Genomic DNA, 1139106 nt, shown 5'->3' with positions numbered 1-1139106 from the left:
ATTAAATCAAAGCATGAAATTTTGGTTTTAGAATGAAGATTGACGGAAACAAATAGGTACCAAGAAGGTTCATCAGTTAGGTTAATCTGAAGTAGTGAAAAGTCTGTATCATACAGTGTCTTTAAAAACATTTTTATTACTTTCAAGCTTAATACAGTAATCTGCCAGTACAACTGCTTAGACTTCCTTCAATGAATAGATATGTAACTTACATTTAAGGGGCATGAACACCTCCAAAGTGCTTAAGTAAAAGTTCATTCCTTTCAGTAGTTTGAACTATCTTCTCTTGATCTTGTCTAGAATACCTGATCATTCAGATCAGGAATTCCAAGCTAATGAGGTTTTACTTTATTCCTTACATTGTAAGAGACTGCCTTTTAAAGCACCATTTTCCATTTGGCATCTCACCAAGGTCTGTGTCCTCAGTTTTTTTTTATTGCTTTTTGCTATCAATATAGGTTTTTATCTGAATTAAGCTGCATTTGGTTTGATGGCTTCTTGATTGTAAATTGGCACAATTACACTCCACTCTGTATGGCAGGTATCAGTATCATGAGTTGAAAAGTAGTTGACTATTCCTTTGAGGCAAATCATGAGACAGTTCTTGCCAAGGGTACTAGCACTTGAATTTTTAAAATTCCTAACCATTTAAATTGCTTTTACTGTAGAAGTTAACTAGGTCAAGCAAGGCTGTCTGTGGGTTTCCACTAAGTTTTTAAGCATTATCCTCAAGTACTGGCTTGTCTTGTTTTACTAGAAAACATGAAAGATCATTTGGATATTTGTATTTTTCCGGCCATTTAAAATTTTCAACTAATACCTAAATGAGACTCAAACTATTGTTAATTTTCAGTTAAGAGCTGATAACCACTTGACCTCAAAGACAGAACTGGGAGTAGATGAAACTGTCAATTTCTAGTGAGTCTTTATGCGGAGAGATTAAAAATTTGGGTGAACTGGTCACTGATCTTTTGTCAATCCTTTCAAGTTTTTAGAACTGGGTGTGAGCTTGTTCTCATATTTGAAAGTGATACTTTTAGGTCAGCAGGGAGTTTACTTAGTTCTCTCCATCATCAGTGAGGTATTGATCTTTTTCTCTGGCAAGGGTCATAAATTTGCAGAATTGCTGTGGAACTGAACAAAAGGCCTGCATAGGATATAAACCGCTCACCACGGATGCCACCTACAGTATTTCTCAACAGTTATGGCTTTTGAAGTATTAAAAAATCCAGTGAACATAGTGAAAATTCAAGTCCTCTGCTTACAACAAACATTTAAGCAGCACCTGTTACATAGTTTGATAACATTCGTGATGCTGTGAGCTTTACTCCTCAGAAAAAAACTGAAGTGAAAATTATGTGCTGATTTGAATACATCCAGATTCTCCTCTAAATACTCCCAGTATGGCATGCAAGCTAGCAGTCATGGTTCCCTCATGAAAAGTTATATTGTTAGACCTGGCTCTAAAGAGCTAGTAGAGGCTGCTAAATTAAACAAAGGGACAAACCTTCACAAATAGCTTAAATGTCTCACCAACACACTCTTCTATTTTCCAGTCCTTTTAACAGTGAGTTAAGTCTAGTCCTGGATTGAGTAAGGTGGGTTAGATTTAATCTTCTAAGTATTTAAATAGCTATTCTTGGGAATAATTAGTAAAATTAATTTATCTAGTACCTCAAGTATCCTAAGAGATTAAATTTATGAAGTAAAGTTAACTCAAGACTTGCTACACCTTGGCCACTGTAGCTCTAACTGCAAACCCTGTGTTATCTGTGAAGTTTATTTGCCTTTGTATATATTATTTATCTTTAAAACAATCAGTTCTTAAAGAAAAAAATGATGGAAACATTTTGAAAAACGATTGTTAATTGTGTTCAAACAGACCCCTAAACTGTTAGGAAGAGAAGTGAAACTCTAAGGTGGCACCTAGCAAATATTTTACTGGGAAAAAAAAATTTAAAGTTGGGCAATGATACTCAAAATAACTAAATTTACAAAGCAGCATTTTTTTCTTAAAAAAAACAAAAAACCCCAGAAAACTCAAGTTAAAAAAAAAAAAACCAAAAACAACCCCGCACCCATTACCAACTTGAATTACAAACTCAGGACAAGCAGCTTAGTACACCAACAAGGACCGGTGTGCTAAATTCTCCTTCTGACCACATGTTGTCATCAGTCTCAAATAGGTAAAAGGCACTCAACTAATGTAATTCTTTAGTTACATTTTAAGGCTTTTTTCCCCTAGGAGTAAACTTTCACGAATTAAAATGTTCTCTAAATCCTCTTTATTAAAGGAGGGGTGGGTGGGGGGAGAGGGTGCCTGGCACACAGCACACGGCTCACGGGATCTCAGCTCCCTAACCAGGGATCAAACCCAGGCCCTCAGCTGTTAAAGCATGGAGTCCTGACCACTGGCAAAGTCTCTGTAAACCTTCCTTTTGAAAGGATCTGCTATACTTATCCTCTGGTCACCTGCCTTTATATTTCTACATTTCAAATAAAATGAAATTCTTAGGAATCGTAATGCTTTTAACTGGTGATAATAAGGAAGAAACCTATGGTTAAATATCCCAGAAATTTATTTAATGTTTGCTTGATACATTTTATATAGAAAGGTTGGAACTATTCGCTTTGAGTGCCTCTGGTAAATCTCATGGAGGCACTAATCTACAAAAGGGTGCCAATCTGGAGATATCAGAAATGGAAATCATAAGCCCAATTTATGTCTCGTCTTGAAGATCTGTCTCTAGTGAAATCAGGCCACTCCCTTAAAAAATGCTCAAGGTGTTGGAGCTACTGTGTGAAAACAGCTAACATTTAGGAGGGCATTTCATGTTTTGGTCTGTTGGAACATTTAAATACTTAAAATAAAAAATATTCAGCTTTGAAGTTTTCAATACTGGAAAACTTTTAAGTCTAGGGTTTACAGCCACGAAGGCTGCTTTGTGTTCCTTAAACTGGACTCTGTTTCCCACAAAGTTAATCTTCAGCTTTGGCTTCCATTTCTTCTGCATCATCATCTCCATCCACTTCTGCATTTTCTCTCTCAAGCCTCTCCAGCTGCCTTGCAAGTTCGGTCTCATCTGTATCTGTGACCACTTTGGGCTGTGGAAGCAGAGGCACAATTTCAATGTGAATGTAGTTAAACACACACAAATTCAGTTTCAATACTATTACCGCCTGGTATTTTAACTCTTATGCTGAGCGTCGAAATACTACCAATAAATTCCATGAGATAATAAAACTGAAAATATATATTGGCTGTACAGTGGCTGTATCTTTCAAACACACAAAAAGATGACCTGTAAAAATCCATCTTCTGGCTTCAAAATTTCTTCCACAGAAGAAATTTATTTTGAAAATTATATATGAAAATTTGGTTTTGTTCTTGTTGAGATGAGAAAAACATAGGACACTATTGTAGTTCCTCATTCTGAAATCAAACTTCAAGCATTCTAAATTCTGACAATAATCAATCACTTCTTTCTTTTTTCAGTTATTTTCATTGTCTTTATTTTTTTCATTTTGGGGGATCAGTGACCACAGTCTTGAATAACCACCCCATGATAGTTCTTATTTACTTTTAAAACCCTTTTAGGAAATCGAGTCAATGACTATTTTATACTTAGAGGACTTGTAGTATTAAACATATCTCATGTTTTGTAAGTCACTGATCAGATATTTTAGAAGACAAACAAGTTACATGATTGAAACGTCTTTAAAACTTTAATAACAAGGCAAAAAATCCCAGTATTGACCTCACCTCCATTTGAACATTGAAGACGCCCCTCTTTTCTTCAATTTTTTCTTTTATAACAGCCATAGCTTGATTGAGGACAGAGAGGCCTTCTGTTCTCTCCAGGGTGGTTGTAGTCATTACATACCGAGGAGGAGCTATTAGATTAATCTAAGGAAGACAAAAATTCAATTATGAATGTACCTACAGACCACATAACAATTAGGATGTTTGAGAATCGTTTTGCTAATCTGCTGCTTTAAAAACAAATCATCCCAAAATTTACTCCCAATTCTGCAGCACAGCAATTTGGGGTAGTTTGTTAATATAGCAGAAGCTAATTGAAGCTAATTGATACTATGATGTAACCCAGTAGTAGAAGCAGTCTGCTGCTGCTGCTGCTAAGTCGCTTCAGTCGTATCCGACTCTGTGCGACCCCATAGATGGCAGCCCACCAGGTTCCCCCGTCTCTGGGCTTGGATAATCTGTCTCTAAAATAAACAAAAAAGATTCCTATTTGGTTCTAAACTAAACCGATGGAAGAAATTCTTCTAAGTGATTCTGATTAACAGCCATCCAGTTAATTTTATTGCTAATCAAAGAGTCAGGCCAAACCTCCTTAAAACTCTGTGTGAATATAAGAGAACGCTATGCTATGCTAAGTCACTTCAGTCGTGTCCGACTCTGTGCGACCCCATAGACAGCAGCCCACCAGGCTCCCCCGTCCCTGGGATTCTCCAGGCAAGAACACTGGAGTGGGTTGCCATTTCCTTCTCCAATGCATGAAAGTGAAAAGTGAAAGTGAAGTCGCTCAGTCATGTCCAACTTTCAGTGACCCCATGGACTACTGCCTACCAGGCTTCTCCATCCATGGGATTTTCCAGGCAAGAGTACTGGAGTGGGGTGCCATTGCCTTCTCCGATAAGAGAATATATTGTCCTTTTCAAGATTCTATGAGCATAATGGGCACTGTGGCTACTTACTGTAAAGGAGGTTCAGCACAGCTGGTTCTTTGGCACTAAATACCAACAGGAATCTCTATCCACAGTGACAGTAGCAGTAGCTACAACAAAAGCCTACACGTCATTTTAAACATTCCCTAGAAGTATCATCAAGAACCACTTTTAGTAACACTTGATATGAAATATGACCATTAAAAAAATCTGGATTTAATTTGGATTAAGTGGATATTTCAGTAGGGAGGGAGAAAACAGGCTACTCACTTTGATGGGCATGGTTTCTGTAGAACAATTCAAACCCGCTCTCAGAGCTTCTTTTACGGCATCGATGCCTTCATAACCATAACAAGCCACTTCAATATCTAAAATTATAAAAATTCAAAAGCTTACTTCAAAATATGCAAAAATTTTTTTACGTTTAAAAAGAAATCAGAGATATGACAAATACATTAGTACTCAAACTTATGAAAGCTTTCATTACCCTTTCAATTAGAAATCAACCCCAGCTATTAACTTTCACATTTAAAAATATCTGAACATGCAGTGATATCTTCTCATCAACATCAAGCCCCTGAATGATGAAACCATAAAAAAGAGAAATTTAACAAACATCTTGAATTCGGGCTATCCATTTGGGTTGGAATCATAATTCCAACCCCTCTGTGCTTCAATTCCTTATTTGTGAAATGGTTAGGAGGAGTGTGATGAAATCTGAATGAAATAATAACCACAGGGGCTTCCCTGGTAACTCTGTTCAAGGATCTGCATGCCAATGCAGGAGCCGGGTTCGATCCCAGATCTAGGATGCCGTGGAGCAACTAGACTGATGTGCCATCTGAGCCTGTGCTCAGGAGCTGCAACCACTGAAGCCCAAGCACCCTAGAGCCTTTGCTCTGCAACAAGAGAAGCCACCACAATGAGAAGTCCGTACACGGGAACTAGAGAAAAGCCTGCACAGCAACAAAGACCCAGCAAAGCCCCCCAGATAAATAAAATTATAAAAAACCAAATAATGTAACTGCAAATTGTCTAGAATAACTGCATACTCTGACTCAGCAATCCTACTTTTAAGAATTTGCCTTACAGACTACCTGTATAAATGGGTAAGTCTATGTGTATAAAGGTGTTAAAATGCAGTGTTTTTTGTAATATAGTTAGTTGACCCTTAACAATACAGCCTTGAACTGCATGGTCTCCTTACATGTTGATTTTTTTCAAAAGTAAACACTAGAATACTACACGAACCACGGTAGTTGATTCTCAGATGCAGAATCAGACACACAGGACTGACGAGGTTATATATGAATTTTTGAGTGCGCAGAGGGTGGGCAACCCTCTTATACATTGTTTAAGGGCCAACTACAGTAAAAAAGACTAGCCCAACCTGAACATTCATCAACAGGAGACTGGCTGATATCAAGGTTTATTATTCTATGCAGTATTACCTAACATTCAAAATGAGAATGATCCTCAAGTTCTACAGGGAAGGGCAGCCATAGGACACCAAATAGAAATAGCTAGTTGGAGAAAATGGTGCACACTATGATCCCATTCTTACGAAAACATAAAAATTTATATTTGAACATAAATAGCATGCATTCCTATACAGCATAGGTAGAGAAAAAAATGTCTGAAAGAATAGATCCCAAATTAACAGTGGTTAATCCAGAGGCATGGGAGGATATTACTGTACTGTCAGAATTTTAAAGCATGCACTAAAACAAAATAATCACTCCACCCAAAAAAAGGGCCAACTTAAGGTTAGCTGAGCTCATTTACTTGTGTCAATATATATGCATTTTATGATAACTCAGTAGAAGCAAAAATTACTTAATTTCTTTAGCTTTTCTTGCTGTGAAAAATAAACATTTAGAAAAAGGTAGATGTTGATGTAGCAACATATTCTTTGGTGAGGGTCATTATTTAATAGCTTTTCTGGTACATGCAAAATATTTTAAACAGCATTTAAGAAATCATTTACCTGCTCGAATTTTGACAGCCTGTGGGGTCAAACGCCTATTAATATTGTTAATGAGTACTTCCCGTTCATCTTCATTCAAATCTAAGCTATCCAAAATAGATGGGTCTCTGAAAGAAAACACACACAACAAAATGTCAAGGTTACTTTACTGATAATTAGGACACCAAACATAATATAACAGAATAATGTTTAAGAGCACAGCGTTTAGTGTCAGAATTAAGAGTTCAAATCTTAGCTTCACAATTTAATAGCTTTGTGCTAGGGGGCCTTTCTAGATCTGTTTCCAAATTTGTAAAACAAGAATAAAAACTGTGTATCTCACTGGACTGCAGAATTAAATGAGATAATGCAACTGAAGTGCTTAGGCCTGTATGACAAAAAGAAAACACCCAAATGATCATTATTAAAAGGAAAATTTTAGAGATCTGACTAAAGCAAGCAATTTAATGTTTCCTATACAGGCATACCTTGAAGATATTGTGGGTTCGGTTCTAGACCACAATAAAGCACGTTTAGCAATAAAGTGAGTCACGTGTTTGGCTTCTCAGTGCATATAAAAGTTACGCCTATGCCATACTGTTGTTTTCTGTTAAAAATACTTCATTCCTAAAAAATGGTAACCATCATCTGAGTCTTCAGGGAGATGTAATCTTCTTGCAATAGTAACACTGAGGGATCACAGATCACAACAAAATATTGAAAAAGTTTGAAATATTGCAAGAATTCTCAAAATGTGACACAGAGACATGAAGTGAGCAAAGGCTGTTGGAAAACTGGCACCAACAGATTTGCTTGATGCAGGGATGCCACAAACCTTCAATCTGTAAAAAATGCAGTACTTGCGAAGTGCAGTAAAATGAATTCTGCTTATGTATCTCACATCCCACTATAATTAAGCATATCCCTGTAATTAACAGTCCTTGCTTCAAGGAGCTTGAAAAGAACAAAAACATGGAAAAAAATTAAAAAAAAAAAAAAAAAAAAAGAAAAAAGAAGTGCGTTTTTGCACTTCTGGGGTGAGGTGAGGAGGGTATCAGCGGGGTCAGGAAGGGCTTCATGAATGAGGGGCATTCCATCTGACCCGTGTAAGTGCCGCCAACAGGGACCAGTCTTGTTCACTGGCATGTTTGTTGAACAAATTAAAAAATGGAAAAAAAGAAATAATGACTTAAAAGAATGGTAGGATTTTAACAAGACTGTTTTAAGAAAATTCTGATATACTGATACTGAAAGACAAACCAACAGAAAAAAAAGAAAATGAGATGAACAGATGTTTCACAGAAGACAAATGGTCAATTAACGTATGAAAAGTGGTCAACTTCCACCAACAACCAGCAAAACGCAAACCCAAACAAGACACTATTGGACATCAATCTGTTTTGCAAAAAGAAAAGAAAAATCTGAGATATATATCAAATGTTGATGAAGAGAAATAGAAACACTCATATAATTGCTAAAAGGACTATAAACTATAGAACCAATTTGGAGAAACTTTAACAAAGCTAAGTAAATTTAAAGGTGCATGTAATCAGTCTCATGGCTCAACAATTCTATTCCAAGGTATCTATCTTAGAAATTTCCAAATGTGTACACAGAGACATGTACATGTATTCACATAGCACTATTTGAAAAACAGGGGAGGATTACCTAACATTTTTTAATAGAGGAACAAAAAAGGGGGCATGTTCTCACAAGTAAATACCATATAGAAATTAATATGAAGTAGGCATACATGTATCAATTTGGAGAAATTGATATTTATGAAATTTACAGTAACTGATAGATTAGTGAAATTTACAGTAACAGCATCACAAGTAAAAATGTAAAGTACTGAAAACCTGTCACAATGATAAAATAAATTTTTTTGTTTAAACATTTTAAAACATAAAAAAGATTCTGTATGTACTTTTAATAATCTATTCACACATTTACATGTATCAATACCATAAATGATAATGACATACACATAATTTCACAACAGTGGTTACCATTGTTGAGTGACCAAAATGGCTTTGGAGGCAAAAAATATTGTTTCCAACTATCTCAGAAAGTTTAACTAAAAGGAAAAAAAAAAAGAAGCACATGTGGCATCGAATTATGATTGAGTTCAATCTGGACAGTTGCAACATGGCTGACGAAAGAGAAGAACTTTAACGGTGATAAATGAAGATTAATTCACTAGGATGAATGTTAATTTGTTAAGAATGTTAAGGCAGAGCAGTAATGGAGAAGGTGCAGGAGGCAGAAGCTGTAAGCGGGGCCAATGATGACAGCAAACCGAGGTGGGAGATGTACTGACTGAGGAGCCCAAGGCTAAAGGCAGGGAGGGCAGAAATACAAAGCAGTGCTTGATGCCCAGTAGCATAAACTCTGGATGGACCTAGAATGCTTGTGTTTGAATCCTGGCTCTACCATTTGGTAGCTGTGTGAACTTGGACAATTTAACCTCTGCCTCAATTCCCTCATCTATAAGATAGGAATAATAGCACTCACACCACAGGTGGTCGTGAGGATGACATATATGTGTGCTGTCATAATTATTACTCTTCTTACCTTTCCCACAATTTGACATAAAAAAAAAATTAAGTCACATGAGGGGAGGGGGTAAGGTGGAAGGGATCTGGAGCCTCAGGTGAGTAGGTATGATGGAGGCTCTAACAGTTCAAAGTCCCACTTGGCCATTCTGAGGGCTGAAGAGACCAATCTCCCGTGGCAGGACACGAGTTGGCAAGTAACGATGCAGTGGTGAGGCTGCTCGTGAAGTATCAACATCTAGAAGGAGTGGGAGGTGCAGAAGCAGAGACAGTAAGTACAGAGAACTTAAGAAGTCTGGCTGTTAAAAGGAGAGGACACAGTGCTTCCTACAGGAGAAAAGTAGAGGGCCGGTTGAAAAGTTTGTTGTTTAGTATAAATGGGAAAAATCTGAGCATATTTTTATGTTGATAAAGCAAAACCAATAAAGAAAAAGGCTGAAGACTCAAGGGAGGGAATAACAGATGGAGATGATATTCCTCAGGAATAGCTGGGCACAGGGGTAAGATTAGTTTGAGAGCAGGAAGGACCCCAATTCCAGTGTGACAGGAGCACAGGAGGTAATGACAGGTGGGCAAGAGGTAAGTTGGATGAGATGGTGGAAGGAAATGGAGGTGATCCTGTGCAATGGCTTCTTTTTCAGGCAGTGAGAGCAGCAGGTGAGAGGGAGGGAAGAGGGATAGAGTGGGTATCTGGGGAAGTGTGGAGAAGTTCTGAAACAGCCAATCTAAGAATGGGAGGAAGAAGTGATCCAGAGCAAAGAGGGTGTGGGGCAGCAGTTAAGGCCCAGCTGAGGTTGGAGACCAATGAATATGCAGTGGCACCAACCTGTAAGACTGTGGTTGTTCCTAGCAGCACCCAGCATTCTATAAGTGCAGAGAAGGCAGGAACATCGCTCCAAGGCTGGATGTAACAGAAGGAAAAACAGGGCAAAGCTCATGATATTGGCAAGAAAGTTATTGAAATGATGGACCATGGGTCTATGCTGAGTAAGAAAGAGAAGGCAAGAAAAGGTGAAAAGACAAGGAGGAAAGAAAGGGTCTGGAATCAGAGCCTGATGTGAGAATTAAGACAACAGAGTAGGACAATGTGGCAGCTGGAAGGACAGGAGGCTGTGGTAAAAGAACAGAATGTGTGAATTAAAGATTTTGGAGGAGCAAATCCTGGTAACAGTAAGACCCAGGGTGAGGTCATATGGAAAACTGGCTAACATGGCGTGGGCTGAAGGTCTAAGCAACTGAGGTAAAGAAAACAAGAGATTACAGTTTAAATGAAATGTCTATGCTGGCCCTGCAGTCACTGAGGACAATCACAAAACTTGGAGAGGAAAACATTTAAGGCAATAGCGTCAGGATGGTTTAAAGAACTACCCAACTATGGTACACCAAATTGTACAGGCTTAGCTTTAGAGGACTGGCCCATATCATGGGCCTTTTATACTAAAATATTTTAATCTAAATTTGACAAGGACTTACTACACGGATGTTGTGTGACTAAATGTTAGGCTCTCAACCTGTGTGCTAGGCCTAGCAGCTGTAATACCAAGGGAAAAGCAGAGCTAAGGAGGAGTTCTTACGAGACTGCGTGCTTAAATGCATCATAGGCACCATATCCGGGTCTCTTGTACTTGTCATCGAAGACCCAGGCAGTCCTCTGGAATAGGCTTTCCAGCTGCTCATCCTTGGTGTATTCTAAGACTTCAGCAACATGACGAAGAATGCTGTAAACCTAGAAAAAAAATGAAGAACACAACAATTCAAAGATAAGAGATCTACATGTTTTTTTAAAAAGATATTTTTACATTTTAGAAGACAGCATATAAAAACAAACCTTTGGTTACTTTGATTAGAATAACTCCTTAACAACAAAAGATTACCATATGAAAACTTTTTTTCCCATAATTATTTCCTTTTCCATAACAATGAACTCAAGTGGGTGAACACACACAAACAGTGTAGCATTTATAGCCTAAGATCCAGAGCAAGTCAATTCTGGGACAAACCAACCTCTCTGAATATGTTTCCTCATCTAGAAAAGGGAGATACCAGTATCTCTCTTTTTTATTGTAGAGAGTTCTTACATGGATCAAATATAAGACATTAGGACTACTATTTCACGAGAGATGGGAGCTCGATCCCAGGACTGGGAAGATTCTCTGGAGGTGGAAATGGCAACCTGCTCCAGTATTCTTGCCTGGAAAATTCCACGGACAAAGGAGCCTGGTGGGCTGCAGTCCATGGGGTTGCAAAGAGTCAGACACAACACACACACACACACACACACACACAACAACATCAACATGAGAGCATAGAACCAGGATGGAGATTTTAGAAATTCTTTTGCTCTGTTATCTTTTAACAATTATCCTTCAATCCTACCCATCTCCTACTCACTGCTGCCAATTTTTTTTTCTAATCTCCTAAAAATAAAAGGGCTCAAAGAAGAGAAAGTGTATTAAGAAAGGTTTCATGTTAATTACACACAAAAACTGACCCAGGGAAGGTAATATCATTGGCTATTTCATTCTAACATCTTATCATCCCAATAAGATCTACTCACGTACTTATTTTACAACATTTTACAATAGCCTAGGGGAACAAACAAAATGGAAATTTCCTAGAGACGTGCTTCTCAAATTTGGACTTGGTGGGACTTGAAAGATTTGGGTAATGGTCTCATAGCTTTTGTATTTTTACTCTTTTACCAGGGTTAAGCAAGATTTAAAAAATCTTCTCTTCATTTAAACAGTTTTCTTGGCATTTTACCTTGAAGATAAAAACATACAGGGCAGAAGAGAACGAAAGACACAAAAGAAGGATAAAGAAAAGAGAAGCAATGGAAACTCCCAATAAGAACTGAAGATCTAGGAAATAAAGGAAAATCTAAATAGGACCAAAGAACAGAAAAATACAGGAAGATGAGAATGAAGAAATGACAATTCCTGCCTTATTAGTGCTTATTGTGGGTAAGTAACAAGTAACAGCAAAAATAAGAAAAAAAAGCTGGTTGTTTCTGTGATCCTTACCCCAGAAGAGTTGAAAGTCAAAACTTACATGTTATGACAGCCAAATCAGCTAAACTCACTAATAGTTAACATAAAAGAGCTTAAAAACACTAATGGTCTGGTACTGATCTGAGAACATTAGACTTCAGTGCTTTAACGTAGTAACATCACGAGACAACTGATGTTGTCTCACTAAAGTCACACTCTTTCAAAATGGAGTGTTCAAATTATTTTCCTATGAAGCACAGAACTGAAAATGGAAATACAGATACAGAAAATCTAGGTTTTTGTTTCTGCCAGCAACATGCCATGTAGATTACTTATTAAACACATTTAACAGTGGACTAATTTGACTAAATAATCAACTTACAGTTTTGGATTTGGTAAATTTATCTTCACATTTGATTGCTTCCTCTGGTGAAACTCTTCTTTTTGACAAATCAATATATCCTATATAAGAAAAATTTGAAAACATTATCTCTGTCTACGTATCAACAAATCACTCTGACAATTTTCACAACCATATTGCTGGGTTGGCATACCTACACTTATTTCCTACTTAAATTGTATCAATAAAAAAAACTGCATAAGAAGTACATGTATTATGAACAAGTATTATGTTTTGATAAATTTTTGTCATCATGTAATGTTATCTTGGTGGAAGGAACTAATAGGATCAACTGTATCATGTTTTCTGTATTCTTGACGTTCTGACATTTGTGGCCTGGCTGACCAGGGAAGACTCTGCTGCCCAGCACTAGCCAAGGGCTCCATGGGAGCCTTTCACATGGAAATCAACCAACCCAGAGCCCACGTCTCCAACCATCTCATCAAAGTTCCACACATCAGGCCAATACTCCCCCATGCCCTAAACCGACGTAGGGCCAGATACCAGACAACCAGAGACAGTCCCCGTGCTCCAGGCACTGCCCATACTATTGAGATGAGCCAAGTATAAACTGTTTACAATGACCTGCCTTGCCTTTCTCATGGAAACCTCAATACAGGCTCTGGCCTAAGGTTTCCCCTTGCTCTTCCTGCCTCCTGATCAAAACTGGTGCTTCCTCATCTGGCTTTGCACAGCATGCTGGGTCCCCATTTCCTGGGAAACTTTAGTAATAAAAATCTTCTTTCAATGGCATGGCCACTCCATGTCACCAGTCACCTTCATAAATGAAAGTCCCATGGGCACAAAATGAGACAAGAAGTTAAATGTATTTTAAAGAATTAAATGTTCCAAAGTTCACTGGAACACTATTTATAACAGCCAGGACATGAAAGCAACCTAAATGTCCAACAGTGGAGGAATGCATAAAGATGTGGTACATACACACAGTGGAGTATTAGTCATGGCTATCAGGGGATAAGATGGGGAGATAAACTGGAAGACCAGGACTGACATATATACACTACTACATATAACTATACTCAAAGCTCTATAATGGCTTACACGGGAAAAGAATCTAAAAAAGATTGGATACATGTATACGTATAACTAGTTCACTTTGCTGTACACCTGAAACTGACACAACATTGTAAATCAACTATATCCCAATAAAAATTAAAAAAAAAAAAAAAAAAAGGAAAGAGAAAATGGTCTTTCACCTTTACCCACGTATTAGGTTGCAAAAGTAATTGCAGTTTTGCACTGTAGAAATTTGCTGGATTACATTCTTAAATGTGGCTGTTATACATTATTTTAATGTGCAATTATTGCTTTATGTTTTTTGCTAATGAATTATTACTTGCTGTTTACTTCATATGTATTTATGTATTTTAGACTATGGAAATAGTCTATGGAAATGATATTAGACAAAAACCAAATCTGAGTGATTTTCTTATTCGAGTTCAAAATGGGTCATAAAGCACAGGAAACAAGCTGCAACATCAACAACGCATTTGGCCCAGAAACTGCTAATGAACATACAGTGCAGTGGTGGTTCAAGAAGTTTTGCAAAGGAGAAGAGAGCCTTGAAGATGAGGAGTGCAGTGGCTGGCCATCGGAAGTTGGGAACAATGGAGAGTATCACGGAAGCCGATCCTCTTAAAATTACACGAGAAGTTGCTGAAGAACTCAATGTCGACCATTCTACGATTATTTGGCATTTGAGGCAAATTGGAAAGGCGAAAAAGCTCAGTAAGTGGGTGCCTCAAGAACTCACCGCAAATCAAAAAAATAATCGTTTTGAAGTGTCATCTTCTCTTATTCTACACAACTACAATGAACCATTTCTCAGTTGGATTTTGTTGTGTGGCAAAAAGTAGATTTTATACAATAACCAGCAACGACCAGCTCAGTGGTTGGACCGAGAAGCTCCAAAGCACTTCTTAAAAGTCAAACTTGCACCAAAACTCATCGTCACTGTCTGGTGATCTGCTGCCAGTCTGATCCACTACAGCTTTCTGAATCCCAGTGAAACCATTACATCTGAGAAGTATTCTCAGCAAATCTATGAGATGCACCGAAAGCTGCATCCCTGCAGCTGGCACTGGTCAACAGAAAGGGCCCAATTCTTCTCTGCAGCAATGCCTGACCGCACATTTGCACAACCAAAGCTTCCAAAGTTGAATGAATTGGGCTACGAAGTTTTGCCTCATCTGTCATGTTCACCTGACCTTTTGCCAACTGGCTACCCATTCTTCCAGACCTTGACAACTTTTTGCAGTCGACAACCAGCAGGAGGCAGAAAATGCTTTCCAAGAGTTCATCAAATCCTGAAGCATGGATTTTTTTTGCTACAGGAACAAACCAACTTATTTCTCTTTTGCAAAAATGTATTGATTGTAATGGTTCCTATTTTGCTTAATAAATATGTGTTTGAGCCTAGTTATAATCATTAAAAATTCAGGGTCTGAAACCATGCTTTTGCATCAACCTTATATATTTCAGGCTAAACTACTTCCTTTACCATCTCTTATAATGCAGTTCTGTCTTGTAAGAAATTCCCCTAGTTTCTATTTACCTGATAATGTCTTCGTTTGATTTTTATTGCTGAATATTTTCTTTGGAAACAGAATTCTGGTTTGATAGTTTTCTTTCAGTGTTTTACAGATGTCATTCATTGCTCTGACCTTCATAATTTCCAATAAAAGAATGCCACTGTAATTTGTATTACTGTTCCCCTGTAAATAACATCATTTTCCTTGGCTATTTTGAAGATTTTGTTTTTCAATAGTTTGTTATTCCTAGATGTGGTCTTGGTATTTATCCTGCTTCAGGTTTGCTGAGCTTCTCTAATTTGTAAACATTTTTTCTCCCAGCAAATATGGAAACTTCTGGCCATGGTTTCTTCAAATGTATTTTCTGCTTTTTTCTTTCTCTTCTCTTCTTTTGGAATAAAGCTTTTGATTGTTAATAGGTTGCTCTTTTTTTCCTCTCAGTTCTTCAGATTGGTTCTTTTTAAATGAACTACCTTCAAATTTCAAGCCTTCTGTTATCTTTTATCTGATGTTAGCCTATGCATTGAATTTTTTAGATACTAAAAAAAATTTCATTTCTAGAAATTGTATTTAGTTCTTTATGTGAGTTTCTAATTTCTCCACTAAGATTTCTGCTCACTCACTACATTTTCCTGATATCCTTGAGCAGTTAAAACATATTATTTAAAATGCTTATCTGCTAATTGCAACATCAGGGTCATCTCTAGGTCAGTCTCCACTGATTATCTTTTTCAAATGGGTCATATTTTCCTGTTCATTCAAATATTTAGTAATTCCGAATTGTATTCTGGACATTAAAAAAGATATGTGGCAGAGCTCTGAATTCCTTTAGGTTCCTCTTAAGGATACTGATTTTGTTGTTGTTGTTGTTGTTGTTCACTCTGCATGGCTTGTGGGCTCTGAGTTCCCCAATCAGGGACTGAACCACCACCTCTGGCAGCAAGGGTACAAAGTCTTAACCACTGTACTGCCAGGGAACTCCCAAGGATACTCAATTTGTTTTAGCAGTTAACTCGTCTGAATTCAAAACTATACAGAGCTGTCTCCTCAGATGGAAAGCAAACAAAATTTGTTTAGATTTTTATCCTGTAGGGCTGCTTGCAGTCTAACCTCTACAAGTAGTTCAGAAGTCAGCTAGAGATTTGAGCAGAATTTTTATATATAAACTTAGGGGCTCTCTCTGTGTCTCTTTCTCTAATCCCTATCACTACTTTCCAATTGTTGTGGCTGTCCAGAACTCTTATCTCTGGCTCTCAAGTCATTAAGACTGAGGGTTTTCCTTTAGAATCTTCACTGCCCTGCTTAGTATAACATGGCACTCAGTCAAAAGGCTGTAAACCTTATCCAGTGCAGTTCCTGTCTTCCCAGTGTTAACTTGCCTTCAGTTTCAGCCTGCTTTTGGTTGCTCCCATTGTCTTTGGATAAAATTTACCACCCATTTATATACTTGCTTAGGGTTGACAGCAGTTATGTTGAATGGCTTATCCAATAGGACTTAAAATTCTAGTATCAGAAATGGATCCCCTCTATAGGATCTTCTGCACTTTGCTTTTTTTTTATCTTATCATGCAGATCTTTTCATATCAGAATATTCAGATTTCATTCTGTAGAAAATTGCTTTGCCTGGCTGTGCCATGATTTATTTAACCACAATTTAGATTGTTGTTTCATGTTTTTAACTTACACTGTACAATGTTGTTATGAAAATACATTTTTACATCTATCTACTGTACTTACACAAGTATACCCTTTCACTTTTTCTGACTGCAGTTGAAAATATATTTGATTCCGTTTTGTGTTATCTATTTCATGTAAGAGGAAAGCAATATAAGCTAAGACACCAGCTGAGGTCCTACTAGGGCAGTGATTAAACACAATATTAAATGGAATAATCTCAGTCTTCAAGTAGTTTAATAAATGGGGGCTAGGGAGAGTGCTACAAGTCATATCAAAACATTCAGAATAATCAATGTGCTAATGGTAGCACCTCTTAAGAGGTAATACAAGCTGTCTCCAAAGTTTATTATCTAAGATTATAATCAGAAAAAAAGTCAGTTACGTATAAAATCATTCGTTTGCAAAAGTATCAATTAACTAGATGGCTGAGCAGATTCAGAAAGACAAGTTCAGTCAGGGTGACTGACTAGTCTTTTAAGCACGATGGTAACTACATGACTGAAACGAACACCTGACAAATTATAGAGACAGCTGAAACCAATGATCTTTTTTTTTTTTCCCCAATGATCTTAACTATATTAACTGAAGACAAAACCTACTCATTGGTATCGTACAATGTATTTAGAAACTGTGTTCACAAAGGTGAAGACTTACATGGGGTCCAAAGAAGGGGCACCCAAAGAGTCGCGACTCAGCACAGTGTACACAGGCACACACTCGTGCATACACACTCACACACACACTCTGAATAAATAGCACAGTAAATAAATGGAATACCTATTCATCTCTACCTGAAAGATCCGGAAGGACCATAGGATCTGGGGGTCACAGACATTCTGATTACCAGAGAGACAGACAGTATTCAGTTCTAGATGTGTCTTTTTTAAAGACATAAAATATTCCTAAAATTCATTTACTTTTACAAAAGCTAGTTCTGGATAAACTAATTAACCACTACTAACTTAAAAGGTTTTGTTTAGATGGTTAATTGGCATCCTTCTCTAACAACTGTATGTAAAAGAGTTTAAGTACAAAAAGAGGCATTTTGTTTTTTTACTGCAGCAGGCAATGCACAAAAAATATATTTTAAAATAAGTTTAACTCAGGAAAATTTCAGATATAAATTATTTAACATAAAATATTTATTCATTATGATTACATTTATATTTAATAAGTAAATATAAATGATTAAAATAAAAATTAAATATTCTTCTCATTTACCTTTTTCTTTGTCCACTCTAATAACCACCACACATTCATTCCTGCCAATTCGGATGAGTTTGTTTATAGAACGGATACGCCTTCTTGACAACTCACTCAGAAGAATCATGCCTTCGATGTTGTTGTACTCCAGCAAGCTGACATAAGCGCCCATTTCAGCAATGGACCTTACATTCACCATCACTACATCTTCCACCTCAGGAAATTTGTGTTGATAAAATCTACAACTTAGACCCGGCATTCTGCAATTTAAACAAAAGAATCAAGTCAGTGTTCAGTTAAGGTCAACATAAAAATATCAATTTTTCACGTCTTGCCACTGGAAGAAATTTTTTGTCTTCTCATCTCTTTAAACTTCTTAAATGGTGCTAGAAAACAGATGAATGTTTGGGAACCAAGCCTGAATTTTTATTTTGCTCCACATTTTTCTAAGACTTGCATGATTCTCAACAATTAGTTTCAAAGGAATCATAAAAAATAATGATCATTTATAAAGAGTAAAATATTACTTTAATACTTAATAACAAATGATAGGAAGCATCACTACTGTTGTAAGTGAAAGTGAAAGTCACTCAGTCATGTTCGACTCTTTGTGACCCCATGGACTATACAATCTGTGGAATTCTCCAGGCCAGAATACTGGAGTGGGTAGCCTTTCCCTTCTCCAGGGGATCTTCCCAACCCAGGGATCAAATCCAGGTCTCCCACATTGCAGGTGGGTTCTTTACCAGCTGAGCCACAAGGGAAACCTACTGTTATAAACCTATCAGCAAAACTAAAGCTACTCTTCCTCCAAGTCGGCTAAGACTGATTACCACCCACCATATAAAGGGAAGAGTTTTCCAACAAATTAAATCTTAACCCTAACCACACATCAAATGATATACTCTATCATTTGTTGTTCAGTCACCAAGTCATGTCCGGCTCTGCAACCCCATGAACTGCAGCGTGCCAGGCTTCCCTGTCCTTCACCATCTCCTGGAGTTTGCTCAAACTCACATCCATTGAGTCGGAGATGCCATCCAACCATCTCATTCTCTTCTGTTGACACACACAACTCTATCATTTATTTTAGGCAGAATTATACATGTCACAACAAAAACTAAAGATTAATCACAAAACATACTAAATTTAACTAAAACGTATCCTTCTGAAATTTTTTCCTCTTAAACATGAATTCACAACTTCTATAATTTTTAGCTTCCACTTTTCCCATTACTTCCAAATAATCTTCTCTCTTGTTGAACAGGTATACTCAACCCCAAGAATCTTTTAGTAGATATACCCACTACTATGAAGTTCAAGTTTCTCTTAATCTCCACACACTAAGTATATCTAGAACTATTCCTTTTGATCCACCCAACCTACTTTAAACACCGCTCCTTTTATGACCCACAAGCCTAAAATCATCCCATGAATAGAAATATATTTTTAAAAGGAAGCTCTCAAATTAATCTTTGTTGGTAATTTTCATGTTTTTCTGGTAACCTTAACTAATTTACTATTGTTAAAGCTCAGAATATAGGCAATAATAAGATCCCAAGTCCTATGAAAAATTTGTGAAAATTTATGTACTAACTTACCTTTTTTTCTTATTAATTGGGTAACAGGGCCACATTACCTGTCTCAAAGATAAAACACCTACATCCAGCTCACAGAACACCAGGGTTCTGCTGCAGGGCAGTTTCAGAACTGCTAACTGCACCCACATATATCTTCCTAGTGGCTTACCCACTGACTTATACATTTTTCTGCTCCCCACAGGGTCCTATATAATCCGGCCACTGCCTATCTTCCTGAAGTACCACTTTCCTTATAGTCTTCCCCATTTTATAGATGAGAAATATGAAGCATGGGTTAAGCATCTTGTTCTGTCATATACTGTTAACAAGTGAATTTGAACCTGTAACGTCTGAATCCATAGTTTGTGTCTTATTCATTAGGCTGTATTTTCTCTCAACGTTATTGATAAATACATGACAATTAGAAATACCTTAAACAAAAAGCACTATCAGTGTACACATTCAGTGCTAGAACATAAATTTTAGTATTATCGGGGCTTCCCTGGTGGCTCAGATGGTAAAGAATCTGCCTGCAATGCAGGAAAACCAGGTTCAATCCATGGATCGGGATTATCCCCTGGAGAAGGGAATGGCAACCCACTCTAGCATCCTTGCCTGGAAAATTCCATGGACAGAGGAGCCTGGCAGGCTACAGTCCATGGGGTCGCCAAATGTCAGACACAGTTGTGTCTGACACAACAAGTTGTCAGACTCACACACATAAAATTTTTATTATTAACATATCCTATTTAATAAAAAATAAACTGTATATAACAGTGGTAGAGAAATATTTCTCTTTGAAGCTTGACAAAATAGGGATTTAGCAAATAAAGGGAAGTAGACATACAATGGTCAGAATTACCCACCAAGAAAGAGCTGAGTTGGTTGGTTCATTTTTAAACAGGGCTTTTTTTTCTCTTGGACAACTGTTCTCAAATATCTGTAGGTAAAGCACTAAAACTTGAGAGCTAAAAATGTTTCATACTGGGTATAAAAATGAACATCATGGAAAGGTGTGAAACATTTTAAGAGATTTAACAAGCACCAAGTTTCTTCAAATAGTAAAGCTGGTAAGTTTGGAGAAGCAAGACCTAATTTGATTGTAAAAGAACACAGGCAATAGTGTAAAAGAATTCTGAAGAGTGATATGAATGCCACTGCTTCAGAAGGTGCAAATCTCTTTGCAAAAGATAATGTAAATAAAGGAATACTGCTGATGGTATGTCATTCACAGTGAAAGATAGTAGATAAGTACAAAAAAAATAATCTACGACTTTGCTCTCCTACTTACTGTGGCTTAGGAATACTAATGTATTCCCATTAACTGTAGCTTCTAATGTGTGCCATGTACTTCACAGGTTTGTGGAGGACATCAAATGAAATATACAGGTGAAAAGAGTTGGAAAGTGTAATGTCATACAAATGTAAGATATTAAAAGGCAAAGGAAATATCATTTCCATTTTGTAACTTAATTCATTAAACAATTATTTTTATTATTAAAATAAGTACTAAATGATTTCCTCAAAGACAAATGCTTACTAAGTACAACAGGAGCTAAAACCAGGTCATATGACACTAAATCCAGAGTTTAACCCACAAAGCCTCAATATGTCAGAGTACTACAATACAGTATGTGTTCTCCAGTAAAGAATCTTTCAAAATACAACAACTGAGCTCCAAGCTAATTTCAATCACCCTGCACCGTCAGTAATTTTGCCTGGTCAAATGGTAGGCAGGAGTTCTTAAATCACTGCGTGCTCCAGTCGCCATCGTGGATACAGGAAGTCCACACTCCCTTCCAAAACAAAGCATGATGTGACAGAGGCAACTCCTGTAGCAATACTAATTCGGCTCTAACACTTCTCGGTTATACTCTCTGAATGCTCGCCTTTAGTACATAAGTGCTAAACAACCAAAGCTTTTCAATTATTTCACTGTAGTTGAATAAGGAAGCACTAATCTCTAAAACTGCGCATCTTCTTGAGATCTTTTGAGAACCAGAAACTCTCATTTGGCATCCAATCAACTAAGAACAGGCACTAAAGCTTCATGTAATTCCAAACTGCTGAAAGACACGGAGTTACAAGATTTTTTTTCCCCTTGAGTAACAACTTCAATAGGAAGAAAAACCAAGACTTCTTTGCTACACCTTTTCCCCAAGAAACAATGTTTCTTGTTTAATGAAAATTAAAGTAGACTAAATCTGGGGTAGTTAATAAAAGGGACCTAAAATTTCCGTATCTTGTGTTTTCCAGTTCTGCTTAACCGTAAGACCACAGCGCTTAATTCTACAAGTCTATTCTCATCGGTGCTGAAAATACGGCAAAATGATACGAAGAATAATAAACTCTTCAGTAGTATCTTTTAGTTTCGTCTGAAGGACTGACTCATTCTACAGAAACGCCCAACTCCAGCGACAGGGTAACAACAGCTTCGATTTTTTAATATTAGTGGTCAGGTTAACAAACTCTTCTTGGATCTTTTTTTTTTTTTAACTCAACTCTTGTCAAAATCGTGGCCCAATCCACAGGTTCCTTGAAGTGTCCTGTCTGGTCACCATTGAGAGGTAGTATTTGCCGGGGCGGAAGAAGAAGGGAAAAGAAAAAAGGTTGGAATTCTCAGGCCTAGAGACAGCAAAGTGCTCAGCGTCCTGGGGCGGGGTGTCACGGCGTTCTTCCCAGGCCGTCCCACCTCAAGACACCCCCCATTATCAGCATATTGACGAGGCTGTCCCATTACTTGGCCCACTTGCCTTCGCGAGATTCCTTCGTCAGTACCATGACACCCCCGCTACACGGGGAGCCGACACGCAGCCGGCGGGTGGCGGCAGTCATGTCCAGACACTTCCCGCGCGGGGACGGGAAAAGGAGGGGGTGTTAGCCCCAGGGCCTACCCTCTACCGACCACCCACGTCCCTAGACACAATCAAAGTGAATTCCTGGAGAAACCGATCAGAGAGACTAGTCACCTGAGGTATGTGTGTGAATCCCACACCAAGGTCCCAGGCCACGCTCTTCAGTCAGAGAGATCGGGCTCGATCAGCCCTCAGCAACCGCCGACTCTCAGCGTGCGCTTCGCTTGACTACACTGCGCATGCGGAACGAGCTCGTAGCACGCAAGCGCCAACGGGAGAGGGACCCCTCTTCGTTACTGACCATAGAGTCTAGGTCCTCCGAGGACAAATGATGTGGACCTTAGGAGGACCTGAAGAGTACGTTTTCTCGTTATCTTTAGCTTTCCCTAAGTAACCGTCAAGGCGCAGGTAAAAGGGAAGACTGATTCCTTGTCCCTAAAGCATAAATCCTCGCTGGAACTTTCAGTCAGTCAGGAGGTGGCGCTGTGACCAAAGATGAAAACTGGAGGAAGAGAATGAGTGTACTCTTACCTGTTCTTTCGCTTGGCGCGTGCCGAACCGAGCGCAACAGCCTGGGAGGTGGAAGGGGAGGGGCTAGAAAGCGAACCGGAAATGAGGGGGCGATTCCGGGGTGCGCGCGCCTCAACATCCGGGCATCGCCTTCTTCTTGTTTTCGCCCTCCCCACAGCCCCGCCCTCACGCGTACCGACAGGAAGGGGAAGTGAAGGCTGTATAGCCTAGCTTCCTCTTAGCAACGGGAGAGGGTCACGTGACACACCAGCTGACTTCGGTAGAGAAAGACTCAGAGGCTGGGTTGTTGCAGCCACGGTTGCCCGGCCAGGGACCCGAGCCGAACAGTCATCGTCAGAATGTCGGGCAAAGACCGAATTGAAATCTTTCCCTCGCGAATGTAAGTAAAAGAATGGAACGAGCAGGTGTTCAGGAACACCTGCCTGAGCTGCTGTCCCTTCATTACCCTGGAGCGGCGGGGCTCCTTGTATCTTGGGCCGATCCTGAGCTCTCAGGCCTCTGCCTGAGTCCAGGGCAAGGCTCCCTGACGAGCCCCTTTGCTCTGAATTGAACCAGACTGGACAGAGTCCAGCCCGAGCTGCTGACTTTTGTGGAGGTCTGCTGACTTCAGTCATTAATCGAGCCATTCATTCCACATTCCCTATTGATCCGGGCAGTGGATTTATATAACTGAATTGTCGCTACTGCTTCCAGAATAGAGCTCACAGTTCAGTGAAGATATAGACCAGGCGATGAAGTTTGATAAATGCTTTGAGAAGGGAAGTTGACTGCGATGTGAAGCAGGCCAAATCGGGGGGTTGAATCGCCCTAACGTGGGCGTCAGGTTCATCTTGACAAGATCCCCTGAAATGTCACAATGTGGTGGGAAGCTATCCCTGAATTTCTGAGGCGCTCATTTTGTTCCATCACCATTGCATCTCATTCCGTATTCATTATGTTAACATCGTCCATCTCATTGTAAAGTGGATAGAAGATTATGTACATTTACCACTGAACTGGGAACTCTCTCCAGCATGAGAGATGTCTTGATTGTTAATCGTCCACAGAAAATGTTGCTTGAATGAACCCATGCCCGTGGAATCTGTTCGGGTGTGGTCTCCTTTCTCTTTTGGTCTCACTTCTTCGGCAGGAGAAAATTTTGACGTTTTATCAAATGTGCCTAACAACGTGTGGAAGATAAAGATTGCTCTTATTTGCTCTCTCATTTTCCTCTTAACTCTTTTTTCGCTGAGGAGCAGAAATCACTTTTGGCTTTGGACAGTTGGGTCTTTTGATTTTGGCCCTATCTCTTTGGGTATGCGGTGTTGTTTTTCTTCTTCCTGACTTTTCTCAGAGAATCTGAGGACGGTTAAAATAAAAGTTTATTTAAACCCCAAACCTAGATTTCTGTCTCTTCGTGGGTTTTAATGAAATGAAGGGGCTTTTGTTTGGTTTTTACCTTATCTATTGACTTTCTAATAGCTGTTTGCCCTAGGTGGGAAGCAAGTCAGTTGTGGAGAAAGGCAGTGCTTTCGATTAAGATCAGGAATACCCTGGGGTTGTGAGGACTGTAGAACCCTCAGCACTTACGACCCTGACTCCATCCAAACCCCTGCACTGAGAGACCACCAGACTCTAGCTTGGTTTCTGGTAGCCTAAGATTGTGTTCCTAAGATGACTCCAGCACCCGGTAAAGTATCTACCCAAATACGCAACACCTTAGGCTCTGCCTCTGACCCCCCTTCCTTAATTGCTTGCTAGCAGACACAGTTGGCCTGATGGCATTTCCATTGCTCAACCTTTTGAAATTTTTCTCTTCTCCAAATTGTGTCCACTTACTCCTTTTAAAATGCCTAATCACCTGTGCACCATTGGAAAGGAGCTCAGCTCTTTCCCCTGCTGTCAGCAGTTACTGAATAATGTCTCTTTTCACCACTTTAATTAATGTCTGGCTGTGTTTATCTTTGGTGGTAGTCAGAATGTTAACATTTTGTTGTTGATGTTGATGACTAGGAGGTGAGAATACGCTTATTTGGGCTTAGACATGAATGATAGGTTTGGGGAGGTGACAATTTCTTGTTTGAGAGTGTTCAGCTTGCTGATTTAGAGGAAAGTCAGGTGCAGGAAGTAACTGCTCCTCTAAATATTTTCCCAAGGCCTATCAGCAGGTACTTTGTCATGCAGTCAGATGTCTTTGATTCAGCTGGAAGCAAAGTCATCGTCCTAGTTGAAGGTCAAGCATTTTTTGTAGGGCCGAGCAGCTTTGTAACTTATAAAAGAAGTTTTTTAAGAACTAGGCTAGAAAATGCACTAGTGATTTGTTTCAGACACTTTCACCTTATTGTAATATGCTGTAAGATGGCGCTGTCACCTACTTAGACACCAGAAAGCAAAAACAAGTTCAGAGTAGAAGCAAAAGAGGCATGAAGGATTCAGCGTCTGCAGAAATCAGTCACATCAAGGTTCTACTACATACTAACTGTAGGCCCTCGGGCAAATCACTCTTTGAGTTTCAAGAATTAAAATTTGTCTATTTCACCAGAAAAGAAATTATGCTATGCTATGCTAAGTCACTTCAGTCGTGTCCGGCTCTGTGTGACCCCATAGACGGCAGCCACCAGGCTCCCCCGTCCCTGGGATTCTCCAGGCAAGAACACTGGAGTGGGTTGCCATTTCCTTCTCCAGTGCATGAAAGTGAAAAGTGAATGCGAAGTCGCTCAGTCGTGTCCGACTCTTAGCGACCCCATGGACTGCAGCCTACTAGGCTCCTCCATCCATGGGATTTTCCAGGCAAGAGTACTGGAGTGGGGTGCCATTGCCTTCTCCGAGAAAAGAAATTAAATATAGATTAAAGTTAACATGAATTCACAAGCAGTTCACCTTTTTACTGTATACTTGCTGCAATCTGAAATACTAGGATTTGACTTAAATTTGGTTCAACTCTTTGAACCCAAATTCTGGTGGTTAGTGTCAACAATGTGGTATGTTAAATATACACAGTGGGGTGCATAGCTCCTACTCAGGCTGGAAACTGAACCAGCTTCACTTGGGTAGACCTCCAATGAGGCTAGTCAGTGCAATTTCAGCCACTAATAGCTAGTTTTTCAAAGACAGAACTGTTTGCCTGAGGTGGTTTATAATCTGTAGCTAAAGCAGTGTGGCATAGGTTGGAGTACAGAGGACTTAGGTTTGAGCCTTAGTTTGAGCCTTGGTTAAATCTCTAGAGTCAGAAATCTTGATCAGGTTCCTGCTCTGCCTGAGGTTCTCTGCTTCTTCACTGAGCAACTGTGGGAAAGTTGTTTTACTTTTCTGAACTTCATTTTCCTGTCCTGCAAGATAATGTCTAAAGCCCTTTCCAGCTACAGAATAGTCTTAGTAACCTTTGGCCTATGGTAGAAGATTCATAATCTAAGAATTTACCCAAAAGTTTAGTAAAAACTATTTTGCAGTTGATTATAACACCAGTCATATGAAACTATATCCCCTTAAATTTTTCTAAGTATGTCATGCAAACTATTATTGAATCTGACTACCCACTTTTTCTTCCTCATTATTGAATTTTATCTGGCATATGGTAGCAAGAACAGAAATGTCGGTTTTTGCTGTTGCTTTCTTGCCTTCAGTTTGGGGGTTTCTAATGGGAAAAGATTGGAATGAGGTAGGGAGACTTCAGTGGCTTGTCACTTCTCAGGAGTGTTTACTTATGTGTCATTTGTTACGTAGAGTCATTTACAAATTAATTAAGTGATTGGTAATGGCACCCCACTCCAGTACTCTTGCCTGGAAAATCCCATGGATGGAGGAGCCTGGTAGGCTGCAGACCATGGGGTCGCAAAGAGTCGGACACGACTGAGCGACTTCACTTTCACTTTTCACTTTCATGCATTGGAGAAGGAAATGGCAACCCACTCCAGTGTTCTTGCCTGGAGAATCCCAGGGACTGGGGAGCCTGGTGGGCCGCTGTCTATTGGGTCGCACAGAGTCGGACACGACTGAAGCGACTTAGCAGCAGCAGCAGTAGAGTCTTCATTGGTGATATCAAAACACTTCCATGCCACACTTTTAATGAAAAAAGTGAGAAATGATTATGGTATAAAATTCAGAAGGTAAAACAGTGTAGTAGTAAAGAATAAATCTGTTTTTTTCCATTTAAAAAGTAAATGCCTTATTTTTGAAAGGAAACTGTTACCAGTTTCTGTGAAAATTTCTAGAACTGTTCTCTGTATCTATATAAGCACATGTATCCCTTACTTTGTGTAACTAAGACAGTGTAATATTGGGAATACATGCGGATCTGCCTTACTGTTTTTTTTGTTGTTGTTGTTTTACTGGCTGCATATCATTCTGTTGTATGATGAACCATGATTTGTGGGACATTTGTTTCCACCCTTTTGCTATTACAAATAAGGCTGGAGTACTCATCCTTAACCTTGTACATGTTTTCGTGTATATGTGGGAGTTAGTGGCATAAGTTCCTTAAAGTGCAGTTGTTGGTCCTGAAGATAAGTGCATTTCAAAGTTTGCTATCTGTTAATGGACAGAATTTTTAAATCCTTAATGGAAACACATATATTGTTATAACTCACAAATCAAGTAAGTAAACAATGCTGACATCATAAAATAGGGCTCTTTATATGTTTATTTGATAAATACTAATTTATTTAATAAATAAATACTATTTATTTAATAAATACTAATTTATTACTTATTAAAGGATTGTTACATTTTATATAAAAAATACTTCTCACTTTTGGAACACTGAGGGTGGATATCTACAATACTGAGAAACCAGTTAAGCCTTTCAGCCACAAATGCTGTATATTCTTGCTCCCGTGACATCAACAGATAAAGCAGGGTTTTAACAGCATATTAGGGAAGTATTTTTATCTTAAATTTCCTTAACTTTGTTTACATAGGGCACAGACCATCATGAAGGCTCGGTTAAAAGGAGCACAGACAGGTCGAAACCTCCTGAAGAAAAAATCTGATGCCTTAACTCTTCGATTTCGACAGATCCTTAAGAAGATAATAGAGGTAGAATGAAGTTTGCTTAGAACTGTGTTTTAGAAGTATCTATGGAAAATCCAGCATGGCTGTTAATATTTTTCTTTCAAAACTAAAAATGCTGTTATAAATGTAACAAGTATCAGAAAGGTCATGAAATCAAATTCAGACTCTTTATTCTTGCCCCCAAGCCCCTCTTGATCTGTTCTGGCCCTTGCCTTCCCCTCTGGTCTCATTTGGAGCTTTTTTCTAACATCCAGTACTGGGACCTTTGCATTAGCTCTTCCCTCTGCCTCAAGTGCTCTTTCCCTTGTGTTCTTATAATTGCTCCCTCTGGCCTGTCTGGTGACTTTCTAACCCCTTGTCCCGTTTGTCTTCTCTTTCAAAAAAATTATTGGGTATCCTCAAACGTTACATCTTCCAGATTTATTTTAGAATCACTGTGACATTAGGATTTTGACAGCAGTATAGTGAATCTAAAAGAGTAATTTGAACAAATTGCCATGGACCCATTCAGGAATAAGGTAGGCCTTTCAGTAAAGATCTAGTTTTCAATTTTTTAGTGTCTTTATTGTAATATATTATAAAACTTACGATTTTGCCATGTTGTTAGTATCCATAATCAAACCTTTCAAGCAAAATTAGATGTGTTTATTTTATTGTTACCAGATCAATATTTACATGTACACCTGGTATGGAACACTGGTGGTGCTTAAAGGGACATGATTATGACCCCACCTTTCCCTGTATAAGAACTTGGGTTCAATCGGCTGTTGATTTATGCTTTTCCAGACTAAAATGTTGATGGGTGAAGTGATGAGAGAAGCTGCTTTTTCACTTGCTGAGGCCAAGTTCACAGCAGGGGACTTCAGGTAAAGTGGGATATTTTGAAAAACAAAGTGCCTTCATGTTCAAAATTTCATTTAAAGCCACTTTTAATTTATATACATATAAAAGCATTAAAGACAAATGAGATATAAGAATATTTCCACCACCTTAATGTACATTACCTGTTACATAGTTCTTTAGGCACAGGATACTTAATATTTTATTGTTGTTTTTGTTGTTATTCAGTCTCTTAAGCCATGTCCGACTCTGTGACCCTATGAACTGCAGTACACCAAGCACTGTCTCCCTGAGTTTTCTCAGATTCATGTCCATTGAGTCAGTGATGCCATCCAACCATCTCATCCTATGTCACCCCCTTCTCGTCTATTTTTTATAGTCTTTTTATTTTTTTAAACTAAATAAGGGCTTCCCCAGTGGCTCAGCAGGTAAAAAATCTACCTGCAAGGCAGGAGACACAGGAGACATGGGTTTGATCCCTCGGTCGAGAAGATCCCTTGGGAGGAGGAAATGGCAACCCATTCCAGTGTTCTTGCCTAAAAAAATCCCATGGACAGAGGAGCATGGAGGGCCACAGTCCATGGGGTCTCGAAGAGTCAGACATGACAGAGCAACTAAATGCTTGTGTGCACACACACAGAATATTGTATCATAAACGTTTCCTCATTTTCACACAGCTGCATAATCTTTCTCTAGATGTATGATAATTTGTTAATGTTTTCCTATAATGATGGGCCTTTGGGGTGATTTTCAGAATATTAGAAAGGTGCCATGAACATCTTTATATACTTATTTCTACTGAATCATTTCCTTAGGAAAATTTTTAAGAATGGAATTGATTGTTTAAAGAGCATGGACTTTATGGCATTTGTCAATGTATGCCTTACAAAGTGTACAAAATGGCTTAGTTACTGCTTTACATATGTTTAGATAACGTCATTCGATTCTCCCCATAAGCCTGTGAGGTAGACCAGGTGAGCACTGTAATTCTTAGTTTAAGTTCAGTCCTTTCCTGAAGTCAAATTACTGTTCGGGGCAGAAGTGGAAGATATTTTCAGGGTTTTTTATTTTAGTCTTTTTTACCAATAACACAATAACAATGTAATTCTTAGTTTAAGTTTTATTTAAGTTAAGTAACTTTATTTACTTTATTTAAGTTAAATAACCAATAACACAATAACAATGTAATTCTTAGTTTAAGTTCAGTCCTTTCCTGATGTCAAATTACTGTTCGGGGCAGAAGTGGAAGATATTTTCAGGGTTTTTTATTTTAGTCTTCTTTACCAATAACACAATGCCTCCATTCTTAGTTTGTGTTATCTAGGAACATTACCTATGGACAGTCTTACAGCTTGAAGGGCATGAGTCCTTTTGAAGTAGTAGACTTTAATGTTCACCAGTATTAGTAGGATAACGATTTGCATTGCCTTTTTCATGAGAGGGTGGGAATAAATAGTGTGTAAGTGGTATGTGAAAATGTTTTAGGGTGGTTATGGGGAAGACACTTTTATTTTGTGATGGTAACAAATGGGGAGTCAGGTGCAGCCAGATGGAAGTTAGATAGGTTCCAGGGTAAAGGAACTGAACTACTGCTCAGCCAAACCTGGAAGGTTTGATAGCAAACCCAAAAGGAAAGAAGGTCTTCTCCTAATTACATCAATGGAATGAAAATCCCTAAAGTCACATCCATGCACCACATCTCTGATTGAAAACTTAAGCAGTCTATGTACATTAAAACCATTCTTTGTATTCTTATGGTTAATGTTTGAATGTTGTTCATACTTCGCTCTCTGAGGCTGTCCTTTGGTAGTAGTGATTGTTTTCCTTTTCTGAAAAGACAATCATCAAAACGTAATTGTGAAATCTTGCTTATGTTGAAATACTTTATAGGTCCCTGCTGGTTTACTTCTCACTCTAAAGACGCAACTAAATCAAGGCCTTTTCTTTTTCTGCAGCACCACAGTTATCCAAAATGTAAATAAGGCCCAAGTGAAGATTAGAGCAAAGAAAGATAATGTAGCAGGTAACTTTTCAACCCTTTAAAACTCTTGGCAGAGAAAGATAACATTTTTAAATCAACCCATTTATATAGCAATTGGAGAAGGAAATGGCAACCCACTCCAATGTTCTTGCCTGGAGAATCCCAGGGACAGGGGAGCCTGTTGGGCTGCCGTCTATGGGGTCGCACAGAGTCGGACACGACTTAAGTGACTTAGCATAGCATATTTATATAGCAGGACTTCCCTGGTGTCTCAGATGGTAAAGCGTCTGTCTGCAATGTGAGAGACCTGGGTTCGATCCCTGGGTTGGGAAGATTCCCTGGAGAAGGAAATGGTAACCCACTCCAGTACTCTTGCCTTGAAAATCCCATGGACAGAGGAGCTTGGTGCAGGCTACTATCCATGGGGTCGCAAAGAGTCGGGCATGACTGAGCAACTTCACTTTCATTTATACAGCAAGATCTTAATGGCCCAGTTAATCTTTTCTTCTTAGACAAAGTTGATTGGCTTTACATGTTGAAACTGTTGTTAACTGGTGGTTGCCTGGGGATGGGGGTAGGGGAAATGGGGAGCTGGTCATTCAGTGGATATAAAATAAGTTATTAAACATAAATATACTCTACAGACCTGCTGTACAGTCTGTAGTTACAGTTAATAATTTGGTGTTCTACACTTAGAAACTTAAAGTAGATCTCATTTTGAGTATTCTTAACACACACATAGGAAAAGGGACACATCTTTTGGAAGTGATGGATATGTTTATCACCTTGATTGTGATGATGGTATTCATGGGTGTATGCATATGTTGTACTCATCAGAATGTACACATTAAATATGTGCAGGTTTTTACATTTTAAGTATACTTCAAAACTGAAGGGAAAAAAAAAACAAACATTGTAACAACCAGATCCCTTACTAAGGATAACTTGACTTTGGACTAGGAATGAACACTTAAGAAGGTAGGTTCCTAAATTGATTCCTTGAAACAAGTTATGATTCCAGGCAGTCTCTTGACTTTTGAATATTTCCTGAAAAAGGAACAGGAAACCATGGTTAAGAAGCCATACTTCAAGGACATGTTTTCGTGAATCCATATATGTTTCTGTTTAACAGGTGTTACGTTGCCAGTATTTGAACATTATCATGAAGGAACTGACAGTAAGTGTGAAACTTCTTATGTGCGTCTCTGGATTCTTCTAGTTTCTCTTTAAATGAACCTTATTCTGAACAATGATGATAGATAGATCTTATTAGAGTTCAGTAGTTCCAGTGTTGGTAAGCCTTCTTATCAGATACAGTTGGGACAATAGTTTATCAGTTAATCAAAAAAGTGGTATTGTGTGGAGTCATAAAACGTACATTGCTTAAAATACTTTATTTCCACCTAGAAATTTAGTCATTTCCAAATTTTAGAAATACAAAGCCTTGACCTTTCTTTGAGTATGAATCCACTATTAGACTTCCATGTTGTCTTTCTGCATACCACACCCATAATGCATTGTTTGTAATTTGCAGTTTGGGTCTCTTTGAATTCTTAGACACTGTGATACAACCTGAATGCTGAATCTTCCTAAACTTTTATAGCCAGCTCATCCTCAGTTTTTTATAACTTTCCACTTTTCCTACTTTGACAGCATGTTTTAGGTGGTAACACATCTTTGTTGAGCCTTTCCAAAGTAATCAGCTCTTTCTCATAGAAATAAAAAGATTCTTTCTTTAGCCCTCCTATTTAATTGGTTCACATAGAATATTTAGTACAGCTTGAATGAAGAAGCATTCTAGAGCATCACTTATGAATAGACTGTCACTGTGCTGGGGCATCAGGCAGCATAGTCTACAAGCTGGACATGTGAAGGTTAGTCAGCAGCTTCCCCTATAGTTATAATAGTGCCCCTGTGCAAATAGCAGCAGGCACGAGGGTTTGGGGGAGTGAAATGGGCACTTGGTGTGTGCATTGAACAGGGTCGCTAAATTTGTTTTTCTGTCTTTGGTATTAATTCTGACTTACCATCTTTTGGGAAGTTTATGGGGAAGAGTACGCTCTAAATGCAAATGTTGTCTGACTGGTTCTTTTAGGTTATGAACTGACTGGTTTAGCCAGAGGTGGGGAACAGTTGGCTAAACTGAAGAGGAATTATGCCAAAGCAGTGGAACTACTGGTGGAACTGGCTTCACTGCAGGTAAGTCCTGCAGTTTGATATCTAACAGTCACGTCGGGGAGATTCAGATCCTGAATCGAGGCATATTGCACTTAGTACTTTAAACTGTTGCCATGCCTGTGTGAAACAAGCCAGAAATGCCTTGATTTCTGAAATGGGGGCTTCTGCACCATTGTCCCTACTTTTTATCACTAACACAATGTTTGTGCAGTGGTATAGCTTCACTCTTGACTAGGTGAGAGCAGCAACAATCAGCACTGGATTTAAATGCATATGTTACAGGATTTATGCATGAAAGCCTTTGTTTCCCATTTGTGGTCAGTTAATAAGTGTCTAGGTCATTAGTGTATGATTCTTTTCCTCTTGCCATTTTTATAACTTCAGGTGAGTCTGAAGTAAATGAATTCTAATAGAATGGAAGTCATGTTAGCTCTGTGGAAACCTCATAAGACTTTTCTGTTTTCTAAGTATGTTGAGAAGTAGTATTCTTGGTTTCCAAATGTTTTCTACAAGTGCTGAGTGAAGGCCAGGGTATGATTAGGAAGAAAATTTTGAGCCTACGTTATTAATTTATCCTCTTATTTTAGACTTCCTTTGTGACTTTGGATGAAGCTATTAAGATAACCAACAGGCGTGTAAACGCTATTGAACATGGTGAGTTTAAGCTGCCCTTTTGTCCCCGCCTCCATCCTTGTCTCAGACCTTCTAGGACTCAGGCACTGGCTGCCTGCTGAGTAAGATGTTGCCCCTGTCCACAGTGAGAAGGGCAGAGCGTCAGTACAGATAAGTGTTCATCAAACAGAAAAATAAGACATTTTAAATCTTACAGTACCTTGAAAAATACAGTAGTATAGTGCAACAGCTGGCATCGAGTGAACAGGCAGGAAGAGTTACTAACTGGAGGAGAATGGGTAGGTGGGAGATGGATCATCAGCAGTAGCAGGCGGAGGACAAGCTGATTTCACTCAAGCCTGATGTTGATGGCACAGGTTCCTTGCTGGATTGAATTCCGTCTGCTCTTGAAAAAACGATCCAGTGGTGTTTAGGGAGTGCTGTACCAGCTACAGCAATCACTGCTTTTACACTGGCTTCCAGAAATCCTGGGCTTGAAATACACTGTGCTCCTGTACTCTGCAGCACTGTACGGTACAGTACACAAAAATACAACCCCACGCATGCATGTGACAACGTACGTAGACATGTGAGCGCACGTTTGTATTTTTGGAAGTTCACAATGTGAAAGTTCTTATGTAGAGGACTTACTGTATTTAACTTTAAATCTTTCTTAGGCCTTATCTCCTATTCTTGATTTCTCAAAATTAAGTTTTCCTATTGTATGCCTTTATCCTCCATCTCTCTTATTTCATTATTTTAAAACTATGACTCCTTAATGTTGCCAAAGTACTTTTTCCTTAAAAGGCTCAGTTTTCATTAAAGAAACGTCTGTTTAATTTTAAGGTAAGAAAGTAGCAAACTTTGAGCAACAGGGAAATTATTTTGCTTGGGATCTGTTAGTGTTAAAGAGGAAGTTATCTCATTTTTTAAAAACTCAAAACATATTTCCTGACTGCTTGCTTGTGCCAGCCTCATGCCTGGAATTGCAAGCAAAACAAAATGGGTTAAGTTCCAATTCGCAAGGAGCTCACATTCTAGAAGCAGAATAAAGAAATTCTGTGTAAAGTTGAACCTATGACTGACACAAAATTCAACTTACTGTACTCCCTCTGTTCAGTGTTTAGATTGCTGTTATATTTAAAATAAAATTTGTGGTTCAGTGTTATATATTCATATAAATTCAGTATATGCAGTGTTGTATATATCATGGCCCAGTGTTGCCTGTGCATAGAAAGACAGTACAGGACACATACCAAAATATTTATAATAGTTAACCCAGGATGGTGGGATTATACTGCATTTTACTTTTCTGTTTTTGTGTTTTGCATTAAATGTACATTTATGGTTAAGTAACTGTTGTACACAAATGAGCACTGGCAATTTAAAAAGAGGTTTGAAGTTCTGACTACATATATACTTTTAAACCCTAGTCATCATTCCCCGGATTGAACGTACCCTTGCTTATATCATCACAGAGCTGGATGAAAGAGAGCGAGAGGAGTTCTACAGGTTTGTTGGATTTGGAAGTTTTTGGTCATTTTTTGTTTTTCCATATTCCAAAGACTTGATTTGCTGAGAAACTTGCTGGCTTATGTTCTTTAGAATTAGCACAACTTGTGTTTTATTCTGGTAAGAAGCAAGAGATGATATTGCCAAAGGCTGTGGAGACCAATCTGTGCCAAGTTTTGCACATAACTAAAATGTGGTGTCTCTGAAAACATAGGCCTTTCAGAGAAACTAGAAATAGTGTTGATAATTCTTTCAAATGGAAGTGATTATGTGGGTGTCTCACGAGGGGAGGCTTCCCTGGTGGCTCAGCAGTAAAGAATCTGCCTGCAATGCAGGAGACTCGGGTTCGATCCCTGAGTTGGAAAGGGACCCTGGAGGAGGGTGTGGCAACCCACTCCAGTATTGCTGGGAAAATCCCATAGACAAGAAGCCTGGCAGGCTGTAGGCTAACATTTAAAGCTGCTATTGTTGTTCAGTCACTTAGTCATGTCCAACTCTTTGCAACCCCGTGGACTGCAGCACACCAGGCTTCCCTGTCCTTCACCATCTCCCGGAGCTTGCTCAAATACATGTCCATTGAGTCACCAATGCCATCCAGCCATCTCATCCTCAGTCATCCCCCTCTCCTCCTACCTTCAAATATTTTCAAGCATCAGGGTCTTTTTCAGTGAGTCAATTCTTCGAATCAGTGGCCAAAGTATTGGAGTTTCAACTTCAGTATCAATCCTTCCAGTGAATATTCAGGACCAGTTTCCTTTAGGATTGACTGGTTTGATTTCCTTGCAGTCCAAGGGACTGTCAAGAAGAGTCTTTTCCAACACCACTGTTCAAAAGCATCAGTTCTTCAGTGCTCAGCCTTCTTTGTAGTCCAGCTCTCACATCCATACATGACTCTAGGAAAAACCATAGCTTTGATTAGATGGATCTTTGTTGGCAAGGTAATGTCTCTGCTTTTTAATACTATTGTCTAGGTTTGTCACAGTTTTTCTTCCAAGGAGCAAGTGTCTTTTAATTTCATGGCTGCAGTCACCATCTGCAGTGATTTTGGAACCCAAGAAAATAAAAGTCTTTCATTATTTCCATTGTTTCCCCATCTATTTGCCATGAAGTGATGGGATGGGGGGATGCCATGATTTTTGTTTTTTGAATGTTGATTTTTTTAAGCCAGCTTCTTAAATCTCCTCTTTCACTTCCATCAAGAGGCTCTTTAGTTCCTCTTCGCTTTCTGCCATAAGGGTGGTTTCATCTGCATATCTGAGGTTATTGATATTTCTCCCTGCAATCTTGATTCCAGCTTGTGCTTCATCCAGCCTGGCATTTTGCATGATGTACTCTTCATATGAGTTAAATAAGCAGGGTGACAATATACAGCCTTGACATACTCCTTTCCCAATTTGGAACCAGTCTGTTCCATGTCCTAATTGTTGCTTCTTGACCTGCATATAGATTTCACAGGAGGCAGGTAAGGTGGTCTGGTATTCCCATCTCTTTAAGAATTTTCCACAGTTTGTTGTGATTTTCACAAAGGCTTTACTGTAGTCAATGAAGCAGAAGCAGATGTCTCAAGCAAGAGATGGAATTTTCTTGGTTTTTCTGTGATCCAACATGTGTTGGCAATTTGATCTCTGATTCTTCTGCCTTTTCTAAATCCAGCTTGAACATCTGGAAGTTCTTGGTTCATGTACTGTTGAAGCCTAGCTTGGAGAATTTAGAGCATTACTTTGCTAGCGTGTGATATGAGTGAAATTGTGCGGTAGTCTGAACATTCTTTGGCATTGCCTTTCTTTGGGATTGGGATGAAAACTGACCTTTTCCAGTCCTGTAGCCACTGCTGAAGTGTCCAGATTTCCTGGTATATTGAGTGCAGCACTTTAACAACATCATCTTTTGGGATTTGAAATAGCTCAGCTGGAACTCCATCACCTCCACTAGCTTTGTTCGTAATGATGCTTCCTAAGGCCCACTTGACCTCACATTCCAGGATGTCTGGCTCTAGGTGAGTGATTACACCATCATGGTTATCTGGGTCATTAATATCTTTTTTGTATAGTTCTTCTGTGTATTCTTGCCACCTGTTCTTAGTATCTTCTGCTTCTGTTAGGTCCATACGGTTTCTGTCCTTTATTGTGCCCATCTTTGCATGAAATGTTCCCTTGGCATCACTGATTTTCTTGTAGAGATCTCTAGTCTTTCCCATTCTGTTGGTTTCATCTATTTCTTTGCATTGATCACTTAGGAAGGCTTTCTTATCGCTCCTTGCTATTCTTTGGAACTCTGCATTCAGATAGGTATATCTTTCCTTCTCTCCTTTGCCTTCAGTCTCTTCTTTTCTCAGCTGTTCGTAAGGCCTCTTCAGAAAACCATTTTGGCTTTTTGGATTTCTTTTTCTGCGGATGGTTTCAATCATTGCCTCCTGTACAGTGTCATGAACCTCCATCCATAGTTCTTCAGGCACTCTATCAGATCTAATCCCTTGAATCTGTTTGTTACTTCCACTGTATAATCGTAAGGGATTTGATTTAGGTCATACCTGAATGGCCTAGTGGTTTTCCCTACTTTGTTCAATGTAAGTCTGAATTTTGCAATAAGGAGTTCATGATCTAAGTCACAGTCAGCTTCTGGTCTTATTTTTGCTGATTGTATAGAGCTTCTCCAGCTTCAGCTGCAAAGAATATAATCAGTCTGATTTCAGTATTGACCATCTGGTGATGTCCATGTGTAGAGTCTTCTCCTGTGTTGGAAGAGGGTGTTTGCTATGACCAGTGCATTCTCTCAACAAAATTCTATTAGCCTCTGCCCTGCTTCATTTTGTACTCCAAGAGCAAACTTGCCTGTTACTCCAGGTATCTCTTGACTTCCTACTTTTACATTTCAGTCCCCTATGATGAAGAGGACATCTTTTTTGGTGTTAGTTCTAGAAGGTCTTCATAGAACCGTTCAACTTCAGCTTCTTCAGTGTTACTGGTTGGGGCATAGACTTGGATTACTGTGATACTGAATGGTTTTCCTTGGAAACGAACAGAGATCATTCTGTCATTTTTGAGATTGCACCCAAGTACTGCATTTCAGGCTTTTCTGTTGACAGTGAGGGCTACCCCATTTCTTCTAAGGGATTCTTGCCCACAGTAGTATATATAATGGTCATCTGAATTAAATTTGCCCATTCTGGTCCATTTTAGTTTACTGATTCCTAAAATGTTGATGTTCACTCTTGCCATCTCCTATTTGACCACTTCCAGTTTACCTTGATTTATGGAACAATACATACCACATAGGTGGTATGCAGGGGTCAGTGTGCCAGGTTCAGAGAAGTGCAAAATAAGTGAAGGCAAGCCGTGACTGTCTTGGACCTTGAGTAGCATTTGATTATGATTTATAATCATCATTATTAAAATTTAGTTCTTCAGTTGGTATGCAGAGTTGTGGTAATCCAAATTGAATGATTCAGAATTTTAATGTCTGAATACTCAATATCATCACATGAATGTCAAAGTTTATTCACCCTGAGATAGGAGCTTTTGCAGTCAGTTATTAGCTTAAAATGTGTGTTAAAGTGTTAGTCGCTCAATCATATCCAACTCCTTGAGACCCCATGGACTATAGCCCACCAGGCTTCTCTGTCTATGGGATTCCCCAGGTAAGAATACTGGAGTGGGTTGCCGTTCCCTTCTCCAGGGGATCTCCTCGACCCAGGGATTGAACCCAGGCCAACTGCAGCACAGGCAGATTCTTAACCATTTGAGCCACAAATGTTCAACATCAAGTCTTTTAAAAAAAAAAAGGGCCATAATATATTACCAAAATTGAAATTAATAAAGACAGAATTTTGTTTGACTTTGTAAGGTGTTTATTATCCTTGTTACAAAACTAGAAGAAATCAATTCCACTTAGTACCAAAACATTGTTCAGAAAATTCCCTCCTTTATCTTACAGGTTAAAGAAAATACAGGAGAAGAAAAAGATTCTCAAGGAAAAGTCTGATAAGGACTTGGAGCAACGGAGGGCAGCTGGAGAGGTGATAGAGCCTGCTAATCTCCTGGCTGAAGAGAAGGATGAAGATCTTCTGTTTGAATAAGCTTTCCTGCTCTGGTTCTTTCAGAAGACCTAACATGTCACCATTTTAATTCATGGTGTGTAGGTTTGTTGTGTGGCTATTTATTTTTTGGCTTAAGAATTTCACCAGTTGTAAAATTTCCCTGAATGTCTGTTTATGGGATCTACCTTTGCAGAATCATAATTAAGCAACAATTAATCACCAATGAAATTTGTAGAACCTGTCCCAAAACCTGTAGAATTTATGCTGCAGAAGTGTCGCCCTACTTCAATTATACATCTGTTACAAGTCATCTGCTTACCGAGCATAATACGAAAATCCCTTTAGGAAGCAGTAGTGCTGGCCTGCTACTCCGGAGCGCCCTTTGTTCCTGCCTGCTCACACACCTTGGTACCACTGTCTGGGACTGCTACAGCCCTTCTTGTGTTAGTTACTATGGGACGCCTCTCCTTAAGCTTTAGGAAAACCTTCACTTATTTTTCCTTGAATAACAGGTCTCTGGTCTGTCATGGGAACAGTTCTGCCAATTCAAATGTGACTACGGTATAAACAGTAAAATGATTTAAAAATGAGTTGTTCCTTTTTTAATGAATTTACTGTTAAGAGTAAGTTGTGTTCTTATGCTCAGATTGGCACATGGGATTGGCATTCAAAAAGAGCTTCCTCCACAGACATGTATGAAGTGGGAGTCTGCCTTCCTCCATCCTTCAGATTTCAGTGTTTTACTTACAAGCTTACTGAAATGATTGTTGAATTTTGGGGTACTGATAAATACATGATTGCCAGAGAGTTTGGAGAGCTTATTGATATTGCTATTGCTAATCTAAGAAAAAAAATACTAATTCCCATTTGAGAGTAATATGGCTGTATCAGGTGATGGAGGTTTTTAGTAGCTTGATTTGGTGTGAGTCATCCATGATTATTCAGGCTTTCCTGCACTCAGTTCCAAGGGTTTTTTGACATGATTGGCCATGGAGCAATTTTTGGTTAATGAAATTACAACACTAGCCTTAATAGTATTGTGTTTAAATCAACTGGTATCACAGCCTAGGCTTTTAAAAGCATGTTAGTCACTCAGTCATGTCCGACTTTGCGACCCCATGGACCAGGCTCCTCTATCCATGGAATTCTCCAGGAATTCTACTGGGGTTAAGTAGCCATTCCCTTCTCCAGGGCATCTTCCCAACCCAGGGGTTGAATCCAGGTTTCCTGCATTGCAGGTGGACTCTTTACCATGAAGCCCCTGTTGGCTTTTAAATTAACCAAGTAATTTTGTGAACATTTAACACCTGCTACAAAGCAACTTAGTTGTGCCAGTTAGAACCTTGTTTATATCATCACAACAACCATAAGAGGTACATATTATTTTAATCCCATGTTTCACAGGAAATTTTGAGGCATAAGGAGCTTGAGTGGTCCTAGATTAGAAAGCTAGAAAGTGGTGAGTCCCATTTAAATCCAGGTAATCTAAGTTCAGAATTTTTATATTCTTTTTTGCCTCTCCTACATTTAAAATCTGGGGTAAAGGTAACACATAAGGCCTGTCCTGGAGAAGCTGATATTTAGGAAATCCTGCTGTTACCTACAAAATAAAATCTCAGACTCACTGTAAATTGGGAAACTAACAATCAAGTATGTAAGTCTTGAAAATAGGTTTAATGATGAACTGCCTAATATGTAATCTTCCCAATACCCTAGTGCATGCAAGTTAAATTGCTTCAGTCGTGTCCGACTCTGTGAGCCTACGGACTGTAACTTACCAGGCTGGTCTGTCTGTGGGATTCTCCAGGCAAGAATACTGGAGTGGGCTGCCAACCCTCTTCCAGGGGATTTTCCCCACCTAGGGATCAAACCCTAGTTTAAGTCTCCAGCACTGGTAGACAGGTTCTTTACCACTAGCATCACTTGCAAAGCTCCTGCTGCTGCTAAGTTGCTTCAGTCGTGTCCGACTCTTGTGCGACCCCATAGACACCAGCCCACCAGGCTCTGCCGCCCCTGGGATTCTCCAGGCAAGAGTACTGGAGTGGGTTGCCACTGCCTTCTCCGTGCGAAGCCCCTAGTGAAGTATAAATACCAATCATTTCCATTTTGCAGGTGGAATGCAGAGCAAATGTATCTTGACTTTAAGAGCCTTGAATCTTAAGTGGTATGTATGCTCTGTGGGAGGCAGAAATTAGTGGAAAAGTTGATGCAGAGAGCCAATTTTAGTGGTTTCATTTAGGTTAAACATATTAACTTTAAAGCACTGAGCTAGAGAAGTACCCTCGGTTTTTCCTGTGGCTTCATCAACCTTTGTTACTTACTGGCCTTGGCTAACCTCCCTTACAAAAGTACAGATGATTTTATGGTTTAGCATATTTTTAAAAAATATTTTTTCTATGTGGACCATCTTTCTTAAATCTTTTATTGAATTTGTTGCAATATTGCTTCTATTTTATGTTTTGGTTTTTTGGCCAGCAGGCATGTAGGATGTTCGCTCCCAACCAGGGATTGAACCTACACACTTCCTGCACTGAAACGTGCAGTCTTCACTGCTGGACCACCAGGGAGTCCCACTTCAGCATACTGACAGTAGTGGACAGATGGTTTGTTGTGTAGGGTTGGGTGATCTGAGCTGTTGGGAAAGGGAGGCAGGCGATCAGGACTAGGAATGGAAAGTGGGGCTGGGGTAGCAAGGTGTGTATGTGTGACACTTTTTGGTATATGACTGGCCTCCTTTGGGAGATACAGAATAGGTATAGGAAAGGAGGAAGGCTAAAGATTTGAGAAATGAGTATTTGTCAACAACTCATCCTACCCTCAGTGTTCTCAAGTCCATGGTTGCATGTAGTGGAATTTGCCTGTCTTACATATCTTCTTCCTCAGAAAACTTTTAGAGCTTCCAGCTTTAAGTTGTCTATCTTTAATATAGTTTAAATAAACAATTAAGGAAACAGAACCTACATTTGTGCCAATAGGGGGCACTCTTCCACTGTGAAAAATAAAACCTATTTTGTGTTTTACCCAGAGGTTCCAATGGACTTGCTAGCAAAACCTGAAGACAGGTGGGTTGTTTTAGTTGTGTTGAAACCTTGAATGGCAGAGGATATAAGCATACAAGAGAAAGTAGTCAGTGGCTTTTAAAATTTGAAACATAATTTTACTTTTTTATTTTTACATTATGTTGTGCAGTATTACATCTCAAAATAACAGAGTGCAGATAAAGGCAAGGTAAAGTAGAAAGGAAGATTAACAACAGGTGTCAAAAAAGTTACCTTTATTAAGGCTAAATCCCTGGTTTATATTTTCCACACACATTCACAAAATTACATTCAAATTATTCCTTAGGCCATGAGAAAAGGAAAAAAAAAATCCAGATATTAGGTTTTCATAGAAAGCAAATCTGGATTAATCTAAAAACTATTCTCCTTTCTATTTGTTCTGACTTAAGAAAATTTAGTAAAGGAAGGTTATTTTCTTGTTTGAACTAATGTGCATTTCATTAGCTATTGGTATGGTTCCTATTAAGTGGTTAAGACCTCCCCGACACTGGGGTCTCCAATCAGAAGCACAGAAGGCCAGGAAATAGAATTGGCCAGAGTGGTATACAGCACAGTTAGGTAAGGAGCAAGGTTTTTTCTATTTTCTTTCAAAGAAGTCAGCAACAACTCAGTTTTCACTTTGGAGGGGCTGGGAAGAGTACCAGCACATCCATATCACTGGGACTGAAGAAAGTGTGGGACATAAACATTTCCTCTATCACTGCTGATGAGGAAGGAGAGAATTACATAAGATTTCACTGACCCCTAAAATACCTCATCACCTTAGACTTCTAAGAGTGCACTATGGCATGGCACATGCCTCGGCAGGGTCCTTGAATCTGCTTGTTAAAGCCATGCCCGAGTCCACAGCGCGTGGCCCTTGCGTGGCCCGTGGTCTGCAGGCTAACTAGGAGACTAGCATGGTAGCCACTTACTGACACCACCTAAAATCTCAATTCTAACCTGACTGAAACTACAAACATTTTAGGCCTTAGGGTTGAAAACAGTTGTCAGATATGCTAAGCAGCTCACAAAGTTCCACAGACTACCTTTCATTCCTAAGGAGAAAGTAAATTGGGAAAGTGAAAAGATTTAATACAGTCCTTTGTTTTCATTGCTGAAAATCACTGTGACCTTTGCATTTTCCTGCCATAAACTGGAGTGTTTCAGACCTGAAGAGACAGTATGTATGGCATTCCTTCCCTCAACCCAGGAATGTTACTTTCTTCTAAGGAACATTATTTCTGCATAAGACATACTCTACAGCCAACTCTGAGGCCACACAAAGTTGAACAGAAAAAGGCTACATATAAACAGTCTACATTTGTTCAAATAGTATTATGCAAAAGAGAAAAACTCAAATACATACATGACACCAAGACAAACTACTCATTAAAAACAGTTGCTTATGTTAATAAGTGACAATTCAATATTATTCCAGTGTTTAGCTTTGGAAACAGAATTGTTGTAGCTGTAGTCATCATAAAAATAAAATCAAGACATTCACATTTGAGGTTGTTTGTCACACACCACACCATCCCCTAAACCTGGAAGAGACTACAAATTAACTTTCCATGCCAATTACAGAAGTTGACTTTTAAAGCTTCAAGCTATAGAGACAGTATGAAAATCCCATTAGCTTAAATGTTTTATGATTTAGCTTGTTGCATTCTGGTCATAAGAGGCAGACTTTTTTTAGGATAAAAACCTATTTCTATATGCTTAACTTTTCCCCTGCAGTGTTCTTTTCCTAAAATGTTCAAATGACTTTCAGGTCATCTTTTCCTTCTGATCTCAAAGTCAATTGTCATGTCATTTCTCTCATATAATTTTATTCCAATGTTGAACAAGTGTAATTAATGACCATTTGTCAATCTATTAAATATTAGTATACAGTACAGCAGCTATATTGATCACAGAATTCCAGTTTATTACCTACATATATAACAGTCATCAAATTATACTGTGTTCATATATAAAATGCAAAAACCGTCAAATGTGCTATGTCCTCTCATGTATGTAAAAACCTGCATCTTGAGGAAGAAACTTTTAATAATCAACACAGTTTATATGAATATCTGCCATTCATAAAAATATAACTTATACATTCTATTGTACTATGCAGATCAGGAAAAGGAAGTTACCAAATCAGTTGTGACAATTTAAGATAAAAATTCAAAGACTCATTATACCTTTAAAAAGATCAGCATATGTTGTCTATGTTTTAGATCAGAGTCTGCAGTGAAGTCTGATCCACAAAGTTTGAGCTAAAAAATTGGTGCTTCTAATGGAATGTTTTTCAGAATTAAAAGACATATAAATGAATTCAAGGCTAACAGAGTAGCTCCAGACCAAAGTGGCTCCATTTTTTAAGAAAGTAAAGTCGTTCTGATGACTAAGCCAGTCTTCTAACCAAATCCTGTCGTCTTGCCCAGTGCACGGCACAGTTCCCCCTCCCTCCCATATTCTCATGAAATCATTTAAATTAACTGTTAAATAACATCTATTTACTGCAGTGTGAAACACGGACCATTGTGTATATATACACGTTTTTGTGGAAATATGACTAGGCAGAAAAGATTTGGTTAGATGAAAACAGAATTAAAAGGCTTTTACCATGTATAAACCAGAACGGCTCTGTTGAAAACTTCCATTTAAAATCCCCATCTGAGGCAAGAACCTCTAAAGCCAGGTACAGAGAGACAATAAAGATATTTCTATTTGTTCTGACTTAAGAAAATTTAGTAATTTGTTAACAGCAGTTAACAAATTGCTTAAGGGGATTTTCTTTTCACTAATTCAAGATCTAAGAACATGCCTACAGTTTACACTGCCTGCCACCTTCTCAGAGACGTGCTCAAGTATCAGGGCTATCTTCCTATGGGCAGTCTGCCAGGTCAAGTCCAGTCCTGCTACAGAATGAATGTTTTCCTTCACCTCAGCCAAGTGGATGGCACCCACTGAGGTTCAGTATCAAGTTTGTTAATCAACCTAAGCAGTTCCTGATAGGCTTTATCAAGATCTGAGTTCACAATTGCTGTGTCAAAGTAGTGGCCATTGTTCTGCTCCATCTCTCTAGTCTTCTCAATGATTTCTCTCAACTCTTCAGGCTGCAAAGAAAAGATGAAAAACTATGAGGTAAATCACCCCAACTTCACAATGAGTCAGAGATGGGTGAAAAACAAGATGGGTGAAAAAAAAGCCTTAACATACTGCTTTCCTTCTGTCTCTCAAAATACTCAACTTCAGAGCTCCTCCCAAACCCTGTCATGGCCACAGAGATTCCCTTTGCTTTGGCCTCTTGAGCACGCTCACTGCAAGTCATCTGTGACTCAGTATAACGTATATAACCTAATTATGGGCTTCCCTTGTGGCTCAGCTGGTAAAGAATCCGCCTGCAATGTGGGAAACTGGGTTTGATCCCTGGGTTGGGAAGATTCCCTGGAGAAGGGAAAAGCTGCCCACTCCAGTATTCTGGAGAATGCCATGGACTATGTAGTCCATGCAGTCGTGAAGAGTTGGACACAACTGAGTGACTTTCATTTTCTTTTCATAACCTATTTATACCGCTTTGTAGGTTTTATGTGTTTCTGTCTTATCCACAAGAGGCTTCAAGAGCACAGACTGTTAACTCTGAATTCTTTACAGACGCTCATTTTCAAACATTTAAGGTCGTCATAACCTCTTCCTAAAACGTCTTCTGTAACAGAGTGAACTTTTCTGGCAGGACCCTAAATATCACCTATTCTGGCTCTTATAAAGAGCCCCTGCCTTTTATATCTGTTGTAGAGTTTAAAAGAGTAAAACCACGAGAAAAGGATCAATAGAATGGGTATCTTTTTATGAAAACATGCTGGAAATCCAAGATTTTAATAATCTAGGTTTTTTTGGGAAATAGTTTAATACTTTAAGTTGATAGACAATTTCAATACACAAAGGAAGTCTTTAAGATGCAAAAACAAGTATCCTAAGAGAGTTTGGGAAGCCAAATAGAAGCAGGCTACTTTAATATGTAAAGGAAACAAGTGTTTTCACAGACAAGCAGATGGCAAGGTAATATGCAAAACTTATCCCGAACCCCTCTGATGATCAAACACAGGTGTCCAAGAAAGTGAAACTGCCCCCAAAGCGCCCCGTCAATGAAGAGAACTAATTAAATACCCAATGTCTCAGCTATAGAGGCCATACATCAAAAATATATTGGACCCACAAAATCAAGCAATTTATATCATTCAACCAGTCAAACTTTTATAACAGTAGGAAAACATACTAAAAATACAATAGCTCTGGCTTGTCCTGAATTGGTTTCTTGTGTGGCTCTAATTTTCATTCTGGAATGTTGTGCAGCTGGCTCTGGCACACAGAATCCTTTGTTTCCCAGCAGGAAGCTACTACACCATTGTAATTGAACACACTGTGATGTTCTGGTCACAACTTATGTTTACCCAAAGCTCAAGGTTACTGAAAGAACATTCTAGAACTCAAAAGAGAATCTAAACTTTGTGTTACTAGATTTGAAATGTTATTAAGCTGCACATCTTACATAGATTCACATGAGTATCTAATCCTAAATTTTTCCTTATCAAACTGAAGTATTTTATCTTTTGCCAAAAATGACTTATATAATTTATTTGGTACTTTTAATTATTTTACAGTTCACGACGAAATTGAAACAAAATGATTTTGCTCATAAAATCTTTGGCCTGAAAAAATTATCTATAGGCAAAACTGACCATAATAATTCACACTATTAGTTTACCACTCTTAAGACCCCATTATAGCAAAACCAGATTCAGAATGTAACAAGATAACTGATTAAGTTGTGTATTCAGTGAAGAACACCATTACTTTCTTAGCTAACACTATTTCACAGAGTTAAAATTTAGGATCAGTTTTTACTTAACACTTCTATTGTGTGATAAGCATTATTAATTACCAAAGGAGATAAAACATAAAAAGCAATCAGATACATCACCCTTTACCCAACAGCTGCAAAATATACATTCTTACTGGTGTGCAGCAACATGCGCCAAGACAGAACAGATACTGGGTCATAAAATAAGGCTCAACAAAATTTGAAAGACTGACATCTTACAGAATATGTTCTCTTACCACAGTGGAATTATACAACAATAAAACGTTCTAAAATCTCCAATGGGGGAAATTGGATACTTCTAAATAACCCATGGATTAAAGAAAGAAAATGACAGGAAATTAGGAAATATTTCTAACAAAATGATAATTAAAAATATATAATTTATTAGAAAAGAAGGTTTAAAAATCATGTTTTCTTCAGAAACTAGAGCAAGTGCAAATTAAAGCCAAAGTAAGTATAAAGAAAGAATAAAAATAAGGTAACTCAATGAAATGGAAAACAAACAATAAAGAAAATTAACAAAGAAAAAGGCTTCCAACTTTTTTCTAAAGTGTTTTGGTTATTCTTTAAAATTTCCACACAAATCCTAAAACAACCTTCAATTTCTACAGAAAAGCCCACTGTGGTTTTTTTCCTGACCCAATAACAGATTTCTTGAGATACAGTTTATTCACAATTCACCCATTTAATGGTGAACTGCAACCAATTCAATGGTGGACTCATACAGTTCACTCACTTAAAATGTACAATTGAACAGTTTTTTGTAGTCACAGAGAAGTTGTGCAATCAATACCACAATCCATTTTAGAACATTTTCCTCACCCTCCACTCTCCATGCCCTGTTCTCCTTCCCCTAAAACCTCATAGTCATTAGCAGCCACTCCCATTTTCTCCCATCCCTCAGCCCTAGGCAAGCACTAATCTACTTTTGGTCTCCATAGATTTGCTTATTCTGGATATTCCAAATAATGGAATCATGTCAAATATGGTCTTTTGTGACTGCAAAAATGAAAATGGAGTGAAACACTACTTTAACCAGCTGGCCTACTTAGTCTATAACAAAGCAACCGAATTATGTTGAATATAAAGGATGGGAAGTCCCTGAAGTCTAAGACATTGAAAAATAAACACCATATAGGTTGAATAACAAATCTTTTTCTAGAGTAGAAAAAGATATCCTGGGAAGGAACAAAGAAGGCTGGTGGATGTGGTCAATAGTCAAAAACCAAAGAAAAGGAGAGGTGTGATGTTGTGACTTCTGAGGAGATTTGAGGGAGGAGTAGTAGTATGTATTTTTATGGAGAAGGAAAAGGCAAATGAAATGAGCTCTAAGCGATTCCTTTAAAAATAGAACCATTTAGGAAATCTGCAAAGAACAAGGAAGAGTATTTGCTACTGTGATATAGCATGTCACTTGATGGTTTTCATATAATGTGTTTAAAATGTCAAATAAAATATCAATGCTTTGATTAATATATATCACTATATTATCATTTAATTTTTAGTACCATTTGGTATAATATGGACCACCTCAACCTCACTCAGCATCTAATATAAGATAATTTTAAAAAATTTTCCATTTCAGATCATATGAAAAGATCAAATGCAGAAGACAAACAGAACATAAAATTTCAATCAGAAAAAAGAGGAGAAAGGCAAGAGCACTCAACTTGGATCCTGGCATATATGGAATATCTGCAGAAAATGTGGGTAATCCCTAAGGATCTGCTGAGAATATTTGGTGGTGGAGCGGGTGTCATCTAATCCTTGTTAGAAATAACATGGATCTGTGTGAAGAAGACATGGAAGTTTTAAGAAATCAGAAATAACATTTATCTGTGTGAAGATGACGGAAGTTTTAAGAAATGTCAAAGGCTACCATACATTTGGAATAATAACAGGAACTGCATGCAGAACAAGAGGAGCCCTTGCTTTGGAGAACTGCCTAAATGCAACCAGAGGCAACTGTGGCAGTTTTGGGGAAAGTGACATGGCAGAAAGAATAATCAGTTTGAAAGCCTAAGCTGACGTGGTTTTTAAGCACTGTGACATATTAAGCCATGGGTTTTCATGTTTACTTTTAATGGAATAGTCTAACAGTATAATAACTGTACCTTTGGATTCTTGCCCTCTTTGGCCAATAATGCCCGAAGTCTTTCTTGTGAAGGGGGTGCAATGAATATAATATATGGTTTCAAGTCTGAGTTCCGTAGAGTCTTCAAGGACTGTAAAGCAAAGACAGATCTGAGAGTTTGATATTGAAACTCCAACTAAAAACCTTGATTTATCTATTTAAAAAAATAATTGTAATATATAGAACTATATGTAATTTTGTCATGTATTTTCCAAGTCTATAGATATGTTATTCTTTCATAATTTAAAAAATCAAAGAAAAACAAAAAACAACAGAAAGAAAAGATCCTACCATTCAACATAAGAATATATTGTGTACCAAAACTGAAATGAAGACTTAACATGATGATAAAATAATGATAGACAGATTATTAAAAATCCATTTTGAAGGAATTACAAATGAGCAGTCACCTTAACCATATGCCACAATCTAAATGCAAAAGGAATCAGAGAAAAACTTTACACACACATGCAAAAAAAAAAAAAAATCCTGGAAAAATACATCCAAGAAAAAAAAAAGCAGATTGTCTGAATTACAAGATTTTGGTTTTTCACCTTGCCTTTGCGTCCCTAAAGTGAAGCATTCCACAAAAATGGGGATTATACGGACATGTCCTTTTCTATCTAAAAACAGTAATTAAGACAATATGCTTAACTACTCTTAAGTTCTTTGGTAATTCTGTTAGCCAAAATAAAGAATTCTTAAGGAATTTAGTAAAAATAAAACCATGGATGCTTTTCTTAAATCTAATGTTTATAACTGAATAGCAAAGACTAAAATAAAGAAAACCTAATTACTATTTCAGGAAAGCCATCTTTGAGTCAATTTTTCTCATACACATCTCTTTAATAACCATTGCCTATATCTCCTGAGTTGACACACAAAGTAGATTCCACCACATTAAGGAAAGTTTTATGCTAAAGCTGTACGATCAAGAAAAAACCCCACAAAAACATGATCTTAAAAATACAAAATTTCTAAAATTATTTTTAACAGAAATCTAAAAAGCAACTGTTAGTAATTTTTGAAGGTTTTGCTTTGTATGACAGATAATGGAAAGCAATGGCTGTTTCATTAGCTACAACCAACCACTCATTACAGTACTAATACTTGAACGATGGCATTTAAAACCATAAAAATGACCTCTCACTATTCTTTTTTTATTTTTTATTTTTTTTTAAAAATTTAGCCAGCCTGCCCGTCCGCTCGGGACCGTGTAGGACCGAGAAGACTGAGAAAGGCGGAGGCAGGAACTGCCGGGCGTGGAAGGACAAGGACGCCCCCGAAATGAAGCGAGCAGCCCGCCTCACTATTCTTATTTTTCTCATATAGGAAAGGAAAATTCTTTTATAACCTTTAAAATACTAAAGTACTACAAGCACAATAGTTACTGTATTTTAAGTTTCCAAAGATACGTACATTTATATATAGGCAAGTATGTAATATATGTATTTTCCACTCTGAGGAAATTGAAAGTGATTTAGCAACCTGAGTTCATGTAGAGAATCACTGTGAAAAATCTGTATGAGAAGTTAATTAGGTCCTGTGATTCTTGGACCAAAATACAAGTTCAACACTCTAAACCAAGAGTTCTACCTGTGTACGAAGACTTAAAAGACATATTTTGCCCGAGTTGATCACTTGGCGTACAGAATCTATACTGGTTCCATACAAATTTTTCTCAAATTCACCATGCTCAATGAACTTTCCAGCTGCTATGTCTGCCTCAAACGCCTGCCGTGAAACAAAGTGGTAATCTCTACCAGCTACTTCATGGTCTCGCCGATTCCGAGTTGTATCTAGGCAAACAAAATCAGGCAAAATTACTAAGCACAGATCAGGGCAAGGGTGAGGAATAATTCTGCTAGTCAGAAAAAATTTTTTACTTTGTAATACAAATTAAAAAATAATGAATTAAGGAAATGTTAGACCCCCGTGTTTTAACATTGACTGGTTTTATTTCTAGATTGAGAAATAAAACTGTGGTGTTAGTATCTTAGTAACAGTTACATTTAGTATGTTTTATACTCACACTCTAAATTACTTCATTTTGCATTTAATTTAAAACATTATCACTCAATTCTTCCATAAGATCAGGTACTATACAATGTTTAAACAGAAAGTCTATGCTCAGAGATTAGGTCTAAAGTTCTGTCTTCTGCATCAGTTAAAAAAACCAGGAGCTGATTCCATACTGAACAGTGGACTATAAGAAGCCAAAATTGAAATTCATTTATAGAAAGTAATTAGTACCATACTCTCAGAAAAATGGTACTCAAGAATGACTATCTTTAGTAGAAAATTCTCAAAAGATATGGTAAAAACAAAGTTCCTATTTCTTGGACATCACTGTTGGAGGAAATGGGTGAAAACTTTCCCTACACAGTTAGGTTCTGCAGAGGTACGCTGAAATGCACAGGAAAACGGAATGCATCCAAACTTACGGGGAACTGCAGATGCAAAGCGGTCTTTCTCTTTGTTCATGAGCCTCTGACGCAATTCATTCTGGCCACAGTTTTGTGGACCAATCAAAATGATAGGTCTTTTCCTATTTGCTGGCTGATGATAAAGTGACATTTCCTCATAAGTTAAGATCTCTTCATTGTCATAATCTTTGAAAAAAGGAAAAATTAAGCCCTTCAGACAGAATTACTGATGTATAATAAAGATATATTTATATATAAACATATTTATATAAATATATAAAGGTATATTTATATATACTCATAATTCTTCCAAAAAATTGGAAAACAGCACAAGTTATCATGGTTAAAAACACAACTTTTGAGATCAAGAAAGTAATAACTGGGTAGCATTACGTCATAAGTATTTTCTCATGTCATTATATCCTTGGCAGGATATTATGAAAATAAATAGTATATTACTCCTTCTAGAAATGATTACTGCTTTTCTTGTTTCACACTGTTTGAATGTTTACTGCAATATAACTGTACTGGTTCATATAAAATAGCTAGTTTGCAGACAATATTTTGACAGAGTGAGGCACTAAGGTATAAACTAATGAGAATAATAGCTGTCATTTTTATAAAACGGGGGATACCAATACTTTAATTTGAGGGTTAGTTTAAGGAGCAGAAAATGTGTATGCTGAAAACAATACCTGGCACAGATAAACATTTACAAACAGTGCTGCGCCTAGTGTTAACAGAGAACGCTGGAATACTTTTCTTTGATTATATAACTTGAAAACACAGCATACCAACATATGCTATCCAACTTCCTACGTTTATGTTTACCTTATTCTGTAATACTAATACTAATCTGTGATCATGATTCAAGAAGAGGTATAAATTATAACTGGTATACTAACATTCCTAAAGCTGTAATCCAGATGAAATCAAGAGTTGTCATGTGGTAAGAACAAAGGCAGACAACTAGTGACCTGTCATCTTCTCTCTCTCATTACTTCACCTGACTAGGTAAGAGCATTAGATGTGTAGTCAGACTGTCAGCTGTAAGTTCCCAGGGAGAGGGGACCATCTTAAGCTTGTCAGTGATCAACACAGAGCAGGAACTCAAACTTTACCTGTTTAAATTTACTTGTTTACAACTCAACCATGTATTAGCTGCTGCTGCTAAGTCACTTCAGTCGTGTCCGACTCTGTGCGACCCCATAGGAGGCAGCCCACCAGGCTCCCCCGTCCCTGGGATTCTCCAGGCAAGAACACTCGAGTGGGTTGCCACTTCCTTCTCCAATGCATGAAAGTGAAAAGTGACAGTGAAGTCGCTCAGTTGTGTCCAACTCTTTGCAACCCCATGGACTGCAGCCTACCAGGCTCCTCCGCCCATGGGATTCTCCAGGCAAGAGTACTGGAGTGGGGTGCCATTGCCTTCTCCTGTATTAGCTGTAAGAACTTAGGTGACTTTCATATCTGAATTTGAACTTACTAATCTGTAACCTCAAGGAATTTATTTTGAGAACTAAATGGATGAAAGCTATTTCCCCTTGAATGGAACAGTCATTATAAATGATAATTATCATTAATAAAAACATTAATTATAATAACAAATTAAGAGCAGAAATGTAAATGTGAAGCATTTCCTTCTCAAAACGCTTTTCCCTCTGAAAAACTAAGTTCCTTCTGCTAACATGTACAATCAGACTGTGGAAATATTTTGATTCACAGACTTAGATTTGCAAATTTCCTACAGTAAAATAGCTTTTAGAGCTGAACCAGTTAACTCCAGTGTGTTTCAAAGGATAAAGAAACAGAGATATTAATCACTTACTGAAGTATAGAGAAAAGAACTATAAATCCAATAAATATTCTTAGTTATATAATCTATCAATTAGCATTAAGGATGTTTAATTTGAAAAAAAAATTTATTATAGTAGGTAGAATCTCAGGTTTAGTTTGTATCAAAATTTTCAATAATCACTACAGATGGTGACTGCAGCCAAGAAATTACAAGACGCTTACTCCTTGGAAGGAAAGTTATGATCAACCTAGATAGCATATTCAAAAGCAGAGACATTACTTTGCCAACAAAGGTCCGTCTAGTCAAGGCTATGGTTTTTCCAGTGGTCATGTATGGATCTGAGGGTTGGACTGTGAAGAAATCTGAGCGTCGAAGAATTGATGCTTTTGAACTGTGGTGTTGGAGAAGACTCTTGCAAGTCCCTTGGACTACAAGGAGATCCAACCAGTCCATTCTGAAGGAGATCAGCCCTGGGATTTCTTTGGAAGGAATGATGCTAAAGCTGAAACTCCAGTACTTTGGCCACCTCATGCAAAGAGTTGACTCACTGGAAAAGACTCTGATGCTGGGAGGGACTGGGGGCAAGAGGAGAAGGGGACGACAGAGGATGAGATGGCTGGATGGCATCCCTGACTTGATGGACATGAGTCTCAGTGAACTCTGGGAGCTGGTGATGGACAGGGAGGCCTGGCATGCTGCGATTCATGGGGTCGCAAAGAGTTGGACACGAGTGAGTGACTAATCTGATCTGATAACGTTTTCATTAGTTTCATTTATGCTGCCAAAAATTTTTAAGGTATTGAGAGAATAAAAATAAGCCTTATAAACTGTGTAGGAAGTTACAGAGTTCCTTTGCTTTATTATTTGGCTTGTTTCTAATGTGAATTAAAGAAGGGGTAGCAAATTCTAAAGCCCATAAAGACCAATCAAGAAGGTAATGAAAGCAATGTATCAAGTTGGGTTTATAAAAAATTGGATGTGGTGGAGACTGCTGAACTAGATAGGGGTCCACTAAAAAGGCAACAGCCATCATTCAGGTTCAGCAGGCTGCTGACACACAGGAATATAAGCCCAGTGTTATCAGAACTTTTGATTTTAAAAGAAGCTAAAACTTGAAAAACTTTTAACACTAACAATAAATAAAAACAAAATACTCTCCTGTGTGCCTGACTCAGCCAGCAGACTATGGGATGGGTTGCCTAGGTGAGATGAGTTACGATAGGAAAAATGTTCCTTTTTCACTTAAAATATACCTATATTGTTAGAATTTGTTAGGAACAAGTATTAACTTTGCAAATGAAGAGTTTACATAGGAAAAAATTTTAAGAGAAAACTATCAAAACAACAGTATACAGCCACATCATACTTTTAATTTTTAAACTACTTTTTCTCATATTTCAAAATTCTGCATTACTCACAGTTTTCTACAAGAAAATAATTTCTGCTAAATGACTTTATTAAATACACACATATGTTACATTAAGAGGCCAGGACCATAAATAAAACTCCCTAAAAATATCATTTAATTTCATTCAAATGTTAGACATGGACCTCTTTTGGATATAAATGTGGCTATATCTGAGAGTGGAACTTACCATCATTTTTATTGGCATTATATAAAACCTTTTTCCTCTTCTTTTTATTCTTCTTTGCACACCATAGTTTTCCTGTTGACAGTTAGAAACATAAGTATAAATGGGGTATTAGTTTCCCTGAATAAAGCTACGTATTTCAAATTGAAGAACTCTAGTTTTAAATTTAAATTTACAGACATGTATTATACTGTTCACAGAATAACTATTTTTCAGGGAAATAAGTTAAAGTTTTCCATTAATCTCACATTATAGACAGATAATCTTTCATACTTAAATCCTGTCCTTTCTTAACAGTCCTAAGATAAGCAGCTTTGCTTCTCACATCCATCTTGCCATGAATACATCTTCCCTGACAGTTCTGAAATACAAATTTAAACCTGACTCCAGATGGAAACCAAAGAAACCTCTCATTAATGTCAAATATAAGGGTCCAACCTGATTTTTCTGGTTCCTTATCTTCTTCTATGGTTTGCTTCATGGCTTCCCTTTGCTGCTGAAAGCTTTTCCCTAAACAAAAGAGAAGAAAAAGAGTGAAATAGTTAGACAAAAGAATAGATCAATCTTTTTTTCTTTAATTAAGGGACGACACCAGAAGTAACTGTTCATTTACAATCCCTTCTGAATCCTCCTGCCACTACATGAGAGAATGTCAACTATGATTATAAACTCCAAAATGTTTAAGGTGTTAAGTTCCAACCTGGCTCTCACTCAATCCTAGGATATGTATTACTAGACTATATATCATGTATTTAAAAAGATAAATAATAAACAAAGGCTAGAAGTTTTAACAGTTATTTACAAAGCTTTCCATTTAGCATCTAAGAAAGCATTCCTCAGAGATCAATGCAAAGAAATAGAGGAGAACAATAGAATGGGAAAGACTAGAGATCTCTTCATGAAAATTAGAGATACCAAGGGAACATTTCATGCAAAGATGGGCTCAATAAAGGACACAAATGGTAGGGACCTAACAGAAGCAGAAGATATTAAGAAGAGGTGGCAAGAATACACAGAACTGTACAAAAAAGATCTTCATGACCCAGATAAGCATGATGGTGTGATCACTCACCTCGAGCCAGACATCCTGGAATGTGAAGTCAAGTGGGCCTTAGAAAGCATCACTACAAACAAAGCTAATGGAAGTGATGGAATCCCAGTTGAGCTATTTCAAATCCTGAAAGATGACACTGTGCAAGTGCTGCACTCAATATGCCAGCAAATTTGGAAAACTCAGCAGTGGCCATAGGACTGGAAAAGGGCAGTTTTCATTCGAATCCCAAAGAAAAGCAATGCCAAAGAATGTTCAAACTACCGCACAATTGCACTCGTCTCACACACTGGTAAAGTAATGCTCAAAATTCTCCAAGCCAGGCTTCAGCAATATGTGAACCGTGAACTTCCAGATGTTCAAGCTGGTTTTAGAAAAGGCAGAGGAACCAGAGATCAAATTGCCAACATCTGCTGGGTCATCAAAAAAGCAAGAGAGTTCCAGAAAAACATCTATTTCTGCTTTCTTGACTATGCCAAAGCCTTTGACTGTGTGGATCTCAAGAAACTGTGTAAAATTCTGAAAGAGATGGGAATACCAGACCACCTAACCTGCCTCTTGAGAAACCTATATGCAGGTCCGGAAGCAACAGTTAGAACTGGACATGGAACAACAGACTGGTTCCAAATAGGAAAAGGAGTATGTCAAGGCTGTATATTGTCACCCGGCTTATTTAACTTCTATGCCGAGTACATCATGAGAAACGCTGGGCTGGAAGAAACACAAGCTGGAATCAAGATTGCTGGGAGAAATATCAATAACCTCAATATGCAGATGACACCACTCTTATAGCAGAGTGTGAAGAGCAACTAAAAAGCCTCTTGATGAAAGTGAAAGAGGAGAGTGAAAAAGTTGGCTTAAAGCTCAACATTCAGAAAACTAAGATCATGGCATCTGGTCCCATCACTTCATGGGAAATAGATGAGGAAACAGTGTCAGACTTTATTTTTGGGGGCTCCAAAATCACTGCAGATGGTGACTGCAGCCATGAAATTAAAAGACGCTTACTCCTTGGAAGGAAAGTTATGACCAACCTAGATAGCATATTCAAAAGCAGAGACATTACTTTGCCAACAAAGGTCTGTCTAGTCAAGGCTATGGTTTTTCCAGTGGTCATGTCTGGATGTGAGAGTTGGACTGTGAAGAAATCTGAGCGCCGAAGAATTGATGTTTTTGAACTGTGGTGTTGGAGAAGACTCTTGAGAGTCCCTTGGACTGCAAAGAGATCCAATCAGTCCATTCTAAAGGAGATCAGTCCTGGGTGTTCATTGGAAGGACTGATGCTAAAGCTGAAACGCCAAAACTTTGGCCACCTCATGCAAAGAGCTGACTCATTGGAAAAGACCCTGATGCTGGGAGGGATTGGGGGCAGGAGGAGAAGAGGACGACAGAGGATGAGATGGCTGAATGGCATCACGAACTCGATGCACATGAGTTTGAGTAAACTCCAAGAGTTGGTGATGGACAGGGAGGCCTGGCGTGCTGCGATTCATGGGGTCGCGAAGAGTCGGACACGACTGAGCGACTTAACTGAACTGAACTGATGTGGAAAGTACTGTGCTGGATCTTACAATGGTTCTGATGATTTGAATTATTGCAAATCAAACAAATTAAGAGTTATCTTTCCAAAATTACATAAAACTCATCAGTTTTTGATTCAAAGACACCATTCAATATATTCTCTTACATTTACTGTGTTCAATTCCTCTCTTTCTTTGTATGTATGTATATGTTTTAAAGATTTTTCATTTCTACAGTAAGCTACCCATGATAGAAATAAATGAAAAACCTATTATGTTTTTCCTCTTAGGATTATGATTTCACTTTCAAGGTTTCTGATTTTCATCTTATTTTCAGAGATTTACCTTAGAATCAAGTATATTTTTTCTGAAGGATAAAAGTGGTTTTAGTTAGAAAATTCTGAATTAGAGTTCTACTTTTATACTTAATTTTTATATCTAATTCTTTCCAATTCAGGCCAGAGAGTCTTAAAAAAAAAATCAATAAGCAAATTCCATCTATGTTGGAATAATCTGTTGAACTTAGTGCATTTTGTAAGACCACAAGCAAAAAAGGTTAATATTGAGTTTGAGACACATAAAAAGCATTAAGGAAAAATCAGGTTATCTCCAGCAACTGTACAGACTGATTGTGTTTCTAGATAAAACAAGTAACTATGGCTATATGGAAATTTTTAAGAGCATTAAAATTTTTTAAAAGTATGTGACTATAACAGATCTAGAGAAAATAACAAAATAATTTTAATATTTTACATATTAAATATCTTATTATACTTCCCTTGGTTCTATTTCCCTCATTCTGTCATACCCTCCTGAGTACTGTAGAAACAATCTGTAGGAAAAGTTACATCTACATATCTCATTCCATTACGTATCATCTTCACACTTTAGAAGAAATGTGTTTCTATAATAATCTTAATGTCCAATATGAGCTAGTTTTATTTTAGTATAGTCTAAATTAGAGAGTTTTCTTCAATCAAAAGATAGATGCATCTTATTTCTACCCTAAGATATCTTAGAAGAGATAAATTCAGCAGTCTTACTCTTTTGATTCTGAATAAAGTCGCACATCTTTAACAAATTCCTATCTAGATATCAAGTACGATGCCCCAGTTGATGATAATCTCCTGCTACAGTATAAGTTTTGTTGCCTTGATGTTTTTATTGTTCAATACTATTTTTGTTGCCTTGAAAACAGGGTTGATTTCAATGCACCTACAGTGAACAGTAGGATAAATGGGGGTGGTTGATGAGATTATACGATAATCCCATTCTAAAGCCCAACAAACTGGTCAGACTTACACCCAAGATACTTATATTACAGATACAACATAAAAACCCAACAAAATGAAAAAGTAACTACATCTTTTTTTTAAAGGCATAAAAATATCAAAATGAATCCGCCACAGGTATACATGTGTTACAGTTATGTAAAGTTTAAAAATAAAATAAAATTTAAAAAAAAAAAAAAAAAAAAAAGGCATAAAAATGTGAGTTTTTCCCTTTGAAGATTTGTATTTTAAATGTGTTTTTAAACTTTGTACTTTCTACCATACTGTCGTTTACCTGGAACGAGACCAGCTAGAGGCTGATTATCTTCATCTCCTTCCCTGTAGGCTTGCCACCAATTTGGATCTTCTTGACTGATTACATGAAGTATATCCCCTTTTTGAAAAGACAGACCTAACTCTCGACATGGAACATAAGGGTCATCTGATGGGTCGTAGTCAAAATGAGCCTTTACGTGGATCTAAACAATAAAAAGGGTAAAAGTAAGGACAATAATGAAATGGCAACACAATGTTTAGCATAAATGTGAGTGTTAAAATTTTTCATCAGCACAAAGATATTACGAGTGGAAAACAGATCAAGGTTAGTTTAGTAATTGTATTTGAGGGCAGAATTTTTTTCAGACTCATCTGTTTTCTTCAATTAAGACAGTCCTGTTGATTGCAAACATGTACAAGAGAAGGCAAAACACTGCCCTGTTACTGCTAACAAGCTGAGATGCCAAGAGGCCTTAAAAGTTTGACAGAAGCAGAAGGAATGTAAGAGAGTCCCTCCCTCTCCATTCCTGACTTGTGAAAACAATGACTGCAGTAAGGTACGTAATTTCTAAACCACGATTACCAGGAAAGGTAAACTGTAAACCTCTCCACGTCTGTCATCTAAGCAGGTGAGTGTCAGCTTCCCTGCTGCCATCATCTCTTCTTGACCACACTGTCAGTGTGACTGTGCCTTGATCGCTCAGTCTATTCTACAGGACGTCTAGGTTCATATATAATCAACCCCAAACTGCTAAAATTATCTAAATCAAGTTTATAACCAATTCCTATCACGTTCTGTATGTAGGCACTGAAATATTGTTAGTGCTACAAACTAAAATTTTTGCTAACTGTGCTTTGCATATCTAAAACCTGCTATGCTCTCAGAACTAAAAATAGGTAAGAATTCACATGAACCTTATTAAAAGCTCAATTATTTCCTACAGTATTTTCTCCAATATACTTCTGTAAGTTATAACAAAGTATTCTTACTTCTTAAAAGGTATAAAGGAATCAATATTCTCCTTAATTCCTCTATCTGTAATTTTTATCCAACCTGGTCAAGTGGCATGTGGCATTTCCAAAATCTGCAGATTATATGAAATCTGATAAAATTGAATTTTAGCGTTATACAGGGTAGAAGTAAGTCAAAATATAGCTGAGAGACTGGGTAAAAAGATTATACATACAATTTTATAATCTTGGCATGAGAAGCATATAATATATAGGATGATAAAATCTCTGCTTGTACTATTCCTATTAATCAATAATGCTTCCACATCTGTTTAAATTGTTGCTTTTTAGCTAAACAATCTTGGAAATCTAAATATGAAACTATAGGCATCATTATTGTGGTGGAGAGTTCATTTTATTATCAAGCTTTTCAGAGATCTATGAAATCAGACTTCTTGTCAGCCTGATGGATGATTTTATCAAATCACTTTCTGAAATCAATACCCAGCATGCTGTTTTCAAAGTGTTTTGCTCAGAACACTTACTAGGATGTTTATTAAAATACTGACTTCTTATACCACATCTTAAGCTTTCAGATTCTGTATTTTAATTAGGTTCCTTGGATAATTGCTACATACATGTCATTTAAGATATACCCTAAAATCTTAGGGAATTACCATCCTGAGGGAAACTAAATAGGCCAGTGAAGATGCTATATCTAAGTCTATGACCTTTGCCAGAGGCAGACAAAATCACCCAGAGATGTTTTTCTCTCTACTCTTGCTTAGGTCTCACCCCTTGACCATTCAGATTTTTTTGGTTTGGAATGAGGCCCCTTGTTGTGTTGACTGGAAGAGGAGAAGAGAGGACATACTTTGTTTATGTGACAAGTTTATTTAGTGCTGTTTAAAATGTACTCTAAAACTGAGAGCAAAGTTTATTTCACATCAGAGAAATTAACCAACTGACTGAGTTAAAGTCTGAGTATTGCCTTAACACATACTATGTGACTTTTTTATGACTTCTATCTATATATAGGCATGTATTTGTTTTACTGTTTCACTTTATTGCATTTTTCATATATATATATATATATACACACACACACACACATACACATACCTAAACTGAAGGTCTGTGGCAACCTTGTGTTGCTCAGAGGAAGGTTAGCATTTTTAAGCAATAAAGTATTTTTAAATGAGTGTATATATGTTGTTTGTTTAGACACAATGCAATTGTACTCTTCACAAACTACAGAACAATGTAATTATAACTTTTACATGCAATGGGAAACCAAAAATTTTGTATGACTCATTTTATTTCAGTGATCTGGAACTGAACCTGCACTATCCCTTAAGTATACCTACAGGCATCACTGCAATTCTTATCAGTTCTACAAGTTATGTCCAGCAATCTTAGGGTAGTGGCTACTTTTTTTCCTTTCCCATACAAAGGAAAACAGAGTCCTTTTTAAATGAAGGAGAGACTGTGACCCCTACAGGAAAGCTCCAGGGCTTCACCATGCAGTAGCATCAGTAAAGTATATCTGACCAAAACAATGTTTGGTTTCTAATTCAAACAAAATCATTTGTTTAAATTTTAAATTACAGGGTTGTTTAGACACAATTATCTTCCAGCCCAACATTTTTCTCTTTGTCTCACTGGTGGCTCAGCAGTTAAGAATCCACCTGCCAATGTAGGTTTGATCCCTGGTCTGGGAAGACCCCACATACCTTGGAGCAACTAAGCCCAAGCACCACAACTATTGAGCCTGTGCTCTAGAGCCCCAGAGCCCCCAGCTACTGAAGCCTGCTTGTCCTAAAGCCCGTGCTCCACAACAAGAGAAGCCACAATGAGAAGCCTGTACACCGCAACTAGAGAAAAGCCAATGCAGCAACAAAGACCCAACAAAGTCAAAAATAAATACATACTAAGGGCAGCATCAAGAAGAGCCTTTGCAATGTCAAGCAACAGTTTTTAAATTCCTCCTCTTCATTCTAAGATTCCTCCTCTCTGACGCCCATTCAAGAAAGAATAGTTTTTAAAATAATTTATTATTTATGGCTGCACTGGGCCTTTGTCTAGTTGCAGCAAATGGGGGTTACTGCAGCTCGAGGGCATCTCATTGTGGTGGCTTCTCTTTTTCTGGAGGACAAGCTCTAGGGCTTGTGGGCTCAGCTGCCTTGCAGCTGTGGGATCTTCCCTGACCAGAGATCAAACCGGTGATCCCTGCATTGCAAGGTGTATTCCCCACCACTGGACAGACCACCAGGGAAGCCCAAGAAGGAATATCTTTACTTGTTCTTTCCCATATTTAACAGGAGAAATTTGGGGTATCTGTGGGTATCCAATTGATGTTTAGTAGTAGGAAGACAAAAATATGAACCTTAGGGCAACAGCAAACTTAATAAAGCAACTGTTTGAACCTGGAAAGAGATGTCCATCTGTTCACTGTCCATACTGTTCACTGAAATTATTAATATTTTTTCATCTTCTGATAAAATATATATATTTATAAACATTTTACTGCATTATAAAACTTAAGATCTTCTTCCAAATGAGAAAAAAATTAAAGTGAAAATTATATAATACATTCTATACTTCTAAGAGAAAAGTATATTGGATGGTAGTGGTTCTCAATCTTTTCTTTCAACCCAATTATCTTCATAGGCTGTGAACAATCCTTAACCTATCATTTTTAAAAATCTTTAGAATTTTTTGCAAATACATGAAGTATATATAAACAGACTGCTCCCTTGACCTGATCTCCCCACAATAAATACAACTACAGCCTAGATCTCTCTGTAGAATAACAGAATGATGGCTCAGTGGTAAACAATCCTTCTGCTAACGCAGCAGATGCCAGTTCAATCCCTGGGTCAGGATGATTCCCTGGAGAAGGAAGTGGCAACCCACTCTAGTATTCTTGCCTGAGAAATCCCATGGACAGAAGAGCCTGGCACACTGCAGTCTATGGGGTCACAAAAGAATCAGACATGACTTAGCAACTCAACAACGTATTTAATTCTATGGATTTGGTATCTACACCTGAATGCCTCTCAGGTATCTCTCGATTTTTCTCCCCAAACCAGTTTTTCCTCCACATTGCCCTTCAGTAAGCAACACCACTATTCATCCAGTTGCTGAAGCATATTTGCTTCTTGCCTATCCATTACTCTTCACATTCATTAAAAGGTCCTGTCATTGCTACTTCCAGAACACAGCCTGCATAATTTTCTCCACTGCCACTGCTATCATAGACATTTAAGCCATCATCATAGTTTATATTGGCTTCAGCAACACTTTCCTAAATCTCCTTGCTTCCATTATTGGCTCTACTAATCCAATTTCTACCCAGCAGCCAGAGTAGTTTTGTTTCTAAACACAAATCAGATGTTACTGTATTTGAAATCCAAACTCCCTACCATGGCCAAGACTTACTTGACTCTTAGACTCATCTCTTAGAATTCTCTCCCCACCTTTCTACTCCCTCACTTGGCTCCAGTCCCACGGGTTTTCCAAACACAAAGTTCTTTGGAAATTATACCTGAAAGTTCTTCTGGAAGTTAACAGGCTTGGCTTCATCTCATCCTACCAGGTGTCAGCTTCACGTTGCCTTCTCCTGGAGGCCTTTCCTGCCAACCTTATATAATCAATCCCACACCTCTTTTTTTATTCTCAGTGTTTATATTCACTGATTTCCATCTCAACATTTACACCAAACTATATTTACCCCAAACATGTTCATTACTGTAAAACGATCATTTATTTGCACAGTGCCTAGTACACAAATGGGATCAAGTAGATATTCATTGTAAGGAAAAAAACTATTTGGGACCCTTAATATTTCAATTATTAATACTACTGGGCTAGTGGATAATTCTATGCTTTGTATCCCTGAACTATGATTTTAGTATTCTGCTAAGTCTTTAAATCCCCCTAAAACTACATCTCTATCCTCCCAGCCCAGACCCCCAAAATCAAGAGACTTCAGTCATGCTCCCAGTCTTAGAAAGTTATTAAGTCTCCTATAGGGAGAAGAGGGGATTTTCCTGGTGGTCTGGTGGTTAAGACTTTGCCTTCCAATACAGTAGGTGCAGGTTCAATTCCTGGTCAGCGAGCTAAGATCCCACAAAGAAAGGCAATTCCAAAGCATGTTCAAACTACCGCACAATTACACTCATCTCACACACTAGCAAAGTAAGGCTCAAAATTCTCCAAGCTAGGCTTCAACAGTATGTGAACCGTGAACTTTCAGGTGTTCAAGCTGGATTTAGAAAAGGCAGAGGAACCAGAGATCAAATTGCCAACATGTACTGAATCATAGAAAAAGCAAGAGAATTCAAGAAGAACATCTACTTCTGCTTCATTGACTATGAAAAAGCCTTTGATTGTGTGGATCACAACAAACTGGAAAATTCTTAAAGAGATGGGAATACTAGACCACTTTACCTGCCTCCTGAGAAATCATATGCAGGTCAAGAAGCAACAGTTACAACCAGACAGTCAAGACAGTGTGGTTGTCATGGGTCAAGCGGGGAGGAAGTGATGAATAAGCAGAACATAGAGGACTTTTAGGGCAATGAAACTATCTGTAGGTTATGATGGTAGATGTATGTAATTATACATTTGTCAAAACTCATAGAACACCAAAAGTGAATCCTAAAGTAAACTATGAATCTGGGTAACAATGAAACCATAAATTCTCTAATGTAACAGATACACCATTCTGATGTGGGATGTTGACAGCAAGGGAGGCTGTGCGTGTGTGGGGGCAGGAATTATGTGGGAACTCTATATTTTCTGCTCAATTTTGCTGTGAACTTAAAACTACTCTCAAAAAATAAAGTTTATTAATTAAGAAAAATGTAAACAGTAGCCATCATAAAATAAGGAGCATTAAAAAAAAAAATCACTTACCACTGTTTCCTTGGCAGGAGGAGGCTTGATCTGTTGACTGGGAATCAGAACAAATGTCAAAGTACCATGCATATCAGACTGCAACAGAAAAAGCACATTATTTTAAAAAGCTGTATTTATGAAAATCATTTCATGATCTTATGATCAACAGTTCCTAAGCTGGACTATACTGGAACCTCAAGGAAACTTAAAAAAGAAACTGGTAAAGATGAATCCCATTTTATCAGGAAGCACAAATTACCCCTTTTGTGGACTCCATTATATTAGAGCTACCCAGGCATATGGCATGCAACAATTTTGGTCCTCTGGTCCACTGGGGAAGGCCACTTGGCCCTTAAGTCTTGGGTTTCTGTCTTCCATTCAGTTTAAGTTTAGGACGATTCCACAATGAAGGGCTGGAAGATATTACAGCACTTCTGGCTTATCTACTCTGACATACATCGATTTTAGTACAGTAGAATTTGAAATGGTAATCGTCACTAGGATTAGAAAAGTGATGCAAATATACAAATATTCTTACTTCCTAGATGCTTTGTCTCTGTCATTCATTCTATATTTTAACTGTACATAGTCTTACTGCTAGGTTCTTTATTATTTTCCAGTACAGTGGCCCTCCGTATTCATGGGTTCCATATCTGTGAATTCAACCAACTGCAGATGAAAAAAAATCCCAGAAAATTCTAAAAAGCAAAACTTGTTTTTGCCATCTGCAGACAACTATTTATATAGCATTTATATTGTATTAGGTATTATACATAATCCAGAGATTATTTAAAATATACTAGAGGATGTGTGTAGGTTACATTCAAATACTATGCCATTTTATGTAAGAGACGTGAGTGTCCATGGATTTTGGTACCCATGGGGGGCCCTGGAACCAAGCCCCCTTGGATATCAAGGGACAATTGTACACCACTGCCTGCCTTGTTCAGATACCTCCAGCCTAGACAGTAATCACACTTATGGTCCTGACATAGTAGGGAACGGTACTGAAACAGTACTCAATCTAGAGATAGCGGTCAATAAAACAAGATCTAAGAACAATAACCAATGGCACTTTGTGCTACCAAAGCAATAAATGGGACTGGGTAAAAATAAGAATGTGAGGATGTTTTCTAAATCTGACAACAGATGTCTGCAGATAGGAGAAATTCTAATGTAACAACTGATATTAAGTAAATAAGACTATAAATGTGGTTGATGAGTATATATGTGGTGATCATAAACTGTCCTCAAAAGTTGACTCTAAATTGCTTCCTGATTATACTAGCAGTCTAATAGAACTTTCTGAGATGACAGAATTCTGATCAGTGGGCTGAAATTGCAGAATACCATGTTCCTTAATCTACACCGTAATATGATAACCATTAGTAACACACTGCTCTTGGAACATCTGAAATGCGGTTACTGAGGGCTTCGCAGGTGGCATTAGTGTGTTTAAGAACCCACCTGCCAGTGCAGGTAGATGTAAGAGATGTGGGTTAGATCCCTGGAGGAGGGCACAGCAACCCACACCAGTATTTTTGTCTGGAGAATTCCATGGACAGAGGAGCCTGGCAGGCTATGGCCCATAGGGCTGCAAAGAGTTGGACATGACTGAAGCAACTTAGCATGCACACATGAATGAGGAACTAAATTTTAAATTTTACTTAATTTAAATAGAAATAACTAGCACATGTAGCAAATGGCTATTATAGTGAACAGTGTAGAGCTATACCATTGTTATTATCTAATACTGTTAAAAAAAAAAACAACAATCAATTGTAGATAATAAAGAAAATGAACAAAAAAGTCATGAGGGTATGAACTTCGTTTTGTTACTGTTTCCCTAGCAGCTAGCACATAGGAGGCACTTAATACATATATTTTGAATGATTTAGTGAGTTATTATTAGTGATTTCAGAGGCAAATAAAATGTACCTAACAGTATAAATAAAATTAGTAGTGTCCCCGTAAGAATAAAATGCTACTAGTAAATATTATTGGAGAAGGCAATGGCACCCCACTCCAGTACTCTTGCCTGGAAAATCCCACGGACGGAGGAGCCTGGTAGGCTGCAGTCCATGGGGTTGCTAAGAGTCAGACACGACTGAGCGACTTCACTTTCACTTTTCACTTTCATGCATTGGAGAAGGAAATGGCAACCCACTCGAGTGTTCTTGCCTGGAGAATCCCAGGGACGGGGGAGCCTGGTGGGCTGTCATCTCTGGGGTCGCACAGAGTCGGACATGACTGAAGCGACTTAGCAGCAGTAAATATTATGGAAATAATTATATGTGAAAATTATGCTAGAAATTATATAGATATCTTAAATTATTTTTAAAATGCTTTTAAAATATTTTATTCTGAAGTCTACTGAAGGAAACAATTTTTGAGACTGTATCAATTATTCTTCTACCCGTGTCAACTCACCAACAAGTCAAAAACCTCATTGACATCTTTTCCCCGAATTTCAATGCCATTAATTTCCAAAACTTCATCTCCTTCATGTAACAGACCACTTTTTTCTGCAGCACCCCCTTTAACTATCCGACTAATAATGACAGAATCCATTTCATTACGAACTGTAGCACCCTAAAAAAAAAAATTCAAGTCAAATTTTTTTTTAAATGCATTTTTTATTTCATTTTAAAATTCTTACTTTTCTAGTTAACAATATTAGCCTTCATTTATCTGGAGAAAAAAAATTATTTACATACAGTAACCATGGCAGTAAGTCTGAAAGCTGATCATTTCCTCCACATTTTCTGCTTCGGAAGCATTCTATTTGTTAAAATTCTAAAATCAGACTTTTGAAGCATACAACAGCATAAAAATGCACTTGCTCAAAAATAAAGTGAAAGCCTATAATCAAATTTGTTCTTTATATGGTAGATGCTATTCAAATGGTTATACTATATTTAGGTACAATTAGTGAACATGACTTGTAACTGAAAATCTTTTTAAATTCAAAATATGATGAAGCGACGAATACTAATCTGGCTAATAATCAAAATATTAAATACTATAGCTGTATCCAATCCACATTAAAATGTATTAAATATTTACGATACAAATCAGAAGCACAACTGAAATATATAGTCAAAAAATGGAAATCTGAATAAAGCTTAAAAGTAGACAGTTTGTAATACTTTTCTCCTGAATCTTTATTTTAAAAATTTGTCATAACTTTCCCCATTTTTTTTTTTTTGGTGGGGAATAAAACCTTGTTACGTAAACTGCCTTTTAATAAAATACAGTCCCTATTTCATGTACCATGTTATGCAAGAAAATTTAAGACCTTAGGATTCAAGAATATTTCTCCAAAAATAAAAAGGAACAAAATTAAGGTAATAACAACAGACTAAGAGAAAAAACATTTACATATAAGAACTATAAAATATTAACATTAAACAATGCATACTTCTAAATACATGTCAAGTATGTTAGTAATTACATTGAATGAAATGATCACAATTTCTAACTTGTTTTTTTTTTTTAAAAGTTAGAAGAATAATGAAGCAGATTACTTGTCCCTTCTTTGTCCAATTACTTCAAAACCTATTTTTTCATCAAATTATGGGTGAGAAAAGGTGAACAAATTCTTCTCAGCCTAATAAGGAGTATGAGCAAGAACATAAAAGAATTCCAAAAAATCAGCCTCAAAAGAGAGAAACTACCAGAAATGTAAAGGGTCTTCAATTATACAGATCTCGGAAAGGATCTCGTATCAGAGGTGTGGAACACTTACCAATGGAATATCTCGAGCCTTTTCTATACGAACTATTTTTACAGTTTCTCCTCCATATTGGCCAACGCTTTCATAAACTTTCTCATCTGTAATAGGCTCTAGCTGCATTTCCTGCTCAGCGACCTTATCATGGGCCAGTAAAAGTGCCTGTTTCAAAGAAACCCAAAGCATTTAAAGTAACAACATGACTTATTTCTGTAAAGAGATTTTTACCTAATCATGTACAAAGTATCCTGATCATTATACATTTAAAAGTGGTATAATTAATTATATATTCAGATCTGTTTCCAAACTTTCCAACTGAAGTACAGATGCAGCTCTGTATCTTTTTTAGGCAACTAACATGTGTTAGTTACACTAGGGAATACTCTGGAATGAGTTATCAAAGTCTAAAATGCTTATTAAACTTCATAAAAACAGAATCACTTTAAGGGTCCAAGATTATAATTAAAATTTACATAAAAACATAACCAAAAAAGAGAAGTTTGCAAGTAAGTTGTTTCAAAAATAATGTAGTTAATTTTAAGTAGAAAAGTATATAATCCAACAATAATTACTTTGTGATGTAAACAATCAAAGCTATGGTTTTTCCGTCAAAGCTACAGTTTTCCGGTAGTCATGTATGGATGCGAGAGCTGGACAGTAAAAAAAAGCTGAGCACCGAAGAAATGATGCCTTCAAACTGTGGTGCTAGAGAAGACTCTTAAGAGTTCCCTGGACAGCAACAAGATGAAACCAGTCAACCCTAAAGGAAATCAGTCCTGAATATTCACTGGAAGGACTGATGCTGAAGCTGAAGCTCCAATATTTGGCCACCTGATGCAAACAGGTGACTCACTGGAAAAGACCCTGTTGCTGGGAAAGACAGAAGGCAGGAGAAGAAGGGGACGACAGAGGCTGAGATGGTTGGATAGCATCACCGACTCAATGGACATGAGTTTGAGAAAACTCTGGGAGATAGTGAAGGACAGGGAAGCCTGGAGTGCTGCAGTCCATGGGGTTGCTAAGAGTTGGACACAATTGAGTGACGAAACAACAACAACAATCAAAATAGGCTACATAATATTTGAGCTCTTTGTTAGTCCAAGAAACTGATTCAAAGTGATACTGAATGCTGGAAAAACCACAAAAATAATGCTCTGTCCATTTTCTACCTGAATATGTGGAGCACTCAGCAGAGCAGTTAATTCTTGTCCTTCCTTCTGGTGAACTGGCTTCAAAACAGTTTGTACCTAAGAAACAAAGATTATTCCTAGGTTACAGATAATATGACATTTGTACAGATTTTTTTAAAGGGTAGGATTTAAAATTGTAAAAACTATTTGTAAGACAGAAAAGCACTGAAGAGAATTATCATTTTTAAAATGTTTTTTCTCAGAATTTTCAATCTTACCATGATTGACGATAGCATTTTTATTTATGACTATGAATGAGGCATTTCTTTCTTGAAAATTTCTGCAAATACATTATAAAATAGACTAATAATGACCATATGAGAGAAAAGCTATTCTAACAGTTATGCTGCTATTTTGTATTTTTAACCATACATTTATGTAACTACATTTTAAATCAGAGAGGACATTTTAGAGTTAGATTAACAAGATAAATGTATATGAGAGTGATAGAATAACCACTATACTATAATGAATTATATTAAAAATTTTCCTCAAGTCAAGAATTCTTCCACTTAGTATAAACTCCACTTGATAATGAATTTTTTTTTAGCCTGTTTCCTTACTCATGGTTCTTAAAAGATTGAGATAATTCATATAAACTGCTTAGCTTATTACCTAGCACACAGTAAATTGTTATTTTAATATATTTCTAGATGTGAGTTACTCATATTTTCAGATTTCTAGATTAATGTTCATAAAATGAATTGACCTCTACTTGGTGAGTATAGTCACCAAGTACATATATACGTGTATATATATGAAAAGTGAAAGTGAAGTCGCTCAGTCGTGTCCAACTCTTTGTGACCCCGTGGACTGTAGCCCACCAGGCTCCTCTGTCCATGGGATTCTCCCGGCAAGAATACTGGAGTGAGTTGCCGTTTCCTTCTCCTGGGGATCCTCCTGACCCAGGGATCGAACCCAGGTCTCCCACATTACAGGCAGACGCTTTAACCTCTGAGCCACCAGGGAAGTCATATATATATATATATATATATATATATATATATATATATATATATATATGTATGTGTGTATGTGTGTGTGTGTGTGTGTGTGTGTGTGTGTGTGTGTGTATACACACATAGTCACCAGTATAGTATACTGGTTTACTATTGTTTTTAGTATCTAGATTATATTATCCAAGTACAATGAGATGGGAAATAGTCAATATTTATGTGTGAAAACAGTTTATTTAACATAAGGATTATATGTTCCCTAATGTTTTGAAGGAGTCTGTAAAATTATCTGGGTCTGGCAGTTTTTTGAGGAGTAGATTTCTACCTTTCAATTTTACCTACTGTTACTACTTTTTTCAGGTATCTGTAAGTCACTTTTGGCAATTTTTATTTTCTTACAAAAACAACCCAGGTGATAGCACTTTCATACTTAATAATATAAACTTATAATTTGTTATAATTTATGCTTTTATCTTTGCTAACATTATTAGTGTTTTTTTCTTAATCTAACTTGTCAATGGTTTCTCTATTTTCCTGTTCTCTAAAAAAAGGAAACTTTTAATGTTAAATTTATGTAATTTAATTCCTTTTTGTTTTCATTTACTTCCCTTTCTAATTTCTAATCACATGAGCTGTATGTTCAGTTGAATTATGTTCAATCTTTTCTTCTACCATAAATATTTAAAATTTTCTCTGTGGGCTATTTTTCCTCAAATATTATATGTTCTCATTATCAACATCTCTGATTTTCCTCCTTTTTCTATTTCCTTACTCCAGTACCAAAAAGAGCACTTTGTAACAATGCAGATTAACAAAACCAAAAATATCACCATTGATGAAAACATATAGAAATAAATTAATATATAAATTTTTAATAAAAGTTAGCTCATGATTAAAATAGGAATCCAGTAAATCTCTAACAATTCTTATGGTTATTTTAAATAATTTTTAAAGTAATTCCTCTATCAAAACTAAGAGATAATAATTTTGAGATTAATCAATTTGACCACAAGTAGATCACAGCAATGATAGCATCAGAACTAGCCTGTTCTCTAGTTTTGGCACCTAGAAAAGGATGTTTCTAAATATATATTGAGTTCCATATGTATTCAATACAAGTAACAAATCTTAGAAGTTATATATTTATAATACCTGATTATCTAACATAATTTAATCTCATCAGTACTGATTTATCTCAGTTTACAATGTATATTGCTTAAAATAAAACCATACTAAAAGTATTAAAATAAATTTCCCCTTTAGCAATTTAGACAAATACTCCTCTTACTATACAAATATAAGAACCAATGCTCTTCTTTTCATGGAACAGAGTCTTATTTTTGAACTAAGTATACTTTTTTTCCAGGATAAAATACACATAAGTGAATTTTTCCTAACACATAAATTATCAACATGTGATCAGTAGTAATTAATTCTAATGAACCTTAGAGTCACAGCAGTATTTTCCAAGAATACTGCCTCACTACCACTAACTATTACCTTGCATATGTCAATGAGATGTTCAGAATACGTACCTCCTGCGCAAGATCTTGTGCATTGGAGATAAGAGGAAATGGAGGACTGGCCTTGTTCATGTGTACTGTGACAGCATTGTGTATCTTAAACGCATTCTGGAAATCTTTATTTTGTACAAGTTGTAAAAGCAGTGAAATATCCTCCTGGCTCTGAGAATCTACCAAGGTATGTTGGATATGTTTAAGTGAAGAAAACAAGTCTTCCACTTCTAGTAGGAGAAGGAAAAGGTATCCAAAAATTAATTTTGTCTTAATTCCACAAGTGTCTTAAGATAAAATTTCTTGAACAAATAACAATAAGTTTTGGGGAAAAAAAAAAACTTACCTATTTTTTGAGTGTCAAATCACTGTCATTTTACTGATTTTTAAGTAAAACTCTTTAAAAATTATACAACAGAATCAAGTACATTTTTTCAAGTGTTTTAATTATGTAAAATATATATCACTATAAAAATAAATAAGGGGGTAGAATACATGAATGAATAAAAAATTTAAAACCACCAATAGTCCCATCACTTACAAATAACTTTAAAAAAATCTCATGGCATTTCCTTTTTTCATTTAACAGGACATTTAGTTTTCCCACATCATCAAAGTCTTTACAAAAACATATACAACGGCTCCTTGATGTTCCATTACATGTCTAAAACTGTAACTTATAATAACCATTACATTAAATCGAGCATTCAGGGTGCTTCCAATTTTTTTTTGCAGTGTAAGTAATAAGCATTTCTGTACATAATGATCATTGTTGTGTAAAAATATGTCTGAGATTCTGATGTTCCTTAAAATAATTTCAAGAAATGGCATTTTAAAATACCATTCTGACATTTTAAAAGCCAAAGAGTTTTCTAGGGAGGTTTTACTAATTCACATCCCATTACCAATATTCAAATATTATCATTTTTAAAACCCTTCCATTTCTTTAACAGGGATGTTGAAGCTTACTCATATTTACCAAGCATTTCTTCTGCGGTCCACAGAACTCTTATGAACATATGAGTCTCCTAAGATGATACTGAAAAATTGGGGCATGTGTATGTCTTCATGTTCCTATTGGTGTCCATATGTAGCACATACATTTTTCTTGAAGGAGGTTATTCCAAAATGGATAAGAACCACATGTTGCCTCTTCTCTGATCCTCAACAGGTAGATATGTGCTCATGTATATACTCTGTCACACTTGTGGGAAATAGTTTTCTAATTTTTATGTCTGTTAATTTTATTTGTGGTAACTTTACTGTAGATATTTTTGGCTATTATGTGTTAAGAATAATCCACCTATTCCTGTGTGATTTCTCTCACTGTCTCTATGCTTATAAACTTCTTCCCCTAGGTCATTAAGTTTATAAGCACAGAAACAGTGAGAGAAATCACACAGGAATAGGTGGATCCCCTGGAGAAGGGAAAGGCTACTCACGCCAGTATTCTGGCCTGGAGAATTCCACAGACTATATATATAGTCCATGGGGTCACAAGAGCTGAACACAACTTTCACTTTCACTTTCCTAGATCATTAAATGTTTACCCACATTTAAAACTTATTATGGTTTCTATTCCATAGGTAACTTCAATCCATCTAGAATTAATTTGGTATAGATTTGAGGGGAAATTTGAACTTCATTTCTTCCAAATGGTTAACCAATTATTCTAATATCATTTATTGAATAATCTCTTCTTTTGCACTGATTTATGATATAACCACATTCTTATATCAGGGTCTGTTTCTAGTCCATTGGTTTATCAGAACTGAAATCTTCAAGTAACATTATAGTCTACACTCATATTGACATGACAAAAACTTGCTCATTACTTTTTCAAAAATGTTTTGACTTCAAGAGAGCTACAAAACCATTTTTAAGATGCCTCCTCACTATCTCCTATGTATCCAAAAAGAAAAAACCTATTAAGATGCTGTCTAAAATTAAAACTGTAAATGATTCTGGAAAAAACGTTAATAGTAGGTACTGTCTGTGTATATCTGTGTCTTATATAGTCCCATGAAAAAATAATAATTAAAAAAAAAACCTCTTGGTTTAAGTCTTTGTTAGTTTTCCTCATACAGGGCTTGCAGAAAGGTTATTAATTCTTATATCCTACTACTAAATAGTAGTTTAATATTTTACAGATTAGAATAGCTCTTCTAATCAGCTCTTCTGAAGTTCCCCATCTTCCACCCCACACCCCAAATCAAAACTGCTTTAGTTCTTAAAAAAAAAAAAAAAAAGTTCTCTAGTAACTTAAAATGTAGCCCTCTTCAAAAAAAGACAGGAAAAAAATCAGAAAGTCAAAACAGTCATCTGAACAACCTAAGAAGTTGCGATCCGGAACTAAATAATTAACTGTTAGTTAACTTGATTTATCAAGTTAATGATTTATCTACAAGAGTAGACAAAATATAGATAGGGGAAACTGAAAGATGTTGATCAAAGAGTACAAACTGTCAGTTTTAAGGTGGATAAGTTCTGAGGATCTAACGGGTAGCACGGTGATTACAGTCAATAATACTGTATTGTATACTTGAAATGTACTGAGAGTAGATCTTAGGCATTCTCACCACACACACAAAAGGTAAATATGTGAGGTGATGGATATGTTAATCAACTTAATTGTGGTATATTTTACATCAGATTGTACACTTTAGATACGTAAAACTTTTTTGCCAACTGTACATCAATAAAGCAGTGCTGGGAAGAATATGGAACATCAGATTTCATCAAATTCAAGAAGTTACCACAGAAATTACCTAAGTATATAAAGAATTCTCAGAGTAGGAAGAATTCAATAGCCTTAAAGTATCTTTAGAGTAAAACAGGAAGACATTTTAAATATCTTAAAAGGAAAAAGAATTATAAAATCAACAAAGTAGCTGACTATACTCTCCTGAAGACTATAATCTTTCTGAGTAGATTATGGGATTTCGGTTTAAAATTTTACTGTTTAAAGGGGCTTAGCCTGGTTGTCAGGGCAATGAGAAAATCAGAAGCTTCAGATCTCACTGCTGACAAATCAATAAGCAAATTTAGTCAGCCCAGAAGGTAACAATCTCCCTACTGTGTCTCTTCAAGCCCAGGGAGAGTTAAATTTTTAGAGGCAAAGGTATTTCTGCATAACCTCTATGTACCAAAGCCACCAACAAAGACATTAAAATATGGACATTAAAAAATTTTTTTAATCTGTAGTCATACCTTTCAGCTATAACTACTGGTGCTATTTTGTTATACTATATAGCCTTTCAGACCTTTAAAAAATGCTGGTCTTAACCACAGAGACCACATTATAAATGCGGTTTTGCAATCTGATATTTTCCAATGTCTACAGAATAAATTCTTAGCATAAAATTACTTATTAGGGCTTCCCTTGTGGCTCAGCTGGTAAAGAATCCACCTGCAACGTGGGAGACCAGGGTTTGATTCCTGGGTTGGGAAGATTCCCTGGAGAAGGGAAAGGCTGCCCACTCCAGTATTCTGGCCTGGAGAATTCCATGGACTGTATAGTCCACAGGGTTGCAAGGAGTTGGATACGACTGAGTAACTTTCACTTATCAGATAATAAAAATATTTAAAACTTTTATACATGTTGCCAAACTGCCCCCATAGTTTTGTACTAACTCATACTCTTACCATCAAAAAACCTGAGTGCATGTTTCTACAAACAGACCAAATTTTTCATTTTTGGTGATCTGGTTAGGAAAGCATGTATTTCTTTATCCAGTAGTGAGTTTCAATATATTTCACAAGGTGAACAGTCATTTATGTTTCTTTTTTCCTCAATTTTCTGCTTATCTTTTGACCACTTTTCTGCTAGATCTTTTTTTCCTTAATGACCAGAATTACACAGATTTTATAAATATCCCTGCAGGCTTAAGTAGAACATACTGAATATAGTTTTCTTGCTATATCAGAACAATGGATTTTTAATCAAAGATATTTATGAGAATCAGCAAGGAAATTTACAAAGATACTTATGTCCTGAATTCTACCTTAAACACAATCAGAATCCCCTGTCATCCTTAATTATATATCTATGCCTATATATTTAAATTGATTATGTATTCTCAAGAACCAATGATTTACACACTTTATTAACAGCAGTTGTGCAGTTGTAGCTGTAGTATTTTAAGACATGATATACTTGGGAACAACTAAGGTACCCAAACCCATTTTCTTCTATATTAAATAACCTTGATTGCTGTACTGAATTTTTGTGTCTGCATTACAGTTATTCTACTTACTCCTTTGTGACAAATTCTTTTATTGTTTTTGACTTCTGTGGTAAACACAGCATATAATTTTCATTTTTAGAATATTTTAAATATAAGTAAATATCCCAAGGAAATAGGAACAGTAAGGTAGGATAATCTGAACTGCTGCTGCTGCTGCTGCTGCTAAGTCGCTTCAGTCGTGTCCGACTGTGTGCGACCCCATAGACGGCAGCCCACCAGGCTCCCCTGTCCCTGGGATTCTCCAGGCAAGAACACTGGAGTGGGTTGCCATTTCCTTCTCCAATGCATGAAAGTGGAAAGCGAAAGTGAAGTTGCTCAGTTGTGTCCGACTCTTCATGACCCCATGGACTGCAGCCTACCAGGCTCCTCCGTCCACGGGAATTTCCAGGCAAGAACACTGGAGTGGGTTGCCATTTCCTTCTCCAATGCATGAAAGTGGAAAGCGAAAGTGAAGTTGCTCAGTTGTGTCCGACTCTTCATGACCCCATGGACTGCAGCCTACCAGGCTCCTCCGTCCACGGGAATTTCCAGGCAAGAGTACTGGAGTGGGGTGCCATCGCCTTCTCTGAATCTAAACTAGGAATGGCTTAATGAGAGATAAAACTAGAGATCACTGACCTTATTTCAGGAGATCAGATAATAGTTGAGATGCTGAGATTTTGCACAGACAGGAAATAGGCAATTTTTGTGGTTAGTCCAAAAGGGATGATTGCTTTCAAGTTCTAAGAAATGAGTAGCCTTCTCATGTTGATAGGACCTCAGGTAAGGAATACGGTTCCAGAGAAAGATAAAATCTGGTTAATCTGTCCAAATTGTGCTCATACTGAGGAATTCAAAGACATAAAGACCATCCACGACAGTTTAAAATCCAGGGAAAAAAATTTTAGGATCAAACTGGAAATGTCTTTCTCTCAGGAAATCAGGGATCAACGTAAGATCTATAGGGATAGGACAGATCTTACTTTACTTAAGTAAAGACTTTTGGGAGAACTTAAGGACTATGCCATGAGCCAGAAATTACAAATTTCACTGGATTTCGGGTTCAAATTTTGAAGGTCATCAAGACCAATTTAATTTTGTTAATTATTATCCTTTACAATTCCATTAACCTTTACGAAGTCCTACTCACATTTTTTGTTGTTTAATTAGTAAAAACTGTTTTCACTGAAATTATCCCTTTTTAGAAGTTATCTTCAGACTTAGTACATTAGTTAATGTTGCCAGACTACATTGAGATCACCTGCACTTAAGCTCAGCTTTTACAATAAAATATCACCAACCATTATTGAAAACCTACAAATATGTGTTGTTGTTGTTGTTCAGTTACTAAGTCATGTCTGACTCTTTACAACCTCATGGACTGCAGCACACCAGGCTCTTCTGTCCCCCACTGTCTCCTGGAATTTGCTCAAATTCACGTCCATTAAGTTGGTGATGCTATCTAACCATCTGATCCTCTGCCACCCCTTTCTCTTCCTGCCTTTAATCTTCTCCAGCATCAGGGTCTTTTCCAATGAGCTGGCTCTTTACATCAGGTGGCCTGATACAAATTTGGCCTGAATTTCACATTGGTCACTGCCAATATTGAATAGAAGGATATAGAACAATAACTATATTATAGGCATAAATACATATATTTTAATCCTCCTAAAATCTGACAAATTTTTCCCAATTTAGAAAAACCACCAAAACCTGAGACATACATAGTTCAGACCAAATCTCTTCAGATGGAGAAAATGAAGTCACCCACAAAAATGGCACCTGGGTGAAGAAATCTTTTTCTCTGACTTCCAAGGAAATGTTTTTCCTGCCACACCAAGGGATTTTAAAAAGATAAACATCACTATTATTATTATTGTTTAGATTTTAGGGCTTAATTGTGATATGTCATTCATCTGCTTCAGAAAAGCTGACCTGAGATGTCTTCTCACCTAACACAGAATCACGTAATGTACACTTACTAGCATTTAGAGGTGCTTAGACATGCTACTTTACCATGTATCTGTAGACAGAATTTCTTCTAGGTAACTGTGTTTGTTTATGTTCGCACATATAATGCACCCTCCAAATGCTACTTTTACAGTACTTTTGCATTTATTTCTGCTATTTTAACCAAATGTCTTGTGCTTTAAGTATTTTCTCAGAATATTTTATTTCAATTCTAACATAATCACAATAATATGCTAGATAGTACACTGTGAAGGTTCAGCAAAAGAAACCAAAACTGCAATCTGTGAATGTAGAGGCCATGTAGCTTTTTGAGAAATATTGTAAAAACATCTTTGTGTAGCACCAGCCTGGGTAACTAAGTTAGACAGCAAATTTGATAAGTGTGATTTATGTGGACAGTTTTCAGATAAATTCCATATCTGCTTTCATGGCCAATTTAGCTGGAAAAGTTTCCAGATCGTATTTTTAGGCAAGAAAGCTTCCTCACGTACACTCATGCTTTGGGTTCAAATAAATTTCCATTAAAAATGTTTAATGAATAAACAGAACAGATTAAGTTACCAAACACTCAGAAGTTCTTAAAACTTCATTATAAGTAGCTTGACAGAAGATATGAACTAAACCATATGTAGTTAAAGAAATATCTAAGAGAAAATATGAAACAGTAAATGATAAAAACTTATTTATAAAGAAACATTCATTTCATCAGTTTATAAATTTAACAGACATTAAAAATTATGCTGCTTCTGTCCAATAAAGTTTTAAAGTCACATAGCAAGCAACAAATATCTATCTATACCATTAGTCTTAAAATATTGATTATAATGAATTTTATTAGACAATTCTGAACGGACTTCTGATAAAAGGTCTTTTCTTTGATATTAAGTATGATGTCATAATGAAAAATAATTGTTAGCATTATCTACTCAGGGATTCTCATTTTTGACACATTCATTCTAGTTTCATAAAAAAATTATTAATTTCGAAAGGTATTTTGTTGTAGGTTTAAAAATCTTTGTTTTTATACTGTATATCTTTAGAAGCACTTCATGTTACTCAAGAACAGCACATTTTCTACACACTTTAAGAAATGTTCCACTGTCTGACGCAGTAATTAGATTATATGATACTTAAACAAAAACCACTTAAGTTATTTGAAATTCTGCGCAATTCCAGAGGAAATATGAAAAATCTAATCAGATGCAGCTAAATCCATCCTGTCAAATACGTACCTACTTCTACAATAATGGTGAAGATAAACAACAGAGTACAGACTATAGACAGAAGGGAGATCTCCCCATACACAGATCAGAGGCTCCCTTCCTCACTCCCACACACAATAAGCACAAAGAAAAAGAACCACATGGTTCTTTACGTAGAGAAGTAGAGACATAAATGGAGAATTACAGGGCTACTAAAAAAAAAATGGCACAACTGTAGAGTAGGGAGTGAGCAAAGAAGGGAGCACTGAGGCAGAGCAGTACTCACAAAAAGGCAGGAGAGAGGTCAGACAGAAACAGGGACACTGCACAGAGGGGCAGACAAACGCGCACATAACAAATCTGGCTTTGCTGATAAATTCTAGTTTGCAACAACTTCCCTACAAGCAAGACCTTTATATCTAGTTCAAATTCCTTGTCCTGCAGTCTGATCCATTCCTCTTATTTGATGTTCCATAAACATTAAGTTTGCATCATCTGCTCTAACATTTCATACAATAGCTAAATCTTGATCATTTATGTTGAAAGAAAAGGTATATTATCGAAAACTAAGAAAAACCACTGACATTTGGTTTGGGGATAATTAATCAGCTAAATATACACACAGAAGTCCACAAATCCATCCCCTGAATGCTCCCTTTCCTCTTGGCCCTCTCCTGCCACCTAAAATGAAACAGAATGAAGACTCTAAAATAGGTAACAGAAAGCAATCACTAAGAGTTGCTCTATCTGAAAATTCTACCCTCAGATTCCCAAGACTCTGGAGAATTATGCAGATGACACCACCCTTATGGAAGAAAGTGAAGAGGAACTAAAAAGCCTCTGGATGAAAGTTAAAGTGGAGACTGAAAAAGCTGGCTTAAAGCTCAACATTCAGAAAACGAAGATCATGGCATCTGGTCCCATCACTTCGTGGGAAATAGATGGGGAAACAGTGGAAACAGTGTCAGACTTTATTTTTTGGGGGCTCCAAAATCACTGCGGATGGTGACTGCAGCCATGAAATTACAAGATGCTTACTCCTTGGAAGGAAAATTATGACCAACCTAGACAGCATATTTAAAAGCAGAGACATTACTTTGCCAACAAAGGTCCATCTAGTCAACGCTATGGTTTTTCCAGTGGTCATGTATGGATGTGAAAGTTGGACTGTGAAGCAAGCTGAGAGCCGAAGAGTTGATGCTTTTGAACTGTGGTGTTGGAGAAGACTCTAGAGAGTCCCTTGGACTGCAAGGAGATCCAACCAGTCCATTCTGAAGGAGATCAGTCCTGGCTGTTCTTTGGAAGGAATGATGCTAAGGCTGAAACTCCAGTACTTTGGCCACCTCATGTGAAGAGTTGACTCATCGGAAAAGACTCTGATGCTGGGAGGGATTGGGGGCAGGAGGAGAAGGGGACGACAGAGGATGAGATGGCTGGATGGCATCACTGACTCGATGGACGTGAGTCTGAGTGAACTCCGGGAGTTGATGATGGACAGGGAGGCCTGGCGTGTTGCTATTCATGGGGTCGCAAAGAGTTGGACATGACTAAGCGACTGAACTGAACTGAAGGGTAAACAATAAAATTAACTCAAGGAAGCTCATCTCCATTTCTGAAGATCTTTTAAAAGCAGTGGAGATAACCATCTCCCCTGGATTACTTTTGTTATCTTCACTTATTGCTATCATTTACCTCACATGAAAATAGATTCTAGGGACCTATTCAAGCATTAAGATTCTTCCACCAATTCTTTTAACCTATCCTCAGAAACTTCTATAGTTCAACCAACTTCATGACTTCTTCCTGAGAACTTTTATTAACGATTTCTTTTCTCCTAAGCTGTATAGTCAAACTGACTATTCAGGCGAGGAACTTAATAGTATAGAGGATGAGGAAATTATGGGGCTTCCCTGGTGGATGAGTGGTAATGAATCTGCCTGCCAATACAGGAGACAACAGGTCCATCCCTGGGTCGGGAAGATCCCTGAAGAAGGAAATGAAACCCACTTCAGTATGCTTGCCCGGGAAATCCCACAGACAGAGGAGCCTGGTGGGCTACAGTCTACAGGGTTGGAAAAGAGCCAGATACAACTTAGTTACTAAACAACAACAAATGAAGAAATTATACCAGTTTCCAGTACATCTATCCACTGAATTGAAATTAGAACTTCCACTTAGGAAATCCTTGCTTAAGTTGGGATGGGTAGTCTTTTCTTTTTCTTTTTAAATTTAAGGAAATAAAATTCAGATCACTGAGCTTTGGTTTTTAGTAGACTAGGTTAAAATGCATTTATTCAAAATAATCAGAAGCTCCTGAAAGACCCTAAACAGTAATTAATCATTAACACATTGGGTTACAAATTAAAAACAAATTCTAGACAAGTATATAAGCAAAGACAGTTGAGAGAGAAGACAGAACAAACATCTTAGCTCCAAATATAGGACAATGGAGAAACACCACTGAAATGATTACTGCTCAGTCAGGTACAAAAATTTCATGATTTTTCTCTGGACAAAACTGTAACGAATTTGGTGAGCAAGAAAAAGAACTAAATTTGAGGTCAGAATATCTGGGTCCTGGTTATGGCTTAGATTACTTATTAGCTGCAATGTATGTCACTGGAAAATCTATTTCAATCTCTGGGCCTCTCTATAACATGACTGGGTTTGACTTGGATATTATTTACCAAACTTCTGTTAGCAATCCATTAAAAATGTATATTCTTTAATAGCAAATGAAACAACTGACAAAGAATTCATCTCCAAAATATACAAGCAGGTCACGTAGCTCAATATCAGAAAAATGAACAACCCAATTAAAAAGTGGGCAGAAGACCTCAACAGACATTTCTCCAAAGACATACAGATGGCTAATAAACACATCAAAAGATGCTCAACATCACACATTACTAGAGAAATGCAAATCAAAACCACAATAAGGTATCATCATCTCACATGGTTAGAATGGCCATCATCAAAAAGTCTACAAACAATAAATGCTGGAGAGGGTGTGAAGAAAAGGGAACCCCCTTACACCGTTGGTGGGAATGCAAACTAATACAACCACTATGGAGAACAGTATGGAAATTCCTTAAAAAACTAGGTATAAAACTACAACACAATCCAGCAATCCCACTATTGGGCATATAGCCTGAGGAAACCAGAACTGAAAAAGACACATGTACCCAAGTGTTCAAGGCAGCACTATTTACAATAGCAAGGACATGGAAGCAACCTAGATGTCTAATCTTAGCAATATGAACAAATCAAAAAATCATCAAACAGTCCCCACATTTTAAATATTAAGCTTAAAACCAATAGGTTTAACCATTTCACTTTCAGAAAAAAAGTCCCTCAAAGGAATGGCTAATAAAGTTTGGAAATATTTATAGAAGTTGAGCGAAAATTTAATAGCAATTAACTTCTCAGAAATAGTATTAACTCAAAGTTTATTGGCACTGGAATTTTTTTGTTGTTGCTAAATAAACTTTATTTTAAAAGCCAATAAAAAAAAAAGCTCATCACAATCCAGCACAATTCTAGTATATCCCATGATCAACCAAAAGTCAAATAACATCAGAGAGAAATGTGAAGAAATATTTTACTTTATAACATCAAATACAAGAATACTATTGACTTAGCATTAATAGTTAGAATATGCAGAGACACCTGGCAAAAATATGTAGGTACTAATAAAGACTGAAACACAGTATTATTAATATAAAAATATTTTATTTATCCTAGTTTTATTCCCCTCAGTGTGTGTGTGTGTGTTTTTAAATTTTTTCTTATCACTAACAGCATCTGGTGAAAACTAGAAAGCCCTTAATCACAAATTTCAAGAATCTCCTTATCAGCCATAAAACCTATAGCCTGCTATGGGTGTGTGTTGAGTGGGTGTGTGCGTGTTTCTGAAGGTCTCTTCACAAATGTGAGAATCAGAGTCATGTCTATGATAGACAGCAATGTTTCCTAGTTACTCCCTTTAAACAGTCTGTCTACTGTATTTACTTGTCCAGAGTCCTGACCCAAATCAGTTATCTGTGATTACAAAAATCAATGAAACAGCAAAAGCTACAAAGACATCTGAGGATGACCCTGTTCTCCCTCATTCTACTCTAACCTACATTCTGCTCTCTTCTCAGGATTTTTCTCACAAGGTAGTTTGTATCTTTACTTATGAAAGAGAACAAGACAATGATATTTCATTCACAGGAAGTTCTAACAACTCATGCCAATTTTAAGGAAGGCTCCTTAATGTATCAAAATTCTTATAATTTATGCTAGTAATATTAATTATTCATTTAAATTTCCCACATCACTATTTTCTAATTTTCAATAAGATTCTAAGTGCTTTTACACAAGAAAATTCAGTTCATCCTTTCCGAATATTTTCTATCAATCCATCCCTGCATGTTTAATATTATACACTGCCAAATTTATAAATATTTTTAAAAAATCACCACCCAGACAAAGTATCCAATCTTTCCAGTCACATTTTCAATTCTTTAATGAGAATTTCCTCTACTCACAGATAAATGACGATGTATCATTTGGCAACTGAAGGCTCCCTTTCAGAAAAATAAATCAGTTGCCCCATCCTTGCCTCATTTAAAACAAGGCTGCTGTTTCTGGTTGTGAAAAAAGCTGAGAAGTTGTCTCCTGGCGTGTGCATATTAATCTAAACACTGGCAGAGAGACTCATACAACTTTAGGGAGTACTGTTGTAGTTTGATGTGTTAGCAAATTACAAACAGGAAAAAAATGTCTGGTACAAAGCTAGTATACTTCATTTTAAAGTCAAAACTTAAAACTGAGTATATCCCAAAACTGAAGATTTGACTGACAAAAACAACTTTATAACTTATGGTAACTTTTCATGCCTCCTACAAATAACACATCTGTGTTGAGTGCATTAAAATTAAATCTATCACTCATTTGTCAAAACACGAAATATTCTCCTTATCCAAGAAATGACTTACAGACAGCTGGTACTAAATTCCAAATTACTTTAAAATAAATTATGTAAAACATCCTTAAGTTCAAGGATTACCCAAAGATAATTTTTAAAACCACAGTGGGTTGCAAGTCAGAAGAAAATATAGTTGTCCTTTAACTACACTTGTAGAAAAACAAACCAAGCAACAGGTCTTCAGTTTTCTGTGGTTAGGCAAGAAAATAAATAAAAATTCCACAAGTGAATTCTGTTTCTTCATGGAGATTACATGAGTCTTGTCTACTACACGGACATTTATGCCTAATTCAATTAAAGTAAATGCACAAATACATTAATCTCAAAGAAATTTAAATAGAAACCCAGAAGACTCAAACTAGGCTTGGGTTGGATATATTACAATGTAAGTTTTCTCCAAGTCATAGAGAATATTTAGCGAGTATTTTAATAAAATATAATTAAGTGGTATGAGATGATGCCAATAAGAGGCAATGAAATATTTTTACTTTAACAAAACTCTTAAGAAAAAACAGCATAAAATTCCTTCATATAAATGCATTTTTAAAATACGTAATCTCTCTGTTTTTACTATAATGCCTTTCTTTATTACCATTTAGGCATTTTTTGCACACTTCATTATGACTGAATATATCTATGATTTCTTAAATCACAGAAAAACACTCACAATGCTTTCTGTCAAGAGATATGAATCCTTTGTAAAGGTATAGCAAAGAAAAAACAGTTGTTATGATGTAGCAGAAAATGTTCTAGACTGCAATTAGTATATATGGTAAACATACATACAAATATATAGTACATATGGTACTTTTATATACACAGATAGTAAATAAGGTACTTTTATATACAGATAGATAGTATATGGTACATTTATATAGATGGTAACTTTGAGTAAGTAAGAAAAAGATGTTGCACTCTTGGTAGCCAAAGCTCTGGTCCAGTGAGTGAAGAACGGGACGGATGTCAGTTTCCACTCAAACCCTTTGCTCTTTGCAGTATAACAACTGCATATCCAGATCAGGCAAATTAAAACTTGGCCCTACTACTTAGCATGGAGTCTTAAACAAGTGATTTAACTGATGTTCAATTTCTTTTTCTCCAAAATAGGTATTATAGAGCCCTGTTAACAGAGCTATTGTAGAAATTACACAGAAAGGCATCTGCTATAACATCAAGTAAAGGATTCAATAAACACTTAAATAAATGGCAAAACAACAATGAAAACCCTCTCCTTCCAAAGTGAAGTATCTGTCTTTTCACATCTATAATTATAAATCATTAAGAAATAAAAATACTTCCTTTGAGTTAGCCTGGTTTTAACGGAACACAAGTTTATGTACACCACTGACACTAGTTCAGAGATCTCTCTTTTGTGTGTAGAGGAAGAGAGAGCAGTAAGTTCAACGACAAAACACTTAAGTTTGGAAACACCCATTTGACATCAATCTCTCTTATAGATTCACAATACCTATTAGTATTCTAAAGGCTACAAGAAGTACTGTAATAAGAAGCTGTTTAACTTATTTAACCCCTGTTCTCAAAGTTTGATCACAGAATTCTTTTATATCTAGAAATACATCATGTGCATGCATGCCAAGTTGCTTCAATCGTGTCCAACGCTGTGCAACCCTATGGACTATAGCCTGCCAGGCTCCTCTGTCCATGGGATTCCCCAGACAAGAATACTGGAGTGGGTTGCCATGCCCTCCTCCAGGGCGTCTTCTGGACCCAGGCATCGAACCTGCATCTCTTATGTCTCCTGCACTGGCAGGCCCAGGTTCTTTACCACTAGCGCCACCTGGGAAGCCCATTAATATATCATAGCAGTAGTTTTTTGGCTTTCCTCACAAAATGAAATTTAGGAATAGTTAGTATAGGGACTTTAAAGCCATGTTTTATGCGTATTATGCCAGAGAAATAACACCAAGTTTTTCTCATTAATAACTATTAAATTATTTCATAAACCTTAAAGAAATCAGAAATTTAAAATCTGCAAATTCCTTTTCAGTAATTTTTATATAAAATTTGAGTTTGAAATGAAATGTGAATTTCAAGGCTTTAAAGATCAGGCCTTATATAGGAATTTTTACTTCAAATATTAAATATAAAAATCATGTTGTAGCATATATCCTGAACATTTAGGATACATGCTCCAGTTCTACATGGCTAACAGGAAACAAGTTATATGGCCTTTCTAAGAAAAAAACTAATCCTGGTCTGAATTCAAATTGTTACTACTTACATTCTTTATATAACTCTTCCCTCCTATACACATTTATGTTAAGGCAAGATAAACAACAGCAAAACATTTTCTAATTCTTCTACTGTTTTTACTTACCTAATATTTTGACAGCATAATGAGGACTTTCTAAGACAATTCCTTCCTCTGTATCAAATATAGGGTTATCTATTCCAGTTTTTGGAGGAATCTGGGCTAGTTTCTTAAGTCTCATGGAAGAATTAAGGTCAAGTTCTTGTTTTTTCCCTTCTTCCTCTCGCCTACGCCTCATGTCCTCCTGTTGTTGCCGAATACGTTCCAGCTGTGCACTTCGCCGCACTGGCATCATCCTGGTGCCCAAATCTCCAGGGCAGTCAACAGCCATCTCTCGGTGCTTCTGATGTTCCTCTGGTGATGCAAGATCAACATTTTTTACTCCGTTGTCTGACTCCTCAGTAACATGCCCATTCATATGGGATGTTGTCATGGTTATCTATAAAAACCTGTACCACTCTTTATAAATCAATTTTTCCTATAAAGCCAATCTCTTGATTCTGTAGTATAAAATCCATGTTACTTCAAAAAAACAAAACAAAACAAAAAAAAAAACTTCTCACATCACATAATAATGCTATGAAAATGTATCCATGAAGGAAATCTAAGGGGAAAGATGGGGGGGAAAAAAGTATAAGAATTACAATATAAAAGTAGAATTTACATCATCTACTTCCAATCTCTATTGCTAAACAATACAGAAAATAACTCAAAAGTATATGATATTATTTTGCTATATAGATTAAATATTTTCCTTTCATTCTACAGAACTGAGGAAATCAAGATGTTTCAACAAAAAAGCTGTCTAGAAGTATTTGAAGCATGTTGCTTAATTTTACAGCTGAGAAAAATGAAATATTAGAAAGTTTAGCAAAGCAGAAAAATAAGAAAGTTCTGGGTACTAGTTTAGTAGAGAATAAGATATTTAAGGTATGCTAATGCTAAGTCGCTTCAGTTGTGTCCGACTCTGTGCGACCCCATAGGTGGCAGCCCACCAGGCTCCGCTGTCCCTGGGATTCTCCAGGCAATTTAAGGTATAAAGGTATTTTAATCACTTTTATAGTTGTCTCAACACAATATTCTACAGTCAGTTAATATACACAAGTCTTAAATCCCTTCCTGCTGCTGCTACTAAGTCACTTAAGTCGTGTCCGACTCTGCAACCCCATAGACGGCAGCCCACCAGGCTCCCCCGTCCCTGGGATTCTCCAGGCAAGAACACTGGAGTGGGTTGCCATTTCCTTTTCGATGCATGCATGCTAAGTTGCTTCAGTCATGTCTGACTCTGTGTAACCCCATGGACAGCAGCCCACCAGATTCCCCTGTCCACAGGATTCTCCAGGCAAGAATACTGGAGTGGGTTGCCATTTCCTTCTCCAGAAATCCCTTCCTAGTTAACTGCTAAAGAACCTGGCTGGCATACAGCAAGTTATGTTGTCAACTCACTTGAGATAAGGCAGCATAGCATTGTAGGGGACAATTCACTTTTTAAGAGTTTATGAAAAAGAAATGAAAAAGAAATTTTAATTAGCAGCTAAGGCATCTACAAGATAAAACCACCTCTATAAGATAAAACCACACCTATAAGATTAAAGTGAGAAAATGACTATGTTGGTTATTAGTCTTTATAACTGGTTACACTAAAAAAAGAATTAGGGTTAATTCTTTATGAGGATTCACTTAGAAAAATAGTATTATCTGCTACCACTCAAAAATGTTTTAAAGTCATACTGTACAGCAAATAAGAATATATTGGGCTTGGAGACCAGAAAACTGAATTTTAATTCTGGATCTGCTACTTCCTCTAGTTTTATGATTTAAGACTAGTTTCTCTGAACCTCAGATTCCTTTGGAAAATTTATTCACAGAACTGTTCTGAGTTTAAAATGAAATAATGTATATAAGTTTTAGAACTAATAAGTATTTATACTTTTAGTAATTCTTAGTATTAATTTGATTCTATTTATTTTAAAAATCCAACATATTTTAGACAAGAAAAATATTTTACTGGATGACAATGGCTTTTCATCAAGCCATTTCTTGGGCATAAATAGGCAGATTGTTTATATAAGTATAAATCCACATACTAAATCTAATTAGTCTTCTCTTGCTCAAGACTTTCAAAAATATTTACAATAATAACCTCCTTGAGTTGAGCTGCACTTCAGTTAATAGGTTTGTTAGAGAACATGCCAACAAAGCAAAAGCTGAGTTTTCAGACAATATTCCTAATGCCAGCCAATCTCCTTTCAAGCAAACCACTTGTCACAGATGGTTTAACACAAACCCACCTAGACTACAGGAAAATCCACTAGACCAGCAATCAGGAAAATATTTAATAGGTGCAAGCTACATGACCACAAAAATTACATATTCACAAGAATTCTGGTAGATTTTTCTGTCTTCCATCCAAATTTTAGTTTCTCTATTTATGTGATCTACATACAAATACCTTATTTATCATTAACTTGCCTTTTTTTCATTAAAAATGAGAGCTATCAGAATGTTAGATAATTCTTAAGTTTTGTAATATTGATTACTGTTGTTATTCAGTCGCTAAGTCGTGTCCAACTCTTGCGCCCCACTGACTGTAGTCCAACAAGCTCCTCTGTCCATGGGACTTTCCAGGCAAGAATCCTGGAGTGGGTTGCCATTTCCTTCTCCAGGAGATCTTCTGGACCCAGGGACTGAACCCGTGTCTCCTGCATTAGCAGGTGGATTCTTTACAGCTGAGCCACTAGAGAACCCCTGTAATACTGATCAGATACAAATACAAATTTAACTTATTTAATATTTTCATTACAAGTAAACAGAAATTTATGTAGGAGCCACTGTATTGCTATAGTTAACTTTAAAAAATTTAGGAGCATATATATTTTCAGAAAATTAAAACTTTCAACTTTCTCTATTTGTAACATTTATAGGATATTAAAAATCAAATTTAATAGAGTATTTTACTTATACATATGCTTATCTACAAAAATTATTTGCAATTAAAACTTAGCTTAAAAACTAAGTTTTATAAGATTATATCCATATTCACTATATGAAATCATAATTATGCAAGAGAAATTAGGCCAGGTAATTTCAGTTGAAGTTCTAATGCTTGGACTATGATCATGCTTGTCTACTTGGATCTAGTCTTTTACTCTCAGAAAAGTTTCTGCAACCTGATAGTAATCCACTTAAATCTCCATTTTGGTCATTTCCCTTAGAATGTTCATAGTCCATTGGAGAGACAGCAAAGAAAATGAATGATTATTCTTCCCAGTCGATTTCTCATTAGATTTTCAATTTGTTAAAAATGGGTCATTCATGTCTTATTTTTATACATTCCTTGGGCTTAACACAATACATGTCATATAGAAGATGCCCATCAGGTATCTGTTCAAGTAAACTTAGAAATGTCATAAATTCACAGATGATGCATAGGTGATGGGCTCTAAAATTTAGTCTGTGATAAAGAGACACAGCAAATCTCCAACATAAGGATACTCTCTTCCAGCAGCATTAAAAAAAAAAAAAAAATTTAAAGATTAGCCAGATAGAACAATCTGTTCCAGGCAGAGGGACTCATAAGACCAAAAGGAAGGAAGAGCAAGAGAATGTGGCAGCTGTAATAGTAGGAAAGAATGCAAATGGCTGGATGGGACAATGGGAATATGCCATACATGAACAAGGATAAAACTAGAAAGCAGGCAGGGGCCACATGGAAAAGGTAACAGCTAAAGACTCCGACCTTTACCCTGAAAGTAGTTAAGAATTATTTTAAGATTTAAAGCAGGGGATGACATGATTACACTCACTTTTAGATAAATATCTCTCTGGTAGAAGGCTAGAGGACAGACCGAAGGGTGGCAATGAGACCAATTTGAGGGCAACTGTAAGAAACGGGGTCCTAACCTAAGATGGTTAGAATGAAAAAAAAGCCACATTAAGTAGATTATATAGGTTACAGAATTACTAAAACTTGGGGTTTCTATTACATATAGCAGGGCAAAAGGAAGAGAAGAAGGATGTAGTAATAGCAGCAGTAGTAGTAGTATTAACAAATACATTTACTGAGCTCATAATTCTATGCCATATACTACTGAAAGCACTTTACACAGTATTCAATCACTTAATCCTTGCTACAACTCTAAAAGTAGGTCCAAATATGCCTATTTTATAAATGAGGAACAGGGACTGAAGTAGGCCTTGAGGACAGGATGAAAGAGTAAGAAAAGAGGCCATATGAACCAAAGACAGAAAAATATAAAGTCTGGGGAAAGCATAAACAAGGCTAGTTGAATTATAGCGGTCAGTTTGTACAAGAGGATACTGGCAGGAAAATTTGACTGGGTCCAACTTAAAAAAGTCTTAAATATAAGTCTTTAATCTCAAGGCAGTAAGAAAGCCATCAAAGATTGAAAAAAGAGGGGTGATTTGAACATAAATTTAATTGAGCACTTACCCCTTCCTGAGGTACTAAAGCCATAGAGACAGGATCCTGCCCATTAGTTTATCTACCACAATTTCCCACAGGAATCTAGAAACTAATGTGTCCAGAACTAAACTTATATTTCCCTTTAATCTCCTCTATACTCCTTGATCCTTTTCCTCCATTCTCAACTCTAATTAATGCCACTATGTCTCCCCAGTTACTCAAGGCAGCACAGCATTTAAGAGTATAGGCTCTAGAACCAGACTGTCTAGAACCTAATCCTTGTCTACTTTTAAGTCTCACCTCACATACATTCTCCTCTGGATTTTCGTAATTTTCCACAGTGGACATGTGCCTCCTCTCAATCCCTATCACAATTTTGATCAAACTCAACTACAGCAGTCTGAATCTGTCTGTCTGCCCCACCAGACTAGAAACCTTTGGAAGTCAGGAATTAAGCTGACTCATCTCTGGATCTGTGACACTGCCTGCCTAGCATAGGACCAAGCAAACTGCAGGCTTCAGAATATGAACCAGGCACTAGGATTTCATGGACACTATCTTTGGGTCATTAGGTGGACAGCAATGTCATTAACCAAGATGGAGAATTCAAGAGAAGGGAATGAGAGAGAGGAGGAGAAAAATTGAAGGGTGCTACAGGTTTTGATTTAACACAATTTCAAGGTGACTATATGTCCTACAGATAAATGATCTAATCAGCAGGGATCTTACTGATCTGCATAGCCCTGATAACTAGTAAGGGATAAACACCTAATTAGGCATATGAATAAACTATTCCTATGTTCAGAATATCTGATGGCTTTCATATTGCCTAGAGAATAGAATCCAAACTCACAAGATAAAATCTCAACTTTCTAACTGTATTTTTTACTACTTCCCTGCGCAAGTCTTCTAAGTTAGCTTCCTCACTTGTGCCTGCCTATCCCACATCTTTCTCTTCCTGCCCAAACGCCTTATGAACTAAGAAATAAGAACTGCTTCTCCTTTCATGTTCTACTTTCAAGATCTACCACAAGCCACTATTTCAAGAAAATTTTCCAGATTACCTCAATTAAATAATGATCTCACAGTACCAAAACTCCAAGACTCAATAATAACGCTCATGAGTTAATTCATGAAATACAAGACAGATTGTTCCACAAAGAAACATTATGCTGTGTCCCATAGTTTTAAAATTAAAGATCATTATAAAACAGACAAACCATGAATATTCTAGCTTATTTATGCAGCCAACACATGAAAATAAACAATGAAAGAGTACCAATCCAAAGGAATTATGCTCTCATTCTCAAAAAAAAAACAATTCCTTTGTTTGACGATTTGGAATTGGAGGCGGGTAAATGACTGAACTAGAGAATTACCTCCTTATATGTAAATAAAAGACTGCCTTATGCAGCTAAAGTAGTTACAAGCTGCTGGCCCTAAAGAGTATCCCTCTCTTCTCTATCCTCTAATTATAAATTAACTGTTTTAAAAACCCCCTGAATGCCCACATTTCAAATCCTCATCAGAATCCCAACTTATACATCCCACCTCGTGGGACTGGGGGTGGCGAGGGGGTGTGGAAAGAAAATAAATAAATAAATAAACAACTCTATGTATTCCACAAAAGAAGAAAATGAATTTTCAGGCTCACAGGCCAAAGCTATTTCAATGCTAACTTCAAACTAGCGAGAGAAAAAGGGCTCTGCTTATGTGAATTGAATACAGAAGAAGGGGGTAAAAAGAAGCTAAGTAAGTTTCAATAAGTACAAATGATTGAGAATGGGGGGCCTGAAATAGCCTGAGGGATACAGGCTCACTGAAAACTCCATACCAAGAAACAAAACCACTTATATGAGAGCCAGGAAACACGAACTGCTATAAGAAGGTGAGTTCCGATATAATCAGTATCCTAAGTCTTAGGCAGAGGGAAATGTAAAACATACACTTCATGGACATAAACATACTTGGTCTAAACTAGCAACTAGAACTCCAGATATTTTTTTCAAGTCATCCTTCCTCCCCTTCTAGGAGTAATGCCCTTTGACCAGCAGCTGGAAAGTCTCATATTAAGTGATCAGCATTCCTCTGACATTCTCAGAAGTTGCACTATTTGTTTCCATAGAGACAGCTTTGTCAGCTAACACAAAATTCAGGCCGAGAATAGTGAAAAGAACTTACATTATGCAAATCGGAAAGTTCTTGTCGACTATCTTCTTAGTTCTTTTCTGATTTTTTCGCAAAACTCAGACTTTCTTATTCTGTAAAACAGAAAAGAGACAATCAAGTGTAAAAATCTGCAGAATCTTTTAGAGCGAGGGAAAGGACTGAAAAATTAATTCAATATGATATCCAATTCTGTTTCCAGATAACTAGGATTTCTCAGTATAAAGCAATAAAAATGCACTCACACCCATCACTAATGAACATCAATTAAAATCAATGTAAATTATCTAAAGTCAATGATGAGAAAGAAAAAGGGCATGACCCTTCTGTATATTATTTTTAATGACATTTTTTATCTCTAGGTAAGGCTCAAACAAAAATGCAGTTTAAGGGATATCTTTCTTTGTTTTAACTACAACTTCTGGATCAATTTTAAACTTTATAAATGGTTTCATAAGGCCAAGAAAATGAGAAGTTTAGGATCCAAAAAGAATTTGACAGAAAGGAACCACAGTTAATTCAGAGGGGGAAATGTTAACGCGACACTGAAGACCAAGACAGAGAGGATTCTATCCTAATGGGAGATTATATTTTGATAGGATAACATAGAACAAAAAGCAAATACACAGTAAGATGGCTTCAGAGAATGGAGTACAGAGAAAGTAGAATTGGGTTATGTAATAGATATGTTTGGAATGATGTTTGGAAGGTTCAACATTAGATAAGATGGTCAGGAAAGGTCTATTTTAGGAACTGATAACTGAGCTGAGACTTGAATGACAAAAAAAAAAAAGTCAGCTGTGGGAATATCCTGAAATAAAGGGTTCCAAGTTGAAGGAACAGAAAGTACATTTTTACATGGATGTCACCAGGAATCTCAATTTCAATATATCCTAAACTGACCTCAACTTCTTCCCTACTATTGTTAATTATACTACTATCTCCAAGATGTTCTGATCAGTTGCCAAGATCTGTTGATTTCACAAGGTTTTTAGAATCCACTGGAGTGGCAAAATATGCCATCCCCAAATATGCCACTAAAAGATACTGTAAAGAAAATGAAAAGGCAAGCTATAAAAAATGAGAAATACTTGCAAAATATTTATATTCACTATAAATACTCTTACAACTCTCTAAGTCAAATGATATAACTGTTTAAAAGAGGCAAAAGATTTGACCACCAAAGATACACAAACAACAAACATTTGGAAAAATATTCAACATCAGTAAGTATGCTAATAAAACCACAATGAGATACTGGCACAGGATAGACAGAAATCAATGGAACAGAATTAAGAGACCAGAATAAACTCCAACATTTATAGGCAAATCAACAAGAGTACCAAGACAAATTAAATGGGGGGAAAAAACATAAAAAAGAAATGGTCTCTTAATAACACTAGGAAAATTAGATATCCATACATCCACATGCAAAAGAATTAATTGGACTCTTACCTTATACCATATATAAAAATTAACTCAAAACGGGTCATAAACACACACATAAGAACTCTATAAAACTTAATTTAGGCATAAATCTTCATGACCTTGATTAGGCAATGATTTCTTAAGACACATCAAAAATACAAGCAACAAAAGGAAAACAGATAAATGAGATAAGATCAAATTTTAAAACCTTGTGCTTTAAAGGACACCATAAAGAATGTGAACAATGTGTACATAAAAGGAGAAAATATTTGCAAATCATTTACTTGATTCAGGACTTTTATCTGGAATATAAAACAAGCACAACTCTATAGTAAAAAGACAGTCTGATTTTGAAGTGGGAAGAGCCCCTGAACAGACAGTTCTCCAAAGAAGATATACAAATGGCTTTATTAAATGTATGCATAAAAAGATATTCTCCATTATTACTCATCAAAGAAAAGGAAATCAAAACCATGAGACACTACAGCACCCACCAGGATTGCTAAGATTAAAAAAAAAAAAGAAGTGCTGAAACTCACACACTTCTGTTGGGAATGTCATAGCGAAGAGTTACACCATAAAACAGTCTGGCAATTCCTCGAAAGGCTAAACATACAGCAACTCCACTTCCAGGTATAAAATCAAGAGAAATGAAAAAAACCTTGTACAAAAATGTTTACAGCAGTATTAACACCAAAAGGGAGAGGGAAAAAATCCAAATGTCTGTCAACCAATAAACGGATAAATAGTATATCCAAAATGAAATATTACTGAGCAATAAAAGGACTGATACATGCTACAACACTGATGAACTCTGAAAACAGAAGTGAAAGAAGCCAGTCACGAAGGACCAAGTACTATATGATTTCATTTATAAAGTGTCTAGAATAGGCAAATCTAGAGAGACAAAGTAGATTTGTGACTGCTGAGAGCTGGTGTGTGTGTGTGTGAGATGGGAGGGAATGGCTAAGGGATGCAGGTTTCTTTTGAGGGGTGATGAACATGTTCTAGAACTGACTGTAGTAATGATCACAGAATTCTGAATATATGTAAAGTCACTGAACTGTACACTTGAATTGGATGAATTATACATACATGGTATCCGAATCATAACTCAATAGAGCTATTAAATAATACAATGAAATACCATTACAACAGGACTTCCCTGGTAGCTCAGTTGGTAAAGAATCTGCCTGCAGTGCAGGAGACCCAGGTTTGATCCCTGGGTTGGGAAGATCCCCTAGAGAAGGAAATGGCTAACCACTCCAGTATTGTTACCTGGAAAATCCCTTGGACAGAGGAGCCTAGCAGGCTCCATGGATCCATGGATCACAAGAGTCAGGCACGATTTAGTGACTAAAGCACCATTACAAATACAATAAAATCACTAAAATTTAAGACTGACAACACTAAGCTTTGGAGAGGATGTGGAGAAACTGAAACCCTCATACTGATAAGAACATGAATTGGTGATCAGTTTCACAATTTCTTAAAAAGTTAAACATAGACTTATGATACATAATCCAGTGAGCCCATATGAGAAATACATACTTTTATTTGTAAAAAACAAAGATCTATATGGAATATTCATAAAGGCATTATTAATAATGATAGCTTTAAACTGGACACAATTTAAATGTCCTTCAGCTAATGAAAGGATAAATTATAAAAAATGGAAATACTATTCAGTAATCCCCTGGAGAAGGATAGAGCAACCCACTCCAGTACTCTTGCCTGGAAAATCCCACGGATAGAGGAGCCTGGTAGGCTACCATTCATGGGGTCGCAGAGTCGGACATGACTGAGCGACTGTACTTACTTAACAATGTGGATGGCCTCAAAAACATAATGCCAGATACAAGTGTACATTCTAGATGATTCCATTCATATGAAATTTCTAGGAAAGGCAAAATTAGTGCTGTTAGAAAAGCATTTTGGTGGATTCCTGCAGCTGAGGGTGGCCACAAAAACTGGCTATGATAGGAGATGAGGCAACTTTTTCATGGGATGGAAGTGTAATAAAACTAGATTTCAGTGACACCTACACGATATAAATTTAACTCAAACTGTACTTATAAAACATGTGAATTTTATAGAACACAATACCTTAAAAAGTTGTTTTCAAAATTCAGATTGAACACATAAAATTAATGAATTTTAATGTATTACACTTACTGAGGTGATTTTAAATAATACATTTAAAACTGTATCAAATGGTATCTTAACAAAACCAATTTTTTAAAAAGACCAAGTCATACATTGACATCACATAAAAAATGCTATTTCATCAATAAATGTTTAGCTCAACGCACAGATTTTACTTTCTAACAATGAATGTCCTGTGCATCATCTTCACAGAGAAGAAACTCAGCTATATCTAAAACTAAATACAATTTAAAACTCAAATAGAATTGATGCCTGAATGACACAGGATACAGGGACACCAACCTTCTGTGCAGTGGGAATGTATAACCTATAGGAGGTTCTCCATCTAGGTGATTTCTCCATATCCACAGTTCTCCAGTCATGGATTCAACCAACTACGAATCCTGTAGTGCTGTAGTATTTACTACTGAAAAAAGTCCACCTACACATGAACATGCACAGTTCAAACCTGTGTTGTTCAAGGGTCAACTATATGTAGGTTACTCATGAAAAGCATTAGCTCAGAAATTACTACCGACAACAATTTAAGCAAAAAATACATAAATTCACCAAAGATTTAACTGAGACACAACTTTTCCCAATTATTCTTTATGAAGAACTAAACATACTTTTAAAATATTTTTTAAATAAAAATAATATATTTGAAGTAAGATTAATCCATGAAGTACAATGTAAAAAAAAAATTTTTTTAACAGCAAAACAGATTTATACAACTGACAAACCAAGTTCCTTAATAAATAGACCAAATCCAAATATCCTGGGTTTATTTTTTAATGGAACTTCTGACAAGTCATATAAGGGAATTTCTAAAATTCTACCTAATTCATGGTTTCGGTTTCAAATTAAGGAATCTTTATTTATCATCCAGATAAATGCATTCCAAAGAAGCCATTGCTATCCTCAGTTTTAAAACTATTTTATTTAGAATGTACTGTCAGACAGAATGCAAGCAAAATTCCTTCATTTGAAAAATATCCTCAAAATAGGTATCAAATGCGGAGGTAGGAGTAACATACAATTTAAAGGTACTTAAAATCAATTGCTTTCACAGACAAAAAAAAAAAAAGGAAGGTAGGATTCCTGTTCAATTTAACTGGGTATCAACAGGGCAATGTCAATAGCTTAGAAGACACATCTTTCTCAGATGAAAACTTTCAAAGACTTAGCAACTTTGAACATTCCTGGCAAAAGCTGCATATAAAACATATCTGCAACAGAAAGATCTTAGTTTTCAAGCTCCTATTCTTAGCCAGTAATTTTAGGCCACACAACTGCCTTGAGATTAAAAATAAAACGACAACATGGAAAAAATACTGCTGCATTTGTAATTTGTTAAATATCTATATCCTAAAATGTTGATTTGCCAAAATTTATCTAAGACTTACTTAAACTCTTTTATAAATCACTTCAGTCACTCAGTCATGTCTGACTCTTTGCGACCCCATGAATCGCAGCACGCCAGGCCTCCCTGTCCATCATCAATTCCCGGAGTTCACCCAAACTCATGTTCATCGAGTCAGTGACGCCATTCAACCATCTCATCCTCTGTCGTCCCCTTCTCCTCCTGCCCCCAATCCCTCCCAGCATCAGGGTCTTTTCCAATGAGTCAACTCTTCGCAAGAGGTGGCCAAAGTACTGGAGTTTCAGCCTTAGCATCATTCCTTCCAAAGAAATCCCAGGGCTGATCTCCTTCAGAATGGACTGGTTGGATCTCCTTGCAGTCCAAGGGACTCTCAAGAGTCTTCTCCAACACCACAGTTCAAAAGCATCAGTTCTTTGCTGCTCAGCTTTATTTATAGTCCAACTCTCACATCCATACATGACCACTGGAAAAACCACAGCCTTGACTAGACGGACCTTTGTTGGCAAAGTAGCGTCTCTGCTTTTGAATATGCTATCTAGGTTGGTCATAACTTTCCTTCCAAGGAGTAAGCGTCTTTTAATTCCATGGCTGCAATCACCATCTGCAGTGATTGTGGAGCCCAAAAAAATAAAGTCTGACACTGTTTCCACTGTATCTCCATCTATTTGCCATGAAGTGATGGGACCGGATGCCATGATCTTAGTTTTCTGAATGTTGAGCTTTAAGCCAACTTTTTCACTCTCCTCTTTCACTTTCATCAAGAGGCTTTTTAGTTCTTCTTCACTTTCTGCCATAAGGTGGGTATCATCTGCGTATCTGAGGTTATTGATATTTCTCTCGGCAATCTTGATTCCAGCTTGTGCTTCTTCCAGCCCAGCATTTCTCATGATGTACTCTGCACAGAAGTTAAAGAAGCAGGGTGACAATATACAGCCTTGCTGTACTCCTTTTCTTATTTGGAACCAGTCTGTTGTTCCATGTCTAGTTCTAACTGTTTTTTCTGACCTGCATATAGGTTTCTCTAGAGGCAGCTTAGGTGGTCTGGTATTCCCATCTCTTTCAGAATTTTCCACAGTTTATTGTGATCCACACAGTCAAAGGCTTTGGCATAGTCAAGAAAGCAGAAAGAGATGTTTTTCTGGAACTCTCTTGCTTTTTCCATGATCCAGCAGATGTTGGCAATTTGATCTCTGGTTCCTCTGCCTTTTCTAAAACTAGCTTAAACATCTGGAAGTTCACAGTTCACATATTGCTGAAGCCTGGCTTGGAGAATTTTGAGCATTACTTTGCTAGCGTGTGAGATGAGTGCAATTGTGCGGTAGATTGAGCATTCTTTGGCATTGCCTTTCTTTGGGATTGGAATGAAAACTGATCTTTTCCAGTCCTGTGGCCACTGCTGAGTCTTCCAAATTTGCTGGCATATTGAGCACAGCACTTTCACAGCATCATCTTTCAGGATTTGAAACAGCTCAACTGGAATTCCATCACCTCCACTAGCTTTGTTCATAGTGATGCTTTCTAAGGCCCACTTGACTTCACATTCCAGGATGTCTGGCTCTAGGTGAGTGATTATACCATCATGATTATCCTGGTTGTGAAGATCTTTTTTGTACAGTTCTTCTGTGTACTCTTGCCACCTCTTCTTAATATCTTCTGTTGTTAGGTCCCTAGCATTTCTGTCCTTTATCGAGCCCATCTTTGCATGAAATGTTCCCTTGGTATCTCTGATTTTCTTGAAGAGATCTCTAGTCTTTCCCATTCTGTTGTTTTCCTCTATTTCTTTGCATTGATCGTTGAGGAAGGCTTTCTTATCTCTCCTTGCTATTCTTTGGAACTCTGCATTCAGATGGGTATATCTTTCCTTTTCTCCTTTGCTTTTCTCTTCTCTTCTTTTCACAGCTATTTGTAAGGCCTCCCCAGACAGCCACTTTGCTTGTTTGCATTTCTTTTCCATGGGGATGGTCTTGATCCTTGTCTCCTGTACAGTGTCATGAACCTCCATCCATAGTTCATCAGGCACTCTTATCTATCAGATCTAGGCCCTTAAATCTATTTCTCACTTCCACTGTATAATCATAAGGAATTTGATTTAGGTATACCTGAATGGTCTAGTGGTTTTCCCTACTTTCTTCAATTTAAGTCTGAATTTGGCAATAAGGAGTTCACGATCTGAGCCATAGTCAGATCCCGGTCTTGTTTTTGCTGACTGTATAGAGCTTCTCCACAATAAAAGACTAGATTTTCACAGTGGCTCTCCATCACAGGTGATTCTGCCTCCCACCTATCCCCACCAGGAGAATTGTTGACAATGTCTAGATATATTCACTGTCAGGCCTGTGTTGAGGGGTGCTCCTGGCATCCACATAGCAGAGGCTAAGGATATGTTGCTAAATACGCACAAGATAGCACCCCCTGCCAAGAATGATCCAGTACAAAACACGTCAGTAATACCAAGGTTGAAGAGACCCTGGGGCTTCCCTGCTGGCTCAGAGAGTAGAGAATTTGCCTGCAACGTGGAAGACCAGGGTGCAATCCCTGTGTTGGAAAGATTCCCTGGAGAAGGGAATGGCTACCCACTCCAGTATCCTTGCCTGGAGAATTTCACAGACAGAGGAGCCTGGCTGGCTACAGTCCACAGGGTCACAAAGAGTTGGACACAACTAAGTGACTAACACTTTCACTTTAAGAGTCCCTAAATTAAACTAACCCAAAATTGATGCATTCACTCATTCAATAATTTTCATTAAGCTTCTCAGACTTTCAAGACAAAACTCTTTTTCAAGTCCTGTTAGTTTCTAAATAAATATGGAGGCTGAAAGATACTTAATATCATCTAATCTACTGCTTTTCAAAATGTTCAGGAAAAGATTTATTTCAAGGGTCATCTTGGCAGTGGATGGAAAGAGCTCATTAAATGTAATAAAAACTACTGCCAAATAAATTGCCTTGTATTGCATACTGGAACCTGAGTGGCAGTGCGAATACAATTTTAATAATATATTCCAGCATATACTACATTCTGCCACCTCCACCACCATCACATGATTACAGGCTGGCCAGAGAGACTAAACATGCATACAAAATGATAAATGTTTACATTAAAAGTGGCCCAAACAAGACTAAAAAAATGTAAAGATGGGGACCTTCCTGGCGTTCCGGTGGTTAAGACTGTGCTTTCAAAGCCAGCAACGTGGGTTAGGGATCCCTGGTCAGAAACCTAAGATCCCACATGCTGTGAACTGTGATCAAAAACAAAAACTAGAACTGTTTTTAAAAATGTATAGACAAAACATTTAATGGTCAAGCTAGTATCTACTAACTCTGTGTGCTGAACACTGTGCTACCATGCTTTATACACTTAATCCTCAAACAAGTATACAAGTGTAAGTATTAGTGTTATACCCAATGACAAAAGAGAAAACAGGTTCAAAGAGGCAAAGTATTTTGCTCAAGGAGCACCTCAAAATAAATATTCAATGGGACTTCCCTAGTGGTCCAGTGGTTAAAAATCCACCTACCAATGCAGGGGACACGGTTTCGATCCCTGGTCCAAAAAGATCCCACATCCTGCGGAGCCACAGCTAAATCTGCATGCCACAACTACTGAGCCTACCTGCCCAAGTGCCCATGTCAGCAACAAGAAGCCCGTGCATCAAAACAAAAAATTAGGCCCTGCTCTGTAGAGAAAGCCTGTGTGCAACAACAAAGACCCAGTGCAGCCAAACATAAAGAATAAACATTCAACAGTTATAACATGCACTCTTGAACACATCAAGGTTTCAAGTTCTTCGTATCATATACTCCTTACAACATCCTCAGGTGGTATTTTATGGAGAACAAAACTAGAATTATTACTTAAATGAATTTGAGTAGCAGTGATGGTGATAGTAGGTATTAGGTTGGTGCAAAAAAGTAATTGCAGTTTCATACTGTGAATTTTCGGAGAAGGCAATGGCATCCCACTCCACCATTCTTGCCTGGAAAATCCCATGGACGGAGGAGCCTGGTGGGCCGCAGTCCATGGGGTCGCGAAGAGTTGGACACGACTGGGCGACTTCACTTTCACTTTTCACTTTCATGCACTGGAGAGGGAAATGGCAACCCACTCCAGTGTTCTTGCCTGGAGAATCCCAGGGACAGGGGAGCCTGGTGGGCTGCCATCTATGGGGTCACACAGAGTCGGACACGTCTAAAGCGACTTAGCACTGTAAATTTTAAATCATAACTAGGCTCAAACACATCTTTATTCATCAAAATAGGGGCCATTAAAATCAACACATCTTTGCCCACAAGAACTAAGTTTGCTTATTCCTGTAGTGTAAAAATCCATGCTTCGGGATTCAATGAACTCTTGGAAAGCATTTTCTGCCTCCTGCTGGTTGTGGACGAGTTTTCCCTGGAAAAAGTTGTTGAGATGCTTGAAGAAGTGGTAGTCTAGTAGGCGAGAGGTCAGGTGAATATGGCGGAAGAGGCAAAACTTCATATTCATAGCCCATTAATATCTTGCAATATTAAGAACTGGTGGAGGAATAAGAAATCATTTTTTTTTAACCAGACAATACTAAGCTCCCTATATATCATGTAATATTCTTAAGTGAAAAGTACTATAGTTTTTATTTTTCCCCCCAGTGGGAAAATTCTCCATTTCCTTATATCAAACACAAGGTTGAAGGTCTTAGTAGATATTTAAGACCACAGACTCATAGAAAGAACTGGTTAAAAGCCAAACAGTATCAAAGATATCAAATGGTTGGTTACTTGAACTGCCCCATTATCACCTTCAACTACTTGGTAATGAAAGATTAAATGCATCCAAAAGGTTACTAAAGCTTCTGAAAAAAGGAACTAGAACAAAAGATAACATAACATTTTCAAACTGACTAGAAATGGATTTTTAAACTTGTGGGATAAAATTACTTGCAATGTGGCTTTTTAGTAATGTTGCTACCAATCAAGAATATTTATGGCCTACCTGGGAGAACAACAGTCTCTGATAAGGAACAGAGCCAGTGTAAGAGATAGAAGATAAAGCCAGAATAGACTCTAAATGCAAACTAAACTGCTGGAATTTTCTCCTGCAAGCAATGGGAAACTATTGGTTTCGGAGTTTAAAAAGAATGGGAAACAAAGAAGTTTTCAGAAAGTTAAAATCTTTTTTTTACACTGTAACCAGTTGATTAAGAGAAAGGTAAGTAGAGCAGTCAATAGAGACAATGTTTTAATACTTTATGCATGGGAGGATAAAAGAAATAGCAGAAGGAAAAGGGATAATTTCAAACAATGCTTATAATAAAGGATGATCTGACTGGCTTTGGAGACCAGGAATTAAATACAATTCTGTAATATTGAGCATGATAGTTGAACCTGGCAGAAATTACAGGACCTTAAAATAGGAAAATTCAGAGAATAAGGTGTTTCTCCCATGGAAAGAAAGGAGAGGGGAGAACTGGAAAGACAATAAATTGCATTTTAGAAGTACTGCATTTAGAGTGGGAATTCTGTCTTGCTGTTAACTGCTAGACAGGGATTCAAAGGCAAGAAATGAAAATTTGTAAGTGATTTACATATTCACATCTTACAATTTGTAAAGCTTTTCAGTTTTTATAGTAATTCAAGCACATTATTTCATTTGATCTCAATAGGTGCCCTGAAAGGTGAGCAGGTCAGATATCCCCATTTTCCAGAAGACATGCAAGCACTGTAAGCTAAGTTTCAGGGCTAAAAGTTACAGAACAGGAACTAAAAGCCAGAGAAGTGAACCTTCATGTGGCTCCGTAGTGCTAGGTTAATTGTCTCTGTAAAACAATACCATACTGACTACAGGCTTCCTTTAAAAAAAAAATCACATTTACATTGTTCTTTTACCTTTAAAACATGATTATGAAAAATTCATCTTTTCTCACTTGACTGCTTCATTTAACTTCACTGTTGTATGTCATCTGGTACCATCACTTCTTGGTAAATGGATGGGGAAACAATGGAAACAGTGACAGACTTAATTTTCTTGGGCTCCAAAATCACTGCAGATGGTGACTGCAGCCATGAAATTAAAAGATGCTTGCTCCTTGGAAGAAAACTATGACACACCTAGACAGTGTATTAAAAAGGGGACAAATCACTTTGCTGACAAAGCTCCACACAGTCAAAGCTGTGGTTTTTCCAGTTGTCATGTACAGATGTGAGAGTTGGACCATAAAGGAGGCTGAGCACCAAAGAATTGATGCTTTTGAACTGGTGTTGGAGAAGACTCTTGAGAGTCCCTTGGACTGCAAGGAGTCGAATCTAAAGGAAATCAACCCTGAGTATTCACTGGAAGGACTGATGCTGAAGCTGAAGCTTCAATACTTTGGCCACCTGATGCCAGGAGTCAACTCATTAGAAAACACCCTGACTCTGGGAAAGATTGAAGGCAGGAGGAGAAGGGGATGACAGAGGATGAGATGGTTGGATGGTATCACTGACTCAATGGACATGAATTTGAGCAAGCTCCGGCAGATAGTGAAGGACAAGGAAGCCTGGCGTGCTGCAGTCTATGGGGTCACAAAGAGTCGGACATGACTGAGCAACTGAACAAACAACAAATACCAAAAATTTTAAATAAAGCTTCACTAACAATTCTTTTTCTGGAAATTCATCCTATATAGTATGTTAGGAAGAATTTGGGTATGTTACTATTTTTCAACTGTAAAATTTTAAAAATCTAAATATATATTAAGTATTTCCAATGAAAGTCTATCATTCTAATTGAGATGTGTCATCAGCATAAAATATACACTAGATTTTAAAGACTCAGCACGGGGGGAAAATGGGCGTCCCTGGTGGCTCAAATGGTAAAGAACCTGACTGCAAGGCAGGAAGACCCAGGTTCAGTCCCTGGGCTGGAAAGATCCCCTGGAGAAGGGAATGGCCACCCACTCCCATATTCTTGCCTGGATAATTCCATGGACAGAGGAGCCTGGTGGGCTGAGCTGGACACTGGCACAAAGAGTTGGACACAACCTAGTGACTAACAAATTTCACACGCTTTAACGGGGGAAAAAATGAATACAAAACATTTCATTATTTTTTGCATTTAATACATGCAGAAATGGTAATTTTTTAGACATTGTGTTAAACAGAATATACTATTAACAGAGTCCCCTGGTGGTCTAGTGGTTAGAATTCCAGATGTTAACTGCCTGGCCCAGGTTCAATCGCTGGTGGAGGAACTGAGATCACGCAAGCTGCACAGTGTGGCAAAAGAAGAAGAAAAAAAAAAAAAAAAAAAAACGGAAGAAAAAAAGAATGTTACCTGTTTATTTCAAATTTTTTTAATGTAGCTACTAGAGCATAAAGCCCTATATGAACTGACATGGAATAAAAAAAGCAAGTGAATTAATTAATGGTACTTGCATATCACCCAGGGGCTTCCCTGGTGGCTCAGATGGTAAAGAATCTGCCTGCAATGCAGGAGACCCAGGTTTGATCCCTGGGCTGGGAAAATCCCCTGCAGAAGGAAATGGCAACCAACTCCAGTATTTTGCCTAGAAAATCCCATAGACAGAGGAGCCTAGGGGGCTACAGTCCATGGGGTTGCAAAGAGTCAGGGACGACTGAGCGACAAACACACACATTTTTATAAATGCACATAAAAATGTTTTTAAAGTTATTCACAAAAAATCCAGAAAAATATATGGAATATTGTTTTCACTTAGTATCTCTGAAAAATAAGGATAACTTATTTATCAGGTTTTACTTCCTGCACAATTTGGACACCTTACAAAAAACTGACAAAAAATGTGTTACTTTTATAATTTGAGGGGGGAAAAAACCACATAGATAATACTTTTTTGAAAGAAAAAGTAGTGACTTTTAAAATTACAACTACCTTATTAAAGTACAAAACATTAGCAGAAGCACCAAAGCCCTTTCAAGAGTTCTAGAAAAATTAGGCAAATAGAAGAAATCAAAATATTATCCCTAAGATCCTAAACAAGTTTATAAACAATTCAACAATAAGAATTTATAAATAAATCACTCCAGCAATCATTAAAACTCTTCAGAAGTCAGGACGTCTTCTACCACACAAAAATGAATACATTACATCTGAAATTTAAAAATGAGAGGAAACCTTACCAAAGGAGTAACAGCGTTAGTTTAAAGAAAAATTCCAAAACAGACTACTAACACTTTATAATATAGTAAGTCACGTTCATCTTTCATCGTATTAATAATACACAATCTCAAACTCAAAGAATCCTAATTTCCAAACTCACAGGGTTAATATTTTGCCTTCTAGATGCCTATTTGTATCCCTATTTTATAAAGATTTTTCTCCTTCCCCTTTAATCTTAGGTTGTCAATCCTTTTAGGCAGTTTCCTTCCCTGAAACCCATGTATCACAAGCTGCAGGTCTCTAAAAGTGCATTGTTAAGATACACCAACTTTTGACTTCAAGTGATTTATAGTTTACTAGAGGAAAAAAAAAGACTCCAAAGGTCAGCAAATTAGTAGATGATTATCTCTACCTAGATGGTTTATTGGTATGCAATTCAACAACAGGAATTAAAAAAAAATCTGCCTTGTCATTGAAGGAATACCAAATAATCAGTTCAGAATTATCAGAACAAAAAAACTGACTAAAATTAATAATCCATAGAGAATACTTTCAGGACCAGACGTTATGTTATCAAAACAGGAAAGGCGAATTTGAGAAGGAAGAAGACTGATGAGGATACAAATGTCACCAAGTTTAGAATCCACTGAACTTTTAGCACTACAGAACTGCTGACTGAGGATATGAGTCATGTTCTGACTTTGACCAGTCTTAGAAGGCAGTAAAACATAATGAGGACATTATAAGAAATAAGAATGAAAGGTCAATCTGGAAGATTACTGTACAGAAATCCTAGAGTTATAAAAGGTTACTAAACTATTCATCCATTCAACAATGTAAGTACTCATTTGGTACAAAAACTTGGGATAGTCACTGGGAAGAAGACTGCTAAGGCAGAGTGTCTGAATTCTTAGGGAACTTAAATTCTAGTATGAAAAACAAGTATAAGTGTACAAGCAAACAAACAAAACCTCTACAGAACTTCAATGCTATTTGGTAAGTGCTGCACTACAACTGCAGAAAACGCTACAGAAATTACCTGTGGAAGAGCATCCTAAGAAAACTTGTATAAATGGGAAAGAATGTAAGACCCAAGACATATATGAAAGGCTTCCATTACACAAAAGGAAAAAAAGTAAACAAAACACTAATTCAAGCACTAATTCAAACATGAGTAAAATTAAACAGATGGTTTCTAAACATAAAATTTTAAATCCCCATAATGAAACTCAACTCTAAAAACTATGCTTTTAAAGCCTATTTTAAAGTGTAGTAAAAATGACCTAGTGAAAAATACCCTTGACTGATGTTTGAGTCAGTAAGAGAAACTAGTAATGCTGAGCAGAACTTGATCTCACTACATACGTAAGCTGTTTATAAATAGAGCAAACTGTTTTCCCCCCACTGACTTTCACTGTTATTTCAGAGATGATAGAAGCTTTACTTCAACACAAAATTACAATTATCCATCACTGACTCAGTCTATGATAACCAATTCACAAAATTCCTACAAAACTGCTTAATCAAATTATTGATAATCACACAAACTATTCAAAATATATTTATGAAAACAATACAGTTCATTGATAGTCCATGGAAGTATCATAAAACAGGTTTGTATTCTGTCTCTTATTTATGGATAAGAATTTATGAAGTGCTTAATATATATACCAGGTACTATGCTAATCATTCTTGATACATCATTTCAACTAATCCTCAAAATAAGACTTTGAGGGAATCTGAATATTCTACTTCAAAAGCTGATATTTTGGCAAAAGGGTTATTTTGAGATAAGGCAATTAAAAAACAGCATACAACAGAAAAAAACTGCCTTCCCCTATCAGACTTAAAAAGCAGGGCATAAATTTTCCTTTTTAAAGGTAACATGAAATTTCATTTCTAAAGTACCAGAAAGAGGAACTCAATCCTCAGAGTTGACTCTTATCAATGCAGATGACACAGACATAAATCTGTATAACGAACCTGACTAAAATAATCTTTATATTCACTAGTTGCTCCCACATATTTATTCCCACAATTTGCAGGCCCTAAAAAGCCTCTTTCCTTTCTTTGTCTTGTCTCTATTCCACAATTTATCACTCAGACTCACTGCTTCTATGGTCTCCAATTCTTTCCTCTGTAGTCCTCCATCTGCATAAGTGACAAACCATTTCCTCTGTTACTCTGTCTTTTGTCAGTTTAATTTGCAGAGCCCCAGACAAAGAACCTAGGAGGAAAGAGAAAAAGGTTTTTCCTTCCCTCAGTTCAGTTCAGTCGCTCAGTCGTGTCCGACTCTTTTTGACCCCATGAACCACAGCACTCCGGGCCTCCCTGTCCATCACCAACTCCCAGAGTCCACCCAAACCCATGTCCATCGAGTAAGTGATGCCATCCAGCCATCTCATCCTCTGTTGTCCCCTTCTCCTCCTGCCCTCAATATTTCCCAGCATCGGGGTCTTGTCAAATGAGTCAGCTCTTTGCATCAGGTGGCCAAAGTATTGGAGTTTCAGTTTCAACATCAGTCCTTCCAATGAACACCCAGACTAGTCTCCTTTTAGGATGGACTGGTTGGATCTCCTGGCAGTCCAAGGGACTCTCAAGAGTCTTCAACACCACAGTTCAAAAGCATCAATTCTTCAGCACTCAGCTTTCTTTATAGTCCAGTTCTCACATCCATACATGACCACTAGAAAAACATAGCCTTGACTAGACGAACTTTTGTTGGCAAAGTAATGTCTCTGCTTTTGAATATGCTATCTAGGTTGGTCATAACTTTCCTTCCAAGGAGTAAGCGTCTTTTAATTCCATGGCTGCAATCACCATCTTCAGTGATTTTGGAGCCCACAAAAATAAAGTCTGAGACTGTTTCCACTGTTTCCCCATCTATTTGCCATGAAGTGATGAGACCAGATGCCATGATCTTAGTTTTCTGAATGTTGAGCTTTAAGCCAACTTTTTCACTCTCCTCTTTCACTTTCATCAAGAGGCTTTTTAGTTCTTCTTCACTTTCTGCCATAAGGTGGGTATCATCTGCATATCTGAGGTTTTGATATTTCTCCCGGCAATCTTGATTCCAGCTTGTGCTTCTTCCAGCCCAGCATTTCTCATGATGTACTCTGCACATAAGTTAAAGAAGCAGGGTGACAATATACAGCCTTGACATACTCCTTTTCCTATTTGGAACCAGTCTGTTGTTCCATGTCTAGTTCTAACTGTTGCTTCCTGACCCACATACAGGTCGCTCAAGAGGCAGGTGAGGTGGTCTGGTATTCCCATCTCTTTCAGAATTTTCCACAGTTTCTTGTGAGCCACACAGTCAAAGGCTTTGGCATAGTCAAGAAAGCAGAAATAGATGTTTTTCTGGAACTCTCCTGCTTTCTCCATGATCCAGCAGATGTTGGCAATTTGATCTCTGGTTCCTCTGCCTTTTCTAAAACCAGCTTGAACATCAGGAAGTTCATGGCTCACGTATTGCTGAAGCCTGGCTTGGAGAATTTTGAGCATTACTTTGCTAGCGTGTGAGATGAGTGCAATTGTGCAGTAGTCTGAGCATTCTTTGGCACTGCCTTTCTTTGGGACTGGAATGAAAACTGACATTTTCCAGTCCTGTGGCCACTGCTGAGTCTTCCAAATTTGCTGGCATATTGAGCGCAGCACTTTCACAGCATCATCTTTCAGGATTTGAAACAGCTCAACTGGAATTCCATCACCTCCACTAGCTTTGTTCGTAGTGATGCTTTCTAAGGTTCACTTGACTTCACATTCCAGGATGTCTGGCTCTAGGTGAGTGATTATACCATTGTGATTATCTGGGTCATGAAGATCTTTTTTGTACAGTTCTTCTGTGTATTCTTGCCACCTCTTCTTAATATCTTCTGCTTCTGTTAGGTCCCTACCATTTCTGTCCTTTATTGAGCCCATCTTTGCACAAAATGTTCCCTTGGTATCTCTAATTTTCTTGAAGAGATCTCTAGTCTTTCCCATTCTGTTGTTTTCCTCTATTTCTTTGCATTGATCGCTGAGGAAGCTTTCTTATCTCTCCTTGCTATTCTTTGGAACTCTGTGTTCAAATGGGTATATCTTTCCTTTTCTCCTTAGCTTTTAGCTTCCCTTTTTTTTTTACAGCTATTTGTAAGGCCTCCTCAGACAGCCCTACAACCTCTGAATCAGGCACAAGTACAAGCCCCATTCTGCAGAGAAGCAATCAGATTTTCACAGGTTAACCTGCCCAGAGTCACACACAAGTCAAGAAGCACCAATCTGATTCCACAGTATAAGTACTTAATTGGTGCAAGGTTTGTAACTATGATGTCTATCAGAAAAGCCCATAATTCATCCATTCACATTTAATATTTGTAAAGAAAGCTAATTAGACAATCCCCCCCATCCATCAATAAACACATTTATGGTCAACACCGAATAAATGGAATCTCAAATTCTCTCAGGCTACAGGAGGTGACTAGGTTAGAACAATCTCTGGGATGAAACTTACAAGTAAGGCTAAGGTTTAATAAGTAAATGATTAAAAAGTGCAAATTGATAACATCCATCTGCTAAGTCACTTCAGTCATGTCCAACTCTGTGCGACCCCATAGACGGCAGCCCACCAGGCTGCCCCGTCCTTGGGATTCTCCAGGCAAGAACACTGGAGTGGGTTGCCATTTCCTTCTCCAATTCGTGAAAGTGAAAAGTGAAAGTAAAGTTGCTCAGTCCTGTCCGACTCTTCGCGACCCCATGGACTGCAGCCCACCAGGCTCCTCCGTCCGTGGGATTTTCCAGGCAAGAGTGTGGAGTGCCACCACCTTCTCCAATCCATCTACCATGTGCCATATTAAGCAGTGAGATATTAAAATAAAAAGATGTAGCCCCTACCCTTAAGGAGCTTACAATTTACAGGTTCTAAGATCTTCACTTTCATTCAAGTACAATTTAAATACTAAATTAAAGATGTCTTTCCTAAAAAAAGATTCTTACCAAAAAGACAGTGTTAAACTAGGTAAATCTAAAAGCAGGCTAAAATACAAAGTAGAAAAACCCAAGGGCTTTGGAGAAAAATAAACTGAGTTCAAAAACCTGCTATCAGTTACAACAGGAATCAGGATAAAATAATCTCTCTGAGCCTCTATTTGGTCACAAAGTTGTTAATGTTTAGAACTATATACAAAGGATGACAAACTAAGAGATGGGGCAGAGCACACAGTTCAGGGTAGGGTTAGGGAAAAGAAAAAAGTACTGTGATTCAGCCAAATTAAATACTATTCTCACTATAAAACTGAAATAAAAGGATAAGGCAGAAAGTATAAGGGTAAGAAATAAAGTATAAAAGATTAAAATGTAAAAAGAACACTGTCCCTTTAAGATGACTACAAAGAACCACCAAATTTCCTTTCATAAGGGTATACTATATACATAAATACTCTTAGGTATCTACTGATTACTTGTAAGTGAATCATTATTTTGAAAAATGTCTGTAGCTTATTTGCTTATTTGTATAGTCCTCAGATAAATCACCTGGCCAGAGGTTAACTCTGGGGTTCATGATACAATTTCCTTGAATGCCCTGATGGTTATACACAATAATGAAAATGTTCTGTATCTGCATTGTGCGGTAATAACACAGCCACACTGGCCACATACGGCTAACAAGCACTTGAAATGTGGCATGGGTAACTGAAGAACTGAATTCTTAATTTTAGTTAATCCAAATTTAAACGGTCACATGTGGCTGGTGGCCACTATACTAGAGAGTAGAGCCCCAGAGAAACATGTGTTCATATGCACTTTCATAAACTAAAGTTACAGGAACATTCATGGTAACATTTACTCATAATAACCAAAAGTTAGAAACAACTCACCAACAGTAACACAGTTAAATAAACCTTGATATATAATTTTTAAAAATTATAAGTCTGCAGCACTATAAAAGGAACCTTACAATTTATTTGCATATTATTTAAGCAATTCTGTGATTCTGTCCATTTCAAACAACTAATAAATTCTCTTAATTCAACTTAGTCTCTAAGGGACTATCCATACTTACTTCAAAGCCAAGCCTTTGAGGGCAGTGACTTCATCTAATACTTCCTTATATCCCACCCAAAGTCTCCACATTATAAATACTCAGAATTTATGTATAATCTTCTGAATAAACTAGTTATAATGATCACTTGTAGACCAAAGAAAAACCAACTCATACATAAGTATCATACAGATAATATAATCAATGTAAAGCTGAATTTAAAAAATCTGCTTAAAAACAAACTTTTCTTTCACACTAAGTATAATACAATTGCATTCTAAGCTATAACTGTGATTAAACAATAATATAAAGTTTTCTTAGTAAAATCTGATAAGACTTTGCAACAGCTTCTGCTTACGCTTGAAGGGAAAAATGGAGAACATGGGACAAGAAAACAATTTCTGGGAGTCCAGAGACAGGTAATAACAGAGCTAACAAGCCACACAACAGAGCAATGAAATGAGTACTAAAAAGATAACCCATCTGGTACATGAGATCCAACCCCAGTCCTGCCACTAACTACTGGCGCAAAATTAACCCAACAGCCATGTATCTCTGCCTCTGATCTGCCAAAAAGCACTGACTTTTTTTTTTCTTTGGAGGAGCGAAGGGAGTTAAAATTTCAAATCCAGCTCTATCTGGACAGAAATTCAGAAAGAAAGAAAAACTTTCTGAAGCATCCCTTATGTCCCAAACATTAAACAAAAATGAGCACCTAAATTTAAGTACTTTTAAAGTACAACCAAATCCTAGCAGAGCACCCAGTTCAGTTCACAGGAGTCAGTCAATTAACTTAAATATATACAATCTTACAGGCACTTCTGAAGCACTCAAAATACAGAAAACCTACTTCTTAGGTCATATCAAAATAAGGCATTTTAAGTGACATTATCAAACATTTTTTGTGACAATGTAAAATTCTCAAAACAAGAAATTATATTTTAACACAAACTCTCAATTTTTTCATGTGAAGTTTCTGATACTACTGTGAAGGCAAACAGTTACAACTTACATGTCCAATAAGCATAATTCAAAAGATAATTTAGCTAGAAATATAAATACAATCGTAATTTCTAATATTTGGACAACTACACACTGTAAAATAACATAAAATGGCGTGGTGGTGGGAGCAAATCTTCTTAAGTATCTGCTACATGTCAGAATATTTTGTTCAGTACCTTCCATACCCTATTTTATCTTTTCAGTCATCTTCCTAGATGGCCACCTGTTAAAGATAAGGAAAATGAAGGCGTGGCTGGGAATTACAGCACTGAATAACCTTCCAACTCAGCTGATCTTAAAGTCTTTCTGCTACATTACTGTAATTATTTTCATTTTTCCTGCTGACTTTTGCCCAAAATCAAAATAGGCAAACTAAGCCCACAGGCCAATAAGGCATACCTTGTTTTTGTAAACAAAGTTTTGCTGGAACACAGATTCCTTTGGCCATCTTAGCACTGTACAGCAGAGCTGGACACCTGCAACAGAACTGGGACAATCTGCGAAGCTTACAATAGTTACTACCTGGCCTTTTACAGAAATTTGCCAACCCCTGCCTTAAAGTATCAAAAATGCAAAGAACCTCAGAGGCCTCAAAACTTCAATGTTTAGCTTCTTTGAGACAACTATTAACTTAAGAAAGAAGGAACTTCAAAATTACATGAGAGAAATTGCTTGAAACTTTATGTTTAAAGCATAATAAGCTCAAATTTATAAAAGTGATAAAATTTAATAGCTTGATTATGAAGTTACTGAACCCTTGTTATTTGTTTTGAAGAGAAGGTGATACCCGTTTCAGATCTCAGTACCCTCACCAGGGATGGAACCTGTGCCTCCTCCTGCAGGGGGAGCGCAGAGTCCTAGCCTGCCAGGGAATTCCCCATGAAACCTTATTCTTAACAATTAAAGTGTCTTCTGTAGTAGAAAGTGATGGAGGAAAAACTTCACAATTCACCATATTAAAACATATTTAATAAACATGTATCTTTTTACTATGTACCTACATTTTTTCATGAAGAACATCTTCAGTATAGCAAAACAGAGCCTGGTATTTTAAGTAGTTTATACTTCACTTCACACTTTTTAATACATTCACTGAATTCCTTACACTTGGATCAAACCAAACATTTATGTGATTACTCAAGGGTCTAGTTGATTTTCTTGTGTTGAAGGAGCTTTCTCCACCCCTGCCACCCCCCTGGTATGTGACATTCCCATTGCTTTCATTCCAAGTAAAAAATCTCCCAATTAAATCATTTTATCTTCATTCAAAATATACTTCACTATCCAAATACACTTAAACAATTTGCTTAAATTAAGCCAGCGTGAGGAAATGCTTGATTACAGTGTTACAAACATTTTCTTTCTTCATTTAGTAATCTGAAACAGGAGTCCCATAGTGGTAAAGTACAGTCTATAAACTCCAGTATAGATGGATCAAGAAGTCCTACAACATATGAAATGTACACAACTGTTAATGAATACCTTGACTTTGATGACTTTATAAACACTTTCATAAAATCTTATATTCAGTTTCCTTTTTAAGAAAAATGTCAAATCAAAGGAAAATAACCCAAAATTATTTAGTTTGCAACAACTCTGGAGTTATTCCCAGAAACACACAAGGCCACGTCAACACTGAAAAATTAATCAGTGTAATTCACTGTATTAACAGATTTAAAAAATTCAAATGGTCACCTCAATAGATGCAGAAAGGCATGACAAAATTCAACATCTATTCATGATTAAAAACGCAAACAACCCCCCTCAAACTCTCAGCAACCTCAGAAGGAAATTTCCTTAATATGACTTACAAAACCTACAAAATTACTTACATCTAGCATTATACTTTGAAGGTGAGACTGAATGCTCTAAGATTGTGAACAAGGCAAGGATGTTCCCTTTCAACCCTATTGGAAGTCCTAGACGCTGCAAAAAGTCAAGAAAAAAAAGACATACAGGAAAGGTAGGTAGGTTTCTCTATTCATAAATGACGTGACTGCCTCCTTAGACAAATTCCAAGATATCTACAGGAAAAAGCTCCTAGAAATTATGAGTTTAATAAAAACTCAAAATACAAAGGCAACATATAAAAATTGATTGCATTTCCACATACTAGCAATGGTCAACTGGAAAGACAAGGTTTTAAAAATGACATTTGCATCAGGACTAAAAAACTGAAATACTTAGGTAGAGAACTAATAAAACATTTGCAGGATCTACATGTTGAAAACTATGAAACATTCATGAAATAAATTAAAGACCTAAATAGAGAGAAACATCATGTTCATGGATTGGAAGACTCTATTTTGTTAAGATGTCAATTATCAAATTAATCTACAACAACTTCAAAATCCTCAGTTCAGTTCAGTCGCTCAGTCATGTCCGACTCTTTGTGACCCCATGGACTGCAGCACGCCAGGCCTCCCTGTCCCTCACCAACTCCCAGAGTTTACTCAGACTCATGTCCATTGAGTCAGTGATGCCATCCAATCATCTCATTCTCTGTTGTCCCCTTCTCTTGCCTTCAGTCTTTCCCAGCATCAGGGTCTTTTCAAATGAGTGAGATCTTCGCATCAGGTGGCCAAGGAATCGGAGTTTCAGCTTCAGCATCAGTCCTTCCAATGAGTATTCAGGACTGATTTCCTTTAGGATGGATTGGTTGTATCTCCTTGCAGTCCAATGGACTCTCAAGAGTCTTTTCGAACACCACAGTTCCAAAGCATCAACTCTTTGGCACTCAGCTTACTTTATGGTCCAACTCTCACATCCATACATGACTACTGGAAAAACCATAGCTTTGACTAGATGGACCTTTGTTGGCAAAGCAGTGTCTCTGCTTTTTAACATGCTGTCTAGGTTGGTCATAACTTTTCTTCCAAGGAGCAAGCATCTTTTAATTTCATGGCTGCAGTCACCATCTCCAGTGATTTTGGAGCCCACAAAAATAAAGTCTGACACTGTTTCCCCATCTATTTGCCATGAAATGATGGGACCAGATGCCGTGATCTTAGTTTTGTGAATGCTGAGTTTTAAGCCAACTTTTTCACTCTCATCTTTCACTTTCATCAAGAGGCTCTTTAGTTCTTCTTCACTTTCTGCCATAAGGGTGGTATCATCTCCATATCTGAGGTTATTGATGTTTCTCCTAGCAATCTTCATTCCAGCTTGTGCTTCATCCAGCCCAGAGTTTCTCATGATGTACTCTACATATGTTAAATATGCAGAGTGACAATATACAGCCTTGACATACTCCTTTCCCTATTTGCAGCCAGTCTGTTGTTCCATGTCCAGTTCTAACTGTTGCTTCCTGACCCGCACACAGGTTTCTCAAGAGACAGGACAGGTGGTCTGGTATTCCCATCTCTTTCAGAATTTTCCACAGTTTCTTGTGAGCCACACAGTCAAAGGCTTTGGCATAGTCAAGAAAGCAGAAATAGATGTTTTTCTGGAACTCTCTTGCTTTTTCCATGATCCAGCAGATGTTGGCAATTTGATCTCTGGTTCCTCTGCCTTTTCTAAAACCAGCTTGAACATCTGGAAGTTCACAGAATTTATATATATTTATAGTAATAAGCTGATTATAAAATTTAGACAAAAGTACTAAAATAGCTAAAACATTTTGAAAAAAAAAAAAAAGTTGGAGAACTCACATTACCTGATTTCAAGACTTAATTTTAAACCTATATTAATCAAGACACTGTGATACTGGTGGAAAAAAAAAAGCCAAATACAACAATGGAAAACAGAGGAGGCTAGAAAGAAACCCACACAAATGTAGTCAAATGGTTTTTGATCAAGAAACAAAGACAATTCAATGGAGAATAGTCTTTTTAACAAACAGACATGGAACAACTGGACAAATAGGTGAAACTCAACTTACAGCTGTACACAAAAAGTAACTCAAAAGTATAACACAGATCTAAAGGTAAAATATATAATTTATAGAAGAAGACATAGGAGAAAATCTTTGTGATCTTGGTTTGGCAAAGAGTTCTTATATACAGTACCAAAACTAAGACTCATAAAAGAAAATATTGATACTGTGCACTTAACCAAAATTTAAAACTTCTGTACTTCAAAAGACACAGCTGAGAAGGAAGGAAAAAGCAGGCCACAGACTAGAAGAAAATCTCTGCAAACCACATATCTGACAAAGGACTAGGAAAAAATCAGACAATAAGAAAATTCAATTTAAAAATGGAAAAAGATTTGAAACTTGGACACTTCATCAAAGATATGCAGATGGCAAGTAAGCACTGAAGTGATGCTCATCATCAATATTCACGAGAAAAATTCAAATAAAAACCACAATGAAATACTGCTATATATATATATACCTATTACAATGACTAAAATTAAAAAGAGTGATCATACTAAGTGTTGATGAGGACGTAAAGGAACTAGAATACTCATACACCATCACTGAGAATATAATTCAGCCTCTTTGGAAAATGTGTTTTTGAGTGTATAGTTTCCTACACTACTGTGACAAGTTGCCACAAATTTAGTGGCTTAAAACAACATAAACTTATTATTTTACAGTTCTGTAGGTTAAATATCTGACACAGGTCTCTCTGGGTGAAAATCAAGTTGTTGGCAGAACTCCATTCTTTTCCATGAGGTCTAAAGATTAATCCATTTCCTGGCCTTATCAAGAGACTGTATTTCTTAGCTTATGCCCCAAATTCTCCAACCTCAAAATCAAGAACTCTGCTTCTCTCTGTCCCTGCTCCCACTGTTACATCTTTCTACCTTCTCTTCCCCTTTTAAGAACCTTTGTGATACTCTAGGCAGCACCTGGATAACCTCAGGATAAACTCTATTTTAAAGTCAGTTGATTAATTCCAGCTACAACTTTAATTCACTTTTGTCATGTAATCTAATTTATTCACAGTTTCCAAGGAGCAGAACATCTTGGGCCACTATTCTACCTAACACATATTTTTAAAGTTAAACATACACTTCCCACATGACCCAGAAATTTCACTTGGAGGTGCTTATCCAAGAGAAATGAAGGCTTGTGTTCACATAAAAACTGCTAACAAAGATATATAGCAGCTTTATTCATAGTTCAAACAAAAAACTCAAATGTCTTTCAACTGGTAGATGGATAAATTGTGATGCATCCATACACTGGAATACTACATTCAGCAACATAAAGAACTGCTAACACACTCAACATCAAGAAACACTCCAAAGTATTACACTAAATTAAAGAAACCAGACTCAAAAGGCTAAACACTATATAATTCCATTACCTGATATTCTAGAAAAGACAAATTACAAGGAAAGACAATAATCAATATCAGTTGCCAGCAGTTAAAGACTATAAAAGAGCAGCTCAAGGGAATTTCAGGGGCTGAACTGTTACTGGGTGTCTCAATTTTGGTAGTTGCATAGCTCTATGTATCTGTCAAAATAACTGTACAACAAAAAGAGTTAATTTCACTTCACCAAAATTAAGAATAAAGTTAAAACCTTTGTGAAAGAAGGAAAATAATTATATCATTTCTCACCCATCAGACTGGCACAAATTAAAAAATCTGATGCCAATCTGGCAATTCTAAACGTGGATAAGGGTGACTCATATACTGTTGGCAGGTCTGTAAATTGTTACAACTTTAGAGTATTATTTGGCAGCGGGCAAAGTTGAAAATGCACATCAACCTATGGCCTAGGAATTCATTCCAGAGAAAACTTGACAAATGTGTTCAAGGAGATACACATACGGATGTTCACTAAACATTGTCTGAAATACTGAAAAACTGAGAATAATCCTTCAGTCAAGAAATGAATTAATTGTGGTTAGTGGTTATTTTAAAAAGAAAAAGAAAAAATGCATAAGGGAAAAAATTCAACTCTGCTGGCTCCATATATGATTTTTCAGAAGAGTTTAACTTATCATAAGGCAAGCATTTTAGCATTTAGTTCCAACTCTGCTGCTAACTAATCTATCTGCATACCTCACTTTCTTTTTCTTGGAAAATGAAGAGGTTAGACTATACAAAGACTAAAGATTATTTACAACTCAACAAGGATACTGATACGAAAAAAGGGCCAAATTTCTTGTATGTCTGTGATGAGCTTTTTAATCATATAATAATCATTCAGAAAGAGCATATAAACTTCTAAACTCACCCTACTAACTTGATGGTGGTGGTTTAGTCACTAAGTCGTGTCCAGCTCTTGCAGCCTGCCAGGCAGAGCTCCTGGGATTCTCCAGGCAAGAATACTGGAGTGGGTAGCCATTTCCTTCTCCAGAGGATCTTCCTGACCCAGGAATCAAACCCAGGTCTCCTGCACTCCAGGCAGATTCTTTATGGATAGAGCTAAGAGGGAAAGTTCTACTACTACCTTGGGCAACCCTCAAGTAAAATTTGCATATCCTTTTGTAGTTTATCATTCTAAAATACGTAAATATTAATGAGTCAATCTTCTCAAGTTCAAGTCTGTGTGGCCAGAAGTCATTCAACTACTTGGCAAGTTTACTTGACTTTAACAAAGATAAAATGATGAATTTCTTCCTGTATTTTTTTTGCCTGTTTCATCTACAGAATTCCTACACTATAATAGCTTCCGCTTGCTACAACAGTATAAAAAGCCTTTTAAAACCTGTAACATGCAAATCTACAGAAATCTAGTAAATAGTAGTCTACTATCCAAAAGAGCTTATTTAACAATTTCATTATCCCAATACTTACACTTCAAAGACACCAATAACCAGCATGCCACTTGTTCCTATTGAAGAATTTATTAGGTTATTAATTTCTGGTATAATCCAAAAGCGTAACTAGAACACTATCATTAACACGTAACACTTTTAAAAAACACAAATATTAACACCTTTCACCTTGTCATTAAAATCGAAATTTCAAAACGTTTGTTCCAAGGGCTTGCCAAATCTAAATTTTCACAATTCTAAACGAGAACGGAGACAAAACACACACTATGTACTACTTCTAAAAACCTCCTAGGTATGAGATTTTAATTTGAACGTCAACTGCCAAGAAAAACCTTTCGACTGAAACCTAAATTCTGAACATCTTACAGTATGTCAATCAACTAGACAGAAGGTGAGTTATTATCATTAGGAAGTTACATAATTTGCACCCAAGAATGTTTAAACCCTCTCGTTAAACGCAGCTGACAACAATTTACAGGCTTCCAACTTCAACCTGAAAACTTAAATTACCAGAAACCATGAACGGGATTAGGCTTTTCTTTAAAAATGGTTACGAGGAAGTAAGAACTGTTTGTTTCAAGACTGTAGCGAGGAGCCGAATACCAGCAGCTGAGTCAGGCAGAGAAACGACGACTACATTCCGTCTACCAGAGGAAAGTGTTCTGTGTTCTTCGCCCCGCCAAGATCCCGGACCCGGCCTGGAGCGAGTCCGGAGAGTTGCGAACTCCGAGGCGCGGGCGCAGAGGGCAGGCGCCTCCCTGCACCTCGGGCCGGGAGACCCGCCGTGGTGGGTCGTTAGCCAAGGCAGAGGAAGCGGGCACCGCCAGGCAGCGTTCCTCCGAGGGACAAAGGTTGAGCTGACACCCTCCACTGCCGGCCGGGCTCCCGCTGCCTGGAGCAGCCCGCGGAGCAGCCCGGGGTCCCGCCCTGGCCAGCGCATGGGGGAGGGGGTGAGAGCGGCCGCACCTCCCCCAGCCGCTCGCGGGGACCTGTTGATTAAGACCGCCACACCGAGCCGCCGCCGGTCAGCCTCTTACCTCCGCGCCACGGCGGCCGCCGCTCCTCCCGCCCCGGCCTCCTCTAAACACTGCAGAAACGACAGCTTCCCAGCGGCACTTAAAATACCGGATAAAGAATCCAGAAACTCGCGATTCCCTACCTCACAATCTTAAATCCCCGCCCCCGCCCCACCGCCAGTCGCCGCCGTCGCCGCCAGTGACTCCACCTCAAGACCGCGCAAGACCGCGCACGCGCTCCCGGGACTCTGGCGCAGTGGGCGCGCCTATCCCAGCCGCTCCTCTGCACGCCTGCCCGCTGTTTGGCAGAGAGGCTCGCGCGATTCGCCCAATCCCGAGCCGGTGCGGAGAACGGGCCCTCTCATTGGTCCGCTCTGCAGCTCCCGAGGGGCCGGCCGCGCGCGCACTCGCGCGCCTCAAGTGGAAAACGCGAAGTGTTTCGGGATTTCAGGCGCGCAGGAACTGCTTTTGGCTTGAGCTCACTGTCCAGGTTATGTGAGGACGTGAAGTTTCGCTAAGACGCAGTGGGCGGGCTCACGGTCTACAGACCTTTCTTATCTCCCTGAATGTCCGTCAGCTACTGAAGAAAATCTGGTTTCCCTTGAGGCTACTCGTCATGTCCTGTGAAGCACGTCACACAATCTAACATTTGTGTAAAAAAGAAACATGGCATACCCGAACACCTGGATGCGTTTGGTGTCCCACGAAAGAATTCTCTGCTACCATGGAAGACTTCACAAAGCTAGCAGCTAGGACCGAATTCTGAAAACCAGACAGGAAGGATGCCACAGAAGAGGGCCACAGCTGTTGCACAAAACTCAAGTACCTGGGCCAACCCACATCCAGTGCAAGGAAATCCACATGAACAGTCTTCAAGATTCCCTGAAAACTGTTAGCCATATCCAGAAAGGAAAGGAAACAAAAAATGTGTGTGTGTGTGAGAAGAGATCGATTTCCTTTTCTAAGTTGTTAAATACGGAAATAAGTAATAATTCAAGAAACTTCCTTTAGTTCCTCGATGAGTTTTTGTTTTCTTTTTAGCTCGGGGTTTCTCAACTTCAGCGGTATTGACATTTGGGCCAAATAATTCTTTGGGGGCTGTCCTGTGCAACCCACTCCAATATTCTTGCCTGGAAAATCCCATAGACGGAGAAGCCTGGTGGACTACAGTCCACGGGGTCGCAAAGAGTCGGACACGATTGAGTGACTTCACTTTCTTTCTGTGCAATCTAGGATGTGTAGCAGCATCCCCGCCTGGTCTCTTACCCGCTGGATACCGACAGCACCACCATCCCTATTTGTGACCATCAGAGATGTCTCTAGACGTTGTCAAAGATGTTCTGGGGGACAAACTCACCTCCAGTTAGAATCACTGATGTAGCTTTTCAAAGAAATGGCCTCCTTAGAAAGTAGTCTCTCTTTACCCATCCCTTCCAGTTGCTTGGCCTCAAGCAGTTTTGCAAAAGACCCCACCCAAATGAACCCTCGCTTCCACAGATGTTTAGACTCCTCTGTCACAGGATCTTATCCCAGTAAAATGCTGACAACTATCTGTGAGATAGCAGCTACTGGCCTCAAAATATGTGGACATTCCTTTGTGAAGTGCTATATAAACGTTAATTATTATTTTTACTTTCTAAAGGTATTTTCATCTTCAAAGAGGGTAGAACTTATGGCAAATAAAAAGTTTATTTTCTGGTGAATAGAACCATTCCCTGAATCCCCAAGTCACTCAAATTACTTGTCTTATGTGCAAATGAAGGACAGCTCAAAGAATGAGAAGTATAGAAACTGGAGGCAAGGTGCCTGGATTTGAGTTTCAGCTTTGATGTTAACTAGTTCTGTGATTTGGATGCCTGACAAGTTTCCCTGGCCTCAGTTTTCTCGTGTGTAAATGAACAAGTTAACTACTTTTTTCTCTTTCTAGTTTTAAGATTCTGGAAGTCTCCTTCTTATATGGAATCTAACATGGATAGCATCAGCAGTTGAAAAAATATAATATTCATCCCAAAATAGAATAAAATGGGCAATTTGTGGTGTAAGCTCCAGTCAGAAGAATTGTCTATCCTTGTCACAAAGCAGTTCACCCCCTGAATCACCCTGGCAAATTTGTAACTAAGTCCTTTGGATGAGTAATGAAAGCCAAACTGTAAAATCAAGTGTACCATGGAGAGTGATCATAGTAAATACCCTTCCTCCTTCCTCATTTTGGCATCTGCTCAACCCATCATCTGACAACAGCTTCTATTACATGTTAATGTAATAAAATATTGTGCTATTTTATGTCATTAAAGGTTTGGGGGAAATATATTAATATTGCATTTCAGATATTTGCAGGAAGTCTGAAATCTCAGTTTTCAAGATTCTACCATTAACCATTAGATATGAAATTCTTAACTAAGGTTATTATATCCCTTTGGTTTTATCACCTCTGTGTACCAGTGAAATCTGAATTTTCATAACTGAATTAATAGCCTGATCACTTCATAATTGTACGAACCAGGTAATCAGAAATAATGTAAGTTAAAAGAATACTCACTGATTCAGATGTGAGAAGTTATGAAACAACAAATTAGTAGGCATATTAATTATTCAACAAATATCTAAAAATATCTTAAATGCAAAAAAAACCCAGAAAGCAAATCAACAAACCATAGACTTCTAATTTAATTGGGCTTAGTTGTTATTATTTTGATATTTTATAGTCCTGTACTTCTTAACCTTTCATAAACTTAGCTAGAAATATTATGACCTTAAGCTAGGAACACTATGAGGTTGTTGCCATGTGAAATGGGCGGTCTCACTGTCTGCATGTAGCTTTGGTATTATTCAGTATAGATCAGTATTAATTCAACTCAATCAACTTTCATATTCACTCATTAATTTAAGATACATACATTGAATACTTACTTCCTCTGTGCTAAGCACTGGGCTGTAGGGAATCAAAACACGTGACAGTCCCTGTCCTGGACTATAAAAAGGTAAGAGAACAGACAAGCTAAGACACGTTCGCATAGGTCAAATACAAGGGAAAGTATGGAAATAAGGTGCTCTGAGGACTTTGAGAAAGGTAGTCTTATGCTAAGAGAAGCTTTACTAACTTCTAATGGTGGGGGTTAGGGGACCATAGGGATGGAAAGTAAACTACTATGAAAATACCCACAATAATAGAAAAAGATCTCACATATGGCTTTTAAAAGATAGATATAAAATTTTAATCAATTTGAATGACTGAGTGCAGTCCACAGAGACAAATATGGGCTTTTTATGGGAACAGCAAGTAGTCTACAATAACTTCAGGGTAGGATATTCAATATTTAGGATGTTAGTCATCTATCACACTTTTATTTGTACCCTTCTTTGCTGGTTCTGTACCAGGCTGAGGATGTGAGGAAATAAAACATGACCCAGGAGAGTTTTTATTTTGGAGGGAGGATGTAAGCAAATTTGGAGCTTATTGAATGAAGGAAGGTCCAAGACTGAATGCCAAGCGAAAGGAAATCAAGTTTGTTCTCCTTGAAAAGGACTAAAATGTTACCCGTATCTTTTTCTCACCAAGCTCCCAATCAAATCTCTATTTTTTTAATGTGTTCATCTCACCAGTCACTTTGATTCATATCCATGTGTGAATACTTACGACGATCTGGAGTGGTACCTGTGCTGAACTCCAAAGAGCTGAACCCTAACGCCTCATATGTCTTCTCTCACACCCTCTCTGACTGTGAGAGATTTAACTCCCCCACTACCACTCTGATTTAACTCCACCGCTGTTTGAAAGCAGCCTTGTAAAGAGCCACTTTTGTAAATGCCAAGGTCAGTGTTCTGTCCTCATCTTCCTGGAGCCACCAGCAGCATTTGACCCCCATGAGCATTTTCTCCTTTTGTCCTTTGGGCAATAGAAGTACCATTCTACCTTCTTTTCCTACCCACTGGATCCTCCTGCTCAGTCTCCTCTGCTAGTTCTTTTTTATATCCCCCTGAATGTTAAAAGCTGAAGTGTCTCAGGGCTCTCACGTACAATAGTTTACTTTTCTTTCTGCCTAGGTTTGAACAGACAGCCCTATCACTTACTAGGTGTTTGATCATAAGAAAGTCACTTAATGTCGCCAAGATTCGGTTTCCTCATCTATAAATTGAGGATAATAAAATAGCTATTTCCAGTGGTTATAAAGACTAATTGAAATGTCACTGTAAAGTGCTTAGAACAGTGTCCACCACTATGTGCATTAACAGAGTGAAATATTCTTATCATCATGTTCTTTATCACTCATCCCAGCATGATTTCCCCTAGTCTCAGTGGCTTTAAATTCCATCTTTACACTATAAACCCAAAGTTTATCTCTAGCCTGAACTTCTACCCTAAACTTTAGAATCATCTATTCAACTGCTCACTCAACATCTCTATTTGAATTTCTAGCTGCTGCTGCTGCTAAATCGCTTCAGTCGTGTCCGACTCTGTGTGACCCCATAGATGGCAGCCCGCCAGGCTCCTCTGTCCCTGGGATTCTCCAGGCAAGAATACTAGAGTGGGTTGCCATTTCCTTCTCCAATGCACGCATGCATACTAAGTCGCTTCAGTCGTGTCCGACTCTGTGTGACCCCATGGACAGCAGTAGCCCAGCAGGCTCCTCTGACCACAGGATTCTCTGGCAAGAATACTGGAGTGGGTTGCCACCTCCTTCTCCTGAATTTCTAGGGAGCATTACAAATTTAACACAAACTTTTCATTTTCGTCCAGTTTTATGCATTTCAGGATATGGTAATGCCACTCTTCCAGTTGTTGAGGCTTGCTTTCCCACTGCACGTTCAATCCATCAGGAGATTCTTTTATTTCTACCTTCACAATGTTTCCATTCTCTAACCACTTCTCACCAACTCCACTGCTCCCACCCTACTCCAGGACATCATCATCTGTTGCCTGAATGACTGCAGTATGCTCTTCCCACCCATATTTCTTTTCTGGTTACTGTAACCACAGGGATCCTGCTAAAATAAAAGTGAGATCAAGTCACTGCCCTGCTCAGTCTCTTGCAGCCTGGCATGATCTCCCTGACCTCAACTTTTACTACTCTTTTCCTTCTCATTTCCCACTAGCTAGCTATGCTGCATCTTTGTTGCTCCTGACAGAGTCCAACAGCTTCTGCCTCAGAGCCTCTGCCTTTGCTTTTTCTTATGCCTGAAACATCCAGTATCCATATGCTTACTCTCCCCTCACTTCCTTTAGGTCTCATTTCAAACGTTATCTTATCAGGGAGGCCTGTCTTATTCTAGATAAAATCTAGAACATCTGTCACGCCCCACCTTCCATCACTACTTATCCCTTCTCCCCAACTTTATTTTTCACTGTATTTATTCACCATCTGATATGTTGCATATTTGTTATTTTGAATGTAATGGCAAGGACCTTATTTTATTCACCACTACTTATTTTTAGATTCCTCAGTATCTTAAACAGTACCTAAGATGTGGACGTGTGCATGCGTGCATAGTCGCTCAGTCATGTCTGACTCTTTGCAACCACTTAGACTATAACCCTCCAGGCTCCACTGTCCATGGAATTCTCCAGACAAGAATACTGGAATGGGTTGCCATTTCCTACTCCAGGGGAATACATAGACAGTACTTGGTAGATATTTTATGAATGAATGAATGAAACAGATGTGAGTATGTGGAATAGGAATGATAAAAGGATCAAAGAAAAACTTAAGCTTTGTCTAATTTTGGCCTATGACTAGCCCATCTTAAGAATAATTTCTGCCTAAACATGATTGTTTTTGCTCTTAGATAGTACTGTGTATTGAGGGAGGGAGATAGTATAACAAACACAAAAAAGAAAACTATTTGTTCTTCACTACCTCCTTCCTATGCTTCATGGGTCATTCCAGTTGCTGCAATAAATCCTCATCTGATTAATAGGACTGAGAATTAGACAACAAAAAGTTTCTTTGAAAGTAGTAACAAATATAACTATTTTGTCGCACTTAACTTTTACTTCTGAACTTTTATGTCTCTGACAAGTTTAGATATCTTGTTTCTAACACCTGACAGATTATAAGGGTTTATTTTGTGTGACCGTTTAGTGGATATGTCAGGTCAGAGCAAACATACCCGTGCCATGAGACAGGGTAGAGAAGTCTTGTCATGAGGAAGGGATTTCTGATGGAAATAGCAGATCACATATAGGAGATAATTCTAATTAGGAATTTGCAAAAACTCAGTGGAAACAGGTATCTGGGACTCTATAAGCTTCTTTCTCCTGGAAAAGTCCTAACTTTCACATGTGGTATACTCCAGGGGAAACAGAATATGCATTGGCCCTCAACTAAATTTTTAAAAATGTGTTGGGTTGAATAAGAGATCTGGAGTACCACAGAGAACCCTTTAGGGCCACTTTCCAGAGTATTTTTTAGAAGAAAATATCAAACCATATTTGAGAAGATAAACTGCTTTAAATCAAGTAAAAGTAAACAGCGTGAAGCTAGTCCCAGGGCCTGACTAACCAAGTACTTAGACTGAAAGCTTTCAGGTCTCACAGCCCCTGGATAACACTTGAAGCAAGTGCAAGAGGCTGGAATAGCAAACAGGAGTGTCCCAAGCCTTATGATATTGATTTGGGGCACAGAAGAACTGATAACACTTTGGTAACAAGAATACAAATGTACTGATTTTGTTTTTTCTTTTAAGTCTATAATAGGAGATGAATACACCTAGGATCATGGTGAAATGTGTGAAATGTTGATTTTTTCTTTGGTACTTAAATTTAATTTGTAATACACAACCAAAGTTTAAAGGCTCTTGAAAGTATGCGGAAACTGAGGGTTTCCTGTTTCTTCTTATCTGGTAACCTAGAAGTCAAAGCCATTACTCAACTATAGCTCAGATGGTAAAGAATCTGCCTGCAATGCAGGAGACCCGGGTTTGATCCCTGGGTCAGGAAGATCTGCTGGAGAAGGAAATTGCAATCCACTCCAGTATTCTTGCCTGGAGAATCCCATGGACAGAGGAGCTGGTGGACTACAATCCATGGTGTCCAGAGAGTCGGATACGACTAAATGACTAACATACACATACACAGTTGAACAATTATTCCTTGAAAACCATCTTTTAGCACAATTGTGTTTAGCAGTAAAAAGAGCCAGCTCCTTGTAAAGCATCAGAAGATTAATAATTACCTTTGCTTTATGCTATGTTAGGAAAATTATTGTTCCATTTACATTTGAATTAGCTTTAATGAGAACATTGAGCTGTTTCAAAGGGTATCCAAAATATATTAACAGATTTCAAAAAACATCTAGAAGTTCTTATATAAAATATACCCAGAAGGACAAGCTCTTCTTATAGTAGAATTAGGGTAATTGAGATTTTGTGATGCAAAATTGCACACAAATGTAAATTTAGGTTGTTTAAAAAAAGATTTATTTTATTTTACGGGGTCTTAGTTTCAGTCCTAGGGATCTTCGATTTTTGTTGCAGTGTGGGAACTCTTAGTTGTGGTATGTGAGATCTAGTTTCCTGATCATGAATGGAACCAGAGCCCCCTGCATTGGTAACTCAGAGTCTTAGCCATTGGACCACCAGGAAAGTCCCCTAATGCCTGTTGCTGAGGGTTAAGAAAGCAGGAGCTCCACTCAGCTGGGTGGCTCTGGATGGGGGTCTCCAGAAGATGTCATCTGGGCCTGTCGTCATCTGAAGTGATTTGGACTGGAAGAAGTGCTTTCAGGAATATTTCTCAGGTAGCTATCAGCTAGGGGCCCCAATTTCTGGCCATGTGGACCTTTCCTTAGGACATGACAGCTGACCTCTCCCAGAATAAGCAATCCAAGAGAGGAACAACCAAGACAGAAACTGCAGGGCCTTTTTAATGACCTAGCCTTCAAAACCACACCACCCCCAGTGCACTTTATCCACTGAAGCAAACCAGTAAGTCCCACCTACATCCAAGGCAAGGGCCCCAAAGGCACATTTCTTGAAGGGAGGAGCATCAGGTATCTGTGGACATATTTTTAAAGCCACCAGGTAATCTAGCATGTTATTAGTACTTTCAGTTCAGTTCAGTTCAGTTCAGTCATTCAGTCGTGTCCAACTCTTTGCGACCCCATGAACTGCAGCATGCCAGGCCTCGCTGTCCATCACCAACTCCTGGAGTTCACTCAGATTCACGTCCATCGAGTCAGTGATGCCATCCAGCCATCTCATCCTCTGTCGTCCCCTTCTCCTCCCGCCCCCAATCCCTCCCAGCATCAGAGTCTTTTCCAATGAGTCAACTCTTCACATGAGGTGGCCAATGTACTGGAGTTTCAGCCTTAGCATCATTCCTTCCAAAGAAATCCCAGGGCTGATCTCCTTCAGAATGGACTGGTTGGATCTCCTTGCAGTCCAAGGGACTCTCAAGAATCTTCCAACACCACAGTTTAAAAGCATCAATTCTTCGGCGCTCAGCTTTCTTCACTGTCCAACTCTCATATCCATACATGACCACTGGAAAAATATATAGAGTACATCATGCGAAATGCCAGGCTGGATGAAGCACAAACTGGAATCAAGATTGCCAGGAGAAATATCAACAACCTCAGATATGCAGATGATACCACCTTTATGGCAGAAAGCGAAGAGGAACTTAAGAGTCTCTTGATGAAATTGAAAGAGGAGTGTGAAAAAGCTGGCTTGAAACTCAACATTCAAAAAATGAAGATCATGGCATTCAGTCCCATCACTTCATGGCAAATAGATGGGGAAACAATGGAAACAGTGACACATTATTTTCTTGGGCTCCAAAATCACTGCAGATGGAGACTGCAGCCATGAAATTAAAAGACGCTTGCTCCTTGGAAGAAAAGTTATGATCAACCTAGACAACATATTAAAAAGCAGAGACATCACTTTGCCGACAAAGGTCCATCTAGTCAAAGCTATGGTTTTTCCAGTAGTCATGTATGGACGTAAGAGTTGGACCATAAAGAAGGCTGAGAACTGAAAATTGATGCTTTTGAACTGTGGTGTTGCAGAAGACTCTTGAGAGTCCCTTGGACTGCAAGGATATCAAACCAGTCAATCCTAAAGGAAATCAGTCCTGAATGTTCATTGGAAGGACTGATGCTGAAGCTGAAACTCCAATACTTTGGCTACCTGATGCAAAGGACTGATTCATTAGAAAAGACCATGATGCTTGCAAAGATTGAAGGCAGGAGGAAAAGGGGACGACAGAGGATGAGACAGTTGGATGGCATCACCGACTTGATGGACCTGAGTTTGAGCAAGCTCCAGGGGTTGGTGATGGACAGGGAAGCTTGGCACGCTGCAGTCCATGGGGTCACAAAGAGTGGGACACAATTGAGCGACTGAACTGAACTGCTACTGCTGCTAAGTCACTTCAGTCGTGTCCGACTCTGTGCGACCCCATAGATGGCAGCCCACCAGGCTCCCCCGTCCCTGGGATTCTCCAGGCAAGAACACTGGAGTGCGTTGCCATTTCCTTCTCCAATGCATGAAAGTGAAAAGTGAAAGGGAAGTCGCTCAGTCATGTCCACCTCTTAGTGACCCCATGGACTACAGCCTATCAGGCTCCTCCGTCCATGGGATTTTCCAGGCAAGAGTACTGGAGTGGGGTGCCATTGAACTGAACTGAGATAAAATCAAATAATGTTTAAAGCATTATCGCAATCTATTGCGATTCACCCTAACAATAGCTGTATCACTCTTTCCCAAACCCACCCAGGACCGGCCCTAGTCCTTGCAGAAAACCCTTATTTTCTTTCTTATGAGCATAAGAAATGCCGTACTTCCACAGCAGGGCTGCTTTCTACACAGAGCAAAACACTTTAGATATGACACTTTGTCAAAAGGTTTGGACAGTTCAAATAAATTCATACTCTAAAATTCTATAAAGTCTCACTTGTCTTCAGACTTAGCCTTAGTGAACTTTAATAGATTCCTGTGGCATGAGTCTTCCCTTTCAGAAGTCGTGTTGCTTTTGACCTAGTAAGATGCCTTTACTTAGGTGTTCAGTGAGCCACAGAGAATTCCTGCCCTGCAAACTCTAGACCTGCTTGATGTATTTAAAGATACAGTGAGTGAGTGAGTGAGTGAAAGTTGCTCAGTCATGTCCAACTCTTTGTGACCCCATGGACTATACAGTCCATGGAATTCTCCAGGCCAGAATACTGGAGTGGATAGCCTTTCCCTTTGCCAGGGAATCTTCCCAACCCAGGGATCAAACCCAGGTCTCCTTCATGGCAGGCAGATTCTTTACCAACTGAGCTATGATACAAGGATCTCTCAAATAACAGACAAGTTATAGTTATGGTGAGGTTATAAATCAGTTCCAAAAGCCATAAAATCTTATTTCATCTAAAAATTGCTCCTACAAAACTTCACCAGTGCACCAGAAAATGTGTTTTCCAGGTAAAATGTATGACTGTGGAAATTGCTTCCTGTAGCACTCATGCTAGTTGTCCAGCCAGAATATCTGGGATTCCTCTACTTTATCCTGGTCCCATGAAGTGGTACCAGTAGCATTCCTAGTAGCCAGAAAGGTAATAGCCATCTCTGTTGCTCAGAGTCCTGTGGTGATAACAGTGACAGAGGACAAGGGTACACTTCTGATGCCTCAGTCTATTTATGTCTAAAGGCCCTTCTAACAAATATTCTTGGAGAAGGCAATGGCACCCCACTCCAGTACTCTTGCCTGGAAAACCCCATGGACGGAGGAGCCTGGTGGGCTGCAGTCCATGGGGTTATGAAGAGTCGGACACGACTGAGTGACTTCACTTTCACTTTTCACTTTCATGCATTGGAGAAGGAAATGGCAACCCACTCCAGTGTTCTTGCCTGGACAATCCCAGGAATGGGGGAGCTTGGTGGGCTGCCATCTGTGGGATTGTACAGAGTCGGACACGACTGAAGCAACTTAGCAGCAACAAGGACTGACTTCATATCTAAATTATGGAGATCATCTGCTGTCTAGAGAGGTAACACTGTACTCAAATCAGCCATGTAATTAGCTTTTAGGTCTTTAGTTGAATTTTCCTTAAATATTGACATTAACAGACAATTCCACCTAACTTGACAACCAGATATGCTCAAGATTAATACCTGGTATTTATATGTACCACTTATTTATCCTTTCACATAGAACATTACCTTCATTTTATTGAAAGATTTCCAAAGTATAGTTTAAAACATTTTTGTATTAAAGTATAATGGATCATGGAAATATTTTTTCTTATAATAGACATTGTCTTAAAAGTTTTGTTCTAAGGCTATGCTGACCATATTGGATAGCACAGATATTGAGCTTTTCATAATCATAGAAATTCTACTGGACAGTGCTGTACTAAGGAATCAATGTTATCAGATGAACTATTTTTATAGATGTGGAAAATAAGATAAAGGAGTACTAGTACAAAATTCCAAAATCTTAGGTAAATGTTATAAACCTGTCTTATGTGTTACATAGTAAAGAATGAGTATTGCAGAGGTTGAAACAACTCAATTATGGAATATTTATGAATTTTCTCTGACCAAAAATCTATTTTTAAGAAAAAAATTCAGTACATTATTAAGAGCAAGCAAGTTTGGGTGTGTGTGCGTGTAAACCTAATAAAAATTTGCAACTTCAGGGTGAACTTCCTAGAGTTTCTTTTTACTATAAAAATATAGTACTGCCTTAAAAAATAATTTTGTTGAGGTATAATTTATATGCAATAAAATGCATCCACTTTAAAGTAGTTAAGTTAGGTAAATGCATATACCAATGTAACTATTAATACCACCCCAGTTAAGATAAACAACTTCTTTTCACCTCAGAGTTTCCTTTACCACCTTGCTGTCAATATCCTGTAGCCCACCTCCACTCCATGAAATTGCTAATTTGTCTTTGTAAATTGATTTTGTCTTGTTTCAGAATCAATTTACAAAGACAAATCAGTAATTTCATGGAGTGGAGGTGGGCTATAGAATATTGACAGCAAGGTGGTAAGGGAAACTCTGGAAGAAACACAAGTTGGAAATAAGATTGCCAGGAGAAATATCAATAACCTTAGATATGCAGATGACACCACCCTTATGGCAGAAAGTGAGGAAGAACTTAAGAGCCTCTTGATGAAAGTGAAAGTGGAGAGTGAAAAGTTGGCTTAAAGCTTAACATTCAGAAAACGAAGATCATGGCATCCAGTCCCATTACTTCATGGGAAATAGATGGGGAAACAGTGGAAACAGTGTCAGACTTTTATTTTTGGGGGCTCCAAAATCACTGAAGATGGTGACTGCAGCCAATAAATTAAAAGACACTTACTCCTTGGAAGGAAAGTTATGACCACCTGGATAGCATATTCAAAAGCAGAGACATTACTTTGCCAACAAAGGTCCGTCTAGTCAAGGCTATGGTTTTTCCTGTGGTCATGTATGGATGTGAGAGTTGGACTGTGAAGAAGGCTGAGCACCAAAGAATTGATGCTTTTGAACTGTGGTGTTGGAGAAGACTCTTGAGAGTCCCTTGGACTGCAAAGAGATCCAACCAGTCCATTCTAAAGATCAGCCCTGGGATTTCTTTGGAAGGACTGATGCTAAAGCTGAAACTCCAGTACTTTGGCCACCTCATGCGAAGAGTTGACTCATTGGAAAAGCCTCTGATGCTGGGAGGGATAGGGGGCAGGAGGAGAAGGGGACGACAGAGGATGAGATGGCTGGATGGCATCAACTGACTCAATGGACGTGAGTCTGAGTGAACTCCGGGAGTTGGTGATGGACAGGGAGGCCTGGCGTGCTGCGATTCATGGGGTCACGGAGAGTAGGACTCGACTGAGCCACTGAACTGAACTGAACAGTGAATATTCTATTCAACTGAATCATATAGTATGTATTCTCTTTTTTTCCCCTCCTTTTGGCTGTGTTGCAGGAGTATGTGGGATCTTAGTTCCCTGATCAGGGATTGAACTCCCCCTTCATTGGAAGCTCGGAGTCTTAACCACTGAACTGCCAGGGAAGTCCTTCATATGTATGTTCTTTTTGTATCTGACTTCGTTGTTGCATGTTTTTGTTGTTGTTATGAAGTAGTATCACTCTATGAATATACCACAGTTCGTTGAACCATTTATCTGTTGGCAGGTATTTGGTTTGTTTTCAGATTTTGGTTATTATGAGCAAAACTCCTTTGAATATTTGTGTACAAGTCTTGTTTTGAACATATGTCTTGTGAACATGTTTTTATTTTTCTTGAGTAAATACCTAGAGTAGGATCATTTGGTCATCTGATAACAATGTCTTAACTTCATAAGGCATTTCCTGTTTTCCAAACTGGTTGTGCAGGGGCCATGATGTATGAAGGATCTAGTTGTTCCAGATAGTCACCCACGGTTGGTGTGGTCTGGTACTGCCTTTTGAAGAATTCTGTTACCGGGTAGTTGTGACTTTCTTCCTAAAGAAGCAGTTTGTTCCAGATAATCACTCTCAACAAAGCCTTTTCTATAATGAGACAGTCAACTCCAAATTAGAAACTTTTAGTTTACATATATTAATGTCTTAAAAATGACCCTAATATTAATCTTCTCTTGGTTGCTCCCTATTTCATTTCTGATTGTAGAAGTGGGAAAGAAATCCCTTTCATCTTTGGAACAGCAAGGAGAGAAGGGAAGAATCTTCCGGGCTGTGGGCCAAGGGGGCTGGGTAGAGGGTTTTCCCCTATAGCACTGTCCAATAGAAATATAAAATGAGCCACATATATAATTTCGTGAAACACTATTTAGTAGCCAATTAAAAAGTAAAAAGAAACACATGAAATTAATTTCTAAATTTTAACCCAATATAGCTAAAATATTATAATTTTTATAATAATTATAATTTTATAATAATTTTTATTACAAATAATTTATAATATATTTTATAATATTTTATAAAATATATTATAAATTATATAATTATAAAATATATAGTTATAAAACATATTATAAATTATATAATATTTTATAAAATATAACAAAATTTTATAATATAATTTTATTATTTGAAATAATTTTATAATAATTATAATAAAATAATTATAATTTTATAATAATTTTATATTATAATTTAAACATATAATCTGTATAATAATTATTGAGGTATTTTACATTCTTTTTCATACTAAGGCCTAAAAATCAATTGCATATTTTACACTTTATCACAGTACAGATGCTAAATTTCCAAGAGTTGAAGTGAAAAAACATAACCTTACCCAAACAATATTTATGTTTAATGAAGAAGAATTCTACACTGCTTCAGTTATTTTTTTAATTAAAATGAAAAGAAATTTAAAATTCAGTTTCTCAGTTGCAATAGCCACATTTCAAGTGCTCAGTAGAGCCATATATACCCATTTGCTACCATATTGGACCATGTAGTTCTAGAGCATTGTCTGTGGGACAGGAAATGGAAGATAGAGGAGAGACATATTTGTTATTGCAACTCAGGTCACTGGTAGGAAATACCAGTATTATTTGTATAAAATTTAAAAAATATATATATATACACACACATATGTTTTAGCTGTATGATTTTGAACAAGTAACTTAATTGTCCAAGCTTTACTTTCACCGTCTGTCTGTAAAACAGGAAAGTAATCATACCCCTCAGATTACTGTGAAGACTGAGAATCTATGCAAAGCATATGGTAGAATGACTGGCAAAGTTTTGAAAATAGGTAAGTGATGGCTTTTAAAAATCCAAACAGGGAGTTCCCTGGTGATCCAGTGGTTAAAAATCTGCCTTACAATGCAGGGAATGTGAGTTTGACCCCTGGTGGGGGAAATAAGATCCTACTTGTGGCTACGGAGCCCACAGGACACAACTAGAGGGTCCATGTGCTGCAACCAAGACCCAATACAGACACACAAGTACATTTTTTTATTTTTAATCCAAACGATTCTTTGGATGGGGACTGTCTGTATTTCCTTTATTTTTAAAAGTTAGAGAATTTTAAAAACTTGTTTGAAAATGGCATTCATTGATTCCATAAGTACTGCCTCTTAGGCCAGGTGCTCAGTGAAACACAAGATGGAAATAATATGGTCCTGGCTTTGAGGACCCTGGGGCGCCCCGTGTTAGAGACCACACAGTCAGTCAGTTTAGTCTCTCAGTCGTGTCCGACTCTTGGCGACCACATGAATCGCAGCACGCCAGGCCTCCCTGTCCATCACCAACTCCCGGAGTTCACTCAGACTCATGTCCAACGAGTCAGTGATGCCATCCAGCCATCTCATCTTCTGTCGTCCCCTTCTCCTCCTGCCCCCAATCCCTCCCTCCCAGCATCAGAGTCTTTTCCAATGAGTCAACTCTTCGCATGAGGTGGCCAAAGTACTGGAGTTTCAGCTTTAGCATCATTCCTTCCAAAGAACACCCAGGGCTGATCTCCTTTAGAAGGGACTGGTTGGATCTCCTTGCAGTCCAAGGGACTCTCAGGAGTCTTCTCCAACACCACAGTTCAAAAGCATCAATTCTTCGGTGCTCAGCTTTCTTCACAGTCCAACTCTCACATCCATACATGGCCACTGGAAAAACCATAACCTTGACTAGATGGACCTTTGTTGGCAAAGTAATGTCTCTGCTTTTCAATATGCTATCAGTGGTGGGGTAATGTCCAAATGAGAAAAGTAAAACCAAAGAGAACAACATATTCATTCAACAGTCCCACAGAAAAGAAGCCCTACAGATAAAAATTGAGTTTATGAAGTATATAGTTCTCTACTTTAAAATCAATATCCACAATTAACAATCATTAAGATTTAAGAAAGATTGACATGGATCAAATGCTTAATGATTAGTAGTAGCCTTTATTTCTGCCACATGAAAGATGCTGCTTTGTTTTCCCTTCCTTCAATTGTTATTTCTTGAGCTGTGCTTGCTTTTAATTTAGTAGTTTACATTTATCTGGTAAAGAAAAAAGATGGAGTTAGTTCAGTTAATTCAAAAGTCTGAAATACAGAATCTTTTAAAGCTATTACTGTTATATGTAAAACTTAAAATAACTAGATATGAGTAAAATAAGTGATTGAAATAAGTAAAATTACATTTATAATACAGTATTTCTTCTTAATATAACAATAAATATCCTTTGGACAGGTAAGTTATCATTTTTTAAATCTAGAAGTTGATACAATGTTAAAGGAATTTCTTAAAATTTTTGTTTTTAAAAATTACTTCTACCATGCAGTTACCTAGTAAATCAAGAAGTCAAGATTAAAATTATGGACTTTTATTCTTTAGAGCTTGTAGACATTTTCATTGCATTATTTGCAAGTTCTTGATTTGTGCTAAACTGAGTCCTGAAATTAGTCAAATGTATGTGAGATTTACACACACATAGTTTACGCTTATTGTAAATAAGGGGCCTAGTAACTTTCACATGATTTCAGTTGTAATAATAATATCAATATGAAGTCTTTATTAGTAGCAAACTTTTTTCGCCATGTTAAAAAAATCTACCTTTCCCCATATATTAGTAATTCACAATTTAACTATTTGGGAGCCACTTTTAAAATTTCCAAAGTCAAGATCTAAATATGTTATATATACCATTATTTTTGCCCTTCTTTGCATTTGTAGCTCTCTCTTAATGAGACCACAGTATTTGAAATTTCTCATTATAGAATATATCAGTCAAAGGATGAAATTGCTGTAGTATATTGGGCTCACTTTTAAAAGGAATTTCTCCCTCTAAAGGCTATAATATAATATAATTGAGAAATAGCCAGGCTTGGAACTCTCCCTAGGTGGGTGTAGGAACCAGCATGTCACCCTGGGTGCCACCCCTTCAGTGTCGAGCACCATAGAACATTATTAAGAGTACACTTAATGGGGAAACAGAAGTGACAGAAGAACAACACAGATGAGGAGCGTATGTGGAGGCCAGGGGATTAACGTGTGTGAACATTTGATGTTTTTTGGCCACATTCGTTTTCCTCTGGTGCGTTATCTCTGGTCGATAGTGTACATCTGGGTGGGGCCCTGTTAATAAACTGAGTGCTCAAATGCTAAACTGACTTTTGTTGGCAGAGTGACAGAAAGGTGGGAAAAAAGGGTAGGCACCTCCATTCCATCATCAGAACCCTAATAAGATGGGCATGTGCTTCTTGCTGGAGTCGGCCCTGCTTCACCAACTGTCTGTTTAATTGTGTGAATTTAGCCTTAAATGTATGTGTGTGCATGTGCAGTCTCTCTCTCTCTCACACACACACAGCATTAGTTGTATTAGGACAGGCAAATGAGAGAAGTTTCATTCATAAATAGCTCTCTGTAAAGCGTGTCTCAGAGAAACTTAGTACACTGTTGGCCACCACACACAGCCGGACAAGTTATTCAGTGCACAGAGTAATTGTGAATGGGGCCCCCAACTCTGTGCAGTGTACAATCTGTGCAGTTGTACATGTGAAAGTAAGAGGCTTTGGCTGTGTTGGCTAATCTGAGAAAGCAGGTTGGGAAAGAGTACGATAAGGGAGCAGGGAGCAAGAGTAGCAATGAGAATGAAAGGAATCATCGTTAGGAGCAGCAGCAAGTAATTCTCTTCCAGTGCCTCATCTGAAGCGCCCTCTCCCCCTGCTGATGTTACATTTTGACCCCTGGTGGATTCTAGAGCAGAAACCACAACAAAACCCTCAACATTCCATTCCACCTCTATTACTACTATGTAATATGATTTACTGTTAAAAGATTCCGTTTACTGACAACTTTTTGTGAAAGTGTCATGTCATTTACATCTATAGAGACTTATAACTGCAAAAATTACCTTAGTTGTCTTACACGTTTTTTCCACTGGCCTTTTCTTTTCCTGTTTTACTTTCCTTTCCTGACATCCATTCCCCTGAGAAAGGGACGACAGATGAGGCACGAGAGTGAGGAATTTAGAGAGGATTTGACAGGAGAGCAGAGAGCCAGGAAACAGTCCAGCAAAGTGTAAGTGAGATCATCAGAAAGAGGAAATGAGTAAGAAAGAAAAAGGCCAAGAACCAGAGAGAAGAAAGTAACAGAAAGAGAGAACTTGAGTCTTAAATTCAAATGATTTTCTAACCTCATCAAAAATGTCTTTATTCTTTCCAATGGAGCCCATTATTAAATTTCAGTTTCCCTTTTAGAATTCTCCCATTACTTCTTAGGATTCCAAGGGTTTGATTTGCCATAATTAAGAAGAAAATGGAAAAGATAGATGGGTGGGGGAGGGGAGGACATAGCCAGTATTTCAAAAATGATTTCTCTCTCTCTTCTTTTCTTAATCTCTGTTCTTTGTCTCATTTCTTTCCATCTTGGAAAAATGCCAGGGGATCATAGATAAGCCTACTGTTTGGGCTCATTGTAAAGAAAATCAGCAAAATTAAAGAGAATAAATCTTAGAAAGGTAAGAAATGGAAAGTCAAGAAAGGAGAGAGATGGACCCAGATCCAAAGAGATGGGTTTAGCCTGGGCCCTACCTTGTAGACTTTTCATAAAAACAGTACATTTGAAGTGCTGCTTTACGTGAAACCCTACTCAAAAAGGAGGAAAAGTGTAATTCTTCCAAACTGCTCAGAGGTTAGAGAGAATTGGAGACTGCTGTCCCCAACTAGCCTTGTCCAAGAGTTGTTGAACGTGAATCTGATGAAGTTAATAGAAACAGTGATTTGATTTACTCTTGTGAGAACAGTTATTATTCTGGCTTCTGCCTAAAATAGAAATCAGATTTACAAACTTATATTCAGTCTACATTCAGTCTAAATTCAATAGGACAAGGTTACTAATCTTTGCTTCCTTCGGGTGAAGAGTGTTAAGTGTGAGTAAGGGAATGTGAAAGGGGAAAAAAGTGATTCAGAGGAGTGTGGCAAAGGGGAAAGAAATGCAAATCAGAGGGAAAATTGAAAAACTGTACAAGCCTAAGTAAGGAAAAGTGAGAGGATAAAGGAAAGGAAAGTGGAAAGAATGAGAAAGTACAGGAAAGAGAACAAACAGGGAAAATAATTAATCCTTGGTGAAAACTGCATGCCGAATTTGTATATTGTACCAGCTTCATGATTTAACAGCTCAGAGTGGAATTTCGCTGCATGTTTGCTGTATCTTTCCTCAACTCCTCATTGCCAGAGCCCCATTTCAAGCTGCTTGCTAAAACTTACATAGATGGGCCACCAGGACCACAAACATGAGCTAATAAACCATAGCAGCAGAAAGGGCCCTGACACAGCCAGTCATGCCTTCGTTCCCCACCCATATGCACACACATCTGACAGCTGAGGAAACTGAGACCCAGAGAGATTAAATGACACATTCGTGAAACAGGACAAACGGAACCCAAATCTAGGACTTTCAGTTCTAAGCTCAGTGTTTCATAGCTTATTTCTTCACCTTTTCCTTCCAGATTTTCTTCCTTTTCCCAGCTTGTTTCATGGACTCAGTACCTCCTAGTCATGTTGCCTCTACTTTCTCTTTTTCTCTTGTTTTCACAAGTAGTTAGGTGTTAAAGCGTGTTGACTGTGTGTTCAGGTCTTTTTTCATCTCACTGCTTCTTACCTGGTCAAGACTTGGGTACCTTTCACCCAGACTATTATAATGACGTTCTGCCTCTAACCTGTTTCAGCTTCTCTTAGGGACTGCAGTCAGAGTCATCTACCTAAAATGTAATGTTAATTTTGTCATTTCCCTGGCTTTTCAGTGGATCCTCCTTACCTACCAAGCAGTATTACCCAAACTCCTTAGTGTGGATTAAGACTCCTCCGGACTGGCTCCTGCCTTGCTCTCACTGCTCCTAAACTGAATATGCCCAGCACTGTCCCAGCCCTGTGATTTTGCCCACCCTGTTGCTTATATCTGGCTTCCCTAATAGCTCCGTTGGTAAAGAATCTGCCTGCAACGCAGGAGATCCCTGTTTGATTCCTGGGTTGGGAAGATCTGCTTGGAGAAGGGAAAGGCTACCCATGCCAGTACTCTGGCCTGGAGAATTCCATGGACTGTATAGTCCACAGGGTCGCACAGAGGCGGATATTCTTGTTTCCCCTTTCCTAACACAAAGATTGCCATCTTCGTAGACTCCTTCATGATTTTCTCTTTTGAGCAAAAAGTATGCTCTCTACTTTTCTCTTAGAGGGCCTGTAATGTTCCGACTTGCATTATTTGTGCACGTCTTGAGGCCAGGTATATGTCCTGTTATTTATTTTTAATTTCTCCCAGAGTCTGTCTCAGTGTCATAATAAATGAGCATTGAATGTTTGTTCAGTTGAACAAAATTGAGTTTGTGCCAGGAGGCAGGTGAATCAGTTACATATAAGATGAAAATATCAATGTCCTATATTAATTTTAAATTTCCATGGCTTAAATAAGGAGTACTTCAGAATGTGTGAAGAATGTACTAATTATATGCTAAGCTACTAATTATGTATTAAGTTATAAGGTTTTTGCTAGATTTAATATTGCCTTTAGAAAATAAGAGGAAAATATTTGTCTTTAATAGCATATCTTGGGAATTTTTACAGATGTGATTTCTTTTTGAAATAAAATTTGGGATAGAAATTGATAGATGAAAATTCTATATACTGTGAGGGAAATTTTATATTTTTCTTATAGACTATAATAGCATTTGTTTTCAGGTTCAGTTCTATAGGTTGGAATATAGGTAAAAACCACATTATTGTGAAGGTCCTCTGGTACTTTTGGACACTAAAGTCCAGTGGGAAGGCCCAAAGATGAACCCCATTTGTATAAATAGCTTTTCTATAATCATTGGCTTAAAAAAAACTTTATTGAGCTAATATTTACTTATTTAACATTATATAAATTTCATGTGTACAATTTTACATATTTCTGCATGTGCTCCCCACCAAAAATACAGGTTGATCCCCTTTCCCATTTAGTTCTCCCCACCAATCATTTTCTTTTCTTTTCTTTTCTTTTGTAGGACTCCTGCAAATGTGACTAAAAAGCACCTTCAAGTATCTCTGGTATTTTTTTCCCCTCCTTTCTAAGTTCAATGAAATGTGATTTTGTGTTCCTTCCATGATGTTCTTTTATGTGCATGACTGGAGCAGAGGTCTCTTCTACTCCCCAGAGGTTAGACAGTCACTCAGAAGTGGGTCAGCAGCAAGCAAGGGAAGAACTCTCCACTGGTGTTTACATGGCAGCCTTTGCTTCAAACAGTTGTTGCCAGTTAATGACCCCGAGATGTGGGAATATGTAAAGAAAAAGCTGCCAGAAGAAAACATTAAATTCTATCACCTGACCGCAGAGCAGAAGACAAAGACACAAGCAGGAAGAAAAGAGGGGCTAGCAGATTTTAGATTTACCAAGAAATTGAGCTGTGATCACTTCCCTTCCAAATCAGCAGGGCTAACAGGCCATATCATGTTTGATTCTGCTCGCAGAGCTAGCTTGGGAGTGGTTCCTGCCCTGTGAGTTAGATATCCTGGGAACTAGGGAACTCTATCAGCACAGAAAAAAGCAAAGTAGTGCCTACTGCTTGAAAGATAGCATGAATGTAGTCTTTGAGGCCGTTTCTGTAGGACAGACTCTCAGAAGGAAGCAAAGACAGGAAAGGGAATGCTTCAAAATGTCTGGCTCGATTCCTTTGTTTTTAGCTACTCTGTCTGTTCCAGGGCCCTGAGGTGACTGCTTGATACAAAGGATCACAAAGAAATATGGTGGAATTTGGTCCATACCTGAAGTGTCTGAATCAGTTCTCCTGCTCCTGTAAAAATAAATAGCACATTTCAAAGTTTGGCCAGTATAACTGCAAATATTTAGATAAGAATTACTAGGTATGAGAAAACAACCATTCTCTAAGTACTTAGTAGGTATAATGGCATATATTTAGTAAGCCAAGGGTGCACATGTGCGTGCTAAGTTGTTTCAGTATGTCCAACTCTATGCAACCCTGTGAACTGGAGCTCACCAGGCTCCTCTGTCCATGGGATTTTGCAGGTAAGAATACTGGAGAGGGTTGTCATGCCGTCCTCCAGGGGATCTTCCCAACTCGGGGACTGACCCATGATTCTTATATCTCCTGCAGTGGCAGGCAGGTTCTTTAGCACTAGTGCCATGTGGGAAGCCCCAGCCAAGGGTATTATCCATTATAATGCATCTTAGAGTAAAATTACCTAAATTTATGTAACATGCAAGCTGTCCACCCTACAAAAACCATAAAAGTGAGTTGTATGTCATTACATATAATCTATTTTTATTGTGGCTATCACCTGTCACTCAGTGAGGCTGTAAGGATCCCTATCATGCTACATCTCCAGACCCTAAAAACTCATTTGGGGTTGAGACTGAAAGAAGCTAACTGCTGCTGTTCAGGGGTTTCTGTAAATGGAGTCAGTTGCATTGGGAATATATGCTCTTGTAGACACATGGGGTATATTCTGGAATGGATGGGTGCCAGGGTTTGCAGTTGCCCACCTCTGCTAGCTCTTCATCACAATCTTGGTGGCCTTGATGGGAATATTCTAGGTGAATAACCTCAATCATTCATCCAAGTTATTACAATTTCTTACAACTTAGTGCATGTAAAGTAGGGGACTAGCTGCCAGTTTTTTGGACTATTTTACTTTCAGAGATATCTTTGAATAAAGTCTGTTTTCTGCATGCCTGATACCTTTTTAAAATTTTTAATCTTTTGACCATGCTACATGGCCTGTGGGATCTTAGTTCCCAGACTAGGTATCCAACCCCCTGTACTGGCAGCATGGAGTCTTAACCACTGAACCACCTGGCAAGTCCCTGTATGTCTGACTTTTAAAATTAATATCAATAATTAAAATACTTATTTTCTTAACCTACTGAATGCTAAAATATAAACTTAAGTCAGTTAATTTTCACCAAATCTTTGTTTCTTGGCTACACTGCAATAGCTATTTCGGAAGTTTTGCTGTTTGAGTAAGAGGTTATGGGAAGAATAATTATCCTTATATAATATCTTCTCAGATAAATGTACAAAGAAATAATTCTGATCCATTTAGAGGATCTGGCAAATTCATGCAGTTCAAATTCTTTAGTGAATCTTTCAAATGTAAAGGTTAAATTAGTAATTTTCTGAGAAGTTTGCAAATACTCATAACCTTTACCAAATGGGTCTGGTGATTTAAATAAGGTTGAGTTTAATGATAAAAGTTTTCAGTATACTGAGAGGTATCAAATAAGTGTACTTTAAAAGAGTAGGCGCAAACTAAAATGAAGCCTGCCATTATCCTCTTTAAAACAAAGGGAAGAGTCATAGTAACACTATTGCCAAGGTATGAAAAGGAATATAAATGCTCTATAAAGTAAATCCTTCGTTTCTAAAGTACCCAGAGTGACATTATAGAAGTTTCCATGGTCTTTCACTCATCTAGATTTAAATTGTTCAATTTACATTTTAAAGGCCAATGAATTTGAGGGCAAAATACTCAACAAGGTCATTGTTTAATTTTTTTTTTCATTGTTTCAAAGTACACGTCAAAACCCATAAAACTACAAGATAGAGAGTGAACCTTAAACTAGGGACTATAGTTAATAATAATAAATGTTTTGTTCATTAACTGTTAACAAAGGTACCACACTAAGGCAAGTGTTAATAATAGGGGAAACTGGGGATGAGGGAGGGTAAGGAGGTGGCAGTGGTGTGGGTGTAGGGTTGTATGTACTATGTGCTCAATTATTCTGTAAATCTAAAACTATGCTTTAAAAATGTTTATTATTTTTTAAAGATTTTTTAAGGCACTAAAAGTTAATCCAGTGCTTCAGGGCATCCATTATTTGCAAAAGGGTGAGGAAAGAAGAAGTTGAAATGATTTAAACAGTTAACCTTATTAAGATTTTGAATTGGGTGTTTCTGAAAGCTTAGACAGGGGCAGGACAGAATTTGAGATATATTGAATGAAATAAAGCAGGGAAAATGTCAGAATGATCAGACCTGATTAATTACTGTTTAGGAAAAATTGCTAGACTGGATGGATTCGTTTTTATCTCACTTGTTTTTTAGAAATCTTATGCTTTTCTATGAAAGTCATACTCGTACATAGCAAAAAGTACATTTCCTGTTGAGTGGCACCTGCTTCTATACCTTTGTCTCTTACATTCTTTGTCTTTCCCTCACTCCTTCTGACTGATGATTACTTTTTAAAAATTTTATTTATTTTTAATTGAAGGATAATTGCTTTACAATAGTCTTGGATTTTGCCATATATCAACATGAATCAGCCATAGGTATACATATGTTTCCTCTCTCTTAAAAATCCCTCCCACCTCCCACCTCTCACCCCTCTAGGCTGTCAAACCAGAGCCCTGGTTTGAGTTCCCTGAGTCATATAGCAAATTCCCACTGGCTATCTCTTTTACATATGGTAGTGTATATGCTTCCATGCAAGTGGAATCTTTACCATTTGAGCTACCAGAGAAGCCAAGAAAATTGAAATCATATCAAGTATTTTTTTTTTTTTTTTTTTTGGATCACAGTGCTATGAGCTTAGAAACTACAAAAAAAAAAAAAAAAAACCTGCAAAAAAAAGCAAATATGTGGAAAGTGAACAATATGCTACTAAACAAATAATGGATTACTGAAAAAATCAGAGGAAATTTTAAAAATGCCTAGAGATAAATAAAAACGAAAATATGATGACCCAAAATCTCTAGGGTGCAACAAAAGCAATTCTAAGAGGAAAGTTCATAGAAATACAATCTTACCTCAAGAAACAAGAAAATTTTCAAATGAATAACCTAACCTTATACCTAAAGCAGCTAGAGGAAGAACAAACAAAATCAAAAGTTAGTAGAAGGAAAGAAATCATAAAGATCAGAGCAGAAATAAATGAGAGATGAAGAAAACAAAATAAAAGATCAATGAAGCTAAAAGCTGGTTCTTTGAAAGGATAAACATAATTGATAAACCTTTAGCCAGACTCAAGAAAAAAGCGAGAGAGCTCAAATCAATAAAATTAGAAATGAAAAAAGAAGTTAAAGCTGACCTCACAGAAATACAAAAGATCATAAAAGACTACTACAAGCATGCCAAAAAATGGACAACCTAGAAGAAATGGACAAATTCTTAGAAAGGTACAATCTCCCAAGACTGAACTAGAAAGAAATAGAAAATATAAGCAGACCAAACACAAGTGCTTAAATTGAATCTGTGATTAGAAAACTCCCAACAAACAAAAGTCTGGGACCAGATGGCCTCACAGATTAATTCTATCAAACATTTACAGAAGAGCTAACACCTATCCTTCTGAAGCTATTACAAAATTTTTAGAAGAAGAAATACCCTCAAACTCATTTTATGAGGCCCACCAACACCCTGATACCAAAATCAGACAAAGATACCACAAAAAAGAGAGAAAATTACAGGCTAATATCACTGATGAACATAGACACAAAAGTCCTCAACAAAATACTAGCCAACAAAACCTAACAAGTGCATTAAAACGATCATAAATCACAGTTAAGTGGGATTTATCCCAGGGATGCAAGGATTCCCCCAATATTCAGTGTGATATACCACATCAAAAGATTGAAGAATAAAAATCATATGATCATCTCAATAGATGCAGAAAATTTTTGACAAAACTCAACACCCATTTATGATAAAACTCCAGGAACTGGGCATAGAGGGAATTGACCTCAACCTAATAAAGGCCATTTCTTTGCCAACAAAGGTCCATCTAGTCAAGGCTATGGTTTTTCCAGTGGTCATGTATGGATGTAACCATTGGACTATTAAAGAAAGCTGAGTGCCAAAGAACTGATGCTTTTGAATTGTGGTGTTGGATAAGACTCTTGAGAGTCCCTTGGACTGCAACGAGATCCAACCAGTCCATCCAAAAGGAAATCAGTCCTGAATGTTCATTGGAAGGACTGAGGTTGAAGCTGAAACTCCAATAGTTTGGCCATCTGATGTGAAGAGTTGACTCATTGGAAAAGACCCAGACGCTGGGAAAGATTGAAGGCAGGAGAAGGGGACATCAGAGGATGAGATGGTTGGATGGCATCACTGACTCAATGGACATGAGTTGGAGCAAGCTCCGGGAGATGGTGATGGACAGGGAAGCCTGTGCTGCAGTCCATGGGGTTACAAAGAGTCGGACACAACTGAGTAACTGAACAACAAAAATGACAAACCCCCAGTTAACATTATTCTCAGTGGTGAAAAGCTGGAAGCATTTCCTCTAGGATCAGGAAACGAGACAAGTATGTCCACTGTCACCACTTTCAGTTCAGTTCAGTTCAGTTCAGTCGCTCAGTTGTGTCCGACTCTTTGTGACCCCATGAATTGCAGCACGCCAGGCCTTCCTGTCCATCACCAATTCCTGGAGTTCACTCAGACTCACGTCCATCGAGTCAGTGAGCTCACCACTTTAATTCAACATAATTTTGGAAGGCCTAGCTGTGGTGATCGGAGAAGGCAATGGCACCCCACTCCAGTACTCTTGCCTGGAAACTCTCATGGATGGAGGAGCCTGGCAGGCTGCAGTCCATGGGGTTGCTGAGGGTCGGACACGACTGAGCGACTTCACTTCACTTTTCACTTTCATGCATTGGAGAAGGAAATGGCAACCCACTCCAGTGTTCTTGCCTGGAGAATCCCAGGGACGGGGGAGCCTGGTGGGCTGCCGTCTATGGGGTCGCACAGAGTCGGACACGACTGAAGCGACTTAGCAGCAGGAGCAGCAGCTGTGGCTATCAGGGAAGAAAATGCAATTAATTGATTTTAAATATACTTTTTAATGCAAATTTCAGAACATCTGGTCATATAGGAAAATTTTCTGAAGTGGACTTCCTTGAATTTGAACTGATAGTTCTTCCTATGGCTATGAAGAGAAACCCTCATTTTGGTTCTTGGGCCTTAGAAGAAGCGCTCACAAGAGAGAACTCCTTGCTTGATCTGACTTTGTTTCTAGGACTGGCTTCTCATAAGGCAACAGTCCTCAAACATGGTTGTACATTAGAACCACTTGGAGGCTTATTACAACACAAAATGATGAGCCCATCTCAAGAGTTTATGATTCAGCAGGGTGGGAATGGGCTCAAGAATTTACATCATTTACCAGCTCCCAGGTGCTGCCGCTGACCAGCCACACATTAAGAACCACTGGTATAGAAACCCTCGCTAGGACACAACGCTTTGCTTAAGCAGACCACCAAAATCATAATTTGAAATGGAAATCATATTGAAATTGAATTGAAATTGACCATTGAAATCATAATCGAGATCCAGCAACACCTGGAATGTACTGACACTTGGATGCAGAGGCTCTAGAACTGTGAGAAATGTGGCTGCCCAGGAGCTAGAGAGTAAAAAAATGTTAGTCTGACTTCAAGGTTTATGAATCTTCCAAGGATCATCCATATTCCTTTGCTTCCCTGGATCCCTACTTAGCTGGAAAGGAGGTGAAAAAGAGAGTTTTGAACGATTACCCCTAGGTCGATTAAGATTTTTTTCGGACAGAATAGGTAACTTTCTTTTATCCTTGCTGTTGGAAATGAATTAATAGTGACAATCATGACCATTTACTGAACACCTAACATGGCCCTCTTATAATTGCTACATGGTCAATCATCTTGAAATCATTCCACCAGCGCTCCACCCTCTCTTCAGATCTCTGCCCTTCCTCAGAGAAGCAGTCCCTAACCACTTATATAAGATATACCTACTCCCTCCCTCCTCAAATGCTTCTGTTACTTTTTGTTCTCTCACAGCACATTCCAGCTGGCATAATACACTTTGTTTGATTATTTTCGATACCCTCCACTAGAACGAAACACTGCATGACTTGTTTTCACTGATGTATGCCCTGTCTCTAGCACATAGAAGATGCTCAGTAAATATTGAATGAATGACTCACACCTTTAAAAAGTTTGTTTCCCTGTTTTCCCCTGTTCCTTTTTTTTTCTTTTTCTTTTTTTTAAAATTTTATTTTATTTTTAAACTTTACAATATTGTATTAGCCCCGCCAAACATCGAAATGAATCCGCCACAGGTACACCCATGCCCCCTATCCTGAACCCCCCTCCCTCCCCCCTCCCCACACCCTCCCCCTGGGTTGTCCCAGTGCACCAGCCCCAAGCATCCAGTATCGTGCATTGAACCTGGACTGGTGACTCTTTTCATACATGATATTATACATGTTTCAATGCCATTCTCCCAAATCTCCCCACCCTCTCCCTCTCCCGCAGAGTCCATAAGACTGATCTATACATCAGTGTCTCTTTTGCTGTCTCGTACACAGGGTTATTGTTACCATCTTTCTAAATTCCATATATATGCATTAGTATACTGTATTGGTGTTTTTCTTTCTGGCTTACTTCACTCTGTATAATAGACTCCAGTTTCATCCACCTCATTAGAACTGATTCAAATGTATTCTTTTTAATGGCTGAGTAATACTCCATTGTGTATATGTACCACTGCTTTCTTATCCATTCATCTGCTGATGGGTATCTAGGTTGCTTCCATGTCCTGGCTATTATAAACAGTGCTGCGATGAACATTGGGGTACACGTGTCTCTTTCCCTTCTGGTTTCCTCAGTGTGTATGCCCAGCAGTGGGATTGTTGGATCATAAGACGTTCTATTTCCAGTTTTTTAAGGAATCTCCACACTGTTCTCCATAGTGGTGGTACTAGTTTGCATTCCCACCAACAGTGTAAGAGGGTTCCCTTTTCTCCACACCCTCTCCAGCATTTATTGCTTGTAGGCTTTTGGATCGCAGCCATTCTGACTGGCGTGAAATGGTACCTCATAGTGGTTTTGATTTGCATTTCTCTGATAATGAGTGATGTTGAGCATCTTTTCATGTGTTTGTTAGTCATCTGTATGTCTTCTTTGGAGAAATGTCTATTTAGTTCTTTGGCCCCTTTTTTGATTGGGTCATTTATTTTTCTGGAGTTGAGCTATATGAGTTGCTTGTATATTTTTGAGATTAGTTGTTTGTCAGTTGCTTCATTTGCTATTATTTTCTCCCATTCTGAAGGCTGCCTTTTCACCTTGCTAATAGTTTCCTTTGTTGTGCAGAAGCTTTTAAGTTTAATTAGGTCCCATTTGTTTATTTTTGCTTTTATTTCCAATATTCTGGGAGGTGGGTCATAGAGGATCCTGCTGTGATGTATGTCGGAGAGTGTTTTGCCTATGTTCTCCTCTAGGAGTTTTATAGTTTCTGGTCTTACGTTGAGATCTTTAATCCATTTTGAGTTCATTTTTGTGTATGGTGTTAGAAAGTGTTCTAGTTTCATTCTTTTACAAGTGGTTGACCAGATTTCCCAGCACCACTTGTTAAAGAGATTGTCTTTAATCCATTGTATATTCTTACCTCCTTTGTCAAAGATAAGGTGTCCATATGTGCGTGGATTTATCTCTGGGCTTTCTATTTTGTTTCATTGATCAATATTTCTGTCTTTGTGCCAGTACCATACTGTCTTGATAACTGTGGCTTTGTAATAGAGCCTGAAGTCAGGTAGGTTGATTCCTCCAGTTCCATTCTTCTTTCTCAAGATAGCTTTGGCTATTCGAGGTTTTTTGTATTTCCATACAAATTGTGAAATTATTTGTTCTAGCTCTTTGAAGAATACCGTTGGTAGCTTGATAGGGATTGCACTGAATCTATAAATTGCTTTGGGTAGTATACTCATTTTCACTATATTGATTCTTCCAATCCATGAACATGGTATATTTCTCCATCTATTAGTGTCCCCTCTGATTTCTTTCACCAGTGTTTTATAGTTTTCTATATATAGGTCTTTAGTTTCTTTAGGTAGATATATTCCTAAGTATTTTATTCTTTCCATTGCAATGGTGAATGGAATTGTTTCCTTAATTTCTCTTTCTGTTTTCTCATTATTAGTGTATAGGAATGCAAGGGATTTCTGGGTGTTATTTTATATCCTGCAACTTTACTATAATCATTGATTAGTTCTAGTAATTTTCTGGTGGAGTCTTTAGGGTTTTCTATGTAGAGGATCATGTCATCTGCAAACAGTGAGAGTTTTACTTCTTCTTTTCCAATTTGGATTCCTTTTATTTCTTTTTCTGCTCTGATTGCTGTGGCCAAAACTTCCAAAACTATGTTGAATAGTAATGGTGAAAGTGGGCACCCTTGTCTTGTTCCTGACTTTAGAGGAAATGCTTTCAATTTTTCACCATTGAGGATAATGTTTGCTGTGGGTTTGTCATATATAGTTTTTATTATTTTGAGGTATGTTCCTCCTATTCCTGCTTTCTGGAGAGCTTTTATCATAAATGGATGTTGAATTTTGTCAAAGGCTTTCTCTGCATCTATTGAGATAATCATATGGTTTTTATTTTTCAATTTGTTAATGTGGTGTATTACGTTGACTGATTTGCGGATATTGAAGAATCCTTGCATCCCTGGGATAAAGCCCACTTGGCCCTGGTGTATGATCTTTTTAATGTGTTGTTGGATTCTGATTGCTAGAATTTTGTTAAGGATTTTTGCATCTATGTTCATCAGTGATATTGGCCTGTAGTTTTATTTTTTTGTGGGATCTTTGTCCGGTTTTGGTATTAGGGTGATGGTGGCCTCATAGAATGAGTTTGGAAGTTTACCTTCCTCTGCAATTTTCTGGAAGAGTTTGAGCAGGATAGGTGTTAGCTCTTCTCTAAATATTTGGTAGAATTCAGTTGTGAAGCCTTCTGGACCTGGGCTTTTGTTTGCTGGAAGATTTTTGATTATAGTTTCAATTTCTGTGCTTGTGATGGGTCTGTTAAGATTTTCTATTTCTTCCTGGTCGAGTTTTGGAAAGTTGTACTTTTCTAAGAATTTGTCCATTTCTTCCACGTTGTCCATTTTATTGGCATATAATTGTTGATAGTACTCTCTTATGATCCTTTGTATTTCTGTGTTGTCTGTTGTGATCTCTCCATTTTCATTTCTAATTTTATTGATTTGATTTTTCTCCCTTTGTTTCTTGATGAGTCTGGCTAATGGTTTGTCAATTTTATTTATCCTTTCAAAGAACCAGCTTTTGGCTTTGTTGATTTTTGCTATGGTCTCTTTTGTTTCTTTTGCATTTATTTCTGCCCTAATTTTTAAGATTTCTTTCCTTCTACTAACCCTGGGGTTCTTCATTTCTTCCTTTTCTAGTTGCTTTAGGTGTAGGGTTAGGTTATTTATTTGACTTTTTTCTTGTTTCTTGAGGTGTGCCTGTATTGCTATGAACTTTCCCCTTAGGACTGCTTTTAAAGTGTCCCATAGGTTTTGGGTTGTTGTGTTTTCATTTTCATTAGTTTCTATGCAAATTTTGATTTCTTTTTTGATTTCTTCTGTGATTTGTTGGTTATTCAGCAGCGTGTTGTTCAGCCTCCATATGTTGGAATTTTTAATAGTTTTTCTCCTGTAATTGAGATCTAATCTTACTGCATTGTGGTCAGAAAAGATGCTTGGAATGATTTCTGTTTTTTTGAATTTACCAAGGCTAGATTTATGGCCCAGGATGTGATCTATCCTGGAGAAGGTTCCATGTGAGCTTGAGAAAAAGGTGAAATTCATTGTTTTGGGATGAAATGTCCTATAGATATCAATTAGGTCTAACTGGTCTATTGTATCGTTTAAAGTTTGTGTTTCCTTGTTAATTTTCTGTTTAGTTGATCTATCCATAGGTGTGAGTGGGGTATTAAAGTCTCCCACTATTATTGTGTTATTGTTAATTTCTCCTTTCATACTTGTTAGCATTTTTCTTACATACTGCGGTGCTCCCGTGTTGGGTGCATATATATTTATAATTGTTATATCGTCTTCTTGGATTGATCCTTTGATCATTATGTAGTAACCACCTTTGTCTCTTTTTACAGCCTTTGTTTTAAAGTCTATTTTATCTGATATAAGTATTGCTACTCCTGCTTTCTTTTGGTCCCTATTTGCATGGAAAATCTTTTTCCAGCCCTTCACTTTCAGTCTGTATGTGTCCCCTGTTTTGAGGTGGGTCTCTTGTAGACAACATATGTAGGGGTCTTGTTTTTGTATCCATTCAGCCAGTCTTTGTCTTTTGGTTGGGGCATTCAACCCATTTACATTTAAGGTAATTACTGATAAGTATGATCCCGTTGCCACTTACTTTATTGTTTTGGGTTCGATTTTATACACCGTTTTTGTGTTTCCTGTCTAGAGAATATCCTTTAGTGTTTGTTGGAGAGCTGGTTTGGGGTGCTGAATTCTCTCAGCTTTTGCGTGTCTGAAAAGCTTTTGATTTCTCCTTCATATTTGAATGAGATCCTTGCTGGGTACAATAATCTGGGCTGTAGGTTATTTTCTTTCATCACTTTAAGTATGTCTTGCCATTCCCTCCTGGCTTGAAGAGTTTCTATTGAAAGATCAGCTGTTATCCTTATGGGAATTCCCTTGTGTGTTATTTGTTGTTTTTCCCTTGCTGCTTTTAATATTTGTTCTTTGTGTTTGATCTTTGTTAATTTGATTAATATGTGTCTTGGGGTGTTTCACCTTGGGTTTATCCTGTCTGGGACTCTCTGGGTTTCTTGGACTTGGGTGATTATTTCCTTCTGCATTTTAGGGAAGTTTTCAACTATTATCTCTTCAAGTATTTTCTCATGGTCTTTCTTTTTGTCTTCTTCTTCTGGGACCCCTATGATTCGAATGTTGTAGCGTTTAATATTGTCCTGGAGGTCTCTGAGATTGTCCTCATTTCTTTTAATTCGTTTTTCTTTTATCCTCTCTGATTCATTTATTTCTACCATTCTATCTTCTAATTCACTAATCCTATCTTCTGCCTCTGTTATTCTACTATTTGTTGCCTCCAGAGTGTTTTTAATTTCATTTATTGCATTATTCATTATATATTGACTCTCTTTTATTTCTTCTAGGTCATTGTTAAACCTTTCTTGCATCTTCTCAATCTTTGTCTCCAGGCTATTTATCTGTGATTCCATTTTGATTTCAAGATTTTGGATCAATTTCACTATCATTATTTGGAATTCTTTATCAGGTAGATTCCCTATCTCTTCCTCTTTTGTTTGGTTTGGTGGGCTTTTATTCTGTTCCTTTATCTTCTGGGTATTCCTCTGTCTCTTCATCTTGTTTAAATTGCTGAGTTTGGGGTGTCCTTTCTGTATTCTGGCAGTTTGTGGAGTTCACTTTATTGTGGTGTTTCCTCACTCTGTGTGGGTTTGTATAGGTGGCTTGTCAAGGTTTCTTGGTTAGGGAAGCTTGTGTCGGTGTCCTGGTGGGTGGAGCTGTATTTCTTCTCTCTGGAGTGCAATGAAATGTCCAGTAATGAGTTATGGGATGTCTATAGTTTTGGGGTGATTTTGGGCTGCCTGTATCTTGGAGCTCAGGGCTGTGTTCCTTGTTGCTGGAGAATTTGCTTGGTATGTCTTGCCATGAAACTTGTTGGCCCTTGTGTGATGCTTGGTTTCAGTGCAGGTATGGAGGCATTTGATGAGCTCCTGTCAATTAATGTTCCTTGGAGTCAGGAGCTCCCTGGAGTCAGGGTTTGGACTTACGCCTCCTGCTTCCAGTTATTGGTCTTATTTTTTTTTTTTTTTCAATTTTATTTTATTTTTAAACTTTACATAACTGTATTAGATTTGCCAAATATCAAAATGAAGCTTCTCCTTCTATACAGCACCATTGATAAAACATCTATGTTAAAGATGAAAAGTTTCTCTACCGTGAGGGTCACCCAGAGAGGTTCACAGCATTACATGGAGAAGAGAAGAGGGAGGAGGGAGTTAGAGGTGACCCGAATAAGATGAGGTGGGATCAAAAGAGGGGAGAGTGGGCTAGCCAGTAATCTCTTCCTTATGTGCACTCCACAACTGGACCGCTCAGAGTTGTTCACAGAGTTATACAGAGAAGAGAAGAAGGAGGAAGGTGACAGAGGTGGCCAGGAGGATAAAAGGGGGCAATGAAAAGGAGTGAGACAGATCCAGCCAGTAATCAGTTCCCTAAGTGTTCTCCACCGTCTGGAACACACAGAAATTCACAGAGTTGGGTAGAGTAGAGAGGGGTTAGGGAGGCAACACAGGCAACCTGGTGGAGAAAAAGGAGAGTCCAAAGGGAGAGAGAGCAATCAAGCCAGTAGTCTCGCTCCCTAGTGAAAAATGGGTACTGAAGATTGGGTTCTTAAAGGTACAAAATTGGTAACAAATACATAAAAGCAAAAATTAAAAATCTAGAGTAGAGTTTGGAATTTCAAAAATACGATGTTAAAGAAAAGAACAAGGAAAAGAAAGAGTGAAAAAATGAACAAACAAAAACAAACAAGGTCGCGAAAATTATAAAGAAAATATAGGTACAAAATTGATAACTAATACTAAAAAGCAAAAGTTAAAAATCTAGAGTAGAGTTTGGAATTTCAAAAATACAATGTTAAAAAAAGAAGAAGAAAAAGAAAGAGAGAGAAAAACAAAACAAAACAAAAAAAAACAAAAACAAACAAAGTCGCATAAATTATAAAGAAAATACAGGTACAAAATTGATAACAAATACCAAAAAGCATAAATTAAAAATCTAGAGTAGAGTTTGGAATTTCAGATATACAATGTTATTTAAAAGAAGAAGAGAAAGAAACAGAGAAAAAGAAAAAGAAAAATTATAAAAGGGTCACCGAAATTATAAAAAAAAAAAAAACTATAGGTACAAAATTGATAACAAATACCAAAAAGCTAAAATTAAAAATCTAGAGTAGAGTTTGGAATTTCAACAATACAGTGTTAAAGAAAAGAAGGAAGAAAAAAAGAAAAAGAAAAAAAAAACAAGGTCAAAAAAATTATAAAAAAAATATATATGAAGTTTGCTTTAAAAAAAAAATAGGGTCTTCTCTCTCTTTTTTTTTTTTTTTTGCAAAGTAATCGGTTATAAAAGTGAAAATTAAAGGAATAATAGAGGACTTAAAATTATTTTTTTAATTAAAAAAATAAAAATAAAAAAAAGAAAGAAAGAATGATGGTAAAAATAGTAAAAATATATCTAGGACTTTCTCCGGTTTTGTTGTGAGTATTGTGGGTTCAGTTCATTTTTGGCTAGTTCCTTGGTCCGACTTATATTTCTCAAGATCTATAGGCCCCTTCCTATGTAGTTGGTAGTAACCACAGGGTTTTAATCTATGGCCTATAGCTTCCAAGGCGGTTCCCTCTGTTATAGCTTCTTCTGTTTGCTGGTCTCTTCAGTGTCTGATTTCCGCCCTGACACAAAAGGGACGGTGGAGGACACTTTTTTTTTTTTTTTTTTTTAGGCTCACTTGTTCAGTCGCGCTGTGGGGAGGGAGGGAGGGATGCTGCAAACAAATAACACTGGCGTGCGCTCGCAGTGCCTCAGCCACACTGGGTCTGCCCCCCATTCATGGCGCGTGTAGCCTCCCTGCCCACGCTGCTCAGGCTCTAGGTTGCTCCGCCGGGAACCATCCGAGGCCGGCCCTGGGCTGCCTGCACTTCCCAGGTCCAAGCCGCTCAGGTTCAGGCACTCGGGTAGTCCTCAGAGGCGCAGACTCTCAGTTGGGCCTGCGTTTTGTGCCCTTCCCAGATCTGAGCAGCTCAGGTGATGAGGTGTTTGGTGAGCCCCAATGCTGCGACTTATCGCCTCCCCGCTGCTCAGTTATCTAGGTATGCAACCAGCGCACCTTCTCAGGCAGATGTTGACCATCCAGACCCCCAAGAAGTTTTAGTTAGCAAAGAAGCCTGCTTACAGTTTTATAGATAATGTCTCTCTCGGGCTGCGATTGTCCCCTTCCGGCTCTGGCTGCCTGTCACCAGAGGGGGATGGTCTGCCGCCAGCTATCTCTGTTCAGTCCTTTGTTTTGTGCACGGGCCTGGAGGTGTCTTAGGTTAGGGCTGGCTTTTCGCGTGGTAGATATCCCACAGTCTGGTTTGCTAGCCCAAATTATTTCGCTCAGATAGCACTCGGGGTATTCAGGCCAGATCCTTGCGATGCAGCCCGTGCCACGCCTCCCTGCCCAGCCCCCGCTTGCTAATGGCGGATGCAGGCGTCTGCGCTGCTTCTCCGCTGGGGGAGTTACCGTAGGGCTCGCAATGTGCGGGTTTTAATTGTTTATTTATTTTTCCTCCCTGTTACGTTGCCCTCTGTGCTTCCAAGGCTCGGCACAGATTCGGCAGTGAGAAGGTTTCCTGGTGTTTGGAAACTTCTCTCTTTTTAAGACTCCCTTCCCGGGACGGAACTCCATCCCTCCCTCTTTTGTCTCTTTTTTTTGTCTTTTATATTTTTTTCCTACCTCCTTTCGAAGACTTGGGTTGCTTTTCTGGGTGCCTGATGTCCTGTGCCGGCATTCAGAAGTTGTTTTGTGGAATTTACTCGGCGTTTAAATGTTCTTTTGATGAATTTGTGGGGGAGAAAGTGTTCTCCCTGTCCCACTCCTCTGCCATCTTAGCTCCTCCCCTGTTCCTTTTTATATTTAAAAATAACTTAGACATAGTTCAATACATTCCTGATTTTCATTCTTGCTAATATAGCTTTTAGATCTCTATGTTTTTCTTGATAGCTGTTACTCCAGAATAAACATATTAACTTTTATTTTTATAATACCACAGTGTCTCTCACATTCATCATGTAATTGGGTATTTATAATTATAAAAACATTTTTTCAGATTATTAAGTTATTCATTGGAAGTGTAGAAAAGTGTAAGGGACATGTAAAGAAGAAAATAGAAGTGTAAAGATAAAAGTACCCATAATTACTCCAGATAATCAATGCCCTAGCTCCAAAATGTGGACACCATAATTCTATTTTATTTCCTTCAGCACACACCATCTATACAAGGCAGATAGCGCAGAATGCCAACTGACTGGTTTAAGAAGTTGGTGTGAAAATAAAAATTAGACAAGGTTAAACCAAATGGACTGCAAGGAGATCCAACCAGTCCATTCTGAAGGAGATCAGTCCTGGCTGTTCTTTGGAAGGAATGATGCTAAAGCTGAAACTCCAGTACTTTGGCCACCTCATGTGAAGAGTTGACTCATTGGAAAAGACTCTGATGCTGGGAGGGATTGGGGGCAGGAGGAGAAGGGGACGACAGAGGATGAGATGGCTGGAAGGCATCACTAACTTGATGGATGTGGGTTTGGGTGAACTCCGGGAGTTGGTGATGGACAGGGAGGCCTGGTGTGCTGTGATTCATGGGGTCGCAAAGAGTTGGACATGACTGAGCGACTGAACTGAACTGAAACCAAATGTGGATAATTGAGTTGATTATGTTATCATTCATATGTCTGAGATTATGTCATCATTCATATGTCATTCGTATGTTTGAGAATCTTCCATGACAAATGCCTGAGTTGCAGGGACTTTATTTATTTTTCCTTTATTTTTGGTCTCACCACACAGCATGTGGGATCTTATTTCCCTGACCAGGGATTGAACCCATGCCCTCTAGATTGGAAGGGCATAGTCTTAACCAATGGACTGCCAGGGAAGTCCTGCAGGGACTTTAAAGCGTGCACTTATTTACATATTTAATGTCTTAGCATCATTTGGCAACTCCCTGCTTTACATACCTGGATTCTTCAGCCTTGAGAGTTGTGCTTTCAGAGTCCATTGTCCTTATTTCGCGGGGTCTGTCGCTCATCTCTTTGGATTTCTCTGTCTCATCTTCTTCTGGAGTCAAGGTAGTTTGAAAACATCTTTCACCTTCGAAAGTCAGTGCTAGGTTTGAGATGGTGACACGTTTTGGGGATTCTCTAAACTCATTCTTACTTTTTGTATCTCGTAAACACCCAGACTTCAGAACGTTTTCCATTTTTTCCTTTGAAAATAACAAGCAGCAGCAAATCAGGTGACAGAAGAGCATCACACAGAAACAGATTATTTATGAAGCAGTAATCATTTCATTCATATTTACTGCATGCCCTCGAGCGCACAAAGTGCAGTGATGAAGGGATGAGGCTTGGCGTTGCACAGCCGTTGAGAGGAGCCTAGGTGGGCACTGGAGGCTGGCAGCAACGGGGCCCAACAGCACATTCGAAACCTCACATGGCCACGCACACCAGTGCCACCTCAAGAAGGAAAATTAGGACTCATCACAGGGCTTCCTCTCCCTCAACTGGCAGGGAAAGGAAGGTTTTCTAGAAATGTCTTGCCACCAATTGTTCCCATCCAAAGTTGCTCTTGACTTAAGAGCATCTAATAGGTGACAGGAGTTGGAGGTTCATAAAAATACTAAAGAGTTTGTTTTTCAAAAGACCTAAAATTTAGCATTCTAGTATCTCAGCCATTCTCCTAGTGCCCCTGGCGTCTGTTATTAGCACCGCTGCTCTGTCGCTCCTCGCCTCCCCCAGACTCTCTCTCGGGCCTCAGAGCCATAGGCCAGCTGGTCTGAAAGATTCTGTCTGTCTAATATCACTGACATCTGCGCCTTCTTCCCCCTTTTGTCATTATCTAGTCCACCACCTCTATACTGTTCTTTGAAAATAATGCAGTAATCTTCTGTAAAAATTAAACATTTTTTCTGACAATGAAAGTAATATATATTTTTCATAGAATATTTAGAAAATCCTAAAAGATATACAGTTAAAGGGAGAAAATTATTGCTTTTTGATGCCACAGGCCAAAAATAACTACTATGGTACATTTCATTCTGGTCTTTTTCTCCATTTATTTATTTTGAATGTGCCTGTTTTGTGATCATATTGCAGTGCTGTAGCCCATATTTTTTCACTTTAAAATTTATTATAAAAATCTCCCTATGTTATTAAAACTTTGTAAAGCTACTTGAATTTTTTAATTAAAAATTATTATTATAAGAAGCAGAACATTCAGAAACCCGTAAAGAATAAAACATCAATTGCTTATAAGACCACAACCTAGAAATAAACTATTATTAACAATACGACTTCCCCCTCTCCAATTGTCTGTATATACACTTGCATTTTTATGTAATAAGGATGTGAAAGTTGCTCAGTTGTGTCCGACTTTTGAAACCCCATGGAGTATACAGTCTATGGAAATCTCTAGGCCAGAATACTAGAGTGGGTAGCCTTTCCCTTCTCCAGGGATCTTCCCAACTCAGGGATCGAACCCAGTTCTCCTGCACTGCAGGCGGATTCTTCCTGCATTGCAGGCAGATTCTTTACCAGCTGAGCCACAAGGGAGGCCCAAGAATACTGGAGTGGGTAGCCTATCCCTTCTCCAAAGGATCTTCCCAACCCAGGAATTGAACTGGGGTCTCTTGCATTGCAGGTGGATTCTTTACCAACTGAGCTCTCAGGGAAGCCCAGAAATAACTATTAACAACATGACTTTCTCCCCCTCCTATTAGCTATGTATATACTTGCATTTTTTTGTAATAAGGATTATAAAACCCTTTAGTTCATTTTTCATTCAGCTTTATATCATAAATATTTTTCCAAGAAAAGAAAAATTCTCCAACAGTTTTAGCGCTACGGAGTAGTTGTTCATTTAACCAGTATTTACTGAGTGGATATAATTTTGTCCGTCACTTTGGTTGCTCCTGAATGATATAAACATGGCACATGCCCTTTGTGGTTTAAATTCATTTAGCCCTTCCTCTGTGGTGGATGTTTAAGTTACTTCTTCATTATCATTATTTTATTTTTATAAACATAGTATAGATGTGGTACAATTAACATCTTTATAGCTAGATCCTCATTCTTATTGGTGATTAATTCCTTAAGATTAATCTTACAATGTGAGAGGCCTGGGTTTGATCCCTGGGTTGGGAAGATTCCCTGGAGAAGGAAATGGCAACCCACTCCAGTACTCTTGCCTTGAAAATCCCATGGACGGAGGAGCTTGGTGCAGGCTACTATCCATGGGGTCACAAAGAGTCGGGTACGACTGAGCGACTTCACTAATTCCTTAAGAAAGATTCTTAAAAGTGAAGTCACTGAGTCAAAGGGTGTCAACATTTCTAGGTTCTTGACTCATAATGATTTCAAGAAAGTTTTTTCTAATTCTCACCCTGCCATGAATCTTTAGAAACTCCAAGATGACCCCAACTTTACTAATGCTGACTGTGTTGATCTCTTATTTAACAGCTTTATGGATGAAATATTTTTTTGTTTGCATTTTTTTTTATTACTAGTGAGGTTAACCTTTTCCACTAACTTTAGTAGCTAGTGGTTTCCTCTGTGAAATGTCCATCTTTGCCCTCTGTCATCTTTCTGTCCTGGGCCCCATGGGGAGTTCTCAGCTACAACCTCCACACCAATCTCTTTACCTACACAACCTGTCCTGCCATCAGAATAATCTTTTTAAAACACAGTGCCTTCACTCCCATACACAGAGCTTTTGTGGCTAAGGTTTGTTCAAAGCCTGAGTCTACACTTCTTATTTTGGCATTTAAGATTTGCAAGCAATTTTCCAATCCTATATCTTAATATTTTCCACATATATTATGCTCCAGCCAAACTGATATATTGTTGGATATGGCTCTGTGTTTTTCCACTTTCTGGATATTTCTAAAGCTGCTCACTTCTTTGGGGAATTTATTTTCTTATTTTCATTCCTCACTTTTACTTATTGAAGTTTCACCCCATCCTTCAGTGTACTTCATACATTTGTGCACATTTAAACCTTAATATAACCCTTACATGATATTACTATTCTCACTTGAGAGCTGCATGTTCAGTGACTTGGCCAAACTAACATGAAGCAGGCAGGGCAGGATTCCAACCCAGGACTTCTGACTCTGATACCAAAGTTCTTTTTATCCTACCATGCCTCCTGATACAGGGTTAAGTTTTATGGTATGGCTGGTCACTGCCTATTTCAGGGGACATCTTACAACTCTTTTATGCAGGGGTTCAGGGATCAGATCTCATTCTTAGTGTTAGGTTAATCAGAGTAAGCTCCATACTATTTCAATAATCAATGTCATGAAGCTCAGCAAAGAGCGTGAAAGAGAGTAATTATTAGAGAATGAAAGTCTTCTATGTCACATACCTTTTCCTCCTGCTTGGCCTTGAGTATGTCATCATTTTCAAACACCACTCTGACCCCTGAGCTTGCTGTGACTCCACAGATGTCTGTGACTTCTGTGACTTCTGTGACAATATTTATATCTGGGGCCTCAGTGACCTCATTTTCTGGAATATCCGTGACGTCGGTGACATCAGTGATGTCTGTGAATTCCGAGAAATCAACGCTTTCTACATCGTTGTTGGGGTCTGAACATGTGGACAGGTGTGAGGTCTGTATGGTGGGGAAGGCTGCTATATCCATGATGTCCACTGAGCCTGTGATGTCTGTGCTGTTTGTGATTTCCGAGAGGCTGGAGACTTCCGACACTTTGGAAGCTTTGGCTTTCTCCTTATTCAAGAGGGAGATGAGCTCTACCCACTGACCGAACAGGGCTTCTTGTCTGCATGCAGGGGCGCAGAGCTGTAGGTAGTAGGCTCGGCCACTCACCAGCTTTACTTTGATGCGCATATTCTCGGCATCATGTACAGAGAGAGTCACAAACTGCAGAGGGAGAAACCTGCAGACAAATGCAAATATCATCTGGAGGCCTGACTGGAAACTGTCACAAGGCCTTTCATGTTATAGACATTTGTGGAGTGAGACAGGACACCAGGTGTTTGGGGAGGAGCCGGCGTGGGATGCGGCAGGACCTTCTTGTGGCCACATGTTCCCAGGTCTGGCTCATGGTTTTTGAGGCTCAAAACCTTGATTTTTTCATACATATAATCAGGCTCCTGAAGACCAACTCACCTGAATCATACTCCTAAGACTATCAACTAGTATATCAGCTATTTATTACTTATCTATGAGAAGCTGTCCCATTCAGTTAGTCCTGCAAGGTTGAGACTGAGAGTGATTTGCTGTGGGTCCTACAGCAAGTTGGTGGATTGAGACAAGAACAGAACTAATCCTGATGGAAGTTGGGGTGGTGGGGGAGGAAGTTTCTGTTCAGTCAGTTCAGTTCAGTCACTCAGTCGTGTCCAACCCTTTGCGACCCCATGGACTGTAGCACTCCAGACTTCATTTTATATAATTAGTCAATTAATTTGGTTGTCCCATGTCTTAGCTGCAGCACGTGGGACCTTCGTTCCCTGAACAGGGATCGAACCTAAGCTTCTGCATTGGGAGTGTGGAGTCTTAGCCACTGGACCACCGAGGAAGTCCCCTAGGTTTAATTTTTGAGAAGCTAAAGGTGAACCACTTGTTTTGACTGCCAGGTTGTCAGACTACCTCCCCAGACTCTAAGGATGTGACTCTGTCATCTGTAGCAGGAAACAAGTGAGGAGCATTTATCATCCGTGTTTCTAGTTTCATCTCCTCCGGGGTAAAAGCGTCTTTTTCTGACAGGTCGTGAACCTCTTTCCTTTGTAACTCACCTGGTAAGCACCAGATTTTCTGGAGAAGGAGATGTCAGGAGACTTGTAAACAGGGGTTCTGAATCTTTCTGGGCGGTGGGTGTCAGATGAGCCAGCAACATCACGTTAGGGGTCTTGGTGGTGGGATTGGAAGAGCAGATGCCTACGGTCACCCAGTTGGCTCGGTTATGAAGGTAAATGGATTCCCCTCTCCTGTTGACCTGAGGCAGAGAAGAGGAAGAGGGAAGTTCTGATAAGGTCTGTGGCCTCAACAACCTCACTTACCCAAACAGTGTAGGAATAAAGGAGAGATGAACCATGATGCTATAAAGAAAGCTGAATGCCGAAGAATTGATGCTTTAAAACTGTGGTGTTGGAGAAGACTCTTGAGAGTCCCTTGGACTGCAAGGAGATCCAACCATTCCCTCCTAAAGGAGATCAGACCTGGGTGTTCATTGGAAGGACTGGTGTTGAAGCTGAAACTCCAATACTTTGGCCACCTGATGCAAAGAGCTGACTCATTGGAAAAGACCCAGATGCTGGGAAAGATTGAAGGTGGGAGGAGAAGGGAATGACAGAGGATGAGATGGTTGGATGGCATCACTGACTCAATGGACATGAGTTGAGAAAACTCCAGGAGTTGGCGATGGACAGGAAGGCCAGGCGTGCTGCAGTCCATGGAGTCGCCAAGAGTCAGATACAACTGAGCAACTGAACTGAACTATGATGCTTTTGCTCATGTGACTTCTTGGAGATATCACAGTGAATAGACATGGTCCCTGATCTCTGGGGTCCACTGGTGAAAATGAACATTAAACAAGTATGTTACTAAGTGTCTTAAGTGTTATTGAGCACAAGTTCAGGGTACTGTGCTCTGGGGTGCATGACAGAAAACTTGACTTAGTGGGGAAGAAGGCAGGTATGTGTGTAACTACCTTTCTCAGAGAAGATATCAGTTTATTATAAATTGTAGCAGATAATTTACAGTCATATACTGTTCTATGTTGTAGTCCATACAGCCAAGTGGTTCTCACAGAAGTCAAACTCTTGTATCCATAGTTCAGTTCAGTCTCTCAGTCGTGTCCGACTCTTTGCGACCCCATGAATCGCAGCACGCCAGGCCTCCCTGTCCATCACCAACTCCCAGAGTTCACTCAGACTCACGTCCATCGAGTCAGTGATGCCATCCAGCCATCTCATCCTCTGTCATCCCCTTCTCCTCCTGCCCCCAATCCCTCCCAGCATCAGAGTCTTTTCCAATGAGTCAACTCTTCGCATGAGGTGGCCAAAGTACTGGAATTTCAGCTTTAGCAGCATTCCTTCCAAAGAAATCCCAGGGCTGATCTCCTTCAGAATAGACTGGTTGGATCTCTTGTATCCATAACCCCAAGATAATAGTAAAATGTAGTAGAATGAAGGACAAATTTTGAGCATTTGTTGCCTTTGTTCTGAATATAGTTTTATTTATAAGGTTATGCTATTTAATTCTTAATGATGACTGTGTTTAACAACTGACTTGTAAACTTCCTGAACTCTTACCAATCAGCCAGCTCGGTACACCCTGGCCATAGAGTCAGAAAAGATCCCCCGAGGAAGGGCCTCTAAATCAGACCTGAGCAACATGGGGCATGGACTGGCTGGGCACCCAGCAGAATCTCTGCTGGCTGGAAGAGGAGGAGACTGGAAAGTGGGTGGACAGGGATGTGAAGGAAGCCAGAGAGGGAAAACACTTGGTTTCTCAGCTGCATATTAACTGCTGCAAGAAAGTAAATTACCGAAAAACAAATATATTTAGAAGGAGATTGTAGCCTACACTATTGATTAGCTACCCAAAGCAGTGCTCCTATTCTTCCTGATTAATAGAATTCTGGTTTTGTCCAGGATCCACCCCTCAGGGATGGTGCCCCCAGCTGAGGAGTGAACTCATCCACCCAAACTAGTCATGGTGATATCCCCTGGCCAGTGATTGCTCTCTGCAGGGGCATGTGACTCAGGCCTGGCCAATGGGACCGAGCCTCCCGGTGGCTCTGGGAAAGGGGTCTCAGCTCTCACAGTTGCAGAGAGGAGATGTACCCCTTCTCTTGCTGGCAGCTGTCATGTCCTGCTCTCATGTGATGTCCTTAAGGGAGAAATTTGTAGGTAACAGGACAAAAAGAGAGACGCCGGGACCCTGATGGCTCTTGTGAATGAGTTGCAGCACTTTGGTTCTTTCTTTCTTTTTTTTTTTTTTTAACGAAGAGATGCAATGCTTTATTCAAATGGGAAAACACTGTAAGGGTCTCCAGTAGTTTACAAATGCCGTGACCTCTTTCAAATTGATGTTATTAGCATCTTTTTTTTTTAATTTTATTTTATTTTTAAACTTTACATAATTGTATTAGTTTTGCCAAATATCAAAATGAATCCGCCACAGGTATACATGTGTTCCCCATCCCGAACCCTCCTCCCTCCTCCCTCCTCCCTCCCCACACCATCCCTCTGGGTCGTCCCAGTGCACCAGCCCCAAGCATCCAGTATCGTGCATCGAACCTGGACTGGCAACTCGTTTCATAACATGATATTTTACATGTTTCAATGCCATTCTCCCAAATCTTCCCACCCTCTCCCTCTCTCACAGAGTCCACTTTGGTTCTTTCAATCTGTATCTGTGTTAGTCGCTCAGTTGTGTCCAACTCTTTTCAACCCCATGGACCATAGCCCTCCAGGCTCCTCTGCCAATGAGATTCTCCAGGTAAGAATACTGGAGTGGGTAGCCATTCCTTTCTCCAGGGTGTCTTCCCGACCCATGGATCAAACCTGGGTCTCCTGCATTGCAGGCAGACTCCTTACATCTGAGCCACCAATTTACTTGAGATAATCAGTGTTTTTTTTTGCTCACACTTGAATCAGGTACCTTGATAATTTGCTGCCAAAGACATAGTAATCACAAGAGGTTGTGTGTGTTGAAGGGATAACTTATCTAGTTATGACATGTTCAGTTCAGTTCAGTCACTCAGTCGTGTCCAACTCTTTGCGACCCCATGAATCGCAGCACACCAGGCCTCCCTGTCCATCACCAACTCCCGGAGTTTACTCAAACTCATGTCCATCGAGTCGGTGATGCCATCCAGCCATCTCATCCTCTGTCGTCCCCTTCTCCTCCTGCCCCCAATCCCTCCCAGCATCAGAGTCTTTTCCAATGAGTCAACTCTTCGCATGAGGTGGCCAAAGTACTGGAGTTTCAGCTTTAGCATCATTCCTTCCAAAGAAATCCCAGGGCTGATCTTCTTCAGAATGGACTGGTTGAATCTCCTTGCAGTCCAAGGGACTCTCAAGAGTCTTCTCCAACACCACAGTTCAAAAGCATCAATTCTTTGGCGCTCAGCTTTCTTGACAGTTCAACTCTCACATCCATACATGACCACTGGAAAAACCATAGCTTTGACTAGACGGACCTTTGTTGGCAAAATAATGTCTCTGCTTTTGAATATGCTATCTAGGTTGGTCATAACTTTCCTTCCAAGGAGTAAGAGTCTTTTAATTTCATGGCTGCAATCACCATCTGCAGTGATTTTGGAGCCCAGAAAAATAAAGTCTGACACTGTTTCCACTGTTTCCCAATCCATTTCCCATGAAGTGATGGGACCAGATGCCATGATCTTAGTTTTCTGAATGTTGAGCTTTAAGCCAACTTTTTCACTCTCCTCTTTCATTTTCATCAAGAGGCTTTTTAGTTCTTCTTCACTTTCTGCCATAAGGGTGGTGTCATCTGCATATCTGAGGTTATTGATATTTCTCCCGGCAATTTTGATTACAGCTTGTGCATCTTCCAGCCCAGCGTTTCTCACGATGTACTCTGCATAGAAGTTAAATAAGCAGGGTGACAATATACAGCCTTGACATACTCCTTTTCCTATTTGGAACCAGTCTGTTGTTCCATGTCCAGTTCTAACTGTTGCTTCCTGACCTGCATACAGGTTTCTCAAGAGGCAGGTCAGGTGGTCTGGTATTCCCATCTCTTTCAGAATTTTCCACAGTTTCTTGTCAAGTCAAAGGTCAAAGGCTTTGACATAGTCAATAAAGCAGAAAGAGATGTTTTTCTGGAACTCTCTTGCTTTTTCCATGATCCAGCGGATGTTGGCAATTTGATCTCTGGTTCCTCTGCCTTTTCTAAAACCAGCTTGAACATCTGGAAGTTCACAGTTCACATATTGCTGAAGCCTGGCTTGGAGAATTTTGAGAATTTCCAAGTAAAGAATTCATTACTTTACTAGCGTGTGAGATGAGTGCAATTGTGTGGTCGTTTGAGCATTCTTTGGCATTGCCTTTCTTTGGGATTGGAATGAAAACTGATGTTTTCCAGTCCTGTGGCCACTGCTGAGTTTTCCAAATTTGCTGGCATATTGAGCGCAGCACTTTCACAGCATCATCTTCCAGGATTTGGAATAGCTCAACTGGAATTCCATCACCTCCACTAGCTTTGTTCGTAGTGATGCTTTCTAAGGCCCACTTGACTTCACATTCCAGGATGTCTGGCTCTAGGTGAGTGATCACACCATTGTGATTATCTGGGTCGTTAAGATCTTTTTTGTACAGTTCTTCTGTGTATTCTTGCCATCTCTTCTTAATATCTTCTGCTTCTGTTAGGTCCATACCTAGGTCCATTTCTGTCCTTTATCGAGCCCATCTTTGCATAAAATGTTCCCTTGGTATCTCTAATTTTCTTGAAGAGATCTCTAGTCTTTCCCATTCTATTGTTTTCCTCTATTTCTTTGCATTGGTTGCTGAGGAAGGCTGATATGAGGACATATCTAAGTTATCAAAAGCTGACTGCCTCCCCCAGTGTTCATTAAAGCTTGAAAATGATTATTTGAGAAAGGTGCAGAAGAAAAATAAAAAGATTATTAGGAAAGAAGCACACAGAAGGTGAATTACATCAAAACATGACTTCACGTGCGTTTTGGGGTATGACTTAAACGCTGGTATTCTTTGAGGCGTCACCTCCCTCCCTATGTTTAGAGGAAATTTAGAACGGCTCCCAAATGCATTAAAGTGTAGTTTCATTCATAATGTCGGTACATTTTTAGGAGAAGGAAACTTCGCTCCTTGATACAATTTAACAAGTATATTTTCCTTTAGAACTAAGAAGGAAAATGCATTTTAATCCCTAGTTGTGTCATAGATATTATTCTTTAAAATGTCTCCTAAGTTAAGAAAGGAGTTATCTGAATGATTTCCTGTGGCAGAATATTTAAAAATGACTATACTTTCTTTGTGTAATTTTGGGAAGATTATAGAATAATTTCAGTAGAGTTGGGACAGAATTTCTAGGTTAGAGTTTTTGGGGAAATTTGAAGTGAATTTTCCTTTTACATTATATTAGTTTAGATTGTTTGAAGTTCCCAAACTATCCCCTTTAATTCTATCACACAGTCCCTTTTAAAATATTAAAATAATTTTTCCAACCTTTTCCATTGTCTTTGAGAAAATTAATTATGAGGTTATCCTAACTTAATTCAAGGTTTAATTATCATTTACCTGGATAAAATTGCTTTCTAATATGGGAGGAGATACAAAAGGGGCGTATTCTCCTCCATTCAACATATTTTGAAGCTCTCCTTGATCCTTGGAGTCTGGGACACAGATGTCATCTTTCTCGTCGATCCTTGTGGGAGATTTCCTGTTACTCTTCTTCATTGCACTTACGTATAAACCTCAGGAAAATGAAGGAATGGACATACAATGAATAGAGACAGAGAGCATTTAATATAATAATTAAGTTGCCTTACTTATTCATTAATTCAACATATTTTATCCACATTGATGGTATTCCAGGCACTGTGCTAGGCACTGGAGATCCATCTGAATCAGACATAATACACCTGCCCTCAGACATACTTCCTATTGGCTTAGACGGTAAAGAATCTGCCTGCAGTTCAGGAGACCCAGGTTTGATACCTGGGTTGGGAAGATCCCCTGGAGAAGGCAGTGGAAACCCACTCCAATATTCTTGCCTGGAGAAACCCATGGACAGAGGAGCTTGGCGGGGTTGCAAAGAGTTGGGTACGACTGAGCGACTAACACTTTCACTTACATGTAGGTTACTCTCTCTGGAGTGACAGAGTAAGCAAGTGAAAAAGAAAATGTTGGATGATAAGGGTTACAAAGACTCTGGATCAGATCCATATGACAAAAAAGTGTCTGGGGTGTTGTGCTAGCAACAGGAATTAGTTAGGGTGGTGAGGGGAAGACTCTCAGCATATTTCCCCCTACCCAAACCATTATTTTCTATCTTCCCAAATAATGCTACCACTATCCTTCCCATATTGCAAAGGTCTCAAGCCCTTTTATTGTAGGTAAAGGGCTTACTAACCTGAGACCATTTCTTCCTAAAACATTCATCTATGACTGAGGCTTAGTGAACAGTGGATTCTGTCTAGTCACTGGCAGCTCTGCATCTCCTGCTGTCTCTCCGCTCTCTTTTCACTACTGCTTCAACAAACACAGTGGCTCTACATCATTGGATTTGATCTTTCATCTGCCAGAAATCACAGAATTCCAACAAGGGAACAAGGCCCCAGAAGGCAATTCTGTTCAAGTCTTCAAAAGATCACTTGTTCCCCTTCACAAACTCCATGGCAGTTCAGAGGAAGGGTCCTTAATTGGCAAGTGGTAAGCCCTGAATATTTATTTCCACCTCAGTCCTTTCTCAGAGATCCTTCTCTTCCTTTCCCTGGCCAAGCTAGAGGGTAGTGAACACGTCTCATCTCCTTCCCAACCAAAGCTTGGGGGCACAGAGACCACTGCTGCTTGACAGCCCATGAATATGTGACTCTGGGAATTTTCCATCAGACTTTCTGCTGTTGACAACACAATGTCCCCTCCCCAGCCCAACTTCAGTGCATCTTACATGAACACAGGGGAAGTAAAATTAGCCAAGAGAAAGTGATAGTCCAGAGGAGCCAAAATGTAGATAGAATGAGACAGAAGAAAGATCATTCGGAATAAAAGAGAGAGAGAAAATGACAAGCTGAAATAGAGAGGATCAGATCAGATCAGATCAGTCACTCAGTCGTATCTGACTCTTTGCAACCCCATGAATCGCAGCACGCCAGGCCTCCCTGTCCATCACCAACTCCCGGAGTTCACTCAGACTCACGTCCATCGAGTCAGTGATGCCATCCAGCCATCTCATCCTCTGCCGTCCCCTTCTCTTCCTGCCCCCAATCCCTCCCAGCATCAGAGTCTTTTCCAATGAGTCAACTCTTCGCATGAGGTGGCCAAAGTACTGGAGTTTCAGCTTTAGCATCACTCCTTCCAAAGAAATCCCAGGGCTGATCTCCTTCAGAATGGACTGGTTGGATCTCCTTGCAGTCCAAGGGACTCTCAAGAGTCTTCTCCAACACCACAGTTCAAAAGCATCAATTCTTCGGTGCTCAGCCTTCTTCACAGTCCAACTCTCACATCCATACATGACCACAGGAAAAACCAGAGCTTTGACTAGACGGACCTTTGTTGGCAAAGTAATGTCTCTGCTTTTCAATATGCTATCTAGGTTGGTCATAACTTTCCTTCCAAGGAGTAAGTGTCTTTTAATTTCATGGCTGCAATCACCATCTGCAGTGATTTTGGAGCCCAGAAAAATAAAGTCTGACACTGTTTCCACTGTTTCCCCATCTATTTCCCATGAAGTGATGGGACCGTATGCCATGATCTTAGTTTTCTGAATGTTGAGCTTTAAGCCAACTTTTTCACTCTCCTCTTTCATTTTCATCAAGAGGCTTTTTAGTTCCTCTTCACTTTCTGCCAGAAGGGTGGTGTCATCTGCATATCTGAGGTTATTGATATTTCTCCCGGCAATCTTGATTCCAGCTTGTGTTTCTTCCAGCCCAGCATTTCTCATGATGTACTCTGCATATAAGTTAAATAAACAGGGTGACAATATATAGCCTTGACATACTCCTTTTCCTATTTGGAACAAGTCTGTTGTTCCATGTCCAGTTCTAACTGGTGCTTCCTGACCTGCATACAAATTTCTCAAGAGGCAGGTGAGGTGGTCTGGTATTCCCATCTCTTTCAGAATTTTCCACAGTTTATTGTGATCCACACAGTCAAAGGCTTTGGCATAGTCAAGAAAGCAGAAAGAGATGTTTTTCTGGAACTCTCTTGCTTTTTACATGATCCAGCAGATGTTGGCAATTTGATCTCTGGTTCCTCTGCCTTTTCTAAAACCAGCTTGAACATCAGGAAGTTCACGGTTCACATATTGCTGAAGCCTGGCTTGGAGAATTTTGAGCATTACTTTACTAGCGTGTGAGATGAGTGCAATTGTGCGGTAGTTTGAGCATTCTTTGGCATTGCCTTTCTTTGGGATTGGAATGAAAACTGACATTTTCCAGTCCTGTGGCCACTGCTGAGTTTTCCAAATTTGCTGGCATATTGAGTGCAGCACTTTCACAGCATCATCTTCCAGGATTTGAAATAGCTCAACTGGAATTCCATCACCTCCACTAGCTTTGTTCATAGTGATGCTTTCTAAGGCCCACTTGACTTCACATTCCAGGATGTCTGGCTCTAGGTCAGTGATCACAGCATCGTGATTATCTGGGTTGTGAAGATCTTTTTTGTACAGTTCTTCTGTGTATTCTTGCCATCTCTTCTTAATATCTTCTGCTTCTGCTAGGTCCATACCATTTCTGTCCTTTATCAAGCCCATCTTTGCATGAAATATTCCTTTGGTATCTCTGATTTTCTTGAAGAGATCCCTAGTCTTTCCCATTCTGTTGTTTTCCTCTATTTCTTTGCATTGATCGCTGAAGAAGGCTTTCTTATCTCTTCTTGCTATTCTTTGGAACTGTGCATTCAGATGTTTATATCTTTCCTTTTCTCCTTTGCTTTTCGCCTCTCTTCTTTTCACAGCTATTTGTAAGGCCGCTGTAAAGAGCAATATTGCATAGGAACTTGGAATGTCAGGTACATGAATCAAGGCAAATTGGAAGTGGTCAAACAAGAGATGGCAAGAGTGAATGTTGACATTCTAGGAATCAGCGAACTGAAATGGACTGGAATGGGTGAATTTAACTCAGATGACCATTATAGCTACTACTGTGGGCAGGAATCCTTCAGAAGAAATGGAGTGGCCATCATGGTCAACAAGAGAGTCCTAAATGCAGTACTTGGCTGCAATCTCAAAAACAACAGAATGATCTCTGTTCATTTCCAAAAACCATTCAATATCACAGTAATCCAAGTCTATGCCCCAACCAGTAACTCTGAAGAAGCTGAAGTTGAACGGTTCTATGAAGACCTACAAGACCTTTTAGAACTAACACCCAAAAAAGATGTCCTTTTCATTATAGGAGACTGGAATGCAAAAGTAGGAAGTCAAGAAACACCTGGAGTAACAGGCAAATTTGGCCTTGGAATACGGAATGAAGCAGGGCAAAGACTAATAGAGTTTTGCCAGGAAAATGCACTGGTCATAACAAACACCCTATTCCAACAACACGATAGAAGACTCTATACATGGACATCACCAGATGGTCAACACCGAAATCAGATTGATTATAGTCTTTGCAGCCAAAGATGGAGAAGCTCTATACAGTCAGCAAAAACAAGACCAGGAGCTGGCTGTGGCTCAGACCATGAACTCCTTATTGCCAAATTCAGACTTAAATTGAAGAAAGTAGAGAAAACCACTAGACCATTCCGGTATGACCTAAATCAAATCCCTTATGATTATACAGTGGAAGTGAGAAATAGATTTAAGGGCCTTGATCTGATAGATAGAGTGCCTGATGAACTATGGAATGAGGTTCGTGACATTGTACAGGAGACAGGGATCAAGGCCATCCCCATGGAAAAGAAATGCAAAAAAGCAAAATGGCTGTCTGGGGAGGCCTTACAAATAACAGAGAGGATGGAAAACAACAGTCAGCCACATGTATTTAGTTCTTGCTTCGTGGCACGCTGTAACAGCTTTACGTGTGCGACCTCATTTGATTCTAAAAGCAATATGAAGCAGCATTATTAAGACGCTCATTTTATACATCATGAGGCTTGGAGAGGGAAAGTAACTTAGCCGAGCTTTTAAGTCCCCTCACCACGAATCAGAACCTCACAGACTGATGAGAGGAGTTTATGTCATTGCCTACGGTTCAGTCCTGCCTTGAGTGCTTGGAAAGATGGACGGGAATAATAATACAAGGAAGAAGGAAGTGAGAGGTTGGAGGAGGGAAGATGGATGAAAACATCAATTGGATTATTGGGGGCCTAAATATATGGGGATCTCCTAGGATATGACAAGAAATCATAAGAAAAGCACACTTTCAGATGAGAGAAAGGATGACAGAGGAAGGAAAGCAAAGGTCAGCAGGCTTTCAGGTCAGGGTCATCAGCAATATCACAGCAGCTATTCACCCTTCATTTCCCAGAGCAAGTGTCATGTCACTTTCATCCCTCTCAGCCCAGACAGACTCTTTTCTGCCAGTTCCCATGTCGCTGCCTGAGGTCTAGAAGCGTTGATCCCTGAAAGCAATGTCTTTGGTACAGCGTCTTATGTTTCCCAGAAGAGGAAAAGAGAAAAAGAAAGCCTGGAGGGACTCCCTGGTGGTCCAGTGGCTAAGACTCCATGTTCCCAATGCAGGGGGCCCAGATTTGATCCCTAATCAAGGAACTAGGTCTCACACGCTGCAACTAAGAGTCTGCATGCTGCAACCAAAGTATCCCATACTAAGGGATAAGCTAAGACCTGGTACAGCTAAAAACAAAAAAGAAAAGCCTGGGAAGGAGAGCTAAAGGCAGAGAGATCAAGAGAAGTAGTTCCATGTGGTCCCCTCCTATCCCCCATATGCACCATAACCTCTTACCTCAACTCAGGGCCAAGCCACAATCCTTTTGGAGGCAAAGTTTTAACTCACTTCAGTTTGGGCTTCCTCTTTTTCATGATGAAGTCTTTTGTGAAGGAAACAAAAATGGAAAATAAGGCATATATAAAGGAAGAAAATGTCAACACTAATCCTTACTTTCATTTCACACATGAGATCCATGCCTTAGAAAGAGTTTCATTAACTCTATCAGTGGTCAGAGAGCTGCTGTCTATATTTGAGCTGAGCTGTTTTCGATGGTCTTGATCATGGCTTTCAGTGAGTAGAGCCAGAGAATCATGAGTCTGTAGCTTGCAGCAGGCCTGAAACTGCCAAATAAGTGAAATCCTGGGTTCCTGTAGTCAGTGAGGATATTTGGTAATGTGAGGTGGCAGTAATATAGACTCAAATAACCATTGAGCAATGTAGGGTCCTGAGAAGCCTGGGTATTTCTTCCTATAAAGAGCCAGAGCACCCTATTCAACCCTCTACATTCCCAACTGGTAGTTGTGTATATGTATACACCTACACAGGCTCATCTCACCACTTCATCACTAGCGTGTAGTTCTCACGCCATATATTGAGAGTCACTGCAGACAATCCTTTTTCCTCTCCATAAAATTCTGAAGTGACCCCCTTCAGGAATACTTGGGACCAGACCAACTACAAGTGTAATTGCTCTCAGAACTCAAGTGCTGTAAGACCAGCGTGGAAACTGGTGTGGTGGGGATATAAAGGATTCTGGAGTCAGACACATCGAGGTTTGTATTTGGGCTCTGTCACCTGCTCCTTTGTGACCCTGGCATGTTACTTAACATCTCTGAGATTAATTTCCTCATCTGTACAATGAGGATAAAACCATCTGCCTCAACTCGGTGTTGGGCCCACCGGACACAATGATGCTTAAAAAAACACTGACCAGCATGCCTGCCGCACAGGGAGCACCTGCATGGTGCTCGCACTGATGCACCACACCTGACCCCGCGTCCAGAGGTGCACTCTCCCCATTGTTTGCTGGACTGGGTTCCTTCTTGATCACCGTTAGTTTCATAGTTCCCAAGTTTCATTCATTCTACGGAACACATTTTTCCTCAGCTTAAAAACTGAAATGGAGTATGTCTTGTGATCACTCTTCACGGGGTGTGTGTGTGTGTGTGTGCAGGGGGGAAAGAATCTCCTGGTGGTTGTCACTTGGCTGCATGTGTCATGGTTGTTCATGTTAAATTATATACAAAGGTTGTACTACCTGGGTTACATTTAATTGCCATTTAAAATGTGATCTTAATGAATATCTTGGAGTCTCTTGTTGACCCTTTCTGGTAAGATTAAGAAAGTTTCAGTGTAAAACTCGCAGAATGCACATCAGAAGCTTGGAAGAAGGCCCCAGAGACTAGAGTGGAGCACTCCTGTAAGAAACAGAGGGTGAGGGCACAGAGGGTGATAGATAAATACCATGTGGAAAATTCCAAGCTGTAAGAAAGCATTGAATTATATAAGTAGCTGCCTTTTTCTTTCTCATTGGCTCATAAAATAATATCTTATAAACGATGGATTTTAGATTTGATAAAATGTAGTAGTTGACTCTTGCTCATCCAGAAGTGGGTGATAAAGTGCACATTAAAAAAAATCACTCTGACAAAGTGACAACATCCACATGTTGGAGGGTATATCTGCTGTTCACAAACGCATACTATTCTGTATATGCCCTGTGGCCCTTTCCCAGTGCAGTCATTTATGTGGCTCCCAGAATCCCTGGATATGAGAAAAAAGCCTCCAGAGGGCAAATGATCTCTCAGGGGAACAAGAGCAGCTTGGATCCAGGGCCACCGAGAGGGAGGAGAGAATAAGAGGAAGGAAGGGTTCCAGGGGACTGGCCACCAAGAGCAGGCCTGGCCTCTCGCATCCCCTTTGAACCATGGGACAAAGGGTGGGATCAACCAAGGAGCAGGAAATGAAATAGACTCTTTTATCTTCTCTGATGTGATAGGGTTTTTGAAAATTGTTTGTTGCTAAGCACTTGTTCTGGAAATACTTTGGTACTTTTGGATTATGCGTGTGGCTGGTAAATGTGTGTGAATGTTAACAGTTTTGTTTTAACTGTGGTTTTTTTTTTTTTTTTTTTTATGAGGAAGCACCATGATTTAATCTTAATACACGAAATTGATTTCCAGCAAGAGGAAATGGTTATAAATGCAAATTAAATAGGTGACATTTAAAAAATTAAAAAAAAGCATGTAACTATTGATTTGATTTTTGGCTGCATCGAGTCTTAGTTGCATCATGGGGGGGTCTTCGCTGTGGTGCATGGGCTTCTCTAGTTGTGCTGTGAAGGCTCAGTAGTCGCAGCACTGAGGCTTAGTTGCCCTGCAGTATGTGGGATCTTAGTCCCCTGCATCCCTGCATTGGAAGGTGGATTCTTAACTACTGGACCACGGAGGAGCAGGTGACATGTTGCTTGCTGATTCTTTTTTTTTTTTTTTTTTTTATTAATTTTATTTTATTTTTAAACTTTACATAACTGTATTAGATTTGCCAAATATCAAAATGAATCCGCCACAGGTTTACATGTGTTCCCCATCCTGAACCCTCCTCCCTCCTCCCTCCCCATTCCATCCCTCTGGGTCGTCCCAGTGGTTTGAGATTAACACTTTGTACACCAAAGCCCCCATCCCTAATCTCTTCAGTTATCTCGGTTAATTAGTCGGGACAGCAGTATTTAACAGTTGTTAAAGTGTATGAATTCTTCTGTGAAACCAGTTGTGTGGCTGTGCACGCACACAACACATTTTGTCAGTGGTTCAAAAGCAGGGTCAGCTGTTAACTATTTACTAGGCTTACTCTTAATACCTAAAGATAGTATTAAAGTTTTGGTATAGCTCTGTCTATATCAATATATATGTATTTCTCTCTCTCTATATATATCCATAGACATATATACCCTATATCTGTAAAACTAGAAGTTTTAAAATTGCTTCATATATGTAATATATACTAATATTTTCCCATGACATTACATATCAGTATTTAAAAAAAAAAAAACAGCAGTAGTTACTAATCATAGTGTGGACCTGTATGGAACATCACAATCTCCTGTAAGATTTACCAGAACAAATTGCACCCAATGGTTCAACTGGTGTTTGGGAAAAGATTTTCCCTCAAAGAGCAGTAGATGACTCGCGGTTCACCCTCTGAAGGGCCCCTGCGCTCTGCTGCGCTTCCTCATGGGGGGATCACGACGAGCAGCCGCTCACAGACCCCAGCGTCTTAGCCAAAGAGCAACCGTTACAGAAATAATGTGATTAACTCTGGTGATTCACAATAACTCTAATTTGTGTGGGCTGGGCTTTCACAGGTGGTTTTTGTCTTTCTAGTAATTTTATCCATGGAGAGGTTTTTCAAATAGTTTTATTGAGATATAATTTCTGTACCGTCAACTTCACTCATGTAAAGGGTTGTACAAGTCACTGATTTTTGGTGCATTTGCAGAGTGGTGCACTTGGCACCGTGATCTCCTAATCTTACTTTTAGAACATTTTCATCATCATCCATGGATACATTTTTAGTCAGGATTAATGTAAAACATGAATAATGCATGTATATCTCTCTTGTATCACCCTGTGACTGTTGAATTGTCAGAGAATGAATCATGTGAACATGGCCCTGATGATGAAAAGTCAGAGCAGAGGTGTTGTGGGGGAAATTGGCAAAAGCATTATCATATTAATAAGCTGAACATTTATAGATTCTATGAAAATATTTTAAGAGTAAAAGAAGACTATTTATGCAAATTCTTTATGAAAGTTCATACTATTTTGCTTTACTACTATTACATGTGCAGTAGAGGTCTATCTACAATATAGAACTCAAGTAAAAAATAAATTTTAGTATTAAAAATAGCTTAATCACATTAAAGGGTCAATGAATGTATGGATTATGGCTTTACAATAAATATGTGCTGAATTAATGTGTGAATTAAAGCAGAGAAACAAAGTAGGGTTGCTATAGGCCACTGTGGAAACACTAGCATCATTTCACAGATTCACAGAACCCTTTGTTATATTATATTGTACAAGGATGGTGCATTAGTTTTCACCATCTAAGTTTATATTTTTTCCAATAATCTATGCCTTTCACCAGGCCCATTAAATATCTCATACATCTAATTAAGCAAGTGAGATACGGAGTGATATTACAGAGAAAGTTGTTTTGTGTGTTGTGGAGCGAGGACAACATAAAGGAATCGAGTTCTATTTGAGATGAACCCTACTTTATCCTACCACTTGCAGATTCTTTGCATCCCTTATTTCTTTTAAAAAACCAATACAATATTGTAAAGTGCTGCTGCTGCTGCTGCTAAGTCACTTCAGTCGTGTCCGACTCTGTGCGACCCCATAGACGGCAGCCCACCAGGCTCCCCTGTCCCTGGGATTCTCCAGGCAAGAACACTGGAGTGCGTTGCCATTTCCTTCTCCAATGCATGGAAGTGAAAAGTGAAAGTGAAGTCGCTCAGTCGTGTCCGACTCTTAGCGACCCCATGGACTGCAGCCCACCAGGCTCCTCCGTCCATGGGATTTTCCAGGCAAGAGTACTGGAGTGGGGTGTCATTGCCTTCTCCGATATTGTAAAGTAAAAAATAAGAATAAAAAAAATAATTAGTGCTTTATCCCCTCAGTTTTTCTTGTTTCTCTTTTTAGTTCCAGTTAAGTGGAGATTAATTCAGCAGATAGTTAAATCAGGTTGTACTTTTCTGCAGAATTACAGTACAGATTTTCATCTGAAAAGTATTGTTGGCTAATTTTAGTAAAACAAAACAGATTCCAAACTAAATCTGATTACAGAGCAGAAACCAATGCCAGGATTTTAATGGGGAAACCAAGCACAGAGAAGCAATGAGAAATTGTAACATTTCAGGGATGGAATTACTTCAGCTTTGCTCTAGACTTCCATGATGTTACTAGGACCTCCCCAGCCTGGGTAATGTTTCAAGAAAGACCAAGGCCCTATTAGTGCTAAAAATAGTATAGCTATAAGGTCTCTTCACCCTGTGGTGGTGATGAGGATGTGGTTATTGGTTAGTGGGAAATTTCTGGACCTTTGGCAGCTTGAGTTTTAATGGAAATTGGGAAGTGGAGAGAGTGGGAGCCAATGTGGAAGTGGTTTTGGTAGTTCTTCTGACCACTGAAATCAGAGAGGGTTTCTATAAATGTCCCTGAAAATGTTCTACGTGTTGGCTGTTTACTACTTTCATGGAGGCTTTGCCCTACCCTCACTGGCATTTTATTCTAAAACATTTTCAAAGCTGCACCAAAGCTGAAAGAATTCCATAGTGAACACCCAGGTACTGACATGTAGATTCTCCTGTCTTTTCCTTGTGTGAGTGTTGCTTCTGTAATTATGTGAAAGCTCTTGAATGACAGGTTTACCTGTCACATATTGGAGCTGGTCCCTGTAATACTACTCGGCGCTTGGAGATTCATTCCTTGTAGCACTTTGAAGCAAAGCATTTACTTAGATTTTTCCCCAAGATTCTTGACACAGTAATAAACGCATTTTTAGATTGGTCCATTAAAAATCCTAGGTTGCAATTGTAGTTGAATCTGAGATGATCTGACTGTTATGGGCCCCCTCTCTTCTGACAATGTGGCTCCAACGAACCTTTCAGCTTTGAACAGAAAAACCCTGTGTTCTAGATCTCTCCCATTTGAATAATCTAAAATGACTATCTCCATAAATTCATTCAATTCACTCACTTATGGGAGAAAACTGGGGTAACAGTTTGAAAAATCAGAATTTAAAAATCATCCAGAAAACTTGTTTTAAACAAAGTCTCAAATTATTTTTAAGAAGTTCAACAGGTATTAAGAATCTGAGATTTCTTGTTTGTTCCAGTTGAAACCAAAAGGAAATGAAACTATAAAGGAAAAGGGAAAGACGGAAAGAGGGTAGACATTTTGTTCTCCCTCAGGTTCACACTAAAGTAGCCGGAAGCAGGCAGTCACTTACTGTGGAGAAGTGAGGCTGAATTAGATCTCTGGAGATCTCCTGGATGTCTACTAGGAGAATAGTCTCCAAATAGAACGTTTTCAACTCTTCTCACATTTCTTTGGCAGAAGGTGCTTTCAGTCTACTGGGCAGGCAACTAACCACTTAGTAAAGAACACAGGAGGCCAGGCTGCCCTGGCATTGTTCTCAGGCTCCTGCATCATAAAGAGCTGACATCGTCTCTGAAGTGAGAGCAGAGCAGCCCTGAAAGTAGCCCCTGGGCTTAGATGTGGCCAGCACTCCTGCAGAGCCCACTCAGCTCCGGAGCTGCAGTTCTAGTTGCTGTGTGAAGATTTCAGAGGCTTCCCTGGAGAGAGAAGACCATTTAGTCACAGGATCACCATGGAAAAGATACCGTACTGAGGAGTTGAAAACACTATCATTTATCATTCAAGTGATAATTTGTCCTTCGATCTAACTACATCCCAATTTTCAGAGACCTTAAACATACTATTTAGGCCACTTTGAGCTTCTGTGAAGAAAAACTTCAAAAGAAGGTGATATTCTTAGAGGGCAGAAGCCTCTTTATACCTCAGTTCAGTTCAGTCTCTCAGTTGTGTCCAACTCTTTGTGACCCCATGAACCGCAGCACGCCAGGCCTCTCTGTCTATCACCAACTCCCAGAGTTTACTCAGACTCATGTCTATCGAGCTGGTGATGCCATCCAGCCATCTCATCCTCTGTCGTCCCCTTTTCCTCCCGCCTTCAATCTTTCCCAGCATCAGGGGTCTTTTCCAATGAGTCAACTCTTCGCATGAGGTGGCCAAAGTATTGGAGTTTCAGCTTTAGCATCAGTCCTTCCAATGAACACCCAGGACTGATCTCTTTTAGGATGGACTGGTTGGATCTCCTTGCAGTCCAAGAGACTCTCAAGCGTCTTCTCCAACACCACAGTTCAAAAGCATCAATTCTTTAGCACTCAGCTTTCTTTATAGTCCAACTCTCACATCCATACATGACCACTGGAAAAACCAGTGTTTTTCCTTTGTTGGAAAAGTAATGTTTCCGCTTTTTAATAGGCTGTCTAGGTTGGTCGTAACTTTTCTTCCAAGGAGTAAGCGTCTTTTACTTTCATAAAGCATCTTTATACCTCAGCTTCTAGTACATTCTGACACAGGCTGTGGCAGGCACCCAACCCAGCAATTGTTTGTTGGATGAATGAATGAATGTAATGAAGCACACGGCATTCTCTCTCTGAAGATCTCCTCCCTCTTGAAGAAACGTGATTATTTGTCTTTGCTTTTCTGTGTGGCTTTCCTGTCAGACTGTCCTTCTTCACCTTTGCGTTATGGTCGAGGGCTGCAGGTGCTCACCCGTCTAGCCACCTGCTCACCTGCTCCTGAGGATGGAAGAGCATAAGGGGGATAGTAACCAATCACTCAGGACTGGAGGGTGTTACCTCAGTGAATTTGCTTCACTTGGGTCACCATATTGCAGGCTCAAACACTTGCTTTGCAGAGAACATTCAGTCTCTCAGAATAAATATCATCTGAGTTTTTGAGTGGATAATAGGGTTCCTATTCCCTTAAGAATTGTAACTTCCATTTGGGACCAGGTGCTGGGGTCAGGGAGATTACAGCATCTACTCCCATAGGATATATATCAGGGCAGCTTTCCCAGAATTGAGGACTGGATGTATCATTGGGGTGTCTACTGGTAATATCTTTCCATGTATAACTGGCTCAGTCTGCCAACAAGGGCAGCCTCTTCATGTGCGAGATCAAAGGATTTCCTGTTATTTTTGCCTCAGACACTCCCTTTCCTGCTTCTATCCTGAATGTCCTCTTCTGGATGGACAAACTCTTCTTCTAATTGTATGAGTATCATTGGCTAGATTTCTTGTCACTCATTTCTTCATTCAGCATATTTGTTGCATGATCACTGGCCATTTTCCGTGCTTCCTGCATCAGGGCCAGGAAACATTTTTGCATAAATCTGATCTCACCTCTTCCAGGTTGTTACTAATTCTGATGTCTTGATGAAATGCTTCCTCCTTTTTTTTTTTTTTTTTTCTACCAGTATCTTAAAAACGTGAAGAAATAGCAAAGGAGGGAAATAAAAATCATGGTATGTTTTAAATATTCATCTTTAAAATATTAATATTTTCTAACATGCACAGAGTACTAAATCATACTTAACAACTGTTGTTGGAGATGATGCCATAGTTCTGAGTTCAAGGAACTCTGTTGAAGTGAGGTCCGTGCCAATTAGCCCTCTGCCCTTGTCCCTCATGAGATGTGCCCACTTGCTCATGCCTGCGTGGGGCCCCCTCTGCTGCATGTTGTAAGCATGGGATATGAACTTTTCTTTTCAGCTTCTGTCTCTGGCTCCCTGCTGAGTACTATCCAAGGTCAATTCTGTCGGTAAGTTTAGTAACGAGTACCTACTATTTCCTAGGCACCCTATCAAGCTGGGGCGATAGAGGTGAACAGTCTCTGCCATCAAGTGGAGGAGGGGTGGTGCCAATGGGGTGCAGTGATAAGTGGAAGCACAGATAAGGGCCGCTTAGTCCAATCTGAGGATTTAGGGAAGGGTTTCTGGAAGAGTTAGTGTCCAAGGTTAATCTCGAAAGATTAGCAGCCTGAGCAAAGGCACTGAGGCATAAAATGACATGGCTTGAAGGGGAAACTGCAAATGGTTTGGTGTTAAGTGAAGTGGGAGGGGGAAAAATGAATGTGGATGACAGGGGGGCTAGATCATGGAGGACTTTAACTGCCCTGACTGGGGCTTGGACTTCATTTGTTGCAGCAGTTTTCTCATAAGGAGTTTTAGTACAGAGAGACTTATGCTCTGGATCAACCACTTTGGTAGCAGCGTGAAGGGTGAATTTGGGAGGGCAATTCCAGAGGCGTACAGATTAAGACAGTAGCAGTGGGACTGGAAATGAGTGGGTTAACGTAGGGACTGTTAGTAGAGTTGACAGAACTCAGTGACTCATCAGATGTGGGAAGTGAGAAGAAAGAATGACTCAGAGGTTTCTGGTTTGGGAAACTTGGGTAAATGGTGGTGCCATTAACCAGGAAATAAAATACAGGCAGAGGAACAGGTGTAGGAGGCAGGGAGGGTGGGTTCCTTGTCTGCAGGAGCCCCTGTCTAGAGTGGTGCCTTGTATTCAATAGGTGTTTACTAAATAAGTCTTTTTTTTTTTCTTTTTAAACCTTCAGTGGCTTCCCATGCTATTAGGCTATTTGACATATACCATAAGGTGTGTGTGTGTACTTAGTATCACACCCAAGAGCCTATACACGTGTGAACATGATCTCGCTTCATCCTGGCTTCAGTTGTCTCCAGCTATATTTTATATCCTGCCCCCTCCCTCATCATGCTTCAGTCTCCTTTCTGGAGTTGTATTCTTTAAGCCCTTTCCTCTGCCTGAATGCTTTTCTCTCAGTTAACATGAGGTGCTTATTTTCTGCTCTGAGCTCAAATATCACCTGCTTAGAGAACCCTTTCCTCAGTTCCTGGACAAGTGACTGCCTCCCAGCGCCAAATCCACCACTGTATTCCGCAGTGCAGAATCCAGAGCTGGGGCTGGAACTGGGAGCTGGGGCTGGAACTCAGCTAACTACATTTCTCTTTTTTCTTTGCCAGCTGGCTTCCTGCTAGGTTCAACAATAGGCTGCATTAGACTACAGGGAACTTGGAAAGCAGAGGGTGGGAAGAAGGGACTTATGTTCCTTCCGGATTGTTTTTTGGTTCTCTGTGTGTCACCCTGGCAATGGCAACTGGTTCTAGCTATTCAACATCTGGGCAGTGCCCTTTCCTTGGAGGGCGGAGCCCTACCTCCCAGGGATCTGACCTATGAGCTTCCAGATTCTGATAATGCTAACCTTTTCCTCCCATCTCCCCAGCCCTAGCTGTGCTATCTGCTTCCCATGGTTATTATCTCTGACATCTCAGAGTTTCCTTTGTGCTTTTCCAGATGTCCAACACAAATTTAACTTAGTGCTCCTACACTGAAGTCTCAGTGTGAGTTCTGCCTTTCTTAACTGCTGGACCCTGACACTACTGAAGATGATTCAGGCCTCCATCCAGCTACTCTCTAACATATAACAAGATTTTCTTCATAGACTTCTCATCATCTGTATTTACATTTTTTTTGCTTTTTCATCATGTCTCCTTTTGGATACTAGAGTTTTTGTCTCATTTTTCATTGTATCCCTGGAGTCTATCATGGAGTCTGGCATACTGTAGGAACTTAATATATGCTTGTTAAATAAATTATTGAATTATTACAAAAGACTACAGGAGAAATATTGCTGACTGTAAAAAAATAGCCAGACTTGAGCAATTTTTTAATCTCTTGGTTAAAAAATTAATGAACTCTATAATAATGCAACTCTGGAACAGAGAGTGGAGGTCCATGCTTCTTATAAGGCTGTTAGAATACAATGCATTATTTAACACAGATCCATCATCATTGGGATAACAAGATACACAATTTATTTTCTTTGAATTTTATACTTACATAAATCCCCACTTTCTATAACTAGGAATGATAATAACTTACCTATTAGGGTTTCATGAAGATCAGGAGTTAGTTATGGGTTAGATCCAGAAAGTTTTGTTGGTTAGAAAATAACTTCAAAAATAAAAGCCATCCAAAGAATCAACTTGCTGTAACATGCAACATCACTTAATAGCATTTATTTTACAATCTTTTATTTAAATATCAACTATAATACTAAGACAATCAATCATAATATGCCATATATGCATAATTCTAAAATGTTGTTCAGTTGCTCAATCATGTCCAACTGTTTGCAACCCCATGGACTGCAGAACATCAGGCTTCCCTGTCCTTCACCATCTTCCAGAGCTTGCTCAAACTCATGTCCATCGAGTCAGTGATGCCATCCAACCATCTCATCCTCTGTCGTCCCCTTGTCCTCCTGCCTTCAGTCTTTCCCAGCATCAGGGTCTTTTCTAACGAGTCAGCTCTTCATATCAGGTGGCCAAAGTATTGAAGCTTCAGTTTCAGCATCAGTCTTCCTAATGAATATTGAGGACTGATCTGCTTTAGGATGGACTGGTTTGATCTCCTTGCAGTCCAAGGGACTCTCAAGAGTCTTCTCCAACACCACATTCAAAAGCATCAGTTCTTCAGGACTCAGCCTTCTTTCTGGTCCAACTCTCACATCCATACATGACTACTGGAAAAACCATAGCCTTGACTAGATGGACATTTATTGGCAAAGTAATGTCTCTGCTTTTTAATGTGCTGTCTAGGTTGGTCATAGTTTTTCTTCCAAGGAGCAAGCGTCTTTTAACTTCATGGCTGCAGTCACCATCTGCACTGATTTTAGAGCCCAAGAAAATAAAGTCTGTCACTGTATCCATTGTTTCCCCATCTATTTGCCATGAAGTGATGGGATTGAATGCCATGATCTTCGTTTTTTGAATGTTGAGTTTTAAGCCAGTTTTTTCATTCTCTTCTTTTACCTTCATCAAGATGCTCTTCAGTTCCTCTTCACTTTCTGCCATAAGGGTGATGTCATCTGCATATCTGAGGTTATTGATATTTCTCCTGGCAATGTTGATTCCAACCTGTGCTTCATCCAGCCTGGCATTTGGCATTCTAAATTAATTTTCCTCAAATAAATGCAAATAGATTATATGACATGGACTTTCCCTGTGCCAAGTGGAACAATCAATCTTTAACTTTACAATTAAATTTGCCTTGAATCTACTTCAAATGTGTATTTTATTATTTTTTTTACCTTCTCTAACTCAGAAGGAAGAATGTTCCTTTCCTTCTCCAGCCTAAATGGGCCATCAGGATCCTTAAATGCAACTCTTCCTTCCTCTTCTTTCTCCACCTGGAACCGTACTCTCAGATTTTTAATATGCCCACTACTATTGTTTCTCCTTTCTCAGAACTCACAAACAAAAATCTTTCCCATCTTGTTACTGGTTCAAGCCACCATGCTGTGCCTGTCTTTCTTTTCTCATGCCCACATTTCAAATAATTCAGTCATGATTTGTATTTTGCTATCTGGTTTTTGCCTTTCACTCATGATTGAAATTGCATTCTTGTAGCTCACAAATTATTGCCTGATCAGTAGATTCTTTTGAGCCCTTATCCTTCTTATCCTTATCCTTCTTGACATTTCTTTTTGACAGTTGATTATTCTTCCTGGTGACTCAGAGGTAAAGAATCTGTCTGCTATGCAGGAGACCTGGGTTCCATCCCTGGGTTGGGAAGATCTCCTGGAGAAGGAAATGGTTACCCACTCCAGAATTCCATGGGCAGAGTGGCCTGGTAGGCTACAGTCAATGGGGTTGCAAAGAGTCGGACACGACCTAGCAACTAACACACATCCTTCCTTCTTGAAGCTCTCTTCCCTGGTTTTGCGATACTGCAGCACCCTGTTTCATCTGTTCTACAGTTTTTCCTTTCATTCCATTCATGGCTTTTTCCAGCAACACTCCAAAATAAGATGCTCCACAAGCCTGTCCTGTTGGCAAGTCCTTTTTTGATAAACTTTCCAATTTACTCTTACATTTCAAATCTCACTTTACATGAGTGATCCCCAAGATTACATTCAGCTAGCATCTCTTTTGTGAAATCCTAACCTATATTTTCAAATGCCAACAGGACATGGCGACCTTAGTGCTCCTCTAGCATCTCAAACACATGTCTAAACTTACCAGCTTCTGCAGAAAATCCACTTCTCTGACTTTATTTTTTGGTTAATTGTTGAACATGTTCCCAGTCAGCCATGACAAGAGACTGTGAATCATGTCTTCTTTGTCTAACTTCCTTTCCTAAACTTTCCATCACTTATAAAATTCTTTCGATTTTTCCTGTTCAAAGGTGCTTTCAGCTGTTGTGAGCTTCCCATCACCATCACCTCCACTATAGTTAAGGCTGTCATCACTCCCCACCTGCACAATCACGATCAGTTCTTAATTGGTGTCTCTCTTCAGTTTTGCCCCCAATCCAGTCTATCCTATTCAATGTTGCCAGAGCAATTCCCCCCGCTCCCCACCAAAAAAAAAGGCTCTGATCCTAATACTTCCCTGATGAAGAATCTCTAATGGTCTAATTGTCTCTAGATAATCTAGACTCCTTACCCTGGCATTTGAGAACTTCATAGTTTGGGCCTCAAACATGTACTTTTTGGTCTTACAAATATATCAGTTTTCTGTTTCTATGGCTGAGTTTTTAGGAATATGGTTTCTGAAGCCAGATTGTTAAGTCTGAATCCTGGCTCCTCCTCTTATTGGCTGTGTCACCATGGACAAGTTCCCTAACCTCTCTGTGCCTCAGTTTTCTCCTTATAATAGGAAGAGTAACACAGCATTGCTGTGAAGATGAAACATATGAAGAACACTTAGAAAAGGGAATGGCACATAGTGAGCTCTGTATAATGTGTTTCATGGAACAAATAGTTACATACGCCTACAGTTATGTACATATGTCAGAAACTCTAGGGACTTGGGGATGTCAGTAAACAAAACAAGCAAAAATCATTGCCCTTGTGGGTCTTACATTCTGTAATAAAAATAAAAATTATTATTAATTATACATAATTCTATTTTTGGAATACCCTCTTTCTGCATTATTCTTACCCCTTGAAATCTTAAAAAGGTTCCCATCTGAACACCTCCAACTCTTTAAATCTGAATTACATTAACAGCATTTATCACATTCTACAATTCTATCATGTACTATGAAATATCAAACACATCAAATATTATGCTTACTTGCATACGTTTTTTAAATCTTTCTTGACGGAGTATAATGTCAGCTTTATCCCTATTCATCCTTGTAAAACTCAAGCACACGGCGCATGGTTCATAGATGTTTCTTGGATGAATGGAGGTAAAGAATCTTTGCATGGGTTTTCATTTGACCTCAATTGACCTTATCTTTTTAAATTGAAAATATACATTTAAAATATAGAACCTTTTATTTTCAACTTTGGAAATATCAAGTATCACTATCAAATATTTATTGTTCACAACTTGACTTTATTCATCACCATCATTTAGCTTCTGGTTCACTAGTAAACTAAGTTTGTTGTTTGGTTTACTAACTATACTCTACAGCATATTAATGTCCCAGGTTACCACTGTTTGAAACATGCCCTTAAGTTTTTGTTAAAGAAGACATTGTGGACAGCATATATTTTAACTGTTGTATTTTCTGTGGTCATACAGATTTTCCCCATTTCTTACTTCTGATCATGATAAAAAAAAGTCCAGGTACTCACTGGAAATTTTTTGGTTCATTACTTATTTTCCCTCCTATTCCAAAAAACTGTAGATGTTTGATTTGTTTCTATGACAGCTGAAAGAAAAATTTAGTTTCTCCAGCTATGGCTGGGAAGACCAGACCAACTGCAGGTTCTTCCCTACTTTCTTAGTCTATATTTGTACAATGCTACAGTAAAATATAGACTGCTGCTGCTAAGTCGCTTCAGTCGTGTCCGACTCTGTGCGACCCCATAGACGGCAGCCCACTAGGCTCCCCCATGTCTGGGATTCTCCAGGCAAGAACACTGGAGCGGGTTGCCATTTCCTTTTCCAATGCATGAGAGTGAAAAGTGAAAGCGAAGTCGCTCAGTCGTTTATAAAAAAAAAACTCCTTTATACCACTTCACCTTGCTAAGCCATCTTAACTACTGCTTTTATCCAAGCAGCACCCCATCAGAATGGCATGATAATCTTCTCTCTCTTCTTCTAAATAACAAGGCCAACACAATGGATTTTAAATAATGACCAAGGATTTTTTTTATTCATTAAGTTTCAGTATCATTACAGAAAATGTTATGGTACAGAGTTGTTTAACATTGTTTTTTCTTTGCTCTTGATTTCCACATGAATGCTGGTAACACTAATATCTGTACAAGATCAGTCTTTGATTTTATTTTTTGTTCTGTACAATTTTAAATGTATTGGTTAAAAAGGCTGTCAGCACTTAAGGAAGCATTTTTTCCCCCAGTTTGTTTGTTCAAATAAAAGGTATCCAGTTACTGCCCAAGAGTACTGTGCCACGAGGCTACGGGAGGAGAGACACTCCTCCCCGGACACTCTGCGGGGTGGCGCTCCTCGAGGCAGGGCAGGCCGCCACCCAGTCACTCTTTGTTTGGCGCTGTGCACATAAACACGAGACACATGATAAAGAACAAGCAGAAGCTCTCTGTAAAGCGGTTATGAAGCATACTAAGAAGGGAAATTCAAGTGTTGCCTACGCTAGTATAAATAAGCAGACAGCCTTGATTTAAGAGCATAAGTAGTTGTATTTTAAAGATGAGAAAAACACAAGTTCTGCAGGCACCTACCGCTGTCTACTAAAAGCTATCGCTATCAGACCTAGCATTGAACACACAAAGCGATTTGCAAGAAAGGAAAAATTTGCTTTGATATAATCAGAATAGAGTTGTCCGTTAAGATTTATTTTTAGGTGTTTTTTTCTTTAAAAGGTATTTAAATTCTTTTGAAATATAGTTCAAGATGTTGACTATACAGATTAACTTTTATCCAAATCAGAAAAACTAGCTGTGCCGTTGCATATTACAGGATACAGTCAATGATATGTGGACATGCATCAAAGCTTTCTCCCACTGGTGACCATCATAGCCGTCCGATGACCATGACGTCCACCACCTCGCCCTTGTGGAGCTCCACGTACTGCTCTGTCTTTGGAGGAAGCATCAATAATCCGTTGGCGCTGCGCATGCTCATCAGACGGCTGCTCATCTGATTACCTAGGAGGAAATACCTTATTACAGAGGCAGCGGCATCACAGTGTATGCACGTGGAGCCCTTGTAGTTCTTCTCAAAATAAAAACTGATGAACAGAAACACAGGTCTTCAAGAGGAAGAAAGATGATCCGACTTCCCAGTATCTTTTTCAGGTGACCTAGCTACTGTATCCTACTACCTTCTCATTAAACTTTAAAAAAATAAACGTTACAAAATATTGTTTAAGAGACCGAAATCAAAATTTTACAGCACTGTGGAAAATGCCACTGAATTTCTCAATTCAGGCTAACGTGTGATGTGTGTCTCAAAGAGAGGCTTTTAAAACCTATTAAAATAATTATGATAATAATAGCAGTGGCTACCATTTCTTTTGTATTTACTTAAGTGCCAGACAAGGTGGTAGGCATTTTACTCAGCTACTTTCTTTAGTTCTCGACACCTCAAAAGAGGTGAGGCAACTTGCCTATGGTCCTTCTAACTGGGTGGTGGCCAATTCGCAAGCAGTCTCTGATGACAAAGCCCGTGCACTTCCTCACTGTGCTAAGTGATGTCTGCACTTAATAGGGTCTTTGTTTAAATTTTTTCTGGAATTGCATCAAAAGTCAGGTAAAATATGACTAGAGAAGTTGGGGATAAAAATTTAAAGTCTACAGCAGGTAACTATAGAACTCAATTAGCAAAGTTGATTTCTGAGTCCTTAGAACTTACCAATATCTAGAGTATAGTACAGGCTACAGAGAATCACAGTCTATTTGGCTTTAATGTCACATTTCAGCGTGACATAGCCAGAGTCCCCTCCTTTTCCTAAAACCAAAGTTATGCTTAGAATTTACTGGTTGAACAAACAGATAAAAATCTTCTGTAATTCTAGATTTGTATTTCAAACGTTTGTCTAGAAATACAGTTCCAAGGAATAACTGAACAATTATTAGTCTTTTCTACTCTTGTCCTGTTATGTCACACTGTTTAGGAATAACTTAACATCTAATCTCTTAAAAGGGAAAATGTACAATAATTACAAAATTAGGTATACTCAAGGAAGGAGGTTATACATAAATTTGTGTTTTAACAGAATGGGCGCAAAGAGATGCCTGCAGGTATGAATGACCAACCTGTGCTCTGTGCCCAAGGCAGTGGTTCTTGGTGATGCCAAGTCAATATACACCGATGGTATTCTGGGCGAGGATCCAGTTTTACATCACATGATAACTACAGGAAAAAGAGGAAAGGAAAACAAACTCCATCACTCTTAAACTTGATCATTTCTTAAAACTACAGGGTGGTGGTGGTCGTGCAAAGAGTGCAATGGACTGGGAAATATCCTGGCATTCTGCGGTCTCCACCACTGCCACCTTACGTCCAGAGGTTGGGCTGCTCTGGTAGAAAGAGAAAAGAAGGCTAAGAAGTTGGTATTTGCAGTAGGGAAAAGGGTAGATGAAAATTACAAAGTCTATTTTTGAAGCCTAATTTGACCTATGAATTGAGAAATTAAGGCAGATATTTTAATACTGAAAATAAAGGAGGTAGACCTCAACAAATAAGCTCAATATACATTTATCTGTCTATCCATCCATTTGTCCATCTATCCATCCATCAAACAGATTTATTGAGGTGCTAATTTAGCAACTCATTCATATACTTATCTTTAATATAAAAGGGATACTTTCATTTTTAAAATTTTCACTGGAGTGCAACTAATTTACAATGTTGTGTTAGTTTCAGGTGTAAAACAAAACAAATCAGTTACACATGCTGCTGCTGCTGCTGCTAAGTAGCTTTAGTCGTGTCCGACTCTGTGCGACCCCACAGATGGCAGCCCACTAGGCTTCTCTGTCCCTGGGATTCTCCAGGCAAGAATACTGGAGTGGGCTGCCATTTCCTTCTCCAATGCATGAAAGTGAAAAGTGAAAGTGAAGTCGCTCAGTCGTGTCCGACTCCTAGCGACCCCATGGACTGCAGCCCACCAGGCTCCTCCATTCATGGGATTTTCCAGGCAAGAGTACTGGAGTGGGGTGCCATTGCCTTCTCCACATATATCTCCTCATTTTTAGATTCATTTCCATGTAGGCCATTACAGAGTATGGAGTAGAGTTCCCTGTGCTATACAGTAGGTCCTTACTATCTTATATATACTAGATACATAGTAATTTGTATAGGCCATCCCAATCTTCCAATTTATCCCTTCCCTCTCCTTACTCTCTGGTGAGCTGCCCTGGTGGTTCACTTTTAAAGAACCTCTTGCCAATGCAGGAGACATGGGTTTGATCCCTGGGTTGGGAAGATTCCTTGCAGAAGGAAATGGCAACTCACTCCAGTATTTTTGCCTGGGAAATCCCACAGATAGAGATCGCAAAAGAGGTGGCTACAACTTAGCAACTAAACAACAACAACACAACCTCCTTACTCCCTGGTAATCATAAGTTTGTTTTCTACATCTGTAAGTCTATTTATGTTTTGTAGGTAAGTTCATTTGTACTTTTTTTAGGTTCCACATATAAGCGATACCATGATATTTGTCTTTGTCTGTCTGACAAAGTATGATAACTCAGTATGATAACCTATAGGTTTATCCATGTTGCTACAAATGGCGTTATTCCATTCTTTTTTATGAAAGAGTAATATTTCACAGTGTATTAAAAAGCAGAGACATTACTTTGCCTTCAAAAGTCCATACAGTCAAAGCTATGGTTTTTCCAGTAGTCACATATGGATATGAGATTTGGACCATAAAGAAGGCTGAGTGTAGAATCGATGCTTCTGAATTGTAGTGTTGGAGAAGACTCTTGAGAGTCCCTTAAACTGCAAGGAGATCAAACTAGTCAATCCTAAAGGAAATCAATCCTGAATATTCATTGGAAGGACTGATGCTGAAGCTGAAGCTCCAATACTTTGGCTACCTGACACAACTCATTAGAAAATTTCCCTGATGCTGGGAAAGATTGAAGGCAGGAGAAGAAGGGGACAATAGAGGACGAGATAGTTGGATGGCAAACTGACTCGATGGACACGAGTTTGAGCAGCTCCGGGAGATGGTGAAGGACAGGGAGGCCTGGCATGCTGCAGTCCATGGGGTCGCAAAGGGTCACACATGGCTGAGTGACTGAACAACAATAATTATTCTAATTAGACTCTCTGGAATCTAGACTAAAATTCAATTCAAGGGTGTTTCTCCTTAATTAAATCACGCTCAACTCTTTCATGTGATATTCCTTATGTTTATACGCTACTTCATATCTACCGAGGGGGTAACTTGCCCTTGTTCCTAATTTATTCTGTGATTACCAGAGGACAAAAATCTCTGTCTTTTAACCTCTCCCCATGGGTGTGTGTGTTCTCCAGTTCCAAACCATAAGAACTATCGCATGGTTGTGTCATTTGCTACATGTTTAAGCTTCTCCCCAGCAGCGGCACTGACTGGCTGGCTCACGGACGGCCGTGCAGCGCGGCAAATACTAGGCTGCGAAGCTAGCAGCGCCTACCCCAGGCTTACTGGCAACCGCTGCGCTGTGCTGGAAAGCTATTTTGCTTTCCCATACCTGTTTGTTCATCTACAAAATGGGATTGTTTGTTTTAAAGGAGTATATTTATGTTAATTTAAGAAATAAGAACTTCATCAATTTGAAGTGAATGAATTTTTTTCACAGCCTCACAAAGAGCTGTTCCTTTTGCAGCAAGAGATGAAGCTAATCAGGTTTTTGTGGTATTTTACTGAAATGCAGAATACTTTATTCACTAATATATTTAGTTGTACTGACATTATAGTTCTGGTATATTACATCAGGTAGCTGCAGCTTAAGAAAGCACCTATTCACTAGGAGCATCAGTGCTTAAAATAATGATGTACCATGAGTAAATATACACATATATTTTGGTGGAAGAACACTGCAAATTGTGGATGTTTTACTTTTTTTCCACTCATTCGAAATTGGGCAGTGAGCTATAGACTAGGAGTCCTCTGCTTCCTTTGAGTATTTTTCTGGCACATGGTAGTCACCCAAGAGATAAAACTGTATTATTTGGTGTGGTATTATATGGTATGCTCTACATGTAAATATCTAATGAAGAGAATTAGAAAAGGAAAAAAAGAAAGGTCAATGAAATGAAATGAAAAGCCATACACTGGGAGAAAATACTTGTACAAAGCATGCCTGATAAAGACCTGTTATCCAAAATATACAAAAAATTCTTAAAACTCAATAAGAACATGAACAATCCAATTATAAACTGGGCAAAAGAAGTGAGCACCATATCAATGAAGATACACATATGAGAAGTAAGCATATGAAAAAATGTTCAACATCATACAGGGAATTGCAAATTAAAACAACAATGAGATACCACTAGATAGCTACTAGAAAGGCCAAAAATCCAAAATACTAGGCACACCAAATCCTGTTGAGAATGTGGAAGAACAGGGACTCATCACTGGGGCAGGAATTGCAAAATGGTACAGCTACTTTGGAAGACATTTTGGCATTTCCTACAAAACTAAATATATCTTATCATACAATCCAGCAATCACATTCCTTGGTATTTATCCAAGTGAACTGAAAGTTTATGTTCATACAAAAACTTACACACAAATATGTTCAGCAGCTTTATTCATAATTGCCAAAACTGGAAGCAACAAAGATGCCCTTCAGTAGGTGAGTGGATAAATGGTGGCATATCCAGAGAAAGGAATATAATTCTGTGCTAAAAAGAAATGAGCTATCTAGCCATGAAAAGTCATGAAGGGAACTTAAATTCATATTACTAAGTGAAAGTAGATAATTTGAAAAGGTTACATACTGCATGATTCCAACAATATGATATTCTGGAAAAGGCAAAACTATGGAGACAGTAAAAAGACCAAGGGTTAGTAAGGAGGGAGGAATGAACAGGCAGAGTGCAGAGGGTTTCTGGGTTGTGAGAGTGTGCTACACTACAATGGTGCATGATATGTGCCAAGTTGCTCAGTCGTGTCCGACTCTGTGACCCCATGGACTGTAGCCTGCCAGGCTCCTCTGTCCATAGGATTCTCCAGGCAAGAATACTGGAGTGGGTTGTTATACCTTCCTCCAGGGGATCTTCCCAACCCAGGGGTCAATACATGTAATTGTACATTTATCAAGACCCATGGAATACACAACAGCAAGACTGAACCCTAATGTAGACTATGGACTTTGGGGGATAATGAATGTGTCACTATAGGTTCACTGATTGTAACAAATGTACCACTGTGGTACAGGACGTCAACAGTCGAGGAGATTGTGTGTGTGTATGTTGTGTGTGTGTGTGTATGTGTGTGTGTGTGTATGTATGTATGGGGTGGGGAGGAGAATACAGGAACTCTTTGAACTTTCTGCTTAATTTTGCTGTGAACCTGGATGTGCTATAAAAAACAAAATTTTTTAGTTAAAAAAGGGGAGAATATTTTGTCCTTCCTCTTTGTCCTGCCCATCTTTTAGAGAAGTGACCTCAAAGAATTATCTAGCATAGTAAGTAATTAATGTAAATATAGTACAATAAAGTTTTTATGGATCCATTTATATGGTATAAAAGGGCACAAAGAAGTAAATAATCAGCCTTCTTAGGGACACCGGGAAAGGATTCACAGAGGGCATGATGATGCCTGAGTCTTATGATTAAGGAATTTTCTAAGCTGAGAAAAGAGAAGGTGGTGGTTAGGAGAGACCCTCCTAGGAAGGCCATCTCATGCTCATCCTGGAGACAGTAAAAAGCTTGGTATGGTGAGAATGCAGGATGGGAAGCAGATAACACTGGAGGGAGAACAAGCCTTGGGATGGAGGGCCTCCTATGCTCACTTGAGTGTCTGAATTTAACCTTGGGGTCATGGGAAGCATTGAAGAATTTTAATTGGAGGTGCTGACAATGATTAGTTAGACAGAAAAGGGATTTAAAAGCAGGCAAGATTAGAGGAAGAGAAAACATCAAATGTTGGTGCCATTATTCAAATCAGGTTTATTTGGCTACAAAACACAGGGGATGCGGATGGTGGAGGGGACGTTAGGAAAACGGTGAAGATCTGGAAGGCTGGAGTAAGGAATGGAAAAAGCTGATCCACAAGATATAAAAGGTTCTTCAGGGGGAATTTTGGCCCCTCCTGAGATTTGTAAATTGGAAGTGATAACTCGAAAAGATGTACACTCTTCTCCAGTTGTACTCAGTGCCCTGGTAATAAAAGTGAAGGACAAAAAGGGAAAACTGATTCAACTTTGTGGATTCTTAGAGTGATTGTAGTAGAAGGAAGGAGAGGCAAAAAAAACCAAAAAAAAAACTGAGGGTGTTAGAAAAAGTTGAAGTGATACACCATAGGATTTAGGCTGGAGAAAAGGGTTAAAGCCAGAAGGGGCTTATAGACTGTGGAAAAAGGGTGAGGTGTTTAAATTCTTTTATATCTACTGGTAGGTAACTTGTCATTGTTCTTGAACTGTATACCAGAGTTGGTGAGTTTTGAGATGGAGCACTTCATGGCATTGAAAAGGATGGGCATGTGAGCAGCTGAAGCAAAACTAAAATTATCAAGAATTATGGAAATAAAGCAACTGAAGATAAGAGGTCAGGCACAAAAGAAGACTTTTAGACAACTGCCGAAACCTGAATGTGTTTGGAACATTTGCTGGTGATAATATGGGAAGGTGAAAGCTTCAGGAGACTCGGGGGGAGAGGTTGGACTAATTGCTGCACAGACTAGAGAAGAGAGTTTGTGAGAAAACAGATAACAAAAGGGGATTCTATTTGAGTGGAGGCCCCAGGTGACATGCTCTAGGCCCTGGCGGATACTGAGGGCCTGGACTCTGCTTGAGTCTTGTCAAAGCTTCCAAAGAGTGGTTTTAAAGGACCTTGACACTAACTCTTAAAAGTACTAGAGAAGTTATAAGCACTGATTTCATTAGTCTAAAAGAGAGGAGCTTGAGCTCATTTGCCCCACAAATCATCTGAAATTTATCATGTAACATTAAAATTCTTATGCATGCTGGTACAGATCAGTTTCAACTTCATTTTCCCAAAGTTTCTATAACCTAGTTATAATTTTCATCTCCTAGTAATAATAAAACTGGCTTATACTTCTTATAAATCATAGATAGTTCTATCATTTTCAATATCTGTTTTAAATCAAACTACAGGCCATAATATTCTCACATAACAGGCATTCAATTATATCTTGTGAAGATCAATGACTAACTTTTTTTAAAAGCTGAATAATGTTCCATTGTACACATATACATCATTTTCCTTATCTGTTCATCTGTTGTTGGAAATTTGGGTTGCTTCCTTATGTTTGCTATAGAGGATAATGTTACAACGAATGGTGGGGTGCAAATATCTCTTTGAGATCCTGATTTCAATTCTTTTGGACATATATCCAAAAGTGGGACTGCTGGATCATATGATAGTTTTACTTTTAATTTTTGAGGAAACTCCATACTGTTTCCCATGAGGCAACATGGATATACCTAGAGGACATCATACCAAGTGAAATAAGCTAGTTACAAAAGTACTGCCAGATTCCACTTACAGGAAGTATCTAAAACAGACTCACAGAGGCAAAAGATAGAACAGTGATTGTCAGGAGCTGAGGGATGGAGGAAACGGGAAATTGTTGCTTAATGGATATACAGTTTCTGTTATGCAAGGTGAATTAGCTCTAAGGGATCTGCTGTACAGTATATTACCTATAGTTATGTAGTACCGTGCATTTTAAGATCCTTTAAGAGGATAGTCTTCACATTAAATGCTCTTACCATGAAACAAATCAAAGAACACAAGGGCATTTCTGGAGGCGATGGACGTTGTTTAGTATCTTGACTGTGGTGACGGTATCATGCGTGTTTGTGTTTGTCCAAATTTTTCAAAATGTCTACATTAAACACGTGCAACTGGTATATATAAATTATACCTCAGTAAATCTTAAAAGAAAGAAAAGCACTGGCTTAGGATTAGTTTAAATTGCCAGGAAAATTGTTCATTAGTTACACAGAAACTATATTACATAGTTAGTTGACTAGTAGTAAATCAAGTTGGAGTTAGTGTGGTGAGAAGGGGACTGTAGTTTCTGACTGACTTTCACTGCAGGTATAACTCCTCAGCCTTAGTAGTCCTTTTCCAAACAATATGGTCACCCTCTCCTTCTTTTTCTCTTTCTAGTCCTTTAACTGTCTTTTTCTGAACTGTTTAAAATTGATCAGTGGGGTCACAGAAAAAGTGATCAAATAAATTGCTATTCTCTGTAAGTTTACCTAGGGAAAAGGGAATTTTTATCCCTCCTTCCATAGGGTTTAGTATTAGTTTAGTATTCTATTGACCATTTTGTCATTACATATCCATTCCTAAATGGACTTCTAGCTGAAGAAAATTATTCCCTTTAGGAGTCATGGAATAATGTGGAAAGGGAATAAAGGGGACTCCTTTCCCTTTGTTTTCTATCATGAAGAGAGGTATATAATCATATTTTCCCTTGAAATTGACTCAATGAACATGAGTTTGAGCAAGCTCTGGGAGATGGTGAAGGACAGGGAAGCCTGGTATGCTACAGAGGGTCACACAGAGTAGGACATGACTGAGTGACTGAATAACAACAACAACATAAAATTCTAGATGTTTGTTTTGGGCAGTTAAAAAATCATATCCTGATTTGTTACTAGGCTTCAGTTTTGGTTTCTGGTCATTAGCAAACATTACCCTGGCTTTGATGATGGTTGGCCGAGGATCCAAGATGCCTTGCATCTTTCTCAGCGCAGGCACAACAAAGAGATTGCAGGTGACCACGGCTGACACAGGATTCCCTGGAAGTCAACCAAGCAGTTATTTATAGTATACACATAGAAATTTGCCAAAAAAATCATGAATGTCTACACGTTCAGGTATCAAAGGGAATGAAGTGACTAATCACTAGCCTTCCTCTTTTGAATCACCTCGAATCCAAACGAATGCCAGAATAGAGCCATAGTCAACCAAATGGCTGACTGTGTGTAAACATTTGGATTTACCAGTGAAACGCAGACTTCTGATGCACAGAAGCTGCTGAACATCATTTATTTTTGCTTTCCTGAGAGCCATACATTGAAGCCCTTACTAATCAGTTTGTACTTGCTATTTTTAAAATGGCATAAAATTACATAGTAATACATACTCAGTGCAAAAAAATATTAGCAAGTGGGATAAGCATAAAGAAATTTATCCATAATCCTCCCTACCCAGAAATTTCTTTAAATTAAAACATATAAAACGAAATGATTTAAAATGTGAAGGATTTGAAGGTGAATACTGTTAGGAACTGAATTATGTTTCCCTCAAATTCATATGTTGAAGTCTTAACCCTCCAATGTGACTATATTTGGAGATAGGACTGTTAAAGAAGTAACTAAGGTTAAATGGGCTTCCCTGGTGGCGCCAAATGGTAAAGAATCCTCCTGTCAATGCAGGAGAGGTTAGGGACATAGGTTCAATCCCTGAGTAGGGACGATCCCCTGGAGAAGGACCTGGGAACCCACTCCAGTACTCTTGCCTGGAGAACCCCATGGACAGATGGAGCCTGGCAGGCTACAGTCCATAGGGTCGCAAACAATTGGACACAACTAAAGCAACTTAGCACGCATACGAAGTTCAATGAGATTGTAAGGGTGAGGTTCTCATCCAATAGGACTGGTGTCCTCATAAAAAGAAAAAGAAACATGAGGAGTGTACACAGAAGAAAAGGTCATGTGGAGGTGTTGGGAGAAACTGGCCATCTGCAAGCAAGGGAGAAAGAGCTCCACAGAAACCAACTGAGCTGGCACCTTGAGCTTAGACTTCTAGTCTCCAGAACTGTGAGAAAATACACTTCTGTTGTTTAAGCCACCCAGTCTGTGATATTCTGCTTTGGCAGCCCGAGCAGAATAACACAAATGCCAAGTTCTTTCACAGTTAAAAGAAAAATTTGAGGAATTCAATTGTACTTCTCCACGAAGAAATCTGGGTGTGTCATGCACTTCAAAGGCAGGTAAGGTGAGCTATGAAAAAATGACTGAGAGGAGAATAACAGATTTAGTTTCTTGTGTGGTATTGTTAACTAACAAAGCTGTGTGACCCCGGCAAGAGTTCCAAACCTTTCTAGGTCTAACTTCACTCAATCACAAAATAAAAAGTTTGGACAACATGAGTCTCAATATCCCTGTTGGTTCTAAAATTATAATTTTACTGATACTTTTATACCGTGATATGTGACTGTGTGTGTGTGTGTGTGTGTGTGTGTGTGTGTGTGTGTGTGTGTAGTGGGGGGTAGGGAATGGCTTGGGCTTTTAGATTCCCTTGGCCTGGTTACGTGATGCTAATTTCATCATCAAAATAAAAGGCAATGGCTGGTTTAGCCTATTACTAGCTAAAACCCTACCTTTAATTTTTTTCTACCTACAAAAGCAGTTAAAAAGAGATTTTTTTAAAATTGTAAAGTGATGAGTGACACAATTATTCCAGTAGAAAAAACTGTTGTTTTTCTGAGTTGTTCCACAGGATAGCAGACTCTTAGTGATAATTAACTGCTTTACTCTTCAATCAAAATGTAAACAGATGGAAAGTTTTCTGGGAAAGCAAAAAAAAGAAAAAAGAAAAAAAGCTCAACAATGATTACAGTATTCCTGTAATGTTACTGCTTGATAAAATTACTCTATAAAAAAATGAATTGGTCAATGTTAAAAAAGAGACTGGAAGAACCAACACCAAAAATCTGAAAATAGTGGTTATTTCGGGTAAGGGAGATTATGGATAACATTTTTTATTGTTTATCTAAGTATTTTCTAATGTTTTACGGTGAACACATGTTACTAGAGTAAGTTTAAAAAGTTAAAAAAAGAACAAGTAGATACACAAGACTTGCAAAATCCGATTCTGAGTTTTCAAATCCTTGTAAAAAGAACCACTTTGCTGGTTTTACAATCTGAACATGTGAATTGTTGCTGCCCTCTTTTGGTACCTTCAGGCTGAGCATAGAAAATCTCAGAGGAGCAATTTGAAAAGTAGGCTATTTAATTGCAACTTCTTTGGCAGATAAACAACACTTTGTAATGGCAAAACAGGCTCCCACTACAACATACTTCGTAGGTCAAGTCATATCATTTGTAGACAACATAAACAGTCTCTTCTAAGCAAAATGAAGCTAGAAAGAGGTTATCCTTTCTCTACATAATGGTGTTCAGAGTATCTAGGGCTATATTAAAGGCCTTAAGGAGCTTTACACCACAGATAAATTTTGAGAACTAAAACTTTACTTACATGTCCTCTCTCTTAATATGACAGCAATCAAACCTCTTTTATGCTTATAGATAAGGGGCTTTAAAAATGTTTTTAAAGTTCTAAAATTTTTTGCCTGCCTTTTCTTTCTATCTCTGAGATTTATTAACTATAAAAAAGCAAATAAGCATTCCAAAGCCACCAGACTTCTACATCTGAAAGGGATAAGTAGGTTATTTTTGGAAGGAATCTATGCCAAAAAATAGAGAATGGAACATTGCTTACAGATCAGAGGATAATATTAGAAGTTGAAAAAATAACAAGTAGATGCAATGTTGTATTTCCGTTGTTGCTGTTGTTCTAGTATCTGCAGGGGTGATTCAGGGCCCTTTGAGCACAATAGCTGCGGGAGATGATTACATCGCTAACTTTGACCAGTGTCCTGTGAGTGCCCCAGAAAGATGTAGTGACAGGTAACACTTATCATCTTAGGGTCTGAATTGTGCTTTGAAAGGTACTATCTAATTTGACTTTTGCACAAACCCTATGAAGCATATATTTGCCCCATTTTATAGATGAAGAAATAGCTTCAGAGAGATTATGTGATTTGTTCAAGGTCATACAGTATGCAAAGCGGGGCTTGAGCCCAGGTCTTTCAGAGTCCAAATCATGTGCTCTGATAGGGGACTGCTCACCTGGGGCACAAAAAGATTTTGGTTATTTTTCCAGAAAAAGCAAAAGAAAGTATTTAAGTTATTCTTACCTGGTAGCGCAAAGATTATTTTTCTTACACCATCGATATCTAAAGTTGCAAATGTCGTTGGCAGGCTAGAAGAAAAATAGAGGATATTTGTTAGTGACTGCTAAGCAGTTTGATGAGTAAATTAAATACTGCAGTTTTCTTGTTATATGGTCCTTCACACAGATCACTTACTCTCTAAAAATACTTTTCTGTTGACTCTCCTTTAAACCTTTATAACCTGCAGTGAAGCACAATTAAATTAATTTGTTTTTAGCATCTTCTGTTTTTAACCAAGGCTTCCTGGTTTTCTGTAGTTCACTTTGTTTCCTTCTTGCCAGTGCCAAAGAAGTGTATCCCAACCCCAGTTTCTCTAGCCCTTTAGTTTAACAATTTCTAATGCGTTTATTTCCTGCTGACCAGTAACAATCATTCTTTTTATCAGACGACTATCTGGTAAGACATGTCTATCAGACAACCGCCTACTGTTGAAGATGAGTATTTCTCAGCCCTTTAAGACTATACTCAGCAATAAATATAAAAGCTTCCCTATGAAGGGAAGTTTTTGAAACATCAAAACAAAATATCATGACTAGAACAAAATTAAAGCAATAACGATTTTTAAAGTTTATTTTTTAATTAATTTATTTTAATTGGAGGTTAATTACTTTACAATATTGTGGTGGTTTTTTCCATACATTGACATGAATCAGCCACGGGTGTACATGTGTCCCCCTGTCCTGAAACCCTTCCCACCTCCCTCCCCATCCCATCCCTCTGGGTTGTCCCAGTGCATCGGCTTTGAGTGCCCTTAAAGCAATAATAATTTTAAAATATTCTCAAATTATGTTTCCTTAAGGGTCTGACAGGAATCCTCATCACAGGGGTGTGGGGAGGGGTGTCAGTGGCATGAAGGCGGAGGGCAGTAAATAAGAGTGATTTTTTTTTTTTTTTCTATAGACTACCCTTCACACAGACTCTCAGCTAAAATTTTTACTATATAAATGAAACTTGAATGATGCAAAATTTTAGGGAATGCTGAAATTTCCACATAACTAAAAAAACTACCCAAACTGTTTTCCTTTTTACTATTTTCACTGATGAGCTGAATGAGAAAAGGATCACTCACGCACAACCTTTTGCAGTAAAAGGATGAACATGAACATTTCTGATGACTCGCAGCCGTCATTATTAACCAATTCTACACTGCTATGACACAGTGATACTGGGTTTAATACCACAATATTAAACCATAACACAACAGCATGCGCTGCGATGTTTCTACAGTTCTTGCTTCTGCTTTTTCTCCCCCTAGTGTTTTATTTTTCTGGGGTCCCCTCATTTGAGACTGCCATCATCTCGACCCTTAAAGCTGGCCTTAGGTTTGGGAACCAGAGAGTAGTAATAGCTATATTGTTAGAATGATAATAATAATAATAATAATAATAGAAACCACCACTTTTAAAGAAACATCTAAGCACTATATCCATTATTTCATTTAATTCTATAAAAAATCCTATGAGGTGACAATTATTATTCCATTATAGATGATGAAAATGAGACTCAGAGATTAAGTGATTTAGCCAAAATCACTCAGATACAAAATGGGGAAACAAAGATTTGAACCAAGGTTTTTCTAACATTATGGTTCATAATTAGATAAGGCTCTCATAGGGTATGCTGTTAAGTGTTACTATATTGGTTTCATAACATCTATTTTTGGCTACTGAGGCCTTCCTTTTTTGCTTACTTCTTGATTCTTTGGTGTATTTTAGAAAACAGAGATTAGACTGTCTTATCTATTTATAGATAGGTTATTTGGCGATTATTGTTACTGTGTGATGAAAATAATTTCCAAGGTACATTTTGACTACAGCTATGTTCACTGCAGATGACCCATAAAAACCGTGATTGGTAGATCTGGTTGATAATATTCCAAATGCTTTTTGAGTATCTCTTTGTCTAAAATGAAAGAGGTTAATTGCATTCTGAATGCACTGTATGTGGGAAGAGCAAAGCTAAATTGTTCTTCAGCTTTTTATATTTCTTCTTGTTCTACTATTAAGTAGCAATTACTTTAAATTCTTATCTTCAGACAGTATAAAATTCTGGCCAATTAAAGGAAGTCCATTTAAAGTTCTAAACCACTTTTTTATAGCAAACTAAAACACTAAGAGTGAGGAGGGAACACATGACACCTTCCCTCTATGTATCTGAAGCTACTTTAGATCATCTTTTGAATCTTGCAGACAGGCACTGTGATTTCTCTAAAGATACTCATTTTAAAAGACCCCATTATAATAAAACATTTTGTAACTGTGCACTGCTATTATGCCTTATTGCTAGACTAGGAAGTTTCTGTTTAGGATCTGGAAAGCTCTTTCCTTAAAACTTAACACCTGTTGTTCTTTTCCCTCTTGAGATCAGAATGTAACAGCTTTTAAACTTTAAGGCAAGAGAATAAACAGTAGGAACTGATGAACTCCTACAGCTGAAGTGAATGGTAATAACAGATTAAAAATAAAATGAGTACTTATTATATATCATAGGTGCTGAGATTAATTTCAATAGTAGATATTACACAAAATTTCTCCCCTAGAGGTGAGGGCAAGTAATGTCAGCTTCTTTCTCACTGTAGAGAAATAATCAATTCAATTTTTGCAGTTAGTGAGAAGTACATTGATGTACTCATGGGATGTTCTCTGTATTCTAATCATATTAGTACTGCCCATGGGGACAGGAATTTTAAAAAGTCCGTGTGTACTCATAGCATAAAGATATTTGCTTAAGACAAAATATTCTTAGTAAGAATGATCCCAATGCAACAGCTTCAATAGTAAAAAGGTCCTGTCAGTGGAGGCCATATTGGAGCAACTACAGAAATACAACACTAAGAATTCTGAATTCTGTTAGATTGTGGAAAGGCTTTAGGGATTATCTTAACTTGATACTTAAACATAAAGCCCAATCCCTGTCTTAGAACTGACATGAGGTGCCCAATAAATCAGGGAGACCAGGAGGGCTTGCTTGACACTTAAAAAAGGCTTCTTTCTAGAAATTTCTGCTATTTCCCGGCTATTTCTGCTATTACAGCTCACTTGTAATAACTGGTAGGTCCCACCTCTACTCTCAGGGTTCACATGAACACCCATCAGAGTATAACCCTGAACTAAAGCATCATCACTGTTGTCCCAGATAGCAAGGAGGCGTGCTGAAATGCTCACCCACACACTGAGGCCTTTCAACACTGTTTTTATGTTTATGTATCACAGACTTAGAGAGCAGCAGCGGTCTGAACAGACAGGCTATTGCTTAAATACATGGCCACACACATTTTATCAACACCAATGTTTGCATTCTTTGAGGATTTATTATGGATCACAAAACCTCTAGCCAATCCTCAGGGAGTTATTAATTTTTAGGAGATATGCAAGATCTAGGTATGTGTTTATTTTTCTTTCCTCTTTGGAGGTAGTAAGCATTATGAAATACTATTCATGAAGTATTCTTGCAAAGAAAAAAAGTGAATCTGAATCTAATCAAACTTTTAGATCTAACTTCTAGTGTACAGAATATACTGGAGAGAGAGAGAAACAAGTCAACCACCACCACAAGGAAGCCATCAGCCAAACCTATTCACAAGGACAAAGGATTCAGTTTTTGTAACAAGTCAATGGCATACCAAAAATGTGGGAGCGGGGGCGGGTATTAAATGTTCTTGTTTAATAGAGAGTCAACAACCAAATACATTGAGTAGACCTAACTCAAATCCTAATTCAAATAAAACATATATAAGAAGGCATACTCTTCCTTGACATTTGGGAGACTTTTCAAATATGATTGGGGAATTAGATGATATTCAGGTGTTCTTATTTATTTTTTTAGGTGAGATAATACCATTGTGATTATATAAGATAATACTGCTGTTGTTATTATTAATATTTGAGATGTATACTAAAATGCCACATCTAGAATTTGTTTTAAAACCATCTAACCCTCTGCTCTCCGAAAAAGGTAAAGGAAGGGATTGATAAAACAATTAAGGAGAAATGTTGATAATTACTGAAGCTGGGTTATGGGGTACAGGGGGTTTCATTATACTCTCTGCTTTTGTGTATGTTTGAGAATTTTCATACTAAAATGTTTTTAAGTGAGAGAAAGAGACGAAAAAGAGAAGGAAGGAACTAGACATGGGAATTAAAAGGAGAAAAGGTTTGGAAAGTTGCTTTGCTTCTTTTTAAACCAGATTCAGTGTTTAATAAAGAAGATGAATTCCCATTTCAGATAGGATATATACTTTTTCAAAGAACTGTAATACTGTAACATTCCTTTATTAGAATAAATAATCCATAATAGAAAATGTAATAGGAAAGCATTTAAAAACTTTGTTAGTCAAAGCAAGCCAAACTAACCCATATATTAGATAACAAGATTATTTTCATACCCTGGTTTCATAAAAACCCTGCCAAAATGGATCTGGGCATGAAGATCAATGTCCAGCACCTGCTTGAGATAGTCCTGCAAATATGAAAAATAATCACTTTACTTTCAAACATTTCAATATCAGACTTTCAGACTTTAAATGAAAAAAAAATGTATAAGATTGAAATGAAAAGAAACACCTATTTTAGTGAAGTTGATTTATGACAACTATTTCTTCATTCCTCATTCAGTAAATATTTATCAAGTATAATATATGTATGCTGAATATCAATCAATATACAGGGAGATGCAGCCCTGAACAAAAGAGGCAATGTTCCTTCCCTCATAAAAAGAACGTTCCAATAGGAGTAGTTAGAGAGTACACCAAAGAACCACATTAACATACAAATTATTACTTGATAGGCTATTGTCTCTCTTTTAGGATAGAATTTTGTCTGAGAAAGGATGTTAATAAATATGGCTTAAGAAGTTGTGCTTGGGCAGGGAAGCTATGTGTATGCATCCCATGCTGTTCTGCTTAATGAGCTTGAACTAATGTGGATTCCTTGAGGAGAGACTTGGACATTTACCCAAGATTCAGTTCAGTTCAGTTCAGTTCAGTCGCTCAGTCGTGTCCGACTCTTTGCGACCCGATGAATCGCAGCACGCTAGGCCTCCCTGTCCAACACCAACCCCTGGAGTTCACTAAAACTCATGTCCATCGAGTCGGTGATGCCATCCAGCCATCTCATCCTCTGTCATCTCCTTCTCCTCCTGCCCCCAATCCCTCCCAGCATCAGGGTCTTTTCCAATGAGTTAACTCTTCGCATGAGGTGGCTAAAGTATTGGAGTTTACCCAAGATTCAGTTCAGTTCAGGTCAGTTGCTAAGTCGTGTCCGACTCTTTGCGATCCCATGAATCGCAGCACGCCAGGCCTCCCTGTCTATCACCAACTCCCGGAGTTCACTGAGACTCACGTCCATCGAGTCAGTGACGCCACCCAGCCATATCATCCTCTGTCGTCCCCTTCTCCTCCTGCCCCCAACCCCTCCCAGCATCAGTCTTTTCCAATGAGTCAACTCTTCGCATGAGGTGGCCAAAGTACTGGAGTTTCAGCTTTAGCATCATTCCTTCCAAAGAAATCCCAGGGCTGATCTCCTTCAGAATGGACTGGCTGGATCTCCTTGCAGTCCAAGGGACTCTCAAGAGTCTTCTCCAACACCACAGTTCAAAAGGATCAATTCTTCAGCGCTCAGCTTTCCTCACAGTCCCAAGATTACCGAGTCTAAATAAGTCAACTAAAAACTTAGGGAGGGAGCTCTAAACAGAAAGTCAAGGGAGTTTAATTGCTCCAACTTCATATTCTGCGACTACAAACACAACCAACCTAAGGTTATGATCAATCCAGAGCAATCTGACAAAACCTGATCTTTGGAAAGGAAAGGCAACAGTGTCTTGTAGTTGGTTTTGTAGATATAAAGAAAAAAATAGCAGTTTAAAAAATTTCTCCAAAGTAATACAACTTCTGTTACTGAGTTTCCTGCTCACTAATTCAAGAGAGTCTAGTATCCTACTAAAATATTAAATATTTCACAAGTTATGAGACACTTTATTTTTTAAAGCTATTTCCTTCTCTCCATCTTCTCAGGCAACATCATCTCACCTGAATTACTGAAACAGGCCTCTCTGCCAATTCTCCAATTCATTCCCTCGACAGTAGTGAGAAAGACAAATCTGATCAAATCACCATATAACACTTCAACAACTCCATGGTCTCCAGAAATAAATCTCATCTTTTAAATGATCATAGCTAGGATTCTTGTTTTGATATTTTCTAGCCTTCTTTTGCCAATCATTGCTCTTATCAGGCAATCTGTTTCCCACCAGCCCCATTCCTCTTCCTCAATCTCTTTCAACATTCCTACAAGTCTATATTGCTGTCAGTTATCACACTTTCTTGCTTCAAATCGAAAAGCAGAGACATTGCTTTGTCAACAAAGGTCCGTCTAGTCAAGGCTATGTTTTTTCCAGTAGTCACGTATGGATGTGAGAGTTGGATTATAAAGAAAGCTGAGTGCTGAAGAATTGATGCTTTTGAACTGTGGTGTTGGAGAAGACTCTTGAGAGTCCCTTGGACTGCAAGGAGATCCAACCAGTCCATCCTAATGGAGATCTGTCCTGGGTGTCCATTGGTAGGACTGATGTTGAAGCTGAAACTCCAGTACTTTGGACACCTGATGCGGAGAGCTGACTCATTTGAAAAGACCCTGATGCTGGGAAAGATTGAGACCAGGAGGAGAAGGGGACGACAGAGGATGAGATGGTTGGATGGTATCATCGACTCGATGGACATGGGTTTGGGTGGACTCTGGGAGTTGGTGATGGACAGGGAGGCCTGGCATGCTGCGGTTCATGGGTTGCAAAGAGTCAGACATGACTGAGCAACTGAACTGAACTATGTATCAGGAATTCTATTTGTGTTAGAGACTCACTAGTGAACCAGACAGACAAGGTCCCTGGCACAAAGATGTCCTGTTATAGTTTACTGGTGGGGAAGACAGCCTAAAACAAGCAAACCAGTGAGGAATATACTCTGAAGGAAAAAAGCAGGTGCTAGTATAGAGAACAGTGGTGTGAAGTGGAGAAAAAGGAAAGACTGCTTTAAAACAGGTGGTGAGGATGAGGAGGACTCAGTCATGAGAAGTGTGGAGGGACAAGAATTCCAGGCAGAGAAAAGTATATACAAAAGCTTCTAGAGCAGTAAAGAGTGTGTCTAGAACTGAAAAGACAATGGAAGGTAGTGAATGAGCATGGGAAAGGCATAAGGGGAGGCTGAAGAGACAGGCAGAGGCCATACATGCAGGGTTCTCTAAGAATAATGATACAGACTTTGGAAAGCATATACACTCATTACATATTTGCTAAATGAATGAAAGTATTTTATTTTTCTTGAAAAAAACATCTCTGTTGTAAAAAATGCCCCTTTTCAATTCTGTTTTGAACATGAAATGCTTCATGTTTCTTTTGACAGAAAGCTTGTACCAGGCATAGCAATAAAGCCTGAGAATCATCATTGCTCTTGTTTTTTCTATCTCCAGAAACAGCAAGGATCTCTGATGTTCTGAAAGCTAGATCCAGATATGAAGAAGAAACACGAATGAATGAAGAAGACTGGTCTTTCACTCAATTTAAGCAAGAACAAACAATGTCAGAAAAATTGTGAAAGACTTGAAATGGGTAAAAAAGATTATCTGGTGTCCAAATAACCTTCTGGGTTATTTGTGCCTTTCGCTATCTTTGAGCTATTCTACAAAAATTAATCTGCAGAAAAATAATAGTGAACATGATTAGTATCCAAAGAAATAAAAATTAATTCTGTCAGTAGAGTTGTAATTGACTAGTCTCCTCCAGATATAGAACAATTTTACATCTATTAGAAAACTGATTTCAGCATTTTGGACTACCTATCTGTGTCTGTGTTTTTTGAATTCTTAGAACCAGTTGTAATATCTTACTAGTTCCTTCACTAATTAATGAGTTAAATAAAATCTTTGACACATGTTAATTTTATAATATATATATTTATGAAATTCATGATTTTATCTTTAAAAAACTATACCTTAACGATTCTGAAGGCTCCACAGAGACGCCATATTGATTTCTCTGACAAAGCCAAGTAAAGTCGATTGTCAGAAAAGTGTACTTTATGGGTGGTTTAAACCTGGATACATTTTTCCTTGGTTTCTGCAGTGAATGCCAAGCAGCAATAAAACTTGAAAACTGCTAAATGCTGGTTTCTCTACTTTGGCCTCCTCTATTAATTTTGGTTCTATTTCTGTTTCTGTGCATGGTCGTTAAGGTAGTCCCCCTTGTAGCAGCAGTGATTGAGAGTTTGGTTTTATGATCTCACCATTTGGTGACTCCTATAAATGGATGATTGAAATCTATTCTCTGTTGGGTAAGAGGAGACAGAAGATCTGGTTTGTTGGTTTTATGAGTTTATTTGTCTTACTGTTATTTTGAACCTAAATCAATGAAGAATTTTTTCCTTCCTCTGGGAAGGAAAATAGCTCTTTATTTGTAGACTGAGTAGTTTTTTGTTTGTTTCTGTGTTTACTCTTACTGTGTCATTGAAATTGTAGAGATGAAGCTATATATTCTTTACGTGGTTGTGTGACTATGTGTCTGATCCAGAAAGCCATTTATCTTGCTTTGAGAGTGTGAAATGTTTTCCTACTTCTGGAGGATATTCATAAATTATATGACCATAAGACCACCATGCAAAGTGGGCCTTTCTCAGGGCACACTGCAGATTCAGGGTGTCTCCTACCTGTCTCTGCCCCTGGTGGGAGCAACACAAGAGCCTCTCACTCCCAACTCTGGTTTCCTAGGACTTGGAGAGAAGAGCTCTAACCACAGGCCCACAATAAACTTTGCTTTGCCAGAGGGGAGAAAAACCAACACAGCAAAACACTTCTATTGTCTCTTAAATCAAATCTAATTGATTTAGAGAGATTAAGTACTTACATAAATAGAATATTCCTAAAATTCCTAATTATTCAGATAATAAGAAAATTTATAATATTTTAAATATGCTATGCTAAAAAAAAATATTCTTCTTACAATTTCAAGAATCAAAGTTTACACAGTTAAGGTAAATCTTTGGCAAATGAGACTAGCTTATTATTTTGGTTAATAAGTAAATCCAGCCATGCTCTTTCTCTTATTTATCAGTGTTATGTAGGAAAATGCATTTTATTTTGCCCGGGTTTGTTTTTTTCTAAAATTATATAGATTAATTCATCAAAGAAGCTAATGTAATTCTTATATAAAATCTAAAATTTGGTTCAATGAAATTGAATCATTATTCTGACAAACTTTTAATTTCAATAGTAATTATGTTTGTAGAATGTCAGCTTGAAAATAATTTTCAAGATCTTTCAGTAATTTAAAATCTTGAAGTTATTAAATTGGTTAATTAATGAACAATCATGGGAAACCTAGATGATTTCTAAGTAAGATAGAACACTGGATCACTGTTTACTAAACATAACTTTAAGCTAATGTACTTTGCCTATTATTTTAATATGCCATAGGGAGGATATACCTTTGGGTTGTGTTAATGAATATGTTTTCATTTTTGCTCCATTAAGAAGGTTAAAAAGGGGAGGTATCTGCTCTACAAAGCTGTATTCTGTGTGTATATGAACTTGGCTAGTCTGCTAAAATGGTTACATATGAGTTGTCAATTATCTATGTCCCCTAGTTTTCACTATGAGATAGACATAGTTATTTTCTTAAATGTTGGAGTAATATGACAGACAAGTATAATTATGCATGTTCTTTCATTTTTCAAGGAAAAAAATTAAAGACATCCAATATTCAAAATATTTGGTCTCAGGACCCTTTATATTCTCTTAAATTAAAATCCATTAAGGATCCTTGAGCTTTTGTTTATGTGGCTTATGTCTATCAATGTTTACTGTGTTAGAAATAAAAACTAGGAAGTTAAAAGTATTTATTTGTTGGTTCATCTGGAAATAGCAATGACGAACTACTTCATGTTAACATAAGTAATTTATTGTTTATGCATTTTATAATTAAAAACTCTCTTTAATGTTCAGCTTAAGATTAGTCAGGTAGATTCTCTTATTTGCTTCAGTATTCAGTCTGATGAGATCATACATCTTCCACACTGGAAAACTTGCTATTCACTCATGAGAGAAGGAAAATAAAAAAGTCAGATAAAGACTAAGTTTTATTATGAGGATAGTTTTAACCTTGCAGACCTGCTTAAAGAATCTCAAGGACACTCTTGGATCTGCGGACCACTCTTAGTTCTAAAGTAAAGAGTCAGGTTGTTCCAAAATATTAAAAAAAAGCATAATAAAGGATAAAACTCTGAAAGTGACTTTGATTTGCCTTGGTTTATAATACCTGTGTTTGAAATGAAGCTGAGTATATATTAAAATTTTAGTAAGTTCAGTAAGTTTTCATGAGCTTACTTCTTGGGTTTACTGACCAATGCTGACCAAATTTCTTTTTGTGTAATCTGCCTTTTTGTGCTTTTTGTTTACTTTATTTTGTCTTTGATTATTTAAGGAAATAAAAAACCATAGCAAGTAGGTTCTCTATGCTTGTTTTCAAATATTTTATTGTTGCTTTGAAAAATTAGGTAACCAAGAACTGTTTCTTAGATATCCATGATCTTAATCAAGGGCCCTTTTTATTTGGACAACTCTTGATTTTCCCTTCTAAAGATCAGACAAAACTATAGGAAAAAAATTGCAGAATATTTTTTAAGCCTAAAACTATGTTTGAAATTTACTGCTGCTGCTGCTGCTGCTAAGTCGCCTCAGTCATGTCCGACTCTGTACGACCCCATAGACAGCAGCTCACCAGGCTCCCCCGTCCCTGGGATTCTCCAGGCAAGAACACTGGAGTGGGTTGCCATGTCCTTCTCCAATGCATGAAAGTGAAAAGTGAAAGGGAAGTCGCTCAGTTGTGTCCGACTCTTAGCGACCCCACGGACTGCAGGCTACCAGGCTCCTCCATCCATGGGATTTTCCAGGCAAGAGTACTAGAGGGCTCCTAGAAAGTCATGAAGGTTTGTTATTTTATCTTATAAAAAGAGACATTAGAAATAGGTTTGTTTGATGTTACCATTATAAGAATTTCATGGAAAGGAAGTTACTGTTACATCTGAGAAGAGGCTCACTGTGTGCTAGGTTAGATTCAAGCAGGTAAAATGTCATTAATATAATATTTCAGAAATTATATGCTTTATGGGAAGTGTCTGTCTGGATATTTGACAATGCTTATACTGTCAATGATGTGTTTTCACCTTCAGGGACAACACTGACCAAAATTTTTTATGAAATTGTTACATACTGTATCCAAATACAGAGTCTTACTTTAATATCTTTTAATATCTATTTTCTAAGGAAAGTTCCTGTTTTACTTTGATGCTGGCCTGAAGGCACTGCTGTAAGCTATAGTAAATAGTCTGTGTCTACAACAAAGACAGATCCAGAGCACTAGGAAAAAGGACCTTCATAGGAATTTTGAACAATTGATGCTTCAAAGAATAGTCTCTAGGGTATAGACCTCTGAGGTGATACAGCTTAGGTCACTTTTATACAGTACCAGTGGACTGTATACCAGGAAACCCAGGACTCTCTAGAATGGAAGCAGAAGCAGTCTGCTTTAGACTGCTAAGCCAAGATCTTGCAGAACAAGAAACATAGGACTAAATGAAATAAGGGAGACAAAAAAACATTTTAACAAATTGTTTGCTTGGAATACTGTTGATTAGTTTTAATATTCTACCGCTACATGGCTCTAGGAGCCATACTCAAGGTGACCTATATGATTAATTAATACCTTTGGTGCTAAATAATCAGGGCAAACCTATGAGACCAGTCCTTTTTTCTAATCATGTGGGGTGAGGGAGACACTGTTAGGAAGAACTGAAAGTAAAAGTTGCTCAGTCATGTCCGACTCTTTGCAACTCCATGGACAATTTAGTCCATGGAATTCTCTGGGCCAGAATACTGGAGTGGGCTGCCTTTCCCTTCTCCAGGGGATCTTCCCAACCCAGGGATCGAACCCAGGTCTCCTGCATTGCAGGCGGATTCTTTACCAGCTGAGCCACAAGGGAAGCCCTAGGAAGAATTAAGAGACTTTGAAATAGGAAGAAACAATTACTAGGTGTTCAATCTGCTGCTGCTACTGCTGCTAAGTTGCTTCAGTCATGTCTGACTCTGTGCAACCCCATAGATGGCAGCCCATCAGGCTCCCCCGTCCCTGGGATTCTCCAGGCAAGAACACTGGAGTGGGTTGCCATTTCCTTCTCCAATGCATTAAAGTGAAAAGTGAAAGGGAAATCGCTCAGTTGTGTCCGACTCTTCGCGACCCCATGGACTGCAGCCCACCAGGCTCCTCCGTCCATGGGATTTTCCAGGCAAGAGTACTGGAGTGGGTTGCCGCTGCCTTGTTCAATCTAGGGTATCCTTAATGGTTATCTATATACCTTTCATTGTCTTTGAGCTATTGTACAATTCTGTAGGTGGTGGAGAATTTATAGTAATGCATATAATTCCTTAGTTTTTAGGGCAAAAAGCAGATACATAAAAAATTAAAACTTTTTGAAAAGGCTTTTTGGAGCAGGAAGAGGTGGGGCTGGGGAGATATTTTAAAGGAAGCAACTGTGAAGAGTCATTCCCCCTTGGCTGAGACGAGGTTTGGGGTCTGTGGGTCCCACATGCGGCAAGGACCCCCTTCCCTCTGCTCTAAGGCTTCCAGCCTCCCCCTTGATCTCAGTGCTATTAGTATGGCCCCCAAAGAGCAAAGACCTGAGATACATGGTAACATGACAAGGACACTCTAGATGTATCCAGTGAACACTGGTGACCAGATGTGTATCTCCTTGATGCCCTGCTGCCTCTCAAGGCCCTGCTCGTTCTTTGGTACAATTCCTGGAGGCAATTAATTCGGCAGTGGCTTAAGTAAATTTCCTGCCAATTCCATAGTATCGGTGCTCATAGTAGAATTTAAGTTTAAACAAGTAAATAAATTTCTTGCATACCTGAGTTTCTGTACTTAAAATTCATGTCTGCTACATAATGCTTCTGGATCTTTGTTTGACTTATTTCCCTGTGTTTTCAGTGACTGATTTTCAGACTCAGCCCTTGGGCTAAAACAGATGTTCTCCCACTTATACTTTTCTTTCTTTCTGCTACTGAAGTACATGGGAATTCTTTTGAGGACTAGAGTTTGCAGGCTGGTAGGAGTTTGCTGCATTGATACTTTATCTCTTTCTTCCTGGTTCTTCTCTCATCTCATTCCTGCCTCGAGGAGGTAGGAAGGACAATTATTAGCTCCTGGTGGCTCAGATGGTGAATAGTCAGCCTCCAATGCAGGAGCCCTGGGTTCAAATCCCAGGTCAGGAAGATCCCCTGGAGAAGGGAATGGGAACCCACTCTAGTATTCTTGCCTAGAGAATTCCACAGACAGAGGAGCCTGGCAAGCTACAGTCCATAGGGTTACAAAGATTCGGGCACGACTGAGAAACTAACACTATGGAATACTCTGGGATGCCCAGTTCTTAAAATCGCCTTCTTAGTAAATTAAAGGATTATTTTAAGTATCTTACTACACAGAGAGTAAAATAAAGAAAACCAATATGCTTTACTATATTGGCTGTTTACCTGTGAGCAAATCCCTAGGATAAATGACATCTTTGTTAGCACTAATAAAGAAGGTTAAGATTGAGTGTTCTGTTCTTACCATAACTGAGCCACAACTGCCAAGCCTATTTTAATTACAAGCTTGCTGCCTCTTTAGATGTCCCAGAAAAACAAACTTTTGGTCTGCTAAATGGTTACTGTCCCATAATTAAGTTCATTGGCAACCAAGAAAACTTTTACATGAAACACTCTCTAGAAATAATAAATATAAGAAATATAAGTACTTAAGTACTCTTAACCTCAGGGTCTGCTCTTATGATGCTCAGAGCCCCTCAGGTAGTTTGACGGTAATGCAAAGTATTTTTTACAGCTTTGTGACAATGCAGGCCTCAGCCCCTAGGTTTTGTGATCTTGGGAGAAAATGGCAGCGATCTGCTCAAGACCTCTAGGAAACTCTGAGGGAAGACTATCCCGGCAATCTGTCTGCTATATGGAGAATACCTATTAATATCTACACTTTAACACCTTCACTGCTGGATTTAATTTGAGATGGTAAGCTGTCTGACCTGACTTATTGTACTGCATCCCTTTAAGAATGCTCAGGAATTTCTGAACCCCTGTGGATTTCCAACTTCGTAGGGGTCTGGTTATGGATACAAGATGTCTATCAGACCACTGTTAATCAATCTTATGTTTCAAGAACCCCATTTTTTCATACCTTTTCCCCCATGGACACACCCCCTGATGTGATGATGACATCAGCACGACTGATTCCCTCATTCAAGGCATTGAGTAAGTCATCTGGGCTGGAAAAAAAAATAAAGACAAATTAACACACAAGGAAAGATTCTTATATACAGTGCCTGCTGAAAACTAAACCACCTATTCAGTGAGTAGGCATTAACGTGAGCACAGCACTAAATTCTGTATTAAGTGGGAATCAGAAAGGTCTCTTTGCAGTGGGAGCATAACTTGTTGTGAAGAAAGAAACTTGTAAGTGCAGAAGTGGTGGTTATTGGTACTTTGATGGGCTTTTTGCTCTATATAACAAGGCGGTATAAAGAGGGGACACAGTGAAGTGTAAGTGGGCTGTCTCACCCTCCCAGTTTGCCGAGGAGTATCCCGGATTTAGTTTCATGTAACATGAAAGTTACATGTTCTAGGAAATTTCAGGCATACCAGGAAAATTGATCACTCTAGGTACTAGAGACTTAGGACCCTTTAGAGGGAATATGACTTAATTTGATTAGGCCTTAAGAAATGGGCTGATTTTTAAGTAGAGCATCATTTCATATTTTATCCAGGAGTGACAGAGGTAAGAAAAGAAACCTGATATCTACCCAAGAGGCTCTACAAGAGACAAAGTTGGGAGGTGCACAGCACAGAGATTAAGAGTGTGAGCTCTGAACTTGGACTGCCTGAGTTTAAACCCTGGTGCTACGACCTGGGAGATGTAGAACCTTGGAAAAGTGGTAAGTTAGTTGCTTAACCGTTCTTTGCCTTAGTTTTCCATCTATAAAGTGGGGATACTAGAAGATTGTTATGCAGATTAATTAACAGTACATATAAGTTTATGGAATAAAACCTTGTACAAAACAAGTTTTCAAGGAAGTTTGGTTGTTGTTGTTGATATTACTGGAAGTACTGAGAGAAGTTATCACACAAACATACCCAACAACTTGGCAGAGTTCAACTTTAGCATATTTGGCAGTTTTTATTTAGGAGAATATTGGTGACTAACACAGAAGAATATCACAGACTGGACCTCAAATACATTCATAGAACTATATTTGAAAAGTCCAAATGGCTCAGTAACCCAGGCCGGTTTCAGCCTAAATAGTTCCATTTACTATTAGGTTCTCTTACTGAATCTAGACAGAACTCTCCTGCACCCCAAGTGCTGGTCTGTCCATGAGTATATTTGAGGTTGCTTGGCTCTGGTAAAGGAACTCCCAAGAAGACAAAACAATGGTAAAAGTTGAAAAATGGCTGACATGAAGTTCAATCTATAACACAGAGATCCCTTGAATTCATCCAGTTAATTGCTTATGCAGCAAAAAATACCTAGGCATTTAATGAAGGAAGGATTTATATGTAAACATTAAAAAAAAAAAAAAAAAACTTAAAAAAAATCCCTGAAATGGATTTTGAAGTTAACTTGGTTAGGTGAACATCTTGGAAGAAATATATTCAAAATGGTGGATTCATGTTGATGTATGGCAAAACCAATATAATATTGTAATTAGCCTCAAATTAAAATAAATAAATTTAAATTAAAAAAATAATAAAGTATTCTTGGACTGTGTATTTTGAGTAGATTTTTCATCAATCTTTTTCATTTTGCTTTAAGGAAAAAAAGCAAATTATCCCCTGTATTGAACTACTATAAGATATGAATGTGATGGATTCTTGATTACTGTATGCCCAGCACTCTGGTCCCTTTGCCTTGCTGGAACCATTAAGTTGAGCCAAATGGTTGGCCTATGGAGAAAATGGTAAAGCGTTACAAACACAGGGTGATGTGGAATGTGGTTCAGGTGAATGGACAGTGACTATTATCAACACATAATAGAATTTTGTGCTAGTATAAAGAGACATTAGCCTAATTCCACCAGTTTTATCGTATTTTATTTGTAGCATGTTGACTGTACAGGGTTGTAAAGTCACGGGAAACTAAGTAGCAGTGACATACACATTGACATCTTTGTATATGGATAAAGTTCCTGGGGCAGGCTAGCTGATGACTGCAAATAAACATACTTTTCTGTGATTTGTTTCCTTATTTATTGTTTTCATATTATCTGGGAAAGATTTTTTCCTATTTTTGTAAAACTGAAGAGTCATCAACTTTCCACAGGAAATTTTCTAATTTGCAGAAATAAACTGAAAGGACTTTTATACCAAGCAAGTCCTTACTGTAATTTATTATGTTTCAAAGAATACGCTCAATGCTGCTTTCTACTCTGAGGCTGGTGGATTCACAAAATCACTGAATCTTAAAGTCAGAAAGGTCTTTGGGGGTCACTGTGTCCAGTAGCACAGCTCTGAGCACTCTGGGGCTGGCGCTTCTCTGTCTTCCTCTGCCTACCTGTTTGATCCAGTAAGACATCATAGCTTAGAGGGATAGGCAGCCAAGTGTGGCAACTGTCAGAGGATCTGTACCTTCACTTATATTGCATGATATAACTCCACCTGTTATTTCACAATAAATCTCTGAGGTAGCCTGAACAGGTATGAATTATCCCTAGTTTACAGAAAAGGAGAACGCCATTCAGAGTGGCAAAGTGGCATATTGAAGGCTAGGTGGAGCAGTATGGGGCAGAGCTAGGATTAGAACCTCTGCCTCCTTGTCAAGTGCCTAAGTACAGTAATTGTCTAGTTTTTTTCAGGCATATGACATGTCATAAAAGGAAAGTTCTCAGTAGAATAGATGATTGTGCAAAAGCATCAAACAGAGGACACTAAGGCAACAGGTGAGGATCTGTCTGGGGTGACAAGAAAAACGTGTGTGTGGACATGTTAGTACATTTCTGGGGAATGAAACCAACATAATTCTGAATCCTATATTCAGATGAAAACTAAGTAAGATTTGATTAAACATAACTTAGGACTGCTTACAAGTCATAAATTTGCTCTCTTTTTTGTGAGTCATAATATATTCTAAATGATGAAATATTTCTAACATAAGATAATAGTGTAACACCCATGTATCCATCTCTCAAATCTGACAAATGCTGATATTTTCCTGTATTTATTTTTTATTCACTCACCTCAACCTTTTTACTTTTAAAAAATAAAAATTGAGTTTGCTTTCTAAGACTGAGATTACTCTGAATAATGATAAAAAATAGGCAGCAAAGATTATAATCATGGATATTACAGTAGGCTAAAAATAATTCATGATTTTATGTTTTGTTTAACAGAGAGCATAGCACATTAATTTTCTTAAAGAGAGGAGAGTAAAATGAGAACACAATACGGCCTTATATGTCTTATATATGACATTACTTCCATATATAAGATCAAGTGATATTTAAGAAATAAAATTAATGACAGTAATTCTCACATTTTAAAAGAACAACACACTCTCACACTTATGTGTTAGTTTTACAATTCTACGATGTAGGCAGGACAAGAGAGGTCAATGAAATTCACAAAGGCAGTGACAGATTCAAGGTCACCTATGTTCATTTTACTATTCTTTTAAACTATAGTAGTTATTCACATTGTGAGAGACACTTTGTTATATTATCTTTAGAAAAATAGCTATTTATCATTGTTATCTAAGAATACAAATCTAACTTGTGTATGCCAAATAGTGATGATCAATATCTAATAAACTGTACTTTTTACATTTGAAATATAGTCTCGCCATTGCCACTGGAAGGGATATGGAATTAAGCAGATTAAGCTTTACATATATATATCAGTTGCTTCCCTTTCCTCAAAGAGCAGCAGGTCTTAAAGGGATACTGTGATATCATTTAATTCCTAAGTCATTAAAAACTGCAGTTTTAATTAGGTTTGGAGAGTGATTAACCATTTTTAAAGATAAATCTAACACTAGTATTTATCTTGATTTACTAACACTTTCCACTTTCACTTGAAGTAAGTAACCTACCCATGGTTCTTTGAGAGTATCAGTATTACATAAAAACATATAAAAGCAATGATTCAGTGTTAAATGCTAAAAATTTAAATGCTCAGTGACAGAAAACAGAAGTGTTAACTGAAGGCTTGAGTGTGTCAGGGCCTAGAATCGAGGTGTCTCTACCGCTGAGATGACTTTGAAAAATGAACATCATTTTTTTCGAGTCTCATTGTCCTTACTTTTAAAATAAAAATTTGGACTAGGTCCTTTCCATGTCTAACATTCACTGATTTAAAGCACTAGAAACTGATTGTGATCTAGTTTAAGACTGACAAAAGAGTATAAACCTAAGAATGTAAATAAATTTCAAGGATAAAGAAAAAATCTTACAAACTGTCAGACAGAAAGATTAGATTTACTAACAATGAAAAAAGAATATTGGCTTTGGATTTCTTACCTACTACACTAAAAACTATAAAACAGTAGATTAACATCAATGTACTCTGAGAAAAAAGGCTTGCAACATCCAAATCCTATACCCAGACACTCTTCATCTATCAGTAAAGAAGAATATTTGTGAAAATGCAAAAATTTAGATAATAAATCAGTAAGTAATGTTACAGAAAAAATGACTCTAAATGAAAAAAATTTAACCAGATCATAGGTTTCAAGATAGGGGAAGATGAAGAGTAGAGAAAACACTAGTAAAACACACACACACATACATGCATTTAGAAAATATATAACTAAATCTAAATGAATAACAATCAAACAGGGAAATTATAATATATGTGCTAAACATGGATTCCTCAGAAGTTGTAGAGATGTATACTAAAAAGAAAACTTAGTAATAGTCTAGATTTAAAAGCATTATTTCAGCAATGCCTAAAAGTGGGGGGAGTGGAAGTATCTGGGAAAAGTAGAAGTATTCTCAAAGTCTCAGTGACGTAGGAGGTGCAGGGAGGAAATGGGAAAGCTGTGCAGGAGGGGTATAGTGAGCACCTTTTAAAAATATAACAGTGGAGAAATAGACATTTCTCCAAAGAAGACATACACATGGCTAACAAACACATGAAAAGATGCTCAACATCACTCATTATCAGAGAAATGCAAATCAAAACCACAATGAGGTACCATTTCACACCAGTCAGAATGGCTGCGATCCAAAAGTCTACAAGCAATAAATGCTGGAGAGGATATGGAGAAAAGGGAACCCTCTTACACTGCTGGTGGGAATGAAAACTAGTACCGCCACTATGGAGAACAGTGTGGAGATTTCTTAAAAAACTGGAAATAGAACTGCCATACAACCCAGCAATCGCACTGCTGGGCATACACACCGAGGAAACCAGAATTGAAAGAGACACGTGTACCCCAATATTCATTGCAGCACTGTTTATAATAGCCAGGACATGGAAGCAACGTAGATGTCCATCAGCAGATGAATGGATAAGAAAGCTGTGGTACATATACACAATGGAGTATTACTCAGCCATTAAAAAGAATACATTTGAATCAGTTCTCATGAGGTGGATGAAACTGGAGCCTATTATACAGAGTGAAGTAAGCCAGAAAGAAAAATCCCAATACAGTATACTAATGCATCTATATGGAATTTAGAAAGATGGTAATGACAACCCTGTAAGCGAGACAGCAGAAGAGACACAGATGTATAGAATAGTCTTTTGGACTCTGTGGGAGAGGGAGGGGGGGATGATTTGGGAGAATGGCACTAAAACATGTATAATATCGTATAAGAAATGAATTGCCAGCCCAGGTTCGATGCAGGATACAGGAAGCTTGGGGCTGGTGCACTGGGATGACCCAGAGGGATGGTATGGGGAGGGAGGTGGGAGGGGGGTTCAGGATGGGGAACACATGTACACCCGTGGCAGATGCATGTTGATGTATGGCAAAACCAATACAATATTGTAAAGTAAAAAATAAATAAATAAATAAAAATAAATAAAATAAAAGGCAAAAAAAATATAATAGTGGAGAAATAAATATTTGATTATTAGTATCAGAATTTGGAAGGAAAGTATGAAGGGGGTGGTAGAGTACTCCATATTTTCCAAAATAATGAGTGAAGGGGAACAAATAGCACCTGGATTAAACCAACAACAGAGAAAAGGACAAGGATAACAAAATTTTTATTAATAGTAAAAATAATGTAAGATGGAAGGAAAAAATATCAAGGGAATATTTATAGCAATCTTCATGGTAAAGCAAAATGAACTTCAAGCTATGATTGGGGTTATAGTAACGTAAGGCAAATGCAAGATTTAGTTTTTTAAAGCTCAAATCCCATTTGGATCTTATTTATAAGTGATACACTTAAAAGATATGAAAGAATAAAAATAAAAGCTATGGTAAAAGGCCCCAAGCTAATGTAAACATGCAAAAAATCAGGAATGGCATTTTGATGTAAAAGTGGAGTTTAAAGTCAAAAGAACTAAACAGAATAAAGAGAGGAAACAAGTTGTGATGAAAGGCAAAGCTGATACAATAATATATGTCTGTCTCACAAGACAGTCTCATTTTATCTAGGCTTCTTGACTGTCCTGCCAACTCCTTGCACACTGTAGGCACTCAATAAATGAACTGAATGAACCCTGGCCTCAACTTAATCTCTCCACAGTAGCTTTGGGAATGAACAGTGTACAATATTTATAATTCTAATGATATTATGGGCAAATAATATTATCTGTGGATGGAAGAGAAGATACTACTTAACATTTATATAATCATAAACAGTATTTCCTTTGAAAGGCTGTCATGTAGACGTGGGAGTTAATTTATTTGGTGTTGCTCATGAGGGCAGAATTAGAACTAATAGCTGAGAGAAACAGGGATAAAGACTTTGGCTTAGTGTAATAAAAAGAAAAAAAATCCTTGCCATAACAGCCATCCAAGAATAAATGTGCTATCTCATGAGGCAAATAATATCTTTCTCAGTAAAAGTATCAAATAAAAACCTGATGGCCAGCTGTTAGAAATTTTCTACTGAGTAAAAGAACAGTTAATACCTATATTTCTCACACTATTCCAAAACACTGAGATGCAAGGATTGATTCTGAACTTATATTCAAGGTCAGCATCATCTGATAGCAAAACAAAGATATCACAAAAAAAGATTATAGCCAAAATCACTGATGAACATAGACACATAACTCCTCAATGATATATAAGTGAACAGAATTCAACAATATACATCATGATCAAGTAGGATTTATTCCAGGGAGAAAAGGATGGTCTAATATTCACAAATCAATTAATATAATATACCACATTAACAAGAAGAGTAAAAATCATACGACCATCTCAATAGATGTAGAAAGAGCTTCTGGCAAAATGCAATATCCATATACAATAAAAACTCTCAATAAAGTGGGTAGAGGCTATGTACCTCAATATAATAAAGACCATATATGACAGACTTATAGTCAACATCATACTCAATGGTGGAAAGCTGAAAGCACTTTGACGATCAGGAACGAAACAAGGATGTCCACTCTGACCACTTTAATTCAACATAGCATTGAACATACTAGCTGTGCAATCAGACAAGAGAAAGAAATAAAAGGGATCCAAACTGGAAAAGAAAAACTGTCACTGTTTGCAAATGATGTGATACTATACATAGAAAATCCTAAAGATGTCAGCCAAAAAAAGCCTATTAGAACTAATAAATGAATTCAGTAAAGTTGCAGGATACAAAGTTATACATATATCTGTTGTGTTTCTATACACTAACAACAAACAATCAGAAAGAGAAATTAAGAAAATAATCCCATTTATAGTTGCATCAAAAAGAATAGAACACCTAGCAATAAACCTAAGGAGGTAAAAGACCTGTCCTTGGAAAACTATAAAACGCTGTTGAAAGAAACTCAAGATGACACAAGCAGAAGGATACACCAAATGGGTTCATGGATTGGAGAATTAATATTGTTAAAATTACTGTATTACCCAAGGCAATCTACAGATTTCACATAATTCCTGTCAAAATAACAATGGCCTTTTTCACAGAACTAGAATAAATAATTTTAAAATTTGTATGAAAATACAAAAGGCCATGAATAGCCAAAACAATCTTGAGAAAGAAGAACAAAGTTGGAGGTATCAAGTGCCCTAATTTCAAACTATACTAAAACTACAGCAATCAAAACCAGACCCAAAACAGACCCACAGATCAATGGAACAACCATAGGGAGCCCAGAAATAAACTCACAAACTTATGGTTAATTAATCTATGACAAAGGAGGCAAGAATATACAATGAAGAAAAGATAGTCTCCTCAACGAATGATGTTGGTAAAACTGGACAGCTATTTGCAGAAGAATCAAACTTGTCCAATTTCTTATATCATATACAAAAATAAACTAAAGATGGGTTAAAAACCTAAGTGAAAGTCCAGAAACTGTAAAACTCTTAGAAGAAAACATGGGTAGTATGCTCTTTTACATTGATTTTAGCAATATTTTTTTGAATAAGTCTCCTCAGGCAAGTGAAACAAAAACCAAAAATAAACAAAGGGGACTATATCAAACTAAAAAGCTTTTGCACAAAGAAGGAAAACTAGCAACAAAATGAAAAAGCAGACTATTGAATGGGAGAAAATGTTTGCAAAGTGATATGACCAATAAGGGGTTAATAGCCAATATACATAAACAACTCATACAACTCAGTATCAAAAAAAAGAACAAATAACCTGATTTAACAATGGCAGATAACCTGCATAGATATTTTCCCAAAGAAGACATTTAGATGACCAACAGGCACATGAAAAGAAGCTCAGGCTAATTAACTGTCAGCATTGCAAGTCAAAACCACAATGAGGTATCAACTCACATCTGTCAGAATGGCTATTATAAAAAAGACAATGGTTGTCATAAAAAATAACAAGTGTTGGCAAGAATATGGAGAAAAGGGGGCTCTTCTGCAGTGCTGCTGCTGCTAAGTCACTTCAGTCGTGTCCGACTCTGTGTGACCCCATAGACGGCAGCCCACCAGGCCTCCCTGTCCCCGGGATTCTCCAGGCAAGAACACTGGAGTGGGTTGCCATTTCCTTCTCCAATGCATGAAAGTGAAAAGTGAAAGTGAAGTCGCTTAGTCGTGTCCGACTCTAGCGACCCCATGGACTGCAGCCCACCAGGCTCCTCTGTCCATGGGATTCTCCAGGCAGAAGTACTGGAGTGGGGTGCCATTTTGCTAGTGGGATGTAAATTGGTGCAGCCACTATGGAAGACATCTTGGAAGTTTATTAAAAAATTAAAAATACAACTACTATATGATCCACCAATTGCACTTCTGTGTATATTTCCAAAGAAAAAAAAACAAATATTTTGAAAATATATATGTACCGCTATGTTCACTGTAGCACTATCCACAATAGTGAAGATAGGTAAGCAACTGAAGTGTCCACTGATAGATGACTGGATAAATAGAAGAAGTGGTGTGTATACAGTGTGTGTGGAATACTACTCAGCCATAAAAATGAATAAAATCTTGCCATTTGTGACAACATGGATATACCTAGAGGGGATTATGCTAAGTGAAAGTAGTTAGAGAAAGACAAATACAGTATGATTTCACTTATATGTGGAATCTAAAACACAAGACAAATGAACAAACACATCAGAACAGAAACAGAGTTACAGATACAGAGAACAAACAGGTGATTGATAGAGGGGAGGAGATGGGGGAATGAATGATATAGGCGAGGGAAATTAAGAAGTACAAACTTATAAAATAAATGAGTCACAGGGATGAAATGTACAGTATGGGAATACAGTCAATAATAATGTAATATATTTGTATGGTGACAGATGGTAACTAACATTGTGGTGATCATTTTGTAATGTATAGAAATATTGAGTCACCATGTTGTATACTAGGAACTAACAGAGTGTTGTAGATCAATTACAGTTCAATAAACCAACCAACTAACCCATGAAATAAGAGGTCAGATTTGTGATTACCAGAGGCAGGTGGTAAGGGGGGAGATGGATTGGGTAAGGCAATGGAAAGGTACCAAGTTTCAGTTAAAAGATAAATAAGTACTAGGGATGTAATGTTCAACATGATTAATTAACACTGCTGTATGTTATATATCCAAGTTGTTAAGAGAGTAAATCCTTAGACCTCTCATCACAAGAAAAAATTTTTTTCATTTTGTATATACACAAGATGATGGTCACTAAACTCATTGTGGCAATTACTTCATGATGTGTGTAAGTCAAACGATTTTTTAAAAAAATTTTTATTGGAGTAGATTTACAATGTTGTGGTAGTTTCAGTGGTACAGTATAATGACTCAGTTGTATCACTCATAAATCCATTCTATTTTAGATTCTTTTCCCATAAAGACTATTACAGAGTTTTGAGTAGACTTCCCTGTGCTATATAGTAGGCCCTTGTAGTTAACTATTTTATATATAGTTGCCTTACAGATCAATTCCAGTCTCCCAATTTATCCCTCCTTCCCTTTCCCCCTTATACCTAAAAGCTTGTTTTCTACATTTGTGACTCTATTTCTATTTTGTAAGTAAGTTCATCATTTTTTTAGATTCCATATATAAGCAATATCACACGATATTTCTCTTTCCCTGTCTGACTTCCTTCACTCAGCATGACAATTTCTAGGTCTATCCATGGTGCTGCAAGTGACATTATTTCATTCTTTTTTATGGCTGAGTAATATTTCATTATATATATATGTGTGTGTATGTGTGTGTGTGTGTGTGTGTGTGTGTGTGTATACCACATCTTCTTTATCCACTCCTCTGCTGATGGACATGTAGGTTGCTTCTATGTCCTGGCTATTGTAAATAGTGCTGTGATCAACTACTTACAATAGTGCATGTATCACCTCATACTGGTCAGAACGGCATCATCAAAAAATCTACAAACAATAAACGCTGGAGAGGGTGTGGAGAAAAGGGAACCCTCTTACACTGTTGGTGGGAATGCAAATTGGTAAATCATTATGCAGAACAGTAAGGAGGTTTCTTATAAAACTAAACATAGACCTATCATAAGTCAAATGATTATACTGTATGCCTTAAAATTATACAGTGCTGTATATCAGTTATATCTCAATAAAACTGAAAAAAATTGTATTTGTCTTAACTTACTACAATCCTGATTCTGGCATAAATTTTTTTTTTTGCTTTACCATGTAGTCTACTGCAAAGTCAAAACAAAGACAGAACCTTTACCCAAGATTAGATTTTATGGATTTCAGACAGAGTATTCAGAATGCAAATGCAGTTTTATTTTAAAATATTTAATATAAACACACAGATGGACAACAACTGCTAATTAGTTTCCTGTTTCATCTGTTATACCAACTGTGAGCTGTATCATTTTAAGAAGAGTGAAGATGACGGTAGGAGGGTGAGAAAAAATTCTAGGATTTGGAGATGAAAAAATAACGGCTGTTGATCATACAGAGATTACAAAAAAGATAAAGATAAACTAATCATATACTAATTTCTTCAGAAGTCAAGGAAGGATAAATTCCTGAATAATGAATATTTCCTGGGTGTCTATTTCAGGTACAAGATCAAACTGTATATTCATACAGTCATCATTTAGTTCTTCATTCCCACTGGGTTTTTAAGTACTATGGAATCATATAAAAATAGAACAAAGTATGGTCACCACCTTTATGTTTACAAATCAGTGCAGAAAACATATGAAAAAATTTAGAAAATGAATAAAAGGAGCAATTAAATTAACATTGGTTGATTGAATTTAAATACATTAATTAAAATGAAAATACAAATGAAAAGAAATGTTACAAATGTTGAGTAGAAGAGAATGATCAGAATTGGCCTGGAATAATTAGGAAAGGATTTCTGGACATATTGCTTTTTATGAGGGCCAGGTCATATAAGAAAAAAATTTCTGAAATTACAATACTACCTGGAGGTAATTCTCGGAAGAAACGGTCATGTCAATTGTAATATCAACTCTTAAAGACTAAAAAAGGCAAATGCAGTACCCATGAAAAAGTCTGTCATTAAGAGTAGGAAGACTCTTTTGTCAATACCATAATGTTTGTTACAATAAAAAATATTTTTGGTTAGCCAACAGAAAATAAGTGATCAGAAAATAAATCTATTATGTTGACTTAAAATGAAAACTTTGTATTTTGAGCAGAAAAGGGTATTTATTCCATAAGGGAAGCTGGTAGTTTATAAAGAGGATATGAGCCAATTAAATCCAGATCTAAATTCTGTCTGATAACATGAGATTTCTAGTTCTACAAATTAAGTACTAGGAAGTTAGGATATGTTTGGTTCACAAATTGGAGGATGTTAAGGCACTGGGCTTTGCTCAAATAATCACTGTACTGTTAAGTCTAGCTTGTTAATTCCTGCTAACTGTGCCAGTTTTAAAAGAATCCGATTTGCTATCTTACTGCTTGTTCCTCTTGTTTCATGCTTTAATGCGAGGAGGCAGCTTCACAAACTGGCAGCAGTAGGATCAGGAAATTTAAATCCAAAACATCAATTTATGACAGAACCAAGCAAGCCCAGCATGATTTGAATGGGGTATACAGGATGGCGATTTTCCAGAAGGGGGGATTGTTTTCTTAATTAAGGGAATTTCCCAGCCCTCCAGCCCCTGAAAGGCTAGAACAGAAAGTACAAGTCAGCAGTTTGAAAGCTACATTTACCAAGCTGTTTCAAAACTGATGTAGAAATACAAACAGCTCAATAGTTAAACTCAGTTTTAGGAATGATATAAATTCAATCAATGCTGAACTTCATTTAAAAAAAATTTCCCCAAGTGGATTTTGTGTATTTGAACCATGATCACTGCTTGTTATATTTAAGAGGTAAATGTGTAAGTTCACCCAAAGCCAGTGGGATAACTCTCCAACTTTTAACATTAGAAGTTTCCTAAATCTATTTGGAATTCTGCTTCCCCATCCCACCCCACATTCTTCAGAAATATAAAATGAATCATCCTAGGTACAAAGCTTTTCATTTTCCTTTTTTTTTTTTGCGATGTGCCTCAGTCACTAATTCAGTTTTGTTGTTAGAGCCATATTTTCTGATCTGCTCCCATGGCTAAGGTACCCACTTTGAGGGAACCCTGTAATATTTTTCTGGACAGTTGCACAGTTGGAAGTTTCTCGGTACCATGGAAAAGGAGGGTGGTACAGGAAAAGAAGGCAGGGTTGTATAATCTAGAGGAGGTACTCCTACTAAGGGCTGAAGACACAGGATTACCAAGACAGATCTTGTCCTGGCTTTTACGGAGTTTATTGGTGTGATAGGAAAGAAAACAACTCTGGCTCAATAGGAACAAATCCTTTTCCTACCCTGTTTAGGCCACATCAGGACACTGAGGGAAAAGAGGAAAATGTAAACATAGAGAAGCACATATGTGCCAAATGCCTAGTATCTTAACCAAGTCTGGCTGCAACTGTCGTGGCTGGCACACACAGCACTCTGTACTTACGTACATATGCAACCATCCTCATTTGTCTAAGACTTTCTCCACAGCAGGGAACAATAGCTCATGCTGCCTAGGAGGACAAAAGGGGGCTAACAGGTTTTTTAATCAGTCATGGGGAAAAGAAGACTTGGATATCTACTGTTCCATATTCAAAGTAGAAATAGGATGGCGCTTAGAAGTACTTCAGCCCTGTAAACACCCACTAATTTGTACCTGTTTGACATTCCCAGGTTTGACTAGTTTCATATTCAGGTTATATTCGGTGTTCCCCTCTTTCCTTTCCTATTACTTCCTGGAATTTACTGAGTAGCTACCATGTGCTGGCAATATTCTAAATGATAAGGATAAAGCCATGAACAATCTGTTCCACATGCCTACCACCTAGCAGTTGAAGACAGCAGTTGTTTTACTTATCATTTTACCCCGCTTTCACTATAGCTCTGCATATATCAGTCACTCAATAAATGGTCATAAAATGAATAAAATAGAAATTTAAAAGCTATCAAATAATTGTGGGTATATGGTAAGGTTTAGTTATAAAGATCTTCTTCAATTACTCACAATTAAGAAAGATTAGGGAACAATCTAATATCTGTCAACAAAGGGTCGTATCCATCAGTCAAATTATACTTTTTACTGTAGAATAATATGTATGCAGGTCAGGAAGCAACAGTTAGAACTGGACACAGACTGGTTCCAGATAGGAAAAGGAGTACGTCAAGGCTGTATATTGTCACCCTGTTTATTTAACTTATATGCAGAGTACATTATGAGAAACTCTGGGCTGGATGAAGCACAAGCTGGAATGAAGACTGCCGGGAGAGATATCAATAACTTCAGATATGCAGATGACACCACCCTATGGCAGAAAGTGAAGAAGAACTAAAGAGCCTCCTGATGAAAATGAAAGAGGAGAGTGAAAAAGTTGGCTTAAAGCTCAACATTCAGAAAACGAAGATCATGGCATCTGGTCCCATGGCTTCATGGCAAATAGATGGGGAAACAGTGGAAATAGGGGCACACTTTATTTCTGGGGCTCCAAAATCACTGTAGATGGTGACTGCAGCCGTGAAATTAAAAGATGCTTACTCCTTGGAAGAAAAATTATGACCAACCTAGACAGCATATTAAAAAGCAGAGATATTACTTTGCCAACAAAGGTCCATCTAGTCAAGGCTATGGTTTTTCCAGTAGTCATCTATGGATGTGAGAGTTGGACTATAAAGAAAGCTGAGAGCCAAAGATTTGATGCTTTTGAACCATGGTGTTGGAGAAGACTCTTGAGAGTCCCTTGGACTGCAAGGAGATCCAACCGGTCCATCCTAAAGAAAATCAGACCTGAATGTTCATTGGAAGGACTGATGCTGAAGCTGAAACTCCAATACTTTGGCCACCTGATGCTAAGAAGTGACTCATTTGAAAAGATTCTGATGCTGGGAAAGATTGAAGGTGAGAGGAGAAGGGGACGACAGAGGATGAGATGGTTGGATGGCATCACCAACTCAATGGACATGAGTTTGACTAAACTCTAGGAGTTGGTGATAGACAGGGAGGCCTGGCATGCTGTAGTCCATGGGGTTGCAAAGAATTGGACACAACTGAGAGACTGAACTGAACTGAATATGTAGGTATTAAAATGACATAGCGGAGTACTATGTAATGATATGGACAGATATTTATGATGTACTCAGTAAAAAAATGGAAGGAAAATGGAAGGTGAAAATGAGTATGGGTGTTACTCGCTCAGTCTTATTCTTATCTGACTCTTTGCAACTCCCTGGGATGTACCCTGCCAGGCTCCCCTGTCCTTGGAATTTTCCAGGCAAGAAAACTAGAGTGGGTTACCATTCCCTTCTTCAGGAGATCTTCCTGACCCAGAGACTGAACCTGGGTCTCCTGCATTGCAGGCAGATTCTTTACCATCTGAGCCACCAGGGAAGCTGAAAATAAATACAATTTCTTGTTTTTTCCTACATACATTCACATACACATAAACTCTACACATACACAGAATTAAAGACAAGATGAAGAGTAATACTGGGAAAGATCAATGAAACTAAGAGCTGTTTCTTCAAAAATATAAACAAAATGGGTAAACCTTTAGGCAACTCATCAAGAAAAAAAGAGAGAGGACCCAAATTGATAAAATGTACTTCTTGCCATGCCTACATATCTTGCTGTGCTAAGGTTCTGATGCGGTCTTGTTCAGAATTTGCTCCTCTAAGTCAGAGAACTTCGTTTTAAGTGGTTAGTTCCTGTTTTTTCAGGACAGCTGACTTACCCACATGTTGGATATCTGATTTGAACTAATAAATATTAATATGTAAATGACTCATCCTCAGGTAGAATACTTTAAAACACAAATGGAACTCTAAATATTAGATCACCAGGGAGTATCGCAAAGTAAACAGAACACACACATGGAGCCAACGACTTGGGCTCCCCTAAGCAGCCTGGGTCTTGAGAGTCAGGGAATAAGGAGATTAACTGTCTCTTGACAGTTTTTTGCTTTTCACGGCTTTCCCCCTTTCCCTTCTCTAAGAGCTATTTCTCTTTCCCTTCTCTTAAAGTACCGACAGAGGTACTTAGATGGTGAGTAGGGGAAAGGTTAGAATGGGCCATCTGTGAATCTGGGTCATTTGTAAATTGAATTAATGCAGGTCTGAATACGTGAAATTATTACACATTCACATTGCATGCACACTCTTTTCTCTTTCCCATACTCCTTTTCTCTCCATTCTCTCCCACTCCTGAAGATACTATGAACTTGGTATAACAAATTACCCAAAGGTAATAAATGCTGCAAAAGTGGCTCCAGTAGTTGTGGGGGGAAAGATAAAAGAAGAGATTATAATAGGAAAGGGCTTTTCTTTGTATGGAAGGAAGAGTGTATTTTACAGTAAATAAGATTTATTTAGGGGTCCAGAAAAAAAAAAAAATCCTCCTGCCTTTTTTTCCATCCACTTGTATAAAACCTAAAGATCTAGGATTTTGCAGCTCAAGTCCTTTTCATTCATTCATATATACAATCAGTATTTAATTTCAAAGTTAAACTAAATTTTCCTCTCTGGCCTTTGAAATATTGACAATTACTATTTACTTAGAGGTTTTATCTATTAAAATGGATGTAGAATATTTAGTTTATTAACCTTAATATTAGTAAATTGCAGGTGCTAAGCCTAATTAAGAGGACAGTATGGTAGAGGAAAAGGAGAAAGATCCTGGAGTTAGATAGGCCTAGGTTGGACTTCTTATTTTGTCTTCTCCATTCTCTCCCACTCCTGAAGACACAATGAACTTGGTATAATAAATTACCCAAAGGTAATAAATGCTGCAAAAGTGGCTCCAGTAGTTGTGGGAGGAAAGATAAAAGAAGAGATTATAATAAGAGAGGGTAAGACTCTGAACAACTTGTTTAATTTTTTTGAGCTTCAGTAGTATTGGGTTGGCCAAAAATTTCATTTGTCTCATGGGTTTTCCCAAAACATCCTGTGGAAAAACCCAAAAGAACTTTTTGGCTAACCCAATATTATCTACAAAATGAGGATAAAAGACACTTATCTGGATCTGTTGTTTTATGAGGCCTAAATAAGATAAGTGAAAAAAGTGCAGTATAGTGTTATATACATAGTAGGTAGTAGGTAAAGATTCGTGTCTCTTCCCAGGTAAAGACTGACATGTTTGGAGTGAAAAGGCTGGAGGTAATGGATATGGATTAGCTGGGGAGGAAAGAGAGGAGTGAAATAGAATTGAAATCTTCCTTGTAGTTCTTACTAATAACTATCTTATTCATCTCTGTAGTACCAAGTGAAGTGAAAGTTGTTCAGTCATGTCTGACTCTTTGTGACAGGCTCCTCTGTCCATGGAATTTTCCAGGCAAGAACACTGGAGTGGGTTGCCAATTCCTTCTCCCTGTAGTACCAAAGACTGAGACAATGTCTGATATAGCATAACACTTCATGAAAGTTACTTGAATTATTAGAATACTCTTGCTAAGTCACTACAGTTGTGTCCAACTCTTTGGGACCCCATACACTGTAGCCCACCTGGCTCCTCTGTCCATGGGATTCTCCAGGCAAGAATACTGGAGTGGGTTGCCATGTCCTTCTCCAGGGGATCTTCCTGACCCAGGAATCGAACCTGTATCTCCTAAGGCTCCTGCATTGCAGGCAGATTCTTAACGCCTGAGCCACTGGGGAGTAGGCTTATGCATATATAATAAAACCCCAATTCTGCCATAAGTACATAATTTGCACCATGGAAAGATCATATTCGTAGCAGAATAGATGGTGAGTTGGAAGAGAACAAGACTTGAAGCAGGGAGGCCAGTTAAGAGGCTAGTCTCACATGTCTAAACAAAAAGTAAATGGAGACCCAAACTAAGCCAGGATGGTAGATAGGAAGAGAGAGGAATGTATAAGAAATACTGATGGGGGGAATTGTAAGGGATGTAAATGCAGGGATGAGTGAAAGCTAGAAGTTTTCCATTCAGGTTTCTTCTGGGTTGGGAGACTGGGTGGCTGGTGTGGGCAGTTGCTGAGCCAGAAAACTCAGTTTAGTTCAGTTCAGTTGCTCAGTCGTGTCCGACTGTTTGCGACCCTATGGACTGCAGCATGCCAGGCTTCCCTGTCCATCACCAACTCCCAGAGTTTACTCAAACTCATGTCCACTGAGTTGGTGATGCCATCCAGCCATCTCATCCTCTGTCGTCCCCTTCTCCTTCTGCCTTCAATCTTTCCCAGCATCAGGGTCTTTTCAAATGAGTCAGCTCTTAGCATCAGGTGGCCAAAGTATTGGAGTTTCAACTTCAGCATCAGTCCTTCCAATGAACATTCAGGGCTAATTTCCTTTAGGATGGACTGGTTGGATCTCCTTGCAGTCCAAGGGACTTGCAAGAGTTTTCTCCAATACCACAGTTCAAAAGCATCAATTCTTCGGTGCTCAGATATCTTTATAGTCCAACTCTCACACCCATAACATGACTACTGGAAAAACCATAGCCTTGACTAGATGGACCTTTGTTGGCAAAGTAATGTCTCTGCTTTTTAATATGCTGTCTAGGTTTGTTATAACTTTTCTTCCAAGGAGCAAGCGTCTTTTAATTTCATGGCTGCAGTCACCATCTGCAGTGATTCTGGAGCCCCCAAAATAAAGTCTGCCCCTGTTTCCACTGTTTCCCCATCTATTTGCGATGAAGTGATGGGACCTGTGGAAAATTCTGAAAGAGATGAGAATACCAGACCACCTGACCTGGCTCTTGAGAAATCTGTATGCAGGTTAGGAAGCAACAGTTAGAACTGGACATGGAACAACAGACTGGTTCCAAATAGGAAAAGGAGTACATCAAGGCTGTATACTGTCACCCTGTTTATTTAACTTGTATGCAGAGTACATCATGAGAAACGTTGGACTGGAAGAAGCACAAGCTGGAATGAAGACTGCTGGGAGAAATATCAATAACCTCAGATATACAGATGACACCACCCTTATGGCAGAAAGTGAAGAGGAACTCAAAAGCCTCTTGATGAAAGTGAAAGAGGAGAGTGAAAAAGTTGGCTTAAAGCTCAACATTCAGAAAACGAAGATCATGGCATCTGGTCCCATCACTTCATGGGAAATAGATGGGGAAACAGTGGAAAGAGTGTCAGACTTTATTGTTTTGGGTTCCAAAATCACTGCAGATGGTGACTGCAGCCATGAAATTAAAAGACGCTTACTCCTTGGAAGGAAAGTTATGACCAACCTAGATAGCATATTCAAAAGCAGAGACATTACTTTGCCAACTAAGGTCCATCTAGTCAAGGCTATGGTTTTTCCTGTGGTCATGTATGGATGTGAGAGTTGGACTGTGAAGAAGGCTGAGTGCCAAAGAATTGATGCTATTGAACTGTGGTGTTGGAGAAGACTCTTGAGAGTCCCCTGGATTGCAAGGAGATCCAACCAGTCCATTCTGAAGGAGATCAGCCCTGGGATTTCTTTGGAAAGAATGATGCTAAAGCTGAAACTCCAGTACTTTGGCCACCTCATGCGAAGAGTTGACTCATTGGAAAAGACTCTGATGCTGGGAGGGATTGGGGGCAGGAGGAGAAGGGGACGACAGAGGATGAGATGGCTGGATGGCATCACTGACTCAATGGACATGAGTCTGAGTGAACTCCGGGAGTTGGTGATGGACAGGGAGGCCTGGCGTGCTGCGATTCATGGGGTCGCAAGGAGTCGGACATGACTGAGCGACTGAACTGAACTGAACTTTTGGGACCAGATGCCATGATCTTCATTTTCTGAATGTTGAGTTTTAAGCCAACTTTTCACTCTCCTCTTTCACTTTCATCAGGAGGCTCTTTAGTTTTTCTTCACTTTCTGCCATACAAGTGATGTCATCTGCATATCTGAGGTTATTGATGTTTCTCCCAGCAATCTTGATTCCAGCTTGTGCTTCATGCAGCCCAGCATTTCTCATGATATACTCTGCATATAAGTTAAAGAACTCAAGGACATGGAATAAGATGGCAGTAGGGGTGGGCAGTGAGAGAGGAAAGGAACGATAATGAATTTAGTTTGGACATGTTGAGTTTGCTCTGCCTGACAAACTTGAAAATACACCCAGCAAGCAGGTAGATCTAGGCATAGAGCTCAAGACAGAGATCAGATTTGGGAGTCAGCATAAAGAATTAGCAGGAAAGATAGTCAAGGGTGAGCCTTGGTTGACACTTATACTTGGAAATGAGCATAGGAAGAGATGCTGCCAAAACCAAGAAAGGATAAAGTACTAATGGAGAATGAAGAAGCTGAAATGGGGTATTGCTAGAGAGGGATGTAAGACTGTGAGAGACCTAATAACTGCGTTTTGCAAGCATTTTATTTGTGTTTATAGAATAGACATATACCATTTCAATGAGGCTTTGTAGTGGTGGTGATGGTTTACTGACTAAGTTGTATCTGACTCTTACAACTCCATGGACTGTAGCCCACCAGGCTCCTCCTCTATCCATGGGATTTCCCAGGCAAGAATACTGGAGTGGGTTGCTATTTCCTTCTCCAGGGGATCTTCCCAACCCAGGGATTGAACCTGCATCTCCTGCACTGGAGGCAGTCCCCTGCACTGCAAACAGATTCTTTACAGGAGCCACCAAGGAAGCCCTGATACATGATTAAATATACTACATTCTTATTACTTCCTGTGATCCATGGACCAGTGGCTTGATATCTTAGGAGCTTGTTAGAAATGCTAAATCTTGGCACACTCCAGTTTTGCTGTATCAGAATCAGCATTTTTAATAAGCTCTCTAGATGATTTGCAAAGATTCACAATCAGTACTTATGAACTGAACAAGAAATAAACTGTTGTTCTTATTTCTAATAGGTCTCCAACTTTAGTCCATGTGATAACACCTGGTCAAATTATCTTTCCAAAATAATGATTTATTATGTCAATTCTGCTTTAAAAAAAAGCTGTACATTTAAGCAACTTGGGTAGTTTTGCCTGGATTGCAAATCCTTTCAAAATTTGGCCTCAAATTTCTATGAAATTTACATGTATCCTTCTTCCTAAACCTCCTATTTTAAACAGTATGTCCTGACCTAAGTTGTTCATTTCTACTTCTCTATTTTTGTTCATTCCCTGTTTCCTACTTGGTTAATACATTCTTCTTAACTACACAAATCCTATTCATCCTTTCTGTTCTAGCTAAAAATGCACCTTTTTAAAACTCTCGCAGACCATTCCAACCTATATGATGCTTCTTTTGACATATTTACATTTATTCTCTTGTCTTCATAATGATAGTTAATTTCAAGAAATTTAGATTTCATTTCCACCTCTGCCACTCACTTGTATAATGCTGGGAAAGTTCAATTAACATCTCTGGGTTTAAAAATTCATGTTTTTCATACACGTGGCCGATAGGCACATGAGAAGATCCTCAACATCACTAATCCATCAGAGTCACATTGAAATGTTGCTTCACACTTGTCACAATGGCTATTGTTAAAAAGACCACAAATAACAAATGTTTTATAGAGTCTTATTCTTCAATTTTAACATTTACTGTTAAAGTTATGAAAGGTGATAAGAATAACAGCTGAGAAATCTAATCATGTAGAATTTAAAGCCAGACTGAAACCTTTTGAAAGTAATAAGAATAGTACTCTTACTCCCTACTCTTATCTGCCTAGCTGAATAACCGTTCTGTGCTCGCTGACATTTTCAGTTATTTCTCTTCCTGCTTTAAACATAGGGTAGTTTCTCTCAAGACCCTGCTTATTTCCCTGGAGAGTTTCACACAAAGCCTTCTGTATAACAACCTTTGTTTCATAAGCAAATGTCTTATACAGGAAAGAGAAGAATGAAGAGGGAGGCAACCTTCACAGAATATCAACAGGCTACAGATTAAATGTACTTTGTTTCCTCTGCTAAATTCCCAGCAAAGATTTCCATCTGAACAGTTATAAATTCTTTCCTCCCACATTCCACCTCTGCATTTTAAACCATTTACTCTGGGATTTTTTAATATAGCACTCTAAGACTGAGGAAGTTTAGATTTGCATCAATTGTACTTTAAAAAACTGTTCTCAGTTTTATGTAAGGTATACAATCCAAGAAAGGAATAAAGATCTGCATATTCTCAGAATTGCCTATATCTTGCTTATAGTTTTGTTGTTCTTTATATGCTGTTTTCAAGGTACATTAATTATTGGGAAATGTCTATAGCAAGTCAACAATTAGCCCCAGACAATCAAATATTAGCTTATCAACACAGTAACCTTTTAATGGTGTTTTGGCTTCCATAGTAAGACAATGCAGCATGTAGTATATATATGTCAAGTTACTTCCTTTTTAATACAAAAGTACAACATTAGGAGGAGAGAATGAACAGAATTATAGTCTAGAACAGCATAAGGTAAAAATGATACACACAAACAAAAAGCACCTTTTACCTTATGATAGTTCTTAGAGCTCACGAACATACTTGGTGGCAGGGCCAGAGCCAGCAGTGGGTAGGAAACAAACTCAAAATCTGATGACTTTGTTCCTTAGAACTTCAGGCTCTGTGCTACTGGAACTCCTGGATTCATCCTATTTCTTTTCAGAAATTAATTTTTGTCATCTTTAAAGGTGTATCTGCATCAGGATAATTTTCAGATGCCTGAAGTTTATATGACTGTCTCTGAGAAATGTTATGTCAGGACTTGCTCACTTAGGATAGCAGCAGAGGGGCAGAAGGAAGTATAAAGGAAGGGATGTATGTATATTTATATTTTGATGATAACCATCCATGTGTGTGCATCTCTTGATTGTACAATAAGAATGCATTGTTAAGTATTCAAAGGAAACATATTTCTTTAATAGTTTAGATCGGATAATGATGAATCCTCTTAGAAGTATTATCCTTGGTGTATGCTGTTGCTTTATGTCTCACTTTTAATTGAAGATTAAGGAATGTAGTATTTTAATCATAACTCTGCCAATATCTTTATCTAGAGGATTGTTGCCATTTTTGTCTTTTCTGAAATTTTTGTCACCAAGAAGGTAGGATTATATATTTTTTCCTTTCCAGATTGAGTTGGTGCAGTGTATTCTTGGTTATCAAAATACTCATAGCTTTGGGACTTTGAAACAGTAAACATTCCTGATGTGTGAAACAGCATGATACATAACTGTATGATCATACTTCCATAAAAATGGATGCTAGCTGTGCAATGCACAAATTACCTAGGACGACACATCAAATGGTAAACTGCCTGTGATTATGAATGACTTCGCTTTTTGCATTTTTTTGGTTTCCTATTATGCACGTTAACTTTTAAGAAATAAGTGTTATCTTAAAAATCTTAAAAAAAAAAAAAAAGACAAGTTACTGGTCAGGTCCAAATTTAACCCACTCCTTGTCTTTTCAGTGGGTTCTTTCTTTCCCTTCCCAGGGCTAGGGAGTCCGAGTCAAGTTAATACTAGGTGACCTGTAGTACCGACTTTACCAGCATGGGTTCTAAGTTCGCTGTTTACTTACCTATGGACTTCTCTAGCACTAAACTTTCAGGTAATTATAAATGGTGAATTAAAAAAAAATGTTTGAAGATATGTCTAACAGCCTCTACTCCAGTGTTCCCAGAGAAAGAAAAAATCAAGAGGTAAGAAGAGAACTTTAAAAGGTGAGAGTAACATTAAAAACTATTACCTTTCAGGTTACTGGCAAGATGCTGTGTTTAAGGTCTGGACTACACTGTGTCCGGTTTATAGGTGTCTGAACATACCTTGTGGAATGGTAGGGCAGAGCCTCTTCAAAAGCACATTTGAGCCTTGGGAAAGCACTCATTGTTAGAGAAGAAGAAGCTAGGCATAATGAGCTTTTCTTAGTGACAAGGTGGTGATAAGACAAAAAGAGGCAGTTATGGGTGACAGATACAGACGTATCAGGGTATCCATCACTCAGATCTGTTTCCCACCTTTGTCGCCAGCAGGCTGATATTTGAGGGTTACTAAGGGCAGGCACACCTCTTGTGAACTGGAAACAGTGCCTGGTGAAAGGTGGCATGTTGCATGGAAGGGGTTGCTCAGAAGAGCAGACTTGTTTTCGATCACAAGTGAGATGCAGTTGGAGATTTAGAGAAATACGTGGGGAATTTAGCAGACAGCTGAGTTAATTGAGTAAATGGGGGTAATGTGCTCCTGGAGATGGGCAATTATAGTCAATGTTCCTCCCTTTGTACTTATAGGTGGGTGAAGCCTGGAGAAACTCAAGTTATATAAGAATACAAAAATCAATACAAAAGTCATAGGAAATAATTGTACTTAAACTTCAAAGCATCAGTTAGTGCTAATTTTGACACTTCTCTCTTACTCATCTCACCTGTATCTTCCTTATCTTTCTTGAAACTACTAAAAGTGTGAATAGGAATAGCACCCATAGCAGAGCAACATATTTCTCTGGTTGTAAAAGGCTTTCCAGAAAAATGTCTACCACTAAAGGAAATAGACACCTCCACAAATCTTTGGCTTTTGAAGAATGAAATAAGTGGAAATTATGGTATTAAATCCCTTTCTCTTTAGCAACAATCTCACCTAGTTAGTATCCTTCAAATTTGTATTTGTACCACAACAACTTCAAAATAAAATCCAATACTTACTTGTCTCCCACAATTCCCAAGTTGATTGTGGGGTAACCATGTTCCTGAATTGTTGCTAAGAGGGTTGAACGATTGCTGTCTCGAATTTTTCCTGGTAAGAGGTCATCTTCAGGATTTAGCAACTACAAAGCCAAAAAAATCACCACAAATTATTTTCTTAGGATAATAAAGCCTATTGTTAATGGAAAAAAAAATAGATCTAATAAACAGAGTTTAGCATATCTAGCACCTACAACATTATCTGGCATGAGAAAGATATATGCTCAAAGGATCTTTGGTAAATAGTGAAAGCCAGGAGAATGAGAAAACATTTCTCCAGAATTAAAAATCATGCAGAAATTCAAGTGACTAAATAGTAGGCCAAATATCACACCGGCTTTGGTTGTAATTTGACAAAACAGTGCTCTGGAGATAGTTGCTTTCCCACTGGCTGTTTACTGGGTCAAACTGAAAAAAAAAAAACACAAAAAACCACACACAACAACAGACTTTCTATTTTCTCTTTCACTATTATTTTCTGATCTGTCTTTCACTGAGCATACGTAAGGTAGAGACTCTGACATGATATTCTCAAGTCTGAAGAGACTGATATTTTATCTTTTCTTTCAAGCTTTTGTATATCTTTTTTGAAGCGGGATCAGAAATATCGAAAAAGTTAAACTTATTTGAAGGAGTCGGAGCCAGATGTTTTGTCTCTATTAGCAAACTTACACAAGTAATACTTAACTGCACACACTCACAATTCCATGACTTTGAACTGAATCACCCTTTAGAGATTTAATATCTACAATTATATGTCAAAAGAGAAAATTATAAGAAGTTTCTTTTATGTTAGGATGTCCTAGTGAGGCAGTGTTGCATAGTAGCAAGAGTCTACCTTATTCAGATGAGGTTCAAATTCAAGTTGCCCAAATATGTTACTCCATAATATTCCCATTTATAATACACAGTAATAATAATAACTACCTTGAAAGGCAGCTGTTAGGATTGAGATAGTGAACACTCAGTTAATATAGACAAATGGAAAAGAAATGCAATTCTCTGTCCTTTCTTTATTACATATAATATTGAAAAAGCACCTAATTCCAATTGTCCTTAATATTGTTACTTCTACATGCTAGTATAGATGGAATCAGTTGACAATGTGAACACAGATTTACATTAGATTGTAAAATACTGAAGAATAGGAGGTCCTTAACACACACACACACACTCAACATGCAACTTTATACAATTTTAAGATGTACTTTGATTTCAGAAAATTAGAAAATGAAAAAAAAGTACATCTTTGAAGTGAGAAAATTATCTGGAATATTATTGGAAAATTATACTGGAATATTATCTTAGGAGGCTGAAGGCCAGCTTGCATACTTCAGACACTTAGGCTGTTAATATGGTTAATACCTAGGGCTTTCTATATCAGTACTGCCAAATAGTAACCTCAAGCCCCTTCAGTCTTTCCTTCTGACTCATTAGTGATACCATGTGGCTGGACTTTTGGCTTTATGTTGGAAAAGTAGTAGCTTTTCAACCAACTGTCCCCTTAAAATATCTGGAGAAAAACTTTGACCATCTTATTCACTGTTACCTGGGAGACTTCCCTTCAAATCCTGTACTAACCTGACTTAATCAGATGCCACGTGACACTGCAACCCACTCGTATCCTCTATCACTGGCAGAGCTGGGAAAACTGCTATTGCAGTGCTAATATAGGTTGATTTTCTGATCTTAATTAACAAATAGTTATTGAACTTATTATAATTTTATAAAGGCCAAGACTTACAGCTTTTTAACTGCCATTAATCAGACAAGTTGCAACGGAGAGAAAAGATTTTTTTTCACAAAGGATATTGACCACCAACCAAGGAATAAGATTTCCCTGTTCATAGGGCATTTTCTTTGCCATTCATATTCCTGTCTGTTATTTTGCTGCACAAAGTTCCAGAAATAATAGAACAATTAGAGATCACTGGCTGTTTGTCTGTAAAACTGACATAATGGAATATTAGCTAGTTAAATGAGGGTGTGGGATTTCCAGCACATTTTAAGTATTTTCAAAGAAAATACACAGAATTGAAGGAAAGATTATAAGGTTGCATGCACTAGAATAAATTCACAATATTCCTCGTTAAAATGAAATCTAATTTTCTAACATCTTCTGGTCATCTCTAGAATGATGCCTAAAACTTACTATAGTTAAAATACAAAAGAAAAACTACAATACAAAGTAACAAAAATAATGCATTATCTTCATATCTTATTGCTTTCTTATCTACCAAATGCCAAATTTCAATTCCCTGTTTCTGTTCCCGTCAATGGTGCCATTGTATTTCCAGCTTTCAAACATTTAATCTTTGATTTTTTTTTCCTTTGAAGTCTACTATCTTCCCAAAGGTTTCAATCCTTAATCCTTACTCCATTCCTCAATGACCCTAGGTTTCCATTCACTCTCTTATCAACTCCCCATTCGTCTGAATTTCAGGTATTCAATATATCTGTTTTTTTTTTCAAAAGCCTTATAATTGGCTATCTTGCCAACAAACTTTCTTTCTGAGAGATAAAACAGATACATCAACTTGCAAAACAGGCAAACTATACCAAAACAGGCAAACTATACCAAACCATGATATTTAACACAAACTATCTTAAGTCAAATTGTTACAACACAAGCTTATTCAGACCTATATATTCCTATAATATCATGGACAAATAGAGACAATGGTAACTCCATATGGACTCTTACTCCAAAGAAAAAATGAAGCTGTTTCAGCAACTTACCTACTTTACAAAATGTGATCAGTCTCTGCCTAGACCACATTTACAAACTACCTTAAAACCACCCCATGACCAATTCCAGTCCTCAAAATCCTATAAGTATTCTTTTGAGGGCGTGGTGCAGGAGCGGCGGAGAGGAGATACCCCATGTCCAAGGTAGGCAGCAGCTCTGCGCTTTGCTGGAACAGCCGTGAAGAGATACCCCACGTCCAAGGTAAGAGAAACCCAAGTAAGACCATAGGCGCTGGGAGAGGGCATCAGAGGGCAGACAGACTGAAACCACAATCACAGACAACTAGCCAATCTGATCACATGGACCACAGCCTTGTCTAACTCAATGAAACTAAGCCATGCTGTGTGGGGCCACCCAAGATGGACGGGTCATGGTGGAGAGGTCTGACAGAATGTGGTCCACTGGAGAAGGGAATGGCAAACCACTTCAGTATTCTTGCCTTGAGAACCCCATGAACAGTGTGAAAAGGCAAAAAGATAGGACACTGAAAGATGAACTCCCCAGGTCGGTAGGTGCCCAATATGCTATTGGAGATCAGTGGAGAAATAATTCTAGAAAGAATGAAGGGATGGAGCCAAAACAAAAACAATAGCCAGTTGTGGATGTGACTGGTGATAGAAGCAAGGTCCGATGCTGTAAAGAGCAATATTGCCCAGGAACCTGGAATGTTATGTCTATGAATCAAGGCAAATTGGAAGTGGTCAAACAGGAGATGGCAAGAGTGAACGTCAATATTCTAGTAATCAGTGAACTAAAATGGACTGGAATGGGTGAATTTAACTCAGATGTCCATTATATCTACTACTGTGGGCAGGAATCCCTTAGAAGAAATGGAGTAGCCATTATAGTCAACAAAAAAGTCCGAAATGCAGTACTTGGATGTAATCTCAAAAACGACAGAATGATTTCTGTTTGTTTCCAAGGCAAACCATTCAATATCACAGTATTCCAAGTCTATGCCCCGACCAGTAACACTGAAGAAGCTGAAGTTGAATGGTTCGATGAAGATCTGCAAGACTTTCTAGAACTAACACCCCCAAAATATGTCCTTTTCATTATAGGAGACTGGAATGCAAAAGTAGGAAGTCAAGAAACACCTGGAGTAACAGGCAAATTTGGCCTTGGAGTACAGAATGAAGCAGGGCAAAGGCTAATAGAGTTTTGCCAAGAGAATGCACTGGTTATAGCAAACACCCTTTTCCAACAACACAAGAGAAGACTCTACACATGGACATCACCAGATGGCCAACACTGAAATAAGATTGATTATATTCTTTGCAGCCAAAGATGGAGAAGCTCTATACAGTCAGCAAAAAAGAAGACTGGGAGCTGACTGTGACTCAGATCATGAACTCCTTATTGCCAAATTCAGACTTAAAGTGAAGAAAGTAGGGAAAACCACTAGACCATTCAGGTATGACCTAAATCAAATCCCTTATGATTATACAGTGGAAGTGAGAAATGGATTTAAGGGACTAGATCTGATAGACAGAGTGCCTGATGAACTATGGAATGAGGTTCATGACACTGTACAGGAGACAGGGATCAAGACCATCCCCATGGAAAATAAATGCAAAAAAGCAAAATGGCTGTCTGAGGAGGCCTTAGAAATAGCTGAGAACAGAAGAGAAGTGAAAAGCAAAGGAGAAAAGGAAAGATATACCCATCTGAATGCAGAGTTCCAAAGAATGGCAAGGAGAGATAAGAGCCTTCCTCAGGGATCAATGCAAAGAAACAGAGGAAAACAACAGAATGGGAAAGACTAGAGATCTCTTCAAGAAAATTAAAGATACCAAGGGAACATTTCATGCAAAGATGGGCTCAATAAAGGACAGAAACCATATGGACCTAATAGAAGCAGAAGATATTAAGAAGAGGTGGCAAGAATACACACAAGAACTGTACAAAAAAGATGTTCATGACCCAGGTAATCACGATGGTGTGATCACTCACCTAGAGCCAGACGTCCCGGAACACGAAGTCAAGTGGGCCTCAGAAAGCATCACTACGAACAAAGCTAGTGGAGGTGATGGAATTCCAGCTGAGCTATTTCAAATCCTAAAAGATGATGCTGTGAAAGTGCTGCACTCAATATGCCAGCAAATTTGGAAGACTCAGCACTCTGTCAAGGTGATGCTCTCCCTTGTTCAGAAACTTTAATATACCCAGCTTTGTATGATCAGCAGGTTTCCCAGCTGGTCTCTGTACTAAGATCATGATAGTCATTGAAGTCCCCACCACACTTAGGCAAGACCCCATGCCACCAGTATTCTCATTTTGGTTAAATTGCACTTCACTGAGGTCTTCTGAGTCTCTGTGTTTGGGGAAGTTGTTATCTATGATGGTAAACCCAGCATTTACATTAAGCTCTGATCCTTTTTTCTCTCCTTGACTGGATTCCAAATTCAACTTTTCAAGTTTCCAGGAAAAGTATAACAAATGTTTAAATCGTTCAGAAGTTAAATTAGGGAGAGGAAGGGGAAAGAGCCCACAAACTTCTTCTTCTCTTGTACTCAGGCAGTCAGTCAGTCAGCTCAGTTGCTCAGTTGTGTCTGACTCTGTGACCCCATGGACTGCAGCACTCCAGGCCTCCCTGTTCATCACCAACTCCTGGAGCTTACGCTCTTATACTGCTGTTGCTTTTTATCTCCTTCAAGCTTTGGGGACAGCTTTATTCTGGGGATCCTGAAAGGATCATTCACAAAGCAAGAAAGCTCAGGAAAAACAGGAAGATGGTTAAACTTTGAGCTATGGAAAAGTTCTGACAGATGATGGGTTCCAGAAAATAAAGGTGGTTGGAAGATTTCATTGTAAGATTTGGGTGGGACTGTTTAGAAGTAGTGACACTGAGTTAGAGCTGGGAGCCTGTCCAGCCTGGAAGACTCATTTTATACAGTGCGGCAGGAATACCAGAGAGGAGCAGCAGCACGTTCAAGATAACTTAGTGATGAAGTTACAAGTAGAGGGCTTCCCAGGTGGCGCTAATGGAAAAGAACCCACCTGCCAATGCAGGAGACATGAGACATGGTTCAATCCCTGGGCCTGGAAGAGCCCCCAAGAAAGAAATGGTAACCCACTACAGTAGTCTTGCCTGGAGAATCCCATGGACAGAGGAGCCTTGTGGGCTACAGTTCCATGAGGTCACAAAAAGTCAGACACGACTGAAGTGACATAGCACACACTGACCCTTTTTTGTTGAGCTCTCAAAGTTAGCTGAAATTTATTTTGTTTAGAAGGGGAGCAGAATATGCCACCTCCAAATGAACCTCTTTGGTACGTGGATTATTTTGAGCTGAAGGCAATCAAACCCTAGCAGACTCAACAAAAACTTTTATGATTCCCTTGACTGCCTAAGAACTTAGATAGGGGACCTGGCCCAGAAAAAGAGCCATTACCAGGAGAAGATTTTTCACCTGAAAGACATATCTGTATGGCAGGGCAAACGACTGATTACAAAACACCTGCTCTTCTCATCTTCCTGTGAACTGCCCTTCTCTCCCTTTGAAGTCCCAGGGTCTTTCCCTTTCTCAGCTCAGATTGGCATACAAACCTCAATTGCATGACTGCTTTTGAGTCTCATATTTTTATGGGATTCCTATATGTACAAGATTAATATTTTCTCTGGTAATCTGTCAATTTAATTATTAGACCAGCCAAAGAACCTAGAACCATATATGGAAAGTTTTTGTGCTCCAATTCAGTTCAGTCGCTCAGTTGGGTCCTACTCTTTGTGAACCCATGGATTGCAGCACGCCAGGCTTCCCTGTCCATCACCAAATCCTGGAGTACCCAAACTCATGTCTATTGAGTCAGTGATGCTATCCAACCATCTCATCTTCTGTCACCCCCTTCTCCTCCTGCCCTCAATCTTTCCCAGAATCAGAGTGTTTTCCAATGAGTCAGCTATCCGTATCAGGTGGCCAAAGCACAGGGTTGATTTCCTTTAGGATTGACTAGTTTGAGCTCCTTGAGTCTCCAAGGGACTCTCCAGAGTCTTCTCCAGCACCACAATTTGAAAACATCAATTTTTCGACGCTCAGCCTACTTTATAGTTCAGCTCTCACATCCGTACATGACTATTGGAAAAACCATAACTTTGACTAGATGGACCTTTGTCAGCAAAGTGATGAATCTCCTTTCTAATATGCTGTCTAGGTTTGTCATAACTTTTCTTTCAAGGAGCATCTTTTAATTTCATGGCTATAATCACTCTCTGCAGTGATTTTGGAGCCCAAGAAAATAAAGACTGTCACTGTTTCCATTGTTTCCCCATCTATTTGCCATGAGGTGATGAGACAGGATGCCATGATCTTCATTTTTCTGAATGCTGAGTTTTAAGCCAGCTTTTTCACTCTCCTCTTTCACTCTCATCCAGAGGCTCTTTAGCTCCTCTTCACTTTCTTCCATTAGAGTGGTATCTGAGGTTGATATTTCTCCTGGCAATCTTGACTCCAGTTTGGGATTCATCCAGCATGGCATTTCACATGATGTACTCTGTATTTAGGTTAAATAAGCAGGATGACAATATACAGCCTGGACACACTCCTTTCCCAATTTTGAATCAGTCCTTTGTTCTTTGTCTGGTTCTAACTGTTGCTTCTTGACCTGCATACAGGTTTCTCAGGAGGCAGGTAAGGTGGTCTGGTATTCCCATCTTTTTAAGAATTTTCCAAAGTTTGTTGTGATCCACACAGTCAAAGGCTGTAGTGTAGTCAATGAAGCAGAAGTAGATGTTTTTCTGGATGATCAGAGTACCTGAGCTTTGTTGCAAACTTCTATATAACCTGACCCGCCCCCCCTCCTTGGAGCAGTTCTCTCAAGGTTACTTGAGACACTGTCTCCCCGGCTTGAAGTCCTAAAAATTCTCACCCAATAAAAGGTAGCTCAATTGTGACTACTTTTTAAGTGGACAGTTTGAAGGTACTTTTAGAACAGAGGATGAATATTATTCTGAATATTCAGTGATTATCATTTTTATTGTTATGCATTGCTTCAAAATTAAATTTAAGTAAAAAACCAAAACATTTGAAATCTCTTTTGTTAAACCCTCAGGAGGAAGTTCTCTGTCTTATTTGTCTAAAAGAGAAATCACTTATTTTAAGAGACCTCCCTCTTTGTTTCTGTTCTTCAGAGATTTAACCCTGTGGTCTTGATGGAATTGTCAAGGGGCCCAAGACTGTTATAATGATTTACTTTCTCTCTTTTTAATGTACTGAAATGGAGTTGTCTGCATCTAAGACTTTTCTCGTCTTAATACAGAGAAGATATTAGACTTCTATAGGTCAGTAACTATTTCCACATCCGTTGCAAACAGCTCCCTTACATATAATTTCTTCTTTTTTTCCTCTTTTGGAAAAATTAATTATCAAAAGTCATTGACTTAGTGACTGAACAACAACAAAAGACATTTAAAAATAGTTAACATGGTAAACGTTTTGTTATGTGTATTTTATCATAATTAAAAATGAAAAAAAAAAGTCACTGATGACCTTGGTAATAAACATTTCAGGGAAGAATGATGCCTTTAAAAAATAGTAGAAACTAATACCAGTTTGTAAAGCAAGTTATACCCCAACAAAAATTTAAGAAAATAATTAAACAACAACACATTAAAAAAAGGAGGGGTAAGTCAGGAAGGAAGAATTCCATTCTTTATAGTAGGAAGGGAAAAGTGATGAGTGAGATTAGGCAATGGTAGAAGATGAGATTGTTGTTGTTCACTCACTAAGTCACGTCTGACTCTTTCTAACCCCATGGACTGCAGCATGCCAGGCTTCCTTGTCCTTCATTATTTCCTGGAGTCTACTCAAACTCGTCCATTGAGTCTATGATGCCATCCAACCATCTCATCTTCTGTTGTCCCCTTCTCCTCCTGCTCCCAATCTTTCCCAGTATCAGTCTTTTCCAATGAGTCGGCTCTTCATAGCAGGTGGCCAGAGTATTGGAGCTTCAGCTTTGGCATCAGTTCTTCCAATGAATAGTCAGGGTTGATTTCCTTGAGGATTGACTAGTTTGATCTCCTTGCTGTCCAAGGAATATGAGGTGGAAATAGCCAAAGGAAGTTGTAAATGAAGGCTTGCATTTACAAAAGAGGTTAAAATTAGGGCTTTAGATATGAGAAGTTGCCTGTACATACCTGGCATGAGAGGAAAAGCCTAAGGGAGAATCTGGAGAGAGTGGAGGACACAGCAGAGAACAGCATCTTAAGGGAATGTTCCAAGTAGGGAATGGAGAAAGGCATGATGAGGATAAAAAGGAGTAGTTGTCAGGGCATCAAGAGAGAACTGTCATAGAGCACTAGGAATGAAGTAGTTTCCAGGTGGTGGGTGAGGAATGTGTCTGATGTCAAATGGTAAGGAGGTTGAATACCAGAGCAGGTTTTGGAGGTTAGGAGGTGATGAGTGTACTCAGGAAAGCAGTTTTTGTACTAATGGGACACTAATGAGATTTGGGAGTTTGAGTAGAGAGTGGAGAGTAAGGAAGGAAAGGCAGTATTGCTGACTTCTCTTTCAACAAATCTAGTAGTGGATAGGAGGTGACTATGTAGTAGCTCAATGAGGAAAAGTGGTGTTTAAATATAGGTTCTCTTGTGATAGTGGTAATCTTTGTCTATTTGTATACAGGAGGATGAGCCACTAGAGAGAAAATAGAGAACCCAGAAGACACAGGAAATAATTTAGAAATCAAAGCTCTGAGGAAGGTGAGAAAAAGTAGGCTTAAAAGTAGTATTGTTCTTAGGAAGGAGAAGTACCTCTTCTTTTAGATTGAAAGAATTCCTTTTAGACTGAAAGAAAGGAATATAGGTAAAGGAATGGGGAAATTTTTGAGGTAATGAGACGGGAAGAAGAGGGAGCCCTCATAGTGCTCAGTTTCACAGATATATTTATTTTTAAGCTTCACTTTTCCCCGCAAAGGTAGTGAGATCATCTGCCAAGAGTTGAAAGCAGGGCTCTGCTGAGGTTTGAAGAGGGGGTAGAAGGTGTGAATGAACTATCATATTGGATCTGGAAGAATGTGTTAGAAAACCAACAAGACAGTTACATCAGAATTACTGAACAACTTTAAGTTCCAGGTTGCCACTAAATGCCAGTAATTTGTAGTTGTTCAGGTAATCATAGTTCTATGAATTTTATTCAGTACTGTTTTTCTGCTTGGGAACAAAAATGGAGAAATGAGTCATTCACTTTGGGTATCACCATAGTAAGCAAAGGAATAAATTTTAGTGAAGCTATCTAAAGTGTTAGAGAGGGCAACTTGAAAGTGGTGAGTCATGGTCTTGAATCTGGACAAGAAATAAAGTGTGGCTAGAAGAAAATAGAGGAATCTCTAACCTGATAGGTTTCAGAGACTTCCATTAAAATGTTGGGGAAATAAAATCTAAGGAATTGGGAAGCATTGTAGAATAGTGGAAAAAGGTCATTACAGCACAAGACTTAGGTGTGAAACCAGGCTTAATCACTTAGACAAAATATATGATGTTGGGTAGGTTGCTTTGTTTTTGAGCTTCAGTTTTCTCTTACATAAAATGAAGGATAGTTATATTAACCTCATAGTGTTGCTTTAATCATGAAGCACATGGCAGCACTGGTCACAGTAGACACTCAACTTCTTATTCTTTCTCTTATTAGTAGGGACAAAGATTTTAAAGATTCTACTTTTATAATAACAGCTGCTTGCAGCAGCCCCCAAAGAACAGTATAGGGAGATTTTAGACAGACCTTATGTGTCTAAAGTATAAACTTGTTTGTACAAACACCTGTTACTAGAGTGGCCAAGAGATTTATAAAAGATGGAATAAAATAAATAGTGGGCATAAATACACCTAGTTCTGTGTGTATGTGCATGAGAGACAGAATGAGAGGGAGGGCTGCAGAGAGGGAGGGAGAGACAGTGAACGAGGTGGGGGACAGAATGAATAAAAATGAATGAATGAGTTATGGAATATGGCTGAAGGTGACTGAAAATAGATGAAAACTCACCATCTCTGGAAGGAATACTTATTGCTAGTACTTCGGTAACTAGGTAACAATCATATAATCTTGATTTCTTGAAGCTAATGGCAGCTGGCAGACTGATATCCAGTTCAAAGATCTGTAAGTTACCATCTACAGTTTCAAGGGAAACAATATATTTTATGGAATGGAGAGATGATGTCTTCAAGAGTCAAAATTAGAAAATAAAACTTGGAAATATAAAGGTTGGGGAAAGAGGAAGAAGGGACAGCTGTCTAAGTGTAAAAGTTACACCTCCTATCTTCTATTTATACTGATTTCCTAGGTGACCTTATGCAGTCTCATGATTTTAAATACTATATTTATATATATGTACTATTTTAAAATACTATATATATATGCTGATAACTTCCAAATATGTACCTTTAATTCTAACCTTTATCCTAAGCTCCAGACTAATATATTTGATTGCCTACTCTTAATTCTCTTAAGTATCTCAAATTTAACATTTCCAAAGAAGAAGCCCTGATTTCTGCTGCCTAATCTTTCTTATCAGGGTAAATGATAACTCTCCTTAGGTCAGTTATCAAAGCTCAGGTCAAAACCTTAGAGTTCATCTTGACTTTTAACTTTCTCTTATCTTCTACTTTAACCTCAGATATGCAGATGACACCACCCTTACGGCAGAAAGTGAAGAGGAACTCAAAAGCCTCTTGATGAAAGTGAAAGTGGAGAGTGAAAAAGTTGGCTTAAAGCTCAACATTCAGAAAACGAAGATCACGGCATCCGGTCCCACCACTTCATGGGAAATAGATGGGGAAACAGTGGAAACAGTGTCAGACTTTATTTTTCTGGGCTCCAAAATCACTGCAGATGGTGACTGCAGCCATGAAATTAAAAGACGCTTACTCCTTGGAAGGAAAGTTATGACCAACCTAGATAGCATATTGAAAAGCAGAGACATTACTTTGCCAACAAAGGGTTGTCTAGTCAAGGCTATGGTTTTTCCTGTGGTCATGTATGGATGTGAGAGTTGGACTGTGAAGAAGGCTGAGCGCCGAAGAACTGATGCTTTTGAACTGTGGTGTTGGAGAAGACTCTTGAGAGTCCCTTGGACTGCAAGGAGATCCAACCAGTCCATTCTGAAGGAGATCAGCCCTGGGATTTCTTTGGAAGGAATGATGCTGAAGCTGAAACTCCAGTACTTTGGCCACCTCATGCAAGAGTTGACTCATTGGAAAAGACTCTGATGCTGGGAGGGATTGGGGGCAGGAGGAGAAGGGGACGACAGAGGATGAGATGGCTGGATGGCATCACTGACTTGATGGACATGAGTCTCAGTGAACTCTGGGAGTTTGTGATGGACAGGGAGGCCTGGCGTGCTGCGATTCATAGGGTCGCAAAAGTTGGACACGACTGAGCGACTGATCTGATCTGATCTGATCTTCTACTTTGAATTCTCTGGCAAATCTTGTTTGCTGATTTTACCTTCAAAATATATTCTGGATCTGATTACTTCTCACCATCCCCACTATCATTCTGGTCCAAATCTCTTGCTGGAGTACTCCACAGCCTTTCAACGGGCCTCTCGGTCTTTCTCCTTTTCCCTCCCATATGCCAAATCATTCATATAGAAGACAGAGTAAGCATTTGCAAATTTAAGATATTTTATGTTCTACTTCCTCAAAACTGTCTATTTAGAATAAGAGGATCTTGTTTCTGTTACCTCTCCAACTTCTCCCTTCACTTTGCTACCTTCCCACTATTCTTCAGCCACATTGGCTTCATTGCTGTTCCTCAAACATGATAAGCATGCACTATACTCCAGGGCCTTTGTGGTTGTCATCCCCTCTGCTTGGAACACAGTTCTAGTCACATGCCATGTACCTTCAATGTCTTCGGATTTCCACTCTGATTTCCCCCATCAGTGAGGCCTAATTAGTCTTTGTAAAACAGAGGACTCTATCTGTCTGCCAGTCAGGTCCAGACATGAAAATCAAAACTCCTTTAGCTTTTTCAAAAGGAGAGAGCGGGAAAAGAGAGGATTTAATGCATGGGATTGGTTATACGTGTGTTCCCAAGTCGGAGAAACAAAAGAAGAAAAGTATATCACTAAAGATCAGTAATTGCCAGAAGTCACCACTGTCCCCGGGGCTGCTGGAGGAGAGAGATGCTACTGAGTTGAGGAGATTCTACTGCTGCTGCCTTTTTCCACCTTCTAATATCATGTTAATGCATCCCAGTGGCAAAACCTACCTGGACCACAGGGAAAGAGAGCCTGAGAAATTGTGTTTTCAGGCTTCCAGTTTTATTGTATCAGAGAGAGAATAAAAGGGTTGATATGGAATAAGTTTCAATAGATTATATTGAATATAATTACATTATTCAATAGAATTGAATATAATGAATAATTCATTATATTGAATACAATTATTATATACCTGGCATATACCTCTTTTACTAGCAATCTTTATCATCTTACTCTGCTTTAAAAATTCATACAGTTTACCACTATTTGTTTATTGACTATCCCCCTCCTCCCATCAGAACATAAATTCTATAAGAGCAGGGGCTTTCTGTCTTGCTTGTTGCTGTTGTCTCCAGTACTCAGAATAGTATCTGGCATCAGTGTGATAGCATACTGAGAGAGAAGGGGTTGTAAGAGTGACTGCCTCAGTGGAAAGGAATATTTTATCACTGACATTGTTTAGAATTGCCAGTGCATGCTGATAATAAAGAACAGAATGACTTGTAGTTAGTTTTACTACTGTTTTCTGCAGACAGTGTGTTCTTTTATGTGAGGTTAACAAAATCCTTTCTCCATCTCTAAGGACAAATTTGAACTTGGGTTAACTTTCTAGCTCAGTTTCTCTGGAAATTTGACAAAAAAAAAAAAAAAGGTGAACTTGTTAGTAGACAACATTTCTAATGGTAAAAATGGTCTCTGAATAGTAACTTGTGTATGGAATAGAAGGGATTACAAATGAATCCATAACGAAAAGCCAGACTTTGGGCTTCCATGAATGTGGTAACATTTGAAACTGGGCATCTCCCTTGTAGGGACTCTGGAAACTGCCTAAGATTGTTATAAGAAATACTGATTCCTATGTAGGACATGGTGCTTTTATGCTGATGGCTCTCATACTCTCCTAGTAGAACTCTTGTTCCCTGCACCTAAATGTTACTTGAAGAACAAAGAGACCAGTTGTTGGACGGCTGTGTGAAGTACTATGATGACTGGTCCCACTGAAGAAAGCCTGATGCTCCCCTCCTGAATGCCGAGTTTCCTTTTTAATGTCTCAGGCAACTGGTTCAAGGTATAGATTATTCATATCTTCTAAGTCTGATGTTTACTTAAGAGAACCTCTGGTGGGTATTTCAGCATGTAACAGATGTTCATCAAACATTTATTGAGCAAATGCATGAGGCTGGAAATGTATGACCACAATTATTTAATTACTGGATGCTATTACTTAAATTTTAACTTGCACAGTTTGTCAAAATTAACAAATGTCTACACCAGCTATTCTGTGTGAGTTATAGTTTGCAACTCTGGCTTCCCAATTTTAAAATGATTCCTTCATCCTGAATAAGCTCATGTAGTCACAAAATACAAAGCAGGTTTTGAGTGAGTCTACATAGACATCCTGTATGGGATTCTTTGGGCTGCCTAAGGCTTATCAATATACCACACTGGATTTAAGAGGTGGCGTATGTGAAGCCATACATATCAGGAGAAGTCAGAACTAATACTTAAGTGGAGCTTGTGCTGTGAATGAGTAAATTATAGACTTATCACATTAATATATAAACATAATTACTTTTGGCCCCTTTGAAATAAATGGATAATTTTTTTCTTATTGTTTTCTGGCTATCTGAGGATCTCAAGCCTTCAGGAGAGATACTATGCTTTATTTATCTTTTTTATTTCTAGTTTCCAGTATAGTGTCTGGCATAGAAGTACTCAATAAACATTTGTTGAATTATATGGTGACAGAGAATCATAAATTTAATAACAGCTAACTTTGGATGGGAGTAGGGAGGAATGTCGGAGTTTCCCTGGTAGCTCAGCTGGTAAAGAATCTGCCTGCAGTGCAGGAGACCCCAGTTTGATTCCTAGGTTGGGAAGATCCCCTGGAGGAGGGCATGGCAACCCACACCAGTATTCTTGCCAGGAGAATCCCCATGGACAGAGGAACCTGGTGGGCTAGTCCATGGCGTTGCAAAGAGTTGGACACGACTGAGCAACTAAGCACAGCACAGCACAGGGAGGAATGTCAAACTACACGGAACTAGAGATCATGGAATTTAAAAGCATCATTCCTTTGGAAAATCATGTAAGTACAGCAGGCCAGAAAACGAAGGGAAAGAGAATCACACAGGATCTATCAAAGCCTCTTCAAAGATAATCAAGTTTACAGGGGCAGGGAACTACAAAATCTTCTTTAGGTTCTACCATGTATGTACCACCCCTAGTCTCATCCTGTCACTATTCCCTACTACTAGTAAATAGTTTTAATAAAGAGTATAAAAGGTAGCTTAAAAAATATTGCCAATAATGTACTCTGGGGGGAGTAACTGAGAATCCAGACCTACAAAGTCATTAGGAGGAAAACAAAAAATGTAGCTTAAACAAAGTTGCCTAATAAAATAGCTGTCTATTAGTTTGCTCAGTCTACCTAGGTTTCCTAAGCCCCATGAAGTCACTTAGATGCACAAAGCATATATATATAAATTTCAAATAAGAACAGTTCATTAAGTCAATCAGTTGAACAGAAATTTCTTTCTGATGCTAAAAATAGTACTGGTTGGTTCTAAGGACAGAAAATCATCACTGTGTAGATCAACTGAAAAGAATGTTTCTTTTGGGTCAGTCAATAGTTTTAGGGAATGACTAGTACACCTACACTGGGAAGTAAACAGATGTAGAATGCTGATTTATCTCTCCATTATCAAAACAAAATATTCTTTTCTTCTGTCCTTTCCAAAAGAGCTATAAGGGCAACAGACCCTTGAAAATGTTCATTTCCAAGTCTAAGAAATGAAAAATAATGGTAGCAAATGGCTTATTTTCAGAAAGTTAGAGATTAAAAGAGAGATAGAAAAAAAATCCTGTTAATCTTTTTAAAAATAGTATAAGATCTTAACGAATAACTTGAAAAAAATCTCAGTAGTTTCTGATTCTGCTTTTAGGCTTTGAATTTCCAGCAGATTCACTTTTCAATATTTCTAGTTTGGCCTTATAGCCTCCAATTGAAGTTCTGTATAACCTAAGCAAAGAGGGAACAGAAAGTTTTTCAAAAGTTCTCAGAATACTGACTATATTTCCCTTCCTAAATTAGGACTGAAATGACATTTTGACATATTCTGAATAGCATGCCACTAGAGATGCTATCTTTAGAGAGAAAAATGATTTTCAAATCCTTCCTGGTGACTAAAGATCACATGGAATGTTAAGCAAGAAAAAGGGCTAGAATTCAATTCCCAATTCACTGAATTACTTCTCGCACAGAGGTGGCCCATCATCTCAGCAGCAGAGCAGGCACGACTCACTATACCAGTAGACTAAGTACTAGGTTTGCACAGTTGAGTATCTACAGCTAGCAGTCAACATTCTCTGTTATATGTACTGAATGTGTGGAATGCCATTGGTTGTAATATTTCATTCTAGTAAATGGAAGGGAACGCTTCTTAATATATAATTTCTAGTTCTTCCTTTTCATCTTCTGTACTTGAACTATCCCGAGGACCATTTATTATTCCCTTGTTATAGAAATGTGGTAAGATCTATAATCCTTAATATTCTATTTATAATATAGAACACAGAATGTCAGAAATGCTTTTCTCTGAAAGTCCCACTACCCCCCTTCCCTTGCCACAATCCGCCCCTCCCCCTGCCTTTTTTACCTCATTCCCTGTTGACATGACTGCAACCACTGGAAACTTATTAACTTCAACCTCTGTAACACCTACAGTTGCCAGAAGACCAATCTCTGAGGGGCCCATGTGGGTTCCTTTGGCCAAAACACATTCCCCTCTTTTAATGTCATGGCCAATGGGTCTGAAAATCAAAGCAGAACCATAAGCAGTATGACTAAGAACAATATTTTCTCAACTCAGAGGGAAACTTTAGTGTCAGAGAAAGAGGACACTCAAGGGGGAAAAGGGGAAATGAGACATGGAACAGAGTACTAAAATGAAGAGATTTTTAAAACTATGCTTTTTTAATTAAAAAAAATTTAATTCACACAATGGAAGACAGAAATAGATTTGTATCTATTGTTGTTAAACAGGAATATGCTACTTCATGTTTGAAAATTCTTTTAGAAATTGCTTTGTAACACATTATAGTCAAAAACACCAACTGCAAACTTTCTTTGGTGTAAGGCAGGCATTTATATGAAAGTATCTAATGCCATTCCAGAGCTTGTTAGGATTGTGGTGAAGAGAATAACGCTAATGAGGTTACAGCCATGGAGATAATTTCCATTAGACCACTTAGATTGGTCCAGTTCTGTGGCCACCCCGTTTACTTTGACCCTACAGGAGTGGAAGAAGTGTAGCTTTGTTACAAAATGTTGAATAAATTAGGACTAATGGAATCAGGGCAAACATATTCAATCATGAGAAAAATCATCTGAAGGATATACACTACTTATAATAAGACAGTAGTCTCAACTTTGTATATAAAGAGTAGCACATCATTCCATTATTATTGGTAGTTGAGGAGGGGCTTTCAGCTAATTATATAAATACTCAGCTTTGAAAGTATCTGTGTTAATATCAAATTCTCAATTACCTACGGGTAAGGATGGGAAATTCTAGATTATCTAGAAATAGGATCAACTATGGATTATGCAGGCTTATGACTTTGCCTCCTTCTCATGTTGCTTTTGAATAAATCATTTGCCTTTACTAACGTCATAAAAAACTAGGTAGGGCAGACATGGGATATATAATTTAGAAAAATCATTTTGCTACTGGTTAAAATCCCTGAAAGCTAATGGTTAATTGACTGAGCTGTGAATTTATAATAGCCATGCTCTCCTGAGTTCATGATCATGGTAGAAACAAAAGTTGGCTATACAGTCTATGTGTTATGAACTTACCTGATATCTTGGCCTGGCCGAGCTTGCACCAGAATTCGTACTTCAAGCTCCTCAGTGCCCTATGGTAACAGCAAATCATGTACTTTCAAACAGAGCAATCTGACTGAATTTTGATCAATAGAATTTAGCTATTCAGATGCTTTCATTATCAGATAGGCTCAGAATACATAAAGATACAGAGGAACAGGAAATCCTTTGCGAAATCCTTTGAACATGAATTTCTACCACAGGTTCCTGAAAAATTAGGCTTGATCCCAAAGAATAAGTAAACATTTTCACTGATTCTCATACTTTTAAAAAATGTACCAACTCAAATATTGACTCATACTTTGTAAATAGCATTCTCAAGGAAAAACATATACATATATACATAGAGAGAGAGATCGCTATCCTAATAGATACAGTGAATGTGTGTGGAGGTAACTATTCTGTTCCCATAAATCATGGGTTCAATACTATGCCAAGATTCCCAAATATCTGTAGAAATTTCAGTGAAGACTTAACAGTTTGCCTGGTAGTAGATTTCTACAAATTAATGGTGATCATAATTTTTACATTTATGAACTGTGACTAATATTGTGATATTGGAACTGTGTCCTGTCATCTGGCAGAGTGTGTTCTGGATTTCAATGCTCTGCTGACTTCCTTGATGCCCATAAATTTGTTGGGCAGTTTTAACAGCAGGACAATGTGACCTGTATCCCAAGAGTTGAATTTTATAAGCCTTACTTGTGGGAAGTAAGTAAGTACTTGTGGGTGATAAAAAGGAAAATCCTCAAATGAAGAAAAGAGGGCATGTCTCAGCATGGCCAAATTTTACTATGTGTTCAGTCTGGGAGAATATATTTTGTCATTTATTCTTGTATTAAAAAATACAAGATATCTTAAACTTCTTCACAAAACAAAATCAGTAAATCCTCCATTGAAACCTTTATTCCTGACTGATGCTCTGGATTCAATAACTGCCAGTAGCTTCAGTGAAATAAAGGCCTACTTAGAGGCCTTTATTTATAAAAGAACAGAGTCCTTTATTTTAGGAAATAGAGGGGGAATTGACATAATTTTAATGTTTACAGACTGCAATTTGCTGGCACAGATTTTCCTGAATTATAGAAAACCAGAGCTGAAAGGGTCATTTGGTTTAAATGCTTGGCTTAGGGAAGTATTCAAGAACTTGCCAAATGTTCTTTGTTAAATTCTTCTGTATTAAAATCTCCACATTTTATCAGAAGCTAGTCTTGATGAGCAAATTTCTCAGCTAGATGGTAGGACAACAGTTAATATCATTGCTCTTTTATCTTGAGATAGTTTCTTTCCTTGCTTGCAAATGCAATTTCTTGGCTCAAATGTAGTTCAAATTCTGCTGTAATCCCAGTAATGGTCATAAAAACAATTTCTATAATAAAAGGTTTTCAAGCCTAAGGCAATTCCTTATTCACTATACACTACAATGTAAGGTCCTAACATTAAAAAACTGGGCTAATCTCATAAACGTTGCAGAAAATGGGCATGACTTATAATACTGCCACAGGAATGAAGTCGTAAGACCTGGTAATGACGTACATCATCGGATTCCCTGATAAGTTCAGTGTCTTCCACTTGTACTACTGCATCAGCACCACAGGGGATGGGAGCACCTGTTGTAACCCGCATGACTTGTCCTGGCATTACTGTCTGAGTCGGCTGCAAATAGAAACACACAAGAAAGAGATGATTTACTTTGCTCCTGCAAAGGAAACTCTTGCAGATGTAACAGTTTTTGAAACAAACCATAAAAGGAAGATCCCCTGGAGAAGGAAATGGCCACCCACTGCAATGTTCTCGCTTGGAGAATCCCATGGACAGAGAAACCTGGTGGGCTGCAATCCACGGGGTCACAAAGAGTCGGACATGACTGAGCGACGAATACTTTCTTTTTTTTCACTTTCATAAAAGGAGAGTCTTATTCATTTTGGGAAAATATAATAAAAGTCAAACAGGTACACTTACACCTAACAGGCTTTCACTTGACTTAAGGTGATGACTATCAGATGTTTTTCTTGGTGCCCTGCTTTCTTTTGAAGAACTGCCACTTATATTTGCCACTACTCTCTCTCACTCAGTGTGAATTTTCTTAATATATGTAAAGTGATATGACAGTCTTTAAAAAAATGCCATGCAATATGATTTTTATGAATGACAGTTAGGAAAAACCAGCATGTTGATCATTTGCTGAAGTTCTAACGTTTGAGAAATATTACTTTATTAACCAACATTTTGGTTAAATAAAGGCAAACCAGAAAATTTATTGTTCTTGAAAATCTTTATAAAATATATTAGTGTACCATGCAATTAATAATAAAAGTCTAGCAAATATAATTATATAATCTAAAAAAACTGTACATTTAAAAATGGTTAAGATGGTACAGTTTATGTTACACATTTTTTACCACATTAAAAAAAAAGGAATGATTAAGGAAAACTATCCTTCCACTAAATGTACAATCAAAGTAAAACTGGAAATTCATTTGTTAGAAAAGTCTTAAGCTTATTTCTATAATGCTACTGCTGCAAATAATGCAACCAATAGCTAATATTTGTGGAATACTCAGTCTATGCTAGGCTTAGGGTTAAGTGCATTATTATGTTTCAGAATATAAGCCCTATTAAGACAGAAATTTGTTTCATTTTCTGTTTGCCTCTTTAGATCACATCATTATTTTCTATCCTGTGCTGTGGCCTACAGGCTGATCTCTGCGGATTGTTTCAACCAGTTTCCCATCACTCTGGCTTCTGGTTAAGTTCAGTCAGTGGGAGGGGCCAATAAGAGACTCACTGGAGAAAACCCTGATGCTGGGAAAGACCAAGGGCAGGAAGAGAAGTGGGTGAGAGAGGACGAAATGGTTGGATGGCATCACTGACTCAATGGACATGAGTTTGAGCAAATTCTGGGAGACAAAGAAAGACAGGGAAGACTGGCATGCTTCCATCCATGGGGTTGTAAAAACATGGACAGACTTAGTGACTGAACAACAAGAGACTAGAGGGTAGGGGAGAGAGAGAAGTACAATTTTTATTCCCCGTGCTGTTCCCCTGCTGGGTTGCAGTTTGGTGATGGCCTGTCAGGTCTAATAGCACTGATGCCACATTTCCTATTGGGTGGCCCTCTCCCACAGCCATCAACCTGCCCAGGTCCAGGCACCACTTTCTCTAATAGCACTGATGCCACATTTCCTTTTAGGTGGCCCTCTCCCACAGCCATCAACCTGCCCAGGTTCAGGTACCACTTTCTCTCTGTGCCCCTTCAGACTTAAAAGTGGGAGTGAAATCTTATTGTTGCTAGCACCTGAATGTTTCACATTCCTTTGTTAGTTTCCTTTAATCCTGTCTATGGAAGAAGGCAATGGCACCCCACTCCAGTACTCTTGCCTGGAAAATCCCATGGATGGAGGAGTCTGGTGGGCTACAGTCCATGGGGTTGCTAAGAGTCAGACACAGCTGAGCGACTTCACTTTCACGTTCATGCATTGGAGAAGGAAATGGCAACCCACTCCAGTGTTTTTGCCTGGAGAATCCCAGGGAAGGGGGAGCCTGGTGGGCTGCCGTCTATGGGGTCGCACAGAGTCGGACACGACTGAAGCGACTTAGCAGCAGCAGCAGCAATCCTGTCTATATCTTCGGTAGAGTACTTGCATTCATCTTTAATCACTCCCTTTGCAGACATATTTATTGCTCTATCATCCCAAAGCCTAGAGAGTATCTGGCACAAAGTTGGCAGTCAATAAGTATTTCCAGAATGAATGAATAAGCATGCATGATCTCATTATCACAACAACTACATGAAGCATGTAATACTTCCTGGCTTACAATTCCAGTGAGCTCATTAATTTTTTCCAACAAGTCATTGGAGAAAGATTCTTGAGATCAGATCTGGCATTGAGCTACATACTTTATATCCTCTTATTCTGATATTTGAATAAGAGACATTTCAGGTTTATTCAGAAATATTATATTCTAATGTAAACAAATGTTCAAACTACCACACAATTGCACTCATCTCACATGCTAGCAAAGTAATGCTCAAAATTCTCCAAGCTAGGCTTCAACAGTATGTGAACTGAAAACTTCCAGATGTTCAAGCTGGATTTACCAAAGGCAGAAGAACCAGAGATCAAATTGCTAATGTCTGCTGGATCATAGAAAAAAGCATAAGAGTTCGAAAAAAACACCTACTTCTGCTTCATTGACTATGCTAAAGCCTTTGACTGTGTAGATCACAAAAAACTGTGGAAAATTCTTAAAGAAATGGGAATACCATACCACCTTACCTGCCTCCTGAGAAACCTGTATGCAGGTCAAAAAGCAACAGATAGAAACAGACATGAAACACTGAACTGGTTCCAAAGTGGGAAAGGAGTACATCAAGGCTGTGTATTGTCACCCTGCTTATTTAACTTACATGCAGAGTACATCTTGTGAAATGCTGGGATGGATGAAGCACAAGCTGGAATCAAGATTGCCGGGAGCAACACCAATAACCTCAGATATGCAGATAACACTACCCTTATGGTAGAAAGCAATGAGGAACTGAAGAGCCTTTTGATGAAAGTGAAAGAGTAGAGTGAAAAAGCTGGTTTAAAATTCAACATTCAAAAAACGAAGATCATGGGATCTGGTCCCATCACTTCACAGCAAATAGATGGGGAAACAATGGAAACAGTGACAGACTTTATTTTCCTGGGCTCCAAAATCACTGCAAATGGTGACTGCAGCCATGAAATTAAAAGATGCTTGCTCCTTGGAAGAAAAGCTATGACAAACCTGAAAGTCGCAGAGTTGTGTCCGACTCTTTGAGTCCCCATGGACTATACAGTCCATGGAATTCTCCAGGACAGAACACTGGATTGGGTGGCTGTTCCCTTTTCCAGGAGATCTTACCAACCCAGGAATCGAACCCAGGTCTCCTGCATTGCAGGTGGATTCTTTACCAGCTGAGCTACCAGGATTTGTCTGACAAACCTAGGCAGCATATTCAAAAAGCAGACATTATTTTGCCAACAAAGGTCTGTATAGTCAAAGGTATGGTTTTTCCAGTAGTCATGTATGGATGTGAGAGGTGGACCATAAAGGAGGCTGAGCACCGAAGAATTGATGCTTTTGAACTGTGGTTTTGGAGAAGACTCTTGAGACACCCTTGGACTGAAAGGAGATCAAACCAGTCACTCCTAAAGGAAATCAATCCTGAATGCTCATTGGAAGAACTGAAGCTGAAGTTGAAGCTCCAATACTTTGGCCATCTGATGCGAAGAGCTGACTCATTAGAAAAGACCCTGATGCTGGGAAAGACTGAAGGCAGGAGGAGAAGGGGACGACAGAGAAGGAGAAGGGGATGACAGAGGATGAGATGGTTAGATGGCATCACTGACTTGACACGAATTTGAACAAGCTCCTGGAGATGGTGAAGGACAGGGAAATCTGGTGTGCTGCAGTCCATGGGGTTGCAAAGAGTCGGACACAACTGAGCAACTGAACAACAACAAGACTGTAATTTTCTACCAAGATAATACATAGAATTAAAAAAAAAAAAGCTTAGGGCCCAATGCATTAATTTGTTTTTTCAGTGCCAGATACTGCTTATTATCTGGTACAATTCTTAATTCACTAAACATGACCATTTTGCAGTGTAGTGATTTTTTAATGAAAAGTATGAATTTTTTGATATATTTGTTTTTTAGTAGAGGTATTAATGTCAAAACTATCTTACAAGATTGTGCAATTAAAATATTTAATACATACTTAAAGACTTTTTCCCGCTCCAAGTGCCTTTTTGGGAAAGTGAATCCCAAAGTGAGCTTCAGGTAGTTGCTTCTTAAGCTGAAGTGTGTTAGCCTGCAGGCTGCCTCAATTTAGTCTGGATCAATGTACCATACTATGCAAATTTACTTTAAGTTTTAATGTGGTTATACCTGTAATTTTCTCTACTTCTTGGCTTAAAGTAAGTCTTAAGAAGTGTTTTTTGGGTAGCTATTAAAAAATTTGGCTCCTATCCCAAAATGGTAATTCTAAGTGCTAGCTGAAGGATTCCTACCAGCTCACTTATATTAAACCCAATGTAAAACATATTCCCAGATATACAAAGATATTTATATATCCACTGAGAGTAGACATAAATTGAATTGAATCAACTGGAAAAACTCTAGCAATACATGAGGTACTTCCTATAGATTGCTAAGAATACTCCTTTTAATTTTTATACTTCATATACTTTATATAAAGTAAAAACTATCAAAATCTTGATTTTTCCTTAATAGAGGTATTGAGTTGGAGTTTTTGAACTTTGTCCAAAGATAGCACTTCACAATTGCATAACTGAAAGTGTCCAATGCCATGAAATTAAAAGACACTTACTCCTTGAAAGGACAGTTATGACCAACCTAGACAGCATATTAAAAAGCAGAGACATTACTTTGTCAGCAAAGGTCCATCTAGTCAAGGCTATGGTTTTTCCAGTGGTCATGTATGGATGTGAGAGTTGGACTATAAAGAAAGCTGAGTGCCGAAGAATTGATGCTTTTGGACTGTGGTGTTGGAGAAGACTCTTGAGAGTCCCTTGGACTGCAAGGAGATCCAACCAGTTCATCCTAAAGGAGATCAGTCCTGGGTGTTTATTGGAAGGACTGATGTTGAGGCTGAAGCTCCAATACTTTGGCCACCTGATGTGAAGAACTGACTCATTTGAAAAGACCCTGATGCTGGGAAAGATTGAGGGCAGGAGAAGGGGACGACAGAGGATGGGATGGTTGGATGGCATCACTGACTCAATGGACGTGGGTTTGGGTGAACTCCGGGAGTTGGTGATGGACAGGGAAGCCTGGCGTGCTGCGGTTCATGGGGTCGCATAGAGTTGGACGCGACTGAGTGACTGAACTGATATTGAATGATAATCAATAGGACCAAATGGTAAGTGACTAAGATCAAGTATTTCATACACCAATAAAGTATGTTGTAAAATAAAAAACTGTCTTAGTGGATGCAGTGGCACCTTAGATCTCAAGCATATGTACTTTCAATAAATGAGCAATTTGGCTTTTGCAAGATCTCTGAGATTGCTTTAAAGTCTGTATATGTATGATACATCCATTAGAGATAAAACACCTCCCAGGTAATTTGAGGAAAAACCCTGTTTTCTTGTATAGTGTTGAGGTTTTTTTCCTATCATACTTTTATGAGAACTTACAAGAAGCTGGCAATTTTGAAATTTCACAACTTTTCTTGTGCTTCTAGTTTTCAGTTGGAAGTCATAACTAGTAATAAAGTTTAAGGGGCCATAAGGTTCTTAACAATCTACTACCATTGCCTAAGTATACTAGGCTGTGACTACCACAAACACTACTAGGTTTTGACTTACACTATACTTTCTGCTTGGGATGGTCCTTTTTCATTTCTGTTTTTGTAAAAACTCTCTTACGCCCAGCTCCAATGTCATTTTCCTAACCCTTCTAGGACGAAATGCTTAACCTCTCTATTGTTTTCCACCGCACATGACTGACAGCATTAGTTTAACACTTAATATATTGTATTATATTTAATTGTTTATACTCTGTCTCCTCCACTAGATATAAACTGTTCAGAATATTAATCATGTATTAATCTACTTTATATCCCTACCTAGCAGAGTGCTTGGTACAAACTGTAGGTGTGCTTGATAAATGCTGGATAGACTCAACTGAAGATCAGAGAAGTATTCCTTGAATAATTAATATTTTGGAGCTTTGTTAAAAAATGGATGCTTTAGATGTCCATTGTTGATGGATATACATACCAAGAGGTCAAGTAAGTTATAAGATCACTTACTTGATCACTTACTAAGTTGTGTAAGTTATTTATTTAAAAAAAAAAAAAAGAGGGACCCAAGACTAGTTGTTCTTTTTGTTAGGAAAACAGTCATGAAGACTGAAATCAGCCTATGTATAGAATGGATAAGGATCTAATTACTACAGTGTTAGGCTCAGCATCAGAGCTCAAGAAGTACACATACTTCTTGGTAGAGGTGAGGGAGCTAGGGCTGCCACCGTTAGCATCATATGCTCCTGCATACTTCCTTAACCCTATCTATTTTTAGTACATATGGGAGGACATGCTAAGGCGTGGGACATAGCTTTTGCTCAACTGCTGTATTTATTATTTCCTCCGTTATTTTTATACAATGCTTATGAGTGCTTGGTGACAGCAGAAAGGTGTGCTGGTCTTTTTCTGATTCTAGTCAATAAGGAAAGAGCTCTTTTAATCAACTTTCACAGCTCACTAGATTAACATATGCTTCCTACTGAACAAGATGATGCCTACAGTACACTCTAAGTTTTAAACTGTTAGACACTTGTAAACTACTGGTCTAAGATGCCAACTGTTTGTTCCCAAACTTGTTTGTACCAGTTTGTGGTGATAGCTGCTACTGAATCGTTATTTAAGTAAATATTCCATAAATCGATGATATATGAGGGTAAAAAGAGTTCTATTTTTCCTGAAAAAATTAAGCTAAACCTTTGGAACATCTCATTTAAAAAAGTCTGCTAAAATAGAACTCCTGTCAAATTAGGTGTAGGTGAAACAACTGTAAAAAGTACTGTAAAAATATAATAAAAATCTAGAAGGAGTCTATACTTAGACACTGTGCAAAGGTCTTTAAAATTTCTTCAACTTTAAAGAAACCAACACTGGAAATCCCATATAATGCCTTGTGGGTATAATAGAAACTCAAATAGTAGACACTTATTAAAAGAAAAGCCTTGGCTCTCCATCAGATTAATGACAAATAAATGTTCATTTATTTAATTTAAATTTATTTTAAAAGATAATTTGCCATTTGTAAGTTATTTCCAATCAAATGACCAATTAGTAGTATCAAAAGCAGTAGGAGGATTTCTATTGTAATATCCACCATAGCCCATTAGTACTTCATTTTTTTTTTTTTAGTACTTCATTTCTTAATAGAAATATATGTATATCTGTTCTCTGGTTAGCTCCCTAATGAGTAAAATTAATCAAAATGATTAGCAAGAAAGATTAAATAATTTGCTTCTTCTAAGTTTTCCTGTTTATACAATGAGTTGGGGAAAAGTCTGAGAAAACCACTTAGAAATTATAGCTCTATTCAGAACATTAATGTTTATACTAGAAGAAAGATTCGTCCAATTACAGGGCAGGAAAATCCTTGTGGGGCATGTCTGTGAGATATACTAATAACACTGTGTCCATGCTGCACATGACTAGATGCACGTTCTTTCCGTTAAGAAAGAATTCATTTGATTCTTTCTCAGGGAAATCATCATTTCATCTCTTTGATGACCCATCTAATCCTTCTCTAAGATTTCCGTAAAAACAATGGCAGAAGTTTAGGATTAGACTCTGAAAGTCCATGAAACTAAAATCTTTAGGGCCTTTTTCAGGCCTATGAATCTCACCTGTTCACCAGCTTGGGATTCTCCAATGATGAAACGATCTCCTGGGCCATCAGCAGCTGTAAGATGAACAGAACCAAGAACAATCATCAGAATGCACCTATCGCAAGGAATAAGAACCTAGTCTTGGAATTCTAAAAGTTGACTCAAATGATTAGGTAAGGCTTCAGGAAATTGAACACTTTTCTGATCACCTAGCTTAGAAAAAAGTTTTGTTACTATAATACTAGTTAGATGGTTGGTATCCACAACTTACAAGTACCAGTAGAAGTGGTTCTAAATGTGCCCGTTCCTGGTGCCTTGGAGACAGTTTTCTTGTTGTTTCATAATTTCCACTCTTGCACTTTTAAATAGGAAGTTCTTTTAGTCTATCCTCCTAAATAAAAGGGTATGTATGTGTGATGTGTGTGTACACACTCGTGGAGACTTATACATGAAGTGGTGGTAGTGGTTTAGTCGCTAAGTCGTGTCTGACTCTTGCGATCCCATGGACTCTAGCCCGCCAGGCTCCTCTGTCCATGGGATTTTCCAGGCAAGAATACTGGAGTGGATTGCCATTTCCTTCTCCAGGGGATCTTCCTGACCCAGGAATTGAACCCAGGTCTCCTGCATTGCAGGCAGATTCTTTACCGACTGAGCTATGAGGGAAGCATGAAGTAGGGCAAGGAGATCCAACCAGTCCATTCTAAAGGAGATCAGTCCTGGATGTTCTTTGGAGGGACTGATGCTAAAGCTGAAACTCCAATACTTTGGCCACCTCATGTGAAGAGTTGACTCACTGGAAAAGACTCTGATGCTGGGAGAGATTGGAGGCAGGAGGAGAAGGGGATGACAGAGGATGAGATGATGGCTGGATGGCATGACCAACTTGATGGACATGAGTTTGGGTGAACTCCAGGAGTTGGTGATGGACAGGGAGGCCTGGCGTGCTGCAATTCATGGGGTCGCAAAGAGTTGGACATGACTGAGTGACTAAACTGAACTAAACTGATGCTTGAAGGAAATGAGTTACATAATGAAGTAACTCAGGTAGAAAAGGTTCAGTACCTTTAACAAGTGATAGTGATAGAGCTAGGATTTGAAAACTCACACTCTGAATTTCCAATACAACATTATTTTTTTATGAAGGATCAAAATGCTGCTAAAAAAACAAAATACATAGGCAGCGCTGCATCACAATTTGCACTGACTGCTTATTTTTAAACTGGAAAAAAACACTTTCAGAATTGAGATGGAGAAAACTTCTTATCCAATTTTTTTCCACATACAGTATAGTAATGGCTGGATGAAAAAATACTCCTGAAGATAAATGTATTTAAAAGGGTTTTCTTCACACACAACGCGGATTTCAGACCAATACAATATGGCAATATGTACCTAATGAGTTTTATGATCATGACCATTACCTCCTTGTAACTGGCATACAGCAAGGGTCTGGGGGCACACACACAGCAAAGATAACACTATTTATATGAATATTTTAATATTTGCAGCCATGTTTATAAATAATAAAAAGCATTTTCCCTCTTTTAGAGAGGAGATATAAAATTCATTGTTTCTTTATGTGACTGCAAAGCTGTATTTTTTCTAAAGGCTTATATATAGAATGCTGTTTATAAGTCACTTTTTTTGTATAGCTGGCTTTGGTTAACTTAATGTGAAGAGGGACAAAAATTAACATTAGGAGTCTTCTACTTACTATATGTTGTATCTTGTGCTTTTTAGACTTTGTCTCAGTTAATAAACTCTTGGCTTTCTGGTGTTTTTTGGAATCCTACTATATCAATATTTTCAGTGTTTACCTGTAAAAAAGAGACTACTACAGTTTTCCTGAATGGCATTCTTATTATGCTGCTTTCATGGGTTCCTTTTTCTTTTTAATGAAACAATTTAAAACAGATAGAGAAATCACTGCTTCAACAATTATCAGCATTTTACCAATTTTGTTTCATCTATACCCACACTCAGTATTTTAAAACTAATCATAATTTTCTTACTTTAGAAAATTAAGAAGTCAATTATCTTTCAGAGTTTTGCACTAATTACATCTCAAATCTGAATAAACATTTTTATTTTTCTGCTAGAGATATTATCAGCTTTCTGCCTCCCCATAGCAACCTAGACACTTTCTTTTTTTGCCTCTTGAACAAGGGGAAATTAGCATGGTTTTAGAGTAAAAGTTGAATCTGAATCCTGGTTCTGACTATTATTAGCTTTAGGATTTTCAGCAAATTACTAAATTTTTCTCTAAACTTCAGTTTGCTTGTTGATAAAAATGGGAATAACCATACTTTAAAATATGGTTTTAAAATATTTCAAATAACCATACTTTAAAATACACCTTTAAGGCTTTTTCTTTCTTTCATTTATTCCCTGAATTTCTACTGAGTGTCTTCTATGTCATAAGTGTCATACTAGATGCTGGACAGAGCAGAGAGTAAAACTAGTTGTTGTTGTGTAGTCGCTAAGTTATCTCTGACTCTTTCGCAACCTCATGGAGTGTAGCCCCCCAGGCTCCCCTGTCCATGGGATTTCCCAGGGAGGAAGACTGGAGTGGGTTGCCATTTCCTTCTCCAAGGGATCTTCCTGACCCAGGGGTTGAACCTGTGTCTCCTACATTGTAGGCAAATTCTTTATGACTGAGCCACCAGGGAAATGAAGTAAAACTAGATACTGTTTCTATTTTAATGCAGTATCAATTTGTTGCAATGTTTTACACAAATAGAGGTGGGCTTTAAAATCACCTTGTAAGCAATTTTTTAAATGAAAAATAGAAAATATATTTTATAACATATGGTAAAGATGAATATTATTTCAAGAAACTTATTTTGTTTATATATGCATACATGTATATTTATATGTATTGTATTTGGTTTGTGATGTATAATGTATTTAGTGCCTGTCTTTTTATGGGTGTGGTGAAACCAAAACTCTTAACGCCACTGAGATAGTGAGGGAGATAGATTTTAATGTTAATCAAATAGTCACGTTAATGAACATACAAATATAAATTAAGAAAACCACTCTAAAGGAAAGGAACACAATTTAATGAGATCATACACTGAGAGTACCTGAGCTACCCTGGAGGGTCAGGGAAAGCCCCCTTGATATAAAGGATTTATGATTTGAATATGAAGGATAAACCAGAACTAAGTAGGCAAAAAGTGTGTGTGGGGGGGGGGGTGGGGAGAAGGAGAGGTGATAAGGGGAGAGAGAAAGGAGATGGAAGTGGACATGCTGCATCTACAGATACTCACCTAAAGGAAACAGTATGTGTAAAGGCTCTGGTTCTTGTCCTCCATCTATCTTATAGTCTAGCTGCTCTCTCAAGTACCGAGAATACCAAGATGACTCATATTTCAGCTCCATAACATATGCTACTCCCACTGCTTGGAGTGTCCTTTCCTTCTCCCTGCCTTCTGGTTAAAAACTTCTTAGTTTTTAGGACTCAGCTCAAGTGTCATCTTCTCTAGGAAGTCATATCTGACTTCCTTCCCCTTTCTCTTTTGTTTCCCCAGTGTATTCCTGAAGTAACTCTAATTACGGTTTCTTAATGTATTTGTAATCATTTGCTTATTTGTCTCAGGGAAGTTCCTGGTACCTGCTGAAAAATAGGTATTCAATGTTCAATATATGAAGTATTCGCAAGTGAAAGAAATGAATGAGTGTGGCTCCTAAGAATCTTTTTAGAAAAATGAACCCATGAACAAAACAATAAATATTTTCTAATACAAAATGCTGTATTTTGAATGCCTTCCTTTTTCTGCTGGTTCATGGTATATTATTTTCTTTAAAATGTGAGTCAACATTTACCATCTTTAGAATGTTTAGAAAGATTGCTCTCATCAATTCCATATAACTTAGGTTATGTCTAACATAGTGCTAAGCTTGTCATTGATGCTCAGTAAATACTTGTTAAAATAAAGAATTGAACTTTGCGTTTCCCTAATACTTAGGCAGGAAGTTTGTAAACTGTCTTGTATGCATTAGTATTGTGCTTTGTAAATTTTCTTAAATAATTTTATAAACATGTGTATTTTATCTCTTCAGCTAGATAATAAGCTCTTTTGAGGTAAGGATCACTTCCTATATTTCTTTTTTTGAAATTGTCTGCTCTTCAGTCCTCCTCTTGTTTTCCTGTTTCCCTCTTCACACATTCTAATACACATACACTCAAAACACTCATCTCAATGTTCTGCACAAGTGCTCCAAGCAAATGTCATTATATAATGAGTGGCTAGAGATAACGTGGGGCCAAGCTGGTATAGAGTGTCAGGGAAGCCAACATCTGAAGCAGTCTTTAAGTGAAAGAAGCAAGATGCTTTGTTACCAAGGATGGTACACTAACTGGGGAGAGAATATGTCTCACTTTAACTAGGTTCTCCACTTTCCTCTGAAAACTTCCACCTGGGAACTATGCCTCTCTGTTGTTGGCTAAGGAAGGTTTAGTCAACCAACATTATAGAAAGTCCCTGATACCAATGGAGGAGTCATTTTTACCATTTCCCTTTTAACAGTGCTTCTCAACTCTTAATGTACATAGAAATCACTTAGAGAGCTTGTTAAAATACAGGTTCTGATTCAGTAGGCTGGGATAGGTCCTGAGGTTCTACATTTCTAACAAGCTGATGTTTATGCAGCTGGTTCAGGGACTATCCTTTTTGAGAAGCAGAGCACTGTAAGACTGGACGGAATCCAGATAAATTCAGACTAATAGAAAACTTAAATAAAAAAATTAGTGAACTACAACAGAAGTTCTGATTTTATACCAACAAGGCTCATTATTTATTATAAAGGCAGAAAAGTAATGATCAATCTACCTAACTTGTTGATACTTATTTTAAAAACCTATTAAAGAGATATGTAAAAAAAAAAAAAAAAAAGAAAAAGGTTGCCATTCTCAAGATGAATTCTACCAGCTTGGGTGGGAGGGGGCAGAAGTGGAGGTACAGTGGCAGATGAACCTAAAGCTTGGAAAGAAAGAAACTAAATAAGCCACAGTATGCCATTAGAAACAATGGATGGATTGCAAGGATTTCTGTAAAGGCTTAGACTCTTTCCACTGCCACCCCCCCGCCTCAATTCTGGCATTTCGGTTAATAGCTTTTCTTTTATGTTTTGCAACTGTATAATTTAATTTGAAGGAAGTGATAAAAGCAATATAAACCAAGTCCTTACAGCAAATGCACTGTGTAAGCAATTTATAAAGCTTAATGCTAGACCCTGAAGCTGCTTCCACCTTTTTAATGTGGAAACACTTTAAGTCTTGTTCACCTCTTTATTTGAAGATATCTGATTATATCATTTGATATAAAATTGATAGCATTAGATAACTATTCAACGTGACAATATACAGAAAATGATCATCCTAAGGCTATTTGCCCTAGAATTATCCCTCATTTTAATTTTCTAGTCACGTGGGAGCTCTCTTTAAATCTCTTATAGCTATTCACTTATTTTCAGTAACAAAAGTCTCATTGTTTCCACATTAGGGTTGGATAAATGGAGGCCAGAGAGAGAGCATAACTTTCAGAGGTCCTAGGAAGTATCTTCAATGGAGGAATAAGGCAGAGGGACTATGATTTTGTTTACTCTAACTATGGAACCAAACTAAGACTGGTGGATAGGAAACAGGGTAATAGTATTTCTGTGTATACTAAAATTAACATTATAGAAAGAGTTTGGAGTGGTGGTAAAGGTAGATGATGAGACTAACACGACAGGATCAGTACTTGCTGCACTTATACTGAGGGATTAAATCTGGTGAATTGTTTGGGATTTTTAAATCTGCTGCCTGGAAAGCAGGCAAGGAGTAGAACAGATGAATTAGAAGGCATTTCATATTCTTTAGCATCATCTTCCAGGAGAAAAATGCCCATATATTGTTAGTATTGGGAAAAGATATATTATTTCCTTAAATATATTATTTTAAGCTTTTTGGAATTAACTAAAATTAATTATTTCAAATTATCTCTGGGCTCACTTGAGTAGTGCTCCTATATCATAAGGCTCTCTTCTTCATCCAAAGTGTCCTACGGTGGAAGACTAAAGGCTGTCAAGTGAATTGGAGAACCAGCTACGGCCAAACAGGACTTAACTGGGCAAAACAGAAACACTTAAACATGACTTTTGTGACAGAATAAGAAATAGCTCAAAATTAAAAAGGTTATACCGAATTTTAGTATGTACTTTAACCTACTGGGAGGAAGTACATAGATGTTAATAGCAGCTAGACAGTGAGATAATGGGTAATATTAAAATGTTCTTTTTGATTTTCTATATTTGCATAAGCATGCATTTAATCAGCATGTAAAAAAAATTATTAACATAAAATGCAAAGATTTCTCTTAATTTTCCAGAATTGTTTGTTGCACATGGTTTTTAAAATAATTATAGGCTTGTTTATAATTTTTCCTTTGCCTAAATGATACCTAAACTAATTCTGAAGCGATAAGTCTTTCAAATTGAACATTTTCAAGACAGTGAACTTGGTATTGAGATATCTTTGCCTTTATTAACAAATTAAGAAGCAATTGTGAGACAATGGGCACCCACATCTCTACAGGAGGCTGTGAATGCATCAAGAAGATGATTAGCTTAATCAGTGTGAAGGGAGAAATAACTCTTCAAAAACATGAATAAAACTATTGTATTGCTTCTAGCTGGTAAATGCTATTTTCATTTTCTCTGCTTATATCTTTCAAATTCACTCCCTCCTCCTCCTGAATGTAGTTTTAGATGTATTAGTTTACATCATCATCGCTTAATTCCTGTCTTCTTTATATTCTATTCTTTCTTATTCTTTAAAAGCTGTTCCTATTTCTTTAGCTACTTGTTACTGTCTTGATTTTTCAACCCACATACCTTAAAGCAAGAGATCCTCCAACTGGTTTGGAGTTTTATCCCACATGTTTCTGAAGGATACTGGCTAATGCTTAGTGATCCAGAGCAAGTTAGGAACCTCTTTACACCTAGAGGGTTAGCAATGTTCACAGGTGCCACGGGTTATTACTGGAAGGCCTAAGGCAAAGGCAGAGGAGAAGAAAAACAGGGAGAATAAAGGGAGTGGGGAGGAAGGAATGGGAGTAAAGGAGCACAGGGTGGAGAGAAGAGGTACAGGAAGTAGAGTGGTAGAGACCCACAACAGCAGCCTCAAGGCTGCTCTTCACCAAAACACAGCCTAGGGTGGTGTTACAGCACAGAAAAGACTTAGACCATGCCTTTTGGTCCACTGAGAACCTTTGCTGCCTTAATTGTGATGTTGATCATAATTAACTAACCATTCCAACTTTGAAATGTAACCATTTCCACGATGGTTTTCTGTTATATGTTCCATATCTTAGAGAACTAGCAATACTTCGCAGGAAAGAAATAATGTGAATTAGCTGCATGGCAGCTTGTCTGTTGAACCTTTTACACTGTGAGATGCCATTTTAAATGTCTCTGTGTGTTTGTGTACATGTGTGAAATAACTAAAAACACCACCACTTTAAAACAATAGACTATGATAGTCTAAACGATAATTTTATATACACATTTCTTTGATAGATTCTACAGTTGCAGAAAGGCTCTTTCATTGTTCATGTGGGCTAACTAAAAACACTAAAAGCAATAGTTTTATATTGAGCTGCTGCTACCTTATGTAAAAATCACAGAACAACATTCTGTTTTGGAATAATTCTGTCTCATATTATTTACCTCCTCACTTTCTCCTACTTTATATTACTGAGTATGTAAAAAAAAATAGACTTTCTTGTCCCTTTGATGTTTCATCTGGTGTAGTTGTTTGTTCTACTCTGGAAGTAAGAATTCTTTTCCATTTCAGAACAATCCAATATGGCTACCAATTAAAAGTTCAGACAGAAGTTTTAGAGGGAATAACAAAGAAGAGTCAATGAGGCTATCAGAATACTAAAATAATTTCTTTCTGAACAATATTCATCTTAATCAACATTATAGAAGAAATGAACTTAGAAAACAAAGAAGGCAATGCGTATTTGTTATTTGTTTTCAGCTGTAATTTAGATAACATCATCGACTCAGTGGACATGAACTTGAACAAATTCGGGAGATAGTCGAGGACAGGGAAGCCTGGCATGTTGCAGTCCATGCGGTTGTAAAGAGTCATACACGACTTAGTGACTGGACAATGAAAACAACTAATTTAGTGAGATCAAGCTAAGTTAGGTGCATTTAAGATAGCTTCGTGAGAAAGAATATACTAGGAGGAATTAACCTCTCCATTGTTTTGTGAGAATAACAGTTCAGATAATGTTATCCTTTTTTCAGAGATGGCTTAAGTAAATATGATTGATAATAATAGGTACTATTATTAAACATTAAAAACATTGAGAGCTTTTTTTTTAATGCCAGATACTTTAAGACTTTCTACAGTCCCACTTAGTGCTCACAATAACCTGTTGGGATAAGTATGGTTATAATTATCACAGTTTTATAGACAAGAAAACCAAGGCTCAAAAAGTTGAACTGATTTGCTTAAAGTTACACAGATGGAACTGGTACAAGAGCCCAGATCACTTTCTTTGCTTAAGTCCATAACTTTAACCATTTGTTCTACTGTCTCCAACACAGAAAGATACTCCTAAGAGTTGGTGATGCAACATTGAGGGGATCAGTGAATATATTTAATCACAAGAAAGAGGAAAATATTTTAATGGTTAGATACAGTATAAAAAAAAATAAAAAATGAAGACAGTCAAGTAAGGGACTCCATAAATGATCATTAGAAAGGAACTGGCATTCTTAACAGCTCTGATAAACTGGGAAATGTTTTTAAACATTTCTTCAATGATGTCAGCCAATACAATATAACTGATATTAGTTTCTAAGCAATTCAGTTGCATTTTCATTTTGTGTTTTCTTAAATTGGACTTTAGGGAGGCAAATGATTTTGCTTTTGAGCTTTATGCCATCCCAGGCAATTCTGAAGGCATGAACTGCTGGTACAATCTGGACCTTTGGAGCTCTGAAATATAGGACCTTCTAGGGATTTAGAGGTTTCCTTCACACTTGCTTTCTATGAAGCTCTTATTGATGTTTGAATTTAAAGCAAAAGAAAAAAACTGGCCCACTTTATCCCATGGTGGGAGTTTGCCTGTCTTCCCTGGACCTATAGATGTTTTCCACTAGAAAACATTTGGAAAACTTCAGACTAAGACTGTCTGCTATCTGGTATATGTAGAGGCCCAAAGAATTATGGCACAATATCTTTATCAATCTCTACATAGTTATCTGTAAGAATTTTCAAGTAACTACAGTATTTTCTCTGAAGTTTTACTCAAGATTGTGCCAGAAAATATACAGGTGTAGGTTAATATTGTTATCTGTGTATGAATTTTGACAACCAAGGGGGAAACAGATGTAACAGTCATTAGGTACCTGGGCTGAGCCAAAAATCTAAAAACAGAACACTAAAAACAAAGCAAAACAAGCCAACAAACCCCCCAAAACCAATGTGAGTATGTTGATATTCAAGAAAACCAAAATATTTACCTCGGACAGCATAGCCATCTTTTACTGATGCTGGGAAAGGGGGTAGGTTGTCTTTTGCATATACATCTTGAGCAAGGACTCGCCCCATTCCATCTGTAAGAGAAAAAAAGGAAAATATGGATGTTGAGTGCAGTGGGTTAAATAGGAGGTCCTAAAGATGATGGACATAAGTACTTGTCTGACAAGGGTTGTATGAGGGCTCAGTCAGATCTCCTGATTTCTATTCCAAGGAACAGGTGACAGAGGGAAGAGCTGCATCCTAGTGTCTGAAGTGAAAGATCAGATCAGTCAATGAATAGTAACGCTCGTAGGGGTTATTTGAATACGAGTAGCTACACAGTTATCAAAGATGTGTTCAAGTTGATGTGTCATAAACCCTTTAACAACTCAAAGATGATTTTCTTTAAAAAGTAAGTTCTTAAATAGTCATAGTCATTGACCCAGTAATTTCACTCTAAGAAAATGGACAAGTCTTCCTGTATGTGTTTATTTAAGAGTTGCTTACATTAGTGAGAAATGGAAAGAAATAAAAAGATTAACAGTACAGAAATTTAAACAGTGATGTATCCTTATGACAAAATATTATACAATATTTGTGTTTTATAAAGAATATTCACTGACACAAGAAAATTCTTATAATATGCATTTTAAAACATGTAGAACTATACATGTAAAGTATAATCTTAACTATGTTAAGATATATGTGTATAGATCAATAGAAAAAAATGGGAAGGACATACATGAAAATAGAAAGTATTTGTTTACTGTCATATGTTAGAATTATATATACTTTTATACCCTATGCTATACTTTTCTGAAAGTTTCCAAATTTTTACAATGATCACATGTAATTTTTATAATTTTTTTCTTTTAGAAGAGAAAAGTAAAGAAAGGAGCTTCCTTAGCATTCTATTTAACTTTAGCCAAAAATTTGACTTTATTAACTTAAAAAAGCAGTGACTAGAAGAAGAGCATCAGTAATGTATTGTGTGAAGTGACTATTCAAACCACTATTCATACTCTGGATGACAAGCATCTTTGGCGAGCTCCCAGGAGTTTGATTTCATGCCAATAAGAATAAAAGTTTCAAGAGTCACGACCAATTACTTAAATCCTCTCGTCAGAATCTGCCCTTATTATTATCATTACTATTGCTATTCAAGAAGTAATATAATAACGATGGCACCCCACTCCAGTACTCTTGCCTGGAAAATCCCATGGACGGAGGAGCCTGGTAGGCTGCAGTCCATGGTCGCAAAGAGTCGGACACGACTGAGCGACTTCCCTTTCATTTTTCACTTTCATGCCTTGGAGAAGGAAATGGCAACCCACTCCAGTGTTCTTGCCTGGAGAATCCCAGGGACAGAGGAGCCTGGTGGGCTGCTGTCTATGCAGTAGCACAGAGTCGGACATGACTGAAGTGACTTAGCAGCAGCAGCAGCAGCAGCAGCAGGTCGCTAAGAGTTGGATACGACTGAGTGACTTCGCTTTCACTTTTCACTTTCATGCATTGGAGAAGGACATGGCAACCCACTCCAGTGTTCTTGCCTGGAGAATCCCAGGGACGGGGGAGCCTGGTGGGCTGCCGTCTATGCAGTAGCACAGAGTCGGACATGACTGAAGTGACTTAGCAGCAGAGAAGGAAGAAGAGGAAGGGAAAAAAATCAAACTTCCCTCCAAAGACTATAGGTAATATACAACTTGATTTACACATGTTTGTATAGGTTTAGAAAATTCTATTGTTTCCAGAGCTGGATAGGTGAGGTTTTTTTGGTCTGTCTTTTGTTTTTAGCTTTGTCATTCTTAGCTACTTTGGGTCCTCTGGTTTCCAGAACCCAGGACAAAGAAGTAAGTACAGACGGATTTTAAATTTTGTACTCTGATCCATAGTGATAGTGATATTGACACTTTTTAAGGAAGTGACACCTGAATTGGGAGAACTAGCTGTAGGTACCTTCAGGAGGTTGAAACTATTCTAGAGCTATCCTGAGCTATGGACCATACTTTGTAAGACCAGGGAAGTGGTGGGACTGGTGGGACTAGAGGGCCTTATTTGTATACACATATACAACATTAACTTCCAAATGAACCTGAAGCTATAAGGCAGCCTCTGGTAGTGGATCCTATGGCATCTGCTTAGGGTCAAAATAAACTACTTGGGTTAGCTCCTTATCTGAAACTATTCTATCCAGTGTGGTGAATGAAAATGGAAGTGTGACACCAGTACAGATCCCAAGAGAATAACTTTTCTGGGATTTGAATAACTCAGTAATAGTATTTAATAATCAAAGATAGCACCAGGGCTGTTTTTCTGGCAGCTGATCTAGTTTATCTAGTAAATGTTTATACAGCATTTTATAAATTACCAAGTAATATCACATATATAATTTCATTTAATTCTTAAAAAAATCTAGTAAAGCATTATTATATTCATTTTAGAGGTGAATTAAGAGAAGTTTAAACAGGGTAACCTACCCAAGATCACATATTTTACAGATGGCTAAGACAGGACCAAAATTTAGATCTTAGAACTTCAATCATTACTACAATGGCAATAGCTACATACCCTTCACACACTGATCTTCCTCTGTCTAACATTTAAAGAAGCGACAAGGTGAGTCCTCAAAAAATTAAAGATAGAATTACTATATAGTCCAGCAATTTCACTTCTAGGTACATATTCAAAAGAAGTAGTAGCAGAAACTTGAACAGATATTTGTGTGCCTATTTTTATAGTGGCATTATTCACAATAGTCAAAAAGTGGAAGTAACCCAAGTATCCACTGACAGATGAAGGGGTAAACAAAATGTGGTACATACATATAGGAATATTATTCAGCCTTAAAAAAGAAAGAAATTCTTACATATGTTATCCATACACATATGGATGAAACTTGAAGGGATTATGAAATAAGTGAAAATAGCTGAAACAAGCCAGCCACAAAAGGCCAAACATCATATGATTTCACTTTTTTGAGGTAATTAGAGTATTCAAAATTATAGTTATCAAAAAGTAGAATGGTGGTTGTCATGGGCTGGGAAAAGGGAAGAATAAGAAGTTATTTTTTTAACGAGTACGTAGTTTCAGTTTCGGGTGATGAAATAGTTTTGGAGATGGAAGGTAGTGACAGTTGCAGAACAACGTAAATGTCTTTAGTGTCACTGAACTGTACAGTTAAACATGATTAAAATGGTAAGTCTTATGTGTTACCACCGCCGCAAAAACTATACAGAACGGCTGTCATCAACAGTTAGCACATGTATTTTTCCTCCCTAGGTCCTTGCCAGTAGCTCAAGAGAAGTGATACAATCTCATCAAGACTCTTTTTACTTCTATATTCCAGGAAGAAAGAGGCTGAACACTTAGTATGCTAAGTTTGAAAGCCTGTTGATACTGACAGTCTTAGCTACTGCAGCAGCTTAACATAAGTTAGCTAAGGTCTCATTGATGGCCAATTTAGAGAAAAGCGTATCAGCTGACTTGATTTCTCCCTTTAATACTTGAGTTACTCATATATCTGATTGTGCAATTCCATTCTGGATGGTTCCTAAGGTATAGGGTCTACTCAACCATAATTTGATGCAATTAGATTCTGGAAACTAAAGTAAAAATTCTGTTATGTAAGTTTCCAGTAATAATTGCCCCTCCTTAATCCCATTTTACCATACACATAAACACTAAAAAATTGCCTGCAAATCTGAGGAGAATAAAATAATAATGACAGATTGAGATGTACATATGACAAGGAATTAGTGTGTTTATTTATTTATTGAAATATAGTTGCTGTAAATGTTATATCAATTACAAGCATAGAATATAGTGGTTTGCAACTTTTAAAGATTATACTCCATTTGTAGTTACTATAAAATATTGGCTATATCCCCTGTGTTGTACAACATATGCTTGTAGCTTATTTTATATCTAATAGCTTGTACTTCCTTACCCCTGTATTGCCCCTTCCTTCCTTCCTCTCCTTACTAGTAACCTCTAGTTTGTTCTCTACATCTGTGAGTCTGCTGCTTTTTTGTTATATTTACTGGTTTATTTTAGATTCCATGTATAAATGGTATCATACAGTATCTTTCTTGTCTGACTTATTTCACTTAGCATATATAGTGTGTGTTAGCTCTGTCATGTCCAACTCTTTGCATGGACTGTAGCCTCCCAGGCTCCTCTGCCCATGAAATTCTCCAGGCAAGAATACTGGAGTGGGTAGCCACGCCCTTCTCCGTGGGATCTTCCTGACCCAGGGGTCTCCTACATTGTAGGCCGATTCTTTACTGACTGAGCCACTGGGAAAGCCCCTTCACTTAGCATAATATCCTCTAAGTCCATCCACATTGCTGCAAAAGGCAAAACTTTATACTTTTTTTATGGATGAGTAGCAGCCCATTGTGTGTGTGTGTGTGTGTGTGTGTGTGTGTGTAATGTCTTTATCCATTCATCTGTTGATGGACACTTAGATTGGTTCCATATTTTGGCAATTATAAATAATGTTGCCATGAACACTGGGGTGCATGTATCTTTTTTCATTACTGTTTTTGCTTTTTTGGATACATACCCAGGAGTGGAATTGCTGGGTTATATGGTAGTCCTATTTTTAGTTTTCTGTGAAACTTTCATACTGCTTTCTGCAGTGGCTGTACCAATTTACATTCTCACCAACGGTGTAGGTGGAGGTTCCCTGTTCTCTACATCCTATAAGTGAGTCATTTAAATGCCAAAATCTACCCAAGGCTACAAAATAATACACAGATCCTATTTTAAGAATTCTGTAGTGCTAGCGTAAGGCTTGCCCAGCATAATTTGGAAAATGTTTATACTGAGATTGAGTTTTATTTCTGACAAGTGTCTAGTTTCTGATATAAAGAATGATTTGCTGCATCTTAAACATGGTGGGCTTTTTCTTATTTCTATGCCTTTGCAAATAATGCTGCCTTGGACAGGAATATTTTTTTCCTTCTCCTTTCCTGTGCCTAGAGAATCTTAGGTATCCCCTAAGTTTCAGCTCAGATATCATGTCTTTGGTCTTCTGCCTCTAAACAAGAAAACAAAGTTCACTGACTGATTAATTTATTCATTCATCATCAAACACTGGGAACCTACTATATGCTAGACACTGCGGACAAAAATACTAGTAAGACCGGCTGATTTCCTCAAGGAATTCACATGTAACAGTGTATGTGAGAAAGGAGAATATGGAAAAATAAAAATATGACTACAAGATAGTATGGGCCATGAAAATATATCATCAGGGTAATATGGGAGGTATACAGAAAAAATCAGCTCAGATCATGAGCTCCTTACTGCAAAATTCAGGCTTAAATTGAAGAAAGCAGGGAAAACTACTAGGCCATTCAGGTATGACCTAAAACAAATCCCTTATGATTGGAGGTAACTAGACAGAGTGGATGGAGGTCCATAACAATATACAGGAGGCAGTGTCCAAAATCATTCCAAAGAAAAAGAAATATAAGAAGGCAAAGTGGTTGTCTGAGAGGGCTTTGCCAATAGCTGAGGAAGGAAGAGAAGTAGAAGACAAAGGAGAAAGGGAAAGATATACCCAGCTGAATGCCGAGTTTCAGAGAATAGCAAAGGAGAGATAAGAAGGCCTTCTTAAATGAACAATGCAAAGAAATAGAAGAAAACAATAAAATGGGTAAGATTAGTGATTTCTTCAAGAAAGTTGGATATCAAGGGAACATTTCATGCAAGGATGGGCATGATAGAGGACAGAAATGATAAAGATGTAACAGAAGCAGAAGAGACTAAGATGAGATGGCAAGAATACACAAAAGAACCAAAGCTATGGCAAACTTAGACAGAGTATTATAAAGCAGAGACATGACTTTGCCAACAAAGGTCCATATAGTCAAACCTATGGCTTTTCCAGTAGTTATGTACAGATTTGAGAGTTGGTCTGTTAAGAAGGCTGAGCGCCAAAGAATTGATGCTTTCAAATTGTGGTGCTCAAGAAAACTCTTGAGAGTGCTTTGGATAGCAAAGAGATCAAACCCCTCATTCTTAAAGGAAATTAACTCTGAATATTCACTGGAAGGATTGTTGCTGAGGCTCCAATACTTTAGCCACCTGATGTGAAGAGTCAACTCACTGGAAAAGACCCTGATGCTGGGAAAGACTGAAGACAAAAGAAGGGGGCAGCAGAGGATGAGATGGTTAGATAGCATTACCAACTCAAAAGACATCAATTTGAGGAAACTCTGGGAGATAGTGGAGGACAGAGGAGCCTGTTATGCTACAGTCCATGAGGTTGCACAGTCTGACATGACTTAGTGACAACAACAATAGGGAAAAAAACCACCTAATCAACAATTTGTGGAACATCAATAAAATCTTCCTAGATGAGATGATACCTACACTGAGTTTTAAAGTTTTAAGTACAAACGAAGTAGAAGAGTGGGGGGCATTTTCGACAACAGAAGCAAGATCAAGGGAATTTAAACTTAATCTTATGAAAATGGGAATCCAATGAAGGATTTTAAGCAAAGTAATGACTTCAAGTTAACCTCCCAGCAGCATTTAAATCTCTTCAGAGATAATGGAACTTTTAAGGAATAGCACTTTTTAATAGAACTTTTAAGTGCCTAGTGACAAGATATAGAATGGTTTGGAGGGATTATACACAAATCTGTTATGGTACACTTTCCACATTACATTGGTTGTTTGTGAAGCTATTATATCTTGACTTCTTCATTAAGTTGTTAATTCCTTGTTTTCACAGCATAACTCACCCATCACTGTATCCCCAGTACCAAGCACAGTGCTTCGTACTTGCTGAATGACTGAGTCAATGAATGAGTACATTAATGATCAGGACTAAGGAGGGAAATGTTGGATAAAGAGAGAAGAGAGTCATATCAATCAAATATTAATACAAACAACTTCACCCAAAGAATACATATAACAGAGAAGGACATCTTGCTAACTTTTACTTTCATTATTGCCCATTTAGACTCCTTTAAGCAAATCTTTTTGTATAATGGATGCTTACCGCCATGATTACGGCAATGACTTCCCTAAACCTGGACATTTTCCTTTTGCTATCAGTAAATGTCCATCATCTATTTCAAGACTTCATTAAAGATATAGGTTCTCCTTGATGCCCCTCTGAATACGACTCTGTATATTCAGTTAATAGTATATCAGTGAGTACTTGCAAAATTGTGTGTAAGAGTTCTCAAGGTGATGAGTGTGAGAAGTGTGCATTTGGTTTCTTAAGTTTCTGAAGACACAGAACTGTATTTTTTCTTCCCTTTATGTCTAATCAAAACAATAAATACAGGTTATACTCAAAATAACTTTTAGCAGCCTAGACTTCCAGGAGTCTTTGCTATTATTTAAATTCTGTTCTTCTTAAAAGGAGAGGATAAATCCAAGGGAAATGAAAACATGTGCTGTGTTTAGTTGCTCATTTGTGTACAACTCTTTGCGAACCCATGGCCTGTAGCTTGCTGGGCTCCTCTGTCCCTGGGGATTCTCCAGGCAAGAATTCTGGAGTGGGTTGCCACGCCCTCCTCCAGGGGATCTTCCCAACCCAGGGATCAAACCCAGGTCTCCCGCATTGCAGGAGGATTCTTTACCACATGACCCACTAGGAAACCCCATGAATACTGGAGTGGGTAGCCAATCCCTTCTCCAGGGGATCTTCCTGACCCAGGAACTGAACCGGAGTCAATTGAAGGTGGATTCTTTACCAGCTGAGCTACCAGAGAAGCCCAGTGAAAACATATGTCCAGGCAAAAACTTGTAAACAAATATTAATTGCAGCATTATTCATTCATACTCAAAAGATGGAAACAATCCAACAGTCCATCCCTTGATGAATGGATAAATAAAAGTGATGTATACTGGATTAGCCAAAAAGTTCGTTCAGAAAAATCCAGGAAAGCTAGTGTTATAATTCCAGTCCAAGTCCAAAGGCCTGCAAACCAAGGGGGTTAATGGATAAAAACCCAATACATACAACGAAATATTATTTGGCCACAAGAAGGAGTGAGGTATTAAAATGCAAACAGCATTTTTTTCAGAAATAGAAAACTGGATAGCCCCATTTGAAAGAATGAAGCTGGACTCTTATCTTCCACCATATACAAAACTTAACTCAAAAAGGATTACAGACCTAAACGTAAAACCTATAACTATGAGTGAGGTTTGGGAGGCTCCCTTGTTTGGAAGGATTCGACACGCTGTTGGGCAACTAAGGCCTTGCACCACAACTACTGAGCCCACGTGCTGCAAATACTGAAGCCCATGTGCCTAGAGCCTGTGTTCTGCAACAAGAGAAGCTACCACAATGAGAAGCCCAAGCACTGCAATGAAGAGTAGCACCCACTTGCTGCAACTAGAGAAAGCCCATGCAAAGCAACAAAGACCTAGAGCAGCCAAAAAATAAATAAATAAATAGTAAAAAAAGGAATTGTACACCATGATCAAGTGGGATTTACCCCAGGGATGCAAGGATTTTTCACTATCTGCATATCAATGTGATACATCAATTAAGAAATTGAAAAATAAAAACCATATGATCCTCTCAATAGATGCAGAAAAAAGCTTTTGATAAATTTCTCCATCCATTTATAATAAAAACTCTCCAGAAAGTGGGCATAGAGGGAACATACCTCAACATGATAAAGTTCATCAATGACAATCCCATAGCTAACATCATATTCAATGGTGAAAAATTGAAAGCATTTTCTCTACAATCAGGAATAAAACAAAGATGACCATTCTGGCTAGTTTTATTCAACATAGCCTTGGAAGTCTGAGCTATAGTACTCAGAAAAAAAAAGAGATAGAAGAAATCCAAATTGGGAAAAAAGTAAAACTGTCATTGTTTGCAGATGACATGATGCTATACATAGGAAATCCGAAAGATGCTTCCATAAAATGATTAGAGTTCATCAGTAGATTCAGTATAGCTGCTGGATACAAAATTAATAAACAGAATTTTTTTGCATTTCTATATGCTAACAGTAAAAGATCAGAAAGAGAAATTAAGGAAACAATCTCATTTATCACTACATCAAAAAGAACAACAACAACAACAAAATGCCAAGGAATAAACCTAGCTAAGCAGGCAAGAGATCTATATTCTGAAAACTGTAAGAAGCTTAAGAAAGAAATTAAAGATGATACAAACAAATGGAAGATATTAATATACTGTATTCTTGGACTGGAAGAATCAATATTGTTAAAATTATCATACTACCCAAGCAATCTATGGATTCAATGCTGCTAAGTCACTTCAGTCGTGTCCAACTCTGTGCGACCCGATAGATGGCAGCCCACCAGGCTCCGCCGTCCCTGGGATTCTCCAGGCAAGAACACTGGAGTGGGTTGCCATTTTCTTCTCCAATGCATGAAAGTGAAAAGTGAAGGTGAAGTCGCTCAGTCGTGTCCGACTCTTCACGACCTCACGGACTGCAGCCTACCAGGCTCCTGTGTCCACTGGATTTTCCAGGCAAGAGTACTGGAGTGGGGTGCCACTGCCTTCCCAATGACATTTTTCACACAACTAGAACAAAAAATTCTAAAATGTGTATGTAAACACAAAGACTCTGAATAGCCAAAACAATCTTGAGAAAGAATGAAGCTAAAAGTTCAATCCACAATCCCTTACTTCAGACTATACTACAAACTGGCAATAATCAAAATAGTATGGTACTGGCACAAAAACAGACTTACAGACCAATGGAATAGGACAGAAAGCCCCCAAACCCATGTACTTATGGTCTATTAATCTACCACAAAGGAGGCAAGGATATATAATGGAGAAAAGACAGTCTCTTCAATAAGTGGTGTAGGGAAAACTAGACAGCCACATATAAAATAATGAAATTAGAACATTCTCTAACACCATATACATATACAAAAATTGGAGAAGGAACTGGCAACCCACTCCAGTATTCTTGCCTGGAGAATCCCATGGACAGAGGAGCTTGGAGGATTAGAGTCCATGGGGTCACAAAAAGTTAGACATGACTGAGTGACTAGCACACATACACAAAAATAAATTCAAAATAGATAAAAGACCTAAATGTAAGACTGGATATCATAAAACTCCTAGAGGAAAACATAGGCAGAATACTCTTTGTCAAAAGTCACAATATTTGGTGTGTGGGGGGGTCTGTCTTCTAGAGTAATGGAAATAAAAAGAAAAATAAACAAATGGGACCTAATTATATTTAAAAGCTTTTACACAGTAAAGGTAAATCATAAACAAAACAAAAAGTCAACTTTTGGACTGGGAGAAAATGTTTGCAAACAATGCTACTGACAAGGGATTAGTTTCCAAAACATACAAACGGCTCATACAGCTTTAATATATATAAACTGAACAACTCAATTAAAAAGTGGGAAGAAGACCTAAATACACATTTCTTCAAAGACATACAAATGGCCAACAGGCACATGAAATGATGCTCAATATCACTAATTATTAGAGAAGTGAATAGCAAAACTACAACGAGGCATCACCTCACACCAGTCAGAATGGCCATCATTAAAAATCTACAAATAATAAATACTGTAAAGAATGTGGAGAGAAAGGAACCCTCCTAGACTGTTGGTGGAAATGTAAATTGGTGTAGCCACTGTGGAGAACAGTACAGAGGTTCCTTAAAGAGCTAAAGTAAGAGTTATCATATAATCCTGCAATTCCACTCCTGTGCATATATCCACATAAAACTAATTTGAAAAGACATGCACCCTAATGTTCATATTCAAGACATGGAAGCAACCTAAATGTTCATCCACAGATAAATGGATAAAGAAATAGTGTGTGTGTGTGTGTGTGTGTGTGTGTGTGTGTGTAAAGTGGAACAGTACTCAGCCTTAAAAAAGAATGAGATGATGCCATTTGCATCATTTGCAACATGAATGGACCTAGAGATTATCACCTTAAGTGAAGTTTGTCATTCAGAGAAAGAGATATACCATATAACATCACTTATAAAAATACTGCTCTAAAATGATATAAATGAACTTATTTATAAAACAGAAATGAACTCAAAGACATAGAAAACAAATATATGATTACCAAAGAGGATAGCCGGTCGGGGGAGAGATAAATTAGGAGTTTGAGATTAATATATATACACTACTATATATAAAATAGGTAATCAACAAAGAGTTACTATATAGCTCAGAAAATGCTACTCAATATCTTGTAATAAGCTATAATGGAAAAGAACCTGAAGAAGAACACACACACATATATCTGAATATATATGTATTCATATAAAGAATCACTGTACTGTGCACTTGAGACTAACAGAACATTGCATATTAACTAAAAGTAAAAAAAGTTTAAAACTGGGAAAGGATTTGAATAGATATTTCTCCAAAGATGATGTATGAACTGCTAATAAGCATATGAAAAGATGCTCAACACCACTAATTATCAGAAAAATGCAAATCAAAACTACAATGAGATATCACCTCACACCCATTAATTGGTTACTATCAAAAAATCAAGTGCTGATGAGAATGTAGAAAGACTGGAATTCTTACATAGTCTTGGTAGGACTGTAGAATAGTGCAACCAGTATGGAAAAGAGAAAAAATTTCCTCAGAAAATTAAAAATAGAAGTACCATTTAATCCATCAATCTCACTTCTCAGTATACATCCACAAGAACTGAAAGCAGGGTCTTGAAGAGGTATGTGCACATCCACGTTCACAGTAGTGCTATTCATAATAGTCAAGGTTGGAAGTGTTCCAAATGTCCATCAACAGATGAATGGATTAACAAATGTGGTGTATATATCTAAATACTATCACATGGCACAACGTGGATAGACCTTGAGGACATTAAGCTAAGTGAAATAAGCCAACCATCAAAAGACAAATACTGCTGACTCAACTTATATACCATATCTAAAGTAGTCAAATTCTTATAAATAGAAAGTAAAATGGTGGTTACCAGGGGCTGGGATGAGGAGGAAAAAGGGAATTGTTTAATGGGTAAAGAGTTTCAGATATCCTGTATGAGAAAATTTTGGAGATATGTTCACAACAATGTGAATGTACTTAATGCCACTTAATTGCAATGATAATTTGTTAATTTAATTAACTTACTGATGTTAAGATGATAAATTTTATGTTTTTTACTACAATAATTTTTAAAGAAGGAATGAGATACGGATACATGTTACAACATGGATAAACTTTGAAAATATTATGCTAGGTGGAAAACACCAGTAATAAAAGACCACATATTATATAATCCCATTATGTGAATGTTCAGAATAGGTAAACCTTTAGAGATAGAAATAGTTTAGTGGTTGCTTAAGACTGGATGGTGGACTAGGGAGACAGGAGGAGGATGACAGCTAAAGACAGTGGAGATTCTTTTTGAAGTGATAATATGTTCTAAAACTGACGTGGTGATGACTATACATATCTGTGAATAAACTAAAAACCTTTGAACTATATAATTTATGTGGGTGAATTATATGGTATGTGAATAGTATTTCAATAAAGCTGTTATTTTTTAAAGGGCAAGAATAAGAGACTTTTATTTTTTTTATTTTTTTTTTTTTTACGTGTTTCATTTCTAACTTTTTTTTTTTTAAGAGACTTTTAAAAGAAGAATATTTCTCTCATTTTAACATATATAATTATATTAGAAGAGTCAAGAAAAGTCATATTTGAAGTACACATACACCATCTGGTCTTTACAGATCTTTGAAATATCTTAGAAAGAAAAATTAAACATTTCCTCTGGACAGAAAGAACAGCTTCATGCTTAAGGTTATCAGCATAAATCTAATAACAGAAAATCGGCCAATTTTTATTTTGTACTCATACTAAATATAAGGAATTCTATCTTTAAGGTAAATTAGATCTCTATTAGATTAGTTCTGCTTTTGGAGTTGGTATCAAGTTAACTTACCAGCAGCATTTAAGTCTCTTCAAAGAGAAAAACATGTATTACCCCAAGTTTCTTTTTTCCTTAAAGGCCTAAGGCAAGGGAAAGGATTTGATGAGAAATATGCAATTGACTGGAAAATGGTAAGGGCTTCCAGTTAGCAGCAAATATAACAGAACTGAAGGATAAATGTAAATACACACCAGCAAGTATATCAATATATATCAGTAGGATTCACGGATAAGGCAGTGACTAGCTCTTCCAAGCAGTCAATATTAGATTTCATTCAACGTCTCACCAGATGATCGATTTGGGAACTTACAGAGTATGTAGTAGTGCTGCAAAATACTTTATTACTTGGAGGTGTCTCTCTTGCTTACATTTAAATACTGTCATGGATCTTAAACCATCTCTTCTCTTTGCCCATAGGTGGAGCCGAAGTACTACTGTTGATAAACGTTGGGCGTGTGGTTTCAGAAAAGCAGCAGGCAGCAGTAGACTAGATATTAATAATATGACTGGTTAGGCACTCACGAAGACCCCTTGTGTGGGGGAGTTATTTTTACAGTTACACAATTGAGTAAAATTAACTCACTTAGAAAAAAATCAGACCTATAACGCTGGCTAAATCATCCCTATGTCACAAACAGGTAGACTAATCTTCCTATTTCATACCTTCTTCTGTGAATATTATTATATATTTTCACATACATACTTTTCTCTTTTAAAAAGTATTATAAATGTATCTCATTTTAGGTCAGAAACAGGGAGAAGTATGTCTGCTGTGGTCAGTATTCTAAGAAGGATACTTCACTGCCTTAAACTGAGTTCAGTAAAACTTAAAGATTCCATCTCTAGAACTGCTTAAGTCTTTTGTGGAAATACAAAGAACTCAGGTCAGAAACGCCAAAGTCTTTGGTTATAAAGTCTTAAAAAAAAACCCTAGAGCTTGTAAAATAATGCTCCTAAGAAAGCAGAAGCCTTTCTATTCAAACCTTAGTTTTTTCACTGTTAACTGAAAGACATTAGGGATAACAGGGAATTCTAGAATATTTTAATCTGCTTTACAGCAGCTAGTACTGCACCAAGTATGAATTTATAATGTATTCACATCATGTATTTTATAAGCAAAGATGAATCATAAATGGTAGGGTGACAAATACTATCTCCATTGGTATTTCTCTTCCAAGAAACCAAAGGAAAGTATGTTTAATTAGTAGAGCACTTGCTCCTTAAAGGTCTTGCTTGCAGACAGGAGTTGAAAATAGTAGATATAATAAAGGACAGCTCAGAGACAGAAGAAAATTCACCTGTAGTCAAAACACATTAAAATAAACAGTAAACTTTGCATATACATGCAATTCTAGGTTCTTATTTTAGAAGGATAATTTCCATACTGATTTGAAACATACTCTGCTGTAATTAAAAATTACAAGACGCTTAACTCTTTGGAAGAAAAGTTATGACCAACCTAGACAGCATATTAAAAAGCAGAGACATTACTTTGCCAACAAAGGTCTGTCTACTCAAGGCTATGGTTTTTCCAGTAGTCATATATGGATGTGAGAGTTGGACTATAAAGAAAGCTGAGCACCAAAGAATTGATGCTTTTGAACTGTGGTGTTGAAGACTCTTGAGAGTCCATTGGACTGCAAGGAGTTCCAACCAGTCCATCCTAAAGGAAATCAGTCTTGAATATTCACTGGAAGGACTGATGTTGAAGCTGAAACTCCAATACTTTGGCCACCTGATGTGACAAACTGACTCATTGGAAAAGACCCTGATGCTGGGAGGGATTGAGGGCAGGAGGAGAAGGGGACGACAGAGCATGAGATGGTTGGATGGCATCACCGACTCAATGGATATGAGTTTGAGTAAACTCTGGGAGCTGGTGATAGACAGGGAGGCTTGGCAAGCTGCAGCCCATGGGGTTGCAAAGAGTTGGACACGACTGAGTAAACTGAACTGAACTGAACTGCTGTAATGGAATGAACAGCGGACTAGGAGTAAAGAATCTTAGGTTCTAGCTGTTTTTAATCATAACAAATTTTCTAAGAACATTATTAACCTCTTTGGTCCTAAATTTCTTTGCCTTTAAAGTAGAAAGATTACTTGATCTCCAAATCACTTTCTTTTTGTAAAATTATAAGTATTTCATATATTATACTGTTAACATTCCTTCACAGATTTACCCTATATATATGACCTTGAGAGCATCACTTCCAAGCACTTCTGTATAAATGATTTAGTCTTAGTTTTCTGGGATTCTTGCTGAACCTTCACAGAGATATAATAAGTAATTTTAGAGATCTCACAGTGGCAAATGACCTCAAAGATTCATGGATTCTGGATCTCTCTTAGGAAATGTGCACATCTCTCCACAGGCTTCTGTAATTGTAGGTGTCAGTGTATTGGCAGAGGCAAAATATTTGGAATCCCCATCCCCATACTTTTCCCATTTAGTGATTGATAGATGAAACTGGATAGTTAGAGGTGCATTCAGCTGAAATCAGAATGAACCAAGAAGGTTTGTTCATTAAAATGCAAACATCCCTGGAAAAGATGACAGCTACAGTGAGAATGAGTTTCTAATCTTTTTCTGGGGAGAAATCTCTTATCTTCGGTAAGAGAATTATAGGCCATCTCTGACTCACAATTCAATTTATAGTGATTCACATTTAGATCACTCAACTTTTTATATGCATGTTGTTTATTAGAGCATTTATAACAGAGAATGATCAAATATGCCAGTCATTTCTATTATAAAACACATGAACAAAGTGCTGTGGGGACGTGGTGGAAGAAAACTCAACTCAGCTGGTGAAAGGGAGGAGTGGACACCAGGAATGCCTTCATGGAGGAGAGCTTCTTAAAATTTACTCTTAAAAAACATGTACTGGGGAGATGGGGAGACGTTGGCCAAAGGGTACAAACTTTCAATTGTAAGATGAATAAGATCTGGGGATCTCACATAAAGCATGGTGACTATAGTTAATAATGCTGTATTGTATACTTGAAATTTGCTCAAAGAGTAAATCTTAAGCATTCTTACCATACACACTCATACACAGTCGGTAACTATAAAGTGATGAATGTATTGATTAGCTTGATTGTGGTAATTATTTCACAATGTATATGTATATGTATATTCAACATGGCTGAATACCCTAAAGATATACACTTTTAACTTACTAATTATGCCTCAATGAAGTCAGACCAAAAAAAAAAAAAAAAAAAGAGTACACAGTGACCGAACAGAGAAATAGGATAAAACTGTTGTAAGCAAAAGACAGTAGAGACAATGGCTTAGAGATAAGAGCATAAGAGGTAAGGAACAGCATGGCAAGTTTAGGGGAAAGCAAGTTCTGATGAGAAAGAACTGAAAAAGTAGGAAGAAATTAGATTACAAAGGGCCTTATATGACATATTAAAGAGTTCTGAATTTTATATGGAGTTGTGCGGAATACTACTGAAGAGCTATATGCAGGAATGTTAATATTAAACTCGCCATTTGAACAGATTACTTTGGAATCAAATTGGAAAATGGATGGGAAGATGCTAATTGGGGAAGCGAAGGTTGTTACAATAATCCGGGAAGCTAATAATATAGACCTAAATTAAAATGAGAGAAGTGGGAATGGCAAATAAAGGATAGATTCAAGAGGACGTAGAGGAAATGAGTATTGTAGTGGTAAAGAAAATAAGTTTAGTAACAGTGATGTTAAATTTAGTAGCAGCAGGTATCCATCTGTTGTATGAGTTTGGAGCTCAGGCAAGGTCTGAGGAAAGATATAGATTTAGCAATCACTTAATAGGTGGTACTTGAAACAACTGGTATATGTTAGGTTATCTGAAATACTGTGTAAGATTTGAAAAGGGCCAGAGTCAAGCTGAAAAGAAAGTTCATATTCAAGGAATTGACAAAGGAAGGCAAGCTTACGAAAGAGCCAGTACAGGAAACAAGTGCCACACTGTGTATCTGTCTCTCTCCTGTACTACACAGTAGAACCATAGGGTGGGGTTTCATTTTATTCATCTTTGCATACCTGGACTTAACACAGGGCCTGGTATTTAGCAGATTTTTAATAGATACTTGCTGAATAAATTATATTTCTATATATGGTACTGTTTTCTAAACACCTAACTAAAGTGCCTAGGAGGATTAATTATAACGCTCTTTTGCATTAAAAACCAAGTGTGATCCAGCTCAAAGGCTGAATGCAAACCTAACTATTATTTCTCATCATCATGGGTGGAAACACTTGACAAGAGTTAACCATGCATGAAGAGGTTTGCTTACTTATAAGTGACAACTGATTTGATGAACAAATGAAGGAGAAACAAACATACGACAGGAAAAGAGAATCCATCTGACAGTATTTTTTTTTCCCTAGAGGAGAAATAGAAATGGCCATTTCCAGTTCTGTTTTTTTTCCTTAAAAGTCCTGGAATTTCTGTCTAAATGTGACCTGGCATCACAGTGAGATTCTTTTAAGGACTGATAAGAGAAACTACCCTGATATTACAAGAGGCCAGGTATGGTTAACTTATTTTTATATAGTGTAAAGCACTGTTAAATTTTTTCCAACTTAATTTTACATTCATATTTTCTGAAGATGTCTTCGTACTGACTGACATAAAAATATCTAAGTAGCTGCATATAATAACAGAAAGAAACCATTTCATTAAAATTGATTTCTGAAATCACACAGTTAATTTCTAATTCCCCACTTTAGTTTTACTATCTTTATTTCCTTTAATGAGAAATAAAACAGAACAAAAGAATAGGTTTAAACCTAATGACATACATGTCTAAAAGGATGTAAGTCAAAGAAGTAGGACAGGTGTCAATTAAAGCAATTTTTGCCTAAGTAGGGCCAGAGACCAAAGAGCTAGCATTTGGCATTTAATATTTCACTAGCTTTAGGCCTTTTAACATAATTTTATCTACTATTATTTTCTATATGTTAATATTGGCCGAAGAGCATTATCATGTAGAAAGAGAAGAACGTTGAGTTTTTTTCTTTTTTCTCTTTTGGCTTTGCCACACAACTTACAAGATCTTAGCTCCCTGACAGGGACTGAACCTGCATCACCTGAGTGAAAGTGCTGAGTACTAGCCACTGAACTGCCAGGGAATTCCCGAGAATGTTAAGTCTTGAGTCTTAATTCCATTCCTTTTCTGCTGTTTTGAGTTTTCTTGTAGAAAAATTAAAGTGCTTGTATAGATGTTCTCTAATATCACTGAAATTTGACTATTTACGATCTATGAATAAAGTCATTTATTTGTAAAATCAATACTTCTGCATTGTTTTTATTTGTACAACAAAAACAATTTAGAAACTACATCTTATTCAGACTGCACCTGAACTGGATTTTTAGAAAGGGAAGTAGCTGGTTAAAAACTGGAAACACTGGGGAATACTACCTTTCCATTATCTTTCCACAAGCTGGTCTCAATGTGCTACTAAACTAAGAGCAGAAAATGAGAGGATAGATGAAGCAGAAAAACTGAGATCAGACTGGCTGCTCAGTGATCCACAGATAATTAATGTAGTATTTACATTTAGAAACATGATTTTCACAAATGAAAATCATTACCAGACACATTAGTTATCTCTCACTTCTATCAGAAAGGACATAAGGCAGACCGCAGTCAACTATTCTCCTCACTCAGTGCTGACAGCCCTCTCTTGAGAATATTGATATTTTGATGAATAGGAGAAACAAAGTTGAATTTTTCCTTTTTTTTAATGTAAAGGAAGATTTATGAGTATTTTACTCTATATACTGTTAGATTGATCTTAGAGTTGAATAGAAATAAGAAGTGAAAAGAAAGATGGTAATAACTGTGATAAATGGTTAATAACATTTCTTTTTCAGGAAAACTGTGTATTAGTGTTAGAGTAATCTTGTTTGGAAAAGAATGAAAATAAAAGGCAATGGGCAAATATAACAGTACCTCGGTAGTTGATGATTTCTGTCCCAAGCACCGGAGTCATCTCCAGGACTGTGATAAAGGCTTTGTCCATAGATGTTAGAGGAAAAGGAGACATGCGGTGTCTTCTAGCCACCTTGGTGATATCGACAGCACTGTGACCTAAACAGGAAGACAAGTAACTAAGAATGTGATGCTGAAACCTGATTAAAAAGTGGGAATGGCTTATAAACAACAGCAATTCTCAGTCTTCATTTCATATGTCCAGAAATGAGGATTACAGGGGGAAAATTTTTCTACTGCTCCCCAAATATAGCCTGCTTTGGCAGAACATTAAATTGTTAGTAATTTTATATCATGTAGCAAAAGCTAGTGAAGTTTAATGATGATACTGGCTAATTCTTTCTCAGTGCTTAGTACGTGTCATGGCATTAATCTAATTAAGCTTCACAACAACCTAAAGGGAGGTATCATTATTATCCTTATTTACAGATAAGGAAAATGAGGTTTACATATCTTGGCCTAAATCGCAAAAACAAAAAACAAAGAGCTAGGATTCAAACCTAGGTAGCCATGCTTTAGAGTCCATGTCCTTAGTTAGTATACTGAACTTTTAATACTCCATGAGCCAGTTAGTGAAAAGTAAAATATACAAGCTTAAATTTATTTAGAATTTCATAGGAAATTCTCTTTCTTCTAAAAAAAAGTCATAGAAAAATATTAGTTATGTACTCCCAATATAACCCTATCTAGTGTCATGGCATTAATATTACCCATATACTAAAACTTCTAATTTTATATCTTCAATCCCAACCTCTACCTTCACCTCTAGGTTTATATGTCATCCAAACAGTTGGTGGATAAGAGTATATATTTACAAATGTATAAGTCATCAAACATGCACTTGAGTGTGCAACAGGCAACTCAAACCTAGCATGTTCAAAATCAAACTTTTGATTCCCCATCCTCCTAACCTACCTATACGATGTCTTATTCTCTTGCAATTCCCATCTCAGTAAATAGAAACTCCATTCATTAAGTTATTAATCCAAAACCTTCGTGACATCATTGATTTTTCTATTATTATCAGAACCATATCTAAACTACCATTAAAATGTCTCTAAATCCCATCATTACTCAACATCTCTAATAATTACTACAATAGTTGAAACTATCATTTATTTCCCGGGAAACTGAATAGGGTCCTAACTGGTTGCCCTGCTTCTATCCTTGTCCCATTATAATTTATTCTTCACACAGCAGTTACAATAGTCCTTTTAAACTGTAAGGTGAATTGCATTCATCTCTGCTCACAACCCTCCAATGACTTTCCAATTCACTCAGAGTAAAGTCTTTGCAATGGTCTACAAAGCCCAACATAAACTTTTCTCCTATCATTTCACCATTGTTCAATGTGCTGTAGGCATACTGGTTCCTTGCCTGAGAAAGACAAATATGTTTCTCTTCAGGGTCTGTATACTTGCCGTTTCCTCTACTTGGACATTCTTCCCCAGATATTATGGTTCCATTCATCCCTCATTTCTTTCAGGTCTTTGATAAAATATCACTTCATCAGAGGCCTTTGCTAGACATCCTATAAAGAATATTACCTACTATCACTCTTTATTCTCCTTACTTATTTTATTTTTCTTTGTGAAAAAAACATATACATACATGTATGGATATTCACATCTATATACTTATATAACCTTCTAATGTCAGCTTCATGACAGCAGCAACTTTGTCTTTTTTAGTCAGTGTTGTTATCCTCAATACCTGGAACAGTATTTGGTACATACTAGACAATAGTTTTTGAATTAATGAATGTATCATTTAATGACAGAAAGGGACTTCTTAGAGTACAATATCTTCATGCATAAGTATACCTGGCCTTTTCTTTGAAATCTTAAAAGCCTATAGCTCAAAGGGTTAATATAAAAGGAGTAACTGCAAACACTGTTGCTTGGCTATCCTAACTAATATCCACAATTCACTTCTTCTGCAGCTGCCTTTCACCTGAGACTGGCCATATAATATGTTTATGGCCACCTAAGTTCTGGCCAGCAAGATGTAGGAAGTAGTCCCTGGGGGCAGGCTTCCTACTACAAATAAAAAGATAAAGAGATGAAACTTTAAGAGGAGAATATGACTAGCTACTAGGAGGTGCTATAGTCATTTTCAACTATGAGACTAGAAACCCATAGAGTGAGTATGGGATACAAGGAAAGGAAAAGATCCAGAATCCCTGATGACAGTGTTGAGCTACTGTACAACCCCTGGACTGCCTGCCTCCAGGCTTTTGATATGTTAAGACAAATAAGCTCCTATTTCTTAAGGGGGCAACAGAGGATGAGACAGCTGGATGGCATCACAGACTTAATGGACATGAGTTTGAGCAAATTCTGGGACATAGTGAAGGAGAAGGAAGGCTGGCATGCTGCAGTTCATGGGGTCACAAAGAGTCGGAAACGACTGAGTGACTGAACAACAATGACTGTATATATCCCTCAGAAGTCTGCAAGTTCCTGGTCATTGTAATTTATTTAATTTAGTCCTCCCATCCCACCTCCAGAGGCTACTTCAGACATATTCACTGAACTTACAGGTACTGTCCCATACTTTTCATTCTAAGACAAATGACATTGTCATAAGTAGTCAAAGAAAAGACATACAATATATTTATACTTATTTCTCATTCATGGGCAATCATGAAATTACAAAATTTTTAAACCTTAAGGACCTTAGAGATTATTTAGTGCTAAATATGAAAAAAATTTCTACTTCAAGGTGAACACTTAGAGAAGGATTTTGTGTGATTCATCATTTACCTATAATTGAACTGTAAATTTATTCACAACTTTCACTGAAGTCCTTGTTTTGTCATTAAATATCATCAATACAAATTGTCACAACCAGTATAACTGAAAAGCATGATAGATGCCTCTGCATTTTATTCAGATTTATAGATCTCAGATCTGGTCTTTTCTAAGATATTCTTTACTCTCTTTATGGTGATAATTATGTATAATCTTATAAAAGCTTTTTTTTTTTTTAAAGTTTGGTTTCTGAGGGGAAAATTACACTTTTTAACTGTACAGAAGCTATTCGTTGAATGTGCTTTGTAATGGAATTTTTCTTATTAGAAACCAAGTTTGATTATCTGTGATATACACATCCATTCAACAAATATTAACTGAGTGTATTTTATGAGCTAGGCACAGTTATGTACTCAGTCTACACAGACTAAGATACAACCTGCAATGAAGAACGTTTCAGTTCAACAGAAAGGAAAGGTATGTAAGTAAATAAAAAATAAAGGCAGGAGGATATTAAACCACCTGATTGTTCTCTAGAGGTTGGTATTTTTTTTTAAATTAAAAACTGCATACCAATTTCCATCAACCTGGAAAAATATTTCCTGTGTTTATAATAATTTTGTACTTGCTTTTATTTTTCTTATGGCATGTACCATTTTCCACCTTATGGAATAGACATTTAAGTATTTGCCCTGCCTATGTTAGCCTATCATAAACTCCCTGAAGGCAGAACCTGTAAATCATTAATCTGTGCATCTTTTGCCACTTTTAGAGTTATGCTTTCCTTATAGTAGATACTGAATAAATCCTTGAGGTATGAATGAATGGGGCTTCCTTAGTGGCTCAGTAAAGAATCTTCCTGCAGTGCACAAGACCCAGGTTTGATCTCTGGGTTGGGAAGATCCCCTGGAGAAGGGAATGGTTACCCACTCCAGTATTCTTGCTTAGATAATTCCATGGACAGAGGAGCCTGGTGGGCTACAGTCCTTGGGGCTGCAAAGAGTTGGACATGACTGAGCATCTAACACTTTTCATGAATGAATAACACATCCTCAAACAAAGTCTAAAGTTGGGAAGGGAGAAACAAAGTGTTGCTTCCTTTTCTGCCCTGTGCTTCTCTAAGACCTTCTGTATTTGTCAGTTCTCTTTCACAAAGTAATTGTGTCACTAGATACATAATCCAAACTTTGATGCTAATGAGTTAACACTCGCCCCTCACTAAACTGTTTGAGTGTCATCAGAGCAGACTTCTGGATAAAATAACTGAAAAAAAAGTCTCAAAGGAGAAGTACTTTAATTCTCTGGCACATCAGCAAGTGTGTGCATGTGTTCTCAGCAAGTGTTTACTGAGCAACTTCTATGTGCCAAGAGGCTTCTTCCCACTCAAGACCCACCCAAGATCACACAGTGGAAATAATCAGCTACTTCACCAGTAAAGAAGGGCTAACTTGGTTGTGTAAATATGAGAAAAGTAGTATTTGTGGCTTACTGTCTACATACAAAAAATAAAATTAATGAAGTAAGTAAATAGTTGTGCTTTTAAAAATTGAAGTGTGGCTAATTCACAATGTTTTGTTAGTTTCAAGTATACAGCAAAGAATATATATAAATGTGTGTGTGTGTATATATATATATACACATATATGTTCTTTTTAAGATTCTTTCCCATTATAGGTTATTACAAGATATTGAGGATAGCTCCCTGTGTTATATAGCAGATCCTTGTAAAAACTATCTATTTTATATATAGTGTGTGTATATGTTAGTCCCAAACTTCCAATTTAGTTCCGCCTCAACTATTCCTTTTGGTAACCATAAATTTGTTTTCTATAACTGTGAATCTATTTCTGTTTTGTAAATAAGTTCATTTGTATTAATATTTATACAAAGTTCATTTGTATTAGATTCCAGAAATAAATGATATCATATGATATTTGTTTTTTCTGGATTACTTCACTTAGTAAAATCATCTTTAGATCAATTCATGTTGCTGCAAATGGGATTTCATTCTTTTTTATGGCTGAGTAGTATTTGATTGTAATACACACACACACACACACACCATCTTTATCCATTTCTCTGTAGATGGACATTTAGATTGCTTTCATGTCTTGGCTATTGTAAATGGTGCTGCAATGAACATTGGGATCCATGTATCTTTTTGAATTAAGAGTTTTGTCCAGCTATATGCACAGCAGTGGGAATGCAGGATCATATGGTAACTTTTATTTTTAGTTTTTAAAGTAACCTCCGTACTGTTCTCCACAGCAGCTGCACCATTTACATTCCTATGAACAGTGTAGGGGGGTTCCTTTTTCACCCTCTCCAGCATTATTTGTAGACTTTTTAATAATGGCCATTCTGACTGGTGTGAGGTGAGACCTCATTGTAGTTTTGATTTGAATTTCTCTAAATAGCTGCTGTTCTTACGTAAACGGAATTACTAAATAACATTAACATTCTTCGTTTTGTTGTATCCCTTATCACACGCAGGGAGTCTATGTGTTATGTAAGATTCCATTTAGCAAAAAAACTAGCTAAAATAAGTTTGAAAACTAACGTAGGTGATTCAGTATTCTCATTTTCAGATTGAAAGTGGACAAACCATGCTCGAGGGTCAGCCCCAGGGACACACACGCAGAGGAACGGGCAGCTGCAGGTACAGGCTGAAGGAAGCACAGCATCACCAGTTAGCTCAGGGGCTCATATGAAGGCCTCTCATGGGCTGGCATGGGGAAGCTCATTTATTAGGAGGCATACATTTCCAAAATAAAGTTGGTAAGTAAATACTTGTTTCTTTTTTTTTTTTGGTTTCCATTAAAAAACATAATTTCAACTGTTTTCTGATGATGATACCAGTGATTTAGAAGAAGCTTTAAACTGAAAGCTTCACAAAATTTAAGAATAGTTATCTCTGACTTTTCTTATTTCGCAAGTTACAACCGCAAAGCACTTCTACCTATCCAGGACTATTGCAGAACTCAGTCAGACAGGAAAAAGGATCAAGAACTATTCTATGCCAAACCTTATCCCTCGTCTTGATTTTGAGCTCAAGTAGAAATCTGATAGAAGAGAAAAAAATTGGGAAAAACAGTATGCACTTTTGTCTCTGTCTCTTACACCAGATGAGTTAATACAGCCTAGCAGGCAGTTTTCATCGAGTGGTCCATAAAATCCATTTACCTAGAAGTAGGAAATGAAGGAACGAACAATTGTTAAAGAGTAAGAAGGTTATAACAAAAGAAAGTCTGGGTTTTGGACAGAGAAGATATCCAAAATTTGGATAGAACTTTTCCTATAAAACAAAAGCTATTTCACAGCCATAAATATATTCTGATGGCTACCTTACAAATGAATACTAATAGTCACAAAGAAAATGTAAAGGTACTTAGCTCCATTCAATTTATGTAAACTAAAATGAAACAAAACTAACAAATGTGAAAATGTGTCCTGAGAAGATTATACCAAAGAAATATTTATTTAAGTTTATTCAAAGAAATATTTATTTAAACTTATAATAGTAAAATTTTCTGGTGATGTATGGTAATGATGTAGGCAGACTAGCTACTCTGACAAAAAATAAACTACGAGGTAGTTTAGGATATGGGATCCTTATATGGGAGTAGGGGTGGTGGTGGGAAAAGGAAGTCTAGACATCTTCCCTACTTGTAGATGTCCAAACTAAGCAAAGAGTAACAGGCTGAATTTTTATAACACCTACATTGATGGCATTCTTATATGAGGGGTTTAATTTTCTGAAGTAGATTTGTGGGATTAAAGCAATTCTAAATTAGCATGATCTAGAGGTTTCTCTAGTAAGTTTAGGCTTCCATTAATAAAATTTAACTTGTCTCATTTATATTTTTCTCATGTATAGGTTCAGAATTGGGGATGATTATATGTGAGTTCAGAATCTGCAGATAAAGTACTTAAAATATTACTGAGATTTTTCTATCTTGCATGCAGCATTTATAACTAAAAAGACAATATATGATGTTCACTCAGGATTGCCATCATCAAAGACACGTTTAAATGCTAACGGCAATGTCTATGTTGTACACGGCCTTTAAAGGGACAAAAAAGTACAAACGGATTTCTTTCTATTGAGTAAACTAAGGTCTTTGTTAAATAGCAGTAACATTTTTCTTATGGCATAGCCATATTAAATGAAACTGTGTATACCAGTGGAATGACTTTTTCCCATTTCAAATGCATCCTTTTTAATCTGCCAATTCTTAATATACAATGTTTCACCTTGCCTTGAAAATCCATTTTTTAAATTAGAAGTAAATGAAGAGAAGATGCTTTCAGGTGACAGAACAGAAAATAATAGAAACAAGATGTTCATGCAAGTTCTTCTTGATTAAATTCAAAACCTCAAGAGGAAACTTTATTCTTCAGAACAATCAGTAAAAGAGTTCCCAAACTACCCAAAGTGTAAATCATTATTCATTCTTTAGATACAGAAAATCTCAAGGGAGAGACCTGGTCTGCCCTATTAATATTACTGCCTCTGTTTCCCATGGTATCTGCAGCTTCAGTTTCTTGTATTTCTATTTCCTGGTTCTTTCTGAACACAAATCACCTAAGATAATGAATAACTTTCCTGGGAAGCTTAAAAAGCAAAGATGATAGTAATTTATTCAGGTTAAATAACTAGGGCATTTGGTAATTCAGAGAATGTGTGGCTCATTCGATACAAATGTGGCTCATGCTATACAAAAAGCATTTAGTCTTTTATATAAATCTCAAATTAAGAGGAATCAGGTCCAAACCTCTAGGGAAACACTGGCAATGATAGTGTTTGCAGGCTCAGGTCTACAGGGAACTCTGTATATCTGAAAATAAATTTCTTATATTGCTTTCAGTTTAATACTCTTTTTCTACCTGTTTATTCAAGATAATGAGCCTCAGAATATTGAGTTGGCCAAAAAGTTTGTCTTTTCTGACCACTGTTATGAAAACCCGATGGAACTTTTTAGCTAACCCAATATTTCTGATAAAACCTAAAAATCATGAGGGAAAGGATTGTGTTAATTTGTATAAGAAATATTAAAATAAAGTACCCCTGGAATTTATGGCCCTCAAGATACAAAACAAGGCATTGTTGTCACAAAATGTTTACTCTAAAATTTTTATCAATGGTTCACTATCATCGCCAGGATAAAATTCAAATTCATTAGAATAGTATACAAAACCTTTCTTGCTTCCTTTTCAGTCATCACACGTTACTCCATCATTCAGAAAATTAATAATATTGTAGATATTGGAATACACTGCACTATTTCATATTTTCCTGCTCTTGTATGTTTTCTCTGCACAGAGTAAGTTTTCTCTCATCTTTTTGTTTTCATGGGAAATTATTTTTCTTTCACAACTTTCTTTGGTAAGCAAATATTCAAATAGTGATGAGAACATATATCAAAGGATCTTAGAGTCAATATGAAAAGATTCCCATTAGTCAAACCTGGGACAACTTAAGCATCAAAATAAATTAGGATAGTAACAGATAATATAATCTATTTAATAAAACAATCCATAAAAAATTAAAATCCATGAGTATTAATAGTATAAAGTAATGATTAAATAAAATTCTTCATTACAGCAGAATGACAACTGATCAATGAAGAGAAAGAATTAGAAAGTCACCACTTGGCAACTATCATAGTAGTAATTGGCTCAATAGCAATAATTGCTTCGGGCTTCCCTGGTGGCCCAGATGGTAAAGAATACGCTTCCAATGTGGGAGACCTGGGTTCAATCCCTGGGTTAGGAAGATCCCCTGGAGGAGGGCATGGCAGCCCACTCTAGTGTTCTTGCCTGGAGAATCCCCATGGACAGAGCAGCCTGGGGGGCTATAGTGCATGGGGTTGCAAAGAATCGGATATGACTGAGTGACACAGCACAGTACCATAATTGGTTCATAGTAATAACTGGAGTAAAAATCATCAACGGATACTAAGACTAGAAGATGAAAACCTCAAGAAAAACAATATATTTATATAGTCTCAACATATCTCCCCACAAGATTCTTATTAATCACAATAGTGATTTTATAGTGGAGAAATCTGGCAGATATTACCTTAACCAAGTGATCAAAGTTAAAATCACCAGTAATGACCTCATGAAATTCCTAAGGATGTACTAAGAAGGACATGAATTCACGTATGAGGTATTACTGTCAGAGATGCATAACCTGAACCAAACTATCAGGAAACATCAGAAAAGTCTAAATTTGAGGAACACGCTACAAAATAACTCTCCCACACTCTAAAAATGTCAAGGTCATGAAAGACAAAGAAAAACTGAGGAACTGTTCCAGATAGAATAGCCTAAAGACACATGATAGCTAAAAGTAATGCATGATTCTGGATTGGATCCCAGATCAGAAGAAGAGAATGTTTTTTCCCCTTTGGCTACAAAGAACATTATTAGAAAAACTGGCAAAGTGTGATTTGAATAAGATTACATAATAGTATTATGGCAAGGTTCATTTCCTGATTTTGATAATTATACTGTGCTTAAGAATATTATTTTCTTTTTTAAAATCTTCTTCCATTTTTAAAAAAGGACATATACATTTGAAGCATTAAGGGGCATCATGTCTGCAATTTACTCATAAGCAGTTCAGGAAAATATGTATATTAATATGTAAAGAGAAATGGCAAAGTAAATGTGGCAAAATGGTTAACACTTGTGGGAAACTGGGTGAAAGACATACAGGAATTGTTTGTACTATTTCTTGCAGCTTTTTTAAAGCTAGAAATTACTTTAAAATTTAAAAAATTAAAGAAGTTTTTTAATGGTCCTCCTTTTATGGAGCAATGCATGACCATTCCATTTTTTCCTGCACTGAGGCACTCTAAATACTGTATCTCAGCATTTCATTACATATTGTATTCATTATACATATCTTACAGTAATTATACTTTTTTATATACCTGTCTGCTTTCTTAATTAGATTATCAGCTCTTTGAGAAAGGAAAAGATGTTTTAAGTCAAGGCCCAATGATACTGTGCACATGTGGTCACACAGAAAATTTTGGTGAATGAGTTTCTAAATGTTTGATTTCAATCAGCCTAGAATATATAGATTTCCAAAGAAGATGGGCTGTAGAGATGTATACTACACACAATTTCAAACTCTATTCTGTTCATTAATTCAATGTTCTTCTTATGAGAATGACTCCTTTTTCAAAGACAGCTGTAAAGTAAACATTTGTTAGCAATGGAGTGAACACTGGGTTTTCCTCTCTTTACCTTTTCATTAAAAAATAGTGAGTTATTGTGGTAGGGAAAAGAAAAAGTAGAATAAAAATAATATGGTAATTGTCACTTTTAGCTAAGGTTAAGTAATCAGGGAAATGGGAAAAAAGCTAATGCATGTACTACCAAGCTAGAAGAGAAAATGAGAACACTCTAAACAACACTGTAAGTAAATCCTTATCAGTTACTTCTGAGATCAAGAGGGTTACCCACAGAAAAATTATAAGGCCAAAAGGAGCAAAAGTAATTCACTTCCCATGATCAGGTGTGAACTGTTTTCCTTGGGCTTTTATTTTAAATTTGTCGCATACAGGTAAGTTAAATATACAAAATTAAAAGTAAACCGGTGAAGAGCTGCCATAACAGGGTAGAGATGGAAGTGAAGAAAATGGTTTTAGCAGACATAATGATTAAAAAGAGTAGCTAAAGTAACACTAGAAAAAAGGATAAAATTACTTTAAAGAGCTTTAAATGTAGGAATCAAGTGTCAATATTCCTAACAAAGGAAGCAAAGTGTTTTGAGTTGAGGCGGCTTTAGATGATCAACAGGAGTTCTTCATGACTGTCTTTATAGGTCTGGATTTCACAACAAAGTTTCTTAAGGACTGAGGGTTCTTAAGGAAGGTCTCAACTCAAGATCCCTTGTTCATGCCCTTACTAGCAGCACTAATGCTTTATATACATTAAGAATTGTGAGTTCTGGTTATAGCCATTATGGCAGCTTTCAGCTTTAGACACAATCTTCCCCTTTTCTGCCCCCATCTTTCATCAGACCTTTTTATTTGCTTATGGTATTGGTAATTACCTTTTGCTTTGCTGTTAGTTCTGGTTCAGGAACATAAACCTCAGAGCCTGATTTATATTTCTGATGGTTCATCCCTGTCTTGCTATATGATTTCTGGTTTGGTGCACTTTGCATCTCTAAACACTAGCTCCCTTTGTGAGGTGGCTAGAAACCCCCTTTTTGACCTTGAGTAGTCAAAAAAGCTGACCAAGAATTCTCTTATTTCCCAAAGAGCCTGTCAGGATACAGTTTTAGATGTAGACACACACACACACACAAATGAACAAACACAAAGTCAGCTAGTCAGCTTCCATTTCAAATGTTTTCATTGTGTCAGTGTATTGAAATGCAAAGTTAAAATTTTGTTTTCTTCAGTACTGAAATGCAAAGTTAGAATTTTGTTTTCTTCATTAGGTCCTTGTTTTAAACATTCCCTAGACAAAGGTAGAGAAAAAGTAATTTTTCCTTAGAAATCAAAAGCTATTAAATCTTTAAAAGTAGAATCTGACAAGTTCCTTTTAGAGTTCTTTTAAAGTATTAACTAATTAGTCTCTATAATGGCCTGAGAAAAAGGACCAAGAGAAGTTAAAATTATCTTTGCTATTAGAGAAATTTTATCAGCTCATAAAAGTCTCATTCTCTTAATCTTTCCTTTATGGTGCTGTTTCTTATATTATTAGGTATAAGCACAAAAGCTTCAACTTCCAGAATGCCTATCCTATATGTTAATTTCAACAACAGACTAATCAAAAGTAAATTTTGGTTCATATCTTGTAAGAGGTAAACACTGTTAAACATGGTCTTTAGGCAAGTAGTAGATGCTAATTTGTATGGCTGAGATACAAAATCTTAGAACAGGTAATCAGAGAATGAAGAAAATGTGAAGACTGAGTCAAGTGTCCTTGGTGAAAACAAATCTAGTTTTTAAGGTATTTTGCACAATATGGAGATAGAAACTAAGCAGTTTACACTTATTGGGCACTTGATATGATCCAGGTCTTTCCATAGGTTTAAAGAGTAGGGTTAATTCACCATTAATTCTGCTGATATGAATGCTGTAGATTTAAAATGTATACATCATAATACGATTATAGCTTAGAAATAAAGTACAATCCAATGTATAGGCTAGAATAACATAATTATATATGTTAGTGTTAGTTATCTTTAAGTAATAGGATGAGAGGGGCTTCGCTGGTGGCTCAGCGGTCAAGAATCCACCTGTGATGCAAAGACACAGGACAGGCGGGTTTGATCCTGGGTCAGGAAGATCCCTTGGAGGAGGGCATGGCAACCTACTCCAGTGTTCTTGCTGGAGAATCCCATGGACAGAGAAACCTGGGGGGTTACAGTTCATGGGGTTGCAAACAGTCAAACACGCCTGAAGCGACTGAGCTATGCATGCATGCACAATAGGATGCTGCTAAGTCGCTTCAGTCATGTCCAACTCTGTGCGACCCCATAGACGACAGCCCACCAGGCTCCCCCGTCCCTGGGATTCTCCAGGCAAGAACACTGGAGTGGGTTGCCATTTCCTTCTCCAATGCATGAAAGTGAAAGTGAAAGTGAAGTCGCTCAGTTGTGTCCGACTCTTCACGACCCCATGGACTGCAGCCCACCAGGCTCCTCCATCCATGGGATTTTCCGGGCAAGAGTACTGGAGTGGGGTGCCATTGCCTTCTCCACAATAGGATGAGAGTGAATTTTTCCCTACTTTTATTATTCAGATTCTTGACTGCTACGACAACACTCAAAATATTCAATAAATGCTATTTATTTTGTAATAATTATTTTCTTAGTCAACTCTAGTTAATATCTTCCAAACTCAAGGTCCAAATTCTAGGGTTCTAGAAAAATTTCTCAATAGTATCTGATTTAATTGTGCTTTTAACCATCAAAAACTTTCTATTGTTCTAGGGACAAAGTTCAGACTGTCTAGAGTAATGTGCTTGGTCTTTCTTGGTCTGTTCTTTCTATTCAACTTCATCTCTTTGCTCTTACACATACCCTTATTCTACTTCTCAATAATTTCTAGTACACAGCATGATTCTGTCACATATCTGACTTATCTGTCCTTCTCCTTCCAGTCCAGCAAATAACTTCATCTTGTAAGACTCTGAAGATAAGGTATAGGTTATATCAACATATGGTATTATAATTAATATGTTGCCCAAGTTATAAATTTGGAGTCATTCTTGACTTCCTTACCTTCCACATCCAGTTTCTAATCCTGTCAATTGTGATTCCTTAATATTTCAAAAATCTTGCTTTATTTTTCTATTACTGTTTCGTCAACTTTCATTCAAGCTCTCATCAGATTCCTGGTTCTGCTCTCACCCTGACTCAATTCATTATCGACACAAGTAGTAGACATTGTTTCAAAAGCTCCAAACTTGATCTTGCTATTTCCATGTTTAAATTCCTTCATCGGCCTTCACAATAACGTCCAAACCCATTAGCATGGCAATTAGATTCATCTGCAAAAATAATATGGCCAATTGAAGGTCATGATCTGGTAGCTTCTTCAAGACTCTTTTTCCCCTCATTACCTTCTTCCTCCTCCTCAAACTTTATCTCCTCCTCCATCTGCATGTCAAACTGCCTGGACAATAATGTTAAATACCTGCATTATTATTATTTTTATAGAGTCATCACTTGAGATAAGAAGACCTAAATCCAGGAAGGGAGAGGGAACAGTTTGAGGAAAGCAGCTGTGTTTGTTCCTCCTCATCACTGGCATTACTCCCTACTGTGCTCTGTTCCTCCAAGGGGCGAGTGTTCATGAAGAGGACCAAGGGTCTCTCTGTCCTTGAGGCTCCTGCTTGAGCTCAGCCAATAGAAGGTACTGGCAGGAGGCTGGTGAGCAGAAGAGTAAGAAACTAAGGTATTTATTTCCTTGGCTGCCTGTTGGTGGAAGCTGAAACTAGAACAGCATCTAAAACCAGACTGGAGGCCTCTGAATGCTAGCATGTAAGGCAATGGGAAACTATTTACATAACTTGACCATGGAGGCCAATATTTTAAAGTTTCTAAGCGTGGGTGTAGTGCCCATTAAGATTTCTTGTAGAAAACAAACTTTGCCACAGAGAGGTTAAAAAGATTAGCTCAAAGTCAGATGTCTTAACAGATCAAATTTCCAGATATTTAGTATGGTGTGCTTCCTCCTATATTACACTAGGGGAATTTTCTTTGGCTCAAGTTTATTTACTAAAAATGAATTGAATACTCTCTCTATATAAGGCCCTTTATTAAACATTAGGGAATGATGTTAAGGTAAACAAGATGAGATTCCTATTTCCCACAGTCTCATGAACACACAAATCAGGCTGTGTTTTAAGGAAAAAGTAAAAAACAAACAAAACCAACCCTGTAAATACTTATGCTTTAATGTAAAAATAAAATACTATGTATGATAATACAGAAAAGGGACTAACTGATTCTGATGGAACAAACTGCAAAACCTCACAGAGGAAGTAACAACTGATTTGAGCTTTAAACAATAAGAAAAAAGGAGGAACATTCAAAACAGAATGAACAAAAAAAGAGAGAAAGAACTTGTAGAGAATGAGAAACTGCCTAATATGGTTAGGGATTGGATGGAAAGGATGAAATATTTAAGAAATAAAACTGTCAATTCAGTTAAGGACAGATTTTGAAGACGCTTATTACTGCAGTAAATGGAGAACCATTCAAAACTTTTTACAGAGAAGTGATACATAAAACTGCATGCTTGGGGCTGGTGCACTGGGACGACCCAGAGGGATGGAATGGGGAGGGAGGAGGGAGGAGGGTTCAGGATGGGGAACACATGTATACCTGTGGCGGATTCATTTTGATATTTGGCAAATCTAATACAGTTATGTAAAGTTTAAAAATAAAATAAAATTAAAAAAAAAAAAAAAAACTGCAATACTTCACTGATGTAGAGTGGAGGGAAGAGAGATTGTAGACAGGCAGAGCAATTAGTATGCTACCGAAATCCTAACGGTAAAACACAATGAAGGCCAGAACTAGTGCAACAGAAACTGGAGAAAGGATATTTGAAAGGGCCACAACAAACAGTTCTATGCATGACTGACTGTGCTTTGGGAAGAAGGTAAATACTGTGGTCAGATTTCAACTTTGGTTATTAGGGTAGGCAAGAGTGTCATTAACTAACAGAGCAATATAGAAACAATTTGGATGGAAGGGTACTAAATTTTGGTTACTGATGAGGGAAATGTGAGATGCCAGCAGGACATTATGGGGTGATTTCAATATGTAACATCAAGGAGTGTGTGGAGTTTGGGAGAAGGTAGGCCTATATTTAGGCATCAACAGTATACAGCTGGTCAATCCAATTACATACATTTCTTTTTTCCTTTTACACTCAACAATTTATAAGGGCTTCCCTGGTGGCTCAGATGGTAAAGCATCTGCCTGCAATGTGGAAGACTAGGGTTCGATCTCTGCGTTGGGAAGACCCCCTGGAGAAGGAAATGGCAACCCACTCCAGTACTCTTGCTTGGAAAATTCCATGGACTGAGGAGCCTGGTAGACTACAGTCCACGGGGTCGCAAAGAGTCAGACATGACTGAGCGACTTCACTTTCACTTTCAACAATTTATAAGTGTACAGTATACTCTTGTTAACTGTATGCACATTGTTATAAAATGAATGTCTAGAACATTTTCATCCTGTGTAACTGATACTCTGCGTGAATGGAATAATGAGTTCCTCTCATCTTTCCTCCTCCTCTAGTCCCAGCACCCACCACAGTACTTTGTTTCTATTAGTTGATTACTGTAGATACCTCAGACAAGTCTAATCATGCAGTATCTGCCTTTTTGTGACTGGCTTACTTCATTTAACATGATGATTCAAGGTTCATTCATGCTGTAGCATATGACAGATTTCCTTGTCTTTAAAGGCTCAGTTATATTCCACTGTCAGAGAAGGCAACGGCAACCCACTTCAGTACTCTTGCCTGGAAAATCCCATGACGGAGGAGCCTGGTAGGCTGCATGCAGTCCATGGGGTTGCTAAGAGTCGGACACGACTGAGCGACTTTACTTTCACTTTTCACTTTCATGCATTGGAGAAGGAAATGGCAACCCACTCCAGTATTCTTTCCTGGAGAATCCCAGGGACGGGGGAGCCTGGTGGGCTGCCGTCTGTGGGGTCGCACAGAGTCGGACACGACTGAAGCGACTTAGCAGCAGCAGCGATATTCTCCTGTATGTATATACTCATCCCTCTGTTGATGAACATTTAGCCTGTTTCCATGTCCTGTCTACTGTGAATAATGCTGTGTTGAACATGGATGTACAAATATCTCTTTGAGACCTTGTTTACAATTATTTATTCAGAGGTGGGATTGTTGGATCATGTGGTAGTTTTAATGTTAATTTTTGAGGAATCTCCTTACAGTTTTCCATAGTAGCTGTACCATTTTACAATCCCACTGGCAGTACACAAGCACTCCAATTTCTCACATCCTCACCAACACTTATTATTTCTGTTGTTTTGATAATGGTCATCCCATGCGAAGAGTTGACTCATTGGAAAAGGCTCTGATGCTGGGAGGGATTGGGGGCAGGAGGAGAAGGGGTCAACAGAGGATGAGATGGCTGGATGGCATCACTGACTCGATGGACCTGAGTTTGAGTGAACTCTGGGAGCTGGTGATGGACAGGGAGGCCTGGTGTGCTGCGATTCATGGGGTTGCAAAGAGTTGGACATGACTGAGCGACTAAACTGAACTGAATACATGTAGTTTTGATTTACATTTTCCTTATAATTAGTGGTGTTGAGCATCTTTTCATATGTTTGTATATCTTCTTTTGTGAAATGTCTCTACCAGTCCTTCACCAATTTTAAAATAATTTTTATTGTTGTGACTGAGTTGCAGGAATTCTTTACATATTCTAGAAATTAACTCCTTATCTGATACATGACAGGCAAACATTTTGTTCCATCCGATAGGTTGCCTTTTCATTCTACTGATTATGGCCTTTGCTGTATAGAAGTTTTAAAGTTTGATGTAGACAAATGTAGCCATTTGTCTATTTTTGTTTTGTTGTCAGTGCTTTAGTATATATCCAGGAAATCATTACTCAGTCTTGAGACTTTCCCCTTGTGTTTTCTTCTAGTTTTATAGTTTCAGTTCTTACCTTTCAGTCTTTGATACACTTTGAATTAATTTTTGTATATGGTATAAGTTAAGAGTCAATCTTTACTCTTTTGCATCAAGTTTTCCCAATATCATTTGTTGAAGAGATTATCTTTTTCCCATTGAATAGTTTTGCCACTTTTGTCAAAAATCATTTGACCATATATGCGAGGCTTTAGTTTGTTGTTATTTTTCTAGTCCTTTAAGATGTACAGTTAAGTTACTGATTTGAGATTTTTCTTTTTTAATGTAGGGTTTGATGCAAGAAACTTCCCTATTATGACTGCTTTTACTGCATCTCATAAGTTTTGGGGGTTTGTTTCATTTTCATTCGTCTAAAGATATTTCCCAGTTTCCTTGTGATCTCTTCTTTGACTCAATGGCTATTCAAGAGTTTGTGTAACTTCCACAGATTTGTGAATTTCCCAACTTCCCTATTCCTAGTTGGAGTATTTTGAGCTCTTTGAAATTCAATGTTCATTTCTTTTCTCAGCTTTGCGAAGTTTTCAGCCATTATTTTGTCAAATAAGCTTCATGTCCCTTTCACTCTTCTTCTGAGACTCCCATGATGCATATATTAATCTGCTTGATGTAGTCCCAGAAGTCCCATAGGCTTTGTTTACTTGTCTTTACTTTTTTGCCCTTCTGACTTGATAATTTCAAATGATCTTCTTTCAAGTTCATTCTTCTTTTGATTAAGTCTGCTATTGAAAGAACCTAGCGAACTTTTCAATCCAGTTATTGTATTCTTTAGTTCCAGAATTTCTATTTGGTTGTTTTTAAGTTTCTCTTTGTTGATACTTCCGCTTTGTTCATGAACTGTTTTCCTGATTTTGCATAGTTGTCTATCTGTATTCTCATGCAGACCATTTTGCTTCAAAAGAAAAACAAAACAAAACCTTGAATTCCTTCTCAGGAAATTTATAGATCTCTGTGCCTTTGAGGTTGGTTTCTGGAGATTTGTTTTATTCATTCGATTGGGCCATGTTTCCCTGTTTCTTCAAATGCCTTGTGATTTTTTTGCTGGATAGGGCTGAACTTTATGCATTTGAAAAACTAGCCATACCTCCCATTCTTTATGGATGGGCTTTGTACAGGGAAAGATTTTCACCAATCAGCCTGGCTAGAGATTGGAGGCCTCTGAAACCTTTTCGGGGTGATGCAGCTTCTCTTGGCTGTGTATACAACCTCCTGCTCAGAGGTTTGCCAGTTTCTTTTTCAGAAGTCCATAGTCTCGTATTCCTTCTGTGCTGCCTTCAGTGCTGCAGGTTTTCTGGTGTTGCACTGGCAAACCAATCTACTCTTTTATTCTTAGGTATCCAAGGTATGCTGGCTCATGTGCTCTGAGTCAGGTAGAAATCACTCCTTCATACAACCCCACAAAAAACCCAGATTGCAGGATACATGCTCTACTCTTCTCCCTTCTACCCAGTGGAGAAACTGTGAATTGGGTGACTTCTCTCCATTGCACTGAGCCATGCTGGGCTCTGCACCATTACAGGCTCTCTGGTGTTGATGCAAGTTGCTCCTGCTCTCCCTTGCTTTCAGTGGCCTGTATGCACCAAAACCATACTGATTCCATTAACACTGCATCAAGCAAGACAGAAACCAGCTCCCTGGGCAACCTTGTGAAAAGCTGGAAAGCTGGGTATACTCTTCTTTCTCCTCCTCTCTCTAGCAAGAGACTATAAGCCACGGCAGAAGAGTTCACAGGTAAAGTGAAAAGGCTCTTCTTACCCATTTTAATGCCCTGCTCTTGGCTTGTTCTTGGTTTTGCCCATATGTGGGTACTGCAACATCTTAAGTAGTGTCTGGAGTTTTCATAAAGATATTTTGGTCCAAATATTGTTAAGCTGGTGTCTAGGTGAAACAAGGGTAGGACTTCCTATACTGCAATCTATTAACTAAATGTTTTTAGCTATACCAGATAAAATATTGACAATGAAGGGACTAAAATAGATTGGCTAAAAGTAATAAATGAGTCATAATTTTTCATACAAAATAAAACTGTGATAATCTAGGGAAACAAGACAAATGATATCAAATTTAAATTGAAGGTAAATACTTCTTATGGAATTATTAGGCTTTACAAATGAAACAGTATTCAAGAAATTGTTAAATAAACAATTTAAGAAATTGGTAAATAAACTGGAAATAAGATGAGAAAGTTGAGAAGGGAGGTGTTTATAAATAGTACCTCAATAAATATTTATGGAAGAGAATTACTAATTATGCTTAGCCATGTAAATAAAAATTGAATAAGTGATGATAAGCAGTTGGTGTCTGATCTAGTAAGTGCCAACTATGGGGGTAAGGAATTAGTTTACAGAAGGAGAGAACTAAGAAAATTTTCTAAAAATAAGAACTTCAAGAAATTAACATACTTCTTCAAGAACTACTTCATAATTCTCTTTTCTGAGGAATATGAAGAAAAAAGAAAGCTTCATGTTTTTTTCTGGCAAGGGGCAGAAAATTAACCAGAAGATTTATCTACCTAAAATAGGGTTGAATGGTATGAAGACTAAAACCATAAAGTAATGAAAATATACTCCAGGTAAGGGGTAGTAATAGGTCCCAAATCTAGGTGACAATAGTAAGAATGAGTGAAGGAATAAGAGCCAGAAAAACAGAAAATAATTTAAAGTAAAGAAGCACTTAAGAAAAACACTATTGGTAAGAAGAGGTTAGCATTTCTGCTAACGTCTACTGTTTTCCTTCTCTGCTTCCCTTCTGATTTCTTACTCTGGATGTTTTGCCGTCCTTTGCCTCCTCCACTTGCCCAAGGTTTACCTTTAATTTATCTATTCACTTACCAACTCAACTCATTTATCAAGAGACAGTAATTGTGCTAGATCTTGGGAATAGTACAGGTGAACAAGACAGATGAGGTATTGAAAGGAGTTTAGGATAGAATGGAAGAAAAAGTGAAGACAAAAAAATACCATACTGCAAATAGGCATGGAATAAGGTACGCAACTACAAGGCACAGTAGTTGAGATTTGAAAAGTGCTCAGATTTGAGAGGTGCCTCTTGGAGGAAATACAGGATAAGCAGAAGTTTTCCAGGGAAAGAGATAAGAGAGTACTATTTGCAAATTGAAAGTGTCATTTGGCTGGAGCACTGAATTCAAGGTGGGAGTGGTAGAGGTAAAACAAGAGGTAAGCAGAAGCTAGACTGTAAACAATTTCAAGGATTTGGGACTCTGAGAACAGCAAGAAGCTATTAAAGAATGAATCACTACAGGAGTATGATAGGTTTAGATTTGCATTTGAGAAAGATGAAATTCGTTGCAGGGAGAGGAATAAAAGATAAACACGGTAAAGATTTCTGGTTTGGACAACTAGGTAGATACTGATGTCACTTCTTGAGCAGACTGGGATTATAAATTTAGTTTTAGTCATGCCGAGTATGAGATACTTGTAGAATATTCAAGAAGAGATCTACTGAAGTTTAGGGGGAAATACAGGTTTACTGAAGCTTTGTGAATGGGTGATCTTGCACATGCAGAATACAGAATGGGAATGTAAGGTCTAAGGGAGACTTTAAATACACTGATACTTAATAACTGGGCCCAAAGTAGGAGACCTCAGAGAAGCTGGAGAAAAAGGAAACAGATATATTAAAAGAAGAGAACAATACCAAGGATGATAATTGCTGACCTACTTTCCTTTAGCCTTTCCCTTTTTCTTACACCCTGGAAATAGTTCTGTATGCACTCATTTTCTTAAAACTCAATTCTCAGAGGTCATGGTCAGATTTATAAGTTTATCTAAAATTAATGGTTCTAAAGACTTAATTTGTTACCCCATTCAGTTTACACATTTTCACTGAAGTAGTAGCTTCTTTTTTGAGACAGTGCCCTCACTCTAAAGAACATTTATTAAAACAGTAACAGTAATATCTGTAGTACTAGCAGTAATAATAGTAGCTAACATTTATTGAGTGACTGTCTACTGAACATTTCACAGTTCAATCCTCACAACAATTTATAAGGCAGATACTCTTATTATCCTCATTTTAAAGATGAGAGAATGAAGGCAAGAGATACTGAGCACTTCCTAGTAAGTACAGAAACCAAGATTTGAATATAAGTAGTTTAATACTAGAGTGTGTTTTCTTGTATAAAATGAGCCAGTGAGGACACATGTTTGAGATCTACAGATTTTTCATTGTATCTAAAAAAAAAATATAGTATATACATATACTATAGATATATGTAAAAGGCAACCACTTGCTCTACTTATGTGTGTGCCTGAATTTGAGCAGCATATCAATTTGGAGGGTTCAGGTTACGTCACAAATCATGCTTATTGAAATGTCTTTCATTACTTAAATTAGAATTAACATTTGGGACTTATAATACTTTAAATATGAAAGGGTTTTAATGAACTAGATTTAGCATTAGAGGAAATATTTATCAAACCAAACACTAGTGGAATGGTGGACAGGTTTCTTACAAATATTTAAGATCACTATCATTAAAATGATGATGCATCATTAAAAAAGATGACCTATTATGTATGAATATTATGTATGCAATATCAACATACAGGCATGTGACCAAGAAGGAGATATAAGTGAGGTCATAGATAGAAAATCATTAATTATAAAATAAAACAGAAATAAACCTAATTTCTGAAACTTTTGCCTGAAGTATTAAGATCAGTGAGAGAAACCCTAAAAATTGTAAAATTCAGTTGCTTAGAGTAAGACTAGGAAAACTTTTATGCATAAAGCAGAAAAAGCAAAGCCTCATAGAAAGTTAGGAGCTGCAGATAAACTAATATCTCTCAAAATTTTCATTTAATAGTTCTGGTAAGAATTTTAATGAATGACATTGATCTCATCTGCATCCCACGGAACCCTGTTCTATTATATAATTAATGTCTCCCATAAAATAGTAATGTCGTCAAGTAAATGTGTCTGTAAGATAAAACTACTTTGAAAGTAAAAGCCTATTTGAAACCTGGCATGAATGTGCTAGTCTTTGAGAACTGGCAAAACAATTTGGAAGAAAAGAGTTGCTTAAACAGGAGGGCAGTGGTGAGTCAGGTTCAAAATAGAGCTATGGGAAATCCCTTACTTCAGTAGTGACTCAACTGAATCATTATTCCAGTTTTTGCTACTGAAGTAGTAAAATCTCTTAATTCATTCAAAGAAGGAAGTCAGTTCTGTCTTTATAAAACTGAAACCCTGAAGCCTCTATTTTACTTGTTTTACAGTTTGTTCAGAGAAGAGTCTGCAGAAATTAGCATGGAATCTTGCACATAGTTAAACGAAGAAGGATGCCTTTTTATCAAATTAGGGTGCAGAAAAATCATTTTGCACTCTAGGGATATTTCTGCCTAGATAACTAATGTTGGCTACTAGAGTGAGAATAGAAACATGACCTTACTACATACCACTGTTTTCATCAACATACCTTTACTAACCCAGACACTCCTTGAGCAGGGAGACAAAACTGCAAATAACTTTATTATTTAACCTAGGAATTTCCTGAAAGACCCATTAACTCTTAAATGGATAATACCAAAGACAGTTTAAACACTAAGACTCTTTTGAGCTCTCATGTGCAGATCCTTGCACTGGAGGCAGCCGGGGCACTGCTGTGGTGCAGAGCCCTTTCCCATGGAGTGAGGCATGCCGTGGGCACAGGGTTCATGCCTCCATTGCTGGCTGTGAGGTGGCCCACTACAGGACTAGTGGGTCAGGGCTGCCTGACCCTAAACCCTGGCTGGAAAAGCAGGTGGGAGGAAAACTGGGGATGGGTGCCTGGAGTTTGGTACAACAGATCATATTAATCCCAAATTTGTCATAGACATGCTGCTTTCATTTTAAGGCAAGAAAATGAAATATATATTTGTGTGATAAAAATTCTTCCAGAGATGAAACATACAAATTACTTTATTATTGGGAATGGAATCTCCATAAGATACTTATTAATACATGCCATGGCCTACCTAGTTCACCGTGAAATGCACAAATACCTGAGATATAAAAGTGAACTGTACGTTAAGATCCAAAGGAAGAAAGATTGAAAAATTTAATAGTGCCACAACTACTGAGGCAACACACTCAACTCTTGACGCCTGAATGCTAGAGAGCCTGTGGTCTGCAACAAGTGAAGCCATTGCAGTGAGGAGCCCACACACCACTAGAGTAGCCCCCACTTGATGCAACTAGAAAAAGCCTGTGCACAGTGACAAAGACCTAGCTCAGTCAAAAGTAAATAAATAAATCCTAAAAAAAAAAAATTAAAAAGCAACACAACAAAAGAAAACTTAGGCATATTGAACTTTATCAAAATTAAAAACTTTTGTGCATCAAAGAACATTATAAAAAAAGTGAAGAGATAAACCTAGAGAATGGGAGAAAATATTTGCAAATGATATATAAGTTAAAGTCTAGTATCCAAAATATGGAAAGAACTCCTAGAAGAAAAAGACAATCCACCTGATTAAAAACTGAACAAAGGACTTGAATGGATAGTTCTCCAAGGAAGATACAAAAATGGCCAAGAAGGGCATGCAAAGATGCTCCACATCATTGCTTACTAGGGAAGTGCAAATCAAAACCAAAATGAGATACCACTTCGCTCATAGTAGAATGGTTAAAATGAAAAAAAGAAAAAAGAAAGTAAGTTTTGGTAAGAATATGAAGAAACTGGAATCCTTGTACACTGCTGTTGAGAATGTACAAAAGTTCAGTCACTGTGAAAAATAGTTTGTCAGGTTCTCAGAAAGTTAAATATAAAATTAATATATGACCCAGCAATTCTACTTCTTAGGTATATACACCAAAGAACTGAAAACAGGTACTCGAAAACAAATATAGGTAGAGGCAAGTTCAAAGCAGCACTAGTCACAATAGCCAAAAGGTGGAAACACAAATCGTCTATAAACTGATCAATGCATAAACAAAACATGGTATAAATATACAATGGAATAAATATTATGCAGCTATAACCAGGAATGAAATACTAACACGTTATAACATGGAGCAATCTCCAAAACATTAAACTAAGTAAAAGAAGCTAGATAAAAATGATTACATTTTACATTCATCTAGAACTTCACTTATCACTTTCATGCATTGGAGAAAGAAATGGCAACCCACTCCAGTGTTCTTGCCTGGAGAATCCCAGGGACGGGGGAGCCTGGTGGGCTGCTGTTTATGGGGTCACACAGAGTTGGACACGACTGAAGTGACTTAGCAGCAGCAGCAGAACTGTATGATTCCATTTACATGAAACATTCGGAATAGGCAAATCCTTAGAGACAAAAAGCAGACTGGTGGTTGTCAGTGGTTGGGGGATGGAAAGTAACTGCTTAAAGGGTATGGAGTTTCCCTATGGGGTGGTGAAAATGTTTTGCGGCTATACAGAAGTGGTGATTCCACATTATAAATTTACTAAGTACCACTGAATTATTCACTTTAAATGATTAATTTTATATTACATGAATTTCACCTCAATTAAAAAAAAAGGAAGGACACAGAGGATTGGCTTTGTGTAGGCTTTGGAAGCCATGGTGATTTATTTGATGGTTTAGAAACCAGAGGAGCCTATCAATGAGAGAAATTTTGGATCCTGTATTCCTATGACATTTAGTTAAGACTGCATCTGAAACATTACCTAAAGACTTCATTCTTGGAATTGACGACACTTCATCTCTGACTCCAGTGGAATTTAAGCCATGAATGAAATGAAATGAACTTTTTTAGTCATTTCAGATTTGGAATGGCTTGTTTCTCTGAAAAAATATAGCTCTTTATCTCTATCTAGTTTGGTTAGGTTGTTATTAACATAACGTCTGTGTCTTAGGTACTCATGCTGACTGACACCTGAAGATTGAGGCTAACTGACTGAATACACCAAAATTTCAATATGTTCAAATCACAACTGTAACATGTTTTCACTCCTATGGATTGCTGCAGGATTTCCTGGAGTTAGCACTGGCCCTTTTGCTCAACTTAAGCTTTGCTCAGTTTTGTTTTTTTTATTCAAATTTTGCTTATGCAAAACTATTCCGTAGAGTAAAAAGGCCAAAATTAAAGTAAAATAAAACAAAGCCACACACCATACACTGGAGAAGGAAATGGCAACCCACTTCAGTATTTTTGCCTGGAAAATCCCATGGACAGAGGGGCCAGGCAGGCTACAGTCCATGGGGTCACAAGAGTCGGACACGACTTAGTGACTAAACCACCATCACCACACACCATACACACAAAATCCTTGTCTTGCTGTGTCCACCAATCTTAACTCTTATATCATGAACTTTACCCAATCCTAATCAAACTGTCACAATGAAAACCTCAACTTAAACCTAGCTTCCAAATATAAATATTTCAATGGTGAACCCACAGTGAGAAACTACTAATATTGTTAAGATCGATTTTTCCCTGGCTATAATAACCTCTTATTTGCAGGAAGCCAGCATTCAACCAACTTAGAGGGTACAGGGAGACCCAGGCAAGACAGACCCCTTCCCACCAAAGCCCAAGATCCTTGATTTGACAACAGCAAGCTCCTCTGAGACCCCTTAAGCCTTTTGATCTGGGGAATGGGAGTGTCTTTAATCATTACAGTGAGATAAGTGAGTCTCATATTAGACCAAACACTGATTTATTTTCTTTGAGCTCCCCAACTGCTAAGTTTATTTTGTCTTGTAGGAATAAGGAACCCATCTTATTACTAAGAACTTTACCATATATCTCTGTCGATCCTTGTCATTTTCTGTTATACCTCTATAAGGGGAAAATTCATGTGGAAAAATATGGGGGGTAGGCCCCAATAAGTCTATTTCACAAACTAGTTCTGGGAACCGAGAGGTTCAGGTTTATTTTCAAAGTGGTATCCTTTGAACAAGGATTACCTTATGCCTTGGGTTACCCATTTCCTTGGTCTTATTTTGTTAGTGAGAGTCTGGTTACAGAAGAGCGCTCCCCTTCAAACTTTTGATGCTCTAGAACCTTAAATATGTCCGTTTGTAGTTGGACCATCTACTCATTAGGCTGGGGAGTCTGATATAGGAGGTATCCAAGCAACATTTTGGATGGACTATTCACAGGTTCTCACTTTCCTCAGTCTAAACCTAAGTCTATGCCTCTTCCAGACCAGACTCCTACTCCTTACATGTATTTATGTTGTACCCCAAATCTTTGTACTTATCTGTAATCTCACCAAGGATAAGTTGGAATTATAGTGGCCACTTTGGGGAAATTCTGTTATGGACAAAATTGTTTGATAGGTGCTGTAGGACAAAAAAGGAACAAAATTCCAAACATCTAGTAGGCTGGATATTTTTGTTTGGTGTCAGGAAATGTCTATAAGAAATTCAGCTTCCAAAATTGCTTCAAGAAATTTCTTGGTTAAGGCAAAATAAAAATAAGAAAAACTTATTATTTGTTTAGATTCTCCAAAAATCATGTCTTGAACCTAGTGGGTTTTATCTATTTGTCTTTACCCATCATATATGCCTCCATTTTCCTCTGCCCATCTCTCCCTCTGCTCCACTCCTCTTTCCTTTCAGCTGGTGAAAAACTTTCAAAACTCAGCTGCCTCTTAAAGTTTAACTTCCTTCAGAACAGAAAAAAATCCCTTGTGGTTGATTTTAAGCTCTCTTCTTCCTCTTGGCTGAGAGTCATCAACGACTTTCCAAAGCCTAGAAAGGGCACAGTGAATTTGCAGAGCAATTTGGAATAATTTTAAGAATATACCCGGGGGTTCCAGGTCTCTAACAGTTAGTTCATGTTTGTGGAAGCTTGAGATGCAAAAAACTTTGTGAGAAAAGTAGAATGGGAAGAATCTGAAGGTAACTTGGAAGAATCTGGGCTTCCCTGGTGGCTCAGATGGTAAAGAATCTGACTACAGTGTGGGAGACTTGGGTTCGATCCCGAGTTGGGAAGATCCCCCAGAGGAGGGCATGGCAACTTACTCCAGTATTCTTGCCTGGAGAATCCCCACGGATAAAGGAGCCTGGTGGGCTATAGTCCATGAGATCGCAAAGAGTTGGACACGACTAAGCAATTAAGCACAGCACAGAAGAATCTAAATTGCGCAGGAAACCAGAAGGGTTTAAAAATCTATAGAAATTGGTCAAAGTCCTTTGGAGGAAAGGAGGCTGTTCCCAAAGTCCTTCCTGAGAAAGTACACTGGGCTCTGAGTTAGTCTTACAAGCAAGGAAAGGACAACTCAGGAGACTTTAGGGACAGGCTGCTTAACAGTTTTAGACAGCACTCAGGAGTAGATGTTAAAGCAGATGTGACTCCTAAGTCTCGCCTAGATTTTTGTAAACAGTCTTAAGCCACATGGGGGATACAGTACACAAGCAAAAAATGATATGGGAAATAATGCCTTTGCTAGAGCTCAAGCACCTTGCTGAATATTTTGAGAGTCTTAGAATAAAAACAAAATAAAACTCAAAAATAAATTGCTAGCGCTACAGATAAAACAACTAGATGTTCCTACCAGGGTCAGTAAATCTCAAAAGAGGGAATCTCTTGATAAAGACACTTATCAATACTATATAAAAAAGGACATCAAAAATGAACTGTCTTGTGTTAGCTAACTGTCTTGTTTTTTAGCTAAGAAGCTAAAAGGAAAAAAAAATAAAGTGAGTTTTGAAGATTTTTTGTTTTATCCTTAAATTCCCAGGGAGAAATTTATATAAATATTAAAGGACAACCTTGCCAAAAAGTTTTTTTAATTGATATAGAGGCATACACTATTAGTCTTTATTTTTTTATGAAAAGAACAATTTAAAATTTATTTATGTATTTATTTTTGGCTGTGCTGGGTTTTCACTGCTGTACAGGCTTTCTCTGGTTGCAGAGAGCGGGGACTACTCTCTAGTTGTAGTGTGCAGGCTTCTCATTGAGGTGGTTTCCGTTGCTGGGGAGCACAGGCTCTAGGACATGTGGACTTCAGCAGTTGCTTGCACATGGGCTCAATAGTTGTGGTTCCTGGGCTCTACAGCATTTTGGCACACAGGCTTAGTCTCTGTGGCATGTGAAATCTTCCTGGATCAGATTCATACCCATGTCTCCTGCACTGGCAGGCAGATTCTTTACCATTGAGCCACCAGGAAAGCCCCCACTATTAATCTTAAAAATCTCTCCCTTCAGGTAAAAAACACTGAAAAAAATTCAGAGTGTTTCTCAAATACTCCTTTTGTTAGTTCTACTTCATTCATAACTGTTACCTTTGGACATTAAACAAAAGAACAATCTTTCTTCTTCTGAGATATCGTACCTGCTAGCTTGCTAGGCAGGGTGTACTGTATAAATGGAATTGTTAGATTAAATACTTTCCTGATGGTTTCTTTCCTGAAGTCCCAAAGGACTCCCTTATTTGCAAAGAGATAATGGCTAATTTGGAAATTGATTTACCAGTATTTTTGTGCTTAAGTTGACCCTAAATTGAAGATCTAGAGGAGATCCCAGGCTTTTTCATTCTGTGAGCAAAAATTTGATGAAAATAGGGAGGATTACTGGGGCTGAAGCTATTAATGTTCAAATTAAACCACTGAAACCTATACCCTTAAGTGCAAAATACTCTCTTGAACCAGAAGCTCAGTTCAGTTCAGTCGCTCAGTCATGTCCGATTCTTTGCAACCCCATGAATCGCAGCACGCCAGGCCTCCCTGTCCATCACCAACTCCCAGAGTTCACCCAAACTCATGTCCATTGAGTCAGTGATGCCATCCAGCCATCTCATCCCCTTCTCCTCCTGCCCCCAATCCCTCCCAGCATCAGAGTCTTTTCCAATGAGTCAACTCTTTGCATGAGGTGGCCAAAGTACTGGAGTTTCAGCTTTAGTATCAGTCCTTCCAAAGAACATCCAGGGCTGATCTCTAGAATGGACTGGCTGGATCTCCTTGCAGTCCAAGGAACTCTCAAGAGTCTTCTCCAACACCACAGTTCAAAAGCATCAGTTCTTCGGCGCTCAGCTTTCTTCACAGTCCAACTCTCACATCCATACATGACCACTGGAAAAACCATAGCCTTGACTAGATGGACCTTTGTTGGCAAAGTAATGTCTCTGCTTTTGAATATGCTATCTAGGTTGGTCATAAATTTCCTTCCAAGGAGTAAGCGTCTTTTAATTTCATGGCTGCAGTCACCATCTGCAGTGATTTTGGAGCCCAGAAAAATAAAGTCTGCCACTGTTTGCACTGTTTCCCCACCTATTTCCCATGAAGTGATGGGACCAGATGCCATGATCTTAGTTTTCTGAATGTTGAGCTTTAAGCCAACTTTTTCACTCTCCACTTTCACTTTCATCAAGAGGCTTTTTAGTTCTTCTTCACTTTCTGCCATAAGGGTGGTGTCATCTGCATATCTGAGGTTATTGAGATTTCTCCCGGCAATCTTGATTCCAGCTTGTGCTTCTTCCAGCCCAGCGTTTCTCATGATGTACTCTGCATATAAGTTAAATAAGCAGGGTGACAATATACAGCCTTGACGTACTCCTTTTCCTATTTGGAACCAGTCTGTTGTTCCATGTCCAGTTCTAACTGGTGCTTCCTGACCTGCATACAGGTTTCTCAAGAGGCAGGTCAGGTGGTCTGGTATTCCCATCTCTTTCAGAATTTTCCACAGTTTATTGTGATCCACACAGTCAAAGGCTTTGGGATAGTCAATAAAGCAGAAATAGATGTTTTCCTGGAACTCTCTTGCTTTTTCCATGATCCAGCGGATGCTGGCAATTTGATCTCTGGTTCCTCTGCCTTTTCTAAAACCAGCTTGAACATCTGGAAGTTCATGGTTCACGTATTGCTGAAGCCTGGCTTGGAGAATTTTGAGCATTACTTTTACTAGCAAAGCTGCTGCTGCTGCTAAGTCACTTCAGTTGTGTCCGACTTGGTGCAACCCCATAGACGGCAGCCCACCAGGCTCCCCCGTCCCTGGGATTCTCCAGGCAAGAACACTGGAGTGGTTGCCATTTCCTTCTCCAATGCATGAAAGTGAAAAGTGAAAGTGAAGTCAGTCAGTGGTTTTCTACTCTTAGCGACACCATGGACTGCAGCCTACCAGGCTCCTCCGTCCATGGGATTTTCCAGGCAAGAGTACTGGAGTGGGTTGCCATTGCCTTCTCCACTAGCAAAGCTAAAGAGGCACTAAAACTAAGAGATAAAAGCAAACAGAGAAAAGATTCAACATATATTGTACTATTTTTAAAAAAATATTTATTTATTTTAATTGAAGGATGATTGCTTTACAGTGTTTCTGTTAACACTTCTATCCTCCCAATCAAAAGGCTGAATAGGTGGGGATACGGATTTGTTCAGCAAATATGGCCATAATAGAGTAATCACTTCCCACTTCCATGTAGTACTAATCCCCAAAACTATTTTATCTTCAGTGCCTCCTGAGGCTGCATATTTGACTGTGATTTATATTCTGCTTTCTTTAATGACCTTTTAGGTCAAAACAGTCAATATTTGTTTGCCTTCTCCTAAGAAAACACAATCAGGACCTTCAAGATTTTGAATTTCCTTGTGATTCTATTCTTATTCAACATGGGGATAACTTTTTGTTGTGTTCTAAAGATAGAGTGAGCTCTAAGACTAATTCCTTCTATCCACTTACTTTTTCAACTCACAAAGAGGATAAAATTTCCAAAGAGAAGTTACAATTTTGTCTAAATTCATTACCCAGAACAGGATTTATCTCAAGGAACTAAATCTCTTAAAAAATTTCCTATGTCAGTAACAAAGAGATAATTAAAAGGATTCGTGAGTTTCACTGACTATTGCAGGCAATGGGTTCCCAACTTTCCTGCGATTGCCATGCCGATTTAAGACTTAACCAAGTACTTGGAAAGGGAACCTCTTCCCTGGGCCCTAAACATGAACAGGGCTTTTGTGAGTTAAGATTAGCTCCTCACTTACTTCCTACCTAATGAACAACACTTCATCCTTAGACTGATCCCTTGCCAGAGGCAAATCTTCCCAGATGGCAGAACTCTGTGAGCACACCAGAAGTTTCAGTTAGCTACAGATAAGAAAGTTAATATATTTATTGGCAGTAGACATGCTTTTGGGTTATTCTATGATTTTGAAATGCTTTGGAAACAAGGAACTATTCTTGACCTCAGCAGGAATCTCAATTAAGAATGGTTAGCAATTTATAGAATCTTTAAGTGCTCTAATGCTTCCTGAGGAAGTGGCTATTATAAAAGTAGGGGCTCAAACAAAAGGAGATAATATGGAGGCTAGAGAAAATGTCTTGACTAATCATCATGCCAGAAAGACAGCCCTCACTGAAATTATAGCCCTTATAATACCCCAAAGAACTAACTCTTTGATTTAACAGCAAATTGAGTTCAAAGCCTGTATTACAGAATGCCAGCGATCAGCTCCCGAGTCACAAAAAAAGGTGCTAGGAGAAAGCTGTGTGTAAATTGCATTGTTAGCTATTTAGTAGCTCTGAAGGACCTCAAATGGAATCTTGTAAAAATTTTATATGAAGTTACCCACCAGTGAAAGAAGAAACTTGCCACTGTACATAATTAACATTGATGGGAAAGTGTTGCTCTGTCTCATCTGTCACCAATATAATCCTGGTAAGAAAAGCAGTACATGGGTAAGAGCCCAAACCTCAGGGCACCCTTAAACATCTCCAAATGGGTTTCATAAAGCTACTGTCTGGGTTTTGAATATGATGTAGTCATTGTTCACTTATAACTGGGATGGTTTGAAGCCTTTCCTTGATAGAGAGCTACAACTCTAGTAATAGCAGAAGTTTCTTGATTTCATGTTCCCAATCCAGACAATTCTGACCTTTCTCTCTAGTGATGGAGGCATCTATTTTACTAGGCCTATTACTAAAGCTTTTGGAAAGTCCTCCCACTTACTAAGATACTTTAATGTCAACTTTACCCTCAATCTTCAGGAAAGGCAAGAGAGCACAAACATAGATCTAAATATCAGATCAGCTAAATTCAGAGATTCCTGAACTTCCATGGCCTAAGGTATTGTCTTTAATAACAATGAGATAAAATCTTTCTGTGGTTCCATCAACTCTCCCACATACACCGAGGAATATCATCTTCATTCCAAATTCCACATTAGTGCAATCAGACATGGCTAAGTATTGCAAGGAATTATTCATGCCATACACCAAGTCTTATAAGTAGGTACAAGTACCCTTTCCTCAATACCCTTTTAAATAACACTTGCATGACCTGAAGCCCAGATAAGTCATCTTTTGGAAAAGACATCAGAGAAAAACAACTCTAGAACCCTACTAAATCTTATCAAATACTGTCAGTAAGGAGCACAGTAATACAACTCTAAAAGTTTGATCTTTGGATTCATGGCTTTCAAGGAGGCATAATCTAACCTGAATTTGTGGATTTTTAAGCTGAGGAGTTTTTAGAAATCCTCTACAAACAGACAATTCTCTGAAAGAGACATCTTCCATTCAAGACCATTGACCACATGTTTGTAGAGAGGTTGTACCCAAGATGCATAGAATAAGGCAGTGGATTTCTACATTTTCATCTGCATTGTATTATTTATTTTTATTATTTTCCTCCTTTTCTCTCCATGGTTTAATGCTCCTTTTAACTATGTTATCTAAATTGCCCTATTCTATAGAGCACTTCATTTGCATCTTCAATCATTCATACTTGGCTGTTATTCACCTGTGAACTAGCTAACGCATACAACCAAACTGGCTTTGCACGACCTTATTTTTTTTGGTAGCCACCCAGATTCCTTTGGTACCAGTTCCTGATAATGAATCTTGGTTTCCTATGGAACTATACTCAACTATTAGGTGATTTTTCTGATGACAAACTATATATCAGGTCAAAGAGATGGAAATCTAAAACGTTCTCTTAGGTCATACCTAGAAGACAAGATTCTTGACATCACCAAAATAACTCTCTTAAGATTTTTGGTGGGAATTAATTTTTGTAACCAAACTTTAATAGAAATAGAACTTGTAAGGGAACTAAGAAACAACAATGTATTATTTGGAAGCTGTCATACTTTTATATACCGTACAAGTTAAGATATTATTGATATTTCTCCTTTATTTCAGATCTTCTATATGGTCTCAACACTTTAAATATTTTATTATATGGTGCAGAATTATTTTTGATGACTGGCTCCAAATGTTATAACATATCTGATAAGCACATAGGGGTATTTTAGGGCTTCCCTGTGGCTCAGACAGTAAAGAATCTGCCTGCAATGCACCAGACCTGGGTTTAATCCCTGCTGGGAAGATCCCCTGGAGGAGGGAATGGCTACCACTCCAGTATTCTTGACTGAAGAATTCCATGGACAGAGGAGCCTGGCAAGCTACAGTCCTGGGGGTCACAAAGAGTTGGACATGACTGAGTGACTGACGCTTTCACTTTTACTTTAAGGGTATATTGGCCCCCAAATAGGTCACTGCGTATTCTCCAATGACTGGTATTCGATTTGTGGTACAAAAGCCTGCTAGCTACTACTCACAGACTGGATATGATCTTTCTGAACTGATGCTGCCATTCAGTAGAGTCCCCAACATCATCCAGGATCCACTTTAAGCCATTGTTTTCTTTTTGAAGAAAGAAAAAGATTGTCAGATAGTTTAACTTTTATAAAAGTAGGAAAATTGGACCTCGATTTAAGAATAGAAATCTTTATTACTCCAGGGAAATTCTGGCTTTCTTTCTTCCTTTCTCAAGCGTCTTTACTTCAAACTTTACAAGAGGCCCAGAAAATATGGAGTGTGCTACCTGCTCTGATTCAAAGATGAGCAGGTGAGCAAGATAATGCTTTTTCATACTGTTCCCGAGGTCCGTATGGTTAAAGCTATGGTTTTCCCAGTAGTCAGGTATGGGTGTGAGAGTTGGACCATTAAAGAAGGCTGAGCACTGAAGAACTGATGCTTTCAAACTGTGGTACTGGAGAAGACTCTTGCGAGTACCTTGGACAGCAAGGAGATCAAATCAGTCAGTCCTAAAGGAAATCAACCCTGAATTAATTGGAAGGACCGGTGCTGAAAATGAAGCTCCAATACTTTGGCCTGATGCAAAGAGCTGACTCACTGGAAAAGACCCTGATGCTGGGAAAAATTGAGGCAAGAGGAGAAGGGGACAATAGAGGACGAGATGGTTGGATGGCATCACTGATGCAATGAACATGAGTTTGAGAGGCTCTGGGAGATAGTGAAGGATAGGGAAGCCTGGCATGCTGTCGTTCACTGGGTTGCAAAGAGTCGGATATGATTTAGCGACTGAACAACAAAAGATAATGCCACCGAGACTAAAGAACTCCTCACTTGAAATGTTCATGAAATTACAAGGGCAGTGGCTCAACTGCTTTAGATATAATATTTGCCTTTCAAGGAAAAACATGTGCTACTTTTAAGTAAGAGTGTTGTTTTCACAAGCTTTTATACTTCTCTGGGATCACTGATATCACAGGTCCCCAATCTCTGAGAACTAATGCCTCATGATCTGAGGTGAAGCTGATGTAATAATAACAGAAACAAAGTGCACAATAAATGTAATGCACTTAAAATCATCCTGAAACTAGCCCCATGCCCCTTGGTATGTGGAAAAATTGTCTTCCAGCACCATTTATGGAACAGACTTTTTTTCCACCGAATATTGCTCCCTTTGCTCCCCTGACAAATATTGGTTGACCATATATGACTGGATTTATGAATGGGCTCCTGATTCTGTTTCACTGGTCTATGTCTACTGTTTCTAGGCCAGAACCATATGATTTGACTATTACAGAAATGCCACTGCACTCTTGATAGGTACAGTCTACTGTCTATAAGTGGCTTTGGGCAGTATGAACATTTTAACAATATTAACTTTTCCAATCTATGAATCCATAGAGTCAAAACTATGGTTTTTCCAGTAGTGATGTACAGATGTGAGAACTGAACCATAAAGAAGGCTGAGCACCAAAGAATTGATGCTTTCAAACTGTGGTGCTGGAGAAGACTCTTGAGAGTCGCTTGGACAGCAGGGAGATCAAACCAATGAAGCCTAAAGGAAACCAACCCTGAATATTCATTGAAAGGACTAGTGCTGAAGCTGAAGCTCCAATACTTTGGCCACCTGATGCAAAGAGCTGACTCACTGGAAAAAACGCTGATGCTGGGAAAAACTGAGGGCAGGAGGAGAAGGGGGAGACAAAAGACGAGATGGTTGGATGGTATCAACGACTCAATGGACATGAGCTTGAGCAAACTCTGGGAGATAGTGAAGGACAGGGAAGCTTGGTGTGCTGCAGTCCATAGGGTTGCAAAGAGTCAGACACACTTAGCAAATGAACAATAACAAATCTATGAACAAAGGATACCTGCCCATTTATTTGTGTCTTTGAATTCATTCATCAATGTCTTGTAGTTTTCAGTGTAGAGATCCTTCACTTCCTTGGTCACACTTATTCCTAAGTATTTTATTGTTTTTGAAGCTATTTTCTTTCTTCTTTCAGATAACTGATTGTTAGAGCATAGAAATGCCACTGAATTTTTTATGTCAATTTTGTATTCTGTAACTTACTGAATTTGTTGATATTTTCTTTTTTTGGTAGAGTCTTTAGGATTGTCTTCATATAAAATCATGTCTTCTGCATATATGGACTATTTTATTTCTTCCTTTACAATTCTGATGTTTTTTATTTCTTTCTTGCCCAACTGCTCTAAGACTTCTAGTAATATGTTAAGTAGGAATGATGAGAGAGAGCACCACTGTATTGCGCCTGACCTTAGTGGAAAAGCTTCTAATTTTTCACCATTGCATATAATGTTAGCTGTGAGCTTATCATATACGGCTTTTATTATTCCTTCTACTGGAGAAGGAAATGGCAACCCACTCCAGTATTCTTGCCTGGAAAATCCCATGGACTAGGAGCTGGCAGGCTATTGCCTATGGGTTCACAAAGAGTTGGATATGACTGAGCCACTTTCACTCACTCAGTCTTTCCATATCTATAAATTTGTTGAGTTTTTATCATGAACAAATGTTGAGTTCTGTCAAATGCTTTTTCTGTGTCTACTGAGATGATTGTATGATTTTTTCTTTGACTTTATTAATGTTAATTAATGCATCACATTTATTATTTGCATATATTGAGTTGTCATTGCATCCCAGGGATAAATCTTACTTGATCATAGTGAATGATCTTTTTAATGTACTGTTAAATTTAGTTTGCTAGTGTTTTATTGAGATTTTTGCATCTGCATTCATCAGGGATATTGACCTGCATTTTTCTTTTCTTGCAGGATCTTTTTCTAGCTTTGTTATCAGGGTAATGCTGGCCCTAAGAAATGAGTTTGGAAATGTTCCTTCCTCTTCAATTTTTGGGAGGAGTTTGAGAAAGATTGGTGTTAATTCTTCTTTAAATAATTGGTAAAATTAAGCAGTGAAGCTGTTTCTCCTTGGCTTGGGAAGATCCCCTGGAGAAGGGAGTGGCTACCCACTCCAGTATTCTGGCCTGGAGAATTCCATGGACTGTATAGTCAATGCGATTGCAAAGAGTCAGACATGACTGAGCAACTTTCACACAAGTAAGTACTGAGATTAAGAAGTTCAGAAATAGAATAGCTCATGGTGATGAAAAAGTCCTGAGTGTGGTTATGGGCATGAGTTACTAAAGCAGTATTGAGAGGAAAGACCTTGAACTTGTAGAACTCACAGAACTAAGAGGCTACAATGTAGGATGGACTCTCTACATGCATCTACATGACTATTTCATCCTAAGAAAAGATGAACAGAAAAACATGGACCATCATAATGTCCATCTGACTAATAGCCAACAAGTCAGTAAGAGCGTAACTGGAATGAAAGCAGTTCTAACAGCACAAAGATCCATGACAGAGGTGAAAAAAATTTCAAAGAAATCTGTTCTCAATACAAAATTATTTTTGTTCTGAATCATCACAATCACTGTCAATGATCCACAATCATCTCAGGATCAACACTGAATGGAAATTATACAGCAATCATGAAAAATGTCACTTTAAAATGTTATTTATTGCTATTGTTTTATTTTAGTAAATATTCAATCATCACTTCTCTGACTCTTAGTTTTCTTAATCTTAGGTCTTAAGAAGGAATTACAGGATTTTACACCTCCTAAAATTGAAAAGCCTTCCTCAGATTCACATGTCTGTCAGACATTATGAAAACTCACAAAAGTATACAAGTTAAAAAAATCTGTTTGCATTTATTTTTATATAACTCTAACATGAAGTCTCTGGGCAAAGAACTAACAGTGTGTTTGCCTAATAGCTCAAGGTTTTCAAGCTAAGGTAGCAGATTTCACAACACAGAAGTCAGAAAATTTTACGTTAAAGTAAACAAAATAAAACAAAATTTTACCTATTTGAAGTTTTCCATTGACTTTTTTTTTTTTGATTGTTAAATAATACAGACATTCTGCTGGAAACAGAAACCATTCCATTTACTAAAACTCCCAGTGGTATAAGTAAGGACCAATTTCAGTATGGCCCTCCTGTACTTCGTTTCTTGACAATGATCAGGAAGAAGACAGAGTGATATCATTAAGTGACAGAAAACAATATCTAAAAAATTAGCATTTACACAGCACTTTTCTCATAGAATCCCAAAGCTTTCAAAGTATAACCATTGATGTCAAATCATTTCAAGGATACAGGTAAGGAAAAGCTATTTATATTTCCTTCTTATAAGATAGGAAAATAAATAATACACAAAGTCAAATTACTTCCATGCAAATGTTATTGGTGACAAAACAGAAAAATAAAATGATGGTTTCTTCATTCTTGGTTTAGGGCATTATGTTCTAAAACATGCTGCCTGTGAAGATAAGATCTTTTAGAAATTCATAGTTACAAACTGATTATGATGTATCCTCTTAGGAATCTTTGTTTCTTTTTTAGTTAGATTCATTTAGTGTATTTATATTATTTTAGTCTGTTCTCAAATAACTTTTTGGCAGTGCCGCTATTAAAGAGGGCTGTCATGTTTGAGTCACAGAGGAGCTCATTTCTATCCTAACCAGTAGTGTTATCGAAGTTCTGATGTCAGCTTGCAAAAACAACTGGTATAAGGGAAATATTCATTAATATATTGATAATGATATTTTTAGAAGGCAAAGCTCTAAAATTCATATTCTTGACATTAACTTTCCCCATTGTTTTACTTCATTCTTTCACTAAAATGTCATTTTTAGCTTTCCTTCCGGCTGAACCACAAGTTCTAATCCAGTAGTCCATCTGAAATAATGATATACTCACTGGCTCTGAGAATGTTCTCCTTGCTGCTGCACCTGGACTGGACCTGCAGAGAGAGCATAAACTCAGTAATTTAGGGCTCATGACAAAGACAGACAGATATGTATGCATATTTAATGGGCAAACTCCTGAGGTCTAGGAGCAAAGGCTTTATGTATCACACATATCATAACATGTAAATAAAAATGTTAGTTTTTTCCATATAGTTTTAACTTATCCTTTTCTTACTTAAAGAAGGACTGATTTCTAGGAAAAAAATGGGGGCACAATACTGTAAATGAGACAAAGGTAAAACTAAAGGCATTTTAAAATTGATGTGTATTTGAAATTAGTATATGGGGAAAAATTTAAATTACCACATATTCAATTGTGAATTCAGTTCCTTAATATTAAAGGCACTGTGCATATCTCTTGACTAAAATAATGATGCAATTCAAGTAATAAAGTTGTAATTAAAGAGTCCTTGATAGTCATTTTTAGTTACATATGTTAATGAGGGGAAAAGAGAAATTATGAAATTAAAGTCATTAATTTGCCAGTTCTTAAGTGTGTAGATACATTAATCAGAAACTAATGCTGATTCAAATATTTCAAAGTGGAACGTTCTTTTAAATATTGCAAAACTAATGAATTCAAGAGCCATGTTTGATGACACTGACACTTGTTAATTTCAGAGGAAGCGGTTTAAACACCTCTGCTTCCCACTCCACAGCAGCTTGCCCCAAATGGTATACACAACAAATTAACTTCTATTGCTTAACACAGTCTACTATTGTAATGAAACAAATTATGAAAGGAATGTTGCAACTTAGGGTGGGTTATGGTTGTCCTTCCCTGAAAAAAACAAGTGTTAATGTTTAAAGAAAGAACAATAATCAAAAAATCACAAACATACACAAGAAAAACACACACACACATACCAAAAAAAAAAAGAAAGAAAAAAAGGGGAAAAATAATTCCAGATGTTAAAGTTATTCTCTTTTGGCCCAGATTGTTTAATTAGTTTTAAATACACTAGAATGAAGAAACTAGTCTGGAAGATAACATTCTTAAATGCTTTACTTACAGTTTTATTGAATAACAATTCTGGACCAAATGGGAAAAATATTAATGACTACTTAAAATAATACAGGAAGGAAGACACAAGAGCAAGAAAAAGAAAAAGAAGAGAGAGAGGCTTGAGTAAATCTAGAAGATAGAAAAGAAAGAATGGCCTTATAGAAAGGGACAATATATAAATGCAGAATATTCTGCTATTTCTTATTGAAAATTTATACCAAGAGAGTAAGAATGACTAATGAACTTGCTTCAAAATAAAAAGCAAGTTGGCATACCATGGAATGAAAATAAGTGTTAACTATATCACTACAGCCTTAAAGGAGAAAAGAAACAAATACTAATAGACAAATAATAGATAAGCTTAATAAAGAGATAAACTACATTTTAAAAAGCGATTCAAAGAACACAAGAGATACTTAAAAGAGTGAGAGAAAAATCTGGGATAGAGAAAGAAAAGAAAGGGGGAAATGTTAAAAGACAAAAACAGAGTTCAAGGAAGTCAAATGGAAGTCAAGAAGGTCTTCAACAAGATGTAGAAACGGAAGGAGCCCAAACCCATAGCGCAAAGCAATGTTTGCGAATGGAAAGCAGCTCCTTTGATCAGTAATAGTTACTCTTAAGTCGTAGCCTCTATTCCTCCAGAGTTCATCTTTAAGCCCTTCCAATCTAGAGTGGAGCTAGTGTATGGATAGAAACAAGAGATTTACAATGAACAGAGCAGTTCAGATGAGTAGTTCATATTGTCTCATCAAATGTTTCAACCGATTATATATTGTGTAAATGGAAATGGAGGTGAAGTACTAGCTGTTTTTACCAAAAAAGCGAACCAAACCAAAACCACAATAAAAAAAACAAAACAAACAAAAAAACCCTCTCCCTTCCTTAGGTGGCTTAAAAAACAAAACATTCATTCATAACATGAATTTAATAAAGAAACTCAAGTCTTGCTTTGTGGCACATAAGTTTAGAATGATACATTTCAAACACTTTTGGAAAGAGAAACTTGGATGATGAAACAAATTCAAATTTTTAAATCTGTGAATTTAGGTTCAAAAATTGCCAACATCAGTATAACCAATGTTTTCTTATTTATATTACATTGGCTATTCGACTCAAATTTGAGGGAAATCACTTTCAAAAATCAGGGATAAAATGAACTTCTTTACCTTAGTGATTTTGAGTATACATTAAAAAATTAAGGAAATTAAAACATTTTAATAATTATGCATGCAGTAAATGCCCCTTATTTTTGTACCATGAAACTGGTTGTCTTTTTAATATTGACTTAATTTTATAAAATCCCAATATGAAGATTTTGCTTAGCTCACAATGTAATGGGGTTTACTTTAAAGGATAAAGATGAAAAACAACTACTGTTTTTGTTCTCACAATGTTAAGTCGCTTTAGTCATGTCCGACTCTTTGCAACCCTATGGACTAAAGCTTGCCAGGCTCCTCTGTCCATGGGATTCTCCAGGCAAGAATACTAGAGTGGGTTGCCATTTTCATATTGTAAGAACAATATGGACTATAAAGAAGGCAATACAGGTCTGTCTTGAATTCTATGGTTTTTTGTTATTGTTTTCCTTTATCTTACCCAATTTGTCAAGGATTAAAAATGAAAAGTATGGCCTTGGATGATCTATTACTTTATTCTACTGTATTTCGTTATTTTACTAAAATTAACATTTTTGGTATTGACAATTCCCCTTTTAATTGAAATAAAAACTAAAATAATGTGTAGAAACAGTATAATATATTAAAGTTAATGGAGGAAATAAAAAACACAAGAGACTTACTGAAAATTTAGGCAATTAATTTACTAATCAAGACTGCTTTCAGACATCAAATAACTCATTTAATTCATTTCAACATGTGTTTACATATATAATTTTTGCTGAAGATCACATTGTCCATTAAGAAATCTTAAGCCATGAAACAGAAAACAAAAGGGGGAAGAGCACATAATAAATGGTAAGGAAAAAAAGTGAAAATGCTTTAAACAAAGCTGAGGAAACTTTAACAAACAACCACAATCTTTAGATACAGTTAGAGAAGTGACTTACCTTATGCTTAGGTCATAACAAGAATAGCACAGTGTTTAAAGTCAGCTCTTCATTATGGGAGGTACAATTGAAAGCCATAGGTTATAATAACATGAATTGCTAAACAGAAATGAAGACTTGTTCAGCCCAACATGAAAAGCTAACTCTTATGGGAGAACATTTCAACTTATGTTTAATGCAACATGAAGAACATTTGAGGGTGTAAACATCAAAACACATGAATCTCACAACAATAAGAGAGAGACAGCCCAATCTCTCAGGAACACAGAAGATTTAATCTGTGACACATAAGGGAAGGCACATCACTCTAACATTGAAAGATGCATGCATAATATATAAGCATCTACTGACAGCCCCCACCCCCAGCCCCCACCCACTTGTACACACACAGGCCCTCTAAGATCAGGGAAAGAATGTAGTGCCAAGCTGTTATGAAGAAAGCAGGACACACGGAAGCGCAGCAGTGGTCAAGTGATTTGAGAGGTGTTCTTCCCTTAAACCATCCCATCACCATGCTTATTTTAAAGAAGCCAGGAAAAGACCCCCTTCAATGCTGCAGTAGCTACGAGCCCCCAGCTTGAAGCTAGTGTGTGGAATTTTGATCACCGTTCCCTGCGATGTCAGGGGCTCTCCAGTGGAAGCCAGGTGTGAAATACCAGTTAGTGGGGTACAAATGTGTGAATAACAAACACCCTTTCCCTTCTGCATTTCACAGAAGTGAGGGAGGAGAGAAACAAAATAAAACCCATGTTAAGAATAGGTTCATAACAATATAAAGATGTATAAATATTAAAATGGAGACTACATTTGATTGCAGGTTAATCAACTCAGGTTTCATAAAACTGACTCTCTTTTGCTGCTCACCAGGTTAATTTGCATTCTTTTTCCTTGAAAATACTTGGAATAAATCTACACAATATGGCTCATATTTAAAGATTCTGAGCAGTTGGTCAGGTGGGGTCAAAGCCAAGAATAAAACAAATCATCTTCTTAGATGACCATTAAGAAAGCCCTCTTTATTTTTAGCATGATTTTACTGGCTGGCAGTTACATTTTAAATTAAAAAATTAAGCTTCTGTATTTAATTTGGCTTTATTTACATTTAATTTTGCTGTATATATGCTTATACAATCTGAGAAATTCTATGTCAATGGTTTTAAATTTTAATATTTAAATTTTAAAAAGCAAATAATAAAGATGACTACCTATTTAAAAACTGTAAGACTCCTATGTACTTTTCTCTACCGTCAATAAGACTTTTTTTTTTTTTTTTTACAATGAGCTGTTCCTGTCAATAATATGGTTGTATTGGCTTATTACAAAAAATTTCACCTTTGGTTTTCTATTATTGATGATAGTAGTTAACTTGACCTGCTTTATTTTTGGTCTGAGACGTGTTTTAATTCATGTGTGGTATACAATTTAGTTAGCAGATTTTTATTTTTTAAAGATCATTTACTTATATTACCATTTTCTCTTCCTCATCCTATTCTTAGCAGTCCAGAATATCTTGACCTTTCCTTTAGCACGTCTTTATTATTTCAGGCTCTAGGCCCTCCCTCCTTTAATCTTACTTTCTTCACTGGAAAAATAAAGGCTGTTATGGGACTCAAAGGAGATAGTATCTGTATCAGTGATTTTAAACTATAAAGGTGGAAACAAGTACCAGTGGTTGTTATGACCAGTGGAGCCACTGACAACTGTGAAATAATTCTGAATTATATACCCTCTTCATTATAACTTCCCCATCAGCTCAACATGGAGGCAAACTCTTATTTTTGATGGAAAGAAAAAAAGACCTCAACGTACAGTTATATGTTTTTCTCAGTAGGAATTGAGGAAAACTTTTTGGAAATGACATAGCCATATAGCTATATGTATACTGGTAGGAATGAAAACCATACAATCTAAGGCATGGAGAAATGTCTGAACTAGCTCATCTAGATTATTTATTGTACTCCTGAGCTTTTAGTCCTTAGACAAGCTACTTCCTATACTATTTGTTCTTTAAGATACAGTTTAAATTGTATCTGGGGCAAAAAATATTCCTCAGTTCCTAAACTAGAAAGAATTTCTTTTTTCCTTGAACTCTGTAACAGCCTTATTGAGACAGAATTCAGCTATTATAAAGTTCACTTAAGTACACATTTGATAGCTTTTAATAGATCTATCTGGCTGTATAATCATTACCATAATCTAGTTTTAAGTTTACCTAAATTCTTAAAGCCTTTTAACTAAATTTCTATTGTAAGAGTTATCATAGTTACTTTCATTCCAATTACTGACGTAGGCCCCCAAATATACTGTACATTTTTGGAGGGAAAAGGACCATGACTTTAATTCTCTTTATATTTCTTACTATATCAAATATGGTGCTTTATACAGAGTAAATATTTGTCAACTCTGAATGTTTATTTTGTAGTAATTATATATTTTTTCAATCCCAGCAGATTCAAATTTATTATTTACAGTGTAAGTACGATCATATCTATTCCTGTAGTATTGTAAAATGTTTATTTATTTGGACCCGCCAATATTAAGAGAGATAACATGAAAAAAATGTGGATTATAGCAAAGAAATAACCTACAGAATGACTGTAAGAATTAGGAAAACAGATTACTATTAATACTGCTTAAGGTTAATCAAATAGTGACATTTGGAGTCCAATAAAGGTTTTAGGTCAGGTTAAGAAGATTTCTTATTTCCTAAGAGAACAGGATGTTTTGTATCTCATAGGTCAGCTCACTAGAATGATAGAGATATTTGATGCATCACGGTCCTTTTGACATTAATTTCTCTACCTTATTAAACTTATTTAAGAGTAATCTATCTCTGAAAGAACAAACTTCACTGAATATCATTTACTCATAAAAGTAAAATTTAAGAGGAGATAGAAAAAGGACCTCAGATTACTTGCCTCTTTAGCCTACCATGAATGAAAGGAAAAAAAGGATTGATTTGAACAACATTAAGCCAACAACTCTACAATCTTAGACTTTTAAAATGTATTTCTTTCTCGTCTCACTTCCTTTTGCAAAAGTGGAGACTTGGTCTACAAAAGCTCTGTTCTGTAGTTCTATTCATTCATCACTTTATCTGGATAAGTTAGGGTATAAGTATTTGGCTCATCTGAGCCTCATGACTATTTATTTGTGTTTGTGATATCACAATAAATATGCAACTGAACTCAGAGTTTTGGTTTATTTAATGTCCTCTGGAGTCCGGTGGTACAGTTTCTGATACTTAGACATGACATTCAATTTTAAAAATCATGAAATTTTAATTTCCTTATCCACAAAATGAGGAAAATTAAGTAGGATCATGTATGTAAAAGTAAAAACTACTGTAAAATGAAAAAGAGCAATACAAATCTAAGTCATTATTATTATCCTTATGTATATTTTAAGTCACCTATATTTTATACAGGTGGAATCTGAGACATAATGAGAATAAAGAATTTGCTTTAGATCATGCCATAAATCAGTGACAAATCATTAGACTATCATTGCCAATTTTTAGACGAAAGTGTCAAAAAAGACTGAGGTAAAGTGTGAGGTTACCTCTGCAAGGATTAATCTAATATCGTGTTGTATAATTTTAGTCAAGTTATCTCATTTCTATGGAACTTAGTTTCTTCACCTATAAAATGAAGATGTTTCCAGGGGTTTCAACTGAGATTGAGGCCCTTTGGGAGAACCTGTGAATAAAAGTGAGTATTCCATTCACTAGAATGGAGGAAAAATTACAATTATTCACCAACCTAATTAAATTTTATTACTTTAGTTCATTATTAGGTGACAAACTATAGTAATATTAATATAATCTATTATTATAATCATCAAATTATTATGCATATTTAAAAATACTGTTCATGTCACCGAGATTTCAAATTACAGTAGTGTCTAATGACTTGAACTAGATTTTGTCATTTAATGCATTTCTAAAGGCAGTATTATTATTACATAATTTTTATTAGATATTTTGTTCATGATTTCAATTTAATTTTTTTGGTAATCCCATGTATTTTATTTCATGTATGTTTAAAGTATTTTTCTGAAACAAAGTCTATAGGGTTTGCCAGATTCCCAAAAGGGTCTATGGAAGCAAAAAGGTTAAAAAAACCCTTGAACTACAACAGATAACATCTAAGCTTCCTTTTATCTCTAGGATTTTGTAACTGTAAGAAACCTTAACCACCTCCATCTGCTGCCTTTTATCAAATTACATATAAAGGAAGTCTTTCTTTTTTTAAGAAAATTAAATATTGGTCACTGAATTAAGCAATTGCCCCTTTAAAAGACCATCTCAGAAACAAAAAAGAAACATGGCTATTAAGAAGTTACAAAAACCTCAGACTTAAAAACAAATTTCTGCTTTGTTATATTCCCGTTGGTTTAGATAATTAAATGGAATAATCATTTAACATTCATCACATTTCAAACTAACTAAAAGTGAACTCATACACACACACACACACACACAAAGTGTGAATGTGTTTCATTAATTATCTTTTTAATTCAGCCATGTGCTGATCACAGGCAGAGAGCAACAAGGCTGTTATCTAACACATATCTTTGCAGGCACGTGGACAATATTTACAAGCGCCATAATTTTACAAATCTTTTCCAGAGGACCAGTCTTAAATGTTTCCCCACTGTCATTTAAATCACTACTGTCTCATTAAATTCCACTTAGCTTTCCAAAGTCTGAGGTAAACGTGAAGAATTTATCTTCTTTCAGTATTAACCTCTTCTAAAAGAAGTTGAACTGTGGCAGGTTACACAGCCGGTGAAGTGAATAATCACCATTTAAAATGAGAAGCCTTTATGCTGCTTTATAGGTAACATGGCAAGTTCCTTATTCTCAAAGAATAATATAATAGGAAGAACATGTAGAAGAATAGAACTGATCACACCATGACTCAACAGGAAATTAATCTGAACATCAATGGTGAATATTCTTAAAGTATTTCCCATTTAAAGCTTTAATTCTAAATTGAGTCATTCTCAATGACCTCTAGAAAATTTGGAAATCCCAGGTTGGTCTTCTCTTGGTACCAAAAATATTTGTGAGTTTATGTTTGTTCTGAGGATTTTAATGTTGATCATGATAATTATGAGGAAAATATACTACCTAATTATAAACACACACATGCATACACACACACATATATAATAAAACAAACCTAAATATTTTTTGACTAGTAGGGATTTTGAATTATTCAAAATATTATTCATCTCAATCTTCAGATGAATAAATGATTATTTTACAGAATAATTTATCTTCATTCTAGAGATGAAAAAGCCAGGATTGTTATTGGCTTTAGATCATACAGTACAGTAGTAATGGAACTTAACCCTCTTGACTTCTAAATCTATTTCTCTAAACACTAGTAGAAAACCTTACGTTTCTAACTTACCAACAGCAATCACTGTATTCCTAATCACACCTGAATTTTCATTGACTTTCTGCTCTTGACTATTCCTGGTAGCAAGGAAAACAATTTACAATAGGCATGTGAATGTAGGAGTGAAGAAAAACTGATGTAAATGCAGTTTGGGGAGTAGCACTCTGGAACCAAACTGGATTTGAATCTTTTGGCTCTATCATTATTAGCTGTTAAAACTGGACAGGTCATAATCTCTTTGTTTTCTTATGTATAAAATGAGAATGACAGCAATAAATATCCCATAGGGTTGTTGTGAAGAAAATGAGATAATATGAAATAAGGCGTTTGCTTAGAAGAATAACTGGCCCAGAGTGAAGAGTGTATAAGTATTAGCTATTACTATGTTTGTTGTTATTATTATCATTCTTTTGTTTGGATGGTATTCTAGATCTATAATAAAGAAAGCTGTCTAATTTCTTTTGTGATTTTGACAGCTCTCATAAATAAGATCAAGTAACATTAGTTTAGGTTAAGTATTTGAATAGAAATTTTAAAAGAACTAATAAATCTCATGAAATAAGGCCGTTGTACAAGATAGGTCCAGTCAATAATATAAAAACCTGAATTATTGAGCACTTGTAATTATTACCATTTTCTAATACTTGACAGAAAACCATATTAGTTTTCATTGACCATGAATTTTGAAATGTTGAGTTTTTAACTAGATTCTCCTTGATCTTCTTAGAGTAGTACTAGAAATGCTGACCCAAAATGTGGCTCTTTGGCATAAAAATTATTTTGAGAAAGAGTAGACAGAAAAGCAGCTCTGACACAGAGTAGAAGTTACCCTTTTGCAAGGGAAATTTACATTTATAAAACAAATTTCCATTTATACTACAGTCTCAGTCTTCCGGACCTGAAGAGAAGGATGACTCTAAATCACAAGGTAATCTTGTCAATGTTAATCTTTGTAACAAACCTTATACCTGTTCACTGAACTTTTCCCGGTAATCTATCTGTAACTGGCCTTCCTGTTCCCATCTTCCATTTGTCTTTAGTTGAGGATGATATTTAAACTGGTAGTTTAAGCTATCTTAGGGAGTTACTTATTTTTTCCTGGGTAGCTCCCAAGTAAACACGAGGTACACATGTTAACAAACTTTTGTTTTCCTCTTGTTAATTAGAATCACAGATATCTCAGCAAAGATATCAAATAGATACATGAAAAATTATTTGCCTCCTCTAACATTCTTAAATGTCATGTCATATCACTTATTCATTAAAACAAAACAAATTACTATTTTTATTGAGTATAATATACCATGTAAGAGTATGGCTGCACTGTTTTCCTTTCTAAATCAAAGGCTGCTATATTGTAGTTGTTAAAAAAAAATTCAACTGAGAAAATTTGAGAATCTACTTGGCTTTATTCAACATTACATGAATTGAGTAGCATCCCAACCAGTAATTAGTAAGGAGCTCTGAGAAGCTGAACAAATAGAAGGTTTTTGGAGGCAGAAAGGTGGTAAGACAAGACAAGACAAAAATATTTTATGTTAGGCTACCTTCCTTGGTATATTCAACCCTGAATTTTCATTGGAAGGACTGATGCTGAAGTTGAAGCTCCAATCCTTTAGCCACTCATTAGAAAAGACCCTGATGCTGGGAAAGACTGCAGGTAGGAGGTGAAGGGGACGACAGGGGACGAGAGAGGACAGGATGGTGGGATGGAATCACCGACGTGGCGGACGAGTTTGAGTGAGCTCTGGGAGATGATGAGGACAGGGAAGCCTGGTGTGCTGCACTCCATGGGGTCGCAAAGAGTTGGACACGACTGAATGACTGAACAACAACAACCACCTTACTTGGGGGTGGTGGAAAAGGGTGGGGGAAGGCAGCTATCTATCACCTGATTGCCTCACCAGTGCCGCTAGCCAGGAAATCCCAGACTGACTAGTTAAAGGTTACATTCCTGGGAGAGGCTGAAACTGCATGGCCAGGTATTAATCCTTGATTTGCTGATGTAGGGCTTAGCACAAGTAACTCCATTTTGGGCCTGTTGTTTCTTTTTAAACACAGCATCAGTTTAAAAAGCTGTGACTTTTATTTCTCTAAATGCTTAATTATTAATAGTATTCATAAGGTATATGGAAGATATATAAAAGTAAGTAAACATTTCTAAAACATATTAATAAGCAGTAATGATTTAGAAAATGTTTAGAAATTTCCCCTGAGGCCTAGAAATAAGAGCTAAGTATTCTGAAGCCTTATATTGCAGCCACATGTAGTGCATATTGGGTTTCCCTGGTGGCTCAGATGGTAAAGATTTTGCCTGCAATGCAGAAGACTCTGGTTGGATCTCTGGGTCAGGAAGATCCCCTGGAGAAGGGAAGGGCTACCAACTCTAGTATCAAGTCTCTCATTACCTAACCAAGTAAACAGTTAACAGATATAGCTTGATACTATTGTTAGACTCTTGTTTGCAGTATACCAGTTCTTTCCATTTTCAAGTTTTGGATGTCATGATGATGATGATGATGATAAAAGTCACTCAGTTGTGTCCAACTCTGTGCGACCCCATAGACGGCAGCCCACCAGGCCCCACCGTCCCTGGGATTCTCCAGACAAGAACACTGGAGTGGATTGCCATTTCCTCCTCCAATGCATGAAAGTGAAAAGTGAACGTGAAGTCGCTCAGTCGTGTCCAACTCTTAGCGACCCCATGGACTGCAGCCTACCAGGCTCCTCCGTCCATGGGATTTTCCAGGAGAGTACTGGAGTGGGTTGCCATTGCTTTGCGACTGCATGGACTGTATATTCCATGGAATTCTCCAGGCCAGAATACTGGAGTGGGTGACCTTTCCCTTCTCCAGGGGATCTTCCTAACCCAGGGATCGAATCCAGGTCTCCTGCATTGCAGGCAGATTCTTTACCAGCTGAGCCACAAGGGAAGCCCAAGAATACTGGAGTGGGTAGCCTATCCCTTCTCCAGCGGATCTTCCTGACCCAGGAATCGAACCAGGTCTCTTGCGTTGCAGGAGGATTCTTTACCAAATGAGCTATGAGGGAAGCTTGGATGTCTAGGCTTAAGGAAAGGAAAGGCAGAAAATTCATTGCCATTAAAACTGAACTTTTAGCTTACAGAGAAGACATAACTATTAAAAGTTGTATTTTTAAAAAGATAAACTCATGACTCTCATACAATTATAAAATGAACATGTGTTAAAGATTTTATCTAGTGTTAATTAATGAAAGAACCAAGAAGATGGTCTAATTTGTTCAAAAGAGAAAAAATACACATATATGGAATATCAGTAATATCAAAATGAATTTACACATTAATTGAGCAAAAATTAATTGCATCTCCCACTGGACTTAATATGTATTTCTATGGATTAAAATACTACAATTCAATACACAATAGCTCAGATGATAAAAGGAGATGACGACCCAGAAGGATCTAGATAAGACAGCCAATAATCTTTTTCATTCATTTCAAAGTCTTTCACAATTTTACCTGATAAATTTTTGACATGGGTAGGGTATACCTATTAATTGAATTTATGTCCGTAAATTGAGTTCTAGTTTTGTGGGTTTTTTTTATTTTTGAGTTTTTCTCCTAGTGTATAACCTTGGTTTCTAAGATTATATGAAATATCTACTGTAGTTACTTTTAAGTGGACTTCAGCGTTTGTGTTATCATAATATTAAAATAAGTTTACTATATTGAAAAAATGGCATAAATTCTTATGAAATTTTCATTCTTTTAAAAATGTGACTTCCAAATCTTAATACACATACATATGTGTAGTTTTCTTTTTCATCCAAGTCCAGTGAAAACTCAGTTTGAATATAAACCTTATCTTGTCAAGATTCAGGTCATGAAAAATTCTAAAGGAAAAGAGAACAACCTTAATATTTATTAAATCGAGCTGGTCAGTGTATGGATATTTGTTAGATATATTCTTTACTATGTATTTGATATATTTAATTAAAACATGAGAACTGTAAAAAAAGAAAAGAGGGAACTGATTTACTGAAGGGCATTGGTGTAATACTGACTATACTCACAAATACTTTGGCTTAGATTTTTTACATTTAGAATTAGGGATCATCTGTATATCCTTTTGCCCTCTTTATTTTAAGAATACAAATGCCAAGGTTTCAATCCAAGTATTTTCCATCTTTTTTTTTTCCTTCACTAAATATATAGTGGACTGAGAATGCTGTTAAATTTTAACCACTAATGTTGACAGTTTCACCATTAGCCAATTTACTCCCTCAGCTCTTCTCAGGGTTGTTTCAAGTAGCTTTGCAGTGCCTTGCATTGCTCAGTTGTTACATGAGGAATATAGCCAGGTCAAACTCCACAGAAACACATCCACAGAATTTTCCAACTCTTAGATCTCATACACTAGCTATTCTTAAAATTTTTCCACATAGGGAATTCTTCAGTAATAATTCTTCCTTCTATACATGCTTCTTTATTCTTTATTTACATTCTCTATAGAACTGCCTACTTTCTCCTCTTTTCTTAAATTCACCACCCGTATTACTTCTTTCTGTTAAATGTTAATAGCAAATAACATGGGAGAGATCAAGGGTGATTTTTCCCCCCACCTTTCTTTTCTTATCCATATTCTTTACTGAACATGTGAAAAACAAGACAAAAGTTGTTGAAAATGAAATAGAAAGTGTCACTGAAAATGATAGACATTTGACTTTTTTAGAAATTCTAAAATTCAAACCTTTTAGTATAATATAGATTGACCATTATAGTATTTGTTCAATTCAGTCTCAGTCAACTGCTGATAGATTTATTTTGAACCATCAACACATCCTTCCTCCTTCCTCTGCATACATATCTGCAATAAGATACTCAGGATTAGTTTACAGTCTATAATCATAGAACAGTTGTTAAGCTGGATTTATAAATTGCAACCCTGGATGCATTAGCATTACATTTTAACTCATCTAAGCTAAAAAAGGCACACATATACTTAAGTCTTTTCACAGGGTCACTGTATTTTAGACTTAGAAATTTTACAGGTAGAGATGCTACTTGTAAATTAGAGATATCTAATTCATTTATGCTAATTCATTAATTCAGATTACTTCTTTTATACTGCTGTGAACTAACAGGCCTAAAATTTAGGCACAATATATGCTTGGGTCACTATATTAAACACAAGAGCAGCTATGTTCATCCCATTTTGTTCCTTTACAGTAAAACGAGATACACTTATTAATTTAACAGCAATTATTAAGAGGGTGAAATATAGGAAACTGTATATAATAAGAAGGTGGGTGAATGTAAATAAGGTAATAAATAACGGACTGGGGATTCTTACAGATTATTTCTCCCTTCAAACTTCTTACACCAACCTTTAAAATATCATTGTAGACCTTAAAAACACCAATATCATCCCTGTTCTGAAATTGTCTTTTAAAGTCAAAGGCATAGCTTACAAAATTTTAAAGACTGTGTATGTAAGAAAATATTTTGAATTACATCATGACTAATCTCAAGTAGCAAAATTTCCTTTTATGGGTGGGATATTTTTAACAAAGTGATTTCAAAAAAAACTTAAAGCAATGACATAATATGACTACATCTACCAGGATAAATGACTCAATAAAGCAAAGCCCAAGTAGGTAACTCTGCTGCAGCTAAGTGGCTTCAGTCGTTTCCGACTCTGTGCGACTCCATAGACGGCAGCCCACCAGGCTCCCCTGTCCCTGGAATTCTCCAGGCAAGAACACTGGAGTGGGTTGCCATTTCCTTCTCCAATGCATGAAAGTGAAAAGTGAAAGTGAAGTCGCTCAGTCGTGTCCGACTCTTAGCGACCCTATGGACTGCAGCCTACCAGGCTCCTCCATCCATGCGATTTTCCAGGCAAGAGCACTGTAGTGGGGTGTCATTGCCTTCTCCGAGGTAACTCTATGGGGATAATATCTCAGACCAAAGCCTTGAAACAGAGGTCAGTTACGTCGGAAAGATAGATAATTAAAAGGACAGTGATACAGGTGGCCTCAAAGAGTGGTACCTGTATGAATACTTTAGAAATGCTACTATCACTAACCTGTAGTAGTGAGAATGGCTACAGAGATCCTTGCTATATGAGACCCTTGCTATAAGGCGGCATTTAAGGTTAAACAAGTAAGCCAGTATTATTTTGACTTGTCCTTTGAATTCTTGAACTGTGCTACATGGCTCTAAAGCAGATGAACTGGAGAGATTACAGGTATATGTGCTATGTATAAAGGGAAATGAGCTAAAGGAGGCAGTTTAGAGGATTCTGAACTTCTGGTCATATAGCATTTTTTGTTTGTTCAAACTTCACTAACCTATACATCAAGGTTGGAGTAACTGACAGTTGTATGGTTCAATTACTGTCCTTATATTTATCTGGAAACATCCAGAAAACAGAAACACTGGGCATTAGGGAATCTAAAGATGAAATGCCTAATTTTAGGACCATTCACTTGTTTCCCATCTTCTCAAGATGAAACTGTAATGTAAAAGGAAAAAGGAAGATTTTTTTTCACTTGGAAAAATAGCATCTAGTTTAATTCACTTGCTTATGAAGAAAAAAATGCACACATGAAATCAGATGAATGCTTAATGGAACTGAGAAAAGGTGCTGACCACATGATCCTTAAACCAGTGCTCCCAATAAACATTTAAAATACTGAAGGCAATTAAAAAGTTGTTTACAAAAACAGTTTGAGACTGTCATGGATACGAAGGAGTTAAGTCATATTTGGTATATTTAACACTGGATGATTAGGCTGTGAAATCTCAAGGCAAGACAATTAAAATCAGTCTCATTTTCACCCAAACTACTTCAGACTCTTGAACCAAATATCTGAGATTAAAAATTGACGTTTTCTCTTATAACCTCTTTCAGGTCTCAATGGCATCCTATTTTTTTCTTTCCTACACTCTTATTCATGTGCATTCTTTGAATGGATGCCTACCTCCTCAAGTGAGAAGTACCAATGACTAATTTAGCAGTGTCGAACTTGGGTTTCCTGCATTGAAGGTGGATTCTTTACTGTCTGAGCCACCAGGGAAGCCCAATTTAGCAGTATCTGACTGCGAAAGATCATTTTTCTCCCTCAGTTTTCACTTTCATTCCTGAGGAATTCCCTTCTCTGTCAAGCACTGTACAGATGTTCATCATTAATTACTGCAGTTTTAATATTGAATGTAAAGGGCTAGATTGCTACAGAACTTTTCTTTCAGTGCAAATATACACAGCAGCGTTCTCAAAGAGCCATGCATTAGTTCATGCCATGCTTGTCAACAAGAACAGTTAGGCATGGCAGCCCAAACAGAATTAGATTTAATTGTTGTGTGCTGGGATAGCAGCAAGTTGCCAAAGAGGAAAGAAAAGGAAAAAATAAAGCGGCAAGCCTGATTTTTATGACTGTAGGCAATACTGACTGCAGAATGGCCAGGACAAAATTTCAAAAATAGACCCTTCTTTTCTTATCCTAAGGCAGACTTAGAAATAGAACAAGGAAAATTGCTAATATAATTGAAAACTCCGGCTACAAAAGTCCATATGAATCTGAATTCCATTCAGAGTTTCATGGAACACGAATTTAAAAATATTCTTAAGGTCTTTCTGAATTTACCCGTGTTCTATAAGTTGTTGCTTTTGCTCTGCAACTGTTTAATATGGGAAAGTCAGAATAAGTGACCAATTTCTAAAATACCGAGTTAGAAAAGGGAAAGAAAAACCAGGGCTTGTTTTCTTTCTCCATCTCTCTCTTTCTTTACTTTCTCTTGCCCCCTAATTTCTCTTTTTATTTTAAAAAGTTTCCTTTAATGCAAAACATTTGATACCAACATACCTTCTTTCTTCTCCCCTCTCAATTCCCAGGGATATATGCAATTTAGGTTTCCTAATATAATACACATCTAGCTGTTATATTAAAAATAATGTTAGTTTATCACTATGTTTTATAAATCTGCTTTCTATAGTAACAAAACTCACACTGAAAAAAATCAAAAGGACTTGAGAAGGTAGATTCGAAAATGATATAACTACATATAGTTCACAAGCTATGTGTGATTTTAATTTATCATCCAATGTGTTGATAATTATTTCTGGATAAAAAAATACCTTGCTGAAAAACTAAATATGAATCTGGGTTCCTAAAATATTTAAGTTGAAGAAAAGTCAATATGATAAAATTTATATACTTATGAAAAACTCTGATGTTATATGCACGTAATTACACAAGTTGAACTTTTCAAAGCTAATGCAAAGAATATTACCATACATTATCCACTTTTATTTCTAGCTTAGCCTATTGATGTTAGTAGGGTGCCTTGTGGAAAAACTCTCAATGGGTCTTTATAATTCCACATTATGTAACTCTTATTAAAAATGAGAATAAAATGAAAACTCCTTAGAGAGATTCTGTAAGAAGACAAAATAATACTATTTTAAAAAACTCTTGAATAACAGACATAGTAGATACAGACACAGACAAAGGATTAACAAAACTGTGAGTACTACAGATTAATCTACTTTGGAGAATGATAGCTGCAATTGTAAAATGAGGTGTTATTAGATAAAACAGGTAAGTGCCTGAAATACATGTGAAAGACTATCAGTATGATCAGAACGGATTTCACAGGATTCAAAACATGCCCTTAAAATCAACTGAGTAGACTTAAAAAAAAATCAGATTCTTTTTCATAAACTGTATCTTCTTTGCATATGCTATCCATCTTGAACTATAATGTTTACTAGAGTCCTCTCTCCCCTAGGGTTTCCCACACAGCTCCAAAGTGTCAGATGACTTTGCAGGGCAGAGCACAGCATTAAGGGCTGAAAATCTGCATTCTTCTTCATAAGCAATGTAAATAAAGAGTAACATCAAGCTTTTTTAAATTTATCCTTTCCAAAGAGGTGTGTACTTGGCAAATAAATGAAATAAAGCCTTACCACCAACTTAGAATAACTGATACCATCTTTGTATAGAAAAAATGTGGCTTAAAGAAATAGTACCGTATTTCTCAAGTTACAAATTAAGACCCTGCTGCTGCTGCTGCTAAGTCGCTTCAGTCGTGTCCGACTCTGTGCGACCCCATAGACGGCAGCCCACCAGGCTCCTCTGTCCCTGGGATTCTCCAGGCAAGAACACTGGAGTGGGTTGCCATTTCCTTCTCCAATGCATGAAAGTGAAAAGTGAAAGTGAAGTCGCTCAGTCATGTCTAACTCGTAGCGACCCCGTGGACTGAAGCCTACCAGGCTCATCCATCCACGGGAGTTTCCAGGCAAGAGAACTGGAATCGGGTGCCATTGCCTTCTCCAAATTAAGACCCTAAGGACTCAAATCTATTCTAGGAAAATCTGTCCTATGCAAGTTCTTTCTTGAGAACTTACCAACAAATTGGTAAATTTTAAAATAACTTCCCATGACTATTTTGTGAATACAAGACCCCCCAAATGGTAATTTTCCTATAGATTTTTTTATGCTACCACTAAATAGCTTCACTTTTTAAGCCAAAGACATTTTTCTAGAAATATTTCCAAATACCACAGCCTGAATACACAGAATATGATTTAAAAGGATAGACAATATTCCAATTTATAAACTCCTTAAGTGAGGCCCCACATTTACTTTTTTGCTGTTTTCTATATGCCTAATATTGTAATATCTACTTTGTAGTATAGATGCTCAAAGATACTTGATGACTCATCATGACTTGTGCTGTGCTATGCTTAGTCACTCAGTTGTGTCAGACTTTTGTGATCCCATGGACTGTAGCCTGCCAGGCTCTTCTGTCCATGGGGATTCTCCAAGAAAGAATACTGGCAGAATTGGTTGCCATTCCCTTCTCCAGGGGATCTTCCCAACCCAGGAATCGAACCTAGGTCTCCTGCATTGCAGGCAGATTCTTTAAAATCTGAGCCACCAGGAAAGCCCAATCATGATCTACTGGTAGGGTTAGCAGTTATAAACAATCAAGAAAATAATAACTATTATTTTGATTCCAATTTTTACATTAATTCAGGGTATTAAGATCCATTATATACTTTCAAGCTCAACATATTTTTTTAATCTGCATTTGGCACTCTGACTAAACTTTCATGTAGAAAGCAAAATATATACTCTTATAAAGTATTTTGATTTTGGATAATCAAAATTCAACTCTTTTAAAATTATACCATTAATATTTTAATAGGATTAAAAGTACTGTTTGGTACATTCATAACAAATTAGTTCTCTCATGCACAGACTATGCAGTAGAAACCACTGCTTTTAATTCACAGTCATATATTTGTTTTATTTTGCTCAGCTGGCTCAAAGACCTGTCTCTTACTTACAAGATATTAAGGACACAGAAGGTTTTTATTAAGTCAGAAATATCAGCATTCACTAGAAAGGGAAATTAGATATAATACATGCCATAGAAAGTTTATTGAAATTTAACTATATAGACATAAGCCCCTGATATAAACATTCAGTTTATAAATTCATTCAGCAAACACTGATTTATGATGCTATGGAAACGTCCTTGCCCCAAATTGCTAGCTCCCTCCCACTTTTACCTTCCACAACAATGTGTATTTTAAAGAAGATGTTCTATTTTAAGCTGCTGCAAGAAGAAAACAGAATGTAAGATCCTGATGCCATTCAGAATTTGCCAGGGTGAAAATATTTTGGAGTAAACTGAATTCTGTCAGAGGTTAAAAAGCATTTTCTCAGCATTAATGTTACAAATAGTATATAGATTCCTACGTTAATCCATATATGTCTACTTGACTCTCAATTCAGTTAAACCATAGCTACATTTCAGCCTATTAAGGGTTAAACTTTTAAGAACTAGCTTAAAAATGTGGTAACCACTTATAAAGCTGTTTTCACTGGAAACCGTTTTGCCCCACTTAGAAGCTGGTGACTATCTCTAGAGTATGACATACAGTGGCATTCTAATGAAATTCAAGGACAATGCAATGATGGTGTTTAGGATGCGCCACCTGGAAATATGGCACCTTGAATAAACTGAGGGATGAGAAAATGGCGAAAGCAAGGTCTCCTGTCCTTTCCCTGCTCCTCAAAAAGGTCATAAGACCCTCAAATGAGAGGTGTCCTCTTTATACCCTGAAGAAAGAAGCGTTGTTTTTTCCAAGACAGAAAGACACCAAGAAGAATAAGAATGAACAGGTCTTACTAAGTTTCTTTCAGTTTACTATCCTCAGTTCATACTTTGTGTCCCATCATATTTCTCCATGACCGTCCCTCTCCATCAAACCTAGCATAACAACTGTCTATGAGATTCTCCAGGCATGAATGCTGGAGTGGGTTGCCATACCCTCCTCCAGGGGATCTTCCTGACCTAGGGATCGAACCTGTGTCTCTCACGTCTCATGCACTGGCAGGCAGATTCTTTACCACTAGTGCCACCTGGGATGCCCCAGCGTAACACTGGATTTAACAATTTCTTTGGGTCTTCATTTCCTTGTAAAATTTATATTAAATAAATTTGTATGCTTATTCCTGTTAATTTTTATCAATCTAATTTTCAGATCCAATCAGGGGCCCTAAGAGGGTCAAGGAAAACTTTTCCTACCCTAAAATAATAATTATAATAAACAAGCATTATTCTTCCTAGTGCTACTCTTCTGTGAGGTGAGGTCTATGTGCATAAACAAGGCAGCCACTAAATACGAAAGTGATTTTGGAGAAAAAAACGAGATAAATATTGGAGAAGATAGTCAACTCATTGAATTAAAAAGGATATATCTCATAGATATATGTTCATATATATCATATTTAATATACTTGACAATGATTAGGAAAAAGAAGGCAGGCATGGTACAAGTGTTGACATTAACTTGCATCAAATTGATAGTGAAGCTAATAATACTTGATTTTTCAGTCAGATTGTAGCTAATAACTATAACAGAACAAGACACATTTTACTCTGTGACAGATGCAGCATATGTCTGACAGAGTTAGTTCAAACTAAAATAACTTTATGTTTGGGCCTTTAGTATGATAATCGGTATTGATAATAATAAAACTTATATTTACTGAGTACTTATGCATATCGTGCACTGCACCAAGCAGCCTTAACCAATTCAATCCTTAAGGTGATATCATTCCCATTTTATAAAAATACGAAGTACAGATAAGCTAACTTAACGATCAAGTGCTTAAGATTACAAAGCTAGTAAGAGGCAGCACAGGTATCAAATCTAGGACTGTGATTCACATCTAGGGCTGGGATTCAAATCTAGCCCAATCTCACTTTTTAGCTCACTTTTAAGCACTGTGAGACAACCAGTAAAATACTAATTTCCGCCAAAGCATGACCGTCTTTGGAATATGTTAAGAAGCTGGTTAAAGCTCTTGATTCTTTCAGAAAAATGAAAAGTCTATTTCAAAAAAAACATGTTTTATGATAAAAACATGCCTCATACTCTCAGCTCTTAAGTTCACATGGTAAACATTAGGCTATATAGAGATTTCAGTATTCAAAAAATAAGGCAATAGGGAGAATTCCCAAAGAAGAAATTTTAAGTACAGCTTTAAATAACAAATGGCTTCAAGAAGCACTGAAATACTTAAGAATGAAAGAAAGAATTACTATATCTTTTTCAATTCTGGCAGAGAATTAAGCCCTGATATACAAGTACACCCACTGTATATAATGAATTAACTTCTCTTTTATGAATCTAGAAGAGCACCATCTTCAGAGCAGCTTGAAACAACAGCCAAACAAGCCACTTCTTGCACTGGTTTAGATGAGGAACTCTGGTTGAGAAAGGATGTGCTTTTCAAAGGGGAAAAACAAGGTGACTAGAAAAAACTGATAATTCTATTCATCCTAATGTCCAGGCTATATATTTCATTGTATCCAAATGCATATTTTTGTAAACATATAAAAGAAAATTGACATTGCTAGCAGTCAAGAAGATATTTATCTGAACCTTTAAAAATTAAGACTAGGATTGGTAGTAAACCAAATGTGTGTAAAGCTCTGAACCACATCATAGTATGGCCATGAACTGTTTAATATTCATTAAATCTCTGTAATGTACAAGAAGCGGTGCAAGCATCCATTGGTATTATCTCCTATGCAGAACAGACAATTGGATTAATAAAGAAAAGGAAAAATGGAGATGCAATGCTGACCTGTGGCGCATAAGGACACACGAAGGAAAAGAACGATAGACATTCGCCCAAAAAGCAGTAAAAATCACTTTGATGTCAATTTTCCTCAATATCAGATACAGAGTAAAAAAAAAAGTTATTGGGAATTTAGATTTTGAGCCTCCTTTCGATTTAAATTGCCTGCCCATATTCCCTTTATGTCTTGGTAACAGATGAAGAAGCTTTAATCAGAGGCCTGAATACAACTTATTTATCAATCAACAACATTAGATTCTGACTACAATTTTGTTGAAAGTTAACTAAGAAATACTTACTGACTTAACAATAAACGTCAGCTTTCTGTTTGTGTACCAATTCTGATTCCCATCTGAATTTATAAGAGTGTGATTTTTCACAGACTTCTGGTTCACAGTTTTTTTCAAACAGGATTGTCAAGGAGACTGATTGGGGTTACAGAGAACAAAGCTGCATTGCTCTATGTAAACTTCGAGTTTCAACAGTAGGGCAAGAAAGTCAAATGCACAGTTTATGGGACTCTTTCCTCCTCCTACATTCAAGGTCAACAAGGAATTAAAGTTGAGAGATGGAGATGATTGTTTGATATTGTTTGAGTCTACACTGAAGAAAAATTTTGCCAGCAACCCCTATGATTTATTTAAAAATGAAATATTAAGAGTGGACTGTAGGAACATTCAGGAGGTATAGAATTAAAATAGTTTAAAAGCATTGACCTAAATTAATATATGTTTCAGGGAATCAGAAAAATGCATACAAATCTTAGGAACATCTGATACACATATAATGAGATACTCGATAATGGGTTATAATTCATGAGTTGGTTAATATGTTTATTAAATGCTTATTGTGTGCTAGATAAAGAAGGTAAAGTCTTTACTCAACTGAGTTTAATAATCTAATAACAAGGTGAATATTATAGATATAGCAATTAGGGCATAATTAATGTCATTCATTCAACCTATATTTATTGTTTACTGTTCGCCCCAAACTAATCTAGCCTGTGGGTGACAGGTTAAAAATAAAGCAGACTCTGGTCTCTAGGAGTTCACAAAGTAAAACTTAACAGTTACAATATATCATGTTAAGTATTAAAACAGAATTTAGTACAAACTGCTATGGGAATACGTAATAGATGCTCCTAACTCAGTTGGGGGTGGGAGATAGGGGAAAGTTATCAGGAATGATTTCTTGGAGCTGGGATGTAGGAACACAGTTTTAAGGGACAATTATAATTTGTGTGAAGAAAAGATAGGAAAGTCAGAGAAAAAGGTCAGCATAATTCATAGATGCGAGGGATCCTGCCAACTAGGGAACGGCAGAAAGCATGGCTGAAGCTAGTTTTAACCATGACAGGGAGTGGTAAGAGTCATTGATGAGGTAGATAAGAGACCAGTTCATGAGGGTTCCAAGTGTTACTCCCTCAGTCATGTCGTATTCTTTGTGACACCATGGACTGTAGCCCACCAGGTTCCTCTGTGTATGGGATTCTTCAGGCAAGAGTACTGGAGAGGAGAGCCATTTCCTTCTCCCAGGGATTTCCTAACCCAGGGATCAAACCCAGGTCTCCTGCACTGCAGGCAGATTTTTTTTTACCATCTGGGCCACCAGGGAAGCCCTCCTAAGGGTTATGGAGAGCCACGGAAAGATTTCAAGTAGTGGAATAACATCATTACATTAACATTTTAAAAAGTTCATTCTGTTATGTGTGCAAAGATGGATTAGTGATATTTGAGGAATAAATGATGAGGGTAGAGGAACTAGTCTGGATATTGATCTAATAATCCAGATTAAAAAATCCAACTAAATAACTGAAAGTGGCTTTGGAGAGAAGGGGCATAAATTCTAAAGAAACAAAAGAGGCAGAATCTTTAAGACTTAGATCTGATTGGTTATAAGGGATATAACTCCCAGGTTTCTAGTCTTTGAGTGATTGGGTAGTGTCATATATTAGATTAGTGGGTAAAGGTACAGATTTGGGGGTTGAGTTATATATAAGGTGCTTATAACTCTGGAAAGAGATATGGTCTGTAAACAGGAGTTGGTGCCAAGGTAGTTACTATATAGTGATGTAATGATAACATACATGAAGCTCCTAGAATGATCCCTGACCAAAGTCAGTACTACATCATCAGTCAGTCAGTCAGTTCAGTCACTCAGCTGTGTCCGACTCTTTGTAACCCCATGGACTGCAGCATGCCAGGTCTCCCTATCCATCACGAACTCCCAGAGTTTACTCAAACTCATGTCCATTGAGTCAGTGATGCCATCCAACCATCTCATCCTCTGTCATCCCCTTCTCCTCCTGCCTTCAATCTTTCCCAGCATCAGGGTCTTTTCAAATGAGTTAGCTCTTCACATCAGGTGGCCAAAGTATTGGAGTTTCAGCTTCAACATCAGTCCTTCCAATGAATATTCAGGACTGATCTCCTTTAGGATAGACTGGTTGGATCTCCTTGCTGTCCAAGGGACACTCAAGAGTCTTCTCCAACACCACAGATCAAAAATATCAATTCTTCAGTGCTCAGCTTTCTTTATAGTCCAACTCTCACATCCATACATGACTACTGGAAAAATATCATAAGTAGAAGTAATAATAATGATGGATTGTGACGATCATAATAATAAATATGGTTGATTATGAGATTGATCCAGAAGTATATGGAGCTTCATTGTCCAACAGAACTCCAAATTGTCAATCAAGATTTGTTTAGATCAGAATTGGTATGCTAATAGTGGGTTAAGAGTTCCAACAGCAACTGTTTTGCATATTAGCAGGTTACAACTTAAAAATGTCACCTTTAGGTAGGTTCTTTTTTTTTTATTTTTTGCTGCACAGTGTGTGAGATCTTACTTCCCTAAGGATGGGATTGAACTGGTGCCTTCTGCAGTGGCAGTGTGGAGTCTTAACCACTGGACCACCAAGGAAATTCCTTACAAGTTCTTAAGCATTAAGTAAAAAGAATTAAGCTTCAGTCTCTGTCCACTCAACAGGAAAAATCAATTTAGCTTCAAAATCTCAAATATCTAAATGAATCTCGCTACTGGGAAATCTAAGACACTAAAAATAAGATTTTACAGGGTTCAATTTGGGGGGGGTTAGATAAAAGAGTTATATCTAGTATATACTTCGATTTTCCAAATAAGTCAGAAAGAACACCATTTCTACCAAGAAACAGTACTAATTCTGGCTTTGGTTTAAGCTAAGGGAATTCTAAAGCACTTTTTTTCAAAGGATTTTTAAAAAATGAACACTGCAGGAACAAAATTGAATGTTAGTTAGAAATCTGGAAGTGAGTTCCCCCTGCTCTGTCTCCCCTTTTTTTAACTTGACTTGAAGGGATGAATAATAGTGTACAACTGAAGCCACCAATCTCATTACATTCATAATATTTTATGCATTTTAAGTGTCAAGCCAATTTCAAAGATCAAGAAATAGCTAGAAGATTGTATTTAAGCAGAGCATAGTAGGTGCTCAACAAATATTTATTAAATGAATAAATACAAGAAAAATAAGAAATTACAGAAAGGAATGGCTCTCTAATACTTCCTTAAACTCAAGTTTTATATTGTATAGATACACCTGTATCTTCTGATAAGACAAAATCCAAAACTACATAATCAACCTGAACCAAGTAAATATATACTGTGAAAATACAAGACTACTGCATGCCATTCAGAGAGTTGATGACTTTTAATAATTCTGAAAATTGAAAAGCACTGTATTTAAGACAAAATAATTTTCTGCTACTCATCTGGCAGCTTTTATAACTTTGGGCAAGATATTTAACCTCTTTGAGCCTCAGTTTCCTTATCTGCAAAATGAGGTGACAATAATATCTTCTCCAAACAGAACCGTAGTGGAGATTGAGATGAAATAAAGGAGATGAACATTTATCAGGTTGTCACATAGTAAGAGAAACATAAAACCACCTATGGAGTCCACAGAGATGGGGCACTGAGTACAGAAATGTAGAAACCCTGCCACAAATGACAAAAGGAGGAACACACTTCATGACAAGTAAATAAATCTCATGTGTCATAATGGAAAAAACAAATCCAAGTGAAGCCAGAACTCATTTAAGAGCTGAGTGCTATGGAGCAAAGGCCACAGCATACACAATCCCATCCCCCCAGAAACCAGTTTTGCATTCCAACCTGAGAGCCCTCCTGCACACATGCTGTCACAGAGAAAGTGATACCCTGATGGATGCTGTAGGCTGTGACTGGAGATGATGCCAATGGAAGACTTCTTATAATACTCTCATGGGAAATGGAGAATTGCCTGGATGAAGTGGCAGAAAGAAATGGGTTATATATTTTTTACACTAGGAATCATAATCCTGGGGAATTAAGACCTATGGGAAATGTGGTGATGAGATGGTACCAATCTTCTCTTTCAAAAGTCTTGACTAATATCACAAGTAATTCATTTGCTTTTCATTACTTTCTCTCTACAAATACACATTTTAAGAAAAAAATAAATTCTCCAAAAATCAGTGTTATGAAGGAAAAAAAAAATCTGTAACAGCTTCAATTTGCAAAGGAAAAAGTTAAAGAAGATGGCTGTAATTCTACTGACTCAATAAATTAATCTTTGTGAAGCTACGGGTTTAGCAGTGCCATTCTTTGCAAGGCTGTTTACAAAGTTTTAAAGTCAAAGGATGATTTTCTGCTTGTGGTTCTGTATACATTACCTGGTATTTTAGATAGTGCCATCTTTCTGTTTTTTGCATGACATTCAGACATAATATTTCTGCAATCAGAATTAAGTTGACAATACTGGCCTGCATATACTAACTATAGTAGCCTGCACAAAGTAAATATATGTAGAAATAGGTTATGTCTGCAAAGTAAAAAGTTAAGATCTTAAAAATTCACAGACTATTAAAGTCCTGTTATTTACTAATCATATTTTGAGGTACATATGCTCTTTTCTCTTAGCTACTCAATAGTGCCCCTGCTTTGAACAGTAGGCTTAAAGGATATTCAAAGTCTGTTAATATTTCTGTGACTGCGGCTTATACAACTAAAAAACCCATTTATGCTATGGTTTAACACAATAAGAGTAAGAAATTAAATCTCTAAAAAGGGAAAGAACATAGGTCAAATTTCACATAAAGTACTCTGTTAAAAGAACATGGATCTCATGAGTGATAAGCTTTTCTAGATTTTAAGATGCTATATGTGTGTTCTCAGTTGTGTCTGACTCTTTGTGACACCATGGACTGTGGTGTGCCAGGTTCCTCTGTTGATGGGATTCTCCAGGCAAGAATACTGGAGTGGATTGCCATTTCCTCTTCTAGAAGACCTTCCCAACCCAGGGGTCAAACCTGCATCTTCTGAGTCGTCCACACTGGCAGGCAGATTCTTTACCACTGAGGCACCTGGGAAGCTGTAGATGGTACGAACCTTATACAAGCATCAAGGAGACTATTTTCCTGAATAACCTAATCAGTTTTTTAAAATCTATTTTACATAAAAATAGGGAATCATATGAAATTCTCATTTAATAATCAATTTGGATGCTTTCCTCTATGATTAATGGGACAAGATTTCACTAATTCATTGTAAATCGTCAGCTACCAGAGACAGACCTATACAAGTCTGCAAACTGGAATCTTTGTCAGAGCCAATAAGGGTTTAATAACAAATTACCCAGTTCAAAAGGAATCTTTATGGAATTAAGGTGGCAACAATCAAGTTGGCTGTTTAGGCTTTAACCATTTCAATATGATACAGTGACTGCCAGAAAAAAGTACTGTATGAAAATATACAAATTTCCCCTTAAAACAGCTAACTATTTCCCTTTGGTACCGTCATCCCTTTCAGCCAAGTGCAAAGTGCAAGGCAAAATAAATTAAGGCAAAAGGAAAATAAAATAAGAAGAATGGTGAGGGCGAGCATGTTGTTGACCATGTAAGAAAACACGTGCAAAGTATACCTCAGATACACTATAGGTAGATGAGCACGAGGGAAGCCGAGCCTGGTTTTGCAGTGGGGAAAAGAAAACACTGTTAAAGAGGAAGTTACAGCACAGTAAGTGTCTCAGAAGTTTAGGAGGCTCCATCACCAACACATTTGCCAGATAATAAAACAGTCTTAAAAACAGACACTTGGCCTTGAAATCTCAAGGTTCATACTATTTGAGGAGAACCTTGTGATAAAAAAATACCTGGCTTAAAAAAATATCCATGACGGAGAGGACTACCCCAGTTAGAATCTGGTCTGGTCTTGCTGAGAAGATGCTCAGGTAAGGTTAACAGGAAAGTGGAACACTGGTTACTTTTTCCTGTGGTACTACACTGATCACACTGTCATAACATTGCCAGATAACAAGTGAAATTATTTATAGAATGTCTCTACTGTACATTTTCATATCACTCTTTAAAGAGGGTGTCAAAGCCAGCTCAGTATTCTGATTCCGATTTCCTTTTCCTACAATTCCATTCTCATTACTGAATCCATTCTGTAGTACTGAATCTAAATAAACAAATAAGCCAATAGCAATAACAAAAAGACATTTAAAAACCTGAACATAAAACTCTTTACACCCATCTTTTATCAGAATGTTTCATTGCCTTTTTGGTGACTTTTTCATGACATTAACTTGCTAATTTTCTGCCCTCTTGTTACTTTCTAGGTTGTCACATGCCATGTTAAATATTGTGGCTTCTTCTTTCATAATCCTGTCACAATGCCATGTGAGTTAAATACTTAAGTATGTATTTTCTAGCTACACACTCTTTATGAAGTTCTAAAATACAAACTTAGGGTGGGAAAATAAACAACAGAAGAAGACGGCACAGTGAAGAAATCAGAAATGTCATTATCTGATTTGTTCTTTTAGTATATTTCTAGCACCCAGCACAGTGGAATATAATAGTAGGCACTCAACAGTGGTTTGTTGAATGAGTGAATACACAAAGTCTTTTTTTCCTATCCTCAAAAAACTGAATTGTGTGAATTAATATTCAGAAAGCTTTACATTTATCATCACAAATATTTGTGATAAAATGTATCACTGCAATTAATGAGTTACCTAAGAGGTAGTTTCTAAATATGATCAATTCTATACCTATTAAGAAATTTAACCTTTCTTTCGGCCATATACACATCTAATTTTCTTTAGCAGGATATTCTAAGAAACCCTTCCTCAGCATGTTTGTTCTGTTCCTATAAGACTGAAAAACTTTATCTTTTCAAAATAGTTTGAGTCTTGTCTTTTTTCCTTCTCACTGCTCCATTTTCAATTACTAGGGAAATTTACTTGTCAAGGAGATCTTTTGTTAATACCATATTTTTGTATTAAAGTCAATTCTGAGAAGGGCAATTCCATAATAAGCATTAAATCCCTCACAGATGTGTCACTTCCACTTCACTGTAGGCAATTTTACAAGTATTAGATGGTTCAAAGCACAAGAAAGGTTTTTGCTATTTTTCAGTAGAACTGAAACTTCAGGATTGAATTAATTCACTTTACATGTTAAGCAAATGCTAATAAAGCAAAAGCAAAATTAGCCTGTTTTCTAAAGAGATAATCTTAAAATTTGTTTACCGCCATCTTTATCATTATTGTAACCTGGTCATATTATAGAACATTACCTACCAAGATGCTCAGGATGTTACAAGCTATAAATTAAATAGTAAATAAATGCCTATTATTAATGTGAGTAAATGTCAAAGAAGGAAGCCTTAGGAGGCCCAAAGAATGTTCTACATACAAGAACCAAAAAACACTGAAATTTGCTCAAAGAAAGAGTACATAAACAAATTGATGTTTACTCATGTAAAAGCTACTTAAAGATTATTCATCTAAGGACTAATGGTCCAGCTGTTTTTCCTCATCTCAATCAAAGCAGGTTAATTCAATGTAAACACTTAAGCATTTTTAAATGCTATATTAAGACATGATGTATTACTTAATCGCATTAGAGTGTCTTTCCTAGTTGTATGAAATTTCCTATAGAACTTACGATTTTATGTGGGGTCAAATAGGAAATTTAGCAGAAATCAAAAGTTGATCATGGTTTTCAGACGAAATATCTTTACTAAGATACAAGGAAGTAATAAACAGAAAAATGCAATGTGTGCAGCAAAAATAAAAATACATTTTAAAACAGTTCAAAGAGCAAGAATGCAATTTATCTTTAAATCTCTGTAAGGGTACCCTGCCCCACCACCCGCACCTGCCCAGAGAAGAGGAATTAATAATCTGTACTTTATGTATAAGACAGTTCAATATTTGAAGGGTTTAATGTAATTTCACGGTGAGTTTACTTAGTGTGCAGGTGTGTGTGTTTGGTATGTGAAGAGAGAGCAGCTGGAAAAAATAATATAAAAAGGAAGAATAAAAATGTAAAGGTAGGAAATTTCAGGGGATCAACTCTTTTCAGTGCATGCTTCCATGCAGAATGATCTGTAACCATCCTGAGAAAAAATAAGCAACTCTCCTTTTCTCAACTTGTAAAATAATTTCACACAGCCTCTATTATAACAATCTCTTTGTCAGTGTCATCTTGACACAATAACCAGTTTTAGCAGGTCTTGGCAAACAGGGAGATAGTACTATACAGTTTAGGCTTTCTGTGCCATACCGTCTTTGCTGCAGTTATGCAACTCTGCTGTTGTGGTGCACAAGCAACCACAGATTACATACAGTGAAAGAGTGTGGCTGTGTTTCAGTAAAACTTTATTTCTGGGCAGTGAAATTTTAGTTTCATATAATGTTCCACATGCTAAAATGAAATATTCTTTGACTTCCCCCCCTACCATTTAAAAATACAAAAATCATTCCTAGGTCATGCACCCACAAAAGAGAAACAGGATTTGGCCCAAGGGCTGTAGTTTGTTGACTCCTGAGTTATAGCATTAATTTAATGAACAGAAAAGTGCAAATATCCTGAAGACAATTCATCACATATAAAGAAGTGTTAGTTTAGAACTAAAGCTGGAATCAAAACACTGATCTTAAAGGTCTGTAAAATCACAATTATCTAATTCATTATTTGTTATCCTATTTCATACTAGTCTTATTTCAGTATTCAGGAAATTACTAAACATTGAAAAACTATTCTTCAAAAGACATGGCTTTCTGCCTTGATTTAAACATTTTTCTTAATAAAAATACAGTCTTGTTTTATGTGATATCTCCTCCCTTAACTTTTTCCACTTCAAATATACCATCTTTTTTTGTTGTTGTTAGCATAGCAAGTATTCATCATATTCCTTCTACTTCATCACCTTTCTTCTTAGTTCACTGATGTGCCAGTAATCTGTTTTCATACGTCATCGTCCCTTTACTGTTTGTTAAAGTCTTTCAAAAAATTAACATATTTGATTACCGCAAACCTATCTGTATATATTTGTAGATGAATGGAAATTTACCAGGGTATTATATAGACTGATTTAAATTCAAAATTTGTGGCTTTGAGGTATTTTTATTCCTCTCATTTCTTTTTTGACTTTATTTCATAAGCACTTATCTATTTTTCTTCTACATGTTTTAACATTTAAGCTTGTTTCCAGGGACCAAGATGATAATTTTATTATTATTAAAATTACTAAAAACCAATTTAGGGTTCAGAATACTTAAGCTCTGTACAAAGTACAGAAAAAGATGATACATTCTTATTTTACAAGAATCAAGTGCATCCTACTTTCTGCTATAGAAGAATCCATGTAAAATAAAAAAGTATGTTTTCACATGAGAAATAAAAACAAAACTATTCTAAAAATAATTGCTTAATACAATATTCAACTTTATATCATTGATTATATGTAATAAATAAACATGCAGGGTTCTTTCCTCTAAAAAACATAATATATCATATAGATGATACCAGTTGAAGCATTGATATAATTAAATCCTTATCCCAAACTTCTGAATGATCTCACCTTCTTCAACTATTAGATATTTAAGTGGCAACATGGTTCTGAATCTTTCATCTCTCTGAAATATTTAGCAATGTTTCAATGAATTAAAAAGCACTCATATACTTGCTCTTCTGTGGAAATAATAAATTTCCACAAAATGAAATGGTCACTATATGCCAATTTATCTCATTTTAGAAACAAAATCTGTTGATACAGCCTATGGTACTGAGAATAACTTAATTCTACATCTAAGTAATAGTTTTAACATACAAGGCATATTTTAAGGTGTGCTCAGACGTGGCTGACTCTTTTGCAGCTCCATGGACTATAGACTATCAGGTTCATTTGTCCATGGGATTCTCCCAGCAAGAATACTGGAGTGGGTTGCCATTACCTCCTCCATCTTCCTGAACCACGGATTGAACCTGTGTCTCCTGCAGCTCCTACATTGGCAGGTGGATTCTTTACCACTGAGACACCTAGGAAGCCATTATTTTAAAGCATTCTGGGGGAATTAACAGGAAAGGAGAAAACCTGAACATTCAGCCAGGATTTGATTTGTATCTTTTCTTAGCTGAACTCTGTAGAGAAGATACTATTATTTGCCTTTTGACAATTTTTTAAAATTTTTCCTACTATTCCAGTTAACAGGAATTTTAGGATGATATACTTTATATTCAGTCTTTTCAGAAAAAAGGTAGAACAAAGTGTGACACAGTGAAATTAAACAAAAGGCGAGGACACTGAGACTAGTTACTATGTACTCCTCCTAGCAGTATAGGTACTGAAGAAACTGGAGTGGCATGAGAACCCAATTTTCAAAGCACAGAGCTTTCATTAACCCGAATCTAACATGAACACCCTACCATATAGACCTCAGCAAGTCTAACCTTCTGGTCTTGGTTTCACTGAAAGAAAAATAATATCACTTCCTGTGACTGGTTAGGGAAGAATATGGCACTATATACATATATTATGAGACACATTTTAGGAATTTCTAGAATGATATCCAGATGTATCTAGACTTATTTAATTATAAAATTAATAAAAATCTTTTTAATTTCTTAAAACAGTGGAATAGAATCTGGGGATGACTGTGGATGATTTTTCAAATTCTCTAAGAATATGACTGAAAAGAAAGACTGGCTCAAAAGAAAGAAGTAGAAAAATGAGATACATATTAATTTCCTCCTCTGTTTAGCTATCAGTATGTAATGGTTGATATTACTAAAAACTGAACTTTAGTAATCAAAAATTTAATGAAGAGATACACATAATATATAGAGTACATAAAAACAAAGCTGAGAAACTGGAGAATTATCATAGTACTATTATTTTTTATTCTATCCCTCATAACTATTATAGCAATATGAATTAAAAGTATGGCAATAATCTTGGGAGAAGTAAATCAGGCCTAAGATTCTTACGAACTTCTTTTTAAAGCCCCAGAAAGAGGAGATCAAAGTTAAATAGAGCCAGAAATTATTTACTGCAGTATTTTTGTTTCTCTTCTATTGCATTTATACCTTATACCATTTCAGAGATTTTAATTCTATTTACCTTAAAAAGATATACTCAGGAGAAGGACCAAGAATTCTGAGTCTGAACTAATCAGTCACAAAAATATTATTGTTAGTATGCCTATACGATGTATGGACAGCACTGAGTGACTATAAGGTATTGTTCTCCTTCAAAGTGTTGTCCTGGGTCATGAGATTAGCCATTATCTCAAGTATTTGTAAGATGTTACATAATAGTGTTCGTAGTGAAGTTTCTTACTGCCTAATTTTATTTTTAGAAAAAAAAAATAGTATCTTAGTTATTCCCAAAGAGTCTGAGTTAAGAGAAGACTATTAACTCAGAATAGACCTATCTACTTTCCAGATTATCCATAATGAGACTCTAATATTGAATATTTTCCTTGACAACTGAAATGGAATGATCAAGGTTCTCTCACTTGAATCCAGCACATAATTTAGAATCCTGCTGACACATCTAACAAGGGACAGAAGACACAGTCAACGGAAAAGTTCCAAGTGAAGTCTCATGAGAAGATCCTCAGAAAAATATACAATTGTGCAAGAAACACAGATTTTTGGGGAAAAAAAAGTTTTTAATTTGCATTGGAGCCAGAATGCTATTAAATCAAATTCAATGTTAGTGTGGCTTAAAGGTCATCTACCCTGCCAGTTTAATCTTTATTTCATAAATGTGAGCATGAAGCTGCAGCTCAAAAAGAAAGAAAGAGATAGGGAGAAAGAGACAGAAAGTTAAAAAAAAATGGAGATGAGAGGACAAACCAATCTGATTTGGAATTACCAGTCAGCAGAAGTTTAGGGGGAAAAAAAAAATCACCGAGTGAAATCGTACATTTACTCTGAGAGAGTATCCTTTCACATTGCCTTCTAGGTGATCTCTGAGCTCCTCCAGCTTTCGATGGAGCTACATGTAAACATCAGAAAATGAATTGAAAAAGCAACTTGTTCTCTTTTCAGTTTTCCTTTTTCCTTTTAAAAATAAGATCATAGCATTATACATTCCTCACTGCCTTTGGCAAACATCTCAAAACATCAAAGATCTTTGTACAGTGCAAGAATACATGCTCAATAAACCGTGACTAGGAAGAGAATATTTAATTAAAGCATCTTTTCTCCCCAAAGTGTTAGAGAAAATAAATACCATAACTATTCTTATAATTCCCTACAGATTCACTTTAAAACTTTCTATTTTGCAGAAATATGGAAAAGAGATACTTAAGAATTATGAAATTTGCCTTTCTTTCCCAAACACGCTTTATGATTTAAGGCTTTATTCATATCCAAGTAAATGGGGTGAATCCTAAAATGTATATTTTGTTCTTAAATGTATTTATGCATATAATATACATAATCATACTGTATATACACTTAAAAACAATAAGCATATAATTACAACTTGAAGTTCTATACATCCAAAAGCTTAACTTCAAGATCAACACAGGTGTACTTGCACATATAATCCAGTTTACAGCAGATGGTGCTGCAGTTATGAACGCTATTTAATCTGTATTTCACTATCAGTCATTTCCAAAAAGTTATGTCAAACTACACCTTCTCTTTAATCTGAGTTATAATCCAGTCTCAACAATAATGGATCTATGTCCCCTTCAAAATTAAAATATGATGCCTCACAGGTAGACAGTGAGGAATGCTACTGATATATCATCAAGATACATAAAGTCATATTTTTCTGACTAAATAATTTTAGTTTGCCTTGCTTTTGAAATAGGCATATAACCAACACTTCCAAGCCCCTCTGATTATTCTTAGTGAAATAATAACAAAAAAATGCTACCCAGTATATAGCAGTGTTAGAGAACAAAGAAGATGGCTTGTTTGGAATAAAAGACACAAACATACAGACACACCCTCATCCATGTGCACTCATGTGTGCACACATACAGATAAATAAACAACAACAAAAAGTAAAATTAAGAAGGCAGAAGAGGCAAGGAGAGGAAAGAGTGCAGAAATTAGTGCTTCATATATTGTTAAATAGAAATAAACTGGAGGTGTGTAAAATTTTAAAATGACTTAATATTAGCCTCAAAGTAGTTACTGAATATTGGGACATTCCAGTACAGTGATTTATGTCATTTTGATTAATTTAGCAGTTACCATTGCTGTTAGGACACACGGGATTGAGATAGAAGAAGTGGCTAATTTTGAAGGAGGTTTCTCTGTGTATTTTTAAAATTCAGCAAAATTTCCAACTTGCATTTATGATGGCAGCATTAAAAGTGATTAATTGGCTATGCCTAAGTCTCTTAAGGGTGATAACTTATTTATCTTTTCATCGTGATTAAATATTAGAGTACCAAGTGCCCAAGACATATTGACCAAATGGATATTTAACAACTACCAAATGGTACCATTAGGTCAAAAATCTTAAGTGGTATATTAGTAGGCCACATACACAAATGGGCAAACATTTAGATAAATATCAGTTTCTTTTGAATATTATATCAATTTTTAACTTTTGACAAATAAAACAAAGGGGATTAAGAGTGCTTACTATTAGCTATATGTGAGCTCACTATAATAGCATCATATGAAATTCCTTTTCTAATTCTTAAGATTTTATATATATGTGATACATGTTATTAACTCATAATAATTATTTTTCTGGAATGAACTACAAATGGTAATGGCACTAAAATACACTTAATTACTTTTAACAAAAAAAAAAGGGGGATATAATAATCTGAAAATAAATGCTGGTTCTCTGTGTAACAGGAACTTAACACATAGTCAGTGACATCAATCAGAGGAACGGTTTACTCTGGAACCCCAAATTATAGGCTCCTGCAATGAGGCAGGTGCCCTTTCTCTTGTTTGTGGTGCCACTCAAAGCTAGTTATTTGACAGCTTGCCTTCAGCTGGTTGCTCTATGTGTAGCTGAAACAAACAAAAAAAATATGACCCAACAGCCAATAAAAATACTAAAATAAAACAAAATGGGATGGTGAAAAATGGAAAAAGCCCCCTTCCTCCCTCCACCCTCCAAAAAGGAAGAAGTGTAGGCTATAGACGAAATCTTGCCAAAAAATGTTAGAAACATATTTACTTTGAGGGATCCAACTCTACTAGCAACTCCTTTGCTTTCATCCGGCCGTCTAATTTGCTACAATGAGGGAAGATGGGTAAAAAAGACAGAATAAAGAAAAAGTGAACTTAAAAATTTTTCTAAACATTAGTAAATAATACATGCAAAAACATCAATCGACTCTGAGATATGTCTTAGGAGGCCAAGGAGTAAAGTAGCTAACCCAGAGGCTATATGACATGCTCTGCAAATAGGCTGGCTGCTAGAATTCAGTCTTTGTTATGACTCTGTTCCTAAGATGAGGAAATGGGCACTTACTTTTGGTTATCTTGGGGACTTCTGATGAAGCAGTATCTGGAATAGTGTTACATTTGCATTTGGCTTACAAAAAACAAAGAATTACAAATAAACCTATGCAGAAAACTTTGTCTCTTTTAGTGTCTATTTCATCATAATATCAGAAGACAACAGTGGTATTACTAGATGCATGAGTATTCCATAAGTGGAGAGAAGTCTTGACAAGCATCATTCTTGATAGGTGACAGAGTGAAGTTCCTCTGCTTGCTGACCCAAGCATTGAGGTTATTCAGCTGTCACTGAGGTTCCCAATTAAACAATTGTGCTGCCCAACCAGAAAATTTTAATGCCAGACCAAAGTTAGATACATTCACTCCCTCAAAACTTTCAGTTATTTCAGCTGAATATTCCTCTTGGGTAAGAAAACAAAAAAGAAAATAAAACTGCTATTTTAGATATTTGTTTCAAATAACTGTGTAAATGAGAAAAGGAAGATTCTAAACCCAAAGTGTTTTTATTAGATGAGGTATAAACAAAAAATCCCTTTGCCTTTATTTTAATAGAGCTGTAACAATAACTAATATTTTGTTTAAAGAGGAAAACAAACTGAAAAAAAGAGTCAAGGGAGACTGAAAGGAAGCTTCGCTTTTACATTATGGATTCCTTCATGTGCAGGATGACGGTCTCCATTCAGACCACCATAGCTCAAGTTAGTTGTGATGGTCTTGCTTGTATTAGGAGACAGTAGATGAAGTATCCATGTGATTCCAAATTCCCAGTGTTAAAGTCCTCAGGAAAAATAAGAAATCTGACCATATTACAAAATTATAATTTCTGGAGGTAGGCTACTGTTTTATATTTTTTATGATATCTTTGACAGCATAAAGAGATTGCTTAGGAATACTGCAAAACACTAAGAATTTCTGAGAAGAAAATCCAATTACTGAGAAAATTGCATTTTCACTTGAAAAGAGCATCTTGGTCCATAAGAACTGAGTCAACTTTTGGTTTTACTTGATATAGTTTTTATTAATTCTTCAACACTAATTAAATGTTATATCCTAAAGATAATCACTAATCCTTACTCAACTTTTAGTTGAAAAAAATTCTCAAATTCAGAAACAATGGATACTAATTAGAATGGCAACATTCTATAATAAAGGGCCTCTGATGGACAGTGCATTCATAATGTCTAGTCATTTTCTCATGCTATTTTATTTGATCTCAGAGAATATTTTTATATCAAAAGCTATTTCCCATTTTAAATTGATATTCACAATATCTTGATTATAAACTATGTAGTTTTATATAAAAATAGTCTAATACCTCATGTTGCTTTCTAAAAATGTTTAGAAACTGAATTATTGTATATTAATAGTAACACATGAACACCGTTTTCTACATTATCTTTTATATCTGGAAGGCTTAAAATTATATCAAGTCCAGCAACAGGAGGTCAAGGTTACATAGGACGTGAATGACAAAGTCAAGACCAACATCCACCATTCCTGATTTCTACTTTAAAGTTGTACCCTTAATAGGCCTGGAAATAAATAGGTTGGAAAAAAACCTGATGCTTATAAGAGGCTGTATTAAGTATACATGTCCCTGTGTGTCTATTTGTCTATCTATCCAATTTATGTTAGAAATGTTGTTACTATACTAATACATGGAAGAAAGTTTTCCTAAATCATTTCAATTCCAAATGCAAGTGCTAGCACAGAAGTTTAAAGAATGAAATATAAGAAAAGACAATCACCATGAACTCTGGATGTGAAAAATAGACTACACACCCAATTAAACAAAGATTTTTAGGAGTAGAGAGCTCATCTGTCAATGCTTGACACTGATTTTCTGTATTTAAATCTGATTTTGCAAATTCTTAACTATCATAAGAGGAAGACTTTAGGAAACCAATGTGGTTATCAGTGCTACAAGTGTTGCAATTCAAGTGTCATGTGCTTTTTTTTTTTTTGCTCCTGACACAGGTAATAATTCCTAATATTGAAAAACTTCAGAAAGAATTTGAAAATATAAAATTTGAGTTGTAGAGAGAAGTCAAACCATAGATTTTAAAATATAATGCTCTCATTTATTTTAGTCAACACTTAATCATCAGTTATGATGGAGTAGCATAAATAAAAGAAATTCACAGCTAATCCAAATACCTGATTACTTTTTTACTTTGATTAGAATATAAAAGAAATCATAAAAGATTAGCATTTGGATAAAATGAAATTCATTCTTTATGATAATTATAAAAGCCTCACAATGACAGATAATTTGTTATATATATTTTTCTGTGAGACTAAATATTCTCCATCAATAAGTAAAAGAGGTTAAACTTCAAATGTTTATACTACATATAAGATTATTGAAATATAAATGAAGTTTGCAGACTGGATGTAAAGAACTGTAGGGATTACAGGTTGGTTAAAATTATTAGTTTATTTACACATATTGAAAACTAAAATGTTACCTGCAAAACAAAAAAACATTATCACTAATGATTTCTGTAGCCTGAAGAAATCTTTCTGTAAATATTTTTTACTGAGATTGTAAAAGAAATAAATTAGAGGATCAAAATCATTTCAATCTTCTATTTAGCCTCTCAGCTAGAATATATTAACAAGATATCCATCAAAAATTGTCTGAGAAGATTGCACTGTATCAGTTCTTTGGCAGCATTCTGGGAATATTTCTTTAGGGATTAATTACTGGGTAATCTACCCTAAGGAATTAATTATGAGGATGTGGCCTCTAAAGTTCTGAAAAGACTGCTATTTGTATTCATCTTTTTAAAATAAGAGCTTGAATTATAGATATATTATGCAACAAAAGGAAATGCCTGGATGTTCATACAATATGAGTTGTTGATTCCCTTTGATTTAGCTTGGTTCTCCAAAACTGAGTTCTGTAAATACTGTAAAAGTATTTCCATTATTAACAAAGCAGAAAATTACCCCATCTCACCCTTATCTCTCTTGCCAATAATAAGTAGTTGTAAGCAAAATGTCAATATTTTTTCAAAGGCAAACATACAAGATTTTGGAGGATAAAATCATCTTTGTATTAATGTTTGAAACAAAATATGAAACTTCAAGAAATTTTTGGATTGTAAAAGTCATGTTAAGGTAAGTGCCCACATCACTAGGTGTATGCATTAATACTTCTTTTTAGTGGCAAGATTTTGGTGAAGAATTATGAGAAAAGGTTACATATTTTATACATTTGTTTTATTGATGAGAGAACTCAGGTCTTAGGATCAGTAGCTTTCTGGAGACCTATAAATTAAAAAAAAGTAAATAGCTGGTATTAAATTCTCTGGCTCTGAGATCTCTTCATTAAATTTGGCCTCTCATCTACAGAATGACTTATGTAGATTTCCCCTTTTTCTCCCTTAATATATTTTGTATTGATTTAGATTAAGATTGTATAGATTAAAAAAACAGTTCTGTTTGTTTGTCCTAGGGACTGAATTGTTTTGTTTTTAGAATTATCTAATTTACATTTAGAACTACCTTGTGAAATAGACATTTTTAATATGCCACTTTTAAAAAAAAAGTATGGGTATCACTGACAGGAAATAAAACTTTTTTCTTAGAAATTGTCTTCTAACCAATATCACTTAATATATATTGATACAGCTATAGACTCCTGATAGTTATGATCGGAGAAGGAGGTTTTTAAAAAGTTTTACTTGAGAATTCAAAATTTAAACAAATTTGTAAATAAAAAAATTCTTTTTGGGATCTGGTTAATATTTCAATTAGTAAAACTGGTGCTTCATTGTAAAATAATTCTGTTTCACTTGCGATTTATTAAGGCAAAGTATAAAAGAAGGAAGAAACAAAAATAAGAGAAGCAGTAATTCTGTGCATCAAGGAAAAATAATCTAATGCGTTTCTAGAGAAAGGCAAACCAGTAAAAGGATAGAGAAGATCAAGGAAATACTGCAAAGAATAATGAAGAAATAAGAAGCCAAAAATAAGCATCTTGGTAGGCAAGTCACAGATCTACCAACTGCCCCCTGGCTTACAAAAAAATTGTATACTTAGGAAATCCTTTATTTGAAAGGCTATGATTTCTAATGGTTTATTATAATTTCAAATATTTTTATTTTATTACACATTTATTACAAATATTATTTTGATCCCTAAGTTTCTATGATAGCTTTGATTTTGAAATAATGCAATCTATACAAAATTAGACTTTTAAACATGCTATTTCCTGACCACTATCTAGAGAATAATTCAACCCATGATCTTTTTTCCCCAAATTTCTTATCTGTCTATAAAGAAATTAAGAACCCCATTATAGGTGCAGTATAAAAGAGTTATTAGGTACTTTGGAATAGATAACTTTTAAATAGTATAGTGTATGTTCTAAAGAATTATTTATTATTTATATAGCAGATAGAAAAAAGTCTGTATTCAAACTTCAACTGAAATATAATTTTCTATCCAATAAGGTTAGGAATAGAATGGTTTAGCCTGCATATAAAAATACCCTGGTATAAATACAATTATAAACACAAGCAAATAGTTGGCTTTATGAAGCAGGCAAAAGACACCCATCCTTGTCATTCCCAGAGCCTGTCCAAATAACAAAACCAGAAAAACTTATATTTTTCTGCTCTAGTAAAAAATTTATGTTATAAAATAACCTATAATTTAACCTCTATGCAATTTTGTTTACTACTTTTTTAAACTACATATTTTATTTTGAGCATTTTCCCATGCCATTAAATATTCTTAAATATGACTTTTTAGATTATATAAATAGCTCATATATACATATGTATAGTAAGTTACTTAACCACAGACTTTAAGGTTGATTCTGTTTCATGAATATGAATAATGCTGTGATAAATAATCTTATAATTAAATCTTTCATTCTCCGTTTGATAATTTCCACCAAAAAATTTCTGGAAATAATACCATTGGTTAGACAAAATATTTAAAAAATACATAGCCTGCTTGCGATGTCATACAAATTTATATTTCTGCTAGTGTGACTAGGAATATTCATGTCGCTACTCATTATAGCAGTGATTATAATTTAAAAAGTTATCAATTTGACTACAAAAATTTTAATAGATTTCTAGTGAGAGTACATTTTCCCCCACATATTTCTTTGCTGATTTTCTCTGTTTTTATGAAACAGCTATTTATTGTTTCATAAAGGGCTAAGTAAACAGCCCTTTACTCATTTTATTTATTTTTTACCCTATAAGATGAGACGAGCTCTTTTAGACTATCAAAGCTTTGATAGATTCATTGTAATTTTTTTTCCCACATCTGCTTGACTATAAGATCTTTGAGGTCAGGTTCAGTTAGTCTATCCACTACTATACTTCTAAAACCTAGCACAGTATTTGATATAACATACACTAAAAATACTCACTGAATGGATTTCTGAATTAACGTGTGTTGTATCTTTAATGAAAGCAGAATGAAAAGGGAGAGTAGATAATCCTGAAGTTTTGGGCAAGAAAATACCTGGCAAATTTTGGTATATGTATCATTTAAAAATATAAAGATCTAAGAAATAGTTTAGTTTGGGATATGCTCTCTAGTAAAGTCAGGAATGAGACATGGCCAGATAACTATATAGATTTGAATTATGGCTATATCTAATAAATTCTGCTACTGAAATAATGATGGGACAGATTATTTTGTTGAGCTGCTTTTATACAAAACATATCCTAAACTTTTAGAAAGAAGTTTATAGGAATCAAAGATACTAAATTAAGCTGAAAGACAGTATTCTTAATTTAATTATTCCTTGTATTTCTAGAGCTTTCAGTCCCTATCATCCAAAACTTAGACAAAATGCTAGTGAATACCAAGAGAAAACAATATTCCATTTAATAAAGACAAAGCTTGAACTAAATGAAACAGATCTTAAACCAAGTTATAATATTTTAGTTAATAATCTTTATGTAGCAGCATGAAATGGAAAAGCTGAAATAAATGTAAATTATTTTACATTAATTGGACATTAACATAATATCAGAGAGAAGGGCTAAAGCGAAGGATAATATTTATTCAGTCAGTATAGAAACTTATTTCAAAGGAACAGAATTATAGGCCTACAAGGTTTTTAGAGGCTACTGAACTTACTATCATGATGTTACAGATATAGAAACTGAGGTCTACTAGTTCTAACAAAGTTATAAAGTGGCAGACCAGGGCTCAACATTTAGTGCCTGAAAGAGCAGTACTTTTACATACTCAATATTGTTGACTTTTCAAATAACTTTGGATCTATAATTTTTAAACATCCATCAGTAGATCAATCAAATGCAAATGCTAGAAACTGCTTTTTCCAGAATATTAAAATTGAATTCATGAAGATGCAAAAATGATCCATATGAATTATGGGAACCATGGGCCTAAAAGTCTAGCATATACTTCCAATAAAGGTAGAATTAATACAAGTTGCTATGTTTAATTAAGAGAGGACTCTAAAACATTTAACTTTCAGAAGATTATCACAGCATTATTTATAAGACTAGGAAATAGGTAACAACTAGAATATGCAAAATAGGGACTGGTGAAAAAAACTACGCTATACCCACAGATTAGAATACTGAACAAAGATTGATATTAATGTTGTAAAAGATAATTTAAAAACATGGAAATGTGTTCATGACATAGAAAGGAAAGAATGTTACTAAATGTATGAGATAGGTTATAATATTTATAGTTTAATAACAATAGCTAATATTTAGTGATCATTTCCTATATTTCAAACACTATAGTCAATGATTGATATGCATTTTAAAATTTAAACCTTAAATTAACCCTGAGGCAAATGGTATTATTATTTTTCATTTTATAGATGAGATAATTAAGGTTACAGAGATAAAGTAATATTCTGAAAGCCATACATATAGTAACTGAAAAAGCTGAGATTCAAGGCTAAGCCTGTCAGATTCCAGAACCTGAACTCTTAATCACTGCCTTCTTATCATGATCCATTTATATAAAATATTTGAATGCATAGGAAAATAAACCCAGGATGATATAAGCAGATTTTTAACAGCTGTTATTAAAGGTGGTCTTACAGGAATTCTCTTTGTTTTTGCTTATATTAATTTTCAAAATTTTCTAAAATGATCATGTATATTACTTTTCTTAAATAATAATAAAAAAAAGACCATGGCACTTGTAGACTGTCTAACCTATAAAACTGTTAACTATTAGCTAATACTTTCTTGTTAACTATATATTCTCAGGCGAGCTAATCAAATTTCATTTGCAGCTCAGATTTCAATGTGGTGATTGTACATTTCACAGTTAAGTTATACTTAGTTTCAATGATAAATTTATTCTGTGAACATTAAATGCTAAGAAAAGGATGGGGGGAATTCCATTTTCAATTTTCATTGTACATAAAGGTAGAGGGGATGTTTAATCAGATGAATGAAGAAACAAAAATCAAGGTAAATCTTGTATACTTAGCAGAATGTTAAGAATGTTAAGAATACTAACAACCATTTAAAGCAATTTATAGACTCAAAATTCACAGCTAAAATACATTATTATTATCTGATTTTAGTTTTCTTCAAAATATGAAACAGTTTACCATACTGGAAAGTGCCTTGCCTTTCCTATAAGAAAAGATATGAAAACCCTTATTTGAAGTCTCAAAAATCTGTTTTTCTATCAAACTAGAATAAATAGCAAAACAAATGTTATAAAGGAGGAGAAACTAGACAATAATGAATGAGAATAGAAATAAGTTACTCAAAAGTCTCTAGGAGCCAGGCAATTAATGCAAACAAGTAAAGTAGCCTGGAGGGTATAAAGAAAGCTAGTTGAGTATTAATATATGTCATCTTGCCCAGTAATATTAACATGATTTTTTAAAAAGCTGAAAACTGTATTTTTATTTAAAAAAATCTCACCAATTTTAAATGTTCCAAACTAATTATAAAAAAGGAAGTCATCCCCAAAGATATCCCTAATAAAATTATCTTCCATCAACTAGGTTATAGCTTAAAAGAGGACTCTCTGTGTACCTATAAGTAGAAAGGAGATTCTAGTGAAACATTAGTTGCTGTACAAATATAGAAGTAGTTTCACACTGGAAATGAGTAAAGCTATCTGGGGATGTATTTTCTGGTTGTTATCTTCAAAAGACGTTGTGAAGTCTTCTATTGTTTTGAGTCAGGGAGGAGAAACTGTTCTCTTTCCTAGAATTAATCTGGATCAGAGTCAGGGTGAGTCATTTATATTAAGCATGGTACTGATGGTCATTGACATAGAGGATAAGATCTCTGGAATGAGAATACCATTGCAACATGGTCTAAACAAAAGAGACCCAGGATGCTTTGTAAGAAACATAAAGCACTACACTCATTTGATTATACCAGTGGTTCTTTAAGTCTGTTCCACAGACCTGTGAGGGTCCCTGAGATTGTTTCAGGGGTCCACAAGGCCAAATGATTTTAATAATAATACCAAGACATTATTTGCCTCTAACACTATGTTGACATTTGAAATGATGGTACATAAGCAATGGTGGTTTGGTACTACGGTAGAAATCTAGGCAGAGGATACAAATAGTGTGAATAGTTATTGTATTATTCACCCCTATGTCCTAACAGTTTCATTAACATTGTCCTCTCAATGAAACAGTAAATACTAACTCAATTTAGTTAAAATTTGTCTGCTGAGTGTGACAAATAGGAATAATGAAATAAAACACTTCTGCTGTATAACAAAGAATGACAGGTGTCTCAAGTTAAAGAACTTAGGCAATAGTTTGAGTTGCAAGCTGAACTAGCCAGGTTTTGCACAGAACACTATTTTTGTTTGAAAGAATGTCTCACAAACTATGACTATTCAGACTTAGATGTTTGATAGACATTTTCTTGAAAATGAATGAAATGAGACAGTCAATTTCGGGAAAACAAACAGGGTTTGTTGGCTTTTTTTGGGCCAAAGAAAAAACTCTATGTTTTAAGCAAAAATTAAAATTATGGAAAATGGATATCACCATGAGCTTCCAATGCTTCCAAGGAGTTTTTAATGAGTTGGTGGTTATATTAATGAAAATGAATTTTGATAGAGTAAACATTTGGAAGAACTTACATTTTCCATGTGATCAAAAAATACATTACGAAAAACATACCTGGATATAAGATCCATTAAACATTCAGGACCGACCAATGAATTTTTTTTTTTTTCCAGAATGAAAAATGTTTTATTGAGCTATAGCTGACTTACAATGTTGCACTAGTTTCAGGTGTATAGCAAAGTGATTCATTTATACATATATCTCTCTATATCCTTTTTCAGATCCTTTTCATTATTGGTTATTATAAGATACTGAATACAGTTCCCTATGCTATATAGTAGGTCTCTGTTTATCTATTTCATATATGGCAGTATGTCCAAAAAATTTTAATATATTGGAGTATGAAATGGCCCTTGACAAGGCTAAATTCTACAATTTAACTAACTTTCAATATATTATCAACTGAACAATTTTGTTGTAGTGTCAAAGAATATCCACAATTACATGAAAATGTTATTGAGATATTCCTTTATTTTCTAACCACATAACTGTGTGAGGCTGGATTTGTTTCCTTCAACCAAAACAACATATTCCAACAGACTGAGTACAGAAGCAGATGTGAGAATCCAGCTGTCGTCTATTAAACCAGACATTGAAATGAATAGGAAAAAATGTAAAACAACGTCATCCTTTCTAGTAGATTTTTTTAAATTTTGGAAAACATTATTTTCACCCTTAGCAATATTATTTAAATTAACATAGAGAGGTCTTATTCTCAATTTAAAGTAAATAAATAACTTTTTAAAAATTTCTAAGTTGTAATTATAAGTGCAATAAATATCACCAGCTATGACTCACATAAATATGCCTTTGAGGTACTCAATAATTCCTAAGCATGTGAAGGGGTCCTGAGACCATTAAGTTTGAGAACTGATGGATCTGACCAACACATTTGAGACTATTATTGCTTAGCAACCCTCATCTCCATGAGATAGTTAACCAAAACTTATATTTTTATGTCCAGAGATGCATTTTATTACACTAATTAATAATTAGTGTAACTATTAATTACACTAATAACTAATTACACTAATTACATTAATAACTATTAATTCAAAATGTTTTCCAACCTTTTTGGTGTTTGTTGACTCCACATGTAGAACCCATACACTTCTACAATGTCATTAACAGCTGAACAGTTGTTGATGTGCCAATGTTGATATGACTTCAGACAAAAGCAAAGAAACCTGATGGTCAGTGTAGTTTTATTAACTTTCTTTAGGCTCTCAAAAACAGTGGAAAATAATTTGCAGGCGTCAGTTAGTGTCTTGATTCAGGCTAGAATTGTAGAACTTCTTGAGTCTCCAAAGACTTGGGAAACAATGAACTAGCCATATTACACAATCATCTTGGCATTCACAAAGCAAAGTACTGATAATATAAACTAGTTGGTAAAAATAATATCACTAGGAAAAAAAACTCAAGAGAAAACATTACCTTGATATTACCTCAATATTACCTTGATACTAGATCAAATAATGCCATTTTTATATGTAAAGGGAATCCACTTCCTTTCAGATATACACATTAAAAATTGTGAGTTAAGAAAATATTCTTTATCCAGAGTAATCTAAATTCTTTTCCTCAAAGGACAATAACAGAAGCCTAGAGAGGTTATAATTCTGCATTTTGTTTGAATATAAGATTAGACATTATTATTAAAGGAACACATACTCCATAAGGATACTTTAATATATATTTAAAAATTATTTTATAAACTTTAGTTAGGAAAATTAATTTATATTTTCTTTCCAAGAGAAAAAAATAACATGATGATTAGTCTGTGCACAAAGTTCTATTCTAAACTCTGAAGTACAAGGGAGTATGTGCAGAGATTACCTTTATTAATCTATTTATTTTAGTCAAACTTCAGATGCTTAGGGAATAAAAGGAAAATTGAACTGGGCTTTGTAAAAAATTCTCTCTTTTTAATGACATTGATAGGGAGTGGTGAATTGATTGAAAGTCTGGATTTTTTTTCTTTTTAGTTTTGGTCATTATTCTCTACATCAAGAGCCTCTTGATACTAAAAGAGATGCTGCTGCTTTTCATAACTGAAATTCACAAATGAAAGAAGTTTCATAACTGAAAAGCAGAACTTATTTCATTTGTGAATCATACTCACTTTAAAACAGAATTTGTTATAGAATTATTCTTTTAGCTAAACATTTTTTGGGAGATGATTACTATTTTAGAATTTGAGTCCTCTAGAGATTGCCCATTCATAAAATCTATATACTATTTGACTTTTTGGCTTAGGTACTATTTTACTTAGGGCAATGTAAGACTAAAATCTCAAGTTTATTGTTAAAATACATTTCACAGAGTCCTCAAGCTAAAGGAGTGAAAATCACTTATCATTTCAGTCAGATTTCATGAAAAGAAAATATCTGATATTAAGGAGAAATGAATTTCCCCATATACAGAAAAATATTATGTCATCCCAGCAAACAAAATTTTTGCTGGAGACAATGCCATTCTATATGGAACTTTAGAAAAGATAATACCCTGTCTTTATGAGACTGTGACAAGTGTACTGAAAAGGAGATCCAGACTTGGTTTGCTTGATAGATCATGTTTTCACTATAGGTGGAGAATCTTAATGGATTAAAGCACAATCTGGAATAAAATATTGCAGAGAGCAAATAAAATGTGAATGCAAAATAATTTGTAATACCAACATTATAGCTGTTGACCTAATAGGAATAGATGCATACATACAAATGGACAGGAAGTTTTCAGCTTAAATGCTGCCCCGTGATAAAATGTTACAGAGGAAAAGGTTGGAACTGTTAGTTTTTAATCATAATTTGGTTATTTAACCCTTCCGTATTTTCACAAAGACTAGGATAAGTGTTTCTGATGGTTATTCCCAGAGTATTCTGTATTTCTGCTGATAAATCATAAAATTTATTAGACTTTATTATACTTTATAGTTGCCTGCTTTATCTGTCATAAAGCCAAGAATAGTGTTATTTGCCCACCACTGCTTTCCCAGCACCAGGAAAAGACTTATTTAAAAGTTAATAACCCTGTTGGCAGGCAAGGATTACCAGTTTTATTATAGACAAAAAGCTCAGAGAAGTTGAACAACTTGCTTAATGCAGTGTAGTTATTAGGTAGAGAAGCCAGTATTTGAAACCAGGACTTCTAATATCAAGTCAAGTGCTCTTTCTAGTGCTGGTCTTTTAAGACTGTATTGTATTTCCAATGTAAGGAAAACGTATTTGCACATTTTTTTTCTGCCCATGACAGATTGCGTGCCTAATCTGAAACATGGGAGGGGGATTTTTATGGGGTTTGGCTAACAGTAATATGTACTAAATTATAAACATTCCATCCAAGATGTAGTAACAATAATGATGTCAGACTCAACTTGTGTTCTGATTTTGTGCAAGATAACATTCCTGGATGTGTCATATCTTAGACTGAAAACATTCAAAACCAAAATGCATTAACAATTTTCCTTTGCTTTTTCATTCCTTAGTATAGTTAACATCATTTACCCAAAATTTAAACTAGAACCCTGACCTTCATTTTTAATTTCTTCTCTGCCTTACATTTTTATGCTATAAAATTAATTTATCTAGAATATATTTATGTGCTAAAACCTATGGCCTTGAATTTTACTTAGTATGCAAAGGGGAAAAAAAATCACTGTTTAAAATAAAGAAGAACTGATCTGAAGTTGGATTTTGAAGTCATTGAATTAGGTTATTCGTGTACTAATGAAGTTTTACAGAGAGTTTTTGATTAGTGAATACTACCATTAAAGTGGTCATTAGTGCTGAACATTCTCAAAACCTCCACCTGGCAAAAAAGCTGTTATTTTGTGTTCATCATTTATCATGTCCCTGGTGAAATGCTACTCCTTAGAGCTGCCTTCTCTGATCATCCAATTTGAGATTTCCCTACTTTTACTTTCTACTACATTTTTTCACTTCTTAGCATGAATTTCAATGTATCATTAGTGTTATTATAAAAGTATATTTATTATAATTTGAAAGGTTATTTTTACGTTATTTTAAAGGTTTTATTTTTTATTTAATATAATTTTTAAAGGTTATTTTAAATAAATTTATTTAAAAAATACCTGTTTATTTCAGCATATCTTTGACTAAACTGTAAACTCTATGGAGGAAGAGATTACATCTATCACTGATATAAAAATACATGTTAAAGCATCTGCTGCTGCTACTCCTAAGTTGCTTCAGTCGTGTCCGACTCTGTGTGACCCCCCCCAGACGGCAGCCCATCAGGCTCCCCCGTCCCTGGGATTCTCCAGGCAAGAACACTGGAGTGGGTTGCCATTTCCTTCTCCAATGCATGAAAGTGAAAAGTGAGAGTGAAGTCACTCAGTCGTGTCCGACTCTTAGTGACCCCATGGACTGCAGCCTACCAGGCTCCTCTGTCCATGGAATTTTCCAGGCAAGAGTACTGGAGTGGGTTGCCTTGCCTTCTCCGTTAAAGCATCTAGCATACATTAATTAAACAGTCTTATAATTTGAGATTTTCAATAGGAAGAGTAATTTGATTGTCTTCACTTGTTTTTAAAAAGTATTCAAATTAGTTTTTCTATTATATTACTACTCTGATTCAACCTTAAAAGTTCAATTTTAAAATTAAATAACACCAAAGCAATAATTTTATCTTTAAGGTTACATTTTCATGTTGGTAAAATTATTTAAAAGAAACAGAATCATATTCCTAGGCAAAAATACAGAAGAAAAATTTCTGAAAAAAAAAAAAAAGATTTTGAAATAAAAGTTTTATTTGAATTCATTGTCAATTTGAACAGCTAAGTGTTATCTATGGAAAAATATCAAGACAAGCCACTTGTTATCCTAAGGTTTTGAAATAAGCAAAATAATAAATGTGGATTTTGGAGCAATTTTTAAAACTGTATTTAATAACTGCACATATTAACTGCATTTAATATTCTCCTAGTAATTAAAACGTAACTCCAAAGTTTTAAAAAGGTCCAAGAACTTAGATAATACTTAGCTTTCAATATTTATGTACACAGTACAACACTAAGAAAAATACACTGTCTTAGATAATTCCACATTCTAATCATTAAGGTCTTAATATTTGATGAATGAATAGTCTTTTATAGTGTACTTAACATTTAGCTTTAATTGTTTCCCAGACTTCATAAATGAGTAAACTTATACAGCTGGAATTTAGTGAAGTCAAACAATAAATCATTCTGTTTTAAAAATTTGTAAGATATGGACGAGATTCTTCTACCCAATTTATGTCTTGATAACTCCATGTTTTCCTTCAGTTAAAGATTCAGCTGGGTGGCATTCAATGTATAAACATATAACAAACATTTTATATCTAGAATGTTTTTTTAGTTTTTCTTCATGAAGATTTAAGACCTCAGTTTTTTAAACTATACAATTAATTATCAGTGACTTTTGACACAAGTCTAAAAATGATATGCAACAGTTCACACTCTGAAGACTGCTAAAAACGATGTAGCATGGAATGTAAAAGCAACTGTACTACACATTTCAAGAACTGACTGAGACCACTTCCAGTTAAATTCAACAATAACATTCGTAAAACTCAGAAAAGCTGGAATTGAGGAAGGTAGTTATATAAATCCTTAAATCTGATGATAGTGAAAAAGTCATAGTTTGAAATATTACCTACAGATTTCTGAAATAAATTTACTGTATAGCCTGATGGCTAAAATCATATCCTATTGAATAAGAAGGAATGTCACTGTTTGCTTCTGATGCCAAAAGTGGATCCATCCTATGGAAACTTGAAACTAGAAATGGCTAACTTTACAGGGAAGAGATATTCTAAGAAAAAGTATCATAGTCATAATTAGGTTTGCTACTCAGTTTATCACACACATGAAAATGTCAGGCAGCAAATAAATATCTAATCCTCTCCCTGGCTCACTGCTTCAGTACTTGGGAAAAATTATAAAAAATAAATACTAAGCTACTTCCTCCCTCCCCCAAAGGTTGGCATTAAAACTTTCTATCAATTTAGATTTGTTTCCAAATATTAGGCAGCAACATTCCAAGTTGAATATGTTTGAAAAAATTTGGAATGATACTAGAGCAAGGAGTTACCCCTGCCTGGACAAGTTAAAAAAAAAAAAAAATCCTTTTGGTGACGTCATTTTATTTTGTTAATCTTGCTGTTTATTGGCCAGAAACACATTCACCCTCTGCATAAATAAATAACTGCGTATCTATACAAATAAGTATGCTAAAAAATAAGAAGTCTACAACAAAGAAACAGGAGTTACAGAAAGTGATACCTATAGCTGTGAGGTAGTAGGCATTTTGAATGAAATTTCTATTCTATTGTTGGCCTAATACAACAATTTGTGAAACATTAGGTGATATCTATGTTACAGCCCATTAATTTTTCATTGTAATATCTTGCATGCAATCCAACCTTGACAAGCAGAGGGAAATACTGGTTAGTTTTCCCAGATGTACATAGCAGAGCAGGTGTAAGGTGCCAAGGAACTATACTTACTTTTGGTGTCGGGCAGGAAGCTGTAGAAAGGCGAGATGTAGCCTGAGCACGAGGAGATTCTGAAGGAGTAGTACTGAGGGAGGCTGTGTCTCGTGGGAGCACCTGAACGCCGCGAGAAATGATGGAGTCTGGAATCTGAACAAGAGGAACAAGTATGGTTTAATATGCTGAAAATATCAATAACATGCAAAATCAATACCCACAACAAACATTTTTTTTTTTTTTTGGTGGGGTGGGGGGGGGCAGGTGGCACATATAGTCAACATATAGTCAAAGCTGTGGTTTTTCTAGTAGTCATGTATGGATGTGAGAGTTGAACCATAAAGAAGGCTGAGTGCTGAAGAATTGAGGCTTTCAAATTGTGGTGGTGGGGCAGACTCCTGAGAGTCCCCTGGACTTCAAAGAGATCAAACCAGTCAATCCTAAAGGAAATAAACCCCAAATATTCATTGGAAGGACTGATGTTGAAGATGACGCTACAATACTTTGGCCACCTGATGTGAAGAGCTGACTCACTGGAAGAGACCCTGATGCTGGGAAAGATTGAAAGCCAGAGAAAGGGGTGGCAGAGGATGAGATGGTTGAATGGCATCACTGATTCAATGGACATGAATCTGAGCAAATTCCGGGAGATGGTGAAGGACAGGGAAGCCTGGCATGCTGCAGTCCACGGAGATGCAAAGAGTCAGACACTAAATGACTGAACACCCTTTGCCGCTCAGCTCTCAGATATTTGGTCTCACTTATTAAGTATGACTGCATCCAAAAATTTGGGATAAGGTAGAAATCTTCAGATTCAATATATTTTCCTTGGCCAAATAATATTTCAAATAATATTTCATCAAAGCTTTTTTATGAGGCAGTATAGAATTGTAGGGATGAGTAAAGTGTTTGGCATTCATATACTGGCTCTGTCATTTAACACCTATTTAATTCTTAGATATTTTCCATTTCCCTTTCAGATTCATTCTCTACCCTTCTTCACTCTCTCTGCACCAAGCTAAACTGTAGAGACAGAATCAACAAGCTATTTTGTGCTCTCTGATTTCTAGCTGGCTCAGGTAAGAAGTACTATCAGGAAACTGAAGAGTTGGGGGACAATAAGGTCTGATATTTATTCCCTTGGCTTCCTCTCCAGCAGGTCACTGTAGGCTGGCTAAGATCAGAGGCCCTGTTAGATGACCTGTGCTTATAGCTCTTTTCTGGATTCCAATTACCTGCTCTCTTTTTTGCCCCATTAGGTCTAGGAGTATTAATGATACCAATTATTACTAGTTCCAGGGGTGCTGAATCATATCTTGTTGCTTTTCTAAAATCTTCCCATGCTTTGATAAATATCATAGTCCTTTATTAAACTCTTCACAATTATCCATTTAGGTATGCTGTGACTTCTGCTGGGATACTGATAGATATAATTTTTAAACTGTCATCTCCTTTATCTAAAAAATGTGGATAAATGATAGCATTTACCTCACCAGATTACTGCTGAGGGCTAAATAAGATAATGCATATAAATTATCTAGCACTTCCAAGTAGTTAATACTTCATAAATATTAGCTATGTTATTATTATATTATATACTAACTGATGTAAGTGAACATTACTACTGTAAAAACATACAAATGTAGGACAAATACTGTGGATTATTTGTCTTTAAAATTATTAATATTTATGTTGATTATAAAATTTGTTATTTAGGGCTATGTATAATTTAGTTCATATTCTGGGCTAGTACTAGTGAGTATAAGTCTTTTAATCTCAAAATGACAAGCTGACCACTTCCAAGTTTTATGCACAAGAGGGGAAACATGTATGATGAAAGAATAAGCAATTAACATTCAACCAAAATATTACTTAGGATCTACAAAGAAAACAGCAGCCAGACTTTGTGACTAGAAAGGTGCTCCTTATCTTTGCATATCATCTCTTTCTCACAAAGGAAATACTACTTCCACAGGTGCTCTTTCATTTAGTTTCCATACCTACATCCTCAATACCAAAGGTACTGCCACAATTTCTGGGCTTAATTTTTGTGATTTATGAACAATATATGAATATGATGAAAAGCAGTGGGAATTCTGAGAAGAAAAATGGCTCCATTTGTTAGTACACTTAAATACTGAATTGCAATAAATATTTTAAGAAACAGAGGTAGAAGCGCTTCTCTAATTTAGAAGAGCTATATATTGCCACTTACATCTAATAAAAAAGGCCAAGTATTAGTTAGGAAGAACAAGGTCAAATGCCCCTACTGTATTTCACATAGTACCATGTTTCCTTCCTTCATGGAAATTACCCACACTTATACTACATTTATATGCATGCTAGTTTGGTCAGTGTCTATCTCTCATACCAGAATGCACTGTCATGATGATGGAGCTAAGTTTTTGCTACTACTGTATGTCCAGTGCCTAATGAAGCATCTGCACAAAATAGTATACATGTGTGATTTCCAGACTTACACACACACACACACTTTTCACCTCCACCCCTTCAATAAACAAAAGAGTAGGAAATTTGAGGGAGAAGGTAAGATTAAACTGTGAGGTACAGGTACTTCCCTGGTGGTATAGTGGATAAGAAACTGCCTGTCAATGCAGGGGATACATGTTTGATAACAAGGGGATAATGTTTGGTCCAGGAAGATTCCACATGCCACAAAGCAAGTGAACCTGTGCACTGCAATTATTGAGCCTGCACTCTAGAACCCAGGAGCCACATTTACGGAGCCCACGTGCTACAACTACTGAAGCCTGCACGCCCAAAGCCTTTGCCCTACAAGAGAAGACACCATGATAAGCCCACACACCAAACTATAGACTAGCCTCCACTCATGTCAATTAGAGATCACCCACACAGCAATGAAGATCTAGCACAGCAAAAGATATAAATAAATAAATAAAAATTAAAAATATTGTCATGCATATACTTTTGGGTTACTAGTTTGGAAATATACAATAAACTATTGGAAATATGTCTGGAGTCATGAAAAAGTTAGACTGGACATATACTTTGGGAATGATTGAAGGTAGTAGTTTCAGTCATGCAAATATTTCAGGTCATCCAAGGAAAATATGTAAAAGACCAAAGGTTGATGGTATGAAAGTATTTCAGTTTGGAAGATAACTTATTTGGTCTACCTATCTTTAAAATTGTGAGAGACAAAAGAGGAAAATCAAGACAGAGTAAACATAAGGGAAGAGAAAAGAGAAGAAACTGTTAGGAGATGTTACAAAATATCAATTATTGGAGAGAACAGGAGTAAGATGAGAGGTGAAAAGATGCCCTTGGATCTAGCAGTTATATAAGATATACAATTATATAAGATACTAAAGTAAACAAGAAAAAGTAGAAATGAAGAAGCAAGTGGGGATGATAAAGCAGTGAAATTTGTGGGGAGAGAAAAAGACATTCACTAATATTCTTTTCTTTGGTGCTTGGAATAAAGGTCTATTTGACAAGAAAAGGGGGAAATACAAATGGAAAAGATCTCTCTAGGAGAGTCATAAACATCTGGAATAAATGCACTGATGAATGAGCATGGAGGATAACTAAGGCATTGGCAAAGGAATTCTCAACCATCATTGTGAATTCTTAAATAATAAATAAAATCAATAATGGAAGCCCATTATTCTGTTGCAGAGTGTTCGTAATTTTTCTTTTTAGAGACATTATCAATGACTCTTGGTCATGTATCGTAATTCCCATATGCATTAATTCTAGCAGCAGCAGCAGGATATATACAGTCAGAAACAGAATTGCTGGTTGCTGGCTGTGAATATCTTCTTTTACAAATTCCCAAATTGGTTAAGCCAATTTAAAAGTCTATCAAAAGAAAATAGTAACAATTTGTCTTACTTCACAACTTAGCTCTACCTAGTATTGTCAGTAATATTTTTTCAGATGTGATGGACAGTAAAAATGTCTTAAAGTGGCTTTCTTTTTCCCTCATTGTTAATAAGAGTAAACACTTTTTCATTTGTTTACCAGCCATTTAGATGTTCTCTTTTGTAAAGCTCCTGTTCAAGTCTTTCACCCAATTTTCCCTTTATGAGTCATTCTTTTTATTTAATTATTACATTTCTGTATATATTATGGATAGCAAGTCTTTATCAGTTTTATATGGTATAAATATTTATTCCTACTATGCAGCTTGCCTTCCAATTTCATCATGTATTCTGATGAACAGAATATTTTAATTTTTATTACATTTTATTGATAGACAGCTATTCAGTTCAGTTCAGTTCAGTTCAGTCGCTCAGTCGTGTCCAACTCTTTGTGACTCCATGAATTGCAGCACGCCAGGCCTCCCTGTCCATCACCAAATCCCGGAGTTCACTCAAACCCACGCCCATCAATTCGGTGATGCCATCCAGCCATCTCATCCTCTGTCGTCCCCTTTTCCTCCTACCTCCAATCCCTCCCAGCATCAGAGTCTTTTCCAATGAGTCAACTCTTCGCATGAGATGGTCAAAATACTGGAGTTTCAGCTTTAGCATCAGTCGTTCCAAAGAACACCCAAGACTGATCTCCTTCAGAATGGACTGGTTGGATCTCCTTGCAGTCCATGGGACTCTCAAGAGTCTTCTCCAACACCACAGTTCAAAAGCATCAATTCTTTGATGCTCAGCCTTTTTTATGATCCAACTCTCACATTTATTCATGACTACTGGAAAAACCATAGCTTTGATTAGATGGAACACTGTTGGCAAAGTAATCTCTCTGCTTTTTAATATGCTGTCTAGGTCTTTTCTTCCAAGGAGCAAGCGTCTTCTAATTTCATAGCTGCAGTCACCATCTGCAGTGATTTTGGAGCCCAAGAAAATAAAGTCTCTCACTGTTTCCATTGTTTCCCCAACTATTTGCCATGAAATGATGGGACTGGATGTCATGGTCTTCGTTTTTTGAATGTTGAGTTTTAGGCCAGCCTTTTCACTCTCCTCTTTCACCTTCATCAAGAGGCTATTTAGTTCCTCTTTGCTTTCTGCCGTATCTGAGGTTACTGATATTTCACCTGGCAATTTTGATGCCAGGTTATGCTTCATCCAGCCTGGCATTTCGCATGATGTAATCTGCAAAGAAGTTAAACAAGCAGGGTGACAATATATAGCCTTGACAAACTCTTTTCCCAATTTGGAACCAGTCCATAGTTCCATGTCCGGTTTTAACTGTTGCTTCTTGATCTGCATATAGGTTTTGGGGGCAGGTAAGGTAGTCTGGTATTTCCATCTCTCTTAAGAATTTTCCATAGTTTATTTTGATCCACAAAGTCAAAAACTTTAGCATAGTCAACGAAACAGAAGTAGATGTTTTTCTGGAACTCTCTTGCTTTTTCTAGGATCCAGTGGATGTTGGCAATTTGATCTCTGGTTCCTCTGCCTTTTCTAAATCCACCTTGAACATCTGGAAGTTCTCAGTTCAAGTACTATTCAAGCCTAGCTTGGAGAATTTTGAGCATTACTTTGCTAGCGTGTGAAATGAGTACAATTGTGTGGTAGTTTGAACAACTGTGTGGTAGTTTCTTTGGCATGGCCTTTCCTTGGGATTTTCATGAAACTGACCTTTTTCCAGTCTTGTGGCCACTGCTGAGTTTTCCAAATTTGCTGGCATATTGGACGCAGCACCTTCACAGCATCATCTTTTAGGATTTGAAATAACTCAACTGGAATTCCATCATCTCCACTAGCTTTGTTCATAGTGATGCTTCTTAAGGCCCACTTGACTTTGGACTCTAGGATGTCTGGCTCTAGGTGAGTGATCACACCATTGTGGTTATGTGAGTAATTAAGATATTTTTTGTATAGTTCTTCTGTGTATTCTTGCCACCTCTTCTTAATATCTTCTGCTTCTGTTAGGTCCATACTGTCTATGTCCTTTATTGAGCCCATCTTTGCATGAAATGTTCCCTTGGTATCTCTAATCTTCTTGAAGAGATTTCTAGTCTTTCTCTTTCAATTGTTTTCCTCTGTTTCTTTGCATTGATCACTGAGGAAGGTTTTCTTTTCTCCCCTTGCTATTCTTTGGAACTCTGCACTCAGATGGATATATCCTTCCTTTTCTCCTTTGCCTTCATTTCTCTCTTTTCTCAGTCAATAGAATGGGAGAAAATATTTGCAAACCATATATCTGACAATAGTTTAGTATCCAGAATATACAAAGAATTACACTGGAACAACAAAATATAACTCATTAATAAAATACCTCATTTTCAGAAATGAGTGAAATGACTTGAATAGACATTTCTCTGAATAAGATACAGAAATGGCCAACAAGGAACATGAAAAGATGTTCATTATCATTAGTAATTAGGGAAATGCAAATCAAAACCACAATGAGATATTTAATACCCACTCAATGGCCCTGATCTCTTTAAAAAAGGAAAATAAAAAACGTTGTTGAATATGTGGAGAAATTGAAAACCTCATACATTCCTATTAGATTTGCAAAATGTTGCAGCTCTGTGAAAAACAATTTGATGGTTCCTCACAAAGTTAAACACAGAATTACCATATGATTCAATGATTCTATTCAAGGTGTATAACCAAAAGCATTAAAGATTGATTTTCAAACAAATGCTTGCACAGATGTTAATAGCAGCATTATTTTAAGAACCAAAAAGTGGAAACAACTAAAATGTTGATTATCAACTCATCAATGGCTAAACATGTGGTATACCTATACAATGGAATATTTTACAGCTATAAAGCAGAGTACTGATACTGCTACAACACAGATGAACCTTAAAAACATGATGTGAAGTGAAAGAAGCTAGATATGAACAGTCACATATTGCATGATTCCACTCATGTGTAATGTTCAGAGTGGGCAAATACATAACCAGTAATCAAATTAGTGGCTGACGGGATGAGAGGTAGGGGTACGGGCAGTGACTACTTATTGGGTGTGGTATTTTTGAAGGGTGATAAAATATTCTGGAGTTAGATAGCAGTGATGCTTGCACACATTGTAAATGTACCAAAAGCCATTGAATTGTACACCTAAAAATGGTGAATCTTACTTCAATTATATTGAAAAAGAAATCCTTCCCTAATCCATTGCTAAGCTAAGTCACTTCAGTTGTTATCTGACTCTTTGCAGCCCTAAGGCCTGTAGCCTGATAGGCTCCTCTGTCCATGGGATTTCCCAGGCAAGAATACTGGAGTGGGCTGCCATTTCCTTCTTCAGGAGATCTTCCCAACCCAAGGATCAAACCTGCATCTCTTGTGTCTCCTGTATTTGTAGGCAGGGCTTCCCTTGTGGCTCAACTGGTAAAGAATCTGCCTGTAATGTGGGAGACCTGGGTTCGATCCCTGGGTTGGGAAGACCCCCTGGAGAAGGGAAAGGCTACCCACTGCAGTATTCTGGTCTTGAGAATTCCATGGACTGTATAGTCCATGGACTCACAAAGAGTCGGACACGACTGAGTGACTTTCACTCTTTACCACTAGCGCCACCTGGGAAGTCTCTGATCCGTTACAATGAAGATTTTGTCCTATATAAATCTATGAAAGCTTTATAGTTCTGCCTTTCATATTTAGGTCTCTGAAAAAATTAGAATTGATTCTTGGATATTATATGGGATAAGAGATCAATTTCACTTTCTTTTTTTTTCCCCATAAGGACAACTTGTGGTCCCAGCATCATTTTTTGAAAAAAGAGCTTCTTCATTAATGTGTGGTACAAATTCTGTTATATACCAAGTGTCCATGTGTTGGTATTTTCAGGCTTCTCTTCCGTTTCATTGATCAAAGTGTTAATTCTTGCACCAGCAATGTACTACTTTATATCATTTTAAGTCTTGCTATTTATAGAGCAGATCTTCTCACTTTATTCTTTTCTTATTCAAAGAGGATCTTGGTTATTTTTGATCCTTTGCACTTTCTGTTCTGTATAAATTTTAGAAACAGCTTGTCACTTTTCTCTCTCCTCTTAATTAAATACACACACACACATACACACACCACATACAAACTGTTAGGATTTTATTTACTACCTTTGTACAGAAAAAGATAATAAAGTTTTAAAGGATACCCCTCTAATTTATTAAAAAGCATTTACTTCTGGGGGTGTGTCAATGCAAATGAGAATGAGATGAGAGGATGATTCAGGTGGATGCTAATCTTACCTATATTTCATCTGTATGTTTTAATAAAAAGAATGTACTCATGTATTACTGTACAGTAAAAAAAGTTTTAGTAATGAAAATTCTGGGAGGGATGTTTCAAAAATTAAGAAGTGGTAAATATGCTCAACAGCTAGGGAGAACTCAAAAAAAGGAGCATAATGTCTTGTACAGAATTGATAGTGAATAATTTTTTCTTCGATAATAAAGAAGTTGAAGAAGCTAATAACAGAATTACAGGCTCTCTTGAGATAGAAGGAATAGAATAAAACATTAACTCAGAAAAATAGTTTAAGCAGAAAGGACAGTTTAGCCTTGGTGATCTTTATTTTAATATAATAAGCAAGAGAGAATAGGGGAAATGAGGAGATAAAAAAAAAGTAAAGCTCTAAAAATTGCAATTGTTACAGCCACAATAGAGAACATTATGGAGATTTCTTTAAAAACTAGCAAGAGAATTACCATATGACCCCAAAATTCCACTACTGGGCACATACCATGAGAAAACCAAAACTGAAAGAGGCGCATGTACTCCAATGTTCGTGGCAGCACTATTTACAACAGCTAGGACATGGAAGCAACCTAGATGTCCATCAACAGATGAATGGATAAAGAAGTTGTGAGATATATATATATATATATATATCCCAATAGCATATTACTCAGCCATAAAAAGAACACATTTGAGTAGGTCCTAATGAGGTGGATGAACCTACAGCCTGTTATACAGAGTGAAACAAGTCAGAAAGAGTAAAACAAATATCATATATAAATGCATATATAAGGAATCTAGAAAGATGGTACTGATGAACCTATCAGCACGGCAGCAATGGAGAAGCAGACATAGAGGACAGACTTATGGACACAGTAGGGGAAGGAGAGGGTAGGACAAACTGAGAGAGTAGTGTGGAAACATATAAATTATCATATGTAAAATAGAGAGCCAGTGGAAATTTTCTGTATGATACAGGGAGGTCAAAGCAGGTGCTCTGTGACAACATAGGAGGGTAGGACGGGATGGGAGGCGAGAGGGAGTTTCAAGGGGAGGGGTGTATCTACCTATGGCTAATCATGTTGATGTATGGGAGAAACCAACACAGCATTGTAAAGCAACTATCCTCCAGGTAAAATTAAAAAAAAAAAAGGAATTAGTAAGAGATGAATGAAAGCCTTGCTAAAGTAGTGGGGTTCCACTTAGAGCAAGCAGAATTTGCACTGGTAAGTCAGCACAAATAAACAGAAATGTCAAGTAACTTCCAAAAGAAATAACATTCCTACTTTTAAGAGCACTCGTCTATATTCCTATTATCTTATGCAACTGAGAACATAGGGAAAACAATTTGCTTCAGTTGATATCAAATCCTGTGTAGATATGTACTGTAATTTCAACTGTGAACTACTAAACAACAGAATTCTCCTCACGAAGGGAGATTATAATTGGAATACCTATTTTCTTGGGATCTGATTATTTCTAGTTATGTAGGTATTCTGTTCTAAAGCTGTTTTCACTGATTGGGCAAACACTTCTAAAAAAGAAATGGAGAATTATATTATCAAAATTGGAGTACATAGCCAAAATATCACTTCCTTTATAAACTCTGTCTTTTGAATTGCTAGTAAGAATATCAACAAACGCACAACTTTATATCTTGATGCTAGAGAAATTCTTAAGTGAGCAGACATTTTCCCTTTCAATCACTGTCTTTACCACCTAATATTTTTATTTTGAAAAAATATTTAAACTAACAGAAAAGTTGCAAGACTAATACAATAGAAGACCTGTTATCTGGATTAAATTTTGGGTAGCTAGTTATCAAACTTATAATAATTGAAGTGAGTCTCCCAAAACAGCCATATATAAAGAAATATGGCTTTCAAAACAACAATTTGCCAGTCTCCATGGCGAAGCTTTTGAAGTCCTTGTCTAGCCTGGTGGTTAGCTATATCATATAAAATCTTTCTTAGTAATGTCTCTGTTTAGAGATATTTAAGGTAGGCTGAACTCTCTTAAAAATCCTATTATACATTCAAGTGTACAGTACAGGATCTGAACTAATAGTAAAAATAGATTACATATGAATGCCTAAATGGGTTCAGAAAAAAAAAAAAATCACATGTCTTTCCAGAGCTTCTAATACTGGTCAGAATACCAATTAAAGTTATATGATTAAGCACTATGAAAATTTTACTAAAGAACAAAACTATCAAACCAGAGTATCTTGAATTCTGTAAGATATTTGACAGGGCATATATTTGACAAGAATTCAAAAAGTTCTTGGAACAAGATAGACAAAGTGGCTTTTGATGGGCTGTAAGAGAAATATGTCAGCTGGTTAAGCAATTAACCAATAGGCTTTCTGGTAGCATGTGAAATAGCCTATCCTAAATAGCATGTACATAGTTTATGCAGAGTACATCATGAGAAACGCTGGACTGGAAGAAGCACAGGCTGGAATCAAGATTGCCGGGAGAAATATCAATAACCTTAGATATGCAGATGACACCACCCTTATGGCAGAAAGTGAAGAGGAACTAAAAAGCCTCTTGATGAAAGTGAAAGAGAAAAGTGAAAAACTTGGCTTAAAACTCAACATCAGAAAACTAAGATCATGGCATCTGGTCCCATCACTTCATGGGAAATACATGGGGAAACAGTGTCAGACTTTATTTTTTGGGGCTCCAAAATCACTGCAGATGGTGACTGCAGCCATGAAATTAAAAGACACTTACTCCTTGGAAGGAAAGTTACAACCGACCTAGATAGCATATTCAAAAGCAGAGATATTACTTTGCCTACAAAGGTTCGTCTAGTCAAGGCTATGGTTTTACCAGTAGTCATGTATGGATGTAAGAGTTGGACTGTGAAGAAAGCTGAGCGCCGAAGAATTGATGCTTTTGAACTGTGGTGTTGGAGAAGACTCTTGAGAGTCCCATGGACTGCAAGGAGATCCAACCAGTCCATTCTAAAGGAGATCAGTCCTGAGTATTCTTTGGAAGGAATGATGCTAAAGCTGAAACTCCAGTACTTTGGCCACCTCATGTGAAGAGTTGACTCATTGGAAAAGACGCTGATGCTGGGAGGGATTGGGGGCAGGAGGAGAAGGGGACGATGGAGGATGAGACGGCTGGATGGCATCACTGACTCAAAGAACGTGAGTTTGAGTGAACTCTGGGAGTTGGTGATGGACAGGGAGGCCTGGTGTGCAGCAGTTCATGGGGCCGCAGATTCGGACACGACTGAGTGACTGAACTGAACTGAACTGAAATAGCATGTGAAATAGCCTATCCTAAAAAAAAGGTCTGTAACTGACTTGAGTGACAACATGATTAACGTATTTGCATTATTTGCATAAAATATCAGATGTCTTATACAGATTTTGAAAAAGTCTCCTTGGGGTGGACTGATCAGTTAAATGTAGCAAAATGAAATTCAACAAGAATATATGTGAGGACCTGGATTTTGATTAAAATCAATGGTATAAAAAAAAACCCACAAGAATTTATGATTCATATTTATAAAGAAAAGCCACACTTTATGATTTTGTCTAGACAGAGATCTTATGAAGTATGTCTATAATAGATGTTTTTAAATAAATGTAAAAATTTAAATATTCATGAGTTTGTTTCTTAACAATTATTTACACCTACTAAAATTATTTAGGATTTTTGTTGTTCTTAATGGTCTTAATCAGAATTTTTATTATAACATGCTATTTCATATAAATTTGCCTTCCAGGAAAATAAAAAGTTATAACCTTGCTGACACCTGTATTCCAGTATCAATTTCCGATTGTGTATTTGTCTAAAACTCTTAGAAAAATGTCTGCTACATAATCAGCATTTAAAAGCTGTCTGTTATCATTATTACTATAGCTGCTTAATATATTTGCTTAGTATAGGGAGAGAATATGTTGATTATTTGTTTATATCATGGAAGTTCTTATAAATCATGGGGAATGCTAAATATATTTTGGTTTTTTATATGTCTTATGAACTTAGTTGGATGGTGTTTCATATTTTTTCATAAAATATAGTTAACAAATATTCATACAGGGTATATACTATGAGTCAAACTGTGCCAGATGTTGGTTCAGTTCAGTTGCTCAGCCATGTCCGACTCTTTGCAACCCCATGGAGTGCAGCACTCCAGGGTTCCCTGTCCATCACCAACTCCTGGAGCTTATTCAAACTCATGTCCATTGAGTCGGTGATGCCATCCAACCATCACATCCTCTGTCATCCCCTTCTCCTCCTGCCTTCAATCATTCCTAGCATCAGGGTCTTTTCAAATGAGTCAGTTCTTCGCATCAGGTGGCCAAAGTACTGGAGTTTCAGCTTCAGTATCAGTCCTCCCAATGAATATTCAGCACTGATTTCCTCCAGGATTAATTATATAAACTAAGAGATGTGATCCTCGTCTCATGGATATTATAGATAACATATACAGAAATCAAAGTGAAAGTGTTAGTTGCTCAGTCATGTTCAACTCTTTGTGACCCCATGGACTGCAGCTGCCAGACGCTTCTGTCCATGGGCTTCTCCAAGCAAGAATACTGGAGTGGGTTGCTATTTCCTTCTCCAGTGGATCTTCCCAACCCAGGGAAGATCCTGCATTGCAGGTGGATTCTTTATCATCTGAGCCACTAGGGCAGTCCCACAGAAATCAAACACATGAATAATATATAGTTGTAAATTGTGGTAAGTGTTATAAAGGAAAATAACAAGGTGTTATGAGAGAGAATAACGAGAAAAATTTAGATTGGAGAAGGCAGATTAGCAAAGTCTTTCTGTGATTAATGAGACACTGAAACTGGAACAGAAAGGATAAACAGAAGTTAGCCAGGCAAAGAGTGGGGTTAAGAGCTTCTCAGTAGTGGTAACAGCATGTTCCCAGAGCCAAGACAAAGCTGGATGTAAACTTAGTGAGCAATGGGGAGAGGGAGAGAGATGGTAACAGAAGGACCTAGAAACAGATCATGTAGAATCTAGCAGAACAGAAACTATCTAATGCCAAGGCTCTAGCTCTTAAAGCACACTGCATACTATTTCCCAGGTGTGAAAAAGTCTATGAACTTTTTAATATAACTTCCTACTTACCTTATTGGTAATAGCAATCTTTTTGAAAAACGGTAAGAACATACATTTTTTACCCAAGTAATGATTACTACAAGTTTATAACAAATATATACACAATCAGTCCACAATATTACTCAATGGTCAATGTTAGGAAAAAAACAATTGGCATCCTAATAAATCAATCCCTCTATTGACATCTATAGTAGGAATATAAAAACTTTTTTGTTTTTTCAATTCAAATTTTGAGAAACTCAAACATTTATTACTAAAGATCACATAATCTTCAAAAAAATCCCACTATGTGGCATCCATATGAATAGAAACAAATAAATAAGTATAAAAAAGCACACTAAACCCATGGACATGTTGAACAGAAATTTTATTCAATTCTGTAAACATCCATGCATTAATGAATTCCTTTCATATGCCAGAAAAAATTGTGAAACACTCTGAAGTGGGCAAAAATATTATTAGGTATCTTGTGTAGTGGACCGTTTTGAATTTTCTGTACTCTTCAGTCTTTTAGATATTTTACAAGTCCAAGTTGTAAAAAAACTGGGAGTAATGTAAAAAGGTTTTCTCCAAGTGATCCTTTTTCACTAGGGAAGTACAATGTACTGTCACGTCGAATTTACCTAAATGGACCTTACATTCCATGTTCCTATGCAATGTTGTTCTTCATGGCATCAGATTTTACTTTCACCACCAGACACATCCACAACTGAGAGTTATTTCTGCTTTGGCCCAGCTGCTTCATTCTTTCTGGAGCTATTAGCAGTTGCCCTCCACTCTTCCCCAGTAGCATATTAGACACCTTTCAACCTGGGGGCTCACCTTCCGGTGTCACATCTTTTTGCCTCTCGTGGCAAGAATACTGGAGTTGGTTCTCGTGGCAAGAATACTGGAGTGGGTTGCCATTTCCCTCCTCCAATGGACCACATTTTGTCAGAACTCTGCACTATGACCCGTCTGTCTTGGATGGCCCTGCACAGCATGGCTCATGGCTTGACTGAATTATGCAAGCTCCTTCATCATGACAAAGCTGTGATCCATGAAGGGGAATTATCCTTAGTATTTCCCCATATAAAGAAACTGAATTTTTAATACTTCAAATATGCTAGACTTAAAAAAAGGTACTAGAAAGTAATTTGTAAGTATTTTAAAAATCCAAGTTCATATAATTAGGGTAAATCTTTGGCAAATATGATAAGCTTAAATAATTGTAGTTTAAAGACTGTCTTGAAATTTTTCATATGTTAAATATAAGCATATATTTTGTTTTGCATGGGCTGCTTTCCCTAAACACATAGAGGTTTACTGACTGAACAAGCTTAAATTACTCCTAAATTATATGTCAACTTGAATATAACTTCCACGATCTTTAAGTAACTTAAACTTTGGATTGATATTAAATTAATTAATGGATAATCATTAGAAATCTGGATAATTTTTAAATAAGAATTAGGAGACATCAATTACTAATAATAAATAAAACTTCTTATTGTGGTGAGACATAGGTAACAAAATATACCACTTTAATCAGTGTACAATGAAATGGCATTAAACAAATACACAATGTAATGCAAACATCACCGCTATTCACCACTTTCATCATCCCGAAAAGAAATTTCCTAACTTTTAAACAGTAACTCCCCACTCCCTGTTTTCATCTATCTTATTTTCTGTCTCTATGAATTTGACTATTCTGAGTACCTCAAGTAAGTGAACTCATATAATACTTTCCCTTTTATTTCTGGTTTATTAAATTCAGCATAATGTTTTCAAGTTTCATCCATGCTGCAACATATATCAGAACTTCATTTCTTCTATGGTTGAATAGTATTTCTATTATATGTATATAATATATTTTGTTTATTCATTCACTTGCCAATAGATATTTGGGCTATTTCCATTTTTTGGCCATTATGAATAAAGCTGCTATAAACAGGGGTCCTTGCTTCCAATCCTTTTGGGTATAGAAGGAGTGGTAGAATTGCTGCCATCACATGTTTAACTTTTAGAACCACAAAAGTGTTTTTCACTGTGGTGGCACCATTTTATACTCCCTCCAGCGGGAAAAAAAAAAACTGCATAAGGGTTCCAATTTCTTCAGATTCTCTGCCTTATTTGCCTCTACTTATTTTCCGGGTTATTTGTGGGAGAAGGGTGGTGGTGGTGGTTAATAAAACACCTAAATGGATATAAAGTGGTCTCTCATCGAGGTTTTGAATTGCAGTTTCCTAATGACTAGTGATATTGAGTATCTTTTTGTGCATGTTTCTGTTTGTATACATTCCTTGGAGAAATGTCTATTCAAATCCTTCACCCATGTTTCAATAGGGTTCCCTTTTTTTTTTTGCTACTCATTTGCAGGAATTCTTCTTATATTCTAGATACTAATCCTTTCTCAAATGTGTTTTGAAAAAATATTTTCTCTCATTCTGTTCCCTCTGACTGTATCCTTCGATGTACAAAAGTCCTTAAGTTGATAAAGTCCAATTATCTATTCTTCTTTTGTTGTACTGATTATTAATCATAATTTTAAGTTTATATACCTTGGTTTATTTTTGCTTGCTATATAAATTGTAAAAATTTTTGTCATGTTGATGAACATACTCCTTTTTGCCACTTTAACAAGCAGTAAGTGTTATAAGTAAGTCATGTTGCTATAGAAAATTATACATGTTCATGAGCTGTGCTGTCTGTTAAAATATGCATAAGTCAGACAGTTCTTAATTATTTACCCCAAGTTTTCTCTGTGAAATAGAAATGCATTACTTTTACTAAAAGTATACCAAAATGAGTTGCTGAATAACCGTGATAGAGATAAGCAACTGAGCATGTATTTTTATTTTTTTAACAAAACCGACCAACAAACAAAAAAAAAAAACACTGCTCTAAAGCAGCAGTCCTGAAAGTTTTTGGTCTCTGAGCCCCTTTACAATAATTATCAATATTTACTGAATTAGAAATCGAAACAAAAGTTTTACAAATATTAATTCATTTGAAAAAAGCAATGATCAACCTGTTGTATGTTATCATATTATTGTGAAGATAGTTTTCATCATGTGGGTCATCTGAAAAAGGACTGCAGTCCTAAAGCAAAGTATCAATTCGTTCCAGAATATTTGAAAAAACATAACAAAAGATAAAACTTGGAAAGTGAAGATTATTTCCTTGGATTTGTAATGCCTGAAAATAAGTTACAAAATGTGTTAAAATACATATTCACCTGCAACAAAGTTCACTTAGTTTTGATGGGCTTCTTTCCTGAGCTTACTGACGAGTGCTTTTACCTACTATCTATGTAATCTGCCTAGACAGCAGAAATTCAGTGTCTTACTAGAATAATTTTCTTTGCTATATGTTAATTTTGTTATATGCTTGGCTTTTTAAGTGGAAAAAGAACAAAAACTTCCTCAGTTATGAAAGAGTCAATTCTTAACAACCGTGTGCGTTTTATGCTTTTATTTTATAGTCATTTTAATTTAAAAAGGCTATTGTTTAGGTAACTTTTAGACTGTAACAGTGGACTGAGCTAGTATTTCCAAAATGCTCATCAGTCTGAAAGGTGAAAGTTTCATGAAAGCAGACTGCTAAGCTAAAATCTAATGGAATGAGAACTGATTACTTAGGACTAAGTAAACCAAATAATTTTTTTCTGGCTGTTTGTTTGGAATATTACTGATGTTTCAAACGTTCTCTTCTGCGTATGTGAGGAGATTCTTTTTCTTTCTTCTCAATAAAATATGTATAACCAACACAATTTCGTAGATTCTGATTTCTTAAAACTAAAAATATTTGATTTAACTGATTCTCTCAGAAATCAGAAACTCTTACGAGGTATGCTAACTTTTCTTGACAATATAGTGATGTTCATAGATTTATGAAGAATGTCCTCCTCTCTACCAGGATATAACTGAAGAAATCGATGGCTGAACTAAGGACATATCTGTATCATGTTTGAGAATGGTGACCATTTAATCAGATATGACTACCACTTCTGAAGAATAAAGATTGGCTATACTCACAGAGCTAATAACTACAAAGCCCTCTTAGGAAAAATGACCTGATACCTGGAGTAGAGGGTCTCAGCTTTGCATGTGGTAAGGAAGTTCACTTATAGGTGGTAATGATATTTTGGTGACCTGGAAAAGAGAGGAATTCATCCCATAATAGGTACCTGCAGGTAAAACAGAGTGAGGGGATTGTCTAGGGCTCTGTTACCTAATGGCAAAAATAGAAACTTTAAAAAGTAGAATCTGAGATTCTCTCTGAAAATTTCCAGATAAAAGCTAATTTTGCAGCCTCAGTAACTGCAAAAAAAACTCAGAGAGGCTATCCAGCTATCTTAATATCCTGCTGCAGCTAAATAATCAATCAAGCCCAAACTAATGAATGAGACCAGCCATTTTTTTGCATCAAAAATCATCTTTGAGGTTATTATGATCGGGGGTGTAGAGAGTTGTCCGGAAAATGGGCAAGAAAGATTATTAAAATGTCCTGATTTGTATACTCTTCTGGGTTATCTGAACTTTTTACTTTCACTATTTTACAACTCTGCAAGTTACAGAAAACTAATAGTAATGAAAATTATTGTCTATAGCAATGTAAATACATTTTGTCCCAAGAAGGAATATTTGATTATTACCCTGTGTATACTGACCAAATTTTGTGTCTATTTATAAATTCATGCCAATCTTTGTGACTGATGATATAAGTCATTTGTTTACTTTTTGTCAGCTTTGTTTACTTTTTGTCATTTGTATCCTTTGCTTACTTTGAACGTGTTTGAACATGTTGAATGTGTTTGAACATGTTTAACAGCTTACTGCTCTCTCATTAATTAAATATTTGACACATTTTATATTTCTATGAACATTATGATTAAACCTTTAAAAATACTATCCTTTAACATGTATTGTACTATGTTCTCCAAAGCATCTGATTTCATGTATTTGTCCAAATACATTTCTGATTCCAATTGTGCTCATGGCTTAAAGCTCTATTGCTTTAATCAGCAACCTTTCAGAGTAAATATATCCTATAACTCACAGTGCTTAGGTTGTGCATTGAATTTTATCATTCAAGTATTTCAAACTAAGGTCTAAATATCCTAGTTCTCATTCTTCAAACAAATTTGTACTAGCTAGTCATCTCCCAGAACATCATTCTGTTTTTCTCTCTCTCTTGCACTGAGAGGTGTTACATCAGAGAGTTCAAGAGTGACGATTCAGGAGCCAGACTGCCTGGACTTGAATACCAGTTAGATCTCTAGCTGGTTTTATGTCCTTTATCAATTAGTGCTTCAATTTTCTGATAAGTAAAATGACAATGTATGTAAAGTGTTGGTATATATAAAATGTTTAGAAGAGTGACTATTATTTTAATATTGTTTAATATACTAAAATATATTATAAATAATATTTGATATTATGTAAATATACTAAAATCATCACAGATAGGAACAATAAAATTATGTGTGTATATATATATTATGTAAATATATATAACATACATTACACATATATGTATAGTTGTTCTTCAGTCACCCAGTCATGTCAGACTCTGCAACCCCATGGACTGCAGCATGCCAGGCCTCCCTGTCCCTCAATACCTCCCAAAGTTTGCTCAAGTTCATGTCCATTGCATCGGTGATGCCATCTAACCATCTCATCCTCTGATGCCCTCTTCTCTTTCTGCCCTCAACTTTCCCAGCATCAGGGTCTTTTCCAATGAGTTGACTATTTGTATCAGATTACCAGAATACTAGAGCTTCAGCTTCAGCATCAGTCCTTCCAGTGAATATTCAGGTTGATTTCCCTTAAGATTGACTGGCTTGATCTCCCTGCTGTCCGGTGGACTTTCAGGAGTGTTCTCCAGCACAACAGTTTGAAGGCATCAATTCTTTGGCACTTTGCCTTCTTTACGGTCCAGATCTCACAATCATACGTGACCAGTGGGAAGACCATAGCCTTCACTAAACAAACCTTGTTGGCAGAGTAATGTCTGTGCTTTTCAACATACTGTCTAGGTTTGTCATAGTTTTCCTGCCACAAAGCAATCGTCTTCTGATTTCATGGCTGTAGTCATATCCACAGTGATTTCAGAGCCCAAGAAGAGGAAATCTGTCACTACTTCAACCTTTTCCCTTTCTATTTGCCATGAAATAATGGGGCCAGGTGCCATGATCTTAATTTTTTTAATATTTAGTTTCCAACTCTGTGCGACCCCATAGACGGCAGCCCACCAGGCTCCCCCATCCCTGGGATTCTCCAGGCAAGAACACTGGAGTGGGTTGCCATTTCCTTCTCCAATGCATGAAAGTGAAAAGTGAAAGTGAAGTCGCTCAGTTGTGTCTGACTTTTAGCGACCCATGGACTATAGCCTACCAGCCTTCTCCATCCATAGGATTTTCCAGGCAAGAGTACTGGAGTGGGGTGCCATTGCCTTCTCCATTAAGCACATTACATATGTAAAAAAAAAATACATATATATATAGATATAGATACACACACACACACACACACACACAATATGTACATTCTTCAATTTTCTGACCAAAACTTCGCAAGTGTCTCTGGTCTTTGGTAATGGTGTGATTTATCTCCAGGTAAATCAATAATATTGGTAGGTTGCAAACTCAGCATTTTCTCTCTTAAGTTACAAATACATGCTCTGGGAAGTAGACTCGTCCTGATTGGTCCTATCAATTGAACACAGTTTTCTCTATGCTGAGTGCTGTGCTTAGTCTCTCAGTTGTGTCTGACTCTCTGTGACCCCATGGACTGTAGCCCACCAGGCATCTCTGTCTATGGAGATTCTCCAGGCAAGACTACTGGAGTAGGTTGCCATACCCTCCTCCAGGGGATCTTCCCAACCCAGGGATAGAAACCCAGTTTTCCCATGTTGCAAGCAGATTTTTTTATCGTCTGAGCCACCAGGGAAGCCCATTATTTCCCAAAGGGAAATCAGCAACTCTTTTTCTTCTCATAGCAGGCAGCAGATTTTCTTGTAATCAATGCATCTTGGGGGCCACCATTATTATATGGGACTTCTCCAGAAGATTTAATTTCTGTCAGTGGGATAAGATTTCTTATTATGTATCTCCATGGCTCTCTTGCCTCTTTGTCTTAAATGCCTCTCACTATGTTTGGAGTTGTGCAAGCATATTGCAATCATCCAAAGTATAGCTGCAATTTTTTCACATTTGGATCCAGTCTCCTTGAAAAGACCTTTATACTTATTTAGTAATCAGAGGGGCAAGATTTATTTATCCCTGTTGCCTCCTGTGTGGTGTTGTTTACTCACTGAGTCATGTCTGACTCTTTGTGACCCTGTGGATTGCAGCATACCAGGCTTCCCTGTCCTTCACTATCTCCCAGAGTTTGTTCAAACTTATGTCCAAGGTGTTGATGATACCATCCAACCATCTTATCCTCTGTCGTCCCCTTCTCCTCCTGCCCTCAATCTTGCCCAGCATCAGGGTCTTTTCCAATGAGGCGGCTCTTTTTATCAGGTAGCCAAAGTATCGGAGCTTCATCTACAGCATCAGTTCTTCCAATGAATAGTCAGGGTTGATTCCCTTTAAGATTGACTGATTTGATCTCCAAGTAGTCCAAGGGATTCCAAAAGTTGTCTTCAGCACCATAGTTTAAAAGCATCAATTCTTCAGTGCTTAGCCTTCTTTATGGTCCAACTCTCTCATCCATACATGACTACTGGAAAAACCGTAACTTTGACTATACAGACATTTGTCAGTAAAGTGATGTCTCTGCTTTTTATTAAAAATATACTGTCTAGGTTTGTCACGGCTTTCCTTCCAAGGAACAAACATCTTTTAACTGCATGGCCACAGACACCATCTGCAGTGATTCTGGAGTTCAAGAAAATATAATCTGTCACTGTTTCCACTTTTTCCCCATCTATTTGCCATGAAGTGATGGGACAAGATACCTCCTGGGTGTCACACTCTCCTACTCTCTATCCCTTGAATGAGGTTTCTTACTCAAATAACTTCAGGGATTCCTATTTTCTATTTTTCAGTTATTATATGGAAAATTTTCCACCTCTTTGGTTAGAGACTACATATTGAGATATGCTAAAGTGCTTTTTGGTTGCACACCACAGGTGACCCATCTCTATCTCTAACGTTTTTAAAGTACTCTATTGGCTTAGGTAACTGAGAAGTCAATAAGCGCTTGAGTAAATTGTCAAACAATGTGACCAGGACTCAGGATCTCATTTTCTCTTCCTTTTCTTAGCATTGCTTCTTTACAGTTGGCTGCATTATTGGGAGGCATTACTTTCATGGTTCAAGACAGCAATTCTTTTAGAGTTATATATGTCCTCATTCATATTCAATAGAAAACAGAGAGTCTATGTTCCTAGCAGTGCAGATAAAACCTAAAAGATGCTCTTATTGACCTGAATTATGTGTTTCTTGAACTAAAACTGTGGCTATGTGAAATACATATGCTGGAGGGTTAGTCAATCTCACCCAAATCACATGACTGGGGAATGAGGTAAAATGTTAGGAAGAGGGAACTGCAAATGGCTGCTGGAGAGGCAACTAAGAAATAACCACTACAAGGGGCATTCTTCAAGCTTCTTTGTTTCCTGAAAAAGCAACTTGTCAGTTTGGCAATAGCAAGTATTCAGATCACTAGGAACTAACTATTGAAGAGTTATTCAAATCTTTTTGGTTATTCAAATATTTTTCACATAATAACATAACATTCAGAATATGACAACTTGAAAGCTTGGTTATGAATAGAAAACTTCCAAATATTTCAGTTTGAAAACCAGGATAATTATTATAGTTGCTATGGTTGCTTTATAATATGAGAACATAAAAGACAGTTTGGTATATTTTGGAATGTTTATAATTTATAGCAAAGCTATAGCTGGAGAATTCAGCTGTTGACTGAAATTCTTAATCATTTTATTAACCAATATTTCCTTTTTCTACTTGGCCTTTGACTTGGCTAAGCTTATTTCTAACCAGGTGTGGCTTGTTGAATAGATGGCTAAAGTCACTATTTGGTAGCTTATCTATCAAAAGATAACCAATACTACTTTTCCTCCTTGCATCCCCCTGAAATTCTGGGTATTTTTCTTCTAAGGATTATAAACAAAATTATACTTTATTACTTTTCTTATTTTATGTCCATATCAGGGACTGAGTTTTATTTTATTTTATTTTTTTGCAGCCATGGTCTAAATTGTCACTGCTTATTCAGTTATACTTACCAGTTTAATCTTTTCTAGCCTGACACTTTTCACAAAGTACTATTCACAGCTAATGACTGAAAGAAGTGATGGAAAAAAACGTGAAAGTATTAATCTGACTCTTTGTGACCCCATGGACTGTAGCCCTCCAGGTTCCTCTGTCCATGGAATTCTTCAGGCAAGAACACTGGAGTGGGTAGCCATTCCCTTCTCCAGGGGATCTTTCCGACCCAGAGATTTCTTGCATTACAGGTGGAATCTTTACTGTCTGAGCCACCAGGAAAGCCGGAAAGAAGTGATACGTATCCTTAAAAGTTTCTATCTGAAGATTAGTAATTAGCCTTTGTACAAAGCCTCAACTCTCTAAATGGTTGTAATGCAAACACAGTTATAGAAAAGAAAGATGCAAAATCATAAGAAAAAAAAGCAAGGTTGATATAAATTAAATATTATTCTGACCGATCTGTTTAGATTTTTAAAACTTAATGTGATCTTCTTATGGGATTATCTTAATTAGGGCAGGCAATATATTTCAAAGTATGTGATGAAATTACTAAAGAAAAAGACTTCTGAGTCATGAATTTCTTGGAAATCATGTGATGAAAGTTCATTGCCACATACTATAAAATCTTAATGATGTTAGAGTACTTCAGGTACAGGAGAAACTATTAAATTCCTTGATGGAAGATACTCAGTGGCACTTATATTTTCAACAAAAAAGCACTAGTGAAGGTCCTCCAGAATAAAACACATCTTCTGTAATAAGTTACAGCCTACCTCCAAGGACAGGAGGTAGGCTGTATGCTTGCAAAATCATTAATGCAAAAGCCTCTTCTCTTACCGGTTCCTCTGCACTGCCTGTTGCATCATGGGAATAACTGATGAGACCAGGGATGGGCTGCTCACCGTGTGCCATGATAACAGCAGGACTGGTGTAGAATGGATGCTTCTAATGCACAACACATAACAACGATGAATACAATGACAGGAAAACATGAAACTATACAAGCAAAATGACTGGAAAGGAAAAAACTGAAAACAAATGGAACACTGAAATGCCCAAAATTCGCAAATGTATAATGACAAAATCAGCTTAGAATTAAGATGGTATACCCTTTTTTTAAGGTTGAAACTGATGGTACTTTTAACTCTTTTAATTAAGAGTAAAAGAAAGAGAACACATGATGATTTAATAATGTACCTATTTCATCAATCAGTTCCATAAAAACAAAACAAAATGAAATAAAACAAACCTCAGACATAACTTAAATACTTACTACCCTAAGTAAGGATTTAATGGATCACTGAATGGATCTGGAGATGGAATGATCCAGTTTTCAGTGAAGGAACCATCTACTGGTTGTCTGAATGGACACTTCAAAAGGATCTCTGTGATTCTTTCCAATATAAATGTTGTCAAAAAATCCTCTCATGCTAAGCTCATAGCCCAAATTTCTGGATGAGCCATAAAACTTTAGGAATTACTTTATAAACGATTAGATCACCAATCTTTATATTCTCGATCAATGAACAAGCATTACTTCCAGAAGGGATATGGTTACTGTCTGAAGATTTTAGAGTATACAAGGTGGGTCATACGATATATGGTTAACAATGTAAATCATGTTCTGTGACTCTGAGATGATGATGAAATTTAAAGAAGTAATGTATGGTGCTATTTACTGTACTAAGTACTGTATGGTACTATTTACTCCCAGAATTGCTTGAAGAGAAGTTGCAATATTTTGATACTGCTTTAATAATATTTATTGCTTTATTAAATTAAAAATACAAATACCTTACATCCATTTCTTCTCCATATGACTGGTGTAAATTGTGTCCAACAGTTAAATAAATGATAGTTAATTGATGAAAAGTCTTGTCTTTAAAAAAAAAAATTAATCTTTCTCAACTAATTCCTTGAACCATCTTAGGTCTCTTACCCTCTTTTGATGCTCCTTTAAGAATTTGTGAATATTTGATGTTCTGAATACATAAACATTATATATTTAATATGGTCACAAAATTGACATCTTTACAGAGTTCTTAAATGTCACATTGTTTATCATGGGAGCTACTACTTCAATAGGTAACAGCAGAATCTTTAATGCCTCAGAACTCAAAACAAAACTTAAATGTTTCAAGAGCTCAACATAATGTAGGGAATCCAGCTTAGAGTGTCATGAATATTCCAGTTCTTTTTAAAGGATGCCACAAAATTGTATTTAAGTTATGGAAGAATGGGATGGAAAGAGAGATGAAATCAATACTTTTACCTATGGGTCCTTTAGATCTCTGGGTCTCTCTCAACAGGCTTACCTTGGCCGCAATGGCTGCTGCAGTTATATGTGATGAAGAACTATCTTCTGTTGAAGCAACACCACTATCTTTCTTCTCTTCTTCCTCTTCCTCACATTGAACCCCTTTGTCTTCTGTCTGTTTATGGGGGCTAGTTGTGGGAGGAGGGGAAAGAGGTGGTGGCGGGGAAGGTAAATCTTCAAGTTCATCATGAACTTCCTTTACTTTTACAATGGCATCACGTAAAAGGTCAATGGCATGAGGTAGGGCTGGTAGTATGAACTGAAAGCATTCCTGTATGCAAGAGGAAGGAAAAAAACGAAGATAAAAGTATTTTTATAGGCATGTAAAATGGGAGCAATCAAATTTATTTGTGATTTTGGATTTACTTGTGATTTTCTCTCCATCTATCTTAAGAATGAATCATATTTAATGTGTTGTCTTTGCAATGTGAAACGTGAAGTAAGCTGGCATATATTACAGTACTCTTCATAAGCTGAAGAACTCCACTATATAAACACACAGCATTTTTTTTTTTTTAAAGTAAAATTTCTATACAACTTTGGGATTTAAAGATACATTATGAGAGAGCAGGCAATAGTTTTTACCTTTCTGGTAAAAGAAGGATACTAGAACTAACAAACCGACTGAATACTCAACTATTTTATTCAGAGAACTTAGGTTCTGATTACAATTGTAAAGTACAGATAGACAAAATTGTGCAATATGTAAAAGTAGATATAAGTTTGTGCAGCATAAAAGTCAAAACAGTCTCTCTCTTTTTTTTTTTTTTTGGAAGGGGGTGAAGGAAAGTACAGCATTTATTGTGGGGTGCTAATAAGTAAGGAGAACAGGCAGCTAATGCCCAAAATATGTCCATTATCACCTATAATGTATCACCAAAAGAAAACAGGTGAGAACTTTAAAATCAGAAAGTAAGGCCAGATATGTCTGGGGAGTATATTTGAGCAGAAGTATTTCTTTTTCACATGTGAAGCAACTTACCTTAAAATTTAATATGTAAAGAAATATCGGTTACTGGAATACCTGGAAGGTAACTAACCTATTATCCTCCTGGAAAAAAAATGTATAGTAAGGAATTTAATCAAAGAGAAGTCTGGCCTTTATTCTCTGCTTTTGGGAGGTGATCTCTAGTTCCTTATTATATCATGCCTGATAAGAGTGTCTCTGCCTGGGGGCTTTAGCCACTGGACAGTCTAACAACATGGTTTATTATGAGGGCTTTGGGAAACATGGTATCAGTTTTACCTCTGGAAAGAAGTGGGAATGGCTGACTTAAGGTCAACCACATGGGCAATAAGTGATCAAGTTCCAATAAAAACTCTGAACACCAAAGGTAAAAGACAGTTAGCATAGGTAAAGGAGAGTGTGCATAGTTAGCAATGTTCTGTGTGTGTTGTCTTATACTGGGCTTCCCCAGTGGCTCAGCAGTAAAGAATCCGCCTGCCATGCAGGAGAAACAGGTTCGATCCTTGGGTCGGAAAGATCTCCTGGAGGAGGAAATGACAACCCATTCCAGTATTCTTGCCTGGGAAATTCCAGGGATAGAGGAGCCTGGTGGGCTACTGTCAATGGGGTCACAAAGAGTCGGATGTGACTTAACGACTAAACAGCAACAACAATTATCTTATGTTAACAGGAGGTGATGCTATCTACGACTCCATTAAAGAGAATGACCACAAGTTCCCTGACTGTTACCTCACTTAGACTCTGCCATATATACTTCTTCCCTTGGCTGATTTCATCTTGTATTCTTTTCCTGTGATGCAACATACTCATGAGTACGACAGCTTTCAGTGAGTTCTGTGAGTCCTTCTAGTGAATTATTAAAAGTGAGGGTATTTTAGAAATCCTCTCAATTGCAATTGATGACAGAAGTGAGGTTAGTCTTGTGGAGTGCTCCACAAGAAGTTAGCAGGCTAACTTTTGCAGCTGGTCAAAACTCCTTACAGTTGGTATTAAGAAGCGAGATTTGACAGAAACAGCCTGACTCACTGAAACTTGCGACCCAGGAAGAGGAAGAGAATGTGGGGGATAACGAATCTTTAGAGTCTCAAAGAATACAGGGTCACCCAAAGAACGGGATTGCAGCTGTACTGCAATTAGTTACTGGAAACAAAATTAGCAGTTAAATTTGGAAATGAAAGATCTAACTCCTAAGGAGTCACATCAATACACAAACAATAAATGGTATCTGTACTAGCTAAAATAAAAGTAATGGAGAATGTTGGGGTAGATCCTGAGGCTGGGTCAAGCTTGGCTTCTGGATGGTCTGACACGTAGCTGCTAGCCTCAGAGCTGCTTCCCATGGAAAAATTTATGTTGAAGCAATAAACAGTAAATAAAGTTGGACTGATTCATAAGAAAATGGGGAAAGAGAAACAAGAGATTCAAGGGACTTGTCCTAGCAGGGTGGAAACACTTACATGGTTATTAAGAAATGTATGAATGAAGTGAGTATTAATGGGGGCAAAACAGATGTCTTAAAGAAGCACTGTTGTGTTGAGTGGACAGATGGGAGATCTGCTGATCTCCTAACATTAAGAGATCCTAAACAAATTTCTTTTTACACTAGTTTGGTGGAATTTAGAAAGATAGAAGGCAAAGAAACCTTACCTTGAATCACCTTAAGTGATGGCCCCATAATCTAATCAATATGAGGTATGACAAAAGGGTCTGGATTCCTTGGCCCAAGCCAGGCCTTAGAATTCCAAGGCCACATGCACACAAATGGCTAAACTCATTCGGAGACAGATAAGAGACTTTTCTGGGACTCCTTGACATGGGGGCTCCATGTACTGTGATTCTAAAACCTGTTGAAATCCTAATGGGAGGTGGGAGGAGTGTAGTTAGAATGGGAGGCTATGGGAATGCAGCAGTTGATGGGATTAAGGTAAACATTTAGATAAGAATTACAATGTTTATGTGAACTTTATGAACTTTATGTGAACGGTGAATTTCTACCTGAATGTATTATGAGGATGTATGTTGTCTGGAGAATTCATCCCCTATCTCACACTGTAAAACAGGAGGCATGTAAATCCAGTCTTCTATTTGGACATGCGAAATGGGACCACACAGATTATTAATTTGCTGTACAAAAGCCTTGTGTGGCATGCAGACTAGGGCTTATAGCAAAAACCTGTGAGTGCCACTCAACAACTGCTGGAATTTTGGACCAAAAAATTTCCATTTGAGAGACAATTACTACTTGTTATTGGACTTTAACTGAGACTGTCCTTATGACTAAAGGACACACAATAACTCTGAAACCTGAAATATCTATAATGTCTTGGTAATTTCAGAGAAAAGCTCTAATGAGGAAGGAAGGCAATGCCCAGGAGAGTTCCATAATAAAATGGAAATGTTGCATATAGAATCATGCTACCAGGAGAATGCAAGGAGGTACTCACGAGCAGGCAGCCTCTTTTCACCTAGGGCTGACTTCGGAACCACCTGAGGAGCTGCTGGATCCTATGGCCACTTGGGCCACTTGGGCGGTGCCCTATAAACAGCTTTCTATTGATCAACAAAGAGCTGCTTGGTTTATGGATGGCAATTCCAAGGTGAAGGGACAGCATCCTGTTTGGAAGGCCGCCACTCTGATTGAAGAAGGTAAAAACAAATCAGCTCCATGGGCTGAACTGCTTGTTTGCCCCTATGTTTGGGTTTTTACTGACTCATGGGAAGTGTTCAAATGGCCTAGTCATATGGTCAGGTAGATGGGCAATGGAAAACTGGTCTATTAAAGGGATACCTGTATGGGGTATGGCTCTATGGAAATCGCTCTGGGAATGTAATGGGTATATTAAAGTAGACTGTTAATGCCCATCAGAAGAACTCCCTTTCGGAACTGGAAGTTGACTGGTACTGGAGAGCAGATATCCTGGTATACTTTCTTGACATGGCCACCTGGGCCCATGAGATGAGTGGACACTACGGGCCTACAGAAGGCAGAAACGGGATGCATCTAGATATATTCCTCTTAAACTATGAGGCACAAATGCCAATAAGAACTGTTTTGTCTGCTATAAGGAGAGACAGACGGCAGAGGGCTATGCAGCGAATTCCCCAAGGGAAAAGTCCTACGTATACCTGGCAAGCTGAGCTGATGATGTTAGTCCACCTAACTACAAATGGGTACAAGGCTACAAATGAGGTCTACTAGGTATAGACACTTACTCTGGACGAGCTTTGTTTATTCCAGAGTAGATACACATGCTCAACGGACTATAAAAGGACCAGAACAGAAGATATTGTGTCAGTGACTGTGGAGGCACACATCTTTAGACCAAGGAACACACTTTCATCTTCAGAGCAATAATATGATAGAAAACTGAAATTTAAACACTTGTTGTCTAAAATGGGAGGAGATAAATGCATGAAGCTTTCATTAGTGTCTGATCATACTCATCATTAGGGAGGTTAAGTGAGTGTTCTCTCCAGACAGATTCGTCTGCTTTTCTGCTAAGAGGGGATGGAAAAGGATGTTTGTACAACTACACTTTTCTCTTTACAACTGTCCTTTTTCTTTTTTCCCCACATGACCTGAACACTATTCTTTTCTATGTGATGCAGTGGTCTGAGGACCAGGGCTGTAACTGTGGGTGCCAGAGGCAGGGATGATTCTTAGGCTGAAACTGTAACTATACTTTTAAACCTTTATGTCAGAATTCCTAAGGGTCTGATGGTACAGACTACGTCTTACTCCATCTGGCCAAATTGGGCTTAAGAGTAAATGCAATTATATTGCCTGGTGTTTCAGACTCCCCACTAACTCTGTACTATGTAACCTTATCTTAAATAAATGGAATGGATTGAGAGGGAAGTACTTGTTGACCTAGTATTACTGATGGCTATCTGGACCAGCCCAGTGGCCAAATCAACTGTCTCATTCAAGATGTTCAAAGGAAATGCTTGAATATAAATGGAGAGAAGGAGAAATGGTAGTTGAAGGTAAAGGAATGAGTTTAAAGGGGTTATGCAGCAGGGAAATCCAGTATTACTTTGGTGCCTCAAAAGCAGCTTAAAACAAGAGATGAAATTGTTTCTTGGCTCAGCTGTAGCAGATGCTAGAAAGGGAAAAGGCATACGTTGCTTTTGGAACCTGACAAGTCTGTAAACCTGAGGAGCATCGCTCTGGGATACATCTTGATCATATGATACGATGACGACTAGGTAAACTGTTACTGTGTGTATACGACTCCAGTAATGTTTCAGTATCTTTTGACTCTTATTTTTCAGGTTATATTTACTACTATACTACGATATAATACAAGCATTGTTAGTAAGATTATACTGCTGATATTGATGGCCACATGTACTGAGAACTTGAGTTAAAGCCTTCTCAATGGGTAAAGACTGGCCTGAGCAAGAGAGCTAATTTCTATGGTAAACAGTTCTGTGAGAATGTATCATAGGGTACAGTAACAGAAGATCAAGGTGGAAAATTAGTAAATGAGTACAAAAATATAAAAATTTGTATAATGGCTTTAGAGGATGAATTACTCGTTTCTCCGATTTTAATCCTATTTCTCTCTGGCTCCTCCAAATCTTAGGTATATTCACACTACTATTGTTGTGTCTATAATATAAATGCTATAGTAAATATAGATGCTCAGCCAGACAAATATTTTTTTTTTTTTTTTTTTTCAGCCAGACAAATATTATTATTTAGTTGTAAGAAAGCCTTGGCCAGAGGCCAGGGGGTAGTTTGTATAAAGAAAATTTAACTTTACCCAAAGAGAATCTGGCCTATGCCCTTAGTTACTGCGAAATGAAAGGGGTGCCTTTTTTCTGTCTGGAAACTTTTGGTACCAGGCAGTCTAACAGTGTGATTTATTATGGAGACTTCGGGAAATGTGATTTTTGGCTCTGGTAAGTGTTGGAGACTACAAGTATTAGCCCAGGCTCTGGGAAATGCAAGAGACTAAAGGTCAGCCATATGGGCAATATATGATGTACCTCAATAAAAACTACGGATGTTAAGGACTTAGAGCTTCCTTGATAAGCAATAAACCTTGTGTTGTTACATACTGATTCCCAGAGAGTAATGTGTTCATGACTCCACAGGGAGAAGATATTAGACGCTCTTCTCCATTTGGTATTTCTTTATTCTGTCTTATGCACCTCTTTCCCCATTTGATTTTTATCTGTATCCTTTCCATATAATAAACCATAACTATGAGTATACCTCAGAAGGCAATGGCAACCCACTCCAGTACTCTTGCCTGGAAAATCCCATGGACGGAGGAGCCTGGTAGGCTGCAGTCCATGGGGTCGCTAGGAGTCCGACATGACTGAGCGACTTCACTTTCACTTTTCACTTTCATTCATTGGAGAAGGAAATGGCAACCCGCTCCAGTGTTCTTGCCTGGAGAATCCCAGGGACGGGGGTGCCTGATGGGCTGCCGTCTATGGGGTCGCACAGAGTCGGACACGACTGAAGCAACTTAGCAGCAGCAGCATGAGTATACCACCTTTCAATGAGTTCTCTGAATCTATCGAGTGAATTATTGAAACAGAAGGTGGTTTTAAGAATGCACTGAACTGCAACTGGTGTCAGAAGTGAGGTCCTGTGGAGGACTCCAACTTCTTGTATGGCTAACTCTCACAGCTGGCCAGAATTTCTCAAACTAAACCATATAAATATGAAGACTGCTTACCTGAGATCCTTTCTTGCTACCTGGCAAGTTAATTATGAGAGTTTTCCCTCTGATTCCACATACAGGCCTGGAAGGAAAAAGAAACTGGATGAATACTAACTTAGCATGATGGTTGGTTTAAATACTTTCAACAACAAAGACCAATCATTGTTTTTATATGTGAACAACTTTTTTAGGAGTAAAACTATTACAGCTAAATATTTACCAAGTATTATACAAATTGGGCACTCTCTCTGGCTGAGGTTTTTATAACAATGGTTAGTGTGGTGGATTAGAAAAATGCACTGAACATGATATCAGAATAAATTAGCCACTTTAAAGAAATAATGGCCATATTATCTTCTTTCTCTAACTTCAGCTTTTTCATATCTCTTACAGTTCTAAGAATTCAATGAGATAGCATACTAAAAATGACTAATAGAGGAATGTCTATGTTCAAAAGTCTAACACATAAGGCACTCTGGCATTGAGTGAGATGTTTAAACTCTCACTTCTCAGGAAGTCTACAAGTTTTAAAGTAAGAATAGACTTTTGGACTCAGTGGGAGAAGAAGAGGGTGGGATGATTTGAGACAATAGCACCGAAACATATACATTACCATATGTAAAATAGATAACCAGTGGAAGTTTGATGTATGATATAGGGCACCCAAAGCTGGTGCTCTGTGTCAACCTGGAGGGATAAGGTCGGGAGGGAGGTAGCAGAGAAGTTCAGGATGGAGAGGACACATATATACCTACAGCCGATTCATACTGATATATGTCAAAAACTATCACAATATTGTAAAGTAATTATCTTTCAATTAAAATAAGTAAATAAATTAAAAAGAAAGTGAGACAGGTCTCTCATAGATCAATAGTACTGGGGAGAATTTAGAGACCACAACTATTAACTGATAAATTGATAAACAAGTCAATTTAAAGTATAAAGGTCTTTCAGAGTTCACTGTAAATTTTCAGGTCACTTTAAAAGCAGGTGGTTAGATAAGAAACATAAACAGTTGAGAAGTATGAAAGCTGGAATAAAGAGTTGAAGGCCTAGATTTCAAATGAGAGTTCGAATCATGCTCTTCCAATAATTGGCTATGTGACTCTGACCTGGTAACATATAATTTCCATTATTTGAAAACAAAAGGACTAGATTCAATTAGTCTATTTCTAAAATTTTATAACTTAGATTGTAAGTCACATAAGAATATTTTTCTACAACTTTTAATTGAGTTTCTTATTTAACTTTTTGAAATAACCTAAAATTGTCTTGTATTTTATTGTTTTTTCTTATCATACAAAGTGCTCATAGCTATTTAAAACTGTCCATACAGCTTCCCTTTTAATTGAGATATAATTGACAATACTATGTTAATTTTAGGTGTACAACATGATGATTTGATATATATATATATATATTATGGAATGATTAGTACAATAAATTTAGCTAATATCTGTCACCACACATTGTACAATTTTTCTCTTGTGATGAGAAATTTTACAATGTACTCTCAGAAAGTTTCAGCCAAACAATATTATTAACTATAATCAACATGCTGTATATTACATCCCCAGGATTTATAAGTAGAAGTTTGTGCCTTTTGACTCCTTGCACGCATTTAACCCACTCACCAACCCCTGCCTCTGGCAACCACCAATCTGTTTCTCTGTATCTGGTGGTTTAGTCGCTAAGTTGTGTCCAACTCTTGTGACCCCATTGACTGTAGCCTGCCAGGCTCCTTTGTCCATGGGATTCTCCAGGCAAGAATACTGGAGTGGACTGCCATTTCCTTCTCCAGGGGATCTTCCCGATCTAGGGATAGAACCGCAGTCTCCTGCATCGCAGGCAGATTCTTTACCGACTGAGCTACGACGGAAGCCCAATCAACTCTCTGTATCTATGAGTTGATTATTATTAGAGTACATATACAAGTGAAATCATACAGTCTTTGTTTTTGTCTGATCTATTTCACTTGGCACAATAGACTCAAGGTCCATTCATATTGTTACAAGTAGCAAGATTTCATTTTTTTTTACGACTGACTAATGTCCTATAGCATATATATACCTCATTTTCTTTATCTATTCATCCATCAATGGACACTTAGGATGCTTCCAGGTCCTGGCAATAATGCTGTAGTAAAGTGGAAATGTAGATGTGAGATAGTGATTCTACTTCCTTTCGATAAATATCCAAAAGGTGAATTGCTGGATCTAATGATAGTTCTATTTTTAATGTTTTTAGGAACTTCCATACTGTTTTTCCACAGTGGCTGCACATAATTACACTGCCACCAACAGTATATGAGGGTTCCCTTTTTTGCATATCCTCTCAAACACTTGTTATATTCTAATGGGTGTGAAGTGGTATCTCTTTGTGGTTTTGAGTTGCACTTCCCTAATTAGCATGTTGTGGAAAATTTTCTGATGTGCCTGTTGGCTATTTGTATACCTGCTTTGGAACAGTGTCTATTCAGAACCTCTGCCCATTTTTAATTTTTTAAAAAAATTGTTCTTTACAAATTTTGAGTATCAACCACTTATAGACACATGATGTGCAAGTACCTCTGCCATTTGGTAGGCTGTATTTTCATTTTGCTGATGGCTTTTTTGCTGTGCAGAGTTTTTTAGTTTGATGTAGTCCCATGTGGTTAATTTTAATTTTGCTTCCTTTGCTTAAGAATACATATCCAGAAAGATATTGCTAAAACTAATGTCAAAAGCATACTGTCCATGATTTTTTTGTGGAGTTTTACGGTTTCAGGTCTTACATTCAAGTCTTTAATCCATTTTTATTAATTTCTGTGTACAATGTAAGACAGGGTCTAGTTTCATTCTTTTGCATGTGCTATCTGGTTTTCCCAGTACTCCTTTCTCCATTTTATGTGCTTTGCTCCTTGGTTGCAAATTAATTGTCTATATATCTATGGGTTTACTTCTGAGCTCTCAAATTCTGGGCTTTTCTTCCAATATTATGCTGTTTTGATTGTTACAGATTTGTAGTATAATTTGAAATGAGGGAGTGTAATATCTTCAGTTTGATCATTTTTCTCAAGATTGCTTTGCTATCCAAGGGTCTTCTGCTATTTTTTACAAATTATAGGATTTTTTTGGTTCTATTTCTATGAAAAATATCATTGTATTTTGATGGGGATTCCACTGAATCTACAGGTTGCTTTAGGTAATATGTACATTTTAACAATGCTAATCTTGCAACTCATGAACATGGACTATCTTTCCATTTATTTGTGTCTTATTCAGTTTCTTTCAACATGTCTTGTAGTTTTCACTTCCTTGGATTAAAATCTTCCTAGGTATTTTATTCTTTGTTGCAATTGTAAAATGAATTGTTTTCTTAATTTCTCATTATGCTAGTTCATTCTTAGTGTAGAGAAATGCAACAGATTTTTGTATGTTTATTTTTATCCTGCAAGTTTATTTCATTCATTTATTATTACTGAAACATGTATAATATCATATATGAAACAAATCGGCAGTCCAGGTTCAATGCATGATACATGACGCTTGGGACTGGTGCACTGAGATGACCCAGAGGGATGGTACAGGGAGGGAGGTGGGAGGGGGGTTCAGGATGGGGAACATGTGTACACCCGTGGCGGATTCATGTTGATGTATGGCAAAACCAATACAATATTGTAAAGTAATTAGCCTCTAATTAAAATAAATAAATTTATAATAAAAAATAAAAATATTATTTTTAATATTCTATGGAATCTTTAGGGTTTTCTATATATAAAAGCATGTCATCCACAAATACTGACAGTTTCACTTCTTCCTTTCCAATCTGGACTTTTATTTCTTTTTCTTACTTAATTGCTCTAGCTAGAATTTTACCACCATGTTGAGTAAGAATGGCAAGAATGGGTATTCTTGTCTTGGTCTTAATCTGAGAAGAAAATCTTTCAGTTTTTCACTACTGAGTATGTTAGCTGTGGGTCTGTCATATATAGCCTTTATCATACTGATGTATGTTCCTTCCAGCTCATTGTATTTTACTTTAATGATAAATAGGTGCTGACTCTTGTCAAATCCTTTTTTCTTGCATCTATTGATAAAATGATCATGATTTTTATCCTTCATTTTTGTTAAAGTGTTGTATTTATGTTGATTGATTTGTGTATATTAAACTATCTTTATATCCCTGGAGTAAATCCTATTTGACCGTGGTGTATGATCCTTTTAACATATTGTTATATTTATTTGCTAATGTTTTGTCTAGATGTTTTGCATCTAAGTTCATTAGACATACTGGCCTGTAATTTTCTTTTTGTTGTCCTTGTCTGATTTTGGTATTAGAGTAATGTTGGCTCATAAAAAGAGTTATGAAGTGCTCCCTTTTCTTCTAGGGAAAGAACTCTTCTAGGGAAGAGTTCGAGAAGAACTGGTACTAGTTCTTTAAATGTTTGATAGGGACTTCCCTGGCCGTCCAGTGGTTAAGACTTCGCCTTCCAATGCAGGGGGTGAGGGTTCAATCCCCTGGCAGGGAGTTAAGATTCTACATGCCTCGGGCCCCTCCCCCCCAAAAAAACCCAAAAAACTAAAACATAAATGTTTGATAGAATTCACCAATTAAGTTGTTTTGTACTGGATGCTGTTTCTTAGGAGGTTTTTGATTACTGTTTCCATCTCCCTACTAGTGAGTGATCTATTCATTTGCATGGATTCAGTCCTGAAAAAATGTATGATTCTAAGAATCGATCCATTTCTTATAGGTTGCCTAATTTTTTGATCTATAACTGTTCAGTCTTCTCTTACAATCCTTTATATTTCTGTGCTATTATTTGCAATTTCTCCTTATTTCTGATTTTATAAGCCAGTCTAGCTAAAGGTTTGCCAATTTCGTTTTCTCTTCCAAGAACTATTTCTTAGTTTCATTAACTTTTTCTATTGCCTTTTTAGTCTCTACTGCATTTATTTCTGCTCTGATTTTTATTTTCTCCCTTATATTGATGTTAGACTTTCTCTCCCTACCCCACCCAGTTCCTTTAGGTATAAGGTTAGACTTTTGATTTGAGATATTTCTTATTTCTTGAAGGAGGCCTTATTGCTAAAAACCTCCTTCTAAGTATGGCTTTTGCTATATCCCATAGATTTTTATATGTTGTATTTTCATTTTTATTTGTGGTCAGGTATTTTTTGATTTCTGCTTTTGATTTTTTCATCGACTCACAGCTGTTCAGTAGTATGTTGTTTAGTATTCATGTATTTGTAATTTTTCCAGTTTTCTTCTTGTATCAATAGTTGATCATGGCATACTGGTGAAAAATATGCCTCATATGATTTCAATATTTAAATTTATTGAGACTTGCTTTGTGTTTCAACATATGGTATATTCTTAATAATGGTCCATGTGCCTTAAAGATGAATATCAATTTTCATTTATTCCTTTATGATTTGGGTGACTTATTTCTTTTCCTTTTCTAATTGCTCTGGCTGGGACTTCCATTACTATGTTGGATACAAGTGGAAATGGTGCCTGTCTGTGTTTTGTCCCTGATCTTAGAGGAAAAGTTTTCAGTTTTTCACCATTGAGTATGTTACCTGTGGTCTTGTCATGCTGACTAATTTGTGGATGATAGCAATTTCTCCATTTCTTCAGGGTTGTCCAGTTTGTTGTGTTTAATTGTACATAGTAGTCTCATGATTCTTTGTTTTTTTGTAGTATCAGTTAAAACATCTCCTCTTTCATTTATAATTTTATTTATTTAAATCCTCTTTTTCTTAATGAGTCTAGCTAAAGGCTTATCCATCTTGTTTATCTTTTCAAAGATAAACCCAAGCTTCCTTTTAAGAGGGAAGCTCAGAGTGCTCAATCCCTACTTTAAGAAAGTAGAAAGAGCTTAAAAAAACAACCACTTCAAAGAATTTTTAAAAAAAATCAAAACTACAATGAGACATCACCTTAATAGTGGTCAGAATGGCCATCATCAAAAAATCTACAAACAATAAATGCTGGAGAGGGTGTGGAGAAAAGTGAGCCCTCCTGCACTGGTGGGAATGTAAGTTGATACAGCCTCTATGAAAGACAACATGGAGATTCCTTAAAAAAACTAGGCATAAAACTACCATATGACCCAACAATCCCACTACTGGGCATACACCCTGAGGAAATCATAACTGAAAAAGACACATGTATCCCAATGTTCACTGCGGCATTATTTACAATAGCTGGGACATGGAAGCAACCTATATGTCCATCGACAGATGAATGGATAAAGAAGCTGTGGTACGTATGTACAATGGAATATTACTCAGCCATCAGAAGGAATGCATTTGAATCAGTTCTAATAGGGTGCATGAACCCAGAGCCTATTAAATAGAGTGAAGTAAGAAAGAGAAAAATAAATACCATATAGTAATGCATATATATATGGAATACAGAAAGATGGTACTGATGAATCTATTTGCAGGGCAGCAATGGAGATGTAGACATAGAGAACAGACTTGTGGACATGGTGTGGGGTAGGGGGAGAAGAGGGTGGAACGAATGGATAGAGTACTATGCAAACATATACACTACTATACGTAAAACAGATAGCCGGTGGGAATTTGCTGTACGACTAAGGGAACTCAAGCTGGGGCTCTGTGACAACCTAGAGGGATAGGATGAGGTGGGTGGAGGTTCAAGAGCGAGGGTGCATACCTATACTTATGGCTGATTCATGTTGATGTATGGCAGAAACTAACAAACTATAGTAAAGCAATTATCCCTCAATTAAAAAAAAAAAGAACTAAGCCTGTAGTGGAAAGAAGGCGATAACAAAGACCAGAGTGCAAAAGAAAAATGAAATGGAGACTTAGAAGATAACAGAAAAAACCAGCAAAATGAAGACCTGGTTCTTTCCATTGGTTGTTTAGTAGCATGTTGTTGAATCTCTATATATTTGTGAATTTTCTTCTTATAATTGATTTCTAGTTTCACACTATTGTGCTCAGCAAAGATGCTTGATAGGATTTTAATCTTAAATTTCAAGATTTGTATTGTGGCTTAAGACGTGATTTATTCTGGAGAATGTTCTATGTGCACTTAAGAAGAATGTGTATTCTGTTGCTTTCCATCAGATCTAGAGAGTCATTTAAGTCCAATGTTTCTTTACTCATTTTCTGTCTGGATGATCTCACCAGTGATGAAAGTGGAGTACTGAAATCTCCAATTATTCTTTTGCTGTCTATGTCTCCCTTAAGGTCTGTTAATACTGCTTTATATACTTTATATATATAGGTTCTCCTAAGTTAGGTGCCTAAATATTTACAAATGTTATTTCCTCTTGTTGGATTGATCCCTTTATTATTATACAGTGATCTGTCTCTTACTATAGTCTTTTGCTTGAAGTTGATTTTGCCTGATACAATTATAGCTATCTCAGCTTTCTTTTGTTTTTCATTTGCATGGAATATCTTTTTCCATCCTTTATTTTCTGTATCCTTATGTGAGAAGTTGGTCAGGCAGCATATAGTGAGGTGTTTGTTTGTTTTTTTTTTTTTTTCAATTAATTCAGCTATTGTATGTTTTGATTGTAGAATTTATTTATTTACATTTAAAGTAATTATTGATAAGTATGGACTTACTGCCATTTTTAAAATTGTTTTCTTGCTGTTTCGTAATTCCATTGTTACCTTCTTTTTCTCTTACTCCCTCTTTGGGATTTATGATTTTTTGATAGTAGTATGCTTAGATTCCTTTTTGTGTATCTTTGCATTATTTACCATAGGTTTTTGCTATATGGTTACCATTAGGATTATGTAAAATATCTTTTATTTGTAAGTCTATTTTAAGCTGATAACAACTTAAGTTCAAACACATTCTAAAGCTCCACATTCTGACTCTACTATGTTTACCATTTTTGATGTTGCAATTTGTATCTTTTTAATTGGCATATTTACTAATAAATTACTGTACTTATAGTTATTTTTACTACTTTAACCCTTCACACTAGATTTATAAGTGGTTAATCCACCACCTTTACTACATTAGATTATTCTAAATTTAACTATCTATTTACCTTTACCAGTAGGTTTACAATTTCATATACTTTCCTGTTAGCATGCTTTCATTTCAGGTTAAAGAAGTGCCCTTAAGCTTTCTTGTAAGACCAGTCTAGTGGTGCTCAACTCCTTCAGCTTTTGCGTGACTGGAAAATTCTTCATCTTTCCTTTATAACCCTGAAGGACAACTCTCTTGCGTTAAGTATTCTCTGTAAACAGTTTTTTCTCTTCAGAACTTTAAATGCATTATGTCACTCCTTTTAAGCCTGCAAAGTTTCTGCTAAAAAATCTGTGTGTGCATGTTAAGTCTCTTCAGTAGTATCCGACTCTTTGCAACCCAATGGACTATAGCCCTCCAGGCTCCTTTGTCCATGGGGATTCTCCAGGCAAGAATACTGGAGTGGGTTGCCATGCCCTCCTCCAGGGGATCTTCCCGACCCAGGGATTGAACCCATGTTTCCTGTGGTTCCTGCAATGCAGGAGGATTCCTTGCCACTGAGCCACCAAGGAAAGCCCTCTAAAAAATCTACTGTTGGTCTTACAGAAATTCCCTTATATATATAAAAAGGTGTTTTTCGTGCTTTTAAGATTCCCTTCTTGTTTTTAATAATTTTTGACAATGTAATTAATGTGTTTTTTTGTGGGTGAGTCTCTTTGGATTCATCTTTACTGGAATTCTCTGGATGTCCTGGATCTGGATGTCTGTTTCCCAGGTTTGGGACATTTTAAACCATTAATTATTTCTTCAGATAGGTTTCTGTCCTTTCCTTTTTTCTCTCTCTGGGATTCTTATAATATGAATAGTATTCTGCTTGATGTCCTGTAAGTCCCTTAAGCTAGCTGTACTCTTTTTCTTTCTGTTCCTCTTTTGGACGGGTTCCATTGCCCTATATTCAAGGGTTCCATTGCCCTATCCCTCATCCTTTCTTCTACTGCTGTTGACTGTTTCTAATGAAATTTTCAATTCAGTTATTGTATTCTACTTTCTTATATTCTGTCAAAGTCTCACTTTGGACATGCATTGTTCTCCTGACCTTGGTAAGCACCTTTATGACCATCGCTGTGAACATTTTTTTCCAGACAAACCACTTATCACTGTTTCATTAATGTTTCTTTTCCTTTCTTTCTTTCTTTTTTTTTTTTTTTTTTAAAGTTTTGCCTTTTAGGTATAAAGAGTTTGATTAATGCATGCCTCTGGGATGCTTGTTATTTTACAAAGTAAGTTCACTCTATCAGCATTCACGTCATTTCTTTTTCTAAGTATGCTGCTGCTACTGCTGCTAAGTCGCTTCAGTCGTGTCCGACTCTGTGCAACCCCAGAGACGGCAGCCCACCAGGCTCCCCTGTCCCTGGGATTCTCCAGGCAAGAACACTGGATTGGGTTGCCATTTCCTTCTCCAATGCATGAAAGTGAAAAGTGAAAGTGAAGTCACTCAGTCGTATCTGACCCTCAGCAACCCCATGGACTGCAGCCTACCAGGCTCCTCCGTCCATGGGATTTTCCAGGCAAGAGTTACTGGAGTGGGGTGCCATTGCCTTCTCCGTTTTCTAAGTATAGTAGTCATAAATTTATCCTTATGAAGAATGATGTTGGATCTATATACATTTCTAATTTATCAACTATTGCAAAAATTGGAATATATTTTCCAAGAATATAACTATTTTCTAAGAATGTTTCCAAGAATGTTCCAAGTTTTAACTCCTTCCACCACAAGGTTAGTGACAAATTAAAATGCAGTCAATACATTTAATTCCAATATTTTGGTCATCAAGCCCAGGCCTGTAATGCCTTCAATAATACTTCATCTTCTCTAGATTGATACCCAAATAGCAGTGTTAACAAAGCTAGGGATGTAAACTTCTATCTGTACTGTATGTACATAATAGTTATAATACTCAGACTACTACTTCTGTGTATGTATTATGTATATATGTATGATATAATTAAAAGACTAAGTATACAGCCATGAGAAACTGTTTTTTCTCCTCAATCTATTTGGCTCTTTGGCCTTTTATTTTGTCCCCCCAAAAATTAGATTACACTTAACAAAAGTCCTTTGTTTCCTTCTCTTTGAATGTTTAAAAATTAGTTAGTATTTTAATCTCTGGCATATCTAGAGTTATTGTAAAGAAGAATGTCCTTTTTATTTATTTAGACTTTTTAGGTTAAGAAGTTATTTTTACAAACACTTTAATAATTTTTAAAACCACAAGCACCATATTCTTAGCATATGCCAAATTCATCAACTTATTAAGTTTAATTAAGTTAAACTCACTAAACCTGTAGTAAGTATTATGGGATAAATGCAACCCAATTCCTTCAGGAGTTTACAACTGTAACACAGATCATGAAAGCACATAAACAACTACAAGATAGTAAGTGATGACACAAATTATCCTAAAATACCATGAGATCAAAATAAAAGCAGTAAATTTCTATGCGATGGTGGTGAAGTATATCTTTATGGAAGAGACAGCATTTGAATGATTTTAAAAAGGAAAATATTTTGATAGGTAGAAAAGGGAGGTAAAGGCAAGAAAAAGAGGACAGCTTTAAGTGGAGAGGGAAAAAAGTAAAACATAGAGACAGAAAAAGCACCAAGTCCTTTTCGTGTATATTAAGTCCTTCATCTAGTCAGAGTACATTGTACTTAAAGGAGTAATGTGAGATAAGCACCAGTGGAAAGACGGTACAATCTGAAAGATCAGTAGTTCTCAATTTGTGGTGTCTGCACCAACAACATATATACATCATTTGGTAATCTGTTAGAAATGTAAAACCTCCCACACTGCCCTTCTCCTTTCCTCACTGTGATTGAACCACTAAATCAAAAACTATGGGGTGCGATCCAGCACTTAGTATCTTACTAAGCTCTCTAGTTGATTTTGTTCCACTTGAGAACTACTGTGATAAACTGTGCTTGAATTTTGGTACTGCTATTTATTACCAGTACAAACTTGCCTTTACAATATTCTAGGATGCACAACAGATTTCCCAACATGGGGATCTGGCAAAAGGATTGAGAACCCCTAAGGAAACAGATGTTTGGAGGGAACAACAAAATATTGTGCACATGATGACCCAGGAGAAAGAAGCAGTGACTCACAAGAGACCGAGCCAGACTAGACTGTGAGAGTCTGGGAATCGCTGGCAGAGGTGTGGGTTGACAGCAGACTGCTGTGGGGTCAGGGGCACTGACTACAATAGTCCTGGGAGAGCTGTGACATGCTGCCGTAAGTCTTGAAGGAGGTTGCCATTACTGCCATTACCCCTACAACAGTTTGGCATAAGGCCAAACTACAGGGAAGGAACATAGCTCCATACATCAGCAGAAAATTGGATTAAAGATTTACTAAGCATGGCCCTGACCACCAGAGCAAGACCAGTTTATCTACAGCCAGTCCCTCCCAACAGGAAGCTTCCACAAGCCTCTTATCCTCATCCTTCAAAGGGCAGACAGAATGAAAACCACAATAACAGAAAGCTAACCAAGCTGATCACATGGATTACAACCTTGTCTAATTCAATGCAATTATGAGCCAAGCCATGTAAAGCCACTGAAGATGGATGGGTAATGGTGGAGAGTTCTGACAAAACGTGGTCCACTGGAGAAAGGAATGGAAAACCACTTCAGTATTCTTGCCTTGAGAACCCCATGAACAATATGAAAAGGCAAAAAGCTATGACACTGAAAGATGAACTCCACAGGTCAATAGGTGCCCAATACGCTACTGGAGAACAGTGGAGAATTAGATAGCTCCAGAAGGAATGAAGAGGAGGAGCCAAAGGGAAAACAATGCCCAGTTGTGGATGTGTCTGGTGGTGAAAGTAAAGTCCGATGCTGTAAAGAACAATATTGCATTGGAACCTGGAATGTTAGGTCCATGAATCAAGGTAAATTGGACGTGGTCAAACAGGAGACGGCAAGAGTGAACGTAGATATTTTAGGAATCAGTGAACTAAAATGGACTGGAATGGGTGAATTTAATTCAGATGACCATCATATCTACTACTGTGGGGCAAGAATCCCTTAGAAGAAATGGATTAGCCCTCATAGTCAACAAAACAGTCCAAAATGTAGTATCTGGATGCAATCCAAAAACGACAGAATGATATATTCGTTTCCAAGGAAAACCATTCAATATCACAGTAATCCAAGTCTATGCCCCAACCACTAATGCCAAAGAAGCTGAAGTTGAATGGTCCTATTAAGACTTACAAGACCTACTACAACTAATACCAAAAAAAGATGTCCCTTTCATCATAGAAAGGGACACTGGAATGCAAAAGTAGGAAGTCAAAAGATTCCTGGAGTAACAGGCAAGTTTGGCCTTGGGGTACAAAATGAAGCAGAGCAAAGGCTAACAGAGTTTTGCCAAGAGAATGCACTGATCATAGCAAACACTCTTTTCCAACAACACAAGAGATGACTCTAACCAGAAACAGAATAAGGATTTCTGTTTGTTTCCTTTGAAAGAATATTCTAGTTTTTGTCTTCTTTAAAGGTATCAAATTAGGAGATACATAAATAGTCAGACATATTCAATATTAAATGGTAATGTAAAAGCAATTTTTAAACAAAATAAAGAATATATTTAAAAATCAGGAAAGCTCAGCTAGTACAGAAACCTAAATGATAGACTGAACTGTCATTAACTTCAAAATATACTCATCTAATGGAGAGCTCTCAGGGGGAAAAAAAAACAAAAAACAAGTACAAAAAAATCCTCAATCTATTTGCTGATTAATTGTGGGATAATTCAACATAAATTTGTTTTTTTTTAAATATAAATTTACTTATTTTAATTGGAGGTTAATTACTTTACAATATTGGATTGGTTTTGCCACATATCAACATGAATCCGCCATGGGTGTACACGTGTTCCCCATCCTGAACATAAATTTGTTATTTAAAAAGATCAGTCCTAGGTGTTCATTGGTAGGACGGATGTTGAAGCTGAAACTTCAATACTTTGGCCACCTGATGTGAAGAGCTGACTCATTTGAAAAGACCCTGATCCTGGGAAAGATTGAGGGCAGGAGGAGAAGGGGACGACAGAAGAGGAGATGGTTGGATGGCATCACCGACTCAATGGACATGAGTTTGGATGGACTCTGGGAGTTGGTGATGGACAGGGAGGCCTGGTGTGCTGAGGTTCATGGGATCGCAAAGAGTTGGACACGACTAAGAGACTGAACTGAACTGAAAAAGATCTTCCTAATATATAAAGTATGGTTATCAGAATTAATTCATTCATTTAGCAAATATTCACTGAGTATCTTCCAGGAGCAAGGTAGTGTTACTTAGGTAATGGGGCTACAACAATAAGCAAACAGTGTCCCCCTAGGGAGTTTACAGATTTACAGGAAAATATCAGTAAGTGTTAAGACAGTTAACTAAGTTATAGGCACATTATTAGTTATAGGAATGACAGGAAGGGCAGTTTAGTCTTATGCTAGGAAGGGTGAGAGATGATTAGAGAAGGCTTCTAGAAGGAAGAAAATCTATGCTGCTACCTGAAGAATAGGTATTATAGAGTTAGACTGGGAAGAACATTCTAGGCAGAGGAAATGGCATGAACAAAGGACTCAGAAGCTAGTGAAAGAACTGGATGTGTGTGATAACAATAATTGGGGGGGGAGGGATGGTGGTGGAATGAGTGAATCTTTGTATCCTCCTCAAATTCATATATTGAAATCCTAACCCTCAGTACGATGGTATTAGGAGTTGGGGCCTTGGGGAAGTAATTAGGCCATAAGGGAAGAGTTCTCATGAATGTGATTTAGTGCCCTTACAAAAAAGACTCCACCTGTCACTATGTGAATATGCAGAAAGGACTCAGTGCTGTACAATCAGGAAGAGTGCTCTCATCAGTACCTGACCAGGCTGTCCCCTACTCTCAGACTTCCAGCCTCTAGAACTGTGAGAAACACATTTATGTTGTTTATAAGTCACTCAATATATGGTACTTTGTTATAACAGCCCAAACGAGAACAGTGGGAGATGCTGCTAAATAGACAGTGGAGACAACTTATTTAGGCCCTGGAAAATTGTATTAAAGAATTGAGTCTTTATCCATAGAAAAAATGAGATACTACTGAAGTTTAAGCAGAGGAATAACATACTAAAAATTGTGTTTTCAAAAGATGTCTCTAGGCTGCAATGTGGAAAACTGAAGAGGTACAAAGAACCCGGTTAGAATATTGGAATATGAGAGGTGAGTTAGGATGGTTGCAATGATGATGAAAAATAGACAGGTTATAGTCTTTAAATATAGTGACTTACAGAGAATATAATAAGACAGTAACCTTTTAATACTAAAATATATATATTTTCTGGAAATTTAATTACCTAAAGAATAATTTTTTAAAATGGGACATAACTGGATTAAAAACTAAAATCGGAGTCTCAATTAATACCAGAATTTTGATATTCCATGTTAAACTTGATCACACTAGCTGTTGTTGTTCAGTCACTAAGTCGTGTCTGACTCATTGTGACCCCATGGACTGTAGCATGGCAGGCTCCTTTGTCCTCTACTGTCTCCAGGAGTTTGCTCAAATTCATGCAGTCAGTGATGCTAGCCAGCTATCTCATCCTCTGCCACCTTCTTCTCCTTTTGTTTTCATCCTTTCCCAGCATCAGGGTCTTTTCCAAGTAGTCCGCTCTTCGCATCAGGTAGCCAAAGTACTAGAGCATCAGCTTCAGCAACAGTCTTTCCAATGAATATTCAGGGTTGATTTCCTTCAGGATTGACTGGTTTAATCTCCTTGTAATCCAGGGGACTCTCCATAGAGTTTTCTCCAGCACCACAATTCAAAAGCATCAATTCCGAGGTGTCAGCCTTCTTTATGGTTGAACTCTCACATCTGTACATGACGACTGGAAAAATCAGAGCTTTGACAGACCTTTGTTGGCAAAGTGATATCTCTGCTTTTTAATATGTTGTCTAGGTTTGTCATGGCTTTCCTTCCAAGGAGCAAGTGTCTTTTAATTTTATGACTGCAGTCACCGTCTGCAGTGATTTTAGAGTCCAAGAAAATAAAATCTGTCACACTAGCCATGGATATAAATTAACATGAATAACACAATTTTGTTTCCCTTAAAAAGAAATTTTTATTAATATTAAGTATTAAATACATAGAAGCTTGTAATGTATGTATAAAATGTAGATAATAATGGAAAAAAGCTACCTAGGTACTTCAATCTAGTTTAAGAAACAGGCTATTACTATATTTTCAAAAACTACTGTGTACCTTATCATGATCTCAAGTCCCATTTTTCCTTGGATAACTATTTTAGTGAATTTAAAAATCATTCTCTTATTTTTGTAATAACTTAATTAAGATGTAATTCACATACTATCTAACTTAAATCATAAAGTAAAAAGAAATTGTTTTTTTGGTGTGTTTCACAGAGTTGTGCAATCATCAATGCAATCAACTTTAGAATATATTACTCACCTCCTTTAAAAAAAAAAAATCACATACCTATCAGCAGTCCACATTTTCTCCTACTCTTAGCCCTGAGCAACCATTAATCTACTTCTTGTCTCTATAGATTCTGGACATTCCACATAAATGGAATCATATATGAATTCCTTCATATATGGAGGAATATATAGCCTTTTGAGGTTGGTTTCTTAGCATGTTTTCAAGGTTCATTCATGTTGAGTAATATTTCAGGCATTGTTTACTTTAAAAATACTTCTGCACATAGGAAACATATTGTTTAGGAAGTTACAGTGTGCAGCCTGTGCCAAAGAGTGGGGGGTTAAGTGCCCCCCTCCTTAAGGGTGGAATATTTACATGTATTATTTGGAAATCTTTGGTAAGAGATCTGTCTCCTTTTCTTTGCTATTAATTTATTCAATTCTTCTTTGATATAAGGATGGACTCATGAAAACTTATTTTATATTTTAAGTTATAATAATCAAATACTACTTTATTTTGTTGCTCAAACTGTTCTATCTTTGGCCATTAGTAGAAGCTTTGTCAGTTGGCTTCTATGTTTTTGTGACATTCATCTATAATGTGGGGGAGGGGGGTTGTTTTGTTTTTGAGCATTTCCTTACTTTCAAGCACTAGAAGATACTAGGCTCATTTTGTGTATTTCTTCCCCAGGTCCTAGAAACAGCCATTTCTGAGGAAAAATTCCATTTACTGGCAAATGGTATTAGAAATCAAGAACTGAGCATTAGGTATGGCTGTGGTTGCTGGAGTGTTATTTCTTTTAGATCTTCTCTGCTAATAAAGCAAAGAAATATATGTGTGCATGCTAATGTGCATATATACTGCTGCTGCTGCTGCTACTGCTGCTAAGTTGCTTCAGTCGTGTCCAACTCTGTGCGACCCCATAGACGGCAGCCCACGAGGCTCCCCTGTCCCTGGGATTCTCCAGGCAAGAACACTGGAGTGGGTTGCCATTTCCTTCTCCAGTGCAGGAAAGTGAAAAGTGAAAGTGGAGTTGCTCAGTCATGTCCGACTCTTAGCGACCCCATGGACTGTGGCCTACCAGGCTCCTTCGTCCATGGGATTTTCCAGGCAAGAGTACTGGAGTGGGGTGCCACTGCCCTCTCCAGTGCATCTATACACACATCTACAAATATTTTCGGAGAAGGCAATGGCACCCCACTCCAGTGTTCTTGCCTGGAGAATCCCAGGGACGGGGGAGCCTGTTGGGCTGCCGTCTATGGGGTCGCACAGAGTTGGACACGACTGAAGAGACTTAGCAGCAGCAGCACAAATATTTTTATGTATCTCATTTATATGTATATTAAACAAAACAAGAGTCCATACTGATTTCTCTAACTCTGATTCATTATATCTTATGGATCATTCTAGCCTCCTCTCCTTGCTTGTAACTATGTGATTTCCTACTGTATCAGTGAGAAATGTGGTTCCCATCACTCATCATCCACTTACACAATTGTTCAATTCCAGTAAAGGCTCCAACTTAATGATTCCCAACTTACAATTTTCTGATTTTATGATGGTGTGATAATGATATATATTCAGCAGAAACCATACTTCAAATTTTGAATTTTGATCTTTTCCTGGGCTATAATATACAGTATGATATACTTTCCTAATGCTGGGTAGCAGCAGTGAGCTTACAACATTCTTTACCTCTATAACCCATTCTGTTTTTCACTTTAAGTATAGAAATCAATAAACTACTTGAAATATTCAACACTTAAAACAGGTTTTGTGTGTTAGTTGCTCAGTCAGGTCTGGCTCTTTGAGACCACATGGACTGTAGCCTGCCAGGTTCCTCTGTCCATGGAATTCTCAGGCAAGAATACTGGAATAGGTTGCCATTTCCTACTCTAGGGGATCTTCCTGACCCAGGGATTGAACCTGGGTCTCTTGCATTGCAGGCAGGTTCTTTACGATCTGAGCCACCAGAGAAGCCCCCAAACAGGTTTTTTGTTAGGTAACTTTTCCCAACTGTAGGTGAATGTAGGTGTTCTGAGCCCATTTAAGATAGGCTAGGCCAAGCTATGATATTTGGTTGGTTAGATATGTTAAGTGCATTTTTGACTTATGATAGAATGGGTTTACTGGGAAGTAGCCCCATGTCCAATTGAGGACAAACTACAAATTCAGTAGTATCAGAATTGTTAATAAATACCAACATGGATTACAACATTATCAACAAAAGTGTGTGTGTATAGTTCCATTCACCTTTAGTCTTATAAACACCACTCATGACACCAAAGTTATTTAGGTCAGTGTCTTTTCCTTCCATCCCCTTTAGTAATATTGTTTCCTCTATTTGTAAGATACTTAGATCCTCTTATCAAGAGTCTGCATTATTTTATATCTAAATAATGGCTTTTTAAAATTTGCATATAGCAAGCATTCTTTCTGATATAAAGTTCTGTGAGTTTTGACAGATGCAAAATGTCATGTCTCCATGTTTCACCAACACAGTATCATACAGCATAGTGTTATAGCCCTAAAAATCTGCTGTGACTCATCCATGCATCCCCCCTTTGCACAAATCCCTGGCAGTCACAAATCATTTTATGCCTCTATAATTTCACTTTTTTAAGAATGTCATAAAACTGGAATCATATGGCATGCCTTTTTGACTGGCTTCTTCTACTCAGCAATATGCACTTAAGGATCCTCCATGGATTGTGCTTTTCTTTTTTTTTTTTTTTTTTGGTGACTTGATAGCTCATTTCTTTTTAATCACTGAATAATAATCTGTTGTATTGATGCACCATAGTTTGCTTATCCATTTATCTACCAAAATATATCTTGGCTTATTTTAGCTTTTAGCAATTGTGAATAAAGTTCTTAACATTTTACGGATATTTTTTCATGCACATAAAATTTCAAATTAATTGGGTAAATAACTAGGAGCTCTTTGTATATTTTTGATTTAGGTTGATTTTCAGACATTATAATAGAACTAGACAGAAGATCAACAAGGATATAGAAGAGCTCAAAAGCACCATTAATAAATGGATCTAACTGACATTTATAGAACACTCCACCTGAAAAAATAATCTACAGTTTTCTCCAATGCCCATGGAACATTCACCAAGACATATCATATACTGAACCATAAAAATAAACCCCAGCAAGTTAAAAAAAAAATACAGTGTTTTCTAACCAAAAAAGGATAAAATTAGAAACCAATAGTAGGAAGATAACAGGAAAAATCCAATATACTGGAACCCTAAAACAAGTTTATAAACTTGATAACCAATGGATAAAAGAAGTCTCAAAAGAAATGAAAACAACATATTGAAGTGAGTGAAAGCAAAGGACAACATGTCAAAATCAATGCATTTCACCTTAAACAGTGTTTCTAAACAATACAGTAGAAAAGAGGTAAAGTATCCCACCTTAGGAACCATATAGAGCAAGATACATACCCCCAAATCTCACCACCAAGTAAATAAGGGGCTATTACAGCAGTTCCTTTTACCCAGTATTTCATTTCCAGCTATTTAGAAAAAACTACAAGGTATACTAAAAGACAAAAAGCACAATTTGAAGATACAGAGTAAACATTAACAGAACAGACATAGCAGAGATGTTTAAACTATAAGACAGAAATTTGACACAAGTATCTGAGGGCCCAATAAAGTAGACAGCATGCCAGGCCAAATGGGCAAAGCAAGCAGAGAGATTGAAATCCTGAGAAAGAAACAAAAAGAAATGCTAGATATAAAAAAAAAAAACAGAAATAAAGAATGCCTATGATGGGCTCCTTAGTAGACTGGAATACACAGTGGTCATAGCAAATACCCTCTTCCAACAACAAAAGAGACAACTCTACACAAGGACATCAATGGATGGGAAATACCGAAAACAGACTGATTATATTCTTTGCAGCCTAAGATGAAGAAGCTCTATACAGCCAGCAGAAATAATACTGGGAGCTGACTGTGGCTCAGATCATGAACTCCTTATTGCCAAATTCAGACTTAAACTGAAGAAAGTAAGGAAAACCACTAGATCATTCAGGTATGACCAAAAACAACTCCCTTACGATTATAGAGTGAAAATGATAAATACATTCAAGGGACTAGATCTGATAGACAGAGTGCCTGAAGAACTATGGATGGAGGTTTGTAATATTGTACAGGAGGCCATGATCAAAACCATCCCGGAGAAAAAGAAATGCAAAAAGGCAAAATGGTTGTCTGAGGAGGCCTTACAAATAGCTGAGAAAAGAAGAGAAGTGAAAGGCAAAGGAGAAAAGCAAAGATATATGCATCAGAAAGCAGAATTACAAAGAATAGCAAGGAGAGAAAAGAAAGACTTCCTAAGTGATCAATGCAAAAAACAGAGGAAAACAACAGAATGGGAAAGACTAGAGATCTCTTCAAGAAAATTAGAGATACCAAGAGAACAATTCATGCAGAGATGGGCACAATAAAGACAGAAATGGTATGGACCTAACAGAAGCAGAAGATATTAAGAAGGAGTGGCAAGAACACACTGAAGAAATATACAAAAAAGATCTTCATGACCCAGATAACCATGATGGTGTGATCATTCACCTAGAGCCAGACATCCTCGAGTATGAAGTCAAGTGGACCTTAGGAAGCATCATTATGAACAAAGCTAGTGGAGGATATGGAATTTCAGCTGAGGTATTTCCAGCCCTAAAAGATAATGCTATGAAAGTGCTGCACTCAATATGCCACTCAAATTCCAGCAAATGCTGGAAAACTCAGCAGTGGCCACAGGACTGGAAAAGGTCAGTTTTCATTCCCAAAGAAAGGCCATGCCAAAGAATGTTCAACTTATGGACAACAATGGACAACTGCACTCATTTCACATGCTAGCATAGTAATGCTGAAAACTGTCCAAGCCAGGCTTCAACAGTACGTGAACTGAGAACTTCCAGATGTTCAAGCTGGATTAGAAAAGGCAGAGGAACCAGATATAAAATTGCCAAGATCAGTTGGGTCATAGAAAAAGCAAGAGAATTCCAGAAAAACATCTACTACTGTTTCATTGACTATGCTAAAGCCGTTCATGGTGTGGATCACAACAAACTTTGGAAAATTCTTAAAGAGACAGGAATACCAGATCACCTTACCTGCCTCCTGAGAAATCTGTATGCAGGTCAAAAAGCAACAGTTAGAACTGGACATGGAACAATAGACTGGATCCAAATCGGGAAAGGAGTACATGAAGGCTGTACATTTTCACCCTGCTTATTTAACTTATATACAGAGTACATCCTGTGAAATGCTGGGCTGGATGAAACACAAGCTGGAATCAAGTTTGCCAGGTGAAATATCAATAACCTCAGATATGCAGATGATACCACCCTTATGGCAGAAAGCGAAGAAGAACTAAAGAGTCTCTTGATGAAAGTTAGAGGAGAGTGAAAAAGCTAGCTTAAAACTCAACATTCAAAAAACTAAGATCATGTCATCCAGTCCTATCACTTCGTGGCAAACAGATGGGGAAACAATGGAAACAATGACAGACTTTATTTTCTTGGACTCCAAAATCACTGCAGATGGTGACTGCAGCCATGAAATTAAAAGATGCTTGCTCCTTGGAAAAAAAGCTATGACAAACCAAGAAAGTATATTAAAAAGCAGAGATATTACTTTGCTGACAAACGTCCATCCAGTCGAAGCTATGTTTTTTCCAGTAGTCATGTATGAATGTGAGATTTGGACTGTAAAGAAAGCTGTGCGCCAAAGAATTGATGCTTTTGAACTGTGGTGTTGGAGAAGACTCTTGAGAGTCCCCTGGACAGCAAGGAGATCCAACCAGTCCATCCTAAAGGAAATCAGTCCTGAATCATTGGATGGACTGATGCTGAAGCACCAATACTTTGGCCACCTGGTGCGAAGAACTGACTCATTAGAAAAGATCATGATGCTGGAAAAGACTGAAGGCAGGAGGAGAAAGGGATAACAGAAGATGAGATGGTTGGATGGCATCACTGACTCAATGGACATGAGTTTGAGCAACCTCTGGGAGTTGGAGATGGTTAGGAAAGCCTGGCATGCTGCAGTCCATGGGGTTGCAAAGAGTCTGACATGACTGAGCAACTGAACTAAACAGAACTGAACTGAAGAAGAAGGAAGAAAGGAACAAAAAAATATTTGTAACAATAATGACTCAAAATTTTCTCAAACTAATGTCAGATGCAAACTACAGATCCAGAAATAGAGAATATCAAGTAGAATATTTGCCAATAAAGCTATACTTAGGCATAACATTTCAAACTACAGAAAATTAGTGATTTAAAATAATTTTAAAAGAAGCCAAAGGGGAAAAAAAAACTTACCTGAACAGAAACAAAATAAAGGATTACATTTGATTTCTCCTTAGAAATCATGCGAACAAGAAGAAAGTGGAGTGAAACATTTAAAGAGTTGAGAGAAAAGAAAAACCAACTCACAATACTATGTGAAATTATGCTTCAAAATTGCAGGACAGGGACTTTCCTGGTGGTCTAGTGGTTAGGAATACACCTTACAATGCAGGGAACACAGATTTGATCACTGGTGGCTCAGACAGTAAAGAATCTGCCTGCAATGCAGGAGACCTAGGATTGATCCTTGGATTGGGAAGATCCCCTGGAGAAGGAAATGGCAATCCACTCCAATATTCTTGCCTGGAAATATTCATGGACAGAGGAGCCTGGTGGGCTCACAAAGAGTTAGACACAATTGAGGAACTAACACTTTCACTGTCAGGGAGTTAACATCCCAAAGGCCTCCAAACAACTAGGCTTGCGCACTGCAACTACTGAGCCCACATCCCATGCTACAACTAAGACCTGACGCAGCCAAAAAAAGTGCAGGTCAAACAGAAACTGAGGGGATCTGCTGCCAGTAGATTTGCAAGAATTACAAGACTTGTTAAAACAAGTTCTTTAGAAACGTCCATGTCTGTATAACTGAGTCAATCTGCTATACAGCAGAGATTGGCAGAACTTTGTAAATCAATTATCTTTTAATTAAAAAAAAAAAAGTTCTTTAGTGAGGAGGGAATCAGAAACTCTACATAAAGGAAGGAAGAGCATAAAAGAAGGAATAAATTAAGGGAAATAAAAACTTTACATGTGAAGTAGTATGATGTTACTTGAAAGTAGACTTGGATTAGCTGTAAATGTATATTGCAAACTCTAAGGCAATCACTAAAAAAAAGTAAAAAATAAGAAGTTTAATCTATATACTAAGAAAGGAGGAAAAAAGGAATCACATTAAAATCTCAGTGACAATCACAAATGGCAGAGAAGAAAAAGACTGGAAGATAAAAACAGGGGAAAAAAAGGACAAAAGTTAGAAAACTGTAACATATTGTAGACATCACTCCAATTATACTCAGAATCACTTTGAATATCAATGGCCTAAATGCATCAATTAAAAGACAGAAATTGTCAGAGTGGATTAAAAATATGACCCAAGTATATGTTGTGTACAAGAAATCCATTTTAAATATAAAGACACATATAGATTAAAAGTAAATGGATACAGAAAAATGTACTATGCTAACATTAATAAAAAAAAAAAGCAGGAGTAGCTATATTAATTTCAGATAGAGCATACTTCAAAGCCAGGAATGTTATCAGGGATAAAGGACATTACATAATGAAAAGGGGATCAATTCTACAAGAAGATACAGTGATCTTTAACGTGTGTGCACCCAACAACAGTGTCAAACTATGTAAGGCTAAACTGCAAAATTGCAAAGAGAAATATATGAGTCCACTATTTTACTTAGACACCTCAAGCTCTTGTCAGAAATGGACAGATACAACTCAGAAAAAATCAGTAAGGACACAGTTCAACTCAACACTATCATCAATCAGCTGGGTATAATTGACACCTAAACAAACTTCATCCAACAACAGCAGAAAACATATTCCTCTCAAACTCACATGGAGCATTCACCATGATAGACCACAATCTGGGCCATAAAATACATCTTTATAGATTTAAAAGAATAGAAATTATACAATGTTTACTTTCAGACAACAATGAAATTAAACAAGAAATTAAACTTCTTCAATAACAAAAAGATAACTGAAAATCCCCAAATGTTAGCAAAGAACACTCCTGTAACTAATAAGTGATTACAGCAAGACTACGGGATAAAAAGTTAATACACAAGAGCAACTTGCTCTCCTATATATTTGCCAGTAACTAACAACAGAAACTTGAAATTAAAAATAGAATACCATTTATATTAGCACCTCCCATAAAGAAATACTTAACTTAGGTATAAGTCTAACAAAATATGTATAAGTTCTATATGAGGAAAACTACAAAACCCTGAATGAAATAAATAAATGAATCAAAGAAGAAACAAATAAATGGACAGATATTGCATATTCATGGACAGGAAATCTGAATATTGTCAGTTCAGTGATTCAATGAAAATTCAATGCAATCCAAATAAAAATCCCAGCAAGTCATTTTATGGATATCAATAAACTGATTCTGAAGTTTATATGGAGACACAAAAGTTTTTAAGTAGCCAACATAATACTTAAGGAGAACAAAGTTGGAGAGCTGATATTAACTGACTTTGAGACTTATAGATACTATAAAGCCATAGTAATTAAGATGGTGTGGTATTGACAAAAGAACAGGTAAACAGATGAATGGAAAGAACAGAAGAACCTAAATACAGTCAATGAATCTTTGACAGAGGAGCAAAGGCAACACAAAGGAGAAAAAAAAAAAAGCTTTCCAGCAAATGGTACTAGACATCCATCCACATGCAAAAACTGAATTTAGACACAAGATATAGACTGTTCTTCCTTGTAAAAATTAGCTCAATATGGGTTACAGAACAAATTACTAACCACAAAAACTATAAAACTCCTAGAAGATGACATAGGAGAAAACATAGATGACTTGGCTGCAATGACTTTTTGAATGTAACTTTTAGATACAAGGGCATAATCCATGGAAAAAAATAATTGATAAGCTGGACTCATTAAAATAATTGTTTATACAATGAGAAAGAATCAAATTTGTAATTTCAAGATGTACAAACTCCACTTTAAAAAACTTTACTGAAGTATAATACTCAATTCATTTGCCTATAATGCCATAAGATCTTTTTTCTGTGGTATTTTACAGTGTTACTATGATGTGAGTAGGTATAGATTATTTTTATTCCTCTTGCTAAAGACTTGTTTGGATTTCCTCATCTGGAAGATTGATGCCTTTCTGGAGTTTGAGATTCTTTTTGGTATTATATGATATTTCAATCTTTTTATTCATTCTCTACTATCTTCTTCTGAACTTTAAGTATATTTTATATTTTCTTACTCTATCATCCATGGTTAACTTTTACTTCATTTTTAAGTCACTGTAAATATGAGCTATATTATGGATAATTTCTTCCAATAGTTTTACCTGTTTCCTTAACTGCCTCTTCAACTGTATATAATCTGCAGTCTAACCCATCTATTAAGTTTTAAAACTCTCATTATTATATTTTACATGTCCAAAATTGACATCGCCAATATTTCTAAAGAGAAATCTGTTCCTGATCTTATTGCAGATTCCTTGTATATGATGAGTATCTTTTCTCTTGATGCTTTCAAGATTCTCTATTTTTGGCTTCTGACAGATTATTATATGGATTTCTTTCCACTTTTGTAGTTGGAGTCTGCTGAGTATCTTGGATTTACAGATTTGTATCTTGCATCAAATTTGGGAAGTTTTTAGTTATTAATCTTCAAATAATCCTCTGCCCTTTTCTCCCTTTCTTCTCCTTCTGAGACTCCTACAAAGCATGGTCTAGTGGTGTTAGACCAAGAACTTAATGGTGTTTCACAGGTCCCCTGGGCTCCGTTCACTTTTCTTCAACAGTTTTTTTTTTCTTTCTTTCTGTTCCTCAGACTTAACAGTTTCAGTAGCTCTATCTTGAAGTTCATTGACTCCTTTCTCTGGCTTCTGAAATCGGCATCTGAATCCCTTTAGTGAAATTTTTATGTCAGTTGTGTTTTTCAACTCCAGAATATCTTCTTGCCTTTTAAAAAATTATCTCATTATTGATATTTACATTTTGCTCATATCATTTTCTTGATTTTATTCACATCTTCCTTTAGTATTTTGAACATCTTTAAGACAATTGTTTTAAAAATCTCTGTCTAATAAGTTTACCATCTGGTCATCCTCATGAGTCTTTTCTGTCAAAATTTTTTTTTCTCTTTTAATGGGCCACATTTCTGTTTTTTTTTTTTTTTTTAAATATCTTGTATTGTTATTGTTGAAAACTGAACATCTGAATCTTGTAATGTGGTAATTCTAGAAATCATATTCTCCTCCCATCCCTTCAGATCTTGCTCTATTTTTGATTGTTGTAGAGTGTTTCTTTGTTGGGATCAGCCTGAGGTGTAAACCTAAGGTGATCCCAGGTGTTCTCTGAATCTGCATTTCTCTTTAGGCATGTGCAATGACTTTTTAAATTTCCTTTTGTAAGTGTTTGCTCTTGGGTATCCTAATCCTTAAATATCTGGCTTCCAAAAGGGGGAAAAGAGAAAAGTCTAGGGGACAAAAAAAAAAAAAAAAAAAGGGCACTGTCCCTTTAATTCTCCTTGAAGTAATTTCATTTGGTGGAAATTACAACAATGGTAATCTGCCTTTGTCTGTATCTCTACAATGCAAAGCAATAATTTACAAATAAAACCTAGATCCCTAATATTTGACAGATGAGGTTCTAGTTGCCCACTCTGTCTCCCACAAGCAAGCTAGTGTTGGCTGCCTGCCATGCAGTTAGGGGGTTGGGGAGTACATGGATACTACTATTGGGGGCAAAATTGATTAAAATTAACCACAATTTACCAGCCAAACCAACCCCTGGAAGCTGCCAGCCTTTCAATATACTCAAGATATCCAAAACTGTTGTCTTAGATTCTGTTAGTCCAACTGTTGTCTAGGTCAAGAAATGGATTCCTTTCTATCGTCTTCTTCCCAGTTCCCTTCTACAGCCTTTTATAAACTAAGTATATTTTATTTTAGGTTAAAAAACAGAAGCACTTCAAAATGGCAATACTGTTTTTCACAGTTATTATTTTAAATGATCCATGCCATTTTAACATGTTTTAAAAAATACTTAGGATAACTGAATTCACTGCTATAAAAATTTAAATCCAATGTATTTTCCTTAAATATATTTTCCCTTAAAAAACTTTTTAACAATAGTTGTGTGAAACCATTTTTGGCACCAAATGCAAAGAGTTAACTGCTCCCCAATAGCAGTGCCTGTGTCTGAGTGTTTATGTTCAGTCATGCACTAGATGAGGCTGAGATCAAATTGGCAACAAATCATGGGAAAAATGATTAGTCCTACTTCACACATTAAAAACTAACAAGAGACTTCATCTCCTACTTCAGAGGATAGAGACACTATGGAAAATTACATGTAATAAAAAATAAGCTGAATATTTAAAACAATTGAAAGATGGGTTATTAAGTATTACAACAGTAAATCTCTTTATAAAATGAAAAACTGCTTATTACTTTTTCCTTTTACAAATTTAGATATTCATATAGTAGTTTTTCTTCGTGAGGAAATCTATATAGGACCTCATAACATTTCCATGAGCTATGTGGAGTCACTAAAAAACTAAGTAGAGATTACAAATCAAGTTAATGACTGAACTGAGAATAAAACAAGGATAAATTATGCCTCAATGTGTAACCACAGTGGTTGCTCTATTACTGTTAACGACATTTAGAACCAAAAGTATTTGATCTCTTTAAAAAGTGAGTAGGGCATAAATTATAGATTTGGGAGCTTATATGCAACAATTTTGTGGGCAATTCAATTAGCTACTAGGACTGGAAGTGCTAAACTTAGCTGAATAAATTCCCAAGGTCACCTGGAGAGTAAATGCTAAGTTATAAAGTAAAAGATCTGATTTTTAAAATAGAGTTCTTTCTCCATGAGTGTTGACCAAGATAGCAGAACCTTAACTAAGGCTCTCCTATTGATTGTGGGGAAAATATCAAAGACTGACTATCTGAGAACTCTGAACATAAATAATTGCAGATAGACTGGGGACAGAAGTCAGAACTTGAATAATAACACTGATTGGGGCTAATTCCAGTTACAGAGCTGTACTACTATGGTCATGATGGTATAAGCAGAAGAACCCAGTAAGAAGACATATCTATCTGGCTAAAGTCTAGAAGTGTGAGTGGGAAGAAGCTCTGTTATTTTTTATTTTTTCCTTTTCTTTTGCCTTTGCCCTGAAGGTGGTCCAATTGTGTGAAACTGCATAAGAGCACAGGGGATTAATACTCTACAAGAAATATCTTCTATTCCCAGTTTCCTTAGCTAGAAGCTATTTCTTGTAGAGCAGTAACTGGGAACTGCAGAGTACAGCGAAATGCTTAGAGAGGAGACAGCTGGTGAAGGTGGATTTCTTAATTCTGAGAATGAACTGACACAAGTCCCAGGCTTACTCCTGAGCTAAGCATGTGTGACAGACTCAAAGAAGTATAAGAAAGGTTTAAAAAATATATATATACTCCACTGCCCAATTCTCAAGCTAATTCCTAAATCGTTCATGTGCTGGCAGACCCAAACACAATAGCAAAGGCTGACTCACCATCCATGTAAGGTGAGACAGAATTTTCAACATGAATCCAATCAGATTGGTTGCTAAAACTAGCTAACAAACTCTCTCCAGAGAATTTTAACAGAGGCCAGAGGTTTAAAAGATAATACTCAAAATGTCCAGGGTATAATCCAGTATTACTCAACATAGAAAGAAATCAAGAAAATCTGACCACCTATTAGAGAAAAAGAAAATCAACAGATGTCAACTCCAGGGTGATTCAGATATTGGAGTTTCAGAAAAACAACATTAAGCAGCAATTATAAAACCATTTTCCATGAAATAAAGGTCAACCCTTCTGAAATAAAAGCAAAGATAGAAGTTCTTAGAAAAGAAATAGAGCCATAAAAAATAGCTGAATATAAATTTTAGAACTGAAAATACTGCAACTGTAATTTTAAAATTCACTGCCTAGGCTCACAGGCAAAATTAAGATGAAAGAGGAAAAATGTCAATGAACTTGAAGATAGATTAACATAAACAATCTGAAGAATAGGATAAAAATGAGTTTTAAAAAAAGTGAACATCAGAGACCTGTGATACATTATTAAAATATGTGCAATTCATGTCACAAAAGTACCAGAAGTAAATGAGAAAGAGATACGTACAGAAAAAGAAAAAATCTGAAAACTTAATGGCTAATTCCCAAATTTGGTTAAAGACATAGTTTTAAAAGAAACTCTTTTAACCCAAAAGCATAAACTCAAAAAAAAAACAACAAAAACAAAAAAAACCCACATCCAGATACATAATAATCAAATTGTTGAAATCAAAGATAAAGAAAAAATATCTTCAAAGCATCCAGAGAATAAAAAATAACACATATAAGGAAATATCAATTCAAATGGTTGTGGATTTCTCCATAGGAGCTATGGAGCCAGAAGAGAGTGGAATAACACTTTTTTAAATGCTGAACTGTTAATCCAGAATTCTATATCTAGTGAAAATATCCTTCAGGAATAAAGGTTAAGATAAAGACATTTCCAGATGAATGAAAGTATTAAAAGGTTTTGCTAGCACACTCGATCTAAGAACTGGAACTCTGAACCAGTAACAACACAATGGTGATCAACATTTAAACTTACTCTGAATCAACTGTTCTAAGCACTTAAATGGACTTGTTTACTTAATTCAAGAAGGCTGGTACTATTAACATCCTCACTGTAGAGATGAGAAAAAGAAATACATGATATAGCTAGTAACAGAGCCAGAATAGAACCCAAGCAATCTTGAGTTCAGAGACGATGCTCTTAACCATTACTTACTACAATCTTCCAACTTGTTAAAAAAAAAAAAAAAAACCTGGAAAATATTATGTTAATGAAATAGATGGAAGCCATTTAAACAGATTAAGTAATTTTACTTAAGTAAATAATTAAATAATTATTATATTATTAAATTGTTAAGTATTAAATAGGAAAGCAAGGCACCAACTTGATGTATTACTTTATCCTGAAAAATATTCTATTAAAACTAGGATGAAATATCGAGTTAGCAATAGTAATCATAAAAATAAACCCTTTTTTGAGTACTTACTATGTGTCAGAAATTGTTTTGGAGCTGAGGATGTAAAATGAATAAGATAAAGCAGCTGATCTTAACACAAATTTGTATTTTATACAAATTAGGTAAAACAGACAAGAAAGTAAATGATTATAACATAGCATGTGCTATAACATAAGCATGTACAAAGCCTCAAGTACATACAAGGCAAAAATTCTATAGAAAGGAGGCATCAATTTAATCAAGGCTATTTAAAAAAATTTTTTTTAATGCTTTCAAAAGCACAAAAAAAATAAACATTAAGGGAAACAGCCCATAATTCCTTTTCCATAACTCATGTGGACTACTATCTCTGTTTCAATTTTGTAAATAAACGCTCAGTTAACAGGTAATGGAAATAAAAGTCAGAAGAATCTGTTACCATGCTGTATATACGTTTTAATTTTCAAAGCCTTCAGCCTAAGAGTGATGAACTCATTCCAAAATACTTAAAATCAGCTCCTATTAATTTATTTTCATTCACTGGGCAGGCCGGTACTCAGTAATTATGTGAATTTAGAAGGCAGAGGAGACATTAATCCAGAAAATTTTTCAGTAAGGCAAAAGCGCTGTTTCTATACTGGATCAGGAAAGCTACATTCAGTTTAAGAAGTTACCTTAACAGTTATAAGGAAAAAGTTCTCCAGATAAACGGGGGATCCTTAAGATAAGGACCATGTCTTACTTTTCTTTCCACACTTAGTATTCCTAATGGCTAATGCAAGGCCTGACAAATAGATTATTTTGAATAATAATAATTCAAGAGTTTGTTGAATTAGATTTTTATTATAAAGTAATTAACAAGAGATGAAGTTTAATTCTATCTTGACTATATTCCTTGCATACCAAGAAAGAGTTCTTATATTCAAGGACTACTACTTAATTCCATAGAGAAAAGGAACCAGAGGTGACCTGTGATCTCCTATGGGCAGGTACTATAAGGGTGAAAAAAGAACAGCATAAGAGAATCAGTGTAAGTTTGTTAAAGACTAGCATGGACTTTTAAATTAAAAATATCAAGTTACTTTAGTTCTTTTCTTGGTCTTATTATATGAAATGTTATAATATAGTACTTGTAACAGGAAAGAAAGTACAGTAACTGATGACCCACTCACTTTTCCCTGTAGCTGCACTTCAAGTGCCTGCCACTTATAGGATACAAACTTAGTCTAAGTAACAGAAAGGGCATTATAACTCATTCTATGCATTAAATAGACATATTTACTTTTATATTCATTTTGCAAACAGGATCAATAAACAACTGTAAATAATGATAGAGAAATCCTGCCAATTATAAAGTTACTATGTATTTTCTAGACTGCTCTGAGATCAACTATGTAAATCAAAGGTCATTAAATCAACAGATTCTCACTGAGTTGACAGTTCTGTCTTTACCTTAAATGATGTCTGTTGTTCCCGTTAAAGGGGATTTTAATCTAATAATTACTAAAATAATAAAAAATAACTAAACTATCAAATTGAGGATGGATGTCACCACGTAGGTCAATGAATCATAGTTTTAAATATACTAATTTAATATACTAGCCTTCTCTGGTGACTCAAACAGTAAAGAATTTTCCTGCAATGGAGGAGGTCCAGGTTCTATCCCTGGATTTGGAAGATCCCCTGGACTAGGAAATGGCAACCCACTCCAGCATTCTTGCCTGGAAAGCCCACGGACAGAGGAGCCTGGCAGGTTACAGTCCATGTGGTTGCAAAGACTCTGACACAACTGAGTGACTAACACTTTGAACATATATTACTGATTTTCTTTTCATGACCATACATCAATATGCCTATTTACAAACGGAAATTAAGTTTCTAACCTGTAAGCACCTATTAAAAGACTCTATTGCTTAGTTTTATTAAATTAGGATTTAATGACAACTAGGGAAAATTAATTGATGACTATAATCTCAAAAAAAAGAATATATTGCATCTTAAAAAACTGGACTCTTCTTGGGGTTATAATTGATTACTTTCAGCAGTAATATGATATTTTCTAAGTTTCAACATAATATGCAAAAAAATAAAATAAAAAAGGATAAAGAACTTGAAAGAAACTGTGGCCAAGATTTAGACAGGATGCTGAGACTTTGGGAGGTGGGGGCAGAATTAAGTGGTATGACTATAAAGTTTCTTAGGTTTCTCAGTCTATTGTAGTGATTACTGGTGTGGAATTAATTTTCTTTGCACCACTTTGGTGACTTTCTTACCTAGAGAGCATGCCCAGAGGTGTAACATTAAGTGATCCCATCAGCATTGCCAGGGCCATCCCTGGTGCTTCCCGTTCTATTACTTCTTTTGTGGCCTGTAATTAAAGATTAAATAGCAGACTGAGTGAAATTAACCAAAAATAAGGAAGGCAGAGTAGCAAAATTAACTTAAAAAATAATTATAGATCATGCTATCTATTAATATAAACCATACTTTGTAGTGCTCCAATTTTTTTTTTTAAGGCTTAAAGATTCAATTCTTTGGGACCACTGAATAAAAGCTGAAAACCAGGACATTGAGGGAACTTTTATATTAGTAGATCTTTCTTATCCCTTATAACTCAGAAGTGTTTGACAGCAATCTCATCTTGCTTAATAACCTTAATTTTAAAATTAAGCCTCAGGTTGTTAAAATGGCTCAACAGATTTTCACAGAACAAGAAATCTGGGTATTTTTCTTTGTCTATTACTCTTGAAATAATTAGTCCCTAAAAACCTGAGAACCCCTTGTATCTCTCCTAGCTCAATGATTTTATGATATAATACAGGGAACTCAACAAATCATCAAGTCAATTTTCTCCATAAATAGGGTAGAAGAAAAACTCTAGATTCTTTTCCAAATCTTCAATATAAATTATATACCTGTTTTAAAAAGGAATTAATAAAGTGATAGGCTTTAAGTATATAAGTTTTAAGATAGGGCATTCTTAAGTATGGTTAAATATGGAATAGGTATTGAAGGCAAGAAAATTTCATTTTCTAAAGGTCAACCGAAATATGTATATATTATCATAATGTGATGGTAAAGATAAGCTTTATGCTAAAGTTGGGAGTGAAGTACATGATTTAATTCATTTCTAATCCTCTTTTTACATATGTACCACGCTATAATAATTGGGAGCAACACAGGAAGAAAGCTTGCAAAATAAAGTATTATAGTAAATAAGAAGAAAGGCAAACAAAATAAAAAGCAAGTTATGGAAAACAGAGTGAAAGGTTGATATTTCAATATTTCATTAGAAGTAGAGTGATCATCCTAAATAAGGCCATTGCTCTAGGCAACCTTTACATTGATAAGTGTCTCATCTAGCCTAATAACCTACATTTTAAAATGAAGGCGCAGGTTGCTATAATAGTTCAATAGATTGTCAGAGTAAGAAATCTGGGAAGAGCAGTTAAAATGTGACACTATGTGTTACATCCAGTTGATGTTATAAACAAGCTTTTAAGATGCATATAAATTACTTAGTTATATAGGATAAAGGATTAACAGATGATATTATCTACTGGTTCACTGAATCCCAGCATAATATAATATTTAATAGTCTCAGAAATTTTAAAGAAAAATTAACACTAACATAATGCTTTTCAACAAAACCTGCTTTATAAATAAAGGGCCAGCAGGAAGGAAAAATGGACATTCTTAAATTCTTAAGTTTGGAAGTTAACCACTTTTATTAAAATATACAGCTAAAATTTGTTCAGCTAGTATACAGAGTCTACCCCCATGTTTTCCAAATTCAATAAATCTGGTATGATTTTGAGGTCTCCAGGGAAGAAAGTCTATTTCCATGTTAAAATTGCTTTACTGAAGCTTACAACTTCTTCGGAACCTTAAAATCTTAAAGCCCTAAAAAATCAAGAAAGGCATGTTACTGAGAACGATCTTAAGAGAGCTCTTTGCATAGAGTTTATATTGATTTCATTATCTGTTTGAAAAAGTCACCTAAGCAATGTCTGACATTTCATGAATTTGTAGGTCCACATAAAGATGATGTACTCCAAAGTAGAGTAGCATGCTTTATTTAAGGACAAGGAAGAAAATATCAACAGATAGCTAAGAGGAAGTCTTTCACTTAGACACTTCAAAGCACAGCATTTATCCATCCATACAACAAATACTTATTAAGCATCTACTATGTACTAGGTAGAATTCTATGCAATGATACTGCAACAGTGAATAAAACAAACTTATACAAGTATGTAAACTCACTGTCATCTAGTATGTGAAAAATTAAATTGACAAATTACATATGAGAATTACCTAAAGGACATGCAATTCATTCATTTTTCTAGATCCTCTAAGATATACCATGGATTTGGCTAGACCATGATGGTCTACTTGGAAAGGCTTGTCCCAATTTTAAAAGAATTGTTTTATTGGACTTTGCTTTTGTAGTATGGAGTGGGATACAATTAAATGGCTTGGCAAAACTCATATTTATTAGGAAGTATTTGAGGCAATTGCTCACCACACTACACCAAGGTCTTCTTTAGAAGAAATTCTTTAAGTATCACAACTAGAAATGGTCATTCTTTTATGATACCAGTTTGTTTTTAAAATTATAATGATTGTGAATCAAGTTATCCTTGAGAAAAGAGACAAATTTATGAATTTTTTTAAAGTAGGCTTACTGAATACATGGGGCTTCCCTGGCAGCTTAGACAGTAAAGAATCTCCCTGCAATGCAGGAGATCCAAGTTTCTTGCCTGAGTTGGGAAGATGCCTTGGAGAAGGTAATGGCTACCTACAACAGTATTCTTGCCTGGCGAATTCCATGGACAGAGTAGCCTAGCGGGCACAGTCCATGGGATTGCAAAATGTCAGACACGACTGAGCAACTAATACTTTCACTGAACACAATCTAATTTCGTCTTATTCTTCCTTGCCCTATTTTTCCACATTTATCTTACTAAAAATTCTGCTGTGTTTTGTGTATTTGGCTAAGTCATCTTAAATATTTTATAATGTATCAGTAAATATATGGATGAGAGATGGATGAACGTATGTATTCTTACACAGAGGACTTCCTCTTTTCCAATGTAATTTAGGAGAGACAGCTAATTCTTTCCCAAGACTTTCTACAGAATGTTGGCCTATAGACATAAATCTTGCACAGCTGAGAACATAGGAGGAAAATACATGTAGAGCAGTGATGCCACTGAAAGGCATTGGTGCAGACTGAGGAGGGAGACTCTAGGACTAGACACAAACCAACGCTTTTGCTTATATTTTCTTAAATAATGCGCAAATATAGTTTTTCTTACATCTACATCAAATGTATCTTTTCCCTGTTTGGTGTAGCAAAATGATCAACATCTGTGAAGTCAGACAATACCACCACATTGCTAAGGTCCTGAGAGTAAGGACTGGATCTGGTGAAGCCCCTACCATAGTGGCCAACATATAGAATACATACTCAATCAATATTTGTTGAATAAGAGGAGTGAATAAATGAACCCATATAGCTTTGAAATCTGGCCTTATCACTTACTTGCTTTGTAATTAGAACAAAATATTTTACCTCTCTGAGCTTCGGTGTACTTACAAACAAAATGGAGCTAATAATTAAGCATACCTACATTTTATGAGAATTAAGTTACATGAGTAAATCACCTAGCATAGAGTAGGTATTCGATACTCATCAATTTTCTCTAGGCCTCTGATTTCCAATCTTACATCTTCATAGTTTTTATTATACCAGTTAGAAAAGAGATACAATTCAAAAATCCAGAAACCAAACCTAGCAACAGTGGTTGAGAACCAAAGGTGAGGGGAAAGAGAAGAGAGAGCAAGAACCCAAAAATAAGAACATTGGCAGTGGTGGGCAGGAAGATGAATACTGAAATCACGGTATCTAAAGGAACAAACAGCCAAACAAAGTAGAGATTAGAAGAATAAACAGGAGGGCACGAGCTGGGTAGAAACATTTGTGAACTGTAAATGGGAAGGCTCAACTAGAAGGCAAAGAGCAGGAAAATAAAAGTTAATTTGGAATAAAATAAGAAAAAATATCTGTATAGTTATTAGAAAATCCAAATAGAATAGTAGTTCTAACAATTGTAGCTTTATTCCTTTGATCATATATACTAGGATGATACATATAGATAAAAGAAGGTTATTAGTATCTATTAACAAGTAGATAACAAGCAATCATTATCTATTCACAATCAATGGCAAAAGAGATGCCATTAAAAGTATGAAATCATTTTTCTTATTAATATTTAGCTTAAGTTGTTTCCCACTTTATTATTAATTTGATTACCACATTCTTTTTATCCTTGAGAAATAGTAGAAATTTATACTCTTACTTCAGATATAACCCTTTTTGCACTAGTAGATTCCGAAACAATGAGGTTTACTTAGATTTACCTTTTACCTACACTCTTTAAATAAGACATTTTATTGTTAACTTTTAGATACTTGCTAAACTTTGAAGGTTGCAACTTCCATGGAAAATCACTTATTGTGATCTTTTTCTTTTACCCTTGACACTTTGAAGATAACATTAAAGTCAAAAAGATGCTTCAAAGACTGCTCAAGTTGCAGACAAAAAAAAAAAAAAGGGTGTCATAAATAATGATTCCATAGCCCAGGGAACCTGTCAACGAAGTCTGGGTCCATTTTTACCTTCATAGAAAAAAATCACTTTGAAAAATGTTATTGCCAACAGGCAATGATGTTCAAGTATGCACAGAACATACAATAGGTAAATGTAAATGTGTAGAAATTCCTTGTATGTATGGTGGTAGTAAAAAATCACACAGTAGAGTGCTTTTATTTTTACAGACATACTTTAGTTAATTAGGTATACTTTGTACATAAATATTTACATAATTGTTACTTAAGCATACAATTTCCTAACAATTACTACAGAGTCTTCTGCTAAATACACAATTTTAAATAACAAAGACTATCTTTGAAACACTATTAAACTTGCTAAGCTCTCCAGGTGGAATATGATTACAGCAGTGGTTCCCAAACTTGAGTGTGCGCCAGGATCCCACAGAAACCTTGCTACACAATGACTGCTGGGCCATGCCCAGGGATTTTGATCCAGAACGTATAGTCGGGGTCTCAACATTTTCATTTCTAACAAGTTTCCAGGTTATGTTTGTGATCCTGGTCAGAGGACTATACTTTGAAAAACACACTGCAGACAGGAGAAATGAGATAGATTAATGATAATGTGCACAACTTGCTGTAATATTCATAATCACCTTATATTCAATTTTGTAAAACAGACTGAAATAAATTTAATGATCCTTCATCAGAGCAAAATATAGACCTTAGTGAGGAGATAAATTAGATAAAAATACGCAGTTTAATGCCAACTAATTAAACTTGCCTGACTCTATTCACTAATGCCAGCCAACTACATAAATTTTATTTTACACTGTAAAAAATGGTTATAATAAACAATCCATATCTTGTCCCTATAAGTATCCCAGGGTACAGAGAAGTTATTTTTAATATATTTTTCCCTCAGGACTATATCCAAGTGAAGTCATTCAGGAGTGTCTGACTCTTTGCAACCCCATGGACTATAGCATACCACGCTTCTCCATCCATGGGATTTTCCAGGCAAGAGTACTGGAGTGGGTTGCCATTTCCTTCTCCAGGGACCGTCCCGACCCAGGGATCGAACCTGGGTCTCCTGCACTATAGGCAGACGCTTTACCGTCTGAGCCACAAGGGATGAATAAAATTTACATAGAGGACTCTTAGGGATGTTCAAGGAACACAAATATAAATTTACTCTTTTCTCCCCTCAATTAAGAAGCACAGTGGAAGTACAAGTCACATTATTATAAAGGCAATTTCTATTTTAATTAACTGAAGACACTCATTTACATATTTCATTAATTTTATATTACTAATTACAAACATCTTTCAACCAATCACAACATATCAGTGAATCAACAATTTGACCAAATGCTTAAAGACTATTGCCACAAAGGAGAAGCTGCAACCAAGTAATGAAAATATTAATAGTTATTCCAGTTTTACTTAGGAGATATATACCTATTTGTAATGTATTTCTTTTTGGAGCTTTAGCTTTCTTAGATATTTACTATTCTAAGACTATTTCTTAGTCTTTTTCCACTCCTAGAAGAAGCAGAAAACTTTTCAAAATGGAGATACTCCATTATGTTTTTCAGTTAAAGCTATACAATACTTAAGTAAGATCTGGTTATACTGAAAAAATCAAAGGAGATGGTAAAATAAAAATCTAAGTACCACAGGCAAATTTATCTTCCAGTCTGTTCAATGAACATGTACTTTACAACAAGCATGAGATGCTGAGTGAAGAGTCTCTTGTTTCCAGTGTTCACCTCAGTTCCCATAAGCACCACCGAGTTAACATAACACCTGCTAGTTAAGATTTTAGTGTTTAAAGATAAGTATTTTTGTACATGGCATCCCAGGTGGCACTGTGGTTAAGAATCTGCAGAGGAGACGCAAGTTTGATCCCTGGGTTGGGAAAATCCCCTGGAGGATGAAATGGTAACCCACTTGAGTATTCTTGAACGGGAAATCCCAGGGCAGAGGAGCCTGGAAGGCTACAGTCCAGGGGGTTGCAAGGAGTCGGACATGCCTGAGCAATTGGACACATCTCTTGTATAACATGGCCCTAAAGCAAGCCAACCAATTTATCTAGCTCAACCATAGGATTTATTATAATGTTAGCTGTACAAATATATCGGGGGTGATTAAAAGATTTCTAAGTACTTTATGAAAACTCTTACCCCATTTGTTAACATTTAGATCCCAACCCTTGTTAAAGAACCAAGTTGAGTACATGTACAGAAGTAAGTACTCCTTGCTGCTGCTGCTAAGTCGCTTCAGTCGTGTCTGACTCTGTGCGACCCCATAGACGGCAGCCCACCAGGCTCTCCCGTCCCTGGGATTCTCCAGGCAAGCACACTGGAGTGGGTTGCCATTTCCTTCTCCAATGCATGAAAGTGAAAAGTAAAAGTGAAGTCGCTCAGTCATGTCCGACCCCCAGCGACCCCATGGACTGCAGCCTACCAGGCTCCTCCGTCCATGGGATTTTCCAGGCAAGAGCACTGGAGTGGGTTGCCATTGCCTTCTCCGAAGTACTCCTTAGTGGGTACTTATTGAGTACTTTCCTTACTCAGTGAGTACTTTTTCACATTATTTGTCTCATTTACCTAAATATTAATAATTTGATAGTCAAATTATCAAACAAATAAATAAGGTAACTCAAATGAGTGAACTATTTTTTGTAAGAGATTTTTCACAAGAATAGCATTTATCTTTATAGTCTAATAAGTAGTCTACAAATTGCACTACTTTTTATCTCATTACAGGAAAATGTGAGAAAATAGTGGTATTTCTACAGATTATTCACATTTTTATATATGCATTGCACATTTATTCATTTTTGGCATTATGTGAAAAACAATAAAGTTCATCTTTATTGTAAGTTGTTGGTTACGTCTTTTAATCTATAGAGAACAAAATATTATTAATTCATGCTCTTCAAAGGTTGATATATAGATATGGAAAAATACCCTGTTTCTCAAATGTGAAGAAAGATGAAGTAGAAAGATGATCCAGTTTGAAATTTCACTGAAAGGCTGTTGTCTGGTCAGTTAACTGGGGAATACATAACCCAGCCTCTTTATTCCAACTACTCTGGAATTCTGTTATTTTTAATGTTATTAGTGGTATATAATATAAGTAGAAACATAACAGAAGCTACATAAAAAAGCTACCTAAAAAGTCTACAGATTGGATTTCCACTTTATTAATGATCATACATAATTATTAAGTTTCCTCACAGCAGTGTTTTTAATGGTCATATAACAATATAAGTTAAGCTGTGCTCAAAAATCTTAGGTCAGAATAAAAGAAATAAGCTCCTACTTTAGGCTCATAAGTACTATTTGCAAATGACTCACTAACAACTGATTTTAGAAAAATTAAAACTTTGCTCTTTGCCTAAAGATACAATAATTCTCACTGGTGGATTCTTTAGAAAGCATCCACATTAGAAACATGTAATTATCACATCTGAAGTTCTTTTTCAACAAAACTAGATTTTTACCAAAATAGGCACTTGTGAAAAAGGGAGCGAAAGAAAAAAATGAGTGAGGTAAAGGAAGCAGAATAAGTGGAAGAACTGTTAAGAAAAGAGAAAAATCAAAAAATAGCTCATTCTTATTTTAAATATTATTATAAGGTGTTCTATTTTGTCTTCTCATACCACCCTCAGTTTTAAAATTACAGGCCAATTGGGAAATACGAAAATGAGTACAGTGCTTCTTAAAAGCAAAGAAACCCAATACCGCTACTGTACTGAGATAACCTTAACTTAGAAGAAGTCCAATAGTAAAGATGGGAGAAAAATCTACATCCATATATATCTGGAGACTATGACATGGTGTGCATGCGTGCATGCCAAGTCTCATCAGTTATGTCCTACTCTTTACGACCTTATGGACTGTACCCTGCCAAACTTCTCTGTCCATGGGATTCTCTACGCAAGAATACTGGAGTGGATTGCCATGATCTCATCCAGGGGATCTTCCTAACCTAGGAGTCAAACCTGCATCTCTTAATGCCTCATGCATTGGCAGGAGGGTTCTTTACCACTAGCACCACCTGGGAAGCCCAGGACATGCTGTAGCTTGAATTAAATAACTTGTTTTCTTATAGTTTTGCTCATCTAAAGATTCATTTTAAACCTAATAACCTCTCACTTTATGATTAGGCCTTTTATTCATTCTATAACCTAATCGTCTTCCATTATTCACATATTAAACAAATACCAGCTTTTGTTCCTATGCTTCCAGAAATTTATCTCTCTTTCTCAGCTTTCCATTTGTAAAAAGGGGCAATCATATTTGTTATCCTTCTTATAAAACTAAAGTGTTAACACAATAAAGCAATTTTTAGTTAACTAAAAGGGTGTCATAATATTTTAATGCTAGTATGATAGTTAACATTATATATTAATACAACATAAATTTATAATGCCATGTAAAAGCTCTTATTTCTCTTACTACACTGAAAACATAAAAAGGAATACTATTACTAAGCAACATAATTCAATAATAGGAGAAATATTCACATCAGAAGGTTTTATTTATGATGCCTTTCTTACAAAACATCTATAGATATTCTCTATTTAAATACTTAACAGATTCCTATACTACGTAATACAGAAGAGATACTTTATTATCTTTTTGTAAGTGAAGAAACAGACCCACTAATAAATTTAATGAATAATGCAAAGCCAGTAAATCAATAAAACTTAAGCTTGTAGACTCCAATTCTGAAATTAATCCATTAAATCTAATCGCTATGTGCTTTCAGTTTAAAAAGCACTATACCCTATACAGACAGAGGAAGGATCTCTGTACTTTGTTTAAATGCTACAGAATATAAAAATGCATAGCACCATTCCTAACATGTAGCAAGTGCTTAACAAATGTTGAATACTGAGATTTGTACTAAAACACAAATCTAACGTCACCTATGTTGTGCAAGTTGCTATTATGCACTACAGTCAAAGAAAGTGTGAAAATTGAACAGCTCTCTCAGAAGCAGTATAGAAGTTATGGGCATGTTTGTTTTCGAATGTGTGTGAATTACCAGAAGATGTATTAAGAATGCAATATGCCAGCAATAATCTTGAAAACTTAATGAAGATTTATCAAGAAACAGCAGTTTTAGAGATACCAATTACCAGGAATATAGCCTTGGACATTACCATAAAACCTCCAAAGTAAATTGGGAAAAGAATGTGAGAAGATTTTAGATGTATTTTGAAGAAAGAAGAACTAACAGAACCTTCTGCATTTATGTTTTCACCCAAAGGCCAACAAAAAACAGCAATGTAATTATATACTTAAGCAAGATGGAAAAATGTAAGTATCCATAACTACCTGTGGTAAATAAATTGTTCAAACTGATAAGCCAAACAAATAAATATAATTTTTTTTAATTTCCATAACAACCATAAATTACAAATTAAGGCTGTAAAGGCAACATCAGCCTGACAAGAGGTCAGGATGGACTAAGATCCAGGATGCTGTAAAATAATGGAACACAAAGAGGCAACATTTGACTAAACTCAAATTAATGCTCTACTTCTAATATTTATCATAATCACTTAACACAAACAATTATACTTTATAGCAGAAAAATTTACAAAAGTCTCAAAAAAGAAAGAATGAGAAATAAATAATTCAGTGAGTTACAACCTGGAAGACATTATTTATTAAATAAAATTGATATGTTAGACGAAAATATTTACCTTTATTATAATCGAAAAAAAAAAAATCTCTTAACAAAGCACTTAAAAATAATGAGAGGCCCAATTTTGAAAAACTGTTCTAAAAAGAGGTGCAGCTATCCTATGCAAATGAAAAAGCAAAACCATAGAAATGGAAAAAAAGATCATAAAAATAAAAAGTTCTTAAAAAGGTAAATAATAGCTTTTATATCCACCCATAATTTGAAACATAAAATATTTTATCCTATAATTATGAGATTCCCCCAAGGAATCATAATTTACATGTGAGTGTACCCTTGTGTACAAACACAGGTATATACATACACACATATACATTTTTTTTGGTATGGAACTTTGGGCTGACATCGTAGAATCAGGATCTTTAGTTTAAGCTGTGAAGATCCCCCAATTTTTTCAGATCATCCAGACTATGGTACTTAGAATAACGTAGTTAACTATCCAAAAACCACCTATATTTCCTTCAAGTCTGAGATTTAGAAGTCAAAATAGAGTCTATCCTTAAATAAAAACACTTCATAAAACTGAGGATAATGTATATGCATGTATACACACAAGTACATGTCTCAGGACTAGAGTTGAGTTCTTAAGGTTAGGGTTATAGGCAACTGAATAGTTGACTTAATTAGGGCAGCTGGTCGGAATAGGAAGGAAGAAGTTAGTTCTACCTACTGAAATGAAGTGAAGTGAAAGTCGCTCAGTCGTGTCTGACTCTTTACAACCCCAGGGACTATACAGTCCATGGAACTTTCCAGGCCAGAATACTGGAGTGGGTAGCCTTTCCCTTTTCCAGGCCAGAATACTGGAGTGGGTAACCTTTCCCTTCTCCAGGCCATCTTCCAACTCAGGGATCGAACCCAGGTCTCCCGCATTGCAGGCAGATTCTTTACCAGCTGAGACTGGCACTAAGCAAATCCCATCACCTAATCAAGAATGAGTAGATAGAACCATTTCTACCAACATGTAGACAACATACACAAAAATACACACATATATACTCCTGAAGCTGCTCATGTATTGGGTTGGCCAGTACAACACTGCTTCTTTCAGTGCTACTTTGATGTTCATTTTAGCCCACATATATGCTTTATTAAGTGCCTACCTGTTCTCTATCTAAATTTTAGAACAAGTTTATTAAGAACAAGTGAACCTCAAAATAGACACTTCACACATATATGTCACAAAATGAAAACCTGTATAAAATAATTTCCAATATAACTTATTAATACTTTTAAGATATATTCTATTATCTGCTTTATTCCAATTCTGTTTAAAAGCCTGCTGTCATTCCTATGTAAGTGATCTGTCCTTTCTCTCTGGCTAGTTTTAAGATTGTTTTGTTTCTAAAGTTTTACTTTTACGTGGTTAGGCATCGATTTATTTCATTTATTCTTCTTGAGATACATTGTATCTTCAGGATCTGTAGATTCATGTTTTTTTCATCAGTTCTATAAATTTACAGCCATCATTTCTTTAAATCATGGTCTTTCCTCCATTCTCTCCTTTGGGGGGTTTTGATATATTTTGGACCTTTCATTTCACTCTCCATGCCCTATTTCTCTATTTTTCCCATTATATCATCTCTCTATGTGATAGTTCTGATATGAGATAATTTCCTCAGGTACATATTTCAGTATGCTAATTCTCTCTTCTACTGCTCCAATCTGCTGTTTTATCTGTCCTCAGATGTAAAATTTTTAACTTTTATTTTCTTATTTCTAAGAATCCCATTTTCTCCCCTTTGCTAATTCATAAATGATGGTCTCTTGTTATATTTTTATCTTTGCAAGTATGTCTTTGTTCTTCGGGTATTTCATCATCCCCTAGTGAACCCTGGATCTCCAGGGACAGTCTGATATACTTCTGCTGTGTCTGTGTCCTTTCTGGTTTAGTATTTGTCCTAAACAAATTCCCCTAATATGAGCAACAAACAAGAATGGTTACCTGAGTCTTCTCTTACATTTTGTATTTGACAGTTCTAGCAGTCATCTTTTCACTCCACCTATTCATTGATGGTTTTGCTGCCTTACTTGTGCTTGGGGAATTTATATGTCCTTTGATAGGATATGCCTCAGAGGGTATGTTCTTTTACTGGGCCAAGTTTTTCCACAGTGGGAAGGTATTTCAAAGTACCAAATCAAAATATATTTAGAAATCTATATTCAGAAAAAAATTAAAGCTATTAATAAAAAGCATTTAAGCATAAAAACATTTGCTTTTTCCTAATCTTAAATAACCATATTATTTTTTCAGTTAAAATCTCATCTTTATATTAAGCTTCCTTGGTGGTTCAGCCTGGATCTGCCTGCAATCCAGGAGACACAGGTGTGATCCTGGGGTCGGGATGATCCCCTGGAGAAGGAAATGGCAATCTACTCCAGTATTTTTGCCTGGGAAGTCTCATGGACAGAAGAGCCTGGTGGGCTACAGTCCACGGGGTTGCTAAGAGTCAGACAAGACTTAGCAACTAAACAATAAAAACTTAATTAAAAAGTCACCATTTTATGCTCTTATTAAACACCTGTAATATGCAAAATATCCATTCTAAAGGAGATCAGTCCTGGATGTTCATTGGAAGGACTGATGCTAAAGCTGAAACTCCAATAGTTTGGCCACCTCATGTGAAGAGTTGACTCGTTGGAAAAGACTTTTTGATGCTGGGAGGGATTGGGGGTAGGAGGAGAAGGGGACGACAGAGGATGAGATGGCTGGAAGGCATCACTGACTTGATGGACATGAGTCTGAGTTAATTCCAGGAGTTGGTGATGGACAGGGAGGCCTGGTGTGCTGCAATTCATGGGGTCACAAAGAGTTGGACACGACTGAGCGACTGAACTGAACTGAACTGAATATGCAAAATGCTATGGTCCTAAATATTCTAACACAAACCAGGAACTATGAAATTTGAAGACAGGCTTTCTGTAAATAAAATAAGAGCTTTCTACAGATGGTCTTAAGTTTTCTTTTCAGTTACTAATCATCATGAGAAATAGGACATCTAAAAAGGCTTTTACATTCTACCCTTCTTTTAAGATTGATCTTAATTTTGACCAGAGGGCATCCAGTTGGGGAATGAGAAAAGAATTTAACTTGTAAGAAATATTTTCTTTTAGAACATTTGTGCAAAATCTCTATAATGAGATTATTACATGCCGGGAGCCAGCAGGGGAGATCCCACCCATGACAAGGTCATATGGGAGAGGCCTGTGGGGCAAGGCGAATCAGGACTCGAGGGACCCCCTGGACCTGCTTGAGCATCTACCCCAAAACCAGAATCTGTTTGTTTTACTATTTTACAACTTTCACCAACTCCTATGAAATTAACGGGGGGTTATCCCTGACCACTTTTCTCTGAAGGAAATCAACTTAGAGCTCTAGTTAATAAGCCTCCTGGGCACAATAGGAGTGTTTCAATCCAAACCCCTCAGACGGCTTTCTAACTTGCCTGACAGGTTTATCTGGACTCCCACAGCTATGCATATGATTGTTTACAGCCTCTCAACCGCGAGAGGCATGGGAAGCTTAAGATATTCAAATAATACAGAGCCTTTTGAGGAGTTAAGAATTATTAGAATAGAACTGGTGAAGGATTTCATTGTTGAGCCAATGCTTGCTGCCAAGTTTCCATATCCCTTACCCACTGCATCCCTGGGAGTATATTAATTAATATAGTTGGTATATAGAAAAAATAAGTAGTGGCCTTGGTGTTAACAACTTTAGACCCTTGAGGTAATAAATTCTTTCCTTGCTACAGTCCACTGCACCTTTGCCCTATAGGAATGCAACTTTATCTAGTGCTTTCGGAGTGTAGCACCAAACTAGAAAAATTACGTTTAGAGAAAATAAGTTTTCTGGTTAACTAACCTTTAACAGAACAAAGAGTCATAAAATGTTAACAGGCCTCCTGGCCAGAAGATGATGTAAATCACCTAAAGCCTTTGTATACGATAAGTTTGCAGAAAAGAAAGCCTGGTCTCGATACGGGTCAAGGACTGCTGACTTTGCATGACTCTGCACCCCCTATTATCCTCTATGTACAACTTAAGGTATAAAAGCTCCTTTTGAAAATAAAGCTACGGACCTGGCTTCATCAGAGCTTGGTCTCCCCGTGTCATTCTTTTTTCCTTTACTCTCCTTTTCTCTCTCTGTTCTTCTTTCAGGATGACTACTTGGAATACAGGGGCTCTCTGAGTACACTTTTTTGCCTGGGCTTCTAAGACCCAATTGGGAAGGCGTCCTGCATCTTCACCAGGGAGAGGGTGTCCTGCGTCCTCACCCCACCGAGAGGGCGCCTGCGGCCTCTGTGAACAGAGCAAGTTCCGAGTCAGGAGCTTTATTAGCTTTCTGTGTAAATCAAGGAAGATCAAGCCTCTTTCTCTCCCCTTTTACCTTCCTTATCACCGACGCCATCCTCTTGAGGGAATCCCTGGATCCTACTGGGGCTGGACCCCGGTAATTACCTCTGAATGCACAGTAATAAAACATCTATTATTGTAATATGGTTATGAATAAACCAAAGAAAAATTGATTCCTGAACTTCTAAAATGTTTTTATGCTGCTGATGGAAAATAATTTCTATTTCTTCATAAATACTAAATATTACAAGAAATCTAAAAGCATTCAGAAAGAAATACAAAGTCTTCAGTGGTTTGTATTTTATAGATATCCATATACCTGATATATCTAACCAGTGAACTTTTCAGGTATTGATTTTGATGTTTATGGAATTACATACTATTAAACATACATGAACTGTGGTGCTGAGAAGACTCTTGTGAGTCCCTTGGACTGCAAAGAGATCCAACCAGTCCATCCTAAAGGAGACCAGTCCTGGGTGTTCATTGGAAGGACTGATGCTGAGGCTGAAACTCCAATACTTTGGCCACCACATGAGAAGAGTTGACTTATTGGAAAAGACCTTAATGCTGGGAGGGATTGGGGGTGGGAGGAGAAGGGGACGACAGAGGATAAGATGGCTGGATGGCATCACTGACTTGATGCACATGAGTTTGGGTGAACTCCAGGAGCTGGTGATGGACAGGGAGGCCTGGCGTGCTGCGATTCATGGGGTCACAAAGAGTTGGACATGACTGAGTGACTGAACTGAACTGAACTGAAATATACATGAAGAAGCTTTGCACCAAACAGTTTCTGTATCTGAGGCAACTGACTTTGCTTAATGTTCTCTTTCACTTCACTAGATCTTCTGTGCTACGCATGTATTGTGTTAGTGCTTGTCAGCAAGACAAGAAATACTTGATGTAGGAGACAAGGGGAGAAAAAGAGAAAAAGGGTTTCAGAGACTGGTTATTAGCACCTGCTATTGTCATTGCTGGTATTCAAAACTGAAGGAGTGAAACTTCCTCCACAGAATGCTTGCATAAGGAAGCTACATTTTCCTTTGCAAGGTATTGAATATAATCTACTGTTCTTCGAGAGAGAAAGGAAAAATAAGAAAAAGAAAAATTATATGACAACTTGCTTGTTAGGAGATGTTGCCTACAAAAAGTCTCCTGATTGCAAAGACATTTAGATCTTCTTATTAAATATAAAAAGAACTTGAAGTCCAATAAAGGTATGACAGAAATATTGCCTTTTCAGGTTAACCTTTACCAAAGAAATATATTATACAACTTTATTTCCAGTTGAAGCTTTCTCAAAATAAAAACAGAATTTCAGATGTCACAAGAAAAAAGTATATTTATTACTAATAAAACAATCTGAATAAAATGATTTAGTCATATTTTCCTTTATTCCAGATCTTACACTTTAAAATATCTATTTTTTTCACTAAATATATTTTTCAGAATGAATACAAGTAAAGCAGAATCTTTTAAAATTGTTCATCATTGTTAAAAAAAAAAAAGTTAAATCTGGATGTTATTTCTATTTTACTGCTTTTCTCCTGACATGTGAAACTTTGATATTCCCATAGCCGTATTGTCAAAATAAATAACTTTAGTAGGACATCAGGTGTTGGGAGAAAAAACAGGTTACTAAAACTTATCTTAAATGTAGCACTTTAAAGAGATTACTTTAAAGGAATCACTGAAGTACTGACCAATAGGAAAGAAAGTAATTGCTCTCAAGTTTGAAGGCACATATCAAGTTAGGAAGGACAAATAAATTCCAAGTTCAAATGACTAATCAAATCCATAAAGAAAACCATGAATATCAACTGAAATTCCTGACACCCAGAATTCAAGTGAGCTTTAGTTGACAGTGAGAATAAATTAAATTAACAAACATTTTCTGTGTTAGTATATAGTTGTATCTTGGAATGTGTGGGGGTAATGCCTCATTGTTCTTGCAATTAATTCAAGAACAACCTCTTGAACACTAATTATCTATTTATCTAGTCATTCTCTATTCTTTCACTATAAAACCAATAAACTTGGTTTGAGGTAACCCTGTATATTAACAGCTACCAAATCACTAATCTGTCACTGAAGGCCCTAGGTTTTAAAATTAAAGAGATTCTTATTGGCATTTAAACTATTACCAGAATCCTTTAGATGTGACAAGATATTAAATAGAGACATTCTTAATCCTGAATCAATAATGCTTGTAAGAGGCAAAAGCATTCCCTCATAAGCAATCACTCTGACTTTGAACATTTTCCCTGAATAATTAGAAGAAAATAACAAAAATTTGTGGATGATATTAGAAGTGCATGTTTTGCCAAATGCCTTTTTCCCTCTTTTGGAAAGTAAGTTCCTTGAGAGCAAGGATTTTGTGTTACAGACACCTAACTGGCACAGAGTTAAGCCTTTTTCAATAGATTCTGAGAGAATTGTTAGATGTACTGAATTAATTTCTCTTTTATTCATATAAAATAGTACAGTTTACACACCACCCTTGAGAGAACTGAGACAACAGCCACTCAAATCATTTTCTGTGTTTGATAATTTAGATGAGGAATCTTGGCTAAAATCACCCAAAATTTATTGAGTTAACAAGGGAAAACATTATCACTTAAAGGACTGAAAGTATTTTTTCTTAAACACATTATTAGCGCATTTTTAACTACTCTAGTTTTAAACCCCTTGATGACAAAGAACAATCCTTTCCAATCTTTGTAACTCCATTAAGGTCTAAGACACTATGATGCAGAGTTCAATTTAGGTAGAAAGCTAGGTATTCAAATTGAAGACCAATAAATTGAAATGAAATTAAAAGACGTTTGCTCCGTGGAAGAAAAGCTATGACAAATCTAGACAGCATATCAAGAAGCATAGACATTACTCTGCCAACAAAGGTCTGTCTAGTTGTCTATGGTTTTTCCAGTAGTCATATTTGGATGTTAGAGCTGGATGTAAAGAAACTGAGTGCTGAAGAATTAATTGATGCTTTTGAACTGTAGTCTTGGAGAAGACTCTTGAGATTCCCTTGGACTGCAAGGAGATCCAACCAGTCCATCCTAAAGGAAATCAGTCCTCAATATTCATTGGAAGGACTGATGCTGAAGCTGAAGCACCAATATTTTGGCCACCTGATACGAAGAACTGACTCATTTGAAAAGACCCTGATGCTAGGAAAGACTGAAGGCAGGAGGAGAAGGGGATGACAGAGGATGAGATGGCTGCATGGCATCACCGACTTGATGGACGTGAGTTTGAGCAAGCTCTGGGAGTTGGTGATGGACAGGCAAGCCTGGCATGCTGCACTCCATGCGGACACAAAGAACTGGACATGACTGAGTGGCTGAATGGAACTGAATTCCTGTTCCTATTACTGGTTCCTATAAATATAACCTGGATGCCTCATCTCAGTTCCATTAACTTTAAACCTTGCCTTTCAAACACTTATCTCTTCTCTTCTTTTAAGTCTTCATTATTTCATTTCAAATATTTTTTAAGTTCAACCTTCTCCAGAATCACTTTTGCTTTCCTCAAACCTCCAACATTTGTGTTATTTCAATTTTTTCTCCCTTTTATTCTTACAATAGAGGGTCTTCTAAATCTCACTTGGTCTTCTATGGCCTTTCTAAAAGTTTATAATTTCTTCTACTCCTAATAAAGTATCTTGGACTTGTTATCATACTAATGTTGTATCATGTAAATGATGTAGTTTCCCTGATGTCTTTGCTACTAATTTAATTTCTTCTTAGACAAAAGTATTAAATACTACTGAATTCACTTCTAAGTAAATACCCAAAAGGATGGAAAGAAAAAAGGTACTTGCACAACAATGTTCATAGCAGTATTAATAGTCAAAAGATGAAAACAACTCAAGTATCCCTCGGCAGATGAAGAGATAAACTATTGTATATATACACAATGGAATATTCTTTAAAAATGAATGAATGTGTGATATATGCTACAACATGAATGAACCTGAAAATATTATGCTAAGTGAAATAAGTCATATAGAGAAAGAGAAAAATTTTATGATTCCACTTTTATGAGGTACCTAGAATGTGCAAATTCAGAGACAGAAAGTAAAATAGAGGTTACCAGGGTTGTGGAAAGAAGGAATGTTTAATGTACAGAGTTTCTATCTGGGATTTTGAAAAAGTTCTAGAAATCTATAGTGGTGATGGCTATACAGAAGAGTGAAAGTATTTAATGCCACTGAATTGTACACTTAAAAATGATTAAAATAGTAAATTTTATGTTGTGCGTATTTTATACATTAAAAAAATTACCTTTATTACTAAATTACCTTTATTACTAAATTACTAAATAAATTACTAAATAAATTACCTTTATTACTAAATTACCTTTATTACTAAAAGAAAAGAAAAAGGAGAAAAGAACCAACTATGCATACCTTTTTCTCTATTCCCTGTTTATCACTCTCTTTTTAGCTTTCCCCTATTCCTTTTCCCTCTCATTTTTTGAAAATAAAATAAAATTTAATATGGATACTCAGCATTTTCTGCACTTCATGCACAGTGATGTGGATACAGATGTACATAGAACACTTCAAGTCTACATACACACACATGCACGCATGTAAACACTCCCCAGTTTAATCTCCTTAGATTCCTGAAGCTGAAAATTTCACAATTCTTCCCTACTTCTTGTCTGATCTTGTCATTCATTTAAATATAAAGGAATAAGACAATAAGCTTTACATGCAGATAATTTTTATTTCAATTTTTTCTAGATGCCAAATACTAATATCAATTTAAAAGTTTACCTACACACAAGAAAAAATAATCTAAAATTTAGGAGGAAAAGATAAATACATCAAAAGGTTCTCTAAATGATAGTACATAAATTATGGAGTGGCAGAGAAATGATATTCTCAGGAAAAAATGGAGCAGAGTGGAAAGTTACTTTAATCTTACCTACAGAGAACTATAAGACAATTAAATTTATTATTTTTAGAGATGATACTTGAAAGTTTCAAAAAATCATTCTGGTCTTAACTAGAAAGGATAAAAGTAATAGGAGCAATTTATCCTCATGAAGCCCTGAAAAAATCAGGGAAAACAAATTAGAAAACAAATTTAATATATGGAAAATTACTGATAGATCCCACATACAAGGAACAAAAAGCACATAGTATGTGATATGAAAAGGCAACTGAAACAAAGATGATAAATGATTTAGAAAGAAAAATATATTCCTAAATAGAAGGAAGAATGTAGAGTTGTATAAAAAAGCAGAAAGGATGGTGGCAGTGAATTTAAGTCAGTTTAGGAGTAAATTGGACTGGACTTTAATAGTAAAGGATTTTACATTGCTAAGATATGTTTGGACAATAAGTAGGCAACACTTCTCTTGGAAATAAAATCTGATTAGGATTACAAGACAACAGATGAACACCACCAGAGATTTAGCACAGAAGTATAAAGGAGGCAATATGGACCAAACAGCAAGTTGCAAGGCTGAGTACATAGGCGATAAACGCAATGTCTCAAGTCAACTAACTGGGCAGCCATGTGCAGCAAATAGGTAGAGAAGAACAGTAGTCAAGCATATTCAGTCAGCAGTCCAACTTAGTGGCTCAAGGCAAGTGGAGATAGGTAACAGAAGTGTTAAACAATCTGAACCTACTTATAATATTACAGGCATAGACTGGGTAGGGCAAGATCAGGCAGACAGACAGCACAGCACTTGGAAGGCCACAGTAGAGGAGAATGGTAGGAGAGCAGATAAACAATGTTGGGCAGTCTAAAAATGCTAAAATAGCAGATGAATATGTAGTATCAGGCCATTTGCTGATGGACAAAGCACCAGTGAGTGAAGAACGCAAATCATTCAGCAGATAAGTAATGGGGGCAAAAAGTAGAGACAAAAAATCAAAGGCAGTCCAACAGGAAGACAGAACAGCAGAGAAGCGATGACAGATCATCAGAAGCAGTTGGGTAGGGTAGTGAAAAGCTGTCAGCAGGGGAACAAAACACCATTCAGGAAAAGATGAGATTAAGAGTGAAGCAGTCTCCTGAATGGAGTGTCTTCCATCTAGGAAAGAGTCATCAATAAGCTGCACATGAGAATCCACAAGAGAAATAGCACATAAATGGAGAGAGCAGATGGATCTGAACTCTATTGCCCAGGGGTACGAAATGACCCTAGAACATAGATACATAACAATCCACAAGGAAATTAAACAAATGGGATAAATGGGTCCAAGCATTTTTTATGATGATAAAATAAATCAAAACACTAAAAATTATTAATCTGGAAATGGTCAGCTGGGATTGAAGTCTTCGCTTACCCCTTTCTGGAGCCCACAAAATGGGAATGTTGGGAATTTCTGCAGCAGAAAAACAGAAGAGAAAAGGGATTTCTGACTCCCAGTTTGAGGAAAGCAGGTCAAATTTAGGGCTGTGCAAACTGGTTCCGGGAAATAGGAATCAGTCTGAACCTTCTCCCTTCCTCAGAACTAAGCCACTCCTGAGGTTTGGGAAAGGTTTAGGAAGCCCTTACCCCATCAATCCCCACAACCTCCCCTTTCACACTTACCTCCAGTGCAAACAGTTTCCAGCAAGGAGGTACTTAGGAAAATTCACTCTCATCTTTACACCATGGCAAAATTTCAGGATGGCCAACTAACAGTCCTTCCTGTATAGGCCAAGTTCCTGTTCAATGGGATCCCTTCCACCCTTTGTGAGTGAGCAGAGGGGACAGGTTACTAGAAACTACCTACCTCTTTTAAAGTGGTAGAGAAAGGAGGCAGGGGTAGTAATAAAATAAATAGTAGTATTAGTAAATACCTTGATGATCTCATCAGTTGTGATGAATTTTAATTCCATTAAGATGCTGATGACTCTAAAGAAAATAGTATCTCTAGCTCAGATTTCTCTCAACTCCAGATGCACGTATCTAACTGCCAGCTTAACATCTCCCTTTGGATATCTAAAGGCAGTTAGAAATTTCTATGACCAAAGTAAAACTCCTGATCTTCCTCCTCAAACCCACTCTTTCCACAGTCTTCTCCATTTCAGTAAATGGCAAGTCCATTCTTCTAACTGCCCAAGTCAAAGTCTTGGTATCTACATGGTAGGCACTCAACACATTTGATTCTAACAAGTGTTCATTTCTATAGGGCAACTCCTTTTTCTTATTAAATTCTCAGAAAATTCTTCTGAAATGTTCTGACTTAAATTCTCTGAATACTCTTACATACTATAAGCTTTTGAATAACAGAGCACAGGCGTGTACACAGTAGGTAGGAATGTTCTAAAATAGAGGTTGGCTAACCATAGCCAATGCGACAAATCTTGTCTGCCACTTGTTTTTTGCATGCCCTGCATCTAATGTTAATCTTCAAATGTTTAGATGATTTAAAAAAACTCAAAAGAAGAGTAATACTTCATGATACGTGAAAATTATGAGAAAGCCAATTTTAGCATCCATAAATAAAGTTTTATTGGGGGCAGAGCAGGGCCCATTTATTGATATCATCATATAGCAGCTTCTGTGACAGGCTAGCATAGTTAAGTAGTTATGATAGAGACTATAAAGCCCACAAAGCCTAAACTATTTATTATCTCTAAATATTTACTTCCTCTAGAGAATAAGTTTGCTGATCCCTCTTCTAAGGTATCTTATATTTAGAAGGCAAACAGTAACAACTGAAGTTTGAACAAAGTGAAACTAGAGCATTATTTTTAATATTGCTGCTACTATTGCACAAGATACACCCATGAGGGAAGGTGCATTTATATTAGGATTGGCTTTCAGTATTATATAAAAGCTGATCTCTCATTCCTCTAATTATTAATATTTAATACTGATGGTGATATTCATTCATCACCCCACAGAGCAGTCCAATCTTAAGGGACAGGATACAGTATAGGTAAGCCTTGAAAAATACTAAAAAGGAAATATATGAGAAAGGGAAGTAAATAGGACCCACAAATAGAACTCATATCAAAGCATGCATATCCCATAATTAGCCAAACCTCTAAATACCATGTTTAACAACAGTGGGGAATTAGTATAATGTGAATCTCTTTGAATCTCATCAATAGGGTTACACTAAAGTGTCGTCTTTTATAATTTAGGTCCCCTATAAATTACAGTGTTGAATCTTTGAGAATGTGAGAAACATTATGATAAGATCGCATTTTTTTATGGGCATGCCACACAGCATGTGGGATCTTAGTTCCCCGAACAAGGATCTAACCCGTGCCCCCTGCATTGGAAGTGGGGAGTCTTAACCACTGGACCACCAGGAAGTCCCATTTTTATACAATATTCAAAACTAAGTTATTTTGTCATTGCTTCAAATTTGCAGAAAAGCATTTAAAAAATTTTTAAAACTATTCAAAATCATCTCCTAATCAAAACTGACCTTTCTTCTCCTCTTATAAAGTTTCACCCTGAGGATTATTACATGCAAGAGTAATATATCATATGCTGCAATCAAACTTACAGGAAAGAATGAAGAGGTGGGGGACAAACACTTAAATTATCCCAATTACATCATCACTATAATACTATCTTCACACATTATAATATATTGCCTCTTATTAATTGGCCCTTCCAGCACAATCAATTGCTTCTTCTGCATTGTTGCCTTTGATATTTGATGTCTGTGTTTCTCTCTCTGAGAAACTGGTAACAGTTCATTCTCAAATGTCATACTTTCAACAACTTTACTGCTTCTATCTTCTCAGCACCTTTTAAATGAACCTGGATTCTTCCTGTTAATTCTCAGTTTTGTGCCTGTTATTAAGATTTTCTGAAATGGTTACTCCCTCTGTTGGATATTCGCCTGCCAGTCTTTAATAGCAGCCATGGTCTTCCCAAGTTCCAGTATGAGGAAATTATACTCATATAATTACGAGAATAATTGCAAAAATTTATTTTGTTACTTAAATCCATTTTCTTACTCCCTATCAGTTTCCTTTTAGGCATGGCAATAACATGAAGTCACAGATATTCTGCTCTAATTCAGTGATAGAATTCTAAGAAGCTCAGAGGACTTGACAGATGTAAGTCATCATATTACATTTTGTGTGAAAAGCGGCATTAAGTCTGTTTCATGGATGAAGATCTAATAAAGGAAGATGAATTCCCATTCTTGATTTCAGACTATAAGAAAGGAAATTTCTGAAATCTTCATTCCTGAAACTATATCTCTAGATAAATGTACTTTTAGTATTTTATATTAATATTTGCAAAATATTTAATGATGTTTTCTTGTCAGTGTCTTAGCATATATTTTACAGAACTATCCTAGTATGCCAGCATCTGTTCATTTTATGGGAGTAGATTGCAAAATGGTGAGTTGGAACACTGATGTCAAGGTTTTATTTCTCTGATAAATTCAAGGTAAAAATAAACATTTAGCTTGTCATCTCTGCTGCTTTTTCCTTTCCCACAACTATTCTATTGTATACCTTAGGTCCTATCTTGCTCGATTTTTTCCCCAGAGAAAAATTCTTTCAGTACTTCCTCAACCATTATCTTCTTCCTTTGTAAGCTAAAGTTCTTTCTATTTAGATTATTGGTAATAACAGGAAATATTTGTGTAGTAAACAAACGTTGCTTTTGGTGTTTTACTTACATTAACCCACATAATATAACTACCCTATGAGGTAGGTACTCTTATTTTCTCCATTTTACACATAAGAAAACTGAGTAAAGCAAGTTGTGAAAGGTTACACGCTAGTAAGAGGTGAATCTAAGATTCAAATTCAAGTAGTCTGAGCTCTTAACCACTATGTTATGCTGACTCACAGTTATGTGAGCTATGCTACTTTTCTAGTAAAAGCTTTAATTAGACATAGAATTTACCATAAAAAGTATATTTGTACTCGTATGCTTACTGATATGATTGATCTCTTTTCCCCATCAGGACCCCCCCTAAAAGCTGAGAACGTTCTGATGCAGAGTAAGCATGCAATTAAGAAATGTACTTAAGGGGAAAATGAAGATAGGATTTCATTTATGGGTTCTTCATATATGAAACATTTCTTTTTGCCTTATGCTTGAAATTCCTAAATCCCCACCTCAAAGAGCAATGTTCGCTTCACTCTGCAGTGTTGCTCTGTGGAATAAGGGCCTAACAACATGATTTTTAAATGCAACGTCATCTATTGCTCTAATCACCTAAATGGTTTAATGTTATACCAGTTACTTTTCAACTGGGATAATTATACTAAGGAGCTTTTTCTTTTAATGTATAAATAAAACAGAGGGTAAATGTCTTGGGTAAGGGGGCAGATTTGGACTCTCAAGTAATTAGAATTATACAAACAAGGGACTCTCACATGAAAGAATATGCAATTGAGGCGTTCACACAAGGGCTGGGATTGATAAAAGGGTCATTTAGGACTTTTAACACAGTGGCTTTTGAATTCTCCTCAAACTCTTGAGATACTGTGATTTCTCTATTATTATATAGTAATTTTATATAAAACCTTAGGCCAACTCAAGGATAAGGCACAGCACTGACAAAAAACTATGATAAAAAAAATTTCTCGATGTTTTGATTATCAGATACATGCTATGTGCTAAGTTGTTCAGTCGTATCCAACTCCTTGTGGCCCCCGGGACCTTAGCTCGCCAAGCTCCTCTGTCCACGGAATTTTCCAGGTGAGAATACTAAAGTGGGTTACCATTGCCTTCTCCAGGGGATCTTCTGGACCCAGGGATTCAACCTGAGTCTCTTAGGTCTCCTGCATTGGCAGGAGGGTTCTTTATCACTGGCACCACCTGGGAAACCCTGGATTATAAGTATTGACTGAAAAGGTTTCTGAACTACAAAACTGGAACTTGGTGCTTCACAGCAGTTTAAATTTTACATACAAACAATGGTACTAGGTTTGTAGCTTACATTGGGATTTCAAAAAACAAAACAAAAACCAGGGCATAGAAACAATCTTCAAAAATACCATGTTAGTCTTATTGGGTAATGTACATTTGTGTGCCAGTTTTCGAAAGTATTTAGAAAGCCTTGATGACATGATTTTATGGCATGTTTTGTTGATAGTTGTCCTATGAATTTTGGCTTCTAAGGAATCTCTGTTGCTGTTTTTCATCTCCAGAGATAGTACTATTCTAGCTGTTCTAAGAAAGAGATTAAAATAACATAGTTCAAGTTAATCCATCCTTCTTTGTAAAGTGAATCCTCTGCTCTAGCCAGGAAGATTTTCTTAATTTTATCTTTCTCATAGCTTGATCATACATTTCCCTTTCTTTCTTCCCCCCATCGGTAATGTCTTCTCTCCGAATCTAAGTTCTATTTCTCTCCTTCAATTTTAGCTTAAATTCTACTTGTACAAAAATTTTATTGATTGCTCACTTCTCTCTTAATCTTTCCCCTTAAAGAATTTTTTTGGTCTAAATTGGCTGAACATTTCTAGTACTAAGTTTATATTGCTTTGATTTGTCAGGTGACTATTTTAGGAATACACGTAGTTTAGCATTTATTCAATAAAGCCCAAGATGTTTGATAAACACTTGTTAAATTGAACAAAGACTCTGAATGTTTTTTAGCAAACTGATAGGTCATAAATGTGCCCAAGCTCTAAGAAATATACCACTCAAAATTGGATAATGCACAATAAGTATAAACTCCAGATAAAAAGGACTATTACTAACAAATATCCTGAACGCTACATATTTGGGCCATTTCAAGCCATATTCCAAAAATTTTAAACTCACAAAGGAACAAAATAAGTAGATTCAGACAGGATATCAGGAGAGGTACTTAATGCAATCACTCATAATCCACATATAATATAAACTATAGACATTCTTATTCTCAGTCATTTGCCCATGCCCTAAATTAGTAGTGAGAAAATGTTGACTAACATTCTTAATTTTTAGATATATCCATCAGATATGTTAATAGCTAACAACAGGTATCAGAGTACAATGATTAGCAGCATAAATACTTGGGATTATCACAATAAATTAGAGGTAATAGGTAGTATTATTAATTAAATGTGGAAGAAAAAGGTAAAGGAAAAAAAGGACATTTAATGAGGATCTACAAAGATGCCAGGCTTTACATGAGATCCTTTTACATCCATTATTGTCACTTACTAGTTTGGATAACCCTGGGCAAGTCAATTAATTGATTTGTCCCAGTTTCTCCATATTTAAAACAGATACAACTCTAGTTAGTACCCACCTCATATGGTTGTTCTGAGGACTAAATGAATTAAAATTAAATGAGTTTAAAATAGCTCCTGACACATAGTAAGTGCTATATATATTTGCTAATTATTATCATTGACTCGGAGAAGGCAATGGCACCCCACTCCAGTACTCTTGCCTGGAGAATCCCATGGACGGAGGAGCCTGGTAGGCTGCAGTCCATGGGGTCGCGAAGAGTGGGACATGACTGAGCGACTTCACTTTCACGTTTCACTTTCATGCATTGGAGAAGGAAATGGCAACCCACTCCAGTGTTCTTGCCTGGAGAATGCCAGGGACGGGGGAGCCTGGTGGGCTGCTGTCTATGGGGTCGCACAGAGTCGGACATGACTGAAGCAACTTAGCAGCAGCAGCAGCAGCATCACTGACTACTTTTATTATCTCAATTATTAGAAGAAACAACCTAGAGAGGTGTGCATTAGCTGAGTGGATGAGTAAACTGAAGTTTGAACAGTTTAATTTGTTTTAACTTCATAATTAGTTAGGGGTAGAAGTAAGATTTAAATTCAGGTCTGTCTAACTCTACAGTGTTAGTATCATATATACATATATATATATATATATATATATATATGTATCATATGAGAAAGGTACATTACATCACAACATATTTAGACAAAGGTAAGACATGAAAACATATTTCCCACATTCAGAACTATTTCAAAAAAATAAGAAAAAGACATCCTTCAAAACCATAAAATATAGCCTTATTTGACCATAAAGGGACAGTATATTTTATTGAATCTGGTTTTTAAAATTTCCAGTATGAGTTTCTAGTATTCTGCTCTCTTACCAATTTTATATTGTTTAGTGATCCTATTTATACAGAAAATTTTAATCTCAAAATTTTATTGCAATATGGTTACTTTTAGTTTTACCATGTATAATAGGTACTTTAGTTATAACAATTTTAGAATTACAAAATAAATATTCATACAGTTCTACAGTATCAGTATATGATATTTTAGGGAAATAATCTTTTCTAGAGAATATTGATAGGCACTTCAAAGCAACTGCATAATTTAAATGACCTGCAATAGTGATCAAATTTTCTTTCAAAAACAGAAATTACTGGACATGATTTTTTGCTATGCTTCTGCTATAATGTGAAAGAGTTCTTCTGATCTTTAAAATGTTCAGTATTAACTATAAAGTGGTACTTCTAAATGTAAATTTTCACGAGTAACAAATTAAGTATAATTAACTCCGTAACTCAGGTCAATTATGTCTCTTGCCTTTTATTTACACAGTATTCTTGTTTTTTAAGCATTACAATGTAAGAAATGATTAATGACTACATACAATGATAGCTATCACAGTATACTCACACCTAAAGTTATAAAATATATAAATATTTGTAGAAAGGCTTAGATAGCAATCTGTTCCAAATAAACATAAACATTTTAAGCTATAAACAAAATATGTGTTGCGAAGTTCATAATCTTTTTCTAAAAATTCATCCTTTGTACCAGATTATTTTATTGCTGTCAGTCATTTTGCCAGATGCCTCTTCACTTCCAAAATGAACCATAAAAACCCTTTTAAATGAATATCTTTTACATCAAATTTATAATTTCCTGACATTTTGTAATTATTCCTTTAGTCTGATTACTTCATAATGACAAATTTGATCAGGACACTTTTTAGAAGGTACTACTAAGAAAAATCAGAGAAGGCAATGGCACCCCACTCCAGTATTCTTGCCTGGAAAATCCCATGGATGGAGGAGCCTGGTAGGCAGTAGTCCATGGGGTCACTGAGGGTCGGACACGACTGAGCGACTTCACTTTCACTTTTCACTTTCATGCATTGGAGAAGGAAATGGCAACCCACTCCAGTGTGCTTGCCTGGAGAATCCCAGGGACAGGGGAGTGTGGTGGGCTGCCGTCTATGGGGTCGCACAGAGTTGGACACGACTGAAGCGACTTAGCAGCAGCAGCAGCAGCACTAAGAAAGATATTTAAGACTGAAACAATGTTTAACAAATCCAACAATTTGATCAATTTTGAAAGTTCAAAATTTTATATATTATTTTATATACTATATATTATTTATTGTCTACTGAGACAATGGGGCAATACACTTTACTGTGGAAGAAAAGTATACTTTCCTTGCTCCTTCTAAGACTAAACATTTAAGAAATAAAACTCAACATCATTTCAAATTACTAAAGAAGAAATGGTAAAAATAAATTTAAAAAGTCAGCTAATAAAGATGACTAATTTTCATCTAACAGACCAGAGGTTGGCAAATTTTTTCTGCAAAGGATTAGACAGTAAATATTTTAGGCTTTGCAAGCTTATATGGTTTTCATTCAACTATTCTATTCTATCATAGCCATAGGCAATAGGTCAATGAAGGAGTATGACTATGTTCCAATAAAATTTCACTTATGGACACTGAAATCCAAATTTCAAACAGCTCTCATATGTCACAAAATATCATTTTCCTTTTGATTTCTTTCAGTCATTAGATAACTGAAAGAAATCAAAATATGCTCTTAGTTCATGACTCATACAAAAAAAATACAACAGGCTGAATTTGGCCTTCGGGCCATAGTTTGCTGACCCATGTGATAGACTGAGTTGAGAACAGGGATCATATCTTATTCATTTTTTAACCCCAGCATCCAGCATGGCATCAGACACATATCAAGGATTAAAAATAAAAAATCTGATAAATGAATAAATAAATGAGACTTAAGATGCATGCTAGGATTTTAATTAATTCTTTAATTCATAATCATAATAATATATTACTATACAACTCTTTACTCTGGTGTAGCTTAGCACTATCAAAGTGCTAAAACTTAATTTTATCTAACAAATATTAAATAGTGTAATATTTTCTAATTTACCAAAACATAATAGCAAACATTTCTTTGTAATCATATAGATGTTCTTTTTAAAATAAATGTTTCTTAATCTTTTATTTTCTTCTAGACTTTAATTCTAAAAGACCTTCATTTTACCTCACTTACACATCCTAATTATACTTTTACTTTTTAAGAATAATGAAAGATTCTTCATGTAATAATACCTAATTTGGATATATAAACTTTTAAGTGATAGTGGAACATGAAGATATAATACTTTGCATACCAATAAGTTCTTATGTTCTATATAACTACAAATTTCTATTACTTCCATTTCACCAATGTCAACAGATTATCCAACCTTTATCAGTTCACAGAAAACACAATCTATTACTAAAAAGTAAGCTTTTTATATCAAATAAAGCTCTAAAAAGTTGTACAGTAGGGATTATTATGTTACTATATGCAAGCTTTGATAATATCTCATGTTTAGAGGAAGGGAGGGGACCAGCAGGCATGTGACTATCAGATGAACCACATTCTAAGATATGGTGCCAAAAAGCAGAAACAAATTCATAATTTAGAAAAGTCAATTCTGATTGTCTTATTCCTATAAAATTAAATAGGATACACTTTACTGAAGTTGCTATTCCATTTTTCTGTTAATAGATCTGGATAAGGCTATTAAACTTTTCATTTTCTCTAAGGTTCATATCCAGTGACAATAACTTTAGATTGCTTTATTTTAATCATTCAATTTTGTATTTTTCACCTTCCCTTTTTTTTGAACAACCCACAATTTGTACTTTGTGTTTGTAGATCAGACTAATTACTGACAATTACTGACTTAAGGGAGAAATTTTATATTATTTTACCCTCATCACTAATATTTGTGTTTTCAGTCAATAACTTCTGATTTTATTTTAAAAGATTTGCAAACAGTTGTATATAGGCACATAGGGTTTATCAATATGTTTCCCTTTTTAGGCACAATTATCTAAGACAAATAAGATAAAGACAAGTAACTATATTATTACAGGCACAAAATTATATTTCAGGATTACTAGCTGACATCCCAGTGCTATGTTTTAGATATTGCAACTATTTAAAGATTAGAAGAAATTAGTAGAATTATTTTTGAGTGGTCAGATGGCTTTTACAGTTATTTTTCAAAGGCTTAACAGTGCTATGGACTTTTGCTGTAGATAACCATACTCTCTGTGTATGTGTATGTGTGTATAAAAATATGAAATAAAGTAAATTCATTAAAGATCAAGATATTTACAATCAGTTAAGTCACTTGTTTTCAAAAACAGATATTAGGGAAGACATAATTACATGTATTTTAAACTCATTAAAAACAACCCTAATACAAATTTTACCAGCAATTGCTATAGGGATATACAAATATAAGAGCATCTCTAGGGTTTTCTGAAAAACTTCAATGAATAATAAAGGACCTCTCAATTTCTGATATAATGCCATATACAACATAATGGAAAGACACAGACTCTTGTCAACAGCAAAAAAAAAAAAAAAAATTGGCGGCTAAATCGATACTAGAATGATAGAATTTCAAGACCTCTGGTTTATATGGAGATAGAAAAGATAAAATATGAAGCTTACTACATCAAAATATTTAAAAATTTAACAAGATCACAAAGACTGCATGGATAATACTTCAGTATTTGACTGTTTTTGTCCATTTGATATTTATATATAAAAAAATACCACATATTTGTCCACTTTGGTAGTTATGCAATAACTAATTTTAAAAATTAACCCTTTATTAACTAAAAGATAAAAATATCTTTCAGTATTCTTAGCAAAAATAGTTCTCATTGAATCCTCACAGCTACCCTGGTAGATAGGCACTTTCATTTCCCTCACTTTACTGGAAACAGGCACAGAATGGTTTAATGACTAGTGTATGGTCACCGCGCCGTAAGTAGCAGAGCTAGAATTTTAAAGTGTGAATTTGCAACCTAGTGTTCTGGAATAAACTTGAAACTCCAGGGAATACAAAATACTTTGTGATGCAAATTATTTTCTCACAATTAAAAATAATATTGTTAACTGGTTACGAATGAATTCTGTGGTAACTTTTTTCTACTTTTATGATATAAAAATAATATTATGAAACTATCAAACCATTACATAGACAATAGGGATATATAAAACCAAAGTTATTTACTTAAAACACTTAACACTCAAACTACAAAAATTAAGTTCTTCACATATGTAGGTGATTTTCTCACAAACAAAACATAAACATACCTCTACAGGAGATGGCTTACCTCCAATTTTATCTTTTTAAGTTAGTCTCACAGTTTAAAAGAAATGAAAAAATTGGCCAAAGGATCATTTCCCTTAAGGACTCAAGAGCTATGTAAGAATGACTTTTTTCTTCTTTTTTTAAAAAATTAATTTATTTATTTTAGTTGGAGGCTAATTACAATATTTGTAGTGGTTTTTGCCATACATTGACATGAATCAGCTATGGGTGTACATGTGTCCCCCATTCTGAATCCCCCTCCCGCCTTTTTTTTTGAGTACTGGAAGCTAACAATCTTCTAATACAACTCTATTCTGATTGCTTTAAAAACAAAACCATTATATATATAAGCCTAGTTATAATAATATTTCCAAAATTTCTGTGATTTTTACATAGAAAAATAGAAATTATTTTACAATCTGTTAAAACAATTTACATTTTCGCATACTAGAGCAGTGGTACCCAAAGTCTGGAAGCATGGTTTATGGGCCAGCAACATGTGCATTACCTGGGGCCTTACCAGAAACACAAATTCTTGGTACCCACTGCAGATTTACTGAATCAGAAACACTGTGGGTAGGATGCAGCAATCTGTTTTACCTTTGATGGGGGTACAGGCTAAAGTTTGAAAACTCCTATATTAGAGTAAGTAGGACATATAGGCACAGAGCAAAAATATCTTCTGTGAATAAGACAGTAGACACAATGGGATACTGACTTGAAAATTTTTAAAAACGAAACAAAACAAAACAGCTAACAGTAGTTGAAATTCAGCCAAGAAACAGTTTTTGAAAAGTGAGTGAAACAATGTCTAAGTATGAACATAAGTCTGCATATGACTCTAAAGTTACAGCTAAAGTTTATGGCTGCTTTAAAAACAAAGACTTTTCCCCTTGTATCACTGAGCGCTGTCTATTCTTCATTCTTTCCCCCCCTTTTTTTTTTCCTGTGCAAGGTTGAAGGTGATTCTTAAGGCACAGTCTAGATACTAATTTTGCTTCTTGGCTTATTAAATTCTGCATTTAAATTCACATTTAAATCATTATATAATATGTAACTTTCTCATCAAATATTATAAAATTGGTCTAACTATGCTATTAGAGTCATTCTACCTGAGACCAATGACAAGGGTATCTAAAGAAAAAAGGAATCAAATACATTTTGAATTACATTAACACAGCACATCAGACCAGATGCCATGCTGAGTCAGAGTTCTTCTATCACTTCCTTTGGCAATATATGCCTGAAATTCAGCTGATACCACAGACCACTGAGCAAATGCAAGATTACCTTCTGGGCCAATTCAATCTTCCTCATTTTAGATAATATCTAGTTTAAGTCAAAAGAAAAGAAGTCAAGAAACTTTTTCTAAAAAATGTAAATATTCAACCACTGCAAAATGTTCACATTCTTAGAACCACAGATGTCGTTTCTGTCTAGCAAAATTACAAAAATCATACAAAAAAATTAAAAGGATTAAAAATCACAAGAATAGTCTACTTCTTGAATATCAGAAAAGTATATACTATCTCACCTCTGGAGTGACATCTCGTGGTGCAAACCCTGTTCCTCCAGTTGTTAATATCAAATTAAGTTCCTTTTCATCACACCAATCTATCAGGGTTTCCTGAAAGAAAATGATAATATTGTCACATGCAGAAGGGTTTGCTTGCCTACTCAAAACATCCACATACTGGAATACTTAGTATTCAGTGAGGAAACAGATTCAACACTCATGAGAAAAATCTGAAGCACAATTCATGGAACAGTCCCACTATTAATCAAAAGACACTGCAGTTTGGGGTATTTATTTTATTGATCATAGAAAATGAAAATGCAATCATCGAATTCTTGAAAGTAAATGAAACACAGTAAACAGCATAAACATTTTATAATTAATGCTCATTATGCCTTTAAATAGGATGTCTGAAGATATTTTCAGCCATTCAAAATATATTTGGGTTAAAAAAATTGAGCACTGTGTGTTAATTAAATGATCTCACTATTTAATAAGTATAGCAATCCTGTCAGGTAAATATTCATACTTCAATTTTACATTTAAGGAAACAGACGCATTCATTTTTTTTTTAAATTAATGGACTCAGAGAGATCAAGAAATATACTTGCTCATGGGCTCACAAACTAGAAGGGGAAATATTTAGAATTTAAACTTAGATCTGTTAGACCATCAAAACATGTTCCTCTATATTCTGCCTGTGATTGACTCAATATTTTTTTTTCTTTTGGTTAGTTTCAAGTTGTTCAAGAAAGCTTTACATTTTTGAGAATTTATTTTACATAGTTGCCCTAAAGGAAAGGTGTAGGAATAAATGATTGCTTAAAGTTACTTTTTTCCCCACACCAACACTGACACTTAGTTGAGATTAGCGTTACATACCACAAAATTTTGCAGTTGGTAGAGACCTTGGTAGACTTGACTCTTCAAGTTACAGATAAGACAACTGAAGTGCAATGTAGTTAAATAATTTACTCAAAGTTACCTGGTTAATTTTGTAAAGAATAGGACAAGGATTTCTGCTACAGAGAATCTCTCTTTCTATTGCTAGTTCTATTCATCCATCCTACATTTTAACTATGAACTGCTCATTTAAATTGTAATTAAATACTTGCTTTGGTATTTTACTGTTTCATTTCCTTTATAGAATCCAGGTCCAAAATTTAGTAATACAATTATATCATTTTTGTGTTGATAATCAGATGTTAAACACCAGTAACAGGCTGATAAAATGTTAGTCGCTCAGTCGTGTCCGACTCTGCGACCCCATGGACTGCAGCCCCCAGGCACCTCTGTCCATGGAATTCTCCAGGCAAGAATACTGGAGTGCATAGCCATTCTCTTCTCCAGGGAATCTTCCTGACTCAGGGATCAAAGCCGAGTTTCCTGCATTGCAGGCAGATTCTTTACTGTCTGAGCCACCAGGGAAGCCCTAACAGGCTGGTATACATATACATATATATTTTATATATATATATGTAAATAAGTAAGGCTGATACTTTATGTAAAATACAATGTTCTCAGTTCTCAAATTCATTGGTAACCCAAAATGCAGGATAATTATTCAGAAGGACAATTCAAGATTTTTAAATGATTTTTTTCCTATTCTCACTCACACCCCTGATATAGTTATAATTTTGTTCTGAGGAAAGCTCACACACAAATTATCAATGGTTATTGTAATAAAGGTGATTATGTAGTACTTTCATAAATAAAAGTGTTTATTTAAAATTAGAAAAGCAAAAATACACATCATTCCAGTGTATAACCAAAATTGAGAACCAGTTAAGAATATGTTCAAGTATTTGAAAAGTAATATTTTGTTGTCCAAAGTAGCTGTGTGATGTACAATAGTTTCAACTAAACAAAAATTTTATTAGGACTCTGGACTTTTTAAGAGAAACTAGCACTCCAGTACTCTTGCCTGGAAAATCCCATGGACGGAGGAGCCTGGTAGGTTGCAGTCCGTGGGTCGCGAAGAGTCGGACACGAGTGAGCAACTTCACTATCACTTTTCACTTTCATGCACTGGAGAAGGAAATGGCAACCCACTCCAGTGTTCTTGCCTGGAGAATCCCAGGGACGGGGGAGCCTGGTGGGCTGCCGTCTATGGGGTCGCACAGAATGGGCCACGACTGAAGCCACTTAGCAGCAGCAGCAGCAGCAGCAATCTTATCATTCATGCAACTGGTCTCCAAAACAGAAGGATTCCTTGTCAATCATTAACAGAGAATACAAATATTCCAGGCATCTAGTAGTGATTTATTTATTTATCATATCAATTCATTTATTTAACAAGAGAATATTTCAAGGCATACTTTTATTCAGGCACTTCATGAGATAACAGGTTTGCAAAGATGAATAAGCTATAATCCCTGGCCTAAAGGGTTTAGTTAGAGTTGCTCTGAGTCTGCAGTTGTGAAGAATTTTGCTACTAAAAGTATCACCTGTTTCACTGAGAGCTTGCTAGTAATATAGAATCGCAGATCCCATCCAAGACCTACTGATTTAAGACCTGCATTTTTAGAAATACTCCTCGAAATGCTATTTGCACATTAAACTGGACTAAACCATGCTTTCTAACCATGTACCACTCAGAAGATCATGAATCTTTTCTTCTATCACATTAGATCACCTGAAAGCGATTTATCTCATCACATTTTTCTCGGCACCTAAAAGATACCTTTCATTTTGAAATATACTTTAATATTTGGCTACTACCAGGTAGAAAGTCATTGAGGATTTCTACATTAACCATCATTATGAAAAATTCCTCTGCAGCTGCTGCAAAATTGAAGCTGAAGGCATTTTCTATTTTTAATGATTATTTTCCATTACGTGAAATGTGTTTCTTTAAGAACTTACTGCCTTGAACTTACAGGTTAGCATAGTAGAATCGAGTTGCATCAAAGAATTTCTGCCTCCCTATATCTAACAAGAATGAACAAAAAGAGTAAAAACTAGAGGAAAAAAACTTCCACCAGCAATGATCACATGGGAAAAAACATATAGCTCTATGTTATAAATCTCAAAAGTTGTGGTTAATAACAGAAATAAAATGTGTTTGAGACAGACAGGCTGAGACTCCTAATTCTATTCGTGCTCCCAAAAGTCATAATGGCGATCAAAAGCATAAAAATTCTCACTAGTAACTTCAAATCAAGAGAGATGTAAATTGAAAGAAATGATTTTTTTCATCTTAAAAGCAGCTGCTGAGAGAAACAAATGAAATGAGCTGTGAAATCTCTGTGATCAGTTTGAATGTTCCAGGAACAAATGCACACTGAATCAGGTAACTAATCTGAATCTGGGTAATCTATTGTTTAGTCACTAAGTGGTGTCCAGCTTTTTGTGACTCCATGAACCGTAGCATGCAGGCTCCTCTTTTCTCCACTCTCTCCTGCAATTTGCTCAAATTCCTGTTCATTGAGTCGGTAATACCATCTAACCATCTCATCCTCTGCCACCCTGTTTTCCTTTTGCCTCCAATCTTTCCCAACATCGGCTTCCCTAGTGGCTCAATGGTAAAGAATACGCCTGTGATGCAGGAGACCTGGGTTTGATCCCTGGGGTGGGAAGATTCCCTGGAAAAGGGAAAGGATACCCACTCCAGTATTCTGGCCTGGAGAATTCCATAGTCCATGGGTTGCAAAGAGTCAGACATGACTGAGCAAATTTCACTTTCACTTTCCAATCTTTCCCAACATCAGGGTCATTTCCAATAGCCAGCTCTTTGCATCAGATGGCCAAAGTATTGCAGTGTTGGCTTCAGCATCAATCCTTCCAGTGAATATTCAGGGTTGATTTCCTTAAGGACTGACTGGTTTGATCTCCTTGTAGTCCACAGGACTCTCAAGAGTCTTCTCCAGCACCACAATTCAAAAGCATCAATTCTTTGGCACTCAGCATTCACTATGGACCAACTCACTCCTTACATGATTACTGGAAAAACCACAGCTTTGTCTATACAGACCTTTGTCGAAAAAGTGATGTCTCTGCTTTATAATACACTCTCTAGGTTTGTCATAGCTTTTCTTCCAAGGAGCAAGCATCTTTTAATTTCATGGCTGCAGTCACTGTCCACTGTACACAGTGATTTTGGAGCATCTGTCACTGCTTCCATTTTTTTCCTCTTCTATTTGCCATGAAGTGATGGGACCAGATGCCATGATCTTGGTTTTTTGAATGTTGAGCTTCAAGCCAGCTTGTTCGCTCTCCTCTTTCACCCTCATCAAGAGACTCTTTAGTTTCTCTTCACATTTGGCCATTAGAGTGATATTATCTGCATATTTGAGTTTGTTGATATTTCTCCCAGAAATCTTGATTCCAGTTTGTGATTCATTCAGCCTGGCATTTCACATGATATACTCTGCATATAAGTTAAACAGCAAGGTGACAATATAAATCCTTGTTGCACTCCTTTCCCAATTTTGAACCAGTCCATTATTTCATGTCTGGTTCTAACTGTTGCTTCTTGACCCACATGTAGGTTTCTCAGGAGACAGGTAGGGTTGTCTGGTACTCTCTCTTTAAGAATTTTCCACAGTGATCCACACAGTCAAAGGCTCTGGTGTTTCATACCCCTTCATGGATCACAGCTTTGTTGTGGCAAATGGGCTTGCATGACTCAATGAAGCTCTTGGCCACGCCATGAAGGGTTACCCAAGACAGATGGGTAATAATGAGTTCTGACAAAACATGGTCCAATGGAGAAGGAAATGGCAACCCACTCCAGTATCCTTGCCTGAAAAACCCCATGGATGGTATGAAACCTAATGATATCCTCACATAATGGTAAATTAAACTGTTATTTAGGTACAAAAACTCTATTACTGGACATTTAGTAAAATCTCACAGAGAAGAAAAGGCAATTCCAACAAAGATGGTATGTAGTCTCTGGTTCCTCACTTCCTCTATTTTTCTTTGTGCAAGTCTGTCCAGATCTGATATAGTCTCTAGGTTTGTCATAAGCAATGAAATAAGGTTTATGAAATAAGCTCATATTGAGGACTGGGTGTTGTTCAAGAAGGTTTTTTTTTGATAACCATATAATAAACAGGAATTTGAAGGCATGTAGAAGGTAGTTAAAAGGAAATATAACAGTGCTAACATCCTTATCTTTCAACTTTGTCTAAGGTTTAAAATTTGGCAAAACTAATACAGTTATGTAAAGTTTAAAAATAAAATAAAATTAAAAAAAAAAAGTTAAAACTATGACTGTAAGCTATTAATGATTTTCTTATTTATTTTTTAACTTTAGAGATCTCAGTTTAGCAAATAATATCTCTTGTAAAATGCCTTTTCAATATACTTTCTTTTGCCTCTATTTACATGAAATGAAATGCTATTTTATATTAGCTTTAGAGAATTATTGTAAATTCATATAGCTATATCTTTTACTCAATTAAGCATTCATCCATCCATTCTTCAATCTATATTACAGGCAGACAAAGATTTCAGGATTTTTTATAATTAATCTTAATAATGGTTATTTCTGGGTAATTAGAATTTTGAAGTGCATTTTATTTTTTACTCCCACTTTAATTTTTTGTATTTTTGGAATCCTTCATAATTTGCATGTATTTTTAAAAACTAAAGAGACTTTTAAAATTGAATTTTCTGTTGTGTATCAGGAACTAACATAGAGTTGTAGGTCAATTATACATCAAAATCAAACAAACTTAAAGAAAAAGAGATCAGATTTGTGGTTAACAAAGGCAGGAGGTGGTTAGAAGGGGAACTGGATTAAAGTGGTCAAAAGATACAAGTTTCTAGGCATAAAATAAATACTAGGGATAAAATGCACAACATAACTATAACAAACACTGCTATACATTATATATTAAAGCTGTAAATCATAAGATTTCTTATCACAAAGCAAATTTTTTTCTATTTCTTTAATGTATCTATTCACTGAACTCATTGTGGTAATAATTTCATGATAAATATGTGTCATATTATTATGCTATACACTTTAAATTTATACAGTGCTGTATGCCAATTATATCTCAATAAAATTGGGAGAAAAATGGACTCTTCTGGTATTAGTTCATCATTCTGATAGCTAGTACCTTATTGTCTCATTTTCCCCTCATTTTTAACCATTTCAGGGCTTCCCTGGTAGCTCAGATGATAGCATTACAAAAAATGTAATGCTAATCATTACATTTAAACATTCCAAAGTAATTCAGAAGACCGGGGTTGGATTCCTGGATTGGGAAGATCCCTTGGAGTAGGAAATGGCCTCCACTCCAGTATTCCTGCCTGGGAAATTTCATGGACAGAGGAGCCTGGTGGGCTACTGTCCATGGGGTCACAAAAAGTCAGACACGACTGAGCACTTAACACTTTCACTTTTAGCCAGCTCAGAAACAAATTTTATACTCAACAACACTTCATATGCTATTGTGAAAGATTAAATATGACAATATATTCTTTATAGGTCTTCCTATCAAGAGGTGGAATCTATTTGTCCGAGGTTTGCATCTCAGCTGGACTTGTGACCTTGGTCAACAGAATGGGGCAGAAGTCATGATGTGTGAATTCTGAAGCCTGATGTCTAAAAGGACTTCACAGTTTCTGCCTTCACTCTTTGGTAAATTTCTATTACCATGACCGGAAGTCCAGGCTAAATAATGGAAAGGTCAGAGATATTGTGGAGAGAAAGGCCTAGCAGAACAGAGAGCAGTAAGGACCTAGAAACCTAAGTGAGACCATCTTAGATTCTCTAGCCACAGGTGACCTGATTAATTATTTCAGCCATATGAGTGATTCCAGGTAAGAGAAGATGATACACTACATGAGCCAGGCAAATCCACAGATTCATTAGAATTAATAAGTTATTGTTGTCCTAAGTCACAAGATTTTGTGGTGGTTTTTAATGTAACAATAAAGTTACTACTTTCATAATTAGCATCTTTGCATCCTTCTCTTTCTCTGGCTATTTCCAATTTATAACTTACTAATCATAAGTTTATACACCCTTAAGTGGACTTGACCTGAGTTACATACAAATAAATTGGCATAAGGTCTCAAGAAAGTGACTATCGTTTAATCATTCACTTTGAGAAACAATCCAATGCCTAGCATAGGCCAGGAAAATGTAGGTATGGGGCAAAAAGGGGGCATAACAAATGTCCTTGATATCAAAGAGCTCAGAAGTATGAACTAATTAATATAATGTAGACCAATTTATCATGGTGAGTGGTATGAAAGAGGGATGCCTGTGTTAGGAAAACTTTTTCACAGTATTATATATTTTTAAATATATAACATTTTATTCATAATTAAGATGAAAACATCACTCCACAAAAGTTTTGAAATATTTCTCTCTTGCCCAAGAGCAAAAATCCCAGTAAAGAGAAAAATAGGACAGTAATAGAAGAGGAAACACATTTGACAAGGTACCATTCTCTACATCCACCTGAAGTTGCATACTTAACTAGATCTAAATCTAAGATAATAGATTTTCTTCTTTTCTCTACATTTATCGATGGAAACATGAATCACTGAATTAAGCAGACCTCACCAATATAAAACATTTGAGAAATGTCATATTTTTCTTCAGTTTATTAAATAGCTATGAAATAACCAACTAAAAAATTCCTATCTGTGCATAATGAGACACAGTTTTAGGGTCATCTCAGTAAGGTCTCCTCTAATTCCTCCAGGCAATCTGTTCCCCATGTGTGTTCCTACTCATTCCTTTGGAAAGCACCTTTCATAGTTTACTAAAACTTACATGTTCAATTGTCTCATCTCTGAGAGTGATCTTCAAAAGTTTGATCATGCATCTCTATCAGTAAACAACTGCTGAATGTTATTTTCATATTACTGGATGAAAGCATTTAGCATATCACACTTAAATAGAAATTTTTAAAAATGAGATAAAGATGATACAACATTTAAAATTTTTTCATTTTACTGTACTAATTAAATGTGCAAAATATTCTTCTCACTAATTTTTTGTGAAAGCAATGTGCTTAAATATTCATTATTTTAGAAAATTAGAAAATCTTGGTTTGATATTTTGTGATATAATAATTAAAAAGTAAAATATCATTTTATAAGATAAGTAGAGGGAAATGGAAGAAGTACTTACTAAATCATTACACAACATTTATTTTCAATCTCATCCATCAAACATGCAATACATTTTTGAAATGGATTAATAAGTTTCTAATTTTTAAGATATTAGTTCTTTCTACAAAGTAATTGGAAGATATTACTTTTAAAATATTAACAAATGGGTTCAAAACCCACTAAAACTCCTCAAATAGAAAAGTTTTAAATGGGTTAAAATTTTGTTTCCTAGATTTTTTTTTAAGGTATGCAGTTACTAGTTTATGTAAGTGACACAGTATCATTTCCATTACCAAAGAGCTTAATGTGAACAATTTTAATTATCCAAGTATCTTAAGCATGTCTTAATACTGTAGGAAATTTTTCCTAAAATATTCTTCCATGTTTTTTTTCCACAAATTGTTTTCTGAATTACTTTAACTTCTCATTTATTTTTCCAAGCCGATTCTCCCATTATGTGTATATTAGTATCACCTTCCCTGGTGGCTCAGAGGGTAAAGAATCTGCCTGCAATGCGGGAGAGCTGAGTTTGATCCTTATGTCAGGAGGAATACTCCAGTATTCTTGCCTGGAGAATTCTATGGACAGAGGAGCCTGGCAAGCTACAATCCATGGGGTTGCAAAGAGTCAGACGCTACTGAGCGACTAACACACACAGTATCTTCTTATCTGTATGTATGTATTATCCGGACTTAATATCTCTTTCTCTGGTCATTTTTGGCTTTCTCATCTACTTCAAACCATTTTAAAGTTAATATTCTAAAATATATTTCCCTAAAACCTTTTATAAGTAACTTTTCTTCATTGAAGAAAATAACATATTTTCTTATCTGTTAATATAGCTGAAGCTTTCACCAAGTTTTTTAAAAAGTAAATGCAAACAATAGCAACAGCACAGCAAGTGATTAAAATGAGAAGTATAAGTTCCTGGGATATTTGGGTGGGGGGGTGTAGAGATAAAAAGCAAGCAGGTGACTTTATCCAAGGCGTATTCATCCATTATTTTTCATACATTCCTGTTTTTCATTTGCATATGTATGAAAACTAATATTTTGTTGTACTTTAAATTATAACTTGTTCTTTTCATACACCCACAAAAAAAGTCAACCCAGGTGCCATTTCAGGCTAATTTTATCTTTTGCTCACAAGAAAGTGAGGGTTGTTCTTTTATTCAAGTCATCTAATTCTTAACTCCTGGACCAATTTCAGTCTATTTCTATTCATTTAGATACCAAATACTATTGTTTTCAAATACTGTATGTACTACTTATAAAGACATGTTAAAGAATGCAAATGATTACAGTTCTAACCACTGTTGATATTAATATAAGATAATCCCATGGATGGCGGAGCCTGGTAGGCTGCAGTCCATGGGGTCGCTAAGAGTCAGACACAACTGAGTGACTTCACTTTCACTTTTCCTTTTCAAGCATTGGAGAAGGAAATGGCGGCCCACTCCAGTGTTCTTGTCTAGAGAATCCCAGGGACGGGGAAGCCTGGTGGGCTTCCATCTATGGGGTCGCACAGAGTCGGACACGACTGAAGCGACTTAGCAGCAGCAGCAGCAGTGACTGTATTAAATTGCTATGGAAAGCAGCTTACTATTGTTTATGATAATCATTTTCTTGCACTTTATTAAATGTCTTTTATCAACATGATTTTCCCAACTTTAACGAGATAACAGTATATTAATCCTCTCACTGATGAAAGAAATATAAATGAGAAGATGCAGCCACATCATGTGCCAAATTATTCAAGTGTAATTAATTTGAGCTTGGGTATCTCCAGTGTACGGTTCTGAATGAGGGTAACCTGGGTCCACATTCTGCAATCATCACAATAGTGCAGAACACTGTATTATGATGAGAAATTAGTAACCCGAATTGCTTCAGAGAATAGCAAGTATTTGCTCCTAAAGATGGAATCACACTGACGCAAGTTAAGCACTTGGCATAGTAAGGGCTGAATAAGTGATTATTTTTTGTTATTTTTCAAAGGTATTATTTTTGTCAGAGTTACACTATGTATAGAGTTTTTCCACAACATTAATCACCTTAGAAGATCTAAGTAGAGTTCAGGGTTCATGGTAATCTTTTTAGCACAAACTCTTATAGGTCAAACATTGAAGTGACATTTTTAAAAAGGAAGATAAATAGTAAAAGAGAATAATCAAATGATTTATGGACCTAAGTGGATTTAAGAAAGAAGTCTTTTGACCTATTTCTCCTATTTTCCCTAAGGCCTTAACTGAGTTTAAGAGCCATATCTTATGCATATTTGTACTCTTCATTGATCTTAATAGGTGACCTGAATAAATGGCAGATGATTCTGTCAATGGAACGCTTTTCCTAAGACTGACTGGACCTCAGAAAGGACAATGAAATAATTAAAGCTAAATAATAGTAAATCAAACATATTATCTCAAGATGACTTCAATAGGAATCCTTAGGAATCAACCTAATATAAGAAATGCAATTACAGGCTTTCTCCAATCAGTCAAATATTTGCTACCAGGAGAAGAGAATGGCTGAAGTATGGGAAAAAAACCCACAAAAGTCTCCCTCAAAATTTCTCTTAGGACTGATTCTAGGATTACTCTGCCCGGTGTCAAAACAAAACAGATATGCCACCAACAGACTGAGTATTCGGTATTCAGTATATTTCAATCAAAACTAAAATGGCTTTGAAAACAGGACAGAGGACCTTATATCACATTAGTGTACTGGGTCCCCAAAGTTATTAAAAATAACTGAGAAACAACATTCACCTGTAGAACACGCAGCTACAGTACTGGAGTTCTGCTCAATTTGTGTCTGTGTGTGTGCATTACTGATACTATCATTCCTTTTCTATTAATACTATAGATACATTTTGTTATTGCTCAGTTGCTCGGTCATGTCTGACTCTTTGTGACCCCATGGACTGCAGCATGCTAAGCTTTCCTGTGCTTCATTATCTTCAGGCGCCTGCTCAAACTTATGTCCATTGAGTCGGTGACGCCATCTCATCCTCTGTCGTCCCTTCTCCTGCCTTCAAAACTTCCCAGAATCAGGGTCTTTTCTAATGAGTTAGTCTTCACATCAGGTGGCCAAATTATTGCAGCTTCAGCTTCAGCATCAGTCCTTCCAATGAATATTCAGGACTGATTTCCTTTAGAACTGACTGGTTTGATCTCCATGCAGTTCAATGGACTCTCAAGAGTCTTCTCCAACACCACAGTTTAAAAGCATCAGTTCTTTGGCACTCAGCCTTCTTTATGGTCCAGCTCTCACATCCATATATGACCACTGGAAAAACCATAGCTTTGAATAGATGGACCTTTGTTGGCAAAGTAGTATCTCTGCTTTTTAATATGCTAAGTTGGTCATAGCTTTTCTTCCAAGGAGTACATGTCTTTTAATCTCACGGCTGCAGTCACCATCTGCAGGGATTTTGGAGTTCAAGAAAATAAAGTCTCTCACTGTTTCCATTGTTTCCCTATCCATTTGCCATGAAGTAACGGGACCAAATGCCATGATGTTAGTTTTTTGAATGTTGAGTTTTAAGCCAGCTTTTTCACTCTTCTCTTTCAGTTTCAAGAGGCTCTTTAGTGCCTCTTTGCTTTCTGCCATAAGCGTTATCTGCATATCTGAGCTAATTGATATTCCACTCGGCAATTTTGATTCCAGCTTGTGCTGCATCCAGCTGGCATTTCACATGATGTACTCTGCAAAGAAGTTAAATAAGCAGGATAACAATATACAGGCTTGATGTACTCCTTTCCCAATTTTGAACCAGCCCGTTATTCCATGTCCGGTTCTAACTGTTGCTCTTGACCTGCATACAGGTTTCACAAGAGGCAGGTAAGGTGGTCTGATGTTCCCATCTCTTAAAGAATTTTCCAGTTCGTTGTGATCCACCCAGTCAAAGACTTTAGTGTAGTCAATGAAGAAGTAGATGATTTTCTGGAATTCTCTTGCTTTTTCTATGATCCAACAGATATTGGCCATTTGATCTCTGGTTCCTCTGCCTTTTCTAAATCCAGCTTGAACATCTGGAAGTTCTTGGTTCATATATGCTTCTTATCCAGCTTGGAGAATTTTTAGCATTACTTTGCTAGCATGTGAAATGAGTGCAATTATGCAGTAGTTTGAATATTCTTTAGCATTGCCCTTCTTTGGGATTGGAATGAAAACTGACCTTTTCCAGTCCTGTGGCCATTGCTGAGCTTTCCAAATTTGATGGCGTATTGTGTGCAGCACTTTCACAGAATCATCTTTCAGGATTTTAAATAGCTCAGCTGGAATCCATTACCTCCACCAGCTTTGTTCATAGTGATGCTTCTTAAGGCCCACTTCACTTCACACTCCAGGATGACTGGCTCTACGTAAGTGATCACACTTATGGTTATCTAAGTCATTACTATCTTTGATGTATAGTTCTTCTGTATATTCTTGCCACTTCTTCTTAGTATCTTCTGTTTCTGTTAGGCCCATACCATTTCTGTCCTTTACTGTACCCATCTTTGCATGAAATGTTCCCTTGGTATCTCTAATTTTCTTAAAGCAATCTCTAGTCTTTTCCATTCTATTGTTTTCCTCTATTTCTTTGCATTGATCTCTTAGGAAGGCTTTCTTTTCTCTCCTTGCTATTCTTTGGAACTCTGCATTCAGATGGATATATCTTTTCTTTTCTCCTTTGTCCTCCATTTCTCTTCTTTTCTCAGCTATTTGCAAGGCCCCCTCAGAAACAACCATTTTGCCTTTTTGCATTTCTTTTTCTTGGGGATGGTTTTGATCATGGCCTCTTGTACAATGTCACGACGAACCTCTGTCCGTAATTCATCAGGCACTCTGTCCATCAGATCTAATCCCTTGAATCTATTTCTCACTTGCACTGTGTAATCATAGGGATTTGATTTAGGTCATACCTGAATGATCCAGTAGTTTTCCCTACTTTCTTCAATTTAAGTCTGAATTTGGCAACAGAGAGTTCATGATGTGAGCCACAGTCAGCTCCCAGTCTTGCTTTTGCTGATACATAGAGCTTCTCCATACTCGGCTGCAAAGAACATAATCAATCTGATTTTGGTATTGACCATATGGTGATGTCTATGTGTAGAGTCTTCTCTTGTATTGTTGGAAGAGGGTGTTTGCTATGACCAGTGCGTTCTCTTGGCAAAAGTCTGTTAGCCTGTACCTGCTTCATTTTGTACTCCAAAGCCAAACTTGCTTGTTACTCCAGGTATCTCCTGATTTCCTACTTTTGCATTCCAGTGACAGGAGAAGGAAATGGCTACCCACTCCAGTACTCTTGCCTGGAAAATCCCATGGATGGAGGAGCCTGGTAGGCTGCAGTCCATGGGGTCGCTGAGTTGGACACGACTGAGCGACTTCACTTTCACTTTTCACTTTCATGCACTGGAGAAGGAAATGGCAACCCACTCCAGTGTTCTTGCCTGGAGAATCCCAGGGACGGGGGAGCCTGGTGGGCTGCCGTCTATGGGGTCGCACAGAGTCGGACACGACTGAAGTGACTTAGCAGCACCTACCTAGAGGCTATATTGTAGCCCGTGACTAAAGTACTAAGCAGGGTAAGGAAAAAAATGTTTATTCCATGAGATAACGGCAAGAATATTTATCCTATTTTATAGATATCACATCAGTTTTAAGAGAAATTTATATGACTAGCCTGATAATGATCAAAGTTTAATAAGATTCTAACTCCACTATCAATGTAGGCAATAGAAATATTGAAACATGCTGTTTCCAAGATTGAACACTTGGAATAACTATATATGTATGGATTTGTTTACATATTAAAGATATTACAAGTTCTAAGAGAAAAGGGGATGATGGCATCATCTTTGACGTTCAGCCTTAAGATTCTCAAATCTCAATGGAAAACCATCAATATAAACGCTTGCTTCAGAGAAGCTAATCTTTGAATTATTAATTAAAACCTCTATAGTTTTTATTATATGTGTTCTATACTTTTTGTATTTTTTTCTAAAAAGTATACCTTCCATACTTCAATGAAGCAATGGAAATAATATTAGAATGAACAGTTGGGATGCTAAGAAGGCAAATAGATGTTTATTCAAATATGGTTTTATTTTTCCTATTATTATTTGTACTCTTCCCATTTATTATGCTCTATTCATATGCTTTACCAATGTATTTCATTGTTCTACAGAAAGATTTGTTCAATTAGCAATGATAGATGGCAGTAATAAAACTCTGGTCTCTAGATTCCCAGTTTTTTATGCATGTTTACTGTGGTTTCACAGAGCCCTTTTCTTGTCTTACATTATTCCTCTCTCTGTGACTACTTCTTTATATCAACTTACTCACTCACAAACTCCTGATTCTTTTATCCAATTCAGGCTATTTCATTAGCAGAAAGCTCCATGTTCCTACCATGGCTCATGATTTACATTTCTTATAAAATCATATCTAAAAGTATATATCTATGAGGATTTTCTGGAGAGACAGGGTATCCACAACCTTCAAAAAATTAAATATAACAGCTCGATGCTTGGGGCTGGTGCACTGGGACGACCCAGAGGGATGGTGTGGGGAGGGAGGAGGGAGGGGGTTCAGGATGGGGAGCGTATGTATACCTGTGGTAGATTCGTTTTGATGTTTGGCAAAACTAATACAGTGTTTCAGGTTTAAAAATAAAATAAAATTTAAAAAAATATATCAAAAAAAAAATGGAGTAAAGACTTGCATATAGAACCTGAAGGCATAAAAGCCCCTGAAGAAAACAGAAGGGGTTAGTTCCTTGACATCAGTCTTGACAAAGATTTTTTTTTGGATTTGACATCAAAAGCAAAGGTAACAGGGACTTCCCTGGTAGTCCCATGGTAAACAAAACATCTTGGAATGCAGGGGACATGGGTTCAACCCTTGGTCTGGGAAGATTCCACATGCTGTGGTGCAACTAAGCCCGTGTACACAACTGCTGAAGCCGCACACCCTAGAGCCTGTGCTCCAGAGCAAGAGCAGCCACCACAGGGAGAAGCCTGTGCACTGCGAACAGAGAGGAGTCCTTGCTCATTGCAACTAGAGGAAAAGCCATGTGCTGCAACAAAGACCCACAGCAGCCAAAAAATTAAGTAAAAATAAAAGAGCAGAGGCAACAAAAGCAAAAAAAACAAAAACAAAAAACACACAAGTGGGACTACATCAAACTTAAAAGCTTTGCAGAGCAAGGGAAACAATCAACAAACTGGAAAAGCAACCAAATGAATAAGAGAAAATATTTGCAAATCATGTATCTGATTAAAGTCTGTCTGTCTGTCTGCATGTGTGCTCGGTCGTGTCCAACCGTTTGTGATCCTTTGGACTGTGGAGTCTGCCGGGCTCCTCTGTCCATGGGATTTTTCAGAAAAGAACACTGGAATGGGTTGCCAATTCTTCCTCTAGGTGATCTTTCTGATCCAGGGATTGAACTCCTGTCTCCTGTCTCTTGCATTGCAGGTGGATTTGGGGAAGCCCCGTTTGATTAAGAGTTAACATCTAAAATATATAAAAAGTTCAGACAACCTAACAGAAAAAAAAAGTCAACGTGACTGAAAAATGAACAGAGGGTCTGAACAGACATTTTTCTAAACAAGACATACATATGGCCAACAGGTACATGAAAAGGTGCTCCACATCTCTAATCATCAGAGAAAAGCAAATCTAAACCACAATAAGATTCCACCTCACATCATTTCGGATGGCTATTATCAAAAAGACAAGAAATTACAACTGCTGGCAAGGATGTGGAGAAAAGGGACCCTGGTCACAGCTGATGGAAATGTAAACTGGTACATGGAAAATGGGCTTCCCTGGTGGCTCAGATGGTAAAAAGTCTACCTGAAGTGCAGGAGATGTGGGTTGGATCCCTGGGTCAGGAAGATCCCCTGGAGAAAGGAATGGCTACCCGCTCCTAGTAGTCTTTCTGGGAAGTCCCATGGACAGAGGAGCCTGGGGGGCTACGGTCCGTGGGGTCGCAAAGCGTTGGACACCAACTGAGTGACTAACACTTTCACTTTTACTACGGGAAACAGTACGGAGATTCCTCAAAGTATGACAAACAGAGCCACCATAAGATCCACCAATTCTACCTCTGGGTATTCATTCAAAGGAAATAAAACACTCACTCCAAAAGGTATCTACACCCCTATGTTCACTGCACCATTATCTATAATAACTGAACAGGGAAACAACCTGAATGCTCATTAATAAAGAAAATGTGGCACAAAAATAAATAAATAAATATAACAGTTCAAGGAGGCCACAGAATATTCACACATTCAGGCAATAATGATACATCACTTAGCAAACAGTTTAAAGATGAATATATATCCAGATTATATAATTTAGTATTTCTTGGCTATCTTCTTATTTCCTGATCCCAGTACATTCTGATTGGCTTCAAATACATTAAGACCAGGAATGTTAAAACTAATTATACACACTTAAGATCTATATTAAATTATTACTTACCAGTCCTTTTCCATGTCTCACCATTTAGCCCATCCAATGGATTCGTCTTACTTAAAAAACTGTGCATTTGTGTGAACTCATAATCTTTTTTTTTTTTTAAAAAGAGCTTTATCAAGATATAGTTTACATATCATAAAGTCATACATTTAAAGTATACAATTCAGTGGTTACTAATAACTTCACAAAGTTGTGCAAACATTACCTTAATGTAATTTTACAATTTACCAACTCCAAAAGAAACCTGGCAAACATTAGCAGTCACTATTTCTCAGAGTGGGAGGGCCCAAGCAAACACAATTTACTTTCTGTCTCTATTCTAGAAATTTACACAATTGGAATCACACAATATGTGGTCTTTTATGACTGGCTTCTTTTACTTACCATAATGTTTTCAGGACTCATACATGCTGTAGCAAATTACTAGTATATAATTCTACTTTTTTCAAAAAATTTTTTTACCATGGTAAAATATTTATATAACAAAAACTGAATCTAAACCATTTTAAGCTACACAATTCAGTGGCACAGTGGCATTAATGTCATCCACAATACAGGGCAACTATTAGAACTATCTCTTTTCAAAACTTTTTCATCATCCCAAACAAAAATGATTGATTCAGCATTTGCTTGGTTTCTATAAACCTTTGGCCATTTTCTGAAATAGAGTTCTGAGAGTTGATTGTAACAGTTTCTGCTTGTTTTTATTTTTTTAAAGAAGGTTAATACTATTTTTTAATTGAAGTACAGTTGATTTAAATATTGTGTTAGTTTCAGATATACAGCAAAGTGATTCAGCTAAACAATTTTTTTCAGGTTATTTTTCATTATACATTATTATAAGATACTGAAAATAGTTCCTTGTGCTATACAGTAAATCTTTGTTGCTTATCTATTTTATGTTTAGTAGTTTTTATTCATTAATACCATACTCCTAATTTATTCCTTTTCCCCTTTACTTTCTCCTGTGGTAACCATAAGTTTGTTTTCTATGTCTGTGGGTTTATTCCTATTTTGTACACATATTCATTCCTTAGTATTATTTTTAAAATTCCACATATAAGTAAAATCATGTAATATTTCTTTATCTCTGTCTTACTGAGTATGATATTCTCTAGGTCCATCCATTTTGCTGCAAATGGCAATATTCCATTTTTTATGGCTAATTAATATTTCATTAATTAGCCACACCACATCTTAAATCAATTGTTTGCTGATGGACACTTGGGTGGTTTCTATGTCTTGGCTACTGTAAATAGTGCTGCTATAAACACTGGAGTGCATATATTCCAATTACAATTTCATCTTTTTTGGAGATACACCCAGCTGTGGGATTGGTGGACTATATGGTAGGTCTAGTTGTAGTTTTTCAAGGAAACTTCATACTGTTTTCCATTTTGAGTGCACTCATTTACATTCCTATCAACAGTGTATGAGTGTTCCTTTGTCTCCACACACTCTCCAGCATTCATTATTCGTAGACTTTGATGGTAACCATTCTGACCAATGTGCGGTTACACCTCACTGTGGTTTTGTCTTCCTTTCTGTAATAACCAGCGTCGAGCATCTTTTCATGTGCCTGTTAACCATCTGTATGTCTTATTTCAGAAAACTGTCTATTTCAGTTTCATGCCCATTTTCTGAATGAGTTGTTTGTTGTTGTGTATTAGGTTACTTAAGTGACCTTCATTTCTTTTTATAAATGTGCCTTTCCTACTGTGACTTTCCCCTTTCCTATAGATATTGCTTTTTCTCTATTTAGAGAAGACCATTCAATATTTCTTTTAGGGTAAGTTTATTATTGCTATATTCTTTTAATTTTTCCTTCTCTGGGAAATTCTCTCTCCTCTTCTATTGTAAATGATAATCTTTCTGGGTAGCGTATCCTAGGTTTCAGACTTCTCCCTTTCAGGACTTTGAACATATCACGTCACTCCCTTCTGGCCTGCAAAGCTTCTGCCAAAAAAAAAAAAAAAAAAAAAAAATCAACTAATAGCCTTATGGGAGTTCCCTTGTAAATGACTCTTTTTTTTCTCACTGCCTTTAGAATCCTCTCTTTAATTTTTGATATGTCTTAGTGTGGGTTTGTTTGGATTCATCTTGTTTGGCATCCTGTGTGTCCTGTACCTGGGCATCTGTTTCCTTCTCCAGGCTTGGGAGGTTTTCAGCCATCTTCTTCAAATACATTTTTAATTCCCCCTTCTCCTTCTGGAACTCCTATTATGGGTAGGGTGGCACACTTCACATTATCCCATAGATTTCACATGTTGTTTACATTTTATGCATCCTTCTATCTGCTGTTTTGAATGGGTGATTTCTATTATTCTATCTTCCAGAATCACTTATTCTTCTGCATTATTTATTCTGCTATTCATTGCTTCTATGGTTTTTATCTTGGCAATTCAGCTTTATAATTTTGATTGGTTCCTGTTTATAGTAATAGTTCCTTGTTATAGTAATCTGTATTTCTACTGGTAATCTTTCTTAATTTCTTTAGTATTTTTATTACCTCTGCTTTGAACTTGGGATCTAGTAGACTAGTGAGATATTTCAACATTTATTCTTTTAGAAGATTTCTCTTGTTATTTTAACTGTGATTAGTTCCTCTGATTTTTCATTTTACTTAACGTTCTCTGTCTTTATGAATTTAGAAGAAGCAGTTATCTACCGTGATATGAAGAGGTGTTTTTCTGTGGCAGCATCCCTGGGAAGACTGTGTGAGTCCAGTATTTTTGGTGCAATGGCCGTTTTTGGTATGGATGCCAGTCACATCTTTCCTCAGAGAGTGCTGGCCATCCCCTTGATAGGGGGCGTGACTGGTGTTATGATTTCCAGAGCCTGCACTGGATGTTAGGCAGGGCCTGCTCTTTGCTCACAGCTCAGTACAGGGCTGTGTCTGCTTCCAAATTATAGGAGTAGAAGCTCTGAGGGTTGGGTTTGCTGCTGCTGCTGCTGCTAAGTCGCTTCAGTTGTGTCTGACTCTGTGCGACCCCAGAGATGGCAGCCTTCCAGATTCTTCTGTGGTTGGGTTTAGTAAGGTTCTATTGCTTTCAAGTTCATGCTTCATCCCAAAGCAGGTGAATGCTGAAGCAAGTGAGCACTGTGTGGTCATAGCAAACAGGCAAACTATGGTTTTGCCCAAAAGCAGCCCTAGGGTGTATCCCTTTCTTTGCTGTATTCATCCCAGACCTAGTGCTAGGCTGGTGCCGAGGGCAAGGGTACTGTTGCTGCAGGAAGCAAGTTGGTTGTGCTGCAACCTAGAACCTGAGCTGGGTCTGCGGCAAGACTTCTCCCAGGACCAGTCACCCCAGATCTGACTGCAAGCATTGGTGTAGGATGGGCAGAAGGTATGCTCCACTGAACAATTATTCCTTTGTGTACCCATTGCTAGAGTCTCCATATGGGGTGTGTGCTTCAGTGGAGCCTCCTGGTGTGTGCGCCCAGCAGCTCTGAGGTCTGCGGAGCCTCCTGGTGTGTGCGCCCAGGAGCTCTGAGGTCTGCGGAGCCTCCAGGTGTGTGCGCCCAGGAGCTCTGAGGTCTGTGAAGCCTCCTGGTGTGTGCGCCCAGCAGTTCTGAGGTCTGCGGAGCCTCCAGGTGTGTGCGCCCAGCAGTTCTGAGGTCTGCAGAGCCTCCAGGTGTGTGCGCCCAGGAGCTCTGAGGTCTGTGGAGCCTCCAGGTGTGTGCGCCCAGGAGCTCTGAGGTCTGTGGTGCTCCTGCTGTGTGCGTGCAGGAGCTCTGAGGTCTGTGGAGCCTCCAGGTGTGTGTGCCCAGGAGCTCTGAGGTCTGTGGAGCCTCCAGGTGTGTGCGCCCAGGAGCTCTGAGGTCTGTGGAGCCTCCAGGTGTGTGCGCCCAGGAGCTCTGAGGTCTGTGGTGCTCCTGCTGTGTGCGCCCAGGAGCTCTGAGGTCTGTGGTGCTCCTGCTGTGTGTGTGCAGGAGCTGTGAGGTCTGTGGTGCTCCTGCTGTGTGTGCACAGGAGCTGTGAGGTCTGTGGTGCTCCTGCTGTGTGCGCCCAGGAGCTCTGAGATCTGTGGTGCTCCTGCTGTGTGCGTGCAGGAGCTGTGAGGTCTGTGGTGCTCCTGCTGTGTGTGCACAGGAGCTCTGAGATCTGTGGTGCTCCTGCTGTGTGCGTGCAGGAGCTGTGAGGTCTGTGGTGCTCCTGCTGTGTGCGTGCAGGAGCTGTGAGGTCTGTGGTGCTCCTGCTGTGTGCGTGCAGGAGCTGTGAGGTCTGTGGTGCTCCTGCTGTGTGCGCCCAGGAGCTCTGAGGTGGCTGAGCCCACCCCACCACATGACAGCTCTGCTGCTGGACCAGCGCTCCATCCCTGTGCACATGCTAACAACAGGCCCTGAGCTTGGCCTGGCCTGTGCCTAAGCCCTCCAGGGTTGAGTCAAGTCCAGACCATGCCCCTAGACTGAGTCCTCTCCCAGGGCTCTTCCCTCTGAGATTTAGCCCCTAGCCTCTGTGCATACTACGACCCCAGCCTGGTGCAGGTTTTGGGCTTAGAAGTGCACCAAGATGGCAGCTGTCAGAGCAGACTTCTCACTACCATGATTGGCAGCAAACCAGCAGCAGCACACTCTTTGCAAGCAGAGTCATGACCCCTTCAGCCCCTCTATGTATCCTGGCAGTCCTCCCAGCAGGCAGTGGGGCCCCCCAGGGCAAGGAACTGCCCATGAGGGCCTTCATTCCATCACAGATCCCTTCCAGGGTGGATGATCCTGTCCTGATGCCTTATTTAACTCATCCTATATCTTCCCTGGTAGCTCAAATGGTAAAGCGTCTGCCTACAATGCGGGAGACCTGGGTTTGATCTCTGGGTTGGGAAGATCCTCTGGGGAAGGAAATCGCAACCCACTCCAGTACTCTTGCCTGGAAAATCCATTGGATGGAGGAGCGTGGTAGGCCACAGTCCATGGGGTCACAAAGAGTCAGACATGACTGAGCGACTTCGCTTTCACTTTTCACTCATTTATGTGCTTATGTTTGTTGAAGCCTTCATTTCTTCTGCCAGTCTCTACTTGGTGTTCTATGAGAATTGTTCCACATGTAGATGGGAGTTTTGCTGTGTTTGTGGGTGAAGTTGAGCTCCATGTTCTCCAACTCAACGATATTGATCCTCTCCAATTAGTTTCTGTTTGTTTCATAGTGTTTCTGTGGAACAGTGGGAGCTTGAAGATATAAAACTAGCTATTCTGCTATCTGCTTTGAATTCTAAATAGATATGCTATATTATATAAGAAATTTGCCAGGGTAAAACAGTGAGCTATCTTTAGAGAGGTCTCCACCTAACAACCAAAGATGACTTTACAGAGTAAGAATTACAAATATTTTCCAGTTTTCCTTTTCCTCTACATTTCCACAGTATAATTTCATTAATAAACAGTACCAAAACTTTTCAAACACAAACAACTAGGCAAATGATATTGGTTTGTAACAGAATCCAACATGCTGTCAATTTTAATTTGTTCAGCCACTCAGTTGTGTCTGACTCTTTGAGACCCCATGGACTGCAGCATGCCAGGCTTCCCATCCATCACGGACTCCCAGAGCTTGCTCAAACTCATGTCCATCTAGGCGGTTATGCCATCCAACCATCTCATCCTCTGTTGTCCCCTTCTCCTCCCGCCTTCAATCTTTCCCAGCATCAGGGTCTTTTCAAATGAGTCAGTTCTTCGCATCAGGAGGCCAAAGTATTGAGTTTCAGATTCAACATCAGTCCTTCCAATGAATATTCAGGACTTATTTCTTTTTTTTTTTTAATTTTATTTTATTTTTAAACTTTACATAATTGTATTAGTTTTGCCAAATATCAAAATGAATCCGCCACAGGTATACATGTGTTCCCCATCCTGAACCCTCCTCCCTCCTCCCTCCCCATTCCATCCCTCTGGGTCGTCCCAGTGCACCAGCCCCAAGCATCCAGTATCGTGCATCGAACCTGGACTGGCAACTCGTTTCATACATGATATTTTACATGTTTCAATGCCATTCTCCCAAATCTTCCCATCCTCTCCCTCTCTCACAGAGTCCATAAGACTGTTCTATACATCAGTGTCTCTTTTGCTGTCTCGTACACAGGGTTATTGTTACCATCTTTCTAAATTCCATATATATGTGTTAGTATACTGTATTGGTGTTTTTCTTTCTGGCTTAAAAACTGACAAACAACTAATCTCGAGAATATACAAGCAACTCCTACAGCTCAACTCCAGAAAAATAAATGACCCAATCAAAAAATGGGCCAAAGGACTTATTTCTTTTAGGACTGACTGGTTAGATCTTCTTGCAGTCCAAGAAACTCTCAAGAGTCTTCTCCAATACCCTGATTCAAAAGCATCAATCCTTTGGCGCTCAGCTTTCTTTATAGTCCAACTCTCACATCCATACATGAATACTGGAAAAACCATAGCTTTGATTAGACAGACCTATGTTGGCAAAATAATATCTCTGCTTTTTAATATGCTGTCTAGGTTGGTCATAGCTTTTCTTCCAAGAAGCAAGCATCTTTTAATTTCATAGCTAAAGTTACCATCTGCAGTGAATTGGGAGCCCAAGAAAATAAAAGTCTTTCACTGTTTTCAATGTTTCCCCATGTATTTGCCATGAAGTGATGGGACCAGATGCCATGATCTTAGTTTTCTGAATGTTGAGTTTTAAGCCAGCTTTTTTCACTCTCCTCTTTCACTTTCATCAAGAGACTCTTTAGTTCTTCTTCACTTTCTGCCTTAAGGGTGGTGTCATCTGCATATCTGAGGTTATTGATATTTCTCCGGGCAATCTTCATTCCAGCTTATGCTTCATCCAGCCCAGTGTTTTGCATGATGTACTCTGCATAGAAGTTAAAGAAGGAGGGTGACAACATACAGCATTGACCTCCTCCTTTCCCGATTTGGAACCAGTCTGTTGCTTCATGTCCAGTCTAACTGTTACTTCCTGACCTGCATACAGATTTCTCAGGAGGCGGTAAGGTCATCTGGTATTCCCATCTTTTGAAGAATTTTCCAGTTTGTTGTGATCCACACAGTCAAAGGCTGTGGCATAGTCAATAAAGCAGAAGTAGATGTTTTTTCTGGAACTCTCTTGCTTTTTTGATGATACAACAGATGTAGGCAAGTTGATCTCTAATTCCTCTGCTTTTTCTAAATACAGCTCGAACATCTGGAATTTCATGGTTCAGGTACTGTTGAAGCCTGGTTTGGAGAATTTTGAGCATTACTTTGCTAGCATGTGAGATGAGTGCAATTGTGTGGTAGTTTGAGCATTCTTTGGCATTGCCTTTCTTTGGGACTGGAATAAAAACTGACCTTTTCCAGTCCTGTGGCCAACGCTGAGTTTTCCAAATTTGTTGACATAATGAGTGCAGCACATTCACAGCACATCTTCTAGGATTTGAAATAGCTCAACTGGAACTCCATCAACTCCACTAGTTTTGTTCATAGTGATACTTCCTAAGACTGACTTAACTTTGCATTCCAGGATATCTGGCTCTAGGTGAGTGATCACACCATCGTGATTATCTGGGTCGTGAAGATCTTTTTTGTACAGTTCTGTGTATTCTTGCCACCTCTTCTTAATATCTTCTGCTTCTGTTAGGTCCCTGCCATTTCTGTCCTTTATTGAGCCCATCTTTGCATGAAATGTTCCCTTGGTATTTCTAATTTTCCTAAAGAGATCTTTAGTCTTTCCCATTCTATTGTTTTCCTCTATTTCTTTGCACTGATCACTGAGGAAGGCTTTCTTATCTATCCTTGCTATTCTTTGGAACTCTGCATTCACATGGGTGTATCTTTCCTTTTCTCGTTTGCCTTTCACGTCTCTTCAAAGCTATTTTTAAGGCCTCCTCAGACAACCATTTTGCCTTTTTGCATTTCTTTTTCTTGGGAATGGTCTTGATCACTGCCTCATGCACAAGGTCAGGAACCTCAGTCCATAGTTCTTCAGGCACTCTGTCTATCAGATCTAATCCCTTGAATCTATTTCTCACTTTCACAGTATAATTGTAAATGATTTGATTTGGGTCATACCTGAATGGTCTAGTGGTTTTCCCTATTTTCTTCAATTTAAGTCTGAATTTGGCAATAATGAGTTCATGATCTGAGCCACAGTCAGCTCCCAGTCTTGTTTTGCTTTTGACTGTATACAGCCTCTTCATCTTTGGCTGCAAAGAATATAATCAGTCTCGGTACTGACCATCTGGTGATGTCCATGCGTAGAGTCTTCTCTTGTGTTGTTGGAAGAAGGTGCTTGCTATAACCAGTGTGTTCTCTTGGCAAAACTGTTAGCTTTTGACCTGCTTCTTTTTGTACTTCACGGCCAAATTTATTGAATTTGATATTTAATAACTCTATATATTTATTACATAATCTTATTGTCATCAATCCTAAATTAGCTCATTTGGGACCTTGAATTAAAGATCAAAAGATACTCTTGGAATACTTTTTAGCTATTGTATTTTATACTTACAAAATTTTCATTGGGTTCTTTCTAATAGTCTCTATTTTACTGCTAAGATTTCATATCTCTTTACTAATTACAAGCATGTTTTCTTTTACTCATTGAGCCTAGTTATAGTAGCTGATTTAGCCTCCTTTGTCTGTTAATTCCAACAGCTGGGTCATCTTGGGTTAATATCAGTTGATTGTCTTTTGCTTGAAAATGGGTCATATTTTCTTTTTTATATGTTAAATAATTTTGAATTGCATCCTGGACATGGTGAATATTTTGAAGAGATATTAGTTTTTTTTATATTACTCCAAAGAATAGTGATTCATTTCTATTTCCCTAAGCAGATAACTTGGGTAGACATAACTGAAAACTCTGTCTCCTCTGTAGTGATGGCAATCCAAAATTGAATTCACTTCCTATAGCCTTAGCTATGCTGCTTGTAGTTTGCTCAGTACATTCATGGTGCAGAGGTCAGCCAGAGATCTAGGGAGCTCATTTACAGAATGTAAGGCTCTTCTCTTTGGCTTTATCTTTTCCAGGATTTCCCTGCTCACTTTTATTTTCCTAATTCATTTCCATTATTGTTTATTACAGGATATTGAATATAGCTCCCTGAGTATACAGTAGGACCCTGTTGTTTATTTTACACATAGTAGTTTGTATCTGGTAATTCCAAACTCCTCATTTACCCCTCCACCACCCTCTTTCCTCTTTAGTAATCGTAAGTTTGTTTTCAATATCGGTGAGTCTGTCTCCATTTTATAAATAAGTGCATTTGTGTCATGTTCTAGATTCCACATATAAGTGCTATCATATGGTATTTGTCTTTCTCTTTCTGACTGCCTTTATTTAGTATGATAATCTCTAGGTCTACCCATGGAATGCTACAGATGGCATTATTTCATTCTTTTTATGGTTGAATAGTACTCCATTTTATGTACGTATATGTATGTATGCATGTATCAGGCTTCCCTGTGGCTCAGTGGTAAAGAACCTTCCTGCAAAACAGGAGATGCAGGAGATGTAGGGTTCAGTCCCTGAGTTGGGAAGATGTCCTGGAGGAGGGCATGGCAACCCACTCTAGCATTCTTGCCAGAAAAATTCCATGGACAGAGGAGGTTCATGGGCTCCAGCCCATAGGGGTCACAAAGAGTCAGACACAACTAAGCGACTGTGCATACACACACACACACACACACACACACACACACACACACGTCATACCTTCTTTACCCATTCATCTGTCCACGGACATTTAGGTTGTTTCCATTACTGGCTTTTGTGAATAGTGCTGCTATGAACATAAGGGTGTATGCATCTTTTTGAATTATAGTTTTCTCTGGATATATACCCAGGAGTGGGATTGCGGGATTATATGGCAACTCTATTTTTAGTTTCTTGAGGAACTACCACGCTGTTTTCCATAGTGGCTGCAACAATTTACATTCCCAGGAACATTATAGAAGGGTTCCCCTTTCTCCACATCCTCTCCAGGATTTGTTCTTTGCAGACTTTTAATGATGGCCATTCTGATGAATGTGCCGTAGTATCCCCTCACATTAAAGCAGCTGTGGTTGCCCAAACTGTTTTTCTAGCAAGAAAGCCTGCAGATTTCAGCTGCCAAGTAGGCCAAACTGGGGACTATTCTGGGCCTAAGCATTACAAAATGGAATACTCAACTAGGGCTTTCTTCCAAATGTGAGAATCTACTTGCTTTTGGCCACTCTCCAGTGCATTCAAGTAGTTATTTATTTATTTAATGGTCCAGCATTTATAATTGTTTTTTGTGAAAATAAATAGGGTCTTCTAATAGGAGCTATTATGGTATAGTGGAATAGAGCTTCCTCTCAAATTTAAGTTTAAACAGCTATTATTTTATTTATCAGTAAAATTAGTACCTTCTGCTTTATTGACTATGCCAAAGCCTTTGACTGTGTGGATCACAATAAACTGTGGAAAATTCTGAAAGAGATGGGAATACCAGAACACCTGATCTGCCTCTTGAGAAATTTGTATGCAGGTCAGGAAGCAACAGTTAGAACTGGACATGGAACAACAGACTGGTTCCAAATAGGAAAAGGAGTTCATCAAGGCTGTATATTCTCACCCTGTTTATTTAACTTATATGCAGAGTACATCATGAGAAACGCTGGACTGGAAGAAACACAAGCTGGAATCAAGATTGCCGGGAGAAATATCAATAACCTCAGATATGCAGATGACACCACCCTTATGGCAGAAAGTGAAGAGGAACTAAAAAGCCTCTTGATGAAAGTGAAAGTGGAGAGTGAAAAAGTTGGCTTAAAGCTCAACATTCAGAAAACGAAAATCATGGCATCTGGTCCCACCACTTCATGGGAAATAGATGGGGAAACAGTGGAAACAGTGTCAGACTTTATTTTTCTGGGCTCCAAAATCACTACAGATGGTGACTGCAGCCATGAAATTAAAAGATACTTACTCCTTGGAAGGAAAGTTATGACCAACCTAGACAGCATAATCAAAAGCAGAGACATTACTTTGACAACAAAGGTTCGTCTAGTCAAGGCTATGGGTTTTCCTTTGGTCATGTATGGATGTGAGAGTTGGACTGTGAAGAAGGCTGAGCACCGAAGAATTGATGCTTTTGAACTGTGGTGTTGGAGAAGACTCTTGAGAGTCCCTTGGACTGCAAGGAGATCCAACCAGTCCATTCTGAAGGAGATCAGCCCTGGGATCTCTTTGGAAGGAATGATGCTAAAGCTGAAACTCCAGTACTTTGGCCACCTCATGCGAAGAGTTGACTCATTGGAAAAGACTCTGATGCTGGGACGGATTGGGGGCAGGAGGAGAAGGGGACGACAGAGGATGAGATGGCTGGATGGCATCACTGACTTGATTGACGTGAGTCTGAGTGAACTCTGGGAGTTGGTGATGGATAGGGAGGCCTGGCGTGCTGTGATTCATGGGGTTGCAAAGAGTCGGACACAACTGAGTGACTGATCTGATCTGATCTGAGAGTCTGGCATTTAAAGCCATTCTACTCCCTGTTGTGGAATAGGCAATATGCAAAAAAAAAAAAAGGCTATGTGAGAGAAGTTTTACTTGTATCATCTGCTATACAATTACAAACTAGGTTCTGGAAATGACAGTTGGTGAAAAAAGTAACTTTTGCATTTTAACCTGTTCCTATTTTTGTACCACTTTTAATCTGGGGACCCTAAATGAGAATATTCTTAGTGATTTTTATGATTCTAAAAATACATACTTATTAAAAATAAAGAGAGAGAGACAAAAATAATTCAATCAAAATAAAAAAGTATAAAGGATTGAAAATCACCATTTTACCAGAGATAACCCATTTACAAGTTGTTAAGCATCCTTCTCTACAAATCTCCATACATGAAACCCACAGATACTTGTGCTATTTACTTGTTTTTTCAGTTTGACAATATATCATTAATAAGGTCACCATCAGTAATAAGTTCTACATAAAATAGCCTAAATATTTTAATTTTAAAACCCTATGGATAAATATTTATGCTGCTTTTAGTTTTTCATGTCTCTTAACAACACTATTTATGAATTTTCTAACTGAAAGTTATTGGGTTAGAAGAAAAGGTAATAGAAAGGGAACATACTTTCAGGCAAGACAGACCTGGGTGCCTGTTTCAGTTTTTGTCAACCTATTGGCTTTGAGTCCACAGGCAAGTTACTGAAACTCTTTGAAAGCTGGACCACTGTCAAGGGGAGTAAAGTAAATGAGAACATGAAAAACATCTTTTATAAATCTGGGTTTTATTTTATTCTAGCCTGACTATAGCCAGGGTAGGTAAATAATTGGACATTGATAACATATATTATATAATTTATTTAATTCTATTTAAAAGTCTCCTTAACAAAAGTGATCTCAAAACAATTTTATTCACTAATATTTAGCCATATTGGAATATATAACGTTTGATTTTCAATGACTTTAATAGTAATAACCATTATTGTGGTTTAGTTTTCAATGAGGATATCAGTGGTAAAAAATATTTTAAAGATGTTACAATATAATTTACATGTCTATTAGTAAAGAATAGCAGAGGAAATTCATTTTAGTAAGGTTAAATAAAGTATAGTATTTGGGTGGAATTTTTGCCAAATGTCTGTGTAAAGATATTATGTAATAATTAGTAAGAAAAACAATAGAACATTGATCTATCTACAGGCTGCAAAAAATAGCAGAAAGAGAGGTAGGCTTAAACCATCTTTTCAAAGAGAGCCAAGAACTGTTCCTTTTACTGGAGCAGATTGTTCTGATCTTGAGAGGAAAATTACCTACTCCACACTGCACAATGGTAAGGCTAGGTCTGTTTTTTCTTAAGGGACTAAATGATCAGAAATATGGTAGAGAGAAAACCTGCAGCAATTTGATATCTCTGATATTTTAAAATGTGTTTTTTCCCATCATTTCTCTGGGATGCCCTTATCCTGAAGAGAAGGTAACAGGAAAAAGCTTCTCAGTTAGAAACTGAGATGGAGAGACAGAAATCATCAACAGTGAACAAACCAGACAAAAACACTAAACTGATCGGGTTGGGAAATGAATAAATTTTCAGTTTTGGGTTCTTTACCCATATGCCTTAAAAATCCTCAACATTCTTTATTCCTCCTAAATATAATTTTTTTCCCATTTAATTCCTTAGCTCAGGGATTGGCATTATTTTCTATGAAGTTGCCGAAGCTTAAAACCTGAATCGATCTATTTGTACTCCTCACTTCTCAAGTCTACATGGATCATATCACATAGGTGTCATTTACTATGTGTTTACCATGTACCAGGCACTGCATACTTTATAAATATTTTATCCTCACAATAACAACAGCAGGTTTTTTAATCCAACAAAGGTAGGTTTGTTTTATCCGTATTTTAAGGAAAGCACAGAATGGTTAAGATATGGTTACAATCCAATTAAGACAGAGTCTGTTTTATTAAACACTGTGGTGTACCTCCCACGCTTTCCATGACTCTTGCAAAAACATGAGCCTTCCCTTTATCACCATTCATCAAGACTGGTACAGAGCATCCAAAGTGTTCTGCCTCTGTGCCTCCTTCCAGTTCATTTTGGTAAGGATGGTAAACTCTCCGAAATATACCTGAAAATGTCTTTGTTTCAGAATCTTTGAAAGTTTCTCTCCCTAAGACATACAAATAATTTACAATGTGACTACAACTGAACATTCCAGAGTTATCTCCTAAACTTATTTTTAATAATCCCTTGACTTCAAACACACTTGCTTTTTTCAAAAACACTGTTTATTCAGTAGTGTCTTTGCTAACATTGTGTTTGTTTTTGCTATAGAAGCCCTTCTCATCCTATTCGACCTGAAGAAATTCTTTATCCTCTAAGCCAGAATTAGTCACTGTTTCTTCTGTGCTCTAAAGAATTTTTAATATATATTTAATAGAAAAACTACATTTTATAATGAATAAGACTGTCCCTTGTACCAGACATTAAATGTCTTCAGGATCATTCATTTAATCCACAAATATTTACTCATTAATTATAACTGACTTACATTAAAGTAATACCTGTTCATCAGAGACACTTTTAAGAGAGTAAAAAGGGAAGCAACAGAGTATGAGAATAAATGTGCAATACACATATCAAACAAAGGACTCATACAGAATATACAAGGAATGCCTACTAATAAATAAGAAAACACATTTACCCTAAGTTTTAAAACATGAAACACATGAACAGTCACTTCACAAAAGAGGATATCAAATGGCCAATAAATATATGAAAATATGCTCAACAACATTAGTAATCAGAGTAATACATATATTTAAATAATTTTTAGTCAATCTCTGAAATGGTTAAAATGAAAAGATTGACAATACTAAATGTTAGTGAGAATATGAAGTTAACTGGAGTTCTCCAGTAGTCTCCTACATTGCAGGGGGATTTTTTTTTTAATGCCTGTGACCCCAGGGAAGCCCCCTAAAATGCTGAAGAGAATATAAATTCATCATGTATTTGGGAAAATGGCAGAATTGAGTAAAAACAATCATTTATATACCCTATGATCTAGTACCTCTAGATCATATCTAGCTTGTCTATTAAGTGTATATCTAATGAGATTATGTGTACCTATATACATCAAAAGACATATTCAAGATTGTTTATTACAGCATTATTTATAACAGCTGCTACTTGGAAATTACCCAAATACCCTTCATCGTAAGAATGGATAACTAAATTACACATTCAATATAACAAAAACGCAAAAATTAACCATTGCTATACAGATAAAAATAATTCACGGTGATAGAAATCAGGCAGTAATTACATTTGAGAAGAGGTAAGGTGTAATGATTGGAAGTGAGTATAGGGAGATTTCTGTGATGTTATGATATTCTCTTTATCTGTGGTGGTTATTCAGATGTGTTATCTGTGATAATTAAACAAGCTTTACATTTATGATTTTATGTCTTTTGTGTACAACTCATATAAAATATTATACATCATTAAAAGGTGTACTTTAGGAAAAAGAACCCAAACAAAAGCTATGAAACTGGATGAGATAACCAAGTTTAAATACAGAAGAAACAAATGTCAAATAAATTATTATTAAATAAATGAATGGGTAAATCAGAGATTTAATGAAATTTAAGAACAGCAATCCAAATAAGAAAAGGGGTATCAGAAAGTAACACATATTGAAGTAAACATTTCCTAAGTCAGTTTGATATATTCACGTAAGTAGATCAGATAAATATTGTGTTGTATCTACACTACTACTAATGCTCATTATCATAAAAGAATCTGGACTCTGGGTCTGAATCTAACTTCCGCACTATTTGCTATGTGACTTTGGACACTCTTAATGCTTTTGCCTCATCTTTCTCACTTATGAATAGGAACAAGAAGAATACCCACTTTATATGTTTGTTATGAGGATTAAAATCAGTTAGTTGTTTTAAAGTAACTGCCACAGTGTTTGAGACATTGATCGTTAAACAAACAAACCAGTTCGGTTCAGTTCAGTCGCTCAGTCACAACTGACTCTTGCGACCCCATGGACAGCAGGCACGCTATGCCTCCATGTCCATCACCAACTTCTGGAGTTTACTCAAACTCATATCTATCGAGTTGCTGATGCAATCTAACTATCTCATCCTCTGGTGTCCCCTTCTCCTCCTACCTTCAATCTTTCCCAGCATCAGGGTCTTTTCTAAGGAGTCGCACCAGGTGGCCAGCCTATTGGAGCTTCAGCATCAGTCCTTCCAATGAATATTCAGGACTTATTTCCTTTAGGATTGACTGGTATGATCTCTTTGCAGTCCAAGGGTCTCTCAGAGTCTTCTCCAACACCACAGTTCCAAAGTATAATTCTTCAGAGCTCAGCAATTTTTATGGACCAACTCTCATATCCATACATGACTACTGGAAAAACCATAGCCTTGACGAGACAGACCTTTGTTGGAAAAGTTATGTCTCTGGTTTTTAATATGCTGTCTCGGTTGGTCATAACTTTTCTTTCAAGGATCAAGCGTCTTTTAATTTCATGGCTGCAGTCACCATCTGCAGTGATTTTGGAGCCCAAGAAAATAAAGTCTCTCACTGTTTCCCCATCTATTTGCCATGAAATGATGGGACCAGATGCCATGATCTTAGTTTTCTGAATGTTGAGTTTTAAGCTAACTTTTTCACTCTCCTCTTTCACTTCCATCAAGAGGCTCTTTAGTTCTTCACTTTCTGCCATAAGGGTGGTGTCATCTGCATATCTGAGGTTATTGAGATTTCTCCCAGCAATCTTGATTCCAGCTTGTGTTTCATCCAGCCCAGCGTTTCTCATGATGTGCTCTGCATATAAGTTAAATAAGCAGGGTGACAATATAGAGCCTTGACATACTCCTTTTCCGATTTGGAACCTGTCTGTTGTTCCATGTCCAGTTCGAACTGTTGCTTCCTGACCTGCATACAGATTTCTTAGGAGGCAGGTAAGGTGGTCTAGTATTCCCATCTCTTTCAGTATTTTCCACAGTTTGTTGTGATGCATATAGTCAAAGAATTTGGCACAGTCAATAAAGCAAAAGTAGATGCTTTTCTGGAACTCTCTTGCTTTTTCAATGATACAATGGATGTTGGCAATTTGATCTCTAATTCCTCTGCCTTTTCTAAATCTGGCTTGAAAACATCTGGAAGTTCATGGTTCATGTACTGTTGAAGCCTGACTTGGAGAATTTTGAGCATTAGTTTCCTAATGTGTGCTGCTGCTAAGTCGCTTCAGTTGTATCCGACTCTGTGCGACCCCCAAGACGGCTGCCCACCAGGGTCCCCCATCCCTGGGATTCTCCAGGCAAGAACACTGGAGTGGGTTGCCATTTTCTTCTCCAATGCATGAAAGTGAAAAGTGAAAGTGGAGTCACTCAGTCGTGTCCGACTCCTAGCAACCCCATGGACTGCAGCCTAACAGGGTCCTCCATCCATGGGATTTTCCAGGCAAGAGTACACTGCCTTCTCCTAATATGAGATGAGTGCAATTGTGCCATAGTTTGAACATTCTTTGGCATTGCCTTTCTTTGGGATTGGAATGAAAACTGACCTTTTCCAGTTCTGTGGCCAATGCTGAGTTTTCCAAATTTGTTGACATAATGAGTGCAGCATTTTCACAGTATCATCTTCTAGGATTTGAAATAGCTCAACTGGAATTCCATCACCTCCACTAGCTTTGTTCGTGGTGATGCTTCCTAAGGCCCACTTGACTTTGCATTCCAGGATATCTGGCTCTAGGTGAGTGATTATACCATCGTTATTATCTGGGTCATGAATCTTTTTTGTGCAGTTCTTCTGTGTATTCTTGCCACCTCTTCTTAATATCTTCTGCTTCTGTTAGATCCATACCATTTCTGTCCTTTATTGTGCTCATCTTTGCATGAAATGTTCCCTTGGTATCTCTAATTTTCTTGAAGAGATCTCTAGTCTTTCCCATTCTATTGTTTTCCTCTATTTCTTTGCATTGATCACTGAGGAAGGCTTTCTTATCTCTCCTTTCTGTTCTTTGGAACTCTGCATTCAAATGGGTATATCTTTTCTTTTCTCATTTGCCTTTCACTTCTTTTTTTTTTCACAGCTATTTGTAAGGCTTCCTCAGACAACCATTTTGCCTTTCTTTTTCTTGGGATGGTTTTGATCCCTGCCTCCTGTACAATGTCAGGAACATCCATCCATTGTTCTTCAGGCACTCAGTCTGTCAAATCTAATCCCTTGAATGTATTTGTCACTTCCACTGTATGATTGTAAGGGATTTGCTTTAGGTCATACCTGAACGGTCTAGTGGCTTTCCCTACTTTCTTCAATTTAAGTCTGAATTTGGTAATAAGGAATTCATAATCTGAGCCACCATCAGCTCCAGGTCTTGTTTTTGCTGACTGTATAGAGCGTCTCCATCTTTGGCTGCAAAGAATATAATGAATTTGATTTCAGTATTGACCATCTGGTGATGTCCATGTGTAGAGTCTTCTCTTGCGTTGTTGGAAGAGGGTGTTTGCTATGACCAGTGCATTCTTTTGGAAGAACTCTATTAGCCTTTGCCCTGCTTCATTCCGTATTCCAAGGCCAATTTTCCCTGTTACCTCAGGTATTTCTTGACTTCCTACTTTTGCATTCCAGTCCCCTATAATGAAAAGGACATCTTTTTTGGGTGTTAGTTCTAGTAGGTCTTGTAGGTCTTCATAAAGTCGTTCAACTTCAGCTTCTTCAGCATTACTGGTTGGGGCACAGACTTGGATTACTGTGATACTGAATGGTTTGCCTTGGAAATGAACAAACAGATTATACTGTCATTTGAGATTGCATCCAAGTACTGCATTTTGGACTCTTTTGTTGACTATGATGGCTACTCCATTTCTTCTAAGGGATTCTTGCCCACAGTGGTAGATATAATGGCAAAATGATTTGATTTTGTGAGTTCATATTACTAAAGTTCATTTAAATCAGTAAACTGAAAAACTATTAGATACAATAACAGTGTTTCATAAAAAGTAGTGAAAGGATTCATTCAGCAAACAAACAGATTTTCTATAACCTAGCAATAATCATTTAAAAATACAATGTAAGAATTCTGCTTTTGGGTAGAGTGCAATAGATCACGGCAGGTCAATACTTAACACCATAATGAGTAGAATCAATCAAATAGTTACCAAAATCCTACTTTTATAGACAGCAAGGAGCTTCAGACCAATAAACTAGACAAAATAAAATTATATGAGGAAAGTTTTCTAAGTTAAAATATAATCTCTGGCTTTTCCACCCACCCATCTCCACTGCGGGTATTTGCTGATTTTGGTCATAGGGCTGACCATCAGCGTTTCCAGGCAGAGAACTTTTGTTGGGATTTAAAGAAACCAGAAAGCTATTAGACATTTAGAAATTGGAAACCTGAATAGACTTAAACAAATGGCTGTTTTTTCCCTGGGAGCAATTGTGGATTGCAGTGCTGTACACAAGTCTGTAAGGCTAGACAAAAAACTATTGAAAGGCAGAGTACAATCTTTTGCATTCTTCAAAGATCTGCTAGGGAAGTAAGCCTGACCAAAGAACAATGAAACTTCCCACTTCAAGATATTTGCCAGTGTTTGAGGCTTATATTGGTTAGGCTGGAGGCAAGAGAGTCAGGTTAGAATGTAAGACTATTAAAGCTAAGGCTCCTACAGCGACAGGAAGGAATGGATGAAAACCCACCATATTCCCCATCCAGCTCTAACCCAGCGAATTTTCTGACTGAATTGGAGTGATCACTTCCTCATATTTTCTGCCTGTTGGCAGAACTGAAGACATTATGATGGATGATAAATCATCTATAACCAATATGGTTCTTTAACAGACAAAAATAGATTCACTGGGAAAATATTATAAAAGTTTAGTGATTCCGTTTGCAAATACAAATAAATTTATACACATAAATTACAAATGGATTAAAGTTAATATTTAAATATCTCTATTTTAAATAAATTTACCCAAGTGGCAATATAAATTGGCACAACTACTTTAGAAAACAGTCTGTGAGTTTATCCAGAAAATATATATTACTGAAACTCAGGAATTTCATTCCTCACTGTATACTTCAGTGAAACTCTTACATATATTTTTATAAGACTATTCTAGCATCAGTTTTCTTAATAGCTCCAAGTGGAAATAAGTTGAATGTCCATCAACAGAAGGAGTTCTCAATAATTTGTGGCACAATGTACTGTTTTACAGCAAAAAATAAAACAAAACAGTCCCCCTAAAACCTTAGCTATAGACAACAACAGGATGAATCTCACAGCATTGAAAAAGCAAGGCACAACAGATTGTATTCAATTCATATAAAGTTCAAAGAGAAACAAAAATAAATTATAATATTTATGGATGTATACATGTATAGTAAAACTAAATAAAAGCAAGGAACTGATAATGATAAAAATTCAGAATATTGGGTGGAAGAGATAGTTGTGATTGGGCCAAGAATGTGTTTGCTCTTTATCCCTTAAGGCTTTTGCCAAGCATCTATTCACTCTGAGGTCATTTACTATAATTAATAAATGTATGCTTAATTCAAACTATATATGAACTAAATAATGATTTCTAGTACTAGAAACATTGTAAAAGACTACAACATCTGACAAAAATTGAATTATGCTTCATCAACCAATCATATCCTTTTCAGAGTAAATATACAGATGGTGGCTCAGATGGTAAAGAATCTGCCTGCAATGTGGGGGACGCAATTTCGAACCCTGGGTTGGGAAGATCTAGGATGGGAAGATCCCTTGGAGAAGGCAATGGGTAATTAGTCCAGTATTCTTGCCTAAAAAATTCCAAGGACAGAGGAGCCTGGTGAGCCACAGTCCATGGCCTTGCAAAGAGCTGGACACAACTAAGGAAGTTAACATTTCACTTTCATACAGATGCATATTGATTTATACATGGTATACTATGGAAAGTGTAGTTCAAATTTGAACATAATTGTACTATTTAGATAGTTTTAAATTACTCATATATTAGCCAAGTAAAATAAACACTACAACCAGATGTTTCACATTACCTCTAAACAAAACAAAAGGAAAATACTAATGCTGCCAAAGAATGCTGACAAGATATTTTATGACAATTTTTCTTCCAACACTTTTGAAAGGAAGAATCAGTTTCACAGTTTTTTATGCCTCAGGCCTCAAATTCTCTGAAGTTGTTTTAGCTGTAATAACAGGAACTGATGGGAAAAAAAAATCACTTATTATATGTCATCCATGAATCATGCTTTTTTTCCCCAAGGAATCTCTTGAGGAATAACTGTCATAATTCTAGAATTTAAAAAAATCATAATAAAAAACTACTCTTTTAGAGAAAAAGTCACTACTAAAAATAGGCAACATTTCTGCTTATTAATTAAACTAATAAAAGAGTATATTTATCCTCTGTTTCTAGGATGGACCTTCCCCAAAGCAACAATTTTGGTCCACTACTAAGATTTCATATAACTCTTTTAGGTAATTCCATTTAGTAGCATGGCTCAACTAACTTTTGCATAATGACAAAATCTCAGTATCAACTGAAAGATGGTATTATCTTTCTTTTGAGTTACAGGCTGATTAACATAAGGTCACTTAAGAGGAACCTCAAATTCAGTAAGTCCAAAACTTACCCCACTTGCTCTCAAACATTCCTTTTTCCTCTCCTCTTTAGATTAACAGCAACACAATCTACTTAGATTCCCAAGCCAGAAACCTGAGTCAATCTTTCCACTTTCCCTTAGATATTCAATAAATCACCAAGTACGGTTGATTCTATTTTCTTAAATAATATTTCTTGAATATGAGTTGTTTTTCTTCAACCTAATGGCCATGCCTTAGTTCAAGTCTCAATCACTGCCTATAATCCTGCAATCTGGTTTCCTTCCTTATAAATGGAACCTCTTCTTCTCCACTGAAATAAGATCTCTCATTTATCAAAATAAAGTCATCACCCCGATTATGCCACTTTCTTTCTTAAAATCACATAATGGCACTTGATAGTTTTCAGTTTCTTAACCTAGCATAAAGGTTCATTGCCAGTCCTACATCTCAACAGTCTTTATTTTATACCCTATGATCTGGTGTCATATTATCTCCTATTTATGATTTCACAAATGCCTCTGCTTCTATATAGAATTTCAATTTGCTCAGTATACCTCTTGGAAAGATTTTGCTGATTATCTTTTTTGAATAAGTGTCCTACCTATATATTCCATAGAATATTTTCTTCACCTTTATCATTTAACACATATTGCAATTATAAGAGCACCTTTAAGCATCACAAAAAATTAATTTCAAGAAGCTCAGTTTTATTAATTCCTATTTTATCTTCTGAAAAATGAGGGATCTGGATTAGACTTAAGGTTCTTCCCAGCTAAACTATTTTATGAATTTATATCAAGTTGGAAAGAGTCTCTTGACATGCCTGACTTTTCTCCCCAACTTTCTGCTAGAATGTAACCATGGTATTAATTCCTGATGTTGCCCATACAAAACACCTGAGATACTGAAAGTAACAGAATATAACATAAAGATTAATGAATTTAACTTATTTAAAAATAATGTAACCAATTAAAGAACTATTTACTAACAGCTTGAATTTATTGAAATTGATTTAGAAAAGTGTGATCAAATCAAAGTTAACAATTTGTTAAGATCTTTACATGTCATTGTTAACAGTGTAACTCAGTCTTGTTTATCCTTGACTACTACTATCCAGTTGTTAAATTTTATTCATGGAAAAGATAGTAAGTTCAGTTCTCATTAGATTTTAAACTGCTTTTAGAGAAGGGCCACACGTTATGCAAGAATACTAATAATCCACAGAATTTAGTAAGATGTAAAGACAGAAAAATGTGACTATGCTGTAATATTCAAAAGAGTAAGGTCAATTTTTCAGTTATTGTACTGTTAATTTTAAATTTAAATTGGCCTACTGTGTTATCAAAGGAGCCAGAAAAATTTATTAGAAGACTAATATTATTTACAACTGGTGAGAGACTGTAAGAAAAAGAAATTAAAATGATAAAGAAATACTTTATGCACAATAATGCTTATATACAGTGCTTTCTTAAGTAAATTTTCAATGAGTTTTACAAGAAAGGGTTCCTTTTTTGATTTTCCTACCATGTATTGATGATGGTAGATGAAATCTGATGATGATTATCTGATATGCATATTTTAATTCAAACAGAATAACTGGGAGTTAAATGATATCTCAACACAAGTAAAGATTCAATAGTATAAAGAAAAGACAATTTGTTGCCCACCTTCCCTCCAAGATACTAAGTTTTTGTAGAGGTGAAAAATGCCATACTATACCTTGATTTCTTCTATTTCATCTGGTACTATCTTGTATGCTGATATAGTCCCACCCAACCTGAAATTAGGAGAAAAAAATATTCTCAAAACCAGCAACAGTGTATTAAAAAATATGGACTATTTTTGCCATTAGCAGCCGAGTGCCACCAGTACTTGCCCATTACCCACCCCAATAACTATGGAGGAGAACAACCATTTTGTGCTCAGGTTTTCCATATAGTAGTTTAAAAAGACAGATAATAAATGACTACTGAAGGAGGAAACATAAGTTAGATTTTTAACAATAATTAAGCTTCTCTTATTGATGGTTTTTATGATGCTCAAACTGCCACTTTGATTAATAGATTCTGTCACAACTAAGATGTATCAAGAACAGTATCTGACATTTCTGTTTTCATGGCATCATGAAACACAGCTAGGTTTAAAATACTTATACCATCAGTATTCTACAGCACTGCACTCAGGTAGACTGATTACAAATTTCATGTTATTTTCCTTACAACATTCTGCTTTCCTGACTCAAGGAAGGACAATGCTAGAAGTAACAGTAGAGAAATTTACTCTAGTCAATATGTGAAAGTATTACATTGGCAGTAACAGTGGTAGTCATAGCAATACTACTACAGTTGGTAGTATACTGAGTATTTACTATATGCCAAACACTCAATTGTCAGGTTTTACGTGTTTTTTTTTCTCATTTAACTCTAATAAATTATAATAAGGATTATGAAAAAATGAGACAAGCAATTTTTGAAAGTCTCACAGCTAGAAATGGCAGACTGGGCTTAAGATAAGCAGTCCTATCTTCCAAAAATTGATAAGCAGATTCTTAAATTCATATGGCAATTTAAGGGACACAGAATAATCAATCTTGAAAACATGAAAGTTGGAGGATTTATATTTTCTGATATCAAGTTACTAAAGAGCTACAATAATCAAGACAATGTGGAGCTGGCATAAGAATAGACATACAAAGCAACAGAGTACAACTGAAAGTCTGGAAACAAATATCACATTTACGATCAACTAGCTTTTGTTTTCCTTTTATTTTATTGTAACTTACTTTTTGCTCATTAAATAAATTTTATTTTATTGTAAATATTGCAATTTGACATTTTAACCATTTTTAAGTGTACAATTAAATGATAAATGATGGGCAACCATTAGTACTACCTATTTCTAAAACTTACCCATTACATAAACAGAAACTCTATTAAAAAAAAAAAACAACAGAAACTCTATAATCATTAAGGAATAACTTCTCATTTTCCCCTACCCCCATTTCCTGGTAACTACTAACCAACTTTGTCTTTATGAATTTGACTACTCTAGGAAACTCACAAAGAGAAATCATACAATACTTGTCCTTTTGTGTCTGGAATATGTTACTCTGCCTAGTTTTCAAGCTTCATCCACACTGTAGCATAGAACTTCATTCCTTTTTTATGACCGTATAATTTCCACTGTATGTATATACCATATTTATTTATCCATTCACCTGTTAATGGAAACTTAGATTGCTTAAATTTTTTGGCTACTGTAAACAATACTGCAATAAACATTAGCACACAATATCCGAATCTCTCTCTCCAGTTCTTTTGGTTATTTACCTAGGAGGTGGAACTGCTCAATCATATAGTAATTTCAAGTTTAGCATTTGAAAGACCACCAAACAGTTTTCTGAAGTGGCTGTACAGATTTTATTCATACATTACCACCAAGAATGCATGAGGGTTCCAATTTATCCACATCTTCATCAATATTTGTTATTCTATTTTTTTAATGGCTACCCTAATGGGTATAAGGGAGAAGGCAATGGCAATCCACTCCAGTACTCTTGCCTGGAAAATCCCATGGACGGAGGAGCCTGGTAGGCTGCAGTCCATGGGGTCGCACAGAGTCGGACACGACTGAAGCGACTTAGCAGCAGCAGCAGCAATGGGTATAAGGGCTTCCCTGGTGGCTCAGAGGTTAAAGCATCTGGCTGCAATGTGGGAGATCTGGGTTTGATCCCTGGGTTGGGAAGATATCCTGGAGAAGGAAATAGCAACCCACTCCAGTATTCTTGCCTGGAGAATCCCATGGACGGAGGAGCCTGGTGGGCTACAGTCCACGGGGGGTCGCAAAGAGTCGGAAACGACTGAGCCGACTTCACTTTCACTTTCAATGGGTATAAAGTATCTTTGCGTATTCTTATTGGACACTTGTGTCTCTTATCTAAAGAAATAACAATTCAAGTGCTCTGACAATTTTTTAATTGGGTTTTCTTTTTGCTGGTGAGCTGTAGGAGGTTTTTTTTTTAATGTATTCTGCATATTAAACCCGTATCTAAGATATTATTTCCAGATATTTTCTCTCATTCTGTAGGTTGTCTTTTATTTTCTTGATAATAGACTTTGATGCACAAAAACTTTTAATTTTAGTGAAGTCCTGTTTATGTACTTTTTTCTTTTATTGCTCACCTTACTGGTGTAATGCATAAGAATCAATTGCCAAATCCAATGTCTTGAAGGTTTATTACTACATTTTCTTGAAAGTGTTTTATTATTTTAGTGCTTCTATTTAGGGTACTGATCCATTTTGAGTTAATGTTTGTATATGGCACGAGATACCATTTTAAGTTAATTCTTTTCCATGTGGAAATCCAATCATTTAGCACCATTTCTTTCCCAAAGCTGTTCTCATAGCTTTGACTCAGCACCCTTGTCTAAAGTCAGTTTTCCATGGATACAGGTTTATTTCTGGATCCTTAATTTTATACTATTGGTCTATAGGTCTGTCTTTATTTTTAGATGCTATTTTAAATGGAGCAGCTTTAAATTTGTTCTTCAGATTGTTCACTGCTGATGTGTAGAAGCAAATGGTTTTCCTGTGTTGATCTTATACTCTGCAACTTTGATGAACTTGATTATTGATTCTAGTAACTTTCTTTTGGATTCTCCAGGATTTTCTATACACAGGATCATGTTATCTATGAATAAAGATAGATTTACTTCTCACTCAACTGTCTGGATACCTTTTATGTTCTGCCTTTGTCTAAATACTCTGGTTAGAACTTCCAATGTAATGTTCAGTATCAGTGGTGAAGCTTTCTATTTTTCACAATTGAATATGATGTCAGTTGTGGGATTTTCACAAATGCTTTTTATCAAGTTAAGTAGGTCCCCTTCTATTTCTAGTTTTCTGAGTGTTTTTACCATGAAGAGATGCTGGATTTTTGTTAAATGTTTTCTCTGTGTCAAATGAGATGATCATCTGGTTTTTTGCCTTTCAGTCTTTCTATTAATGTGGTATATTACAGTAATTAATTTTCTTATGTTGAACTACCCTTGAATCCTGGGGGTAATCTGACTTGGTCACCATGTATAATCCTTTTAATACGTTGTTGGATTCAGTGCCTTAATATTTCCTTGAGTCATCAAAAAAAAAGGATTATACATGGTGACCAAATCAGATTAACCCAGGAATTCAAGGGTAGTACAATATAAGAAAACATCGAACTTTCTTTGGGATTGGAATGAAAACTGACCTTTCCCTGTCTGTGGCCATCGCTGAGTTTTTCAAATTTGCTGGCATATTGAGTGCAACACTTTAACAGCATCATCTTTTAGGATTTGAAATAGCTCAGCTGGAATTCTAACACCTCCACTAGTTTTGTTTGTAGTAATGCTTCCTAAGGTCCACTTGACTTCACACTCAAAGACGTCTGGCTCGAGATGAGTGACCACAGCACTGTGGTTATCTAAATTAAAATTCATTAGAAATAGAAATATTTAAAGGTAATTAAAAAGTTCCTCAAAAATAGTTTGATTTTTCTCCCCAAGTCATATCTTCCTCTTCTACAGTTTTCCCCAATTTTTGTTATGATAAATGTTAATTGACCCAGTAGTACATGTCAGAAGTATAAAAATCTTTTAAATGTCTATCTTTCTCAACCCCTACATAACATTCCCTGGTGGCTCAGATGGTAAAGCGTCTGCCTACAATGAGGGAGACCTGGTTCAATCCCTGGGTTGGGAAGATCTCATGGAGAAGGAAATGGCAACCCACTCCAATATTCTTGCCTGGAAAATCCCATGGAGAGAGGATCCTGGCAGGCTACAGTCCATGGGGTCACAAAGAGTTGGACACAACTGAGTGACTTCACTTTCACATAATTTAATGACAGTCATATTTTTATTTGCCATAATTTATCTGGAAAATATTCATTCCTCAATTTTTACTTTATTACTTTAAGATTTTATTATTTCTTTTTTTTTTTTTACATAGTGAAAACTTTTATATTTGGAATTAGCCAGCTGGACTCAGTTTAGATGATGCCAATTTTGCTGGCAACATCCAAAGCATCATAGTCGGGAGCCAGTCGAACATATGCCTTCTTCTCTCCATCAGGCCTGATCAGAGTATTGACCTTAGCCACGTCAATGTCATAGAGCTTCTTCACAGCCTGTTTAATTTGGTGCTTGTTGGCCTCGACATCCACAATGAATACCAGTGTGTTATTGTCTTCTATTTTCTTCATGGCTGACTCGGTGGTGAGGGGGAATTTGATGATGGCATAGTGGTCAAGTTTGTTTCTCCTAGGGGCGCTCTTCCGAGGATATTTGGGCTGCCTCCTGAGCTGCAGTGTTTTGGGCCGCCGGAAGGTGGGCGATGTCCGGATCTTCTTTTTTTTGTGGCTGTGGAACCTTTCAACACTGCTTTCTTGGCCTTCAAAGCCTTTGCTTTGGCTTCAGCTTTAGGAGGAGCAGGGGCTTCCTTCTTTGCCTTTGGCGCCATCTTCAGATTTTATTATTTCTAACCATGGTTTTAGGAGTATCCTCATCATAGCTGTACAAAGCTTATCTTTCCACGATGTAATTTTTGCCATGTCACATCCTAATTAATAAATGGGCAATACCTTAAGAAGTGTGACAAAAATTCCTTTTATAAACTTGACTCCTTAAGTCTATTTCTTGTTTCATTTCCTGTCACCCCTTCATAATACCTGTTTGTTACAGCCATGCCCAACTGTCAATAGTTTCATAAATGCATTATGCAACCCTTTGCTTTATGTCTCTCAATTACCTGTATCTTGAATATTCTTCTCCATCCCCAAAACTTCAAATCACCATTCAGGAATCAAATACCACTTTCAGAACACTTATACAAACTCTGGAAGCAGAAATAGGCCCCTTCTCTACTATGACTAGTGCCTTACTCATAGCATTATAGCTTTTGTTCTATTATTGTAATTATCTGCTTAGAGATCTATATTCTCCACTAGATAATGAAGGTATAGATTATATTTAAATTACTTTCTATATTTGGCAAATAGTGAGTACTTATAGTTTGAAAAATCAGCATACATTTGGTGAATGAATGAATTAGTTCAGGGGAATCAGACATATGACATTTCACCAAGATCCTCAGCAAAAATCTTTTTTCAAAGCAGTATCTCCAGACTTCTGGATCAACATGGTGAAGTAGGAAGATGTGGAAATCAACATCCTGCATGAACACATCAAAAATACATCTATATTACTCTAGGAGGTGGGTTAAAACAGATCTTGGTTTATGGAAGAGTGTGTTCTGCCTATGTTTTCCTCTAGGAGTTTTATAGTATCCAGCCTAATATTTAGGTCTTTAATCTATTGTGAGTTTATTTTTGTGTGTGGTGTTAGGGAGTTTTCTAATTTCATTCTTTTATATGAAGCTGTCCAGTTTTTCAAGTATTACTTATTAAAGAGGCTGTCTTTTCTCCACTGTACATTCTTTGCTTCTTTTGTGATAAATTAATAGATCATAAGTGTGGGGGGTTATTTCTGGGCTTGCTATCCTGTTCCATTGATCTATAAGTTAGTTTTTATGCCAAAACCATATGGTTTTGATTACTGTAGTTTTGTAGTGTAGACTGAAGTCAGGCATCTAATTCTTTCCACTCTATTTTGCTTTGGCTATTCAGAGTCTTTTGAGTTTCCATACAAATTGTAAAATATTTTTGTTCTAGATCTGTGAAAAATGCCACTGGTAATTTGATAGGGATTGCATTAAGCCTCTAGATTGCTTTGGGTAGTACAGTCATTTTCACAATATTGATTCTCCCAATTCAATAAAATGGTATATTTCTCCCATCTGTGCCATTTTGATCTTAAAGTTTTCATCAGTATCTTACAGCTTTCCGAGTAGAGGTCTTTTGTCTCCTTAGCTAGGTTTATTCCTAGGTATTTCATTCTTTTTCATGTGACGGTAAATGGTATTGTTTCCTTAATTTCTCTTTTACCTTCTTTACTGTTGATGAGAATGTAAACTGGCACAAACACTATGGAGAACAGTATGGAGGTTCCTTAAAACATAAAAAGAGAGCAACCATATGATGCAGCAATCACACTCCTGGGCATATACCTGGAGAAAATCATAATTTTAAAAGGTACATGCACCCCAGTGTTTACTGCAACACTATTTTAAATAGTTAGGACATGGAAGCAACTTAAATGTCCATCGACAGAAAAATAAAGAAGATGTGTTTCATATACAATGGAATATTATATTATTCAGCCATAAAAAAGAATGAAACAGTGCCATTTGCAACAACATGGCTGGACCCAGAGGCTGTCATACTGAGTTAAGTATGACAGAAAGAAAACATGGTATGATACCACTTATATATAGAATCTAAAATATGGCACAAATAAATGTATCCACAAAACAGAAATACAGCCACAGATGTAGAAAACAATCTTATGGATACTGGGGTAAAATGGCTGGGGGGAAGGATTAACTGCTAGATTTTTAACTGCTAGATTTGGATGGACATACACATAATAGTATATATAAAACAGATAACTAATAAGGACCTACTGTATAGTACAGGGACTTCCAGTCAATACTCATTTAATAGCCTATATGGGAAAAGAATCTCAAAGAGTGCATTTGTTGTTCAGTTGCTCAGTCATGTTTGACTCTTTGCGATGCCATGGACTGCAGCATGCCAGGCTTCCCTGTCCTTCACCATCTCCCAGAGCTTGCTGAAACTCATGTCCATTGAGTCGGTGATACCATCCAACCATCTTGTCCTCTGTTGTCCCCCTCTCCGCTTGCCTTTGGTCTTTCCCAGCATCAGGGTCTTTTCTAATGAGTCAGCTCTTTGCATCAGGTGGCCAAAGATGTAACCACCTGATGCCAAAGAAAGAGTGGAGATATATATATGTGTGTGTGTGTGTGTGTGTGTGTGTGTGTGTGTGTGTGTGTGTGTGTATACATATATATATGTGTCTGTGTATATATATGTATATGTGTGTGTGTGTGTGGGTGTGTGTGTGTATATATATATAACTGATTCACTTTGCTGCACAACAGAAAGTAACATTGTAAATCAACTACTGTTGTTTAGTCACTAAGTCATGTTGGACTCTTTTTTGTTCTCATGGACGGTGGCCCACCAGGTTCTTCTGGGAAGAACCTGGGATTTCCCAGACAAGAATATTGGAGTGGGTTGCCATTTCCTTCCTTAGGGGAGCTTCCTCACCAGGGTTTGAACCTGCATATCCTGTACTGCAGGCAGATTCTTTACTGTACACTCCAATTAAAAAAAAAAAATTCTACATAAGGAACAATCTTCACTAAAAACTAATGAAAACTGCTATAAAGACTCCTATACAACCAAGGCTGTAAGACAGATCCACAAGAAATCACATAGCAGGAGAAGTGATCAGATCAGGCCTTGTGTCCCTGGAAGTGGACTTGCAGGAAAAGGCAGATTACAGGGGTGGAGAGTCTTCCTGAAGAGGAAGTGGTTCCAGCCACATATTGGGTGTCCCAGCCCTGGGATCTGACACAGGTAACTCCTTGGCATCTTGAGCTCTGTTGGGACTAACAGGAAGGCTGTTCTCAGCATGGACTTCACTCATGGTTCACTGCTCCCACAGCAGGACAGAGAGGGATAATTAGGACTGCACAAGTGGCTACCCAGTTGCCCACAATAGCCCCGGCATGTACTCCAGCCTGAGCTGAGCCAATGCTTCAGCTTCACTTGCTTTTATGTCACAGTCACACGCTGGATTGAGGGTTGTGGCAACTGGAAAGAGCTGAGGTGTACATGAAGAGTTTATTCAGACCTGGGCAAGTGTCTGAGCATAGCATGGTGGGCAGTATTTACTGAGAACGCATATCAGAAGAAACCTTGATCTCTGACAGTAGCCAGACTATCACAGCCTGCATCCTGATATACATTAAGAGGCTATGTGAGCTCTGCCTGTCCTGTGGCATGGCCCTACAACAGTACAGGGTTACTGGAGACTGGGAAGGAGCATGAGGCTATGGGGGAAAAGACGAGGCCAAAATGACTTAAAAATAAACGAGGTACCTTTATAAAAGATGCTCAAAGTTTGATCCCTAAAAGCCTTTGATTAGAAACTCCCCTCTTTAATATCTATGAATAACAGCCAAGCTCACTAGGCTTAAATGGATATTTTTTAATCTCATTATTCTTCTCCATTATCTTGGTAAATGAGAAGAGTTTCTGTTCCAACTTCATCAAGGAAGGAAAAAAACTAGAATTTATAGAGAATTTATAATAAACATTATACTAGGCATTTTTACATATACTGTCTCAGTACAGTCTCCATGTATGGTTCAGGAAGGTTAATTTGCTTAGGGATATAATCTCATGGACAGAGGAGCCTGGTAGGCTGCAGTCCATGAGGTCGCACAGAGTCGGGCACGACTGAGCAACTAACACTACAGACAGCTAACAAGGAGAAAAGTGTCATTTGCCTACATCTATCTCATTTCAATGCCCAGACCTTTTCCCCCAGATGGTGCTAGTGGTAAAAGAAACCATTTGCCAATGCAGGAGACTTAAGAGACGTGGGATTGATTCCTGTCAGGAAGACCCCTTGGAGAAGGGCATGGCAACTCTCTCCAGTATTCTTGCCTGGAGAACCCCCATGGAGAGAGGAGCCTGGCGGGCTACAGTCCATAGTGTCGCACAGTCAAACACAGCTGAAGTGATTTAGCACAGATATTTGTCTGTTTCAGATAATATGTATCTTAGAATTGTTTTCATATATAAATGTTATTCTAAAGACAATAGTCATGTATGGATGTGAGAGCTGGACCATAAAGAAAGCTAAGTGCCGAAGAATTTATGCCTTTGAACTGTGGTGTTAGAGAAGACTCTTGAGAGTTCCTTGGACTGCAAGGAGATTCAACCAGTCCATCCTAAAGGAGATCAGTCCTGATTATTCATTGGAAGGACTGATGCTGAAGCTGAAACTCCAATACTTTGGCCACTTGATACAAAAGAACTGACTCATTGGAAAAGACTCTGATGCTGGGAAAGATTGAAGGTGGGAGGAGAAGGGGACAACAGAGGGTGAGACGGTTGGATGGCATCACTGACAGGATGGACATGAGTTTGAGTAGGCTCCGGGAGTTGGTGATGGACAGAGAAGCTTGGCGTGCTGCAGTCCATGGGGTCACAAAGAGTTGGACACGATTGAGCAACTGAACTAAAACTGAAAGACAGAGAATGTACTTTAGACTTCAGTTCATGTAAACATTAGAAAATTAAATTATCATTAAGAATATTAACTTAAATATATTCTTAAATTCAAACAACTCATACAGATGATCACTGGGATACAACAAGTTTTGTTATAATGACTTACAAATTAAAAGATAAATAAATTTAGAAAGAACTTAGAAAATCTTTTAAGATCTTTAACAATTTGACCTGACCAGTAGTACTTAGTATATTGTGTTCAAGCCTTTATTTATAAGAATGCTGTTGCCCTTATTTGCAGTTTAATCTGTTTTATAATCTTATATTTAATAAACACAAGTGAAATTTCATTGCATGTATTTCACATAATACAGTTACAGTAAACACGAAGAACTCATAGATCATATGATAATTTGCCTAGGACTAACATAAATTAATCTCTTGCTGATATGCAAAGTGTATAATCCATAATTAAATGAGACTGGAGAGCAGAATTTAAATTATCTAAAACAGAAGCATCTGTGAGTCTCTTAAAGCCTTATTTACAAAGATTCTTTTGATAATGCTACTAAAATTCTGTTAATCTATTTGCTAAAATAACATGCCCAAACACTTTTGTTCTTTGATTCAATACATACTTACTGAGTATATATTATATGCTAGGCATGTTCCACGTATGAGAGAAAAGGCAGTGAACAAAACAAATCTGGTATTTATACTTATTTTTTATACTCATTTTATACTTATTTTTTATACTTATATTTATACTTATCAGGCATACAGGTATAAATAAACAAATAAATAAGAAGATTTCAATCCAATAAGATCTATGAGGAAAACTGAAAAACCAGGATGATGTGTTAGCATACACAAGATTGAGTGGTGCCAGTTAAGCTCTGAGAAAGTCATAACTTAAACTAAGGCCTGATATTAATTCTGAGTAATTGTATATATTCAAAGTACTAAAGCTATTCTAAAAATAAGCAAAAACTTATAATTCAAATTTTTCTCTAATTTAATGCCAGTTTTATCAACACTGAATTTAAATAAGTGAGATTCTACATTTCTATATCACTTGGTCCAGGCTGAAAGTAACCTGACTTTATCTCTCCTGCCTCCTTTCCTTCTTTGCCTTTCCTTTACCTTTCTTTACTACTCCAATGTTCTCCCAGGTTCAGATAAAGATCAACTGTATCCTTTTACCCTAGGCATTACCTGGGCTTCCAAGGAGCATTAGTGGTAAAGAACCTGCTTGCAAATGTAGAAGACGTAGGAGACACAGGTTTGACGCCCCAGTCAGGAAGATCCCCTGGAGAGGGCATGGCAACCCACTCCAGTATTCTTGCCTGGAGAATCCCATGGACAGAGAATTCTGGCAGGCTACAGTCCACTGGGTCGCAAAGTCAGACATGACTGAAGCGACTTAGTATGCACGCAGGCATTACCTAAGCACCTCCGGAAGGAAATACCAATAACAAGGTGATTCATATTAGAAATCCTCAAATACTGAGGAACTGTAGGTACAAGGTACTACAGAAGGTGGACAATTTTAAGCTAGCAGATGGCTTATATATGAAGACTCAGTCTTCAGTACAGGTAAACAAACTTACTCTGAGGGTGAAGGAACAGGAGAAAGATCTCCAGGTAAAAAGCAGAAGTCAAATTATTTGATGAGTTTGAAAAAGTGGAAAAGAGTACTGAGAGGGACTTCACTGAGCTGTAGGAAGAATTGAAAATATGTAGCCAATGTCTGGACCATAAAGAAGGCTGAGCGTCAAACAATTGATGCTTTTGAATTATGGTGCTGAAAAAGACTCTTGAGAGTCACTTGGACTGTAAGGTGATCAAACCAGTCAATCCTAAAGGAAATCAACCTTGAATATTCACTGGAAGGACTGATGTTGAAGCTGAAGCTTCAATACTTTGGCCACCTGATGTGAAGAGCCAACTCACTTAAAAGGACCCTTATGCTGGGAAAGATTGAGGGCAGGAGGAGAAGAGGGTGATTAGAGGATGAGACGGTTGGATAACATCATGACTCAATGGATACAAATTTGAGCAAACTCTGGGAGATAGTGGAGGACAGAGAGCCTAGAGTGCTGCAGTCCATGGGGTTGCAGAGTCAGACACAACTTAGCGACTGAACAGCAACAGATCATACTGGGAATGTACAGTAGGCAGATTAACGCCCCTGTGAATATGTTAGGCTGTATGGTTGTTGTTGTTATTTAGTCACTAAGAAATGTCTGACTCTGCGACTACATGGACTGTAGCCCACCAGGCTCCTCTGTCCATGGAATTCTCCAGGCAAGAATACTACAGTGGGTTGCCATTTCCTCCTCCCGGGGATCTTCCTGACCCAGGGACTGAACCTGATTCTCCTGCACCGGTAGGCGGATTCTTTACCACTGAGTCATCAAGAAAGCCCAGGGTATCTGGCAGAGTCAAATTAAACCTGCAGATGGAATAAAGCTAATCAGCTGACTTTAAAATAGGGAATTTATTCTGGATTATCTTGTTGATTCTCAATGTAAAATTACAGATCAGATCAGATCAGTCGCTCAGTCGTGTCTGACTCTTTGCGACCCCATGAATCGCAGCACGCCAGGCCTCCCTGTCCAGCACCAACTCCCAGAGTTCACTCAGACTCACGTCCATCGAGTCAGTGATGCCATCCAGCCATCTCATCCTCTGTCGTCCCCTTCTCCTCTTGCCCCCAATCCCTCCCAGCATCAGAGTCTTTTCCAATGAGTCAACTCTTCGCATGAGGTGGCCAAAGTACTGGAGTTTCAGCTTTAGCATCATTCCTTCCAAAGAGATCCCAGGGCTGATCTCCTTCAGAATGGAATGGTTGGATCTCCTTGCAGTCCAAGGGACTCTCAAGAGTCTTCTCCAACACCACAGTTCAAAAGCATCAAGTCTTCAGCGCTCAGCCTTCTTCACAGTCCAACTCTCTCATCCATACATGACCACAGGAAAAACCATAGCCTTGACTAGCCTGACCTTTGTTGGCAAAGTAATGTCTCTGCTTTTCAATATGCTGTCTAGGTTGGTCATAACTTTCCTTCCAAGGAGTAAGTGTCTTTTAATTTCATGGCTGCAGTCACCATCTGCAGTGATTTTGGAGCCCAGAAAAATAAAGTCTGACACTGTTTCCACTGTTTCCCCATCTATTTCCCATGAAGTGATGGGACCAGATGCCATGATTTTCGTTTTCTGAATGTTGAGCTTTAAGCCAACTTTTTCACTCTCCACTTTCATCAAGAAGCTTTTGAGTTCCTCTTCACTTTCTGCCATAAGGGTGGTGTCATCTGCATATCTGAGGTTATTGAGATTTCTCCCGGCAATCTTAATTCCAGCCTGTGTTTCTTCCAGTCCAGCGTTTCTCATGATGTACTCTGCATATAAGTTAAATAAATAGGGTGACAATATACAGCCTTGACGTACTCCTTTTCCTATTTGGAACCAGTCTGTTGTTCCATGTCCAGTTCTAACTGTTGCTTCCTGACCTGCATACAAATTTCTCAAGAGGCAGATCAGGTGTTCTGGTATTCCCATCTCTTTCAGAATTTTCCACAGTTTATTGTGATCCACACAGTCAAAGGCTTTGGCATAGTCAATAAAGCAGAAATAGATGTTTTTCTGGAACTCTCTTGCTTTTTCCATGATCCAGCGGATGTTGGCAATTTGATCTCTGGTTCCTCTGCCTTTTCTAAAACCAGCTTGAACATCAGGAAGTTCACGGTAGAGATAGTAATGTGAAGACTAGGATCCCTCATGTTGCTTGCTTTTAAACTGGAAGGGATGATGAGCCCTGGTAAGAAGGTGGCCACCAAGAGCTGCAAAAAGCAAGGAAAAGAATTCTCCCCTTCAGTCTCCAGAAAGGAATGTAGTCCTGCCCACATGTTGATCTCAGCCTAAGTGAGATGCTGTACTGTTGTTGTGCAGTCGAGATCCTGTATGGGATTTCTAAATTATAGAACTGTAAGGTAACAAATATGTGCTGTTTCAAGCCATTTACAATCATCTATTATGGTAGCCACAGAAAACAAACATATAATTTCTAAAATAGATACAGCAAAGGGCACTGTATGAAATATGTATGCAAATATCAGAAGAAACAACTGCAAGAAACCGGTTGCTTCTGGAAACAGCAGGATAAAAGCAGGTAGCTGGTTTTCATTGTTGTTATAAGTTATTTTAGCATTGTTTGATTTTTTAAAAACATGTGAATGTATTATTTCAATGAAAAATAAGAATTAAGTTTTTTAAAAAAGAACAACAATACAAACAAAAAACATTGTATATATGGAGGAAAAATCCAATTTCTTTTTGAATGTTTGCCAGGAGTAAGAGTGGAAGATTCAGTTAAGCTGAGCTGCAGCTGTTCTTTTCCCTGTTTTTATTTTTCACATTAACCAGCAATTATCTTTCAAACTTTTCTGTTGTTCTTACCTCTAACATATCTGTTCTTCCTTCTCAAGTAACACTATAAAAAAACAACAGGACTATCAGGAAGAAAGGTCTGTCTACTAATCATGATTTTCAACAGTAAAATAGTTTATTTCACTTGCAAGTTAATTGCAGTGAGGTTAATAGAATTCATAGTACTGTATTAACCCATATTATTGACTGGAAACTTGTAGACAGAAGAACCTGTAGCTGGAGAATACCCCAACTTCAGGTCCATGAAATGAGCTCTAAATTCTGGTCATAACTTGAATGAGGAGACTAATTGTACAAAGACAGTCTGATTTTTAGAGAAAGAGCAAAGTAAAAGCAAAATGCTCCTAGTGAAAACTTGGAAAAACACCATTCCAAGAAAAGATGATCTCCTTCCTCTGCAGACTTTAAATATTCACTGGTAATCCCAATTCATTTGTCATATAATCATATATATCATTTTTGTTAATGTTTCCAATATGTGTGTTATTTTTACCATGCATTATAAATTACTTAGTAGGAACAATCCTAATTTTTTAAAAAGGTACTACATTCAGTATTTAGCATTCTTGTATGCTAATTTTATATATAAATTGAATAAATAATATGGAGATATTTTGCACTGAGAAAGATGAACGATTAAGGATGGAACTTGTTCATTTTCTATTTTTATTTCTGTGTTTTCCCTGCTCCCTGCTAAGTGGTTCATCCAGGCATACTGCCAAAGCTAATTCAACTTTCTGACAACTTACCTCACACATTATAAGCTACTGAAGTTATAAATTTATAGCACTGAAGGAGCATATCTCTATAGCATTTTTTATAGTCCAGCAACATGCATTTGTAAAATTCAGTAAAACACTAAAAGAAAAAAAAATACCAAAGGTATTTTCAACAAGATTATAATTTTAATTGCCTTATCTACATTCTTATTCTCTGTTGGAAAAAAAAAATCTGCCAAAACCACCAGAATGGCTCTCAACCAGCAGTGATTTTGCTCCCTGGGACACTTGGCAATGTCTAGATACGTGTTCATTAGTTACAGCTTAGATGGTAGTACTGGCATCCAGCAGGGAGAGACCAGAGGAGTTGCTTAACATCCTACCATGCACAAGAGAGCCTCCCATGGCAATTAGCTAGCCCAAAATGACAATAAAGCTGAGACTGAGAGACTCTGCACTAGAGGAATAGAGAAGTTAAATAGAAAATGACAAAACATTTTCTTAGAAGTATCTACAACATATTTATCATGGATTCTGATACAGATGAAGGTCTATTAGTTACACCCTAGTCTGTCTTTCCAACATACTAATTTAAACAGTATCAAAGTTTCATTTATTAAAAAAAAATAATGAGCACCTAAATACACAAAGCCACCATACTGTGTACTGAATAGAATACAACAAAAAATTTAGAATACGAAAAAAAGTTTAGAACACAAAGTAGTTTAGAGGTAAAAATCTTAAATAGACTCTAGCAGTGTATTAAATAAATAACACACTGAATAACTTGTCCAAGTAAGGTTCCTCTCTGGAGTAGGGTTCAATGTAAATTAAAAAACATACAACCATCTCAACAGATACTGGAAAAGTACTTGATAAAATTCTATATCAACTCCTGATTTAAATAAGCAAAATCTAAAAATTCAAGTAAATTAGGAATAGAAGGAAATTTCCAAAGGGGATATATTAATACAATAAATCAAAATTAACATTATACTAAATGGTGAGACATCAGAAACATTCTCACTAAAAAGTCAGGAAAGCATACAATCTTCAGCTATAGTTAAATTCACACGTAAGAGCTTAGTAGAATAAATGAGAGTTGGAAGGTTAACAAGCAAAACTGAAATACCAATAACGATCAGTCAGAAAATGTAGGAGAGAATAAAAGGACTACGATATTCACCACAGTAAATACATAAGAACATGAACACACATTCACACACACAAACACACTATTTACATATAAAGCCAATGAGAAATTTGAAAAATCTGCTTTTTAACCAAAGAAAGCCAAGTGTATGTACACATGCACGTAACTGTTTGTAAGGGCAATCCTTTCAAATTCAGAGTCCTTCCAGACACCTAAAGGCAGATCCTCACAGTCAGAGGCTGGGTTGCAAACTTACAGCCTAGACTGAAGTCAATCTTTTAAGGTTATTTCTTTGGACATCTGTATGTATGGCTGTTTGTGTGAATGCCTTTTATCATGAATGAACTCTCTAAGCTAACAAAGTTCCTAACTCTCTTTCCCTATTTTCTTATATCTGGAACTTAAAAAGTTTACAGTACTTCTCCGGAAACTAAAGATATTTGAGTTTGCAGGTCTAGATTTTACTCTATGTCAACTTGAGTGTAGAATTTCTGAGGACATTCAAACTATATATTATCTTCTGCAGAACCCAATTCCTAGAAAATGAATGCTCAATAATTATTTGTTGGTAACTAATTTTTGAATGATTTGGGGAAGATTTGTGTTAGAGCAGTTCTGTACATAATGTCTGAAATAACTACACAGTTTACACATTTCAAGCATTAAAACATTTGCTTCTAAATTCTTTTTGATTGCCTTTTAGAAATGTTTGCTAGCAGATAAAACCTTTTCGGGTGACCCAGTGGTAAAGAATCCATCTGCCAATGCAGGAGACCCTGGTTCAATCTCTGGGTAGGAAGCTCCCTGGAGAAGGAAATGGCAACTCACTCCAGTATTCTTGTTTGGGAAACCCCATGGACAGAGGAGCCTGGCGGGCTACAGTCCATGGGGTCACAGAGTCAGACACAACTGAGCAAGTAAACACCACCACACTGAATTCTAGGAATTTGGTTATAGGCTTACAGTCATAATCTAATGGTATAGGAAAGGAATAGTATAGCTAGAAATCACTATGATAAGCATTAGTAAACATACACGATCTTGATTAAAATTAGGCAATTTTCAACACATTATAGCAAATGAACTTGCTATAACAATGGAAACGAGAAACCATTACAGGAAGTTTCCTAGTGAAAATATAGAAGCTAAGAAATATCTTCCTTACTGGCAGCCTACAAAATTCTATTTTCTTTTCCACAAATAGTGTTAGAACAACGGAATATCCATATGCAAGCCAATGAAATTTGATTTAAACTTCACACCTTATAAAAAAATTAAATGCAAAATTATAAAATTTTATAAGAAAATACAGGAAAAAAATCTTAGTGACTGAGTTTGGCAAAGACTTCATCAAAACTGAGAATTTTTGCTCTATGGAACACACTTAAGAAAATGAAAAGAAAAGCTACAGATTGAGAAAACATGTTGGCAACTCACAAATCCAAGAAAGGGCTTATATATATCTTTACATAAGCTTTATATATATCTTTATATCTATATATAAGCTTTATATATATATCTTTATATAAGAATATATAAAGAACTCTCAATATTCAACAGGAAAAAAGCAAACAACTCAATCAAAAATAAGTAAAAGATCTGAATGAAAACTTGACCAAAGTTGATATACATATGGCAAATAAGTATAGGAAAAAATGTTCAAAATCATTAGCCAATATGAGAGGGAAATGAAAACCATTAAGAGATACCACTACACACCTCTCAGAATGGCTAAAATAAAAGATACTGATGGGCAAATGTCAGACACAGAGCAATTAGAACTCTCATATATTGTTGGTGGGAATGTAAGGTGGTACAGCAGCTTAGGAAAACAATTTCACAATTTCTTAAAAGTTAAACATGATACTTGTTTTATAGAAAAACTTATACATGAATGTTGACAGCTGTTTAATTTATAATCTTTCAAAACTAGGGATATTAAAACAGGAGTTTCAGATTTTCATTGAAAACCGTAAAACTAAAAGATCTGGCATGTTAGGACAGGACGACGCTAGCTGATAATGAACAGCACTTGTCCATGTACAGGGCATGCCACAGCTCTGCCCACTGCCCACACATACACAGAGTGAACACATTTGCACTGACATCTGGCCCACTTCACTCTTATGTATTACCTGCCTAGTCTTTTGTGGCAAAATCGAATATCAAAAATGTGTGTTCCTCTTACCATACCATCAAATATATTGCTGCATAGTGGTTGCCCAGCCAGAGACTACATTTTCCAGTTCCTTGGATCCAGATATGACCACATAACAAGTTTTCAATAACTGAATGTGAGCAGAGTGATCTTTTTTGACTTCCAGGCTGGAAAGAGTAGAATTTTCTCTCCTCTACTATGTGGAAGCAACAATCTCCAAGGTCTTAAGGGAAAATGAAGCCATAAGATGAAGAAGTAAAAAAAAGGTACTTATTGGTACTTCTGTGCTGTGTGTTTTTTTATATTAAGCTTCACCTTCACAATAAGAAGTCTGTTGATGGAAAGTGCTCTTAAGGATGAAGGGTGAAATTTGTGCTTACCAGCTTCAAAAAGTTGGTTTAGGAGATCAAATTAGATAACATATGAAAGTATTTCTTAACTTATGACTGTCATACAAATGTTAATAGTGTTTTATCCCTACTGAATAATCATGTATAATCATTTATAATTGACAAGAATATTATGTTTCTCTTTGTTTCGGGTCCTAAATCAGGAACCACAAACTCAGGTGCTTATAACAGTGTATTAGAGTGGCTCTGTGCAATAGAACTTTCTGTGAAGATGGAAACAGTCTATCTGTACAGTCAAATACTATAGCCACTAATTATATGTGACTGTTGAGTACTTAATATGAATGCATATGACTGAGAAACCAAACTATTTTACATTAATATATTTAAATACCACATGTAGCTAATGGCTACTGTATCTGGACAACACAGAGCTAGAGTAACACTAGATTCTATATACATCAACCCCAAATTTCAGTGATTTAAGTTTTATTTATTTTTCATGTTATAGTCCAATGTGAATATTTCCCTCTCTTTGGAGCAGGTCACATACTTCTTCAGGGAAAAAAAGCTTTACTTGAGATTTTTTATGGGTAAATAAATGGGGAAAGACTAAACTGTTTGATCTCTAGATAATTAAAAGAAAAAATGTATTAGGCTTTAAAATTCTCACTTTGGAGTTCTAATGATTTTCTGAATGTTGGCTTATGTTCAAAATCTCACTCAAAAAAGGTACAACCCTTTTCTTCTTGTTCTCTCTTCACTCATTGTCATGGTTAATGAATTTCTGGTCATAATCATGCATATAAACATTGTTCAAGCATTTATAATTATAGCACTTGAATACTTAGAATCATCAGTATTCTAAGTATTTCATTCTGAAATAAATGAAATAAATCTTTTCTCCTAAAGAGAACCTTGTATGAGGTTAGAGTGACAAAGATGGAAGTACCTAAAAGGGGAACTCTAGGATTTCTATGAAAAGATATATGTATCACTGGCACACTGTAACAGACAAGTCACACAGCCTTCCAGATTAGTGATTTTTTTGAAATTTTGAGTATTTGCCCTTTTCACTTTCTATGAAACTATTATCATTTCTTCTCAACCTCCAGTGGAGAACTTAAAAGTGACCAACAAATGGTAATCTGGAAAGTAATATAAGAATCTGAAGATACTCTTCTTTACTTTTTATTTTTCCCAGTACTTGAATATGTTTCCTATTCTTTCTCATGTACATTCAATAATTCCATCCTCTAAATGTGGCCAATTTGGTTTTCCTTCAGTACTTCATGGTTTAAAAAAAAGAAAAACACTGCACAATAAGACTGGGATTGAGTGCCATGAGGCAGTAAGAATTTGGTGACTTCAAAGAGAGATACAATATATAGACTCGTTAAGAAAAAGGTGAGAAACAGCCACATGGAATATGATGCATTAAAAAAAAATGCCATCCCAGGCCATTAACAGAATTTATAGAGCTAACTTTCCTCTCAAAAATTAAGCATATCCCCCTTCTATATTTTACTATAGTGTCAAATTTTTTGCTAACTCAGTAACATTTCTTTCTAGGTGTTTTTGTACAAATCACACATTTGGAAATGGAGGCAACCATAACCATCCATATATAATTCCTGAAGTTACTTTACTTTCCTGACTCCTTAAATGTTAGCAGTGAAACCAAGGTCTAGCAAAGGTCTTCAGTTCAGTTCAGTCGCTCAGTCGTGTCCGACTCTTCGCGACCCCATGAATTGCAGCACGCCAGGCCTCCCTGTCCATCACCAACTCCCAGAGTTCACTCAGACTCACGTCCATCGAGTCAGTGACCCATCCAACCATCTGATCCTCTGTCGTCCCCTTCTCCTCCTGCCCCCAATCCCTCCCAGCATCAGTCTTTTCCAAGGAGTCAACTCTTCGCATGAGGTGGCCAAAGTATTGAAGTTTCAGCTTTAGCTGAAACATTCCTTCCAAAGGTCTTACTTGCCTTTCATTCTACCCTTTCAACACATCTGTAAACTGCTAATCCGAGTAAATCACTTCCTGCTTTTTTCCTGGTTGAATTTTGACTGATACAATGAACTACTCAAAAGCTAGAAAAACTGACACAAAGCTAAATTTATCCAAGGTGATAAAGGGAAAGAAATAGGCAATAAAAGGGACAACCACACTGAGTGAAAAAAAAGGAAAGTTTAATGTAGAAAACAACAAAGAAAAATACATTTCTACAGTTTAAACCATATGATTTCTCTGAAGTTATGAAGATTCTTTCAAAAACTATTTTAAAAGCATGGTGTTTAAGTATCTGATCAAAACATTTATGTAAGATAACAGATATACTTTTATAATGGCAATTGATTTCCCCCATTAAGCTAAAGTCTCATATTGTCACTATTCATGAAACAAAAACATATGAGTAAATCACTGAATAAATGTACTTTCTAATGTCTGGTCTCTTCATTTACTGTTTTAAGGAAGAATAATGGTAACCATCTGTTACAATTTCAAAAATAAACCTGCAGCAGCTCTGCCATGTCCAGCTAGTCAACTGAGAGCATTTCAGTAATATAAACTTTCTCCTCTAAACTATTTTTGTTATTAGAAATCTTTTCATTTCCTTATAGTAGGTTAAAAAATAAAAATTCAAAATTTATCTGCTATTAGATCAGATTTATTTAGTTACACATTTTCCTTGTTAAAACTAAAACTCAGCTAAAGTAAAGAATTCTAATAAACTTCTACTTCAAATGCTCATATATAATTCATTTCTAATGTTGGCAAATATGGCAGAGTAAAAGACACTGAGCTCACCTTCTCTAATAGGCACAGCAAAATTACAACTAAAATCAACAACCATTGGTTTAAAAAACCAGAACCTACTAGAAAAGATTGAAAACAAAGATATAAAGAAGAAACCACAAGGAGACATGGAGGAGGGGCAGAGTCACAATACAGTCAATTCCGGTAACACAGTGAGTGACCTATGAACAGAAGAACAATTACAAATGCAAAGATTCTTCCAATGGAGTGAGGGGTCCAAGACCCATGTTGGGCTTTCCAGGCCATGGGTCTTGTACCAGGAAGAAGAGGCCCCCAAAGCATTTGGCACTGAAGGCCAGTAGGGATTATTTTCAAAAGTCCCAAAAGGCTGGGGTGAATAGAGACTTCACTCTTAAGTGAGCACTCAAAATCTAATAAGCTCTCGGATCCAGGGCAGAAGCACTAATTTGGAAGAAGGCCAGTTCAGATCTACTTATTTATCTTGAAGAGTCTCCTTGAGAGGTAGGAGGCAACCGTAGCCCACCCCGGGGACCCAGACACTGGCAGCAACCATTATTGGTAGCTGATTCCACCACGCAGACACTACTGCTAGCAAGAACCATTTTGAAATCCTCCCTCTAGCAGGATCTAGATGTGCTCTGGCTCAATAAGTTGAAGGAGCCATCACTAAGACACTTCAGGCCAAGCAATTAAATAGGCAATGACACAGCCATGTCCACCAGCAGACAGGCTGCCTTAAGGGCCTCTGAGCCTTCAGTTTCCCCTGGACACAGTCCTACCCACCAGAGCCCAGAGCCTATTCCCACAAACAAGTGCACAAACACTAGAACCAGGACCCACAGGGCCCTCCAATAGAACTCCAGGACCTGGTTTCATCTACCAGTGGGCAGGCACTAGCCTCAGAATATGATGGGTCCCAGCTCCACCCTCCAGCAAGCCTGCTCTAGCACTGGTATCAGCCTGACCCATCCAAGGGTAGACACCAGCCACAAAAAATCACAGCCCTGCAGCCTAAAGATGCAATCTACACACCAGCAGGTCAGACTCTGCACTGGGATAGACATTAATGATCAAGGGACCAATCCAAGAAACAGATGTAACACATGCACCCAAGATAGGAGTGCCTATATATATAAAGCAAATATTAACAGACATAAAAAGAAAAACTGAAAGTAATACAATAATAGCAGGGAACTTCAACATTCCACTGAGATCAATGGAAAGATCACGCAGACAATAAATGAACAAAAGAAAACAAAACAAAACACTGGCCTTAAATGCCACATTAGACCAGATGGAGTCCAACCAGACATACATACATACATACATATACATATATACATATATATATATATATATATAGATAGATAGATAGATAGATACACACATTTCACTCAAAAGCAGGAGAATACTGGTTTTCAAGTGCACATGGAACTGTCTCCAGGATTGATCAAAGTTAGGCAAATTTAAGAAAATTTCAATCCTATCAATTATCTGTTCCAACAATGTTATGCGATTAGAAATTAACAACAACAACAACAAAAAGCCTACAAAACACATATATGGATACTAAAACATATGTGACTAAACAATCAATGAATCACTGAAGAAATCAAAGAGAAAAACAAAGAAATATCTAAAGACAAATGAAAATGAAAACACAAAAACGCAAAATCTATATGATGCAGCAAAAGTAGTTTTAAGAGAGACGTTTATAGCAATTACAAAGCTTACCTCAGGAAAAAAGAAAAATCTCAAATGAAGAACCTAAATTTACACCTACAGGAATTAGAAAAAGGAGAACAAACAAAATCCAAAGCTAGTGGAAAAAAAGATTTCAAAAAGATCAGAACAGAAATAAATGAAATAGAGACTAAAAAACAGTAGAAAAGGTGGATGAATCTAAGATCCAGATCTTTGAAAAGATAAACAAAATTGATAAATCATTAGCCAGACTCATCAAGGAAAAAAAGGGGAGACCAAATCAATAAAATGAGAAATGAAAAAGAAGTTACAACCAACACCTAGAAATACAAAGGATCATAAAAGACTATAAACAAGTATATGACAATAAAATGGGCAAGCTAGAGTAAATAGACAAATTCCTAGAAATATATAATCTCCCAAGATTAAACCAGGTTTCCTGGTGGCTCAGATAGTAAAGAATCTGCCTGCAGTGCAGGAGACCTGGGTTTGATCCCTGGGTTGGGAAGATCTCCTGGAGAAGGGAATAGTTACCCACTCCAGTATTCTGGCTTGGAGAATTTAATGGACTGTATAGATTAAACCAGGGAGAAATGAAAAATATGATCAGAGCACTTACCATTAATGAAACTGAATCAGTAATTTAAAACTCTCAACAAACAAAATTTCAGGACCAGATGGTTTCACAGGTGAATTCCACCAAACATTTAGAGAAGAGTTAATCCCTATACTTCTCAAAGTATTTCAAAAAAGTTGCAAAAGAAGAAATGCTTCCAACTGTAAAGACTAGCAGCACCCTGATACCAAAACTAGAAAAAGATATCACAGAAAAAAAATTATAGGTCAACATTACTGAAGAATACAGGTGCAAAAATCCTTAACCAAATACAGGCAAACCCAACTCCAGTAACACATAAGAATAGCACATCATGATAAAGTGGGATTTACCCCAAAGAGGCAAAGAAGGTTCAGTCCCACAAATCAATGTGACTCATGGTATCAACAAGCTGAAGGGAAAAAATACCAGATGATCAGCTCAATAGATGCAAAAAAAGGCATTCAATAAACTTCAACATACATTTATAATAAAAAACTCGAGAAAGTGGACATAGAGGGGACATACCTCAACGTAATAAAGGCCATATATGACAAGCCCACAGCTAACATCATAGTCAACAGTGAAAAGCTGAAAGCATTTCCTCTAAGATGAGGTACAAGGATGACCACTCTTGCCACTTTTAATCAACACAGTATGGAAGTCTTAGCCACAACAATCAGACAAATGGAAGAAAAGAAATTCAAACAGGAAAGAAAAAAGTCAAACTGTCACTGTTTACAGATGGCATGATACTCTACTGAGAAAATCTTAAAAGATGCCACCAAAAACCACTAGAGGTCATCAATGAATTTAGTAAAGTTGCAGGATATAAAATTAACATACAAAAATCAGTTGCATTTCTATAAACTAACAGAAATTAAGGAAACCATCCTATTTAAAATTGCATCAAAAAGAATAAAATGCCTAGGAATAATCCTACCTAAGGAGGTAAAAGACCTGCACTTGGAAAACTCGAAGAAACTGATAAAATAAACGGAAGATGACACAAACATATGGAAAGATGTACTCTTTAACACAAAGATTAGAAGAGTAAACAATAAAAACTTACTTTAGCAATATTCGAGGTTATATGTCAGATACAAAGTGATGGTTTTTGATTCCATGAACTTTATAATCTTGATAGAGACACAAACATGTATAATTATGTATATTATACATAATGGATATATATATGTATTCTTAGATATCATATACGTATATATATTTGCATATTTACTATATAATGCATACAATGCTACTATATTTTACTTTATATTAACATATTTTATATATTTCCCACATATACGAGAAAAAATTCACATATATGACAAAATATGAGCAAAATTACTTTAAATCTAAAATACGTGAATGAAGGAATTACACAGCATACTACCTGCACGTAGCAAAATTTCTTAAAAGGTCTTTTTGCCAGTCTTTTAGGAAGAGTGTCATATCTCATTTAACTGCAATCTCTCTTCTTTCTCCCTAGAATTTCCTCAAAACTTACCTCTAACTAATGTTTCTTTCCCCTCTAAATTCCTTCTTCTCCAGCAATGTCTTTAGTATGGGAAAAACTTCTATAAGAGGAGCATGCAAAATTATCTAATTAGTGACAGATTAAACACAGAGAAGACAGTAAAATATTCCCAATCAAATGTGATAAGGGACTGTACAAGGATAGTGGAAGCCAAAATAAGTAGGAAAAAAATGGTATATTTGGCAAAACTAATACAGTTATGTAAAGTTTAAAAATAAAATAAAATAAAAAAAAATAAAAATAAAAAATAAAAACAGAAATGCAAACATTTTCAATAAAATTCTAGCAAACTGAATTCACCCACACAATAAAAGGATCATGTTATAATTTAGTGAGACGTACCCCTAGGATGCAAGCATGGTTCAACATATCCAAATCAATTAATATTATCCATTACATTTAACAGACAAAAAGGATAAAAACCACAGATCACCTCAATAGATACAGAAAAAGCACTTACAAAATTTATCATGTTTTCATGATAAAACACTTAACAAACTAGATTTAGAAGGAATATATCTAAACATAATAAAGCCCATATGTGAAAATCCAGAGCTAATGTCATACTCAGTAGTGAAAAACTGAGAGCTTTTTCTCTAAGATCAGGAACAAGACAGGATATCTACTCTCACCACTTCTATTAAATATAGTAGTGGAAATCCTAACCACAGTAATTAGGCAAGAAAAAGAAATAAAAGACATCCAAACTGGAAAGGAAATATGACACTATGTGTGTACATAACATAAAGTTATACATGAAAAACTCTAAAAAATACACACACACACACATACTTGTTAGAAACAATTAATGAGTTCAGTCAAGTTGCAGCAAACAAAATCAACAAGTAAAATTCAGTTGCATTTCTAACCACTAACAATGAACTATCTGAAAAGGAAATTAAGAAAATAATTCCACTTACAATAGTATAAAAAACCCCAAAAAATCTAGAAATAAACTTACAAAAATGTAACTAACTTATACAGTAAAAAATAAAAATCTTGCTGAAAGAAATTTCAAAAGACACAAGTAAATGAAAAGAAATTATGTCATCATGGATGGGAAAACTTAACATTGTTAAAATGTCCATCCTACACAAAGCAATGTACAGATTAAATACAATTCCTATCATGGCATCCAGTCCCATCAACTTCATGGCAAATAGATGGGGAAACAGTGGCTGACTTTATTTTTGGGGGCTCCAAAATCACTGCAGATGGTGATTGCAGCCATGAAATTGAAAGATGCTTACTCCTTGGAAGGAAAGTTATGACCAACCTAGACAGCATATTAAAAAGCAGAGACATTACTTTGTCAACAAAGGTCTGTCTCATCAAGGCTATGGCTTTTCCAGTAGTCATGTATGGATATGAGAGTTGGACTATAAAGAAAGCTGAGCACTGAAGACTGATGCCTTTGGAGACACTGATGTACAGAACAGTTTTATGGACTCTGTGGGAGAGGGAGAGGGTGGGAAGATTTGGGAGAATGGCATTGAAACATGTAAAATATCATGTATGAAACGAGTTGCCAGTCCAGGTTCGATGCACGATACTGGATGCTTGGGGCTAGTGCACTGGGACGACCCAGAGGGATGGTATGGGGAGGGAGGAGGGAGGAGGGTTCAGGGTGGGGAACACATGCATACCTGTAGCGGATTCATTTTGATATTTGGCAAAACTAATACAATTATGTAAAGTTTAAAAATAAAATAAAATTTAAAAAAATTAAAAAAAAAAAAAAAAAAAAAGGATTCATTTTGATATTTGGCAAATCTAATACAGTTATGTAAAGTTTAAAAATAAAATAAAATTAAAAAAAAAAAAATAAAAAAAAAATAAAAAAAAAAAAAAAAAAAAAAAAAAAAGACTGATGCTTTTGGAACTGTGGTGTTGGAGACGACTCTTGAGGGTCCCTTGGACTGCAAGGAGATCCAACCAGTCCATCCTAAAGGAGACCAGTCCTAAATATTCATTGGAAGGACTGATGTTCAAGCTGAAACTCCAATACTTTGGCCACCTGATGAGAAGAACTGATTCGTTTTAAAAGACCCTGATGTTGGGAAAGACAGGGCAGGAGGAGAAGGGGACGACAGAGGATGAGATGGTTGGATGGAATCACCGACTCAATAGACATGGGTTTGGGTAGACTCTGGTTGTTGGTGATGGACAGGGAAGCCTGGCATGCTGCAGTTCATGGGGTTGCAAAGAGTTGGACACAACTGAGCAACTGAACTGAACTGCACCAAAATCCAAATGGCATTTTTTACATGAAAAGAAAAACAATGCTAAAATTCATCAGATCAGATCAGATCAGTCGCTCAGTCGTGTCCGACTCTTTGCGACCCCATGAATCTCAGCATGCCAGGCCTCCCTGTCCATCACCAACTCCAGGAGTTCACTCAGACTCACGTCCATCGAGTCAGTGATGCCATCCAGCCATCTCATCCTCTGTCGTCCCCTTCTCCTCCTGCCCCCAATCCTTCCCAGCATCAGAGTCTTTTCCAATGAGTCAACTCTTCGCATGACGTGGCCAAAGTACTGGAGTTTCAGCTTTAGCATCATTCCTTCCAAAGAGATCCCAGGGCTGATCTCCTTCAGAATGGACTGGTTGGATCTCCTTGCAGTCCAAGGGACTCTCAAGAGTCTTCTCCAACAACACAGTTCAAAAGCATCAATTCTTCGGCGCTCAGCCTTCTTCACAGTCCAACTCTCACATCCATACATGACCACAGGAAAAACCATAGCCTTACCAGACGAACCTTTGTTGTCAAAGTAATGTCTCTGCTTTTGAATATGCTATCTAGGTTGGTCATAACTTTCCTTCCAAGGAGTAAGCGTCTTTTAATTTCATGGCTGCAGTCACCATCTGTAGTGATTTTGGAGCCCAGAAAAATAAAGTCTGACACTGTTTCCACTGTTTCCCCATCTATTTCCCATGAAGTGGTAGGACTGGATGCCATGATCTTCGTTTTCTGAATGTTGAGCTTTAAGCCAACTTTTTCACTCTCCACTTTCACTTTCATCAAAACCCACAGATAACAAAAGCAATCTCAGGAAAGAAAAAGAAAGCTATTAATATCACACTTCCTGGTTTCAAAATATATTACAGGGCTAAAGTACTGAAGCAGTATGACACTGGCATTAAAACAGACACATAGATCTATGGAACAGAAAAGACACTACAGAAATAAATCAACATACATCCATTCAACTATTCTTTGACAAGAGTGCTAAGAACATTAAATGGCAGAGGATAGAGTCTTCAATAAATGATTTTGGAAATACTTGATTTCCACATACAAAGGAATGAAACTGGATCTCTATCTTATACCATATACAAAAAAGAAACCTTCAAAATTAAACTTAAATGTAAGATCTGAAACTGGAAACTCCAAGGAGAAAACATAAGAGAATACTTCCTGACATGTGTCTTGGCCACTATTTCTTGGATTTGACACTAGGAACACAGGCATCAAATACAAAATATAGACAAGTGGGAGGGACTATATTACTAAAAATATTTTGCATAGTAAAGGAAATAATCTGTAGAGTGAAAGGTATTCTATCTGAAAACCATCTATCTGATAAGAGGTTAGTATTAAAAGATATTTAAGAACCCCCAAGAAAACAAAATAATAGTAATGATGATAATGATAAGCCAATTAAAAAGCAAGCAAAGGACCTGCCAAAGAAGAAGACATACACATGGCTACTAGGCATATACATCACTCATCATCACTAATGATGCTCAGCATCACTAACCAACAGGGAAATGGAGATCAAAATCACAATGACATACCATTTCACACCTGTTAGGAGGGCTACTTTAAAAAACCAAGAGCTAGCAAGTGCTGGCCAGAGTCTGGAGAAAAGAAACCCTTATATTATGCTGGGGGGGATGTAGAATAGTGTGGCCACACTGGAAAACAGTATGGAGGTTCCTTAAAATATTAACAAAACTACCATATGATCCAGCAATCACACTTCTGGGTACATATCCTAAAGAAATGAAATCAGGATCTTGAAGATATATTTATACCATGTTCACTGCTGCATACAACAGCCAAGATATGGAAGCAATTCAAATATCAATCAACAAATAAATGGAAAACATGGTACACACATACATGGGAATATTATTCAGCCTTAACAATCAAAGAATTCCTGACATTTTCAACAATATGAATAAGCCTAGAGGATATTATGCTAAATGAAATAAGGCTGTCACAAAAGGAAAATACTACATGATCCCAGGAAAATACTACATGATTACACTTACATAAGGTATCTGACATAGTCAATGTTATAGAAGCAGAAAATAGAATGGCAGTTGCCAAGGGCTGGCAGTAAAAGAAATGAGAAACTATTTTCCAATGGATATAAAGTCTCTTTATACAGGATAAGTTCTAGAGATCTACTGTACATCATATATCTACAGTTAGCTGCTGCTGCTGCTGCTAAGTCGCTTCAGTCATGTCCGACTCTGTGCGACCCCATAGGCGGCAACTCACCAGGCTCCCCTGTCCCTGGGATTCTCCAGGCAAGAACACTGGAGTGGGTTGCCATTTCCTTCTCCAATGCGTGAAAGTGAAAAGTGAAAGTAAAGCCACTCAGTCGTGTCCGACTCTTAGCGACCCCATGGACTACAGCCCACCAGGCTGCTCCATCCATGGGATTTTCCAGGCAAGAGTACTGAAGTGGGGTGCCATTGCCTTTTCCGACAGTTAGCTATATGGCATTTATTAAAATGTGTTAAGAAGACAGATTTCATATTAAGTGTTCTTACCAAACAACAACGACAACAGAAAAGAAAACAGAAGTTTGGGGAAATGGATATATTTACTACCATGATTATGGTGGTTGCCCAAACTAATCAAAATGCATATATTAAATGTGTGCAATTTTTATTATATCAATTATATCTCAATAAAGCTAAAAAAGTCCAATAACTTCATTTCTGATATGAAATAAAATGAATAATTTTATTAAGAAACCTATAAAATGATAGGCTTCAATTAAAGGAACTAAACATATTCTTAACATGAAGATGAATAAAGGATTTAGTTCACAGGCAGAACTGAATAAAATAACAGCTATTAAGAAAAGGTAAAGAAAAAGAACAAATTTTAAACATTTTCATTATTATCAAGTACAGTACAGTAGATTTAGAGGACCACAATGGCTGATATCAAAACTGCTAACAACCAATTCAAAACAGAACTCTCAGAGAAGATTCAACTGAAAATCATAAAATCAGAAATTTAATTTGATTACAGTTTTCTCTCATCATGTAGAAAAATTTAAGAAAATTATTTTTCATTCAAATTTTATTTAGAATAAATAATACATTCAAATCATTAAAAAATCAGTTAGGAAAGCACAGAGTAAGATCTTCCTCCCTACCCTGATATACCAGCTTCCTATATGTCCCTATATGCATATTAAAGCAATGCACATGAAGAGATACATACAAATGTTCCCTTTTTTATATAAGCATGCATACATAGTTTTGCATACTGTCTTACTCATTAAGATAAGATTGACATATTCTTTCAAAAAAGATGATCCTATATAATGAATATCTCTAGTTCTCCAGTTCTCAGAGATTCTATCAGTCCAAACAGAAAGTATCAGTAAGTTTTATCTTTTCATATTATCATGGCTTTTCCCAAATCTCTCACCCTCATTTCACATGCACACACTCTCAACAAAACATCCTGCTCTACTTGGTTTTCATCTTCTTTCACTCCTTGTATTATTGCTGATTGCATTAGTTGTAAAGAAATATTAGAAAATTTAATGAGCTGAACTCAAGTATTTGTAGAACAAGCAAGAAAATAACTAATTTAGGTAATTCAAAGACCAGCGTGTGCTCCTTCATTAACTGCCATGTAATTCTATTTCTGCTTTTCAGAATTAATTTAGAAATAGGTCCACTCTGTTTCCTTTTAAGTAATTCAAATTTAAATGAACACAACCTAAATTTATGAAAATTCATGCTCATTATCAAAGACGACTATTAGTTTCAGCACATGTGAAATAATCCAAAGTACTCATTTATTTATTTGTGTATCTTAATGATAATTATATAGACTTTAATTTTGCAACTATCCTTTAGTTAATGAACATATGGGTATATGATACAAAGTTAATATAAGAATCCAAGAGACACTAAAAGCTAATGATTCCAATCCAGAATCTGGTCACGTATAAATCTATATGTCCTTGCAGCAAATCATTTGCTTTATCTAAACTCCACATGGTTTGCTTGTAAAAGAGAAAAAGACCATCATCTTTTTTTTATAATTTCTAAATAAGCACTAAATGTTAACTGTTAAATACTGACATGCAAACAGGCAATGAACACTCCAACTAAACCTACAAATTCCCCATAAGTACTTTTAAAGTTAATTTAGAAGTTAAACATTCAAATTCATGAATATATTTAACAAATTTTTTGAGCAAATATTAATACTTACCATGTATCAGGCAATCTTCTGAGATTAGGGATAAAGAAGAGACTAAGACATAAACCACTGGATTGTACACTATGTGTGTGGTCCACTGGAGGAGGGAATAGCAAACCACTCTAGTATTCTTGCCTGGAGAACCCCATGAACAGCATAAAAAGGCAAAAAGATATAACACTGGAAAATGAGCCCTTCCAGTCAGAATTTATTCAATATGCTACTGGGGAAGAGCAGAGAAATAGCCCCAGAAAGAATGAAGATGCTACTTATGCCCAGCAGCATAAGTAGAAATGACACTGAGGTGTGGAGGTGTCTGGTGGTGAAAGTTAAGTCCGATGCTGTAAAGAACAATGCTGCATAGGAATCTGGAACATTAGGTCCATGAATCAAGGTAAATATGACATGGTCAAGCAGGAGATGGAACGAGTAAACACAGACATCTTAAGAATCAGTGAACTAAAATTAACAGGAATGGGTGAATTTAACTCAGATGACCTTGCATCTGTTACTGTCAGCAAGAATCCCTCTGTCAACAAAACAGTCCAAAATGCAGTACATGGGTACCATCTCAGAAATGTCAGAATGGTCTTGGTTTGTTTCCAAGGCAATCCATTCAATATCAGAGTAATCCAAGTCTAGTCCCAATGACTATTGCTGAAAAAGCTGCAGTTGAACAGATCTATTAAGACCTATAAGACCTGCTAGAATTAACACTTTAATGATGAAAAAAGATGTCCTTTTCATCACAGGAGACTGGAATACAAAAGTAGGAAATCAACAGATATCTGGAATAACAGGCAAGTTTGGCCTTGGAATACAAAATGAAGCAGGGCAAAGGCTAACAGAGTTTTTCCAAGACACACTGGTCACAGCAGTGCGGACTGAAGTTTGTAACACTGTACAGGAGGCAGTGACCAAAACCATCCCCCCAAAAAAGAAAGGCAAGAAGACAAAGTGGTTGTCTGAGGAAGGCTTACAAAGAACTGAGAAAAGAAGAGAAATGAGAGGCAAATGAGAAAGGGAAATATATATGCAAATGAATGCAAAGTTCCAGAGAAGAGTAAGGAGAGACTGTTCACCTCAGTGAACAATGCAAAGAAAGGAAGGAAAACAAAAGAATGGGAAAAACTAGAGATCTCTTCAAGAAAACTGGAGATACCAAGAGAAGACTTCATGCAAAGATGGGCACAATAAAGGACAGAAATAGCAAGGACCTAACAGAAGAAGATATTAAGAAGAGGTGGCAAGAATATACAGAAGAACTATACAAAAAAGGTCTTAATGATTAAAATAACCAGGATGGTACGGTCACTCATCTAGAATCAGACATCCTGGAGTGTGAGGTCAATCAGGCCTTAGGAAGCATTACTACAAACAAAGATAGTGGAGGTGATGGAATTCCAGCTGAGCTATTTAAAATCCTAAAAGATGATGCTGTGAAAGTGCTGCACTCAATATGCCAGCAAATTTGGAAAACTCAGCAGTGGCCACAGGACTGGAAAAGGTCAGTTTTCATTCCAATCCCAAAGAACGGCAATGCCAAAGAATGTTTAAAGTACCTTACAACTGTACTCATTTCACATGCTAGCAAGGTAATGCTCAAAATCCTTCAAGTTAGGTTTCAGCAGCATGTGAACCAAGAAATTCCAGGTGTACAATCTGACTTCAGACATTCTGTCTATCAGATCTAGTCCCTTAAATCTATTTCTCAGCCCCACTGTATAATCGTTAGGGATTTGATTTAGGTCATACCTGAATGGTCTAGTGGTTTTCCCTACTTTCTTCACTTTAAGTCTGAATTTGGCAATAAAGAATTCATGATCTGAGCCACAGTCCGCTCCTGGTCTTGTTTTTGCTGACTGTATAGAGGTTCTCCATCTTTGGCTGCAAAGAATATAATCAATCTGATTTCGGTATTGACTGTCTGGTGACATCCATGTTTAGAGTCTTCTCTTGCATTGTTGGAAGAGGGTGTTTGCTATGACCAGTGCATTCTCTTGACAGAACTCTATTAGCCTTTGCCCTGCTTCATTCTGTACTCCAAGGCCAAATTAGCCTGTTACTCCTGGTGTTTCTTGACTTCCTACTTTTGCATTCCAGTCCCCTGTAATGAAAAGGATATCTTTTTGGGGTGTTAATTCTAGAACGTCTTGTAGGTCTTCATAGAATCATTCAACTTCAGCTTCTTCAGCTTTACTGGTCAGGGCAGAGACTTAGATCACCATGATATTCAGTGGTTTGCCTTGGAAATGAAAAGAGATCATTCTGCCATTTTTGAGACTGCATCCAAATACTGCATTTCGAACTCTTCTGTTGACTATGATAGCTACTCCATTTCTTCTAAGGGATCCTTGCCCAGTAAGCACATGGCCATACCTATCTGCACAGAAGGTTAGGAAGGAAGGAAGAGAGAATGGATATTGGTGGAAAGGCTTCAGTCATTACCCCAATGGTCTCACCCACTTCAGAGAACATGACTCTAGATCAAATGGGCCTGTGAAACACACGAGAGCTTGTTAGAATCCAGATTCCTGAATATCATCCCTGTAGATTCTGATTCAACAGGCTTTGGCTGAGGGCCAGAAATAAGCATTTTAAGCAAGCACTCTAGGTGATTCCAATGTAAGTGATCTAAGATCAGAGTTGGAAAAACATTGCTGTGCATCTCTGTCTGTAATTATGCAATTCATAAACACCTACAAGCTTGCAAAAGGAGGAAGGTACCATAATCTCCCCTCCAAACAAGAGTTTAAAGTACAAAAAGAAACCAAGGAGATACATACACACACACAGTATAACTGAGTCACTTTGTTATACAACAGAGACTGGCACAACACTGTAAATCAACTATTATACTCAATAAAAATGAATATTTAGAGAAAAAATTTTAAAAAGAAAACAAGCATAGGTATAAAATCAATATACTATAAAACAATGCTTCTTTTTGTTCTTCAGTCGTTCAGTCGCGTCCAACTCTCTGGGACCCACATGGACTGAAGCATGCCAGGTTTCCCTGTCCTTCAACATGTCCTGGAGCTTGCTCAAACTCATGTCCATTGAATCGGTGATACCATCCAACCATCTCATCCTCTGTCATCTCCTTCTCCTCCTGTCTTCAGTCTTTCCAAATACCAGGGTTTTTTCCAATGAGTTGGCTCTTTGTATCAGGTGGCCAAAGTATTGGAGCTTCAGCTTCAGCATCAGTCCTTCCAATGAATATTCAGGACTGATTTCTATAGGTATGACTGGTTTGATCTCATTGCAGTCCAAGGGACTCTCAAGAGTCTTCTCCAACACCACAGTTCAAAAGCATCAATTCTGGGGGGCTCAGCCTTCTTTATGGTCCAACTGTCACATACGTACATGACTACTAGAAAAGCCATAGCTTTGACTGTGCAGACCTTTGTCAGCTAAGTAATATCTCTGCTTTTTATATGCCAATTAGGTTTCTCATAGCTTTTCTTCCAAGGAGCAAGGGTCTTAATTTCATGGCTGCACTCACCATCTGCAGTGATTTTGGAGCCCCAGAAAATAAAGCCTGCCACTGTTTCCCCATCTATTTGCCATGAAGTGGTGGGACCAGATGCCATGATTTTTGTTTTTTAAATGTTGACTTTTAAACCAGCTTTTTCACTCTCCTCTTCATCTTCATCAAAGGCTCTTTATTTCCTCTTCACTTTCTGCCATAAGGGTGATGTCCCTGCATATCTGAAGTTATTGATATTTCTCCCAGCAATCTTGATTCCAGCTTGTGCTTCATCCTGCCCGGCATCTGGCATGGTATACTCTGTGTGTTGTGTTAGTTGCTCAGTCATATCCGGCTCTTTGTGACCCTATGGCTGTAACCCACCAGGCTCCTCTGTCCATGGGGATTCTCCAGGCAAGAATACAGAGTGGGTTGCCATTTTCCTCTCCAGATGTACTCTGTATATAAGTTAAATAAGCATGGTGACAATATACAGCCTTAACGTACTCCTTTCCAGTTTTGAACCAGTCCATTGTTTCATGTCCAGTTCTAACTCATGCTTCTTGATCTGCACACAGATTTTTCAGGAGGCAGGTAAGATGGTCTGGTATTCCCATCTCTTCAAGAATTTTCCATAGTTTGTTGTGATCCACACAAAGTCTTTAGCATAATCAATAAGGCAAAAGTAGATGTTTTTCTGGAATTCTCTTGCTTTTTCTATGATCCAACAGATACTGGTAATTTGATCTCTGGTTTCTCTGCCTTTTCTAAATCCAGCTTGAACATCTGGGAGTTCTTGGTTCTTGTACTGTTGAAGCTTAGCTTGGAGAAATTTGTGCATTACTTTGCTAGCATGTAAGATAAATGCAATCGTGAGGCAGTTTGAACATTCTTTGACATTTCCCTTCTTTGGGACTGGGATGAAAACTGACCTGTTTCCAGTCCTGTGGCCACTGCTGCATTTTCCAAATTTGCTGGCATATGCTTCTTTAAGGAGCTTTAAGAAGATCATTACCAAAATATGAGTGCCACAAATTTTTCAATATCAATTACTGCTCTTTTATTTACTTTTTAATTTTACAACTTCTACATAAAAAAAACAAATATTATAAATACATATCTTCCACTGATATCAAAGTAATACATAAGTAATTCTGATCCAAAACAAAAATTAGAAAATCAGCCAAATGACATCTCAGCAAAACAAACAAAAACCTTATTTTCAGCACAACTGTTTCACTTTGCCTGGCTTACTGGAATCTAAGCCAAAGCTACTGACCACAGTTAAAAGTAATAGTAACATGGGAAAATAAATCAGAAGGGTCAAAATGATAAAGTCTTAGGACATGTTCAGGTCCAGTCTCAAATTAATTTCGTTGAGGATTTGCTGTTGCTGACAGTAAATCGCTACACTGTGTCTGATACTTTTGCAACCCCATGGACTGTAGCCCTCCAGGCTCCTCTGCCAATGGGATTTCCCAGGCAAGAATACTGGAGTGGGTTGCCATATTCTTTTCCAGGGGATCTTCCTGATCCATGGATCAAACCTGCATCTCCTGCATTAGCAGGCAGACTCTTCATCACTGTGCCACCTGGGAAGACCTCTCTGAACTTTATGGTAAACTATGTTCACCAGGGATTTGCACCTGTTTCTGTCAAGACCTCAGAAGCATTACCAGTCACAAACTGCTCTGAACTAAATTCACACATTTGGGTTTTTTGTACAGTCAGGTGATATGAATTTGAATTGAAAATTCATTCTAAGATCATGGCTACTACTTCTCAAGGATGTTTCTTAAACCCCTATTTTGTGCAGCTCTAATGCATATTTCTTTACAGTTTTCAGTCCTCTGGGAATGGTGTGTTTGTGTGTATGTGTGTACACATGCATACAGATGTGTGAGTGATGGATGAGTAGAGGTAGTATAAGAGTGACTAATCTCTATCCAAATGTTTAGAGGAACAACACCGAAAAAGGAAATATGAAATAAACATTCACTAAAACTTGTATTCATGAAAATAGCTAAAGGCATAGTATTTCTGGAGTTATAAAGACAAGATTAAAATTATTTCATCAGGAAAGAATGAGGAGTAAACTTTCCTCCACACATCCTAACAGGAACTTTCTTAGTTAATTAATGTAATGATTTTAGACATAAATTCATCTAGTAGAATTTTGAATTTTAAACTAAGAGTTAAATATATATACAAAATGACAATAGACAAAAAAAGTTTTGAGGGAATAAATATGTTGAATAGAGTTTTATTTTATTTACATTACAAATTAAGTATTTTTGATAAAATAATTCCCCTCAGATATAGAGTTCCTTTCTATGAGAGGATTTAAAACTCTTTTTTTACATAAGAGTAATGTAATGTTTTGCAAGTAAGCTTACTGCATCAATCTATTTCTACTCAAAGCAAGATATATGCTATAAAAAAAAAATCGAGTCAACAATGCAAAGCTTTTAAACTATCTCCGTTTTTCAGATTTTAGTTTAAAATACTTGGGTATTTAGGAAAGCAGATGGCTCAAAAGGATAAATATTTGTAGCTTAACATTTTAAATAAAGACTATACCCTTTATAATAGAATAACTTTATAATAGAATGACTTCTGTGACAACAGATTGTTCTCATATTACTATTTTGGAGTTGGAAGAAAATCTGTTTTAGCCTAACACTTTAATATAAGACAGAAAAGATATTTTTGAATTAACTGTGCTTCAATTTATAACTTCAGTTTTATTCTACTGCTTTGGTGTAAGAATCAAGCATGAATATAAACATCTAACAACTGGTTACCTATCACCACTTCCACCCTATTACATTTTATCAAGATTTGCTATAGTCTTTTGAGTGTGAGATATATTTTTTGAGGCAAATTTCATTATTTTAAATTTCCTTTGGTGGTAGGAGTTAGTTATCTATGGCCAGGGCAGTCAAAGAGTTCTAATTCTACCTCTGGGTAACATAATAGCAAATCCATATAGAAGAGTTCTAATGTTTGTAACTTGCTTCTGAGTCCAGTGAGCACTGATTACTGTCAGGGCTCCAAAAAATCAAATGGGTTGTCTTTTTTACTATGGCAGACCAAGATATTAAGTTAACAGCCCTCCTGGGATACCACTATCTAAAAATGTTGAATAAAACACACATTTAAAAAAAATACCTATTTAAACACATGGCTGAGCAATTTGGAACCTAAAGAATCTATAAAGGAACATAAGGATAAAAGGAGGCAAGAATCGAGCTAAGCAGAGTTCTTCGGCCAATATTTGCTGGACTCTGTGGCATCAGCTGATGTGTGACCTGGAGTGTAGGTATTAAAGAGCCCCATTTTTGAGGCTAGGAATTTAGAGTTCAATTTGGATAGGGAGCCATATATAAAATCAACATACAGTCAAGAATCCTTTGTACTACGGCAAAAGTACAAATGATAGACTATGAAAACAAACAAAAACCCAAACAGTGCGTTGCCAGAGATACATGCCTGTCTGCCTTGGAACAAGTAGAATAAAAAGGAAAAAAGGACTCCCATTATGCAAGTTTATGGCCTGAATTCATATCGCTCCCAAATTTAAAGGGGTTCCAGATTGGTACTATCCCAATTGCATGGGAGAATCACCTTTCTCATAAAATAATCAAACTACACAAATTCAAAAGTCATCAAACAAATTAAAAGTAAACAAAAAATTACTACAGGAAGTATATGTAGAAACAATAAGCTATAGAATCTGACTTGAAAATACGGTATTAGAATTATTAGATAAAAGAACATTAATACACTTAATACGCCAGAGAAAGTACAAAATGTAATAAAAATGACTAGGCAGATCTAAAAAAAAACAACCAGGCCATTCATGAATGAAACATATAATAGTATTTTAGGACTGGGGAAGAAACTAGAGAGATTTGCAAGAAATCAGAAACAGACGAAAAAGAGAATTCATATACTGGAAGGCATGTCTCAAAAATGACAAAGAATGCAGCAGAAAGAGACAAAAATATATCGGGGAAGAAAAGGTTAAGGACTATGTAGAATGGTTGAGTTAATTTAAAATACTATAGAAATTCCAGAAGGAGATATGGACAACAAATAAAAGATGTATTTTATATGCTCCAGAAATGTCTTTATGCTCTAGGAGCACAAAGGTAAGAATACATTCAACTATAAAATTCACAATGGAAAGGTAACACTGTACTTGACTCTTATGGACTATTAAATTGTAGATGACCAGACTTAACTAGGTGTACACTAAAACAATCTTCACTGATTGTCTATCATAGAAATGAAACTACCAAATGCATTAACAAGTTTAATAATCCAGCAAATGAAGCAAAAAGTACTAAGAAGTAACACAAGAATCTTATTTTTTAATTAATTTGTTTCAATTGGAGAATAATTACAATAAGATGATGGTTTTTCCCATACATTGGCATGAATCAGCCACAGGTACACACGTGTCCCCCCCATCCTTAACCCCTCTTCCACCTCCCTCCCCACCCCATCCCTCTGGGTTGTCCCAGAACACTAGCTTTGAATGCCCTGTTTCATGCATGGAAACTGCACAGGTCATCTTTTTTTACATATGTTAATATACACGTCTCAGTGCTATTCTCTCACATTATCCCACCCTTGCCTTTTCCCACAGAGTCCAAAAGTCTGTTCTTTACATCTGTGTCTCTTTTGCTGCCTTGCATTACCTCTTTACTGTCTTTCTAAATTCCACATATATGTGTCTATATACAGTATTTGTGTTTCTGACTTACTTCACTCTGTTTAATAGGCTCCAGTTTCATCCACTTCATTAGAACTGACTCAAATGCATTCCTTTTTATAGCTGAGAAATATTCCACTGTGTATATGCATCACAACTTCCTTATCCATTCATCTGCCAATGGACATCCAGTTTGCTTCCATGTCCTAGCTATTGTAAACAGTACTGCAATGAACACTGGGGTACATGTGTCTCTCACTTCTGGTTTCCACAGTGCCCAGAAGTGGGATTGCTGGGTCATATGGTAGTTCTATTCCCAGTTTTTTAAGGAATCTCCACACTGTTCTCTACAGGGGCTCTACCAGTTTGCATTCCCACCAACAGTGTAAGAGGGTTCTATTTTCTCCACACCCTCTACAGCATTTTTTGTTTGTAGACTTTTTGATGATGGCCATTCTGACCAGCGTAAGATGATACCTCATTGTGGTTTTGATTTGCATTTCTCTGAGTGATATTGAGCATCTTTTCATGTGTTTATTAGCCATCTGCATGTCTTCTTTAGAGAAATGTCTGTTTAGTTCTCTTGCCTAATTTTTGATTGGTGAACTAACATATAAATCTAACATTGAGTCTTTACTTCCAGTCCTAAGACAGTAGATCCTTGTTCCCTTGATCCCCCACCCAAATCACTTCCCTAAACTGAAATTAACATCTGAAGTATCATTTCAAGAAGTCATCATCACAGGGTTCAAATAAACATGTAAATTACTTGTTGTTTATCATGAAAATATAACAAGTTTTGGAACTAGATTTAAATACTAGTTTTACCCATTTAGCTGTATAATCTTGAGCAAAATATTTAATTTCTTGGACCTCTGGTTCCTTGCCTATAAAATGGGAATCTTATTCATGTCTCAAGTTTGCTCTAAGTATTAACCAAGATTTAAAAATGATGTCTATAACATGAGTAATAAACATGTAGATAATGTTATGTCTTATTTTCTGTGCTTCCATAATACTCTAGACACTAGTTATTATAAACAGAAATGTCTTCTAGAGTGGATGCCAAAGATTACTAGAAAAATGCCATGAAAAAAGACTAAAACCATATTTGGGGGGGAAAAAAATCTAAGTTTGTCAACAAGAGATGGTCTCAAAATTTCCCAGTTGAAGGTATCCTTCAAGTCTTAATAATTTTTTCATGGCATTCCGAAGTCAAAAGAACTACTATTGTTTTGTATATTAAATAGTTAGGTCCAAACAACTTAATACATTTTTATGTTGCAACAATTTAGTAGCTATCTAAAAACAAAGACAAAAAATAAAAGAAAAACATTTTAATTTCCTTACTATATAACCACAATTACTTACTAGTGGGATGGGTACACCTGTTGAGCCCTGCACATATTCTAAATCTTTGGAATCTTACTAGAAACTATTGCCCACACTTGCTTCAAATTGATTTTTCTGCAGCATCTGCTTTTTATCACAGTAACTGCAGGGATCATCACAAAAACGTGACATCATCAAAGGGGCAATCTAACACTGAAATCGTGAACTTCCTTGAGCCAGTACTTTGGATGATATCTGACAAATGTTGCTAAGTTTCCCTTAAAATTTTTAAACTATTCCACACAGTGCCCCTAAGAATTTTCTATGGCAGCAACCTGAGGTATCCTGGTGCAGACCTTAATAAACATGGGCCTATTTTATGGCTTCTTAGATAAACATGGGTCTATCTTATGGCTTCTTACAGTAAATAACAACTAAAAATAGTTGATATTCATGAATTTTGAAGATAACGAGTTTTGCCCAAATTCTAAATTAATTACTTGTCACATTTAGAATACATGTTGAGAACAATCAGACTAGACAGCCTGCCTAACACAATGGTGAACACAATAAATATTGAATTAAAATCTCTGTTGCACTGAATTAGCAAATAACATTACACTTGTGAATGTATATCAATTCTTACCTTTCACTTTATTCTTCTGAAAATTAAAGATCTTTCATCTATAATCCAAAATGCTTACTACCTTAAACTGCTGACAGGGACTACAATTTTCAGAAATTATCAGTTACCAATATTATTAGTTTATATGGGGCTTCCCTGGTGGTTTAGATGGTAAATAATCTGCCTGCAATACAGGAGACCCAGGTTCAATCCCTGGGTCAGGAAGATCCCCTGGAGAAGAAAATGGCAACCCACTCCAGTATTCTTGCCTGGAGAATCCCTTGGACAGAGGAGCCTGGCGGGCTATGGTCCATAGAGTCTCAAAGAGTCATACACGACTGAAGTGACCTAGCACGAGCACTATTAATTTATATGAAAGCTATGCTACTGTTTTCTGTGCTTATGATCCTGCATTATAATTTAGACTTAGAAGTTAGGGGAAATATCCTTGCAAAACATGTATTTATTAAGAAATTAAGTGCAAAATTCTTTCAGATAAAACCAATATAAGCAGAATGAAACTGCAGTTCTTATGGGATTTATGGAGATAAGAACGAAATAAGAAAACAAATACATTAATAGGATAACTTCAGGGCAATGATGTAAAGTTACAGTGAGAAACCACTGTAGTTAGTTTGAGGAAGTCTATCTGAGGAACTGACATCAGTTAACATCTATGAGGCAGCCATGTAAAGAACAATGGATAGCTATTTAAATGAAGGCCACCAAGATAGAAAAGGGCTTAGAAGAAAAGGGAAGTTCTTGTAATAAAAAGGAAGTCAGCATATCCTGTGTGAAGACAGTGAAAGAAAATGGTTACGAGGTAGGAATGGAGAAAAGGTCAGGAACCAGATCATAGAAGTAACAGTAGTGAATCTTAAACAGACTGAATTTTATTCTGAATGTTGACAGAAATCCATTAAAAGATTTTAAGAAGAGAAGGTGGTCATGATCTGATTTACAAGTGATTCTAGGGCTGCTGTATGGAAAATGGATTAGAAGATGATAGGAATGAAAACAGATATTTAGAAAATAGTGCAATAAAGCTTGAGATAGTATTCACTTGAATCAGGATGGTGGCAGAAATGTTTATAAAATAAATAGATTTGATATTATTTTGGAGGTAGAACAGATAGGATTTGACAATGTACTAGACTGAGTGGTAGTGATGGCAGTAGAACCGTAGGGACCAAAAATCAAAAATGCTTCCTGGGTTTGGGGACTGAGCAACTATGTAAATGGTTGTTCCATTTACTGAAATTAAGTAGAATGATGGGGAAAGATCTGTACAATAACCAGGGAGGATTAAATATGTAACTGGCATTCAATAACCTACTATCAAAACAATTCAAAACTGTTAACTGTCTACTTGAAAATTATTTAATATTAGATTGGTGCAAACGTAACCGTGGTTTCCACTGTTGAACTTTGCCACTTGACACTGGATACATTCTTAAATAAATGTGGTTATGTTATATATCAATTTAATATAGATTTATCATTTTATGTTTTTTTGCTAATGACTTAGTTGTTGTTTATTTTTAATTTATTTTAGACTAGGGAAATGATGTTAGACAAAAAGCAAATTCCAGTGATTTTCTTGGTCTAATTCAAAATGGGTTTAAAGCAGTGGAGACAACTCATAGCATCAACAACACAGTTGGTCCAGGAACTATTAATGAATGTACAGTGCAGTGGTGAGTCAAGAAGTTTTGCAAAGGAGACAAGAGCCTTGAAGACGAGAAGTATAGTGGTCGGGCACTGGAAGTGACAACGACCAACTGAGGGGATCAAAGAAGTTGATCCTCTCACAACTACATGAGAAGTTGCTGAAGCACTCATCATTGACCATTCTATGGTTGTTTGATATTTGAAGCAAATTTGAAAGGTAAAAAAGCTCAATATGTGGGTGCCTCATGAGCTGACTACAAAAAAAAAAATTGTCATTTCGAATTGTCCCCCTAAGCCACCAGGATAGTCCTTTGAAGTGTCATCTTGTCTAATTCTATTCAACAACGATGAACCATTTCTTGATCAGATTGTAACATGGAAAAAAAAGGGGGCTTTATACGACAACCAGTGATGACCAGCTCAGTAAAGTGGTTGGACTAAGAAGACGCTCCAAAGCACTTCCCAAAGCCAAACTTGCACCAAAAGAGGTCATGGTCACTGTTTGGTGGTCTGCTACCCATCTAATTCATTGCAGCCTTCTGAATCCTGGTGGAAGCAATACACCTGAGAAGTATGCTCAGCAAATCAATGAGATGCACGGAAAACTAAAATGCCTGCAGCCAGCACCAGTCAACAGAATGGGCCCAATTCACAGCAATGCCTGATGGCAGATCACACAACCAATGCTTTAGAAGTTGAATGAATTGGGCTATGAAGTTTTGCCTCATCAGCCATATTCACCTGACCTCTCGCCAGCTGACTACCCTTGACTTACCAATTGACTTACCAATTCTTCAAGCATCTCAACGACAACTTTTTGCAGGGAAAACACTTCCACAACCAGGAGGAGATAGAAAATGCCTTCCAAGAGTGTCAAATCCCAAAGCACAGATTTTTATGCTACACGAATAAACAAACTTATTTCTCCTTGGCAAAAAGTGTTGATTGTTAACGGTTCCTATTTTGATTGATAAAGATGTTTGAGCCTAGTTATAATGATTTAAAATTCACAGTTTGAAACTGCAATTACATTTGCACCAACCTAATCTACGCTTTTATGTTTATTAAAACATATTCTTTGTTCTTTATAAGGATGATGCTAAATAAACTGGTAATACCAGCCAAAATACAGTCTCTACTACATATGAGAATTAATAGATTCTCTGAGTCTTAACAAAGGTTTTTTGTTAATTCTGAGACAGTAATCTCAGTTTGCATATATAGAAATCAGAGTGATTATTTGACTAACATGTGCCTTCTCCATTAGCTTGTGGAGACCAGAAGCTCCAGAAGACCAAGAATCATATTAATGTGTGATCACTAAAGTGCTCAAAATTTAAGTAAAAATTTACTCATTTACTAAAATGAGTACATGAGTGAATATTTAGAGAAAAATAAAAGTTGATAATCAGTAAGTTTAAAATAACACATGAAGAGAGACTAGAATAAGCAACAGATTTTAAAAACTGAGTTGAACATTAAAACTTGCAATATAAAATCACCTATTTGACTGGATTTGTATAAATAAGCATTAGTTCTCATCTTACCTAAAAATGGATCTTTATTAAGCTCAAGGACAAGATAAATACTATGAATGCTAGCTCTCTGATCCTGGAAACACTTATTCAACATTTATTTATTGAGCATTCAATACATGAACACATTCAAATTTAAATCAGTAAATAACTCTTTTCAAGGTGCTTGTAATTAATTAATTGATATGTGCTTATTATTTAGTACAACTTAGCTTAAATGCATCTCTTTCCACAGATCAAAAACTATTCCTGAAATTAATTTTAAGAAACTGCTTACAGTTATTGTTATATTATTTTTTTAAATTTTATTTATTTATTTTTTTTCTATTGTCATTCATTTTGTGGCCTTTCATGTCTTTGAAACAAGCACTGGCATACTAACGTTTTTTTTGTCTACCCACACATCCTCCTCCTCCAACACTTTTTTAAAAGAAACAATACCAGAACTTCTACTGCTGACTAAGAAGGGCTAACTGAGACAGGATTATCCCCACTGCATTAAAAAATCAGGCAAAATACATAAAACCACAGTATTCAAATAATGGAACTTAAGCATGAAGGACAGTGATCTAAGAGGGATGGGAAACAAATAGATGAGCCTTATAATTTATGCCCATTTTAAAGCTTTGAGAGAATTTCCAGGTGGCTGGTGCAGGAGTTGGAACCCATGTGAAGCACAGCAAACTTACTGGGTTAAGGAGACTGAATTTAAGGGAACCAAACTAGGCATAAGCCTAAATGCTATGGTAAATCCCTATTAAATTCTGATATACATCCTCCCGTGCTGCAGCAGTCAATATTATGTTGACATGTTTATCAATTTAAGTTTTGTGTTTTTTTTTTATTAATTTAACCAGGAGTGGATATAAGATAAGATAGTCCTGGTGACCAAAAACTGGCATACTTTGACAAATAAAATTACTGGCAGAAAGCTAAAGAGACTTTTCACTGCTTTATAAAATCTCGGTAAGAAAACAGAATTACAGTCTACATACACATTTTCTACAAGAGTCTGTTTTATACAAAAAAATATTAGTGCCCATAAAAGACATAATTTTTCCCATATAGTCCATCTGAAATGCAAATTTAATCATATTATACCCCTACTCAAATTCTCATAAGTTAACATATGAGAAAATGCAAAGATCAGGTGTTATGATTGATGATTTATGTTCAATTAATATAGATTTGTGAAACTGCCACTCAGACAAGATAAAGGAATATTTTCATCACCCCAGAATATTTCCACATGACTCTTTTCAGTGAACTTCCTCTCCTCTAATATCAGATGTCTATAATCACAAGTTATATTATCTTTAGATTGTAGTATATAATTTATTCAATTTGCTTTGGAGATAAGAATGCAATTTACTACATACAAACCAGATATTCATTCATAATTTTTAACACATGGGCAAGTAAATTACTTCTGGTAGGTTCTGAGCAAGTAGGGATTTTCTCTTACCTATATATATTTCTCTCAAATTCAGAGTGATTTTCTGATATTAATGACCAACTTCTATGAAATACCTGACCTCCCAAAAGAAACCTGCTATATACATGCAAACTGGTAATAACATAAAGTCATCATCTCATCAACCTGCACTCTATCCATTCTCCAGCCAATAATAATTAAGGAACTCCAAAATATCTCTAGAGGAAGATTACCTAGCAAGTACAAGTAAATAAAGAAAAATATAAGCAAGGACTCATTACTGGGGTTGATCTGTTCATGATTGGTGGAAAAATTTACTAGCTCTTCATGATAATTCATCCTATGACAGCACCATCTTCTAATTAGAACTTATTGTGAATTTATTAAGTTCTGCATTTTATGAATTTCAAAATGCTTCTACTTCTGCTGTTATGCTTTTACTGATAGACACCATCCTGAGAGTCTGGAGTGTCAATGATTCCATATTTTTCTGGAACAAAGCTACAAAGAAAGTACATGATTAAAAATAGTGTGTTTGTACTGATTTAACAGAGAACAGTAAGATGTATTTAACTTATCTTCCAAAGAAGTGTTTACTTTGTGGCATTATTTGATAATTCATGTTTTCTAATTTTGGCAGAAATCTTTGGCAGTAGCTGTTATTTGTATGTCTTTCAGCTGAAACAGTATCAGTCTATTTCATCTCTTTTGATCCAAGAACCCAAAAGAAAAAGATTTAGAGATGATGACAATAATAGCAAAGATGTTAAGGATCAGATTTATCATCTTAATATTATTATAAATTATTATAAATTATAAATATATATTATATACAATAATATATATTATATATAAAAATATTATATATTATATACAAAAATATATATTATATATAAAAATATTATATATTATAAAAGTCAAGACATAGTAGGAATTTCAACAGTAAGTTGTCAGAAGGACTTTACTGACCTATTTAGTACCATGTATGAACTGTATGACCATCCTGTGTTTCTAAGCTGAACTTTAAAAACTGAAATATTTTATTTTTAAAATACCTAAAGGAAAATTTTAGTTTAATATACAGAAAGTAGATTAAATATTCTATATTTTCAGAAGAATGTAGAAATGGGACAATTAAAACTATCTGTTCTTTCTGCACTTAAAAATATTATTTTCAAGGATCTACTACCATACTATGAAGCATGTTATTTTCCAGTAAAGACAAAGAATCTGAGGGGAAAACATTAGAACTAAATAAAGCCTCAACTAAACCAAAATACATGACTGTAACTATATATTCCTTAAGCTTGATAGATGCAAAACACTTAAGCTTGCCAGGTATGTTAGTCACCATGCTGTCATAACAAGTTAACATAAGGTGGTAAGGTGGCTTAGACAACAGAAATTGATTTTTTTAACAGTTCAGGAAACTGGAATTCCAAGATGAGGGTTCCAGCATAGTTAGGTCTGGTGAGAGCACTCTTCCCAGGCTCGCCTGGCCACCTTCTTGCTGTCCTCACACAGGGGCACCCTGATTTCAGACTTCCAGCTTCAACGCTGAAGTGTAAACTAGGTTAAATCTGTCAGCACATTCCAACCCCTTGTCAAAGTGGTACTTCAGTACAATACCTAAGCCAGCCAGTACGATCAGAGTAAGTCTATGATCTTCCACTGGGAATACAGAGACATAGAAGCTTTCCTCTCGATATCAATGACCTAGAATTGCTGTCTACTTTGCCAGGCTAAGAGAGGGCAGAGTTGAGAAAAGTAAAAAAAAATAAGTCAATCAACCAACTGATCAATCAGAACCAAAAAACACAGCTCGAGCTTTGATTAAACTATACTTGAAGCCTAAAATCTATGCATTTGTCGAATTTTATAAACCAATATATTTCTTTTGTTGTTTAAACCAAGTTGAATTGTATTTTCTGCTGTCTCACGATTGATAAAAACACAATTTAGTAGATTAACTTTTTCCTAGAATAATAATCCAGAAAAGTCTTAAGACTCAAACTATCCCACAAGAATAAACAAAAACAACCTACATGATTAAAACACAACCTTTTTTGTATCCTGCCATACTTTATTTTCTGCTTTGCCATTTGCCATCAAAGCTGTCACTTAGCTAATTGATTATACATCAACCTAAAGATACCAGCCAGGGGTGTGAGCACCAAATGTATACAAACTGGCTATGTTTGCATTTATGGAATTTCTGTACGTGTGTGTGTGTGTGTTTGTAATATCATATCCATAATGCCCATCAGCTGCCTTCATAAGCCAGCAGATTAGTGGAAAGCAATTATTAATCCTTACTGTAACATTTGAGAACTGTGCTGATAATTAATACCTTCTCTCCATCTTTGAGAGTCAAGAAGGATCTCTGACAGCAGGACTCTACTCAACAAATAGCCTAGAGAGGACACAGAATTTCTGAATTTATAGAAAAGTGTTTAGAATGAAACTAGTAAAATTTTATTTTTATCTGTTTAACACAAACAAAAAAGCAAGAGACTTAAAGAAAAACATCTACTACTGTTTTATTGAATATGCCAAAGTCTTTGACTGTGTGGATCACAACAAAGTGTGGAAAATTATTCAACAAATGTAAATATCAGACCACTTTACCTGCCTCCTGAGATATCTGTATGCAGGTCAAGAGGAAACAGTTAGAACCAGACATGAAACAACAGACTGGTTCCAAATCGGGAAAGGAATACATCAAAGCTGTATATTGTCACCCTGCTTATTTAACTTATATGCAGAGTACATCATGAGAAACGCTGAACTGGAGGAAGCACAAGCTGGAATCAATATTGCCAGAAGAAACATCAATAACCTCAGATATGCAGATGACACCTCCTTCATGACAGAAAGTGAAGAGGAACTAAAGAGCCTTTGATGAAGGTGAAAGAGGAGAGTTTAAAAGCTGGCTGAAAACAACATTCAAAAAACTAAGATCATGGCACTGGGTCCCATCACTTCATGGTAAATAAATGGGGAATCAATGGAAACAGTGAGAGACTATTTTCTTGGGCTCCAAATCACTGCAGATGGTGACTGTAGCCATGAAATTAAGACCTTTGCTCCTCAGAAGTAAGCTATGAGAAACCAAAATGGCATATTAAAAAGCAGATCATATAAATAACTCAAATTATAAAACTAATGATTGACAGCATCTATTGAGTGCTTTCCACTTAGCAGGCTCTTTTCTAAGAACTTCTATTTGTATTACCTCATTTAAACCTAACAACAATCCTATGTGGCAGGTAAGATTATCATCCCAATTTTACAGATATGGAAACTGAGGCCCAGGTTAAGAAGCATTCGTGAGTGGAAAACATACTATTTCAATTCAGGTTGTAAAGCCAGGACCTTAGCTCTTAACTTCTGTGCTATACTGTCTCTCATGTCAATCATTTCCCCAGATACTACTCTGCCATAAGTACTACTTAAAGAGACGTTCTACCTAAGAGTAAGGAAGCAGATCTGATTAAGGTGGTTACAGATGGTGGGGGGTGGGGGAGGGGGAGCAATATTATAAAAAAAAGATGAGTGAATAAAATATATGGAGCATAAAATATAGGGAGTATAAACTAGAGGGAAAAGTAGTATTTATAAAGCACCTTAAAAAGAAAATATATACATATAGCACTATTTTTATATTCATGTGTATGTGAAAAAGACATATCACGACCTGGCTAACTAGCAGCTTGTGAAACGTGACGATGCACAGACTAAGTTTAGATCCACTTTAACATAGCTCATATAATACGTAAAGTATTTTGGAAAAGAGACTTCTCAGATTCCAAATCCTGAACATATCCATAAGGAAGACCAAATTATTATATGACTAATGAGTCCAATCTAAGAACCATATAATGTATGTAAAAGTAATTCTAATATTGATATTTTAACAACTTAACATATAAAGTTATTAACTTTTGAAACATGAATAACTTAGAACCCAGGGTGATTTATGGGAATAGTAAAGTATGTACAATTGCAATAATAATCTCTATGCCTTTCAGGAGCCCATTGCATGCGTGTCACTGCCAGTTAATTATCCTTTTTATGACAACTCCAAATATGCCTTTCCTGCTCAAAAGCTTTCCTACTTTGCCATTCAAGTTCTTTCCTCTAGCAGTTTCCCATTACTGTTGTTCACATGCTTAATGCTCTGGGCATTCATTATTTCCCAAACAATTTCTATTCTTTTTTTTTTTTAATAGGCACAACTGTGCTCCTACAATCCACCTTCTCTTGATAATTGATCATTCAAATTCTCATGTCCATGAGGTTGCAAAGACTGTGTCATAACTGAGTAACTAACACTTTTCACATTTTTTCACTTTTTCCTTAATGATGCTTCTAACCAAAAGGAGACAGACTCTCCTTTTGGAACACTCTATACTTCTTTATGATACATATCTTCTAAGTGAGGGCTAAAACTTAAAATTAGGTATTCTTACTTCATTAAGAAAATTTCTTACTAAGTATGAGGGCTGTTGTTGTTCAGTTGCTCAGTCATGTCAGACTCTTTGCTATCCCATGGACTATAGCACGCTAGGCTTCCCTGTACTTCACACCATCTTCAGGAGTTTGCTCAAACTCATGTCCACTGAGTTGGTGATGCCATCCAACCATCTCGTCCTGTGTTGTTCCCTTCTCTTCCTGCCTTGAATCTTTCTCAGCATCAGGGTCTTTTCCAATGAGTCGGCTCTTGGCATCAGGTGCCCAAAGTATTAGAGCTTCAGCTTCAGCATCAGTCCTTCCACTGAATATTCAGGACTGATTTCCTTTAGGACTGTCTGCTTTGCTTTCCTTGCAGTCCAAGGGACTCTTAAGAATCTTCTCAACACCACAGTTCAAAAGCATCAACTCTTTGGTGCTCAGACTTCTTTATGGTCCAACTCTCACATCTGTATATGGTTACTGAGAAAACACAGCTCTGACTAGATGGACCTTTGTTGGCAAAGTAGTGTCTCTGCTTTTAATATGCTGTCTAGGTTGGTCATAGCTTTTCTTCCAAGGAGCAAGCGTCTCTTAATATCATGGCTGCAGTCATCATCTGCAGTGATTTTGGAGCCCAAGAAAATAAAGTCTGTTGCTGTTTCTATTGTTTCACCATCTATTTGCCATGAAATGATGGGACCAGATGCCAAGATCATACTGTTTTGAATGTTCAGTTTTAAGCTAGCTTTTTCTATCTCCTCTTTCACCTTCAACAAGAGGCTATTTAGCTGCTCTTCACTTTCTGCCATAAGGGTGGTGTCATATACATACCTGAGGTTGTTGATATTTCTCCTGACAATCTTGATTCGAGCTTGTGATTTATCCAGCCAGGGATTTCGTATGAACAGTATGAACAGTGTGAGGAACTATCAAGCAATGAAGAAACAGGCTGAATGTGAAAGATGGGGTTCCTCCCCTCAGAATGCTTTCAACCTGGCAAGGAATTCTAATTCTATTTCATAATATGGCTGTTAAGAAAAGCCTGCTAGGAAATTCCTTGGCAGTCCAGTGGTCAGGAATTTGCACTAACACTGCTGGGGCCCAGATTTGATCCCTGGTCAAGGAACTAAGATCCCACAAGGATACGCTCAAAAATCCTTCAACCTAGGCTTCAATGGCATGTGAACCAAGAACTTAAGATATAAAAGCTGGACTTAGAAAAAGCAGTGGAACCAGAGATCAAATTGCCAATATCTGCTGGATCACAGAGAAAGCAAGGGAATTCCAAAATTCCAGAAAAATATCTAGCTTTCCTTCATTGATTACACGAAAGCCTTTGACTGTGTGGATCACAACAAACTGTGGAAAATTTCTGAAGAGATGGCAGTATCAGACTACCTTATCTACCTCCTGAGAAACCTGTATGAAAGTCAAGAAGCAACAGAACTGGACCTGGAACAATGGACAGGTTCAAAATTGGGAAAAGAGTATGTCAAGGCTGTATTTTATCACTCTGCTTATTTAACCTACATGCAGAATACATCATGCTAAACACCAGGCTGACTGAATCACAAGGTGGAATAGAGATTGCTGGAAGAAATATCAAAAACCTCAGATGTGCCTATAGTATTCCACACTAATGGTAGAAAACAAAGAGGAACTAAACAGTCTCAAACACGACTGAGTGACTGACCTGAACTGAAAGAGCCTCTAGATGAAGGTGAAAGAGGGTGAAAAAGCTGGCTAAAACTCAACATTTCAAAAAATGAAGATCACAGCATGCGATCCCATCATTTCATAGCAAATAGATAGGGAAACAGTGGAAGCAGTGACAGATTTTACTTTCTTGGGCCCCAATATCACTGTAGATGGTGACTGCAGCCATGAAATTAAAGATGCTTCCTCCTTACAAGGAAACCTAGGACAAACCTAGACAGAGTATTAAAAAGTAGAGACATCACTTTTCCAAAAAAGGTCAGTATGGTCAAAGCTATAGTTTTTCCAGTAGTCATGTATGGATCTAAGAGTTGGACCATAAAGAAGGATGAGCACCAAAGAATTGATGGTTTTGAACTGTAGTGCTGGAGAAGACTCTTGTGAGTCCCCTGGACTGCAAGGTGATCAAACCAGTCAATCCTAAAGAAAATCAACCCTGAATATTCATTAGAAGACTGATGCTGAAGCTGAAGTTCCAGTATTTTGGCCACCTGATATGAAGAGCTGACTCACTGGAAAAGACCTTGATTGCTGGAAAAGATTGAGAGAAGGAGAAGAGGGTGGCAGAAGATGAGCTGGTTGGATGGCCTCACCAACTCAACAGACATGAATTTAAGCAAACTCCGGCAGACAGTAAAGGACAGGGAAGCCTGGTGTCCAGCAGTCCACGGGGTCTCAAAGAGTTGGACATGACTTAAGAAAGGAACAATTTGTCCAAGGGCATGTACGTCCTTCAAGAAAGTCATTTGTTTCCTGTTAGTGACTCTTCCCCTCCACTTCTAACAGAAATTTTTTCACATAAGTGCTCTTCTTCCCCTACACTTCCCTTTTTAAGACAGTATATAAGCCCCAGATGAAGCACAAGCTACAAACAAGATTACCGGGAATAACATCAATAATCTCAGATATGCAAATGACAGCAACCTTATGGCAGAAAGAGAAGAGCTAAAGAGCCTCTTGATGAAAGAGGAACGTGAAAAAGATGGCTTAAAAATCAAGATTTAAAAACTAAGATCATGGCATCCAGTCCCATCACTTCATGGCAAATAGATGGGGAAACAATGGAAACAGTGTTCCATTTCTTGGGCTCCAAAATCACTGTAGATGGTGACTGCAGCCATGATATTAAGAGATGCTTGCTACTTGGAAGAAAAGCTATAAACAGCTAGACAGCATATTAAAAAGCAGAGACATTATTTTGCCAACAAAGGTCCGTCTAGTAAAAGCTATGGTTTCTCCAGTAGTCATGTATGGATGTGAGAGTTGGACCATAAGGAAAGCTGAGTGCCGAAGAATTGATGCTTTTGAACTGTGGTGGATGGCATCACCGACGCAATGGACATGGGTTTGAGCAAATTCTGAGAGATGGTAAAGGACAGGAAAGTCTGGCGTGGTGAAGGACAGGGAAGCCTGTGTGCATCAGTCCATGAGGTCTCAAAGAGTTGTACACGACTGAACAACAAAGACAACAAAATTACTTAAAACAAAGTTTATAAAGAGAAGAAGTTAAAAAGCAAAAGAGGAATTAGATAACTCAAAGAAAGAAATCCCACAGACGATAAAAGATTTAATTTTAAATTTTATAGTTGTGAGAAGAGTCTTTGATGGAGCTCTCATTTTCAAATGAAATTAATATATTCACATTTTATACAGAATTGAGTAAAATTGAGAAAGTCTACAATTTTGCAACATCTTACTCTTGTTAAACTGTACAAAGAATCACAGATAGAAGGTATTTTAAGGAGTTTAATGTCCTAAAAATATTTGTCAACTGAAGGAATTTGGAATGAAGTAACAAAACATAACACCTGTATAATTACTCGAGCTAAAATAAACATTGCAAAACTTCCCATGGAAGATTATAGGCAATCCACTTAAAAAGTTAAACAAAGAAGATTACACTTTTAAATAAAATATTGGTGACAATATTAGAGATTGATATAGCTTTAAAAAATGCTAAAAGCATGTGGATATACATAAAATATTCTGATTCTGTCACTTTTTATTATGTTATGATAATCACAATAAATAAAATTTTGAACTGTCACATTAAAGTACATGACTCATTGTTATTTTTTAAAACGTGGTTTATTTCTGAAACTAATTTTTCAGTAGAATTAGTTTGTATGGATCCACCAATATACAGTTCAAATTGTTGGCCAATAATTATTTCAAAACATATATTGCTTTGTTTTAATGTTTCTCATCTCTCTCAAACATGAGACTATTCAGTTCAGTTCAGTTCAGTCGCTCAGTCGTGTCCGACTCCTTGTGACCCCATGAATCGCAGGACGCCAGGCCTCCCTGTCCATCACCAACTCCCGGAGTTCACCCAAACTCATGTCCATCGAGTTGGTGATGCCATCCAGCCATCTCATCCTCTGTTGTCCCCTTCTCCTTCTACCCCCAATCCCTCCCAGCATCAGGGTCTTTTCCAATGAGTCAACTCTTTGCATGAGGTGGCCAAAGTATTGGAGTTTCAGCTTCAGCATCAGTCTTTCCAATGAACACCCAGGACTGATTTCCTTTAGGATGGACTGGTTGGATCTCCTTGCAGTCCAAGGGACTCTCAAGGAATGATAAATCAGTTTTTAGCCTACAGGTAAACTGACACCTATTTGACCCCAATTCACTAACAAATTGGACAGATAGTCCAGAACTTGACTGCTGTAATCATATCAAACCAAACTGGCATAAGACTGAATGAAATACTATATTCCAAGAATTGACTTTATGACCCTTCTAAGATGACTGCAGGAAAAACTGAAAATTTTATAAAGAACTCAATTATGATATTATTAACACTTCAAAATGTACTTTGAGTACATATTCTCTCAGTTAAAAATTACTTCTGCAAGGGACTTCCCTGACAGACCAGTGGTTAAGACTTGACTTTACAATGCAAGGACTGGATGTGGGCTCCATCCCTGGTCAGAGGGCTAAGATCCCATATGCCTCATGGCCAAAAAAGCAAAACATAAAACAGAAGCAATACTGTAAGAAGTTCAATAAAGACTAGAAGAATGGTTGACATAAGAAAAGAATATTTCTGGAAAGACCCCCTACAGTTCAAAAAGAACATACGTAAAATGCATGGCATTCAGTTCAGTTCAGTTGTTCAGTCAGGTCCAACTCTTTCCTACCCCATGAACTGCAGCATGCCACGCCTCCCTGTCCATCAAAAACTCCCAGAGTTTGCTCAAACTCACGTCCATTGAGTCGGTGATGCCATCCAACCATCTCATCCTCTGTCGTCCCCTTCTCCTCCTGCCTTCAATCTTTCCCAGCATCAGGGTCTTTTCAAATGAGTCAGTTCTTCGAATTAGGGGGCCAAAGTATTGGAGTATCAGGTTCAGCATCAGTCCTTTCAATGAATTATCAGGACTGATTTCCTTTAGGATGGACTGGTTGGATCTCCTTGCAGTCCAAGGGACTCTCAAGAGTCTTCTCCAGCACTACAGTTCAAAAGCATCAATTCCTCGGTGCTCAGCTTTCTTCACAGTCCAACTCTCACATCCATACATGACCACTGGAAAAATCATAGCTTTGACTAGACAGACCTTTGTTGGCAAAGTAATGTCTCTGCTTTTGAATATGCTGTCTAGGTTGGTCATAGCTTTTCCTTCCAAGGATCAAGTGTCTCTTAATTTCATGGCTGCAGTCACCATCTGCAGTGATTTTGGAGCCCAAGAAAATAAAGTCTCTCACTGTTTCCATTGTTTCTCCATCTATTTGCCATGAAGTGATGGGAACAGATGCCATGATCTTCATTTTCTGAATGTTGCGTTTTAAGCCAACTTTTTCACTCTCCTCTTTCAATTTCATCAAGAGGCTCTTTAGTTCTTCACTTTCTGCCATAAGGGTGGTGTCATCTGCATATCTGAGATTATTGATATTTCTCCCAGCAATCTTGATTCCAGCTTGTGCTTCATCCAGCCCAGCGTTTCGCATGATGTAGTCTGCATATAAGTTAAAGAAGCAGGGTGACAATATACAGCCTTGATGTACTCCTTTTCTGATTTGGAACCAGTCCAATGTTCCATGTCCACTTCTAACTGTTGCTTCTTGACCTGCATAAAGATATCTCAGGAGGCAGGTAAGGTGGTCTGGTATTGCCATCTCTTGAATAATTTTCCACAGTTTATTGTGATCCTGATCCACACAGTCAAAGGTTTTGGCATAGTCGATAAAGTAAATTTTTTTTGGAACTCTCTTGCTTTTTCGATGATATAATGGATGTTGACAATTTGATCTCTAATTCCTCTGCTTTTTCTAAATCCAGTTTGAACATCTGGAAGTTCATGGCTCGTGTACTATTGAAACCTGGCTTGGAGAATTATGAGCATTACTTTGCTAGCGTGTGAGATGAGTGCAATTGTTCGGTAGTTTGAACGTTCTTGGCACTGCCTTTCTTTGGAATTGGAATGAAAACTGACCTTTTCCGGTCTTGTGGCCACTGTTGAGTTTTCCAAATTTGCTGGCATACTGAGTGCACCCCTTTCACAGCATCATCTTCCAGGATTTGAAATAGCTCAACTGGAATTCCACCAACTCCACTAGCTTTGTCCATAGTGATGTTTCCTAAGGCCCACTTGACTTCGCTTTCCAGGATGTCTGGCTCTAGGTGAGTGATCATACCACTGTATCTGAGTCATGAAGATCTTTTTTGTATAGTTCTTCTGTGTATTCTTGCCACCTTTTCTTAGTATCTTCTTCTTCTGTTAGGTCCATACCATTTCTGTCCTTTATTGTGCCCATCTTTGCATGATGCCATCCCAAGATTCCCTTGGTATCTCTAATTTTCTTGAAGAGATCTCTAGTCTTTCCCTTTCTATTGTTTTTCTCTATTTCTTTGCACTGATTACTGAGGAAGGCTTTCTTATCTTTCCTTGCTATTCTTTGGAACTCACATTCAGATGGGTATATCTTTCCTTTTCTCCTTTGCCTTTCGCTTCTCTTTTTTTCTAAGCTATTTGTAAGGCCTCCTCAGACAACCATTTTGCCTTTTTGCATTTCTTTTTCCTGGGGGCAGTCTTGATCACTGCCTTCTGTACAATATCACAAACCTCCGTCCATAGTTCTTCAGGCACTCTATCAGATCTATGCATTAATATACAATATTTGTCTTTCTCTCTCTGACTTACTTCACTCTATACAATAGGCTCCAGGTTCATCCACTTCATCAAGACTGACCCAAATGCATTATTTTTTATAGTTGAGTAATGTTCCACTGTATGTATGTGTGTGTGTGTGTGTGTGTGTGTATATATATATATATATATATATACCACAATTTCTGTATCCACTCATCTGTTGATGGACATGTAAATTGCTTCCATGTCCTTGCTATTGTAAAAAGTGCTGAGACAAACACATCATGGTTTGCTCAGGGTATCTGCCCAGTAGTGAGATTGTTGGGTCAAATGGTAGTTTTATTCCTAGTTTTTTAAGGAATCTCCATACTGTTCTCCATAGTGCCTGTATCAATTTACATTACTGCCAACAGTGCAAGAGGGTTCCCTTTTCCCATATCCTCTCCAGCATTTATTATTTGTAGATTTTTTAATGATAGCTATTCTGACCAGTGATACCTTATTGTAGTTTTGACTTGCATTTCTCTAATAATGAGTAATGTTGAGCATCTTTTCAACTCTTTGTTGGTCATCTGTATGTCTTCTTCAGAGAAATGTCTGTTTAGGTCTTCCACTCATTTTTTGATTCTGTTGTTTGGTTTTTTGATATTGAACTACATGAGCTGCCTGTATATTTTAGAGATTAATCCTTTGTCAGTTGTTTTGTTTGCAATTAATTTCTCCCATTCTAAGGGTTGTCTTTTAAGCTTATTTATTGCTTCCTTTGCTGTACAAAGGCTTTTAAGTTTAATTAAGCCCCATTTGTTTACTTTTGTTTTTATTTCCATTACTCTAGGAGGTGGGTCAAAGAGGATCTTGCTGCAAAATATGTCAGAGTGTACTGCCTATGTTTTCCTCTAAGAGTGTTACAGTTTCTGTCCTTACATTTAAATCCCTTGCATTTCTATACACTATTCCTTGCATTCTTATTCAATAACAGTGAAAAATCAGGAAGAGAAGTGAAGGAAACAATCTCATTCACCACTGCAACAAAAAGAATAAAACACCTATGGATAAACCTACTTAAAGAGACAAATGACTTCTGTGCTCAAAACTATAAGACACTGATGAAAGAAATTCAAGAGGACACAAACAGATGGAAAGCTATACCATGTTTTTGTATTGGAAGAATCAATATTGTGAAAATGACTATACTACACAAAGTAATCTACAGATTCAATGAGATCCCTATCAAACTACCAATGGTATTTTTCATAGAACTAGAAAAAATTTTTCACAATTTGTATGAAAACACAAAGGACCCCAACTAGCCAAAGCAATCTTGAAAAAGAAGAATGGAGCTGGAGGAATCAACTTTCTTGACTTCAGACTATACTACAAAACTATAGTCATCAAAACAGTATGGTTTTGGCACTAAAACAGTAATATAGACCAACAAAACAAGACAAAAGCCCAGAGATAAACCCATGCACTTATGGGCACCTTATCTTTGACAAAGGAGGCAAGAATATAAAATGGAGAAAAGATAGCCTCTTCAATAAGAGATGCTGAGAAAACTGGAAGCTACATGTGAAAGAATGAAAGTAGAATATTTTCTAACACCATAAACAAAAACAACTTACTTTTAAAATTATTGTCTTTTAAATAAACAATTTAAAAGTTAGACTGAATTACTCAAAATATTTTTTTTCCTCTACAACATTATGCTATCAGAGGTGTCTTCAAAGTGAACTTCAGAAAACAGGTTCAATTTTGAAAATGATTTCAGGGATCTTCCTCAATTTCATCAAGAATGGAAGCCTTTCTTGGCTGTATCTTTTCAGTATTCTGAAGAGCAAGTACCTATAAATCAAAACCATGGGGATTAGCAAGGTTATCATATCCTTTTGCTCATGAAGTTAGGTTTCTCATTATCTAACACATACTTAGAAAGATACTGAAGCTGAAGAAGGAGCCAATATTGGTCAAAGTCTAAACATAGCTATTAATAGGTCACCAGAAAATAAGCTTTCATATTGAACACCAAAAAAGGGCTGACTGTTGATATCAGAACTGCCTGAAAAATGGGAGGAAAGTAGGTTTTGCCAGTGTGTATTCACTGCACATTCAGTCTGTTACTTTTTTACTCTTTCTATCACCCATTCTTTAGCTTAGTCACTAAATCACACATTCATTTATCTATTTAAGAAATATATCTGGCTGGGTCTACTATGGTAGGTGGCAGCAATTAAACATGAACAGACTCTGGCCTTAAGAAAGTTATAATCTATTCTGAAATACACAGTACATACACAGACAATGATAATATAGTACAAAAATCTATGACAGGAGTTTAGGCAACATATAGGAAGAGCACATGGGAGACCATAGAGGGCTCCAGGAAGGAAAAAAACCCAAGTTCAATCAGCTCAATTAGCCTTCCCACCTAAATAGATTACCCTAAATTTAAAATTTAGGCTTCCTTCTAAACTTTCATTTAATTTTTCTCGGAGGGTTAAAGAAGACTAGGATAGTTATTTACCACAGTGACCAGGGAGGACTGGAAAGGAGTAGCAAGGGCTGGTCTCCTTAAAACTGGTATCCAATAGTCTAGTATTAAGGACATTTTCCCATGTGGATAGAGGTAATTTAATTCTCCATAATAACTCGCCATAATCTCTCAAAAAACAGTAGTTTAAAAGCTTGAACTCTTAAAACATGTAGAAACAAATAGGTCTCCCCTATCTTTTGTTATTTTCTTCCTAAATTGGGTTGAGTCACAAGCAAGCTTTTCCTAGGAAACTCTTTAGGGAAGAATACTTATGCAGATTTCTGATTAGGAAGCTTCTTTACCTGCCGGTTTGTCTTCCCAACCCAAGGCAACAATCTTCCACTGAAAAACCCACAGACTAAACTGTCATTATTTCATTAAGGCTTTTCCTTTGCAGGTGTTAAATCTCACTTTCAATCTCATGAGTCTTCACAGTCTCATATTTCAGATATCAACATAAACCAAACCGAAAAATTATTTTCCTCCTCTTCCTAACAAACATCGAGAAAAAAATATATAAAAAGCTCATGGTGAGAGAACAATTAAATGATCAAAAATCAAATACCTACAGGCCATAAATTTTAAAATATTTTCAAACATTTTAATGTCGGTTCCTAGAAGACCAGTGCTAAGATGTTAGTCCATCATATTTTTAATAAACTTAGCAACACAAACTGAAGCCAAGTTCAGTGAAGCCATTATGCTGTAGATCTTAAACTTACAGAGAGCTGAATGGCAATAATATCTCAATAAAACTAGAGAAAAGATTTTTAAAAATGTGATAACAAAACCAAGAAAGTCAAAACTAAGGCTAGAAGTAGAAAGAATGCAATGCCTGGTTGTCAGGAAGCCCTATCTATGTAATTTTAGGACCTTAGATCAATTACAACTTAGTTGAGTTCTAGTTTTTACATCCCTAAATTGACAGAGCTAAACTAATTAAGTGTGACTGTCATATGAAAACAAAATTTCAAAAGTAGTGCAGGTAATAGATGCTAAGATGATTGAAGCTGTAGGCGCAAACTAGCCAAAAACGAGCAAAAATCAGGATATCCAGTCATAAAACATGAGGTTATGAACTCTGGCAACAACCTGAATTAGGTTTGTGCACCCTCACCAGTCAAGCCTCTAGATCAAAATGCAACCAGCTAACACATAAGACTCTTGGGAGATCCTGAGAAGAAAATCCAGTTAAACTGTACCCAAAATCCTGACTGATGCAAACTGTGAATAATAAATATGTGTTGTTTTAAAAAAACTCTGTGGTAATTTGTTACACAGCAATATAAAGCTATTATAAGTAGACAATGTCATCATTTGGGTTTTTTTCACTTTGACCATCAGTGTTGCATGTATCATTGTGTTCTTGATAAATAAAATACATGGATATAAAAACATTGTTTTAATGACTAGTTTTAATCTCTTGGACTCTGATTCATCTTCAGCCAAACTGAGTTTCTAAAAAGCAAAGCATACCCTCGAATTTCTATTCATTCTCATAATCAATCAGTCTCTCCTCTCTCTGTTATTCCTTCTCACCTTCCTCACTCCCTTCCTCCTTTACTTCTTCTACTTCTCTTTTTTCTTAAGAAAAGCTTCTTTTCAAGGATCATCTCTTTTTAAATCATCTCTGTCAGTGCTTTCGTTAAACTTTCATATGCCTCTATAATAATATTCCTCTATTAAGGTACCATAATGGAATGGGGAATGAGAATATTTGACTCTTTTTCCCTTCCTCATCCCCTTTGTTTCTTTCCCCTTTTTAACTGACAGCAATAGTTTCTCTTTTTAAGAAGGAAGCATGGAAAGACAGAAATAATGTCTGTTATTAATGTGCTGTTATTCCACCTGCTGTCTAATCAGCTGTAATTAAAGCAATAAATTCACCTGAGTCATTTCACATTTTTGTGTGTGTACTACATAAACAGGCAATAATATTAAGAAGTAGGGAGCAACTAACATCAATTAATTGAACTAGGCAGTCCTTATTATTGGTATTACCGCCAATACCTATCTAATTGAGATGGTATGTGTCAGTACAGTCACTCAGTCATGTCTGACTCTTTGCAACCCCCATGGACTGCAGCATGCCAGGCTTCCCTGTCCAACACCAACTCCAAGAGCTTACTCAAACTCACGTCCATGGAGTTGGTGATACCATCCAAACATCTCATCCTCTGTCAGCCCCTTCTCTTCCCGCCTTCAATCTTTCTCAGTACCAAGGTCTTTTCCAACGAGTCAGTTCTTCACATCAAGTGGCCAAAGTATTGGAGTTTTAGCTTCAACATCAGTCCTCCAGTGAATATTCAGGACTGATTTCCTTTAGGATTGACTGACTGGATCTCCTTGCTGTCCAAGGGACTCTCAAGTATCTTCTCCAACACCACAGTTCAAAAGCATCAATTCTTCAGCATTCAGCTTTATAGTCCAACTCTCACATCCATACATGACTACTGGAGGAACCATAGCTTTGACTAGACGGACCTTTGTTGACAAAGTGATGTCTCTGCTTTTTAATATGTTGTCTAGAGATGGTATGTGTAGGCAAGCAAACTGTTCTATTTTAAAATAATAATTCTTGATGATGTATAAATTTGTCCTTAAATTAACAGCTGAGAATCAATACAGTAGTCATCTCTTAGTTTGATCACTCTTTTTCTGGGACTATCTTCTCTCTCACAGAGGACCCCACCATTCTGACCATAGGCATCTATCCATGACAGGTCAATCAAAATAGTCTACCTCTCTGCTGCTGCTAAGTCGCATCAGTCGTGTCTGACTCTGTGACCCCACAGACAGCAGCCCACCAGGCTTCTCTGTCCCTGGGATTCTCCAGGCAAGAATACTGGAGTGGCTTGCCATTTCCTTCTCCAATGAATGCATGCATGCATGCTAAGTCAATTCAGTCGTGTCCAACTCTGTGCGACCCCACAGACGGCAGCCCACCAGGCTCCTCTGTCCCTGGGATTCTCCAGGCAAGAGTACTGGAGTGGGTTGCCATTTCCTTCTCCAATGAATGCATGCATGCATGCTAAGTCAATTCAGTCGTGCCCAACTCTGTGCGACCCCACAGACAGCAGCCCACCAGGCTCCTCTGTCCCTGGGATTCTCCAGGCAAGAGTACTGGAGTGGGTTGCCATTTCCTTCTAGCCACAGTGATTGGATGAGGTTTGGGCACATGACCAGATTAACAAAATCACAGAATTATTCCATGAAATTTTATGTTTTAGAGTGGAAATGAAGACAGACCATGGAGTTATAAGGATGGAATTAGAGTAAGTTAGCAACAATGTCATCAGTTTCATGGAGAAAGCCTGATTGTCATAAGTGAGACTAAAGTCAAGAAAAAACAAGAGAGATGATGACAGAAGGTGACAGAAACAAACCCAGTTGCAAAAACGCCCTAATTCTATTCCTTGAGGTTCCCACTCTTGCCCTGGTTTCTGAAGCTCTTTCTTGATTCCATGAGAAATACTCTTTAATTACATATGCCAATATTGGAGAAGGAAATGGCAACCCACTCCAGTGTTCTTGCCCGGAGAATCCCAGGGACGGGGGAGCCTGGTGGGCTGCCGTCTATGGGGTCACACAGAGTCGGACACGATGGAAGCGACTTAGCAGTAGCAGCACATATGCAATAAATCACAAACTAACTTTTTAAGCTAGTTGACTTATGTGTATATACTCTGAAAATGAAAGAATCAAGTAATTAAACAATATGTTATTTATTTCATTAAGAAATTCTAACACTGATAGGTCATCTATATGCCTCAAGCAGAAACACAGATATTATCCATCTTCGATCAGATGTTCCTTAATTTCAAGAACAATGTAAAATGAACATATACTAATGCTTTGATTAAAATAAATTCTTTACAAATGAGCCCACAAAATCTGCCACATACATTCTTAGAAATGTATGGGATGATGGAAATGAGAGAAAGTCTTCTAAAAGTAGATAAAATCCATAGTCTTTGCAGTTCTGACATAGAGTACATAATACCAAGCACCAGCCTAGATTAAGCTATATTGTCCAAAAATGCACTTTATAGTACAATAATCATATAATCCACAAAGGAACCTGGTTAAAAAGGATAAAAACTTTCAATTAGATATATTATTATAGACAAGACAGCTTTGGTGTCTGTCAGATTTAGCAGAACTACTGGCAGCAGAGCAAAATGAATAATCAATAATGCTTAAAATGTTGTCATTGGAAAAATCGTTCCTATATCAAAGGAAATTTATCTTCAGAAAAAAAGGATAGCAATATAAAAACTCTTCAGTTTTGATTCATAATTATTAAAGGTCTCCAAGATACTCTAAAATTGAAATTTAAAAAATAGGCCATAAAAAAAATTAACTAAAATCATCTACCTGTAGTACAAGAATGTACAGCTCAATGGAAAATAACCACTTCAAAAACCACTGTTTACCCTCTGCTGACTGGCATTTTTAAGAAATTCAATTCACCATAGCAACCTGTCTTAACACCAGCAGATAAGTACAGGCTATATTTAGATATGATTGCTTTCCAGACGGCAATCCTGCCTTTCCTTCATATTTAATGTTATGATCCAAGGGACCAAAATATCATTCAATCAGACTGTAGTGTGAAGACAAGTATACTCAAGGGGATGAGGCTGCGTTTCAGAACTATGACGAGAACAGCTTCCAAAGGTGCTATGATTTCTAAAGAAGCATATATATGTAAATAAAATTTTTACATCTAAAAAATTTACAACTAGATGCAATACTATTTTGCCGAATTTTATCTTTGTTCTTAAACATTTAATGCTGTCATCAAACGCTAATGATTTGTACTATCAAAATACATTTCGGCTAGAAGGGTTTTGTTATTATTTAATTAGTATGCGACACTTCCAATTTGGAAACTTCTAATTAAACAAGAAAAAAAATTTTACGCAAAAGCAATCCTTTACAGATTATGTATAACAAGAGCAGTAGTAATACAAGACAAGTAATACAATATACTACATGAAAGATTAATTGATGAAAATGCTATTGTTACAAAATTACCCTGGATGTATTTGTACTTTATAATCTTTGTAATGATAGTGAAAAGAATTTCTATTTCACTAATTAGCAACACAGTTTACTTCACAAGTTACCAAGTATCATAATAATCATAGTAATGATCACAGAGAGTGCCTTTTATTTTTCTTTACTCTCTAGATTATCTGCATCAAAATTATTTAAAGACAAAAGAAATGAAGTTCAATTAAAAATACTAAGAACATATCTCTCACACCCATTAAGACGGCTATTATATTAAAAAACGAAAAAAAAAAACAAACAGAAAATTATGTATTGATGAGGAATTGGAGAAACTGGAATACATATGCACTCCTGGAGGGAATATAAGTTGTTGCAGTCACTACAGAAAACACTATAGCAGTTCTTCAAAACCCTAAAAACAGAATTACTGTATGATATAGCAATTCCACTTCTGCGTATATATACAAAAGAATTGAAATCAGTGGCTCAAGGAGATATTTGCATACTCATGTTCAGAGCAGCATTATTCACAACAGTTAACAGGAAGAAGCACTCAGTGCCCCTCAATGTATGAATAAGTAAACAAACTGTGATATATATATATATATATACACTCACACACACACACACACACATAATGGTATATTATTCAACCTTAAAAAAGAAAGATTCTGACACATGATAGAACTCATTTGAGACAACTGTGCTAACTAAAAGACAAAAAGTCACCAAAAGACAAATAATGTATGATGCCACTTTTAAGAGTCCTACAGTATTCCAAAACCATTGACACAAACAGAACTGTGGTTGCCAGAGGCTGGGGAGAGAGGAAAATAGGGAGTTAATGTTTTATGAGTTTTTGTTACAGTTCTCCAAGATGAAAAACTCTAGGAGAGCTTGCAACGGTGTGTATATCCTTAACATGACTGAACTGTACACTTAAAATTGGTTAAGACAGTAAATTTCATGTGATGTTTACAATTTAAAAAAATACCAAGAATATTGACAAGAAGTATTCCTCATCCATAATACAATTTATCCAGAATTTATAATTAAGATCTCTCCTATTTCACTGAATCATCCTTTCTTAAAAATCACAAGAGGCTGTAAACTCAGGAAAATCTTTTCAAAATCTTGACATCACTGGAACAATTGAAAACATATTCTGAGCAACAGAAAGAAAAATAACAAAGACTGGCATAATTGTCATGTTTTGCAAAATTCTTCCCCTATTTGCTCTATGAAAAAAAATACTAATATGCTACATTATGAATTATATTTCTAATATTCGAAGATGGCCAATTCGTCTATGAATTAAACAGTTCTTCCTCTAACTGATTTACATATCACATATATACAACGGATGTAAATTTTTAAGTTTTTGCAAATTAAACAAGATATATCCATCTACAATCAACTACACACACACACAATTAGCATCAACACAATGAATAGTAAAATTAAGTGTTCAATTTCTATTAGTCTTTTTCATTCTTATATTTCCTCTCTTGATTATTAAACAGCTTTTAATAATTTCTATAAAATGAATCTGAGTTCAAATAATTATCTCTGCTAAATGGTTTATAAGTAAGCAAAAACAACTTTAAAGCATAAATATGGTAGTATGTTTTATCTTTCATCTTCACCAAACAATGGAAACTTGAAAGCATTTTTGAGAATTTTAACTATAGAGAACACAACTGATATAACTTAAAAGTATGTTATATAAAGTATCTCTTTTCCATATAGTAGTCAGCTCTCCTGCATAGATAACAAGAAAAAGTATAAATGAATTTGTATGATTTAAATAGCATATAACCCTCCACTTAAAGAGAATAAAAATTAATTGTATCATGCTAAGAATAATTCCTTTTATGTATGAAAATTATATATCATATTAGATATGTTTCTAATGTGGTGATATGTGTGGGTATGCTAAGCTGCTTCAGTCATGTCCAACTCTTTGTGATCTTATGGACTGTAGCCCAGATATCTTTCTAACAGGGTGATGACATCAAGCTAAATTTGACATTTTTCAGTGTGCCATTGAAGACCACAACTAAAACAAGAAGTCTTATAAAACAATTCTAACTGACAAACTATGCATACAACAGAAGAAATCATTCTTAAAATATTTAAAATCATAAATAGAAGATATATTAAAAGTTAATTGTTTATTTCAAACTTTAATATGAATGTAAATTAATAATTCAAATAAACATTTTTGCACATTATTAGCAAAAAAGTGAAAGGTTCTTCTACTTGGTCTTATATGTAACACCTACAGGACTACACTAGAAACAAATATTCTTAGAGTAACTTCCCAAAGAAGAGAGATTCTCAGGTATTCCCGTCATCACAACCTTGCTACAAGTCAGATTCTGCTCTCAATTACAACAGATAAAAAGTTAGTAGCAAGACCAGAAAGTCTTGCTGAAGGATTCACAACTTTCTCATTTTTTTTCCTCCTCCCATATCATCCCTCCTTCATCATGTTCACACAATATAGCTCATTCAGTTCACTCAAGCCCAATAATTACTTTTACTACAATGATTTTACAGATATTTTATACCCGTTCACTTATCTGATTAAAACACTCTACAATACCACTCTGAGTGTCACATTGACCAAATTAGCCTGGGATCTCCTCGATCTATTTTTTCCTTCTTTCTAACAGCATTAGTGACTGAAGTACAGTTTTCTTCACACATCAACTCCTTTCTTCATCAGGCGCTCAAGTAGGTGAAGCATAATACAAATCTGACAGGCATATTTACATATGGAGCATTCATTTAATATACATATCTTATTCAATTAATAATTTTTATTTAGAACATGTATTGAAATAACATACAATTTTAGCAACCCTTACACTTGTCAGGAAAGAAAGTGAAGTCTCTCAGTAGTGTCCGACTCTTTGCAACCCCATGGACTGTAGCCTACCAGAATACTCATTAAATGCCAGTGATTTTTTGAGAAAGTTCTTTCAGAAAAGTTATTTTTCACATATTTCCTACTTAATGTTACAACCAAAGCAATTCACATAGAACCATATAGTAGTGCACACAAATTAATGAACAAAGTAATTAATGAACAAAGTAATGAATTATGTCAAGAGTTTGTGAGTCTAGGCCTGGGGGGAAAAAATGTAGCTGGCTTAAAAAAAATCCTTACCCAAGAGATACAAAATATTGCTACAGAATAGTAACTCAGAATAAAATACTTCCCATTATAACAACCCCCAAAATAATTATTTTTCCATACCAGGCATTACTTTCCCTAAAGAATTTTACCAAGAAATCTATCTCTAAAAAATGAATCAGTCACTAATAGTACATTTTGACAATTCTTATTAAGAAAAAAGTTCTTTCCCAATCCAAGTGTTAAGGGCAAAGACAAATTCTTGCTCACTGAATTCTTACATTCAACACTAATGCCAAGAGACTAATGCCAACTTAAGGTAATGATGTTAAGCTAAGATATCTGACTACTTTAAAACATAGGCTCAGAATTATTTTGTCCACTCAATGTAATAGTGATCTGAGATAAATTTCTCTTAGAATACTAAGATTAAATTCATATTTTAGTGATAGATTACCTGATGAATACTATTCTACATTCTAGGAAGAAGTACCAAAGTATTTCAAAATACTATAACTCATTACTATAATCCATTATTCAAATGTAATTCTCCATAGCTTTTATATCATTGAAATCCATATAAGCACATTTTTCCCACAAAGACTGCATTAAAAAGATATATAATTCCAATGTACCAAAAATATACCTTATAAATAATACAATAATGGAATAATTTATTTTATTCATTCAAGTGGATGAAATCTTTCACTGATATTATAAAGTTTCTTTCCATATACTCATGAACATGTTATTCAATATTCATTCACTAGGAATATTTATATCCACATAGAATAATTCTATTCTTCATTAAATACTTATAGAATTGAAAGGACAACTTGTCAATCTTCACTTCAATAAAAACCATGTAGAAAGAGTACTGACAATTCTTTTAAATGAAGAAAAGAGAGACGTTTTAAAAAGAAAAAAATTTAGAAAGTTGGGATTGAAAACTCATTTCTGAACTCATTATAACAATGAGTTCATTATAATAACTTCAATATTCAATCATTTTCACCATGCTGTCTAGTAACTACATTTTTTAAAATGACTTGGACCATCATTAAGGAATCAATAACCTTCAGGTTCAACACACTCTTGTATTTTATTCCTCACATTTTAAATGAATTACTAGTAAAACTTGTATGAATATAGATTACACATAATGTGGAAGACCAATTTTTTGTTGTAATATATTTTACTGAATGCATTAAATATCATTAAGGAAAGCATCTGCCAGCACTTGATTTTCTTTCCCTGCTGCCTACGGCTTAACTAGTATTGATTATTTTTTTAATAAAAGATGATCTTACTGGAAGGATATGTTCCTACAAAAGATAGCATGCATGTATGATTTGGAGTTTAATATATAAGTGCAAAAAAGTTGATTCATGAAATAGAAACAGAAAGTGATATTATACTCTGATATGAAATATGTGCTGATAAAGAAAGGAACTGACTTATGATTAAGAACATTAAAAACTGAAACCTACTGAACTCCTCAAAAATCTTGTGCTACATACAACTTTCAAATTTAAAACATCAGAAATATATTCAATATACTCAAGTATATTGTTATTATAAATATTTTACATTTTAAATTATACTTACAAATTATTATTGCAAGTTATTCAAAAATGTTTAAAACTAATGTAAACAAATTCAATCTTGCCTCCCCAAGCAACTCTTCTGAGAAAAGTCACACCAAGTTTTAATTTATACTTAAGACTGAAAACCAAATACTCACAAAGAAGGATCTTGTACGAGATCTTTGAGATTTATCCCACTGCGATCTTCTGCAAGATTTCTGAAGCAACTATCACTCACTAAACAGGAAAAGGAGAAAGGAAAATTAATTTTTTGTTTCCATTTCAGTTAATTTACTACTATCCAAAAGGAATTTTGAAATTAAAATTGATTATCAGGATAGGTCTTTTCTTTTCTAAACATCAAGAATGATTAATTTTGGGGCCTGGTAGATTAAGCAGCAAATATTAATATTCAATAAAAAAGCCAATAATCTAAGCACACAGACTTTATATAAATACAATATATAAAAGAGTGAATATATGGTTCTAAATTTTATTCTTACTTTTACAAAATTAATTACCAGTCTAGTAGCAAGTCACTGCTTTCACAACAACTAGAGAAAAAAAATGATAAACTATGCCCCAACAGCATATTTTTAAAGGGAATAGAGAACTTTGGATTTAAAAAAAAAAAAAAAGGTAAACTAGGAGAAAAGTGAAATCTGTTTCTGGGTAAGCTGAGCCCCCTGATTGTTTCATTTCTGAAAGGATTTGCCATTTAAACATAAGAATTAGAGAGAGGGACACTACTAAGAAAAAGAGAAACAAGTATAGTTTTTGATAGCTCATGGGAATCCCATGGGACCCACAAAACACATGAAAATTTTCTTCTGGGAGTTTTGCTGAGGGCTAGGATGAAAAGGCAATGGCACCCCACTCCAGTACTCTTGCCTGGAGAATCCCATGGACGGAGCCTGGTAGGCTGCAGTCCATGGGGTCGCTAAGAGTTGGACATGACTGAGCAACTTCACTTTCACTTTTGACTTTCATGCATTGGAGAAGGAAATAGCAACCCACTCCAGTGTTCTTGCCTGGAGAATCCCAGGGACAGGGGAGCCTGGTGGGCTGCTGTCTCTGGGGTCGCACAGAGTCAGAAATGACTGAAGCAACTTAGCAGCAGCAGGATTGCATAAGAGAATTTGGGGAAAGGAGAAGAAAACAGGATATAGGGCAAATAATGTTCTCTGTAGTATTGTGGTGGTTAAAGTTAACGTCACTCTGCAACAAACTGTGCCTACCATGCCCAGTGTACAATTTCTATCGATCTCCCCTCAATATATTTGCTATCAATCAAAAGCATCCCACCTTGAGAGGGAAGATGAGCAAAAGGGTGAAGAACCACATGGCAGAGTAAAATCTCCAACAATCTCACAGCACATTAGTACAAAGCCACAGCAGAGAGAAATGACTGCAACACAATATGTCTGGCCCTTAAGACATTTAAAACCAGAGGCAGACTGAATATATCTAAAGCTGTCATTCAAACCACCCAGTTCAACTTGTGGTTGACTTGAGATGGTTAACACTTAATCATTTCTTTCTAATATAACATTGACAGAAAGTAATATTTACATCAATTTCTATGATCATATAATAAACAGTATTTGATACAAAATACTGTAAAGAGCACAATATGTGACCAATAGCCAGTTTAAAAAATAATGTATATGTTAACCCACAGATGATACAGAATTCGAAGACAAGGACTTGAAGAAAAATCTAAAGAAAACCATAAGTTGAAAAAATAGAAAAATAGTCACAGTAGATGAAAATAGGAACATTTCAACAGAGAAAATTAAATCTATGCAAAAGAATCTAACAGTAATTTTAGAACTGAGAAATACACTATCTGAAATTAAGAAATCTGTGGCTGGATTTTATAGCCAACTCAACACAGCAAAACACAGGATTAGTGAACTTGAAGAGATCAGCAGAAAACATCCAAACTGAAGCAAAAAGAAAAAAAATAAAATAAACATGAGACATGCTGGAATCAACAGCCAATGACACTATAGCTGAAAAGAGAAGAATGAGGAAGATGCAATATTTTCAGGAAAAACAGTTAAGAATATTCCAAAACTGATATAAATACATTACTCAATGACCCAGCGAATATAGCCAAGGCTGTACTGGAAAATGTAAAAGAAAATCACACTTAGCAGTCAAACTGCTGAAAATCAAAGATAACAACAAAATCTTAAAAACAGCAGGACACATCACCTTCTAAGGAAAAACAATAAAACTTACAGCTGAGTATCAAACATAAACTATGGAACAGAGAAGACAATAGAACAATATAGTTAAAATGCTGGGGGAAAAATCTAGAATGTGAGTCTATACCTTGATTAAACATCCATCCTAAAAAAAAAAAAAAAAAAAAAAAAAATCCATCCTAAAATTAAAGAGGAACTAAAACTCTACTCATATTTTAGGATAAACATTAAGTGAATATTTCCTATATTATGCTAAAATATGTTATATATATATGTTAAATGTTACATATATAACATATGCTAACATATGTTAGCATAAATATTAAGCAACTATTTCCTATTTTAATTTAACAGTTTCATTATGTATCTCAACCAATTCAAATCTTCTTAAGGAGCAAGAAGAATATTAACACTTGCCTTGCTCCTTTCAAAGATCCATTACCTATTATTTTACTTGGATTTTATATTCCCTTTTCTTACAGCTCAAAGTTATAAGCTCTCTAAATCTAAATCTGCCTCTGATACAAATGATAAATGCATAAAATGATGCATTTAAAGGATGGATCTGAAGTTGAAATCAAGTTTGTATTCTTTTTATCAAATGCAAAAGATAATCCTCACCTTTTTTTCACAATGAGCTAAGCAATTTTGATCAATATATAATTTTATTTCCATATTTGACAGACACTAATATCAACCTGTTGATTTGAGACAAATTCTGTTTTTCTTAATTTTAACACAAATACTCATTATTACATTATTTCCTAATTAGAGCCAAGTGGAAAAAAATAAAATGTTGCCACACGATAAGAAAAGTTGGTTTCCAGTTGAGCTGAACTTGAAGCAATAATATATTATATCAAAACATTTGTTCTCATAAAGTTCTTGCCCAATTTGGAAAATATGAGAGCTTAGTTACAAACTTCAAGAACCTGAAAGTTTTGAAGACTTAATTAAAATAGAATAAACCTTCGCTCCTACAGAGGCTTGTTAGATAGCTATTGAAAAGAGTTTTGCTAAAGGAGGTAAATATTTTCTAAAGTTCATATCACATCCAAATTTTAAGTGAAAAACAGAATAAAGAATCTAAATATCAATACTTTTTCAACAAATATTCTGAACCTTTACCTGCCTAATACATGTATTAAGTTTAAGATATATTTCAACAGTGCAACAAATTTTGGTTCTGAATTATAAATAAGAACATGGTACACTTTCAGAAACTAGTGAATGTGCTTCTTTCATAAATACATTATACGCAAATCAATCAGTTTGGTCATCACATTTTTCTGTTGCTTTTTGCCCCAGTATATGCCAACCAAAAAAATTATGCTTTTTGTACCAATGATTAATAAACGCCACAAAATTAAGAGCTGGGTCTTGGGAACACACATATTTTTCAAGAAAATGTCACTTTCTATAATCACAGTGTGAAAGTTAAGTGGAAAAATGTCAGTATGTTGTAATTTAAAATATGTCAAGAAATATGAAAACTTAATTTGTTTTATTTTGAAAATACATCATATAGTTTAATTAATAACTGATAAGAAAAATTATCTCCATAATTCTTGGTTTCATTTTAAAATAAATCTCTAATGTACATTTATTGTTATTTAGATGAAAGTCATGGAACATAAAGTTAACAATTTTGAAGTGCACAATTTTGGGACATTTATTTATTACAATCTTGTGCATCTCCACCTCCATTTCCAAAACATTTTCATTATCTCAAGAGAAAACCTGTTACACATTAAACAGCAAGTTCCCATTCTTCCTTTCCCTTTCCCCAATCCCTGACAACCACCAATCCGTTTTTTGGTCCCTATGGATTTAATTATCCTACATATTTCATGCAAATGGAAGCATAAAATACATGCCTTTTTGCACCTGGATTCATTCACTGAGCATAATGTTTTCAAGGTTCATCCATGTACAGAGAAAAATCATCCTTCTTTACATTTAATAATACTCCATTGTATGTATGTACCACTTTTGTTTATCCATTAATCCTTTGTTGGCCATTTGAGCTGCTTCCACCTTTTGGTTATTGTGAATAGGCTAAATGAGCATGCATGTTCAAATATTTCTTTGAATGCCTGTTTTCAATTCTTTACAGTATATCCCCAAAAATGGAATTGCGGGATTATATGGACATTTCATATTTAATTTTTTGCAAAATTGTTTTCCATAGCAGTTGCACTATTTTACATTCCACCAACAAGGTACAAGGATTCTTTTCGCCCACAATCACGGACATTATTGTCTGACTTTTTAAATTAGTGGGTTCAGTTCAGTTCAGTCGCTCAGTCATGTCTGACTCTTTGCAACCCCATGAACCACAGCATGCCAGGCCTCCCTGTCCATCACCAAATCCCAGAGTTCACTCAAACTCATGTCCATTGAGTCGGTGATGTTATCCAGCCATCTCATCCTCTGTCGTCCCCTTCTCCTCCTGCCCCCGATCCCTCCCAGCATCAGGGTCTTTTCCAATGAGTCAACTCTTTGCATGAGGTGGCCAAAGTACTGGAGTTTCAGCTTTAGCACAGTCCTTCCAAAGAACACCCAGGACTGATCTCCTTTAGGATGGACTGGCTAGATCTCCTTGCAGTCCATGGGACTCTCAAGAGTCTTCTCCAACACCACAGTTCAAAAGCATCAATTCTTCGGTGCTCAGCTTTCTTCACAGTCCAACTCTCATATCCATACATGACTACTGGAAAAACCATAGCCTTGACTAGATGGACCTTTGTCGGCAAAGTAATGTCTCTGCTTTTGAATATGCTATCTAGGTTGGTCATAACTTTCCTTCCAAGGAAACTCAAATTCTGAGGAAAACTTCCAAATATCTTCATTCATCCTCATAGATGTTCACCTACCAATCCCTGGCAATGAGAGATCACTGAGGACTTAGTGGGGGGCCAGAAATACCATGCTCACCCAGCAGTGCCTTGGAGGCCCTATCTATAGAGTATCAAAGGAGGTAAAATGGAGAACCTGACTTCTACCCCTGCACTTTGCTCAGTCGCTTCAGTCATGTCCAACTTCTACCCCAGCCTGACATAAAGAAGAAATGTTTATCTCCCTTTACCTGCCTGGGTAGTATCTGAATAAGCCAGCTACAACAGAAATTTAAATAAGACCCCAGTTCACAGTGTAATACCCCAAAAGTCCAGGTTTCAACAACAAGTTAGCTGTCACTATGGATCAGTGAAATAGAATAGAGAGCCTAAAATAAAGCCTCACACCTATTGTCAATTAATCCCTGACAAAGGAGGCAAGAATATACAATGGAGAAAAGACAATCTCTACCACAGTTGATGTTAGAAAAGCTGAACAGCCTCATGTAAATCAATAAGGTTGCAATATTTCCTCACACCGTACACAACAATAAAGTCAAAATAGCTTAAAGACTTAAATATAAAATATGACACATTAAACTCCTAAAAGAGAACATAGGCAAAACATTCTTAGACATAAATCATACCAATGTTTTCTAGGTCAGTCTCCCAAGGAAACAGAAATAAAAGCAAAAATAAACAAATGGGACCTAATCAAACTTATATCCTTTTGCACAGCAAAGGAAAGCATAAACAAAAGGAAAAGACAACCTATGAAATATTTAAAAACAATGTGGCCACAAGGGCTTAATTTCCAAAATATACAATACAAACAGCTCATGTAGTTCAGTTCAGTCGCTCAGTCCTGTCCAACTCTTTGCAATCCCATGAACCACAGCACACCAGGCCTTGCTATCCATCACCAACTCCCAGAGTTCACCCAAACCTATGTCCATCGAGTTGGTGACACCATCCAACCATCTCATCCTCTGTCGTCCACTTCTCCTCCTGTCCTCAATCTTTCCCAGCATCAGGGTCTTTTCAAATGAGTCAGTTCTTCGCATCAGGTGGCCAAAGTATTAGAGTTTCAGCTTCTACATCAGTCCTTCCAATGAACACCCAGGACTGATCTCCTTTAGGATGGACTGGTTGGATCTCCTGGCAGTCCAAGGCAATCTCAAGAGTCTTCTCCAACACCACAGTTCAAAAACATCAATTCTTCAGCGCTCAGCTTTCTTTATAGTCCAACTCTCACATCCATACATGACCACTGGCAAAACCATAGCCTTGACTAGATGGACCTTTGTTGGCAAAGTAATGTCTCTGCTTTTTAATATGCTGTCTAGGTTGGTCATAACTTTCCTTCCAAGGAGTAAGTGTCTTTTAATTGCATGACTGCAATCACCATCTGCAGTGATTTTGGAGCCCCCAAAAATAAAGTCTGACACTGTTTCCACTGTTTCCCCATCTATTTCCCATGAAGTGATGGGACTGGATGCCATGATCTTCGTTTTCTGAATGTTGTGTTTAAGCCAACTTTTGCATGCTTCTCTTTCACTATCATCAAGAGGATCTTTAGTTGTTCACTTTCTGCCATAAGGGTGGTGTTATCTGCATATCTGAGGTTATTGATATTTCTCCTGGCAATCATGATTCCAGCTTGTGCTTCCTCCAGCCCAGCGTTTCTTATGATGTAATCTGCATATAAGTTAAATAAGCTCATATAGCTCAATATTTAAAAAACAAACAACCCAACCAAAAAATGGGCAGAAGACCTAAACAGAAATTTCTCTAGAAAAGACATAAGATGGCCAACAGGCACATGAAAAGATGTTCAGTATTACTAATTATTAGAGAGATGCAAATGCAAAACTACAATGATATATCATCTCACTCTGGTCAGAATGGCCATTGTTAAACAGGCTACATGTAAGAAATACTGGAGAGGGCGTGAGGAAGTTCTCCTACAGAGTTGCCAGAGTTGCTGTATGATCCAGGAATCCCACTTCTGGGCATATATTTGGACAAAACTCTAATCTGAAAAGATACATGTACCCCAGTGTTCACAGCAGCACTATTTACAATAATCAAGACATGGAAGCAACCTAAATGTCTACCAACAGATGAATCATAAGGAAGGTGTCATTCATACACACACACACACACACCACACATGTGTGCATGCAATGGAATGCTAATCAGTCATTAAAAAGAATGAAAATGATGCCATTTGCAGCAACATAGATGGACCTAGAGAGTATCATATTAAGTGAGGCAAATCAAAGAAAAATAGCATATATCACTTATATGTGGACTCTAAAAATGAACTTATTTGCAAAACAGAAATAGACTCATAGAAAACAAACTTATGGTTACTAAAAGGGGTGGGGGAAGGATAAATTAGGAGCTTCGGATTAGTAGATACAAATTACTGCACATAAACTATATAAACAACAGCAAGGTCCCCTGTATAGTACAGGGAGCCATATTTAATCCACTGTAATCAATCATAATGGAAAAGAATATGAAGTATATATATATCTGAATCACTTTGCTGTACACCAGAATCTAACACAGTACATCAACTATACTTCAAGAAAAACAACAAAAACAGACAAAAAGTCAATTGTCATTAAAAAAAAAAGAAACAAGAAGATCTAAAACTGAATGAAGAAAGACAACTGATAGGTGCCAACACCAAAATGGAAAAAATGTTTAATCACAGAAAAATAGACCAACAAATAAATAAATAAACAAAGCCTCAAGGCCCTATAGGACAATAACAAAAGACCTAACTTTCCTATCATTTGAGTCTTAAAGGATAGGAGAAAATGTGCAGGGCTGAAAAGGTATTTGAAGAAATAATGGCTTGAAAACTTTCCAAATTTGGCAAAAGACAGAAATATACAGATGCAACATGCTGAGCAAACTTCAAACAGGATAAACAATAAAATGTATATAAAGGCAATCATAGCCAAACTTCTGAAAACTAGAGACAAGGAAAACATCGTAAAAACAGTGAGAGAGAAAGTACACCTTACCAACAGCAGAAAAACAATTCAAATGGCAGCATCAGCAACAAGGGAGGCCAGAAGGAAGAACTTTTTCAAATGCTCAAATAAAAGAACTATGAACTTGCATCCTATATCCAGTGAAAATATCCTTTAGAGGTGGAGAAGCAATTATAACATTTTCAAATGAAGTAAAATCAGGAAAATTTGTGAGCAGCACATTTACCCTCAAGAGCTAGATCTGAGAAAAGATAAATTAACAAACCTTTTATAAGAATGACAAAGGAAAAAAAAAGAAGACACAAATTACCAATATCAGGAATAAACCAGGAGATATATGACTACAGACTTCATAGAAATCAAAATAATAATAAAGGAATCCTCCAAACAACTCTAAAGATGTTAAATTTAGAACATAAAGAAAATAACACCAATTTCTCAAAAAGCACAGACTACTACAACTCACTCAATATGATATAAATAATTTGAATAATTCTACAACTATTAGTAAAATTTAACTTACAATTTAAAATCTCCCCAAACAAGAATCTCTAGTCTGGGAAGACTTCAGTGGAAAATTTGCCAAATATCTATAGAACAATTAATACCAATTCTATATCATCTCTTCCAGAAAACAAGTAGAGGGAAAACTTCCAAATTGATTTTATAAAGACATTATTACCTGATGTAGAAACCAAAGACCAAAAAAATAAATTAAAAAAACTCTACAAATGTTTCCTATGTGAATATAGACTCAAAAGATCCCTAACCAAATGTTAGCACACAGCATTCAGCAATATACAAAAATTACATACCATGATCAAATGGGATTTATTCCAAGGATGCAAGACTGTTTCAAAATTTGAAAAACAATTAATGTAATCCCATAGAGTAACAGGTTAAAGTACAATCACACAATCACTGAATTGAGGCCAAAAAAGCATTTTACAACATTTAGCATCGCTCCATGATTAAAGAAAAAAAATAGGAATAAAAGGGAAATTCATCAACTTGATAAACAGCATTTATAAAAATCTTCAGCTAATACCATTCTCAATGGCAAAAAGACTGAATGCTTTTCTCTAAAGGTCAGGAACAAAATGAAGATGTCTGCTTTCATCACTCATAATGAATGAAGTAATGGATGATTTGGCCAGTGAAAGAGGCACAAATAAGAAACAAAAGCCATACAGATTAGAAAGATAGAAGTAATCTATCCTATCCCTAATTACAGATAACATTATCAACACAGAAAACCTACCAAGAACTCCTAAAACTAAAAAGTGAGTTCATCAAGATCAACATATAAAAATCAACTGTATTTCTACGTACTAGCTGTGAAAACATTATCTTAAAGTTACAATATAATACCATTTACAACTGTTCAAAAGAAAATGAAATACTCAAAAGTACATCTAACCAATCCTGTATAGGACTTTTATACTGAAAACTGAAGGAAAGTTATGACCAACCTAGACAGCATATTCAAAAGCAGAGACATTACTTTGCCAAGAAAGGTCCGTCTAGTCAAGGCTATGGTTTTTCCTGTGGTCATGTATGGATGTGAGAGTTGGACTGTGAAGAAGGCTGAGCGCCAAAGAATTGATGCTTTTGAACTGTGGTGTTGGAGAAGATTCTTGAGATTCCCTTGGACTGCAAGGGGATCCAACCAGTCCATTCTAAAGGAGATCAGCCCTGGGATTTCTTTGGAAGGAATGATGCTAAAGCTGAAACTTCAGTACTTTGGCCACCTCATGCAAAGAGCTGACTCATTGGAAAAGACTCTGATGGCAGGAAGGATTGGGGGTAAAAGGAGAAGAGGACGACAGAGGATGAGATGTCTGGATGGCATCACCGACTCGATGGACGTGAGTTTGAGTGAACTCCGGGATTTGGAGATGGACAGGGAGGCCTGGCGTGCTGCAGTTCATGGGGTGGCAAAGAGTCGGACGTGACTGAGTGACTGAACTGAACTGAGTGAAGAAAATCAAAGACCTAATGGAGGTTAAATCTCCTCCAGGGGATCTTCCTGACCCAGGCATTGCACCCATGTCTCCTGCATTGGCAGGCAGATTCTTTACAGCTGAGTCATCAGCATAGCTCGCAGCCAATCAGCATGCCTACCTAGAAAAACAGGATAAAATACAGACACCATCATCAGTAGCTGAATTTATGTTGGGGGCATATTTTAGGTCTCAATGTCATCTGTGCTAAGTCTCAGTCCACCTCTTCTGTCCTGATCATACTGGCAGTTACATCAAATATAAATGGACTAAAATTCCAACTGAAACACTATAGTTGTCAGTTTGTACAAAACTGAACAAAACCCAATTATATGCTACATACAAAAATCATATCTTAAATATAAAGACCAAGGGAGGTTGAAATAAAAGGATAGATAAAGATCTGCCATGCAAACTCTTATATGATAATAGCAACTCCACTTCTGAGCATATATCCAAGTACTGAAAATAAGATCTTGAAGAAATATTTGTACACCTGTGTTCAAAGCAGCATTATTAACATTAGCCAAAAGGTGGACGCATCCCAAATGTCCATTGGTAGTTGAATGCATAAATAAAGTGTGGTATTGCATAGAATGGAAAATTATTCAGCCTTAGAAAAGAAATGAAATTCTAATGCAAGCTACAAGACAGATAAACCTTGAGATACTAGGCCAAATGAAACAAGTTAGTCACAAAAAGAAAATACTGTATGATTCCACTTATATGAGATTCCTAGAGTATAGAAATAGTATAAAAACATAGAAACAGAAAGTAGAACCATGTTTGCCAGAGGATAAGGGTAGGAGAATATGGGGAATTGTTGCTTAATGGGTACAGAGATTTAGTTTTGCAAATGAAAAGTTCCTGAGATAGTTTGCACAGCAATATGAATATATACTTAAAAATGGTTAAGATGTGAATTTTGGGTTGTGTACTTTACCACAATTAAAAATCTTAAAGTGAACTGTATAAAATTTTTAAAAAACGTAAACTGGATCATGCCAGCCTTCTAAAACCTCCCAGTATACTTTAAATAAAATTAAATTTTTAAGAAAAGACTTAAAACTGTACGATAAATGTATATGTCTTTCTTTCAGTTATATATGCTCCTTCGTTTGTATTAAGGATCTTTTAGTTTTTACAGGAAACCAAGAAACCAAATATCAACAGGGACTTTCCAACTCTTTTATGAACCCATGGACTGTAGCCTGCCTGGCTCCTCTGTCCACGGGATTCTCCAGGCAAGAATAGTGGACTGGGTTGCCATGCTCTTCTCCAGGGGATCTTGACCCAGGGATTGAACCAGCATCTCTTAAATTTCCTGCATGGGCAGGCAGAATTTTTATCAGCTGAGCCACCAGGGAAGCCCAAACAACAAAACTCCACTGCACTCAAAAGCAGTTTCAAAACTCGGCTTTCCACATCATCAAATACTTGAAAGCCTATATTAAATCTAAAATGATGTTTAAAGTCAGACTTAGTCTCTGAATAATCTTTGCCCCATAAGCAAGTTCTAGCAGCACCTTTGACATTTTACAGTTTAATAATATGGTAGCAATACGCTTTTAAAATTCCAAAGGATAAAAATTATTTAAAGTCATACAACTTTAATTTTTAATGTAACCTAAGAAAACAGCTATTGTAGATACCATTCAAAACCACTTGTGCCAAAAACAGATTATCAAACACACACACACACACACACATATCACTTAAGGAATAAAGAAAATAATATGATCCATTCCACCTATGCATTTCCACGTCCTTATAACCAACACATTCTTTCAGTCTATATCATCCCTAATTCCTTAGTAAACCCCAACGTTTAATCTTTTCTTCTAAGAGGCCATAACTTCACCATCAGACAGAGGATGAGAAAGTTAGATACCATCACCGACTCAATGGGCATGAATTTGAGCAAATCCCAGGAGATAGTGGAGGACAGGGGAGCCCGGAGTGCTGCAGTTCATGGGGGTCACACAGAGTTTACATGACTTAGCGACTAAGCAACAACAACAAACTTAACCACCAACAGACTCAGAGTTATACTTTTTTTTTAATATAAATTTATTTATTTTAATTGGAGGCTAATTACTTTACAATATGGTATTAGTTTTGTCATACATCAACATGAATCTGCCACAGGTATACACGTGTTTCCCATCCTGAACCCCTATACTTTTAAATACAAATAGGATAAGCACTGCTTACTTTAAACATAAAATCTCCTCAACTGACAAACACTGATTTTAGATAAAATACAATCCTTGAGATGTGATGTAAAGACTAGCTTTTCATAAGGGATTAATGAATTTTGGATCCAAAAGGCTGTATGTATAATATTTGATATCCATAAGGATAAAAACCAAATAGGTTGGCATGAGCTGTGAAAATACCTCAGGAAAGAACCCATGTGAATATCAATTAATTATCAAAGTTCTGATTAGATATACTGCCCAGGGAATTAACTCTAATATGCTGGCATTCCATGTAAAGTCACATTTTTCTGCCTCTGACTTTTCTCTTAAGGGAAACAACTTGGAAATGTGCTCTCTGAGTTCCATCCTATCATGTCACCTGGTACTATATTAAAAAGTTGTCACATCTTACCACCAACAGCTACAATGCATTTTTTTAAGTAACATAATGTGTTTCTTCTTTTGCTTTTGAATCTTCATGATAAAAATTTCCATTTAATACTTAATATCAATGCATTTCCTTGATTCCAAAGATAAAAGCACACAAAAAATATTCACTTTTAAATGATACTCATTTTCTCTATCTGATTAAAAATATTTATTGTTCCATATCTATTTCCCTGATTCTGCCTAGCTACAAAGTTTGGATCACAGAGGGGATTATAATAAAAGAAATTTGACTGCATAATCCATTCTGTTGAGATAAGGATAGCATCAGTAACAACAAAGCAATGACACAAATAAAAACTAGCACTGAGTGTTTCCTATTTGTGTCACACCAAATAAAGTGGTTTTTATGCTTTCTATCATTTAAAAGCCATTCCATAAAACTTTTGCATAAGTTATAAGAGAACATCACTCTTATTTTAAAAATAAGAACATGTTGACTAAACCAAAAAACCATAATTAAAACAGTATATAGAGCTTAGGAGGCAAAGAAATCTAATGAACTAAAATCCAGAAAACAGAAACTAAGAAGAGCTGCTTATAAATGGGGACAAGAAGAAACCAGAAAGACCTTAACAAATATTTAGGGACAAGTGTGGGCCAACAAGGTGGTTAGCCTCTCTAGAACCCCAGCCACAAAGACAGTTTGCACCTGCCAGCCAACTCTCCCCATTTTGGCAAGCTGACACACCTGAGGGAGTACTAACCATTGTAACCTAGTAACTATTAAAGGAAACAGAGAAGCATTATGCTCAGAAATACTTAAGGCAAAACACTGAATTTTCAAAATAGCTCTATATAATCCTCTACCCCTTCAGCCCTCCTTGATCATTATTAGCAAGGAAACAATCAAGAGATGATCACTTTCTGAAGATGGTCATGTTTTCCAAGGTATTTGCACCACGAAGATTTGAAAAAGAGTCATTCAAAAATCTTTTTGAGCTGATGTTGGAGAAAGCAAACTCGGTGCTCAGCAATACCAGATATCTCTGGGTGGTACGAAACACCGAACTTCCATCAAAGAGTTTGACTATTGGCCCACCAAATTTGGCCTTTGTGATGAAAAGGACACCAATGTCAGAAGGTCAATAGTTCAGAAGGCCAAAAACGTGACACACTCATTTCAAGGGTTACAATGATATAGTCAGTTGACCTGACTGGACAACAAAATCATTACTAAAAAAGTTATGTGAAGCACCAATAATTGACCCAAGACGGAGTCAAAGGTCCTTTACCATGAAAAAAACAGGCCAGCCTCTGCTAGGGGTGACAAGTTTGGCAGGCAGGGATGGCTTGTATATCATAAGCATATAGTGCTACATTTTTGACCCAGTTTATGATGGTGGATACATGAGCCACACCCAAAACAATGATGGATCCAAGTGGCTATAGTGGTGACTTGGGCAGTGCAGGCTTAATGAGCAGTTTGATTCCAGTCACTCTCATGAAAAAAGAGGTCCTTAGTCTAAGCATCAAAATGCAAGTGTGATTTGTTTCCATAGCTTGTGGTCTCATTGAGGAATGTGCCTTTAGCCTGCTATTCTGAAATCTTACCCAAGTGAGACCATTATTGTCAACAGCCCACCACTCAGGAAAAATAGAACATGCTTGATTGATCCTTGGGAGTATTTTCTAAAGCAGGGGTTGGCTAATTTTTCTACTTTTGAGAAGGACATATAGTAAATATTTTAGATTTTATAAGCTGCACACAATCTCTAGTATATATTCATTTTATTCCTAATGCTTTATTTAAAAAATGTAAAAAACATTCCCAGGCTCAAGAGCAGTACAAACACAGGCTGAAGACAGATTTGGCACACAGGTTGAAGTTTGCTAACTCCTGGCCCAAGGCAAAGAAAATAACTCAAATTAGCCTATTCAACAGTCCTTACCACAGTCGGTCTTCCAGAGCTGTCCTTGGAGCTGGAGAGCGGCTGCCACCCAGTGGACACCATCAGCTTTTCACTTAGCTGAATCATCAGTGAACCAGGTACACACATTTAAGGTTAACTCTGTATACATAATCAGTCCAAGGCCTTTACCCAGAAGGTCAATTTAATTTCCCAGCTATAAACTTTGTTCACATCTACCAGTTGAATTCAAGTATCTTTTCCCCTTCCAAAACACAACCAAGTTCTCTAATAAGCACACATCTGGGGCTACAGTAATAGCCACAAATGCTGATGACACTCCCGGGTGTAACTGCAGGGAAGAGAATAGAGCTTGAGAAAAGGGATGACAGGGACACGGAAGCAGCAGCAGACTTTTTCTCTCCTACAGCTGCTTCCTCCACAGTTGGGTTCAAGCCCCAGGGTTGCTTCCTCCCTCATGTAACTTCCAATATTTGGAAAACACCCCAGCTGAGGGAACCAGCATATTACTGCAGCTCTTTCCTTCAGTCTTTGGCAATTTTAGCAAAGCCTGTGCCTCTTCTCCTCCTCACATGGGACCTGGAAGGATGGTGAATTGAGCACTTTTATTCAACAGAACCATAAAACTCATAAAAATTTGACTCTCTCCTCTTCTTCAAAGTTCCCAATGGCAAATGACTTTTAAACAGAAACACACATAAAAGAAAGTTGTGTTAATCAGTTAACAAAAACACTGCATCAGAAGCTCACAGAAACCTAGCCCTGTGCTTCCCCTAGAAGAAATGGCTCAGTATTAGCTAGTTCAATGTTCATACATTTTAAAACATAACTACTGCAAATAAGAATCAACTATATCCACAAAAAGACTTATGCAAGTATCCATAGCAGTTGTACTCACAAGAGCCAAAAACTGAAACTAACCCAAATGTCCACTAACCAAACACATAAATTGTGGAACAGCCATACAAAGGTATACTACTCAGCAATAAAACAGAATAACAAAGGATCAGAAAAGTTATGCTGAACAAAAGAAGCCTTACACAAAGAGTTAACTCCATTTACATGGAAAGTATAAGAAAGGTATAACAAATATATGGTGAAAAAAATTAAACAGTGCCTGCTTCAGAGTGGGAGGACTGAATGAAAAGTGGTAGGAGCAGCTTCCTGAAAGATGGAAACATTCTGTATTATGAAAGGCGAGGAGTTTCATGTACGAACATAATTTTCAACATTATACAGCTAACATTTGTGAATTTTAATACATAAATTATCTCAAATAATTAGCTATAATTGAGTGGAAGGTGAAAGTAAAGGAATATATAAATGAAATAAGAATGTCAAAATGCTAACTGCTATATCTGATGAGTACACAGGGCATATCACACTATTTTTTTGTACATTCACTAAGTTTTCCTAAATGAATAGTTTAAAAAATAATAAGAGGACACGCAAGTATGTAGAGAAACTACGGGAGAGAAAGCGAACTTTATAAAACAGTTAAAGTGATAATTTGATTTGAAGCTTTCATGGAAAAGTCATTAGAACTGGGTATATTTGGTAGATTTTAGGCAAAAGCAAGGAAAGTCCATGAAGTGGACACTGAAAACAGTGTAAACAAAAATCACAGAAGTATTACTGTAGTTAGGCTATTTAGGAAACAGTTTGGCTTAAATATAAGGTCAAGAAAAAACAATAATGTGAAATAAACTTGAAAAAGTAGAAGATGACATTATCAAAACAGCATAAAATCCTAGGCCACAGAAAACACACCAGGCAATAGGAAATCATTTTGCACATTCAAGTTTGGAAATGACAAGATTAGAGCTAAACTTTAGAAACTTTAATCTTGCAAAACTGAAGGACAGTGTGGAAGCATTACTATGCTCCTATGAGAGATAATGATAAGGGCAATGACAAGGAGAACAGGGAAGCAAGGACACAGGCATCTGAACTGGCGATTGATCGCTAAGATGTTCTAAAGAACAAATATCAAGTTAGATATATTTACAGAGCTTTAAGCATTGAGAGTCTTCTCTTCAACACAATACAATACTAAGAATATTAACCAAATGAAAACTGAATATGTTGAAGTCTGATGCCAATTTTCTCAAGATTTACAACTGGAAGTGTTAATTTACAACTAAAAGTGTCAATCCAATTAATGTTGGAATTTCTGTTTTGTACATTGTTTTCAAAAATAACCCTGTTATGGAACTACTATAAAAGCACAAGTAGGGATTTCAGATTTGCAAAAGATTACTCCAAATAGCAATAATTATACTTTCTATGCTGTGCTGTCTTCATAGAAATAATGTTAAAACAGGAAGACTTTATATCAGTATTAAAGGCATCTTATAATAAATTTCTTTCTTACAGCCCCTATTACCACCACCTATGGATTTAGCCATGAAAATAATGCTTTACATTCAAAGGGATAAACCTTAGTCAACAGAAGTAAACACTGTTCTCATGTAACTTCTAAGGGGAAAAAAAAGGGAAACACATAACAAAATTGCAAATAAAAAATCACCCTACCTATCCCTGAGCTATATAGTTTCCAATCTGGAAAATTTCTATTCAAGGTTAAATTCATAATCATTAAAACTGATTTTATTATTTGAAGGGCTTTATAAGGATAAATAAGTATTGTCCATCCTAATGACAAAAGTATTATCTTACAACTAAAGAATCAACTAAATAATTTTAAATTAGATGTAAACACTTCTGAGTAAAAATATAGCTCCATAATTGGAATAATTTTCTGAAGAAAGTAGTAAAATCTTTTTTTTCTGAAATATATTTTTAAAGAGAGACATTTTAATTTGTATTTTAATTATATTTCAATAACAGCTAGAAAAAAGACTTCATTTAATAGATATTATTCTATAACCTAGTGTCTATAAAGTAACCATTTTAATATTTTTTAAACTTTTAATTTTACATTTATAGCTAATTAACAACAAAGATATAGTTTCAGGTGACTATTTTAGTATTAAGTTGTGCTTGTGGGTATATATTTACACCTGAATACATACATACTATATAAAAAGTATAGATATCATATACAAAAAATTTTTTAAATTTGCAGTAATGGAGAGAATTAAAAAACCAAATGAGATTCATAAGAGGAAGAAAACAGTAGTAAATGGCATACATTCATGTTATATATGTTTGCAAATGCAGATGCTGGAGCCAGAGTTCCCATAATCTAACAGCAATTCTACCACTTACACCTTATAGAAACTTCACAAAAATCTCCAAGAATCAGAAATCTTCTATAAAATAGGATAAAACACTACCTTAGCTTCCTGTAATATTGTAAGAATTAAAAGAGATAATCCAAGTAAAGTACTTAGTCTGACATACTGGCAAATACTGAAACAAAGTTCATACCCGAAGGCCTTGACAACTAATAAATTCAGAGGATTTCACAGAGGCGCATTTTATCACAAGTAGACATTGTGCAGTTGACTATACATAAAGGACAGTGGAATATTCTTCTCAGGAAATATTAACATTAAGATGTATAATCATATTGTTAGATGTGAAGAAATATAAGCGTCATCTTTCATATTTAAAAGTTACAGATTTAAGAAAATATAAAATTTCTTCATACATCTAAAACAGACTTGGGTAAAAGTAGAAAAATGAAAATAAAAAGTATTTTACCTTTAACAAAGGTGATCTAATTTATCAAGTATTAGCTGACGACATATCACCAAGTTCAATAGTTAAAGCTATAATTTGAAAATGTTTAAGATAAAACAGAAGCATAGCTGCAAGACCCTTAGAACTAACACCCAGAAAAGATGTCATTCAAATTAAGGGACTGGAATGCAAAAGTAGCAAGTCAAGAAATACCTGCAGTAACAGGCAAATTTGGCCTTGGAGTACATAATGAAGCAGGGCAAAGATCAATAGAGTTTTGCCAAGAGAACACACTGGTCATAGCAAACACCCTCTTTCAACAACACAGGAGAAAACTCTACACATGGACATCACCAGATGGTCAATACCAAAATCAGATTGATTATATTCATTGTAGCCAAAGATGGAGATGCTCTATACAGTCAGCAAAAACGAGACCAGGAGCTGACTGTGGCTCAGATCATGAACTCCCTATTGCTAAATTCAGACTTAAATTGAAGAAAGTAGGGAAAAACCACTAGACCATTCAGGTATGACCTAAATCAAATCCCTCACGATTATACAGTGGAAGTGAGAAAGAGAGTCAAAGGATTAGATCTGATAGAGTACCTGATGAACTATGGACAGAGGTTCATGACCATCCCCAAGAAAAAGAAATATGAAGAAAAGCAAAATGGTTGTCTGAGGAGGCCTTACAAATATCAGGGGGAAGAAGAGAAGTGAAAGGCAAAGGAGAAAAGGAAAGATACACCCATGTGAATGCAGAGTTCCAAAGAGTAGCAAGGAGAGATAAGAAAGCCTTCCTCAGTGATCAGTGCAAAGAAATACAGGAAAACAATAAAATGGGAAAGACTAGAGATAGCTTCAAGAAAATTAGAGATACCAAGGAAACATTTCATGCAAAGATGGGCTCAATAAAGGACAGAAATGGTGTGGACCTAATAGAAGCAGAAGATATTAAGAAGAGGTGGCAAGAATACTCGGAAGAACTATGCAAAAGAGATCTTTATGACCCAGATAACCATGATGGTGTGATCACTCACCTAAAGCCAGACATCCTAGAATGTGAAGTCAAGTGGGCCATAGGAAGCATCACTACAAACAAAGCAAGTGGAAGTGATGGAATTCCAGTTGAGCTGTTTCAAATCCTATAAGAGGATGCTATGAAAGTGCTGCACTCAATATGCCAGCAAATTTGGAAAATTCAGCAGTGGCCACTGCTGGGAGCCGGCATATTGCATATTGAGTGCGTATTGCATATTGAGTGCAGCACTTTCCACAGCATCATCTTTCAGGATCTGGAATAGCTCAACTGGAATTCTATCACTGCCGGGAGCCAGCGCGAGGAACTCCGCCCATGACAAAGGTCATGAGGAAGGAGGCTCGGCATACGCAAAGGTGGGATCGAGCCTCAGGAGTCCCCCTGGAAATTCTCGAGCATCTACCCCCCAAACCAGAGTCTGCCTACTTTCTGCTTTGTGCTTTCACCTACACCTCTGACTTTATGGGGCCTGTCCCCCACTACCTCTCTCTGAAAAAAGAGTTAGCTTACAGCTCCAGTTAATAATTCCTGGGTGTGACAGTGTTTCAACCTACAAACTCCTTTGGAAATCCTCTAGCCTGCCTGAATAGGTTTTTCCGGCCACATGTGATTGTTCAGAGCCTCCCAGCTGTGAGAGGCAGGAGATGTTCTAAACTGCCTAAACACAGATTCCTTTGAGTAGTTAAAAGATTGATTAGAAATTGTATTGGTGAAGGGTTTTTCACTTGTTGGGCCAATGTTTGCTGCTAAGTCTCCATACTCCTTACCTATTGTGTCCTTGGCAGTGTATTGATTGATATAATGGGTGTATAGAAATGTAAGTAGTAGCCTCAATGTTTGTAATGTTGGACCCTTGAGTTAATTCTTTTCTTGATTGAGCCCACCTCACCTTTGCCCTATAGGAATGCAGCTTTGTCCAATGCCTTTTTGGAGGCTGCTGCCTGACTTTAGAATAATCACCTTTAGAGAAAAATAAGTTTCTTAAAATGTTAACAGGCCTCCTGGCCAGAAGATGATGTAATTCACCTGAACTTTTGCATATGATAAGTTTGAAAGCCTGGCTTCGATTAGGACCAGGAACTGCTGTCCTTGCATGACTCCACCCTTTCCCCCATTATCCTCTATGCACAACTTAAGGTATAAAAACTACTTTGGAAAATAAAGTGTTGGACTTGTTCACTGAAACTTGGTCTCCCCATGTCGCTCTCTCTCCCAAATTCTGGCTGAGTCTCCATCTGGAGCGTGGAACCCGCCATGCTTGCTAATTATGCCTAGACTTCTAAGATCCGACCGGGGAGGCCTCAGTGTCTCCTCTCCTTTGGGAGAACGGAAGGACACCTGCGGCCTACGTAAGTGGTGCAAACTTCTTGTCTTGAAGTTTTACTGGTCTCCCGCGTAAACCAAGCTACTCAGCCTCTTTTCTCCACTGAATTTTCCTACTGAGCTATCCTCATTCTATTACTCTTTATATCTCTGAATAAATAAATAAATAAATAGGTCGCCTATGCCATCTCTCCTTCGAATACCCTGGATCAGCCGGGGCTGGACCCCGGCAGGCCACAGTACTGGAAAAGGTCAGTTTTCATTCCAATCTCAAAGAAAGGCTATGCCAAAGAATATTCAAATTACTGCACAACTGCCCTCATCTCACACACTAGCAAAGTAATGCTCAAAATTCTCCCAGTGATGCTTCCACAGTTCGTGAAACGTGAACTACCAAATGTTCAAGCTAGATTTAGAAAAGGCAGAGGAACCAGAGATCAAATGGCCAACATCCACTGGACCATCGAAAAAGCAAGAGAGTTCCAGAAACACATCTACTTCTGCTTTACTGACTATGCCAAAGCCTTTGACTACGTGGATCACAATGAACTGTGGAAAATTATTCAAGAGATGGGACTATCAGACCACCTGACCTGCCTCCTGAGAAATCTGTATGCAGGTCAAGAAACAACAGTTAGAACTGACATGGAACAACAGACTGGTTCCAAATTGGGAAAGGAGTACCTCAAGGCTGTATATCGTCACCCTGCTTGTTTAACTTATATGCAGAGTACATCCTGAGAAATGCCAGGCTGGATGAAGCACAAGCTGGAATCAAGATTGCTGAGAGAAATATCAATTACCTCATATATGTAGATGGCACCACCCTTATGGCAGAAAGCAAACAAGAAGTAAAGAGCCTCTTGATGAAAGTGAAAGAGGAGAGTGAAAAAGTTGGCTTAAAACTCAACATTCAGAAAACTAAGATCATGGCATCCAGTCCCATCACTTCATGGCACACAGATGGGGAAACAATGGAAACAGTGACAGACTTAATTTTCTTGGGCTCCAAAATCACTGCATGATGGTGACTGCAGCCATGAAATTAAAAGATGTTTGCTCCTTGGAAGAAAAGTTATGACCAAACTAGACTGCTTATTAAAAAGCAGAGACATTACTTTGCCAAGAGAAGTCCGTCTAGTCAAAACTATGGTTTTTCCAGTAGTCATGTATGGATGTGAGAGTTGGACTATAAAGAAAGCTGAGCCCTGAAGAATTGATGCTTTTGAACTGTGGTATTGGAGAAGACTTTTGAGAGTCCCCTGGACTGCAAGGAGATCCAACCAGTCCATCCTAAAGGAGATCAGTCCTGAATATTCATTGGAAGGATTGATGCTGAAGCTCAAACTCCAATACTTTGGCCACTTGACGCAAAGAACTGACTCATTGGGAAAGACCCTGATGCTGGGAAAGATTGAGGGTGGGAGGAGAAGGGGACGACAGAGGATGAGATGGTTGGATGGCATCACCGACTTGATGGACATGAGTTTGAGTCAACTCCAGGAGTTGGGTGATGGGCAGGGAGGCCTGGCGTGCTGCAGTCCATAGGACCGCAAAGAGTTGGACACTACTGAGGGACTGAACTGAACTGAATGTCCAATTGTTGGAGACTAGCTTATACTATAAAATAGGTATTCAAAAGACAACTATATAATCAGTTAAATGATTTTGTGCTAAATTTTTAATAGCATGGGAAATGTTCATAAAGCTAAAAAAGCAAGGAACAAAGGAGTTCTTACAGTTTGATTCCAAGTTAGTATAATATACAGAGAAGAGAGAACTGGAAGGAAAAATATCATGTTATAATTTTTTAAATTTTCTTAGTTTTGTATCTTACGGTCCTCAAATTTTCTTCAAAGTTAGAATTTTTAGAAATCCTATTCTTTTAGTTTCTACCTGTACACAAACTTCCTACCACAAAGATTTCATAGTCTATGAGATTCACAATGGTATCCCATGCTTTAGAAACAATGTTTTCAATTTCTGGTGAGATAGATGCTCAGTTCAGGTCAGTTCAGTTCAGTCGCTCAGTAGTGTCCGACTCTTTGCGACCCCATGAATCGCAGCACGCCAGGCCTCCCTGTCCATCAACAACTCCCAGAGTTCACTCAGACTCACGTCAATCAAGTCAGTGATGCCATCCAGCCATCTCATTCTCTGTCGTCCTCTTCTCCTCCTGCCCCCAATCCTTCCCAGCATCAGAGTCTTTTCCAATGAGTCAACTCTTCGCATGAGATGGCCAAAGTACTGGAGTTTCAGCTTTAGCATCATTCCTTCCAAAGAAATCCCAGGGCTGATCTCCTTCAGAATGGAATGGTTGGATCTCCTTGCAGTCCAAGGGACTCTCAAGAGTCTTCTCCAACACCACAGTTCAAAAGCATCAATTCTTCGGCGTTCAGCCTTCTTCACAGTCCAACTCTCACATCCATACATGACCACAGGAAAAACCATAGCCTTGACTAGACGGACCTTTGTTGGCAAAGTAATGTCTCTGCTTTTGAATATGCTACCTAGGTGGGTCATAACTTTCCTTCCAAGGAGTAAGCGTCTTTTAATTTCATGGCTGCAGTCACCATCTGCAGTGATTTTGGAGCCCAGAAAAATAAAGTCTGACACTGTTTTCCCATCTATTTCCCATGAAGTGATGGGACCGGATGCCATGATCTTCGTTTTCTGAATGTTGAGTTTTAAGCCAACTTTTTCACTCTCCACTTTGACTTTCATCAAGAGGCTTTTTAGTTCCTCTTCACTTTCTGCCATAAGGATGGTGTCATCTGCATATCTGCTGCTAAGTCACTTCAGTTGTGTCCGACTCTGTGCGACCCCATAGGCGGCAGCCCACCAGGCTTCCCCGTCCCTGAGGTTATTGATATTTCTCCCCGCAATCTTGATTCCAGCTTGTGTTTCTTCCAGTCCAGCATTTCTCATGATGTACTCTGCATATAAGTTAAATAAGCAGGGTGATAATATACAATATAGATGCTCACTGATCCTCATTTCAACCTCATAATCCGTTGGGAGTAACAGAACCAAACTGAACACCGGATCAAAAAACAGTTTCTTGGGGGACAAAAAATTGACCAGGAACAAATACTAAGTAGTCTATAACTCTTAGTTGAAAATGTTCAATTTTATTGGCTCTAGATTCAAGTCTTTGTGATCTTTAAACTTCATCTTCCACCTCTCCTTCCTAAAATATAAGCCCCAAAAGCTTGCATATCATATTAAAATGTCCTTTTTTCTTTATTTAGGTAGTAGTAATTTGCCTTCCTAATCTTAAATTTCACCTATTACTTAACTAAACTAGTTTGTCAGAAATAAATGTTTGTTACCATAGGCATTAAAATGAAATTGGAATAACTTCTAAAGTTCCTTCACTAAAGATCTTATGAAGATTTAAGTAACAAGTAAAATGGAATTCCTTAAAATATACAAACGAGAGTAACATTTACATTTCTAATTATACATGTCACTTCTAATTATATTAGTCGCAAAGGGTTTGTAAGTATTCATTTAATTGTTAACATTTCCTGAGGGCTTTCTATGAGATAAGAACTTTGCTAGGCATTAGAAATGTAGAAGACGAAAAGCCACAGTTCTTGCATCAGCTAGTTCATACTCCAGTAGACTTCTACATATACCACCAACTATGAAGCAACTCAAGTATAAGAACCCAATTATAAGAAGATCATCACAATTTTGCCTATTAAAATATTTTGGTTTAAAATAGAGCTTAAAAATTCTCTAATTTTCTGGGTTTTAAGATGCAATTAAAAGGTATAGTTTAATAAGATATAGATAAGGAAGACAATGAGTCTAGTATTTAAAAATATGTAAGGGGGAAAATCTCTATATTTTAGCAAATTTTAATAATTATTTGAAAAAATTTTTGCTTGTTTTACTCTACAACAAAACACTCACTCTATGCAGTCCTACTTAGAAATTCCCAATTAATTTCAGCTAGTATTTCTCCATCTAGCTAATGTTTCTCCATTTTCCATAATGAGAAACTCATGCATTTACAACAAAACACTGCCATGTTCTTCTTACAATTAAAGGTGCTACTGTCTCACTTTCTGACATCACAAGAACAGAAGGAAAAGAGACAGTAATTGAAAAATGGTCAAAGTGATGATACAAATCCAAAAATATAGAGCAGACCCTCTACTCTCAATTCCCTATTTTGACAATATTAGAACCTGCCATCATGTAAAAAGTGAGAACATTCTAAATTTAAGTGATTTCTTCCATCCTTACAAGCCCACTTAGTGATATTTTATTGATTTTTTAAGGCTTAGTTTAGATACTATTATTTGTATAAAACTATTCCAAGACCTCTGATATAATTCTTCTGCTGGATATCAATTATATTTTGGTGGCATTACCCCTGTACTACTTTAAAAATTACCTTGAATTTAGTTATTTTAGCAAAACACTTTATTAACCCTTTTGACAGAAAGGGACCCTAAGGGCAGGTCCCATGTCTTGGTATCAGTCCTATTTATTTTAGCAGTGGATGGACTAAGTCCATCACTCACTGATTCTGTAACACCGAGAAAGCTACATCTTCTTTATTGCAGAGTACATCATCTACAATAACAGAATCTACCTCACAGGACTTCTGTGATGAATAAATGAATAAATATACATATTAAATGCATAGATGCATAGTCACTCCTTATTATTCATAGACTCAGTATTTGTGAATTTGCCTACTCACTAAAATTTCTTGTAACCCTAAAATCAATACTTGTACTTAGGGATTTTGCAGAAATATGCAGAATTGAGAAAAATGTCAGTCGACTCACATGACCTCAGCTGAGGTCAAACAAGGTGATATTCTTGTTTCAGTTCACATACTGTAAACAAGTATCCTTTACATGGTCTATTTAGTGCCTATTTTTGGGCTTTCTGTTGGTGATTTGTTATTTAGACTAGACCCCTTGCACAGTGCTGAAGTGCTATTTACAGTGTCCAAGAGCAAGAAGGTTGTGATATGCTTTAAGGAGAAAATGTGTGTGTTGGATAATCATCATTCAGGTATGATCCATAATGCTGCTGGATGTGAATTCAACATTTATGAATCCATTACATATTAAACAAGGTATCTTTAAATGGAAACATATATAAAAGAAGACTATGTATTGCTCAGGTGACCAAAATGTTGTGACTGGAGACTCTCAGGAACTTATCCCTGTAATTCCTCTAGGAGCAATGGTACCTACTAAGTCAATAAATATAGCTTCTTTATAGCACAAAACTACTGAAAGTTAGTTCAGGAACTACTGAAAGTTAGTTACATATTGAGAGCTCAGTAGGTATTACCATTAAATCTTTATTGCTATTTAGCACACAGTAGGTAAATTTAGCACACAGTAGGTACTCAAAACTTTGTTGAATTACTGCCTGAATAAAATTAAAATAAGCACCAGATAGAAAAAAAATTTCCAAATTATTTTTATAGAGCAAGTGTAACACTGATGCTGAAACTTAACAAAAACCATATAAAGAATATTACAGATCAATCACACATATGAAAAAAATGTAAAAATCTTAATATATTATGTAAAAAAAATCCAAAACCCCTTTAAAAAATCATGAAAACGTGGGGTATAGCTCAGATTCAAATGTACTTCAATATTCAAAAATCCATTCACAAAATCCATCATACTAACACAAATAATAGAAAATTATTATCATTATTATTATTAATAGAAAATTTATATATTCATCCTCGTAATTGCTGAAAACTCTAGTGACAAAATTCAACATGATTCATAAAAAAAAGGTTTAAAATAGAAATTAAGAGATATGTTCTTAATCTCAATGTGCATATATTGTGTGTGTGTGTAGATATAAAGAGCCAACATTTTACTTCATGTGAAATGCTAGACACTTTTTCATTCAAAAAAGGAACAAGAAAGGATGTCTATTATCAACTCTATTAATTAACAGTTTAGTATTAAATACTAATTAGTATTTAATAGTATTTAATTAGTATTAGCATTAAAAACATACAACTAATTTATTAGTAGTATTAAACAACAGAATTAGAGAAGAAAAAATATCAGAGACCCCCCCAAAAAAAAAGTAAAAAGAGGTAAAGCAATCTCTATTTACAGCATTCTATATTTGTGGTATATTATATTATAAAAATGCAAAAATAATCAGTAAAACTCTGCAACAAATCACAAGAGAACTAGTAACTAAGAAGAACGTAAAATTAACATATAGGAAGTATATAATTTCATATATATTCTCCCAAAAAACTACTTAGATAAAAAATAAAGAGAAGACTCTGCCTACAATGAAAACAATAAAATAAAAAACAAAGGCATATATACAGCACAGAAATATGTGAACTCAGAGTAAGGAAGAAAAAGTTTAAAAAAAAAAAAAAAAAAAAAGACTTCCAGCCAATGAAAGGCTTAAAAATAAGTTACAGAAAAGCAATGAACGTCCCTAACAAATTAAACTCCTTAAAACTACTTTCTACTAAAAGGAGTTTCTTCAATTAAGGAAAGAAAAATGCACAAAATGAGCTGAGGAAATATATTTAAAAGTAATGCAACCATCAAAGATTCATGCCTCAAAAGCTTCTTAAGCTCAACATGTAAAAAACTATATTAATGTCCTTCCCTCCCAAACCATTAAAAGTGTTTCACTGATGACCACATAAACTATAGGGCTGGATAAAATGATCACTGAGTTTCTTCCCATTTCTTTTTTTTTGCTTTTGGCTTTTAGGAATGGAGGTTTGGGAGAAGGGCACCATATCTTCTGGCTGAGAAAATTTTCCAAAGTAAGACTGTTGGGTTCAATAACATAGAACCATGAAGTGAAAGTGTCAGTCTCAGTCGTGATCAATTCTCTGCAACCCCATGCTCCACAGCCCACCAGGCTCCTCTGCCCATGGGATTCTCTTGGCAAGAATACTAGAGTGGGTTGCCATTTCCTTCTCCAGGGGATCTTCCCGACCCAGGATCGAACCTGGGTCTCCCGCACTGCAGGCAGATTCTTTACCATCTGAGCTCCACCATAAGCGAGTTAATTAATGCCTTTGTCAGAGTCTCAGTACTCTTTTATGTAAAAAAAAAAGGGCAGTTGTAAAGGATTTAACGAGACAATACAAGTAAATTCCTTGGCATAGTACTTGGCACAGTAAGAAGACACTATAAAGAAAAAAAAAGCAATAATACTCAAAAAGAATATGCCTAAGAGTTTTCCACAATAGATCAAGGACTGAATCCACAGAGACAATAAGAACAAATGATGAACAAATAGAAATTCATACTATATGTAACATAATCCAGATACATTATACAGAAACTGTAGTACAAAAAGACCAAGAATCTTTTAAACAGCCCAAGTAAAAGGACAGACCACTTAGAAATAATGACAATTAGATTGATAAAAGACTTAATAGCTCAAATGAAGCTAGAAGATAAATGTAAGAATAACTTGAAAATAACCACCATTCTAAAATGCTAATTGTGTACTTTGATGAAAGAGGAAAATCTTTCCTTAAGAGCAAGGCCAAAACAAAGACATTTTCAGATAAATAATAAATGAGTTTCCAAGTTTTCAAAAAGAATTTCTCAATAAAGCATGCCAAAGAGGAGGAAATATGTCTTTAAAAGAAAGCTATAATAAGTGAATAAAAATGATGATTAAAAAAACTTGGTTAATATAAAGGCAAACCTAAACAGCACAAAACAACAACAGTATATAAAAAAGAATTTTAAAACTGCTCAAAAAGAATAAGAACATGTCTAAGACAATGACTGCTAAAAAATGTTCCAAAAAATTTTAATGAAAGAATGAAATACCACAAAAGCCTGAAACTGAAAAGGATAAAGAAATGTAATAAAAATCAGATTTAATATAAATAGGCCACATTAATAAAGGAAAAAAGAATAATTATCACAATTGATACAAAAAAAACCATCTGACAAAATCCAACACCTTTTCATGACAAACACACTCAACAAACCTGGATTGGAAAGGAACTTACACAACAGGAAAACATATTTATAAGAAATACAGTTAATATCTTTCTCAATGGTAAAAGAGTAAACACTTTCCCTACAGATCAGGAACGTGAAAGTCTATTTTAATGACTTATACTGAACACTGTACTAGAAGTTTCAGCAAGAACAACTAGGCAAGAAAAAGAAATAAAAGGCATCTCAGCAGAAAGAACTAAAATACTATCTGTATTTATGGAAAAATGATGGTGCACGTAGAAAATACATAGGAATCCAGAATAAAATTACTGAAACTAATAAATTCAGAAAGATAAAAGACCAATATACCAAAATATACTGTACTTCTATATACTAACAATAAATAATCCAAAAGTGGAATCTAGCAGACAATTCTATTAACAATGTCATCAAAAAGAAAAAATAGGTTGTTTTTTAAGTAAAGACTTGTACACTAAAAACTACAAAATATTTTTTTTAAGAAATTAAAATGTAACTACATGAAAAGCCATTGCACAATCATGAAGTCAAAGACTCACTATTCTTAAGAAGGTGCTGAGCTGTGTCACTCAGCTGTGTCCGACTCTTTGTGACTCCATGGACTGCAAACCTCCAGGCTCCTCTGGCCATGGGGATTCTCCAGTCAAGAATACTGGAGTGGGTTGCCAGGCCCTCCTCCAGGGGATCTTCCCAACCCAGGGATCGAACCCAGGTCTCAATAAAGCATGCCAAAGAGGAGGCATGCTTATGTGTCCCCTGCACTGCAGGCAGATTGTTACCATTTGCGCCATCAGGGAAATATAATTCAAATCTACAGATTCACTACAATCCTTATCAAAATCATAATGGCTGTTTTTGCAAAAATGTAAAAGCTTATCCTAAAATTCACAGAAACTGCAAGGAACTCTGAATAATCAAAATAATCTTGAAACAGATGAGCAAATTTGGAGGATTCACATTTTCTGATTTCAAAGCTTACTAGAAAGCTATGCGGGTGCTAAGTCGCTTTATCCATGTCCAGCTCGTTGTGACCCTATGGACTGTAGCCCACCCGGCTCCTCTGTTCATGGGATTCTCCAGGCAAGAATACTGGACTGGGTTACTGTGCCCTCCTCCAAAGGATCTTCCTGACCCAGGGACTGAACCTGTGTCTCTTACGTGTCTCCTGCACTGGCTGGTGGGTTCTTTATCACTAGCACTACCTCAAAATCATATGTTACTGGGATAAGGATAAACATAAGTATCTAGGAAATAGAATTAAGAGTTCAGAAATAAGACTATATACATCTACGGTCAAAGCCAAACCATTCAATGGGGAAAGAATACTGTCTTCAACAAATGGTGCTATTACAATTATATATTCACATTTAAAATAATGAAGTTGGATCCCTACTTCATCTTATACTCAAAAATTAACTCTAAAGGAATCGTAGACAAAACTGTTAAGAAATAAACCTTTAAAACTGTTAGAAGGAAACACAGGAGTAAATCTTCATGAAGTTGTATTAGGCAACAATTACTTAAATAGGACACCACAAATACAAGCTATAAAAGAAAAAAATAGACAAATTGGACATCATTAAAATTTTAATGTGTTACACTTCAAAGGATGACATCAAGAAAATGAAAAGACTACCCACAGAATGAAAGAAAGAAATTACAAATCACATGTATGATGAGGGATATGAACTCTTAAAATTCAGCAACAACAAAAAAAACCCAATGCGTGCTAAATCACTATAGTGGAGTCCTGCTCTTCGTGACCCTATGGACTATAATCCTCAGTGCTCCTCTGTCCATGGGATTCTCCAGGCAAAAATACTGGAGTGGGCTACCATGTCCTCCTCCATGGAACCTTTCCAACCCATGGGACTGAACCCGCATCACTTAAGTCTCCTACATTGGCAGGCAAGTTCTGTACCACTAGCACCACCTCAGTTCAGTTCAGTTGCTCAGTCGTGTCTGACTCTTTGTGACCCCATGAACTGCAGCACGCCCCCCTCCCTGTCCATCAACAACTCCCAGAGTTCATCCAAACTCATGTCCATCGAGTCAGTGATGCCATCCAGCCATCTCATCCTCTGTCGTCCCCTTCTCCTCCTGCCCCCAATCCATCCCAGCATCAGGGTCTTCTCCAATGAGTCAACTCTTCGCATGAGGTGGCCAAAGTATTGTAGTTTCAGCTTTAGCATCATTCCTTCCAATGAAAACCCAAGATGGACCTCCTTTAGGATGGACTGGCTAGATCTCCTTGCAGTCCAAGGGACTCTCAAGAGTCTTTTCCAACACCACAGTTCAAAAACATCAATTCTTCGGCAGTCAGCTTTCTTCATAGTCCAACTCTCACAACCATACATGACCACTGGAAAAACCATAGCCTTGACTAGATGGACCTTTGTTGGCAAAGTAATGTCTCTGCTTTTGAATAGGCTATCTAGGTTGGTCATAACTTTCCTTCCAAGGAGTAAGCGTCTTTCAATTTCATGGCTGTAATCACCATATGCAGTGATTCTGGAGCCCAGAAAAATAAAGTCTGACACTGTTTCCACTGTTTCCCCATCTATTTCCCATGAAGTGATGGGACCAGATGCCATGATCTTAGTTTTCTGAATGTTGAGCATTAAGCCAATTTTTTCACTCTCCTCATTCACTTTCATCAAGAGGCTCTTTAGTTCCTCTTCACTTTCTGCCATAAGGGTGGTGTCATCTGCATATCTGAGGTTATTGAGATTTCTCCCAGCAATCTTGATTCCAGCTTCTGCTTCTTCCAGAGCCCAGTGTTTCTCATGATGTACTCTGCATAGAAGTTAAATAAGCAGGGTGAAAATATACAGCCTTGACGTACTCCTTCTCCTATTTGGAACCAGTCTGTTGTTCTATGTCCAGTTCTAACTCTTGCTTCCTGACCTGCATACAGGTTTCTCAAGAGGTAGGTCAGGTGGTCTGGTATTTCCATCTCTTAAAGAATTTTCCACAGTTTATTGTGATCCACACAGTCAAAGGCCTTGGCATAGTCAATAATGCAGAAATAGATGTTTTTCTGGAACTCTCTTGCTTTTTCAATGATCCAGCGGATGTTGGCCATTCGATCTCTGGTTCCTCTGCCTTTTCTAAAACCAGCTTGCACATCCAGAAGTTCATGGTTCACATATTGTTGAAGCCTGGCTTGGAGACTTTTGAGCATTACTTTACTAGCGTGTGAGATGAGTGCAATTGTGCGGTAGTTTGAGCATTTTTTGGCATTGCCTTTCTTTGAGACTGGAATGAAAACTGACCTTTTCCAGTCCTGTGGCCACTGCTGAGTTTTCCAAATTTGATGGCATATTGAGTGCAGCACTTTCACAGCATCATCTTCCAGGATTTGAAAATAGCTCAACTGGAATTTTATCACCTCCACTAGCTTTGTTCGTAGTGATGCTTTCTAAGGCCCACTTGACTTCAAATTCTAGGATGTCTGGCTCTAGGTCAGTGATCACACCATCATGATTATCTTGGTCGTGAAGATCTTTTTTGTACAGTTCTTCTGTGTATTCTTGCCACCTCTTCTTAATATCTTCTGCTTCTGTTAGGTCCATACCATTTCTGTCCTTTATCGAACCCATCTTTGCATGAAATGTTCCCTTGGTATCTCTAATTTTCTTGAAGAGATCTCTAGTCTTTCCTATTCTGTTGTTTTCCTCTATTTCTTTGCATTGATCGCTGAGGAAGGCTTTCTTATCTCTCCTTGCTATTCTTTGGAACTCTGCATTCAGGTGCTTATATCTTACCTTTCTCCTTTGCTTTTCACTTCTCTTCTTTTCACAGCTATTTGTAAGGCCTCCCCAGACAGCCATTTTGCAGTTTTGCATTTCTTTTCCATGGGGATGGTCTTGATCCCTGTCTCCTGTACAATGTCACGAACTTCAGTTCATAGTTCATCAGGCACTCTATCTTTCAGATCTAATCCCTTGAATCCATTTCTCACTTCCACTGTATAATCATAAGGGATTTGATTTATGTCACACTTGAATGGTCTAGTGGTTTTCCCTACTTTCTTTAAGTCTGAATTTGGCAATAAGGAGTTCATGATCTGAGCCACAGTCAGCTCCAGGTCCTGTTTTTGCTGACTGTATAGAGATTCTCCATCTTTGGCTGCAAAGAATATAATCAATCTGATTTTGGTATTGACCATCTGGTGATGTCCATGTGTAGAGTCTTCTCTTGTGTTGTTGAAAGAGGGTGTTTGCTATGAGCAGTGCGTTCTCTTGGCAAAATGCTATTAGCCTTTACCCTGCTTCATTCCGTATTCCAAGGCCGAATTTGCCTGTTACCCCAGGTGTTTCTTGACTTCCTACTTTTGCATCCAGTCCCCTATAATGAAAAGGACATCTTTTTTGGGTGTTAGTTCTAAAAAGCACCACCTCGTAAGCCAAAAAATGGTCAGAGGACTAACTAAAAGTACATCATAGATCTAAATAACATAAAAGTATAAATATAAAACTCCTAGAAGTTACGTAAGAGAGGAACTCGTACAACTCAAAAAAAAAAAAAAAAAAAAAAACAAACAACCCAATTAAAATAGGGCTTCCCAATGGCTTAGCAGGTAAAGAATTCCCTGCAATGCAGGAGACATAGGAGATGAAGGTTCAGTCCCCTGGTGAGGAAGATCCCTTGGAGGAAGAAATGGCAACCCACTCCAGTATTCTTGCACGGAAAATTCCATGGACAGAGGAGCCTGGTGGGCTATAGTCCACGGGGTCACAGAGTTGTACATGACTGAGCACATGGCACACACAAAGACCTTAATGTACACCTAACCAAAGAAGATATACAAGTACAAAATTATCATGTGAAGAGATATTCATCATCATATGTCTTTAGGGATCTGAAAAATGAAATGACAGAAAGACACCACTATATACCTAATAAAATGGCCAAAATCTAAAACAGTGATACTTCCAAATACTGGCAAGGATGTGGACCAAAAGGAACTTTCATTCATTCCAGGTGGGAATGCAAAATGGTACAGCCACTTTGGAATGCAGTTTGGTGATTTCTTAACTAAACATACTTTTACCATACAGTCCAGTAACTACACTCCTTGGTATTTACCCAAACAAGCTGAAAACTTATACCCACACAAAAACCAGCATATGAATGATTAAAGCAGCTTTACTTATCACTGCCAAAACTGTGATGCAACCAAGATGTCCTTCAGTAAGTGAATAGATAAATAAACCAGGTACATCCAGATACTAGAATATTAGTGCTAAAAATAAATGAGACACAAAGCCATAAAAAAACATGGAGGAAACTTAAATACATATTAATAAGTGAAAGGAGCCAATCTGAAATGGCCAGACAACATATGATTCCAACTTTATGACATTCTGGAAAAAGCAAAATGATAGTGACAGTAAGAGGATAAGTGGCTGCCAGAGACTAGGGGAGAGTGGAACAAGTAGGCAGAGCACAGAGGGGCACAGTGATACTACTCTGTATGATTTTAAAATGGTGAACATGTCATTATACATTTGTCAAAATCCATAGAACATACACCACCAAGAATAATAAAGCCTAATCTAAACTATGACTTCAGGTGATAATGATGTGTAAATGTAGGTTCATTAATTTTAACAAATGTACTACTCAGGTATGGGATTTTGATAACGTGGAAGGCCATATGTGTGTGTACACACACACAAATATATATAGGGATAGAAGTAATATGAGGAATTTCTGCATCTTCTTCTCAATTTTGCTGTAAACTTAAAACTGCTCTAAAAAAGTCTAGTGTTAAAAGTGCGCAAGAGGACCTGAATATACAGTTCTCAAAAGAAGATATTAAAATGGCCAATAAGTACATAATAGGATGCTCAACACTGTTAGTCCTTAGGGAAATACAAATCAAAACAATGAGATATCAGAAGATGACTAAAATAAAAAAAATACAGCAAGTCTTGACAAAGATGTTGAGAAACTGGATTCCTCAAACATTTACTAGTGGGATAGTCAAATGATGCAGCCCCTTCAGAATGTTTGGCAGTTCCTTAAAAAATTAAAGTTTAAAGTGGGCTTCCCTGGTGGCTCAGACGGTAAAGCGTCTGCTTGCAATGCGGGAGACCCGGGTTTGATTCCTGGGTCAGGAAGATCCCCTGGAGAAGGAAATAGCAACCCACTCCAGCACTCTTGCCTGGAAAATCCCATGGACGAAGGAGCCTGATAGGCTACAGTCCATGGGGTCGCAAAGAGTCGGACACGACTGAGCGACTTCACTTTCACAGTATGACATAGCAATTCTACTACTAGGTATCAGTATTTACTCACAAGAAATGAGAACATATCCATAGAAAAACTTTTATATCAACCCTCTTACCAACATAATTTATAATACTCTTAAGAGTGGAAACAACCCTCCATCAGTGGATCAATGCATAAGCAAAAGGTAGTATATTCATAAAATGGGATGTTATTTGGCACTGAAACCAAGTATTCATATATGATACAACATGAATAAGCCCTAAAAGCATATGCTAAGGGGGACAGGCCAGACAGAAAAACACATTCTGTATACGATTCCATTTACATGCAATGTCTAGAAGAGTCAAATCTATATAGAAAACAGATTAATGGGTGGCCAGGAAGTGACGTGAGGAGAAAACAGAGTGGCTGCTAATGAAATACAAGATTTCTTTATAGGGTGATGAAAATGTTCTGGAAGTAAGAAGAGTGGTAGCAGCTATACAAGTCTCTCAATATACTAAATACCACATACTTATTCAAAGAAGACAGAATCCGCTAACCACAAAATTAACAAGCATACTAAAAAGGCAGCTGGTTACCATGTCATCAAATTACTTTTACCCTAGTTATCAAATTTTCTTGCTTCCCAGAAAGAAACAGCATTTCACTTCCAGGGAATATGCTAACAAAAGGTTTTGTTCTTTAATTAAAACATTACCAATATGTTTTATCAGGTCTACTCTGAAATTTTTTTGCTAATCCAGTATCACACACACTTCAGCTCTATAATGAAATACAACAAAAATACATAAATGCCTGAAGGGATTCAGGCTATAAGATACAGAAATGAATTAACAACTAAATATTTATCTGGTTTCAGAATAATTTGCTCTAATGGCACACTCCAAAATAATATGGTTTTAATAATATGGTCACAGGAAAATTAAGCTTGCTTTTAATTATTGTATATTCTTGCTATTAAAAAAAAACATTTTAAAATGAGTTGCCAGTCCAGGTTCGATGCACGATACTGGATGCTTGGGGCTGGTGCACTGGGACGACCCAGAGGGATGGAATGGGGAGGGAGGAGGGAGGAGGGTTCAGGATGGGGAACACATGTATACCTGTGGCGGATTCATTTTGATATTTGGCAAATCTAATACAGTTATGTAAAGTTTAAAAATAAAATAAAATTAAAAAAAAAAAAAAAAAAAAAAAAAAAACATTTTAGTACTTTCTATTTTAAAAAAAGAAATAAAAGCAAATTTAACAAAGGAGAATAAATAAATCTAATGATCAATACTGCTAAACATAAATCCATCACAAAAAAACCTCATATCCTCATTTACAATACTACTACCTTCTTAAATTATTTTTTTTTTTAAGCTTTAGGATTTCAGTTTGAGCACAACTGCATGCACTCATCTATCCATGCTTCTCCAAGCTTAAAACAACTTAAAAACCTGGAAACAGTATATGAGACAGCCATAGAAAAGTCTGAAAGATGGGGAGGGGGGGCAGGGGGCGGGGAAGGCAACTGGCTAGGAATCCCAGAACTTGAAGAAATAATCCAGCGGTTTAAGAACTGCTCAATCTATTACCTAACTAAAAAAGGCACCCAAGGCTTAATGTTATCTAAACCAACACTCGGGGTAAAAAGCAGCCCAGGTAGGTTGAGAAACACCTTTGTTCTTGTTCAGTCTCTAAGTCTTGGCCAACTCTTTGTGACCTCATGGGCCACAGCACTCCACGCTTCCCTGTCCTTCACCATCTCCCAGAGTTTGCTGAAACTCATGTCCAATCAGTCGGTGATGCTATCTAACCATCTCATCCTCTGCCACCTTCTTCACCTTTTGCCTTCAGTCTTTCCCAGCATCAGGGTCTTCTCCAGTGAGTCAGGTCTTTGCATCAGGTGGCCAAAGTACTGGAGCTTCAGCTTCAGCATCAGTCTTTCAAATGAATATTAAGAGTTGATTTCTTTTATGACTGCTGTCCAAGGGACTTGAGCTCTAGCAAAAGAACCAACTGGGATGGTGCGGGAGTCTTGCCAGCAGCAGGCAGACAGGGGTAGAGTATTCTGTCCCCATAGGCCTGACTTCTACCTCTGACCTAGGAGATCCAGACCAGGAACATTCATTCCACACCTGAGGATGGCCCCAATAAAGACCAAACAGAATGCACAGAAGTACCAGGTAAAAGGAGAGATCAGGATAGCATTATAAAAACTCTGAGCATAAATTGTCATTGAAACCACAGCTCCCAAAAGTAGGCCAAGACCTACACAATTAAACTGTCACAGTGTGTCTGTTTACTAAATTAGAAGACTTAAATAGAATCCACATCAACATCCAACATTTGTAGGACATAACCAAAAAACACTCCCCATACCAATACTGGAATTTCATTCCACTCCCAAAAAAGGGCAATGCCAAGGAATGCTCAAACTACCACACAAATGCACTCATCTCACACACTAGCAAAGTAATGATCAAAATCCTCCAGCCCAGACTTCAACAGTACATGAACCATGAACTTCCACATGTTGAAGTTGGATTTAGAAAAGAGAGAGGAACCAGAGATCAAATTGCCAACATTCATTGGATCATCGAAAAAGCAAAGAGTTCAAGAAAAATTTCTATTTCTGCTTTATTGACTACACCAAAGCCTTTGACTGTGTGGATCACAACAAACTGTGGAAAACTCTTCAAGAGATGGGAATACCAGACCACCTGACCTGCCTCCTGAGAAATTTGTATGCAGGTCCAGAAGCAACAATTAGAACTGGACATGGAACGACAGACTGCTTCCAAATTGGGAAAAGAGTACGTCAAGGCTGTATATTGTCACCCTGCTTATTTAACTTACATGCAAAGTACATCATGAGAAATGCTGGACTGAAGGAAGCACAAACAGGAATCAAGATTTCCGGGAGAAATCTCAATAACCTCAGATATGCAGATGACACCACCCTTATGGCAGAAAGTGAAAAACTAAAGAGCCTCTTGATGAAAGTGAAAGTGGAGAGTGAAAAAGTTGGCTTAAAACTCAACATTCAGAAAATGAAGATCATGGCATCTGGTCCCATCGCTTCATGGCAAATAGATGGGGAAACAGTAGCAGACTTTATTTGGGGGGGGCTCCAAAATCACTGCAAATGGTGACTGCAGCCATGAAATTAAAAGATGCCTGCTCCTTAGAAGAAAAGTTCTGACCAACCTAGACAGCTTATTAAAAAGCAGAGACATTACTTTGCCAACAAAGGTCCGTCTAGTCAAAGCTATGGTTTTTCCAGTAGTCATGTATGGATGTGAGAAGAAAGAAATTTGGACTGTAAAGAAAGCTGAGCACCGAAGACTGATGCTTTTGAACTGTGGTGTTGGAGAAGACTCTTGAGAGTCCTTCAGACAGCAAGGAGAGCCAACCAATCCATCCTAAAGGAAATCAGTCCTGAATATTTGTTGAAAGGACTGATGCTGAAGCTGAAGCTCCAATACTTTGGTCACCTATGCGAAGAACGGACTCATTTGAAAAGACCCTGATGCTGGGAAAGATTGCAGGCAGGAGGAGAAGGATATGACAGAGGATGAGATGGTTGGATGGCATCACCAACTCAACGGACATGAGTTTGAGTCAACTCCAGGAGTAGGTGATGGACAGGGAGGCCTGGCGTGCTGCTGTCCACACAGTCACAAAGAGTCAGACATGACTGAGCGACTGAACTGATACCAAGATTAAGGGAAAATTAAAACATTCATGAGAATAAAAATCAACAAACACCATCAGGAATCAGATGCTGCAATTATGAGACAAGGATTTTAAATCAGCCATCATAAAAATTCTTCAACAATCATAAACATTCTTTGAAATCTTACCAAATATAAGATATGGGGGGAAAATCAAATGTAAATTATAGAACTCAAAAAATATAGTGACCAAAATTTTAAAACTCATTGGGTACATTTGATAAAATGAACATGGGAGTGGAAAGACTCAGTGAACTTAAAACAATAGAAATTAAGGTCTCCAAATAGAGCAAAAATAGATTAAAAAAACATATTTGGCAAAACTAATACAATATTGTAAAGTTTAAAAATTAAATTAAAAAAAAACTCAACATTCAAAAAACTAAAAAAAAAAAAAAACACCATATACACAGAGACTGAAGAACTTTTGGACCTATATCAAAAGACCTAAATTCATATCATTCGGGAAAAAAAGAAAAAGCTGATGAGAAGAATTTACAGAAATACTGGGAGAAAACTTTCCATTTGACAAAAGACATAAGCCTATCGGCCAAACCCCCAAAAGATTCCAAGTCAAGCCACATCAGGATAACTTCCCCAAATCCATTCCAAGTCATGTTATAATTAAACTTCTAGAAACAAAAGCCAAAGTCTTAAAATCAGAAAGACAAATACTATATACTGGAGAGGACGTGGGGAACCCTCCTACACTGCTGGTGGAAATGTATATGGATGCAGCCATTAAGGAGAACAGTAGAAAGGTTCCTCAAAAAACTAAAAACAGAGTTGCCATATGATCTAGCAATTCCACCCCTGGACACATATCTCAAAAAGACAAACACTGTAACTCAAAAAGAAACATGCACCCCAATGTTCACAGCAGCACTGTGTACAATAACTGAGACATGGAAGCAATGTAAATGTTCATCAACAGATGAGTGGATAAAGACAGTGTGGTATGTGTGTGTGTATATAAGGTGGAATATTATACACATAATGGAATATTACTCAGCCACAAAAAAATAATGAAATAATGCCATCTGCAGCATCATGGATGGACCTAGAGATTATCATACTAAGTAAGGCAGACAGAGACATATAATCATATGATATTACTTATATGTGGAATCTAAACAAAATGTTAGAAATGAACTTATTTACAAAACAGAAAGAGACTCACAGACACAAAAAGAAAACTGATGGTTATCAACAGGGATAGTGGGGAAAGGGGGATGAGAGACAAATTAGGAGTTCAGGGTTAATATATACATACTACTATATATAACACAGACAAAAAAGGACCTACTGTATAGCACAAGGAACTATATTCAATATCTTGTAATAATCCAAATTGAAAAGAATCTAGAAAAGAAATATATATATATAACAGAATCAATTTGCTATACACCTGAAAATGTTATATAGAATAGCACCAATTCCAATGACACTGGATTTCTAACCTGACATCATGGAAACCTGAAGGAAATGGCATAATATTTTTCAAATGTGGAATGAAAAGAACTATCAACCACAAATTCTATATTCAGCAAAAATATCCTTCAGAAATTAATGAGAAATAAATTTTCAAACTTGTCATTAGCACATATACCTTTAAGGAATGATTAAAGTTAAGTTCTCTAAATAGAGGTCTTAGAAGATTAGAAAGGAAAGTGACAGGAATAAATATTAACAGACTATCTTCCTCATATATTTATAAAATCATATTTGATGGCAAAAATTATGACACAATCTAAAGTGCTTAATATAAGTAAAGGAAATAGTTATAACAATTATATTTTAAATATAAATAAAAGGGTAACATGGTCTAAATGGAAGTAAAGTTTCCCACATTTTGCTTGAAATGGTAAAATAGTGATACCTACCAGTAGACTATGATAAATTATGTACATTTATGTTACTACTATAACAGCTCACTAAGCTTTCTTTCTCACTATGAAAACTATACAAAAGCTATAGTTTTGGTTTTGGAGGGACTATATGTATAACTATATATATATTATAATAAAAATAAAATTATAAAAAGTGTTCAAGGAATCCATAAGAAAGTCAAGAAAAGAGAGCTAAGACAACGAGAAACAAAAGATCAAACAGAAAACAAATAATAAAATGGCAGACTTGAGCCCTTACAAATCAATAATTACTTCAAATGTAAACAGTTCAAACACACACATACAAAGGCAGAAATTGGCAAAGTGGATTTAAAAAACACAACTAAACTACACACTGTATACAAGAAACTCACTTCAAACATAATATAAAAAGGTTAAAATAAAATGATGGAAATGTCATGCAAACATTAAAAACAGAAAAAACAAACATGGATATATTATTATCAGATAAACTTTAGAGCAATAAAAATTACTACAGACAAAGCAGGATCTTACCTTATGATAACAGATCAACCCACCAAAAAGACACAGGAATCCTAAATGTGCACGAATCAAATGACAGAGCTTCAAAGTACATAAAACAAAAACTGGGAACTAAAAGGACAGACAGACATAGCCACATTTTAATTGAGGACTTCAACATCTTACTTGCAGCATATGAAAGTACTACCACACAGAAAAACCAGCAAAAATATGAAGGAACTGAACTGTACTACATGACCAAGAAATAGTATCTAAATAATATTTATAGACCACTCAATCTAATAGCAGAATAAACATATTTTTCAAGTTCCCAGGGAATAATCACAAAGATAAACCATATTCTGGATTATAAATCTCACAAAGTAAAATGACTGATATCATACACAGTATGTTTTCTGACTATAACTGAATCAAGCTAGGAATCGATAACATAACAATGATAACAACAATAAAAACTCCAAACTGTTGAAAATTAAAGAACATACTCCTAAATAACTCAGGAGTGAAAGAACTCTCAAAGGAATTAAAAAATACATTGAACAACTAAAAATTAAGATACAATTTATCAAGTAATCAGTACAGTTAGAGTAGTACCAAGAGGAAAATGTACACATTAAAATGCTTATACCATAAAAAAGCATACCTTGAATCAGTAAAGCAAGCCTGTACTATGTAAAGAAACAAACAACCAAAAAGATAAAGCGTACCCAAAGTAAGTAAAAGGAATAAAACTATAAAAGCAAAAATTAATAAAAGTAAAATCTGGAAAACAATAAAGAAAATCAATGAAATAAAGAGCTGGTTCTTTGAAATGGTTTAAAAATTTTAACACTTGTAGCAAAACTGACAAAGAAACATGGAAGATCAGTTCAGTTCATCAGTTCAGTCACTCAGTCGTGTCTGACTCTGCAACCCCATGGACTGCAGCACGCCAGGCCTCCCTGTCCATCACCTACTCCCAGAGCTTGCTCAAACTCATGCCCATCGAGTTGGTGATGCCATCCAACCATCACATCCTCTGTCAGCCCCTTCTGTTCTCACCTTCAATCTTTCCCAGCATCAGGGTCTTTTCTAATGAGTCAGTTCTTCGCACCAGGTGGCCAAAGTATTGGTGCTTCAGCATCAGTCCATCCAATGATTCAGGACTGATTTCCTTTAGGATGGACTGGTTGGATCTCCTTGCTGCCCAGGGGACTCTCAAGAGTCTTCTCCAACACCACAGTTCAAAAGCATCAATTCTTCAGCTGAAGTAGAATGGTTCTATGGAGACTACTACTAACACCAAAAAAAGATGTCCTTTCCATCATAGGGGACTGGAACACATACATAAGGGAATTTAAGAAGTCATTGCACATGCCCAAAGAGAAAGACCTCAGGCTGATCCCAACAAAGAAACACTCTGCAATAATCAAAAATAGAGCAAAATCTGAAGGGAGGGGAGGAGAATATGATTTCCAGAATTACCACATTACAAGATTCAGATGTTGTTTTCAACAATAACAAAACACAAAGTATTTAAAATAAAAACCAAAAATGTGGCCCATTTAAAGAAAAAAAAAATTGACAGAAGAGTCTCATGAGGATAACCAGATGGTAAACTTATTAGACAGAGATTTTTAAAACAATTGTCTTAAAGATGCTCAAATTACTAAATAAAGATGTGAATAAAATCAAGAAAATGATATGAGCAAATGTAAATATCAATAATGAGATTAAAAAAAAAGAAGGCAAAAAGATATTCTGGAATTGAAAAAACACAACTGACATAAAAATTTCATTAAAGGGATTCAGAAGCTGATTTCAGAAGCCAGAGAAAGGAGTCAATGAACTTCAAGATAGAGCTATGGAAATTGTTAAGTCTGAGGAACAGAAAGAAAAAATAAAAAAATACTGAAGAAAAGTGAATGGAGGGGGACCTGTGAAACACCATTAAGTTCTTGGTCTAACACCACTAGACCATGCTTTGTGGGAGTCTCAGAAGGAGAAGAAAGGGAGAAAATGGCAGAGGATATTTGAAGATTAATAGCTGAAAACTTCCCAAATTTGATGCAAGATACAAATCTGCAAATCCAAGATACTCAGCAAACTCCAACTACGAAAGCTGGGAAAAAACCCATATAATAATCTATCAGAAGCCAAAAACAGAGAATCTTGAAAGCATCAAGAGAAAAGATACTCATCATATACAAGGGATCCTCAATAAAATTATATGCAGATATCTCATCAGAAATATTGGAGATATAAATATCAGACATGTAAAATATAATAATGGAAGTTTTAAAACTTAATAGATAGACTGCAGATTGTATACAGCTGAAGAGGCAATTAGGGAAACAGGTAAAACTATTTGAAGAAATTATCCATAATGCAGCTCATATTTACAGAGACATAAAAATGAAGTAAAAGTTAAACATGGAGGATAAAGTTCAGTTCAGTTGCACAGTCATGTCCGACTCTTTGTGACCCCATGAACCGCAGCACGCCAGGCCTCCCTGTCCATCACCAACTCCCGGAGTTCACCCAAACCCATGTCCATTGAGTCCGTGATGCCATCCAACCATCTCATCCTCTGCCGTCCCCTTCTCCTCCTGCCCTCAATCTTTCCCAGCATCAGGGTCTTTTCAAATGAGTTAGCTCTTGGCATCAGGTAGCCAAAGTATTGGAGTTACAGCTTCAACATCAGTCCTTCCAATGAACACCCAGGACTGATCTCCTTTAGGATGGACTGGTTGAATGGAGGATAGAGTAAGAAAACATAAAATATACTTAGAGTTCAGAAGAAGATAACAGAGAATGAAGGGAAATAAATGGTTGAAATATAATATAAATAATAATCTCATACTCTGGAAAGGCATCAATCTTCACATGTGGAAATCTGAACAAATCTTTAGCAAGATGAATAAAAAGTAATCTATACCTACTCATATCATAGTAACACTGCAAAATACCACAGAAAAACAGATTTAGAATTATAGAAAAATGAATTGGGTATGGTATATAAATTCTACTTCAATAAAGTTTTTTAAAGTGGAGTTTCTACATCTTGAAATTACAAATTTGATTCTTTCTCATTGTGATAAGCCCTAATTTTAATGAGTCCAGCTTATCAATTATTTTTTCCATGGATTATGCCCTTGTATCTAAAAGTTACATCCAAAACGTCATTGCACCCAAGTCATCTATGTTTTCTCCTATATCATCTTCTAGTTTTATAGTTTTGTGGCTACTAATTTGTTCTGTGACCCATATTGAGCTAATTTTTACAAAAAAGAACAGTCTGTGTCTTGTGTCTAAATTCAGTTTTTGCATGTGGATGGATGTCTAGTACAATCTGCTGAAAAGACTTTTTTTGGCTCCATTGTATTGCCTTTGCTCCTCTGTCAAAGATTCACTGACTATATTTATGTTTTTCTATTCTATTCCATTAATCTATTTATCTTTTTTGTCAATGCCACACCATCTTGATTACCATGGCTTTATAGTATCAGTAAGTCTCAAAGTCAAAACACAGTATCAGCTCTCCAACTCTGTTCTCCTTCAATATTGTATTGGCTATTTAGAGACTTTTGTGTCTCCATATAAACTTCAGAATCAGTTTATCGATATCCATAAAATGACTTACTGGGTTTTTATTTGGATTGCATTGAATCTGCATTGAATCACTGAACGGACAATATTCAGATTTCCTGTCCATGAACATGGAATATCTGTCATTTGTTTCTTCTTTATTTATTTCATTCAGGGTTTTGTAGTTTTCCTCATATAGAATTTATACATATTTTGTTAGACTTATACCTAAGTTAAGTATTTCTTTATGGGAGGTGCTAATATAAATGGTATTCTATTTTTAATTTCAAGTTTCTATTGTTTGTTGCTGGCAAATATACAGGAAAGCAATTTGCTTTTTTGTATATTAACTTTTTATCCTCCAGTCTTGCTGTAATCACTTATTCGTTACAGGAGTGTTATTTAATCTGCAAACATTTGGGGATTTTCAGTTATTTTTTGTCATTGAAGAAGTTTGATTTCTATTTTAATTTCATTGTTGTCCGAAAGTAGACACTATATAATATCTATTCCTTTAAATTTGTTAAGATGTATTTTATGGCCCACATTGTGATCTATCATGGTGAATGCTCCATGTGAGTTTGAGAAAAATGTGCTTTCTGCTGTTGTTGGATGAAGTTTGTTCAGGTGTCAATTATACCCAATTGATTGATGATGGTGTTGAGTTCAACCACGTCCTTACAGATTTTCTCTTAGGTGTATCTGTCCATTTCTGACAGACAGAGCTTGAGGTGTCCAACTAAAATAGTGGACTCATATATTACACTTTGCAATTTTGGAGTTTAGCCTTACATAGTTTGACACTGTTGTTGGGTGCACACACATTAAAGATCACTATAACTTATTGGAGAATTGATCCCCTTTTCATTATGTAATGACAACATTCCTGGCTTAGAAGTATGTGCTATCTGAAATTAATATATCTACTCCAGCTTTTTTTTTTTTTTATTAATGTTAGCATAGTATATTACCTGGAGTAACAGGCAAATTTGGCCTTGGAGTACAAAACAAAGCAGGGCAAAGGCTAACAGTTTTGTCAAGAGAACACACTGGTCATGGCAAACATTCTCTTCCAACAACACAAGAGAAGACTCTACACATGGACATCACCAGATGGTCAATACCAAAATCAGATTGATTATATTCTTTGCAGCCAAAGATGGAGAAGGTCTATACAGTAAGCAAAAACAAGACTGGGAGCTGACTGTGGCTCAGACCATGAACTCCTTATTGCTAAATTCAGACTTCAATTGAAGAAAGTAGGGAAAACCACTAGACCATTCAGGTATGACCTAAATCAAATCCCTTATGATTATACAGTGGATTTGACAAACAGATTCAAGGGATTATATCTGATAGACATAGTGCCTGAAGAACTATGGATGGAGGTTCACGACACTGTACAGGTGGCAGTGATTAAGACCATCCCCAAGAAAAAGAAATGCAAAAAGGCAAAACGGTTGTCTGAGGAGGCCTTGCAAACAGCTGAGAAAAGAAGAGAAGCAAAAGGCAAAGGAGAAAAGGTAAGATATACCAATCTGAACAGGGAAGATAAAAGTCATTAAAATAAGGAATAAAACAGAAAAGCAGTAGAGATCACATAGACATTAAAAGGTAATAAAGGAATATTACAGATAACTTTACACTCACAAATTCAACAAACTACAAAAAATGTACCAATTCCTCCAAAACCACAAACGATTAAATACAACCAAGATGAAACAGTCCTGAATAGCTGATTAGTAGGTCTATACACACACACACACACACACACATACACACACACACACACACATATATATATATATGATTAGTTTCTTATTAAAGAAACTGAATTCACAACTATAAAAGTTTAAAAAAACAAAACTCCAGGCACAGGTGTTTTCACAGGAGGATTCTACCAAATATTTAAAGAACATTTTACAAAATCCTTCCTGACACAGAAAAACAAACACTTCCCAACTCGTTTTATGAAGCAGATATTACTCTGAATCCAAAAAGAGACAAAGATAATACAAAGAAAACCATACAGCAATTATCTCATGAACTTATCTCAAAAAAATCTTCAGTAAGATATTGAAAAACTGAATAACAACATACAGAAATAATTACACACCAAGGCCAAATGGGATGTATTTTAGTTATACAAAATTGTTCAATACTCAAAAAAAATCAATGTAATGTGCCATATCAATGGAAGAAAATTGATATGATTTTATCAACTAACCTAGAAAAAAAAGTCACAGAAGTCATATCAGTGTTCTAGGGACATCTGAAAAGTGACAGTGTTGCTACTGTGATGACAGCATTTACTATGTCCCCCAGAATTTGTACTATAAACTTTAATTTTTACACATATAAAAGATTTTACAATTATAGGTATTTGATAACTTCTATGACCCAAACACTGAAAAAAATATTATAGTTAAATGAGTAATTTTAGTGAATGAAAAATAGCAATATCACACAGCAATATCTCATGAACTTAGATGCAAAAAAACTTCAGTAAAATATTTACAAACTTAGTAACAACATATAAAAATAATTACACACCAAGGCCAAATGGGATGTATTCTAGGTATGCAAATAGGTATGCTGTTTTTCATTCACTTACATTTATATTTCTTTCCTGTCATTGGTAAATAACACTGCGATCTAAAAATAGCTAAAATTCATATTTTGGGCCCTGGTATAAGGAAAATAAAATGTGTTTCACAGCCAGATTAAGAAACAACTTGACATAAATTTTTCAATAATAAAGCAACTTCCTTACACAGCCCTACATTGACACTGCTTGCTGGCTAAGAATTCATCACCAAAGGTAAACAACTAAATTGAATCACCTAGTAGGTATTATTGTTTAGTCGCTAAGTCGTGTCTGACACTTATGCAACTTCATGGACTGTAGCCTGCCAAGCTCCTCTGTCCATGGCAGTTCCCAGGCAAGAATACTGGAGTGGGTTGCCATTTCCTTCTCCAGAGAATCTTTCAGACCCAGGGATCGAACCTGCGTCTCCTGCCTCACAGGTGAATTCTTTACCACTGAGTCACCAGGGAAGCCCTAGTAGGTATTACAATAGCAGATAATACTCTTAGTTTTTTAGTCTACATTTGCTTTGTCTGTTGAAAAAAGTAAAAGCATTGTATAAGAAAGTATATCTCAAAACATATATAACTGGTGACAGCAATAATTTCATCTCTGACACTAAATTAGAATAAAGTTCACATATGGGCTTCCCTGATAGCTCAGTTGGTAAAGAATCTGCCTGCAAAGCAGAAGACTGAGGTTTGATCCCTGGGTTGGGAAGATCCCCTGGAGTAGGGAAAGGCTATCCACTCAGTATTCTGGCCTAGAGAAACCCATGGACTGTGTATAGTCCATGGGGTCACAGAGTCGGACACAACTGAGAACCTTAAAAAAAATGATATTTTTAATGCCAGAATTACATTGGATCATCCACCATAGTCAGCTCCTTTCTCTAGCACAATTATTTACCACATGTAGGCTTCTGTTCGGAGAAGGCAATGGCACCCCACTCCAGTACTCTTGCCTGGAAAATCCCATGGATGGAGGAGCCTGGTAGGCTGCAGTCCATGGGGTCGCTAAGAGTCAGACATGACTGAGCGACTTCACTTTCACTTTTCACTTTCCTGCATTGGAGAAGGAAATGGCAACCCACTCCAGTGTTCTTGCCTGGAGAATCCCCGGGATGAGGGAGCCTGGTGGTTGCCGTCTATGGGGTCACACAGAGTTGGACACGACTGAAGTGACTTAGCAGCAGCAGCAGCAGCAGGCTTCTGTTCCCAGGGTGGTCTTGATTTTCTAATGTCATCTTACAGAACTATAAAGACTCTATCATATGATTTGTGATCATTTTCACTCTCACAACTTTTTAAATCTAAAACACATTGAACAAATAAAATCCACAGCATCTGTTTTATCATATTTGGGGCAAAATAAAACCTATGTGTTTGGGTAAAACATAACCCATAGTGATTTCCATTCACGGTCCAAGGAAAGGATAGGGGTTTCCTCTACTTCACATCACACACAAAAATTAATTTGAGATAAACAGGCCTAAAATTATAATGCTTGTAGAGTAAAACATATACTATTTCTTGTGAGCAAATAAATGTTTCTCACAGATGAGAAGTCCAAGATCAAAGGATTGTCAGATTCAGTGTCTGGCAAAGACTTCTTAGTTCACAGACTGCCATGTCCTCACATGGTGGAAGAGATAAGGAAGCTCTCTGGAATCCTTTAAAAGGGCATGCATGATACAGGATGCTCAGGGCTCGTGCCCTGGGATGACCCAGAGGGATGGTATGGGGAGGGAGATGGGAGGATGATTCAGGATGGGGAACACGTGTACCCCCGTGGCGGATCATGTTGATGTATGGCAAAACCAATACAATACTGTAAAGTAATTAGCCTCCAATTAAAATAAATTTATATTAAAAAATAAAATAAAAAATTAATTTAAAAAAACTCACAAAGAAAAATAAATAAATAAAAGGGCACTAATCAATCCTATGGGCTTCTCAGGTGGCCTAGTGGTAAAGAATCTGCCTGCAATGCAGGAGACCTGGGTTCAATCCCTGGGTCGGGAAGATCCCCTGGAGAAGGGAATGGCAACCCACTCCAGTATTCTTGCCTGGAGAATCCCATGGACAGAGGAGCCTGGTGGGTTACAGTCCATGGGGTCGCAAAGAGTCAGACATGACTGAGTGACTAACACACAATCAATCCTAAAGGAAATCAGTCCTGAATATTCACTAGAAGGACTGATGCTGAAGCTGCAACTCCAATACTTTGGCTACCTGATATGAAGAACTGACTCACTGGAAAAGACCCTGATGCCAGGAAAGATTGAAGGCAGGAGAAGAAGGGGACTACAGAGGATGAGATGGCTGGATGGCATCACCAACTCAATGGACATGGGTTTGAACAAGCTCCGGAAATTGGTGATGTGGACAGGGAAGCCTGGTATACTGCAGTCCATGGGGTCGCTAAGAGTCAGACACGACTGAGTGACTGAATTGAATTGAATCTCATTCATGAGGGTCCCATCCTATGTCCTAACCACTTCCCAAAGGTCCCACATTGAAATATTAAGGTTTCAATTTATGAATCTGGGGGTGGGGGAGATACACTCAGTCTATAGTAATACGGATTTCAATTACACAGATATATGCATCTCAAAACTCAGTGAAAATAGACGAGATTTATTTCACTACATGTAAATTCTACATACAAAGAAAAAAGAAACCTGTATATTAATGCTGAATCTAGGTAAAAATATACATGCTGAAGTATTTAAGAAGAGCTATACTGATATCTGAAATTTACTTTGGATGCACGAAAAATAAAATACACCAACAGATGGAACATGGGATAGACAGATTGCTAGATATGCCTGATGAAACAAAGAAAAATAAAATATTAATAGCAGAATCTGCTGCTGCTAAGTCGCTTCAGTTGTATCTGACTCTGTGAGACCCCACAGACGGCAGCCCACCAGGCTCTGCCGTCCCTGGGATTCTCCAGGCAATAACACTGGAGTGGGTTGCCATTTCCTTCTCCGATGCATGAAAGTGAAAAGTGACAGTGAAATTGCTCAGTCGCGACCCCGTGGACTGCGGCCTACCAGGCTCCTCCGTCCATGGGATTTTCCAGGCAAAACTAGAGTGAGGTACCATTGCCTTCTCTGAATAGCAGAATCTAGGTGGTGCTATATAGATATTTGGTGTTATAATTATTTTACCTTTGTTATATGTCAGAACACATAATAAAATATCATAAAATAATATACAATACAATAAATATTTTATAATATTTAAAATATTATATTTTAAATAATATTCAAAACATTTAAACAATATTTAAATATTATGGTGATACTTAATATTTAAAATAAAATATTATAATAAAATAAATATTCTAAAATAACATTTACAATAAAATGTTAGAGGCGAGTAGACAGGCTTCCACTTTTTTATTTAACTATTATTTATCAAATGAAGCTGGCTCTTTCTTTGCATGGACGAGAACATGACTACAATTAAGCAATTTGGCAATAAATCTAAGATATGATTAAAATCCAAAGTCACCAAAAGTACTGCTGCTTCATCCAAAATCTCACACTGAATTATTCATGAAATGAATTTATCAATATATTTAAATATATTTCTCACTAATAGTATATAACATCAACCAATAGCTTAGCATCTCTTTTCAATCTTAGACACATAAGACACATTGTGGTGATTTAATAGTGTCCACTTGGATAAGCCAAAACTATGTTCCCCAGAATCCTCTTCTCTGATTAGTTTTTGGCTACTCCATAGAAATGAGCATGAGACCTACAAGGCAGAAGTGAAGCAGCAGCCATTAGTTTCTAAAGATCATCATGGTTAGATATGATGAAAGACAGAAGCACAAGCAACAGCTTTCCACAAGACTTATCCAGTAGCTATTCTTTGTGATCCCACTCTAATAGTTTGAAATGCCTGGTTTCCCATATTTCCTTGCAAGCTCCAATTAATACACCCACATCAGTGTCTCAGAATAGTTGATTAGTGACTTTCCTCTGCACTTCCAATTCCCTTTGTAGGATTCTTACCAGTTTCTCCCACAATTATACAAGGTTTTTTATCTGTAGTATGTCCTTGATTCTAAAACACTCATGATGGGTTCTGCTTCCCTGACTGAACTCTGACTGATATAGTCCTACCTCACTTATCCCATTACCTGTATCTCTAAAAGTTATAAACAAATTAAAAAGTTGCAAGCAAGTCATTTTGCTTTACAAAGGACTGGGAAAGCCTTGTGATGGTTTTTAAAAGAAGCAATAATTCTTTTACAAAGTAAATGTTCAGTCTTTAGCTATTTTGTAATAAATTTGATTTTTTTTTTCCAAAAGAGAAACAGAATGGCATAATGGTAGGAAAACTGACAGAACTCGGTCAGCCTAAGATATGAATCATGGCTCAGCCATTTATTAGCTGAGAGACCTCAGGCAATTTACTAAACCTTTCTGCAACCTGTCTCCTTATCTTAAAAATATGTATAATGTTGCCAGAGATAGCTATATAAGGATTCCAGGACAGAAATCTTCCTGGGAGAGTATAAGGCTGAAAGGCTTAAGTTTTCACAACAAGCATACTTTCTATACGCAGTCTAAATTTATTTGGGAGATTTGGTGGGAGACAATTTTTGGTGAAAATAAAAGAGCTAAAATACTCTCATGTCAATCCCATGGTGTTACCAACAGAATAATACATCTATGTAATTAAAACTAGTATATTCTTTCCAGTCATGCCACACAGCTTGCAGGATCTTAATTCCCTGACCAGGAATTGAACTTAGGCCCTCATCAGTGACAGCAAGGAGTCCTAACCAGAGGACCACCAGGGAATCCCTGAAACTAGTATATTCTTAATAAATGCTAGCATTAAATGCTAAATACAGCTCTCTCTTCTGTATTAAAGAGATGAACTATTTTTTAATCTTTTTTCCTCTAAAATATCTATTTAATTCATACTTTGAATCAGTATTGTTAAGGTTTATTGTGCTTCAGCTATGCTATATCTTAACGAACATGAATCTCTACATTTTCCTTTTCTCTAATCAAACCCCTTTGCCTTCTACTTTTACCTTTGTTCTGATGAGCAAATGAACATTCAAGTAACAACTAAAAGAAATAAGCAATTTATAGCAGTGCTTCTCAAATTTTCATTTCCATGTAATCACCCAGGAATCTTGTAAAAATGCAGATTCTAACTCATTAGGTCTAGGATTGAGGCCTGAGATTTTGTGCTTCTAATTAACTCCCAGATGACATTGTTACTAGTCCACAGACTATACCTAGAATAGCAAGGAACTTAAAATAGGGTATACAGTAGGTTATTACAAAATTTTAAGAGTTATAAAGGTCTTTACAAAATTTAAAATCCATCTAGAAACACGGAGAATTTAAGGATCCTGAACAAGGTCACTGTAACTATAATAGTAGTAGAGCCATAGAAAAACAAACTTAACAACAAATTCTGTCTACTTTTCACTACACCAGTGCTTCTCAATCTTCATTTATTTATACGCAATTACAAGGCAATAAATCTATGCAGCAAACCTGAAATCCTTCAAATGTGTCATGCTACCATTGTTCCCTCTTCACGTAACCCAGTGTATTATTAAATTATGGCAAGATTTGGCAATCAGGATTTAAATGATATCAGTCACATCTACACTAAGGAAAAACGAGTAACACATGCAACTTCTCCTTCTGAAATTAAGAAATTCTGCTCCCTGATGTTTTAACCAGTCTCTTTCTAAGATATTTTAGAGAGAGATTTATCCATTTAATTACCAAATAAAGCAAAAGAAAAAGCTAAAGGAATTTTGCCTGGGGAGAGGCCTAATGAGCTATCACTAGGGACAGACTTATGACTAAATTTCACCAGAGGACCCACAGTATCTATCCCAGTAAAGGTTAAGCACAATCCTTCTGTACCGCTCTACCCTTAATCATTGAAGGAAAAATATCATATCTGGAACCAACACCCTTTGGACGAGTGAAGACTTTTACATTCAAACAGAAGACTGAAAGTAGAGCACATAAATATTGAGACATACATTTGAAAAGGAATAAAGAATGAGCATCTTTGAGATATCTCTTCTAAAATTTATATTTTGTTGTAATTTTTAAAAAATTAAAACAATCCAGGCAAAAGAAAAAAGATACTAATTTGGCAGTTCTTAAAACAGTATATCAGCTTCCCAATGTTAGCCATCTTTAATCATCTCACTTTTTAAAACAAAAACTTCCAAGTAAAAGTTTATATCATTACAACAAATGAAAAAATGTATGGCTTGACATAAACAAAAGATAATAGTATATATGTCAATCTCAATCTTCCAATTTGTAAAAGAATTTTTAAAAGAGTGGAAATATGTAAATGCATAACTGATTCACTTAGCTGTAGTACAGAAACTAACACATCATGATAAATCACCATACTTCAGTAAAATTTTTTAAAAGATAACTATGTATATATCTTAAATATTACTATATATAATACAAATATATACTATAGTATATATATCTTAAATACTACTAGAGAACAGTTGCTCACAATGTTTTGAGCCCTCTTTGTTAAAAAGGGAGAATGGTTAAATGTTCAAAAGGTGTTAAGGGCTTATGTTTATAAATATAATGAAAAGGACTGAGAGAGAAAAAGGGAAAAGCTTTTTATGCAATTTGACATTTTTGATACTCTGTCCCGAACATGCCTGTCATCATCCCAATTATCTGAATGTAACATACTTTGAGAAACAAGTCGGAAACCACTGAAGCGACTTAGCAGCAGCAGCACACCACACCATATTGTTTCTTAATTGATACCTCTCTCTTGTTAATCTCCTGCTAAGTCATTTCAGTCGTGTCCGACTCTGTGAGACCCCACAGACGGCAGCCCACCAGGCTCACCCGTCCCTGGGATTCTCCAGGCAAGAACACTGGAGTGGGTTGCCATTTGCTTCTCCAATGCATGAAAGTGAAGTTGCTCAGTCGTGTCCGACCCTCAGCGACCCCATGGACTGCAGCCTTCCAAGCTCCTCCATCCATGGGATTTTCCAGGCAAGAGTACTGGAGTGGGGTGCCATTGCCTTCTCCGTGTTAATCCCCTAAACAGCTTAAAATTCTACTGGCAGGAAATGAATGTTATATTTAACTCCCCAGAGTATCTAGTCTAGTAACTGGTACACAGTAGGCACTTAATGATAATGTTTAAGTAAACTGAAAAGTTGTCATTAAAACAAGCAATTTCTTTAGAATTGTTCACTTCTTAGAGCTGAAAAGACTCACCTACTTGTTTATCTTATTCATTTAAAGATGTAAATGTTACAGTAAGTGACTAGTCTAACGTTCAGAATTTAAGTTTTTAGGGACTCAATGTCTTAGTTCTCAATCTAACATCTGTGAAAGCAGATGTCAAATGAATGGCTGAAGGCAAAGGAATCCTTTTGACATTTTATTTAGTGTTAGAAAGACAAGAGATTGGTATTGGTAGGGAGGGAACAGGGAAGGGCGATACACATTTAGGGAGATACCTCGCTCAAACATGTTCCACAAGAAGTAGAAGGAGAAATCTTAGGCTGGCAAAGATACCCAACCAGAATTCACTGGTATTTCTAAGAATGTCCCAGGTTAAAGTGTAGAGATGGAGAGGAACCTCTCAGGAAGGTGGCTGTATTCAGAACCTTCATTAGTGAGAATTTTCTAAACTTCTTTTTATCACTATAAAAACTGTCCCAACCCTGAACTCACAAACATTTGTTGACTACTCTGAAAGTGAAAGTCGCTAAGTTGTGTCCGACTCTTTATCACCCCATCGACTGCAGACTCCTCTGTCCATGGAATTCTCCAAGCCATGATACTAGAGTGGATAGCCTTTCCCTTCTCCAGGGGATCTTCCCAACATGGGGATTGAACCCAGGTCTCCCGCATTGCAGGTGGATTCTTTAACCTCTGAGTCACCAGGGAAGCCCCTGATTTCCTTCCAAATCCCCACCCTCATTCCTGAACTAATTACATGTTCCAAGACTGAAAGAAGAGTGGCAATAAAAATATAAAACAGAAATAACCTTGAACTAAAAATTTCATTTCTGAATTCTTGACTTAATGATAAAATGGAGGTCTTTTCTAGTCTACAGCAAAAGATTTAAATTTGAGGTTTAAAGCAGAGTCAGCATTTTCAGCAAATGTGCTTTAAAAATGAACTGGCAACGTTAAGTATGAAAAATAAAGATTTATTTTGATGGAAAATGATATAACTTACATTTTAAAGAGAGGGATCAGTTCAGTTCAGTCACTCAGTCGTGTCCGACTCTTTGCGGCCCCGTGAATCGCAGCATGCCAGACTTCCCTGTACATCACCAACTCCTGGAGTTTAATCAAACTCATGTCCATCGAGTCAGTGATGCCATCCAGCCATCTCACCCTCTGTTGTCCCCCTCTCCTTCTGCCCCCAATCCCTCCCAGCATCAGGGTTTTCTCCAATGAGTCAACTCTTCACATGAGGTGGTCAAAGTATTGGAGTTTTAGCTTTAGCATTAGTCCTTCCAATGAACACCCAGGACTGATCTCCTTTAGGATGGACTGGCTGGATCTCCTTGCAGTCCAAGGGACTCTCAAGAGTCTTCTCCAACACCACAGTTCAAAAGCATCAATTCTTCGGCACTCAGCCTTCTTCACAGTCCAACTCTCACATCCATACATGACCACTGGAAAAACCACAGCCTTGACCAGGCGGACCTTTGTTGGCAAAGCAATCTCTGCCTTTTAATATGTACTATAGGTTGGTCACAACTTTCCTTCCAAGGAGTAAGAGTCTTTCAATTTCATGGCTGCAATCACCATCTGCAGTGATTTTGGAGCCCAAAAAAATAAAGTCTGACTCTGTTTCCACTGCTTCCCCATCTATTTGCCATGAAGTGATGGAACCAGATGCCATGATCTTAGTTTCCTGAATGTTGAGCTTTATTTTTTTTTTAATTTAAATTTATTTATTTTAATTGGAGGTTAATTACTTTACAATATTGTATTGGTTTTGCCATACATCAACATGAATCTGCCACGTGTGTACACACGTTCCCCATCTTGAACCCCCCTCGCACCTCCCTCCCCGTACCATCCCTCTCGGGTCATCTCAGCGCGCCAGCCCAAGCATCCTGTGTCCTGCATCAAACCTGGACTGGTGATTCGTTTCTTATATGATATTATACATGTTTCAATGTCATTCTCCCAAATCATCCCAACCTCTTCCTCTCCCAAAGAGTCCAAAAGACTGTTCTATACATCTGTGTCTCTTTTGCTGTCTCGCATACTGGGTTATCATTACCATCTTTCTAAATTCCATATATATGTGTTAGTATACTGTATTGGTGTTTTTCTTTCTGGCTTACTTCACTCTGTATAACAGGCTCCAGTTTTATCCACCTCATTAGAATGGATTCAAATGTATTCTTTTTAATGGCTGAGTAATACTCCATTGTGTATATGTACCACAGCTTTCTTATCCATTCATCTCCTGATGGACATCTAGGTTGCTTCCATGTCCTGGCTATTATAAACAGTGCTGCGATGAACACTGGGGTACATGTGTCTCTTTCAATTCTGGTTTCCTCGGTGTGTATGCCCAGCAGTGGCCATGTTGAGCTTTAAGCAATTTTTTCATTCTCTTCTTTCAATTTCATCAGGAGGCTTTTTAGTTCCTCTTCACTTTCTGCCATAAGGGTAGTGTCATCTGCATATCTGAGGTTACTGAGATTTCTCCCAGCAATCTTGATTCCAGCTTGTGCTTCTTCCAGAGCCCAGTGTTTCTCATGATGTACTCTGCATAGAAGTTAAATAAGCAGGGTAACAATATACAGGCTTGACGTACTCCTTTTCCTATTTGGAACCAGTCTGTTGTTCCATGTCCAGTTCTAACTCTTGCTTCCTGACCTGCATATAGGTTTCTTAAGAGACAGGTCAGGTGGTCTGGTATTCCCATCTCTTAAAGAATTTTCCACAGTTGATTGTGATCCACACAGTCAAAGGCTTTGGCATAGTCAATAAAGCAGAAATAGATGTTTTTCTGGAACTCTCTTGCTTTTTCCATGATCCAGCAGATGTTGGCCATTTGATCTCTGGTTCCTCTGCCTTTTCTAAAACCAGCTTGAACATTTGGAAGTTCATGGTTCATGTACTGTGGAAGCCTCACTTGGAGAATTTTGAGCATTACTTTACTAGAGTGTGAGACGAGTGCAACTGTGCGGTAGTTTGAGCATTCTTTGGCATTGCCTTTCTTTGGGATTGGAATGAAAACTGACCTTTTCCAGTCCTGTGGCCACTGCTGAGTTTTCCAAATTTGATGGCATATTGAGTGCAGCACTTTAACAGCATCATCATCCAGGATTTGAAATAGCTCAACTGGAATTCCATCACCTCCACTAGCTTTGTTCGTAGTGATGCTTTCTAAGGCCCACTTGACTTCACATTCCAGGATGTCTGGCTCTAGGTCAGTGATCACACCTTCGTGATTATCTGGGTCGTGAAGATCTTTTTTGTACAGTTCTTCTGTGTATTCTTGCCATCTCTTCTTAATATCTTCTGCTTCTAGGTGAGTGATCACACCATTGTGATTATCTTGGTCGTGAAGATCTTTTTTGTACGGTTCTTCTGTGTATTCTTGCCACCTCTTCTTAATATCTTCTGCTTCTGTTAGGTCCATACCATTTCTGTCCTTTATCGAGCCAATCTTTGCATGGGTAGTGTTATTATAGGATATCTATAGAGTATCAAAAACTGGCCAGATATAGGACCACTATAGGGACAAGAAGTAGAACCTGGGAACTGACCATGCAATCAGAATTATTTGTGCCTCTTCAATCATCTGTGAGTGGATCTCATTCTCTCCAACTAAACCTTAGACTGTCTGTCAACATGGTGTGGGAGATGGAAGGGTGAGCATGACCTTTGGCAGCTGAGAACTCCTATTCATCCTGGGATATACCGCCATGGCCAGTAGGATGGGCATTACAATTGACTACATCTGGATTAAGTCCCCACCTCAATAAACAAGAATAGAATAATATGTTTGGTAATCTCAACAAAAGCACAGTGGTGAGTGTGCTGGGGAGAAAGGAGTCTGTTAACAGAAATGAGAAGTATCTGGAACAGAGAAAAATAATATCTATAGCATTTTAATTCAATTTCACAATCATAGTGAGTTTTCTCTTCTAGCTGTGTATAACCAGTTCCTTAGGACACATACACTTATTTCAGCAGGGGAAAACAGATTCAGTCAGTTCTTGAGGAAGAGCACCTTTTTCAACAGTCATGGTTTTATAACTATCAACAGAGGTGTTTAAACACAGCCATCATTCAGTATCATGAATTTAAGAATAACCAATCAAAAATATATATATTATATAGTTTCCTGTAGTTATTAGAATAAGTTCAATTTAGCTATAATACACAGCACTGCTGCTGCTGCTAAGTCACTTCAGTCGTGTCCGACTCTGTGCGACCCCAGAGACGGCAGCCCACCAGGCTCCCCCATCCCTGGGATTCTCCAGGCAAGAACACTGGAGTGGGTTGCCATTTCCTTCTCCAATGCAGGAAAGTGAAAAGTGAAAGTGAAGTAGCTCAGTCGTGTCCAACGCTTAGCGACCCCATGGACTGCAGCCTTCCAGGCTCCTCCGTCCATGGGATTTTCCAGGCAAGAGTACTGGAGTGGGGTGCCATTGCCTTCTCCAAATACACAGCACAACCATAGTCAAAGCTATGGTTCTTCCAGTAGTTATGTGGACCATAAAGAAAGCTGCTGTCATTGTCGCTCAGTTGTTTCTGACTCTTTGAGACCCCATGGACTGCAGCATGACAGACTTCCCTGTTCTTCACCATCACTCAGAGCTTGTACAATCTCATGTCCATTGAGTCGGTGATGCCATCCAACAATCTTGAACTCTGTCATCCCCTTCTCCTTCTGCACTCAATTTTTCACAGCATTATGGCCTTTTGTAATGAGCTGGTTCTTCAGGTGGCCAAATTATTGGAGTTTCGACTTCAGCATCAGTCCTTCCAATAACTATTAAGGGTTGATTTCCTTAGGATTGAAATTGACTCGTTAGATCTCCTTGCTGTCCAAAGAGTCACAAGAGTCTTCTCCAACACCATAGTTCAAAAGCATCAATTCTTCAGAGCTCAGCAATCTTTATGGACCAACTCTCACAACCATACATGACTACTGGGAAAAAACCATACCTTGACTACATGGACCTTTGTTGGCAAAGTAATGTTTCTGCTTTTTAACATGCTGTCTAGGTTGGTCATAACTTTTCTTCCAAGACGCAAGCATCTTTTAATTTTACAGCTGCAGTCACCATCTGCAGTGGTTTTGGAGCCTAAGAAAATTAAGTCTGTCACTGTTTCCACTATTTCCCCATCTACTTGCCATGAAGTGATGGGACCCAATGCCATGATCTTAGTTTTTTGAATGTTGAGTTTTAAGCCAGCTTTCTCATTCTCTGCTTATTTCATCAAGAGGCTCTTCAGTTCCTCTGCACTTTCTGCCATAACGGTAATGTTATCTGCATATCTGAGGTTATTGATATTTCTCCCAGAAATCTTGATTCCAGTTTGTGTTTCATGCAGCCTGCCATTTCGAATGATGTACTCTGTATAGAAATTAAATAAGAGAATGACAACATACAGCCTTGACACACTCCTTCCCCAATTTTGAACCAGTCCCTTGTTCCAACAGTTGTTCTAACTGTTGCTTCTTGACCTACATACAGATTTCTCAGGAGGCAGGTCAGGTGGTCTGATATTCCTAAGAATTTTCACAATTTGTGGTGATCCACACAGTCAAAGACTTTGGCACAATCAATGAAGCAGATGTTTTTCTGGAATTCTCTTGCTTTTTCTATGCTCCAACGGATGTTGGCAATTTCATCTCTGGTTCCTCTGCCTTTTCTAAAACCAGCTTGAACATCTGGAAGTTCATGGTTCACGTACTGTGGAAGCCTCACTTGGAGAATTTTCAGCATTACTTTGCCAGCATATGAAATGAGTGCAATGGTGCCGTAATTTGAACATTCTTTGCATTGCCTTTCTTTGGGATGGGAATGAAAATTGAACTTTTCCAGTCCTGTAGCCACTGCTGTGTTTTCCACATTTGCTGGCACATTGAGTGCAGCACTTTCACAGCATCTTCTAGGATTAGAAATAGCTCAGATGGAATTCCATCACCTCCACTAGCTTTGTTCGTAGTGATGCTTCCTAAGGCCCATTTGACTTCACATTCCAAGATGTCTGTCTCTAGGTGACTGATCATACCATCGTGGTTATCTGGGTCATTAAGATCTTTTTTGAATAGTTCTTCTGTGTATTCTTGCCATCACTTCTTACTATCCTCTGCTTCTGTCAGGTTCATAGCATTTCTGTCCTTTACTGCACCCATTTTTGCATGAAATGTTCCCTTAGTATCTCTATAATTTTCTAGACCTCTAGCCTTTCCTATCCTATTGTTTTCCTCTATTTCTCTGCATTGATCACTTAGGAAGGCTTTCTTAACTATCAGATCTAATCCCTTTAATCTGTATGTCACTTCCACTGTATAATTGTAAGGGACTTGATTTAGGTCATACCTGGATGGCATACCCACTTTGCTCAATTTAAGTCTGACTTTTGCAATAAGGAGTTTATGATCTGAGCCATTGTCAGCTCCTAGTCTTGTTTTTGCTGACTGAATAGAGCTGCTCCACCTTCGCTGCAAAGAATAGAACCAATCCGATTTCAGTATTGACCATCTGTTGATTTCTATGTGTAGAATCATCTCTTGTGTTGTTGGAAGAGGGTGTGTGCTATGACCAGTGAGTTTTCTTGGCAAAACTCTATTAGCCTTTGCCCTGCTTCATTTTGTACTCGAAGGCCAAACTTGCCTATTACTCCAGGTATCTCTTGACTTCCTAGTTTTGCATTCCAGTCCTCTATGATGAAAAGGACATTTTTTTTTGGTGTTAGTTCTTAAAAGGTCTTGTAGGTCTTCATAGAACCATTCAACTTAAGCTTCTTCGGCATTAGTGGTTGGGGCATAGACTTGGATTATTGTAATATTGAATGGCTTGTCTTGGAAAAGAACAGAGATCATTCTGTCGTTTTTGAGATCACACCCAAGTACTGCATTTTGGACTCCTTTGTTGACTATGAGTGCTGCTCCATTTCTACTAAGGGATTCTTGCCCACAGCAGTAGATATAATGGTCATCTGAATTAAATTCACCCATTCCAGTCCATTTTAGTTCAGTGATTCCTAAAATGTCAATCTTGCCATCTCCTGCTTGACCACTTTCAATTTGCCTTGATTCATGGACCTAACATTCCAGGTTCCTATGCAATATTGTTCTTTACAGAATCGAATTTCACTTGCACCACAAGACACATCCACAACAGGGTGTTGTTTCCACTTTGGCTCAGCCTCTTCCTTCCTTCTGGAGCTATTTCTCCACTCTTCTCCAGTAGCATATTGGGCATGTACTGACCTGGGGCATTTATCTTTCAGTGTCACATCTTTTTGCCTTTTCATACTGTTCATGGGGTTCTCAAGGCAAGAATGTTGAAGTGTTTTGCCATTCCCTTCCCCAGTGGACCACGATTTATCAGAACTCTCCTCTGGTGACTCTGCCTACAATGCGGGAGACCCTGGTTTGATCCCTGGGTCAGGAAGATCTCCTGGAGAAGGAAATGGCAACCCACTCCAGTACTCTTGCCTGGAAAATTCCATGGATGGAGGAACCTGGTGGGCTACAGTCCATGGGGTTGCAAAGAATCAGATATGACTGAGCAACTTCACTTCACTTCCACCATGACCCATCCGTCTTGGGTGGCCCTACACAGCATGGCTCATAGTTTCACTGAGTTAGACAAGGCTGTGGTCCATGTGATCAGTTTGGTTAGTTTTCTGTGATTGTGGTTTTCATTCTGTCTGACCTCTAATGGATGAGGATAAGAGGCTTGTGGAAGCTTCCTGATAGGAGGGGCTCGCTAGGGGGAAAACTGGGTCTTGCTCTGGTGGGTAGGGCCATGCTCACAGTAAATCTTTAATCCAATTTCCTGCTAATGGGTGGGGCTTAAACTGAGGTTAGAAGAATTGATGCTTTTGAACTGTGGTGCTAGAGAAGACTCTTGAGAGTCCCTTAGACTGCAAGGAGATCAAACCAGTCAATCCTAAAGGAAATCAATCCTGAATATTCTTTGGAAAGATTGATGCTGAAGCTGAAGCTCCAATACTTTGGCCACCTGATATGAAGAGCCAACTCATCAGAAATGACCCTGACACTGGAAAAGATTGAAGGCAGGAGGAGAAGGGGACAACAGAGGATGAGATAGTTGGATGGCATCACCGACTCAATGGACATAAGTTTGAGCAAGCTCCAGAGATGGTGAAGGACAGGGAAGCCTGGCATGCTGCAGTCCACGGGGTCGCAGTCGGACATGACCGACTGAACAACAATACAGCACAATGTACTTTTTCCACGTGCCTTCTTCTTCTTGGAAATAGACATTTCCTAGAATATCTTTTCAAGGCCAAATAACTTGCTAACATGCTATGAATTTAACATATAAACATGCATGAATTTATGTAATGATGGGATATCAGGATAATTTTCACAATTCACTGAATTACCTCACTGAATTGAAAAGGTAAGTATTCAATCTGTTATTAAAAAGTTTGACTTGAGAAGCAGAAAAAATACGCTCGTGGAATATGGAATATAAAAGTAGGAAAGGCATAAGGATGATGAGGGATAAAGTGATATATTTTACAAGCAGTTAAGAGGTTTTTGATAGTATTCAATCTGTGTAATGTACTAGGAAAGTAATGCATTTAATGTTCAAATTCAATTACTATTTCCAACCAAGGAACTTTTTAGCATCAAAGCACCTGCTTACTCATATTCTTTCATTAAAACTTCTTTTGAAACTAAACAATTAGATTTTAAAATAGAAGAAAGAAAAACAACTGAATAAATGTATATTTTCCTCTTTTCCCTTGTAAATAATAGATATTATGTCATACTAGTGACTCGTAGATGGTACTGTTCTCATTAAATCAAAATGGATCTAATACAAAAAACAGGGCATACGAACTTAACCAACACCAATGTACTTTAACCAAAAATATAAAACAGCATGCTGAACGTCTGTATTAGTTATAGCACTGAACCTATCAAATCTTAAATATAGTGAATGATTATTTACAAAACATTTACTTTTTTCCAACGGAGGAGCCTGGTAGGGTACAGTCCATGGGGTCGCAAAGAGTCAGACTCAACTGAGCAACTTCACTTTCACTTTTTTCTTTACTGCAGTTTAACTAGAATTCTATAAATTTTCTTTGTAAATGTTAATGAGTTATCTAACAACACCTCTACTGAAAAACAGACTGTCTTTCTTATAATTAAAATGTGAAATAATAGTACTTTCTATTTCTTTTAAAAGTGTGAGTTAAAAATAATATTAGAGAACAATGTTTTCAAAATTTCAACTAGACTGCCCTTATTAAGTTTTGAATGTACAGTTACAAATATTTTCTTCTCAAACATCACTCACTGCACTCTTCGTTTACTGACTGGCATAATTTACCTAACTTCCTCTGAGTTAGCTACTGAAACTCAAGCTTCTTATTGCAAGAGAGTACATCTTACACCTTATATAGATCTCACAGTGCTTAGTACATGAACATACACATAGTGACCCTACCTACTGAACAAAGGCACAAAATAAATCACTAAACATACTATTCAGCAACAAAATGCATTCCATGTTTACTGAGTGGTGAAAGTGAAAGTGAAGTCGCTCAGTCGTGTCCGACTCTGCCATCCCACGGACTGTAGCCTACCAGGCTTCTCCGTCCATGGGATTTTCCAGGCAAGAGTACTGGAGTGGGTTGCCATTTCCTTCTCCAGGGGATCTTCCCAACCCAGGGATTGAACCCAGGTCTCCCGACACTTTACCCTCTGAGCCATCAGGGAAGCCCTTACTGAGTGGTCTAAGGCCCATGATGTTACAAACAGTCGGACATGACTGAACACACACACACATACATCAATTTACAAATGCAACAGAAGTGATACCAATAAAAACCTATTACCCAGATTAGTAATTTAACTAGGAGTTTTTATATCTGAGCTATGAGGCAATGTGATTATTTCCATAGTTACATAAAGGAAATGATCCACATAACTTAAACTAGGTTGTATTAATGGCCTTAGGGCACCAAAGTGACTATTTTGATTCAGTCATTCAAAAAATATTTTCTGGGAACCTACAACGTATCAATACGATCTAACTTTACAGTCAAGAGCTAAACAAATCCTATGGATTTAAACAAGCCTCCAAGGCAGTCCTCCTAGATTTATCAGTTCTGCATCCCACCACTTTCTCATTTTCTTGTTCTATATTTGGACAAAATAAGCCCCTGGAAAATTCCAGATGAAAGCAGTTCAGCATTAAATAGTCTTAGCTATTTATCCATTGGCATTTAGCCTCGGTTACCCTTCCAAACCAAGTAATGATAAAGAGCCACTGCTGGCAAAACTGCACCACCATCCTAAGTATCCCCTAGACTGCTAAACGAATCTAAAGATAAGATACCACCTCTAAGCTCCAATGCTGCTCTGGAGTCTCAGCTTTCTTCAACCCAGTATGTACAAGATTGCAGTTGGATTTTGCTTTAATGCATGCTTCTGTTTTCTTACAGTTCTTTATCTGAGGGTCTGAATTCATATCCAGGACTCTATTAACTGGCAAAATTTGGCTCCAAGATAATTATACCCCTTCATGACTGTTACCTGTTATGAATTTCCTGAAATGCTCTGCCTGCCTGGCTGGCACTAGCTCCATTTGAAAATGCAGTGCCCGAAACATTGTTTTAAAGACAACCTAGCCTGCCACACCTTTTGATTACTTTGATCTATTCAGTTTAATTGCTAAAGTTGGCATCTACAAGCAATCTATGCTATAAAGTTCCCAAGAAGCTAAGTCTCGTTAAGACTCCTTAACTGTGAACAGCCCTGTGTTGCCAAGAGAAACCTTGTCATTGTCCCAAAATGTGATGTCCTCTACTTTATTCTGTGAAATATTTAGGAGTCTATAAACACTCTTGGGCTTCCCTGACATATCAGTTGGTAAAGAATCTGCCTGCAATGAAGGAGACCCTGGTTTGATTCCTGGGTTGGAAAGATCCGCTGAAGAAGGGATAAGCTACCCACTCCAGTACTGTTGGGCTTCTCTTGTAGCTCAGATGGTAAAGAATCCACCTGCAATGTGGGAGACCTGGGCTCAATCCCTGGGTTGAGAAGATCCTCTGGAGAAGAGAAAGGTTACCAACTCCAGTTTTCAGGCCTGGAGAATTCCATGGAGTGTATAGTTCATGGGGTCACAAAGAGCTGGACACGACTGAGTGACTTTCACTTTCATAAATACTTTTAACCCCCTAAAACTCAAAGTATCACCAGTTCAGAAAAAAAACTAATAAACAAAAACTGACTGACTACCTTTCAATGTTGCTGCTGCTGCTGCTGCTAAGTCGCTTTAGTCATGTCCGACTCTGTGCGACCCCATAGACGGAAGCCCACAAGGCTTCCCTGTCCCTGGGATTCTCCAGGCAAGAACACTGGAGTGGGTTTCTATTTCCTTCTTCAATGCATGAAAGTGAAAAGTGAAAGTGAAGTCGCCCAGTAGTGTCCGACTCTTAGCGACCCCATGGACTGCAGCCTACCAGGCTCCTCTGCCCATGGGATTTTCCAGGCAAGAATACTGGAGTGGGTTGCCATTGCCTTCTTGCCCCCCAATGCTGGACCTAATTAAAGATCTCACAGATGAAGAAGAAATTTCCTTTCTTCAAGAAGCCCAGTAGTGAGGTCAAAAGATTTCCATTAAGTTAACAGTATGGATAGTTCAGGAATCCATAAAACATAGATTGGGAAAGAATTGGACAATAAAAAATATACTATCTGCTTACTATGTATCAGAGACATAGTTGCTACAGTTCCTTAGTATTTTTATTCCCTCATAAAAGACCCTCAGTTCAGTTGCTGAGTAGTGTCTGACTCATTGCGACCCCATGGACTGCAGCATGCCAGGCTTCCCTATCACCAACTCCCAGAGTTTACTCAAACTCATGTCCATTGAGTCAGTGATGCCATCCAACCATCTCATCCTCTGTCATCCCCTTCTCCTCCTGCCTTTAATCTTTTCTAGCACTGGGGTCTTTTCCAATTCGTCAGTTCTTCCCATCAGGTGGCCAAAGTATTGGAGTTTCAGCTTTAGCATCAGTCCTTCCAATGAATACTCAGGGCTGATTTCCTTTAGAATGGACTAGTTGGATCTCCTTGCAGTCCAAGGGACTCTTGAGAGTCTTCTCCAACACCACAGTTCAAAAGCATCAATTCTTCAGTGCTCAGCCTTCTTCATGGTCCAGCTCTCACATCCATACATGACCACAGGAAAAACCATAGGTTTGACTATGTGGACCTTTATCAGCAACATGCTGTCTCTGCTTTTTAATACACTGTCTAGTTGTGTCATAGTTTTCTTCCAAGGAGTAAGCGTCTTTTAATTTCATGGCTGCAGTCACCATCTGCCGTGATTTTGGAGCCCAAGAAAATAAAGTCTCCCACTATTTCCATAACTGACTCCTAAAGTCAGTTGTAGAATTAAGAAAATACCAAAGATACAAGGATTCATGTCTGTTTTATTCCCACCTATTTGATTAAATGGAAATATATCTTCAATGCATGCTATTAAATAATTGAATGGATTTCAGTGAAATGGTGGAACTTCTTTCTCCAGTATGCTAAAGTTAACACAAATGTCAAAAATACTTTAAAGTTCTTTAAGGCAAGAAGATGAACTAACTAAATTCCCAGTAATATAAAATTTAAAGGTAGAGGAATGATGGTAGCCTTTAAAAAAAAAAAAATGACAAGATGATATGAATTCAGCAGATGTTAAAATCCTTATTACTCCTAATGAAGACAAGAAGAATCTTTAGGATTGATAAACTGATGGTATTAAAAAACAGAAAATCCTAAAATAAACAGAAAGTAGAAAGATGAGTCTTTTTGTTTTCTGCTTTTTGGTTTTTTGTTTCATTTTTCTTTTATATTGCTCCTTTTTTTCCTAAAAGTCTTGAAAGAATTTCTCAAATCTAACACTATCTTTTAGCTTTAAGTTTTTGGTATTTCCTTACCTACTTTAAGTCTCAGATTATTTATACAATAGTGTAGTAAAATGACTAAGATGAAAATTAAAAAAAAGTTAATATAGGTTAGTTCACACACAAAATCAGGGGTCTGAAGTCAAAATTTTCAGTTCAAGTGTTATTTGTGTTTTGCAGTTTTACACATGCTATCTTTTGCTACTATTTTTTTCTAAATTTTTAAAAATTAGAGTAATAACTTTGCTTACAACAATAATCATTGAATTTTACAACATCAATCAGTTTTAATCATCCTTTTAATCATCCTATTAATCAGTTTAATTCTAACAATCACATAAGGCTCCCCAAGTCTCTTGTCAAATTATATAAAAGTAAATCAAGGTTCAAAAAGATTATTCATCAATTCAAAGATGATAATTTTAAAAGGAAAGGAGTTAGAGTGAATAATCTCTAAAGCCCTTTTCAGTCCTAATATTTTATAACTATACTCTGTGTCTCAAGCCCTTGCTTTGCTTTTGCCAGACAGTACTAAAAATGGTATGTCAGAGGGTATGCTATTTTTCTTACACTAGAAATGCTCATTTTGTGCCATTAACTTAGAGTGAATATTTGGCAACTATTAAAACAGATCAAAAAGTTCAGTTCAGTTCAGTTCAGTCAGTCAGTCATGTCCGACTCTTTGTGACCCCATGGACTGCAGCACGCCAGGCCTCCCTGCCTATCACCAACTCCCGGAGTTGACTCAAACTCATGTCCATTGAGTCAGGGATGCCATCCAACCATCTCATCCTCTGTCGTCCCCTTCTCCTCCCACCTTCAATCTTTCCCAGCATCAGGGTCTTCTCAAATGAGTCAGCTATTTGCATCAGGTGGGCAAAATATTGGAGTTTCAGCTTCAGCATCAGTCCTTCCAATGAATATTCAGGACTGATCTCCCTTAGAATGGACTGGTTGGATCTCCTTGCTGTCCAAGGGACTCTCAAGAGTCTTCTCCAACACCACAGTTCAAAAACATCAATTCTTTGGCACTCAGCTTTCTTTATAGTCCAACTCTCATATCCATACATGACTACTGGAAAAACCATAGCTTTGACTAGATGGACTTTTGTTGGCAAAGTAATGTCTCTGCTTTTTAATATGCTGTCTGGGTTGGTCATAACTTCCCTTCCAAGGAGTAAATGTCTTTTAATTTCATGGCTGCAATCACCATCTGCAGTGATTTTGGAGCCCCCAAAAATAAAGTCAGCCACTGTTTCCACTGTTTCCCCATCTATTTGCCAGAAGTGATGCCATGATCTTAGTTTTCTAAATGTTGAGCTTTAAGCAAACTTTTAACTCTCCTCTTTCACTTTCATCACCAAAACAGGAAAAACATAAACAAAAAACAGGAGGCTGGGGGGACCAAAACCAAACACAAACCAACAAAATCTTTGGCTCTTACTTCAATGGTCATATGTTTCAAAGGAACAAAGTCTAATTCTCTACAGTTAAACACCAATGAATTATAGGTAAGAATATGACAGTGTTGCAGTAGTAAAGCAAATATCACCTTATACTTTGAAGCATGACATACACTCTTGTTTTAACATATTAGTCATAAGACTATTTAAAACTCATCTCCGTGTTCAAGTGTCTTCACAGTTTGGGACAAAATCTTATGTTAATCAGAAGTTATATAACTCTAGCTAAAAATTTGAGAGAAACAACTCTGCATTCCTACACTTTTTTTCTTTTTACCAACTGCACAAAAGGGAAACAAATTGTTAGGTCCTCTTAATACCTTAAATACCTCTTAATTACCACAATAATTTAGGTAGAAATATTCTCTGTTTTTAAAATATTTTAGCTCCCTAGCTTTATATTAATTAAGTAATAATACTTGGGTTCTATGATTCCTTGTACCATCATGCAACAGTTTGAACTCTGTAGAAACAAATAAGACTAGCAAATCATAACCCTTGCCAAATATGAAATAAAGTCCCTGCCCTAGGAGAAAATGAATAACTTCTGCAATTTCCGTCACAGAGAAAGGTCAGAACACTTCCCCTTGCTATAGTACAGATTAGATGCAAAACTCCCATACAGGTCAACCTACTATTTTTGAGCTAACAAAACTAGTTCTCAGTACAAGGAAGTTTTGGACAATTCTCACCTTCAGGTGGGGACAGAAAAGTAGAGGTATTGTTTGCATTCCTCTTAATAAGAATAAAGGGTTGGAGAAATCCTTTTCATAGGTTTCTGTTTCCTAGTATACTAAAATTTAAATCTCACTGTGATCAAAAGAATCAAAGTATATCCAGTCCAGAGAAAGGTACTTCCAGCAACCCTAAAAACTGTCACCCCTAGAACAAGTAAGTTTCAACATTAGCCCACAGAATAAAGCAAGTTAAGAGGTCAAAAAATAATTTAGTCCAAATACAGGTTGGAAAACAGAAAAACAAGGGTATGGCCAAAGTAGAGACAGGAATAAAGCTAAGAATGTACCATAAGTGAAAACCCATTTCTGTACGTTTTTATAGATGTATATATTAGAAGACATATTTTAGTATAGCCAGCTACTGGTATATGCAGAAAATGCTTTTTCTAAAAAGTTATACTAGAAACTTACAATGATTACCTTTAAAGAAAGGACAAGAGATTGAAATTCAAATTTTTTTTCATTTTCAACATTTCTGTGATATACTGAATGTGTGTATATATTAAACACAAATAATCAGAAGGTATTAAGCAGACCATGAAAAAAAGAAGCATTAGACAACCAAAATAAAAGATTAAGGCTCAAGCATATGGAAAATACAGAGGATTACAAGTACTGAATACAAAGCGGGAGAACTGATATTTTTGTAGGAAATGGAGAGTAGGGGAAGCAAAAAGGGTAAAATACTATTTACTGTATCAAAATGTTGCAAGTGTGATCAAAGCAAGTCACTCTAGGAAAAAGACTACTAGTACTTCTAATTCCTCTCTGCCTTTTCCTTCAAATATTGGCTTGCTTTAAGATTTAAGGAAGCCATATACACGGAAACTGAAGTTCCACTTAAATCAGAGAATGACTACACTAGCGGTGCTCAGGGCCAGTTTCCCTTTCAAGTTTCAGTCATTCTCAGTAAACTTAGAAAAGTAAATGACAATGTATGGAGTGTTTCTATAAAGCTAACTTTATTAAATTTAGAGAACTTTTTTATTCAGTGACTTTTTCCTTTTTTAGACGTTCAAAAATCCTTTTACAATGCAATGGTGATAGCTGGTGATGGCTTTTTATCATGCTCTTAGCAAAACAAAAAGTTAGCACTTCTTTGTTCATCCTCCGAACTTTTCAATACATTTTACTGCTGCTAAGTCACTTCAGTCATGTCCGACTCTGTGCGGCCCCAGAGACGGCAGCCCACCAGGCTCCGCCATCCCTGGGATTCTCCAGCCAAGAACACTGGAGTGGGTTGCCATTTCCTTTTCCAGTGCATGAAAGTGAAAAGTGAAAGTGAAGTTGCTCAGTCGTGTCTGACTCTTAGCGACCCCATGGACTACAGCCTACCAGGCTCCTCCGTCCATGGGATTTTCCAGGCAAGAGTACTGGAGTGGGGTGCCATTGCCTTCTCCTATATTTTACTAGTACATGAAATTCATAAATTTACAAACCACTAAAGTAAATGCTAAGGACACTTATGTTTGAGTCCAATGAAAGGTTTAAATCTCCCTGTATTTTAATAATGAATTACAATCATGCAGTGATTGCTACCTATTTCCTCAGAGGTACAAAAAGGAATAGGAACTTGAGAAATTACTAGGAAAGTATTAAGAATACACGTTCACAACCTCTAAATGCTTCAAACGGTAAATGTTAGTTGCTCAGTTATGTCCAACTCTGCAACCCCAAGGAGTTAAGCCCTCCAGATTCCTCTGCCCATGGAATTCTCCAGGCAAGAATACTGGAGTGGGTTGCCATTCCCTTCTCCAGGGAATCTTCTCACCCCAGGAACTGAACCTGAGTCTCCTGCATTGCAGGCTGATTCTTTACCATCTGAGCCACCAGGGAAGCTTCAAATGGAACACGCACTTACTTTATTCATCAAATACTTACTATGCACTTATGCTGATAGTAATATACAACATTAATAAAAAAAACTTGCTAATAGCAGAACCAAGGTTCTGTTAATGGACAAGAAAAACCAGACTGGAAATTACTAGCATTTGTGATTAGAAAGAGACATACAAATGTCCAGTCAAAAAAAAAAAAAAAAAAAAAGCAAGCAGTCAAGCAGAATCACCAAAATGAGCTGGCCAAAGAGGTGGTAATGAACCAGTGTGTGTGAGCTCAGTTGCTCAGTCATGTCTGACTCTTTGCAACCCTATGGACTACAGCCCGCCAGACTCCTCTGTCCATGGGATTTTTCCAGGCAAGAATACTGAAGTGGGTTGCCATTTCCTCCACCAGGGGATTTTCCCAACCCAGGAATCGAATCCACATCTCCTGCATTGGCAGGCGGATTCTTTACCACTGAGCTATGTGGGAAGCCCTGTGATGAATCAGACATGATACCTATTACTGGAATCAAAGTATTAAAAAAAAAGGTTTAGTCAGAAGACATAAAGAAAAATATTAGAACTGGGAGGTAAAATAAGAATATAACAATTTTCACTGGGCTAAAGTCAAGGTATCAGCAGCATTCTATCCCAGAGGCTATAGGGGAGATTTCTTGCATTTTCCAGCTTCCAGCTCAGGCCTCCTTCCATTTTCAGAGCCAACAACGATGGATTGTGTCCTTCTCATACTGCCATCCAACCTGTTTGCTTTCCTTTTAAAACAACTGAGAAGGGTACCCTCTTTCAAGGACTCAAGTAATTAGACTGTGTCAACCCAATAATCCAGGATAATCTCCCCATTTTATGGTCTGTAATCTTCATTTGCAAAATCCCTTTTGCTATGTGAGATAACATATTCTTAGATTTTAGGGATAGGATGTTTATAGCCTTTAGTGACGAGAAGGCAATGGCAACCCACTCCAGTACTCTTGCCTGGAAAATCCCTTGGATGGAGGAGCCTTACTAGAAGGCTGTAGTCCATGGGGTTTCGAAGAGTCGGACACGACTGAGCGACTTCACTTTCACTTTTCACTTTCAATCACTTTCACTTTTCACTTTCATGCACTGGAGAAGGAAATGGCAACCCATTTCAGAGTTCTTGCCTGGAGAATCCCAGGGATGGCAGAGCCTGGTGGGCTGCCATCTATGGGGTCACACAGAGTCAAACACAACTGAAGGCACTTAGCAGCAGCAGCAGCAGCAGCAGCAACAGCTTTTAGTGGGGAGGTCCATCTTGGACTCTTAAGCCAGTGTATGATAGTTTGTTACAGCAGCAACTGGAAACATAATATATATTCTATAAGTAACTTCAGCTTTATAAATTAAGATATTTCAACTTAGCCTATTTTTAGAAATAATACTCACACAAACATATATAAAGCAAAATGCTACACTAAGAATAAGATAACCTAAATTCTAGCCACAGTCTGACAGTTAAATATTTGTGTGACCTTGGGTAAACTATTTCTTCACCATTGGGTCAACTATTTCCTCATCAGTAATATGAAACTCATGAGCAATTGTTTGTTATGAAATAAAACCACAATTATAGTCAATACTATCCTAGACTCCAGAAAGCTGAGGATTAAACAGAATATACAAATAGCTATTAATTTAAGATTATATTAATGAGAATAACATTACATAATTAATATAACAATGAATTCTATACTAAATGATATGAGAAATTAAAAGAATGACTTAAAATATGTAACAAAGACCTTAACAGAAGAATCAAATTTCAGGGCTGAGCAAACATTTAAAGATTGCTTTGAAAGGAAATGATAACAAAATATATATAGATCTGATGAATATCATTATCTAAGACACAGACAGTAGAATCAGATTATTTTTTTCACCCTGACACCTTCTCTTTCATTATTCAAACTAGAGAATTTCACAGAAAAAAATTGTTTTTGATCATCAAGACTGGATGTTGTCTTGTTTGTGTATTATTCAGTACTTTTGGTACAACAGATCAATTATAACACCGTATTTATGTCATTTCTTAAAATAAATTCTGAGTGGGAGTAATGTTATGATGCTGTAGCTCCTCAGGAATCTATAAACCTTCAGTTTTATACAGTGACACTTGCTAGCACACAGCTGTAAAGATTACCAAAACTCTTCTACTGGAAACCTACCCCACATTAGTTTGAGAGATGTCCTTTAAGAGGGGGGAAAAGCCATTTTTTTCAGGTTTTTAAAGAGAAACACTTCATTGTGAGGTTTGTTTTGTTTTGTTTTGTTTTTTTAGTAATTTTTCAAAAAAAATTATTAAACTACTCCTAAAATAATGATTAGATAAGACTGTTAAATGTCTCCAGTGGATACTAACTGGGCTTCCCTGGTGGCTCAGACGGTAAAGAATCTGCTTACAATGTGAGAGACAGGGGTTCAGTGCCTGGGCCAGGAAGGTTCCCTGGAGAATGGCTACCTATTCTGTTATTCTTGCCTGGAGAATTCCATGACAGAGGAGCCTAGTGGGCTACAGTTCATGTGGTTGCAAAGAGTTGAACGTGACTGGGCAACTAACACAACACTTTCAGGAACTATTTTCAAACCAAAATGAGAATGAAGGGCAAGAGGATTATCACAATTTGCAATTTCACAATTATTAGATATATTAATAACTCACATAACTGGAAAATAACCTCAGTTTTGTTTGGTTTTTAAATTTATTTTATTATTTTTTGGTTGCAATGCATGGCATGTGGGATTTTAGTTCCCCAACCAGGGATCCAACTCATGCCCCCTGAATTAGAAGCACAGAGTCCTAACCACTGGACCACCAGAGAAGTCCCAATAATTCAGTTTTAAGAGATTATTTTACACATAATTCTTAGGTAGAATACACTTTTAAAAGTCAAGATGGCTTTTGATGATAGCCATGTTTAAACACACTTAAATCACAGAATCCAGTGGATTCAAAAGGGAACATACAGATAATCAGAACGTGAAACCTACTTTTCTTGCAATTTAACACTTTGGTTTTACTTGTGAGATGGGGACTTCCCTGATGGTTCAATGGTTAAGAATCTGCCTTGCGATGCAAAGGACATGGGTTTGATCCCTGGTCAGGGAACTAAGATCCCACATGTCACAAAGCAACTCAGCCTGTGTGCTACAACTACTGAGCCCTTGCACAGCAAGTAGAGAATCCATGTGCCATAATGAAAGATCCCCCATGACACAAGAAGATCCCGCATGCCACAGTTCAGACAGACCCAACACAGCCACATAATAAATAAATTAAAAAAAAACAAATGTAGGCTTTGAAAGCTTCAAAACTATGCCTTCAGTATGTTCCATCTTATGATTTAATGTAAAAAATGTGTCTTCTCTCCCTGAAAAATCATAATTCTGCCAATACAACTAAAAACAAATTTCTAAAGATATGACATACTTTATGTAAGCAGTCATTCTATTTACAGGTGTCAAATATCTCAATCATTGTTCACTTAAATGAAGTGATGACTTGTATTTTAAATGGTAATTTTAAGTTGCTTTTGCATTTAAAAAAAAATTGGGGGGCTTCCCTGGTGGCTCAGAGGGTAAAGTGTCTGCCTGCAACGTGAGAGACCTGGGTTCGATCCTTGGGTCAGGAAGATCCCCTGGAGAAGGAAATGGCAACCCACTCCAGTTATCTTGCCTGGAAAATTCCACGGACAGAGGAGCCTGGTAGGCTACTGTCTATGGGATGGCAAAGAGTCGCACACGACTAAACAACTTCACTTCTCAAGAATCAGGCAGCTTGTCACTACTTGCTGCAAGGTCATCTGACAGTACTTTCCATCTAATCATCTGACAAACCTTTCACCTAATCAGGGTAAAACAGGCTTGGCCATCCACATTCACAGAGCACTCTCCACTGATATCTTTGCTCAGCAAACAGTAGTGTCTGTACACTAGGGAGTGTCTCTACACAGCTCTAAATGTGCAGGGAAACGTGTTATCTTGAAGCTGGAAATTCAGGCACTATGGCAAAATCAGTATATTCCTCTTGTGAAAGCTGGATAGCTGCAGCCTCAAATCAGCCAGGAAAATACACTGGGTTATGTTTCTGTTCACTGTGACAACAGCTTTGCATTAAAACATCATTTTACCATTATATTTTCAAGCTTGGGAAAACATTTTACTATCTCAGTATTCATCAAACACTATCAGTTTGTTTTTTTAATTAAGATATGTAGGAACTTCCATGGCAGTCCAGTGGTTAAGACTCCGTGCTTCCAACACTGGTGGCACGAGTTTGATCCATCCCTGGTTGGGGAACTAAGATCCCACTTGCCTTTTGGCATGGCCAAAAAAAACACACAAGCAGGTGTATAGAAGCCTGTGTATAGTCTGGCACCCAATAATACTATGACAGGTGCCATGAAGGAACCCCATTTTATAATGAGAAAAACCTATATGCAGGTCAGGAAGTTTGAACTGGACATGGAACAACAGACTGTTCCAAATAGGAAAAGGAGTATGTCAAGGCTGTATGTTGTCACCCTGCTTATTTAACTTCTATGTAGAGTACATTATGAGAAACACTGGGCTGGAAGAAGCACAAGCTGGAATCAAGATTGCCGGGAGAAATCTCAATAACCTCAGATATGCAGATGACACCACCCTGATGGCAGAAAGTGAAGAGGAACTAAAAAACCTCTTGATGAAAGTGAAAGTGGAGAGTGAAAAAGTTGGCTTAAAGCTCAACATTCAGAAAACGAAGATCATGGCATCCGGTCCCATCACTTCATGGGAAATGGATTGGGAAACAGTGGAAACAGTGTCAGACTTTATTTTTGGGGGCTCCAAAATCACTGCAGATGGTGATGCAGCCATGAAATTGAAGGACGCTTACTCCTTGGAAGGAATGTTATGACCAACCTAGATAGCATATTCAAAAGCAGAGACATTACTTTGCCAACAAAGGTCCGTCTAGTCAAGGCTATGGTTTTTCCTGTGGTCATGTATGGATGTGAGAGTTGGACTGTGAAGAAAGCTGACTGCCAAAGAATTGATGCTTTTGAACTGTGGTGTTGGAGAAGACTGTTGAGAGTCCCTTGGACTGCAAGGAGATCCAACCAGTCCATCCTAAAGGAGACCAGCCCTGGGATTTCTTTGGAAGGAATGATGCTAAAGCTGAAACTCCAATACTTTGGCCACCTCATGCGAAGAGTTGACTCATTGGAAAAGACTCTGATGCTGGGAGGGATTGGGGGCAGGAGGAGAAGGGGACGACAGAGGATGAGATGGCTGGATGGCATCACTGACTCGATGGACATGAGTGTGGGTGAACCCCGGGAGTTGGTGATGGACAGGGAGGCCTGGCGTGCTGCAATTCATGGGGTCACAAAGAGTCGGACACGACTGAGCCACTGAACTGAACTGAAAACATATGTTAATGTAATCTGACATATCTAACTTAACAGTACAACAGTGCTTCTGTTTTCTTCAATGAAGTCAATGTTAAATGTTCAATATATTTAATATAAATCTATATAAACAGACTTTTAAAATTAGTTTTTAAATGCAGGCTTTTAAAATTTTGGAACCAAAAGTTTGACTTTTACTAATATCTCAAAATTTTCTATTGATTTGAATAAAAACTCGTTTCATTCCATATGCTCTGTATATGTGTGTGTGTGCATGCACGAGAACTCAGTCATGTCCAGCTCTGTGACCTCCTTGATTATAACCCACTAGGCTCCTCTGTCCATGGGATTTTCCAGGCAACAAAACTGGAGTGGGTTGCTATTTCCTTCTCCAAGGGGATTCCTGACCCAGGGATTGAACCCAAGTCACTTGCGTCTTCTGCATCGGCAGACAGTACCACTAGTGCCACCCTGGGAAGTGCATCTCGTTTTCTAGATCACTATATACACCTACAAAGGCATATTTAGTGGGATTACTTAAATATTCCTGGTTATGTTCTTCCATTTCCATTCCTGTAGTTTTTTTGTAACCCCTTCATATGAAAAATTCTGCCTTTGAAAATATTCTGCCTTGAACTTTCTATCAAAATGGCATAGTAAGTGGGACTTCCCTGGCACACCAGTGATTAACACTCTGTGCTTCCAATACAAGGGGCAGGGGTTTGATCTCTAGTTGGGGAACTAAGATTCCACATGCCTCACAGCACGACCCTCCCTGCCTCCCCGGCAAAAAAAAAAATAAAAAGGTTTAGTGAATTTAGACTCACTGCATCAGCTCCAAACACACAGTAGTGACAGAGAAAAGAGAAAAGAAAATTGGAAAGGAAAAAAACAAAACAGACATTCAGCTAGGCTTAAAAGAAAAAAAAAAACTTGAAAAAATAGACAAAAGATTTAAAAGACCTGAAAAGATATTTCACCAAATAGTGTGTAGGAATAGCAAATGAGCACATTTTTTAAGATGTTCAACATCATTAGTCAACAGAGAAATGCAAACCACAATGAGATACCACTACATACCTAGAAGACTGACTAAGATGAAAAATATTGACAAGAACAAATACTGATGAGGATGCAGAGAAACTGGAACTCTCATATGTTGCTGGGAGGACAAAAATGGCACAGCCACATAGAAAACAGTTCGGCAGTTTCTTAAGAAGTTAAACATACACTTACCATAGGTCCCATCATCCCACTCCCAGGTATTTTACCCTAGAGAAACAAAAACGTATGTTCACAAAAAACCTGTACATGTAATTTTAGAGTTGTTCTGTTAAAACAAAACACCCAAATGTTCTTCAACTGGTGAATGGATAAACAAACTACGGCACATCAGTACAATGAGATACAACTCGGTATTAAAGAGGAATGAACTACTGATAAATGCAACAACTTAGAAGAATCTCAAAAGCCATTGTGCAGAATGAAACTAGTCTAGAAAAGATTAAACACCATGCAATTCCTTTGAAATACCATTCCTGAAAAGAGAAAAACTATAGTGACAAAGAACAGATCAGAGGTTGCCAAAAGTTATAGGTGGGAAGAAGGTGTAACCAAAATGAGACAACACAAGGGAGGTTTCTGGTATGATGAGATTGTTCTGCATCCTGACTATGGTCATGGCTATGTGAATTTATATATGAATTAAAATTCATAGAACAGTGCCCAAAAAGTCAGTTTTACTCAACATTCATTTAAAAATAATTTATATAAAAATTACATAAGATTCTTACTTTACATATTGTATATTTGTATTTTATATTTATATTTACATACATATGTGTGTGTATACACACATAGGTGACCCCTGAACAACACAGAGTTAGGGGTGCCAACCCTCTGCACTGTTGAAAATCCATGTTTAACACATAGTTGGCCCTCTGTATTCACAATTCCACATCCACAAATTCAACCAACCTCAGACCACGTAGTACTACAGTATTTACTATTGAATAAAACTCTGCATATTAAGTGGACTCACACTGTTCAAACCTGTACTGTTCAAGGGCCTAATCTCTATATATTCCCCCCACTCCTATCCTGGGATCTGGAATAAAATAAAAACGTAAAGTGAGCTGAGCTAAAGCTACAGACCTATTGAGCTCCTTTGTACAGAAGAAAGCAGTGGCAGATAATCAGTCAGTTCCTGTAGGGTAATGGGAACTAAAGTTCTCGAGCTTTGGCAAAGACTGTGACTCACTGCTCGAACGTATGCCTTGAACTTATGCCTCAAACTACTACCACACCACCACAACCCTAGCTTCTGAGAAGAAGGCTGGGAGGAAAAAATAAAACTATTATTAAACCACCACTGGAACTAAGACTTTAAAGAAACTGCAGAGTAGGAGCCTAAAAATCTGTAAAGATATTTCCTCCAGTTGTTAACTTACTCCTGAACTTCACATACACAAAACAAAACTAACTTCAAGAATGCCAGCAGAAATGGCAGGTGGGAAACTAAAGATTTGAGCAAAGGTTTCAGTAATCATATAATGTTGGTAAGCCTGCAATTTAAGTTTTAAAAGACCTTGATAAGTACACACAGGCTTTAAGCTGAGACCTCAAAATGGCCTGGATTTAGGACTACATGGAACAAGAGCAAAAGTGAAATAGACTAGCCCTAACAAAGTCTAAAACTAATCCTCAAAAACATCACGAAAGATAAGTCACAGAACAGGCATAAAAGTATTTGACATTGCAGTGTCACTCCTGTTATATTAAGTAGAAAACTTCAAATACTTAAGACCCTACTGTATACAGTTTAAAACAGTAATTCACGTTAAGCCAGTTTATGTGTCATAATATGTAAGTATTCACATAGCTATTGCTCTGATCATTCTACTAACAAGCTACTTTACCTTGTATCCTCTTTTCTGCTTCCTATGACATGAGCTGGTAACTTTGATTCAATTTAACATAAATTAAGTCAACCTCATGAAATTTCATTAGTTTAGCTTCCTTGCTAACCCATTCATTTTCTTAATTTTCATCAGATTAGATAAAATCACCTCAGACACAAGAAGATAAACAGATAATAGGCCAGTCTATTTACTTAGCATTCTTGAAACAGGTACCCTCTCTTAAGTCCAAATGACTATGGCTGGAAAGATTGGTATTAAGAGATAGAAAATACACACCTGCCTCAGTATACCATTTTGGCAGAGGATATAACAGTACATAGGCTGTTTCTTTTAGAAAGATATGGGGGGAAAGGCACTTAACAACATCTCAAGGTTTAATGACCACCCAACACTCAAACATATTTGTGCTCCACAACGTCTCTTTAAACTATTCAATGTGTATTGACCATCAACTCAGTTCAGTTGTTCAGTCGTGTCCAACTCTTTGCGACTCCATGGACTGCAGCACGCCAGGCCTCCCTGTCCACACCAACGCCTGGAGTTTACTCAAACTTATGTCCATTGAGTCGGTGATGCCATCCAACCATCCTATCCTCTGTCGTCCCCTTCTCCTCCTGCCTTCGATCTTTCCCAGCATCAGGGTCTTTTCCATTGAGTCAGTTCTTCACATCAGGAGGCCAAAGTATTGGAGTTTCAGCTTCCACATCAGTCCTGCCAATGACTATTCAGGACTGACTTCCTTTAGGATGGTTAACACAAAGTTAATGTTCATGAAGGAGACTAAGGAGAAATCCCAAATACTACAACAAACCCCAAATTATGAGGATAAAAGTTTTATTTCAGAGTATGTTATGTGGGCTTATTATAATGATAATTATTTGGTAGTAGTCAGTATAAAAATAAATCCATCTCTCTAAGCACTTTTTCAAAAGAATGATTCTTTTTTAAACTGTATGCATTTATTCATGCAATAAATATTTATTAAACATCTAACATATGCCAGACACTGTAATAGATGCTAGGGAGATAAGAGTGATAACATACACATTTGTGAAACAGTCACTTCATTTCCTATTGTTAAACACCTATGAATCTTATATCAATATAGGAAAGAAGACGAAAACTATTTGGTAATATTATAGAACTTGATACAATTTAGGTAAATGTGTGTACATAGATCAGAGCAGATCAATCGCTCAGTCGTGTCCGACTCTTTGCGACCCCATGAATCGCAGCACGCCAGGCCTCCCTGTCCATCAACAACTCCCGGAGTTCACTCAGACTCACGTCCATCGAATCAGTGATGCCATCCAGCCATCTCATCCTCTGTCGTCCCCTTCTCCTCTTGCCCCCAATCCCTCCCAGCATCAGAGTCTTTTCCAATGAGTCAACTCTTCACATGAGGTGGCCAAAGTACTGGAGTTTCAGCTTTAGCATCATTCCTTCCAAAGAAATCCCAGGGCTGATCTCCTTCAGAATGGACTGGTTGGATCCCCTTGCAGTCCAAGGGACTCTCAACAGTCTTCTCCAACACCACAGTTCAAAAGCATCAATTCTTCGGCACTCAGCCTTCTTCACAGTCCAACTCTCACATCCATACATGACCACAGGAAAAACCATAGCCTTGACTAGACGGACCTTTGTTGACAAAGCAATGTCTCTGCTTTTGAATATGCTATCTAGGTTGGTCATAACTTTCCTTCCAAGGAGTAAGCGTCTTTTAATTTCATGGCTGCAGTCACCATCTGCAGTGATTTTGGAGCCCAGAAAAATAAAGTCTGACACTGTTTCCACTGTTTCCCCATCTATTTCCCATGAAGTGATGGGACCGAATGCCATGATCTTCGTTTTCTGAATGTTGAGCTTTAAGCCAACTTTTTCACTCTCCACTTTCACTTTCATCAAGAGGCTTTTTAGTTCCTCTTCACTTTCTGCCATCAGGGTGGTGTCATCTGCATATCTGAGGTTATTGATATTTCTCCCGGCAATCTTGATTCCAGCTTGTATATAGATAAATGTACATATATATATATGATGCAATATACTAAAAGTGTAATATACTATTCTATGTAGCCTACCATATGTTCACAATCAGCTACAGAGATTTTATTTTGTGACATAATAAAAAAACATTAGGTGCTTATGCTACTACTATCTTCTGGTTTTGTCTTGTTTTAATGTTGGTCGCTCAGTCGTGTCCGACTCTTTGTAAACCTTGGACTGACTGTTGCCTGCCAGGCTCCTGTGTCCATGGAATTCTCCAGGCAAGAATACTGGAGTGGGTAGCCATTCCCTTCTCCTAGGGATCTTCCAGATCCAGGTATCAAACCCAGGTCTCCTGAATTGCAGGCAGATTCTTTACTGTCTGAGTCACCAGGGAAGCCCCATGTTTTTAAACTAATGACTTGTTTATTCTTCAAATTCTGAATTTAACTTTTTTCCAGTATTTTAAATCTACACATTAATATTTGCCACGAATTGGGTGAAAACTATTGAAACCCTTGTATTGTACCATGTATGTATTTTACTAGGTATTTTTGCTTAACTATCTGCATTAGAAATATCTTTCACCTATCTGTTCAACTCAGTGTGAATGAAATCCTTATATACCTACTTTCAAAGAATGAAAATGAAGTTATTAGAATCAATTCTAAAGCCTATTCAGGAACTAAAAGTCCATGATTTGCTAACTGTGCAACTGACAGTATAAGGGCAAAACACAGGAGAAATCTAATAAATTACTGGGAACTGTACCTAATTTAAAACATCATTAAAGCGATAGCCCTATTTGTCCCACTGGCCATTCTACAGAACATAACCTTAATCTCATTTCTGTCCCTATCTTTGCCCTTGATTACACACATCCATCCTGGCATAAATTGTAAATCCATGGGTTTTTAAAGAATAAAACCCAGAAAATTCAGGAAAGTAAAAATATTCCAAAATGTATAATAAACTTTCAGATAAGGAGTCAAATATTTTAATGTGCAATAAGTTATATCTAGCACTATTTTGTAATCAAGATGAAATGAAATAAGAGGGCAAAGGAATTATCCATATAAAACTCAATAATTGAGATTGAGAAACTAAATGGAAAACACTAAACATAGAAATTTTAGAACTTAGAAGTACTGTAATTGAAATTACAATGCTACTGGATGGGGTTTAACAATATACTGGCGGTGGTAGAAGCTGAAGACCAATTATTAAAACTACCCATGCAGAGAGGAAAAAAAATTGAAGAAAATTATTAAGCTTCAGGGACTGTGAACATTATCAAATGATCTAAAATATTTATAATTGTGGTCTCACTGGGGAAGACAATGAGACTGGGGGAAAAGAAATGTTTGAAAAATAAATGGCTGAAAACTTCCCAAATATGAGGAAAAACACCAATTTTAACAAGTATAGCTGATACCTGATGGCTCAGACCATAATCTGCCTGCAATGTAGGAAATCCAGGTTTGATCTCTGAGTCAGGAAGACACCCTGGAGAAGGGAATGGCTTACCCACTGCAGTATTCTTGCCTTGAGAATTCTGCGGACAGAGGAGCCTGGCAGGGTACAGTCCATAGGATTTCGAATAGTCGGACACAACTGAGCAATTAACACTTTCACTTTTTTCACAGCCAATCCAAACCAGGATAAACATAAATAGAATCACATCGAGGCATGTCATACTCAAATTGATGAAAACCAAACATAAAGAAAAAATCTTGAATGCAACCAGAGAAGGGAGGAAAAAAAAAAAAGAGGAGAGGGAAAACACATCATGTACAAAGAAACAATGATAAGAGTGGCTACCAACTTCTCAGGGAGGTCAGAAGAAACAGAATAACATCTTTAAAGTACTTGGAGGGGGCACATAGTAACAACCTAAAATTTTATATTCAGTAAAAAATATCCTTCAGAAATGAGGGTGAAAAAAGACATTTCCAACTAAACAAAAGCTGAGAGAATAAATACTTGCCATTAGATCTGCACTATACCAAATGCCAAAGGATATCTCTCAGGTCAAAAAGAAAGAGTACAAAGTGGATACTCAGATCTAAAGAAAGGAACACAGAGTACCAGAAAAGTGGGAAAACAAAGACTAGGTTTTCTTTCTTAGCACTTAAAAGTTAAATAACTGTTTAATGTAAAATATAGCAGCATAGGGTAAAGTGGGGTTCAAAAAGTACATAGAAGTAAAATGTATAATGAAAAATTTCAGAAAGTTCCAAAAATCAATGCTTAAGTTTGCCATGTGCCAGTAATTATTTACAAAGATTTAAATTATTTTTACAGCTATTTACACAGCATTCAAACTGTATAGGTTATTATAAATAATCTAGAAATGACTTAAAGTGTGTATTGGGAAGATGCTCCTAGGATATACCCAAATCCTATACCATTTTACATAAGGAACTTGAGCAATTACATATGTTAGTATGGGGGTGGTCATGGAACCAACCTTCCTTGGATACCAAAGATAACTGTATCTTGTAGTAAGGTCTTACACTGGAAAACTGGAAACAGGAAACTGGCTGGGTGAGGTGGATAATGAGAAAGAGACAGTGGTGTAGGAAGTGTGAGACATGAAATATGAGAACCTTCTGAGAAGATGGAAGTATTCTTATCTAGCTTGCAGTTATATGGAAAGAAATTAGGAAAGCAAATAGTTTCCAGATATGTTAGTGAGTCAGGCATTAATGAGTAAATAAACGAGAAGAATGAAAGGGAGATATCTAGGATGACTTCAAGTTTCCTTGGTCACCGAGCTATCAGTTTCCCTTAACCACACTGGTGGATATGGTTAAAGAAGTTTTCAAGCATACAGGCTGTGAGTCTTGTTCACAGGACAATCAAGTGGAAAAGATAATAGGAAATGGAATGCAAGAATGTGGAGGTGAACAACTTCCTAGCTCAAGGCTTAGATACAAGGCAAGAACATAAAACTGGTAGTTATACTTAAGTGTAGAAAATGTTATCCAAAAGTAGTATCTAAAGTAAGATGGACTAAGGACCAGGGATAGAGTTCCAGTAAACACAAGTAGTCAATACAAAGGAAGAGAAACCCCTTAAAGAATGATAAGTAGCCATGAAGATAGGTGATAAGAAGGGAAAAGGGAGACAGGAATGGCAAACCACTTCAGTTTTCTTGCCTTGAGAACCCCATGAACAGTATAGAAAGGCAAGAGATGTGACACTGAAAGATAAACTCCCTAGGTCGGTGGGTGCCCAATATACTACTGGAGAAGAGCAGGAAAATAGCTCCAGAAGGAATGAAGAGGCTGAGCCAAAAGGGAAACCACACCCAGCTGTGGATGTGACTGGTGATGGAAGTAAAGTCTGATGCTGTAAACAACAATATTGCATAAGAACCTGGAATGTTAGGTCCATGAATCAAGACAAATTGGATGTGGTCAAACAGGAGATGGCAAGAACGAACATTGATATTTTAGGAATCACGGAACTAAAATGGACTGGAATGGGTGAATTTAATTCAGATGACCATTATATCCACTGCCGTGGGCAAGAATCCCTTAGAAGAAATAGAGTAGCCATCATAGTCTACAGACGAGTCTGAAATACAGTTCTTGGATGCAATCTCAAAAATGACAAAATATCTGCTCATTTCCAAGGCAAACCATTCAATATCACAGTAATCCAAGTCTATGCCCTGATCAGTAATGCTGAAGAAGCTGAAGTTGAACAGTTCTTTGAAGACCTAAAAGACCTTCTGGAACTAACACCCAACAAAGATGTCCTTTTCATTATAGGGGACTGGATGCAAAAGAAGAAGTCGAGAAATACCTGAGTAACAGGCAAATCTGGCCTTGAAGTACAGAAGGAAGCAGGGCAAAGGCTAATAGAGTTCTGTCAAGAGAAAGCACTGGTCATAGCAAACACCCTCTTCTGGCAACACAAGAGAAGACTCTACACATAGACATCACCAGATGCTCAATACCAAAATCAGATTGATTATATTCTTTGCAGCCAAAGATGGAGAAGCTCTATACAGTCAGCAAAAAACAAGACCAGGAGTTGACTGTGGCACAAACCATGAACTCCTTATTGCCAAATTCAGACGTAAACTGAAGAAAGTAGGGAAAACCAGTACACCATTCAAATATGACCTAAATCAAACACCTTCCAATTATACAGTGAAAGTGAGAAATAGATTTAAGGGATTAGATCTGATAGACAGAATGCCTGAAGAACTATGGACAGAGGTTCATGACATTGTACAAGAGGCAGCGATCAAGACCATGCCCAAGAAAAAGAAATGCAAAAAGGCAAAATGGTTGTCTGAGGAGGCCTTACAAATAGCTGAGAAAAGAAGAGAAGCAAAAGACAAAAGAGAAAAGGGAAGATATGTCCATTTGAATGCAGAGTTCCAAAGAATAGCAAGGAGAGATAAGAAAGCCTTCCTCACTGATCAATGCAAAGAAATAAAGGAAAACAATAGAATGGGAAAGTCTAGAGATCTCTTCACGAAGAAGGCAATGGCACCCCACTCCAGTACTCCTGCCTGGAAAATCCCATGGATGGAGGAGTCTGGTAGGCTGCAATCCATGGGGTCACTGAGGGTCGGACACGACTGAGCGACTTCACTTTCACTTTTCACTTTCATGCATTGGAGAAGGAAATGGCAACCCACTCCAGTGTTCTTGCCTGGAGAATCCCAGGGACGGGGGAGCCTGGTGGGCTGCCGTCTATGGGGTCACACAGAGTCGGACACGACTGAAGTGACTTAGCAGCAGCAGAGATGTCTTCAAGAAAATTAGAGATACCAAGGGAACATTAACTGGTGGCTTCGCTGGTGGCTCAGACGGTAAGGCGTCTGTCTACAATGAGGGAGACCCGGATTTGATCCCTGGGTTAGGAAGATCCTCTGGAGGAGGAAATGGCAACCCACTCCAGTACTCTTGCCTAGAAAATCGCATGGATGGAGGAGCATGATAGGCTACGGTTCATGAGGTCCCACAGAGCTGGACACGACTGAGCACCTTCACTTTAAGGGAACATTTCATGCAAACATTTCTGCCCATACAGAAATGGTATGAAACTAAAAGAAGCACAAGATGTTAAGAAGTAAGTGGCAAAAATACACAGAAGAACTATACAAAAGAAGATCTTCATGACCCAGATAATCATGATGGTGTGATCACCAACCTAGAGCCAGACATCCTGGAATACAAAGTCAACTGGGCTTTAGGAAGCATCACTACAAACAAAGCTACTAGAGGTGATGGAATTCCAGTTGAGCTATTTCAAATCTTGAAAGATGATGCTGTGAAAGCGCTGCACTCAATATGCCAGCAAATTTGCCAGTCCACAGTGGCCACAGGACTGGAAAAGGTCAGTTTTCATTCCCATCTCAAAGTAAGGCAATGCCAAAGAATGTTCAAACTACCACACAATTGCACTCATCTCACACGCTAGGAAAGTAATGCTCAAAATTTTCCAAGCCAAGCTTCAACAGTACATGAACCGTGAACTTTCAGATGTTCAAGGTAGATTTAGAAAAGGCACAGGAACCAGAGATCAAATTGCCAACATCCACTGGATCACGGAAAAAGCCAGAAGAGTTCCAGAAAAACATCTACTTCTGATTTATTGACTATGCCAAAGCCTTTGACTATGTGGACCACAATAAACTGTGGAAAATTCTGAAAGAGATGGGAATACCAGACCACCTGACCTGTCTCTTGAGAAATCTGTATGCAGGTCAGGAAGCAACAGTTAGATCCAGACATGGAACAACAGACTGGTTCCAAATAGGGAAAGGAGTACATTAATGCTGTATATTGTCACCCTGCTTATTTAACTTATATGCAGAGTATATCATGAGAAACACCGGGACGGATGAAGCACAAGCTGGAATCAAGATTGCCAGGAGAAATATTAATTACCTCAGATATGCAGATGACACCACCCTTATGGCAGAAAGTGAAAAACTAAAGAGCCTCTTGATGAAACTGAAAGAGGAGAGTGAAAAAGTTGGCTTAAAACTCAACATTCAGAAAACTAAGATCATGGCGTCTGGTCCCATCACTTCATGGCAAATAGATGGGAAAACAGTGGAAACAGTGACAGACTTAATTCTGGAGGGCTCTAAAATCACTGCAGATGGTGATTACAGCCATGAAATTTTAAAAGACACTTGCTCCTTGGAAGAAAAGTTATGACCAACCTAGACTGCATATTAAAAAGCAGAGACATTACTTTGCCAACAGAAGTCCATCTAGTCAAAGCTATGGTTTTTCCAGTGGTCATGTATGGATGTGAGAGTTGGACTGTAAAGAAAGCTGGGCATCGAAGAATTGATGCTTTTCAACTGTGGTGTTGGAGAAGACTCTTGAGAGTCCCTTGGACTGCAAGGAGATTAAACCAGTCCATTCTAAACAAAATTAGTCCTGAATATTCACTGGAAGGACTGATGCTGAAGCTGAAACTCCAATACTTTGGCCTCCTGATGCGGAGAACTGACTCTTTTGAAAAGACCTTGATGCTAGGAAAGATTGAGGGTGGGAGGAGAAGGGGATGAGGACAGAGGATGAGATGGTTGGATGGTGTCACTGACTCAATGGACATGAGTTTGAGTAAACTCCGGGAGTTGGTGATGGACAGGGAGGCCAGGGGTACTGCAGTCCACGGGGTCCAAAGAGTCGGACACGACTGAGCAACTGAACTGTACTGTAATAGGGAAAGAGTAGCTTCACTGACAGAGGATAAAGGAGTTTTAAAGAATTGACTGATCAGCAGATCAAATCCTGGGAGACTTTAAATCAAGACAAGTAGATGAATGTGAAAAGATGAAAAGAAAAGTCTCTAGGTGCCAGAAGTAAAAATGAAACTCAAACTCGTAACAGTAAACAGGACTCACATTCAGCAACCACAGTAGGTATAAATCCCATGTATGCATTTTAAAGGCTACAGTTTTAATGCTTACTCCTAAAAGAATGGAAATCACATGATAGCTAGCACTGACATTCTTGCACAAAGCTAAAAGTCAGAAAGAAACTGTCCTTTGATGAAAAAGAACTGGAAAACACTGCTCATTGGCCTTCGGCTAGGACATGGAAACGTGCTGACTCATCTATGAGTAAAGAAAGAGACAACCTTAAAATTAAACAGAGATGGAGTATGGAATCAAGGGAGAGTTTGGACAAGAGAGGAAAGTATGTGAATCTTTTACCTTTTGCTTTATGTACAATAAAACATTCTAAAGCTTTGTTGTTGTTATTTATCAAAGTTGTTGATACCACTGTATTACTAAGTGGTACCCGACTCTTTGCAATCCCATAGACTGTAGCCCACCAGATACCTCTGTCCATGGGATTTCCCAGACAAGAACACTAGAGTGGCTTGCCATTTCCTTCTCTAGGGGATCTTCCCCACCCAGAGAATGAACCCACATTTCCTGCATTGGCAAGCAGATTCTTTACCACTGAGCCACTAGTGAAACCCACTCTAAAGCTTAGTAGATTAAAAATAGCCATTTAATTTTAGCTCAAAACTCTGTGCATCAACTGAGTATTAAAGTTTAAGCCAAAATTATAAGAAAAGTTACCCATAAGACTATACATTTAAAAAAGTTACCAGCAATGTATACACATGTCTGAGTTCCTTCCCTGTTCACCTGAAACTACCACAACATTGTTAATCAGCTATAAAGAAAGTTTTTTTTTTTTTTTAAGTTACCAGCAAATCTTTATTGGGCTTGCTCATATATCAATTGGTATTCTCAGTTGGTACACGGATGATGGCCTCACTGACATACCTGTCAGCAGGGAGGCTGCAACCTGGGGTAACAGGGGTCATGTATATATCTCATCACGCTGAAAGGTAATCCAGGTTTTCATACATAGAAGGAGAAAAGAGGCTCCGAAAAGCAGCAAAAGTAGAATCTACAAGACCTCTGGAGGTCTTGGTTCAGGATTTGCACAATAGTTCTTAGCCATATTCAGTTGGTCAAAGCAAGTAACAAGACAAGCCCAGATTCAAGGGGTAAGACAAAATGCCCTACATCTCACCTTGGAAAGAGATGCAAAAAATTGTGGCCATTTTTGCGATTTATTACAGCATGTTTAATAAAAAAAAGATACAGAAAAGAGGTAGCTTAACAGTGGAGGCAAAGACTCATCATTGGAACATAAAATAAAAATGATAGAACATTCTTATTCTTATAAGAATTCTCATTCTTATTCCCAAAGAACAACCATAAGTTAGGTACCAAATAACCAGAGAAACTTGGAAGTTGAGACCTAATGAGGATTTCTTTAGAGGAAACCAAGGGCCTTGGAAATGGTATATCATCTGCCCTTACTACTGAAACAATCATCATGAGAAACCCTAAATGGGATTGCCTAAATTGCCATTTAAAAATAAAACCTGTCTTTATTCAGCAATGTTAACATAACTCAAGGACTTCACAAAATACTACCAAAGTAGACTGCATGACTTATTAATATTAGCCTACTTGGACATAGCTTAGCATTATTTTGTATGAATAAAATTTCAGTGATATTTCTATTAATTTGAGTTGGTAGCACTTTAGAAAAGACAGGTACAAGTAAGTTTACCAGGTTCACTGGAAAAGCATGTATTTCAATGTCATCTTCTGTTTAATTTCAGTTATAACAACACATTTAAAATTGATTACCGCTTCAGTTCAGTTCAGTCGCTCAGTCGTGTCCGACTCTTTGCGACCCCATGAATCACAGCACTCCAGGCCTCCCTGTCCATCACCAACTTCCAGAGTTCACCCAAACTCGTGTGCATCAAGTCAGTGATGCCATCCAGCCATCTCATCCTCTGTCATACCCTTCTCCTGCCCCCAATCCCTCCCAGCATCAGGGTCTTTTCCAATGAGTCAACTCTTCGCATCAGGTGGCCAAAGTATTGGGGTTTCAGCCTCAGCATCAGTCCTTCCGAACACCCAGGACTGGTCTCCTTTAGGATGGACAGGTTGGATCTCCTTGCAGTCCAAGGGATTCTCAAGAGTCTTCTCCAGCATCACAGTTCAAAAGCATCAATTCTTTGGCGCTCAGCTTTCTTCACAGTCCAACTCTCACATCCATACATGACCACGGGAAAAACCACAACCTTGACCAGACGGACCTTTGTTGGCAAAGTAATGTCTCTGCTTTTGAATATGCTATCCAAGTTGGTCATAACTTTCCTTCCAAGGAGTAAGCGTCTTTTAATTTCATGGCTGCAGTCACCATCTGCAGTGATTCTGGAGCCCCCAAAAATAAAGTCTGACACTGTTTCCACTGTTTCCCCATGTATTTCCCATGAAGTGATGGGACCAGATGCCATGATCTTTGTTTTCTGAATGTTGAGCTTTAAGCCAACTTTTTCACTCTCCTCTTTCACTTTCAGACTTTTTGGTTCCTCTTCACTTTCTGCCATAAGGGTGGTGTCATCTGCATATCTGAGGTTACTGATATTTCTCCCGGCAATCTTGATTCCAGCTTGTGCTTCTTCCAGCCCAGCATTTCTCATGATGTACTCTGCATATAAGTTAAATAAGCAGGGTGACAATATACAGCCTTGACGTACTCCTTTTCCTATTTGGAACCAGTCTGTTGTTCCATGTCCAGTTCTAACTGTTGCTTCCTGACTTGCACATAGATTTCTCAAGAGACAGGCAGGTGGTCTGGTATTCCCATCTCTTGCAGAATTTTCCAGTTTATTTTGATTATCGCTTACTCACTTTCAAAAATACTAATTTCATTCTAAGAGCTAATTATGTTATCTTTATTTCATGTATCTCAGTGAAATACAGTTGTAATATAATACAGTGGGGTTAAGAATATAGACAACCCAAACTACCCAAGTTGGTAGTTTATCCACCAATAAACTATGTGCTTAAGACATACTACTTCATTTCTCTGTACTGCAGTTTTCCTCAAACAAAAAAGTGGAATAGGCTGTATTTTTTTAGGTTACAATTACTTTTAACCTAGTTAATACATGTAAAATGTTCAGTACAAAGCCTGATATATACTAATCATAACAATACAAATGTTAACTATAATTATTAGAGTTTTTCTCCTGTTGTACAGAAAAAGCCCAGGAGTGGAGCTTTAATCCTAATCTCACCACTTGTTACATCTTTGCACAATTTGATTGATTTCTCTGTGACTCATTCATTTCCTCACCTATAAAATGGCATCACTAACTCAATGGACATGAGTTTGAACAAACTCCAGGAGACTGTGAAAGGCAGGGAAGCCTGGCATGCTGCAGTCCATGGGGTCGCAGAGTCAGACATGACTGAGCCACTGAACAACAAAAAGGTCTCTTTCAGTTTAAGACGCATTAAGAAAATTCACTTTCTCTCTTCTCATTAAATTAGGAGGTCATATCATTTCTCTCACCTGCTCATTCTGAAATTCTTTCTCTCTTATATGTGCTCAGTCATGTCCAACTCTTTGTGACCCCTTAACTTCTCACTTATTTTCATTCATTTTAATACTTATTAATTTTTCCAGTACTTTGGCCACCTAATGCAAAGAGTTGACTCATTGGAAAAGACTCTGATCCTGGGAGGGATTGGGGGCAGGAGGAGAAGGGGACGACAGAGGATGAGATGGCTGGATGGCATCACTGACTCGATGGACATGAGTTTGAGTGAACTCTGGGAGTTGGTGATGGACGGGGAGGCCTGGCGTGCTGCGATTCATGGGGTCGCGAAGAGTCAGACACGACTCAGCGACTGAACTGAACTGAACTGAATTTTTCTTCAGATTCACCAGTCTCTTGTTTTTCTTACTCACCTCTGGTGACATTTTCCTAGGAGACTGACAGAACTGTTTTTTTATTTGCCTCTACTCAGTCATACCATTTCCTATAATCTCAACACTGCCATGGTCTGCCACCCTGTGAGAGAATAATAACACCAACAACACAACATTTTTATAGCATTTTTACATTCATCCTCCCATTTAAATCTCAAAACCATCACCCTGTAAAAGGTTATCAGGCTCAGAGAAAGAATGTGATCTGACCTATAATCTGCAGAACCAGGACATAAACTTAGGATAAATGCCTTAGAATATTATTTTTTGTTATTCCTCATTGTTTCCTTGTCTTACTAGAAGGAACATGAAATTAGCTATCAAGAGAACCTAATTTTGAGAATCAACTCTGATACTTAACTGTATGACCTTGTATAGGATATATCACAGTTCTGAATCTGTTTCCCCATTAGTAATTCTGGGATAACAAAACATTTTGTAAGAATAAAGAAACAACAAAATTACTTAAAAAACCTAAGGGGCTGCACTTTTTCCAAACATCTTATTCATGCCAAAACCTGTCTACTTCTAATTCACTGCATAACTAAATTTTCTCCCTTTGGCCCATGTAGCATAGAACTATATCAACTTTTTACTCACTGTTCTGAATTAACCCCGTAGTTCTCAGAATCTTCTGACCCTTTTGATTCATAGAAGGTATTTTCTACGTTTGGAAAGATCAATTCCATTGAACAGAGGAAATACGGTCATTCAAAAATTGTAGAGCATCAGGTACATGCTAGGAACTATGAACCAGAAAATAACATATATAGAGAAAAAAAGAAACCTGCTAAAATGAGAGATTATTAAAAGAAGTCCGATCAATTTTTCACTCATCTACTATAAGAGAAGAGACCTCCTTCTCCTCTTTCTTTCTCCTCTAATTCTAACCCCCTCTCTCCTCTGTTGGATAAAGGAAGAGAGCAAAAAAATGAGAAAAAGTTGGGTTCAGTTTCAAAGGCTAGGGAGAAAGGGGTAAGATACAGTATCTAAAAGACTACAGCACTCCTAATACCTCCAGATAACCTACATAAAGCATCAGTAACTAAGAAACAGGGGATGAAAGAGAACAAAATTAATAAGCATGTACAACTTGTCAGTTATTGTGAGAGGTTCATATACACTCAATATCACATTTATTATGTACACAGTCTTGAGAGGTAGGCAATTCTTTCACTCAACAAATATTTACTGGGTACTATGTGCTAGGCACTGTTTGGCATACTCAGAATACATCAGTAAGCAAAACTAAGAGGTGAAGATCTCTGCCCTGGTGAAGCTTATTTTAACAAGAGGTAGATAATAAAGAATGAATTCAATACGTAAATTAAGAAATGTGTTAAATGGCAAAAAAAAACCTATAGAAAAAACAAACCAGGTAAGGGGGATTAGAGGTATATAGCAGAGGAGTGTATGTGAAAAAGAGATAAGGATGTGATTTTAATTACAGTGGTTTCAGATAGTGACATTTAAAGAAGTTGTTTGTGTGGTTCCTGGGAGCCACTGAAGAGTTCTAAACAGAGAAGTGAAATATTTTACTTACTTTTTGAAGGGATCACTCAGCTATGTTGAGAAGACTGTTAGAGGGAATGTAAGAGGGCAACGGAGTTAAATTAGAAAGTTATTGCAGTAACCCAGATGAGAAATAATAGTGGTTTGGACCAAGGTGGAAGAAGCTTTAGGTAGTGAGAAACTGACATATTTGGAATAAATCTTCATATTTTGAAAGTAGGGCTTGACAAGATTTTGATTACAATTGGTCATGGAAGTAAGAAAGAAGAATCAAGGGCGACTCCAATTGGAAAAACGCAGTAAACATTTATTGAACTGTAAAATACTGCAGAAAGAGCAAGTTTTGAGCAGGTAATGAGTAATTTGGTTTCAGATATATTAATTATAAGATGTTAATGAGACATCCCAATGCTAAGTAGAGGATATGTATACAGAATATATGAGTCTGGAATTCAAGAGAAGGATCTTAAATGGGGATACACAGCTAACTCTCAAACAACACAAGGCTTATGGGCACCTAACCCTCCATGCAGTGGAAAATCCAAGTATAACTTATAATTTACCTTCCTTATCTGAGGTTCCTCTATATCCAAGGCTCTGTATCTTCAGATTTAACCAACCATGGCTTGTGTAGTACTTACAATATTTACTACTGAAAAAAAATCTGAGTATAAATGGACCCACACAGTTCACAAATCTATGTTTTTCAAGGGCCAACTGTATATAAGTTTAAGAATTTTCAGGATACAGTTGGTATTTAGAGCCATTGTCCTCAAGGTAGTAAGTACAGATACAGAAGAGAACCCAAAACAAATGCTCCAATATTTAAGAGACTGGGAAAAGGAGGAAAACAAGTGACAAAGAAAGAAAGATTTTTAAAAACTATAATTTCCTATAAGCCAAGTGCAGAAGGAGAAGGTATATGTAAGAAGGAATAGTTAGATAGTTGTATCAAATACTGCTGCTAAATCAAGGGAGATGAGTATTAAGAAATTAACTTGAGATTTAGCAAAATGAAGGTCATTTATAATATTGGCAAAAGTAGTTTCAATGCAATGTTAACAGCAAAAGTTTAATTGTACTAGATTTAAGGGGAAATAGGAAAAAGGGAATTGGACACTGTGAACATAGAGAACTCTTTCAAGGAGTCTGTTGTAAATGGGGAGCGAGTTTAAGTGCTACCTGGTAAGTAAGCAGGACAAAAAACAAAAAAGCAAAGAAACATGGTTTAAAGACAGAAAAGAGCAGTCGATTTTGTCTTCTTATGGCAGTGATGCAGTACTGAGAAAACTTTATGACATAATGAGTGGAGAACTGATGTCCTTAATTAGGCATAAAAAGATAGAATCTAAAACACAATGGAGAGAACTTGGCTTTAGAACAGCAGAAAGTAATAGGTGAGAGTACAGACCATAGGGATTGGAGATATTCGTAGCAGGTAAATGTGGTAAAAAGGAGTCTATGTAAGTTCTCTTCTGACTGCTACAATTTTTTCAGTGAGGCAAGAAGCAAAATCATCAGCGGAGGACAAGACCAGGGATGCGATACTTTTGGAAGGTATGATGAGAGAAAACATGAAATCAGTCATTAAGAGAAGAGAAAAATAAATGACCTAAGAAAATATGGTAATATTAAGGATTAATTTCATGTCTGTGATGAATTTAGAGTAAAACTAGTCAGCATGATTTTGCAGTTTCCTCTAGACACATACAGCTCCACAGATATAAACTAAATTTGAAAGACTGGATTTAACCTGGGTTATAGTTTTTCTAAGTGAATATGACCACGTTAAAGTGAGATAAGAAAGTTAAAGGTTTATGTCACCTGTTTATGAAAGGAGTTGTGAATGCATGCTACAGATAATGAAGGACCATGAAATTTACGTTGGATAAAAGAGGAAGTGACAGCTCAAGGAACAGAGGGACAAATTAAAAGATGGTAGAGGCAATAAATCAATTATCTCTATTTTGTAAAAGAGACTTAAGTTGTCCAAAGCACGCATCATTTCAGTTACATAATAAGAACAGAAAATGAACTCAGATATGCTTCATTCCAGCCACTACTTCCATGATACCAATAGCACCAAGCTGTCTTATAAATTTGATTTTCATTGGCATGCCACCCTCTGCCAAGTTGGACCTAGGCATATTACAAGTTACACAATTTTTTCCCAGGCCTCTTTCACCTCCTCCTTCTTCTAAGAACCCTTCTGTGTCCAAACTCACAAATAAGTCATGCCCTCCCTCAATTTATACAAAATTGCCTCCATTTTTCCCTTCTAATAGACCCCCTTCATGAAAATCTGAACCACTTAAGAATCGCTCTGAATGTAAAATATCTATAAAGGACTAAATAAACCCTCGTCACAGGTATTCTCATTCTAACAGGGAGTCTGGTTAACCCTCTTTAAGCCCCAATGTCAATCATATTAGGTAAAATAATTTAGCTGCACAAGAACTTTTTATTAACTTTTATTATTTCTAGCACTGTCGTCCTTAACTATATCTTTTATAAAATCCCACAATACAGAATTTTACCTTCTCTCAGAGTGAAAAAGTGATAATATTATAAGCCACAAATCAGACCCAAACTTGTGTTAAAGATATTTTATATTTAGAAATGTAAATTGAACATTATAGTAAGTCTAGAACTACCTGGCAAAGCAAGAACTAAATGTAGCCAGATTGAGGTCTCTTCTGTTATTATAAGTAAATGGCTGAAAAGACAAAGATCTTATTTATAATTTAGTCAAGACTATTATTTTCAAAGAAACCATAAAGTCAGGACAACAAGAAGGCTTCAATCCTGGATATATACCAAAATATCATCACTGATGATCTTGGAAGGCAGAAGGCAGAATTCTACTACAAATGCTATATGTCTCTGTAGTTATGTTCAGCTAATCAGTTTTATTAAAATTTGCAATTATTCAATCTACCTTTTGTCAAAAGGATAATCATCTCTACTTGTTCCTATGTAACACAGTACTTTTACTGGAGTAAAAATCTCTGCCCCACTGACTTTGGCTTTGGCCAATGGCATATAAACAAACATCCAAGCAGATTTAAGAGCCAGAACATATTTCTGCCAAATCTCTTTCTTTTTTTCCCCGTTATAAGAACAGAGTGGCCCAAATAGGAGTTGCTCCCCAGCCTGGATCTCAGAAATTTCAGAAGATACATGGAGCAAGAGCAGAGCCACTGCCAAGTTCAGGTAACATGCAGCAAGAGTGAAAAATAAACCTTTGTTGTTATAAGCCAGTCAAATATTGGGGTCTTTTGTTACACAATATAATTCAGCAAAAGTTAATACAGCATGTATTATTTTTAAAATCTGAAAAAATAGATTTCACTGCTTCAATCTTTAAGGAAAGTAGGTATGTAATAAATACTTCAACAACAACTAGGGGTAAAAAAATGAAGCAAGTGTGATCATATTTTTAAGACATCAGAAAACTTAAGAAGTAACAAGAAGTAGATAAACTGAAATTCCAGATAGAGAAGAGCCCTCTTTAGGATAGGTGACAATCATATGCTATTTCTTTACTAAGATCATTTAATGATTCTGGACATAGACTGAGAACTGACATTGGCCCAGGCAAGAGGACAGGTGAAAAGAGTAAGCAGCAGAGCTTTTAAGCAGATGGACTTAACCAGAAAGCTCTAAATATAAGGCCAAAAAAAGGACAACTGCTGAGTCGTACAGTAATTCTCCCAGGAGGCTGGGTGAAGGACACTGAATTGCAGAGATAAATTTCCCTGAGTTTCATGGTAGTTGGGAGAAAACCTGCTAGAAAAAGGAGACTCACATAAGCAAACACGTGGCAGGTCTCCAACACTGCCTGAATCTGAAGCAAGAGATCAAAGGGCCAATCTCAAAACCGCCAAAGAACAGAACTGAAACTTCTGTAGTCTTTTAGGACTGTGGAGAAGAAGCCTGACAGTCTCTCAGTCAAAAATCTAGTAGGGCAAGGATAACAAATGAGAAATGATTAAATCTTACTAAAATATTACTAGAACTGCAATCAAGACTGACCCTAATTAAACCCAGCTCAATTCTTAATTAAACTGAGATGTCAGCACCTCACTCAATTGGCCTAACAGTTGGAAAAAGGTATATATTCTCTTCAAATCTATAGAGTCAAAATATAATATTCAGTATATAATAAAAAAATTTGAACTGCTATTAACATAACCATCCTTTTCATCTCTATTTTCATTGTATATTTTTTCCTTCCTTAACAACTTATGTGAGGAGACAAGAAAATACGGCCTATAATCAAGACAAAAACAAGAAAATAGAAGCAAGGTCACAGATGATGCAGATAGTGGAATAAGCAAAGACTTTAAAACAGCAATTGTCAATATTTTCATGAAAGAAAAGAATCTTTAGAAGTTTATGAAAGAATGAAGATAGTCAACAAAAATGGGAATCTATTTTAAAAACAGGACTCTACTTTTTTTTAATTCCTAGAACTGAGAAAATAAGATATTTGAAGTAATTTCAGTATTAGGCTGGACACATCAAGAGAGAATAAACTTAAGAAACAAGTCGATGGAAAACACCCACTAACCCACAGAGAGAAAAGAGTAAAGAGAAGCACAAGAGATATATAGTATATAACCAAAACAACTAACATGGTTGAGGAGAGAGGAGAGAGAAGAGAATAAAAGTAACAAAGATATAAGGGCTTCCCAGGTGGCTCCGGGGTAAAAGAATCTGACTGCCAAATGCAGGAGCCACAGGAGACTCCAGTTCAATCCCTGAGTCAGGAAGATCCCCTGGAGTAGGAAATGGCAACCCACTCCAGTATACTTGCTTGGAAAATTCCATGAACGGGGAGCCTGGCAGGCCACAGTCCATGGGGTCACGAAGAATAGGACACGAGTAAGCACAGCACAGCAACAAAGATACAAAAGCCAAGTTTTTCAAAAATTATTTAAAAAAATCAACCCAAAAAGAACAGCAAAAATCAACCCAGCAAACCCCAAACGGGATAAATGCAAATAAAATCATGCTTAGATACCACATAGTCAAACCATTAGAAACTAAAAGCATAAAGAAATTCTAAAAGCAGCAAAGAAACACACATTACCTTTAAACAAGCAACAATAAGTCTGACAGCTGACATTTCAAAGGAAATTATGGCAGCCAGGAAAGGAATGATATGTTGGTACTACAGAAAGAATAAAAGACACAAACCTAGAATTCTCTTAACAGAAAAATTTTCCTTTAAAAACATGAAATGAAGATGTCTGCAGACAAACTACAGCTAAGAAAATCTACCTCCACCAGATGAGCAATATAAGAAATATTAAAGGAATGACATCAAGCTACAGGAAAATTATCCTGGATGATAGCAAAGAACAGCAAAAAAGAATGAAGAGCACTAGACAGAGTATATAAGTAAACAAAAAAGATACTGTTTGAAAAAATTATGTCTATGTGTTTTATAACACATGTTGATGAAAACACCACAAAAGACAGACAGGAGTAAATGAAACTTAACTGCCTTAAGTTTTTCACTGTTTGGGAAGTAGCAAGAGTATTGATTTAAGATACACTAATTAATCAATGATATCCATTAAAATCTCTAGGGTGACTAAAAAGTATATAATTATAGATGAATGAGTAACAAAAGTTAATTAGGAAAAAAATGAAACTTATAAAAGTTGACAAATCAAAAATGCAAGAAAGGAATAATTTAAAAATTACAAGGAGCAGATAGGGCAGAAAGAAAAGAGCTAGTGAGATGACAGAATTCTACCCAACTACATTAGTATTCACATTAAATGTAAATAAACATTCTAATTAAAACACAAAGATTGTCAAGCTAGATCAAATAAACATGACCCAATAATACGCTATTTCCAAAAGATAATACCTTAAACATAAGAATACAGATAGGTTGAAATAAAAGGAAAAATAAACCATAGAAATACAGATGAAAAGAAAGAGCAATCATATTAACAGAAATTCTAAAGTAGACTTCAAGGCAAGAAACCCTAATAGACATAGAAGAGGACATTTTATAATTATATAACGGTTCAACTGAAAATTATAACAATCCTAAACTTTTATAACGTAACAAGAGCTCCGGAAAACATAAAAGAAAAGTTGAAAGAGCTGAAAGGAAATATCTAGTCACAGTTGGTAATTTTAAGATTCTTCTGTCATAACTGACAAAAAAGAAAGAAAAGCATTAAAAATCATTAAAAGATTTGATCAACATGATTAACCAGTTGATACTGTTGACACATAGGACTAAGATCAACAAACTGTAGAATAAACACTCTTTTCTAGCACAGATGAAATGCACCAATCTAACACTAACTCCTTCAGAGAATAAGACAGAGACTTCCCAATACTTTTTACGAGGCCAGCAAACCTTGCTTGATAACAATACCTAACAAAAATTTCCCAAGAAAGAAAGATTACAGGCTAATGAATAGAAATAAAAATCCTAAACAAAATATTAACAAATTGAATCCAGTGATACAATACACTGTGACCAAATGGGATTTATCCAAGGAGTGCAGGGTTAGCTTAACATCGAAATCAGTGTAATTCACCATATTACAGAATTAAGAACATGAATCATATGATTTATCTCAGTAAAAGCAGAAAACCATTTCATAAAATTTAACTATTAATAATTAATTTATATTTAAAGTAAACATAAGTATATTTAAATAAAAGTTGAAAAGAAAGCAAAATCGCTCAGTCGTGTCCAACCCTTAGTGACCCCCACGGACTGTGGCTCACCAGGCTCTGTCCATGGAATTCTCCAGGCAAGAATAATGGAGTGGGTTGTCATTCCCTTCTCCAGGGGACGTTTCCAACCCAGGCATCGAACCCGGGTCTCCCACATACAGGCAGAGTCTTTACCATCTGAGCCACCAGGGAAGCCTAAATAAATGTTAGCCATAACTAATTTAGAAAACCTTCAGAAAACTAGGAATAAATAGTAACTTCTTTAATCTGATAAAGGGTACCTATCTGATAAAGGGTACCTACAAAAACCTATACTAACACAATAATGATGAAAAAGTGAACATCCACCGCCACACACCAAGTTCAGGAATAAAACAATCACTATTTCCACTAAACATTGTTCTGAAAGTTTTGATTATTGCAATTAAGAAAAAGGAAAAAAGTGTAAAGACAAGAAAGGAGTAAGTAATAGTATTATTGTCCTCAGAGGATATAGTTGTAAACAGGAAATAGAACAGAATCTACAAACTGTTAAATATTAAAAATAAGCTAATGTATTTGCCATTTGCAGCAACATGGATGGACTTGGAGGACATTATGTTAAGTGAAATAAGTCAGACACAGAAAGACAAACACTGTCTGATGTTACTTATGGAACAGGAAAGAACACATCTGACTCCATATTGGATCTGTTTCTTTTATCCTTTTATTCTAATGCTTTTGCTACAATAAATTAAAGAATGTTGCCTGTAGCCTGAAATATACAGGACAGTCGGTTCTCAACTCTCTGACGTTCAGAACTTTTCCATTCATACAGATACAAAAAGTTGCAGAACAGAGAATAACATCTGTCTTGCTGGTCACAAACACTGTGACCAGACCTAGTGGACACCTGCGAGAACAAAGGATTCCAGCACAAAGAAGTTTGCACAACCAACCACACCCTCTCCTCTTTTTACTATAAAAGAAGTCTGAATTCTCACTCAGGCAACATGGTTCTTTGGGGGACTAGTCCACCATCTTTGTCTGCAGGCTTTGTAAATGAATTTTATTCCTTGCCCCAACAACTCATCTCTTGAATTATTGGCCTGCTGTGTGGCAAGTAGTATGAGCTTGGACTCAGTAACACTTATATGTGGAATTTAAAACACAACAAATTTGACTGGAAGGTAAATTGATATAGTCACTGTGGAGAACAGTATGGAGACTCTTTAAAAAACTAAAAATAGGACTACTATATGACCCAGCAATCCCAGTCCTGGGTATATACCTGGAAAAAAACATAACTCAAAAAGACAAATGAACCCTAGTGTTCACTGCAGCACTATTTACAATAGTCAGGACATGGAAACAACCTAAATGTCCCTCAACAGAAGAATGGATATAGAAGATGTGTTACATATATACAATGGGATATTATTGAGCCATAAAGAGAAATGAAATTGTTCCATTTGTAGAAACGTGGATGGACCTAGAGTGAAGTAAGTCAGAAAAACAGTGTATAATATTGTTTATATGTAGACTCAGGAAAATGGTACAGATGAACTTATCTGCAAAGCAGAAATAAAGACACAGATGTACAGAACAGATTGATACCGGGTGGCAAGGGCAGGTGTAGTGGGATAAACTAAGAGATTTTATACACTACTATTTTTTGGGGCTCCAAAATCCCAGCAGATGGTGATTGCAGCCATGAAATTAAAAGATGCTTACTCCTTGGAAGGAAAGTTATGACCAACCTAGATAGCACATTGAAAAGCAGAGACATTACTTTGCCAACAAAAGTCCGTCTAGTCAAGGCTATGGTTTTTCCAGTAGTCATGTATGGATGTGAGAGTTGGACTGTGAAGAAGGCTGAGCGCCAAAGAATTGATGCTTTTGAATTGTGGTGTTGGAGAAGACTCTTGAGAGTCCCTTGGACTGCAAGGAGATCCAACCAGTCCATTCTAAAGGAGATCAGCCCTGGGTATTCTTTGGAAGGAGTGATGCTAAAGCTGAAACTGCAGTACTTTGACCACATCATGCAAAGAGTTGACTCATTGGAAAAGACTCTGATGCTGGGAGGGATTGGGGGCAGGAGGAGAAGGGGACGGCAGAGGATGAGATGGCTGGATGTCATCACCGACTCGATAGACATGAGTTTGAGTGAACTCCTGGAGTTGGTGATGGACAGGGAGGCCTGGCATGCTGCGATTCATGGGGTTGCAAAGAGTCAGGCACGACTGAGCGACTGAACTGAACTGAACAGATGTCTATGTATTGTTGACTCACTTTGCCATACAGCAGAAACTAACACAACATTAAAAAGCAACTATACTCCAATAAAAATTAATTATAAAAAAAACTAGTGAATAAAATAAAACAAACAAAAACAACAGACTCACGGATATAGAAAACCAACTAGTGGTTACTGGGAGGGGTCGTGGGGGGAGGGCAGGAGAGAAAGGGTTATTATGTGATCACATGTGTGTCTAAAACTTCTGAAAACTACAAAGTGCTACAGAGTTTAAAGAACCTTTCATTCAATTAAAAAATTAAATTTAAAAAAAATTTAATGAATAAAAAATAGAAAGCAAAATAAATAATTTAGCAAGGCTGCTGTTCAAAAGACCAAAATACAAAAATCAATAGTACTTCTATGAATATAAAACAACTGGAAAATGAAATTTAAATAAATACTATCCACAACAATATTTTTAAACATTACTCTTTAGTTCCTCCTCACTTTTTGGCATTACAATGGTATCATCTGCATATCTGAAGTTGTTGATATTTCTTCTGGCAACCTTGATTCCAGCTTGAGATTCCTCAGGTCAAGCTGTACATATATTTACATGATGTATGCATCATATAAGTTAAGAAAGCAGGATAACAATATACAGTCTTGACATACTCCTTTCCCAATTTTGAACCAGTCAGTGTTCCATGTCCGGTTCTAACTGTTGCTTGACCTGCATACATGTTTCGCAAGAGGCAGGTAAGGTGGTATGGAATTCCCATCTCTAAGAATTTTCCACAGTTTGTTGTGATCCACACAAAGGTTTTAGTGAAGTCAATGAAGCACATGTTTTCTGGAATTCTCTTGCTTTGTCCATCATTCAACAGATACTGGCAATTTGATCTCTAGTTCCTCTGCCTTTTCTATATCCATCTTGTGCATCTGGAAGTTCTCAGTTCATGTACTACTGAAGCCTAGCTTGAAGGATTTTCAGCATTACTTTGCTAGCATGTGAAATGAGCACAATTGTACAGTAATTGGAACATTACCTTTCTTTGGGATTGGAATGAAAAACTGACCTTTTCCAGTCCTGTGGCCATTGATGAGTTTTCCAAATTAGTTGCCATATAGAATGCATCATCTTTCACAGCATTATCTTTTAGGATTCGAAATGGCTCAGCTGGAATTCCATCACTTCCACTAACTTTGTTCGTAGTAATGCTTCCTAAGGCCCAGTTGACTTCACATCACAGGATGTCTGGCTTAGGTGAGCGACCACACCATCGTGGTTATCCGGGTCATTAAGACCTTTTTTGTATAGTTCTGTATATTCTTGCTACCTCTTCTTAATCTCTTCTGCTTTTGTTAGGTCCTTGCTGTTTCTGTCCTTTATTGTGCCCATCTTTGCATGAAATGTTCCCTTGGTATCTCTAATTTTCTTAAAGAGATCTCTAGTATTTCCCATTCTATTGTTTTCCTCTGTTTCTTTGCATTGTTCACTTAAGAAGGCTTTCTTCTCTCTCCTTGATATTCTCTGGGTTTCCCTGATAGCTCAGTTGGTAAAGAATCCACCTGCAATGCAGGAGACTCTGGTTTGATTCCTGGATCAGGAAGATCTGCTGGAGAAGGGATAGGCTACCCACTCCAGTATTGCTGGGGTTCCCTTGTGGCTCAGCTGGTCAAGAATACACCTACAATGCAGAAGACCTGGGTTCAATCCCTGGGTTGCAAAGATCCCCTGGAGAAGGAAAAGGCTACCCACTCCAGTAATCTGGCCTGGAGAATCATGGACTGTATAGTCCCTGGGGTCGGACACAACTGAGCAACTTTCACTTACTTCACTTATATTCTCTGGGACTTTGCATTATATCAGGTATATTTTTCCCTTTCTCCTTTGCTTTCTGCTTCTTTTTTTTTCCTCAGCTATTTGTAAGACCTCCTCAGACAACCACTTTGCCTTCTTGCATTTCTTTTCCTTTAGGATGGGTTTAATCACCCCTCCTGTACAGCATTACAATCCTCCACCTATAGTTCTTCAAACACTCGGTCTACCAGATCTAACCCCTTGAATCGATTCGTCACCACTACCATATAACCATAAGGGATTTGATTCAGGTCATACCTGAATGGACTAGTGGTTTCCCCTACTTTCTTCAATTTAAGCCTGAATTTGGCAATAAGGAGTTCATGATCTGAGCCACAGCCAGCTCCAGGTCTTGTTTTTGCTGACTGTATAGAGCTTCTCCATCTTCGGCTGTAGAGAATATAATCAATCTGATTTCAGTATCGACCATCTGGCGACATCCATGTGCAGCGTCAACTCTTGCATTGTTGTAACAGGGTGTTTGCTATGACCAGTGTGTTCTCTTGGCAAAACTCTGTTAGCCTTTGACTGAGTGAGTGTTAGTGGCATCAGTCATGTCTGACTTTTGCGACCCCATGGACTGTAGCCTACCAGGCTTCTTTGTCCATGGAATTCTCCAGGCCATAATACTGGAGTGGGTAGCCTTTCCCTTCTCCAGGGGATCTTTCCAACACAGGGATCAAACCCGGGTTTCCTGCATTGTAGGCAGATGCTTTGCCATCTGAGCCACCAGGGAAGCCCCTATTAGCCTTTGTCCTGCTTTATTTTGTATTTCAAGGCCAAATTTGCCTGTTACTCCAAGTATCTCTTGACCTCCTACTTTTGCATTCCAATCCCCTATGATGAAAAGCATATCTTTTGTTGGTGTTAGTTCTAGAAGGTCTTGTAGGTCTTCACAGAACCATTCAACTTCAGCTTCTTTGGCATTAATGGTTGAGACATAGACTTGGATTACTGTGGTACTGAATGATTTGCCTTGGAAACAAACAGAGATCCTTCTGTTGTTTTTGAGATTGCACTCAAGTACTGCATTTCAGACTCTGCTGCTAACTATGAGAGCTACTCCATTTCTTCTAAGGGATTCTTGCCCACAGATAGAAGATACAACGGTCATGTGAATTAAATACACTCATTCCCATCCATTTTAGTTCACCGATTCCTAAAATGTCAATGTTCACTCTTGCCATCTCCTGCTTGATCACATCCTATTTACCTTGATTCCTGGACCTAACATTCCAGATTTCTATGCGATACTGTTCTTTACAGCATCAGACTTTACTTTCACTACCAGGCTCAGCCACAACTGACTGTAATTTCCACTCTGGCTTAGCCTCTTCATTTTTTCTGGAGCTATTTCTTCTACTCTGCCCTAGTAGCATATTGGACACTAACTGCGGTGTTTCCTTGTCATATCTTTTTTTGCCTTTTCATAGTGTTCATGGGGTTCTCAAGGCAAGATGATTGGAGTGGTTTTCTACTGTCTTCTTCAGTGGACCACTTTCTGACAAAAGAGTATAAAAAGGCAATAAAAGAATGAAAGACTCTATATTGTAACATGCCAATTCTCTGAAAGCTGATCTACAGTTTCAATACAATCCTAGTCATAATACCTATAGGTTTTTAGAATTGTAATCTGTTTCTAAATACATATAATACAAATGATGGAGTACAACCTCCCCCCCAAAATAAAGTTGAAGAAAAACTTAAGAAAATTTATACTACTAGATATCAAGACTTAGTATAAAGCTATAGTAATTAGGATATGGTAACACTGGTACAAAGACACACAAACAGACCAATGGAACAGAAACACTCTAGGAACAAATCTGTCTGATTTATATCAAAGGTACTCTATAATTTAGTGGGAAAAGGATTTTTTTTTTTTACAAAAAATGGTGCTAGATCAACTGGATAGTCATATGTTTTAAAAGAAAATTTTGATCTCTGCCTCATGTCATTCATACAAATTAATTTGAAATGTATCAGAACTTCAAGTGAAAGGGAAAGCAATAAAGCTCAAGAATATTTTGATGATCCTATAGTAGGCAAAGACTTTTTAAATAAGACACAAAAATCCACTAAAGATAAAAATAAAGTTTAATAAATTAAACTTCATTAATAATAAGAATTTTTATTTATTAAAATACTCTATTGCTGCTGCTGCTGCTGCTAAGTCACTTCAGTTGTGTCCGACTCTGTGTGACCCCATAGATGGCAGCCCACTAGGCTCCCCCATCCCTGGGATTCTCCAGGCAAGAACACTGGAGTGGGTTGCCATTTCCTTCTCCAATGCATGAAAGTGAAAAATGAAAGTGAAGTCGCTCAGTCGTGTCCAACCCTCAGCAACTCCATGGACTGCAGCCTTCCAGGCTCCTCCTTCCATGGGATTTTCCAGGCAAGGGTACTGGAGTGGGGTGCCATTGCCTTCTCTGAAAAGACTCTATTAAGAGAGTGAAAAGACTAGCCAAAGAGTGGGAGAAGATAATTACTATACATATACCCAGAGTTCCCATATTCAGAATTACAAAGAATTCCTACAAATCTGTAAGACAAAGACAGCCCTATTAAAAATGTTTATTTTTAAAATTAATATATTAAAAAGGGCTCAACATCATTTTTTATTTGGGAAATATAAATTAGAAATCACTACACACTGACCCCAGAATGGTCAAAACTGAAAAGACTGACAATAAGAAATTTTGACAAGGATGTAGAGCAATGAAACTTTCCTCCATTACTGGCAGGGACAGAAAAATGGTACATCTTTTGGAAAAACAGTTAACTCAGAAATTCTACACCGAGAATAGAGACAATATATGTATCCAAAAAATTTATATGAGAATATTCATGACAGCTTTATTAATAATAGTAAAAAACTAGAAACAATTCAAATGTCCATAAATAGAAAAATAACAATCCAATTCATTCAGTGGAATACCACATATTAATAAAAAGAATGAATAACTGCTACACACAACAATGAGGATAGTATCATAGACATAATGATGAATGACAGAAGTCATTATATAAAGTTCAAGAACAGGCATAATTAATCCTTTACAATAAAAATCAGAATAGTGATTATTTGAGGGTGGCAGAGGAATTAGATATTAACTAGTAAAAGGCATAGGGCTTCCCTGGTGGCTCAGTGGTAAAGAACCCATCTGCCAATGCAGGAGACTCGGGTTCAATCCTTGGGTCAGGAAGATGCCCTGGAGAAGGAAGTGACAACCTACTCCAGTATTCTTTGGGCTTCACTGATAGCTCAGCTGGTAAAGAATTCGCCTGCAATGTAGGAGACCCCGGTTCAATTCTTGGGTCGGGAAGATCCCCTGGAGAGGGCATAATAAAAGGCATGGAGGAAAATTCTGGACTGCTGGAAATGTTCATGGGTGATACTTACAAGGATCTATACATATGAAAAATTCATGATACTGTATAATTAACATTTGTGCATTTTACTGTATATATATCTCAGATTCTAAAACTTCTACACTACATAATTCAAATAGAATATTTGGGACAAATCTTACTACAAAGGATACACCATATAATGTATTTTAATACCCAAGACTAGGAGTAAAGTAGCCTGGATTTTAGCTCCAACTCTATCATTCAGATGTGTAACATTAAATAAGTCATTTAACTGCGTCTTAGTTTCTTTATACACTACAGTGGGTTAGTACAGATAATCCTTAAAGTTCTTTCTAAATCCAAAAATCTGAGTCTTTAAGATAAATTGTTTAATTTAAAAAATCAAATTTCAAACTACTACAGAGTCACCTAAAGCCCGAATGTAGCAAAACCTAATTAGCTCTTGTAATTCTAACTGAAACAGGTTAAAAGAAGTACATGCTGCTGTTTATTCTGAATCCTCTATACTTATATTTAAGCTCATCTACTTAAGTCAAGACATTCTGGAGCCACCCCTTCTGGTGTCACCCAAGAAACCTGACAGCCAGATTACCTTTCCTTGTTTTCCCAAGGATGAGTTATTCATTCTTCCAGGCCTCAAACACTATCTCCTTTAAAATACCATCCCCTCCTACAGCCACTCAGTCAAAAGTAATTGTTCCTTCCTCTGTGCACCCACAGTATGCTGCTTGAACTTCTATTATAGCTCTTATTTCATTCTGTATTACTGCATTCTGTTCCTTGCATTCTTGTATACAATTACACCCTTTCCAGAAGTATATACTTTCTCAGCTAACCATATCATTCAAATCAAACTCAGAAATCAATGAATAACAGTATAGTAAGATCACCTTCATATCTGATTCTATGTTAATGGCGGCAAAGTGAAACAACAGATACTAAATGCTGCTGTCCTCTACTCAGTGCAAGAAGAAATTACAACGAATATTCAAATACTGAACTAATTCAGTCTGATCTCCAATAGAACAATAAAATAAACAAAGGCGGATAGGTGAATAAAATAGCAAATCAGGCCTGAAATGGGGAAACAAATTATTTATTAAAATAATCCCCAAATTATCTTATGTCAGGAAATAGTTGATTAGGGAGAAAGCAAGCAAACTACTTAGTGGTTAAATATTTAGTATCCCTTTTCTGTTAATTGACCCTACTCCTGTCCATATATTTGGTACAACATAACCTCTATGCTCTGATCACAGATGATTGGTCCAGAACAAAGTTCTTCCTGAAATATTTTAGAAACACAACCAGGAAAATAAAGTTAGTCCTTCTCTGAATGACTGAAATGGGAAGATCTAAACAACACAAGAATAGTCAATGGTAGTGTTTTTTCCATTATGAAAAAGGTAGAGCTGTCTTAAGACAAAATGGAGCTTACTTTACAGAGTGAAGCAAAAACAAAAAACAGTTGTGAGGACCTTCAAACCCTGGGTCCAAAATTTCTAGCACCACATCCCATGTTTAGGCTCTGTGAAATATGACACTCCATTATTCTTACAATAAATTTGCCCTTTACTAAAGCTAGTCCATTTGAATTGTCACTTGCAACCAAAACAATCCTGCAATAGACTGTTATTTTGATGATCCCAAATTTATCGTGCTTCCTAGTTTTCCTAGTCTCTTTCCACAGTGACTCTGGGCTGAGCCTCTGACTATGTTGATCAAAAGAATAAGGTTGGAAGTGAGGCTCTGCCAATTTCAAGCCTACCCCTTAATTGTCCTGGCAGCTCTGTTTCTTTCCTTTCACAATGCTTGCTCTTGGAATACTTGTTGGAACTCAGCCGTCACACCATGAGGCTAATGAATCAGACATGTGGAGAAATCCACATGCAGGAGAACCAAGACCCTGGACAACAGTCCCAATCAAGCCTCCAGATGACTGCAGACAGACCAGAGCCCTGACCAATGCCACGTAAAGCAGAACTACTGAGCTAATTCACAGAAATGTGAGAAACATTAAACTGTAGTTTTAAACCACAAAAGTTGTGGTGGTTTACAGGGCAAATAAAGTTTGACTCACATGCAGGTAACTTAAAATTATACTTTCCTAACAGAGACTATGTCTTTCAGCATGGATTGGGAAGCTATAGCGCCTTTGGGCCAACCCTGGACAACTGACTGTTTTTGTAAATAAAGTTTTACTGAAACACAGTCATGCTCATTTATTTACATATTATCTATGGCTACTTTTATACTATGAGGGCAGAGCTGAGTAGCTGTGACATAAATCATATAGCTGGCAGAGCCTAAAATATTTATTATCTGGCCCTTTACAGAAAAAGTTTAGTAAACCCTGTCATGCACTGCTTGGTAAGTGTTTTAATACATAAATGACTAAAACTGTAAACGTACTTTACAACCCACTCCTCATACCTAAAAGATGACACTGTAAACATTCAGTAGCTTTAGCTTAACAAAACACATGGCACGTATTTGCCAAAGGCTGAATGTTTGTGTCCAGCCTTCCAAATTCACATGCTGAAACGATTCCCCTAGTTAGTGGTGTCTGGATGTGGGGCCTTTGGGAGGTGATTAGGTCATGAGGACCTAGCCCTCGTGAGTGAGATCAGTACCGTTAAAGAGAGACTCAGAAAGTCCCCTCCCCATTTCTGCAGTGTGAGGAAACTGAGAAGATGGCTATCTAGGAACCATGAAGTAGGCCCTCGCTGGACACTGAAGCTGATGGTAACTTGATCTTAAACTTCCCAGACTCCACAACTGTAAGAAATAAATTTCTGTTGTTTATAAGCTACCCAGTCTATAGCACTTTGCTATGGCAATCCAAGCAGACTTAAGACAGTTACTGAATTGGACTGCACTGCCTGTTAACAAGTCAGGCTATGGTCAAACTAACAGATTAATTAATAGGAAATGACAGGCCAGGAAAACAACAGTAATAAAATCAAATCTATAACTATTTAACTAAAGTTCCTACTTATGGGGATAGGAGGGTCCTTATTTCAAGTTTCTCATGTATTAGATAGGACCCACTTCTGAATTGCATTCAAAATCAGAAAGGAATGAATGTTTCATTATGATGCATAATTGGCAATTTTTCAATTAATAATGCTTCATAGATGTGTCTGCAGGAAAAAAATGGAAAATCCAAGTCCAGTATCGACATAATGATTCTCAAACCTTCCTGCCTAAAATCATCTTTGACAATGCTTTAAATTTTATAGATTTTCTTTTGGTATCTGGTACTTTATAAAGTATCTTTCACCTTTTATATGTAATATTCATTTGTCTTATGTCCCTAGTCAACCCAAACACAGCAAAGTCTAGGCTTTGTTTGGCTCACTGTCCCTGGGGTTTACTATTTTCCTTATATATCAATTAAAACTCTTGTATAAATCAACTATTATCTAATATAGTTTCATTTTGCTATCACTTTATTATCCTGTATTACTGCCTCACTTAACATTTAACACCACTGTATAACATTTAAAACTCTTCCACCTTCTTAACTACAGTATAGTATCCCATAACTACAATACGAACCTACCTGTATATAGAGGCAGTTTTCTCTACAGATCTTAACAAGCCTTAGAGACTATTAGAAGCAGTTTCCCATATATACTTTAAACCTATGCCTCAAAAATCTCAAATATTTGTCCTTAGTTATCACACTACAAACAGCATCTTCTGACTCTTAACAACACCAAAATTAAGCTAGAAAATAAGACTCTAGATCAAGCAAATCCCCAGTATAGTACTGATCTTTAATGATGCTCCTTAAATAAGATAAAACAGAAAAACAGCATGAAAATTAATCATGATTGGGTCATATAGCTAAATGTTACATTGTTTGCTTTCTATTATCATATTTGTAATGGTAATTAGACTCAAATTTATTATAATATATAACAAACATGTAATGATTATTTATTATGTGGGCACACTCACTCAACATTTACATTTATTATTTCACTTACCAAACCAACCCTCTTAGGCAAGCAATGGATTGTTCCTCATTTCATGGGATGAGAAAACTGAAGCTTACAGAAGTAATTCTGAAAACTTCACTTAACTCAGGTATAAACCCAGGCATGAACCTAAAGCATAATACTGTTCATTGAAGTTATATGTCTTCTTTTTACAATAGCTTCATTTTAAATATTTAACAGCAAAATAATCATAATATTTGTGGGGCTTGCTAATTTTTGCTTTCCAGGTCTCTGGCATATCACTACAATTTAAATTTAAAAGGAAAAAGGTACTATTTCAAAACCTCTTAACCACTATTACCCTTCTAAGCTTGACTGTGTGAATCAGTTGTTATACTTACATGTATATAATTTGTATTCTAAATCTTCAGTGTCTTGCAATATGAACTCTCTGTAGCATGTGACAGTGAATGAAATAAAACTGTATATACTCTGCAATGGAAGTAACAGACATTATTTCCATTTACAGTTGGTATGAATGTCAGTGTCTTTTTCCAGCAGTTTTCCTGTTTGAAGCAGGGAAGGCATTTCAAATAAATAATTTTGCTGTCAGTAACAAACTGTAGATAACGTGACTACTAGCAGTGAGAGTATGGTAAACATGAGCTATGTTCCTGAGATTGAGATTATTAAGATTTTAGAGCTGAAGGAGACTTTAGAAAGCATCTCTTCATCTTTACATTTACAGATAATGATACCAAACACTCAATGGAAAAATCCAAAATAGAACTTATTCCAATGTTCTTTCCCCATACAGTAGTAACAGAATCAAGACTGGCTGCTGCTATCACAGATTTTCTGAATAAAATAATACATTCAGCCAATCCTTTAATGTTGAAAGAAGAAGAAAAAAGAGATGATAACTGGGAAATACACACATATACACTTTAAGGCAAAAAGAATTAATTTTCATAGTAGTGATTACTGTTGGAAACCACTATTTCTACAGCAAAAAGCTAAAATATTAATAATACAAAGGTGTTATACAGACTTCCAAAAGATCATTTTCAGGACAAAGACCATTATTTCCCAAATAAGTGTTAAACAGAATTCTGCTTTGTCTTGAAACAGCATTCCATCTTCAAAAAGTTTTGGCAACACGAGACTAAATAACGTTCAACAGGCTCCACAACTGCAGTATCACTCACATCTTTAATATGCTCTGCTGCTGCTGCTAAGTCGCTTCAGTCATGTCCGACTCTGTGCGACCCCATAGACGGCAGCCCACCAGGCTCCGCCATCCCTGGGATTCTCCAGGCAAGAACACTGGAGTGGGTTGCCATTTCCTTCTCCAGTGCATGAAAGTGAAAAGTGAAAGGGAAGTCACTCTAGTATACTGTTAATCTTCATAAGGAGGGATATATTATACAGCACTTTCCAAATTTATTTAATCACAATAAAAGCTCTTAATATCATACCTATTATAACATTTCCCAAAGAAGTGCTACTAGAACATAACTTAGGAAACACTGGAAGGGATCATTTGAAGAAAAAGAAAACTAAAGACTCATAACTGAACAAAACTTTAAATAAAGCAATATAAAAGAGCTGTTGCAAAAACTAGCAAGATCTTACTGTTACATGCATGTGCTGTGCTTAGTCGCTCAGTCCTGACTCTTTGTGACACCCCCAAACACCCCCAAGCCCCCCATCCACCACTGTCTGTAGCCCTCATGGCCCCTTTGCTCCTTTGTCCATGGGATTTTCTGGGCAAGAATACTGGAGTGGGTTGACATTTCCTCCCTCAGGAGATCTTCCCAACCCAGACATCAAACCCTCATCTCCTGTGTCTCCTGCACTGCAGGCAGATTCTTTACTGCTGAGCAACTTGGGACTCCTAATACATGTATATAATTCAAGAAAGAGTTGTATCTCAAAAGAACTCATAAAGATTAAAAAGATAATACCAAATGAAGGTGAGAATATTCATTACAATTAGTACAAACTTGTCTTCCAAAAAGGGTGTAATTTTTAACAAAATTTTTAAAAGCAGATACTGTTTACCCAAAAATTATATTTACAGTAATGAATCTTACATTAAAAAAAACTCACAAATATGCAATAATAAATGTACCATGTTATCATCTACAGCATTTGACACATGAAAAATTAGAAACCTCTATGTCCATCAATTGAGGATTGATTAAATATAGTGAAACCTATGATGATATATAACAAACATTAAAAAGAAAGATGTGCATCTCTTTGAACTATTAAATGCCAAGGAATATACTGTAGTGGTTAAGAGCTTTACTCTAGGAACAGCCTCTGTGTGTGCGCTTAGTCACTCAGTCGTGTCTGATTCTTTGTGACCCCATGGACTACAGTCCACCAGGTTCCTCTGTCCACGGAGTTTCCCAGGCAAGAATACTGCAGTGGGTAGCCATTCACTTCCCCAGAGATCTTCCTGATCCAGGGATCAAACCCGGATCTCCTGCACTGCAGGCAGATTCTTTACTGTCCGAGCTGCCAGGGAAGCCCTAGGAACAGTTCAACTCAGTTTGGCCTTTTCTCAACATGGCCTCTTATTACAGTAATTTGAGCAAATTACTTAATCTCTCTCTGCTACAATTTCTTCTAATGTAAAATTGCGATATTGATACTATGATGAGGATTAAATAAATTAATAGGTTCTATGGCAGGCTCTAGAAAATTATCTCATACTTGGTAACTCTCAATTAACCTTGTATTATTATTTCCAGTAACATGAAAAGTTGTCCGAACTACGATGAAAAAAGAGGAAGGTACAGAATACATACGAGTAAAGATCACAAACTCAAACACCAGGCAAGGCAGGTAACAAACAGGTTAAGTGGGAATTGTGGGAAACTGGAGAATACATGCCCTATCTCAAGAGGACAGCTACGCTAACCAACTACTGTCCTATGGGAAGAGATTAGAGCATTGCTGATCTTAAAAAACTAAAAATACAGGTTAATATAAAATGTCTTTTGTAATATTAGAAAGATACTTTTTTGTAAAGACACAGTATGGGCCTAATGAAACGTTGTACTGGTTAGTTATGATCCACAGTCTACCACTGACTGCAGATGAGAAGCTAGAAGTAGGGAAGGGGGCAAGTGTGTAAAGTCACAGCAGAAAAGAAAACACTATAGAGAACTATAGTACCATACACCACAATAAAAGGTATTCAGAATAGAATACAGAAATATAGTTGCTCAGAGTATAGTCGGGCCTGTGCTTGAATTCTGGCAGGGCCACAGGTGCAACCTTAAGCAAGTTATCTCACCTCTATTTCTCAGGCAGAATAAAAAGGAATAATGTATTTCCTTATAAAGGCTATAAAGAGTAAATAACACGTGCTAAGTGCTAAGCACAAACAGGACATATTTATGCCATATAACTATATATGTAAATATATATAAACTCAACAGATGTTAGCTATAATTACTTAAACCTGATTAAATAAGATAATTAAATTATGTTCAATACTTTTGACCTTAGAAAGCAGAAAATATGTAATGGTTTAAAAATTTGTATCAAAAAAGGTTTAACATTATACTTATCCACATCAAATAAAATACAGAAGCACTTTATTCCTCAAAATGCAACATAAATGCAACATGATTTGTCAGAATCTAACTTGACTAAATAGTGTGTTTCTGTTGGTACTAAAATATAATCTCCAAGAGGATGACTATGTCTGTCTTACTCACTGTGGTATCCCTCACTGTAGCACAGAGCCAAGCACATAGTAGGTACTGAGTATTGGATACACTGTTTTCTGTCTCCCTCACAGTAACTGGATAAGCTAAGCATAATTTCTCCCATTCAAAGCTAAGGAAATTAAGGTAAAATGCAGTTGTCTTGAAAGTGGTAAAAGATGTAGAACTTTTGACTCCTATTTTATGCTTTTTTGTCTATCAGAATTAACTTCAAAATAACAGCATTTTCAGAATCTTTCATCTATAATTTCAATTTTTATTTTTTAAAATAACAGTTTAAAAAACCACTCTAAAATAACTCTTACACAGATTATGCCCATCAACTTAATTATATAAAAATCAGAAAATGTATAAACACATAAGAAAAAATAAAACTATATAAATAATATATTAAATTTTATAGTATGAAATATCTCAAATACACATCATTGATATCATCCTGTCAACAGTAATAAATGTATGGAAAAATACTAAACCCCACTCCACTTACCCTGAACTATCTTTTTAGTAATAATAGTGAAGTTCTTGTTTATCTAAACGTTGCTGAGCTACTGTTTCCTAAACTACTAAGTGTCACACCATCTAGTTTTTCTTTTTTAACATCATTGATACTTCATTTATATTAATGAAATACTTCATTAATAGATCCTATAACAAAAGGGCAAAGAAGTGAAGAACACAATCACCTGTTTCAAAAACTGTAAAATCTACTTTAAATAAGATATTTATATATGAAGCTATTAGCAAATTGCACCAAAATAGCATATGAAGAGGAAAGAAGATTATTGAGTACACAATTAACACTTGAAAAATAACAGTTTGAACTGCACCAATCCACTTACACGTAGGATTTTTTTTTTTTTTTTTGCGTAAGTACTGTAGTACTACATGATCCAAGGTTGGTTCAATCGACAGAACCTTGGATAGGGGAGAATCAGAGAAGACAGACTACAAAGCTTACCGGTTGTGGACTGTGGGGGAAGTAGGGGCAAGTGATGGTATCCCTACTCACCCCTTCCACATTTTTAAAGAGTTGACTGTATAATCCAAGTTAGACATATATGGTAGAATTTTCACATACATTATCTCAGTTCTTAACAACCCTGTGAAGTAAGCATCACTACATTCATTCTGGAGAAGGAAACTGAAATTCAGAGAGGTCAAATGAGCTTCCCAAAATAAAGGGCAAATCAGAGTTTGAAATACAAGTCTGACTCCAAAGTCTTTTTTTTTTTTCTTTAAACTACATCTTGCAGCCTCCCACAAGTACATGATTATAGGGTATAGCAACATTTATAAACATTACAAGAAAACAAAGATATTATCATAGAGAATAATTCCTAGGAAAGATTCTGTTGAGGAAATGAAGTGTGAGCTGAGTCTGAAATTAAATGTAAAACTGAAACCACTGTTAATTTTGTGAGTGATACCACAAAAACCTCTAGAAGAAAAAAAATCTAAATATTTTCCCTTAGGCTTATGCTGACAATGTAATCACTGAATTTTTTCATCTTTTCTTCCATTTCTTATTCTCTTGTATTTTCAATGTATAATCTACCCCTCCCCCATAATGATTCCCATTAAAAAGACAAAAAAAAAAAAAACAACCCAAAAAACTAAGCCTGCTATCCAACATTTCTCTTTCCAGCTAGTCAAGATACTAAATGATAGAAACATATATTGCCATAAGAGCCTCTTTCATGTTAATAGTGAGAAAAGCTGAGAGAACTTCACTGGCCAGACTAACATTAGATAAGGAGTCTTCAAGAGTTCTTGCTATGGCCCCACACTCCTTAATTTTTCCTCACCAATGCACCAATAACAGAAAAACAATGAGGTCTGGAATTATATAATAGGTTCACTTGAAATTTCTTTGAAGTTTAATTTTATCTAAAAGCTCCTTCAAAATTCTACATTCGTGCCTGATTTACTCATGCTTACTGTAGTATTAAATTGGTTTAAATACGACATTCTAAAATTGATATTTTAGATAAATTTTGATCTAAAAATTTGTATTTCAGGAAATCGATATTTCAGGAATTATTATGTTTGTTTCCATAGCTTAGATTCTAAGGCTTAGAATCACTAGAGTATCCGTGTTCAATGTCATGTGTCCCAACTTGGAGAAACAGGGCACAAATTGTGTAATGCTCCTTTCACATTTCCTTGCTCCTTTATTTTTCAAATGAAGACATTTTTTAAAGCATAATAAATTTAACTCCATTTTTTTCAAAATGTATACTTACTGGCAAAACTGTTGTAAAAGTTGTTGCGGTTATTTAATTACAACATCTTCAAGCAGTTCTACATACTCAGTTTAAACTGATTAAGTACAAATTCACTTATAAACTCATTAAACCACCTGGATGGAATCTCTACATCACAATTACTCATTAGACATTTGCTCTTTCGAGAGGTCACTCAAAAATTAAGTAACGTTGCATGCTATTCATATTAACAACAGATCCAATTACTTTTAAACAAGTTAAATAATCTGTTTTTCTTCTCTACCTAGATGTGAAGGAAGATATCCCTTGTGGTTTCATTATTTGCTTTCTCAGGATTTCCTTATTTTAACATCTCAAATTCCAAATAAGCTTAGTTTTTCAATCTTATTTACAATTGCCAAGTATAAACTTTATCTATTTTACTATTTCAAAAAAGCACCCCATTCACCTTAACCAGGAATCTATCACCAGTAAGAGAAAAACAGATTCATTCATCATTTCCTCCCCAATAACAGGCTGCTGATTCTCCACCACACACCCCAGTTAAAGTCAAATAATCATAAGTATCTTTAATACAATTAAAACTCTTAACTAAGTTTGTGTACTACTAGTTTATAAAGTCTTTGATCAAAGGTAATAGTATTAAATGTATTCAACAGTAACTAATGTAATGATTTCTTAATCACTAATACATTGCTTCCAATCAGAAATTCATGAAGGAATGACCTAGTTTGAGAAATAAGCTTCTTTTTAATAAGTCATACAGATCAATATTGGTATGCTTGACAGTACGCACAATTCCATTTTGTAGGATACAGATTTTGTTTGTGATAGTGATTTGCCTTACTTAATGACAGCATTTACTCTCAAAAGATATATTTATATATCTTTATCAATAAATGGGCTTTTCAGAAAATAATAATGACACACATAATATACAAAGATAGGCATGAGGAATGAAATGAAATAAATGAATGAACAATTCCAGAGTCATATGATTATTAAATCCTTGGCTTAGAACTGGTTTTCTTAATACGTAGATTTTAGTTATAAATGACTGAAATACTCCCTAAATGTAACTAATATTTTAGTTTCTAGTTTACAATTAGTCTTTCATCTAATCTCTATTATCTAGTCTTATATATGTCTAATATCTCTTACTGATTACAAATCTACAACTTAGTGCAATAAAATGTACATTATTAGAGCAAAACCATTATTTTAAAATCCCCTTTCCCAAGTATTTGCCTCTTTTTCTCATCCATGTCACTATCAGTGAAAATTTAAGTAATGGATTATTATCTTTAGCTAAGTGCTCTGGTATACCAAACATCAGCAGTGGCTAGCTAATATGATACTAAACAGCCAATGGAGCATAATCTATTCCTGTATCACAAACATATATGTACTCTATTTTCCTGATGTTTCCACGGAGCTTATAGAGGTAGAAGTAGTCTACTTCCCTAATAAACAGCTTCTTCAGAAATAGGGGGGGAAAAGGTGAAAAGTGACACATTTAATATAGTGAACCTGCTGTGTAATTGTTAAGACTGACTGTAAGTATAATTACTACTGAAGTTGTAAAAAAAAAAAGAAAAAAGAAAAATTCTTACATCTGTCCTACATGTCATTTCTGGTCTCAAAGCAACAGATACTTGTTTACTTGCCTCATGTTATTCATCATCACATTGTCTTTAGTCTTAGAGAACATCAGAAATTGATATATTAAAAACTAGCTCTCAGATTACTAAAGATCATATAACTTTCATTTCTAACAAATCAACATAAAAAATTACTAATAAAGATACTGCTTTTGCAGATGGACAATAATCTTCAACATAAAATGTTTCCATGATAACCTATGTAAATGTTCCCTTTTTCCTGACCAAAAAATAATGTAACTAAAATATCCATGTTACATTAATTATCATACTGATTTCCAAGTTCTGAATGATTCAAGATAGTGATACAAAAAAGAAATACCTTTGCTAAATATTTTCCTACTATATTCTTTCAAAATTCTAACAGTTAATTGATTTGATAGTTTCAATAGCTGCGTACCATATTTCCTAAATTTATAGCTGAGACAGGATTACAAAAACATCTAGAAAATGAAAAGTTTCAAAATGGTACAAAAATTATCTTTCAAGAGATTATCAAAGATGTCACAAAGAAGTCAATTAAAGGTTTTAGAAATGACAACACAATTCACCAAAATACTAACATATTGTAAAATGTGTGTATTTCCTCTAAAATATGTAAAACCTCTCTAAAACAGACTTAGATAAATTACTTAAAATCACTATTATGAAACACGAAGAGGACATTTTCTAAAACAAGCCCTCCACCTTTAAGAGAGCCACAAATTATAACTCAAGAAACATGGTTTCAAGTGTGGCCTCAATTCAATTTTCTTAAGTGTGATATCATAGTATCTGCTTAAGTTCAGTAAAGAATAATTTTACATAGTAAAATTCCAATACTTGGAAGTTATACAAGACAAAATTGTGCAAAATGGTTTTATTTTTGTAGGTTTTCATTGTGTGTGGCATGTTAAGATCACAAATATTAAGCTATTCGTAGTAAAATCCACTATTCACAAACAGAGCGGGTGCTGTTCCTCTGATTCTTCTCCATGTTTCCAGGCTCTAACATAGCAGACAATATTTGTTTCAATAATTTTAAGTAAAAATCTCTCCGAATTATTTCTGACTTCAAATACCCATTTTATCACCAAATCCTACTGTCTTGTTACCATTTCTCCCAAATGTGCATCTTCCTTTTCACTCCTTCAGCTATATCCTTATTCCTGACCCTACACTTTCCCCCCCTAAACTACTGTACTTCATTTTCATGAGATAGTTTGACAGTCTATTAATAGTCTTTAATTCCACTGCCAAAGTTATCTTCTCTCATTGACATTCTGCTTGTGCCACCTACCTATCCTACCTAGGCATTCCAGGGCCTTTGCATTACATTTTTATTCTGCTCAAGAGCCTCAACCTCAGCAACATATTCATTTATAAGGCTGCCACTGAACTGACTTTCAACTCCCCTTAAAAATGTCAGTTTCTTCTTACCACTCATAAACATAACAAAGTCTCTCTTTAAGTAATCACATTTGCTCCTAATCCATCTGAATAATGAATACCTTTTACATTTAGTTTTCAATCACACAAGTAATTTATTTAGACAATTTCAGTACAGTAATTACATACAATGCTTATTTGTTTGCATATCAATGTCATCCCTATTGGACTGCAGAGACACAGATAAGGGCTGCACCTTTCAAAGCATTCTGTACAACAGCTATCTACTATGTCACTTGACTCAGGTAAGCTGATTCACTAAATAAAACTATCAGAGAAATCTTAAATAAACAATAAAAAAAAGTTTTTAAAAAAATCTCTATGGTTTAACTTGAAAGCATTTATGACCTTTCATTTCCGTGGACAGTTGACACACTTTGGTTTCTATTAAGCTTTACTCTTACTACTCTATTAATTTTAAATTCTAAAGTGAGAGTTGAGGGCTGATATACAGTATACAATTTTACACCCCGCAAAAAGACTCTAAAAATCAGCAATGTCAACGCCAAGATTTTTGAGTTACAACTGAATCTTCACACAAAGCAAGAGCTTCAGCACCAAAAGAAGCGAACAGCGCATCTTCTAATAGTGGGGGTGGGGGTGGTTTCCCTTCCCTGCAACAGATTCAGACTAGTTTCACTATAGCTGCTGCTGCTAAGTCGCTTCAGTCGAGTCCGACTCTGTGCGACCCCATAGACAGCAGCCCACCAGGCTCCGCCGTCCCTGGGATTCTCCAGGCAAGAACACTGGAGTGGGTTGCCATTTCCTTCTACAATGCATGAAAGTGAAAAGTGAAAGTGAAGTCGCTTACTATCGCAGGGGCTTTCAATGAGGAAAATTCAATAAATTACCATTAACATCTGGAAACAGTATCAGAGAAAGACGACCCAGTTAGTTAAAAGAGAACAAGGGGTACCACGAATATCTTCATAAAACTCAGCAGCCAATTAAGCTTTGCATTCTTTATTTTATCAACAGATTTTTCTCTGCCTAATAAAAATAATAAAGCAAGTCCCATTCAATTTAGTCCCTTCTCGAGCACCGTCTCAACCTGTCAGAATTTGACAAGGGGGGAAAAAAAAGACGTGTGTGTGTGTGGTGGGGCGGGGGGAAGGAGAGGGGGGAGAACACGAGGATTCCCGTCTACATCGCTTCTTTTTCCAAAATCAGTTAAGTCTTGGATTTCCTTCCCTCCGAACTAAGCTCTCAGGTTCCAAATATAGTTCTTTAACCCCCACCTCGCCACTCAATTACATAGAAACCTTACCAACTACAGAACCACAGCAGAAACCCCTACAAATCGGCTTGCTATTCATCTCAGAAGTCATGCCCTGCAGCAACTGCCTGTCGCCGAACTGAGGGATATTACCCAAATACAATGCAACGGAATCAGACATGCAGAGCACACACGGCTTCCGCGAGGGAGGGAAATGCGACCCGAGAAAAGTGCGCTCGTCACAAGCCTCTGGAGGGTGGGGGGAGGTCCCAGAAGGGAGGGGGACAGAAGAGCCCGAGTAGGGGAATCCTTCCCTCTCAAGTAGAAAGGCTGGATCCCCAGTCGCAGGCTACAGCCTTCCCTCTAAGAAAACGAAGAGGCGGGCAGAGGGCCCTCCACTTGGGAAGGCAGAATGCAAACACTTTCCGAGGTCCGGGTGGAAGCCGATCCCCACCTCCCGGGGTGGGGAACGAAGAGTGTCCCATGGGTGGCAAAGGGGATTCCCGGATCGCGAGGGGCAGCCTGAGACGGAGCAGAGTTTCGCCTAAAGAACACCCATGTCGTCTGTGGCTGGTGCCCCGCGAAAGCACTGCTAGAGCAGCGCGGGGCCGCCCAAGTAGGGGGAAGGGAAAAGAGGGAGGGGGTGGAAAAGGGATTTCCCCCCTCTCTGGGACAAGCAGTAGCCTAGGGAGAGCGCGGGCCAGCCGAGAGCGGCATGCTTCAGACTGCGGAGCCGAGATCCCGTCGCCTGCCAGGAGCCCCGCAGCGCCCGCCGCACCGGCCCCTCGGTCCCCAGGGGCCCAGGACTTCGGCTGCGAAGGCACTGGGGCCTGACATCCACGGGATCGGCCCAGCTCCCGGGGGACCCCGCGGGAACACCCCAACCTCCCAGCACCTCTCAGCGGTTGTAAAAACGTCCGCCCCCCGCCCCCCCGTCCCCTTCTTCTGCCTTCCCTTCTCCCGAGGCCGCAGAGAAGGGTCATCACAGGCAAGAAGCCTGAGGCAAGCCGGGGACAGCGGCCGCGACGGTCCTGGACCTCCTCCCCCGGTTACCTGTGAGGACTCCAACCCGGATTTGGTGGTCGTGGTTAGTAAGGATCATTCCCTCGGTCGCCATGTTTCCCAGCGCAGTCACCGCACTGACAGGAGCCGGGAGAAACCAGAGCCCGGAGCGCGCGGGCCGGGAGCGCGCTCGCTTTGGAGAGCGCGAGAGCGAGAGCGCCCGGGGAGCGCGAGCCGATCAGGGAAGGAGGGGGAGGCGGCCGAGTGCTCCGCGGCCTGCGCGAGTGAGAGGCCGGGCCCCGAGCGCGCGAGTCCGCGGGGGGATGGGGGGGCGGAGTCAGGGCGCGGGACCCCGACTTCGGGTCGCAGGCGAAGAGCTGCGGGTGGGGGACGCGGTGGCTACCCAGGGAGACCGCGCGGAGGCGTAGGAGCGAGGCGGAAGAGACTCGTGCCGCTCTGTAGAGCGCCAGACCCTGCGCGGCTAGCCGGCAGGAGACTGAAGGGAAAGGAGAGCACAAGCTCCCGAGATTGCGGGGGTGGACTCGGGCCAGGGGCGGAGCTACACCGCGAATCGTGGAACTCGTGGAGAGTGAGGGGAGGAGTGAGCGCTCGGTTGCGAAGTGCTGGGAGCGGGAAGGAGCCGGCCCAGCCCAACTGGACCGGGGAACGCTCCTGGGCGCGCGAGTAGCGCCGGATTGGCTAGGAGAACGCGGAGCGAGTGCGCGCGAGACACGAACGCAGGTTCCGCCGAGCCCCAGACAGAAGCAATCCCCTGCCGAGCCCGGCTCCTGGTCGTTTGTCAGCGACTCCGGCCGGCTTTTGGGGCTACCGAGCCCGCTTTCCCGAAGGAGAAAGAGAAAGGGCTCCAGGGAGCCTGGAAGTGCCTTAGAAAGCTGCGTGAGTGGCACAACCGCCAATTACTGTGACAGCCCGCGGTGAGCGAGGGAGGAGGTATCCTATCGTGCCTCATCTTCCCGCTTGCTTTTTTAGTCGACTCGACCTGCCGGAGGATTTCCCAACTCCAAGGCTGTTACCTACAGAAGGATCCTCACTAGCGAAGCTTAGGAGCCTGCGGCAGAGCCCCTTGAGAAAGAACAGGCTTCTGCTCCCCGCACTGTCCCATGGTTTTGTGGCTTCAGGCTTCTTCGCTAGAGGCTCTGCGTTTAGTTGAAAAACACCAATCTTAGACAATGAGATTAGAGAATGTTTTTCCCACCTGAGCTACAATCACAAAGCTGGAAATAGAACCCCGGTGGTGGCAATTTTCATTTCAGTATTTGTGGGATGTGAAATTACCATGAAAATGGGTTTTGTTGACACTTATCTTCATGTGTCTTTCATGAAGTGTTATTAATCACCTGTGGCTGTTTCACATCGGTTTCTTAGTTCTTTCTAGCCCTTTCAACTTCTGAATAAAACATGTACACCCGTGTATGTATAGTTTTTCTTCTCAACAATAGTAAAACTGGGAAGCATAAAAAATGAAATATGTCCCCAAAAAGTATAATTATCATTTGTACACAATGAACATCTCAATTTGATGGTTATATGAGTTTTATTATGCCAACTAGAACGTGGGCTAATCTCTAACTGAAGATTCATATTACGTATTTCATTTTAAATAATGGGAGTACATAGGAGATGATGGGTGGAATTGAAGTAGAATAAAATTAATTAGCAAAATTACTTTTGAGTATGTAATGCTAGTATTTTTGACAGGATTTAAAAATGAAGCCAGATCATGATCCCACTTCCTATAATAATCTATCACCATAGAGCCTGGGAGCTTGTGGATTCTGAACCAGTTTAAATGAGAGGTATATATGGGAAGTATGTTTACTTTATTTCAAACAAAGATAAGCAAATGTTGGTTACTTTACTTTTCTATCTTTATTCCCTCTAAGGGCCCATAGTCTGAAATGATTTTAAAACGTCTTGTATTTATAGAGAAATTCTAATTCTGCCCACTATAGATTCTGTAACCTTAAATAAATTGGGGCCTTTTTCTACATCCTTTAAATAAATTGGTAGATAAGCACCCTTTCAATTTAGAGTATTCTGTTATTATTCATGGAAAGAAGCTGGCAATTTTGTTTCACAAGTAACAGAAAACAAGAGACTCTAAGAGCAGTGATGGTGAAATTCATTAAAATTTAATTGGGAAGGGTGAAGATGAATTAAGCCTTTTAAAGTATATGGAGGTTTGTTTGTTAAAACTACTAAAATTGTTGAAAAGTAATGTTAAAATAAAACTGGACAATTATAACAGATGCTTGTCTTTCAACAATTTTCCTCAAGTGTATTCATCTCTGCTGAATTTAGGAATCTGTAAAAAAAATTTATGCACACAACAAAATTTACACAGGAAAAGTCCAGCGACTTTACTGTCTAATGTGATTTTTTTCTTTTACTGCTGGCCCATTCCAGTATTCTTGCCTGGAGAATCCCAGGGATGGCGGAGCCTGGTGGGCTTCCGTCTATGGGGTCGCACAGAGTCAAACACGACTGAAGCGACGTAGCAGCAGCAGCAGCACTGAATGAATATTGGGCATGCACATGCTTCTTAACTCCATGTGACATTTCTTTAGAATTCATCCTGGAATCAAGTTTACAACAAAGAAGGCTTTCTGGAAAGTAGAAAGAGAGTAGTATTTCCAAACCTTGATAAATGTCTTAGGAACATACAGGGGCAGGGGGTGGGAGAGAAGAGAAAGTAAAAAAGTTAAAGGTTTGTACCTAAAGAATTAGAAATGCCCAGGGATTTATTCTCTCCATTCCTGATATTTTAATAATGAAAATTAAGAGTTTACAATGAGAACATAAAAGATGGGTAAATATTTGGCTGTCGTAATGATTTTCATTATAAAAGTTATGAAAGTTTATCAGTAGCAATGAATTACTAAATGAAGAAAAGATGAGTTTTTCTAGTAATGGTGTATTTACATTTAGCCCTCCTAGGACTTTAGTTTTCCTCTGGTTAGTCACACTTTCAATGTAATAAGGCAAAAATTTACTGGCTTTTCTGGGGTTAGATTATCCTCATTAGCACTAGATGTAAACAGGAACAAATTTCAGTTCAGTTCAGTTCAGTCGCTCAGTCGTGTCCAACTCTGCGACCCCATGAATCGTAGCACGCCAGGCCTCCCTGTCCATCACCAGCTCCCAGAGTTCACTCAGACTCACGTCCATCAAGTCAGTGATGCCATCCAGCCATCTCATCCTCTGTCGTCCCCTTCTCCTCTTGCCCCCAATCCCTCCCAGCATCAGAGTCTTTTCCAATGAGTCAACTCTTCGCATGAGGTGGCCAAAGTACTGGAGTTTCAGCTTTAGCATCATTCCTTCCAAAGAAATTTAGTAATGGATTATTTAGTACCGGACTATTTAGTAATGGATTATGGATTAATGGAACAAATTTAGTAATGGATTATTTTTCTGCTAAGTCTTATTCTATTCTTGCCTCTTTCCAGATTGTCTAATAGCCACAACTGAGTGGATTACAAATGGGTGCAAGCAACATTTTGAATATACTTAATTCCACTGCTTTGTACACTTTAAAATGATTAAAATGGTAAATTTTGTTATGTGTTTTTAGCACAATTTTTTAAAAAGCATGAATGTAAGGTGAAACTCTGGTTCATTTTAACATAGTATTTTCCCCAAAGGAAGTGTGATGGAGTTCAAATGAATTTTTGACTGACTGAATTAGGCAATGTATTAGTTCCTAGGGCTGCCATAACTAAGTACCACAAACCCAGTGCCTTAAAACAACAGAAAGCTGTTCTCTTGTGGTTCTGGAGGCCAGAAATATAAAGTCAGGGTGTTGGCCAAGCCATGCTCCCTCTAAAGGCTCTAGAGAATTCTTCGCTTGCCTCTTTCTACTTTTCGGTGGTTACCTACAATCCTTGGCATTTCTTGGCTTATAGTTGGATCAGTCGGTCTTTGCCTTTGTCTTTGCATGGCCTTCTTCCCTATGTGTATTTTTATTTGCTCTTCTTATAAGGATACCACTCATTGGATTTAGGGCCCATATTAAATCCAGTATGACCTTATTTTAACTAATCACATCTCCAAAAACCCTATTTTCACACAGGTCACATTCCAAGGTTCTGTGTGGATGTGAAATTTGAGGGGACCACTGTTTAGTCTAGTACAGGCAGTGGTAAATTAAATTATTGTGTAATCCTAGAAATCAGAAATTCAGCCTATTAGAAAAGAACGTTCCAAAGTTTCTTTCAAACCTGAGACTTAGAAATTAGACACATTTTTAGAGAAAATACAGCTCTATAGAATAGAGAATAAAGGGGAAATTTTTAATATTTGACCTAAATAGCTTTTTCCCCAGAAGTAGTTTTCTAAATTAGGAATTTCCAAAGTCTAATGAAAAATTTATTCAGTCCTATGTGGCACAGTGGTAAAGAATCCACCTGCCAATGCAGAAGACGCTGTTTTGATCCGTAGGTCAGGAATATCCCCTGGAGTAAAATGGCAACCCGCTCCAACATTCTTGCCTGGAAAATTCCATGGACAGAGGAGCCTGGTGGCCTACAGTCGATGCAGCTGTAAAGAGTTGGATACGACTGAGCACACACACACACTAATGAAACTGACATTTTGATTTCAGTTCTGGTGCCCTGGTTATCTTTTAGTGAAGTGAAGCTGAGAAACCTCAATTTCTCATGGAGTTTGATGACACTTATTTGGGAACAACTAGGACAGTGTTTTCCAAAGTCTGCCATGTTTATTAAATTGGAATCTTTCCTTCCTTGGGCTTCATATTATATTTCTGCTGCCCAGATGAATAATTTTGTGCCACAGTCCTTTGTACTTTTCCCCCACCTTACTCTCTTCCTCTGAGGTCCCTAACTGGGAATTCAAATGTATGAGAATGTTTTTGCTTGCAAGTGACTGACTGTAGTTTAAGCTAAAAAGCGTTGGCTCATGTGCTTAGGAAGTTCAGACATGCATTGGTTCTGTAGGTTATAATCTAGATCAGCAGTTGTTGACAATATCAGGGGACACCTAGAGATTCCAAGACCTTTTCAGAGGGTCTACAAAGTCAAAAGTATTTTCATACTAGTAGTAAGCCATTATGTGTCTTTCCCCTCTTTCTTTCTCACTAGATGCAGTAGAATGTTCCAGAGGTTACATGATGTGTAGTGACATCATCACTCTGATAGATAATGAACTATGTCTCTATATTCATATATGTTAAAATTTTAATATAGTAAATATCAGTAGGTATAACCTACTTAAACAGAAGCTCTTTGGAGTCCTCAATAATTTTTAAGAGTGTAAAGGGGTCCTGAGGTCAAGGTCTTAGAAACCACAGGTTTAGGTCATGGCTCCATCCCAAAACACTAAGGCAAAGGGAATAGCATTTTCTGATTAGTTGGGCCTCAGTAATGTACTAACCCACAGGGTCAGCATCAGTTGAACCGCTACCGAAAGGACTAAGATCAAGGGAGGATGGCTCTGGAAACCATACATTAGGTTAGTGCCTTGATAGGTTAGTTAGTCAGAAAGGACTTAAACTAAGATATCAGCTGAGAACATTATTTCTGGTGATAAAAACTTGAAAAGTTCTGTACTTCCATTTAAGTGTCTGAATTAGCAGAACTGTTGAGAAAGTAAATGCATAACCACACACTCACAAAACCTCTTATTGTTCTCTTTCATTACTATAGATTTTAATCTTTAATGAGGACTCTAATTTATACCTTTGATACAACCCACAATTCTACATGTTAATATTCAGAAGAGAGAAGCTCTTCCCTGTGTGTCCTACCAATTTACAAAAGTACAAGGTCACTACTTATTTACATGGCTGCTTACCTGATAAAAAGAGGAAACCAGAAACACGTTATTTCTAAAGAAAGCACTGGTTTTTCTGCCTCAATTCAAAGAAAGTGTAGATGAAAGGGGAGGAGGACAGTATTTGCTAGAAAAGGAAGGAATTATTAGATAAGGGAACAGAGAATGGGATTTGTTAAATGGAAAAGTAACATTAAGTGTCCAGAAACTATTTGATTTCATAGAAGGGCTCTATCTACAAGGCTTTCAGTTTTTAGGATCGGGTATACACAAGTACGACTTCACTTTCACTTTTCACTTTCATGCATTGGAGAAGGAAATGGCAACCCACTCCAGTGTTCTTGCCTGGAGAATCCCAGGGACGGGGGAGCCTGGTGGGCTGACGTCTATGGGGTCGCACAGAGTCGGACACGACTGAAGTGACTTAGCAGCAGCAGCAGCAGCATACACAAGTACACATTTCACATGCTAGCAAGGTAATGCTCAAAATCCTTTAAGATAGGCTTCAGTAGTACATGAACCAAGAAATCCCAGATGTACAAGGTGGATTTAGAAAAAGCTGAGGAACCAGAGATCAAATTGCCAACATCCCTTGGATCATAGAGAAAGCAAAGCAATCCCAGAAAAATATCTACTTCAGTTTCATTGACTATGCTAAAGACTTTGACTGTGTGGATCACAACAAACTGTGGAAAATTCTTAAAAAGATAGGAATACCAAACCACCTTATCTCCTGAGAAACCTGAAGGCAGGTCAAGAAGCAACAGTTAGAACTGGACATGTAGCAACAGACTGGTTCAAAATTGGGAAGGGAGTATGTCAAGGCTGTATATTGTCACCTTGCTTACTTAACTTTTATTCAGAGTACATCACGTAAAATGCCAGGCTGGATGAAGCACAAGCTGGAATCAAGATTGCCAGGGAAAATATCAACAACCTCAGATATGCAGATGATACCACTGTAATGGCAGAAAATGAAGAGGAATTAAAGAACCTCTCGATGAAGGTGAAAGAGGAGAGTGAAAAAGCTGGCTTAAAACTCAGCATTCCAAAAAGTGAATCATGGCAAACAGGTGGGAAAAAAGTGGAGACACTGACAGGTTTTCTTTTCTTGGGCTTCAAAATTACTGTGGATGATGACTGCAGCCATGAAATTAAAAGACACTTGCTCCTTGAAAGAAAAGTTGTAACAAACCTAGACAGCATATTAAAAAGCAGACACAACTTTGCCAACAAAGATCTGTAGAGTCAAAGTTATGGTTTTTCCAGTAGTCATGTATGGATGTGAGAGTTGGACCATAAAGAAGGCTGAGTGCTGAAGAACTGATGCTTTCAAACTGCGGTGCTGGAGGAGACTCTTGAGAGTCCCTTGGGAAGCAAGGAGATCAAACCAATCAATCCTAAAGGAAATCAGTCCTGAATATTCATTAGAAGGACTAGTGCTGAAGCTGAAGCTCCAATTCTTTGGTCACCTGATGTGAAGAGTCGACTCATTGGAAAAGACCCTGATGCTGGGAAAGATTGAGAGCAGGAAGAGAAGGAGGTGACAGAGAATAAGATGGTTGGATGGCATCACTCATTCAATGGACATGAGTTTGAGCAAACTCAGAGACAGTGAAGGACAGAGAAGATTGGCATGCTGCAGTCCATGGGTTAGCAAAGAGCCAGACGTGACTTAGTGACTGAACAACAATAATACATAAGTAAAGAAAAAAGTAGTTCCAAAGCTAACCACCAACATGGATTGAGTTTAAGTGAGCTTAAAAAAAAAATGTATCATGAATTTCTTAAATTATTATTAATTGGTTTCAATGTAATCAGAGCCCAACTGCCCTAGGAAAATAGTTTTGTCTCTATAAAGCAACAAAAAATAATTTTGTTAACCTAAGAAACCTCATTTTCTCCCGAGCTGAGTAATAATTGAAGGAAATATGGTTGATAGGAATCTTTGTACAGTATTTTAGCTTAAAATGAACCTTAAGTAGAATTTGAAATGTTAGCAAGCATAAATGAATTGGTGAAGGAAGCAGAAATGATGGATTTTTCAGTTGTCCTGAAAAATCTCATTTTACCATGTAATAATTACATTTCATATTTATCTGCCTGTGTATCTCCTGCTGTGGGATTGATTGGGTGCAGAGCAAGTATCGCTTTTCAACACAGAATCTTGTTTTCTTCCCATTTCCTAATATTTGATGACTAAATACAGAACCCATGAAGCAGTAGGGACTTGGAATTGCTAGCAATGCAGGCTCCTCCCAAGGTACCAGTGGGGCTGTTAGAAATTTGCCTTGGCTTGTAACAGCTTGCAGAAGCCTCTGTCTGTAAAAGGAGACACCACCCACGTGGCCAGAGTTCACACAAACAATGCTAAAACTGAATTTTTCTGCCTGGATCTAATAGTGTATGGTGAAATGTTGCATACTGTCACTTACCCTCTTTGGTGACTGCACTTTTGGACTAAAGATGAAAATTGCAGACTGTTGTCGATCTTATTTCATTTAGGAAAGAAGTGTGACAAACATTACTAATCACTTTGTGGTCATTGCAAATAGGAAACTTTTGAGGGTGAAATGTTAGCAAATATTCTTTGAATAGCTAGATTGTCAAGGTATAAGAAATGAGATAAGCCACAAAAATAGTACTACCCAAGATTATGGTTATTAAACATTTTGCTGATGGGGATAGAGTTTTCCTCAGTTGAACTTAAAATGGAAACATATCTCCTAAGTACAGTCAAGAGTATCAGGGGTTTTATTCTCTGAGAAGCATAACTGGAATATTATGAATATAAATAAAAGTGTTAAAGTTTCAGTGCCATCAATATTTTCTGATTACTAATTCAGTTTCCCTAAACAATTTGATTCGGAGATGGGAATGCCCTAAATGCAGGCATATTTCAACCATACTGGGAGGTATAGCCCTCTTTGTGATTTAAACTAGTGAAAGTCTCTCAGTTTTGTCAGACCCTTTGTGACCCCATGGACTGTAGCCCACTATAGTACTCCAGGCTCTTCTGTCCATGGAATTCTCCAGGCAAGAATACTGGAGTGGGTAGCCATTCCCTTCTCCAGGGGATCTTCCCAACTCAGGGATCAAACCTGGGTCTCCTGCATTGCAAGCAGATTCTTTATCATCTGAGCCACCATGAATGTCCAGTATTGGATTTATCAATGTTTTTCTTGGGATGTTGGGTATCTTGAATGAGTCTTTGATCTGTTGGGTAAGTTGACCAAATAAATTTGCACCCACAAAGCTGAGATCCATATTTTGAACTTATCAAAATGCAAATACCCAGGCATAGCCAGCCAATCTAATTGATAACACTGCACTGCCATACGAGTGAAAGTCAAAATCAAATGTGAAGTCTTGAAGACAGTAGAAAAAAAGGCTGTAACGTTTCAGTTCTGAGTTTTGAAGAAACTGAAAGATTTGGAGCATTTGAGGTGAAAGCGATAAGCCTAATGATACAATTTCAATAGTTTAGAGATGGCAAATGGTTCATTTGTTAAGAAGTTATACATCTCTGTTAGCAAGTGAATTGTTTATTTCATGCTTTGGTTAACAGGAAAAAAAAGGTGGGTGCGGGGGGAAGGTCATATACTCATCCAAACTCATTTCATGGTAAAAACAAACAGACAAAAACATGATTTTAAAACATTTGAATGGTGTTCTTTTAATTCAACTTTTAAAATGGGAATCTAAGACCTTGAGATTAAATGACTTATCAAAGGTACTCAGTGGTTCAGTCAGATTTTATATTCCTGATTTTTGTTCTTATTGCTCTGTGTTACCCAATTGGCTTAGAAAATCTTTCAGGACTGCTAAAGTACAGAGGGTCCAAATGAGAAGAGAGGTGGCTTTCTTGAAACGGAATGTAGATTATATACTCAGCTAACTCAGTTGACAGAAAAAGTGAAAGTGAAAGTCGCTCAGTTGTGTCCAACCGTTTGCAACCCCATGGACTGTATAGACCCTATGGACTGTAAAGGTGATTTACTAGCTGAGCCATGAGGAGTACTAGAGTGGGTAGCCTATCCCTTTCTCCAGAGGATCTTCCGGACCCAGGAGTTGAATCGGGGTTTCCTGCATTGCAAGAGGATTCTTCACCAATTGAGCTATCTGGGCTTCCTTTGTGGCTCAGCTGGTAAAGAACCCACCTGCAATGCAGGAGACCTAAGTTTGATCCCTGGGTGGGGAAGATCCCCTGGAGAAGGGAAAAGCTACCCACTCCATTATTCTGGCCTGGAGAATTCCATGGGGTTGCAAAGAGTCGGACAGAACTGAGCGACTTTCACTTTCAGTTGATAGAACTGAAGAGCCTTTTATTTTTGTGGTCAAGAGAGGAAAGATATGAGTTAAGTTGGAATGTGAATTGGCAGTAATAATACCAGGCTCTGGTAATTAGCTTAACTGTTAATAGCCTCAATTAACCGTGGGCCTTGGACACTCTTTCAACATATCTGAACTTCAGTATCTTCTGAAAAGTGATGGAGATTTATATTTCTTTTATTCTTTGTGAATATGCAGTCCATATTCACATAGGACTGCAGTTCCTATGCAGTCCATATTCACACAGGACTGCAGTTCCTATGCAGTCCATGGAATTCTCCAGGCCAGAATACTGTAGTGGGTAGCCTTTCCCTTCTCTGGGGAATCTTCCCAACCCAGGTCTCCTGCATTGTAGGTGGATTCTTTACCAGCTGAGCCACAAGGGAAGACCAAGAATACCGGAATGGGTAGCCTATCCCTTCTCCAGCAGATCTTCCTGACCCGGGAATGGAACCAGGGTCTCCTGCATTGCAGGTGGATTCTTTACCAACCGAGTTATCAGGGAAGCCCATACTTATTTTAGGTTCCATCTAATGCCCAAATTCTATGATTTTGTGAAAAGTTTTCCAGTTGGAAAACAGATTTTTTAAAAATCCACCTTTTGAAGCGATCTTTAAAAATTTAAATTGACCTTGGGAGAGGGAAGATTTTTAGTTGGTTGGCTTACTTTACTCATTATACCTTATGAGGATTCCTACAGGTCATGAAGTGTTTTGTAACAGGTCAACTTTCTTCGTACTGACATGAGATAGGAAATTAATGACAATTTAATTAAAGAAAAGATCTGAAGATCTCAGGGACTACAGTATGATCCACTGGTATTATACTGACACACAGAGTGTCAAGAGACCTGGGACTTTACAATTAACTTTCTGTGGTCTTTTACAATATCTGAGGCTCTATCAAATCCCAGGTACTGTTATGTGATCAAAATGAAAAGATGAAGAAGACATAGTCCAGGGCCTCAAAGAGCTCACAATTTAGTTAGGGAAATCAATGGCTAGGTAAACAAATAATTGCAACATAGTTTGGTAAGTGCTATTATAGAGGTAAGACAGCCTGAACCATAATTCTCAAACCTGACTGCACCTCAGAATTTCCTAGGGAGCTTTTAAAAAATGCAGATGCTTTTTTGCCCTCCCTCTCAGAGATCATAATTTAAATGACCTGGAGAGGGGCTTGGTGAATTGGTGTTTTTAAAAGCTCCCAAGGATCTTCTGAAACACAACTAGGACTGAGAATTACTGGGATAGGACAAGGGTACCAAACTTGGCCCTTAGGAACAGTAGGCAATGGTCAAGCAGACAAGAAGAGAAGACTCTTTCAGGCAGAGGAACAATTTTGTGCAGAGGCATAGAGATAATAGAACTCACGGAGCATCAGGGGAACTGCAACCTGTTTTGTATAGCTCAGTGTAGATGTATCAGGGCAGAGGGTTACAGTAGAAGAAGAGGCTGGGGATGTAGGTAGAAGGTAGATCATTGTGTGGTTTGTGAGGGAGTTTTGAACTTTACACTAATGTCAAGGGGAAATCCGCAGAAGGCAATGGCACCCCACTCCAGTACTCTGGCTTGGAAAATCCCATGGATGGAGGAGCCCGGTGGGCTGCAGTCCATGGGGTCGCTAAGAGTCGGACATGACTGAGCGACTTCACTTTCACTTTTCACTCTCATGCTTTGGAGAAGGAAATGGCAACCCACTCCAGTGTTCTTGCCTGGAGAATCCCAGGGACAGGGGAGCCTGGTGGGCTGCCGTCTATGGGGTTGCACAGAGTCGGACACAACTGAAGCGACTTAGCAGCAGCAGCAGCAAGGGGAAATCAGTAGGAAAGTGACATGATCCCATTTTTCTTTTAGAAAAGATAGTTTTGGTGGTGCTGTGGAAGGTTAATTAGAAGGGTTGGAAACCAAGCAAGGAAACCAATTAAGAGGCTCTGGTAATCCAGGCAGGAAAAAGAACCTGAACAAAAACCAGGTGGTACCAGGAAGGTAGAAGGTATTTAAGGACTAGGTAACTAGGAAGCAGTATCAACAGGGCAAATGGATGTAATGGGTGAGAGAGTAAGAGGAGTCTATGGAATATTATTTCTTCAGTTTGTAACTACTTTTGCTCATTTGTCAGTGGAGAATCTGCCCAGAATTAAACACTTCAGAGGTGGAGTTGTCCCTGTTTAGTTACTAAATCTTGTCCGATTCTTTTGTGCCCACCAGGCTCCTCTGTCCGTGTGATTTCTCAGGCAAGAATACTGGACTGGGCTTTATTTCCTTCTCCAGAGGATCTTGCGGGCCCAGGAATCAAACCTGTGTCTTCTGCATTGGCAAGCAGATTCTTTGCCCCTGAGGCACCAGAGGAAGCCCTGAGAGGTGGAGAGCAGCAGCTTTTTATGGACTTGTTAACAACATACAATGTGGTTTGAATCTAGTCATTTCAAAAATCAAAAGCTATCAAAATAATCAGAGGCTGCTTATTCTAAATGACTAAATTTCTGACATGCATAAGGCCAAGCACCTAACTAGCATTTCCACCCATTTCGGAGGAGCAAGAGAGTGAAAACAGCACTAAAACAAAGGTTGGAAAGATTTTAATTAACACAAATGGCTGTGCCTAGTCTTTAGAGCTATCCAAAGCAAATGGAGTGAAAGCCTTCTAATCCTTCAGCACTTCATCTGGCCTTGACCTCAGAAAAAAGAGCCTCCCTCTTGCATCATCAAACTGACTTCCTTTAGCTCTTTGTTGTTCTGTGGAGGTCTTTGATCCCAGAAATCTCTAAGACAGGAAAAAACAGAAGAAAAAAAAAAGACAGCTAAAACCCCAAGTTTCCTGGTACTCACTTTGCAAATCCCATGCAAATATTAAATTAAAATGTACATTAACAAATGCATTCCAAAATTCTATACCTACTGTCTATTCAAGCCTTTAAAAATGACTTCGAAAACCAAAGTAATTCTCACCTCATTAGATTCATTTTTGCAGGTAGTTGCTCTGCTCATAGTTGTCGTGTCCAAGGTACCTGATGGGGAAAATTAGGAAAATGAGAGCTTTCTTTGAGTAAAAAAACACTAGTTTTATTTTTAGTTGCAAGTCTGTTAGCATTCAGCCCAGTATCATATCATTGTAGGACTGACTCTGGTATTAACGTTGATAAGGATTTTTTATTGATGTTTTAGAAAATAACTTCATCAAGCAATATTTTTAAAGTAGAAGTGGCAAATCTTTTTTTTTTTCTCTTGAAAGCTCATGTCCCACAGGGAAAAAAAATCATTTGAGGATTACATCAAATAAAAACAATTTTATTTTGAGAGCCTAAAAAGGATACTTCCAATACAACTTTTTTTTTTAAACTTTTTATTTTGTATTGGGGTATAGTCGATTAACAATGCTGTGGTAATTTCAGGTGAACAGTGAAGGGACTCACTCTTACATATACATGTACCCATCTCCTCCAAAGCCCCCCTTAAATAAAGAAATGAGATGATAACTCACATACATATCTGTGTACCCTCTGATAACCCAGATATTCCTCAAACATGGCCAACGGTGGACAGCAGAGAACAAACAAAAGATAAAGGTGGGGGTGGGGATGAGAAAGAGGAGGCAGAAAAAAAGACAGGCCCAGACAGAGAGAAAGGGACACAGAAGACAATGAAAAGGGGAAAAGGGAGAATTGCGGGGTGCTAAACAGGCTCTGTGGTGAGTCTGTCCTAGGTGAGGGTTGCCAGACTAAAATACAGGATACCCAGTTAAATGTAAATTTCGATAAACACCAAATAATTTTTAGTATAAGTATGTCCCATGCAACACTCCCAGCACATATTTAAATTAAATATTAAAAAATGTTAATAAATATTAAATTAAATATTAAAAAACATATTTAAATTAAAAGGTATTGTTTATCTTCAGTTTACACTTAACTGGGCATCTTCTTTCTATTAGCTAAATATGACAACCCTATTCTAGACAACCTGTTGTTCTCCTGAGTGTGTGATGCAAAAAAAGTTTACAATCTATTGTCATTCATTGAAGAAATAATAATATTAATAAAGGTACAGCTTACATTTTTTTCAACCTTCAAAATTTATGTTTAGGAAAGATGACTTCTATTCTCCCCTGGACTTCTATGGGGTTTTATAAGAAGTGAAAGAATGACCTAGTTTAGAAATTAACTTCATGACCTACTAATACCATGAACCTAACACTGACATTGAAAAGGTTCAAGTTGCAGCAAAGCTTTAAAAAACCTGTATTTGAGAGCAATGCTATTTATCAAGGACCCAGGTTTGAGCTAGCTGTGGGTTTCCGCCCCTGCCTTTTAGAATTTTAGCTTAACACTACTATTTTCCTTTCAGCAGCACCTCTGGGAGTGTATTTCGGCCATCGGGAAGAGTAATGCTGAAGTGAAGTAAAGGTTAAACCTGGGGAGAAAGACTTGCTTTCAGAACAGAGGGAGTTATAGAATAAATAAAGTCTCAAGAGTATTCATTTCCCACCGCACTGGGATTTCATCTGAATTTATAAGTGGAGCAAAATATTCACATGCAAACTTCTTTCTTAAAAGACCTCAAGGAAATGTGAAAAGTTGGGGAGGGAGCTCGGGGACGGGGTAGGGGAGGAGAGAAAAGCAAGGGTGTCAGAATCAAGTGTTTTATCGCCAGTTCTGTTAAACCTCTTTTTTGATCACCAGCAGGTGTGATGGGAAACTCAGCTGAATTTAAAGATGGCTACATGCCTGAGCTCTCTTAAGATAGGTGACTGCCAAAGGCCAAGAACTGCTCTCTTGACTCTACAGAAACCCGGGCAGGGCTGCCGTATACTCTGGGTCAAACTGTCTTTTTACAACTGGTCTGGAAGTAAATCCCTTCAAATGTGACTCGTCTCTGGTGAGACCAAAAGGTAAAACTTCACCCAGGCTATAAAATGCTCTTCTCTTCTGTAAGACTAGGAGATGCAGTATGCTAAGCAGATGAGACTGACAATGCTAATACCGCAACCTGGGCCTCAAGGGAATTTGCAAAGAGGGGTTGCTTGAAGTGTAACAAAGTCAGTATTAACAGAGGATTGTATTTTGCCAACCAGGTCGATCACACCACTGTGACGCAGCCAACCAGCACACAGGACGATTGATGTGAGAGGAGGAATTCTTGGCCAGGAGCAGTGGGGGAAAATAAAACCCTCCCTCTGCTTGGAAATGCCTGTAACAGAAGGGCCTGTACCCTGATTTGCTGGAAGGTGTGTCCAAAATTACATTCCATCCATTCTTTACCACAGGTTTGTGACATTCAATTCTTTTGAAACTAGAGGAAAAGGAACATTATCCAGGAACACTTTCAAGTACTTCAACTTCAAGAAAAGCACCACCTTGTGCAGTTGCCTGACTTTTTAAATTCCTTGTCCTAATCACCTGATTTATCTGTGATAGAAAATAAAAACAGAATTAGACAGCGATTGTGGAGGAAGTGGACAGTGGCCATTTTTGGAATGGAGGCCCCTGTAGTTTATAGAGTGAAATGATAGTTACGGATGTTGCAGCAGAATACTGAATTTAATATGGTATAATCAAGGCTGCCAGTAATGCACCCCAGTGTCATGAAGCATGGTGGGAAACACAAACAGATTTTTAAATGTTTTCATTTGATATTTAGGGGTAGTACATTTTGTCTAAGGGCCATAGAAAATCAATGGGTCCCTAAAGTTTCCTGAATTACCACCGTTTATGGGCTAGAGGCCTGGATGTGATTGGTGCCACCTACTGGGATAATTGTAGAATTACAAATCTGTCAACCTCTTGAAACTAGCATTTCTGTTGTTACTGAAAAAAGGAATGTTGTGGGTATGATTCTTTATTGGGAGGATTATATATCAAACAGGTGATTGGCCTGGATCCAAATCACAGACTTTAGAGCTGGAAGAGTCATAACAAATTATATACTGGAACACTGTCAATTACAGAATATTTTAGGAGGTGAGCTTTGGATATGGAGTCAGAAACCTGGCTTCTCTGAACCAGCTTCTTGTTCTATAATGCCTACCTCAAAGAGTCATCGTGAGGATTACACAAACTATATGTTTTCAACTTGCTCTATACTGTGTTATGGTTGTTTTAGATAAAGAAAAACACTGAAACAAAATGACTGGTCCAGGTCATCTCACTGGTGAGCCTAAGAGTAAGGCCTGTAAGTCATGTATCTGAATTCAAATCCAGTGCTTTTACCCATTGAATTACTATTTCCCAAAATCTGATAATGAGATGATTTTATGAGGCAACTGCAATAAATTTAGGAGGTGCTGGAACACAGCATTAAATATTATAAATCATAGTGAGATAACTACTCCCTTTACGATTCTTTCAAAGTTGAAACCCTGATGGCATCAAGAAGAAAAGTTTCAATTTGGTGGTTTTCTTTAAAACTGTTTACATCTTGCTAAAGCTCCAGTACTTGGGCCACCTCATGCGGAAGAGTTGCCTCATTGGAAAAGATTCTGACGCTGGGAGGGATTGGCGGCAGGAGGAGAAGGGGACAAAAGAGGATGAGATGGCTGGATGGCATCACTGACTCGATGGACATGAGTCTGAGTGAACTCTGGGAGTTGGTGATGGACAGGGAGGCCTGGTGTGCTGTGATTCATGGAGGTCGCAAAGAGCTGGACACGACTGAGCGACTGAACTGAACTGAATCTCACTTCCTGCTGCTGCTGCTGCTGCAGCTGCTAAGTTGCTTCAGTCGTGTCCGACTCTGTGCGACCCCATAGACTGCAGCCCACCAGGGTCCCCCGTCCCTAGGATTCTCCAGGCAAGAACACTGGAGTGGGTTGCCATTTCCTTATCCAATGCATGAAAGTGAAAATTGAAAATGAAGTCGCTTAGTCCTGTGCCACTCAATGATTCCATGGACTGCAGCATACCAGGCTCCACCGTCCATGGGATTTTCCAGGCGAGAGTACTGGAGTAGGGTGCCATTGCCTTCTCCAATCTCACTTCCTAATAAAGATAAAAGAGGCCTTAGGCTTCAGTATCTTGTTAGAATACTAAAATTTTATTTTCTGTATACTTATGATGTTTGGGCTTCCTTGATGGCTCAGATGGTAAAGCGACTGCCTGCAGTGCAGGAGACCACCGGGGTTCGATCCCTAGGTTGGGAAGATCCCCTGGAGAAGGAAATGGCAACCCACTCCAGTACTCTTGCCTGCAAAATTCCATGGACTGAGGAGCCTGGTAGGCTACAGTCCATGGGGTCACAAAGAGTCGGACACGACTGAGTAACTTCACTTTCACTTATGATGTTTACTTTTTAATTATAGAAAACTATAGGCTTTTTTTTTTCATGTAAAACAGCAATACAATTTTATTTTCAAGGAAGGTATTTAAGAAATTGAAGTGAATGTAAACAGAAAAATACTTAATAAACAATAAAAATACTGAATAAACAATAAAAAATAGTTCAAGTGACACAGAAGTTGGGAAACACTGAGCACCCACCAAACCACCTCCCTATCATATCACTGTTGGTAATCATGGTGATGGTGGCTTAGTTCCTAAGCTGTGTCTGACTTTTGCGACTCCATGGATTCTAGTCTGCTAGGCTCCTCTTACCATGGGCTTTCCCAGGTAAGAATACCTGAGTGGGTTGCCATTTCCCTCTCCAGGTTGGTAATCATATCTTAATATAATTACTTTAAAAATCCCTCATTGAAGAAAATTAGTATTTCTTTTGTTTTCTTTTCATTAATTAAACACTAGGCTATAAATAGATCAATATAACCAAAATTTAGGACTTAGATTTCAGATCCACTTGGTCTCAAACAAACTCAAAGCTTTTGTATGCATGTGTTTTAGAAAATAAAACTGGCCTGCAATCAGTATCCAATGCATGTGCAATCCATAAATCAATAACACACAAGAAATGGGTAACACATTTACACATACCTGGGGCTACATGCACTTGTGGTAATTGAACAGTTTAGGGCCCTATCACTTAGTACTCCAGAAGCTTAAGAGAAGAGAAGAGAAAAGGAGATGTTGATCTCTGGGCTGTTCTAGTTCAGAGTTCAAAGATTCAGGGTTCTGAAAGCAACGGGGAAAAAATCTTCTGAGGTGATCATGTTGAATGGAACCCTTCACTATTTATTGACTATTGACTTGATTTGAATCCAGAATAAAAGGATTTTTGGCTCCTTACTCTATGGATCCCTTGAGATGACTTTCAGCTAATTTTAAATGAAATAAGACATGGATCTCTCACCCTCATCACCCTCCCCCTCCTCTATCTTTTTAATTCACATTTTAATGACTTTATACTGCTTCTGGTTGTATTCCAGATTCTTATTGGAGAGGAAAACCTCAAGCTTTCTGCTTTCCAATTCTTATCAAAACAAAAGTTAAAAGAAAAATATGGATGGAACATGGGCTGAAAGACAGGTAGATTCCTCCAGTCTCTAGATTTTCTACCTTTTAAATATGGATCAATTCAGCTCAACAGAGTGCTATGGGCATGGACCAAATCCTCGTGAACTGATCCATCACTTACAAAAAAATTCAAATCAACAATCTCTTATCACACTGTGCCAAGGAGTAGATAAGAACCAGTCTTAGAAATTGAGATTCTGAATTTACCTTAGAAATATTGATGAGGATGTTCGCTAACATGACACATATTAGAGTGTCCTCTCCCCATGATGAGGATTGGAGGAGAAGTTTCTCTCATTTCAGTAAAAGTAAAAGCTGTGTTTTTTCTGAGGGGTTGGTTTATTTTTATTTTGTGGACACCATAAATCCATGTTTCCTTTTCTGGGAAATTCAGAATCAAGTTTGAAGCCTACCTGTACCGACTGTGTATTTCATTACACATTTTCATGTATTTACCTGGCTTCAACTTATTTTTACTTTGCCTTGATTTAGTCATTTATTTAATCTTTGTGCTATAAATGATTTTATAACCTATTCAAGTCATTAGGGAATAAGATTGAGAAGAAATTAGAGACATACACATTAATATTGTTAAAACATTGGCATCTCTTAGCCATGATTTTTTTATTGCATGTCTCTTTTTAAAAAATTACACAGATTCATAGATCCATGAAAATTTAAGTATCCTTTCTTCCTGCCCCTCAGAGACCATTCCTTCATTTTTTTGGAAAGATTTTTTTTTTAATGTGGACCATTTTTAAAGTCTTTATTGAATTTGTTACAATACTGCTTCTGTTTTATGTTTTGGGATTTTGGTCACAAGGACCAAAATCCTTGTGGCCAAATCCTTGGCTTCCCCAACAGGGATTGAATCTGCACAGCACGCATCAGGATAGCGAAGTCTAAACCTGTGGGCTTTCTGGGAAGTCCCATTTCTTCATTTTCTTATGGTAAGCTATATGATTTCCTCTAACAATGTCATAAATCCTTTGGGGTGGGGAAATGCTGAAACTCCCAGAGGAATATCTGCATTGGTGAAACTCACAACCATTGTCTGATGTCTCTTTGGTCTTCCATTCTGAAGTAGCAGAGTCTATTCCAATAAGGTTTGTGAGATTAAACTACTCTAATTCCTAGGAAAGGAGAGGCGGGGAGGAGAAAACTAATATTTTTTCAGGTGTCAATTCTGTATCTTCTACATATGCTAAGTACACAATGTATGACTTAGTCTTTACAAAGGAAAATTTTATTTCCTCCAGCAGAATCTTTATGTTGATATAAGAGCTTCAGTGTAATAATAATGATGATGATAGTGATAATCTTTATTAAAACACTGCTGACTGACTTACTGTGTGCCCGGCATTGTGCTATCACTTTATAAGTAATGGACTCTCCAGTGGAAAACAAGACAAACCTCAAATTATGCACCTATGATATTGTACTTACCTTGGGATCTGGGAAGATTCAAAAATTCTTGCTTTGGCTCAAAATTCTGCTGTATGTACAGAGATAACTTCAGATCATTGGCCTTCTGGTAGTTCTTCAAGGCTTCAATTCTCAGCTCAATCACTTTGCCATTAAAGTCATTCTACAAGAGAACATTTTTTCAAGAATACTCATATAGAATTGTTCTCTAAATCCACTACTACCTGAATCCTTTTTACTCATAAGTCTTAAAATGATCCTATCATGCTCAGTCTGTAAACGTGGGGAGAAAGTATTTGTGATTCTTTTCCCATTTCAAATAGAACAAAATCAAGATCATAGGGGAAAAGTGCTATACCCAAGGTGGAGCTGGAGATAGATCTCTCCAACCATCTTCCTACAAAACATTTCTTTTAGCATGACAGCCAGTAATCCAGATGAGTGGATCGGGTTTAACATTAAGTAACTAAAAGCTTCTATATTGCATAGATGGAACTGTACCCCATGTCCAGCCTTGGAAGACTTTGTACCTGAATGATGTTGGCTTGTTCCTGATACCTGACCCATTCCATTTTCCTCTGTTTCTTTTCCTGGTGGGAGAAAGAGCCTCTGGTGACAAAGTAAATTGAGATCAGAAATCAGTTCTCTCAGAATGCTGCAAAGACTTTATAGCAAAATTATGGTGTCGTAGATTCACTAATATATTGGTTTCAACTGCATTAGTCCTCTTAATTGGCCCCACCTGTAAAACCTACTCTCTGAAAGCTGAAAGCTAAATGAATAGGATCTTTTTCTATCAATGAATGGTCACGAGAAGCATGATCTCTAAATATACATTCAAAAACAAATTAACAAGTATTTTGACATCACATAGCTATTTCAAATTTGTCATTATTGGCATAGCTTTTCCTATTTTGCCCTAGCTATTATAATTTACAAGAAACTTGCAATGCCACTCTGACTCAAATGTAGCATCCCAAAGGAACCAGATCTCCCATAAAATTTTGTATCTGTTCAGGAGCACACCATAGTTTAGGCAGACTATTGCTACATTAAAGATTTCTAATCTCTCAGCTCTAAAAGTCACTGCTTCCAGAAAGATCATACTACCTTCCTTATTTCCTTCCCTTTCTCTGCACACAATGTCTCCAGTTCATTCTTGGTCTTCTTAGACGATGAGGGGGTTTTGGGAGCCTGGGAGGAGAGAAGAGAGCTAAAGGAATAGGAGGTCCCAGGAAAGAAATAGAATGTCTCAGCCAACAGTAAATCCAATATACCCTTAAGGCCCAGCTCCTACCTGTCTATCTACCCAAATTAGCCTGGATTGTCAACAGGCTGTTTCCATCTGTGTAGCATCAACAACTCTGAAATTCTAAGTACTATGCTGTCCACTTGCCTTTCCATCCTGTAAGTCTGTTTTGTTCTTTATTTGCAGTACTTTTTCTTCATCACTGAATTCTTCCATGTTGAATGTCTGTAGAGAGGCATTTTGGCAAACATTTAAATTAGTGGGACTTTGTGAGGGAAGTGGAAAGCCAATATGGGTCAACTGGAAAGCCAGCAAAACTGGTTTATTACTGCCACTTAGCAACCTCTCAGGGTCTGACATGAAAAGTGTACTACCAAAGGAGGCTCAGAATGAAGTGAGCCTTTCTATCTGGTCTCTTGAGTGTACTTTATAACGATAAAAACTATTAACTGAGCCTTTATCATATGCCAATCACTATAGTAAGCTAATTACTCCTTTACTTATTTATGCTATCGCATTACAAACATTCTCATTTAATCCTAACATGGCTGTTTTTATCTCTGATCTACTTTATAGATCAGAAAACCAAGACTTAGAGAGATTAAGACATTTGTTTAGGGTCACTCAAGTAGGGAAGTATGGAGCTGGAACTCGAACCAGATCTCTTGGACTCCTTGTCTGTGTTCTTAACCATTAGGCAGATGATCTTGTCTCCCCATTTCTCATTGCCTAAAAATATCAGTAGGGTAAGCTTGGGTATATGGACATCCCTTACACAAAATCTTTCGGGAGCTCTGGAGAAACTGGATTTTGACAGAGGAAGAGTGCTGGCATATTTCTTGTTATTAGTATTCAAGAACTCAGGAACTAAAATTTCTCATAATTCATAGACCTGATGTGTAGCTCCCACTAAGCACTAAGAACAGATCTCAGTACAAGATATAGGCCTTGATAGTATACCAGTTATTTGTGGAAAGGTGAGATGGAAAAAGCTGTTAGAGACACACACCTGTGTATAGCACAAGACAATCTGCTATTCCATCTCATAATATGTGAAAAAGCTCTTGAATCCCAAAGGCTAAGTGCATGAAGGAATTTCTATCCCTGCTTGGTTTCCCATCAAAAGGCCATAACATTTTTATATTAAACTGTGCCTTGATTGTTGCAAAGTTGTAGGGGAATTAGAACTAGGTATTTATTCATTCAACTTCCATTTATTGATCATCTACTATGTGCCAAGCATTGTGCTACAATGCTAGGGATTCCAAGATGAACAAAGCAATCAAGATAGTGGAGAAGCATGTATTTCAGAGCAGGGCAGGGAGACAAGCAAATAAAATAATAATAACACAAAAAAATAATAATGGACTTATAAAAAGTGCTATGGAAGACATGAACAGAATTGTATAATGGAAAGTAAGGGGTAGGGTGATGCCCTTTTTCAGATGGAGTAAATAAGGAGGGCTTCCCTGAGGAGGTAACGTTTAAGCAGAGACCTGGAGGATGAGAATGAGTCAACTATAAGAAAACAGCATTACAGCCCAGGGATAAAGCAAAGGCAAAAGTTTTGAGCAAGGAAAGGTCTTGATATGTGGAGGCCAGTGTGAGAGGGGGGCACTTCTCTGAGAGGAGACTAGAAAGGTGGCAAGAGGCAGCCTATGCCATAATAAGGAATAACTGTAAACGGTTTTCATAAGAAGAGCGACATGATATAATAGTTTTAAAAATAAAGATTAAAGAATGAATTGGAATAAGGCATGTGTGGAAACAGAGACATGAAAAAGTGAGGATGTGGACCAGAAAAAAGGGAATTTTCTCTTTTTTCAAGAGATCCTTAGAGGCACACACACATACCTTGTTCCACAGCATCTCCATTTCCTTCCGAAGCATCTTGTTTTTCCTTTCCTGTTGGAGGGGAAAATCCAAGCAAACACAAATTTGTGTGTCTTATTAAAGTTAGAAGAAATTACTAATGGGGTGAACAGGGGGCAGCGGCATAATAAACCACAGAGGAAGGCAATAAATGAGCCTCACCTCAAACCAGGAACATGAGAGATGAGATTGATGATGATGATAAAAAAATAATAACAATTTGGAATAATAACTTTAATTACGGTAATTGTGGTATAATAATATAGTAATGAGTTCCTCGCTCTTGCACTACTTCACATTTCCTGATCATATGACAGCTTCTCTGGGACTCAGACCCCTAATTTCTCATTTTTAAGATCCTTTGTTGTTGATTTTTAAAAATCTTAAAGAGTCTCTCACACTCTTCCCTTTTACTTTGGTATGTTCTATTTATTTTGAAATGTGAGGGGTTAACGTGCTTCTCCGGAGAAGGCAATGGCACCCCACTCCAGTACTCTTGCCTGGAAAATCCCAGGGACAGAGGAGCCTAGTGGGCTGACGTCTATGGGGTTGCACAGAGTCAGACACGACTGAAGCGACTTAGCAGCAGCAGCAGCAACGTGCTTTTCATTGGAAAAGACCTGATGCTGGGAGGGATTGGGGGCAGGAGGAGAAGGGGACAACAGAGGATGAGATGGCTGGATGGCATTACCGACTTGATGGACATGAGTTTGGGTAAACTCCGGGAGTTGATGATGGACAGGGAGGGCTGGCCTGCTGTGATTCATGGAGGTCGCAAAGAGTCAGACACGACTGAGTGACTGAACTGAACTGAACTGAATGTGCTTCTACTCATTAATCTTTAGATGGAAAGTTTTTCTAAAAGTCAAAGAAATAGAATTTTTACTAGCTAGTCCTTATTCTTGGAGAAGGCAATGGCACCCCACTCCAGTACTCTTGCCTGGAAAATCCCATGGATGGAGGAGCCTGGTAGGCTGCAGTCCATGGGGTCACTAAGAGTCGGGCACGACTGAGTGACTTCACTTTCACTTTTCCTTTCATGCATTGGAGAAGGAAATAGCAACCCACTCCAGTGTTCTTGCCTGGAGAATCCCAGGAATGGGGGAGCCAGGTGGGCTGCCATCTATGGGGTCGCACAGAGTCAGACAGGACTGAAGTGACTTAGCAGCAGCAGCAGTCCTTATTCTTTCCAATGTTTCATCTGACTCCCTTTGGTTCAACCAGGACTTCCTAGATCAAGGACCTATGAGTGTTGGAGCACCAATGCTACAGATGAGCACTCTGTCTAAAGCTGTGGAACTGAGAGCCCTGTTCAGAAGGCCATCCCCTAGAGTGCCCACCAACCTCTTACCAGATTCTGCTTCATCTCTTCTGCTTCCTTAACGAGCTCAATGACTGAGGAGTCATCATTCCCCTTCCCTGCCATGATCTGCCTCATGATCTGTAGACTAGAAAGAAAAAAGAGATAGCATAAACATAATACTTCCTAAAGAGAAATACTAATATTCCATGACCAGCTAGAAACTATTCTACCATGAGAGGGAGATGGGGGCTGAAATCACAGGAGCTGTGGAAGTCTTTCTGGACATAGAGGTTCTCCAATTTCATTCCTAATTGACATTTACCTTAGGTATGTGCTCTGGAGTGAATTCTGTGCCCTAAAACACTCAAAAGTTAGGTCTCCAAGAGCTAGTGAAACTCCTCTTGACCCTTTTAGATGAGGTTTTGCTGTATGACTTTTGGAGTAGAAAGGGGGCATTTTTCACCTCTGTGAAGAAGGAGGTTGAGAAACTTGAGGATAAATCTCAGAATCATTCCCTGTCCTCTCCCCTGCTTTGCTTTTCTATATAAAAACATTGGAATTAACTGGGGAACCCACTTATATCCTTATGGTAGCCTCTAGAGAATCAAGCCATCAAAAAGTTTTTGATAAATATCAAGCCTATGACTGTAAGAGAGGATATTCTTCAAAGGCATTAATTAACTTGTGCTTATATTCTTTGTACTTTTCCCTCTTTGTACTTTCCCCTCTCTAATTATAAGTGGAGAAGCAAGCCTTTGTGTTCCCTTGCCCTGAGAGGGCTAAGTTTCTGGATTGGAAGCAGCTGTTGATTGACCACAATTTTCTGCCTGGCTTTTGTTCTCACAGCTTTCTGCCTGACTTTTGCTTTCCAAAAGTCCAAGCTCCATGAGGTGTTTTTGCTAAGGTAGACACATTAAAGTGAGATTCCCTAGGACTAGGAAGGAAAAAGAAAGTTGGTAGATTCCAAAAACAGTGAGTGAGTTAAGACCTTGATTGCCTAGTGCATTTATTAAGAGTAAGGCCAGACCCTAATTCAGAGGAGTTTGATGCTCAGAAATGATTGCCATTCCACTGCTTGGCATTTGAAGAGCAGAGTCATGCCTCCTAAGGTGATTCCACAAACATGAATGGGCAGCTGTCTGTGTGACCCTAATACACAGAGGATACTGAAGCCTCTTATCTTTTCCTTGGGAAGAAATGTTGTAACTGTAGCCCTGTGAGATGAGCTGAGTCATATTTAATTCTACTAAAAGAAAAAAGGATTCCTTGCCACTCTGATTTTGTGGTTACTTTCTTGTTAATCTACTATAGCTACTAAACCTTTTTAAAAATGTAAATAATCATCACTAAATCCAGTTCTCCTGCCTTTCCCCTTCTAGGAAATCCTGAAAAGGGAACACATACCTTCTTTGTTTTTCCTCCAAGTTAGACATCAACTTCTGAAACAACAGGTTGTTCTTGTCTTCTAGAGGTTTTAGTATCTCTAGCAGTTCCTGCTTCCTCAGTTTTAAGTCCTCATTTAACTCCTTCAAGTAGTTGTCATCTAATTTAGAACTTCTGTGGGAAAAAACACTACATTTTCCCTTATCCTGGACTAGTCACAGAGACCCTCTTCTCTCTCCTGGATAGTTACCATTCAGCATCTTCCATCATAGACTTACCTTGTTTTGGAAGATAAGTAAAATTCTGGAGAGTTTGAAGCACTTGTCATCTTGAAGGAAAACTTCTCCAAGAATAAAAAAGATCTTCTTGAAAATATGTGCCTTCTTGTTCCTTTCAGTTAAGTCATCGTTTTTGTGCTGCTGTTCTTGAAACTCCTGTTGCACTGGACTGATGTTAGCTACAGGTTGAGGTCACAATGGCGCTAAGACCACAGATTAAACAGGTCTTTTAAGTAACTTGAACATCAGTGACAGATTATTGACTGAAAATACTACTAACGACATCTGATCAGTTCTTGCCTTAGCTTTAGCCAATGCCAACAGTTTTATTCTGAAGTCTTTGACTGAATAGGACAGTATCATAAAACATCTATATTATGGAATTCCTACTGTGTTAGAGAATGATGGCTTGTCAAAAATAACATCAACACCATCTTCCATGGCAATTGACCGCCAGGGAATAGAGTGCCTACTATCTGTAGGGCACAGTACTGACTGGATTCTGTGAGTGAGGAAAAGATAAAGACAAAGCATCTACCTTTGGGAGTCTTCAGAGGAGAAGGGGATATCTCTAGCATACATCTAAAAAAATAGAGGCCAAACTGGCAAAGGCAAGGTATGGGTACAATATTGAGCAATGTAATACATGAGCCAATTGTCATTACTTTCTTATCTTTAAAATGTGATATATCACAATGGCAAAGTAGAATTATACCAGACATGTAACAAGAGGATAGTTTGTACAAGCTCATGTAAAAGATCACCCCATGACCAAATTCCTTCCTGAGAGGCTGTAATTCTAGACTTCCCTTCAGGTTCTGAATTTGCTTTCACTTTCCTCGCCCTACTAGAATCACATTTCTCTTAGCTCCTGCTGCTGCTAAGTCACTTCAGTCGTGTCCGACTCTGTGCAACCCCATAGATGGCAGCCCACGAGGCTCCCCCATCCCTGGGATTCTCCAGGCAAGAACGCTGGAGTGGGTTGCCATTTCCTTAAGATCTTCCATTTTCTTCTATTCAGGTAGTGATCAGAGGATAACTCTTAAGAGTTATACATTTGTTTTGTTTCTTTATGTTCTTGTGTGTGTGTGTGTGTGTGTGTGTGTGTGTGGCCTTGGCTTGTGGGATCTTAGTACCCTAACCAGGGATTCAATTTGGGCCCATGTAGTGAAAGCATGGAGTCCTAACCACTGGACCACTGGGGGAATCCCTTTTATGCTCTTTAAACACAGTTTTAGGACCATATTTTCAATAACATTCTCAAGTGTGAACTGTCTTGTTAATTTCAAGTGAGCCTTTTCGGGGATGTTCTAGGGGCATTCTCCAAAGTAACTTAGACTTTCTGTCTTTTGGGAAACCTTAAAGGCAGTGAAAATGTAGTGAAAATTAAACAAGATTTAGTTTGTCAGATCTTGGTTTGGATCTCAGCTTCACTGTGAGCAGTACACTGCCTGTGAGTGAGTCACTGTATTCTCTGTCTCAGTTTCCACTCTTACAAAAATGAAAGTAGCAAACTAAAAGGTCTATTGTGAGAATAAGATGTAGTTATGTGAAGCTTCTGGCTCATGTCAGGTATTTACATTTTAGTGAATTTTTGGATGGTTTGGATTTAGGGATTGTTTTGTGTCCTAAGAGGTCAAATACAAAAAAGATGATTTATATTATGCTAATGAAACTTAAGCTTCAGAGTCCTTCATTTTCATAGACCTCTTCCAAAGACGCTGTATCTCATTTTGTATTCTTTTTTGGAAGGAGAAGACTCCCCAAACTATATACACTTTAAGGGTACATAAAGTATTTTCTATACAAAAACTTCTCTTTAGGCAGTCTCTACAAATATTTTTTATAAAACATATATGTGTCACTTGTAAGTTTTATATGATAGCTACTGTAATGTGACACCAAATTAAAATAGCCGTATCAAGTGCAACATAATGTAATTCACATTGGTTGCCCTAGGAGTGCCCATGAAAAGTTTGGGTTGAATGAGTCTGAGCAAACTCCATACAGTTAAAAGAAGGAACAAAGTGGACTAATTATTAGTAGTAGCTTTTTAGATTGTAGATGTGGCAGGTATTACAAATAGAGGACAAAAATGGCATTGATCACTAAAGCATGACCTCTTTAAATTACATGTTGTAACATTTGGTTGGCAGAATTATGTTAGAATTTTAAAACATTTAATGCACAGACAGCATCCCAACTCACCTTCCTTTCTGTCCTTGGTTGGGAATGATTGAAAGTAGAACACTTGCTATTCTGATGTGCTCTTTTCTATAGCCAATCAGCACCTTTAATTTCCTAACATTCTGATGCCCTTTCTTCAACTTGGAATATGACTTCCAAGAAGAATTCCTTGTAATAACATACACAGACTTTAAGAGCTTAAAGCAAACAAACAAACAAATCAACCCAAACCCCCAAACAACAGTATGGAATGGAAGAAAATCAACTTATTAATTATCTCTGGGACAGATGCATGGAGGGTGAAGCTATAGATGACCATTAGAAGTGGAAAGAAAAGAAAGTGAATGCTAGTTTTTCCTAAAGTAGACATTTAGGTCATCTTTTGATTGAGGGAGCATGGTAGGAAACTTCAAAAGAGTACTGACTTGCGATTTGACATAGCACCTGAGCAGTGGAAAAGGAAGTCAACCAGGCAAGAGGGAAAGGAATGCCAAGTAGTGCTAAGGGTCAAGGTCAGTTTGGGAATTGCAGATCTGTTACGGCATGAATTGGTAGTAATACAGTTTCTCCAGCAGTACTTGGCAAACTAGAAGCAGTAGTAGAGAGAGCAGATGGTTGTTTGATTCTGAGCTGTGACTTGGCAGAAGGGATATGTAGAAGTTCAAGGGTGTAGGGAGGCTGAGAGGGCTGGTGAGTGTAACCAGCAAAAGGTCGATCATCATTCAGGTGATGCAGGGAAAAAAAAATGAAAAAGGCGGTAGCTAAGAGGGGAAACCAAGGAGTTGAATTTAAGGAGTTTGGGATGGAAGAACAGGAGATTATGGTCAGTGAACACACTTCTTGGGAAATAATTTGTAGAACCTCATCACTTTTTAGATAAATTCTAGTAGAAATTCATATTTTTTTTTCTGCAGTAAGCTTTCTGTTGCTTCCTGTCACTGCACAATATTCACTGAAATTCATGTGACACCTCAAAATAGGCCTTATAACAAGCTATTCACAATGACCTCATCCAACATTATAGCATTTGATTTTAGTATCTGTTAAGAAAAAGTGTGATTGCTCTATAATTAGAGAACTCAGAGCAGTAGCATTTTCATGTTAGTTTTACCAGTAGAAAATCAGATTAGTTTAATTAAGCCACGTCTCCAAGAGGAGAGGCAATTATTTTCATATTAAAGCAAAAAAAATTTTTTTTCCCCTACCCTCTCTCCCTCAGCTTTGGTTGTAGCAATAAAATTACAGAATGCCTCAGGGAAGAAACATGAGGACCTTCTGGTCCTTTCTGACCCAGAGCCACTTCAACCCCTGAGGAGATGATAAGAATTCCATTAACTAAAGTAAGGAGAGAAGTGCTGGCAAAATCATAATAGCAAAAGCTTGTAGGCTCTTAAAGATCACCCACATCTCCCTGTGTTGCTTGTTATAACCATTTTTGGTCTGCTTCACTTTAATCTGTGTTAGAGCTGTCCCAGGCTAGGGTGCACCTACATTGGAGTGAACCCAGGTAGCTAAGAAGAGGAAGATTAAATTTTGGAACTCTTGAATTCTCTGTGTTATAGTTGAGGTCTTTATGAAAACAATGTATTCTCTCAGTGTATCCAAATACTTAGTATAATGGTCTTCAAACCGAGGTACGTGAATGTTCATAAAGATTTTTCAAGAAACGCAAAAACAAGGGTTGTTTTCAGGTGATTTTGCTTGATTCTGGGTTTCTATAAGTACTTACTTATTAAAATGGATCTGCCTGAAAATGCCCCTTGATGACTTCTCCTGTCACCCCTTTCCTAATTACACTTTTACACTTGTTAAAATGGAAACCTTTCAACCATCTGAAATCTTCCATGACTTATCCTACTTCAGTGGTATGCTTTGGTGAATGTGTATAAACATCTAAGACCTTAAACTAACCACAGTGTTGGTGTTGGAGTTAGAGTGAATGATTATTAGTGACTAGATTACAAATTCTTTTGCAGGTCATGTGGCTTCCAATTCTTCCAACAGAATTGAAGAATGACATAATCAAATCATCAGCTTAACTTTATTAAATATGAATTTTGATGATAAATTACTATATGGGTTTTGGCTTATAATTCAGAGAGAGTTCAAAGGTCTGAGTGACCCTGCTATAACAAAACATCTTCCATTCTTATTTGCTTATTTGTATAAACAAGTTCTTTCAGGGAACATTGTATGTAAAGCAAAAAATGTGAATAAAATTAGTGCTGGTCTGTTTTATTCTAGCCATAAATAATATTAACCTATGAATACAAAAATTAAATAGGGGGGAAACAGTCTACCAACCAAATTAATAGAAGCATTTCCAACATAATTCATTGTAATTAAAAATTAATATGAAAATGTCTTTTTTGTCAGTGTGTACTACTAATAACTATAATGCTAATGCACCCCACTCCAGTACTCTTGCCTGGAAAATCCCATGGACGGAGGAGCCTGGTAGGCTGCAGTCCATGGAGTCACTAAGAATCAGACACGACTGAGCTGACTTCCCTCTTAGTTTTCACTTTCATGCATTGGAGAAGGAAATGGCAACCCACTCCAGTGTTCTTGCCTGGAGAATCCCAGGGATGGGGGAGCCTGGTGGGCTGCCGTCTCTGGGGTCGCACAGAGTCGGACACGACTGAAGTGACTTAGCAGCAGCAATGCAATTCTGAAGAAATTTCAACATTTAGCAACATAAGGTGACAGGAAATAAAAAATAAAATTTCAATGTACATACATATTTTGCATAAAAGAATGATAGGGTGATAAAAAAGAGACTTCAAGCATAAAATATGTTGCATTTGAATAAAATTCTGTGGGGGAAATGGGATGGAAATTTGCATTCAAAGAGGAAAAGGAGAAAATGTAAAAATTTCGACTGTTAAAGAAGAGCTTCTTCGTGTATTTAGATTTTATTGCATATGGGTTTTTAAAATTAATTGTATACATTTTAAAGTAATATAAAAGATTTATTTGGAATGTCAGTATTACGTCAAAAATTGTATTTTTTAACCTCTTAAACGTACAATAAAAAGATTAGATGTCAACCTAAAAACATGTGAAATGATACCTAGTTTCCTAGTGTTTCAAAATTCTTTTAGAATAGAAAAGTAAAAAATAACAAGGCTGAAGACCATTGCTCCAGGGCAGTGGTTCTTGGCTCTGATGTATTTAAGAATCCCCTGGGCAACTTGTAAAAGCTGCAGATTTCCAGGCTCATCCCCCAGAGATCCTACTCTGTACATCTGGAGAAAGTACAGTTTTAACAAGCACTCCCTGGTGATTTTCATATGTGATCAGTGGACTGACCTTTGAGAAATACCACTTCAAGGTTTCTTTTCAGATCACAATGCATCAGCAGAAGGCTGCTTACTTGCATAATTTTTTTTCTGGGTCATCTATAGAACTTCCTGCCTCCTCTGAGTCATATTTTGTGTCACACCTTCACCGTTCACTTGGGGTGCCTTGAGAGATTGTTATGAAGCCTTCCTGAATTTGTAAAGAAGATTATCCAACACATCAGTCTCTTATCTACTCTCCTGGCCACCAGTGCTGCCCACAGGTGATCACATCTCACAAATTTCACTCAGAATTAGGTACTAAAGAAAGTGTTGCTTCTTCAGGAAACTATTGGTATGCAGTTTGCCTTAGGGATAAATCAATAAACTAGTTTTGTTTTTCTTTTCCTCTGGTTTACTGAGAATCTTAGAGATAATTTTGCGCCTTTGGACATTTGGGTCCTAGCTCTTTCTTGTTTATGATCTTCCAATTAATATTTTTCTTGGTCCTGATTTTTTAAATGACCTTCCTCTTTTTTATTACTAAATCATCTCAGATCCTCTCTAGAGAAGTATAAATATATAAACAATAGCAAAAATTATTCTTTTGTATCTAATTTAAATATATATGGTTACAATAGATTGGAGCCAAAATATTTTCTAGTTTTATTCACCTGTGTGTGTATACATCTGTAAAGGAAGCTTGCTTTACTTATGGAAGTACTGAATGGATTGATGAAATTTACTGTTACATTTTGTTTGTACTCAGTGGTAAGTCACACTGGAATTTCAGGTGCACAACTGGAAAAATGGGGAGTAGGATAAACTAGATGGACTTGGGGGACTAGCTTATTACATGGTGGGGACTGAGTGGGGATAGAGGGCAGCAGAGGCTTTGTCTGCAGTAAGTATGGGGATGGGAGTCACCGCCACCATTTTGAAACCTAAACTCAAGGTAAATCCATTTCTTCTGTACTTTCCAAGTTTTTCTTTTTCTTGCATTGAAATGATCACTTTCAAATAGCCTTTAGATCCAGGTAATTTACACAATGTTTTGCTTAAATTATATGAAATACCAATTTGATCTCATTTCCTAATTTGACAGGTTTAGATTGAGTGTATCAGAGAGTGAATGACAGAGGCAACACTCTCCAAAATAAAATGAAAACCAAACCCCCAAAACCACAGATATTTTTGACATTTGTTGTTAGGCCTTATGGGGGACATTAAAAAGTATTATATAAATAAAATGTAATATTAGTAGACAATTTAGTCATACTGCATAGTCAGAATCACAAGTAGGCTCAGTAGTCTAGAATGAGCAGAGAATTCTCTGATTCTGGTTTAGCTATTCATACAGGTTTATATGCTACATCAACTGAAAAAACCAAACAGCGTAAAGTATCTCTCTACTGAAGTTTTAAAAATTTAGTAATAACCATGTATAATTTTAGACACTACAAAATAAAAATAAATACAAAATTATGTACCCTTGTAACCTATACTGCTTCAATAATCAAATACTAAAAATAAGATGATTTATCCTGTTATTAAGTGTTTCTTCTGCATTGCAGCATTTTTTTCATTTGCACTTGCAAATAAGTAATTAGAGGATTATAAATTATAATTAGAAAATATAAGAAAACAAAGTCTGAGCAGGGATTGTATTTTTGAAAGGCTGTATAGTGCTAAGTGACAAAATTGAAAATCTTTTGACTTTATAAGCTGCTATTTTCCATGCACAGAAAATTTTATTCAGAGACTTGTTTACTATACCAAATCAGACTCCTTTTCCAATTACAGTTTGGGTGCACTATAGCAAACTTTCTGAATGTTACAAAATGAGACATCAAATTAAACATTATTTCTGAACTACAGAATCATTTCAAACAAAGTATTATTACTTGGGTACATGTATTATAAACTTATCTGTAAGCCAAACAGCATTTACTAAAAAGAAAATGAAGTGCATTATGTAGTAATGCATCATGACAATAAAAGTCCTGAAATTTTCTCATTCATTAAATTTTCTCATTCATTAAAGACTGTTTACTGTGGTCACAAAGCTTAATTTAAGAGGTTCACATTCATTAAGTAAAAGTTTTTTGGAACTGAAGTTATGATATGGCTTAGTGTTTAAAAATAATACTGCCCTAGGAACATAAAAATGTTTAAAAGGGGTGAGTATATTAATGGCTCTTCTGGGAAGCCCTCTGTCGTCTCTATAAAGCCACTCATGAGCATATGATCATGGTAAAAGAGAGACAGATGTATTCTTTGATCTTGCTCATTGAACAGATTCCATAATAATCAAACTGAATTGAAATTGATAGTTGAAATCATCAACATTTTTCAGCTTGAAACCTTTTTGTGTGTAGCAGGCACAGTTGTTTGCCTATGTCAAGACTACTTCCTCTTCTGGCCTTGTGTCCAGTTCCAGAGTTGGATCACAACTGGTCAGATCCTCTTTGCCGATGACAGGTTTAAGTATAGACATGTGATTCAGTCCTGGCTGACAAAACTCAAGGGGAAGACTGTTGGGGTTTCTGGGTAAAATTTGTCCTTTTTAATAAAAGAAGAGAGAGGAAAAAATGCATATTTACTCTCTACCTCTTTCTTACTTTGGACACTGTCCTAAAAGGAGAGAAATCTTGAAGGGACTGTAGCCATTTTACAAGGTAGAAGACCAAGAGAATTATAAAGAGACTAAGTTAGCACCCTGACAAGCTGGAAGTGCTACAGCATCCTTTGACCCACTTACCTCCAGACTTTTTATGACCTGAAAAAAAAAGCCTTTGTTGTTTTAAGTCACAGATAGCTAGATTCCCTGTTGCTTACTGTTTAATGGAGTCTATTGGAATACCATATAAATGCAGGGTCAGTGGTGTGCCAGAGCCAGCTCACAGGCTGGTGAGACAACTGTGCCCATCTCTTTCCAATTCTGCTGTCAGTGACTTCAAGTTGGTAGTTTTAAATTACCTATGATGGGACTATTTACACTATGGGACTAGGCCAAGGATACATATCAGGACTCCCTCAATGCCTCCCAGAAAGCCAGTTAAGCATTTATCAGCAGCATACTACTGGGTTATTTACATTACCCTCACAAATAATAATACCTACTATGCTACCTTTGTAAAGAATCTGCCCACAGTGCAGGAGACCGAGGCCATGGCAACCCACTCCAGTATTCTTGCCTGGAGAATCCCAATGGACAGACGAGCCTGGCAGGCTGCAGTCCATGGGGTTGCAAAGAGTCGGATATGACTGAGCAACTCAGCACAGCGTACAACATACTACCTACCATCTTAACAAAATTTTTTTTTTATTTATTTGTTTGTATTTTGACTGTGCTTGGTCTTCATTGTTGTGCACAGGCTTTCTCTAATTGGGGTGAGTGGGGGCTACTCTCTAGTTGGGCTGCACAAGCTTCTCATTGCGGTGGCTTCTCTTGTGGAGCTCAGGCTTTAGGTGCACGAATTCAGTAGTTGTGGTGCAGGCTTAGTTGCCCCATGACGTGGAATTTTCACGGGCCAGAGATTGAACCCGTGTTCCCTGCATTAGCGGGCAGTCAGATTCTTAACCACTGGACCACCAGGAAAGTTCCACTGCCTAACATCTTTTAAATTGTATTTTTTAACAGCAAATGTATAAGGAATTATACTAAGACATTTTCAAGTTGTAGGATTTTAGAACTGTAAAGGATATTTTTTAATTGGAGGATAATTGCTTTACTATGTTATGTTGGTTTCTGCTGTACAGTGTGACTTGGCTATGACTATACATATATGCTCTCCCTGTTGAGCCTCCCTCCCACCCCGCACCCCACATCCCAGCCCTTTAGGTCATATAGGGCACTGGGCTCAGCTCCCTGTACTACATAGTCGCTTCCTGCTAGCTATCTATTTTACACAAGGCAGTATATATATGACAATGCTTCTCTCTCAATTCATTCTCCCCCCTCCTTCCCACACTGTGTCCAGAAGTCTGTTCTCTAAGTCTACATCTCGATTGAAAAAAAGGGAAAGTTAGCCGCTCAGTTATGTCTGGCTGTTTGTGACCCGATGGACTGTAGCTCCCCCAGGCTTCTCTATCTATGGGGATTCTCCAGGCAAGAATACTGGAGTGGGTTGCCATGCCCTTCTCCAGGAGATCTTCCCAACCCAGGGATCAAACCCAGGTCTCCCACATTGTAGGTAGATTCTTCACTATTTGAGCTAGCATCTCTATTACTGTCCTACAAATGGGTTCATCAGTACCATTTTTCTGGAGTCCATATATATGCATTTTTATACAACATTTGTTTTTCTCTGACTTACTTCACTCTGTATGACAGGCTGTAGGTAGAACTGCACAGGATTTTAGTAAAGCAGAGAAAAATTAAATCTTAAGTGATTTTAAAACAAACCTAACATGACATAACTAACACTTTGCCTCTATTCCCATCTTAGTGATCTTTCTAGACAACATAGAACCATTATATTATTTGCATAATAATAATAGCAACAATAATAATCCTTTGCCTATGAAATCTAGCCTCAAATAAAAGTATTAAGCCTGTGAGATATTCAATTTCTCTATAAATAGACCAACCTAGTTCTGATATGTGTATAATGTCATGTTTAATTATATATTCTACAGTTTAGTCTATTCAGCAAAGATGCAGAACTTGAAGAAGACTGACACATGGAAACTGTTAGTATGAGATTAAAAGCTGCCAACAACCTTCAATCATCATTACTCACAGTGATTCCTGATGAGTAACAGGATGATCAATTGCACTGCCCAAGTACACCGAAGAGGGTCTCATAGAGAAGGAGCTGCTGCTATGCCCATTCTCTCTAAAGGTGGAGGGACTGTCAGATGAAGTCTGAGTTCCTCTGCTCAACTGAAGACAGGCAGGCAGTCTTAAAAAAACAGAAATTGCACTGCGGGATGCAATGAATTCTCAAAGGATCTGAACTGGACTCTGGGACAATATAATGCCATATTCTGACAAGTTAGATTTGAAATAACTGACCAAACTAGCTAGCAGAGATTAGATATTGAAAATACTCAGTACTGGTTAGAGTATTTGTGGGAGCTTCACAGTTCTGGTGAAAGTGACCATTGGCACACTTCAGGGAAGCGATTAGACAATATACTGCATATCCATAGCCTTAAAAATAAAGATGCTGCAAAATTGTTGATAAATGTTTGACTGTGCAGTGATATTCTTAATATATGGGGAAGCTTATTATACTGGTTTCTCTACTTTGGGGCACAGTTGAAATTTTCATAAACTTTTAAGAAATGTTTATCATTTTTGGTTCAGGAATTCTAATTTTTAGTGATCTATTTTAAGGAAATATCATAGATTCAAAGATTAATGAACATTCATTATAAAGTCATGAAAAATTGAAAATAATCTAAGTTTCTAACAACAGGGGAATAGGTGAATAAATTATGATATATCCATGCAATAGAATTCATTGAGCCATACAAATCTTACTCTGAAAGATTATTATTAAAAAGAGAAAACACTCAAAACACAATATGAAATAGAAACAAACACAAAACAGCAGAGTCTATGTGTGTGTGTGTATATGTGTGTGTTTGTTTAGAAGACTGAAGAAGATACACTAAAATCAAGGTGCTCTCAGTGATCATATTTTCCTCTGTTTTTCTGGACTTTCCAAATTTTTTTTTTATATTAGCACATTTTACTTTATTTTTTAATTTAAATTTATTTATTTTAATTAGAGGCTAATTAATTTACAATATTGTATTGGTTTTGCCATACATCAACATGAATCCGCCACAGGTGTACACGTGTTCCCCATGCTGAACCCCCCTCCCACCTCCCTCCCTGTACCATCCCTCTGGGTCATCCCAGTGCACCAGCCCCAAGCTTCCTGTATCCTGCATCGAACCTGGACTGGCAATTCACTTCTTATATGATATTACACATGTTTCAATGCCATTCTCCCAAATCATCCGCTTCCTCCCTCTCCCACTGAGTCCAAAAGACTGTTCTATACATCTGTGTCTCTTTTGCTGTCTCGCACACAGGGTTATTGTTACCATCTTTCTAAATTCCATATATATGCGTTAATATTCTATATTGGTGTTTTTCTTTCTGGCTTACTTCACTCTGTATAATAGGCTCCAGTTTTATCCACCTCATTAGAACGGATTCAAATGTATTCTTTTTAATGGCTGAGTAATATTCCATTGTGTATATGTGCCACAGCTTTCTTATCTATTCATCTGCTGATGGACATTTAGGTCGTTTCCATGTCCTGGCTATTATAAACAGTGCTGCGATGAACATTGGGGTACACGTGTCTCTTTCAAAATTTCTCTAATGAGCACGTGGAAACTTTTAAAATTAAAAACATTTTTCTTATTGTACAATCAAAATATTCTAATTTTAAATCTAGGAAAATAAGAAGGAAGAAAACATGGAAACATCTGTATTTAGAAATAATAATAGATTTAAAGCCAAAACAAACAAAAACCTTTCAGGTCACTTGGAGATAATTCTGACAATAAAGGGTATCTGTTTCAATCAGCACTGAAGAAGGGAAAACTACACACCCAAAGCTTACCCCATGTGAGGCAGGTTTCCGTAGGGAGGTGAGGAAGAAGAGAGAGAAACTCATGGGCTAGGTGTCAGGTAGAGTCTTGGAGATGCTGGGAATTGTGAGTGAATGTTTGGGGCAGCAGCTGCCATCTGTAGGAGGTTATAGGAAGGGACAGCCATGGAGAAAGGACTTAAAAGATTCTTACTCTGCCTTCAGAATGCACTCTCCATTTTGGGATGCATGTTTCTCTACTCTACTAGAAGTAAAGAGTGAAGAGGGTACAGTATTATACTAATACTTTCCAGGTGTTTGTGTCTGAGCATGAAAACAAGTTGAGGATGAGCCAACTGAGGCCCGACACAATTTATTGAGTTCTAACATTATTCCCAGATAACTTGTCCCAGATATGCAATTACAAGGCTTCTCCATCCATGGGGTTTTCCAGACAAGAATACTGGAATGGGTTGCCATTTTCTTCTCCAGGGGATCTTCCCAACCCAACTGGGTCTCCTGCACTGTGGGCAGACTGTTTACCTTCTGAGCCACCATGGAAGTTCCAGAAATCTGACCAACTTTTTCTCACATGACTTAAAAAGCCCTATTCTAGACCAGTGGTTATCTTTTTTTTTTTCTTTTAGCAACACATGGGACAAGCGTTGTTCCTATAGCAGACATATTTGCATGGTGTACCCAGAGTTGAGACATTTCTCCAGATTAAGAAAGCAATTCTAGTGAGCATAATGTTCTTATAAAGAAATATTTGACTGGACTTTGATCTATATTCAAAAACAGTGATCAATTCACAAATGCTGGCTGTCTTTAACAGGCTGATCCCTTGGGTAGGGCAATGAGAGTTGTCACCCTGGGCCTCCGATGAGGAGGCAGGGCCGTGTAGGTGTTGCACCTATTCTTTTTTTTTTGAATGTAATTGAAGTCACTTTCAAAATTTCTGCCTGTAATGATATCCCAAGAGGCTTATGAAAATTGCTGATGGTGTAACTGGCTTCCGAGTGAGAGATTAGTGTGGGCAGGCAGGATGGTTTAAGTTGCCAGGGTCTTACACTCCTCTGGGAGTGGCCTTGATCTTTAACTTTTCTCAGAATCAAATACAAATAATCTCACTTGAAAGAAGGCTGTTCTGTTTTTCATCTTAAATAGGCTCTTTTATTGGAGAAGGAAATGGCAACTCACTCCAGTACTCTTGCTTGGGAAATCCCATGGACAGAGGAGCCTGGCAGGCTATAGTCCATGGGGTTGCAAGAGTCGGACATGACTTAGTCATTAAACCACCACCTCTATAGGCCTTTATATCTTGAAATTAAAACTGAGTCGTAGAAAAGTAAGAATGATGGCTAATGATATTCATTAACCAATCTGAACATTTACTGTACACAAGGCACTTATTTTAAACTGTAAGGATTCAGCAGTGACCAAAGATAAGCAAGGTTGATTTCTACTTTTATAGTTTTTATTCTGGTGGATTGCCGGGAGCCAGCGTGAGGAACTCTGCCCGTGGCAAAGGTCATGAGGAAGGAGGCTTGGCATACGCAAAGGCGGGATCGAACCTCAGGACTCCCCCTGGAAATTCTCGAGCATCTACCCCCAAAACCAGAATCTGCCTACTTTACTGCTTTGTGCTCTCACCTACACCTCTGACTTTACGGGGGACTATCCCCCACCACCTTTTTCGGAGAAAGGGTTAACTTAGAGCTCCAGTTAATAATAATTCCTGGGTGTGACAGGAGTGTTTCAACCTACAAACTCCTCTGAAGGTTCTCTAGCCTGCCTGACAGGTTTGTCCGGCCACATATGATTGTTCACAGCCTCCCAACCGTGAGAGGCACGAGATGCTTTAAACCTTCTAAAAACAGATTCTTTAGAAAAGTTAGGAAATTATTAGTGTAGTATAGTGGGCTGATTAGAAATTGTATTGGTGAAGGGTTTTTCATTTGTTGAGCCAATGTTTACTGCTAAGTCTCCACATCCCCTGCCCTTATACACATTAATGAATATATAGAAGAAATAACTATTAACCTTTGATATTAATCACGTTAGACCTTAGGCTAAACAAATTCTTTCCTTAATTAAAACCCACTGCACCCTCACCCTATAAGAATGTAACCTTATCTGGTGCCTTCGGAAGGTGGCATCTGTTTTAAGAATAATCACTCCTGGAGAAATAAGTGTTCTGGTTGACTGACTGCTGTCACAAGGAGAGGGTCATAAATTGTTAGCAGGCCCCCTGGCCAGAAGATGATGTAACACCCCTAATACCTTTGTATACATTTGTATGAAGCACCTGATTTTGATAAAAGTCAGGACTGCTGACCCCACGTGACTTTTGTATTACATCTCTGTGTATAAAAGTGGACCCTGGAAAATAAAGAATGGGATCAGTTCCTGGAAAGACTGGTCTCCCCATGTCTTTCTTTCTCTCACCTTCTGGCTGAATTCCCATCTGGAGCATGGAGGCTCATCAAGCCTACGAATTATGCCTGGGCTTCTAAGATCTGACTGGGGAGGCCTTAGCGTCTCCTCTCCTTTGGGAGAACAGAAGGATGCCCGCGGCCTACGTAGGTGACGCGAATTTCTTGTCTTGAAATTTTATTGGCTTTCCCTGTAAACCAAGTTATTCAGCCTCTTTTCTCCACTGAATTTTCCTGCTGAGCTATCCTCACTTATCCACTCTATAAGTCTTTAGTTAATATTTAATCAAGCAGTTGTTTCCTGAGAATCCGATGCCGTCCCCACTTTGAGTTTCTCTGGATCCACCGGGTCTGGACCCCGGCAGTGGATGGAGACTGACACTGGACAGGAACAAAACAGGGAGTATTGTTGGTTCATTTGCTCCCTCATTCAATTCATTCATTTAGCTAACACATACCAAAAATGCCTAACATGTGCTAGGCCTTCTAGATGCTTTCACATAAATTATCTCATGTAATTTTTACATTAACTCTGCACAGAAGTACATTATTATCTCCTTTTTATAGATGCATAAATAACATAGTTCTCTGTAATGGTAAAGAGAGGAAGCAACTGATATATGTAATATAGGAGACATGTTAAGTAAATTACAGTAATCTGTACAATAAAATACTATATTATGCAGCTACTTTTTAATGTAGCTTATAAAAAATCTCTATGTTGCTGTTATAGAAAGCTATCCAAGATATAGAGGAATTTATTAAGAAAGGGCAAAAATGAAGAACAGGGTTTAATATCAGCTAGTTTAAGTTTTCTTTTAAAGGTATTCTCATACCTATTTTTGTATATGAAAAGTATATAAATGATTATTACATAAATAATTCAATAGTGATGACTTCTGGGGAAGGAGGTCTGGTAATTTAGGTTGAGGGGAATGCTTACTTTTAATTGTATATTGATCCTTTTGAGAGTCTGAAATGTAAACCATATATATTAATCACTTTTTCAGTTAAAACTGCTGTGCTTTAGAAGAAAGTTGATTGGCTTTCTGAGAGCTTCAGGGCTATGACTGGCTTGCTCAAGGTCATGAGTATTTAGTTCCAGAATCTTCAGTTTAGGAATGAAGAGAAGTAAATGTCATATAAAGGAAAAAAGGTATTAACTTGTATGCTTGTAGGTTGATGTTGCGTGTATGTGTGCCTGTTAAAAAGCAAGGTCCTGAACAAAACTGAGGGGCCCAAGCTAAGCTGGATGAATTAGAATATGTGTTAATGTTTCAGCCTTTGTATTTGCAGTTCCTAATACAGTACTTGGCAGTAGGAGATAATTAATGTTTGTTAAAAGCATGTGAGATTATCTGAGGATATTAGAAGTAAGAACGCAATGCAGGTGATTTGCATGAAGTTAGTTTCTGGGGTTGATAATATGGTTTGATCATCCTGGCTAGAAGAAGATGCAAGAGAAAATGTGCTTCAGCATATAAATTACTCAGTTCTTTCTTATCCCAGTAGAAGGCATATCCCCCAAGTTTGCTGATTTGGAAAATCCTTTTTTTTTTTGCAAGGACTGAATTCCCTTGCTCGCTATTTATCAGTATTCTGCTGACAAGCCTTTTTCCTTCCCCGTCTTTATCCCCCTTTTTTGTTTTTCTTGTTAAAAGAGCTATTTTTTAAGAAAGCAGTTCAGTAGCCCAACTATTTCAAAATCTCATTTCATCTCATTTGTCATTTATTAATGGGTCTATTTTCTCTCCAGTGTTTCTTATCCCCCAGATATATTTGAGGAAACTCTTTTTAAATCCTTGGGGCTATTATCACGTCACTAGTTCTTTTTACTGTTTTTTTTTTTTTTTTTAAGTCAGGCTCAGAATTTAATCACTCTATATATTCCTTGCCTCCCCTCTCCACCTGGCTTTTCTATTTCAGGCACTTTTCTTTTCTCTTCTCTTCTAAATCTAATATTCTGAAAAATCCCTAGTGAGTCCAAGCTGGATATATTTTTGTTTTGAGAAATTTGTCAGATGGATTATAATCTATTACTCTAAGTTATTTAAGGGTAGTCTCGTCTGTTTTTAGCTAAGTTTCCTGTACCTTCCATTATTAGGGTACACGAAGGTACAGTTCATTTGGTTGGTATTTAATATTTTCCCCGAATTTTGACTTGCTATTGACTTCTTAATTCATAAAAATAGGCTTCTTTGGAACCCATTTTTAATAAACACTGCCTTCTAAACATGTCTATTTCTGTGTCCAATACTAAGGGCCATTTTAATGTTCTTTACATTTCAATATTCACATGGTGCTATTGAATAGCAGACTCAAGAAAAGAAAAAATCCTTTGCTTTTAGAAGGATAGTGGAGAGAACAAACACTAGGTTCAGAGTTAGGAATATACTGTTACTCTTTCTGTTTCACACTCCACCCCCCTCCCCAGGCTTTACCTATCCCTCTTTGCCCATCTAAAATCAATCATCTTTGCCTGTCTTCTTATTTAATATTGAAAAAAATGCATAAAAAATTTGCAAAGCCCTATGAATGCCTGTGAAAAGGGGCATTATGTAAATGTCCAGTATTATTATGCTGGAATTTTGCCATTATTCTGTTTGCAAAAGAATAAGGTTTAGAATAATATTATGTTCTTTCAATCTCCAGTCCAAGGAGGTTCAGTTACCAAAATACCGGGACAATGGTTCCTGTATGGTGCGGTGCTGTGCTGTGCTGTGCTTAGTTGCTCAGTCGTGTCCGACTCTTTTCGATCTCATGGATCTGCCAGGCTCCTCTGTCCATGGGGATTCTCCAGGCAAGACTACTGGAGTGGGTTGCCATGCCTTCCTCGAATTCTTTACTGTCTGAGCCACCCGGGAAGCCCAAGAATACTGAAGTGGATAGCCTATCCCTTCTCCAGGGGATCTTCCTGACCCAGGAATTGAACTGGTGTCTTCTGCATTGCAGGCAGATTCTTTACCAGCTCAGCTACCAGGGAAGCCCTTTTATATGGTAGGCCCATAGCAAATCTCCAAGACAGTAGATTTGTGCCTTTTTTAAAAAAAAAAGATGACTGCTTTATTATTCTGTTCACTCTCTTGGGAGTCATAGCAATGGAGGGAACTGAGCACAGGCGTGCTGTTCTTGCTTATTTTGCTTAGATGAGGGGGAAAGTAACAAAGGAGCAGCTCCTGGCTGCAGCCCAAATGGTTCAAATAGTTCAGCTCACACATGAGAGGGGGAAAATGATGTTACATAATGCAAGTGAAATTTGTATAAATATTGACACAGTGTATATAGGAATGCCAGACAATCTTACCTGTCTTCTGAGAAACCTGTATGCAGGTCAAGGCGCAACAGTTAGAACCCTGTATGGAACAATTGATTGGTTCAAGATCAAGAAAGGAGTATCACAGGGCTATCTGCTGTCACCCTGTTTGTTTAACCTATACACTGAGGACATTATGAGAAATACTGGGCTGGATGAGTTACAAGCTGGAATCAAGATAGGTGGGAGAAAAATAAAAAACCTCACATATGGGGATGATACCACTCTAATGGCAGAAAGCAAAGAGGATCTAAAGAGCCTCTTGATGAGGGTGAAGCAGGAGAGTGAAAGAGCCAGCTTAAAACTAAATATTAAAAAAACTAAGATCATGGCATCCGGCCCCATTACTGCATGGCAAATAGAAGGGGAAAGGTGGAAGTAGTGACAGATTTCCTCTTCTTGGGCTCCAAAATCACTGCGGATGGTGACTGCAGCCATGAAATCAGAAGACAATTGCTTCTTGGCAGGAAAGCGATGACAAACCTAGACAGTGTGGTGAAAAGCAGAGACATCACTCTTTCGACAAAGGTCCATATAGTCAAGACTTTGGTCTTCCCAGCTTTCCTGTATGGTTGTGAGAGTTGGACAGTAAAGAAGACAGAGCGCCAAAGAATTGATGCCTTTGAACTGTGGTGCTGGAGAAGACTCCCGAAAGTCCCTCGGACAGCAAGATCAAACCAGTCACTCTTAAGGGAGATCAACCCTGAATAGTCACTGCTGAAGGATTGATGCTGAAGCTGAAGCTCCAGGATTTTGGTTATCTGATGTGAACAGACGACTCATTGAAAAAGTCCCTGATGCTGGGAAAGACTGAGGGCAGAAGGAGAAGAGGGCATCAGAGGATGAGATGGCTGGACAGCATCACTGTTGCAATGAGCATCAGCTTGGGCAAATTCCGGGAGATGGTGAGGGACAGGGAGGCCTGGCGTGCTGCAGTCCATGCAGTTGCAGAGAGTCAGACATGATTGGGTGACTGAATAACACCAATAACATATAAGACATAAGGATAAGTAGTGCCTCCAGGGCCACTGGAAAGTACAGGCGGTACTAGACATTCCTAGATGTAAAGTAGCTAACATCATACAGTGGGCAATTTAAGGGCACAGAAAAGCTCAGCCGGCCTCAAAATACCTCTTGGTCCCTGGATACCTGAAATCTCCACAATGATACCTATTCCATTGGGTTGCATTTGCAGTGAACTATTCCATTAGACCCAACCTCCTAGGTCTCCCACATTGGATTTCCCAGGTGGTGCAATTGTAAAGAACCCATCCGCCAATGCAGGAGACAAAAGAGACCCAGGTTCAATCCCTGGGTTGGGGAGATCCCCTGGAGAAGGGAATGGCAACCCACTTCAGTATCCTTGCCTGGAGAATCCCATGGACAGAGGAGCCTGGTGGGCAACAGTTCATAGGGTTGCAAAGAGTCAGACATGACTGAAGCAACTGAGCATGCATACATGCATTCTATTAGAGACCCTGTGTAAGGCTGCTGCTGCTGCTGCTAAGTCGCTTCAGTCGTGTCCGACTCTGTGCGACTCCAGAGATGGCAGCCCACCAAGCTCACCCGTCTCTGGGATTCTCCAGGCAAGAACACTGGAGTGGGTTGCCATTTCCTTCTCCAACGCATGAAAGTGAAAAGTGAAAGCGAAGTTGTTCAGTCGTGTCCGACTCTTTGTGACCCCATGGACTGTAGCCTACCAGGCTCTTCCATCCATGGGATTTTCCAGGCAAGAGTACTGGAGTGGGGTGCCATTGCCTGTGTAAGGCTAGGTACTTTTAATTAATGAAACTAGCACGGAGAAGGCGATGGCACCCCACTCCAGTACTCTTGCCTGGAAAATCCCATGGATGGAGGAGCCTGGTGGACTACAGTCCATGGGGTCGCTAAGAGTCAGACATGACTGAGTGACTTCCCTTTCACTTTTCACTGTCATGCATTGGAGGAGGAAATGGCAACCCACTCCAGTGTTCTTGCCTGGAGAATCTCAGGGAGGGAGGAGCCTGGTGGGCTGCCGTCTATGGGGTCACACAGAGTCGGACACGACTGAAGTGACTTAGCAGCAGCAGCAGCAACACCTAACTTGCTGTAAATATACAAAGGATTGATTCTCTAATCTTCATGGAATAGATGATTTTTGGATGAGAAATCTTGAAGGTTGAGTAAAGTTTGACAAACTGAAAGGCCTTGTGTGTAATTAGATGATGTAGACTAGATACAATACAATAGGTGCTAAGCTGTTTATGTTGCTGGGTTAGAATAATATGTGATTCATTACCTGTTATAGGCCCAATATAATAGTCAAACAAAACATATTCAGTGAAAAGTGAAGTTGCCTCTACAAATCCTAGGCCACCAGTACAATATCCCTGATTTTATAGTTTCATATAGATGGAGGAAGGATAGTGAGGTATTATAGATTGAAGGGTAATATGAAAAAGAAGTCACTGAGACTTGTATATTCTCTAAGAACTCTGTTGGCATTGGTTAATTTATCACAGGGATTTGGAGTTTTGACGCAGGGCCCAGTGGTAAGGCCAGGTAAGAATCACAGGATAGGAGATGGAGGAAATAGCTATTACTCAATTCCTGAATCACTCTGTCTATTGCACAGAATTAGCACACAATACAAGTTAGTCAAAATAGTGAAAACAGAAAAGGAGGTAATGACCCATTCCAAAGAAAAGCCTCTGACAGCCTTCATTTGCATCACTTCTCAGCAGCAAAGAGTCAGGTCCTGCAGCAAAGAGTCACTGGGCTCAGGGGTCTCATTTTTAAGGAGTCTGCCCATAGGGTGTGGCAGTCATGCCCCTGGGAGTCTTGTCTCTATTTACTCCTTCTGTTCTAGTGACATCTTTCCTTGGATGCTACCAAACAAATTCCTTATCTAAAGTAGCACTCTTCATTTATCAGACTGAGAAATTGCAGTCCTAAACCAGATGTTTGAAAGCAACAAATACAGAAGTTTGCTTTGGTCACTGTGACTCCATCTTGAATTACTTACTATAGCTTAAATCCTGTGAGTTTCACATAACACAAAAGAAATCATATCAAAATAATTGGAAGTATTTCATAATACTTCCATAATAATAGGAAGTATTTCATGTCCTCTATTCTTTTGAAGAGATAAAAGTCATAGAGCAACATCTGGTAGCCCAGAATGTACAAAGAGCATATTAATGGTTCAAGGGTTCAGAAATATTTCCCATAAACATTTCACTATTTATACCAACACATTCTTCTTTAAAATGCAGGTGTCAGTCAGAAAAGTTTAAATCAGATTACCTTGTATAACCTACCTAAGATGAACTCCAAAGAGAGAATAAAGATTATAAGCGGAAATAGAGGGGGAATGTTTAGAGCTTGAGGCGCAGGTAGAAGTCAAACTTATAGGTGGGTGTGAGTGCTCTGGCAGGCTGAAGGCAGTTGGGGAATCCTGCAGGAATGGGGGTGGGTACAGCAGGAGAGGGAGGAGGCAAACTGCCTACTGTGCAATTTTTCCTAGGGCAGCTAATTGCTTGTGCCCAGAAAATTGCCTCTGGAAGCCTTGGGCAATATGCAGTAGGTTTTCCCTGATGTCTAGTTTATCAGGTTAAGTTGAAATTTGGTAGGGAGGAGAGGAGAAGAATGATGAGCTGAAAGAATTCCTGCGCTGGAAGAAAACTTAAAGGTCATCAACTTTTTCAACAAATCAACTGTACTAACAAAAGAAGGAATTTGAACATACAGGAACTGTACCTTAGCCCAAGTCAACCCACCACAAGTGAAAATATCTTTGGGTACTAAATGGGAAAGTGCAAGGGGGCTTCACTTGATAATTTTTTTCTGGGATTGATTCTGGTAAGAAGGATATATTAAGTAAGGGAAAAGATCTTAACATTCACTGAGTCTCTATTGTGTCCGGCTTTTGTACTGGACACATTGTATTTATCTTACTTTTCATAGCAATTATGGAACAAGTTGTCACCATCATGTAATATAGGATTAACAAATCCTCAGATTAATAAATTTGCCCACGGTTACTTAGCTATTAAGAAGCTGAGTTAGAATTTGAATTCAAGGGTGTTTGACTAGGCACCCTGCCTTTTTTCCCATGGACACTTATTAAGTGTCTACTATATAAAAGGTACAATGCTAGGTGCTTTAAATAAGGAGATGATTAGGGATATAAACCAGGAGCAGATTCTTTCCTTGTCTCTCAGAGTTTATAATCTTAAGAAGAAATCCTTGAATTGATTAACCAATTGTCTTATAATGTCCCAACCTGATAAACAAGTGGGGGAGATCATGTATAGCCATGTAAGTTGGCAGATACTCTCAGTGTTAATAAAACCTTTTGAAAAAATAAGGTGAGGTTTCACACATGACCAAAACCTTTTTTATTAAACCTTTATAGCTTTGTGTGGCATATAGAACAATGTTCCCAATCTGTCCAAAGATATTAATAAGTTCAGCAAAACCAAAAACAAACCCCAAAACCTGGTGCTAGCAATATTTTCTTCAAAAGTACATTTCAAAAATATATGTGAGAAAAATACTAAGCACATTTCTGTTGCTCTTATTATGCAAAAGTCTGTTACCAAGAAATGGTGGGCAATTCTAAGAACAAGGGGAGTTGCATATGTAACCTAAAGAGTAATTGACTGGTGCTCAACTTGTTAATTAATGCAGAGCCAGATTTGACCATTTTACCAGCTTAAAATAAACAGTAGTGTATGTTGATTTTCTCATGATCTTCAGCCTACACTGTGCATATTTGAGATATGGATAAAATTTTGATTATGTCTAACAGTTACATTTTCTTAGAGACCATCTTTTACTGTCTACTTTAGACCAGATGCTTATATTTTATGAGGTCCTGTTGATTTTTCATCACCACATTATATGAGATCAAACATGTATGGGAAACACTGATCTAGAACTTGCTGCCACGTTCTTACCGTACCCTGATTGCCAGTTTCCCAAAGGGTAGACTCTAGTCTTGATTTAGTTTCCAACTTTTTGAACTTTTGGTACTTTATCAGACAGATCCACAGTGCCCAATGCACATAGATCTATAGTATTAAATGCACATAGTTTGAACACTTTCCTTACACACTTGATGACAAAAACCAGAAATGTTGGGTGTCGTTTCAGGGGTTCCAAAGATCTGCAGTCCCTTATGTCTCAGCGCAGAAAGAATTCAGCAAGAGGCTGAGTGATAGATAAGAAGTGACTTATTAGAATAGTATACTTGTGAGACTTACAAGCGGGTGGGTGAGAGGGTGCCATGCCCTGAGAACTTACTCGTCTACCATTTTATAATCAAAGGAAAAGTGGGGAGGGGGAGAAGACCTTCATTGTCTTGCTTGAGTAGACATCATGCTTCTGTCATCAGTTCCTCCTCCAGGTTGACCAGGGGAGTTCTCTTGTCCTTACACGGTTAAGTTAGGTCCACAGATTATTGTTTTTTATGTGTACAGAGAGTGTGCCCTAACTTACTGAGCTCACTGGGCAAGGTGTGGGTCTCTTTCTACCATTGTTTTATTGTTTTTGGTCTTGTCTCGTGCCTCTGTTCCGTGGTTTTAATGTTAAGCAAGCCTGCTTTGTTTGGTGGTTAAGCAAACCTTTCTTGAGTAATCATCAACTTACAGGAGTCCCCCATATTTTTTCTACTTACAATTCCCTAGTGGGATTAATTACTTAATCACCTACTTTGTTCCTTTACACTGTCCCTATCAAAATTACTTTACCTGAGTGGTTAAAACAGTAAATTCTATACATATTTTACTACATTTAAAAAAAGGCATCAAGGATGACAGTGGTACATGAAAATGTTCCTTAGAATCTAAATGAGAAATAAACTCATGAGAATATTTTCATAAAATTAAGTAAAAAGTTGGACACAATTTTCATAAGGAAGTTATTCATTGGTGTGTTCTCAACATTTGGTGTAGTGTCTGACACATAGTATACATTCAACAAATATTTGTTGAATGGATAAAAAGGTTGTTTTAGCTTTGAGGCTCTTTCCTTGGATACCCATTTAACCTGTTTACTTCCTAGAGCAAGTTACACAATTTATATTTAATGTCTCCCTGTTCCTGTTTCTGTTTCCCTCCCTGTTCCCGAACATAGTGTGATTATAAAACTTCTGGTAAATCTCAGATTAAAAACAAACAAGTTAATAAAAAACTCTGTTGTATATAATAAATGTTAAAACAATTGTTTAAGATTTTTTTAGGAGGCTTTATTTTAGAAGTCATTTATATACCTTTGATTACCATATTAGGGTGAACCATATGTAATTGTCATTTTTTGGAGGTCAAAATAATGGCAATTTCATTTGGTGTGATCTTAGTTTACAAATTACCAGCTAATTTATGTCTATAGTTCCAAGTGATGAAAACACTGAAGCTTGAAGAAAATGTACTTTAATGTTCATTAAGAGGGCTCTTTGCTTCCAAATGCCAGGGACTGAAAGTGATCTAAAAAATTAGAACAAATATTATAGCATCTTCATTAAAATATGTGAAGCTGACATTTTTACTATGAACTTTTATGGCTAATCATAAATCTGCCACTATAGACTGTGGAATGACCATCTGAATGTATTGTAAAAAGATTTAATGTCCTTAAATATTGATTACTTTACACATAGCAGTCCCTTCCTTTTCTGAAGTTGAAACAAGCACTCTCAATTATTAAAAAAGATTTCATGTATTTCATAATTAAGAACATAATAACAAATTGAATCTATAGCTTGTTTTTAAAAATACTGCCATTAATGATAAAAGGCAAGGCGATTAATTTTGATCTTTCACTATTTGAACAATTTCAAATTTCCGAATACTCATAAAATCATTTGAAAGGCCTAGGTCTGGGCTAGGACAATGGCCCTAGGACCACAACAGAGATCATGGGCAAAGTCCTACGGAGGAAATATAATAACTTTTGCTTCTGTTGTCATCCCTGACTCCTTTAGCTACTTGTGGGCATTGATTCAAGGAAATCCCAGCAGAAAAACCTTCAAAGCAAAGAGGTATAAAGGGAAGAATTATAAAGGTACAGACTGCTGCTCCTTCCTTCTACTTGTAACCAGCGTGTCCCCTTTTGTCTCCCACTCTCTGCTTAGCGAGAAAAGGATTAGGCTGTTTACACAAGAATAGCTGGTTTTCTAGGCTAGCTAGTAGACCTTTGTGATGTTAGGGAAATGTGAGTGGTTGATATGCTATATTTTGGTGAATACCTTCAAGACATCTTCAGTGCTTATATTTACTTATACACTAAAAAAAATAGTACCGTGGATGCTATGGTGCACTGTAGTTTGCTTTGTAAAAATTAATATATATTATTAACATCACTCCCCATCACTCATTGTTCTTGTACAGCATTTTTTTTAGAATTAAGATTCCATTGCGTGACTGGTACGCCACAATTTATCCAAACAATCCTCTGTTGTTGTTACTAACTTTGTCTGAATTCATTTCTTTACTATTATTGACAACATCACAGCTAAATCTGAGCATAAATTCTTAATTATTTTTTTCAGGATAAATTTAGCAAATTCTAGAAGTGGAATTTCATAATTGATAATTGAGATTTTGAATGATTTCCTGAAGAAAACATTTAGCTCCCAAGAGCAGAAATAAGGAAGAGATATGAGATAATCAGGTGGCCCTTTCACATTGGGGAAGCTTCTTCTTCTTCTTTTTAATTTGTTTATTTTTAATTAGAGGATACTTGCTTTATAAGATTATGTTGGTTTCTGCCATACCTCAACATGAATCAGCCATAGGTATACATGTGTCCCTTCCGTCTTGAACCTCTCTTCCACCTCTCACCCCATCCTATCCCTCTATGCTGTCACAGAGCAGCAGGTTTGAGCTTATACTGGGGGAGCTTCTGACGAGGATTTCAGTTAGCCAGGTTAGAAATATGGAACATATATTTGGCACCTCATACTTAGGCAATTATTTTAGATTAAGGCCAGAAAGACAAGTGAGGAAATCTGAAAATGGTTCACTCTTTTGGAGTATTTATTATGTGTCGGGTAGTACTCTAAGCATTTTCTGTGTATTACGTTACTTTATTCTTATGATAATTTTAAGAGGTAGATAAAGAAGGGAGGCAAGAGAAGTTAACTTTCCCAGTGCCCATTTCGAGGACATGGCAGAACACAGAGCCATCTGTGCTTTGAATCACTGTGCTTTGTTGCCTCTGGTCCAAGACACTGGGCTGCTCAAGCAGACACGCTAGGACATTTCCCAAAGTGCATACTACATCTTTTTAAAATCTCCTACTTTTCTTTTTCAGAAGCTTGAATTTTTTTTCCAAAGCCACATTCTCTCTTGACAGTAAGTACAGTGACTTTAAGCTTAAGTACTTTACTATTTGTCACTAAGCATGGATGCCATTTAAAAATTTGATCTATGTTAATTACAAGGTGATCACACCATTGTGATTATCTGGGTTGTGAAGATCTTTTTTTGTTCTGTGTATTCTTGCCACCTCTTCTTAATATCTTCTGCTTCTGTTAGGTCCATACCATTTCTGTCCCCTTTATTGAGCCCATCTTTGCATGAAATGTTCCCTTGGTATCTCTAATTTTCTTGAAGCTATCTCTAGTCTTTCCTATTTTATTGTTTTTCTGTATTTCTTTGCACTGATCACTGAGGAAGGCTTTCTCATCTCTCCTTGCTATTCTTTGGAACTCTGCATTCAAATGGGTATATCTTTCCTTTTCTCCTTTGCTTTTCACTTCTCTTCTTTTCGCAGCTATTTGTAATGCCTTCTCAGACAGCCATTTTGCTTTTTTACATTTCTTTTTCTTGGGGATGGTCTTGATCTCTATCTCCTCTACAATGTCATGAATCTCCATCCATAGTTCATCAAGCATTCTGTCCATCAGATCTAGTCCCTTAAATCTATTTCTCACTTCCACTGTATAATCGTAAGGGATTTGATTTAGGTCATACTTGAATGGTGTAGTGGTTTTCCCTACTTCAATTTAAGTCTGAATTTGGCAATAAGGAGTTCATAATCTGAGCCACAGTCAGCTCCCGGTCTTGTTTTTGCTGACTGTATAGAGCATCTTCATCTTTGGCTGCAAAGAATATAATCAATCTGATTTTGTGGTTTGCCATCTGGTGAGGTCCATGTGTAGAGTCTTCTCTTGTGTTGTTGGAAGAAGGTGTTTGCTATGATCAGTGTGTTCTTTTGACAGAACTCTATTAGCCTTTGTCCTGCTTCATCCTGTACTCCAATAACCTCAGATATGCAGATGGCACCACCCTTACGGCAGAAAGTGAAGAAGAACTAAAGAGCCTCTTGATGAAAGTGGAAGAGGAGAGTGAAAAAGATGGCTTAAAGCTCAACATTCAGAAAACGAAGATCATGGCATCCGGTCCCATCAATTCATGGCAAATAGATGGGGAAACAGTGAAAACAGTGGCTGACTTTATTTTTTGGGGTTCCAAAATCACTGCAGATGGTGACTGCAGCCATGAAATTAAAAGATGCTTACTCCTGGGAAGGAAAGTTATGACGTACCTCGACAGCATATTAAAAAGCAGAGACATTACTTTGCCAACAAAAGTCCATCTAGTCAAAGCTATGGTTTTTCCAGTAGTCATGAATGGATGTGAGAGTCGGACTATAAAGAAAGCTGAGCGCCGAAGAATTGATGCTTTTGTACTGAGGTGTTGGAGAAGACTCTTGAGAGTCCCTTGGACTGCAAGGAGATCCAACCAGTCCATCCTAAAGGAGATCAGTCCTGAGTGTTCATTGGAAGGACTGATGTTGAAGCTGAAATTCCAATACTTTGGCCACCTGATTTGAAGAACTCAGTTTGAAAAGAAGACTCATTTGAAAAGACCCTGATGCTGGGAAAGATTGAAGGCAGGAGGAGAAGGGGATGACAGAGGATGAGATGGTTGGATGGCATCACTGACTCAATGGACATGAGTTTGGGTAAACTCCAGGAGTTGGTGATGGACAGGGAGGCTTGGCATGCTGCAGTCCATGGGGTCGCAAAGAGTCGGACACAACTGAATGACTGAACTGAACTGAACTGAATTACAAGGTATGGCATCACCTGTTGCTATGGTTTAATTACTAAATTGTGATAGTTGGTTAAATAATTATTTTTGTGTGACCATACTTGATCAAGACATTTTTTAATTCTTATTGGATATATTCTCACTGGATATATTCTTTACTTTCCAAATAGCTCAGTTCCTTTTCTGTGCTAATGAGTAGTACAGCAAAGCAGTTAAATGAATGGATGCTGGAGCTGAAATGTTCAGGTTCTAATTCCATCTCTGCCATTTATTTACTAACTGTGTGAAATAGGGAAACTTTGCTAGCTTCTCTGTGCCTTAGTTTCTTCTTCTAAATCTTCAAATCTGCGTTTCCAGATTTGACTACTCAGAATTATAGATTTGCATTTGAAACTGCCTAGCAGTATCTCAACTTGACTATGTAAAAGGCATCTCAGACTTAACATCATCAATAGAACCTGCCTTAGTCCTTCCTCTGCCCTGACCTACAAGTGGCACCAGCACTTGCTGTTTGCTCAAAGTCCAAATCTTGGAATTCTCCTTGATTCTTCTTTCCCCCTCATTTTCAAACCTAATCCATCAGTGAATCCCAACCTCTTTACCTCTAAAACATACTTCAAATCTGCCTACTTCTTCCATTCCCACCAATACTGCCTTATCCATGCCCCCACTGTCATCTCATGTCTGGGCTCCTGTAATAGTTTCCTTATTAGTGTCCGTTCTTCTGCTCTTACTTCTCTAATATCCAATCTACCTATGACCAAAATGATTTTTTTAAAGCATGAATCATATTACTCACCCTCTTACTCTGAATTTCCCAATAATTTCTTACACATTTAAGATAAAGGTCGCACTCCTTCATCTTACTTTCAAAGTCTTACAAATTTGGTGGTGGTGGTGGTGGTGCTGCTGCTAAGTTGCTTCAGTCATGTCCGACCCTGTGCGACCCCATAGACAGCAGCCCACCAGGCTCCTCCATCCCTGGGATTCTCCAGGCAAGAACACTGGAGTGGGTTGCCATTTCCTTCTCCAAAATTGGTGCTATAGGGGGTTAAATAGCATCCTACCCCAAATTCATATCTACTTGGAACCTCAGAATGTGATCTTACTTGGAAATAGGGCTTTGAATATGTAGTTAAGTTAAAATAAGTCATACTGAAGTAGCATGGGCCCTAAATCCAATGACTAGTGTCCTTATAAGAAGAGGCAAGGGGGCTTCCCTGGTGGACGGTGGTACAGAATCTGCCTGCCAATGCAGGAGACATGGGTTCGATCCCCCAGGAAGATCCCACATGCTGTGGGGCAACTAAGTCTGTGTGCCACTACTATTGAGCCTGAGCTCTGGAACCTGAGAACACAACTACTGAAGCCCATGTGCTCCAGAGCCCATGCTCTGCAACAAGAGGAGACCCCACAATGAGAAACCCGTGCCCTGCAACTAGAGAGGAGCCTTTGCTCGTCACAACTACAGAAAAGTCTGTGCAGCGATGAAGACCAAGCACAGCCAAAAATAGATAAATAAATAAATTTTTAAAATCTTTTTAGAAAATTTATTTATTTTTGAGTTGAAGGGTAATTGCTTTGCAGAATTTTGTTGGTTTCTGCCAAACATCAACATGAATCAGCCATAGGTATACACATATCCCCTCCCTCTTGAACCTCCCTTTCATCTCCCTCCCCTCCCCACCCTCTAGGTTGTTACAGAGCCCCTGTTTGAGTTCCCTGAATCATACAGCAAATTTCCAGAGGCTATCTATTTTACATATGGTAATATAAGTTTTCATGTTACTCTCTCCGCACATCTCACCCTCTCCTTCCTACCCCCACCCCGCATCCGTAAGTCTGTTCTCTGTCTGTGTCTCCATTGTTGCCCTGCAGAAAACTGCATCAGTACCATCTTTCTAGATTCCATATATATGTGTTAGTATATGATATTTCTCTTTCTGACTTTTCTTCACTCTGTATAATAGGCTCTAGGTTATTAAAAAGAAAAGGAGAGGACACAGAGACTGGAGATAACAGAGAAGAAGGTCGTGCAAAGACAAGGGCAGAGATTGGAACGATCCAGTTACAAGACAAGGAGCACCTATGATTGCTGAGAGCCAGTGGAAGCTGGGAAGAGGCAAGGAAAGATTCTCCCCTAGAGCCTAGATCCTTTACGGATACAGGTTCTGCTGACACCCTGATTTCAGACTTCTGGCCTCCAGAACTGTGAGAGAATATAATTTATGCTGCTTAAGTCACCAAGTTTGTTATCTTGTTAGAGCAGCCTTAGGAAACAAATATAGGTGTATTTATAACTCACTAGCTTCAACTCTATTGCCCTTTCCGTGCCCTCTACCATCCAGCCACACTGGTCTCCCTGCTGTCCTTGGTGCTGGAATACCAAACTGGTTCCCACCTCAGGGCTTGTTACTAGTTACTTCTTCTCCTTGGGATGCTCTGATATTTGCCAAGTGGTGCTAGTGTTAAAGAACCCACCTGCCAATGCAGGAGACGTAGAGGACATGAGTTCGATACCTGGGTCAGGAAGATCCCCTGGAGAAGGAAATGGCAACCCACTCCAGTATTCTTGCCTGGAGAGGAGCCTGGCTGCCTACAGTTCATGGGGTCACAAAGAGTCGGACACGACTGAAGAAACTTCGCACGCATGTACATTCTTGTCATTAGTTGGCAGCTTAAATGTCACTGTCAGATTCCTTCCTCAACCACTTTCTAAAGTAACCTTCCAAGCACTATCACATTACCCTACTTTAATTGTCTGCTTGGCGCTTAGTATAATTTGATGTTTCTTATTCAGTTAAATATTTATAGCATTTGTTTCTACCTTCTCAATACACACACACTCACACACACCAAACCCATGTGTGTACAAAACCACTTTGCCTAATATATAGCCACTAGCCATATATGGGGAGAAGGCAGTGGCACCCCACTCCAGTACTCTTGCCTGGAAAATCCCATTGACGGAGGAGCCTGGTGGGCTGCAGTCCATGGGGTCGTGAAGAGTTGGACATGACTGAGCGACTTCACTTTCACTTTTCACTTTCATGCATTGGAGAAGGAAATGGCAACCCACTCCAGTGTTCTTGCCTGGAGAATCCCAGGGACAGGGGAGCCTGGTGGGCTGCCGTCTATGGGGTTGCACAGAGTCGGACACGACTGAAGCGACTTAGCAGTAGCAGCCACATATGGCTACTTAAATATACATTTAAAGTTATTTAAAAATACAGTTTTCAATTACATTAGTCATATTTCAAATTCTCAATAGCTACATGTAGCTAGTGACTAACATATTGGATAGTAGGAATATAGAATATTTTTACCATTGCAGAAAGTTATGCTACTCCAGGAAAAGAGGAATCTTGTATCCCTACTCCTTTTTTTAAAAAAACAGGTTTTCCTTTTTCTTAAATTACAAAAGTTTTATTCAGGCATAGTATCAATATATTAGTTTCATGTATACAACATAATAATTCTAAATTTTTATAAATTATATTCAATTTAAAGTTATTATAAAATATTGGTTAATTTCCCTGTATTGTACAAGATTTTTTTTATCTTATTATTTTATACATAGCAGTTTGTGCTTCTGAATCCCCTATCCATACCTTACCTCTTCCTTCTTTCCTCTCCCCCCTGGTAACCACTAATTTGTTCTCTGTGTCTGTAAGTCTGTTTCTGTCTTGTTCATTTTATTTTTTAGATTCCATAAATAAGTGATAACGTGCAGTACTTGTCTTTTTTTGAGCCATTATTTCACTAAGAATAATACCCTCCAGGTCCATTCATGTTGTTGCAAATGGCAAAATTTCATCCTTTTTATAGTTTGCGTAGTATTCCATTGTGTGTATATATATGTGTATATATCTCACATCTTTATCCATTCATCTGTTGATGGACACTTAGGTTGGTTTCTTATCTTTGACATTGTAACTAATGCTGCTGTGAACACTAGTGTGTCTATAGGTTTTTGAATTAGTGTTTTTTTTTCTTTGGATATATCCAGGAATGGAATTGCTGGATCATATGGTAATTCTATTTTTATTTTTTTGAGGAAACTTCACACTGTTTTCCATAGTGGCTGCACCAATTTGTATGCCCATCAACAGAGTATATGAGTTCTTTTTTTGTCACATCCTTGACTGCTGCTGCTGCTGCTGCTAAGTCACTTCAGTCGTGTCCAACTCTGTGTGACCCCATAGACGGCAGCCACCAGGCTCCCCCATCCCTGGGATTCTCCAGGCAAGAACACTGGAGTGGGTTGCCATTTCCTTCTCCAATGCATGAAAGTGAAAAGTGAAAGTGAAGTCGCTCAATCGTGTCTGACTCTTTGCGACCCCGTGGACCGTAGCCCACCAGCCTCCCCCGTCCATGGGATTTCCCAGGCAAGAGTACTGGAGTGGGGTGCCATTGCCTTCTCCACACATCCTTGACAAGACTTGTTATTTGTGGCCTTTTTTTTAATGATAGCATAGCCATTCTGAGGTGTGAGGTGCTATCTCGTTGTTGTTTGAAGTTACATTTCTCTGATAAGTAGCAGTGTTGAGCATCTTTTCATGTGTCTGTTGGCCATCTGTGTATCTTCTTTGGAAAAATATCTATTCAGGTCTTCTGTTCATTTACTTTTTTCTGCCCATTTTATAATCTGTTTGGCTTTTTTATATTGCATTGTATGAGTTGTATATATATTTTGGATTTTAATCCTTTACCATCATAACATCTGCAAATATTTTCTCCCTTTCAGCAGGTTGTCTTTTCATTTTGTTGATGGTTTCCTTTGCTGTGTGAAAGATTTTAAGTTTAATTAAGTCCCATTTGTTTATTTTTCACTTTTGTTTCTTTTTCCTTAGGCCAAGACAGTTCTAAAGAACATCCTGGCGTGGTTTATGTCAAAGAGCGTGCTGCCTGTGTTTTCTTCTAGTAGTTTTGTGGTACCATGTCTTATACTTAGGTATTTAACACATGCTGAGTTTATTTTTATATATGGTGTGAGAAAATGTTCTGATTTCATTCTTTTACAAGTAGCTGCCCAGGTTTCCCAGCACCACTTATTGAAAAGTCTGTCTTTCCCCACTGTATATTCTTGTCTCTTCTGTTGTAAATTAACTGACCATGGGTGCATAGGTCTATTTCTGGGCTCTTTTCTGTTCCATTGATCTTTGTGTCTATTTTTGTGCCAGTACCCTATTGTTTTGATTAATGTAGCTTTGTAGTATAGCCTGAAATCAGAATGTGATACATTCAGCTCTGTTCTTCCTTCTCAAGATTGCTTTGATGTATCCCCAGTATGTTGAATTTGTGTGCATAATAAATGCCAAGTATTTTTTGAATGAAGAATGAGTTACTTTCAAGAAAAATATGGCTGACCTTTGTCAATGAGTTTTGTAAAATAAATGACAGCATCACTGCTATTGGAGAGCAATACGGCTTTCTGGAGAAAAATAACTTGCATTCTCTTAGACTTTTCCAATTGGCATGAAGCATTTCTATAACCACATCTGCCATTGATTATTGTTTTGGTTTGTTTGTTTACTTAATAAAGTCAAAAATAGATCTGGTTGTAAAGATTTCAACAATTTATCTTGAGTTGTGGCCTCTTTAGCTTATAAATAAAAACTTTTAGTACAGATTCGTTGAGAAGTGGAAGGAGGGCAGATGGAGGTTTGGGTTGAATACTATCTTCTATGCAGTAGAGTGTCTACTTGAGATGTCTCAAAAAACAGTGTTGTCAATCTCACATCTTTAGTAATAACGTCTCTGAGCTTTGATTAATGTGGGTGTGAAATATGTCTAATGTAGCAGCATGTGTCTGAAACATTCTGAGATAAGAAGAGTCAGAAAGTATTTTTAATTTTAAAAATGAATTTTAAATAGGTTAGGATGGAATTTTATTTAATGTAACCAGTATGGTATTCGATTACTGCATTAGAAGAAAAAGTTTCTCCAGTGTTTCAGTGGTAAAGAATCTGCCTGCAATGAGCAGATGCAGGAGAAGCAGGTTCCATCCCTGGGTTGGGAAGATCCCCTGGAAGAGGGCATGGCAACCCACTCCAGGATTCTTGCCTGGAGAATCCCATGGACAGAGGAGTCTGGTGGGCTATAGTCCACAGGGTCACAAAGAGTCAGTTACAACTGAAGCAACTGAGCATGCACGCGTGATACTATGCCTAACATTAAAAAAAAAAAAAGGTCGATTTTTCTACTCCATCTCATTCCTCTATTTTAATACTCAGATATCTATCAAAATTCTTAGAAGAAAGCTCATTGATTAGCTAATGGAAAATTATTGTTGATTGTGTATTCAGTTACTTAATCATATCCAACTCTTTTGTGACCCCATGGACTGTAGCCTGCCAGGCTCTTCTGTCCATGGGATTTCCCAGGCAAGAATAGTGGAGTGGGTTGCCATTTCCTCCTCTAGGGGATCTTTCTGACACAGGGCTCCAACCCACATCTCCTGCATCTGGTGCACGGCAGGCAGATTCTTTACCCACTGAGCCGATGGAGAATTATTACTTTAGGAACACATGTGATTGAAAAGCTAGAGGCTAATAAGAAATCTGAAGGCCAGTTCAAAGCAGGTAAACTGGAATATTTATTACAACAGACCCATTTCCTATAATAAAATTGATCACAGAGTGGGCTTACAGCACTATGGAAATGAAGTAGTCATAACTTGGTCTGAAGCAGTATGCATAAGCTCCATGCACAATTACCTAATTAGAATATAGTATTTCCAAAACATAAACTTTATGGTTTTAGAATCATTGCTGATGTTTTTACATGCAACTGAAATGGAGGAGAACACAGGGAACTAGATAGGAGTTCTTTGCTGTAAAATAGAATAAAGAAGTATATATAAAAAAGAGGCAGTGGGGAGAGAGAGGGAGGAGAAAAAAATTAAAATTGATGGGAATATGGCCGATTTCAGAAATCAAAAAACTGAATATTAAAAGGGTTCAGAAAGTTGCATCCAGACTCTAGACCAGATGATCTTCCCTTTTAACTCTCCAACACAGAGGGACATCCCAGCATTTCTGTGTTGTGTTCAGTGGCCATGAGCCCATGCCCTAGTGATAGAGTTTTTCTGTTAGAAGTGAGAATAGCTTATTCCCGCTGGCTTTCTGTGAAAGGCAACAAAGGAGCATGAGGGCTGCAGCACAATGATTCCTGAAACCTTGACGAGTAGTGCTGTGGTTAAAGTGACCCAATTTCAGACCCACTGATGCATGAAAGAGGGAAGTCCTATGGCCATTGACAAAAACGATGAAAAAATAAGAGTATGCTGTTTGGGTGTCCCTCTACACAGTCCACCTTTTCCAGAAAGCAAGCCTCCTCTATTAGAGTCAATATTTATTCTTGGAAATCCCCTTATTTTCTTTTTCTTTGTGTGTTTTCTGCCATGAATGGAGAAGAGGAGAAGACAGTGAGGAGAGAAGAGCCAGGAAGGAAAGGATGGAAAAATTAAGGGACAAAGTAGGGCAGTAAGGAGCATTTTTGAGGATTCCAGATAGGCCTGGAATTGATTCCTCATGGCCCTTCTTACAAAAGGGTATAGGGTTAATATATGTTTAGACAACTGTATTAGATAAATAGGTAGATAGATAGCCACATAGGTTGAAGCATAACTTATAAAAAGGTACTCTGCATAATAACTGAATGCCAGCCTTGCCTATGTGCAACCCAAGAACTCTTTTTCTTTCCCCTTTGAACAGTGGGTCTGGATAAAAAAAAAAAAAAAAAGCCTGGTTTCTGGCAGAGGAGGAGGTTTGTGGGTTGGGGAAACAGCAGAGGAAAGACAGAAGGCAAATTCTTCTGCTAGGGGTGTTGCCTGGGAGTTTCCTAAGATGCTCCAGGCAATTGCAGAACTGAGCTTGTGTCTTGAATTGGCCCTACAGCTCCTCTTCCAGACTTGAAAAGAACACGCATTTTATCTCTACTTGTTTTCTTCTTTTTCACTGCTTCTCCCTTCTTTCCAAGCTCTCTTCAATCATCTTGAAGAGAGGGCAGTTGCTGTGGCCACTTTCATTTTGATTCTTAGACTTCCAACTTTTCATCCCATGAAAAGATTTGAGGACCCTTCGGGAGTCATGACCCCATTTCACCTTGGCCAGGCACTCACCCGTGCCTGGATACTGAAGGAAGAAAAGGATTAATGGCATTATTTTGCTAACTTTGTTTTAGCTCAACCCTGAACCAAAAGATAGTTAGAAACACCATGAAGAAATATAAATTGGACATATAAACAACTGCTCTCTTTTTGAGAAAATCTTTGCATGACAAATCTCAAATTGGACAAAGCAGAATCAACACTTGACATTGCATGAGCCATCTGTCATGGCAGGTTCAGTAAATCAAATAGCAGATCAAAAATCTATCGGTGATATGCTATTCTACAAATGATAAGAACAAAATCTGTGATTTGGGTGTTGCAGAAATCGGAAATATGGGATCAGAAAAAGCCAATCTCCTGATGGTCTAGTTGCTGAGCCCTAGAATCTAGTCAGTATGCTGGGACCAGGCCAATCTCCCTTAAACCTCTTTTATCACGTGAGTTCCTTACTCTAGAAATTTCATCCTATCCCTATTTCAAGTATTTTCATTCTTTTTACATACTTTCTCCTAGATTGACATTCTTGCAAAATTTAAATTAGGCTTTCAAAGTCCACCTCTGGTTTCCCATCATCTGTCTATAATTCTTCCGGCTTCAGTAAAAGCAGATGCCCGCAAATCCACCATAATCAGCTTCTGTTCCTTACCTCTGTAGGTTTTATCCCTTTCCTCTGAAATGTGCTGCTTTCTATCCAACTTCTTCTATCAACATCTTGGCGAGCTCAGTCCTCTAACTTCAATGCAGCCATCCTTGAATGTACCAAAACTGATTTCTCTCTCCTCAAACTTTCTACAGCTCTTAACAGACTGCAGTCTAGTATTTGATTTTATTCACTTGCTCAATCTTAAATAATGTAACATGTGAAAGAGACTTACAGTTTAAAATAACAGTGTCTGCATATAGTTGTTGCTATTCAGTGTGCATTCTGACTCTTTGTGACCCCACAGATTGTAGCCCACCAGGCTCCTCTGTCCACGGAATTTCCCAGGCAAGTATATTGGAGTGGGTTGCCATTTTCTTTTCCAGGGGATCTTTCAGACCCAGGGATAGAACCCATGTCTCCTGGGTTTCTTGTTGTTTAGTAGTCACCCAATATATATTCCTTTATTTCCTTCTTCACTATTGTTGCATATTAATTGTTTTCTTCCTAACAAGGCTGGCAGCTAATTTAGAAAATGATCATTTTATTTCCTTTTCCCTCACAGGCCCTGGCATCTTGAAGAGCGCTCATTAGATAATCAATAGATACTGACTGACTGAATGATTGATCGTCTAATGCACTTTGCATTTGAATTCTCACTACAGAAGCCCTTGAGGATGTGCTGGTTTTCTTCCAAGAGATCTAAAATTGACCTCTACTGCATGGTGGAAAGTTCACTGTTTTTTTTTTTTTTGCAGATGAGAAAGTTGAAATACAGAGAGAATTTAAATATTCCCAAAGTCAAAACGGACACCAGTGACAGCTACAAGGTAGGATTGGAAGCCAGGCATTCTGACTGCCAGTCAATTGAATTTGGAGTCATTGAACTATACTTTTTTTCTGACCTGAGTAGCTTTTATCCACCTGTTAACCTCTGATGTATATAAGCTTTAGCACATTGCAGTGTGACTCTGCTTCTCTTTCTTTTTTACTATGTTTATTTTTGAGTGACTCTTATAGGTAAAAATGTACCTAATTTCTATCATTTTGGTTGCTTAAATTTTTTAAATTAAGGTATAATTGATGTATAACATTATATTAGTTTCAGGTGTACAACAGAATGACTCAGTATTTGCATATATTATGAAAAGAGCACCACAGTAAATTTAGTTAACATTTGCCACTATACATAGATCAAATTTTTTTCTTATGATGAGGACTCGTAATGTCTACATGGTAGTTGCTTTTTGTTTCTTTTTGGCCGCTTAAGATCAGGAACTATGCCTCACATGCCCTTACTTACATTTTTGGTGTCTGGCACAGTACCTGATATTTAATAAGCATTAATAGATGCTTAATAAAATTTGTCAAATGGATGATATTATCAATAAAATGATCTTCTTAGAGTACTGAACAATTAACCTACCTTGTCCCTGTTTATAGCATTGAGCAGAGTTAAACTTATAGTCTTATTTATAGCAATTCATGGGGTCGCAAAGAGTCGGACACGACTGAGCAACTGAACTGAACTGAATTCTTAATACTGAATTATATTTGCTGTGCCTAGTTATTGTCATCTAGAGATTATACAAGAAATTGAACTATCATTTCATTATCCTTAGTTTGATTCCTAAACTATAGGCTAGCCTGGGCTTTAATTTCCTATCCACAAGTAATAATATAACACTTACATATTTAAGAAAAGAATAACTTCTTCCAATTGAAATAAGAGGTAATTAAAGGAGACAGAATTACTGGCCCCAAGTTAGCAGAAAGCATTTTATCACTGACTCATTTGAGTCGTATGGATTTCATAACTGATGATTAGCTTCTCTTAATCAGTTGAGCATCCATTTAAGGGACAAATTGATTAGCTCCTTGCATAATTAACAGAACATTAAGTACCATCCCTTTGAGTTGAGAAAATTGTTTTGATTAACAGCAAATATGAACAATTTTACATTAATATATTAAACTCTATCTCAAATTATCATTAATCTGTTTTTTCAAAATGCTGAGGAGGTGTTTGTAGCTAGCTCAGTGACCAATGTTTGCAGTTTCTAAAGCACTTTCATTTCTCCGGCTGGGATTGAATTTAATATACCTTTTCTACAAAATGCGTAGATTGCCAGTACTTTCCTTGGTCTTCCCTTCATCTCCCTTGATGTGGTTGTCCCCAACCCCTCCTGTCCATTTCACTATTGTGGACAAAGAGCAGAGGGCACCATCCAGTCCTTAGACAATACTCTGTGACTTTGTAATCAGGTTTTTGTTTCTTGTTTTCTTAACTGTCCTTCCAAACCAGTGAGAGTTTGGAAATTAGGGAAAAAAATTACATTCTCACCAAAGGTTGCTGCTACAGTTCAATCAATAAAGATCTTAAGTATAAATATATATACCTTTTCCACAGAGGAAAAGAGTATAATATACTAGTATATAAATAATAACCAACATTACTATGTGATCAATTCTTAGTTTGTACTTTCTATTTAGTGAAATGGTAAACAACACAGTTCTGGGGCATAGAACTAGGAAAATAATTAATATTAAATTTATACAAATCATTTAAAAAATAATTGGTGAGGAACTGGAGAAAGATTGGCATGAATGTTAAAATGTGGTGCTGCTATGCCCTTTTCAGTTGTGTCCAACTCTTTGTGACGCATAGACTGTAGCTCACGTGGGATTTTCCCAGCAAGAATACTGGCATGGGTTGCCACTTCCTCCTCCAGGGGATCTTCCTGACTCAAAGACTGAACCTGCATCTCCTGCATTTTTAGGCAGATTCCTTACCACCAAGCCACTTAGAAAGCCCTAAAATGGGGAAAGTGGTTATTAAAGATGTCAGAATCTATAAAGGAAATAATTGACGAGCCAGGAGAAATCACAGAATTGAACAATTCAGAAATATGCAAGAGTAGACGTGAACAAGACGTTAGACAATTAAAGATGTGACAGGCTCTGCCTGCTAAAGCCATGTTGAAGAGAATGTTCCAGTGGGGAAGAACAACTGGGAAACAGATCTTACAACTCACAGGAGGTCAGCAAAGTTGTTTAAAGATGTGCTATGTCAGTAGTCGTAAAAATTGCACAAAATTACACAACATATAATTAAAGCTAAACATTCAGAATATTAAGGCTCTGCCACCCTTAGATAGATGGTAGTTGATTCTGATTATACCTTGGGCACTGAGAACCTAATTAGTTTTTTCAAGAAGGTGTACAGGTGTCAGTCAATTCTGGAGTCAGTGCTGAGCAGGACAGTTTAATGGAGACACTCTAATACTTGAAATTGGTGAGGCCTGAGGCAAGTTTCAAACACAATTTGCAGAAGTTTAGAAACTTAGTGAACATGCAGGAAATTCAGTTTAGGCCTGTTTCTGAAAGTCTGTAAGTGCTACATGCTTGCCTTTTTAACACAACTCAAATTGCAGTCCCAGTAAAGATTAGTTTTACAGAGGACCATTTTGTAAGCTCCAATCAATAGGATTGTTGTTTAGTCGCTCAGTCATGTCTGACTCTTTTGCAACCCCATGGACTGTAGCCCACCAGGCTCCTCTGCCCATAAGATTTCCCAGGCAAGAATACTGGAGTGGGTTGCCATTTCCTTCTCTAGAGGATCTTCCCAACTCAGGGACTGAACTCACATCTCTTGCTTGGCAGGCAGATTCCCTACCCCTGAGCCACCAGGGAAGCCCAATCAATAAGATACTGAACAACTAATCTAAAGTGGTCATTTTATTTTAATATTATTACATTCTATTGGTTCACTAAGAGATGCTTGGCTGTGATGATGTTATATTACCTAAATGGTAATTGCTAAGAAACAGGCAAATAACACAAGTTCCATTCCACAAATGCACAAGTAGTGTGTGTGTGTGTGAGCTAAGTCGCTTCAGTTGTGTCTGACTCTTTGTGACCCTATGGACTGTAGCCTGCCAGGCTCCTCTGTCCATGGGATTCTCCAGGCAAGAATACTGGAGTGGGTTGTCGTGCCTACCTCCAGGGGATCTTCCTGACCCAGGGATCAAACCTGCGTCTCTTATGTCTCCTGAATTGACAGGCGGGTTCTTTACCACTAGTGCCACCTGGGAAGCCTCCAGTTCCACTAGACCAGCTTCTCAAATAGTGCTTGTAAGTGCCTGGTAAGCAAATTGAAAATACAGATTCCTAGGATCATCCTCATTGATTCTGATTCAGTTAGTTTGGAGTAGGACCTGGGACTCTGCACTTTTAACACATACAGATAGGAGATTCATGAGCCATCCTTTGAGAATCACACACAAGCCAAGAGTTCCCTGAGGGGAAGGACTATTCTTTATTTTTTATAGAAGTTTCAGTACTTAGTTTCATCATGCTTGGCAACAGTTAAATAATTCATTGGGTCAATTAATAAATAAGTGGGTGATTATTTTTCACTCTGCCTTATTCTCACTTAATATCAAAGTATTTTTAAGTTCCACAATGTTTGCCTAGAAGTTCTAGTCTTAAATTCTTCATCCTAAATAGCAGGATCATGCCTCACAATTGGGGTTTCTATACATTCATTCATCCAACACTCAAAATATATTCACTGAGCTCACACTTTATACCAGGGACTCTTCTAACACTTGGGGTATGTCAATGAGATAGACAGAGACCACTCCCTCATGGAGCTTACATTCTGGAAGTTTTCATGTATCCTACTTCTAACTCCAAGATTTTACAATTATTTTCTGCAAATATAATTATGTGCTGTAAGTTCTTCACACCAAAGAATTTCTTAGAGTCTTGAATTAAGTAAAACATCCATTTTGGCAACTTTCAAAGCTCACGGAGGAGAAGAGAGATTGGCTTAAAGCACCAGAGAGTTTTATTTTTGCATATAAATATTTGTGTGTGTAAAGGGGGATGTGGTTAATTATAAGCGACAGGAGGAGAATGACAGATGCTTAGATCCTGTCCCCACCGAGAGACAGACCTTGCTTGTTGGAGTGCAGTGGCACACCGTGGGGTCTGTGTACTGAATCACTGATTTAAATATTGCAGCAGCTGGAGCGCAAAGTACATCAGCAAATACTACAGGAGGAGGAGCGTGTGTGTCTTGAATACAGAGTAAGAACGGAATAGGTTTGCTAAGTCACACTGAGCAAGGCTGTGGATGGCCCTTTTTTTTTTTTCCTCTTCAATATTTTAGTTTTAAAGGAGAGTTGGAGAAGGGCAAGAGGACTGTCCAGGGACACAGGCAGATAAATAAGTAGAGAGCCTGGTGTTTTTTCCTGAATCCTAAGTGTCTATTCTCTGAAGAGACCAAAGTTCTCACCCTACCAGGAAAAATCTATTCAGGGAATTCATCTCCATAATGAAAGCAAAGTAGGGACAAGTATAGTCCCTACTTCAGTGCTCATGGGGAAAATAAGAAGGATAAACTAGTTTTCTTTGGTAACTTCCATTTTATTGCCTCTATTCATGATCTAATATGAAGTTCAAAATCCTTTTCTCAATTTTTCTTTAATAAGTAATGTCAATAAAGTCTTGCACAGACCACACCTGACCTCATTTGCTGCTGCTGCTGCTGCTAAGTCGCTTCAGTCATGTCCGACTCTGTGCAACCCCATAGACGGCAGCCCATCAGGCTCCCCCGTCCCTGGGATTCTCCAGGCAAGAACACTGGAGTGGGTTGCCATTTCCTTCTCCAGTGCAGGAAAGTGGAAAGTGAAAATTGAAAGGGAAGTTGCTCAGTCGTGTCCAACCCTCAGCGGCCCCATGGACTGCAGCCTTCCAGGCTCCTCCATCCATGGGATTTTCCAGGCAAGAGTACTGGAGTGGGGTGCCATTGCCTTCTCCGTGACCTCATTTACTATTTCCTGATTTATAGATTAGGGAACTGAGGTGAAGAGAATTCAAATGATGTTACAAAAAGATACCACCATTTAGTGAGTAGCAGAATGAAGACTAAATCCAGGTTCTCCCACTACAAAATCTGTCTCCACCAGCAGGCTGCCTCTTCTCATTCTTACACCTTTTTTTGTGGTTGTTGTCTCTCTTTTCCCGTTACAATTCCCCACATTATAAATGACACGAATGCTGGAGGAGTGAGTTATTGTGGGTGGGAGGTGAAGAAAATGGTTAATGCTGATGGGTAGAACTTTCCTACTTACAGATAAGGCGTTGAAAAAGAGTAGGGAAAAATAAAGAACAGCTTTAGAAGGAATATGAATTCAAACAACAAATGAACAGCTACATTCCATACTTAAAAATTGTTGTTGTTCAGTCGTTAAGTGGTATCTGGACTGTAGCATGCCAGGCTCCTCCGTCTTTTCCTATCTCCTGGAGTTTGCTCAAATTCATGTCCATTGAACCGGTGATGCTGTCTAACTGGAAATAGCTAAAAATGTTAACTCTTTTTCTCAGTTTTCTGGATCTTTATCCTATCATCTACATTAAAGATTTCCCATCATCTGGTGAACTTCTGGGGGAAATCACCTAACTAAAAACATCCTCCAAAAGTTCCATGATATGACAAGAAGCGATGCCTTATTCTCAACCTGAAAATGTCAATGATGGTCATCAGAAATTATGACCCAGGGTCATTTAATGCTTTCATTCTTTGTTAGTCTGAGTCACAGCTCACCATCCATGTTGATGCCAGTTGATTTGGTAGTGTTCATGTGGAAACAGCAGGGACCAGTCAGTTGGATCCCATTCTGCCTCATGCCTCATCAACCAGATGGTTGGCTGAATCAAAGCCAGTAATGCTGATGTCAGAGGCGAGAGAACACAGCTGGATTTTCAAGTTCAAGGGGAAAGAGAGAATCTGTAATGCTAAAGGTTTGGAAGGAAATTGCTTTTGGACTAGTAGATAGAGCCAACTACAACTGATGGAGCTTTTTAATGTTAAGTCCTGCAGCAAAATTTCTGTGTAATTTCTTTTGTGGGCATGGTAGCATCAGAATCTTTTTTATTTCACACCTGCTAACAGGCCTATTGGTGCCAGTTAGCTGTCACTGGATCCAGAGGAAATGTTAGCACTGACGCACTTGACTCCTACCAACTCCTGGATCATAATGTCCCAGGGATTTCTGGTGACTAGCTGGAAACCAAAAAGTGCGAGAATGGGAAACACCTTAGAGCACCAGCTCCTAGGAACTTGTTGATGAAGATTTTATTTTCATGAGTATATGTCAGTGTAATTTCACATTTTGACTAAGATGTAAGAAAGGTAATTCACGCTTTGTTTCCTGCCTTGGTCATGTTAGGGCTAGCATGTGTGCATGCTAGATTGCCTCAGTCATGTCTGACTCTTTGCAGCCCTATGGACTGTAGCCCACCGGGCTCCTCTGTCCATGGGGATTCTCCAGGCAAGAACACTGGAGTGGGTTGCCATGCCCTCCTCCATGGAGTCTGCCAGCAGAAAATCTAATTGCAGGCACATAGGGCAAGGGAGGGGGGACAGGGGTCTTCCCCTACCAGGATTTATACAATCGAGGAAACTTGGGAAAAGGCCTTCAGTTTTTATTCTATCATAGTTGTTGCTAAGATGTTCACAGCCCAAGCCTATCTGGTCCATTTGAATCTGAACACTCCCTTGTACCAAACTTGATCACAGCTCCAAAGACCATGATATCTGGTACCCATGTGTTGCCACATCAGAGGCCTGACCATTGCTGGGCCACTGCATAGGAGTAAAGGCCAAGTCTTCCATCTACACCTGAAACACACAACAGCTCTCTCTCTGCCCTCCAAAAGCCTCCCTCTCTACAGAAATCCTTCTCTTTCTCCAGAATTCAGGACATTAATTCCCCTTTTCCAAGCAACAGCTTCTTCTCAGAGATCTGGGTGTGAGAGGGGTGTTGCTTTCAAGGTCTCTTCTGAATCACAAAGAAGAGACTATACGAAAGCCCACAAAACAAGAGAGGTTTGGAGGGGAGGTAGGAAGAGGAAAATTTCCCTTTCATTCTTTGTATTCTCCTATTGAGCAAGAACAAGATAAAATTCGTTTCTCAGTAAATCATCCTGCCACAGAGATGAAGGTGACTTGTATATGATTGAGGTTAGTGAAGCCTTGTGGGATATACACACAGTGACTGAATCAAGTTTGGGGATTGTAGGACCAGAGAATGACTGAGCAATGATCTGCAAATGAGTGCTTAATCCTGGAAAACTCAAGCAATGCTTTACTGGGACAGCAACAGTGGCATTTGGTATCAGAAGAGTAACATATCCAGGGAAGGAAAGCTATTCAATCCTAAATGTTCAGGAACAATATGTAATATTGAATATTTCTATTGCCAGGAGTTCCCACATATGTGTGCTTGAGAAGATGAACCCTATGTGTTACGGCAAAAGAAAAGTTTCTCCCACACTTGCTATAGCAAAAGGGTGCTATGGATTTCAACTCCTAGGAATTAACCTATGCAAATGACTTCTGGGTAAGCAGGGAAGTTTTTTGTTTTTTTTTTCTCCAAAAAGCACTCAGTTCAGAAGTTTCCCTTTTCTTGCAAACATTCTTGGTGATTTATACAACTGTTCCCACTGAAGAGTGCAGAGAGAAGGAATTTTGTAGCAGAACATGATTGTGGAATTGGAGGCAAGAGATGTCCCCTGAAGTTGTAATGATTGCACAGAAGCAGAGTGAAAAGATCAGCTGAGCCAAGACAAGCCCATTTACTTTATCTTTAACCATACACTGATGAGATAGAGTTAACACTATCACAGCTACCTGGTTCTTATTATTGTCAATCATTTGTAAGTAATAACTACTACATGCTTGTTGTATTTGAAATAGATTATAATAAAATTTAAAAAAATGTGTTAAACAGTTATAATTTTGCTAAGAGGGTACAATAGCAAATTGGCCACAAATTTGTTTCTTCTCTGTAATCACACCTCTGGTAGTTTCTTCCTTCTTTGACTCCGAGCTCACTGTATAACTTGTTCTGGTAAAGGGGAAAATCGAAAATCTGACTGAGGCAGAGACTTGAATAGTACTTGAGCAATGGAACTGGTATAGTTGCTGCTCTTAGAACCTCGTACAGTCATATGAACAAGCTCAGGCTACCATGTGGGAGGGTAAGGGATATGTGGTTCATTTACCCCATCATCAGAGCCAAGAAGGAGCTGAACTCCAGATGCAGAGTTAACTAGTTCATTGGCAACTGACTGCAGATGCATGAGTAAGTCACACTGAGACTGCATCACTCACAAAAGCGAAGTTAAAATTGTGACCTACCCAATACAAGCAAAAACAAACAAATGGGGCCTAATCAAACTTACAAGCTTTAATACAGCAAGTAAAACAGAAGAATACATGTCTGCCCAGTCATGTCTGACTCTTTGTGACGCTATGGACTATAGCCTGCCAGGCTCCTCTGTCCGTGGAACTTTCCAAGCAAGAATACTGGAGTGGGTTGCCATTTCCTGCTCCAGGGAATCTTCATGACATGGGGATTGAACCTGTGTCTCTTGCATTCCATTCACTGACAGATAGATTCTTTACCACTGTGCCACCTGGGAAGCCTTTTTGTATAGCAAAGGAAATCATAAACAAAATGAAAAAGCAGTCTATGGGCTGGGTGAAAATATTTGCAAATAATGTGACCAAAAAGGGCTTAATCTCCAAAATATACAAACATTTCCTACAACTCAATAATAACAATGAAACAACCCAATTGAAAAATAGGCAGAACACCTAAATAGACATTTCTCCAAAGAAGACACACATACGACCAATAGGCACATGAAAAGATGCTCAACATCACAATTATTACAGAATTGAAAGTAAAAACTAAAATGAGTTACCAGTTCACATCAAGATGGCCATCATAAAAAAGTCTACAAATAACAAGTGCTGGAAAGGATGTAGAGAAAAGAAACCCTTCTACACTGTCGGTGGGAATGTAAATTGGTACAGCCACTATGGAAAACAGCATGGAGGTTCCTCAAAAAACAAAAATAGAATCGTCATAGGATCCAGTAATCCCACTCCTGGACATATATCTAGATAAAACTATAATTTAAAAAAGATACAGGCACCCTTACATTCATAGCAGAACTATTCACAATAGCCAAGATGTGGAAACAACTTAAATGTCCATCCACAGGTGAGTGGATAAAGAAGATGTGGAATACTATTCAGCCATAAAAAGAAACAATGCCATTTACAGCAATGTGGTTGGACTTAGAGATTATTATACTAAGAAACAAGAAGTCAGAAACAGAAAGACAAATACCACATGATATCACTTATATGCGGAATCATCACCGACTCAATGGACATGGGTTTGGGTAGACTCCGGGATTTGGTGATGGACAGGGAGGCCTGGCATGCTGTGGTTCATGGGGTCACAAAGAGTCAGACACAACTGAGCGAGGGAACTGAACTGAAAAAATGATACAAATGAACTTATTTACAAACCAGAAACAGAATTATAGACATAGAGAACAGACTTGTGGGGGAACCGGGTGGTGAGGGCTAGCCTGGGAGTTTGGGATTAGCTGATACAAGTCATCATATATGGAATGGATAAACAACAAGGTCCTAGTGCACAGAACAGGGAAATAAAATAAATATTCTGTGATAAATCATAATGGGAAAGAATATGAAAAGGGATATATATATATATATATATATATAACCCTATAGATAGATAGATAGATAACCAAATTACTTTCCTGTACAGCAGAAATTAGCACAACATTGTAAATCAATTACACTTCAATAAAATAAGATTTTTAAAAACTGTGACCTTCCAAACTGTGAGCTAAATAGCTTCTAAATAGTGTTTTTGGCCACTAAGTTTTACAGTATTCTGTTATCCAGGTTTATTATGCATCAATAGATAATGACTATTGTACCTCTGGAAAAAACTGAGGGCAGAAGGAGAGGAGAGCAACAGAGGATGAGATGGCTGGATGGCATTACCAATGCAATGGACATGAACTTGGGCAAACTCCAGGAGATGGTGAGGGACAGGGAAGCCTGGCATGCTGCAGTTCATGGGGTTGCAGAGAGTCAGACATGACTTGGTGACTGAACAACAATAATAACATAGCACCTTATGCACATATGGCTCATTTAAGCTTCACAACAACACTATAAAGTAGGTAGCATTATCACTCTCATTTACAGATGGGGAAGCAGAGGCAATGAAGGAATGGGAACACGGACCAGTCTCATTCAGTTTATAAATGGCAGCACTGACATTGAGACAATCTGATTCCAGACTCTATGCACTGAACTGTTATGCATGATTAACATTAACTTATATTCTAGCTAATTGTTTATTAAACCAACACAACAAATACCTCTCTTCAAAATATTATTTATAAAAATAAATAATATTTTTATTTATATCTAAAGTGTTGCACATTAAAAATAATTCAGGAAACTTCTGGTCACGATCGAGTAACAAAGACCATATTCCCTTACCTTCTTTAAACAACTATAAAACTGGACAAAATGAATCAATGGGTTTTAGCCATTGGACAACAAGTAGCACTGGGCAGTGATCCCTGAAACCAGGGAAACAAAAGAGATGAGTCCTACTATTATGACAGCTTTTTACTGGAGAGGGTTTCCAGACTGCAGCACAGGGAAGGGGAACCCAAACTGGAACTAGCAGTCCTGCTGAGAAGAGAATACAGAGTATGAAGTTTAGGCAGAGGAAGGTGGCCAGAATATTCAGCGGAAAATGCAGGAGAGGTGAGAACCTCATAGAAAGAGATCTTTACATATCTGTGGAAGGAATTCTTTGAGTCTTTGGCTGAGTAATTACCTACTCTTGCTTTTGAGAAAGTTATATGAGATCACAGAAAGAACCCTGGAAGAGAGCAGGTAGATTTCCTAGGATGGGAAATAGTTGGCGTTCTCACTAGCCAGCTTGGTAAGAATTCCTAATACAAAGGGCCTACATCCAAAAATAATTCCCAGACATCCAAAGAAGCAATAAATAATATCCATAATTGGGAGAAAAACCAATAGAAGCATATCTAGAAATGACAGAGATGGTGGATTTATCTGACAGAGTCATTAAAATGCCTGTCTCTGTATATTTGAGAAGGGAGAGGAAAACATGAAAATGACGAGAAAAAAGATGAAACACATCCAAGTTAAACTTCTAGAAATTAAAAATACAATAACAGAAATTAAAAAAAAGATTGAAATGAATTGATAATTAGAACTCTGCAGCAAAAAAGATCAATGAATGTCAAGATATCATAAGCATAAACCATCCAAATTTAAGCATACAGAGGAAAAAAACCAGTAACAAGAAGTCAGTGATTTCAGGGACTCTATCAAGTGGTCTAATGTACATGTAATTGGAATAAGAAAGGATGGGAGTAAAATATTTGAATAATAGTTACAAAATTTCCAAATTTAATGAACACTAAAGTCCACAGATCCAAGAAGTTCAACGTACCTGAAGTAATAGAAACAGAAGAGCCCCCCAAGACATATCACAATCAAACTGCTGAAATCTGGTGATGAAGACAAAATCTTAGAGATAAAAATTAAAGATGAATTAGAGATAAATAAATAAATCATTATATAAAGGGTAAAAATAAATGATAACAGACTTCTTGTTAAAAACCATGCAAGCCAAAAAACAATGGAATATCTTTATAGTATGGAAGAAGAAAAACTAACCTAGGATTTTATACCCTGCAAAAAATAGTTTTCAAAAAATAAAGCCCCCAAAAGGCATATTCATAAAAAGAAAAACAGAACAAATTCATCACCAGCAGATTACACTGCAAGAAATGTAAAAGGAATTTCATCAAATAAAAAGAAAATGGAAATCTGGATCTACACAAAGGAATGAAAAGAACTGGAATAGGCAAATATATGAGTAAATATAGAAAACTTTTTTCTCACTAAATATACTACATGATGATTATTTTAAATTAATAGCAATGTATTTTGAGATTAATAATTTTGTAGAAATAAAATATAGAACCACATTAACAATAAGATATTGAACCACATTTCCAGTAGTCATATATGGATGTGAGAGTTGGACCATAAAGAAAGCTGAGTGCTGAAGAATTGATGCTTTTGAACTGTGGTGTTGGAGAAGACTCTTCAGAGACCTTTGGACAGCAAGATCAAACCAGTCAATCCTAAAGGAAATCAGTCCTGAATATTCGCTGGAAGGACTGATGCTGAGGCTGCAGCTCCAATACTTTGGCCACCTGATACAAAGAACTGACTCATTGGAAGACACCATGATGCTGGGAAAGACTGAAGGCAGAAGGAGAATGGGACAACAGAGGATGAGATGGTTGAATGGCATCACTGACTCAATGGACATGAGTTTGAGTGAGCTCTGGGAGTTGGTGATGGACAGGGAAGTCTGGCATGTTATAGTCCATGGGGTCCCAGAGAGTCAGACACGACTTAGCAACTGGAGTGAACTGAGCACAATAGATAGGGGAGAAATGGAAATATGATGTGGTAAGATTCTTACACTATATATGAAGTGGTATAATATTATTTGAAAGTACAGTATTGTAAGTTACAAATACATGTTTAAATCTGAGAATAACAAAAGTTCCTACCAACTTAGGAAAAGGCTTTGGCCATGGTGAAAAGCAGTCATCAGAATTAGCTTTAAACCTATTTAATCAATCAACAACTCACTTCGAAAAAGAAGGCAGATGTCCCCACCCTCAGGCTAAAGCAATTGGAGATTTATCCTCTATTGACTAAAACTCCAAGATAAGAATAGCAGGACAATTAAGGGAGAAGGCCCTGTCCAGGCCACATATTTCTTATTTTCAAACTCAGGAGACCTCCCCAACCACACATATGCAGAGAAGGCTCCTTACAGGCCAAAGAGGGAGCAATGTCAAGGGATGTTCTACCCAGACTCCTTTCTGGTGAAATCTGTCTTGGCTAAGAGATGTGTGCGCATGCTTGGAAGGGTCCTGAGATACACCAAATATGGACTGTGAACCAGGCAAATCAAATTGACTAACCAAAGGAAACCTGGAAGAAATACCCCATAAGAGTAATTCAAGCTGCCACGAGGGAGCGACCAGGGACTCTCCCTCTGAGTTTCCCAGTGTCCCTACCCACACATACTGTACTCTTTTCCTCTTAATAAATACTTTACTTGCTTCACTACTTTTTGTCTTTGTGGAAATTCTTTTCTGCAAAGCTGAGGGGCCAGGGCCCTTGTCAATGACCCCCGGTCCAGTGGCTAGAATCTGGTGCTTTCATTGCGGTGACCCAGCCCAATCTCTGGCTGGGAACCCAAACCCCACTCCAAACCATTGCAGACCAAGGCCACCTGAGATCAACCTCAGTGATCATGCTTTCACAAGTCAACCAATCAGTGTCAGCCCCTCATTACTGAAGTGGGTTAATCCAGGATGAACTCACTTTCTTAAACATGACATTGAATGCCAACCAAGCAACAATAATTTCACCTAAGTAATCACATTTCCACTTTCACCTCTCAAAGTCCACCAATACTCCACACTTCCCCAAACCAAATATAAAATCAGTAGTCTGTTTTGCATTGACATACTGTGCCTGATTGACACAGCTCTTCCTTTCTATTATCCTTTTATTTCAGGTATTGAATAGTGGTCTTATCTTCCCTTGACAAATCTAGAGCAACACACCAAACAAAGAAGTATAGTTAATAAGACAAAATGAAGATAAAATGAAATCATAGAATATATTTGATTATTCTAAAAGAAGACAGGCAAAGAGAAAAAAAAAAAAAAACCAAAGAAGAGATGGGACAAATAGAAAATAAACAGCAAGATAGTAGATGTAAAGGTCTCCCTGGTAACTCAGCTGGTAAAGAATCCACCTGCAATGCAGGAGACCTGGATTTCTATCCCTGAGTTGGGACGATCTCCTGGAGGAGGACATGGCAACCCACTCCAGTATTCTTGCCTGGAGAATCCGCATGGACAAAGAAACTTGGCAGGCTACAGTCCATGGGGACACAAAGAGTCAGATATGACTGAGCCACTAAGCAAAGCATGTGAATAATATCTCAATAAAATTGGAAGAAAAAATATTTTGGAGAAGAAAATGGCAACCCACTCCAGTATTCTGGCCTGGAAAATCCCATGGACAGAGGAGACTGATGGACTACAGTCCATGGGGTCTCAAAGAGTCGGACATGACTGAGCAACTAACAGACACACACACAGATGTAAAGACAATAGTGTTAATAATCATTAATAGTACTTAATGTAAATACTAGTCTATACAATCCAACTAAAAGGCAGAGGTTATCAGATTGGATTAAAAATAAAGTCCCAATGATGTGCTATCTAAAAGTGTCTAAACTCTAAAGGATAGATAACAACATATCTTGCAAATACTAATTTAAAGAAAGCTGAAGTGATTATTATTAATATCAGATAAAGTAACTTTCAAATAAGGAATATTATCATGGATAATGACAAATGATTGATTCATCCAGAGAGTGTAACAGCCTAAGCATGCCGATGTATAAGAAATTCAAAATACATGATACCAAAACTTACAGAAATGATAAGAGAAATAGATATCAATAATCATAGTCAGAGATTTCAATATTCCTCTCTCAGAGTTGATAGCAGTAGATGGCAGATTATCAGGGTATGAAGACTGCACACTACTTGATACTCAATGTGGAAAGCTCTAAGGAATCTCCGAAAAACTGCTAGACCTTATAAATAAGTTTAGTAAAATCACAGGATTGAAGGTAAAGATCTATTGTGCATACAGCTTGAAAAACCAATGCATTTCTCGAAACATTGACCCTCTTTTTGCACAGCAAAGGAAAGCATAAATGAAATGAAAAGACAACACACAGAATGGGAGAAACTATTTGCAAGTGAAGCAACTAACAATAGATTTATCTCCTAAACATACAAAAGCTCATACAGCTCAATAACCAAGAAACAAACAATCTAGTCAAAAAATGGATGGACCAGAAACTATAAAACTCCTAGAGGAGAACATAGGCAAAACACTCTCTGACATACATCACAGCAGGATCCTCTATGACCCACTTCCCAGAATATTGGAAATAAAAGCAAAAATAAACAAATGGGACCTAATTAAACTTAAAAGCTTCTGCATAACAAAGGAAACTATAAGCAAGGTGAAAAGACAGCCTTCAGAATGGGAGAAAATAATAGTAAATGAAGCAACTGACAAACAACTAATCTCAAAAATATACAAGCAACTCCTACAGCTCAATTCCAGAAAAATAAATGACCCAGTCAAAAAATGGGCCAAAGAACTAAATAGACATTTCTCCAAAGAAGACATACAGATGGCTCACAAACACATGAAAAGATGCTCAACATCACTCATTATCAGAGAAATGCAAATCAAAACCACTATGAGGTACCATTTCACGCCAGTCAGAATGGCTGCAATCCAAAAGTCTACAAGTAATAAATGCTGGAGAGGATGTGGAGAAAAGGGAACCCTCTTACACTGTTGGTGGGAATGCAAACTAGTACAGCCACTATGGAGAACAGTGTGGAGATTCCTTAAAAAACTGGAAATAGAACTGCCAGCAATCCCACTGCTGGGCATACACACTGAGGAAACCAGAATTGCAAGAGACATGTGTACCAAAATGTTCATCGCAGCAGTGTTTATAATAGCCAGGACATGGAAGCAAGCTAGATGTCCATCAGCAGATGAATGGATAAGAAAGCTGTGGGACATATACACAATGGAGTATTACTCAGCCATTAAAAAGAATACATTTGAATCAGTTCTAATGAGGTGGATGAAACTGGAGCCTATTATACAGAATGAAGTAAGCCAGAAAGAAAAACACCAATACAGTATACTAACGCATATATATGGAATTTAGAAAGATGGTAAGGATAACCCTGTATACGAGACAGCAAAAGAGACACAGATGTATAGAACAGTCTTTTGGACTCTGTGGGAGAGGGAGAGGGTGGGATGATTTGGGAGAATGGCATTGAAATATGTATAATATCATATATGAAACGAGTCACCAGTCCAGATTCGATGCACGATACTGGATGCTTGGGGCTGGTGCACTGGGACGACCCAGAGGGATGGTATGGGGAGGGAGGAGGGAGGAGGGTTCAGGATGGGGAACACATGTATACCTGTGGCGGATTCATTTTGATATATGGCAGAACCAATACAATATTGTAAAGTTTAAAAATAAAATAAAATTAAAAAAAAGAAAAAAAAGATTACAATAAAAAAAAAGAATAAAATCAATCTGAAAAAAAAAAAATAAAAAGGATGGAAGAGCTAAATAGGCATTTCTCCAAAGAAGACATGCAGATGGCCCCAAAGCAAATGAAAAGGTGCTCAACATCATTAATTATTAGAGAAATTCATATCAAAATTACAGTCAGATATCACCTCACACTGGTCAGAATGGCCATCATCAAAAAATCTACAAACAATAAATGCTGGAGAGGGTGTTGAGAAAAGGGAACCCTTCTACACTGCTGTTTCAGTTCAGTAGAGTTCAGTCACTCAGTCGTGTCCGACTCTTTGTGACCCCATGAATTGCAGCACGCCAGGCCTCCCTGTCCATCACCAACTCCCGGAGTTCACTCAGGCTCACGTCCATCCAGTCGGTGATGCCATCCAACCATCTCATCCTCTGTCGTCCCCTTCTCCTCCTGCACCCAATCCCTCCCAGCATCAGAGTCTTTTCCAATGAGTCAACTCTTTGCATGACGTGGCCAAAGTACTGGAGTTTTGGCTCTGGCATCAGTCCTTCCAAAGAACACCCAGGACTGATCTCCTTTAGAATAGACTGGTTGGATCTCCTTGCAGTCCAAGGGATGCTCAAGAGTCTTCTCCAACACCGCAGTTTGAAAGCATCAATTCTTCGGCACTCAGCTTCCTTCACAGTCCAACTCTCACATCCATACATGACCATTGGAAAAACCATAGCCTTGACTAGACGGACCTTTGTTGGCAAAGTGATGTCTCTGCTTTTGAATATGCTATCTAGGTTGGTCATAACTTTTCTTCCAAGGAGTAAGCGTCTTTATATTCATGGCTGCAATCACCATCTGCAGTGATTTTGGAGCCCAAAAAAATAAAGTCTGACACTGTTTCCACTGTTTCCCCATCTACTTCAGAATGTAAATTGGTACAGCCACTATGGAGAACAGTACGGAGATTCTTTAAGAAACTAAAAATAGAGCTACCATATGATCCAGCAATCCCACTCCTGGCTCCTGGGCACATAAATATACATGCACCCCAATGTTCACTGCAACACTATTTACAGTAGCAAAGGCGTGTAAACAAATGTCCATTTCCAGATAAATGGATAAAGAAGATGTGGTATATATATATATATATATATATATATATATATATATATTACAATGGAATGTTATTCAGCCATTAAAAAGAATGAAATAATGTCATTTGCAGTATCATAGATGGACCTATAGATTGTAATACTGAGTGAAGTAAGGCAGACAGAAAAGGAGAAATATCGTAAGCATCCCTTAGATGCAGAATCTAAAAAGAAATGATACAAATGAACTTATTTACAAAAGAAATACCGATTCACAGCCCTAGAGAATGAACTTATGGCTGCTAGTGGGGAAGAAGTGGGGTATGGGATAGTAAGGGAGTTTGAGAGCGACATGTACACACTGCTATATTTAAAATGGATAACAAGGACTTACTGTATAGCACAGGGAATTCTGCTCAATGTTATGTGGCAGCTGGAATAGGAGGGGAGTTTGGGGGAGAATTGTTGTTCAGTCGCTAAGCCTTGTCTGACTCTTGGCGACTCCATAAACTGCAGCCTGCCAGGCTTCTCTGTCCTTCACTATCTCCTGGAGTTTGCTCAAACTCATGTCCATTGAGTCAGTGATGCCATCCAACCATTTCATCCTCTGTCATCCTCTTCTCCTCCTGCCCTCAACGTTTCTCAGCATCAGGGTCTTTTTCAGTAAGTTGGTTCTTCACATCAGATGGCCAAAGCACTGGAGCATCAGCCTCAGCACCAGTCCTTTCAATGATTATTCAAGGTTGATTCCCTTTAGGAGGAATGGATGGATTAGAAAGAATAGAGGAGAATGGATACATATATATGTATGCCTGAGTCCCTTTGCTGTCCACCTGGAACTATCAGAACATTGCTAATTGATTATACTCCAATGCAAAGCAAAAAGTAAAAAAACACAGAATAGTGGATCTAAAATATATCTCAATGTATTTTATCAACTGATTCTTGACCAAAGTACCAAAGTAATTCAATTAGAAAATATAATCTTTACAGCAGATGCCTTAGGAAAAAATATCTATATGCAAAAAAGAATCCTTCAGATGTGATTTAGAAGAGACTCACTGTGTGAATGGACAATTGGAAGCAAGATTCAGGGAGTTTGGGGCTTCAGAGGATGATGTCTGGACAAGGTGTATTCCTGGCATATTACATCTCTAAGGTACATTTTTGGTCCCCCAAGTTCTGGGGATGACATATTTCTGAAGATTGTTGTTCTTAAGTACATAGTGTGTTACTTAGTTTGAGTTGAAAAGCTGCCTGTCCTCTGGTAGTTTAAACAGTTAACTTCACCCACAATGCTTAAGCACTTATTTTTAATAAAGAATATAGAAGAAATCTCTGACTGTATTTAAAAATACTTAACCTTTGGCTAGAGACCTGTATATAGAAAGGAGAGATGTGTTACAGAGAAAGGTATATTTAGTATATTATCAGGTATAATTCTGGGTTTAGACATCCAACTTGTTTAATGGTCTAATAATGCATTAGCCATAGACTTAAATTTTTAATACTTTGCCTAAATTTTCCTAATTCACTTTTTTCAGTGAATTTTTGGGAGTATTTTGGGGAATAAATATTGAGTTGGTCAAAAAGTTAATTCCATAACATCTTATGGAAAATAACTCAAATGAACTTTTTGGCTAACCCAATACATGTAATATAAAACCTACCATTTTAAAATGTGCAATTCTGTGGCATTAATTACACTCACAATATTATGCAACCATCACCACTATTTATTTTCAAAACTTTATCACCCCATCAGAAACTCCCTAATTCTCCCTCCCTGCAACTCCTAGTAACTTCAGTCTACTTTCTGTCTCTATGAATTTGCCTTTTATAAGTATTTTATACAAGTGGAATCATACAATATTTATCTTTTTATCTCTGGCTTACTTCATTTATCATTTCATTCATTTCAGTCATAAACCATAATGACTTTATCTATGGTATAGCATGTATCAGAACTTTTATTCCTTTTTATGCCTAAATAATATTCCATTATACTATGTTTTGTTGATTCATTTATCTCTTAATTGTGAATAATGCTATAATGAGCACTGGTGTTCAAATATCTGTTTGAGTCCCTACTTTCAGTTCCTTTGGGTGTATACCTAGGAGTGGAATTGCTGGATCATACGGTGACAGGATGATTTTTGTGAAGGCATAAATAAGGCACCACTGTTACAAAAGAACGAACATATAGAGATAAGCTTGAAGAAAATGACAACAAGAGCAAAGTCTGCCTATTAGCACAAAATTGTTTCTCCAGTCTTTTTCTGTGCTTCTTACTTGGCAGAGCATACTGTTTAAATATGAAGTTTGCAGATGCACAGTATCTGAAAGCAGTTTTTGTCATGACCCTTCCTTGTGAATAATTTATAAGTTAGCTACTTGCTCAAAAGTGATATGCCTATCTTTCCAAGCAGGAAAAGAGTGGAAGAAAATCATGACCAAAATAGCTTCAGAGTAGCATGAATAACTCCTCCCAGTTTTCTCACACCTTTACTCTTTTAGCACTGAAATTCCCACCATTTGGGGAAATTCCTCATGCCAGGCAAACTGAGACAGTAAAACATGTAAAACACCCACAGTCGTGTGTGACTCTTTGTGACCCCATGGACTATAGCCCACCAGACTCCTCTGTCCATGGGATTTTCCAGGTAAGAATACTGAATAGGTGGCCATTTCCTACTCAAATAAATACTGTTTACAGCTTGGGGAAAATAGTGTGTAGAAGTTCTTTGAAAAAAACTTCGCAAAATGTCTGGTGACGGTGGTGGTAGTGTCTTAGAAGGGTGTTTGTATGAAGTCTTTTTGCCTAAATCTCATATTTTTAATCAAAAATTTCATATTTAAAAAAGTTTTTTCTAATAATTATACAAACTTACTGATTTAATTTTGGTTTCTTTCTCTTCCCCATCTTTACTTTGTTGAGTCAGGTGGCTAAAACCTGGGTTGCCGGGACAATTGCAAGGCAGAAACCTACTTCACAAGAATCTGATCAGTTACATGGGGAAGACTGCCTTAGGCAAGGCGCTGTGCTGAGCTCTGTAGGAAAAGAGCTGGTAACAGGTGAATCTCGGGATTTCCAGATCCTGGATTATCGTGTTTACAGGCCACTGTAAAGGAATGACGCAATCTGTGTATGTTGTATAACACAGCCAGCAGAGGCTGGGGTAAATATCCTGCAAACATGAATATTTCTGCAGCAAAATATGTAAGGACTATAAATAGCTTCCTAGTCATTCAGGTCAAGTTTGCAGACAGATGAATTATGAAAAACTTTCAGTTTTAAGAGCACAGTGTGTTTTGTAATTGTAGATAAAAGACTGTGTAGTTTTCAGCAAGTCATGCTAGTGTGTTTTGGGTTGAAATCATGAAATATTAAAAAAATAGAAGAGAATTCAGGGATCATATTATCCAACTATTTTTACCTGCTAGGAAATAATAACAATATTAAGTAAGCATTTAAGATGCCAGCCTTGCACTATCTCATTTAATTCCACTTAACCATCAGGGAACCATCTGCTACCCTGGTGGCTCAGACGGTAATCTGACTGCAATGCTGGAAATCTGAGTTCGATCCGTGAGTCAGGAAGATCCCCTGGAGAAGGGAACGGCAACCCACTCCAGTATTCTTGTCTGGAGAATCCCATGAACAGACGACCCTGGTGGGCTACAGTCCATAGGGTTGCAAAGAGTTGGCAACGACTGAGTGACCAACACACACACAGCCATCACATTGACAAATGTCAGTACTAGCTTGCAATCTGGAATGAGACCCAGATAATACTTAGATAAATCAAATAAGGTAGGTTACTAAATGACATAGAAGGAAATAAGCATGATGGCAAAGCTCTCCAAAGAGACAGAAGTCTAAGCTTTCAGGCTTTCCCCCAAAGCGCCCTACCAGTGGATACACAGTGGTTGGTTGCTTAGTCTAAGATGACCTAGCACCACTGAGGCTGATTCATGGAAGTAGTTCTTCCTAAATATTCCATTTAAAAATCATTTTCCTGCTTGCCTAATTCTTCAGCTCCTCAGTCTCTTATTATTATAACCAGACTTTCTAATAGAAAATAGCTAGCCTTTATTAAATGGCTACTATGGGCCAGGTACATCATCACATTTTTAAAAAATTGAAGCATACAATTTTGTGTTACAATGTTGTGTTAATTATCTGTTTTAATCCTTACGACAGTCAAGGTATACATTATCACTGCCATTAACAGATATGGAAACTGAGGTTTTGATAAGCTAAGTACCTTGCCCAAGACTACACATAAGAGACATTAACTGGGATTTTTTACTACTGTTTTTTTTTTTTTTAATTCCCTTTTTTGGCCATATTGTATGGCATGTGGGATTTTAGTTCGCTGACCAGGGATCAAGCCCATGCCCCCTCCATAGGAAACTCAGAGTCTTAGCCACTGGACCACAGGGAAATCCCCTTAACTGGAATTCTAATGTGGGCTTGCTTTACTTCTATGGTGTACCTTTGAGATTTCACTTTAAGAAAAGTGCTTTCACGCTCATGCTCAGTCACTTTAGTCATGCCTGACTCTTTGTGACCCCATGGACTGTAGCCCCCCAGGCTCCTCTGTCCATGGGATTCTCCAGGCAAGACTACTAGAGTGGGTTGCCACGCCCTCCTCCAGGGGATCTTCCCAACCCAGGGATAGAACAGTGTTCTACAGAAGTCTAAACACAAGTTCTAGATAAATTAGAAGTTTATCTACATTACAAGGCAATACTTATTTTACAAACAAATTATCTTAAATAGCAGGGTTTCTTGAAATTAGTTTCCTTGGCACATTTTGCTTATTTGTCATTAGTTAGTTACTTGATGGATAGTCTGGGCAACCATGACCAAATGCTGACCAATAAGAAATGAGGATAAAGAATTTCTGGAATACTAAAATAAAGCACAGGAAAAGTAAACTAAATATATTTCATTTTCCATAAATACATGTATTCTACAAGTGGATTGATTTGGGATGGAAAGGTAGTCTTGCCTAGGTAGTTAAGAGACGTATTTTAGAAACCCTTCATTGAGAAGAACCCTGTCAGATGTCATTAGTAGAGTTACTGAACTGAACTGAAAACTAGAGACAAGATTCTTATTTATGAAGGGGGAAGACCAAGTAAACAGGTAATACTAAATGCTAAAAGTAAAGAAATGCTGTTAAAACCCAACCAAAATGTTGTCATAATTATTTCTACTCTATCAAAGTCTTCAAACTTGAAGATCCCCTGCCCCAACCCCCTTTAATTACTTCTTATTTCAGATATACATACAGGACACCCAAGTTCTACTGAAGAGGGACACTGATTAGAACCACAGAAGAGTTAACATCACAGAATAATAAAGGATTAGTGGGAAAGATGTGTTAGGGTCCATCATAAGCATGTTTTGAGTAAACGAAAATTAGCTTTCTAGTGGAGGACTCTTCAGAAAGAATGTGGCAAAAAGAGATGAAAATTATGTGAAGGGAAATTCAAAACTAAACTTCTGCTTTAATAAACCCTTATGATCAGGTAACAAGATATATACATGATTAAATAAGGCCCAACCCCCAAGACATTAATTAGGCTGATTCAGGGAAGCAATTCTTAAATATTCCATTCAAAATAATTTTCCAGCTTTACTTTTTCAGCTTCAATCTCTTGTATTATGTCATTGCTTTTCAAATTGAAGCATTTGGTCTTATCATATTCATCATAAGCATGCCTTCGCTCTCTCTCTTTTTTTTTACAGATTTCTCCACATTTTGATTGCTCTTTACCTATTGTCGTTGTTGTTCAGTCACCAAGTCGTGTCTGACTCTTTGCAACCCCATGGATAGCAGCACGCCAGGCTTCCTTGTCCTTCATCTCCCAGAGTTTGCCCAAGTTCATGTCCATTGAATTGGTGATGCCATCCAATTATCTCATCCTCTGTCACTTTCTTCTCCTTCTGTCTTCAATCTTTCCCAGCATCAGGGTCTTTTCCAATGAGTCAGCTGTTCATATTTAAGTTTCTTCCTTTCATAACTGTAACCATAACAAAAACAATATTAGCATCTGCTATTTGAGGGTTTCCTTTTTGCTAGAGTGTTACCTGCTCTATATAATTTATTCTCGTTTAATCCTATAACAAGGAGAGATTATGTGATTATTTTCAAGGTCATACAGATCTTAATGGTAAGGTCAGAATTTGAACAGAAGGGTCTGCTTGACTTCAGTGTCATCACTCTTAACCATTGCAGATCACCAGCCTCCCCTCCAGGTGTGGCATCTGTGGTGCTGGTAGGGTGCTGGTCCTGAGCACACAGTCCTGAGACACCCATCTTGGGGAGGAAGAGAGGGAGATCGCTCCAAGGGGCTTCAGGCTCTGTCATCTGATAACTGGGCATGACTTCTTGGTCCCTCTATCTATTAACCCTGCACTCTTTAATTCCTGATTATTCTTAGAAGATCTTTTGGGGGATAGACAGCTATTAATTTAAATCTTAAGGTTAGATCAAGAAAGAGAACTAGCCAAAGATTAAACGACTTGCCAGAGGATGGGAGTTGGAGGTATTGAATTCCTCTGAGCTAGGCTCTGTGAGAGGGAGTAAAGCAAGTCAGATGGGATAATTTCCCCCTCTCTGGCATTCCCAGTGTAATGGGGCTCAGAGCTAGAGCTATGGTCTACCCTAGCTCCTCCAGTGGTTTGTTTCTCCACTACTCATCTTCGTCCCAGCAGAACTGTGTCATCCCGATTTATCTTAGTGTACCTTGGGACTGCCCCTGGAAGGCTACTGTTTATTCTTACAAGCAACACACGGAGGTCCATGTTCTATAATGGATGGAATGAAAAACAACAAAACAAACAACTCTTTACGTTAAATCTGATTTGAATTCTCCTTAAAAAAAAAAATAAAGCAACTGGCGTGATATTTTGACAGCTTTTTGACAGTGCCCACATTTGATTTGATGAGATGCATGCTCCTATTTGAGTTATGTCCAAAAGAGGGCAGACAGATGGAAGGTTTTTACAAAAGGAAAAAAAAAAGTCCTGGTTAGTGTAAGCCTGGAATTCCTAATTTGCTTTTTTTTCATCTAAAAAGCAATAAATAGGTCTTAACAGATGGCCTAACTCTTCAGTTAGACGCAGCCTTTGAAAAATTACAAGCAGTAAATGCCTTTTACAGATGTAGAGTTCAAATACATGAAAATCATAGCAAACCACACAGCCTAGAGAAACAAACTTTCTGGAAAAGGAGGTTTAGAGAAATGAATACATACTCAGCTATAGAACAATCTGCTGCAGCCCTCTGGCATAACTTTTCAAACTGTGAGTCATGACCCATCAATAGGTTATGAAATCAATTTAATGGGTTGTGACCAGAAGTTGAAACAAAAGTCATGGTGGGAACAGGAAATATTCAGAGTGCATCACGTGTAGTAAGAATAAAGGCTGTTTCATGCTGGTTTGTCCCATTACACACTGTTTCCTTAATTATGTATTTCTTACTATAGGTCATGGCTAAAAATTTTTTTCAAAGATGCTGATACAGCAGATGACTAGTGCAACTATATCACAGTATGACTCCATCCATGAATAACCAAGTTTTATTATGTATTATATAGCATAGACATTGAGTAGTGCTTCTGAGTATGTCAGGTATAGTCAAGGAAATCCTAGTTGGCTTAAGCAGTGTTGGCCAGGGGTGGCCTATGAAAATGTCTTACTTGCCAGATATCCCTGGCAAGGATGCCTGGGGCAAACCCAGAAACCTTGTGCCTATTGCCATAAGGTGAATACCCAGAGAGCGGTGATCTTTCTTCTGTGGACCCAACTCAAGGAGATGCTGCTTTCAGACCCAAGAGGATGATGTGATTAGGTATTTAATAAGAAGCTAAGCAGAAAAGGTGACAGTTCGCTTTCCTAGCAGTACTTCTTAATGAAATGAATAATGGTACTCTAGCATTATTTGTCACTACTGTGTTAAGTGGGCTTCCCTGGTCGCTCAGTGGTAAAGAATCTGCCTGCCAGTGCACGAGATGCAGGTTCCATCCCTGGGCTGGGAAGATCCCCTGGAGGAGGAAATGGCAACGCACTCCAGTATTCTTGTCTGGAAAATCCCACGGCTACTCTCCATGGGGTCACAAAGAGTTGGACATGCCTTAGAGACTAAAGCAAAACTATGTTAAGTATTTTTCAATTATCTAGCAACAATCCTACAAGACAAGGCATGATCGTTATCATTTTATACATGAGGGAAGTATATGCTCAGGAACATAGGAAAATTTGTTTTTGTGATGAAACCAGAACTTGAATTTAAATTTCCAAAGCCTGCATCCTTCCTAATCCTCTATACTGCCTTGGTTGCATCAATTTACTACATCCATTGCCTAGGCTTAACGGTGTTCTCTTTTACCAGAATAGACACCAAGGACTTAGCTCTGTGAATTATTTTTGCTTGAGTCCCTTTTTTCTTTTACTGTCCACATCTAGTCCATTAACTCTGCTCAAAAAAGGGATATGCCATATCCATCCACTTCTTTCCATTTTCACCGCTTTCACCCTAATCCAAGCCACTTCATGTCTTATTTTAGGCTATAGAAAGCCCTAACTGGTCTCCCATCTGTCATTTATGCTGCCCTACAATCCATTCTCCACATGGCAACTAGAGGAATCCATTCTTAACAAATCAGATAGCAAATGATGCTATTCATTCTTTCACTTGAAATTCTCCACTGGTTCTCTTTTTAATCTGGAATAAAATCTAAACTTCTGAGCATACCAGATGTAGTCTGCCTACGTAGACTGGCCCCTGCCCACCTCTCCAGCCTCATCTGCTACCGTCCTTCCTCAGCTCTGACTTGGCTGAGCCTCAGTCTCTGTATCTGTCCTTCTCTTAGCCTGGCAAGTGCTTTACCCAGATCTCAGCCAGACTGATTTCTTTCCTGCACAAAACTTTCTGGTGCTATGTAGATGAGGGAGGGTGTGTTCACTGGCCCACTCCCGTCACGTTCCTAAACACCCTCTCAAAGCCCCTGTAACAATTGCCTCAGATTTACTTTCATTGTAACGCTGTCTGAAGATCTTATTTACTTGTTTATTTATTTGTTTCTCCATCTAGGAACCAGAGCACTGGGGCCTTGTCTGTGTTGTCCTTGGCTGTCATCTTTAGCATTTAGAACAGGACCAGCCCGGCAATAGCAGGCACTCAAGAAGCATCTCTGAATGTACAAATGAATGAATGAATTTGCATCAGGATTTTCCAGACGCCCGCCTTCTGAGTGTAAAGCTAGAATGTTCTCTTGGCCCTGACAGCTAGGTAAGCTGAAGTTTTCAAGTGTAGCTTCCTCAGTTACTGCCACATTTGGTTCTCCTTCCCCACAAAACGCATCGCATCACCCAGAGTCAGGAGATGTGGTATCACAAAACCAGGGTCCTAGGACTTCCCTGGTGGTTCAGTGGTTAAGGCTCTGTGCTTCCTTTGCAAGTGGTGTGGGTTTGATCCCTGGTCAGGGAACTGGGATCCTACATGCCACGTGATGTGGCCAAAAATTAAAAAAAAAAAAAAATCAAATAAACAATTCTGTGACCTTTTTGATCTTGATTCTTTCATCTGCAAAATAAAGAATTAGTCTATTTAAGTAGAGATCTTTTGAGGATTAAAGAAAGGAGGTATGAGAAACAAACGTTTGTTATTGTGATTACGTCTTTAAAGGTACTTTGGGGAGATGAGAACTAGATGTGGAAGTGCTTTATTTATTCCAAACTCAGGGAGGTGTCCTCCATCCGGGCATCATCCTCAAGGCCTCATTTCCCTTTATCCCTACATCCAACAATTTACAACGTTCTATCAACATTTCTTCCTCTCTAAAGTGGGAACACACTTCCTTAACCCCTTTATCATTTGAGGTCTCATGCAGGGCCCAAGAATGTGATGAGATGAATTGACTTGCCTGAAACTCAGAGAAAATTTTAAATTATTAATTTTCTTTCTTTTCCTGAGAAAAATGCATTTGTACCTTACAAGGCTCTCCTATGCTAAGGTCAGGGTATTTTCTTGGGCTTGTTTAGATGCAGAGTGAAGGAATAAATCCTCCTACAGTCTCTTCCTGCTCATTCCTCATATGATTTAAATAGTTGCTGAAATCTGAGGAGATTCTACCTGGGTACCTCAGCAGTTCAGTTTCTCTATGTAACTTCTAACAAGCTGAAGCAATCACACATTTTTACCAAACCAATCTTATCTGCCTAGAGTCCTTCATCATGGTCTTGTCCAGGAAGATGTTTACACTTTCTCTTGCTTGCCTTATACTTTTGGTGGTAATGAGCCACCTAGTTTATTATGATTTTTTAAAATAAACTATTTCCCCATTCTTTCTTCCCTTCCCATCTAATTATTTACCAGCTGGCCTACCATAATGGGCACCAAGTGGTTCTCTAGCCTTTAATCTCACACCCCTCCAATCTAACTTGCTGTTTTTATTATTATTTCACCCCCCAGGGCCCATCTCCTGACTTTCACAATCAGGTAACCTGGGAAACAAATTAAAGACAGAGCAGTAGAGCTGGTGAGGCATGGCTTCTACCTTTCTTATCCATCTCAAAGGGCTACTTTAAGTCTGCTAACTGTGGACCAAATGAGAGGGTATTGCCCCAGCAGACCAACTCCGACTGTGACTGTGCACTAGATTGCTGGGTAACCTGGGAAGCTCACATCATGTCTCTGGGCTTGATTGTGCTCATCTGACATGATGGAAACAGTAATGGCTAAATTTTCTTTTGTATTTACTGTGTGCCAGGCACTACTTTAAGTACTTTGTAGTTTAGTTGCTCGGTTGTGTCCGGCTCTTTTGTGACCCAGTGAACTACAGCCCTCCAGGCTCCTCTCTCCATGGGGTTCTCCGGGCAAGAATACTGGAATGGGTTGCTGTTTCCTTCTCCAGGGGATCTTTCTGACCCAGGGATCTAACCCGCGTCTTCTACGGCTCCTGCATTGGTGGGCAGATTCTTTACCACTGAGCCACCTGGGTAGCCATGGACCTATTTACTCTTCTAAAAATGTTTTCAGGTAAATATTATTACTACTGTCTTCATTTTTACAGATGAGAAAAATTAAGGCTCAGAGAGGTTAAGGAATAGAGGCAAAGGCACACAGCTAGGGATTGTTGAGACTCTGATTCAAACCCAGGTAGCAGGTCCAAAGTCTGCATGTGGATGCTGTTGAAATAAAGAGTGGAATTAAGTGAGTTTTTGGGGGGTCTCTCTAGCTTTAAAAGTACCTTAAGTCCACATGCCAGGGCAGGCTGCTGATTCCCCCAGCGAGCACAGAGGACAGGAGCAGAGCTGTGTTAAGGTGTGACACTGCAGCCAGTACAGTTCATCCTCAGGCAGGGAACACGGTCTAAATATAGAAGCTTCCTTAACATTGGAAGGTCTGACTAAACTGGGTTAGTTGCTGGGGCGAGGTGCTAGAGGCAGAGCGGGCTGAAAGGTGCGCCAGCTGCGCAGCAGCACCGCATAACAATGTAGGGCAAGAGTCCTCCTTGAGCGCCGCCCGGCTTGCATCATTGCTTTCACGGCACGTCCTTTTGCGGGATTATATAATGCTGATTAAGGTAGATTACTTTATGAATCAATCTGCCTCTCAGAGAAACGAGGGCATTTTGCCAAAGCCTTCTCTGCTGTGGTGACGATTTCATGCCTTTAGGTTTTGTGTTTGCCAGTTGCAAGAGGCACTCTGCCCGGTGTCTGATCCATGCGCAGCTGGACTGTCTTTGGGCATGCATACTTTCCAACGATGTTAACTACCTCCCTGGCATGCTCTTTGAAAGATGTTTCTAGGCCCTTTAAATACTGCTGTGGGTTGAATTGTATCCTCCAAAAGATGTTCAAGTCTTAACCCTTGGTACCTGCAAAAGTTGTCTAAATTTGATATAGGGTCTTTGCAGAGGTAATCAAGTTATGATGAAGTCATTGAAGGATAGAGTGAGCCCTACTCCAATGACTTGTGTCCTTATTAGAAGAGAGAATTTAAACACAAACACACAGACATGGAGGGAGAATGCCATGTGCTGATGGAGGCAGAGATTGGAGTGATGTTTCTACAAGCCAAGGAATGCTAAGGATTGCAGGAAAACACCAGAAGCTAGTAGGAGGCAAGGAAAGAGTCTTAGGGCCTTCAGAGGGAGCATGGCCCTGCTAGCACCTTGGTTTCAAACTTCTAGTCTTCAGAACTGTTATAGAACACACTTCTGTTGTTTGAAGATGCCTAGTTTGCAATACTTACGGCAGCCTGTGTGTTGCACCCTACAGGCCTGTATGCATTGCAGTTGCCCAACCTTGAGACAGAGAAAAGAGCTCAGGGTCAGTGGCAGAGACACTTTTGGTTCATTGGATGGAGGGAATCTCATATACCTGAAGCAAGTTCCTGGAGCAACACCCCACTGTGTGTGCGGGAGATGGCAAGAAGGGAACAGCGACTGCCATTACTATTTGAATGATGGAGAAATGATGTCTCTTATGTCTCCTTCACTGGCAGTCAGATTCTTTACCGCTCATGCTTCCCTGATAACTCAGCTGGTAAAGAATCTGCCTGCCATTGCACGAGACCCCGATTTGATTTCTGGGTCGGGAAGTTCCCCTGGAGAAGGGATAGGCTACCCACTCCAGTATTCTTGGGCTTCCCTGGTGGCTCAGATGATAAAGAATCTGCCTGCAATGCGGGAGACCTGGGTTTGATCCCTGGGTTGAGAAGGTCCCCTAGAGGAGGGCATGGCAACCCACTCCAGTATTCTTGCCTGGAGAATCCCCATGGACAGAGGAGCCTGGCAGACTAGAGTCCATGGGGTCGTAAAGAGCTGGACACGACTGAGTGACAAAGAATAGCGCAGTGCCACCTGAGAAAACCAGTTTAGATGTGGGTGAGACCAAATCCTGATTACAGTGGCTTTAGGGGAAAATAGTAGGAGGGGAACTGGAGACAGAAAATACAGGCCCTTTGGAGGAATTTTGCTGTACAGCAAGCAAAAACTAGTGTGGTAGCTGGAGAGTAATTTGATGTCAAGGGATGCGGAGGTTGGTTTGTCTGTTTACCTATTACACGAAGAGGTGAAATCCTAGTGCAAGTTAATGGTAACAGTCATACAGAAAGGAGAACATTGGCTGTATTAAGGAGAGAAGAGAGAATTGCTGCAGTGATGTCCTTGAGTTGGGGAGGAGGGAGGTGAGATCCACTGAAAAAGGGAGAGGTTTGTTTTGGAAAGGAGCGAAGAACAGAGTCATTGTCACAGGGGGAAGGCAGAATATGTGGGGACAGACTCTGGTAGGTTGCTTGTCACACAAATGAGAGCCTGTGCACGTATTCTCTGAATGTTTCTATTATCCCAGCAAGGTAGGAAGAAAGGCCGTCAGCTCAGAGCGAGGAGGGGAAGAGCTGGAATTATGAAGAGGTGCGACACCCAGGGGAGTGGAAGGCCTGAGGGAACATAATGGTAGGATTTCCAGGCAGCACTGTATAGAAAGGAGAGGGGTTATTTATTTTATTTTTTAATTTTCCTGGCTGCATCAATCAGCATGTGGGATTTTAGTTCCCTGACCAGCGATTGAAGCTGCACTCTTTGCATTGGAAGTGTGGCATCTTAACCACTGGACCATTAGGGAGGCCCCAGGAAGGGGTTAGTTTGATGAGGAGAGGCCAAGGGTTGGGAATTTTATACATTTGTTGACAAGTCTACCCACGGAAGCTATGCTGCAGGCCTTGGTATACAAAGAAGAATTCTGACCTCTAGGAATCTAAAATCATGTAAGCAATAAATAATGAACACATGAAAGATTCAAATTATAGTTTAAGACAACAGAAGAGATGTATGTAACAGGGAAGCATAGCAAATTGCTAAATATGTTTAAGGAGTTCAGAGGAAGGAGAGAGGTAATCCAGAAGGGATATGATGGTTGAGCCTGGTAGAGTAGGTACCTTCACTGAGGGGCTAGTGAACATGAAAGAAATGATAGGAACAGACTGAAGCCTGGATGGAAAAAGGCAAAGAAAAATCACCATGTAGTGTTGTCGGGTAAAGTACAGGACCCACAGTAAAGTTCAAGTTTCAGTCAACCACCAAATAACAGTTCAGTATAAATACATCCCATGCATATTTATCTGAAACCAAAGTTAACTGGCTATCCTGTAGTTTTATTTGCTATATCTGGCAACTCTATCACCAAAGTTAATGGAAATCAAAAGAATGTTACTTGAACCAAGGGAGGAGAGAATTACAAGACTGCAAAAGGTGCTCACTGGTAGCAGGTGCCTCCATAAAGCCATGGAAATGAGATTTTGTCATTAGGACACCACTGGGGGCATTTGACGCAGCAGTGAAGGCAGGGGCCAATGCACCACACGTGTACCACTCAGTAAAGAGCTTTGATAATAAGAAAGGAGAGAAATATAGTCTAAGGTCAAAGGTAAAGGTGGACCCCAGGCCCTGGGCCCACTAGGGTGATATATGCATTTAGTTATTTTGTGAAAAACCAAGACCCTAGTTTTAAAACATTCTATAAAGGTCAGGGATTGGCTTAATTGTGAAGCCGCAGCATATTGGCTTGGTACCCAAGGCTCAGGAATCCTTTGTTGGGAAGTAAGATGGGGAAAAGGAGGCACATTATTGCAAATTAAACATGAAAGAAAAAAAAAAAGGATGGTAATCCTACTCTTGGCAAAATGCTCATTTTAATTATGTAATAGGCCAAATTTAGATACCCTCAGATGGAAATCAGATTGTGAACTTTAGACCAGAAATCACTTAATAGAAACACTCTTTAAAAAGTTATTTATTTTTTTGTGGCTGTGTCATATCTTTGTTGCAGCACCCAGGATCTTTCATTGTGTTCTGGGGACTCTTCCATGTGGTAAGAGGGCTCCGGAGCACACGGGCTTTGTAATTGCAGCATAGGGGTTCTCTCTATTTGTGTTGCTCGGCCTCCCTAGATGGCTCATGGGCTCAGTAGCCCCAAGGCATGTGGGAATATTAGTTTCTCTACCAGGGATCCAATTTGTGTCCCCTGCATTGAAAGGCTGAGTCTTAACCACTGGATCACCAGGCAAAGGCCCCAGAACGCACTTTTTTCAGGAGGTTTGTCCTATGCTGGATTTTACTTCATTACAACTGGGTAGAAGAAAGAAAATCCATGAGAGCCAAGCACTGATATGAAAAAAGCAATGGCAGAATTGTCCCTGCCTGGCCACCAGAGGTTGGGCCCTGAAGCTTCAATATTTTGGCCACCTGATGCAAAAAGCCAACTCATTGGAAAAGATCCTGATGCCAGGAAGGATTGAGGGCAGGAGGAGAAGGGAGTGATGGAGGATGAGATGTTGGATGGCATCACCGACTTAATGGACATGAGTCTGAGCAAACTCTGGAAGATAGAGAAGGCCAGGGAAGCCCAGCGTGCTGTAGTTCATGAGGCTGCAAAGAGCTGGACATGACTGAGCGACTGAACAACAATACTGAGGACAGCAAGTCCAAGGGCTAGGAACTATCAGTGTCTAGAATTGTTGGACAGTGACATATGCTTCTCCAGTCACGTTTTATCCCTTAGGCACCTCAAGGTTCTATAGGATCATTATGGAATATTTATTGCTGAAATGCCTGCCCTCAGGAAGAAAAGGTGACAGCTTTTGGAAGGAGGTTTTAAAAATGAGGGCTAACAGAGTGACCTTTGACAATAACTGCTAATGGATTAGGGTCAGGGACAGCTCAGTGCTCACAGACCTTAAAAATACTGTCATCTATCTTTCTCCCTGAATGGAGTTTTCATCTTGCCAGTTCCTATAGTTAATTAGATTGTTAACTCTGTCTATATATAGCAGCAAACACTTCACTGGCATGTATCAAATGCTGATTATTAATCAGGGGCCTCTACTAACTCAAGATGGAATGAAATGTAATTATTCAAATTAGATTTAGCCCAAGGTCCAATGACCTCACAGGCAACATTCTGATTTTGCAAGCCTAGTTTCCGTAAACCGCATCTCTGGGAGATGTTGAGATTCCAATCTTCAGGAGCCTTGAGGTGAACAGTAATGCTGAGTTTAGGCATCTCTGGCATCCTTAAAAAGATTGAATTCTCTGTTATAAATGTACCTATGCACCTGCCAGCTCATGACTCAAAATCAGCCTTACCGAGTAAATCATTATACAAAGTAGTTATGGATGTAGAATTTTAATAGCAAATCAATGAAAGTTAATTTTCATGGATGCTATTAGAAAGGGTGTTCAACAAGCCTGTCTCCTCTTGTAGATCACATTACTTTATACTTTGGGAGAAAAGCTAAAATAGGTAGAGTTTTTAAAAAGACAGACATGGGAATGGTGCAATCCTCTCTACTAGATTTGACCAACGTCCGTCCTAACATTTACCACTTAGGCCTTCAGTGGAAAACAAGGATACCCTCAGGAAAGTGGGGTAGAGGGAGAAAACTTGAGAAGGGTTCTCTGGGCAGTTGGTAGTTGCCCTGGAGCGGGACTTCCTTCAAGCCCTGACTGAGGAGTTGGGTGAGACTGGTATTCACTGTGTCTTTCATACCCCCTGCCCCTTGGGTTAGACGTATGTTCCTCTAAGCTCCTGCTATGTTTGGGCCTCAGAGCTTTTTAAATGAAAGTGAGCTGACCAAGTGAAAGTGAGCTTTCCTTTCTTCAAGTAGAATTGGGTATTTTGTACTTCACGGTATTTCTGTTTTCACGTGGGTGTCTGAGAAACCGGAAGTGCTTTTACCATCTTGGTGGGGTGGGGAGAGGGATGAATGCTTTCACTCAGGGGCCCCCGAACTCCAGAATCTAGTGCCTGATGATCTGAGATAGAGCTGATATAATAGTAGCAGAAATAAAGTACACAGCAAATGTAATGCACTTTAATCATTTCAACATCTTCCCACCCTGGTGCATGGAAAAATTGTCTTCCACAAAGTTGGGCCTTGGTGCCAAAAAGTTTGGGAATACTGTACTGTGTTGCCATTTACGTGGGCTTCCCAGGTGGCGCCAGTGGTAAAGAACCTGCCTGCTAATGTGGGAGACATAAGAGATGTGGGTTCCATCCTTGGGTGGGGAAGATCCCCTGGGGGAGGAAATGGCAACCCACTCCAGTATTCTTGCCTGGAGAATCCCATGGACAGAGGAGTCTAGCATGTTACACTCCGTGGGGTCGCAAAGAGTCAGAACAACTTAAGCAACTTAGCATGCATGCCGTTTGCTTTGTCTTGGACAGGATTGTTCAGTTCCAAGTAACAGAAGTCCTCTCAAACAAGCTTGATGTAAAGTTCTGTTGTTCAGTCGTTCGGCCATGTCCAACTCTTTGCTACTCCATGGACTGCAGCACTCCAGGCTTCCCTGTCCTTCACTAACTCCCTGACCTTGCTCAAACTCATGTCCATTGAGGCAGTAATGCCATCCAACCATCTTGTCCTCTGTTGTCCCTTTCTCCTCCTGCCTTCAATCTTTCCCAGCTTCAGGGTCTTTTCTAATGAGTCAGCTCTTCGCACCAGGTGGTGAAAGTATTGGAGCTTTAGCTTCAGCATCAGTTCTTCCAATGAATATTCAGGACTGATTTCCTTTAGAAAGGACTGGTTTGATCTCCTTGCAGTCCAAGGGACTCCCAAGAATCTTCTCCAACACTACAGTTCAAAAGCATCAATTCTTTAGCACTCAGCCTTCTTTATGGTCCACTCTTGCATCCATACATCTATGAATGTTGAGTTTTAACCCAGCTTTTTCACTCTCCTGTTTCACTTTCATCAGGAGGCCCGTTAGTTCCTCTTTGCTTTCTGCCATAAGTTTGATGTCATCTCCATATCTGAGGTTATTGATATTTCTCCCGACAATCTTGATTCCAGCTTGTGCTTCATCCAACCCAGCGTTTCGCATGATGTACTCTGCATATAAGTTAAATAAGCAGGGTGACAATACACAGCCTTGACGTACTCCTTTCCCAATGTGGAACCAGTCTGTTGTTCCATGTCTGGTTCTAACTGTTGCTTCTTGCCTGCATACAGATTTCTCAGGAGGCAGGTCAGGTGGTCTGGTATTCCCATCTCTCAGAATTTTCCACAGTTTATTGTGATCTGCACAGTCAAAGGCATTAGCATAGTCAATGAAGCAGAGGTAGATGTTTTTCTGGAATTCTCTTGCTTTTTGTATGATCCAGTGGATGTTGGCAATTTAATCTCTGGTTCCTCTGCCTTTTCTAAATCCAATTTGAACATCTGGAAATTCTCAGTTCACATACTGTTGAAGCCTAGCTTGGAGAATGTTGATCATTACTTTACTAGCTTGTGAAATGAGTGCAATTGTGCGGTAGTTTGAACATTCTTTGGCATTGTCCTTCCTTGGGACTGTAATGAAAACTGACCTTTTCCAGTCCTGTGGCCACTGCTAGTTTTCCAAATTTGCTGGCATATTGAGTACAGCATTTTCACAGCATCATCTTTTAGGATTTAAAATAGCTCAGCTGGAATTGCATCAGCTCCACTAGCTTTGTTTGTAGTGATGCTTCCTAAGGCCCACTTGACTTCACATTCCAGGATGTCTGGCTCTAGGTGAGTGATCACACCATTGTGATTATCTTGGTCGTGAAGATCTTTTTTGTGCAGTTCTTCTGTGTATTCTTGCCACCTCTTCTTAATATCTTCTGCTTCTGTTAGGTCCATTCCATTTCTGTCCTTTATTGAACCCATCTTTGCATGAAATGTTCCCTTGGTATCTCTAATTTTCTTGAAGAGATCTCTAGTCTTTCCCATTCTGCTATTTTCCTCTATTTCTTTGCATTGATCTCCTAGGAAGGCTTTCTTATCTCTCTGTGCTATTCTTTGGAACTCTACATTCGGATGGGCATATCTTCCCTTTACTCCTTTGCCTTTAGCTTTTCTTCTTTTCTCAACTATTTGTAAGGCCTTCTCAGACAACCATTTTGTCTTTTTGCAATTCTTTTTCTTGAGGATGGTTTTGATCGCTGCCTCCTGTACAATGTCACGAACCTCTGTCCATAGTTCTTCAGGCAGTGTGTCTATCAGATCTAATCCCTTGAATCTATTTTGTCACTTGCACTGTATAATCGTAAGGGATTTGATTTAGGTCATACCTGAATGGCCTAGTGGTTTTCCCTACTTTCTTCAATTTAAAGAAGAAAAAGTGGGGGCCTATTAAATAGGTACAGGGGTATCTCCCAAGGTCAGGCTATTCATCTGGGTCTTGCACAGATCCACACTAGGACTTGGAGAGCTTCTCACTCCAGCGGCTGCCAGTCACCTCATTTGTACCACTGTTGGAGTATCTGTTCCTTCTCTGTTTCCCTTGCAGACTAGCTTTCTCTGTTGAGCTTGTGTTTCAGTTCAGTTCAGCTCAGTCGCTTAGTTGTGTCCGACTCTTTGCGACCCCATGAATCACAGGATGCCAGGCCTCCCTGTCCATCACCAACTCCCGGAGTTCACTGAGACTCACGCCCATCGAGTCAGTGATGCCATCCAGCCATCTCATCCTCTGTCGTCCCCTTCTCCTCCTGCCCCCAATCCCTCCCGGCATCAGAGTCTTTTCCAATGAGTCAACTCTTTGCATGACGTGGCCAAAGTACTGGAGTTTCAGCTTTAGCATCATTCCTTCCAAAGAAATCCCAGGGCTGATCTCCTTCAGAATGGACTGGTTGGATCTCCTTGCAGTCCAAGGGACCCTCAAGAGTCTTCTCCAACACCACAGTTCAAGAGCATCAATTCTTCGGCGCTCAGTCTTCTTCACAGTCCAACTCTCACATCCATACATGACCACTGGAAAAACCATAGCCTTGACTAGACGAACCTTTGTTGGCAAAGTAATGTCTCTGCTTTTGAATATGTTTGGCTCACTATAAATCCCCATGAATGGTACCCTCAGTCTCTGAGTGATAGAAAGTTTCCAGATCACAGCCCATACCTACCTGACTAAATCCCAATGTTTATTTTTAATATAGTATTTTTTTAAAATTGAAATGTACATCACATAATGTAAGACTCATCATTTAAAGTGTTCACTTCTGTGGTTTTCAGTATATTCATTATGTCGTCCAGTCATTACCAGTACCTAATTCCTGAACATTTCCTTCACCCAAAGGAGACCCTGTTTGTCTTAGCACCTAGTCCCAAATATCCCCTCCCCCCATTCTCTGGTAACCACTAATTTACTTTCTGTCTCTTTGGCTTTGCCTATTCTGAACATTTCATATAAATGCAATCATATAACATATGACTTTTGTGTCTGACTTCTTTCACTTAGCACTATGATTTTAATGTTGATCCTTGTTGTAGCATTTAAGAGTACTGCCACTTACTTTTATGGCTAAATATCATTCTAACATATGGAAATATCACATCTGTTTATCCACCCATCAATCAATGGGTATTTGAGTTGTTACCACTTTTTAGCTATTACCAATAATGCTGCTATGAACATAAGTGTACAAGGTTTTGCAAGTACATATATTCAATTCTCCACCGAGGAGCAGAATTGCTAGGTCTTATGATAATTTTATGTTTAACTTTCTGAGGAACTGCCATACTATTTTCCACAGTGGCTTCATCATTTTGCATCCCAACTAGCAATGTGTGATGAGGCCAATTGTCTTTTTTTTTTTCTGTGCCACATGTGGGATCTTATTTCCCCAACCAGTAATTGAACCCAGCCTTGCTGCATTGAAAGCTCAGAGTCTTAACCACTGGACCACCAGGGAAGTCCCAGGGCCCACTGACTTTTAATTCCAAATTTCTAGGAGATAGAATGCAGTTACCCCATTTCAGTCTCGGGATAGGTTCCCTTTGGTCAGATACCAAGTCTGTGTGACACGGGGGGTACGGGTAGAATGGTCACCTGGTACAGTCATGTAGAGGCCCATCATGGGCCTAAGTAGTTCTCAGAAAAGACAGAGTGGTCTGGATATTTTTGGAATTTTTCCTCTCCCGTCTAATCCACAATTCACTCCCAGGGTACCACCTTCATGATGATCCTGAGTCATGGAAGTAGTCCACTGACGACAATTTGTTATTTTTAAATTAGACTGAGCCTCAAACTTTTCTTTGACACAAGGCACAAAATTCTCTAGTGGCTAGTAAAAAGTATCATGTTCACTTTGAATAGATGTTTCTAATATCAAACCTGTGTCACAAATGAAAACTCCAACCCAATGTGGAGATTTCACTGATGTGTTCAAGACCATGACGTGAGATAGTGCCCATCTGGGATTAGTGTTTGGAACCTCAGTGCTACTGACTGAATTCTCAGGCCACTTATGGGTTGGTACCATAAGTATTGTCCCTTCTTGTTATTTTGGGACCCAAATTCCCATTCTTTATTCATGCCTTTGGGGGATTTGTAGACAAAAGCTTACTTACACTTTCCAAAATGAGTTGCTTTATAAAAATCCCAGAATGCAGTCAAGCCCATCTGTTTCCTCTCCTATATTAACTTATTTGTTGCAGTAAAACTCCAGACAGTCCTCAGAGAGATGCAGTTATAGGAAAGAAAACTGATTATGAGGGAAAGATTTTAGGGTCATTGAGATTTATTCCCCCGATATGCAAAGTCTGTGTAATGTGTGCAGTAGCCTGAGATCACCTTGGCATAAAGCGTGGCTCATGTTGGAGCAGCTAATTTTGCAGCCTGCACATGTGGGGAATAGTAAGGAAAGGATTCCCATCACAGAAGGTTTAACAATCAGGAGCTTAAGATATTGCGATGGAAATGAGGCCGGTTGTGCAGCATTTTAACTGAGCATTACTCTGGAGCTTGTCTCCGAGTATTAAGGCTCTCAACAAATATTGATTTGGATCCAAATGAAAAGAAGGATTTAACATTTGCCTTGTTTTCTGTGAAAGTCAAGATAAATGTACACCAGCAAACTTGAACCTGAGTTAGACTGTGTGTGTGTGTGTGTGTGTGTGTGTGTGTGAGAGAGAGAGAGAGAGAGAGAGAGAGAGAGATTTAGTTGATGAAGAAATCTGACAGTAGAAGGTAAATAATGATAGATAATTATTGATTTACTCCACATTAGTTATATTAATTTATGGTAATTCTTTGTTTTCCTTGCAGGATTAAGGGGACAGGGGTTTTCATTTCTATTTCCTTCTATCTGAGAGGTGGTGTTAGGTGGCCTAGTCCCCGTGGAGTGGCGATTCAAATGTTACAATAGCCTGCTTCCCAGCACATAGTTTGTGGGCAGAGTTGCTCCCCTGCCACTCCCGTCTCCTAGAGAGCCTCCAGACACAGCAGGTGACACTGATGGATGGTCCCCACCCAGCTCTTTATTGAAGTCTCACATTGTACACAGAATAGGTGAGATAGCTGATGCCTCAGTCAGGGTGGACAGCTAACAGGTCAATAGAAACTCAACCTGAAATTGCTGTCACAGCAGCTTGTTGCAACTTTTGGCTTTGATGTACAGCTACAGTACTTTGTAATTCAGCAAATGAGATGCTTCAGGACTGCTCTGTTAGGTGTAGCTGTAACCAGATGTCAGGTGATCTGGAGCCCAGTTCCAGCAAGAGCTTATGACCTTGGGGTGATTTCTCAATGCTTCTGAGACTATTTCTTCATCTGCCAGAACAGTGGAGTGGGTGTTAGACTTTCCTAACCAGAACTGACTAGGATAATGCATACGAAAGTACTTTGAGGATGAAAGGAAAAAGTATTATTATACAACAAAGCTTGGCAGGTCAGGATTCCCTGGGGGACTTTTTCCCTCCTAGGCTGGGAAAAGTGGGTGACGAGAACTAATATTCTGAAACAGGTATCACTGATCTCATCTCACTTAACCCCATCAACGTGGGTGTTATTCCCATTTTGCAGATGACTTGACTAAGGCTCAGAGAAGGTAACTACAGAGTTGTTCGTTGGTTGATACTTGCAGAGCAAGATCAGAGGAAACGTGTCTGATTTCAAAGATGTGTCTAAGGTATGGGACCCCTGTCTCACTCTTCAGCCCAGCATTTCCTTCTGTCTTAGCAAATCACCCCTTTCCCCTTGCTTCTGCCACTTAACTGTTACATAAATGTGAGAGGAATTAATCTGTTTGAACCTGGTCCCTTATCTGTTAAAAAAAAAAAACAAACAGAACTAATACCACTTGTCTTGCAGGCTCATGAGGACTAAGTATTAGTCCATGGACAGTGCCCGGTCAGGTGTGGACACAGAAGGTGCCGCCTGGTCTGTCCTCATCTCTGGCAGCCAACTTCATCCATGCTGTCCCCTCTACGGTGCTCTTAAAGTTCAACCTGTGCTTGAGGCCTCCCTTCTCCCTTTGGCAGGAGAATGAGAAAATGTCACTGCACAGTATCTTTCCATTCTTATTGACATTAGAAAAATTTTGAGAAACACCCTTAGATTCTTTCTAAGCTAGGCACCTAAGCAAGTTCTGAAGAAAACTATTCTTCAGTGGAGGGAAGCTGTGTGCCTTGAGCTGTTGCTTAAGAAAATCTCCGGGCAGAGATTTTTGACATCATCAATCATTTTATCTGTGTTTCCTTAATGACTGGATGGCACCATTTCTCTTTCCTAGTGCCCACTGTTAATCCCACTTTAATATTTGTCATTAAGTGAATCTTCATAAAGTTTGTAAACATTATTTCTCTAAGATTTGGATCCACACATTTAACTCTCTGTCTTTTCACCCCAATTCCATTTGAAATGGTCCAATAAATGTTTGAGAACATGTACAGCAGAGTTAGAAGACAGAAAAATGGTGCAACTAGAAACCAGAAATTTTAATGACATTTCTGTAAGATATAGTTTCACATAAAACTGTTGCAGGAAGGGAGATCCCTTCCAGGGCTGGAGAGTGGGCTCCTGTCTAATACTTGGAAATGAATTGTCTGAGGAGACACATGTGCTGGAAAAAAAGAGACTTTATTGGGAGGGGTGCCCTGGTGGAGAACAGCAGTGTAAGGGAAACCAGGAGGACTGCTCTGCCACGTGGCTTGCAGTCTTGGGTTCTATGGTGCTAGGTTTAGTTTATAGGGTGTCTCCGGCCAGTCACCCTAACTCAGGGTCCTTCCTGGTGGTGCACACATTGCCCAGCCAAGATGGATTCCAGTGAGAAGGATCTTGGGAGGCGGGTGGGGCATATGGACTGGAGTATCTTCTCCCCTTTTGACCTTTCCTAAATTCTTCCAGTTGGTGATAGTTTGTTAGATCCTTATTTCTTACCAGGACTTCTTGTTGTAAGATAACTCATGCAAGTGGTCACTATCATGTCTGGCCAGAGCAGGTGGTTTTGGGCAATGTTTCCCCTAACAAAACTAGATTTAGGGTCTTACTATTTAGTAATGCAAAATTGTTATTTTATGAATTGTTTTAAAACCTTTGTTGTGACTTGAGTTGTGTCTCCCCCAAATAATATGTTCAAGTTCTAACTCCCAGTGCCTATGATGTGACTGCATTTGAAAATAGGGTCTTTGAAGACATAATCAAGCTAAGATGAGGTCATACTGGATTAGGGTGGACTCTAATCCAACAGTTGGTATACTTATAAGAAGAGGGATATTTGGAAGAGATACACGGAAATGAAGGCCATGTAACAAGGGAGGAAGAGATTGGAGTGGTGCAGGAGTGCCGAGGACTGCTGGCAACCACCAGAAGCTAGAGAGAAGCAAGGAGAGATGCTCCCCCAGAACATTGTGAGGAAGCACGGCCCTGCCAAAATCTTAATTTTGGACTTCCAGCCTCCAGAACTGTAAGAGAATAAATTTCTACTGTTTTACGTCATCCAGGTTGTGGCAGTTTGCTATGACAGCCTTAGGAAACTAATGCAAGCTTGATTGAAGACTTTATTAAAAAAATGGATTTAGGGGAGTACTGACTTCCGTGCATATGAAGAGAAGACTCACTTAAAAATAAGTGGGTAGATTCCCTTAGAAGAGCCTCAGGTAATCTCCAAGCTCAGACAATAGGTGCTCAAACAAATGTGGGACACGTGTGAGCCCTACCAATGACCTTGGGAAGTTGACCTTGACTCCATCCTTGCCATGAGGGGCCATGTCAGATCAAATGGAGGCATTATCCCAGCAGGTTTGTACTAAGGAGAGCTGTGCCACTCTGAGAAGGGGCTGGCTTGGGTGACCACGGCAAACACAGAAGGGCATCCCATAAGTTCAATGGGCTAAGCAGGCAAACTTTCTTGCATGTACTCTTTCCTAACTTCTGAGTACAAACTAGACTGCCAATCTTAGAAAAAAAGCCATAAAAATATGAAGTTTTCCCTTTCTCCTTTGTCTGAAATGAAACAGTTTAAATATAGACCTGTACAATTTCTGATAAGCCAATTTTAAAATTCCCAAACAGGAAAAATGTACACATTTATTTGTTAACAAATTTTTGTTGAGCACTGTTATGTGCCAGGCATTATTCTAGAATGAGGGTTTCATTCAGAGGTTTTGCATCCTATGCAAAGATCTGAAGGCAAACCAAAAGAAAACATGGGGCAATCAAGGAGCTGCAAGGATGGGTAAATAGGGAAAAAGCATTGGGCTGGACTTGAGCAATTATTCAATACTATTTAAATTGTTCAAAGAAGAGAGGCAAGTCAGAGCAATCCAAGGAGATGACCTCTCTGAAATGAACTTATCCCAAGAAATCAGAAGAAGAAAAAACTTCTTTGTAGATATCTTTGAATCACCAATTCCTTTTAATATTTCAATACAGGATTAGAGAGGACACTGTATTTAGGAAAACAGAACAACCTGAGGCCAGGAAATATTGCCATAATATCAGCAATATAATTCTCAAATTAAAATTCTAAATAAAGGCAGCATAGAGAAAATTGAATCCTTGCAGTAAATTGAATTGGTGAATTAGACAATTATGTTGAGAAATTCTCCTATATTGCAGAGGAAAATAAACTTAACCATAATGCAGGTAAAGGAAACATGGTCAGGGGATAAATCCAACAGATCCAACTTGGGTGTAATGAAAATACCAAAAAGAGAGAACAACTACAGAAATGGTACATGCTCAATCATGTCCAACTCTTTGCAACCTCAAGGACCATAGCCCACCAGGCTCCTCTGTCCACGGTGTTTTCCAGGCAAGATTACTGGAGTGGGTTGCCATTTCCTACTCCAAGAACCATAATGCATGTAAAGGAAACATGGGCAGGGAATAAATCCAACAGATTCAATTTAGGTATAGTGAAGATGCTCAAAAGAGAGAGCAGCTACAGAAGTGGTAACAATAAAGAAATAATAGGAAAAAAATCCATACCTCAAGAAACATTTGAGTCTTCTGATTGAAAGGACCTACTGCTGCTGCTGCTGCTAAGTCGCTTCAGTCGTGTCCGACTCTGTGCGACCCCATAGACAGCAGCCCACCAGGCTCCCCCGTCCCTGGGATTCTCCAGGCAAGAACACTGGAGTGGGTTGCCATTTCCTTCTCCAATTCATGAAAGTGAAGTCGCTCAGTTGCGTCCGACTCATAGCGACCCCATGGACTGCAGCCCACCAGGCTCCTCCGTCCATGGGATTTTCCAGGCAAGAGTACTGGGAATCAGGTAAACTTTATGTATAGACTCCTACTAAAACAGATCCAATACAACTTCCTTCTTGCACTCAGGGAACAACAACAACAACAAAAAACCCCCACACTATTTAGAAAAGGGAAAAAAGAGCATCAGCCATACTAATTGCTGGCAGTCAGGGAATAACATATATAAAACTTTGAAGGAAACGTTACTACCTAAGAATTTCTTATATGGTTTATGTGAGAGGGCAACAGAAAAATCTATTTTCACATGTTGAAGAACTCATAAAATATTCCTTTTTCTGAGCAAAATTCCTTGAAAAAGTCCTATAGCAATTCAAGGAAGAAATCAAAATAAATAATTCAAACTGGAGGAAGCCAGCGCATCACAGAACTTATTACAAGAAATGAAACCAATAAAATTTCATATTAGTATATAAATGATTGCTATTAATGTTTTAGAATTTAGGAAAAATATTAAAAATGATAATAACCTGGATCTAAAAAGGTAGCTTATTCAGATAAAAACTTGAGAGTGTGAAGGAAGAGGGAGCAAATAGAGGCTCTGTGAGCATTTAAGTTTGGTCTATTTTGTTTGCTGTTTTATCCCCAGGCTTAGAATAGTGCCTGGCATATGGAAGGTGTTAGAATTTAAAACTCCCATGAAATAATAATAGAAAGACTGATAGAAAGATGCAGGAAAATTTCAATTTACATCCATTTTAAGAAAATAAAAGTTGAACATCCCATCCCTCCCCCAATATAACTAGTAGTCAGGAAAACAAAAAATAACAAAGACCTGTTAATTCTTATCCATCAATCTGATTACCAAAGATTAATATGTCTGATGATACCACACGTTGGTGAGCATATAGGGAAACAGAAACTCTCTTAGTCTTTTGGTGAACTTTAAATTAATTCTAATACTTTGGAGAATTTTATAATATAAGCAAAGTTGAAAATGTGAGTACTCAGCAATTTGACTTCTAAGTATACACCTTAAAGAAACTCTTCTAAATGTGCTTCCCCATGAACTCCTCCAGTGACATCACTGTTTGTAATAGTGAAAAAGTGGAAACAATCTAAATGTCCATCACAAGGGAAATATTAACAGAGAAATGAAGTTGATTAATTCACACAATTGAATAATATACATTAGTTAAAATTAATGAACTATGTTTGTGTTTTAACTAAATATGAAAAAACATAAAGTTAATTTGAAAAACAGCAAATTCCAGAATGGTATGAATAGCCTGCTAGGGTTCATACACATTTAACAAGTACTCAAAATCACACCCACTAGGAATTGTCTACAAAGACAGTGATTAACAGTAAGAAACAAGAACAAAATGGAAACGTGCCAAACTCATGATAGTCATTACCCCTGGGGAGGAAGAAGACTAGGAGAGCTTTCAAATTACAGTTTGAAATAAAGAACTTCAGCTTCATAATATTTTGCTCCTTTTATTAAAAAAAAAAAATCTGAAGCAAAGCAACAGAATGTTAACATTTGTTAATTCTGAACAGTAGATACATGGTTGTTTGTTATATTATTCTTGTACTTTATTTTTAAAACCTTTCATACTCCCCCCAAAGTGTAACAAATATCTCATCTTATGTCCTTACAACAATGATTTTGTCAGAAGATTGATGAATTCCTAGGGAGAAAGTGGGTCTATGCAGTTCTGACATGATATTTAAAAAAATTAAACTTACTGTGTTTGCTGTGTATACACATTATTTTTTTTTTGGAAGGGCACAACCCTATCCCTTCCAAAGACATTTGGAAATGTTTGGGAAGAGATTTTGACTGGCACAATACTTGAATGGTGTTACTGGCATTTAGTAGCTGAGGCCAAGGATACTAATTGACCAGGCCCTGGTTCCAATTATGTCCTTTTGAGAAATACTGAGTTAGAAATTGCATTCTGCTGAGGCTAACAAAAAATCCTATTAGTAGTTTAAGCAAATAATCATTTTCTTTTCCTTATGCAACAGGAAGTCAGGGGGTAGCTGGTATAGGTTTAAGAGTGGCTCAAGGGTTTTAGGGCTCAGGTCACGGTGTTTCTAATTGTCTTTTCCTCATAGTCTCATAATGGCTGCTGAAGCTGTAGCCATCAAACCCAGTGTCCAGGCAGGAAAAATAAAGGGTAAGGAAAGAGAGGGCAATATCCCTATTTGGAAAGCAAAAATCCCTGATAGACTTCTATATATGTCTTATTGTATTACATGATTTTGCTTGCTGAAAGGGTTTAGTTTCTGGTTTTGTGGCTTTTGTACTAGAGGAAGGCAAGGAAAAGGGGGTCTGAGAAGGATGTTGAGTCAATCAACCCACAGACTTTGCTGCAAAAATGAATAGGTTAAATATTCATATATGCCGGGGTCCAGCCCCGGTGGATCCAGGTAATTTGAAGCCGGGACAGCGTCGGCGAGGATCAGGAAACAATTGCTTAATTAAACGTTAATTAAAGATATAAAGAGTGGTTAAATAAGGATAGCTCAGTGAGAAAATTCAGTGGAGAAAAGAGGCTGAATAATTCAGCCAGAAGGTGAGAGAAAGAAAGACATGGGGAGACCAAGCTTCAGTGAACAAGGCCCGCACTTTCTTTTCCAAAGTAGTTTTTATACCTTAAGTTTTGCATAGAGGATAATGGGGGAGGGGGTAGAGTCATGCAGTAAGCCAGGCTTTCTTCCTGCAAACTTATCATATGCAAAAGTTTAGGTGATTTGCATCATCTTCTGGCCTGGAGGCCTGTTAACATTTTAAGACCCTTTCTTCAGAAAACTTATTTTTCTCTAAAGGTGATTAGTCAGACGTCACCCTCCAAAAGCATTAGATAAAGTTGCATTCCTATAGGGCAAAGGTGTGGTGGGCTATAACAAGAAAAAGAATTAACTCAAGGGTCCAAGGTTACAAACATTAAACTTATACCAATTATATTAATCAATACACTGCCAGGGACACAGCAGGTAAGGGATATGGAAACTTAGCAGCAAACATTGGCCCAACAAGTGAAAAACCCTTCACCAATACAATTTCTAATCAATCTTTTAACTGCTCAAAGGAATCTGTATTTAGACAGTTTAGAACATGTTATGCCTCTCACAGTTGGGAGGCTCTGAACAATCACATGTGGCCGGAAGAACCTATTCAGGAGAGAGATGGTGGTGGGAGACAGCCCCCCGTAAAGTCAGAGGTGTAGGTGAGAGCACAAAGCAGTAAAGTAGGCAGACTCTGGTTTTGGGGGTAGATGCTTGAGAATTTCCAGGGAGACTCCTGAGACTCGATCCCGCCTTTGCGTATGCCGAGCCTCCTTCCTCATGACCTTTGCCATGGGCGGAGTTCCTCACGCTGGCTTCCGGCACATATAAGTAAAATAAAATGGGTGAACATATCAAGGTTAACTCAGGAAAACGAAAACCACTCTGAATATTTACTACTAAGGGAATTTAATATAGGAAGTCAGTTACACAGGGGATTGAAGTATATGGAAGCTAAACAGGGGACAGCGAGGCAGCCCAGAGATTAGCAACCTCAGAAAACTATTATCCACTCAATATTAGAAAGACAAGGAAGAGGGTAGAACAGACTTGTTCAGAAGGAGCTAGAGCCAGAGTGGAGTTGCAGCTATTGAAGAAATATCACATAAGAGTTAGGGGGAGAGGAAGACCCCTGCTTACTCTTTTCTCTCACCAGATTTCTTCTATTGGCCAAACCCAGTGGAAAGTTAGCTGACCGTCTGTAGGGACCACGCTATGATGTAGAGCTGAGTAAGAAAAGAACAAGAAATAAATTGGAGGGACAACAGGTCCAGAACCAACCTCTACTAGGTCAAAATACAAGCCATGCTTCTAAATTAATATGTTAAAGTAAAGGATAGTACAGACAATAAAAGTAAATCATGAGTGACAAAATTAATATCAGATGATGTAGCATTCAGGCCTAGGCCATTAAATGAGATGAAAAAGGGTTTTTCTTTTTTTGTCTTTCCTTTTCTATTGCTAATAGGTGCAATCCATAACAAAGATGAAGGAATCATTGAAACCTTAAGTGCTAAGTAGCATGCATCAAATATATATATCAAAACTTCTTAGAAATATGAGAAATCCACAAGAACCATAATCATAGAGGGGGACTTTAATCCCTGTGATAGATTGAGCAGACAAAAGTAAATAAGAACATTCAACAAGAGCTCATATTAAGACATATGGCAGCAGCCAAACCTGAAATCAGAGATAGTCATGGATTTAAGTGCTTTTATTAATACACAAGAAAATGAAGATAAATGGATTCAATTATGGCTTCAACTCAAGAAGACATAAAGAACAAATATAACTTTAGGAAAGCAAGAGAAAAGAATCAATAAAAACAAAAACAGAAATCAATACATTTGAAATAAATGTGAAATTGATAAATTTACCAAGATCTTATTCCAAAAAGGTCAGTAGAAGAGACAAACTCTTGGAAAACCTTAAAAAAAAGTTAGAAAGGACCACATACATAGCATTAAGAATAAGAAAGGGACTATAACCAAAGACAGAGAGATTAAATTCATTGTAAGAGCAATACTGTATATGACTTAATCCTCAGACATCTAAAAATCTCAATGGTAAAGATGATTTTATAGGGAAATAAAAATATTACAAAATTAAAAGAGGCCTTATTATGTCTCATGAAGCCCTATAGTTGTACTCTGTCATGGAAACTGTAATATGACATCCATTAGGAAGAAATTCAAATTAAGTTTACTGAACTGTCTTCCCTATTAGACTACATGTTTCTTGTGGTCAAAGATTACATTTTATTTGATTTTGCACCTCCAGTATATAACTAAAGTATACAGTATACATTGTAGAGAATGCAGACATTCAGGGGACGTTTGTTGAAAACATTTCTTCTTTCCGCCCTCCCTTCCTTTCCTTCTCCTTTTGCCCTTCCCTCCTTCCCTCCTTCCTTTTCCCTCTTCCATATGCATGGAACAGTCAGAAAGCAAGATCCATTTAGTTTAGAATAAAGAGCCCTCTATTTATGTCATTCTTTAGGTCCTATCTATGGTCTAGTCTTTATAGATCCCATCGTGAGGCAGGCTCCCATGTGGGGTCCACAGAGGGTTCCTCTGCAACCCACACTGCTTATCAGGAGCTGCCTGGAGCTGGTGACTCAGAGAATGGCCCAGCAGGCCCTGGCTGTTGCTAGGAAACCACAGTTCCCTGGTGGAACCCAGAACAACACTTGCAAGTTGTTCTTGATAACTTAGAGGAAGCCAAGAGCTGTCAGAAAAAGTAGGGGGAAAAACAAAAAGCCGAAATGAAGAAGTAATTTTCCTTGCCCAGCACTAAATGACATGTATCTATGGGGATTAGAGACAAAAATAGTCAGAAGAGAAGTTGGCATCATTAACAAAACCCCTTTTGCTCTTGCTTCTTTTGACGTTGTAAAAATGTGCTGCGTTCAGAACATGGCCCAAAAGATACCTGTTCTGTAGACAAGCCTCCAAGTTTTCTGAAACTTTGGCCGTGGGAGGGGCTGGGGAAGTGAGGCAGGGCTTTCCTCCAGGTTCCCTGCCTCTCTGATTTGGGCCTCTCCAGCTGTGGGCTCAGCCATCTTTTGCAAGTGAGTGCTTCCTTGGGCCACCAGTCCGCAACTTTTGACCAACAGCAAATCAGTGTTGCCCAGGCACACTGGCAACAGAAGGAGAACAAGGAGCCCTACAGCAGTGGTTCTCCAGTTTGGCTGTGTGTCAGAATCCCCTGGATGGTTTCTTAAACAGAGATTGCTGGGCCCTCCTCCCAGGGTTTTTAATTCAGGAGGCCTGGGTGGGGGCTGAGAATGTGCCTTCTACTAGGCTCTGCTAGGTACTGACTGCTGCACCTCCAGAGACCACACTTTGGGGACCTTTGCCCTAGACTATTAAATCTTGCAAGAAATTGACAAATCACTGAACTGATGAAGAGACAGAGGTTCAAGGAAGTGCAGTGGATTGCCCAAGGTCACTTAGCTACTCATCGTGGGCGCAGACCAGGCTTCCTGGATTGAATACTAGAGCTTTCTCCACTACCAAATGCTTTCTAAGCAGTGTCTCTTTAAAAATTCTCCAAAAGACTCCAGATGGCCGCCAACAGGGGTGGTCCTGTGAAGTGAATGCCAAGTTGCTAAATCCAACCCTGATAGCAACAGCTTTGAATGTGAAGCCAGAGACGGAATTGCAAAAGCCTTTGTGTTCTTCGCAGCGTTGTCTCTCATCTTTCTAAATACTGTAGATGGAAAAGGAAGCATGTTGAGGAGGAGCAGACACAGTTAGGCAGGGCTCCGATACGTTTCCAAAGAGGCATGCCTCCAGTGCCATGCTGCCAAGCTAGGGCTGCTGGTGGGAAGCCCCATCGGCTTTGGGCTCAAACCACAAGGCAGGTCCCCCTCTTGCCAGCAGCCCCCACCCTCCTCTCTGACCTCTGTGTGGGCTGAGATAGGTCCAGAGATAACATTTAAAAGTTAAAAAAAAAATCACATGTTCTTTTCACTTTTGCTTCATCAGCCATCAAGGCTAATTGTAAGCTGCTGGATACAAAAAGAATGACAGGCAAGCAACACATATCAACAAGGTCTGGCTAAAGCAAAACTAGCCTGAGTGCAGACTTTATTTTCAGTCCTCCTGGTCCCCTCTTTGACCCTCTCATGAACCTCCAAGGCCCTCCACTCTTCCCTCCCCCTCTTGACTTCTATTCCTGTATGATTCTGCTCCTCTTCACCTTCAGCTAAACTCTACTAAGGTGTGAGATGGAAGCGATTTAAGGGCTCACAGGTGTTTTAATTTTAATAAGGGGCATTTGAAGACCAAAAGCCCTCCAAAGCTTGACTAAATGAAGCTCTAATAATGAAATGTGGAGGGTATTGGAGAATGGAGGGAGAATCACTAAGAAACAGGAACTTATCTGGAATTTTTTATGTTGTACCTCATAGGTGGCCACTAATTTGTCTCCTGCCAAGGTTGAAGCTTATGCTGTATAGTAATAATACTGACAGAGGCTCACGCCTTAGGAACCATCACTCATATTTGTAGTATTTTCATTCTCACAAGAACCTTGTGCCCATTAGTTTGCATTCAGATAGAGCCAGTGGACAAATTCTTGTTTCTACAGCGTAACGATGCTAAGAGTAAATGCCTAGAGAGTTCCTCTTTCCTGCCAGGGTCTTAACTTTGTTCATGTCTTCATGGGGTGAACTGTGTGGTTGTGACTGCTGCCAAGTGGGTGCAGAAATACTTGACATTGTACTTCTGTATGGTGCTCTACAGTTTTCAGTGAGCTTCATATGCATTATCCCCTTTGAGCTCATTTCTTGAATTTATGGAAATTATAACTTCGATTTACCTCTGAGGAAACAGAGGTTCAAATATATCGCTAGAAAGTAGCAGAGCTAGAACTTCAATCTAAGCCTTTTGATTTCTGACTCTGAATAGACTATATTTCATCCAGATACAATAAATCAAGGATGTATCATAGAAGAGAGAGTAGTTGGCTGACTAGGTAGGCTGGTAGGCAGAGAGGCTCTTGGAGGGCTAGCTAGAGCTGGGAAGTTACTGTGGTCAGCATATGAATATACTGAAAAGGGGAACATGATGGAGCCAGCCTCTATCTGGTGATCACGGTGGATGCCGTTATTTGTGTGTCTTCAGTCAGAGCAGTGGGATAGGTAACACGGTGTGGCCTGTGACTCGCAGGAAGTCAGAAGAGTAAGAAAATGTGGGTTGGGCTGGTAGAGAGGAAAGGTGGAACTTAAATGGAGCAGAGGGCTCTTACTGTTACCTTTAAGATTCTGCTAATGCAGAACTAAGGAAGTTCTGAGAATGTGGGGAGGCTCCATCCAAAGCATATTTCACCTGGGAATGCAACAATGGACAAGCAGAAGGGCTTGTGCTGACTGAGGTCCCTCAGGAATTATGTGAGTGTTGTCTGCTCACTCGATGCTCTGTGTAAGTGCAACACAGTGTTGTATTTCATTAATATTGCTTTGTCGGGCAGTACTTGTCCTACATTTCAGATGTTCCCAGGGATGCTGGGAGAAGGAATTATGTTAACCAGCAATATTCCATGCATTTAATTACTCCTGGGAAATTACTCTAGCAATAGCATTGACTAAGGAGTTGAGAGAAGAAGGCAGGCGTTTCAGGTGTGTAGATTATGAGCACAAAGGTCCTGAGACAACAATGAGCTTAATCTGTGGTGAAGAATAAAATCCCCTGCCTTGTCAAAGTGGAGAATCTGGGAATAATAGAAAGTAAAGTTGGACATGTAACCTGATACTGGATTATAAGGGCCTGGAGTATCCCATTGAAGAGGGCTGTCTTGGTTATGGGTATCACTGAAGGTTTTTAAGCAAGCATCACTTTAGGAAAATTATTATACAAATGCACAGGATGGTTTGGAGTGGGAAGAGCCTAGGGGCAGGGAACAAAGACATAAGACAACTGGAGTCATTTTTACAGGAGGTAATAAAGGGCTGACCTTGTATGCAAATGGAGAGGTAGGACAGATATGAAAGATGAGTCTTTTTTACTTGCCAAGGAGAAAGTCAATTGTTGGTTGAACATATTGTCCCCACTGGGATCTTGTGGGCAAGAAGCAGGTTTTCCTGCTATTCTCTTAACCTCACATTCTTGCTGCTTGTTTTCTCAATGTGGTCTCCTGTTGTCTTAATGGAGCAGTGGAACTCTGCTCATTAAAACTGTGCAGCACATTACGAGTTGACTCATTTTAAGTAACTGATTTTATAGCATTTCAAACCTGCCAAGTTGATAAATTAGGCACTGTACTATTTTACACAATCTGGAGTCTCAGATTTAGGGAATGTTGAAAATTAGCAAATCCTATGGCAAATGGCAGCCCCTGCTGGCAAGCATGGTATTACAGGCTAATTCTAGTAGGCAATGGAACGGCCCAGAAACAGATGAGCAAAGAGAACAAAGCTGCCAGGAGCTGGAAGGATTGAGAAGGGGAATCCAGGGAGAAATTAATATATTTCAGGGAAAGACAGGAAAAGCAATCAGTGATAGCAAGAAAGCCTCAAAGTTGGAGAAATCATTTCAGAGGATTTTTAAGGAATGAATATGTATCTTTCACTAGCTAGGTGCTTGGACAGTATAAACATGATATCAGACAAGGGTCTTGACCTCAAAGGTGATTATAAATTTTGAATAATAAATTCTGAAGATCCAAATGCTGCAAAAACTTCTTTTAGGATAACATTGCTATCCTGACTACCCTCCCTAAATCTTCTTCAACAATAATTTTGTATTTAATACATTTGAGAATTATTTTCTTGGAAACTGTTTTCTCTGTGGAAATACTTTTTAATGTCATATTGGAAATTGGTGTGTATGGGAGGTGAGGAAAGGTTTCACTTTGCAGCCCTTGTAACTAAAATTCATATATTTTGGAAATACAGATTTTTCAGACTCTGATTCTCATTCATGATTCAAAGAAGATGATAAAAGTGTTTATAAGGTCTGATCCTAGATTTCCAGGGCAACTGGTGTGTAAGAAGACTTCATAACTTATAACCACTTGCTTATAACCACCTTTTTTTTTCCCCAGAAAGAATTTAAGGCTACTTTAAGGCAGATAATATCTGCAAACTGTAAAGAACTAATTACGTGCAAAACTCTGTACTAGCTATGGGAAGGGATAAGATGAGGCATGAAACATGGTGACTACTATGTGGAAAAATAGGAGCAGGAGTAAAAAGTTAATGGATAATAAAAGATTAACTATTAGAACATAGTTTTGGAGTTTGACTGCCAGGGTCAAAATCTTGGCTCTGTAGTTGTTTAGCTGGGTGACCTTTGGCAGGCTGTGAGAGCTTTCAGTGTCTGATCTATAAAAGGGAGATAATAATAGTACCTGCCTCCTAGGTTTATTGTGAGTTTTAAATAGGTTAATATACGTAAAGCGCTATTCTGAGGCAGGCATTAGTAAGCACTCTATGTGTTAGCTACTATTATTATGGAAAGTGGTAAACGAGTGGCATAGTCAGCAGTCTCTGCAGGAGTTAGCTGTAAATCCTTTTGGGAAACAGTGTTATAAATAAAGAAATTGTGTTAGAAGAAAAGAACACAGAAAGATGAACTGGGGAGGCTTACTGGTGGTACTCATGTAAGCTCAGTCTTTGAAAAGAAGTAGGATTTGTAGGAGGAAAGAGGCAGGCAGAATGGTCTGAATAATAGTGGAGGGAAATGATGGAGCCTGTTACAGGGGCAGGAAGAGAGGCTGGTCTGCCTGGATCCTTGTGAGCATAGAAGTAGCTGGAATGGTGGTGGAGAAGGGGGGGACCTTGACTACCAGGTTAAGCAGTTAGAGCTTGACTCTGAAGTGGGAGCCACACAGGGGTTTGAATGGGGGAATATGGCACATTAAAGAACTTAATCTTGCACTTTTAATCTGTGATGGAAGGGTGAAGGATTCTGAGAGGCTAGTTAGGAGTTACAGGGGAGGAAAATAATTTTACCCCCACCCTGCTAAGTTCTTAGCTGAGATCTCTGTACTAAAAGACAGATTAACAAGAGAAAACACATAGAAAGTTGTTAACCTGCAGCCCTCATGTACACATGGGAGATACCCAGGGGAAAATAAGTAACTTTCCGAGGTAGCTTAGAATTCAGGGTTAGATGCCATCTTTATAGAGAAAGAGGAGGGGTACATAGGCCTCTTAAGGAGAGAGTAAATGGTTTTCAGGAAAAAATGAATGGGTCAAATGGGAGAAGAATAGATGGGAGGTGTGATAGTTTGTGACAAAATGTGTCTGGGTGTGGTGTCAACTTCTTCACTCCTCTCCTGTGCTAAGAGTCCATCTTCCCTGGTTGATGAATATCCTGGGGAAGGGATTTATGACAAATGAGATCCTTTTGGAGGATCTGACTTTTGGCACATAAACAGGGAGTTCAGAGAAAGCCTCTCTCTGCACTTGCTGTTTTTCAGGTGCCTTTAGCTCAAAATAATTTCTATACCAAAGTGGCCTGTTTTGAGGTGGCATGTTCTGTTACCCTCTGGGTCGATGCAGTGTAGAATCAGAACTGCAATGATGAGAACCTGGACAAGGGGAAAGGCAGATGGAAGGATGCTGAAATGAACCTCACTAAGGAACACTTGATGATGTTGAATGCGGGGCCAAGGCCAAGAGTGGGGAAGAGCCCACTGTTGAGGCTGGAGACACTGGAATAGTAGAGGTATCAAGTGAACTTAGGAGCAGGTTGGGGATGTTGCAGCTGATATTCTAGACATGTTGAGGTTGAGGTGATAGGAAAGAATGAACACTCCTAGTGTCTGAAGCAGTTTTCATTAAGGGGCTTAGATAAATGTCCCTGGCAGTTCTAGGGTAAGGGGTCCCCTTGAACATGGAGTACATCTCTAGGCAGATATCTGAATGATTTCCTCACCTCTTCATTTTTATATATGTAATGTCAAGACAGGACTAGTGATTTCACTGTTTTTAGGCTGAATCAAGGTAGCATTTGTCTGTGCTCCTCAAAAAGCACTCGAGCAATATAAAGTTTGCATCATTATTAGCGTTAAGTGTGGCCAATCCATCCCGGCTAATTCATATTCAGCCTTTTGTGCTGACTTTCTGCCTGAGGACCCCGATGTCTCTCCTTCCAATTTAGCATTAATATTAATGTTGGCTGCTAGAGCAGAAAGTCAGATCAGCAGGCAGAGTCAGATCTGTTCCTTACAGAGTTTCTAGCTTGCCCAAATGTGAAGGTCTGGCACGGGGGTGGCAGGATGGAGAGGCAGGGCTTGTCCTTCAGGTGAAGTCTAGTAAGTGATGAGAAGGTCTCCTTTCCGCGAGTGAAAGGCCGATGCCATTAGAAATGGTTAGCTCTTGCAGCCTCATTTAGCAGCACACTGAGTAGTGATTCATTAAGTTGTAAGCAGCTGTGTATGGCACTAGAGGCTTCTTAGGGCACTGGGCTGAGATGGTGGCTTCACTGTCTAACTTCTGCATCTGTCCCATCTAGAGCTCTGCAGGAAGACAGGTGAGTGTGGTAAAATTGCACATGGCCCAATTTGCCCTTACATTGAATTCAGGAAGTAAGGATTGAGATCCAGAAGTAGTAACAGGATCACCCATAAAACAAAATGGTGATATATTTTACAAGGGAGTATCTGTTTTCCCATTTCAAGGTTTGAGTGGTCAGATGAAATAGGGATAGGAAGTAAAGCAGAAATAAAAATTGTTATCTATACTTTGGTCCAGATGCCACTTTGTGGTGAGATGCATTTCAGTATGTCTTAGGTTTTTATCTAAACATTTTCTTTCCACGTGGCATTGTGGATAGGTTCAATATTATCTAAAGGGTGTGGGATTTCTCCAGTGTGAGGTCTGTTCACTTGCTCTCCTTCCTCTTGTAAGTCAGCAATGCCCCCAGTGGCAGTGAGCACAAATAGCTCAACATGCTTTGAGTCATACTTTCCATTTTTATCACTTTTGCTTGTTTTAGAGTCTAATTTTAGGCCCAAATTATTCTATCCCTCTCTAACTGCTATATTAATCAAATTTACAATGTCTTGCATGTAGCAAAGAGTCAACTGTTCATTGAATGACTTGTATCATAATCATAGTAGGCAGGAAAGAACTCAGAATGTTTCTGGCTTTGGCAATGCTGTTGTGCAAGCAGAGTAGACATAAGGGTAAAGCACACTCAGATTTTAACCCTAAATTACCAGAGGCAAGTTACTTAAACTGTCTGTATCGCATTTGCTCATCTGCTAAATGGGAGTGTATGATCTTCAGAGAGTCATTGTCAAGAGTGAACAGAAAACATATAAAAAACACCTAGCCGAATAACTTAGCATATTAACAGGCCCTTAGAAAGTATTTGCCAAATAAATGAATAGCTCCAAGACAAAATTTCAGAAGATATGGACAGTCTTCTAAACACAACAAAGTTTCAGAAGTGTTTTGTGGGTGACATACGCAGCGTGGTACTAGCTATGTACTGTAATCCTTTCTTTCAGCATACGTTTTTAACTGCCAGATTTATGGTGAAAGGGAACTTAGATATCCAAAACATTGTGAAATTTTTCTAAAGGTGAATTGAAACTACTCTCTGCTTTTAATAATGTAAACCAGGAGAAAAAATGGACTCTATACAGTACATTCCAAGTTACTGTGAGAACTTACGTTTGCTTAAAATGATGAATAAACAAACAAAAAACCAGTGTAAAGTGAGTTCTGTGAAAACTTTGGTGTCTCTAAAGAGTATTTACAGAGAATATTGTGGTATCATGACCTGAAGATTGGACCACTGCCTCCAGTGAGAGTCACTAGGAGTATTCATGTTCTCATAGACTTCCTACACCAATTGTGGACACCTTTAACCATCAAGGGGAAAGATAATGTAACGGATTTTTTTTTTTTTTCTCTTTAGGGCTTAGTTAATTTTTCTTTACCATGCAGTGAAGTAAAATTATTTCTGGGAAGGAAGAAATGGAGATTCATTCTGAGAGTACTGTTAGACAATTTGGCCTTTCCTATCCATTAGCCATAACTCAAGAAGTCAGAGGAGAGAGACAGGCTTAGAATTAATGAATACACCACTCAAGAAATCAGGTAAAAATGGAAAGCCACAGATTCCTTTTTTAATCAAATATTCCCTAAACTTCATGTTGGCTTTGGAAACTGAGCAGGTGGTCCTCCCAGAGACTGACTCGACTGGCTTCAGAGCTGCTGCTGCTGCTGCTGCTGCTAAGTCACTTCAGTCGTGTCTGACTCTGTGCGACCCCATGGATGGAAGCCCACCAGGCTCTTCCGCCCGTGGGATTTTCCAGGCAAGAGTACTAGAGTGGGTTGCCATTGCCTTCTCCATCAGAGCTGCTAGGTGCATTACAAACTTAACCCACTTCCCATTTTTAAAGCCTTGTCTTCTCAGTCAGAGTTTCCCAGGTGGCTCAGCGGTACATGATCTGCCTGCCAATGAAGGAGACACAGGTTCCATTCCTGGGTCAGGAAGATCCCCTGACAGAGGAAATGGCAACCCAAAGGGCTGAGGATGAGGTGATTAGATAGGAACACTGACTCAGTGCACATGAATCTAAGCAAAGGCCGGGAGACAGTGAAGGACGGGGAGCCTTGTGTGCTGCAGTCCGTGGGGTCGCGAAGAGTTGGACACGACTTAGTGACTGAACAACAACCAGTATTCTTGCCTGGAAAATCCCATGGACAGAGGAGCCTGGCAGGCTACAGTTCATAGGGTTGCAGTCAGATACAACTTAGCATGAGCCACAAGCCTAGGTTACTTCTCAGTCACATTGTATAATTTTTTTTAGACCCTAAATTTTAATTTGACCCCTATTGCCTCTCAGAGGGAGAAACTCACCATTTCTTAACATTAAATACACACACCAAAACTGCCTCGCTAGGTAATCATCTTAAGTTTTTAGGAGAAATTACCTTTATTTTAGCAGTGACCTGGGGTGTCTGCTTTGTAGCTGTAATTCAGGACTCCTGGAGAGGGTTACAAGGCTGTATCCAGCTTGCTTGTAACTTTACTTGACTATGAGGTGGCAAGCTCCTGAAGATGGCAGCAACACTTTAAACTTCAGCAGCCCAGAAAGGCCCGTGGCCACCACAGCCAGACATCAGTGACGCTAGCGGTCTCCTCGCTGCCTTCCCCACACCCCCACCAACATTTCCAGCCACTATTTCAGATTGCCACTTGACCTCTTTGAGCTCTGCACAGCTTAGAGCATAGAAAGAGGGATGAGAAGCCCAACGAAGGTCTGCCTAATCCTCTATCAAAAAATAAAGGAATTTTTGAATTTTTCAATACCATCAGCCCCCCCATTTCCCTCCTGAGTTGTGGACTTTTTTCTCTACTTGACAGTGAAGCTGAAGGATTAGAAATGAAGATTGTAGATCATACACTGATATTAAAATATTACGCTTCACTAGTAAGTTATACCGTTCAGTGAAGAATGAGCAAACTATCCCTTCTGTTCTCTATCGCCAGAAACACCCAATAAAGAAAATGAATGTTTATCCTGTAATTGCTGAAAACTGTAAATTACAATGCCTGTATGTGTAAGAGGTCTCTAGAAATATAAATCTGAGTCTTTCCCATTTGATCTGAAAAGCGTATTATTTATATGATTTTTTGTATGGAGCTGAAGATCTAAAATGCATTTTCTAGGCTGATTATGACATTTGAGTTTATACTTATTTTTAACTTAGGTTTTTAAATTGTGGAGGCAATACAAACTTATATAAAAAGTCAACCAATTCAGAAATAAATATGGAGAAAATTAACAGTCTGCTCTGTCCTATCCCACTTCCTAAGGTAACTGTTAAATATGCTGAGAAAAATACCTCCCAAAGTGGAATTGTACTGTACACATTATTGAAACTTTCTCTGGATCAATAGACATAGATTGAAAAATACTCCCCAAAGTGAGATTTTACTGGACACATTATGGAACTATCTCTGGATCAATAGATATAAATAATAGACATATTCTTTAATAGCTGCATATTTCATGGTACGCATGTAACATAATTTATTCAACCATAGCTCCTGTGATGGACATCTGTGCTCTTTCCAGTCTTGTTAGCACCACAAATAATGCTGCAATTTCGTGTACAGAGTATCAGATCAGATCAGATCAGTCGCTCAGTCGTGTCCAACTCTTTGTAACCCATTAATCGCAGCACGCCAGGCCTCCCTGTCCATCACCAACTCCCGGAGTTCACACAGATTCACGTCCATCGAGTCAGTGATGCCATCCAGCCATCTCATCCTCTGTCGTCCCCTTCTCCTCCTGCCCCAAATCCCTCCCAGCATCAGAGTCTTTGCCAATGAGTCAACTCTTCGCATGAGATGGCCAAAGTACTGGAGTTTCAGCTTTAGCATCATTCCTTCCAAAGAAATCCCAGGGCTGATCACCTTCAGAATGGACTGGTTGGATCTCCTTGCAGTCCAAGGAACTCTCAAGAGTCTTCTCCAACACCACAGTTCAAAAGCATCAATTCTTGGGCGCTCAGCCTTCTTCACAGTCCAACTCTCACATCCATACATGACCACAGGAAAAACCATAGCCTTGACTAGACGAACCATTGTTGGCAAAGTAATGTCTCTGCTTTTGAATATGCTATCTAGGTTGGTCATAACTTTCCTTCCAAGGAGTAAGCGTCTTTTAATTTCATGGCTGCAATCACCATCTGCAGTGATTTTGGAGCCCCAAAAAATAAAGTCTGACACTGTTTGCACTGTTTCCCCATCTATTTCCCATGAAGTCATGGAACCGGATGCCATGATCTTCGTTTTCTGAATGTTGAGCTTTAAGCCAACTTTTTCACTCTCCACTTTCACTTTCATCAAGAGGCTTTTGAGTTCCTCTTCACTTTCTGCCATAAGGGTGGTGTCATCTGCCTATCTGAGGTTATTGATATTTCTCCTGGCAATCTTGATTCCAGCTTGTGTTTCTTCCAGTCCAGCGTTTCTCATGATGTACTCTGCATAGAAGTTAAATAAGCAGGGTGACAATATACAGCCTTGATGTACTCCTTTTCCTATTTGGAATCAGTCTGTTGTTCCATGTCCAGTTCTAACTGTTGCTTGCTGACCTGCATACAGATTTCTCAAGAGGCAGATCAGGTGGTCTGGTATTCCCATCTCTTTCAGAATTTTCCACAGTTTGTTGTGATCCACACAGTCAAAGGCTTTGGCATAGTCGATAAAGCAGAAATAGATGTTTTTCTGGAACCCTCTTGCTTTTTCCATGATCCAGCGGATGCTGGCAATTTGATCTCTGGTTCCTCTTCCTTTTCTAAAACCAGCTTGAACATCTGGAAGTTCATGGTTCACATACTGCTGAAGCCTGGCTTGGAGAATTTTGAGCATTACTTTACTAGTGTGTGAGATGAGTGCAATTGTGCGGTAGTTTGAGCATTCTTTGGCATTGCCTTTGTTTGGGATTGGAATGAAACTGACCTTTTCCAGTCCTGTGGCCACTGCTGAGTTTTCCAAATTTGATGGCATATTGAGTGCAGCACTTCCACAGCATCATCTTTCAGGATTTAGAATAGCTCAACTGGAATTCCATCACCTCCACTAGCTTTGTTCGTAGTGATGCTTTCTAAGGCCCACTTGACTTCACATTCCAGGATGTCTGGCTCTAGGTCAGTGATCACACCATCGTGATTATCTGGGATGTGAAGATCTTTTTTGTATCGTTCTTCTGTGTATTCTTGCCATCTCTTCTTAATATCTTCTGCTTCTGTTAGGTCCATACCATTTCTGTCCTTTATCGAGCTCATCTTTGTATGAAATGTTCCTTTGGTATCTCTGATTTTCTTGAAGAGATCCCTAGTCTTTCCCATTCTGTTGTTTTCCTCTATTTCTTTGCATTGATCGCTGAAGAAGGCTTTCTTATCTCTTCTTGCTATTCTTTGGAACTCTGCATTCAGATGTTTATATCTTTCCTTTTCTCCTTTGCTTTTTGCTTCTCTTCTTTTCACAGCTATTTGTAAGGCCTCCCCTGACAGCCATTTTGCTTTTTTGCATTTCTTTTCTATGGGAATGGTCTTGATCCCTGTCTCCTGTACAATGTCATGAACCTCATTCCATAGTTCATCAGGCACTCTATCTATCAGATCTAGGCCCTTAAATCTATTTCTCACTTCCACTGTATAATCATAAGGGATTTGATTTAAGTCATACCTGAATGGTCTAGTGGTTTTCTCTACTTTCTTCAATTTAAGTCTGAATTTGGCAATAAAGAGTTCATGGTCTGAGCCACAGTCAGCTCCTGGTCTTGTTTTTTGCTGACTGTATAGAGCTTCTCCATCTTTGGCTGCAAAGAATATAATCAATCTGATTTCGGTGTTGACCATCTGGTGATGTCCATGTATAGAGCCTTCTCTTTTGTTGTTGGAAGAGGGTGTTTGTTATGACCAGTGCATTTTCTTGGCAAAACTCTATTAGTCTTTGCCCTGCTTCATTCCGTATTCCAAGGCCAAATTTGCCTGTTACTCCAGGTGTTTCTTGACTTCCTACTTTTGCATTCCAGTCCCCTATAATGAAAAGGACATCTTTTTTGGGTGTTAGTTCTAAAAGGTCTTGTAGGTCTTCATAGAACCATTCAACTTCAGCTTCTTCAGCGTTACTGGTTGGGGCATAGACTTGGATTACTGTGATATTGAATGGTTTGCCTTGGAAACGAACAGAGATCATTCTGTCATTTTTGAGATTGCATCCAAGTACTGCATTTCGGACTCTTTTGTTGACCATGATGGCTACTCCATTTCTTCTGAGGGATTCCTGCCCGAAGTAGTAGATATAATGGTCATCTGAGTTAAATTCACCCATTCCAGTCCATTTCAGTTCGCTGATTCCTAGAATGTTGACATTCACTCTTGCCATCTCTTGTTTGACCACTTCCAATTTGCCTTGATTCATGGACCTGACATTCCAGGTTCCTATGCAATACTGCTCTTTACAGCATCGGACCTTGCTTCTATCACCAGTCACATCCACAGCTGGGTATTGTTTTTGCTTTGGCTCCATCCCTTCATTCTTTCTGGAGTTATTTCTCCACTGATCTCCAGTAGCATATTGGGCACCTACTGACCTGGGGAGTTTCTCTTTCAGTGTCCTATCTTTTTGCCTTTTCATACTGTTCATGGGGTTCTCAAGGCAAGAATACTGAAGTGGTTTGCCATTCCCTTCTCCAGTGGACCACATTCTGTCAAATCTCTCTACCATGACCTTCCCGTCTTGGGTTGCCCCACAGGCATGGCTTAGTTTCATTGAGTTAGACAAGGCTGTGGTCCTAGTGTGATTAGATTGACTAGTTTTCTGTGAGTATGGTTTCAGTGTGTTTGCCCTCTGATGCCCTCTTGCAACACCTACCATCTTACTTGGGTTTCTCTTACCTTGGGCATGGGGTATCTCTTCATGGCTGCTCCAGCAAAGCACAGCCATTGCTCCTTACCTTGGACGAGGGGTATCTCCTCACCGCTGCCCTTCCTGACCTTCAACGTGGGATAGCTCCTCTAGGCCCTCCTGTGCCCGTGCAGCCACGGCTCTGGGTAACTCCTCTCGTCGCCGCCCCTGGCCTCGGGCGTGGGTTGCTCTAACATACAAATTCTTCTGCTTAAATCCTTCAGTGGGTTCCAGGTTGGGTTTCTGAGACACTTGTCCTGAAGGATCCCGGACGAGCCCCCAAGATGAAAGGTTGTTCTTGAATCACGCAAAGACACTGGGATTCTTGGCCCGTGGGTGAGAAGAATTCAATCCGGGGCCGGAGACGAGGCTTGATCGCTCAGAGCTTTGGTGTAATAAAGTTTTATTAAAGTATAAAGGAGATAGAGAAAGCTTCTGACATAGGCATCAGAAGGGTGCAGAAAGAGTACCCGCTTGCTAGTGTTAACAAACTGATGCTTTTATTTCTGTAGGCCACAATCCTCAAAGTAGAATCCTATGTAGACGGTTTTGTGTACTGCACATTTTCAAGAATACCAAATTTAGAAGGCCAGGTTGCCTTCTGAAAGGGCATAATAATACTTGATTATTCATTTGCCTATGTCCTTCCCACGTGGTGCTAGTGGTAAAGAACCGGCCTGCCAGTGCAGGAGACCTAAGAGACGTGGGTTCAATCCCTGGGTCAGGAAGACCCCCTGGAGGAGGAAATGGCAACCCACTCCAGTATTCTTGCCTGGAGAATCCCATGTACAGAGAAGCCTGGTGGGCTACAGTCCATGGGGTTGCAAAGAGTTGAACATGACTGAAGCGACTTATCCTTACAGCACTTGATGTTACCAATATTTAAAAATTTTTTGCCAGTCTGTTGGATAGAAAATGGTATCTTGTTGGAACTTACATTTCCTTGGCAAGGCTGCTTAGTATAGTGTCTAAAATCATGGGCTGTGGGCCCACCTGCTTGCTGTGCTGCTTATGAGCTGTGTGACCTTAGCAAATTACAAGGATTCTCTGTGACTCAGTCTCATTGTCCCCATTGAAAAATGGGAAAAATCATAGTATCTGAAAAATAGTATTATTAAGATTAATTATATTTGTAGTTTTTGAATGGTGTCTGGTACTTAGAGCAGTGACTGGCACATAATACACACTATATGAGTTAAATAAATGAATATTGAACATCTTTTTATATATTGGTTTATCATCTGGCCTTCCCTGGTGGCTTGGACAGTGAAGAATCTGCCTGCAGTGTAGGAGACCCAGGTTCGATCTCTGGGTTGGGAGATCCCCTGGAAAAGGCAATGGTTACGCATTCCTGTATTCTTGCCTGGAGACTTCCGTGGACAGAGGAGCCTGGTGGGCCACAGTCCATGGGGTCACAAAGAGCTGGACACGACTGAGTAAATAACACTTTCATTTTACCATTTGCATTTCTTCTGCTAAATATGAATGTTCAACTGTTTAATTCTTAGTGTAAAAAAGTGGATGGATTTTTTTTTTCATTTTTGAAATCAGATCACTCCCAAGGAAAAGCACAATAATGCCGGCCCCATTCCCCTAGCTCACTGCTTGGAAATGCCAGACAAAGAGAAGCATTTTGCTAAGATGTTTGAATGAGAAGCAAAATAGAAAGGTTTAAAAAAATATATAAAGACGTTTCTAAATAAAAGAACATTCCAGGATTAATTGCTACTAATATAGACGGCACCTCAGTTTAGGGAGTGAAAGTGAAGTCGCTCAGTCGTGTCCGACTCTTTGCGATCCCATGGACTGTAGCCTACCAGGCTCCCCGCCCATAGAATTTTCCAGGCAAGAGTACTGGAGTGGATCAGTTTACTTGAATAAAAATGTAAATCCACTAGGGCTTGAGAGAGACAAAAAGAGAGAGAGAGAGCAAGTGAAAGGCAGTTGGATGGTTGCCAAGGGTATAATTTTACAAATGAAAAATCATCATTTGATATCTTGGATTTCAGAACAGCTCATCCTTTCTTGTTGAGATTACTAACCACATACCTCTCTTCTCAATTGGTTGTTTTTCACTTGGATTTGTCCTCTACAGGGAATCTTGTATTATTTATCAGTCACATAAATCTAAAAACATGCAGTATCCGGCTTGCTTAGATGCCAGAGACAACTATTTCTTGTGTTTATCCTCTCAGCTTCTATCAGCAACATGCTCTTTTTATGTTTTCTCTACATCTTCAGAGCAACGGAAAGATGCTCTTTCATTGGGATTGGTTTTAGTCTGTTTCAGTTAAATTTAAATTTGAGCAGTTTTATTCCATTTCAGATTTATGAGGAGGGTGGGTGGAAGCAGGGAGGGAAAGAGAGGGGAAGAAGGGATAAGAAGGAGGATGGGAAGGGGGGATTTTTCTGCACGGTGTCCCTTGACATTTGCGTAGTCTTCTTAGGCGATATCAAACTGACTTTTACTGAACCTTAGAAATGATGTCATGCAATGAGAATGTTGATAGAAGTGCTTTCCCTTCATATCTCAGCTTCAAACATTTTTATATCCTACCACCCTCTCCTGTTTGTCAGGCTCTTTCCCTCCAGTATTTGGACTCCAATAGCTCTTCCACCTCACCTCCAATCCTTTGACCTTATCCCCTTTGCATTGATCATTGCTGTACTCAGATGTTCAGTCATGTCCGACTCTTTGAGATCCCATGGACTGTAGCCCACCAGGCTCCTCTGTCAATGGGATTCTCCTGGCAAGAATACTAGAATGGGGTGCCATTTCTTCCTCAGGGGATCTTCCCAACCCAGGGATTGAACCCATCTCTTACAGTCTGTAGCACTGGCAAGTGGATTCTTTACCACTAGTGCCAACTGGGAAACCCTTGCACTCATCATTACCTGCCCTCAAGTCTTTACTTCCCTCCAATTCCCTGGGATGTATCTTCAGTTCCCTTGCCCCTTTATTTCTCCATCATCCTACTCTGAACTTATTACTGCAACCTCAAGTGGATTGTGTAGCCAACCAATCCTGCAACATTTTCCTACTCAATTCCCTCCACTCCTGCCAGAAGATTGTTTCATACCTTCTCCCTGCCAGCCTCCAATGTTCCTCCCTACTCCTCACTCTCTGCTCGAGACCTGATTTCTCATTTCACTAAGGGGTTACAAGCACTCCGAAGAGAAATTTCACATGTGCTCACCACCCAAACTCATCACTTAGCTGCATGTGTATCCACACGTCCACTCTGGCTGTTGCTGCCGAGTCAGCTGTCACTTCACCTCTGAAGGGCAGTCCTTGCGCTGGCGGGCTAGATCCTGCACACTCCACACCCTCACCTACTCAAGGACATCACTTCTGCCATTTAAATTCTTTCTCTTAAGATTAGTTTCTTCCCCCTTACTCGATCATTACCATGAACATACATGCATGTTGCAGTAACCCATCTTTTAAAAATTCACAGTATCAGTGCTCATTATAAGCTATATAAACAAATTGCGGAACAGTCATTTTTTCCCCCAGAATATCCCTCTTTCTTAAGACTAACATTCCATAGTGTATATATATATATATACACACACACATATAGCACATTTTGTCTATCCATTTATTTCTTGATGGACAACTGTATTGTTCCCACCTTTGGGTGTTATGAAAAAGGCTGCTGTGAACGTTGGTGTACAAAGTACCTATTCAAGTCTCTGCTTTTAATTCTTTTTTAAATTGAAATATAGATGATTTACAACATTGCGCTAGTTTCAGATGTACAGCAGAGTGATTGAACTACATATATATATTCACATATATATATATTTTCCGATTCTTTTCTCTTATAGGTTATTCAGTATTACAAAATATTGAGTATAGTCCCCTGTGTCACAAGGTAGGTTGTCACTGGCTACCCATTATATATATATAATATATATATTATATATAATAACGTGTATATGTCAATCCCAAACTCATAATTTATACCTCCCTTCCCTCTCCCCTTTGGTAACCATAAATTTGTTCTCTATATCTGTGGGTCTATTTCTGTTTACTTTCAGCTCTTTTGGATGTCTACCTAGGAGTGAAATTGCTGGATCATAAGGAAATGGCAACCCACTCCAGTATTCTTGCCTAGAGAATCCTGTGGACAGAGGAGCCTGGTGGGCTGCTGTCTGTAGGGTTGCACAGAATTGGACACGACTGAAGCGACTTAGCATGCAGGCATGCATTGGAGAAGGGAATGGCAACCCACTCCAGTATTCTTGCCTGGAGAATCCCAGGGACGGGGGAGCCTGGTGGGCTGCCGTCTATGGGGTCGCACAGAGTTCGACACAACTGAAGTGACTTAGCAGCAGCATGGTAATTCTGTTTAACTTTTTGAAAACAACCAAATTGTTAACACATCCTCTTTGAAAAAGTCCTCATCTGCAGAACCTTCCCAAGAACATAAATAACACCATGTTTGCAGGAATTCCAAATTGGGCCTGGGGTAGATTGCCTTAAAGTCCTCCATCCTTCACTCTCCTAGACCCATTCCTGCTGATGTGTAGCTAGGGGCCCCTCCCACAGGAAGGCAGGAGCTCTTTGTCTTGGCTCAGCCATGTGACTTGCTCTGGCCAATGGGATGTCACAGACCTGACACATCAGGGCTGTCTCTCTGACCCTCTGCCACGTGAGGAGAATGTGCCCTGCTTGGTCCAGTGCTCCCAGGAGAAATAGGAGGGACTCATGACACAGAGCTAGCCTGGCCACTGCGACTGGAAGCAAAGCTGCCCCAGCTGACCTACTGCTCCTTAAGAAGAAACGATTATTGTTGTAAAATTATACAGTCATTTTAATAAGGGAAAATATTATGCAAAAAAGTATAAAACATGAAGCTGGCTCCTTTCCTTTAGGGAAACCCAAGACATTTTTTCAAAGCTCAAAATTAGTGATACAATAAATAGACAATCTGTAAAATATGCTAAAGAAAACCTTAGTTGCTATTTCTAAAACTGGATAGACTCAAATATTAAGCAGACACGGGTGTTATTACCAGATTTCTGTGGAAAAACTAAAAGCAACGATAGACCATAAACTTCTAGTAAATTTAAGAAATTATATAACTTTGATACAGGTAATGTGAAAATGGTCTTCCCTGGTGTCTCAACTGTTAAAGAATCTGCCTGCAATGCGGGAGACCTGGCTTGGGAACATCCCTTGGAGAAGGGAATGGCTACCCACTACAGTATTCTAGCCTGGGGAACCCATGGACTGTATATCCATGGGGTTGCAAACAGCTGGACACGACTGAGTGACTTTCATAATGTGAAAATAAGTTTAGAAGTGGTGTAGCTTAGACTCTCCCACTCCCAAGAAGGTACCATAAGGATAAAATACACATTCTTAAAGGCAAATAAATGTGAGAACTTTGTTTCTCGAAATCCTTGGATTGTATTTCTCAGCACTGATAAGATTCATCACCTGTGAGGATGTGGGGGAAGCTGTATGGTGCCTGGTCACTCTGTCAGCCAGGTCACTGGACTCGTTGGTGCCTCTCATGTCTTGTCCTGGGAGTCATGGAAGCACCCTGCTGCTCTGCAACGGCTGCCAGCCCCGCCGTTGTCTCCTCCTGGTCCTCGAGTCTTCCCCAGCTTCCCCCTTCCTCTGGGTCACATCTTCTGTTCCAGAACTTGATACTGCAGGAACAAACCTGAGATCTTGTGTTGTCTCTTTGAAGCCCTAAGCACCTGAGCAGTAGAAATCTATATAATTTCAGCTCCATCATGCCTGTTTCTATTCAGACATAAGACCTCTGATTGCTGAAAAGATGATAAACTATCGTTTCAGATCTCTCTGGTTTTCCAGTAGCCAGATGTAGCAGCACCCTAGGTGCTCAGCCACACAGTGTCCACTCAACCCCAGAACCCCCAGGACAAGGGATTTATATGCAGAAGTACTTCCCGCCCCAGAGACAATGGTACTTTAAATTAAATTTGGTGTTACACTGTGCACATTCGGACACTACTGGTCTGGGACCCACAGTGGTTCTTCCACACCAACCTGGCTGCCAAAGCTCTGCATTCATGTACAGGAGAGTATCAACTTCTCTATGTCAAGTTCATGGCCTCTCCGGGGACAGGATGCCAATTCAGTCACCTGTTCTGGCTGCTGGCCACAATTTCATCTTGTAAAAACACTTCCTTTGACCCCAAATCACCATTTAACTACTGCCTACTTACATGTTCCTCATTACATTGGGGGAAAAGTATTGCCTATGTTCTTGTTCTTTTTCTCCATTTTTTTTCTTGAATCCACTCCAGTTAGACATTCTTCCCCTTGTACAGTTAGTTGCAACTGACACAGTTGATCACTCTTTCCTTCTTAGAAGTCTTTCTTTGGGGATTCCCTGGTGGCTGTCTGCTGGCTCAGACGGTAAAGAATCTGCCTGCAATCCTGCAGACCTGGTTTTGATCCCTGGGTCAGGAAGATCTCCTGGAGAAGGGAACGGCTACCCATGCCTGGCTTCTAAAACATTGTTATTATTATTATTTTTTTTAACTAGGTTTTCTTCTAGAGCTTTTGCTGGCTCACCCTCCCCTTTCTGATCTCTTTACATTGCAGTGCTTCAGGGCTTACTCCTTGGGCCACTTCTCTCTCCTCTGTCCATTCTAGCTTCCTACATGATCTCAGCCAGCCTGACCCACAGAGCTGACATAAAATACAGCATTCCCAATTAAATTTGAATTTTAGACAGCCATTATTTTTTTTTTAGCCCTATAATTTTATTTTTAAATCTGGCAACCTTGCCCATCCAGTCTTTGCCCTGATGACTCCTAAATTCCTATCTCCAGCTTAAATCTCTCTCCTGAATGTTTTACAGATGGGGAAACAACCCTGCATATTTCATAGCCTCAACACCTCCACCTGGATTTCTAACAGGAGCTCAAACTTGCCATGTCTGAACAAATCTTGATTCTCTTTCCTCCTACCACATTTATTCCTCCTGTAGGCTTCCCTCTGCTTGGGCAACCAGGTTGCCATTCTCCCAGTTGACCCCTCATTCTCACTTGCTGTATACCTATTAGCAACCCCCAGAGATGGAATCTTCACAATAAAGCAGAATTCTCATTTCCTCCACCTCCACAGCTAATATGCTCATCTCAGCCATGATCATTTCTCATTTAGACTATTGCAGCAGCTTCCCGGCTGTTCTCTCTGCTTCTACCTGTGCTCCTCTCCCCTTCCTCCGTCTATATTCCCCAGAGGACTCTTTCACAACTACAAATCAGATCATGGCATTCCCCTGCACTAAAACCTATAAATCTGCTCTTATCACTTTGAATAGAGTGCAAAATCCTTACCATGGATTGTAAGATTCCATACCACCTGTCCCTCTGCCATCTCCCTGACCTCATGGACCATCCCTGTCCCCTTGCCCCTACTGCTCTGGGCATACTGACCTCTTGACTCTTCCTTGAACATGCCAACCACCCTCTAGCTTTCAGGATTTCATACTGTTCCCTCTATTTGGGATATGCTGCCCCTACATATCTGGTGACTTGCTGCCTTGCTTTCTTCAAGCCTCAGCTGCAGTCTTACCTAACAAGAAAGGCATAACAGCCACCCTGTACAATACCCACTGCCTCCGTCATACTGTACTCCCTAAGCCTGCTTGATTTTTCTTCCTAGGACTTAGTACCACCTGGCATGTTTATTTCTTGTCTGTTTCTTTCTGTTCCCACAACTAGAATGTAAACTTCATGAGATCAGAGCTTTGGTTTTGTCACTGCTGGATATCTGGGGCCAATAATAAGTGACTGTCATCATGATTGCCATCAATATTCATTAAACAAATGGGTGAGTCAATTAATGATTAGAAGAGAAGAGATTTATTATGGAGGTTGTGATGAAAGAAATTACTTTCTTTCCTTCTGTTCTGTATCTTGATTCAGTTAATAACCTAGCAATCTCTCTTTTGGTTGGCCTAACTTTGCAGTTCTGTAAAATCTTTGTGTGGGAATAGCTGTTCTCCTCCCCCAATGATCAGTAAAAATCGTTCATTATTCATAAGGATTCAAGAAGAAGAGATGGGTTCATCTTCCACTAAAATAATTTAGAGGATCAAGGACTGAGAACTTCCCAGGTGGTGCTAGTGGAAAAGAACCCACCTGGCAGTACAGGAGACATAAGAGACACAGGTTCGATCCCTGAGTCAAGAAGATCCCCTGGAGGAGGGCATAGCAACGCACTCCGGTATTCTTGCTTGGAGAATCCCATGGACAGAGCCTGGCAGGCTACAGTCGATAGGGTTGCACAGAGTCGGACATGACTAATGTGAATTGGCACGCATGCAGGGACTGAGAAACCTCAAATCAAAATTAAGAACAAAAAGTTAGTTGAGTATTTGCCCTTGTAGCCTTTTCAGAAAGTATACTGTGCCCCTTGCAACGATACATTGTCTTAGAACACAAACATTACTTAGAATTTACAAAGAGCTTCCATTTCCAATCACCACCTCCATTTCACAAATGGAAACAATCTCAGAGAGGTTACAAGGTAAAGCAGAGGTGGAAATACTCCTAGAACCCGATTATCAGCTTCATTTCAGCCCAATTAGGCAAGAGATAGGGCCCTGGAAACTGTTATTAGAATCACCTGAGTTGATTGTGAGTCAGAAAGAACGTCCTTCCCATAAAAACTATGGATAGAGTGAGTGTGCAGAAGTGACACTATGTGAAATAAAACAGAATTGTCATAAAAAGATTGAGAGAACCAATTCAAAAATACTTTTATTTTAGTTGCCACTGTTCTTATCTGCATTAACTCTTAGAGTTTATTTTACACATTCTTTCCACATTTTCCTTTCAAGAGTGAGCTGTTTAATGGATTTCTCAATCTTTAGTGGCTTTTAAGACTGTAGAAACCTGAGATCCAGAACATATTTGTCTTAGTCTGATTGGGCTGCTGTAACAAAAATAGACTAACTGGCTGAAAAACAACAGACATGTATTTCTGACACTTCTGGAGACCAGGGAGTCCAAGATCAAAGCACTGATAGATTTGATGTCTGGTGAGGGCCTGGTTTCTCGGTGCTATGTCCTCACGTGGCAGAAGGGGCAAAGACACACTGTGGGGCCTCTTTTTAAGGGCACCAATCCCATTTGTGAGGGTTTCACACTCATCGCTTCATCATCTCCCAAAGATCCCAACTACAGACATGTTCACACTGGTGACTAGATTTCAGTGTATGAATTCGGAGCCGGGGGGGGGGGTGGGGCGGGGCACAGACATTTAGTCTTTACCAATGCTTACATTATTTTTTAAAGACATAATTGCCATAAAGCCACAACATTAAAAAATTATACTGAAGTGCTTTGTGGATCCTGGAGGACACTAAGATCTTATTTTCAAAAATACTTATTTACTATTTCCTCCTCATGGCAGAATGTAATATATCTTCTAGGATAGGTAGCTTTACACCCTGTTAATTTTTTAGGGCTTCCCCAGAGGCTCAGTGGTAAGGAATCCACCTGCCAAGCAGGAGACATGGTTTTGATCCCTGGAGAAGGGAATGGCAACCCACTCCAGTATCTTTGACTGGAGAATACCATATACAGAGGAGCCTAGTGGGCTACAGTCCCTAGGGTCACAAAGAGTCAGACATTACTGAAACAACTGAGCCCTCACACACATTCAATTTTTTGTAAGTGGAGAGTGGCTAGCATTCAGCATGTTGGTATCTACAATCTTTGCTATTAGGAAAAAAAAGTCACTCTAAAGTCAGTTTTCAAATTGGACTTGCCATGTTTACCATTCTTTGTCACTTTCTTCCTTCTGGCTTTTTCTAAGGAAAAAGCCCAAGGAGCAAATGTGATGATGTTTGCATCCTTAGAAACAGGCTGGTCAAAAATGTAAGGTGAAATGAGAATCCAGCTCCGCTGAGAGCATTTCTCCACTGGCCTCTGCTTCTCTTTCCTTCTGCATACCTTTAAATTTCTACCTGCAGGAAATGTTGGGGAGAAGTGGGCCTATTTAGGGCTTTTCAGAGAGTGTAAAAAAGCCTAAAGAGGGAGAGTTGAGATCCAGCCTCTGAGTAAGCAGCAGGGGTTTGGACAGGGAAGAACTGAATGGATATTTCTGCCGAGGAGGAGGAGACAGTAAAATGTTTATGCAGAGCCATATGATGAATGATGCTGAAAGGAACGTGCATCTTCACAAAGACCTGTTGGAATTCTAGGGTTTTTACTCCCTGGAGAATTCAGACAGAGTACAGACAAGTAGCCTTGCCTTAGTTCTCTTACTAATACGAGAAATTTTACTCCTTTATTGCCCAACACAACTTTACTTGAATCTCTACCCATTCTAGAGACATTTGGGAGTAGTGGTGCTAGAGGGATTGGTTAGGAGATGTATGAATGACAGCCAGATGAAGAAAGTCCAGGGAATGCTTGCACTAGAGAGGTTGGCAACTGTGGTCCCATCTGTCATGTATAAGGAGGGCCAGGGAGTGTCAGGGGCCAAAAGGTGTTCAGAGAGCTGCTTGATTGTCCAGAGAGAGGCAGAGTATTTTTCAGAAACAGGATATTGACGAGGTTGTTCAACATTTGCCCCTACTTTTTAAAAAGACTATGTGAGATTAGCCTTTTTAAAAAGTATTTTTTAATTTGACTGCATGGCATCTTAGTTGTGGCATGCTGGCTTCTCTCTAGTTGCAGCATGCGGGCTCAGGAGTTGCTGCACTTGCTTGGGCTTAGTTGTCTTCAGGGATGTGAGATCTTAATTCCCTGACCAGGGATCAAACCCACATCCCCTGCACTAGAAGGTGGTTTATTAACCACTGGATCACACGGAAGTCCCTACATTTGCCCTTAATGGAAAAAAGTATCTTAGACTTGTATATATAATACTTGCAATATTCTAGGCACTATTCCACACACTTTATATGTATCCATTCATTCAATCTTCATGACAGCAATTTTCTCATGCCCATTTTACAGAGGAGGAAGTCAAGACACAGAGAGGGTCATCAAGTAGCAAGAAACCGGCAAAGCTGAGCTTTGGACCCAGGCAGTCTGACTCCACCAGTCTGTGGCCCTTTCATCACATGGCACAGCCTTACTACTCAGGTCTCAGCAGTCGCTGGTTGATAAGACAATTGTCTAGTTATTCAAGTCATTGACTTTAGATAGATTACTAGGATTAAGGATAAAGTGGGAAGTGTGTAGGTGGGGAGACAGCAACATAAATTAAGAAAATAAATACCTGGAGGTAATGATGAGAATGGGTGTTGTTTCAGAAGAGAGGGCATTTGAATGGAATGGAGGTACTTTTGACAAGATGTTTATAGGCTGTCTGTACAGATAGTCATGGGAATAGCACAAAGCAAGTAACCAGAGTTAGCTATTTGCAGCTGATTTTCTAATTTTCTATAGGCTCAAAGTACATGAGTTAGTGCTTGTTTTCATGGTTACTGCAGAATTTCAGATAGGAACTCTTTAATGGGTTACAATCTGAGTTCAAAATGTTCACATTTTGTACCTGCCTAAAATCATTGCGGTTTATTGGATGTTCTGATTCTGAAAAGAAACCAGCCGTTTTCAGTGTCCTCTGCTTCAGAAAAGAACAAGTTAGTCCAAAGCTATTTCCAGCTAGATTTTATGACATTCTGAGTCTTTCTGCCATTCGGGAAGTTCCAAGATCACAGACTAGAAAAATGAGTGAGATTCTGTCACTCCAACAAGATACCTACGTTATGTGGGCAACTTATCTCCAGTCAGAAGCTTAGACTCTCTGATCATGCCACCAACCAAGTTGTACCTCTAATATTTTCAAAACCAGTTTGAGATGAGTCAAGGCTGATTGTCTATGTCATTGAAACCAAGGACCAGAAATGCTGCTAATACTTTTCTGTGGAAATGACAACTGTGTCTTCCTCTCTCTCCTCCTCCTCACTCCCTTCACCATCATCAACAACAACTGTGTCTTCCTCTCTCTCCTCCTCCTCACTCCCTTCACCATCATCAACAACAAACGCTTGTACTGAGCTTTACAGATAATAAATCATGACATGATTTCGAGCTTGCTTCTCTTTTTCTTCACCATTTCTACCTTCCATTAAAGGCTAATTCTAAATTATTGAACATTGAAATTGTGCCTCCGATCTTTTAAAATTGTGACAGGGACATATGCAGTTACTAACTCTTATTTATCTAATTAAGCACTGGTTAAAAATATGTCAACAATAACTAGGTCAGTTGATTTGGACAATTAACATACAAATATGGCCTTTGAATAGTGAAATAAATAAAACCAGGCTTTGTAAGACTGATGGAAGGATAATTCCAAGTATGTAGGCTTTTTATATTAATGTTATTTCATAACAGGAAATTCATCTTAGAAGTACCTACAGCTGATAGTAATAGTGAATAAAGACAAAGATGTAAGGAATTGAGTAATAAAATGGCTATGGATTTGGCCTGAAGATTTTTCTAAAAGAAACGACCTGACTGATTAACAGTGGGTTTGGGAGTATGATGGTTATCTACCTTATTTTCAGTTCTCGTGTCAAAGAAATAAATTCAAATATTATTTCTTGATTTGAGATTCTACTCAAAACTTGGCTGCTATGTGTCTCATGTGCAAACTGGTATTCTCTGACCTGACATCTAAAAGAAGGTTACTGCTCAGGACCAGCTGATAGGAATGCTTATAAGGAACAGTTTAAAAAGTGCAGCGCTGTGTAAATGTGAAACACCAATGAGAATGATACAGCGTGGGAGGAAAGGTGTGCTTTTCCTTTGCCAAACTAGGCTGTGTACAGTTCGACCTCCAAGAAAGTCATTTTGTTTTGTGGGTGTATGAGCAAGTGTGCAATACATTTGAACCATCAGAAAATATAGATTTTTATCATTTTCAGCTTGAATTTTTATCTCAGCAACTTGAAGAGTTTCTAGATATCAAGTCAGTGACATATTTAAATTTGTCAAATGAAGGGCATTTTTGTGCACCAAATTTTTCCTTCTATAGCTGAGCTTGGATACATAGATAGATGGGAACACAGACTTTTTCTCATCATTAACCACCTTTAAAGGCAACCCAGTTTAATAGGCTGTAGCTGAGTGCTCCCAGCTCCATCAGCCGCTCTCTGCTTGAACGCAGGCAAGAGTAATTCACTCTCAGTGGGAAACAGAAAGGGCATGTGCTATTTTCCTAAGAAACCAAAGTAAAAGCTGTATGTCTGACAGGCAGTGACATTCCCCTCCCACCCCCAGTGGCTGCTGGGTAGTGGCTGGTCTGTTGAGAGCATTTCCCATTGTTGTCACTGAAGTGTGTGGATTTATCTCCTGGAGGCACTACTCCTTCAACAGTCTTCCTGTTGTGACTGCCCTCCCTGTAAAATCTCATCCTAATTTTGCATTCAGTTGTTACTTCCTGGAAGAGAGTCAGAGACCATAAGAAAGAGAGAGCGACTTGTAGCCGTACCCCAAATATTGAAGGACATAAGGATCCAATCCTCTTGGAAAGACCTTGTTTGAAGGAACTCAGTTTTCACTTGAAAACTTAAACTAAATGGTTTCTGGTTCCTTCAAATTCTGCAACATTTGGTTTTGTTCTGTGAAAAACATGAAGGTATACTGTAGGGAAGCATCCCATTTCAAATGCCTTTAAAGTTAAGACAAGACTTGTCTGGCAAAGGCATCACAGTGTTTGGCAATGTCCAGACATTAGACATTGGACAACACAAACTCCTCTTTTTCTGTCCTTACTGGAAAACATATCTGCCCTCATAACCTTGAATCATCAATTATTGTCTCACCAAGATCTTTTAGGGGGAAACAGTTCATCCACTGTTCTTTAACACTTGATCTTGGGCTTGGAGAGCGTGTGGAGAAAGTCATGAACTTTGACTGCAATATTAAGTCTGTTATGAGTCTGTATCCAACCTGATCTGTCATAGCACACATTTGCTTCTCAAGAAAATTCGATGGGACGTTTGTCTGCTGAACATGAGTTTGTCCATCATAGACAGATGTAGCCTCTGGCATTGCCTCTCTGTCTATCGCCTGTGACCAGAGCGACCCCCTCCATTTTCATCTAGCATTCAGAAGTAGCTAAAACAAAGGCTAACTTCTCTTCTTCCAATTCTTGGAGGACCTCCTAGAGGCCAGGGACTCTTTTACATGCAGAACTCACCACTCTCCTGCCTTGGTGGAGGAAGTGAGAAAACGTGTAAATACGTATGCACATTCTTGCTCTGGAGAGCCTTTGTTCCTTTCTCTCATTTGTATTTCAGTGGGAATGTGAGCCCACAGGATGGAGATCGAATCTAAGTGTGCGCGGTGCGATGTCAGCGCTGGCATTCAATGCGCTACCTTTTGCAAACAGTAAGAATTATAAACCTATTTTTGGTGCTAGCGAGAGCCTTCCTAGGACAGGAAGGAAGGAGGTAGAGATTTTCTTAAGAGTTTCAAAAGGCCAGAAAAGTCTCAAGAGACCATGATTTTCCTGGGCATTTGTCTTTCTTCACCTCTCTCCATTTTGGGTATCATTGATTTACACCAATAAGCAGGATTGAAGACTGCCTCCATCTGTACAGATTTTCCTGGGCCTGGAGAAAGAACATAGTTTCTAACAGACTGTGTGGAATTCTGCTTTGATGACTAGTTCTTTGATGAGTCCTTTGATCTTGTTCAGTTTTTAGGGATCTGTTTCCAGACCCCTGACAATAAGCACACTCAGCAGAAACAGCCTTCAGACTTCATTTCCCTCCCACCCAGGGAAGCCATCAACCATGCCCTTTCATCTCATCTCAAGTCTGAGACACAATCCGAAAGCCAGATTGTGTCTCAGACTTGAATTTGCTCAATCTGTATTAGGGCTCTCAACTTCCTCACTCGTCGCCTTTTTACTCAAATGAAGCAGCTGTTTCTGGACTTTTGATGAAGCTGATGAAATGAGACTCAAATTCAATAACTCTTTAGAGGGCTGGGGTGCCTGGGGAGATGTAAAAGGGAAGGAGTAGTCAGGGTTTTGAACAAAGCCTGGCTCTTATTTCCACTCACTTCTGCATTTTTCCTAGGTTAACAAATCCCAGTGCTGAGCACAACGGAAACACAAGTAGGACACAGGACTGCCCGGCTGTGGATGTTGTGCATAGGATTAACAGCAGGAGGAGAGAAATGACTGACTCTGGTAGTAAGGAAATACATGCTATCCAAGGTTCATGAAGGACCTTTCTGGGTTAAATTAAAAAGGAAAAGGAACACACATTTAGGTATTTTAGCAGAGCATATAGTTTTAAACCATTTAAATTCAAAATGGACTTTTATGAACATCTTACTCATGCTGCTAAGTCAAAGGACTTCATGCTGATGGAAGAGTTTAATTAAAAGGACATTTCCTAGAAAAAGAACATACCAGATCCTACATAGTCAAATAGGTTTTAAAAACAATACATTGGGGAAATTTTTGATACAGGTGTTATAAGAAAGGTAATGTTTTAGCAACCCAGAGCACTTGATGACTATCTAAATGATACAGAGAATTCATTCAAAGGTGGAGAGAGTGGCAAGACTGGTAGAAAGGTGAGTCAGGGAAGGCTTTGTGCGACAAGCAATGGCAAGCACCATCGGGTGCTATGGCAGGCATTTCTTTTTATAGAAACTATTTCATGGACTTCTTGAAAGAAAGGATTTCACAGATTGTGACACAGAACCTTAGTGAGGTAGTTCGTCTAAAGCTTTCCAGTTCATCAGTGGTGGAGCTAGGACTTGAGCAAGGAAAATAGATACTTTTCTATATGCCACACTGTCTTCACCTGGACTGGGTGTGATAAATGAGATTTAGTTATAAGTAGAGCTGCTTATGGGAGAAGGCAATGGCACCCCACTCCAGTACTCTTGCCCGGAAAATCCCATGGATGGAGGAGCCTGGTAGGCTGCAGTCCATGGGGTCGCTAAGAGTCAGACATGACTGAGTGACTTCACTTTCACTTTCCACTTGCATGCATTGGAGAAGGAAATGGCAACCCACTGCAGTGTTCTTGCCTGGAGAATCCCAGGGACGGGGGAGCCTGGTGGGCTGCAGTCCATGGGGTCGCACAGAGTCGGACACAACTGAAGCGACTTAGCAGCAGCAGCAGCAGAGCTGCTTATGATGAAGCTTAGAACATGAGGAGGGGACAAGGAGACAAAAAGATAAGTGAACATGGTTCCTCAGCTCCCGCTTTACGCTGTGGTGATGGAGCCTAATGATGAGTGTCCAGCCGAGATTTACCAACCCAAGTCCTCTGACACCAAATAAAATGCTCTTTCCACTATGTTTCAGCAATAAAATATTGTATTCCATAGTTGGAATAAAAGATAATGTCTTAAAATGCAAAAGCATGACATATTGTGAATGAGTTTGCTAATATCAGCAAACACGGAGGAGAAGAGTTTGAAAGTCAAGGACTCTAAGTTCTTGAAGAATGATAGGGAGAAAATGAAGACAATAGCATCTATCTCCTGGTTTTACCAGAGGCTGCTGATGGTGGCGGTGGTGATGTGTGTGTCTGTGTATGTTAGTGAGCACCCGAGGCACAACCAGCGACTCTCAGATATGATTCCTGCTCTGTTTGATTTGGGTCCACTTGCTCTCCAGGGGTAGAAAATTGTTTCAGCTTTCTCCATCTTGCCATTGGCAAGGCTTATGATTATTTTCCATTTCCAGCCTCTCTCTCTGTCTTTCTGTCTCTCTCTTTCTCTGCTAACCCAGATTCTGTATGGGACCTACCATGGAAAGAAATGTTTAAGACAATGCTGGCTGAGGTGAGATTTTGTCACACTGTCCAGGTCTGTTGTCCACCAGTTTTGCTCTGAATATCTGATTCCTGAGTCCCTCCTATTCCCCAGCACTTTTTGCATGTGCAGATTTCCTTTCAGCTCTGCATCACCTTTGGTCCTGGAACTCTCTATGTCTAGCTCCTGGGAAGGCACACAATCTGTCTGCTTAGTTCTGTTGTAGAACTGCTGATACGGACCTTGCAGTCGATGGACATTCTTTCAGCCTTCTCTAATTCCTTCCCTCCTATGGTAAAACTCCCACGCCCGCCCCCCCCCGCCCCCCCCCTCCTTCCCCCGCACCACTGCAAGCCACTCTGGGTGAAACTTCTACCTGAAGCATGTCCTTTCTAAGCGTGTGTGCATGCGCTCGTCAGAATCTCATGCTTCTGCAGATGTATGGATGAAAATACCTATGACTGAGAAAATACCTATGACTTTCTTCCAAGTGCAAGAAATGTGAGAAATCCTGAAATTCTGTCATGGTTCAGAGAAGACAGAATGGAGTGAAGCCATCTATGCCTAGAGCAACAGAAATAGATGACATCTTGGAAGCAATGAGAAATATGCCCTGTTGAATGTTTGTGTTAAAATCGCTCATATAACCTGGAAGCTGAGGAATATTTTACATAAATTATTGCTGTTGTACTTGTGCTCAGTTTCTCAGTTGTGTCTGACTCTTTGAGACACCATGGACTGTGGCCCGCCAGGCTCCTCTGTCTCTGGAATTCTCCAGGTAGGGATACTGGAATGGGTAGCCTTTCCCTTCTCCAGGGCATCTTCCCAACCAACCCAGGGATCGAACCCAGGTCTCCCACATTGCAGGCAGATTCTTTCCTTTCTGAGCCACCAGACAGTGGGATACTGTAATCTAACACACACACACACACACATGAAAAGCCAGGCCAATTAGATAGATGCTTTCTATAGGAATTTAAATCTTAAACAGATTGACTCAAGGATAGGTTGTGTTTGGAAAAGTGACCTTAAGTGACTGTTCAGTAGTCCTGCTATTGAGATTGTCAAAGTGAAATCACTCAGTTGTGTCCGACTCTTTGTAACCCCATGGACTGTAGCCCACCAGGCTCCTCCGTCCATGGGATTTTCCAGACAAGAGTACTGGAGTGGGGTGCCATTGCCTTTTCCAGGGGACCTTCCCGACCCAGGGATCAAACCTGGGTCTTCTGCAATGTAGACAAATGCTTTTACCATCTGAGCCATCAGGGAAGTGAGATCGTCTAAGCTGCCCTTATTTTGGACTGCTCTAAAATCTGAAGTTTATCTTTTCTTTAACATGTGTGAACTGCTCCGTGTCCTCCCCAAGGTTTCTTTGTAATTTGTTGTTCAAATTAGCTAGAGGCAGTTCCTGTTGTTTGTAACCAAAGAACCTTAATCAATATAGATCATTACTTATTTGGAATCCCAACCACCAAGCACAGAGTGGTCATCAGTAAGTGGACAAAACTCTGCTTGGGTCCTAAGATTACTTACAGAGTGTGGGGGTGACACTGTCCTCTGTCCTCACTTGAACCTGACCTGGTGGCATTTACTGTGCTCTGCCATGCTGGTTGCTTTGACCTGAGCTTGGCCTTTGGACATTTCCATTCCCAGGAAGCTGCCTGTGTTTTACCACCTACTTGGTACTAAAAAAGTTTATGCTTTCTGTCTTTGGTAGTTTCTCTAAAAGGCTTCTAGTTTCTCTGTAAACTCCATGGCACGCCCAAGCAGGGTTTGGATGCTCCTTTCCTGGAGATTCATCGCTTCAGGAACTCCTTCCTCCTAGGTCCACTGCCCGCTGGTAGTGATGTACTAGCCATCATGGATAAGGACAGACATGGATTAGCTCCTCACTCTCACTACTTAGGGGTGACTTTATGTAATCTCTCTGAGCCTGTTTTTACTGAAATAAATGCTATTTATGGCTGTAAAACTTTGGAATGCTCTTCATGAACTGTTACCGGTGTTTATTGAAGACAAGAGTCTCTGGGCAAAAGAGTATGGATAACTCAGTGTAAATCCACTAGTCTCTTGGGAGAAATGACCCTGCATAGGCTCTAGAGATGATAAATTTACAGGCATCATCTTTCATATGAAATGTTACAAATAAGAAGACACAGACCCAGGGAAGTTCAGTCAATTGACCAAGGATGTTCAGCCAGTTAGTTATGAAATCACATCTGAAATTCACCCCTCCTAATTCTCTTTGAAAATCACTATTGATGCTAAAAGTTGCCATGAAGGCTTTGTCTGCATAGTTTTTTGATATATTAATTCTAGTGCTGAATTTTGTCACTGGAGAGTTCTTCTACCTGTGATGGGAGTGATGGTAGAGACCTGCATATAGAGAGGGTGTGAGCTTTTCCCAACATAGGAAATAGGATGAGTCTCTTTTGGTTTAGTTTATTGAAGTAGGAAACTGCAAACTCTGTAGCTTAGAGTCTGAGCACTCTCCATGACTTTTCAAGGCGGTCCTGGTGTTAGGGCTTCCACATCCAGTCACCACGGATAGCTCACAGGACTGGCTTGTGTCTAAGCAGGGTGATCTGGTCACCATGGCCCTGAAAACTGAATTTAGCAGTGAGTTAGACATAGCCCCAGTGAGCCAGTCTTCTCATCACTTACCAGTCCTGGCAGGCTTCCCATGGCAGGGGAAGGACTAAGTTATATCAGACATACATGAATCAATACAAAACAATTCCTTCACACACACAAAAAAACCTAATTAATCACCCTGCTGCCCAAATCAACTGTATTCTCTTTCTGAGCTGCTGACACATTTCAATTCCTGTAGACAACTGCATTCTAACTCTCATTAATGAAAAATACAAATCTATTTTGCTATTGCCAATTTTATTTTCTAAAACACAACCAATATTGGAAACTTAACTATGGTCTTAGAAGGGTTTTTACAGTTTAGAAAAAAGTAAGGTTTTATGTTAGGAAATAGACTAGAATTCATAGAGGATGGTGATCTAATCAGAGCTGGGTCCTTATCTGGCTAGCTTTGAAAGAGGGAGAAGCAGGGATGGGGAATGAAAGCCAGGGGTGTGACCCTAGGGCACCCACTGGAAGGTGCTGCAACCCAACTTTAACCTCTGGGAAGAACATGCACTTTCCACAGGTCTTTCCTACTAATAGATGCTTTGTATCACTCACTGCAGGGACCCACAAGAAGTCAAAGGCCATCTGCTAAGGGAAACTCAATTTTTCATTCATTAATCAATCATCACTCTTCCCAAAAAGCCTGGCAACCAGAGATGACTGTCTTCTAGGGCCAATATAGAGCATTCTTTACTACTCTGTAGTAGTAATGATGAACACTCAGATGCCACAAGTGTGAGTTACCTATCAAAGGTGGTACCATAGGTGGTTGAGCATGTGGGCTTAGAGTCAAATTCCTGGGTTCAAATCCTGACGCTACCACTTATAAGCTGTTTGATTTTGGACAAGCTAACTTTTTTTCTCCAAAATTACATTTCCCCACCTGTAAAAATTGGACTGATACTGTATTTTCTTAGATTTAGTGTGCTAATATTACTTTTTTATACAACTAACAAAGAAAAGTGACTGCCAATCAGACTATGACACAACATTGATTGTGTCGCTAACATTTTAGAGATGTTAGAAGGTTTTTAAATAAAAGGATATTACAACTGAGGAAGTAAGCTAGCACCTACCTCATGGTATTCAGGTGAGGACTAAGATCATACAAATTCTTAGCACTTTGTCAGTCATGCATGCTTGCTTGCTAAGTCACTTCCATTGTGTCTGACTCTTTGCAACCCTATGAAGCCCTCTTTGAACCCGTCCAGGCTCCTCTGTCCATGGGATTCTCCAGGCAAGAATACTGGAGTGGCTTGCCATGTCTTCCTCCAGGAGATCTTCCTGATCCAGGGATTGAACCCATGGTTCTTACATCCCCTGCATCGGCAGGCAAATTCTTTACCACCAGCACCTTCTGGAAAGCCCTGTCAGTCACACAGGAAGCCCTAATAAGTTACTACTTCTATTTTACTACCAGAAGGTGGTAGTTTGGGTAATTTCAGCAAATCATTTAACTCTCTATGCTTTATTCTCTTCATCTTTAAAATGAATGGGTAGCCATATGGTCTTGCCACCCAGAATTGGAAAGAAAAACTAATTAGAAAAACGTTTTTAGGTCTTAGCCGTTCTAACTGTGAAACACTATCAACTTCTGCTGTTCATCTTCTGTATCTAAAAACTGATAAGGAAATCTACTCTGCATATTTTTATGTATGTATTAATTTAGTTGGAATTCCAAGGCCAATTTAAACTTTCAACTTGGTGTATTTATATTTCTATTGTAGTTGTTGAAAGAGAAATTTAAATATTTAAAATTTATTCTCCTCAATATAACTCTGAGTTTTCATGAGTGGTTTTGTTTTTTTACTGAGAGGGGAAAGTTATCTTAATATAATATCTCCATTGTTGGCCAAGCCTAAAGAAATACTAGTAGCCTGCCATGCTCTTCCTCTTACATACCAGTTAGGTAAGAAAAGAAAATACATTTCAAAATACGTAAAATACAAAGGAGATTCAAATACTAGTCCCATAGGTCCTTACTATTAGATCCCACTTAGAATGGCAAGGCGGAGAAGGCAATGGCACCCCACTCCAGTACTCTTGCCTGGAAAATCCCATGGACAGAGGAGCCTGGTGGGCTGCAGTCCATGGGGTCACTAAGAGTCAGACATGACTGAGCAACTTTACTTTCACTTTTCACTTTCATGCATTGGAGAAGGAAATGGCAACCCACTCCAGTGTTCTTGTCTGGAGAATCCCAGGGACGGGGGAGCCTGGTGGGCTGTCGTCTATGGGGTCACACAGAGTCAGACATGACTGAAGTGACTTAGCAGTAGCAGTAGCAGAGGGGCAAGGAACTAGACCAGTTAATGCAGCTGTTGTGTAAGAGAAGTTCAACGTAACTGAACTCTCAGTTATTGAACCTTAAGCAGGCATTGTGTTAGGTGATAGAGAGGCAAATGAATTTAAAACAAAATTATTGCCCTCCTAGAATTTACAGTCTGATAAGAAATGACAACACAGTGTGATAAGTACTATAAAAGTGACACGGGACTAGCAAGGACCAGAGACTGGATCTGCCTGGGTAAGCAAAAGAAGTCTTTAAGGATTGTATAGGAGTTTACAGAATGAAGAGGTTGGGAAAGAATATTGCCTGCAAACAAAACAGTGTTTGCAAAAACATGAGTGTAAAGAAACATGGCTTTCATGTAGCTTTGCATGACTACTGTGCAATGTACATTGTGTGTGTGTGTGTGTGTGAATGCATGTTTGTGTGTATGGGGTGGAGCCCACTGTGGTGATGAGACTTGCAAGGAAAGTTGAGATAAGATTGTTAAAGACCTTAGGTGACTACAGTAAGGAGTTTGAACTTTGTATCCCAGAGGCAAAATGTATAGATCCAAGAAGTATTTGGTGGTAGATTCAATGGGACACAAAAATAAGTTGGTTATAGGGCGCTGAGCATTACAGAGGAACTAGGAGAGATTTCAGGTGTCTCACATGGACGCCTAGATGATTGGGGCAGCATCCTCTGAGAAGGGACAACGGAAGGGCAGCTACAATGAAAAAAGCATATGATGGAGACTCAGAAGACCTCGGTTTAGGTCTGAGTTTTTGAAAAACTACCTTGAAAATAATTGGATCAGGTTATTATATAAATACTAAGCCCTTGTGTGCCTCATTTTTCTCATGTTTACAGCAGTAAGGTGGAGAAGAAGTACACCAAGAGGACTTAGGAGTCAGGGTGCATGAATTCAGTTGACAGCTAGTAGTGTGTGATTTTTGGCTAGCTACTTAAGTCTTCTCAGTTGGAAAATGAGGGTAATAATAACACCAGAAGGTTGTTATGTTATGTATCTGGCACATAGTAAGCCCTCAATAAATATTTGTTCTTACTATTTTTATTATTATCTCTATTATAAAACAATATATCTGTCCTTTGAGGCAACACAGTATAGTGGTAAAGAGAATGAACTGGGAACATTTAGGCTGCATCTGCCATTCACTGCTGTGTGATCTTGGGCAAGTTAATAATCTTTCTGACCCTCACTTCCCTTATCTGTAATATAAGGATGATGAGGGCATCTACCTCATAGAGTTGTTGTGAGGATTAAATGAGATGATAAATGTGAAGTGCTTTGATGAGAATCTGGCACAGAATGCTTATACATTTGTTGTTATTATTGTTATAATTATTATTGCACTAATTTTAATTTTTAGGTTGTACATTGTTTGGGAGTGAGGGGATTCTATAGAAAAGTTGTTACTTTTCCACGTTAGTGACTTTGTTCAGATAACAGAACAGGCTCTGAAGAGACAGTCCTGTATTTAGTTGGGTGACATGTGAGGTGGCCTGCAAGCTGGCGAAGCTGAGGACCGAGGACCGTGGAGAGCTTCTGAAATGGCTCATCTGAATTAAATGGGATGACTTTCTCCTCCAGATTCTGTGTGGGAGGCTTATACATTTGCTTTGGTAATGAGTTTGCTTTTTCAGCCAAAGAAGAGGAGAGAATAATAGGAGAGAGAAGGCGTGAGAGGCAATCATAGAAACCTGGAGGCTCAGATCCTCCAAAATGGAAAAGGAGCCTGCATTTCTGCAGAAACAAGAGAGAAGCAATGAACAACCTCAAAGCTCATAATGATTTAACTTTGCGATAGCAGCAAATGATAGCCATGTGACTACTGAAGCCTGTTTGAACTGTAAGCAGGACAAAGGGGGAAGTGGAGTGTATTAGCAGGAGTGTAAAAGATAACCTCCTCGCTTACAGGCTGTGCAGATGTTAGTGCACGGATATGCTGTTAAAAGCTATGAAATCTCTCTAAAGTGATCATTTCCCTTTCTATGGCAAATGATCGAAAAATCTTTGTTGTGTATTTACTTGAACAAAGTTCTTAGAACCTTTTAAGATACTTGCTCTCTGTTGTGAAAAGAATGCAAACTCAAGAGTGACGGGGTTAACAGGCCAGAAGCCATAATGAATTGGAGGGCACATTGCCTCGCATTGCTCAAAAGAGTAAAGTAGGAATTCATTTAATATTTTTTTTTCCTGAAAAGAAGCATTTCTCTTTGTGTTGTAGCAGATTGAGGAATCTGATTGCCCAACAGTGTCAGTTCCTTTGCTTCTCCCCATGTCTGGTATTATCAGAGATGATTATCATTAGGATCATCTTTCTTCGACTTTTCCCATCTGAGAAGAGCAAATTATCTTCAGCATCGTATTGTGAGATGGAAGTTAGAATGGAATAGCTAGACATTAGTGTTTGTCTAGATTAATTGCATAAATTGGGAATTTAATTTGATCTTGGATGTTAGAAGGGGAAATAGTGGAATCTGTGACAGATTTCATATTCTTGAGCTCCAAAATCACTATGGACAGCGACTGCAGCCATGAAATCAAAAGCTGCTCCTTGGAAGGAAAGTTATGACAAACCTCGACAGCATATTAAACAGAAAAAACATAAATTTGTTGTCAAAAGTCCATATAGTCAAAGCTATGGCTTTTCCAATAGTTATGTATGGATGTGAGAGTTGGGCCATAAAGAAGGCTGAGTGCCAAAGAATTAATGCTTTCGAACTACAGTCCTGGAGAAGACTCTTGAGAGTCCCTTGGACAGCAAGGAAATCAGTCAGTCCCAAAGGAAATCAACCCTGAATATTCATTAGAAGGACTGATGCTGAAGCTCCAATACTTTGGTCACCTGATGTGATGGTCAACTCATTGGAAAAGACCCTGATGCTAGGAAAGACTGAAGGTAAAAGGAAAAAAGGGCAGGAGAGGATGAGATGGTTAGATAGCATCACTGACTTAATGGACATGAATTTGAACATGCTCCGGGAGATAGTGAAGGCCAGGGAAAGCAGTCCATGGGATAACAAAGAGTTGGACATGACTTAGCGACTAATTAAACAACAACAAATTTGAAGAATAGCATAATTCAGTGTCCATAATTGTTTACTGTAAACTTTTTTTTTTGCCAGTGCTTTGACCATTTAATTTCTATTTAATTTTACATAAAACAAGTAATTAAAGATGAGCATCAAATCTAAGCAATACAGAATTAAAATTAAACTTGATGTCTGTATTGTGCAGGCACGGTTTATGTAGCAAGCAAATACCTTTCAAGGATTAGCAGGACATTTGAAGGAATTGTCTGCAAATACAAAGTTTTAAAGCTGTGAACAGTAAAGTATAAAGTAGGACCAAAGGAAATTTATGGGAAAATTAAGGTTCGTATATTGCTTGCTTTACCATTCTTCTTTAAAAAAATTAGATAAAGTTGATATATAATATTATACAGTTTCAGCTGTACAACCTAATGATTCAATATTTGTATATACTGGGAAATGATCATCACAATAAGTCTAGTTAACATCCATCAGCATACATAGTTACAAAATTTTTTTCTAGTGATGAAAACTTTTGTGAAAGTGAAAGTCACTCAGTTGTGTCTGACTCTTTGGGACTCCATGGACTATACAGAAAACTTTTGAGATTTACTCAATTAGCAACATAACACAGTATTATTTACTATAGCCCCTATGCTGTACTTACATCCCTATGACATTTTTTTTATAACTGGAAGTTTGTACTTTCAAGCCCCCTTCGCTTATTTTGTACCCCCCGCTCCCACCTCTGGTAACCACCAATCTATTCTCTGTATCCCTGAGCTTGATTTCTTGTTTGTTTTGTTTTTAGATTTCACCTACAAGATCATGTGGTATTTGTCTTTCTCTGCCTGATTTATTTCACTTAGCATAATACTCTCAAGGTTCATTCATGTTGTTGTAAATGGCAAGGTTTCCTTCTTTCTATGGCTGAATAATATTCCACTGTGTATATATATCTTCTTCACCCACTCATCTTCTTTATCCATTCATCTATCTATGGACACTTAGGTTGTTTCCATAGCTTGGCTATTTTAAATAATGTTGCAATAAACATGAGGGCACATATATCTTTTCCAGTTAGTATTTTCTTTCTTTCTTTTTTTTTCAGGTACGTATCCATGAGTGGAAATGCTGAATCAAATGGTAGTTAGAGTTTTAGTTTGTTGAGGGACCTGTGTATGTTCTTCATAATGGCTGTACCAATTTACATTTCCACATTTCCACAGTGCACAGGGGTTCCTTTTTCTCCACATCCTCACCAACACTTTAACTTAAATGTTTTAATAGGCAACATCCTAAGAGGAGTTTTGCAGAATTTTAATATATTTGAAGAATTTTAAAAAATATTTAAGTCAACTTAATCGACTCATTAAAATATAAAATGATACCAAGGGGCAATTGCACAGTTGCAAAGCAGAGATGCAGGTCTATAAATGTCCTTAATTCAGTCACATTTGTTGAATTCAAATGAAGGTCTGTAGTCCCCTGTATGCTGCTGCTGCTGCTAAGTCGCTTTAGTCGTGTCCAACTCTGTGTGACCCCATAGACAGCAGCCCACCAGGCTCCCCCATCCCTGGGATTCTCTAGGCAGGAACACTGGAGTGGGTTGCCATTTCCTTCTCCAATGCATGAAAGTGAAAAGTAAAAGTGAAGTTGCTCAGTCGTGTCTGACTCTTTGCAACCCCATGGACTGCAGCCTACCAGGCTCCTTTGTCCATGGGATTTTCCAGGCAAGAGTACTGGAGTGGGGTGCCATTGCCTTCTCTGAGTCCCCTGTATAGAGAAATGCAAAAGAAAGAATCTACTCAATCTTTTTCCTTGTGGGGCTTACTCTGTCTTTTGGCACCATAACTTTATATATACAATAAAGTAGAAGGTGGCATGAATCAGGTGACCAGGGCCAATGTCTCTGATGCCTATTTATGATCTTGGGCAAGTCCCTTAAAACCCTGTAGGCTAGAGTTTCTTCATGTGAAAAATGAGCAAGTTAGAAAAAACATTTTATAGTATCTTTTTTAGTTCTAAAAGTGTATGGTTTCAAGTGAATGACAAGTTACATGGTGTGAACAAACTGCTTCATTCACTTATTCACTGAGAGCATCCTTGGAGCTGAGTGCTCTACTGGGGCTGTGGATGTAAGAGACATTTCAGCCTGCTTTCAAGAGGGTCACAAAGCAACAGCAAGACTGACCGGCTAGTAATTAAAGTGCCCTGTGCTTATTGTGCCCTGTTACCAACCCCCTAAATTGCTGGGGGTTCACAGGAGGGCAGGTTTATCTCTGGGACTGCACGGGGGCAACCATGCAGGCTGTGGTGGTAGTATGTGTGATAGACCCCAAAACATAAGCAGAAGTTCAGCAGGTAGAAAAGAAGGAAGGATGCCCCTGGCAAACAGAGTACTATTGACAAGGCATACGTCCTGGGCTTGAAGGGTTAACTCAGACACGCGTATATCAGCAGTGAAAAGTTATAGAGACAAGAAGAATTGTTTGTGACTTGATTGTGAAGAGCTTTAAAAGTCACACTAAGAACTTTTGACTTTATCCCAAAGGTGCTGGAGAACCATGACAAATAGGAGACATGATCAGATTTCTCTCAGAAAGTTCACTTAGTGGCACTGGGGAGTCTGTGTAGAGGGAAGATGGAAGGCAGGGGAAGCTTTTTGGGAATTATTTGGATGGTCCATGGGAGCAGTGATGAGAGCCTTACCTGGGGCTATGACAGTGGGGAACAGGAGATGGGGACACATCTGAGAGATGGCTCAGAGACAGAATCAACAGAATCTATTTATTCATACGCTCAACACATGTATTCAGTCTGTGCTACGTGGCAGCCAGTATGAGCCATGAAGAGAATATAAGCACTGCTGATGCTGACAGGGGAGTGTTCCGAGTAGAGCAGAGAGAGGTGGTACTATCAGAGTGGACTTCCTAAAAGAATGCGGTCTGACCTGCTGCTGCCAAGTCACTTCAGTCGTGTCCGACCCTGTGCGACCCCATAAATGGCAGCCCGCCAGGCTCCACCATCCCTGGGATTTTCCAGGCAAGAACACCAGAGTGGGTTGCCATTTCCTTCTCCAATGCATGAAAGTGAAAGGTGAAAGTGAAGTTGCTCAGTCGTGTCCGACTCTTAGCGACCCCATGGACTGCAGCCTACCAGGCTCCTCCATCCATGGGATTTTCCAAGCAAGAGTACTCGAGTGGGGTGCCATTGACCTAGCTTCCCCAAAAAGGAAAAGATAAATGAATTCATAGAAAGAGGCAGGGGAATAGTTTATTGCCCAGTGAAGGGGCTTGTAAGAATGTAAGAATGAGGAGATGACCATCAGGTATGCTTGACTAACAAAGAGAGTCTTTTTTTTTTTTTTTTCCCTGCTGTGCCTTGCAGTATGTGAGATCTTAGTTCCCTGACTGGGGATCAAACACACACCCCCTGCGTTGGAAGTGCCAAGTCTTAACCACTGGACAACCAGGGAAGTCCCTAGAGAGTCTTTTTTAATGCAGAAAAAAGTGGAGAGATAGGCAGCATTTGGGGGAGAAGAGAGAGCAGAGACACCTAAATTTGATGTGGTAACCACAGATACCCTTCTAGGTCTTTAGAACCCACAGGGAACTACTGTGGGTTTTTAGGAGGAGAGGAGTGTGGTAGAGTAGAAAAAAAATGATGGAATTAATGCTTATAGATTTGGATTTTGCCACTAGAGGAGAGTGAAAAAGTTGGCTTAAAGCTCAGCATTCAGAAAGCTAAGATCATGGCATCCGGTCCCATCACTTCATGGGAAATAGATGGGGAAACAGTGGAAACAGTGTCAGACTTTATTTTTTGGGGCTCCAAAATCACTGCAGATGGTGACTGCAGCCATGAAATTAAAAGACGCTTACTTCTTGGAAGGAAAGTTATGACCAACCTAGATAGCATATTGAAAAGCAGAGACATTACTTTGCCAACAAAGGTCTGTCTAGTCAAGGCTATGGTTTTTCCAGTGGTCATGTATGGATGTGAGAGTTGGACTCTGAAGAAAGCTGAGTGCTGAAGAATTGATGCTTTTGAATTGTGGTGTTGAAGAAGACTCTTGAGAGTCCCTTGGACTGCAAGGCGATCCAACCAGTCCATTCTAATGGAGATCAGCCCTGGGTGTTCTTTGGAAGGAATGATGCTAAAGCTGAAACTCCAGTACTTTGGCCACCTCATGCGAAGAGTTGACTCATTAGAAAAGACTCTGATGCTGGGAGGGATTGGGTGCAGGAGGAGAAGGGGACGACAGAGGATGAGATGGCTGGATGGCATCACCAACTTGATGGACGTGAGTTTGAGTGAACTCTGGGAGTTGGTGATGGATAGGGAGGCTTGGCGTGCTGCAATTCATGGGGTCGCAAAGAGTCGGACATGACTGAGTGACTGAACTGAACTGAACTGAGCCGGGTCATCATTCAGATCACTTAATGTCTCTAAAACTCATGTTTGTGTAGTTAGGGTGGGAGCAAAAAGGCATTTAGATGGAAATCCAGCTAAGAGACAATTACTGTAGTCAAATCAAAAATGCATTTGAAGTACAACCATGGACCAGACATTATATAGGCATTGAGGAGCAGGAAGAATAAATAGCAGGGAGATGGCCCTTCCAGACTGCTGGGCACCTGGAGGCAAGGATCTTGTCCAGGAGAAGCTTGGATAGTTGTCTTTGTTTTCTTCCCTCTCATCTCACCCCACTTCTCCCTCTGGATATGGCCTTGCTAATGCTGGTTTCGACTCAAGAACCAAAAGGATGGATGATATCTGGAAAAATTTCCTATCAAAGCTGTGAATTATTTGCATATGCTCCTGAATAGTGATGCAAGTCCCAGGTATAAAAGGATTAGACTTGGGCCGCATCATGCCCCCCAGCCCCTCAGGTGCTTGGGACACCAAGGGAAGCTGCTAAAAAACAGCTTCATCTGCTTCTGCTCTGGGTGGCTGCCCCACTGCTCTGGCATTCTTGGCCAGAGAAATCAGGCATGTAACCTTGAAGATGAAGCAAATGTGGTTTCTGTCAACTTAAACCTCCCTGTATGCTTCATCAGTCTTTGGCTTTCAGTGAAATTATAGTCTAATAGGAAGACAGACATATGAACAAATACATCACAAAATGACAAGTGTTTGTTTTTTTTTATGTAACTTTCAATTAATTTATTTTTGGCCCGACCATGCAGTGTGTGGGCTCTTAGTTTCCCAATCATGGATGGAACCCAGGCCCTCTTCAGGGCAAGCACCAAGTTTTAACCACTGAACTACCTGGGAAGTACTTGACAAATGGTTCTTATTTTTATAGACTGGCAGGGTGGTGCTAGGGAACTGAAATAAAATAATTTTCTTTGCTGAATTTGGCTTTGCCTTACTTTTAGGGTCCCAACCGATGAACTTCTGTTTCCTCTTAAAAACATAACACTGAGTCCTGACAAGTGGAGGTGCCCTGGTTGCCAAGGAGGGAAAGTTCTTCCAGAGGCTGGGCAGGGACTGGAAACAAGGGAAATGTGGTTCTTCTTGTTGCCTGAAAAAGTAGCCCTGGATTTTCCAGTCTAGAGGAACATTGCCTAATCTGCGTGGGTGCTTCTCCTCTTTCTCTGTCCTGACCCTTCTTCGGCTGCTTGTCCGAGGGAAGCTGATTGATGAAAATAAACTTTCTTTGTCTTCTGTGGATGCTCACCCAAATGTGAAGCACCAAACTAGAGAGGCTGCAAGCCTGGGCTCTGCCATTATTTAGAAGTGAAAATTAAGGCAAGCCATTTATTCTTTTGGGTGTCATTTGCTCATCAGTTAAAAAGAGACCCTCTGCTCTGTTTATTCAAAAGGCTAATATGAGGATGAAATACAATTTAGAAAGATATTTTTGCAACATAGAGGGTCACTAAATACAACGCACCATTTAATTATCAATCCTTTCTATAGCTTTTTCTAGCCTCTAGTATCTACTAGCCATTTTTAGCTTCATCAGCTGCCTTAAAGCATTCTCCTTAAATTCTTTCAATTTTGGTCAAACTCCTGATTGGCAACCATAATTCACATTCTTGCTGAGGGACACTTGAAGTCGGCTTTCACTCCTAACCAGATCTCCAAAGCCGGATTTATATTTCTTTTTAAAAAAGGGAAATGAAAACCTCTATAGAAAGGTTGTCTGGCAACCAGATAAAAGAAGAAATTTCTTTCAGGCTTTCCAAGAAGACAGAAAGGGAGTCTTGAAATATAAATTACTTTTTAATGGTGTCTTGAAAAGGTGTTATTCTCAACCATCTGCCTCTCTTACCCCTGCTCCTGACTATGGCCTGTGCAAGCAATTAAACCGTTGTGTGTCTTAAATTGAATAAAAGTAGAGATATTTTAGGAGATGGAAGAAATTTTAGAGGTTTCCTGGTTTATCCATTTATTTCTTGAAGTAGGGAAGTGGAATTTAGAACAGGTAAAAGATTTCCACTTGATCTCTAGCTTTTCAGTGCTGAGCCAAGGTCAAATGCAGGATTCCTGACTCCCAGTTCAGGGTCTCACCGCTAGGCTAAAGATAAGATGCGAGCATGAATAACTACAATGGAGTCAGAGAATGGTATTCTAGCATAATTCTAGGCCTCAAAGTCCAAACTGATGCTAAGGGTGACAAATAGTCCAAGGCCCTAGGCCAAGGGGACATCGTTTTGCGTTTTGGTTGGAGGGCATAGATGACACTTCAGATGTCTACCTAGGAGGTAAAACATCTGTTCTGTTGAATTCCACCTGTGCCTATTTCACAGAGGAAAGACAATTGGTTGGCATCCTTTCTTCTAGCTCAGAATGTTCCAGTTACTATGACCTTTCTGCTCTGATTTAAGTCCTCGTGGTCTGCTCTAGTGGAAAGCTTGGTGGCTTTTCTGGAGTGTCAGGTTATGGAGAATAAGGGTACCTGGGAGTAGGGAGAACGTATGTCTGGTCACATCCCATGATACTGAACTCCCCATGCCTGGCCAAACTCCCTTGGCATTAATACAAATCAGCTCCACTTGAGTTACATAGGCCAATGCCTGGGGCTTAGAAATACTTGTTTTATATGACCTAACTGTGATAGAACATTCCTCCTTCTCTGGATCTTTCTCATAGAAACGAGTTTCTTTTTTTTTTTTAATTTTAAAGATTTTTTTTTTTAATGTGGACCATTTTTAAAGTCTTTATTGAATTTGTTACAATATCATTTCTGTTTTATGTTTTGGTTTTTTGGCCCTGGAGGCATGTGGGATCTTTGCACCCTGACCAGAGTTTGAACCCACGCTGTCTGCTTTGGAAGGTGGAGTCTTAACCACTGAACTGCCAGGGAAGTCCCCTAGAAATGAGTTTCTATAAGAAACTCATAGTCCAGAGGGAGTGGAGTCTACCTGAGATCATGGCTTGCCCCTCTCTCTACTTCTGCCTCTCTGTTCCAGGCCTGGGTAACATAGTACAGGGCTCTTGGTCCTCTGCAATGCACAATGCACCACATAGAAACTTATCCTGCTAGCTCCCTGGGCCTCTCTGGTGAACTTGTGGTTAGTGGGGTCTTCCCTGGAGCCCTGAGGGTCATGCCCTGTGGTAGATTTTCAGGGAGTTATGTATAGTTAATTATATGCCAGGTGGGGGTTGGGCAGTGACTCCCAGGAATTGAAGTGCTAAGAAGTTTTATGTAAGAGGGATTCTAGGCATGCAGAATCATAGAGTCCTAAAGCTGGAAGGGTATTAGGATGACCTGTGCCACTGGAGATGGCTTTGCTGTGAGAACGTCAGGATCTGGCTGCAGCACAGGGTCAGTGAGAGTGCAAAGACTTGGCAGAGGAAAACACGTGTGTTCGTGGAGACCTTTCAATTAGGAACTGGGTGAGAAGGCAGTGGAAGAGATGGGGAGGGTTCCCCGCAGCCCTGAGAGATGAAGTGGCTTGACTAAGGACACACTGGTAATTCTTTTTTCTGTGCACCCGTCAGGTAGACCTACTTTCTCGAGGAGCCGATTTGAGGGGATGAGGAGAACTACTCTTCATTAGATGAGAGGAGAGAAGCCAGATGTTTGCAGCTGGAGTTGGCTATGTGACTCCTGCCACCTGCTGCTGCTAATTTGTTCCTAGGTCGACCATCTGACCTTCTGCCCACGAAATGAGACAGTGAAACACTCCTTCTGCCAACAGAGTAAGTGAAAGGGTTTTCCTCCCACTGTTCGATCATAAAAGTGGCGTGTCTGTGCCTGTTGGTGCTTGAAGGTGCCAACTATTCATGTCATTTGCAGTCTGGATCCTGGACCAGTTGAGGTCTAGGCATAGGAGTCCGAAAGGGCTCAGAGCACCCGCCTTATTCCCATCCAAAGAGAATAGTCTTCCCCATCTGAATGGAGCCAATGACAGCTATTCAGATGCTAGGACACCTCCCTGTATCGGCAGATGGGGCATAAAGGGAACAGAGAAGATGGGGAAGAGAGAAGGCATAAATCCTTATTCTAAGATCTGGTTCAGGATGAGGAGGAGAAAATGGCTCCTCTACATCCATTTTTTCCTTTCTTTGTGAAATGACCTCTCTGTACCTTCAACTGTGGTTCTTACCTGTTGTCCTGGGGGCTGTCTTCCTCTTAGGTTGTTTCCCCAGCCCACCCACTGCCTAACACAGGGTAAGTTTCTCAGCAAATCCATGTTGAGATCTGGGGTTACATCTTGGTGAAACAGGAACCATCCACTTCTGCCAGTGGTTGTCCTAGGTTGGGTCTTCCCTGAGACAAGGATTCGGGGGCCACAAGTTTATTTGGGAAGTGAATCCAGGAAACACCAGTGGAGGAAGAGGAAAGTGAGACAGGGAAGGGAGGCAGTCAGTAAAGAGGTGTTATCAAGCGCCCACTTGGGCAACTAGAGTTTACGCCCCTGAGGAACTCTATTGCCAGTGTACAAAAGTTCTGGAGTCCTCGCAGCTGGAGTGAGGGAGCTGGGTGTCTGTTTACCACACTCCGTTGGCCATCCTTTGAAGCTGCTTCTCTAGCCCTCCCAGGCTGTGTGCGGCACGTGATACATAATTTGTGCTTTTTGAAGAAAGCCCCGTCTAGCAGGCAGGTGTGAGCCTCTCACCAAGTCCTGGTGGTTTGTCTCTGTGTTTTTTTGTTGCCTTTCTCACAAGAGGCTGTCTAAGCTCCACTCTTGGGTAGAATGTACTGCGGCAGCCTCCAACAGCTCAACCGCTTGTGCTGGCAACACTCCCTCTAAGAACTGTCGACCTCTGAGACATACAGGAAAATGACAGCTTTGCACCAAGCTCCATAACCAGTTCCTTAACTGGACGAGGTCATACAGAAACTGTCAAGATAGAGTGGCAGGTATTACAGTCCTTTAAAACACCATGAAATGCCAGCTGCTGCCAAGCTGCTGACTTCATTTCAGATATTGACTACTGGAAAGTGAATTGGCTTCTGACAAGTTTCTTCTTCTCTGGGTTTGGGAAGGATCCTGCCTGCTTTCTACTTGCCCATTCAAAACACTGGTATGGGCTGGGACTGCCCCTTGGAGTGGGTGCTTGGACCCACCTCCTGAGGCTATTCTATGGCTTTTCCTGGGATGAACAAGGACATGAACAGGGAAGAAGAGTCCTAGGAAGAATGCATGTCAAATGGATCCTTCACCCAAACTTTCCGGTTTAGGTCCTGTTCCCTGCTCTCAGACATCTCTGTTCTGCCCAGACCACTTGAGAGGCCCCCTTGGCTGGTCTTAGGTGTCTCCTCTGGTCCCTTTTCAGGGTGAGATCCAAAACATGGTAACTTACTGTGTTGCCTCCTAGGGCTGATTCTCTAGTGGACCTGCTGACTGTGGGGTTTTCCTTGAGGAGCTTCCTTTTGGAGCCTTGGGGGTCACACCCCTATAGAGGTGAGGCAGTGGATTTTCAGGGGACTATTTGTGAATTCTGCTAAACTTAGAGGCAGTCTAGTGTGAAAGGTATTCTAGGCTACAGGTCAAGCATCTTCAAGGACAGACATCTCCATTAGTTTTCCTGTTTCTTGATGCAAGTGGAATAGTTTGGGAGGTTCCTGACATGAAGCCAGGGAAAAACACCACGTGACAATGAAGGCAGAGATCAAAGCGATGCTTCTAAAGCTAAGGGATGCTAAAGATTGCCAGAAGCCAACAGAAGCCAGGGCAGCAGCACGGAACAATTTCTTTCTTGGACCTCAGAAGGAAGGAATCATTTTGATCCTGGACTTCTTGCCTCTAGAACGGAGAGAATTGTGAGTGAATATATTTCTGCTGTTTAAGCTACCCTGTTTATGATGCTTTGTTATGGCAGCCCTAGCAAACCAATACAACACTCAAATCTTTTTCAGTGATGGTGATAAACTTGATCTTGCTGATTCAAAGCAAACTTGGAAGTCTTCAGGTGAATTAGGCTTTTTTGATTAAATACTCAAGTAATTCCTATTTTCCTCTCCTTCTCTTCTCTCCTGTCTTTCTCACCAGGCTGTGGCCCTACATGGAGGCATCTGTTCTCTCAGGATTCTGCTATGTCTGTTTTTCCCTTCATTACATTGGCTGTAAAATGTTTCGTGTCTGTTGCTGAAGTGTCTATTCCCCACGCTTCCCCTGTATTGGGTCACTGGATCCAACCCATTTACTCAACTTTAATACCCTCATCTTAAATGTGAGGCTTGGCTAGGGTCAGCCTCACCTGCACCTGTCTTGAGTGACATAGGGGCAGGATGGGATCAGGTAAGGGAACACTTTGGATGTTGTCCTGAACCTATATCTGAGGCCACAATCTACCAGGGCAGGAGATGGTGGTCCCAGGACACACCTCTGCCATCCCAGACCTGTCATACTTCCACTTTGCCTCTGCTTTGACCACCCATGTGTCAGGGGACCTTCTGTGAGGCCAAGGTGTCTGAGCTCTGTGGTATCATTGCAGTAAAAACTGGAAACATTCTGAAATACTATCAGTGGGAAGAAGGTTAAATAAGTGAAGATTATTTGCATTATGGAATACTATGCTGCCATTAAAAAGTGCCAGGGATCTCTCTTTACCCTGAAACAAAAAGAATTCCAAGACATAGTGTGTTCTAGAACAACATGTGTGGTATGGCTCCATTTTTGTGAAAACAAAAAAACTATATACATGTATAGGGATACAAAAGCATAGAAAACCCTGGATGGACACAGATCTAAGTGTTAAGAGCATTACCCAAAAGAGACATGAATTGGGAGAGAAGAGCAGGTATGTGAGAGAGGAGGCTACTTTTTCCTCCATGTCTTTTTGTATGATATGACATATTAACAAAATAACATTTTGACAAGTAAAAAATAAACAAACCAACCCTTCGAAAATAGCATGAACTGTTCTGCAACTGGCCTACCTGTCCCTTTTCTCGATAATTAACCCGTTCACTCTTTTTTCAGTCTGAAAAGGCTCAGGCATACTTGTTGGCTTAACTGCACTTCTCTTTCACTCAGATATTGCCAGCACAAAACTTGAATGAATAAATAAAGGACCAGAGAATACAGATCCCAATTGCCCTGCAGACCACAGCTGGTGCTGTCGCAGAGGGCTTCAGCAATCCAAAAGGAATAGAGTTGAACCAAGTAGCAAGGGGTAATCAATATCTTATTCATGTTAAACCTGCCCTGATGCCCTCCATTCTGTGATTCGCCACACAGACAATCGATCTGTTTCTCTTCTGGTGGAACATGGGAACTGTAAAAAATTTCATTGATATCTATATTAATTTTTAAGAAGAGAACTTCACTTTCTGGTGCAATTTCCTTTCTCTGTAAAACCCATGGATTAATAGCAGAGTTTCAGAGCGCTTGGTGTTTGACTCAGCTCTGCATGCTAAGTAAACATTCTCTGAGGAATAGTTCTTGGGTCAGGACAAGGATAATAATGTTCATTAATAACCATCACTCATTACATGGTTCATCTTCCCCTGAGCTCTTCTAACCTACTGTTTATAAATGCTCTTTAATGTGCCAAGTGCCCTGGGCCCCCCTGAGGTAGACACATCCTGCGAGGGAGGGTAATTGCTGCTGTTGGGATGAACCATGGCCTGTGCACACGGCATTCCCAGATCACTTCTCCTGCGTCTGGAGCAGAGGGTTAATGGTCACAGTCCAGGATCGCTCGGGACAGGGAGTGGCAGAATCTAATTACTGGCTCTTGTGTGTGGACCCATTTGTATGTCTTTATGAACAGGATGAGCTGAAGCAATCTCCAAGAGTGTATGCTAACGACCTTCTGGAAGTTATTGTTATTTGGAAGGCCCTAAGGAAATTATATCTTTATTGTGAGTCTAAATTGTCCTCTATTAACTCTCCATTGCCTTACCTGATTCTTATTGCTCTGAAATCTTCTTGATCCAGCTGCAACTAAATTACCTCCTCATTTTGTTCAGGAGAACCTAGATTATTTGTTTGTGTAACCACTGTCCCCAGTGGAGATCCTTGTCCTCACTTGTTCCTGCCTCCCCTCCGCAGCAGCCCCGTCCCCTCTGCAGCAGCCCCCTCCCCATCTGGTAGATTTCTCATGGGAACAAGTACACAACTCTCTCTTTCCGAACAAGTTGGATGAGATTTTTGTTTTCTGCTTTTTGAAGATGTGACTTGGACACCTTCAACTAAACGTTCTTGACCTTTATTTTCTCATTTTTGAGCAGGCGACAGTTGTTTGAAGTCAGAAAAAGCAGGGTTGATGGTGAACATTATAATTATGGTTGAAACTTGAAACAGTATTGTTAACATGATTTTTTTTTCTGGTTAGTGTGTGTGTTCCAGTAATATATATCCACATTTATTTTGCCAGTGGGTAAACTCTATATTCTCTGGAACCCCTGGAAAACAACATTTCTCTGTTAACATGCAGGTAATTATCCTGCCTGTATATACATCCCCTTGTCATGAATCTTCTGGGTAGACATCTTTTTTTCCTATAAAGGCAGAAGCTAAAATGTAAAAGCACGTCACCGGACAAGACATTAGGGAATTATTCTTCTTAAACCAAATGCCCAAACAGATCAGCTTCCTAATGTGAAGTGAGAGCTGCTCAAACTGTGCCTGGGAGTATTCATAAAAGGAAGAGATGCCTCTGCCCACAGCTTGTCATTTCATTGCTCGCCAACCCCGCAGGCAGCAGACCTGAAGCACTGGAGATCTTTTGAAGGTTGAAGCCTGCCATCCAGTGGCTACTCTGTAGAATTACCCATCATGTTACTGAGTTTAAGAAGGCAACAATTGGAGTTTACCAGAGGAAGTGGCACCCCACTCCAGTACTCTTACCTGGGAAATCCCATGGACAGAGGAGCCTGGTGGGCTGCAGTCCATGAGGTCGCGAAGAGTCCGACACGACTGAGCGACTTCACTCTCACTTTTCACTTTCATGCATTGGAGAAGGAAATGGTAACCTACTCCAGTGTTCTTGCCTGGAGAATCCCAGGGACGGGGAAGCCTGGTGGGCGGCCGTCTATGGGGTCGCACAGAGTCGGACACTACTGAAGCGACTTAGCAGCAGAGGTTACAAGCACGTAACTCACAAGCACCATCCGAATTTGGGCTGTGGTTATTCTGTAATAACAAGAATGTTAAAGCTTGAAAATGACCACCAGCGCATCTTTGCCGTTAGGAAGCAGGTGAGAAGCTGGGTGCTGGAGAGGGAGCTGTTCTGTGCTGTCAGATTCCTTCCCTAGAATCCATAATGCTGAAAAGTGGGACCATCTGGGACACCAGTGACTGCAGCCGCCTCCAGTTCTAGACAAATGGGTAATTTCTTAAAGCGCCCTTCTGATGAGCAGACAAACTTCAGGCTTTTTAGTGAAAGTGCCATTTGTGGGTGCACCTGGGAAGATGATAGCAGGTGGTGAGGTAGCACACCCAGTTCAGGAGGCTGATCTGTCTACTGGGTGCTCGACACGTGAAAAGTAATGATGCCTGCTGGCGGCCGAGGAATTTCCCGTCAACCTGGACAAATGGGGATGAAAAAAATGAGAGCATCTTCTTTAAGTGTTCCCTGTGGCTTCTTGCTTTTTAAAGGTTAGAGAGCATCTGGAAGGGCTTGCCTAAAACAAAAACAAAACAAAAAAAGCCAAACCTATTGGTTGAATTTCAGTGATTTTTATCACAACCTGCTCTTGCTTTCTACAGGTTGTATGAGTTGGAAAATGATAGGGGAAGATTGCTCCTATGATATATGCAGTCTATCTAAAGGTCAGAGCATGGACAAAAGGGGGAAAATTGGGCTTATTAAGATTCCAAATTCACATAAGAAGTAAGAACAAGGTTGAAGGGAAGAGTAATTTTCATGTGTTCAGACACAGCTGCAAAATTCTTTTCAGTTTTTCCATCTGTGAGTTGGAAATGAAGGGAATGAGCAAATTTGCCTACTGATTGTCTTCCAATGATATTAAGGTGGTAGGACAACCTCTAAGGATGTTAGAGAAGCAGTTAAATGTATATTCTATTTAAAGAGATGTGCTGACAGATTAAATATGATGGCTTTTCCTTTGCTTTTTTAATAGCTCCACCTGATTCAGTCAAGTTGGAATCAGAAAATCACCTTGAAGTACACGTTCCTTATTCTGCGAAGGATGCTTGAGTAGGTTCCCTTGGTTATGTAAATGTCAGACGAGTAGGCCTCCCATCCCAGGAGAAGGGAGTAACAAGACATCTTGTGCTTTCAATGGTTTAGAAAAGGTTGCCTCACATCTGGTGGGAGGTTGGTACAGAAGAGCAGCGGGAGGGCTGTGAGCTGCAGGCAATAGTGTGGTCAAGTCAGATGAAAATTAACTAAATGCCCTTTGGATTCAATTGCTAACTCCCTGTTTTCAAAATGCTTGTCTTACCTTGACTTTTGTGCCCAGACCCTCTTGTTTCTTTCCCCTTCTTCACTGGCTGCTTTTTCCTTCCCTCCTTTGTAAGATCATGTTCCTCCATCATCTGCTGGTCTTCCTCAAGGGTTTGGTCCTGCAAAAGCATTTTCAAAAAAGTAAAATCAAGAGTCAAAAAGGAACACATCAAAGATTTTATGTAACCCATTGATAAATGAAGAAACCAGAAGGTGTTAGATTCAGGGAGAATTTGAAAAAAAGACATATATACTCAGGAATGGGCTTCCCTGGTGGCTCACACAGTGAAAAGCCCATCTGCAATGCAGGAGACATGTGTTCAATCCCTGGGTTGGGAAGATCCCCTGGAGAAAGAAATGGCAACCCACTCCAGTGTTCTTGCCTGGAGAATTCCATGGACAGAGGAGACTGGAGGGCTATAGTTCTTGGGGTCGCAAAGAGTCAGACACAACCGAGTGACTGACACACACACACGCAGGCACATACTCAGGGATGTTGAAATGACTTTGCTAGTAGATGCAAAATGGTTAATATACAACAGTGAACATGAGAGTTGGACCATAAGGAAAGCTGAGCGCCAAAGAATTGATGCTTTTGAACTGTGGTGTTGGAGAAGACTCTTGAGAGTCCCTTGGACTGTGAGGAGATCCAACCAGTTCATCCTAAAGGAAATCAGTCCTGAATATTCATTGGAAGGACTGATGCTGAAGCTGAAGCTCCAATCCTTTGGCCACCTGATGCATAGAGCTGACTCAATGGCAAAGATTCCAATGCTGGGAAGAACTGAAGGTAGGAGGAGAAGGGGATGACAGAGGATGAAATGGTTGGATGGTATCACTGATGGTGTGAACATGAGTTTGAGTAGGCTCCGGGAGTTGGTGATGAACAGGAAAGTTTGGCAAGCTGTAGTCTATGGGGTCGCAGTGTTGGACACACCTGAGTGACTGAACTGAACTGAACAACGGTAAAATGTAATTCTTGAGGGCATTTTTTCCCAGGGTAAAAATTAATTGTATCTATTGGGACAAAATTTTCACCATGCTATGGACAATGATCATTTGTATTACTGTAAGTGGTTTTTTTTTTTGTTTTTTTTTTTTTTACAAATTAACCCTGTATTCCTAGAAAGTTGTAAAACAGCCTGGCCAATGGGAAGACCATCAAAAGTGCACAGCTCTATAGAATCAGATGATCCACAGAAGGGCCACTGGACAATGTCCAGAGTGAGTGATCTCTGTGGCCCATTTATGAGGTCTTGATAATTTTCCCTGACAGTCCTGAGCTCTCTAATCATTCTGTTCTCTCTGGGCAATCTCACCTAACCCATAGCTTCAATTACTTCCATCAACAAAACAGCCAACTTTTGAGATCATATCTTTGGTCTAGTTCCCTCAGCTCCAAACCCGTACATCCATATGCTTACCTGACGACTCCTCTTGGATGTTTTTGAGAAGGTAATTTCCCAAGGTCATTTGCTTGTTAGAAGAACTGAACTAGTAGTTTTTCCAAAAAGTTCTTGTTAGAAGGACTTCGGGCTATTCTATTAATATTTCAGAACTGGAGCTAGAAACCTTCTACATTAACAGCAGGTGGTTTTGTAAGTGCCCTGATATAAGGAGCTGGAACCTAGGCAGTTGGTGCCCTTCTGTCTTTGTCATATGGTAGTGGTGGTTTGGGTTGGGGAGACCCCCTTCCAGGGCCCAAGAGTGGGCTCTTGTCAAGACTCACATACTAACCAAGCAAAAGACCTTTTGTGAAACGACTCTTGAGAGGAGAGACTTGGGGTAAGGGAACCCAGGGGAACTGCTCTGCTTCCTGTCTCACAGTTTCAGGTTTTATGGTGGAGGGGTTTGCCTTCTGCCTTGTCTCTGGCCAATCATCTTGCTCGTGCTCATATTTTATCCCACCCAGGAGCCCTTCTTGGTGGCATGTGCATCTCTCAGTTAAGATGGTTTCCCATGTGAGCCTTTCTGGGAGGTTGAAAGGATGTCTCAGAGGCTCCTTCCTTTTGACCCCTCCTGCATTCTTCTGGTTGGTTTTGGTGGCAGCTTGGGGATGACAGAGGATGAGATGGTTGGATGGCATCACTGACTCAATGGACATGAGTGTGGGTAAACTCCGGAAGTTGGTGATGGACAGGGAGGCCTGACGTGCTGCAGTCCATGGGGTCGCAGAGAGTCGGACACAACTGAGGGACTGAACTGAACTGAACTGTCATCAATTCCATGTTCCTGATTGGGACATCCTGGTGGAGGCAGATGGTTTCAATCAACAGTTCCCTAACAGTGGAGTGGTGGGTGGGGTCCTCTGAGGAGGAGAAAGCTGGAGACACAGATGCTGCTACTTCTAGGACAGAACTTCAGATGAGAGACCCTGCTGCCCGCTGTCTCTGGAGAGTGTTGTTGCCCCCTGGTGAAGAGTCAGGAGTAGGTGTTAGAGCAGGCAGGTAGCCAGGTAGGAAAAGAGAAATGGGGGCAGGTGGCAGGAAATCACAGGTCTTGTCCACAGCAGGGTTCCACAGGCAGACAAAGGAAAGAAGAAACCAGCAGACTGACAGGAAAGAACACATTTTGGGTAATAAGGGTCAGAGTAGCAGACGAAGGGCAGCCAAGGCAGGAATCTCTGCATCCGAATGTAACCTTTTGCTCACTCTGCTCTCATTATAAGATTAACTTTACAGGTAAGAAGTACTCATCCTGCACCTCCTGCACCGACGCCTTGACACTTCTGATGTAAATAAAAAAGGGACAAAAATCCCTCCTCCTCTAGGGAAAATGTATCTGGGATGAAAATCAGGGAGTTCCGTTTAGTCGCTCAGTCGTGTCTGACTCTTTGTAACCCCATGGACTGCAGCGCGCCAGGCCTCCCTCACCAACTCACCAACTCCCAGAGCTCACCAACTCCCAGAGCTTGCTCAAACCCACATCCATCGAGTCAGAGATACCATCCAACCATCTAATCCTCTGTCGTTCCCTTCTCCTCCTCCCCAAACTCCTCCTCCCCCAGTGAATATTCCGCCCCTTCATTTGTATGCCCCCCGCCCCCAACCAGTTTAGTGCTTCCCTGGTAGCTCAGCTGGTAAAGAATCCACCTATAATGCAGGAGACGCCAGTTCGATTCCTGGGTGGGGAAGTTCCCCTGGAGAAGGGATGGGCTACCCACTCCAGTATTCTTGGACTTCCTTGGTGGCTCATACAGTGAAGAACCCACCTGCAGTGCTGGAGACCTGGGTTCGATCCCTGGGTTGGGAAAATCCCCTGGAGGAGGGCATGGCTACCCACTCCAGTATTCTTGCCTGGAGAATCCGCATGGATGGAGGAGCCTGGTAGGCTACAGTACATGGGGTTGCAAAGTGTCGGACACGACTGAGCGACTGAACATAACCAGCTTGCAAAAGAAGCCCGGGGCGGCAGCAGCTTTTCACCTGTCTGCCTGCTCTCCCTCTGAGAGCATGCTGCTATGCTCTGCTTATTCTTTACCAGCTGAGCTACCAGGGAAGCCCTCTGAGTGTGTCTCCTTGCTTAAATAAACTTTCACTTTACTTTCTTAACCTCTCTGCTTCATTTCTGTATTTTTTTTTTGCTATGAAGAAAGAACCTCAGATTCACTGGCAACAATACCTCTTTTCTATGGCTCAGTTTTCAGAGGCTGGTGTTCTGGTGTTGCGCCCTTGATCTAGTTAACTCTTAGTTTTTCTTGTGTGAGAAAGAGGCCTCCAGCCTGGGCAGAGTGTAGAAATACGGTACGTGTATGTGTCTGTGTGTGTGTGTGTGTGTGTGTGTGTGTTAGTGGTGGGAGTTCCCACAAGAAGTTTCCAAGGTCTTCTGAGGATGTTGTGCCTCTTCTACCCCCATCCCACTGCCCTCCCCCTTCAACTCCTCCCTCCTTGCGAGTCCACACTCACTTTAGGAAGAACAAGAATGAAGCCCTGTTGAGCCCTAATTGGCCCCATAAGGTTAGTAGCAAATTTTGACCTGAGCAGGTGCTTATTGCTTCCTAGGGGGTCTATTTTTCTTCACTTTCTGCCTTTGCAGCCCCAAGCCTAGAGACTGTTCTGTCAGTGGGTGATCAGATGAAAACAAATGACACAGAGGTGAGGGTAGCCAGGAGTCGTGACCCTCGTTCAATAGCTGTAGAAAAGTGAATTTGTGCCTGGTCAAAAGTATGTGGGAAATATTCTTAAGCAGGGGGAGCCCTGCTTCCAGCCAAGTCTGACTACTTGCTTGTTCTTCATTCTTTTTCTCTGCCATGGAGTTGTCTTGTATGCAGTTCCTCCCTGTGAGGGCAAAAACCATCTCAGTGGGGTTTTATTTTCTTTATTGGAAGGGTGAGCAAAGGAGGGGCGAGGTTGCCTGTCCTTGGTGTTGACACAAAGACCGGGGAAGATGCATTTTACTTAACTTGGTGTTCCCTGAATTGTAAACCTTAGCAAAGCATTCTGGAAAATAAGTTATAGTGAAAAGAGAACTGTAAACTGGGGAGCTGAGGGACTGAACTGGAAGGAGCACTCATTTTCCCTCATTTGCTCAAGTTACAGATGAACCACTTCAGAGGTCAGAGAAATGGGTTCTGCCACAGTTTCATTGAGGGATCCATGTCTTTTGCAGGATCATGAACCGGCCCCAAACCCCAGCGCATGTCCACAGAGGGCAGTGGGGTGAGGGTGGGAGAGGCAGCCTTGCCCAGGGAATTCCTCTTCCCAGACTTTGGGTCTGCCCAGGGCTGTGTTCCCACCCACTTTGCTGGGGTGACTCCTGGCTGGGGTTAGCTTTCAGGTCCCAAATGCACTCTCAGCCTGCCTTTAAGAGAACATTCCTAGTCTTATGAGATCAAAGGCTTTTCTGCAGCCAGAGAATTCTACACACATCTCCTTTGAACTCCTGCAACTCTGAAAAGTCAAAAACATCCCCACAACACGTCATTTTGGGAGTCTCTTTTCCCTTTCTTTTCTATCAAAACTGTCTGAAACCACTTTCTAGATGAAATCGCTATTTGGTGCAGTACTTCAAGTGTGAATGCCTTAGAAGCCACCTTTAATTCTTTTGAATTAGAGAAAAGAACTCTCTTTTTTAGAGTCTTTCTCTAGGAATGAGGTGATTTCCTCTCCTACCAACTGTTTCCCTCTCTTTTCAGCAGCGTCACCGTCTTTTGGTTGTATCTGGTGAAAAGGAGGTTTTAAAGAATATTATTAAATGGATATATAATCCATACATCATATATAGTAAAGAACCTGCCTGCCAATGTAGGAGCTGCAGGAGATACGAGTTTGATCCCTGGGTCAGGAAGATTCCCTGGAGAAGGGCATGGTAACCCACTCCAAAACTCTTTTATGGAGAATCCCATGGACAGAGGAGCCTGGTGGGTGACAGTTCATAAGGTCACAAAGAGTCGGACATGACTGAGGCAACTCAGCATGCACATGAAGTTGTACCATTAGTGGGTTTTAGTATATTTCATAGTTGTACATCCATCACTGCAATCTAATTCCAGAATATCTCATCATTCCAAAAACAAACTTGATATCCATCAGCAGCCTCTCTTTTTAATTATCTTTCCTCAACTCCTGGGAATCACCATTCCACTTTCTGTTTCTATAGGTTTGCCTCTTCTGGACATTTCCCATAAATGGAATCATGTAGTATTTGGCCTTTTGTGTCTGGCTTCTTTAATATATTTAAGGTTCATCCATACTGTAATGTGTATCAGTACTTCATTCTTCCTCATTGATGAGTAATATTGCATTGTTTGGATATACCACATTTTCTTATCCATTCATTAGCTGATTGACATTTGAGTTATTTCTACGTTTTGGCCAAATATGTTCATAATGCTATGAACATTCAGTGTATATGTTTGGTGTGGATGTATGTTTTCGGTTCTCTTGGATATCTATCTAGGAGTGAAATTGAAAAGTCATATTGTACTTTGTGTTTAACTTTTTGAGGAACTGTCTTACTATTTTCCAAAGTGGCTGCATAATTTTATATTTCCACCAGCAACATATGAGGGTTTCAACTTTTCCACATCCTTCCTTGCACTTGTTGTTTAGCTTTTTGATTATAACTACCCTAGTAGATGAAAAATGTATTATTGTGCTTTTGATTTTCATTCCCCTAATAATTCATGATATTGGGCATTTTTTCTATGTATTTTGGTCATTTGTTTATCTTATTTACAGAAACATTAATAGCAAAATGATTTGACCATTTTTCAGTTGGATTGGATTTTATCGCCAAGTTATGAATTCTTTATTCTCTATACAAGTCCCATGTTAGATATCTGATTTGTCAACATTTTCTCCCATTCTGTGGGCTTGTCTTTTACTGTCTTGATACCATCATTTTAAATGTGGAAGTTTTAAATTTTCATGGAATCCAGTTTATCTATTTTTCCTTTTGTTGCCTGTTCATTTGACGTCATGTTTAAGAAATCATTGCTTTACCTCAAATCACAAATATTTTTATGTCAATGTTTTCTTCAAAGAGTTGTATAGTCTTGCCTATTAAATTTGGGTCTTTGCACCATTTGACTTAACTTTTGTGTATGGTGTGAAATAGGCTCCAAATTCATTCTGTTGCTTGTTGTAGTGCCATTTGTTGAAAAGATTATTCTTCTCCACTGAATTCTCTCCCCTTATTGAGAATCAATTGACTGTAGGCATATGAGATTACTTCTGGTCTCTTAACTCTATTCTCTTGCTCTATATGTCTATCCTTATGTCAGCAGCACACTGTCTTGATTAGTGAAGCTCTGTAGTAAGCTTAGAAGTCAGGAATTTCAAGTCCCATCTGCTTCATTGTTTTCTAAAAATTATTTTGGCTATTGTGGGTCCCTGGCATTTCTATATGAATTTTAGGATCAGTCTGTCAATTTCTGTGAACAAGGCATGAAGCTCTATAGGTATTGCATTGAGTCTGTAGATTAATTTGGAGCAAATTGTCATCTTAATAATAGTGTCTTCCCATCTATGCACATATAATGTCTTTTCATTTACATCTTCTTTAATTTTTTTCCAGTGATGATGTGTTTACATACAATGTAATGTGTTTATACATCTTGCACATTTTTGTTAAATTTATTCCCAAGTATTTTATTTCTTTTGATGTTATTATAAATGGAATAATTTCTTTAATTTCATTTTTGGATTGTTCATTGCTACTGCATAGAAATGCAATTGATTTTTTATATATTGGTCTTATATTTTGCAACCTTGTAGAATTTTTTTTTGTTAGTTCTGATAGTTTTATTGTGGATTCCTTAGGATTTTCTATGTTTAAGGGCATGCCCTCTGTAAATAGAAATAGATTAACTTCTTTCTTTTCAATCTTGATCATGTCTTTTATTAGGAGGCTTTAAAAAATGTTTTAAATTATGTATTTATGTGGCTGCATTGGGTCTTAGTTGCAGCATGTGGGGTCTAGTTTCCAGACCAGGAATCAAATGCCAGCCCCCTGTATTGGGATCATGGAGTCCTAGCCACTGGACCTGGAGAAGGAAATGGCAACCCACTCTAGTACTCTTGCCTGGAGAATCCCAGGAACAGAGGTGCCTGGTGGGCTGCTGTCAATGGGGTCACACAGAGTTGGACATGACTGAAGTGACTTAGCAGCAGCAGCCACTGGACCACCAGGAAAGTCCCAGGAGGCTATTTTTATAACCAGTCTTGCTCCCACTATCCTGCCCTCCACCATCACTGCTCTGTCTCCTCTGAAGCTGTTGCCCTCTCTAAGAATCACCTAGCACAACAAAATTCCCTGATAGCTCAGTTGGTAAAGAATCCATCTGCAATGCAGGAGACCCTGGTTTGATTCCTGGGTCAGGAATATCTGCTGGAGAAGGGATGGGCTACCCACTCCAGTATTCTTGGGCTTCCCTTGTGGCTCAGCAGGTAAAGAATCTGCCTGCAATGCTGGAGACCTGGGTTCGATCCCTGGGTTGGGAAGATTCCCTGGAGAAGGGAAAGGCTACCCACAGTCCAGTATTCTGGCCTGGAGAATTCCGTGGACCGCATAGTCCATGGGTCATAAAATGTTGGGCACGACTGAGTGACTTTTCCTTTCAGCAAAGCAAACAACTTTAAATTTGCTATCAGGCATCATAGTCCTAAAGACCATTAATCATCTCCCTATGGGGATTTCTCCCTGGCGAATTTTCTCTTCTAATGGCCCCAATACCCAGGCATCTTCTTGAGCCACCTTCTCTTTCTAGGTTGCCCTCATATTTCTTCCATTTTTAATCATCTCAAGACCCTTATCTTCTCTCTCTAAGATACCCCTAAAATCTTCACTTCATTATGCAGAACAGTTAAATTCTCATTATCTCACACACTCCCATTCACTTACTCAGACACCTACAATAACAGCAGAAACATTTTAAAATCAACTAAAACCAAACCCCAAATAAAAACACCCCATTAAAATATGTCTAAGCATAGAGCTTCCCAAGTGGCTCAGTGGTAAAGAATCCTCCTGCCAATGAAGAAGACACGTGCTTGATCTCTGGGTTGGGAAGATCTCCTGGAGGAGGAAATGGCACCCCACTCCAATATTCTTGCTGAGAGAATCCCATGAACATAGGATCTTGGTGGGCTATAGTTCACGGGGTTGGAAAAAGTCGGACACGACTGAGCATCTGAGTCAAGGCTTTTCCTAAACTAAAGGATTGTCTCTCTGGATGGGAAATTTTGTTTCTCCCCAAGAAGTCACAGGTAGCTGCCCTCAGTTTTGCTAATGGATAGTAGTCTTTCCCTTTCTACTACCAGGGGAATGATTTCCAGCTCTTTCTGTTTGGAGAGGCTCTAGTTTGATAACAGAATTATTGTCTGGGAAATCAGAATATCCCTAGATTGCCAGGGAGTCCTAGATTGCACTGGGAGTCTGAAGGTGCCCGTCTCCAAAGAAGCAGGCTGAGGGGGAGTGGTGTGAGTCTGCAGGTTATAGAACAAAGAGTGTACCCACCCCCCAGTTCCACAGGGATCAATTCATTGGCTACTGTATCACTGACATTCAGTACATCCTGAAAGGGATTCAGAAAGGGGAAAAAAAAAAAAACAGGATGAAGCATTCCATGTTTTGGATGTATGAGCTCCTAGACAATTAAAATGCGTATCTAAGGAAGAATTTCAATGACGCCAGGTTCTTGCATCTTCCCATATATAGATAAGCACTAAAATCATTAACTTGAAATATCTGTATTTTTGGTGATTAACAGTAATCTTTTACCAAGATGTATCCTTGACTACATGTAATTCTCAGCATCCCCTGCACCCCCCCGGCCCCGGCCAAATTCATATAAACTTCCTGGCTCCTCCCCTAGCTCTGTGAAGCAGTTCCTCAGAGCTAGAGTCCTCAGTAAGGTTCTCAAATAAAACTGAAAGTCACAGCTTTCACGTGCATTTGGTTTCAGTCAACAACAGCATAACTCACATCCTTTGAGTGTTATGAGATGGGGAATTCAGAAGTGTCCCATGTCGGGGTTTTTCCTCTCAGATCCTGGGCAGAGAAAGTAAAAGTTAATACTAATAAAGTAGTTAGGAGTTTGGACTCTGGAGCCTAACTGCTTGGGTTCAAATCCCAGCCCTGCCTTTTATTAATTACTAAACCTTTGCTGTAATCCATCTTATATTAAGTTCTCTTATTCATACTTAATTTTTTAATCTGTAAAATGAGGATGATAGGAGCATCTTCCTCATAGGATTGTTATGAGAATTAAATGAGCTAATATATGTTAAAGTTCTTAACACCGTTCTTGGCCTGTAACTAAGAAAGTGTTAAAACAAACAGCAGCTGCAAGAACAATGATGCCGTGATGTGTATGAGGTCTTCTCTGCTAGACTGTGAGTTTCTAGGTAGGAAGAGACTGTGTCTAGGTAGGCTACCTTATGCAAAGAGCCAGCTCATTGGGAAAGACCCTGATTCTGGGAAAGATTGAGGGCAGGAGGAGAAGGGAGAAGGAGACAACAGAGGTTGAGATGGTTGGATGGCATCACTGACTCAATGGACATGAGTTTGAGCAAGGTCTGGGAGATGGTGAAGGACAGGGAAGCCTGGCGTGCTGCAATCCATGGGGTCGCAAAGAGTTGGATATGACTGAGCGACTGAACAACAACAAGAGACTGTGTCTTACAGAATTTCGCATCTAGCATCAGTGGCTGGCACATGACAAAGTCCTTCATCAAATGTCTATTACTTGATGGAATCAATGAAATTTTAGATCTGCTCAGAGGGCGATCCCTTATTAGGCTACTGATCAAAAGGAGACATTATCAGGCACCTTTGTGAGCATTCTTGTGGGCTGTATTCTCACATGGGAGAGTGTGTGGATGAAATGGCACAGAGATTTAAATTTCAGAAGTTAAAGAAGATGATGTAATTTAGAAAGATTTATCCAGAGAAAAAAGAAAAACATTAAGCAATGTAAGAATAAATGTCTTCATTTGAGGGGAAGGAGATTCTGTAATAGTCAGATGAAAAAAAGTTTCACTAGAATAGGTATTGGCAAACTTTTTCTGTAAAGGGCCAGATAGCAAATATTTCAGGCTTTGAGGGTCATGCAGTCTCTGTTGCCACTGCTCAGCTCTGCTGTTATAGAGTGAAGCAGATAGAGACAATATGTAAACCAATGGGCCTGGGCTGTATTCCAATAAAGCTTCATTTGCAAAAATAAAAGGTGGACTGGACTGGTCACTGGGCTATAGTCTGTTGACCTCTGCACTAGAACAATGTCAGGAATTATTGAATAAAGGACTATCAGTGGGACTGTGACAGCTGGAGAGGCAACCTTTACAGAATTGTTGCAGATAGAAGAGAATGCCCACCGAGATATCCTGGGGAATACTTCTGCCATATATGTGGCTACAGGGAGCACTTAATATGACCACTTAAGTCTTAAATGTGGCAATTACAGAGAAGAGTGGGCAGAAAACATTCAATGCCATAACATTTTCTTTTGATAAGAAAGGGCACTTCAATTGAATTGAAACTCATTTATATTAAGGATAGAGAGAACAGATAATCCAAAATAGAGACTCCTTAACTTACTTCATTTTATCTGCAGAATGGATTTGATATCTATGTTAAGGAGGAGACATATGATCTGGGAATTCATAGAATTTCAAGAATAATAATGAAGCCAAACTTGAAAAGGTCTCCAGACTTTCACTTTAGCTCCTCTAACTCCTTCTTCCTGCTGTGCTGTGCTTAGTTGCTCAGTCATGTCCGACTCTGTGCAACCCTATGGACTGTAGCCCACCAGGTTCCCCTGTCCATAGGGATTCTCCAAGCAGGAATAGTGGAGTGGGTTGCCATGCCCTTCTCCAGGGGATCTTCCCAACCCAGGGATAGAACCCAGATCTCCCGCATTGCAGGCGGAATTCTTTTCCATCTGAACCAGCAGGGAAGCCCAAGAATACTGGAGTGGGTAGCCTATCCTAGGGGATCTTCCCAACACAGGAATCGAACCGGGGTCTCCTGTATTGCAGGCAGATTCTTTACCATCTGAGCTACCAGGGAAGCCCCTAACTTCTCCTCAGGCGGGGATGGTACTGACTCAAGATGAAGGTGGTTCATCGGACAGCCGAGAAGGGTAACCTCCCCTGGACCACAAGTCTGTTTTAGAACTCGTAACTTATAACACCCTGGAAACCATTTTCTCTTGTTCCTAAACAGAGTTTTCTTTCTATTCGACTCCTCCCTGGCAAAGAATGAAGAGGGTCTAGACCATCTTAGAAAGGCAAGCTTTTACTTCCTCACAATTCCATTCCATAGACTACCCCTACTGCACTTTGAATGAAGAAGCTGAGAATATTTGGTTTTAGCTCTAAAAATAGTCAGTTCTGATATGTTAATTTCCTAACCATTGGAGTCTCCAGTGTGGTTGCTAAGTTTGCTGGGTCACAGAAGAGATACACCTTCAGCCTGCTGTATAATTATCTCAGGAATTATAAAGGCAATAAATGCATGATTGCTTTTTTATTAATACATTAAAGCAGAGATGCATAATTGGCACTTTAATGATCTAGTGGCAGCAAACTAGTAATAATGTGATTACAAAATGACGATTACTTTTGGCAATTAATTGGCATCACCTTTTAGCAAGCAGCCCTTTCGATACATTGCTGGGGACTCTCATTCCAGTGAGGAATGGATCGTTTCAAGCCTGAATGGGAGCTATGGGAAAGAGTTAAGTTAATTACTTAACAAAACAAGTGGATGATCTTTATATTCTTGATCAATGGGTCTTTGGGGTTTAATAACAGCAGCAACACGCCATACCTTTTCCCCTGAATAATGCCCAAATGATGTATAAACTTTTTGTAATGTAATTACCACCCATAAATCACTTCATTTCTGAAATATGGTGGCTTCTGATGGAATGAGATTGCTTTGTCAAAATCTCATTAGTTTAAGAAGGAAAGGAGAAAAATCTTGCCTCTAATAGGAAGGCAGGTAAAAATGGAAGGTGATTTCATCGCATGTTACATGCAAACTGGTTGAGAAAAACAAAAATGCCTCATATCTTTTTTGAGGGGAAAAAAAGAAATAATGTTGCAAAATGCTTTTATATACACAATTAATCCTCATAGCTGGGTTTTGGTAGTTGTGGGTTTATATGAATTATTCTAGAAAAAGTCCCCAAATGAAAACCTAGTGGTTTATGTCAATGAGGTGAAATTTCTGTTGCCTTTCTATATTCGTTGAGGCATTTGACCAGTGTTTAATAGATTGAAAAATGTTAATATGCAGCATACCAAAAAATATTCTTCCAGTGTTTTGATTAAATAGTTTTAATTGTTGAGATTAAAGTTTATTTTGAAATTCATTTTGATATTACCCTATCTGTTGCTAACTTGAAACTATATATTAAGCCTCTATTGAATTTCACTACATGCCTCCTGTTCTCTCCCAAAACTGAATAATGAGCTTAAGCATCTCTCAATAATGAGAGCAGACACTGTATTGACTGGTTTCTAACTGCTCAGCTCTATCTTTGATTTTTTTTTTTTGTATACAACTCAGAGTCTCTAAACAGTTCTTGCTGCATTTTAATATCTAGCACCAGAAACTGTATTATAAGGCAACTGAGAACACTGGCAGAGTGAGAGCTGAAATTGAGGTCACCCCACAGGACCTTCAAATCTTTATTTGAAAAAGGCCATTTTGCAGGGCCAGAGAGATGGTTAAGTGACAGCCACAGGTGCAAACCTGGGGACACTCATATGTGGGATTCCAGTTCTAAGTACCCAGTCAGTGCATAAAATCAGTCCTTTATGTTTTCAAGTTTTGGATGCAGAGTGAATATTTATGACTCTGGAGACATACACGGCCCTCATTCCTTTATGTTTTTGTACATTCCACAATTATTTATTAAATAGCTCTTGTGTTCCAGGCACTGTATTAGCTACTGGGCAGATAGAAGTGAACAAAGCAGCTACGGTCTTTACTTTCACAGGGAACACAGCAGAAAGGAGACAGCAGTCCCACATTGTTCTGTTTATAAGCAAACTTTAATCCAGATGGAATTGGTTGCTTTTTCTCTTTCTTTCCTGTCTTCCCTTCCCCTACTTTTAATTTCCATTTCCTCCACCTCCTTGCTTCCTTTCTATCTCTTACCCATGGGGTTCTAGCTCTTACCCATGAAAGTAATTCTCAATGTAAGACAGATTTGATATCATTAGGTTTCTTAGATAATGTTAATTTGGGGTGTGAGATAACAAAGTTCTGGGGGCCAGCTATGTTTTCTATCTAATTCACATTCCTTTTTTTGATAGGTTTGAGGTTTTCTGGCAGTATCGAACATCCCCAGGAGGAATGTTAGTATTTAAGAATACCTTTTGCTAGTTCCCATTCTCCTTGTCTTCATTTACTTTTTTTTTTTTAAATTTTATTTTATTTTTAAACTTTACATAACTGTATTAGTTTTGCCAAATATCAAAATGAATCCGCCACAGGTATACATGTGTTCCCCATCCTGAACCCTCCTCCCTCCTCCCTCCCCATTCTTCATTTACTTTTAACAAGGGAGATATAGAAAGAAAGGTCAATATTTATCCCACTGAATAACTACCATTTTTTGAACTCCTACTGTGTGTCATGTACTTTCTGTGCTTGTGGTGGTGATTTAGTCCCTAAGTCGTGTCCAACTCTTGCTACCACCTGGACTATATAGCCCACCAGTCTCCTCTGTCCATGGGATTTCCCAAGCAAGAATACTGGAGTGGGTTGCATTTTCTTCTCCAGGGGATCTTCCCAACTCAGGGATTGAACTTGCATCTCATGCATCGCAGGTGGATTCTTCATCACTGAACCACCGGAGATTCCCTGTACTTTTTGTAGATAATCTCTAATGTCTCAAAGGAAACTTTTGAAAGGGCACTGTTATTAGATAAAGAAGTTGAAGCTGAGTGAGGTTTGGTAAATTGCCTAGGGACATGCAACTTGCAAGTAAAGGAGCTGGGATTTGAACTCATCACCACGAGAATACAAAGTCCTTATCACCCTCACCAGTTACTGGGGCTTCTAGAGTCCATAAGTGTCCTTGAGTCCACAGCTTGATAATTTGGACTCTTCTCTGTTTCCTTCAAGTAAGGATATAAATGGTAGATGCCTCTCCTTTCCCCCTGTCTATAATACTGAGTTAATTACCTTTTTGGATCAGATAATCAGCCTGGTGATTTTGATTTGGTCTTAATCCTAGAAAGAACCCCCTGGAGAAGGGCATGGCAACCCACTCCAATATTCTTGCCTGGAGAATTGCATGGGCAGAGGCGTCCTGTTGGGCTACGGTCCATAAGACACAACTGAGCAACTAACACACAACACACAATAGGCAGAACTGGTTCCAATCATGGTGTAAAGTCTGGCCATGTCTTTCAATCTATGAAGAAAAATGAAAAATTTATTTCCTCTCTTTCTGGGATACTGAGGGAGCTGACCCTATCGTTAAAGGAATACAGGGCCTTTATATTAATAGATTCTATTTTCACATAGCATTAGCAGCCACCTTTTGAAGGTAGAAAGATAGAAAAAGTGAAGTACTAAGGCATAACCAAATTAATTTCATATCACTCTGGAGTTAGTGATTAGTTTTGAGATTAATAAAGATTGTTTTGCTGGGGTTATCATGTACAGAAGAAATATATTTAACAGAAAGATGGTGTTGGCTGCACTGATGTCTTTTGAAGTTTTACTATCATTTAACATTTTTTAGAAGGTAGTCATAGGGCATTTGTAAATAAATATCACTGGCTGCACATTTTACTTAATTTTAGGAACATTATTTGCTTACCGTGAAAATGAAGGTTTTGAAGTCTACTCAGCCAGTAAACTGTATTTGTAGCTGAATAAAGCCTTTTAACTCTTGATATGATGCCTTTGGTTGCTTTTATGCCTGTTTGCAATGACTTCACTTAAGATTCATGCATAGCCAAGCCTAGTGTCAGGAGATAAGGGTTTTAAGGAGTTAGAATTAATTGCAGGGGTCTAGGTGAGACATGGTGTTCATCTGCTTCAAGGTTTGTCTGGATGCTCAAGGTTATATGCCTGAAACTGCTTATAGTCAAAGCTATTAAAAATGGTGGCTCACACTATGCATGCTGAAAAAGATGCACCTATTTTTAATATACTTGGAATATAAGAAGATTTCATTTATTCACTTATTCATTCATTTTTCAACAATGATTCATTGAATGCTTATAATGTAGTAGGTACTAGAGATGAAACAAAAGAAAACAAAACAGTTCTGATTCTTGCCTCTGAGACATTTACAGCATACTGAAGAAGACAGACGTTTAAAAACTAAAAGAATAATATAGACTTGCAAATTATGATGAGAATTATGAAAGGAAGTATAAAATTCTGAGAAAGGGAACCATAGGGTGGTCAGGTTGCACAGTGAGAAGTGAGGAGACAAACAACACAAGGGAAGCAAAGCTGAAGAGGGGACCAGCTCAGCAATGCAAGGGACTTGAAGAGGCCAGCTTGATGCAATGGTGAGGAGAAAGTGATGCTACGGTGAGGCGTGGACGCAGGAAGACTCTGGTAAGAATTTGTTTGCTTTTTTTCACTCAGCCACCTTAGGGAGTTGTTAAACAGGCAGTGATGTAATTTCAATGGTATAGGAATATCATTCTATTTGCTACACAGATTTGGATAATGGTTCGGATGGGGCAAGAATAAAAACAGGGAGAGAGCTGTAAGTCTATGGTAGTAATCCAGGTAAGCGATGGTAGTATTTCAGAGTGGTAAAGAAAGAGATGAAAAACCGAGCATGAACTCAAAATATTTAGAAGTAGACTCCATAGATTGACAATGGATTGGGTATGAGGTGGGAGGAGACAGAGAGACGAAAATCGAAATAACAACTTTCAAGTCTTTGGCTTTAACAGTTGGATGAATGAAGATGTCCTTTTACTGAGATGGGGAAGAGTCAAACAAGAGTGATTTTGGAGCAGATGATTAAGGACTTAAGTTTTATTTTAGGTTTTTGTAGATACTCTTTATCAGATGAAGGATGTTAATTTCTTTTTCTAGTTTGCTACCAGTTTTTTTTTTTTTAATCATGTGTGTTGAATTTTATGAACTTTTTTCTGCATCTATTGAAATGGTCACAGGATTCTCTCTTTTATTAATGGAGCAGATTGCCTGGAATGATTTCTTGAATGTTGAAACAACTTTGCAGTTTTTGCATTTCCAGTTTTGTTGTGATGTATAATCTTTTTCACACATTTCCAGATTTGATTTGCTAGAATTTGCTTAGAATTTTTTTTTTTTCCAAAAAAATCAAGGTCATAAGCAAGCCGGGCTTCTAATATTCTTTTCTTATAATATCCTTGCCAGATTTTGTATCAGGATTATTCTGGCCTTAAAAAATGAACTGAGTGGTAAACTAAATGGGAAGAAATCCAAAAAAAGAGAGAGAAGATATATGTAAACATATAGCTGATTCACTTTGCTGTATGGCAGAAGCTAACACAATATTGTAAAGCAAGTATACTCCAATAGAAAAAAAGAGAGAGATTTAAAAATTCCTCTCCAAAAAAAAAGAACTGAGGAGTGAGCTTTCCTTTTCTCTTTTCTGGAAAAATATGTGGAAAAATTGGCATTGGATCTTCTTGACATATTTTGCAGAATTCACAGCAAAGCCATCTAGGTCTATAGGTTTATGTTAACATAAACAGTTTTAAATAGTGAATTATTTTATTTTAAATTACTTTTATTTTTGCTAAATTGTGTGTGTTTTATGGAATATATCATCTAATTCATCTAAATTGTCAAATGTATCAGCATGTAATTAAATATATCTTATTATTGTTCTTTCATTGTTTGTGGGATATATAGTGATGCCCTTTTTTATTCCTGATGTGAATTAGTTGTGCCTTTTTGGGGAAAGAGTTTATCACCTTATTGTTAAGTTTTTCAGCAAACCTACTGTTTTCTTGGATGATCCCCTCTGCTATTCTGTCTCCTTTCTCATTAGTTTTCTTATCTTTCTCATCTCTCTTTTTTCCCCCTAACTTTTTGAAGTAGATACTTGGTGCACTGATGTTCAGTCTTTCTCCTTTTCTGTTATCTGTCTATAGAGCTATAAATGTTCATATAAGTATGATTTAAATATGTATTAAAAATCCTCAGATTAGTATTGGTTATATTATTTCCTTTGTGATTTCTTTTCTGGCCCATGGGTATTTAGAAATTTACTTTTTAATTTCCAAATTGAGGGATTTTTCTACTTTTCAGCTTAATTCCTCTGAAACCAAAGAATATTCCAATATGATTTTGATTTTGAAATATGTTGAGATTTGCTTTATGACTTTAAGGCAATTTTGACAAATGTTCTGTGTGTCCTTGAAAAGAGTGTATATTCTGCAGTCACTAGGTATAGTGTTCTACAAGTCTGTCCACTGGGAAAAGTTGGATTGTACTGTTTACATCTTTTGTGTTCCTACTGAACTTTTTGACTGCTTATTCTAGCTGTGAGATAGGCGTGTTAATCTCTTTCAGTATAATTGTGGATTCGCAGACTTCTCTTTTTTACTTTATATGTTTTGAAGCTATGTTCCAAGGAATAAGCAAATGTAACATTGTTGTATCTTCCTAGTGTATTAGCCTCTTTATTATTATTCAATGTCCTTCTTTAACTCTAATAATAGTTCTTGTTCTGAAGTCTTATCTGATAGTAGTATAGCTATTGTACTTTCTTTTGTTTAGTATTTTCATAGTATACCTTTCTTATCCTCTTACTTTCGACCATCTGTATTATATTTGTGTCTTTAAGTAGTGTGTATATACATATATATATATACACACATACATGTGTATATATACATATGTGTGTGTGCTTAGTCACTCGGTCATGTCTGACTCTTTGTGACTCCTTGGACTGTAGCCTGCCAGACTCCTCTGTCTATGTAGATTCTCCAAACAAGAATACTGGAGTGGGTTGCAATGCCCTCCTCCATCTTCCCAAGCCAGGGATCGAACCCAGGTCTCCGGCATTGCAGGCAGTTTCTTTACCAGTTGAGCCACCAGGGAAGCCAATATACATATGTATATATATGTTTGAATCCATCCTACTAATTTCTTCTAATTGAAGTATTTAGTTCATTTACATTGAAGATAATTACTGATATATGTGAGGCTAAATTTACCATCTTAGTATTTGCTTCTTATTTGTTTCACCTATTTTATATTTTTTAAAATCTTTTTTATCTCTCCTTTGTTTTTAGATTATTTTATATTATCCCAAGTTAAACATTATTTTACTATTCTTTTATTGGTTATTCTAGAGATTATATTATATATCCTTAACTTATCAAAGCCTAATGCCAATTAATACTTTTCCGTAATACTAAATACAATTGACACCTGAACAACATAGGGGTTAGGGGTATAAATCCTCTATGCAGCAAACAATCCAAGTATAATATAGTCAGCCATCCTTATATGCAGTTCCATATCCATGGATTCAACCATCTGCTGATCGTATAGTATTGTGGCATGTATTTATTGAAAAAAGGCTGTTTTAAAGTGGGCCCTTGCAGTTCAAACCCACATTGTCCAAGGGTCAACTGTAACGCAATAATCTTAGACTAGTGCTACTCAGAGGATGGTTCTTGAATTGGCAGTGACCTGTGGTCTGTGATGGTTGATTTTGTGTGTCAAACTGGGGAGGACTCTGTTTGGTGAACACCAGTCTAGATGCCACTATAAAAGAACTCTTAAAATAAATTTACAGTTCAGTCAGTAGACTTTAAGTAAAGCAAATTATCTTCCACAATGTGGGTGGGCCTCGTCCAATTAGTTGAAGGCCTTAGGAGAAAAAGATTGAGATCCCCTGAGGAAGAGGGAGTTCTGTCTCCAGACTGCCTTCCAACTCGAGCTGCAACATCAACTCCTCTTTGAGTCTCCTGCCTTCTAGCCTGCCCTGCAGGTTTCATACTTGCCAATTCCACAGTTGCATGAAACAGTTCCTTAAAATCTCTTTCTCTTTCTCTCCACGTCCTGCTGGTTTCTCTGGATAACCCTGACTAATTGGGGTCCCAAATCAAACCCCAAAGCTTGGGGAATTAAAGAGGATCCTTCCTCAGCAGGCCCCAAACTCTCATTTTTGTCCCCTTGCCCCATCACTTTGTTGAATACTCTGCTCAGTTTCTCTGCCTCTCATCCACCTCTCTGTGAACCAGAAGATCTCCCCAGGGAAAAAGTAGTCCCCATAGCTAGGCTCATTTCTGTGAGGCTCTTTTCTTAGATCTTGTCCTCATATTTATTCACTGCTGTGTTCCTTCTCTGAAGCCCTCAAACATAGGTAGAACTGTTTTTCCCAGGTTTCATAGCAGTTCTCGGTGAAAGAGGTTGGTATGATTCACATTACCAGAAGTGATTCTCCTGGAAGAGGTGGAACACTGTCCTTGATCAAAATCTGTGCGGGAAGTCACCTAGTTCCACATTACCAGAGGCACAGGAAGTCTCAGATCTTTTTGGGGTCAAGACTTCAGGTTTGCTTTTGTTAAATTTGAGGAGCTTTGGAGATCTCTCAGGTAAGATAATTGAAAAGTGGTTGGATAAACAAATCTAGACTTCAGGAAGAAGAATCTCCGTGGAGAAATATTTTTGGCACAGCAGTGTAGCGATAACACTTCAAGTGACGAAATGAATGAGATCGCTCAGGAGAAAGTCTAGATAGAGAAAAGAAGAGGGGCTGGGAATGCACTTTTAGGAGCTGTAGCATTTGGAAGTTAGCTAGAGGAGGAGGTAGGAGTGAAATACTGGGAAGAGGTTGTTGAAAGGGTAGGCAAATGCCCATGAGAGAGTATGGTGTCAGAGACTCAGAGGAAAAAGAGAATTTAAAGAAGTAGAGAACGATCAAGTATGATTTATTTAATGGAAAGTCTGACAATATAAGACCTAAAAAGTTCCTGGGCATTTGAGCCTCACAAATATCCCGGAGACACTTGATGGATGGCGGTACTTGGGAAGTACAGTGGGCGGACAGCCTCAGAAAGAGTGATGCAGGGCTGTGGGAGGCCTGCCCAGCAGCCATCACCCTGGTGGCTTTCAATCTCTAATCTGATCATGAGCTCTGTGCTATCTCAATCTGAAAGACTTATTTGAAACCTGAGCTCTGTCCTTTTTGGCAAATAACTTGGGTAATACCTGTCAAGGGCAAGAAAGGATGGTGGTGCCCGTGCTTCTTCCTAATACTCATCAGTTCTTGGGGGAGCAAACCTGTAGTTCATGTTCTCAACCAGAGCACAGCTGCACCTCCTAAGTCGAGCCTGCCTTGCTTAGCGCACAGAACTCCTTCTGACACTGGATGTCTCTCCAGAATCAGGAGGCAGAGAAAATGTCGATTTCTCATGCTAGAGATGTGTGTTTTTTTACAGCAAGCCTGTACTGTTTGAGCTCTCAGGATAGCTGCCTTTACTTTATTGGTCCAGAAGAAAATTTAGGCTAAAGGAGAACCTATTTCTGTTTGTCAGTATTTCAGAATCGTAACAGTTACGTACAGTACAAACCCCATTATGGTCTCCTTATATTCCTAGGAAACATTAAACATTGGCAATGTGTTTGTATATGTATGCTGAGTTTGATGACTAGACACACTGATGGTTTCTAGATGGTTTTCTTTGTTTAGCAAGGAAAACATTGACCCCAAAGCCCATTACCCTCGTGGGATGAGTGTGGAGTAAAATATAGGCCCTCACTCTGAGCCTATTGACTTGGAACCATGTGCAAAATGAATTTAGTTATTTCTTTAATTTATCTGATTCACACCTGATGAGGCAAGCAGAGCCTCTGCATCAGGCATGAAATATGGCAAACTAGTTCAGGCAAAGTGAGAGTACTTCAGAGAGAAGCCATCCTGCTGCTTTGGGGAAAAGCTGTTTGGACACAGTTTAAAGCTCTATTAAATGTGGTCTTTAATCAATGCAATCCTGGTCAAACTACCACTACTCATTCAGTGGGTCTCAATGGCTGTTAAAGAAATCTACTCATGTATGATACTATCTTTGTGAATGAAATCAAATGCTTTGCTGAGTGATTGGTAAGATGATCCAACCTGAAATCTTTTAATTCTGTGTAATTGAGTCACTTAGTTTTTCTGATTATGATCCCTAAATGTAATGAGGGAATAACAGAATATTTGTCGTGCCTATATCACAAGGTTGTGAAGATCAAACAGGATAATGTATGGAAAGCTTAGATAAAGATAGAACTCTGTTTGCTGAAATATAATCACCTCTGTTTCAGAAATCATAAATGTGGCTTTACCTCCTGTCAATCACTGTGTTGGGAAGGCTTTTTTGTGGGATCACTGCACTGCCCCAGTGTATCAGCATCCAGCACTCATAACCCCCTAGGACTACCACAAATTCTTAGGAAACTTAACAGCGATGACAAAAACAAAAGAATAATATAAACAATGAGGAAAATAGAGCTTAAGCTGAGAAGGTCATCGATAATGTCCTGTAATTGATCATTTTACCAGTCCAGAAGGAAAAGTGTATTTTCATTGGCTGGTAATAGCTAAAATAGACAATTCTGGCATCACCAACACCATATAGCATAGGGAGGGTAAGAGTAGGAAAAGGCTAGTGGAGAAGGGCTCTTCAGAGAAACAAAACCAATAATATATATGTGTGTATTCTAATGGGGCTTCTCTTGTGGCTCAGCTGGTAAAGAATCCACCTGCAATGCAGGAGACCCCGGTTCGACTCCTGGGTTGGGAAGATCCACTGGAGAAGGGATAGGCTACCTACTCCAGTATTCTTGGGCTTTCCTGGTAGCTCAGCTGGTAGAGAATCCACCTGCAATGCAGAAGACCTGGGCTTGATCCCTGGGTTGGGAAGATCCCCTGGAGAAGGCTACCCACTACAGTATTCTGGCCAGGAGAATTTCATGGACTGTATAGTCCATGGGGTCACAAAGAGTCGGACATTGACTGAGCGACTTTCACTTCACTTCACTTCACTCTAATAGATAGATTTACTGACTATAGGAATTGGTTTACATGACTATGGAGGCCAAGAGGCCATCTGTAAGCTGGAGAACCAAGAAAGCTTGTGGTGTAATTCAGTTTGAATCCCAAAACCTGAGAACTAAGAAGTCAATAGTATAAGCCCTAGGTGAAATCCAAAGGCCCAAGAATCACGAGCACCAAAGTCCATGGTTGAAAGTGATCACAAAGGGCAATAAGAAGCAGCTCAGATTAGTGCAGAAAGAAATTGTAAAGTTTTGTGATTCAGTCCAGGGATGGCAAATACATAGTCATGTGGGGCAAATTTCCCATCCTTTATTCACAGCAGATGTTGCTAATAAATCACTGTACTCTTTCTATTCAGTCAAGGCATCTGAGTGGCAAGGCAGAGTGATTTACTTTCTCTGTGGGAAGGTGAAGGGCCTCACCTAGAGCCCTTGGGACCATGTATAGTGAGTGTACTATGAGTCATTAAATTATCTGAATGTCATCTAATGAGACGAGCAGAGCCAGTGGGTCAGGCTCAGAGATGCAGGAATGTGATCCTCAAAGAGTGGTCAAGATAGTGCTCTAAGTAGCAGCTACAACTCAGCTAGAATGGGCACCAGAGACGCAATCTATTTGCCAACCAGAGTTTTCTTCAACCTTCTCATCTGACAGTCAGGAAACTGATGAGATAACTTGTTTAAGTTAATGCAAAGAGTCGACCAGATCTAAAATCTAAATTTATTTTTCCCTAGTCGGAAACTCAAGACCTGTCTCAGTTTGGAGCTATTTAGCTGAAGACTGATTCCTGGAATGGTTGGGCAAAGTAGAGAAAGGAACAATTTTAGATTTTAGGGTTTAAGTAAATGTATCTTGAGCCAGGGCTTTGAAGTTCAGTGTATTAGTGTGCTTGAGCAGCTGTAACAAAGTACCACAAACTGTGTAGCTTAATTGATTGTCTCACAGTTCTGGAGGTTAGAAGTCTGAGCTTAAGGTGTCAGCAAGGTTGGTTTCTTTTGAGGACTTTGAGAGAAACTGTTCCATACTTTCCCGCCCCGCCCCCCCCGCCTGCCCCTTCTGCCTGCAGCTTCTGGTGGCTTGCTGGCAATTTTTGTTGTTTCTTGACTTGTGGACATATCATCCTGATCTCTGCCTTCATGTTCACATGGCATTCTTTCTGTGTGCATGTGGCTATCCCTGTGTCCAAATTCCCCCTTTTATAAGGATGCAATATACTGGATTAGGGACTATCCTAATAACTTTATTTTAACTTCATCATTTACAAAAACTTCTCCTAGGTGTTAGGACTTCAACCTATGAATTTGAGGGACACAATTCAACTGATAATGTGAATTTCAGTTTTCCCTACGTATCAGATCTCTGGCTATAGGAGCTAGCTTGATTTTAGTCTAAAAGCTTTCTTAATGCAGTCACGTTTAACAATAGGGTTGATTCTTCAAGAGGTTGCCAGTAATAGACCATGCAGGCAAATTCATAAACCATTATGAATTCTATGAATTCTATGTTTATTGTATCATGAAGATGTTCAAGATCGTGTTACTGTGGTTAAGTAGGACAGGGAGTGGCAAGGTGGAGTTGATAGCATGTAGCAGAGAATGAAACTTCAGAGTGAGGTGATGCTATGCTGCTGCTAGTTAGAGGGACAGACCAAGGACAACCACAGCTTAGGGAGCTGGCAGATACCGGTGGACAAGGTTCCTCTATACATAAAGATCTGAAGACACAGCTATGAACCAGGAGCTGCCTGGAAACCACTGAACAGAACACAGAGGCATGTGAGGTGGGCCTCTCTGCTGTCTGAAGCCCTGTTCCCCAAGAAAAGCAGTGACCTCTGTGTTTGGTACCCTTTCTGTGCTTCCCATCTTTTCTTTCCAGTTACCCTACCTTTGTAGACCCCATGCCTGCCAGGCTCCTCTGTCCATGGAATTCTTCAGGCAAGGATACCAGAGTGGATTGCCATTTCCTTCTCCAGGGGATCTTTCTAACCCAGGATCAAACCCAGGTCTCCTGCATTGCAGGCATATTCTTTACTGTCTGAGCCAACAGGGAAGCCAGCTATGGAGGTAATTCCTTTCCAACTTCCTAAAACACATAGAACCATGTTCTATCCCTCTTCCTCCTGTAGCAAACTATTCTTAAGTGGAGATTTAAAATATATTAATTCACATTTAGATGTAACTGACTGATAAAAGTTTAAAGTGAGCTCTGTCTTGAATGATTTGGAAGTGATTGTCCAGGCCTTAGATTAGAGGAATGAAGCTCTAAGTCTAGAAATATAGGATCGTCCAGTCCTAAATGGCACCTCTTTTATTAGCTAATCAGCTCCTAAATTAAAATGCCAGTGTTCATTTATCCTTTAGAATTGTCAGTGATCTAGGAATTTGCTGATTACATTAGCAATTTTTTTAAAAAAATTCTAGGAAGATGCAAAATAGAACATAACAAAGATATGAACCTACACATGTTTGCCTTACTTAAATCATCTACATTTTGCTGAGTCTCACCTGATTTGTTTGGAATTTGATAGCACAGGACTTGCTCTTCAGTTTCATCACAGCTTCCTCTCTTTTCAGCTGACTTATAGTATAAAATCCAGTCATTTTTTTTCTTTGCAATCAGACAGATACTGTTCTTTCTGTCACGGTTTTCTTGATGGTGCTAAATAGTGCAGTATCACTTTAAAAGAAGGGCTACCCCTATTTCTTTCAAGAATGAATATCACCAGCCTTATGTTTCCTTTGTCTCTGCTCATTCGCCCTCAGTTTTTTTTTTTTTTTTTGTCTAATTCAATCAAAGAGAAAGGGTTTAGACATTTTGGTAGGTGTAGGTATTGGTGTAGACATAGATGCACGTGTGCATCCATCAGTCTCTCTGTCATGTCTGACTCTTTGTGACCCCATGGACTCTAGCCCACCAGGCTCCTCTGTCTGAGGGATTCTCCAGGCAAGAATCCTGGAGTGGGTTGCCATGCCCTCCTCCAGGGGACCTTCCTGACCCAGGGATCGAACCCAGGTCTCCTGTGTCCTGCTTTGCAGGCAGATTCTTTACCTGTTGAGCCATCAGGAAGTCCATAGACATAGATGAGGGCCTGGCAGAACCTGTGGGAGGTGAGGATGGCCTGGACTGGATGTTTCTTGTACCCTGACTGTGGCCCTGGACCATGGCTTGGTCAGCCACTGAAGGTGGTCATCAGGTGTCATGGGGTCTCCCTGACAGAGAGTCAACACCCTCATCCCTTGGAAGAGTTCACAGTACCCTTCTGAGGGGCAGGCAGGATTCCTCCCAGGGGGTTAACATTAAACCAGAAAATCCCTGCTCGAGCTCTTTCTCTTATTTCATCGATTGAGTTGACAACTTTATAGGACGTATTAGCAAGTGATAGATACAGGCAACAGGACCAGCAGATAATCAGTACTTTGGTGAGATGTACATTCCAGAAAACCAAGCTGATATGATTGGAGATTTCTTTGATAAATGGAACTTTCCAAAACCTCATTAGATTTTACTGTTATCACAGAAGCTAATTTTCTTTGATTTTAAATATTATTTTCTATGAAAAGAATGACTAGGCAAATTAAAAGTTCTGGGGAGACCAAACTCATAGTTTCACTTAAATAGCTTTTCTGGAGCAAATGCATTTTTAAGTTGTCAACTTACTGAGTTTCTCTGGTCTTGGGATCCAATGGATGCCATGACATGCTCTGAAGCTTTGCTTTGGCAGAGAATGGAAGGGTGAAGATTCAAGTCTAATTTTTTAGCAGACACCCACAAGAGCTGATAAACTGTTTGGTTGGATGAAGTCTTTGAGGGGCATGGTGAAACTGATCTATTGTTTGCTTGACTGTCTAACTGCCTGCCACCCACACTTTCTATCCTTTGGTTTCTAATTACATGTATTTGGTGTGTATAAAATATTCAAATACTCTAAACCCTCCCCCAAGCCCTAAAACTTCAAGCAGTACCATAAAACCCCTGAAAAGCAGTCTCTTTCCACCCTTGACATACAGTTCCCTAGTTCTGTTCCCTATAGACAGCTACCATTAGCAGTTTTTTATGTATCTTTCCAAACATCTACTAAGTAAATATTAATATATGTGTACTGCTGTCTTTCACCTATATAATCCTACTATATATGTGGTACTACATCTTGCTTTTTTCATTAAACAATGTATCTTAGACATTGTTCTATCTACCTACTTACCTACCTACCTACTTATCTATGCTTGGCCAAATTCCTTGTAATGGCTGCATAGTAGTCCATCTTATGAATGTATCATAATTTATCTAGTCAACTCCCTGTTGATGTTTGGGATGTTTTATCTTTGGTTGAAGTGATTTCCAAGATGGGAGTTGGGATGGGATACATGTGCAGAGGCTCTAAACTTTTGTTTTGATACTTTGTAGATAGTCCTAGATTGTTGGGACAATTGAAGGGCATTCACGGAGGTTGGGTCAGAAAAGGAGAGGAGTTACATCAGAGGAAGGATGTCTAGTGGGGGACTGGGTGAAATCCTGCTACATGGAATGTGATTTCATTCTCCTCCCCTAGAAAATCCTCAGTAAAATTGACATCACCCACCAGTGCTTTTGGCAGTCATTCATCTGTTTAGCAAATATATCTGCATTCCTTCCACGTCCTCGGCACTGGTTTTGGTGCTTTCTCCCCAGCACAGCAGTGAACAAAATGAAGTCCCTGCTATCATGGTGTTCACATCCAGGGGTGAAAAATAAAATTAAAAGAAAATAAATATATAACTTCTCAAAGACAAATTAAAGCAGGGCAGGGATTGGAAAGCAACAGAAGATGTTGGAATTGACAACCTCGGAGGTGATGTTATTTGAGTCCAAGTGGGTGTGAGGTCACTGGGCAGTACCACTGTATCTTGGGTGCCTGGAGTGCTTGGTGGCTTCCAAGTTCCCACACAAGCCTGCTTCCAGCTAGGTGTTGCCAGCAGATGCTGCTTCCATAGCAAGGAATGGAGCACCATCTCCTTTTAGTGTCTGTGATGGAATTTGTGAGGGAGGGAAAGGGAGAGGGATAGAATAAGGGGATGGTGGCCTAGGGAAATTATGTGGATTTTCTACAATCAGATTAATTCAACATCACTGAATTACCAAAGGGCTTCTCATCATTCACTGTTTAGCAGGGGGCAGGGAAAACTATTCATTATTCAACATGAGATGAAATAAAAACGCCACACTTTGTAAAACATGCAAGGTTACCTGCTATGGTAACTGCTTGCAGAGTTTTAATGTGTCTGCAGCACGGCTAATTAATTTGCTGTGAGCTTCATTGGAATTCCTGTTGGAGATGATTGTCTTGGTAACTGAAAGTGCTACAGAGAGTGAGGACATCAGAAATACCATTTGGGGCTGCTGGTACAATCTGAGACTTTCTTAGGAGCTTCTCAGCCACCAGCAAGGACTGGCCCAAGTCTCTGTCTCATTCTTTCAGATTTGTTCAGTGGGCAGGGTTTTCCAGAAATTGCAGAGCCCATAGTGTCATATGTGTTGAAGTTCAGAATCCAAGCTCTGAGGTCAGACCAGTCTGGGATTTCACATTTACTAGCATCTACTTTGGAGAAGGCAATGGCACCCCACTCCAGTACTCTTGCCTGGAAAATCCCATGGACGGAGGAGCCTGGTAGGCTGCAGTCCATGGGGTCGCGAAGAGTCGGACATGACTGAGCGACTTCACTTTCATGCACTGGAGAAGGAAATGGCAACCCACTCCAGTGTTCTTGCCTGGAGAATCCCAGGGACGGGGGAGCCTGGTGGGCTGCCGTCTATGGGGTCACACAGAGTCGGACACGACTGAAGTGACTTAGCAGCAGTAGCAGCAGCATCTACTTACTGTGCAACCTCAGGCATTTAACGCCACTGCATCCTTATCTGTAAAGTTAGAATAATTTTAGTACAGACCTCAGAGAGATGCTATAAGGCTTATAATGGATGTGTTTGTAAAGCACCTGATTTATCATAAACTCTCCCTAAACAGAGCTATTTTCTTCTTCTCATTTTCCTCATCTCCTTCTTCATCATCACCATCACCACCATCATCATCACTGTGACCATCATTTTTTTTTTTTCTTTTCTGCCTATATGTCTAACCTGTGTGTTGGAATTTGAGGTCCTATATGCAAACTATATAGGGCAGTATGGGCAAAACGGAACCCATCACCTCAAAGAAATAAGAAATTGAGTGACTTGAACCTGGGTTGGTCCAGGTTTGCTGCTGCCACATGATTTGAGCCAATCCCTTCATCTCTCTGGGCTCTGCCCTCCTCCTTGGTAGGAGAGATAGAAATTAATGATATCTTAGGTTCAGTTCCACTCCAAGGGGGGCTAGTATCTAAATGGACCACAGTTAAGGAGTTAGGGCTTCGCAGGTGTCGCTAGTGGTAAAGAACCCGCCTGCCAGTGAAGGAGACATAGGAGAGGAGGGCTCAACCCTTGGGTCAGGAAGCCTTCCTTTGGGGCTCACACGGTAAAGAATCTGCCTGCAATGTAGGAGATCCAGTTCAATCCCTGGGTGGGGAAGATCCTGTGGAGAAGGGACAAGCAACTCACTCTAGTATCCTCGCCTGGAAAATCTCATGGACAGAGGAGCCTGCTGGGCTACAGTCCCTGGGGTCGCAAAGAGTCAGTCATGATTGAGTGACCAGCACTTTCACTTTAAGTAAGTTAGGGTGTATTTGGCAGTAAGTAACAAAGTAACCAATTGGCAGTGACTTAAACAAATGGCATAGACTAAAAAAAAAAAAAACTCTAGGTAAATTTAAGGAAACCATATTCTCAGGTATGTGTAAGATTTTATATACAACCATGCTAGAGCAGTTTTCTCTTTACATCTTCTGAATACAGCTCACTTAATGATTCACTTAACACATATGTATTTTCCTCCTCTGCAGTATTCGAGAGCTCTGGTGGCATATATCTTCATATTCCCCAGGGTTTCTAACTTAGTATTTTGCTAAATAAGTATCTGTTAATTTAAATGAAAATATCAGAATGAATGCAAAATCCTGGGTAATCATCACAATACCCAGTATCTTACTGCCAGGTATGTCTTGGGTCCATCAATAACCTGTAAATTAGAAGATTGTTGAGACTTCTGTTTTTAGTATAATGGTCTGCATATATAATTTCTCAGGAGCTCTTAATATATCACAAGAATATTATTAAGCAACAATTAACCTTGTGAACAAAAGAGAAGTCACAAAAATTATTTATTACTTTGCCAGTCTTAATAAAGACCTAATGTGCTAATAGCTTCTCTTGGAGACAGCTGCCATCAGTTAAGTAAAAACATCATTAAGTTGTGATCATAAATATCAATAGAGGCTGAAGCTACTAGTTTTCTGATTGCTGACAGGCATTAACTGGTTTATGGGTATCCATTCCAATAGCTTTCTGTTGTATTGTGTTATTTTATGACTGTCTATTAAAGTCGTTCACATCTACACGCATTTATTGAAAGTTATAGCTGAGAGGCATTTAAAGAAGGTCTCACCCAGTGTTTTTCAAACTGTGGCCAGAAGATCTCTTAGAGGTTTCTGGAAATCTCTTAAAGGACTTTCTGGGTGTTTCAAGGTCAGACAGTGTACAGTTCTATGGGCAAAGCAGGGTATTCTGACCTGCTTATCATGATGCAAAATCATCTTGGCTCAATCATTTTTGAAGCAGATACTGTGTTATGGCATGGCTGCACTAAATGATCCTGGAAAATTATACAACTCCAGGTTCCTACCATCAATAAAGTATGCATGGCTACCCTTGATCTTTACTCCACCAAACCCCTACCCCTGTTGTGGGGATTTTCATTTTCTATTTTATTCACTTATCTTTTGTCTGAATTTTTATGCATATTTATTGCTTTCACTCAGAAAAATTATTAAAGATATTTCTTAGAAGTCTGATTAAACTGGGATAGGTTCTTAGAAGCATCAGGCTTATCTCGTCCAGCCAGAGTTACATAGGAATATTATGAAATGAAAATGTACACTATCAAAGTTCTGAGAGAACTGCTAGAAATATAATTGGCAATTTCCTGTGTAGTCTGGAGCTGAGAATAAGGGGCTAAATATCAGTATTGCACCATGTCTTCAACTCTGATGTGTGAATGATAGAATTTGAGACATGGATCAGTCAAGGTCTAAATAAACTCTTAAGGAATTCCTGGGTCTCACCCTACCTCTGAACCTCACCCACCCTCACCGCATCTTTCTTCTTTACCTCGCCCCTACTTCTTCACCCTGGGATGGTGTTGGCAGTGTAGTAAAGCTAAGGTGTAGGGTAGGTTTGCTAGTGCTTCACACTACTTGGTGTATTAATTTCCTGTGGCTGCCATAACAGATTACCATACTCTTGATGGCTTAAAACAATAGAAATTCATTCTCTCAGAATTCTGGAGGCAGTAATTCCAGAATCAAGGTGTCGGCTGGGCTGTGCTGCTTCTGAAGGCTCTAGGGGAGCATCTTTCCTTGTCTTCCAGCTTCTGGTGGATCCAGGTGTCCCTTGGCATGTGGCTGCACAAACCCAGTCTCTCCTTCTGTTTTTACGTGAGCTTTTCCTCTGTGCCCATGTCTTCTCCTCTTCTCTTATAAATACGCTTTCATTGGATTTAGAGCCCACACAGATACTCCAGAATCATCTCCTCATCTCAAAGTCCTTAGATACATCTGTAAAGACTCTTTTTTCAAATAAGGTGATATTCACTAGTTCTGGGGATTAGGATGTGGATAAAACTTTGTGGGGCCAGCACGTATCCCCCTATACTTGATAATTTTTTTTAATGTCGAAAGGTTGTGTTTTCTTCTGAGTCAAAATGTTCCTTGGTCAAAACATTTGTCAGTATCAAAATGTCACTTTTCTGACGCTAGAGTTCACCTCGACTTCAGCTAGAGCCACTTAATGTATTTTTGGTTCTATGTGAACTCTGACTGGAATGAAACTTACATTTGTTGTTGTTCAGTCACAAAGTCATGTCCAACTCTTTGGGACCCCATAGACTGTAGCCCACCAGACTGCTCTATCCATGGGGTTTTTCCAGGCAAGAATACTGGAGTGGGCTGCCTTTTTCTTCTCCAGAGGATCTGCCCAACCCAGAGATGGAACCCAAGTCTGCTGCATAGGCGGGCAGATTCTTTACCGTTGAGCCACCAGGGAAGCCCATAAACTTATACAACTGAAGGTAATTGGAAACACCTACTTCTTATCTAATAACTTCATTTTTCTGTGAGGACATGGACACCCAGAGATCAAAAGAACACTCCCTTTGAGTCCTAAAGGCGGCAGACCTCATCCCATCTTCACTAATCACCAGGTCTGACACTGTGGTTCCATCACCTGATTTATTTACTCTTTTGTTCCTTCATTGATAATGAAATGATAATACTTCTACCTTTAACTTGTTAGAAATGTTATAACAATGCTTTGAAAACAGGTATAAAGTTCTCTTGTGATATTGTGATGGTTTTTCAACCTTTATTTGAAACTGCCCTTGAAATGTATTTATGTCTCTCCATTAAAATAGAACAGGAAAAACAGATAATTATGAACTCTGAGCTAGAAGGGATTTACTCCTCCATTATAGCCTGCAGCTACTTACAGAGCTACTGAGAACACACACACGAATTATAATTTAAAGTTTCAGAAAGGGCAGTAAGGAGGCAGCTATGAATACTAGGACCAGTTTAGAGCAGAGATGGCAGATTCACAAGCTTAAAGAGGCCAGGCAGGTAAATATAAACAAAGAATGCAAGGTAGGCGTAAGAAAAATAGTAACACACACGTAATGGAAAATGGTAATGAAAATAATGGTTGAGGGCAATGATGGGAGCAGTGGGGACTGCAGTGAACTGGAAACCAGGGAGCAGTATTTGGTGCAGTCTAAGGGAAACTGCGGAGAAGGCAATGGCACCCCACTCCAGTACTCTTGCCTGGAAAATCCCATGGATGGAGGAGCCTGGTAGGCTGCAGTCCATGGGATCGCGAAGAGTTGGACACTACTGAGCGACTTCCCTTTCATGTCTGACTTTCATGCACTGGAGAAGGAAATGGCAACCCACTCCAGTGTTCTTGCCTAGAGAATCCCAGGGACAGGGGAGCCTGGTGGGCTACCGTTTATGGGGTCGCACAGAGTTGGACACGACTGAAGCGACTTAGCAGCAGCAGCAGCAGCAAGGGAAACTGCTGATCTTCAGTTGCCAGTGTGAGATGCAAGCCCAGCAGGCTAGATCTTCCAAGGAAGAAAGCTGGGTTTTTACATGAGATATTTTGTATTAAAATATTTTTAATACAAAAAATTTTAATACAAAAAAAAAAAAAAGGCTAGCCCATGCTGTGATAATAAACAGCTCCCAAGTCCTAGCAGCTTAATATTTTTCTTCCCTCATGTGAAGTTCTCTGGGAATCTGCGTAAGTGTCCAGAGTACCTTCTTTTCCATCAACCGATTCTACCAGCTCAACATCAGGTTTCTATGGAACCAGTGGCCAAGTGTTACAGGTTGAATTGCATCCCCCCAGAAAGATATGTTGAAAGTTTAATCCCTAGAACCTTGAGAAGGTGACCTTACCTAGAGATAAGGTCTTTACAGAGTTCATCACTTTATTTTTAGTATTTATTTATTTATTGGTTGTGCTGGGTCTTTGTTGTGGCATACAGACTTCTCAGCCTGAGTGGCCCAAGTAGTTGTGGCCCCCCGGGATTAGGTGCTGTGTGGCATGTAGGACCTCAGTTCTCTGACCAGCGATCGAACCCACACCTCTGCATTGGAAGGTGGATTCTTAACCACTGGACTGTCAGACATGTCCTTGGAGGTAATCACTAAAATGAGGTCTGTAGGTGGTCCTATATTAATATCACTGGTATATTTCTAAAATACGGAAATTTTGGATACCAAGACACGCATACAGGGAGGATGCCATGTGAATATTTGCAGTTATGCTGCCACAAGTCAAGGAACTATCAGAAAAGAGGGGAGTGGTCTAGAACAAATCCTTCTGCACCTTCAGAGAGGGCATGGTCCTGCCAACATCTTGATATTTACATTAGTAATAGATATTACGTTAGTAATATCTACTTTCTACTCCTGATTTTAGTGTTATTTTCTTGGGCTCCAAAATCACTGTGGATGGTGACTGCAGCCATGAAATTAAAAGATGCTTGGTCCTTAGAAGAAAAGCTATGACAAACCTAGACAGCATATTAAAAAGCAGAGACATTATTTTGCCAAGAAAGGTCTATCTAGTCAAAGCTATGGTTTTCCCAGTAGTCATGTATGGATATAAGAGTTGGACCATAAAGAAAACTGAATGCTGAAGAATTGATGCTTTTGAACTGTGGTGTTGGAGAAGACTCTCGAGAGTCCCTTGGACTGCCAGGAGATCAAACCAGTCAATCCTAAAGGAAATCAGTGTTGAATATTCATTGGAAGGACTGATGCTGAAGCTAAAGCTCCAATCCTTTGGCCACCTGATGTGAAGAACTGACTCATTTGAAAAGACCTGGATGCTGGGAAAGATTGAAGGCAGGAGGAGAAGGGGACGACAGAGGATGAGATGGTTGGATGGCATCACCAACTTGATGGACACGAGTCTGAGCAAGCTCCAGGGGTTGATGATGGACAGGGAGGCCTGACATACTGCAGTCCACGGGGTTGCAAAGAGTCAGACACGACTGAGTGACGGAAATGAATTGAATAGATATTATTTTAGTAAAATCTACTCTTTACTCCTGATTTTAGTGTTAGCAACTATCGCTTGAAAAAAAAAGGAAAAATGAGACTGAAAGATGTTTAATTGTTTTTTTCTTCTTTTTTTGGCCACATTGCATGACTTGCAGGATATTAGTTCCCTGACCAGGATTGGCTGTGGAAGTGGAGTCCTAACCACTGGGATGCAGGGAATTTCCTGAACAAGCTTTCACTGAATGAGCCAAACAAACCCTGAGCTGAGTCTCACCATGGAGTTCCAGACTGGGACCTATCCTGAGGACCAGTCCGTGGGCAGTTCTGCTCTGTTCTTAGGGCAAGGTTTGTGCTTCTGAAGGATTTGAGCTCCCCAAGCAAAAGATTCTTATGCCTGATGGCATAAGTGGTTTTGGTCATAGGCATTGATAAGCACAGTTGGTACATGAAGACTGGTATCCAGTGGAGGTTTCGGCTTGGAGAAAGGCTTACAGAACCTGAGAATTTGGGCAACAGAGGGGTCTTAGGAAGGGGTGCACAGACCACCGCTCTCTAACAATTTTTAGTTGGAGTTGACTGTTCTGTGTTTTTTTTTTAATTATCTGCCCTCTTAATTCTCTTTTTCTTCCCTTCTGAACACATAGTCTGTCCACGCTTCTCAGGAACCTGATCAGTCCTACGTAGTTCATCTGAATTCTAGGTGAAAGGTTTTTGGAGATAACTCTGGGAAGTTGCCCACCATTTCTGACATTATTTCTGTAAACATACAGTCTAAATTTCCAACAACCAGCTTAGGAAATAGTTTTTATGAAACAGCTCATTGGTGAATTTGGGACTGTGTGTGTGTGTGTGTGTGCATATTTACAAGGTTGATTTGTACTTAACCTAGCAACAGCATTTTAAAATTATTTGTGTACAGTATACTATACTCATGTGCATATAATTTAAAAATAATATATCTAGGTGCTTTCAACTGAATTTCTCCCAGAGTATATATCATATTAACTTGGCTTACGGATCGTGCTTAAAATTATTCTTGAAGAACATGCTTGGTTGGTTTCTCTGAGCCAAAAATTTTTTTGAATATTCTAAAAAGGAAGAGAAAGAAGTGAGACAAATTGTACTGTTCGTGTGCTGTGGCACAAGTTAGAGAAATATAATTGGGCTTCAGGCCAAATTCTGAAGGCGATTGGCGCTGCCTGTGTCAATTGGGCATAATTATTCAGCAGCTCCTGTTGACAGAAAGAAAAATTGGTAGTGATTTGCTCCCCAAGCTGGTGATTCAGAGGGAATATTTGGGCTCCAGATCACGGCAGATGGGTGTGTATAGAAGCCACCGATTTGTCATTTGCAGGGAGCAGGGAATCCTCCAGTTTGGAAGAGTCCTCCTGAGTCGTTGCCTCGGGCCATCTGTTCTGTGGCTGAAGGCAGCGGCGTGCACTAAGTAGAGGTTTGTGGAATGAATAATAAATCTTTCTTAGAGGCCTTCCCTGCCAGTGTGCCCAGCGTTTCTTTTCACCTGACCACTATATGGTCCACTCTTTGGTGACCATGCTGCTGCTAAGTCACTTCAGTCGTGTCCGACTCTGTGTGACCCCATAGACGGCAGCCCACCAGGCTCATCCGTCCCTGGGATTCTCCAGGCAAGAACACTGGAGTGGGTTGCCATTTCCTTCTCCAATGCATGAAAGTGAAAAGTGAAAGGGAAGTTGCTCAGTCGTGTCCGACTCTTCGCGACCCCATGGACTGCAGCCCACCAGGCTCCTCCGTCCATGGAATTTTCCAGGCAAGAGTACTGGAGTGGGGTGCCATCGCCTTCTCCGTGGGAAGGTGCAAAGTCTGCACTAAACAGGCTAAGATTCTGCTCCTAGATTCATTTATTCAGCAAATATTTATGGAACCTAGTACGTTCAATAGTGTTGGGGACTGTGTTAAGTCCCAGATATCTAGCTAACAATAGCCCTACCTGGAAAAATGGGTTTGTCTTGAGAGAGAAGGAGAGGTCTGAGTAGACAGGACAGTGAGAGGTTGGAGCCTGGGCATTGCTGATTTTCTTTTTTGATTTCAAGGGATGCAATCAGTCCAGGCAAAAGATTCTTTTTTTAAAAAAAAAATTATTTTTAATTGGAGGATAATTGCTTTACAATATTGTGTTGGTTTCTGCCATATATCAACGTGAGTCAGTCATAGGTATATGTATGTCCCCTCCCTCTAGATCTTCCCTCCTACCTCCCACCCCATCTTACCCCTGTAGGTTGTCCCAGAGCACAGGATTTGAGCTCCCCATGGAAAAGAGTCTTATGCCTGATGCTGTTCCTTTCACTTGAACCCTGGATCGCCTCCCTTTGCTTCCTTGGGGTCTTATGCTATCAGTTTTTTCCACTTGGTTATATTTTCAATCTACTTGTTTACAGGCACATCCCCTTAGCATATAAATGTGCTTAAGTCTTTTACCTGAGCAAACCAAGTCCTTATTTTGCTCTTATGATCCCCTTTAGTTTCCATTCTTAGCTTGCTGTTTCCTTCACACAAACAAATTGAAAGGATTGGTTTACTCAGCTCCCTCCTTCCTCATCTCTCTTGCTCTGACCCTCTCAGGGTAGCTTCTGTGCTGGAACTGTTCCGGTGGGGGTCACTTGTGCTATCTGCGGGCTTAGTCCCTTTTAAATCCATGTTGTTAATGTTTAAGTGACAATTTGACTCTGCTGACCAGTCCTTTCCTGAAACCCTCTCCTCACCTGACTTTCATGACTTCAAAAGCTCTTGATTTCTCAATTACCTTCCTAGTTCTTCTTTTCAGGCCCCCTCAAAAGCAGTTCTTATTCCACCTACTCTTAAAATTTTTTTTCCTGAGGTTTGGCTTTTGGCCATTGGCCACCCCTTCTTTTCACTCTATTTACTTTCCTTGAGTGATTTCATCCACGCTTAGGTCCTTAATCAGCCCTGATCTATGCTGACAATCCCCAAACCTGTATTTCCAGTCTAGATTTCTTTCTGGAGCCAGCCCACATACCACCTATTTAATTTCTCCACTGGTGTGTCCCTAAAACACCTCAAAATCAACGGTTAAAACATGAACTCTTTGTCTCTCCCCTACATACTGTTTCCCTTGCCAAACTTAAACAGGGTGAAGAGCAATTTATTTAAGCAAAAAAAAAAAAAAAAAAATAGAGTTTACTTGGGAATAGCAGAGTAGTTATAGCAGTTGGGTACAAGCAAACAATGTGAACCATAAAGAAAGCTGAGAGCCGAAGAATTGATGCTTTTGAACTATGCTGTTGGAGAAGACTCTTGAGAGTCCCTTGGACCGTAATGAGATCCAACCAGTCAATCCTAAAGGAAATCAGTCTTGAATATTCATTGGAAAGACTGATGCTGAAGCTGAAACTCCAATACTTTGGCCATCTGATGCAAAGAACTGATTCATTTGAAAAGACCCTGATGGCGGGAAAGATTGAAGGCAGGAGGAGAAGGGGACGACAGAGGATGAGATGGTTGGATGGCATCACTGACTTGATGGACATGAGTTTGAGCAAGCTCCAGGAGTTGGTGATGGACAGGGAAGCCTGGCGTGCTGCAGTCCATGGGGTCACAAAGAGTCGGACATGACTGAGTGACTGAACTGAAGTAATAAACTATGTGAACCATAGGCAAGCCTGGACAACAAATGAAGAGAGCATTCTTTCATGGAGGAAAGGAGGAAGTTGGAGGGGTTGTTTTGAACAAAAGTTCATTGGAGGAAAAAATTGGTGGCAGCTTTGAGAGTTCAAAGTGGTGGCAGCTTCTCACTGGCTGCAGATGAGGACAGTTTACTGTTACAGCTGAAATCTTCCTTCTTCCTCCTGTCCTAAGCAAGCTGCTCAGGAGCACAGGCGTCAGACCTGTACTTCACAACTTCCCCAATCCAGTTTTGAGTTAGGTTTCCTTAATGTATTTTCACACCCTCCATCTCAGTACCTGGTATGATTATTCTATACTCAGTTTCCTAAGTCATACCACAACGTATGAGCATCATGTCTCATCAGTCTTACAAACTTTTTATTTTTCAGATACTTCTCTTTTTCTTCATCCCTACATCCATTCACTCAATGCAGTTTTTTGTTTGAACTGTTGCTGCAGCTTCACTTCTCTAGCTTGCCTGCAACAAAGCTTGCCCACTATTATGGACTGAATTATATCCCTCCCCCAAACAAATACCTCTGCTGAAGCCCTAACACCCCTGCCATGTGAATATATTTGGAGACAGGGACTTTAAGGATTTATGATTTTATTTATGATTAATTTAATTTATGACTAAACAAGGTCGTAATGGGAGGGGTCCTCATCTAATATACCCAGTGTCCTCATAAGAAGAGGAAAAGACACTCGGGATGTACAGACCACTAACAAAATAGCACGTGAGGACACAGCAAGTAGGTGGCCATCTGCATAATGAAGAAAAGCCTCAGGAGAAACCAAACCTGCCCCGACCTTGATCTCAGGTTCCAGCCTGCAGGACTGCGAGAAAATAATATCTGTTGTTTAAGCCACCCAGACTGTGACAGGCTACCACTCTGTCACGGTAGCCTGAGCAGACCAATATAACTGCTTGAATAGATTCTTTCAAAAACAAATTTGATCACATCGCTGTCCTGTTTGAACTCTTCTTTGTGTAGAGACCCCCGTGCACCTGCACCGCCCCCTCCTCAGGTCTCTGAACTCGCTGAATGACAGGCGCACTGAGCTCTCTCCATACCTTTGCCACGTTCTTCCCTCAGCTGGGTTGTTCTCCCTTGTCCAGACCACCCCCTTCCCTGATAACTTCCAATTGCTTTTTGTGATCTGACTCTTGCCTTCCCAGTCTGTGGGGTGCTGTCACAGACTTTCCAAAAGCCTTGGCTGCTCCCTCTCTCCAGATGTGAACTCTTCAAGACAGGACTGAGGTCTTATTTATCTTTCTAATTGCAGCATCTGCATAATGTTTGGAATATTTGTAGGTATTCAAAAATGAATACCTGGATGAATGAACGAAGAATAAAACTATTTATTCTCAGCAATACAAAAGAAAATTTGACAAATCACCATGTTATCCCATTCAAAAAAGCCAATCAGGTAGCAGGCTCCTCTTAGGTCTGCTTTACATTATGATCTGTTGGATCTATACAAGCTCGTGGCCCAAAGAACAAAACAACTTTATCATTATGGTCATTGCCATAATAAGGATAGTAGTTTTCATTTATTGAGCCAATATTATAGGCCTGAAATATGCCATGAGTTATATATAAAGCATCTCATCTAATTCTCACAACCACACTATGAAGTAAGTATTTATTATTATTGCCACTTTACAAGTGAAGCAACTAGGCTTATAGAAGTTAAATAATTTACCCAAGCTTGTAAGTGATGGAGCTGGAATTCAAACTCAGATAATATTCTGTTTTTTCACCCACATTCCCTAGTTCTCTTGCTGTTATTTCTAGTCTGAGCAGAAATATTTCTGAGTCATGAGCAGAAGTGATTGTATCAATTCTGGGCTCAAGTGTGATTCTCTAGCATCTCTTTCCTTCTGAAATGAACACTGAAGTCCCATCTTAAGATGGCAGAGTGTCCATAAGTCTGGGTCCCTGAACAGTTGAGGTGAGCAGAACTTCCGGCTGTCCTGTGATGGATATGTAGCGTGAGTGAGGAATAAACTCTTGAAGTATTAAAACCACTGAGATGTTGAGATGGTTGTCGCTACAGCATGCTCAGTGTCATCTTGACTATTAAACATGTCTGTCTCCCTCTGCACAGGGCAGTTCTGGGGTCCACTGCAGCAGTCCCATCCTCTGTCTTAAGAGAATGTGCAAAGCAGAAGGGAGACCGAGTACTTCTCAGAAATCTAGTAATATCTCTCAACACTGGGTAAGACTGCTGGATGCCAACTGCTCAACTAGGTCTTATTGGGTTACTAAATGTAGATGAAGCATCATCTCCTTGAAGACCTTAAATGTCCAAGTTGGAGACACAAGAAGGGGAAAACTGTAATCAATAAAAATACATACAAATATAGGCATTGATTAGGTGAATGCATTGGGACAGTGGTTAGCCAACAAATGATATGAATTAGGATAATTATATTAACCAGGGATGAGGGATATAAACCTTGAATTGTCACTTCAAAGTGGAGGAGTTTACTCTAGGGTTTTTCAACCTTGAGATTATTAATATTTCCAGCTAAATAATTCTTTGTTGTAGGGACCATCCTGGGTATTGTGTTTAAACCTTCCTGCTGTTCCACAAGCTGATCCACCTGCCTGGAGCCACTTTCCTTGCCCCATCTTTTCTTATAGACTCCAGTCCTCTGAGTTAACTATTCCTCATGCTTCACACTTTAGTTCAATCTAGTCCTTCCTCTGGGATGATTCAGAGCATCCTGTTCTTCATAGCACATTTCTTAGTGTATAATTGGCTATTGATTTGAGGGACTACTTTATTATTGGCGATCTCCCTCCCAGACTTAGAGCTCTGATGATGGTAGAAAGTGTATCAGTTTGGCTCATCAAGGTCTCCACAGAACCTAACTTCAGGCTTGGAATATAGTATGTGGTCAATAAATAATTTTTGAATGAGTTTCTAAGAGTCAGGATTTTCCTACTTCGTAAGTGTGTTTGATTAATTAGGAGCAGGGCCCAGACTGGTAGAATAAATGGTAGGAGGGATAAAGAAAAGAAAAATCACAACAAAAGACATAAACTTATCACATCAATAGTCTTAACTTTGTCATTCAAAAATCTTTGTTCTCCTTTTTCAAAGTCTAGGCCACTAAAAAAATGGGATTCCTGACCTAATAATCAAAGCTACCCTGTAAAGATGATAATTATTAAGTCATGGGATTACCTTATTCAGGCTCTGGTTCTTGTTTCATTTAAACTCTATTGACCAAGGGAGCCCTGGGTATGTGGGCTCAGTGAATCCGAATCTCAGTTGGGCAATAAGCAGTTTTTGCTTCCAGGCTTATCTTCCAGATCTAAAACAGTGGTATAGAAGCAATTCCAGGCCCTCTTAAATTGCTCAGAGGATGTGGGATATCCCTGAACATTTCACATTGTAATGACCTCCAAGACTGGCTAAACAGGGGTTTGAATCACTCTATTTTGGACAGACTGTGTTTAGAATTAGTTGGTAACACCGAAGTTCCCACGCGGGCTTGTGGCAATCCCTTTCTCTACTTTACATGGTCTGGGCCGTGACAGTCAGCTCCAAACTTAGTTCCTTCTAGATGTGTTCTTGTTTAGGGGGTTAGCAAAAAATAAAAGATAAATACAAAGAGAATCTTCTGTGAGTTGTTTTGAGTCAAGCCAGCTTTCATAAGGATCAAGGCTGAGATGTAACAATTTTTTTCAGGTGCTGACTGTATGCCCAGTGTAGTGCTAGAAGCTGAGGTGGCCGTGCTGCATAGACTGACATGCAGTTTGCAGACTGGATTTCTAAAATAGTGAGAGAGACCCGTCTGTCTGCCTATCTAGCTTATGTATCTACTACCAGCTTACCTGTCAGTGTACTCAGAAATAAAACAATCAAGGGAAACTGATTTAGTGACAGTTTAAGCAAAAATACTGAATATTTAACAATAAAATATCATCAAAAGGAAAGAAAACTTTGCCGGAATGTAGGCATGAGAAAAAAGCTTTAAAGCATTTAAATTATTTTACCTATTCCAGAATGGAGATTATCTTTCTTGACAAGGATTAACAATATAAAATGTCCTCCTTTTAATAGTTGCTTCCATATAAACATGCTTCCCTGGTGGCTCAGATGGTAAAGCGTCTGCCTGCAATGCAGGAGAGCCAGGTTCGATCCCTGGGTTGGGAAGATCCTCTGGAGAAGGAAATGGCAACCCACTCCAGTACTCTTGCCTGGAAAATTCCATGGATAGAGGAGCCTGGTAGGCTACAGTCCATGGGGTCGCAAGGAGTCAAACACGACTGGGTGACTTCACTTCACTCACTCCATGTATACATACACACACACATATGTATATATCATGTATACATGATATTCAGGAACTGGGATAAATTTTGTTCTTTTGTAGCTGATATGAGTATGTTTTATAAGCTCAAAAATGTGCATGAGGTCTAGTGATAGGCCAGAGTATTTGAACTGGAACAATCTTGGAAACTCACAGTCATAGAGTATACATGTATATATATCTTTTACTTTTTCCTGTTTCTTTTCTGATTTCCACCTGTGTCATGACTGAAAGCTGTTCTATAATTAGATATAAGTACATATAAACCATGGTTCCACTGCTTATTTACGAGACTTACTCTAGCGACTTCCCTGGTGGTCCAGGGGTTAAGACTGCATTCCAAATACAGGGCCTCAGTTTGAAGGTTTGAACCCTGGTCAGGTAACTAAGATCCCGCCTGCCACATAGTGTGGTCAAAAAAAACAAAAACAAAAAACAAACCAGAAGAGTACCTTGGTGGTCTCATAATGATCTCTTATCCCCACCCCCTTCATATCTCTTCCCCTGTCCTGTGGACATACTTGGGCTTGGGATACTAAAGATCAGCAATAAGGCTTCTCCAGCATGATCCATGAGATAGTTTTCATCCTTCAGAAAGCAGATGCCAAGGGGAAATGCCTGGGAAAATGGGAGGAAGCTGAAAGAGGCTGGTAGAGCCATCAAAGGAAATCTGACCTTGAGTGAGAGAGAGGAAAGAAAAGTTGCCTGGGGGTGCTCTAGATCCTGAGCAGTCTAAGGGAAGTTCCAAGGAAAGTTTGGCAAGGCTCTGGGGGAGTCCTTGAGCCAAAGTCCCCCATTAAAGGAGCCCCATCTCTCCCAGGAAAGAGCCTGTCTTAGACTCCTTGCTGTGCTTAGTCATTGCCTGGGAGCAGCTTGAGGGAAGAGTAGCCTTGGTGCCACAGTGCTGATGAATTTCAGTGGGTGTCAGAGCCAGCAGCAGCTTGGGGCCCTTGAGCAGTTACATTCCCTGCAGTTGGAAGTTTGTGAGGTCTATTCTAATGGCCATGATAGCTCGTGACTCATTCAGGAGTTGATTTGGAAAACATGCCTCCTCTAGGCAACAGATGGAAAGGTTTTCAAGATTCCAAGGAGACATTTGGCAGGACAGACCTTGGTCTTAATTACTGTAATTTCTTTCCAGAATACTGTCTTCTCTATGGATGAAGTCATAGAAGTAATGATGTTTAGGAAATGAGGTGAATCTTGTTCTTCTGTATCTGATGTGAGTGAATTTTACAAACTCCAAAATATATACAAGGTCTTATGAAAGACTCAAACATATGAATTGGAACATACTAGAAATCAAGGCCATGGAGGAGTTATGTGTATTTCTTAGCCCTTCCTGTTTCTTCTTTTGCTTTGTCCTCTCTCATGACTAAACTTGTTTTCTCATTAGATTGAAAGAACTTCCCAACATGGATTGGTTCTTTTGGCCTTCACTCCACTCTGTTCTTGGTTTGATATGTTCAGTTCAGTTCAGTTCAGTCACTCAGTCATGTCTGACTCTGTGACCCATGGACTGCAGCATGTCAGGCTTCCCTGTCCATCACCAACTCCTGAAGCTTACTCAAACTCATGTCCATTGAGTTGGTGATGCCATCCAACGATCTCATCCTCTGTCGTCCCCTTCTCCTCCTGCCTTAAATTTTCCCCAGCATCAGGATCTTTTCTAAAGAGTCAGTTCTTCATATCAAGTGGCCAAAGTATTGGAGTTTCAGCTTCAGCATCAGTTCTTCCAATGAATATTTGGACTGATTTCCTTTAGGATTGACTGGTTGGATTTCTTTGCAGTCCAAGGGACTCTGCAGAGTCTTCTCCAACAACACAGTTCAAAAGCATCAATTCTTCAGCATTTGATATGTTAGGAAGTTATAAAAAACCTTCATGTCCCATAGAGAACAGACTTATAGTTGCCAACAGGGAGGTGGGGAGTGTTGGGTTGGGCATTTGGGACTAGAAGATGCAAACTATTATATATAGAATGGATGGACAACAAAGTCCTACTGTATAGCACAGGGAACAATATTCAATATCTTGTGATAAACCATAAAGGAAAAGAATATGAAAAACTATATGTGTATATTTACAGATATATTTTATATATATATTATATATATAACTGAACCATTTTACTGTACACCAGAAGCTAACAAAACATTGTATATCAGCTATGCTTCAATTGAAAAATAAAACTACATGTCTCAGACTCATGCATGCCAATTTTGTTTTGCCAATTAGGTGTACCTGGGCTGAGATTTGGAAGAAAGGAGGCAGCAGTTGCTGGCAAGCTGGGTCATGACACACAAGTGTTGGGAGAGTTGTGGTGATGGACCCAGAATGCCTGTGTAGTCACCAGATTTGTGGGTATGAAGGGTAGTTGTGACCAGGTTTGAAGCAGCAGCTTCCTGATCTGTGGCTTGTCATGGTGGGATAACCGTGAAATCGCTAGTCTAGTGGAAGCTTTTTGACTGATTGATGCTCCTCCAGTTTGGCCAACATCTTTATAAGTCCCTGTTACCCAATATTAAGCTCTTTGCTTGAATGATCTGGACCAGTTTTCTGCACTCAACCATGATTATATAGTAACTAAGCTCCCTCCAAAGGAAGATTGCTATTCATTAACTCATTTGTTCATTCATTCATTCATTCATTCAATAATACTTGTCCATTCAGTTACTAACTATTGCGCTTGTGTCAGACAAGGCAAGGCACTGAGGATTCTCTGGGGAAGACATAGGTTCTTGCCTTAAAGAACTTACTCCAGGGTCTGCAGTGGGGTGGAGAGACAGTACATAGAATTATTGATTATTAAAAAGGCCAGTGTAGGGCTTACCAGGTGGCACTGCTGCTGCTGCTGCTGCTGCTAAGTCGCTTCAGTCGTGTCCGACTCTGTGCGACCCCATAGACAGCAGCCCAACAGGCTCCCCCGTCCCTGGGATTCTCCAGGCAAGAACACTGGAGTGGGTTGCCATTTCCTTCTCCAATGCATGAAAGTGAAAAGTCAAAGTGAAGTTGTTCAGTCGTGTCCGACTCTTTACGACCCCATGGACTGCAGCCCACCAGGCTCCTCTGTCCATGGGATTTTCCAGGCAAGAGTACTGGAGTGGGGTGCTATCGCCTTCTCCAACCAGGCGGCACTAATGATAAAGAATCTGTCTGCCAATGCAGTAGATGCAAGAGACACAGGTTCGATCCCTGGGTCAGGAAGATACCCTGGAGTAGGAAATGGCAACCGAGTCCAGTATTCTTGCCTGGAAAATCCCATGGACAGAGGATCCTGGTGGGCTACAGCTCATGGGGCTGCAAAAGAGTCAGACATGATTGAGCACAAAGGTTTGTTAGGATGAGAAAGTAATAATAATAATAATAATAAAAAGCCAGTGTAGAATGACTAATATAGAAAAAGAGGGAAAACTAACACTCACTGAGCATCCATTAGGTATCAGATATCATGATGGCATTTTGCATACTTGGTCATATTTAATCTTTACCACAATCCTATGAAGCAAGTTATTAGCCCCCATTTTGCAGTTGCTTAAACTAAAACTGAAAATGTTAAGTGTCATGTCCAAAGATCTGAATCTGGATCTGCGAGATCCCAAAGTCTGTGCTCTTGGAGAGCAAGTGTTTGTCATTTTGCTTAGAGTGTGCTTTGCAATTGCTAGGCTCCCTGAAGAAATGTGTGGAAGACATCAGGTGCCTCATCATCTTCTCAGTGGCTCTCAGCCCACCCAGCAATCCTTAACCTACTCACCTTCACTTTCATTTGACTCCTATCATTTTTCCTTGCTTTTTGGTTTCCTTTGGCTTGTCCATCAAATGCTTTTTCTCTAACTTTCATTCTGATGCTGATTTCCTTTTTGCGGCTCTTTTTCCCCTTGCTTTGGGTCATGTGTTTCTGTCTCCCCACCTCTTTCTCACCTACTTCCTTGGTAGCTCAGTTGGTAAAGAATCTGCCTGCAGTGCAGGAGACCCAGGTACGATTCCTGGGTCGGGAAGATGCCCTGGAGAAGGAAATGGCAACCCACACCAGTATCCTTGCCTGGGAAATCCCATGGACAGAGAAGCCTGGTGGGCTACAGTCCATGGGGTCGCAAGAGTTGGACCTAACTTACAGACTAAGCCACTATCACTTCCTCTTCATCTCTTTGAATCATACCTTTTCTGTCTCTTTCTCTGTCTGGGCTCCCTCAGGTTCTCTGTCTGTCATTCATTCTCTGCTTGCCTGTTACATCTTGCAAAGAGAGTCCCTGGCTGAGAGCACTTGAGCCTTTGTGTTCTGGTTCCATGTTCAGGTTGAGAAGACAAATGATTTTGCCTTCTCTCTTGGCTCTGCCTGTGGATGGGAGAGCTCAGGAACTCTTACTCATCTCTTTGCTATTAGTGAAAGTGCTCCTTTTGTTAGCCGGTAAGAGTTCTACTTCCCACCCTTGTCAGCTTCTGTTTCTGCCAGAGGTTGTGGCTGTCACAAAACTCAGCCTAGTGAAGCCACTTTCTTCTTTTTCTGCCTGGCTTTGTAGGGATGTAAAGCTTCACAGATATGCCAGATGCAGAATGTTTCACATGCATCAGAATGGCGTGGCACGTGGAAATCCCTGCCAGATTAAAAGAAATACTGTTATTAACCTGTGTACAAACTGAGTAAGGAATAAAGAATTCTAAATGGATTTTGTTCCCAGTAAATCTTCTCTTGAGCTATGATCACATGGTCCTTACAGTTCTCTTGGTTGCAGCTGCCCTTTCTTTATGGACAGGCAACAGGATCTGGTTAGCCTCTTCAGGGAAGCGCAGTGATGCTTTCAAGGGAAAAGGGCAGTTTTAAAAAGTTCATCTTTAGAAAAAGAAAGAAACCCCTTTTACTTTCTTATGCTTTTTAATGATAATTTTAGCTTTGAAAAAGACCTATGTTTTCTTCTTTTCTTTTGAACTGGAGGGGAGGAGCCAGTGAATTATGGATCTATTTTATTCTTTGTCTTCATTTTCCTTGATTGTCAGAGTCCATTCCAATAATTTGTCTCCTGAGACTCTAGTGCATGGTTGCCTCCCAAAGTTTCTAAATCTCCTTTCTGAAATTTTAATGGCAAAGATGAAGATCACTATTTTATATCGTGTAGTAAACACCATAACCTTTTCAAAGAATCTGATAATCACAAATGCATTGTATCCCTCAAGATCTCATTTTCTCTCTGTTTAATAAAAACTTAAATGGGTGGAGTTTGGTGGTTTCTTCCAAATAAATTACCTTTTCTTAGCCCTTGGGCTAGAAGGGCCCTTTCTCATCCTGAGCGGAATGGCTGCTGAAAAGTTAATGGGATCTGAGACTGAATCAGTCATCAAGTTGTCTAGTTCAAGGGAAATAAAAGTCCCATTGTACTTTGGGAAAGTGAGCTTGGAGTTAAACTTGGGAGTCACACTTTTTGAAAATTACCTTACAAACTGGAATTTATACAGGAAGACAGTTGGGGTAGTAAGATGGCTGAAATCTGTTTTCTATAAGGAGTGGTGAAGTAACTAGGTTGGGAAAAAAAGGGTCTGAAGTGGAAAACAGAAGAGAGATGAATAAAGTCAATGCTATACTCACCACAGTGCAATTAATCTCTTATTTCAGAACTCAGGACATTGAGATGTAACAGTAATATAAAAAGCTCCTTTTTGAATATTTAGTACTTATGCTTAGTGGTCTATATTCGTTTGATTGTTTGAATCATAACAACCTCAGAGGTAAGCATTATTATTCTCATTTAAAAGGTGAGCATACAGAGGTTCAGAGAAATTAAGAATCTAGCCTCAATTCAAGCAGAATTAAAACTCAAGTCCCCCTGACTCTAAGGACAATGTTCTAGAAGATGGAGCACATATATCTCAAAAAGGAGAGGTGGTGAGCAAACAACTGCTTAGATGGGGAGAAAAACAAGTGTCCTTTATTTTATGCATGGCTGTTTGTCTGTACCTTCCCAGCTGATAGGGTGAGAAACTGTATTCCCTCTTATTTTGATGCATTTGCAAGGTGAGCGCATCTCCCTCATCTCAATTTAAAGAGCAAATGCCGTGGCATGGGTTCAATGGAAATTTTCTCCCTCGTGTTCCAATCTATGGCTGAGGCTACAAGGACAGAATTGTCAGAGCGGCTACTAATTAAATGGTTCAGAGATTCATTAGGAAGATGTGCTGAATGCAGGACTCACCAGGCCAACATTGACATCATCGTTGATACTAATTGCCGGCAGCCTTGGCGCAACAGAGGGACTGGACTCCGTCAGGGAGGGCAGGGCTCCCAGGCTCGCTGAGACCACTTTTGAGGCAGACTCCCAGACAGTCACTATTGGTCAGGAATGGAATTCCCACGGGCACCAGGATTGAGCTTATTAGTTTGGCTTTCTCTTTTTCAGAGAGTCAGTGGCCTTCTACAGCCAGGACACTTTTGTTGTGGTTGACATGCATGCACGCACGCACACACACACTCTCTCTCGTGTGTGTGCCCTTAGAGCGTGAAGTAACATAATATTGTAGAGTCGAGGGTGACTCTGTTACAAAAGCAGAACTAACCTAATAATCTTCCTCCTTTGGGGATGTGATCAGTATTCAGGAGACAAGTCCACCCTAGAAGGCTTTCTTTATGAAAATAAAAATGAATTCTTATCTTTGTATCTTAATAGCCAGAAGAGATGAAAAGATGTGAGTAATTCCTTGTTCAGTCCCAGCTTCCATAGCACACGTTCTCACTGTATCGTGGAGCCTTCTTGACTCAGGGACTCAGGGGCTTCTCTTTATTTCATGGCTGGGACCATGCAGGCCTCACTGAGACTAGAAACTATTTCCAGCAACAACAGAGTTTCCAAACAGATGAAGAAATCTGGTAAATATCAGAAATCTGGGTCGATCGCTGATTTGTCTTTATACTTTGCTCTCTGAAATTCCACATGAGAAAAGTAATATTTTGATCTCACAAAGGACAGTTACTATTTTCTGTTTTATAAAGATGATACTGAGGTTTACAGAATGTGAAGGACTTACTCAAGGTCCTAAAATTTGTCAGAGGCAGAGCAATGACATGTTTCCATTGTGAAGAAGGAAATGGCAACCCACTCCAGTGTTCTTGCCTGGAAAATCCCATGGATGGAGGAGCCTGGCAGGCTACAGCCCATGGGGTCACAAAGAGTTGGACACAACTAAGCAACTTCACTTTTTCTTTCACTTTAACACTTGCTCAGTGACATCCCCCCCCCAAATTTCTTCTCTTCCCCACTAGTTCTCCTGAGACTTCACCTTGGTACACTATACACACACTCACCATTTCCTTCCTTATCACCAAGTAATTTTGGTCAAGTTCCCATATGTACTTTATATGTTTGATATCATACATGTACCCTGTGGAAACACATGGTAATTAAAAATAATTGAACAGTGGCTAACCATATCCCCAATATCATCACATTATCCAACTTCTGGTTGAGAGATTTCAAAGAACCTGTGTTTGTTCTACCTCCCAGTGACCTTGAGGTCGTGAAGGAAGGCACTGTGGCTGTCATTTCAACCATCAACCCACAAAGGGTCCAGGATGGATTCAGTTCAGTTCAGTTGCTCAGTTGTGTCCGACTCTTTGTGACCCCATGAATCGCAGCAGGCCAGGCCTCCCTGTCCATCACCAACTCCCAGAGTTCACTCAGACTCATGTCCATCCAGCCATCTCATCCTCTGTCGTCCCCTTCTCCTCCTGCCCCTAGTCCCTCCCAGCATCAGAGTGTTTTCCAATGAGTCAACTCTTCGCATGAGGTCGATCAGACTTCAGGATTGATGTGTGTCCAATGGTAAGAGGGATGCATGGGGAACATTTGTAAGATCAGAGAGATACTGTAGCAGTTCCTTTCCAAATTGGTTTTGACCAGTTTTTCATCTGTAACCTAGTTACTGAGTAACACATTTTTGAAAGTATTTCTTTTCATCATGCTGGTGGCCCTAGTGGTGAAGAATCTGACTGCCAATGCAGGAGAAAAGACAGGCGCAGGTTTCCCTGGGTCGGGAAGATCCCCTGGAGGAGGGTATGGCAACGCACTCCAGTGTTCTTGCCTGGAGAATCCCATGGACAGAGGAGCCTGGTGGGTTTCAGTCCATGGGGTCGGTCACATAGAGTCAGACACGACTGAAGCAACTTAGCATGGCATGTATATTTTATACTCATACCTGCCTCCCAACCCCAGTGGAATTCCATCAAAGGACAGGAAACATTTTGGTTTTTATTTATTTATCTATTTTGTTGGCACTTGAAGCAATACTTTAAAAGTTGGGAATCATAAGCAGTGGTGAATAATTTTTTTTTTTTTAATTGTATGATGCTTTTTGTCCTGTAGACTTACTAAGCTGTTATATTTCTGAGGAGGACATTGCCACTTTCCCTAAGTTGAGTCTGGGTTATTTGAATTCTGGAGGGCCATGGATTCTGGTTTCCTAATCTACTCCAGGTAGCCTAACTCCGTTTCTGTGAATTCTATTTTCTGGCATGACCATTGTGTTTTTTAGTCACAAGGGCAGCCTGCCTTGTCATGGTTCCTCCTGGAACTCTCTAATTTGTTGAGTTGAGACTCTTCCTTCTGGCTGGTTGGCTCAGGGTGTGATCTCTTCCCTGAGGTCATGCCTCAGGACACACTTCCTCTGCTTTGCACATGGTTGTTCTAGGAAAATGAACACCAAGTGGGTGAGTTTTCTCTGTCTTCTGAGAGAAGCGTCATCAAATGGCTCTGCTTTGAGAAGGAAAAGGACTCACTCGGTGAGTTCACTGACATTTAACAACTTGCCAGCCAGGGACAAGGGGCCTCTGAACCGCAGTCTTCTCCTTCTATTCTCAGGAAATAAATATTATCTTTGTGTCTCAGGTTAAAGCGACTATGGCTTCTCTAAATGGAATGTTTGGTCTTCCTATTTGGGATGTGCAGTGGCTTTAACCTTCAGGAGTGCTTTCTGGGATGAGCACACCTTTCTTGAACCTTCTTGGCATTCACTGTCCAGCACAGAGGCCTGCAGAAATAGCTCTGAGCTGCTGCTTTCAATGTGAACACAGAATAGCAATTATAAGTGGGAATTTCTAGCTCAGAGAAAGGAAAGGAAAATACATTTTGTTTTTAAAGGAAAGGTAGCAACCCACTCCAGAACTCTTGCCTGGAAAATCCCATGGACAGAGGAACCTGGTAGGCCTGGTAGGCTGCAGTCCATGGGGTTGCTAAGAGTTGGACACGACTGAGCGACTTCACTTTCACTTTTCACTTTCATGTATTGGAGAAGGAAATGGCAACCCACTCCAGTGTTCTTGCCTGGAGAATCCCAGGGACGGGGGAGCCTGGTGGGCTGCCATCTATGGGGTTGCACAGAGTCGGACACGACTGAAGCGACTTAGCAGTAGCAGCATACCTTACTGCTTAAATGGCAATAAAATTACTTGAGATTTTTTGAGGGGTTCAAGCATAGTTGTTTTTATTTATTTATTCAACAGATGTTTAATGTACTCCTCTATTTCTTTCATAACAATAACAAAAATGTATAAAGCCCTTACTTTGCCAGATTTGTGCTGAGTATCTTACAAGCAATATCTTATTTGAACCTCTCAAAAATTCTATGGAAAAGGTATTATTATCAATCCTATTTAATAAATAAGAAAGGAGACTCTAAGGAGGTTAAAAAAAAAGTAAGGGCAAAAAATTAGTAAGTGTTATGGGGGATATGAAGAAAAGACAACTTTTGCCTTAGAGTTCTAGAATGTTTGAACGAGAAGGAAGCTTAGAGGTCTCTCATAGGACCATACCATTTTACAGAAGAGCCTTGAGAATTTCAATCACTTGCTCAAGGACCCACAGTAATTAAAGCAAAGGAGGACCAGATTGAGAACTCTTAAGTCTCTTCGCAGTGTACTTTGCACCCTATTCTGCCTTCCTCCAGGAGTTTAGACCACTATAGAGATACCAGCTCTCACACCCAACCTCCAGCACTGTTAACAGTGAACATGAGCATGAACTTAATGTAGACATGAGGGATGCAGATGAAGGAGAGAGGAGGAGGAGATCCTAGGGGGATGCTGGTATTCCAGCAAGGCCTAGTAGAGAGGGGATGCTTTGGCTCAACCCAAAGCTATTTCAAATCCTGAAAGATGATGCTGTGAAAGTGCTGCACTCAATATGCCAGCAAATTTGGAAAACTCAGCAGTGGCCACAGGACGGGAAAAGGTCAGTTTTCATTCCAATCCCAAAGAAAGGCAATGCCAAAGAATGCTCAAACTACCACACAATTGCACTCATCTCACATACTGGTAAAGTAATGCTCAAAATTCTCCAAGCCAGGCTTCAGCAATACGTGAACTGTGAACTTCCTGATGTTCAAGCTGGTTTTAGAAAAGGCAGAGGAACCAGAAATCAAATTGCCAACATCCACTGGATCATGGAAAAAGCAAGAGAGTTCCAGAAAAACATCTATTTCTGCTTTTTTGACTATGCCAAAGCCTTTGACTATGTAGATCACAATAAACTGTGGAAAATTCTGAAAGAGATGGGAATACCAGACCACCTGATCTGCCTCTTGAGAAATCTGTATGTAGGTCAGGAAGCAACAGTTAGAACTGGACATGGAACAACAGACTGGTTCCAAATAGGAAAAGGAGTATGTCAAGGCTGTATATTGTCACCCTGCTTATTTAACTTCTATGCAGAGTACATCATGAGAAACGCTGGACTGGAAGAAACACAAGCTGGAATCAAGATTGCCGGAGAAATATCAATAACCTCAGATATGAAGATGGCACCACCCTTATAGCAGAAAGTGAAGAGGAACTCAAAAGCCTCTTGATGAAAGTGAAAGTGGAGAGTGAAAAAGTTGGCTTAAAGCTCAACGTTCAGAAAACGAAGATCATGGCATCCAGTCCCATCACTTCATGGGAAATAGATGGGGAAACAGTGGAAACAGTGTCAGACTTTATTTTTCTGGGCTCCAAAATCACTGCAGATGGTGATTGCAGCCATGAAATTAAAAGACTCTTACTCCTTGGAAGGAAAGTTATGACCAACCTAGATAGCATATTGAAAAGCAGAGACATTACTTTGCCGACAAAAGTCCATCTAGTTAAGGCTATGGTTTTTCCTGTGGTCATGTATGGATGTGAAAGTTGGACTGTGAAGATAGCTGAGGGCTGAAGAATTGATGCTTTTGAACTGTGGTGTTGGAGAAGACTCTTGAGAGTCCCTTGGACTGCAAGGAGATCCAACCAGTCCATTCTGAAGGAGATCAGCCCTGGGATTTCTTTGGAAGGAATGATGCTGAAGCTGAAACTCCAGTATTTTGGCCACCTCATGCGAAGAGTTGGCTCATTGGAAAAGACTCTGATGCTGGGAGGGATTGGGGGCAGGAGGAGAAGGGGACGACAGAAGATGAGATGGCTGGATGGCATCACTGACTCGATGGACGTTGAGTCTGAGTGAACTTTGGGAGTTGGTGATGGACAGGGAGGCCTGGCGTGCTGTGATTCATGGGGTCGCGAAGAGTCGGACACGACTGAGTGACTGAACTAAACTGAAAGTGAGTGGAAGAACTGAATATTCAGAGAGAATATTCTCGTTTGATTGGCCTGTGTTTTCTTGTTTTCAGAGAGACAAAATAGGCATTCTCAGGACCAGTCCTAACAAAAGCTTTTTAAATTTTTATTTATTTATTTATTTTTGGCTGTGCTGGGTCTTCTTGCTGCCCAGGCTTTCTCTAGTTGCGGCGAGCAGGGACTACCCTTCATTGTGGTACATGGGCTTCTCATTGCAGTGACTTCTTTTGTTGCGGAGGACAGGCTCTAGGTGCTTGGGCTTGGTAGTTGTGGTGCACGGGCTTAGTTGCCTTGTGGCACATGGGATCTTCCTGGACCAGAGAGTGAACCCATGTCCCCTGCATTGGCAGGTAGATTCTTAACCACTGGACTACCAGCGAAGGTCCTGAACAAAAACTTTGAGCTTCAGGTGAAAGAAAAGATTTTCCTTTTTGGCCGAGGGTTCATATAAAGGAGTCATGCAGACAAAGGAGGCAGATTATTCTGACTTCGCCAGGTATGCCAGGGACAGGATGGAGGCAGAAGGAACGGATTCTGGAAATAATCTGTGTATAAAATGATATGGTTCTGGGCAAAACTGGTGGCCCAGAGAATGGGAGAATGCAGAAAGCACGTTTTCAAGTGTCAACAAAGTTTAGGATATTTCAGGGAGAAGATTGGGTAAATAGGAAGATTCTGGGGGCATAGATTGAAGTGGGAGTGAGGAGCTGTCTTTGAAAAGTGGGAATGATGCATTTCAACTTTGGGGCTGGAACCAGGTGCAAGGCCACAGGGCTGAGTGCAGCCGATTTGCACCCTATTGATTTTCCTGAGCAGCCCATTTTCACCTCATCAATTTTCTCGGTTTATTGGCTTGTGTTTTCTTGTTGGTTAGAGGTCACTTTGCTTCCTTTAGATTCATTTTTGGCCTCTTGCTACTTCCTCTTGTTAGTGCATGCTGCTCCAATCATAACTGCCAGCTACTGACCAAATGTGATGTTTCCAGTGCTGACAGTATTTCTGTTTGGAGAAGAGTTGCAATCAAAGAATTGAACTTACAGGGCGGCGTGGGCTCATCTCAGCCATCTTGAGAGTGTTGTCACCGTGGGTGGCACAGAGAGACTGAGATCACAGGAAGGTGACACTGTCCGTTTGTTAAATGCTTGAGTGAACCATTAGGGGTGGATGTGAAAGTGACTAGAGTTGTTTGCTCACACCAGTTTCTCACTCCTACAGCTGAGCCAAGTGTGTTGACGACAGCTTTGAAATGACCTTGGACAATGACCCTTACTTCACTCCTGGGCTCTGTTTTGATCTCTATGAAGAGAAAAGTTAGTATTAATATGGGATTCCACATCTGGCTCCTCCCACTTGCTAAAATCTTATCACCCCACACCAACCTGTTCAGATTCAATAAACCTAGGGTGGGCTCCCGGGTGGCTCAGACAGTAAAGAATCTGCCTGCAATGCAGGAAACCCAGGTTCAATCACTAGGTCTGGAAGATACCTGGAGAAGGGAATGGCTACCCACTCCAGTTTTCTTCCCTGGAGAATCCCATGGACAGAGGAGCCTTGCTGGCTACAGTCCATAAGGTCACAAAGAGTTGGACGCAACTAAGCTCCAGAGTGGAGCCTAGGAATCTGAATATAAATTGGTCTGAGGGCTGGTGTTTGGAGACCTCTGATCTACATGCCCTCCAGGATCCTTCTCGTTTTACTCGTTTGCCTTTTTCTTTGGGTTCAAGTGGTCTTTAGGATGTACTATGTCCCGTTTCAGTGTGTGTGTGCTAAGTTGCTTCAGTCATGTCCAACTCTGTGTGACCCTATGGACTGCAGCCCGCCAGACTCCTCTGTCCATGGGATTCTCAGGCGAGAATACTGGAGTGGGTTGCCACGCCCTCCTCCAGGGATCCTCTTTACATAAACAAAGCCTCTTCCCCCTTATATGAAATCTGTTTTATTTTAAAAATCTTAATAGGATTATAACACATTGTGTCATCCATCCCAGCACTATATGGGTTTGAAGTCATATTTCTGTTGAAGAATGACCGTGTTTGGCTCCAGTTAAAGGAATCAAAGCACAGACAACCATATAGGGAAAACAGCCTTGTGGGGGATGTAGGATGGGACAGGGTCTTCCTGTGAGAGAGTTTGTATAGGGCAGCCTGATGTTTTTGCCTCCATTTTATTCCCCCAACCCTCCCAGAGAGGAGATGGGAAACCACGGCAGATTTAATTTCTCCCTACCTTTAGACTGTATGCCTCTTTACAGGTTCCAAATTGAAAAAAAAATAGTCTCTAAACAGTGCAAGTGTTTTAGCCTTATGGAGAGCTTCCCAGAAGAATTTCTTCCCTAGGAATAATAATAATGGATGATAATGGTGATAACTATCTCTATTGAGCGCTTACTCTGGTTTATATACCCTGTACTAAGTACTTTCATACATCATCTCCATTTAATTTTCACAAAACTCTTCTGAGATAGATCCAATTGCTATCTCCACTTGACAGACGAGCAAATGAAGTTTAGAGAGGTTAAGTAATATACCCACAACCACATAGCTGGAGAGAGGGAGCCAGGATTGAGTCCTTGAGGCCTGAGGGCTGAATCATCATACTGTATTGCTTGCACTGTGTGATCTGATAGAGGAAAGGAAAAAGCAGGGTGTGATCAGCAGGAAGCCCTGGACTTAGATCCCTAGACATCAATCTATTTTTCATTGCCTTTCTCTGCACAGTTATTCCTTGGTATCTGTAGAGGATTGGTACCAGGACCCCTGTGGATTCCAAAATGCCTAGATGCTCAAACATAAAATGGCATAGATTTACATATAACCTACATACATCTCCCTGTATACTTTAAATCATCTCTCAATTACTTATAATACTTAGTACCGTGTAAATGCTCTGTAAATAGTTTTAAATACAATGTAAATGCTATGTAAATACTTGCCAGCATGCAACAAGTTCAAGTTTTGCTTTTTGGGACTCTCTGGAATTTTTTTAAAAAATATTTTTGATCCACAGTTGGTTGAATTTACGATTACAAAGGGCTGACTCATAGATCTCTCAGGTCGAAGCAAAGCATAGGTATATTTGCTGCTAGATGGGGAGGAATGTGATAACCAAAAATAGTTTTCCTACTTGTGTGTTAATTTCACAGTAAATTATAAAGCTTTTGCCTGTCTTTATCTGCATGTGTAACACATGCTTTGAGACTAGCATAGTCCTAGAAGTCCACTGAGTTCCCTTCCCAACCGAGTACAACTAAAGTTTCTAATTAAACTCTATCCTTCTTTTATAAAATTTAATTTTGCTCTGGTTAGAGAGCTTTGTATGACTTCTATTTAATGAAATTTGTTAAGGTTTATTTCCTGGCCCAGAACAGTCTGTCATACTGACTAGTCTATGTTCATTTGAAAAAAATGCGTTCTCTGCTTTTGTTGGGTGAAATATCCTGTAAATGCCAATTAGCCCAAATTGGTGGATAGAGCTATTCCTTACTGATTTTGTCTTTCTATCATTGCTAATGGAAGAGTGTTGATGCCTCTAATTATAATTGTGAATTGGTCTATTTCTCCTTTCAGTTCGACTATTTGTGTTGTAGCTGGTCTTGCATTTTTTATACAATTGAATGATCTCTACATTTTAATTGATGAGTTTAGATGATTTATAATTAGTATAGCTATTGATATGCTACGCTATGCTAAGTCGCTTCAGTCGTGTCCGACTCTGTGCAACCCCATAGACGGCAGCCCACCAGGCTCCGCCATCCCTGGGATTCTCCAGGCAAGAATACTGGAGTGGGTTGCCATTTCCTTCAATGCATGAAAGAGAAAAGTGAAAGTGAAGTCGCTCAGTCGTGTCCGACTCTTAGCGACCACATGGACTGCAGCCCACCAGGCTTCTCTGTCCATGGATTTTCCAGGCAAGAGTACTGGAGTGGGGTGCCATTGCCTTCTCTGATAGTGATTGGTATGGTTGCTTAAAATCAACCGTCTAGATAGTTGTTTTTTGTTTTTCTGACTGTTTTAAAATTTTCTCCTCTTTATTTCCCTTGTTGAATTAATTAAGCATATATTATGATTTCATTTTATTGCCACCATTAGCTTATTATTTATACCCTTTCTTTTTGTTTTTTTAGTGACAGCAAATTGGTTTGCAATGTACCACTTTGTACATCTGTAATTAATTACAGTCTATCTTTAAATATTATTATGCTTCCTTGTGTATAATGTCAGGACTTTACAACACATATTGCTAATTTTTTCCTTTTATCCTTTGTGCTGTTGTTATATAGTTCACTTCTACATATGATATAAATATAATACATTGCTACTATTTTAATTTAAGCAATCATTTATTTTTTTGTAATCATTAAAAATAAGGGAAAAAAAAGAATTTTATTTTTACTTTCATTTTTTCCAGTTTTAGAGCTTTTCATTTCTTTGTGTGAATCTACTTTTCTGCTTGGAATCATGTTGCTTTTGCCTCAGATTTTTCCTTTAATATTTCTTATAGTGCAGGTCTGCTGGCAATGAATTCTCTCCATTTTTTGTTTGTTTTTGAGGAAGTTTTTCTTCCATATTTTTGCTGGTTATAGAACTCTGGTTAATAGTCTTTATTTTAGTACTTTAAGTATGTTACTCCATGGGCTTCTAGCTTGGTTGGCTTCTGACAGGAAGTCTTCTATAATTCTCATCTTTGTTCCTGTGTACGTAATGAATCTTTCCCCCAGCTCTAGTAAATATTTTTTAAAACTTTGTCTTCTGTTTTTAGCAGTTTGACATGATATGCCTAGTTTTTTGGCTTTATCTCTTGGCAGTATTGTTTTCTTCTTAATATTCCTTATAATTTAAAAAAAATCTGAACATTTTATATAGAATAGTAGAGACTGTAAATAGTTTTTGTACCTGGAAATGAGTACACCTTTCCTTCTGCTAGGCTTTTGGTGAACTCAGTTTGGGGTTTGTCGTCGCTGTGGTTAGCCACAGACCCTGCAGATTTAAAATTCCTCTGGCGTTGCCGTGTGTTGAGGGTAGGGGTCGGCTTGTCAGAGGGTTTTTCTTAATCTCTTTTCCACCCTCAGGTTTCCATCTTCTCTTTGGGTTTTCCTTTGGGAGAGTCTCTTTCCACACTTTTTGAAGTCTCTCAGCAATATTCGACTGCTGTCACTTGCTGCTTATTAGACTGATCATAGGAAGGTTGGGCGGCAGCAAGGCATTCTCTGTCGTTCTCATTAGAAGGTCTCTGACAGGGGCTACGCCCCTGGTCTCAGTGCTTCTGTCCCCTCCAAGAGGTGGTCCTGGTCCAGCAGGTACTCCAGCCGCACCCCCGGGAGTAGATGGCTCTCTTCTCTTTACTTCACTCTGTGCAGTAGATTTCCTTCTGTGCCTTAAGAGTGACAGTGTGTGTTATTCTCCCCGCAACAGTGTAAAGCTTTTGTTCTGTTGGGGAGATTGAACATCAGGGTCTGGGTGGGGTTTCTTGTCTTTCTGGAGGACCATCTGTTTCCTTCCCACAAACCTGTGGGACAAGGCACATGTTCTCAGAACTTTTGCCAGACTTTTCTGTGAGTTCCCAGTGAGATCTAGGAAGAAGAAACTACAAGTGGGTATAGATTACCCCTCAGGGAAATCCACTTCCCCCAGGGAATTCTAAACATTCTCTTTGTCCTTTACCAATTCGCTGACAATTTTAGCTAAACTCTTCAATGCTCAATGGCATTCATCCCAAGTAAGCAAGAGCTCACAATTCATTTCCCCTTGCAGGTGACTTTCCTCAAATTTTGGGTTAGTTGGTGGTCCTGTCACCTCAACTCTTAAGTGGTTTCAAGAATAGTTTTGGATGTGCTGTTTATCTTTGTAAAATATTTTTGTAAGTGTAGGACTGATGCTCTTCCTGACTTTCTCCATCTCACATGAGCTTGTAAGCCTCCTGCTTTTGCACATGTTGTTTGTTCTGCCTGAGATTCCCTCCTCTTTGCTGCACTTGGCAACTTCCTACTTGTCTCAGTGATCTCCTGTTCTCGTCCACTCAGAAGACAAGGGTGTATATACAGAGACGAGGCCATTAAATGACTTCATGGATTCACAGGCAAAAATTAGATTTTACCATCTGATGATGTAGCATTTGAGTCTCACCTTGATCCTCAGGAAATCCTTTGTTGAATTTGAGCCTTGGTTTTCTTCTTTGTAAAGTAGGAATGATAGCGTTTGTCCAGCCTCCTTTGCCAGGTGAGATAATACGTGTGACAATGTCTGACACCCATTTAAGGCTCAGTTCCAGCCCATAAACCCAGCATCAGGCCTGTCCTGAGGAAGACACTCAGTTCAGTTCAGTCGCCACTCAGTCGTGTCCAACTCTTTGAGACCCCATGAACCACAGCACACCAGGCCTCTTTGTCCATCACCAACTCCTGGAGTCCACCCAAACCCATGTCCATTGAGTCGGTGATGCCATCCAACCATCTCATTCTCTGTCATCCCCTTCTCCTCCTACCCTCAATCTTTCCCAGCATCAGGCAAATGCTGGGAATGAGTCAGCTCTTTGGATCAGGTGGCCAAAATATTGGCATTTCAGCTTCAACATCAGCCCTTCAAATGAACACCCAGGACTGATCTCCTTTAGGATGGACTGGTTGGATCTCCTTGCAGTCCAAGGGGCTCTCAAGATTCTTCTCCAACACCACAGTTCAAAGGCATCAATTCTTTTGTGCTCAGCTTTCTTTATAGTCCAACTCTCACATCCATACATGACCACTGGAAAAACCATAGCGTTGACTAGACGGACCTTTGTTGGCAAAGTAATATCTCTGCTTTTTAATATGCTGTCTAAGTTGGTCATAACTTTCCTTCCAAGACACTCATTCTTCCCCAAAACTCAAGAGGTTCACCACCCACAGGGTGCCAGCTTGGTCTTGTGTCAGATAGAAATTTCTAGTAGGGGGACAGACCTTACCTTCAGTCCACAGCCATGAAGTAGGAAAAGCTGCAGCAAAAGGCTGACTTGGTCCTGGAAACCCTATATTTTCCTTTTTATTTACAAAGCTTACTTTGCAAATAAAGGAAAAGAATATTGATTTCCATCTTTACTGATGCATTAAAATTGCTGCAACACCTCATATTACCAAATAGATTTACTGTATAAATGGGAACATAATTGGTACTTCAGGCAGATCACCAATCTACTTTGGCAGGAGCATATCACTCACAGTACATTGATTATAAAAATTAGTTAATTCAAGACAAACATTGCATTCTCTAATTCCTGGCACAAATCCCTCTAAGTCCTCCATGCATTACTGCTATTGAACTGAAAGATAAGATATCTGTCAGATCCCTTGAATCTCTGCAGACCTGATTTAGATGGTACTTATGCCACTGCATCCACCAAGAAAAGATAGATCTCATTTCTTAAATATGCCAGGTGGGAACCTAAGTGATGGGATTTAGTAATATTGCTCTCATCTGTTGCTTTTATTTATTGCTCTTACTGGTGCAAATCTTCTCACATCGAATGCCTACTAGTTCATTTAGTTTGAGTCTCCTCATGAGGAGCAGGGGTGGCTTGTTGTCTGGTTCATCATGAGAAGTCACATTTTAAAAAATATTTATTTATTTATTTTCTTATCTATTTTATCTGGCTACATCAGGTCTTAGTTGTGGCATGTCAACTAAGGCTTAGCTGCCCCACATCATATGGGATCTTTGTTCCCCAACCAAGGATTGAACCTGTGTCCTCCACATTGCAGGGTGGATTGTTTACCCCTGGACCACGAGGGAAGTCCCTAGAGGTAAGATTTTTGACAGTGTCTGTGTAGTGGACAAGGTCAGTGCTCCACCTAGATCCCCTTGCATAATTTCGCAGTGGTGGTGGTGGTAGTGGTGATGGTGAGTGAGTGCGTGTGTGTGTGTGTGTGTGAGTGAGTGTGTGTGTGTGTGTGTGAGTGCGTGTGTGTGTGTGAGTGAGTGTGTGTGTGTGTGTGTGTGAGTGAGTGTGTGTGTGTGTGTGTGTGTGTTGGAGGGGGAGCAGCACACCGCACCAGACATTGTTGAGGTATCTTACGTTTATTTAATTTAAAATTCACAGCTCTATGAGGTAGGTACTCTTGTTATTTCTGTTTATAGATGAGGAAACTGAGGACATTTTCCCAAGGAAGTTGCCAAAGATCATGGTTCTAGGAAATGCTGTTGCTAGGCTGTGACTCCTGAACCACTGCTCTTCTGCCTCATTGCCTTCTATGCATTTCAGTGACTGAGAAGATAATGACCATGTAAGATGGCAGGTGACCAATGAGCGGCCAGCCCTGGTGTATATGGTCTTCTCATGCTCCTTTGCCACTGTTTCTGAGTCCTGTCTGACTTGCAGAGTTACCTTCCACCCCTCTCTAAAAAATTGTCATGATCTTTTGTTGCTACTTATCTGAGGATCCTGTTCAAGTTACAAATAAGTTCGTCTAGGATGTGACTGCTGCTGCCTTATATGCTAACAGAGGCTCCCTTTTTTTTCCACACAATTACTTTTCTCAAGCTTTTGCTGTCAGTCAGGACATACTAATATCTACCAATAAAAAAAAAGAAAATTGAAAGACAGCTGAGAACTACAAGTCCAAGCTTTTCTTCTGGGTTCCATGTTCAGGGAAAAAATCATGAAGTATCTCTCTAGCAAGCTGAGAGAATGACTTCCTGAATAGAAAAAGAGATATTCCTAGGTATAAAAAAATGGGAAAAATGAATTTGATAATGGCAGGAAGGACTTCCCTGGTGGCTCAGATGGTAAAGCATCTGCCTACAATGCGGGAGACCCAGGTTCAATCCCTGGGTCAGAAAGATCCTCTGGAGAAGGAAATGGCAACCCACTCCAGTACTCTTGTCTGGAAAATCCCATGGACAGAGGAGCCTGGTAGGCTACAGTTCATGGGGTAGCAAAGAGTCAGACACAGCTGAGCGACTTCATTTCACTTAACTTCAATGGCGGGAAAAGAGGACAACTGGGCACATGTGCACGCACGTGCGCACACACACACACACATACACACAAGAAATGAAAGCCAGATAACTTCCCAGGAGAGTTTATAGCTGGAGCTGATCATGTGACTAGTTCTGACTTACAGTGTGATTTTAGGAGAGATGGCAAGATCTGATCCCAACTCAAAACTTCCCTTATCCTTTGGTTGATACTTGAAATTCCACCTTTATTGCTCATTTCCTTGGTGTGACTTTGTCATGACAGCAATGTCAGGCAGAAAGAAGAGAATGAAGAATTGAGGGATAAAAAAACAAGCCTAAGAGCACTGAGAAGAGCCTATGCCAAGATGAGTTTTGCCTAGAGTTGGCTTTCCTTCTGGTCCGGCTGATGGTCCATTTAGTAATGCTGCTTATCTGAGCGATCACCCCTACCTCCTCCCTCCTTTCCTTCCTTCCTTCCTTTTTAAAATTTCTTTTTACAGTTCTGTCTTTAAAGACAAGTATAGATCTGTGTAACCACCACTACAGTTAAGATATGGACTGGCACCATCATCCTCCAAAGCCGTTTGTGCTGCCCCCTTGCAGCCACATTCTCCTGCCACCCCTGCCTCAGGAGCCACTGATCTGTTCTCTATCACTATTATGTGCTTTTTCAAGAATGACGTATAAATGGAGTCATGCAGTGTGTAAACATTTTAAGCCTGGTTTCTTTGGCTCAACATAATGGCTTTGAGATTGGTCCATGTTGTTGTCATACATCTGATGTTGGTCCTTTGTGCCCTGGATCTGCCCTCACTCAACAACACGATGCCTGCCATGTAGAGACTAGGACATGTGCACTGTATGGTTTTGTCTCTTATTAAAGCCTGTGTTTTGGCCAGGCTCTTTATTTGCAAAGATTATAAAGACCCGCTCAACCTAACCTGAGAAAGTGAGAGTTTATTACAAAAACGCAGAGCTCCCCCAGGGATCATCATAGCCAGCTCTGGAAATGGTAGATGATTTGGAACCATGACAGCTTTTGGGGAGAGTGTGTGCTCACAATCTCTCTCAAGAGCTGCATGGTTTCTGATTTGCATTGTTTCTATCTCTTGTGTAGATGTTCTCTGTTCTTACTCTTAACCATTTCCCCCCCTCCCCGATATCATATGGCATCTTCTTCCATCTTCCTTACCATTGGTATTTGGTCATTACAGCTTTCCCCACCTCTGATTTTAGAATCATTCCTGATGCCAAGTGGGGCTTTGGATTCAAATGGCTGGAGAATAATCTGATTAGCTCTGCTCATCTTTCAAATCAGGCCTCATAGGAATCTGGCCATCTGATGAAATGCCTGTCCTGCTCTAAACACCTGTATCAGTACAGGTGGGGTCATAGTGACTTGGCCATGGAGTTGACTCCTTAGGGGAGGGAGTCTTGGAAGGTGGGGCAGACCATGACTGACCACTCTATTTTCCAAGAAGAAAGTACTATGTATGGAGGACTGTTGAAAGGCCTGTTCATTTCTTTGGATATTCTATTCCTCATTCTTTGATCAATCCAGACCATAGCAAACATTTGGTCAGGCCATCTTGCTTGGCCTCTAGCAGACTCTTTTCACTAAGCAGTGTTTTGTTATTCTGCTAGTTTTCACCTATTGAAATAGTGATTTCATTTCCTGTTGTTGAGGACATTGTTCATGCACCAGCTCTAATATGAAGCTTCATGGGAGAAATTTATCTTAGGGAAAAATTTAGGGACATACTTTACTACCTCTCAGGAGTTGACACACTTCCTTCTTCTTGAACAAAGAAAGTGGGGAAACTCATCAGGACCTCTCTGTGTTGATACCCAGGAAACTCAATTCCCAGGAAACCAAGGTTCAACTACTGCACCTACCCAGCTCCCTTGGTGAACTTCTTGTCTGATACAGGAAGTTGATTGTCAACATTGATTTTCTCTAATCTAAGTACCTCTTTAGTGCTTTGGTTCTCTCATCTGCAAGTGCTTATCTTATTTGACTATGGCCAGGGTAGGAATGATGCTAAACATCCCTGATAGAAGGATAATTCCTGATAACTCACCTCTGATGCTCAAGATAAGGTTTTTACCTGTGGAAATTTGGTGTAGCCACCTTTGGATCTGGGAATAAATGAAGGAAAGATTTGTGTTCTGAAGAAATGTGGGGCTGACCCTGATGGACCATTGACTTCCCTTGGAGAAATAGGAGTTGGGAGGGGGTTTTTACGGAGTGGTTAAGGAGTCACTGCTACTGACCTCACCTCCCTGGAGGTGCTCACCCGTGCTCCTCTAATAGAAACTGCTCCTTGTACTGTGAGGCCACTGGGAGACATTAGGTTTAGCTGTGCCTTTGTAATCTTCATTATAATCTATCATGGGGCCCATAAGAATTTAACCAGAGAGACTTCTCCTGAGCTGCAGTGACACAGAACAGGTCAATAGCAGGTCAGCTGTTTTATAAAGCCATAGAAGCTGCTTAACACGGCAACACTTAACAGGGCATCATTGCCAGGCAGATCCAAAGTGGACACCATGATTTTATGCACAGCTCAGAGAGCCAGTTAGAGCCAGGGGCTGCCCGTCTCACCTCCACCTGCAGCCCCTAAAAGGAAACACTGGTATTTTTGCCACTGAGGGGCCAAAAGAGAGTATTTATGCAGAACTCATGAGATCACACTTACATTTCACATCCCTATTAATAGACTGGGTCTGCTGGGAACAGAAGATTCTCATTACTAATAATTTCCTAGATATTATTCCAAACCAAGCTGTCCTGAGACCAAGCTGATAGGAAGAATGAGAATGCCATGTCTCAAGTTTCCAGCTAGATGATTTAGAATGAAAGGTCTCTGTCAAATGTTTTCACTGACCTTCATCTCAGACATTGAATGACTGAGAATCGGATGGCAGAATGGATTCCATTTTCTAGCCACTGACCTTGACTTCAAACTTTGAATCACACAGGAAGTCAGGGTTTTTGTACCCAAGAGGATCCAGGAAAGGGTAACAATTGGAAATCTTTTGTGGGAGGCTCCAAGTCATGGAACTCCTATCCAGCCCCATGGAACTACTTGTCTCACCTGCTTAAACTTGAACTGGAAGGGGCAATCGTTTTTAGAAAGAGAGTGATTTTGAGCAACAAATTGGAAGTCCTAGTCCTCAATTTCCTCCCCAAACCTCCATTCCTTGCATGAATTTAAGCAATTTCTCTTAGGCTGCCAGCCTTGGGAAAGCAGACACAACCCCCACTTCCCTCAACATAGACCCCTTCTGAGAGACCTTTGTTTGAAGAGTTGGGACACAGTTATGTTGATCGCCCTCCTACAAGGAGAGGATGGAAGAGATGTAGTGGATTGTAGCCCCTCCCTGCCACGCCACAATACTAGTGCTCAGAATCTCCAGGGCCTTTAGTATCCTTACAACTAGACTTTCTATATCATGTGTGTTTCCCCTTTCAGGAAACTAGGTGTCCTGAGCTTAGCAGAACCTGCAATGCCATTTAACACTGTGATACCTTCTCTTCTGTCTGACAGCAGCCAGAAGCCTCCCCAAAGAAGGTGGATGATGAGCAAGTGAGAAAGGGAAGAAGGGGATGAGAACTCCTGGTTGGGGGAAAAGATGACCAGAAAGAGAAAGTAAAGCCAGAGCCATGTGAATCACAAAAATGAAGACAAACAAATAAAAAATGATGACAAAGACACCTCCCAGCAAGTGTATGTATATTTTTGGAATATAGTAAAACTCTGCTATAATGTGCCATATGACTCTCTAATTTAAACCTGAGTTTCAATCATTTCTGACCATGTCCTATAGTAAGAAATAAATTTCATATTATGACTCAGTGCACATACCCAGTTTTATAAAACATTGTTCATCCTTATGTCATGGGATGCATGCTAACATTTTTTCCTATCTTACCCTTCCTTATTCTACTCAAACCTTTTCTTTTTTATGTCACTTAAAAAAAAAAAAAGAGGCAATGGTGGGTACCCACTAAGTTAATTTAATGATCCACTAATAAATTATAACTGGAAATTTAAAAAGTACTGGTTGTTAAACTTCACGGAGGACAGACTTCTGGAGTCATAGACTTTCAGAACTGTAGATCATCCATTTCTAGTGTAACCTCATTTTCCAATTGAAGACACTGAGGCCCTAAAGAAGTTGTAATTCATCCTTGATCACACAGATGGTTGATGGCCGGAACTGTGCTTTTTCCTATAAAGTTACTTGGTAATGCAAGAGGGAGTGTGGTGTAGGACAAAGAGCCCGGGGTTGGAATTCGTAGATGTGTTCTATTTAGAACTCTGACTTAGAGCAAATCACTTAAATAATTTGACTCTAGTTTCCTATAAAATGGGCTGCCATGTGTGCTGTGCTCAGTCGCTTCAATCGTGTCCGACTCTTTGTGACCCCATGGACTGTAGCCAGCCAGGCTCCTCTGTCCATGGGATTCTCTAGAAAAGAATACTGGAGTGGGTTGCCATTCCCTTCTTCAGGGGATCTTACTGACCCCAGGATTGAACCCAAGTCTCCTGCTCTCTTACACTGCAGGAGGATTCTTCACTTACTGAGCCACCCAAGAAGCCCAAAATAGGCTGCTGGGCAAACCAATTAGGTAAGATACTGGAGAAGCTTTGTAAGTGGTGTGGTCCAAAGGTAAAAAACAACTGTTTTCCCTGCTTTTCTGCAATAGCCTGGGAGGCAGGGGTAGATATTATCTGTATCTCTAAATCCCTGGCATTGGGACAAAAAGGAAAAAATCTATACAGTAATTGGTCTCTTTCTCTTCATCATAGATTCACAATGTCCCTACTTAACTCTCTTCTATATGTTGAATGATTTTTTTCTCCTTGATTTTTATCTTATCATTTCTTCACATTTTATAACAAAGATCTTTGTCAACATGTTTTGATTTTTGAGTTTTCTTGAGTTAATCAAGGCCAACAAATGGTCAGAGATAAAGTAGTCCATATGGGGTGACAGATATATTCAAAAGCATCTGTGCAGGTCTGTACCCATCACTGGAGCTGTCTCTCTCAGGGTGGGAAATAGAAAGGGGCAAACTAGCTATCTGGAAATTCATCTAAGATGTTCCAGCTATGTCACGAGAGAATGATGAGTTCCACAAACAGGGAGAGTAGAAATGAGTAAGCCGTGTGGATCCTGCCATCAGTTGGTTCCGGGGAGAACCATGTTGGCCCTGGGGCTTACATGAGATTTTCTCTGACCTGAATGTGAGCAAGTGTGAAGGGCCTCACACGAGGAGAGGCCACTCTTTCACACAGTGGCTTCAGATGGCACCTGGAGGGCAGAGTCTGGTTCACAGGGGGCTTTGTCAAGATATAGTTTCAGTTGGCATCACTCACCTGTCAGGGGTTCTGCTTGGACATTCAGGTTCCTTAGGGTTGAGTATCTCAGGAGTTTAAGGAGGGGAAGGCAGTTCTTCATACTTGGTTTACCCTGGCTAAATGCTTTCAGGAGAGTTGAGCTTGATCTGGCCTCATGGTCACCCTGGGGACATTTTTTTGCTTCAGACTGGACAGGGTTCAAGAGACTGGCGTTCACTTCCTTCAGGACCTTGGTATGTCTTAGAATATGTCTTAGAACCATAGGAAGAGTTTGCCTGGAAAAACACTTAAATAAGTCCATCTGCTTAGCCTTCCTGTTTTATATTCGAAAGATATGGCAAGGGTATGGCTCATTTTGTTTTTTCTCCTATCAATGTAAATTCTGCTCAACTATCTGGTTTGGTTTCTTTAGTAATTTATGCATTCTTAGCTCCGTGATTTTCTGCAGAACCAGCCTTTTATGAGAAACTAGAATTTTCCCGGGGAGAAAATTGCCTTCTCTGTCACTGTAGTCTATATTTAGTTCATGACCACCTGTGTGACATGACCTGTGTTTCCACATCTAAAATGAAGATGCTGTACCTAGAGAGGATATCTTTTTGTGGTGGTAAAGAGCACAGATTTGGGAAGCAAGCTGCCTGGATTTGATCCCTACTTTTCCACTTACTAGTGATGTGACCTTGAGAAAATTACTTAACCCATCTGTGTTTCAATTTTTTCACCTATAAATTAGAGATTATAATGATAATATCGGTGTCATGAAAATGGTATGTGTTAACACAGTACCCACTTATAGTAACTGCTATATGAGATTTAGCAAGTTTCTCACTCAGATGATCTGTAATTACCCCTGCCATTTCAAAAGGGGATGATAAGATTAAAATAATACCATTTTTACATTGGAACAGCTATTTATTGTTTAAAAGACTTGTCTTCACTTAGAGAAGGAACTTATGGTTGCCACAAGGGAAGGATGAGGGGAAGGGATAGTTGGAGAGTTTGGGATCAACGGGTCCACATTACTATATTTTAAATGGATAGCCAACGAGGACCTACTGTACAGCACTGGCAGCTCTGCTCAATGTTATGTGGCAGCCTGGATGGGAGGAGAGTTTGGGAGAGAATGGATACATGTACATCTATGGCTGAGCCCCTTTGCTGTCTGTGTGAAACTATCACAACACTGGTAATTGTTGACACCCCAATAAAATTTTTTTGAAAGACTTATCTTCATATATTACACTCTGGATGAAGAAACTGAGGCTGAAAAGTTAAGATATTTGTTTAAGGACATACTTTTTTTGAGCAGGGAAACTGAGTCTAGGGCTGAGTCTTCGAACTCCCAGTTTCTGGCATCTTCCTAACGTCATCATCCCATTCAGCTGTGTATTGACCTTCCCCTCTTTAATGGTCCTCCTCTTGCTACCCCTCATTATATTAAGATAGTGCCACTGTTCTCCAAAGTACTAGATGCCACTGCTGCTGCTGCTGCTGCTGCTAAGTCACTTCAGTCGTGTCTGACTCTGTGCGACCCCATAGATGGCAGCCCACCAGGCGCCCCCGCCCCTGGGATTCTCCAGGCAAGAACACTGGAGTGGGGTGCCATTTCCTTCTCCAAGGCAGGAAAGTGAAGAGTGAGAGTGAAGTTGCTCAGTCGTGTCCGACTCTTCGAGACCCCATGGACTACAGCCTACCTGGCTCCTCCATCCATGGGATTTTCCAGGCAAGAGTACTGGAGTGGAGTGCCATTGCCTTCTCTGAGATGCCACGAGGGATCCAAAAACATCCATAGTTTTTCCTGCCCCTTTCTATTTTAATTAAGATAACACTAGCTGCTGTAATAGATAAACTAAATAGATAGCCATTCATGCCTCACTCATGTATAGTATAGGTGTTCTCAGTTCATAGGCAGCCTTCCATGTGGTCACTCAAGGACACAGGCATTTTTCCCAAAGTGTCTTCAACCTCCTCTAGGACCTTGGCATTTTCTCCTTCTAAGTGATAGATGAGACAAAAAATCACGTGGATATTTGATCTGCTTTTTAACCACTTTGACCTGGAAGTGACTCACATTACCTCTTATCACTTCCTTTTACATTTCAATGGCAAAGGCTAGTTCTGTGGCTCAACCTAGGTACAAGGTGGGTGGTGGGGAAATGTAGTCCCTGGCAGGGCAGTCCCTTCTTGGTGATACTCTAGAGAAGCATGAGTGTTTAGCCATCAGCTAGTTATCTTGGGCAAGCTCACTCTCCGCACAGATTCAAGCACTCGTCAACCATGCCTGCGCTCTCCGCATTTTCTCTCATATTGGTGCTCTATTTCTATTCCTGTTGCCATCTCCGTAGTTCAGGCCCTTTTCATCTCCCACTAAGATATCATGATTGCTCTTTAAGCAATTCCCTTACTTCTGTTCTGCACATTTTCCCAAGTCTCCTATGTACCACAGCCAGATTAATCATCCTGAGCTACTCCTTCAAAATGTCATTTTCATTAGCTCCATCCAGAAACTCAACAAACAGCACTGGGCCTCCTATCCACACAGTGGTAGGTACTGAAAGGACACAAAAAATGATCCCTGCATTTAAACTGCTTAAATGAATGATGACCCAGGACAGGAGTAAGTGCTAGGATAGAGGTGCCAATAAATTGCTATATGTGTATAGAGGAGGGAGATATCAATTTCTCAGAAAGGAAAAGCAATTCTAGTTAAGAATTATTAAGGAAAGTGAAGCACACAACTCTGGAGGATGTAATAAGAGTGTAATTTCTGAAACTGAGCTCAACTCTCTGGGCCTGGGTGAATTTAATTTCAGGGGGCTGAGAGAGATGTGTTCCAGGAAGCTGTCATTGCTCTCACCTCCTTTTAATAAAAATGAATGATTTTGGTGGAAGACTTGCTTCTCGAGCTTATGGTTGATGTGAATTTGGGAGCTAAACCAGTATTTTTGAAGTAATGAATTCTTGAAATTCTCTGGATAATATTCTAAACGAGGTTAGAAAGAAAAAAGACAAATGAGATATTATCTCATATGTGATAATATTCTTCTGTGTATGTTTATCCTTTTGGAAATGATAGAAGTCATTTCTAATTATATTTTGGCTCAGAAGTGATCACAAAGTTAGCTTTGTATCAGTGAGCACAATTCAGCCAGAAGGATGTTCTTGCTTATTAAATTAAAAAAAAAAAGAGAAGTGGTCAAATAGAACTTAGATCCTGAATCATCTGGCTGAGTTTCAGGAGAAAATAAATTCAATGAGTTACCTTTCTCCATGTCTCCTTCCTGGTATTCCCTACTTCTGAAGTAATAGCTTTGGGGAAAAGAATCAGTGAGAAGCTGGCTATGCTCTGATGAACAGAAGTTTGGAAACTCAGTCTAAACATCTGGACCCTGGGAATTAGCTGAAAGTGCTGTGATTGGAAGCATGAAGTGGTGTCTGAAGACCCAACTCTATTTCCCTGGATACCCCAGGATGAAATTCAAGGGGTCTGTTAAACTGAACCATGGTTTGGATGGAATGATTAGAATCATGACACCATAAGCCGGATTCCATTCCAAGGAGGAAGACACTGAAGCATCTTCTACTCTTGGGCCAGGGTGAAGGAATATGGGGTGGATCCATGCTTCTAATAAGTGGTCTTCTTCTATTTTCGTAAATACCCAGTGCTAAAGAATGCTTAGTTCAGTGGAATCATACAAGGGGCTGTCTTCTGAGTCAGCATGGATCCATGTCTTGAAATGTTGAAACAGAAGCTCCAGTGGCCCCTTGCTAGTGTAGTTGTAGAGGAATTCCTCCTGTGGTAGAAAGCAGGAATCAAGAAGGCTTTAGGAGGAGGGGCCTTTGAACATCCTTCTGAGTACCAAAAATATTCAGACGCCCATCTTGCCATTTATAGCCTCCACTGTCTGGTCAAGAGCTTGGACTTGAGGATCAGAAAATCAGGGTTTCAGTCCCAGCTCTGCCACTGACTGTTAAAACATTGGACAAGTTAGCTCACTTTTCTGTGCCTCGGTTTCCTTATCTGTGAAATGGAGATATAATAGTAATATGTCCTCAATATTTGTAGTAATGTTAGTAGTTGTCCTCAGAAGACAACTAAAAAATCTGTTGATCAAACATAAACTGATAGACTTGCTGCAGTTAGGGAAAGATTACCACTGGCAAAGAATATAGTATCTCAAGAGGGGGAAGTCACAGGAGGACTTTTATAGGACTTTAGGGCCAGGGCTGCATGACTTTAAGGTGGGTCTGAAAAGGCAAGAGAGATTGGAATTGAGTGGTTTATGACAGTGGCTTTGGATTGGTGGGCACCAGAGGGCAAGGACCTTGATGTGAGCTGTCTTATATACCTCACAGTCTTATCTTCCAGGAGTAAGTATTTCAGGAACAAATAGCTGAACTATTTTGCCTGTTCCTAGTATTGTTTCCAGAGATGGGAAAGTGTGTTGGTTTCAGTTAATATTTATTTCATAAGGTTGTTATGAAGATCAAATAAAATAATGGACAAAAGTACATAAAGCACAAGGCAGGCATTCAGCATATGTGAGTCAATATTAACTATTGTCCATTCCTTTACATTTCCTATGTTACTTGTTGTCAAAAGAAATCCCACATTTTTATGTCAATATCTTTGTAAATATCACCTCATCCTGCAATTTCCTCTTTCAATCCATGCTGTTTTAGAGAAATACAAAACTTTAAATCTGTTCAATATCCTGCCTTCCTAGATCTCTCTTATTAGAGAAAGATTTTGTTTTCTGAATGGCATATCTTAGTTTGGAGCATTACATTCTACTCTTTATCTGCGGTACTTACACGTGTCTGGATACTGTTTCTCCTGTTAAGACTTTAAGATTATGTTTTTCCCCAAATGTAGTCCTCCTTAATGCTCAGTCCACAGCCTTGTCCATGGAGAAGTTTTCCAAATGCTTGACAATTTAATCAACGTAGTTAATTCTTAACCAAATGTAAAATTGAAGACTTTAGACAAAAATTGCAATTCAAGGCAAAGGCTGAGTTTTTATGCATATTTTCCTCATAGTAGGTGAATCCAAAGCTTGGAAGTGTCTGTAAATGTGACTGGATGATGGCAGGCATTTCTGTCCAGGTGATAATATGGAAAAGGCTGTATTTGAAAATGGCAAGTAGGCAGCTGAACATCATACATAAAGTGGTGGTGAGAGACTTCAAAGTAGTTAAGGTCAGAGATATTGTCCAGAAAGACCATTTCTTTTTCTTTTTCTCTTTAATTGGCTGTATCAGGTCTTTGTTGCCTCATGCAGGATCTTACATCGTTGCTCACAGACTCTAGTTGTGGTGTGCAGGCTTTGTGACTTCCTGGCATGTGGGCTCTTAGTTCCCCAACCAGGGATCAAACCTGGGCCCCTACATTGCAAGGCAGATTCTTCACCACTGGACCACCAGGGAAGTACCTAAAAAGACCATTTCAAACATGAATCATTGGCTCCAAGTCATGGCTAAAGATCCAACAGGAAAGGCCAACTAGAAAATTCATAAAATGACCCTGTTTTCCTCAGTCACGGTCATTGCTTGTTAACACATTTATAACATTTCCCCTCCTGGGAGCTATCTGACAGGTCCCACATTATTTTTGAAGTTAACCTTGGAAATAGAGACCTAATTTTTTAAGTCAGAAGCTGATTATGTTAATTTAATATTTATTAAAGCTCCATACATAATTTATTAAGCATTTTAATGAAAAAAGGCACATTGTTTTATAATAAAGCTACCATTTTATAAATGTGGTGCTTTATTGCATATTACCCCATTTAATTTTCACCATGACCCTATGAGGTAAGTGCTCCTTACCCCCATTTTCCCTGAGGGAAACTGAGGTTCAGAGGGATTGAGTAACTTGCCCAGCATCTCTTAGCAACCAAATGGTGGAACCAAAATATGAACTTTGCATGGCTTCACTCTAAAGTCATTTTTTTAACCTTATGAGTAATTGAATATACATTTATATTAGATAAGAATTGAATATGCATATATATTTATATTCTCATTTAAAAGCAAGTTTTCACTACATGAATCTCATCATGAAGGATCAGGGGAGACATTGTAGAAGAGATCTCATATGAGTTTGTATGAAAAGTTACATAAGTTTTTAAAAGAAATATATAGGTTTAATTATATAATGCATATATTTATGCATATGTAAGTTCAACTAATTATAAATATGAATAAAAATTCTTATTTCTGTAAAATTTGCTCCATAGTCCTTAGCTATGTCAATTTTACATACTTTTACATATATATTATGATTATAAGAAACACATATTTATTAAAAACTTAATATATATATAAGTAAATATGAGGGGAAAGACTGAGGAGGTAAGGAATATCAAAGACTCAAATCTTATTACCTTATTCACTTACACAAACTAACAAGTATAAAGTTAGCAATCAGTTCTCAAAACTGTGAGTGGGCTCGGGAGTTTGTTTTTTTTTTTCTTTTCAGTAATTGCTTTATTTTTCTTACGAAAAAGCCAAGCATAGCCAACACGTTCACACAGAGGCATACGAAAGTGACAAAATGAACAACTGACTGTGCATTTACAGTTAAAACAGGATGACATGTATCTCTTCAAATGACTCTCTTGTCCCTGGAATCATCAGATCAGAGGCAATCCTTCCTCAGTTGCCTGTGGCTGCCCCTTCCTCACAGATGACTGGGACGCCAACCAAATTAACATCATTTTTGACTGATGACAGTTCTGATGTCTCTTGTACATTTTCCTTTTCTCACAGGTGGGAGGAAGCGCCTGATTCTGGCCTATTATTTCAGAGAAAATCTTTTGCTACTCTTATTTTCCCAGGTTTTTCATCTCAAAGAATTTTAGAACAGGAGGGGACCTTAGAGATGACCTGCTTCCCACCGTCATTTTATTAACGTGGAAACTGAGGCCCAGGAAGGCCTACTGGATCCCAAGGTGGGGTCCTAGGACCAGCAGCATCAGCCTCCCCCTGGGAACCTGTTAGGGATGCAAATTTTCATGCTCCATATCATACCTGGGGAACCTGAAACTCTGGCATGGGGCCCAGTGATCTGCATTTTAACTCTGGGGCGGTGCCCAGCATTTTAACCAGACCTCCAGGGAATTTGATTAATGCTATGGTTTAAGAAACACTGGCGGCTCAGACAGTAAAGAATATACCTGCAATGTGGGAGACCCAGGTTCAATCCCTGGGTTGTTGGGAATGGCTACCTACTCCAATATTCTTGCCTGGAGAATTCCACGGACAGAGGAGCCTAGTGGGCTACAGTCCATGGGATCGCAAAGAGTTGGAGACAACTGAGCGACTAATGCTTTCATGTTAAGAAACACTGGCTTGAGCTATTCGTCCAAGGTGCTGGACATGGTGTTCATACAGCTGCCAGCAGGACACAAACTCAGGTTTCCTGGCGCCCAGTTCCTTTTGCATCATTGCTTTGCCTCTGCCCCTTTCTGAGTTTAATGTCACTGTATTTTTTTTTTTTTTCTTGTTGACATTCTTCTGGAAGCTGGCATTTATTAATTCAATTTTAATGAGGTCCACTCTAGCTACCTTTTGCCTACTCTCAGTTGGATGAGAGATTTAAGTTCAGGAGCTATTACCTAATTATATAAATTTCATATCTGGGGACTTTAACAACAATATCCTCAAGCTAAAGTTGTAATCTGACCACAAGTCCTCACCCTGCACAGAGGTACAGTGAGTTCCCCCGGTGTATAGATCTTTCTTTGCTCTTCAAGCAAAGTTCAGCAGCTGAGCAAATGCACTTTCTTTCACTCTTCTGAGTAGACGGGAAAGGCTCATGCCCTTTCATTAACAATTTTCTTTTTCTAGTGACAGTTCTTATTCTATTCTGACAAAACCACACATCAAGATTACCCCTTTCAATTTCACCCTCAAAGCATCAGCTCCAGTGTTGCTCATCGCCTGCCTCATGTTGAAAGAAGGAGCTGTCTGAAGCTTTTGAGGCCCTCCAACTGATCCCAGGTAGGACCGACACCCCATTTGACCCTCCTCAGTGTTCTTCAGGGATATCCTTCATGTGGCTGGGCTTGCAAAGTGGCGTCCACTTCAATTAATCTCTGTTCCCTCTGCCTGCATTTCCTCTGGGTTTTCATCCTCTAGACAAAAGCCTGTTGTTGTCGCAGGCCCTGGCTGGAAGCTGTGTGTTTTATGGCTTTTTCCTTCCATGAAAGAAGTTTGCATAAAGGCTGAAAGGTACTTTTGAGCCTCCCTGGGTTGGGAAGATCCCCTGGAGAAAGGCATGGCAACCCACTCCAGTATTCTTGCCTAGAGAATCCCCTGGACAGAGAAGCCTGGCGGGCTACAGTCCATGGGGTCGCAAAGAGTTGGACATGACTGAACGACTAAGCACAGCACAGCCTGCCTGGTGCAAGGCTTCACCTGGGCCCAAGAATACTGAGGACCTTGGAATGATGCTCCGTTTCTTACCCTTCTCTTCCTCCTCTTCCTCAGTGGAGTTCTTTTATACCTTGATCTTCTCTAGGTGGTTAATCGAGGCCACACCCAATCTGAAGAGCTCTTGGGAGGTTAGGGGAGGATTCCAGGCTGAACTCTGTGGTATGTGTGGAATGAGGCATACTCTGGGGAGACCTTGAGCCAACACTCAAGCCTGTTTTGAATGAGCCCAGAGGGCCTGGACTTGACCAAGTGTCCCCCAGGGTGAGGCTGATGCTGGGAACTGGCCAGTACCTAGTGAGCTACAGGAAGAGACATTTGAAGATTTTAGGAAATTTCTCCCAGGTGATTGGATCCATGACATTTGTCTAGTTGAGGTTAGGTTTTCAATACTGAATCTATAAATATTCATATTTATTCACTGCCTGTGGGCTTGGATTTAAACAATTACATCTTGTGTGGTGAGTCTGTTTATAGAAGTTATTGTGGGATCCCTCTTGATATATAAAGAAAGACAAAGATTAATAGCTACTATTATGGAGTCAATGTGTGGGTTCCAGTAATAGGTACTTTACAGACTTTGCCACTAATTCTTCTACCCAAACTGCAAGGTGGAAACTATTAGCCTCATCCAGGCAAGGAGACAGAAAGTGAGATTTAACAATTTGCTCAAAGTAAAACATGTACTAAGTAAGGAAATTTGGTCACAGTTATCTTTTTTTTTTCCCTAAGAGAATTTGGTATAGTGGTTAAGCACATTGACGGAATTCAAACTGCCAAGTCAAATTCTATCTCTGCCTCTTAACATTACAAGAGCTAACTATACTCAGTCTCCTAGTACCTCAGTTTTCCCATCTGTAAAATGGGCATAATAATAGCATCTACTTCATAAGTTTTAAATAAAGATTTAAATAATTAGTATACATTAAGAGCTTAAAAACTGCCTGGCATAAAATGATCACCATATGTATGTTGGTTATTAAGAAAAAGCAAGTTTGAAAAAAAGCACTGTCTCAAATTGTTAGCCAGATGAACTATTCCTTTAAAGTAGGTTTTCCACATGTCAAATACTTATTTTCTGGCTCTTTTTTAGGACTTGGTAATAAAACAATTCAGGGCCCATTGGGAAAGTCCAGGGGGGGATATGTAATTTTTCCTTAGCACAAATAAACAATTTATCACTCCTCTCACCCCCTCCTCCTCTCCCATCCCTTCCAGAGTGCTCTCTAGGCACTCTGCTCTTTGTAACTCCTGTGGCTGCAAATCACCCAGCAGCCAGTGCTGAATCCCATTTGCAGTACAAAAAGACTGCCAGGAAGGAACGGGCTTAATTAGGAAGAGATGTTCAAGGTAAAGTCTTTACAAAAGAGCTAACTGTGCTGTGTTAAAGGGAAGAAATATGATGAAAGCCACCATTACCGGAGCCAGGATGATGTATATATATTTCTTTAGCCTTTGCCTGCCATGTCACATCTGCTTAGATGTCCCAGCTCCAATTTCAGGGTGAGTTCAAAGCTGAGGTTTCTGACTAGGAAACCACAGAACAGTGCAAAACCCTTGGAGCTTAGGCCAACAGATCTGTAGCAACTCTGGTCAATTAGCATGCACACTGGGGGTAAATTTAAGGGAAGAATACAGGGACCCATTTCCCAGAGATTCATGTGAGAAACAGACATGGAAGTAGCTGATCTCAAACACAATGAGAGATTTCTAAGCCTGCGCCTGAGGATAGAGCTCTAGCATATTAATGAATTTGGATGTGAGATAGGAACAGTTAAACAGAGGCAGCGACCAGCTCAATAGAACTGGAACTTGACCAGGCTACCAGGTAAAAGGGGAGGATATCATGAACAATGGAAGCAGAAGTCTCAGTTCCGACGTTGGCATTGTCTTTTGTCAGTTTCATGATATTGCGAGCCTCTATAGCTGTGGACTGTAGGTTTTTAAGGTCTTATATGTATTATTCTTAGTACTCTCCACATAAGTGTTAAAATCCAACCAAGGACTTTAAGGAAGACATAGAGAATCTTCTCTAACAAATTGTTAAAGGCTCTAGAGAGACTGGCTGGTGATATTTATCTGACTTGAATGGAATCTTTGCTTCCCCCTAATTTTTCACATATCTTACCCAGAAGTCAGTGAGCATCTGAGAACTTGTGGCTATTCCAGAAACAGTTTTAAAACCATAATTAGGTGATTATTAACTATTTCCTGGCTTTATTTATGGTCATTAGTAAGGCTTACATCTTGTTTCTAGAACTGATCATCTCTTTGGGAATTTCAGGAAACTTCTCTGACCAAACTCAAAGCGTAGACTCTATTCTGAGCCCATAATGTTGTTAGAGTTCTTTTTTGCTTGTTTTAAGGGCTCTTTGTTATTTATTTAGGGCTTCCTGGTGGCTCAGGGACTTCCCTGGTGGCTCAGACAGTTAAGCGTCTGTCTACAATGTAGGAGACCTGGGTTTGATCCCTGGGTTGGGGAAGATGCCCTGGAGAAGGAAATGGCAATCCACTCCAGTACTATTGCCTGGACAATCCCATGGACAGAGGAGCCTGGTAGGCTACAGTCCATGGGGTCGCAAAGAGTCGGACACAACTGAGCGACTTCACTTTCCCTGGTGGCTCAGCTGGTAAAGAATCTGCCTGCAATGCAGGAGACCTGGGTTGGGAAGATCCCCGGGAGAAGGGAATGGCCACCCACTCCAGTATTCTGGCCTGGAGAATTCCATGGACTGTATAGGCCATGGTGGTCACAAAGAGCCTTGTATTTAGGCTGTGCTGGGTCTTCACTGAGGGGTGCAGGGTCTTCTTTCTCCCTGTGGTGCGAGGGTTTTTCGTTGTGGTGTGTGGATCTCTCCTATTGCAGAGCATGGGCTCTAGAGCCCATGGGCTTCAGTAGATGTGGAATGTGGGCTTAGTTGCCCTGAGACATGTGGGATCTTTGTTCCTTGACCAGGGATTGAACCTGCATCTCCTGCATTAAAAGGCTATTCTTAACCAGAGAAGTCCTGTTAAGGTTCTTGAGGTTGCTTCATACTTGAAATAATATGTAAACTGAGCAAACTTGTTCATTCATTCATTCAACAAGTATTTAATGAGCCCTGTATATGTTCCAGGGGTTGCACTAGGTTCTAAGGGGCTGACTAAGTGACTAAGAAATCCCTGCTATGACACAGTCAAAAATCTGTATGTGTGACAACTGGTTCCATGAGCATTTACAATAAACAATGATATTTCATGATACAGGAAATGTAGGAGGGATAGCAGAGATTGTTAGACTCACTCATGTCTGCTTTTCTACATTTCTCAGCTCCTTGCATTTGGTAGGGTTGTGTGATTAATTTTCACCAAAGGCGTGTGAGTGGAAGCCATGTGTCACATTCATCTGGGGCATACTTTCTCCATGCTCACTCTTACCCAGCCTTGATGACTTTGGAGGCCACATATGCCAGTGAGCATAACTACAAATGGAGCAGGGTAGCCCAGGCTGCTTCAGACTGTGATGTGAATGAGAAATAAACTTTTATTGCCAATGTCATAAAAGATAAAGAAATACTGTGACAATATGCCAGATTAAAGGAGCCAACTAGATGCTATATCTGCCCTAAGAATAGATTATGTACTGAAAGGGCAAAAGTGCTGCAAAGGACATAATTAGATCAGCAGACAAAATTGGAATGCGTATATTAGATTAGATTTTTTAAAGTATTGTATTGTATTGTATTGTCAATCTGTGAAGATGATAGTTGTGCCGTGGTTGTATAAGAGACCTTACTAGTCTTGGGAAATACACACTGAATTATTCAGCAGCAAAGGGCCATGGTCTATGTAGCTCACCCTCAAGTACAAAAAGCAAATGCGGGTAAAATATTAACAATAGGCAAATCTGGGTAAAGCCTGTATGGATGTTCCTTGTACTATTTTTAGGTTTGTAACTTTTTGTAAGTTTGAAATTATTTCCAAAATTAAAATGTTACTAAGTCTCTAAGGAATTGGGGTTTATTGTTGCCACAGAACAGCTCATACTTTCTTGACTAGTATGGATGCATTTGGGAATACATTACACGGCTAATAAATTAGTTTAGTGGTTGAGGGAAGAGTTCCTCGAGGAAGATTATGTGAAAAATAAGTAGGAATTAATCAAGTGAAGAAGGAGGAGTATTTCCAGTAGAGGAACTATGTCTATGAAAGCCTAGTAGTGAGAGTACAGTGCATTCATGGATTAGAAAGAATTCAGCATGGCTAGGACTTAGAGTTTGAGGAGGGAAGAGATGAGAGATGAATCTGGGCATGCAGAGAGGCCAGGTCCCAAAGGTCCATATAAACAGTGTTAAGGCATTTGGACTTTGTACTAAGGGTGATAGAAATCCTTGAAGGGTTTTAGACAAGAGAATGCCATGATACAATTTACGTTTTAAAATGGATTGGAAAAAAAAAGTAAAATAAATTAAATTGGAATGCTGCTGCTGCTGCTAAGTTGCTTCAGTCGTGTCCAACACTGTGCGACCCCATAGACAGCAGCCCACCAGGTTCCGCTGTCCCTGGAATTCTCCAGACAAGAACACTGGAGTGGGTTGCCAATTCCTTCTCCAATGCATGAAAGTGAAAAGTGAAAGTGAATTCGCTCAGTCGTGTCTGACTCTTAGTGACCCCATGGACTGCAGCCTACCAGGCTCCTCTGTCCACAGGATTTTCCAGGCAAGAGTACTGGAGTGGGAAATTGGAATGAATGAAGGCTATTTTGGCAAAACCAGTGAAATATTAGTAGTGCCCACATGGATGGAGATGTGTGGGAGATTTGAGAGTTGAGAGCTAGTTAGAATGAAGCCCATTGTCCTGGGTGATTGATGGGTGGGAAATGTGAGGAGTGAAGGATAACTCCTCAGTTCTGGCTGGGGGAATCTACCATTCTCCCAACTAAGAAGGCAAGAAGATGGTTAGGTTTGTTGAGGGAAAATAATGGTATCAGTTTGGACATTCCAACTGGGACATCCAATAGAGCAGTGGTCAGAAGGCAGTTGGATAAAGGGGCATGGAGATCATATAAAAAGGTCAAGGCTACAGGTAGGGATGTGGGAGCTCTTGGCACATTTATGGGAGTGGTGAGGGGACCAGTGAGAGGGTAGGCAAGAGAAGAGTGTCCAAGGGAGAAACCATAGGGACCATAGACTATGGATGGTAGACAACTTGACAATAAGCCTGGGCTTCAGCAGTGCCAGTGTACACGGGCTATTGCCATTCTTGTGACTCAGTTTTCCCCTTTGAAAATTAGTCCTGTCTCATTGGGATGATAAAACTCCATTGATTGATACTTAGATAAGGTCTTAGATTAGATTTAGAAGCTTCAAAACAACATTTACAGGAGATTTCTGTATGTTTAGTGATTAAAGTATTTTCTACAGTTAATGAGTGATTTGTTGACATCTCATTTTATAGATAGGGTCATGCAGTTCAAGAGGTTTACAAATGAGTTTACTTCCTGTTTTTCAGGGATTAGGCTAAGAAGCTAGGAATGGGATGCCAAGATTTTGGCTTTTAAACTTTGTATAATTCCAAATTAATTATTCAAAGGTCAAAACATGTTACATATGCCTTCTTATATTCTTTTCTGGGTTTTAATTCTCAATTTATTCTCTGGTTCAAGTAGCCAATGCTCTCCTTTTCACTGTTGTATTTTTTGGAAGGCTACATGAAAACACAAATTTTCACTCCATCAGGTGATCACCATGCTTCAGTTCCTGACTCCGCCCGTGCTCCACCACCAGGCTCAGGTGTGCTCCTGGAAGTATCACTCATTCTTCCTCCCCAGGTTGGGCTAGGTGGGTGTGTGTGTGTGTGTGTGTGTTCAGTTGCTCAGTCTTGTCCGACTCTTGGCAACCCATGGACTGCAACCCACCAGGCTCCTCTGTCTCTGGGATATTCCAGGTAAGAATACTGGAGTGGGTTGTCCTTTCCTCTTCCAAGAGATTTTCCCAGCCCAGGGATCGAACCTGTGTCTCCTGAGTCCCCTGTTTTGGCAGGTGGGTTCTTTACCACTGAGCCACCTAGGAAGCCAGGTTGGGCTAGGTGCCCATAAGCAAACGTTCAACATTCTGCTGACAAAGTCTGTTTCCTGTGGCTCTCTCCCATTATTTCCTGTGAGCACCTTGAGGGCTAGAACTGAGTCTGATATTTGTTCGTCTTTGACTCTTCAGCACTATTAGTGAATCTCATAGATGCTTATATTTAGGATTTGCTCAGCATAGCAGAACAGATTGAGAACAGACTTTCCTTGCTGAAGGGGCTGAAGGCTCAGATGGCTAGAATAACCATCTGCAAAGAGTGCATACATCTCAGAAGTTGCTCAAGGTGATTCCATGGAGAAACAAATAAATATTAGAATTGCTATTAAAGGGTATAACTGTTCTTTACCCCTTCACTTAAATGACTGTTTTGAATATGTTTTATCATAGATACAATTATTGGTACAGTTACATGTATATCCATGTATTTATGTGTGTGTAATTGTATTTGCATTTATATATGTTGAAACTACATGTACAAAATTTTTGTTTTGAATGTAGGTTTAGGTTATGGGTGCAATTCCTTTGTGTGTCTGTCACAGACTATTTCGAGGCTGCAGAATGATTCAGCAATTGCACTTACGGTCATATATCCTAAGGAAATGAAATCACCATCTTGGAGACATACCTGCACTGTCATGTTTATTTCAGCATTATTTGGAATAGTCAAGACACGGAAACAACTTAAGTGTCTGTCGATTGAAGAATAAATAAAGAAAATATGGTATATATATTTTTAATGAGATATTATTCAGTCATAAAAAAGAAAATTCTGCCATTTTTGACAACAGACAAAACTGAAGAGCATTAAGCCAAGTAAAATAAGTCACACGAAGAAAGACAATTAGTGTATGATCCCACTTATACATGGAATCTTAAAAACCCTCAACTTATAGAGAGTAGATTTGTGGTTTAGGAAGGTAGGGGAATGAGTGAAGATGGTCAGATGGTACAGACTTCCAATTATAAGGTAAGTAAGTCCAAGGGATATAAGGCAAAACAAGGTGATAAAGGTTAACAATACTGTATTGCATGCTTAGCATGTTCTAAGAGAGTAGATGTTAGTTCTCAAAATGTCTACAAAAAAGAAAAGAAAAATGTGAGGTGATGAAGTTGACTGACCTTATTGTGGTAATCATTTCACAATATACACATGTATCAAATCATCATTTTGTACCCCTTAAATTTATACAATGTTATATGTCATTTATATTTTAATGAAGCTGGGGAAACAATTTGCAGTTATCCCCTTATTACTGGTTAACCTCCTTTCAGCAATTGTCAGCTTTCAGAGTTGGTCATTGAGCCCAAATCCCTCTTCTCTGCTGGTTTCTTTGTTCTGCACCCTCACCACCCTGTACAGTATTTGGCTTTTGGCACAGAGTAATTTGGCCTTGCTAGAAATTTATTGGTCTTTTAGGACACAGGTGGTTAATCATCTTTTATAAAACTAGCACACAGCAGTCACCTAATTAATGATGATGATGGTAATAATATAGTGATGATTGAACTAGACATTTTCTGTTAGTAATGCATCCTGTAGGGACTGCTGTCTTCCTTTATTTGGATCAGTGTCTTTGGATTAGCACTTGAAAGATTACTGTGTGTGTCATGGAGATGAATATCCAGGTAAGCCAGCAGACCCGGTGGGCTGGTGTTGGTAGGATGGCTGGAAATTAATGCTGCATGAGAAGGTAGGAGGTAGGGAGAGACAGAGAGAGAGGAAGGGAAGAGATACAAATGAGAAACTTGCAAAGAATGAGTCTCTTGGAGTAATGAATACTTTTTAATTTTCCAGGTCATTTAAACCTCAAAATAACCCATGTATTGTCTTCATTTTACAGATGAGATATCTGGTGCTCAAAGAGGTTAAGTGACTTGTCCATGATCACATACTTAGTAAGTGACAGAAGTAGGGTTCAAACCTAGGTTTGAGGGACTGAAATTCGTGCTCTGATCCCACAATTCCACTCCCAAACCCCCAGAACACAGCAATTCTGAGTAGCTGCCTTGAACACATAGCCAGGAAGACCTGGAAAGATATCTATGGGCTTCTCTCCTCATCTGAAATGAGAAAAACTAGAACATGGTGGCCCCCGTGACCATCTTGTGACCACCCAAGGCAGAGCTGGATCTTTAAGGATTTGCTCGGAGCAAACAGAGCCTTCTGTAAGCACTTCACAGCTGTTCATGGAGTAGCAGCCTCCTGGGCACCGCTTTTTTTCTGTCTCAGAATGTTCTCTCTTGCTTAGAAATATTTAGTGTGCCTCTATTTGAACTGTTGAAGTTACGGCATTTTGTGTACATTTCTGGTATTTTGTGTGCATTTCCTCTGAAAGTTAAAACAAAGTGTTATTGTTCTCCCTATAGCAAAATCTCTGTCTCTCTCTCTGCCCACCTCCTCTCCCCCCTTTTTAATTTTAAAACATTTCTTTGGCATATTCTGCTCTCTTCAGAATGTCTCCGTCTGGATGAAATTCAGGCTTTAAGATCCTATGCTCTGGTTCCAGCAGGATTTTGAGAACTTCTAAATTTGTCAGCCAGCCCCTTTAAGCAAAGGGCTACCCTTTGAATAATTAAAGGAAAAAACCCCAAAGCTACTAACAACCTGCCCTTCCGCTCTCTCTCTCTCTTTTTTTTTTTTTCCCACACTGGTTCCAGCATTTTGGTTAACACTACTGCTGGTTAAATTAAAAAACAAAATCTCTGTGGGTGACCAGGCAAAAATTAATCATATAACCCTAGCGGAAGGCATAGCCCTAATACAAATATTTGTGCTCTGTCGCTGGTACTCGTCTTGATCACTGCCAAATAGTGACAGATTTTAAAGACAATCACATTAAGTATTAATCAAGCTTGAAAGATGCAGCCACTCAGAGGCATACTAAACGAGTAGGCATTTCCTGCCCGCTTTCTGCACGAACAGCATCCTGTGCCAGCGTATTATTGAAAATGTTCTTTTCCTTCATAAAGCATTGCTTTCAGGATGTCTAAAAATGTCAAATGGTCGTTGGCTGGCTAGGTGACCTTAATTCAGTGACACAGCTCCTACTAAATTATGCCCTGGGCTCCAGGCTTCCCTGACCAAGTTCATCTTTCTTATTCTAGCTTCTTTCTTGCTGCTGGGGTGCGGGCAAGTGCTAGATGTTTGGTTCAGCAATTAGTGAGAACTCTGGGAGGTTAGAAAGGCAACCAGTTCATGGAGAAAGCTGCGTGGAGTCAGGAGCACTCTTGCTGTGCCTGGAAGGAACGGAGAGCATACTCCAGGGGAGGGACTTAAGTAATGGTGGGAACATGGCATCGACCATGTTTGCCTGACTTGTAGGATAGCAGAAAATAACATCTGCTAAGTCAGGTGGGGTTGGCAAAGAAAAGAAATTCACACTGTTTCAGGGAAAACTTCTATTTGCCTGAGGAGGTTCTTCAAAATCAGAAAACATCAGGGAGGGCAAGAACTGCCAATCTATACTCTCCGGGAAGTTGGTCCCAGAGAGAAAGAAATTAGGTGGAGACTGAAGATTACTCAGTTGGGCACTTGGGAAAGATGGGACCAGTGATGCTTAGAAGATGCAGAGAGGAGGAATCAGAGCTCCAGTCCCACCACAGATCCTCCCTGTGCTGCTCAATCTTTACCCACAACAAAGGGATGCCAGAGGCTCCAGAGCTTCTTAGAGTTCCTGGGTTTGAATGTTGAAGAAAGAATACACAGAGTTACCAGAAAGAGAAGTGGGCTGGCAGCTCAGTCAGGGCCTCATGGGACCTTGCCCAGCTCAAGATCAGATTTGTGGTTTTAGAAATATGAGTTTGTCTTTTCTGATAAGACTGAACTCAAGGAATTGACTCACATTCACCAAACTCATGTGAGCTTGATGTGTAAGTAGAAAATCTCAGATATCTGTTTAAAATGAGAACATAAAATTTTGTGGAGTAAAGCGGGGATGAGTGTGTGTTTGTGTATGTGTGTAAATATTGAATTGGCTGATTTGTGCCTTCTCTCTTTGCAGGCAAATCCATAAGTTAAAATTTAAAAAGTTAAGTACAGCCCCATCAAAAGGCCACATTATCCTCTGGGCAGTGCTGAAAATGTATCAGCAAATTCTTATTGTTTGGCCTCTATTTGTCTAGACTCTTTGAAAACCATTTCCTCTCATTCTATTTTTACCCAACTTTCTGTATAATTAATTAGGTTCTAAGACCACCCTTATGGCAGAAAGTGAAGAGGAACTAAAAAGCCTCTTGATGAAAATGAAAGAGGAGAGTGAAAAAGTTGGCTTAAAGCTCAGCATTCAGAAAACAAAGATCATGGCATCTGGTCCCATCACTTCATGGCAAATAAATGGGGAAAGAGTGGAAAGTGTCAGACTTTATCTTTTTGGGCTCCAAAATCACTGCAGATGGTGACTGCAGTCATGAAATTAAAAGACGCTTACTCCTTAGAAGAAAAGTTATGACCCACCTAGATAGCATATTCAAAAGCAGAGACATTATTTTGCCAACAAAGGTCCGTTTAGTCAAGGCTATGGTTTTTCCAGTGGTCATGTATGGATGCGAGAGTTGGACTGGGAAGAAAGCTGAGTGCCGAAGAATTGCTGCTTTTGAACTGTGGTATTGGAGAAGACTCTTGAGAGTCCCTTGGACTGCAAGGAGATCCAACCAGTCCATTCTAAAGGAGATCAGCCCTGGGTGTTCTTTGGAAGGAATGATGTTAAAGCTGAAACTCCAGTACTTTGGCCACCTCATGCGAAGAGTTGACTCATTGGAAATGACTCTGGTGCTGGGAAGGATTGGGGGCAGGAGGAAAAGGGGACAACAGAGGATGAGATGGCTGGAGGGCATCACTGACTTGATGGATGTGAGTTTGAGTGAACTCTGGGAGTTGGTGATGGACAGAGAGGCCTGGCGTGCTGTGATTCATGGGGTCGCAAAGAGTCAGACATGACTGAGTGACTGAACTGAACTGAACTGAAGTTGTTTCTTAGAGATTAAAACTCCTCCAGTTAGGATTTTCTTAGGGTGGGGGTAGGGATTTAGAGGCCCTGCTGGTGGGACATGAGGTAGACAGAATCAGAAGAATATGATCCCTTGGTAACTCTTTGCTCAGCTACCAACATGTTGAAGCTCCCAACATTACTTTCTTCCCTTATTATTGGAAAAAACCATAAGAACATAGAATCTCAGGGGCTGGAAGGGGCCTTAGAAATAACCTAACCAAGCATTTCGGCTTGGTATGATCATCTACTCTTTAAGCTACTTGAACTGACTTCTAAATTTTCATCTTTTCCTTATTCTTTCATTTGAGTATATGTTCTTCTACCACAACTAACTACTCTTCCCTCCTTATGCTTGATAACATTACCTTTATTATCACCATATAACTTATTATCCAAACTGGGACAGTATTGCAAGTAAAAGGCAGCATTATTAATAATGAAGCCAAGATACGTAATGGCTATCCCCATTTCTATTGCCTGTTCCTCACCTTCAAATTTTGATTCTTCAGTCGCTTTTTCAATCTGTTCTTTCCATCTGCTTAGAAATCAAATCCCTTGTCTGCTTTCATTGTGAATCATTGTTGTGATAATTTTTAAGGGCTTGGGTTGTGGTTTTGCTCCTTAGGAAGATTTACCTCCTGCCTTGGGAAAGAGGAGATGAGGGCAGGGAATGAAGGGCATGAACTCTTTCCCCTGATGCTTCCCAAAGGCAGATATTTCTCTGGTAGGAAAGCTGTGAAGGAGGTTCAAGGTCAGAATATTGAGAGAGAAATCATCCTGCTATAAGCAATGTTTGCTGCTCTTTCACCAGCCACTCACTCTTGCTTCTTGGCTTCTACCTTTGCTCAAAATCCCCCTGACTTTCTTCATCCCCTCTCTTCTTTGCTTGGGAACTTGTCCCTCACAGCCATTCCTCCTCTTTTTTTTTTTTTAAATTAATTGTGTGTGTGCTGTGTTCCATCGTGTCTGACTCTTTGCAAGCCTACCAAGCTTCTCTGTCAATGGAATTTTCCAGGCAAGGATACTGGAGCAGGTTGCCACTTCCTACACCAGGGGATCTTCCTGACCCAGGGATCGAACCCACATCTCTGTGTCTCCTGCATTGGCAGGTGGATTCTTTACCACTGTGCCATCTGGGAAGCCCTTAAATGTAATTCATGAGTTAATTCATTTGGCTGCGTCGGGTCTCGTGTCACGTGGCATCTCTGGTTGCTGCCCATGGACTCTCTGGTTGTGGCGCACAGGCTCTGTAGTTGCTGTGCATGGGCTTTGTTTTTCCACTGCATGTGGGGTCTTTGTTCCCCAACCAGGAATATTACCCATGTCCCCTGCATTGGAAGGTGGATTCTTAACCATTGGACAATCAGGGAACAATTACTGCCCCTCCTTCTTGAGAATCTAGTCTTTGTCTCCAGAGTCAGTCCACTTTCTTGAGAAGTACTTGTGTCATGCACCGCTTGCCAGTGCTCCCCCAGTGTAGCAGAGTCCAGCCTACAGTGGCTGCATGATAAGTATCTGTTAATTGGGATGAAAACGTGGGGGCTGTAGTGGAACTTCAGGGTTCTGTTTCTTCAGCTCTCTTTCTTTATTCTTCTCTGGAAAGACTGAGTATTTTTGGCATTGTCATCTCTCTACCTGGAAGAAGAAAACAACTAGTGTGCTTAGAGAGTCATCTGTTCACACAGTAGGAGTCAAATGTTCACTGGCCCACTAAATCCCCCAATTGAACATCTCACGAGAGATAAAGGGCAAAGATCCTGGGTTATTTGGGCATCCTGATTTCAGAGACTCATGAAATCAATAGTTATGTCTAAAACTTCTCTCAGTTTGGAGTTTTGGTTCCTCTTGTCCCTTAAAGGTTAAATGCCCTGCACAAAGCTGCTGACAGTATAATGAGATGTCCACTGAGGGCTGCCTGATGACCCCTTTGCACTGTTGGTTAAAGCTGGCTCAGTTTCAGAGGTGTGGTTAGAGACATATTTACTGAGGATTTGTGAAATCTGTCTCCAGGGTCAACTCTGGGGATTTGTCTATTAACAAGGCTGGACCCATTTCCTGACCCCTTTTCATCTTCTTGCCAAAAAATCTCCAAAGGTTCAAGAAGAATTGAGTTCATTTCCCTTGAATTCCTTCCTGTTCATTATTTTAATGTCAACCTCATCTTGATTTCTCACTCACAGGCTGACTAGCAATGAGGAAGAAAATATTGATCATTTCCCAAGAAGATGCTTTAAGAATGTCTCCAGGGCATTGAACATGCAGCTTTTGGCCAGGGTTAATAGTTCAGAAAATCTTGCAGGCATCTAGATATTTAGTTGCATAGAATATTCCACCCTGTGACCTAAAGTAGATGACTCAACTTTTTTGCCCACTGGCAGATTCAGATTCAGCCCCTACTGGTGCCAGGCTCAGTCTACTGTTGACATCTTTTTATCATAAACATCTGCTTCTTTTCTGGGTTCAGTGCACTTTTGCTTCCATCAGTCCAGTCCTGCTATTCTTCTCTGAAGACCCTCCCAGCCACTAAAGTCCTCTGTCCCCACAAAGACATATCAGGGCCTGGAGTTCAGGTCCCTGGGGCAGCCCTCAGACAGTGATTGACAGGTGTGGAGTATGAAAAACCAGCTCTTTTGCTTGGATTGAAACAAACTCAGGCATAATTTATGCTCCTGAGTTTCTTGTGGGATCAGACTGAAGTACCTCTCCATAGACCTTTGCCTGAAATTGTACCCTGTCTTAGTTTCTTTCTCTTCCCATCCTGCTTTCTCATTGTCTTACCTGCTTCTCCTGGGAGCATTTCACACTGAATCACTTGCCCACAAACACTCATCTCAGTCTCTGCTTCTGGGAAACCTGACCCAGGACAATAAAATTGCATTGAATTCTCACAGCCATTCTGTGAGAATTAAATTTTTAAACATTTACTTTCATGATTCTCACTTATAGATGAAGAAACCGAGATCCCTAGAGTTTAAGTCCAGGTCCATACAACTAATATAAGGTGCAGAGCCAGGATTAAATCCAGATCTTCTGACTTCAAATCTTGGATATGGTTTTTATTGAGAAGAATTTTGGTTTGAGGGAAGACAGGTTTGCAGGAAAAAACAAACTTTTTTCTGCTTAAAATGCAGTAGCATTCAGCTGAATGAAATTAAGTTTGAATTTTTGTTTTTCTTTTTTTTTTATTTTATTTTATTTTTAAACTTTACATAATTGTATTAGTTTTGCCAAATATCAATGAATCCGCCACAGGTATACCTGTGTTCCCCATCCTGAACCCTCCTCCCTCCTCCCTCCCCATTCCATCCCTCTGGGTCGTCCCAGTGCACCAGCCCCAAGCATCCAGTATCGTGCATCGAACCTGGACTGGCGACTCGTTTCATACATGATATTTTACATGTTTCAATGCCATGTTTTTCTATCCAGATAAGTTTAATTTTGCAAGCTTCGTGTGGCCAAGAGCTGTGTTGGTATAGCTTGTTCTCACTGGCTGTCAACAATATGGAAAAAGTCTATCTGTACACAGCTTACTGCTCCTTCCACATACAACAAGACCTTGGCATGCCTGCTTAGAGCCAGCCACCAGCCGCTAGTAGTGTAAAAAGTGATGGCAGCTTATTGCTTCCCATTGCAGAGTCCCTCACTAGAATCTGTGCTTGGTGGAGCAGCTGGTCCCAGATCACAGACTCCAGCTCACGGTGGCGAGCATATAGTATGGAGACAAGAAATGGACACAGCTTGTTAATTACACTGTCAGAAGGTGGAGTGGGGGGTCTCTTCCAGGTATTTCTAGAGAAATCTAGGCCATTTATTACACACAGAGACATTCATTCACTTACACCTAAGCTCTCACATTCCTTCTTTGTGGAAGGGTTATTAATAAGCAAAGCTTCACCGTTTTTTCCTACTTGGTCACTATAAAGAGGGAGATGCTTGAGTCTGAGTTATTTTTGAATAAACCCACTTTGGATGAGAGGAGTCATTCCAAGAAGTAAAGCCCATCTCCTGTCCTTAAGAGAATCTCTGTGATTTAATTATTATCAGGGAGAATAATGGTGATGATGATTGAAATACTCATTCATGGACTGCTGTTTTATACTTGACAAAGTATTTTCACCAGTATTAACTCTGCTGCTGCTGCTGCTAGGTCACTTCAGTCGTGTCCGACTCTGAGCGACCCCCATGGACTGCAGCCTACCAGGCTCCTCTATCCATGGGATTTTCCAGGCAAGAGTACTGGAGTGGGGTGCCAACTGCCTTCTCCGAGTATTAACTCATTCATCCCTTAATCCTTTCTTTGGAGTGGAAACTCAGCTGTTTTGCTCCATACTGATTTATTATCAATAAACAGAGAAGCTGGCTCTGCTACTAATACAGCCAAAGGTTCCAGTGCTGTCACCTGTGAATGACTCAAACCTCAAATTACATGAAAAAAGTCCATCTGTATCTATCTTTAGACATGTGAGGTTGGAGTCAGTAAAGCCTAAAACAGCTTCTATGGGAATCAGTTCTCTTAAGGTCTATTTGAATAATCTTACAGTAGAATATTTCCAGCTTCAGAAATGTACACTCATACCCAGAACCTCAAAAAATCAGGATGAAAGGCTTTTGCTGTCAATCCTGTAAGATAATGAATTTAAAAATTTGTTGTGGCCTAACTAAATTGTGGGCTTCCCAGGTAGCTCAGTGGTAAAGAACCTGCCTGAAAATGCAGAAGACACAGAAGACATGGGTTTGATCCCTGGGTTGGGAAGATCCTCTGGAGGAGGAAATGGCAAACCACTCCAGTACTCTTGCCTGGAGAATCCCATGGACAGAGGAACCTAGTGGGCTATAGTCCATGGGGTTGCAAAGAGTTGGACACAACTAAGTGAGTGAGGGCAATTAAGTTGTAAGAATAATAATGATCATGGTCAAGATTGATTGAGTTCCTACTACGTTTGCTAAGCTAGCAAGTTTGCTAAGTACTATGGAGTCTAAGAGGTGTAGGCCCTCAAGCAGTTTATACTCAATTTGGGAAGACCCTCTTAGGCTGAGTAGAAGATGCCTTGTATGGGGAAAAAGCTTAGTAGATGGACTGGTACAGTCAGAGAGGACTTAGGAGAGAGGATGATTTAAAAATCTTAAGTGAAGGATAATATTTAGATAAGTGGAGGGGCTTGGGAAGAATGTTGCAGGCAGGGATAGTAGAATAAACTGGTGTTTAGACCTGGGGATGTAGGAATTATATTTAGAAGACAATGAACAGAAGAATATGACTGGAGTGAAATGTTATTGAAAGAGAGCAGCAGAAATATAAGCCTAGGAATCCAGGTAAAGCTTAAAGGCCAAACCAAGAAGTTAGATCACTGTTGACAACCTCCATATACTTTATGGTGATTAAACATGGTATTGGGTTGGTCAAAAATTTCATTTGAGGTTTTCCATAAGCTGTTATGGAAAATCCCAAATGAATTTTTTGACCAAAGCCATAAATACAACAGTAATGATGATTGGTGCCAACATTAAATGTTTAATATTTACCTGGTCCTGTAGAGGATATTTGATGTGATTTCTCATTTAATCACTCTTTAAATCACGAAGTATAATGGTCCACTATAATTCTTGCAATAATTAAATAAAATACTTATTATAATGTCCATTTTAAAGATGAGAAAATTGAGGTGTAATAGGACCCAGGAACTTATGCAAAATCACACAGCTAATGAACAACAGGACCAAGATTTGGCCCCATATCTCCTGACAAAGCCTTTATTTTTTTGTACTGTGCTACACTGCAGTCTTTTTAGAGATGAGAACAATGGAAGTTGTTTGGGGAGGTAAAGAAGTCAGAGCAGGAAGTGTCTGAGGTAGGGTAACCATTATATGCCAAAGCCTTTGACTGTATGGATCACAACAAACCTAAAAATCTTAAAGGAATGGAGTACCAGACCACCTGACCTGCCTCCTGAGAAATCTGTATGCAGGTCAAGAAGCAACAGTTAGAATTGGACATGGAACAACAGATTGGTTCCAAATCAGGAAAGGAATATGTCAAGGCTGTATATTGTCACCCTGCTTATTTAACTTATATGAAGAGTACATCATAAGAAATGCTGGACTGAATGAAGCACAAGCTGGAATCAAGATTGCTGGGGAAAATATCAATAACCTCAGAAATGCAGATGACACCACCCTTATGGAAGAAAGCAAAGAAGAACTAAAGAGCCTCTTGATGAAAGTGAAAGAGGAGAGTGAAAGAGTTGGCTGAAAACTCAACATTAAGAAATCTAAGATCATGGCATCTGGTGCCATCTCTTCATGGCAAATAGAAGGGGAAACAATGGAAACAGTGACAGACTTTATTTTTGGGGGGCTCCAAAATCACTGCAGATGGTGACTACAGCCATGAAATTAAAAGACGCTTGCTCCTTGGAAGCAATGTTATGACCAACCTAGACAGCATAAAGATATTACTTTGCCAACAAAGGTCCATCTAGTCAAAGCTATGGTTTTTCCAGTAGTCATGTGTGGATGTGAGAGTTGGACTATAAAGAAAGCTGAACACTGAAGAAACGATGCTTTTGAACTGTGGTGCTGGAGAAGACTCTTGAGAGTCCCTTGGACAGCAAGGAGATCCAACCAGTCCGTCCTAAAGGAAATCAGTCCTGAATGTTCATTGGAAGGACTGATGTTGAAGATGAAACTCCAATACTTTGGCCACCTGATACAAAGAACTAACTCATCTGAAAAGACCCTGATGCTGGGAAAGATTGAAGGCAGGAGGAGAAGGGGACGACAGAGGATGAGATGGTTAGATGGCATCACCAACTCAATAGACATGAGTTTGAGTAAGCTCCAGGAGTTGGTTATGGACAGGGAAGCCTAGCATGCTGTAGTCCATGGGGTCACAAAGAGTCGGACACAACTGAGTGAACTGAACTGAACCATTATAACTGGCCAAACAATTAAGTGGTGACTCAGTGTGAGGAGAAAAATGAGAATGGAATTTATTATGAAAGTTGAGGTGAATGTGGAAGAGGAAAGATGAATTCCAGAGACACAAGGAAGGAACGAGAATGTTTTGGACTTAGTGTTTGAGTAAGAGAGAGAGAACTCAGAGATGTGTCCAGAGATTCAAGCCTGGAATTAGAATGTGTGTGAGATAGAACGATGGTAATCAAGACTACGTGGCTTCTTAAATATACAAGAAGATGTACATCTGAAAAACAAGGTCCTTTAACACAGTTGCACTGGGGGGCTGTGGTCTTGTTCTGACAGTTCTGTCATTGCTAAAAACTATTAGGAACTCTTTCTTCAGGACAGCCTTTAGCCACAAAGGAAGATCTCCTAACTTTAGCAACTGTGTCATTTCTCTGCTTGAGCACCCACCTGATTTTCCAAACTTGGTTCCAAATCACTTAGTTGATTAAAAAAATTAACTGTAATGGATTATATTAGGGTTTTCCAGAGAAACAGAATCAGTGGAAATCTTATATCCTAGGGATATATCCCAAGAAAGCCAATTGTATAATTCAGCCTGAGTCTGAAGGCCTGAGAACCAGAAGAGTTGATGGTGGAAATCACAGTTCAGTGACAGGAGCAGATGGATATCAGGCAGAACTGTATAGATTCTCTATTCTTCTGCCCTTTGTTGTATTTAGCCCTAGTTTGGATTGGATGATGCCCGTCTATCCTGGGAGGGCAATCTGCTTCACTGAATCTATCAGTTCAAATGCTGGAAACATCTTCATAAACACAGCAAAAAATTTAGCCATATATCTGGATACTTCGTGAACCAGTCAAGTTGACATAAAATCAGCCATCACAGGGATGGAGAAGTTCTGCCAACTTTCAGGGACATTCTCAGGCTCTTCATACTCCTAGGGAGACAGCTCACACAACCCAGACACCAGGCAATCCTGAGTTTCAACCAGGCCTCAGCCAGTTCCCTGGCCAAGTAATTTAGGCCCACTGTACCTCTGGTCCTTAAGCTAGAAACAGGATATTACAATTCCTTCCCCAGAGTACTGTAGTTTTAATTAGGATGCTTTCAGCAGGACATAACAGAAAGGTCAACCCATGTGGCATTAAACAATGTGGAAATGTATTCGCTCATATAGGGAGAAGTCCAGAGGTAAAGAGAGCTCCAGGCAGAATGCAACTGGGGCCCAAGTAGTGTTTCCTCCCCTTCTGTTGTCACTGTCCTCTTCTGATTTTCAGTTTTGTGGTCAGGCAGGCTCCCTTTGTGTTTGCAAGAGGGTCAGCAGCAGCGACCAGGGTGACATGCTTTCTCCTTCATGTCTGACGAAGGAGAGAGCAAAACCTCTGCCCCAAGAGTTGAATGAATGCACTTCCCTTCCATCTGTTTGGACCCTCTTAGAATACATGCCCACCCATGAACCAAAAGCCAGGGTGAAATGCCATGATGGATTGGCCTAGCATGTGGTGGACTCAGTGTCAGGAAGGATTTAATCGTATAACCTCTGGGCACTTTCCAGCCCATAGCTAGCCCTCAGTAAAAGTTATTTTTCCTAATAATGAAGAGAGTATTATTGGGGTCAATTGCACTTATACACCAGACTGTATGTCAAATATCCTCTCTAACGTTTATCTTCAGCCCTTCCTTTGGTCCAGGGGCACAATCTCTCTTCCCATCAGAATGGATGACAAGGCAGTACATGTGCTGGGATGGTAGTCCTGGGCTTGTTTGGTACATGAGAATCAGCTCCACGGTTATGCGGAGGCAGAAATTAGGACATTTGACCAGGAAAGGAATGCGGAGTGTGGGCTGGGAAAGAGTAGGAATTGGGAATCGGGAGCAGAAACTTCAAAGTGCTATCGATTTTACTTTTGCTCTTTTCTGTCCCTGGTACTGTTTCTACCTTCACAAAGACTCATTGCGACAAGAAGTGTGGGGAGAGGCTGTTACAGCAATTAGAGGGACATTTGAAACAACTCACCCATCCAGGCATCCTTAGAACCCCATTCCATCTTTATGTATTTGGCAACTATCGAGGAAAGACCAGAAGTGAGGCTTTCACACCTATTTAGCACCTGGTTAAGCATCACTTGGCACCTGCCAAATGGGTCTCTAGTATTTAGGGGGAATTTGCACTGATTACTGTACTAATTAAGCAGAAGTCATTGCTACTCACAATCATTAGGCTAAATCGGTTTCTGGGGGAAAGTCTTGATAAGCAGCTGCCCAACTGAAATGGGTTCGAAGGCTCCCCGTGTACATAGGCTTGTGCACTGGCAGCTGTTCACACGTTGTCAGCACCAGCAGGATTCTTTTGAGCAGGTTCTTGATGATGGCTGAACACAGGGAGGGTTGGTGGTCTCAAAACTAGGTGACATAGGTTGTAGTCTTCAAAGGTGAGAGGCTCATATTTAATTGAGGTTAATAATACAAAGTACCAAGCTTGAGAGGCAAGTCCTGCGTTGAGCAGACATTTCACACTTACTTTGCCTGTCCTCTTTCCTCTTTGCCACTTTCCTCTTATTTATTTATTTCCTTTTATTTATTTTCCTCTTTGCCACATTCCTTTTATTTCCTTTGCAAAAGTGCTTTTGGGGTAGGCAATTCCCTGCCCCAGTGACTTCCTGCATTGCCCTGCAAGGCACTTAGGGCATTTTAGAGACTCATCTGGTGACTAGGATATGTATAATAGGTTGTCTGAACTATGATTCTTAGGATTTATGTGAACTTAGTGTTTGCTGGGCAATCGTTTTTAGAGAGGAGGGGTGTGTGTGTGTGTGTCTGTTGGGACAGTATATAGCAATAGCCTTGACAGCCAACATGTTGGGAATGTCTGTAAGTGTCTGAGGACCTTTTCTGTGAGCGAGAGAGTCTAATAAGAGACCAAGAACTCCTCAAATAACATTAGAAACTAGCACTTTTGAATCAAGACACAAACTACATCTGAAGACTTCTCTTTCTTTTTTTTTTTTTTAATAACAAAGCTACAAAGCTTTTAATATAATGTTGTTATGGAAGCCAAGGAATGTTGAACTGAGTGGGCATTACGAAAAATATAATATGAAGAAGCAGCTGACCTGTATATATATGGGGACAAATTTTACCACTTTGAGATAGGCTTGGAGACATTGTATTGGCTACTTCTGAGATGCTAATATGCATATGAGGTCAGTGAATTTTCCTAACCTTGTGCATGACTATATATCTATCTTCATCAGATTTTCCTGGAACTCTAAGGGAAGTTGCTTCCCAGGTGGTGCTAGTGGTAAAGAACCCTCCTGCCAATGCAAGAGACAAAAGCGATACGGGTTCAATCCTTGGGTTGGGAAGAGCCCCTGCAGAAGGACATGGCAACCCACTCCAGTATTCTTGCCCGGAGAATGCCATGGACACAGTCCATAGGGTTGCAAAGAGTTAGACACGACTGAAGCGACTTAGCACGCGGGCACTGAGGGAAGTTGATTCTTTGTGTGGAGGAGTGAGATGGCTCCATATCATTAAATGTCATAGTGACATTTTGGTGCAATTGCATCTCACTTTCTGGAAGGTCAGAGAAGGGAATTCAATTTGACACCAATGGAAAGTTTCAAACATGGATACAATCCCATAAAGCAAATATCTCTGCAATGAAAATCTCTACTTCTCAGTGATTCACAATGGCCTGTTTATATCAGTAGCATTCAATGAGGGGAAACTTTGTCATAAATAAAAATGTGGACAGTCTTCTGGAGTTTATTCTAATGGGAAACTATGGCCAAAAATCTTGAGGGAGTGGAGCAGTGAAGGAACACTAGTTGAGGGAGGAGCTTCTGCAGGAAATGCTGAAAGAGAGTTTTTTGAGTGTTTAGGGAGGAGGTGAAACCAGGTGGAGAGATAAACATGAGGACATGGGCCCTTTCGAAAACATGTACAAATCTTAGAGTTCAATGGAATGGAGGAGTGATGCTCAATCCATTTTGTTTTTGAAGGGAAGGATGAGCCAGAAAAGCTGGATAATTTCGAATTCACAGGTAGCACATATCAGGGTGACTTTTAAATACTGTTGTTCTAGGAGCTTTGATCCATTTAGTGCAGTACTTGGTACCTGCTAGATTATATTAAATAACATTGTGCATATAAAATAAGAATGGACACAAAGGTCCAGGGATGGGCCCATTTGATGGGAACCTTGCCATGGAGCATGTGGACTGTCTATACTTGGCCTGAGTTGGGGGATGGTGAGAGCATCAGGGGTTACATGTGCTCAGCCACTTCCCTATTTATGCTTTCCCCCTATAAACCCTATTTTCTATCTGACCCTCATGATCTTTTTGCTCCTTGGGAATTAGGGTCTTTTTCAAAATGAGGTTCAGGCTTTCCAGGCTCCTGCAACGGCAGAAGAACAATCTTCCTTCATGAGGAATAACAAAAAGAAATCTTTTCCCTGAAGCAGACAGACTGTAGCCCTTCAGTAGGAGAAAGGTTTGGGAAGGAGAGAAATGAGAAAAGTGGACAAATCTTTCTTGATGCTGGAAAGAAGCTGACTTCCAGTATTTTCCTTTGAAAGGGATGCTGCTAATTAATGCTTTTCTCCCCATTTCCAGAAGCTTCCCAGAGCTGCTGGGCTATTTGGGACTGGTTGGTTTTCTGCTTGTTGTCAGGGAAAACAGAGATGGTGTTATTGAGGAAAGGAAGGTTCTCTCTGGCGCTTGAGGATGGAATGAGAAACATCCATGATGGGGAAGTGTGAACTAGTGGAGGAGTGCTTCATTGGTCAGTATGAGAAGACTTGCCCAAGCTGTGGGCATAGAGGCTGGAGTGGGCACAGCTGGTAACCGGAGGTGTTGTCTATCCTTCAGCAGCTTCCAGTTTCATTGTCTTTTTCTTACAGAAAGTGCCCCCAAGAGCCGGCATAAGGGCCCTGGTCAGAGGCCCTCGCTGTGCCCTGCTGGGTTTGGTCAGGGAACACTGCCTTAGCTACTGTCCCTGAAGGCTGGCTAAAGTAACTACAGGAAGGATTGATTTCTTTCACTGCTGGAAGGCAGCCTTCCTGCAGATGGAAGGTGGCAGCTCTTGATCCAAGGTATCGATTTGCTGCAGTCGATCTGCTCAAGTTGTAGAAAAACTCTGCCCCATTGGCTAACTAAGGAAGCAGAGAGGAGGCTCAGCCAGGCCTCAAGTTGGGATGGGGTCAGACATGGGTGGAGCCTGCAGGTCCTCAGTAGCTCAAGTAAAAGGCTCTTTCTTCCTGAGTCCACCCGATTCCGTGGTTCCCACTTCAGTGAGGGAGTCCAATAGCCCTGGGCCACCAGCTGTGTGGAATTGGGTGTGTCCTTAACGTTTCCTCATTCATTTTTATATTCACTAAAATGTTGCTGGAGTTCTTACTACATGCGCCAGACACTGCACTGGGCCCCAGGGGTGAGTGGTGAGCCTGAGAGCTCACCCCTAGCTATAAAATCCAGCCAACACTAGTCCCACTGTCTGGGGTTGCTGCCTGGGGAACACCAGGCTCAGTTCCTGGGAAATCTCTGCATCTTCCCATACCTGTGAGGCAGGTTTGGCTCTGTTTCGGTTCTGGATGTGTGAGACCTGCCAAAGGTACAGATGGGAGGCAGGCGGCCTGGCTTTCCTCGCAAGCAGTTTAATTGGGAAAGAAACTTGGACCCAAGGCGGCCTCTCATGTTCTGTGAAAAGCACTATTTTGTCTTTCCTCAAAAGGAGTCTGGGAGCAGCCAGAAGCTCTGCTAGGAGAACAGAGGGGCAGCTGTTGCCTGAGAGAAGGCCTGGTGTAAATCACACAGATGCCAGGAAAGGAGGGCAGGTTTAACCAGAGCATTAGGAAAGTCCTGGCTTTTAGCCATTGACGACCTGCCAGGGAACTGGGTTGTGTTTCCTTTTCCTTTGCCTCCAAATCAGACACTTTTGAGCTGAAAACCCCAGGCCCTGCTCCTACCCCCTTCAAACAGAAATAAAGGCCAGTTACGAACCTCCAAAGGTGGCTCTTTAAATCTCTCTGTCTGTGCCTGCCTTCCCAGGGCGTCCACTGGCTGAGCTTGTCAACACTCCGGCCATAGCCTCTCCTGTACTGTCCAATGCCATGACCATTTTCTGCTAGTGCTGGGCATATTCCCAAATCATCGTTCCTTCCAGTTAGACATGGCAGTTTAACCCAAGCAATCAGCTCTTCTTCCTCCTGAAACCTCACTAAAGTGACTGCCAAAGCGGGGTAAATGTGATGAAGCCACTGGATAGAGAAAATGAGGGAAACCGGGAAAGATGTCCACACATTCTTGGAGGGTGGAAAGCAGTTGAAAGAGTTGCAACAGGCTCACCAGAAAGGGGAAGCTACGGCCTTAGTGCCCACAGAGAATGGTACGAGGACAAGCAGGCTGATGGCCCCAGGAGTGCAGCAGGGAGCCTGGGGGCAAGGGCTGAGCCAGGTTGTGGGTCGAAAATCTCTCTGGGTCCAGTTAGAGCCCCAGGTCCCTCCATACACCTGCAGAGAGGGGGTACAACACTTTCCCCCTCTAACACTCTCAGTTTCTCTCTTTAGAAATTGGATGTGGAGAGGCTCAGGCCATGAGGAGAGCATGTACTGTAGATGGTGGCGATAACACTTAGGTGAACTATGGGGATCGATTCCACGTCTTCTCTCTAGCTACCTTCCCCTGCCCTGCCCTCCGGATGCTGGCATCCAGGGCTGAAACCCCTGCAGGAGAGGTAGCTTCTTTTCTGGGGAAACTGAACGGGAAATGCTTACAGATCCTGATGTTTGAGGACCCCCTTAAACCTTAGAAGTTGGTAAGCCTGTCCTAGGCATTCAGACTTCTCATTATTTTTATTTATTTAAACAAATAGCCAGGAAGTTAACTAGTCTTAACTTGAACTGTAAACTCCATCTCCCCTGTGGTGGGCAGCAGCTGACCCCTTGGTTCCAGACTTTAGCCTTAGCTATGCTTGAAGTCTACTTGGTACACTGTGGCTCAGAGGGCAGCCAGAGACAGGTAGGAGTTTCTACACAGAATTTAGGGTTTTCCCTTTCTGACTCTCTCCTCTTTGGATCATCCTATACTTTGTTGTTGCCCAGGACTTTGATTCGGAGAAGGCGATGGTACCCCACTCCAGTACTCTTGCCTGGCAAATCCCATGGACGGAGGAGCCTGGTGGGCTGCCGTCTATGGAGTCACACAGAGTCGGACACGACTGAAGTGACTTAGCAGCAGCAGGACTTTGATTATTCAAGTCAGCAAGTCTAGGGCTTTCTCTAAATATTTTGACCCTCCGTGAGGTACAGACTGGAACGTGCTTTCAGTTTAGAAGTTGTAACAGAATGAGAAATGGCCCAGTGCTTCCCAATGTCAACTCTTCTCTACTATCTGGCTACTTCTGGTCACCGTGTAGTGTCTTCAGGTAACTGTTGCCTTTTGTTCAAGATTTATGAGTGGTTTTCTGGAGGAGGGTTGTTCTGATAAGAGCTCACAGAAAGTTCTTTTTGGTGGTTATTAATACTTGCTAATTTTTATTCTGCTATCACTTTTCTCTGCCCTACTTTTAAATATGAGTTAACAGCTAAGAATCAAGAGAGGTTGAGGAAAGCATCTGGCATAAAAGATGGAGAAACAAAATGAAACCACAGAAATAGAGGAAAGGTTGGAAAGGTGTTGCTCAGAGGAAACAGAGATACTATCCAGAGCAGAACAGAACATAAGAATAAATTCTTCACAATAATATTCTTAGAAAGACAAAAATATTTTACCTACAAAACAAAAGCAGGCTACTGTTTTTAAAAAGAATCCAAGAACAAGAAAGATGTAAGAAATTTAAAAATAGAGTTGTAGAAATATTCAATAGTGGGAGAAATCTCCCCTAAAACAGAAAGACACACAATCAGAAAGAAAAGATAAGAATATTAGAGAATCTAAGAAGGCCATCACCTGACTAATAAAAGATTTAGAAAGGGAGACTAGAGAAGATGGAGGGGAGGATATTATCAAATAAATAACACGAGAAAATGTCCCTGAACTGAGGGTTATGCGTATCTAGAGTCCAGATCAGGTTTGGCAAAAAACATCGAATGAGTCACATTCACATTGTTACCTGTTTTGTAAATAGAATTTTACTGAAACACAGCCACACTCATATATTTACATATTTGTCCATGACTGCTTTGCTAAAATGATGGAGTTGAGAAATTATGACAGAACCTGAATGGCCAAGAAAGCCTAGAATATTTGCTATCTTATCTTACAGAAAAAGTTGGCCAATTTCTGCTCTGGATGAAAAGATTCTTGCATTGGCCAACACAACGAACATAAAAAGACCCAGATCAAGGACATTACTGTGAATTTTCTGAACATCAGAGATAAAGAGAAAATCCTAAAAGACCCCAGAGAGAGAAGGTCACAGACAAAGGATCAGAACTCAGAATGGGATTGAACTTCTCAAAAGTTACAGTGAAGGTTACAAGAAGACAGAGTGATAACTTCAAGATATTACAGGAGAAACAGACTCCAATCTGGAATTCAATCCAGTATAAGGATAGGATAAGATGTTTTCAGACAGCTGTGACTCAAAAATTGTATTTTTTGTCTTATACTTTAGCATAGTAAGGGAGTAAACCAAGGAAGAGGAAAGTATGGAGGCCTTCCTTGGGGACATGCTAACATGACAGCCGTGTTCCAGGGCTCTAACAGCATCCGGTCTAGGCAGGAGTGAAAAGGCGCGGGATGGGGAGGGGGGTCTCCAAAGTACAGGGAACCAATGGCTTGTCTATGCCAGAGGAGAAAATTCCTTCTGCCCTCTAGGTTCTGTGGCTGGCCTAAGAATGAAACTGACATAAGGCAGTTTAACAGGAGAAAAACATGCAAATTTATTTAGTATTTTTATGTGTTCATGGTAGTCTTCAAAAGAAAAATGAAGACCCAAAGAAGCCAAGGCGCCCTAAAGCTTATATACCTTTACAAAGCAAGATAAATTGTGGGGATGTGATGAGACAAAGGGACAGTCACCTATGGGACAGTGACTGGGGTATATGGCTGAGGGGGAGGAACAGATGAAAGCTAAGGATTATTTTAGTAATTTTGTTTGCGTGGGTCCATCCTGGTGGTAAGTTTGTTCTCTTCCTGCTGAGGCAGAGCACGTTTCTCATGGGAACTTCTAGGACCTGCTTTTACGTAGAAAGGGAGAGCTGAAAGAACACTTTCCTACATCTGTTATTTCTCGAGTACTTTCGGCTCAAAATAATCAATATGCCAAAGCAGCAGATCCTGGGGCGGCATGTTCTGAATCTCTTCATCTGTGTGTTGGACCAGGCAGAGGAGAGGATTGAGTTTTCACGGACTGTTTGGCACTGGTTATTCAATAAACTAAGTATATCACACTCTCAAAAAATGCAATTATTTCAGGAAAAAACAAAAAAAAATTGTTTGAGGAAGAAAATGTAATTACATTACTGACTCAGCAGTTAATAATATTTACATAATCTGCCATGTCGCCCCAGTGGTTCCCCCTCCTGTCATGTGGCCCAGAACACCCCCTTCTGGTTCCTCCAGCCCTAGGGGAGGCAGGAGCTGGAGTTACTGATCTCGGTTTGCTCTTTCAGCAATTCTAACACTTTCCAACTAATATCCGGTATTAAATTTCCCTTTATTAAGTTATCTGGCATAAGTTCATGGAGTCTGACTGATGCAGAAGTCAATTAATAATGTCTAAAATTGATAAATCAAGAAATAGCAATGTAAGCATCATGTTAAAAATATGGAAGTCAAAACAAAAAATCAGAAATGTTTACCAGTGCATTTGGGCATGGGTGGGTAAGGGTAAGTGAAGTATTTTAGGGGAGATAAAGAAGTGGGCGGGGGGAGTGCTTCTCCGATGGCTCTGTGGGATAAAAAATCTGCCTGCAATGCAGGAAACACAGGAAACATGGCTTTGATTCCTGGGCTGGACAGATCCCTTGGAGGAAGAGAATGGCAACCTACTCCAGTATTCTTGCCTAAAAAAAATCCCATGGACAGAGGAGCATGGTGGGTTACAGTCCAAAATGTCTCAAAGAATCCCACGTGACTGAGCAACTGAACAGGCAGGCAAAGAAGTGGGGAGGACTATTTTTAGAAGCAGATGGATAACCTCTCTGGTTCTGAGACACAAGATTTTTTGTAGTTTGAAAGACAGAGATTATACAAAAGGGGTTTACCTGCTCTGTACAAGCAGAATTATTGAGCCTCTCTATCTACTTTTCTGGCCCTTCCCAGGTGTTGATGGTGGTGAAGACCCTGTTTACCGATGCAGGAGATATAAGAGATGTGGGCTCAATCCCTAGGTTAGGAAGATCCCCTGGAGAAGATGATGGCAACCTGCTCTAGTATTCTTGCCTGGAGAATCCCATGGATAGAGAGCCGGGAGGGCTACAGCCCACGGGGTTGTGAAGAGTCAGACTCCACTAAGCGACTTAGCACACATCTACTCTTCCACTCTCAGTGTGTCAGTGTGAGAGCCAAGAACAGCAGTCTCTCCAGGAAAGAGGAGAGGGGGAACTAGCTCCAAGTACCTGTTGGTCCACCAGGGTGTAACTGTAGAAACAGTTCAAACTGGCCCTATCCTATTTCGAACAAGATGCCAAGTTGTTTTTCAGGACAGAACAGTCGTGCTGGCGAAGTGCTGCACAGAGGAGAAAATTTGAACTTCAAATAACAACCAGAGCCAAACTTTCCCACCCCTCTCTGTGAGTGCGTGCTCAGTGTCTAAGTCATGTGGGACTTTTTGTGACCCCATGGACTGTAGCCTGCCAGGTTCCTTTGCCCATGGGATTTCCCAAGCAAGAATGCTGGAGTGGGTTGCCATTTCCTCCTCCAGGGGATCTTCATGATCTAGGGATCGAATTTGCATCTCCTACTGTGCCTCCTCCATTGCAGATGGATTCTTTACCACTGAGCCACCTGGGAGGTCCCCCACCCTCCACACAGAACCAAAGGCCAGGGACAAGACCGGAAACTGAAAACCTAAAGCTTTCAGAAGTACAGGGCCCGTAGTCTAGGAACATCTTTTGCTAAAGGCTGCATTACCGCATTTTACCATAAGTGGCCAAGTTCCAAAACCCTCTGATAGAAACCCACCCCACCAGTTCTTTTGCACGCCTACCCTCCTCCCAAAGCCATAAATGTTTGACAGAACCCCAAATTGGAGAGACCGATTTGAGTCCTGTCTCCTTGCCAGTAGACTTCAAGGTAAAGGTCTTTCTTTTCTCAAAAGCCGGTACCATAGTATTGGCTTCTGTGCCTCTGGGACAGTGAGCTCTTGTAAGGAGAGGGAGGGAGAGAGCTGGTCTAAAATGATCTCCTATGGCAGGAATGGTCCAGAGGCTGGAGAAGCAGTAATGTCCACCCATCTGACTTCCAGGGGGCATGTTTTCTAGACTTATGCATGCTATGATCCTCATGAGCTGTTGAGAAAAGGTGAGCTTCACACACCAGCCTTGTGTTAGAGATGTTGCTGCTGCTACTGCTGCTAAGTCACCTCAGTCGTGTCCGACTCTGTGCGACCCCATAGACAGCAGCCCACCAGGCTCCCCCACCCATGTTAGGTGGATGGAAAGAGAGAGGGACTGGTGTTCATACGTCCATGCCTGGTGATCAAGGCCCAGGAGAAAGGAGCATATATGCCCGGAGTGAAACTCAGAGGGAGCTCACCTCTGTAAACCCTTGGAGTTTACAAAACAACCCTCTTATAAACAGAAGCACCCATCTCCCCCTAGTGCTCCAGAAGCACTAAGGAGGGAGCTAGACCTCCTGTTGCTTGGACTTTGATGGACTCAAACAAGTATCTGTTGAGTGCCTTCTATGTGCCAGGCCCTGTCCAGAGACATAGGGCTCACAGGACAAAGTCCTTGGTCTTATTTTATTTCTCTCAAATTGATTTCAGTGACTTTTGTTTTACTATCCTCTCTTTAAAAGGTTGCCTTTCATCTATAACCTCATTGGCTGACTCTAGGTCACAAGCCCTCAAAGGTAAAATCATACAAGTCAGAAAAACTTCTGACCTCATCATTGATGACCATTTACTGGTGGTACATGCCAAGCATCCTGTCAAACTCCCTATGTATCTAATTTAATGTAATAACTTGGGTCTATCTGAGTCCACAGCCTTGTCCTGGATCATTTACCATCACTCAGATACTAGTATCTTAAAAGCTTAATTTACTTTCCAAAAAAAGATACCTCAGGTTCAGCCAGCAGAGGGTTATCTTATAATCTACATCTCTAGGGGAAGGACAATTTCTAAGCATTCTTTCTCTCAAGGGAGTTTTTTGGCTGTCCTTTAGATCAAGTATGGCTTAAATAGCAGTATTGTTAAAATATTCTCTTTCAAATGTTAAGATATTCCCTTTCAAACTCTGGTCCCTCATTTACCCAAGTCTCCAGAAAGTGTCTTCTGGGCCGGCATCAACTTTTAACATGTTAATACACAAGGCAATACATCTTCAAACACAGACAATGGAATTCAGTTTTTCACAGATGAGAGTGGGGAGGTGGGCAGATGGAACAGGACAAGGTCTAAGAGTCTCATGCAAAATGTCCCCATGTTTACTAGGATAGAACTTAGTCCATCTCTAGGAACAGTTGCAGAGATATCCCTGGGAGGAAAAACATGCTAATTTCTCATTTCAATTACCAGTCTGCTCTTTAATTCAAGTAAAATGTCACCAGCATGCTGTATGCTTTATAAGATCCATCACAGAGAATTGCTCCAGCCCTCAAGGGATTTTCATCAAGGAAAGAAAAGATGTTCTGGGCCACAGAGGGTCAGAGAAATGAAACAGAGAAGGAGAAGGGTGCTTGAACTTTTCCCCCTATGTCAGAGATGAAAGAGTCTGAACCCTGATTGACCTTTCTTCTCCTTTATAGAGTCTCCTTCCATGGGTAGAGAGAGAGGACAGAGCAGAAGTGATGCTTCCTTTCTCTTAGTGTGCACACGCTCACCTCAAACTCAGACCTTCAGTTGTCAGCACTTACAAAGTGGGTAAAACCCACTCAGGCGCTTCCAGACTCTTAAAGCCAATTTCCTCTGCTGCCCAATTATCTCAGGAATTTGCAAGGGAAGTCAGCTCTTTTTGAGCGATTGTCCCTGCTCATTCTTTGATGAAGAGGAAGATGGCCATGTGTGGTAAGTCTCAATGGCACTGATTTGATCTGAGTCTGCTAGAATAAGTTGTTTGGCTGCTATGCTTTTCTATGCTATTGGTGATGGCTTCAGCTCTCACCTGGGTACCAGTTTACTTGAATATGTAGTTATGCCGGGTATATGTGTCTGTTAAGAGTACTTCACTGCAAGGAATAGAGGACCCTTGTTAAAGAATATATCTTCTTTAAAAAGGTAAAATTATGACCATACAAATATAGAATGAACACATGCCAATGATTTTATTTAACTCATTAATTAAAGAGGGCACAAGTAAGATATTACAACCAATTCAATGAGTAATTCAGAGAACAGAAACCGGTAGAAGCAATCAGGAATACTAAAACGAATTTGCTTAGTAGAGCAAAAATGTGGAAGATCAGTTGCACCTCTGCCAGACAAAATTAATTTGCATATTTATGGACAAGAATCATGTGCCTTGCTGACAGTTCCATCAAATTTACAGAGTTGTAAAATAGTTCAACCACACTGAAAAATGCAGAGACCCCACAGAATCAGATGACCTGGAGACTATATTTTTGTTGTTCAATTGTTCGGTTGTGTCTGATTTTTGAGACCTCCATGGACTGCAGCACGCCAGGCTTCCCTGTCCTTCACCACTTCCTGGAGTTTGCTCAAACTCATGTCCACTGAATCAGTGATGCCATCCAACCATCTCATCCTCTGTCATCCCCTTATCCTCCTGCCTTCAATCTTTCCCAGCATCAGGGTCTTTTCAGATGAGTCAGTTCTTTGCATCCGGTGGCCAAAGTATTGGAGCTTCAGCTTCAGCATCCAATGAATATTCAGGACTGATCTTTAGGATGGACTGGTTGGATCTCCTGGCAGTCCAAGGGACTCTCAAGAGTCTTCTCCAACACCACAGTTCAAAAGCATCAATTCTTCGGTGCTCAGCTTTCTTTATGATCCAACTCTCACATCCATACGTGACTCCTAGAAAAACTATAGCTTTGACTATACAGATATTTGTAGGCAAAGTAATATCTACTTTTTAATAAGTTTTTCATAGCTTTTCTTCCAAGGAGCAATCGTCTTTTAATTTCATGGCTGCAGTCACCATCTGCAGTGATTTTGGAGCCCAAAAAAACAAAGTCAGCCACTGTTTCTATTGTTTCCACATCTATTTGCCATGAAGTGATGGGACCAGATGCCATGATCACCATTTTGTGAATGCTGAGTTTTAAGATACCTTTTTCACACTCCTGTTTCACCTTCATCAAGAGGCTCTTTAGTTCCTCTTCACTTTCTGCCATAAGGGTGGTATCATCTGCATATCTGAGTTTTTGATATTTCTCCTGGCAATCTTGATTCCAGCTTGTGCTTCATCTAGCCAGGCATTTTACATGATATACTCTGCATATAAGTTAAATAAACAGGGTAACAATATACAGCCTTGATGTACTCCTTTCCTGATTTGGAGCCAGTCCATTGTTCCAGGTCCAATTCTAACTGTTGCTTCTTGACCTGCATTCAGATTTCTCAGGAGGCAGGTCAGGTGGTCTGGTATTCATATCTCTTGAAGAATTTTCCACAGTTTGTTGTGATCCACACAGTCAAGGGCTTTATCATAGTCAACGAAGCAGAAATAGATATTTTTCTGGAATTCTCTTGCTTTTTCTATGATCCAAGGGATGTTGGCAGTTTGATCTCTGGTTTCTCTGCCTTTCCTAAATCCAGATTGAATATCTGGAAGTTCTCGGTTCACATACTGTTGAAGCCTAGCTTAGAGAATTTTGAGCATTATTTTGCTAGCATATGAGATGAGTACAATTGTGTGGTAATTTGAACATTCTTTGGCACTGGAATGAAAACTGACCATTACCAGTCCTGTGGCCACTGCTGAGTTTTACAAATTTGCTGACATATTGAATGCAGCAGTTTAACAGCATCATCTTTTAGAATTTGAAATAGGTCAGCTGAAATTGTATCAGCTCCACTAGCTTTATATGTAGTGATGCTTCCTAAGGCCCATTTGACTTCACACTCCAAGATGTCTGGCTCTAGGTGAGTTATCACACCATCGTGGTTATCTGTGTCATTAAGATCTTTTTTGTATAGTTCTTCTGTGTATTCTTGCCACCTCTTCTTAATACATTCATTAGACAATGCCTAACTTTGAAGACAAGTGGTCCATTTTAAAGGGTTTCAGATTTTTGCCTTTACCTGACCGTGGCTTAAATCAGTGAGGCATTTGTATGTCTCACGTGTGAAGAATCCTGGAGATAAGCAGTCCTGGGTTAGTACAGTAGTTTTTAAGGTCATTAGAACCAGCCTCCTCCTATCTCTTGCTTTTCATTCTTAGTTTTACCCCCGTGGTTTCAAGATGGCAGATATTCCTCCAGGCAGCACTTTCTGAATTCAGGCAGAAAGAAGACTTCTAATTCTTCTCCTTGTGAGACTTTCTCTGCATATTTGGAAAGGGGAGACCTCCTCAGGGATCATATGGCTACCCCTAGGAGAAGGCAATGGCAACCCACTCCAGTACTCTTGCCTGGAAAGTCCCATGGATGGAGGGGCCTGTTGGGCTGTAGTCCATGGGGTCGCTAGGAGTCGGACACAACTGAGTGACTTCACTTTCACTTTTCACTTTCATTCATTGGAGAAGGAAATGGCAACGTACTCCAGTGTTCTTGCCTGGAGAATCCCAGGGACGGGGGAGCCTGGTGGGCTGTCATCTATGGGGTCGCACAGAGTTGGACACAACTGAAGTGATTTAGCAGCAGCAGCAGCAGCAGCTGTAAGGGAGACTGCGGAGGTAAGTGTTTTGACTTTTGCAGCCTATAGCCTGAGAAAACAAGGGGAAAGGGGCCCCCAGTGGGTTTGGGAGCAGCCAGTCTCTATCTGCTATATTGTACCGAATTCCTCATTCATAGTTTAAAATGGGGATCCTAAAAAGGGTTTCTTTACTTATTACTATACATAAACTTTTACTTACAACTTTAAAGACATTTACTTAGTTACATGCAGCTAATTACAAACCTAATGGTAAGACTACAAAACACTGAGCTTAAATGTAAAAACTCAACCCACTACTGGGAGGCTTATGAACCAGAGCTCCAAGTTCAAAAAATTCCTCAGGCAGGCAGTGATGTTCAGAAAGAAAGGCCCAAGAAATTGAGCCTGATTTTTTTTTCCTTCATTCTTATTTTTGTTAGGAGTGAAAATTGAATCTGAAAATCTGACAGCTAGCGGCTTTTGTGATGTAGGTGGCATTTGTAGCCATGGAATATTTGAAGTGTTGTGTTTGATCCAAGAAGGTTATTCTTTTGTGCTTTTTCTCTTAGATTTTCTATTCTTTTTGCGAGGAGGCAGACGTGGATGTGTGAGGCGCATCGGGAGTGCTCTGGACGTCCTGATCTATCACTGGAATACTTTGTCCTCCGCTTTGGGGATGTACGATCTCAAGCCCATTGACTCGTGTCACCACCACTGTCTACATCCACGTTTCTATTCCGTAACCCTGCCTCTGCCTGCTATGAGTGGATCAGGGGTACAGACAGATCCTCTTTGGGAACTGGTTTTGGTTGCATTCCAAAATGTCCCCAAAATGTCTCAAATGACATTTGACATTTGGATGGGATTTTAACTAGAATTTGTGGCTTCCCAGGTGGCACAGTGGTAAAGAACCACCTGCCAGTGTAAAAGCCACAGGAGTTGTGGGTTTGATTCTTGGGTCCGGACGATCCCCTGGAGGAGGAAATGGCAACCCATTCCAGTATTCTTGCTGGGACAATCCCATGGACAGAGGAGCTTGGCAGGCTACCGTCCATGGGGTCTCAAAGAGTTGGACATGATGGAGCGACTGAACACACATTAACTATGATTTACTGAGTGTTATTATTTAGCTATCTGGATATCTAACCCCACATCTTACACTGTCCATCCCACTTCACTTGGGGAAGTAGTAAGAATTGTCAAACCATGAACGTCTAGATGTGCAATTCCCTTCTATCTTGAAGGCTGGACCATCATCCCTGGCTGGTGTGACCTACAATAATTCTTTTTCTCTTTACCCATCTGTCTCATTTCACTCAGGCTGTTATAATAAAATACCATAGACTGGATGGATTGTAAACAACAGAAATATATTTCTCATAGTTCTGGAGGCTGGGAAGTCCAAGATTATGGCACTAACTGATTCAGGGTCTGGCGATGGTCATCTTTTTGCCCTGTCCTCATTTCGCAGAAGAGGTAGGGGATCTTTCTAGGGTCTCTTTATCAGGGCATTAATCCTATTCATGAGGACTCTGTTCTCATGTTCTAATCACCTCCCCATGGCCCCATCTCCTAATACCATCACACTGGGGGCTAGGTTTTACCATATGAATTTTGTGGGGCCACAAATGTTCAGTCTGTGTTAGATTCATTGGCTGAGGCTTTGTAAATTAGGCTGACAAAAGACTGATTAACAAGAGAAAACAAACATTATTTACTAGCATCTGAACTGATTGACTACAAGGGAACACTTAGCAATGGGTAACTCAAAGTTTTGGTTAGGACATGGGCTTATATAGCATTTAACAAAAGAACAGTAAGTTTTTAACAAAGTGACAAGACAAAGGAAAAGGACTGAGTTTGTAGGGTGGAAACAGTATTTGCCTTCCACAATGGAAACAGTGATAGACTTTATTTTCTTGGGCTTCAAAATCACTGGGTGACTGCAGCTGTGAAATTAAAATATGCTTGCTCCTTGGAAGAAAAGCTATGACAAACCTACAATATATCAAAAAGAAGAGACGTAACTTTGCCAACAGAGGTCCATCTAATCAAAGCTATGATTTTTCTAGTAGTCATCTGTGGATATGAGAGCTGGACCATAAAGACCATGGACCATAAAGACCATGGACCATAAAAGCTGAGTACCGAAGAATTGATGCTTTTGAACTGTGGTGTTGGAGAAGACTCTTGAGAGTCCCTTGGACTGCAAGGAGACCCAACCAGTCCATCCTAAAGGAAATCAACCCTGAATATTCATTTGAAGAATTGATGTTGAAGCTGAAGTTTCAATACTTTGGTCACCTGATGTGAGGAGCCGACTCATTGGGAAAGACCCTGATGCTGGGAAAGATTGAAGTCAGGAGAAGAAGGGGATGACAGAGGACAAGTTGGTTGGATGGCATCACTGACTCAGTGGACATGAGTTTGAGCAAACTCCAGGAGGTGGTAAAGGACAGGGAAGCCTGGCATGCTGCAGTCCATGGGGTCGCAAAGAGTCGGACAGGACTAAGTGACTGAACAACAACAACAAAACATAAGGAGAAACTATTGATAAGGGCTGAAATTAGCATCGTTTGCATGTAGATTCCTTTGATGCCATCTCTGTGTTGATGAGGGTCTAGAGTTGTCTCTGGTAATTAACTTTTGTCCTTCTTTGCTGGGTCAGAGGACACCTTTACAGATTCAAGTTCTGCTTTTAGACAGATAGTGGAAGGACCAAGAGCTTTTCTTGTATCTGCTTCTTTTCAGTTGCTTTCACTCAACATGATCCTTATGCTGAAGTGACATATTTATGGGTTGTGTATTCTCTTTGGGGGCTTCCCTGGTAGCTCAGCTGGTAAAGAGTCCACCTGCAGTGCAGGAGACCTTTGTTTGATTTCTGAGTTGGGAAGTTCCCCTAGAGAAGGGATAGACTTCCTACTCCAGTATTCTTCAGCTTCCCTGGTGGCTCAGATGGTAAAGAATCCACCTGCAGTGCAGGAGACCCTGGTTTGATTTCTGGGTTGGGAAGTTCCCCTAGAGAAGGGATGGACTTCCTACTCTAGTATTCTTTGGTTTCCCTGGTGGCTCAGATGGTAAAGAATCCACCGGCAATGTGGGAGACTGGGGCTTGATCCCTGGGTTGGAAAGATTCCCTGGAGGAGGGCCTGGCAACCCACTCTAGTATTCTTACCTGGAGAATCCCCATGGCCAGAGAAGCCTGGCAAGTCACTGTCCATGGGGTTGCAAAGAGTCTGACACAAGTGAGCAACTAAACACAGCATAGCACAGCATTCTACTTCAGACTCATGATATTATGAATGGTCTTCTTGATGGAAAAACCACCATCTTTGTTCTTAATGCTCCTTCTAAGTGAGCCTCACCAGCTCCCAGTTTTACTTTTCAGCTGTCTCATTTCCTCCTGTTTTTATATGGCTGTTTTTCTCCTCTCCTTTCTCCTGTGCCTTTCTTGTCTTAGTATCAATTTCTCAGTTTTGTTTTGTTTTTTAGCTCCTCTCCCTTTTCTGGTCCTTTTTCTTCCTCTCAGTGAGAAAGTCTCTTCATTTCTGCACAGACTGCAACGAGGAGGACAGTGTCCTCTCAAAACAAACTCCTCATATCTGGAAATTCCAGAAATGGAATTGTTTTTCACTTCAAAACATCTATGGCCACAGCTGGTGACAGAGGCCTGCAGGGATCCAAACGTTGCAGGTCAAAGGCTATCTATCTGCTGATTAGCACCCAAAGGAGAGACCAGGGAAAATAAACCACAGGGCTTTTAACCTTCTTTTATAGGGGTCAAAAATACAAATTTCCATTTCCATTTTGACAAATAATGTGAAGTTGGAAAACCGTGGCTCTCTGAAAACTGTCAGCACCTGTATAGCTATGAGAAAAGAGGAGCTGCTGAGTGGAGAAGTCCCTGGGCAGCTATCGTCACCGCAGAGCTGGGGCAGACAGCGTTGGCTGAGGGTTGCCTCTGAGGCACTCAGGAGCAGACTGGGAGTAAATGTGTGCTTGGGGATAATAGGAAATTTCCTGATCGTCCTCTCTCTGAACGTGGGTAATATAAAGAGCCCTGAATCCAAACTAAGGAGATGCGGCTCTAGTCTTGGCTTTGTCTCCAACAAGACATGTGATCTTACTTTCCATGATCTCTCTGGGCCTTACTTTTTAAAAATTATTCAATCTTCAGTCTTCCAGATCATTTCAAGCTCCCAAAACATGATTCTTTAATATCCTAGGGGTTTCTGTTCTCAATGAATTATACCAACAGAACCCCACTGAGGAGCAAGGATATGCTTTTTAAGACTGGTGCTCAAAAGGTATGTTTAACAGGACAGGCATTGAGCACGCCGCACAAGCGTCACGTTCAGGAGTAGCAGTGCTTTGTATCTGGCCTCACAAAAGGTCTTTATTATTGAGCCAGACTAGAATATCCCATGTGTTTCTCGTGTGTCCTTGGAGAGATAGAGGCAAAGAGCTAAAGCAACTTCAGACAGCAAATTTCAAAAGACATAAGACAGTATAAAGGGCTTCATCTCTTACCTTTTATTCCCCACCCCCTCAAATTTAAAAGCAGAGGCTTGTCTCTCGGATAGCAGACTCATAGCTGACACAGAAATCGTGAACCTTAAAGAGTAGACACTTCCACATTGTTGGCTGGTTTAGGGAAATGTCAGTGGACAAAAAGAGAGACACTGACGTTATGATTGTGGATTGTTGAAGCAGAGAATAGATGAAAATATGTCTTTAAACTGCAAGATAAGCAAAAAGTTACTCTCCTTGACCCAAATAGTTCTATAGTTCCTGACAACCATAGCAATAATAATTATAATTACTAGCCATGATTTATTGAGAGCTGGTGGCTAGGTAGAACATTTAAATGCTTTCCACATTTGATGATCACAATTGCCCTCCCAGGTAGGTAATACTATTATAAACGAAGAAACCAAGGCTCAGAGAAGTTATTTGCTCAATTGAGTAAGTCAAGGTGTCTGGATTTGCATTCAGATCTGTAGGTGGGATTTGTAGCAATGGAATATTGGAAGCATTGCATCTGATCCAGGAACAGTTATTCTCCACTGCTCTCACCTGCTTTGCTTAGGTGTCTCTAATTCTTATCAGATGCTTTGGCCTCACTCAGCACAACTGCTGCCATTGCTGTTTTAACTGTGGGTGCAGCATTTCACAAACATTTCTTCTAGAACCCTGGAGTTCCATGAAAATACACTGAGGTTCAGGAGGGGCACTTTGCCAGTTGAATTAGCTTCCAGGTGCCTCTGTGAAGTCACTGGCTTCTCCCAATTCCCACTTTAAGTTTGTGAATAGTTCATTTTTTTTCCCTTTGAGTTCAAATCTTTTTCTTTCCGTCTCCAAATTACATTCTCATCTTTCTTTCTAATGCAATTAGTGTCTGTTCCAGAAAGCTAAATCTGCAAGTGTTTCTGGCTAAAGCAGAAAGTTCATTATAATTGTTTAATTGTAACCCAGATAGGAGACAACATGAGGATGAGATTTTTATTACAATTCCCATCCACCCTACACCTCTAATCCCATTGTCCTAGTTTTCTGCTTAACACTGTGTGGTTGTGCAGAGCTCCCTCAGGAGGGGCAGGGCAGGATGAAGGGTTTAGGATGATTGTCTGGGCAGGGTGTGGGTATTCCTGGGTTGTTGGTTATGGCACCATCAAAATATTCTCCCCAGTTCCTAGAAATGGAGAGTTTCAACAGACTTGTCTCTGTGGTTTTCTCCATTTTTGAATAGAAATTATTTTAGCAACAAAGGAAGAAGAAGCGTGCTCCCCTCACATGTATTCACTGAGCTATGTTTTGGATTTGAGTGTGCAAGTAGATGTGATGTGTACCAGCCAGACTCTCAAGGGCAAATGGTTCAAACTCAAGTGTTCATTAGAAACAATTAGGTGACAGCCAATCAGAAGTGCCCTGAGTCAGGGAAACTTTGGAGATGGATGGAGACCATGGAAGCACACAGCTCTTCTTGGGGGCAGTTCCTGCTCAGCCCAGGTGATAACTGTCTTTTGAAATTACAGGGTCAACATAACCAGATCTTTCCATTTTTAGAGAGGAATCAGAAATACAAAAATTTACATGAAACTTCTCAGTTTTTTATGTTGGTAATTAATTTTACAATTGAAAGCTACCATGTAGAGGAAAATCACTAGATGGGATAAACGAAACACAGACTTGTCCCTGTAAGCTGCCATTTTGAAATCTCTATTCTAGAACTTTATTGAGTGGAGGCAGAACCAGGATGTGGGTAAATGCCGGGAGCAGGAGCTCCGCCTGTGGCAAAGGTCATGAGGAAGGGGGCTCGGCATACGCAAAGGCGGGATCGAGCCTCAGGAGTCCCCCTGGAAATTCTCGAGCATCTACCCCCAAAACCAGAGTCTGCCTACTTCCTGCTTTGTGCTCTCACCTACACCTCTGACTTTACGGGGGACTGTCCCCCACTACCTCTCTCTGAAAAAAAGAGTTAACTTACAGCTCCAGTTAATAAAGTTCCTGGGTGTGACAGTGTTTCAACCTACAAACTTCTTTTGGAAGTCCTCTAGCCTGCCTGAGTAGGTTTTTCCGGCCACATGTGATTGCTCAGAGCCTCCCAGCTGTGAGAGGGATGAGATGTTCTAAACTGTCTAAATACAGATTCCTTTGAGCAGTTAAAAGACTGATTAGAAATTGTATTGGTGAAGGGTTTTTCACTTGTTGGGCCAATGTTTGCTGCTAAGTTTCCATATCCCTTACCTACTGTGTCCCTGGCAGTGTATTGATTGATATAATTGGTGTATAGGAGTATAAGTAGTAGCTTTAATGTTTGTAACCTTGGACCCTTGAGTTAATTCTTTTTCTTGTTATAGCCCACCACACCTTTGCCTTATAGGAATGCAACTTTATCTAATGCTTTCGGAGGGTGGTGCCTGACTTTAGAATAATCACCTTTAGAGAAAAATAAGTTTTCTGAAGAAAGGGTCTTAAAATGTTAACAGGCTTCCGGGCCAGAAGATGATGCAAATCACCTAAACTTTTGCATATGATAAGTTTGCAGGAAGAAAGCCTGGCTTACTGCATGACTCTACCCCTTCCCCCATTATCCGCTGTGCATAACTTAAGGTATAAAAACTACTTTGAAAAATAAAGTGCGGGCCTTGTTCACTGAAGCTTGGTCTCCCCATGTCTTTCTTTCTCTCACCTTCTGGCTGAATTATTCAGCCTCTTTTCTCCACTAAATTTTCTCACTGAGCTATCTTTATTTAACCACTCTTTATATCTTTAATTAACATTTAAGTAAGCTGTTGTTTCCTGATCACTGAAGCCGTCTCCCCTTTGAATTCTCTGGATCCACCGGGGCTGGTCCCCGGCAGGTAAGGAGATGAGAAAAGCATTAGACCTTTTAAGGTTTCAGAGCCATTGGGTGATGTTCTGGAGTGTCAGCCTTCCTCCACCATCAGAGCTCCTAGACTGAATTGAATGCCTGATGTTCCTGAGCAGAGGTTGGCAGGCCGTACGCTGGGGATGTTGTAAATAGAGCGTCCATTGGAATGTGCTCATCTTTGACTTTCTTCACCTTCCAAGTTCCATAATTTTATGCAACCAAGAACTAGATGCTATGAGAGTTAAATAGAGGGACAGGTGACTTCAGTTGTAGAAATCCAAGTTGGGGTAAGTAGGTTGTAGCCCAGAAATGTTAAAAGCCCCACAAAAGAAACAATTGGAGTGTGGGTTTAGCAAACTGTCTTCAAAAGATAGTTGAGAGCTTTTTAGCCATGATCTCAAAACTGGGTCAAGCTAGCACTTGTGAAATATTGTATTATTCCGAGGTAAGGAGAAACCCCAGTAACGTTCCAAGGTCATCGCCCTGGAAGGCAGGATTTACCCCCAGGCAGTATGGTTCTGGAGTCATGTAAGAAAAGGCTAGAAAAGTCAGTGCAGGATCTGCTCAAGGAGGGAGGCACTTGAAAATCAAACAAAGGGGCTTGGGCTTTCTTTGTCAGGTGACCACAACCTCAGTGATGGAGGGACACAGTAGGACAAGAACAAGTTTATAGAAGGATATACAGTGGGAGGAAGGGGCCTTAGTGGTTGAGAAGCTGTCATCCTTGCTAAACTGTTTATAATCTTTTATCTCCACATAAATCTTTTTAACCTCTTTCTTTGGGTGATCCCTTCTTCCACTAAGATATGCATGGTCTGTATGGGTCCTTTGGGGAGAGGCTGTGGCAATGTGGATGCAACTTTTGTAGACAAAGGATAAGGGATCTTTACTAATTTGTCAGTACCCCATATTTTAAATTTCTCTTTAGAACATCTTGAGCACAGACATGTTATTGGAGTCTTGGAGCTCTCCCGTTTTCTTTCGTGATCCCCACTGTTTTTTAACATAAATTGGATTTATTCAATAGAAGACTGGGCTTCCCTGGTGGCTCAGTGGTAAAGAAATCACCTACCAATGAAGGAGACGTGGATTTGGTCCCTGGGTCAGGAAGATCCCCTGGAAAATGAAATACAACCCACTTCAGTATTCTTGCCTGGAAAATCCCATGGACAGAGGAGCCTGGCAGGCTACAGTCTATGGGGTCACAAAGAGTTGGACATGACTGAGCAACTAAACAACAACAATGGAAGACTACAAATTCAAGCCTCTTTAGTTCCCACTGTCTATGCTAAACTCCCATATTCATCAGTTCACTTCAATCGCTCAGTTGTGTCCGACTCTTTGCGACTCCATGAACCACAGCATGCCAGACCTCCCTGTCCATCACCAACTGCCGGGGTCTACCCAAACCCATGTCCATTGAGTCAGTGATGCCATCCAACCATGTCATCCTCTGTCGTCCCCTTTTCCTCCTGCCCTCAATCTTTCCCAGCATCAGGGTCTCTTCAGATGAGTCAGCTCTTTGCATCAGGTGGCCAAAGTATTGGAGTTTCAGCTTCAACATCAGTCCTTCCAAAGAACACCCAAGACTGATCTCCTTTAGGAAGGACTGGTTGGATCTCTTTGTAGTCCAAGGGACTCTCAAGAGTCTTCTCCAACACCACAGTTCAAAAGAATCAATTCTTCTGCACTCAGCTTTCTTTGTAGTCCAGCTCTCACAGTCCAGCTCTCACACATTCATACATGACTACTGGAAAAACCATAGCCTTGACTGGATGGAACTTTGTTGGCAAAGTAATGTCTCTGCTTTTCAATATGCTGTCTAGGTTAGTCATAACTTCCCTTCCAAGGAGTAAGCGTCTTTTAATTTCATGGCTGCAATCACCATCTGCAGTTATTCTGGAGCCCCAAAAATAAAGTCAGCCACTGTTTCCACTGTTTCCCCATCTATTTGCCATGAAGTGATGGGACCCGATGACATGATCTTAGTTTTCTGAATGTTGAGCTTTAGGCCAATTTTTTCACTCTCCTCTTTCACTTTCATCAAGAGGCTCTTTAGTTCTTCTTCACTTTCTGCCATAAGGGTGGTGTCATCTGCATATCTGAGGTTATTGAGATTTCTCCCAGCAATCTTGATTCCACCTTGTGCTTCCTCCAGCCCAGCGTTTCTCATGATGTACTCTGCATATAAGTTATATAAGCAGGGTGACAATATACAGCCTTGATGTACTCCTTTTCCTATTTGGAACCAGTCTGTTGTTCCATGTCCAGTTCTAACTGTTGCTTCCTGACCTGCATACAAATTTCTCAAGAGGCAGGTGAGGTGGTCTGGTATTCCCATCTCTTTCAGAATTTTCCACAGTTTATTGTGATCCACACAGTTAAAGGCTTTGGCATAGTCAATAAAGCAGAAATAGATGTTTTTCTGGAGAATTAGATGTTAAGGAATCTTCTGTTTGTTTGTCTTTGTCTTTAAAAAACTAGCTAAGAGCTGTGAAGGAGTGAGCCATGGAGCTAGGAGAATTCCCAGAGCAGTTCTGCTTGGGCAAGCAGTTTTCTGCCTTCTGTTTCCTCATCACCCTGGTGTGCTGGTTAAGCATTTGAAAGTAGAGCACTCCTTGGGCCCTGAAGGGCTCATTGTTCTTTAAGGTGTCTTTAAAAAGAAAGGGAAAGTGGGGGAGGGGGGCTACAGGAGATTCACCAGCTTAGTGCTCAGTTTTCTGAGAGGAAGTTAACCAGGACTAAGGGAGCCCTGATTGACTCACAATTCCCGAGAGCACTTGTAGGATTTCTTGTAAACGCTCCCCATGATGTGAATTATACAAGAATCCTGTTTCTGTCAGGAGGGTGGCAGCTTAGCACAAAGCCTGAGGTGTCTCTGAGATACCCTTTCCCTCCACCCATACCTGATCAGGGCCAGCCCCACCTGAATCCTGGGTGGGGTGACAGTTTGTGCAGAAGTTCACAAACATTTTCTTTCTACAATAATAATAAATCCCAAGATTTGCAAGCTCAAGTGACTTTCTGGGAAGACTGCCCCGCCCACCCCCCACCACGTTAAACCTGTTCCCTCCTGCCTGTAACTCCACTTGGATCTGTCTGTCAACTTTAGCTGGCCTATTCCTACCCTCTCTGTGACCAGCAAACACAGTCTCAAGCATTTGTGTGGACTGATGTGAACTGAATCCAGCCTGATAGTTCTCTTCCAGTTGTCTGCCTAGTTTAATTCTTTAGAGATAAGGCAGCCATATATGAAACCCAGCTGATTTATTGCTTCTGTCATGGCTACTGGCCTTTTTGCATTTTATTTTTAATAAAGATCTCAAACAACAGGCCATTAAAAAAGCATGTTTCTGTGATTGTAGAGTTTCTGCCATAAGGGTGATGTCATCTGTATATCTGAGGTTATTGGTATTTCTCCCAACAGTATTGATTCCAGCTTGTGCTTCATCCAGCCCAGCATTTCTCATGATGTACTCTGCATATAAGTTAAATAAGCAGGGTAACAATATACAGCCTTGATATACAAAATACAGTACTCCTTTCCCAATTTGGAACCAGTCTGTTGTTCCGTGTCCAGTTCTAACTGTTGCTTCCTGACCTGCATACAGGTTTCTCAAGAGGCAGGTGAGGTGGTCTGGTAATCCCATCTCTTTCAGAATTTTCCACCGTTTGTCATGATCCACGCAGTCAAAGGCTTTGATGTAGTCAATACAGCAGAAGTAGATATTTTTCTGGAACTCTCTTGCTTTTTCGATGAACCAACAGATGTTGGCAATTTGATATCTTGTTCCTCTGCATTTTCTAAATCCAGCTTCAACATCTGGAAGTTCACTATCGTGTACTGTTGAAGCCTGGCTTGGAGAATTTTGGGCATTACTTTATTAGCATGTGAGATGAGTGCAATTGTGCAGTAGTTTGCACATTCTTTGGCATTGCCTTTCTTTAAGATTGGAATGAAAATTGACCTTTTCCAGCCCTATGGCTATTGCTGAGTTTTCCAAATTTGCTGGCATATTGAGTGCAGCACTTTAACAGCATTATCTTTTAGGATTTGAAATAGCTCAACTGGAATTCCATCACTTCTACTAGCTTTGTTTGTAGTGATGCTTCCTAAGGCCCACTTGACTTCGCATTCCAGGATGTCTGGCTCTAGGTGAATGATCATACCATTATGATTATCTGGGTCATGAAGATCTTTTTTGTATAGATCTTCTGTGTAGTCTTGCCACTTCTTCTTAATATTGTCTGCTTCTGTTAGTTCCCTACCATTTCTGTCCTTTATTGAGCCCATCTTTGCATGAAATGTTCCCTTGGTATCTCTAATTTTCTTGAAGAGATAGCTAATCTTTCCCATTTTATTATTTTCCTCTATTTCTTTGCATTGATCACTGAGGAAGGCTTTCTTATCTCTCCTTGCTATTCTTTGAAACTCTGCTTTTAAATGCGTATATCTTTCCTTTTCTCCTTTGCTTTTTGCTTTTCTTCTTTTCATAGCTATTTGTAACCCCTCCTCAGACAGCCATTTTGCTTTTTTGCATTTCATTTTCTTGGGGATGGTCTTGCTCCCTGTCTCCTGTACAATGTCATGAACCTCTGTCCATAGTTCATCAGGCACCACTCTATCAGAGCTAATATCTTGAATCTATTTCTCACTTCCACTGTATAATCATAAGGAATTTGATTTAGGTCATACCTGAATGGTCTAGTGGTTTTCCCTACTTTCTTCAATTTAAGTCTGAGTTTGGCAATAAGGAGTTCATGATCTGAGCCACAGTCAGCTCCCGGTCTTGTTTTTGCTGACTGTATAGAATTTCTCCATCTTTGGCTGCAAAGAATATAATCAATCTGATTTCAGTGTTGACCATCTGGTGATGTCCATGTGCAGAGTCTTCTCTTGTGTGGTTGGAAGATGGTGTTTGCTATGACCAGTGTGTTCTCTTGGCAAAACTATTAGCCTTTGCCCTGCTTCATTCTGTAGTCCAAGGCCAAATTTGCCTGTTACTCCATGTGTTTCTTGACTTCTTACTTTTGCATTCCAGTCCCCTATAAGGAAAAGGACATCTTTTTTGGTTGTTAGGTGTAGAAGGTCTTATAGGTCTTTACAGAACAATTCAACTTCAGCTTCTTCAGCATTACTGTTTGGGACATAGATTTAGATTGCTGTGATATTGAATGATTTGCTTTGGAAACAAACAGATCATTCTGTTGTTTTTGAGATTGCATCCAAATACTATATTTTGGCCTCTTTTCTTGACTATGATGGCTACTCCATTCCTTCTAAGGGATTCTTGCCCAAGTAGTCAATATAATGGTCATCTGAACTAAATTCACCCATTCTAGTCCATTTTAGTTCACTGATTACTAAAATATCAACGTTCACTCTTGCCATCTCCTGTTTGACCACTTCCAATTTGCCCTGATTCATGAACTTAACATTCCAGGTTCCTATGCAACACTGCTCTTTACAGCATCGGACCTTGCTTCTATCACCAGACACATCCACAACTGGGTGTTGTTTTTGTTTTGGCTCCATCTCTTCATTCTTTTGGAGTTATTTCTCCACTGATCTACAGTAGCATAGTGGGCACCTACTGAACTGGGGAGTTCATCTTTCAGTGTCCTATCTTTTTGCCCTTTCATACTGTTCATGGGGTTCTCAAGGTAGGAATACGGAAGTGGTTTGCCATTCCCTTCTCCAGTGGACCACGTTTTGTCAGAACTCTCCACCATGACCCGTCTGTCTTGGGTGTTCCTACACGGCATGGCTCATAGTTTGATTGAGTTAGACAAGGCTGTGGTTCATGTGATCAGATTGGTTAGTTTTCTGTGATTGTGGTTTTCAGTCTGTCTGCCCTCTGATGGAGAAGGATAAGAGGCTATGGAAGCTTCCTGATGGGATAGACTGACTGAGGGGGAAACTGGGTCTTGTTCTGATGGGTGGGGCCATGCTCAATAAATCTTCAATCCAATTTTCTATTGATGCATGGAGCTGTGTTCTCTCTCTATTATTTACCTGGGGCCAAACTATGGTGGAGGTAATGAAGATAATGGCGACCTCCTTCAAAAGTTTCCATGCATGTACTATTACACTCAGTGATACCAATCCTGCAGCAGGCCACCACTGACCCACACCTCTGCTGGAGACTCCTGGATACTCCTGGGCAAGTCTGGGTCAGCCTCTTGTTGGGTCACTGCTCCTTTCTCCTGGGTCCTGGTGCACAGGTTCTGTTTGTGCCCTCCAAGAGTCTGTTTCCCCAGTCCTGTGTAAGTCCTGGCAGCTTTATGGTGGGGTTAATGGCAACCTCCTCCAAGAGGGCTTATGCCATACCCAAGTCTGCTGCACCCAGAGCCCCTGCCCCTGCAGCAGTCCACTGCTGACCTGTACCTCCACAGGAGACACTCAAACACAGTTCTGTCTCAGTCTCTGTGGAGTCTCTGGGTCCTGGTGCACAGAAGGTTTCTTTGAGCCCTCTGAGCATCTCTGGAGGGAATGGGGTTTTATTCTAAATGTGAATTTGCCCTTCCTACCATCTTGCTGGGGCTTCTCTGACCTTGGACATGGGGTATCTCCTCACAGTCACTCCAGTGCCATGCAGCCACTGCTCCAGCACCTAATGTCTTGCTGGGGCTTCTCCTTTGCCCTTGGACATGGGGTATCTCCTTGCAAGATACTTATGGTAGAGGCAAAGCCAGGAAAAACCCTGCCCTGTTGGTGGGCCAGGCTGAAGGGTGGGGAGAAAAAAATAAAAAGCACCACCACCACCAACAACAACAAATGAAAAAACCTGCCCTATGAATTCTTAAGCCCTAAGCTTATACTTGAAAAGATTTAGGGCTGGAATTCATGCTATTGCTTGGCCTACAAAATCCCAGCTTGAAAATTTAACTCAAAGTAGTTCTGGATTAGTTGTCTCCTCACGTACTTGGCAGGAGCAATGCAGATTATCTTAGACAAGACTCAGTTTAAACTCAAGCTTCAATGAATTCTACAAAGTTGCAAGGAATGTAAGCTTACAGGTATAAATCATTGAACACATGATGAAATAGGGTGTATAGAAGGTCCAGCAGAAACCAACAACCATTGAATTAGACCTTTAAACATTTTATATGCTAAAATTAGCAGTGATAGAATATTTTTAAAAACCATTTCACTGTTTAAAGGAATTAAAGAGAGGTCACTGAAAGTATATGAAGGAGCAGGATATTTCCTATCTGAAAAGGAAACAAACAAAATTTCTAGAATTAAAAAAATTAATGCTGAACATTAGAAAGCTAGTGGATTGATTAAATAGCAGAGTTGATACAGTTGAGGAGAGATTTAGCAAGTTGGAGGATAGATTTAAATAATTTTCCTAGACTGTCTTGTAAGGAGACATGAAGATGGCAAATATAGAGAATTAGGAGGCATGGGTAATAGAAAGAGAAGCTTCAGTATATGTTTAATCAGAGTCCCAGGAGAGTGATAGAAGTTTCGTTTTGATACCCCTCTGTAGATAGATATAAAAGAATGATAGGAGGAGGGACAATGTTAGGAAGTATATTAATACACTAAACTTTCATAAATTGAACTCTATTTCAAAGACAATGCTTGTCACACTGAAAAAAAAAAAAAAAATCCACCCAGTGACGGTTTACATGAAACATACCTAAAACATAAGAACATAGAATGGTTGATAGTAAAGGCATGGGAAAAAAAAAAAAATAGGCAGACAGATAATCATCAAAAGAAAATTGACCTAGCTATGCATATTATTGTCAGATAAAATAAGCTCTAAGGCAAAGGACTTCCTGATGAAGAAGGGTCTAAGTATTAGTTAATGTTTAAGAGGAAGATACAACAATTTTAATCTGAAATGCACCAAATTACATAGTTTTTAATTGACAAAACATCAAGGAGAAACAGATAAAACTTTAATCAAAGTGGGATGTTTTAATATATCTCTCAATATTTGATAGGTCAAGCAGATTAAAAAAAGAAATCAATGTAAACATAGAGGATTTGAACAACACAAACAGTAAACCTGTTCCAGTGAGCATAAACAGCACTTCACCCAATAGACAGAAAATATATATTTGTATTAAATTCTCATGGAACATTTATAAAAACTGATTCTAAATAATTAAGCAAGTCTTTATAAATTTTAACAGTTGAGTATTATTCAGATCATATTTAATGACTGCAGCACTAAAAAGTTAGAAATTAAACACCAAGAAAGGTATCTTAAGAAAACTCATTTGTATACTGTAACACTTATTTCTAAATAATCCAAATGTCAGAAATAATAGGTGTTGCAAAATGTGTGCTAAAGCCAAAAGCAGTAACTGCATTGCGTGTGTGCTAAGTCGCTTCAGTCGTGTCTGACTCTGTGCAACCCTGTGGACTGTAGCCCGCCAGACTCCTCTGTCCATGGGATTCTCCAGGCAAGAATACTGAAGTGGGTTGCCATGCCCTCCTCCAGGGGATCTTCCTGACCCAGGGATCGAACCCGAGTCTCACATCACCTGCATTGCCAGGCAGGTTCTTTACTACTAGCGCCACCAACTGGGCAATGGCCAAATCGTTATTAAAGATTTGTGTCCATGAACACATGTACAGATGTTATATCTGAGATCTAGCCAGGAAAATGACTTCCCAAGGATACATAGGAAAGAATTTTTATTCAGGATGAGAGAAAATAATTAAATTGTTTACCAAATTAGTGGACTGGCAACTTCACAGGAAATGTGTGTTGTGTGGCCTTAGCCTATTTGGCCAGTTGTTGTATTCAAATCTTAAAGACAGTTTATGCTCAGAATAATACTTATTTAAAATAGTCTTAGTGCTATTTAGTACTTCATGGCTTCTTATTTGGGAATTATTGGAATATGTAGATCAGGTATAGACTGTGACAGATTGTGGTTGTTGTAAACTGCTAGCAATATACAGATTATAGGATTGCTTACAGCATTGTTTTGCATTTAGAACTGAACAACAAAGAAATACTGCATATTGCAAGATGTGCTGGTTAGTGGTACTCAGAGGGAAATTTATAGTCTAGAATGTATATGGTACTTAAAGGGAAATTTATAGCTTATTATGCTCATATTAGAAGAGAACACTGAAAATAACTAAGGCTAGTATCCAAATTATGAAGTTAAAAAGAGTAGAATAAACTTCCAAAAACATAGAAGAAAGAAAATGGTGAACAAGAGACAAAAATTAATGATCTAGGGGGAAAAGTTACAGTAAAGGTATTAACAAAACTGAAAGGTTTTTTTTAAGCATTAAGAAACTGACAAATCTCTGATAGAATCATTTAAGGGGGAAGAAGGCAGAAACCACAAAAAAATAATATCAAGAATGGAAGAGCAGACAAAACTTCTGATGCAGACATGTTTAAGAATATTACGAAGTGTTATTCACTCAGTCATGTCAGACTCTTTGTGATCCCATGGACTGTAGCCGGCCAGACTCCTCCATCCATGGGATTTTCCAGGCAAGAATACTGGAGTGGGTTGCCATTTCTTTTTCCAATTGATGCAGACACATTTAAGAATATTACAAAGGAACATTGCTGCTGTTGATGCTAGGTCGTGTAAGTCATGCCCAACTCTGTGCGACCCCATAGACTGCAGCCCACCAGGCTCCCCCATCTTGCCTGGGATTCTCCAGGCAAGAACACTGAAGTGGGTTGCCATTTCCTTCTCCAATGCATGAAAGGAAAAGTGAAAGTGAGGTCTCTCAGTCATGTCCAACTCTTAGCAACCCCATGGACTGCAGCCTACCAGGCTCCTCCATCCATGGGATTTTCCAGGCAAGAGTACTGGAGTGGGGTGCCATTGCCTTCTCCACAAAGGAACATTCAGATCAGATCAGTCGCTCAGTCGTGTCCGACTCTTTGCGACCCCATGAATCACAGCATGCCAGGCCTCCCTGTCCATCACCAACTCCCGGAGTTCACCCAGACTCAGGTCCATTGAGTCAGTGATGCCATCCAGCCATCTCATCTTCTGTCGTCCCCTTCTCTTCCTGCCCCCAATCTCTCCCAGCATCAGAGTCATTTCCAATGAGTCAACCCTTCGCATGAGGTGGCCAAAGTACTGGAGTTTCAGCTTCAGCATCATTCCTTCCAAAGAAATCCCAGGGCTGATCTCCTTCAGAATGGACTGGTTGAATCTCCTTGCAGTCCAAGGGACTCTCAAGAGTCTTGTCCAACACCACAGTTCAAAAGCATCGATTCTTTGGTGCTCAGCCTTCTTCACAGTCCAACTCTCATATCCATACATGACCACTGGAAAAACCATAGCCTTGACTAGACGAACCTTTGTTGGCAAAGTAATGTCTCTGCTATGCTATCTAGGTGGGTCATAACTTTTCTTCCAAGGAGTAAGCGTCTTTTAATTTCATGGCTGCAGTCACCATCTGCAGTGATTATGGAGCCCAAAAAAATAAAGTCTGACACTGTTTCCACTGTTACCCCATCTATTTCCCATGAAGTGATGGGACCAGATGCCATGATCTTCGTTTTCTGAATGTTGAGCTTTAAGCCAACTTTTTCACTCTCCTCTTTCACTTTCATCAAGAGGCTTTTGAGTTCCTCTTCACTTTCTGCCATAAGGGTGGTGTCATCTGCATATCTGAGGTTATTGATATTTCTCCAGGCAGTCTTGATTTCAGCTTGTGTTTCTTCCAGTCCAGCGTTTCTCATGATGTACTCTGCATATAAGTTAAATAAACAGGGTGACAATATACAGCCTTGACGAATTCCTTTTCCTATTTGGAACCAGTCTGTTGTTCCATGTCCAGTTCTAACTGTTGCTTCCTGACCTGCATACAAATTTCTCAAGAGGCAGATCAGGTGGTCTGGTATTCCCATCTCTTTCAGAATTTTCCACAGTTTGTTGTGATTCACACAGTCAAAGACTTCGGCATAGTCAATAAAGCAGAAATAGATGTTTTCCTGGAACTCTCTTGCTTTTTCTATGATCCAGCGGATGTTGGCAATTTGATCTCTGGTTCCTCTGCCTTTTCTAAAACCAGCTTGAACATCAGGAAGTTCATGGTTCACATATTGCTGAAGCCTGGCTTGGAGAATTTTGAGCATTACTTTACTAGCGTGTGAGATGAGTGCAATTGTGTGGTAGTTTGAGCATTCTTTGGCTTTGCCTTTCTTTGGGATTGGAATGAAGACTGACCTTTTCCAGTCCTGTGGCCACTGCTGAGTGTTCCAAATTTGCTGGCATATTGAGTGCAGCATTTTCACAGCATCATCTTTCAGGATTTGGAATAGCTCAACTGGAATTCCATCACCTCCACTAGCTTTGTTTGTAGTGATGCTTTCTAAGGCCCACTTGACTTCACATTCCAGGATGTCTGGCTCTAGGTGAGTGATCACACCATTGTGATTATCTGGGTTGTGAAGATCCTTTTTGTACAGTTCTTCTGTGTATTCTTGCCATCTCTTCTTAATATCTTCTGCTTCTGTTAGGTCCATACCATTTCTGTCCTTTATCATGCTCATCTTTGCATGAAATGTTCCTTTGGTATCTCTGATTTTCTTGAAGAGATCCCTAGTCTTTCCCATTCTGTTGTTTTCCTCTATTTCTTTGCGCTGATCACTGAAGAAGGCTTTCTTATCTCTTCTTGCTATTCTTTGGAACTCTGCATTCAGATGTTTATATCTTTCTTTTTCTCCTTTGCTTTTTGCTTGTCTTCTTTTCACAGCTATTTGTAAGGCCTCCCCAGACAGCCATTTTGCTTTTTTGCATTTCTTTTCTATGGGAATGGTCTTGATCCCTGTCTCCTGTACAATGTCACGAACCTCATTCCGTAGTTCATCAGGCACTCTATCTATCAGATCTAGGCCCTGAAATCTATATCTCACTTTCACTGTATAATCATAAGGGATTTGATTTAGGTCATATCTGAATGGTCTAGAGGTTTTCCCTACTTTCTTCAATTTCAGTCTGAATTTGGCAATAAGGAGTTCATGGTCTGAGCCACAGTCAGCTCCTGGTCTTGTTTTTGCTAACTGTATAGAGCTTCTCCATCTTTGGCTGCAAAGAATATAATCAATCTGATTTCAGTGTTGACCATCTGGTGATGTCCATGTGTAGAGTCTTCTCTTGTGTTGTTGGAAGAGGGTGTTTGTTATGACCAGTGCATTTTCTTGGCCAAACTCTATTCGTCTTTGCCCTGCTTCATTTCGTATTCCAAGGCCAAATTTGCCTGTTACTCCAGGTGTTTCTTGACTTCCTACTTTTGCATTCCAGTCCCCTATAATGAAAAGGACATCTTTTTTGGGTGTTAGTTCTAAAAGGTCTTGTAGGTCTTCATAGAACCGTTCAACTTCAGCTCCTTCAGCGTTACTGGTTGAGGCATAGACTTGGATTACTGTGATATTGAATGGTTTGCCTTGGAAACGAACAGAGATCATTCTGTCATTTTTGAGATTGCATCCAAGTACTGCATTTCGGACTCTTTTGTTGACCATGATGGCCACTCCATTTCTTCTGAGGGATTCCTGCCCGCAGTAGTAGATATAATGGTCATCTGAGTTAAATTCACCCATTCCAGTCCATTTCAGTTTGCTGATTCCTAGAATGTCAACATTCACTCTTGCCATCTCTTGTTTGACCACTTCCAATTTGCCTTGATTCACGGACCTGACATTCCAGGTTCCTATGCAATATTGCTCTTTACAGCATCGGACCTTGCTTCTATCACCAGTCACATCCACAGCTGGGTATTCTTTTTGCTTTGGCTCCATCCCTTCATTCTTTCTGGAGTTATTTCTCCCCTGATCTCCAGTAGCATATTGGGCACCTACTGACCTGGGGAGTTTCTCTTTCAGTATCCTATCATTTTGCCTTTTCATACTGTTCAAATAGTTTAATGGCATGAATCCATAAGTATGAGAAAGGTTCAAATTTGTAGAAAATGTAAAATATTTTAAAGTATAAAATAGACATAAAACAGCCAAAATTATATCACCCTTTCTTGCATGTCTTACTCATTGTTCCATTCTCATCATTTAATAGTGTTTGTTTAAATGAATAATTAAATTCACATACAGTAATTGTTAACCTTTTGGGGTATTTATTTACATACATATTTTAAAAACATAATTCATTTGTATATTGATTTTAAACATCAGTTACATGGATACTTTCATACATGCTAGATGAAAAATGATAAAAGAAAAAGTGTAATGATAGACAGCACCTGGCTTATTATTCTTTACCACTTAAAAATGCTGTAGGAGTTCTAAGGCAGCTATTCTTATTTGAATTTCCTTTGTAAAGAAATGAACAATACGTTCTTCCTACAGCTATGCTTTTGTGAAGAAAAGAAAAAAGATTTTTCTAGCAATTCTCCTGGGACAGCATCCTACCCACATGGAGTTTGATCATTATTAGCAAGGACTGAAACAGCATTATTATTATTTTATGATGTTATTAGACAAAATTAGCAATCACTGGGGAATGAGGAATATGGCTCAAGACCCAGTTTCCTGGCACTAGAAGGTATGGAAACAAAAAGGGAAAAATAAAGAGAAACATAGTAAAGAAAGCTTTCCCCTGACCACAGATCTCATCTGAAAACATACTGTAGAACTCTCTGGAGTCTAAACTGTGTGACAGTGACCAATGGGTCCTTTGTTATCACACTTTCTATCTTCCCTTGGATGAAATAATTTTTCAAAAGTATTTTTTTCCCAAGAATACATGGGTGGTATATTGTTTTATTGCTTGCATATCTGGTAATGCCTTTTTATTGTCTTCCCAAGTAAAAGACATCCTATCCAGGTTGGAAATTCTTGAGGACCTTACTGTCATTCTCATAAACTATTATTATTTTTCTGGGTACATGTATATATGTAAAAGTACTGAGAAAATTCCAAAAGAGTGTATACCAAGTTTTCAATGGTAGTTATTCTCTGTTAAGTAAGGAATAGGTATTTTGAGAATGTGGGCTTGCTTGTGTGTGTGTGTGTGTGGTGGTGTGGGTAGGTGGTGGTCAAAGACCTTGTTAATGTCAATTTGTAGAATTTTAATTTTTCTAAGCACAGAGGGGATGAAACATTCCAAGTAAAATTAAAACTTAAAGCAATCTCTTGAATCATATTTTTTCCTTCAAGATTCTGAAGACATTGATTTTTTGCCTCTAGAACTTAATTCCTAGGTGGTGCAGTGGTAAAGAATATGGCTGCCAATGCAGGAGATGCAAGAGACGAGGGTTTGATCCCTGGGTTGGGAAGATCCCCTGGAGGAGGAAATGACAACCTGCTTCGGTATTCTTGCCTGGAAAATTCCATGGACAGAGGGGCCTGACAGGCTACAGTCCATGGGGTCACAAAGAATTGAACTCTACTTAACACACACACACACACACACACACACACACAGCATTCAATTCAGTACATTTCTTCAATAATTTTTGAATGCCCACTGTGCATCAAAAGGGACTTCATGGAACTTACAGCAGACTGAAAGAGAGAAACACTAATCAAGTAATCATATAAACAAACAAAAACTAACACGGGCTGTGTTTTAATCCTTAGTGCTTTCATAAGGACTGTGAAAGGCAGACACATAATCATTATAAGGGCATATGATGGGGGAACTTACCTGGTCAGGATGTCAGAGAGGAGCCCTGAAACAGTGACTGTGAATCAGGGGGAGAAGGAGCTGGGAGTGGCCTGTGAGGAGCGGAGGGCAGTTGAGTTTGGAGAGGAGCAGGCGGAGCTGGAGAGGTAGCTGGGGGCAAGTCAATGAAATACCTTATAAACCCAGCCAAGGATTTGGCTTCTGTCCTGAGAGCAAGTCTATGGAATACCCTATCAACACAGCCAAGGATTTGGCTTTTGTCCTGAGAGCCATGGGAAGCAATTGAAGGGCATAAATACGGGAGTGATATATCAGATCTGTACTTCAAACAGATCACTCTGACTACTGTGTGGAGAATTGAATGCAGAGAAGCAACGATGAAAGTAGGAAGGCCAAAGAGGAGTCAATGGCAGTAGCCTGGAATGGAGATGACAGTTGCATGGATTACAGTGAGTGTCTGAAGAGATAGAGAGGAAGGTATATTTGAAAGACATTTGGAGATAACGTCTACAGGATCCCATGATCCATTGGATATAAGCAGTGAGAGAGAGGAATATGCAAAGACACCTCCTAGGTTCTGACTAAAGTGACTGGCACATGCATGGAGATTTCATAGAAAAAGAACCAGGTTTGGAAAGAATATCATAAATTTTGCTTTGAATGAGTTGAATTCAACAATCATGTGAAATGCTTAAGTGGAAATATTGAGTAGACAATGGTTCTGTAGTTTCAAGCCCAAGGAGAGGTCTAAACTGGTGATTTGATTCTGTGAATCAGACTACAGAATCCCAAGTTCAGTGGAAAGTGAGATGCCAGGACTTCCTAGAGCATAAGCTCCTGAACTTGGACTAGACAGAAGACAGGTAGGAACCAGAAATCAGAAAAGCCTCCTACATGTAGTGTGTCTATCCTGCTATTTCTACCAAAGATGTCCCCTGTCTACTCTTAACATATGCTCAGCCAGGAAACCCCTCCTCATGTTCTATTAGAGAAGCAACTCAGGCCCATCTAGAGGCAACCAATCCCTTGGGCTAGTAACTTCACTCTGTTCTTTCACCACCATCTCAACTCATCACATCATTTTGGAGATGCTTCGCTTTGGTTCCAGACAGTGCTGACCAAGAGAATACGGAGGACCACTTGAATTAGTCAGTCTGGGACCCCAGGGAGGTGATCTGAGTGAGGCCTGTGTTAGGGTGGCTGAGTTACAATATCAAGTTGATCAGTCTTACAGCTAGATCGCTGCCCCAGAGCCTTCATTTCATGTGATGTCTGGTAGCTTTGGAGTCCTCAGGAAGGAAACCATATCTCTGGGACGGGAGTAAACTATGGGTTCATGATGTTTCATCTGTGTTGACGTCTCTCATGAGCAGGAGACAGCCTGTTTCACGTGTGACATTGGGCAGTCCCCCTCTGTACCCTGTGTGCTTCTCTGAGTGGCTTTGACATTGGTGGCGAAGGGGAGGCTGCAAGGAAATGCCTGTTTCTGCCTCTGTCTCCAGTGCCATCTTGATGAGCACCAAGCATGCTCTCTTTTAAGGGGGATTAGAGAATCCATGCTGAACCAACTGTTAGAAACATAAGACGTGGGATCTGGACATTAATAAATGCTGACATGAATCAACACTTATATTTCTTATCTCAATTAGATCCTCACTCTTCGGAACCCAGCTACCCCAGCTGCTGGCGGTGTTGTTGTCGTTAGTTGCAGGCTGGCAGCCCCCCTGGAACTGAGTTATTAAGAATAAATGAAGCTTGGGTTCAGACCCCTTAGGGGTTTGGCTTTCTGAAGCTAGGCACAAATGAAAACTCAGCTGTCTAGGCTTTGCATGTTCTGGCTTATATTGGTCTCTAGGGAATCTGCTTGATGCATTTCTAAGTTGTTTGTTCTGTTTTTAGTGGAGAAGATCAGATTTTAAACAACTTTCCATTATCAGAGATGCCCCCTTTTAAAATAGGAGTTCTGGGAAGCAGGATAACTATTTTAAAATGACCCTTTCTCGATCAAGGCTCCCCACGCCTGGGCTTTCCTAACTGTTTATTTAAGTGTGTAGCCATAACTTTTTGCTCTGGTTAGCATTTGTTGGGTCCAACACAGCTATAGTCTAGGAAATGGTTTCTAATTTTCCTGCTGCCTCATCAGCAGAATTGACAGCTAAATTCCAATTGCTGAGGCTTTATTACTTTTGAAGATGTGAGAGGCAGAAAAGAGCACAGCTGGGTCCTGCATCCCAGGTGGAGATTTTAGGACTGGCAGATAGAGGCAACTTTTGACTGTTAACTGAGGACAATTTAATCTGGAGGCAATTGCTGGGAGATGAAATTTGAAACCTCCTGATGTTGATTTCTGTGAATAACTGCCCTTTCAGGAGTATACCTCAGGGTTTAGCACTTCCTCAGGTAAGTGTGATGTAGAAGGCCCAGGGAAAAAGAGTTTTAAGATGCTCAGCTGTTGAGGTGAAGCGGATAATTGGGTTGTTGAAGGAGGACAATTCATCCACCTGTGTATTTGCATATCTCCACTTTCTTGGAATTGCCACACTCAAGAAGCACTAGAGCTCAGCTGAGAAAAGATTGGCTTGGACATGGTGGAATCCATTGTGGGAAGTTGTCATTATATGTAATGTTGAGGGCAGAGGAGGACAGCTAAAAGCTTTCTAGGCTGAGGTCTTTGTTGAATTCTTAGGTAATTATTTGGTGGCCACATAGTCACATGTTTCTATTTCCTAAAATAAATGTTTACTTCCAAAAAGATCCCTATTACAGTACAACAGCACTTTCCCAGGAAGCACTCGCCCAACAGTCCTTTCCCTTCCACGTGGAGCTTTGCTCAAGATGGTAATTTACCAAAAGAGTGTAATTATGCAATTGAAAAATCTTTAAATGTGATTGTCAGGGAAATGCCTTGAGTGTCTCAAAATAGGCCAGGTGTGAGTGTAAGGTAATGAGACTGATGTTTATATTTCCATAAAGTTATACAAAACACAAATAATGACTCTGAACTCTGACTTTCCTCTTCCCGTTTGTTGTCGTTTAGTCACTAAGCCATGTCTGAATGTTTGCGATTCCATAGACTAGTGCACCCGGAGAAGGCGATGGCACCCCACTCCAGTACTCTTGCCTGGAGAATCCCATGGATGGAGGAGCCTGGTGGGCTGCAGTCCATGGGGTCGTGAGGAGTTGGACACGACTGAGCGACTTCCCTTTCACTTTTCACTTTCATGCATTGGAAAAGGAAATGGCAACCCACTCCAGTGTTCTTGCCTGGAGAATCCCAGGGACAGGGGAGCCTGGTGGGCTGCTGTCTATGGGGTCGCACAGAGTCAGACACAACTGAAGTGACTTAGCAGCAGCAGCAGCAACAGCAGCAGCAGACTAGCCCACCAGGCTTCTCTGTCCATGGGATTCTCCCAGCAAGAATACTGGAGTGGGTTGCCATTTCCTTCTCCAGGGGATCTTCCTGACCCAGAGGTAATTAAGGCAGAATCCGTATACCTTTTGCTAGAGCACTGTTCTTTCTGTTTGTGTTGTAAACTCTAGTCAAGTTTCCCTATTTCTTCCTGTTTATTTGTTTATCATCTGAGGAGGAAAAAATTCTCCTGAGCTGGGGCTTGTTGATGGAGAGTGCAGTTTTCTTCTTGAGTCCTCTCTCTGCATGTGTGATTGCTTTGTTTGGGTTTGTTGGGGTTCACAATTTCCTAGCATTTTGCAGTTTTGGTTCTCATATTTTCCTATCTCCTAAGAAAAGGGTACTCTTGCCTGGAAAATCCCATGGATGCAGGAGCCTGGTAGGCTGCAGTCCATGGGGTCGCTAAGGGTCGGACACGACTGAAGCGACTTCACTTTCACTTTTCACTTTCATGCATTGGAGAAGGAAATGGTAGCCCACTCCAGTGTTCTTGCCTGGAGAATCCCAAGGATGGGGGACCCTGGTGGGCTGCCGTCTATGGGGTCGGACACAACTGAAGTGACTTAGCAGCAGCAGCAAGAAAAGGGTAGATAAGGTTGCCAACTTTCTGCTATGTTATCCAGAAATCTATCCCCCATTCTTCTAGTAGCAATTCTTTCTCCCATCTTGTTGCTGTTTTGAAAAGGGAGCTATATGGGTCTAAAAATCATCCAAGTTTCTTACTAGAATCTTAAGGCATTAGAAATTGACATGGGCAAATTGACATATGGGTTATACAAACTAGAACATACACATTTCAAATGACTGTTATTTATTTCTCTTCAAACCAGTAAACTTAGGACTCCATGAACTTATTCCAACAGTGATGCCATTGCTCAAAATGCCCACACATCTCTTTTTCTGGAATCTTCCCTGAACTCACTGGCAAATCATATAATACACAGTATTCACCTTTAAAAAAAAACAAACAATATTGCATAGCTGGGTCACCTTCACTCACCTTTATCTACCAAATTGGATTCCAAGCAACTTCTGTTTCTCAAAATCAAATCTACAAAAAGAATGAATATTTATCAGCCATTATTAATGGAATTCTAAAGAAAATGCCATAGGCTATGAAAGCAATTCCTAAAATGAAGCTCTGTGAATTTTTAAAATGGCAATAGTATCTGACTAGTATAGAAACTCCAAGGAGACTTCTTTGGAAGAAATAATTCTTGTTTAGATGTGCAAGTTCTGATAAGTTGGTTAAAAAGAGAGTCTCATTTGGTCTGGGAAGCATGATAAGTTGGTTTAAAAAGATTGTCTCATTTGATTTGGGATATGAGATAAATGGGCCCCAGCTTTGCCAGTAAACATGCACAAAGTGCTTAGCATCTCTAGATTTCCAATTCTTCACATTTAAAATGAAGGATTTAGATTAGAAAATCTCCAAGGACTCTTTTAGCTTCAATATAGTACAACTCATCCTTCAGACATTTATTGGGCAACTACTGAGAGTGTTAGATCCTGTTCTAGAAAAAGTAATACAAATCCTTGTCCTAAATGATGTCAAAGTCTAGCTAGGAATATAGATGATATACAGTTTTTATGTCATCAATATCATTATATGATATATTCTTTTATGTATTATATTATACAACATAATACAATATTTGTTACTGTGTAAATTGGCTACTTGTTCATCAGATATTTTTATTTTCTTCTTGACAACTCTTTTCTCAGACTCTCTTTAATTAGATGTAGCCAAGTGATTGGAATTTGGCTAGTCAAATGTGGGCAAAAGTGACTTATGCTAATTCTGCTGCTGCTAAGTAGCTTCAGTCGTGTCCAACTCTGTGCGACCCCAGAGACGGCAACCTACCAGGCTTCCCCGTCCCGGGGATTCTCCAGGCAAGAACACTGGAGTGGGTTGCCGTTTCCTTCTCCAATGCATGAAAGTGAAAAGTGAAAGTGAAGTCGCTCAGTCGTGTCCAACTCTAGCGACCCCATGGACTGCAGCCTACCAGGCTCCTCTGTCCATGGGATTTTCTAGGCAAAAGTACTGGAGTGGGGTGCCATTGCCTTCTCCAATGCTAATTCTAGGTCCCGTCAATGAAACCCCCCCCACGTGTGAGACTTCTTTCTCTTTATCCGGTTATTGTTTGAATAGCGAGAATGCCATAGAGCCAGAGGAGCATGGAGCCTCAAGATGGAAGGGGCCTGGGTCCCTGAATGGCTGTATGAAACATAGAACTCCCTCATACCTCCTACCAACCTGCATTGGACTGTGACAGAAGGGAGAAATAGCACTTACTGTGTTAATCCACTCTGATTTGGGGATGCATGGTTATAATGGTTAGGTTTCCAAGCCCAATATATGTTTTACCTTACAAAGGAAGAGGCCTCAAGTTCTTAGATGATAGTGGTAAAGGCAAAGGTATATATATACATATATATACACAGATATAATACCTATACCTTAGGGTTATTTATCTTTCAGTTCAGTTCAGTTCAGTCACTCAGTCGTGTCTGACTCTTGGCGACCCCATGAATTGCAGCGCGCCATGCCTCCTTGTCCATCACCAACTTCCAGAGATTACCCAACCCATGTCCATCGAGTTGGTGATGCCATCCAGCCATCTCATCCTCTGTCGTCCCCTTCTCCTCCTGCCGCCAATCCCTCCCAGCATCAGAGTCTTTTCCAATGAGTCAACTCTTCACATCAGGTGGCCAAAGTATTGGAGTTTCAGCTTCAGCATCAGTCCTTCCAATGAATACCCAGGACTGATCTCCATTTATCTTTAGGCTTTTACAAATAATAACTTATTTAGTTCTCTTGTGATAACTTGAGGGTGTAGGTACTATTATCTCCCTTATACAGGTGAGAAAACTTAAGTGATTTACTTAAAGTTTTTTGCCTAGGAGGCAGCAGAGTAGAATTTGAGGTCAGATCTGGCTACTTGAAAGTGAACGCTGTTATCCACTAGTATATGGGGAATTCATTGACTTGAAACAAACCTTTAGAACTCTGATTTTTGTAACTTATTTCCACTTTCAGTTCACTTCAATTCCATCACCTTACATAAACATTTTATCCAAATTGCCTTCATGTTTCTATATGCTTAAGTGAATGAATATTCAGTGTTGATTTCCTTTAGGATTGACTGGTTTGATCTCCTTGAGGTCCAAGGGACTCGCAAGAATCTTCTCCAGCACCACAATTAGAAAGCATCAATTTCATCATCAGTTTGGCCATAAAAAGAAAGAAAACACTGCAGCATGCTACAACATGGATAAACCTCGAAAACATGTTTAGAGAAAGAAGCCAGTTGCTAAAGACAATATAGAATTCCATTTTTTATGAAATAAGCAAATGCATAGGGAAAGAAAGTAGATTAGTTGTTGCCTCAGGCTGGAAGGAGATAGTGGAGGAGAAAGGAAAAGTGACTGCTAAAGCGTATGAGGTTTGTTTTGAGGCGGGAGTAGGGGCTGGGGGGTTGGGGTGTGGGGGTGTGGGGGGGTAATGAAAATGTTCTAAAATTAATTGTAGCAGTGGTTGCACAACTGTGAATATATTAAAAATCATTAAATTATACACTTTAAATGAATTGTATAGTATATGAGTTATATATCAATAAACCACTTTTAGAAAACAACAAAAATTACATAAAAACATTTTCTGATTAAAGAAAACTAAGAGATTTACTGTTAGAAAATTTGCACTACAAAATGCTATAGGAATTTCTTCAGAAAGTAAATTATGTCATATGGAAACTTGAATCTTTAGAAGGAAATGAAGAGCATTTGAAATAGTATTTAGGTAAATATATAAGATGATTTTTATTTTAAAGTACAAAGAACTATTTTAAGAAAAAATGATAAACTCTTTTATGATCTTTATAACATTCTAAAATAGGTCATAGTGCGATAAAGTTGGAGAATAAATTAAAGCTATAAGGATTTTATAGTTTGTACTAGAAAATGCAGAAGAATCAGGATTAATATTAAATTTAGCAATGTAGCTAATACAAAGTCACATGTAAAAATCAATTGTGTTTTCCATGTACCAGCAATAAACAAGCAGAAATTGAAGTTTAATAAACAATGCCCTTAATCATTGGAGAAGGCAATGGCAACCCACTCCACAACCCAACCCACAACTGTTCTTGCCTGGAGAATCCCAGGGACGGGGGAGCCTGGTGGGCTGCCGTCTATGGGGTCTCACAGAGTCGGACATGACTGAAGTGACTTAGCAGTAGCAGCAGCAGCCCTTAATGATAGCATTATCAGTTGGATCCTCTGGGAAGCAGACACTGAGACAGATTGAGGATGGAGGATGTTTATTGTGAGGTAGTGTCCAAGAAAGGTAAAACAGGAAGGAAGCACAGCTGGGAAAGGATAGCCTCAGACTGTGATATCAATCTCACAAAGCCTTGACCGGTGCAATGGGGAGCACTGAAGCAAAAATTATCTGCTAAAGTGTTCCCATATTGGGCAGATATGGTCAGAGCCAAGTATCCTTGCTTTATTCAAGCAGTGTCTGGGGATTTCTCAGGAATAGCCTGTTCTTAACCTTAAGACATGAAGCATATCCTAAAGGTGCTAATAGCTGGAGGCTGTTAGCCAACAGAACTTTTTTTTTAAAGGGAGACCAAGTGCTATAGCTCAATGACTGCCTCAGGCATTAAAACACATCATATAAATTAGGAATAAATATAATGAAAGATGTGTAAGACCTGTACAAAGAAAACTATAGAACAAGATTGAAAGAGATTAGAGAAGAGTTAAATAAATGCAAAGACATATTATATTCATAAATTGGAAGATTCAATATTGCAATGATATCAACTTGACATCACTGATCAAGACATCCCAGTGGGTACAATTTTTTTGTGAAAATTGACAAATTGATTCTAGAGTTCATATAAAAATTCAAAGAACCAAGAATTGTCAAGACATTCCTGAAGAAGAAGTCCCAAAACCCTTGGACTGCAATGAGATCAAACCAGTCAAACCTAAAGGAAATCAACCCTAAATATTCATTGGAAGGACTGATGCTAAAGCTGAAGCTCCAATACTTTGGCCACCTGATACAAAGAGCCGACTCTTTGGAAAAGACCCTGATGCTGGGAAAGATTGAGGGTCGGAGGAGAAGGGAGTGACAGAGGATGAGACGATTGGATGGCATCACCGATTCAAGGTCATGAGTTTGAGCAAACTCCGGGAGATGGTGAAGGACAGGGAAGCCTGGTGTGCTGCAGTTCATTGGATCACAAAGAATCAGACATGACTGAGTGACTGAACAACAACAAGATATTCATAGTATGGTGTTGGCAAAATCTTCTGAACAAATGACAGTGTAACATAATAGTAAATCTATGAAAACCACACACACACTTAAATGTTCACCTAATTTATAGAAAATTGCTACAGAAAATAGTGGAAAAAGGATTACTTTTCAATAAGTAATGCTGGCCTAATTGCAAAAATTTTTTACCCCATATTACACGATACACATAAATTTCAGATGGATTATAGTTTCAATATGAAAAGCAAACAAAGCACCAAAGGCTTTTAGAAGATAACAGAGAGAAATATCTTCATGACCTTGGAGTAGGCAAATATTTCTTAAGGAAAAATATTTCTTTTTTGATGAAGAAAAAGATTGATAAATTGATGAAATAAAAATTAAGAACTATTCATCACAATTCAGTTCAGTTCAGTTGCTCAGTCATTGCCGACTCTTTGCGACCCCATGAATTGCAGCACACCAGGCCTCCCTGTCCAACACCAACTCTCGGAGTTCACCCAGACTCATGTCCATCGAGTCAGTGATGCCATCCAGCCATCTCATCCTCTGTCGTCCCCTTCTCCTCCTGCCCCCAATCCCTCCCAGCATCAGAGTCTTTTCCAATGAGTCAACTCTTCACATGAGGTGGCCAAAGTACTGGAGTTTCAGCTTCAGCTTCATTCCCTCCAAAGAAATCCCAGGGCTGATCTCCTTCAGAATGGACTGGTTGAATCTCCTTGCAGTCCAAGGGACTCTCAAGAGTCTTCTCCAACACCACAGTTCAAAAGCATCAATTCTTCGGCGCTCAGCCTTCTTCACAGTCCAACTCTCACATCCATACATGACCACTGGAAAAACCATAGCCTTGACTAGGCGGACTTTTGTTGGCAAAGTAATGTCTCTGCTTTTGAATATGGTGTCTAGGTTGGTCATAACTTTCCTTCCAAGGAGTAAGTGTCTTTTAATCTCATGGCTGCAGTCACCATCTGTAGTGATTTTGGAGCCCAAGAAAATAAAGTCTGACACTGTTTCCACTGTTTCTCCATCTATTTCCCATGAAGTGATGGGACCAGATGCCATGATCTTCGTTTTCTGAATGTTGAGCTTTAAGCCAACTTTTTCACTCTCCTCTTTCACTTTCATCAAGAGGCTTTTGAGTTCCTCTTCACTTTCTGCCATAAGGGTAGTGTCATCTGCATATCTGAGGTGATTGATATTTCTCCCGGCAATCTTGATTCCAGCTTGTGCTTCTTCCAGCCCAGCGTACCTCATGATGTACTCTGCATATAAGTTAAATAAACAGGGTGACAATATACAGCCTTGATGTACTCCTTTTCCTATTTGGAACCAGTCTGTTGTTCCATGTCCAGTTCTAACTGTTGCTTCATGACCTGCATACAGATTTCTCAAGAGGCAGGTTAGGTGGTCTGGTATTCTCATCTCTTTCAGAATTTTCCACAGTTTATTGTGATCCACACAGTCAAAGGCTTTGGCACAGTCAACAAAGCAGAAATAGATGTTTTTCTGGAACTCCCTTGCTTTTTCTATGATCCGGTGGATGTTGGCAATTTGATCTCTGGTTCCTCTACCTTTTCTAAAACCAGCTTGAACATCTGGAAGTTCACGGTTCACGTACTGCTGAAGCCTGGCTTGGAGAATTTTGAGCATTACTTTACTAGCGTGTGAGATGAGTGCAATTGTGCGGTAGTTTGAGCATTCTTTGGCATTTCCTTTCTTTAGGATTGGAATGAAGACTGACCTTTTCCAGTCCTGTGGCCACTGCTGAGTTTTCCAAATTTGCTGGCATATTGAGTGCAGCACTTTAACAGCATCATCTTTTAGGATTTGGAATAGTTCAACTGGAATTCCATCACCTCCACTAGCTTTGTTTGTAGTGATGCTTTCTAAGGCCCACTTGACTTCACATTCCAGGATGTCTGGCTCTAGGTGAGTGATCACACCATCGTGATTATCTGGGTCATGAAGATCTTTTTTTGTACAGTTCCTCTGTGTATTCTTGCCACTTCTTCTTAATATCTTCTGCTTCTGTTAGGTCCATACCATTTCTGTTCTTTATCAAGTCCATCTTTGCATGAAATGTTCCCTTGGTATCTCTAATTTTCTTGAAGAGATCTCCAGTCTTTCCCATTCTGTTGTTTTCCTCTATTTCTTTGCATTGATCGCTGAGGAAGGCTTTCTTATCTCTTTTTGCTATTCTTTGGAACTCTGCATTCAGATGCTTATATCTTTCCTTTTCTCCTTGCTTCTCTTCATCACAAGATAGCACTAAAAGAGTGAAAATGAAATAGAATTGGAAAAGATATTTGTAATACACATAGTTAATCAGGTTCTCACATCTAGAATATAGGAAGAATTCCTATAAATCAATAAGAGAAAGACAGAGAATCAAATAGAAAAATGGGTGAAAGAGTTGAATGGCTGCAAAACAATATCCCCAAACACCCAATGAGCATACGAAATGGTATTAATGATGTCTTTTTATTTTTTTTATTCTGGTGTTTTGACATCTTGGAGCCTTGCTGACTTTGGAGCAACTCCTTTTCCAAAGGTTAGCTAATTCCTAGAGGTAGTTAGCTAATTCCTAGAAGTAGTTAGCAACTTGTCTTTAGGCACTTTCCATATGCAAACCAACCAATCCAGAGCCCACACCCCCAGCCACCATTATCAGTGTCTCACAATCAAGGCCACTATACCTGTGCCCTAATCACCCCAGGAACTGGGGACAACTGTCAGAACCACCACAGAGGCTCTTGGTCATGTTCTTTCAGGTCCTTCTGCCTCCTAAGCCACCCTGGTGCCCCTCTGTGTGGCGTGCCTGCCTGCTCTTTCTAGGAAACTGTTAGGATAGAAACTTCTTTTTTTCATGACTGTCATTTCTTTGTTTATACATTTTACTTGATTCAACCAAATCCCTAGTACTTTGAAAACAATGCTTTATCTCATTAGAATACAAATAAAAATTGATATAAGATTCTACCTACAACTTGTCTTCCAAAATGGCTAGAATAAAAAAGATTGAAAAGACCAAGGGTTTATAAGAATACAGAACAATGAAACCATCCACACTCTGTAAATACTACTGGTGGGCGTATAAAGTGATTTAACTATTTTGGAAAACAGTTTGGCACCATCTAGTAAAAGTGAAGCTATACGTACTCTACGATCTACTGTTTCTGTTCTTAGATCCATACTCAACAGAAATGCACCAAAATACATGTATAAAGATTGTCATAACAACATTATTTGTTTAACCAAAAATTAGAAACAGTTTTAACATCTATCCAAAATAGAATAGTTAAGTATGTCATGGTATATTCATACAAAGAAATGCCACGAGGCATTGAAAATGAAAGACAACCATTCACAATAATCTTACAAACAGTGTTGAGCAAAAGATATTGGACACAAAAGAGTGTCTAATGTATGACATAAAGTTCAAAAACAAGCAAAACTATCTATGGTGACAGAAGTTAGGAGAATAGTTTACCTTTTGATATATAAGAGGGAAAAGGGTGCAAATTGTATATTAATAATATTCAGTTTCCTGATCAGTGATGGTTGTAGATATGTGTTTACTTTGTGCAAATACATAGAGCTATACATTTAGATTTTGTGTATTTTCTGTGTGAATGCACAAAAATGTTGAAAAAAATTCAATGGTAATTCTTGCACAAAGAATAATCATTACAAGAATGTAAACTGTTTTGTTATAAATGCTTGCAAACATTTATGAAACAATGCTTGCTCTGGCATAGGATCACATTACTTATACGCTTGCGAAGTGAGGTTACAAACTAAATTTCATTTTATGAGGTTATATCCAATATTATCCTGGCTGATTGTTGGTCATGGAACTGTTTTGGTCATTATTGGAACTGGATGAAATTGTGTTTCTGGGGTTCCCATCTGGAGATTTAGTGGTTTTCTCAGAGTTTTGTTTTACTCTGTCCCCTTGGCTAGGCACTACTGACTGATGTTACTTAGTCTGCCAAGTCTTATTTCCTTATCAGTGAGATGGGGACAATAGTGGTAACTGTCTTATAGAGTTGTTGGGAAGAATCAGTAAAATAGTGTCTATGAAGGGCTCAGCGTGGTGCCTGGTGCTCAATAAGTTCTCAGTAAATATTAGCCACTATTACTTTCATTGTGCTTAACTTCTGATATGTTTTCAGATTATAATTCAGTTGTGTTTCTATGACATGGACAGGAAGTAGAATGGAAGTCATAAAAAATAACCAGCCCCACTACGTCTCCAGGTCAACCCACTGGACCTTAGAGATTCGATGAGGTTTCTGTTAACAGTGCTTGGTGAATGCTTCTTTAAGTAGGGGGATCTTGGTGTTGCAATGAGAATAAGAGATGATATTTCTGCTCAGAGTTTTGGTCTAAGTCTGCTCGTAGGAAGTTCAGCATCATAGCCAAAGGGCTCAGAGTCATAGCTGAATGTAAACTGAGATTGTCATAATTTGGGCACAGAGCTGGAAGCTCCTGTATTTATTTGCTTGTCTGAAGAATACATTGCTTCTTCAAAATGTAACTGTGAGTTTAGGGAAGATGTCCTAGAGCCAGGGTCAGAAGTACCCTAGCACATGGATGTGGGGATACTTGCTGTTGGCAAAGCACAATAGGCCGTCAAATAAATGTGTGAATGTATTTATATAGGTTGAAAGTGAAAGTATTTGTTGCTCAGTTGTGTCTGACTCTTTGCCACCCCATGGACTGCAGCCGCCAAGCTCCTCTGCCCATGGAATTCTTCAGGCAAGAATACTGGAGTGGGGAGCCAGTCCCTTCTCCAGGGGATCTTCCTGACCCAAGGATCAAACTCAGGTCTCTTGCATTGTAGGTGGATTCTTCACAGTCTGAGCCACCAGGGAAGCCTATAAATGTTACAAACTGTCTAAAAAACCAGGTAGGCTTCTGAGTTATCCCAGAGCCTCGTATCTTCGAACCTCTCATCTTTAGCTCGTCACTCAAAGCCGTTCTGTTAGCTGGTCTCTGTGTCTGGCTTCTCATGTTCTACCACAGCACACTAGGTATTTGCCAGCAACCAACCTCATAAGCCAGGAATTATTACAAGGTTCTTTAGGAGATGTGCAAAGGATAGCTGTGAGTTTGTTTCACTTAACTCAGAAAAGGTTAATGGAATCACAGACATGAAATTTCCTGATAACAGGTGACACTTCTAAATAACATATGAAATTTGTCACTCACTGATACAGCCATGATCTGAGATGGGGAGGTAGAGGCGGGGGCAGGATCACTGCAGTTTTATGCTGGAGTCTCTGCAAAAATGACCACTGCAGGCTCCAGTTCTCTCCTTTGTCAACATGTTAACAGGAGATGAGTGTTATGTTCAGGGAAGAACCAACTCAGCGAAGTTTGACCTTGGAAATTTATACTCAGAGCAGGGATAGATTTTTCTGACTCTCCACAACATTGTTTATATTCAAAAGAAAAGTGGCTTTCTGATGTGCTTCTGGAGGTAAACTACAAGCAAACTTCGAAACATTTGAAAGAAAGGGTGGCTTTTTGGTTTTCCTAATTGATAAAAATCTCATTAACTGGGTATCTAAAGAAAGGAAGACCTATAAACTCCTTCTACCACATCACTTCTTTCTTAGTACATTTTGATTCCTCTAGGCTTATTTTGCATGAAACTGGAAAAGGACCAAAAGTATCTTGTACTTGAGAGCTTACTGGGAAAGGCAGAGACTTGAAGTCAGACAGACCTCCATTTCAATTTCTGCTCTGTCACTTACTGCCTTCTGTTTTCATCTATGAAATGAGGGCAAGGACACAGATGCACAGACAGACCCACAGAGGTCTTCAAGGCTCCCTCCTAGGCCCTGCTCTCTGGGTGAGCTCAGCTACATTCCCACCACCGATCATTCCCACCTTTCCCGCCTTTCATTCCCACTGCCAATCAGCTGCCTACTTGACAGCTCTCCCTAGATGTCTCAAGTGGAACTTACACATTACACCTTCAAAAGCAAACTCTTGACTTTCCCCCAAATTGGTCTTCTCCCTGTTTTCCCTATCCGTGTAAAGGTCTCCACCATCTATCCCATCGTGCAAACCAGAAACCTGGGAGTCCAGTGTGATTCCTCCCATTCTATCTCCTCACTGTCCTCTTCCATTTCCAGTCTATTTCAAACACCATAAATGTTAATGCCCAAGTAGCTCTTAAATCCACCCACTGCTGTCAAGGTCCAATGTCACCGTTCGGCTGCCCTTCACATGACAGTTTCTTATGAGGTTGTTCTAGACCCTCTGCAGTCTCTCTTCTGCCCTGCAACCAGAGTGAGCGTTTCAAAATCTAACGCTAATCTGATCATGTCATTTGCCTCTCCATACCTTTCAGCGGCTTTCCATTGCTTTCAGGATAGACCAACATCTTAACATGATTTTCAAGGACAATATGGTTTTGCATTTCTCTATAATTCAGTTTCATCCCTGTCTTCCACTCTCCTTTGTTTAATGATTTCCACTCATGCATGCATGCTCAGCCATTAGGTCATGCCTGACTCTCTTGGTGCTAGTGGTAAAGAATCTACCTGCCAGTACAGGGGATGCAAGAGACATGGGTTCAGTCCCTGGGTCAGGAAGATCCCCGGGAGTAGGAAATGGAAACCTGCTCCAGTATTCTTGCCTAGGAAATCTCATGGACAGAGAAGCCTGGCAGGCTACGGTCCATGGGATTGTGAAGAGTTGGACATGATTGAGCACACACACACAAACACACACACAGAGTACTGTTTTCTAACTTATGGACCTTTTTCAGATTTCACTAAGCATTCCATTAATATCTTTTATAGCAAAAGTAAAAAAAAAAGAAAATGTTTTCTGCTCCAGGATCCAGCCTCACATATTCCACTTAGTTTCCCTGTCTCTTTCAACTCCTTAATATGGAACTCTCCCCTAGTCTTTCTTTGTCTTTTATGACACTGATATTTTTGAAGAATCATGCCAGTTATTTTGTAGAATGTTTCTCATTTTAGGTTGTCTGATGGTTCCTAATGATTAGATACATATTATCCATTTAGGCCAGGAATATCACATAGGCAATTTTGTGTTCTTTTTAGTGCTTATATCAGGAGAAACACATTATCAATTATCCTGTTACTATGAATATGATGTTAATTTTGATCACTTAGTTAAAAGTGATGTCTGTCAGGTTTTGCCATTGTGATGTTACTATTTTTCCCTTTATAATTAAAAAAGTATTTTGTGGGGAAATACTCTGAGACTATATAGAACCCTGTTTCTTATCAAACTTTCTTCTTCAACCATTAGAATCCATTTTGACTCTTGTCTTAAACCATTATGCTATAGTGGATGCCAAATGATTCTTTTGTGTATTTAAGACTGTCATGCTTTCTCTACCCAAGGCTTTTGCACAGGTAGATCTTTCATTTGGAATACCCCCCACCTTTCTTTTCAACTGATTAGCTCTCGTTATTTCTTTATCTCCGACCAAATGTCATTTTCTCAGAAATGCCTTCCCTCATCTTCCTTTTGTACAGGCTTGGATTTCCTCATTTTTGCATTTTTATGGTATCATATAGCACTTTGTAGAACCTGTAATTTAAACTTTATATCCATTTATGTGATTATTTGCTTGTTTTCCTACATTAGTTTGTAGACCCAAGGAGTGTTTATTTTCATACACCATTGTTCTCCCCATGCCTAACACAGTTCCAGGTATACATAGGATAGTCGTTAAATTTAGCTGGTTAATGGAATGAATAAATCTCATGAAGTTCTTGTGGGGATGAATCAAAATAAGATGCTTCCATTCCTAACACGTAGTAGAATCCAAATAAATTTCCTCCATGCCCTCTTTCCCTCACCTTGAGTTAGATGTTGTATAACAGGCAAGATGTCTTGAACCAAATGGCATTTTGTCCCTAGATGTTCTAAAGATTAATCTTTGCTTGAGCTGTACTAACAGTTCTGTGGAAGAAAATTTTTAAAGGACAACAAGACTACAATCTAAGATTATACTTCCTTTCTTATCCCAGTGTATGTTGAAATGAGCTTCTGCTTTCCCATTTTTACAAATTAACCCCCTCTTTAAAGTGGCCCCCAGTTACTTTTGAGAATTCTGCAGGCCAATGACTGACTCAGACAGCTGACTCACAACCATTTCTCGAGGTCTTTTACTCAGGCCTCTTTGCTGCCTCACAGCCTTTGTGGCTCGTGACTCTATGAGGCAGCCATCCTGCTGGGAAGAACTGTCCTCCACAGGCCATCACCATTGATGTCTTTTCTCTGGCCCTAGGGAAGGAAAACACTGCTTTTCTTTTGTCTAAACACCCCAAAAGAATTGTTGGGGGACTTCTGATTCAAGATCCGAAACCTTTTCACTCATGGACTCCCCTTATCTTCTGAAACCCAGTTGAAGTTTCAGGACTTAGAGAAACACAAGAAGGAATAAGCATATAATGGCCAGAAGTTTTCAAAGAGAGATCATGGATGAATAAATCATTTCTGGAAATTTTCATAAGAGGGAAAATGAAAATATGTTGATTAGTGAGCAAGCAGGGGGAGCCACAGAGCAGATGGGGCTTGCAGGAGACAGGGAAGCTGATCTTACCTGTGAAACCCCTAAGGGGGTTTGGACTCTGGATCAATAGGTGTGAAGAGTAGTAGTGAGAAAGTGAAAGTGAAGTCACTCATTCGTGTCTGACTCTTTGCGACCCCATGGACTGTAGTCTACAAGGCTCCTCCGTCCATGGGATTCTCCAGGCAAGAATACTGGAGTAGTGAGAAGAAACTGAAAAGAAAAGGTTTGATGGAAGATAAGAGCTGCAGAAGTCAGCCCCATAGTTCCCTTCTCCCTGGCCTCCCTTTATAAAGCAGTTAGTAACTTGAATTTACTTCAAGAGTAAAAAGCAAATTATTTTGGCTTAGCCGAAACCAAAAAGCAAAACAAACCCAAGCTGATAAATGTTTTCTAGAAAGAAAACAAGCAATCTATAGAAAACTAAGACTCCTAATAAGTATTGCTATCCCAGAATAAAGCTTTATTTTTTTTTTCTTCTGGAATTTGTGTGGTTTGTTTCTCACTTATCACCCTAAAATAAAGCCTACCATTAAACATATCCCATCCAGATATGCAAAGGTTGCAATCAGCCTTATAATTTAGGGCAGAGGTCTGTTAAGGGAAATAATCATACAGTCCTATAAAGTAGCAGAAGGAAATCATACTAGCTACCTGGAATAGTCAGCCTTGTCCATTTCTCTTGAATATGAATGAACAATATATGAAGAAGAAGAGCAGTAGGTAAAAGGAGCAAAACACATGTAACTGATTGAGGAGGAGCTATTTCAGGAAACAAAAGTGAAAGTGTTAGTCATCAGTGGTGTCCAGTTCTTTGTGACCTGTGGACTGTAACCCACCAGGCTCCTCTGTCCATAGAATTCTCCAGGCAAGAATACTGGAGTGGGTTGCCATTTCCTATTCCAGGGATCTTCCCCTAAGGATTGAACCTGAGTCTTCTGCATAGCAGGCAGATTCTTTATCATCTGAGAGACCAGGGAAACCCCAGGAAACAAAAGATAACTAAAAAAAGAAAATCTGAGTATGTCCTCACAGAAAACTGAGAAGACATTGTATTCAAGAGAAGAACAGAATGATGCAATAAATGAATTGTCAAAGAATTAACTTGTGTAATAAAAAATTATGTTAAAAATTTAAAATCAATAGCAGATTTTGATAGTAAAGTCAAAGCCAACTTCCATGCTATAAAGCAAAAGGATAGTTGGAAAACATGAGAAAAAAAAGAACATGAAAGAATAATCAATATAGGTGCAACATATGCCTAATGGTAGCTACAGAATTTAGACTATACAATATAGGTTTGCTTTTGTTTTAATTGTGAGGGAACTAACAACAGTTGATGAAAGGTACAAGTCTTCAATTTGACAAGGCTCTTCAAATGTTGAACAGTGTGGGAAAAAAAAAAAAAAAGATCAGCACGTAAGAGTCATCTAATCATATTCAGAAAGGTCAGGATAAAGTGAATACCCTAAAAGCTTTCAGAGTGAAACAAACTGGCAAATCAAGAAGACTGCATTGTAACAAAAATCAGTTGGCATCAGCAACATTGGCTGATAGAAGTTCATAGAGCAATGCCACAAAATTCTTAGGGAAAATTATTTTGAACTGGATTCAGTCTGATCTAGAATTCTGTATCTGCCAAACTGTCAATCAAGTGGGAAGGTAAAATACATTTTTAGGCATACAGGATATTTACTTGGCAGAATAAGAGTTATTCTAGTAAAAACTGGGGGAAAGAAAGCCATGATAAAGGAAAAAGTGGCTCTAACCCAATAGTGTGGTGAAGGAAAGTCCTAGCATTGGAAGCATACACCAAGCGTGTAGAATAATCAGTCCACAAGGAGGGAAGGTCCTTGAGTAAGGCCCCTGGGTGAAATGGGAATCTCATGCAACCCTTTCACTGAGTGGAAGAAACCCAATTAGAAATCTTGGGAAACACCAGGTCATTTTATACCAGAGTCATGGGTCTCAGAGAAAGTTTATTATATTGTGAGATGACTGGAGCATTGGTTGAGTATCTGGATAGATAATCTATTTGACCTTGATACTAACGACATTCTTCTCCAGATATCCCAGGGATTATGGCATCTTACCTGTACAGAAGGAAAATTATGTAATACCATTTGCTTCTGTGGTGAATAATATTTACATAGTAATTATGACCAAAAAAATTTATTGGCTTATTAGTTTTTAGACTCAACCAATAAACAAAGTGTGAAAGACATAATTAAAATTATGGGATAGTATTTATGTTTTATCATTAATCATGTAAAAGAAAATATACAATAGACGTATGGATAAGAGTGGAAGAAAGATAGGGACAGTAAATTAGGAGTAGTCTTCCAACTCATAGTGATAGGTGGTGATCAGGAAATACTACCAAAATATGATGGAACAACAGCAACAAAAAATAGATGTTTAGGGCTCCTTGGTGGCTCTGTGGTAAAGAATCCAACTGCCATCAGGAGACACAGGTTTGACCCCTGGTCTGTGAAGATCCCATATGCCGCAGAGCAACTAAGCCTGTATACAACTATTGAACCTGTGTTCTAGAGCCCAGGAGCCAGAACTACTGAAGCCCACATACCCTAGAGCCCATACCTGCAACAAGAAAAGCCACCACAATGGCCTGTGCTTCACAGCTAGAGTAGCCCCCACTCGCCACAACTGGAGAAAAGCCTGCACAGCACCGAACACCCAGCTCAGCCAAAACTAAAAAAAAAAAAAAAGTAGATGTTTGTCTCCATTATTTAAAATCACACCGACTGTGATAGATACTGTGAATAGTTGATGCTATTTTTTATTCCTGATAGAAAACAGAAGGTGGTAGAAACTGTTGTCATATCTTCAACCTATCACTAAGCAGGAAATAATCATGTTCATTGGTAAGAATATTGACTGGGGAATATTTTAAAATTAATGAGTACAGAAATATAGTTAGTGCCTTTGGATGACTAAACCTTTTCTTTAAAGGGGAGGGACCCTCTAGGGCACTGATTACTGTTTTTGGTGCTTGAGGCCCAAAGAGAGGAAAGGGTACAAATAGTCCAGCTTTCCAACTGCCCTGATTGTCTTCAGTAATCATAAAACTGCTGGAGAAATGTCCTGTGAAGACCTAAAGAAGGCCAATTTCCAGATGCACCCCAAGCATAAGTGTGCTCATTCCGCCAGCCTATTTGATTGCAGTGGCCTCCCCCTGCTCAACTCGAGTAGCACTTGGAGGAAACTGGGGGCTGGAGGCAGCAACTCCGTCCATGGGACCCAGGAGACCACAGAGGCACCGTCTAGGCCTCTGGTGATCAATTCGACTTTTTCTGCTGGGCCATTACCTTAGATTTGGTGCCAGAGGATGTATGCTTGGAGCTTGGGTCCTGTATGAGGCACGTGGCACCTTCAGACCCAGCTCAGTGCTCTGCTTGCTGACTAAGGAGATATTGGAATTAAATGAGTAGCAGGTCGGTCCTTCTTAGGCAGGATTTTTTTTTCCTAACTGTCTTAGAAACATGAGGCTTTGGTTATGGGAGAAAAGATATTTCCCCATTCAGGGAGAATTGCTGTGCCCTCCTGCAGAAACTGAAAAACCTGCTGTAGGAGGCCCCTTAAACTGGGACTCTTGTCAGGCATCTAAGCCCATGTTCAGTGATATTTTCCACTTTAAAGTAGTAGTTGGGTCAAATATCTCTGCGTGTAGTATGTGCTAAGCCACTTCAGTTCTGTCAACTCTGAGTGACCCTATGGACTGTAGCCCACCAGGCTTTTCTGTCCATGGGATTTTCCAGGCAAGAATACTGGAGTGGGTTGCTATGCCCACCTCCAGGGGATCTTCCCAACCCAGGGATCGAACTCCTGTCTCTTATGTCTCCTGCATTGGCAGGCAGGTTCATTACCACTAGCACAACCTGGGAAGCCCTGGTGATCTTTTTTCTTAAAATGGAGAGGATGAACTCCTGTAAAATAGGGGTTTAAAAGGTATTTATTTAACACAATGCAAGAGATATGCAATAGTATGCTCAGCTAATTGACAAATGATCTCTGACTTCCTAATTGTTCCAATAAGCTAAAAGTCAACTGAGCATGCAGGCATGTACCCACTGTCATGACCACAGCCTCATATGAAGAGATTTTCATGCACTGCTTTCTAATCAAGGAAGTAGTGGCTGGATTCCCCATACAGTGGAACCTCACTGCCACAGCTTAAACCGATTAGACTAAGTAGCAGGTGTCTGACGTATAGATGAGGAAAACCATAGGCTGGGTACCAGAAGCCTATGGTGTCACATGACATGAAAACTCTGCCAAGCAAGGACATCATATCTTCCTTAGAAATTTGGACTAGAATTAGAGAGGGTTGATTAGTTGGTAGGAGGAACAGACATGGGACCACATGCTGAGAGAGGGTAGAATGTAGATATCATGCTATAGAAGAGTCTGGGAGTATGTGATAACCATGAGCATGCAAGTTAGGAGGTAGCTAAGAGTCACTAGGGTAGAGGCTGACTTGGTTCACCAGGGAAGCAGAGGCAGAGGTGGAGAGGACCTGCATCAGTGTTAAGGGTGGAGTTCTGAGTGAAGATTTTGAGCATTACTTTACTAGCGTGTGAGATGCGTGCAATTGTGTGGTAGTTTGAGCATTCTTTGGCATTGCCTTTCTTTGGGATTGGAATGAAAACTGACCTTTTTCAGTCCTGTGGCCACTGCTGAGTTTTCCAAATTTGCTGGCATATTGAGTGCAGCACTTTCACAGCATCATCTTTTAGGATTTGGAATAGCTCAACTGGAATTCCATCACCTCCACTAGCTTTGTTCGTAGTGATGCTTTCTAAGGCCCATTTGACTTCACATTCCAGGATGTCTAGCTCTAGGTCAGTGATCACACCATCGTGATTATCTGGGTCGTGAAGATCTTTTTTGTACAGTTCTTCTGTGTATTTTGCCATCTCTTCTTAATATCTTCTGCTTCTGTTAGGTCCATACCATTTCTGTCCTTTATTGAGCTCATCTTTGCATGAAATGTTCCTTTGGTATCTCTGATTTTCTTGAAGAGATCCCTAGTCTTTCCCATTCTGTTGTTTTCCTCTATTTCTTTGCATTGATCACTGAAGAAGGCTTTCTTATCTCTTTTTGCTATTCTTTGGAACTCTGCATTCAGATGTTTATATCTTTCCTTTTTTCCTTTGCTTTTCACTTCTCTTCTTTTCACAGCTATTTGTAAGGCCTCCCCAGACAGCCATTTTGCTTTTTTGCATTTCTTTTCTATGGGAATGGTCTTGATTCCTGTCTCCTGTACAATGTCACGAACCTCATTCCATAGTTCATCAGGCACTCTATCTATCAGATCTAGGCTCTTAAATCTATTTCTCACTTCTACTGTGTAATCATAAGGGATTTGATTTAGGTCATACCTGAATGGTCTAGTGGTTTTCCCTACTTTCTTCAATTTAAGTCTGAATTTGGCAATAAGGAGTTCATGGTCTGAGCCACAGTCAGCTCCTGGTCTTGTCTTTGCTGACTGTATAGAGCTTCTCCATCTTTGGCTGCAAAGGATATAATCAATCTGATTTCAGTGTTGACCATCTGGTGATGTCCATGTATAGAGTCTGCTCTTGTGTTGTTGGAGGAGGGTGTTTGTTATGACCAGTGCATTTTCTTGGCAAAACTCTATTAGTCTTTGCCCTGCTTCATTTCGTATTCCAAGGCCAAATTTGCCTGTTACTCCAGGTGTTTCTTGACTTCCTACTTTTGCATTCCAGTCCCCTATAATGAAAAGGACATCTTTTTTGGGTGTTAGTTCTAAAAGGTCTTGTAGGTCTTCATAGAACCGTTCAGCTTCAGCTCCTTCAGCGTTACTGGTTGGGGCATAGACTTGGATTACTGTGATATTGAATGGTTTGCCTTGGAAACGAACAGAGATCATTCTGTCGTTTTTGAGATTGCATCCAAGTACTGCATTTCGGACTCTTTTGTTGACCATGATGGCCACTCCATTTCTTCTGAGGGATTCCTGCCCGCAGTAGTAGATATAATGGTCATCTGAGTTAAATTCACCCATTCCAGTCCATTTCAGTTCGCTGATTCCTAGAATGTCAACATTCACTCTTGCCATCTCTTGTTTGACCACTTCCAATTTGCCTTGATTCACGGACCTGACATTCCAGGTTCCTATGCAATATTGCTCTTTACAGCATTGGACCTTGCTTCTATCACCAGTCACATCCACAGCTGGGTATTGAAAGTGAAAGTGGAGAGTGAAAAAGTTGGCTTAAAGCTCACCATTCAGAAAACGAAGATCATGGCATCCGGTCCCACCACTTCATGGGAAATAGATGGGGAAACGGTGGAAACAGTGTCAGACTTTATTTTTCTGGGCTCCAAAATCACTGCAGATGGTGACTGCAGCCATGAAATTAAAAGATGCTTACTCCTTGGAAGGAAAGTTATGACCAACCTAGACACTATATTCAAAAGCAGAGACATTACTTTGCCAACAAAGGTTCGTCTAGTCAAGGCTATGGTTTTTCCTGTGGTCATGTATGGATGTGAGAGTTGGACTGTGAAGAAGGCTGAGCACTGAAGAATTGCTGCTTTTGAACTGTGGTGTTGGAGAAGACTCTTGAGAGTCCCTTGGACTGCAAGGAGATCCAACCAGTCCATTCTGAAGGAGATCAGCCCTGGGATTTCTTTGGAAGGAATGATGCTGAAGCTGAAACTCCAGTACTTTGGCTACCTCATGCGAAGAGTTGACTCATTGGAAAAGACTCTGATGCTGGGAGGGATTGAGGGCAGGAGGAGAAGGGGACGACAGAGGATGAGATGGCTGGATGGCATCACTGACTCGATGGATGTGAGTCTGAGTGAACTCTGGGCATTGGTGATGGACAGGGAGGCCTGGCATGCTGTGATTCATGGGGTCGCAAAGAGTCGGACACAACTGAGCGACTGATCTGATCTGATCTGATCTGAGTGAAGATAATGAAATTCTTCAGCAAAAAGAATGTCTGAACTAGGTTTCTGTATTCCCCCCAAGTCTGGTATGCAGCTGTTTCTGGGCTTCATGGCAGCTCTTGCTTGCATGCATATCCTTATGACAGACTCCCATGATGTAAACTCACCTGATGGGGTCTCTGTTCTTAGAGTCCCAAGATCCTGGCTAAACATGCCAACCCATTTATCCCATCTTTCTAGTTGGACACATTCTTTTGAGATTGCTTTCCCAGGGGAGTGATGAATATAAAGATGATCTGAGGCAAAGCTAGTCAGCATAACCCCCTAAAGCCTAGAAGCAGGATGCTGTGGCTGGTTCTTTCCTGGGAGTGCAGGAACCTTCAGGGAAGGGCAGTGAGGAGAAAGTGCCTTGTGCTCAGGGAGTATGGCTGAGAATTGATTTTCAATGTCTTCACCACCAAGAGACCCCTGCACCCCAACCACTTTGATTTTTTTCCCCATGGACACTGAATTTTGAAAAGATTTATCTAGCAAACTGTGTTCATTTGATAATACATAATTTCTCCATTGGAATAGATAAGAATCTTATCCATAAACTCAGAGTGTATAAATCCTACTTTTAGAATCTCTAACTTAACTTCTTTAACCATGAGTTTCTATTTCACTGAGCTGGGAGGAAGTATAACCTCAGTCGATCTTGAAGCTCTTTGCCCCAAGTGGGGTAGAGTGCTGGGGATGGCATTGGTCATCTCTGCACACAATCAATCAGTTCTGAGGTCTCCACTGTCCCTTCAGTCCCATCTCCCACACCTCCCACACCATGCTGGGCCATCAGAATCTTCATGTGACTGGAAGCCCAGGACCAGGGTCCCTTTTCCTGAGTGTGGCATGTAGACAGATGTCCCCTCTGAGGTCTGGCCCTTGCCTGGGGACATGGTCTTGGAAAAGAGCAGTGGTCCAAGGTCTTTCTTATCCTCTCCTGGGCCAATGGGGAAATCTTTTTGATTTATAATTAGGGATAGCCTTCATATGTGAAATTCATCTGAATGATAGACTGAACAGGAAGCCTGTTCAGTCTAAAAGTGGGAAATTGATCATTCTAACTTGAGCATTCAGACACAGACTCAAATGTGTATGACACGCATGCATGTGAATGCTCGTGTGGGTTAGTCATCTCTAAAATAGTGTTTGCTTTCTCAGAATGGAATAATAATTATGTTGACTGGGCACACACTGTGTCTGAGGCGACATGGTAAGTATAAATAAGCCAACGGGATTTCTGGAGTTGCCCTTGGTTGAGTCTCAAAGGAAAGAGGAGCCATGTGGATTAGAGACACTCATAAAATAAATTCTGCGAAGCAAGTCAATGAACTATCAGCTCAGTCTCATTAGCTTTAGGGAGATCCCAGATGAGGCTTTATTTCTAAGATATCTGGTTGCAGGAAAAGTAAAAACTGCCTGTATCTCCTTAAATAAAGCCTCTTATTCCCCTAACTTCCTGTGCACTTGATTCTGACCCAGGGAATTTGCAGAAGCAGCTGAGTGGCCTGAACCTGAGGGTAAGTTTTCTGTCTGGGATCCTGAGTTTTTCTTTTTTTTTTAGTGTCCTCCTGTCTATCTCCCAGACTACATGGACGTAGTCTCCTCTTTCTGTGTTTCCCTTTGTTGTTGTGCTAACAGCCTTGAAGTCGTAGGCCTATCCCCGCTGGTTGGAAGGTGCTGGCTCATCAATTCCAAGGTTTCCTAAAATGTGCCTTTGTGTGCTGTGGTGGGAGAGAGGGGAATGTTGTGCTGAGTCACTCAGTCTTGTCCGACTCTTTGTGACCCCATGGACTGTAGCCCGCCAGGCTCCTCTGTCCATGGGGATTCTCCAGGCAAGAATACTGGAGTGGGTTGCCATGCCCTCCTCCAGGTGATCTTCCCAATCCAGGGATTGAACCCAGGTCTCCCACATTGCCGGCAAATTCTTTACCGTCTGAGCCACCAGGGAAGCCCAGGAGAGAGGGAAAAGCAGAGTAGATATGCCTTTCCTTTGCCCAGTGCATCAAGTTTACTGTACCCAGAAACTTCATGCACATCATTTCATCTGACCTCACACCGCCCTGGGGAGTGCTGGTGTCCTTATCTACACATGGGAACGTGTGGCTTAGACAGGTGGAGGGATTTTCTCGGGGTGACAGAGCAGAGCTGGGACTGGAAGCTCCTCTGTTTCCCACTCCTGTGCTCATGGCCTGATATTCCAGCTGTTTCCCAATGATGATTAGTCTGTAGGCATATGATAAGCCTTTAGTGTACGTGAGCACTCTTCAGACCCTGTGGAAATAAAAAGCAAAGTATGAGACACATTCCTTGCCCTTGCGTTGCACAGTTTACATCTGTCTGTTTTATGGCACTCTGCTAGGTCAAGCTAAAACATGGTCCTTGCCTGTGGGAGCTTACAGCCTAAAAGGAAGTCAGTTTTAGCATCTTCTCCCTTGTAAGATGCAGAGAACCTAGCCAGAACCTGTTTTCCTTTGCTCGCCAGTTCTAAGCAAACAGACCCAGGGAACCCCCAACTACTCACAGAGCTTAAAAAGGTTGGTGAGATGTTCTTCACCAACCATCATCTTTTCCCGTTTTCTTCATTTTCTCACTCTGATAAGGCACCTGCAGCCAATCCACTCTTGGATAGCCAGGGGAGAAAGAATGTGGGAGTTTGCGGCTGCTCTGGGGCACAGACATTGTTGACATGCAGAGCACCTCAGCTTCTTCCCCACCTTGGTTGGCCACCTTGATTTAAAGGGAGAGAAAGGAGAGGTTTGGATTGGGAGCAGGTATGCGAAGGAGAGAGGGAGAAATGGTAGAAATGGTGTCATGTCCACTCCTTGTCCATCCCTTTGAACTGGACTCCCTTAAGGTTGAAAATGGTCAACACTGTGGCTGACTCAGGCAGGGGTGAGGCCAGGGCCTCACAGAAGGGTTCGGGGACCACCAAGGCTCTGGGTCTCACATCTGGAAATAAAATGGGTCCCAGGTTGGAAAGTAGGATATTCTCCATGCTCTGCACAGAACTCTACGTGAGCTGGTCTCTCAAGCCAGGCAGAGAAGTCAGTCCTTGGCCCAGACAGGGCAACCTGTGATGGACATGGGCAGCAAGGGCTTTGGGGAGAAACAGCAGAGTTTTGGCTATGAACAGGCAGCCTATATTCAGGCACAGGAGCCTGAAAAGAGCAAGGCAGAAGCCAGGGACTCTGAAGCTGACAGACTGCTCTCTGGGCAGTCATGTCCAACTCTTTGAGACCCCATGGACTGCAGCATGCCAGGCATCTCTGTCCTTCACTGGCTCCCAGAGTTTGCTCAGATTCATGTCCACTGAGTCGATGATGCTAACAATCTCATCCTCTACTGTATTCTTCTCTTCCTGCCTTCAATCTTTCCCAGCATCAGGGTCTTTTCAAATGAGTCAGCTCTTTGCATCAGGTGGCCAAAGTATTGGAGCTTCAGCTTCAGCATCAGTCCTTTCAGTGAATATTCACGGTTGGTTTCCCTTAGGATTGACTGGTTTGATCTTGCTGTCCAAGGGACTCTCAAGAGCCTTCTCCAGCACCACAGTTCGAATGCATCAGCCCTCTTTATGGTATAATTCTCACATCCGTACATGACTACAGAAAAACCATAGCTTTGACTGTATGGATCTTTGCCAGCAAAGTGATGTATATCCCCTGGTAAAAAATAGTGATAGTAGCCAAGTTTCGGTATGAGTGAGGCCTTGGAACCACTGTGATGTGATCCAGGTAACATTTGGGGTACAAACAAGCCACTTTGTTATACAGGGTGAGATTTCTGAGCAAAAACCTTATAAATTATGTTCAGGTATAAAATGTTGTCTCTATTAGAATTTTCTAGCTTTTTGTTCCTAGTTTTCATCTATTTTTTTTTTAAACATACCTTACTCAACTTAGTTAATATATGTTGACTCTTACTTCCTCTGTTCACAAAACTACAAGATCTTTTTCTTCCTGATTTTTCTCAGCTCTATCTACCATGCAGGCCTGACTTGTTCCAGGTCGTCTCCAATTATTCTAAGCAGAAATCATGCCCAGGGCTGAGAAAACCAATTCATCAAAGCCTCCAAATGGTTCTCTGAGTTCATCTCAAAGACCTACCATCTGACTCTGACTCTACTGATGGATGACCAGAGGCAAGTTACTTAACCTGTGTCCTTGCATGTGAGATAAGACTGAGCGTCCCGTGCAGCATCAAAGGGGTGTCTCTGTCAAGAGTCCGGTGCTGTGTACCTGTTCCAGTAGTTACAATTACTTCCATGGACACATTCACACACACCTGATGTGTGTTCCTGGCTGTTGACCTCCACACTTGTTCATTCTGCCTCCTCTCCAGGGCCCTGGATCTCTGTTCTGGCATTTCCCCTCCTGCACGAATCCCTGCTCTCTGCTAGGTCATTCCCATTAACATCAAACACATGCTATAATAGCTCCCAGCTTAGGAAAAATTACCTTCTCTCTTGACCCTGCATTTCTCTTCGGCTATAGCCTCATTCCTCTGCTTCCCTTTGCAGTATAATTATTCAACAAGAGGAGTCTGTACTCGCTGTCTCTGCTTCTTCCAGTCCTCTTGATATCACCCAACCACTCCACAAAAGCAGTCTCATTAAGGCCACCAGTGCTCTCCTTGCTGCACACCCAGTTGTTCACTCTCAGTTCTGGTCTCCTGGTCCACTCCCTGCTCCTCACAAACTTTGGCTTCTGGGACACCACCCTTCTGTTTCTCCTGCTGCTGCTGCTGCTGCTGCTAAGTCGCTTCAGTTGTGTCTGACTCTGTGCAACCCATAGAGTTGCACATAGACGGCAGCCCACCAGGTTCCCCCATCCCTGGGATTCTCCTAACATCTCATTTACTCACTCTGCCTCTTCCAGATCTCTCAATATTGCCTGTTAACCGAGTCAAGTCCTTTTTTCTACTTACATTCACTCTGTGGGAAAGCCCCACTACTGGGGCTTTAATAGCATCTATCTGCTGTCAGATCCTCATACAGTTTCCAAACTCATGCATCCAATAACCTACTCAGCATCGCCACATCTCACCTTCTCTTATCCCCGTTCACTCCATCAGCAAATCCTGTAGGCTGTATCTTGAAAATGTATTCAGTATTCAACTTTTCCTTGTCTGCCTTTACCAACTGGTCCCAGCCATAATGATCTACTTGTCTACTGCAGCAGATTCCTAACTGTTCCTACATCTATCCTTGTGGTGAATTACTGTGTGACAGCAGAGGTATCTTTTTACAATCCTTTAAAATCTTATTACATCATTCTCCTGCTCAAAACTTTTCAATAATTTCCTGTAAAATTTTAAGACCCCACACAATAGACCCCTAATTGCGTTTTTCACCTCATTTCCGACCACTCTCCATCACTCTACCCTTACCCCATTGGCTGACTTGCTCTTCTTAGAGTATGCCGAGTATGCTCCCAACTCAGGACTGCTACCCTCCTGTTCCCTGTGCTGAACTCCCTTCTCCCAGAGAGTAGACGGCCCATTATAACAGTTCTCTATTCATGCAGCAGTAACAAATCACCACAGATTTAGCAGCCTAGAATAGCCTTTTCTCACTATCTTAGTCCTATAGTTAGTTCAGAAGTCTGGCACGGTGTGGCTAGGGTCTCTGTTCAGGGCCTCCCAAAGTTGAAGTCAAGGTGTCAGTTGCTGGGATCTTATTAGGAGGTTCTGGGAAAGAATCTGCTTCCATGGTCATTCAGGTTGGTGGCAGAATTCATTGCTTCTGTGGGACTGAGGTTCACTTTTCTTTGCCTCTTAGCTCCTAGAGCAGCCCACAGTCCTCACGTGGCCCCACCATCTTCAAGCCAGTGACAGTGTATGTTGAGTCTTTATGCTTCCTCTTCTGCTTTGGCTTTCCGATTTGAAGGACTTGTGCAATGACTCCATATTCCTGGATGATATCCCTATTTTCAGGTCAGTTGATTAGAAACCTTAATTAGTACCTGTTGTTATGTAATACAACATAGTAACATATTCATGAGAGTGACACCAGGGAATGGAGATTATTGTTGTTGCTCAGTCACTAAGTCATGTCTGACTCTTTGCAACCCCGTGAACTGTAACTTGTGAGGCTTCCCTCCTGTCCTTCATTATCTCCTGGAGTTTGCTCAAACTTATATCCATTGAATCAGTGAGTCAGGTAAGCCACCCAACCATTTTAACCTCTGTCATCCCCTTCTCCTCCTGCCCTCAATCTTTCCCAGCATCAGGGTCTTTTCCAATGAGTTGGTGCTTCACATCAAGTGGCCAAAGTATTGGAGATTCAACTTCAGCATCAGCATCAGTCCTTCCAGTAGATATTCAGGGTTGATTTCCTTTAGAATTGACTGGTTTGATCTCCTTGCAGGTACTCTCAAGTGTCTTCTCTAGCACTGCAATTCGAAAACATCAATTTTTCAGTGCTCAGCCTTCTTTATGGTCTAACTTTCACATCTGTTCATGACTACTGGAAAAACCATACTTTTGACAATATGGACCTCTGTTGACAAAGTGATGTCTTTGCTTTTAAATACACTGTCTAGGTTTGTCATAACTTTTCTTCCAAGGAGCAAGCACTTTTAATTTCATGGCTGCAGTCACCATCTGCAGTAATTTTGGAGCCCAAGAAAAGAAAGTCTCTCACTGTTTCCACATCTATTTGCCATGAAGTGATGGGACCAGATGCCATGATCTTCGTTTTCTGAATGTGGAGTTTTAAGCCAACTTTTTCACTCTCCTCTTTCACTTTCATCAAGAGGCTCTTTAGTTCTTCTTCATTTTCTCCCATAAGGGTGATGTCATCTGTGTATCTGAGGTTATTGATATTTCTTCTGGCAATCTTGTTTCCAGCTTGTGCTTCATCCATCCTGGTATTTTGCATCATATACTCTACATATAAGTTAAATAAGCAGGATGACAATATACATTCTTGACGTACTCTTTTCCCTATTTGGAACGAATTTGTTGTTCCATGTCCAGTTCTAATGGTTGCTTCTTGACCTGCATACAGATTTCTCAGGAGGCAGGTCAGGTGATCTGGTATTCCCATCTCTTTAAGAATTTTAAGATCACAGTTTGTTGTGATCTACACTGTCAAAGGCTTTGGGGTAGTCAGTAAAGCAGAAGTAGGTGTTTTTCTAAAACTCTTTTGCTTTTTCAATCATCCAACGGATGTTGGCAATTTGACTTCTGATTCCTCTGCATTTTGTAAATCCAGCTTGAACATCTGGAAGTTCATAGTTCACATACTGTTGAAGCCTGGCTTGGAGAATTTCAAGCACTACTTTGCTAGCATGTGAGATCAGTGCAATTGTGTGGTAGGCTTGGAATGAAAACTGACCTTTTCCAGTCCTGTGGCCACTGCTGAGTTTTCCAAATTTGCTGGCATATTGAGTGCAGCACTTCAGCAGCATCATCTTTTAGGATTTGAAATAGTTCAACTGGAATTCCATCACCTCCACTAGCTTTGTTTGTAGTGATATTTCCTAAGGCCCACTTGACTTCACATTCCAGGATATCTGGTTCTGGGTGAGTGATTATACCATCCTTTATTCTGGTCTCAGATAATCTCTTAATGAGCTTCTCTCCTTCCTTTAATCTGGTCTCAGGAATTCTTTACTGGAATAATGAATGCTGATATCTTCCATTTGTTGTGGGTTTCATTTTCATAAAGAGTACAAAGATAGTATGTGTATCCATTGAGGTTGAACCAGGACCCTGCCCCAAGGCTATACTATTTTTTCTTGGCTGTTCCTCCCTTCTCTCTGTATCCCCTCCCTTCCCAGATTAGCAAATATTGGAATCTACCCTTTGGAATTCAGGGAAGGTCACGGAGGCTAGAGTTTGTTCCCAAAAACAGGAAACAAGGGACACAGAAAAGCTTCCATGTCCAGGAGCCCCACAGGGTCCTGCTTGATTTCAATACTTTCCATGGGGAACTTATTGTTTAATAAGTTTAGTTAGATATATTATTAATAATCATTTTTACATGTCTTTAGTATACAAATATGTTAGATGATAATTGAGAGATATTGAAAACAAGATTTTGGAGTCTGGTGGAGAGAAGAGGTGGGCATAGAAATTAATTCTGGGGACTGAGCACTGGAACTAGGATTGCATACAAGCTAGATCTTGATGGATGGATAGAGCTGGTGATCAGAAAGGCAGACAAAGTTGGGGAGGAAGGTGTGAACACAGTGTGCAGAATGAAAGAAAAGGCTGCATGTAGGGACTAAAAGGTGGGAGAAGAGCATTATGAGTGAAAAAGAAGAAAAGAAAAAAGAAATGGCCCATCACACATCCTGTCCCCAAATGAAGTCCAGCCTGTAGATTGTAGATCTAAATGTCAAGAGCAAAAAACAAAACTTGTACAGGATAATATAGAACCTCTAGATAGGGAAGATGTTTAAAACAGGACAGGAAAAATGTAATTGTACAGTAAAAGTGGGACTTTCCAGGTTCCTCAGCGATAAAGAATCTGACTGCAAAGCAGGAGCCACAGGAGATGCAGGTTCAGTCCCTGGGTCAGGAAGATCCCCTGGATGAAGGCATGGCAAGCCACTCCAGTATTCTTGCCTGTAGAATTCCATGGACAGAGGAGCCTGGCGAGCTATAGTCCATAGTGTTGCAAAGAGTCAGACGTGACTTGGCATGAATGCAAAGGAAAAGTGATGCTGGACTTCATTAGAATTAAAAACTTCTGTTCATCAAAAGAGGCCATTATGAGAATTAAAAGGCAAGCAATATAGTGGGAGAAGATATTTGAAACATGTAACAAAAATTAGTATCCATAACATATAAATGACTTCTATAAAGTGTCGAGAAAATAACAGATAACACCATGGAAAAACGGGCAAGAGATTTAAACATGTACTTCATAAAAGATAATATTAAAATAGCAATAAACATATAAAAGTTTAATTAGTCATGGGAAGTGCAAATTAAAACTGCAAAGAGATCAAGCCTCATATTAAGTAGAACAGGCTAAAACCTGAGACTGATAATAGCAAGTTTTGGCAAGGATATGGAGCAATCTGAATTCTCATACATTGCTTCTGGGAATGGAAGTTAACACAAACATTTTAGAAAAAAATTAGACATTATCTACTAAAGTTAAAAGTACACATAGCCATATGATCTAGCAATTCTTCTCCTAGATATATCTGCAACAGAATCATATACACATGAGCACCACAGAATGCATATAAAAGTATTCACAACAGCATTATTTATGATAACTTCAAATTGGAAAGAGTCTTAACTAATATCCATCAACAATAGAAGGGAGAAATGAATGATATATATTCATGTGATGGAATGCTAAATAATTAAGAAAATGAACAAAATACAGACACTCACACACCAGCATGGATAAATGGTAACAGTATAATATTGAGTTAAAAGAAGCCAAAATTTGTATTGGAGGCTAATTGCTTTATAATGTTGTGTTGGTTTCTGTCACACAACACAAAAATTTTAAATGCAGTTGACCGTTGAACAATGTGGGTTTGAATTAGGCAGGTCCATTTATATGCAGATTTTTTTCGATAAATATATGTACCCCACCATTTTATATAAGGGACTTAAGCATCTACAGATTTTGTTATATGCAGGGGGCTCCTGGAACCAATCCCTCAGGTTATACCTAGGGACACTAGAATGTTTCTATCCAAGTTAGCTCAAACCAAACTGTGACTGTGATATTCAGAGATAAGGTTTTTGTGACAAAACTAAAGAGAAACAAAGGGAATGATTACAACAAAAGTCAAGACGGTGACTTCCTTTGTGGGGAGGAGAGATAGGGCCTGGGAAGGGGTTCTGCAGGTTTGCTGAGTTTGGCGGTGGTCACATCGACTTCACTTTGAAGGAAATCATTGAGCCTCATAGTTTTGATTTCTGTGCTTATATACATGATCGTTCACAGCCATAAAGGAAAAAGACATCAGCCCAGAAATGCAGGTTCAGAAGTGATGTTCAGTGTCTGGAATGCTAGGTTGGATCTGGATTTTATTCCACAGATAGGCAGCCTTTGAAGTGTTCATTTGTTAGGTAGAAAGGTGATCTTTTCACTTGCACTGTAAAACTAACAGAAATCCAAAAAAAGGGAAATTTTCTAAAATACTACCATTTTTACTTTTAAGTATTTTTTAACCATCCTGCTAGCAAAGTGGATAAAAGAAGATAAAGTTTCAATTTTCAACACTTTTTAAAAGGAAATAGGTCACAAGAATGTTTCTGTGACAAGTTTTTATAATAATTATTGACTTTATAATAGTCATTTGAGTGGACTTACCTTAATTTACTTAACCATTCTCTTATTATTGCTTTAAATTTTGTTCTGACATTTCATTATTATAGGCAATACTATATAAACATCATTTCCCTATTGAATGATTATTTTAGAATATATTCTCAGAAATATTATTTTAAGGTCAAAGATGATGAATAATTTAATGAGTATTGATATTTGAAAATTGCTTTCCAGAAGAATTTTTAATAGTTCATATTGCCAGCCACTGTGTATGAGCAGATTCATGCATCTAGTCATTCAGCAAATATTTATCGAGAATCTATTATATGCTGGCACCATCTCTGCTATTGAAGAGTTTAATGTCAAACATGGAAGACACAAAAATTGATTACAATTGAGGGGCTGGGGAAGGTTGCCCAGAAGGCCAGGGCACATAGAAGATTAGCCAGGAAGAGTGTTGTGGCTGCTTTAAGAGAAGTGGAAGTCCATTGGTGGTTTTTGAGCAGTGGTTAATATGCATAGAGAATTACTTGAGAAAGATTAACTTGGCTTTTCATTGTAAGAGAGATTGATTGGAGGACTGATTAGTGCCAGGGAGAATTGTTTGACGCATTGGGGTAAAAAGCAGTGAGGGTTCCTGAGCCAGGGAGGAAGTAGGGAAAGGAGAGCCAAGGAGAGATGTGACCATGAGGTTCTTTCACAAGTTGGGAGCTAATTCATAAACCATGTAAAATGTCCCACACAAACACGAAGTGTAGTCAGACCATCAGGGCTGACGATTGCACACTACAGATGGCTGACTGACTTTAGGGTCTGCTTGTGACAGTCATCCACCCTGCTCCATGCCATGCACAGCCTGACGGTTAGATAATCACGTGGCCCAATTAGTGTGGCTATGGGAACCTTAGGAGCCACATTCCTAATTTCCTGTGTATTTAAAAATATGCCCTAAATGATACTCGAAGATAGCTTTTTGCATCCCATATATATTGTGATTTTCCCAGGCTGCTGCTGGCCTTACACCATAATAGACTCTGACTGATACATTTGCTTTTGTAACGCCATTGCAATTTATTGCTGAAAATGAGCACAAGTATCATCAAAATGCTCCCAAACAGCTTTTACCAGCTCTCCTCTTAAAGCAAGGAGGTCATAAATCAGGCAGATGCTAAACATCCTACTTGAAACGGCATCTCTAGGACCGAGCCCAGTCTCTGGGCTGGTACTGATGTGTGGCTGGGAAACTGTTTATGCATGTCTTCCCTGCCAGAGCATATGGGACAGCACTAACCAAAAATTACAGACTCGGGATCCTGAAATCCCACAAAATTAATGAACTGTAAAGTTTTTACAGAGATGGGGTAGATGGAAGAAGTACAACTTAGGAAAATGGCTCGGTTTAGCAGCGCTTAAGCTACTGTCTGTTCTGCTTCTTTTTATGTGCAGCGGATGTTGAGGCCAACATTCGGGAAGATGCTGTTCCAACACTTGTACGTCTCTGTGGGGACTGCACGTGTCAGTGCTAAAAGCTTCCAGACCCACGCAGTGAGATTCTGAACGTTCAAAAGGCTTTGGCTCAAATTTAATAATTCATTGTCTTGTAAAACCAGGAGTAAGTCCTGAAAAACTGAAATCTACATAAGAGAAACTTAGCTGTCCATATTTTCCTCTGTTCCTGTTGGTGCCTGCTACTTTCTCTGATCTCTTCTTCAGCTATCTTCACATAACTGATGATTTCCCTGCCCTCTCCAGTGTTTTCTAAAAAGAAAAACCTAAAAAGCCAACATATTTTCTGTCTGGTGTGCCTCTTGGAACACTGCAAACTGTTCAAAATCTCCTAGAACAGTACATCTATCATCTGTTGAGAACTTATTGTTTTCCAGGCATTGTGCTGGTTCTTTATGTACATTTTTTCTAAAAGGTTATCACCACCTTTGACCTAAGACAGTGGAGACTTGGGCTGCTTAAACAGTGTCCAAAGTCACAAATTGGTAGTGGCTTTTCTGGTATCAGACTCTATATCTGACTGACTCTAAAACTTGTTTTTCGTTCCACGTTGCTTTTCTCCCTCTTCTCTAAATCTCCACAAAATAATCTGAACCCAATTTTGCCCTCTCCAGAATTTGAAAAGTTTGATGATTTACCAAATATCTGTGTACAGCTGTTTCTCTCATCACTGCTCCTGCCCCCAGGAGTGGTTAATGCCTTGCTGGGTTTCAAGCTGCAGTTCTCCCAGACTCAAAGGTCTGGCTGAGGGTTTTCAGAGACTACGGGAAATTTTCTTTGCTTTAGGCTACAGACTTTGAGCGGCTTTGCTGCTGAGTCTGGGGCCTGTCCTGGAGCTGAAAAGAGCACTAACCATGTCCCCATCTGGCAGATAAATCTTGCTGTCATCATGCCTGTCATCGACCACATCTCATATGTGCAGGGCTGTCCCTGGAAGAAGGATTGCCTCTCTCGGTGACTGCTTAGGCCTGAGTCACCGATGCATACATCACCCAGGCAAATCGGATCAAGCCAAGAGTGAATTCATTGCACATGTTGAAGAGTGATTTCACCAGATAAAATACATAAAGTGTCACAATTGATCTAGCACCAGAGCAATGTTGCTGAAAGTGGTCTGGTTGCTCATTAGAAAAAGGAAGGGCTTGGGAGGGGCATTAGGAAACCACCAGGCAGTTATAGTCAAGTCTTCTGTGAGAAAGGATCCTTAACCAATGATACATTAAAAAGTTCTCATCTTTTTATACCAATAACTTTCAAATACACTTGAAAGTAGAGAAAATAGTAAAATAAAGCTTCAGATACTCATAAATCAGATTCAATAATTAGTAAAGTATTGCACCATGAAAAACTTACAGTAATGCTCCAAACCTCAGAGGTCAAATCACACACAAAAAATGAAGACATAATTATTAGGTTGGTATGTCTTAACTATGGATTATACTCGATTGGGAGCTTCCCGGTTGGCATTAGTGGCAAAGAAACCTGCTTGCCAACTCAGGAGACATAAGAGATGTGTTTCGATCCCTGGGTTGGGAAGATCCCTTGGAGGAGGGCATGACAACCCACTCCAGTATTCTTGCCTGGAGAAACCTCATGGACAGAGGAGCCTGGAGGACTAACAGTCCATATGGTCACAAAGAGTCAGAGTGACTGAAGTGACTTAGCATGCATGCATAATCGATTAAAGTTTGCATTCACATTTGTATATCCTTCCTCTCATTGAAAAACAGTTAATCTCTTTTTGTTATCATCTGTTATTGTTTCAGAAATTTTCATATAAAAATGAGCATATATGTATGTTTTAAAAAGATGTTCAGTTCAGTTCAGTCTCTCAGTTGTGTCCGACTCTTTGCGACTCCATGAATCACAGCACGCCAGGCCTCCCTGTCCATCACCAACTCCCGGAGTTCAGTCAGACTCACGTCCATCAAGTCAGTGATGCCAACCAGCCATCTCATCCTCTGTCGTCCCCTTCTCCCCCTGCCCCCAGTCCCTCCCAGAATCAGAGTCTTTTCCAATGAGTCAACTCTTCGCATGAGGTGGCCAAAGTACTGGAGTTTCAGCTTTAGCATCATTCCTTCCAAAGAAATTCCAGGGCTGATCTTCAGAATGGACTGGTTGGATCTCCTTGCAGTCCAAGGGACTCTCAAGAGTCTTCTCCAACACCACAATTCAAAAGCATCAATTCTTTGGTGCTCAGCTTTCTTCACAGTCCAACTCTCACATCCATACATGACCACTGGAAAAACCATAGCCTTGACTAGACGGACCTTTGTTGGTAAAGTAATGTCTCTGCTTTTCAATATGCTATCTAGGTTGGTCATAACTTTTCTTCCAAGGAGTAAGTGTCTTTTCATTTCGTTGACTTTATTTAATTCTAAACACTCACGTTTTGGGGTCAGAAATAGGATATAAGTTTACAGGCATCATGTCTACCAGAGAAGAGAAGTAACACAAGTCAAATTCAAACTCCCTATTACTGTTTCTCAACAAATGGATGCCTACTCCTTTGTTTAAAAATGCTCATATGTCAGACTCTGCTTGGCATAGGTAATAAAAAAGAAAAAAAAAAAAGAAAGAAAGAAAAAGGCAGCATGGTTTTGCAAAGAGCATAGACTCTTCCACAAACTAGGAGTCCAACAAATGGCCATGAACAGTATTCATAACAATAAAATGATAATCATTATAAACTGTCATATAAGGTCCTGCCCTTAAGATTTTAACCTCATGGGGTGAGACATTCAAAAGTGCAGAAGGTTGCAAATGAGTGCAGCAGATTACAAATAGAGAGGTAGACTTATCTATGGGGGTGCAGTGGGAAAAATGAAGAGGGAACTAATTGTGTCCAGGCTGGGTGATAAGTGCTCTGGTGCAGTACACACACAGTAGGGACCCCTCTAGGTAGGGGTGTGGGGTGCTGGCGCTGGAATGACAGTGCAGTGAGGGAAGAGCCTGGGAAAAGGCACAGAGATGCAAATGTGCAAAGAGTTCATGGCAGTCCAAAAGGCACCATGAGTGAACTGGTGGTTAGATAGGAAGCCACATCGTAAAGCATTTTATGCCTTTGAACTCTTCTAGAAACAGTGGGGAGCCGGTGAAGAATTTCAAACAAAGGAATCACAGGATTCAGTCTGGGAGCTGTGGGTGATGTGGGTATTCACAGTGCCTAGAATGGCAGAACCTGGTCATAGTTGAAAAAAAATTGCTAAGCAAATATTTTATCTTTATAAAGTTCAGGGAAATCTGTTGTAAAAGCTGAAACACAAAGGTAATGAAAATCATAAGGACCATGCATCATCACTGTGTATGATCAGTCAGTCTGTTAGTTCAGTCGCTCAGTTGTGTCCAACTCTTTGCAACCCCATGAACCACAGCATGCCAGGCCTCCCTGTCCATCACCAACTCCTGGAGTCCACCCAAACTCATGTCCATTGAGTCGGTGATGCCATCCAACCATCCCATCCTCTGTCATCCCCTTCTCCTCCTACCTTCAATCTTTCCCAGCTAGTGCTGGATGCATATCTGGTCTTTTTCAAATGAGTCAGCTGTTCACATCAGGTGTCCAAAGTATGATCAAGTGCTTTCTAATCTGTCTTGCCTGTAACCAGAACTCAGTACTTGCTCCCCTTCTGAATTCCTTATACCCATGAAGTCTGTCATGACCTCCTATTGCAGATACCAAAGCTGGACCCCTGGATTCAGTCTCTACTCCTCCCTCTTCTTCAGACTACCTCTAGTCCCCTGTCCCATTAAAGAACTAGTAAATCACTGAGTCCTATTGATTTTATCACCTAAATATTCCTCACACCTAGTTCCTTTCTTTGTCCACCTGCTACTGCCTTGAAAGTGAAAGTGAAGTCGCTCAGTCATGTCCGACTCTTTTGACCCCATGGACTGTAGTCCACCAGGCTCCTCTGTCTATGGGATTTTCCAGGCAATAGTACTGGAGTGGATTGCCATTTCCTTCTCCAGGGGATCTTCCTGACCCAGGGATTGAACCTGGGTCTCCTGCATTGCAGACAGACGCTTAACCATCTGAGCCACCAGGGAAGCACTGCCTTAGCACAGTCCTTACCATCATCTCTCACCAGGACTAACACCTGCTAACTGGTTTCCCTGCCTCCAGTTCTATGAACTTCCTGTCACCCGTAGCTCACAGACTAAATCCTGTGACTCTTGTTTGGAATTCTTCACTGGCTCCCCACTGTTGACAGGTTACAGTTCAAAGGTGTAAATGTTTACCATGTGGCTTCCTGTCTAACCACCAGTTCACTCATGGTGTCCATCTGGAGCGCAGTGAACTCTCCATAGGTTTATGCCTCTATGTGGATACCAATGGGGATACAAATGTAACCTCACTTAAGTAGAGGGCCCCCATGATCCAGTCTCATTACATGATCATGATCAAAAAACAGTACATCAACTGAAAGGAAATTTTCAAATATCTAAGTTTTTAAAAAAATAGCTATTCTTAAACATTTTAAAGGAACTCATTGCCCTAAGAAACATTTCTCTTTTTACAACCCTTTTGTCTTCCATCCATTTTTCTCACATATTATAAATATTCCTCACCTCTCTTCAGAGTCACCCCTGCTTAGCCCTCACTAAACCCTCACTGTGGTCCTTCTATGCCCCTGCCCCTTCTCTGGATTCTGTGCTACAAAAGGCCAAAGGACCAGAGGGCCAAGCGGGCAGCAGTTGGTCAGGCGGACAAAGCCAGACACCTCTTTAGTGAGCAGAGAAAGAACAGACTGGAACTACATACAATTACAATTTTGGTTCCATTCATTATACAAAGATGAATAAGCCATCTGTGATGATGGAAACCTCACTCCCGAGTGATGTGTATATCATCATCATTTCATGTTTATTTTTGTGGTAGGCAACTTTCATCTTGTGGATGGCAGTGCCAACGTTATAATGAGCCAGGAAAGCTCGCTTACTGGAAGAGGGCTTGAGGGCAGCTTGTGTTAGGGGAACTGTCTCTGCCAGGAAGCTGGGGCTGTCTGCTCTCCTTCTCTGAATTCACACTCCAGGCTGTTTTTGGCTGGCATCACCTGCAGCACTTTAGGGAGGTGTTTTAAAATGGATCTCATGAGGGTCAAGAGCAGTAGGTAGCTGGGGCTGCGCCAATAGACTGCCTCTGCACTGGGGGACTCCTTGCTGGTGGTCATGCATCACTGTTTTCGAGCCTAATGCCTGCACAAGAGCAGCCCTTCCAGCATCCCTGATGTCTGAGTTTGCCTGGCCCTTACCTATCTACATGCCCCAGGAGCTCCAGGGCCTTCCAGTGTTTATATCATCTTCAGTTCTGCTGCTGGATGCATATCTGGTCTTCAACCCCACTGCCACTCATTTGCCTGCACTCTGAAGAGTCTTACTTCCTTAGGACCTGCTGCCTCTGCTTCTGGACTGACTGATTATGAGTCAAGAGATGATAAGCCAGTTAAGGACATGCTGAGGGAAGGGATGAAACTGACAACACTGGGCTGAAGAGGAGGCAACTTAGGAGAAACAATAGAGTGTGGTTTTTGACATTGGTGGCCCATTTGAGTTACCCAAAGAGCTAAGAATAAAAATACTGCAACCCAATTCAGTTAAATTGAAATCTCTGGGATGGGGGTTATGGAGGTGACCCTCCAGGGTGGCCCCCAGTGACCCCATCCCTTGGGTATTCATACCCTTTTATAATTTGCTCCCCTTGAGTATGGGCAGGACTTAGTGTCTTGCTTCTAATGAGTAGAATAGGTGGAGGTGAAAGTACGTAACTTGGAGATTAGGTCATAAAAGCATGTGGCATTGCTTTTTGACTCCCTCAGGTCACTTGCTTTGGAAAAGGCCAAACATCATGTCGCGAGAAGCCTCATGGAAGGGACAGATGGTAAGGAACTCTGGCCAAAGCCATGTGAGTGAGGTTGGTGGTATATACTCTTACTCAAGGCAGGCTTCAGTGGACGGCAGCCTCAGGTTCACCTTGACTGCAGCATCATTGAGAAACTCTAAATCAGAACTACCTGGCTAAGCTGCTTCCAGATTTTTGGCCCACAGAAACTGTGAATAATAAATGTATGTTTTTTTTTAAACCATTAGCTGTGGCATAATTTGTTATACAGCAATAGATAACTAATACAGGGCTAAAGCAGCTGCACCTTTTTTTTTTTTTTTTTTTTTACAAGTTTCTCAGGTGATTCTAAAGTGTCTCTACTGGTGTCAAGGATTGAATCAGTGGAGGAGCCTGGGAACTGGGGGGCAGGGGAGCTATGGAAGGGAATAGATATTATGAATCAGTAACTATACTACTCACTTACATCTGGTATCCTGTTGATTTGGCAAAACTCTCCAGGAGTTATATGGTATCATCCTACTATATCTAGGAGAAAACTGAGAGATACCAAAACAATTTGTCCACGATCGGAAGACTTAAAACCTAGGTCTCATTTAATTTAGAAGCCTGCGTTCCCTCTGCTGTGTGATGCAACAACCCTGATACCTCAAGAGAGAGCTTAGAACAAGCAGAGAGGGCTGATTCCTGTAATTTTGCTGCCTGTCAGTTGTTTGTACCTGGATTTCTGCTCCAGTGGCTGCTAAGCGCTCACCAGAAGGAGCGCTGATAACATGCTCACCAGGGATGTTATATGCATTAGCATCCAGCCCTCAGTGAATATTTGCTGGGAAGCCTGAGGCAAGAGCAGTTCAGGAGAGAAGAGGCCAATCCAGGCTGCGTAGCCCTACCTGCCAGGCGGCCCAAGTGGGCCCTCATCCCTTAGAGATCTGTGGGCCTGGGGTCCTGGGACTTTTCTCTTTGTTTAATGTCACTATTTAACATGATTACCAAGCCTGAAGCCCTTTGCCATTTTCACCCACGATGTACTAAAGTGATCCCTAGGGGGCATAGGTGTAACTGGGCTCTGAGACAAATACATGCTTCCTGACTGTCTATCTTTAATGGGGAGAAAATTTGCCCTAAACTAAAGATGGTTTTGGAGTGAAGTTTAGAGAACAATTAGCCATAGGAAAATGAGAGAGCAGGTTTCCTCTAGTTGGAACTTTACAGCTGCTGCTACTGCTGCTACGTCGCTTCAGTCGTGTCCAACTCTGTGCGACCCCAGAGACGGCAGCCCACTCGTCCCTGTGATTCTCCAGGCAAGAACACTGGAGTGGGTTGCCATTTCCTTCTCCAATGCATGAAAGTGAAAAGTGAAAGTGAAGTCGCACAGTCGTGTCTGACTCTTAGCGACCCCATGGACTGCAGCCTACCAGGCTCCTCCGTCCATGGGATTTTCCAGGCAGGAGTACTGGAGTGGGGTGCCATTGCCTTCTCTGGAACTTTACAGCAGAGTTTCTAAAATCCTTATTATTGCCCCAGCTGCCTCATGTTCATCAGGCTTCAGCTACAAAGACCATTCCTAACGAAACACATTATCATAATTGAATAATCTTTAATTACTGATTCTAAAATGAAAAAAAAAAAATAGCAAAACAAAGCCCAAACCCAGCTCTCAAGTTATGTTTAGTGAGGATTACGTAAAGTTAATATCTTGTGGAAATAGCTCAGTAAATTTAATTACTCAGCAGTGGTATCCTATAAATCTGGAAGTAAGTAGCTAAGTCAATTAGCTGCTCCAGCCTGGCCCACATTATCTTCACCTTCTACAGTGGCTCCTGGGTGAGTGTCTTTAGTGACCTGAAGCTATTTTGTCATATTGCTCAAGTACACAGAGACCTCTTTGGGGTTTGAAAGGTACAGTGACAATCATGGGGAGAAGTCTTGTTCTTTTAATGACCACCCATCACTTGGGTCAGAGAGAGCAGTGTAGCAAAGTGCAGCTGGGCAACCAGGGGCTGGGGCTCGATAAGAAGTAAAAATCAATGAGGTGCAAACAATATGCTTGTGAAGGCAAGGCAACGTTTACTCTCTGCTCCCACTTTGTCTCTGCCCTGCAGTCTTGATATCCTTTTAAAATGTGTATTTGCAATGAGGATATTAGTATGACATTTACAAAGTAAAAAAAAAAATTAATATGGAAAAGTGTGGAGAAAAAATAAAATCATCTTTAATCTCTCTACCCATGCATAACTGCTTTTAATATTCTGGAAATGTTCTAATGTTTTTAAATACACACACATTTTAAAATTCTGCAAAGTTTCCTTGCTTTTTAATTTAGAATCATGTCATGAACATTTCCTCCTGTCATTGAAAAGTTTTTTAATGCACAGTGCATGGTCACTATTCTATTGTAAGACTGAGTCATAAGTTAATCAGTTTTCTGTTATTGGACATACAGCTTGCTTTCAATTTTTCACTATATAAGTACTACATAGTTGTGCTTTATGTAAATCTTTGTCCTTTTACTGATAGTTCTCTTAAGAAAAATGGCAAGAAGTGGACTTTCTGGGCCAGAGAACTGCACATTTAAAATCCCTTTAGAGGTACCACTAAAATCACGATGTCTTTAGATAATAAGACCGCCATGTTTGGTTATGTTTCTGAAAGCTGCACAAAGGTGCCAAGATGAGAGGATGAATTGGGGCTCAAATCCAATCTGCATTTCCCTTACCCTAGCCTTGCACCTTGCAAGTGGGGAGCCACATAGAAAGAAATGCTTTTTTACCTTGCTCCAAAGCTCCACCTGATTGCTATACGATTTACCTACAGAGGTTCTACCTGCTCAGAGGAGATTTTTCTTTTCACCTTGTCTGCCTACATATGTGTCTTTCGTAAATCCTTCATAGGTGCTATATGTGCTGATGGGGGGTTGCTGACTCAACAGTATGATTTTTTTCTTTGAACTGAAAAATTGATATTTTATTCAAATTTACATTAAATGTCTCTTTCAGTGGCTTGGATTGCCAAAAGGCTCCTTTCAAACCACCCCTACTATTTTTCACATCTTATCAAAGTACCTTCTAATAATTGTTCTCAGGATCAGAAAGTTTTCCAAATTGGGCTTTCAGTCTTATCCCAGCTTTTATGATCCTAATGCTAAGTAGGTATGTGTTTCTTGGTAACCCTTCTCTGGGTCTGATGTCCACTTGGGCAGCAATGGATTTGCCACGAGACTGACGTAGCTGAAGTTTCAGGGCTCCTTCCAAAATCCTGGACATAATTTGGTATGAGCAAAATTTTTAGGGAGGGACACTCAAATTGCATGACCTTCAGAGCCTGAAAAATATGGATTCAGCCCCATCTAGGACTGGTCCATCCTTTTACTACCTGCTCTGTGCTTTCTCCAATTATTGCCTTAGGATTGTAATCATCTCTTCTATCCATTGTGGTTTTTAAGAATCTATAGTTTAAAAGCATATTTTTAAATAGCTTTTGACTTGTCCGTCCTTTGGCTGCCAGCTCAACTCTAATGAGCCTTAGCTCTACATACCCAGCCTTTTACATCTTGCTATTTTTCTAGGATCACCAAACCGTCTCTGGTTAACAAAGTTGTCAGTGTCTCCTGATTTTATTCATGCTGACTGTGAGTCTCTTGGGAATCACAGATAACCCTGGATCTACCTAAGTATGTGCACTTTGTCAGACTAATTTTTTGTGGAACATCTGTTCACATTTCAGTGGTGCTACATTTTCTAACTTTGCTTTATATCTACAACCTGGAGTTGTAACTACTGAATCTGAAGTTGTTTAGTCAAACCGCCAGATGTTATATCTTGTCTTTGCCCCTGCTTAGCTCAGGTATATTATTTAAGTAGATTTTTTGGTTCGGTTTTCACATTTGTAAAATGGGAATGATAATAAATATCTATCTCACCAAGTCTCCTCATAAATACTGAGAAACTGCATATAAAATATCCAGAACAGCTTATGTAGTTACTATAATAATCACTATAATTTAAAAAAGCAGCAATAGTTAGAATTGCTGTTTTGGAAGAGAATAAATTAAGATGAGATCAGTTTTGTTCATTATTATATCGCTGCCGCTCAGAATAGTGCCTGGCACTTAATAGATGCTCAATAAATGTTAGAGCTCAAATGAGTGGAAGAATGATGTGTATAGATCCAGAACCTGCTGCACTGGAATTGAAGTGACCCCAAAGATATTGAAGTTTGGTTGAAGAGACGGAAGCACCAGAAAGATGGCGGATACAATAATTTATTATTTAATCGGGGGTTCTCAAAACTCCAAGTGGAAAAAATCAATAACGAAGACATGTTTTGCTTAAAGGAATTTGGTTATTTCCCCTACAGCCAGGGAACAACTACTGCGTGGTCTATGATGCCAGTTCATCTTTCAAGGAATCTTGTGCTGGAAGTTGGCCAGCCAGAGACGGTGGGAAGGAGTAGGGGGAGGGGAGAGTATCAGGATGGTACTTTCAGAGGGCATTAGCACCAAAGCATCTGCCTTCTGAATCTCGATTCCCCAGAATCTGAGTCCACAGACTCTGGGTAGAGGTGAGAGTTGTCTGTGAACCTTCCTTAAAATTATATGCAGGATTTGGGAAATATCTGAGTATAGGCACATATACATTATTCCAGGGATCTTAATACTTTCTTAGTTAATTCTCAAATAATTCCAAGACCCAGAAAAGATTAAGAATAATTTGAGTTTCTTCTTAAAATAAGAAAGCTAGAAGGAGAAGATGGAGGGTTCAGGGTGGCACTTGCCATGAGCGGAAGAAGCAGCAACAGTATTTTGTGTCCATCACTTCCACCCCTCAGGTAGGGAGAAAAAGGCTGTTTTCTTCAGACCAAACTCTGGCATTCTCTCCAGTTTAACACCTTTGGGTGGTTACCAAACATTAGTGAGGCTTACTATTTTTCCTGAGTCCTCAGCTTGATTCTTGACTTCTGCAGGGATTTAGACAAGGCAGCATCCATGCCCTAAAAGTACCTAGCCAGCAGACAAAGAAGAATGTCCAGAATAAGCTACTGGGACCAGATGAGAAAAGGATGGCTATGTATTCATGTTTATTTCATGTCACAGTAGGAGATGTCTACGTTCTTCTTTCCCTTAGTTGTTTCACCATAGGAGATCTGGGAGGAAAAACTTCCTGCAAAAGATACTGAATTTTAGGAAGAGATTTACCAGCTGGACAGCTGTTGACTTTGATATGAGAGTTATGAAACTCCCCTGGTCATCGGTTGGATTTTGATGGCAATGAAGCAGTCACTTTGCAACCAACTGATATCATTTAGCTTTAAATTTAAGCCATAAATAGAAAAGTAGTCCTTACAGAGCAGGCTCCTGTAGCTCTAGTCTAACTATAGGGCCATTTGCACCCTCTAGGCTAATCCTTTTGTGTTGTCTTAGAGTCTTTGGTGTGTTGATGTAGCAGCCAGACTGGAGCCCAGCAGTTGGCCAGGGGTTTCAGCTCCCATGACCAGTCTACCATGACCATCCACCACTGCCTGTATGAGGTTACCACCTTTACCTTGCCCCCTGAAGGGTAAGGAAGTGGGTGTTTACTTTGAGACTGAAAGTGAACTCCTTTGATTTTGAGAGCTTTTGACTACTTCTTCAAATTGCTATTTTCTTTTCCATTAATACTTTATATGGCTTCCCCAGTGGCTCAGATGTTAAAGAATCCTGCAATGTAGGAGACTCAGTTTCAATTCCTGGGTTGGGAAGATCCATTGGAGTAGGAAATGGCAACCTACTCCAGTACTCTTGCCTGGAGAGTTCTATAGACAGAGGAGCTGGGTGGGTCCATGGGTCACAAAGAGTCATACACAAATGAGCAGTTAACACAATGATACTTTAAAAAAAAAAAAAAAAAACTATTAGACATAAGTAGCTGAAGATTCCATAGGGTTAAGTGTCCTACATATCAGGGGGTCATGCACATTTTCGGAGGTTTTATTTAAATTTCACCCCACCATCCAAATGCAGACATTGTTAAGATCAGAGACTTCAGAGTATGTGGTCTCTTTGCTGCTATCCTGATCCAAACAGGAGACCTCGTCTCAATAAAAAACATGATTCAAATTATTCTTGGTGGTGCTGATTTCTTATGCTGTGAAGATGAAGATATGGGAAGAAGGGACACTCGAACCTGGTTCTATTTTTTAATGCTATATATGTACATCTCATGATATAATAGAAGCTCAACCTTATCATTATTATGTTTTTGCTCCCATTGTCCCTCTAAATTTATCCTCTGCCCGCAGGGAAAAAATTGGCAGATAATTGATGGCCCTATGGTCATTTTAAGTCTCAACACAGTCTCAATTCAGTAACTAGAATGAATTGGGCCCATGATATTAATCAGGGACTTCATTCTCTTCTTTTCAGAGGACAGACGTGCTTTCATCTTTCCTTGGCAGCTGCCTGACTTAAAGGAAGTGACTGTGATAGGCTTCTGCTCTTTCTCCCACTCACCTTCTCACAGATTCCCAAACTGCTATTTTTTTATTCTACAAGAACTGATAAGGGGATAGAAAAGCTCTGACTCAGCATGGTAACTTATGTTCTCTGTCTGGAAGGTAATCAAGCTCATTCTTTCTCCTGGATTCTTCAGACACACTCATCACTCGAATCTCTCATGTTTGCACTGCAGTGATGCCCTCCATTCCCCAGGCAAGATGCTTCCCAGAAGGCCCAGGCTCAGGGTGGTCCACCCAGAGGTGTGCTGGAGTGGCCTTACACAGCTGCATGAAAGCTGATTATACACCTTCATTCCAGACTGTACATTCAGGGACTTCAGATTGGTAGCTGGAAACTGGCCATGGTGGGAGGATTTACATTCAGAACACTGCAGAAAAAAGTTAAAAGAAATCAGGGCTTACCCTGCCCCGCTCACCAAACCCTACCCCCACCCCGCAGCCCCAGAGAGTTGGATCTTAAACATCAGCACACTGCTGGATCCATGTAGCCCAGACCCCTGGTACTGGAGTTTCTTTGCTCTCACAGGAAGTCTTCTTGGGTAAGATTTAATCAGCTCTAGTCCAGTTTTCTCTTCTGTCTATAGGCAATCCTTATCGTATTTTTGCCCTTCCAAACTGAAAGGATTTCAGGCAGATCACAAGGTAGCAGTCAGAATGAATATCTCCAAAGACTCTCTTCATCACACCTTCTCCCCTCTTCACACTTTGATTCCTCTTTATAGCCTTCATCTTGCTGAGAGGGTGCAAAAAGCATAGAACCAGTTCAACTAATCATTTCCTTTGTACACTCGATCTGCGGAGGCTGTCCCAGATTCATTTAGGTATTTTATGCATCTGAGTTCCATTTAAATTTCTCTTCTTCATTCATGTGTCACCATTCTGTGCCGAGTTATCATTCTGCTGCTGCTGCTGCTGCTGCTGCTAAGTCACTTCAGTCGTGTCCGACTCTGTGTGACCCCATAGACGGCAGCTCACTAGGCTCCCCCGTCCCTGGGATTCTCCAGGCAAGCACACTGGAGTGGGTTGCCATTTCCTTCTCCAACACATGAAAGTGAAAAGTGAAAGTGAAGTCGCTCAGTCATGTCCGACTCTTAGCGGCCCCATGGACTGCAGCCTACCAGGCTCCCCCGTCCATGGGATTTTCCAGGCAAGAGTACTGGAGTGGGGTGCCACTGCCTGCTCCAGTTATCATTCTAGGGCTTGCTAAACGCAGGGGAAGCAAACATAGTCCCATGTCATGAGCCTTTAGAATTTGTGCTGTCCAATATAGAAGTCACTGCTCTCATGTGGTTAAATTCAAATTCATTAAAAGTAAATAAAATTTCATTCTCCATTGTACTAGCCACAGTTCAAATGGCTTCTTCTTCCATCACTGCAAAAGTTGTACTGGACAATGATAACTTGGATGGACATTGCTTTGGAAGTTTAAACTGGTGGCGATATGATATGAAAATGAAGGAGAGCCATAATTCAAGATCAATGCCTGCCAGTGTGTATTCAGCTAAGATCTTGATGTTTTTATCTGTACAGGCTACACTACATTTCACAATTATGATTCCATCATCAGGCCCTGGAGAGAGACAAGAGATGAAATCAGACCCTCACATAGCCTTTGGATACAATGCCACTGAAAATAGACAGATTTCTAGGCAAATGTCATGTACATTTGTGAATTGTGGCGTATACACTCTCGACTTTGTCACTTGCTTTTAAATCATCACCATGTTTTTGATGCTGTCATCCGTCAACTTTTGCTCATCTGCCCGCAGGTGGAAGTTGGGATGTGGTACCCCATCAGGAAGTTGAGGGGATTCAGAAGGCAGCCTGTAGACTAAGGGCCATTGTAATTTGGTTGTTTCAACAGAGGTCAAAGTTTATGGGCTCCAGGAAAAATGTCTTCCCCATAGGCTCCAGAAATTTTTCTTGTTATATGGGAATTTGAAGGATTATTAGATTTGATTTTACTCTCTGATCTGTTTAGCCACAAACCAACAGCATGAATTCTTATACCCTGTATACCCAAGAGCATGAATTCTGTACCCTGTGGATTTTCCCCAGTCATGAGTAAGGGGAAATGGATATTCATGTTTCAGTGTACATGCATGAATGAGCATGTTTTTTGAAGTACGCCAAACTAGATCTGATCATCAGTTTTGAGATCCAAGCAATGGCCCATGGCAGTGTAATACCCCATGGCTAGCACCATCAGCATTCCTGTGCAGTATTTTGAGGCCCCCATTGACAGAGTTCTTTAGTGAAAAATGGCTTTGGTCTTGGAAGTGGCCTTCTGAGCACAACCCATTAAGTCCAGTGCTTGAGGGGCCTGTATGCACCGTGACATATCTTTATAACCTGGAGTAGAGACAGCAGAGAGGCAGTTTTGCTGATGTATATAGGCTTAATGGTCTCGATATTGTCATCCTGAGTTATGAGGCTTTTCCAAGGCTAATGGTGATACAATGCCTGATGGCAGAAGAGGAAGTCGAGGTGGGGAAATGTGAGGTGCTCTAGTGGTAAATCAGGGGGACCACCCCAGATGTGGGAGAGCAAGGCTTGGCCTGGAAGGGCATGCTTTCCCCTGATACACACAGATGTCTTTCAAGAAAGATCATTAAACCACTGAGAGCAAGAAGGAGATGGCTTAAGGATCACTTGGAAGGTGATGGATAAATACAAGGTAGTTATTTATTTATTTATTTTTTCTGGAATGTGAATGTGGAATGACCAAGCTGACTGGATTTCTAAACAGCACCCAACAGCAGTAGCCCCTTCCTTCTATGTGTATGTCTTGGAAGTTCAATACTTCCCTCTGCCTTTTTTAAGAATATAGAAAGAGAAAACATGGCTCTTTTGGAGCCAGTTTTAGGAGAAAATCAGAAGATATGGCTGATTTTCGAGAAGGTAAAAAATAAATTAGATATTATGCCTTGAAGGTTTTTTAATTTCTTACTTAGTTTTTAAGAGACAGTGCATGTCAGTGTCTGACTGGGAAGAGCTTTGGGAATACACATCCATCAGGGGCCTCCGGGTTCCTGCTTCACCTGCGGATCAGACCAGAACTGATGCCTGTCTCTACAGCTACCACGTAAACATGGAGCCTGAGTCAGAAGACCTGATTCTGTTACAAAGTCTTTCTTGCCACTGATCTCTGATTTTCTAATGTATCGTCTTGATTCCTTTTGGGGATCTTTTGCCCGCTCTCTTCTCATCTCTACTGACCATCTGCTTCCAGAACAATTAGGAAAAGGACACTGCATTTGTTATGGACATAAACTTAGGCTTGATCTCCTCAGGCTAGTATTTTGGAAGTACTAAAGGGAAGAAAAATGGCCTTACCTTGAATGTTACTTTAGTCTTTAGTTGTAAATATTTTTTGACACCAATTGTGGGCATTAACCTATGAAGAATATGAAAATGTACAAGACTCAATTCTATCCTAAATAGCTCAAACTTTAATTAGATATATAAAACTCAACATTCAGAAAACTGAGATTATGGCATCTGATCCCATCACTTCATGGCAAATAGATGGGGAAACAGTGGAAACAGTGGCTGACGTTCTTTTTCTGGGCTCCAAAATCACCACAGATGGTGATTGCAGCCATGAAATTAAAAGACGCTTACTCCTTGGAAGGAACGTTATGACCAACCTAGAAAGCATATTGAAAAGCAGAGACATTACTTTGTCAACAAAGGTCCGTCTAGTCAAGGCTATGGTTTTTCCAGTGGTCATGTATGGATGTGAGAGTTGGACTATAAAGAAAGCTGAGGGCCGAAGAATTGATGCGTTTGAACTGTGGTGTTGGAGAAGACTCTTGAGAGTCCCTTGGACTGCAAGGAGATCCAACCAGTCCATCCTAAAGGAGATCAGTCCTGGGTGTTCATTGGAAGGACTGATGCTGAAGCTGAAACTTCAATACTTTGGCCACCTGATGCGAAGAGCTGACTCCTTTGAAAAGACCCTGATGCTGGGAAAGATTGAGGGCAGGAGAAGGGGTCGACAGAGAATATGATGGGTAGATGGCATCACTGACTCAATGGACATGGTTTGGGTGAATTCTGGGAGTTGGTGATGGACAGGGAAGCCTGGTGTGCTGAGGTTCATGGGGTTGCAAAGAGTCGAACATGACTAAGCAACTGAACTGAACTGATAAAACTGGAGTGTATGAAAAATTAAATTATGCAAATGCTAATAGCATCAGTATATTAAATGCCTACTGTATGCCAGGTGATTCATACATATTATTATATTCTTCAGAATTACCCCACAAAACTTTATTATCTGCATTTAACAGATAAGGATCCTGAATCTTAGGAGATGAAACTTTCTACAGTTCACTCGGTTAACAAATGGTGGTACCTGAATCAAAGCTAGAACTCTTTCTTCTGAAATATAATACCTTTATATTTGTTCATTTTAATTAAGATAGAGATTATAGCCATGTACAAAATTGATACTTAGTAAAAAGAGTTAGAAGGAATTCTGTAGAAGGAAAGTGTTCTGTGGCATGGAGTGGTTAGAGACTTTGGGTAGAAGTGGGCTGATTTTATCTAAGATGTAAAGAATGACTAGGATGAGTTAAGAAGAGAAAAGAGGGAGAGCCTACCTTCAGGAGGAACTGGCTTGATTGCTAGCATCCTAGAGTGGACTTGAGGGGTGCACTTGGTTTCAAAGTTCCAACTGAGAAGCTCCTCAAGGCTGGAGAAGTTCTGGAGGTGAAATAGATTTGTGACTGTCATCCTCATGGCTAGGTTACCACTCAAATACAAGGTCTACTTCTGGAAGAATCTTTCTAGTTTGTTGTCCTCCGTGGCCATACTCTAGGTGAACACTGGGAAAACAAAGTTTTTGGGTGTCAGTGTTGGTAGCCGATTTCCTGTTGATACAAGTTCTGGGACCTAAAAATTGCCTTGGGGGTTGAATAATGGCTAGATTTATAGTTTCTTTGACTTTATATTTACTTTGAAAACATTTTAAACTTCTGGCCTATCTGCATGTCTTCTCTGATGCAAAGGCAACAATCTTAGCTACACAAATATATTAAGCATAAGAATTATTGTCTTGTAGGAGAAGGCAATGGCAAGCCACTCCAGTACACTTACCTAGAAAATGCCATGGACGGAGGAGCCTGGTAGGCTACAGTCCATGGGGTCGTGAAGAGTTGGACACGACTGAGCAACTTCACTTTCACTTTTCACTTTCACACATTGGGGAAGGAAATGGCAACCCACTCCAGTGTTCTTGCCTGGAGAATCCCAGGGACGGGGAAGCCTGGTGGGCTGCCGTCTATGGGGTCGCACAGAGTTGGACACAACTGAAGTGACTTAGCAGCAGCAGCAGCCAAGGCTTGTGCTCTGATGTCTCTGAGGTTGCCAGCTGAATAGTTCTGGGGGCCCTGCCTGTAATCCTAGCCCATAATCCAGTCTTGCCCACTTTAGTCTTCACAACCACCTCGAGAAGCAGGTAGTATTATTATTTCAATTTCATAGATAGTAAAACTGATTCTTAGAGAGGTTAAGACACCAGATAGAAAGGAGCAGAGGTCATCAGGATGCTCCCTCCTCTCTAGCTTAGGGCAGAACCCAGCATACAAGTTACCTAGGGCTCGCTCAGGTACATTCCACACAGCTCCTGTCATTCTTTCTCTGAGAAATCTTTTGCCTGTGAAATTTCTCTTACGGCATCCCTCTGCCTCTGATCTGAGAAACCCCAGAAGCCAAGCTGGTGGATGTCAGGCAGCCAGCTCATGGATCCTTTTTTTTGGAAGTGGTCAATAGTGTGTGAAGCTGTACAGAGAGCACCGGCCCCCTGTGCTTGTCAGAACCACCAAAAATAAATCCCCTCTTGGCCCAGCAGTAATCAGCTCACGCCTCAGAGCATGAAATTTGATTAGCACTTTTATCTCTGCTGCATCACTTGGACTGTTATAACAGGTCGTAAAATTGCTGAGTCCTGCCTGATCCACCCCTATGTCAGTGTGACCCTGGTGTCGGACTCAGTGACCTCCAGGGAACAGGAGTAGGTTTGGCTGCTTACAAAGTGAAGAGCTTTGTTCTTTTTCATTTCTATGAACCTGCATATATAGACCAAGGTAATGCTGCCAGAAAAGAGAATTCCTTTCTTAGGGAAACCGAAGGGTTACCAAGGTTGGTTTTTGCACCTTTAGTGTATCACTTCAATGGAGGTGGGAGATGGTATGGTTTCTGTAATAACATGTGACTTATTGTATTTGCAATGCAAATTCTGTCCCAAATTATAAAACGAGCTGCATTTGCACAGTAGAAGTGAGTTAAGAGTCTGTATCTGGAAATAGTAGCCTATAGTGATTTCCCAAACTGATTTGCAAATTAGAATATTCTAGGGAGATGTTAAAACCACATGTTCTCCTGTCCTACTATTTCCACATGAATCTATATTTCTGAGAATTCAACCTAGAGTGTGTATTGATCATGTCAGACCACTGTTCTGGGAAGCATGGATATAAGGGGCAGCTGGCTGGACCTGCCTCCATTCCAGTGCCCCAAAGTGAAAGTGGCTCGGTCGTGTTGACTCTTTGTGACCCCATGGACTATACAGTCCATGGAATTCTCCAGGCCAGAATACTGGAGTACGTAGCCTTTCACTTCTTCAGGGGATCTTCCTAACCCAGGGATTGAACCCAGGTCTCCCACATTGCAGGTGGATTCTTTACCAGCTGAGCCACAAGGGAAGCCCAAGGATACTGGAGTGGGTAGCCTATCCCTTCTCCAGCTGGTTTTCCCAATCCACGAGACTCCCAACCCAGAGTGTCCTGCATTGCAGGTATATTCTTTACCAACTGAGCTATCACGGAAGCCCTGAATGCCCCAAGGACCAGGCATATTAGGACTTTTGTCATCTGATATGAGTATGCCTTTTCTTTTCTTTCCTGTTTTTGAAAATATTTTCTTTAAAAACAATTATTTATTTGACTGAGTCCAGTCTTGGTTGTGGCACAGGGGGTCTTCATTGCATCATGTGGATCTTTTGTTGCGGTGCATGAACACTCTAGTGGTGTGCGGGCTCCAGAGCGCATGGTCTTCAGCAGTTGCGGGAATCGGGCTCTCTGGTTGAGGCACACAGGGTTAGTTGCCCTGCAGCATGTGGTTTCTTAGTTCCCCCACCAGGGATCAAACCTGCATCCTCTGCATTGCCAGGTGGATGCTTAACCACTGAGACCATTATGGAAATCCTGAAGATGCATTTTCAATGAACAGAGAGCCACAGAAGCTTCAGTAAAGAAGGTCTATTTTAAAGATTCGAAATAGCAGTGTGAATTCTTGCCTGGAGAATCCCATGGACAGAGGAGCCTGGCGGGCCATGGTCCATGGAGTTGTAGAGAGTCGGACATGACTGAAGTGACTGAGCACGCATGCAAAGGAGATAGGCTATAATTATAATTGTGGATCTGTTGTCAATCTTCTATATCTATACCACGATTCACTTCCTCTCCTCTCTGAATTCCAGATATAATATCATTTAATCAGTAGATATTTCAATTATATAATGTCTTTTTGAGGTGTAATTTATAAAGTACAGCTTCATGAGTGTGTTCATATATGTATGTGTGTTGATGCAACTTGTAGATCACATTAGACACAAACTAAAAATCATTAGACTTAGGAATGTATGGGTAACTGGTAACCTTTAGAACCGCCTTTCAAACCTCTGAAGATCTTTTCCATTAAGATATACAGGATGGTGAGAATAACAGGCACATTGCCTAACATGTTTGTTATACCAACAAAGACTGACATGTGCTATTTTAACAAACAAAACAAAACAGAAACAAACAACAACAAATAAAACTCCTGACTTTATATGGACCAGAGGCAACTATGGGGGCATGACCAGCACGTTCCCTTCCTGTAGTTAAGATGCTCGGGAGGTCAAGTCAGAATTAGTCTTTCTATTGCTTTATTGTTTATTCATTGTTTATTAAACAAGTACTTATTGAGTACATATTATGTTACAGGTACTTTTTTGTGGATCTTGGTGCTGTTTTATGTGCTTGGGACACTTTGGTGAACAAAACAGACAATGATATTTGTTTTTGAGGAGCTTGCATTTTAGGGCAAAAGTAAGGGGAAGACAGGTAATAAACAAAAAACACAATAAGTTAATAAATTATGTAGCATGTTAGAATGTTATTGGTTCCATGGAGGAAAAGGGAGAAATATGTCATGTTAAAGGGAATCAAGAATACCAGGTAAATGGGTTACAGCTTTAAATATGGTGGTGGATAGAGAAGCCTGGCGGGCTACAGTCCAGGGGGTCACAAAGAGTCGGAAACAACTGAGCTACTAACACTTTCACTTTATGGTCCAGTTGAGAAGATTACATGTCAGCAAAGATTGAAGGAGGTGTAGGTATGCGAAGGAAGAGCCTTCTAAGCAGAAAGAACAAGTCGAGGCAAAGACCCCAAGGACAGAGAATGCCGATGTCACAGGAGGGGGTGAGTGAGAACAGAGAGTAAGAGAGGCCATAAGAACATGGCATATGCAGCCCTTTAGCCGCTGTAAAGACTTCAGCATTGTACTTGAATAAGATGGAAGGCACGGTAAGCCCAGGGATGACATGATCTGACCTATTTTTTAATTAATCTTTTGTTTGTTTTGAAAAGTTTATTATGGAAATTTTAAACAAACTAAAGGAGATAGGACAACCCACTCCAGTATTCTTGCCTGGAAAATCCCATGGACAGAGGAGCCTGGTGGGCCATGGTCCATGGAGTCGCAGAGAGTCGGACACGACTGAAGTGACTGAGCACGCATGCAAAGGAGATAGGCTATAATTATAATTGTGGATCTGTTGTCAATCTTTTATATTTACACCATGATTCACTTCCTCTCCTCTCTGAATTCCAGATATAATATCATTTAATCAGTAGATATTTCAACTATATAATGTCATTTTGAGGTGTAATTTATAAAGTACAGCTTCATGAGTGTGTTCATATATGTATGTGTGTTGATGCAGCTTGTAGATCACATTAGACACAAACTAAAAATCATTAGACTTAGGAATGTATGGGTAACTGGTAACCTTTAGAAGAGCAGTTTGGAGAGCAAGAAGTTAATTGGAGTGTTTAAGAGAGAATGAGAAGTCTGTCCTCTACATGTGTGCCTCTGTTCCTGCCCTACAAAGAGCTTCATCTATCATTTTTCTGTATTCCATATATATGGGTTAATATATAATATTTGTTTTTCTCCTTCTAATTTACTTTACTCTGTATGATAGGTTTTAGGTTCATCCACATCATTTCAACTGACTCAATTTCATTGCTTTTTATGTCTGAGTAGTGTTCATTGTGTACATGTGTAGACACGGTTGGGAAAGGAGGAGAGGGACAAACTGAGAGAGGAACACCGACATGTATACACTACCATGTGTAAAATAGCTAGCTAGTGGGAAGCTGCTACATATTACAGGGAACTCAGCTGCGTGCTCTGTGATGACCTCGAACATTGGGATAGGAGAGTGTGAGGGAGGCTCAAAAGGGAGGGGATATATGTATATACATGACTGATTCATGATGTTGTACAGCAAAAACTAACACAACATTTTAAGCAATTATATTCCAATTAAAAAACTCTATTAATAAATTTTAAAAGACAGAGAGAATGGGAAGATAGTGTGTGGCAAGTATACATAATGCTTTAGAGGAATTTGATAACAACAAAAAAAAAGTTGGAAAAGGAAATGGCAACCCACTCCAGTACTCTTGCCTGAAAAATTCCATGGACTGAGGAGCCTGGTAGACTACAGTCCATGGGGTTGCAAAGAGTCGGACACAACTGAGCAACTTCAAAAGAAAGCAAAGTAATGGGTCCAGAGCTAGTGGGGAAAGTAGGGCTAAGAGAATGTTTATATGTTTGTTTGTTTTAAAGATGGAGAAATAACAGCATGTCTGTATGCTCATAGTAAATGACCCAATAGAAAAAGTAGAACTGATGATGTAAGAGAATGAAGAGGATTGCTAGAGAAAAATCTTTGGGTAAGTGAAAGAGTTAGAATCTAGTCACAAGTAATAACACATAGAGGAATCACTTTAAAAGGCGAAAAGATATCAACAAAGATACAAGAAATCAATGCTTTCAGTTCAGTTCAGTTGCTCAGTCGTGTCTGACTCTTGGCGACCCCATGAATCGCAGCTCACCAGGCCTCCCTGTCCATCACTAACTCCCGGAGTTCACTCAAACTCATATCCATTGAGTCGGTGATGCCAGCCAGCCATCTCATCCTCTATCATCCCCTTCTCCTCCTGCCCCAAATCCCTCCCAGCATCAGAGTCTTTTCCAATGAGTCAACTCTTCGCATGAGGTGGCCAAAGTACTGGAGTTTCAGCTTTAGCATCATTCCTTCCAAAGAACACCCAGGACTGGTCTCCTTCAGAATGGACTGGTTGGATCTCCTTGCAGTCCAAGGGACTCTCAAGAGTCTTCTCCAACACCACAGTTCAAAAGCATCAATTCCTCAGCATTCAGCTTTCTTCACAGTCCAACTCTCACATCCATACATGACCACAGGAAAAATCATAGCCTTGACTAGATAGACCTTTGTTGGCAAAGTAATGTCTCTGCTTTTCAAAATGCTATCTAGGTGGGTCATAACTTTCCTTCCAAGGAGTAAGCGTCTTTTAATTTCATGGCTGCAATCACCATCCACAGTGATTTTGGAGCCCAAAAAAATAAAGTCTGACACTGTTTCCACTGTTTCCCCATTTTTTTCCCATGAAGTGATGGCACCAGATGCCATGATCTTCGTTTTCTGAATGTTGAGTTTTAAGCCAACTTTTTCACTCTCCACTTTCACTTTCATCAAGAGGCTTTTGAGTTCCTCTTCACTTTCTGCCATAAGGGTGGTGTCATCTGCATATCTGAGGTGATTGATATTTCTCCCGGCAATCTTGATTCCAGCTTGTGCTTCTTCCAGCCCAGCGTTTCTCATGATGTATTCTGCATAGAATTTAAATAAGCAGGGTGACAATATACAGCCTTGACATTCCTTTTCCTATTTGGAACCAGTCTGTTGTTCCATGTCCAGTTCTAACTGTTGCTTCCTGACCTGCATACAAATTTCTCAAGAGGCAGATCAGGTGGTCTGGTATTCCCATCTCTTTCAGAATTTTCCACAGTTTATTGTGATCCACACAGTCAAAGGCTTTGGCATGGTCAATAAAGCAGACATAGATGTTTTTCTGGAACTCTCTTGCTTTTTCCATGATCCAGCAGATGTTGGCAATTTGATCTCTGGTTCTTCTGCCTTTTCTAAAACCAGCTTGAACATCTGGAAGTTCACGGTTCACGTATTGCTAAAGCCTGGCTTGGAGAATTTTGAACATTACTTTATTAGCATGTGAGATGAGTGCAATTGGGCGGTAGTTTGAGCATTCTTTGGCATTTCCTTTCTTTGGGATTGGAATGAAAACTGACCTTTTCCAGTCCTGTGGCCACTGCTGGGTTTTCCAAATTTGCTGGCATATTGAGTACAGCACTTTCACAGCATCATCTTCCAGGATTTGAAATCAATGCCTTACAGACTGAAAATACTTGTGGCAGACAAGATTGGTAAGCATGTATATGGTAGATATCTCAGACTGTAAGCTTGAGAATAAAGATGTAGTTTTAATAAGATCCAAATCTTTATGTCTCTGAGCCTTTCCATTTGCTGCTGAAATCTTGGCCTTTTCTAAATTTATTTTTCCCAAATAGGTTTAGAAACCCAGAGGTGCTTTTTATATTTGTACACACAAGTCTTATTTATTAATAGCTATCACAGTTAGATGAATTTAATATCACACACTCAAACTACAGGACCCAAAGCCAAAGATTTTTTTCCCTGCTTTGAAGAAATATTTCTTTTCAGTTATGTAAAGTCACCAGAGCAGAGTTGCTTGTACAACCTCTTCCTCCCCAGGCAAGCACGTGCTTTGGACAGATTTTAGGGTCAATTGCTGCACATCACCAAGAATCACACTAACACTTTTTGACATCAAGCCCTACTCATAGCTCAAGTCTATCCCCCTTATGATCAGTTAAATCTCAACATCCCTATTATTGCCGCCATTAAGATGGATTTTGGGCTTCCCTGGTGGCTCAGCGGTAAAGAATTCTCCTGCCCTGAAGGAGATCCAGATTTGATCCCTGTGTCAGGAAGATCCCCTGGAGAAGGGAATGGAAACCCATTCTGTATTCTTGCCAGAGAATCCCATAGATAGAGGAGCCTGGTGGGTTACAGTCCATAGGGTCTCAAAGAGTCAAACATGACTGAGCTCGACTAATACTTTCACTTCAAGATGGATTTGCTGGTTCCCTTGCTCCCCACCAAATGGCAAGGGACAGAGGAAGACCTTTGTCTCCAGGCACAGTCTATTTGGGCACCAGAAACTCACTAACTACCAACTTCAGTGTTGTGGCCGCTGAGAATAGGGAGGGTTGGGGCACAGCCACATTATATTGTCTTTGATGAAAAAGGCTTTATTTACTGATTGATTGAATAAACTTGACGTACTACATTGTGAAAATTTAAGGTATATATGTTACTTTGATATATTTATATATTATAAAATGATGAGAATTGTAGTAATATATATTACATTATATAATTATAGTACAATAATGTCTGTATTCATTATACTGTTCATTAGATCTCTATGTCTTATTTACTACTTGTTGGAGATTTGTATCCTTAAATAACATCAATCTTATCCCCCCAGCCCCATGCCCTGGTAACTAGCATTTTACTCTCTGTTTCTTATGTTTGACTTTTATAAATCCCACATATAAATGCATATGGTATCATTTAGTACTTGTCTTTCTCTGTCTGACATCTCATTTTGTATGATGTGCTCAACGTCCATTTGTGTTGTCACAAATGGCAGGATACCCTCCTTTCTCATGGCAGAATAATATTCCATTTTGTATGTATACCACATATATGGTATCCATTCATCCATTGGTGGACCGTTACATTGTTTCCATACCTTGGCTGTCATGAAATATTACAGTAAATGAGAGAGTGCATATATCTCTTCAAAATCCTGTTTTCATTTCCTTTGGATATGTACCCAGAAGCTGGATCATGTGGTAGATCTATTATGGAATATTAATTAATTTAACTACTAGGGAAAACAAAATGGAGTTATCTCTGGGCATCTTATACTCTCCTCTTGTACCAAACCCCATCATCTGCTAAGTCCACCAGCCGTGTTGTTTATAACTGAAACCCAAGGTCTGAGACTTCATTCAGTGATTTCTTAGCCTTTATGTACTGTAAATCATGGACTATGTGGATATATTAGAGGAGGTTTTAGCATAAGTCCCCCAGCTCCAGCTCAGTCAGTACGTATGGATCAGAACAAGAAATATTTGATTTTGTGTAATGGTGTGAGGCTAAGATGGCTCTAACAATCTTTGGACAAGGGCACCTGGACCATTTAAGCCTCCCTCTTCCCAGGATGCTATTTTTGGAGTCTATGCTAATGGTTGCTGTTATGACTTTTTTCTAAGTGTCATGATTGACCAGCCCACATTCGGATGGGCATACATTTTCTTTAATCATGTTAGTTAAATCAAAGGCATAATGACAAAATGGTGTTGGCCAAGGTGCCAGAACTTTAGAAAGAATTTAACTTCATGTATTCTAGAACCTTTATGCTAATAACCCAAATGGAAGTGTTCAGTTGGACAGAAATTGATGAGGCTTATAAAAATTGCCAGGGGAGAGGACTCAGTGTTCCTTGACACCCCTTGTTTGTCTCTTGGATGATTCATGAGTCTATCAGTGGAATCCAATTGATTTGTTCTAAATGAAGTTATCAATCTCCCTTTCTCTGGCCCCCAAGCATATTCATATATTGTAATGGAAATTACAGGGTTGCAAAATCATAGTGCAGTTGTTATTTGTCAAAGATGACCTTGAGCGTAATTCCTATGGATCTGGCCTTCTTCAGCCCCATGCCTCTGTGTTGGTTCTGCTGGTTTGTTAAGTTGTTCTAACCTGGTTGACTCCTGGAGAGGCTGGCTTCACAGAGATGCTCTATCTGTGTATCCTGTCAGGCTGTTGGGGCAGCTGGGTTCCAAGAAGCCACACACTGGAACATCAATTGTTATTGCTTCTTTTGGTCAGGAGTCCTCCTCCTTTGTACTCTGTGTCCTGATTCTTCTGGCTCAGCCTAGATACTACCTTTTCAACAGAGGGAATGTAGGTCAAGGGGACAGCAATTTTCCTAGAATTTCCCAAATGTGGGATTCACACAGGAGATGTCTTCCTCTGACATCCACATCCCTGGGATAGATGGTCTGAGTAGTGCACACAACTACCTGCTGTTCACCGTAAGATCATCACTTCTGAATACACCTCCAATTTCATGGCGTGTTAGCAAAAGACTTTGTATTAAAGCCAATGTGGATTCCAGTCCCAGTTTTGCCACTTACCCTGTGGCATTGCGGTGGACAATTATTTTATTCTTAATGAGCTTCAATGTCCTTATCCGTAAATATGAGATAATGATAACTTCCTCCTGAATGAACCTGAGCAGAAGCTGTATACACACACACACACACACACACACACACACACATATATCACATTCTCTTTATCCATTCATCTGTCAGTGGACATTAGGTTGCTTCCATGTTTTGGCTTATAAATAATGCTGCTATGAACATGGAGGTGCATGTATCTTTTTGAATTAAAGTTTTCTCCAGATTATGTGAGGAATTTTAGAAGGCAGAAGTAGTAAGAACTAGTGCCAATCAGATGAGAGGGCTGAGAGAAGAGGAATCTTTGAAGACTCCCAACAACAAGGTAGAGTCGGAGTGATGTCTTTCCTGAGATGGGAATATGGGAAGACGTGCAGGTTTCAAGTGTGAAGATGAGTGAGTGGGTGTCAAGGTGAAGGTGTTCAGTGGGATTTGAATCCACTGGTGAAGTCAGATCACTCAGGAGAACACAGAGAAAGGAGATGCAAAGGCCAGGGACATATTTCAAAAGCAAGAAAATAGCCCCCAATGTCAATACCATAGATAAGTCATGGGATGAGGCCCAAAAGATTCTCGTTGGATTTGTCAGCAGTGGATGTTTATAACCTTGGAGAGAGATCTTGGTGGTGATATCAGTGGCCCCACTGCAGTGGGTGACAAGGTGAGACAGGGCAAGAACACTTTTTAGATGTCTGATTGGAAGGAGAAATTACTGGTGTTTGAAACATATTTTTAAAAGATATCTATAAATCCAAGGTACCCAACAGGGAAATCTCTGGGAAAGCTTTCTGTGATGAAGAACAGAATACTAACAAGTAGGAAACTCTCGGGTAGACAGTTTCAAAAATGATTCTATATTAAGTTAGGGCAATTTTCTAAAGGGAAAGAATACTTCAGAAGTGGATTTTATGTTTCACAAGCTCTAACCACTAGCGTGCTCTATTATACATTAGTACAATTTCTAGAAATTTATTTGTATATTGGATTCCTTCAGATTATGTCTTTTTGTAGGGTAAACTTTCAATGAATGTATTTGTCAGTGGTTGCTATAATTTATAGACATCTGATAGCAAAATTTCTAAATTTCAAATGAGTATCCCTTGTATTATCAGATGCTCAAATGTTTCATATGTTGTTCTGAGATTCACAGTTTTGCGTACATTTACTTCCCTGAGTTCATGAGAGTAAGGCTCATACTATTTTGCATAACACAATCACAGTTTTCTTTTAATCCTAATTTCTTTTAAAAATCCCCAAAGCAATACTTTCTTTAGACTCAGAGCATGTGTTAATTTTTCTGACTGGTGTTGAGTGAAATCATTTTCTAAAAGTGGCGGAGTATATCATAGAGACAAGTAGAGAAATTTCACACTTGAAAGCTAGTTAAATCAGCCTGATTCCAACACTAAATTTTTATACCAGTGATGGCAATCATTTCCTACTGCAGTGGCCATAGGAGGCTCCATGAAGAAAGTTGTTTTTGAGGTAACATTTGAAGAATGACTGTAATTTTGATGGGAGAAAGAACTATTTCCAACTCAAATGTTGAGAATAGTACACTATTCCTATAGGATATACACTAGTACATGGCAATTATGATGGGGAAAACCCAGAGGCTGCCATATAAAAAACTAGGTGAAGGACTTTGTTTTATAGTGTTTTGAAGGAAGTGTTTATGAAGAAAAGTAGTAGAGATAAGACCAGAGGCTGATTAAGATCAGAGTTTTCAGAATAAGGATTAAGACTTTGGGAATTTTGGGAGCCAGATCATAATTATTTTAGTACAGTGGGAATAAGTTTCCTTATAACTGCTTTTACATGTCTCAGCCAAATTATGAAATCTAAGCTCCCACAGCCTGCTGCTGCTGCTACTGCTGCGTTGGTTGCTTCAGTCATGTCCGACTCTGTGACCCCATGAACTACAGCCAGCCAGCCTCCTCCGTCCATGGGATTTCCCAGGCAAGAATACTAGAGTGGGTTGCCATAGCCTCTTACAGGGGATTTTCCCCACCCAGGGATCGAACCCATGTCTGTCGCATCTCCTGCATTGACAGGAGGGTTCTTTACCACTAGTGCCACCTGGGAAACCCACCACAGCCTGGTGAAGCAGAAGCAAAAAGCAGACTTCAAAGGGGTAGTTAAGTCCTGATTAGTAGGTGGCAAGAAGAGGTAGGACAGGGGAGCTACACTCTGCCCCGGGGTCAGAGTGCTCAGTGAAGGTGAGTGGGACCACCCAGGTGGATGCAGTCAAGCTGGGTTGCATGAGGCAGATATTGTCATTGGACTGGTTGGGGTGGATTGGTGACAGTATTTACCCTGAGTATTTATCTGCTATGTTGACCGACCTCTCCTCCACTTGCCTTGAATATTTCTGGAGGAACTGAGCTTTCCTGCTTGCATTCACCACCTCTGACTTGAACTTGGCTCCTTCTCTGGAAGCAGAAGTTTTTCTGTGTGGCAATGCTGGCTGATAGATTTTGCAGCATTTTCCGAGTCTCTATTCTTCTGCCTGTGTTAAACATGAGTATAGATAAATCCTCTTTTCCACTTTCATTGGGCCAGAAGAAAGTGTTAAGAGGTTAAGTGTAAGCTGAGGAAAACCAATGCAATGAATTTTTGAGGTGGGTATGCATTATTTTGCCTGCCCGGTTTCCCTTCCACCCTCTTTTGGGTATTCCTTTTCCTTAGGGAAATGTCCATTTTCTATACTATTTGGTTCTGGTGGGTCTGCTACTTACAGTGTTCTGGTCCACTAAGCCATGGCTATGGGCGTGTGTCCAGAGTCTGGCCGATTGTAGTGCCCCATCCTTCAGGCTTCAGTGATTGGACACAGGTGGGCGTGTGACTGAAACAGGACCAGTCAGAGTCCATGTCCATGCTGCTGGGATGATGACTAGAATTTTCTAGAACCAAGATCTTTCTTCAGTCAGAGAAAATGAGGCCACCAAACTGCAGAAAACAGAGCTGACAAGGAGAGAACTTCCCTCTAAGTTCCTTGACTTGTGTGTATTGGAACCCACTCCTCCACTGTCTGTTCTCCACACATTTATTTACTTGTGTAATTTTGAGTTGTGTTTTGGTTAATTCAGTTGCAAAAAGAGTCTCAGTTGATGTAAAAAAATTTTGTTGGTCCTTTGCTTTATTATTGGCTTCACCTTTGTGAGTGTTTTTGTCTCAGACAACCAACAAACTCTTCTGAGAGTAGAACTCCACCCCTCCCATAGTGTTAATTTCAGCTTATACCCAGAGGTATTCTTATAGATGTGACACTGTTTCAGCATTTCATAGGCCTGTATGCTCCATTCTGTGGAGTTACACATTCCTAAAGAACTCTCAAAATACTTGTTAACAAAACAGACAGGGATCCCTGCTCTTTGGGTTTAGTTTCACAACAAGGAAAATGGATTTTGCAGAGTATTTCTGAAAAACAGATGAAAATTGTGGTAATAACATACATTAAATACTAAAAAGAAAAGTGACTCAGAGAAAAGACTTTATTTCTAATAGTATCATTAAGGTGATTCATTATATAGTAAATGAGATGCAGTTTCACACCCTGTCAACTTAGGTTTAAGATATGGCGTGTGTGTGTGTGTGTGTGTGAGAGAGAGAGAGAGACTTTACTACAGAAAATGGGGTAATTTTAAACCATAAAAAAGTCTTGGATCTTTATTAGAAAAAGGTTTCATATATCTCTATCTTGTGATAGAGATATACATACATATATATAATTATATCAGTTCAGTTCACTTACTCAGTTGTGTCTGACCCTTTGTGACCCCATGGACTGCAGCAGGCCAGGCTTCCCTGTCAATCATCAACTCCTGGAACTTGCTCAAACTCATGTCCATCGAGTTGGTGATGCCATCTAACTATCTCATCCTCTGTCATCCCCTTCTCCTCCCGCCTTCAATCTTTCCCAGCATCAGGGTCTTTTCAAATAAGTCAGTTCTTCGCATCAGGTGGCCAAAGTATTGGAGTTTCAGCTTCAGCATCAGTCCTTCCAATGAATATTTAGGACTGATTTCCTTTAGGGTTGACTGGTTGGATCAACTTGCAGTCCAATGGACTTTCAAGAGTCTTCTCCAATGCCACAGTTCAAAAGCATCAATTCACATTTCTCTGATAATGAGTGATGTTGAGCATCTTTTCATGTGTTTGTTAGCCATCTGTATGTCTTCTTTGGAGAAATGTCTATTTAGATCTTTGGCCCATTTTTTGATTGGGTCATTTATTTTTCTGGAATTGAGCTGTAGGAGTTGCTTGTATATTTTTGAGATTAGTTGTTTGTCAGTTGCTTCATTTGCTATTATTTTCTCCCATTCTGAAGGCTGTCTTTTCACCTTGCTTATAGTTTCCTTTGTTGTGCAGAAGCTTTTAAGTTTAATTAGGTCCCATTTGTTTATTTTTGCTTTTATTTCCAATATTCTGGGAGGTGGGTCATAGAGGATCTTGCTGTGATGTATGTCAGAGAGTGTTTTGCCTATGTTCTCCTCTAGGAGTTTTATAGTTTCTGGTCTTACGTTTAGATCTTTAATCCATTTTGAGTTTATTTTTGTGTATGGTGTTAGAAAGTGTTCTAGTTTCATTCTTTTACAAGTGGTTGACAAGTTTTCCCAGCACCACTTGTTAAAGAGATTGTCTTTAATCCATTGTATATTCTTGCCTCCTTTGTCAAAGATAAGGTGTCCATAGGTGCGTGGATTTATCTCTGGTACATATACACAATGGAGTATTACTCAGCCATTAAAAAGAATACATTTGAATCAGTTCTAATGAGGTGGATGAAACTGGAACCTATTATACAGAGTGAAGTAAGCCAGAAAGAAAAACACCAATACAGTATACTAACGCATATATATGGAATTTAGAAAGATGATAACAATAACCCTGTGTACGAGACAGCAAAAGAGACACTGCTGTATAGAACAGTCTTTTGGACTCTGTGGGAGAGGGAGAGGGTGGGATGATTTGGGAGAATGGCATTGAAACATGTATAATATCATGTATGAAACGAGTCGCCAGTCCAGGTTCAATGCACGATACTGGATGCTTGGGGCTGGTGCACTGGGATGACCCAGAGGGATGGTATGGGGAGGGAGGAGGGAGGAGGGTTCAGGTTGGGGAACACGTGTATACCTATGGCAGATTCATGTTGATATATGGCAAAACCAATACAATATTGTAAAGTTAAAAAATAAAATAAATAAATAAAAATTAAAAAAAATAAATACACACACAAAAAAAAGCATCAATTCTTTGGTGCTCAGCTTTCTTTGTGGTCCAGCTCCTACATCCATACATGACTACAGGAAAAACCATAGCTTTGACTAGATGGACCTTTGTTGGCAAAGTAATGTCTCTGCTTTTTAATATGCTGCTTACTTTGGTCATAGCTTTTCTTCCAAGGAGCAAGTGTCTTTTAATTTCATGGCTGCAGTTATCATCTGCAGTGATTTTGGAGCCCAAGAAAAGAAACTCTGTCAATGCTTCCGTTGTTTCCCCATCTATTTACCATGAAGTGATGGGATCAGATGCCATGATATCATTTTTTGAATGTTGAGTTTTAAGCCACCTTTTTCACTCTCCACTTTCACTTTCATCAAGAGGCTTTTGAGTTCCTCTTCACTTTCTGCCATAAGGGTGGTGTCATCTGCATATCTGAGGTGATTGATATTTCTCCCGGCAATCTTGATTCTAGCTTGTGCTTCATCCAGCCTGGCTTTTCACATGATATACTCTGCATATAAGTTAAATAAGCAGGGTGACAATACACAGCCTTGACATACTTCTTTTCCTATTTGGAACCAGTCTGTTGTTCCATGTCCAGTTCTAACTATTGCTTCTTGACCTGCATACAGATTTCTCAGAAGGCAGGTCAGGTGGTCTGGTATTCCCATCTCTTTCAGAATTTTCCACAGTTTGTTGTGATCTATACAGTCAAAAGCTTTGGTGTAATCAATAAAGCAGAAGTAGATGTTTTTCTGGAATTCTCTTGTTATTCTGATGATCCAGTGGATACTGGCAATTTGATTTCTGGTTCCTCTGTCTTTTCTAAAACCACCTTGAACATCTGGAAGTTCACAGTTCATGTATTGCTGAAGCCTGGCTTGGAGAATTTTGAGCATTACTTTGCTAGCGTGTGAGATGAGTGCAATTGTGTGGTAGTTTGAACATTCTTTGGCATTGCTTTTCTTTGGGATTGGAATGAACACTGACCTTTTTCAGTTCTGCAGCCACTGCTGAGTTTTCCAAATTTGCTGGCATATTGAGTGCAACACTTTCACAGCATCATCTTTTAGGATTTGAAATAGTTCCACTGGAATTCTATCACCTCCACTAGCTTTGTTCGTAGTGATGCTTCCTAAGGCCCACTTGACTTCACATTCCAGGATGTCTGGCTCTAGGTGAGTGGTCACACCATCGTGGTTATCTGGGTCATGAAGATCTCTTTTGTATAGTTCTTCTGTGTATACTTGCCACCTCTTCTTAATATCTTCTGCTTCTGTTAGGCTCACACTGTTTCTGTCCTTCACTGTGTCCATCTCTGCAAAAAATGCAAATAAATAAAATGTTCCCTTGGTGTCTCTAATTTTCTTGAAGAGATCTCATCTTTTCCATTCTACCATTTTCCTCTATTTCTTTCCATTTATCACTGAGGAAAGCTTTCTTCTCTCTCCTTGTTATTCTTTGGAACTCTGCATTCAAATGGATGTATCTTAGCTTTTCTCCTTTGCCTTTAGCTTCTCTTCTTTTCTCAGCTATTTGTAAGGTCTCCTCAGACAACCATTTTGTTTTTTACATTTCTTTTTCTTGGGGATGGTCTTGATCACTACCTCTTGTACAATGTCACGTCATATAATGTTGTTTTATTGTTTAGTTGCTAAGTCGTGTCCAACTCTAAAGACTCCATGGGCTGTAGCCCACCAGCTTCCTTTGTCCATGGGATATTCTGGGGAAGAATATTGGAATGGGTTGCCATTTCCTTCTCTAGGAGATCTTCCTGACCCAGGGATTGAACCCTGGTCTCCTTCATTGGCAGGCAGATTCCTTACTGCTGCACCACCAGGGAAGCCCATATGAATTCTGTGTGTACACACACACACGCATATATATATATATATATGAATGTTCCCTGGTGACTCAGACAGTAAAGAATCTGCCTGCAATGCAGGAGAACAGGGTTTGATCCCTGGGTCAGGAAGATTCCATGGAGAAGGGAATGGCAATCCACTCCAGTATTCTTGCCTGGAAGATTCCATGTACAGGGGAGCCTGGTGGGCTACAGTCCACAAAGAGTCAGACATGACTGAGTGACGACCCCCCACCACACACACACATGCATATATATGTATTAATAATATATATTCACTTCCTGGCCCTAAGTGTTTCTGCTCTCCAAATGCGTGTATACTCAGCCATGAGTCAGGCTGGGAGTGAGTTGGGGCAGCTGGAGGGAAAAGCAAGGAACAGTTCCTGAAATGAGACCATCTGAACTAGGAATCAGTGAACTAAGATGGACTGAAATGGGTGAATTTAAATCAGATGACCATTATATCTACTACTGCGGGCAGGAATCCCTTAGAAGAAATGGAGTAGCCATCATAATCAACAAAAGAGTCCAAAATGCAGTACTTGGATGCAATCTCAAAAACAACAGAATGATTTCTGTTCGTTTCCAAGGCAAACCATTCAATATCACGGTAATCCAAGTCTATGCCCTGACCAGTAATGCTGAAGAAGCTGAAGTTGAATGGTTCTATGAAGACCTACAAGACCTTCTAGAACTAACACCCAAAAAAGATGTCCTTTTCATTATAGGGGACTGGAATGCAAAAGTAGGAAGTCAAGAAACACCTGGAGTAACAGGCAAATTTGGCCTTGGAGTACGGAATGAAGCAGGGCAAAGGCTAACAGAGTTCTGTGAAGAGAACACACTGGTCATAGCAAACACCCTCTTCCAACAACACAGGAGAAGACTCTACACATGGACATCACCAGATGGTTGACACCGAAATCAGATTGACTATATCCTTTGCAGCCAAAGATGGAGAAGCTCTATACAGTCAGCAAAAACAAGACCAGGAGCTGACCGTGGCTCAGATCATGAACTCCTTATTGCCAAATTCAGACTTAAATTGAAGAAAGTGGAGAAAACCACTAGACCATTCAATTATTACCTAAATCAAATCCCTTATGATTATACAGTGGAAGTGAGAAATAGATTTAAGGGACTAGATCTGATAGACAGAGTGCCTGATGAACTATGGACAGAGGTTCATGACATTGTACAGGAGACAGGGATCAAGACCATCCCTAAGAAAAAGAACTGCAAAAAAGCAAAATGGCTGTCTGAGAAGGCCTTACAAATAGCTGAGAAAATAAGAGAAGTGAAAAGCAAAGGAGAAAAGGAAAGATATACCCATTTGAATGCCAAGTTCCAAAGAATAGCAAGGAGAGATAAGAAAGCCTTCCTCAGCGATCAATGCAAAGAAATAGAGGGAAATGACAGAATGGGAAAGACTAGAGATCTCTTCAAGAAAATTAGAGATACCAAGGGAACATTTCATGCAAAGATGGGCTCAGTAAAGGACAGAAATGGTATGGGCCTAACAGAAGCAGAAGATATTAAGAAGAGGTGGCAAGAATACACAGAAGAACTGTTCAAAAAAGATCTTCATGACCCAGATAATCATGAAGGTATGATCACTCCCACTTACCTAGAGCCAGATATCCTGGAATGTGAAGTCAGGTGGGCCTTAGGAAGCATCACTACGAACAAAGCTAGTGGACGTGATGGAATTCCAGTGGAGCTATTTCAAATTCTAAAAGATGATGCTGTGAAAGTGCTACACTCAATATGTCAGCAAATTTGGAAAACTCAGCAGTGGCCACAGGACTGGAAAAGGTCAGTTTTCATTCCAATCCCAAAGAAAGGAAATGCCAAAGAATACTCAAACTACTGCACAATTGTACTCATCTCACATGCTAGTAAAGTAATGCTCAAAATTCTCCAAGCCAGGCTTCAGCAACATATGAACCGTGAACTTCCAGATGTTCAAGCTGGTTTTAGAAAAGGTAGAGGAACCAAATATCAAATTGCGAACATCCACTGGGTCATCAAAAAAGCAAGAGAGTTCCAGAAAAACATCTATTTCTGTTTTATTGACTATACCAAAGCCTTTGTGTGGATCGCAATAAACTATGGAAAATTCTGAAAGAGATGGGAATACCAGACACTGACCTGCCTCTTGAGAAACCTATATTCAGGTCAGGAAGCAACAGTTAGAACTGGACATGGAACAACAGACTGCTTCCAAATAGGAAAAGGAGTACGTCAAGGCTGTGTATTGTCACCCTACTTATTTACCTTATATGCAGAGTATATCATGAGAAACGCTGGGCTGGAAGAAGCACAAGCTGGAATCAAGATTGCCAGGGGAAATATCAATAACCTCAGATATGCAGATGACACCACCCTTATGGCAGAAAGTGAAGAACTAAAGAGCCTCTTGATGAAAGTGAAAGAAGAGAATGAAAAAGTTGGCTTAAAGCTCAACATTCAGAAAACTAAGATCATGGCATCTGGTCCCATCACTTCATGGCAAATAAATGGGGAAACAGTGGAAACAGTGGCTTACTTTATTTTTCTGGGCTCCAAAATCACTGCAGATGGTAACTGCAGCCATGAAATTAAAAGATGCTTACTCCTTGGAAGGAAATTTATGACCAACCTATTCAGCATATTAAAAAGCAGAGACATTACTTTGCCAACAAAGGTCCATCTATCAAGGCTATGGTTTTTCCAGTGGTCATGTATGGATGTGAGAGTTGGACTAGAAAGAAAGCTGAGTGCAAGAATGGATGCTTTTGAACTATGGTGTTGGAGAAGACTCTTGAGAGTCCCTTGGACTGCAAGGAGATCCAACCAGTCCATCCTAGAGGAGATCAGTCCTGGGTGTTCATTGGAGGGGCTGATGTTGAAGCTGAAACTCCAATACTTTGGCCCACTGATGTGAAGAGCTGACTAATTTGAAAAGACCCTGATGCTGGGAAAGATTGAGGGCAGGAGGAGAAGGGGACGACAGAAGATGAGATGGTTGGATGGCATCACCAACACAATGGACATTGGTTTGGGTGGACTCTGGCAGTTGGTGATGGACAGGGAGGCCTGGTGTGCTGTGGTTCATGGGGTCGCAGAGTCGGACATGACTGAGCAACTGAACTGAACTGAACTGAACCAGTCTCGCTGCTCAGAGTGACCCTGAGGGGCAAGATGTGTCATCTGGAGCAGCCCAGTGCCTGGGATGGTACTTGGAGCCTGCAGTAGCAGCACTGTAGTTCTGAGTGGTCCCTCTCTTTGGGGAATGACTCCAGGTGGCAGCTGGAGGTCCTGAAGTGCAAGGGACAGGTATGGTTTTGGTATGCAGCTAAGGGAGCTGGGGCTTAGGACAGGGCTCTGGTTGTAGCAGAGAACTAGGAACAAGCCCAGACTACAGGGGACACCTGAGACTTATCCCTGTGCTACAAGCTCAGGGCAGCCCGTGAATCTAGCCCCAAGAGCAGGGTAAGCTTGGAGTGCCTCTTGGAGCCCATGTGCTGTGTGACATGAAAACCGTGGGACTAAATCTGCGGGGCTGGGATCAGAACCAGAGCGGAGTGGACTCAGGAAGGGCAGGGATGAGCCATCCCAGGGAGGGATCGGATTGGTGCCTCAAAGGGATCCCGAGGAGACCATGAGTCTGCAGCTACTTCGCGTCCCCTCCCACCCGAGCCTGCCATGGCTGGAGACTCGTGGTGCAGGGAAAGGAGCTGAGCCAGAGGGGGGTAAGGCTCACCCCTCTAGGAATTCTCTCAGAATCATTTATCTATTAATATGCTAAAACATCACGTCTCCCCTATAAGACTGTGTACTCCATTAAGGCAGGGAATCTGTTCCCTGCTGTGCCGAGAACAGATCCCAGCACCTGGGAGGTGCGTAATAAATGTATTTGTTGGATAAATATACTTCAAGGGAAACTGCATTGATATCTTTGGGGTAGTGCCCTGAGCTGTTGGTCCTCAGCACTCTAGCAGGAGTGACTTGTTGTCATTGACCCTGAGCCACCCCCACTCTGTACCCTCGAGGGAGCCCTCACACAGGCAGAGGGGAGCCCCAGAGAGAGGCAGTTGTCCCTATCTGTGCATGGGTGTGTCCCTTCAGTTCCTGATCTACTCCTGTTTCTGCCTGGCTCCTAGTCCCTGACTCAGTCTCCTGTTTATGAGTCTGCTACTAGAAGCTGGCTTGGTCTCCCACACTCAAGTTTCATTTCTCCTTGAAGGAAGTGGCTCGCCCCACCTACATCTGTGCCCTGACCCTTCAGACTGCCTTCCAGGAGGATGCCTTTCCCTGGAGGAGCCTTGGCTCTGCTAGTCTGCATGGTCCCTTCTGCAGCAGAGATGCTCTGAGATATGGCTGTGGAATCTGGGCAGTGCAGTGATGGGGGTGGTGAGAGGTCTGGATCCTAACATGTTCTCTGTAGTTGTAACAGTGTTCCCTCTCCACCCACATCCCTTACTGGCCTCTCCTTCCCACTTTAAACTTGATGTTGCCTCTCTGACCCAGAAACTGACCTGGGATCTTGATGTCTGGGAATGTGGATCCTCTCCCCTCCTCTCCTATCTTTCTCCTTTATGCTGGCTCTGTTTCCCCCTGTATCTCCTTTGTGGTTCTCTTCTCCATCTCCTCCTCTCCTACCCCAGGTGTGTGTCCTAGGCTGGGTTTCCCTCAGAGGAGAGCTGAGCCAAGAGCTTGAGTGTGGGCAGTTGATTTGGGGAAGTGATTCCTGGGGAACAGGAATGGGGACTGGGAAGCATGTGACAGGAAAGGCTGCTTGTGAATTGCACTCATGGCACTCATGGCTTCTTGCTGAACTCCAACTACGTCTCCATCTTGGGACTTGGGGCTTCTAATCTAGCAGAGCCTAAGATTGTGAAACAGGAGCACACATTCCACAGTGAATCACTGAGAGCGATGATGGGGAGAAACCTCTTCAGCCTCTACCCAGGTTACACTTCGCAAAAGCTGAGCACCAAGGCGCTGTGAGATGGAGCACAAAAGCTGTTGGATACACGCTGACTCTCTTTCCCTCTGTGGTTTTGACTCTCTGTGTCCTTTTCCTCCTCCTTCTCTATGTCTGTCTCTTTCTCCCTGATCTCTGCCTCTCTCTGTCCCTGTGAGAGCTGAGGTCACATCTGTCCCCCCATCGTCTCCCCAGCTCTGCCTCACCTGGGCCACTCCTTCCTTAGAGTGATGGGGGGCTCTGGAAAATAAGGGGCACAGGGAAGCCTATAGGTAGGGGCTGCTTAGGAAGGAGGTGCCCAGAAGGAAGAAAAATTCTAGAACAGAAGCATCCACCCAAAAACTTTCCAAGGATTAGGGCTGTTTGAATTTAACTGGGAGAGCATCCCATCCTAGGCCGAATACCATTTCCATCCTTTGTGCTCCACTTGTGGGGAAGTCAAGGGAAGAGATGCTGAGGGAATTGATGGGAGCAGATGGGAGATGATCCCTGCTCCTCTCCCAGGGATGCTCTTGCTGTCCGCAGTCAAGGACTGCTTCCTCCCTGTAGCAGGAGTGCCATATATCATCTGGACAACCTCCCCTGGCACACACTGACCCAGCAGAGCCTGAGATAGAAGCCCTGAAGCACCCACAGCTTCACTCTCCCAGTACTCATCTGCTCCAGCCTCTCACCAGCCAATGCCTTGTGTGTATTTTCACTTCTGCGCCATTGTTATGCAGGCCTCTCCTCTGGGATGGCCTTTCCAATGATATGCCATTCTCCTTGAACCCTTACTCAATTTTTAAAAGACTCATTCCAAGTATCATTTCCTTAGTGAAGGTCCTTGCGGAATTATCCTCCAGTATCCTGAAATGGCAACCCACTCCAGTGTTCTTACCTGGAGAATCCCAGGGATGGGGGAGACTGGTGGGCTGCCGTCTATGGGGTCGCACAGAGTCGGACACGACTGAAGCGACTTAGCAGCAGCAGCAGCAGCTACAATAGCACTAAACTGCTTTTACATAATAACTCATTTAATTCTCATCACAGCCTTGGAAGTAGAGTCTATTTCTATGCCCATGTACAGATGAGAAAATCGAGGCACGGAGAGATTAGATAACTTGTCCAAGATCACAGAGCAAGTAACGTTAGTTGCAAGGTGATGTCTTGCCTTCATACTGGCAATGTGTAGCATGGCAGTGTGTCGCATAGAAGGCCCTGGCTATGGCACTAAGTGAATGATCTGGGTGTGGGTGCTTGCCCAGAAGAGCCAAATAAAGTCTAATCTGAGCACAAAGCAAGTGCGGTTGGCGCTTTATAACACTGAAGCAAGTTCTCTTATTTGTGAACTCTCTGGGCCTTTCAATCCTCTTTACCTCGTCTCTTTTTGGTCTTTTTCCAGCTTCTTTTTTCTCTTCTGGATAATGAACGTAAGACAAAACTACCAAAAGGAAGAGGTTTGCTTGCAGGAGAGGGCCGAGGTCTTTACTAGGTTAGGTATTTAGTGAATCTGTTGGCTTCGTGTTCTTCATTAAGGTTGAATAAATGAGAATTGGCTTCAGGCAGGGGTAGGAGAGGGAAGCTATCAGAGTACCTGGTGAGAAATTTAATTCAGAGAGAGGGAATGAAGTGGAATATATTCCTTTCAGTCCCATTGATCTTTCTTTCCATCAAAGCATCTCCTGCAGGCTTTGGTTAAAGATATAGAATTATAGGAATTAGATATGTTCCCTATCTACAATGATGGCAGGATCATTTGTCAATGAAAAAATTTCAATTGTAGAGTTTCTGGAACACTCTTTATGCCTGACTTGTTTCTGAGATCTTTTTAATTGGATTTAAGTCCTTTGTTTTTCTTCTTCTTTTTTTTTTTTTTTTTTTTGGACTAAGTCATTAACCCCTGTTCCACTGGGCTGAAAGAAGGAAGGAAATACAGTTTGACTGTCAGAGAGAGAACTCTGAGCTAAATGTTAGGAATCAGAATCCATGCCTGCCTTGTGCTGTGTTGAGTGCCATACCTGCTCCCTCCTCATTCAGCAGGGGTGATTGGTCCACTATGACCCTCATTCACAGCTTTCTAGGAAATGCATCAGAATCAAGGGCTAACTTGTCGGAAACTAGCTCGGCTGGTGACAAAGGCACAAAGTGGAGGGAAAATGTCTGTTCTCTAGTTCTGACTGTTAGGACGCTAAGGGTTGGAAGAAGTCAGTATGTTAGTACTGAAGGTGTTTCCTTGCTTGTAGAGTAAAGGGAAGGAATCAGAAGAGTTCAGGTCTCAGGACAGGGTTTCAGTGTATAATGCCAGGACTGCAATCCAGAGCATGCACACATTTCTCCTTCCTTATTCTCTCTTTAATGCTTCCTTCAGTCTTTAATCCATTTCATCTTTAGTCCTTCTAAAGATGTGTCCTTAGTGTCTTTAGTCCTTCTAAATTGTGTCCTCAGAATTTGGGATAGATCAAGACAATAATGACTGAGATGTTGACAATCTGTTGTTTAGTTGCTGAGTTGTGCTGACTCTTTGAGATGCCATGGACTGTAGCCTGCCAGGCTCCTCTGTCCATGGGATTTCCCAGGCAAGAATATTAGAGTGGGTTGCCATTTCCTTCTCCAGGGTATCTTCCTGACCCAGGGATCAAACCCGAGTCTCCTGCATTGGCAGGTGGATTCTTTACTGCTGAACCACTAGGGAAACCCCATGATGACAATACTAATCTATTAATAATCTAATTAATTGATTTAATTTAATTAAAGAATGAGATACACTACTCTTCATCAAGTACTTAATATGTACTAGACATTGAAGAGTATTATCTCATTTAACACTCAGAATAATCTTAAGAAATAGATACAATTATCCCTGTTTTAGACATTGAAAAACTAAGGCTTAAAGAGGAAAAGGGATTTGGGTCATAGAATGTAACGGTTGAGTCATTATGGGCTCCCAGAATTCTTTTTTAACTGCAAGACCATGCTCTTAACCAGTATCTTACACTTAATTGGAGGAGAAAGTGGTTAGCTTTCATCCACAGATGCAGAATACACTGGACTTTTCCTTCATCAATCTTCAGCCTCTCAAATAGTGCTCATGTTTGATCATCATTATCTATCTTAGAACTCTATCCCCAGTCTGCTTAAAGACACAGCTTCATCTTCTGTCATCATTAATTTTGTGTGTCAACTTGACTGGGCCCATATATTTGGTTAAACACTATTCTGGATATTTTCATAAGGGTGTCTTAAAAATCAGATTAACATTTAAATTGGTGGACAATTGAATAAAGCAGATTGCCCTCTGTAATATGGATGGGACTCACCCAGTCAGTTGAAGGCCTTAAGAAAACAAAGGCTGAGGTCTGAGCAAGAAATTCTGCCCTCAGATGGCCTTTGAACTTGAACTGTAGCTCTTCCCTAAGTCTCTAGCCTGCATCTTACTCTGCAGGTTTTGGATTTACCAGCATTCATAATGATGAGAGCTGTTTCCTTAAAATGAATGTCTCTCTATAGGTATACATCCTATTGGTTTCATTTCTCTGGGAAACCATGAGTAATACCTTTTCTTTATTGAACTTCTCCTTCTCTGTCTCCTTTTAGTTCTCATTCCTCCTTCTGCCCAGACAAGAGGCTTCTTCAATGTTGGATGGCAATTTCTCATTCTTTACTCTTTATGTTCTTTCCCTCAGAGGACACACTCATTCTTATTAGTTCACAATAGATGCAAATTACTCCAGAATCTGAGTTCTTGGCTCTGTTTTCTTCACCCCAAATTTACTGCTGACTAGATCTTTACAGGAGGATGTTGTCAAACCAGCAGCTTATCATTCAACTTTATCACTGGGCCTTCCTTCTAATTACAGATTCTTTTAACCACCAGATTTTAAACCCTGGGCTTTCCTCAGCCTTCCTTCTCCCCCTGCCTCACAAACAGCTGGTCAACCAGTGTTTCAAATTGCTTTTCCTTGGAGCCTTCTTTCATCTTGCTATCGTCTGAATGTTTGTGTCCCCACAAAATTTATGTGTTAAAATCCTGACCCCCAAGGATGATGGTATGAGTAGATGGGGGGCTTTGGGAAGTGATTAAATCATGAGGGTGAGGTCCTCAGTAATGGGATTAGTGATCTTACAAAAGAGACCCCACAGAGCTTCCAAGCCCCTTCCACCACCTGAGGCTGCAATGAGAAGGCTGAGACCTGGAAGAGGGCCCCTCACTAGACCATGCTCTCACCATGACCTCAGCCTTCCAGCCTCCAGACAGTGAGCAATGGAATTTTTGTTTATAAGCCACCTGGTGTGGTATTTCCTTATTTCAGACTGAATGTACTGAGACATATCTATTTTTTTCATTTCATTTTTATAACCAGTACCACCCAGTTTGGTCCTGTTTTTCTCCTTTCTGGACCATCTCCCTGTCTTCACATCCATTCTTTTCTAGTTAGCCTCAAACTGAAATGGCATATTTGCTTTCCTAACGCATCATTTTCTTTATTTCTCTTTTTCCTAGTTTGACAGGACAGGGAAGCCACCCTGTCTGGAACTAACGCTAAGGCTGGATCTGAAGTTGATCCTTTCATTGAGAACAAGGCCCGGCTCAGTTTCTCACCACGTGCCCTCAAACTCCTGGAAACCAAGGCCACAGAAGGTCACTGGCACTCAGTCAGAACCTCCTGTGTGGCCAGCTGTCTGCTTTCAAGAGCTGCAAGTCGCGGCAGCACTGGGGGGACTTAGGTAGGACTGGACTTGGCATCCTGGGGAGGGATATACCACAATCCAGGACTAAACCCCATGTGATTCTTCCCACACCTGAGACCTGTTTCCAGCTGCCAGCCCTGGCCAGGTCAGACCAAGCTTGTTTTTCTGGAAGCTGAACTCAGATGGAGATGTCAGGGAGAGGGAAAGAACTGGAAAAGAATATCCAAAGAAAGGGAAAAAAAATTCTTTATTTCTAAATGTTACTGTTACCTCAGGTGATACAGTAGTAAAGAATCTGCCTGCCGATGCAGGAAACACGGGAAACATGGGTTCAATCCCTGGGTTGGGAAGATTCCCCTGGAGGAAGAAATGGCAACCTATCCAGTATTCTTTACATGCAAAATTCCATGGACAGAGGAGCCTGGCAGGCTACAGTCCACAGGATCACAAAGAGCTGGACACAACTAAGCCTGAATGCACTGTTACCTCAAGAAGCTTCACTGGGCTCATAATGACCAATAACCTCTGGGGAAATGTTTATTGAAGTAACTTGCCTACAGGTATCAATATTGGAAGTGAAAGTTGCTCATTTGTGTCCAACTCTTTGCGACCCCATGGACTATATAGTCCATAGAATTCTCCAGGACAGAATATTGGAGTGGGTAGCTTTTCCCTTCTCCAGGAGATCTTCCCAACCCAGGGATCGAACCCAGATCTCCTTCATTGCAGGCGGATTCTTTACCAGCTGAGTCACCAGCATGCATGGAGAGGGGCAATGTGATTTTGTTATTGCCCTTTAAGGATGATACAAGCTTTCCTACAGCACTTTGAGATATGAAGACCTTTTACCAAATTGAGCCAAGGTTGTGTAATGATAATAACAGCTGATATTACTTATTGAGTACTTTATGGTATACTGTCCTAAGCATTTTGCAGATATTCACTCATTTACTCCTCACAATAACCCCATGAATTATGAATCATTATTATTTTTATCTTACAAATATGGAAACTGAGGCTTAGAGAGGTTTGTCCAAGGTGTCAGCTATTAATAATAAGTAGTAGAGTCAAGGTTTGAACAAGCAGCCTGGCTGCATTGCTCACAGGCATGAAGGAAGGAGATCTAATTGATTCCTATATTTGGTAGGTGAGAAGTTACTCTAGTTAGTAACTAATTTGACACTGGCCCAATTTGAAAGAGTTTTATCATAACTGAGGAGGGTGTAACTTCTTTGCAATGAGAATCTAAACTTGAGACTTTTTATAGGTAACTCAGAACCACCTAAGGTAGCAAAAGGTTCTCAAATTTGGAATGGAATTAGGTCAAGACAAACTTTAATATGTATCCCTTATGGCTGGTGGGATGTGTGGGGGTGTGAGCCTCAAGGCTGCTCTCAGTCAGGTCACACGGCAAAAAATATTTGAGGATGGATAGAAAATGTTAAAACCCACTTGTTGGGATTGGGAAGGATTCTTCTTTCCTTTCAATGATGCTGCTTGTTTAAGGGCAGAAAGAAAGAGCCGAGGCATCATGAACGCTGAGTTTAAATTTTTGTGGTGTACAGATAGCTGTAATGGATATTCTTCTGAATCACATTAATGGAGAGAAGGTCTTTGGAGCTATCCAAAGGGAGTAACACTTTGTTAACAAATCTCATGCAGTTTCCATGGCCCTGGGGAACTACCGGGCATGTGACTTGAAGGATTTCCACCCAGATGGGACTAATGTGGCTAGAATCTTCTCTATTGTAAGCTGTGCTTCCTCAGGCCACACTAACCTTAAGAAGCACATTCAAAGAGTAATAATTTGAAGGATAACAGAAACCACATTTGACAGTAAAACTGCTAAGACCCAAGTTCTCCTTCAGCCACCAATACAGCTCAGCTCTAGGTGGCTGTGGGAGTCCCATTCAAGTGTCTAGAAGGCAGAGTCTCCACTGCTAGCCTCAAGCCCCAGGTTGTGCTAAGCTCTGCTAAGTGGGCCCGGGCAGCCTCTGGCTTGGCAGTAGGCCACTCTGCCTGTATACTGTAAGCAGGGACAAAAATGGAACAGAAGGCAGGAGGAAAGCATGGAGGAATAGGTTTGGACCAGCTGTTCAAAGCTAGAGGAAGAAATGCCCCCTTTCCCTGTGTCTCTGTGTGCTTCTCCTCACCAACCAAGCAGCCAGAATGAAGCCTCTAGCAGGATGTAAGCCTTGGGAAAGAAGCCAACAGAGCCACTTGACCTGCTTCCAGCCCAGCTCACCAGCTGAGGAGCAGCTTAGGCTAAATGCCAAGGGCTACCATGTATATTTGACATTTTGTGCATTGGGAACACAAAGGTATTAGGCTGAGGGAGCAAAATCTCAGGGACTGAAATACAATTCATGTCATTAGGTTGATTCTGATACTCTTACCTCATGTGTGTGACAGAGACACTCAGTAGCTTCCTTTACCTAGGAATGTATGCATTGGATTCTAGGAGACTCTAGGAGAGCAAGGCTTATGTTGTTTCATTCCCAGAAGAAAGCCTAGGCATAGAGGGATAGAATCAAACAGGGATGCACGTGGACTTCATTCTTTCCGCCGTACATTATGTCATGGGAGCTTCTGTATGGTCAATACATTGTAGAATCTCTGTGGGAAAATAGAAGTCACCCATCTCTCAGAGCCCCACATTACCAAGAAATTGTTATAATTGGATGGCATCCCTGTTAAACATCTTTGAGTGTAAATGAAAGAGGCAGGTCCCCTCCAGGAGAGCAACAGTGAGTAGATGGTGTCCACACACCTTATCCTTGGACCTTTATCCTTTATATCTTCTTATAGCTTGCCAGATCTTCTGTCCGTGGAATTCTCCAGGCAAGAATACTAGAGTTGGTAGCCATTCCCTTCTCCAGGGGAGCTTCCCTACCCAGGGATAGAATCCATGGCTTAGGCGTCTTCTGCATTGGCAGGCTGATTCTTTTACCGTCTGAACCACAAGGGAAGCCTAGATAGATAGATAGATAGATCTCTATATATAAATCCTATGTAAGGATATAAAAATATCCTTATTCTTATCCTCTTCTCTGCAGCCTTCCCAGGACAAATGGCAGGTGGGTCTTGAATCTCTGCTCTGATATTTGACACCATTCATAAATGATCTCATTAAAGAAAAGGGCTGTGAAACTAGTTTGAGCATTTTCTGATTATAATTTACCATTGTCTTGAGTAGAAATGGCAGGATTTTGTGGAAAAAACCACTCTTAACTGATGTGTGTCTTTTCTAGTTCTGAACATTTCAGTCATTGCCTTATAAAAGAAGAATTTTACTGATTTGAGGCCTTGGCAAAGAGAAATGATCTCCTCTCCAGTCAAAGATTGCCTTATATAGAGTGTGTGACTTTTTTTTTTTTCCTTTCCATAAGTTCTTTGTATCCTCTCTTATCTCCAGTGCTCTAAAATTTCATGATGATATTTCTTGGTCTGGTCTTCTCTGATGGTTCAGTGGTAAAGAATCCACCTGCTAGTACAGAAGATGAAAGAGATATGGGTTTCATCCCAGATTGGGAAAATCCCCTAGAGGAGGAAATGGCAAACCACTCTACTATTATTGCCTGGGAAATCCCCTGGACAGAGGAGCCTGTTGGGCTACAGTCCATAGGATCACAAAAGAGTCAGACACAAGTTAGGCGACTGAGCACACACGTATGCCTTGGTTGTCTCCATTTATTGTGCCAAACAATTAATGGGGCCTTTAATCTGAGAAATTATGCCCTGTGGGGGAAAATACAACATTTTCATTATACTTCTTTGATAATTTTGTCTCCCTCTGCTTATTTTGTTTCATGTTTCCGGAGTTCATAGTATTCAGATGTGGAGTTTCTTGGACTAGAATTCTAACTTAAAAAAATTTTTCTTTTATGCTTTCTCTTTTGATGAATTAATTTTTAAAATCTTAAAGCAAATCCAAACTTAGAGAAAAGTTGCAGATACATTAAGAACTTTTTTTCTTAAATCATTTGAAAGCTAATAGCTGATGTGATGATACTGTGATAACCAAATCCTTAAGTGCATTTCCTGCAAACAAGGGCATTCTCCCACATAACCATCATACTAGCACAAAAATCAGAAAATTAGCATTGACACTTTACTTCCATCTAATTCTCAGACCTCAGTCAAGTTTTCCCAGTTTCCTTAATAAGGAAAAGATCCAGTTCTGAATCATGTGTTACCTTTAGTTATTTCTCTCCGGTCTCCTTAAATCCAGGGCAGTTTCTCCATTTTTCCTTTGTAATCTTTATACTTTTGAAGAAGAAATGAGATATTTTGTAGATCTTTCCTGAACTTAAGTTTGTCTGGTGTTTCCTCTTGATTAAGTTCGGGTCGTGCATTCTTGGTAGGACTAGTGCAGAAGGGGTGTGAGTCTCACTTATCCTATCAGCTGTGCATGACTTTGACTTGTCCTAATACTAGTAATGTTCTCATTGATCACTTGATTAAGAGGGTATCTGCCAGGCTTCTCCTGTGTAAAGCTTTCCTTTTTTGCCTTTGTCATTAGTAAGTATTTTCTGAGAAGGAATTTTGAACCTATATAAATATTCCGTGAACTGGATAAATAATATAAATAGAAACTATGAAGAAAAACAGCTATACGGAAGAATATCTGACAGCTGGCTCAAGTCACATTCTTTTCTGCAAATGTGTTCCATGCAAAGGTATATCAAATAGCCTTTATAACTTCATAGTATTGAAGAGGCTGAGGAGTTGAGCCATTACCGTATTGGGCTGTTCCATCTCTTCCTTTTATAAGCAGGTTTTAGTAAATGTCAATCTTATTCTAAAATTTGAGTCTCTACTTTTAAAACAACTGTAAGATACAGATTGTGCATGTGTTTGTGTGTCCATACACTTATTTTCTAACTTTGTCACTAAGAGGGTCTAGAAGAAATGTACCCTAATAGCAGTAAGCCTGTTAGTGCCAATCTTAGTTTTAAAATATCGTTCTCTAGTAAAAGCAACCATTGCTGTTTGGAGAAATGGCTCCTTCTAGGCTTGTTGTTATTCAGTCACAAAGTCATGTCCAACTCTTTGTGACTCCATGGACTGCAGGAGGCCAAGTTCCTCTGTCCTCCACTATCTCTGGAGTTGGCTCAAATTCATGTCCATTGAGTCAGTGATGCCATCCAACCATCTCATCCTCTGTCTCCCCTTCTTATTTTGCTTTCGGTCTTTCCCAGCATCAGGGTCTTTTCCAATGAATCAGCTCTTTGCAGCAGGTAGCCAAAGTATTGGAGTTCAATCTCAGTAACAGTTCTTTCAATGAATATTCAGAGTTGATTTCCTTTAGGATTGACTGGTTTGATCTCCTTGCTGTCCAAGGGACTGTCAAGAGTCTTCTCCAGCACCACAATTTGAAACCATCAGTTCTTCAGGGCTCAACCTTCTTTATGGTCCAACTTTCAAATCTGTACATGACTACTGGAAAAACCAAAGCTTTGACTATGTGAACTTATGTCTCTGCTTTTTGATATGCTATCTAGGTTTATCTTAGCTTTCCTCCAAAGGAGCAAGTATCTTTTAATTTCAAGGCTGTAGTCACCATCCACAATGATTTTGGAGCCTAGGAAAATAAAGTCTGTCACTGCTTCCACTTTTTTCTCCTTCTATTTGCCATGAAGTGACCGTACCAGATGCCATGATCTTAGTTTTTTGAATGTTGAACTTCAAGCCAGCTTTATCACTCTCTTCTTTCACCCTCATCAAGAGGCTCTTTAGTTCCTCTTCACTTTCTGCCATTAGAGTGGTATTATCTGCATATCTGAGATTGTTGATCTTTCTCCCAGCAATCAGTTTGTGATTCATCCAGCCCAGCATTTCACATGATGTACTCTGCATATAACTTAAATCAGCAAAGTGGCAATATACAACCTTGACATACTCCTTTCCCAATGTTGAACCTGTCTGCTGTTCTATGTCTGCTTCTAATTTTTTTGACCCACATACTGGTTTCTCAGGAGAAAGGTAAGGTGTTCTGATATTCTTGTTTCTTTAAGAATTTTCCAATTTGTTATGATCCACACAGTCAAAGGCTTTACTGTAGTCAATGAAAAGAAGTAGACTAGGTTAGAAACACTACTGGATTAACCTAGAATATCTTATACCACCAGAAAGTAAGAAAATACCCCCAGAAGGAATGATGAGGACATGTTAAAAGGACAGAGAAGTCAATTTTAAAAGCTTTCACTGGCCAGATCTGGGACAGTTTGAACAACAAAATGAATAATGAGAGTAGAACAAGATAGACAAGACAGAACAGAATAAGATAAATATCCCAGAGTCCATAACAGTGTAAAATACTTTTATAAATAAACAAATAATTGGAGAAGAAGAGAAAACTCTGACTAGAATTTCAACTAAAGATGTAGAAAGTTCATCAGTACTATCTTGGGGTGGAATGAGGAAGGAGGTTTAAGAGGGAGGGGATATATGTGTACCTGTGGCTGATTCATGTTGATGTACGGCAGACATCATCACAATATTGTAATTATCCTCCAATTAAAAATAAGATGAAATTGTTTTAAAATGTAGGCGGATTGATGGAAATTTTAAAAAATCATCTTCTGATAAACACCACAGTAATAACTGTTACAGGAAAAGGCATCAGTGGATGCTAAAATTAATGGGTCAAAATGTTTTGGGAATCAGAATGCTTTGTTCCTCACAATATAGCTATCAATTACAAAGGTAACATTGGAGTGGAGAAGCCTGGCAGACCCCACTTTAACCAAATGATCAAAGTTAACATCACCAGTAATGAGTCATATTGACATCATGTGCAACCTGATACGATGCACTGAGATCCACACAGGGCATCACAATATTCTGTAAGCAGCTGACCAGTGCTCTTTAAAAGTGTCAAGGTCATTCAAGACAAATAATAATGCACACTTGTTCTAAATTTCTGAGGTCTAAAGAGACGTGATACCTAAATGTAGTGCGTGGTCTTGGATTAGGTCTTAGAGCAGGGAAGGAAAAGCAGTGAAGTGAATGAGGTCTATATATTAATTAACAGCATTGTACCAATATTAATTTCCTGATTTTGACTGATGTACTAAGGTTACACAAAATGGTAACATTTGGGAAATATGGGTAGAGAGTCTATGATAACTCTATATACCGTTTTTGCAAATTGTTTGGTAAGCCAGATAATTTCAAAATGAGAAGCTTAAAATTTTTTTAACAGGATAAGTTAGGAGCAGTGCCTTTCTGTTAAGCTGCCCTGAAATTTCATCATAGCCAAGTCTTTCTCTGATGTTCATTTTCTCCATTGACTCACTTTCTCCTTGGGCTATACCTCTTATAGTGTCCTATAGTAGTTAGAGAGGGGCTGGCCATCTCATGGCGTGGGGTGTGGGAAAGGACCAGGCTGCAGGGTAAATGCTTCTCGTGAAGCCTGTTGCCTATCAGTTATTTCCAGCCATACTCCTCATCCCTACCTTCAGGCCCTTTTAGAGGTTTCAACCCAAAGCCTTCTAGGGGCACCACAGCACAAATCAGTTTGCTTCTCATTTAGCCATTTCTCTGAAGGCAGTTCAGCTCCAAGGTTTTCTGGTCTGCAGTTATCACTCATCCATTCACTTCCCATCATTTTGCTTTCTGTCATCTCCTCTCCCATTCTCTGTGTCCATATGGTTTATTCATTTAAATTTCTATACTGTCATTTAGAGACATTTCCATGGGAAGCAAAGGTTAATACATGCTTTTAATTTCTGGGCTTTACTGGAAGTCCTCGAAATGTTTTATGCCAGTTTCTGAACCTGTTCCTCTGATCCTCATGCAAAATGGATTTGGGTTGACACAGCAACTTTCAGAATTCCTGAGATAAATGAAAATTAGGTGCCTCTTTTGGACCCTGGCAACCCTGAGATATTGGTATTTTAAAAGGCCTTCTTTCTATTTGTGTGATATAGACCAATGTAGCCTTTCACGCAGCAAACAGTGTCTAATATATTCAGATGATAGGCCTGAAGGTGCATCGTAGGAGTCATTTTCTTCTGAGGTTTGTCATACACCAAGTCACTTGACTGAGACTTGAGGGGCAGCCACTCTGGGCAAGGAGGAAGTAAGAAGTGGAGAAGGAAGAGAAAGTGATGAAGAGCATGTGCTTTGGAGCCATGGCGATCAGGATTCAAATTCCCTTTCAACCATTTGCTTGCTGCATAATCTTGAGTAAGTTATTTCTCTCTTAATATCTTCAAGTTATTCACATATAAAATGGATATAATACTACTTGTTTCCATTGGTTCATTGTGAGGATTTAATGTTATAATGTATATAACATAAATGGTACCTAATATTATTACTATAGCCCATTAAAATAGTTTATCTATTGGGCTTCCAAAGATGACAGAAGCAGATAGTAGGAAAAAATAGTCTTGTGCTCATTCAAAAGCTAGGCTATGGTTATCTTGCTGCTTGGAACTGAGCAGAAAGCATGAACCTATTGTTACACTCTCGTAAATTCTCTGATTTGGTTTTGATATCCGAGCCATTCAAGCAGCAGGAGTCACCTTCCCCTCTGTGTTCTGACCTGCCAGTGATGCTGCTGTCTCCGTAGCAAACCAGAGACCTGTCAGGTCAGGCTTCTTGCTAAAAAGCTTCATTTTTGTTCTCCTTTGGAGTTTGTTCAGCAAAGAGGATTCTTGCCTTGTTCTCCTGGAGGTTAAAGCCCATGCATCTTTGGTGCAAAGTTCTGACACCTGACCCAAGGCCTTCCTGCTACTCCAGGTGGGAAATCATGCCTGAAGAAAGCAGTTGAATATCTGGTCTGGGAAACCACTTCTGGGGCAATTAGAGGCAGTTGGAAGGTTATCTAAGGTCTTGGATGGAGAGGTTGCTTTCTTCCTTGTCTTTTCCTTCTTGTAGTTCCTAGAAGGTGGGGGTCACGAACCTCATCTCGTGTAGGGCTCTCCTGGATCATTCAGAGGTCGGGAATTGGTAGGAACCTGCTTTGAACTTTAGTGGGTTCCCTCCGGGGAATTTATAAGAGCCCATCTCATTGCTGCCAAGAGAGCTACTGTTATAACAATAAGAAAGAGCAGCTGTTGCCTCCGGGACTGTTGGTCCAGAAACTCATAACAGTACGAGCTTTGATTTTAATATTCTTTTATAGGGGGGCTTGGAAAAGGCATTTTATAGCTGGCAAATGTTTTTAATCATAACAGGGTGTGTGTTCACCAAGGAGCCCTGCAGAAATCAAGGGAGATGCTGAGTATGACCAGAAGCCTTGCAATTTCTTTGTGATAGAAAATATTTGACAAAGAGGACAGAGTGGGGCTGAAGAAGCAATGGTTGTTGTCTAAGAAGGCAGAAGAGTCCAAATAACTTTTTAAAGAGTATATCCTGAGAATTGATTGTTTTTACTCATATATATACACCAAAATTTAGAATACACATTTAAAATACACATTCCCCTTTCTATCCCATGGATAAAACTTCTTCAAGGAAACTAAAGGCCTAATCACGGCAACTGGGCGACTAGCACAATTTTGCTTCTTGTGGGTGTTACTTTTTAGATTATAAGTGAAAAATCTTGCAGTCTACTAAGTAGTGCTGTTTTCAAGTCATAGAAGGTGATTTTGGTACAAGTGGGGGCAAAGTCTGTGTGTGCAGCAGAAGTAAAGAGTCTGGGCTTTGGGCTTTATGGTTTCAACACGTCTTGTCAGAGTTCTTTCGCTGATACCCATCCTCTGCGTAGGGGTCATCAAATGGTTCAATGCATTTAAGAAAGAATCTGACCCTGCTGCCCTTAGATGAATTTGAAAACTCAAATACAATAAGAGGAAGATCTTGGTAAGTCAGATGAATCCATCTTCACTGACTGTAACATTAGACAGCCCCAAAAGGAAATGAATCTAATAAGGATCTTAAGTAAAGAGACAGCCTTGTAAAATTTAAGATGTAAGATGTTATTTTAAAAATCAAGATCCAGATTAGTGTGAGGAAGCATTAATGAAGCTAGCTGGCTGTCCATGGGGTAGCCTCTAGTGAGGACATCTTAATGCAGCATCTGAGTTCCTGGCCTTGAGGTTTGGAACTCACTTGTGTCAGTACATTAAGCGCTGCTCTAGATCCAGAGTGTGGAAGGACATTTTCCAAACTTATAAGACATTGGCTTATAAACATATTAATGCAGGACTTCTAGTAATCGAATACTTCTTACACCTGCTTATCTGGATCATCTCCTTCCCAGTGTCTTCCCTGAAGATCTTAAGTCTCCTTGGAAAACTCACAGTCAGAGAAGGGATCACCTACTCTCACAGCACCCGCTCTGGTACAGTCTGAAAAGTTGCCCTCGTTGTCCCAGGAAAAGATACTTTTCTAGCAATCAGAAAGTACAACTTGGTCAGACTACTGGTTAGACCTATTTTTAAACCCTTACCAGGATGTTTCTGTTTCTCTCCTGTCTCTAGATTGCAGGTGGAGCTTTCTATTGCCTTTTTCATTAGCATGTCACAGTTCTCCCAACTGTAGCTTATCTCCATAAACTAAAGTCCCTTTGAGATTAGTAGTTTCCTGTGGAAACACAGAAGAGTTCTGGGGCCCTCAGCGGGATTTGGGAGACACTCCAGTCTTATCTGTAATGTTTTCCAAACGTCTCTGAGGATGAATGACTTAGAGAGAATGAATACCTGGGTGACTAATTCTATTCATTTCATATTGATTTTTGCCATTTCTAGTTTTCAAAGATGTCATTTTCTGACTTTATTTCTAAATCCTAGTGTTAACCTTAGGGACCTCTCTGACTATTCAGAAGAATTATTTAGTAGCATATTTCCTGGGTCATCAGAAACACCAACTTGGTGTAATTCTACTCCGTCAAGTGCAAACACACAAAATCAGTAAGAAGGAATAAAGCAATTCCATGGCTCATTCCTTTCAGCTTGATTCATAGAAGTGTAGCCTTACAGGATTCTTCTTTTCTGGCTTAAATTGGGGTTCCAGGGGAACCTTTGGGACATCTCATAAGTCAGTCTATGACAGACTTGACATCATCACAGTGAAGCATCTAACCATCCCCGTTAGAAGTTACGTGAAGTTATGTGACCTGAAGTTATGCACCATTGGGCCATTGTCTGTGCACCTCTATCTGGAGACTCCACAGACTCTCTGAAAAGCTCCAGTGGGTCTTTTCTGTGGGCAGATAGTGGCTTGAGAAGTGAACTACAGAGATGAACCAGGGCCTGATAAGAGTATTGCAAGTGAGCTGGACACTTTTGGCTTTACCATCTCGTAAGAGCTACACTGAGATGCACATACTTAACCTACAAGTGTGTAATAAGGAAAACACCAACATCTCAACCGTCTTGAACCCCCCACCCCCGAACCCCTCCCGTCTTGAACCCCGCCCTTCAGTAAGGGCGGTGTCTGCCTCTGTTATATCAATATTTAGGAAAATCATTCTGCTTCCTGGAGAAAGCCCTAGAATTTTGAATTTAAGCCCCATGTAAGAATTTGATCCAGGATATTACAAAACTTTTAAGAAAAAGCTTTAAAGCTTTTTAATTGTAAATTTTTTACTGCTTTTCTGTATTGTTAAAGGTTGATATAAAAATTCACTTTGATTCTTGCTTAGGGAAAAATTGTTCTGTGGGAACTTAAAAAAACAATCTTTTTAAAAAAAACAGTTTTAGGTTTACCTGTCTCTTAGATTGATCTTGGTGATAGTATGTTAGCCTTGGTTGTGATAGTTTGTTTCCTGGTGTCTGTGGCATTTTTGAGGAGTACTAGCCAGGCTTTGTGTGTGTGTCTATCTCTTTTTTTAAAATGGAAGTATAACTGATTTACAAAGTTGTGCCAATCCCTGCCGCATAGCAAAGTGATTCAGCTATACACATATAAACATTCTGTTTTTTCATATTCTTTTCCATGTTGGTTTATTACAGGGTACTGAATATAGTTCCCTGCGCTATACGGTGGGGACTTGCTGCTTATCCATCCTGTGTATAATAGTTTGCATGATGCCCCTCTACTGGAATTTGTCTGATGGTTTTCTCAGGATGAGCCTGGGGTTGTGGATTTTGAGGAGGAAAATCACTGAGGCAAACAGTCATTTTTTCCCCATCGTATCAGGGTTGCTTGCTATCAACATGATTTATGACTGTTGATGTTGACCTTGATCATGGGACTGAGACGAGTTTGTCAGCTTTCTCCACTGTGAAGCTGCTCGTTTTCATTCTATTTTCACACTGTGCTCTTTGGAAGGAAGTCACTGTGCACAGCCATACTGCAGAGTGGGGAGCTAGGCTCCCCTTCTTTGAGGGCAGAAAATCTGTGTAAATTATTTGGAATTCTTCCACATGAAAGATGTATCTTGTCTCCTTTCCCCATTTATTAATTTATTCGATAATTTATTTGTATTAGTATGGACTCATATATATTTATTTTGCATTTGGATTATACTCCAATGATACTTGTTTTGTTTTTTGCTTAAATGAGTCCAGTATTAGCCACTTGAGAGTTCTGTCAGCTGATTCCTGCGCTCCTCTGTCATATCCGTCAATATGGGTGATTTTATTTTACTTTACTGGTGCTTTCTTACTTGCTGCTATTACAAGATCCTTCAGGTTCATTGTGTATGTTTCTTGCCCTAGTCCTCAAATCAGCTGTTTCTTCAAGGATCCCTGATTCCCTTTATTGGAGACTAGCATTAGAAGTAAAGATCTGGTACTATATGTGCCCCTTGTTACCGGAGCATCATTTCTTCTAGTTCCCTAAGAAATAGATACGTGTGTGTATACATGTGTGTAAATATTTTAATACGTAACCATCTGTATCTGTATTAAGCTAAACATGAGTTCCTATTGATGCTTCAGATTCTAATCCATTACCACATGGATTACTTCAGCTCCTCCCCTTACTGTAAATTCCCACTCCAACAGTGAGATTCCTGGCTCTGCAGGAAATGTTTATGCAGACAAATCACTAACATTTTGGTAGAAAATTTTTAGACATCTCTCTCTTTGTCTCTGTCCATGTTCCTGCCTTTTTGTTGTGTGTGTGTTTGTGTGTGTGTACCAGTCATGTCTGACTCCTTGCAGGCCCATGGACTATAGCCCACTAGGCTCCTCTGTCCATGGAATTTTCCAGGCAAGAAGACTGGAGTGGTTGCCATTTCCTCCTCCAGGGCATTTTCCCCAACCAGGGACTGAACTCACCTCTCTTTCGTCTCCTGCATTGGCAGGCAGATTCTTTACCACTGTGCCACCTGGGAAGCCCTTTTCTGCTATATATATGAATGGATATAGTACATATATTAAATATGTATATTTATTTTCATTTAAGTGGTACATATCTTACTTGTTACATCAAAATGTATTTTTTGCCTGCTTGTCAGTAACATCTTATCATGCTAGTAAATTCTGAAGTACAACTTTGTTTTTAACTGTATGTATTCCACAAATTACTAGCCCCTTATTCATGAATGCTCTGGTTGTTCCCAGATTGGTCAGCATTACCAACAGTGCTATCATGCAAAGTCCTTCTGCACATTATCTTTGTAGGATGTATTCTTACAAGTGCAATTTATCTTATGGGGATAAGATTCTTTAAATTTTTCATAGCTCTTTTGGGATTATATAATTGCATTTAGACTGAACTTCCAGGAGTGAACCCCCTCCCTGAATCTGATGGTTTGTTTGGGAGCTTGGTGAGCATGGAGGGACTGTAGTGGAGATGCGGGTCTGTTTCTACCTTTGCAATGGAAACGATGCCTTCTCCCCTACTGGCTGCCTTGGACATCACTGCCCTGAAATTCAGCCAGCATCTGGGTCTGGGGCATTGAGCTTGATTGTCCTCTGGCCTGGCCTTACCCAGGTGCCAGCTGCTGAGGTCTCTTGTGAGCTGTGGCCTCCCCTGCTCCCCACGCGTGTTCATGCTCAGTTGTGTCCAACTCTTTGCGACCCTGTGGACTATAGCCCACCAGTTTCCTCTGCCCATGGGATTCTCCAGGCAAGAATACTGGAGTGGGTTGCCGTGCCCTCCTCCAAGGAATCTTCCTGACCCAGGGATCGAAACCTCATCTCTTACGTCTCTTACGCCTGCATTGGCAGGTAGATTCTTTACCACTAGTGCCACTTGGGAAGCCCTGTCCTAATTAAGTGTGCCACCTCCCCCTGACACCCCCAGAATTTCTGTCCATTCCACCACCGTGTCCTAATTGAGCGCTGAAAGTCCTGAGTGTGTCAGCTCCTGCTTTATCCCCAAAGTGTCATTAATACATGTTTCTAAGCATCTGGGATGGGTGAGCCAATTTGAAGATCAAGCAAGAAAGAAGAGAAATTAGATTAAATCTTTGCTCGAAACTTGGAACTAAACCCAGGGCAAGACCTACTAGAAAGTGCCAGGGAGAGGCTATGCCTGACACCCTGGTGTGCTGATGCTACTAATCTCTGCTCCCTGTCAGCTGCTCAGCTGCTTGCTGAAAGGGCATAGAGACCTTTCTTATTAGAGTTTTCATTAAAGAAACTCCTAGAAGACTTCGAGGAAATAGTGAAATGACAGGCATTGGGGCTGGGGACCCCTCCTGAACTCATTTATTTCCCTCACTCTTTTGTTGTGAGGATTGGAGAAGATCATGTAGAGTATTTGGCATGTAGACATTCAGTAAATAATAGCAGCTGAAAGTAGCTAATATTTATTGCGGGCTTATGCACCAGGCACTAGGTTAGGTATTTTACATATGCTAACTGATTTTATCCCCATGACAACACTGTTACTTCTTCCTCAGTTTTATAGATGAGGAAAATTGGATGTTATTGTTTTCTCAGGTTTACTGATGAGGAAAATGAGGCACAACAAGATAAAGCAATCAGCCCAAGGTCACACAGATAGTCAGGGGAAGGAAGGGGGTTCAAGGTTAGGCATCCATCTCCAGAGCCAGGGCTGGTTCTCATGAAACAATGTTTCCTAGTGAAGTGCAGGCTGCCTTTGAATTCTACAGTAGACACTGTGAAATGCCTCCTCAACATCCATTTTCTCCTGTTTCTTCCTTACTGAACCCCAATATTTTTGCAGAGTCATGAAAGCCCAAGTGAAAATAAACACCACCCAGATTCCCTGGCAGGCAGAGGGGACATGTAACACCATCCTGGCCACTGACATGTAAGCCAGTGGGACAGGTTCAGCTGGCAGTCCCCTCCCCCATTTGCTGCCTGATCACAATTGTGATGCCTGGAAGCATCTAGAAGCCATCTTGTGAGCAAAAGGATGAAAGCCACGTGCCAAGAAGAAAGACAGGGGGAGCCTGGGATGTCAACAGCATTGAGAAATCAGCCAGCAGTCCTGTAGTGCTCGCATCTGATCCTTCAGGGAAAATCATCCCCTTTGTAGTGAAGCCACTCTATGTCTGGTTGCTGTTGTCTGCAGTCAAAAGCAATCATAGCACACAAAATCCCAGCTCTACGGGTACGTAGCTCCGTCAGGCGAGGGGCGTGTGCAAGATAGATCCCATCAAGCTCAGAACCTCAGTTCACTTAGTCTCATTTATCATGTTACACCTCACCATATCCAGAAAGGCAGACACCCAGATGACCAGCAAAAAAGAAAGGGAAGAGGAAGAAAGGAAGGGGGGAAGAAGGGAGAGAGGGAGAGAAAGAGGAAGGAAGGGAAGAACAGCGGAAGAAGGGAGGAAAGCGGCAGGAGGGGCATTACAGCCAGGTGATATGAGTGCCCGCAGTTCAGAGGATGGCAGAGACGGGACTTGCCTCTTTTCCCATCAGGCCGCAGAGCATCAGCCTCTGTGGATGCCTGAGAGTTTTGTGTTCCTCTGGCCTTGTTTCCATTTCCTTTTCTCTAGGCCTTTTCTGTCTTCCAATCTCGGGTTTATCTTGCCAGTTGGTGTTCCCTGTTGTCAAACCAAGCATTACTCATTCAACTGTTACTCGTCTGACTTTTTGCTACTCCAGAGACTGCAACCCACCAGGTTCGTCTGTCCTTGGGATTCTCTAGGCAAGAATACTAGAGTGGGTGGCCATTTCCTTTTCCAGGGGATCTTCCTTACCCAGGGATCAAACCCCGGTCTCCCCCATCACGGGCAGATTCTTTACCATCTGAGGCACTAAGGAATCCCATGGTCAAGCCAAGGTGACCTTCAATTTTCATTCTATCCTACAGGGCAAAGTGTGTGTGTTGGGGGGGGCGGGGCGTGGTTCCCCTCCTATTACTTGTGTGGGGTCAGCTCGGTGGATTCTGAGATTTGCTAAAATTGATAATAGTAAGAGCATGGATACAGAACCTAAGATTACATGGGTTCAAATTCCACTCCTATCACTCACCAGCTGTGTGAGCCTGGAGAAGTTAACCTCTCCATGCTACAGATTACTTATCTCATAAATGAAGATAATAACAGGACTTATTTCACAGAGTTTTTCTGAATTTATTTGTAAAGCGTTTAGAACAGACCTCTCTAAACTGAGGTCAGTTTTGTCTCCCCAAGAGTACTGGGCAGTGTCTGGAGATGTTTTTGACTGTCACACCTGACAAAAGGGTGCTATTGGTATTTACCTAGTGGACAGAGGCCAGGGATATAGTAGACATCCTACAAGGTACAGGACAGCCTCAAAACAAAGCATTATCCAGCCCCTAATGTTACTAATGATATGGTTGAGAGACCCTGGTTTAAAACAATGCGTTGCTCATGATAAATGTTTTATGAGTTACTGTGATTTTGACACATTATGTTAAAGATTCCCTCTCCACTCAGAGTGAAGATAAACAAGAATAACGGAGAATGGGGACCCGCATCTCTGTTCTGCACATACATGAAGGGTATAATAATGAAACTTTTAGGAGGGTTGCAGGTATTCAAGATGGCATCTTTAAAATGTTTAGCTTAGTGCCTGGCATGTGGTAGGTGCTCAGTAAATGAGAGACTTTAGGACTATTCCACCTTTGTCACTAATCACAGTGAAGATTTTTAATCGTATTTGTGAATTAGGATTGCTTTATATTTCCCCAAAGCCTTTTGGTAAGAGAATAGATGTATGTGAATGGGGGTACATGCTGGAGATAGAGTATTGAGTTAAGCATTGGGTGAGGGTGTCACTGAATTCTTCTCTACTGAGAATGCTGCATTCGGTAGGAGGAGCTGGCAGGCTTAATCTCCAGGGGTCATGGGGGTGGGGTGGGTGTGAGGACTGCAGCATCCTGTTTCTAACCATTTAGAGCAGCCATCAGCAAACTGTTTCTGTAAAGAGCCCATAGTAAATAGTTTGCACTTTGTGGGCCAAGAAGCAAATCAAGAATATTAAGTAGGTAATTATATAACTGCCAACAAATGTCGGTCTAGTCAAAGCTATGGTTTTTCCAGTAGTCATGAATGGATGTCAGAGTTGGACTATAAAGAAAGCTGAGCACTGAAGAATTGATACTTTTGAACTGTGGTGTTGGAGAAGACTCTTGAGAGTCCTTTGGACTGCAAGGAGATCCAACCAGCCCATCCTAAAGGAGATCAGTCCTGGGTGTTCATTGGAAGGACTGATGTTGAAGCTGAAACTCCAATACTTTGGCCACCTGATGCAAAGAGCCGACTCATTTGCAAAGACCCTGATGCTGGGAAAGATTGAAGGCAAGAGGAGAAGGGGACAACAGAGAATGAGATGGTTGGATGGCATCACTGACTCAGTGGACATGAGTTTGGGATAAACTCCAGGAGTTGATGATGGACAGGGAGGCCTGGCATGCTGCAGTCCATGGGGTCACAAAGAGTCAGACACGACTGAGCAACTGAACTGAACTGAACTGAATTATATAACAAAAGGAAAAGCAACAAAAGGAAAAACAACTTTCCATAAACATTTGAGAACATTCAAAACTTTATTTATGGATTCCAATTTGAATCTGATATTATTTTCACTTCATGAAATATTGCTTGTTTTTAAAGTTTTGTTCAGGCATTTTAAAACGTGAAATCTGGGGGCTTCACCGGTGGCTCAGTGGTAAAGAATCCATCTGCCAAAGCAGGGGATGTTGGTTCAATCCCTGAGTTGGCAAGATCCCCTGGAGAAGGAAATGGCAACCCGGTCCAGTATTCTTGCCTGGGAAATGCTATGGACAGAGGAGCCTGGTGGGTTACAGTCCACGGGGTTGCAAAAAGTCAGACACGACAACAACAACAGTGGACAAGGGATGGAGCGACTTAGAATAATGGAAGCAGAGAGTACCACGCTAAGGCATGGAGAATTATTCTACTGGAGAACTACTGCAGAATGAGAATAATTTTTTTTTAATGTGAAATTTATTCCTAACTCTTGGATCATACTAAAAACAGGCGGTGGTCCGCTCTTGACCCATGGTCCATAGTCTGTCAAAACCCAGACTTGGAGCATCATCATCTCAGTGTGTGACTGGTCCCCTCCTTGAACCTCTAACCTAGTTCACTAGCTCTGGCCATTCCTGGCCCAGTTCCCCGGGAACAGATGTTGCAAAATAGCCTTTCATCTCCTTGGGTTGGGAACACACACGGGGAATGTCTCTGTCCCTAGCTCACCACGGGGGTGGCGATAGAGACAGCCTTAAATCAGGACAGTAAGAGAAAGGCCACCGTGGCAGAGAGCAGCGAGTGGGAGATGAGGAGCCCGCAGGCCCTCGGAGAGCATCTGTCATGAAGAATTCCTAGAAGCAATATCCCTGAGCTGAGATCCGAAGAGTAACTCCGAGTTTTCCAGCAACCACATTTTCAGGAAGCTGAAAACAACTTGTGCACACAGTGCGCTGATGGGGTAAGATGAGGGGCAGAGTGTGCAGGGACCTGGCAGTGAGTGGTGCCTTTATTGCCGAGATGTAGTTCAGGGAGGTGTGGTGGCACGCTAGCAGGTGGGCCCTGTGGGGCAGGCCAGGACCCTGCCTTCTTCTTATCTGTCACCCACAGGCCCTGTCCTGCCCCTCACACTCATGCCTTGAGGCTGTGATGTATTCTCAGCCATCCCACCCCTGCCTGGACTTCTGCAGACCCCCTGCCCCCAGGTTGCTCTGTGCTTGCCTGGAAGTCAGCCATCCTGAGCCCTGCTGGAGGTCCACTCACCCCACCCAGAGGATTCCCCAGTGTTCTGGCTTCCACAGGGGGTGGGGGGGAACCCTAATTTATGATGACTAGATGAAGGTGAAAGAGGAGAGTGAAAAAGTTGGCTTAAAACTCAACATTCAGAAAACGAAGATCATGGCATCTGGTCCCATCACTTCATGGGAAAAAAATGGGGAGACAGTGGAAACAGTGTCAGACTTTATTTTTGGGGTCTCCAAAATCACTGCAGATGATGACTGCAGCCATGAAATTAAAAGACGCTTACTCCTTGGAAGAAAAGTTATGACCAACCTAGATAGCATATTGAAAAACAGAGACATTACTTTGCCAACAAAGGTCCATCTAGTCAAGGCTATCGTTTTTCCTGTGGTCATGTATGGATGTGAGAGTTGGACTGTCAAGAAAGCTGAGTGCCGAAGAATTGATGCTTTTGAACTGTGGTGTTGGAGAAGACTCGTGAGAGTCCCTTGGACTGCAAGGAGATCCAACCAGTCCATTCTGAAGGAGATCAGCCCTGGGATTTCTTTGGAAGGAATGATGCTAAAGCTGAAACTCCAGTACTTTGGCCACCTCATGCGAAGAGTTGACCCATTGGAAAAGACTCTGATGCTGGGAGGCATTGGGGGCAGGAGGAGAAGGGGACGACAGAGGATGAGATGGCTGGTTGGCATCACTGACTCGATGGACGTGAGTTTGAGTGAACTCCGGGAGTTGGTGATGGACAGGGAGGCCTGGCATGCTGCGATTCATGGGGTCGCAAAGAGTCGGACACAACTGAGCAACTGAACTGAAATGAACTGAACTGAACTGAAAATGGATTTGGACTGTTTCCTCTCCTTTGTACCTGCTGATGAGATTTAGGCTCACTTCTTTTCCTCTTTATCTGATTTGTAAGTGGGGGACAGCGAAGATGCCTTACCTAACAGGTCTAGGAGACAGGGCATGCAATATCTTTGCGATTCTGAGCTGCACAGAACTAGACTGGTGGCTGCAGGAGCCCATCTTGTGAGATTCGTGGGTGGAGACATTAGAGATCAGCTTAGGTCCGGCTTAAGGCTGTTTCCCCATCGCAGATTTTAGATTCCAACTCAATTGCTATCCAACTGGTTGTACTTTTGAAAAGTCGATAGGAAAGGTCCCAGTTCTAGGAATTCAACAACTAAGATCTTTAAAGATGGAGTGAATTGGAAGCCTTATACATTGCTGTTGGGAATGTAAAATGGTACATCTGCTGAGGAAAGCATATTGGCAGTTCCTCAAAAAATGTTAAACATTTGACAAATCAATTTCACTCCCAATTGCATACCCAAGAGAAATGAAAACATATGTTCACATAAGCACTTGTACACAAATCCTCAAGCAGCCAAATATTCATAATAGCTAAAAAGTGGAACCAACCTAAATGTTCAGCAACTGATGAATGGATAAACACATGCGATGGGTCCATACAATGGAATATTATTCAGTTATGAAAAGGAATGAAAGACTGATATGAAGAACTAACTCATTTGAAAAGACCCTGATGCTGGGAAAGATTGAAGGTGGGATGAGAAGGGGACGACAGAGGGTGAGATGGTTGGATGGCATCACTTATTCAATGGACATGAGTTTGGGTAAACTCCGGGAGTTGGTGATGGACAGGGAGGCCCGGTGTGCTGCAGTCCATGGGGTCGCGAAGAGTTAGACACGACTGACCAACTGAACAGAACTGAAAACATCACACTAGGTGAATGAAGCCAGATGCAAAAGATCACATATTATGTGATTCAATTTATATGAAAAAGAACAGGCAAATCCATGTGTGAGTGTCTAGTTACTCAGTGGTGTCTCTTTGCGACCCCATGGACTGCAACCCTCCAGGCTCCTCTGTCCATGGGATTTTCCAAGCAAGAATACTGAAGTGGGTTGCCATTTCCTCTTCCAGGGGATCTTCCCTACCCAGGATTGAATCCGCATCTCTTGTGTCTTCTGCGCTGGCAGGCAGATTCTTTGCAACTGAGCCACCTGGGAAGCCCAGACAAATTCATAGACAGTAAGTAGTTAGTGGCTGCCAGGGTTGGGTGAAGGGAAGAATGGAAGTGATTGCCTAATGGATATGTAGTTTCCTTTGGGGTGGTGAACAGGTTCTGGAGTTAGTGATGATAGTTACAAAATATTGTGAATGTACTAAAAGTCACTAAGTTTTACACTTTAAAAATAGTCACAATGGTGAATTTGATATTATATGAATTTTACCTCAATTTTTAAAAAAGTGAATGAAGTCAGTTTTCAGCTTCCTGGTGAAGCAGTAATGTTTCTTTTCTTTCCTTTCTTTAAAAAAATATTTTTTAAAAAATGAGGTTTAATTGACATTTAACATTATGTTAGTTTATGATATAAAACAAAATGATTAAATATTTTTATATATTGCAAAATAACCACAATAAGTTTAGTTAACACCAGTCACTGTACATAATTACCACTTGGTTTTTTCTTGTAGAGTGATGTTTCTGATGTCCTTGTATGCTGGCTCTTGTAGACCCTGAAGTCTGGGAATCCTTGGTCTAGTGTATGACACTGTTTCAGGAGCAGACAGAATGCAAATCTCTAATCTCGGGAGCAGGCAGTAACTCCTCTCCCGTGATATTTTTAAAGATATTTGTATTTTTATATTGAGTCTGCTATTCTGATGGATTGAAGCGTCCGTGCTCATTGTCCTCCTTGACCAGGAAGTCCAGGACTTGTCTCAGGTGGGGTTCTGCCACATCCCCTGAGTTGTCCACAGCCTCTCCCAGCCCCGGGAGAGAACCATTTCCAGCTTGTACATTCCATGGACATTTGTTCAGACTTTTGTATCAGGTTCTGTCCTGAGCCTGAGCATCTGAAGATGAACACAGCTGAGTCCCCGCTCTCAAAGAGCTGGGAGAGGAGGCAGAAAGGTGACCGAGCAGATACAACAGTAATGTGATGCAGGAGATGTGCACAGATGGAAGGGCTGAAAGGGAGATGCTGGAGCTGGCTCTGCAGGGATAAGTAAGAGTTCATCAGGGAGACTGGGCAAAGAAAGAGATGGGCTTTTCAAAGTCTTGAGTGTGTGAAAGAGCCTGAAATCTTGAGGGAAAGAACTGGAAATGGGGCAGTTGGGAGGGTGGGGGTGTTGGTGAATAAATGAGCAGATCAAGTTGGATAGCTAGGAAGGGGCAAGGCTTGGAATGCCTTGTTCACCAGCCTGAGTTTGGGATTTATCCTGATAGCAGAGGGGAAATGCTCGAGCATTTTAAGAAGGGAATTTCCATCATCAGATTTGCATTTGGAGCGGGGGATCATACTGGGAGCAAAATAGAAGCTGGATTAAAGAGAGAGTTGTAGTGGAGGCTGGCCGGGAGGCTACGGAAACTGTCCGTGCAAGAGATAACGGAGCCAAAGGAAGGCCATTGGCAGCGGGGGTGGGGGAGGCTGGGACGGAACAGACTGAGCTAAGATGCAGAGGAGCTCTGGCGGGTGCAGAGCTGGTGTGCTAAGTCACTTCAGTCGTGTTCGACTTTTTGCGGCCCCATGGATGGTAGCCAGCCAGATTCCTCTATCTATGGGATTCTCCAGGCACAAATACTTGAGTGGGTTGCCATTTCCTTCTCCAGGGGATCTTCCCAACCCAGGGATTGAGCCAGCCTCTCTTACGTCTCCTACATTGGCTTGTGGGGTCTTTACCATTAGCATCACCTGGGAAGCCTGGCTGGTGCAGTCAGGTGGGGGTAATATACTAGGAGGACAGAGCAGTCCTGGGAGGCTCTCAGATCTCTGGCTTGGGTAGGAGTCATGATGTGGGAAGGGACCTAGAAGAGGAGCAGATTTGGAAGAAAGATGACAAGCTGAGTTTGGAGTGGATGAGCCTGAGGGCCTGGGGCATGTCCAAGTGGAAATGTCAAGTAGGCCATAGAGTGGCCGTGGCACTCGAGACAGAAGGTTAGGTGGCTTCCCCCTGCATGTCCCTGCTTGTGCGTCCCAGGAGATGGGTTTGAGAACCCGTGACCTGGAAGCTGCTGGTGACTGCTCCTGTCGAGGGTATTCTGGTTTAGACTCTTTCTCCCCGTTGGCATGTGATTTCATGCTTTTCACTTCTCCCTTTAAATGGAAATGCAGAAAATGATCTTCGCCCTCCAGTGGGATTGCGATTTTTTTTCCTCTCTCAGCTCTGACACCTGCTACTGTTTCACTTGCTATTAAAGGTCTATGTGATGGGGTGGCGTGCTTCAAGCGGTGCTAACTGGGTGTGTGGGAGGGGCTGGAGCAGTGTCAGGAGAGGTGTTGGAATGTGAGTCACAGCCACAGGGACCAGAGACTGAGGCGAGGGAGCCAGAGTGAGGATTTCTGAGTCAGCACCCATGGTATGTGTCCCATGATAAAGGTGCCACCCGCCTGGCTGGTCTAGAAGGCTCTGAAGCCCTTGCCAGGCCTCCTTCCTACCTCTCCCCTACTCCTCCACCTGCTGGGTGTGACCTTGCCTAAAGGTCACAGAATTCATACAAGGCAGATTCAGAATGCAGAGTCAGGTCGTGGACGTGGAGAACGTGTTCTTTGTTTCTCGACTACAGTGCCTCTGCCACCACGAGGAACCACCCGGCCACTGTGATACTCACTCAACCATGTCTGACTCTTTTCGAGGAGCCTGCCAGGCTCCTCTGTCCATGGAATTCTCCAGGCAAGAATACTGGGGTGGGTTGCCATTCCCCTCTCCAGGGGATCCTCCCAACCCAGGGATGGAACCCAGGTCTTCTGCATTGCAGGCAGATTCTTTATCATCTGAGTCACCAGGGGGAGTTTTGAAAAATGATCGTCAACTCCCTAGTCAAGACAGAAAATATTTACATCACGATCAGGGGGAGAACAAAGGGCCAGCAACCTGCTGACCAACCCTACCCAGCTCCATCCATGAGTGACTCCAGCCACCAGGAGAGGGATATTAGGGTGGGGGTGTTCCAGGTGGCCCCTTGCCCTGCCTTCACTGGGAGCCTGCACTCCCTGGGTTTTCTCTTCCTCTTCAGCCCTGCTCAGGCCGATGAGGGGCGAGCCACCTTCTAGTCTTGGCTTGTTTGCCTACCTATTCCCTTGCAAACAAATCCCGCCTTGTGGTGGTGTTTCTATAATGGGAAAGAGGCTCATCTCTTTCCAATCCTGCAATGTGGGCGGACTTTTAAAGGGTCTGTGCACTTTCGGTTCACATATTAATCTGCTTCCTTCTACCTTCCAGATACCTTCTGCTCCTAAATGTGGGCCATTTTACTTGAGGGGTGGGGAGGGGTGGGGAGGTATTATTTCCATAGTTACATTTTCAAACGGGGCAAGGTTAACATAACTTGTCCTGTCTCGAAACAATACCTTGAAGGGATTTGGACAAGATAAAAATCGAAATCCTTTATCCTTGAGAATACTTTGCTTGGCAGAGCTGATAAGCAGCATATGTATTTGTGTGTGTGCTTTCGAGCATGCATGCCCGCATGCTAAAGCTGTTGTGATCCCCAGCTACCCTCCTTGAGGCAGCTGCACTTCCTCACTGGAGAGATGAGCATCCTCAGTGATGCTCAAGGCTTCCTTTTTATCTGGGGACACCACAGGTTTTCAGAAGACCAAGTCGAGCAGTAGGAGATCTTTCCTCGGCTCTTGAGGCCTGTCAGGGGCACATTTTTCAACATCTTCCTGCCTCCCCCAAAGAGCTCCAGGCTAAGACCCTGCTGTTAATGATCCTACATTGCTAGGCTTTTGCTGACATTTAATCTCCCTAATCTGTAGTGCTACGGTGTTATCTCATGTTTAACAAATGGGAAAGCCCCTTTTGGCCTCCATGGGCGGACCAGAGTTCAGCTGTTGGGAGCCAGGAATGGAATCCCGGAACGGGCCCAGGAGTCCGGCAGCCATCTACCCCTACCCCTTATCTGCTACCCTAACCATTGTCCCTCTTGTTTCAGTCCCTGCTGAGTTTAAAACGTTAGAGTAGCAGCCCAGAAAAGAAGATTTAAATATCCTTAATTCCCTGCACTGAAACATTGTTCATTAAAACCCTAATGTTCTAATCTTTTTCTTAGATTGTGTTTCTTGATTTATCTCCCCCTCCTCAAATGGGAACCTAGTGACTTTCAATTACCATTATCTGAGAGGAGATGTGTTTGTGTGCATAGCCAGGGGCTTGGATGTGCTTATTATTTGCATATCGTTTGTGTGTGTGTGAGCGCGCGCTCTTCCAGGTTTTTCCTTGCCTGCGTGACGCTACTTAAAATCCACTGTGTAATCTTCACACTCTGGGTCTAATTTGTTTGTAGACTTCTGTGTCTTCAGGTCCATGTGTAGCCTGCCCATCTATGTATTATTCATAGACACACCTGCTCTCAAATAAGAAACCAAATAGAGAGTCATTCTTTTATTTTAATTGGGAGAGAAGGAATCACAGCTCCGATTTGTAAACCTGCTGCCCCCTCTAGTCATAAGTTATTCTGGAAACATCTCTCAAAAGCTCTCTTCTCTTCAATAAGAGGAGGCCTGCCTCCTCTCCCAAGGGGACCCCAAGAGTCCTATTGGGGGGCCTCTGCTCAGAGACACAACTCTATAATCCCTGACGTTACCCAGTTGCGTTCTCTGCTTGTAAGTAATGATTCAGCAGTGAAAGCGTGCCTGCATCATTGGGAGGCATTTCATACCGGTACAAGAAATTTCTAGAATTTGGAAAAGGGAGCTCATCGCGTCCTATGAGAGTCTTAACAAGATTTGCATTATTCTCAGACTTTAACCTTTTCTATTATTGATTAGTTTTGTTCCTGAAATTAACTTTAAAAATACTTGAAAGCAGTCTTCTGAGTTGAGGATTATCCCTAATCTCTTAGTTGTTTCTTTAGTGTGTTCTTACTTTTGAGCTTCCTAGTTGTACTGAGTTGAGTAACTCCTCATTCTGCGGTATACTTTTCTCGAATGAACCGGCTGCCGTTTTGATTCAGAGCAACATGTTGAATGGGTATGGCCTGAGTGGCAGAGAAACCTGGGAAGTCTCTTGACAGGAAGTTGATATTCTGAAGCTAAAAACCTATCAGGATATTTATGATTCTGTAATACAGTTTAAATGGTTGAAAGTGTGGCTGCTGGCGTCAGGACAAACTCGACCACATATTGGTTAGCTGACTTTGGACAAGTTATATACTATCTCTAAAGCTAAGTTCATCTGGAGAAAGGGAGAGAGGAGGCTGGTGGTGGGGAGGAGTGGGAGGAGTGGTACAGAGAAAGAGACATAGAGGGAGCGAATAAGAGAGTAAATAAGGTGTTACATTTTGACATCAAATAACCTCACTAAGTATTAAGGACTATATTATTAATACTGGGTTTGTGAATCAAGATTTAAAAGCATGACACTGTATGGGAGACTGTCTGACATGTAGACGGATGCACGAGACAGTCTGTATTGAAGGCAGGCATCTCCATGACAACCACAGTGCCCTCTGCTTAGCAGGTCCCCTGACAAATCACCCATTTTGCTTATAGCTCAGTGATTCCCTGGATTTCCAGGTGCTTTATAAATAAAGATGAAGAATCTACTCCTTTCAAATAAGAATAGTTTTTATTAGTTTTAACTAAATAGATAAGTAATACATGAATATATTCTCTTTATAAAAAAATTAAAATTATAGATAAGCTCAAAGTCTTCTTTGACCACCATCTCATCCTCATCTCCACCCCAGAGGTAACTTTCACCATCAGTTTGATGTGTCTTCTTTTACACATTTACCATGCATTTAAAACAAAAAACAAACAAACAAACAAAAAAAACACATAGTATCTAAATAGGAAAAAAATTATATTGCTTTGTCTGCATGGGTGTTTTTATATATGTTTTTATACTGTGTGTCATTCTTCAGCTTGATTATTTTTCACTTAACAATAGGTCTTGAAGAGTTTCCCATGTCAGTACGTATGGCACTTTAAAAAGAAATCTGCTGTATATACATATGTGTGTGTGTGTGTATGTGGTATGGATAAACCACATTTTATTTAGCCATTCTGATGGCCATTTAAGTTATTTCTGACATGTTGCTATTGCAAACAAAGCTGCCACAAACATCCTCAGACCTGGCTTCTAAGCACATGAATAAGGATTTCTCTGGGGAAGATATGGATAAACAGAATCATTGGATCATAGTATATGAATATTTTTTGCTATAACAGATAATGCCAAATTACCCTGCAAGATGTGGTCATACCAACTTACAGTCTTATCTGTAGTGTATATAAATATCTTTTCTCCTATATCCTTTTTAATTTTTCTAATTTATTAGAAAAAAACTCACTCATGTTTGAATCTCCTGACTGCTAGTAAAACTGAGGTTTTTGCCATTCATTTTGGGGCTATTTATATTTTTTTATATTTGTATCTCACATTTTTATTATACAAAAAAAATTTGCATTTTTTTTATATTTGTATTTCTGTGAATTAGCACTTTGTATCTTCAGAATATTTTTCTATTGAATTGTTTTTCACTTAATTTTTGATCTGTAGAAGTTCTTTATGTATTCTATATACTAATCCTTTGTGGCAAGTATTTTTTCCTGTTGTCCTTTAACTTTGCTTATGGTGTCTTCTTTCACATAGAAGTTCTTGTTTTTGAGGCAGTCAAATTTATCAGTCTTCTGTAAGTTTTGATTTTTGTAACTTGTTTAGAAATAGGTTTCTGTATCAGCTCATGGTTTTTGTAACTTGCTTAAAAACAAGTGTCTATATCAACTCATGGAAAAAAATTTCCTGCATAATATTCTAATTTTTTTTTCACATCTGAGTTGATAATGAGAGGTTTTCTAAGTAAAGTTATCTCCACTTTTGTGTATCTACAGCTCAGTAAGAGTGAGGCCTTGACTGCTCAACTCAAGCGCACAGGCTGCACTGAGGACTGGAGCAGTCCCAACAGCTTCCAGCAGAGGGCAGTGTCGGAGCGGGTCTGCGTCTCTCTACGGGGCCCTCGGGTTCGCTGTCTCACCAAAAGGAATCTTTAAATTGCTCTGAAATGAGCAAGGGCTTCCCTGGTCAAATTCCAGTGAGGGGAGAGTCTGTCCAGTCAGAGGAAAGACCAGGAACAAAGCCTGTTGCAGAGTGTGCTGCCCAGTGGGAAAGAAAACAGGGCGGAGGAAAAAGTATCCTTGTGGAGTCTGTGTGTTATGACTGCACAGGCGGAGAGAACTGATCGAAGTAAGCCAGGAGCACAGAGGGTTTTCTCCAAGGCAAGCGTCCATGTCTGCTTAAGTCTGGTCCACACACTTGAGATGAAAGCTCAAGTTTCACAGAGGAAATGTTATTTACTGGACAAAACAACAGGCAGGATGGGAACATGCAGTCCCCAAACTTATCCTTTCGATTTCATCAATCATTCAAGCCCTGTCTCCTTTTGGGGAAAAAGAAAGTCCACGTGCCAGAGACACAGCTGCCTTTAGAGAGGAAACCCAGGAAACAACAGACAGTGCTGCTGGGTAGTTCCCTCTTCCTCTCACCCCAGGCCCATCTGGGCCAGCAAGTCTGGCTTCCATTGTTGCTTTGTTTAATACCATCCGTGTGGGATTAACAATATCATTATGAAACCAGAGGAGCACTGACAGTGAAATCCACAAATCTGCATAAACATATTGGTCCACAGACAACTGGAATCTGAGTCAGTCTCTCAGCTCCCGTGCTAAGCTCTCTGAGTTTGTCCCTCATCATTCACCTCCACCATTTCCTGCCCTGCTTTGTGCTGAGGAAGCTGCCTGGGTGAAGCAAAGCCACATGCTTCCCTGACAATCAGTTTCTAGTTTGGATGAACCACTGAGAAGTGCCTGTAAGAAGAGAGGACTGAGTATTTCTTCCCCAGGCTCCCTCCCTGCCTGCAGTTAGCAGAGTCTTCATTCCTCTGCAGCTTCTGAGTCATCCTATAGTTACAGAAATAAATAACCACTCTCTCTTCTTCCCTTTTTATGACGTGGGAAGTTAGAGATTTCTGGAGAGCGTGGCTACTTCACTGCCTTTAATCCCTCTTACACCCTTGGAAATAGTTCCTTCATTAATTTATCTTCAGTTATCCCTTCTGAGTGTACTGATTGATGCCTGTCCTTACCTTAACTACTACAGAAACCTAAATATATATGGATTGTTCATCCTGAAACAGATCAAATATACAATTAAAATTTTATCATAGTTTTGGACTCCCTTTTCCACGCCGTCTCCAAGCCCAGTGGTGGCTGCTGCCTGCATGACTTTCCAAGAGACAGAGCAACCAGTCATTGTAAACCTGCCTAGAAGAGCCCACTGACTAGGTTCATTTTCTACTGTTCTTTAGTGTTTGTTTATCACAGACCCCTTCCCCCAGGTTCAGCAAAACATCCCATTGCTATTAATACTCTTCAATTGCATTCTAAATGTTAAAGGCAAATAACCTGGAAGATGAAAGGATCCCAGGAACCAATTTGGATGCCTTGATGGTCTAATTCATTAAGGGGTGGTTGTAGAAAGTTGCCAGAGATACAAATGCATTTATATGCAGCCCTCCCCTTCAGGGAGAGGACTGTTGGCCTGTAAGCTGAGTAGTCTCAATAGGCTGGCACTCCAAGTAGGTGAGTCCATCATCTCTCCACTAGATGTACATGACTAAGTGACCTGGTCCCCCAACCCCTCTCTTTCTTTCCCCTGCTAGTAAAAGCAAGAATGTACAAAGCCGAAAGATTGCAACAGGACTCTAATCAACACGTTAGATGACCGTGAATAACTGTTTGGACACCTATTTTAATAAAATACTCTGCTGTGCTTGGTCACTCAGTCGTGTCCAACTCTTTGCAACCCCATGGACTGTAGCCCACCAGGCACCTCTGTCCATGGGGCTTATCCAGGCAAGAATACTGGAGTGGGTAGCCATGCCCATCTCAAGGGGATCTTCCCAACCCTGGGATCAAACCCAGGTCTCCTGCATTGCAGACGGATTCTTTACCAGCTGAGCCGTTGGAGAAGCCCTAAATAAACACTAAGTGAGCCTTATTCCACAAGGCTGGAATCAAGATTGCTGGGAGAAATATCAATAACCTCAGATACGCAGATGACACCACCCTTATGGCAGAAAGTGAAGAGGAACTAAAAAGCCTCTTGATGAAGGTGAAAGAGGAGAGTGAAAAAGTTGGCTTAAAGCTCAATATTCAGAAAACAAAGATCATGACATCCGGTCCCATCACGTCATGGAAAATAGATGGGGAAACAGTGGAAACAGTGTCAGACTTTATTTTTTTGGGCTCCAAAATCACTGCAGATGGTGATTGCAGCCATGAAATTAAAAGACGCTTACTCATTGGAAGGAGGATTATGACCAACCTAGATAGTATATTCAAAAGCAGAGACATTACTTTGCCAACAAAAGTCCGTCTAGTCAAGGCTATGGTTAATCCTGTGGTCATGTATGGATGTGTGAGTTGGACTGTGAAGAAAGCTGAGCGCTGAAGAATTGATGCTTTTGAACTGTGGTGTTGGAGAAGACTCTTGAGAGTCCCTTGGACTGCAAGGAGATCTAACCAGTCCATTCTGAAGGAGATCAGCCCTGGGATTTCTTTGGAGGGAATGATGCTAAAGCTGAAACTCCAGTACTTTGGCCACCTCATGCGAAGAGTTGACACATTGGGAAAGACTCTGATACTGGGAGGGATTGGGGGTAGGAGGAGAAGGAGATGACAGAGGATGAGATGGCTGGATGGCATCACTGACTCAATGGACATGAGTCTAGGTGAACTCTGGGAGTTGGTGATGGACAGGGAGGCCTGGCGTGCCGCGATTCATGGGGTCGAAAAGAGTCGGACATGACTGAGCGACTGAACTGAACTGAACTGAGCATTACTCACCACAGACTGTCCTAATTTCATCACTTGTCCTCTCTGAGTGCACCTCTTCTACATTTGTAACTAATCCACTCTTACTCTTTTATAATCCAGCCCTCAGACCATTTTCAGCCCTTGTCCAGTCGCCTCAGAGATGCCCTTGGTGCCTGTTCTCTTGGCTGACAGAGCCAGTCTATACCTGAGATCTGGGGGTTTCATCTGTGTCTCTCTCTCTGATCTTTGTTCTTTTTCCCACCTTCACTACTAGCACTTGGTCAGAATCCCCTGGATAATTTGCTAGCTTCACAGCTGCCTTATCCTCCTGCCATCTGTATTTCCCTGTCCTCAGGGCAGCCAGAGTGAGCTTTACGACACATGAACCTTTCCCGGTATGTTCGGCTCAAAATCCTTCAAAGGCTCTGCATTGCTTTTACAACAAAGACTCAATGATCAGCCTGCATGGCCTGGTCTCTGCCCTCCACTCCCGTGCTATCTAATGCCACACCTCCATCTGCCATGGTCCAGGTCCCTTCCTTGGTTCTTCTTTCTGATCCCTAAGCTTGCCAAGCTCTGTCTCATGACTCAGGTCCTTTCCTTTTGTTGCAGTTTTCTCACCACTATCAACACCTGCCTTTGCTTAGTTAATTCCTTAAGACCCAGACCCAACCACCTTCCCCGGGAACCTTCCTTGTCCTGACACCAGGCCAGCTTCCCTGTTACAATGTTCCCTGCCATGATCACAGGCTGTAAGTATACACTTAATTGAGAGATGGATGCCTGTCTTCTTCCACTAGAATGCACACCTTGTGAGGTTGGAAGTAGTGTCTGTCTTTGTGTTTGTTAGGTAGAATAGGGAAAAAGAGTCCAAAATGGGGGTGGCTAAAAGACAAGGAAAGGAAAAGCCCACAAAAATAGAACAGAGGAAGGTCCGAGGACCGGAGTGAGGACCTCAGGTAAAACAAACAACACTCCTGGCTGGCCCAATTTACATAGGACAGGCCCAGGGAGAGAAAAACATATAAAATGAGGAGCCAAAGCTAGCTCTCTCTCTCTCTCCCGCGTGCTGGGGAGCTCTTCTCTTCATGTCTTTGGATCGACGTGCCCTCACACCTCAAAGATGGATTTTCCTGCTACCTTCTGAATAAAATAGAGCTGTAACACTGAGCTATAGCACTGATTTGTCTAAGAGCTATAACATGGTCCTTTCGAGACCTGAGAGCTATAACACGGTCTATCCAAGACCCGAGAGCTGTGACATGCTGAGGGGGCTTTAATGTCTGTCGCTCCAAATCTTTGTTGTGACGAGACAAAAACCGAGGAGCATACACTCGCCTGACATGTTCATGGCATTATGTCTGGCATATGAGATAATTTAAAAAAAGACTTGCTGAAGACACAAACGGACACTATCAGGCCTTTTCCTTAATATCAGTGGCTAGTGTCGACACAGACTGAATACATGGAGTCCTGAGTCTAGAGAGATGTAAGCCCGAGACTGACCACAGTTAGGGGTAGGCTGGATTGTTTTCTGAGAGCCAGCGATTCTCGGATTTGGAGAATGTTCCTATCCTTATTCTGTCTATGTTAGTTATTGCAGGCTTCCTTGGTGGCTCAGACCGTAAAGAATCTGCCTGTAATGCAGGAGACCCAGGTTCCATCCCTGGGTCAGGAAGAGCCCCTGGAGAAGGGAATGGCTACCTATTCCAGTATTCTCGCCTGGAGAATTTCATGGACAGGAGCTCCTGGTGGGCTACAGTCCATGGGGTCGCAAAGAGTGTCTGTCTGTGTAGACACTCCCAATCTGCGTCTGTTTTGTACCATGGTTGTTTTGCCTGTGCCCACCCCCCCATCTCCCCCACCCCCAGCCTGTGACCCCTCAGAGTCCCGCTTCCTGGTGGCTCATGTCCCTGTTTATTCTTACGCTGGGAAACCTGGGCCTTCCATTCCCAGGCCTGCTTCTGAGCAGATACAATAAAGCACTTAAAAGCCAGTTGGTCTCCTGGAACTTCTTTCTTCCCGCTCTTATTGGCAATGCAAATGAAGGATTAAATTACAAGCAAGAGAGGTTTTGTTCAGAAGCTTGAGTTTTCAGAACCATCCCCAGGGTAATAAAATGGAAAGGGGGAAAAACTGAACACAAGAGACTTTCCTTCTGTTTTTCCAAGTATCAGCCAAGACTGCAGCCTAACTGATGTATCAGAAGTAAGGGACTCGGAACTTGGAGAGGTAATTGTCCATACCAGTGGTTCTCAGACTTAGCAAGCATCAGGGTCACTTGGTAGGCTGATTAAACCCAGCTGGCTGGGCCCCACCCTTAGAGTTTCTGATTCAGTTTAACTAGTGTGAAGCCTCGGAGAAGGCAATGGCATCCCACTCCAGTACTTTTGCCTGGAAAATCCCATGGACAGAGGAGCCGGGTAGGCTGCAGTCCATGGGGTCGCTAAGAGTCCGACACGACTGAGCGACTTCACTTTCACTTTTTGCTTTCATGCATTGGAGAAGGAAATGGCAACCCACTCCAGTGTTCTTGCCTGGAGAACCCAGGGACGGGGGAGCCTGGTGGGCTGCTGTCTATGGGGTTGCACAGAGTCGGACACGACTGAAGTGACTGAGCAGCAGCAGCAGCAGCAGTGTGAAGCCTAAGAATTCTCTTACTAACAAATTCCCAGGTGATGCTGATGCTGCTGGTCTCTGGAGACCACACTTGGCGAAATCACTGGGCTACACTCTACTCCTCCCCCATGTACTCAAATTTAGTGTGTATTCCAGTCATCCAGGATCTTGTTGAAGCACAGACTGAGTAAGATGGAGTGGAGCTCGGTGCCCATTCCGTGGCAATGAGGATCACATGCTCAAGAAGTAAGCCACCGTCTTCTCGTGTCCTGGTCCTCTTTGATAGAGGCCTCTTCCTTCGTTTATGTCTTCCTGGGACATCAGAGGATATTTTGGTTGACCTTAGAATGCGATAGTCCCAAATAGTGTCACTGTAATCTAAATTTCCCAAGGTCACATTGGCCTGGCCACCAGGAAGCAGCATCTGTATGCTGGAGGCAGCTTTTGTCTCAGCTTCAGAAGGAAGCCTACCTTCCTTTGTCCCCCTTTCCTGAAGAGACCCGTACCCAGAATGCTGATAGGTGTGAAGAGGAAAGATGTGGGAGAAATAATACTGGCAGAATTACGCTGCCAGGTCACATAGGTGGAAAGCGTGTCTTTGTTGGGAGTTGGGCCTCCCTGAGGCTGTAAAAGGACAGGGAGTCAATGTGGAAAAGTAAGCTTTCCCTTTTATAATAGAACTGTGTATTATAGCATACCATTGTGAAAACATGAGCTCTGGGCTTAGATATGGATCCAAGGCTTTAAATAAAATAGCATTCATAAACTGGTTATCACAGTGCTTGGCACTAAGTGAATGTCTAATGAATTACAGCTATTGGTATTTTTTCAATGGGAAGTGTTAATTCTTGTCCAATCAGAACCCATGGTGAGAGGAGTATGAGCAACTTGATAGCCTATAAAATAAAACAGTAGGATTGTTTGGCCACTGAGATTTCCTATTCTCCACCTGGTTCAGTGCCTGGCTCATGAAGCACCTGTTTGTTGAAGGGAAGGAAGTAATTACATAAGTTTAGGTAAATGAGTTATGTAATTACTTCCTTCCCTTCAACAAACAGGTGCTTCATGGGCCAGGCACTGAACCAGGTGGGGAATAGGAAATCTCAGTGGCCAAACAATCATGTACATGAGGGAGAAGGCAATGGCACCCCACTCCAGTACTCTTGCCTGGGAAATCCCATGGACGGAGGAGCCTGGTGGGCTGCAGTCCATGGGGTCGCTAAGAGTCAGACACGAGTGAGCGACTTCACTTTCAATTTTCACTTTCATGCATTGGAGAAAGAAATGGCAACCCACTCCAGTGTTCTTGCCTGGAGAATCCCAGGGACGGGGGAGCTTGGTGGGCTGCCGTCTATGGGGTCGCACAGAGTAGGACACAACTGAAGCGACTTAGCAGCAGCAGCAGGTAAATGAGTGTCTTCCCTGGTAGCTTTATGGTAAGGAATTCACCTGCCAATGCAGGAGACATGGGTTCAATCCCTGGGTTGGAAAGATCCCCTGGAGAAGGGAATGGAAACCAGTATTTTTGCCTGGAGAATTCCATTGACAGAGGACTCTGATGGACTACAGTCTATAGAGTCGAAAAAGAGCTGGATACAATTTAGTGACCAAACAACAACAAGGTAAAGTTGTACATGGGAGAATTTGAGCTTATGTAAATTTTTCAAAGGAAAAGAATTATAGAAACACCTGAATTATTGAAAGTGAAAACTTTCAGACCCTGGCTAACTTTGTTCATCTTCTCTGCTTATAAAATCAATTACTACCAGGTTTTTATGAGAAACATTTGACAATGCATATGAAAGTTCTTGGTGAAGAGTGACGGAGATTGAGTATTAGCTACTTTAATAAAGTGGAAATACTGCCTAGCAGACCCTTTGGGTGTGACAGCCTCACTGCTGAGGCTGAGAGTACAAGTTTCTAACCTTTGGGTTCTTACGTATTGGCTTTGCCTTCGAGGTTGGCTGTTGTGTGCTAGAAAACTCTGAGCTCCCTGTGTGCTATGCGTGCTTAGTCACTCAGTCGTGTCCAACTCTCTGCAACCCCATGAACTGTAGCCCGCCAGGCTCTTCTGTCCACGGGGATTCTCCAGGCAAGAGTACTGGACTAGGTTACCATGCCCGCCTCCAGGGGATCTTCCCAACCCAGGGATCGAACCCAGGTCTCCTGCATTGCAAGCAGATTCTTTACCATCTGAACCACTAGGGAAGCCTGAACTTCTTCGTATATTTGCTAAATGGAATCTGAGCCTCTTCAGAAGGCCTGAGTACAGGTGGGCAAGCAGGTAAAGCCACCTGAGAAGGGCTCACCTTGTGTGATAAGATAGGGAGCCTGTGAGCCTGGCTGGCAAGGACCAGCACTGCGAGCTCCCTCCCCGCCTCTCCGCAGTCTAATGCATCTCATTTATTGTTAATGCTGTTTCCACTGGCTCATTTGCAAATAGCCTGAATAAAACATCAGAGCAGGAAGGGAGGGGCAGTGCTCTCGGTCTTCCATTACCGCCTCTGCCACTTTCCTTCTCTCCTTCCCTTTCCTCAGTCCCTTCTCTCTCCATTACTCTGATTAACAGTCTTTATCTAATTGGCTTGTCAGGAAGCAGCCAAATAGGACTCCTGGGCTCTGGCAGGGATGGCGAGGAAAATGACTCAGACAGGCCCAGCATTTGTTTTTGGTTCTTTTGTTTTCCTGGATGGATGGAGGGGAAAAAAACAAATACAGAATTTACAACCTTAGAGAGGAGATCTGGGGATAAAGGAGCGGCTCTGCTCCTTCCAGGAAACCACCTTAGCCCACAGGAGGATGGCAGAGTCTGCCTGGGGACAACCATTCAAGCCCTGTGGAGGGTGAGGGCCCAGGGCCAACGCTGTTACCCTGGGGATGTACAACTGGCTGGAGGCAAACCTATGCATAACCTGAGACAAGGCAGGTTAGGAGGAAAAGCAAGGCCATAAAGGCATGTGGTGGGCAGGACTCGGCCCTCACACACAGTTGCACAGGCAACATAGTTTTATTTTCTCAGGGTATGTATGTGTATGTTAGTCGTGCAGTGATATCTGACTCTTTACAACCCCATGGAATGTAGCCCACCAAACTCTTCTGTCCATGGAATTCTCCAGGCAAGAATACTAGAGTGGGTAGCCATTCCCTTCTCCAGCGGATCTTCCCAACCTAGGGATCGAATCTGGGTCTCCTTGCATTGCAGGCAGATTCTTTACTGTCTGAACCACAATTCTCAACTACTCTGAGTGTTACAATAACCACTTTCTTGTGTTTCTTTATAGCTTTCTCACTATAAAGTACAACCCTTAGAACACTATAATTTAGCCTTGTCAATTTTTAAAATTTTGAGATGTCTTTTAAATCATTTTTTAGCTACAAATTCCACCTTGTAGATTCCCTCTTATTTTTATAAATTTTCTTTCTAAGAATCTGAGCCTTTTACCCTGTAATGTTTCCCATAGTCTGGATTTTGCTGATTGCATATTCAAGGAACGGTTCAGTGTGTTCCTCTGAGCTCTGTATTTCCTGCAAATTGGTAGCTTGGATCCAAAGGCTTGATTAGAGTTAAGTTTGATCCCTTTGGCAAGATATAGCTGATGGTGTGTTTTTCATCAGGAGGCACATAATGTTTGCACGTCTCCCTTTTTGTGATGTGAGCAGCTGTTGATGTTCAGTGCCTGGATCCATTAATTCATTGGGGGTTGCAAATGGTGATGTTCTCCTTCCACCATTTCTTTTTTCATTTATTAGTTGGAATACTTCCACGAAGAGATGTTTCCTCATGTTGATGACTTGGTTACCCAGTGGTATAGCTCCTGAAGGAAAGGCAGGACAAATGCTTGATTCTTTGTTTTATTTGTCAGTCTTCAAGGGGCCCTTCCTTCTCCAACAGTGACCAATCAGTTTGTTCAAATAGCCTTAGAAATTCATAGATGTAAACATATTTGATGGATTTAAATGTATTTATGCAATTATTGTGGAGAAGGCAATGGCACCCCACTCCAGTACTCTTGCCTGGAGAATCCCATGGATGGAGGAGCCTGGTGGGCTGCAGTCCACAGGGTCACTAGGAATCAGACACGACTGAGTGACTTCACTTTCACTTTTCACTTTCATGCATTGGAGAAGGAAATGGCAACCCACTCCAGTGTTCTTGCCTGGAGAATCCCAGGGACGGGGGAGTCTGCTGGGCTCCCCTCTATCTGGGCGCACAGAGTCGAACATGACTCAAGCAACTTAGCAGCAGCAGCAGCAGCAGCATGCAATTATTGAAAGTGAAAGTGTTAGTCGCTCAGTCATATCTGACTCTTTGGAACCCCATGGACTATAGTCCGCCAGGTTCCTCTGTCCATGGGATTCTCCAGGCAAGAATTCTGGAGTGGGTTTCCATTCCCTTCTCCAGGGGATCTTCCTGACCCAGATATTGAATCCATGTCTCCTGTGTCGGAGATTCTTTACTGCTGAGCCATCAAAAATGCAAATTGTCTTCCTCAGTTTGTTTTGATCCTGCTGACATGACCCTAGTGGTCCTTGATACCCTTCCCTGCTATCTGTTGACAATATGTTTCGGCTCACCTGATATATCTCCTGTACCAGACCTGAAATCAGTCTTTCATCCAAACATCCCTGACTGCTTTTAGTGGGATGTGGTGCTACAGATGCTTATTGCTACTTTACTACAGTATTAGTCATTGTTTTTAGTTCTTTTAGTGGACAGTAAAATTAACCAGGGAAAAATATTTGTGTACAGTCAATTTTGCTATAATGCTTGTTTTGAAAATGCAAATTTGTTCAAGTACAATTGGTATATTAAGGAGAAACAGGAATATAAAACAAATTTTGCATTTGACCGTGGGTGATTTTATACTGGAGAAATATTAGAGGAAGGCAGAAAACTGCACCCAGCTGAACCAAGCTGTATAAGAATACATGAAGCAGAAAAAAAGAAAAAGAAAATCAGGAATAACCTTTTCCACAATCAAAGAGAAAGCGTAATCTGTATGCAAAGACTTTAAACAGAAATTGCAAATCCTTCAGAAATGGCACCTTTTATGGCTATGGGTGGCTGGTCTGGTAGTTTCAAACATCACTACAATTTCCAGAATTTTCAGCTGTCAAGTGAGGCTGTAACTGCAGATGAGAAAGAAGCAAAAGACTTTCCAGCAGAGACACAGAACTTAACTGGAGAAGAATGCTATACATTGGTTAATGTTTTCAGTTGTGATGACATAGCTGTGTATTACAAATACTTGCCTTCAGGGTCTCCATCTCAAAGGCAGAAAAACATGACCCGGGATTTAAGGCTGCAAAAGATCACATAACTCAGGTGTTTAGCACCAATGCCCGACAAAGGACAATGAGCCAGACACCCATGTCTGATACAATTTACCATCCAATTTCAGTAAGCCTCCTTCCGTTACTTCACAGTAACTAACTAGCCTTCAAATGCCCACGTCCACAAGCAAACTTCAACTCTTTTTCAAGGCAATATGCCATATTTATTGTGGTATTTATATTATAGAACTGAACTACCACTTTTGCTAAATTTGTATACTTTTAAAAAAATGTGTCACTAATGAAATTTTTGAGGGTTATACCCTTATCTGCATTTTTATCGTAGCCCTGTGGTCTTTTTATTGCCTGTTGTGGTGAGAAGGCAATGGCACCCTACTCCAGTACTCTTGCCTGGAAAATCCCGTGGATGGAGGAGCCTGGTGGGCTGCAGTCCATGGGGTCGCTAGGAGTCGGACACGACTCAACGACTTCACTTTCACTTTTCACTTTCCTGCATTGGAGAAGGAAATGGCAACCCACTCCAGTGTTCTTGCCTGGAGAATCCCAGGGACGGGGGAGCCTGGTGGGCTGCCGTCTATGGGGTCGCACAGAGTCGGACACGATTGAAGCGACTTAGCAGCAGCAGCGGTGATTTTTAGGAACGCATATGTCATATTGTAGCAGAACTGAACACATACATGCACCCACCTCATGCATTCATACTGATACTTCCAATTTAGTTGCAGGACTATAAGGTTTTTACTCACTTAACCTCATCTATAGTACATCTGTATCTCCTTTCTTCCATGCTAAAAATCCTGGTTCTCAAGGAATTAGGAGATGACAGAATGTGCATAATTACTCATTTACTTCATCCCATCTTACACACACAACAGAATCACAGTACAAAGCCACTGCCACCTGTAAAATGACTGAGGGTTCTCCCAGAGAAGACCCATGACCAGTCACTTTTAAGAGTTGGCAGGATACAGACTTCACTGGTGATCCAGTGGTTAAGAATCTGCCTGCCAAGGGACACGGGTTCGATCCCTGCTCCAGGAAGATTCCCTCATGCCTCGAAGCAACAAAGCTTGTGTGCCACAACTACTGAGCCCGCTCTCTAGGGCCGGCGAGCTGCAATATGAGAAGCCAACGCAATGAGAAGCCCATGCATTGCATGAAGAGTAGCCCCCACTCTCTTCAATTAGAGAAAGCCCAAGCACAGCAACGAAGACCAAGTGCAGCCATACATAAATAAAAATAAAAAGCAAAATAAAGAGTTTTCAGGATAAAGACTGCTCTGGGGCCCCTCAAGGCCTCCTCACAGAGCTGCTTGGACTCATTCGCCACTACTGCATCGGGCAAACTCCCTCCTGGATTCATCTGCTGTCCACTGAGTCAACCTACCATGCTTCTGTTGCATTCTTCCTCCATCCTCAGCTTCTTCTACCTCACATGCTGGTATCCTGAAGATCTTGAAGCTATTGGTATTTTGACCCCCTGATTCTATGTTGGGGACACCTCTTCATTTAATCTTGTTGTGAATATTGCTGACAGATTTTTAATTTTTTGCTATATAGCTAGCTACTCTGTTTGTGGGAATTCTGAGAGATTTAAAAACCATGCTGTTTTCACTGTTAAATTCCCAGAATCCTTCCCTCATAACCATTTTCTCATAGTTTGAATATGAACACTTTTAAAATATACAGATGGATTCAGTTTTTATTCAGTCAAATCTATTCTATCTTCACCCATGGTTTTTGTGCTCAAAAAGTCCTTTGCCATCTCAATGTTAGATTAAAATATTTTTACAATTTCTTATGATATCTTAAGTTTTGTTTTATATGTATACCTGTCTTATCCATATCATCCATCTGAAAATTATTTTCTGAAGTGCTATGAGAGGAAGATCTAAGTTACTTATTTTTCTCCTCCAAATCCATTTATTGAATTTATATTGCTTTATTATAGCTCAATTGTAAATATCAAAGTCTGTATTAATCTTATCTTTTCTTGTTATGTCTGTTTCTATGATTATACCAAAAGGTTTATTTATTGCAGCTTAATATTATGTTTTTAATGTCTATGGCATGTCTCTCCTCACTATATTTTTTATAAAAAAAATTTTTAGTTGTTTTCATCCATATTATTTCTTAATGAATTCCAGCAGAGGGAAAGTCTAAAGTCAATGCTGGGGAATTCTGGTTAAAAGTAGCCATGTCTCCTTGTTTGACCTCTTGCAAATATTGAGTGGCATCCCAAGAGGCACTGGCTGTGATTGTATCTCAGGACAGCTTGGCAGGGCTCATGACAGCTTATTCACGGTGGAGCAAAAGAATTTGGGGGGTTTCCCAAGTGGCACAGTGGTAAAGAATCCACCTGCCAATGCAGGAGACACAGGGGACATGGGTTCAATTCCTGGGTCAGAAAGATCCCTTGGAGAAAGAAATGGCAAACCACTTCAGTATTCTTGTCTGGGAAATCCCATAGACAGAGGAGCGTGAGCCTGGCGGGCTATAGTCCATGGGGTCGCAAAGAGTCAGACACAACTGAGCGACTGAGCCCACACATAAAAGCCTGACATCAGACCTGTTCAGTAGGATGATGGAACAGCCACTGAGCTGGAGGACACCATCTGAAAATCAAAATTTAACCAAACAGACAAGACATAGGCCAAGAAACTTAACCCTTCTAGCCATGATTTAGGAAAGTACTCAGCATTGGTCAGTCCAAGATGAAGAAGAAGAGTCATTCACAGGTGACAAAGAAGTAAGCTTCAGCTCAGAGGAAATGCTGCTTACAACCAGCAACAAACATTTACATTATAACTGGGTGGAGCCAGGACTGTGACATGAAGCCGTGGAACAGAACACGGCTAATGGCATTATAGAAATGCTAATCCATAATCTTGATCTCTCAGGGTTGCTGAAACCAACTGGTCCGCACAACCACAAGCTGGCAGAAGCAATCCAACGTATTTGCATTCTGGAGTTGGTATTTTTCTACATGGGGCTTTCAGCTCTGACCTTGTGAGGTGAGAACTGACAGCTTATCAGACAGCTTTTGTTTCTCTTCCTGAGATGAAAACAGAAACAAAATTAACATGCCCAATAAATGAATGTAAAGACTCCCATCTTATAAATAAACTTGGAAAAATATTCTAGAATACCTCATTTAAGATGTCAGCCTCGAGCCTCAGCTGAGGTTCAGTAGAATTTATTTTATGGGCAGGCTGCTGTTTAAAGGGATAGAAAGAATCAAATGGTAAAACTCAGACTTCAAGAAGATGCAGAGATACTAAACAGGAACAGACAGCTCATGTTTGCTGGCTGTGAATCCTCGAGTGACACTGATCCATTACTCTTTTCTTTTTCTCTTTCCAACAGTCAGAGCCTTCATTGCACCTGCAGGAAAGCATATTCACTGATTCTGAACACTGTCAATGTAGAGCCCTGAGAACTTGTAAGGATGACCACTTCCCTCTCCCTAGTTTTACTGGCTTCAAGAAGAGGCCCACGAGCCTGGAGGGGTGGAGGGACTTGCCCCTGTGACTCTTCAGAGCCATGCCTGCTGGGTCACTGCTGCAGAATCAGAATGGCAGCTGCATTCACAGGTCTGACTCTTCTGCTTTCACAGATGGGCCAAGTAAAGCCCCAAACAGGGGGACTGAGCAGAGAGACTACCAAGGGATATTCTGGGAATTTTCCTGAAAAGAAAAGCATCAGACTGGCTCCTTAGAAGGACCAGAGCTCACATGTGGTTGCTTTTGCCTAACTTGCCCATAAAGCTCTCCCTGAAGGTTCAGTCCTACCAACTGCCACAAATAGAATACATAAACAGTGCATTTTAATTATCTAAAGAAAACAATAAGGGATTATTTTAAGCTAGGAGGGCTGCCATAACACCCTAAGTAAAGTCAATACATTGCTTAGTACAAGAATTAATTAGTGTTTAAGTAATAGAAATGACTATCAGTTAAAAAACATTATCGCAAATTACTTGCTGCACAAACAACTTTTTTGCTATTATTAATAATTCCAGCTACTGATTTTCTGTAATTGTTAAGCCACAGTTTTCCTTTGAATGAACAGCCAAGCAGAGTTACAATGCAAAGTCAAGTCCCTACTCAAACCAGTATTAGTCACCCAGTGCTCCCTTTCCCCTCCTGCTACTGACACTTTCTGGCTTCTCAGCCTCCATTCTTTGCTGTCAGAAAAGCCTAAGAGAATCAATCACTTAGTTTTTTCTCATTATGGTCAGAACTAGCTTTGATATTAAAATCAAACATCCAAGAAAACGCCCAAGGCAACATTTTCTGTTGCTGAGCAGGGCTTGCTCGATGCAATCATTTCACTTGTGTGAGCAGCTCAGCAATGATCCAGGGCAGGTCTTGCCAGGTATCTGATGACAGGAAACAATGTAATTGATTAGGAGGCCTGAGCCTGGAGTTTAGAAGATCAGAATTCAGACCCCTGTTGCTGTTCTTCAGTCACTAAGTTGTGTCTGACTCTGTGACCCCATGGACTGTAGCACACCAGACTTGCCTGACCTTCACGATCTCCCAGAATTTGCTCAAACTCATGTCCATTGAGTCAATGAACCCATCCAGCCATCTCATCCTCTGTCGTCCCCTTCTCCTCCTGCCCTCAATCTTTCCCAGCATCAGGGTCTTTTCAAAGGAGTCAGCTCTTCGCATCAGGTGGCCAAAGTATTGGAGCTTCAGCTTCAGCACCAGTCCTTCTAATGTATATTTAGGGTTGATTTTCATTAGGATTGACTGGTTCAATTTCCCTTTAAAATAATCTCAATGCAGGATTTCAGACAAGTTATTTAAGCATCTTGAGATTCCATTCTCCCAGTTAGGAAAGGTGGATTTTGCTCCTAGCTGTTGGTTTCACGAGGAAATAAGTGAGGATGATAATAAGACATGTGATAGATGAAGAGAAACTTTGCTCTTCTTGCTCACTTAAAATAAGTTGTCAGTTAACTCTCAGGCCGATTGTGACTGGGTCAGCCCTCTATTCTGCACGAGCAGGGCCCGAGGAACAAAGGCGCAGGCCCTGGCTGTTCCTCACTCTCCTGTTGCCTCTGAAATTCACCAAGCCAGGCCTGCCCCATTAACAGAGTCGCACTAGGCTCCCGGGTGCAGGCTCCACCCTCAAATGGTCCATGGTTTCTCTCATTCTAGTCTCTCAGCAAACTTGTGAGGGAAACCCATTTTTGCCCCCTTTTCACAAATAAAGAAACAGACACACAAAAGGGTAAGGCCACAGAGTTAGCGAATGACAGAGCCAGGTTATCGACCAGGAGGAATGTTCACCGCCCTGCTAAAGCATCAGAAGCGCAGTTGTTTACATGTTTCTTGAGAAACCTGTCTGTTGAAGTCCTTTCGTTGTATCACTAATCATTAGGAAAATGCAATTCAAAACTATAATTAAAAACTGCTTTACGCCTATTAGAATCGTTATTAAATTTTTTAAAAAAGAAGAAAATAACAAGTGTTGGTGAACAGCTAGAAAAGTTGAAACCTTTGTGCATTGCTGAAGGGAATACAAAATAGTGAAGTGGCTATAGAAAACAGTAGGGTAGTTTTTTCAAAAAACTAAAAATAGAGTAATCCCATATTCCACTTCTAGATACCTACCCCCGAAATTCAAAACAGGGACACCAACAGATATCTGTATACCAATGTTCACAGTAGCATTATTACAATAGTCAAATGCCCATCAACATATAAATGGATAAACAATATATGACATATATGTGCAATGGAATTAAGCTTTAAAAACAAATTAAATTCTCATGTATATGTTAAAAAAAAAAACAACAACACAGTTGTCATTCTTGGAGTGGGCTTCTGCCTCGCACCCTGCCTCCTTTCTTGTACCAGGAGTCTGGGTCTACCCACTTAGAAGACAATGTCTCCGATCGAAAGACTTTACAAGTGAAGCCTCCACTTCGTCCAGGAAGCTCTCCATAGCACTCCCCTAGCACCTGGGCCCACCCTGTCCTGCCTCTCAGCTCAGTGACCCCTACATGACTAGGAGCATCTGGAAGTCTGGGACAATTTTTTGGTGGGTTTCCAGGCCCTTACCCAGGGTTTGCCTCTAGTTGCTTAGTCGTGAAGTCGTGTCTGACTCTTTTGCGACCCCATGGACTGTAGCCTGCCAGACTACCCTGTTCATGCAATTGTTCAAGCAAGAATACTGGAGTGGGTTACCATTCCCTTCTCCAGGGGATCTTCCCAACCCAGAGATCTAACCCAAGTCTGCTGCAAGAGATGCCTCTTGCACTGGCAGGCAGATTCTTTGCCACCTGGGAAACCTCTGCCTCTAGTAGAAAAATATTTCTATAACAAATAAATCGCTCTTTCTCTCTCATACACATACCTAACACACTCACACAAAGACTGGTGACTTTTGGTTACCTGAAGTCCCAGAAGGCCTCTCCAGACCTTTTGGGTTATAATCCCTTTCCTCTGATCAACAGCCCTCTCTATACCTGCCCCAAAGGTGGCTGCAGGGGATGGAGGTAGAGAGAGTAGCTGCCCACTCAAATTTGGGTTTACTTCCAGTGTAGCGGGAAGTTTCTGGCACCTATTAACCCTTCTTCACATTTCTCTCAGGACACTTGATATCTTTTTCCAGACCCTTCCTCCAGGGGTCTGGATGGGGTAGACAGCAAATGGAGTCCATAAGAACAAGAGGATACCTCTCTATGTTCACTTACACCCTTACCTGCAGACTGTGAGCCACTCCCACCCTGCTAACCACACCACCCTACTTAAAAGGTGACTGCAATA

The 1139106-nt window shown here is 38.7% G+C and overlaps 6 protein-coding genes, 9 long non-coding RNA genes, 1 other non-coding gene and 1 pseudogene across 33 annotated transcripts; 7 read left to right on the top strand and 10 right to left on the bottom strand.

The window, feature by feature from the left end:
• Nucleotides 1–2561: 2561 nt before the first annotated feature.
• EIF2S1 (eukaryotic translation initiation factor 2 subunit alpha) lies at nt 2562–23133 on the bottom strand. 2 transcript variants are annotated; one of them, XM_055538397.1, is made up of 8 exons: nt 22999–23133; nt 18051–18292; nt 12583–12662; nt 10785–10936; nt 6677–6783; nt 4960–5057; nt 3764–3907; nt 2562–3105 (listed from the first exon to the last, which is right to left on the bottom strand). In XM_055538397.1, the coding sequence occupies exons 2-8, from the start codon at nt 18289–18291 to the stop codon at nt 2980–2982; spliced, it is 948 nt and encodes a 315-aa protein (XP_055394372.1). In that variant the 5' UTR covers nt 18292; nt 22999–23133; the 3' UTR covers nt 2562–2979. The 2 variants fall into 2 exon arrangements, with proteins under 2 accessions (XP_055394372.1, XP_055394371.1); XM_055538396.1 differs by lacking the exon at nt 22999–23133 and adding an exon at nt 22582–22739.
• A 66-nt stretch (nt 23134–23199) lies between these two features.
• On the top strand, nt 23200–48766 carry ATP6V1D (ATPase H+ transporting V1 subunit D). Of its 2 annotated transcripts, XR_008699622.1 has the most exons (10): nt 23200–23377; nt 27894–28011; nt 28774–28853; nt 30783–30850; nt 31941–31985; nt 32904–33007; nt 33574–33640; nt 35032–35110; nt 39044–39240; nt 48646–48766. XR_008699622.1 is itself a non-coding variant. In XM_055538398.1 (9 exons), the coding sequence occupies exons 1-9, from the start codon at nt 23337–23339 to the stop codon at nt 39183–39185; spliced, it is 744 nt and encodes a 247-aa protein (XP_055394373.1). In that variant the 5' UTR covers nt 23200–23336; the 3' UTR covers nt 39186–39733. The 2 variants fall into 2 exon arrangements, 1 of the variants encoding a protein (XP_055394373.1); XM_055538398.1 differs by lacking the exon at nt 48646–48766 and having other exon boundaries at nt 39044–39733.
• On the bottom strand, nt 42302–121699 carry PALS1 (protein associated with LIN7 1, MAGUK p55 family member). 7 transcript variants are annotated; one of them, XM_055538387.1, is made up of 16 exons: nt 121399–121503; nt 108769–108885; nt 93622–93701; nt 87081–87618; nt 72393–72601; nt 69881–69958; nt 68727–68873; nt 67409–67570; nt 64997–65074; nt 59145–59328; nt 55446–55517; nt 55011–55082; nt 51639–51806; nt 50791–50993; nt 49175–49285; nt 42302–45294 (listed from the first exon to the last, which is right to left on the bottom strand). In XM_055538387.1, exons 4-16 carry the CDS (start codon nt 87445–87447, stop codon nt 45118–45120), a joined length of 2028 nt encoding a protein of 675 aa, XP_055394362.1. In that variant the 5' UTR covers nt 87448–87618; nt 93622–93701; nt 108769–108885; nt 121399–121503; the 3' UTR covers nt 42302–45117. The 7 variants fall into 7 exon arrangements, with proteins under 7 accessions (XP_055394362.1, XP_055394366.1, XP_055394363.1 ...); XM_055538391.1 differs by having other exon boundaries at nt 87081–87368; nt 121399–121501; XM_055538388.1 differs by lacking the exons at nt 108769–108885; nt 121399–121503 and adding an exon at nt 121587–121699.
• A 12945-nt stretch (nt 121700–134644) lies between these two features.
• Nucleotides 134645–169261, bottom strand: GARIN2 (golgi associated RAB2 interactor family member 2). The gene is made up of 6 exons (XM_055539018.1): nt 169103–169261; nt 163607–163806; nt 162213–162747; nt 158805–159054; nt 155415–155428; nt 134645–134791 (listed from the first exon to the last, which is right to left on the bottom strand). The coding sequence occupies exons 1-6, from the start codon at nt 169259–169261 to the stop codon at nt 134645–134647; spliced, it is 1305 nt and encodes a 434-aa protein (XP_055394993.1).
• Nucleotides 169262–189185: 19924 nt separating this feature from the next.
• GPHN (gephyrin) lies at nt 189186–716183 on the bottom strand. Of its 8 annotated transcripts, none has more exons than XM_055538377.1 (24): nt 715816–716183; nt 592573–592651; nt 522693–522750; nt 483365–483457; nt 450103–450197; nt 418264–418330; nt 411599–411871; nt 410121–410228; nt 386851–386985; nt 370975–371031; nt 334822–334864; nt 296592–296729; nt 277737–277829; nt 268227–268282; nt 260335–260469; nt 258787–258845; nt 257585–257738; nt 240938–241059; nt 216464–216551; nt 206580–206653; nt 202160–202224; nt 198871–198974; nt 191298–191394; nt 189186–190187 (listed from the first exon to the last, which is right to left on the bottom strand). In XM_055538377.1, exons 1-24 carry the CDS (start codon nt 715877–715879, stop codon nt 190054–190056), a joined length of 2391 nt encoding a protein of 796 aa, XP_055394352.1. In that variant the 5' UTR covers nt 715880–716183; the 3' UTR covers nt 189186–190053. The 8 variants fall into 8 exon arrangements, with proteins under 8 accessions (XP_055394352.1, XP_055394353.1, XP_055394359.1 ...); XM_055538378.1 differs by having other exon boundaries at nt 260350–260469; XM_055538384.1 differs by lacking the exon at nt 410121–410228 and adding an exon at nt 368740–368811 and having other exon boundaries at nt 260350–260469.
• Nucleotides 310197–332948, top strand: LOC129621692 (uncharacterized). Its single transcript, XR_008699619.1, has 3 exons — nt 310197–310314; nt 315130–315294; nt 332827–332948. It is a non-coding gene; the product is annotated as an uncharacterized LOC129621692 (long non-coding RNA).
• On the top strand, nt 473727–489925 carry LOC129621693 (uncharacterized). The gene is made up of 3 exons (XR_008699620.1): nt 473727–473856; nt 475076–475171; nt 489789–489925. It is a non-coding gene; the product is annotated as an uncharacterized LOC129621693 (long non-coding RNA).
• Nucleotides 526937–528784, bottom strand: LOC129621689 (60S ribosomal protein L23a-like; annotated as a pseudogene).
• Nucleotides 699057–705648, bottom strand: LOC129621694 (uncharacterized). The gene is made up of 2 exons (XR_008699621.1): nt 704885–705648; nt 699057–700493 (listed from the first exon to the last, which is right to left on the bottom strand). It is a non-coding gene; the product is annotated as an uncharacterized LOC129621694 (long non-coding RNA).
• Nucleotides 715932–717196, top strand: LOC129621691 (uncharacterized). 2 transcript variants are annotated; one of them, XR_008699618.1, is made up of 2 exons: nt 715932–716048; nt 716755–717196. It is a non-coding gene; the product is annotated as an uncharacterized LOC129621691 (long non-coding RNA). The 2 variants fall into 2 exon arrangements; XR_008699617.1 differs by lacking the exon at nt 715932–716048 and adding an exon at nt 716522–716661.
• An 11277-nt stretch (nt 717197–728473) lies between these two features.
• Nucleotides 728474–770294, bottom strand: CCDC196 (coiled-coil domain containing 196). Its single transcript, XM_055539017.1, has 11 exons — nt 770234–770294; nt 741819–741997; nt 741562–741746; nt 740206–740302; nt 738837–738887; nt 737130–737207; nt 736844–736927; nt 736264–736323; nt 735755–735896; nt 728859–728917; nt 728474–728673 (listed from the first exon to the last, which is right to left on the bottom strand). The coding sequence occupies exons 1-11, from the start codon at nt 770292–770294 to the stop codon at nt 728554–728556; spliced, it is 1116 nt and encodes a 371-aa protein (XP_055394992.1). The 3' UTR covers nt 728474–728553.
• LOC129621690 (uncharacterized) lies at nt 729965–731347 on the top strand. The gene is made up of 3 exons (XR_008699616.1): nt 729965–730312; nt 730592–730797; nt 730981–731347. It is a non-coding gene; the product is annotated as an uncharacterized LOC129621690 (long non-coding RNA).
• Nucleotides 770295–802481: 32187 nt separating the features above from the next.
• Nucleotides 802482–808245, bottom strand: LOC129620646 (uncharacterized). The gene is made up of 2 exons (XR_008698634.1): nt 807916–808245; nt 802482–802680 (listed from the first exon to the last, which is right to left on the bottom strand). It is a non-coding gene; the product is annotated as an uncharacterized LOC129620646 (long non-coding RNA).
• On the top strand, nt 807308–820447 carry LOC129620647 (uncharacterized). Its single transcript, XR_008698635.1, has 3 exons — nt 807308–807704; nt 819493–819598; nt 819781–820447. It is a non-coding gene; the product is annotated as an uncharacterized LOC129620647 (long non-coding RNA).
• Nucleotides 820448–824564: 4117 nt separating this feature from the next.
• LOC129621686 (uncharacterized) lies at nt 824565–830948 on the bottom strand. Of its 2 annotated transcripts, none has more exons than XR_008699614.1 (3): nt 828631–830948; nt 826850–826922; nt 824565–826511 (listed from the first exon to the last, which is right to left on the bottom strand). It is a non-coding gene; the product is annotated as an uncharacterized LOC129621686 (long non-coding RNA). The 2 variants fall into 2 exon arrangements; XR_008699615.1 differs by having other exon boundaries at nt 824567–826507.
• A 92611-nt stretch (nt 830949–923559) lies between these two features.
• On the top strand, nt 923560–923631 carry TRNAC-GCA (transfer RNA cysteine (anticodon GCA)). The gene has a single exon. It is a non-coding gene; the product is annotated as a tRNA-Cys (tRNA).
• A 116291-nt stretch (nt 923632–1039922) lies between these two features.
• Nucleotides 1039923–1042615, bottom strand: LOC129620645 (uncharacterized). Its single transcript, XR_008698633.1, has 3 exons — nt 1042498–1042615; nt 1040738–1040943; nt 1039923–1040487 (listed from the first exon to the last, which is right to left on the bottom strand). It is a non-coding gene; the product is annotated as an uncharacterized LOC129620645 (long non-coding RNA).
• Between the last annotated feature and the right edge of the window lie 96491 nt (nt 1042616–1139106).

Source organism: Bubalus kerabau, chromosome 10 (assembly GCF_029407905.1).
Source record: "Bubalus kerabau isolate K-KA32 ecotype Philippines breed swamp buffalo chromosome 10, PCC_UOA_SB_1v2, whole genome shotgun sequence".
Classification (NCBI taxonomy): domain Eukaryota; kingdom Metazoa; phylum Chordata; class Mammalia; order Artiodactyla; family Bovidae; genus Bubalus; species Bubalus kerabau.
This window is presented reverse-complemented; position numbering and strand designations above follow the sequence as displayed.

Excerpts from the sequence above, each read along its gene's own strand:
- GARIN2 (XM_055539018.1), bottom strand. The coding sequence starts at position 169,261 with ATGAAGAAGAGTAACAGGAAATCTCCCACAAGGATCGACGAGAAAGAT. Across the intron at positions 163,807-169,102 it reads TAGAAAGCAATTTTATCCAG|GTCAACAGGAGAGGGGAATC; the intron begins GTAAATGATAAT and ends TCTCTGCCTCAG. Across the intron at positions 162,748-163,606 it reads GAAAATCTGGTGCTTACCAG|GTTTCTCCCTCTGCAGTTTG; the intron begins GTGAGTTACAAA and ends ATTTGTCTGCAG.
- GPHN (XM_055538377.1), bottom strand. The coding sequence starts at position 715,879 with ATGGCGACCGAGGGAATGATCCTTACTAACCACGACCACCAAATCCGG. Across the intron at positions 483,458-522,692 it reads ATGAAATAGAAGAAATCAAG|GAAACCCTGATAGATTGGTG; the intron begins GTATAGTATGGC and ends ATTTTCTTTCAG. Across the intron at positions 410,229-411,598 it reads CAGCAGCCATTGCGGCCAAG|AAGCATCCATTCTACACCAG; the intron begins GTAAGCCTGTTG and ends GTTGTGCATTAG.
- CCDC196 (XM_055539017.1), bottom strand. The coding sequence starts at position 770,294 with ATGGATAAGGCAGTATTGGTGGGAATGGAAGAAGTAGGCAGATTTGAA. Across the intron at positions 741,998-770,233 it reads ATTTGAAGTATGTTTTAGAG|CTAACATCAGTCCAGTGCAA; the intron begins GTAAAGAGGTTG and ends CTCAACCTGTAG. Across the intron at positions 737,208-738,836 it reads TGGAGATGCTGTGGAACAAG|ACATTCAACATGGAAGAATT; the intron begins GTATGTGTGTGT and ends GCCTCTCTACAG.
- EIF2S1 (XM_055538397.1), bottom strand. The coding sequence starts at position 18,291 with ATGCCGGGTCTAAGTTGTAGATTTTATCAACACAAATTTCCTGAGGTG. Across the intron at positions 10,937-12,582 it reads AATTTACCAAATCCAAAACT|GTTTACAGCATTCTTCGTCA; the intron begins GTAAGTTGATTA and ends TTTTTTTTCTAG. Across the intron at positions 3,106-3,763 it reads TCTTCAATGTTCAAATGGAG|CCCAAAGTGGTCACAGATAC; the intron begins GTGAGGTCAATA and ends CTGCTTCCACAG.
- PALS1 (XM_055538388.1), bottom strand. The coding sequence starts at position 87,447 with ATGACAACATCCCATATGAATGGGCATGTTACTGAGGAGTCAGACAAC. Across the intron at positions 67,571-68,726 it reads AGGCTCGAGATATTCCATTG|GGTGCTACAGTTCGTAATGA; the intron begins GTAAGTGTTCCA and ends TTTTTTTTTTAG. Across the intron at positions 59,329-64,996 it reads CTCCTGCCAAGGAAACAGTG|ATCCACGTAAAGGCTCATTT; the intron begins GTAAGTGATTTT and ends TTTATTGTTTAG.
- ATP6V1D (XM_055538398.1), top strand. The coding sequence starts at position 23,337 with ATGTCGGGCAAAGACCGAATTGAAATCTTTCCCTCGCGAAT. Across the intron at positions 23,378-27,893 it reads GAAATCTTTCCCTCGCGAAT|GGCACAGACCATCATGAAGG; the intron begins GTAAGTAAAAGA and ends TTGTTTACATAG. Across the intron at positions 28,012-28,773 it reads TCCTTAAGAAGATAATAGAG|ACTAAAATGTTGATGGGTGA; the intron begins GTAGAATGAAGT and ends ATGCTTTTCCAG.